Source organism: Rhinolophus ferrumequinum, chromosome 9 (genome assembly GCF_004115265.2).
Source record: "Rhinolophus ferrumequinum isolate MPI-CBG mRhiFer1 chromosome 9, mRhiFer1_v1.p, whole genome shotgun sequence".
NCBI classification, from domain to species: Eukaryota; Metazoa; Chordata; class Mammalia; order Chiroptera; family Rhinolophidae; genus Rhinolophus; species Rhinolophus ferrumequinum.
In genome coordinates this window covers 6,284,328-7,364,561 of record NC_046292.1, presented here as the reverse complement: position 1 = coordinate 7,364,561, position 1,080,234 = coordinate 6,284,328, and the positions used below count along the sequence as shown (strand labels likewise).

At 47.3% G+C, this 1,080,234-nt stretch overlaps 15 protein-coding genes, 2 long non-coding RNA genes, 3 other non-coding genes and 3 pseudogenes across 59 annotated transcripts; 13 read left to right on the top strand and 10 right to left on the bottom strand.

Moving 5' to 3' along the window:
* Positions 1–117,400: 117,400 nt before the first annotated feature.
* Positions 117,401–266,116, top strand: CASZ1 (castor zinc finger 1). 3 transcript variants are annotated; one of them, XM_033114658.1, is made up of 21 exons: positions 117,401–117,556; positions 150,198–150,352; positions 200,235–200,286; positions 212,334–212,372; positions 240,897–241,382; positions 244,718–245,558; positions 246,616–246,684; positions 248,282–248,372; positions 249,144–249,308; positions 250,313–250,485; positions 250,721–251,562; positions 253,934–254,069; positions 254,310–254,373; positions 255,684–255,835; positions 255,948–256,070; positions 256,994–257,332; positions 258,835–259,033; positions 259,804–259,975; positions 261,843–261,994; positions 262,171–262,312; positions 265,023–266,116. In XM_033114658.1, the coding sequence occupies exons 4-21, from the start codon at positions 212,357–212,359 to the stop codon at positions 266,114–266,116; spliced, it is 5,256 nt and encodes a 1,751-aa protein (XP_032970549.1). In that variant the 5' UTR covers positions 117,401–117,556; positions 150,198–150,352; positions 200,235–200,286; positions 212,334–212,356. The 3 variants fall into 3 exon arrangements, with proteins under 3 accessions (XP_032970549.1, XP_032970550.1, XP_032970548.1); XM_033114659.1 differs by lacking the exon at positions 117,401–117,556 and adding an exon at positions 131,756–131,839; XM_033114657.1 differs by lacking the exons at positions 117,401–117,556; positions 150,198–150,352; positions 200,235–200,286 and adding an exon at positions 211,729–211,881.
* Positions 266,117–274,355: 8,239 nt separating this feature from the next.
* Positions 274,356–430,435, bottom strand: PEX14 (peroxisomal biogenesis factor 14). 5 transcript variants are annotated; one of them, XM_033114724.1, is made up of 9 exons: positions 378,655–378,836; positions 378,461–378,508; positions 345,123–345,207; positions 299,435–299,563; positions 284,865–284,950; positions 281,895–281,997; positions 280,674–280,771; positions 277,330–277,421; positions 274,356–275,620 (listed from the first exon to the last, which is right to left on the bottom strand). In XM_033114724.1, the coding sequence occupies exons 1-9, from the start codon at positions 378,721–378,723 to the stop codon at positions 275,173–275,175; spliced, it is 1,158 nt and encodes a 385-aa protein (XP_032970615.1). In that variant the 5' UTR covers positions 378,724–378,836; the 3' UTR covers positions 274,356–275,172. The 5 variants fall into 5 exon arrangements, with proteins under 5 accessions (XP_032970615.1, XP_032970616.1, XP_032970617.1 ...); XM_033114725.1 differs by lacking the exon at positions 378,655–378,836 and adding an exon at positions 430,277–430,410 and having other exon boundaries at positions 274,357–275,620; XM_033114726.1 differs by lacking the exon at positions 378,655–378,836 and adding an exon at positions 398,409–398,503 and having other exon boundaries at positions 274,358–275,620.
* On the top strand, positions 382,933–388,964 carry LOC117026686 (U2 snRNP-associated SURP motif-containing protein-like; annotated as a pseudogene).
* DFFA (DNA fragmentation factor subunit alpha) lies at positions 400,216–409,972 on the top strand. Its single transcript, XM_033114730.1, has 6 exons — positions 400,216–400,451; positions 402,229–402,390; positions 403,679–403,821; positions 407,290–407,479; positions 407,711–407,862; positions 408,626–409,972. Exons 1-6 carry the CDS (start codon positions 400,316–400,318, stop codon positions 408,842–408,844), a joined length of 1,002 nt encoding a protein of 333 aa, XP_032970621.1. The 5' UTR covers positions 400,216–400,315; the 3' UTR covers positions 408,845–409,972.
* Positions 430,436–437,404: 6,969 nt separating the features above from the next.
* On the top strand, positions 437,405–438,375 carry LOC117026743 (probable G-protein coupled receptor 160; annotated as a pseudogene).
* Positions 438,376–439,863: 1,488 nt separating this feature from the next.
* PGD (phosphogluconate dehydrogenase) lies at positions 439,864–455,279 on the bottom strand. Its single transcript, XM_033114731.1, has 13 exons — positions 455,149–455,279; positions 454,379–454,454; positions 453,516–453,695; positions 450,679–450,744; positions 449,880–449,998; positions 447,701–447,770; positions 445,373–445,513; positions 444,201–444,390; positions 441,659–441,789; positions 441,279–441,412; positions 440,780–440,879; positions 440,505–440,627; positions 439,864–440,420 (listed from the first exon to the last, which is right to left on the bottom strand). The coding sequence occupies exons 1-13, from the start codon at positions 455,154–455,156 to the stop codon at positions 440,301–440,303; spliced, it is 1,458 nt and encodes a 485-aa protein (XP_032970622.1). The 5' UTR covers positions 455,157–455,279; the 3' UTR covers positions 439,864–440,300.
* Positions 455,280–464,479: 9,200 nt separating this feature from the next.
* Positions 464,480–601,171, bottom strand: KIF1B (kinesin family member 1B). Of its 10 annotated transcripts, none has more exons than XM_033114713.1 (49): positions 600,831–601,151; positions 587,386–587,566; positions 562,274–562,350; positions 561,335–561,514; positions 559,089–559,154; positions 555,588–555,766; positions 554,893–555,004; positions 550,166–550,243; positions 549,380–549,445; positions 548,007–548,024; positions 544,784–544,859; positions 544,061–544,139; positions 543,147–543,289; positions 542,212–542,253; positions 539,216–539,427; positions 532,924–533,003; positions 531,691–531,766; positions 528,597–528,676; positions 528,018–528,124; positions 527,156–527,239; positions 526,749–526,929; positions 526,547–526,619; positions 507,968–508,061; positions 506,925–507,073; positions 505,423–505,601; positions 504,042–504,179; positions 502,441–502,689; positions 497,469–497,587; positions 496,018–496,103; positions 495,546–495,675; positions 495,202–495,364; positions 492,729–492,819; positions 490,512–490,630; positions 489,824–489,879; positions 487,666–487,774; positions 486,258–486,324; positions 485,164–485,248; positions 483,135–483,240; positions 477,484–477,598; positions 476,605–476,738; positions 475,753–475,814; positions 474,361–474,506; positions 473,941–474,180; positions 472,774–472,845; positions 471,717–471,838; positions 470,162–470,311; positions 469,638–469,830; positions 469,348–469,466; positions 464,480–468,808 (listed from the first exon to the last, which is right to left on the bottom strand). In XM_033114713.1, exons 2-49 carry the CDS (start codon positions 587,489–587,491, stop codon positions 468,766–468,768), a joined length of 5,451 nt encoding a protein of 1,816 aa, XP_032970604.1. In that variant the 5' UTR covers positions 587,492–587,566; positions 600,831–601,151; the 3' UTR covers positions 464,480–468,765. The 10 variants fall into 10 exon arrangements, with proteins under 10 accessions (XP_032970604.1, XP_032970606.1, XP_032970605.1 ...); XM_033114715.1 differs by having other exon boundaries at positions 539,216–539,349; XM_033114714.1 differs by lacking the exon at positions 548,007–548,024.
* On the top strand, positions 585,425–585,531 carry LOC117027932 (U6 spliceosomal RNA). The gene has a single exon (XR_004424044.1). It is a non-coding gene; the product is annotated as a U6 spliceosomal RNA (small nuclear RNA).
* A 20,443-nt stretch (positions 601,172–621,614) lies between the features above and the next one.
* UBE4B (ubiquitination factor E4B) lies at positions 621,615–733,775 on the bottom strand. 3 transcript variants are annotated; one of them, XM_033113956.1, is made up of 29 exons: positions 733,045–733,756; positions 702,320–702,506; positions 687,359–687,494; positions 681,119–681,206; positions 679,901–680,045; positions 677,642–677,870; positions 676,804–677,190; positions 675,908–676,054; positions 669,325–669,466; positions 668,293–668,393; positions 667,143–667,257; positions 663,473–663,556; positions 660,994–661,050; positions 660,324–660,440; positions 660,127–660,225; positions 658,849–658,962; positions 657,338–657,536; positions 654,125–654,263; positions 647,889–647,988; positions 646,504–646,631; positions 645,542–645,640; positions 644,072–644,307; positions 638,119–638,245; positions 636,190–636,334; positions 632,070–632,204; positions 629,560–629,751; positions 624,009–624,183; positions 623,316–623,462; positions 621,615–622,984 (listed from the first exon to the last, which is right to left on the bottom strand). In XM_033113956.1, the coding sequence occupies exons 1-29, from the start codon at positions 733,066–733,068 to the stop codon at positions 622,923–622,925; spliced, it is 4,056 nt and encodes a 1,351-aa protein (XP_032969847.1). In that variant the 5' UTR covers positions 733,069–733,756; the 3' UTR covers positions 621,615–622,922. The 3 variants fall into 3 exon arrangements, with proteins under 3 accessions (XP_032969847.1, XP_032969845.1, XP_032969846.1); XM_033113954.1 differs by lacking the exons at positions 675,908–676,054; positions 676,804–677,190 and having other exon boundaries at positions 733,045–733,775; XM_033113955.1 differs by lacking the exons at positions 675,908–676,054; positions 676,804–677,190 and having other exon boundaries at positions 687,359–687,491; positions 733,045–733,751.
* TRNAT-CGU (transfer RNA threonine (anticodon CGU)) lies at positions 721,579–721,652 on the bottom strand. The gene has a single exon. It is a non-coding gene; the product is annotated as a tRNA-Thr (tRNA).
* A 6,286-nt stretch (positions 733,776–740,061) lies between the features above and the next one.
* LOC117027545 (uncharacterized) lies at positions 740,062–748,639 on the top strand. 2 transcript variants are annotated; one of them, XR_004423943.1, is made up of 3 exons: positions 740,062–740,218; positions 740,460–740,544; positions 748,406–748,639. It is a non-coding gene; the product is annotated as an uncharacterized LOC117027545 (long non-coding RNA). The 2 variants fall into 2 exon arrangements; XR_004423944.1 differs by having other exon boundaries at positions 740,062–740,373.
* Positions 748,640–756,276: 7,637 nt separating this feature from the next.
* RBP7 (retinol binding protein 7) lies at positions 756,277–769,068 on the bottom strand. The gene is made up of 4 exons (XM_033113336.1): positions 768,842–769,068; positions 759,856–760,034; positions 759,638–759,739; positions 756,277–756,518 (listed from the first exon to the last, which is right to left on the bottom strand). Exons 1-4 carry the CDS (start codon positions 768,912–768,914, stop codon positions 756,468–756,470), a joined length of 405 nt encoding a protein of 134 aa, XP_032969227.1. The 5' UTR covers positions 768,915–769,068; the 3' UTR covers positions 756,277–756,467.
* An 8,956-nt stretch (positions 769,069–778,024) lies between these two features.
* On the bottom strand, positions 778,025–800,989 carry NMNAT1 (nicotinamide nucleotide adenylyltransferase 1). 2 transcript variants are annotated; one of them, XM_033115063.1, is made up of 6 exons: positions 800,857–800,989; positions 800,007–800,133; positions 783,005–783,161; positions 781,695–781,878; positions 778,891–779,030; positions 778,025–778,552 (listed from the first exon to the last, which is right to left on the bottom strand). In XM_033115063.1, the coding sequence occupies exons 2-6, from the start codon at positions 800,019–800,021 to the stop codon at positions 778,152–778,154; spliced, it is 897 nt and encodes a 298-aa protein (XP_032970954.1). In that variant the 5' UTR covers positions 800,022–800,133; positions 800,857–800,989; the 3' UTR covers positions 778,025–778,151. The 2 variants fall into 2 exon arrangements, with proteins under 2 accessions (XP_032970954.1, XP_032970955.1); XM_033115064.1 differs by having other exon boundaries at positions 800,007–800,071; positions 800,857–800,968.
* Positions 800,938–809,093, top strand: LZIC (leucine zipper and CTNNBIP1 domain containing). The gene is made up of 8 exons (XM_033115072.1): positions 800,938–801,015; positions 801,634–801,796; positions 804,371–804,479; positions 805,477–805,612; positions 805,940–806,038; positions 807,512–807,607; positions 807,779–807,860; positions 808,347–809,093. The coding sequence occupies exons 3-8, from the start codon at positions 804,379–804,381 to the stop codon at positions 808,403–808,405; spliced, it is 573 nt and encodes a 190-aa protein (XP_032970963.1). The 5' UTR covers positions 800,938–801,015; positions 801,634–801,796; positions 804,371–804,378; the 3' UTR covers positions 808,406–809,093.
* A 15,097-nt stretch (positions 809,094–824,190) lies between these two features.
* On the top strand, positions 824,191–824,958 carry LOC117026742 (basic proline-rich protein-like). The gene has a single exon (XM_033113721.1). It carries the CDS (start codon positions 824,191–824,193, stop codon positions 824,956–824,958), a length of 768 nt encoding a protein of 255 aa, XP_032969612.1.
* CTNNBIP1 (catenin beta interacting protein 1) lies at positions 824,303–870,880 on the top strand. 7 transcript variants are annotated; one of them, XM_033115065.1, is made up of 6 exons: positions 824,495–824,593; positions 846,171–846,314; positions 846,462–846,545; positions 851,352–851,470; positions 852,086–852,176; positions 868,406–870,880. In XM_033115065.1, the coding sequence occupies exons 2-6, from the start codon at positions 846,235–846,237 to the stop codon at positions 868,638–868,640; spliced, it is 609 nt and encodes a 202-aa protein (XP_032970956.1). In that variant the 5' UTR covers positions 824,495–824,593; positions 846,171–846,234; the 3' UTR covers positions 868,641–870,880. The 7 variants fall into 7 exon arrangements, with proteins under 7 accessions (XP_032970962.1, XP_032970958.1, XP_032970957.1 ...); XM_033115067.1 differs by lacking the exons at positions 852,086–852,176; positions 868,406–870,880 and adding an exon at positions 851,863–852,066 and having other exon boundaries at positions 824,472–824,593; positions 851,352–851,431; XM_033115066.1 differs by lacking the exons at positions 852,086–852,176; positions 868,406–870,880 and adding an exon at positions 851,863–852,060 and having other exon boundaries at positions 824,472–824,593.
* An 18,227-nt stretch (positions 870,881–889,107) lies between these two features.
* Positions 889,108–948,827, top strand: CLSTN1 (calsyntenin 1). 5 transcript variants are annotated; one of them, XM_033115234.1, is made up of 19 exons: positions 889,108–889,408; positions 917,654–917,776; positions 925,838–925,867; positions 927,032–927,227; positions 928,944–929,152; positions 930,596–930,745; positions 930,867–931,055; positions 933,778–934,026; positions 934,398–934,519; positions 937,575–937,737; positions 940,625–940,681; positions 941,874–942,031; positions 943,126–943,274; positions 943,551–943,777; positions 944,319–944,489; positions 944,890–945,035; positions 946,130–946,265; positions 946,567–946,751; positions 947,157–948,827. In XM_033115234.1, exons 1-19 carry the CDS (start codon positions 889,318–889,320, stop codon positions 947,349–947,351), a joined length of 2,946 nt encoding a protein of 981 aa, XP_032971125.1. In that variant the 5' UTR covers positions 889,108–889,317; the 3' UTR covers positions 947,352–948,827. The 5 variants fall into 5 exon arrangements, with proteins under 5 accessions (XP_032971125.1, XP_032971121.1, XP_032971122.1 ...); XM_033115229.1 differs by lacking the exon at positions 889,108–889,408 and adding an exon at positions 907,902–907,980; XM_033115230.1 differs by lacking the exon at positions 925,838–925,867 and having other exon boundaries at positions 889,298–889,408.
* Positions 902,972–903,045, top strand: TRNAI-GAU (transfer RNA isoleucine (anticodon GAU)). Its single transcript has one exon. It is a non-coding gene; the product is annotated as a tRNA-Ile (tRNA).
* Positions 948,828–948,893: 66 nt separating the features above from the next.
* Positions 948,894–995,369, bottom strand: PIK3CD (phosphatidylinositol-4,5-bisphosphate 3-kinase catalytic subunit delta). 7 transcript variants are annotated; one of them, XM_033115221.1, is made up of 24 exons: positions 995,226–995,369; positions 973,652–973,768; positions 961,033–961,211; positions 959,562–959,790; positions 959,238–959,467; positions 958,641–958,820; positions 958,161–958,310; positions 957,593–957,682; positions 956,286–956,507; positions 955,592–955,688; positions 955,361–955,491; positions 954,851–954,901; positions 954,586–954,753; positions 954,373–954,494; positions 953,957–954,100; positions 953,692–953,791; positions 953,363–953,541; positions 953,172–953,284; positions 952,919–952,997; positions 952,226–952,393; positions 951,652–951,775; positions 951,336–951,481; positions 950,975–951,107; positions 948,894–950,571 (listed from the first exon to the last, which is right to left on the bottom strand). In XM_033115221.1, the coding sequence occupies exons 3-24, from the start codon at positions 961,171–961,173 to the stop codon at positions 950,434–950,436; spliced, it is 3,135 nt and encodes a 1,044-aa protein (XP_032971112.1). In that variant the 5' UTR covers positions 961,174–961,211; positions 973,652–973,768; positions 995,226–995,369; the 3' UTR covers positions 948,894–950,433. The 7 variants fall into 7 exon arrangements, with proteins under 7 accessions (XP_032971112.1, XP_032971115.1, XP_032971116.1 ...); XM_033115224.1 differs by having other exon boundaries at positions 954,586–954,750; XM_033115225.1 differs by having other exon boundaries at positions 956,286–956,504.
* Positions 995,370–1,006,253: 10,884 nt separating this feature from the next.
* On the top strand, positions 1,006,254–1,008,584 carry LOC117027583 (uncharacterized). Its single transcript, XR_004423945.1, has 3 exons — positions 1,006,254–1,006,415; positions 1,006,898–1,007,060; positions 1,007,746–1,008,584. It is a non-coding gene; the product is annotated as an uncharacterized LOC117027583 (long non-coding RNA).
* A 9,862-nt stretch (positions 1,008,585–1,018,446) lies between these two features.
* On the bottom strand, positions 1,018,447–1,042,814 carry TMEM201 (transmembrane protein 201). Of its 3 annotated transcripts, XM_033114906.1 has the most exons (12): positions 1,042,598–1,042,650; positions 1,037,308–1,037,406; positions 1,035,671–1,035,791; positions 1,034,856–1,035,050; positions 1,033,461–1,033,637; positions 1,031,875–1,032,227; positions 1,031,011–1,031,214; positions 1,025,333–1,025,565; positions 1,023,419–1,023,490; positions 1,022,465–1,022,773; positions 1,021,599–1,021,736; positions 1,018,447–1,020,475 (listed from the first exon to the last, which is right to left on the bottom strand). In XM_033114906.1, exons 2-12 carry the CDS (start codon positions 1,037,328–1,037,330, stop codon positions 1,020,378–1,020,380), a joined length of 1,923 nt encoding a protein of 640 aa, XP_032970797.1. In that variant the 5' UTR covers positions 1,037,331–1,037,406; positions 1,042,598–1,042,650; the 3' UTR covers positions 1,018,447–1,020,377. The 3 variants fall into 3 exon arrangements, with proteins under 3 accessions (XP_032970797.1, XP_032970796.1, XP_032970798.1); XM_033114905.1 differs by lacking the exon at positions 1,037,308–1,037,406 and having other exon boundaries at positions 1,018,448–1,020,475; positions 1,042,598–1,042,814; XM_033114907.1 differs by lacking the exons at positions 1,018,447–1,020,475; positions 1,037,308–1,037,406 and having other exon boundaries at positions 1,021,632–1,021,736; positions 1,022,469–1,022,773; positions 1,042,598–1,042,814.
* Positions 1,042,815–1,045,914: 3,100 nt separating this feature from the next.
* Positions 1,045,915–1,073,901, bottom strand: SLC25A33 (solute carrier family 25 member 33). Of its 3 annotated transcripts, none has more exons than XM_033115181.1 (7): positions 1,073,609–1,073,901; positions 1,062,645–1,062,824; positions 1,054,208–1,054,285; positions 1,053,434–1,053,534; positions 1,051,755–1,051,821; positions 1,047,618–1,047,898; positions 1,045,915–1,046,407 (listed from the first exon to the last, which is right to left on the bottom strand). In XM_033115181.1, exons 1-7 carry the CDS (start codon positions 1,073,662–1,073,664, stop codon positions 1,046,205–1,046,207), a joined length of 966 nt encoding a protein of 321 aa, XP_032971072.1. In that variant the 5' UTR covers positions 1,073,665–1,073,901; the 3' UTR covers positions 1,045,915–1,046,204. The 3 variants fall into 3 exon arrangements, with proteins under 3 accessions (XP_032971072.1, XP_032971074.1, XP_032971073.1); XM_033115183.1 differs by lacking the exon at positions 1,073,609–1,073,901 and adding an exon at positions 1,073,203–1,073,346 and having other exon boundaries at positions 1,046,159–1,046,407; XM_033115182.1 differs by lacking the exon at positions 1,073,609–1,073,901 and adding an exon at positions 1,073,010–1,073,122 and having other exon boundaries at positions 1,046,159–1,046,407.
* On the top strand, positions 1,047,914–1,051,748 carry LOC117027421 (60S ribosomal protein L6-like; annotated as a pseudogene).
* Positions 1,073,902–1,080,234: the final 6,333 nt, after the last annotated feature.

The following is a 1,080,234-nucleotide window of genomic DNA, read 5'->3' as shown; positions in this document are numbered from 1 at the left end:
CTGTTGGTCCGGCTCTACCCAAAGGTTATTTTGCCCGGTTCAGACATTCCAAAGATTCAAGGAGCAAGACTGCAAAGGCTTTCCTCTGGGAGGGTGGCTCCAACTCCATTTGGAAATGGCTCCCTTTCTATCATCTTTCTCAGTGGTGACGTCACTAGCTCTGGAGTCAAACTGACTGGGGGACACATCAGCTTGCTCACCAGTTGCAGGACCTCGGTGAGTCCCTGGACCTTTTTGAACCTCAGTTTTTCCATCTGCAACATGGGACTACTGGTACCTGTCGTAAGGACTGGAGATGATGGGGTTAGGAGCTTAGCAGGGTTTCTGGAATGAGATGAGCCGCTTCCATTTGGATCCGCTCAGCTATCTGTGTGGGCTCCAGCTCCTCAGGTCACTTACTAGATGGATTAGGCTCCTTGGCAAGGAGGACGACGCGATGCAACTTATTTCTTCACCCAAGACGAACCCTCTTCTAAACATGGTGTGTGTCCTCCATGCCAGGATCACGGGATTCGTGTCTTAAAAGGGGTTTTCAGTGAAAGCACGGCTACCAGACGACCTGGTATTCGCAAAACCACCAGGAGCAAAACCCATTGAAATACAGCATAAGGAAATACACATAATTCACAAATGATGTTGATCACTTTCATCTTAAACTTCCTAACAGTCCTCAATAGAAGACAGACGTGAAGGAGATTTAACTCAGATGTTAATAGTGCAAGAATGCCCCGTTACCAGGATATGATGTTTTGGTGCTGCATAAAAATGTAATTATATTCAGAACTATATTTAAAGATTAAAAGGGGGGACTGCCTACCACATCTAGCCCCAAATTCAGAATTAGAAACAAAGCAAAAGGCTGGTGGGGAGATGAGTTCTAACAGTCTGCTAAAAATGGCAGTGTTTCTTGAAAGTTTTTACACATTTCGGCTGTTTTTATTTGAACAGTTTCCTGCAGTGAAGACATTGATTTTGGAAAGGGAGGACTAGAACTTTATCCAGCAAAAATTCACTGAGCACTTGCCACATGGGAAGCCCCGTGTGAGGCTCAGGAGGGAACAGAGGCCGCCAGATTTGGTCCATACTCTCCTTTGGTGTCCAGTCTGGAAGCGGAGAGAAGAAATGTCGGGAGAGTTATAATGGACGGCAGGGGTGCAGGTGGGGGCGGGGGTAAGTGAGGGTAGGGGTAGGGGCGGGGGAGGACACCACGGAGCAGATAACCTTTCTCCTGGGCTTTGAACAGAGAGGGTTGGTCCTTGATAGGGACGCAGTAAATAAAATACAAAAATAGCTTGGCAATAGCAATAAGAACATTTTAGGGAGACTTTTTGGCCTGTCTGGAAAGATTTACACGGGGAAAGAATGTTCTCTTCCTCATTTAATTAATTTAATATCAGCAGCCAGAATGTATCTCTCTCCTCTCTGGTTCCCAGCACACCTTCCCTGCACATGTCCTGCAGCTTCTAGCTCTTTCTATTCCTATTACAGTTACTAGCGCACGCTCCTCTCTCTCCCTCTAGTCTGTGAACTCCCTGCATTCAGGGGCTGTGCCTTGTTCAGCATTTTATTCTTCATGAGCCTTATCCAACTGTCTTGCCCTTGGTAAGCACTTAACACATACTTGTTGGAGTGAATTTTCACTAGGAATTCTTTAAAAATGTTTTAGGCAAAGAACATTTCTCTATGTAAATAGATGACTCCTATGCCGGAATATTAATGCACCTGGATTACCTAAGCATTTGGTGGTTACAGATTTTAAAAAAAATCTTCTCCCCCCTCCCCATGCCCCCAAAGTGGTTAGAACCTACAGGAGAAATCCTAACTATTTAAGATCAGAGATGTCAAGAACAGTGGAAGCAATGGAGAGTCCAGCCTGGAGAAGAGAAACCAAGAGGGTGGTTTAGCTATTGCTAAACATTTTGTACATTTTAAAGCAGGCGTTACTGACAAAAATGCCTCTAGGGGTCACGCAGGGAGTTCGAAAACCCACCACCCAAGTATAGGAGGATAAGGGTCGCAAAGCTCAGTGTAGGAGACGATAGGGAGTGGTGGAGACTCCAGTGAACTCGCAGCAACCAGACCCCGATAAAGAGCGTTACCCTCTCTAGCTGGAGTCGATCCCCACCTTGCAGGGAGGCAGGCCAGTGTGGTCAAATCTTCTGATTTTCCAGGAGAAGCTGGTTATAAAATTTTGTCTATTAATTAAAAAAATATTAAAAACCCTCTGCAGGCCAAACCAAACGTGTGTAAGGGCTGCACTTGACTCATGAGCCAGAATTTGCAAGCTTTAACCCAGCCATTCTCAACGGGGGTGGGGCGTGGAGGGCAGTTTTGCCTACCAGGGGACATTGCACAATGTCTGGAGACACATCTGATTGTCACAACTCAGGGGAATACTACTGCTCCTGGTGGGCAGAGGCCAGGACCGCTGCTAAACATCCTTCCGTGTGCAGGAGACCTCTCCCACGCATAACAAAGAGTGATCTGGTCTCGAATGTCAACTGAGTCCAGGCTGATTCTGGTTTATGTGGTTTCTGCAGCTGGGCTGACATATTTGGCTTCAAAATAGGGCGTGGCTCAAAGATGAAACCTGCTGGAGATACCAAGCAGGGGCAGGGAGTTAGGGCCAGGTGCTGTTTGCAGACATTCCGTGATTCCGTTTCAAAAACAGATTTCGATGCCCACATATTCTCAAAAAGGACTGCAGGTCAGAGGTCTGTGAAGTTTAGCCAATGAAAACGGTTCCTAACCCAATGCTTGAACTTGACCTCCCCAAACCTCTGTTTCCCCATCTGTAAAAAAGGACATGTGTGACCCCTCCAGCAGAATGTCAGAGGATTTTGCTTTCTTCGGAAGAGGGCTGACCTCTGCTTCCTTTCTGGGAGGTTCAGGAAAAATTGCCTCAGCTCACAGTGAGGACCACCCCCTCGCCACCGTCCCCAGGACCTGAGACCCATCCAGCAGGAATGCCTTCTGCTGCCTCTTTCCAGTTCCAAACTGCAGGACCATCTGCCGTGGGGGCCTCCAGGAAGGGGTTTCTCAGAGCTTCACTCACCGACCTTTCCAGGGAGAGTCCACTGCAAGTCCATCGTCCTGTCTTCTACCCCGGCTCCTCTGAAGGGCCACATCCTCCGAAGACCTGGTGGACCCTCTCTCTCACCACTGTTCTTCCAAAGGGAGCCCCACTCATTTCTCCTGCTCCTTAAATTCAGAACATTCCTCAGAGAAAGTGGGGGCCCCCAGAGCTCCCACCCGAGGGCAGTCCCCCTCCCAGCTGTCCTGCCTGGTTCATAGCCTCCCACGGCCTTGAGACCCAGCAAAAGGAGGTGGAGGGGAGGGTCAGTGCACACAAATAGAAGGAGGGAAACTGAGGCATGGAGCCTGGAAACTAGGCCTAGAGAACCAGCTGGAGGTCACAGCTCCTACAGGCGCTTCTCTGGACTGCGATCCTCAGGGCAGCTGCAGCCCATGTCCTGTTATTTCTGATGCCTTCTCTCTCTCCACTGCTCCCTCACTGAGGAAGGAGCTTGGACCATTTCTGCAAAGAGCCAAACCTATGGGAAGAAGTTGGACATCCACTGTCTCCCTTTTTCCCAGGGCCAGGCAGGACCAGCATGGTCCCTAGGCCCACCCAGGGAGAGTAGGCTTACCTGGACGGCCCTGTCTTCAGCCACTCTCCTCAGGTCTGTAGGACCTCCTCAGCCACCTCACCAGGGGCTGAACAATCCAAAGTGTTCCCAGTCTCAAGGCCAAATGCCACCCTAGCTGACGCTCTGGGGGTGATAAGGCCTGAGCAAGACCCTGCCCAGCCACCAGGAAGTCCCCTCCTGGAGGGTTGTCAGGGGGAGACGTGGCTGCAACTGAGCCTATCCATGCATTGATGAGAACCTTGATGACCAGCCTGCTGAAGAAGTGTTGGGTTTCCGCTGTTCCCCCAGAGAGCCCCAGGAAACATCCTCCATCATGGAGGCCACAGGGCCACCCGGGAAGGGGGCCAGAGGATACCTGGACCTGTCTCCCTAGAACTAAGTCAGGACATGGAGGGCCTGGGACATGCCTTCCTGCTCGGGCAGATGTCACAGTCACTGCCCTAAGAGTGAATACTTCTAGGCGTGGTGGCTGTGGCCAGGCCCCCCGTGCCTGCCTGAGGGCCTCAGGACGGTGGGAGGCACACGGTGGGCCCAGCAGCGGCCCCCCCCCCCCCCCCGCACCGGTTTTTACTGCTGAGCAGCTGCCAGCAGAAAGGGGCTACCTGTCACTCTTCATGAGAGCCCTGGCCTCCACCTCCAGGAAGTGCAGTCTCATCTGTGGGAGGGTCCGAGAACGCGTGAGGGCCGGGAGTCAGCCCCCAGCTCACTGGTGGAACAGGCTGAGTGGGGGCTGCGCACACACGTCTGCAAAGTTAGAGTCCGCGGCCTCCCCCGGACGTTGCCTCGCCCAGCCCTGCTGGGCCTGGAGACCCTGTCGCTGCTGGCCAGGGGCACCCAGCAGGGTCCAACAGAGCCCACACTGGCAAGCAGCCTTGAACCTCACAGTCCTGAGCTTCAGAATATTGTGGAGGGGCTTCGGAGAGGCCCCTTTGCCAGATGAGTTGTGAGGGTGCCCCTAGGACCCCAAGTGCAAAGGAGTGGGGTGGGCATTGTTCAGACATGCCTTCCACCTGCTTGGATGCTGAGGTCACGGCCCATGTTGTTAAATGTGAGGAGGTGTTGGGGGGGTGGAGGGGAAAGTTTGCAGGCTGTGCAACCAGGCTGCTGTGGTTCAGGCCATAGTCCTTCTGCTCTTCAGCTGTGTGACCTTGGGCAAGGCACCGACCATTCTGTGCCTCAGTCACCTATCAGTCAAATGTGGGATGACTTCTTCCCCCATGGGGGTACTGAGGAGTAAATGAAGCAATGGACGCAAAGCCTTTAGTGCAGCCCCCACATGTGCTCAGATCCCGTGAGCCATTCTTGTGGTTCTTATTGCTTCCGTTCAGGCAAATCAGAGTGGCTGGGCTCCCAGGCCCAGGCAGAGGCGGGGGAGAGCATGGAAAGCCTTCAGCCATAGTTCAGACATCTCTGTGAGGGTGGTGGTGATAAGACCCTATGGTGTGAGACACCCCACCACCCCACGGCTTCCAGGGGCCATGACCCAGGTCTCTTAAAGGACCCCATGGGAGGAGAATGGGGAGTGTTACTGCTGTTTTCCTGACCTACTTCTCCCTTGCTCTGGTGCCCGTACCGCGCTGTCTTGGACAGTGCCAGTGACCCCACTGAGCTCGGGGGACCCCAGTGCTCCCAGACTCCCTGGCCCAGAAGCCCAGCAGTCGCCTGAGCTGGAGTGGCTCTTGGTGCTTCCCTGGAAGGGTGGCACCCCCTCCCCTTCCAGGTCGGCCCATCACTGGAAGTGGGACTTGAATCACAGCCAAGGAGAGGAGGCCTTCGGCAACACGGAACAAATAAATAAATAAATAATCAGGGTTGTCTTGGCTGATAAACGGTCTCTAGCTACAGGACGACTGCTCCCCCTGCCCGCCCCCCTCCTTCCTCCTTCTCCGGGCAGATCCATCCCAGCAAAAGCTTAATAGCCCCATTTAAGGCTTTTCCTTTTCAGCACGGAATTGAGCTGCTTCTGCCATTACGAGGTTTTCAGCTTCTCCCTGAAATCAAATTACTGACTCCATTTAATTTTTTAAAAGCTCAGATGATTTCCCTTCTTGAATCGGAGCCGTGACTCCAAAGCCAGGCCCCTCCCCCCACCAGGCGGGTCTCCTGAGGGTGGCCGCTGCCCAGGGACAGCAGCCCCCATGCCAGGGCAAGCCTGACACCTAGAGGGGAAGTCAGCAGGAAGAGGCCCAAGCCTCCGGCCGCTCCCTGGCTACCTGGCTGGGTGTTCTGGGCTGGGGAGGAAAGAAGGCCTTCACCTCCCCTAGGCCTGGGCAAGCTCACAGGGGCCCATGGCTTCGCGGCCAGCAGGTCTTCAGAGGCTGGTGGGGAAGGTGGGTGGAGCCCAGTGCTGTGTTGCTGTGGGCTCACTGTCAGCTGGTTCCCCAGACGCCCTGTTGCCTTCCTGAGTGCGTATCCTGGACCCCATTACTTGACAAACCTTTATGGAGTGCATCCTCTGTGCCAAGCGCTATTCCAGCTCTAGGAAGGGAGAGTGAATTGGACAGAGAAGGTCCCTCATGTGGGAGCAAAAGTTGTAGTGTGCACATGTGACGGGGGTGGAGACTGACAATAGACGCATGCATGGACAATTGCAGATAATGCCAAGTGCTCTGAAAAGACCCAAACACACAACTTGGATGGGGGTGGATTGTGGGCTGCTTTGGGTGGGACAGCTGGGGCTCCCCTCTGGGGAGGTACACGTGGAAAGAGCTAGGGGTGGGGCACCCAGACAGAGGGATAGCAAGTGCAAGGGCCCTGGGAGGGTTGGAGGGACAGAAAGAAGGCCATCCAAGCTGGTCGAGAAAGCAGGAGGACGTGGAGGGAACAGTGGGCCTGCAGGACCTAGAGGTCAAGGCCAGATTTTATGCAGGTTTGAAAAAGCTGGCTGGAAAGTGGACATCAGAGAGACCAGAGCAGAGCAAGGGGATGCGGGGCCCTGGGTAAGACAGGCCAGCCCACCTCGCTAGAAGGAAAGGTGATTCAAAGGGCCCCTGGTTGAGGGCTTGTGCCGCTCCCACCAGCATCCAGATGGCTCAGTGGAGATGGCTGCCAGTGACGTTTGAGACATGTCACATCTTCCATCTCACAACACTGGCCTGCAGTCTCTCCCCCTCCCTCCCTCTCTTTCCTTGTCTATCTCTCCCCATGCCTACACCACACCACCAGCCCCATCCACCTCTTCCCCTTCTCCATCTCTGCAGAGCCACCGGCTTTGGGACCTCACAGACTAGGGGCTCACACACCCGAGAAAGTCCTGTAAACCAGGGCTGACCCTTTACCAAGCCCTTCTCATGTTTAACCACCCTGCGTTCTTGGAGATGAGACAAAGGGAATGGAGTTAATGAAATCGCCAGGCTTTACCTGGCATAAGTGGCTCTTCCCCCAGGCAGGCGGCGATCTGCAAGGCTGAGAGGGTCTGGGCATTAACTGTTCTGGGCACCCTTCCCAGCTCTGCGCAGCTGGAACAAACCACTTTACTTCTCTTCCTTTCCTCGCTCTGCTCTGCACTGACTCAAAACCGGGACAGCGTGTTTAATTAGAAGGTGCTCGGGCTGCTGTTCTCCCCCAAGTTGGGATAACCCCAGATCTGTGACCAGGGCTCCAAGTCCGCTAGGACCTGGGTGGCACGTGTGTCTGATCCCACGGCCGTGTGTACACGTGTGTGTGTGCTCGAGTGTTCTCCCTGCCTGGGGACCTCCAGTTTTCCTGTTGAGACTTCCCAGGTCTTGTAGTCATTTGTTAATGGCTGGGTGTCTGCCATGAGGCAAATCCTGTCAGGGAGCGGCACTTCCCCTCTGGTCAGCTCCCTGCGAGGTGGGTCTCAGACGATCTGGGATATCGGGTGCTTAGATGTGGGTAGCTTCTCGCCTTCAGCACTTTGTATCCTCATCTTCCGCACCTCCGCCCCCGCCATGACTCTGTGAGTAAAGTCCAGGGTCTGTGATGCATTTACCGTCCTTCTCTCCTGTTACACGGAGAAGCCAGTGGTCCATTTTCCCTTTTGGGTTTTTCTCCTTGAGCACAAATCCGGTTTTCACGCCCTGCTCCACCCAGGCTCATTGTTTTTCTCTTGTTGAAGGTCTCCAATTCCCAGATTTTAGATGCTCCCACGGCAGATTTCTTCTATCACCAACATGCTCTTTCTGCCTTAGCTGCAAGTCTCCACTGGGTATTTGAATATCACTTAAAGTGGAATTGGAGTCATCAAGTTAGTAATCTTCCAAATTACTGCATAACCAGAGGGCCAGGAAGAGCTTTCTTCTGGGTGTCCTGCCCAAGCTGTGTGACCTTGAGCAAATCCGTTCACTTCTCCGAGCCTGTTTCAGCACGGGCCACCGCCGCTCTAGGATAACAGGGCCCATCCTGTGAAGATGGTGAGTCTTTCCGCTGAGTATCCATCCTCCCCAGCTCAGCCCACCTCCTGACACCTCTGCTGCTCTGGTCTCTGAGGGTGTGGGCTGTCAGAGATCTCAGGACAAGCCAGTGGGGGCACAAGATAGCATAACATGGACATGTAGCTGGCCAGAGCCCACCCCTACCTTGCTCCACAGGTGACATCCCACCAGCTCCACCACCCTCTCTCGAGGCCCAGGCTGAGCTGTCCCACATTCCAGATCTCAAAGCCCTCAGAACAGGGTCCCAGCAACATCAGCACCACCTGGGAACTCATTAGAAATGCAAATTCTTGAGCTCTATCCCAGACCTACTAATCCAGAAACTCAGGGGGTGGGGCCCAGCAATCTGTGTTTTAACAAGCCCTCCAGCTGATTCTGATACACGTGAAAGTTGAGATTCTTGGAGAATCTGTGCCAGGGACACCCCCCTAAGGCAGAGAATTCCTCTTCTTCCGTAATGACAGCAGTACTTGACAGCTTCCAGGTACTTTCCACCTCCATCTGCTCACTGCAGCTAGAGCCATCCCTCTGAGGAAGAGAGGACTAGTTCTTCCCATTTTGCAGCAGAGGAAACTGAGGCTCGGTGCCTTGCCCAAGGTCACACAGCAAAGGTGGCAGAACCAGGACTCATACCCAAGTCTCCTTGTTCCAAGGTGAGGGCTGTCTCCTGGACACGTTGGGTTTCTGGGCTCCTTAGACCAAAAGAATTATCACACGTCCATCAGCCAGAAAGGAAACCCCCCTTCCAGCTCTATCTCCCCAATTTCCAGTTGCAATCCCCAGAGACAGCATCCAGGAAACATAAATTTTGCCTGGTGGCTAAGTAAGAGCTCTGAAAGGAGTTACACGTCAGGGAGATGGGACTTTATTTCTCAATGAAATAGCCTTTTTATGGTTGAAATAAAAGTGCCAGCGGGAGCCTAATGCCAGGAAGAGCGCACATTTGATAAACTCCTTCAGCCAGGGGTGGGGTGGCCGGGGAGGGGGCCGTCGGAGAGCGATCCCCACGTTTCCATGCGCGTGTTTCTCTTCAGGTTAGATCCAGGAAGACCCTGGGGTCCTTCTCGTGGACCCCGCAGAAGGTGGAGGGCTGACCCGGGACCCTTTGAGCGCTTTCGCTCAGTCCCCTGGTCCCAGGAGCGGGGCTGCAGTGCGGAGAGCGGGCAGCAGGGGGCAGCATAACCCACCGTTCCAGCCCCGCCGAGTGGGCGCTGCGGGGGGCTGCGGCGCAGGGGCTCTGAGACTCAGCTTTCAGAGGGGGCCAGCAGTAACCCACTCCCTGGGACCTCTTCCTTCGCCCCTGAGCCCTTCCCACCCCCAGTCGCTTCGCAGCAAGGACAGTCTGCCACCTTCACTCCGACTGCAGCCTCTGTGGATCCAAATCTTAATGGGGTCGGCGGGGAGTGTATGTGTGTGTGTGGAGGGGGGGGCGGCTTCTGCATCCCCTTGCCTACCCTCTGGCCGATTTCTGGAAACTCCTCCAGGCTTGGCTTTGGACTTGATTGACCCCTTGGCTTCCTTCTGAGGGACCCCTTGAGGGGGCTCAGAGTGTTTGTGTGTGGGCAGTGGCTTTTGTGGGTGGGGGACCACAGCCTTCGTGGTCACTGGGGGCAGGAGAAAATCCTGAAGGACAAAGAGAAAGTGAGGAAAGCTCCTCGTTTGAGGATGTGTGTGATTGGCAGGTTTACCGTCTCGGGAAGGTGCGTGGTATTCCGCACAATCAAGTCATTTTTAAAAATAATCTCCCTGCTTAAGTCGTACACGCTGCTAATTGCATTTTAATAAGTCTCTTAAAATCTTGCCATATTTTTTAATATCCTAATATTAGGTAAGTGATTGCGGGGGACACTGGAGGGCACGGGGAGTTTATATAACGGAGGGAGGGCTGTGATGAAGCTGGGGGTGGCCGTGGCCACCAAGGGGCCTGTGAAGTGTGTGTTTGTGTGCGGGTCTTTTGCTGTACGATGTGTGTGAGGGTGTGGTGAGTGTGTCTGTGCAGGAGTGTACATGGCGGGCTCGTGCACACACAAGTGTCTGTCGCGCAGGCTTCCCCTCTGACCCCACCCATCCTATCCTCTTTTCCCAAGGAGGAGGGTCCTGAGCTCAGAGAGGGGCTGTGACTTGCCCAAGCCATGTAGGAAGAGGGAGACCAATGGGGGACTCCACACCCCGTCTTGTGAGAGCAGGAGAAGAACCACTTTTGCACCGTCTCGGTCACAGTATCTGTGTCCAAACATCGCTTGATCTAGCCTCACACCGCTCAGTGACATAGGAGGGAAAAGGTGGGGAGCTTCCAATGGTAGTTCCTTGGGAGTCCCACACTGAATAAGTGACAGAGCTGGGATTTGAACCCACAGTCGGCTCCTGTGCCTGGTTGGACAGGAGATTGAGCTGGCGTGACCCCACCAAGCACTTCCCACATCTCCAAGGGTCCAAGGCCAGTTAGGGTCATGTTGGGAGCTGAAGGGAGACTGGCAGAGGCTGGGAAGTAGGATGGTGGGTGGTTGTGGTCTCCTTTGCTCCCAATCCCTCTGTTACTACTATAGGGTGGGGTCCCAAGGCCAAGGGCAACATTGCACCTTTTCCTCAGAGACCCTGGAGGTCAGAGGCCTGGGAGAGCCATGGCCAAGGTTGTCAGGTCTTGGACTTTAGTGAGCTTTGGACTTCTGGAGGCCCCCTTGAGGCCCCCACTGGCCCTGGCCTTCCTCCTCCCGCCTCCTCCTCCTCAATCTGAGCCACCAGGCCGGGTGGGAGGCACATGGTGAGCGAACTTCTGAACAGGAAGTCAGCGTCCAGGTCGTCCCAAGTCCCTTTTCATGTGGTTTCTTTAATCCCCGGGGCTGGGTTTCAGAAGCATTTTACAGTTTCAGTTTTACAAAGCTACGCTCCCTTTAATGTTGGCGTTTTTCAGGAGGTGGTGGTGGGGGGAGCAGCTTCAGTCAAAACATGTGTGTTTTACATCAGCCAGCTGCGGACTGCGCAGCCTGGGAGGGGAGGTGGCAATGTGGTCTCCAGGCTCAGTGGGCTCTGGTGGATGCAGACGCCGGCCAGGGTGAGCCCTGGAACTCCACTTGTCTGTCTTCCCTCTTTCCCGTCTCACTGCCTGCTTCCCTCTCTCCTGTCCAGGCCTCCATGGGATCCGCCACAGCCACTGGGGCCAGGGCACCCTGCCTCCAACCCCCTAGCCAACCGAGGCCCCCTCTAGTTGATATTGGTCATTGCACTCGCTCACTCTTCCCTGCCATGGGCATGGTGGTGTGCCGTGTCCTCCAACCACCCGTGTTTTCCTTCCTTTGTGTTAGCCCTATGTAAGTGCACTTTTTCACATACATAGACGCTACGGAAGCAAAACTATCCATGAAACTGTGAGTTTGATGCGCTAGTGACATGTGCCTGGTCTAATACACAATAAACAAATCTAAACTGCTCGGATACAAAGAAAAGGCTACGTACCACCTAAAATCACCCTGCCAGCCATGCAGGCTTCTGGAAATCCTGCGTTCTGCCGGTCTCTGGGAGAAAAGGTCTGGAGGTGAGGTGACCCGCCTGAGGTCAAAGGGTGGGTGAGATTCTGGCCAGCGGTCTGTGCTGAAGGCCAGTGTTGGTCCTGCTGCTCTGTATGGAGCTGTAGGGCGGGGTTTTGGGCCCTGAGTTTCAGGCTTTGGAGGAGCCGCCTGGGGCCGCTCTGAGCTCACCATGGAGAGGGCTGCGTTCCTTGGCAGTGTGGTCGAGTGGGAAGAACACAAACTTGGAATCAGTCAGACCTGCGTCTGAATCCTGGCTGCCCTCCCTCTGAAGCATGTGACTGTGCGAGAGCCTCGATCTCCCTGTCTCTGAAATGGGAATGACCACATGCGGGGGCCAGACACACGTGGGATGTGCACTTGCGCCTCTGCAAATCAGTGGTCACCCATGAGCGCTGGGACCTGGTTCTTACCCACTTTGCTCCCGTCGCCAGCCCTGGTTTCTCCACTTCTCCTCCCTGACCTGAGAGAGGCAGCAAGATATCCACGAGAAGGGGACCAAGAGTGAGAGGCCCACCTTTGAGGGGCTCACAGATACTCCCTCCCCATGTACTGAGCGGTGTGAGAGCGGAACATGCAATGTGCATGCAAGGATGTCGTGACTGGGACGGTACATCAGCCCCTTGGGCCAGGAGAAGGAAGAGGACACAGGTGGCTCTCCCTCAGAAGTGAGGTGGCTGGGAGCCGCCACGGGCTGTTTGGACAAGGGTCAGGGCCTAGGACACCCAGTCTGTGCTGCCCGGGCCATCTGATGTCTGAACAGCAGACGCCCTAATCCCTGCCGGCCCCATTGCCTCCAGTTACTTGAGGAGGGGTCCGCAGGCTCTGCAGGCTTAGGCCAGGGGAGGGGTCTGCCAGGGTCCCAGGTGTGACTTTGCCTCCCTTATGGCCAGGAGGTCCCTAGAGCATGTTATCTCTGGACTAGGCTGCCATTCTTGGTCCACAGAGGTCAATAGTCAAGGTCAGGGATCCTGCCCTTCTGCCCCAGCTCCCCCCAGGCTACAGGCTGCCCCAGAGGACCTAGGAGACAGGAGGAAGCAGAGTTCAGGCCAGAGCACAAGGGAGGTGGGCAGTGTCCACAGCTGGCTCTCTTTCCTCCGTGCCTGGGGTGGTTAAGAGGTCATGCAGGACTTAGTTGTAACTCTGCTGCTGCTGGTTGACATGTACTGAGCGTTTTCTATATGCCAGACACCGTGCTAAGCACTTGACACGCATCATTTCATCCCATCTGCTCCGTGATCCATTCTGGGAGGACACCTAGAACAGTGCCTGGCACACAGTAAGCCCTCAATAAATATTTATTGAATTAAAGAGGCTTAGGGACATGAAGTGACTCATTCACCTCTCAACCACCATGCTCTTATGTGTTTATTTCTAAGAGCTGACCACTGATGATGGATGCTCAGGCATTGGCAGAAGAGAGATTCAGGGCAGCAGGTCCCCACAAGTCCCTCTTCTCAAGGGAGACTGTCACTGTCTTTTCTGGATGGGTCTGTGTGATGATAGCAGGTCCCCCAGGACGAAGGGTGCTTCCTCTGCTGCTCCCTTAAGCCACCCAGGGGAGAAACACCCTTGGCCTGGGGCCTCATTTGCTCCCCCTGGGGCAGGGAGGGCTGGGCCTGGCCTGGCTGCAGCTGCGTGGGGCCCAGGGAGGAGAGAATCAAAGGCAGCCATGTGGGCCCCGCTTTCATCTCTGGGCTTCAAAGAGGTGCAAACAAACTCTGTCCCTGTGCCAGGCGGCAGCAGCTCCCTCCTCGAGGCCCCAGCCTGCTTTTCCCCTCCTCCCTCCTGTTCCTTCCCGGAAAGCCAGCGGCGCCTCATCTCGGGGCACCCCAAAGGGGCCCCCCCACTCCAGCCACACAGGAGTTAAGGGGAGGCTCTGCTAGACCCAGGGAAGGAAGGGGCTGCGACCCTCACACCTGTGTGTGTTCCCACCGTGAGCCAGCCTGGGAGCCAGAGGCTGATACACTCATGCCATCGGATCTCTGTAGAGTTTTCCGGTCTAAAGCCTGCTGTCCAGTACGGAACCACACACGGCTACTGAGCACCAGATACGTGGCTCGTCCCCAGAGAGGTGTGTCCAAAGGGAGTTCTCAGATCCAGTATGAACAAAAAGCATGTAAAATATCTCATTCATCATTTTTGCATTGACTCCCTGCTGAAATGATAGTATTTTGGAGCTATTGGGTTAAAAAAAGGTATGTTATTAAAATTAATTTCACCTGCTGCTTTTTACTCCTTTAAATGGATTTAAAATTACATAGGTGGTTTAAAATCACATAGGTGGCTCGCTTTATTTTATTTGGATGCTCTGCTCCAGACAATATTCCCATTTTGCTGATGAGGCACCTGTGGCTCAGAGGGGTTTTGGCGCGTGAGCTCCAGCTGGTACTCAGTAAAAATTCTGTGGGATGAGTGAATGAATGAATGAATGAATGTCTCATGGTGGCTGTGGGAGATACAGATGACCCCACCCTGTACCTGCCCTTGAGGAGCTCCTCCTAATCCAGAGTCCAGTCTAGTGGGAAGGGGGGTAGTGGTGGCATCAGAGACCCCAGCTCTCTGAGGGACCCCAGGCCTCTGAACAGTGGGAATATTAAGAGGCTCCTGGGCCCAGATCCGGGCATGACTATTTACCAGTTGTGTGACCTTGGTGTCAGTTACTTGACCTCTTTATGCCTCAGCTTTCCTCATCTGTAAAATGGGGATTATGCTGATCAGAGCAGCTCCTTCCTGGGGTTGCTGTGAGGACTAAAGTTAACACACTTTAGGTGCTTGGCTAATGGTAAGTACAGCGTGTCAGTGATAAGTGATGATGTGGGACAAATGCCACAGTGTGGATCATGGGGCCCAGGCCTGCCCCGAAAAGAGCCGTACTCCAAGCTCATCTGAGTCCCCACGGCCGGAGGTGGGAGCATAGAGTCCTCTCACTTTCCCTCCAAATCTCCTCTGGGTCCACCTGGTTTTGTGCTGGGAGTGCCTGCTCTCTGGGGACAGCCTCCCTGCCTCTCCCCTTATTCCCCCGTCTCTTTACACTCTGACACCGCCCCCCACCCTCTCCCAGCTCTGTCCCGGAGGTCCAGTGGCCCCTGGAGATGGCTTTAGGACTTTTTTCTTTGGAGAGAAACACCCTCCGGGTAGATACCCCTTCTCTTGCCCACTGTTACCAAGGACCTCCCAGGGGCGGCTAGAGGGTGGAAGATGGGCCCAGCACAGTGCTTGACACAGGAAGCCCCTCCCTAGAAGGTGAGGGGACCAGGCTGAAGGGATAGTGGGGGTTCTTAGAAGTCTGGGCTAGACCTAGAAGGATGTGGGTCGTTGCTACCAGAACCCGGGGCACCCCAGGTGGGAGGCACAGCCATGGGTACATTTGGGGGGCAGTGAGATGACCCTTGACATTCTTGGTGGGGTCAAGGGGAGAGACACAGGCTGTTGGGGACTCCATTGTGCAGGACTTGCTGAAGGCTGAAGGGGAGAGGGGGCTGTTCCCACAGATGGGAGTGGGAGAGTGGGGGAGGGGTGGGGGTAGGGCTTGGGGCGCCCAGAGATGGTAGCAGGAAGTGAAATGATTGGAACCAAACAGGGCCAATGTGAACCAGATGTGATTAGGGTCTGGGGCTCTAGCAGGAGGGCTGGAGGAAGAGAAGGGAGCTGAGCAATCTGTTCCCACCTCCCCCCCACCCCCAGGCCAGTGTGGTTCTGCAACCGCTAGTCACTGAAAGGTAATGAGAGCCACACCCGGGAGGTGATTTGCATAACTGCTCCCATATTGCACTGCAGCCAGTCTGTGGGGACTGGGCTGAGCAGGGACCACGTGGGTCAGGGGGTGCTCTCACTCAGCCTCCAGTCCAGGAGATGCTTGGGCGTCCAGAGGCTGCTTCCTCCTAGTTGGCTGCTGCTACTATTCAGCCTCACACACTCCACCCTCCTGCTCCAGCCACTTCTCCCAGGAAGCCCTCCCTGGTTCTCTGGGTTCCCAGAACTCTCTGGGATTGAAACCACTCCTTCTAGTGAGCTATTAGTTATCCCCCACCCCTACCCCAGCACTCAGCACTGGGCCTAATGAGGTAAACCTTTACCCACATCTTTCAGTACCCCCGGTCTCTCCAGACCCCAACTTCTCCCTCATGCCCACCTTCTAACCCTCTCTACTCCTAGGGCAACTTGAACTTTATGTGGTTTTTTTCATTGTTGTTTTTTTTTCTTTTTTTAAAAAATCATGTGAGCCATTCAAGAATAAGTGCTCATTTCAAAGATAACAAAACACACAAGAACACAGTGAGTAAAATGTACTCCCCGCAGTCCACTCCCCTCCCCACGGTAACCAGTGTTAGGTTTGGGGGAGGGCCTTCTAAGTTGTTTTGTGTATGTGTGGCAAACTATACATAAAATAAAATTTATCATGTCAACCATTTTTAAGTGTACGGTTCAGGGCATGAAGTACATTCACGTCGTTGTACAACCATCACCACCACCCATCTCCAGAGCTTTTTCATCTTCCCAAGCAGAAACTCTGTCCCCATTAAATGCCAGCTCCCTATTCCTCCAGCCCTGGCACCCACCATTCTGCTTTCGTCTCTATGAGTTTGACTCTTCTAGGGACCTCATATAAGTGGAGTCCCACAGTATTTGTCCTGTGACAGGCTCATTTCTCTTAGCATAACATCCTCAAGCTTCATCCATGTTGTAGCATGTGTTGGAATTTCCTTCTAAATCTCTTAAAAAGGCATCCGCACATGTAATGTACATATACACAAACAGGTGTGTTTTATCCCAAACTGAAAGCAAAGCACACAGCTGGTTCTGTAATGTCCCAGAGATCTCTCCACAATAGGGACCGACCTCGCTCTTTTGAAGGGCTGCATAGTAGTCCATGTTTAGTTGCTTTCAGTTTCTCTAATGAGAAGCAGAGCTGCAGCAGACGTCCTTCTTCATGCCTCCCCGAGCTCCTCGGCAGGTATTTCTCTAGGCTGCATTCCCAGAAATGGAATCGTGATGCCAAATGTTATGTGCATTTTAAATATTGACAGATGGTGTATATCGATCATTTCCAATCGCCACTGCACACATCACCTCTGGGCCCAAGAAGCTACAGGTGTTCAAAGCCCTCTATAGCCCTGTGCCTGCTCCTTCTCTAAGTTCTATGGCCCCTGCATCTGTGATTTTCAAACTCCAGGTCATGGCGTCAATTTCATAAGTGGCGTCTGACGCTTGAAAAAACGGAAATAGGATAAATTTGTATAGAGAACATCAGAGTACATTTTATATAGCAGAGTAGGTGCTACTTTGTGTAACTTATTTATATGTGTGTGTGTTACGATATAAAATATATTTCTTACTCTGAAGTCATGGTCAAGAACGGAGGGCAACTGCCTACGTTTCTGCACCAGCCACACCCCCTATCACGACAAGCACATTCCTGCCCCAAGCCTTTGCCCAAACGGGTCCTTTGTGAGGTGCCCTCCTCTTCGGCGGCCTTGTCTACATCTTTCCCACCCTTCAAAGCTGATCTCAAATGCCCCTTCTCCAGTAAGTAGCCTTCCCTCTCCTTCCAGTCTTTCGCTGGCTCCTGCAGCATGCTGTGTCTCAACTCCTCCCGCAGCAGTTGAGCACATGCTGCCATGTAAGGCAGGTAACTAGTCCTTCCGATCAGACAGTAAGCTCCTCCAGCAAGGGGCCTTTCCAGCATCTGTCCCCACGTGGGTTCCAGCAGTGCACCTGCACATAGAAGGGCCAGGGCCAGGCTTGTGACAATAACTGGGGTGTCACTGTTGCTGGTGTCAGTGATCACGTGCTGGTCACAGTAACTGCTGGTCATTGTAGGGGACAGTTTTTGTGCTCATGGGGCCATCCTGCACCCTGTGAACCCTCTCCCTAGATTGGAGGCAACTCGCACGTTGTGAATCCTGCTCCCCAAGGTAGAAATCAGAACCTCTCCTTCCCAGCTTCCCTTGCAGCTAGACTGTGGCCATGCAACCTTGCCTTCATCAGGTGCAGACAGAGGGTTTTGACTTGGAAGCGGCACAGGCAGGCTCAGGGCTGATGAGCGCGCTGGAACATGCAGGAGAGACAGCTGGGCTGCAGAGGCAGCAGGGGTGGGATCCTGGCAGGGGCATCCCGGCCAATTTTGGTGGTTTGAACCTCCATGCCTGTGCTCAGTGATGGCCAGAAGCCTCTCCACTAAGGCAGGCCTGGGTGCTATTCCCGCCTCCAAGTCTGATTCTGTGGTGCTTCTGGGGGGGTGGGGGGCTTGTGAGTCACCAAATGCCCCTTTATTTCAGGTTTATTAAAGTATAATTTACATCAAGTAAAATTACCCTCTCTACATGTATAGTTCTATATATCTTGACAAACTTATATAGTCTTATAGCTACTGCCATGATCAAGGTATAGAACGTTTCTGTCACCCTCTAAAGTTCCCAAGTGCCACTTTGTAGCCAATCCCAGTGGTGTGCTAGAGTTGGCTAGCACCAGTTTGTGAGGGTCAATTGTTGAATTTTCACGAACTTTGTAAGCTGGTTGTTAAACGTAGCCACCATTTCTTAAATCACGTCTGCTAGCAAATAACTTATATCAAAGGTAGTAAGTATATTAGTCACTTCCTAATTATTTTGCTATACTTCACTGTTTATGCTCTTGAGATTATGTGATTATATCTGTACGGTAGAAACACTGATGAATGTGCTACGTACAGCTCTTCTCAACTCCGAGGACATGACCTCATGTTAGGTAGCTTGAAATTGGCCATGGTGGGAATATGTTCATCAGAAAACTTGGCAAATGCTACTAATCCGGGCTTGATGTATTGTTCTGTTGATTGTCTAGATGTAAGAAAGTGATGGGGAAAATGTGAATAAAGCAGATGAAACTCAAAAGTGTGTTGTGTCTGTAGCCATTACACGGTGAATTGCACAGAAAATTAAGGAAATAGTCTTTCAGTATTTAAAAACGAGTATCTGATTCAGCAAAGAAGTCATTCACATCATCGATGAGTGAAGGAAGTTCTGACACATGTTTTAGGTATTTCGTTTTTGTCTTACTCTCGTCAAACGATGGCTCCCCAAATGTCACCCCGATGCACCCTGTTGATAAGACAAAGCTGAGTATATTGATTATCATGGTAAGAGAGACCACCACATGGACAGGGTTTTGTCAGTGTCTCAAGGTAGGGAGGCAAAATTGGAATTTATTGAGAATTGGAAATTTGGTTTAAGGAGGGTCTTTGGTTAAGATTGGGTTGGGAGCACAATAAAACAGCCCAGAATTGGTAGAGACAACAAGGTAAGGATTTTTGAAGCAAGGGACCTTAGAATGCAAATTAAACTGTTTGATGATGCTTTCCATTGAAGAATTGGTGGTTTTTTGGAGTAGTTCCTATACTGAATAATCAAGTCATTTGACTGGGCATTGAGTCTCCTGGAATAGCGTGAAGACAGTGGAATAGTAAAGTCTTGTTAATATAGACTGTAACTTGTGTAGGGGAAATAGTTCCAGTCTTCAGTGTTTAAACTGTGTGAGTGTAGTTGGTTTTAGTTCTCACTCTTTAATGTTAAGGAAAATATCAACCAACATTCATGGTGGACCTACACTTGTTTGTCAATTGCAACCACAGGTCAGCTAGAGATACACAAGTTTGGCAATATCAACTAAAGCATTCTGTGAGAATCAATTGGCTAAATGACATTTATAATTTTATTATTGCTAAACTGTGTGCCGTAAGTTCAGCAAGGTTTCAGGGAACAAGATCACGTACAAAAATCAATTGTGTTTCTATAGAAGCAATGCACAATCTGAAAAGGAAATAAAGAAAACAATTCCATTTAAAATAGCATCCAGAAGATTAAAATACCTTGGGGAAAACATACCTAGGAAAAACCCAAGGAGATGAAAGACTTGCATACTAAAAACGGCAAAATATTGCTGAAAGAAATTGAAGACTTAATTAAATGGGAAGATATCCCATGTCCATAGATGGGACAACTTAATGTTGGTAAAATGGCAATATCACCCAAAGAGAGGTACAGATTCAACACAATGCCTATCAAAATTCTATGGCCTCTTTTGTACAAATGGAAAGACTGATCCTCAAATTCATATGGAATTGCAAGGGGCCCTAAGTAGCCAAAATAATATCATATAAGGAAAATAAATTTGGAGGGATATATTAGTTTTCTAGGGCTGCCATCACAAAGTACCACAGAATGGATTGCTTAAACAACAGAAATGTATTTTCTCACAATTTTGGAGGCTAGGAAGTCCGAGATTATGGTGTCGGGCTGGTTTAGTTTCTTCTGAGTCCTTGTTCTTCGGCTTGTAGTTGGCCGTCGTCATTTCCCTGTGTCTTCACACGGTCTTCTGTTCATATCTGTTTCCAAATTTTCTCTCCCTGTAAGGACACCAGTCTTACTGGATTAGAGTTCACCCCAGTGACTTTGTTTTAATTAGCTCTCTAAAGACTCTGTCTCCAAATATAGTCACATTCTGTGTTACTGGGGGTTGGGACTTTAACGTATAAATTTGGATGGGGGAACACAGTTCAACCTATAACAAGGGGTCACACTTCCCCCAGTTGTAAAGTTACTACAAAGTGACAGTAAACAAAGCAGTGTGGTACTGGCATAAGGACAGACATACAAACCAATGGAATAGAATTGAGTCCAGAAATAAACCCAAACATCTATGAGGAACTGATTTTCCACAAGGGTGCCCAGACCATTCAATGGAGAAAGAATAGTCTCTTCAACAAATGGTGCTGGGACAATTGGATGACCACATGTAAAGGAATGAAATTGGACCTTACCTCACTTCTGATACAAAAATTAAGTCAAAATGGGGCAGCAACTTAACGATAAGAGCTAAAACTATAAAACTTATGAGAAACATAGGAGTAAATCTTCATGAGCTCAGATTTGGCAATGGATTCTTAGATTTGACCCCAAAAGCACAAGCACTAAATGGAAAAAGAGATAAATTGGTCTCGATATACAAATGCCCAACAAGCATATGAAAAGATATTTGACACCATTTGTCATCAAGGAAATGCAAATTAAAACCAGTGAGATATCACTTCATACTCACGAGAATGGCTATAATATTTTTTAAAAACGGAAAATAACATGTGATGATGAGAACATGGAGGGATAGAAACCCTTGTACATCGCTGGTAGGAATGTAAAATGGTGCAACCACTGTAGAACACAGCACAGTCCCTCAGAAAGTTAAACATAGAATTACCATATGACCCAGCAAGTCCACATCTAGGTATATACCCAAGAGAAATGAAAACATATGTATACATAGAAACTTGCATACGTATATTCATACTCATAGCAGAATTATTCATATAATCAAAGACTGGAAACAACCCAAATGTCCATCAGTGGATAAATGGATAAATTGTGGTCTGCCCGTACAATGGAATATTATCCAGCCATGAAAAGAAATGAAGTACTGACCTGTGCTACAACTTGGATGAACCTTGAAAACATCATGCTAAGTAAAAGAAGCCAGACACAAAAGAGCACACGTTGTATGGCTCCATTTATATGAAAATATCCAGAATAAGGAAATCCACAGGGACAGAAAGCAAAGCAATGGTTGCCATGGGGTGGAGAAGGAGAAGGTGGAGTGATTACTTGATACGTATGGGATTTTCTTCGGGAGTGATTAAAACATTTTGAAACCAGAGAGGTGGTGTTTGCACAACATTGTGAATGCACCAAAGGCCATTGAATTGTATATTTTAGAACGGTTAATTGTATGTTATGTGAATTTCAACTAAATAAAAAATGTGCTACATGTCTTTTATATCAGTAAGATTTATAATAAACATACACACACATATACACACATATGCATATATACACACATATACATGTATATACATATGTGCATATATATTTCCCACCTCCCATGAGCTGATTTTTAAACGTCAGCAGCTCATCATTGATGCTGTTGAATCTCTTCCTTCTTCCCCCGTCTTGCAACCATTCATCTGATTTCTGTTGCTATAGTTTGCCTTTTCTGAAATGTCATATAAATTGAATTATACAATATGTAGCCTTTGAGTCTGGTTTCTTGAACTTAGCATAATGCTTTTGAGAGTAATGTTATTGCATCAATCAGTCATTGGTTCATTTTTATTGTTGAGTAGTTTTCCATTGAATGGATGTACCATACTTGTTTATTCATTCACCTGTTGATGGACATTTGGGTTGTTTCCAATTTTTGCGAATAAATAGACCTGCTATAAACATTCACATACAGGTTTTTGCAAGAACATATATCTCAGTTTCTTTTTGGTAAATACCTGAAAGTGGGATTGGTGGGTCATATGTTAAGTGTTTATTTAACTTTATAAGAAACTGCATAATAGTTTTCCAAAGTGGCTGCACCATTTTGCATTCCCCCAGCAATGTATGAGAGTTCCTGTTGCATGGTATCCTTGCCGGCATTTCATATTGTCAGTTTTTAAAATCTGAACCATTCTAATAGGTGTGTAGTGGTATGTCATTGTGTTTTTTTTTTTTTTTCTTAATTTTTGTTGGGGAATATTGGCGAACAGTGTGCTTTTCCAGGACCCATCAGCTCCAAGTCCAGTCATTGTTTTCAACCTAGTTGTGGAGGGGCAGCTCACTGGCCCATGTGGGAATTGAACCGGCGACCTTGGTGTTATGAGCACTGCGGTCTATCCAACTGAGCCAACCGGCCGCCCCTCATTGTGGTTTTGATTTTTCATTTTTCTAATGATTAATGTCATTGAGCATTTTTTCATGTGCTTATTTTCCATCCATATATCTCTTTGGTGAAGTGTCTATTCAAATCTTCAGCCCATATTTTTATTGAGTTGTTTCTTTTCTTATTTTTGAGTTTTGAGTGTTCTTTGTATATCTGGTTACTAGTCCTTTATCAGATACCAGTCTGTGGCTTGTTTTTCATTTTCTTAACAATGTCTTTAAAGAGCAGACGTTTATAATTTTGATGAAGTTAAATTTATCCATTTTTTCCTTTTACGGCCTGTGCTCTTGTTCTAAGAAATCTTTGTCTACCACACGGTCTTAAAGAATTTCTCGTATGCTATTTTTTTCTAGTTTTAGATTTTACCTTTGGATGTTTGCCTAATCACTTTTTATAATACTTTTGCATAATACCTTTCCACTTAAATCAGACTGGGTTCTGAGAACACAGGCTCATGTGGAAATGATGGTGTTGATGGAGGTTATGATGGTGGCATTGGAGTTAATTGTCTGGCTGGTGGGGACAGTGGGGCTGGTGGCCATGATTTGATGATAGTGTTGATTGATGCTGGTGGTGGTATGGAAACAAGGGCGGTGTTTTTGATCAGTTTCTAAGTGAAATGCTACTGTATGTAGTGTAAAATCCATGGCAGCCCTGTCCACCCTTTGCAGAGTTGCTGTTTGTCACCAACTTGTTCCTTCTCTTAAAGATCTGCACATATTGCAGGTTACAGTTTGTCAATCTCTCATAAAATGAGAGAGAAAAGTTGGGTGAACCTCAGTGCCACTCTCAGGAATATACTATGGACATACTTACAGAAGTATTCAGACGCTCACATAATGGTGTCCATTGCACCATTGTCTGTTGTAGAAAAGAAAGGAAGAAAGGAGAACAGCCTAAATGTCCATTGATAGGAGAATTGCTAAATAAACAGTGGTATATCCATACTGTGGAACATCATGCAACCTTCAAATAGAATGAGATAGATTTTTATAGACTTCTACGGAAGGATAGCCATGATATATTACTAAATGCAAAAAACAAATTACACCAACATATACGATCCCATTTTTTAAAAGTATGTACAGATGTATGTTTGTACATGCAAAGAAAGTATCTGGAACCACATACAAGAAACTATTAACAGTGGTACCTCCAAAAGAGGCTTTTCACTTAACATGCTTCTGATCTGTTTGAATTCATTGCCTTGAGCAATTACTACTTTAATTTAAAAAAATAAAGCATACACACACTCACACATGTAAGATGAGGTGGGGTGAGATTGTTCTCTTTATTTTAGGAATACGGGAATGGAGGCATGGGGTGGGGGGTTTGTCCTGACTTGCCCAAGTGGGTGGCCCAAGGAGCCAGAGGGGGGAACTGGCTAGACAGGAGGCCTGTCTGGTTTTCTAGCTGCTGCCCCACCCCTCTTCCCTTGGAAGCCAGGAGTCCTGGGCATGAGTGGTTTTAGACCTTAGCATGAGTGATTTTAAAGGTCCCCTGGTGATTCTAGGGTGCAGGGTTGAGAACACTGCGTGGGAGGTTGAGCTGTGGCAGGCATGCAGGATAGGGGCTCCTTGGGGCTGGCCTGGATGTCGTTCCATTGCTGTGTCCTGTCATTGGGGGCAAGTTATTTAACCCCCCTGAGCCACAACTTCCTCTGTAAAATGGGGATTTACTTCGTCTGTAAAATGGGGATTCAAAATTGCCCACCTTCCAGGGTTGTTAGGGTGAAGTGGGATAAATCAGGACATCTGGCTCTCACCAGCACCTCATGTCAGCTCTGTTTTTGTCACTATTCAGCAGAATCTTCAAGTATGTTCAGTGGAGCACAGAGGGTTAATTGCAGAGAGTCTGAAGGCAAACCCACCATGAGGTATCCTCTCTGAGCCTTGCTTTCATATTAGCAAAACGTAATAATAATAATAATAATAATAATAATAATAATAATACCCACCTCAGGATGTGACTACCTCCCACAGGTGTTCTTGCCCACCTGGAGGCCATGTATCCCAAGCAGACACAGCTCCATGACATACACCAAGAGACAGAAGGGAAGGGTACTTTATGGAAGATTCCTTAGGGAATCAAGGAAGAAGGGATTTACGCCATGCCCTCAACAGCACAAACTTCTCCAAACTGTCCACTAGGAATCTGTTTCCTTGCCCCAGGTTCCTCTGCCCTGCTGGTGTCCCCTTCTTTCCTCATCTTCACCGCCTCTGGAAACCCGTTCTAAAGAATAATTCTGCAAAGCTACACCTCATCCACCTCCCTCAGCAAAACAAGGGCTACCTGCCAGGCACTGTTCAGAGCGCCTTACGCAGAGCATCTCATTCCGAATTCACAGTGATCCTAGGTGGTGGATCTATTCTTATGCCCATTTTACAGATGAGAAACTGAGGCAGTGTTTTGTTAACTATCCGGAGGTCATAGGGCTTGTAAGTGTGGCATCACCCTCCTAATCCAGGCTCTGCGCCTGTCCCCTTAACCTCTTAGACGTCTCATGTGTTGTTCCTCTGAGCTAGTGGGAGGGGTCTCACTCGGTCCATGCAGGGATAGATTGAGGGGTAATTAGAGCTCATTTTGCACAGTGCATACATTTCACAAATATTTATTGAGCACCTACTATGTGCCAGAAGCCAGGGACATGGGGATGGGCAAATAAGATGTGACCCCTTTCGTCATAGAAACAGTCCATTAAATTATTTGAAAAGAAAAGAAAAAGCCACTACCCAAACCAAGAGGGGTACAGGCATTGTTTCCGACCCTCTGAGCCTTGCTAGGGCTGCTTGGTCTGCGGTCTGCAGCCCAACCTCGCCCTTCCCCAAGTTCACCCACGGAGTCAAGGAGAGATAAGCCCCTTCCTCCCGCTGACCCTGAACTCATCGGAGTTGCCCTCTGGCCACAGAGGAGCATAGTGGGGTCACTGGGGTGCAGTAGGATCTTTGCCCACTGGTGAGCTGTAGCCCCAGCCCAAACCTCAGCAACTTCTCAGCCAGGATCTGGGCACCGCCCCCCCCATGACTTCCTCCCTGCCTCTCTCCCCCCAAATGCTGGTAATTGGTAGACAAAGGAGTTTCAGACAGTTGGGGACCTGTGTCCTTTGAGTCCCTGAAAACATGTTATTATTAATTAAAGACTTTGGCTTCGGTGGGGCCCGGGCCTGCCTTTTTCTGGCTGGGCCTCAGACATGTCTCTCCTGTAGTCTCTTCTTGCTAAATTTTTCAGTGTTTTTAACATCAGACTGATGTTACGTGTAATTACCAACTTTGCACCCAAATTATATTTGACATGGCTTGTGTGGGAAATTAGACCATTTCAGCGCCTACAAATTCACCTGGGGAAGCCAAGGCAGGCATGAGGGCGTGCTGAGGAGAATTAATTTAAATATTACATGTGCCCTCAGAAAATGCCAAAACTCTTTAAAGTGCCAAGAAGAATTCTGTCTCCCCCTCTCTTTGCCCCTCCAACTTACTGAATGCACTGAGGGTCGGGAGGCAGGGCCCTGTGTGCAGGAGGGCTGCTAGGGAACCCTTTCCGCTGGGGCTCCCCTCTCTCCCTCCTGCTTCTGACCCATCTGATCCTGTGCCAAGGGAGAGGAGGCTCTCCACCCTCACCCCTGCCCTTGACGCAGTGGAGGGTGGGGGTAGGAAGATGGTGGCCATAGCATCCAGAACCCATGACACTGGGGCTCCAAGGGCCAGTCTAAGCAATAGCCACCACGAAGTACCCTTTGGACCAGGCAGGCCTTCAGGGGATTTGCTTTGTCATTTCGAGTCAACAAATCCTGAACACCTACTGTGTGCTAGCATTAGGGATCCCGAGAAGAATAAAACCCTTTCATCTGTCCATCCATCCATCCTTCCACCCATCCATCCATAAATCCATTTTTAGCACCTATTACTTTGTTTCCCCGAAAATAAGACCTAGCCGGACAATCAGCTCTGACGCGTCTTTTGGAGCAAAAATTGATATGAGGCCCGGTCTTATTTTACTATAAGACCAGGTATAATGTAATGTAATGTAACATAACGTAACGTAACGTAACGTAACGTAACGTAACATAACATAACATAACATAACATAACATAACATAATATAATACCGGGTCTTATATTAATTTTTGCTCCAAAAGATGTGTTACAGCTGATTGTCCGGCTAAGCCTTATTTTTGGGGAAACACAGTATGTACCAGACCCAGTGCTATGCACTGGGAATGTAAAAAATTAAAAGATTTACTCATTTATTCGTTTGTCCCTTCAATCCATACTACCTAAGCACCTGCAGTGTGCCAGGCTCGATGCTGCATCACAGAGATGAAGCAGGCTGTGCCAACCCTCAAAATCTTGGAGTGAAGTTGGGGAGACAGACTACCAGGCACATAACGAGTTTCTGGGTTTATCAGAGCGTCAGTTGCTGCCTTGCTGCCCAAGTAGAGGGAAGGAGACCCTGCTGGCTCCTGACTGTTACCTAGACCTGTGAGTCTGATGGCAAGGCAGGGGCTCTCCAGCTGACAGGCCAGCCCTGTCCCGGCCCTAAGGTCAATGCCGACAGGAGATGTGAGGCCCAGACCGCAGGGTCTGGGAGAGAAGCTTCCTGTTCTTGCCCTTCCTGCACACTGATCCCTGTCTTAGACTGCAGAGAGGACACCTGGTCCTTTTGTGAGGTTTAACACCTGCTGGGAGGCATCCCGGGCCCACTTCAGAGGCAGGGGTGTAGAAGCAAGAGTGGGAGACACCCTGGCTGCTGCTGCCCCCTCTTATCTGTGCCTGGGAAGGTATAGTACCTGAGGGGAGGCAGCCAGAGGCAGGACTCTCAACCCAAAATACAGGGGCGCCGGGGGGACATCCCCTCCCAGGCCACAGAGCCTTCCAAGGTTGTGGAGTAGCCCGAAACCCTGTGTGGGTGCAAGGGGGGGAGGGACTGGGCAGCATCTGTGGTGGACCACCCAGGAGTTCCTAATCCAGGACTGGCAGCTGGGTCCCCAAGGTTTTCTATCTTCTTTTCTTTCTATTCCCTGGTATCCTTTTCTTCCCTCACGTAGGATAAGTCAGCTCCATTAGCTCTGAGGGCTCTAGGTAGCAGAGCAGGCTAGGCCACAGGCCTAGATGTGCCTGAGGCTCAGATACCCTCTAGCCTTGGCCCACGTGACAGCCAAGCGGCAGTGCTGTCCATCCATCCATCCTTCCGTCGACAGGATTGTGCCTGTGCCAGGTGCTGGGGACACCGCACTGAAAAAGACCCACAATGTCCTCACCTTCTTGGGCTTACCTTCTACTGTGTTTCCCCGAAAATAAGACCTAGCCGGACCATCAGCTCTAATGCATCTTTTGGAGCAAAAATTAATGTAAGACCCAGTCTTATTTTACTGTGAGACCCGGTCTTTAATATAATTAATATAATATAATATAATACCCGGTATAATATAATATAAAACTCAGTCTTATATAATTCTGATGTAATATAAAACCAGGTCTTATATTAATTTTTGCTCCAAAAGACGCATTAGAGCTGATGGTCGGCTAGGTCTTATTTTTGGGGAAACATGGTAGTTTTGGGGAAAACAGGCAGTAAACAAGTAAATGAAAAGCAGAAAGGCAAAAAGTGATGGAGGGTCTAGTTTAGATTGATCCTGGAGGACTCCTCAGAGGTGGCAGTATTTAATATAAAGGGCCAGAAAGGACTTTCCAGACAGAGGGAACAACAGGAGTCCAGACTCTGCGGCAGGAACGAGGTTAGTGGCCAGAGGACTAGAGTGAAGGTAAGTGTACCTGCTTCCGAGGGCGCAAGAGGCAGCGTGTGGAGAAGAGGCACTAGAGGCGGGCAGGCCAGACCAAGGACGACAATCTGCTGGGTGGCAGATTGTCCTCAAGTAGCATGGACTGAGGTTAGAGTGTTAGCACAGGAGAGACAAGATTTGGTCTGCATTTTGGAAGACTACACTTGATACTAGAGAATGGATTAGAGGCAAGGGCAGGGCAGAGAGATTACCCCCGGGGCCCAGGGGTCCAGATGCCCAGGGGCCCCGGCTAGAGGCTATCGAGCACCTGGAAAGCTGGGTCCAGTGGGAAGGGCACTGGGACTCTGGCACTCGGCCTTGGATTCGAGTCCTGACCACATCACTCACTGCTTGTGTGACCTGGAGTCAGCAACTGTCCCTCTCTGAGCCTCAATGTCTTTAGCTGCCAAACAGAGACAAGAAGAGCTGCCCAGCCTCCTTCCCGGGGGTGTGGTGAGGGTCAGGCTTGGGGCAGGACAAAGGGCCAGAGCTTTATAAACCATAAGGTGCTAAAGGTAAGGCTGGAAGGCGGCAGGGCCCTGAGCTTGGGGCTACTTTGGGGGACAGATTTTTCCTGGGAGGAGCCAATAAGGGGGTGACATTGTGGCTGAAATCATCATTGGGGGTCAACCCCCCCACCCAGTACTCTAGGCGTAGGGTCCCAGCTCGACTCTGATCCCCAGAGGCCGCCTGCACCCCTCCCCCACCCTCTGTCCCTCCAATCTTTTTTTTTCCTTGCATCTTCTTTTTAAAATAAAAATGCCGGCCGCTCGCGGCTTGCTGATGTTTATGCCTCAGTAATACATTATGTATTATTTTGTTTTAAGCACAGCTTTTGCATCCTGACAGTAACAATAAAATGTGACTATGGGATTGCTAATACAGACAGACTAATGTTTCCCTCGCCCGCCTCTTTTTTTTGCGTCCTAAGCACTTTTGAAAAGGCTCCTTTTATATTCCTAATAAAATTATAGCAAAATACATCGATTTACTGGAAAAGAGTTTAGGGTCGGGGTTGAGTTTTTTTCTCCCCCTCCCCCTGTGTGGGCTTCTTCTTTTCCCCCCCAAAGGCTGATGAATATTCTGAATCAAAGCTTCTAAGTGCTGGTTGACCCTTGACCCCAGGTTGCATCCACCACTGTTGGCTGGCTGCTCACCTGGCCCCCCGCCAGCTTCAGGACTGGTGTGTCCATGTGCTGACTTTGGGTGTTGGGAAACTGGGGTGTATCTGTGTCAGTGTGTCTGTGTATTGGGGTTTGTGGGGCTGTGTGTAAACATGATTGTGGTCTGACTATGTGTTCGAGGATGAGTGCAAGAATGCATGCTAGGGAACACCTGCCCTTAGGTGTGAATGTGTGTGGGAGAGCTGGGGTGTTGCACGTGTTGAGGTATGTGTGTCTGTGTGTCAGGTATTGGGTGCTGGGCCACAGGCTGTTGGTGGGTTTATGAATGTGGGGGGCAGGAATCTATTTGGAGGATGCTGGGGTCACTGACAGTCAGGGTCAGTGTTGTGTGACAGTGTGGGGTGGGCTGAGAGGGGTCAGCTTACATCAGGGACAGTAACTATAGTTGGTTCTTTCCCTCTGGGCAATGGGTGTTGCCCATTTCCCAAACGACCACGTCTCCAGGAGTTACTTTCCATCTGAAAAATGGGGTCTCACCCTAGACAGCCACGGATCCCTAATCATGCTGTGTGTGTGTGTGTGTGTGTGTGTGTATGTGTATACACAGGGTTCTATGAGACCCAGGTGTACATGAATGAGGCATGGCGAGGTGGTTCCATGTGCATGCGGACCACCACAAGCTAGTGGGGCTGTGCCAGGCTGGGGGTTGCTAAGCCAATAGGCAGACATCAGGTCTTTGGAAGGGGTGAGAGGGATAGACGTCCAGCTGCAGGTGGCCTCCTGGGCAGGAGTGGCATGGGGGCAGCAGACAGGTGAGGGTTCCAGGCCACACGAAGGAGAAGCTGTGGATGGAGAGAAGGAAAGGGGCCCAGGGAAGGGGAGGACCTGTATTACACATCATCTTTGCAAACATCGGTGCCAAGGTCTAGGCCACTGGTCCTGGTGGGCAGAGCAGTAGGAGGGGCTTAAACTTTCTGCCCTGGGATTGCATCGGGTGGCAGGACCCAGAGTGTGGGGGGCAAAGGCTTTTCTTCTAGCAGCTTTTGCCTTGGTTTCCTGGGGCCAGATCCAACCAGCTTTCATCCTGCCCCCATAATCAAAAGTCTAAGAAATAAAGAGACCCCTCAGTCAGAGTACCAGATCCCCTGGGACCCCCTGGGAGACACACACGCACACACACACACACACACACACACACACACACACACACACCCCGGGAGTGGAGCCCAGGGGAGGACCCCATAAAGAGCCTTGGGTCCCCTGCACCCCAGCCGAGGCTGAGCTGAGTGCTTGCGGCCCCGCCTGCCATTCCAGCTAAGCCTCCCTTCTTCCCCCACCCTCCCCAACCACCCTCTCCTCAGTGTATGTGGATTTGCTCAATTCAGAAACAGGGAAGAAAAAAAAAAAAGGAATTGGGTTTTGTATACTAAGCACTTTTGAGGGCAACCTGGGGCCCCTAATCCAGAGGTTTATAACCTTCCCAGCTAATGCTCCCTGACACTGTGTTTTGATATCATTACTACATTATACTCACAATTTTTGAGTGAAAAAATACAGTACTTAGAAAGTCGAAATTCATAAATAAATTCATGTCAAACCGCACTTAATATTGATTTTGTTAGTGTTCAGATTCAATAATAAGGTACTGCGTGCATGAATATTTAAATATAATCATCATTTCTGCATCTCCTAATGGCCTCTGCTCCTCTACACTCAATTTAAACACAATTTAAAAACTATAATGTATTGAAAAATACTAGGATTTAGCAATAAATCATCATCGGGAGATTCCAGGCCTCTTATAGGGTGGCTCAATATGGGTTTCTCCGGGGACTGTACAATTAGATTCATGTTTTTAAACTTCTCAATTATCCATATACCATAATTTTATGTGAAAGTTTGTTTCGCTTCCCCCCCCCACTGCCGGCCGCCGCACCCCCCTCCGCTGCCACCCCCCCCCAAGCCTCTCTGTAGGAAGCGGTAGAATATCGCTTAAGTGTTCTCTTAGCCAGAGTGGAGTGGGGTCAAAGGTGGCCGTCCTCAAACTGAATTAGAGGCCAGGCCTGCCAGAGGCAGCCGGCGCTGAGTCACTTAATCACATTATTTGGGAAAAATATAGGGGGGAAAGAGATAAAATGACTTAAAATGAACTTGCCAAGGAGGAAGTGGAGTTTTTTAGATTTATTTAAAAAGCAATCCTTGGCCTGATGAAATAGACGCAGGGCTGCGGCAGGATGTGGTAAGAGCCAGGCGGGGGCTGGAGGGGTGGGGATCGTGCTGTGGGAGCAGAGGGGCTTCCAGCCTGGTCCCTGGGCCCCAGACCTTCATGAGGAGCCCCTGGGGGTGTGGAAGGCCCTTGGGTGAGGATCAAGGGGGTGCCCTTGGGATCTGGGGTTAGCTGCTGGAGCCCGCTCATCTGGGAGCCTGAAGGCAGGCTGGAGCAGTCTGCTGGGAGGACAGGGCGTAGCAGGGTCCCCGGGGCATCTGGGGCTTTGCACGGTGCCCTGATGGCGGCAGGCGGCAGCTGGTGCTGACAGATGGCCATAGAAGTGGCACAGCAGCTTTGATTGATGACAGGAGTGGATAGGACCCAGGGACCTAGAGGGATGGTGCCCACTGGCTCAGAGCACTGAACCGCACACTCAGTTTATAGAATGGATCATATCATTTATCCCACTTATCAAGCACCCACTGTGTGCCTGGCGCTTTACATACCACTCATGTGAGCTCCACTACCACTGCTCCGTATAAAGCATGGTCATGCCCATTTTATAGAGGAGAACGCTGGAGTTCCGAGTGGTAAAGCACTCAATCCAAGGTCACACAGCTGGGACAACAGCAGGATCTGAACCCAGACAGCTCCCTCAGAACCAATGTCCTGCTGGCATGACTTCACGCTTCCCTCAGAAGGTGCGGTTGGGGGGCGGGCACCACATTGGCCCTGACCTTTGGCCTCGGGCCCCGCTCCAGAGTTGTGCTACAGCTGTTCACATCCCAGGGAGACAGGAGCAACAGCTGCTCATATGGGAAAGGGACACACCTGGATTCTGGACACCTGTCTGGTTGCTGGACTCAGGGCCGGGGGAGGGTCGCACGGGTGAGTCCAGATGACCTCTGATCTTGTTGTCAAGGAGAAAACCCCAAATTGGACTGACGGTGAGGGGTGCCCTAGGATAGTGTTGTCCCTGGGGCCACCCCTGGAAAGATGGGCAGGCAGCTGATGGGAGTGGACCCCTGGCATCCTAGGTGAGGCTTTCCACCCTGGACAAAAATGCTAGGACAGGAGCTTGAACTGGGGAGAGAAGGGCCACAAGAGGGGTGGGACCCTGCTGCTTCAGGGCCCACAAAGGTCTCACTGTCTCTAGGCTCCAGGTCATCACAGGGATGTCGTCAGGTACACGGGCTCCAGTCCCAATCTACCTCTCAGTCTGTGAGTCTGATTTCATATCTGTGAAACGGGGAGAAAGATAGCACCTACCTTGGTGGATTGTCACGGAGAGGAAATAACGCATAGGAAGTGCCACTTAGTGTGCTGCCTGGCCAGAGTCGCTGCTACTGTAATGGCATATCTGGGATCAGAAAGGGCTCCAGACCCCCAGTGAATGCTTTTTTACCCCTTCTGGTCAGCATTGCCCTGTCCCTTTGGGTGGGTCTGGGGTAGTGGGGCCGGATGCTTCTGATTGGGTGACAATCAGGTTCCCACCCCCATCAGCTGGCTTTACCACCCATACGGCTATGTCAGCAGGTTGTCTATTCCCAGAGTCAGGACACAGGAGAAGGAGGGAGGTCAGGAGAGGGGGTATCAAGGGCCCGAGTTACTGGTTCCTTGGCTCAACCTCTCTAGCAGTTCGAAGCTTCCATGGTCTCCTGCAGAGGTCATTTACTCATTCATTCATTCATTCATTCATTCATTCACTCTTTCAGTAAATTCGAGAATCCAGGAACTGTTCTACGAACAAGAATACATCAGTGAATAAAGCAACACTCACAGCGAAAGACAGAGCCTCTGCCTTGGTTTCCTCATCTGTGACAAGGGATTGGCATTGCCGGTTTCACCTACTTTTGGCTAAATTGTATGAAATCACAGAGGTGAAAGGCCACAAGAGAAAAGCTGCTGCCAGGTAAGCTATTGTTTTTTTTACAATGAATGGACCTCAGAATACGGTCCTAGATAGAAATTTTTTTTTTTTTCCCTGTCTGCTGCTCTGCATCTGGGGCTCCCAGATGGTAAGGGCAGGAGCAGGGGTAAAACAGAATAAAATGCGGGCAACTTTGGGAAAGAGCCTTTGTGGGCTCTTGAGTCAGAGCAGGTCATCAAGGAAGCCTACCCAGGCTTCTCTGTTCCAAAAGGCCTGGGGAACACGGGCTTTTTGAGAAGCAGAGGGGTGGGGACATGTAGGAGGGACCCTAGATGAGACCGCCAGCTAATTTCTGCACCTCCATCCCCGATACACCTGACCTGGTTGTGAGCCTGGGTTTGGGGTGAGATGGGAAGGAAAGAACTCCCTTTGCTGCCATCAATGTTAAATCTAGCAGAAGGCACAGCCCAGAGCCCTGGACCTGTGGGATTCCCCTCTTTTGGACAGGAAGGGAGTTGCTAGGGAGAGAGAGGGCAAAGCATCAGCAGTGTGTGGGTGGACGGCAGCTCTGGACCCTGGGGTAGCCCCTGGTCCCTGCACTAGGATAAAGTAGGGAGGGCTGGGCCTCCAGGGGATTCTTCTTCCTCCCCGCTTCAACCAGCCTCCTCCAAAAGTCCCCCAGACCTTCCCCCTCAGTGAGGCCCCTGAGCCTGCAGACCCCTGGATCACTCTCCCATCCACCTCTAGCCAACACACTTTCATCAACCTACCCTCTTCCTGCAAACCTCAGTTTGCTCCTCTGGTGAGTGGAGCTGCTGAAGCAGAGTCCCTCTGGCGGGGTTGTTGGGAGAACCCCATGGGACAAGGCACATGAAAGGCTTGGTGAACAGGAAAGGCTGTGTAGGACCCCTGAGAGCCCCGAGGAGGAGTGGAGTTCCAAGGCCGCTGATAGGCCGCTGAGGGTGGACTCTGGCTATGCCTTGGTCCTCAGGCCAGCGAGAGGCTGGGTGCTTCCCTCAGTCCTGTCACTCTGCATCCAAGGCCTGTTTTTTTCTGGAAAACAAGCGACATTCATCACGAGTGACAGCCAGGCCCTAATGCAATCTCGGCTGGAGCCATGAATTGCAAATGTGCTGCAGTGAGGAGGCTGCTCCATTAGGTCCCCAGGGAGGTCACACACCCTGGGCCCCAGGGGCGCTGGTCAGCATGGGGACACCTTGCAGACCCACCGACCGACCGGCAGAGCCCCAGGCTCCCTGAAGCCACTTTGGGTCCTTAGATAGGGTGGGCGCAAGGACAAGGCTCCAGAGTGGGTGGAAGTGGGGCCAGTTCTTGGTGACTCAGGACCTGCTTTTGTCCCTCTGTTGAGATTCACAGGGAAAAAATAAAACATCCAGGCAGTTAAGTGGAGCATGTCAGGTGAGTGGGGCAGGGCGGGTGGGGCACCTGCCTGGCAATCAGGAGAACCTCCCGGAGCCAGGAGCACTCATGTGACAGGGGGAGTCCTGCCCATGCCACCCTGGGGGGCCCTGGGCTCTGCCCCTTGCCCCCGACTGTACCCAGCCCTCCCTCCCCATCTGGCCTCCTTCCAGCTGCCCACACAGGAGCCCTCATCCTCCAGGAGTGAGCTGAGTTCCACTCCCTTCCAGGGAGGTGCCACCCCCGCACGTGTGTGCCCCGCACTCTGGCTCTGCACATGCGTTTCTGTTGTAGCAGCTCTCTACTCACACCTGTGTGCCCAGGACACATGTGTGTATCCCGCTCACTGCCAGCCCAATACTGAGTCAGAGCTCACTGGCTGCCTCTGGCACACGGTGTAGACGGGTGGGTTTGTTTTTCCCCTGTGTGTTTTAGGTTCAGAAAAAAAAAAAATCCCCAAATGAGCTGCCCCGGGGCACTTTTCCCTGCATTTTTTTCTGCCCAGGTGTCTCTAAAGGGAACTTCATTGTCTGTTTCAAATTCATTTGCACTTAACTCATCTAGAAGTTTTGTAAGAGCTGTTTGATGTACAGGCAGCCTCTGAGCCCCCCACCACCCCCACCCCTGTAATAAGCCCTTTAACCCTTAGAGACCCAGAGCTGCCTTTGGGCCTGAGTCAAAGGCCTGATGCCCTCTACCCTCCTGGACAGGGGAGCAAGAGCTCAGGATGGAATGGGCTGAGCGAGTGGCATGGGGAGAGGGAGGCTCTCTTCGGGGCATCTCTCAGCACCCCTTATCCAATGGCTCCAGCCCCTGCTGGGGGCAGGGCCCAGCTGTTGGGGTTTTGAGCCTCCCCCACTAATTAATGGGTGCCTGTGAGGGCTGACCCAATCAGGCACCCAAATTAATCTCAATTACAGCGATTTGGTAACTGCAGCGCTAGCCAGCCCGACTGAGCCGGCCGACTGAGCTGGGATTTCATCACCCGAGAATGGGGAGCTGGGACAGCTCAGCCCCGATGTTATCAGCGGGGGTGGAGTGGGGGGGCTGGGTGGGGCTCAGGGGCCCCAGGCAGCCCAGCCTTTATCAGCTCCATCAAATTAGTTCACACCAGCTAATATTCACATTGGCATCTTGGCCTGCCCCTCCATCCCCCTGCCCCCAACTCTGAGGAAGGTGGAGGAGGTTCCTGGTGGATCTCTGGCTGCCCTACTCTTCCCACCTCAGTCCCCCCAGGGTCCATCAGCGTCAGCTCGAAGCCTGGAGAGGAGGCTGGTGAGCCAAGCCGGGCCCAGAGGTGTGTGGCTCTGGACTCCAAGCTGGGCAAAGGTCCAGGTGCTAGAACCCTGGGTCCAGCTGGGTCGCCTCCCTGTGAGCACAGAGGTGCTGGGAGGCAGACGTGGGCTGATGACTCCTACATGCTGGCAGCTCCCTGCAGTTTCCAAAGGCCTTTCCCATCCAGTAGCACTGGTTTGCTCCCTGCAACTTCCCACTGGGGAGGGCAGGGCAGGGATTAACTCCATTTTACAGAGGGGGAAGTAGAGGGAGGAGACACAGCTTGCTCAGCGAACCAGCACAGGAGCCAGAGTTCTACCCAGGCTACAGGACTCCTAGTTTAGTGTTCTTCTCATGAGAATACATCTCTAGGGAGATTGTCCTCCTCCCTCCCACTTCAGCACCCCCCCCACCTTCTATCACCCCTCCCCCCACACACACCCACTCTGGCCTCCTCCCTGAGCCTCCTGCTACCCCAACCCACTGCTGTTTACTCATTTGTTCTGAGCCTCAGTTTTCTCATCTGTAAAATGGGGGTGAAAATAATAATATGTGCTTGCTCCCCTGCCCACCTCCCCAGGGTATTTTTACCTGCTAAAGCTTCGTGCAAATGTAAGGCATTAACTGTTGTCTTTATCACTAGTCATGGTAGGAATGGAGGGTGCTTCAGAGCCGGCAGTTCCTCATCTGTTCCCCAACCATGGAGCATTTCCCTGTGACAACAGGGAAGCAGGGGAGGGCATCCTCCCCGGGGCAGGCGGGGAGATGGCTCTCGAATGGGGAATCCAGGCGGCAGAGGCCAACCCAGAAGCTGCCCGGAGCTCTTCCGCTGTCACCCAGCCCACCCCACACCCACAGCTGAGACTCCCGCATCATAACACTTGGGCTCCCAGAGGGCTGAGAGGCTCTCAGGTCACCTCCCGGGCTGCCAGGGTGTGGGGAGCGCTGCTGAACTCATGAATGAATGAATCAGGCCCAGCTTCCCACTCAGGAGATACTTAACACGGCTTAAGGCAGTCACACCCACCCTCCTCCTCACCCACACCTTGGGCAGTGCCCCTGGGGTCACTCCCACCCATTCCACCCCCTGGCTCAGGGCCCAGTTTGGCCAGCAGGGAAGGGGCCCAGAGCTTGGGATGGGGTCCATTGGGAATACTGCGGCAGGTGCCCCACCAGTGCCCACAGGTCCCGTTTACCACCCCCACTGGACTCCCACCCTGCAAGGGAACAGGCGCTCTGTGAGCCCTCCTGCTCGCCCCCCACTTCCCGCAAACGTAGTGGCAGGATGATTGATTTTGCGGGAAGAGCGGCCACGAGGGGAGGGGGTGAGGGGCGGTGGGGGGAAGCCAGGGCGCCAGGGGCCCTCACTCCATTTGCTTGTGGCTCTGAGTCAAAGCTAGGTCCCTCTGGGCAGTGCGTGAGGGGTTCCCCGGCTCCTCAGCCTGGTCGCTGGGGGAGAAGGAGGCCCTTTGGGGCCTCCACAGCCAGTCCAGGGCCCTGGGGGGACCCAGCAGCATTGGGGGGCCTCTGAACCCTTAGCCTCCTGGTCAGCCCCTTAGAGGATGTGGCTGGCTTGGCTAAGGGGTCACGTTCCCCCGGGAAGGTGAGTGTGCTGCGAGCCAGCGGCGGTCTCCTCAGCCCTCCCTCGCTTGGTCTGAATTTTGTGGGGCTCCCTGGTCTGAGCATGGAGAAATGAGAGGATGAGACCCCTCCCAGACTCCGGCTTGGCTGGGACTCTGAGCCTACGGGCCAGGCCCAGAGGCCCTCAGAGCTCACCAGCGGCCTTCTGGGAAAGGAAGAAGCTGAGCCACTTGAGAGCCATGGGTATGTGTGCCCGAAGACCCACAAATCCGCACACACTCACACTTACACGGCCAGACACTAGGCCTCCGCGAACGTCCACATGCTTCTTACTCACATGTACTGCCCTTTCCTTGTATGGATGGACACACACACACACACACACACACCAGGATTCGAAAGGACAGAGTCAGGTGTCCTCAAGGCATAACACCAACAAAAAGGAGCCCTTTACACTGGTGTGCACTGTCGCAGGGATGCACTCAGACAAATCCCAAGGCCCCAAGAAAACACACCGCAGGAATGACTGCCCTGCCCCAGACCAGTCCTGGGTGTGCGCACGCCAACAACAGGGTCTTCAGTGACTAGAAACTGGAGTTTTTTTGGTTTTGGGTTTTTTTTTTTCCTGTTTCTATTGGAGAGATGGGCAAACCGAAACCTCAGAAAGACGATGATTCAGATTCCAGGTGAGTCAGCAGGGAGCAAACCCGGAGAAGCTACCTGGATTCGGGATGCTCCAGAAAAACAGGCCGGTTGCCTCTCTATGTGTCACCTCTGTCTCTGCACCTCTGGGCCTGGCGTGGATGTACGTGGGAGAAGCAGCTCTCTCTAGCAATGCCGGAGAAGGGGGTGACGTCTACCTGGACTGAGACTCATGGGGGAATTTCCTGGAGGAGGGGAGCAGGAATTGGGGGGAGGGGAATCCTGTGAGAGTTTAGGTTAGCTGGGTGTCTTGACTTGGTGAGGGAATGGAAGCAGCCCATAGGAGCAGAGGGTAGCAGGGAGGGGTCTTAGGGGCAGCTTCCCTATTTGCAGTGTTTGCTGGGTGCTGTGTGAGACCTGGGGATATCCCCAAAGCCATCCTCACTTCCAGGGACTTTGCAGGTCATCTGGAAGGACAGATCACTTCCCTCGTCCAAATACAATCTTGAAATCACGGGGGGGACATTGATAACCCCGCAACCCAGTCTGGCTAATCACTCTGCCACTGGGGCTCCAGGGAGTGGGGCAGCCTCAGGTTTCCAGGAGGAGGAAGGGCATCCAGATGGACAGAGGCTTGGGAGGGGACAGAGGAACCATATCCTGTCTGGGGAAGCCTGGAAAGACCAGCGCAGCCCTCAGAGGCCCCATAGCAGGTGAGGGTGGTACCCAAGCACCCCTAGTGCCACCTCATACCCAGGAATTCACCACGAGCTACTGTGCAGCAAGAGGCTCCCCCTTATTGAGAGCCATCTGGGTGCCACAGTAAAGGCTCTGAAAAGTCCTGTAGAGGTGGAACTGCTGGTCCTCCCTTTACCTACTATTGTCAGACTGCCCTGAGCCCGTGGAACTGTGGTTTCAAAGATCACCTATTACCGTGCTGTGGAACTGGCATTTGGAAAACTGACCTAAACCTTTACCCTGATTTCTAAAGCATTTCAATTTCCATGTTCATTGTAAGAAATCTGGAAAACATAATAAGGAATAGAAAGTACTGTTTAGATCTTTCAGTATCTCATCACCCAGAAGGGACCACTGTTAACATTTTGGTCTATTTTTTTTCCTTTTTCCTTCTATGAATGTGAAGGGATGTGGAGAGTATGTAAAAAACATGTTACTCTAAAATGGGATCATATAGTTTTGTATTCTTTTTTTCCCTGCATTTTTTATATATCATTTAATGCATATAAAAGACTCATGTACAGTTTAAAGAACAATAATAAAACAAACAGCCAGATATTCACGACTCAATTTGAGAATTATATCCTACGTTTTCATGTAGCATTATGCTCTGGACATTTTCCCATGCCATTAAATATTCTTTGAGAACTTGAGTTTTAATGGTTGCCTGGTATTCCTTCAAAAGGTATACCATATTTTATTTAACAAATCTCATCTTCTTAGAAATTTAGATTGTTTCCAATATTTTGCTATTAAAAGAACACTATTATATGTAAATCTTTACCCATAATCAGAACAATCTCTATTTATTTAAGTGGATAGAAGTAGAATTAGATAGAAGAAGAAGGTTTTAAACTAGTAATAGCCAACATATGCCAAGCATTTCTTTGCCAGGCATTGTACAGACAGCTTTATATGCATAAATTAGCTCATTGAAATTTACAACTCCATGTGGTAGGTACTATTCTTATTATTGTACAGGTGAGCAAACCGAAGGTCAGGGAAGCTAAGCAAATTGCCCCAAATCACATGATAGTAAGTGACCAAGCTGGTCTTTGAACACCAGCAGCCTGGTTCCAGCACCTGAGCTCTTAGGTTCACTATGCCATGCTTCGGTTTATTCATTCAACAATATTTACTGAGCACCTACTATGCACCAGGCACTATTACAGGTGATAGGTATATGGCAGTAAACCAGACAGATAAAAATCTCTGCCCTGCATTCTAGTCGAGGAGACAGAGAGAATAAATACATTAAGTGAAATCTTTCCATTGTTGGAAGGTGGTAAGTCTCCCGGCAAAAATATGCAATAGAGCAGGAATGCAGAGGTGGGTGTGCAATTTAAAATGGGAGGTCATGTCAGGACTTACTGAGAAGGAGGCATTAAAGCAAAGTCTTGAAGGAGGTGAGCAAGGGAGCTATGCTGAGATCTGAGGGGAGAGCACTCCAGACAGACAGACCTCTGCAAGTGCAAAGGCCCTGAGGCAAGTGTCAGCTGACTGTCCAAGGAGCAGCAAGGAGGCCAGTGGGGCTGGAGTAGAGTGAGAGCTGAAGAAGAGTGGGAGGAGGTAAGGTTAGAGAGATAATGGAGGAGGGGCAGACCTCAGGGCTTTGAGGCTCACTGGAAAGATTTTGGCTTTTCTCTGAGGGAGGTGGGAGCTGTGACATGATGCAGCTAACAGGATCCCTCTGGCCACTGGGTAGAGAATCTCTACATATGGGGGCAAAAGGAGTAGAGAGGAGGCCCCTGCGACAGTTGAGGCGGGAGATGATGTAGGCTCAAACTAGGCTGGTAGTGACAGAAGCGGGTTCCCTCTGGATATATATTGAAAACGGAGTTGACGGGATTTGCAAGTCACTTGGCTGTGGGATATTAGAGAGGAATCAAGGATACCTCCAAAGTTCGGAGCTTGACCCCTGGAGAGGGGGAGACTTGTTTAGCACAGCTGAGAAAACTGGGAGGCATGTGGTTTGAATATTTGGAGTGCTGAGGCAGACATCCCTGCTAGCCTAACATCCTGCTCTCCTCTGTTGGACCTCCTGGAGAATGGTACATACTACCACTTGAAAGTTAGATGTGGCCACAGGATGAGCTCTGGCCAGAGAGCTGTGGGTGGGAGTGATGTGTGTAACTTCTGGGCTGGAGCCTTGAATCACCTACAGCTCAGCTGGTCCTCCACTGAGGCTATCTCAGGAGCATGTGCCAAGGTGGAACCTCCATCAGCCTGGGCTCCTGAGTGACTCATGCCCACCTGTCCTAGACATGTATCATCAGGAAGAAATAAACGTTTGTTGTTCTAAGACACTGAGATTTTGATGTTGTTTGTTATCACAGCATAATTTATCCTATCCTGAACAATACAGACACCTATGAGTAGGACTGCCATGCTACGTAAGGTTGCACAGGTTGTACACTGTTCAAAGGCAGCATGTCCAAGGGGGTTTCATTCTGATCATAGATTTCTCTAACTTGTAGATGCTTCACACAGGTGAAGTCAGGCTCAGGGTGTCCCCTGAGATCTGTCCTCTTGTTTACAACCTCTCTCAGAGGCCTGATTCCCATGCCCACCCTCCACCAAACTAAACCTCACAGCCACCTCACAGGGTGGGGTGGTGGGAGGAATATTCAGAGTATGACTGTGGCCTTAGCGCCTGGGTATAAGTGAGCAAGAATGTGGATTCAAGTGTGTGCCCTTGCCAGGGCTGCTGTTCCCAGGAAAGCACTTCCTGGGCAGATCGGGGCCAAGCTGAGCGGGGCGTGAGGGGCACAGCCACGTCCCAGCAGCTTCACTGTTTCCTAACGGGATGCATATGCTCTGGCTGCAGATTTAACAAGAAGTCTGATTTATGGAACTGCCATTCAGATGAATTTAAGCTGGATGCTACTGATTAAACCCCAGAGCCAGTGTTCCCTCCAGCTCTTCCCCTCCCCTTTCACTCCCCTCTCCTCCTGTTTCCTTCCTTTACACAATGGCCAGTCTAGGTTTGCCTAGAACAGTCTGGAGAAGACAGGTGAATTCTGCTTTCTCCTGGCCAGACTGCCTACAACTGGACAGAATAACATGCAGTACAAAGTTTTTTAAAAAAGTTGTGGTCCTTTAGGAGGATACCTTCTCTTAACTAGCAAGGGGCTGTTTGAGTTAGAGGCAGCCTGCCTGTTCGCCAAATGAAGACATCGAGTACACAGATGTATAGACAAGCCTGGAGCTCCAGGGAGACGTTTGAGCCAGAGATATAAATTTGGGAATTGTCAGCATATATTGGCGTTTAAAGGGCCATGACACTGGGGCAGATCACAGAGGGAGGAGAGTATATTGAGAAGAGTTGGAAGACTGAGCCTCTGATCTGCAGAAGAGACTGGAAGTAGCAGCCAGGGAGAGGGAGAGGACCAGCTGAGTAAGGAAAGGGTTTTGAGGAGGATGGAGTGACCACCTGGATCCAGTGTGCTGATGGGCCCAGTAAACCAAGTGTTGAGAACTGACCATTGGGCTTAACTATGAGGAATTGGTGCCAGGGACTAGGGCAGCTGTGTGTGGTGGGTTCAAGATGGGATGGGAAGAGGTGCCTCTTTCAAGGAAGCTTACCGGGCGAGGGCGCAGAGAATAGGGTGGTAATTGGGGGGGGGAGTGGGGTCAAGGGCGAAGATGCACTGGAGAAAAATGAGGCTGGTGAGAAGGAGCCGGAAGAGGGAAAGTTACTGCGGCCTGAAGTGGAGCTGGAATGCCGTCCAGGAGAAGGTAAGGGGCATGGGGACTGGTGCCCAGGAGGAGATGGCAGTCTTAGCTGGGAGGAGCCATGTTGCCAAATTGCCCATCAGAAAGTTCTCCATCCCAGACTCCCACCGGTAGCAGCATGTGCAAATGGCCTGTTTTCTGCATGCCTCACACCCCATGTGGGCATTTTAGGCCCTTTGCAGCCTGCCTCTTCTTATGGGGTTTCCAGTCCCCTCCACAGCGTGGGTACTGATCCATCGGGGTCTCCTAAATGGGCAGGAATTAGGATTCAGACCTCCATGAAGATGCCCAGAGAGAGGGAAAGGGAGGCTCAGCGAGGTGAAATAACTTGCGCAAGGTCACCCAGCTATTAAGTGGCAGAACTAGCATTCGACCTCTGCCCGACACCCTCCTCCAAACCCAAAGATAGGAAGAGAGGTCAAGAGGTCCTTGTCAAGTCCCTGTGGGCTCTGAAGGTTTGGCCTCCTGACTAGCTTTTGTGTTTATTCTTTCATTACAGGTGTGCGGGTGCCCCCAACTGCCCATGCCAGGATCCCCAAGATGTGATGCAGGGAGTAGTTCCTATGGACCCACAAACACAGACCACTGGGGAGATCAATCCATGAACCCAATTATTAGACGGGAGTCAGTACTCTTCAGGGGGTTCGCCCAGGAAGTGCAAAAGGGGGTACCCACCTAGGTCTGGGGGTTCAGGAAGGCTTCCCAAAGAATCTGCTTCTAAATTGAGAACCAAAGAAAGAGCGAGATTAAGCTTGGTGAGGAGTGACAGGAGGACAGGTGTCCTTGCAGAGGGCACAGCACATGCAAAGGCCTAGAGGTTGGAGAGACTTCAGGAAACAGAGAGGCAACCAGCTGTTCGGAGTGGGCCATCCGGAGCGGGTTGGGGCTTCCGAGGGGCCTGCAGCCTGGCCCGTGGGGTCGGGTCCTGCATCCGCTCTCGGCCCGCAGGCTGCCGCCCGCTCGCCTCAGGGGCCGCCTCGGCGGAGCCAAGCTCGCCCCGCCCTCGCGGTGGTCGCTCGGCCTGCCGGGGCGTCTAATGGGCCGCCCGGCCCGAGTTCCGGGGAGTGGTCCCCGGCCGCGCTAATGTGCGGTCGCCCCGCCCGCCGGCAGCTGGTGCCCCCGCGTCGACCCCGGGCTCCGATCGATACGCATCAGGCGGCGGGCGGCCGGGAGCGCCCTCTCCCCCGGGCGCCTCTGACGGTCGTTCCGGGGCCTCCCGCGCTGCGGGTGGGGGCCGGCTGGATACCGGGAGGGGCGCCCCCCGGGATACCTCCGGTCCCGCGCCCGCGTGGCTCTTCTCCGCCTCTCCACGCTCGCCCCTGACTCCCTCTAATCTGCCCCTCTTTCGGCGCGGTGTCCCCCTCCTTCCGCTATCTCTCCGTGGTTTGAGTCTCTGTCTCTGTCTCTCCCTATCCAGGCCTCGGGCAGATTGCTCAGCCGCCCCAGGCAGGAGGCTATGGAGAAAGGCAATGACCTGGCAGCAGGCCGCCCCCGGGCTCTCCTCCTGCCCCTCTAGCCTCTGGGAGCCTGGGAGTCTCGGATGGCTCCTTTGGGGACGAGGACAAGGCCAGTGGGACCATCGTGGAGCGCGAAGGAGGCACTCGGGTGCAAAACTTAAGGAGCGCCTCAAAAACCCTCAGAAATCAAGATAGATAATACCTTAAGGCAGTATTTTAAAAAGCAACTTAATGCAAAAAATTCTGTGGTGAACAAAATATCAAAAATTTAAAGGGAAGATCAGTCATTGCCAAGATGAGCCATATTGGAGCCTGCAGCAAAGGAAAAATCAGGACTGCCATCCTGTTTTATTCAAAAGGGATTGTTCACCACGATTTTAAAGGAGACGAACACAAGATTCCACACCCAGGATTAGCTAGCGAAAATCACCAAATCAAACATCTTAATTATCTTTTTTCCAACAGCTTTATTGGGATATAATTTACATATGCACCCATTTAAAGTGTCCAGTGCAATGGTTTTTAGTCGAGTTGCACAACCGTCACTACAATCAATTTTGGAACATTTTCATCACCCCTAAAGGAATCCCTGTACCCACTAACAGCTGCTCCCTCATTCCCCTCAATTTCCCCAGCCCTAGGCAACCACTAATCTTTCTGTCCCTATGGATTTGCCTATTCTGGACATTCCATATGAATGAAACCGTACAATATGCAGTCTCTTGTGTATGGCTCTTTCACTTAAGTTTACTTTTGTTGCAGCATGTATGAGAATTTTATTCTGTTATACTGCCTAATAATATTCCACTGTATGGATAGACAACATTTTACGTATCTATTCATCATTTGGTAGACATTTAGGTTGCTTCTACTTTGGTTACAATGAATAATGCTGTTACAAATATTCATGTACAACTTTTTGTGTGCAACTGTATTTTCATTTCTCTTGGGTATATTCCTAGAGTAGAATTTCTGGGTCATATGGTAACTCCATGTTTAACCTTTTGAGTAACTGCCAGAGGGTTTTCCAAAGTGGCTGCACCCTGTTAAAATACCACCAGCAATGAAGGAAGACTCCAATTTCTCCACATCTTCACCAACACTTGCTATTATCTTTTTGATTGAAGCTTTCCCAGTGTGTGTGAAGTGCTATCTCATTGTGGTTTTAATTTGCATTTCTCTAATGGCTAATGATGTTGCACATTTTTTCATGTGCTTTTTGGACATTTGTAAACCTTCTCTGAGAAGTGTCTGTTCAAGCCCCTTGCCCCTTGCCCATTTTTCAGATATCTTAACTTTATATAAATGGCATCATACCATACCACATTTATTGTTCGGACTTGCTTTTTTACACTTGACAGTATGCTTTGGGGATCTTTCCATGATCTGTATAGATCTACCTCACCATTTTTTTTTAAAAAAATTTTATTGGGGAATATTGGGAAACAGTGTGTTTCTCCAGGGCCCATCAGCTCCAAGTCATCCTTCAATCTAGTTGTGGTGGGTGCAGCTCACTGGCCCACATGGGAATCAAACCAGCAACAGCAACCCTGTTGTTCAGAGCTTGTGCTCTAACCAACTGAGCCATCTGGCTGCCCCTCTGCCTCTAGTTTTAAGTAGCTATTCAAGGTTTCATAGTGCAGCTGTGCTCTAAGTATTTAGCAGATCTCTGCTTAATGGACATTTATGTCTTTTCAAAAATGTTTACTTACAAAACAAAGTGATAAACATTCTTTGTAATAAACACATCTTTGTTTACTCAAGTGAGTCTTTTGGGGAAAGAAAACCCTAGAAGTGGAATGGCTGGGTCAGAATTTTTTATTTCAATGGGTATTAATAAATCATTCTCTAATACAATAATTTAACTTCACCAGCATTGTAAAAGATTGCCAATTTAATTGCATCTTTACCATCACTTGATATTATCAATCTCTTTCATTTTTGTCAATTTGTTAGGAAAAAAAGATATTCCATTATTGTTTTAATTTTCATTTGCCTGATTACTGAGTGTGAACTTTAAAAAATATGATTATTGGCCATTTTCATTTTGTCTTCTATGAAATGTCAGCTTATATCTTTTGTCCATTTTTCTAATGGATTGTTTTTGTATATTCTGGATGTGGATCATTTTTCTCCCAGCCTGTTGCTGGTCTTTTGTCACCTAGAAATGTTAAATTTTGATGTAAAAAGAGAGCAACCCTTTTCCTTTTTGGCTCCTGGCTTTCACATCTTATTTTTCCTGCCCCAAGGTTGTGAAAACATTTTCCTCTACTATTTTCATATTAAAAATAAATGGATGGAGAGACATTTTGGATGCAATGACAATACTGAAATAAAATAATTTCTTGTTAAATTAATAAATCTAATGCAGTCTCCATGATGATCTCAATAAAAATTTTTATCATACATAATAGTCTACCTGTAGAGTTGATATAAAAAAGGAAATGCATGGTAATATTGAAAAAAATTTATAGATGAATAGTCCTAACAGCTGGCGAAACATACTATAGAGTCATAGTGATTAAAACAGTGTAGTATTGGAATGAGATTTGATAAATTGATCAATGGAAAGGAACAGGTCCATTTTTATATGAAAGTTTAGTTTATTATAAAGGTGACATTTCAGATAAACAGAATTCAATAAATGGTCTTGGTTTAAATGGCTATCCATTTGGTGGTGAATGTTTATTCATTTATCCATCAAATATTTATGAATGCCTAACACCGTGTTTCCCCGAAAATAAGACCAGGTCTTATACCGTATTTCCCCGAAAATAAGATTGGGTCTTATATTAATTTTTGCTCCAAAAGATGCATTAGGGCTTATTTTCAGGGGATATCTTATTTTTTCATGTACAACAATCTATATTTATTCAAATACAGTCATGTCATCTTCTTCTGGAACATTGTCGTAATATACTAAATGCGTCCGTCTGGCTGATAATCTTAAGTGGGGCTTATTTTTAGGGTAGGTCTTATTTTTGGGGAAACACGGCATATGCCAATCACCATGTATGTGGACATGGGTGGAACAGTGAACAAAACAGACAGAAGGATGAATATTCTGGCCTTGTGAAGCTGACTTTCTGCTAGGAGAGAGAGAGTCAATAAAATAAATAGGTAAATAGTATAATGTATTAGAAATAAAAGAGAGGAATAAAGGAGGAGTAGGGGATGAGAAGAGAAATGGCAATTTAAAACAGAAAGCTCAGAAAAGACTTCATTAAAAGGTGGTATTTCAGCCAAAACTTGAAGGAATGAGGACGTGGGCCTTGTAGCTATCTACAAGAAGGGCCATCTGGGCCAAGGAAACAGACAGTGCAAAGGGCCTGAGGCAGGAACATGTTTGTGTGTTTTGAGCTCTGTTGTATGGACTTGAATGTTCTCCCTGAGGGAGTTGGGAGGTATTGAAGGATTGTGAACAGAGCTCTGACAAGGTCTGATTTAAGCTTTAATTGAACCACTCTGGAATCTGGATGGAAGACCAGGGAGGAGGAGGTGATTACAGTTATCCAGGTGAGAGGTGTTGGTGGCTTGGACCAGGTGGCAATGATAGAAGAAGGGAGGTGGGGTCAGATTCTGGATGTATTTTAAAGATAGAACGGACAGAATTTGCTGATAGATTGGATGGGGGTGGGGAGGGGAAAGGAGTCAAGGGCGACTTCACAGGTTTCCATCTGAGCCTTGGAAGGCTGGACCTGCCATTAGAGGCTGGAAGGCTGTGGGTAGAGTAGTTTTATGGGGAAGATCAGGGGCTCAGTTTGGATGTTTGGAGTTTCAGACGCCTATTAGATCTCTAAATGGAGATACTGAGAGTGGGAGTACATACTCATGTCCCCAGCTGAGAAGAGAGAGTTGAGTTTGAGATACCCACCGGAAACGGTCAGTGGAGAGAGTTTCAAGGTCCAATACTGTAACCTCAAGCCACATGTGGGTACTGAGCACTTAAAATGCAGTTAGTCTGATTGAGATGCGCTCTAAGTGTAAAATGCATGGATTCCAAAGGCCTAGCATGAAAACTAATTATTTTTTATATTGATAAGTTGAAATGATAATATTTTGGATATAGTCGGTTAGATTAAATACAGTATTTAAATTAATTTCACTTTTTTTTTTTTTTACTTAAAGAAGTGTGGCTACCAAAAAAATGTTTATTTCCCTACGAGGTTTGCATGATAGTTCTGCTGGACAGCGCTGGTCTAGATGGCGCTGAAAGGTGCGAGCTGGATGAAGTCACCACGGGAACGAATGTGGTGGAGAAGAGACCCAAGGACGGGCCGTGGGCTCTCCAAGGTGAAGAGGGTGAGGAAGAATTAGAAAGAGGGAGAGAAGGAGCTACTGGGGAGGTTGGAGGAAAAGCAGGAGACCAGTGGCTGTCTGGGAAACCACGGCTAGAGAGTGTTCCAGGAGGAGGGATGTGTCCTGTGGCAAACACTGCTGATGGATGGAGAGAAGGCTGAGAATTAACCACTGAAATTAGCAACATGGTCGCTGGGTGCTGAGAGCCTTTTGTTTGTGTAATATTCTGGAGTTCCTACAACGTGCTGTTGCTGAAGGTATAACAATGAACAAGGAGGGCTGGCCCCGGCACTCCTGGGGCTCACAAAGTCTTCCGGGGCAGTGAGGGTCCCTGCATGTGAGCCACCAGTCACCTGGAGGAAAGATGAAGTTGGACAGTGGAGGAACCAGGAAAGGTTTGGAGGCCGTGCCCTGAAGGCTCCGAGAAATTTCTACCGATGATTTGAAAACCCCCATCCAAAGCCCCCTACCTCGACCCCCAGCATAGACCCTGGGCTATGACAAGACGCTAGGGCTTTCCGGTGGTAGAGAATCGTCATAGCATTTCTATAAGGGGGCCAGGATTTGAGCCCAGGGCTGTCTGGCCCCAAAACCTGTGTCCTCAGTCGCTCTGCTCACTGCCCTGATGGGTGTAGGGACATGGGCAGTTACAACAGGCTCTTCTCTTTGACAGCTGGAAGCTATTGGGCTGCAGAATCCCCGATCCTGGCTTTGCAGCCAGCCCCCAGCCCTGCAACACTCACCGACTGAGTTAGTTCAGGTGAGCCCCTTCAGCCTTAGTTTGCTCATCTGTATAATGGAACCAACAAAATGGAGCAACAGCACAGTAGCCACCAACCACACTGCCTATTATGGGCTGAGTTAGCTGGGAGGTTCAAGCCAGACCATGCAACCAGCTGCAAGCAGGCGCTTTGGAAACTCACTCCCTGGGGAGGGTGTGCAGAGGGACAGGCTGCACAGGGAGGGAGGACACGGGGTGGGGGGGCAGGCACAGCCTCCGAGTCCCTCCCTGGCCTGTGTCCTCCAGAGCTCTGAGCCTTGTTCTGGTGCCCCTGAAGGTCAGGCACCCCCTCTGGCCCCCGCTGTCCCCTCCTGCCTCTGACTGTCCCCTCCGCCCTGGATAAACAGCACCTCCACCCGCCTGCCTCCTCAATCCCTCACGCTTCACCAGAATTAAATTCATCATTCATTTTTTATGGTTTATACATGGTGTAATTTATGTTTTCAAATATATTGAGGTCACACTTTAGCAGAAAAAAAGTATTTCACATTGAAATTGAAGGCATGTGTGTTCCATTAAATGGGGATGTTTGGGATAATTTTAAAAGGCTAAAAGTAGTAGAAAGTAACATTAAAATAAAATTTGAGAGATGTAATTACCCCTAATCGCACCATAAAATAATCAATACTGCATTCCATTATTTCTGACTTCCCTAGTTATAGCTTTTTTTGTTAAGCTCTTGAATATTGATGAGGTGAAAGGGTCGTGTCTTCTGACGGAGGTGGAATTAAGGTGGTGTCCTCTCCGATTATCCCGTGGAGACCATGAGCGCCACTCCTTCTCAGCTTGAATCCCTGAGGACAGCACCAGGCTCCCTGACCTGTCTGACGATCTCCTGTCCAGCTCTTCCCACACAGGGACTGGTGGAGAGGCCAGGGGAAGCCATGTTTATTCGTTTGGGCTACATATTTGGAGCACTCATTGTGTGCCGAGCTCTGTGCAAGCCCCATGGATCCATCCACTCATTTAACTCTTAAAACGATGCTCTGCATTGGGTGTCAGTAAGACTCCCCACTTTACAGATGGGCACACTGAGGCCCAGTGGGATAATGGAGTAGAGTTGGGATTTGCACTCACGTTTGTACTCTTGCCACTGCCTTTGCCACCTTCCAAGAAGTCCAGCCTCTGACTGAGAGATGGAGATGCCAACAAGGTGAAGATGACTCAGTGCCAACCTAAGGACAGTTGCCACTGACACAGTGGCATGGATTTAACCAGAGAACCTCAGGCTTCCTTTGGGGACACTTTTGTCCCTTCCCTACATTTTAGACAATGGATTGACTTCTCTGAGCCTTCATGTTCCCATCTGTAAATGGGAACAACATTAGAACACCCCTCACTCAGCGTGTGGTGTAAGGGAGCTCACGCTGAGCACAGTTCCGTTCGACATGGGAAGTACCAGTCAACGGTAGCTATGAAGGTGACGGCGACACTAATGAAGAGGTCATGTCTCTTCCCTGGCCTCAGTTTCCCCACCTCTAAAATGCCCTGGATAGGCCACTTGAACTGGACAGCAAGTCCTTGTCCCTGCCTGACATTCTGTGTGTCTGTCTATGTGCTGAGGCACGTGGGGAGAGACTTCTGCCTGTGTGATAGCCCACAGGTCCTCTCATCCAGTACCCCCCTCCCAGGGTCACGTGTCTGAGGGCCGCTCCCAGCTCCTCTTTCCCCATCTCAAGGAACCTGCACCCTTTCAAGCTACAGATAATTTCCTGGGGCTCAGGACTGGGCCCTACAGAAGCCCACTTACCGTGTTTGCCCGAAAATAAGACCTAGCATCAGCTTTTATTTTATAGTAAAATAAGACCGGGTCTTATATTAATTTTTGCTCCAAAAGACACTTTAGAACTGATGGTCCGGCTAGGTCTTATTTTCGGGGAAACACGGTAGCTCATGAGAGCCCTGAGATGCTCCTTCGCGCCCCTGTGCTGGGGTTTGAAGTCTGGATGTCCCCAGCTTGGACATTCTCATGTCCAGTGTATATGAATACCCTTATCTCTGCTATTAGGATACCTATGTACCAGAATCAAGACATCTCCTTACTCAGAATCAGGATAACTGTGTGCTCAAAATCTGGACACCTCATAGCGCACTATTCACGTTTGGGTGGCACCAACCCAAATGTCCATCAATGGATGGATGGATAAACAAAATGTGGTCTATCCATACAATGGAATACTATTCTGCCATAACATGGAACACGCCACACATGGGTAGACCTTGAAAACACGATGCTAAGAAGCCAAACACAAAAGGCCGGATGGAGCGTGATTCCATTTATACGAGGTACTTGGAAGAGACAAATTCATTGACCCAAAGTAGAATAATGGTTACCGGGGACTGGGGGAAAGAGGAAATGGGGAGTTAGTGTTTAATGGGGACAGAACAGGCAAATCCAGAATAGGCACGTGCACAGAGACAGAAAGCAGGTTAGTGGTTGCCGGAGAATGGGAAAATGGGGCGTGACCACTTAATGGGTATAAGGTTTCTTTTTGGGGGGGATGAAAAAATTCTGGAACTAGCTAGTTGCATAACGTTGTAAATGTCCTTACTGCCACTGACTTGTACACTTTGAAATGTTAACAATAGCAAATTTTATGTTCTGTGTGTTTTGCCACAATAAACATTTTTTTTTTTTTTTGTAAGTCTGGACACCCCAGGGCCCAGTCTGTGCTCAGCTCATGCTCTGTTTGGGGCTGTGGGTCCTGGCGGCCCAACCCCAGCACTTTAGAAGCCTAGGACAATAGGGAGTTGATGAGCTGCTCTCTCTGTGTCATTACCATTAATAATAAACAACAATAGAGTGTATTTTTAAAACTTTCCCTAATGGAGATTCCCAAGCAGCAACCAAAACACTCAGATTACCCACTGGTCCCCTAAAGATACTGACACACAAAGCCACGTGGACCACAGAGAGCTGAGCCGAGGTACATGCTTCCTGGCATCCCCCTCCCTGCCAACCCCACTCCCCAGTTTTTCCCAGCGGTACCAGGGACAAAGGCAAAGGGAAGGAGTCTTCTACATCTTCAGGGGCTTTGCAAAGTCTTGGTCCTTTGACTCAGTTTCCCCCACAGGTGCCCTTTTCTACCCGTCTCTCCAGAGGCTGTGCTTATGGGTAGAGGGAGGGGACATTAAACCTGCAGTTGTCGAAGTGGAATGGACAGTGCTGACCGCAGTGGGCACTCTAGTGTCTCAGACTGGCCTGCAGAGACCATCAGTCCTTTGACACATTTCAGATGGGACCCTAAGCCCTGATGGCGCAGGGGTCGGGGGGACATGGTCAAGATCTCACAGCAAAGAAGCTGCAGAACAGGAACCAGAACTCCAGGCAGCTGGTCCACTGTTTGTTTTTACATTTCATGCTGCTGCTCAGCAAAGGCAGAGCAGTTTAAAACTCAGACCCTGGGGCCAGAGACACCTCCCATAGGGAACCCCAGACCAGGCAACCCCTGACTTCCCCAACCATCAGTTTCCCCATCTGTAAAGAGGGCAAGGCCTGCACCTCCCTCACTGGCTGGGGAGAATTCCAGAGATGATGAGTGTGATGTCTTAGCACTGTGATAGTGGTGACCACTATCCCAAAGATGAGGCCGAGCACAGGTCTGTGCCGCCTCACCCTCTCCCAACCTTCCTGAGTCCACCTGGTAGCCTGGATGAGGACCCACTGGGCTCTGATGTGATGAGGCCCATCCCGATGTCAGTCATGTGTTACTGAGCACTCACTCACCTGCGTTGTGTAGTCCTCCCAGCAGCCCTGGTTGGGAGAGATTGTTGCCCCATTTTACAGATGGGAAGACTGAGGTCCAGAGAGGCAGAGAACTTGCTGGATGTGGGATTCAAAGTTGTACCTCTGATCAAGAGCTGTTGCTTTTAAACACAAGGCAATGGCTGGATTGGGGTGGGGGGTCGCCCTGGTACAGAGCAAGGGTCCCTGCAATCCTGCAATCCCTGTGCACATGTTTCTGGAATGAGGGCACGTAGCTCATCAGATGCTCAAAGTGATCAGAGGCAGACCTCTGTTTAAGTCCCAACTCCTTCACTTAATGATTCTGCAGCCTTGGGCAAGTCACTTCCTCCCCTGTGCCTCAGTTTCCCCAATTTTCAAACAAGGGGTTCTACTGGAAAAAAATATCTAATGAACCTCTAAGCACTGTCATGCACTCATTCTTGGAGCTTCCCTTGGATTCCCTCCTCCCTCCACCTCCCCACCCCCTCACTCCTCATCCTAGCCCTGGCCTACCTGACACAGCCTTACAAACAGCTACAGGCCCAGGCCAGCAACTGTATCGTGGGTGAGAGGGAAGCCCATCCTTGATGAGAGTATGTCAGGGAGAAGGCAGCTGATACCCAGGAGCTCAGGGCTGGGCCTACTCTGCCTCCTTCTCCCCAGCATTCCCTGGTCCCCGTTGTCCTCTGTGGTCGAAAAGGGCCCCAGTCAGACCCTGTCCAGAGGTCCCAGAGCCTCTCTGTGACCCCTGAGTCAACCACAGCCCACCCATCCGGTGAGATTTAATTGGTTTCAACTGACAGCCATAACAAGAAGGCTCTTTAAGGAAACTTAGGAAATGGAAGAGAGGCCATTAGGAAATTTACATTTGTGAATATGATGTTTAATTAGCAATACCAATAAATTAATAGGAGAATCTTGCGGCGGTTCTGGGTTCATAAAACACTAGCCTCAGTCGGCAGAAGGAGAATGCGGCAGCTCGAGGCTGCCCAAGGGGAGAAGATGGGGCCACGGGCACATCAGGGGTGCTCTGTGCAGCCCCACCCGCTCCCCCAGTCCATCCCTTGATGGAGTGAGGGGCGGAAAGAAGCCAGCAAAGAGCGTGGAACAGGGAGGGTCTGGGTTCATATTCTGGCTCAGCCACTTATTGCGTGGAGAAGTCCCTAGCTTCTGAGACTCCCGGTCCTTATCTGTCTAATGGGGATAATGATAATACCCACCTCACAGGGTTGTTGTGAAGATTAAAGGAATTAATGTGGGTAAAAGTGCACAGAACAGAAAGAAGCTGGCACAAAATAAGTGTTAGTTATTACTGCTGCTGCTGCTCCTGCTATTATTATTATTAATGGGATAACGAATGGGAAACACCTGGTGTGGAGAAAGGACTTGATAAATACTAGGTGTTATTGGCTTTTAATTTTTCTTTCCTGAGCCTAACTCGCTCTTCTGGGCTCCTGGGCACCTGGAATGGTCACCCTGATGGCACTTTTCCCATCCGATCTGGTCCCCTTGAAGTCACTGGGTCTGTCTGGGCAGAAGCCATGTCTTGCTTCCTGCCATATCCCGGGCCCACAGCAGGCATTCAAACACTTGTACACAAACACGGGGTACTCAGCTCTGACAGGTGCCCTCCCCTCCCCGCCAGCTTGCAGACTACCCATGGCTCCTGAATTCTTTCAGGATTTCACTCGGCTTTAGCCTCAGCACTGCCCCCATGATCCGCTGTGATCCAGCCACCTCATCACCCACTGCCCGGGATCTAAGACACTATCTTCTGTCACGAAGCCAGACTTCTCCCCTCCCCAAGCATGCCGGTTCCCTCCAGGCCCTGGACCTCTGCAAGTGCAGGGTTTATCTTGGGGTGCCCTTCTCTGCTGATAAACTTCCGCTCCTTCACCAAGACCCAGCCTACCAAGCCCCCTCCAACTCCAAGCAAGAATTAGAGTCAGCCAGGGTGGGAGGGGGTGGGGAGCAGCTGGCAACAGAGGCCTTAGCTCACCAGACCTCCTCCTCGCCCTCCCTGCCACCTCCATGCCCAGAACTTGTAACAGACTTAGCAATTGGTCCTTTCAAAGAGGCTAGTGCATGGACCCTGAGCCTGTCCTTCGGAGGCTCAGATTATTCACCTTTGATGGGTCCTGAAAGACCCGCTCCATGCCTCTTTGTCATGTAGGGTGTCATGTGGGGTCTCAGCTCCCGCTCCCCACATAAGAACGCAGGATATGGTGAGACCAAAAAGGAACACCCATGGAGCCATAGATAGGGGAGTCATACCACTCTATTCTCACTGGCGGCTGGGTTGGAGACACAGGAAGCAGGAGCCACACTATCTGCAACCTGCTGTCCAATTCTCTGCAACCCGCAACCCGCACTCCGCCACTTGCTAGCTTAGCCATGGCAGTTATGTCAGTGACTAATGGCCAACCGGTAACAGCTGATGGCCAACTAGTCACAGCTGATGGCCATCTACTATCCGAGCCAGCACCTTTCCATGTGAGGCCGAGAGCCTGGAAACTGCTCTCTGGGATTCTGTCACCACACTCCTCCCAAAGAAAACCTTCCCTGACTGTTTCTGCAGCTTCTGTGCTCCCACCTGTCTTGGTTCAAATCTCCACCACCATGTGCCCATTGCCTTAGAATAATTTGGTGGCCAGTTGTCTTTCCCTCTAGGTTTTGGTTCAAGACTGGGCTTCCATCTCTTGCCCTGTCCAAGAACAGAGGTTGCTCTGCCTGAAAACATGAAAGAACAAATGAGTAAATCAGGGAGTGGGTTTAAATGGTGCCTCCTCCAAGAAGTCCTCCCTGACCATCCTAGCTCTGTGTCTTAATTGCATGTATTTGTTGTCTGTCTCTCCCACCAGATTGTCAGCTCTTCAAAGGCAAGGACTTTCTTGTTTTGTTTACTCTGGCCTTCCTGGCACCTTTCCTGGAGCCTGTCACATGGCTATGCTAAGAATTCACTGGATAAGTGAATGAATGAATGAATGAATAAAGGAATATCTGAATGAATGAGGGACTGAGAGAATGAGTCAATGACTGACTGACTGGAGAATGAATGAACAAATGAGTGAAAGAATGAATGAATGTGATCATGAATGACAGGTGGAAAGTGCTTCCCTGACTGAGGCCAGAGCCCAGCTCCTCCCAGGCCCTGGCCCCCACCAAGGTCTTGTTTCCCCAATTGTTTATTAAGTTGTGCAAAGTGCATAGAAATAGGACAGTAATTAAAGCAGACACAACAGGTAGTTAATTGCATTTCCAAAATGTGATCCATGCATATGAATAAATGGAAGGTTACAAATTCAGTCACAGAGGAGCCCCGAAACTCCCCCATGCTCTCCAGGGAACAGAGGTTGGGGAGGTCTTTACAGGGCGGAGCACCCAGAGGTAGAGGACACCCCTGAGGAGACTGTCTCCTCACCCCCTTTATTTGGCCCTAGCTCTCCCGGTCCAAGGGGGGAGGAATGGTGCATGGCAACCCACAGAGGAAGTTCTCAGAAGTTCACAGCTGGGGGAAATCACTAGTGACCACTAGCTCAGCACAGACCAGGGGATGGGTCCCCAATCCCAGGCCACTGACTACATGAGGAGGTTCTGGGGTGCTTGCTTGAAAATGCAGAAGCTCAAATCTTTGCCTGAATATTGAGTCAAGAGGTCTGAATGGGCCCTGTGTCCTTATTTAAAACAAGCTCTCCAGGCATTCTGGAAGCTTTGGGAACTTCTTGCCAGCTAACTTCAGGTAGTCCCTCAGGTCTCAGGCTCAGGGAACTGCCCTCTCTCCTCAGGAGTGCCTGGATTGGAGAAGAGCTATTCTGGAATGCAGGATACCAGGAGGAGGCACGGCTGCCAGTCCCAGCCCAGCAATTTCATATTAGTTACCACAGCCAGAAGGAGCTTTGGAGAACAGGGGAGAGTGGGGGGCAGGGATGAGGTCCTTAGCACAAAGAACTGAGTCTCTGGCTCTTGGTTCTGCTAGGAAAATGTCCCCTCCTCCAGGAAGCCTTCTCAGCCTCCCGCTAAGTTGAATTTCCTGACCCTGGGCTCCTAAAAAGACAAGGAGACTCCATTCTCCTCTCAGCACTCATTCTGTGGAAAAGTAAGCTCCTTCCCTCCCCTCTGACAGGGCTGGAGCTGAGTCTGGCCCATCTCTAACTCCAAAGCCTGATGTGACCTGGCAGGGCTGAGGGAACTGGGATGGGCCCGGGGTCCTGTCATGTCCTTCAGCTTGCCCCAGAGGGCACCTGCATCTTCTACCGGCAGTCCCTCACGTGTACTCAAGTACCCCAAGGACATCTCTCCGGCCATAGGAGCGAGCTTGACCCCTTGTGACTCTGAGGCAATGACAGATGGGAGTTTGAGGACAAACACCCCAGCTGCACCGCCCTCCACCCCCAAACACGTACACTTTAGAATAGTCCTGAGGTGGGCTTTAGTCTGCAGGATGCATGAGCCCTGGCTGCCCGCAGCAGCAACTGCTCATTGACGCACCTTCTCCAGCCACCTCCCCACTCCTTTATGGTTCTTCTTAGGGATTCGTCTCAAATGACACATATCCATGTCTTTGGTCTGTTTTTGAGGAAACCCAAACTAAAATGGCGACCATACGAGGATCCCAACTTGCTAACAAGAATTATCTCGGAGGACCCTGGGTTGCCCTACAAAGCCCTACACATCCCTCATCTCCCCCGGCTCATACAACCCTGAAATACAGGCTTTTATTCCCAGTTTACAGATGAAGAAACTGAGGCTCAGAGAGGTCAGACTCCTTGGTTGAGGTAACAGAGCCAAGCAAACAGCCACCAGGGTCTGGAATCTGGGCCTCACTTGAAGGAGCAAGATTCCAGGGTGAGGGTTGCTAACAGATTATCAGGTATTATGACTGTGAGCTGTAGTTTTCTTAAGAGCCAAAACTATTGGGAGATCAGATATTTCCTATGTATGGTGTTGCCAATCTGTCCCCAGGGCACTTGAGTTTGCAACCCATTCTTAGTGACCCAGACCAAGTGCTTCCCCAATGGGGAGAGCTTGTGATCCAGCTCAAGGTTCAAGTTTGACCTCCTAGGGGTGAAGTCCAGGACAGAAGAGGTCCATCTGAGTGGAAGGATGGAGTTTCTATTTCCTCTTCCAGGTCTCTTGGCTCATCCCAGCCTCAGGATCTGGAGAGGGTAAGGCTGAGTTCAAATCTGAGCTATGTGATCTTGGGCCTACGACTGCACCTCTCTGAGCCTGTTTCCTTATCTGTAACGTGGGGCTCACAGTCCTAGTTTGCAGGGTGTTCCTGGGACTAGAGATCCCAATACATGCCAATCTTTCAGCAGGTGCTCAACAGATGGGCTGGAGACGCTTCCCAGAGGCCCCAGGTCCCAGCCTCTGGGATGGTCGCCCCTCCCTTCTGGCTTATTAAGACCCGGCAGTGGGTCAGGCAACAGCAGGAATGACTGGGGGTGGGGGTGTGGGGGTATCAGTAGAATCTGTTCTCAATGAGGAGAGGCCGGGGAGGCCCAGCTCCCCAGGGGCCTGCGTGACTAGGAGCTAAAGCAGCTGCTGGAGCTCAGCTCAGACCTCTGCCCCACTCCTCATTACCTGCTTGTGAGAAGGAGGCAGTGGGCCTGGAGAACAGGCGACCATGGTGGTGGACCCCCAGAGATCACAGCCATCTTGGGGGATACTCCAGGCTTGGTGGGAGCCTGTTCTCAATTATCAGCCCTGACCTGTATCCTTTGCTACCTGGCATTTCCAGGTGGATGGCAGCCAAGAAAGTCCATTCCTCCCAGAAAGGAGGCCCCAGGATGATGCTTCCAGAACCCTCACTCTAAAATGAAAATACCCACATACACATAGTGGGCTTTCACGGATCTTACTTTAACGTTTTTTAAAAAAGCATCTCAATGTTCTACAGAAATTTGGAAACACTTGTGAAATTGTTTGCCTTAATTTTTTTGGATAACATTAACTTAATCAGATAATTATATATTTAGATATTTATCATGAGCTATAGAGACAACAATGTCACCAAATACGTTGCACTAATTTTTATAAAGGAATTCAGTCCTGTTCTCTGCTCTCTCCTGCCTTCCAGCTGGTCCTTCCCTGCTCCCGTATTCTTGGCCCAGCCCGAGCGCTGGTGCGGAAGCCCTGGGGTGAGAAGGAGCAGGCTTTCCTATCCCATCCCCACCCTCACCCCAGGATCAGGACGGCAAGAGGCCACGCAGGCCTGCTCCAGTCTCTGTGCAGCTTCCGCCACCTCCCCAAACTGGGTCCTCAGTTTTGGGGTGGGTGGAGGCTGCTCCACAGACATGGAGGGAGGGAGGACGACCCGGAGAGGGCAAGGGCTGGGCGGCTGGGTCGGGCAGGGAGGAGAGGGCCGGGAAGTTCCCTCCTTCCTTAGGCGGCCCTAGGCGGGGACAGGACACCTGCCCTGTCCACCTGGTCCGGGCTAGGTCCGGGGGCGGCGGGGCCCTGTCCCCGCGGAGCCCGCGGCCGCCGGTAGGGGGCGCCTTGGTCATGCATTATTCATCGCCGAGCCGCCCGCCCGCCCGCTCGCCCGCGCCGCGGCCGCCTCCGTCGCTTTCCGCGCGCGGGTTCCGGGCTGCGCCGAGCAGCGGGAGCGAGGAGCCTTCACAATATTGTGGCAGCTCCGCGAGTGACGGCTCAGGGGAGGCGGGGGTGCGCAGCCTTGGCGGCGGGCGGCAGGCGCTGCGGTTGGGAGGGGTGCAGGGTGAGGGCGATGCTGGGTCACACGGCCCAAAGGGGGCTCATGCGGGGAAAGGGGTGTGGTTTAGCCGAAGGGCAGAGTCTTTGGCATCCATCTGTCCATTCGTCGGTCCATCCATCCATCTACCTTTCCTTCCTTCCTTATTTCCATCCATCAACCAACACCTAGGGAGCATCTGCTCTGGGCGAGGTGAAGGGGACATAATAGGAAACAAGGTAGAAACGGTCCCTAGCCTTATAAAACTTAATCTCCAAGTGGGGGAAAGACAGATAAAAAGCATGTAAACGCATAATTAAGATAATTCCAGATAGTGACAAGTGCCCTGCATAAAACAGAACACGCAGGTGTGATAGGCAGTGTGTGTGTTCCGGGCTGTTTAGGTGGTCAGGAGGGCTTTTGTGGGAAGGTGACATTTGGGCAGCGAGATCTGAAGAATGGCAAAGATGAGCCTGATATTGGCCAGTCCCTGGGTAGGTCTCTGGGGTCTCTCCTTGCCCACCCCCTGGCCTTCTAGGGGTGCCGTAAAGGTCGACTCCACCCTCACCCCCCACGCGTTTCAAGAAGAAAGGAGGAGGGTGAGGCCCTAATCCGGGCTGAGGGGATCCCCACCCAACCTTCCTCTGAACTGCAGGTACCACCGAGGTGGAGGTAGGACGCCAGGCAGCCAGGCAAGTCCTGGAGTGTGGGCATCAGTGTTGAAAGCTTCCCACTCCGCTCCCCGCCCCCTCTCCCCCCGCCCGCGCAGGTGCTGGACTGGGGAAGCTTGGGGTCCTGGAGTCTCAGCATCTCAGCCCTTGATGGGGGTCTTTCCATCCCCCCACCATCCTGGTGGCCTCCCAGGTCTTTGCTCTGGGAGGGCAGGGGCCACAGAGGGCGTGGGCTCGGGTCATCACTAGCATCGGATTTCCTTTCACTTGTGCAAAGACTCTTTGACGCCTGAGCACATCAATATCCTTAATGACAGTGAGAGGAGCTGGGACTCCAGACGGCCTGCGCCCCCCCACACCTCCCCTTGCCTCCTCCCCTTCTCACTCACTCTTCCTTCCTCCTTTTCTCCCTGATTCCTTGTCTCATCTCTCTGCATCTCTCCTTTCTTACTCATGCTTGTCTCTACTGTCTGCCTGTCTCCTCTTTTCCTCTTTCTCTGTCTTGGTATCTTTCCTCTCGTTTTTTCTTTTCCTTTCTTTCTGTCTCCTCTCCTCTCCCCTTCCATCCCCTCATCTCCTCTTCTCTTTCTCTTCCCTCTCCCAGGACCCCACAGCTCTTGTGCGTTCAACAAACTTTCACTGGAAGCTTCGGGGGTGCGGGGGTGCAGCTGGGCCAGTCACTCTGTCAGTCCCCAGCTGGGCGCCGATGCCTTCCCAGGAGGCAGCAAACGCTGGAGGCAGGGCCTATACAGTGGGGCCCAGGGAGAGGTGGCTGAGTCCTGCAACTACCACCCCAGACACACACACACACACACACACACACACACACACACACACACACACGAGGTTTTGCCTTTTGCCCAAAGGCACGCAGGCTTTTGCCTCCGTCTGCCCCACACCATGCTGGGAAATGAAAAAGCCAAGTTTGGGTGTGGGGTGCCATGGGAGAGGGGAGAGTTTTGGGGAGGATTTTCTGTTTTGTATTTTTTATGGCCATATATAATTTCGCATTTCTCCCCTCAGCCCCTGCCTCCTTGGTTCCCAGATGTGTCCCACATTGAAGAATTATCTCTCCTCCCTAGAGTGAAATAAATGCAATCAATATGAGTATTGCTCTCAGGGCCTTGAAATATTACATTAATGTTCCATGTGGTGACATTTTAGCTGGAATTTTCAAATACATTATGATGGTTCAAATTAATATTTATCAGATCAGCTTTTATATTTTGCAAAAGAGAGAGAGAGAGAGGGGGAGAGAGGGAGAGAGAAAAGGAAAGACACAGAGAGCATTATTAAAATACAAAATGCAGATCAAGTCTAAAATCGATGGTCCATTTTCCCAGCACTTTCCAGGGGCTGTCTTTAGCTTTCTGGGTTTGTTTTTAAATTTATTGGTGTTTCAGGCAAATCTATTGGGTTCCCTGGGCTCCCTGGTCGGCCTCCCCTCCTCGCTCCCTCTTGTAGGATACAGGCCCTTCCTTTTCTGTCTTTCTCTCTTTATTATCCTGAAATGTAAATTACGACATTAGCCTGGTCCTTATTTTTTTTTAAACTCTTCAATGATTAAATCTGCTACACGACATCCTTGTCCTTTCTATAAATTAAATCATCTTGGCTTTGCACCTCCAGCTCAGGGCGGCCGTCGTCAGGGTGTCAAGGCGTCGGGGCAGCTGTGGCTGAGGGCTAGGGTCCCTCAGCCAGAGCTTGTCCCCCTGTGGAGCGGACCTTTGTGGGGGTCAAGGAGGCTGCCTCCCTGGCTCCCCATTTTTCTGTAAATAAGAAATGTGGATTGGAGGGAGGAGGTGGTGGCAATCATACGTTTCACTTTATTTCAGTCACTTCCAAACTGATTACTCTGTGAAGTGGAAAATCCAGGCAGATTAATGGTTTAATTCTCTTTCTCTTTTCTTTTGCTTTGCTTCCCCCCCCCCCTTTTGCATCTTTTCCCCCTTGTCACAGTTGTATTCATAAAAAGACTTAGCTGCTTTGGCGAGGTGCATGCGGGGCTGTAGCGTGGACAGCCAGTGGCGAGACAGTCCACACCCCACCCCAACTCTGCCGGGGAGCCACAGGGTTAACCATGCCCACTCAGCCCCTAACTTTTTCTCTTTGATGATTTTCTATTTTCTTCCTCCTCAAGTACTGGGTGAGAGTTGCAACTAGAATGAGCATTTATTGTCGTGTGCACAAAGGTACACACATGCTTACACACACACACTCATATCAGCCCACCCAACTGCAGGTCGCACGCGTGTGCACACACACACACAGACACACGCACGCCAACACGGTGATCCGAGACACTCTGAGAGGATCTGCGTAAAGGGAGCTGCCCTCCTGATTTTTCTCCACTGCTGATCCGGCCAAAAGAACGACAGGAAACTTAAAAAAGAAAAGGAGGAGGGATCGATTATTCGACCTGTACTTGAACCCGACTGAAAGAGATAAAGCGGAATTTTCAATAGGTCTCCTGCCCTTTTCACCAGGAGGGAAAGAGAAGAAGAAAAACAAGAGATATTTATATGACAGCAGCTGCTGAAAATAGCATTTCAGAGCCATAAAAAAGGCAAAAAGAAATCCAATGGTAGAAAAGGCAAGGAACTCTTCGTCTGCTCCCCAAAAGGCAAGGCAGGCGGCGAGTGTCTCGGCTGGAAATGCATGCATGCCTGCTATAGATCTGTTTGAAATTATACTTGTCATTGAGGGGGAATTTATGCTTCTATTGATCTGCAAAAGGAAAATATTAAATGGTTTGGTTTTGATCTTTCAGTGACCCCAAGGTCAAGGGTAGTAGCGGATTAGTATTCATAGAATTCATCACGGAATTGCAGCCTGCATCTACTTTATGCAAACATGCTCAAAACATGCCTGGCGAAGCAGACAGTAAATGGCCAATGACAAGAAAAAAGCCAACAGCACCCCCTCTTGCGCTCTGGGGCTCGCCCCCTTCCCACCCCTTGGGGAGAAAAAGAAAGGAACAGTACAGGGGTGAGTGGATGGACAAATGAAGACACCCTGGGACTCCTATGGGCTTGCACAAAAAGCAGGGTTCCCAGATTGGGGCAAGGACACAGGAAGTTCAGATCACCCCAAACAGGGTTTGCAGTGTGAGGCTGAGGGCCCAGGGACACCGAATGTGGGGGGCCCAGGCAGGTGGGGAGGGCACCCGTAGCCGGAGCAGGGCATCGCTGGAAGGGCAATGACCAGACACACACATGCACGCGCGTGTGCACACACTCAGCCAATGGGAGCCTGGATCTCTCCTGAAGGGAGGAACACGGAATGCTGGCCCGTCGTGAGCTGAGAGGGACGCTCCTCTCCAAGGCTGACATTGTTTCTCGTTCCACCCTGATAGCGTCCTTAGTGCAAGGCACCACGTGCCCAGATGGGAGGGAAAGGCCAGGCGTGCGTGCTTCCCTGATCCACCCAGGCTCCTCTACTCCCCCTCTGTCAATGGCCACAGAACCTGTGTCCAAATATGTGTGCAAAAGGGACACGCATGGAGCCCCTGGGGACAGGCCACAAACACCCCTCCCCACTCTGTGTTCAGCACACAAGTGCCCTCTTAGCAGAGTCTGTCCCCAGTGGTGGGAACATTTGGTCAGTAACAGTCACTTGCCAATGAACTAAAAATAACCCACCAAGCGTATCCCTGCAATGGCAGGAATTCTGGCTGGGACTTGTCCTGCTGGCTGATCAAGGGGCCGGTGGGGGGCACAGATCCCAATTCCCACTGGGGGCCAATGGAGCAGACCTCCCAGGGCGACAGAACAGTGTTTGCTGTCTTTATCGGGCTGCTGGCTACTTCTGTGCTTTACCAGCATTAGTATCTCACTTAACACAACAACCCCGCAAGCTGGGGTTGGTAATGTCCCATTGTATAGATGAGAAAACTGAGGTGCAGAGAGGTGGAGTCATGTATACTTCAGGTCTTGGTTCTGTCCTGATGCCAAAGTGCTCTGCTAACAGCTGTGCTCTCATGGTCTGGCACTGTTTGGGTAAATTCCAGGGTTGGTCCACATTTCAGGTTCGGGGGGTAGAGAGTTTGGAATGAGGACAGGGGTTTAGAGGCCGTAGGGCGTCTGGGGACTGTGAGGAGGGAGAGGGAGAGTGGCCCCAGGTCCGCCTCCTGGTCCCCGAGAAGGAGGACAGCATGCTGCCTATTAATCATGTTTCATTTATATTAGTTTGACTCGATCTACTGTATATTTGAAATGGATTTAATTTTAGATCACGCACTATGGAAGGGGGCCAGTTGGGTGTAAGAAGCATTATGAATATTTTCCATAAGCTGGATATACATTATCCAGGGACAGATATACGAGCAGAGGCCCCGGGTTCCTGGCTGGGGGAGGGGGCTGCTCTCTCTTTCCTTCCCACCGCCCCCCTGCAGCCCAGGGTCTCAATGCTTCTGAGGGAGCCCTCTCTGCCCACTGCCCTGCGGTGGGTGGTGGGGGTGTCTCAGCCCCATCTTTCCCTTGCCCGTGAGCTTATCCCACTGACCTTGAAGCTGCTGCTTCTCTCAGCGGCTCCAGCAGGAGTGCGAGACTTGGAGGTGTGTGCAAGGAAGGAGGAAGCCTGGCCGGCACAGGACCCCAGAACTGTGGGGATCACAGGGCCCAGCCTGAGCTCCAGGAGAGGGCATGGGAATGGAAGGGGAAAGCCCCAGGACGCCCACTTTCTGCCCGAAGCTCTGATGGGGAGAAAGCATGGCTCTGGGCTGGTCAGCCATGCAGGGAAACAGGTCAGATCTGACCTTCTCCAGAGCTCCTCTGAGCCTGGGCTGACGTACCCCTTTCCTGGGGGTACCCTTTGCAAGGGCATCAGAGCTCAAACGCCCCCCTTAAAGGAACTAAAACTGGTGGTGGTCAAGAAACAAGCCCCTGGACACACTGCTGGGCAACAGAGCTGAGTCACAGCCTCCTGTACTGCTGCTCTGTGTGTGTGTGTGGGGGGGGGTCCTGGGGGGTGGTCCTGCCCACCCCTGCACACCCCTCAGTTCCCTCCATTAGCCCCACATGGATAAGGGAGTGAGAACACCTTGCCTCTTCATGTCTTCTGTCCTCCTCATGCCCCCTACCCCACCCCAGGACTCCCACACTTTTAGCTCAGCTCCCACCCTCGAATGTGGGAGCCAGGCATCGCATAGTGTTTTACAGATCAAGGAAACTGAGGCTCAGGAAGGTTGTATCCAAATCGGAACCTTTTCTCTCCCTCTACCCACATGTCTGCCCCCACCTCACCTCCCTGTCTAGGCTCCCTTAGTTGCACACGCCCCAAGTGCAACCACCACCCTTTTCCTTACCCCCATCACCACCACTGATCCATCCTTCCACAATATTCTCCAGAGGCTCCCATCCCTCTAATCTAAGTCACAACCATCTCTCTCCTGGAACACATCACGGGCCTCCTGGAGGGTCCCCAAAGCTCCCTGCCAGCTGCAGTCCGTTGTCTGCACTGTGGCCGGGGAGACCTCATTTGCACGCTTATGGTGCACAGTCCTCCTGCGCTCCTAGCATCCAATCCCAAATCCAGATGTTGGCCAGGAAGCCTCACAGAGGGTGGCCCCTGCCGACTTCCCTAGGGTCACCCCGTTTTTCAGCTCCATTTCCTGTCTCCCCGGCCTTTCAGGCTCTTTACCTGTCATGTGCCATGGTCCCTCCACCACAGGACCTTGACACAAGCTGGTTCCTCTGCCTGGATCACTGCCCTTTCCACTTCACCTAACGACCTCCTCCTCCACACTGAAGCGGCACTTCATCTTTCTCGGGGAGACCACTGATCATACCCTCTCCCCAGTTCAGTCTAAATCAAGGCCCGTTTCTGCCTTTTGCAAACGCTATGGCCATGAGGGGATATTCGGAGTCTGACTATCCACACCCAGCGACACTCTGGGCACGCACCAGGCCCATGCCACGGGGCAGGTACCAGCCGAACTCCTCTGCACCACCATCCTCACATCCATCACTTCCTTCATCAATGCGAAGTATAATACCGTCGTCACCCACCCCAGCCTGGGCTGGCAGCCTTTCAGCAGTGGCACGCCACGCTTCCCCTATTCATTCTTAATTTAAGGTTTTGTGAGTTGTAATAACCCCCCTTCCCCCGAAATCACTGCGATGGGAACTCCATGTCAGCCCAGGGCCAGGAGAGCTGAAAGGTAATTGCATTGCACATATGCTAATGGTTGTCTGGAGAAGACAGTGGCAACCGGGTGACTGGGATGGGGCTTGTCTACCCAGAGTGCCTGCAGGATAGGGGAGCCTGGGCTGGGGGGACGGGGGTCTGGGAGCCATCTGGGAGCATTTGGGGAACTGTGGCATCTGCAGTCCCACAGATGAGAGGGGCTGGGGTTCCAGTCTTGAGAGCTTGACTGGGGACAGATGCCTGGATAGGAGGGTGTGGCAGACCGTCTTTTCTTCCAACTCCTTCTGCCCCACCAGGGCACAGCCTGCTCCCGTCTTTCCTGGGACCAGAGATGGCTCCCAAGGAGATGGAGAATCTGGGAAAATGGACATGGGGGAGGCGGGGGTCCCACCAATCCTGCTTCTGCTTCCCACAAGCTGTGTGACACTAAGCAAGCCATGTAACCTCTCTGAGCCTCAGTTTTCTCATCTTTAAAAGCCTTATTTTACTAGTGTTGATGTCTAGATTGTTTTATACCTTAAAAGAGAAAATACATACATGTAAATTGCAGGGTGCTTGGTACATGTAGGTCTTCAACAAATTTTTCTGAAATTTTAAAAAAACTATTAATCTGCCCACAGTCTGTAGAGTGTGGGACCCCTGGCTTCCTACCTGGAGAGGAGGTGCTTCCAGGGTGGAGGGAAGGTCTTGAAGCCCACTGTCACCTCTCAGAGAGGACTTCTGCCACCTCCCCTGTAAGGAGGCTCCCAGTTAATCTCCTTCACTTAGTTTATTGTAGCTGGTAACTATTTGTTGTCTTGCTTATGTCTGTCCCTCTCTCTAGACTGGGTGTCTCAGGGTACCTGGAACAGTGCCTAGCATGGAATAGGTGGTCAGTGAATATTTACTAAGTGATTGAATGAGACCCATGAAGAAAAGTGGGATCCAAAGAACCTGTGGATGGGGGAGGTTCAGGTGGGATGGAGGCAGTCTCCTGGATCCACCTTACCTTCGTCTTGGGCCTCAGGAGCAAGGCTTGCCCTGCCCAGGGTTCCGTCCTCCTCCTGTCACTAGGATGGATCTTTCCACTTCAGTGGATTCAGGAGCTGGTGAGAGGGGCTGATAGAGAGCCAGGTGCCCTCTGGGCATCGGGGTGCAGTGGAGGGCCCTTTCTAGGCTGGGCGCCCCAGTGTTCCCTTTCAGGCTCTGCCCTCTTGGCCTGCCTCAGGCCATGCACGGTGTCTGGGTCCCCCACCTCCCAGTAGTCTTCTTCTCCTGGCCCCTAGGGCTGAAATGTCCCCAGAGCAGCTCAGCGGTCCCTCTTCCGGATCTAACAAGAGGCCTGACATCCCTTCCCTGGGACGCTGCAGGCCTTGAATGGAGACCCAGGGTCAGCTTTTTAAGTGGATTTCTGAGGGTGCTAGGCACTGCTGGGGAGCCCATTATAGTGCCAAGGATGACAATGAAGAAACGTCGGCAGTGCCCCTTCCCATAACCACAGTCCCACCGCCACGATCTACTGGGTACAGTTATCCACATGTCACACCCAGGGCCGCAGCCCACTTCTAGCCCACGCCAAGAGGTGTCGGAGCCAGGCCAGCCTGTGCCCAGGGCCGGGGAGGTGTGTGGGTCTTCCATGGGCCACGAGGAACCTCTTAACTCCAGAGAGCTGCCAGCTTCACCCCACTGGGCCCACAGTGAGGGCCAGGCTGAAACGTGGCCCCTTTCAGAAATTCTGAGTCGTGAGGACGAGGGAGAAAATAGCTCTGACGACGTGGACGTTGGAGGATGGGACTTCCACTTTACAGAGCTCGTGTCCTGGGAGGCTGAGGGTTCTGTGACAGAGAGAGAGAGTCAGAGGGAGTGGGGAGAGCCAGAGCGCCCGACACAGAGACAGACAGAGACCAAAGGAGACAGATTTATCTAGAAAAGGAGAGGGAGAAGGAGAGAGACAGAGAGCAAAGAGCGAGAACAAGGAAACAGAAAGAGACTCTGAGAGATGACCGAGAGACAAGGGAGGCCGAAGGAGAGAGTCACTCGGAGAGAGAGAGATGGGGCGAGTGCTGGACCCACCACGTCAGTGGGTGTTGGGTCTAGGACACACTGCTAGGCACAGAGTGAGTAGTTTGGCCAACACTTGCTGATTACAATGGAAAACTGTGCGGTAGCGGGGCAGTGGTTTTGCGTCCAGGAGAATGTATGTCCTCCTCATGTGATTGTTCCCGAGTGTCTGTGGTCACATGTGTGGTGTGTGCATGTGTGTAAGTGTGTGATGGTGCAAAGGAGCTCAGGGCTCAGTTTCCCCTCAGCTGTCCCCACGCCCCTTTGGTGAGGACTTTGTGTGCAGCCGGCCCCAGCTGGCGGGGGCTGGCAGGCTGCAGGGCAGGGATAGGTGGGCAGCCTGACATAAAGCCCCCACACGGGGAAAGGGGAGGGGGAGGCCAGGGAGTTGTCAGCAGCCAAGGGCCGGGCAGGCAGCGAAAGTGAGCTGTAAAAGGGCCACTTCTCCTAGTCGCTGTTCACTTGACACTCTCTAACCCAGAAGACACCTGTTCAGTCATCAGTCACCCAAGGAAAACACAGCTTTCCTGAAACTGGGAATTGGACAGATAGTCCCAGTAGGGGGTGAGCATGGAGGAAATGCCTGCCCTCTGCCACTTCCAGGGGTTTGCCAGGCCCACCCCTGGACAGGATGGGGACAGGTTAGAGGCCTGCATCTAGCCTCTGAGAGCCAACTCCCCCCCCACCAAAAAAACCCCCAAACACTCCAAATTTGGTACCAACATTGAGGGGGGCTCAAGGAAGGTGGAGGCCCAGAAGTGCCCACTTTGGGGTGGTGAATAAAACAGCTCTTGCCAGTATGGTATAGCATGTGCTGTGCCCTAGAGGCACTGCTATGTGGGCCAGAGTGGGGACGGGGCAAGGACGGGTGTGGGTTGGGGGTGGCATTGGAGCCAGGCTGGGCCTTGGGGGACGAGCAGAGCGGCTGGGGCAGGGGAGGGACCTGGCTTGGAGGCAGGCTTGGGGCTCTGCCCAGTGGTGGCACCCAAGCCAGTAGAGGCCCTACCGTGCCCCGCCATGCCCCGCCTTGGGTAGCTTGTTAATTTCATCGTTTAGCCCGTTTATGGTGTTCCCAGTTGCTGTTGCTTTTATAAACAAGCATTTTGGTGACCTTCCCCTCCGGACATCAGCTTCGCAAGAATCCCGAGCCCTGAACATTTATAAATAAGCCTTCTCTCAAGTTCCACAACAGGTGTGACCTCCCCCCCGCCCCCCTCCTCTGTCCTGTCCGAAAACTGAACAGTTTCAACAAGCAAAGAGAAGCCGCCCAGGCTGTCTTAAAGGGGTCGAGTGGAGGCCATGGTGTGCGTGGCTGCAGGGGGCTGGCCCACCTCCTCCACCGCCCCCAGGCTGAGGGTCCTAGAGGAGAGGGCCAGGCTGGTGGGAAGTTGAACCCCTGACCCAACTTCCCCAAACATCCGGGCTGGAGGCTACAGTCTGAGAGGGCTCCATGGCTGACAGAAGGTATCCGAGTCAGGGTTCCCCACTCCAGGGAAGTTTTACCAAGCTCCTGCCCCTATTCCCCTCCACGGTCTGCTCCCCATTTTCTCTCTTCCTTGTCCCCACCCTGAGAAGTATAGAATATTTCCCCACTTCTTCCCTGCCCAAAGTTCTCTGAATCATGATTTGCAAGATTTCATACGTTTATTTAACAAGCATTCATTTATTCAACAAATATGTCTTGAGCTCCTACTATGAGTCAGGTTCTGTGTCCAGGATATAAAGCTGAAGGACTCAGTCCTGCCCCCAAGGAGTTCACCATCTAGTGGGGCAGATAGAAAAGCAGTATGACATGTGAACGGGGTGCCAGGGCTCCTGATCTAGGTGAGCACATTGGGTCCTGGGAGCAGAGAAAGGCCTCTCAACCTTGACTTGAAGTTGAAATACTTTCTGGAGGGGCTGGTTCTTAAGTCATCACCATGGAGGTATCAAGGGGAAAAACATGCCAAACAAAGAAAACAGCACAGGACACAGAGGCAAATAAAAACACAGCCCCTGGGGGAGCTGTAAGTGTTTGGTCTGGCTAGAGCTCAGGGGCTTCAGCAGGGGTGGCAGGGAAGGAAGGACTCTTAGAACACAACATCCACTTACCTGTCCCCAACGGCAGTGCTGGTCTTAGATTTAGAAACCCCAGAGAATGAGAGTCGGCCTGTGACAATTGGTCCCCAGGGAGAAAAATGGACTTCGAAAGGTTCCTTTTTTTGGTAACATAAGATGACAAGATGGTGGTAGTGGTGTAGTTCAAAGATGATGAAGATGGTGATGATGACTGAGAAAGATGAGGAGGAAAACGGGGAGGGTGATGATGATGAGGAAATGAAGATAATATGGTCCATGGTGATGTGGAGGATGATAAGGATAAAAATGGTGGTGATCATGGTGGTGATGGTAAATGATCATGGTGGTAACGGTGGTGATGGTGGTGATGGTGGTGATGGTGGTGGCGGTTGTGGTGGTGATGGGGGTGGTTATGATGGTGGTGATGGTGGTGGTGGTGATGGTGATGGTGATGGTAGTGATGGTGATGGTAGTGGTAGTTGTGGTGGTGGTGGTGATGGTGGTGTTGGTGGTGGCAGTGGTGGTGGTGGTGATGGTAGTGGTTTGTGCCTTTGGTGAGACTAGTGATGGTGGTGATGGTGATGGTGGTGATCTCGGTGCTCAAGGGTATTGATCCTGATGGTGGTTGTCATGGTGATGGCTGAATCATACCAAAAGGAGTATTTCCCTCAGTGTAGCCCAAGGCAGGAAGATGGTAGATCCTAATCATGCCTGAAAGGGGCCATCAAGGTCACAATTCAGTTTTACATGTCAAGTGTGACCATCAAGGTAAGGATGAAAATGGCAAGAAATAAAGGCCTCAAACCAGGGGGATTGAACACTGGACAAAGTTGGGACTTTATGGCACAGGGCTCAGATCCAAATCTGTCAGCAGGGGGCTTGGGTAGGAGTTGTCTTTTGCCTCGTACCTGGCATGGGTCCAGGGGGCACTTGTGACCTAGAGGACGTCGGCAGGGCCTCGACTCTGTGGGTGGACACAGCATGAGCAATGGCAATGTGAGGCCTGGGAAGAGTCCAGGGACAGAAGGCCTGGGGGGTCTGATGGAAGAACCTGGGGCTCTTGGACCCCTGTTGATATTAAGGGCCTAAATAATCCGTCCTCACATGTGTCTTGTGATTCACGGTTTAAAAAGAACTCCCCCCTCCCTTCTCTTTTGTAAAACTCACAACAACCCTTTGAGATGGGCACTGTTATTCATTTTATAGACGAGGAAAGGGCTTTACCTGGGACCCCTTGCTCCTCTTCTTACCTTTCTGGCCAGCACAGTGAGTCGCCTCTTCCAACAGCTTCCCTGACCAGCCTCAGATGGGTTACACCACCTCCCCTGGGATGGCCGCACCATGCTGCGGACGCCTGGTTATCTGTCTCGCTTCACAACTAGACTGACTGTGAGCTTGCCGAGGGCAGTGACCTGCTTTTTATCTGCAGCCCCGGGTGTCTGGCACAGGGCCTGGCTTAGAGGGCACAAAGGAAATGCTGGGTTTATTAACCTTGGTCACAAGCTGACTCAAGGCCCCTCTGCAGCCCCCTGGGCTCCCCAAAGTTGGCACCCCCACCCAGTTCTCACATGGGCATAGGCTGGGCCTCCGGAGAGAGGACAGATGTGGGCGGGCTTGGCTCAGCTGCCAGCCTAGGGCCCGCGGAGGGAGGATTTGGGGCGGGGAATGTGACAGCCGTGTGGCTCCTGTGGGCTGAGCCCCTTTTAATGTTCAGACTCTCTGTCCTGAGGGGCTGGCTAATGGCTGAGCGGACTCCATGAATTTAACAGCATCAGACCCAAACCAGGCACATTTGCCATTGTCTTGTCCCTTTCCCCAGGGCCTGGGGGCTCCCTTGGGGCCTGCCTTGGAAGAGTCAGCCAAGTTCTAGGGCTGGATTTGGGCCAGCAGACCCAGGGAACAGGTCAGAGAGGACTCCCTGGGCCCTGTGGGTGACTGGAGTGGGCACTGCTGGGCCACTGGCCGTGAGCCCTTGGAGGGTTGCCCCATCTCTCCAGGTGCTGGATAAACAAATTAAGGTCCTCCCTGCTTCCTACCTCAGGGTTGTTTGTCAGCGAGGAAGGATTTATACCACCCTCTTTATACACTTTGGAAGGAAGTCCATGACAATACAAGTTCATAACATCATGGTTATTGGTAATACCCATAAAATAAGGCCCCTCGCCCTTTGCACTGCGCTGTAGATTCGCAAAGAGCTAAGCGTGTTCACACACATTGTTACATTTGAGCCTCAGAGCAATCACGAGGGTAGACAGAGCAGCAATAAGAGTAATAGTAGTGGCACCACTGGCTGCAGCTCTGCTCCGAGCCAGGCTGTGCTGAGTGCTTTGTCCTGGACATCGGGTCTTCTGAGGTTCAGATCCCCTCCCCTTGGCACGTCTCCCACTCAGTGGCTCTGAAGAGGTAGGTCCTCCCTGCCACCTCCCAACCTCAGCTCACGGGAGCTGGCTCCTGCGCCTGGATGACGATGGATGGAGGACATCCTGATGTGGAAACTGAGGTTCAGAGAGGAGCAGTGTGCAGCAGAGAAACAAGCCCACAGTTCTAGCCCCGCTCTGCCTCAAAGTCCCTATGAGACCCTCAGCAAGCCCGTCCCCTGATGTGGTCCTTAGCTCCCCCGGCTATGAAATAGAAGGAAGGTGGGGTACCGGATTGAAAGATTGCTGAAGGTTCTTGGGCTTTGTTCACTTAATAAGTATTTTCTGAGCACCTGTAACCTGTCAGACACTGTCCTAGGTGCTGGAGACACAATGATGAATGGATCAGCACGAGCGCTGCCTTCATGGAGATTACAGTCTGGTGGGAAGATAAGAGGCAATGAGAAAAGAGAAACAGATAGTGATAAGCCGCATGAGAGCAAAAAGACAAAGAACAGAGACAGGGACCGGGGCCTTCTGTGAGGGTGGGGCAGGGAAAGGAGCTTTGGGAAGTGACATTAGCTTGAATGACACGAGCAGAGGAAGGGCCCTGCCTGCGGACAGTGTCAGCCTCGGATTCTGAGCATCTGAAGTCATATGGCCTAGAAGGGACAACGATGAGACTTGAACCTGGGTCTCCTGGCTCCCATCCCCTTCCACATTGGAGCTGGCTGGGCACTGAGGGAAGCAGGTCAGCATGTTGCTTAAGACTGAGACTTGGTTTTGAATCCCAGCTCCACTGCTTACTAGTTTTTTCCTTCCCTGTGCAGCAGCCTGGAAACTTTCCAGGCCGGGAACTGGGGCAGTCCTGGGGCCCGTCTCATGGGTTTTCCTTCTCTTAGGGATCACTGTCTAGTCAAAGGGTGTGACCTGCCTGGGGTTTCCAGGGAGGCAGTGATGCAGTCAGGACTAGAACTTGGGGCTCTAGACTCCTGGCACAGTGCTCCTTCCTCTGCCCACTTCCTATAGTGAATGTCAGGGAGTCTCTGTGCTTTGGGCCCAGCTGTGGAGAGTCCAGGGCCTCTTGGGACAGAGGTAACGGACACAGGACAGGAAGCCCAGGCATCTGGCTTCACAGACCCAACGCAGGGGCTGCTCTAGGGCACAGCTTCTGTCTCTTCTGATAAAACGTCAGCCTAGTACCAAGCATCAGGGCAAGACAGATACATTCCATGTGCCATTGCATATAAATCCCACAACCACTCATTTCACCGACGAGGATACTGACGCTGAGAGACCTGAAGGAGATTGCCCCAGATTCCACAGTGGGAAGGTGGCTGAGCTGGAATTCGAACCCAGCTCTGCCTGATGTCACCTGCCTAGGAATTCATTTGGTCAGTTGGGTAACACACGCATGCACACACGCACAAACATGTATTTTTGTTTTAACTAAGCACTCGCTCTGTGCCAGGCCGGGACAAAGGAAGCTTTCGCTCTTGAGGAGCTCAATCTGGTCAGGGTAGCAGATGTTAGACCAATGGCAAATAAACTTCTCGCTTACTGTAAATACCAGGTAGCTCATTGTCACACTTTCAGTTTTGACACAAAAGTCACCTTCTCGGTGAGACTTACCCTGGACATCTTGTCTAAGGTTTCACCTACCCCCCTCCCCAGTTTTTTTGCTTTGTTGGTGTTTGTTTTTTTTTCTCTCATTGGCACTTATGACTTTCTAATCTACCATATACTTAACTTATTTATCTTGATTATTTTCCATCTCTCCCACTAGATCAGTGGTCGGCAAACCACAGCCCTTCAGACCTGGCCTGCCGCCTGCTGTGTACGGCTGGTGAGCTAAGAATGGTTCTTACATTCTTAAAGGGCTTAAGAAAAGAATCAAAAGAATAGTATTTTGTTACATGCGAAAAAGATATGAAATCCAAATTTCAATATCCATAAATAAAGTTTTATTGGAACACAGCCATGCTCATTCATTTCCGTGCTGTCTACAGCTGCTTTCACATTAGAATGGCAGAATCAAGTAGCCATAGCAGAGACTGTATGTGGCACTGTCGTTCCTGGCTGCTAGACATACTACAGATCTCAGCGATGTGCTTATAATTCGATTTTGCCTCTTGGCCCACAAGGCCTAAATATTTACTATCTGGTCTTTTCCAAAAGTTTGCTGTCCCCTGCATTAGAATCTGAGCTTCAAGGGTGGCTGGATGGCTCAGTTGGTTAGAGTGCAAGCTCTGAACAACAGGGTTGCTGGTTCGATTCCCACATGGGCCAGTGAGCTGCGCCTTCCACAACTAGATTGAAGACAACGAGCTGCCGCTGAGCTTCCAGAGGGGCGGCCCTATGGCTCAGTTGGTTAGAGCGTGAGCTCTCAACAACAAGGTTGCCGGTTCAATTCCTTCATGGGATGGTGGGCTGTGCCCCCTGCAACTAAAGATTGAAAACGGTGACCGGACTTGGAGTTGAGCTGCGCCCTCCACAACTAGATTGAAGTACAACGACTTGGAGCTGATGGGCCCTGGAGAAACACACTGTTCCCTAATATTCGCCAATAAAAAATTTTTAAAAATAATAATAATATGATGCTTAATGCATGCCAGGTACTCTTTAAAAAAAAAATGTGAACTTCACAGGGCAGGGGCTTTTGTCTATTTACTTATTACTGTGTCCCTGGTGCCCAGAATAGTAATTGGACTTACATTTCTCACCTGATGGCTTCTCAGGACTGGATTTACCCTCTTACCTTAAAGTGCTAGAAAACTGGACAAAAATCTATGAAACAGTAGTTCACAGGCATTGGGCAACAGGCAACACAGGACGGGGATTCCCTAAGGGAAAGAAAGCAAATGAGGTGAGCCCTACAATCACCCCCAGCTTGCCACCTAAAGAGAAGTACCAGGCTAGAGCACAGGGAACGTAAGAGGAAACCAAGTGGAGCCTGGAGGTCTCACTGAGTTGAGGCAGAATCTGGAGTTCAGGGAGGCCAAGTGACTAGAATTTGTGGGGCAAACACTACAGAGGAATGCTGCATAGACAGTGTGTGCAGAGAGGCGAGGAGGGGTCCCCTCTCACACTAGACAGAGTGAAAGGATCTCCTACTACCGGGGGCATCAGGTAGAGTCCTGGGAAGGGCATTGCCTTCGTAGTGCAGCCAAGTGAGGCCCAGACAAAGGCTGCTGTGAGCTGATGCTAACTAAGCTGAAAACAAGCCTTCCTTGATGGTATCAAAGCAATTCCATGTCACCTAGCTGCATCTTGGCACAAAGCCAGCAATATTTAAAGGAATACAACCAAATCCAGTCCTCAATAATGTAAAATTTAAAATGTTGGTTGAACAAATAAGTACATGGGTGGTAGATGGTAGAAGCCAGGCTTTTCATGGCTGAAGAGGGAAAGCACAGCTAAGCAAGAAAGGAAAGTTAGAATGAACTCTGTGGATTAAAGTTGGAGACATCAGTATGAACTCAGACTTAATGTAATGTAGATACAGATGGATAGATGCAGAAAAAATTACAGCTATGTGCGCCTATGTGGGTTATGTCTGCTGAAGGGGCCTAGAATACCCAGCCAGATTTTCACTTTTAATGCCATTCTCCAATAAAAGGAGAAATGGAAGATTTTACGACCAGAGGAAGGAAAATACAAGATGAGTCAGACCGTCTTGTAGTATCAGAACGTAAGACAGTGCTCCAACAACAAAAGTATGGGGCATGTCAAAGGGACTCAGGAGCCAACCTGAAAGAGCTCCCAATAGCCAAAGCTGGAACAATTTTTTTTTTAATTTGTTTTTTTTTTTTAAGGAGGGGGCAGCTTACAGTGACCCATGTGGGGATCAAACCGGCAACCTTGGTGTCATCAGCACCACGCTCTAATCAACTGAGCTAACCGGCCACCCCAAACCTAGAACAATTTGGACAATAACTAGTGTACCATCAGATTATAATCCAAACTATCAAATAAATACATGAGTCCATAGTGATATAAATATAAGATTGAATAAATACATAAAGGGGGGAGAACAGGTAAATCTTTCTTACAAAAGAATTCCCGACAATATATGTAGATACTCCTCCTACAGGAGGTAAAGCTTAATTCCCATCCCCTTGGGTGTTGGCTAGACTTAGTGAATTGCGTCCGAAGAATGAGTCAGGAAAGGAAAAATAGTAACCTGAAAGTGGGGAAACCTGACAAGCACCGTCCTAAGTGCGGTGATGAAAGCTAACATCCCTGGTGATGCCGTGTGGGTATCATCTAACCTCCAATATGATGTCACGAGAGGGCACGTCACCTTGGTAGCGTTCTTTCCAAAAACCCAGAACTCCAATCTAATCATGAGAAAAACAACAGACAGACCCAGGTTGGGGGACATTTTATAGGACAGCTGGCCAGTCCTATAGATTGGCCACTGGCCACTCCTCAAGACTGTCAAGGTCATGAAAAAGAAGAAGAGGCTAAGAAATTGTCCCAGACCAGAGGATATTGGAGGGACATGACAATTAAATGCAATGTGATATTCTGGATTAGATCCTGGAATAGAAGGAGGACACTAATGGAAAAACTGGTGAATCCCAAATACAGTCTGGAGTTTAGTGAATGTGCCAATGTCAGTTTCTTAGTTTTGACAAATGTACCATGGTAATGTGAAATGTTGACAATGGGGAAACTGAGTATGGGGCACGTGGGAACTCTCTGTACTATCTTTGCAACTTTTCTGTCAATCTAAAATTGTTCCCAAATAAAAAGTTTATTGAAAAAATGTCCGGCATCCCAAAGAAATTACCAGGTAAGCAAAGAAGAAGAAAAATATGACCTATAACCAGAAGAAAAATCAACCAATAGAGATAGACCCAGAAGTGTCACAGATGGTAGAATTAGCAGATAAGGACATTTAGAACCACTATTATTAATATATCTTTCCTGTTCAAGAAGACAGAGGAAAGCATGATGAGAGAAACAAAAAATATAAGAAGGACTCAAACTTCTAGAGAGGAAAAAAAATACAATATCTGAAATGAAAAATACACTGAATACCCTGTTTCCCCAAAAATAAGACCTAGCCGGACAATTAGCTCTAATGACCTGGTATTATATTATATTATAGTATATTATAGTATATCACATTATATTATATAAGACCCAGTCTCATATTATAGTAAAATAAGACTGGGTCTTATATTAATTTTTGCTCCAAAAGACACATTAGAGCTGATTGTCCAGCTAGGTCTTATTTTGGGTTAGGCACTGGTGAAGTAAATATCAGTGACCTCAAAGTCATAGCAACAGAAACTATCTAAAATGAAATACAGAGGGGGAAAAAAAGCCTGGGTGTAGGAGGACCTCTGTGACCAGTGAGACAACATCAGGAGGTCTAACATATGTGTAATTGAGTTCCAGAAGGAGATGGTAGGAAAAGATATTTGAAGAAATGTCGGCTAAAAATTTTCCAAATTTGATGAAAACGTCATATCCACAAATCCAAAAAGCTTCACGAACCCCACGCAGAAGAAACATGAAGAAAACCGCACCTAGGAACATCATAGTCAAATTACTGAAAACATATTTGTGGTGAAAGACCAGTGCCTGGCCCAAATAGTCAATAAACTTTTGTCAAATATTGAAATGAATGCAATTAACAAATATAGAGAATGTCAGATTACAGCTATGGAGAATAATAAAACAGGAGAAAGGGAAAAGGAAGCACCGGACCCAGAGGAACGTTTTCCATAGGGTGGTTCTAGTAACATGACATTTGAGAAGAGCCTGAAGGAGGCGAGGGAGCGAGCTGCATGGATCCCAGGCAGAAAAGCAGCATGTTCGAAGGCCCTGAAAAGAGGCCATGCCTGGTTTCTTCAAGGAAGAGAAAGACAGCCAGTGTAACTGGAGTGAATAGGGAGAAAGTAGCAGATGAGGTCGGTGAGGGTGGGTTTTGTGGACAATGTGAAGATCTTGGCTTTTACACTGATGAGGCGGGAGTTATTGGGGGGCCTTGGGAAGAGGAGTGGCATGATCAGAATAAGGTTTTAAAAGGTTCATTCTAGACCTCGAAAGGCGAGATTGGAAGTAGGGAGACTGGCCCCTTGCAATAATTCAAGGGAGACAAGATGGTGACTCGGGCTGGGCAGCACCCGTGGGGATGGTGAGAAGTGGTCGGGAGTCTGGATACCTTTGGAATAGAGACACAGGATTTGCCAAGGGGTTGGATACAGGATAGAAAGGAAGGGATGTAAAAGAAGACTGGAACGTTCTTGACTTGGGTGGTAAGTGGAACTGAGTTATCATTTGTAAGAAGGAAAGTCTTCGTGATGAGCAGGTTTGGGTTGGGGTGAGGATCAGGGATTGCAAATATCGAGCCATTGCCTCCTGTCACAATGGCAGACATCGCTAGTGGATCACCCCATTCTTTCTCATTGATCTTAGATACGGCCTCAGAATTCTTCTCAACACGGTGCATGCAATATGCCCTTAGCAGTTCATCAGGAGGGAACAGGTGTGGCAGTTGAGAACTTGGGGGCTTGCTTCCCTGGGTTCAAATCCTGGCTCCCCCACTAAGCATCTGATGACTTTGGACCAGTGACTTTACTACTCTCATTTGTCTCATTTTCCTTATTTGTCAAATGTTTCTGAATTTCTGTTTCTTAATATATTAAATGAGTAGCACTTGGCACTTAGCTCGTTGGGTTTGGGAGATGATTAGTTGAGAGAAAGCTTGAAAAGCCCTACACACAGTCCCTGGCACACAGGGAGAGCCCCATAAACGCTGGCTGCCACAGGCCACCATGATTATCTACCGGTTCACCAGTGCTTTGCCTGAGGAGGGGCCCCAGGAAGGGGTGAGCAGGGGACGGAGGAACTCGGGGACAAGTGCTCAGGTTTGATCTCTGCCCTGGAAGTCCCTAGTGGATGTTCTGGAGAACCCCACATGGGCCCAGATGAAAACTCTCCCATTTTTGGAAAGAGTGAGCGGTCGTTGAAATATAAGAAGTCCCTGTTGAAAAATGTCCCCGCTGTGAGCACTGCTGGGTGGATTAGCTGGCATTCCTTCTCCTCCATTGAGCGGAGTCGCAAGCTAATAAATATTTCAGAATTGGCTGTATTCAATCCAGCCCTTGTCCCGTTTGACGTCTGTTCTCTCAGCTTTCAGAAGGAGACAGGTGCAGAAGGATGAAAAGGGATTTAATTACTAAACATCCCCAACTCCCGATATGCAAACACATGCTGTACTCTACACACACCTACTGCACACGATCACGCACACCCCGTGCACTCGTACACATGTCCCCATGGGGCCCTCAGTACACCCATGCCAAGTGGGTCTGCCAGGGTGGTGCTGTGTGCACACAAACACGCCTGCACACAACTCACAGAGGAGCCACATATAAGCACACGGGCAAATAGAACACGTAGACATGTGCCCCAACATGGATGCAGCCCCCATGGATGTTAACATGAGCATGTTTACAGTTGACATGTATGGATGTACATGTACACATACATGTGCTCTCACACATGGGCACATACCAATAATACAGCCACTCGGATGTACCTGTTTACACACGCATATGTGTGATGTGTATCTGAGAAAAGAAAAATTCGAAACCTTTATTATTATCAAGCCGTTTTGCTCACTATAGGGGAAAATTAGGTAATTTAGGTGAAAAGACAATCAAAAGGGGGCATATAAGTCTTTTATATTGAAAACCTCTATCTTCCTTGACATGTTAGTGAGCATACACATACAACACACATATGCACACTGGTGCACACAGACCTACAGTCCACAAACTCTACACCCAAGATGCACCTCTTCTCCCTTGTACAGAGACTGTCGTGCATACCCACAGCAGTCAGTGCGCATGTACACACATGCGCGTGCGTGTGTAACACAGACACACACACACACACTCACCCCTCTGCGGGGAATCTCAGAACTTTCCTTCTCTCTGAGAACTCACTTGTCTCTTGCCACCTGTCCTCTGGGTGCTGGGACACTCAGAGGCCTGGGGAAACAGAGTGGGTTTCCAAAAATGCATGACCAGGCGTCTAGCCCTAAAGGTGGTGAGAGGAGATCATGCTTCTGGACCCTATGTTAGTAGTGAGGGCTGGGGGCAGGAGGGGAGGGTTGGGAGGCAGGAGGTAAAGTTGGAGGCAGGATTCTGACTAGCGACCTTCAGATTCCCTGACATTTACCCTCAGGGCTGGCCACACTGGCCCTGGGGACCAGACTGTATCTCAGAGGTTCTGGGGACCCATTGCTAAGACTCCACCTGAGGATTTGAGAAGCCCAGCCCCTGCTTTGTCCCCATTCATGACTTTGCTCCTTCATTGATGGAATAGCCAGTGCACACTTTCTGGGTGTCAGGTGAGACCTGAAGACTGTTATTTGCTCTGTGCTAGTGAGCAATCCCTAAGGGCCTTTTTCTCAGTGAGTACCCAGTCCCACCCCGACCAGGCCTATGGGAAAGCCTCAGCCCTCTGTCAAGCAGAACCCACCCAACCATGATTTCTTCCCCAGGCAGGGACACTGGAAGGGGAACAGGGTTGGGAGGGATTGGGGGCTTTCAAAGAACCAATCAGTGGGGCCTATGGAAATGTATGCAAATGAAGATGCAAATCAGCACTGAGTCTTTTTTGCATCTGCAACCAGCCCGACCAGCCCTAGGTGAGCACTTCCTTCCCCTTGACAGGAAGGATGGAAACTCCAGTCCCAGCCAGAAGCGGGCCTCTGGCTGGAGATCTGAGGTCCCTGCCTGCTGCTCTGGGGGCTCCCCTCCCGGATCCCTCTCACCCACTGCCAGGACCAGTTTGCTCCCCTTCTTGAGAATGGGGGTCTCCCCTTCTGCCCCAGCCTCAGGTGGCCCTGTCCACACTCTCACACTCATTTTTAGTCCAACACACATTTATCCACGCACAAATACACACTAATGTATATACATCTATACTCATCTGGACACTCATTTGTGCTCACACACTCATCTTTGCATACTCTCACTCTTACACACTGCCACATGTGCACCTATACGTTCATATCTTTGTATCTGTACGTGCATATGCCCTTACACCTTAGCACACTTGTTCACACACACACATACCTTACTTACATGCGATAACATACACCCACACATATGCCTGCACACACCTATCCTTGACCTCATGGGAGCCTGGGGACCTGGGCCCCATTCAGGCCAAGAGAGCAGGGTCTTGGGAGAGGCAGGTTGGTGGGGCCACGGGGTGTCGGTGGAGTGCCCCCAGTGGAGGGCCTACTTCCCGGAGGCTGCCCAAGGAGCCAGTGGTCAGGGCCCAGCCTGACCCGCTGCGGGCTTCCCTGAATGGATGGGGACCACTACCACAAACACCCCCAACAGCCTGGGGACCGGCAGGAGGGCGGGCCCTCCAGGGATAATGCCTCCGCAGGAAGTGGTAATTGAGGGGTAGAGAATTAGATAATCAGCACCACCAGGAAGTGGGGATGTGCCCGCGTTGCTTTTGTTCCTAAAATGAGCACGTGGGAGATGGGAGGGAAGGAACGCAGCCAAGCTGGCGGCGGACAGGAGTGCCCTCCTCCTCTGACGTCTGGCGGGTGCTGCTACTGGGAGTAAGTCGCACTGTCAGGCCCTGAGCCCACCAGTGCGGGGGTCCTTGGGGAGCCAGCTGGGCCTTGGAGGGGACTGGGGGCCGTCTTATTACACCCAAGCCCCACGCCTCACTTCCTCTGGGCCTTCCCCTCCATCGCTGTGCAGGGAGACTGTTCTGAGCCCAGGAATGAGATGGACTATGTTCAAATCCTGAGTCTTTCCCTTATTAGCTGTGTAGTCCCTAAACTCTGCAGGTCTCAGCTGCTTCCCCATCACCTTCCTGCAGGTGTGGAGCTCCTTCCTGGCTCACTGAGCACTAATGACAGTGCCCCCACCCAAGGCTGAGCCTGTGCCCAGCCTGTGCGAGGGGCCTTGCGTGCAGTCTCAGGGAGCCTTTCCAACAACCCCATGAGGCCAGTCCCTATGATACAGATAAGGAAACTGAGGCCTGGGGAGCCCATATGAATGTCACACACTAGCGAGTGGCAGAGCCTGGGTTGGAATTCAGGTCTCTGTGATGCCACGGCCCATAGTCCCACCTCCAACAGGCTGCTACCCCTAGTCTGCCTGTGCCCCCCTCCTGGTCCTGGAAGGAGCCCCACAGTCTTCTTGACACTCCTCCAGGAGACTGTGCTTGAAGAGGGTCACTCAAAGAAGCGAGGTGATCACAGCACCACCGCTGGCCTCCATGCCTGCTGCATCCTCACACACTTGGGAGTGCTTCCTCTCCCAATGGCCCTCCCATGTGTGCCAGGCACCCACCGCCGGGGGTCCCTTCGGGAGACTCTTCCCACTTGATCTCTGAGGCTGCCCTTTCCTGGCCTTGGATGGAGGGAATACCTTCTACCTTTGCAGCACTTGGTACTTCACACCCATCACAGCCCCGGCCCCAATGCACAGATGCAACCGCTCAGGTCAGGGGTGAGCAGGGGCTTTTCCAAAGGCCTTCTCGGGGCTCGGTTTCCCCTTTCGTATGTAACAGGAGGGGGTTGGACTCTCCCACCCCACCTCATCCACCCCCAGGGGTGCCTGGTGCTTCAAATCCAAGCTCATAGTGACAAGGAAGGTTTTCCAAACTACAGGGACGTTAAAGTCACCCCCAGACCCCTGCAAAGATGGGCGGAGCATGCACTGGCTGGGAAGCGTCTGTTCCTTCCCTGACTTCAGCATCCTCTTCTCTGCCTGTCTGGTGCCACGTAGAGCACTGTAGCTGGAGTCCTAGCCTGGAGGGTGGCCACTTCTCACCTCTGACCTGGGGCAGGAGAGCTCGGCACCCAGCATGACTTACCTCCCTCCTCTTTTCAAGCCTCCATGTTCTCACATGTCAAATGGGGGTGATAAGGCCACCCTCCAGGATCTCAGGGTAGTTAAATAAACAAGCATAGAGTGTGATAAGTGCCACTGTCAGCACTGGTGTCAGTGATGTCACTGGTGAACCCAGACTCTGGGCCTGGCCCTTTTCTCAGCGCTTCACCTGCATCCCCTCCTGCAGCCTCGCAATAATCCTGCCGGCAGGTACTCTTATTATCCACCTGCTGTTCCCTCTGCTTGGAATGCTTTTCCTCCAGAACTGCCTGACTCTGCAGACCTCTTTAGGGACTGACTTTTTGTCTCCTGTTAGAACCCGACTCTACTTCCCTCCTCATCCCGCGAAGTACTTCATTCCTTTATCCTGACTGTTGTCTGTCTCTTATAGGACATGAGTTCCAGGGGGCAGGGATGTGCTTCTGTTTTGTTCACTGCTACTTTTCTGGTGCCCATAGCAGTGCCCAGCATGGGGCAAGTGCTCAGTATAGATTTAGTAGCAAGTGCTCATTTTACAGATGAGGAAACTGAGGCCCAGAGCAGTTCTGTGAGCTGCTTCAATAGTAGTTGGGCCAGAGTCGAGGCTTCTCAGGATTCCCCAGGCCTATGAGAAGCCCACCGGGCACCCCCAGTCAGCTCAGTCCTGGCTTGGGGCCTGTTTCCCCTCCGCCCTGCTCTAGGTGGCAGTGGTGGTGGGCAGACAGGCCCCCCACCCACCTCCTACCCTCTCCCTCCCACCCTCCCTGGGGGCCAAAGGCTGAAAGAGACTGCTGGGGGGTGGGGAGGAGCCTGACCCCTCCCCTTCCCCCTCGTGGCCTGCCTCCCCCACCCTACCCCAGGCTGGAAATCTGACACCCGAGGCCCATCTGCTGCCCTCCTGTCCTCCCGCCCCTGGAGACCGCTGGGCCTGCGGCTGCGGAGCCGTGATTGTTTGGGGCTGAATGGGCAGGCCTGGCGCCCATGCCAGGTGCACCATTGTGAGGACCCTGACACCTGCCTGGCGGGGCGCAGGCCCTGCCTACACGGACCCTCATCGGGCTGAGAGGAGCCGCCCACTGGCCTCCCGGGATGAGGTTTGGGGTCAGGCTCCTGCAGCTTCCCCCAGGGTAGAGTGCCCCCAACAACACCTTGAGTCCCTGCCCAGACCCCCACTACATCCCTGTTCTTCTCTTTGCCTCTCAGCCTTGGTGCACGCATGTCCTGGGGGTCAGTGATGCCACCACTTACTGGCTGTAATGGGCAAAAGACACAAGCTCTCTGAGTCTCAGTTTCTTTGCTGCAGAATGGGGATAATCATGGAACCCACTTCATAGGAGCAGTAGGAAGATCATAGGTGATCGTCCATCGGCGCCACGCTTAACACATAGTGGGTGACAGAGAAGAGCAATAATTATTATTAAGACCTAGCAGTGTGCAGACAGGAACCCAGGGGAGCCGGTCTCAGCCCCCAGCAGGCCCAGCTCAGGGAGCCCCTAGCTCGCCCCCCTGCCTGCCTCCCCTTGCCCGGCCTCCCGCCTTCTCTATGAAAATTTAATGCCGGGTAATGACAGTCTGGGCTAATGAAAGAGGCTTCTCTTCTGGCAAAAAGAGAAAAACAAACAAAAATCAACAACCTGCAAGGGGGCATTAAGTTTTCATGAGATGCTCTCCCTACTGACACCCGCCCCCCTGCCCTGGCTCACCCAGGGAAGCGCCAAGCCCCTCCTTCCTTCCTTCCTTCTCCAAGCTGGGCTGGGCAGCCTGGGGTGGGGGTGGGGCAAGCTCGAGGGGGCCTGGCTCTTTGGGGAGCATCTTCCTGGGGCTCCCACCACAAGGCACCTGCCAGCCCTGGGAAAGGAGGGGAGCCTGTGAAGGGCTCTGGGATGGGGATCCAGCCCACAGAATCTTCTCTGGGGTGGGGGGAATGAAACCCAGAGTGGGTGAGAGCGAAGAGAAAGGGCTCAGGGCCCCCGTCCATCTGCCAACGGCGTCCTGTGTAGCTTGAGGCCTCCCTGGCTTGGCTGTCTGCTGCCAGCCAGGCTGGAAGTGGTTAGAGAAAAGGGCATGGAGTCTCTCTCGCTCTCTTTCCCTCTCTTTGTGGTATCCTGGAGAGCCATTGGTTGCTGCCTGTGATATCCTGAGAGATGCGACAATTAATTTTCTTTTAATCAAGGTCGGATGAAGTAAATTGGTGCGGTTCTGCAGCCCTTCATTTTCTGTTTTTGCAGTGATGCAAAACAAATATGATCAAATTATGCTCCTTCTCACCTTATTGAATTAGGAAGCATGACTGATCAGAGGGAGTGGAAATGTTCTAGACCATGTAGCACCCCCCTGGCTCCCTCCCTGGATTCATGGGCACTCAGAGCAGGTTCACCTCTCCAAGGGACCCCAGGATGTTAGAGGATAGCACTTGACATGGTGGGTGCTCAGGGAATGAGTGATTGAATGAATAAATGAATGAATGAATGAGCGAGTGAGTGACAGAGGCAGCCGGTCCTTAGATAGAGCTGGGTGGGGCTGACAGAAGGATTCACTTTGGAAAAGACCAGAGTCTTATCTGCCCAGGCTGTCTAGAACATCACCTTGTTTGTTTCATCATAGGATTTATTACCATCTGAAATTATCCTGTTCACGTGTCGGTCCACATGTGTATTGTCTGTCTTTTCCTCTGGGATATGTGCTCCGTGAGCTCAGGACCTGTCTGTCTCGTTCAAACGTTGTGGTACATAGTAGGTATTCATTAAATATCAGTTGACTAGGTGAATGGTTCTAATACATCCCGATGGAGTGCCTGGGCTTCTGGCTCAGCAAGGGTGACAGACAGTGACCATCCTAAGGCCGTGTCTTGCATGCCACACAGAGATCTGAACTCAGGGCCTCTGGAACTGATTCTGTGTGGTGGGTTTGAGGAGGTGACCAAGGAGGTTAGAGCTTGGTCTGAGAAGGTAAGTAGGAGTTGCACCTACTGACAAGTCAGGGAAGAACTTACGGGCAGGGAAACTGCATGTGCAAAGGTTGGTGGTCAGCTATGACAGGGCTGGATGGGAGAGAGGATGGCTAGCTTGGCTGGCAGGAGAGACTGCCACAAACAGAACAGTGCTGCCTGGTGGTTAGGGATGTACCCTGAGCTCCAATCCCAGTTCCTTTCCGGGACATTTCAGGTTTTGTCTGTCACCCTCTCTACAGTGAGGATAGCTATTGACACCCCCATCTTAGACTCCTCTGAGGAATGAATGAGGCGACAGCCACGTCAGGTGTCCTCACACAGTAGGCACTCTGTGAATGTCAACCACCATCCTCAGCATCGTTTTTACTTGTTATGAAAAGCAGGTAGTGGTTGGATTGGGAAAGGCCTTGAATGCCACAGCAAAGTGGTGGACAGAGCAGATAGATATGTGGGCTTCTCTGGCGGCCGGCAGACCCAGCCCACTATGCTCCGAGCAGGGCAGGCAAAGTGGATCTCTGTAAACAAACCCATTTTGCAGGTGCCAGGAGAGCTGGCTGTTTGAGGAATTGCACTGAGCGCCCTTCTGGAAAACAAAGACTTTCTGTAAAGTGAATGATCCCTGCTTGGGCATCGGGTAGTCACAGAAGAGTAACTTATTTACTGTGAGGCTGACCTGATTGATCTATGACTGTCAGCTGTATGCTGGAACTCTCGGACCCTCCGCTTTGGACAGGGCCTGCCCTAGATAGTGGGGGTGGGGGGATGGGAAGGAAGAGCCTTGATTACGGGATTTCCACCCTTGGGGAGCTTGGAGGCTAGCTGTGGGACAAGACATGCACACTCAGTGATAAATGCCATAAAGTAACAAGCAAGGGGATATACACACATAGCCACTCACCCTGGAGAGAAAGGAAAAACAGACTGGAGAAGTTCCCCAGCTCCCCAGAGGTAGGAATGCTGATTCCAGGGCATTGGGGCAGAGAGCCAGATGGCTCAGGGAGGCACAGTGGGGCACGGAGGCTGCCTGGAGAAGGCCAGAGAGCTTTAAATAGGGGTGTAAGGGGACTATGGAGGCAAGGAACAGGTGTTCCCAGGCAAAGGAGAGGTGTTTGGGGAGGCTCAGGGATGAGGCGCATCCCCAAGGCATGTGGACAAGTGGGATTGTCCATCTCTCACTCCTGTGGGTGAGACCTGCTGTGAAAATACCCAGATTCGTGAATGTGGTCCTCAGGAGCTTCGAGGAAGCTCCTCTGAGCACTCAGGCCCACAGAGCCACTCCTTCCATGCATTCCAGTTTTGGGGTTCAGGATTAAAAGCCTTGAGGTTCACACTGATGCTATCTCCAGCCAGGCTCTGGGCAGCCTGCTGTCACGGGTAAGCTTTGGGCTTCCTGGCTCTATCACGTCTAAGCTGTGTGGCCTTGGGCAAGTGACCTGACCTCTCTGGGTTTAAATGGGATGAACCTCACGGGACTTGCTGTGTGAACCCAGCAAATCCCTTGATCTCAGGGGAGTCACTTAGCTATCTCTGGGTCCTCAGCCTGGGCTGGGGTGTAAAGAGGTGGGGGGATACCCGAGCCACTGAGCAGATAGATGACTGAGCATTGCTTCATGGGCCTCCCCAGCATTTGCCTGCTGTGCCCGTGGGCCTGGGCCACAGCCTGCGGGACCAGTCTCTGGGTGGGGACTTCTCCTCACCAGCTGAGTCATGACTCCTGGGGTGCAGCTAGTGACCTAGATGGGGCAAGACCATGACATATCTTTATCTCTGTCATCTCTCCAGTGCCTCCCCTGCACCTTCCTCTTTCTGTCCTCATCCCCTCATCCAGTCATTGGGTGGGCCAGACTGACACTGTGACTACTCAGCTCCAAATCTCTCCTATGCTAGATAAGGTCTATGGTCCTCCTAGGCCGTCTGTCTCTTCTTCTCTAAGTTCAACGACAATAGTAGGAACTGCCATTTATGGAGCGCTCACCCATTATGCATTGCTTTGCATACATTAAAGCTAATCCCTCTATTTGCCAGGTGAAGTTGTTACTATTATTATCCCCGTTTTAACAAACAATGAAAAGGAGGCTCAGAGAAGTTGCCCAAGGTTACAGAGCTAGGCATGGCAGGAGTAGGATTTTAAACAGGTTACTCTGACGCTAGAGCTCGTGATCCTCCCATGATGCTTTGGGCAGTTTGTCTTCATTGCGGCTTTCCTAACTCTCTAGTGGTCCTCTCTCTTCTCAGAGTCCCCTGTCCCAGAAGCCCCCGACTGGTTCCCATTAAACTGAGTTGTCCCGGGTACCAGTCCATCCGGACTCTGTTCTCCCAGCAGCTAATCCAATCACTTCTTCTATCCAGTTCAATGGTTGCCTCTCTCCAGGAACTTGCTAACACTGTCAGAAGAGATTCTAGAGACTCTGCCTGAGTCCAAAGGAACGAGGCCAGTGTAGGGGTGTCTCCAGCAAGCCCCTCCATCTGCTCTAGGGTAGCGGATGGGGTGGCCATGCCCTCAAACAGGGCCTGGGATGCAGGTGGGGAGGTGAAGAGAAGGAAGGGGCAGCGCCAGGGGTGGGGGGGCGCCCAGCTGGTGAGCGGTGATCCTTCCTTCCTTATCCAGGCATCAGCGCCTCGCTGCTTTTCCAGGCTGGAGTTTCAGATCTCGTTTTCACTTTGGCCTTTGATCACACCCAGAGGGGGTGGCGGGTGGGCCAGGGAGGGGTGGAGGTGGGGGCCTTGAAGGGCATGGGGGAGAGTGGATTCCCAGGCGACACCCCGCCCCCGCCATGTGCCGGTGGGTATCTGCTGTCAGAAGGGATGCTCTGACGACAAATGACAAGGGTGGCCCAGGCCGCTACCCCCTACCCGGCATCGCCTCTGCCCACTCTTGGGGAGGCTTTTTTTTGTTTTCCAAATGAAAATAGCTTTGCTGTTTTTCTCCCCTCTGATTATTAAAGTCACATATGTTTGTTGTATAAGGCTCAGAAAGTAAGGAAGAGAGGTCCCCAAATGTCCCCTCACTATTGCTGACACGGGAGTGGGGGTGGGGCAGAGGCGCTGTTTCTCCACATTTCTCCACACAGAGATCTTTTTCTACCTGGGAAAACAGGATGCTATGCCTCAAACTGTTTTGAAACCGGATTTTTCACTTCCAATGTATTTTGAACATTTCTCCATGTCAGATTCCTTGCTCTCTGCTGGATTTAACCAATTCCTTCATGCTGGACATTGAAATTGTTTCCCATTTTTGGCCCTACCTGGTCAGGCAGTCAGTGGCTGGCTGTTTTTGTTTTCCTCTCCTGGGCCAAGACGTCTGAGCATCCATCCTCCCCGTTCTCCTCCAGCTCCATCCGCCAAGGAGGGTCTCGGCTCACAAGGACATGAGGTAGTCCAGGCAGTGGGCAGTGGAAGGAACATAGGAGTGAAGTGAAGAGACCTGGGTTCAGGGGTGGCCGGTTAGCTCAGTTGGTTAGAGCGTGGTGCTGATAACACCAAGGTTGCCGGTTCGATCCCCACATGGGCCACTGAGCTGTGCCTTCCTTGGGGAAAAAAAAAAAGAGAGAGAGAGACCTGGGTTTAAGTGTCACCCGACATATATGAACTAGGAGGACTAGAATAAGCCCTTTACTTCTGTGAAACTGTTTTCCAATCTGAAAAATGGGGGATAGGGCCAGATGTGTCAGGGAGGCACAGTGGGGCAGGGAGGCTTCCTGGAGGCATTTGGGATTTGTGGGGGTCAGGGAGCTCAGTCCTGGGCTTGGCCACGTGATGAGGGCTCAGTGCAGTTGAGGTGAAGCCGAGACAGAGGAGAGAGCATTTGTCCAGGCCAGGCAGGGCAGCTTGCACAAAGGTGTAGAGGCTCTCTGACGTCCTCCATTTCTCCATGTTCACACCCATTGTTCTTCACTTAAAACAAAATGACACATACACGCTCATTGTGGGGGGATCAGAAAACACATTCTAAGAAGCAAATGTAATTCCCTGGTGATTGCACCCCTGTGAATTAACTACTGTGATCATTTTCTGGTCATGGATTTGAAAGGCAGAGCATCCCCATTCCCGGAGTTCCCTCTGCTACAGAACCAGGAAGTCAGGATTTGATCTGCAGTAAGTGGGATTTAGGGTAGATTTGGGAGGGACTGTCCCAGCTGAGAGGGTCAGCCTCTCAGGGTCAGGTGATGGAGGAGAACTGAGTGCTGCAGGAGCAGATGCTTGGGGAGTCCTTGGCTGGGGTCTCCCGGGGGTGGCAGCCTCAGGGCACTGAAACTTAAGGGTGGAAGAGAAGGGCCCTGGAGTAAAAGCAAGCAGCATTTTGGAGGGGATAGCTCTTACAGAGGGGAGGCCTGGGGAGGAGAGAAGAAAGGGGGCAGAGAGGGACCAGACTGTTTGCAGCCAGAAACCTGCATCTGTGAGGGGGTGCTGGTGGAATGAAAGATGGTGGTGGGCTCTGAAAATGTGTGTGTCAGCAGTGGGCAGACCCCGCCAACACTTAGAGCTGCCAGGCAGGGAGGCATTTTCAGAGCGAGTGGAGAAATGGCGAAAGAGCTGGGTCGAGCGATAAATCTCTGGCAGGACCTACTCACACCCCAAGAACCCTATCTCCTCCAGCCACCCCCGGGGGGGGTGGATATCTGGGGCTACCTCTGTCATTCTTCATCATCTCCTTGCCATCGTCATCTCCCCAGGAACGTCCTTCATCTGGCCCGCAGGGTTCATGTCACCCCATGGAGCGCGGGCTCTGTGCCACTGTACACTTCGGAGAATCATTAGCAGAAATCATTAGCTAGAATACAGCCTCCCCCATAAATCTCTCCTGCACCTGGATCGTTTGTCCGTGCCTAATTTCCATCTCCCGAACTTTATGATTTGTCCCTCGTTTGATGAGCGTTTCTCCCATCAATTGTGCCATAAGTGCTTGCAGAGAAAGACCCCCCACACTGACCCCATCTCAGACAGACGGGTTTGGGCTCCTTGCCCTGCATGCTGTGTGGAGGCCCCCTCCCCAGGCCCCTCCTCTGCTCGTCCCTCAAAGGGCAGCTTAAAGACGCTGTGCCCACAGCCTCCATCAGAGAGGGAGGCAGAGCTGCGCCCAGAGTGTGGCAGGGATAATGAGGGGAGGAGAAGAAAGGGGCGAGGGGTCCAGGATTGGCTGGGTGGCCTGTGGGACCAGAGTCCTGGGGGAGGGTCAAGAGGCTTGGGTTTTTATCTCTGCCCTCAACTCGCTGTGTGACCTCAAGCATATTGCTTTCCCTCTCTCTGAAGCTCAACTTCTTCATCTGATGCCTGAGGATGATGCTCCCTATCTTTCATGGTCATTCATTCATTCATTCATTTGCTGATTCATTCATTCCTTAGCACATTCACACATTCAAAAACCACTCACTCAGTGCATCCACTCTGTCAGCATTCTTTGGACGCCTGCTATGTACCAGGCCATTCTGGGCTCAGACAGAATCAGCAAGGGACTTGAAAGCTGGAAGAGCTGGAAGGAACTTTGGTGGTAAAGAACCAGGACCTTCGTGCCCAGGAGATGTGGGTTTTGCATCCTGGCTCTACCACTGACTAGCTGTGTGACTGACCTTGGGCAAGTCATTTGATCTTTTGGAGTCTCAATTCCCTTATCTGTAAAATGGGGGTGAAATGAGCTTCTATGGAGAGCACCTAATATACAGCATACGCTTGACACGTGACACCCATTGCCATTGTTGTTTTGTCACTATGAGGACGCAGAGAGAGACAGTAGCTTTCTAGAGGCACATAGGGATTCGAAAATGTGAATGAGAGTATTTAGAGAAATATAACTAGGGGACAGAAGCATGGGGCCAAGGGCTTCTGCCCAAGGAGGGAGGATTTCAAGCCTTGCCTCTTTCCCAACTGAAGCATTTGGAAATGTCAGATGAAACCCAAGAAAGGGGCTGAAAGGAGGTTAGGAGCAGAACTCGGATTTCTGCATCCTACAGAAGAAGGGTGTTTCCAGGTCCTGTCCTCAGGAGGCCCTGGGGCCCCAAGGAGGCGCCCACCTAGCAGGCTGGGGTGAGGTGATGGAAAAAGCCAGCCGGCGGGCCCTGGCCCTTCCCGAGGCAGCTCTGCAGATCTAGAAGGCTCCCTGGCTGTGACTTGTGTACCTCTGGGTTTTGGGACAGAGTTCAGTCCTGTCCACCCACGCGAGCATGCTGGGAGAACCCAGGGCGGGGTTGGGGAAACATGGCTGGGGACGATGCTGAGATCCATCAGGACCTGTGGAAAGGGTGGGGCACCTGGGGAGGAAGCAGGGGTGGGGAGCACCTCGTTTAACACTCGGTTTGGTCCCCACCCAGAGGGCAGGAGAGGGGCTCGGCCAGTACTGTGATCATTGTGACTGGCATTTGCAGAGATGTCCTTGCTTCCCACTGTCGGTGGCCAAGGAGCCTGGGTGTTGGGTGTATATGTCACATGGCCTCAGGCAAGGTACTTAAGCTCTTTGAGCCTCAGTTTCCTCTTTTAAAAAAAAGGGATAATAATCTCACAGACCTCAGAAGGTTGCTGGGAGGATCAACTATAAACATCTTGGTGCCGGGCACTCAGTAAATCCTGGTTATTTTCATCATCCCAAGAACTGTGCTTGATGTGACATAGTCTTTGCTTTATTATCTTCTTACAAACGGGACAGGATTTTTACGCCCATTTTAAAGGTAGAAAAACTGAGGCCCGAAGCAGCTCAGCACTTACACGGTTTCAAGCATCCTGAGTGTGGTGAAGTCGGAACTAGAACCCAGGCTTCCTGACTCTCATCTCTCCACAGGTGTCTGCGCCCAGTGTGTGAATTCCCAGGAGCTGAAAACAAAGAGCCCGAATTCAGATTCATCAACACACTCCCACGGGGGTGACTCACCTGCCACAGCGAGAGCAGGGATCTGCCCCAGCACATTCCCGCCCCCTGGCCTGGCAGCAGCAGCCCTACTGACCCGAGTGGGGGGGCGGGTGCAAAGGAGGCGAAAGAGGAAGAGGCTTCAGCACCTGTATCCTGGGCTGTCACCCAACCCAAGGGTCTCTGATGCTCTGAGGGCCGAGCCCCTAGGACACCCAAGTGCCCTAGGCCTGGGGTGCGAGAGGGGGCTGGGCAGGAGAGTGGAGCTGAGGGTGGGAGTGGGGCGTGGGGCCCGGGCCGGCGCCACAGGCTGGGAAGCAGCTTGCAGATTTTACAGGTCACATTATCTTTTATGGGCAATCCTAAAAAGAATGTCAGGCACTAGAGGGTTTTTTTCCCCTTTTCTTTCTCTCTGTTTTTTATCTTTTCTTCTTCTTTTTTTTTTTTTTTTTGACTCTGATCACTGCAGTCACCGCTGCAGGATTTTTGTCGCAGGCCTGTCCCCTAGGAGCTGGGCAGTCCCACTAGGTCCCGCTGAGCACTACGTCCCGGGGAGAGTTGGCTATTTCCCCCTGGAGTGGGGTGGAGGGGCGTGGCTGGGGGTGGCAGCATGCTGTGTCCCCCTTCAGACTGGAGAGGGCCCACGTCGCCTCATTCAGCTAGGACGTCATTGGACTTCCAAGTACACCCTTTCCCCCCTCCCTCCACGCGTCTCTGCCCACAGAATTCCGTCCATGTTGGGGACTGATTCACTTCGAGCCTCAGCTCTCTGACAGTGCTTATCCCAGACGGCAGGGGAAGCCCTGGGGTCCACATGATAACCCTGACTGTCCTCACCCTTTCCCAGGTGGCTCCATTTCCCCTTGGTCCCATCTTCAGCTGATCTCACTCCTAGAAAGAGGCCCGGCCCCTCGGGCCCCCAGAAACCAGCTTTTGAGTCCACAGGTCCTCCCTGAGCAGCTTCACCACCCTCACTTTAAAATGGGTTGGATCCTTCAGAGTTCACTATCCCAAGGGCATTGTGTTTGGGGCTTAGGCTCCTTGTTCTTAAGGAAAACACCGTTCTGGAACTGACAGGGAGAGATCTAGAAGACAAGGGTATGTGTGTGTGTGTGTGTGTGTGTGTGTGTGTGTGTGTGTGTAAGGGCGCCCAGGAGAAGGGCACTTAAAGATGCTTTGAGTCTATATGGCACAGATTTTGGATCCCAGGTCCACCGCATACCATCTTGGAGCCTTGATTTCCTCATCTATAAAATGGGAGTGATAATAACAGTTCTTACCTCATAAGGTTGTTGGGGGAAGTCACTGAGTTCACAGGGCCTGGCACACAGTAAGTGCTCAATAAATGCTAATGATCATAATTAGTGTTATTATTAATCAAGTCTGGGTACGTCTGGGCTGCTGCTCTCTGTCCCTGGAGACTCCAGGAGAAGGGGACGTGGACTGACGTGGCAGCAAGAAGCACTGAGGTGACACAACAGGAAGAACTCCAGGCCACGATACCAGAGGTGAGGGGTACAGGGGTGTGACAGCTCTTTCCTCTGAAATGGTTAAGAAATAGGAGAGACTAGCCAAGAAAGCAAGTGCTGCCCAGGAAAATTAGGCAGAGGGCCTAATGAAAACTAGGCAGCGGGCCAAGTAAGAAATGTGACCTTCCTTCTGCCTCTCTTTTTTCTTCCCTCTGAGCCTGGGATGGGGTGGGGCAGGGTGTTTGCCTTCAGCTGGGTTTCAGGCAGAAGGTACCACTAGGACGCATATTGGGGGCCAGGGATAGGGAAGGAGAGGGAAAACCATGGGAGGGGGCTCTGGGGGATGGTATGAGACTGGACGAAGCTGGTCAATCAAATCTGGCCTTCGAGTCAGGCAGGTTTTGGGGGCCTGTCGAAATCCTAGAGAAGCTCTAATACAAGCCCATCATTTTACTTGCAGGAAAATGAAGAGCCAGAGAGGCAAGACGGCTTGCAGGCAAAATCAGAGTCCCATCTTGAACCTGGGCTCCTGGCTGGGAGACCTTCTGACCTCCCTGACTCTGGGCTTAGCCAAAGGAACTGAGCCCCAGGCCTTTGGACACCTGGCTTTCTCAGGCTGGGATAGCTCAATCGCTGGGGCATGAGGTCTCAAACTTTCTCCTCCCAAGTGCCACTGAGAGCAGCCCCTAGCCAGGATGGCCTGATGTGAAGCCCCAGGGGGGCTCGTGTTTAGTCATATCTTTCTCTTAAGTTTCCATAATGGGGTGTGCTGTCTCCTACTGGACCTGTGTTGCTCAAATAAAAGATAATGTTACCCCCCGGAATCTAAGAAAGAAATTGATGTATTGGGATGATGAGTCAGATTTGTCTTCCATCTTCACCTCCCCCAACAAGAGGCAAGATCTCAGTGGGGAGCACAGCAACTCCAGTTAGAAAAGCTCAGAGTTCAAAGGACCACTCTGGATGTCAGTTTCCGGAAGACAGAGGTTTCTGTCAGTCCTGTTCACTGCCATGTGGCCTGCACCCAGAACAGTGCTTGGCACATGGTAAGTGCTCAGTAGACATGTAGCGAATGAATGAATGAATGAATGAATAGATGAGGTTGTCTGGGAAGGCCTGGCTAAGGAAGTGACACTCCAGCTGAAATCTGAAGGCTAAGGAGGTGGAGAGAAAAGAGACAAACCCTCGAGTCAGAAGGAACAGCATGTGGGCAGGTCCTGAAGCTAGAAAGCCCAGAGTGTCAGAAGAGCTGAAATAAGGCAAATGTGTCTGGAGAGTGTTGCGTGGGACACAGGGAGGTAGAGGCCATTAAGCTCAGCTCCTTCCCTTTCTAGCTGTGTGACCTTGGACAAGTTATTGATCCTCTCTTAGCCTCAATTCCCTGGCCTGTCAAATGGGATGAAAAAAGGACCTACTACATCAGCAGTAAGGAGGATTCAGGGATCAAGGCACAGGGCCAGCCCATGGCCAGCCCTGAATACTCAGTGACAATAATAATAATAATAATAATAATAATAATAATAAATTAATAATAATAATTATTATTCCAACGATCACAAAGAAGCCGTGTTTTTCATTTTGCACCATGCCCCTGTGCCCCATCCCAAACCAGCCCAAGTGACAGCCTAGGGGTGCCCCCTTCCTGTCCTGCCCCTCCTGAAGGTCGGGCCTCCCCAAGGTTATCTGTGTTTTTCTCTGGATTCTGTGAAGTCGCACAGGTCACACTCCAGGGCTGAAAAGTGTTGCTTTTTATAGCCTTCCCTGATGGCAAGGAATGCTTGTGGGGCCCGTCCTGGGAGTCCTTTCCCCTGGGCAGAGATACCTCTGGGGGTTGGGGGCCCCGCAGCCACGCCAGTCAGATACCCCTGCAGTCTGGGGCTCTTCTAGGCCAGGTTCCCTCCCCTGCTAGGTGTCAAAGGGACAAGGAGGCTGGCCAAGCCGCTGAAGTATCTGGGACAGAGAACCGGGACTCCTGATTCCATCTCTGGTCTTGAGCAAGCCACGATCCCATTCTAGTCTTCAGTTTCCCCATCTGTAAAATGGGACTGTTGGGCCTTGCCTGCTTCCCAAGGTGGTGAAGGGTTGGGAGGCTTTGAAAAGAACGTTGCTGAGGGTCAGCAGGTCACAGGGCCAGGCCTCAGGGTCAGCAGGTCACAGGGCCAGGCCTCATGATGGCAGGAAGGAGAGGGAAAGGGGAAGGGAAAGAGCAGGCAAACGGTGTGGGGAGCGTCAGGTAATGTTTTGAAGGACTTGGCAGGAAAAGGGAGGAGTGTTTCTGTGTAGCAGGCACTCTGCCTCTTTCACCTCATTTAATTCTCACCCTGAGCCTTGGAGTAGACACGGTAATCAGTATGGCTTACACATGGGGAAACTGAGGCTGGCAGAGTTGAAGTCGTTTACCCAAGGTCACCTGGCTTGTAAGTGTCAGAGCTGGGTTTCCGGGATTTGTACCTAGATCTGTCTCTCATCTGGGTCACTTAGCAAGCAGCCTCCTTGATGGCTGGCAGTCCAGAGCACCAGATGGCGGGGCTGTGTCCCTGGGCAGGAGCCATCAGCTTGCAAAGTCCCTGCCCCTCGTTCCACCAGAGAGGTGGCTTGCCAGTCTCTACAGTTGCTGCCTCTCCCAGTGCCCCCCAGGAAGGGGTCTGTCTCTGGGGTCCTGGCAGGGCCCTGACCAGAGGGCTTGCTCAGCAAGACCAGCGCTGCACTTTGCTTCTCCCCCACCCGCTCAACCTACCTCTGCCTCCCCCTCCTTCCTTTTAATCTGGTTCTTATCAAAGATGATAACATTCAGCAATAATAAAACTCGAGTCCACTTTCTAACAGCTGATTGCCCCCACGCCCTGATTCAGCGATACAGAAGCCTGTGTCCTGTGAGCCCGAGGAGGCCTCCATGCAGCCAGCCGCACCCCTCTCCATGGGTGTCTACGGACGCTTTCTTCACCCCTGCCCCTGGCCGATTCCTGGGGGAGTCTCTGGGGTGTAGGTGTCCCTTCCCATCTACACAAGTGTCTCGAAGCTGCTTCCTTTTCTCCAGAACCTGCAGAGAGGGTCCAAGAGCAACTTCTGGAGTCCATCTCTCGACTCGTCTCTCCAAATAACAGCAAGCGACAGCTCCCATTGGTTGAGCACCTACTTTGTGCTAGGCTCTGTGGTATTTTCAGGCATTTTCTCAGTGAATCATGAATAATAGGCATTATTCTTAAGATCATTTTATTCAGAGATGAAGAAACTGGGGCTCAGAGAGGTCAAGTCACTTGTTCAAGGTCACATAGCTGTTTAGGGGCAGAGTCAGGATTTGAACTTAAGACTAGTGGATTCCAGGATCCAGACTCATGCACTCCGCCTCCTGCCTCCTGCCTGTGTCCTGCCAGGTGGAGAGCACCTGCTAAGCAGCGTCTCTTCTTGTACAACTTGAGTGGTCCTGCCCCAAGGAAGACAGACCTGGGACCCTTCTCCTTCTCTCTGTGTCCTAGGTTTGAGGTGGCAGAGCTGAGAGTGGGGGTTCCAACTGTAGCCCAAGCCTGGGCCAGCTGCCAGGGCTGAGCTGGGGTGCTTGCGCCCTATGGGGACCTTTGTCCCTTTAATAGGTCCTCCTTGGTACAGGACGTCCCAGGGCGGAGGGCACAGCCTGAGTGCCAGGCCTGGGCAAGCCCTGCCCAGGGCACTCCCCATGCTCTGGGGCTGGGGGAAGGGCACCCTTGTTTTTGACTGCAGGCATTGGTTTCCCTGCCAACAAGAACTGGGGCTCCCAGTCACCCTCAACCAGAGCAAGACTTAAGGGGTCTCAGGCCTGGTGGTGGCCAAATGGGCAGCCTAGATCTTTCCTAAATGTAATTTACCCCATCCACCCCCCGACTCTAGCTTCAACCCCACCCTTCTCGCTCCTCCCACCCACCCCCATTCCTAGAAAGTATCTGCCCTTCTCCTTGCCAACTTTTGAGCCTCCACAGTCTTCAAGGCTTTGCTCCTGGTACCTCCCTCAGGAAGCCCTCTCTGACTGCTGCAGCCTTCCACAGTCTCCTTTTCCTGCCAGAAGCTCACAAAACCCTAAGGCAGAACATCACGTCACCCTTCAGATCTCTTCAGGCCACAATGGCAGAGCCCCTCCTGTGTGCCAAGCCCTCAGCTATGCTCTATGGGGTAGGGGGAGAGAAAACATTATTGACACATGGTCCCAGCCTTGTGGGTACTCTCAGGCCCGAGGGGAGCCAAATCCCATAACACTTTTCTAAATAGCATGAGTCCCCCAACCACCTGTGCCCCCTAGGTCCCCAGGTCTCTAGTCCACAGGGTCCAAGCACCCCAGGCTCAGCCCTGACAGCCAGCTCATAGTAGGTGCTCGATAAATATTTGTTGGACATAGAATGAATTGAATGAATGAATGAATGAATGAGCCAGTACCTGTGGATTTGCTTCATTTCCTCTCCTGGACTCTAAGCTCCTTGGGGACAGGACAGGCGGTTTTATGCTCAGGAAAAGCACGGGTCTCTGGGAGCTTATAGGAGGGACACGTAGCCAAGACTAAGGTGGGTAGCCAGGGGTGTGCTGTCTCACTTGAGACCTGACAATGCAGAGGTAGGGGCAGGGAGCAGGTGGGAAGAACATTTCGGGAATGCCCTGCCATGAGCAAAGGCCAGAGTCATGACCACATGGCACTTTTGGGCAGAGCAGCAGGACAGTGTTTTAGAGCAGGGGAAGCTGAAGAGGACAGGGGTCAGGGCTACACCAGCTGGGACTTTGTGAGTCATGTGAAGAAGTCAGGACCAAATCCTACAAGGCCAGGTAGCCTCTGATGATCTTTGACAGGGGAGTGATGGCTCAGATCTGCTGCCGGGTGGACAGCAGGTGGACAGGACCAGCCTGGGGCCAGTGCCCTGTTAGGAGTTGTCAGCAGAATTCCAAGGAAGCCTGAGGGTGGCCGGATTTACTGCTCCTCCTTCCTCAGAGAGTCTGGGGCTCCCGGGTCTTCGCCTCTGGGGACACTTGGGGCTTGTTCAGTCTTGTCTTTCTCTTCCAAATGGGAGCACTGAGGCTCAGACTGGAAAACAGTCTTACCCAATGAATTGGGGTCAGGAGCCAGGCCCCAGGTCTCTAGCCAGGGAGTCTGCTCCCCACTATGGAGCAGGGGAGGGTGGTGGGCATCTGTGAGGCTAGGGGTCCATCAGGAGGCAACTGCTCAGGTCACGGGTAGAGTCTTGATGGACCTGGCAAGACACGGGCATTTAATATTGTCCAGAACGGGGAGCTGAGGATGAAAGCATCCTTCTAAGGAGCAGAGGTGGGGAGCCGCTGGAGGGCCAGGCATGCCTGCGACACGGGATTCCAAGCCCACTGCGCCCCCAGCCCTGGGGACCCCTGCTGGGCTTGCTGCTTTCAAAGAGACAGGCTGAGTCGTAAAGTAATAATGTTAGTATTCCCTACAGGTGGTGACAGCAACAGCCACTCCCTGTTGGCAACTCTATGCCCCTGGCACTATTTCGTTGAGCCCACATCATAATCCTATGAGGAGACTGTGATATTGCTCCAGCTTACAGATGAAGAAACAGAGGCACAGACCAGTGACACAATTTATGTGACAGCTGTGAGTGAGCGTCAGGATATGAATCAGAGAGGCCTGATCCCAGAGCCCTCTCTTAATGCGGTGGGGCTGACACAAGTAATGCCAAGTTGACAGCCAGGTCTGGGTTCAAGCTCTGCCCTTAAGTGACCCTGAGCCAGGGATTCCGCCTCTCTGAGCCTCGGTCACCTTTCCTCCTTTCCCAGAACATGGGGATCAGGACAAGCTGACCTTACAGGGTCGTTGTGCAGACACAGGAGGTGATGCGTTGAAAGTACCGGGAACACAGAGAGGGCTCTGGGAACATGGCCACAGCACCCAGCCTGGCCTTTTCTGGCCTCTGTCAGTCACCTACACCCTCCTCTGGAGCATTCAGTCTCTGCCCCACGCCCATTTGCATGCCAAGCTGCCAGCCTTGGCAGGTGAGCGAGGCCTGCCTTCCACCCTCCCCCTCCTGTACAAGGTGAGGGAAAGGGCTGGAGCCCTGGGGCAGTCCGCATGGGGGCTGGGGTGGGGAAGGGTCCCATCAGGCCTCCTCTGGGCTGGGGCTGGGGAAAGCAGGCACTGAGCACAGAGGGCAGCCATCCTCTCTGAGGGTCCGCGTTCTCAAATCCCTCCTCCACTCATTCCTCCACGCCACTTCCTCAGCCCTCGATAAAGGTATTTAATGAGCAAACACACATTTAAAGAGAAGGCCCATTTCTGGGAAGACTCTGGCTCTCCTGAGATGCCAAACAGCAATTCTGTCTTTCACCTCCCCTGACTGGCTTTGGTTTTGATGTGAGCTCCAGGGAGCGCTCTGAGCCTCAACTTCCTCATCTGTAAAATGGGGGTGAGACTTCCTGGATGGTTGTGAGGCTTCCATAAGCGCACATGGGGTGAAGGCGATTTTATCTCAACCAAATATTCTCCTGCCTTCCTCACCTCTCAGTCTGAAGTTTGCCCCTTTTGAACACCTGGGGAGACTGAGGACCTGCCCCCAAGCTCCTAGGGGTACAGACGGAGAACAGAACCTGGGTGAACAAACTCCTGCTTCTGTGTGTCCTTGAGGTGGCGGCGCCAAGCTACCAAGTCCCCTCCCAAGAGCACAGAGGAATTTGGACAGCAAAGAAAAAACAACAAGCCCCAGCGTCATGTTTTTCATTTTTGTCCTGAACAATGCAGTTTCTGGGCTGATTGTTAAGCAAATATTACAGGAGGCGGGGCCCCATAGCTGACACAGGCTGGGGATATTATCAGAGCGACAGCCCCAGGGCCCAAGGCTCTGCCACCCACAGATTCTGCCCAGGACTCCAGATGCCTGTGTTGGCCCTTCCCAAATCTGTGGAGGGGGCTTCAGGGCCGAGTCCCGGGAATCCTGCCTTGGAAGAACCAGTTCTGCCCAATCTGCCAGGCCTCCCTTCCCCCACTCCATTCTCTTTAGGACAACAGGGAGTTTGACGACTGTTCCAGTTTGCTCTGGGTTTTCTCCTGACAGCGGACTTTAGTGCTATACGCGGGACAGTCTTGAGTGAGCAAGGATGATTGGTCACCCTACAGACTCAAAGAATTGAGTTAAGTGGGAAAATTCCTGACATGCTGCTGCCGCTGACAACATCTGCTACAACCACAACCATTTATTGAGGGATTACTATGTGCCGGGCAGCCCCAAGGTGTTTTACATGCATCATCTCACTTATCCCCACAGTCGGCCCGTGGAAAAGCCTGAGTCCCATTTCACAGCTGAGAAAACTGAGGCTCAGAAACTGACTTGCATGAGGTCAGGCAGCTGGCAAGTGGCAGAGCAGGGAGTCAGATTCATGGCTCCCTCACGAAAACTCCAGCTTTCAATGACCATCTGCCCTTTCTGGGAGATTGACCTTGGCCAGGCACAGATGGTAAGATCAAGGTCAAGAGAGGTGGAGAGAGCTCAATCCAAAGCCAGGGCTCCCTCAGTGAAGCTGGCTTTAGGGTACCCCTGTGTATCAGTGTTGTTGATTGCCCCTTGGCCCAGCCCCTGAAAAACACATTCCAGCTTATTTGGGGGAATAAAATGTTGAAGGGGCGCCAGAAACTGTCCCAGATATGGGGGAGTCAGTGTGGCCCCTGGATTCTTGCCTTTTCTTGAGAGCCTATTGCAAGGTCAGACAAAGGTTTGCTCATCTCGGGAGAGTCACATCCAGAGCCCTGGCCACGGGTAGGTCCCAGAACAGGGTCAGAGCTGGTCTGGACCCCCTTCTCACCAGAGACTGGGCCTGGGGCTGCATGTCTGGCCCCCTCCTCACTATCCTCTGTGTTTGGCTGATGCCTCGGCCTCCGTGGCAGGGAGGGTGCTGGCGCTCGCTCTGGGGTCTGTTTGAGGTTTCTTCCAGCAGCTGGTGGCAGCGGGTACAGCTCACTAATTAATTAGCGCTTAAGTACTTAGCATCCTCCTGCATCGTGTCAAACGAGGATTTGAGTCTTAATTCCCTGTGTAGGTAACGATGGGATGTGCCGGGGAGAGCGGTCAGGATGTAGAGGAAACAGTCCCCCTAGCTTGAATACAGGCTGAGAACACTGGTGCTGCAGAAGCAGAGCAAGACCCCGGGTGGCAGAGCTCGTGGACCCCCATACACTCATCCATCCCCCTTCCATTCACTTATCCACCATGACGTAGAGGAGTAACAAAGCTGGCTGTGCAGCTAGACTGTCTGGCTTCAACTCCCGGCCGGCCTCCTTGCTACCTGTGTGCCCCTGAGGGAGTCACTTAATCTCCTTGGGTGTTGGTTTGCCCATACAGAGGGCACAGAGCTGACTATGGCTTTTGACCTGTCTAAGCCTTAGTCTGACCATCGATGACATGGGGATGATGACAGACTCTATTTATGAGGCTTAAATGAGATGCTGTAAGTCAAAGCCTTAGCCCAAGGCCTGCCACAGACTGAGCCCCACTAAATACTAGCTGTTGGTGGGAGAAGGAGGAGCAGTGGCCCCAGCAGAGCCGGGCTGGGGGCTGCAGGGTAGGCAGCATGGCCCCACCCCATTGCTCACGGCCCAGCATCACTCAGGACCCACCTGGAAAAGTGGCTCCATTTCTTCAAGGCCAGGGTCATGCCAGGTTCTGGGCAGGTCTCCTGGGACTGCTTTCGAGGGCTCCCTCATTCAGTGCCAAGATTCAGGGACACTGGGCAAGAGTCTCAGTGGGTCCTTGTGGGGGGAGCCCCAGGGCAGGTGAGGCCAAATCTGACCCTTCTTTTCCTGATGCTTTTGGTTTGTTCATTCTCCCTCAGCATGACCCAGAAATGCTGGGCCCCAGGGAGGGGCAGTTTCCACTGTTGCTGTCACAGAAGTGGCACTGGTGGGATCTCTGGCATAACCCCCTACAAATGGTGGGTCTGTGTGGGGGCATCTCAGCCCCACAGAGTGCCAGTTTACCATTCAAAGGTGCTGGAGAAGGTCCCAGTCTGCACCTGTGCAAGTAAAAGGTATTATCAAGCGGTGGAGAGTGAGGAGCAGAGTGTAAGGCAGAGTAGGAGAGGGGTACAGGAAGGTGCTAGAAACAGAGTTGAGGTTCTTAGATTGGCCACATGGCTCTGCTCTGTGACCTGAAGAAAGCCACACAACCTCTCTGAGTTTTGATTTTCCCATGTGAAATGAGGATAGCAATTCCGCAGGAGATAGCGTCTCCAGATGGGTGCTCTGTAAATTGTTAAGATGCCATAAAACTCCAGGGACTGTGTTATTTAGGAACCAAAACTGGTTGATGGTCCTACAGGAAACTTGATCCACTATAGAAACCTTTGCAGGCAGAGACTCAAATTCAACTGAACGCTCTATGTTCCTAACACTGAGTTTTGCCCTCACACACACAAAAACATGTGCCGTTTATACAGGGCCTGCTCTGTGCCTGGCGCTGTACTGAACATGAGCATTTCTTTACCGTTAACGCCTCACAACCGACCAGCAGGCTGGGCACGCTCCCCAGTGAGCGATCCCATGCTCAGCTTGGTTAAGTCACGTTGCCTAAGTTCTTCCAGTTGATAAGTAATGGGAGCCAAGAGTCAAACCCAGCTCAGCCGCACTCAAATGCTTGTCGAGTGAATGCATGAACAAATCGAAGCACAGTTGCAGGAAAATCATTGGTTTGGGCAGAATGAGTAGGATCTTCCTTTTTAGTGAAGATATGAAGGCTGGGGCAGTGAGGACAGAGTCACCCATGGCTTTTGTGAGTCGTTATTGCACAGAGCTTCAGAAGTTAAAGAGATGAAAAAAAATTCCCAGCCCAGAAGGAAGAGTGCTGCTCCATAGACAATCCGGGTATTCCCTGGTATCTGTGGAGCGGCTGCTACATGCCAGGCAGTTGGATAGGAGCGAGGGACACACCCTGGACAGACTAGATACTGCTGCCTCATGGCGCTTACGGTGACTGGCATGGAACTGGACTTGCAGCATGAGGACCGAGTAGAAGGCAGCGTATCTGGGGCAGCGGGTCCAGGGCTTGGGGCCAACTAGATCATGCCCCCTTTATATACCTGTCGTCCTCTGGGAAACGAAGAGCTTGAGAAGTAGGGTGTTGTCTAATCACATTGCCTTGCTTACGTCGTCAGACCCAGAGCCCGAAAGACAAAATGAAAGGCAGAGGGTTGGAAGAATGGAAGTCAGTACGTAAAGCCCACAATCTGCTCCTTGACCAAAATGATAGCTCTTGTCCCCAGAGCACCCACTATGGGCCCCGCACCATGCTAAGACTTTCACATGGTTTATTTCACTTGGTCCTCGCAACCACTTCACCTGAGAATTGAAAAACTGAGGCTTAGCGAGGTCACCTTGCCCAAGGTCAAACTGCTAGTAAGGAGAAGAGCTGGGATTCAGACCCCAAGGTGTCTGACCACAGGGAGCAAATGGTCAGCGTGTGCTGTGCTGCTCTGACAAGTCTATCCTTTGGGTTGAAAAAAGCTCCCTGCAGTCTGATTTCACACAGAGTGGTAGCATGGGGAAAGTGGGAGGAGGGCTCAGGAAAGTTCCCAGGCTGGTAGCTGGTATTCTGTCTGCAAGGTTGCCTTAGCACTCATGGACCCAGCCTCAAGGCAACTGGAAGGAAGGAGAACCCTGAAAATGAAAAGCTTGTGAAACTCACCGTGCTCCGAGTTAACTAGCAGCTTGGAAAACCTCTCTGAAGGTTCCTGGCAAAGTCCCTGTGGGAGCCAGCTCATGTATTTTAAGAAAAAGAAAATCATTAAAGAAGTTAGGACTATGGAGAGACCATAAATGTAAAATATTGGTGGCTCGACAGTGTATCTCTAGCAGCCGCAAGCAAAGTTCATCTTGACAAGACAGAACCCTGTCCAAGAAATAAATCATTTTGCTTTCTCCGGATGGCTCCCCCTGAATCCTCCCATGAGGTCTGCTCCAAAGTTTTCACATGCACACCTAGCACGGCACCTACAAAGACTGTGTCTGCACCCAGCTAGGAAAGGACAAAGCGTTGGCAGAATTATGGGGGGAGCTGGGCCCTGATTGGTAGCCACAGATATTTCTGGAATGGGTGCCCAAGAGATCCCATTTTCCAGACCACCCCCAAGACCTCCCTTACCGTAGGTGTAGCGACCATAACCATATGTCAAAGGCATTCTGCTTACTGGATGTTCCAGAGGAGGGAGGTCTGTAACTTGCCATCTTCGAGGCGCTCTATGGGTGCTTGCCGGTGATGGGCTACAGATGTGGCACCTGCTTGTCCTTTTGTCTGATAGGTGTCTTCTTGTTCAGGTGTCACAGAAAAGAAGGTGGCACTACCCAGCCAGTCTTTCATTCTGCTCCCTCCTCCCTTTGGTGAGCCAAGGAGAGAATCAGGAGTGAGGACACATAAAGGCGTCGGAAACCCCTTCCCTGCCCTGCCACCTCAGATCAGATTCAAGTTGGTTGCAGCCCGGACCTGGACCTCGACGGCTGAGACAGAGGGTCTGATACTGGAGGGGGGACTTCCGAGGTTCCATCCTCGTCCCCAGACTCATATTCAGGGTGACTTCCAACAAATCACCTGACCCCTTCCCACCACCACCCCCCCCTTGGCAGCTGGGAGACAGGGAGGGTGACATTGAGCGCTGGCTCTGGGGCGTCCTAAGGGTTAACTAATTAATGGTCGGAAAGTGCTTTGAAAAAATAAAGTGCTGGATAATGGGAAGGGCAATTATGTTGGGAGAAACTCCTAATTTGGCTGGAATTGATGTTAATGATAAAGTATCTGAAACATGTAGCAAGCAAGCGTGATTGTATTTTATATGACAGAGAGAGACACTCACACGCAGGGGACATGGAGAACAGTTAATTTGGTTAAATAAAGTGAAAGATAAAAGGAACGTGGACACCAGGGACTCGCTGTTTATCTGGACTTGGTCTAACACTTTGGAACTGGATCGGGCCTGTTGACTCATTTATTTATTTGAGATTGAAATAAATGGGGAAGTGCTGGGTTCTTGTCTCAAAAAGAGACCAAGGGAAAGCAAGGCTATGATTCAGAAGACTCTGGAGCAGGTGTGGGCTGCATTCCAGGGAAGAGACCAAGGTCTCGAGAGAGTCAAGGTGGGTGAGGATATCCCTCCTGCACCTCATCCTGGAGGCAGAAGCCTCACCCACCAGAGCTGGGGGGAACTTCGGTGGCGGCCAGCATAGCTCTCTCACCTTCCAGAGGGAGAAACTGAGACCTGGAAGAGGGCTAGGGAGAGAGGGTATTAATTGATATTGGAACCAAGAAGTACCGAGCACTTCTGTTTGCCAGGCTCCGTGGTAAGATGTTGTGACCCCATTTAACTCTCAAAGCCACCCCATGAGGTGGGTACCATTTTCACCTCCATCTTACAGAGGATTAAATAGAAGCTCAGAGAGGGAAAGCAAAGTGCTCAAGATCACACAGCCAGGAAGGGGTGGAGCAGGGCGTGGGGCGCAGGCAGCCAGATTCTAGGAGTAAAACTCCATGATTGTGACTTTTTGGCTAATCAACTGCTCTTGATATTCATGACTCTGCTCTCCTTGACTACTTCTGCCAAAGCAGGGAACCAGGACAAGGAAGTAGGGAGACTTCTGTCCCTGTCCAGTGAGGACTGAGTGCCGGAGCCTCCTGGTCTGGGACCCTCTTTGGGAGGGTTTGAGCCATTGTTTGGGGCCTGAGAGGACAGAATGAGATAGCCCCCGGGAAGAGCAAGAGCCTTGGTTTCTGGAAGGTCTGTGAGGTCCCCGCAGGTCCAGATTAGTATTCAGTATTTATAATATTTCCATAATGGTAAAACAAAAGAAAACAAGCAGAGAGAATGCATTTTTAATCACCAATCATTTCTCTTTGTTTGTTGTGAATGAACAGTGAGGTGAAATAGTATTTCATAATAACCCCATTCGAATTTTCCTCCCCACAAAGCACCGAGAAATCTCTAAATAAAATAAATAAACAAGCCAAGACCTTAAAATAAATTCCAGAGGGCAGAATGTTACGTGTGGGTTATCACAGCTCCGGGGAGGCAGGGGCTGGGAGGTGGGGAAGGGAGGACGAAGGGACAGGAGCCTTGTCGGTTACCTGGAATCAGAGACCCAGGTCTAGGGTACCCACAGTCAGGTAAAGAAAAACAGAGCAATGGTTTGAAGATCGAGAGAGCGGGACAGACTCCCCACTCTTCATTTCCTCTTCCTTATTCTTCCAGAATCTTCTGGTCCTCATCCTTTCACTGTAAATCAGGGAACTCCTGTCTCCTGCCTTCAGTGAGCTTCTCGACTTCCCACTCAAAAGGCTACCCGTCCAGCGAATCTTTTCTGTCCACCTACCCCCCCACCCCTACGCCCTGAGCTAGTCCAACCTCTAAATTGATAGAGGAAGAAAACATAGCAAAGAGAGAATGGAAGGGACCCCCCAACAAGCTAGTGACAGAGCTGGAACCGGAGCTCTACAGGCTTGACTCCCTCATCTACCTGCACTTATTTGTGTCTTTGTGAAGCCTCCTATGCCACTGAATTTTCTTCACTGGCTGTTCCTGATCTTTCCTTTTGGGCACCTCAGTATCCCCAGACCCTCAGGTTATAACAAGGTACCTGACACATGCAGGCACTCACCAAACATTTGTTGGATGTATGGATGGATGAGTGGAGGGATGGGTACATGGATGGAAGCTTGGATGGATGGATGAATAATTGGGTGGATGGATGGCTGAATGGCCAAATAAGAGGATAAAGCTGATTTGGTTTCCTCGCTGGCCATTAACTATCACTAGACAATGACAATCACAGTATAGTCTAGTTAACATCAGGGGTCCTGGTGCCTTGAAATTATGTCTCCAACAATCTCCTAAAAATCACCTCCTAGCAAATCAGACCCCTTTCGAGGAGAAATTTGAGGCAAAGCTCTAGGGCCAGGCAGACCCCCATTTTCATGGTAGTAAAAAAACAGCACGGGCCTGGGATCAGAGAACTGGGCTCTGCTCTCACTCTGCCACTAACTTGCTGCGTGGTCACAGGGGAGTAAATGGCTTCCTCTCTCTGGGCCTTAGCTTCCCACTCTGAAATGTTCTCTGTTCAGTGTCCTAGGCTGTGGGTCTGGTCCCTTCTATGCGGACAACTCAGCCAGAACTTGGAAGAACTCTACCTCTAGAGCCCTGGTTTTACATTCTGGCAGCCCCTCTCCCTCTGTCTTTGACCCACTCTATGTTTAGGACCGCCACTCAGCTTTCTCCAGCCTTTTCCCTGACCGGGCAGTTGCAATGGGGGTAGCTCAAAGCATCAGGATATTCTCCCAGCCAGGCTGGATGTTCTGGCCGTGGCCAAGGCCCACACTCCCTCTGAATCCTATTGAAAAAATAATAAAAAGGTAATTACTTTGTCATTACCGAACACTGGTTTGTCTTTTTTTTTTTCCTTAAGCCATGACCATAAATAACCAGCCCATTACCCTTCAGAGTGGACACACACATCTCTGCAGGACCTGTCTCCTCTTATATGCTGGTTCTCCCCCCACGCCACCATTCCCTGGTGTGTACTGCACATCCTCACACACGTGCACATCAAACACAGACACAGCTCGTGCACCTGACCTTGCCTTAGCATTCTGCTCGATGCTAGGAATAATAATAACAACAGCTAGTATTTGTGAATCCGGGCTAAGTGCTTTGCGTGAATTATCTCAATTCTTCTGACAATGCAGTGAGGCAGGTACTGATTTTGTTGCCATTTGACAGATAGGGACACTGAGGCTGAGGGAGGTCAGGGACTTGTTCAAGGTCATATGGATAGTAAGAAGCAGGGCTGGGATTTGAACCCACGCGACCCAATTTGGAAATCCATATTCCAATGTGCTGATTATTTAAACCTAGATGAAAAAATTACATACACACCAGGGGGAGGATAATTGTGATACAGCGTATTAAGTGCTATGGCAGAGGAAACAAGGGGGCTGTGGGAGGCCAGATGGAGGCATCTAACCCAGTTTTGGGCAGAGGAACATCAGGGAAGGTTCCCCAGAGGAGGTTATACCTGCTTTGATCTTAATAGGTGAGTGGGAGGAGGACAAGTAAAGAAGGGGAGGAAAGGCCTTCAGGGCAGAGGGAACAGCCTGGACAAAGGCCTGGAGGTAAGATCCAGGAGGGTACGTTTAGAGCTCTAAGCAGCATGTGGCTGGAGCAGAAGGTGTGTGAATACATGACAGAGAATGTTAGGTGAGGCGGGAGAGGAGACCGGGGCCGTCACTCACATCCGGGCCAGGTTGGCACAGCAGAGTAGCCCTCCCCCACCCACATTCAGCTACCTGGCACTCCTGTCTGAGTGACACGAGGGCACCTCATCAGCAAAACAGCTCTTTCCTGCCTCCCTGGCCAGCCCCGCCCTCTGTGAGACACCGAGCCATGGGTGGCGGCGGCACCTGCACAGGTGCCAGTAAGGAGGAAGCATGGCTACTTCCGGAGTCTCACAGCAGGTTCCTTTTGTCGTGACCTGGCCATGCCAATCCTTAGGCAGGATTGCATCCTGGGACGTAAGCAGCACAGCCATGATTAGTCCATTTGGCTTCTGCTCTCAGAGTTCTGTGCTGATTTCAGATCTGGGCGAAGTAGGGAAGGAAAAGGAACGGGAAGGGGTTGAGATATGGGCTCATGTGGCCTGTGGCAGGAGCCACAGGGCCACAGCAGTGTGACTTTTGCTCTGAGGACATGTGGTCCCTTCGACTTCCCCATGACTCAGTTTCCCTTATTCAACAGGGCCCTAGTGCCAGGCCTGCCCCTCCCTGGTAGGTGTGGGAGGGGATAGGTGTCACCCATGGATCTTTTCATAAGAGGTGATGTCAGCAGTCAGTCCTGCCCCTCACCTGGCTGTATGTCTCTGTATTTCTCCGTATTCAGATGTTTGCTGAGAGCATGGACATAATCTTCCAATGCGCAAACAGCACAGTCATACCCACAGAGACCCAAACCTTCCTTTCAAGGGACTTGTAGTTCCTCACGTGCGTACATACACACACACACACACACACACACACACACACACACGCGCGCACACACTCTCCGTGCAGATAAAATTAGACGTACACCTCACCACTCGGCATAAAAGACACTTCTATCCACACACATCTTCAAATCACCCAGGCAGACCGCTAGGATGGGCTCAAAAATGATGTACCTGGTGGGTTTCATTTAAATTCATTCTTTTAATGTTTTAAGTCCAACTTATACCCAAATAAATACATGGTTCTCGGATTATGGGTGTTTCTTTTACTTTCTGTATTATATTTATATTTATATTTCTCTATTCTGTATTTACATTTGCTTCCTGAACTGTTAGTATCACATGCAAATCATCCTTTTTCTCTTTCAGAAATTTAAAGCTTTTTTAAAAAATTATTATTATTTTATTAAAAAAAATTTTTTTTAGTTAGCTGGTTCAGAGAATATTAAAGCTGGAAGGGGACATACAGATCAAAAACCCTGGGACTAGGGAACATTTCCTAAAAGGGAAAAATTAGTCACCTGCAATTCTTCTCGTTACCAGGCAGGAGTAAACATAAATACCAAAAAATGAAATTAATCAGAACAAACTAGAAAAGGAGAAGTTTGAACCAGAAAGCAAAATAGCCTGTCCTTTGACTGGAGCTGAGTGAGAGCTGAGGCAGGGAAAATGAAAGCAGGTACAAAGTGTGGAGCTTAGAAAACAGGTAGTATTTATGGCATAGAAATCCCTAAGGCTTCTCTGTTGAGAGAGGTTTCTGGAAGGTGTGGGCAGAGAAGTAGGAGGAAGCAGGAGCTCATCATCCCTGTTGAGGCTGAAAGACTGAGATAGACCCCACCCCTCCAACCCTAAGAGCTGAGCAGATCCCCAACAAGCTCAGGTAGAGGTTCTGGAAGCCCCCAAGAACCTGGGAGCTGGGAAGTCCAGCTCCCAGCCCCTAGGAGTCTGCCCTTCTCATCTCTGCCTGAGGTTGTGGGTCTGAACAAGGCCGCTCAAACCTTGAAACAGCCCCTGCTTGTGGCCAGTACAGTTCTAATAAGGATTCATTACTAGAATCACAGATTCTTTCACCCATTAAATTAACAGGGGTTAAAAAATAAAGAGAGAGAGAGAGAGAGAGAGAGAGAGAGAGAGAGAGAGAACCAAAGGTTGGAGAGCTTATGAAGACATGGGCTGCTGATGAGAGGACAAAGTCACACAGCCTTCCTGGGGAGGGGCAATTTGGCGCTGGGAAGAAATCAAAAGCTTTGAAACCTGTGCACACTCTTTGACTCAACCATTCTACTTTGAAGAGCGTGCACAGTTATTTATGGACAAGGATATTCATTTGAGTTATTTATAATAATTAAAAGAATTGGAAACAAGTTCGATGTCCAAAATTATGATCAAACTCTACAATACAGCCATTAAAAATCATGTTGTAGAATTATATTTAATGACGTGAGAAACTGTTCATGCTACGTCTACATGGCAGGCTAAAAAAAACATAAAACCGGTATGTTCAGTGTGACTCTGGTTTTATAAAACAAAACAAAGCGAAAAGCAAAAAACAAACAAAAAATCTAGACAGGCAGGAAATACACCAAAACATCAACAGTGATTATTCATGGGTGGTGGGATTACAGATGATTTAAATTTTCTTCTTCCTGTTTGTCTGTATTTTCTGAATTTTCTACAATAAACATGTATTGTGTATATAGTCAAAAACAAATAATCACGTACTTTGCAAAAAGAATGAGGGAATTTTGAGGGGGTGGGGTGGGACTTGTCAAGTTCATCAGTTTGAATGGGCCTGGGGAGCCCAGCTTAGCATTTGGAGAAAGCCCCTCTCTCATTCTGCCTTGCCAAGGACTCCCAAGAGAGAGACATACGTAAATAAAAGAAATGCACTCAGCTTTTTTTGTTTTTTAATTACAACTTGCCCAGTAATCACCATAATCACTTATCCATAGCATTTGTTTGTCTATTGTCACTAAGCATCTATTAATATTCACTGTGATGCTAGTCACACCATGCTACTGGGGTTCAGGCCCAGTGAACCCCCAAAACACAGACCTTGCCCAAGGAGAACCTCCAAACCAGGAGCAACTGAGGAAAAAGGGAAACAAACACAGTCTATAATTTTTAAATTGAAAAATAGTGATTCTTGGTCGACATTTACTGAGTGCTTACTGTGTACAAAATCCGGTGCGTGGTCCTGTGATGTTTTTGGTTCCCTTTATCTTTTACTAGGTTGAAATAAAATTTACAGTTAAAGGACAGATTTGTTTTGCTCCCTCCCTCCTCTTCCTCAGTGCACTCACATTCAAGTTTCATCTTTTTATGAACTCAGAGTAAAAGTAAAAATGCTTGTTGTATGGGGGTAAGGCAGGGAGTGAGGCTTTTGTCATTGCTCCCCTCCAAGCAGCTGGTCCTGGGGGTGAAAAGCATTGGCTCTGGAGTCAGACAGTCCAGCTCAGCCCTGGAAAAGTTATTCTCTGTGCCTTGGTTTCCTCATCTATATAATGGTTATATTCATAATAGCAACCAGCTTGAACAGTTGTTGTGAAGGTCTAATAAGATAATACAAGTACCTAGCATGTTGCCTGGCACATGATCACCAGTTAGTAAATAACAATTATTAGTGTACAATTACGTGTTGCTTTCCATCACTACAAAGGACTAGAAATCAAAAAACTGACCAGGAAGCTGAACTGTGATTACTTTCAAGGCTTTCCCGATTACATAAACAGGTAGACTTAAATTTATTTGTTCAGCCATCAATCACCAATAGCCTCCTGGGTGCCAAGTACTGTGTTTGTCTCCTTGGCTTCTGCCTTAAAGGCATAGACCCTACCCTCAGGAAGCTCACTGTCTAGTGTGGAAGGTTGGAGTCTCCCTGGAGACAAAAATGGGAGAGGAGCTGGATCGTATGCAGCCCACCTGGAGGCAGGGCGCTAGATGGGTACCTCGATAGAGTCTTTAGTTGACCCACTTCCCCTCCTACCTGTTCAGCCTCCCCTGTTGGGATACAGTTCATTAGAGTCCTGTATTTCCCACTGTTAACTCCTGGCCAAAGGCTAGGGAGTAGAAAACTCAGCAAAGCTGCCGTGCCATCCTGGCAACTCCTGGGTTGGACCAGCTCCTCCTCGCTCCCCCAAACATTGTCCTAGGAGCTCTCTACAGCATAGGCCCCTTCAGGGTAGGGACCATGTAGGCTTATCTTGATTCAGTGCCTGACTCCCAGAGAGTGAGGACTACTATGTACCAGCTACTGTTTAAGGTGCTGAGGACATGAGGGGACACAGAACAAAGTCCTTGCTTCCAAGGAGCTCCCATTCTAGCAGGGGCAGCTGGACAGGAAGTCTGGGAACACAGGAATAAACAAAATCATTGTAGACACTCAAACAGGGTAAAGTGATAGAGAAAGGCTGGGGAGGTACTTTAGGGATACAGCGTGACATGTCACCTAAAAAAGGTGACATGTGAGCAGAGACCTGAATGATGCCAAAGAAGCAGCTGCAAAAAGGGCATTCCAGGCACAGAGAACAAGTGCAAAGGCCCTGAGGTAGGGACAAGCTTGGTGTTTTCTAGGACAGCAAGAAGCTTGTGTGATGGAGGCAATATGACTGAGGGGACGGTGAAAGGAGGTGACGTCCAGGGGCAGGCAGTGGTCAGATCTTGCTGACCGTGGGAAAGAGTTTGTATTATTTTAGGGAAAGCTCAGGAAATGCTAAAAGGAAGAAAACGAGGAAAAGAGCATCTCTGATTTTAGTCCCTGTAAAGGGTTTGGGAGGGGGGAACAAGGCACTGAGAGGCTTCAGAGACCACAGGCTACTATTTGGGTGTGGTGCTCTCTCCTGGCCCCTAGTTTTGTTTTCATTATTTTTTCTTTGAGTTACGGGTGGTAGTTTGAAAAGAAAGAGGAGCCTTTCTTTTCTCTTCACCCCAATGTCCTGCTCCCTCCTCTCAGCCCTTGACACCATTTCCAGCTTCCCCATCCCAGTGAGGTTTCTTCAGAGGAGAAAGACTCCTTGGGGGATGGGAGAATTGCGAAGTATCTGAGAACAAATGGAGAGAAGAATAAATGTTTTAATAAAAGTTTGGTGGGTATGATGTGGCTGTTGGGGTGGGGCGAGTGGAGGGGAGGCTTGGAGTGGGGAAGTGGGAGGGGAGAGACTAGCAAAGTCCTCAGCCACCTCCTCAGAGGCCCGGCCTATCTAGTTCATTTGTGTCTCCCCAGCCCTGGTAAGGAGCTGCTCCTCATCGGGGCTCAGCAAATGCCTGCTGAATGAATGGATGAGTGTGAGCTGTTGCTAGAGGGGGGGAAAAAAAGGACAGAGGGGAAGAAGGAAGGGAGAGAGGACAGGAAGCAACGCGAAGCAGAGGGAGCACTGGATGTCCCAAGGAGCTATGACAATTACTGGCATTTATCGATCACTATCTTGGCCCAGGCACTTTTCCTGCATTAACTCATTTTAGCCTCTCAAATCAAGCCCAGGCAGTAAGTACTATTATTACTCCCCATTTTACTGTTGAGGCAACTGAGGCACAGAGGGGTCAAATGCCACTGGTAAGTGGCTGGGGCGTGACCCCAAAGCCCAAGCCATTAACCACACTGCCCGGGAGTGGGAGAAGCTCCCACTCAGAAGTTAGAAGACCTTTCTTGCCTCTTCTCAGGTCACTCCCTCTCACTGTGGCTCAATTTCTCCTTCTGCAGAATGCAGGACTGGACTTGAGATCTTTGGGGCTTTGAGCTCTGTTGAGTCACCAGGCACAAGAACCTATAGGCTAGCAGCCCACTCCAGGGGACTGAATTGATGGGGGTAGGTGGTGTCTGGCAATGAAGAGTAACGGGTCAGCGGCCCACGGGGACTGTTAGGCATGGAGATGAGGAGGGGAGAAAACTCAACGAACCGGAGCTGTGCCTCGCTCCCAAATCTGGTCTTCTTATGTGGGCAAATCCCGAACTGATCCCAGACGCGGTCCAGGTCGTAGGGAGGCAAGCTCTATTTTTGAGTTGGTTTCTTCCCAGCTAGGCTAAAATGAGTAGAGAACACTCAAATTCTAAGGGGTGTGTGATGGGAGAGCCTCCTCCCCCAAATCGGGAGGTTTTTTTAGGGGACAAGGCAAATCCTGGCCACCTCAGGACCAGAGGGCCAAAGAGTCTCAGGTCTCTATCCATTCACCAATTGACTTTCAGCTTAGGCATGACATGGAATGCATCCCAGCAGATGTCTCTGTTGGACAATTACCATACAAGGCTTCTGGTCACTTCCAGTTCTGAGAGGCTTTGCTGAAACCTTGCAGATTACGCCCCAAAGTCTACCAGCCTGCAACAATGATTACCAGCCTGTGGCATTTGGCTTAGTTCAATGTGTTCTGTTGAATACTTCTCAAAGCTGTGGGTCATTCTTTGAATTTTTATTCGTTTATTCTACTAATAATTTAGCTGTTTGGTTTACTATCGTGGTCAGTTCCTCACTTATCTCACCTTCTGAGTGTTTCCTCCTTTCTCTCAGGTCTGATGTTATTTGCATCCTGTACTTGTTCAGAAGGGAAAACAGGTACAGTGACTAATTTAGTCCTGGGGTGGGTATGGCCTGGCCAAGAAAGGCAGGACAGAGGGCTACCGGGCAGAGGGCCACTGTTGTCCTCCAGGCTCAGCCTGGTGTGGCCACCTCAGATCAACTGGGAGGTGGCAGGGTGGGCCAAGAGAGAAAAGAGGGTTTTCTCTAATAGAGTATGAAAGTCCCCACTCAAAGAGGCCTTCCTTTTTCACCTGGGGAGGAGGAATTAGCTCTCCCAAGACGCTCTTTATCCTATTGCCTTGTTTTATTTTCTTCACGGATCTTTTCACTCTCTGAAATATTATTCATTTGTTTTAATGTTCATTATCTGCACAACCTCCCCTCCTTTCATTCTTCAGGGTCTGTCTTGCTCACTTAAGGATTTATTTCTTGCACAACTAACTGAATGAAAAACTCCCTTGCAAAGAATAAGTGCAAAGCGGATATGGAACAGTGAGAACATCACGTTCCTAACATTCTAACTTGCAGAAAAGAGCTAGTTCTTCAGGAAAAGTGGCAAGCCGACCGGCTCTCTGGGGTTCAGAACAGGTGAAAAGTAACCCACTCCCACCCCGTCTCTCTTCTCCCCAGCTTCAGCTCCACTCAGTTGGGGAGTGTAGAAAGCTTCTCCAGCCGCAAAAGGGAGCCGTGTGCTCAGATGCTCTTAGGCAGGCCGCGCCTCGGGGCGCGCGCAAGCCGAGCTCAGCTCGGGCGGTGGGTGGGAAGAAACCGGGAGGGGAAGGTCTGGGGGTGCGAGGGTGGAGCGGAGCCCGGCCCCGCGATCCGGCCCGGGTTTTACATGCCACCCACTCGCCCGTTCGGCCGCGGAGAATTCCATAATCACAGCGGGCGAGAGCAGAGACTGGGAGCGAAAAATCCGGGATCCGGCAACTTTGGGCAGCGCATGCGCGCCCGCGGCGCTCCATCCCAAACACACACACATTTTTCCCCCGGACTTGGAAAGTCACCCAAAGCCGCCCCAAGTGCAGGTAAGAGACTCGGCGCTCCCTCCGACGCGCCCCCCCCCACGCCCCTCAGCCCCGCGGGCCTCCCGGGTTGCTTCCACGCCTCGCCCCCTGTCCCGGTGCAGCCCCCCACCCCCAGGGCTGCTGCTTGCAGCCGGGCGCGGGCGAGCGAGCGAACGAGAGAGCCAGCCAGCCAGCCAGCCAGCCAGCCTGCGCGCGGCGGCTGCCACCCAACTCCGGCCGTGCGGGAGGCAGGGGGCACGGAGGGCTGGCACCCGGGCGCGGGGCGGCGCGTCGCCCGCTGTGGCCAGGGGAATGCCCAGCGCGCGGCTTCGGGGGAGGGGAGGGCTGCTGCTCCTGGGGGTCACTTACTCTAACTGAGGGGGCAGCAGGGTAGGGGAGAAGAGGGGGAGGTGCCAGGCACGAGTGCAGACTTTGCAGATAGGGTGGGGGCGCCCCCTGCTCTGCGGGCTCCCGGGGGGGGGCAGGTGCTCACCAATACCGGGTAATCACTCCTTCCCCCTACGCCAATCCGCCCCCCCTTACAACTGCAGGGGTTTGTGAGCTCTCCAGGGCCGAGAAGGAGGCAGGGGTGAGGGGCGCCTGGGGTGACTTTGCAAGACTTTGCTCAGGGGAAGGGGTGGATGGGGAACCCCTTCAGCCGACTCTTGTGCCCCAATACCAGAGTGTAGGTGCTACCAGCAGAGGTAGGCAGTGTTCACTTAGGCGCAGAGTGCCAAGGGGTGTCTCCGGGTGGGAAAACGAAGGCAAGAGGTTGCTTCGATGGGGGAGCGGCGTCCCCTTTTTCATTTGTGCCTGGGAAGTTTGTCTCAAGTGCGCTGCTCCGGGCGCGGCAAGTGGTTCTCCTCACTACCCCCACCCCCACCTCAGCCTCCCCGGGCTCAATGCTGGCAGTGGTGGGCACAGAGAGCCGGGGCACCGGTTCAGGACCGTGAGGCTGTCGGCCGGAATCCTCCTGGGTCCCGGGAAAAGTTCGGGGGGAGTTGCCGCGGTTGTTGTATGCGCTGGGAGAGAAGTTGCGTCCGGGGACATGGGACGCTGGGCTGGCGGGCCCGCGGGAGGGTGGAATGGTGCGCTCCCAGGGGGCTCGGTCGCGGTGGAAGAGGTCTGACGGGGTCTGTACCCCGAGGATGGCCTGAGGGTGACCTCGCGGCTCAGCATTTGGGGAAAGGGAGCCCTGAGTCTAGGGACGCGCGGCTGAAATAGGCACCAGGCGGAGGACAGAGAGAAGAGTGGCTTGTGGGGAGCATGGGGGCACCAAACGGGAGAGGGCCGGGCCACCTGGTCACTTGGGGTCCAGCTTCAAGGCAAAGGAGCGCGTGATGGCTGGCAGAAGAGTGTAGGGGAGCGGGGCTCCAGGGGGCGCGCGGGAATGGGGGATCGGCCGGACCGATAGGCAGGGAGCTCTCGAGGCTGGGGGCCGAGTCGTGCGTCCGGGGTGAGCCGGCCGGGCGGAGCGGCGGCCGGTTTATTTTTACTCGGTGGCATTTGCAGAATGTGCAGCTGATGGCCGTCGGCCGCCAGGAAGTTTTGCTTTCTGTTCTTTCTCTCTTTCTGAAGCCAGAGCGGCCGGGAGCGGGCAGGCTGGGGAATCGGGCCTGGAAGGGGAGGGGGCGGCCGCTAAGATGGCAAGGTGCTAGCAGGGGCTCTCCGGGGAGGCGGACGGGGGTTGGCCGGGAGAGGACGGGCGGACTGGCGCTGGGCCGCTGCGGAGCATTTGGGCGAACGTCCGTCCCCAGCGTTGGAAGCTCCTCGGCGAGAGGAACAGGTGTATGCGCCGTCAATCACGGCGCGAGGGACACTTTGGGGGCGTAGATTAAAATAATAATAATAGATTTTTCTCTAAGGGGTGGGTGCAGATTCTTCTTCCAAGTCATCCCCTACCCGGGTCCGGAGTTGGGGGAGGAGACGAGTGCGGAGGGAGGCAGGGGCCTCCTTCAAGTTCCTCCCTGCACAAGTTCCTCCTGAACCAGCCTCAGCTCGGGAAGCCGGCCCAGGGTGCGTGTGCGGGTGTGTATGATTTGTCCACCAGGGAAGCGGCGAAAACACCCCTCAAACAAGCCTGGAGTTCCCCCAAACCTGAATGGAACAGGGGCGACTGGGGGGTTATGCGTCGCTGCCCCAGCGTAGTCTGGGGGCAAGACCCTCCGAGTGTGTGGTTGTCCCGCCAACACCCAGGACACACAAAAAGGTGGGGACCGCGAGGGGGAAAAGTCCAGGGTAATCGATTGGCAAAGTTGGTATATTTAGGAGGTCTGTAAGTTGGTACAGGAGCGCGGTGACAGCGTGCTATGGCACTGGAAAACAGATCTCCCGGTAAATTGGTGCGACCCCCCCCCCCCGCCTACCCCACGGCGCGCGCGGACACACACACACACGCATGCACACATACACACACCACACACACACACACACACACAGACACACACCACGCACGTCGCCGTCCTAAAGGGAGCTGTCCGGGCTGAGCAGGAGCAGCTGCGCGGGGCGTGGTGAGGGGGGTAGTTGGTCCCCGGGGGCTGCGCCTGGGCTGCGCTCCACGTGCCCAGAGGGGGCGCTGGGCTGTTCGGTGCCCTGGCGCAAAGCTCTGGGTTTGCGCCCTGGTGGCCGCGAGGCGGTGCGTCCCGGGAGGGCGGCGAGTCCCGCGCCATCTCCGGCGACTCGCTCTACCTCCCTCGACGCCCAGCCACTTTCCCACTTCCCAAACTTCGCTTAATGGTTTGCCCTCCCTCGAGCTCTCAGACCCTCTGCAGGGCAGGGTGGGGGAACTTCTCCTCTCCCTTCAGCGGCCACCGTCTCTCTCCCCGGAACCCGGATAATTGGAGAGATAGCCCCCACCTCCCTATCTTGTTAGCCACCTTAGAGGCGGTTAACAGGAGTTTATGGGGAATATTGTTGAACTTCAGTAATCAGGTTTCCAGCGATCTTATGCCTTCTGTTTAATTTATTAGACTAGTTATTTATTCTGTTGATGATAATCTGTTGCTGGTTTCTATGGAGATGTTAAACTGATCTCTTTCAGAAATCAAACTCCATATGCACTAAAACGTTTAAAGGGGCAGTGCCTCCCTCTTTTTTGTTTTGTTTTGTTTTTTGTTTTAGACTTTGCACCTTGCAGAGACTTCGCGTCTTTCTCTGAGTCTCGGTGCATTTTATTTCCTTCTTACCAAGTAGAGGAGCCGGGATACTCACGCTTTGTGGCAAGTACAGCTTATTATGGCTAGAAGAAAGCGAAGGCTTTGATCCCTAGGTTGCATCATCATTTAAAACAGATCATTTCACCACCATCCCCTTCTCCCCCATCATATAAGAGCAAAATTCTTTCAAGATCAAAGAGTCCAATCTAAAAAAAAAAAAACAACTATTGTTAAAAAAAAATAGGAAGTCAGTCAAATGTGAACCTCTCCTTTATATCTGCTGCCCTTGTGTTTAAAGAATTTTTTTGAATAAGAAAAACAAAACTTGTAGCTCAGCTAATTTTTCATACTTATTAATAGTTTATCTTGCCCCCCCCCTTTTTAATTTAAAAAGAAGTTCAAAGTTAGATTTCTCTGCCTGTGGGGGTTGAGGTATATTTGCTTCTCTTTTAGATCCTGACCATCTGTTTTTGGAAAATTAGCCTCTGGGAAGAGGGGAAGAGTTTTTACTCAAACTTAATGGAGTGCTTTAATTCTTTTTAAATACCCAAATATTTTAAAGTTCCAATTTCCCTACTTTTAAGGAAAATGTCAGTAACCTCTGTCTGGTGTGTGAGAATATATCAACTTTTTCTCTTCCTCTCTTCTCCTCAGGTAGTCTTCTGTGGATTTGTGACTTTGAGGAGGGTGGGTACAGTGAATTAAGAAAATAAGGCAGAAAATATTATCTTGGTTTGTGACACTCTGAAAAATTGCAAACCTACTCTGAATGCCGATGTTTATCACACTGACAGATATGATACAAAGCGATTGCATTTCCTAATGATCCTTTGGGACTAAGTTGTAGGTAAAACCATTTAATGCATTTTTAATATTAAAGTAAGGCCCGGGTTCCATTTTCTTGGAGGTAGGGGGAGTGGATGTCCCTCTCTGGAGCTGATGCTTTCTGAGTATACTGCTTTCCTTTTCTAACTTGAGCCCCCCACCTCCACCCCTGTCCATTTCCATTCACTTTGGGGAGGGGTGAGCCACACACAGGGCATTTGGCTTTCATAAATAAATTTATATCTGGCCAGAAGGTCCAATGCTAAATAAGAGCACACTTTGAAAAAAAAAAAGAAAGAAAGAAAGAAAGAAAAAACAAACCTCAGACTCCACCCCTGCTATAGGAAATAAAACAGAGGCAATTGTTGACTTTTTTTTCCTTCTGCCATCCTGGTTCTCTTTTATATTATTTTATTTTGGAAGGGAGTGGAATGGGTGTTACTTCTCAGCTCAGCTCAGAGAGGAGCCATTCCAGTTATTTCCCCCTTTGCTATATTTTAAAAATTTGTTTGATTTGGATTGCAAACAGAACAGAGGTTTAAACGTAGAAAAGAGCACTGTAGCTTTAAACTCAGGAGTTTGCATATTCTCCTTGTATCTTTCCCCTTTGCTAATTATTGTGTTGTTTTCAGAGCAAATATGTCATATCCATGGCGACCGGGCAGGTTTATTGTCTTTCTGAAGCAATAGCTCACATAAGTAATTAATGACTTTCTTTTTTTTCCCCTGGCTTAGGTTAAACAGATCATTCAAGGAAAGTCATATCTCTCTTCTCTCTCTCTCTCTCTCTCTCTCTCTCTCTCTCTCTCTCTCTCTCTCTCTCTCTCTCTCTTTTAGCCCAGTGACATAAGAACATGAGTTAGAACAAGAAAATACTTTAACCAAGGAGTCAACAGCTTATTTTCCCCATTTCTTTTAAAAGCTGAAGTGTCAGCTTTCAGACATATGAGGCTGTCATTCTTGCAGCCGTGAGCAGCACAGTCCATGACTGGGTTGGAAATCCATTTTTGAAGGTTGTGCAGCCAGGGAAGTGTTGGCATGGGGGGGAGTAACCCGAAGGAATTTGCCTTTGGGTGGGGGGGAAGCACTCCAAAATGAGTATTTCTCCTGTGTTTAGCAGAATTTAATTAAATTGTTTACAGGAAAGAATTAATGAGTTGGTAGTAATGTGTCCCCCCACCCCTTCTTTTTCCCAGTCTAGTTAATTGGAAAGACAAAGTTTTTCTTGTTGATTCACCTTGAACTTCAGCTTTCTCCAGCCTTTTTGTCTCAAGTGCTTTTTCCTGGAAAAGTACCTTTTGGAATCCCCTCTGGTTAATATTTCCAGAATTATTGTGGGGTTTTGTTTTTGTTTTATTTTACCCTTAGACCTACAACTCCAAGCCGGTTTCTGCTTCTCAGGAATCAGGAGCTATGATGATTGACTATAACTTGGATTTTTAAACTTTTTTGGGTGGTGGGCGGTGGCTTTTGAGGATATAAAATGTTATAGACCACACCTATCCCCCTTCTGTATCTAGGGACACTAGTCGGGAAGGTAGAAGCAATGTTTTCCTTAAAAAAAAAAAAAAATCACCGTTTATGTCCCACCCTTTTCAAATGGACCTTTTGCTAACAAGAAGCTTTCCGATATCATCCCTTCACTTGAGAAATATGCTAGATGTCCAACTGATTTTCTCCAGCAGCTCTTTTGCCCCTACCAACAGACACGTGTTAATTACACACGTTTATAGTCTGCCCCCCGCTTTTGAAATTTCATGTATAGCCAAGGTTTTGTGTATGTCCTTAAGAAAGGGGAATGAGATAAAGAGAAAAGCATTTATATTATATTTATACTCCAACACAATTAAAAAGGATATTTCCCCCCATGTGAAGTAAGTTAAAAAAGGCTGTGAGTCAACTGAATGAATCTTTTGGCTTTTGGCATTCAAAATAAAAATATAAAGCAGGAGAGAGATTTATTTGGTATCTGGTTTCTGAAGAGGAGAAGAGAAGGCCAGGCAAGTCTGATGCTGAGACTCCAGCGGAGTTGTAATTGAGCCCGTAACCTCTTGATGTCTATATCAGAAAAACAGACATGAGCACAGGGAACGGAGGAGAGGCAAACAAGCCTTATAGAGGAGGGAGCTCAGGGGGAGATTCACAGAGAGAGAGAGAAAGAGATTTAATTTATAGACATTTTAAAACCCGTAATTTCATTAGGATCTGTTCTTCCCCTTCTCTGAAGGGCAGCCCGGCAGACGGATAAGGCTGGTCCCTGTGCCGAGATGCGTGGTATGGCTTGGTGGACGCGAACTTGGGCATCCTTGCCAGCTCTGAGTGTTCCTTTTTGCTCTGCCCACTTTCTGAAGGCTTCCTTATTTTGAAATTAGAATGTCCCAAATAGCCAAAAGTTAGCTGTGGCTTCTGGCTGCCTGGTGATCTCTCCTGTGGGTGCCTCGCTGATCCACTAGCGGGTCTGTCTTCTGCCTGGCCTTTGGCATCTGTGTCTTCTGTCTGTCGCCAGGCTGCCCGTGGTTCCAGCCACAGGAGGCCATGGGGGAGAGGCCCCCATTTCTGCCCCCCTCAAGTTCACCAAGTTAAGTTACTGTGGTTCTGAGGCCATGGTGTTGGAGCGGGGGTACAGAGCTAAAGCCTGTCGTAAATTCTGCAAAAATTAATCAACCGTTTAAGAGCTGCACGTTAACGAGGTTGTGCAGACAAGCCAGGCCTTCTCCCGCTCCCCCTGCTCAAAGTCCAGCAGAGTAGGGGGTGGCCTGGATGGTGGGAAGGGAAGGGGGTGTTTTATTTTTAATCTGAATAATTGAGAACAACTAAGAAGAGGAAAGAAGAGAGACGGATTTATTGAATATAAATCCTTAAGTGCCCTTGTTCCATGTTGTTGGAATTTCTTTTCCCTTTTGGTCTGGATTTGTCCTGTGTGTCTTTGGCAGAAAAGACACGTAGAGAAAGAGAGCAAAGGGGGGTGGTGTGTGGGGGGGGACAGAGAGAGAGAGAGAGAGAGAGAGAGAGAGATTGAAGGAGAGAGAGAGGAGAGAGGGAGAGAGACGTGTGGCTCCTTCGGAACTCATTATCATTCTTAATAAGTCTTAAGGAATAAAGAAGAGCATTGAGTGTAAATGCTGGGTAATCCTAACACTTCTCAAGGTGAGAAGAGTCTTGAGGACACAGAGAAAAGAGAGAGCAGAGGAGGAGGGTGGGAGGTGGGGGCTCAAGTGGCCCTGGGGGAGTGGCAGGCCCAGGGTTTGGGAGGCTCTGCAGGAGGCCTGGAGGCTGGGGTGGGGGCACCCAGAGGAGCCCAGACCGGACGGTTGTCTGAGATGACACTGTTGATCTCCAGGAGAGAGTGACTTGCTGGGGCAAGGAGCATGGGTGACAGGAATATGTGCCGTGGGTCAGCCCTGCCTTGGGCTGCTCCTCCTGGGCTCCGTCTCCCCAGGCAGCTCAGCCTCTGCCCCCCGGGCCTCAGGTTCCTTGGGGGGGGGGCCCTGCATTGTCCTCTCTGGGAAGCGGGAGGGACAGAACAGCGGCCAGAGCTCAGCTCCGGACACTAGGTGGCTTAGAGGATCTGTGAGGTTTTTCTGGAGGAGCGCTGGCGTCCTCTCTCCTCCCCGCTGGTGGGCTCTGCTGTGCCTGTCCTCTGCTGGGGCTGCGGGCAGCCCTGGAGGACGGGCCCAGGGCCGCGGCACAGCTCCTGGGCTAGTGCTTCCCGTGACCAGCTCCCAGGCAAGGCGAGGCTGAGGCTGGGGGCAGCTCCCAAGGGGGGAGGCAGCTAGTCAGGGCCACTTGCAGGAGGGATGATTGGAACCCCTCGCTGTGTTCTCTGCCACCTGGGCATGAGACACTGCTGAGCACATGGTGGGGCGGGGGGGCGGGGTTGTGTGACTCTGTTTCTTCCCCTTTTGAGTTCATGTGCCCCCTGTGAGAATCCTCTTAATAAAAAAAATCTCATAAGCATAAATACTGCTTATACTTTAAGGGGTTTCACAGATCTTATAAACCCAGCTAAGGACCCTCTAGGGTCCCTTGCTCTGGTGGGCTTCCTTCCAATTCTCCAGGACTGTGGGGGCGCGGCGGTGCGGGGCAGTGAGGAGGCAAAATCAGTTATCACTGCCACTCCCACCCCTGCCTGCCTCAGTGCTGGGAGAGCAGGCAGACGGCGACACAGGGCCCCCCCCACCGCAGGTGGATCGGGGCCACACGCAGGTTCCCCTCTGAAGAAACACACCTGCTCAGGTAGACACCCCACTCCAGGCCAACGGCAGCCTCCCCGTCATCTGGCTGGCACTTTAAGATTCCGAGAATGTTTGAGGAAGGGTCTTAGCCAAGGTCATGTTCGAACCATGGAATGTTTTCTCTGGGGACAGAGGTGGGCAGGGAGACACATTTCAGGTTTGACTTACTGTAGTCAGGTTTTGCATTTTTTTTTTTAACTCTATGTTTCTTTTGGAAATCAACTTCGGGGAGCATGCAAAAGGGGGTGCGTGGGAGTTAGAGATGAAGGCTGGTGACTGAGCTGGTGGGAAGCCCAGAGGGAGGGCAGGACGGGTTAATGGCGGGTAGATTCTGCTCTTCTGTTGTTTAAAAGCAGTAATGACCAAATTGCATGCCCTGTGTGTGCCTTGCTGATGAGATTTACCGAAAGGAAGCTGCGCTGCCTCTGCTGCTGGTCTCGGGGTGGGTGAACGTGTGTGTGTGTGTGTGTGTGTGTGTGTGTGTGTAAATGAGAAGAAGGGGTGGGGGATTAGCTCTGCCAGGCTGGCACCCTTCCCCAGCACTAATTGCTGGCAGAGTACCCACGGGGCTGTGCCAGCGTCTCCAGCTCCGCCCGCCCCCCTCTGCCCTCGGGGAGCTCAGCTGTGCAGCTTGCTATGTGAGGACCATTTCCGGGCCCACTAGTCCCGGCAGCTCCTTTGGGAATTTCAGGGAAATCTGATCCTAAGGGAGACCTGGTCTGGGATGCTGGGATGGGGTGAGACTTGGGTGGTCCACAGCTCCGCTGAGGTCTTGTTGCAGCCATCAGGAGACCCCAGTGCAGTTCTAATTCTGCAGTAAATCAGTGTGTGGCCTTGGGCAAGTCATTGGACCTCTCTGGGCCTCAGTTTCTCTCTTATCAAATGGCCTCTGACCCTACCACCCTCACAAGGTTGCCCTGATGGTCCGCTGGGCTCGTAACTTGAAAGACCTTTGAAATAATTAAGCGTAATGAAGAATTTGTCATGGTCGCGTTGTCAAGTGCAGAGGGCCCCCAATGTCAGGTAAGCCGGGTTTATATAAAATGGTATCAGTCTCAAAGGGGACCCCTGTGAATTCCACTCAAGAAAGCCAAGGGCCTGGATGTAGTGTGTGGTGTGGGGTTTCATTTTTGTATCAGGTTGCAAGTTGGCTCCCTTATGGGAGCTTGGGCTGAGTTGAGGGGTTGTTTTTAGGCAGTGGGGGGATCCCATTCAGAATGTGGGGTGTAGTTACCTGTTTTGAGCCATGGGTTCTTTGAGGAGCTGTATATGTTGTAGATGATGCATTCTGGAGCCAGTTAGCTGGGGGTCAGAGTTGTGACCTTACATCAGTTAGTTAAGTAGTCTGTGACTTGGTTTTCTCATCTGTAGAATGGGGAAAACAGTACCTACCTTGTGGGGTTGATGTAAGGATTAGATGAGCTAAGCCATGTGAAGTGTTTAGAACAGGCCTGGCTCCTGTGTGTATTCCGGACCCACGTGGGGATGCGCTTACTGCCCACCAGGGTGTACTGTGGATGGAAGAGTGGGGAGAACTCGCCCTCTGTCTATCTGGGGTCGGGGACTCTGGTAGGTATGGGGTGCTGTGTTGTGGGTTGGAAATTCTGGATTTTGTGTTCTACCTCTCTGGGCTGCCTTCTGGTCCTCCTGGTATTTTGGATAATGAGTCATAGAGGATAAGAAACAGACTGTACCCATCTTTGGAGTCAGACCTCAAATGGGGCAGGGGCCTTGGGTCTCTCTTTCCTATTGTGGCCAGAATGGTGTTCTTGAAGCTTGCGGGGGAGCTGTTTGGGGTGGGGGCAGACCCTGGGAACTGGTGCAAAGGTGCTGGTGGCTTCTGCCTATGTTTGCTCAGTCTGAGAGCTTAATGCTGAATGCTGGGGGTCCCCAGAGGCCTGCGTGTATGGGCTCCACTCTGATGGAGACCGCGTGGCTGGCAGAGGTCAGGCATGTGCTTTTGGAGTCAGGCTGAGACCCATGTGAATTGTGTTTCTCCCAGCTGGGCAGATTAATTCTTCTAATCCTTTGCTTCCACATCTGTAAAATGGGGATTGGAATTCCTACCTTTTGAGAATTTTAAGTAGAGGACAGTAATCCTAGCTAATGTTTGCTGAAGTTCGACTTTCAGCATTATTTCATGGAATACGCTTAGCCCAATGAGTAACACACAGTAGGGGCTTCGAGATGACGGTGAGATGAGTAACAGGCCAGCCTTGGGCCCGAAGGTGGGTCCCTGGGTGACGGGAGCTAACTGCGGAGTCTTATGTGGGACTGAGGTGCCCACACACTAACCCCCCCTTGAGTGATCCAGTCTCAGGGGGGCACTCCCCAGGCTGGGGTGAGCAGGAGAAGAGTCAGAGGTAGCCGGGAGGCAGTGACCTAAGAAGGCCAGGGCATAGGGGCTGTGGAGTAGGGAGCACTGGAGGGCGAGGGGCACTTATGGAAGATGAGGTGTATGAAACGCCAGCGGCCTCTCCCATTTCACTGTGCTATGCCAAAACACCCCGGTTCCTGTTTCACTATCTGAGATCTGGGAGCAGGTTAATTTCCATGACGGACTCCAGGCCACGTGCTCGGAGGATTTATCTAATTAAACTGATGCTTTTTTCTAAGAAAGAGAGAGAGAGGGAGGGAGGGAGAGTGGGAGAGGGAGAAAGAATAAAAGAAGGATGGAAGGAAAGGAAGGGAAAAGAAATGGAGGAAGAGACGAGACCGAAGGAAGGGATGAAGGGAGGGAGGAAAGGAAGAAAGAAAGAAAGATAAGCGAGAAGGGAGGAAGGGAGACAGATAAGCTGGAGGCAGGCCAGTGATTTTTGAAAGGCCATCGCAGAGTGGGGGAGCTGCTTGGTGCTGAGGTGGAGGCCTTGCTGGGCCGTGCTTCCACCTACTGATGCTTTTAGTTTATTTCCACGATAGCTCTTGTGCTGGGAGGGATTCTGATCTGTACTGTCCAATGCAGTAGCCACTAGCCCGTGTGGCAATTTAAATGAAATCAAGTGAAAAATTCACTTCTTCCCCGAACTGTCCACATTTCGAGGACTCCCTAGCCACATGTGGCTGGTCACTACTGTACTGGGCAGCCTCAATGATGAATATTTCTGTCACCACATAAAGTTCCATTGGATGGGAGCGTTGTCAGAGGACTGCTTCCCTCAGAGCTGGGGCTAAAGGGATGGACCCCACGGGTCAGTGACAGAGGTGGGGGCTGGGCAGCAGAGAAGCACCCAGATGTCAAAGGGCACCCCCTATCTGGTGCCACGGCCTCTGTGGTGCTGGGCTGCCTCATCTTTAGATTGCAACAAGGGTTTCCTCTCTCCTGGGGCAGGGCAATGTGGTGGGTCTAGCGTTCGGCAGAACGGGGTTTAAATCTTTCACCTGCGGTCTTTGTGCCCTTGGGCAGGGGTCTTAACTCTCCGACCCTGTGGAATTGGGCGAACAGTAAACAGTACCTGCCTCACTGGTCCTGTGATCAATAACTGAGTAAATGAATGTAAGCACTTAGTATAGTGCTGGGCATACAGTGAGCACTCGAAGAGTGGGGACCACCGTTATTGTAATAATTATTTTTATAATTGTTGATTTTATTTTCATAATGACTATTGAAGAGCTTCTGTGGCTGCCAAGTTCTTAGGTACACTCCCTAACCAAATGCCAATTTCTCCATAATCAACGCTTTCCAGAATTAGTTTAAATGAGCCCCCCCCCACCCCACCCCCCGCCCCTCAGTCCCTTTCTTCTGGGAAGCTATTGTAGAGCCCTTCTTTCCGTCTTTCCCCATCCCTCCTTTCTTTGGGCAAAAGCAAGAGTTGGAAGCGCCCCAAAACGAAGTCTTGCAGGCCCTTCTGCTTGTGAGTTAGAGCCCCTACCCCTCCAACACACATATCAGGGCACACACACACACACACACACACACACACACTCTTCTCCACTGGCCAAACTACATTTGGAAAAAACCTCAAAGTATTAAAATAGGGGAGAGCAGATGTGGCCCTGGCAGGGCTGGCTGGGTTGTTTGGGGGTGGGGGTGGGGTCGATGGCCTCCAGGAGGGACGTCTGTGTTTATTCCCGGACATTGCCCAGTGCCCTGTGTGCTAATGTGGAGCTGAAAAGTCCCCTGCATTGTGCAGGCTCCTTTCCCCGTGAAAAGGCAATTGAGTCAGTGAGTTCCAAATGGATAGGAGCTGACAGTAAATGAGAATTTGGCAGTGGGTAGAAAACAAGCTCCCCACTCCCTACCCCCTCACCTGATACACGCTCACCCGTTGCTCCCGAAACTCCCAATGCTTGTGTGGTTTTCCGAGGGGTTTTGAAAAGAATTATGACTTCTCTTTATATGTATCGACATTATCAGCAGGGGTGCTGCCCCAGTCTGCCCCCCTCCCCTGGGATGGCCTAACGCCCTCCCCCAGGTTGCTGTGCCCCCTCCCCGTCGCCTCATTGGCTCCACCAGCGATCCCCGAATGAGTTAAGGGCTGAATCAACTCTAGACCCAGCTGTACATTTTACTCTCGGTTCCTGAATGAAGCGATGTGCTGTGCTCAGCACGATTGGAGCCTGTCTGCCCCGGGTGGCCCACCCGGCCCCCACCCTGCTGGGCCCCACCAGCTTTCAGGGGACCTGCGGCTGGCAACTTGGGGAGCTGGTGGTCCATGCTGTGGGGACCTTGTCAGGGGCCCTCCCCACATGCAGCCTCCCATTAGAGACCTAGTTTAATTTTAAAAGAAAGGGTCTACCATTTTGACCTGGCGTCATCGCTGGTTTGCAAAGAAAGCTCACAGTTTTGAGGGTTTCCATATGCCCAGGGCCCTGTCCCTGCCCCCACCCCCGCCATATTCCTCCTCTTACCATGTCTAACCCCATAACTCGGTCGATGGATATTTCCTTGTACCTGGCCCTTGCCCGTGATCCATGTCCCTCTGCCTCCCCACCTAAGTGTTCTCAAGAGAGCCAAGGAGGGAAATACCGCCACCTTGCAGGTAAGCCTCCCATCCCTTTCCGTATTTGTAAAATGGCATCTCTTTAGCCTGACTGCCCTCTCTGGGTGGAGGTTCAGAGTTTCTCCTTTTTCTGGGGGGTAAGAGGCAAGGAGAAGCATTCATTTGGGCAGAATTACAGCCTGCTCTTTGGGGGCATACGTATCTCCCGTGGCTGGGGATGCCTGTCAGGGGCCCCCCTTCTAGAAAAGGCCTGGTGGAGTGTGGTTGCTTTAGGAGCTTAGCTGGGAGAGCGGCCTGTGCAGAGGCAGCATAGGACAGTGGTTAAGTACACAGGTTCAAATCCCCACTCCCTCATTTATTAGTACTGTGACCTTGGCCACATCCCTACCCCTGGTGAGCCTCAGTTTCCTCATTTGTAAAAGGGAATAACAATAGTGCCTTTAGCATGGCGTTTCTGTGAAGGTTAAATGAAATAATGCTGGTAAGGCACCTGAAACATGGTAACAAGAGGTAGCTATTCTTGCTACTATTGCCATTACTACTTCTTTCTATCCATTTGTCATCAGGAAGGCGGGAAGATGTGGAGTTCAGGCCTGTCCCTGTGTTCAGGCTCCAGGAAGCCCAGGGCCAGCCTGGAGCCCCCGCCCAGAGGCTGTGTCCCCCAGAATTCTGTAAGCATGCTTGCTGAACCAGCAAAGCAAACATGTCAGCCCAGTACAGAGCCCTGGAGGGAGCAGGGAGGAGGTTTGCCATGCCCAGGGCTGGGCTTGGACCCCAGAGGTGGCAGCCCCTGTCCTGGCCTGGCCTGGCCTGCCTAGCCAAGCGAGGAGTCGACTCCTGATGCTGCTTCCATCTTGGTTTTCCTTGGCTTTTCCTCAGCAGCCGAGAGCGTGGCCCTTGCCCTCCCCCAGGAGCAGGTGGCCTTTGCAGCCTGGCACCTGTTCCTGGAGGGCGGCTGCCAGGAAGGTGCAAACCTGGGGATCGCCCTGTGTGTCCTCCGAGTCCTTGCACGAGTCCTGGCTGCTCCCTGGAGAAGCTCGCCTGGGCCTGCCCAGGTGGAGGAGGTCACAGAGGGGCTTGTCTCTCGTCCCAGAGCCCCTTCCTCACCCTCCAGGCGACTCACAGGAGAACCAGGATCAGCATCCTGAGGTCTGTGTGCTGGGGGCTTGCTGGGGGGTGAGCAGCGGGGAGGAGAAGGCTGAAAGGATGTGGATAAAATTGGAGAGGGTACAGGTAAGGCGCCTTGCTTTGTTCTCACGGGACAGCAAGCAAGCTGAGTTGATTTTACATTTTCATTTTATTAAAAGAGGAAGGAAATAGACATTTACCGAGCACCAATTAGGTGTCAGATGCTGTGCTGTGACTTTCTGTCGGATTGAAAGACACCAGACAGGTAGTGGTTCGGTTTCCTGTTGTACCAGTCAGGAAATAATGCTCAGAGAGGTTAAGTAATTTACCTGAGTTTACCCAGTTTGTTAAAGGAGAGCCGGAGTTTGAATGCAGGTTGATCTGACACTGAAATACATGCTTCTTTCCATCACTGGGAAAATAGAACCATATTTTAAACAGTTTTTGAAAATAATAAAAGGAAAATAATTCACCCATAGTTTATTGTAACACTTCCTGGTTTAGTATTTAGTGCATTTCCTTCTGGTGCTTTTCCCTTTGGTGACTGTATATCTTTATATGTATGCGTTTTATGTAATTATAGTTATAAGAGAATATGGTTTTTGGTTGAGACCCACGACGAGGTAAGAGGGTCTTCTGAGCTGGGACCACTGAAGGTGATTGATTCTCGGCAAAATGGAAACCTGATTTTGGCCCCATGCCATCTTTTCAGTAATGAGGTTCCTGAAGTTACATGGAAAAAGCAAACTGGGGGGTGAATGGGGAGGCGAAAAAGACCCTTGCAGTCTCTCCTGGGTTGGTTTTGCTCCGTTAAGTGGTAGAATTTTCCTTTTAACTCACTTCCTTTTTGCTTTTGACAAATGGGAATATTTGTACCATTTTCCCGAATGACCTCCTCTCCTTGGGGTAATGAGAAAATGAAAGTCTCTGCTAAGTGCTTTGAGATATTCAGATATAAAAATGGAGTGTTGTCATGGGCCTTTTGCTGTCAGGGCGCTTTATAAAGAGGAAGTGCAGCTCGTGAGGGTGAAGGTCAGCGTGAGGATGAAGGCCATTGCTGTAACCAACGTCTCTCTGGGCACAAGGGCAGGGGCATTCGTGGCCAGCTACAGGATGGGCAGGGTTTTGGTGGAATCCCCTGCCTGTCCTCCAGGTCCACACGCCAAGTCCAAGGTGATTTGGATCAGTCGGGCAAACCCCCCACCTTGGTGAGGTCTCTCCCTGGACCCCGTCCCCCATGCTTGCTTCATAGCATTAGCTCAAGAATAACACAGCGGAAGAAACACTGTGTCACCTTTATAAGTAATAATCCCGAAGGTGATTTCGAAACATGGAAAAATGTTTATTATGTGAGTGAAAGAAAAAAACAAACAAAAAAACCCCGCCAAAGGCCAAGGGTTGTGAACACCATGATAGAAACTATATAAAAATCACAAATGTGTATGGACCAAGCTTGAAAGGTAATCCTCTGAAATGAAAATTACAGCGTTAGAGTGGTGGGACCACGGTGATTTGTTTTTTATTTCACCACATTTTCTTTAAATTCTCCCCTATGATTAAAAACCAACAAAGCCAACGTGTAGGCCCAGTAGGGAGCCCTGGGGAGGGAAGGGGGCGGGGACGTGCCAGGCGAGAGGGCGCCTGCACCCACGGCCCCCGCAGGGTGCTGAGCTCACCGACTGTGCCAGCCACAGAAACCTATGAGATCTCCAGAAGCCGAGGCGTATCGGTGACTCAGAACTTCGTGTTGTGCTGTTCAACAATAGCTTATGTCCTTTGCCCAAAACCCTAGGCCAGCCGTGTTAAAAAAAAAATTAGAAAATTAAGAGATAGTTTGTACTTTCCTTACCAGCCTGTGCCAGCTTCAGGCGCTTTATTTATTCAAGGTGGGGAGGCAAGGAAGGTGGGGTGGGGGTGGGGGGGCCGACAGAAAGGAAAAGAAAAACAAGGTAGAACTCGGACAAGGCCCAAGAAACGTTTGCGCCTCAACAACAAACTTTCTTTTGTTTCCCCAGTGGGGAGAAGAAAATGAGGGGAAAATGCAGAGGACCGGTTTGAACCAAATAAAAGGCCTCATGTTTTGGGCATGGATGGCTTCTTGCGGTGGGTTTTGCCTTTTGTTTGTGGAACATGAAAGCGATTTCGTGATGCTCTTCTCTGGGCCACCACGTGATGGGGGTGGGAGTAGAGGGGCCCAGCAGAAAGTGCTGGAGCAAGGACAGCCAGGTTGGGCTCTGGGGAACGCGGATATTTCGCTTGGCTGTCCTGGCCAGTAATGCCCAACTGCCAACCGTTTATGCCCTCATTTCCGGTTGGGTTTAAGGAAGAGTCCTACCTCCTAGGGTCCCAGAAGCGGCTCTCTTCCATTGGGACTCAGAATTCCATGTGATCAGGGGTTTAGACCAGAACATTTCTCCTAGTGTCCACTGGACCCCACACTTTTAAGATTCAGGAAGAAATGTCTTGGGAGGGGAGAGTTAGGAGTGGAGTATGTGTGAGGGTGTGTATGGTTGTGTCTGGGTGGAAGTGTATGAATGATTGTGTGTGAGTGATTATGTGTAACTGTGTGGAATTGTGGGAATGTGTGTGACTAGGTATGTGATTGTGTGTGTGAGATTGTGTGAATGTTTGTGTGTGAGATTGTGTGAATGTTTGTAAATAATTGTGTGTGTGTGAAACTGTGTGTGTGAGATTCTGTAAATGATTGTGTGTGGCTGTGTGTACGAGATTGGGTGAGTAAGACTGAGTGATTGTGTATGTGTGGTTGTGTATGTGAGATTGTGAGTGATTGTATATGTGACTGTGCGTGGTTGTGCATCTCTGTCCCCTTTAGTCATAATCGCTTTTTTCCCTGGTTAAAATAGCCAGGCTGAGTAAAACTTAGGGGGCCTTATATGTATTTTTTCCTGGATCACCTTGTCCCCCTGCCCCAAATGGCTCTCCTAGTGAACCTGTGAGCGGCCTAGACTGGACCCTGGGCTGATCACGAATTCTTTCTTCAAAATTAGTTTAAAGGATTTTGTGGAACAATCCAGGTCTTTGGCAGCAGTTTGACCAGTAAGAGAAAGGAGGCTTGTGAGTTAGAGGCGAAGTCGCAAAGATTTAAGATGAGCTGGCCTAGAACTCAGATGCCCACGTCCGAGGCCTTGATAACGGTCCCTTACCCCGGTGCTCCTGTGTACCCCCTTACCGAGGCCATCTTGGGAACGAATTCACTGTCGAGTTTCTGAGCTCCGTGGGCTTTTAATCTGCCTTCTTGATTTTCCAGTCATCATGACCATGCCCGAGAAGGCAGCACAAGGATCGTTGTGCCTCTTTGACAGATGAAGAAACTGAGGCCCAGAGCGGGGCGGTCGCTTGTCCAAGGTCACACAGCTAGTCAGTGACAGAGTCCTTTGGGCTTGCAAACAAGGTCATCTCCCCCGCTGGCTCAGATCACATGACCAGTTTCAGACAGGGAATTCTGCTTTCCTCTGCTTCCAGGAGACCAACGGACCCTCCTGGAGGATCAGATGCTTTGTGGCTGTGGTTGAGGGTGACTGGTCCTCTGGTTTTAGGTCATGCCTCTGTTGAGGAAAGAGCACTGGATGGTGAAGTTCTAGCCCCACCTTTGTGACCCGCAAGCAGCCCCTTCCTGAGACCTCAGCTTTGCTGTCTGTGGCTTGAGTAAGAGGCTAGACCCTGCTGTTCCTTGACCCTTCCCACTTCAGAATGGCTGAGCGTCCTGCCATAATCCAGAGTTCCCAGCTGTGCCATGCAGCAAACCCTCTCCCACAACCTGTCAAACCAGAGATGCCAGTTTCCCCAGGGCGCCCATAAGCTCCCTGCCTCTCTCTTATGCCAGGGAGAGCCTTTGCAGGCTGGTGGAGCCGGGCCCCTGGCCCATGCCCCCTGCACCTGCTTATTGATAACTGTGTGTCTGAATGTGGCTCGTGTCAGAGCCCTTTGGTTGGAACTTGCCGAGTACTGAGAGGCCAAGACGTGAGGGAATTACGAGCAGGGGAGAGAAGTGGTACCTATGACAAGAGGCAGCAGTGGTGAAAGGGGTAGGCGTGATGCCCGGGGTGAGCGTCGTCTGGGCAGGAGGCCTGGCTTCCCGCTGCGGGGGCTCCGGAAGGGCAGGGCCTGGCAGGAATGATTTTGAAGCCACTGCTATGGAGATTAAGGGGATGAGAATGTAAATCTCAAGTAAAAAGGTAATTGAATGTAATAGCAAACACTGCGCGCTCTATGTTAATTTTAGCTCTTCCCCTGGATACAAGGCGCTGTATTAGTGTTTTATTACCATTTTGTTTGCACTAATAAAATAGTAAAATTTATTTCAAGGAAGTTGAAGGATGGTTTTACAATGCAAATTTGAAGAAATTGGACTTTTCATTTATGCCTCTGCTATTTTAAACCCTGACGGGTGTAAATTAGCTACAGGGACTGAGCAGACCCCACTGATGGGGACTTGGGAGGCGGGAGCCCTGGCAGAGGTTCCAGACTAGCTCAGGGCAGAAAGCAGAGAAAGCTCCACGGAGAGGCTGGGGGGACCTGGGGGCCTGATTGGGTGCGATGGGCCGATGGGGGAGGGTGTGTCCGGCTCAAGTGACTCTGGTGGTAGGTAGGCACGTCACACACCGACCCTGCAGGGAGACCCTTGAGGCCACAGACTTCAGGGCTGTGTCTTTCCTCTGCCCGTTGGCCTCCACCCTGTCCTGACATCGAGCCTCGATTAACCCGGTAACCCCCAAGGGGAACTGAGCAACCTCTTTCCTCTGCTCCTAGAAAGCAGGGGTCCACCAAATGTCCAGTCCACACCCCTCCTTCCTTTGGAAGGGACTGGAGACTGAGGGACGTGATAGGATCAGGGAGGGAAGACCTGAGCCCTAAAGGGAGCAGGGGAAAGAGAGCACAGATCAGATACGAGCCCGGCAAAAGCTCCTAGGCATGTTCCTTCCCCTTCTCCGTTCTGCCTTCAGACCCCGGCATACTTGAGAAACTGGAAGCAGGACATTTTGAATAAGCCAGCATCCCTTCAAGCTGGCCCGAATGGTCCCAGGTATGATAGTGTTGGGAACAAAAAGGCTATTGGGCTGAACTGGAAAACAAAAATACAGTTTTCTGAATTTTGGGGAACTGGATGATGGCATAGCCGGGTGGAAAAGGGACGGAAAGGGGTGATCGGAGAGTTTCGTTTTGAGTTTTGGGTGAAGAATTCAGGTTGGTTCTTGTTTTATCCAAACCGGTTTGTTTATCTCTGAAAAATTATCAGCAGCAGTGGCCTGAAGCGATGCATTGGGGGACCAGCTTCCAAAGGTAGGGACCCGAACAAGTGTTCTAATGTCTGGCGAGGTCTGTAGCATGTATTGCCCAGGGTTCTCTGGCCACCTGCCTGATGTGGGGGAAATGGTGAGCCGGTGACACCGGTTTCCAACCCCAACACTAGGTCTTGTGGGTTTTTTTTCTCAGTGTATTCTCTCTCCCTCATCCGGGAGTAGTGTGTGTGTGTGTGTGTGTTTTCTTAATGTAAAGATTCAAACTGTTGATACTGGCAAGGCCAGAGTTGAGAAACTGGAGGAGAGATTGTGTGCGAGAAACTGGAACAGAAATTGTGGCAGGAGACACTTGAGGACTCCCTTGATTGCAGACAGTGTGAACTCTGGGTGTTAGCGCTCGGCCTGTGGGCAGTAGGGAACTTGGCACCGAGGCAGAGGAGAGTGGCTCCCAGCCTCTCCTGGTGCTCCTCTAGAGCCCACAGGGTCGTGTTCGGAGCAGACTTGGGTGGTGGGAATATCCATGGGTCAGACCAGCCTCCAACAGCAGGGCCAATGACCCATGTGGTTATTGCTGGAGCAAGAAAGTTCTCCACCTGGGCCTTCTGGCTTCCTTTTGGATCAAGGAGCTGTGGATGGGATTTCTTGGGATTGTGGGGTTTAGGGAGTGTGCAGAAGGCAAAGGACTCTAAGCCCAGCCCCAGACCAGGCTGGAAGCTCCTTCCCGCTGCTGGGGACACAGGAGGCCCTGGTGACTCTGGGCCCTTAGCTGAGGGGGCAGAGAGGGAAGACCTGAGCTGGTGGAGGTGGCCATGACCAGGGCAGCTTTGCGGGTGTCGCTGAAGAAGCGAGTCGAGAACATGTAAAAGTGGTGCGTCTTTCAGCTTTTGAGATGGTTTATGAGTCTCTCAGAACATGGAGATACACTGCTGTGTGTGTGCCCATGGACTCAGGGAGTGCATCAGGCAAGGGGGGTCACACTCCGGGTGCATTTCAATCCAAAACTGTAATTACATCAAGGAGCAGACGGAAATGGGAAAAGAGGATTAGTGGTGTGGCCCACTTGGGCCTGGGGGAGTGCCTTTTAAGCTCAGCCTCTGTGCTGGGATCACAGCGAAGGTGGTCTGTCCCCGAATGTCCAGGACTCTGGGCACCTCTTTTCTACTCATCTACACTTAATGCTCCCCAAAACACCTCTGGAGAGTTGAAGCCCCTCTGAGCAGCTCCAGGGCTGCTCTCCACCCTCCCTGCTGCTTCTCAGTGCTTATTGTCACGCGTCAGCTCCAGCCTGGAATAGAAGGACGCTCCATTTTGATTGATTTGACTTTCTTTTCAGCATGGGGTATAGGTGTCTGTGTGTTGGGGAGAGTGTGGCCCTAAAGGACACCAGCGGACAGCTCTCATAGGTGGCCACAGTAAGTCCTGGAAGCTAGCCCCCACCTGCTGCATTGTCCTGTTTGGTCTAGGGGGAGCCTGTGGCCCGGTCCATTGCATCTCCCCAATTTCCCCTTTCACTGAGAGAAAAGGCAGCCAGAACTGCTAGGACTTTAGCCCACAAGCCTCTGACCCTTCCTCTCATCCCACGCAGCCCCCCGGGGTGACGGAGGCATCTGCAAATATCCCAAACCCCTGCTCGGCTCACCTTTCTCTTCTCCCTGCCCCCCTTCCCTGCACCTGTCAGCTGTTTCATTGACTGTCTGGCTTGGCTGCCACCCATCCTATGCTCCCAGGCCAGCTCTTCCCCCTCCCCTCCCCCCAGGCCCATACTCCCTCCCTTCCTGTCTCTGCCCACGTCTGTCTCTACCTGCCCGTCGCCGGCACACCTGAGGATCCGAGGCTGCCTAACGGAGTGCGGGGATGGTTCAGGGTGTTTACCAGACAGCCAGGATAAGGTATTAAATCCTGTTGCTGTCTTCCCAGGGCCAGCTTCCTCAGATGGTTTTCCAAATTCCTAATCTCAGTGCCCACATCCCTGCCCAGCCCATGTTTGATGGGAGCTTTCTTCTCCGATTGAAGCTGAAACCGAGCAGGATCTGTCGTGGGGTTGGGTCTGGGTTCCCACCGGTGCATGATGACATGGAGGGCCAGCCCCTTCCTCTCTGGCTGTTCCTTCCTCTCCTCCTTCCTTTCTTTGGGCATCTTAGTGAGGGAGGCCCAGGATTCTGCCACCAGGTGTTCCAGAGCCTTCTTGCGTGCCCCACCCCACTGCCCGTGTGGTCATGAGGCCACCTGCTGTACTGTAGGGCATTGGTCTTAGTGTCAGAGGCCAGGTGGGTCCCAGCTCGAAGACGGTCTGAGGTGGCAATGAGTAGGGGCATGACGGCCTTTCCTGAGCCCACCAGGACGATGCCTCCTACTCGGAACAAAAATGGCCACTGTGGGGTTTCGCTCAGGATGCTAACTACCCTGGCTCGCCCCAGGAGAGCCATAAAGCAAACCTGTTCCTCCACTGTGTCTCTGCGTTGGTTGTGGAGATGCCAGCAGCAGGAGGAGGCGTGCTCTTGTCCAGTGCTCTGGGTAGACACCAGCTCTTGTTAAGATGGCCTAGCCTCTAGGGTGCCAGGAGGGCTCAGATGTTCCCCAGTGGACAGGGACATGGAGGGGCTCGTGGTATCCACTCTTGACAAGGGGCAGAGGCAGTTCCAGGGGTCTTCCCGACTGTAGGACGTCCGAGACTTGTCTCCACTTCAAGACTAAACAGAGAGCAGTGAACGCTGCCCCCCTCCTCACACTTCTTTCCCAGAAACGAGGCTCAAAGAGGCAAATTAGCTTACTTCTGTGGCCCCTCAAGCTGGGAACTTTCCATAAGGGAGGGGCATGGCTCTACACCAATGGTGGCAGTTTGGCCAACAGTGGTGGCCTGGACGTACTTACCCTGCTAGGGGTGCCTGGGACTGATGGATGTGTTCTTTCTCTGAGCTACCGTGTGACCTGGACAGACCCTTCTCGTTGCGGCTTCTCTTTCCCTGGCTACAGGCTCCCTCTGCTTTCTCCTTCCCATGCCCCTTCTCCTCCTTCCTCCGGGCACCCCGCGGTCCCTTGGGTTTCACAACACCAGAGCTTACCTCTCTCTCTACGTCTTCTCACCTGCTAGGGCCCAGATGTCCCACGTCTCCACTCGCTCACCGTTGCCTTGGCAGTCAGCACGGCACTGGGCTTTTCTCTCTCCCTTCCTGAGCCCAGGGCACTCGCAGGAGCAGAGGCATCTCTGGGACCCAGCAGACAAGGGTTTGGCAGCAGCGAAACAGGGCAGCTGGGGCCAGGGCAAGGGGTACAGGGGCAAACTTCACGCTACATCCTCAGCCAGGAGCCTCAATTCCGAGACTTCTTCCATCATCACGCCAGCCTGGGCTCCTGTAGGCGTCCTGGGTGCCAGGGTTTCCGATTTTATTTTGGGGCATTCTTTTTTCAAATACGTGTTGGGCAAGGATTAAGAAGTGAGACAGGAAAAAGGAGGGCAAAGAAAATCTGGAATATGACAGTTGGGCTGGTGAGGAGGAGAAGAAAGGGAGGAGGGAAGAGGTGAAATTAGTTCATTAGGAAAACTTGTTTACTGGCTTTGCTTAGGCGCCTCCATTTTAAAAGTCTACGTTTACAATAAGTCACTAATTAAAATACAAAATTAGGCAACAGCTATGTTTTTTTTTCCCTTACACTTTAATTGCATGATTTTTTGTGATGTAATTTCTGGAAACACCCAGCGTACCTCACAGGGCTGATTGTTTGATAAACTAGAAGCACCTGAAACCAACCCCAAAAATAAATATATAAATCCAAGGGGAACTTAAAGTAGATTGGAAAGGACAGAGAACTGCAGACAGCAGGGAACCAAAAATCCATAATAATAGTAATAAAAAAAAATCTCCTAAGTAAGGACATTTATCCTGCCTACCCTGAAACCAGAACAATCTGTGCACTTCAGGGGAAAAAAAAAAAGCTGAAATGGAAACCAGACCAAGTGGGGTCATCGCTCCCTGTCCCCTACACCCCTCTTAGTGCTATGGAAAATAAGCAAAACCAACGTGGAATTTTCCCTGATTCCATTTCTAGCAGGGCTCAGTTCTTGCTGGGGAGTCTTCTTTCATCATGGATCTTTCAAGGGGATCTGTCTGCCTCCCTCGTTCTGAACCTCGATACAGTCCCCAAGGGGAGGTGAACGAGGCCAATGACTGTCCCTCTTGGGAAAAACCAGCCTGTCCAGGCCCCCAGAGGGTGGACAGCGTGTCCCAGGCTTGGGCTGTTGGTCCCGGAGCTCCTGGCTCTTCTAGAAGGTAGTGGGAAAGGGTGGTCCAAGGTAAGAGTCGCGTGCGTTGTCGTTTGCAGACAACCCCACGGCCTACTGCCATTTTAAAGATCTAGACCTGAATGATGATTGCAAAACTGCTGAGAAACTTGTCAGGAACTGACTCCGAGGTGGGGCTGGGAGGAAACTGGATCCCACTGGCAGGTTGGCTGCTGGAGAATCGTAGGCACAGCATTGCCTGTGGACCCCGGGCATCTTCTGAGCGCCGGGCATCTAAAGAGAAGAAGCTTGAGGGGCAGAGAGGACCCGTGACCACAATGCCTTCTCCTTCCCCATCCAAAAGCTGGAGGCCCAAAGTACATTTTCTCCCTGATTATAACTCATGCTTGTGGCTCATTGGAAAAATACAAAACAGTGTGAAGGAAAGCATTTAAAAATATGTAGTGTTGTTTTTAAAAATATGGGTTTATGGGGAACAGAGAGACCTGGGTTTGTGCCCCAGCTTTGCCACCCAGTGGTGTGACTTTGGGTGAGTCACTTAAAATTGCTGAACCTCAGTTTCCTCATCTATAAAGTGGGGCTAATGATCTTGGAGGGTGGTCAGGATTCAGTGTGATGATCCATATAAAATACCGAGCACTGAGCCTGGCACACAATGCCCTGAAACATTAACTATTTCTGTTATTGTAGTTAATAGTGATTATACCACTGCCTTGAGATGATAGGCTTTAAAACTTTTTATTAAGTTTTTTTTTTTATATCGATGAAGTGATCTAACCCTGTGCTGTCTAGTATAGTAGCCTTTATTCACATGTGGCTATTTAAACTTAGATTAATCAAAATTAAATAAAACAAAAAATTCAGTTCCACAGTCACACCCCCCACGTTTCAAATGCCCAATAGCCACATATGGCCAGTGGCTGCCATACTGGATAGTACCAAGATTCCGACTGGATGGCATTCTAAACAATGGAGTCATCTGAGTTTTTTTACTTATTACCGTATTTTGCTGTATAGAATGCACCCCTTTTTTGGCCCAAATTAATGAGTGAAAAATAAGGATGTACATTACACATGGGTAGTACTAATTCCATATCTATGTAAATGTTTTTAATTCTTTTATTTATACTTATGAGTTAAAAGTCTAACTCTAGAAATCAATAACAATATCCGTATGCAAGATAATACCCTGGAATACGATAATCGGTTTTGTTGAACTTACCATGAACTTGCAACAAGAGTTCTTGGTCTTCTATGATGCATAAATATCATAAATTTGTTACCAGTACATAAAATTTCTTGTACTTTGTATCTATCTGTTCTTGTGTTTTGTAATTATTTGTTACATAAACTTTCTTGTATCATAATATGTTAAAAAAAATAAATTCTAAGATTCCTTTATAATATAAAAACAAATACCTAAATGTAAACAAATAAAATTTGAATTAAAAAGTTAAAACTAAAGGGGCCAAAAATGGGGCCAAAAATAGGGTGTGCATTATACACGGCAAAATATGTTCATTTCTTGCTTTCCGTGAATATCTGTTCATGGCTGCATAGTAGTCCATGATGGGGCTGAATCACACTTCTTATTGGTTTGAGTATTTGTTCCTAGGATGTTGGAGCATCCTCTGGGCTCTGAATGGGCCCACTGGGGTTGCTCTTTTCAGCTCTGGAACTGTGGCACTCTCTGATTGGTTCCAGGTAACAAGGGATTCTGGGAGGAGCAGGGCCTTGCCTGCTGATTGGCAAGTGGTGGTGCCAGGGCAAGGAGCGGGGGTTGTGCTTTCCCCCCTGAGTCGGCCCTGGCAGAACAGGAGGGGGCTGCCTCCCTCAGCCCCCACTACATCCCCTCAGCCTGGCTCATCTGCACCCTTCTCTTCATAGGACGGAGACCAGGAAGAAGAGGGACATGGCTGAGGTAGTAAAAATGAGAGTGATGACCCACTCTCCACTGACCCAAGGGTCCCAGTGTACTTCGGAACCCCCCCCCCAGGGAGCCCCTAGGGAACGAGTGGCCTTTCTCGGTGGGGAGTGAATGCCATGTGGGGGGCTGGCCTGTCTCCGGAGACCTGTGAGGGTCTTCAGGCTTCCAGAAGGACTCTGACTGAAGATAGTTGTGAGATTCCAGGGCAGTGGTGCTGAGGTCCCAGGTTGGGGGTTAGCTCCAGGAAAACTGCAATGGCAGGTGACCATCCTTGTGACTGAGGTTGGCAGAGTAAGCATCGGGGTGCCAGGGTGGTGGCCCCAGGCTCCTTTCCAGCTGGGTCGTCTTCCCTGACTGAGGGCAAAGCTCTAGGCGGGGGGCTGTGGGCAGGACTGACTGGGGAAATAATCCCCGGGGCAGTGGGCAAGACAGATAGGGAGAGCCGAAACCGGACCTGCTGATGTGGCCCTTTCTGCTCGCAGCGGATCATAAAATATGGCTCAGATTTTCATTACGGGCTCTATCGATTATCTTCTGGGATGGATGAATTATAGAGAACATTAAATTTTTTTAAAAAAAGCAAGTGAGAGAGGAAATATCTGAATGAGTTGGGGTGGTCGATGGCAGAAAGGGCTGAGCCACCAAGCCTGCGTGGGCTCCATCTCTGAGCAGGGTGAAGATCAGACCACTCAGGGCAGGTAGCCTGTGACTCCAGCTCTCAGCCTCCCAGGCCTCCCTGGGCCTCCCTGGGCCTGGCCTTGCAATAGGGGAGGCCTCTGCAATAGGGGGCCATAGCTCCCTTATGCTCCCCTCTCTTTATCCCCTCAAGGGAACTGCCTAGGTTCTGAAAAGGCAGCTAGTTGGGTCGTTCACAGGATTCTGACCCAGAAATAGGACCTTTCCCAGGCTTTGGGCCTCTGTGGCTGGGAGATGGGCCCCAAGATCTGCTGTTTTCCCTCTGGGAACTCCTGATTCTGCAGATCCTGCCTGGGCAGAGGGAAGGGTCAGAGGGCTTCATTGGTCTCCTGGGGTCAGAACTGGGACAGGAACTACTGAGGAATGTGGCCACCTGGGCCTTTTGGCCCCCTCAGCTTTTCCCTGCTCCTTGCTCCTTGGGGACAATGTGTCTGGGTGCCGCTGCTGTGCGTCTATTAGGTTGGTGCAAAAGTAATTGCGGTTGAAAAGGTTAAAAATAATTGCAAAAACTGCCATTACTTTTGCACCAACCTAATACATCCAGTCTGGGAAGAGAACCTCCTGAAAGCCCATCCCTCCCTTGCTTTCTCCCCACCCTCGCCCTCTCCCTCTGCTCACCAAGCGGTATAGTGAGCAGTACAAAGTGAATTGTCAGACAGGCCTGGGTTCAAATCACTTCCAAGTGTGTGACCTTGGGTGGGTCACATCCCTCTCTGAGTCTTAGTTCCTCAACTATCCAGTTGAGATAATAACCTATACTTTGGGTTCTTGTGGTGATGATATGCGTTAATGTATTAAAATCCTTCTATTTAATAAATATCAACGGTTATTTTCCTCTACTGTGACAGAGTCTGGAAACCTCCCTCTCCTCTTTATTTTGTCTTTTGATTTGTTATTAGCTCCATTTTAAGGATGGGGAAACCGAGGCACGGAGAGGTTAAAGTCATTTGCCCGGGATCACACAGCTTGTAAATGGCAGAGCCAGGATTCATACCTGGCAGTCCGGCTCCAAAGCTTGTACACTAAACCACTAGGTTAGGCTGTCCCAGTGATCTGGTGGGGTGGCGTGTGTGTGTGTGTGTGTGTGTGTGTGTGTGTGTGTCTGTGTGTGTGTGTGTATGTGTGTACCCATGTCTGTGCTCGTGCGCGGTCCAACATTCCTGCCCTTGTGGGGGTCTCCGGCTGACTCCACTTCCTGACCTTCCACACCCTTTGTGGCTCCCTCAGGTTCAGCGATCCCAGCATTTTCTGGGGCCCCTATTCTAGTGGAGCGTGTCTCCCCACCCCCAGCCCACCCCCTCACCCTGGCTTCACCTAGGCCGCTGTGAAAAGGTGCTGGTTTCCATGGATATCGTCTCCCTCTGGCGCCACGCCCTTTTTTGTATAACTCTGTTCCCTAGAGTTGATTGTTTTTGGCACACAGCTCTGTAAACTCATCCAACAATTAAAAAGGGGGAGGGGTGGAACAAAAAGGAGACAGATAGTAACTGTGGAGTGAGTGACACACAAAGGGCCTCTGGGATGTGTGGGTCCCCGGTGAGTGCCCGGCCAGCAGCAGGACAGCACCTTAAGTGCAGAAAGGCCACATAACCAGCTGGCCGGGTGTTCTTCTTGTGGAGTGCTGAGGATACAGAATGCGTTTCCTTCCATTTGAGCTGTGTTCTTGCCCCATTTTTTTCCCCTCAGAGTTCTAAAGGGCCCCATTCGTGGAGCCAACATAGCCATTTCCAGAGGCCACTTGAAGCCATGAGATGCCAGCATGGACCATTTGGAATATTTGCTGCCCTTGTTTTGCTTAATTGTGTATGTGTTTGCTCTGTTTGTGTACCTACCATCAAATACCTACTGCGTTGGGCGTACCCGTCGTAGGCTGTGTGAGATCACAGATGAAAAATGCAGTGAAAAACACTTTCGTGCCACAACACATCATGTAGGATTTCTGTATTAAGATGTGGATTTTTTTATTGTGTTTTTTTTTTTTTCCTTTTCCATACAGCCTGGCGTTGGGCAATGTGCGCGTCTGTGTTTCTGTTTTCACTCCGGGTGATTTATGAAATCTGCTCATTAGGGCTCTGTCCTCTCCCCACCCCCGGCCTCATCTTCCACACCTTTGTCCTCTCCATGTGGATCTTTTCCCACCATCTCCTCCCAGTGTCTTCCAAACTTTGGGGAGGTAATGGGTACTCCCCACTCACATTCACCCAGGTGAAAAGCAGGGGTTCCTGAGGCCCTGCTTCTTAATTCCGAGGCAGATGCTCGTTGCAGTAGGAGGGCCCTTTGTGGGGTAGGCAGCATCAGTCTGGCCCCCCACCCCCACCCCAGGATAAATAAAGCCCCTTAGCTTGGCCCTTGTCTGGAGAGAAGAAATGGAAGTTGTCCTATCCCCACGAGACCTCCTGACTTAGAGCGGCCCTCTCCTGGGTGGCATTCTTGTCCTCATGCGTCAGGTGACAGGTAGCACAGGGTGGCTCAGCCCCTCCCTCCTCCAAGAGGCCATGCCCACAGCCTGGACCCCATTTACCAGGTAGGTTCAGGTGTTCTCCTGCTCACCAGGTGTGTCACTGTAGGTCTCACCTTTCTGCACTTAGAGCCCACCTAGAAGGCAGCAGCTAAGCACAGCCTCTGCCTTCCCTCTGGTTTTGATCTCAGGTACTTTCTGGTGGCATTGGGATTTGATGGAGACCCGTTCGGAGGGCAGAACTGAGATTCAGAAGGGGCAGTAGCATTAGGTGTGGCTGGGTACTGAGATCCTGGGTGGGGACGAAGAGGAACTTTGAAGTGAGTTAGGCCTCGGAGCCTGTCAGCCCTGAGTCCAGCCCTGGCTGCGGCACTTGTGAGCTGTGACCTTTAGCCTTTCCTAATCTGTCATATCTCGGTGCCTGCCCTTCCTAATCTGTCCACAGGGTCCATAATCCTTCCTCCCCTGTGTTGTAGAGATTTGGTGCCATCACGTGTGGACAGCACTTAGCCTGGTATTTGGAGACTAGGAGGCATCAGTTAGTTCTCACACAGGCCTATCGGCAAAGCGTGAAAACCACTCATCCAGTGTGCCCTCTCCTCCCAGCACGCCTCCTGGCACATAGTAGGTGCTCGGTCAATTCTTACTGGAGTTAGGAGGAGGATCAGGTAACCAAGCCGTCCCCTTGAACCCGAGGGTTATTAATTCCTAGTGCTAATGGAGGAGGCGGGAGAGACCAAGATACAGGTCGGGGATTAGGGGAACTAAACAGAACGGAGCGTGAAAGTCACCGCGAAGTATTCTGTCCTTGGAGAGGGATGAAGCTGCCCCGGCCCATCTGATTCTGACGTGAAATCAGGGACCACTAGTTCAGTTCCGTAAACACTCACGCTGCCCACTGTGGGCCAGCTGTTGTGCTAAATGCTGGGGACGCACAGATAATTACGACCTGGTCTCTGCCCTTGAGGAGTTAAAAACCCAGTGGTGGTGACAGACTCGTGAACAAATGACTTTCGTCTGGTACGGATTTAAATGCCACAGTGAAGGATGCATGAGGAGCCGAGTAGAGGGTCATATGGACCTGCTTGGGGTAGATTCTGGAAGGTGACCTTGAAGAGACTTGGAAGAAGAGGGTGATCGAGAACATTTCCGGAGCATTGTTAACACCTTTCACGTCTGTCTCGTTGTTGCTCACCCACCCCAGCTGCTAGGTAGGAGGGAAGCCAGCGCTGTCTTCAGTTGACCAGTGAGTAAACTGGGCCCCAGGGAGAGGAGATGGTTTGTCCAAGGGCTCACGGCGAGTTAAGTGGCAGAACGGGGACTCAGAGCCATGTCTTCTGATTCTCAGCCCAGTGTTATTTCTGTCACTACACATGGCTCTCATGCCTTCACCCAGAGCTGCTGGCCAGAGAGCTCCATCCTCTGGGCTCAACACCTCCTGACCGGGATTCCTGCTGCTGCCATGGCCCCGGGGCCTGTGCCGTGGGAGGGCCCCTTCTACGGCAGGCCCCGGGGCCTGTGCCCTGGTTTGGTAAATGGGTCAGGCCACTTGGTTGGGGACAGTCCCTGAGCGAGGCCACACCCTGGCAGGGCTGGAGGATGGCAGGAATGGGGAAGACTGAGGAGGAGGAGGAGGTCTGGCCACACCCTTGATTCAGTGGCTCTTGCTGCCAAAGCTGAGAAGTTCCCTCTGCCCTGGACATGCCTCTCCCTCAGCTGGCGGAGGCCAGACGAGGGCCTTGCCGGGACTCGGAACACCCTCTTCCCCTGTGACGAGAACCCCCTTCTGAGCCAGGATGTAAGACCCTGGTATCCATCGTGCACGTTCACCATTCATGTGTGGTCAGACTCCAGCCGCTCTGTTGCTTGCCAGGAGTCAGGGTGGTGGGAGTGTTTCTCTTGACCTTTTCTCCGGGGAAACGTGTATGCCTGGAAAGGGGGCGTGTTGGCCGCCTGGGTGACATGCAGCTCTCAGGTGGGTCAGGGGTCATCCAGATGGGTATTGGAGTAGAGACCCCCAGCAGAAGAGTGTTCTGGGGTGGGGAGCTGTAGGGGGTCCAAGGCACCCCTTCCTCTAGCTCAGAGGTGTTTGGTTGGGGGGTGGGCTGCCCAGGGCTTTGGGGGATTCTGGACCAACAAGCAGGGGAGTGTCAGAGCCCAGAGAAGTGAGTCTCCCAGAGGCCCTGAAGTTCCCATTAAAGTGTTTTTTCCTCTTTTTTAAAGAAAAAAATATTCCCAAACTGGAAAACAAAGGAAATCCACTTCCCCCAAATCACACGAAACTCACATTAGGGGCCTGGCGGGAATCCATGGGAACCAGGAAACCTGCTGTTAACCCTGTATCTGCTGAAGGGTGGGGTGGGAGCTAGGCTGATCCAAGTCTGGGACCACTGTCATTGGCCCTGCCTGAAGGCTTCCCCTAGGGAGCTGGTCTCAGTGGCATTGCCAGAGCAGAGGTAGGGTAGAGCTGATGCTGGAAGCCCGGCCTTCAAAGCACCAACTTCCCCTTCCATGCATGGCCCAACCTTGGGAGGCAGGAGAGGAGGGCTTTGTGCACTCCAGGGAGGCCCCGGGGTATCCCAGGGCTGGGCCAACTTGGAGAACCTGCTGGGCAGCTGCCCACACCATGCCATACCATAGAGTCAGGGCTGAGCCCACTCACACGCTTTGGGAACACGGGCCCTGTGGATGCTGCAATCCCCCGGCCGAGGGGGAAGGAAAAGACCGGAATTTCAGCCACTACCCTCCCTGATGCCAGCCCTTTATGCAGGGTGGGTGGGGGAGCGGAGAGAGAGCCCCCTCTGGGTTCCTGCACCCCACTGTCACATCTATGCAGCTAGACCTCCAGGTCTGGGAGGCTGTGCACTGAGGTTAGTAGTGTGTTTGTGTTTGCACGCACATGGGCTAATTTTTCTAAAAAGGCTGAAAATATTTACAGGTTTGAAGTTGAAACGCAAACAGGAAAAGCCCTTTAAAAAGTGAGTGTAGTGGATATTCAAAACAGGAATCACCATGGAAACACCACAATATTTGCTTAAATTGACACAAAGGTTGCCGGTAGCCGGGCACCAACTTTCTTTGGCCACTTTTTTTTGGCCCACCAACACCTATAACAAATGAATCTCAACAGCCCCCTTTCAGGGTATGTGCACACACCCTGTTTTCTTTTTTATGGGGTGAAATGGCAGAGTACCAGAGGAGAGGGGGAAAGGGAAAGAGAAGAAGCCAAAGTCACCATCCTGGGTAGCTGCACAGACACCTGTGGATTCCATTTTTAGAGACTCCCATAAGGCCATCGGGCTGGGGGGGGATCATAGGAGCAGCTGGGAGCTGACCAAGGCAAAGGCTGGAGGGAGTGGGAGGTTGGGGAGCCCAAGGGTTGATTCAGTTGCGTGGGTCTGATCTGGTTTCCAGTGTTGGCTTGATCCTCTGTCAGGCTGACCTTTCACCCCTGGTGCCGAGGGAGCCTTGGGTGTGACCACTCCGTTGTTACCTGGGGTGGCACCTGATTGGGCTATCATTGTTTCTACGTTTGATTCTTTCGTTAGGTGCAACAGCTGCATAGCAATTGGCTAATAGTTGTGCAAAGGGTACATTGGTCGTAGGGTCAAGCATGGCACGCACCACAGCAATGCCCTCTGCTGACTGGCAGGCAGGTTCGAGAATCTCTTACCTTGCTGGCTGGTTACTGCACTGGCTGGCATCAGAACCGTACCCTCTGTTGCCCTTCTCTCTGTAGCAGCTCTGTGGGTCTCCATTGTAGCCTAATAATCCGTTTTCCTTTCTCCTTTTGATAGGCAAACAGGCATTGCTGGCTAAAGGCAAAGCCCTCTCCATCCCATCTGCCCTTGCAGCTGCCACAGCCGTCAGCCCCTCCTGTAGAAGGGGGTCCTGCAGCTCCAGTGGTGTGCTTTGGAATGGACTTCGGACCCCAGCCTCTTGGGCTGCAAAGGTAGCTTATTCCCAATATGTCTCTGGGAAATGGGGGTGGGGTTGTGTTGGCGGGTTCCTCCTTAGGGGAGGGCCTGCCCAGGCCTTTCTCAGTGGGTTCTGAGCTGGATGGTGGTAGCTCAGAAAGTGAGAAAAATGTAGGACTGAGAAAAGAGCCCTGGTCTAGGAGCAGGACACCTGCATACTGGCCTTGGCTTTGCTGTCGACGCACTGCTTCCTCCCTTTGGATCTGGTTCCCTGCCCATAAAATAAAGAGATTGGAATAACTGATCTTTAAGAATCCTGCCAGCATTACCACTCACTGCATGGCACTGGATGGTGCCCTCAGTGTGCAGGTATTCCCCGTGAGGCCTGTGCCCTAGCAGACACCACTCCTGGAGCAAAGCATCAGGCCATTTCGCCATCTCTGTGAACGGTAGGTCCAGCCTATCTGCACGTCCAGACGCTGCTGTCCTGCTCTGAGCTCACGTGTACTTGTTGGGGCTCTCTCAGGTGGGCCTCCAGCCCAGGTAGGACCCGCCTTAGAGGAGAAGCCACGGGTGTCTTTTGATCCAGGTTCAGAAATCACCCCTTACCTAAGGCAGATCACATATGCCAGAGATGAGTAGTCCAAGGGGATGGTACTATCAGGTATCAAACGTGGTTTTGGGGGTAGAGGGTTCACCTGCGGCAGGTGACTTATCACATATCGGCCATTGTTCAGTGTTCTCTTAGGATCCCAAGGGAACCAGCCTCGAGGGGTTGTGTGTTGGTAGGGTTGATGGACAAGGTGCTAGGGCAGGCGTTGAGGTGGAGGGCCTAGAGAGTGGCTGGAGTGCAGGGCTGGGGGCCGTTCCTCCAGTGTGTGCCAGAGAGGACTCAGCGGCCCAGCGTCACGCTCCTGTTGTCTCCCTCTCCATGGGCACCACGAGCAGACATGTCCCGCCCCTCCCTTCATGGCCAGGCTCTGCCATGGACTTTGAACTTGCAGGTAGAAAGCAGTTGCAGAGACGGATGTCTTGGTGCCCACTGGGGTTTGAGAGTTCCCCAAAGCTGTAGGCCAGCTTCATTTCAGGCCATGCCACCTCAGAGACTAGCAGAAGCCTTAGACACAGCCCAGGAATTTGCAAATCGGATGTAAATGTGGCCTTTTCTTGTTGTTGTGGGGCACCCATGTGGCTAAGACTCTTCTTCCTGGTGTCCAGAATGCGGTCACACTCCAGGATGGTCTGTCCGTGCTGACACTGTGCCGACATCTCTGACGACGGTGCGGCTGTGGAGACAGCTGGCAGCATAGCCGTCTCGCTAGGTTTCGGCACCAGCACCTACAGTCTCCATGCCTTCCTGGGTTCTTCTTGCTCGCCTCTGCCTGGGAGCGCAGGCCCACGCGTCTTCGTGCGTCTGGATGAGGGGCTCCCCAGCCCCGCTGTGCCCTGCACGTGAGCAAGTTGCCAAAGTGCCTGTGTCACCCCCGTCGAGGGGGGACGCTTACCTGTTCTGTTCTCAGTGGCAGGCTTTTTGTTTTCTTCGTTCCCTTGGCAAAATATGCCCATTAGTTTTTCCCTTTCTGAAGTTTCCACTCAGTGCTGACTCCCAGGGGCCATGCCAGCTGGGATTTGCACCTGCCATAGGGTTTGGGCTCCACGAATCCTATGGGACTCCTGCATCCTGGCGTTAGCCAGCTTCATAATGAAGCTTGGGAACTCTGAGGGCTCCAAAAGGGACTGTCATGGCTGAGCCCTTCCTCGATCACCCAGCCCTCTCCAGGCACTGGGTCTGGCCTCAGGCTGGGGCCCTCTGTGGCAAGGGCAACCCATGGTCGCAGAGGTGTCCTGCTTCATGACACCAGAGTGTGGGCGAGGGGGCAAGTCTGTGCCTGGGCCTCGTCCATAGGCCTGATCCTGTCTAGCTCAGATTCTCCCCATTTCTGGCTGTGCCGTGGAGGATTTGGTTATATTTATTCTTCAGTAACGGAGGGCCTGGGGTCTGCCAGTCCCTGGGGACAGAGTGGACAAGACAGCCCTGGCTCTCCTGGAGTTCTGGTTGGGCAAACAGACAATAAACAAACCCACAAAAGGACAAGGAAACCATTAGTGCAGAGTGGACATAGGATGAGGTGCTGGGAGGGGAGTGGGCAGTCAGTGGAGGCCTCTGAGGGGGTGACAGTTAGCGGAGATCGAAGGACAGGAAGCAGACAGCCATCCGAAGGGCAGGCGGAAGAACGTGCCACAAAGAGAGAGCAGCTAGTCTAGAGGTCCTGAGGTGGGACGAGCTCAGTACGTTTGGTGAGCAGAAAGGTCCCCGTGGCCGGGAGGTGGATGATGGCGGGGGGAGGAGGGGTACGTAGGGCTTAGGGTGACAAGAAGCCACTGGAGGGTTTTACGCCACAGGGAGGTAAAATGATCTGATTTTTGTTTTAAAAAGATGGCTGGGGCTGCCATGGGGAGACTGGATTGGAGGATGGCCAGGGGAAGAACAGAACGCCAGAGGGGAGGCCGGTACACTGGAGTGAGGGGCTGTGGCTGAGAAGAGAAGGTGCAAATGGAGAGAAGGGGGCAGAGTCCTCCTGTGTTCAGAGGGAGAGTGAACAGGACTTGCTAATGGACTGACAGGGGGGAGGAAAGGCCCCCTGGGGGACTCCAGCATTCCCGGCCCCCTGACGTGTGGCCCTTCATCTCTTCTCTCTCATGCTCCGACCCCAGCAGTGCCAAGAAGGACCCATGACTTTCAGAGGCCAACGTCTTGTGGATCGGGGGAGAAGCACCATCCTGGTTGCTAAGAAAGCTCATTTGAGTGGCGTTCTTAGTGACCAAGGCCCCTCGTGGTCAGCACCACGTGGATGGAAGGCCAGAGGTCTGCTTGTCTCTGGCACTGTTTGCAGCAGGGGTTTGTTTCTTCCACGCTCACGGTCCTTTTGGCTCTAAGACTCTGCAGCGCAGCCTGTTTTGTGCCTTTGCCCCACGGGTTCTGTGCGGGGCCTGAGGTTAAGCCTTGAAACTCACATAGTTCCTCTCTCTGTGGCTTTAGAGGTGATCTGTGTCCCCAGGGCCGAGCTTCTGTGTACCTTGAGCCCGGACATACGGAACTGAGCAATGGGTTTGTCTAAGACCTCCTCGATTCCATGGGTCCTATACAACCTCCAGCCTTAGCTCATGAGCAGGGATTCTAGCAGTCTTTCCATGTGGAAAGTCTTTGCACAATTCATGGTGTGAGTTGCTATAGGTGCCCCATCAGATTTGACTTGGGCCACGGTCCCTTTTTCTAGGGCCTCTGACATGAGGCTCCATTCTGCTGGATCCTGGTATCATCTGCTTGGGCCAAATGGGGCAGACAGTCCCAGTGATGCTAGAACAGTGTGTGATCCCCGACCCCCCTGGATGGGCACTGCACAACCCAAACAGCAAGCCAGAGGCCCGGCTGCAGCAAGTGTGAAGCTGTCACAGTCGGTTGCAAGGGCCCCAGTGAGTACTTGCCCATGCTGACAGCATATTCCCAGCCATATGGGCCAGCTCAGCCCTCCAGGAAAGCTCTAGAGGCCTGACCCCAGGGGGTGTGACAGGAGGGAACAGGCTGGTGACATCTTGTGGGGGGTGACAGGGACGTCCCAAGCGTGCAGCTGGTGCCTCCGCTTGGCTCCAAGGAGGGGGCAGCCAGTCTTTCTGGGTGTGTCTGCTGGCTGGCATCAAAACACGGGGCTGAGCCCTGGGGGCAGGTGTGTCTGGGTGGGCAGGCGTGTGTCTGTGCATGCGTGGGAGGCTCTTCTGCCTGCTGCCTGCATGGCCTGCACTAGATCGCGGCCTTCACTCATAACTGGACTGGACAGTTCTAACTCCGTTCTCCAGGGCTTTGATCTGATGTGGGGCTGGCTCCTCCGGAGCACACTGCCCGGTGGGAGTGCGGAGGGGAGGGGTCAGGAGAGGGAGGTGCTGGCCGAGGGTGTGGGGGCCCAAGTCCTCCCCACCCCTGGGTGACACCGTGCTTGGGAGGGTAAGTAGTCTCCAAGGTCACAGCCCCTTTGGGCTGGGCGGAAGTGTGATGGGGAGATGGCTTGGGAAGTTAGTACACCTCCTGGTTTCTAATCTGTGAGAATTCTGCTTGATGTTGCCGACACCCCCGCCCTGAGCCGCCTCCTTCAGTTCTCCCTGTTGCCTTCTGCCTTCTTAGCATAGTCGGGAAGCCCCTGGGTTCCACCAGGCACAGACCCAAAGGGAGAGGAGCTGGGAGGGGCTGGCAGCACCTGCCCTGCCTGGAGCTACCCAGGGGCCTCTCCTCATATGGTGACTCCGTTGCCCCAAAGGGGACAATGGCCCGTGGCTCTGGGAGGGTTAATGTCTTGTGGACGAGGGGAGAGGCACGTCTGCCCTGCTTCCATCCCCATGACCTTGGAACCTCCACAGGGAGAACTTGCTGGCGTCTGAGAAGCAATGTCAGGTTTCACACACGAGAGGAGTCCCAGCGGCTGTGAATGAGGCTTCTCTTACAGATCTTCAGGCTACTCCTCTTCTGTCTTCTCTCAACTTTCTAGAATCTACGCAGGTGTAGTCTACCTGGTCCAGGTGAAAGTCCTTCGGCTCCGAGGAAGCCACACCTGAGGCATGAGGCTACAGGGGGGGGACCCTTGCAGTCCACCTTCCCGGAGACCCTTGGATGGCCGCCCCCCTGGGCCGCCCACAACGTTCTCTGCGTGTTCCCCAGTAAATTAGCCCTGGGCATGTTCCTCACCTTTCACTCACCACCCAGGTTTTCTCTCTACTTTGGTTTCTCGGCCCCTCAGGAGCAGGAGCCTTTTCTGACACAGCCTTCTTCTGGTAGCCTGCGGGGTGGAGAACCCCTGTGGCCAGGGTGGGTGAGAGGAGGGAAGGTGTAATTAATCACTGGTTTCTTCTCCAGAAATGCTAATCGGGGAAAAGCAATTAAAAGCAACTTTTTTCCCTTAGTAATCTATGTTAAGAGCTGGTAATGAAGTTTAGGGCCGTTGTGACTCAATATTTCAGCTTCACTGACTCAAGTCAAAACAGTCCAAGCCCAGGAGTTTGCTGGTAGCTGAGCTGGGCCAGGAAAGCAGCTGGGAGTCCCGGTGTTCCCTCCGTCCCACCTCATGCTGCTTCTGGGAAGAGAAAGCAGCAGTCCCAGCTGGGAGGGGAGGTCTGGGTGGCATGGAGCTGGGCACCCCAGGACATCCCTCGGGAGACCCAGAGCCTGGAAATGCACCTTAGGGGAAATACTAGGACTGGGGTAGCATCTAGTGTGGGGGCAGAACTGGGGAAGGGTGGGATCCGATAGGGTCAGCGGGGAAGAGGTAGGTGCCCGGGGAGCCCACTGGGGCAGGCCGGGGAGCCAGAAGAGGTGGTGGTCCAAATCCTGACCTCTGGCCTCTGGTCATACATTTTTCATTTTCATACATTCGTCAAGCATTCTTGGGAGACTCTGGGAACTGGGACTGTAGTGGTGAACAAACAAGGTGAGAGTGTCTGTCCTTGTGCAGTTTGCCTTGGAGTGGAGGGAGGCTGATGAAAAATCAGATAAAGACATAACATACATGTTAGATGGCGTCGTATGTCCAGGAGAAAACTAAAGCAGGTTTGGAGACTGGCAGAGGGAGTGTGTGTGGCAGGGGGAGGTGGGTGGATTGTTTGTTAATTTTAGGTGTGGCGTCCGGGGAAGGCATCACTGAGATGGTGACATTTGAGTAAGGACAGAAGGAGGTGAGGGAGCAAACCACCCTAATTAATATCTGGGAGAAGAGCATTCTCGTCGGGGGAACAGCACGTGTGAGCTCCCAGAGGCAGGAGCGCCCCTGCTGTGTGGGAGGACAGCAAGGATGGGGGCATGGAGCCAGTGGGGGAAAGGCCGTGTGAGGTCAAGGGTGTCCAGGTGGGGGGCTCCCCAGATCCTGCTGGGCTCATAACCATTGTTAAAACTCAGGCTTTCACCCCGAGTGAAATAAGAAGCTTTTTGAAGAGTTCTGAGTGACATGATCTGATTAGGCACAAGCTCTTTATGAAAAAGCAAGACCCAACTGCCGCCGACGCCTCCTCTCACAGGTCCCATTTGTGCCCAAATCTAGGTCCGTCTGCACCCACCGCCCCTTCTCAAACAGGCAAGAGGAATGCTGAGGGGCCTGTTGGAAACCGCCCTGCCCCAGCCTCTGCCTGCTTCCCTGGTCCCACCTCGGGGAGCAGTTCAGAAACAGGGTCTTGTCACTTTAAGCAGCCCCCCGCCCGGCTTCCCTGGCCTGCTTTATCTGAAGTCCAAACGCATGTTGTTCCAGGACCGATCCGCTTTAGCTAATTAATAATCTGACAGGAGCCACCCAGGGGATTAGCCGCTGAGCTGAGCTCCACCAAGCCCCAGCAAATGAGCCCTGTACTCCTTGGGGACATGGAGGTGACTTTGGGGGGTGCAGGGAGAGGGGACCCCCACAGGTGAGCCACGGTGTTGGACAGTGCAGAAGTGACCGGGGAGGGAAGAGTACAGGCAGGGGGACAGTTATAACCAGAGCCTGTTCAAAGGAGCCTGCTGTTCCGTCCGAGGTGGGCAGGGACCTCTGCTCTCCTTCACTGCCACTCACAGTCCTGCTCACCCACCAGAAACCATCCCTACCTGCCAGGTGTTACCTGCTGAGGTGCAGGATGTGGTTGCCAGATGTAGCGAATAAAAATATAGGACACCCAATAAAATTTGAATTTCAGATAAACTGCAAAAATTCTTTAGAAGTATGTTCCATGAAGTATTTGAACATACTTACACTAAAAAAAGTATTTTCAGTTTATCTGAATTCATATTTCGCTGATTGTGTTGCATTTTCTGACAGCCCTGAGCAAGGAGGGCCAGAGGCTGCAGGTTCCCTCTCGAGAATAGCCTGGAGGTCCCTCTGGAAGAGGCAGAACCTTTAGGGACCTGCCTGGGGACTTGGCAAACAAGGTGGGACTGGGGGCATGGTGATCTCCACTGGCATGGTACAGGGAGGGGACAGTGGAGCCAAGGTCAGCCACTCGCCAGTCTCCAACCTACTATAGTGGGGCCCAAGGGACACTTGGATGAGTAGAGTCCACGTTTCCTCCCAAGGGTCTGTGGCCCCTGGGCTGGGGAGCAAGTCCCATGGCCACTTCCCCCAGGTGAGGCTGTTGTCTAGGGGAGGGCCTGAAGTTCCTGGGATAACCTATCAGGTGGTCATCCGATCAGGGCATCTGCTCTGAGCTCAGGAGAGGCCGGCAGGGATGACCCACTGTGTGGGAGGGGCAGGCCAGCTCAGGTAGCAGGTCAGGCATAACAGCCTGCTTCATGCTCTAAGTCCTCTGGGCACTGAACAGAAACCCCTGTCTACCGATCTCTCCAAGCCTATGCACAGGGCCTATGAGTAGCCCCGGGCCAGCTTCTCAGGGAGGGTGTGCCATCCAGGGGGACAGAGCTGCCTGAAATGTCATTCCAGGGGCCAGGAGGATGGTCTTTATTGGAAAATTTGATGGGGTCCTTACTGCTCCCTCTCATGAGCCCTCACCCCAGCTCCATTCCTAGTGGTCAGGAGCTCAGGGCAGCGAGAGGGGCCTGCGGCCAGTTGGTGCTAGTCCAGCCTCCTGCAGCCAAGGGGCCTGATGCCAGGCGGGCACTGCCCCCGAGGTGGGAACTCTCACTCCCGCTCTGTGCTCTAGGAGTTAACAGCATCCTGTGCCCTGGGAGGCCTCCTCTTCCCCAGCCCCAGGCTGCCCTCCTCCCCGCCTTTCCCGGCACAGCCAGCCCAGCTGGGGCGTCTGGTGGTGGAGCAGAAGGGGGCTGGGGGTGCCGAGCTGGTGGGAACCTCTTCCACTTCCCCAGCTCTCAGCCTCGTCCCCAGCGTGCCCGGCGGTTTGGCCCTGTTTCGCGAGCCGTCTGCTGCCCGTGTTGCCTCCGACCGACATCGTTAGCGTGGGTATTTATATTTCATTAACGACATTAAACCCAAATGGCATTAAAAGCAAAGCTGGTGATAAATAGCTTATTAATAAACAGGGAGTGCTCCGTGCTGCCTGGCCTCTCCCAGCCCCGGCGTTAACCCTTGCTGCCCTAGATAAATACGCTTCACCCCCAAGACCATCCCCCCAAAGTGGGCCCGGAAGAGCCAGTCGCGCGTCCTCAGTCTCCAGGCTAGTCTGAAGTCAGTGCCTTTTGGATCACATGTGGGCAGCTCGGGGTCACTGGGGCTCACAAAACCTGGCCAGATACTTCATAGCTTCTAAGCAAATCTTCATCACCCTCACCTCACTACTTTTGACTCTGGGCATAAAGAATTTAGGAAATGTGGCTTTTTTTTTTAGGCTTATAAGCACTCCAGTCATCCCTATGACTTTGTAGTTTTGTCTGAAAGGAGGCTCATAGACTATTTGGAACCGAAGAGAGTGATGCTCGTGAAAATGAGAAAAACAGCAGTCGTGCTCCCAGGTAATATTTACTGAGGACCAACGATAAGCAAGCCTTCAGCTGTTCACTCCACGAGCCGCAAGCAGCTCCCAGCGACCGTCCAGCTCAGGCTCATTTTTAAGAGGGAAAATGGATGCCCAGGAAAGTGAAACAGGTACATCACACAGGTGCTGGCACCGGGGCACCGTGCAGCCTCCCTCAAAACAGGACCCGTGTGGCTGCGGCCGTCCCTGGCTCCTGGGCCTCGGACCTCCTGGGGTTTCTCAGCTGTGGCTCCAGCCTTGCTGGACCCGAGCTCCTGGCCCTTGGGACCGGGCCACTCTATTACGTGATGCCCCTCCTTAGGTGAGTGTGCTTGTACAGGCTGGCCACCTGGAGGGCACTGCCATGCATCCCACCTAGGACCCGGAGGTGACAGCAGAGAGCCATGGGGGAGTCCATGGGGCTGCAGAGGCCCTAGAAAGCTTCTGCTTCTAGTTAGAACAGCTTCTATGTGGTGCCCTCCTGGGGTGGGGGCACCAGGCAGGCCTTGGGTGTTTGGGGTTATAAGTTGGTGTTTCTTGGATGTAGGGTCATCTCTTAAAACTTCCAAGAAATGGGGGCAGACTTGGCCTGGGTTCCCCCAATCCCAGTCCCCTAGATGAATTGTCTGAAGGCAAAAAGAGAAGGTGGAGCCCTTTCTAAACTTTGGCCCCACTTGGAACTCTCCCCGCCGTAAACCTGGTCCGGGGATCTTGTCCTGCTTGTCTGTGTGGGGCTGCCTGGGCCCAGGCCTGGCTGAGGGGGCAAAGGGCTCCTTTGGGGTTTTGCGATACAGAAGGGAAAGATGGAGGAGCGTAAGGTGAAGCTTCTGTGCAGTTCCAAGGGGAGGGTGGGGGTAGAGGGCACGTCGCTGGGACCATCGGATTGTGTCTGGTGAGCACTTAGGGAAGACGGAGAGCTAATGAATTAGCAGGACTCCTGCGGCCTCTGCCAGGGGCCTAGACTGTCTCCTAAGCCGTTCCCAAGCTGGGAAGGATGCTGGGAAACAACTGCCATCCAAAGGAATTCCACTTCTCATCCTGATGGAAGGAAGCCTGAGGCGCTCTCACAGAGCAAAGCAGGCAGGACGGGAGCCAGCAAGGAGGCCCCACCTGACCGATGTGCTCATGGTGGGCCCCCCCCTCGCAGGTCAGATTCATGCCTGCTTCCCCCCCCCAGGGAAGCTCTTCCAGCTTGCTCTGGCGCTGCAGGTCTTGGCCAGCCTGGCAAGGCATGGTGCATGGCTGGGAATAGAGTCATGCTTCTCAGCCACATTACACTTTGTGTGCACAAGGCACAGGCATTAGGTCAGCGACCAGAGAACCCAGTACGGGAGCAACCAGGGGAAGGGGCCAGCCAGGCCTGCCCCTGCCTAGAACTAGTGGTCAGACAGAACTCATTGGGAGACAGGCCCGATGGAGAGCGACAGACTTTGGAACCAGGCCAACCAGTTGCAGCCGGGCCGGCCGTTTTGTAGATGTGTGGCTGTCACTTCTCCATGCTTAACCTCAGTGTCCTCCTTTGTGCAAGGGGCACAAACCGTGCCTTCTTTGCAGGGATGTGGTCTGTAACGTGCCTGCGACAGGGCCTGGGGCCCGTCGGTGCTTAGTGAGGGGAAGCTGCTGCCCTTGTAGCTGTTAGGCCTGCATCTAGCCCGTGGCCGCTTAATGTCCTGTCTGCAAAATGGGGACATGGGTAAAGAACACTGTGTGTGCAGCGGGGCTCGGCCTGCATCTCCGCCGCGGAGTCGTTGCAGCAGCAGATACGGCGGGCCAGCCCAGTCGATTGGGTTTCTGGAGCATGTCCTCCTCTCCTAGGCTTGGAAGAAGAGGGTTGTGGAGTGCAGAGGTGAGCCTTTGAAATGGAAGCATGGTGCACCCCACTCCGCAAGTGCTCATTCGTTCTAGAAGGAAAGCCAGGTGTGGGTGTGACAACTCTGGTTCCAGGTGGCTGCGGTGACCTGTCAGGCAGGGGAAGGATAGGGGTCTTCAGCGTGGCTGTCCCGGCTGCCTTTGCGGCCAGCTGCAGTGAGGCAAGGCCTTTCTTTCCCTCCCTTGGATGTGCCCACTCGTAGTGGGCTGGCTTTAGTTGTAAGCCCACCTCACACCCACCCAGTCTGCAGAGGCGGGGCCCAGGATGGCAGCTCCTGCTCACTCGCTTGACCCAGGCTGGTTGTGTTCTGTCCCTGGGCTCTTCCCCAGACGTCTGTGTGGACGCCTCTCTTCTGCTGTTGGGACCTGGCCATTGTATGCCGTCGATGAAGCCCGTTGCTTCTGCCACGGTCCGGTACCTGCTGGGCTTGGCACTTAGCAAGATCCCCCGGCCATGAGATTTGGTTGGCCTGCAGGGTTGTGTCTGTTTATATGAGAGGTGAGAATACGAGCACCTTCCCTTGCACAGCCCCACCTTCCCAAGGACAGGGTCCCCTTTTCTTCCTAGACCCACCCTTAGTCAATGTCAAAGGTCCCCCGTATTCTCCAAGGGCCAGAGGCTGGGCAGGGGCTCCTGGAGTCAGGGGTCTGTGGGTACTTCCCTTGCCTGGGTGGAATGACACAGCCGACTGGGTGGCGTCCTCGCATGCCATTGTCACCCTGAGGATTTCTGCGTGTCCACTCCTAGTTAGGAAAGGCCATCAAGGAGGAGCCTTGGGGGCATCTCTTTTGCTCACACAACCTCAGAGCCACCCAACTCCACACGGGCCCAGGAGAAGGGCCTGGGGTCACAGTGAGAAAAGTGCTTGTGGGTAGATTGGTCAGTGGGAGCTGGGCCATTCCGCTTGATGGGCAGATCTTTCAGTGGGTCAGAGGTTACTCCAGACCGAAAGCTCTCTCCTTTCCTTGCTCCCTCACCTCCAGAGCTGGTAGAAATAGCTGACCTTCCCGAAGGCCAGCGTCCATAGGCCGGGATGTAGGAAGGCCCCCAGGAAGGCCCCAGGACTGAGGCTGGCCCTCAGATGGGCTTTGAAGTGCTATTTTGGCTCCATGCCCACAATGGGCAGTGCCAGCCCATCACTGGGCACTCCCGGTGTCTGCACGGGGAGGGGTCACCTTCATCTGAAGCCCCTGGACTTGCGGAAGGGAAGGGGACCCCATGCATCTTCCCTCCTCAGGGAGCCTTCTTCCTCTACTTTAATTTTCTTTTTGCCATCATTTTTTCTTGGGGTCTAATTAAAGACTAGGAGCTGTTTAGTGTGTGGTCGGCTTTTTATTTGGCAATTAGGGTCTTGGACAATTACCTCCTTCCCTAAAATAAGTTTCGATGGAACAGGGTAGGATTTTTCGTTTTGACCAAGTTCTCAGCCTTCATTTTGCCGTGTGTGTATGTGTGTGTGTGTGTGTGTGTGTGTGTGTGTGTGTGTGTGTGTGTGTGTGTAGTGTAACGAGGCCTTTCCTTCCTTCCCTTTTCCAAATCCTGCCTCCTACTCTTCCCTCTCACTGTTCCCATCTCAAATGTCCTGTGGCCCAGGCAGAGCCTGCATGGCAGGAACAGTATGTCCTAAGCCTCACCCCTCCCGGAGGCAGCTCTGTGACAAAAGGCAGGTCATTTGTTGATTCTGTCCTCATGTCTTCACCTATGAATGGGGCCAGCGGGCTGGGCACGCCAGAGGCTTCCCTACTGCACTACTTTTGAGCAGACCTCTGGCCACAGTGGAGCAGGTCATCCCTGGGTTGGTAGGAAGCCACCACCAACGCGAACAGGTCTTGCGCTCCTCTCTTGGTCAATACATCTGTATTTGAATAGGTACCTGTCCTCGTGATCCCAAAGCTCTTCCCTGCTTTACTCCTCCCAGTTCTCCTGACCACCCTGAGAGCAGGTGTGATCACTTCACTGTATAGATGAGGCTCCCTGCTGCCTGAGACAATGAGGGGCTTTTCTGATGTCACTGGCTTATAGGGTGCAGAGCCTTGGGATTTGAACCCAGGTCCCCTGATCTTTCAAAACCCATACCCAGGACTTGCTACATCATTTGCGGGGCCCCTTGTCCTAAAATTTTAAAGAATTTCATGACGGGCACAGCAGGACATGCTCAGAAGAAGCATGAGCTCTTCTGAGCATGGAGTCCTGTGTGACCATGGGGGTCACCCACACAGGAAGCGGCCCCGCCCACACCTCTTTGAGACCCTTCTCCTGTTTGCCTCTGTTCCCACTGCGTGGTGAGGGGCAGGGAAGTTAAATAGGGGGACACCTATGCCCTGTGTCCCCGGCTGCTGCAGCTTTCTCCTACAGATGGAAGGGACTCTGGGGTCTCCCAATTCTTGGCCTGTCGTGCCTTACCCCATCTTATAAAGAAGTGCTGTGTCTTAGCATGCCACGGGCTTTCTGGGGTTCCCTGAGCCTCTTAGGGTCCTCGAGGCCTACTTAAGGCCACCTGAGACTTTAGGTCAGTCAGAGGTGAGGAAATAAAAAGAGAGAGAGAGAGTGAGAGGGAGAGAGGGAGGGAGTGAGGGAGGGAGAGAGGGAGCGGAGAGGGGAGGGAGGGAGAGAAGGAAGGAAGGAAGGAAGGAAGGAAGGAAGGAAGGAAGGAAGGAAGGAAGGAAGGAAGAAAGAAAGAAAGAAAGAAAGAAAGAAAGAAAGAAAGAAAGAAAGAAAGAAAGAAAGGAAGAAAGGACAAAGAGGATTTGGTAAGAACTCTGTTTCCCTGGGGCAGAGGGTAAAGGTTTTTGGGGATTGATCCTCCCGGTCCCATTCAGGAGCTCTCCGAGATCTCTGCCAGGCCACAGCATATGATAACCTGCCAAAATATCCAGGTCATGCTGGGCTCTGATTGCTGTACTTGGGGTGGAAGGTCAGGTGGCCATTCCTTGGGCCAATCTGGAAACTTCTTGAAATAGCCGTGGAATCTTGTGGGGTTCGCGGATGGATTGATGGAGCACATGGTTGGGCATGTGTCCACGTGTACACTGGTGTGTGTCTGCGTCCTGGTGAGGACACAGGGACACCGCTCTCTGTGTGCTGGGCAGCTACTTAAATAAGAGCTGTCAGGATGAATGGCTCTCATTGGCCTCCCCGGATGGAGCAGCCTTTGCCTGCCCATCTGGGACCATGTTCCTTGCCAGTACCTGCCTGTCCTGGTGTCCTTTCTCTCTCCTGCTAATCACCCTCCCCAAGAAGTCTGGGTACCAAAGGCCTGGCCCCAGGACCCCACCCCCTGGGTATTACCTGCTTCCTCGAAAACCTTTCAGATGCTGACCTTGGACGAACTTCAGAATGAAATGTATCCTAAAAGCCAAGGAAGCTGTTTTTATGAGGGGAGAACAACTTTATGTAAAATCAGGGGACAGGGAGGGAGGTGGGAATACCATAGGGGTAAGGTCTGAGGCGGTTTGACTCTCGGAGGGAGAGAGTGCCCGAGTTTCCAAGGACTGATTAGATGGCATGCCAAGTGTATTAAATTTTGCAGACATTTTAACAGCAATATGCTAGATAGTTGGGTGTCCCCTGAGGCGGCTGGATTTTTTATATCCTTCACAGAAGGTCGGAACCCTCTTCTGCCTGCCTCCCCCTCCATCCCAAGCTCTGTGCTTCTCTCTCTCTCTCTCTCTCTCTCTCCCTCCCTTTCTTCAACAATTTTCCTTGCTTCTTGCTCTCTGCTCATGGAGAACCTAAATGGCACCCCTGATCCCTGCCTGACAGAGGTCATTTCGTCCCTTCCGTCCTCCTATCAGGAAATCAGGGTCTCCAGGGCATGGGATGGGTACAAATGGGGGGCTAGAGTTCTAATTTTTTCTCCCCTTTCCCCTACCTCCCCCCATTTTCGAGACTATTGTAAGAAGTACTCCCTCCCTCCTTATTTTTATAGAAAAAAAAAGGCAGGAAAAGAATCCATCTGGCATATGAATAATTGAAATGGCTCAACTCTGTTCCTGTTGCTGCTGTTTGTTCTCGGCCCCCCCACCCCCCGGCCCCCAGCCCACCCCTCTGAGCACAGGTCTCTAAGGGGAGGATGTGTGGGCATTCTCAGAAGGTTCTCAGCAGAGGCCCAGGGCTCTCCTTAATCTCGAGTTCTTGCTCCCTGTGAGTCCGTAGGCCTGAGTGCCGGCATTTCGGGCTGTGGGTGTTTCCTTCTCACTATCCATGGGACGACCAGCTTCTGGCTAGAGTCTCCCTAAATATCACTCGAACTTGAAAGGTTCCTTCAGCCCTTGTACCTCAAGGGACAACTTGCCCCTGACCCTGATTTCCCCCAGGGTCTCCTGGGGCTCTCTGGTTCATGCCCAGACTCCTCCTTTCACCCAGCCTCTGCCCCTCTAGCCTCAGCTTCAGGGGTTTGGGGTCTTCTGTTTGAGGAAAATGGGGCCTTTGCAGTACACGCTGCATACTCTCTTGGCCCTACCTACAGGGGGCTGCTGCCAGCCCCCTGCCCCCAGGTGCGACCCAGGCTCCTTGCTCAGGAGTCTTCAGTCCATCGCCACTCACCCCCCTTCCTCTCTCACCCCTCGTCTTGCCCAGTCAAGGGCTTTCACGTCCTTCAGTTCTGTATAGCTCAGCCTTTTTGTGGGGAGCCCTGAAAGCCCGGGATTTTAAACTTTCTTTCCATCGCGATAAGTTCGGAGAAAACACAGCGGCAGGAGGTTGGGGCAGGGGCAGAGATGGGGAAGATAACGGACTCAGGCCTGGCTGGAATCGGCTGCCTGTTCACTTTCTGGAGCCTGGACTAGCTGCACACTGAGCCCCGGTGTCCGGGCCGAGAATTCACTGTCTCTTTAAAACCATTTAGAGGAAAAACAAAAGAACTTTAGTGCATTAATTCTAGATGAAGATGGGTCTCCAGATGACAGGCTGATCCACATTATTCCCCACAAGACACTTCCCCTCTCTCCCTCTGCCCCTCCCGCCTTCCTGCCCCCTCTGCCCAGCTCTTTGTCGTCTTCCATGGTTTGTGGAAAGCTGACACAGGGCTAGCTATGAGCATAATTGTGTGCTTTCTGTTTGAAAAGTCAATACTTTTGTTTGTCTGTTTGGGGCATGATATTTGTGTCATGTGTGAGGTATTGACTTGCAGCTGTGGGTCCTGTGGTTGTGAAGTGCTGTGAGCTAGTGTGTGTTTCAGAACCGCCAAGTGGCAGTGGGGTAGGGCGGGGGCACGTGTGTCACTGCGCAGTGGTGCGGGGTCCCCTTCCTTGGAACTTGCTGGGTCAGGCACATTAGCTCTCAGAAAATGTCCCCACAGAATGAGGGTGTGAGTCGCCCCAAAACATTCTGGCTCTTTTCTGGGTTCATAAAACAACAACAACAACAACAACAAAACTGCCCACTAAGCAAAAAATAATTCAGATAAAATTCAAATCAGGTTTATTAATATATAACAAATATTTTTATCAGGTTTGTTAATATATGTCGTTTGTAAAGACTCCTACACATGTTATAAAAGCTGCAAAATGTCTGGCATTCCAGGGCCTGGCACGAATAATTAGATATTTATATCCAATAAAACTGGTTTGATGGGGAAATCGTTTGCCTCCATGTGGATTCTCAGTTGACGATGAGTTTCGGTGGTTGGGTTTGTTTTTTTCCCTGACAATAAAACCAGGGGTTTGGCACCAACGTATGTATTTCCCGTAAACATCTATTCTCTTTTCTCCACCATGGGCTCTGCTAGCCGGGCCGTCACGCCCGCTCAGCACTGGTCTCCGGCCCTGCCTTTTCATTTTCACTGGAGAAATGTGTGTGTGGAGCCCCTCCCTGCACCCCACACCCAAGCTCTGGGCCCCAGTCTAGAGTGGGCACTTGTGTACCCCCATTCTGCTACACGTCCCCACCCTCCACCCTCACCCAGGCTCAGGACCACTGCCAGTGGGTCTTCTCTTTGCCCTTTTTCTCTCGGACAGTTCCCTGGAATGGGACTTCTGCCCTCTTTATCCTTTAAAGCCCAGTCTAAGTATTTCTCTGACTTCATCACGCACCTCCTACGCCCGATTTTCAATTTCTCTTCCTCCACCTCCTACTTCTAGACCCTTCTCTCCTCTGCTTGATATCCTGGCCTTCAGGGCCTCTCCCAGGGTGTGAGGTGGCCCTGGGGAGCCAGGCTACCTCACTCCCCCACCTTGGGGACACCCCCCCCAGCCCCACCCTTGTTCCTCTTCCATCTGTTACACTGTTGTGAGCAGATGGAGCCAGAAGGAGCCCTAGATGACTGCGACCTCCTGCTCCCATTATACGGATGGGGACCTGAAGCCCCACGTGGGGCAGATGGGCTTCCTAACTGGATGGGGCCAAGCTGGGGTGGGAAGTGTGGCCCCTTGCCTTCTAGCTGGTTCTGGGTGTGTGGGAGACACACAGGCCTCACTTTGCCGCTTGGCAATAGTTTCTGTGAGACTTGGGCAAGTGGCCTCACCTCTCTCTGAGCCTTGCTTTTCCATATTTGTAACTTGGAATTGGTAACTCTTATACAAGAGGGTCTGTCAGAGGAGTAAAGGAACCAATGCGTGCCAAGCTCCTGGGTGGGCCCCCGGCCTGTGGGGAGGTGATGGTACTCAGTGTTCACCCTGAGTGTAAGAGGACCCTGTGACACAGAACTGAGTGAGACCTTGCCCACGAACAGCACCACCCGTGTGGCAGGGTCCCTTTTGGCCCTTTCTCCTGTTGGCTGAGTGTCACCCTTTTGGGAGGAACTTTCTGGGATCAGAGCACCTTGCAGCTTCCCAGAGGTCAGGCCCTGATCAGCTTCAGTTGGAAGGAGAAGCCGGTTCCAGAGGAGGAGTTGGATGGAGTCACCGGGGTCTAATCAGGAACTGGACCCCCAAAGAGGGGGCCCAGAGAAACAGAAACAGGGAGGCGAGCTACAGCGGCTGTTCAGAGGTTGGCAGCCCATTGTTTTGAAAAAGGCCTTTCAGGTCAAAGATTTGAAGTCTCCTAAAGGGTCTGTGGGAATTTGAGTGGAGAGCAAAGCTGGGAGAAGAGGGAATGGGCCTAGGTGGGGGGCAGGCAGGGGGGAGGACGGTGTCTGGAAAAGGTCTGTTAGCCCAAGTGGGAGTACCCGGGTTTAATTACAGAGCAGCGAATGAAGTGAAAATAGCCCTTGAAGTGCAGCTGGGGCTGCAAGAGGTGCCACCCCACATGTCACACCCCTCAGGCCCTTCCCCCGCTCTTGTGCCCACCTCCATCCTCACCAAGGGCACTGCCCTCCTGAGACATATGTGGTGTGCAAAGGCCGGTGGTTCAGGGTCCCTGGGAGGATGTCCCCATCGCCAAGTGGCACACACACAGTGGCACCCGCAGCTTTATCTGCACCCGTACCAGAAGGCAGGACTGACCCACAAGCCACATAACATGTGCGCGTCTTTGGTGGCTGTAGATTTAATAACACACTTTGTACACAGGGGATTGATTGGACCCTGGCCTGAAAATAGAAGCTACCCTGCAAGACTCTTGGGTGTCTTGTTTTTTTCTTTCTTTCTTTTTTCCCACGTCCCCAAATTGAAAGAAAGAAAGAAAGAGAGAAAGAGAGAAAAAGAAAAGAAAAACTCAACAAGAAGCAGAGCCCAAGCTTCCTGTGACTGGCTCGCAGAGAAGCCAGTCAAATCTCCTCTTGTTGAGAACATTTTGACAGCATAAAATTGCTGCTGGAATGTGACTTTAGTGAAAAGTAAAAAAAAAAAAAAAAAAAAAAAAAAAAAACACGCTTCCTTCATGCATATGGAGTTTTTTGGAAAAAAAAATGGTATTTTAATGCTTTCTATTAAATTGGGACTAAAAGTGGTGTCTTAATTTGCATGCATTAGCATATTTGCATATAGATCACTGAAATGGTGGAAGAGAGAAGAGCCTTTAAATGAAAATTCTTTTAAAGGCACAGACCTGCCTCCCTCTCCCTCTCCCTCTGGGATTTATTCCCATCTTTTCCTCCCACCGCCCACCCCACCCTTTGTATCTTCCCTGTGAATGGACGGTAGGGTCAAGGCCCTCTGTCTCTGAGCTGGCTCAGGGTATAGCCAAGGGGCTAGAGACAGCCCTGGCCCTTGGTCACCCTGTGGCCTTGCAGCCTACACATGCCTGATGGCTCCCTTCTGTTCTGGTGGTAGCTGTAGGGGAGGGGCCTATGTCCACAGCCACCAGGCAGGTGGCCTCATACCCCTGGTCGTCTGCCAGCCATTGTCCTTCCCCCTCTCCGCTCTTCCCCTCCCACCCTTCCCTAGGCCATGTTGATGCTCTACAAGCCTGCCTAGGGGCACCTGTCATGCCAGCCACTGGCCTGAGCCTTTGGACACTTGGCACCAAAGGAGGGGGTGGGTGGGGTGCTCCTTCTGTCATTTTCTGCTGTATCAGCTCCTTGGGACCCAGACTTCCTCCCCCTTCCTTAGCCAGAAGGCCCAGGTTGCCATGTTCCTTTTTATCGTTCAGGTCTCTGGTTCAAATGTCGCCTCCTCAGAGGTAGCTAAAGTAGCCCCACCTCTCTCCTTTGTCACTGTCATGTTCCTTGCTTTGTTGTCCTCTAGAACACATTCTTTGTTTGTTTACTTCATTATTGCCCCTCCCCACCCCTCACCCCTACCAAGGCCCACGAAGGCAGGGATTTGGGTCTGTCTTGTTCACGATTGTACCCCCGAGACAATGGCTGGTACCACCTGGGGTTTAGTAACTATTTATTGAATGACCAAGAGGGGGCCTGGCTCCCTGCCAGGGCTGAGACTGCCCCTAGAGGCACAGTGCCCACAGGGGCTGACCCCAGCCTGCTCGAGACATCCTCAGCCTGGCATGAAGAGCAGGGGCTGGGAGCTGGCCAGCACCTGCTCTGATCTGAGGCCCCCAGAGAGCATGGCAGCCCCCTCTTGTTCCTTTGGATGGGAAGTTGGAGCCAGGTCAGCCCTTGGAGGACCCGAGCCCAGTGGCCTGTGTGCAGCTTCCAGCTCAGGGGAGTGGTAGGGGCTCCCGGAGCCAGGAGTCCCCTTGTGGCAGCCCAAGTAACCCCGACCCTGCAGCCACAGAACTCCTCATCAGGTACCCTGTGTCCAAGTGTGGGAAGTGGAGGGCCCTCCAGAAATTTCACGGCACGCAGACGAGAGCCCCAGCTTTGTGTAACTAGATTGCACTTGGTGTGGCTGGCCCTGGTGTGGGTGGCAGAGTCCTAGGGAAACCCCACCACCCTTGCGTTGCACAGGGGCCAGCCAGGGAAGTGAGACCTGGCCGCTGAGCTCTGCACCTCCCTGCTTCACTGCCCTGGTGAGCTGGGCTCTCTGAAAGGCCCCTCCAGGCCAACGGCAGCCTCGGGCTCCATGCCCAGCCTGAGGGGGAGGGCCCAAAAGGGTGAGGGGGACGCCCAGGCTTGGAGCGGGACTGTGCCTCCACCGCTAATGAAAACCGGAAACCAATTGAGCAGGACAAGGTGCCCAGCCAGCAGGTTGTGGGAACGAGGGGCCTAATGGATGTGGCTGGGGGGGGCGGATGCCTCATTGATCGCCCAGTGGCTATATTTATCCACCTTGGGTCTGTGGCCCCAGCAGCTGGATGGTGCAGGGATAAATAAATGGCCACTGAAATATTCATGAGCTGCACATACACATCCGTGGTCAGGGGGACCGCCACGGGCCTTCTCTTCCTTCCTTTGCCCCATCTCTCTGCAGAAGCCTTTCAGGAAATTCCTCCCACCCAGGCCAGGTGAGGTGTGACACAGCCCCACTGGGCCCTCAGCCCGACCCAGGAAGCCCGAGGGATGGCCTCCTACCATAAGCCCGCTGGCTCAGCGCATGTTGGTCCCGCCTTCCCTTTGTCACCACCACTGCTTCTGGTTCCATGTTCCTGTCCCTTTGTGCGGGACTGGACACATTGGGCTGTGGCTATTTGTGTCCCCACTAGACCGTGTCCTCCTCTAGGACAAGCTTGTGGTTCATAGGTCCCTGTATTTCCCACATGGCCTGGCACGGTGCCTGACACAGCCTTGAGAGAGGGGCATTGCATGGGACGCACTTGCATTGTCAATTTGAGGTGTAATTTAACAGTTTCCAAATCTGCAAAATGGGATTATTATCAGTACTGCTGGTGATCCCTAAAAGTGGGCCTGGGACTGCCTGTGTCAGATTCCCTGATGGGGTGGGTTCAAAACACAGGTTCTGGGTCCAGAACCAGAATTTCTGGATCAGGGGCCTGAGGGCTCTTTAAGTCTAATGAGCTTTCCTGGTGATTCGCTGCTCACTAAAGTTTGGATTCATCACCTCCTGATACCTTTGTCCAGGGAGCAAATGGGGCTTTCATCTGTGAGCACGGTCCTAATATTGTGTTTTCCGGAACCCAAGAACAGGGCCCGGAGCAGGACGAGAGAGGCACGATTCTAAAGCACCTGTTACTCAGGCCTTCTGGGGAAGCTGCCTAGGCTGGGGGTTCCCAGAGACAGAGCTGACCGTGGTCCAGGAGTGCTCAGTGGCGTAGGAAAGCTGCCCGTGCTGCCCATCAGCGACAGGTGGGTGGGACCCGGCCGTGGGCACGTGGGGCCCCATCTATTTCCCAGCGCCGTCTCCTTCAGTATTGCCATGACTTGGGCGGTGGATTGCTCGGCAGAACCCCCCCGGAGAGATGGACACAGTGGTCTTTGGGGTCTCTTCTGCCTTGAACTCTCTGCAGTTCTTCCTTCTTTCAAGGAAGGCCCTGCCCCTGGGTAGGATGGAGTGACATCAATAGTATAGTTGCCTGACCAGAGCTGGCTGGAAGAGTATGTTCTTTAGCCAGATGTACCTGCCACGGCCCGTGGTCAGAAGCTGCTGCTTCTGGATGTCCCGGGCACCTGCAGCGCACGCTGCCCAGTTGGTACAGCCCTGTCCATGTGCTGTTAGCCTTTCAGGTGGCACAGGTCCTGTCCTCTGCTACGCAGATGCCTGTGACTCAGAAACCATTTGACCCCGTTTAACTGAAGAGAGTGAGGTTAAGCCCGCCATCTGTGACGGGTCGTCTGACGGCTCAGGGCACAGAAACAGGGGACGTCATTTGGGAATGGTGAAGGCAGAACTTAGGTCTGTGGCGCTCAGCTAAGAGGCACTAGCGTCCTTCCTTCTTGCCTGCTCACCCCTCCCCCCACCCCAGCCAAAGTTTGATCCAAGCCGAAGCAAACTTTGGGGACAGCCCTGGTGCTGTGTGGAGCCAGCTGAGTCTGCGAGTAGCAGCGGGAGCAGAGGGAGGCAGCCCTGGCGCCTGACTCCGCGGGTCCCCTGTCCCCTCCAAGAGCTCCCCATCCGCGCCCGTGTTTGCAGGCGCCTCTCTCGTCAGCTCAGAATGCAGCTTGGGGCCCGTGGCGGCTCAACCTTTCCCTCTCCCAGAGCCCCGGTCTAATCAACCCCTATAATTTATGCAGAAAATATGATTTATATTTAATTTCACCACACTTGCATTGTTAATTTGAGATGTAATTAACCCGTCGCCATGACAACTAATTTTGTGATGCCGTAAATTACCGCCGTCTTTTCATCAAAATTCAGTTACTTTGGCTCCTGTGTGCAATGTACTGATGCAATTAGGTTGCTAAGGGCAACTCAAAAGTGTTCAATTTCTTTTGTGCAACTGCAGTGGGGTAGAAGCTCCCTTGCCTCCTCCCAGGGTCCCGTTGGCCGTGGGGTGGGGAGTTGGGGGTATGTGGCCTGCCCTAGAGGAATGTTACTGGAAAGCTGATTGGGTGGGCGCCTGCTGCCCACACTTCTCTCTCTCCTTTCCTCTTCTCTCCAGTAGTTATTTTTATACAGTGACCCCGGGACACATACTCCTGTGCCCCTTATAGGACCCCAGGACAGGCAAAGGGACTCCCCTCCAGGGCCTGGACCCGCTCCCTTACATTTTCCTGTCCCAGACATTTAGGTGCTCCAGATAGAAACAGAGAGAAAACCACCTCATCTTTTCTCCTGGTGTTTAACTTGTTTATATAGATCTTCCTCTCTCTCTCTCTCTCTTTCTCTCTCTCTCTCTCTCTTTTTTCTTTATTTAAAACAAAAACCCTCTGTGTTGCTTTTGTCACGTTAATTCCCATTTTGCCAACACCAGGGGCCCAGGCAGACGAGTTACCAAGGAACACAAAATTTTAATTAGTGTATTTTAATCATTCAGGCTTTCCGAGCTAATCCACATGCCCTAGAGAATTCCCCGAGATGCAGCTCTGCCCTGCTTTACCATTTATTGTTGAGTCTATTATAATTACTGTTAGCAGGTGGGGACTGGGAGATGTTTATTATGAGTTTTTCATCTTTAGTATAATTACCGAAAAAAACAAAATAAAAAGATGTCGTTGTATTTTGTTTCCTAGAATTTTTTTTTTTTCCAAGGGAGGGCATGGTCGTGGGATTTTTTTTCCCTGCTTCTTCCCAGGCAGGTGACTTGGAGTGTCCATGCTGAAAGATACACTCCTTAAGATCAGCACTGAGTCACGCTCAACTCCGAAGGCCCAGGAGAGGTGGGCAGCCGCCACCTCTGTCTTTCATCTGCTGGACTGCGGTTGTCCCCTCCCACCCCGTATGTGCCTGGTGTGTGGGAAGGGTCGGGGCTGAGGCTGATAGGGCCAGGGGTCTATCAGTGCTTCTGCTTTGGCCAGCAGCTCTGCCTGGTATGGGCCAGACTGGGGTTCTTACCAGGGTCCACGTGTTGGGGGTGAGAATAGGGCCTTGCATGATTATAAATATAACAGTTGGGCCGGCCTGGTGGCTCAGGTGGTTGGAGTGCCATGCTCCCAACGCTGAGGTCGTCGGTTCGATTCCCACATGGGCCAGGGAGCTGCGCCCTCTACAGCTAAGATTGTGAACAACGGCTCTCCCTGGAGCTGGGCTGCCGTGAGCAGCCAGAGGTCGGTGTGAGCTGCAGTGGGCTGCTGAGTGCTGCCGCGGGCTACTGAGTAGCCGCGGGCTACTGTGTGCTGCTGTGAGCGGCCAGCAGCCAGCATGAGTGGCTGGCAGCCATCGTGAGCGGCCGGCAGCTGGCGAGAGCTGCCGTGAGCTGCTGTGAGCGGCCGACCGACTGGCAACCAACTGCCTCAGCCGGGGGAGCACAAGGCTCATAATAGACTGAGAAACAACCGATTGAATGGGGGGAGGGGGGAAGGCAGAAGAAGGGGGAAATATGTGTGTGTGTGTGTGTGTGTGTGTGTGTGTGTGTGTGTATATATATATATATATATATATAAAACAGTTAACATTTATTGAGTGCGTAGTATGTGGTAAGCCCCCATCATGTTCTTTACCTGAGTTATTTCACTAAATCTCTCAGCCACTCTTAATGAGGCGGGTACTAATTCATCTGCAATTTATAGAGGAGGGGGCCAAGCCTCGGGGTCAGAGAGCTAAAAAGTGGGATTCAAACCCAAGTCTGTCCCTGGATCCTAGACTCCTACTGTCTACACTATACTCTCTCTTCTGATGCCACCTCCTCCCAAAAGCCTTCCCAGATTGCCTGATGCTGAGTTAGGATTCTCTCCCTGTGTTCCCACAGCTTTGCAGTCAGAGTGCCGGTCCCATTGAATTGCAGTTGCCTAGTTACTTCCCTGAAAACAGCGGTGTAGGCAGAGGGCTTTCTGCCATTGTCCCTGATGGACCCTAGCATGTAGTGCGCAGTCTGTGGGTTAGATGGGCATGCAGGTGTGTCTGAAAGGGCACTGCACCCTGAGCCTCTGCCCAGGGTATCAGGTGGTAGGGACTCTGGACATAGATGTTTTGGACATCCAAAGACTCCTCTCAGCAGAAGCCACAGGGCCTGTGGGTCCCTGAGCTTCAAATCCCAGGAGAAGGGGATGACCTGGGGCTCCAGGTCAAGTTTGGCTGCTGTCCTGGAGACTTAGGGTGTAAGATGAAAACACAGTAACTTCGCTTTTGACATCTCCTGTGTTCTAGGCATCTGGGGAAACCTAGCCAGCCCTTTTTTTTCTTTCTCCTATTCAAGATCAGTTTTCAAATGTCTTCCCCTCTCAGTGGTGATTTTGAAGTTTTCCTGAAAAATTCCACATCTCTGCACTAGAGCCAAGCTCGGGGCTAAGGACCATTGGTTTTCCCAGTCAGAACAGAGCAAAGTGAGCTGGAGCGGCCTTTGCTCATTTCCAGCCCGGTTACCCATGGGGACCAATGGGGGAAGTTAATTAACACATCCCTGGGAAGGGGCCCAGGGCATCCTGTGAATTGCACACTGGTGGCAAGAATCCCTGTTCGGCTCTAAATTCTTGGGCACCCCTTCCACCAGCTCCTCTCTCCATTCTGATGGGGCAGTGGGGCTTAGGGCCGTATTACTGCACCTGCATGCCTGGCTGCCACCCCATCCTGAGCCAGCCCCTGCTCTGGCCACAGGCGGAAGTGGCTGCCTCTTCTAACTCTCCCTCTGCTCATTCAGGGCCCCTGGGTAGCCCTTTGAATACTTGCCAATACAGTTTCACCCTGCCTTCGCCTTTGCATTCCCAAGTCGCCATCCTGCCTGAGGTGGTATCTCTCGCCGTAGATGTGTAATTGTCCTCAAATGTCCTTGCAGTGCTGGTCAGGGAGGCCCTTACCAAGTCCAAGACCAACTGTGGGGGCAGAGAATCATCCTCCCTGCCGAGCCCCACTCCACAAATCCTCACAACATTTATTTTCTGCCCTCTTTCTCTCTGTTCCCGCACTCCTCAGCCAGTGGTTCTCAAACACGTTGGTTTCGGCATCCCTTCACACTCTTAAAAAGTTTTGAGGACCCCAAAGTGCTTTGGCTTATGTGGGTTATATCTATCTGTATTTACCATATTAGAAATTAAAACGGAGAAAAAATTTTTTAACTTACTAATTCATTTAAAGATAATGACCTATCCATTGCATGTTAACATTGAAAACATGTTTGATGAGCGAATAACTGCATTTTTCAAAACAAAATTTTAGTGAGATGAGGGGCATCGCTCTCCATTTTTGCAACTTTCTTTGATGTCTGACTTAACAGAGAACAGCTGGACTCTCCTACCTGCTTCTGCTTTCAGTCCTCGCTGTGTTGTTTTGGTTGGTCTGTGAAAAGAATCCAGCTTCCCGCACATGCGTCGTCAGAAAAGGGGAGACTGTTTTAGTAGCCTTCACATAACTGTGGCTGTTCTTCTTTGATACTACACTAAAGCTTGGCAAGTGGTGTTTCTCAAGCGTGCACGCTCTGTTGCATTAAAACCCATAGGTCTGTCTGGTACTTTGAGTGAATCATTCTCTACTGCGTGATTTTGTAACTTCACGCACGGGTCATCTGGAAAATACTGATTCACTGAGGAATGCAGATCTTCCAAATGTTGACGCGTTTCATTACATGATATTAAAAAAAATGACTTTCATTAGTATCGTCACTGGTCTCATCAGAAAAGCTGTTAAGTTTTAGGATGCTGTCAAAGTCACAGTGGCAGATATTTTTCCAAAAGTCTAATTTTCACTTGGAAGCTCAGGTTTTATCACTGGCAACAAATATTGTCAGTTTTTTTTTCCCCCTGGAAGTGACAGTCTTACTTTGTTCACTTTTGAGAAAATGTCTGCCAAGTACTCAACTCTGAAAAATCATAGCTGGTCTGTCAGTCTCTCTTGCAAGTAAAAATGGCTGGTTTTCCTGTGAAAAAAGTGGCTGGTTCAGCTTTCAGCGCGTTTCCTTGAGACAAGCCTTGGACTTGGGTATGCAGCCCCAGTGCTTTACATGTACTTCCCTTTTCGTCCCTCAGAATATTAAAAAGACATGTACTCAAGGGTCAAGATTTCATAAAAATTAACAATTTTTATAGCTTCATCAAGGACATTCTTAAGTGACTATGGCTTTTTTTTTTTAAAACTGAAAGTGCAGGGCTGTGATTTGTGGTAGGGTGCCAGCAGCTTTGCCCACTGCTGCTTTTGCACCGTGAATGCCAATGTCAGCACAGCAAAAAAGGCAAGTTGCATCTTAGTATTATTACGAAAGGGTCTCAGGAACCCCCGGATGCCCTCAAACCACACTTTGAGAACCGCTACCTTAAGCCATCCCAGTCTCTCACTCTGTCTCTGTCTCTCTGTCTCTCTGTCTCGTGTGTGTGTGTGTGTGTGTGTGTGTGTGTGTGTGTGTGTGTGTGTGAGTGAGAGAGAGAGAGAGAGAGAGAGAGAGAGAGAGAGAGAGAGAGAGAGAGAGATTGGTCAGGGTTGAAGAAAAGTGTTTTGCTCTGGCCCTTGGTCTCTGCCCTCAGAAAAGGCTAAGTTCTTAGCCTGGTTCAGCATCTCCTCCTGGCTCCCTCTGTCTGGGGGCAGGGCCCGCCTGGAGCTGCTGTGGGGTTAGACGGCAGGGGGTCCTCACAGGCAGCCTGGGCAGAGGGACAGGAGCCACCCTGCAGTCCAAGACCTTGGATGCCAGCGCTCTGGCTCCTGGTGTGAATCCCTCTTGCAGCCTCGTCCTCCCCCAGACAACCCTCCTCAGCCCTTTGGCTTCCCCTTGGGGCACAGGCCTCACTTGAGCTTGGGCTCTCACTGTCGGCCGCCCGCCCCGGGGTGGCCCAGTTTCCCATCCGCCACCTGCCTTCAAGCTGAGGGCTCTGGTGGGGGCAGGAGCCAGAGGCAAGCCTGTGCCCCCCCTCCCCTCCCTCTGCTTCCCACTCCCTTTCCCCCAGCTGCCTCCCGACCACCTCCCCCAGCATGGCAGCCTGTCCAAGACACTGGGTTTTGTCCCCGCGATCCGGGCACCCTGAGAGTGAGAGAAAATAGCTGTCCGTGAGCGGTGGGGGAAGGCCTCTTGTTTTCACCTCTCAGCGGCTGGTTTTCCCAACTTTCCCATCCCAGCTCCGGAGGAACAAAGGGCCTCCGGCCCCCGTGTGCTGGGCCTGGCCCAGCAAGGGGACTCACCAGCAACTCTTTATTGAGTCTTCAAGCGCCGGCCAGGCACTCCATTAAAAAGCCATTCCCCTTTGTGCTGCCCGGCCCCCAGCTGTCCCCCCTCTCATGTGACGGTCGGTCACAGTTGTAAAACAACAACACACAGAGTTGGCAACTAACGAGGCTTTTTTTCAAGCCAGGGTCTCCATGGCAACCCCCGTCAATCACCCCTCAGGAGCGCTTTAACCTGACCAAGAGGGGGAAATAAAAAATAAAATAATAAAAAAAAGCCAAGAAAAGAAAGACTTGGAAAGAGAGGGAGAGGCCAGTAGATAACTGGGGAGGGAAACAATTCAGAAAGTTTCTGGGGTTTGCTCCCTCAATTGGAACACAAATGAAAAAGTAATCAGTTGGACAGGATTGTCCCAGTGATCAGAGGGAAAGGACCTTCGTTTTAGTTTTTACATATAGTTTGTACATTACAAGTCATTTTACTAAGGCTTCTGGCATTTTCCCGCATCTATAAAATGATGGAATGTGGTTGTCTGTGGGCAGAATGAGAGGGAGGGCAGTCCTATGGGTCATTGCAGTGAATAGATGGGACCATGGGCCCAAACCCAGAGATGCCCAGTTTATGGCCTCAAGCCAGCGGGGAGAGCCATTCGGAGCCTGGCTGGAGTCCAGCAGAGTGTCTGAGTCCTTCCATGTACGGCCCAGTGCCAATGGGGATGGCCCACGGTATGTGGTGGGCATGGCGCCAAGGGGACATTTTGAGGGCCACCATACTCGGTGCCATGCGGAGAAGGAGCGGACCTACCCCTACGACATGTCAGGGGAAGCCCGGAGTGACAGGCGGTGGTAGGACCCCTCGTTCCTCATATGAAGCTGTGCCAGCAGATGCCCACTCTCTGGGCACGTGGCATCCCGCCAGGGGTGAGTTCAACCTTCCACGTGTTGGCATGATGCCGGGGGCATGGAATGCCTGAATTCCCCCCCACCTTGCCCCCTGACACTCATACATGCTGTCTGGCCGATAGCCAGGGGCTCCACAGGTTCCACGGTCTGCATAGTCTGGGCACGGGCGTGGTCTGGGCACGGGCGCAGGCAGCCCTGGCAGCTGCCGCCTGGCCCTTCTGAGAACTCTGATCAGGAAGGAGGTGAAGGCCAGCTTCTCGTCCCAGTCTTTATTTCTCAGGGCCACGGGTGTCCTGAAATCAAGAGCTCAGACCTCCTTTCTCCATGCAAGTGGAGAGAGGACAGAAGTGCCTTTCGTGGTCCCCAGCACCTTGCAGGGTGGGGGTTCTCATTCATGGAGTCTAGGAATCCGATGGGGGGGCTTGAGGGGAAGCAAGGAAGAGACCTTAGAGGGCGGAACCTTTCAGAGACAGGGGGCCTGGGCGTGGTGTCAGCTTGGACACTGTTGGGCCATGCTGAATCCCCAGGTCCCTGGGGATAAAGAGGCTGAGATTCCTGAGTTTGAGTTTCTGATAGGCTGGACTTTTTTGTGGACTTCCAAGTCCTTGCACAGACCTGGCAGCTGGAATAGCAACAGTAGATAGTTCTGAATAGATGGACAGACAGATGGCCAGTGCATGGGGTTCGAGGGCCGCTTCCTGTACTGAGGGCTGTGGGTGGGACTTGAAAGGCATGCGCCTCATGGCTCTGCTCTGATGACACCCTAGTCTCCAGTTTCACCCAGGCCTGGAACTGCCGAGGGCCCTTCTTCCCTCTGCCCAGCTCCCCCAGCACCCTCTTGCTTCCGGTCCATGCCCTCTTTTCCTTCTGCCTTCTCTAACAGGCTGCGGGCTTGACTCTCAGGCTCCCCTCTCTGCCTTCACTTCAGCCCTCAGTCCTTCACTCACAAGCTCCAGGGCTCTGTTCACTTACAAAGTGAACTCTTTCTGGTCGCCCTCCCAGCCCCCTCCCGTTGTCCTGGCTTTGACGGTGGGAAGCAGGCTCCGGACTCCATCCTATCTACATGACATCTCAATAGGTTTGGCAGGGGCTCACCCACCCCCCGAATCATTTTCAAAAGTAAGGAAGACACCCTGGTTTCAGGGCAGCTGCTGTCCAGCCTCTCTCTGGCCTCCCTTCAGAGTCCTGGATCCCTGCGAAAGTGCGGGCCCCCCAGGGACTGGAACAGCCTTGGCTGGGGCCCCGTCTTTGCATCGCCTTTCCTGGGTGCCCTGGGAAGCTCCTGCAGGAAAGGAATGCTAACAATCTGGTCGTGTAGTAAACTGGCACCGTACCCAGGCAGGGGCCGCTCGGTGCCAGAGCCTCGTAAAGACATTGGCGAGGGCTGTGCTCCCCATGCCCGGAGTTTCCTTTGTCCAGATTGGTGTGTGGCCTTCACTGAGCCCGAGGCAGCTCAGGGAAGACATGCATCCGTGGCAGGTCCCAGCCTGGAGGACCACACCTCCTCACCACCTCCCTTTAGCTCCAGCAGGAGGACCAAGGATGGCGATACGTATTTTGTAGCGTTTTGTGAAAGGAGAAGCGAGGTGTAGGATGAGCCACAGAAAGATGGGGAGCCAGAGCTCTGGCTGTTGCTCAGGAGCAGCCTCGACGGCAGACCTGGCTTCACCTCTCGGAGCATCACTTCGTCCTGTCCTCGGTAAAATGTGGGTATGAATAGTGTATCCCCCTTGTAGGGTTTCTGTTACCACTGAATGAGACAATGTATGTAGAGCTCTGCCCTGCCTGGGACTCAGTAAGCCCTCAATAAATGCTAACAATTAATAGTAGTAGTAGTCGTAGGGATAGTAGCTACCCCGTAGGTGGTTTCCCTGGGCGTCAGGATGATAACGTATGCAAAGCACTTAATACCCTGCCTGACATACAGTCAGTGCTCAGCAAATGTTAGCTGTCATCATTATTATTACTGTTATCATTATTTCCTGGGGCACTGAGGTGGAGCCTCTCGCATGCCATGAGCCCTGCTCTTGCTACTGAGCGGCCCTGGGCATGCTGCCTCTGCTGAGTCTGGCTGGTCCTTCTAGAATGTTCAGCAGGCCCTCTTGCCCCCACATTCACTGTCTACCACCTGCCCCGCCATCCTCTCTGGCCCCATTGCCACTCTGTCACTCTCTGGTCCAGGATTCCCCTGGGCACCACCCGTCTGGGGTTTCCTGGCAGGAAGGGCTCCCTAGAACCCTGGTTCTGCCTCCCACCCCAGTCAGGCCTACCCCAGGTCTGGAATCTGACTGGGTATTGTAACATAGTAGCTGAATGAACTCCGGTTTCAAAGGTTAATATCAAAATCTGGAGTGGATTACCTAAAAATTACTTACAACACCATTAAAATTCTGAACTCTTTTTGTTGTGGCTGTAAATTAATTTAAAATGTCAGGTTTTTTGAGAAATCCAATAAGAAATTGAGCCAACAGAGCAATCTGCAAACTGTCTGGCAAAGAGGAAAGTGTGTCTCTTCAATCGACAAGGAAAAATATGGAGCTTAACTGGAACCATATGGCTTAGTACTTGAGAGAAATCTGCTGAAGAGGGAGGGCGGAAGGGGGAAGAAGGGAGGTGGGAGCTCAGCTGACAGCCACACACATGCAGCGTGAGGCCAGAGGAGCAGGGCCAGCGTAGTGGTGTTGGCGCGGCCGAGGGGGCTGGCAGGCGCCTGGCACCCGGCCGACTTGGCTGCCCCCTGTCCACAGTCACCAGGCTGCCCCAGGCAGCGACTTGGTCAGTCCACGGTCTTAACACGTTCTCGCTGTGTCCATCCAGGGCTCCTTGGCCAGCTCGGGAATCCTACCCCCACCCTAGGGGAGCCCAGGCCCCCTCCTTCCAGGGGAGCGCAGGCATCCACCGTCCCCGTCTGGAACAGCCACCTGCGTGTCTGCGAGGGCTGCCTTCCCTCAGCCCTCTGTGGGCTTCCTCCCGGCCAACATGTGGTCCCCATTACTCCTGAATTCCCCCAGATTTACAACACATTAAGTAATTTGTAGGTTATTTCAACTTCAATCTGCTAAAGTTGAGAAAATCAAAATTAAATTCAAACCACAAGGGAACTTCAAAGAAAGAGGAAGAAGAAACTTGAGTGTGTTCTCTCCCTCAGGTCCCCGTATGTCCCCCTTATGTCATCCTCTGAGGGCCCCCACCGCCTGCCTTCCTCTGTGCATCCTCTCTCCCGACCAGGGCCCCCCCATGGAGGGCACAGTGCTCCCTGTAGCCCATCTGGGTGGGGATGCACAAGTCCAGGGGCAGTGTGGGGGCTTGTGTGAAGCCCAGTGATTTGGGCTGGGGGAAAATCGCCTCTAACTTCAACTCTCTCTGCTCCCACTGCCTGAGCCCTCACCCCACAGTTGGTTGGGTTATTCCAATGCCTGTCTGTTCACTTTTCCAACCCATTTTGGGGGAATCTCCACCAGTGCTGTTCCAGTGCCCTGTGTGCCTGGGACAGCTGACAGCTGGGAGGTACCACCTGGCCCCTCGGTTTCATAGCTCAGGTTACCTTATTTTGCTTTCTACCCTTTAAAACAGCCTTGTAAATAAGCAAACACTCAGTGCCAAGCACCTTCGGCACTTCGCCAGGCTGGTAAATATTTTAGTAGTGACTTGGTAACAGTTGTGTTCACTTTGATTTCCTCAGAAAGGTTCTCGGTGCTGGGGAGGGGGCCGTGGCTCTGGGAAATGATCTGCTGGTTATTTATAGTCCGGCTCTGACCACGTGGCCTTTGCTCTAACCCTGTGGATTGTATGCTGGGGTATTTTTAAAGCTGGAGTGGCATTAACCTCACACCCCTTTCAGCAAAGATGGCGGGACTCGTCCACCTTTCTGAAAGTGCCCAGTGGTGTAAGAGCTCCAAGGTCCATATTTGGAAAACAGATTCTAGACTCGTCCCCAAGAACCTGAATGATCGGGGAGACTCAGGCAGAAGCAAGGGGTGGGTGTGAGTTTGGGGCTGATCCTTGCTGACATGGTTTGGACTTGGGAAGAACCCTAAGGTTCAGGGGAAGGAGGGCTTTCGGGTTGGGGTGCATGAAGTTGAGGCAGTGCTGAATTGGGGCAGCCACCTGAGACGGCCAGAGTAGGCTGACTGTGAGGGATTAGGGAGGAATTAGGGAGAAATCAAGAATCGGACATCTGGGCCTGGAGGACCTGTACCGTGGGGAAGAGACAGAGGGAGACAGGACCAAAGAAAATGGAGGGAGTGAGGGAGGGAGGAAGCTTCTAGTTGGCTGCTCTGGGGTCCAGGCCTTCCCTCTGAGCTGCAACAAAGGCGCCTGCAAAGCCCAGAGCCTCTCTGCCCAGTGCCAGGAGCCGGGCTAGCCTGACCCAACCTTGCTCATCATGTCTTCCGTACCCCAGGCTGCCATGTCTCGGGGGTCATGTGCTGCTCCCAGCGTGGGCACCAGGGAAAGGGTGGGGCAGTGGGTGGGGGGCAGGCATCTAGCTTTGATAGACTGTTCAGAGCCACAGCCACTTACTCCTTTGTTTTATGGGAGGTTTTACTATACAGATGGGTTGGTTTTAAAGGGGCTCAGAATCATGGCACAGTGACACCACATCTGTGTTCCCTGAACCCCAATGACCCATAGGCTGTGCCTGGGAGTGCCCGTTGGGTGGGCACAAGCCAAGTAGGAGCAAGACCTGTCCCCTTTCACTCAGCTGATGGTGGCGGGCAGGATCAGACGAAAGCGGGTGCTCCTGGGCTGGGGATGACAGGCTCAGTATTCCATGAGGATACTCATCTCATCCCACACTAGTGGGTGGGATCTTCAAACCTTGGGTTTACAGCCGGAGCACTGTTCAGCTGACCAGCCGACCTGCTGCCACTCCCCAGCCACCCGCCCTTCCCCCTTTGGCTCCTGGCGCCATGATGCGCGCCTCCTGTCTGCACCCACGCACACCCCATTGGTGCTCAGCCACCGTGGGCGCGAGTCAGGTGAGCGGCAGACAGAGTGGCAGACCCAGCTCACCTCCTTCCCGGCGGGACTGGTGCCAGGGCTGTGCTCTTCCCGGAAGGCTTCCAAGCTCCCCCGCACGGCATCCAGTTGAGCCTGTTCCTGGGGTGCGGGGGCAGGCCTTTTGGGGGGAGAGTGTCTGCCCCATGCTGCCCTGGCGCCAGCTCTTCCCGAGGCCCACGGTGGAGTTGCCTGAGGGGAGCAGCTGGGCCAGAGCAGGAGACGGGGAGTCAACTGGGATGTGTCTACCTTCCTGCCACCACCATACCCCACTGGGGGCAGCTGCGGAGCCCTGGGCCGATCTACATCGGTGCCCACTAGATGGCTATTGCTTCGCTGACCCACGGTGTCTGGGGCTCAACCGTAATTTTTCCTGCAAGATGCAGAGCCCCTCACTGTGCCCTCAGCTGGGCTCTGTACTCACGGAGGGGCTCAGGGCCTCTCATGACTCCCCGGCATTGCTCACTCTGGCTTCCCGACCCCCAGTTTTCAATGTCATTGGATCCTCGGGGGAGTTCCAGAGAGGAGGCAGGAAGGTAGAAGAGGCCTTCTTTGAGTGCCCGAGTGTTTGCGCTCGAATTGTGAGAGATCAGCCTTCCAAGCTACAGGGACCCCAAGGCTGTGCCCGTCTCCCCTTGCCCGCTGGTGCCTGTGTGGGAAAGAAGGCTGCTTTAGCAAATCTTCTTCCATTACTTGGCCTTGAATTGGGAACTGTGTGGCACCCAGGACCCTCTTGTCTTTTACCCAGTATCTTGGGCAAAATATGTGTCTTTCAGTACCCCCTCGGCCTTTGGGAATAAGGACGCCCATCCGCACTCACTCCCCTCCCCGCTGTCCCTAAAGGAAGCCTCACGATCCTACTGAGGGGTCTGAGCTGCTCAGGGGAGACAAGGCTGTGACAGCTGACCCGTCCACTTCACTTGAGTCGTGGGGGCATGGGGCGGGGGTGTTAGCATGCAGGTGTCTGCCCAGCCTCAGTGGGTGCCCGGTAGCCTTCAAACATTTCCACAGACTCCCTGTGTCATCTTAAGGAGAGAATGCCGTGCCATGCCTCAGTTTCCCCAGGTGACTTCTCTCACCAAGTGCTGTGAGGGCCTCGAGGTGTAAGACACAGCGGGAAAAGCACGAGAAGAGCCAGTGGAGGGTGGTAAGCGAGAGGACCCAAAGAGGCTCCCTCTCCTTCCTCTGAACATGGGTCGGCCTCTGCTTCCCATCTAGCAGCAGGCCGCAAAAAAGCAATTGTGCTGGAACAAGACAGGGAGGGGTGCGGCCTGCCCCAGCCGATCAGATCCTAGGGGGCCAAGCCTCCCTCTTCTGGTCGGCAGATCAGTGCCTTATGTGGTGAAGTGTGGCGTGGGAAGGGAGATGGACTGGCAAAGTTCTGTAGACGGTTGGCCACATACCCAATGGGACCAGAACCAGTGGGAACCTCCACCATCATTGGCCACATATGGGTCTGGTGGGGAGGGGCCGGCAGGTAGCCAGTTGCCCTGTTTCTCCTTGATGATTGCGTGGATGAGTCCTGGTTTCAAGCTCCCTGAGAGCTGGGAATGGAGGAGATCCTATGAAAATGATGATATGTGACAATCAGTCACAGCAATTAGTGTTTTGGTTAACAGGCCTTTTTTGTTTTCTCTCACCCAGACAGAATGTCACAAATAAATCCTCTCCTGCATTTGCATATTAATTGGATCGGAGACGTCAAGCATCTTTCATTAAAGAAAATGATCTGCATATTTGGAGACATAAAATAGTTATTTTGATGGGTTTTTTTTTTTTTCCCTAAGATCAGGGGGTGGGGGAGGTAGGTGATGGGAGCAGTAGAAATTGAGGTAGAGTGAAGGCAAAGCCAGCCAGCCCCTCCATCTGGAGTTAACCCTGTACAGTCTGAAGTTGATGGGCAGAAGCTCATTAATACATAAGTAAGTCCAGGAGCCCAGGGGCCCCCAGGCATTGAGTGATTGCTCAGGGCCCAGAAGCCCAGTGTGGTCCCTGTGCAAAGGGGGTCCCCACTGGATTTGTGGCCGAGGACGCAGGCTTTAGGCCCCAGTGCTGCCCTGCTTTTCCCCAGGGCAGTGGGCAATGGGCAAGGGGAGTGGTTCTTGGAGCTCTGGCTCGCTTTACCCAGCTCTCTGTCCTCCCTCTCTCACCTTGCCACTGGGTCGGCCCACTCCTCCAGCCTTCTGTTCTTCCCATCCCCTTGGCTTCTCATCTGTGCCCACTTACTGCATACTTTCTGACCTGGGGCTTCCTTTCTCATTCTTTGCCAACCATCCTCCCTCTCCCCAGATGGAAAGTTTTCTGGGGGCAGCAGAAGCAAAGGCTGAAGTCATTATCACACACACTCGAAATAACCCAGAAAGCTGCTGGGCCCATATTAGGGCATGAATCCCCGTGGAAAGCGGCGTGAATGTACACTTTTTGATAGGCAAATGTGACTGTCCCAAGTCATCCTGGTTCCGCCCCCCTTCCCCACGTGCCTTAAACTCTAGGTACTTGTTAGCTGTTTTAGCCAGTTTGCTGGGCAGGCACCAGGGACTGCCTCCTCTAGACCCTTCTGAGCTCCCCCAGGCTCTTGGGGGAGCATAGCAGGATGGCTGGACAGCAACATCGCACTTGCTCTCCAGTCTCTCTGCTGTCACCAGCCCCCACGATCCCTAGTGCTGTATCCTGGTTAGAGAAGCGCTTGGGTGATGAAGATGATGACGAGGACGATGACTGCCGTCACCACCACTTGTTCCTTTGTTAGTTTCAGGTGTACAAAACAAGGTAACAGACATTTCACCCCTCACGCAGTGGTAACCCCCTCCCCCAATCTATTGCCCCTCGGACATCGTATAAATCCATTGCAATTCCATTGACTCTCTTCCCTAGGCTGTACTCCATATCCTGTGACTATATATATATATTAAATTATCGTTGACATTCAGTATTATTCAACTTCAGCTTCAGGTGTACAGTGTAATGGTCCGGCACCTACACCGTCCAGGAAGTGGTCTCTCTAACGAGCTATGTGCCCCTCTACAAAATCTTTACAACATGCTTGATTATATTCCCCAAACTGTCTTTTATATCCCCGTGCCACCGCGTTTTGCGCATAGAAAATGTGTGGACACTTTACTCAGAGCTCTGCACTCATGGTCTCCCCAAATCCTCACCACAGCCCTCTGACATACGCACTATCGTTGTACACATTTGATAGATAAGGGAACTCAACCTCACAGAGGCCAGATTACAGGCCCGGCAGTGCCCATCAGAGCTCAGAACTTGCAACCAGAGTCGAGCTCTTCACACCAGGCCGCGGAGCCTCTGGGTGGTGCAGTGGGGACCAGCGGGAGTCTGGCTCCTGGTTTGACGGCAGCCCCCTGTAATTTTTGTGTATGAAGTCAGAGGACTTGCCTTGCGCCTCTGTCTCCCTGCACCAGTGTGTCTTCTCACCCCAAGAAGCCCCACCCGTGTTTACAAGACTTGCCTTCCCCTGAGAGGTGGGGAGCTGCCTTCAGTGGGTGGTAGGCCCTTGAATCCTGGAGGTGCCCGTTTCTGGCCTACCAAAATCACCCGTGCTCTTTGTGTGCAGTTCTGCTCAGAATTTTTAATTGCCTACTTCCTCTATGCCCTGCTGGCTCTGGCCTCGCTGTGCCACAGACTCCTGGGCTCCTAGGGATTCGGCCGAACCTGAGGGCGTGGCCCAGCTCACCTGTGTACCTCCCTCACCCTGTGTCCTTCAGGTGGGCCAGTCTCTCCCTGTGCCCTGGGATGGGCCTGGGCACCTGTGGAAATATGTTGTTTTGGTGCTGTCGGCCCCACACTGCTGCCCCCCAAGGATCCCTCCTTCTGAGCACCCAGATTCTAATTGCTTGGTGGGGGCAGACTTGGGCCATCACCTTGAACTTCAGGGTCCCTTCTCTTCTCCACCTTCTTCCACTCACCGCAGTGCTGGGTGAGGAACACTGCTCGTGGCTCTGAGGGGAAGGCAGTGAGGTAGGGTCAAAGCACGAGGGCTCTTCGTTCTGTCGGAATCAGTCTCAGTTCTGGCCTGGCAACTTTTATGTGCTGTGCTCCTTGGGCAGATGACCTCCTTCTCGGAGCCTCACTTTCTTCCCTGGCGAAAAGGGGTCAGTGATTCCTCCTCTGGGAAGGGGTCTGAGAAGTCATTTGGCTCCTCTATGTTGAGTGTCCAGTCGCAGGCCTGGGATAGTGGAGGCCCCTACAAATGCCAGCTGAGGACGGGTGCTTGGGTCTACTCTCCTCCCCCAGTGGATCAGGACTCTGGACGGGTCTCCGAGGCTGGGCAACTGAGGTGATAGTTTTTGAAAGCACCTGGCAGCTTTGTCCCAACTTGTTCCATTCCCACTGTCTGGTCCTCAGTGACTTATGCTGCATGTGCTTCTGGCAAGACAGGAGAGAGGGGCTCGTGGCCCTCAAATTTGGGGTTCTTGGAGAAGGGGCCTCGGGCTCTCCTTGGAGAGCAGGTGGACAGGCTGGGTGTTTTATGGAGTCTGGGGGAATCCTGCGGCAGCTGTATCTGTTAAATGCCAAGAAACCAAGTTGGTTTAATATGATTGTAGCTGCTGCTTTGATAAATCAAAATAATTAAAAATAATAAATTTGATTCCTCAACCAAGAGGCTGTGTGTGGGCGCAGGGCCTGGGCTGCCGAGCTAGGGCTGGGGAGGTGGGAGAGGGCACTGGGACATACTCTAGGAAGGCCTGGCTCTGTGGGATCATAAAGGGGAGACAGGCGGGAGCTCGGCCTAGGGGTAAACTCTGCCATTCAATTAGGGGAACAGTGTCTTTCCCTCAGCAGAGCTATGGCCAGCCTGGGCTGGAGCCCCAGCCGGGCCTGCCACTGGCTCTGTGGCCTCTGGCCGACCTCAGTTTCCTCTTCTGTCAAATGGGGTGATAGTTCTGTCTACCTCACAGGGCTGTGTGAGGAACCACGGCTTTGCTGAGCCCGTGGGCAAGCCTGACGCGAACGCCAGTCAGCTCCATGTTAAATGTGCCCCAGCGGCCCCATCCTGGCACACACCCCCCTCCACCCATCCCCCCACCCCCCACCCCCCGCTTTGGTACCGCTGTGGCTGAGGTGACCGGGTGTGTTCACGGGCAGCCTTGCAGGCCCAGCAGCCTACTGGGGACTCTTCCTCCAGCTGCCTGCTGTTGTCCTAACACAGGATTGTTCTGTTTATGAGGACATCCCCTGCTGCAGGACGTGTCTATTGATAGCTCCCTTCTGGTTCCAGAGTTGGGCAGGAAGCACATGCTATTCCCCGTGGACCTGAGTTGCTGGTCAGGGTGCCAGCAGCATGGGTGGGTGGGAGTTGGAGAGGGCAGCCAGCCTGTCCCCTCTCCCCTCGCCCCGCCACATCCTCAGGGGCCGTATTTGGTGTCTGATCCGAAAGAGCCTGAGTAGCTGGAAATCTGAACTGAGTGGAGGGAGTAGGGGCTGGTGGGGAGGGAGGGACAGGGTGTCTGTCTCTTTAAATGCACTTTGTGTCAGTGTGATAAGGAATTTGATGGCTTTATCAGAAATACCAAAGCTTTATTTAGCAGGGTGAGGCTCACGCCACTCAGCTCCACACAATCTGCTGATAAATTGCAAAAAAGAAAAAAACCTAACATCTCACCAACACCCAACACAGCCAGGGAGGAAAGGTGAGGCAGACGGAAGGGCAGAGAAGCAAAGTTGGAAGTTTGGGGGTCTTGTGGACTTGAAAGGGGTGGGAGTCCGGGGGTGGGTATAGTGGGAACTGCAGGGGCTTTCTCCAAAGCACCAACAGGCGACATTCTTCCATTCTCCAGGAGGAGCTTGTAGAATTTCCTATTATTAGGTAAAAAATACTATAATTATTTGCATTCTTCCAGAAAAATGGCTGGTTAAAGAGAGGTGTCGTCCTCCTTGGGTGCTTGTATGTCCTGCTCTTATCCCTCCACCAGCCCAGCCCAGCCAAGTCTCTTGGCGGAGGGGTAAATCCTAGGTGACTCCTTCAGGCCGCTGTGGCTGGCTGTGCTGTGAAGGCAGGGCCAGCCTGGGCATGGGGGAGGTGGTTGGCAGAACGCAGGAGTGACAGAGGGAGGTCCCCACTCCTTACAACGTGGCCAGGATGCTGGCGGGGCGGGAGGGTTGCACCTGTGTAGGACCGTACTCCATGCCCAGGATGAGGTCTCTGCCCAGGTCACAGGGGGAGGCCAGGGGAGCAGTGGCATGGCCCTGCCTACCTGTGGTATTCCAGGACTTTCCGGTTCCCTGCCAGTTGGGCGGCTCTTGGGGAGCCCCCTATCCTGGCCACTCTAGATTTCTTGTGCCTTCTGGAGGGTCAGCAAAAGGGCAGAACGACATTTCCATTTCTGTTTCTTCCGCCTTGAGCCTTCTCTGCACCCTCTATGTGCCTTCCTGCCTCTGCTTTCTCTGAGGAGCACCATCCCTGGATTCGGCTTTCTGGTCAGTGCCCAGGCTCACGCACAGCGGCACTGGTGTCCTCTTGACTGTCCACACTCCCCACTTTGCCTTCTGCTCCCTGTGAATCTTTTGATATGAGCGAACCAGATTTAAGCCATGGTCCCCACCCACGTCTCTTTGTGTGTGCTTCCGACCAGCTTGTGCATCTGACTTCCTCTGGAAACAGAGGCAGGTATCAGCCTCTGGGTCCATACGAGAGCCGAGAGCCTTGGAGAAGGGAAGAGAGTTGGGTACTGGGGGTGGTGGAGAAGGAGGCACCTCTGCTTCTCCAGCGTCCTGGGGGGCTGTCCTCTGGCTGCACAGAGCACTTCACCTGGTCCAGCTGTCTAGCTCCCAGGTCCTCACCCCTTTCTAATGGCCACAGTGTAGCAGAGCAAGGGCTTGGGGTCCTCACAGGGGCCCTGCCCGGCCCAGGTTCAGGGCTGCTACTGCTGCCCTCCACCCCATGTTCCTCTTGGTGCCTTGAAGAGTTGGTTGAGGAGGGGAGGTCTCTGCCCACATCTGTGTCCCCAACCAAACATGGCTGAGGAGCCAAGGCTTTCCAGGGTCCACAAGCTGAGCCCTCAAATAGGATGGAGGCTGGGTGAGGCCAAAGGATGCTTCAGGGGCAGTTACAGGGGGCTGGGGCGGGGGCAGAGGTAGACTGACCAAAGAAAGGCAAGCGGAGTTTGAACAAAACTGCATTGAGAGCTGAGGAGGAGCTGAGCCTGTGACCTCCCGAGAGGCAGTGTGAACCAGCGGGAGCCCTGGCCAAGGGGAGGCCAGCAGGCCCAGTGCTACCCGCAGGTCATTCTCATCGGGACGCCTCTGCTTGTATAGTGGGGCAGCAGGATTAGCCCTGCTGCTTAGAGAGGGGAAATGCTGGGCGGAGAAACAGGGGTGCTTGGAGGAAAGGGTAGGGGCTGAGCTGGCCAGAGAAGGGCAGAGGGTGGAGGAAGCTGCAGAACGGCCGCAGCCGGGAGACAGACAGGAGAAGTAAATGGAAGTGACAGGGTCAGGCCAGACCTTTGTCCTGCAGCCTGATTAGAGAGTCTGCCCTGGGTTTCTGAAACTTTGGGATGTTGTCGGACAAACTGGAGCTTAATTCTGTCAGAGCGCCGGGGAGATTAGAATTGACATCCTGGGAGCACATTCCTGGCTGGGCAGAAATCCAGACCCCGCTGGGAAAAACCTGTGAAAGCATGGCTAGGCTGTAGTGGTGGCAGGGGGTGCCTGTCGGCCTGAGTAGCCACTTCAGCCTATGGGTCAGACCCAGGAACCTCCAGAAGGCCGGGCTGTGTCCCTGAAAAGCTCGGCCTAGCGGAAAGAATGGAGGCACAGCAGAGCCACTTCACGAGTAAATCCTGGTTCTGGGCCTCTTCCTAGCTGTGTGGCCTTGGGAAGAGAGCTTAAGTTGGTAGAAACTCAGTTTTCGCATCTGTAACGTGGGACAGGTCTGCCTTCTAGATTAACTGAACTCCCTTTCCTTTGACGTTTGAGGCATAACCTTGGGAAGCCGAGAGAAACAGGTCAGACTTTTCTTTACTTTCAGCCACAACAGAGCCAGGGGCTGCTGGAGGACCATGAGAGCTTCCTTTGAGGAGCGCCCCGGCATCAGGTGGACCAGGGAGTGCCACCCCAAAACAGTGTTGCAGCTCAGGCATGTGAAAGTTCTTGCTGCTGTACCACTGTTCTTTCCGGTAGCCAGGTCCCCTGTCAGTGGTGAGAGGCCCACAAGAATCCTGACGGATGGTCATACCCTTCTCTAAGGAGCTCCCAGGAATCCCCTGCTCAAACTAAGTGAGCCCAGAGAGGCAGTGTGGGCCTGCCCTCCAGGAGCTTCCAGTCCAGACAGCTCCCCTCGGACCAAGAGATGGAGTTGGAGGACGGCAGTGAGAGCCGAGCACCATAGCCCCGTACCAGGCTGTTTCTAGAACGGAGTACCCCCTCCCCACTTCCCTCCTGATTCTAATGACTTCTAAATATTGGTAAATATTTTGGCTAATGCAAGTTCTCATGGCAGTGAGCAAAGCTGTCTGCAGGTCAGGACCTACAAATTATTTATTAAAGATCTGAGATGCGGTGCAATTATGTGGAAAGAACCCCCAAAATTAAATAAATAAGTAACAAAATAAATAAATAACAGCCACACTGGCCTCTTGAAGGCTTGGGGAGCTGCATACATGATTGCCGTCTTGATGAAATCCCCCCGGATGTAATGAGCTGATTTTCTGCTGTTAATATTGCATCTGCTGATGAAGGATTCGTTAGGATAATGGAACGAAGCTAAAATATAAATGACTCCCTGTCAAGAAGCAGCTTTTGTTTGTTGATCTCCTGACAGTTCCCGGGCCAAGGCAGGGGTTTATGTGTGAGCAGCATTCAGGAGCAGGCGGGAGGGTGGGGTGAGGGTTTGGGGGGCACCCTGAGGGCCTGGCTCTGGTTATTCTCGGTTTTCCCTGCAAGGTGGAACTCCCTGACCTTGGGGAGCCTTAGAGCCCCTGCGAGTGGGGAAGTCATTGACTCAGACCCTCCTTCCCCATCTGGAAGGCAGCTTGTTGCACCACAAGGCTGGGCCACAGCAAAAGTTATCTGGGAGCCTGGCAGCGAGATGGATGGGCAGAGCCATGTGGGTTGGGACCCACACGTGAGAGGAGGCGTGCTATGTGTGTGCAGGAAAACGGTAGCCCTGGGGATACAGGCTCATAGGCACTTGAGTGACGTGTCCTAAGGGGAAGCCCATCGCGGGAGCTACTGCCTTCCTTTTTGTCAGTGGTCACAAAGCGAATCTTGCAGAGGCCTGGGAAGGCCTCGCTGTTTTCGAGGACGGGGAGGAAAGAGGCCCCACCTGAGATTGTGATGACTCACCTTCCGTTCCCTTGCTTTGCTTATCTAACACCTATGCTGACTACCATCTGGGCATATCTTCCTCCTCTCTCCCTGCTGCTGCTTCTCCTTCTCCATCATTTTCCTTTAGTGTGGTAAAATGCACGTAACATAAAATTTACCGTTGCAACTATTTAAAAGTGTATGATTTAGTGGCATGAAGTACATTCACAGTGTTGTACAGCCACCACTAATCTCTCATTCCAGAAATTTCTCATCACCCCAAACAGAAACTCTGTACCCATTAGAAGTCACTCCCTCCCCGTTCCGCTTCCCCTCCCTCCTTCCTCCACCCCCAGTCAACCACTCATCTGCTTTCTGTCCTGATGGATTTGCCTGCTCTGGACATTGCATATAAATGGAACCATACAATACGTGGTCTTTTGCGTCTGGCTTCTCTCACTGAGCATAATGTTTTCCAGGTCCATCCATGTGGTAGCATGCATGAGAGCTTCATTCCTTTTTATGGTCGAATAATATTCCATTGTATGGATATGCCACATGCTGTTTATCCAGCCATCTGTTGATGGACACTTGAGTTGTGTCTACCTTTTGGCTGTTGTGACTAGAACTGCTGCAAACATTCATGCACAGGTTTTTGTTTTGAGTCCCTTTTGTCTGTTCTCTTGGGTGTATACCTAGGAGTGGAATTGCGGGCTCTCTTAAGAAGCCAGGGACCCTGAAACCTAATTACAGCTAATATTTGTTGGGCCCTTTCTATGTGCCAGACCATAACGCTAAGCATCATTTCGGTGGGTCTTCACGGCAGCCATGTGGAAGAATGGAACCTTCCATGAGGGCTGCCTTTGGAAGCCTTTGGTTGGCCACTGTTCTCCAGGTCTGGGACGGTATCCAGCATATAGTAGGTGCTCAAGAAATATTTACTGAATGAACTACCTTTGAGGTGGGGACTCTTATACCCTCACTCTTCAGTTGAAGAAGCTGAGGCCGGGAGAGGTTAAGCAGCCTGCCCCACCAGGCCATGTGGCGGTAAGTGGCAGAGGCAGGCTTCAAACCTGAGTCTTCCTGACGCTGCTCTTTCTCGGATATGCCAGATGTTTTATCTTCCTCGAGCCCAGCGCAGTGTCATACACACCCGGTCAATCCGTGATGGTCACTGTGGAGCAGGGAGGGGGAGAGATCTAGGGTCAGTGTACCTGGCAGTGTTGTCTTTCTGTGCATCTGCCTGCAGAACATACCTGTCTATCCAAGGAGGCACTGACTGACTGCCTCACCTGCATTGAGCCCTGAGCTGGCAAAGGCTGGATTGGATGCTGCCGAGCAACCATTCCCAGAACCTGGAGAAACTTTGCTGACTCCTAGGCCAGAACCCTTCCTCACCTTGACCTTTGAGGCCCTTAGGTGGAGGGAGAACAAACTTGGCCGCTGCCCTGGACCCCTCTTCCTGGGGAGAGGATGGGTCATGCCAGGAAGATCTGTGGCACCTCTGGCTTCTAGGAATGGAGAAGTTTCTTCCTCCTGGGTCTCAGGAGGGGTGGGGAGGCTGTCTCTTCTCCTGGAGCCCTGAGATACTAAGGCAGGGTCTCTCACCACCATCCAAGACAAGCCGAGCCTGTCTCAGTTTCTGAGATGGGAAAAGAGAGAGGGCAAACCAGGCATGGGGACCATGCAGGGCGGCAGGCAGCAAAGGAACTGAGGGCCTGGGCCAGAAGGTCTAAGATGGGGAGGGAGGAGAACCAGAGCCCCAAGGCTGGTGTTGAACCAGCAAAGGCCTCTCCCCTGCAGGACAGGGGTCAGCGGGTATCTTCCAGCTTATTTATTAAAAACGTGTTCCCTGAGCCAGCTAGAGCTTGAGGGAACAGGTGGGAAAACCCCTTTCCTACCCCCAAACTACCAGTCTCCCTCTTGACTGCATACAGATTTTTTCGGACTCTGGCCAAATTCTAGCCAGGACTGTGTTTGGAAACACCCAGAGCCAATCCAGAGGCCTGGTGCTGGACGGACACCCCCACCCGCCGTCTGCCTGCCTTGGGGAGCCAGCTCCTTTGCCTAGGCCAGGACAGGCAACCCACACCTTGTCTAGATCGGCACCTGCTGGATTGTGTGGGGGCCCTCGGCCCTTCATTGTCCGCTAACCACTGTGTCAAAGTTTCGGGCTTCCTTTGACCTTTGTGGTTATGCTGTTGACTGTCCCACTGACACGCATCCCCTGGCGTCATTGCCGGGGTAACTGTTTGGCCCCTACCTGTGGCCTTTCTCCCCAGCCCTTCTCCCCCGGGAGCATTTCTATTCTCTCTGTCTTTTCCCCTCTATTTCTCCCTCCCTCCCTCTCTCTCTTTCTCTCTCTTTCCCTCTCTTTTTTCACTCTTTTAACATGGTTTTCCTAAAAAGTTTTTTAATCAATCAAATTTGAGGCAGAAAATAGGTTTTGTCACGCCTGGTCCAGGGGTGGTGTGGCTCTCACTCAGGCTCCTGACAGCTCTTCAATGCAGGAAGGAGGCCAAACAGAATATTTCTCGGGGAAAGTGCCCGTTTCCATGACACTGCCCCTTGTTGTCTGCGCTGCCCCCCTCCTCAAGCTGCCGGCTGACATGGCCTCAGTCCCTGTGAAAGGGCCGGGCCAGGGAGAGGGTGTGTGTGAGGATGGGGGAAGGGGGCAGGAGACAGAGTTGGGGGTAGATGGGCGGCCGACAGCTGCCCTGAGCCTTCATGGCCTGAGAGGGTTGGGAGCAGGTAGGGGTGGCAGGGACCAGGAGCCTGGCCTGGGGCTGCGTAATCAGCTGGGCCTCATAAATATGGAGCCGGGGAGCGGGGGATGAGACAGACTGAAGCCAAGTCCTGGAGAGTTGGTGGCTCCAGCCGGAGAGGACTGCAGATGGATGAGGCCTCTTCAGGTCCTGGTACGCTGGTCCCGGCAGCTTTTTCACTCTTCCCTCTCCCCTCTCCCTCTTCTCCTGGCCTCCCTCCACCCCCTGGCCCGTGTCAGGCCCCTCTCCACCATCTTTGCCTTCCTTCCTACCCTCTGTCCACTCCAGCACTCGTGCGGGGGAAGCCCGTGGTCCCTCCCAGCTCCCAGGCCCAAGACCCCCACTTAGAGCTCCCTGCGGGCCCCCTGGGTCTTCCCTCTCCATCCCACTTTCCCTCTTCCTCCTTGCCATCTCTGCCTTTCACCTTCTCCTCTCTTTTCTACTTTTCTCACTCTCTTTTATAATTAATGATTAGTTTTAATTGGTTTGCTTAGGCAGCCTGACAGCAAATTAACAGAAGCTAGCCCAGGGCTTCCAGGTTTGGGTGAGAGACCACTGCACTTCAGAACTGGCCAGGGGAAGACATGGGCAAGGCTGCCTGGGCTCTCAGAGGGAGGGTCAGGCCACACCTGGATGGGCGCAGTGGCCAATGGGAAGAAGGCAAGAGGATCTTCACACACAATCGAGCTAGTTTTGTCAGTTTCCTCTGCGTTCTTATTCTCCTCCTCACGTCCCCTAACTGTTCTCGTTCACATACAAGACGTTGTCCACATTTTCGGAGACTGAGGTCAGGTGAAAGGAGGGCAGAGGCCCTGCCTTTAGACTGGGACAGGGCTTGATTTCGAGCCCGCCCATTCTCACTCAGGCCATGTGCTGGGGGAGTAGCATCTTGACACCTGGGTGGAGATCCTGCTTTTTCAAATGGACAGGAGGGAGCAGGGTAGAAGGCTATTGTTGTTTTTAGATCAGCTGCCTGCCTACCGTTAGCCATCACGGCCTGGAAACTGCAGGGCCCGGGTCTGGTTCTAATCTAATTTGCTGTGTGCTCTACACAGAACTTAACCTCTTGGTCCTCAGTTTTCTGGTCAGAGTACTTAATTTTTTTTTTTATTATTGGGGAACAGTGTGTTTCTCCAGGGCCCATCAACTCCAAGTCATTGTCTTTCAATCTAGTTGTGGAGGGTGCAGCTCGGCTCCAAGTCCAGTCTCCGTTTTCAATCTGTAGTTGCAGGGGGTGCAGCCCAGCATCCCATGTGGGAATTGAACCGGCAACCTTGTTGTTGAGAGCTCATGCTCTTACCAACTGAGCCATCCGGCCGCCCCTCCGGAAGCTCAGCGGCAGCTTGTTGTCTTCAATCTAATTGTGGGGGGCGCAGCTCACTGGCCCAGGTGGGACTCGAACTGGCAACCCTATTGTTCAGAGCTCATGCTCTAACCAATGGAGCCATCTGGCCACCCCTGATCAGAGTACTTAGGATAAAGAACATTGGAGGGATGGATGGATGGATGGATGGATGGATGGATGGATGGATGGATGGATGATGAATGGAAGGATGATGTGTGATGGATGGGTGGATGGATGGGTAGATGGGCGAATGGATGGATGGATGGATGGATGGATGGATGGATGGATGGATGGATGATGTGTGGATGGATGACTGGGTGGGTGGATGGATGGATGATGAATGGAAGGATGATGTGTGATGGATGGGTGGATGGATGGGTAGATGGGCGAACGAATGGATGGATGGATGGATGGATGGATGGATGGATGGATGGATGGATGGATGATGTGTGGATGGATGACTGGGTGGGTGGATGGATGGATGATGAATGGAAGGATGATGTGTGATGGATGGGTGGATGGATGGGTAGATGGGCGAACGAATGGATGGATGGATGGATGGATGGATGGATGGATGGATGGATGGATGATGTGTGGATGGATAGGTGAGTGGGTGAATGGATGGATGAGTGGATGGCTGTTTGGTTGGCTGGATGATGGACGGATGATGTATGAAGAATGGGTGGAGAGAGGGAGGGAGGGATAAATGGATGGATGGATGATGGGTGGGTGGATGAGTGGATAGCTGGCTGGGTGGATCGCTGGATGATGGATGGATAATATCTGATGGATGGGTGGATGGATGGGTAGATGGGTGGATGAATGGATGGATGGATGAATGGATGGATGGATGATGGGTGGATGGAAGGATGATGAGTGGGTGGATGGGTAGATGGGTGAATGAATGGATGGAAGGATAATATGTGGATGGATGAGATGGATGAGTGGATGGATGGATTGGTGGATGGGTGGATGGATGGATGTGGATGGATGTGTGTGGATGGATGGATAGATATGTGTGGATAGATAGATGGATGGATGGATGGATGGGTAGGTATACGGGTAGGTGGACAACTGTCAGAGAATGGATACATTGGCCATGATTCTTGAGCATGTTACCTCTCTTTCTGAGTCAGGAAGGTGTGCTTAACTTCAGCCTTCGTAAGTGTAGGGGCTTCCACTCTCCTCTGTTTTCCCTCTCTGTGCCTTTCCCATGGCCTTGCAGAATTCTTCCTTAACTACAGCAGGTTTCTGTCTCTTTGCCAGGTCCTGGGTATGCCCAGTCACTCACTTATACAGGCCAGAACCAGACATCAGGGACAGTGAGAGGCAGAGAGAGACAGATAAAAATGCCTGGACAAAAATACAGAGATCAAGTTGAACTATTCAGGTCCCCACTGAGGTTCCAGAATCCACCCAGGGTCCCAGATCCCACTCAGAGACAGCCTCTCTGCTCCCATCAGCCAGGCCACCTGCAGGTGAGAGACAGAACCCCAGTTCAGTCCCTGGTCCCCATGTGGTAAACATCTCTGCCCCTCCCTTCCCCTCCTTCTCCCCGACCAACTCCTGGAAAGTTTCCTCCCCGATTGTTCTGTGTGATCAGATCTGCAAGTTGCTCTCTAAGCTTCTTGTCACATTTTGACTTAATGAAGTGCAACTGCTGAGGGATTTGGGTTCAGCGCTCCGGTCTCCCGCGCTCCCTTGTTGTCAGAAAACAGGGGTGGTTGGGGACGGCAACACTGCGCTGCAAGTCGTTATCATTCCGGTCAGTCTGTTTAACACAAAATTAAACAAAGAACTAATTAGTGCCTCATGAATTAATAAATGCACAGTTGCCGGGGAGGATGGGAGGGGAGAAAAAGGTGGTGGAAGGGAGATACTGGAGTTGTGGAGTTGGGGGGCTTTGGGGGTTCAAGGGAGGCTGGCCAGAGTGCCGTGAGAGATCTCAAGCAAGCAAGTGTGAGATGGACGGGACAGTGATGCTGCCCTGCCGGCTCCCTGGGCTGGCTGGCTGGCTGGGATGTGAGCTCTGACAGCCCAGCCTGCCCAGCGCCTCTCCGCGGAGCCCTAGGGTCGCTATTTCTTGCCCCATGGCCCAGCCCTGCCTGGCCTGCACTTCATCCAGCTCTCCTCTCTGACTTCTTTCCTTTTCCACTCTTCTGACCTCTGCCCCACTTCTGCTTTGGCATGGCTCCCCCTTCCTCTTTGCTGCCCCCTATCTCAATCTGTCCAGCGTTCTGCAGACCCTCAGCTTCTCACCATCTGGATCAGGTGGGCATGTGTCAGAAGCCCATGGGGCAATCCTGCCCAGCTTCTCAATGCCCACCAGAGCTCGGGGCTCAGCAGGGTGGGTTCTGCCCCAGAGGGCACCCTCTGCCCAGGCAGCCCAGCAAAGCTGGCAGAGGACACAGCCCTCCTTAGGAGGACGTGTCAAGTACAATTAATATTATCTGTCTAAATATGTCCTGAGAAGGGCGGGCGGGTGGCAGGACTGGGTGGCATTGCGGGAGCCCTGGACAAGGTCACCTCACCTCTCACAATCCCCCAATCTGATTTGGGGATTACACAGCCTAAGGAAATTGGTGTTACTCCTCTTGCATCATTGATAAGCCACAAATGAGGGACTGAGGAGAAAAAAACGTAATAAACAGAAAATCCTTTCTGAATGTGGTAGAGTTCTGAGGCCTAGTGGTGGGGGTGGGGCTGGGGGTAGCACATCCTGGCTCAGGCAAAGGCAGGGGCCAGAGTGCTCCCTGGGTTTTCCATCCACATAAGGAGTCTGTCCCACTTGAACCTGACTCCCCAAACTCGCCCTGGGGAGGAGGGCTTGAGCCTGGAGAGCTGGGCCAAGTAATGATTTAGCTAAAGACCTCCTAAATTGTTGCACCGTTTACCCTCTCTTTACGTGGGCCCCCATTATGGGTTGTTGTAACTCATGGGTAGTACCCCAGGGTGGAAGAGAACTGTCAGCAGCCTGTTCCTGGGACTTGAGGCTTCTAAGTACCACGGCCCCTGGTCTACCCCTAACCCTCTGTCACCCGTTTGCTATAGTAAACAGCTTGGCATCTGTCATGTTTATTTTCAGGGGCCAGGGTACTAGGGGGGAGAGGAATGGACTGGGTGCTACTGGATTCTGTCATCATTGTCCCCAGGCTCCGATGCTTGGCCTGAGAGCACCTGCACCCCAAAATTCCCAGCTGGGCCTCTGATGTGTGTTTGGTGAGGGATGAACTGACGACCATATTTCCACTGTGATCACCCCCTACTGCTTTCTGAATTTTTTCAAATTTGGTTGACAGACACTTAAATGGGCCCAAATCAGGGTCCACTGAGTGTGTCTGAAGTTTGGACTCCCTCGGCCAGCCCTGGAGCATCAGCCAGAAGGTGGCAGGGAGCACCTGGGCGCACAGCAGGACAGAGGGCATGCAGTGGGGTGTCCTGCCTTGGAAGGCTAAGGGGGCTCTTCTCTCTCTCCCTCCTCAGGATGAAGTGACGGCCCTGCTGTGAAAGAGGAGCCTCTAGGACCTGCTACGAGGTAAGGCCTGAGCCCCGTCCCTGAGCCTGCGTCCTCTCCCCCACTGGTAAGCCCTGGCCTAGCCCTTTGGGCTGGGTCCAGTCCTGCCGAGTGTCTGGGAAGGGTCGGGAAGAAGAAGGCAGGGATTTGAAGCCACGTTGCCCATTTGAACCTGGGGGAAAAGATGGCCTCAGTGGGAACGTCTCAGATCGGCTCTTATGCTGGAAATGGGCTAGGCACACCTGGATTCCAGACTTTGGGCAGCAAATGTATTCAAGGCAACCTGGGGCAGACGGGCATCTGTGGTGCCAGGGCTCACCTGCACGGTGGCACCATGCCCAGCTGTCTGCAGCTCGGTCAGCCTGCTGTGGTGGCTGCTGCCAGCTCTCCCTAGAAGCTCTGTAGTTCATGCGCGTGGGCGACCTCGTGGACTTGAAAGCCCTCTCTCCGTGGAGGCTGCTGGCCCCCAGTGGTCTCCTCCTTCCTCCATGAGAGGCTGGCAGGGAGGAGGCCTCAGGCCCTGAGCGCAGGGCAGGCTGCTGTCCTGCCCTTCCCCAGGCCCAGGGCTCTCCGGGCCTGGCTGGCTCTTCACAAGCTGTCTCATTCCCCGGGTGGCTCCAGGAACCTCGGGGCCACCGGGCCTCGGCCCCAGGCAGTGCCGTGTCAGAGGTGACCGGTGGAACGCCAGTGTTATGTAAATATCGGGGCCTGCCCGGCAGGCGAGCTGGCTGGCTGCAGCCATCCATCATCCTTGCTCGGCAGGGCGGGGGACAGACACGGCACCGTGCGCCTGGCTCCAAACCTGTTTGTTTTCCCTTTGTCTCACGCGTTTCGGGCCGGCTGCGACCGGCTCCGAGTTTTGTCCTGCTTGGCCCCCTCCCCTGGGAGGACGGGGGGAGGGAGGAGATGCGAGAGGCTCCCACCGCGGCATCCCTTTCGGACTTCAAAGGCTCTCCCAGCATTGTCTGTGCCGGCGGGCAGTGGCCCTGAAAACGTGATCAGAGGCGGCCAGTGTAGGGCAGGCCCGGCCTGCGCCCTGCGCTCTCGCTGGGGCCAGTGGATTCCTCCCTTTGCCGCCAGTACCACCCTGGTTACAGCTCTGCTCCCCGGCCTCTGTCCTGCCTGCCTCTCCCCTGGTGTCCCTCCTGGCCAGCGGGCCCCGTGGCCCCACTCCGGTCCTCTCAGCCACAGCCTCCTCACACCTCTCTCGCGGTGTGGAGACTGCTAGAATGTTGGGAGCTGCAGGTCTCCACCCCATCATGTCATCCACGAGAATCTGAAGCACAGGGAAGGGCTTCTTGGGATGCTGGCAGCTGAGACAGACAGGTTCCTGACATCTGTTTCCCGTGCCAGAGCTTGTCCTTTTTCCCATCTTTTTCTCCACCCTCTACTGGTAATGAGAACCTGGCTTCCTCCTGAGCCTTCTGCCCAGCCCTCCCCTCTACTTCTTGGCAAGGTCCAGATTGGATACTTCTGTCCCCAGACAGTGGGACAGAGCCCAGCACCCCTGGTCCTGAAAGTCAGCCCTAGGTGCTTCCATTCTCTGGAGCAAGACTTGGCAAAGGATGGATGGCCCATGGGCCAAATGGGGCCCACTGCCTGTGTTTGTAAATAAAGTTTTATTGGCACTTAGCCACACCTACCCGCTTGTGTATTGGCTATGGCTGCTTTCACTCTACAGTGGCAGAGCTCGGTAGCTACAACAGAGGATGTTTGCCCCCAGAGCCTAAAATGTTTACCATCTGGCCCTTAACAGAAAAAGTTTGCTGGCTCCTGATCTGGAGATTCTGGCTCCTGCCTTCTGCTCTTTTTTTTAAAGTGGTAAAATATCCATAATGTGAAATCACCATTGTAACCATTTTTAAGTGTGCAGTTCCCTGGCGTTAGGAACAGTCACAATGTTGTGCCACCACCATCCTGCTGTGCTCTTGTCATCCATGGGATTGCTCTGAGGGGCCTGGGCAGTTGTCTGGGAGCCTCGTCGTCCTGGAGGTTGCAGGGGTGCTTGCCGTCCTGATCTACTGGGGCCACCACCCTCTCTCTCCCTCTGCTCTGTATGGCCTCATCCTCTGCTCCGTCCCCCCTACCTAGAAGTCCCCGCTTGTCCTGTCCTCGACAGCCACTGTTTCCTCAGAGCTCCTGCTCCCAAAATTCCAGCAGCCCCAAGTCTCTATCCTGCAGCCTTTAGCTAGTTCTTAGACCCACCGTTTCCTCTTCTGTAAGGTGAGTAGGATATCTACTTTGCAGGGTTATTGGGAGTTAATGTACCTGCAGGTGTCTAGCCTGGGGCTTCACAAGCAGGAAGTGCCGCATCCCCTTACCCTGTGCCTTTTCTCCTCCCAGAGCAGCAGCCAACCCTGGGCAGGTTCCACGGAACTCCCCACCCCTGCCCCAGCATCTGAGTCTGATTTCTTAGCGAAGGGAAGGCTCCTGACTCCCCAGGGCTCGTTGGAGATCTCAGGTCAGCCCTGGGTCCTCCACAGCTGCTGTAGGGCCTGGGGAGATGATGCATCTTCTCTGAGCACCAGCTTCTCCATCTGTAAAAGGGATGCGGACCACCACCCTCTCCGCGTCACAGGCGTTCGTGGGTGCTGCTGAGGGTGAAACAGGAGGTTACGTGGTGGGCACTTGCTCTGCGCGGGGGCAGGGACTAAGGCTGCTCTAACACATTACTAGTGCTGTGAGCTAATCTGGGAGCCAGGCTCCAAGCCTTGGAGGAAAGGCTGGCAGGGAGAGAGGAAAGGGGGAGGGGGAGGAAATGAAACTGTGCAGCAGTCAGAGGTCTGAGACGAGCTGTGTCCCAGCGCAGTGCACTGGCTGCCCTCTCCGGCTGCTGTCTCTCTAACTGTCCTCTTGTCATGGGCTCCTGGCCTTTGCTATCGCTCTCTTTTCCCTTCCAAGCCCTCTCCCTGCATCCCACTAGTTTTATCTTCCTCTTTGCCTTCCCACCAGCCATACTGCCGCCCCCCAACTCCATGGCACGCGTGCGCTCCCTCTCCTTTTCATCTACTCCGAAGGCTTTACTTTACTTCCTTGTCACCCTAATTGATTGCATTAACCTTTCAGCGTATTGGATTTCCTGGGCATCGTGCAGAGAGCCCTGCACAATATGCTTATAATCTGAGCCATAATGGACAGTTTGCAGTCAACAAGCCCCTTCTCCCATCTCTGCCATCGGTCCCGTTGACATCTCTCTTGCCCAGGCCACCCCGCGGGCAGGGGTGGGGCAGTGCAGTGGGGCTCGGAGGAAGCAGACACAGCTTAAGCCCACTGTAGAGTTCCCTGCCTCTCCCCTCCTGGCTCCGCCCTGCCTCTGCTTCTCCTAGCTCCTCGGCCCAGGTCCTTCCAGGCCTCTGGGCTTCGTGAGTCCTCTGGGCTCTGTGCTCTGCTCCTGGGACTCTGCCTAATGAGTGGCTGATGGGGCCAGCTTGGATTTGGGGAATAAGAGTCCCCTGGTTCTACCAAATGGTTCTCAGAACAAACCGTCACTCCCCGCGCTTCTGGGAGTCTTTTGGGGAAAGACGATGGTGACCACTTCAGGAGATGGAGGGTGGCAAAGAGGAGTCTGAGATCTCTGGGTTCCCCTGGCCCCTGAGCCAACCGTAGGCTACTGTGGACCTTCTGGAAGCCGGACCCACTCCTAGAAAGGGTGTGGGAACACAAGGGAGACAGAAAGAAGGGGATCTGCTGAAGCCAAGGGAAGAGAGAGGCAAGGATCCCCCAGGGCTGGCCGTGGGCCTGGGACAGCAGCAGCCTCTCGCACTGAGCAAGGAAGTAGGCACTCGGACACCCAGTTCGGGCCCAGTCTACCCCACTGGTCTTGGGATTGTGATTTGGGTACTTGGTGGGAGATGTCTCAGTCTCTGTTTCCCATCCGATATTTGGCAGTAGCTTTTTCATCAAAGGGAGAGAGACGTGATACAAGCAATTGGGCAGTAGGCTGGAGGGAAGCGTCTGCAGGGCAGGATGGCCTATCAGGAGACTGGCAGGGGGACGGCAGGAGAAAACGAGAGCTGGCTTCTCAGGCTGGTAAGAATGGGCTCCCTCGGGTCGGTTCCCAACAGGCACCTGCTTGTCTAGCAGCAGGCGAAGGAGCCAGCCCATGCCAGCTGCCCGATCCTGGGAGCTCAGCGAGACCTGGCCCGTCATAGGTCCTGCCCGCCCTCAGATGCCCTCCGACATGCAGCCCGGTCTGCCGAGTCTTCATTCACAACAGGATGGATGTCTGGTTGAATACATTAGTGTCAGGCCGGAGGAGCAGGACGGAAGGTCCCCTTAGCCCTGTGGTACTTCCTCTCTCCCGAGCTGGTCTCTCCCCTGCCCTCTGCCTGTCATCTTCTCCTTCTGACCAACCCCCCCCCCTTCCTGCCATCACTCCATCACTCCATCACTCCGAAGGGCAAGCTTTGGCAAGAAGGGGCCGGACTAGGCCCTTCCCATCCTCTCCCAGGGATTTTGGGGGTGGGCAGAGAGCGCAGCAGGGAGAAGCCAAGCAGCGAATTAAAGTTTGGTGATTGTCAGTGTCAGGAGAAGCTAAATAACCCTGTAACTAGTATGAAGGTGAATTCACGGTCTGCTGCACATGGAAAATATGAGTGCTCTGTGAGACGGGCAGAGTGAACGGCAGAGTCTGCCTGCCACGGTGGGCAGCCTCCTCTCCAGGGACCCAGGCAGGGAGGCAGGAGGAGGGTCATGCACTCTCCCGTCCCTGCCAGGGAGCAGCCGCTTGGGAGCCCCGACTGAATGTAAGGGCAGCTCAGCTGTTTGACAACCTGCTGCCCTGGCCCCAGGGCCCCAAGAGCCCCAGGTAGACGTTTGTAAGCACCCAGCAGTATATACGTTCATGGACCCCAGGCCGACCCATCTGCCCAGATCCATATTAGTCACTAATTGCTCATCCTTATTGAGCGCTTACTCCGTGCCAGCCTCTGTACTATGCCCTGTGACAATTCTATGCAGTAAGTGCTATTATTATTCCCCACTTGTCCCCATTTTGTATAACCGCTTTAGTGAGATATAATACGCATGCCACGTGTACAATTCAGCGGTTTTTAGCACATACACAAGATTGTACAACTGTCACCACTGTCTAATTTTAGAATGTTTTCATCACCCAGAAAGGAACCCCATGCTATTAGCCGCCACTCTCCATTCCCCTCGACCCCCAGCCTCAGGTAATCACTAATTGTTATTCCCTTTGACGCTGAGAATACGGAGGCTCAGAGAGGATCGGTGACTTGATTAAGGCGGCACAGCCAGTGAGTGATGGAGCTGGGGTTTGAACTGAGGTAGATAGAGGGTCTCCAGAGGGTCTCCAGGGCTCCGTGAGGGACTGCCTGATGGCCTGGCTGCCCCCCCTCCCCCAACACACATGCCCTGCCACATGTTTCCACCAGCATGGGCTCAGGCGTGTATGAGCACCATCCAGGCACGTAGGCCCAGGTGGCGACACGCATCTCTCTCTGTAGGTACACTTGCGATTCCATACAGACAAATCTCATACTCCTCAGGAGGACAGCCAGCCTCCCCTCCCCTTGAACCTTCTCTTCCCCGGCCATGCTCCTGGAAGGCAGAGGGTTGGCACGGGAACCAGCAGCAACAAGGGAGCTGAAGTGGCCAGTGAGACGCAGGTGGTTTCGGAAGTTTAAAATGAGAAATCCCCATATCTCCTGTACCCGATAGTTGTAACTGAAAACACAACATTCCAGCACAGGTCCCTGCCCTGTGCCCACAGGGGGCCGTGCCCACTGGGGCAACCTGACTAGCTCAGTTCCCTGAATCACACTTTCTCTGTCTTTCCTTCCATCTTTCTCTCACTGTCTCCTTTGCCTCTGTCTTGTACCTTCTCACCCTTTTCTTCCCACCTGCCTCTTTCTGCTTCACACTTCCATTTTCCCACCCTAGAACTTTAGAGAGAGAGAGAGAGAGAGAGACAGAGAGAGACAGAGAGAGAGAGAGAGAGAGAGAGAGAGAGAGAGAAGGCTTTTGACCACACTCTTGCATTTGCAAAATTTGGGAATTAATGTGAAACTTACTGCCTCTGATAAGAGATAAATACAAGAGTGAGAGACAAAGGAAAGGTAGACACCAGAGAATGTGTCTGTTGGATTTGGTTTGGGGTTTTTTCCTCCTTCTTCTCTCTCCCTCCAAAGCGGAGGATCCGGCCGGGCCAGTTTGGATATTTATTAAGAAAAAGCCAAAGATAATTAACTTTTTTGTTTTTGTTTTGTTTGCGGGTGCCTCCCCTGCTGGCACTCCTGACTGCCTGGCAAATTAAACCTGCTCCCTGCTCCCTGGGTGCTGGGCTGCCGGCAACTAGGCTGCCGGCTGCCCTGAAGCCGCCAGGCCCATCAGCTAGCTGCCCACCCAGCCACCCACCTTGGGTTTCAGACCTTGAGTCACTTTATGCCACCACTGATGCCGTCTCCCCAGGCTCTTCTGAATCCTAGAGCAGCCTTTAGATCGGGGTAAGTGGTATGGGTTTTGGGGGTGAGAGAGGAGGGTCTCCCATTGGAGTTGTGGCCAGCACTTCCTTAAAAGGAGCGGGGGTGAACCGCGTGAGCACTCCATGGGGCAGGGGTATGGCTTCTGGCCGATTCAGGGCTGTCGACTTTCCAGAGAGGATAAGGAGAACAGAGAATGAGCTGGAAGTGCAGATTGGGGCCATGTCAGTCTCCAGGAGGGTGGTACACTGCCAAGACCCATGGCCCTTGGGAATGCTCTGGAGAAGACTCAGCCACGGAACCATCCCATGATATCTGTCTACCCTCGGCACTGGGCTTCGTCCTCCTCCTCCCTCTGACCCAGCCCAGGCCATCTGGGGGCTGGCAGGGTGGTTAGAGAGCCAGTGCTTGGGTAAGAAGCTAGCTACCTCTGGTCTGCTGCCCTAGAACCATGCAGAGCCCCGAGGCCAAGCTGTGACCTGAGCCAAGCCCTGTCCATAGACCAAGAAGGTGGCACTTATAGACCTTTTGGTCCAGGACAGAGTTGAGGGCATCTCAGGAGCCAGGATAGCCAGTGAGGAAGGCGGGTCTTCTCCAGGAGCCAGCCCAGTATGGAGCTGCTTTGAGGTTGGAGGTGTGGTTTGCCCCTCTGCTAAATTAATACGCCTCAGCCCCTCCCCTGACAGGGCCATCTCCTCTGCCCCCCCTGGCTTCATCCCCAACTGGGCAAGTAGGCAGCGATGTGAGGTCCGTCCAGGTGAGGAACCTGCTTTGAAGCTGGGCATAGAGAGGAGGGCATTTTTCAAGGATTTTGCTGGCCCTTTTTTTTTTTTCTATGAAATATAAAGATGTGCAATTTTTTTGGTTTCAATTTAGCATTGGAGAATTTTATAATTTAGTAATTAAAATCTCTGATAGGCTTTAGAAATTGCGGCTAATTGAATTTAATGGGAAGATGATTTTCAATTTTATTTGATTACCAGGACCCCTGGCATCGGTATTTATGGGAAAAAAATGGGAAATGTGCTGTGTGGGCTAAGATGGCATAATTGAATTAGGGATAATCGGATTTCTCCGTCATGAATTTCACTATAATTTTCCTATAATTTTCCATTAGATATCTAGTTTACAAATATTCACAAAGAAATGAAGCTCTTTCGGAATGGAGATTGCTGGCTAACAGGATTACGGGGCCGAGCGTGCGGCTGTGCCAGCCCTATACCGCCATAATGTAATACTTGTATCTTCCTTACACTTAGCTCCAGCCTAGCCTCAGCCCGTCACCCTGCACCTGCTTGGCTGATCTTCTCTGCCCTTTGTTTCCTTCATCCCTGTCTACCCCCTGCCCTGACACCCACCCTTCCCTGGCTCACCACCTCTCGTGCCCCGCATGGCATCCCCATGCCATGGTGTCTGGGCTCTGCCCTCCGTCTCCACAGTGTTTCCTGTCCACACTTTGCTGGTTCGCGCAGCTCTCCCTGACACCCTCCCTCTGTCAGCCCGGGGAGTGCACTCACACACAAGCACACGGACTCCCTCGCAGGTGCGAACATGCTTGTTCACATGCACATACAGTCCTTTGGCCAAGGCTTCTGTGCCCTGGCCCAGTCGCCTCAGAGGGAACCAGTTTATTAGGATCCTGGGGTGGGGTGCAGGAACAAAAGGAGCTTTGTTCAAGTTTATGTGAAAGTTACAAATTCAAAATGAGAGCAGATAAAGCATGAGATACCTGGTGTGTAAACAGGCTGGTGAGTGAGAAGGCCCCGGGCTCGGGAGGGAGAGAGAATGAGTGGGCAAACTGGGGTGCCAGGGGACTGGCAGCCAGCGACAGAAGCTTGCCTGGGGAGAGCCGACGGTTTTCCCTGGACACGTGTGAGGGGCCTGGAGGGTGGGATTGCTGTGCAGGTCTCCACTTTTTCTCTTGTGAGTGAGGTGTATACGGAGGAACTGACGGCTCTGAGCCGAGCCTCTAGACCAGGAGGAATTGTGATATTGTTCGTCCCCCCGAATCCCAGGCACAAATGTCCTCACTGGGGCCTGGCCTCAGGGTCTAAGGAGATGTCACCGCATCAGGGTCCTCAAGTCAAAAATGGGCCATAGCCTCAGAGATGCCAAGGTTCTGGGCCTCTCCCCTTCATATGAGCACACACCCCAAGAGACAGAGAGACAGAGAAAGAAAGCTGGGGTCCCCTCCATTATGTGGTCTCTGACTCATACCCACGACCTCCATGCATCAGCCTTCTTCTTAGACCTTCTCAAATCATAACACACCGAGATGGCCTCATTCTCTGTGCCTCTCTGGCCTGTTCTGCCACACGACGTCCCCTCACCTTTGGGCAGGACCTCTTAAATCTGCAGTGGCTGATTGTGGCTAGCGTCTTGGCACACCAGAGGCTCTGCGGGCAGCCCACACCTTCCTCCCCCACTAGCTGCTCTTGGGGTCCCTCTGGCTGGCCCTGCCTGCTCTGCCTTCCTTCCAGCTCTCTTTTAGTTCTGTCCCGTCAGCCGTTTCTCTCCTGTCTTTGTCCACCAGAGGCCTCAATTTACCATGCAGCCAATTCAGCTGGCCTTGCCTTGGTAGCTGGAAGGCATGCCCTTCCATGCCCTGACCATCTGCAGAAGCCCAGAAGGGCATTTGGAAGTAGCCAGCAGGCAGTGTGGGTCACATATGCAGGGAGTTCCCCATATGTGCAGATATCTTTCTGTGCACCCAGAAATCACCCTTTTGTCCCTATGTCTTCCGGCTTCCTTCTGCACCCCAGTCGCTCCAGTGGGGAAACAGACACCAGGATTGGGGTTTGGGATTGACTGCCTGTGGTTACAACCCAAAGCTGCAGACCTTGCTTTGGGGAGTCATGGGTGGGTGCACCCAGAGGCATCTGTGTACCCCACAGCAGTCCTGGACACAGAGAGGCCCTCTCTGAGATCCTGTGTGGGGAGCAGAAGCTCATGGTCTTCTCTGCCTAGCTGCCCTTTGCCAGCAATCGTACTAACCTCTGGGTAGCATGTGGCTTGGTTTGTTTAAAGAGCTCTGCTCCCTTCTTCAGGGTTTCAGGGCCAGGGGACACTCAGTAAAACTTCTGGGCCTCCATCTACTGTTCCTACAAGGAATAGAGCTGGCCTCAAGAGTGGAGTGTTGTGTCTCAACCAGGAATAGGGGTTGCCAAGAAGGCATCATGGAGGGCACTGAAGTAGGGGAGGGATGCTAACCTCCCTGTGAGGCCATTTGAAAGAGCAACCGAAAAAAAGAAGACAAAGAAGGGGGACGTGGGAGAAAGAATAGATTAACTCCCTGACTTCTTCCCTGGGCCCCTCCCATTGCAAAATAGAATTATTGCAAAAATAGGCCAGCAGCACCATTTTGCTGAATGCTGACCAAAGACCAGAGAACACTGGGTCCTGTTCTCTTGCCCTCCGTTAAACGCAGCGTGGCCTCCCCTGAAACAGGAGAGGGAAGGAAGACAGCAGGGTGAAGAAGGGACAGAGGGGAGCTGGGAGCTAGTGACAGATCTGGGTACTTCACTAACACCGCTGCCCACATTCCTGTTTGCCTGGCTGCCTCCTTCCTTGAGCCCCCCCAGGCCCAATGAGTGATTTAGGTCACTAACATTTAAGGAATCTCAACTTATCTGGCCGAAGCAGGGACGTTTGGGGGCCAAGGCAGAGAAACCCACCAAAGTGCTTTCTCTGCGGGAAAGGAAGGAGGGGCGAGGAGTGGACAGGGCGTCTGGTCCAGCGATGAGCTGGCAGACAGGAAATGCGGCCGATGTGGGAGGGGAAGGTGGCAGGACACTGGCTCCGTGGTTGAGGGGTGCCGGTGCCCTGTCTGCCGGGGCCCTTCACGGGGCACGATAGAGGCAAGACGGCGAGAAGGAAGCCCAAGTGATGGCCGGGATCTGTGATAGGGACGCTCGGACGAAAGAGGAAAAGCTGCCCTGCCCAGGCGGGGTGAGGGAGGAAGGAGGGGTTGGCTCCCGTCGAGTCCCAGCTGCGGGGCTGGTGGCTGAACTTCAGGGCAGGAGGAAGCGAAAAGAAAAGACCGAGAGCAAGGCTGTGCAGGGGCCGAGGGTCGGCCCGGGTGGGAGGGCGACAGGGCCCGTTTTAAAGGCAAATCCAAATCGAAGCGGCAGAAGCCCGGGGGTCCCCGCACTCCTGGAACCTGGAGCCCGCGAAGTGTGCGGAGGCCAACGCGCGTGTTTCCCGACACACCCAGCCCCACCGCCCTGAAGTTTTCTTTACTTCGAACTTAAAAAGCAGCACCACGAACACGAGGAGGTTCGGATATGAGGGAAAACAAAACCCCTGGTATCCTGGCACTCCCAAGTCCGCAGGGGCCAAGGGGAACACGAGGGCGCGCGGCTCGGCGCGCACGACCCCCTGGCGCTCACACCTGCGCCCGCCCGCACGGAAAAGTTTGCGCGGCCGCGCACGCCACCAGCCCGCGGCCAGCCGGCGCCGTCGAGTAGCGTTCGCGAGGCCCGAGCGCGGAGAGGAGCGTGCGAGCGCGCGCCCTTGGCGCGGGGCCGCGAGCGCCGGCCGCGGGGCCCTCGCCGGCCTCCCCGCTCACGCCCGGCCCCGCCACGGAGTCCCCGCCCCCCTCCTCCTAAAGTCTGAGGTTTGGGGAATCACTGAGCCAATAAGGCCGGCCGCCCGGGCCGGTGCGCTGAGGCCTCGCGAGCGCGCGCGCGCGCACGCGGGAGAGGGGACGCGTGTGAGGGAGGCGGCGGAGGGTGGGGGAGCGCGTGTGAGGGAGCGGGCGCGGAGCGCGCGCCTATGTGAGGGAGCGAGCGCAGGGCGCGAGCGCGCGTGCGGGAGCGGGCCCGGGGCGGGCGAGCGCGAGCCCATTCACTCCGGCACCCCGGCGGGCGGGCGCGCGCGCGGGCGGGCCGAGCTCTGCTCTTTCACCTGCCGGGGCGGCGCGGGCCTGGCCCGGAGGAGGCGGCGCCGCGGCCGCCCTGCCAATCACCTCGGCGCCTGGCAGCGCCCCCGGCCGCTCCCGCCCGCCTGCTCCCTCCTGCCAAACTGTTACCCTGAGTGTTACCGTCAGGAGCAATGACATCAGGGCTTTAAAACAACTTGTTATTCGGGGAGTAATCAGTTGCAATTAGGCATTAATTAAGTATTATGAAAGTTGATTATTTAAGTGAATTCGGCTTTCGACTCTCCGACTATGGTGAGTACCCGAGTGGGGCGGGGGAGGGCCGGGGGCGCGCCGCGGGGCTCCGACCCCGGCGCGGGGCGGGGGGCGCGGGCGGGGCGGGGGTGGCGGGAACCGCGCCCCGCTGGCGGGCGGGGGCGCCCCTCGGCCTCGCTGGCCGGCCGGGCCCCCCGACCCGGACCGCGTCTATAAATAGTTTCTCTTTTAGTTTAATAAACTCGAGAGCAGAGCGAAGCTGCTCTGAGTGTGCGATGCCGGAGCGTGAGAGCGAGAGGGGAGGGAGGGAAAGTTTCGCTCTCCCTCCCCGGGCCCCCTTAGCATTTCTCCCCCAGTCCCGGGGACTTGTCCGCTCCTGGATGGGGGGTGCGGCGAGCGGAGGGGCGGAGGGGGTGTGGAGTGGGGCACACAGCGAGAGACTAAACAGATTTTTTTTTTCTTTCCTCTTCTTTTTTTGGCGATCCTCGAAGAGTTTGGGACCAAAGAGAGGAGAATGGATCTTGGTACAGGTACCGGCCGGTGGGAACCAGGGGAGGCTCTTTCACTTTTCTTTCGGTTCTTTTACGGAAGTTATTATTTTTAGCCCAATGAGGTAGCAGCTGGGTGGGGGGCGGGGGCTGGCCAGGAGAGGGTCCGGTGCCGCCGCGCTTCTCGCCCTGGTTTCTGGATTTCGAGGCTTCGGATGATATTATTGTTATTATTTGTTCCTTGCTTAGTGACTATGACTAATTTGATGCTTGTCATTATGAAAGAACGGAGGGGAGAGGGAGCTGGGGGGCACCCAGAGAGAGGATTTAGGGGTTTTTTGTGGGGGTTTTTGTTCTCCGTGTTTTTTTAATGGCTGTGTTCTTTCTGTGTGTGTGTGTGTGTGTGTGTGTGTGTGTGTGTGTGTGTGTGTGTTTCCCTGCAAAGATCTCTGGCTGTGGGGTGTGTGTTTTTATTTTTTTAGTGGGGGGTGGTTTAGTTTTTGAAAGCAGCGTCCTGTTGGGAAAGGTGGTTAGTCTGGTTTCGGGGCGACTGTCTCAAGGTAAAGGAATTTAATTTATTTGGGACAAGGCTGTGTCGGATGATCAAGCTGCTTATTATGGCTAATGAGTATTTTTCACCTGAGAATCCGTGGGATGAGGTGGCTGTTATCAGTTCAAAGTGAGGGGCCCAGGACTCTCTCCATCCCCCTGTTTTAGCCCCCACCCTGGGAAGGGGTAGACCAAACAAACTACTACATTTGGACTTCTGGTTCTTGAAGGGGGGCCTAGGATGGTGGCTAGGCAAAGGTTCCAGCTAACATGGTGCTGGCCCGGGGCAGAAATTTTGGTGTTTTGTTGGTTTTAATCTAATTTTATTGACTATTTCTCTTCTTTCCCCACCTGGGGTTCCGACCTGAGTCCAGAGTGTGGTTTACCATGAGCTCCTCAGGCTTTATTAGCCCTCTCTATTAAAACCAAAACTTGACCAGGACCCTTAGATTGTAGGCTGACAAAAGCAGCTTCTTCCTGAATGTTTTTAAAAGAAGTCAGTAATAAACAGGTTGATAAGTCATTGAGAATGATCTCTGAACCGTCCTGTTTCATTTATAGAAGGATAAGTGGTATTGGTGGCTATTAGAATTGTTGTGCATAACGAGCCCAAGTTCATAGCATTGCCCCTTGGGACCCATGAGCTGACATTTGACCTCCTGATATCAAAGGGAGTGGACAGAGAGGACAGGAGGGCAGTACAGGGGAGTCCAGGGTGGGTGACACGGTAGCTGGCTTTGGGAAGGGGATATGGGGTGGGGAGGGGTCATTCACAGAGTTTCAAGACTATGTCCAGCCAGGTGTGGTCTTGGCTTATCTGATGTGGAGGTCCTGAGGACCTCTGTGCCCATGAAGGTTGTGACACCCCCTACTGGGCAAAGCGGTGAAGGTGTCTAAGGCCAGTGCTGCCACCCTGCCCCTCCCTGCCCCTCCCTGCCCTCCACTCCCACAGAGAAACAGCCTGCCCCCACCTCTAATCAGATGTCTCATCTCCTCCCTCTCCAGCCCCACCCCCTTTCTTCGGAAATAGGGACCCCACCCATCCCAGCTAAGAAGCAGACCTTATAGATAGGCCAGTAATGCACCACCTCCTACCTGAGGCAGGCGAGCCTCTGCTTATGGGCAGGCACATGGGACCCAACAATTACTCAGCTGGAAGGCGGGCCTTCCTGGTCTTCCTTCTAATCTGGGTGCCAGCTGGAGCTGGTGGCCATCCTCCTGCCCTGCACCAACCAGTCCTTCCCAGTCTGCTGTGGGGACACGACTCCAAAGCCCTTCTGTAGGGTGTCTCCAACTCGAGAGAGGGCCTCCTGGGCCTGTGGGTGGCAGAACCTCCTGTAGCATCTCTCTTGGGCCTTAGGGAGACTCACGTCTCCCAACACTCCAGGGACAGGCTTTGGAAACTTTTCCTAGAAGCTAGAAGGGCCCTTGAGGTCAGCTTGTCCCTCTCTAGCTAGAACAGGGCCCTCCCAGCAGGACCCAGGCCTGGACTCTGGCCACTCAGTGAGGGGAGCTCCAGGGTGTCAAAGTTCTGCCTGTTTCCTGGAGGAGTCATCTGGTGATACCATCTCAGCCTTTTCTTTGAACTTGGAAGTTTCACTTAATCTCAGAACTTCAGAAGAAAAGCACTTTTTCCCCTCTTCACAAAAAAAGGAAGCAGGTGGGAACTCTGAGATCCCCTCTGAGCCGTCTGTGGGCTAACTCCATGTTCACCTTCCCTTCACCTCTGGAATGCCCTCCTGGGCACAGCCAGGGCCAAGGGCTTCATTTCTGTCCAGGGCTCATTGCAGGTGTAGTGAGGGGCTCCCTTCTTTTGGGGGATGATGGGCTGCTTCTTCGGAGGGCCTCTCTAGCACGATAGAAGGCCCCAAAGGGCTGCTGGCACCAGGGACCCCATAAGCACTGGTGCATGGATTAACATCGCCTCCAGCCTCGGACAGGTCTAGGTCTTGAAGCACTCTGGCCAGAGTTCAGTCGTGGGAAAACCAAGCCTTCTCAGAAGGGGACAGCAGGACCTTAAGACCCGCAGGGGCCATGTGGACCCCTTTTCCCCCACCATAGTTCAGCCAAGGGCTGGATCAATCTGGACGTCTTTAGCAATAAAAAATGCCGATGTCGTCCTAATTCACCAGGCCCCGAGATGACAGCAAATTTACATTTTTTAATTAAACTAGCAGCCAGTTTTTATGAGAGGGGGTTGGGTTATGCAAATCAAATGGTTGTGTACGGAAGATTAGGAGAGTTTGGGAATAAATTCCACAAATGCTAATAAAAAAAAAAGGAAAGAGAAAGAGAGGGAGGGGGAGGAGAGAGAGGAAGAGAGGAGGACATAGTTCCATTAGGCCCTTTTAGAGTGATTTCCCTGGGGGAGGGCGCCAGGAGGGGGAGGGGAGGTGGGGGGAAGCTTTCAGACTCAGGTAGATCCGTCCTGCAGTTGGGAAGCTCCCCAGGATTAAGCCCCACTAGGCTGATTCCTAGGCCCTGGACAAAACTGGAACCTGGGCAATGAAAGTGGCAATGAAACATCAGTAGAGCTTTGAGAAGGAACTTGCCCTTGATTTTCTGCGATCTGGTTATAATTGCCCTACTCTCCCTAGGGGGAGCTTGAGAAGAAGGGGAGGGGCTGTCCGGGCCTAGAGATATCCATCAGAGGATCCAAGGTAGGCACTGCCAGGTAAAGGACCAGACAGGCAAGTTGACAGGGATGGCCAGGACTGTAGGGGAAGCCCATGAGGGGTGGCACTGACCACTTCGTACCATGGCTGCAGTCACGTTGTAGAGGTGAATCGGTAGGAGGAATCGCTGAGCCAGGCCTACTGCTTTTCCCCTGGGTTAAGTTCTGCTGGGACTGCAGGGTGAGTCCCCCATGCATTGTGTCCTGGCCCTGGCCTGGGCTGTGGAGGAGGCCAGGAAGGACGGGGTCAAGGGAGCTGAGCCAGGTTGGCTCAGTAGTTGGTTCTTGGAGTGGAATTTCCTAGTAGCCACGCGCTTTAAGGGCACACACTCTCAAGGTAGGAGAAGAAAGTCTGCAGACTTCTTCCAGGTGGTATCTGACCCCAGAGAGCAAAGACCTTAGCTTTCCCAACCCAGCTCCTGTGTGTCCCGCCCAGGCCCCTGCTGCCCGGAGTGTCAGCCACCTGCCGACTCTCAGGGCTTCTGTGAGCCTGCCCTTCAAGGCCAGCACCTTGCCAGGAGTGGAGGCTTCTGGGAACCTTGCTGCCTGTGGGTACACCTTAAACCCAGTGTGTACTGGGGATTGGGAAGGTTCACAAGCTGTTTCTGGAGGAAGAGATTCCATGCCGGGTTTGGAGCAGAGCAGGTTGCCCTCGATTTTCCTTCCTCAGGCCTTTACTTGGCCAGATCCACCCACCCGACTAGTCTAAGCTGGGGCCAGTCCCTGCAGTCAGGTTGGGCACCGGTTTTGCCAGTCTGCTGTGGTGGGTAGGTGCTTCAGTGCCATCTTGGCACGAGGGAGCAGTCAGAGGCAAGGACAGAATGGGCTGTCTTGGAAACAGCGAGTTTCCTGGTACCATTCAAACAGGCTGGCTGTGACGTTGGGAGGGAAGTGAGGATCAGATAACCTTTCCGTCCCTGGCTCTCGACTCCCAACTTGATGTTACCAGGACCATGCAGTGGGGCAGTCTTGGGGGAGGGGGTGGGTGGATGAGGTGAAAAGCCCATCATTTGGAGTTTTTCTTTGGAAGAAAGCATTTGAAACGGGCAGCTGTGAACTGTGGTGATGTGGCCCCTAGAACCAGAACGGGCACTACTTATAAGACGGCAGAGCAAACCTCAGGATGAAAGGCTTGCGGTAGCATTCCCCTCCAACAGGAGGCAGAAGCAGAGGCAGCAGGCAGGTCTAGAAGGATCCTTAGAGGGGCCCCACCCCAGGCCCTCCGCCCCCCTTCATCCCCCGAGGGACCAGCCAGGGAAACCCATTAACTCTCCTCTCCAAGAAGGGTACTGGAGCCGGTGTTAGACTCCGGACACTGCCCATGTTCCCCCATCCCCCACAGCCAGGGAAACTGGCTCAGTTGCAGCTTGGTTTTTTATGATGGAAAAATAAAATAAATGGAGGCACCTTTGGAGGGCTGAGTCACGGCAGCAGCACCTCCTCATTAAGGCTGCTGCCCCTGGCTCCAGTCCCTGGGCAGGGGATGGGGTGGGGCCGGGAAGGCTTGGGTGCTGGCTCCTCCTCTTCTTAGGCCCTGCCAGGTGGGTGATGCGCTTGCTCCTCAGTAGCCTCCTCTGGCTGACCCCCCATTCTTAGAGGGTTCGAGCTGTTTCTCCCACCCAACCCCAAGGCTGGCTCTTCTACACTGCCCTCTGCGCGCTGGGTTTTAAACCTTGACCGCCCAGGCTGCAACCACACCTCCTCTTCCTCCTCCTCTTCCTCCTCCTCCTCCTCCTCCTTTTTCTCCTCCTTCTCTTCCTCCTCATATTCAGGGGGAAGGAAGTCGCTCTCTAGTAATTACAGCCTGTGGGCCCCCAAGGCCAGCAGCAGCTGTTCCGGGGTAGCTGGGCCAGGGTATGGCAGGAGGAGGAAGGAGCTAGGGAGGAGGAGAAGGGGGGCTGGTGGCCCCCGTGTGCAGAGGAGACCAGACCGCTTCACTTGGATTGATTGTGAAAGGCGGCCACTTGGTGGTCCAGCGTTCACCCCTCTGGCTACCTGACCACAGCATAGCGCCCTCACACTCCGGATTCGTCAGGACATATTGTCTCCTGTGGGGGAGGAGACCCCATGCAGGTCGTGAGGTCTGCAGTTCAGTAAACATTCCGCACACCCGCTGTAGGAGCTACCGAAATGAAGACCACCTAGTCCTTCTCAGGTTTCCGGGGCCTACCTGGTGGCGGGAGGCAGGTGTGACCATCGGTCACAGCAGGCAGAGGAGTGCAGGGGCCGAGAGACCAGGGAGCTTTGTGAGGGAGTGGTAACTTGGAAGGTGATGAAGGAGGGAAGGGATTGGGACAGATGGCCATAGCGGGCGGTGTTCCCTGGGACCACCCACCCCTCCTAGGCTGCCCCCCAGTCTAGTCTCGCTCTTGCCTGTGCCCCTCACCTGCCCTGAGAGCACAACTCGTACTTCCCATGGGGCGGCCACAGTTTCCTGTTCTTGTTGCCCCGGCTGCCCAGCTCCCTGACGCCAGGCCTTCCTGCCTACCTTTCTTGCCCGCTCCTCCTTTGCAGCCTCACACCCAGGTGGCCCTGAAAAGAGAGAAGAGGCTGCCTGGGGGCCCGCCCCTCTGAGGATCTGTCTGGTTATGCCCATGACATTGGTGTGTCAGGACAGCGCTCAGACTTCTGTTCCCTGGCCCCACGAGGCCAAGGCCAGGACCCTGCTTTCTTCTGCTACTGCTGCTCACAATGCACCATTAGAGTTAGCTGTGCGTTGGCATCTCCTCCCAGTGCTGGTCTCGCGCCTTCCCACGGTTAGTGCTGGTGGGATTGATGGATTGACGTCCTGCTTCAACAAGTGCTTCCCCATCTTCTTAGTGGGGGCAGAAGGAGGCAGGCAGGAAACGGTGACTTGGGTTATAGCTCCTCAGGAGCTTTCTATGGCTTGATTTACAGGAACGAGGGAGGGGGCCTGGGATTAGGGATGAGATGAAAGGAGCAAAGGGCATAAAGATAAAGATAGGCATTGGAAGGGCCCCCAAATTGTCTACTAACCGTGACCATGGCTTGGGGCTGGAGGGGCTGGAGTGTGAGGTCAGACTTGACACATGAAGTCTGTTGCCCAGTGGGGGACAGGAGAGCAGTAGCCAGGGGGTGGTGCGGGCCTCTACTTCCCTGTTATCCATCTCTAGCTCCCCCCGAGGGGACTTCCCTGCAGCATGTCCATCTTCTCTAGGTCCTGCTCCCAGTGCCCGGACCCCTCCAGTTAAGTCAACCCAGTGCCAGGAAGAGGGCCCACCCACATTGCCAGGGCTTCGGACCTTTGCCCCTGGCGTGGTGTCTGGGCTGCTCCTGAGCTGGCTGTGGGGTGTATTCTTAGAGCTTCCAAAGGCTGCCTCCTGGGGCTCTTCTGGCCAGTGCCATAGGCTCTTGGCTGCTGAGACCCCTTCCTAAAGTCAGGAGGGCCCTCTCTTAGCAGAGGGCACTGCCTGGCTTTGGAGGAGAGAGACAGAGGAAGGGAATGGACGAATCCTGCGGCTCTGAAGACCAAGCATTTCCAGAGGAAACCTTCCCGAGCTTTCACCTGTGTTGGCCTTTTCTATAGGGCTTTCTCCATGACCTAAGGGGAAACTTGGGAGGGAAAGTGCTGTGTGAGAACAGGAGATGCATTAGATTGGGGGACTCCAGCACACTGAGACAGTGAGAGGCATCCAGGAAGGCAGCAGAGTGAGAATTCTGGAACTTTGTGTCACCGGGGAGTGTTTTCTCCCCGGCTATGATTTTCAGCTCTCTCTAGATCAGGCCCTCCCTCCCTGCCACTCCTTTAGCCCAGGAGCCCAAAGCCACAGCCTGCCTGGTGGGGACAGGGGAGCCCCGGGGAAGTGTTGGCCAGGTGCCCCACTGCCCAGCAGGGGGCGCCCCACTCTAACTGCCCCAGTGCTAGTATGGTAAGGATGCAGGTCCTGGGTCTGGTCCAAGCCTTTTGGCCCTGGGTGGGGGGAGGGGAAGCCTACCTTCCCCACCCCCACGGGTTCCTTGGCTGAGTTTGTTTTGCCAGGGTGACCTGTTTAATCATCTCATTTTCTGGTGGCCGTTTATTCCTCGTTTCCACGGTTACGGCCCCATTAAGGGGAGAAGCAATAAGGCAGCGAGTCAAACAGGTAATAAAAACATTAAAGCCCATGTGCACAGAGGGAGGGCGGGCGGGTGGAAAGGGGCTCAGTGAGGTGAGACGGCCTGGGGAGAAGCAGAGGTAAGAGGCCGCTAGGCCTCCCTGCCCTCCTGAGGCCACCCAAAGAGCTCCTGGCTGGAGGAAGCAGAGACTGCTCCCCTGCCCCTGTTTCTGGGCTGTGCCAAGACCTAGTTTGGGGGCCAAGACCTAGCACTAGCTTAGAACCATCCGCCCCTCGTCGTCCCCTGGCAGCAGGCTACATGTTGGGAAGTAAAACAGGAAGGAGAAAAGTGAGAATGAGAGTGACAAAAGCCTCCCCCAGGCCTCTCCCGGGCTGGTTGTGTGACCTGTTTGCAGGCCCCACCTCATTCCCACTTGGTGGGGGTGGGGGATGATTTCTGACATTGTTTTGAGCTCTAGAACTTTTTTTCTGCCAACTTTATCAGAAAGCATATTTGTGGTGAGTGTTGCTAACAGGGCCAGTCTGGTGAGTAAATATTCCTGGTGTGGACAGCCCTGTGACCTTGAGAGGGAAGAACATTGGGGGTGGGGGGGCAAAGGCATGTCGGCAGAGGAGGCCAAGAGGCCAGGTGGCCCCTCTGTGGGGTGGGGGGCCTTCCTAGGATGGGGTGAGGGAGCCGAGGGGGTGGCTTTGTCTCCAGCGGTCTCTTCTCAGCAGCGTGGTCCATTTCAAACTTGAGTGGAGCTGAGTTGTATGACTTTCCCTAGTGGGCTGGGCCAGAGGAGTTGCTGGCAGGTTCTCCTATGGGCTCCATAGAGACGCTGCCCTCCTTTCCTCTCGGAAACGGAAGCTAAAAGGAAAAGTCAACCTCTTGCCAGCACCTCTGAGCTAGGGCACGTGCCTCCTCCCTGGGGGCCTCCTGAGTGTCCCCAGCCCCCCTGCTCGGCCTTCAAAGTTGACAAGTGAGCAGACTTGTCAGTGGGATCAGTGGGGCTGACTAGAGGGGAACGGATGAGGCTGAGTCTTCCTTTAGCCAGGAAAAGTGGGGTCAGCTCGGAGTAGCAGTGCCCCTTGGTGCGTGAGCCGGCCTGTCCAGCCCTGGAGCCTTGGGTCCGTGGCTCAAAGAGAAGAGCAAAGGTTTGCTCCAGGGGCCCCTCTGGGCGAGGAGCCTGCTTTCTTTTTCTCTCCAGTGCTCAGATCCTTTGCAAACTCACCGAGGTCTGGTCTCCAGTTATTAATTTCAAAGTCAATTTCTGACTAGAGAGGGAGAAAGAGAGGAAGGTCTGGGAAATGGGGGAAACCCTTTGGCTGGGAAGCGTGTCTTGGGAATGGGCCTAGATGAGTTAATATTCTGATCAAACAATTAAAAATAGAAAATGCTCCCACGGCACCAGCTGCTGAGGCTTTTCAACAACTGTCACCCGTAAGTTCATGGGACAGGTGCTGCTAGAAAGGAGTTTTTCCACAAACAGCAAATATCAGAGATGACAGTGTGGCCCCCACTTCCCTCCCAGGACCCAGGACAGGTGTTTAGGGGCTCCCTGCTCTCCTGCACTCCCCTCGGGGCCTGCAGTCAGAGGTCTGTGCAGTTTCAGGGCTGCCCTTCTCCCCTCCAGGGCCCAGTGCCGCAGTGAAGTCATGACCAGATGCCTCGGTAATTGCTTTAAGAGTCTAACTTAAAATAAGATGAAAACTTAAATTCCTGGGTGAGGAGTAATTTTCCATCGAATAGTAAATTAATGAAAGGATTATACCGAGGCCTGGCTGGGAGACCGTGCTCATCGGATAAATCCAAGTGGCTCTGGCAAAACATTGCTAGAGTAGGGGGTTCCCCCAAACCTCAAGCCCGGCCCCACTCCCTAGCTCCTTTTGGGCTCCACCATGGGCTGCTGAGTTGGAAGGATGTGTTTCGTGTGCTCAGGGTCCCTCTCAATGAGGGGACCAGCTTTCCAAAACCCCCAGGTAAGAGAGGCTCCAGTCTGATGTGTGTTGGGCATGTGGACAGGGTGAGCTGACCTGTGTTGTCAGCTCACCCAGGAGACAGAGCACTTCTCTGAACCCAGAAGGCGGGGCTTCGGGAGCAGCTCCCAAGTGTCACACCATGTAGTCAGCAACGCGGGGACCAGCCGGCCTGGTTTGCCCAGGACTGGAAAGACCCATGTCCTGTGAACCCCTCAGTCTTTGAGGCAGGAGGGTGGGCAGCTTGACGTGCCCCTCCCTCGGGGTCCTGGGGAGCCCACGCACCTCACAAACTACCATAGTCTCTGTCCAGGAGGGGTTACTTACAGCTGGCTCCACCTAAAACCGTCCAGCACTAACCAAGGTGTGCTCTGTGGGCTGCTGCGTTCCACTGGGTACGTGTGAACTCAAGTGCGTGTGCACACGCCTCCCCAGGTATGAGAGGGCCCTGCTTGAAAACCTCTGCCAGGCAGAGAGAAGGACTTGCAGCTGCAATCCCACCTCCCCACCCTCTAACAGCGAACCCCCTCCCCCCACGTAGAGGACCTGGGACACATGCAGAATCATGACAACAGAACCCCATGAGTCTGTTCGCCTAGCGTCTTCCTTCTGAGAGATGCGGAGCACACCACGGCTAAGAGCGCATTGCTCCTCATCAGTTTCCTCGGAGGAAGACACAGGGAGTTGTCTCATTTCACAGGTCGGGAAACAGGCGGCCCAGAGACACGGAGGGGTTTGTTCCCAAATGTAGGCAGACGGATTCAGAGTAGGGCTTCCTTCTCCTGGGGCACAGGGACTTCCCCAGGACCATTCCAATGGCAGCCTCTTTCCTGCAGAGCCAGGAGGACGCTTCCGTGCTGGATATTTTCTGTGTTGCTCGGTTCAAGTCTCTGTAGCCCACCTGTAACATGTGGACACTTACTTCCCTGGGCCTTGCCTGCAGGATAAAATGCAGTTGTTTTTTTTTTTTTTTTTTTTTTTTTTTTTTTTTTTTTTTTTTTTTTTTTTTTAAAGATTTTATTGGGGAAAGGGAACAGGACTTTATTGGGGAACAGTGTGTACTTCCAGGACTTTTTTCCAAGTCAAGTTGTTGTCCTTTCAGTCTTAGTTGTGGAGGGCACAACTCAGCTCCAGGTCCAGCTGCCGTTGCTAGTTGCAGGGGGCACAGCCCACCATTCCTTGCAGGAGTCGAACCGGCAACTTGTGGTTGAGAGGACGTGTTCCAACCAACTGAGCCATCCGGGAGCCATCAGTGGCAGCTCAGCTCAAGGTGCCGGGTTCAATTTTAGTTGCAGGGGGCGCTGCCCACCATCCCTTGCGGGAGTCGAGGAATCGAACTGGCAACCTTGTGGTTGAGAGCCCACTGGCCCATGTGGGAATCAAACCGGCAGCCTTCGGAGTTAGGAGCACGGAGCTCTAACCGCCTGAGCCACCGGGCCGGCCCCATGCAGTTGTTGAGGCAAATGATTTTGGAGTGCCCCTTTCTCAGCGAGAGGCAGTAACGAATGCCTTGAGAGGAGGCTTCCTCCAAAAAGCTCAAAATCATTTGCAGTTGTTGAGGCAAATGATTTTGAGCTTTTTGGAGGAAGCCTCCTCTCAAGGCATTCGTTACTGCCTCTCGCTGAGAAAGGGGCACTCCTGTCTGTTTGCAGGGAAGGGGGAAGGGGAGTTGCAAAACATTCTGACGCGGCTCTGGTGAAATGGAAATGAATGGACTGGACGTAGGGCTGCTCGGGAAGACCGTCTGAGTGAGGAGGCATTCTCCTAGGAGACAGGTTTGCAGGTGCATGATTGCCGGATACGTTCCTGTGTAAGCATGGACTTTGCTGGGAGGGAAGTCGGGGCATTGCCCCGGGTTCACTGGGAGACCCTGGCGGTTCAGCTCACCACTGGCCTTCATTGCTGCTAGGAGGAATGGGGCCACCTTGGGAACTGCACAGGATAAACTTGCTGCTTTGCAGACAGCTGTCCCTGCACGGGGTTGAGCTGGGGGGTGTATTGAGTTTGCACAGGTGTAAAGTGAGGGAGGACCCAGCTCCTGCTGGTGTGGACCACACTGGGCTGACAGAGGTGGGGAACGGCCAGGTGTTGCTGGGAAGACTTGCGCGGCTGGGGTGGCCTGTTCCACCTTCCCGCCCCACACCTACTCCCACTCCAGAGGACAGAATTATGGGGCAGTAGGACCGAGAATTCCTAGTCTAAACAACCCAGCAAAGCATGCTCAGAGAGAGCCAGGCCAGAACCACAGATGGTGTGAACGGGATTGTACTTGAAGGATGGTGGCTTTGAATGTTAGATGTTATGTGGCAGTTGCTGTTCCTGCAGACAGATTGGTGAATTCCAGGCTATGGGGATCTGAGCGGGCCTTCCTTTATTTATCTTCTCTGATCCCCAGGGTGGGGGGCCGGGAGTGGGTTAGACAGAATGGACAGACGGCCCTCGTGGAAAGGCAGGGGGAAGGAGCCGGAGAAAGGGCAGTTAGCCTGGGAGCACCGGGCCCCTCCAAGCACACAATCCCCAGCCATAGGTCACAGCCCCTTGCTAGGACCCTGATAGGAAAAGGGTCCCTTTGGGGCTCCTGGGAGGTCTTCAGATGGTGGCAAATGGAGCTCCTCCTTCCAGACCCCAAGGTAGGGCCAAGAGCCCAGAGAAGGAGACGGGGATGTTTTCTGTTTCCGTGTCCCTTGGGGGCCCAGGGGCAGATTGAGACAGGCTCCTTGCAGGGAAGGTGTTAACAAACAGCAGGTGATTAAACATGACAAGCGGTGACATTTCTGTGCAGGGTTCTCAGTCCCGGCAATGCCAAGAATGAAGCTATAAACCCTGACATTTTGTGTTATGCACTGAGAGGTTTTTAATAGACCTCTCTCCCTCTCCCCAGTCAACTTCTCTTTCCCTCCTTCACCTCCCACCCCTCAGGCCCCCCTTGTGTCCACTGCCCCCCGTAAACCTCCTGCCTCCCCATTCAGCCTGGCCCCCAGGAGCCTCCCAAGCCCTCCGATTGCTGCTGTCTGCAGGTCACTGGCCTCTCCATCCGCCGTCCTCAGAGCCTTTTTCCTGCAGAGCCAGGTGCTCCACTGCCCTCCAAAGTCTCTTCTCTCCCTTTTCCTTCATCTTCCCTGTCCCAGCATCCCCACCCCTATCCTTCCCTCCCTCACCTCCTTTTTTTGGATCCTGATCTCACAGCCTCACCCTTTGCTGCGGCTGTCCCAGTTGTCTGCAATGGCAGGTGGCTGTCCCTCTGCCCTCTTTGTGTGAGTAACATTTTCAGACAGACTTGATAGCGGGTGTAGGAGATTGTGGGGCTTGGGACGGGATTTTCCTCATCTTTTTTTCAATTTCCTTTTCTCCTTTTTGGGGCAGAGACAGGAGGTGGAGGGAGAGAATTGCACTGCACTGCAAACAGTTGCTGGATTTATTCAGAAAGGGCCTGGCCAGCAACAGTTGTTCCTCTCCCAGAGAAATGTTGGAACAACTGGGGCCTCTTTTGTTCTTCTGGCAGAGCCCTGGGAAGGGCATTTGGAGGTGAGCGTGAGGCTGAAGAGGGTCAGAGACCCAAGAGAAGGGGCTTCAGCCTGAGTCCCACCCAAGGAGTCCCCACCCTTGCAGACTGGAAAGGTTCCTAGAGCTCCACAGGGCTTGTTACAGGAGTGAGCTCCCTGCCCCCACCCCAGCTCTTCCCCTAATGAACTTGAGAAGCACTTAGTTTTCTGTATTCATTCAGTAAATATTTATTGGGTCAGGCGCTATGCTAAAACAGTGGTCCCGTCCCACAGAGCCTGCAGTCTAGTGAGATAGAGGGGTAATTAAACAAGTTATTACAGAAGTGCTACCACGCGGAGCAGGGCGCGATGAGATGAGAGGATGGAGGAAGGGGGCCCTGCAGAGGGTGGTGATCTCCGAGAGCTTCCCAGAGGAAGCGAGGTGTCAGCTGGGACCTCTGCAGGATGCAAAGGGGAAAGGTAGCCGGGCCCTGAGTTGAAGGAGGCAGGTGATCCCTGTTTCACAGGTACTGGCTGGCAGGCCAGAGATGGATGGTGAGGTGCTATCTCATGGGGGCCGTGCCCCTTCAAGCTCTGGGTACCTGGCCCAGAACTTGCTCTTCCAGCCACCTTTCTACCAACTTAACCCATCTGTGCCAGGCATGGTGAGGCAGAGGCAAACCTGGCATGGGGCTCAGCCCTTCCCCAGGGGGAGGGAGAGTGACCAGGAAATCAGCACCATCAGGCACTGGGGGTGCTCCTGCCTCTCCTGCCACCTAGTCCCCTCTGCTGATGACGTACTGGGGAGAGGGCAGGAGTGAGGACGTAGACCTCCAGGAGGGGCAGGAGCTCAGGGCAGCGTGTCTGTGTCTGCTCGCCACCCTCCTTACTACCTTCTGCACCAGCCCAGGCCTGGACTCCAGGAAGCCTTCCTGGAACTCACAGCTGGCCTCCCCTCTGTGCCCTCAGTGGTGTGTGGACTCCTCTCTGAGCTCCCTGACACCTGAAACCATTCTCCATGGGTCACTAGGGCCAGCAGGGACAATGTTAGTAGGTGCTTGGGATATGTTTGAGACACTCAACTGGCCCAAGGAGAGGAAGACTTGCATTAACCCTTAGAGCAAGACCAGCGAGCAGCCTGCGCACTGGCCTGTGTGTCCCTGGTATTCAGAAAGATAAGCTCCAGAGGTCCAGGTTCAGCTTGCTCGCCTAACTCCAGAGCTGGCCTCACTCCCGAGTCATTCAGCCACAGCGATGGGGCAACTGTAAGGCCTGCTGCCTGGAAGGGCCTCACCGAGCCTTTAGAACCCTTCTTGCCCCACCAGGCAATGGCTTTGCCCAGAAATCGGACCCAGGATACCCTATCTCCATACGGGTTCCCTAATGCAATCCCTTGTCATTCCACTTCCCACCCTCCAGCCAAGACCCCATGAAGGGCCCAAAAGCTCGGCCTTCCTAGGCACTTGGCAGCTGGGAGGGATGGGGCTTGCCGGAGGGGGAGGGGAGGGGAGTCCCACAGCCAGGACCTGGCCTTCTGCCCCTGTAGATCCGGAGCCAGGTTTTACTGTAATCCCTATATCCTGTTGCAGATCCTTAATCAGCTAGAGCCCAGGTTGGGCTGGACCCTGTGGTGACACTCTGGGCTGTAGCATGGAAAACCTGAAATGGAGCTTCCAGAGTTGCGGTTGGGGGCTGTGAGGATGAGGCAGGTGGATTGGAGGAGAAGGGACCCAGTGCAAGCACAGGATGTGGACAGAGCCCAGACCACCACCCACCCAACCCAGGCTGGGGGTGGAGGAGCAGCTGTTGCAAGCTGGGAACCAGGGATATGGGAGGGTGAGGAGGGGCCCCCTGGAGAACACCCGAGTTTGTGGGGGCTGCTACGTTGCCTGTTAGCACCATTGAAACAGCTGGCCCTGGGGTCCCTCTGGTAGTGAGCAAGGACTCCAGCCAGGAAACAGCAGAGAGGAGACCCTGGGTGACGTTGGCTCTAGGGGTCTGTAGTGACCAGGGCCAAAGTCTGAGGCTGCAAGTGCTTTTGCCCTGCTGGGAGCTCTGCTTCGTGAGGAGGGATGAGGCAGAAGGCCCGGGAGGACTGTCTGCCCCGGGTTTGGGCAGCCAGGGCACTGGATATGTTAGGGGAGCTGCAGGGGCCCTTAGCAGGGAAGCAGGATCCCAGGAGTAGCCATTCCTTTTTCCAGGAGGAGCTGGGCTTGGTGGTCCAGCCCAGCTCTGCAGTCCCCACATGAATCAGAGGGCGAGTTGGGGTCAGAGTGTACCCCTCCTGGACCTCGACTCCTTCAGCCCAAGGAGCAACAGTGGAGGAGAATGAGGGGAAACGCACAGGCCAGGGACGGCCATGGAGCGGAAGCCAGGAGTGGGCTGGCTGGCAGCGGGCGGGCAGACGGGCGTCTGTCCTGCCAGGGGCCCAGGCTGGCTATGCAGACAGCCTCTTTTCTATATGGAAATGAAGAATTTAGGCTAATGGAGCTCAACCATCTCTAATTTTGCGATGGCAGGAGGATTTTGATTGAAAGTAATTAAGCAAGCTAGCTGTAAAATTAATTAAAGCAAAAGGGGGGGATTTTTTATTGGATTGGATAGCGATATAGCGTCTGTCAGGCGGGGGACGGATGGGGGTGACCTGAATCCTCTGCCCTCCCCCCTCCCACTCGGGACGTTTATGTCACTTTAATCTCCTTACAGCGGCTGCTGTGCATTTGTTTGAAATAATCAAGGAAATATGGTCAGAAATTGTCAGCTTTCAGATCTAATTTACCTGACGGCCCCTGTGCGAGCCGGCGCGGCCGAGGGAGTGAGCGTGTGTGAGCTGGTGGGGGAGCATGAGTGGGCACAGAGGACACTGGGCTCTCCAGGCCCCTCCCCGGGCCCCAGGCCCCCTCCAGTGGTGAGGGAAGGTGCTTCCTGGGACGGTGGGTGCCTCCCTGAAACAGGCCCCCGCACCCCACCCCCCTGCTGCCTCCCCCGCACACCATAACCAGCTTTGGGTTTAGGGACGATAGGATCAGGGAAGTGACGGTAATTCCTTACTCCAGATGGCTGACAACTGCTAAACCCCTCCACCAGTTTTAAAAATACACCTAAATTAGTCCCCTCATGTCCTCGTTATTGGCCTCAGCAAGGGGATTGTGGAGATGGGCTGTAGGGAGGGTCATCCCTAGCACCCCTCTGCCACCTGCTGCCGTCCCCACCTTCTCCCTTGGGGCTGCCTTGGGGTGGCCTCTGTCCCCCAGGCCCTCATCTCATCCCAGAATGGTGGTGTTTCCCCTTCACACCATGCCTCACAAGTCCCTGCCTCTGACATGCCCTCTCCCTCCATGTGCCCGGGCACTCTCTCACGTGATCAGCCGTCCACACGTCCTACCCATTGCTAGTGGCTAAGCCAGGCCGCAGCCAGCCAGCCTCTGCTGTGCTTCCCTTGGAGAGTTGAGGAGCCTGAATTCCAGGCCCTGCACCCTACAGGGGCTGGGTCAGCCCTTTGGGGTCCTTGCCCAGGTGGGGGGCTGAAAGTCTGTCTAACAGAGAACTCTTGTGGTGTTTGGGGCTGGTCGGCCCTGGAGCAGTCCCCAGAGGCTGCAGAAAGCTCCCCTTGGAAATAGCAATGTGTGGCATTTGGATCTGTCGTGAGGGGCCCGGACTGGGAATTGGGTCACTGGATTTGTCTGGTCCTGACGAGTGAGTGACCCGGGCTTTCAACAAGTCTGTCAACCTTGCAGGCCTCCTTCCAGTTCTAAAGTTCTGTGCACATCTGGGATGGCCTTTGCCGTGATAGCTGCTGCCCTCAGGAGCTCCTCGTCCAGCCAGAGAGCCAAGCTTGTCGTGCCCCTCGGACAGGGGAGAAGGTTGGGGGTTCTAGAAACAGCCAATTAGGAGAAGCAGCCTGCTCCCGGTTCCCGGCTTAGAGCACACCCGTTAGCAGGCCTCTGTCTCTACCTAGGCACCCTCCTTGATGCCTTGCCTTCCGCCAGTCGTCCTAACCCTGAGTGCGCTTCCGTGGCCCCTCCCCCACCTTTGGCTCTGGGTGACTCAGCCAGCCTCCTCCAGCAGCGAGGGGGTTTGAGCGCCTGTCATTCCTTCCAGCCCGGCTCCCAAGCAGAGCAGCTGGGGCTTCGGTAGCTTCACCTGCCCCCTTCCTGATCTCTCTTTGCCTCGACCCTCCATTCTCCCCTCACAAGAGTCACTCATCTTGGGGCAGGGAGTGGAGCCCCAAAGCGCTTTGCCCGGGAGAGAGGGGGAGGACAGCTGCTGGCTCCTGTTCACATCTGCAGGGCAAAGTGCTCTGTGCCTGGAGCACTGGCTGGCGGTGTCTGCAGGGGCCTTTGTGACAGGCAGTGGCATGGCCCGACATCATGGGCACCCAGCCATGGCCAGAGTCCCAGCACTTTGTGCCCACCAGCCACCCAGGAACTAGACCTCAGGAGATACAAGGTTAGAAAGAGTCTTGGGCCCCAGCCCAGCATCTCACCTCTATGTGTGGCCCACAGCTGCTCAGCCCCTGGGGCTGTGATGTGGAAGAACCAGCATGGAGCCTGTGCCAGAGACCCGGGGCTGCTCGCCCTGGGCCAGGGGCTGGTTTCTGGGCTTGATGCGGGGCTGGGCTTTCCGTGGCAGGGACCATGGGGTAGAAGGGTTATGGCGGTCCCAGGCAGGTTGGCGCACTGAGGCAGAGGGAGACGGAGAAGGCCAGGAGGAGGGCACAGTGTTCCCATGGGCCTTACGGTATCCCCAGGCCAACCCTTGGCTCTGGCCCAGTGGGCAGAACCTGAGCTGGGGACACTATACTGAAAACCGCTTTGGAGATCTAGTGCTATGTGGCAAGGGGAGAACCTTGCTTCTGTAGTGGTTCTCCTTAGAGAAAATGGACCGGCCGGGGCGGTGGCAGGCGAGGGCAGCAAAACTGGCCATGGGCTCTGGGGGGTGTATGGCCAAAGGACTCCTCCCCGCAGCATAGCCTCTGACAGCCAGGGCCCAAGGGGAGAGGGAAGAAGCTAGAGGGCAGCTTGGGGGGCTGCTAAGTCCAGGGCCAGCCCAGCAGTACCTTGGTGTCCATTACCTGGCTGGCATGAGACAGCACGCATGTACTGTGACCACCAAGGGTTCCTGCTATCCCTTCTTCCCCAACCCCAAAGTCTTTGAAGAAACAACACATAGTGGGCTGGCTCCTTGGGCCAGGTGGAGCCCCTCCTCTCTCTGGCTGGCATCGCCCACAGCCAGGTGTTTGAGCCTGGAGCTTATGCAGGGAGGACAGGAGAGGCTGAAGGATGACTGGCTTGGCCTGCCTACCCCCCAGGCCTGCCTCCCTGAGAACCTTTGCAAATGAGGATCCCACCAGTGGGGCCCACCCTGACCTAGCTAGCCAGGTGCTTCCTCCCTTTACATGGGGCCCCGCACGAGTTGGGCGGCTGGTCTCCCCCTCCTAGAGGGCAGAGAGGAAGGCCTTTCCCCGGAGTCCTTACTCGTGTTTAGTAGGGGCCGGGGGCTTCAGGAGAGTTCTCAGTTGTGCGCTGCACCGCCCCAGCCACAGCAGGAAGGAGTGCCTGCCCGACTGGGGGAGAAGCCCAGGAATCATGAACTGCAGGTCTGGTGATGCCCACAGGGCCCCGGTACCCAGCACCTCCCCGAGCCAGGTCCATGCCGGAGTTGGCTGGATGTGACTGAGGCACTGGGCTCCTGGAAGTGCCTGAGGCCGAGCTGGGCTCTGGCATCGCAAAGCCTCTGCAACCCTGCTCGGTGGATTTCCTGCGGGTGTCAGAGCTTCTGTCCTGTCGCATGGTGCCTACCCTGCTAGCCCATCCCAATGGGGCTGGCAGCCCACGCAGACCCCGAATGAACCCCCTGGACCCCTCATCCGCTCCCTCCAGTCCGTCCTTAGTTTCTCACCCTTCAGGACTGAAGTCTCCCCGACCCAACCCTGGCCCTGTCCTCCGTCCCCCCTGGCTTCAGTCGCATTTTGCTGCCAGCGCAGGGCACTGAAAAACTGCTGGCACTGCCAAAAACCCTGTGTGCGCTATGACTCCCCAAACATCCCTTTATTTTTATTGTTCTGTTAATTACTGTTTAAACTTTAATAAGTCACTTCGTCAGGAGGGGGGACCTGCCGTGAGCTTTTCTGTGCAAACACGGGCCCGGGAGTGACTCGGGTGTAATATAACCCTTTATGCGATGTGGGAATGTTTAGATTGTAACAGAAACTTGTTATTTTAATGACAGTTGGGGGGATCTGACTACAGAAGAGGAGGAAGGTGGGCACAGCCCTGCTCCCCTCGAGTCCCCGCTGAGGACTGGGGGTGGCCTGACCGTACCAGGGGTGCTCCCTTGCGGCTGACACCAAGGGTCCAAGATGCCATGGGGCCTCCTGGGCTGCCCACAGTCAGACTCGCCCCCAGGAAAGGATGCCTCCTGAGAGGGTCTCAGGCTCCAGGGGAAGAGGTTGCTTGGGCCTGGATGGCCGAGGTATGTGACGGCTCAAGGAGAAAGCTGGGCTTTGGGGGTTGGGGGAAGCAGGACACCAAGGATCTCCAGATCCCTGGGCAAAGGCAGGGGCCATGCGAGGCTGGACTGCGCCCTAACTGTCCCTGCCCCCAGGCTGGGGAAGAGGCAGCCCTTCCTGCCCCTGAGGGGGGACCCTGCTGAGTCACCACCCAGTATGGTGGCAGCTCCAGGCCCTGCACGGCTCGGTGCCAGACATGTCAGCCCACATCAACCTTTCAACAGCCCTGTTGCACGTTAGGATGCTGAGGCCCCGGGCAGAGACGTAACTTGCTCAAAGTGGCAAGCTTTAAGAGGGGGACCATGTTTCTCATGTCAGTTTGTCTTGTTTGGAAGCTGCCCAAGTCCAGGTGCCCGAGTGTGGTCTCAGAGGGCTGGACACTGTCCCACAATGGCAGGGTGGGGACAGGCTCCAGGCCCACCCAGCACACCAGGATCATTTCCCCTCAGCCCTTGGCAGGGCTCACCCCTCAGGCCCCTCCTCCTGCTCCCCACCAGGAGGAGGGGCTGCAAGGTGAGAGGGATGTGGAAGTAAGGGCGGTCCCCACAGCTGTGCACTGGTCGCTTGCCCTCTTCCGCATAGGGCCTGGGGACTCCATCTCAGGGAGTTAGGGGCTGTGGCCCAAGATAGGAATGATGATGGCCAGGCCACCCCTTCTCACTCTGATGCCCCTGATCCTCTACACCCGGAGGCATCCCTGCTCCAGACCCGCTTTCAGAGCAGGTGACACCTAGAGAGGGAGCCTTTCCCCTGCGTTGGTGAGTCTCCTTCAGGGACCTCAGGACCTCTGGGCCTGGTTTCCTACTTTGTCTTCACTCGGTCCCTCTCTGTCCATCCACCCACAGAGCCAAGCTTCTGCTCTGTGCCAGCACTGGGTGGCAGAAATAAAGAGCCCTGCGCTTGCCTTCAAGGGCCCACGCCTGGTGGGATTAATGGAGTGCCGGGGGGTTCGGCACAACCGAGGGGCCCCAGCCCCTGCCCAATGCTGGGGTGCGCCCATCTGGTTAAGGCGAAGACCCTCGCACTCGGCTGGTCTCTCGTCTCCCTCGGCAGCTGCCTCCCACGAGGTCCCCTCGTCCCTGTGTCCTGCAGGGCAGGGCCAGAGGGTCAGGGCCCCGGCTCCCTGGCATTGGAGGCGAGAGCCCCCCAGATGGCTGCGGCGTGGGCCACGAATCGCTGAGGTTTTCCTTTTCCGAGTAGTGCGTTTCCCTAAATTGTCTTTGACTGCGTGCATGGGTAATGAAAGTTTATGCCCTTGTTAGAAGGACAGGCGGCCAGTTCCAGTTAGAACTGGGGCTGTCTCCCTGCCCGCCCCCGCTGCCCCCCTCCCCGGCAGGCGAGAGCATGAGCACGTGTGTGTGCCCACACACCCCCGCCCTGGTGGGTATGAAGGCTGTTAGGGGAAGGGAGAGGGGACGGAGAAAAAGAAAAAAAATTTCCATATTTGTGTAAGTTGCTTTAAAAGCATTTTATCATGTCATAAAAAAGGGAAAGTACTCTCAGAAATTGATCCTCTCCGCCAGCCCATTGGACAGAAGGACGTTGGGACGTTAATGGCCATCCTGCTCCAGGGTGGCTTATTAAAAAATTTATACATAAATGCTTAAAATTGCATAAATTATTTAAAAAAAACCAACAAAGTAAGCAATTTGAATTCCCTCTTTTCCTCCCCTTCTGCATCCCCCCTTTTCCAGCCCCTCATCCTGGCCCTCCGTCCCCTCCTCGGAGCTTCCCCCCTTTTCTCTACTTCCCACCGCACCCCCAGGACCGACCTCCCTGCCCTCCTCGGGGTTTCCCTGCCTCACCCACAAATTAACGAAACAACCAGCCCACTATGAAACACTCACATGCACACGCACTAATAAAAACACCACTAATAATGCCCCAAATCGCGAAATTAAATATTAAGGCCGGAGGAGGCGGACGTGGAGCGGCCGCCACCGTAGCCGAACTTGGAGCTGATGAGTATGTCTCTCGCAGGCGTGGAATGTCACCCACACATCCTGGAGACTGGAGTGGGGAGTTTTATGATGGTTTTTCATTGATTTGTTTCCCCAGCGCAGCTGCCGACCTCTATTGAGGGACAAACATAATCAGCACTGACGCAAATTAGATGGTTATTCGTTTTGAAAATTGACAGAAAAACAATAAAAAAGATGAAATGCTCCCAAATCAATAGATATAATGAAATTCAAATAATCCGAGAGATGAGGTCTCCATGGCAACTGATAATGTGGAAAAGAAAACAATTTAATAAAGGACAGACACACTTTGAAAACAGATTGGGCCCAGGGAGGGGGGCGGGCTGGCGGGTGGAGGGCTGGAGCACGGGCTGGCGAGTGAAGGATCACTGTCCGTCCCAAGGACACCCGCCATAATTAAGCGAGGCTTTCGGCCCCAGAAAGTGCAGATTCAGGTTTTAATACACAAAATTATTTCAGGAGCAGTGAATCGGAAAGTCGTTTGTAATGACCTTCCTGAGAGGCCCGGGCGCGGGGCATGTTGGAGGCTGGGCGGCCAGGCCGGCTGAGTTATGGCATATTTGTGTTTTTATAGTGCGGAGGGGAGGGGGTGGGGGGAGGGGGGCGAAGGTTGAACGGTATTTACAGCTCAGTTGTTTTCAGAGAGGAAAGAGAAATAGAGTTCATGGGGAGATGCAGCGGGCAGGCGGGCGGGCTGGCGGGCGGGTGAGCCGGGGGGCCTCTGGGGCGAGGTGTGGAAGGAGGTGAGCAAGGGCGTCTTCCACCCTCGGGCTGCCTTGCCTTGCCTTGCCTGAGGGACCCAGAAGGGATGCCAGGAGAAGCCGGGGGGTGCCCTCCCAGGAGTGGCCTCCCCACTCCAGTTCCCACTGGGGTCTTCTAGGTCTGTGGCCCCTCTGGGGGTAGGGTGACCACGCTCTGCACCTCCTGAAGTGAAAAGGCAGGGCATTCCGGAGGCTGCTGTGGAAAGCTTGCTCGGGGCACTCGGCTCGCCTTGGCACCTGCGAGTTCTCTGCACAGCAGCTAAGCACGCCTCTGGACAGTGCAGCCCTTCTCGAGTCCTGTGCCGTGTCTGGGGCGTCCCGGTGGACAAGGACCTCGGACGACAACGCCCCATTGCAGTGGCCGGCAGCTGAGAGCCTCCCTGCTCCTGTCTTTGGGCTCCACCTCCCCGCTGAGTGCTTGCCTGGGGCACACAAAAGGGGAAAGCTTGGTGCCTTTGGGCTTGGCAGAGGCAGGGGCCACAGAGGGAAGGGGGCCAGAGCCCCTCCACAGCCCTTCAGAGTCACTCGCTTGGGCAGGGCAGCTTGGGCCCTGAGAGCCAGGCCCTGGGGTCCCCCTGACCCCCCTCCCGAGGCTCTCCAACCTCAGGTTCTGTCTCCCCTTCTGGCTGCAGGAGCCGTGTTTGTGCTCTGTTATGGTGACCACACGCAGCATTGCCAGTTTCCGGGCCGCTCTGCATGTGCACGTGTGAATGTAATGATTGTACAAATACAGAGACGCCTGAGTGTGTGCGCGCACGGTCTCTGTGTGCGCCGTGTGTGTTTTAAACCTCCCCTGGGTGGTAACTCTTTTTTTTCTCCCCTTCCTGTTTGGCTGTGACCTGGGGGAGATTGATGGCCAGCCTGTGCGGTGGATGCTAACAGTTCCCCTGATTTATAGAGTTACTTACGCTAAGTGAGGCCACTTAGACGCGTCTGGATAGTAAACCTTTTAACTGGACTAAAAAATCATAATAAATAAATAAACAAAGGGGGGCAAGTAGAGCCTAGCAGCCGTTATCCCCCCCCCCCAGCTTAGAACTGTTGGGGACCAAGGGACCTGGCTGAGAGCCCTCAGGGAGCAGTGGCCACTCCCCTCTGCCCCCCTCCCCCCTGCAAAAGCTGGGCGGCCCTTCTGTTCCACGCTGGGGGTGGGTTTGGGCCCAAGAGGGAAGGACAGCCCTCTCCTTTGGGGCGGGTCCTGTGTGGGGGAGGGAGGTCACAGCTGGAGAAGACGGGAGGGAGGGAAGCGTTAAGGTGGACGTGGGCTGCTGTGTGGTGGGGGCAGAAGAGAGGTGAGAGGGATGGTGGAGCCACTGAGGGAGCTTGTGGGGGTGCGGACATCTCTAGAAACCCTTCCTTGCTTCCTATACTCATAGCTCCTGTGGCACCTAAACTTTTCACCACAGCGATTTTGCTTGTAATGACTGGAACTCTGCCCCCTCATGTAAACAGGATCGTCCAGGACGCAGGGACAGGACAGTCTGTCATGCTCACGTCACCCCTCAGGGTTCAGCTCAGGGCCTGGCCCATAGCAGGTGCTCAGAGAGTGTGTTGAATGAACATAGGCCCAGCCTCTGAACACTGGGGCTGCGTGTGGCCTGTCAAGTTCAAGTTCTTAGGGGTCGTGGGGTAGAGGCTCCGACGTTGTTAACACCTGGATGGGAGGCTGTGGGAGGTATGTGTGTGTGTGGGGGGGTCTCAGCCCGTGACCTTGGACGTCTGAGTGGAGTAGTTTCCCAGCTCCAGCACTGACGCTGGGTGACCGTAGGCCATTACCAACCTCGCCGCACTCTGCTTCCTCATCTGGAAACGTGGACAGGACAGTGGGCACGTGGGGCAGTTGGAGGGTCACTGAGGTGACATTGTGAAGTGTCCAGCATCTTCCCCTGCAAAGGATGGTGTTCAGAGGGTTCCAGCCGTTGTGTCGCTCTCAGCAGTGTGGGCCAGGGCAGCCACCAGACTGGGCCAGCCGTGCCCGTGGTCCCCGAGCTGCCTGGCAGCAGGCAGGTGGGCCCTGAACCGCCCCCACCCCAGGGGATGGTGCATGGCCCCCGCCTTACCACCTCCTGATATACAGCGGGCATTAGGCCGCCCAAAGGGGACACTGCATCCTTAGGAAGAAATATGTCCTCATTTTTCTTAAACACCGTTTCCACTGAGTGAAATGTTTAGAAGGGACGTGCAGGGAGAACTTTATTTCCTACCAGGGAGTTCAGAGCCACCAGGCAGAGCCCATAAAGCACCCGGTGCCTGGTAGCTGACAGGCCGCCCGGCCTCGAAACATATTACTCACGGGTGGGGAGGGGCTGCCGGGCCTGCCCAGCCCTGGGGACTACCCCCCACAAGGCAGGAGAAGCAACTCTGAGACCTGTGCCGTGAGCGCTGGGACTTCTGGTCTCCTTGAGCCCAGGGCAGGGGGGCCTGGCCCTGACCAGGTGAGGAGATGGAGCCATTCCAGCCACCCCAACCCCTTAGTCCCCAGAGATCAGGGATGAGGGGCCCAGGTGCAGGTACAGGAGCCCCTCTGTCCCCCCAGAACTGGCAGGAGTTCTGGCCTTCCCAGCCTTTGGAGGGAGTGATGAAATTCCTGCCATAACGGGCCCCTTCTCTCAGGGCCCTCCCTTCATTCGATTTCTGAAGCTGGCTGATTTGAATATTTATAAATATCAGTAAATTATTTATTGTAGCAATCTGCTGCACCATTTTACCCATCGCAGTTAACACTTTAGGAGGCTCCATGTTATGGGAACCGGGAGCAGGGGTGAGGAGGAGGCGGGCGGGGAGGCCTGGGACCTCCTAGAGCCCGCCCAGCAGGCTTAATGGGAACGTGGCCGGCACCTGTCTGAGCCCCTGCCTTCATGAACTCAGGCTCCAGGATGTCTTCACGGCTCCAGGATCAGTTTCCTCCCCATCAAATGGGACAATGACAGCGCCTGCTGCACTGGCTCATTATGAGGCATGGTAGGATAGTGCCTGAAAAGGTGCAGGGACAGTCCAGTCTTGCCCCTCCTTTCCTCCAGCCTGAGCAGGATCTGCTCAGGTCAGAGAGAGTTGTTTGCTAGGGAGCTTGTTGTTTGGTGCCCTGGGAGGGAAGGTTCAGACCCTGGGAGCTGGGGCGGGGACATTTGTTGCTGAGAGGGCAGCCTGCCCCCAGCCCAGCCCTCCAGCCTCTCTTTCCTCCCCTACCTCTTCTGGCCAGGTAAGGTTTCCTGGCTTTGGGATCTCATGCCTAGATGTGGCACCACACTTGCCAGTCTGACTCAGGGCTCAGCTGCCTTTTCCCAGGTCCTTGCTTGCCAGGCCCTGTGCTTGGCACCAATAGGCACTCTCTCACCTTACAGTCCTGTAGTCCTTTCACAGGGAGACAGCTTGCCCAGGGCCCGGAGCTAGCAAGGGACAGAGACAGGCATGAACTCACGACTGCCTGACACCAGAGGCCAGGCCATAACCATGGTGCTGTGCCACCTCCCAGGCTCACCCCAGCCAGCCCAGAGCCACCGGGCCAGAGGCCGGAGGCTGGGAGAGCCCTGGGGCTCGCTGCCTGTGCAAAGGTACCAGCCTGCTCCTGTTCCCAGGCCTGGCCGGCCTCGTGCAGCTGCCCCGCCCCTCATCTCCTCCGGGGTGCTCATTCTTGGGTAAGCTGCACGGGAGTTCCCTCCCCTTCCACCCTCCAGCCCAAGCCTGCCTCCTGGGCAGTATTGTTCCCAGAGGAAGTGTCCAGTGTAAATAGAGCAGCGGGCAGGCTGGTGGCGGGAAGGAGATGAAAGGGGCAGTGACAGGGCCAGGGACGGATGGCTTCCTCCCATTGAGGCCCGGCCACGGCGTTTATATTTTAGGGAAGAAAGTCAGGGAATGTTTACATGGACAGGAGCCTGGGGTCAGTCCACGAGGGGGGTAGTCTGCAGGTCCCAGGGCCCTGATGGATAGGGAGGGGAGAACGGCCCCACGGGGTGAACAGGAAGGCGGGGTGGGTGGTGGGCGGGCAACTTGGCCCTCAGCTCTTACAGCCCCCTGCCCGCCGCCCCATCCTCGCACACTGTCCCCCTTAAGAGGAAGACGGCTCTCTGCCTCCTGCCCTGTACCCCAGGCACTCACGCCTTCTCTACCTCCACCCCTGGGAGTAGCAGTGGAGTCAGAGGGAGGGCAACATCTGGAAGGCAGGTGGGCTGGGGCAGAGCAGCAGCTGGAGGGCAGGTGGAGGGGACGTAGGCGGAGCAAAGGGGCCTGCAGGCTGGGAGTGGGCCCGGGCTGCACAGCTGCATCGCAGCTGGTAGGGGCCCAGGAGGGACCAAGCCAGGCACACAGCCGAGATCAGGAGAGGGTGGGCTGGGCTGGGTGGGCCCCACTGCCAGGAGGCTCCAGGATGGGTGGGGGCCCAGGGAGGAGCGTGTCTCCAGCAGCAAGTGCGGCCCTGGGAGCTTCTGCTTTCCTCTTCCTTGGGATAAATATTTATAGATTCATTCGCCGTCTGCCATACACACTTGGCTGCTTACCTCCCAGTAAAAATAGAGCGGGCTCTCCCACTCCCACCCTTCCCTTCGCCACCAGGACAGGGGACAAAGGGGACCAGAGAAGGCCTATTCCCTATAGGCCTGCTGGAGAAAACTTGGTGTCACAGAGCCTGGCGGCTGGCCCGCAGGTTGGGTGAGATGTGTGATTAGGGGTTCCATCACGGAGCTTTGAGAAGGAACCCCATGTTGGCGCTTGGAGACTTGGGTGTGGGCAGCATGGACTTGGAGACTCGGACAAACATGGGTACAGTGGGCATCCGGCTTGAGCAAGGGTGGGGCCCAGCACAGCCTGGACCACAGGGCTTGGGAAGACTGGAGTGAGCCAAAGCAGACCCTTCTCGGAGGCTGAGCTGGGCTGGGATCACTGGGCCCGTCTGGGCTTCAAGGCCAGGTCTGGGGTCACTGAGCATTACCTGTATCGGAGACAACCATCCATGTGTACAAGCGAAGCTGACTTGTGGGATGAGGTCCCCTGGCAGGCACAGGTGTGGCCATCCTGTCTGACTATGGCTTCCAGGTGTGTGGGTTTTTAGGGTGTGATCCGTTAGAGGGAAGCCCCTTCTGACCGTGGACCTGGGAGCAGAGCCGCTGCCCTCACTTAGCCTTTGGATCTATGTGGACACTTGGACATGCGCACTCCTCTGCTGAGGGACATGTGAGGGAGCCCTGCCATCGAGAAGCTTCACGGGGCTCCCTGTGCACAAAGTTATGTGAGCCGAGACTCTGCCAGGGCCACCACCCTACCCCTGGCTCCACCATAGGGACACACAGGAGGAGCTCACTAAATGGATGGATGGACAGATGGACGGGCGGGCAGACAGATACACACATCAACGCGTGTGTGTGTGTGTGTGTGTGTGTGTGTGTACCCTTGTGGGCCTTACTGCAGGTCCATGGCTGTATAGTGAGTGGGCTTGCCATATGCCCCCAGGACCGTGTGCGGCCCACTCTGCAGTTGTGGGGAGGTAGCTAGCACTCAGGCAGCCTCGTTAGAGTTTCGGGCTGTTTGCATTGGGCTGTCGTGTTCAGGGATTAGGCACTGCGACGGTGGCTTCTGGGCTTCCCGTTGTGGACCTGAGGAATCCCAGCCAGTTCCAGCTGCGGCTTCTCAGGGCTGGGAAGCGGGCTTCCCGGGACCAGCCAGGCCGTCCAGGGCTGCAGGAGCTGGGGGGGGGCGGGGAAGGCTGTGAGGGTCTCAGGCAGGGATGAGTGCCCCTCAGAGGAGCTGGAGGGAGTGTGCCCTTCGATGCCCTGATTGAGGCCTGGAGAAAGGGGAGGTGACAGGAAATGGCCAGAGGAGACGAGAGTGTCTGTGAGGGGGGACAAGGAAAAGTGGGGGCCTTCAGGAAGGCCCCGAATGGCTGGAGAAGAGAGGTCAAGGCTCTCAGGGAGCACTGGCCGCAGTCGGCTGGGGCCCAGGGACCGGGCCGGGCAGGGGAGCTGCCGGGGATGCGATGCTCAGATGGGGACAGCTGCCAGCCAAGTGTGCTGAGACAATACGGCAAGAGGCTGGCACGGGCTCTGAGGAGCTAATTGTGGTGCAAAGCTGGCAGGTGACAGCAGCCTGACTCCACATGTGAGCATCTCCCCCACAACATGGCCTGCGTGCTCCCATGTCCTTGTGTGTCAGAGGTCACGCTGCCTCCTTTATACTAACTGAGGCATGGCCGGCCGGCCTCTCAGAACAGGTGTTCTAGGGCCCAAGCAAGTGTAGAAAATGCTTCCAGGAACCAGGTGCTGGGAAGAAGACTGCCCCTTGGGTTTGAAGAGTCATTCATTCGTTCATTCATTCATTCATTTACAGATATTTCTTGAACCACCTAGTACATGCCCGGCTTGGTGCCAGGCTCTTAGATAGAGGGGTGGGCAAGCTTGGTCCCCCTGAGCTCACAGTCTAGTGAGAGTTCAAGCATGCAGCGGGCAGTGTCAGGGCAGTGTGACGGGACCGTGATTGGGAAGACCTCTGGCTTGGGGGATGCAGGGGCAGAGCCTCCATCCCAGTCGAGGTGGGGGGCCATGCCTGGCACGCACGTCTCTGAGACCTCTCTTTCTATCCTGCAGCTGAAGGCACCCGGTGCACCGACCCGCCCACAGGCAAGCCCGCGATGGCGGCCAAGCGCAAAGGCGGCCTGAAGCTCAACGCCATCTGCGCCAAGCTGAGCCGCCAGGTGGTGGTGGAGAAGGGAGCGGAGGCTGGCTCCCACACCGAGGGCAGCCCACTGAGGCCCCAGGACAAAGAGCGCGGTGGCCCTGAGTCAGGGGTGGCCCGGGCCCCTCGCAGCGAAGAAGACAAGAGGCGGGCGGTGATCGAGAAGTGGGTCAACGGGGAGTACAGTGAGGAGCCGGCACCCATGCCCGTGTTGGGGCGCAGTGCCCGGGAGGGCCTGGAGCTGCCGCCCGAGGGCGTCTACATGGTGCAGCCCCAGGGCTGCAGTGACGAGGAGGACCACGGCGAGGAGCTCCCCAAGGATGGTGGCGTGCTGGAGAAGAGCACAGACAGGGCGGCCTCCAAGGACAGCGGGGGCCCTGGTGCCAAGCAGGCTTCAGGTGGGTGTCGGAAGCCCAGATGGGACATAACCTGGTGAGGGGGCCCTAGCGGGAGGGGGTAGGGTGGGGAGGGGGCGAGAGGTGTGTCCACGGGACACTCCCCGTCCCGCACTCTTGCTCCAAATATTGGCACCTCGTTCCGACCCAGTGAAGACTCATGAGGAGGGTGGGCTGGGGCCAAGCTAATGCCTGGGATGGGGAGACGGGTGGTGGGGAGGCGCCGGGGTGAGAAGGGAAGGGCCTGACAAGGCAAACACACGGCGGGTCTTCAGGAAGCAACAGATGGAGAGATGGAGGGGTGGATGGGCAGACAGACAGCGTAGCCAGCTGTCGCCACACACCTGCATCGGGAGGGGCTCGTTGGGGGGGCGTGGTACCTGGCAGGACTTGCGCCCACCTGGGGAGCAACAGTGAGCGGCAGCAAGGAGCCCCACGAGCTCGAGGGCTGCAAAGGCTCTTTCTCAGCGGGTTTTCTTCGAGAAGCTCTAGGATAGGCCTGTTCTCCCACCCTCGCTTGGTTCTCCCCAAAGCCTCCCCGGCCTCTCACCGCCTGCCTTCTCCTTCCCAGGGGTCCCGGCTCTCCTCAGCAGGACCTCTCGGGCAAGGCACAGGGCGGCAGGATGGTCCAGCCGCAGCTCCCATTACGTCCCCCTGCCCCGGCCGCGGCCCTCTGGCGCATCTCTCTTCCACGAAGTGGCGAAGGCCCGGCTTTTCTGGTGTCCCCTTGTCCTAACGCTCAGTGTAACTCTTATCTCCTGCTGCTCCGGGGAGAGAGGACCTAGGGTTCCAGGTGGGAGGGGGGGTCACCCCTAGGACTGGAAGCCTGGGGTCTGGGATCTTTTCTCAGCTCCCCAGCCTCCTTCCCAGGCCTGTGCCTGGTGCCCAAGCCTCCCCTGCCTGCTCCCGTACCCCTTTCCCTCTGCAGTGAGGGGCACATCTCCTCCCTGCACGGGGAGCCCTGTGCAGCCACATAATTATGCATATAAGATATAAACAGAGCTGTTTAATTATCCTTCGCCACATCAGTGACAGAGTAATTAACAAACATTGCAAGATCAATGAGGAAAAGTGTGACCTTCAGTTTCCTCTGATAGGAAAAGCCCTTGCTGTTCCGAGACACAAGGTGACTGCGCTGGGCCCGAGGAGGTGGGGGACCGGGACAGGAGCAGGGCCGCGGAGCCTTCAGTGCTCCAGCCCCTCCTGTGCCCAGCTCTGCCCTGGACTCCTGACCCCTGCTTTCTCTCCTCTGGGGGACTGGCAGGCTAAGATGGCAGGAGGCAAGGCTGGCAATGCCAGTGGCCTCATGGCCTCAGGCCTTACCCCTCTGGTCTGAGGCCCAGTGGGACTGCAGTGTGACACCTGGGAAGGCCTGCTCAGCCCTGGGCCCTGGAGAGAGCCATCCGGAGCCCTAGCCACCCACCGTGGGCTCGGTACTCGGGCCACATTCTCTGGGCCCTGGGACTGAGGAATGTACGCCTGTGGGCTGCCCACAGGACCCCTGCCTGGTCCCCTCCCTGCTCTAAGCCGCCTGCCCTTCAAGGCCTTCTGTTTCTCTGCCATATATAGTGAGGGCTCAGCTGCCTCCAGCTATTTTTAGCCCCTTTCCCTAGTCCCTGAGCCGCTGAATCTAGCAGCAGAGCCCACTCCCCCCAGGCTGGGCCCCAGCCCCCAGTAGCTTGGGGTCAGGACTGCAGCCTGCTGGCCGCTGCCCCACCCCCACCCCAGGGGACTAGCTGTGTGTTGGCTCCTTGAGTCACTGCCCACCTCAGGTGCCAGGTGCTACCCATGACTGTCCTCTCCTCACACGCGGGGTCCATTCCGCCAGGAGCTCAGAGCCTCTCGTTATATCCTGCTGGGTTTTCTCTGGTGCCCAAGCCCAGCCCTGCTCTATGAGACAACCTCTGGGTGTGGTCTGAGAAGACCAGACCTGGCAGGTTAGGGTGGGGGTCAGGAGGAGACCCCCTCACATCTCCTGCCCTGCTGGAATTCTGAGCCTCTCACCCCCTCTTTGGCCGCATCTTCCCCTGGCTGTGCTGTCAGGACCCCCAGCCTGGCGTGTGCTGGCGCTGAAAACACGTAGAGAGAACATGCATGTCTCCTGGGGCCCTCATGGGTCTCACCCTCCGTGTGCACCCACCTTATTTAGGCCAGAGCACATAGTAGGTGTTCAGACAGTGTCCAGTGCAAGCAGGAGTGTGTTGTGTGTGTGTGCTGGGGAGTCACATGTCTGCTGGGGTGGGAGGTGGTGTGTGGAAGGAGGGGCGCCTCCAGAGAAAAACCCCAGGCAGAATGGCGTCATCTTGCCCCGCGCCATCCCGAGACCAGTCTTGGGGAGCTGGTCGTGGGTTTCAGGTGGTTTGTGTACGTGTGTGTCTGTAGAATTAAGAAGGTGTGGGCATGAGCTTGCTTGTGAGTGTGTGTGCGCACGCTTCCCTATGCTCCGGGCTTCTCAGTGTGCCCTGGAGTGGACGCAGGTGGGGCAGGTGGTGGCTCACACTCGGGGGTGCTGCTCTGGGCCCTGAGCTGGGCCGACCTTTCTGGCCCTGACTCTCCTCAGGGTGGCCCACCCTGTGTATGAGCACGAGTGACCAGAGAATGACGGGAGGTCTGAAGGACTCCCCCGTCGTAAATCTTGGCGGGGGTGGGAGGGCCTGAGTGAGTCTGAGCCAGCGCATCAGCGGGGTCTCTGCCCACCTCAGCCCTGTTTGGAGTCTGGGTGGGGCCAAGAGGCCAGGTCGTGGGGAGGCTGGGGGCGAGCCCTCATCCTCCCAGGGTGAGGGGCCTGTGTGTCCATTTGCGGGGATCAGGGCGGGTCCGCCAGGCAGACTCCGCCAGGCCCGCCGCCACCCCTCGCGCAGTGGCGCGCTCCGCCCTGGGCTGCCCCCTGACCGCTCAGCCACGGGCCCACACCTCCACCTGTCCCAGCCCCGTTTCCACCCCCACCCCCAGAGGCAGGTTGAAATCTGGCCTTACTTCCAGTAAAATGACTTCTCTTTCATATTAGGCCAAGGCGAGAGAGCGGAGACATTTATGAAACTTTGTTTAATGTACTGAGAAGCCATCGGCCAGAACATTTAGGAAATTGATTTTCCTGGCATTGATGAACTCGTTTTATTTTACCCCAGTATTAATTACTTTTTTTTAAAACAAATTAATTTAAGAGTCGTAAAACCTAACAAGTGAGCCAAATGTCCATAGCTCATGTCCCACTCCGCCCCTCCCCACACCGGCCCCCTCCCTCGCTGGGTGGGGGCTCACAGGGGTGGGGGGTGGGCTCCTGTCCCTTGTGTCCCCTGCTCCCTCCCAGAGGTGACCGCCTGTCCTTCCTGCTGCAGGAGAGGCCTCCTCGCTGCGGGACTATGCTGCCTCCACCATGACCGAGTTCCTCGGCATGTTTGGCTACGACGACCAGAACACGAGGGATGAACTGGCCAGGAAGATCAGCTTCGAGAAGCTGCATGCAGGCCCCACCCCCGAGGCGGCCACCTCTTCCGTGCTGCCCGCCTCCGCCTCCGAGGACGCCCTCAGCAAGCGGGTGCGTTTCTCCAAGTACGAGGAGTACATCCGCAAGCTCAAGGCCGGTGAGCAGCTCTCCTGGCCGGCCCATGGCACCAAGGCTGAGGAGAGGGCAGGCAAGGAGGCGGTGGGCCCCCTGCCTGGCCTGCGGCTGCCCAGCAGCACAGCGCACCTGGAGACCAAGGCCACCATCCTGCCCCTGCCGTCACACAGCAGCATCCCAATGCAAGGCCTGGTGGCCCGTGCCTCCAAGTATGACTTCTTCATCCAGAAACTGAAGACAGGTGAGAACCTGCGGCCTCAGAACGGGAGCACCTACAAGAAGCCATCCAAGTACGACCTGGAGAATGTCAAGTACCTGCACCTCTTCAAACCCGGGGAGGGCAGCCCCGACATGGGCGGGGCCATCGCTTTCAAGACAGGCAAGGTGGGGCGCCCCTCCAAGTACGACGTCCGGGCCATCCAGAAGCCAGGCCCCACCAAGGTTCCACCCACACCCAGCCTGGCTCCTGCTCCCCTCGCCAGCGTGCCCACTGCTCCCAGTGCCCCCGGGCCAGGGCCCGAGCCACCTGCCTCCCTGCCCTTCAACACTCCCGAGTACCTGAAGTCGACCTTCTCCAAAACAGACTCCATCACCACGGGAACCGTCTCCACTGTCAAGTAAGACGCTCCCCCCCCCATGCCAGCCCTGAGTGGGACTGGCGTACCGGGAGGCCCACTGCCCTGCCTTTGAAGCTCATGCTCGTGATCACAGCTCACACCTTCTGCACGTGTCCTATGCACCCACACCCATACACGCTCGGATTCTCATGCACGTGCTTCCACACACACGTGCACACTACGCATACACACTGATCCCTCTGCCTACGTGAACGCTCACGCGCAGTTCATGGGCCCGCACACTACACATCTTGCTGTGCACACACACTCACACACGAGGTGCTTCTGTGCACGTGCTCCTCTGCTAACACACATACCATGGGCTGCTGTCACCCCCACTTGCCTGTGATGGGCTTTCTCTGCCTGCCACCACGAGGGCCAAATGCAGGCGTGTGGTCAGCTGGAAAAGCCCTACTCTGGGTTGGGGGTTCTGGAGTCCAAGCTGGTAGCCGTGGCTCCCAGGTTCAGAGCCTGGGCCATGGAGAAGGCAGCAAGAGCAGGGAGAGGCTGGGGTGACTGTGTGCACACTCAGCACTAACTCCTAGCAGCGGTCAAACGTTCACAGGTCTTGTGGGGCTGAGTGAGACCCTCTTCCCCGGAGGCGGAGACGGGGCCTCAGTCCTGGGAGCAGATGTAGGGACCCACCCCTCCCCGGCAGTGGGGGAGGCTTTCCCCACCTCCCAGCCATACTTGCTTGGTGCTGCTTTTACCCCTTCCCCTGGGGGCTTCCCCAGAGGTACCGGGTACCCCTCCTCAGCCAGCAGCTTCCTGACTCCAGTGTACGAGAGGGCCCAGGCCCCAGCTTCCAGGCCTTCTGCCCAGGTGGACTCTAGGCCAGGCCTGTGCCCAAGGTGGAGCCCTCTAGTCCTGCCAGCTCAAGACAGTTCTGCCCTTGCTGGAGTTGAGCTAATTAAACACCCTGAGTGCCTCAGAATAGCTCAAAGTGAGGGAGAGAAGGGCCAGGGCCCCAGGGCAGGGAGCTGCCCCCCAGACGCTCCTGGGGCATGAGGCCACCCCCTGTCCGCTAATCGGCTGTGCCCTGTATGTCTCTCGCCAGGAACGGATTGCCCACAGATAAACCAGCTGTCACTGAAGATGTAAACATTTACCAGAAATATATTGCCAGGTAGGCCCCTGGGGAGGAGACTGCCATGGAGAAAAGGTTGGGGGGGCATCAGGAATGCCTGGGGACGGTGGGACCATACATCCGTCTGACCGCTAGTGCCAAGGTACCAGCTGCCTGCCCATCCCCTTGGGGACTCCTGCCCCCAAGTCCCCCCAAGGGACTGCCCTCCACCCCATCTCAGAGGCCCCGCCCCCTCGATGTGATGCTGGCCACAAGCCCTTAGTAGCTTGTACCCCAGGCAGGACAGGTTACCTGAAGGGGCCCGATGGCAGGGCCCCGCCGCAGGTGAGTACAAGTTCCGCCCCACAGCTCACAGGGAGCCTGGGGGGGGTGCGGGCTGCGGTGGAGCTGTCCGGGATGAGAAGGGGCGATGGCCTCCGTGCTCCCCCCAGGCCAGGCTTTGACCCTCACCACCCGACTCCGTACCTGCCCCTTTACATCCTGAAGGCAGCGGGATTGGCCGGTAAAAACCCTTCTCCTCAACAGATTCCCCCAAATCAGGCCCCTGGCTGCTAGTGCCCGATAGGGCAGCACATGGCAGGGGTCGTGCCCTGGCCGCTGTCTTCCTGCTCATCTTCCAGGTCCTTCCCGTCCCTCTCTGTGTGTCTGCCTCCCTGTCCCTCTCTGTCTTTTTAGCTTTGCTCCGCTCTCATTATTATTATCGTTATTATTAGTGCCTCAGCAGATGGCCCTTTTGGCAGCTTCAGCTTAAATATTTATTTGCAAGTGGTTCTCCCCCTTACAAGGGGGTTTCCTCTCACACTCCCGCAGTCTCAAGCCATCCTGGCTGGGCAGGCAGGCTGAGCCTACCAACTTCTCCACAGTCGTCATGTGTGCTCTCCCCAGGGTGGCGGTCCCCAAGGCGGTGAGAACCACACCCTGCAGCATCAGGGCCTGGAAAAGGCACAGGGTTTTCTGGGAGGTGGGCAGCGACCAGGCAGCTGGGGCTCCAGGCTGCGGAGCTGGCTGGAGAGTGAGCTCCCTGCCACGGGAAACCAAACAGATGCTGTGCTTTAAAAATTCATAACTCTGCACTGTTTCAAGTGTCAGGAAAGCCCAGGACAGAGAGAGTTCTTTAATACCTCTGGGCAACAGAGCCCTGGGCTGGCCCGGCCAGGGTCCCCAGCACCTGACCCAGCGCTGGGTGGGGGGGCAGGTGAACCGCACCTGCACTAAGGCAGGTGGGCCACCTTGCGCCTGCCCTCACCATCTCATCTCATCCCACCCCATCCCAGGTCTCTTCCCCATCTCTGCTCTGACTTTTCGCTTGCCCCAGCTCTTCCTCCCCACCTTGGTGCCAGGCTTCTGTGCCTCACCTGGCATTCACTCCAAGGGCAGATGCGACGGGTCCGCAGCTCAATGGCTCTAGGCTTCCTGACGGGCTCGATCACTTGTCCTGGCCTTTGAGGCCTCTGCCACTGCACCGCAGCAGACCACGTCTGCCCCTCCACATCCCCACACAGGCCCCAGGGCCCCCTGAAGCCCAGCACACTTCTGGGGCATGGCACAGACCCACGGCTGCTCAGGCCAAGGCCCCTGGAGGGGTCCTCCCTGGGGCTGGCAGCCAGAGGGGTCTGAGCCTCCCTCCTCTCTGCAGGTTCTCGGGCAGTCAGCACTGCGGCCACATCCACTGCGCCTACCAGTACCGGGAGCACTACCACTGCCTCGACCCCGAGTGCAACTACCAGGTAATGCCCGTGGGCGCCCGCCTGCCCGCCCTGCTCCTGCTCCTGCGGCAGCAGCAGAAGAGCCGCTCAGAAGTGGGACGGGGGGCTCAGTTCTGCTTGGGCCACCTGAACTTAACTCGGGCAGGCAGAAACCCCAGAAAAACTACCAGCCTGTCCACAAGGCACGTAGTAGGCCCTGGAGCCATCCGCATCCTGGTGATAGGAATTCCAGCTCCCGTTTGCTGAGCCCACCATGTACCAAGGGCGGTGCCAGACAGCCTCGGTTCCTTATCGAATTGCCCCCTCCCAGTGTCCTTATGAGGTTGGTGTTACTGCCCCATTTTATAGATGATAACATTGAGGTTCGGATAGATTGTCACTTACATTCAAAGCTACCCGCTGGTGAGTGCAGGACTAGCGAATGAGATGGGAGTGCAGGCAGTGTGCCCAGGGACTGCTCCCTCGGTCTTGCCGGGAGCCCAGCCTGGCATAGCCCATAGGTAGCAGTGGGCGAAATGAGTTGTCACCATCACGGCCTCTATCTCAAAGATCTGGTCCCAGTCATCCTCTCTGCTCCTGGGCGTGGCCAGTGGGAGTCTGGGGGAAGGGCAGGGGAGGGTCTGTGGTTCTGGAGCTTGGGGATTTGTTCCCTCCGAGGTCCAGTGTGCTGGCCTCGGGGCAGTCTGGGCTTGTTTGTACCGAGACCTGAGGGCCCTGGGGCCAGCGCCAGGCCCCGGCGCTCTGGGCTTGGCAGTGGGCTCGGGCTCCTGCCAACCTGGCGTGTCCCGGCAGAGGTTCACGAGCAAGCAGGACGTGATCCGGCACTACAACATGCACAAGAAACGCGACAACTCCCTGCAGCACGGCTTCATGCGCTTCAGCCCGCTGGACGACTGCAGCGTCTACTACCACGGCTGCCACCTCAACGGGAAAAGCACCCACTACCACTGCATGCAGGTGCTGCCCCCTCCCCGGGCGCGGGGCTGTCGGGCAGGGGCCCTCACTGACAAAGAGCCTCCCTGTCTCCCATCCCAGCTCAGGGACGGCAGGCAAGTGGAGAGTCCTGGGGGCTCAGGCCTGGGCAGTGGCTGGTGGGCCAGGGTGGGGCCTTCCCCATGGCCATACTTGGTGTGGGCGAAATTCAGTGAGCTGTTTATACAGACCGACATTTTTCAGGCTTTAACACCAAGAGCAGCATTGCAAATGGTTCCTGAGGAGGTTTTTGTTTAATTCTTTGTTTTAATGCCACGCAGAGTCTGGGCTTTTTCAAGGTGTCAGGTCCAAGGGGAGCAACTTTGGGTTGCAAATAGCAGTCCCTGCGCCTCCCCCGGTATTTGTCAGGGGGTTGTTATGGCCTCCGTGAAACAACCTGGGCCAGGAGGAGAGGGGGGCTCGCTCTCTGGGCTCTGAGATGGTGCAGACACTGGCACGGCCCAGCCTTCAAGAGTGTTCAGATTCCACTGGTTTTTACTCAATATGGCAACGTTGCCTGCCTTGGCCCAGCTGGGGTGGGTGGGGAGGGCCCTGTGCCAGGAAACATCCACTAAGCGAGTGCCTGGGCTAAAGGTGACCACCAGGCTCCAGGGTCGAGCCTTGCCCACCCGTGGGGGCTTTAGAGGTACAGCCACAGATTGGGACTCCAAACCCACCTCCTATAGGACTGGGTTCCCACACGAGTGCCGGGAGGTGTTTGGGGTCCCTGAAGACTATCCGACCCTGGACACAGGGCAGGGCCAGGCCCTCCGGGCCTCAGGGGTCTTAGAGGTTTTCTATTGCAGTTCCTAAGTTAACCTTCTCGGTTCCCCCAGCTGGATGTTAACAGGTGCAAAAGCTCCCCTGAGCAGGGCGGTCAGGGGCCCGAAGCCCCACAGCCCCAGAGGCAGCCGGCAGAACAGCCGCTCTGACCTTGGCGCAGGGCTGCCTGGCCTCAGTGCCCCTGACTGCCGTCCTGGCCCCCGCAGGTGGGCTGTAACAAGGTGTACACGAGCACGTCGGACGTGATGACCCACGAGAACTTCCACAAGAAGAACACGCAGCTCATTAACGACGGCTTCCAGCGCTTCCGGGCCACTGAGGACTGTGGCACAGCCGACTGCCAGTTCTACGGGCAGAAGACCACACACTTCCACTGCAGGTACCTGGGAGGCTGGCCAGGGACGCAAGGCAGGGGACCAGGTCCAAGGGATGGCTCAGGGCCCTGCCTCCTCGAGGGGGTAGGAAGGGAGTGGAGAGCTGTGCAGAGGCTCTGCCTTCGTGTCCAGCCTGGTGTCCCATGAGAGGCCCTCCCTCCTGCAGTCATGGTGGGGGCAGGGCAGGGCGTCCTCTTGGCCCCAGGAGGCCCCATGACAAGCGCCCGGTGTCCCATCCAGGCGTCCTGGCTGCACATTCACCTTCAAGAACAAGTGTGACATCGAGAAGCACAAGAGCTATCACATCAAGGACGACGCCTATGCCAAGGACGGCTTCAAGAAGTTCTACAAGTACGAGGAGTGCAAGTACGAGGGCTGCGTGTACAGCAAGGCCACCAACCACTTCCACTGCATCCGCGCCGGCTGCGGCTTCACCTTCACCTCCACCAGCCAGATGACCTCGCACAAGCGCAAGCATGAGCGCCGGCACATCCGCTCCTCGGGCGTGCTGGGGCTGCCGCCCTCGCTGCTGGGCGCCAAGGACACGGAGCACGAGGAGTCCAGCAACGACGACCTGGTGGACTTCTCTGCCCTGAGCAGCAAGAACTCCAGCCTCAGCGCCTCCCCCACCAGCCAGCAGTCCTCCGCCTCTCTGGCCACGGCCACCGCCACTGCCGAGGCCGTGCCCAGCTCCGCCAAGCCTCCCAACAGCAAGATCTCCGGGCTGCTGTCCCAGGGCCTGCCTGGCTCCATCCCCCTGGCGCTGGCCCTCTCCAACTCAGGCCTGCCTACCACTGCGCCCTACTTCCCCATCCTTCCGGGCCGCGGCAGCGCCTCCCTGCCTGTGGGTGCCCCTGGCCTCATGGGTGCCATGTCGTCTGGGGCAGCAGCCTCAGCAACCCCTGATACGCCTGCTCTGGCTGCCTCTGGAGCTGGTGACCCCGCCTCCGCGGCTGCCACCTCTGTCCCAGTGCCCCCTGCCTCCATCATGGAAAGGATCTCTGCGAGCAAGGGCCTCATCTCGCCCATGATGGCCAGGCTGGCCGCGGCCGCCCTCAAGCCCTCTGCCACCTTTGATCCAGGTGAGCAGGCTGGGCCCTGCCCAGGAAGCAAGCACCTTACAGACCCCGGGAGCTCCCTGGCCTCAGGTTGCGGAGCAGAGTGGGGGGGTGTTTGGCGGAGGCATCTCTCTACTCCCTGCACCCAAGTCCCTTGCCCCGCAGGCCCCCTTCTTTGCCTTGTCTCTGCCTCCACCCTGCTTATTTCCTGTTTGGGGCTCCTCATTCTGACCTGCCCACCCCAGGCAGCTCTTGCTTCTCTCTTCTCATCTGTGAAGTGAGAGCGATAGTCCTGGCCTCAGGGGGTGCCTGTGCGTCCCAGGGCAACTGCGAGCTGCCCCCCACCCCAGTCTTCTCATCCTGCCACATCACAAGTCCAGCCCCTGCTGGGAGCAGGCCAAGAGCCCCAGTTTCCCCTAAGGCCTCCTCCAGGTGACCTGGAAGGGACGTGAGTCCAGTGGTGGGTGGCTGCATTCAGGGACACTCAAGGAGATTCGTGCCTGGACAGCCCTTCAAGTCCAGGGATGCCCTTCCCAGGCTCTTCCTCCCAGCCATTCCTGTCCAGTAGAACTTTCTGCAACAACAGAAATATTCTGTTCTGTGCTGTCACATGTGGCTGGTGAGTGCTTGAAATTGGCTAGTGTGACCACGGAACTGGATTCAATCGGAATTTATTTAATTTTACTCACACTAGTGGCTGCCAAGTGGCAGCCGTGGAGCCAGTCACATCTCTGTCCTCCCGTTGGCCCACCGTGAGGAGCGATCCTCCTTTCTCTCAAGTTTTCGGCCCTTCTAAAATTTTTCCTATTCTTTTTCTCTGGCATTTAACTTTTCTGTTGATCTCGCTCCTCTCCCTCGGTCTCCCCACCTCTGGATAATTAGCGCTAGTCGAATCCTTGAGAAGAGTCGGCTCAGGGCTCACTTCATTCATTCATTCATTCATTCAACAACCACTGGTGCTTGCTGAGGGTCAGGCTCTGAGCCGATGCTGGGGACGTGGCAGGGAAGAAGACAGACAAAAGTCACGCCTTGTGGAGCTGATGGAACAGTGTGGGCATAGTCTGTTTCCAGGCACGTAGCTAGAAGGTGGTGAAGTTGAGACTCGGACCTCAGCAGTCTGGCTCCCGAGCCCATGCACCCTGCTTCCCTGCAAGACTGTCTCGAGACCAGCCAAGATTGGGGGTCCCTGTGACCCAGACTGCCCAGAGGGCCATCAGTGCTTGGCAGGGGGGCTGGGCCCTGTTTCCCTGGGAACCTTGGGCAAGTGACTGGGGAGCTGCCAGAACGTGGACACTCTGAGTTCTGAAAACTCCTATGGCCCCAGTGGGATGCTCCTGTCCGCTGCAGCTTGGAGTGACCCACCTTCCTCTCCTGGGAGGGCCAGCGGGACTACCCAGGGCCACGCCCCTCTGGCCAGGTGACTGCGAGCTAGGGTGGAGCCCCCGGGACGGGGACCGCACTGGGCTCAGTGGCCACACTCTCAAGTACTTTCTTTCCATTTGGAAAGTCTTCCCCCAAAAGAAAAGTCAAGCAAAGAGGAAGGGGGCTCGTTTTCCTTTATTTTTTAATAAAATGCCACTTGCTGTCTGTGAAGCAGCTCTCTGTCAGCTGCAGCGCCTGGGGGCAGATGAACATTTCAGCCACTTGGGGTCTGTGGGGCAAGGCTCAGTGGACCTGTTCCTGTTCCTGTCAACAACTTCTTTTGCCCCTACTCTGCTGTCCTCCTGAATCCTCTGCCCACCCACCTCAGCCTTTTCCCCCACGCCCACACCCCAACAGCTCCCACCCGTCCTGGTCCAGCCCTGCTGGCCAGGGTGGGCCTCATATCCGTGCCCTGGACAGCTTGACGGGAGGGGTCACATAGTTTGAACCACTCTGATTGGCTGTCAGCTTCCATAGCCCTGACCCAGCAGATGCCCCTCCTGGGCATGCTCAGTGGAAGGCAGGGCCGTCGCCCCGGCAACAGTGGGATGGGGACCTGCGGCGGGGGCACAGCTCCCAGTCTAGATCTGCCACTTTCCCTCAGCGTTAACAGAGTCTTTAATAAAAGCCTAAGCGGCAGCCCCACAAATTGACTGTGACAGTCGGTGGAGAAAATGAAGGGCCCCCACCCCTGGTCCAGCCCCCTCCCCAGACTCCCGCCCTTCTCCTCCAGGAGGCCCTGAGCCTGGACGACTTTGACATAATTTTGCAATAATTATCACTTGAAGAATTGCCACACAGGGGTAAGCGTCACAAGCAATCACGTCAGTGGGGAGAATCGCTGACCAGCAGCCACGACTCCCCAGGGGCCCCAGCCCACCCTGACCGCTGCCCTCCCTTCTGGGGGTCCCGGTTTGTGCCCATACGAAGCCCTCAGCCTCTCTAACACCATCTTCCCTCCCCTTCCCTGTAGGAAATGGGCAGCAAGCCACCCCCACTAGGTTCCCCCCGGCCCCGGTGAAGCAGGAGCCCGGTGAGAATGCTGGCGCCCCAAGTTCTCAGGAGGCCTCCCAGGACCGCAGTTTAGACCTGACTGTGAAGGAGCCCAGGTGAGGCGAGGCCGTGGCCTCCCAGCTCTGCCCCCCTGCAGGAGGCTCAGGGTACAGCACCCTCAGAGCCAGACGCCAACAAGGGCCAGAGGCCAAGCCCTCCTGGCAAGGGGTCATCCCCCTGCCCAGGCAGATGTAGCAGGCGGGCTGGAGCCCCAGGGCCGGGCGGGGAGGGCTGATGCCCTGGGCTCAGTCCTACGTACACGTCTGAGCTAAAGCCCCTTGGTTTGTATGTTCCAGTAATGAATCAAATGGCCACGCAGTCCCGGCAAATTCATCTCTTTTATCCTCGCTTATGAATAAGGTAAGAACCATCCATCACACGCCTCCCATTCCCCCACCCAGAGAAATTAAAGCTGTGCTGGGGGGTGGGGGGATGTGTTTGTTTTTTAATGTTTTGCCTCTAATAAGATGAGTTTGTACCATTTAAATTTTGAGGCCATTTTTCATCGGATATAATTTCAGAGCCACTGCTTACAAATTAATTTAATGAACTGGCTGAAGAAATATATTCCAGCCTCTGACACCCTTTTTTTCCCTTCAGATGGAGGGCTCCAAAAGCTTTTCCAGAGCCCTCTAACTTCTTGCGCTCTTAGTTATTAATTTTATTTATTTATTTCATGTATTTTTTTGTTTGTTTAAAAAGGTGTGGGGGAGGGGGCACCAAGCTGGGAGCAAAGCATCAGTGTCCACTTTTTGGGCTGAGTAACGGTCTCGGACGCCTTCCGCAGAGGTCGCGCCACAGTATTTATTTTAAATAATGCAGGGTCTTTGTAAATTATACATCATCTCAAATATATTTTCCCCCTTCGCATGATAAATTTGACTACAGCAAGATTAATTTGGTTACCGTACACAAGTGACTGTTGGGGAGGGAGCTGGGTCTGGGCCGGACCTCAGAGTGGGGGTCCTGGCAGGGCCCTCGGTGGGGAAGGAGCCTCCCACTACCCTCTCCCCCATGCGCCCCCTGCCCCTTTCTTCCCTCCCTGGCCTACTTCCTCTCATGCTCTCCTTTTCCCCTCTTGGGTCACTGCCCTCTGCACCCCATCCTTCCCTCCTGTCAGAGCCCCACACCTGGGCTGCTCAGGCCTTTACGTGGGCTTCCCCTCCCTGCTCCCCCTCCTGGCCCAGCAGCATCCAGCTGTCTGGATCTCACCCCATGAGCCCCCTTCCCGCCCTCCCTCCTTGCTCTTCCTTTGTGCGCTTTCTCTTGTTCTCAAGGAATTCATAGGGGTTCCCCCCATCCCTCCTCCTCCTGCACTTCTTTTGAAAACCTGGCAGGAAAATAACCAGGGAGCCGAGAAGTCTGGGGCAAGCTGGGCTGGAGTGTGTGCCTCCAGTCTCGGCCTCCGCTTGAGTGATGGCTCCTAGCAGCAAGGGGTATATGTGCAGGAGGCCTGGCATCTCCACGGGGCCAGGCCCGGCTGCGTCCATTCAGAGAGGGCTCTTCTACAGTCAGAGCCGCGGGAGGCCAGGCCTGCTTCCCTCCCTGCTGCCAGCACTGCCGTGCTCCGGTCGGTTGTGAGTGGCCCAGAGCTGCTGCTGCTCCCAGGGCAGCCAGGCCTGTGTCCTGAGGTCCTCCAGCCCCAAGCACGGCCCGTGTCCTCCTCGCAGATGTCTCAGGGCAACCCCAACCTCGGCAGCCTGTTGAACATCAAGACGGAAGCGGAAGGGAGCCCCACCGTGGAATCCTCGCCCTTCCTGGGCAAGGTGAAGGCACTGGCTCAAGAGAAACTGTCAGAGCCCTGGAAGCTGTACCTTCGCAGGTGAGGGGCTTGCTGGGAAATCAAAGGGGAGGGAGGGGCCATGCCCACCTGACCTGGTGGCCGGCGCCCAGCCCCCCAGCGGCTCCTCTAACCAGCCGGTTCCTCTGGTCAGGTTTGGTACCAAGGACTTCTGCGACGCTCAGTGTGACTTCCTTCACAAAGCCCACTTCCACTGCGTGGTGGAAGAGTGTGGCGCGCTTTTCAGCACCCTGGACGGGGCCATCAAGCATGCCAAGTGAGTTGGGGTCCCTAGAGGGGACCCACTGAAACCCAGCCCCATTTATCCCAGCCTGGCTCTAGGCTGAGTGGGGCTGGACGCTGCACAGGCCTCTCACAGCCTTCCATGCAAACCCCTATGCCGTTCCCGCTAGACCGCAGAAGTTGAGTTGGCTTCTTTTCAGAAGGTGCTGCCCGAAAAAAGGCAGGCTTCCCCCTTCATTCCATCTGCTTAGCCCCCAGCCGGGTCTTCTGAGCTCACCCAGGCTCAGTGCAGCCATCAGTCGCTCCCTGCTGAGCCGGCTGAAGAGACCTAACTCTGACCCAGGAAGGGACCCTCGGTGAAGGCCTTTCCCAGCCAAAATAACTGCATTTGTAGATTTTCTTTGATCTAAAAATAATGAAATTAATTTGTAAAACCCGTTGGGCTGAAGAGTGGCAAGCCCAGCCACCTATTCGAATTGAACCCAGAACTTGCAAACATTTAAATCAGATCTTCACTGCTCCCTATGTCCCAGACCAGGCTTTTCTCATTGTGAGGCAGCCCCCACTGCTAGTCTGCAAAAGAGCCGACTCTGAATACTGAGACCCACCTTTAAATTTCAGAGCAGGTTCTGAAAGGACAGGCTTCATGTCCCCGAATGCCCTCTGAGTAGGGAGGAGCTAGGGACAGACACATCAGACAGGTCACAGGTAGGAAGGTGTAGTGAGGGCTGAGCCAGGAGTCCACATTCAGGACTGGAGGACACAACTTGCTCTCATTCCTTCCCTCCTGGAGGGACCATGCCTAACACTGGGGACAAGATGGGGACACTGGGCCCCTAGGCTTCTGAGGCAGGCAGACAGGGCCCACCACCCCCAGGAGAGCCCCGTAGGGAAGGGTTGACCTGCCCAGAGCCCTTTCCATTCTCCACCTGAGACACCCTCTTCTGCCTCTTGCAGCTTCCACTTCCGGACGGAGGGAGGGGCAGTGAAAGGAAACGCAGAGGCTTCCTTCCCAGTCTCGGCTGCTGAGACCAAACCCTCCTTGGCCCCCTCGTCCCCTCCTGCGCCTGCCGTCACCACGGCCACGGTTTCCTCTCTGGAGGGGCCCACTCCCAGCCCGGCCGCTGTGCCCTCCACCCCAACCCTGCTCGCCTGGAAGCAGCTGGCTTCCACCATACCCCAGATGCCTCAGATTCCAGCGTCAGTGCCTCACCTGCCCACTTCACCCTTGGCAACGACTTCTCTAGAAAACGCCAAGCCCCAGGTCAAACCCGGATTCCTCCAGTTCCAGGAGAAGTGAGTCCCTCGATGAGCCGGGAGTCCTGTGTCCCCCGCATGTCTCGGGAGTAGGTGCTAGCGAGGGCAGCTGAGGAGGCCCTGCTCCTCAGCCTCTCTGGGACACGGTCCTCAGGCGATGTCCTTCTAGCCAAAGATGCTGCTGCTGTGACCTCACTGCCTGTTCCTGGAGCAGGCGGCCAGGGTCAGGGGAGATGGTGGTGGTAGTGGCCACTGTTCCATGGGGCCAGTGGTGATGCTGCAAGGATCGATCTAGGTGAGCTGGGAGTGCTGGTCCTCATGCGGCGAGGAAGGCTGCATCTCCCTCCAGGCTTCCTGGTTGGTCTCTTCTGTGGCTCACACCCATGGCTGAGTCTCTGCAGGGCAAGCAAAGTCATGGTTTGGGGGTGAGGGGGCTAGGCCCCCTCCAGGCCCACACCCACCTGCACAGGGCTCTGAGCTCTCAGGGGTGGAAGGGACCTTCCTCACTGGATGGTGGTGGCTACGTGCGGCGAGAACGGTGACTCTGTATCGTTATGTGTGCGGCTTCCTGTTCTCAATAAAAGTAATAAATTGGATGTGAACATACACCACCTGAGTGGCAGCTGTCCTCCCTCTCTGAGCACCCGGGGCTGCGCCCACAGCATGGAAGGGACCTGCGCTCCTCTCCATCCCTCCCCAGCTTCCCTTCCTCCATTCATCTTCCCAAAATGGCAGCCCTCTTAGTTTCCCAGACTTGGTCAGAGTTCCCACCCCGGGTTCGATGTGGGGGGGGCAGCTGTGTTGCCAGACAGGGTAGAAGGCTGGAGTGCAGCATCCCCCATACCTGTCTGCAGCCTGGCAGGCAGGGCTCTGGGGCAGAGGCCGGCCAGCCACAGTGGCTCAGCCCAGCATTCCTCCCTCCCCCACCAGCTCCACCACTCAGCTGGCTTGTGAGGTTCTCTGAGTGGGTGGGCGCCCCAAGCCACGAGCTGACCCTGGGAGCACCAGCAGTTGTGAGCCTCAGCAAGACCTGACACAAGGCACACATTCCCACTGGCCAAGGTCCCATGGTAGCAAAGCTTCCTGGTAGGGCTGCCCACTCATCTACACCCTGTCAGTCAGCCACATCCAGGGCGGTGCCCGTGCCATGCCAGCCAGGCTGTCCCTGGCATCCTGCCAGGGCTGGCAGCACCATCCCTCATTTTCATATCCCAGAAGTTATTGCAGCCATCCTTATCTATAATCCTGGGGTGTGGCCATGGAAACTACGTGTCCCAGCATGCAATGCTCTGGGCAGCCTGCATACTGTAATCCCTTCTGTACCATCAGAGTTCCAAAAAGAAGGCAGCAAAGCATGCTGGGATCTGTAGTCTCCTTAGGCTGAATCATCCTGTTGAGCAGGAGGGCAACTCAGGGGCCATTCTGCTTGATTGCATCACCAGGGACTGGGGAGTACAACCCCAACATGAGCAAATGTCAGGACATTGGCGGGGAGGGCACCAGGAATGCCAATGACTTTGTGGGCTGTGGTTTCATTCCAGCGATCCTTGCCTCGCGACGGACTGCAAGTATGCCAACAAGTTCCACTTCCACTGTCTCTTTGGGAACTGCAAGTACGTCTGCAAAACCTCTGGCAAGGCCGAGTCTCACTGCCTGGACCATATCAACCCCAACAACAACCTGGTGAACGTGCGAGACCAGTTTGCTTACTACTCCCTGCAGTGTCTCTGTCCTAACCAGGTCAGTATGGGGCAGGCGTGGGGGCAGGGAGGTGCAGAGAGCAGGGAGGTACAGGACCCAGGACCAGCTCTTCCTGGCAGAAAGTCCGTTTCTCACACCCTTTTTGAATTGGCCTCCTCCAGATTCTGGAAAGGACACTGTCTGCCCCTGGGCCCTGGAGGCCCCTGGGCAGGGATTCAGATTGGTGCTTAACGGTTGGTGAAGTCTGTCATTTCATCCTAACCCTCAGTGATGACTATATGCTGGGCAGCCACTGTGCCCTTGGCATCATTCTGCCTCCTGGAACTAGTATGCTCCCTTTCCCCAGAGGCCTAAATTTTAAAATAGGCCCATTGGACAGATTAAGTGAACTGTCCATGTCCCAGACAGGAAGCGTAGGTCAGATTCACCATAAAGGCCTAACCCCTTTACGGTGAGTGCCTTGAGAAGGAGTCTGAGCCTAGATCTAGGTACAGAGAAGAGTGTGGGATAGATTAGTGATGTCTGCCTAGGTTTTGGCTTATAGAAGAGTGCTAGGATGGATTAATGATGTCTGCTCTGGGTGTGGGACTAGAGAGAGATGGCAATAATTCCAGATAGGATGTTTCAGTCAAATGACAAAAGGGGCATACTGCCTTTTTACATGTGAATGGTCTTTACCTAATTTGTTTTCTGGTTCTGAGCATGGAAGAACATATATGCAAGGGGCCTGCCAGAGCCCAGAGGCTTGGGGTAGGTGGGAGGTCACGGAAGTCACCTGCCTCGTCCTGACCTTCTGTTCCTCCCTGCAGCACTGCGAGTTCCGGATGCGCGGGCACTACCACTGTCTCCGGACCGGCTGCTACTTTGTGACCAACATCACCACCAAGCTGCCGTGGCACATAAAGAAGCATGAGAAAGCCGAGCGGCGGGCAGCCAATGGGTTCAAGTACTTCACCAAGCGTGAGGAGTGCGGCCGGCTAGGTACTGCAGGCCAGCGTCGGGGACAGGGCCTTGTAGCAGGTGGCGGGGCTGTGGCTCTGGTCCCTGAGGCGCGGGCCTGGGTCACTTCTCCTGGCACGTATCTCCTGCCCCCGCACATCAGGCTCCATGTTTTGTTAAAAATGTCACAGATATCACAGGCCAGGCATTGTCAAACGAGGAAAACACAAAACCCAAGAGCCCACGAGTAGGAGTGTGGGTGGTTTGGAGCATGGCACCCACCTTGGTGCAAACACCTGGGGCCTCGTCGGGGTGTCTGGGCCAAGACTTGGTTCTTTTCCCTTTTCTTTTCAAGTGGACTTTCCGTTAAATGTTAGGAGCTCCCGAAGTTCCTGGTCCTGGGATCTCCTTCCATGGCTCTAACCACAGGGTTTTGTCCCCAGTGGACCGTGGTTGGTTCATTTGTTCGTCCATTCATTCAGCAGACATTTACTGAGGAACAGCCATGTGCCAGTCTCTGTGCTATTGCAGGAGGTCGTGGGGGTGGTGGCGGTGGCAACTACTGTGGCCAGCACTGTGTTCAGTGCTGGGGACCTGGTGGGACAAGCAGGTACATTGTGGACTCAGCCCAGAGCATCTGTGACTTGGGGTGACCTAGAAGGAGGTGGCCATGGGACTGGGAAGAGGAGGCCAAAAATGGCCCCAAGCTTGGCAACAGATGCCTCAAAGTTAACTCTGGGCCCCCAGCAGGGAAGTTACCCCCACCCCAGCCCCATAAAAGAGTCTCCCTGAGCTTGCCCTGGGGATGCCTCTGGGGAAGGAGGGCTCCAGGACAAGCAGGCAGAGGGCAGATCCCAGCCTCCTGCCTCAGGATGAAGCCTCATGTTCACAGGTGGGTAGATATGGGGCAGGAATCTGCCCAAGAAGGGGCCAGAGACCAGAGGGCAGGCGGGAGCCAGGCAGGCTGGGCAGAGACGCCTGCGCTGTAGGCAAGTCCTGTTGTGACTCAGGTGGTCATGGCAGCAGGGTCTTGGAGGAGCAGAGGCCACTGCCTGCTGCAGACTGGCCCTTCCATAGGAAGGGTGAGATACTCAAAGTCAACTGCCAGGAAAGAAAGGAAACAAACCCTTCCTTCAAGTATTAATTCAAAAAGAATTCATGCCCTGGGAGAGGGATGGTTATCATGGCAACAGATGTCAACACATGGTGGCCTATGCTGTTCCTGGGCTCAGTTTACAGATGTCAGGGTATTCTGTAGTTGCTGTTATTTACTCAACTTTGGGTGTTTTTGGTGGTAGCTGGGGCCAAACAAAGCTGGGGGATGATATAAGACACCTGGCCAGCTCAGGTGCCATGGCAACAGACAGGCCTTCACCTGCCCTTTGCTGATACTGTTTCAATCCCTCCTATTCTGTTTGTTCTCAGCCCAGAGCAAAGCAGAGGTGGGAGGGGGTAGGGCAGAGGGCCAGCCAGCCTGCAGCCATCTAAACAAGGTCTGGGGGCTGGCGGCACCAGGCTCCCCAGAGGAGATATGGGGACAGGTGGCTTGCTGGGAGTTGGCTGACCTAATGGACAGGTCATTAGGGTTCCTTGCCCTGCACCCCACGGACCTCTCAGTATTCAAGGCAGGGGATGGGGACCAGCCTGCCATTGTCACATGCCTCTGCTAAGCCACAGGGGAGACCCAGGCTTTGGGCAGCCAGGTGGCCTGGGTCTTCCTGGGGGTCAGGTAGAGTGGGGTAAAGCCCTCCTCATAGGGATGCCACCAAGGGAGAAGTGCCCTTTCCCTAGTTGTCATCTGCCGTGTTGGCCACACTTCCCTGTGCCCAGAACTGTGCCCGACACGCAGTAAGTGCCCTGAGCTTTGGCCGCTGGGGGAGGCTCATGGCCAGGTGGGCTGTGTCCACAGGCTGCAAGTACAACCAGGTGAATAGCCACTTCCACTGCATTCGGGAAGGCTGCCAGTTCTCCTTCCTCCTCAAGCACCAGATGACCTCCCACGCCCGGAAGCACATGCGGAGGATGCTGGGAAAGAACTTTGATCGTGTGCCCCCCTCCCAGGTGAGAGCCTGGCCCAGGCAGGCCACCCATTCCCAACACAGGGTGGCGAGACGGCATCACTCATGTCCCACTCTTGCTTCCAGGTGGTAGTCCGTGCTGCCCAAAGTGACATTTTGCCCCCTGTGGGCAGCACGGCCCCCAGCCCAGCTTCCTCAGGGCCCCCCACTTTCTTTCAGGGCCCCCCGAGCCTGATGGACACAGAGACAGACGAGTACATGGATTACACCGGCTGCAGCCCGGGAGCTGTGTCCTCAGGGTCGTCCACCATGGACCGGAGCTGCTCTAGCACCCCTGTGGGCAACGAGAGCACCGCAGCAGGTGAGCTGCGGCCAGGGGCCAGGGGCGGGGGGCTAGTGGGGGAGCGGCAGGCCAGGAAGGGGCAGCGGGGGCCTGGGACCTGCCAGCCTACCCCGGGCCCCTCCTCCCAATGCCCAGCGCTGCTGACTTCATCTTGGCACAAGAGGTTCGCAGTCAAGTAGCCTCAAAGGAAGACGGGCCTGTGTGCAGGAGAGCTAGCTGGTCTGGGACGTAGGTCATGGAGCCCACCTCCTGCCAGCCTGCCCACCTCCCCAGCACGCTGCCCTGGGTTTCAGCTTCCAGGAGGGGCCCCAGGCTTGTCCTCCCTGAGAGCCACAGAATAAAGCAGCGCAGCCCACAGCCAGAGGGGCTGCAAGTACCCAGGGAGCCAGGCAGGCGGCCCATTCCCCCCCACCAGCCCTGGCACCTCTTCTGGCTCTTCCGCCGTCGTCCTCAGCACGGTCCATGGGTCCCAGAGCAGGGTCCCAGCCAGGCTGGGCTCCACTGCAGCCCCTCACCGAGCCCCCGGGACCTCGCCCTGCACTGCCTCCCCCTCCCATTCTCTCTCCCCTCTCTTCTTTGTGGCACCTCTCTGCTGCTCATCTGTCCACATATTTTCATATCATACTTGCTTCTGCCATTGGGTTTCTCATTTTGGTTCTTTTTTGTTTGTTTCTTCTTTGTTTTGTTTTGTTTTTTTGTTTTCTGCTTTTCTCCACCCTCTCCAGGCTACCCGGCTCCTCTTCCTCCTTCTCTTCCTCCTCCTGCTGCCGCTGGTGACGAGGCTGCCCGCGTGGCTCCGCAGCCCCCACCGACCCCATCCTTCTCACCGGCAGTGCTCCGGGCGCCCCTCCCCTCCCTCCCATGCCTCTTTTCTCCGCCCTGTCTCTCATACTCTCTGCTCAGTGCCACTCTCGGAGCCACCCGGGGCCTGGCCCACCCCATCAGCAGCCCGCCCAGCTTCCCGCCCGTCACTGCCACTCCAACTCCAGTAAAAAGTGACGTCCCCCTAGTTCAGGACGCTGCAGGTAACTCACACACGCCTTCTCACAGTATCTGTCATCCCAGCTGAACCTCACGGCTGTGGTGCAGGACCTGACCCTGTTCTGTGGCCTTCTGGGTCAAGGACAGGGCCACACTGCGCCCCTCACAGCCCGGGACCAGCCTGCTCTGTCCCCAAGTCTGCCCCTCTCAGCTCATGTTCAGCACTGAGCAGGCCAGAATGTCACCAGCAGGGTTCCCTGGGGTTCACCCCATCTCAGCAATTGGCCAGAGCCCCAAGATGGCTGTGCCTGCCCCACTCTCAGAATCCTGCAGCCAGGCTGAGCCTACCCCTTCTGCTCGGAATTCACCTGGGATCCGACCCCAGGGAGGGGCAGAAAGGTGCTCTTGGGAAGGTTGCCGGTTCCTGGGACCTACCCGGGGTCTGAGGGTCCTGACACCAGCCTGAAGCCCCACCCTGGAGCCAAGCAGTACCTGGCACTCAGGCCGCAAGTGCTAATGGCAGCGAGCAGGGGAGGGGGTTCCCCCTTGTGGAATTCAGCCTGTGGAAAACTCTGTCGCTGGCATAACCAGACAGAGCCCTGTGACCTCAGACCTGAAGTAGCCACTCCTCACCCACCTAGATCTCCAGACCCCAGACCCTCTCTTGTCCCCTGCTGGGTACCCCCATTCCATTGCAGTCCTTGGTTTCTTTTCACCTGCTAAGGGTGGGTAACTGGGTCTGTTCCTCAAATGGACAGTGCAGCAGGGTGGTGCTGGGGAGGCCGGCATTCTAGGCTGGTTCTGGGAGGCTGAGCTGATCAGCCACGTGGGAAGAGCCTGGAGGATGCCCACCGCCCATTCTGGGTAGGGCTAGGCCTGGGGCTTCTCTTGTTTGTGGGGTATGGGGCAGGGAGTGCAAGGACTGCTGCCTCTTCCCCAGCTGTCTGTACAGCCCCAGGGGCTGGTCTCCCCTTACCCTGCAGCTGTTGGGGCCACTGTGCCTCCCAGGAAGGGGGTGATAGAAGCACCACCACACAGTGACCGTGCAGCCCTGAGTCCAGGGAAGCAGTGGAGGCCAGACGGGGGGGCACGGATGGACACCTGTCCACTACCTGAGCCCCGCAGCAGAGCTGCCTTCTCCTGGCTCGTGGGGGCAGAAAACCCCAACAAGACCTTAAAGAACCTTCTGGTACTAAGAAGACGGTGTATCTCAGGGCAGGGAGTTACAGCCCCAAGCAGCCCCAGGGCGGCTGGCACCCCTCCTTGCAGGAGCAGGCTAGTCCCACATGCAGACAGGCAGTGGTGGGCACTGGTTAGCGGGCGGGAGAAGGAGCCGGCCTGTCCCTCGTTAGAGGCGGGTGTGTGATGGCTCCTGGCCCCTGTCCAACTTGGGTAATTACACTCTGCCGACCTAGATTCCCCCTTCAGCGTCAATTAGCGCCAGGACGCGTCCTCACTTCCCACCCAAACTGGGCAGGAAGCAGCCGCCACATCCCCCAGAGCTGCTCCCTCTGCCACCCAGGGCAGACACGCCGGTGCGGTCACCCTGCAGACATGGATGACGCAAGGGGAAACCTGGGGTTCCCAGGCTATTCTGGGGGAGGAGGCAGTGGGAGAGGCCCCCAGAGCCAAGGGAAGATACGGAGTTGTCCCTAAATGCTGCCTCCTGGCCAGCATACCAGATTTAGTTACCCTGCGTGGGCGGGATCCTGGGAGAGGGGCACTGACCTCCCCTGCCCCTCCCCAGGGAACACCATCTCCATGCCGACAGCCTCGGGGGCCAAAAAGCGCTTCTGGATCATTGAGGACATGTCGCCCTTTGGGAAGCGGCGCAAGACGGCCTCCTCTCGCAAGATGCTGGACGAGGGCATGATGCTGGAGGGCTTCCGGCGCTTTGACCTCTACGAGGATTGCAAGGACGCGGCCTGCCAGTTCTCGCTCAAGGTCACCCACTACCACTGCACACGCGAGAACTGCGGCTATAAGTTCTGCGGGCGCACGCACATGTACAAGCACGCGCAGCACCACGACCGCGTGGACAACCTCGTGCTGGACGACTTCAAGCGCTTCAAGGCGTCGCTCAGCTGCCACTTCGCCGACTGCCCCTTCTCGGGCACCAGCACGCACTTCCACTGCCTTCGCTGCCGCTTCCGCTGCACAGACAGCACCAAGGTCACGGCGCACCGCAAGCACCACGGCAAGCAGGACGTGATCAGCGCGGCCGGCTTCTGCCAGTTCAGCTCGAGCGCCGACTGCGCCGTGCCCGACTGCAAGTACAAGCTCAAGTGCTCGCACTTCCACTGCACCTACCCGGGCTGCCGCCACACGGTCGTGGGCATGTCCCAGATGGACTCGCACAAGCGCAAGCACGAGAAGCAGGAGCGCGGCGAGCCCAGCGCTGAGGGCCCCGCGCCCGGCGCGGCCGCCGGCCTGGACGGCTCGCTGTCTCTGGGCGCCGAGCCCGGGGGCTCCCTGCTCTTCCTGCAGACGGCCGCCGCCGGCCTGGGCCTGGGGCTGGGCGACGCGGGCGACCCCGGCCCGCCCGACGGCCCCGCGCCCGGCGACGGCCCCGCCGCACCCGCACCGGGTCCCGCAGCCGGGGAGTCGTCGCAGGAGGACGAGGAGGAGGAGCTGGAGCTGAACGAGGAGGCGGACGACGACGAGGACGACGACGACGAGGACGACGACGACGAGGACGACGACGAGGACGACGACGACGACGAGGACCTGCGCACTGACTCGGAGGAGTCGCTGCCCGAGCCGGGACCGGGGTCGCGGAGCCCGGAGCTGGCGGCCCTCGGCGCCCCCGCGCCCGCCGCGCCGTCGGCCGCGTCGCCCTAGCCGCGGGGCGGTGCGGTGGGCCGGCCGGCCGCCCCCGGGGGCTCGGCCCTTTGTTTTATTATTGTTATGATTAATTTTGTAAGACATGGTATTTATACGTCAAGCTTCCCTCTGTACAGAGCTAGATGTTCGTTGTGGTTGCGGCGTCGGGAGGCGCTCCGGGCTCGGGCCCCCCGCCACCCCGCCGGTGCTTCCGGACCCCGAGTCCGTCTCAGGGCAGAGGCGGGGCCCCCTCTGGTGCTCCGGGCCGCCCCCGCGCCCGCCCGCCCGCGCAGCTTCGCGGCTGGAAGGACAGGCTGCCGAGTGCCCCTTTCTAGCTGCAGTTCGGGATCTTCAGGGAAATAGAAGGTGCTCTTGTCCGGGGTGGGAGCGGGGAGCTGGGGTCCCCGAGGGCGAGGCGGGCGCAGCCCCCGGGCAGCTGCCGCAAGTGCCCCTCCCCGCGGCCGGACCCCGGGCCCCACGCCCACGCCGGTGGGATTCTTCATTGCTCAGGACGGGGACGGGCGCTGGGGGTCACTGTGACCCCCACCCCTAACCACCAGAGGCGGGCCGGCACCCTCCCATTCGCGCAGCTAAGGCCCTCCCTCCTCGCCCTGGGGGAGGGCGGGGCAGAGGCGTCGGCACGGGTGACACTACAGGGACCGCGGAGGAAACCTCATGGAATTAGCAGAGCCGGGAGCTCCGCGGTCACTCTGCCCCCACTGCAGGGCCTGGCCCTGGCTGGTATCTGCTCCCGAGGGCTGGGGCCCAGAAGGGGCGCCCCTGGGCCTGCTTGGTGACTGCCAGGCGCCAGACTTGCCCAGTGAAAGGAGGCTGTGTTCCTTCATAAACGAAGAGCAACCAGCGCTGGGCTGCTGGGCTCCGCGAGGGTCCCAGCCACCCACGTGGTGGGAACAGGAAGGATGCGACTGTTTGGGGCTTTAATATTCAAAATGGGAAAAAATGCGAGAAAGTTGTACAGTATTTTTCCTGTCAAGGTTATTCTACACAGAACAAAAAGAAAAAAAAGCGGGCGGGCCATCAGAGCGCAGACCCGCCTCCGGACCAGCCCTGAGGTTGGAGACCCGGGTGCAATTGCTCACGTGGGGTTCTGTTTAGCGTTTATTTTAGAGGCCTTACCAGTCTGAGGCCGCTGTCTTTACACTAGCACTGATGGGAGCTGTGTGATTCCAACTTTTAACTTGAATTTTGTAGAGACAAGAGAAAAGGACTATTATTGTTGATACAAGTTTGTAGTTAATTTAACATTTGAGTTTTTCTCATTGGTTATGCGTGTGGCTTTATAGGGCTTTCCCCCCCCCCCCCCCGTTTGTTTTATTATTTTGTTGGGGATGCTTCTTTGCTGGTGCAACCCACCCAGATTTGGTTCCCTTTTCAAAACATCCCCCGTTCCTGGAGATGATGAGGTCACCAAGCCCAGAGCACAGGCACACGCCAGGCCAGTGACTCTGAGGGTGACGGACCCAGGGCAGGCAGCCAGCCAGCCCAAGGCCCCTCCTATTCACCTTCTCTCCACTTCTGGCCACCAGTGGGTCTCAGGTTGGCCCCTGAGACTCCACAGGGATAGAGCAAGGCCTAGCCTGGGGGGAGGGTCTGTCACCCAGAGCCACCTTCCCACAGGTCTCCAAGGGGAGCCCTACCCAACTGGGGAGGCAGTGGTTTCCTTTTTTCTTTTCTTTTTTTTTTTTTCTCTTTTTCTTTTTCTTTTTGTCCTCTTGGCTGCCCACAGCCAGAAAGCCAGGACCACCTGAACTGGAGAGGGAGCAGGGAGGGAGGAGTGGTCAGATGGAGTGTACCTGATTCAACAGGAAACATATCATTTTCTAAAACAGCCCCCACCAGAGCCTCCTGAACTCTTGTGGGCACCACGTGCTGCTGCTGAGCGTTCGCCCAGACTTTGTGCCCAACCACAGAACGGTGAGTCTGTGCAAGGAGTTTTGTAAAGGAAAAAAACAAAAACAAACATTTTTCAATGTAGCAAAATCAAACAAAAAAAAAAAAAGAAAGAAAAAAGAAGACGCCGACAGTGCGAAGTCTAGCCTTTTGTAACCTTCATATTGCACACTAGGACTATAAGCCATTGCTAGCTCATTTTGAATTTTAATGTGTAATTTTTGTTTTATTTTCTTTCTGTGGGGAAAACAATGCTTGATCCACCAATGCTCTTTTTAATGTTTTATAACTATGTATGTGTATATATATAAATATAAAATAATATGTATGCACATATGTGTGTATATATCTATATGTATATACATATATAGATATATAGAGATATATAGAGAGGTTTTGAGACGACAAATGCAGAACGTGAGAACCGAACTGAACAGCGTGTGTGCTCTGATTACTTGAATCTGGTCTCCTCGGCACCTGGTTATTAAGAACTGAATATTTTTCCACTTGAATTTAGTGCTATTAGAAATTTAATATATGTGTTTTATTTATTTGATTTTTTTTTTTTGCATGACTGATGCAAGGTTTGACATTTTCACTCAATAAAAACTGGAAAAAAAATCTACCAAGTTATCTTTTATTTTTAAAATCAGCTCCAAGCCACCGCCGGTGACCCGGCTGTATAGGGCGGCCCAACTATGGCCAGGCTGCATGTGCCAGGGCAGAGACAGGAGAGGAGGGAGTCGGTGACCCTTCGACCCTGGCAGGGAAGGGAGAAGACCTGTTTTGCCCCTGGGATCTGTCCAAGTTCCCACAGGTGGCTGGGGACATGGTGGGGGACTTGGGGCTGCCTGGCCAAAGGCTGGCCTCTTCCCCCAGCCCTGCCTGAAGTCCCCACGTGAGAATCAGGAGCCACCTGCGGGCAGAGGCTACTGGCATGGAAGCCTCCGACCTCCGGCCCAGGTTCCACGGCTCCCCACGCCCCCGACCCTGGCCAGCCCCCTTCTCTAGCAGCCAGGGCTACTGGGCAGGCGCGCTTGGCAGGGTCAGCCCTCTGCCTCCTCCCTCGGCTCCTTCCTCCTTCCTGCAGAGACCTGCCCGGGCTGGGAACAGCGTGTACCCGGATCCAATCCGGATGCTGGCCCGGCTCCTGCCTGGAGCACGCGGGGGCAGAGCCAGAGGGGGCTGATTCTTGGGTCTGTAGCCACCAGCCCCAGGCTTGAGCTGCTGGCCCTAGTGGCACCCCCAAAAGCGTGGGTGGTGGCAGCACTCCGGCCAAGCCTCGCCCCGAGTACAGGCCTCACGCCTCATTGACCCTGACACTTCTCAATGGTGAGCTGCTTCGCATGAAATCGTCACCTGCGCCATCTTGCCAGCCTTGCCCTGAGCTGACCTCCTTCCAGGTGGCTAAATGTCCCTGGGCCTCGGGGAGGGGACGTGTGGGGCCCACCGAGTTCCTCCACTTTGAGGAGCATCCATCCCACTGCAGGTCGCGCCCCTGCAATGAGCACAGCCCTGTCCTGCGCAGGTGAAGTCCCGCAGTGCCCAGGCGGGTGCTGCCGCTCCCCCTCTGGCTGAGCACCTCTCCCTGCTCAACGTCATTTTTACCACGAAAGCTCGTTCTAACCCAGCCCAGCACAGAGGGCCCTTCCCTTTCTTCTTTCCTCCTGGAACACAGCCCACAGGCTATTTACATAAATATGTTTGTAACAGACGCAAAAATATATACTTTCTTCTGTCTTATTAAAATGTTCAAGTTGGAACTCGCCTATTGTTTGTGGATATCTCGATTCTGTTAAATAAAACAGTGACTAATTTATGGGATAAAACACAAGTTCAACAAATTAAAGCCATTATTGGAGACTCCCAGGCCCTGGTGGGCCAAGCAGCCTTCCCGAGGGGCCTGAGAGGAGGCAGGGAGCCAAGCCCGGACCTCAGCCAGGTGGGTGTTGGTGTGACCACAGGGCTCCCTCCGGGCGCTGCAGTGGGGGGCAGCAGAGCAGAGCCCACAGAGGCTTTTTGGGGGCAGCTCCCAGGGGCTCCAGCTGCCTCTCAGACTCCCTGGCGCCCAGGGGTGGGAAGATGGACACTCAGAGCAGACCCCCCCAAACCGCCCCCTCAGCTGCCCCAAGGTCTTCTGGGCCCAGGTGGATCTCAGCAGACCCACACATGGTGGACGGGCAGGGAGTACCAGCTTCCAAGTAAGACTCAGAACAAGGTAAGGCACGGGGTTCAGGGCGAAGGATCACGAGGGCAGGCCCTGTGCCCGGCCCAGAGCAGAGTCACAGGCCCTGAGGCACCCCTCAGAGAAGCCTCGGGGGGACAAGAGCCTGTGACACAGGTGGCTGCACGAGGCCAGACCACTGTCCTGGGTCCCACGCACTGCCCCAGAGAAGTGCCCACCACACCCACTGAGACCGTGTCCCCCAACCCTAGGAGGCAGGGGCCTGCAGAGGCAGCGGCGCCCCACCCCAGGGGTGCGGAGTGGGCACAGGCCCACAACACTCCCTGTGGCTTGTTGGACTCAGTAGGAAAAGCAGTAAAACATGTTTTCATTCTGGGATTTCATTAGCTGCGGTGGTGTGCTGCTCCTACACCCAAACGGAGGCAAATTCAAGACTTTTGCAACCTCTTAGAGAGCCAGAACCAGCTGTGCAGGCTCAAGCTGAGCTCAGCGGCCTGCCCACCTCCCACAGACCTGGCCAGGCTTGGGTGCTACCAGCAGCTGAGTCATCCATGGGAACCAGGCCTCTCATTCCCAAGCAGCCTTGCCCCAGCCCACCAGGAGAGCACAGCCCCCCACCCTGAGCCGCGTAGCCAGCAGGCCCAGCCAACCCGGCAAAGGCAGCTTGTCCATCCTCCTTCATGAGGTGGCCCTGCCCCACAGGTAGCCTTGACCCACGGTCAGGGCACAGGGGCTGGTGAATGAAGTGCTGCTGCCCCACGGCCTGGCTCAGGCCTCCAGAGAGCAGGGCAGGTAGCAGGACCCTTCAGATGGGCCGGAGTCCTGGGGCCTGTGCCACCCTGGCTGGGAGGAGCTGCCCCACCCTCTGGGATGGGCCGGACCGGAAGCGGCTCCCAGGAGGCAGATGGAGCTGCTTCTCCTCCTGTGTGCCCCCCACCCCACCCCACTTGGGGGAGACCCCTGGCCTTGGGAGGCTTTTTCCCACCAAAGAACCCCCAGGCCCTCGGCCCTGCCCAGAGCCTCCCTGAGGCCTGGCGGCCACACTGGGATCTCTGAGGCATCCTGGCACTGCTGCGCCCTGACAACTATTCTCTCCCAGGGCTGGGGATGCAGAGGGCTCGCACCTGAGTTTCCAAGGCGGATTTAAAATGTGGTCCTGTCACTACAAAGAAGAGCCGCTCAGGACTTGCCAGGGAGCAGGGCAAGGCTTCAGGTCTTCTCCGCATGAAATGATACGATTTCTAATAGAAGAGCATGAACTTTAAGTGCTCAATGAAAGCAAACTATTCAGGTTTGTTCCTGACTCAGGTGAGCAGTACCCAACAGTGCTGGAGGAGATTCTAACTCGTTGTTACGGAGAGAGCCTGAGAGCCCAGGGCCCACACTTGTACCCTGGGTGCCAAACGGATGCCTGCTCGTGTGTGAAGGGGGCGGTCACATCAGCACCACACCCTGGAGGTGTCGGCCCAGTTGCTCTCCCTGGCAGGGGCTGACGATCCTGGGGTGGGAAACACCTGTGCAGGGGAAGGAGCAGGGGCCAGAGAGGTGCAAGGGCAGGAAGGTGTCAGCAACGACTCAGGTCCTCCCCCAGGTGAGCACTTCACCTGAGGCTGAAGTCACCCCCACTTGTAGGGTCCCACTGGCGCCTCTGCGCCTCTGTCTGGAGCCTCCCACCCTCTGCTCTGGGTGCCTTGGCAGAAACAATTTTAAACAAACAGACCAAGAAACACTAAGGATTAAGTAAACTCCTGAGGATCAGGTTGTCAGGCCCGTCAAAAAACGTCTCCTTCCTCCTTCTTGGGCTCTGGGGCAGGGCTGGGGGAGGGGCAGAAGGGGTGGGGCTGGGGAGGGGCAGGACAGGAGCGGGGCTGGGGGAGGAGCAGGGCGGGGCAGGGGCGGGGCGGGGCCCAGGCAGGGGCCATCGCCAAAGAGGGAGGTTCTGGTGCCAGGCGGCAGGACCAGCACCGCCATGTCGTGCTGGGCACAGGCGACCAGGAGAGGGGACTCGAGAGAACCCTCCGGTCCCACCTGCTGTGAGTCTCCAAGGACACAGGCTTCACTTTCAGTGAGACAAGAAAGTCACACAATGTGAAGAGGAGTTTCCCATTTTTATTTAAAAAGAGAGACAGAGGCGGCGAAGGCGCCTGTGAGCACACCAGTACCTGTGAAACCACATGGGGAGTGGAAGGGGGTTTTGACAGCCTCCTTCCATACCGAGTGGCTTTTAAATACCTGCTGCGGGGCCTTCCACAGCAGGACAAAATGAACGTTTATTGTCAGCATCCCCCTTCCTGCACCGAGTGCTCCTCTGCTGCCCACCCAGGGGGGCCAGGGCGCCTCCGCTGAGGGAGGCCACCCCGCCTGCCCGCCTGCCCTGGGCGCTGCAGCGGCATCGCAAGCCCGGGGAGCGCTGGGCTGGAGGGGGGCCGCGGCCATCCCAGCTCCCGGCGCTGGGCAAGTGCTTTCCTGAAAGACACTTGACAAAAATACATTGTAACTCAGTATAATAATCTTCTCCCTTCCAGAAAGGGCCTGACAGGCGCTGTCTGCTGCTCACTTCTGCCCCATTCCAAATATTTTTACCTTATTTGGATGAAATGCATTATTTTTCTAATGAAAGGCTTTTTTTTTCAAAGGGCTGTTTTCCCTCCGTCCAGCAGCTGCCTTTATTAGGCAGCACTCGCGCCGTTTTGGGGAGGGGTTTCTTCTCCCTGAAATCACGCCAGACTCTCTGTCCTCAAAAGCCGACACTGGGCGCTCCAAAGGCCTCGGGCCCAGGTTTCTCCGCATGACCCCAGGGCAGTGAGGCCCCAGGGTGGCCTCTGGCCAGTGCAGGTGCCCCCCACCAGCCCACAACTCTGGCTGCGTCTCCCCGCACCCCAGGCTACCTGCTCTCTGGTCACCCTGTCTGGTCACACTGCAAAACGGACCTCGGGAAAATCAGAGATGACGAGTGGTCACCAAGCTAAAGGGGGAGACGTCCGTGACTGCCGATTCAGAACGGGGGTTTCCACTCACCAAAGTCTGAGCGAGGGAAACCCTGCTTCAGCCTGAGGCCCATCTGTGCAGGCTGAGGGTGCTTCAGATCGAGCCCCCGCCCTCTGCCCGTCCTTCCCAGCTCTGCCCGCCTGGCTCCTGGACACTGGTGGCTCTCGTCCAGGCGAGGCTGGTAGCCCCGGAGACCAAGAAATCTGGCTTCCTTAGGGACGGCAAGGAAGCCGACTGTGTGGGCTCTCCTTCTCCCTAGGAAGCAGGTGGCAGGAACACACACACACCGCAGGGATGTCACACGAGGTTGTGAGCATCAGACAAAACCTGAGAATCAGGCTGGGGGTGCTGGACACTCAGGAGGGTCAGGGAGGGTCAAGTCGCCATAGCGTGCCCACATGATCAGGAATGGGTTTGCTGCGGGGGGAGGAGATTGGGCCCAGAGCCCCCAACGGGGCTAGGCAGGAGGTGAAATGTTTTCTGAGACGAAACAGCCCCAATGCCAAGTCACTCACCCCTGGCCCTTGGCCTCAGTCAGCAGGGCTGGCGGCCAGGTGGGAGGCTGGGTGGTTCTGTGGCGGTGGCAGTGATGGGGAGGCCGGTGAGGGGTACAGACCCGCTGCAGACCTCCACCTCCACCTCCCGGCGGCCGGCACGGTCCCTGCACTGTGTCTCCAAAGCCTTTGTGTCTACACAGGCACCCAGGCGTGAGCGTGCCCTCCGTGCCCACACCCGGCCACAGCACTGCAGGCTGCAGGCTGCAGAGCAGCGCCGGCTGTTTTCCTGGGTTTAGCTAAATGCTGTGTGAAGGTTAAAGGGAGACCGGGAGGGCGAGAGGGAGAGGAGACGGGGGAGGAAGAGAGAGCGAGACACACTCTCCTGGGAGCACTCATCCATTTAAGGAAGGAGAGCTCATCACACTCCACGTCAGGTCTATATACAGTAACATGAGGTCCCTTCCCCTCCTGGATCAGCATGTCGCCCTTCGGCAGACACTCGGGACCCAGGATGAAACCCTCCAGGCTTGGGGTGAGGGGCTGAGTCACCTGCCCAGGGCGCCCCCCAGCCCACACCCCGGTCCTCCCAGGGCTCACCTGGCGAGGCCTTAGCCGAGACCCGCCCCCCAGGCTCTGGGTGCCGTGAGCAGACAGGGAGGCGCAGGCAGGAGTTAAATAGTGGCAACTCGTCTTTATTACAATTATATACAGTCGTAGCTTGTATTCTGACACCTCTACCTGGTAGCACAGACGAGCATGTGTTTCCGGGTGGGAAGGACAGACAGGAAGGCCCTGTACCTGGCTCCTGCGTGGGTGTGAGAACCACCTCCGCCACGGGGGCCAGGAGCCGAGCCAGGCGTGGCCAGCGAGCGAGCAGTCAGAAGCGCGATGGGATTTCATTTGGGAGGACGGCAGGGCACAGTGGGGCTGGGACAGGCGCGCAGGTGGCATCAGTCGGCAGGGCCTGGCTGTGGGCCCCCAGAGGCCCTTGCCTCGGGAGAGAAAGGAGCTGCAGGGACACCACGGCCCCTTCGCCCCTGGCTTGGCCCCTGGCAAGAAGCGAGGGAAGGAGCCTGGGGCGGGGGTAAGGGCAGCAGACACCACATCCACGCAGCTCTCCCTCCCCTGAGGGTCAGGAGTCAGGTAACAAACTACCTCTTGTCATGCACGGTGTTAGGTTAGCTAAGACGCTCAGCAGACACTCCCTGGACAAGACATCTGCCCGGGAGACACGGCTGAGGGGGGCTTCCGCCCAGAGAACTCACAGCCCTCAGCTGCCACGAGAACAAGGTCAAAGGCCGCCTGTCGTCGGGCTGAGCTGCAAGGCGGGCCAGGGCCAGGCGGATGGTGAGAGGAGGCTGGGTGGACAGAAGGGCAACCCCACGCACAGGGGCCAGTGGTGCCCGGGCCCCAGAGCCCCTACCCGGCTAAGGTGCCTCCCAGAGCCAGAGGAGCCAGGGCCCGGCCGGTCACGCAGGGCACGAGCCAGGGGCCTAGTCCCGCTCATTCTCGTTGCTAGCGCCCTCGGGCCGCCGCAGCTTCTCCACCTGCTCGTTGATCTGCCCGTCCCCCCCCCGGCGGTCCTCCCTCTGCACCCCCAGACAGTCCTCCTCGTCCACGTGGCTCACGTCCTCGTCCTCCTCATCCTCCTCGTCCTCCCTCTTCTCCTCCTCACCCTGCACCTCCATCCTCACCTGGCCCTTCACGTCCACCACCCCCTCGCCCTCCTCCTGGGGGCCCAGCAGGTGGTACGTGGCTGTGGAGCCCTCGGGGCTGTGGCCATCCTTCACAGGCGAGGACGACGTGGACTCGTTGCTGACAGGTGAGATGTCACTGCTGCTGTGATGGTTCACGGCCACAGGGCTGGAAGGTGACGGCGACTTGACCGGGATCTGCCAGGAGGGGACCTTTGGGGCCGACGGGGACGGCGGGAACTGTCTCCTGGCAGAGGGAGAAGAGGGCAGGGCTGTGACAACATCCTGGGCAGAGCCACACCCTGCCCTGATCCCACGCCCTCAGACTGTGCCACCGAGCAGGGGCCAGGACTAAGCTCTGCCGCCCACCCGCAGCCACCTCCCAAACCCTCCCCTCAGGAACGACGCCTCCTGGCCAGCTGGGGGTTGGAGCAGCTGACCCAGAAGCCAGAGGGGTCCTTCACTGCCCCACTCGGGGTGCCTCTGGGGCCCACTCCCTCCTGGTCCTTACACCGTCCCCACATGCAGCCCCGGGAGAGCAAGGTGAGGGTGGGGAGCCAGAACGGGCACTGGACTGAGCCAGAGGACTGGGACCCTAAAAAGCCTGGGCCTCGCTTCTACTTGTCCATGGCACTGCAAAAAGGGGCAGGGGGCTGGCCACCAGCAGCGGGTCAATGTCGAAACCAGAAGGTCAGACTGGTACACTTTCTTAGAAACCCTGAACGCAGACTTGACAGGAAGAGCCAGTTCTCCACTCCCGCTTCCCCACCCTGGGCCCTGGGCCAGCAGCTGCCCAGACCAAAGCCAAGTCCAGGAGGGACCTTGGAGGTCAGGTCTTCTTGGCAGTGGCTTGGAAATCAAGCTCTAGGACAGGCGGGCCACCTGTGCCTGAGCCAAGAGGACAAGGCTCTGCCCCTCCTGGCTGCCCCCCACCCCCCAGCACTGGGCCTGGAACAGCGCTTCCAGCCTGGGCCCCCTGTGTGGGGTGCACACAGCCAAGGCCTCCGCGCCCCCCAGTATCATGGACACTAAGGAGAAACTCAATTTGCAGTTTTCTTGGCTCCAACGTTACGCAGCACCTGCTTTGTCCCCCTGGCTTCAAAGGCTCTTATCTCCTAAGTTTGGAAACACGGAGGACTTCTAATGACAACACTCGGGCTGCCACCGAGCTGTCACATTTTCTTCAGAGGACCTGGAAGTATGTGGTCTGGAGCGGGGTCCTCTGGTCGGGGCCCCCGTCCTTCACCCTGAGGGAAGGGCCACCTTGTACCTTCAGACCATCTCATGCAGCCCCCGCTAAACCCCGGGGCCACAGAGCCTGAGCAAGGGCAACCTGGGACACCCTGCATGTCGGGTGACCAACCGTCCCGGTGTTCAGGGACTACATGGTTCCCGGGGCCGAGGACTTTTCCAGAACTGGGCATGCCGATGACAACACCTCCACTGTGGGGCTCACGGAAGGTGCTGTCCCGGCAGAGGGACCAAGAGGGACACCAAAGGAGCCAGGGGTGGGGGAGGCAGGCACTGCTCCTGCTCCTGCCTTGAATCATTGGGCCCTTCGAACTAAGGACCCCCTGGCCCTCTGGGGGCACCTTCTCTGGGAACAAGCTGTCACTGAAAGGTCCAGCTGGGGCTCAGGATGGAGGAGGAGGTGGCCCTGTCTGGGGGGGGATGAGGATGTCCTCCTCTGCTCAAGGCCCCGCGTTCCGGCTCCAGCTGTTTCCAGCTCCTTGACCAGGTCTTGATGGGGCTGAGGAACTGTCTATGTCTCAAAACTCTTGTGGGCGCTACAGACTGGCACCCCTGGAGAGGGGAGGGAGGAAAGGGGCCTACTGGGGAGGGAAAGTAGAAGCTCAAAAGACCCCCAAGGGCGATGCCTGGATCCCAGCTAGGGGCCCCTCCCACAACAGCAAGACGGGCCCAAGAGTGCCCACCCACGTGCCTCTAGTCTCCTACCGATTTAAAAGAAGCCCTTTCAAGGAGTTAATTTCCGACTTGAGCTCATTGAGATTCTGGGACTCCAGGATCCAGTTGGTGGACGAGGTGGCCTGAAAGTCAAAGCACAGGGAACACGGACCAGAGTGGCGCCTCCCTCCCGCCCTACGGAGCTCTGGTGGCTGGGGTGGCAGGAGGGGCTGTGGCTTCAGGAGGACGCAGCCGGGGGGCATTCTGTGTCTTGTGCAGCAGCTGGTGACCCCTTGGGAAGGTCCTGCCGCTGCCTGTTCAGGGGTCTGCCTGCCTGAGCCTCTCTGTTTAAATGATGACACCCTTCCACAACTCGGGCTATCTGCCAACACTGAGGAATCGTGACATACATTTAGGTATAATAATGCTATTCTGGTTCCATAAAAGAAAACAACACAGTAACAAAAGAGCCTTATCCTTGCGAGATATACACCGAAGGGCTTGCATGTGAGATGAAATGCTGTGCGGGCAGAGATGAGGCAGGATGGGGCCCGACGCGCTGCAGGGCGGCGGCGGGCGGAGCTTGTGGGTTACTGTGCGGCCCTTCCATTTGTGTTTGAAATGTCCCATTAAAACAAAACTAGTAAAACAAACTCCATCCCTACACCAACTATGCCCTCCACCTAAGCGCCTCTCCCTGAGAGACAGTCGCAAAACACACAGCAGAGAACTCTGGGGCTAAGCAGGGCAGCTGCCTCGTCCTGCAGGTACCACACACTGTACCCAGGAGCCACCTCGGAAGGCCAGGGAGACGGGAGCATCTGACCACCTGCTGCCCGTTGCTCTCGGGTCTCTGCGTCTGTCTTGCGCAGGCCCAGCAGATGTGCGTGGCACAGGGTACACCTCCCACACTGCTCTGCTGTGTAAGGTCAGGCCCCGGACGGCGCCCCGCTGTCTGCAAAGCCCCACCTGCAGACCACGCCACCATACACAGCTGTCCTTTTGGGGATGACTCTGAAGGCTCAGAAGACAGAAGGAAGCCACCCTGGGACTTAGCTATCCTTCTCCAAGGAGCGAGAGGAGGAAGCAGCCACAGTAAACTCTGACAAATGCCACGTCCACGCACACCTCCCCCTTTGAATGTTTTCCATAGAAACTTCAGAGAACCACACCCTTCTCTGGGCTAGACGAACAGGAAAGCCAAAACGGTGGTCCCCCACATGGCCGCTGCCAGTCGCCAAGCTGCCTATGAAGTGTTTATGGGTCAACTCCAGCTGTGATGGCCTCAGGTGTGTGGACCTGCATCATCCACGCTGGAGGCCACCTGGAGGTGGCTTCAAGTGCACAGGATCATGGGGCAGGATCCCGCTTCCCTTACACAGCCACCATGGCCTGCCACAGAAAAGCCAAGCAGTAAGTTCAGGAGAATGTGGAGGACCTCGGGCTGGCAGAGGGCAGGGACCCACACAGCAGTCTCTGACGTAGGGTGGGGGTGCTTCAGGTCGCACCCCAGCCCACCTTTGCAGGGAGAAGCCCTTCAGAGAGGCTGCAGGTCTGGGGCAGGAAAGGCTGGCGGCCTCAGCCTGAGCGCATGCAAACGCCCGCCACCCTCACTCCCTCCCTCGGGGTCCCCACTCCAGACCACCAGACAGCTCACATCCAGAAGCCACTGTTCTGGCTTCTCTGAAACCTTGAAAGCTATAGCAGCCCATTAACAAGGGGGCAATTTCCACTCACCGGCCTACAGAGGACTCAAATTTCTAAACGCATATGGTGCCAGATGCCAGGATTTAGAAATAAAATCTGACATCTGGGGCTTTTTAGCCAGTCTCTTTAAAAAACAGTTGTAGAAAACTCCCAGCATTGAGTTTTATGTAGGTTTCTTAATTACTTAACGCTCTTCTTTTCAATTTTTTACGGTGCTACAGTTGGAGTTTGGAAGCCAGATATAAAAACTTACATTACAGCTGAGAAAACACAGCTCCGAGTCTTTGGTTTATGGGGTAACCAGTCTTCACACATGTGGGTTTAGATACCAAACCAGTGAACCCTATTTCAGTACAGGAGACAGTGAATGAAAGAGGGCTGGGGTCAGGGTGGGACGGGGGTGGGGGGGATGGACCATCAGGAAAACACGCGTAAGAAACTCAGGCAGCTCTCAACCACCAAACACAATCCTGGCCCCCTCCCCCCTTAAAATGCAACATGTGGTCTTAATCTTAATGGTTAAGCCTGGAAACAGTTTTCCAATTTCCGGAATGGCTTCTGGTCACTGGCAGGCCATGGCTCCAAAAGATAACAGAGGAGCGTGGGGCGGGGCGGTAACCAGCCTTCTAGGTTCTTTACGGGCCGCGGCCTCCGGGCCACCACGCCATCTGAGGAAGTGCAGGCAGCACCTCTGTGGGGGCGGTACCTGAGGAGGGGATTCTCAGGGACTCTCTTCACAGGAGGCACCCCAGATTCCATCAGCCATGGAAGGATTCCCATGTTGCTGGGTTTGTGCAAATGCAAAAGATCCGAGTGCTGTGCACTGGGGTGGGGCGAGCCTGGGTGAACCACTCAGCCTGGATCTCTCACAGAATCGGTGGTGGAAGCAGTGGAAAACAACAGGGAGAAGGGGATGGAGCAGAGAGGACATCTGCGTCTGTCTGAGACAGTGCCTCAGGAATGGCCTTGTCACACACCCACAGAACCCAGGCCAGAGGCCTGCAATCCTGGGAGCTGACTGAAGCCAGGCACAATGGCTTCAGCACGTAAGGACAAGGAAGGAGGTACCATTATAGCTCCATTTTACAGATGAGGAAACTAAGACTCAGAGAGGTTAAGTAACTTGCCTGTGGTCACACAGCCAGCATGTGGCAGAGGAGGGTTTCACCCCAGGCAGTCTGATCCCATGGTCTGATACTACTAAGACCGCTTCAGATTGGGAAGTGAGGCATGGAAACTGCCCCACTGATCAAGTAGGCGCTAGAGTCCGTTAGGGGTTACCTGATGCTGAGACCTGGGTTTAGAGAACCTGCACTATACAGCAGAGTCTACCTTGACACTCCCTCCACCTCCACCCCAATTCCCTTGGCAACTGTGACCTGTGACCTAACTTGCAGGTGAAGACCATTCCGTGTCTACAACAACCGCCTCCAGAGCTGGGGCGTGTGCTGCCCCAGGAGGGCCACAGGCAGAGAGTTTTGCCTCCCTCCTGTTGGGAGGTGACAGGGAGACAGAAAGGATGGCCTTCATCACTGGATCCTCCTTTCTCTACAAGGCAGTGTGGGCCCATCGCATGACCGGCATGAGAAAGGGCAGACCCAGCGGAAAGCAGTGAACTGGGCACAAAGGACAAGCGTGCAGAGCTGTGCAGGGCAGACCGGGAAAGCCGGAGGGTCAAAGACAAGTACCTTGGCTGTGGCCAGTTCGTGGGCGAGTTCCTGGACCTTCTGCTGCTGCTGAGTCAGCAGCTCCTGGACAGAGGCTAACGTCACCTGCAGCTGAGTCACTGAGAGAAAAGGGCAGTGGCATCTGTTAACCGGTACCCACAGATTCTTCCCTCTGTGCACACACCCTAAGCTGCAGCGTCTAATTTGTCTGCACACGTCCCCCACCCCCGCAACCCGTATAATTTATCTGCACTCTGGGTAATCCACCTGCACTGTATCTAACCTCTAGCATTTCTACTTTATCTTTCTATTGTGCAGTTGTCCATGGTCAACAGTATATCCATCCAAAACCTCTCCCCTCTAATTATATCTGCTGATGATTTGCTGGGCTCTTCCAACTTCTGTAACGTCTGTATCCCTCGTCTCACAGCCTGGCTGTGTCCTTGTGGGACTCACGGGAAGTCTCCACTCGTGTCAGAGACACATCTTGGGTCTCTATGCTGCCCGGGAGTGGTTAAAACTGCAAACCCAGGGCCCTGCGGCTCCTCCCTGCCCTGCCCACCCAACCCGGAGGCTGCGGAGCTTCCTGGTGTCACGTGACCTGTCCAGGACTTGGGGCCACCACTACCTGAGCATTTCTGAGGGCCCAGCGGCCTGGGACAGAGGCTGTCTCACTTGCCTGAGTTTTTAGATTCACAGCCACTATCTAGTAAACAAGTTTATAAAGGAGAAAAGCCACCTCTGGTGCGACAGGTACCAGCTAATCTGGGCCATCACTGGGGCCCTGGGTAATGAACGCGAGCCCTGTGGAGTCGATGACAGAGGGGGTGGCTGGGGTCCCGGGAGCCGCAGTAATTACAGCCTCTCTTGACCCCACGTTGGATTCTTACAGGGAAGGGGGAAAATCGCTGAAAACCCCCCTGAAAACCTCATAGAAGCAGAAATTAAAAATGAACTTTACAGCCCTTAGAAAGGCTGTCATTTTATTCCCCTTATTAATATTCTGAGGTTGGGAGCCTTTCCGTAAAAACATAATTAATTGAGGCCGCGCCGACAGTAAACAAGCAATTTCAAATTAAACCGAAATGACGGCGGCTTCATTTGCAAATGTGAACAGATTCTCAGAGCAGATAAATGAAGTCACCACATAAAGTGGAGACGGAGGGGAGCAGGGAGGGGGCAGAGAAGGGGCTGCCTGGAGAGGGCTTTGAGGGGTGACTAGATGGAGTCGTTAATCTTCACCTGTCTGTGCCGCGCTGCCACTCAGCTCCGCGAGACTCGCCTCCATCCTCTCCAGTTGCTTCCTGTCCTCTCGGCCGCCCATGATCAGGGGGAGCAGGCATCTCTACAAGAAGCAGGGTGGGCAGGGGCAACGGGTGCAGATTGGGGTTATTCTCCAACAGTTTCTCATCCTGCAGACCAATTTTCTGTCTGTCACCCCCAGGTTTTGGAAACTCTCTGGGCAAACACCGTAAACGAACAAGATATTTGAAAGTTATGAGGCTGCGAAAGAACCAAGGAAAAATTCTGTCTGAATAGGGAGAAGGACCAGGAACAGGATCGAGTGGAATCAATTTGACTGATTCTTACGGAAAACTTTTTGGTTCGTTTATTTAGTTTTCTTAATGGCACAGTAGCTATCATTTCTGTAACAAGAATATTTTAAATTGTACTTGAAAAGTTTTAAGATAACAATGTGACAGGTTACACAAGATACCACTGGTGGCCTCGAGGGACGAGAGCTTTTTACTGGACACTTTTGTGAACCTGTAACATTTTGAACCACGTGAGTGAAGTTTCCATTAAGGAACAAATGAGTAAAATTAAATAAACAAAGATTATTTGAGAAACTAGATGGGAACCCACAGCTGATTTCTGGGACCTTTGGTTCTTTTATGAGGGGATAATATATGGCCATTCCGAGGCCATCGGAAGAGGTCATCTCGGTCTTTTTCTAAACTAGCCTTGAATCTTCAGGACAAGCTTCCTTCAGCTAAGAGTCAGATGCAGTCAAATTCTCCCAGAACTGAGACTCGGGCAGAAGGGAGAAGAAGGGGCAGAATCTGAAGAAACTGACCATGGGGAAAACAGGCAACCAAGCAGGGAGGACCCCAAATGTGGAGAACCCAGACTAGGGGAGGATGGGGTCTCGGAATATTCAGGAAGAAGGCAGGTGGGGGGGTCACTGGTAACTGGGTGGTGGCAGGTGGGCAGCAGGGTGGCCGTGGGGAGAGGTAAGCTCTGAAGTCCAAACGCTCAGGGTTTGGCGCCCTCCCAGTTCAGCGCGTGAGACCAGCCAACTTGAACGGGTGGCACTGCAGCGCAGTGCGCGCTGGCAGGTGTGGAGACTGGCCAGTGTGACAAAGGAGAACTTGGCCTCTCACTCCACTTGGGCCCCACAGAGGAAAACAGACAGCAACTTCTCCATTAAGGTTTCTGTACTGGGGAAGGAAAAGGAAGTCTCTCACAAGGGGTTTGCGGGAGAACTCATTTCTAGAGCAGCTCCTGAGTGGAGGTCATTATTTAGCACACGTACAGAAGCGTCTTCTATTTTGCAAAGTGCTTTTCAACCACCGTTTGAGTTATTACCTACAACTGGGCTGAAACTCATCAAAGGTAGCCTTACACTCCAGGTTGAAAATTTCCTAAGTATGAAAATCAAGAAATTCTTATACGTGTGGGGAACTAAAAAGTCCATTTCTGAGATCAAAAATGCCAAGGGAAGGACACATACACACACTAACCCCAGCCGAAATCTTTAAGTATTTATAAAACAAGATGACGGCTCACCTGCCCTCCCTTTTTAACTTGAAGAAACTATTAGATGTTTCAGAGATTCTCTTCTCACCACTGACTGATCTTTCAATGTCTCTTTTCTTTTCTAACAGAGAGGAAAGACCAGAGTTTGGTGGCAACAACTGAGGATATGTCTGCTTTGCTGTCCACACCAAGGGGAGCCCTGTTTTCCGTTCTCATCAGATCACAGGCTGTCTGAGGGCGGCCATGTGACTGTTCCGTACTACTCCGGGCAGCCGAGACATGAATTTAAGCATTTTCTTCTTCTTGGCAACTGTATATAGTTGGAGATCAGAAAGAGGCTTGCACACGCGGTAAGGAGGGGCACTGGGCCAGAGGTGAGGTTCCAGGATGTAGAACATTTTGCTTCTGGATTCCTGACATGGAACTTTCCAAACCCAAGAATAGGCGTTACATTGAAAAATGTATATTCTGCTACAACTCTGTCGTTAGGTTTGTACCAAGTCAAAAATCATGAATCCCAGAGTGCAATGTTTAAACATGTTTCACGTGCTAAAAGTTACAACAGTAAGTCTGGGTATTTATTCCCGATTCTTTAAAAAGAAATCTCCAAACGAGAGATTGCTGCAGGCGGCCTCACAAGGAGCAGCCCAACGGAAGTCCTCCGACCACTGTTTCACCTTTTGTCTCTGGGCACCCACCCGGGCTCTGCATCTTCTAGAAAAGACTCATTTGCTTCAAATCAAAGTTAGTTTCTGGTATCAAGGAAATAAGTGTTCACTCGTGCCTGCTGTTCTGTTGGAACCAACGACCTCTGGGATCCTGAGAGGTCCGGGGAAAATCCTAGGTTTACATGGACGGCAACACAACACATAAGAAACAAAAACTAGATCCCATAAATAAGATTATGCTGAGAGTCCCCGAACTGGTTTTTAACACGAAGGAGAACAGTGGCGTTCAGAGTGCTCCCTCCGTGCCACGCACACAGCACTTCCCAAGAAGCACCACTGAGTTTCTCAACAGCCTCGTGACGCAGGTTCTATCGTCCCCATTTTGCAGAGGAGACCACTGGGCCTGTGGTCACATACCTAAGTGACAGAGCCGGGAGACAGCAGAGGAAGCTGGGCCCCACTGTCCACACTCTAACCCCATGTTGTTCAGTCTCCCAAGACTCAGGCTGCTTCGTATGTGCCAGGCTCTGTCCTAAGGACTCGACACGGCTCACCCCACAGAGCAGGGACTTTGAGGAGAGATGCCAACCAGTGGATGAGGCGGGGACTGAGCCTGCCAAGTGCACCCATCCGGGTGGGGGCAGGACCTGGACTTGAACCCTCCAGGAGTGTGTTCCTCTGTTCACTGCATCACTCCTGCCACCGCGCCCCAGGGCTGAGAGCCTCTACAGAGGGGAGAACGGGGCTGGATGCCGAGCGGGGATGTGGGGAAGGGCGCACTTACCTTGTAGAGCTGGTGAAAGCCGAATGCGATTCCTGCCATGATGATGGCCAATGCACTGTAATCTCTCCATCGGGAACCCACAGAGCCTACGGTTGGGAGAAGAGACGCGTCAGGAGAAGAGGCACACGCGTCCTTCCTGGGGGCCAGGGAGAGCACATGTGCTCCGTGTCCTCCTCTCACAAGTCTGGCATCTGTAACACCCAACTGCAGGAGACAGCGTGTGGCTGTCAGAAGCACCGGCCAGGCTGCAGCCCCCGCCTCGTCCGGCTCTCGCAATGACCTGCCTCAGTGTGCGCCTGCAGTGCGCAGGGGTTTGCAGGGAGCTGAGTCTCCATGTGGGGAGTCAGCTGGCAGAGGCGAGCTGAAGACCTAGGGCATGGTGCCCACTCTCAAGGAACGAGGGGTCCAGTGAGGCTGACACAAACACACTCAGGCGTGTATAAATGCACGTCCACAGGCCCTACTACAGACAGGGACCTGCTATGAGCCACTTCAGAGGCGGGGGGAGGGGAAGGGGGTGGGGAAACACTGCGTCATCTGTTTGTCCAACCCTTCACGAAGTACTGACTATGTGTCTGACAGGAAGGGGACGGTGGTGAGGGCCCCCCCCCGCCCTGTCCTGCTCTGCTCTCCCGTTGAGCTGGTGGAGAGACAATCTACAGATGACTGAACGCGGCCACTCCACAGTGATCAAGAAGGCCAAACAGGGTGATGGGAGAGGGGGGACGGCAGGGCAGGGTGCACGCTGAGATCTGCAGGGTCCCGAGGACAGAGCTCCAGGCTGGGGACGAACAGGTGAAAGGCAGGTGAGCACAGCTGACCTGTGCTCAAAGGAGAACAGGCGGCCGGTGCGGATGGGGGAGCCCCTGGGCCTGACCAAGCCAGAGGGCTACTGCTGGCCAAGAGAGCCACGGGAACAGAGAGGGGCCAAGTTAGTCTGCGGGCCAGTGGAGAGTGGGCCGGGCGGGAAAGAGGTAGGAAAGGCAGGGCCAGGTGGGCATTGTGTCCAAGGAACCCCAACGTCGTTTCACACAAGCAGTGGGGTCACCGAAGGCTTGAGGGCAGGAGTGAGTGGTCAGCTTTCTCCTCAGGGGAACAGCAGGAGCCTTGAGGTCAGGCTATGGGGGAGGAACGCGGGGAGGACGCTACTGCAAGGGGCCAGGGAGGGCGAGAGGGAGGGGGACAGGGACGGGAATGTCGGGGCAGGACGACGTGCTGCTGGGTGCGGGGGCCCCAGGCATGGGCTGCCAGTCTTCATGGAGGAGCAGACTCCTGGCCCAGCGCCCCCACACACAAGCTCCCCCCGAACTCCGGGAGGAAATGCTGCTGCCACAGGAGCAGAGGACAGTTTTCTAATTGCTCCCGTGCACTGTCTGCAGTGCTTCCATGGCTGGAATCTTATCTGATGCCGCAGTGACTCTGTGAGGCGCCCGGGAAAGCACTGTCTCCATTTCGCATGTCCACCTAGAGCAGCAATGTCCAGCCCACCCGGCGTGGCGCTCTGCCTCCTCTCAAGGGATCTGCTACCGGGGGGGAGGGGGGGCATGGACCACTGCTTCCAGAACCGCCGGCTCTGTGGGACACCGACCAGTCTGTGGGATCAGACCACAGTGCCCATGGGAAGTTACCCAGAAGGCACCCACCCAAGGCATGCTGCTGTGACGTGGAACTAGGATCTGGAAGGAAATTTGGGAGAGAAAAGGTGAAGAAGGAAGAACAGCAGCATCCATGGAACCCGACAGGAGCGCCTCTCGGCCAAGCAAAGCTGAGGAAGGGATTTTAGGACCGACACCTGTGTGCTTCGGCCTTCACCTCTCCCCTGGCCTGCGAGCTCCCGAGGTATTTGTCCTCCTGGTGTTGCATGACCGAAGGAGAGCAGGGAGGGAAAGCTCAGTGGTAGGAGGATGTGGGCGCATGGGAGGAAGGGCTGCTGGCATGCAGCCCAACTGGGGGGAGCCAAGTGGCAAGGACACCCAAGGGGGCAAAGGAGGTGCTTGCTCCTCCCCGGGCTGCTGAACGGGGCTCTCAGGGGGCAGAGCAAGAGTCTCTCCTTGGCCACCTCACCCCTCCCCTCCCCACACCCTGCCCGGATTCCCTGTGAGTTTCCCATTGTCACCCAGCCCCGCCTGAGTCTCCTGCACAACTGGAATCAACAGGTGGCCTCTCCCACAGCTCTCAACTCCCATTTTTTTGCTGTTAGTTTTCAAATCACATAGCTTACGACAGTCTACGGCAAACAGGCTCCCTCCTCCATCAATAGCCACTGTTCAGAGTTTCTTGTTTATCCTGTCGGAGAATTTTTACGCACATATAAGGCAACACAGATATGTATTATTTTCCTTCTCCTTTCTCCCTATTTCTCATTCTTCTTTTTTCTGTGGCTGCTTAATATTCCATTTAACCAATTCCCTATTGATGGACGATTAGATGGTTCCAGAGTTTTACTATTTCACACAGTGCTGCCAGCCATGAGTGGTCATGTCACCTCACATGTACGTACAAGGACATCTGTAATTGTGAATTCCTGGGAGGCTGGGTCAGAGGTATACACATTTGCAATTTGGACAGAAACTGCTCCCCGGGGTTGAACCAGTCCATCCCCACCAGCCAGGTACACTCACAGCCACCCCACCACAATGGGTAATCACACCCGCAGATTTCTGCCAATACGAGAGCGGGAAAACAGTACTTCACTCTAGCTTTAATTTGCATTTATCTTATTATAAATGAGGACTGAGCGCCTTTTCATCTGCGTTTCCTTTTCAGTTTACTGCATGTGAACCGTACTTTCCTACTCCATTTTAAAATCAATGTCCTTATCAATTCATAGAAACCTTTTATACACCAGGGAAATTGGCCCTTTGTCTACAATAGGAGTTACAAAACTCTTTCCCAGTTTAGTTTTCTTTTGACTCTGCTTATGGTGTTTGTGGCATGCAGGTGGTTTTCATATTTATGGAAATGTATCCATCGGTGCCATTATGGGCCCTGGGGTTTGGGTTACAGAGAGCCAGGACCTCCCCTCTCTCTCCCAAGCTGTGCAGTGACACGCAGGGTTCAGTGTAAGAAGCCGTCTCCAGAGGGGGGCTCTGCGGCTTCCACCTGTAGTAACATCCCATCCCACACGAATCTGAATCTGCCTAAGACAAGCAACCACCACTTTTTAAATCCAGCCAGGGAGCTCTGAGTCCCAGGCATGGCTCTTTCTGTCATTCCTGGCCTCCTCTGCTCAGAGGACCTTGATGCAAACTCCAGTGTCTAGTGTAAGTTCATTTTTAGGAGGAAAAAGTGAAGATACTGCGTAACCTTTCCACTGCTCAGAGGGGCTTTAATCCACCACCAGCACATCCGTCTGCACTGTCAAAATCCTGAGAGCATCTTCAAAATGGGCACATGTCCAGGATATTATATTCACCACTAATTCTCAAATACTCACTAAATAGCTTACAGGAAAACCGTTGCAACTCAAAACTGGACCAGAACCCAGAGTGTGTGCTGGAACCTTCTTTCCTGCGAACACGCAGGAAATGAAGCCTTGAGGATGAAGCCTGTCATTCTGGGGGCTGGGGCTGAACAGGTGCAGGCAGTTCGGGGGTCCGAGAACCAGGCCCTGTCCCACAGTGGCTCTGACCTCCTCAAGCCCCAAGAAACACCTGTGGCTCCCTGCCAGCCGCACCCTTCACCCCCGCACGGCTCCCGGATCCTGCCAGGCTCGCGTTAAGAACATTTTATTGCCCCCTGGTTTTCATTATTAATGAAAAGGGACCAGAATGATCTTTCCTAAAGTTCAGAGAGTCTATAAAGACAAGAAGCTGAAATGCCATTTTACTCGTTTTGGAGATGTGTGATACAACTCTGTCTTGTGGCAAAATGAAAAAAGCGACAAACTAAGATGGAGAAAACGCCTACCCACTGCATGCCTTTCAAAAGGTAAAGATCAGAGTTACTGAGAAAGCACTTGGCGTGACCCCAAACTAGCTCAGACCCCAGCTATGACCACCTGGAGCCCTCTCCCCACCCGCACTGGAGCCAAGCTTTTTCCAAGCCCAGTGCAGTCAGAGCTCCGAGAGGAAACGGAGAACAGAGCACCTCATCACCATGCTCCCCAAATGTCCAGAATCATACAGTCCAGGGCAAAAAGCCCTACTTTGAAAGTAAGGGAAATGAATGAGGAGCTTTTTAAAAGCTTCCGAGCCCCCGGTCTGGAAGCAGATGCCCGCACACACGGCAGACAAGGGGGCAAGAAGCCCGAGTTAGAGACCCTGGTTCCACAGCTTCAATCGGATGGTTCCCAGAGACATTCTTCTCTTCTCACGAAGCCCAGACCACTTGACTGAAGGTGGCAGAGCTTTTCTAGATTCAGAGAACCGGGGAACAATACTGTTTTTACTGTCGCTCAGATTCAAATCATCCACAGCCCTTTCCCCACTGCCACGGCGAGGTACTTGACCGACACAGCACATCACTGTGTCTCGTGAAGGACGAGGAGACCGTCGACTGTGGCAGCAAATCGCATCCCGCACAACTGAGCGTTTCTGGGGCCGCCCTTACGTCTTTGGGCTGCAGTGAGGCCAGAGGACAAACTGTTGCAGGGAGAGCGGTGCAGGCTCTTCGAAATGCAGCCCCTTCCTTAACCTTCCAAGGATTCCATCAGCTGGCTTGCGCTCTGACAGTCTCAGAGATTTCAGGTGAATCCACGGTGTACGGTGGCCACGTGAGGGGAAAGCAAGCTGCACCCCCATGGCTCCTTGACCTCACCGAACACCAACAAAACCGACATTACTCAATTCCCTTAGCTACGTCTCCAACAACCAAGAAACCCTCGCCTAGCCGGCGAGAACAAGCATCCGATGAGGAACACACGCGTGGAGCCGGGAGCTGTGCACACAACATGGCCATGTGGAACTTGAAACCACCAAGTCAGGGGCTCGCTGACACCCCAGAAACCCCACAATCCAGTAAAGATTCATCAGGACAGAGCAGAGAGCGGTCACAAAGTCACCCGTAGAGACAATCTGCATCCAGAGACGTGCTTGCTGACGGGAGGGAGAATCAACAGGGAGAATCAACCAAGTGCTCAGGGAGGCTGGCAGCCGGAGTGCGGGGCGACACTGGGCAGGCCCAGGGTGGTCCCCTCCAGACTCATCAAGGCTGGAGCCAGGACTCCACACAGTGGTGCACCCAGCTTCTCAAATCACCCCATCAGCTTTGCGCACAAACCACCCTGGAAAGGAAATGGTCAGACAGGCTCATCCACAGTGAGGTCCTGGACTAAAGCCAGTCCGCCGCCTCAGTTCCATTACAGCACGGAGCTGCTGGGCCAAAGGCACAGAGACTGCTGACCAGCTGAAGGGAACCACAGGCTGAGCTGAGGGAGGCCGGCAGTGGTCAGAAAGACAAACTGACCCAGAGCGCGGCAACCAGACACAGAACAGCTCCGCTCCGAGGAGAAGCACCTGTACAGCAAAGGCCTACAGTAGCCCAACGGCAGTCGCTTCTGAAAATCCAAGGCCTGTCTTCATGTGAACATCCTGTGAAAGACCATCTTTTCCATTCTCGCAAGCTGCAGAGCTATCCGCAGTGTCCTCTTTAGGCAGGAAGGGTACTGAGGCATATCTATATCCTCACTCAGAGATGAAAAACTATGAACCCTAATTAAACTGTAAGAATCAGAGGAGTCCAGAAATGGACCCATGCTTCCACAGTCAACTGATTTTTCACAAAGAAGCCAAGGTGCTTCTGTGGGGAAGGGTAATCTTGACAACAACTGTGTTGAGACAATGGGCCCTCCATAGGGGGAAACGGACTTCAACCTTACACCACACACAAAACGGAACTCACAACGGATCACACACACCTAAACAATAAAGCAAAAACGATAAAGCTTCTAGAAGAAAACAGAAAACATCAAAGAAAATCTTTGCAACCTTGGGGGAGGAAAAGACATCTGAAGATATAAAAAGCATAAACCATAAAAGGAAAAAAATTGATTGAAACGGACATCATCAAAATTTTAAACGTTTGGCTTTCAAAAGGCACTGTCTAGAAAACGAAAGGCAAGCCATCAGCTGGGAGAAAATATCTGCAAAACATGTATGTGATAAAGGACTTACAATCAGAATACATAAAGAGTTCTTACAATTCACTAAAACACAAAACAACATGATTTTAAAAATGGGCAAAAGACTGGAAAAGACACTTCACAAAACATATATAAACGGCCAATAAGCACCTGAAAATATGCCTGACATTATCAGCCCTTAGGGAAATACAAATTAAAAGTACAGTGAGATTCTATGACATACACATCTGAATGGCTAAACTTAAAAACTGACAATAGCAAGTGCTTCCAAGGATGTGGAGCAACTGAAACACACATACATTGCTGATGGGAACGTAAAATGGGCAACCATTTTGGTGAATCTGGCAATTTCTTACAAATTGAAACACACAGCTAAGGTGTGACTGAGGCTTCCACTCCCAGGTATTTACCTAAAGAAAAAGGAAAGCACATCTGTACACAAAGACGTATTCTCATGGCAGCGTTACGCCTAATAGCCCCATACTGGACAGTGGTCAATGGATAAACAAACTGTGGCACATCCATACAATGCATGGGAAGAGGGGTGGGGGAGGACACGTGAAAGAAACATGTGTAGCTCACAAAGTAAAATATTTAGTACCTGGTTCTGTATGTATGTATGTATGTATGTAAGTAGGCATGTATGTATGTTTGTGATGGTAAAGAAACCAGACACAAAAGACTACATGCTGTATGATTCCATCTACATGAAATTTTCTAAAAGGCAGAACTTTAGTGGCAGAGAGCAGACTGCTGGTTGACAGAAACTGGAACTTGGGGAGAGGGCTGACATAAAGGGTACAAAGAAACTTTCTGGGGAAAATTTCTATATTGTGATTGTAGCATTGGTTACATAAGTTATGACTCATTTGTACAACTCATCAAATTATACACTTAAAAATGATTAATCCTATTGTGTAAATTTTACTTCAAAAAAGCTGACTAGAAAGAAAAAAATTAAGAGGAATCTAGAAACATAAAACTGCAATTCCATCCTAGATCTCCACCCAAGAGGAATGAAAACTTACGTCCACACAAGCCTTGCACACAGATGTTCTCAGCAGCACGATTCACGTTAGCCCAAACTGGAGACAGCCTAAACGTCCATCAGGTGGCGACCGGCAGACAAGACGTGGTCCATCCACATGATGAAATACTACTCAGCAATAGAAAGCAATGAAGCCACTATGTGCGACAACATGGATGGGCTTCAGAGAAATATGGCAGATAACAAGGGATCCTAAGTTGTATGATTCCATTTACTTGAAATGTCCAGAAAAAGTAAAGTTATCATGGTTACCGGGGGCTGGAAGTGACACTAACAGTAAAATGGGCACGGAAGATGGTATTTGGGAGACAAAAGTGCTCTGAAACTGATTTAAGGTTGTACTACTCAGTGAAGTTAAATATCACTGACTTGTACACTTGAAATGGGTGAGTTTTATGATATGTAAATATACTTCAATAGATTTGTTTAAAAAATAGATTTTGAAAAAGAAGAGTCAAGACATAGACCCATGCACATATAAGCAATTGATTTTTGATAAAGGGACAAGTCATTCAATGGGGATAGGATAATCTTTTGAACATATGGTGTTGGCACAATTGGATATCCACATAGGGAAAAATAAACCTTGACCTTCTCCTTATACCACACATAAACATAAATAAGAATGAATCAGAGATCTCAACATTAAAGTCAACACTAAAAAACTCCTAGAAGAAAACATAGGAGAAAAACTTTCCAACTTGGGGTAAGCAAAGGCTTCTTAGGACACAAAGACCATGAATTATAAAAGAAAAAAGGAAGATAAATGGGTGTGATCAAATTTAAAATCTTTTGCTTTTCAAAAGGCAATGTCAAGAAAAAAAACAAAGTCACAGACCGGGAGGAAATGCGAACAATACGTATATTTGACAAGAACTTAAATCCAGAATATTTAAAGAACTCTTCCAACTTAATTAGACAATTAAAATGGGCAAAAGATTGGAACAGACACTTCACAAGAGAATATATGCAAATGACAGTTAGCACATAAAAAGATGCTCGATATTATTAGTCATCACAGAAATGTAGACCACTATGAGATACCATTACACAGGCATTAAAATTGCTAAAATTAAAAAGATTGAGAATACCAACTGTTAGTGAGGACGTGTAGCCAACTCGGACGCTCATACACTGCTGATGGGTACGTAAAATGGTACAACCACTTTGGAAAACAGTTGGGCAGCTTCTCACAAAGTTAAACTTACTCGCACATATGACCTCGCAATTCCACTCCTAGGCATTTACCAAAGAGAAATAAAAACATACAAGACTTGTACAAGAATATTCACAAGAGCTTTATTCGTAATGACTCAAAGCTGCCGACAGCCCAAAGCCCATCACCTGGTGAATGGATAAACAAACTGGGACCTGTCCACACCACACAGCACCACCCAGAAATGAAAAGGAGCTTCTGATCCACACAACAACTTGGATGAATCTCAAAAAACTCTACATTGAGAGAAAGAAACCAGATGCGGAAGAGCACATACTGTATGATTCCATTTATATTAAACTCTAGTCGGAGCCACAGAAAGCAGACCCGTGGTGGCCCCAGGGTCGCTGGGCTGGGACTGGCTGGGAACAGGGCACAGGGAAGTTTTGAGGGTATCGGAAATGTCCCACAGTGCGGTGAGGGCCACATGCATGCACACTTGTCAAAACTCAAATCATACACCTCAAATTGGTGCATTTTACTTTATGTAAATTATACCTCAATAAAGCTGATGTTTAAAATAAGACTGTTCAGAACTGAGAGAGAAAGAAAGAGAGAGGAAGCCAGCAGCGCTTGGGAACAATCTCCACAGGGTGGCTTCTAACCTCTCTCTGCTCAGTGAGCAGTTGAGACCAAGGGAAGAAGCAAGACCTATGAATTCTAATTCAGCTTTTTAAAAGGCAGCCCGTAATATTGGATACATACAAAAGAATATAACACTTATATAAGTTATGAAGCAAAGGACAATTAGCAATCCTAAACCCATCTATTTTACCAGCTAAAACTTTCCAAACACCACTGAAGCTAGCCTCTCCACCCAGAGGGAACCATTATCCTGAATCGAGTGTTTATTCTAACTCAAACTCTCTATGGGATGTGAAAAGCTGGGGACCTGCCCCATCAGAACAAGGCCTGCATTTATTTCCCAGTCTCACTTACAGACAGGTGTGGCCAGGCAACAGGGAGAAAGCGGAAGTGATGTGGGAAATGTCCAGGAATTGTCCTTACCCTTTCCCTTTCTTTCCCCCATTCCTGCTGGTTGGACAGCAGAGGTGACAGTTGGGGCTGGAGCAGTCACAATCAGAGGAGAGGGTCCCTGATGATCACAGAGCCTGGCCTGCCTGCATTTACATAACAGAGAGACGGTCGTCTATTTTGTTGAAGCCACTTTTATTTCGGGTTTCCTGGTGTTTGTTGCACAGTCTTATAAAACACAAGCTGCACTGGCAGCACAGCCACAATCCTAGCTACCACCACCACCGAAGCCTCTTTCGGGGCCAAGAACCCTACAGAAAGCATCTGTTCCCTCGGCTCCTTCCTGCAACACTTGCCCGTATGTTGTATATCCACAGGTAGCAGCACTTCCTCGGGCACCCACATGGCACCACACAGGGTGCGACACAAAGCAAACCAAACAGACAGGCTGGTGGCCCTTGAAAAGCTGCTGTTCTAAACCAGTTACCCTTGTGACAATAGGAGAAAAATACAATTTCCTCAAAAATTAGAGAAATATTTTCTTCATATACAAACCAGTCACTTGTATGTAGCAAAAAGTACAATGTGTGTGCTAACCCAGCAGAGAGAAAAATGGAGGAGACTTTCCATTTCATTTCCTGCTGTGAAGGTCCCCACGTGCCTTTCACTTAGTCACTTCCAGGGCCACTTGCCACCCCCACCCCAGGCCTTGCTGTGCCCTCTCCTTTCTGCCCCGGGTCCAGCCAAGGTCAAGCCCTGCCTCCTCGGCAGGCCTCCCCTGACACTAGCACGCTGGGAGTTCCTTTGCTGGGACATTCCGAAGCTCTCAGCAGTACCCCCATGCGGGGTGGGATGGGTTAGCGTGCGCTGCGCCTCCCCACGCACCGGGCGGCCCTCGCGTTCACGGGGGGGCCTTCTGGAGACAGGACCTGTCCTCTGCCTCGCAACCGCACAGCAGAGCCCAGCACACAGGCCTGACCAGCTCCCAGAGCCGATGGCATCCAGCACAGCCTCTCGTTTCTCAGGCACATTCAGCAAGTATTTCTACTGACACCTGCAAAGTCGCAGCCTCGGGTCAGAGCAAACGGAAAGCCCTCTGAGCTCAAGGAGCTCACAGTTGAACAGGGAAGAAGACTGAATAAACAATTCGGAGTCTGGTGGTGGGGAGTCGGGGCTGACTGCCGAGGGGAGCTTCCATCGCAGCGTAGCCGGAATGGAGGCATCTGAGAGCCCCCCTGCAGCTGAGCCCAGCCCTGAGGGGCCAGGCAGAGAAGAGCGTGTGGACAACGCCTCACCCCGCGCTCCCAGGATGTTAGCGTGTGCCTAAGAACCCCAGTCACAGGCAGCTCGGCCTCACAAATACTAGACGGTGCGTTTCAAAGTGAAAACATCAACATTGCTTCTGACTGTCCTCTCCCAGGCGACAACCTGGCTGCTGCCTCCCTCTGGGCTGTCTCTTCTGACACTTGCGCCCCAGGTGCCAGGCGCTCTGAACGTCACATGGTTTCACGTCCACGTGCCTGGGCGCTGCTGTCCACCCTGTCTGGTCACTGAACCAATCGTCCCCGCAGGCCCGTTAAACGCCTCCTGCTCTCTGAAGCACCCCTTCACCTCGTCTGGGTCACTGTCCACACCTGGGCCGAGCTCACATGCACTGCTGTGTCTGCTGATCTGCCTTTCCTACTGGACAGGAGCAGTGGAGAGAGGGACTAGGAAGTGAGGCCCTGTTAGTCCTTGCATCCCAGGGCTCTAGCACAGAGCCAGGCACACAGCGGGTATTCAGTAACTAATGCTCAGAGAATCGAGACAATAAGGGTAAGTGTATGCTACAAAACAGGGCTGTAAAAGAAACAGACTGAGAAAGAACACTCTCTCACTCACGATTTCTAATGAAATGTCAAAACCTTACCCCAACCTCAGACATTTACATCCTATTTTAAGAGGCAACTGAAGTTCCAGGTCTGTCTTAGAAAGGCTGAAATTGTTTTATCAACAACAGTGGGGGGAAAATAAGTCTAAGAAAAAATTATTATCCTACAAACTGCACACTGGCCCTGCCTACATCCCGAAACTCCCTTGCTTCTTGTCTCTCTGGGAGGAAAGAAGAAAAATCAGCTTGGAATGAATCAATCAAACAAGCATCTATCAGGACTCTCCATTCAGGAATGTGCTGCTAGGCAGGGCACGCGTGCGCACGTGTACACACACACACACACACACACACACACACACACACATACACACTGACTCCTGCTTTGAAGTCAAACAAGAAGAAACAGAACGGGAAGCACAGAATGTCCGATTTCCTCTCCAGTTCCAGCCTGGTTTGTCCTCAGCTCTACCTGCCTTTCTTTTAAGCTGTGACACACTGGTTTATTCTCACACCAGGTGACATCCAGCTTCCCCTTGGGGTCAACCTCCTACCACAAGCCTTCTACAACTTCTCTAGCTCACATTCATTTTTCTCTTTTCCGCATTCTTACGGAATTCCTTATCTGTATAATTAATTTTGGCATGAAATCACATCTTATATTATTATCCTTTTCTTAAGAGTTTATCTGATCTCCCAGAGAGCCTGTGAGATTCTTCAAGACCATGTTCTGACTCTCTCAATACTATACTAAGCATACAGTAGGAGCTTAATAAACGCTAATGAACTGAACATTCTGGTAGGTCTTCATGTTCTCTCTGCGGACACCGGCATTTACTAACATCTCAAGGTCAAACACATTCACCAAAGAGCAGGTATCAAAAGAGGCACCGAGTGGGACGCGTCACCAAGCAGGAGGGCCAGCGAGTCCAGAGGTGACAACTCAGGAGCACTGCGCTTGGAGCTGAGCCCAGAAGATCCCATCTTCCAGGCTCGGGCCCAGAGACAGAATGTCCTTAAAAAGCCAAGAAATGGGAAGAGCAGGGCTGCCTGAGCTCCAGCTGTAAAGTCGGCAGAACACACATGAGTGGAGGCCATAAATCCCTCCCAGGACGCAGACAATGCCTCGGTGATAGGCATGCAGATTGCACACCTAGTTCAGAAACTCCCCTGAGTTTGCTTGTAATTAAGGGGGTTAGAAAGGTAAAAAAATATATAAACCCAATTAATCATTTAAATATTTAAAGTCAGGTTTTTTTTCCTCACTCCAGGATTAGTATATTTCATAACGCCAGCAGCAGACAGCCCGGGTTTTTACTGGGGTTCATTTTAGAGCATGTTTAAACTAGTCAGATTGAGTGATGCTTCCAGCAACTAATCGCATGTCAAATAAAAGATATTTTATGTAATAAATTACCGCTACAAGTAATTCAAATGTCATTTATCAGTTTTATTATCAGTCAGGCAAAGTCTTCTTTCTCTATATTAATCAAAATCAAGCTTTTTTTTTTTTTGGAGCAGTTCTGACACCTCTTGGCAAAAATACAGAAGCGAAGAGGTAGGGTCACCCCTGAGCTGAAAGCAGCAGGGTAGCGGTACAAGAAGAAAGAGGCTCAGGGCAACAACTAAAAACTTCAGGTATTTAAAACGGCCATTACCATTGTTTTCATACTAGCGTCACAGCGGGAAGGAGTCTGTCTCTAAGAAGATGTATTTTATTTTTAGGGCTGGGAGACTCTTAAAAATACTCCTACCTAAATACCTAACCGGGTAATGCTTTATCTCAGAGAGAGCTGGACTGGAGAATGATTTACAGGACCCAAATGCCCCTCCTCACGCCATTCTTTGGCCGCTTTCAGAAGACTAACAGATTAACCCTTTGCGTCTCCTGAAAGTAGGCAAACACGCAGGATGTTTTGGGCTAACTCTGTGACCGACCAGAACACCTTGTTCTGAGCAAGAAGTTTCCAAGTAGCCGAAAGACCTGTCGAAAGATATTAAGCCATAGAGGAAACAGCTGGAATAGAACAGATGTGCATCTTAAAAACTTCTGCACCCCAGCTGCCACTGCCCGTCCTCAACAAATCCCATTAAACAGCAGGGCCAGGGACACAACTAAAGAAAAAGTGTGGAGACTTAGCCTTTGGGGAAGAAGCTACGCAGAGTGTGTTTAGTGACCCAAAGCAAACACAAAAATGGATGGGCAAGAACTCTGGCAGGAAGGAGGCGTGGGTCCCAGGCTGACAACGAGCTGCTACTGACTCAGCAGCCCCAAACACGAGGCACCACTAGGCCTGTTTCTCTGGTGTCAGCTGGCATGCGACGACGCCAGTGGCTTGTTAAGACAGGGTGACCACGGGTGACAGCAGCTTGAGGTGTGCGAGCTGGCCTCACCCATTCAGCCTTACCCAGAAAGCAAAAGAAAGGAGATATGTAAATGAGATCTGAGACATATGAAGCCGATTCTGACCCACTGCCTGGCCCCTGCACTGTCCATACCCTGGTCTCGCTTCCCCCGTGTGGCCGAGCCAGGGAGAAGGCCAGCGAAGTGAGGGCCCGAAGGCCGGAAGGGAGCTCCAGACCACCAGAAGAAGGTGCGGTCAAAACAAGTCTGGCATTTTAAATTATGCCTTTTAAAATCTGGTAGCTTACACTCTTTTAAATCATGTTTTGAAAAAAATTATACTTCTGAGATAGATGATTAAAATGACGATCACAGAAAAGGCATTTTGAAAGACAACAGATCCAAGGCTGAGTTACGTTAAACACACAAAACTGAGCGATTGTCCATCTCTTTGGAGTCAATTTTAACCTATTTTTAACTCTGTACAAGTGACTTAAAGAAGGGGTTCTGGCTATGTTTTGGGGGTGTACATTCATTACTAGTTTGAAGAACCTTTATTCCTAAAATAGCTTTCATTTAAAAACAAAACCTCCTGTGGGTCATGGTCTCCTGTAATAATTAACTTTTAAAAATAAAATTAGGAGGCAAGTTCTTTCAATGAGCGAACGAGGACGCACTCACAAATCATGTTAGTCTTCTTTGTGAAACAGCACAAGCACCGATACAGGAAAACGGAAACTGAACCAGGGAGTACTTTTATATATTTGTGCTTGGAACCCAAATAGTGACACAACACAATACACTCATTCATTCTGGTCCCTCGTCTCTTCTTAAACCTTTGTCACATACCCAAAAGTGTGTGTAGAAGAGGCTTTGGGTGTGTCACATTCTTTTGGAAAAACTCAAGAGCCGCCTGGCCACTCCTTCTCCCAGTTTCTCCCAGCTTGCTGAGTCTGGGAGATGGACAGCACTGCTCCTTGGCTGGACTCCTGGGTCCCAAGCAGTGGAAAGCAGGGGTTTGAGTGGGGGACTTACTGTATGGCTGAGAAACGAGGTGAGGGGGCTGGACAGGAACCACCTGGGTGGCTGGGCCCAAGGACGCAGGCTCTTCCGCAGCTGTGCCCGACTGCTGGAAAGCCAAATCGATCTCTTCATCTGTCAGCCCTGGGGGAGGAGAGCACATAATTGCAGGTAAGTACCTTTGCCACTGTCCATGGCTACTACAAAATCTTCGTTGAGAAAAGACCCTGAGAGCCACAGAACGCCTAGCATCCTGGGAAGATGCCTCCCCGATTTCGGATTCTCTGGAACCTCTCTCAGTTGCAATTTAACCTTAAGCGACAGAATATTAGCCTCAACACTGCTTCCAAATGTGGCTCATTCAATTTCCTTAATTTATCCTTGAGTTTATTGCTGCTTTTGAAGTCGCTCTGTACTGCAATTCTCCATTCTTCCCCCGAAAACAGATACCATCAACTGCAAATGTGGCTCATTTTAATCTGTAATGGTGTTAAAAAAAGAGGGGAAAAAACTAACAATAATGCATGAAAACAGACAGGGAAACAAAAAACTAATTATTGGGTGAGACGACTAATTAGTCTAGATCGTTTCCGAAGACGGGAATAATTTGCTTTATTTTATGACAAATGCAGAAATAAAAAGAAAAATCAGGACCGACTGTGATTAGTATGAATGGGATACAGAATGTAAAGGAGAAAATAAAACAAGAAAACAGATCAAAACAAGGCCAGCCCCAAACTTTCAGATGATTATTACTCTAGCCTATCATAGGCTGCCTATATCGCCTGTGGCTAGTTTTTTTCTCCCCCCCACCCCGTTTGTTTGTTTGTTTTAATCTTCCCAGCACTCTAACCCACACGGCACATAGGACATCAGGAAACAGCAGGGCGCCATCTGCAGTGGCTACAACACACAGAGAGGATTTGCCCACGGAGGAATAAAGGCAAGTGAAAAGCCCATGAAGACTCCACCTCCAGTGGGCACACTGCTGGAGTATTTTCAGTGGGTCTGACGCAGCCCGGGGACGTTGGCTCAGTGGGAAAAGGATGGGGGCCCCAACCAACCCAAAGAATGGGAACGAAGTGTGGCACACAGGTGTGAGAAAAATTTTCCCACAGAGCCAGCTGGGAAGTAACGGTGTGTGTGCCATTGTGCTCGCCACCGAGAGTGGGAAGGCAGGTGGGAGGTCACGGCTAGTCTGCAGAAGACCACTCCGGCCAGCCCGTGCCGTTCCGGGAATTCCCACATCCAGTCCAGCCGCAACACAGAGCTTTTAAACGAGAGCCAGTAGCTTTTCCACATCTGGTCGGCCGCCTCCATTAGAGACCCACAGCAGGGTTATATTTGCCCCTGGGGGTGCAGGGAGTACAGGAGGTTCTGAGGATCAGCATCTTCCAAAGCCTGGTGCCTCCCGCTCTGTGCCAAGGGGCTAATAGACGGAGCACATTAATGCTGTCAGCACAGCGTGGCCCTGCACCACACTGGCGTGGGAGCTGGCTGCAGCCAGCCGTCCCTCAAACTTTGCGGGCCCCACCGCAGGCCGTCAAGGGAGAATGCCTGAGCTGTTCTAGGGGGCCCTGGACCCCTTCTCCTCCCTCTGCGCTCGGCAGTTGAGATCGGGCCCCGGTTAACACTGCGGCGCTTCGTCTCCCCGCTCTGCATGGTGGAGCTAGCCAGTGGTAAGCCAGCCACACCTTAAGGAGGCCTGAGAGCCGCCGGGCAGGCCCTGAGCGCACCGGGCTCTCAGCAGCTTGCTGGGCAGATGACACAGCTGACATGGCGCAGAGGGTCACTGGCTGGTGCTTACACCTTCCAGATACAAAGGCTAAATCTGAGTACATGGGCTAGATGGGGGGGGGGGGCGTCCCTCCTCCCAAGTTCCCCAGCTGGCTGTGAAAGAGCTGCTTCACCACCTCCCAAGAAGAACGGGCAGGACACACAGAGGAGCCATGGAAAAATGGAGAACACGTTTCCTCTGAGCGTGTGCCAGCCACTCCTCCTAACAGGAACGGGAACCCCTTTCAAGGTTCCAGGAGGAAAGACACTGTGGCAACGGGTTCGCAATCAGCCCAGAGAGAAGGCGGCACAGCGACGTCAGCACAGGAGCACGGTCACTGCACACTACGGAATCTTATAAACCTGGCGGTCTGTGCGCCTTGTCAGCCGCTGGCTGCAAATGAGGATAATTTTCCCAAAAGGAGCATTCAGTTGCATTCTCATTTTCCCTTTTGGCTCTTTCAAATATAAACAAGTACGGTAATGTTTAACGCTGGGGAAGTATACAGTAAGTTACAGGCTGTGCTGCGGCCCCGAGAGCTGAGCTGGTTAAAGGGACAGGACCCCCGGCCTGTTGTTCTGCCCTCTGGCCCTGAGCTTTTACAAAGCGTATTTTCCTAATAAAACATGTTCCTTGCATTATTGCAGCCGAGCCCACTCGTGAGGCCCCAGTTTAAAGGGCATCAGCACATCCTTCCAAGCTCTTGTTTTCCAGAGACCTTATCATCTGATGCTCTGAATTTACACTGGCTGCAATTCTGATATCCCTAGTTCTCCAGAGAGTCAGGATTTTGATTTAGTTACACAAAGTGAATCATTTTTCTTCTCTTAAAAAAAATAAGCATTTTAATGATCTCACTGAATAAAATAATTTCAGAGCTGGACCATTATCCCCACCATTGCCTTCATTTAACAGATAAAACAACAACAACAAAACCCGAGGCCCAAGGAGCGTGAAAAGTCTGCCTCAAATCATGCTAGTTAGGGCATGGTACTGCTGGATGACAACCCAATGCTCTCGTCTCCAGCCTGGCGACTTCTCACCACAGTACAGTTAAAAAACATCAAAGAGCAGATTGCAAAATGACGCCTTAAGCCTTCAGTCTTGTGAAAGAGGTTTAGGTAGGGTTAAACTGTCTTCTCCCATCTCCACACAGGCACCCCATCCAGAGGTAAGAGCCCGTGGGTGCTGTTCTGGAGCTTTATCAAAACACAAGAACTGGGGCGGCCGGCTGGCTCAGTTGGTTAGAGCCCGAGCTCTGAGCAACAAGGTTGCCAGTTCAATTCCCGCATGGGATGGCGGGCTGCACCCCCTGCAGCTAAAGACTGAAAGCAGCCACTGGACTTGGAGCTGAGCTGTGCCCTCCACAACTAGATTGAAGGACAACGTCTTGGAGCTGATGGACCCTGAAGAAACACACTGTTCCCCAATATTCCCCAATAAAATTAAAACAACAACAACACAGGAACTTAACGCCTGGGTCCTGTCTTCCTGAGACACCTGGCAGTGACACCTGGACTTTCTGAACACCACCGGAGCGACAAGGGTACAGGGACCTCACCTCATTCTAATCTTCAACCCCTAGAAAATCCAAAGGCCTCTCACAGACTGGAGCCTACGCTTCCCCAGTGTCCTCTTCCTCTGGAGTGTCCCCAGCTTAGGAAGGACTGACCAGGCTCAGGACCCTACAGTTCAATCACTCAGGTGATTCACCTGGGAACTTGTGGAGGCCTGGGAGAAGGTGGGGGGTCATCTCTCTGAGTCCTCGGCTCCTGGGGCTGACAGGCCCGTGCCTTGAGGGAAGAGGTACTGTCACAGGATCCACACAGAAGACGTCCAGGTTCCCACCCCGTGGAGAGAAACACAGGGAGGGCTTAGATGGAGACCTTGCAGAATCCAAAAGGTTAAAAGGAATAATAAAGGAAACTGCCAATTGTAAGTGAATTATATTTGGCTCTGAAAGCTGAGGCACAGGCTATATTATAAAAGGCATCTTTCCGCGTTGTTTACAATCACCCTGACTAATGCAGACCTTTTTTTTTGTTTTAAATAATCTCATGCAAATTAGACACACACACTTCCTTCCCGTTGATTGCTATCTGCAAGGAATAATCTAAGGGCAGAGGACCGAGCTGAGCAGAGACAGACGGCAGCAAAGGATGTCACTGTCCTGGGGCAGCCAAACCTCCTGCCCTCCCCATCTGCGTCCAGGCTTCAGTAGCTGCTGCCTTGGGGAGAATTAGCCAATTTTAACAAAGCCTCAAGTGTTCTTTGCGTTGGGGTATCAACTGCATTATCTGATGGAAGCAGCACTGTGCATTCGGAGGTAACCTCACCTTCCAAGAGCCACCAGCCCCTGCCCTGTCCGGGACACTGACAATTAAAATACATTACTGATAGAGAACAAAACAAGCGAGTCCCGCTCACTTACTCCGCGCACTCACTAGCTTCAGTTAAGAGAAGGAGAAAGGGACAAGGGGACGTGTCCAAGGTGAGCAGGACGCCTGACGCTGAAAGGCAGAGTGACATTTCATCTTTAAGGCCACAGCTGCCCAACCTGTGAAACTGAGGGCTCTCAATTCAGACCCAACTATGCAAATGAAGCTCCCAGCCCTGGACTTTCTGATCTCTCAGTTCTCGGGGAATTTACTTCCAAAGCGAGCTCCCTTCACCCAGGAGCCATCCGCGGGCCCCAAGGGAAAGGCAACCAAACATTTCTCCCACACCTCCTCCAGGATGGGATTCTCCAGGGTGGGATTCTCCCAAAGAACAGACCAGCAGCCACATTCCACTGACAACTGAATGGCCTCCAGGCTGCCACACCTGCTTATTTTTTATCCCTTACAAGAAAACAAATTGTTTTCTTTTTCTTAAGGTTTGTTAAAATGCAAACGAACCCAAATCCTGGGCTTTGTGAGCTGCAGCCTAAAGGCTGTGAGCACAACGCCCCAGATCCTTCCCCAGGATCCCAACTCCAACAAAACAGACACTGGATGAGCTGACTTTTTTCTGTGGGGCTGGCTGTGCGAGGGCTTCTCAGAATAAGTAACCTCAACGCTGTCCCCAGTGACCGCTGGACACTGCCACGGGCCTGGTCCTGTGCAGATGAAGCAGAAAGACGGATGACAGCAGACAGCAGTGTTCTCTGCCTCGTTCGGGTCAAACCACAACCAGGACAGCAGGGTTAGGAAGAGTTCGGAAACAAGCGAGACAACGAGCGCCCGACAGCACCTTCCAGCCAGCCCAGCCCGAGCTGTGTAATAACAAGGCTGGGGTTGGGGAATAGGGCCAAAGGGCCAGTGGCAAAGGGCGGCCATGACGGGCTGGCCACTCGGGCCACCGTCCTCCCCGCGGCAGGCCCTCTATTCACAGGGCTCAGGTGATTCATCTGGGACTCACAGAGGCACCGAGGGGGGGAGGGGGGGTCACCTCTCACCTCTCTCAGAACACGACTGGTTATCTCCCCGTGCACACGCTGGCAGGAGACGAGGCAGACAAGACAGCTGGCTAAAAATACTCCCCAAATTAAAAGAAAAATCAACTCTCAGGAAAGGTGAGGGGAGGGGAAAGGGGGAAAAGTATTATTTTATTTTATTTTATTTTATCAACATTTTGTGGGAACAGTAGAGTACAAGAAGGACTCTCAGAGCCTCTAAAAGTCGTTGGATGACCTGTAGACCCCTATTTCCCAGTGCCTTGTATAAAATTGAATTTTTTAAACATAAATTACACGTAATGACGACACTGTAAAAACTAACAGTAATGGAAAGCTGTGCTGTATTTCATTAGCCTGTATTATTCCGCGCCACCTGATCCGGCCGGGCCTTGTTTATGAGTTAGTGTGTTAGCAGATGCCGATGGAAGCATTTGCTTCGACCTTGCTCTTCTCATTGGGGCATGAAATTACGACGGCAGCACCTTGATATTACAGCCATAAATACAGTAAACTGCAAATTTAAGCCAACGGCTCCTATTGTCTCTGAACATAAAGCTGATCGGTATTTATTTAAAAGGAGAACAAAAAAAATATTATATATCACCTTGTTTATGGGGCCGCCCCCACCCACCTGCTAATCCCCTCCCCCAGCCCCCCAACCTGTCTCATTCACTTGGTTAAAATATTAAGCAAATAAGCCAAATGCTCTCTTCTCTGTTGATCAACTATTCCCGAGCAGCAAAAACAGTTTTTGAGAAAACTAGTTACAAATATCATTCGCCTGAATTGAAAGAGTTTTTATAAAAATTGGTCGAAGGATGGGGCTGATTCCCACCACCCTGACACCGATATTTAAATTCAAGAACCAGACACGAGACTTTCCCCTCTCCTAAACGAGGAAAGTTCAAACAACAGGAGAAAAAGTTGCTGATGGTGCCCAGAAACGGAATGTCCTCTCAGTACCCTTCTAAAAATCGTTAGGTAGAACTGCTATTTCAAAAAGCAGCAAAACACTGCCTCCTGCCACCTAAGGAAAGAAAGAAAAATATCTGACCAAAAATATAATTCTCACCTCCACCTAGGGAGCCAGGGACCTCTCACTGAAACTTGTACCAATCCCCTCCTTATCCCGGTGAACCATCAAGACAATATATCCTTTAAATATATTGAATGTGCAAGAAAAATAAACACAAAGACAAAAGGACACTGGATATCACCCAGCCACGTCTCCCGGTATAAATCACCGAGTAAAGAGCCAGTGCGGAACGTACTGCACAGCTAGCTTAAAGCCTGAGGACCCTGGCAGGCAGGGGTCCCACTGGAAGTCTAGAAGAGGGAGAGGGCGGGTCTGCTCTCCTAACGCCAGTGGAAAAGGATGCAGAAGACAGATGTGAAAACTCAGCTGCGTCCAAGTTTGGAGGTTTCAAAGTAGTGAAGATGGCAGAAAACCTGCAGGCAGGCTCCACAGAGTGAAACACACCGAAGGACCACGTCAGCAGCGAGCTAAGCGCACATTTTGGGGAGCTGTCAATGACGCGGGCAGTTCAACCAAGAGCAAAACTTTCTGTATATTTACTTCTGATACGTTCTTCCACAGGGCACATGTACTCCCCTGGAGTCCTAAATCATTTCAGCCACACCAGTCACTGAGCTTAGCTCCTTCCGCATAAGGAGGAAACTTCCCTATAAAATTTATTGAGCTTCTCTGGGGAGTAGTATAACTGGTGAACAAGACAGAAGTGAGCTGCCCCTCTATGTAACGCAAATTGAGATCTCTCACATGAAAGACGGGGAGGGTTTCCAGTCAGCTTGCACGATGTCTAGGTTTAGATCTACGGTCTAAAGGGTTGTTGTTGTTGTTTCTTTCTTTTAATCCCTCTCTGCTAAGTTAAAAACAAAAATAAAGAGGGGTGATTTTGGTATTCGATCATCAGTCCCAAAGGATGAATAGCATGACGAATATTGTCACCGGCTGTCGAATCCTGCAGGTCCTTGGCACCAGGCTGAGAAGTCAGCTGTGCCCACAGCCCACAGCCCACGTCCTGGGGAAGGAACTGCGTCTGTAAAGACCAAGGGGTATCACTGCTACCTGAATGCCAAAGGCCAGGTAAGCCAAAGGTAGGTGTGCGCATCTGTGGAAAAGCCAAATTAATAAACACTTTTAACTATATGTGAATCTTGCTCCTGGTTTTGGAAGAGGCTGTGAAGTTTGTTTTGAAAAACAAAAAACAAACCAAAAAAACCTCACCTTTGACAACCAAAGAAATTCAGATCTGGAAAGACTCATTTAGTCTATCGCATGTTCTTTTACTTTTCTTTTCCTCCTGTTTTACAGATTACGGAGGGAGGCAGTGACTTGCCCACAGCCCATGGCGAGCCCCAGAGGCAGAACCAGATTCCCCAAACGGGCTCTTTTTTTTACTGTATGGAGGTCGGGGGCGTGCAGCCTGCTAGGCTCAACCTCTGCTCTCTCACACAGCACATTTTAAATAAGCAAAGTCTTAGAATGGATCACTGCAAAAAAGAAGACAAAAAGAATTTATGGAGCATGGGGGAAACTAGGTGAAGGGTACATGGGGCCTCTATGACAAAAAATACATATGTAAGCGTATACATACACACATACAAACACATCTCTGTGATTCTGTGTACATGCATAAAATAAAGAAAGATCAGAAACGGGTAATGCCAGTTATGGATGAAGTGGGGACTGGTAGCTGGGGACAGACCGGAAGGCAGACTTCTCACTGTATATTCTTATGAACTGTGTTCCACGAGAACATATTCCTGACTCAAAAGGACAAATTAAATTTATTTTTAAGAACAACAACAAAAAAATACTTGGAAGGAAAAAAACAACACCTTAATCCTAAACAAAACCACTTAGAATGGTTACCCCCATTTTCTGGAAGAGAAAAACCAAGACAGAAAAAGGTGCAGAGATGTGGCCAGGAGCTGGGATTAGAATGACAAACGCGTACACAATTTCTAATTTCTTATTTAACCCATTGTGGCTGTACCCAAGGCAGCCAAGCACAAGGTGGTTTTTTTTAAAACATGTTTTTAAAAGGCAGGCATCTGTTCTATTTTGACACATCCTGGCTGCCCAAATGTTTCTTTCAGATCTAAATATTTGCTTCACCAATGGAAATGTCTCCATCACTGCCACAAAACAAACATTTGCTTTGGGATGGTAGGGATATCCATACGCTGTTTCCTTTTCTATGCTACTTGAAACAGCCTGATTAAGGAGACAACTCCACTGTAGGATGCAAATCAAGGTGATTTTTGCTCCTTAAAGAAAACCCTGTACAAGAGTCCAGTGCACAAAAGCACACTCTGGTTACTTGGCTGAATGTTATGAATGTTCAATGTTCGTCTGGGGTTTTCTTCTACATCTTGAATTTTAAATATGTGATCAGAGGGTTTATTATTTGGCATTTAACTTACTTCTTAAGTTTTAAATTAGCATGCATCTATCAGATGTCTTTCTAAAAGTTCTTATATTAATCTGACAGTAACACATTAAAACATGCTATGTTCTAATAGGTCAATATATAAATTATTTTGTCACCACCTATTTGGAATTAGTTGCTGTTGTCAATCTTATTAGTGGAGAGAGACATATTTTAGTACTCAACAAATCAATAAATATTTGAGGGCTTACTCTGCCAGGCAATGTGAGGGAGCCAAGACCTCGTCTTCCCCCCGTTAGAAATAGCAGCTTCCCTAGCTAATACCTCTTCCCCCCAATTTCTTAGGCTGGATGAGTATTTTGTCTATCTTCTACCTATAATATAATACATGTGATATCATAGAATAGACAGGCGAACTATTATATAATATATTGATATGATACCTATTGATAATAAAAATAGCACATATCAACCACAGAAAACATGGAAAATAAAGAAAAAACAGAGAAAATTTAAAAAAATTTATATTCCCATTCTCCACCCAGAATAACAGCCAGAATTTATGAAACCCAAGTCTTGAAGAATGTTTTAGGAGCTATTTACATTTCTAACTCTTTGAATCCCAGCGCTAATGCTGCGGGGCTGCTAAGGTGCACGATCCAGGGCTCATCGCAGCACGTGTGGCACCTGCTTGTGGCACCTCGTGGGGCTGTGCAGTGCCTAACCCACCTGGCCACAGGGGGCAGCGCTGCCCCCATGAAGCAGGTACTTTATTCTCCCCACTGTACAGACGAGGAAGCTGAGGTGCACGGACTGAAGGAAGCAGCCTCTCTCAGGTCCCAGTGCCTGGAGGGGGGTGGGGGGGGCACGAGTCCAGTCAGTCAGGCGTCAGTCAGAGCCCAGGCTCTTCCCCATGATGCCACTAACACAAGGGGAAATACTCCAAATCTTGGTTCAACTTGAAAGGGACTTCCAGCATGTCGTTCAGACGTTATTCAAGTTATTAAGACTAAATTTTTTCAAACTAAAAACGACTTGTTTACTCAAAGCTGGCAAGGGTGCAGTGGGAGTGTCCACGGAGAAACTTCTGGAAGACAACTGGGCACTCTAGCTCAAGAGTACTGAAAAAATGTCCATGCCCTCCGACTCTATTTTACTTCTAAGAAATAATATTACAAGGTCGTGTAATGTACAAAGATAGTCCATCGCTGTATTTTTAATAATAGCAACAAATTTAAACAACATAAATGTCCAAAGAGGAATGATTAGGCAAGTTACGACATGTTTCAATAATGTAATAATATTCAAACATTCACATTCATATGAAACAATTTCTGATGACATGGAAAAATGCTTTTGATACATTAAGACATAAAAAGCAGATGTTATATTCATAGCATGATCTCAATTACATTTTTAAAAAGAACAAAAGGAAGCAGTAGGGTTGCGTCATATTTAACTTAATCTGACTTCAACCTACAATGTTCAGAAGGAAAGAGAGAAAGGAAATGATACCATAAACAGTGGGGAGGGCGCACCATTTCATTCAAGAAGTGTGGTGTCTTCGAGTGAGGCTTGAATTTACTGTCTGCTCATCAGCTCATTCCCACACACCCTTGCAAGCTGAGCACCCTGTCACGGGGCATTTGCCCCCGTCGTCTTGGCACCCACACGCAAAGCCAACCATGTCACCTGGTGTTAAACCAAAGACCTGCTTCGATGTGAAGGAAAACGTGGACTTCCTGAGAAGCAACACACCGGCCTCCTGCATAATACCTTTCTAAGGGATTTTTAACAATTGTTTTTCAAAATTAGTATTGACTAGAGATATTCCCATAGCACGTCTGTATCCTAAAGATACAAAAGGTATATAGTGAAAAGTCTTCTTCTCACTGCCACCTGGTCACCCAGTTATATCTTCTAGAGGCAAACACTGCTATAGTTTCCTATATACCTTCTAGAGAGAGTCTATGAAAGTGCCTTCATATATTCATATAATATGCATTTTATATATTCTATATATGGGTGTTATGTATTTTGATACAAATAATTGCATGGTAAAAGCACTATTCTACACTTCGAAACTTTTAACTAATATATCTTAGAAAGCATTCCATATTACCATGTTTCCCCCAAAATAAGACCTAGCTGGACAATCAGCGCTAATATGTCTTTTGGAGCAAAAATTAATATAAGACCGAGTCTTATAAGATAGCCGACACGATGCTATCAAGCTTTTCACCTTTGTCATTCTCACTGCAGTTCTAAGTAAACGTTTGTTGGCGTTCAATATGCAGAGAAGCATGCAAATCCTAAGTGTGCAGCTTTAATGCATTTTCACACAGTGAAGGAAGACATCCATGTCACTACCACCCAGACGAAACACAGAATAACAGCCTCCAGGAGCACTCCTGTGTCTCCTCCCGGTCACCACCTAACTTCTAATACCACAGGTAAGTTTGCTTAGTTTTGATCTTTATGTAAATGGAATAACACAGAAAGCATTTTTTATAAGAGGCTCCTTTCACTCGACATGCTCGTGGGACTCACCCAGGCTGGTGTGCGCAGCCGTGGTTCATGAGCACTAACTGCTGTTTAGTCTTCTTGTGTAGGATAAGAGTGGATCACAGCTGACCTATTTGTTTCCAGTTTTGGACAATCCACGACCAGTGCTGCCGCTGTCAACGTTCTTACAGTTGCATTTTAGAGGGGAGCTGCTGGATCCACTGCACTACGCATATTATCAGCTTTAGGAGATACTGTCAACAGTTTCCAAAGTGTTACACCAACTTAGCTCACACCAGGAGTTAAGGAGAGTTCCAGCTGTTCCACACCCAACATCAAAGCTCTCAGTGTTTTCAGTTTTTGCCGTTCTGGTGGGTATGACGTGATAGCTCACTCTGATTTTAATCTGCATTTCTCTGACGACTAATGACGTGAAAAATCTTTTTGTACATTTACTGTCTTTATTAGGTACAGTGTCATATATATGTATGTGATATATAATATTTAATTTTTTTCCCCAATTAGTTGACATACAATATTATGTTAGTTTCAGGTGTACAACATAAGTGACCACCTTATGAAATGATCACCCTCTATAATATTTATATCTGTATAAAAATATGGCAAGTTTGTTAACTGTTGTTAGAATCTTGATTGTTTTGTCTATCTGTACTACCAATTATCAAGAAAGATATTTTAAAACTTTCCATGATGATAGATTTGTCTAGTTCTCCTTTCAGTCCTGTCCAATTTTGCTCTGTGTATACTGAAGCTATGTCACTAGGTATATACTTGGAAATGTTAAACCTTCCTGGGGATTGGCCACTCTGAAATTTCTTTATCTCTCACTGCAGTTTTAAGACTATCTTGCCCGATGTTAAGTACCAGCTTTCTTTTGTTTAAAGTCTGCGTGGTTATCTTTTTCCATCACTTTATTTTTAATCCTGTGTCTTTTCATTAAAGGTGTGTTTGATGTAAGCAGCAGTGAATTGGGTTTAGTTTTTTATTTTTAATCTAACCTTGACAAATTTAGCTTTTAATGGAGCAGTCTATTTATAGTTAATGTAAATACTGAAATTTGGGGGTTTATAGCTTTCATCTTACAATATGTTTTCCTTTTGATCTCTTTAACGCTCTCTTTTCTCTTTTCTTGCCAACTAGTGAATTCAGTTTTTCCCTCTCTTAGCTTGTAGTCGAGGTGGTTTTTGATGGATTTCTCCACTGTGAAGTTACCAACTTTCCTTTTGTAGTCATGCAATAGCTTGGAGGATATACTTTGCCATTTCTCTTCAAACTTCCACCCTCTGATTTGAGCACCCCATTAGCGGATCTCGTCTGTGACAGTTAACTACTGCGGTGTTTGCCTAATGGGGGGAATCTTCCATTTTGAAGAGTGAAAAGGGTCCTGAGAATAACATGTTTGAGACCAATGCCCTGGATGTCACAAGACATACATCCTTGACATACGATAGTTTCATATAACTGAGAAATCTTACCACTTCGCCAAAAATTCTCGCACTTAGACCACATTCACTCCATCCTTCCACCGTTATTACCGTTTCAATTACACATGTATTTTAAACCGGACAAGGAAGACGTTATTACTGTATACAGCCAATATTCATTTCTATTTGCCCTTTCCTCCGCTCTTCATTCCTTCCTGCCTTTCTATGTTTTCACGCAGAATCATTTCCCTTCTGCCTGAGACTTCATTAGCGTTTCTCTCGGTGCGGGTGTGCTGGCAACAAAGTCTCCCAGTTTTGTGTTTCTGGAAATGTTTGTGTTTTCCTTGGTTTTTAAAAAAGTGCTGTATTGTGAAATAATTTCAGACTTACAGAAAAGGTGCAAAAATAGTACAAAGAATTCTCATCTATCTCTCACCCAGACTCTTCACAGGTTAAATGTATCACCTTTTCTTTATTATTCTCTGTCAATCTATTGATAGAATTATTTTCCCTCAACTGTTTAAGACTAAGCTGCAGACATAATGCCCCTTTTCTCCCTAACTATTATCAGTATTCACTGCCTGATGTGGGGAGGGCAAGTTCATGCTCATATGTAACCACAGTACAATTATCAAAATCAAGAAGTTAACATCATTAAATTTATATCTATAGCTCAGAGCCCTCCTCTGAACTCCACTCATATTGGTTCGCCTGGCCACCTTACACCTCCACCTGGACGTCTAATAGAAACCTCGGACATGGTACGACTACCACTGGGCTCCTTCCTCATCTCGCCCCATCCTTCTAGGCACGAGGCCAAATACCTCGGGGTCATCCTCAATTTCTGCTCTTCTTTCAGATTCCACATCTGACAAATCAGAATATTCTGCTGGATTTACTTTGAAATAGTATTCAGGGATCTGACTGAGGCCTTCGCACCGCTTAACTCATCTCCCAGCTCCCACCCTCGCTCTCCAACTGTCTGTTCTTAAGGCAGCAGCCAGGTGGGCCTATTCAAGCCTAAGTCAGGTTATATGGCTCCCCGGCTTCAAATCCTCTGATGGTTCCCATCGGGCTAAAAGCAAAACCAAAGTCCTCACATGGATCAATACTGCTCTATACGATCTGTTTCCTGTCAGTGCTGTGAACGCCCCCTCACTACGATCCACCTGATGGTCTAACTGGCCTTCTTTCTGTTCCTAGAATTTGCCAGACATGCTCCCTCTTCAGGCTTTTGCACGGGCGGCAGTTCCCTTTTCCAGGAACTCTTTCTCCCCAGAAACCTACACGGCTTGCTTCCTCATTTTCTTCAAGTTTTTGCTCAAATGTCACCTTGGTGGGGCCTTTCCATACCATTCCATTTAAAACGGCAACCTTCCAAGAACGCTTCACTGCTTTTACTCTACACCTACACGATGTTTACATTTTATTCCACACGTTACTGTCTCCCTTCCTCCCCACCATTAGAGGGTAAGTCCCGAGAAGGCAGGGATTTGGACTACTTTATTCACTGCTGTATTCCCAGCACCTAGAACAGTGCTTAGGTTCTACTGGCACCTGGTAGGTGCTCAACAAAGCTACGTAGAAAAAAATAAATAAACAGAAACCAGTAGGCCAAACAGATCAAAGTAATGCAGCTCAGGGTTTGGGAGAGCCAGCTGGAGCATGGAGAAAACCCAGAAGAAAACCCATGGAGAGTCCCAGCTTCTGGTCCCCCCTTTGCCCCTGAAACATCTCTTTAGAACCTCCAAGGAGCCCCGGAGGTAAGTGTGCAAACTGTTACCATGTATTCACCCTGGACTGCGACAAACTAGTTTGTTCCTCAGCTCCTGACAAGCCTGCACACCCCAGTCTCCTGTCCGATGCACCCTCCACCCACCGAGCAGCTTTCTCCCAGCCCGACTCAGACCCTGTTGGTTGTTCTGGGTCATCTCTCCTGCCACCGGAACTTTCTCTGACCAGCCAGCCAGAGCACCTTTCTATAGCAATGACTATACACAAGGTGTGATAAAAAAATACAGTGAATGTTTAAAATTTTAAAAATTTATTACAGTAAAAGTCACACTGCCATCAATGCCCCTCCAAATACCCCCCTCACTTCGAACACACTTATCCCATGTTCTTGCCACTTTCTGAAGCAGTTCTGGAAGTCCTCTTTTGTGAGTGTCTTTAGTTTTGCACTGTCATAGCTGCCTCAATGTCCTAAATCAATTCAAAATGAATACCTTTCATGGTCACTTTAACTTTGGGGAAGAGCCAGAAGTCGCACGGTGCCAGGTTTGGTGAGTAAGGTGGATGAGGACACAGCGTAATGTTTTTGACAGAAATTGCTGTACCAGAAGTGATGTGTGACACGGAGCCTTTCTGTTGTGATCACAAAATGTGAATGCTGCTGCCGAGTGCCATCCAACAGAAAGGCAGGGATCTTTAACAAGGGAAGTGGCGCGTCGAACCATACCGTGTTTCCCCAAAAATAAGAAGACCTAGCTGGACAATCAGCTCTAATGTGTCTTTTGGGGTATGATATGATATAAAAGATATGATATATGATATAATACTGGGTCTTATATCAAGACAACGCTCCGTGTCACACATCGCTTCTGGTACAGCAATTTCTGTCAAATAAAAACATTACGGTGTCCTCATCCACCTTACTCACTGGATCTGTCACCATGAGACTTCTGGCTCTTCCCCATAGTCAAAATGATTCAGGACATGGAGGCAGCAATGACAGCACACCTAAAGACAGTCACAGAAGAGGACTTCCAGAACTGCTTCAGAAAGTGGCAAGAACGATGGGATATTCAGAGCGAGGGGGAGTATTTTGAGGGGCGTTAATGACAATGTGTCTTTTACTGTAATAATTATTAATTTTTTTTAAAGATTTTATTGGGGGGAAGGGGAACAGGACTTTATTGGGGAACAGTGTGTACTTCCAGGACTTTTTTTTGTCTAAGTCAAGTTGTTGTCCTTTCAGTCTTAGTTGTGGAGGGCACAGCTCAGCTCCAGGTCCAGCTGCCGTTGCTACTTGCAGGGGGCACAGCCCAATATCCCTTGCGGGAGTCGAACCTTCAACCTTGTGGTTGAGAGGACGCGCTCCAACCAACTGAGCCATCCGGGAGGCAGCTCAGCGCAAGGTGCCGTGTTCAATCTTAGTTGCAGGGCACGGAGCCCACCATCCCTTGCAGGACTTGAGGAATTGAACTGGCAATCTTGTGGTTGAGAGCCCACTGGCCCATGTGGGAATCGAACCGGCAGCCTTCAGAGTAGGGAGCGGGAGCTCTAACCGCCTGAGCCACCAGGCCGGCACCATAATTATTTTTTTATTTAAATATTTACTGTCTTGTTTGATCACACCTCATAAATATTCCTCTGGTTGTCAACACAGATTGCTTTGTAACCTTTCCTTTGTCTTGTATGGTTTTCTAAGGATTTTAATACTGTTGAACTTTACTGTGCCTTATTCACTGCTGTATCACCAAAGCCTAAAACATTGATCAACTTGTAGTGGGCATTCACTGAATATTTGTTCAGACAGTTAACATTATTTTTGAAGTTTCATCCCATGCAATAAGGGCAGGAAATAAAATTAAAATATCTAAGAATTGGAAAGAAGATCACAAAATAATCAATTGTAAATAATATGATTGTAAATTTAGAAAAATCAATTTAATCATAAGAAAGTTTAATGGGGTAGCTAGATATATAACACACATATTTTAAAAATTCAGTAGCACTCATTATCCACCAGCAATAAGTAATTAAAAAATAAAATGAGGGCTGGCCCGGTGGCTCAGGCAGTTAGAGCTCCATGTTCCTAACTCTGAAGGCTGCCAGTTCGATTCCCACATGGGCCAGTGGGCTCTCAACCACAAGGTTGCCGGTTCAACTCCTTGAGTCCCACAAGGGATGGTGGGCTCCGTCCCCTGCAACTAAGATTGAACGCAGCACCTTGAGCTGAGCTGCCTCCCGGATGGCTCAGTTGGTTGGAGCGCGTCCTCTCAACCACAAAGTTGCCGGTTCGACTCCCGCAAGGGATGGTGGGCTGTGCCCCCCCCTGCAACTAGAAAAACGGCATCTGGACCTGGAGCTGAGCTGCGCCCTCCACAACTAAGATTGAAAGGACAACAACTTGACTTGGAAAAAAGGCCTGGAAGTACACACTGTTCCCCAATAAAGTCTTGCTCCCCTTCCCCAATAAAATCTTAAAAAAATAAAATAAAATAAATAAGTAAATAAATAAATAAAATGAAAAGAAATTCCTTTCTTAGTAGCCATGCAAAATACAAAATTATATGAATAATCTTAAAGTATATTAGATCTATATACAGAAAACCTCACAAAGAGAAATAAAAGGGTATTGAAATAAATGGAATAGGCTTTTCAAATTAATTTGAAAGGTTTGATACAATACCAGTAAAAAAGTCCCAATTATTTTCTCAAAAGTTCCTAAAGCTCATCTTGCATAAGCACATTAAGAATGCACAAGTAAGAATAATAAGGAATGTCTGGTCATTCACTCCGTCTCCTCTACTAGATATTTAGATACACTTCTTTGTATTTTTTAAAAACTGGTTCCTCTAGGGATTATAATGCATCCTTAACTTACCAGATTCAACTCTAAATTAGTATTATACCATTCTACATATTAAGAATCTTAATATATACATATTATTAATGTGCCACATTGTATGTATTAATATATTTCATTAAGAAGCAATCATAGGGCCGGCCCGGTGGCTCAGGCGGTTAGAGCTCCATGCTCCTAACTCTGAAGGCTGCCGGTTCGATTCCCACATGGGCCAGTGGGCTCTCAACCACAAGGCTGCCAGTTCAATTCCTCAAGTCCCGCAAGGGATGGTGGGCTCCGTGCCCTGCAACTAAGATTGAACACGGCACCTTGAGCTGAGCTGCCGCTGAGCTCCCGGATGGCTCAGTGGGTTGGAGCGCATCCTCTCAACCACAAGGTTGCCGGTTCAACTCCCGCAAGGGATGGTGGGCTGTGCCCCCTGCAACTAGCAACGGCAACTGGACCTGGAGCTGAGCTGCGCCCTCCACAACTAAGACTGAAAGGACAACATCTTGAAGCTGAACGGCACCCTCCACAACTAAGATTGATAAACAACAACAACTTGACTTGGAAAAAACAGGCCTGGAAGTACACACTGTTCCCCAATAAAGTCCTGTTCCCCTTCCCCAATAAAAAAAAAAAAGAAGCAATCATAATTTAATATATATCCCTTGTCCTTTGTGCTATTGTTCTAATGTTCATCACATATACATAAATATGTAAGTATGTTATAAATCCAACAATATCTTGTTATTATTGCTTTAGACAACTGACTTTTACAGAACTGAAGAATAAAAACTAAAATAGTATTTTTATATTTCCCCACATATTTACCATTCCCTGTGCTCTTTATTCCTTCTGGGGATTCAAATTTCTATCTGACATTATTTTCTCTTCAGTGTGAAGATCTTCTATCGATATTTATTACAATGCATGTCTGGTGGCAACAGCTTCTCTGAACTTTTATCTAAATATATCTTTATTTCTTCTTCATGTTTGCTGCATGTTTTCAGTGTATAAAATTCTACGCTGGCAGTTGTTTTCCCCAGTATTTTGAAGATATCATTCCACTGGATACATGGCTTCTGACTGTAAGTTAGCCATTCTGATCACTGTTTCTTTTTTCTTTATCTTCAGTATCCAGCAGTTTCACTATAATATACCTAGATGTAATTTTCTTTATATTTATCCTGCTTGGGGTTGGTCACACTTCCTGGTTTGAGTGTGTGTGTGTGTGTGTGTGTGTGTGTGTGTGTGTATTAATCAAAATTGGAAATCTTTCAACTAATCTGTCTTTGAATATTTTTTTCTGCCTCATTTTTCTCAACTTTTGGGTCTGCAATTACCCATATGTTAGGCAACTTGATTTTGTGTCACAAGTCATTGAGGCGCTGGTCCTGTTTTTCGATCTTTTTTTCCTCTATGCATTTAGTATGGATGATTTCTATCAACCTGTCTTCAAGATTACTGATCCTTTCTTCTCTTGTGCTCAATCTGCTGTTAATCCCAATCCAGTGAAATTTCAGTGGCAGGTTTTATGTTTTTCAGTTCTAAAATTTCCAATTGGTTCTTTTTTATAACTTCCATCTCTATTGCAACTCAATACCTCTTTACCTTTTCGTTTATTTTTTAAATATATTCTTTTAATATAATTTTTCATATTATTTTTTAAGTTCTCTTTTTGTCTGTGAGTCTTATTTCTAATGACTGACTTTTCACTTTAGTAAAAGTCACAGGTTCCTGTTTCTTCATCTTTATATGTCTGGTAAGTTTTGATTTTATACAGGGCATTCTGGATGATAGGCTGTAAAGGCTCTGGGACTCTTTTCTCCTTCTGACGAATTGCATTTTGTTCCAGTACGCAGTTAAATTACTGGAAGATCTTGATCTGGGGCAGGCTCTGTTTTATGCTTTATTTCTTTTTTGTGTTTCATCCTAGGCGAAGTGCCACTGTCCTAGGATACAGTGTTTGCTTCTAAAGGGTGGTCTTTCTGGGGTTTCAAAAAAAGCCCAAAGTGATTACCAAGACCCCTCTAACTTGGTAAGACTCAAACTCTAAATTCTGCCTTTCCTACTGTAGGTAACTGATGACATCTGTATTGGAACCTGTGGCACCTGCCCTGTGCAAGGGCAGTTCAGGAGTTAGCCTGGAATTTGAGGGGTGCTTACATGAAAAGTTTGGAGTCACCCCTTCAAGGTTCTCGACTTCTTGGAATATCCATCCCCAAGTTCCAGGCAGTCTGGCATCCGCAAAATCCATCCCCCAATACCTCGAACCAATGTGATGGCAGTTTTCTGCATGAGTTCAATCTGTTAAAGCGGATTTAATCTGTCTCAAGGAAAAGGCCATATATAGTCGGCTCTCACCCAGAGTGGTTCCTTCACTCCAATTTCTGCTTGCTCCAGGTTGCTCAAGGTTGTGCCTTCAAACAATGTTTCTAAAATATTTTGTCCAGAATTTGTATTTGTTATTGGTGGGAAGGTTTTTTCTGATACAAGCTACTCAGTCCTTATTAAAAGCCAGAACTCTACCTCAGAATGTTTTGAAAAAGAGAAGAATGATGAAGTAAGCCTTGTTCTTGTACATATTAAAGTGATGATAAAGATACAGCAATCAAAACACTGTGGCACTTGTGTAAGAGTGTATCAGTCATAAAAGAGTCCTTGTTATATACTAAAATTTAATATGTAAGAGAGAAAGCATAACAAACAAAGGAGGAAAAATTACTTATGTATTTGAAGGACGGTTTTGAAAAAAATGATGTTTGAAAGCAGTTTCACTTCATATTACTTCATTCCTTTCAGAATTAAAGAGTTAAACATAAAAACCTAAACTCTGAAAACTAAAATAAAATGTGGGTGAATGTTTAACTTATCACTGGTTTGATGTTTGTAGACAAATTATTGAATCACTCTCCCTCGTTTTTGCTCAAAAAGAAGGTAACAAAAAATACCTACCTCACAGGGATTTTGTGATTAAATAAAATAAGGGCACTTAGCTCATTGCCTGACACATAATCAGCCCTCAAAAAATGTTAGCTGTTGCTGCTGTTGTTAGTGTTTAATTATTATTATTTTATAATTATGGGAAAGGAATCTCTTTCATAAAAATAATAGAGGAAATACCAGAAGATTGATAGATTTGATTATGCGAAAATAATCACTTTTATATATTAAAAAACAAAAAAGGCAAGGAACAATGGGGAAAATGTTTGCAAACATGACAAAGAATTAATATTCTTAATATGTAAAGGGCACTTAAAGATCAATAAGTAAAGCACTAATGTCCCAGTAGAAAATAAAGAATTGAATAAACATTTCTGAGAATAAACATATTTTAAAAGTTCGACTGTGTTATTATATTAATCAAATAAATGCACATTAAAACAATCTGAGAAAGTGGTCCTGTTGCTGTTTGGTTGTTTTTCCAATGACCAGACACACTCAGGTACGCTCAGCCTCTGGTGAAGGAAATGGTATGACTACTTGGAAAACTACTGCTTTGTACCCAGAGTCTTAAAAAGATCGTATCTTGTGATTCAATACTTCCTCACTTCAGGAATCTATCTTGAGGGAATAGCAGACAGTACTATTTGCCCTTTTCTTCCTAATTCCTATACACACAAAAAATAAGAAAAAATAAGTAAATTAAGTACTCATTTTAAGAAGCTGGAAGAACATCAGAAAAATCCAAACAAAGTAGATGAAAGGATGAATTTTGTAAAAGAGTGTTTTAAATTTTCAAAGTGGCCAAATTTTTCTTGCAGGACTTCTTACTGTAAATTTTAGTTTTATTGCCTTATGGAGAAAGGGAGGGGGGTATATGATTTCTGCCTTTTGGACTCTGAGATTTTTGTGGCCAATTTACATAACTTTTTATAAATGCACCATGGGTACTGAAAATTGAATATTCCGTTTTATGTGTACAAAATTCTATGTATTTGTATATCAAACAGATTTACTGTGTTAGCCAATTATTTCATTTTCTTTTTATTTTCGCCTGTTGATTTATTAAATTCTGAAGTACATTAATATCTTCCATTCAGTAGTTTTACATTCTTCTTATATTTTTAATAGATTTTGCTTTATATACTTTGACAAAATATTTTTAAGTGTATAAAGTTTCATGATTATTCCCTTCTAGGTGGAGTAAACTTTGTAGTGGTATACATTGACCATTCTTTTTAATATTTTCTAATCTGCCTAAAATGAATACTGCCAATTCTGTTTCTTTTGGTCTGCATTTACGCTACATCTTGCCCACTTCTTGTTTCAATTTTCCTCTGTTGTTTTGTCTCTGATAAACAGTATAAAACTGGCCTTTGTTTTTCCCTTGGGTTTTACTGAGTCTGGGATCTATCTTTTAATAAGGATTTTTTTTTTATTTCCATGAATATTTATTGTGTTCACTGCCTCTAGTTTCATAGGTTTTCTTTCCCTTTCCTAACCACTGCTGATCTGATCATCTTTTCTTCCCTCTGAATGTGGCTTAAAAGTTCTAAATCCTATTTCCTTCTAGTCTAATAAGAATGAGCCCTAATTTTTTTTAACTGAGAGATAAGTACACAGCTAATCTTCAGTATACAGCCTGAAGAGTTTGTACATACACATATACTGGGTAACCAGCATGCTCACTAAGACCCAGAACACTGCCCAGTACTCCACAGTGCAGCCCTTCCCATCTGTACGCTCCTCCAGGTAACCACTACGACCCTGACTGTCAATACTAGTAGCTTGACCTGTACTTGAACTTCATATAAATGTATGTATTCTTTTACATCTGGCTTCTTTGACAGAATTCTTTAAGGTTCATCCATGAAGTAGCATAGACCAGTAATTTATCCTTTTTTATTTCTATATAATATTCCATTGTATGTCTATAGCACGAATTTTCTGTTGATGGACATTTCCTCCCAGGTTGTCTCTGTTTTAAATAAAACTGCTAGCTACATACATTCTTATACATATGTTTTCATTTCCTTTGAGTCTATACCTAGTAATGAAATTGCCAGGTCACAAAAACAAACGTATTTAGTGGAAAATGCCAAACAGTTTTTGCAAAGTGGTTACACTCCCACGAGCAATGTATGAGGGTTACGGCTGTTCCACATTTGTGCCAACACTTAGTATTCTCAGTCTTTTTAATTTTAGCCATTCTGGTGGGTATATAATGGTAACTTGCAGTGGTTTTAAATTATATTAATTACCCTGATGAGTAATGATGTAGGCATCTTATATGCTCATTAACCATTTGGAAATGCTCTTCAATAAAATACCTGTTCAAGGCTTTTGTACACTTTTTAAAATTAGGTTATTTGGCTTTTTCTTACTGATTTGTAGGAGTTCTTTATATATTCTATGTAGGAGTTCTTTATATATTCTAAATACAAGACCTATGTCAGATACATATATTATGAGTATTTTCTTCTAGTGTATGGCTTACCCTTTCACTTTCTTATTGTTAACTTTTCATGGACAGAAGTTTTTAGTTTTGATGTAGCTTTTATCCTTCCTTTTATGGTAGCACATTTTATAGCCTAATTAAGAAATCTCTGCCTACCTCAAGTCATGAAGATATTCTGCTGTGTTTTTCTAGAAGCGTTCTAGATTTACCTTTCTCGTTTATGTATGTTGTGAACTAAGGGTCAAAGATGATTTTTTTCACACGAGTATCTGACTACCCCAGTACATCTTTCGGAGCAGTGGCACATTTTTAATTTACTTATTCATCAACATATAATTATAGAAAGCTAGTCAGACACTGTGCTGGAGTTGGAAATAAATCAGTGAACAAGAAAAGTATCATTCTTGCCATCATGGAACCTAGTAGCAGTTTAACAAGTTGATTCTGTCAGCCTTTAATTTCAGAAAATTCTTGATCTGAGGAAACAGCTGAGTAAAATCTCTTTAACTTGTGTCCAGTATCTAGTTACCTGACAGCACTAAATTAATAGAAAACTCCATGTTCTGCTTCAGTTTTTTCCAAATATTCCACAGATTGATGGTGACTGAAGGAAGGAGCCTGAAGAAAACTCACCCTTTTTGATATTTTTCTGATTATGAAAGTAATATTGAAAAATTGAAAACAACTGTTTTAACAGAGAAAAGCTGAAGGAAGCCAGATGAGAAAAATCACTTACATGCCCACCATCTAGAAGCAATTACTGTTAATATCTTGAACATAAAATGGAATCACATCTTAGCCAGAAATTCTAAAGCTACGTATGCAGTGAAACTTTCGTAGAGTCAAAGGTGTTCTTGAAAGTCCCTTTCAAGGAGACTTCCAGCTGGACATGGCCACTTGAACACACAGCTGTGATTCTGATTTTAACTCATCCCACGTTAACATGTTAAAAACGATTTACGCCCAGAGACCTTCCAATCAGTTTTATGTTTAATGTATTCCTTTACTGAAGTATAGCTGGTACACAATCTTATATTGGTTATATTAACTTCAGGTGTACAATATGATTCAACATTCATATACCTTCCAATGAGATCACTCCACTAACTCTAGTCACCTGGGAACTTACCACAATACACATATATTGACTATTCCTCTTCCCCCTTTCACCTACCTTCGCACCCCCTCCCTCTGGGTAACCTATCAGACTCCCACCCCCACCACACCACTCAGATGCCAGCCATGAACCCATGCTTTTACTTGTGCTAACCAACCAGCTATAAATTGAAGGTGCCAATGACCCTCTTCTTGGGCTCAATTAATTTGCTAGAACAGTTCACAGAACTCAGGAAAATCTGTTGACTCACTAGGTTACTGACTTATTATAAAAGGATATTAAAGGGTATGAATCAACAGCTGGATACAAAGATACACAGAGTGAGGTCCTGAACAAAGGAGCTTCTTCCTCCTGGAGCCATGGGGCCCGGCGGGGTGACATGTGGAAGCATTCTGGTTCCCCAACATGGAAGCTCTCCGAAAAAGAAGGCCCAGTTTTTTAGGGTCTCTCTCTTAAACAATAGGCAGCCAGGGATCACCAGGCATTTGAGGGAAACCTCAAAAGTGAAAACTAGAACCCTGAAAACATAATAAGAAACCTCAGAGGAAAGAAATTATTTAGGGAACGAGAGAAATAATAATATTCTTAGAAGGCAAAAAAAAAAGAGATGTTGTATCCAAGAAACAAGAACAGAATGCTAGATAAAAAGGAACACTCAGAGGGAAAAATTATCACTATTTATGGTAAATTAAAGATCCAAGCAGAAAAAAACTTTCAAGAGAAATATTGAAAGATAAAATTATTAGAAGATAAAATATTAGAAGAAACTGTCCATAAAGTAGGGCAAGAAAGACAAACAGGTGAAAACGAGGAAAGAAAAAGTTTTTAAAAAATAGTTGAGAGTCAATCCAGGGCATCTAACAAAAAAAAAAAACGATGAAAGGTACTTTAGGTGTTCACTGCACCATTCAATTTCTCAGTAAATCGGAAACGGTTCAAAATAAAAAAGATAGAGAAAAAAATCAGGCTGGAAAGAGTATAAGCAGACAAGATTTGATCCTATAAGAAATGACGAACTCCCCAAAGTTTCTGTGCAGGTAAGAGACAGCTAAAGCAGTTTGAATCTTGACATGTGGTGGCAATGCACTGAGGGGACCAGAAGAGGTGCCCTACCTGCAGCGACCCAGCCCCGGGCTAATACAATGACCCACTGTTCTACCCGTTCCCATAATCTGTCTCCGGGTGAGGGTAACAGCAGACTGATGACACAGAAGCTGCCAGTAGTATACTTGTCCCTGACACAGGGGAGGTCTCAATTTCTGTAGAATAGTCACTTTTCATGTCCCCCAGTGCCCTTGTTTTATGTACTCTTATTGTACCGTTTGTAAGAAGGGCTAGGGGAGTGCTAGAAGTTGTAGCATTGTTAACCACCATGCCCTCTGCACCCCTCTGCTAGGCGGTGGCTTCGTCTCACACAGGGGGCAAAAACTACAGTCTAATCATCAATCGATTGGCCAAGTGACTTTGGAAGTCACGTCCACCGTCCTTTACCTTTTCCATCTGAAAAATTAGAAATAACACAGAATTTCCTTCCTAATACAAGGCTATTATGAGCATGTCAAACAATGTTGGCCAAAGAACAAATATCGGCCAAAAGTGAAAAACAGAGTCCCTTAGAGAACAAGAGTCTAGGGATCATCATGATTATTTCTTTCATATTCCTATGCCCTTCATGTCTAAATTAATGCTTTGAAGAGAAGGTGAGATCATAACCGTCCTACCTCCTTGAGCACTCGTATTTAATTAATCCTGTTCTGGAAGGCCCAGCCAAAATAATAATAAAGTCACATAACACTGGAAGGGGAAAATATTATTTTTACATGATACGCTATGAGAAAAAATTAGAGCGCCAATAAGAACAATTAGGACTATTAAAAAGAATACAATAAGATCACTTTAAACAAACAGAAATCAATAACTTTCCTAAATATTAGCAAAGATCAATTAGAAAACACAATGAAAATAAAGGCTCTATAGCAACAATAATAAGTTAAAAATACTTGGACTTAAAGGAAATGTGCACAAACTATGCAAGAACTGTGTAAAACCTCAGCATTGAGGAACACATTTTACATGACACATCACATCCATGGATGGAAAGACTGCAGATTGCAAAGATGCCAATTCCTTCCAAAGCAATTTCTATGCTGAATGTAATTATAATAAAAATTCCAAACGGATTTTATTTTTGATTGGCCATGGGTAGGGGTGGAGTGGGGTCAAGAGGAGAAGAGAAGACATGATAAAGTGATTCTAAAATGAGTTTAGAAGTATACAAGGGCCAGAAGAGCCGGAAATATTCTAAAAATGAAAAATGGAAGAGTACAACTTACACTACCAGATAAAATGTATAACAAATCTACAATAAAAAAGACACTGAATTATTAGCTTAACCACCGATAAGTATATCAAGAACGGGAACAGAACGTCCCAGAGCACTTATCAGTGTACTGAAGAATTTCGTATATAATAAAGGTGACGTGAAATGAGTGGGGAAAGAAAAAAATTGTTCGATAAATGCTGCTAGAACAGTTAGGTTGGTCACTAGGAAAACATAAAGTTATATAACCTCTGCTGTTCTATTAACAACAAAACAAATTCCACAGAAGAAAACTAAAACCATAAAAAAAAAAGTGGGGGATTTCTAACCAAAATAAGAAACTGTAAAAGACAACAGACTTGACAACCTGGAGTCTAAACTTGAACCCAAGACCCTGAGCCCCCCGCTGTGGAGGCTGGCGCTGGCAGAGCTGGTAAAAAGGCAGGTTTGCAATACACAATAAAATAAAAACAGGCTCATTTTCTTAACTCAGGGTTCCAACTAACTCTAAGGTTTTTATCCTAAATAGGTAATCTCAAAAGTAAGAAAATACCTATTTCTCAAGAATACTAAAGGAGAGTTGTTATAATGATGAGAAATGAAAATAATCTAGATGTCCGTCAAGGGGACTGGTTAAAATAAATTATGGTATATACTCTCAGCAGAACACCAGGCAGTAATTAAAACTGATGGGAGAGATCTGTACTTCTAGACATGAACTATGTCCAAGACGTAGCATCAAGAAGGGGAAAGAAAAAAAAAACACAGGAGGAAAGGCAAAACCCAGGGAGATTTGCTAAATGACTTTAATGTAGGACCAACAGTTCCAACAGAAGCCAAAAGGCAGCGAGCGCACTAACCTCAGCTTCCACATCTGTTTCCCCACCCCAGGGAGCCAAATCACCAATTCTTCTCGGTGCCTCAGTCTCTCAGACTATACAATGGGGATAAGAAACACCAGTGCCATTATCATCCCCTCCACTGTCCCCACCTGCTCTAAGGAATAATGAGCTGGTATGTGTGAAGTGTGTGCTGTACTGACCTACCACAGAAAAATTTCCATCAGGCTCATCAGCTCTTTCAAGTTCTTAAGCAAAACTAAAGAACATTTGATGACATGCCCCAAAGACAAGCAAGCCTGATAATAACGAAGCAGGAGAAACACCAGGCAACCATCTCCCCGCACCCCCACGCCAGGTGGTGAGCACAGCCTGGATTTCATCAGCGCTCCCCCAGGATGAGGTCAACGAACACCCACTGCCTCTGGCCTCCACGGGGACCACTGTCACATTGTAACCTGCGTCCCCAGGGCTCCTTATTAGTATAATAGAAAGCTTCATGCTTAGAGACCGATGAGACTGAGCCTAAAAGGAACACACGTGTAGCAGCACCTTCCCCCACCTACGTCACTAAAGAGCTCCTCCCTTACTGAGGGGTACAGGGACAGATGTGCACGGCTCCCCTCTGCCACATGTCAGCCTATCCTGTGGAATTCTGGTGGCAGCTGCCACGCTCTGGGAATATCCATGGAGAAAAGGAGCAGCTTCCAGAGGGGCAGAGCTTAATAGTATCACAAAGTGCAGCCAGAGGGACAGAAAGACAAAGGCTGTGCCACTAAAGGGGCAGACGGGACACCGTGCTAATCCCTGCCATTCCCATAAATGCCAACACCGCAGCTTGGCACAGAACCCTGCCGACAGCAGTGAGCACGGGCAGAGGATGCCGGGACAGAGGCGGCCCTAAGCTGTCCCTTCCGCCCCGTGCTCTGCGGGATGTCCACATCGGTTCGTGAGTGCCAGGCCATTAAGCTGGAATGCTTTGTCCTGGGAGTCTGTGCCACGAATTTCTTCAAAATCATTCCCCGTTCTTCTTTCTCCTAATTCCTGCGCCTCTCCTTCTCTGTCTGTCTCATGCTCTCTCGAATCTATTCCTGTGTGTCCCAAGGGCCAGAATGAAGCAAGTTCCACGGTTATGATGCAATGCCTGGCCACAGGTGAGGCCTGGAGTCCTCTGAAACCCCAGTGAGGCAGCGCCAACAGCGTGTGCTCTTCTGGAAGCACGAGGTGCTGATAAACAGGCCCCCAGGGTATTCTTGGGAAACACAGGCCCCTTGGTCCTCACCCTCACAGGTGCGCGTGCACACACACAGGCGTGCACACACACACAGGTGTGCACACACACAGGCGTGCACACACATACACAGGTGCGCACGCACACACAGGTGCTCGCATACACAGGTGTGCACGCACACACAGGTACTCACACACACACAGGTGCTCACACACAGGTGCACACACACACAAGCGTGCACACACACAGGCACACGCACACACAGGAGCGTGCACACACAGGTGCTTGCGCACACACACAGGTGCTCACACACAGGTGCACACACACAGGTGCGCACACACACCCACAGGTGCTCACACACAGGCGCTCACACACAGGCACACGCACATACACAGGTGGTCACACACACGACTCCTTGGCTTGTCCTCACACATGCAGAACATTCTGATAGGTTAAATGCTGGCATTTAATTGCTGTAATGAGAGCTGCTTTGTTGGGGTTTCCTTAAATACGGACTTTTCCCTATCTTGTTTCACACTGAAAGTCATCTTTAACATGTTTTCTCCACGATTGTCCCCATCTTTCCCTCCACTATGTAAATAGAGAAAGAGGAAAAGGCTCTTCAGGTCAATGTCTGGAAGAGTTAGTTACCAGAAGTGAATGGATAACAACACCCAATGTCCAATCCATTTACTAAACCAATTTCTTCTTAATACTTAAAACTTTAATTAAAAAAGCAGACGGAAGTACAGATAGCCATCAGAGTGGACTACAACAGTGACGGTCTGGGACAGAATGGTCAATGAGAGACGATACACTGGGGAGTACACTGGGGAGCCCCGGTGTAAGTGCGGGGGCAGGGGGTCCAGTCCTGCGGTGGCTTTGCTGAGGGGACCAGAGCGGTGAACTCTAGAGATGTCCAGCATATGCTTTCAAGCAGTCCCAGGTCAAGCAAGGAGGCTGCTTTCCATGGAAAATCTGGACAAAAGCCAACTGAGCAAGACACCTACAGAGAAGAAACTTGCTTTAAGATATACTTTTTTTAGAGTATAAACCTCTATGCTTTTTCAAAACTGCACATCATAACTCACCGCCGAAATAAGTCCACCTCTGCCCCAGGCACGGGACCGGGAGGGGGCCACGTGGGTGGTCTGAGAACGCCGCTGCCATCAGAAAGAAGACCTACTGAGTCGCAAGCCTGAGAGCCCCAAGGCAGGGCTGGGCCAGCTCAAGAGGACGAGCTGGAAGAAGTGAAACGCTCTTCTCCAGTCTTCCAGGGGACCGGAAAATCAGTATCATGGTCACTGACGGCCATTTGCTCTGGGATCTCCCAGGACGTCGTTTAATTACCAACCAGGCCTTTTTCACCCTCGCTCCTGTTGGAGTTTCTGACTGGCAGGCTTTCTGCCTTAGCTCCATGGCAGTTTTTACCCCTCTGACTCATCGATTCGTAAGAGAAGGCTGAGAAGGGCATCTGCTACCAGAAGGCAGGGCGTATGCAGGGTCAGGTCCCTGTAACCACTGTGTCACGTCGTGTGCAGGGAGGCCACATGGGCAAAGCTGACCGACCGTCATGAGAAATCAGTGGAAATACATTCAAACACGACATAAACGGACAAACTCAGGGAAGAGCAAATAAGGAGTGGATGACAGGGAGCTTTCTGGAAGGTGAGTGTTCGGTGGCAGGTGGGAGTCACTGCTTTCATCAGGCGGCAGTGAGGCTTCTCGCTGAGAAGCCACTTCCAGATAAAATAACACTTGCTTCACAAATGCCATCTTCTCTTTCTTCAGAGAGCCTCAAATTTCAGTGAAACCACTTAACAATGTCTGTGTGAAGCGAGCAGGCCTGACAGTCACCCTGTGAGGAAGCTAGAAAGCCAGGAGACTTGCACTGCACACCCCGCTGGCTGAGAGGGACACAGCCTGGCTGCAGTGCACCGACTGCATGTCACTCGCCATGTTACAGGGGTCTCCAGGACTCCCTTCTGGGCCGTCTTTCCCTCATGCTGTCTCTGGCTCCTGGTCCACACGCTTTGCACTCGCTGATTTGCTGTCCTCCATGCCCGCTCCCTAGGCCCAAACCTGGACGGTAAGCCCAGCCTCCTCCCTCTTCCCACTCCTGTGTCCATTCAGCCACCAGTTGCCACAGACTCTACTGCCTCACTCTCCCTAATCCACCCTCTCCAGTCCCACACCTGCCCTTGTGCATCCATTTCTCGCCTGAATTTCTGCACCGCACCACTCACTGCCCACCCTTTACGTTACTATTCTACGTAAAACTCTTCAACGGCCTCCCCACACAATGAAACCCAGACCCTGAGTTAACACGCGTAAGACCTGACCCACCTGCCTCTCCACTTACTGACTGTTTCCTGAGTCTCCAGACCATTCCTTGCCTTGGAGACGACGTTCCCTTCCCATCCCTGCTGGAATAAAGTCACCACTGTTTCCCAAACCCTAAATGCAACTAAGCCTCCTGGGGGCTCCTATAAAGGTAACCTCCTCTACGAAGACTCCTTTGTCCCCCTTCCCTGCTAGTGCCCATCGCCCACCACAAAACCGATCACTCCCTCCTCTGAGCCCATATACATACACCTATCATAGCACCTGTCATATTTTATCACCCCTGTGACACCTGCTTACATACCGTGAACCCCCACTAGACTACTAACACTAAATCTTATTTTTGTATTTTCAGTGCTATTAGCACAAATGTTGGGACATGAAGAAAGTGTACAATTAACATGTGATTAGTGAATAAATGGATGGGTGACTTTTCCACTGTATCATACTCCCTCTGTGTGCGAAACTGGGGACTAGCAATTTATACAAACACATACATAGATCTATAGATAACAAGCACACGAGAAGGAGCAACAAACTCGGAGCAAATGACTCTAAAAGGAAGATCATTTTAAAACTTTTGTTTCACTTCAATATACATTATAACTTCCTGATTTGTGTTTCTGTTAGACTAACATTAAAATTATGTTGCTTCCCTGATCTCACAAAGGGTGGAAAAGGAGCAGAGCTACAGAGAATTAAAGAAAAACTGGTTTAAGATTAAACTTCTGTGGCGAACACTCACAAGTGAATAGCTGAGAACTGACTGTACCTGTGTCCTGCTGGCTTACCATGAAATCCTTTTAAACAAATACCTACCATTTCCTCAAAACAAACAGAGTCATTATGGTAAGGCCGTGTTAGCATGCAGCAGCATACGTGACACACGTTAACTGCCCTGGAACCACCTCAAAACAATCTCAAAGCCAAACCTGTGCTGTGGGGCGAGGCTTCCCAGTGCCCCAGCCTCCAATCCACGAAATGACATCCGCGCTGATGGAGGTGAGCTCTGCTCCGCAGAGGAGGTTCGACTCCTGAGGGTGGAGCTTAAAGGTGAGGCACAGCAGCTCAGGAGAAAGTCGATTTAATTTGTTTAACATCATAAAAAGGGACATTTCCACATGGACAGCAAGGACATGAATATCATGTGTGTATGGCAGAATTATAAACGCATTTTTGGCGAAATTCAATAAAGCTGATTCTACTGCATAAGGTCAGCAATTTACTATAAAAAATGATATGATTGCAATTTTTAATATAACCCATGTATTTGCTGCAAGATGCTCTAGAAGACTGTGTAATGTAACCATTCGACCTCTCCACCGGAGCAGAGATCACCCTGTTTACCCTTTGCTGTCCTGCTAAAGCCCTCCGCACATGACAACAAGGTCACCAGCATTTCCTCACAGAGCCGTCACCTTCATGCCCAAGCCTCCCTCTTCCCTAACACAAGAGACTCTGGGTGAGAGCCCTCACGGGAGGCAGCAAGAAAACCTCCAGAACCAAATAAAACTGAACTTAAATTCACCTTTTATTCCTGATCACAGAACTGTACATGAAAAGGCGTGGATGAAATACAATAACCGCCACGGCCATTTCTAGATTTCATTTCTAACAATGTGACTCTTCAAGGAGAAGCCTCGTCCATGTCAGCAGACAATGCACTGAGATTCACCAGCTCAGTGATGACAGAGACCTGTTTCTCAAATTCGGTGGGGTTCCGTGAGTCTCCACGCTCACACGCACGTTTTTGGAGGACACAACTTGGGTTACCACGAAGATTAAATAAGCAAATGTATGTGAGAATTGAGAATGCTTTTAAACTATAAAGTAAAATGTATATGTTAGTGGCTATTAAACAGTCTGTATCATCTCAGCCTTGCTTGTAAATTACAACTGTACTTCCTAGTAGTTTCCACTGTCTGTCTCATCACCGAGTTCTCCGAGGACAGGGACATTTGTGTCCCCACTGCACTTAGCATAGGGCTCAGCAAACAGGAGACCAGGAATGCTTGGTGAACAGAGCTGAACCTGGTCACTGGTGATACGAAAAATTCTAAACTGGGGGATGTGAAATTCAATAGAACGTTTCTTTTCAATGGCGTCCCCATCTGGGAGCTGGTAAGACGTCACTCTTCTTTTCACCAACAATTACAGTCCCACCGTGGGTTCCTGGATTAAATCAAGCTCCTCTCCCGCCTCAGAGTCTGGGAGCTGGGTGTCCCTCTGCTGGTGCTCTTGTTCTTCCTATTCCGGTTCCAGCAACCCTTCCAACACAGCCCTCCAGGCCCTGCCACCCTCCCCCTGCCCTCCCACCCTCCCCGCCTGCCTCCTGCCCCCTTGCCCTCCCAATATTCTCTATCATGGCACTTTGCTTAATTGTGACAATGTTGTGTATTTCACATTTCGAAGGAGTCTGTGCCCACCCCAAAAATGCTGTTTTATTTATCATTGTATTCTTAGTCCCAGGGCCAGGACAGTGCCTTATAAAAAACATGCAATACACTCAAGAAATACTTGATGATTTGATGAATAGTAAAAATCTTTCAAAATCAAATATTAAGGTTTTCCAAACAACAGCTATTTTCTCTTATTTCTAATTTAGTACTTAGTCTCCTCTTTTCAGGACTGCTTACAGGAGAGCCTATGATTGAAAAAAAAAATGTAAGTGAATATCAGAAATGGACTCAAAAGAGGTCATCACCAAGTTTCATATTTATTCTCTTTCAATTACACTCTGTACAAATTAGCTCCATTTGTAAGTTAAACCGATTTTTCTAACTGCCTCTTCTTCAAACTCAACCTGTGTTCTTTGGGCCAAGACCCCAAATTTTGCAATTAGAATAATTTAATTGACAATTCTGTTTGTGACTCACAAAGCAGGAGAGGGTAGAGCTTTGTTCTTCAGCTTCACAGGTTTACCACTGTCAGTGGTAACATATTTTTCTTGTTGGTTAAGAGTACAGATCCAGCGTGAAGCCAAAACGGAGTGGAAGAGAGTCCCATTCCTATGCACTTTAGTTTTCATTGAAAAGATGACATTTATGTGGTTGTGATATTTAATTTATCAGAGGGTCGTGATTTTTTTCCCCCTGAAATGCCATAAGGTAAACTTCAACTTTATGAATGAAAGCCTTTGCAATCATTTAACAAACTGAAAATCTACACAAAATTTAAAGATCACCATGTTACTTACTAAAGACAATCTACTCAACAATCTAATTACTGTAAGATTACTTTAAAGGGCTTTAAAACTAAAAAGAATAATTAACAGTAAGAGACTAGAGCATTCCCAAGTCCTCTATCTGATAAAAGGGGTGAGATCTGAGAATATTAGCTCCCACCAGAATGTTTAAGAAACCAGACACAGGTCTGTTTCAAGTTGGAAGGCAAAAAACAGTAGAGCTGTTTAATTCTCAGTGCAAATTAAACATAAGCCTGAATTCCCCATCATTCCATTTACTGAGAACACTTTGTGAGTTACCTTTACTCACCTCAAAAATGGAAAGATATCGCTGTTGACTGACCAAACTAGCAGGCCTACGGTGAAAAGTAAATTGAAAATAAAAGCATACTAACTTATGCTTTACAAATTCAGATACACTAACACACAAACACACACACACACACAGCAGAGGTAGCAGATAAATTCAGTTTTAAACATTTTTGTTAAATTTAATGGGGTTACATTGCTTAGTAAAATTATGTAAGTTTCAAGTGTACATTTCTATAATACACCATCTATATATTACATTGTATGTGCACCACCCAATTCGTTCTCTTTCCATCATCATATACTTGACCCCCTTTTCCCTCTTCCAGATAAATTCATTTTTTAAGGCATAGGCTCAAAAATGTTAATGATTTTTGGATTGGTAAATGAATGAAGACTACTATCCAAATTACTTTCAAATCTTTCTAATTATAGTCCAATCAACATGAAATTTTTTTTCAGTAGAGACTGCCTTATGTTGTACCTTATATTAAGTTTCAGAAGTCCCTACTTCCACACTGTCCCACAAACCCACATACCATGTAGTCCCTTTGGTGAAAATTCCCTTGCCTGCCTTTAGCGGGTGAATCTCATTAGAAGAACTCCCATCCCTAAGTGAGGCCAGAAAAGAGTGACAAGTAGTCTTAAAATCATCTCAGAAAGCCAGTGGCGACACAGAATGCATCAATATTTATCTCTTGGACAAACCGGAGATAACATCATTACAGCTTTTGTTACCAATTAAAAGCCTAGCTCTTCTCAAAAACAACAAAAAATAGTTGCCTAAAAGAGTACTCTTCTCTCATATATACACACGATTTGCTCTGTGTTGAATAAAACACTTTAGATTTACAAATAAACCACTGCCACCTGCTTACACACTAAAAACATGAATTCTCTTTTGGCTGACTTTTTTTTATTAGCATGCTTTGGAGCAAAATGATTCCCTCATCTTGTGGGCTGTTTATTATCTAAATGGCTTGAAAAACCCCAAGTTAAACCTTCAGTAAGAAAGAGGCTTGTGCCATAAATGTGCTTGTACCCTGTTTTGGGGCAAATATCTGTGAATCTTCTACAATTCCTCTGACAGCTCTCACATCTTCACATCCATCCTGACGTCCCTCTCTACTGTGCCATCCTGCATTTAAGAGGCTGGAAGTGTATGTCCGGGAAGCTACACTTCCCGGACTCCTTGGCAGCTAAAGTTCTAGGTTGGAATTCAGTGCGCTCACGGGTGATCTGGAAAGTGGAAAAGAGGCAGAAGAGCTGGACCCCCCCGCTGCTGACTGTTACAAACGTCAGCAGATCAGCAAGGAAGATGGAAACACCCAGGTTTCCCACTGCAGTGTCGTCTTTAGTCTCCAGCTTCATGAGCCAAGAGGCAATTTTGACAGAGACAGAGGCCAAGTTCATATTCCTGTCACTGTTTTTACGGATGTCAGAACACACTGCAGTGGTGGCGGCACTGACTTCCTGAGCCCTGGGTCATGGCTATGAGGCTCGCTCTTGAACTCAAAGGTTCCAGCAGCAGCCTCCTGGTTCCCCAATTTCCTGAATGGAACACAGGGAGCAGCTTCCCTGGAGAGTTACTCCTTCAATTCCTCTGGCCCTTTCAATAGTGAGTAAGCTCCTAACTGCCTGTATTAAATACCTCTCTGCTCAGAGTTCCTGGAGATTTCTGTTGCATGCATTTTCATGATATCAATAAGTTTATCGTTTTAACATAACATTACAGCAAGCTGAATAGCGCGTACCTTTTAAGAGGATATATACTATTGATCACTGTCATCATCAATTAAGCTCTTATTTTAGTGCCAGGCACTCTAATTCCACATTACTTTTTAAATTCTTACAAGAACCTTTTGTAGTAAATACTAATATTAAGCCTATTGTACAGATAAAGAAACTACAGCACAGTGAGGTTAAGTATTTTATCGAGAGTCACACAGTAGAAAGTGCTGAGGCTGGGATTTGAACCCAGGCAGTTTTAGGCACTATTAGCAACCAAGCGTAAGTATTCTAAACATGACCTATTATTCAGTCACTCTTAAGAATGCTTCCAAAGCCATGTGCTTTCACTATTGGAAACAAATTATAAATACAACACCTGCATCTTTCTCTTCCCCAGGCTCAAAACCCTGGTACACTCACACACGACTTGGGGAGAAAATAAAATGGTACATCCTTTCAAAAGCAGTCTGGAAGCTTCTTAAAGAGTTAAACATACAACTACCATATGATCCAGGCATTCCACCCGTGTACCTGCCCAAAGGGAATTATATGTCCCTGCAAAGTTTTATACACGAATGTTCACAGCAACTTTATTTTTAATAGCTATAAACCGGAAACAACTCAACATGTCTATCAACAGGGGAATAGGTAAATAAATTATATTGTATACAAATAATGGACTACTATGCAGCAATAAAAAGGAATGAACCACTAATACATTTAACAATGTGGATGAATCTCAAAATAAATACGCTGAGTGAGAAAAGCAGGACCCAAAAAGAAGGCATATACTGTACGATTCCTTTTATATAAAATTCTAGAAAATGCAAATTAATCTATCATGGAAGAAAGCAGGTCCTTGCTTGCCTGGGACCCAGGTTGTGTTGGGGTCAAGGGGAGGCAGAAGGAAGGAATTACAAGGGCACGAGTATTTGGGGGTGATCGGTGTGTTCATTATCTTGACTGTAGTGATTGTTTCACAGGTATATACATATGTCAAAAAATTTTAAAACTGTACAAATTAAATATGTACGGCTTACTGTGTATTTTTCTTTAGGAAAAAAGCCTTTTTCATGCAATGAATAAAGCTGCTTAACAAAATAAAACAACCCTGAGTCATGTTCAGCCCTGCCTCCTTCACGTCATACTTCCCATCCACTACTGAGCATGGTTTCCTCTTTCTTCTACAATGTCTGTGGCTCTGTCCTTCCTTTCCAGAAAGTGTGATACAGTTCAAAGACCTCTAGTCAGAACCCTTGGTCCTAATTCTGCTTCTGCCCTTTATTTACACTACTTAACCTTTCTGAGCCTCAGTTTCCTCATCTGCAAAATGGGAGGTTCATTAAACGATATATTCATTCATTCACTCATTCAACAAATATTTATTAACCCGACTACTACAAAGATTATAGTGAAGAAAAAACTGACTAATGTATGTGTTTTAAAAACCATAAAATTCTGTACATAAATATGCTATCATTTCTATTTCCATTTCTGCCACCCTCACATTCCAGATCCTTCACATTTCTGCCACCCTCACATTCCAGATCTTTCATATCGGACAAGAGACTCAGCAGGGCCTTCTTTATAGCTGGTTTTATTATTGCCAGGCCAATTCAGCTTTCAATACAGAGCCCAGAGCAAAGTTCCCCAAGCAGAGTTGTCAGAGTTTCAACCAGTTCAAAAAGTGCTATTGACTGTCATTTATAATATTGACTCCTAACACCAACTCCTCCCTGCTGACCATCTCACCAACCGCAGTTCTCTCCCTTTCTACAGACCCTATGTATGGGCCAATCCAGCTAACTGCATATATGTTTGTGCATAATCCTCCCCTCACTAGCGCTGCCATTCCCACTCTTCTCTGACCATCTATGCCCACTGCCTCTCTCAATGTCTAGGTCAAAGCTGAGCTCTGCTGATCTAAGCAACTTTGGAAAAGAGTGTTTTCACTGGATACTATAAGACTAAAGACAAAAAGAACTGCATATCAACACTATACTCTAGTAGGCAAAGACATATGGGTTAGCAATTCTGAAACCAGTTTACATGTATACTAGGGTTGAACAAATAGATAAATTGTAGACTTAAGAAAAACCGAGCTCCTTTTGAAACTTTTCCCAGTAAGTGTCTCCTAATTTCAGTCATCCACTCATTCAGTCCCTCATTCATCAGTATCTGACTGAGGCCGGCTAAGCCGGGCTAAGCCGGGCGCTGAGGATGCTGGGAAGAATGAGCCACGCTCACTGGCCTGGAGGAACCCAGTCTAGTGGGCTTTAAACTCCAGTCTCTCCCTAGTCTGATTTTGCTGACTGCTGAGATGTTCCGGTATTTCATGGACATACATGGATAGCTGATAAGCACTCAGCATCCATTCTCACCTCCTCATGAGCCTCTTGTATTGCAAACGACAGGCACTTTGTTTTTCTTTCATGAGTGACTAATGTAATAATACTCTCCACACAACAGACACTGAACAAAGGCTGACCACCTAACCAATGGCCTAGGACCCATAAAATGTTCAACAACAAAAGACAAAGCTACAGACTTCATTTGAAAACAGATCATAACCTTCAAGTTTCTGAAGCTTTCCATTTATTTAAATGTGTATTTTGAACCAGAAATTAAATTTATGAGCCCATATCCCTTTCAAAAATAGACTTAAAAAAACAAAGGATTCTTTTAGAAAGAAAGCATTTTTCATGTAACCAATAACTGGAATGCCCCCTCAAAATCTAAATCTGTACTAAGTGTTAATAATAATCTGCTATGCTGTCTTTCTCTTATTAATTTCTTTCTACCTATTGTCATGTTTATATTAGAAAAGAGTTTTATATTTGGGGGGGACACATAATCTCATGAAATTTTAAGCAAGAAAAATATACCCTAGCCTACTTACCATATGCAAACGCTTTTCCTTTTAGCATAGTGCCAAACTAATGTGTGTCTGACAACGTCTACACAAGAAAAGTCACTGCAGTGTTGTTTGAAACAGCAAAAGACAGGAATAAACCTGCATGTTCACTGATTTGGGACTGGTTAAAAAAGATTATGACACATGCGTACAGTGGAATACTATGCAACCACTGAAAAGAACAAAACAAATCTGTATGTACTGATATGGAATGGCAGCCAAGATACAAAGTCAAGCGCAAAAGTAAACTGCAAAATATGCTATCACTGTATTTAAAACCGTTTGTGTGTCTGTGGAGGGAGTACTAAATATTCGCATGCTTTCATATGGACAGATTATCTTTGGAAGGATACGTAAGAAACTGTTAACAGCAGCATCCTGTGGGAAAGAAAATGGGGCAGAAATGAGAGATGGGAAGAAAACTTATTTTTCACTGTATATCCTTCTTTACCGTTTCAATTTTTGAAGCCATGTACTTATCTCACCTTTCCAAAAAGCTAAAAAATAAAATAAAATAAACTTGAATACAATAGTCCCCTCACCTGCAGTTTCAATTTCTGCTGTTTCAATTTCCATGGTTTCAGCTACCTACAGTCCGAAAATATTAAAATTCCAGAAATAAACAATTTGTAAGTTTTAAATTGTGCACCCTTCTGAGTAAATGATGAAATCTCGAGCCCTCCCACTCCATCTTACCCTGGACGTGAACCATCCTTTTATCCACCGTATCCAGGCTCTATACACTACCTACCACCCTCCCATTAGTCACTGAGTAGCCGTCTCAGTTATCAGATCGAATGCCGTGGCATTGCAGTGCTGTGTTTAAGTCACCCTTATTTTACTTACTAATAAAAACGCAAGGGTAGTGATGTTGGTAATTAGGATATGCCAAAGAGAAGCCCTAAAATGCTTCCTTTAAGTGAAGTGGTACGTACAGTATGTACAGGGAAAAACATATATGTACACGGTTCGGTACTATCCAGGGGTTCAGGCACCCCCTGGGGGTCCTAGTAGGTTATCCACTGCAAATATGAGAGGGCTACTGCACTATCATATGTGACAATGTCACTTTGCTTTTCTTTGTAGTCTTGTTGCAGGCACATAAGTTTAAGAAAAGAAGAATCATTCTTCATTTTCAGGGGAAAAAATCTCAAAGCAACTGGGCAAATCCAAAGAGCTTTGTTATTTTTCCCTCAAGCTCCTCTGTGCCACTGGACCGCAACCCCCAACTGGAGGGTGAAGTGTAGGACCCTACTTGACTCAGCCTTCTTTGGGGAGCAAGCGTTATCAGGTCCGTCTCTGAATGGGGAAGCCATGGGGTCCCTATTTCCACAGCGTTCAGCTGGTCTAGCTGCTATAGCTCTGAGATGCTGAGAGGAATCTGTGGAGTTCAAGACAAGTTTGGATAACTTGAAAAGGGGAAAATTGATGGGGGGACACCAGTCAGTGTGATGAATAGGCTGATCCAGAACAGCAGGTGACGGCGATGCAGATGCAAGACTGGCAGGGAAGGGAGCCGGTCCGTTCACAGCAGATGGATGGAGATGCTCAATCATGCTGAGGAACAAGCCCGCGGCCGCCACACACAGCCCCGTCTGCTCGGCGGGCTCGGCAGCGCCTCGCTCACCTGCAGGGCACGGCCTCCTGCCCCCAGAGCCTCTGCACTGGACCCACAGCAGAGGGGGGGTGGGGGTGGGGGAGTGGGGGGGTTAGTAACAGCAGGCAGTGGTGAGGAAGCTGCCACTCGACTTCAAGCTAGACTCTCGGGGACTGACTGCTAGTGGACATCCCCCCTTTCCCAAAAACATAGCCATTCGTCTCTCACTGCTGAGTAAGGCTTGTACTGCTAGGCTGATCTGTTTGCCCAGGCCTGAGGGGCCGCCCAGGACGTAGGAATTCTAGGGTTAAAACCAGGACAGTCCGGGGCAAACCAGAACCAATGGTCACCCTACTTACGAGCCACTGTCCTTTCCTTTTTCTCTCCGTCTTCATGGTCAGTGAGAGAGAACCTAGATCAATCTATGCAGTTCAAGCTCATGGCTGAGTAGAACGCCTGGGTAGGGTACATCCGTGTTTCCCTGAAAATAAGACCTAGCCAGACCATCAGCTCTAATGCGTCTTTTGTAACAAAAATTAATATACTGTATTATATTATATTATATAAGACCTGGTCTTGTATTATATTGTATTACATAAGACCCAGTATTATATTATATTATATTATATTATATAAGACCTGGTCTTGTATTATATTGTATTACATAAGACCCGGTCTTATTTTAATATAAGACCGGGTCTTATACTAATTTTTGCTCCAAAAGATGCATTAGGGCATATTATCCAGCTAGGTCTTATTTTCGGGGAAACACGGTTGCTTCCTCCAGTCATCTGAGACTAACAGAGAGGTAAGTAAGACAGGATAAGCAAACTCAGCCGACCCTCGTCTTTTCTCAGAACGGGAACATGTTTTTAAAACGTCCGTGATGTACAGGGCTCCACTACCCCAGCAATACAGGGGTGAATCTAAGTCTTCCTGCCACAATCCATGTCTCGTTAACAAAGAATCAGAAGGGCCAGACAGCCTCACAAGAGCCAACACTATTCCTTCCAACTCAGCCGCAGGAGTTGGTGAGGATGAGGAAATGGGCCACAAGCAAACACACGGTGGTAGCTGGCAAGACCTCTGTCCTTCCCCGCCCCCTCCAAGCTGTCTGCGGGACCCACGCTCCAGAAAAAAGAGCGTTATAACCAAACTTCTGGCTTGTCTAAGACACATTAAAGAATTAATTATAAAGTAAAGCTGAAAGAGAAAATTAATTTTAGAAACACACGAGGTTACAATTTTTTTTTTCCCCTGGAGTGGGGGAGGAAACGCAGTTATTTTCGTTTTCATCCTGGGGGCACAAGCTGGGAGCTGTCCAGTCGATAACCTGGCCATCAGAACAAGGTTTGTAATTAAAAGGTCAGTGACCTGGAAAGCCAGGGCCCCACTCCCAGAGCTTCTCAGTAATGACGGAGCTATTAAATTAAGACTGTTATGAAATCAATGCTAAAAAAGCTTTCATGGTAACGAGATTCCATTCAAGGACATGCAAACTACCTCATGAAATGGACGTAAATGATAAAAAAAGAAAAGTAATAAAAGAGGGTTAAATTGAAATCTGTGTAAGAATTTACTCCCCCTTAAGACACTCCGGTGAGAGAAGCCCTTCACTTCTACCCCACCACCAAGGCTGAGACCATCAGGTTTCTTCCTCAAGTTCATGCCAGCAAGGAGGCTGTTTTGCTACTGGGGGTTCCGCTTCCAGGAACAGAAGACAGACACCATCTTGTTTCTTTCACCTTTTAGAATGAGAAAGTACGGCAGTGCGTTTTATTTGTTGAGTTTTCCTCACCCCCCAGACTATTTATTAGATGAGGGAGAATACAGGCCTTGACTTACACACCTGAGAAGGGCACGATCGGCAGAAGTGTCAGCCAACACCATCCAGGCCTCACTGTTCAGGATTACACAGAAAAGCGTGTGATGCTCATCTTTTTTCTAGAAGCCTGCTTTGCAACAGATGTATCAGAGTAAGCTAACAGACAACTAACTCACTCTACCTTTCCCCCACCTCAGCTACCCCTCCCCCCAACGCCCATGGAGAGGCATTACTTTTCCCCACCATACACTCAGCCCACCAAATATGTTTGGAAGCAGACTGCCTCCTACATTTTGTGGTTGGATAGGGTGTCAAATCAACACAAGCCTACTGACAACAACGATCAAGCCTCTAACTTTCTGGACGGGTTCTCTTGCTGTCTATAAGCTGCTCTAACCGCCTGGATTGCAGCCTGCTTGCAGCCCCAGATATGAAGCCTGCCTGGCAAGAAGCACTTCTATATATAGACCAGTTCTGTGAGGGCTTCAACCCCACGCACAGCCCGGTTCTCTTTGCGTGGGGCTGACTCTGCAGTTGATATGTCATCTGCAGAATCAAGTGGTGAAAAGAAACAAACACATTTATTCTAATACTCTGAAGGTGAACAGCTGCTTTTCTCTTTCACCCAAAAAAATCCCGATAAAAGAAATGTTGTAAATTACACAAAACGGCAGTACAGCTTCAAAGAAAATGATAAATGATTCTAATAACTTCATGTTTCTCATTAATGACTCCATATTCAGACTTTAAAGCCTCCAGAAGAGATCTCAGAAAAACAAAAATAAAACTACCCAAAAGCTCAAACACAAAAGACCTTTGCAAACCAATGCTCTCCCATCCCAATCCTATTTACTCTCCACTGCACCTCCCCACCCCCACCCCCAAAATCAGAGCGCACACATCTAACCTGTCAGTAACAGAGGCAGGATGCAGCCCCTGCTCCGGGTTGTGGTTTCACAAGAAAACAGACTCAGCTGATGCGACTAAAGCCACCCTCATTTTCCACTGAACTGACATGCAGTGCAGGGACCTCAATTTCTATATTAAATATTAAATAATATTAAAACAAAAACAAAATTGGATTTGCCTTTTCAGGAAAGAGATGTTTATTAAAAAAAGGAAAGTCAAGATTGTAATTCAAGGCAGTGCACCACTGTTAATTCCCCAACGTGACACGAGAAAAGCCAAGACGACAGTGGTCGCGAGCCGCGCCCAAAGCCACTGGCCCAAACCCACCACCACACTGAGTCCTTCGGGGAGACGTCTGCGGTGGATGCCAGAACGTTGATCGCTCCCCGAACACACCCTCCCTACCCCCAAACACCAACTCTCCTTCCTTCCCAACTCCTGTCAGGGACAGGATGGAAGCGGCCCCTTTGGAAGCGCCCCTCCTCTCTCGTCCTATCAGAGATGGTGCCAGGCTGTGCTGATCATGTCTGCCTGACCCAAGGAAGAGCTGGGAATTGAAAAAGTTTAAATCCACGAAGGGGCACTTCTTCCCCGGACGCCGATCAAACTTTGGAATTCTCTGCCCAGAAAAGGTCCTGCCAGAACTTACCCTACTGGGTGGGACTCACCTTGGAAATGGGTAGTTCCCGACTGAAGGAGCGTTTTAGAGGACAATGGAGCTGGGCGATTAAATCTAACGATTCAGTGTTTAAATCTGGGAAAACTCCTGTGGTTCTCTTTAGAGGAAGAAGGGTCAATGCCTCTCACGGTTCCTGCAGCTAAAAGTCTAAAAACGCGGACCCACAGGAGGTCAAGAAGGACATTATGCCCACTCTATCAACAAATGGTCATGTCCTCAGGGCTTTGCTCACTTGTCACCCTCGCAGAGCTCTGACCGCCTGGTCTAAAAGTGCCAGCACTCATGACCGTCCACCCCCCGGCCTGGCTGTCTTTTCTGCAGGGCACTTGCCATTCCGCATACTCCCTATTTTTTCACTCGTTATTTGTCTGCCTTCCCCATCTTAAGGCAGAATTTAAGACGTGAGAGGGCAGGGGTTTTTGTCTACAACAGGGCGTGGCCCAGGGCCAGCACTTTCTCTTAGGTGAATTAATGAATCAATCGGCTGTGTTTTCTTTTAAGGCGGAACAACAAATAACAACTGCACAAAACAGTTTCCTCTCTACAGTAATTATTAGCCAACTAACTCAAAAGAAGTATTATTTGGTCCAGAGTTTCTCTCTTTTTTTCTCTCTCTCTCTCCCAGTCAGGGATTTATTAAAATTAAACAGATTAGATGGAGCTCCTGATACTAAAACTGCTCAGCAAAGCCTGCGGTGGGGAAGTGCCGAGCAAACACCAGAGACATTTGTCTCTAAATTGCTCTAAATACCTTCTGCAAATGAAATTCTAACCCAGCTGCGTTTGAGAGAAAATGAGGAATAACTGGTCATTGTCAGTGGAAGAGAAGATCAGGCAGTTATAATATTGCACAATATACTGGGGCGAAGGATCTCTCGGCAACCATAGATTTTGTCTCAGGTTACCCCGGGTAATCAACACAGCTTTTAGGCTCAGCTTTCCCCAGCTTCAATGCTTTGATGAGAGAGCTGAAATCCCCAAGCTTTTATGATTAATTACTCCCCATAGGTACACATATTTCAAGGAAAAACTCTTTTATGGCATGATGGTTGTGGAGTGGAGAGGCCAGCCAACACGCTCCAAATTTTAATAATCTCCTACTGATCGGGGGCGAGCATGATGCCGCCAGCCAACGCACAGCGCCCCTCATCAGCTCAGTCACGGGACCTCTGACGGCTGCCTGTGAATGAAATGTGTGGGCTTATCCTGCCCCGACGACGTGCACGTGCAGCCCTGGGCCATGGTCCCGCGCGGCCGCCTCAGTGGGACAGCATGTAGCAGGCCTACCAAACCACTCCATCTGCTATTCCAGCCACAAATGACTCAAAGCTCAAAAACCAGAATTTTGAGGCTGGCATTCCAGCTCTCAAAGGAAAAAGAGTTCTGTTTTGGGGGAAAGAAAACTCACTTTCCTCCCTCATGGTGTATAAGGACCTTTGAACAACTTCCTAGCTTTCTATAAAATTAAATGTTCAAAGAATGGAAGTCAGATTTCTTTTTTTATTTTGGGGTTGTTGTGGGGGTTTGTTTTCGTGTTTTGTATTTTACAAAAAAGAAAAATATCCCAAATTTCAACAGGGCCAGAACAGATTCTGCTTCAGACAATATCGAATTTGTCAAGATCCATTTAATCCAGGCTTACAGAAATACCATAAAACCAGTAATTTACCACTTCAATCCGTAAATCAGACTGACCCCAAGCTTGACCTTACCCTGACCGTGTTTAGTCATCTCATTTCCCTCGTCCTTCATTTCTTTCTTCCTCATTCTTTACTGAAGCAGCTGACCTAAAGCCAGTCATTCTGCAGCCAGGGCCATTATCAGAAGAACGCACCAGAAAGTACAAGTCCTCCCTCCACCTTCTTATCCAGTGGGCCTCTCTCTCCTGCTGCTGCTGAAAGCTGCCTGGCCAGGCGGTCCCAGGCTAAGCTGTTGGCCTTACATCTGGTGCTTGATTATCCGAACTGGATCATCTCTCTGCTCCACCGTTAGGAAAGCAGCCTGCATTCCCACTGGGGGCACCCTTCACACCCCCGCCCCGACACTAGGGGGACAGTTCTAGGAGCTCCTTTCATCAACACTGTGGCTTCCCTCTGCCCTGTCCCCAGCCCCTTTCTGCAGGCCACTCTGCACAGCCACGGGGAACCTGTACCTTTCTTCTTAAGGAACGCTTTCCTGGTCGCAAGTGGGCTCTGACGGACCCGGGAATTCTGTAGAAACTTCACTGCCGTGGCAATCTGGTGGGGGAGATAAAATAGAAAAGAAAAGTAAACCCCAACAGTCTGAATTTCAAGATTAAAAACCCTACAAGTTTATCCTAGGTCCACAGAAATACATGCATCATTGTGGTCCAATTTATAACCAGTTATTTCTCACATTTGAAATCTACCTGAATAAAAAGACTACGTCGGTTCCCTCCCTTCACTGGCTTCCTGCATCTGAGTCTATCAATCGAACGCCCTCAGCCTAGCTTTTTTTTTAAAGATTTTTATTGGGGAAGGGGAACACTGTGTATTTCCAGGACTTTATTGGGGGACAGTATGTTTTTCCAGGGCCCATCAGCTCCAAGTCATTGTCCTTTAATCTAGTTGTGGAGGGTGCAGCTCAACTCCAAGTCCAGTTGCCGTTTTCAATCTTTAGTTGCAGGGGGAGCAGCCCACCATCCCATGTGGGAATTGAACCGGCAACCTTGTCATTAAGAGCTCACGCTCTAACCAACTGAGCCATCCAGCCACCCCTCAGCAGCTCAGCTCAAGTTGTTGTTTTCAATCTAGTTGTGGAGGGCACAGCTCACTGGCCCACGTGGGAATCGAACTAGCAACCCTGTCGCTCAGAGCTCGCGCTCTAACCAACTGAGCCATCCGGACGCCCCGCAGCCTAGCTTTTTAAGACCTGCGACAGTCTTCTCCTATCTTCCCTGTCCAAGGTGATTCTTCTTACTCCACAGCAGGTGGTCCTCTCCTGGCCATACTCATCCACATCACTACACTTGTGCCCAAGCTGTGCCCTTCTTCTCGAAGGCCTCCCTTTCCCGCCTCTACCTATCTGAACATCACACGCGCACACACACACGCACACGTACAGACACACACACCCCGCACAGCCCTTTTACTTACTGCCTGTTCTAAGCCATCTCTGATCTCCCTATTCGCTTAACTCCTCAGTGCCCGTAGCGTGTACCATATAACTGAAGACATAATCACACTGCATTCTAATGTTCAGGCTGCCTCCCCAAAACACCACAAGCATCTCAAGGGAAGAGCCCAGGCTGCCTCCAAGGAGCCTGGCCAAGTGCCTCCGGCTGGGAAGGATTATATCAGAGGCAACACACACGGTCATCCACACTGGTCCTTCTCACTGGCGCTCAGTTCTGAAGAGCCGTCAGGGGACAATGTTTGGGGTTTCGTGGCTGAACGCTGACAGACTAACAGATTATCTATCTACCTCTAGTATGATAGTTGAGGAACTCTTCACATCTACGAATAAGCCAAGTAGAGGACAGAAGGAAAAGTGTTGAAGGTCTGAACCTTCACATCGCTCAGCACATACTAGCGTGTCTGCGTACCGCCCCTCTCTGCTCTCCAGCCCAGATGCTAGTCCAACGGGTACCTGCCCAGGTAGCAGAGAGGCCGTTTTAAATGACTGGCATTATTCATCTCATCAAAACCAAAGAATAATACAGTCTCATGTTACAGGTACAGTCAACAGGCCCTGTAGTTCACTCACAAGTCGTGGAAAGAAAACATTTCTAAGGGACCAAATACAAGGAAGCTTTCTATGATCCTTCAAACTAAGGGTAGCTGTCACACAGAAATTCAAACAGAACGCACTGTGACTCCAAGTGGAATACAAGTTACAAATATCCTCTTCATGTTTTATATGAATTTAACCTTGAGACCAGACAGACTTTCCTGGGAACAAAAGACAGGAGGATAAATCAGAAAAACAAAAAGCTAGAGTAAGTCCTTTATATATTTTCCCCGTAGTCCTTCTGGGGAGACTTGCCCAACACATTCTCCCTAGAGGATGAGCTCAGGTGTCCCAGATTTGTAGATCGGGACCTGTGAGCGACAGGACATCTAGGTTCCTTCAGAATGGGCATAAGCTGTCCAACACTACAAACTACCATCATGAATGGCAGTGATCACCAACCAGTTCTCGACTAGAGAAAAACTGATGCTCAAGACTCCAGAACCCCAAGTCTGTACTCATCCCCTTAGCCCCTCAATCAGATCTCTCCAGATTGCGTCAAACTCAAGAAACATCGGACAAACGCCCACAAAACAGGTGCATTTTAATGAAGAGATGAGCGAGGGGAAAGAAGAGGAAAAAAGCAAAGGAAATGGAGAGAAAAGGGACAGGAGGGGGGGTAGAAGGAGGAGGGAAGAAGAAGAAGGTGGCCGTAGGACAAGAGGAGGAAGCAGAGGAGACATAACAGAAGGAAGAGGGGGCGGGGTGAAAGAACAAGGAAAGGGGAGAAATGGGAAGAGGAGATGGTGAAGGAGGAAGGAGGAGAACAAAAGGGAGAGAGGCCCATGCCCTGGACAGAGAATGGCCGGTTACACAGCCACCGGCCCCACCGGGTCAATGCCAATGTGCCCAGCTCAGATGGCTCGGGGATAATTGCTCTTCACCTGGAGAAAAAACACAACTTCGACACACCAGACAATTAGAGCATTCACATCATGCAGCAGTCCCCACACGCTGGGGCACATGTACCAGGTGTCAGAGGCAACGTGGCGGCGCAGGTCTTAAGCAGTAGATGCTAATGGCACAGTTCCCACAGAAGCCCAGACCTTTCCTACATCCTTCCAAAATTTTCCGTGACAGAAAGAAAACAGAACCCCACCACTAAAACGCACAGGTTTCACCTTGCTTTTTTAATATAGTCCTTGGTATATGCATTTCTGGTCAGAGAGCAAAGTTCTGATGGGTTTAATGGTGCACTCAATGCAGTGCTTGGCGCATTCCATCAATTTTTTTTTTTAAAAATTGCATCTCTTATTTCTTTAAATACATTAATCAGCCTAGTGCAGGCAAAACGGATCCATCGGACAATGCAATAAACATGAATTATCATCTATCCAACACGCATAATGGCTTAAAAATACATAATAGCAGGTGTAGTTTAAATGATTAGTTATTACACCTGTGGTGGGTCTGATTCAATTGGGAAAAATCATCTTTAATAGGTTAAAAGGTTTAGATCACCATGCTTTTCTTAAAGTGGCTGCAGAGAGGGGATGATGGAGTGCTCTGTCATTAGTAATTCATTTAAGAAAAACGTGGGGGATATAGCAAAGAACAGCATAAACGAGCGAATCCAATTTAAACATCAGGTAAAGTAGAAAACACCTTTTAAAAAAGCAAGATAAATGAATTTGGAAGGGAGATGAAATTGACGTATTTATTTTAACGGGAATTTGACAAAGTCCCGGCACACTTCAAACTTGCAAAAATATGAACAATTTCTTTTAAAGTTTCCATTCACTAATTTCAAGCCATATAAAACAATACTGCCAAGCACCTACATAAAGTATATTTGGGGCTTGTTTATGTTCCTCTTGATCTTTGTCTGAAAATGCAGGCGACAGGCAAATCACATATTTAACGGCACGGATATCACTACGCCAGATGCAAAAATATAAAGCATCCAAACTAATGGCCTCAACATAATGTGCTGAATAAGAGACCCAGATAAGCAGCTACATGGACGTGTGAACGTATGAAAACCTCTCTCACTAATTATTTCTTCAACTTCTCTTTACTCTTCTCAACTCACTCCACACAAGGAAATGGCACAGAACGTGTGTGGGGGAGGGGGAGAGGGGGGCCTGTCCAACCTGGAATTTTATAAGCCCTCCCATTCGTACATAGAGCGCAAAAGATTTCCCCAAAATCTTTACCCATCACGCAGAGATTTTAACACGCTAAATACCTGACAGTGCGCTGGGTTTGCATCTTTCATTCCCCTATTGTCGGACACTTTTCATTAACTTCATGAAGCAATTCAACTGACTCTTCCCTCTGCAGACGTCCAACACACACAGCACACTTTTGTTGGATGAAATGAGGGGGTGCCCGCAGCCTGTCCTGCATTATCGTTTGATTTTCTAATTAGGAGATGAATGTGACTATTCATGGGTTATATTTGTGCCCAACTAAATTACATAAATTCAGGCCAAATCTTCCGCCTCAATGTCAAAGATGTAAAACGCAGGCAGGAACTTTATTGCACACGGTGTGGGAGTGCACAAGCCAGGGAAAATTCTGGAGCAAAGCACCTGAAGCCGCTGTGGAAGCCACTTGCCATTGAGACCATGCTACACTGGCTTTCCTTTCTCCTCCTCCTGCACCGGGCGAGTTCTTAATGAGTGCACCTCGAATTACCAGTAGCCGGTTTCATAAAAATAAAGACGACGAGCTCAGAAGAAAACAGAAGCAAAGTTTCTCGCCACTCCTTTTCCTGTGGCCCTGTCTTCTGCCCCCCACTCCCAAAAAGCCAAATAAAGCAACCCTGCCACCATCAACTCCACGATTTTAGGGAAACTGGGTAATTTTCCCTGGTTGACTTAAAGCTAGAGGTAAAACTGAGGTACCAAGAAGAGGAGTAAATTCTTGCCTTTGCAATGGTTCCGCTGGGTAACTGTCAGCAACCCGGGAAGAAAGAGGGGGACCTCAGGTTGAAAACACCTTTGCATCCAAGAAGACTGGCCAATTGAGAGAGATTTGTGCTTGAGAGACCAGGATTTGTAACTGTATAAATCAATGGACTACAGTCTACTCGGGGGCTCTCTACCGCGAACTGTGTTCTGTTAAATGCATTGTGTGAGATAGGTAATCCGGTGAGGAGAATCGAGGTTCCTGACAGTCCTCGTGGCAGAGCTGCTCCCTCTGTGTTTTCTACGCCCCCACAAAAGACCCACCTGCACACTGTCATCTGCAGAACACACACATCATTTTCAGCCCGAGGGGGACGGGGGATCAGAGCCCGCCTAATAACGAAGCTGGGGTTTGAGGGCGCCTTCGCACTGTGCACCTGACATGTAAACCTGATGCATTGTCTCCGGTGACACTTATTTGGAATGTCACCAATTCCAACACTCTTGTGTGCTACACGTACATATCTATCTCCTAAAATGTGAGCATGCACTAGCCATTTTAAAATATTCAAAAAACAATGACACAAACGACCAAAACCAAGTCCCTTTTAACCCAGAGAGATCACAACTAGAGGGCAAAAAACAGTGACCGATATGCAGCCCGAAACCCCACTGCAATGCTACACGTGTGCTGCTCAGAAGATTAAATTGCCTGTGAAAGGTTCCTCCGCTCACACTCTCAAGTAGACAGATACCCAGAATCCTGTTAACAAGCATTAAACCAAAGCCAACTCGAGTTTTAACAAGGACTGACTTTAAAAGCCAGGCATTGCCGAGAATGCGAGAAAAGCCACTTCAAACAGAAATGCTGCATTTTAGTAAGAAATCAGTACTCTGTCAGGAGTTCCTTGACAAATATGGTCATCGGTGGCACAAGGAAATAGTTGCAAAGCAGCTGTTAATCAGAGAAACGCATCGTAGAACGCTGATGCCAGCACTCGTGGAAAAATGCAACGGGCTAATTATGAAGCTATATATCTCACTAAAGAGGCTGTGTTCCTTGAGATTCCAGGCAAAGCACTCTTGGAGCCAGGGTCCTAGGACAGCATAATTCTGGTTTTCTGCATCCAGAATCCTTTGTAATCTGTGGTTCACAATTCCAGGCTCCCTTTCTAGCTAGGGAACAGGCTGAGGGGGTGGCCACCGGGGCAGCAGGGCCATCCGCAAGCCACGTTCCAAGATGCTGCACGAATACACCAAAAAGGTGTCAGATCCTAAACCAGAGTAAAAGAAAATCTATGAGTGTGCAAAAGAAATGTCAGAATTATCATTCTAAGTGTGGCAGGAGAGCAAATGGGTGTGAACTTCAATCGAGGAGAGGAGCGCTGTCCCAGCCGCCAAAAGGAAAAGAAAGAATACAAAGACGAGGCAATAAACAGCAAATAGAGACCATTGTGTGGGACATCTCACAGACAGAAAGGGAGACTGGACGGCGACTCAGCCTCAGGGAAGCCGAGGGTCTAGCAGGCAGGTGAGAGGGGAAAGTTAATATGCAGAGGAAGGCTCGGTCAGCCAAAATTCAATACGATCCTCCGCAAGGACGAGGAGGAATGAGGCTCCCCGAAACCAGACGAGTGGGCGTGGGGGGAGGGGCGCCTCCGACCGCTCGGAGCAAAACCACTGGAATGGCAAGAGGGGAATAACCTTGAGGTGGCCACGCGCCGGCAGCCCCAGCGCAGAGCCAAAGTGCCCCCTAGCCGGAGGCGGCGGCCGCGCAGGCCAGGGGCGGCCGCTCCGCGAACTCCACAGCCCAGACGAAGTGTTTTCACTCAGGGAAAATGAAATGTTTTGCAAGATGAAACAGAATGAAAATTGAGGTTTTAGGTAATTACTAGTTGGCATTTACATATCACGGGCTGGTTCAACACCTATTCATTTTCCTCTTTTATTTTCAATTTTTTAAAATTGCTCATTAAAAATGAACAGATGACAGTGACAGGATTTTTTTTTTTTTTAACTCCTTCTCTTTTTCTGAGGGTTACAAAATCAGGAGATACTTTTAGCCCGTTTATCTACAATTAACACACACACGAAAGTATGTTTCATTTACATCAAGAGGGGAAAGTCAACAAAAGCCAGGAAGTTCAAAAATAAAGACAGCGAATTGTACTTTGGGCAACCTCCTGCACCTGGGTAAGGAGTGTGCCAGCAAGCGCCCTGGCATTCAAGGAGTTAAAGGAAAGAGCCTTTCTCTCAACTTGGAATTTCCTGGTTTTTGTCATTGTGTCCTTCCCATTGTTGATTTGGGTTACAACCCTATACTAATTAAGCTATGGGCCCTAATTTCCTTTGTTTTACTTTCCTCTGTCCTTTTGTTTTTCACATTAAAGAAATAAAATATCTCTGGTAGAAGTGCACGACTCCGGTCGAGTTGACATGATAGAAGATAATATTTTTAAGGTCTATTGTGTAAATCTGTATTTAGGGAATTCCAAAGCATGCATCATTGACCCTACTCTCTCTTAAAACACATTGATATATGTAGTAAAAAGCCTTTATGAAAAGTGGCAACGTCATAGGCACAAAAAAACTACCTTTCAAAGTGAAATATCTCTGCATTTAAATTTTTCTTGTTGGCCCTAGTTAAATATATTGCACGAACTGCTTGTCAGACAAAATGTCATTGTTTGGTTATTTTATTAAACTAGTTCTTCCAGAAATGTACGTGGGCATAAAAAGCATTTAAGCCAGCATGGACTATTTAACATCAAGTGCCAGTGATTTTAGGGACGGAAGGGTGACTTTGGAGAGTATTCTGGGTGCCAGCCTCCAGCCCAAAGGGAGCTGGAGCAGCTGAGCAGCAGAGCTGGGAAAGCAGAGCCACAGATACAGAGGTCCCCAGAGGTCCCCGTGTAACCACACCTGCCTGCCGTAGAGGAAATGAAAACCCTTGCTTCTGGGTTGAGAAGATCAAAGTTCTTTTTTTAGGAAAGGTTGAGAAGGAAAAGGATTTTCTCCTTCAGGGAGAAAGAAAAGCAAATTTAAATGCCTTGTCCCCATGCATCCCTACCTGAATTTAGATAGCAGCCCCTCTAATTTTTGATGCAACCAACAAAGCAGTTACCTAAAGAGGGGAGAAAAAAAGGATGACATTTGCCTCTTCCTTGGCTTTGAAATCCAACTGGCAGCAAACTGTTTGAAGTCCTGTTTAGAGAAGAAACTGTAATAGCCTCCATACTGAAAAGAGGAGGAAAATGCCATTATACACGGATCACGGTAGCAGTGACCTCAGCGGAGAAGGCAAACGAGCTGGCTGCAAGTTGGAGGTTCGGCCGGCATGCCAGGAACAGAAATAAAAGGTCTATGTGCCAAAGACACGTGGCAAGACTTGGGTGCTCGGTCCCAGGAGATATCAAGAAAAGGCAGGGAGGTCAACTTCTTAACACAGTGTCTTTCAACAGCTCCTTGACTGCTCCTTCTCCCAGTTTCCCTTGGTGTTATATTTTCTATCTTCCTCTAATTTCCCTGCACTGTTAAAGAAGAAGCAGAGCACCCAGGCTTCGTGCTGTAAAATTAATGAAGGTGTCAAGCTGTTCAGTTGCATCACTCCACAGGAATGTAATGACTCAGTGTCCAAGTTGCTCGCTGGGAGAGCTGTGAGTGAGCTCACGCAGTGACGGCGCTGGTGACTCCAACGCTAAAAATATGGAGCACACTGGCCCCAGGACCTTCCTAAGGATGACACCACTGCCTCCGCTTCCTCGCGCCTTTCTCTGCACCCCAGGTGGAAGTTGGGGCTGCTTGTACCCTTCAGATGCTCGGCAGATGAGGAGTGCTCCAGTTCCCACTTCTTTTGAAGTCGGGGCCAGACGGGGATGGGTGAAGCTCTCTCTAGTCACATGCTATTGAGATGTGAGATGATTGAGAAGGGGACGAAGAAAGGTTATGTCATGTACAGCAAAACCTCCAAGCAGAAGTCGTCAGTGGGGGCTAGACACCGACTAGATGGCCACCAGAGGGTGCAGGGCAGGGAGCCTTCACGATGGCTTAGCACCATCTGCTCTGAGGGCAATGAGATGGGCTTCTAGATTCCAAGGAAGATTAGCTCTGGGCCAAGAAATTCTGTCTGCCATCACCCCACATTCACCACAAAACTAAAACCTTTGCGGAATCAATAAATGACACTCCTACCAGACATCCTAGCAAAAAAAAAAAAAAAAAATTAAAGGTTGAATGTTAAAAAAGAGATTTGAATACAAAAAAAGTAGTTATAGCCTAACAATAGTACGAATACAAAAGATAGCAAGACAAGAATTTAAAATGACAAATGTGTCATTATTTACAATAGCCAAGATATGGAAACAACCTAAATGTCCACCAATGGAAGAATGGATAAAGCAGAGGTGGTACCTCTATATGATGGAACATTATTCAGCCATAGCAAAGAATGAAATCTTGCCATTTGTTACAACACAGATGGACCTGAGTTAATAAAGCGGTTTTCCATGGGAGTACAGGCTAACATTCCAACACCACCACACACATGCATACTTGGATTGGGCAAATAAGCGAGCAGATGATGGACAGTGATAAAAAAGAAAGAAATTTAAAAAAAAATAGAAATAAGTACACCTCGAGCCCTCCCTTTGTGTGTTGCCAAAGACAAATGAGGAAACGTTTCACTCTTTCTATAAGGTCACTTTGCTTCCTTTTTTGCTTTTACACTCTCTGCATGTAGTATTCCCTACCTAATCTGCTGAATTAATTTCTACTTGACCTCCCCACACACCAAAAAAGAGGAATTTTCAGCTGGACTCCTTTCTAGCTAACCCACAACTGTCTAGGCTAGATACTGCTTAACTGGATAGCATGTTATTTAAAATACTTTGCATACAAAAACTTTAAAAATAAAATGGCAAATGTCGGTAGCCTTTAAATCACCTTTAGATCCAGCGGGAAGAGAAGAAAGTAAACAATTAAGATCTGCTACTAACTGAAGGCCACCAAGTCCTAGATCCTGCTGCTAGTTTAGCTTCCCCTTTGGCCTAAGAGAAAAAATAAAAGTATGAGTTCCAAAAGTATGATTCATAATAGAGTAAGCTGGCAGACTGAAAAATTTCAAATTTACAGTAAGATGACAGGCATTAGAAACTCTTTCTCTATTCAAATGGTCAAATGAAATCAGCTCCTCTCAGGGGAGTCACCCTCCTCACCAAGCACCCAAGTCCCCAAAAGTGGACTGGAACAGGTTATTGGCCAAGACTGTACAGTCCGTGGAATCTCCAGCAAGTACTAGGGTGACAGATGTCAGTTGTACCTCATATGCATATGAAATACGTTGGTGACCAGGTTCTGTTTTCTAAGGGTTGTCTAAGATAGAGATGACCTCAGAAGTAACTTATCCACACAAAGAGTCCAGCATACACCTCTGACACCGATGATGGAAGAGCCACCACTTTTTTACACATCTTTCCGAGGCCCTCAAATGAGGGCCGTGTGGCTGAGTCTCATACCCATGGTCAGACTGGTACCCGCGGTGCCCAGGTGTAAATTCGGAAGACAAACGGAATCAAGCGCTATTGCAGTCGCCTTCTCTGATAAACCCCAATGTATAAGTTTTTAGCTCAGCAAGGAAATCCATAGTACACAGGAAGAATCACATGGTAACTATCCTGGCTTTGAACCATTCCGTAACCTAAACAGTCCAAGCACTGCTATTATTAACAACCACAGCTACCAATAAACAAACACACTTACAAAAAAACCCCATTGACAAAGACCTACCAGACACCAGGGCCTGGAGGCTCTCGTTACAGGTCTCCCACCTCTAGAGGAAAGTTAAAAGGGAGGGTCTTTATGCCCTACATCTGCTGGCCTCACCAATCATGGTCCTATAACGTGAGCATGTAATTAACTGACAATTAATGCAAAATTTAAACAATTCTCACCATTAAGCAAATCAGTTCTATTGAGCACCCGCCTCTAAATCAATGGTAACTAATTTCTAATCTTCCAGCTCTGTCTGGGAAACAGAGAGAAGTTCACTTTTTGTTATCTGAAGGATTATGAATTACCACCTCACTTTGCAACCTTCCTGATTCTCCCCACACCCAGGCTGAGAGACCTGGAAATTACAAAAATCCTGACATTTCCTCAATTTGGCAAAAGCTTCCAGAGACATCGCTCATTATTTTCTGCTCATTGTCCTTTCTCTCTCCCTCCTTGCCTATTTAAACACATGGGCCCAGAGTTATTAACTTTTACAGGAAAACCAAATAAAATAATGTCGAAGCAAAAATGCGGTGATGTCAGGCTGCAGCTAGCACCATTCGTCTGTGGGAATCTGATTAGCGCTCGAGTGGCAGAGCTACCTGGAAAAGTGCTCACAATCAAATAAAAAAATGATACCAAAACATTAACCTGATGGCTAAAAACTCCACATTTAAACAGTTAAAGTAATAAAGGAGCTTTTATTGAGTATTTTTTATATTTCATTATGCCCCAAATTGACGAGGACTCCCGGATACATTTTCTAGACTTTTGGTTCCTCAAATCAAATGCTCTCTTGGATTTTTTTTTTTTTAAACTAAAAGGAAACAGCATTTCTTGTAAATTTGAATGAAAGGATTAAAGCTTCTCCTGCAATATCGACATCAGCCTTGAGTGCAAACACAGCCCCAAACCGCAACAAACGAGCCTTGTTTGGTTTATGTGCTTTAATTCCGAACCTGCTTGTAGCCAGCAGAAAATCTTTCTCCGTGATTTTACCTGTATTTCCTCATTCACACACGTTTCTCAAAGTTGCTAGGCAATGGAACCTGGCAGAGTGACAGGGCAGACAGCCGCTGGGTCTCAAAAAACCTGAACACTGAGCGCGACCCTGAGACAAAGGGGTCCTGAAACCCCGCCTCTCACGTCCCTCTGTACCTCAGGTTCCATCATTTCTGTAAAATAAGGGTTTAAAAAGATGACCTTCTGGACCGTCCCATCATGGCGTTTATATTAATAATTTCTAAGTTCACTCCACGAGGCAGCCTGTGATACCTCGGCCAGGGATATGGACCAGGGTCAAGGACAGGTCAAGGAGAAGACCCAGCTGTTCTGGAGCTCAGCTCTCCAATCTCATCCAATTCAAAAAAGGAGAAAACCAACAGAGAGGAGAAAGGAGAAGGGACGGGAGGGAAAAAAAAAATCACTGCTGCCAAAAAAGAAATTACAAATTCCATATATTATACACAGAGTAAAGCTTTACTCACACTACTTACTATTTGTTTTATATACAAGCTGAGTTATCTGGTGTCCAAATCGCAGAAGATTAAAAACTGGGAATGAGAAAGGAGAAACAAGCCAGCTCCTAAAGAGATACTTACAGAACAAAGACCACATAGAGAAAAAAGCCAAGCAACAAATGTCAAGAGAGAAACATCTAGGAAAAGCAAACAAAACCTCAAAAAGTTGATTAGTTTGGGGTCACTTAGCCTAGCGGAGTCACTTAGAGTGGGGCAAATAGACAACATAGCTGTACTTCAACAGGTTTTGAAAACTAGACCTACACTTACAACACAATATAAACATTTACGTCTAAAATGACGATACTGAGTCATCGGGATTAAACTATATCCCAGATCCTCTGCCTAATAAAGCGAGAAAGTCTATAACCCATTTTCTGTAATTCCCAGCCAACGGTTTTAAAGTGTTTTGTTTTCTTTTCATATGGATTGGATCTCGATGGCCATCTAGGAAATGTGGCTACCCAGAATGACTCGTGCCAGGAGGGTGCCAGAGAGGGTGGTTTTCCTAAACTGAACAAGAACGGTTTTTATTCAAGTTAGGTTAAGAAGCAGGAAGCCAGAGATTAAAGACTGAACAGGACACCGGGCACTTATAAAACCAAGCAGAACAAAGATATTGCTTTTGCTGTCACAATCTAGGACAAGGAAAGAAGCCGAAAGAGACCTCAGGGCCTCCGGTCCCACGCCCGATCCAGGACTCCCCAGTTCAACAACCTTGACAATGATCGGTGAGTCTCCACGTGAATGTGTGTAATGAACAGAGGACTCACTCTCTTAAAAGACTGTCAATTCATTTTCAGGAGTCCTTTAAACTGAACTGAAATCTACTTTCCTGAAGCTTCTACCCATTGGCCCTAGTTCTCCGTAGGCAAACAATACTAACTGATCCACTTTTTGAAACAATGCTGGGCGAGGAATTATAATAGGCCTCTGTCACTTGGCTATCTTTTCTATAAAAGCATTTCCCTTACTCTGCTTATTAACTAAATGTGAACACCAGTTTCACTGTCTAACGGTTTCATGAATTCTGCTCGTAAGCTTGGTAAGAGCAGCCTTGCCCTTTCTGGGAGAGCCAAGGCTACACCTGTAATGTCAGAATGCATTAGCAATAATAAAGGCCGTAGTAATGCAAGAGACGACTTCATACACACGTCATTCCAGAATGGCTAAATTCAATCAAATATGGCAGCGCTTCCTACAGTGCTGCGATCACTGGGGCCAGCGCATGTGACGTGGGCCCACTTACTGGAAGCTGCTGGAAACAGAAAGTGAGCGCTCTGCTTTGAGACTATAATGGACGGAGTTTTTACCAGCCCATAAGTGGTTTGGCATCCTTCTTTCCCAGGAATTGCCTAGAAATTCATTTAACATCCGAAGACTACAAATGAAACTTCAGAAGGCTAAAAGTACATGAAGAGAAGGGTGGAAAGGGATAGTCTTTTCTCACCCACGTCCTAAAGATACATGATTCTTATGGGGGAGAGAAGTAAACTCCCAGAAGGCGGTGATCAAGAATCAAAGCCAAAGATGACCTGTCTTAATTCTAACTCGGTCACCAACTTCTTCAGGGTCTTCCAGAGTTACTTACCTTTCCTGTTTGTTTCCTCATCTGTAAAATGGAACTACTACTGCTAAGAGACTCAGCAAACTGCTGCAAGGAGTAATTAGGTCGCATTTATATACTACTTTTGATCTTCAAAGTCGGATTATTAGACTATAAAGTAGAGTAGATGTGGTTTGAAGAAATCTTTTAAAAATCTAAAAGAAAGCATGTTAGCAAATTCAGAGGAGCAAAACAGGCTGACATCATTTCCCAACAGCCAGGTCCCTCCCCCTCCGTGGGCACCCAATTTCTGCCCTAATCTGTACTTGCATGTGGAGACACAGGTATACCAATGTTTTATTAGGAAAAATGGGAGGAGGTGCAAAAAAGAGAGAGAGAGGAGAAAGAGGTGGTTAAAAGAAAGGCATTGAAGAAAATGTAAAAGGGAGGAGAGACAAGAAGAGAAAAATAAGGGGACAGAAGGAAATAGAAAACAGTGAGATAAAGAAAGAAAAGGCAAATCTTACCCCCTTAGAAGAGCCAAAACAGGAAAAGAGGAAGAAAATAAAAACAAAGAGAAATGCAATAGAAAACTTCATGAAGGGAACAAATAAAAAGTGTGTCCTATTATTTAAAAAAAAGCAAAAATTAGAAGTGAAAAGTAAAAAATAAAAAAGAGGAGGGCAAAGAGTAGAGGATGGAGAAAGAGAACATAAAGCTTTCAAGAGCATGTGTGGAAACCAGAAAGCTGGAGGAGAAATCATTAGCAACTCCACAGTGCGTCTACAGTGATACTGCGTGGATCAATTCATTTAACGCTGCCCTGTACATTTACAGAAAAGTACCTCTGATATAATAAAGGCTCATAAACACGCAGAAATTGGGTTAGGCCCGTTTCGAATTCCTGCCAAACAATGGTTCAGAAAAATGAAGCTCTATTTTAATTAGCTGGATTCACGAGTGATTTGATAACAGCAGATGCTGTCTGGATGCTTTCAGCTTGATGGGCTCCACATACATGAACTTAGAGTGGTTTTGATGCAATTAGGTATTTCTTTTTGCTCCAACATGCCTGGCCCAAGGACCTGAGCCTATGTGGAGCCCCTACACGTTGCTATATTTATCTACACGTTAATATTTCAAATCATGAAGATGAGAAAAGTGACCACATAAGGTAAGTACAAAAGTAGTTTTTAAAACTCACTGGTTGGTAGAAGAGAATGCTCTCACAATGAATTTTCCTCTCCACTGGGGAAAGAAAAGTTGGGTAGTTCCGAAAAAGCCACACTGGGCAGCATCTGTATAGAAATACTTAATGCCAAAGCTGGAACCCAACAGACTGCACACTTGCAATTCTGCCATCCCAGTCCAGTGTTACAGCAAAGGACTGGCACACCTAATGCACAGCGCGGCCTGGAACTAAGTGGCCTTCAGAATGTTCTCTGCACTCAGGCATCCTATTATAACTCAGACCACCATTCCTTGAGACAGGAGGCAGTGTTCAGGACCACAGCCCTGCAAGTCCAAGTATTTGCACCAGGTGCTTTCAAGCTGGGCACCTTCCTGCCCCCTCTCTCCCTTTTAAGCACTCTCTCCTCCAAAGAGCATTCTGTTTGCTTTTCCCAAAGCACTCACTGCCCTCTGCTAGGACCACTTAGAGCAACACCACCCACCTGCACAGAGCTGCTAAAGGACCCGCATAACACAAGAACAGCTTCCAGCATCGGGACTCGCCTAATAGGAAGACCCGGTCTGTTAATTACCTGTCACTTTGTCACAGCTGGGCTGAGGGGGAGATCATGAAAAGCGGGGTGTTGAGAGGAAGCTCTACTAGGTGGTGTGTGCTTGTCCTGAAATTGAGTTAGGCTTCCGAAACCATTCACCCCGTTGGATGACAGGTAGTATGGAGGGTGGAAAAGAGAGATGCAAGAGTTTTGACCGATTCATTTGGACAGAAGGGGGGCACGTGAACCCCACCACGACCACCACAAGCACATGGGAAGCGACACCCTCCCGCCCACTCTCTCTAAGAGGACAAAACAGACACCATGACCTTCACACCGGCGCTAACAAGCTGAGCACTGTAAATCAAGGATGAAATCCTGTGCCTGGGAAGCAAAGCAGAGGCGTTTCTTCTGTAAGGAGCCCAGAATCAGCACTTCGGGGCAAGTGTCTGCAAGGCGGGAAGCTCCATGCTGGCAACCGAAGGAAAAATATGTATTTATTACATATAGTAAGGCTTCTTCTAAAGTTATTTATTTCACAAAACCACTCTGCTAAATAGAGGTCTCAATCTAATAGGAATTGCAATCTGCATATTGTAAAAGTACCAGATGACAGTCTTTGAGGCCTCTACTCCACAGTTTATGGGTTCACGAGATTTCCCAATATATACACATGTAAGAATGCAAACTAAGAACACAGAAAATTGTCCTAAAAATCCTATTTTTATGTAAATGTTTTTTCAGCCCCTTGCAATCCCCAAAGGAAGGGCAGAGGGTCCAGGCTGTGAAACGGGACAATGCCTGTGACACCCCCAGGACACGGAGACAAAGCCAAGAAGGAGAAAGGAGGCTCATGGTGGCAAGAGGTTAGCATTCAGCTGTGTTCAGCCCTGTGCTCAGTCCCGCTGGTCTTTTGAGCCCCCACTGGCCACTGGCCACTGGCTTCTTTCCTTCTTGGGATAGGCGAGGAGGAGACCCCAACTTAGCGTTTTAACTCTCCCCACTCCTGTCCACATCCCAAATTAGCCATGGTTAATTAACAGAGATGCAAATAGTCACAGGCTGAAGTAAAGGTTTTTGACAAGAATTAAAAAGAAATCTTATAAACAAATAGAAAATTTTAAAAAGAAGAGGGAGAGAAAGTACCCAAAGCAAAAGGTCAACCTACAAATAATTGAGGAAATGAGAAAGAAAAGGGACAGGTCAGGACTTCCCATAAAGGTCTGAAATTTTCTGTTTGTACCTCTGGGTTGACACCAAAAAGTGATTTATGACAGAAGAGGAGACGCTGTTCCGGGGAAGAGAAGTAGAGACCAAGATTCGAGAGTCCCATATATGCCCGGGACTTATCTCCCTAGATTGCATTCAAATTTACTTTCTGCTTCCTGTTCTTTCCATTCATTTCAAGAAAGAAATTATTTCATTTTTTTCCAAACTGCATCCGTGGGGCCCAAAGATATCCCTTGCTTCCTTAAAAACTAAGCATCGTCTACTTCACAGCAACTCCTTTTCTGCCCTCCATAGGCTGACAATACGCGCCTCTGTCACAGGGTGTAACCTTGAACCAAGGAAAAAAAAATTAATTCAAAGCTTCAGCTTCCCCATTAAAAAAAGAAAGACAGAAAGAAAGAAAACTAGAAAGAATAAATATGAATTTGAAGGGGAATTCTGCCAAAACCTAAAGCTCCCAAATCTGGTTCGGCCACATTCTTGCCCACAGCCTGTACTTCTCGGTGCCTCCCTCCCTACATTCTTTAAAATGCAGCTGCACAGACCTCTTAAAATTCAGATTTCTAGCACCTATAATTACAGGGCGCTGGAGCCAGGCTCCTTTAATTAATGAACCTGACTCCTGTCTCTTCAAAGGAAATCTGCATAAGGGATATGTCACAGGGGGAAGTGACCTCAAATCAGTGCTATCTGCTCACTCTGCCTGATGGCAACCAGCACCCTGCACCTCCAACAGGACAGTGAAGGTGGCCCCAACACCTCCAGTCCCCCACCTCCACTAGACATCCCAATCCGGAACAAGCCTATTACGCAGTTAAGGCTGTAAAACATTTCTTGGAACTTAAGGGAGGAGAAGGAAGCTCTCCTGGGTGTGACCAGCAAAATCCAAAGAGAATTAGATTCTTCTCCCGTTTCTGAGTGCTCCCCTGATTTCACTTTCTTCCCTCTGCCCAGATGAAGCAGGGAGTGAGGGCAGCAGACACAGCTGCTGTTTAAAGCTGGACAAGCAACAGAGGGAGCCGGCCTGGGCTCTGAAAACTCTGGAATAGAAATCAACCCAACAGACCTGGGACTGACATGCATCCCAAAGCTAAAATAAAACTGGTAAGAAAGGGTGTGCCTCTTTCAAGCAAAACAGGTGGAAAGGGGGCCGTGACATGAAGCCCCTGGTCACAAGGTCTAGAGAAGAACTTGACCATATCCCAAGGACAGTAAACTAACCTCAAGATCTGTCCCCAAGTGGTCCTAGCCCAGTCTCGATACTACACCTCTCTAAAGCAATACCCGATTGCCAGTTTTGAACGCACTGGTTTTCCTTCTGGCTTCTCTGGGCAGCACAGCTGGCATCTGCTGCACAGGCCAGGACGGCCCACAGCCACTCTCCTACAAGTGGTTCTAAGCTGGCTCATAACCACATTCGCTGAAAAGCAAGCAGGCTGCCTTTGGCTGCGATGACGAATGGAAATGGTTGCAAAGCCATCGATGCCAGAACAGACAAGGCCCGTGTCAAATCAAAACGACCCCAGGTAGGAGATTTGAGATCCAGAAAAAGACTTCAAGGGATCTGGCGATAGCGCAAACAGATTGTGTTCAGTCACCACCACCTGATAATCCTTTCTCAAGGGCTCCTCAGGCCCACAGCAAACCCAGGGGGGCAGTTTACATTACTAACCAAACAAACACAGCTCTTCTACGAGTAGAGGAAAAGTTCTCCGCCTGTGTACCCAGTAACACATTTTCCCAGTTTCTCATCTGTGATTCGGGGTATAAAGCGAGGCCAGGGAACCACCGGAGAACGGCACTGGGGCTAGTAAATGAAAACTCGGGGCACACCGTCCTGGCGTTCTAGTTCTTCCCAGGGCACTTTCCAGGGCAGATGGCAAAAACTGAAGTCAGTCATTCATGTTCTGCCAGGAAGCGGGGCTTTCACATTCCAGTGAACTTCTGCTGTTGTCAATACAATTTCAAAAGAAGGGGGGAAACAGTGGCATCAGCCTACCCAATGACCAACCAACCCACCAAAGCGAGGCGTGACCACTGGCCCCGGAGTCTAACTCCACAGCGTGTCTCATTTCCTGGCATGGCGACCTGCCCTCTTTATACCCCACACCCAGAGGCTCTCCCAGGAGACCACCTCCCAGCCCATCAGCGTACTGCAGCCTGGGTGCCCTGACCAGTTCCGGGCGTAGAGCCCGACTGATGCCAAGGCACTGCCACTGCCGTGTTCCCAAAACTCAAGCAGCCAGAGCTGGGTGAAGGATTTTTTAATTTGGTTTGATTTTCCAACCAAGACATCCTCAAAGTTCATTCTTCTTTGATGTGGAAGCATTTAATTCTCTAACAAACGAACAATTAGAAGCACAGGACTAGAGAGAACACAGAATTGAGGACAAAGGTCAGTATCTATGAAAATAAGGGGCTGGGAGGTAGCTGAGATCAGGCATGTCCAGGGATTCTTGGCACAGGAGCTCACAGCAGCCGGCCAGGCACTCTCTTTCCAGGGTGCCTCAAGGGGAAATCACCCATCGATCCTGGGGCACACGCTCGAGGACCAATCCCTTACCTCGGAACAGCCTCTGCCTCAAATTCCTGCTTGTGCTTTAATGTTTAAATTATTAAATGCATTAATGTATTTACATTATTCAAGTCTTATGTGCATTTTTCTAAGATAATTTATGTATAAGAGTTTGAATGTCCATGACTGTTAATGTCTACAACCCTTCCTGTTCGTTATTGATTCTGGAAGAAAAAAAAAAAAGTCAGAGTTTTAATGCCTTATTTTTAATGTATTAAGAGTCTGAATAAGTGCATTCTCTTTTTTCTTTTGTAATTTCATAATTTAAGTAGTGCATTTATTAAACTGACACAGTATGAATTGTGGTGAAGCCTGGCACGGCTCCACGCTGCCGCTGCCGCGGCCGCCAGCTGGAGGAGCACGCCTGCTCCTCTGCGACCCGGGCCGCTGGCTCAGCGCTCATCCCGCCTCCGCGCGGCTGGACAGGCCGGCAGCGGCGGGGGAGCTGCCAGCAGGCGCTCACCAAATTTCAGCTGTGCGAGACTTCTCGTCCTCCTTTTGAAGGTTCTCGCCCAAATCCTTGCTCCCTGTTAAATGGGATTCCGGAATGCTGTTCAGCCGCCTTTCTGTAAGGTGGAACTTTTCCCCTCATCTGGTGTGCTTCCAAACAGAGGCCCAAACAGAGCTCACCGTCTGTGCACGACTTTCAAGAATAATCAAAACGCCAGCGCTCGGCAGAGCAAAAACAAGCACACCACACAACAAAACAAGCAAAAAGGGGGATCTCTGCATGCAGACCAACATCTCAGACCACACCTTGAACTTGAGCAGAAAAACTTCTTTCTTTTGAAATCCAGTTTCCCTAGCAGAAAAGCTCTCTTTCAACTACAGCCCATAGAGCGACAGTGACACCCAATGGCCTATTAGTTCCATCCCAACTGAGTGTTCCCCGTGGCTCTCCCCAGAGGTGAGTCCAGGCCCAGAGCTCCTGTGTGAATACGGAAGCTCAAAGGAAAATCACATACCAGCTACTCATTAAGAAGCGGAGCTGCTAATGGATAAATTTCCTCCTGCTACACGGACCGATGGACACACACACACACACACACACACAGGACGTAACTACGCACGTGTGTACAAACTGCACAGGAGAGCACACATCTCTAGTCTCTTTCTGGCGGGTGACGCGAGCACGTGCGCACATGCGCGCACACACGCACAATACGTGGACTGGGCGACACCGCAGGACCAACTTGGAAGGAGAAAGGATGCCGGAAGTTGTTCACTGCTGTTTTAGAATCCGACTGCCATTTCCGATGTCATGCACACGCATTTATAAATACAACACGTATGTTATATGTGTTTTTAATATATCTTCTCCCTTTCTTTTTCCTATTTTTTTTCCTGTTTCCCTCTTTACTATTCTCTTTTCTGGCTACTCATTACCATTGTTTAACTGTTACAATTTATATCAGCATATAATGTTAAATAATTACAGGGAGCAGAGCTCACTCTAGTGAGGATATAAACGCGCTGTGGGAATCTACGGATTTAAACAAATAACACTCACAGCAGGGGGTGAGCGGATGAATTAGCATTAATATCCTGCCTGGGAGATCCCAGTGCACTGGTGCTGCTTAAATACAGATCTTTTCTGTAACAGTCAATATGACAGCTCCCAGCAATACGGCCCTTTTCCCTTTCCCAGTCAATACAGCAGCCAGTGAAAATAGAATCGTCCCTATAGCAATCAATATAGCAGCCAGCTAAAATAAACCCTTCCCTTTTAAGGGCTATATAATAGTCAGCTAAATGGAAGAATTGGCACCCCTGCTGGATAGCTCAGCAGACAAGCCAAGGAATGAACAGGCCACGAGCACTAACTGATCCTGCTCGTCCAGCGGGCCCTGCCCAGGGAGGGAGAAGACATCCCAGGCAGGGAATCCAGAGGGAACCTGCTCCCAGCCCCGCGGAGTAAATGCCCAGGTAGGTCAGCAGCAGGCCGGAGGGCAACCCTCACTGAGGCTGAATTACAGTGGCCAGAGATTCTGGAATCCTTGCTCACACTGTCAGCTGGAACAAGGGAACATCTGTCTCCGGTGGGGAGTGAGAGTATCTTGCACTGAACCCCCTCGCCCCGCCCTAGCCCCAGAAGGGAAGAGTATTAAGTTAACAGTCTGTGGTTTTCTGTTTTCCAGCAGCAGGGACAGCGGCTGTGTCAGAATCAGACATCCAGCCAAGTGGGTGAAAACATGGCATTCTGTGTTGAATGCCGCCCAGCAGACATCTACAACTCATTTTTAAAATTCACAGCCACGAATCTATTAAAGGTTGTAACGATACCGTATTTGCCCCTACTCACAACACGGAAATACTCTTTCCTCAGAGACACATAGGAAAGGAGTTTTATTATCACAGAATCCGGAGGCTGGCTCAGTCTGAAGGCCAAAATAAACCAAGGCCCTTAAAAAGGAAGAAAAAGAAAACAACGAGAAGCATTGTGAGAAGTTCCTATGCATTTAAAGTTACTGCTCTTTCTCGTTATAACTCGCTACTTCTAAAATTAGTTCAGTTGGATTATGAACTTGACAGATGTGGAATATGACCACCAACCCCAGCGCAGGTTTCCAACCAGCACTCGTGAAGGGAACGCGGGGACTGTCACCTCCAGAGGGGATGCGCATCGGGGACGCGCCCCCCCCCTCATTACAATTCCGCAATCTGTCTGCCCTCCTTTGGGGGAATCCAAACAGGGTCCCTGCTTCCCCGACCAGGTGTTTAACACCCAGTGATGCGCATGTCATCAATCAGGTGACTCAGTCAAGTCCCACTGTGACAGAGACTGCAGGAAAAAAGGATCCTGCAAGTCCTGGTTTGAGAGCTCAAGTCCTACAAAATGCAGATCCCAGCGGCCTACCTACGACGGAAGACTGAGCAGTGCTTTTTACTGCAGGAATTCCGGTTAAATAACATCTTAGGAGAGAAACAGCTAACATGACCAGGCCCTCTCTCCTGCGAACAACATTCTGATGTGGGGTACCAGCACTCACAGTCCATCCTGGGAAATCCTTGCACTCAGTCCTACGGTCATGGGGCAGCCATGCAAGGGAGGAAGGAAATGGATGTGGCGGAGAGCTGGGGTGCACCCCAGACATTACAAAATGCAGGGAGCACAGAAAGTGCGATACTACTATGATCTGACATGGCACTTAGCTTCGAGAGCTAAAGCCAATGGGCACTTTATAAACTCTGATGTGCGTGGGCGTTTCCACTTCCACCTCCCACGCCCCCCCCCACATACACACACACACTGGAGGGTGGACACTCTCAATCAGACGGCGGTAAAGCAGGAGAGAACGCACCATGCTGTTAGCAAAAACGACTTCAACGAAGAAGCCATGACAGTCATCAAAAGTGAGGGTGGGAGCAGGCAGGAAGGGAAGAGAAAGAGAGAGTAACGAAAGAGAAAATAATTACGAAAGGGAAGGAGAAAACAGAGACATGAAAGGAAAGATTAGAGATAACAGGAGAGGTAAAATAAAAAAGAGACGAAAACCTCACTGTGGCATTTACAGTTTAAAGCTTTCAGGGCATTTTATGAAATGACAGTTGCAATAAAACAAATAGAATGGTGAGTCATCTAGTTTCCAACTTCTGAGTCAAAAGGGGTTGTTTCTAGACAAACTGCAAAGCAGCTCAGCTGGCTGCCTGCACACGTACGGGTACTGAGATGCCTATCGCAGCGACAGAACAGGATGTGGAGAGAGAACGGGGAGGTGGGAGTGAGCACTCTCTTTGCGGGTCCCAGTGTCACTGCGAATAAAGACTGTCAAGATTTAAACCATAATAATGGAACGGCTATAAAGGTCTCAGCTGTAATGTTTCCTCTGATGTTGCCTTTCATAAAATGCCCTTTTTATGGTGCCTACGTGGCAATGCCACACCACACATGTGTGGATGTGCACACCAGTGGAAATGCAAGGCCCTAAGTTCCCAGTGGGCAGCCAGGCACTGTACACTGCAGCCCCGTGGCTCATCATTACCACCTACATAAGTGAAAGCACGCACATGCATGCGTGTACACACACACACACTGCACCAATATGTACTGAGTACCTACTTCCTGCCAGGAGCTGAGCAATAAGGATACATGCCCATCCCACAGAGGGTTTAACAAGGTGTGCAGGTGCCAAATACCTAGGAAACAAACAAGCAAAAACTGTATTCGACTTGGAAATATGGCCACACAACACTGGACTCCTGTGTTACTTCAGCACCCAATAGCCTAACACAAAAGCTCGGCAGCCTAGGGTGAAATGCAAGTTTCCCCTCCGAAGCCAGACCAAAGTACAGCAGCTGGAATACAAGTCAGATAAACACTCGAAAAGGGGGCGAAACTGGTACCCACAAAGACTTGCCTTTACTTGGACACGGCAGACAAAACTGTACAGAAAACCACTGGTGTCAAGAGGATCTTTTATCTGTAACCTGCCACCTAACATTCTAGACACCAGGGAACCGCAAAGAAAAACAAAAACAAAACCTCTCTGCTTTAATACTTTAGACACGACAAAAAGGCAGGAACTAGGACAAGACAACGTGTATGTGCGTGAGACCCACACTAGGGATAAAATGAGGTTGAAATCTGTAAATCAGGGAGACTGTGTAATGCAATTAGGAAAGCCAAGGTACAAAATTAGGAAAGGACCCACCTAGTCAAGCCCAACTCGGTGACAGATAGAGAACAACTTGCACATGCTAGGAGGGCAGCCAGTGCCAACCACAAACCGCCACTGGGCTGCCTTCTCTGTTGATCCGTAATTGGCCACTCTGTGATAGAGCTACCAATTATCTTCAGGCCCCCTGTATTTAGTTTATAGACAAAGGGAAGCAGGAGAGACCAGTTAGTAATGAGTAAGTAATGGCCACTAAAATACACTGCATTTTACAGAGCTGCTTCGGCAGGAAAAGCCATTTGGAAAATAAAAAGTGAAAGAAGAAAATAAGCTAGGGAAACTCAATTTTCTCCTCCCTTCCTCCCAAAGCCACACTTAGGATAAAATGAGGTTTGTGCAGGTTAATCCTTATGAGGTAAGAAAAAAATGATTAAATACATTTAAAAAAATCAATTGTACATTAAACCAAATCCAGGAACTGCAAAAACAAGCACCGCAGCAGCGTTCCTCCAGTATTAGCTCGGGCTGGGCTGGTCAGCAGGGGATCCCCCACCTGATGGAGCCCGCTGGGGTGACGGAAGAGAAGCAGAAAGGGGGGGAAATGGAGCTGGGGAGGGGGGCGGACAGGAGTACAGATCTGGATTTCTCTGAAATAAAGTTACATCTAGGAACGACAAACGAAGAACTAAAATGTCTTATAAATGGGGCTCTGGAGACCAGGCTGAATTCTTCAAAAATCCCACAGAAATAAAAATGGTGATGGTGATGACGATCGTTTGATAAACAGAAGTTATAAACCACGTCACTGTCAAAGGATGAGCCACTATTTCTAGTTATTTCTTCTGTTCATTAGCAGATCTATTAACTGCCATTTTTCAGAGAGACAACAGAGAGAGAGCTGGAGAGGGGAGGCTCAGAGGCATGTATGCCTTTGTCTCTGAGGAGAGCCACTCTTGGAGATGGAATGGAACCCGCCTACCCTTCCCCAGGGCTCCGGGATCCCCAGATGAAAGAAGCTCGCAAGAATGCAAAGCCCCAGAGGGGCCATCGGTCAGCAGCCTCCTCCCACAGTGGAGTCAGGACTGAGAATTCTCAGCTAATCCTAAGTAAACCTCCCAGGGCTGACATGGGGCGGCCAATGGGTGCTGGGTATGTGCTGCGACCATCCAGTTCTGCCTGCAACCAACCCTTCTCCTTCTCATCACTTGCTCGGGCCACAGAGCTGGAAGCAGACCTGAGAGGTGGGGCCATGGGGAAATGTGTGCTTCTGGGAGGACAGAGAAGTGGCTACTCCCTTCGACAAGGCACAAACTGGCCACATGTCAGTCTTGGGCCCCAAAGTCTAAAAGAAATGGCAAAGCCAAAGTTTCCTTCTCAGTGTGCTAATGAAATGAGTCATTGAGAATTGAAGAGAAAGCCCTGCAGCCTTGGTGGGGGGGGGTGGGGGAGGGGCGGGGGATTGAGGGAAGTGCCAGCAGGAAAAACAGGTAATCAACCACATGGCAGTGGTATTTCCAACAGAATAAAGACGCGTACCCACAGGGGAAAGTTTCAAAACATCTAAACATTATTAGAGTGGGTTATCAATGGCGGCAAGATCTGACAAAAAGATGTTACTCTCTTACAGACATCTCCATGCTCTTAATTTCAAAGCAAGTGGACTCTGCTGCCTTAACTGTGACAGTGAGGGATCTGGGGATGGGGATGGGGACGGGGACGCAGATAAAGGCTCTCCCGACCTGAGAGGGCAGAGCACGAGGAGATGTAAGATGCTGGATACTGTAGTTTCTTTACTTATGTGGATTCAGGTGACTCCCTGAAGACCTGCACAGCACCACTCTACGAGCTGGAGTCAAAAGCAAATTGCTCAATTGTGGAACCTTCCCTCCGCCAGCAGGGGATGGAACAGCAAGCAGCTGCTGCCCCCTACAGGCTACCAGGGACATAGCCCCTCGGTCTACAGACAGAAGATGAAAAGATCCTATTATCTCGCCTCCATCCCGTAACCTGTCATTAGTGAGGTACATGGGTGCAGAAGCCTCCTCCAACAACGAGGAGGCCCACATCACCTGTGATAAATTAATAGGTGCCCTTTCAACAGCTAAGATGCGTACAAAAGGCTCTAACTAGGGAGAGCGCAGGCAGCAGCTTCAGAGGAATCACAGATCACCGGCAGCGCTGGAACCTGAGCTGAAGCCCCTGTCCCCCACGCTGTGCCGCTGCCAGGCCTGCTCTCCCCCCCTGCTCATGCCTGACAGGGAGAAGAGCTCAGTGGGTCAGACTCTGGGGTTTAAAGCCTCGTCCTGCCACTTACTAGCTGTAGGAACCCAACGGCCCTGAGCTCGTTTCCTCACCAGTTTGTTAGGATAAAACAAGACAGTACAAATAAACCAGCACCGAGGCCGGCGGATCCTATAGCACAAGCCCTCCTGACCTATGCGATCAGAGCTCGTAACTGGTCAGTTAATCGAAAAATCAGTTAAAGCAGGGAATCATTAAAAATGGAGCCTACTCTGCATACCTTAAACACTTTATATTGCCTTAAAACCTATAAACGTACAGTCACTTGCTAATCTTTTGATGTAGAGCCAAGGCCTTTTCTTTGAGTGTGGGCCACAGACTGAAGTTCCCAGACGCCTTTCTTGCGTAAACCCCACCCCTAACACACCCTTCACCATTTCTAGAGCAAAGCAAGAACTGAAAGAAATCAGTAAAGCAAATCAAAGGACCAACTACTTCTAGAGTTTTATGATCTTCCCCTAGCTTCACTGTCGTTTTGCTCACACTTAAAAACACAGCAATCTTCTTAGCAATTCACATTTACCAGAGCACTCGGCTTAGTTTTCATAGAACCCTCTTTTCACATTTATGTTTACAGAACACACTATATTTGTAGATCCCTCTGTTTACATTTATTTATATTTCACCTATGTACAGCATCTGTAGTGAAACTGCCTAATTTCTTAACAAATACAGTTGGAACACACAGGTTCAGGATGAGCTGACAGCCTCCAGGTCTGCAGACTGGGCGTGGGCGTGGCCGGCCGGGGGGGGGGGGGGGGGGGGCTGCCCGTTCAGGGCACCCCAGGCCTAGGCAAAAAGGTTCAACGGTGCCAACAGCTAGTCGGATGCTTCGAGGACTGTGTCTCATGCAAGCTCTTAACACTTTTTAAAAAAATATATATGTATTTATTGATGTCACCACTTCATTTCACAAGAGATTTGGACTGACTCAAAAGTACACACAAGACAAAAGGACACAGCAAAAGGCAAGTATAAGGTGCGGAGGAGATGTTTAACAAATGTTGTTTCCTTTTCCCTTCTCCATCAAAATCCCTATTTGGTGAACTGTGGAAAAACTAAACCATGTCAACAAAAAATTAACCTGCATGCCTGCTTCTGTTAGCAGCTCCTCCCCACCAGGCTGGAAAGAACGGCGCTACCCCTAAAGACCCTCTTGCCCAATTGGACCACAAGGGACATGGGGTGGGGGCTTCTTGGCTGACACTGCTGGGTAAAGGGAGTGATCGCTGACTCAGAGTCACCCCACAGACTCAGCAAGCACAAAACGGAGAGTTGCGCCACCAGAGTCACTGCTAAGGCAAGAGGTCACAAAGGTGACAGCATGTCTTCTTCTCGACAAGGGCGATTTATCAGGACTCCCAGTCCACTGGGGGCCCCGAGTTCGCTCCTCTCGGACTCTGAGTGTCAGGGAATGCCCCCGGGTAGATTTACCTCAAGAATCACCAGTGTCGGCCCCATCTCTAGACGGTTCAGACAAACTCAGAATGGCAGAGAAAAGATTTGTGGAGCAACAAGCATAAATCTTGGTTATAACTACAAACCATAAAGGAAAGGAGAGCTGGGAGGGAAGAAGGGAGGGCAGCAAACGCGGCCTCCAAAGCGCCACTTTATCTTCCTGCGGCTTCTCACAGCGCAGAAGTGGGATTAACTACAAGATCGTATTTTTCAACCCCAAATTGGTCAGTGGGCGAAATTTGACAGTGGGTGAAAAAATTAAAGTTGAAATCATCCTGGAAAAGGTAAGGCACACAGCTGTCCAAAGTACAACATGACATTCAGTGGTTCTCAAAAGGGGGGCACGTGGGGGATTTACTGAGTTTGCCACATGGAATGCCCACTCTTTAGGTCACACTTAAAAAGGACGCTTTTACGTGACAATTCTTTCAGATGAGACAGTAATTGATTTTACACAGAAACCGGTCCCTCTGCCCAAGGAAGAGCTTTGCATATCCCATCTTCAGCAATGGCGAGGCAGGAACTCTAAGACTGCACCTCCAGGAGAACAAGGAGGAAACAGGCCCACTTCTTCCGCGAGAAGGGTGCTGCTGCTAAGTCTGAATCCTGCCCGCTGTCACTGTGTGGCTCTGAGAAAAGGCACTCGAGTGCTCAGCTCAGTTCCCACATCTGCAAAGCGAAGACACTGTTTGGTGATCCAGCAGTCAGCGCCTCTGATTACAGGAACTATAGCAAATATAAAGTGTTACCAGGAAAGCCAGGGACCTGAAGTATAAACAAAGCTGAATAACTATTTCAAATTCCATTTCTCTAATTATTACTCCTAAGAGTTTCGATTCATCTAATAATTATTTGTAAAAGGATACCTTGAAACTGAAAAAAACAACCTCTTCATTTACCTGAAAGAGGAAAGAATTTGAAGGGCACCGCCTAGTCTATTCAATAAACCCTCGCAGTCCATAATAGGAAGGACAGAGTAGGAAGAGGCAGTAATTTCAAAATCAGTAAGTGGCCTGGAGATTACAGAGAAGCCACCCAGAGACGGAATGAGGCTTTTCTCAAGTTCATCCTTTTCAGCATTTAGTTCTAAGCAGCTTTCCTCCCCCGACCTGCAGGGCAGGCGGGCGGGAATCTCAGGCACCCTCCCAAACAAGGGGTGACGACGGTGTTATAGTAAAAGAGCACCGTTCGCTTCATTAAAGGTTTCCACTGTTGACGAGAGGGGAGTGGAGAAGGAAGAAGCCAACATGGCTTCCTATCTGACCGGTGCCCAGGCCACAGGCCCAGTATCCACGGTCTGGGCACATGACCATGTCACCACCAGAATTACACCAGAACCCAACCCCCAAGCTGTTCACACTTGATTTTAGTCCCACGTTTCTCAGCAGCAGTTCCGAGGGGAGCCCCCATCATGCGTTGCTAGTAACAGTTCATGCACCCAAATCTGAAGCTGATTCACTTTTTGAAAACAAATAAATAGAGCAGATTTAGCATTATCCTTATAACGTCCTCCCCAGTCACCTGCATCCAGACAGAAGTCCCTGAGTGGGAAACAGAGGTGGGAAATGCAGCTCGTGTCAGCACACCTACTCGGCTACAGCCCGCAGAAATCAACCATCCCAGATTTTTAAAATAATAATGCTTAAGATTTTAGGTTTGCCATATTTATTTATTTTTCCTGGAAAAATAAGTTTCCTGAAATCTTTAAATGGCTAGTTTCATTGCCCCATGCATGAATTCACTATTAAAATGAACTTTATTTCCCCACCAAGTGCTTTGAATTTTATAAAACAAATATGTGTGTGTGTGTGTGTGTGTGTGTTATATGTTCCACATATGCAGATATACCCACACCCATATGTGGAGAATGTGCACAAAGAAACGCGTTGGCCATGTAAATGTCATCCCTGAGAAATGTCTCTGTGTGGGCAACACCTGAGAACCACCTGTCCACGTGAGCCCACCTGTACGGGCACCAAAGTACTCTCACCACAGAAGATACGAACACAGGGAGACGCTGCCAGGAAGACCTGTGAGAGGTCTCTGAAAGACAGGCAACTAGCCATAGCTATTCTTAAAGAGAAACTCACAGACGAGCTCCCTGAATCCATCAAGATCCTCACGGCCTTTTGATTCCCAACCTCCGGTTAACTGACTCAAAAACCAAAGAGAAAACCAGGGTGTAGGTGCCCGGTGTAAGGTGGTTGAGCTCCCCCGGGGAGGACTGAGATCAAATACATGACGTGCACCCCCCTGGGCCAGGCTCCGTCTTAGCCTCGAGGAGAAACCGGAGGGTACAGGCTATTTCCGTACTAAGAGGACAAAACTACTGAGACACAGCCCGGCCCTGCCATGTAGGGCATCCTTATTTTTAATAATTCAGCGTACTGCAAAATACTAATCCTCGGGAAGGTGATAATGTAGAAACTACTGTCATTTAGAAAAATACATTCTGTGTAGTCTGGCATTCTTTTGGTGGATGGATGCAGGGAAAGGATAGAAACAGAAAAACAAACAAACCAACAAATCCTATACCTTCAAGTTAGAGGAAGTGAGGAAAGTAGGAGACTCATCCATTAGAAAGAACATGGTGTCAAAGCAAAAACCTGAAATTCTAGCTTAGCCCAAATCCGTAAGCGCTGTGTAAAGCACGTGAGCAATAGTGGGGCTGAACACCGAGGAACTAGTTGCGTTGAAACAAGTAAACAAGACACGTAAATGAAACTGATTTATTGCCTACTTCAAATAACCTAAAATCCTATGACTAAAAGGACTCTCGGAAGATGACTTAACCCCAGTTTCTGTACGTAGGCAAGACAGGGCTGTTACACCATGCAGACAACTGCCCACCCATTCTTACGGACCCATGGACTAGGCGGACTGATCCCGCCAGAGCCCTGCGGGAACCCAGCCACAGTCTGCGAGAGCCTGGGCACGTGTCCACACCGATGACGAGAGAACTCGGGTCTACAGGAAACTGACAGGTCTGGAGTCAGTACTCTGGGGGCTGTCAAATCTCTGCCCTAGGAGGCAGAGGTCAGTGAAGGAGTACAAAGCAGTAAGCCACTTTCATTCTGGCAGAGTTTTGTCATTAACCATCAGAATTTCAACTGGGAGCTGACAGACTTTATCAAGACTGGTCTGTTCACCCGTCTCCAGCCCTGAGAACATGACATTATAGGGCAACTATCCCACTGTACATCTGGGGGTGCTGGGAGGGTTTTGAGGGAAAGGGGAGGACTGAAGGGGCAAGAGAAGGCTGGGGTAGCATCAAGACCTGGGGACAGCTGGAATCACAAATGTGTCATGTAGACACCACACGACTGTACTGCTCACCACAAAATCACAAGACAGTGTTTATGGTCCAGAGAGGACAGAAATGAAAATCAGGCCGTTCCTTCCCAGCAAATAAAGCAAAACAATAATGCAACATGCCCCGATACATCCACCTGTCAACGCCATTTGCACAGTACTGACTACTCTCAGTAGAGGCTCTTGTTATAATTTACTTTTTTTTTTTAATAATTATAACTTACTTTTTTAATAAGGCGGAAATGATTCCAAAGTCATCCTCTAGTGCTGCAGACAAAGAATCAGGGCATTTGTCTTCAGCACCCCAAGCTCAGCTCTGAGTGCGGGACACAGGCCGCTCCCACTGAGGGACTTTATACTGAGCTGAAAACAAGAACACACACCGGGGTGTTCCCTCAACACTGAAGTATCCTGTTCCTCAAGGCTTGGCTTCAAGCTCCACAAAAACCACCCCGAGGTGCCCTCCTCCCCGAGACCCCCCCCACTTTCTCTGCAAAACTCCTTCTCGGAATAATGAGGGCTCTCTTATACTCCAAGCCGGGCAATTCTGCACCACATTATATACGATTTTGGACTGTTTGCTAAAATTATACACAGCCTTGTGCTGTTTGCTAATTGTTTCATGTACGCAATTGCCTTTTCTCCAAACAAAATATATAAATTACTTGAAACAAAGGCTTAGTTTTATTCTTCAATTGTCTGCTCGTCTAGAGCATCCAGGAGAGGACCACACACACACACACACACACACACACACACACACACACACACACACGGCCTGAGAAACCTCCCACTGTACTGAGGCTCTCTGAGCTGCGGGCGACGTACTAGCCATCACCTCTCCGGCACCCTGTGACTCTTGACCACGTCCATCCTGCTGCCAGGTCATAGCAGCTGGTCCTGCACCCACAACCTGTCACGTGAGCCCTCGCTCGCCCCTTGGCGGGCTCCCCTGCCTGACACCCTCCCACTGCCACTCCCACGAGGCAGAAGTGGCTCACACAAGACCACACAACTCGGCTGGTGCCCTCATTTAATCAGGCTGCTGCAAATGGTTGGCCAAAAGCAATAAGGGCATGACTGAGAGACGGTGGGAGTTTAATATAAAAAAATTAATAAAAAAAAAGAGGGGTCTACCTTTTAATAGGGCCCTAATTACCCAACTCACAGGATCAGCCCAAATGAGATGGGAGTTTATTTCGGGGTTTTTTTTTTAATTATTGTTTTTTTTATATATATATAAATTGCTGCTATGTGTTTTCTTTCCTCTGAGCAATTATGCAGCAAGTACGTAAAGAGGGGAAAAAATATTAATTAAATATAAGGTAATTGTAGATTGGCCTGGAGAGAATGAGTCTGAACTCTGGACAATCGCAGGCTACTAGGGTTTGAAGACTGCTCAGGGCCTCCCAGAAAAGAAAGAAATAAAAACACCACCAACACGCAGATGCACAACAGCAGGAAGAGCAGGGCACAGAAGCACCAGCAGAGCAAAGGGGCCGCAGGGTTCCAAATACCCAGAAATCAGCGAGGCTGCTGAGTGCTTAGGGCTCGCTGCTAGGAAGGACCTCCAAGAGTTTGGCCAATCACGCCCCCCCACAATGGACCGGCCACTCTTCCGGCGTTCAGTAATTAAATCAGGAGACTGACATTTGAGGAAGTAAAGGGTTGAAGGACGACCATGTTCAGTTAGGACTTTAGTCCAAAACCAGCCACAACACCAGCCCGAGGGGCACCGCGCAGGCCCTGCGGGAAACGCTCGCGCTCCCTAGCTAAGCGAGTGGCAGGGCGAAGTCTCCTGGCTTCACACCACCTTCACACCCCACTGGGATGTCAAGGAAGAACCTAGGCACTACCAAGAGGGAAATGAAGCCGCTGTGGGGTGTGACACGATGACAGCAAACTCCCTGACGCAGTCCTGGCAGGACCTGCACCGCCTGGGTCCCTGTACGGCTCACTGCCTGCCTTGGAAAGCCGTAGTACAGGCTAGCATTCAGACTCGCTCACCCTGCCTGGGACCCTCACGGCACCTCCACCCGCTACTGCCAGAAGGAGAGGGAAGCAAAACAGGTAAAATACCAGGCCCCGCAGAAACAAAAGCTGAGTGGTACATCCGTAAACTTGCTGTCACTATTCCAAGAAAGAGAAAGCTCTGAAAAGTTCGACCTGAAGCTGGCCCCTCCATGAAACTTGTCTGGTTTGTACAGAACAGATCTCACTAGCCAGCCAACGGGACTGACAGCAGGCCCTGAAATGCAAACTGGGGTGAAAATGGGGCAGGCGGGCAGGGACTCTGGCTCAGACCAAAGCAAAAGCACGCTGTAAAAAATATGACCTCCGGGACTTAGCAGGCCTCTTCCCTGTCAACAGCATAAGCGGACCATGTTGGTAACGAATATCACAATCCTAAGTACTGAGCAGGCAAAAACGGAACTCCCCCCCTTGTCTGTTCGTCAAAGGCCACCGAGGTGCTCTCCCCTGCGGAGCAGAGAACGTCCATTCCAGACAATCAAGGAGCAACGTGGTTAGTTAGGCCCTGCAACCTCACCCCGACTCGGCCCCCAAAGCGTTCAGGCACCCCACTAATTACTACTAGTCAGCAACAAACCAAATGGTACATCACCAACCAGGACAAGCTTTTAGTTCCAGAAAAGACCAGGCTTTACTAAGGAGATCGCACTAATCCCGGATGCCAGAAGGTCAGAGGTCACTGACGGGGTCAGTCTCCACACAACCCCTACTTTCCGGGGGGCACTACTGATGTAGAACTACAGGATGATACGGTTTCTTTAGCTTTAATTATTAGAAAACGATACAGACACAACTTGGGTTCTTACCAGTGCCTCTCGGGGCATCCCATTTTCACTTCCTGGAGTAGAGCTTGGCTGCGAAGAAAAACAAACAAAAATAAGATCACAGTGCCACCCAATGGACATCCCCAAACCACAGACGTTCTACTCAAGCAACACACACCACCTGTCTCCGAGCTCTCGCCGCTTTTACACGCTGCCGAGGGGGCCGGGTGGGCTACCTGTGAGAAGCCGCAAGGCTCTGAAGTTGCCAGTGAACACGAAGAGGCTGTGTCTGGGTTCACTGTCATGGAGCCTCAGGAAGGCTGGCTTTGACTGAGGAGGGCCCAAGACCAGCAGCTGAGCAGCAGAGGCTCAGGCCATCGCAAAATCCACGGAAATGGCAAAGTCCAGAGGGAAGGCTTTCGGTGACAGCAAACTTCCTCCTTGCCACCTCCCCAGGAAGCTGACCAGGAAAAAGCAGAGAAGTGGAGAACCAGATCCAGCCACCAGGGGGCCCCACCTGCCCACATTCAGGATTTTTCTCTGGGCATCTACTCGGAGCCAGGAAGTGACAACCAGTTACCAAGGACACCAATCCACAGTAGAAAAGCACGCCAGGCTTACATCCTTTTTTTAAAATAAGCTGGTGACAGGCTGACAGATAAACAGACCAACCGACAGGCAGGTGGCATTGTGGCCCACTCGCCCGGCTCTGGTCCGTTTCCTTCTTTGGATCTCTCTCCCTTACCCTCACATCTGCCTTCAACCCTTAGTTGAGCTGACCAAAATTTACAGAAAGGGAGAGAGACAGACAGACAGACAGACTCGGAGGAAATTTACAAATCTCCAAAACAATAAAGCAAGCAGTTTGCGAGAGCTGTGATTAGTTTACTGTTACTGATGTTCGAGCCAATTTCCAATTATCTACAGATAATATCCAGACAAGTGCAGCTAATGTGTGGGTCTCAGGACCAGCCTCTTCTCCTTCCAGCTAGTTCAGATGGCAAGTGCCAGGCTTCCTGGGAAGGAGGGCAGAAGGCAGGAAAGGAAAACAGTCCACTCCACAGAAGGTCCCCAAAGAATTTCTTCCACCCAGTTGCTTCCTACCACACAGCTGACACACAGCACAGTGGCGAGGACCTTGCTGGAAGATGGACTCTACCTACCTCCTTATCCAAAGTCCTGTCCCAAGAGCGCCTTCTTGTCCCAGGACAAGGCCAGCCAGCATGAAACTAAGCTAGCACATGTGGAAACTGACTAGAAAGTCTCGGGGAGATTTGCGCATGCTTTCCCGCCACCCGGCCTCCCCCAGCTCCAGGTATCAAGAAGCTCATGCATTTAGATCTCTAGCCCAGACCCCTCTGAGTTCCACATCCAATTGCATTCCCGCCTCCTCTTGGACTTAACAAGTCCTTAGTAGATTCGTAATCCCCTTCCTCTGCCACACATATCCTCTTCTAGTGTTCCGTGAGTGAATGGGACAATCTTCCATCGAAATATGCAAACCAGAATCCAAGAGGCCATTCATGACAGCGCCTTCTCCCCCACTTGCCAGAGCTAACACATCAAGTCCTGCCAACAGTCCTTCCTAAATATCCATGGAATCAGTCCATCCACTTCTCTCCACATCCACTGCAATTACTATGGGCCACGCTTCCAAAATCTCCTGCCGGGACCACTGCAACAGCCTAACCAGCTCACCCCCAGCCGCGCTGGGCCTCTTCCAGTTCATTTCCACACTGCAAACAGACTATCATTTCAAAATGATGCTCCGATCATCTATCTCAGCTCCCATCCACCCTCCCACCCTGGTAAACAACAACTCTAGCACAGAAAACCCTTCTCCGCGTGGCCTGCAAGGACTTGCATCTACTCGGACCGCATCTCAGGTCTGTGGGGCACCATAATCCCCCGCTTGCCCACAGCAGACACACTGGCCGCTGCTTCCTCGGGCCTTTGCACAGGCTATTCCTGCCTTTCCTCTGGCAGTTTACTTTGTCCTTCAGCTCTCAGCTCAGTTACTTCCTCGGGGTAGCAATCCTCTGACATCCATGGCAGGGTCAACTCTCCCTGTCTGTCACACACTGACAGACTATACCTCTCCTTCAAGGACGGAGCAGAACTGCGACTTTACATGTGTGATTATCAGGTTGACATCCGTGTCCCTCACCAGATTATAAACTCCACGGGGGCAGAAACTGTGTTTGCTTTTCACTGTATCCCCAGGGCCTAGGACAGTATGGGCACAGATCAGGCCTTCCATAGATATTTGCTGACTGAATAAATGAATGAATGAGCAACAAAGAAGAGAACAATGGTTTTAATTCAAGTGAATGGACTACTGTGTTTCCCCAAAAATAAGACCTAACCGGACCATCAGCTTTAATGTGTCTTTTGGAGCAAAAATTAATATAAGACCCAGTAATTATATTATATATTATATTACATTATTATATTATAACATTAATATATATAACATTATTATATTACATTACATTATATTATATTATATACCATATAAGACCCGGTCTTATATTATATTAAAATAAGACCGGGTCTTACATTAATTTTTGCTCCAAAAGATGCATTAGAGCTGATGGTCCAGCTAGGTCGTATCTTCGGGGAAACACGGTATAAGTTAAAGTTCATTATCTTCCAGAAGGCTTCCTTCACTCCACCTGGTAAATGCTAACTGCTAAAATTTGTTTAGCTCTTCCTTCATTTGATTCTCACAATAAATTTATGCAATTATTGCTGATGAGGAAACTGAGGCAAGGGAGGTTAAATAACTCACCCATGACTCAGCAAGTAACTGGTACTAAATGGACCTGAACCTTTCTACTTAATCAAAATAATCAAGTTGGCTTAGACCACATTTTCTTAAGCAACAACCGTAATGCTACCCCATAAATAATAATGTAGGTTTTTTTGAGTACATGAAACAAAGTAATGCAAACAGCTTTAATATTTAGGATGCCTCATTCTGACTTAATCCAAAACTTAATTCCTGAGATCACTGTGAATCATTATCGCCAAGGAATTTCCCTTAAAATTAGTTTATCTCTTGAATAGCTAATATTTTCCAGAGGGAAAACTTTAAACAGTATACATTACCAAGTAAGTCTCTGCCATCATATGCCTTTTTGCACCTTTTGAAATTGTGAGCCAAGTTAAGTATATTCTGCTTTTAAAAAAATTTTATATTTATATTTTTATATTATTTTATATTTTTTAATATTTAAAAATTTTTAAAAGAAACCTTTCCTCTCATCCCAACACTCAGTCCCCTCTTCCTTAGGAGACCCACCACTGATGCTGGTTCCTTATGTATTCTTCCAAAGATATTAAAAGGCCATAGAAGCACGTATGTGTGTACATGTCCCCACCAAGGAACTTCCAACAGCAACACTCCCCAAATTCCTCAAGGTTTGGCTTCCCAGAGCCTTCTGGGGTCCCCGCACCCCAAGCCAGCCCTCCATATTCAATCTCGGGGCTACTAAGAGAGCAGCAAGCATTTCCCCCAGCCGTATTCCAAGTCACAGTGCTGTCTGAGGTCAGGCAGCCCTCATCAGTGAATGCACAAGGACTTCTCGCCAACCTGGGAATTGCCCGATACCGATCACACTCCAGATGATTCTCTAGCTCATGTTGAAATAGCTGCAGTCTAAAATGGCCCATCCCCCATTTTCGGTGTCAGTGTCCTTTAGAAAACTGTTTCTTCATGACCAAAATGGCCTTCATCTTTATTAGGCTCCCTGTTGATTTCCTTGATAATACCACCTGAAATTCTTCATTGGATGATTAGTTTATTATCTATCTCTCCGCACTAGATGTTAAGCTCCTTGAAGGCAGGTACTTTGCCATCTTACCTATTTTTAATACAACTACCATTTATTAGAATGGCCAAATGAAAAAAAATAAAATACCAAGTGGTAGCAAGAATGTATAGACAAAACGGTCCCCTCATACATGACTGGTGACAATGCAAACTGACACAGCCACTGTGGAAAACAGTTTGGCGTTTCTCATAAAGAAAAACATAAACTTACCATATGACCCAACAATCATACCCCTAGGTACGTATCCCAGTGAAATGAAAACTTACATTCACACAAAAACTCACACCTGAATGTTTACAGTAGCTCTATTCATAATCACCAAAACCTGGAAAAAACCCAAATGTGCTTCTACTCCACTATCTTGACTGGAACTCTTCCCTTCACTGTTTATGAAAGGCTGACTCTCAGCACTTAGAATATCACCGGTACTTACCAAATATGTGCTGGAATTGTGTTTAATTTAAAAAACTAAAACAAAGGATCCACTGTGCAGACTTAGGCCCAAATGAAGCAAGCAGAGGACAACGGCAGTGTCTTTCCCAGAACATTTCACCTACGACCTAACACGAACCTGACCTGCTCTCAGTGCAGTGCTGTGGCCTGATGGTTCTCAATCCCGGGGGAGAAACACCCCCAAGGGGCATCTGAAAGTGTGTGAAGGTGTTTGTGGGTGTCACCATGGGCATTGTGAAGGCAGGCGCCTGGGAGGCTATACATCCTGCACAGTATGCAATGAAGACCGCGCCGTCCAAACCACCACCAGGCCCTTGGAGCACCCTGACGACCCTGCTTCCTTATGCCGACGAGGAAGACAGATCCCATCCTGAACATGCAGCTCTAGAAGTTTCCTCAAAGAAGGCAAAGGCCCGAGCAGCCAACTACCTGTCAGAGCTGGATCCCCAAGCTCATTCGGGCCCTGAGTCTCACCGGTCCAGCTTTTATGAAAACTTAGCACTTCTCAAACACCTGCGCCTCCATCGACCCCCTTTAAATGGTCATGTCGATTTTGTGGCTGGGAACAAATCCCTACAAATTAAACTCCAACTTGATCCTGGATTTCGTGACAGGGTGGTCTATGATTTTAAAAACAATACTAATAATAGTAAGGTTTAGAAATCACAGCTGAGGTCTATTGCAAAGGTACAAGAAGTAGGCTCTAGGCAATCCAGTCAATTTCCGTAGGGGCCAGAGTGCGGAGAGCAGGAAGAGAAGAAGGGCAAAAGCATAAGCCTGCTTTAAAAAACAAACAAGCAAGCAAGCAAACAAACGACCACAGTGGCAGAGAAAGAAACGCTTTCAGTTTAACAGAGACAAAAGAGCTCTCGCTCCTGCTGCCCGGGCACTGACCTTCCCCAGCCAGAAGGTGTGACCGTGTGCTGACCTTGAAGCATTGCAGAGGTCAAGGGCACACACAGCTCAGTCTGAGCAAGTGGCAGAACATCCAGGTCTAGGCGCAGTCATCCTGCATCTGCTTAGTGCCTGTGGAACTCTGGGTACGTCCTAAGCCAGGCTGGCCTATAGTTCTTTGCTGGGAAGAATAAGATTCAACAAATATTTTTTGAGAGGCACTGGTACAGCAGCAATGTGTGAACGTTGGCATTAATAACTGAGTGACTGTGTGTATACTGTTCAACCTGAGCCTCAGTTTCCTCATCTGTGGGAATAGTGGGAGTAATGCCAGCAGCTGACATTCAAGATGAGCTAACAGAAGTTACACTGTGTCACTGCTCTGCTCAAAATCAACCAACAGACTTCGCTCTATGATGGAGTAATAGGGGCCAGATGTACCTTCCTGCTGGAAACAACTGGAAAACTAAATAAAAGAAATGGCACCACTGTTTGTAGACATTGGACAGCAGGCAGTGCGGGACTGTGATTCCTGACAGAACAGAAACAAATGATATGGTCCCTAAGATCACCCTGGCTTTCTGCCAGGAGGCACCGCTCAGACCAAAGCGGGGGGAGGGGGCGTGACGGGGGGTGGAGGGAGCAGCAGAGCATGGCAGGTTCACCCAGTTGAGGAAACAGGGACTAGCGTTCAGGGAGGCCAAGGTCGCTGAAAGTTGCAGGGCAGAGTTCCATGGCAGAGCGCTATGCAGAAACAGAACTCCCGAAATCTGCCTAGAGTTTCCCTTGAGTCTTTGCTGAAGATTAGAATGTATACACAGAGTAGAACTCCAAGAGGTTGGAAATAGGGTGATGAAGAAGTTGTGAGCTGAACAGTGCCCAGAACCCTCACAAGTCCCAAACTCCGGAGTGGAGTATCCTCACTGCCCATTCAGGGCATTCAATAGACACCTGGAAGGGCTGTATGGGGTGGGGAGGGGGGATTGGATTAACCCCAGGGTAAAGTCAACCCCAGATCCACCCTAAAAAGCTAAAACAGGACTTGAAGGACTCAAAATGAACTAAAAGTAACTTAACTACTCACCAGAACAAAGCTCAACACTCTGTAAAGTAAGACCACAAAATCCAGACCCTCAACAGTGCAAAATTCAAAGCATCCAGCATTCAATCAAAACTCTCATCATATGTCAACAAGCAAGAAAGTGTAACATATAATAAGAAAAGTCAGGAAAAATAATTAGCAGTGAAGAACATTAAGACATAACTTTATTCAAGAATTAAACTCAATTTTTTAAAAAAAGACAAATATTGAATCAATTATATTGTACACCTAAAACTAAATTGTGACATATAAAAAATTAAAAAAAAAAATTTTAAAAAAAAGAATTAAAAAAAGAATTTAAAGGAAAACGTTTATAGTAAGGAAGGAAATATAAGGTATAAAAAGAAAATAGAACTTCTAGAGATGAAAATATAATATCTGAAATAAAAATTTCAGAGTGGAATGGCAGCAAATTAGATACTAGCAAGAAGAAAAGGTAAGTACACTTTAACACATGGCAACAGAAACTGACCAAAATGAAGAATGGGGCTGGGGGAGGAGACCAAATATATTTTTTTAAAAATGGCTGAAAATTTTTCAAGCTGGATGAGAACTACAAACTCACAGATCCAAAAAGCTCCACAAACCCCAAGAAGAACAAACAAAAGCATACCAAGGCAAGGAAAAAAAAAAAGAGCATACTAAGGCACATCATAATCAAATTGCTAAAAACCCATTAAAAAGGGAAAACCTTATAAACAGCTAGAAAAAAAAGAGAAACATTACCTACAGATATTAATCAAGATTAAGAATGACTTCACACTTCTGATCAGAAACTATGCAACCCAAGAAATAGTATTATTAAAATGCCCACAGACAAACAAGTCAACCTAGAATTCTATATCCAGTGAAAATAACTGTCAAAATGAATACAAAAGACGTTTTCAGAAAAAAAACGAAAACAAAAGGCTGGGAGAATTTGTCAATGGTAGACTTGTACCACAAGAAATGTTAAAAGAAATTCTTTAAGCAGAAGGAATAAGGAAAACAATACCAGATGGAAACATGGTCTACACAAAAGAATAAAGCCAGAAATGACAAATATGTCGTAAATATAGAAGATATTTTAAATATATACATTTTCTATTTTTAAAAAGCAATTTAAAATGTACTGTGGGGTTTATGACATATGTGCAAGTCAAATCAATGCCACTGATAGTATAATGGATGAGAGGGGAAATAGAAGCATACCATTGTTAGGTTCTTACATTATATGTGAGTTGGTATAGTATCACTTGAAAGTAGGCTGTGGTAACTTAAAGTAACATATGGCAAACCTTAGAGCAATTAACATACCAAAAAAACAACCAAAAAAGTAGAAGTATAGCTAAACCAACAGTAGAGATAAAATGAAATCCTAAAAAAAAAAATTCAGTCCAAAAGAAGAAAAGAAAATAGGGAACAAAGAACAGACTTAAGGCTGAAGGAGGGGCAAAGCTCAAGGTGGCGGACAAAACACCAGGCGGATCTCAGAAGGCCAGTTCACAGATCATATCATCAGATGTTCATTCATCTGGATCTTCAGATGCACATATGGATACATCTGGACCCTCAGATACGGATGTGCATATGGCAAGTCGGACACGACCTAAGACCCCAAGGAAACAGAATTATAGGAATGAAAGTGCCCAAGAAAGCCTTTGTGATTCTCATCAGAATCTTTCAAGACCTCTTCTAGAAAACAAACTTAAAGCACTGAGTATTTGAAAAACGAGTACAGCTAAGCGAACTTTAAGTAAGAAGGAGCAAGAAGAAATGAAGAAAAAGGAGGATGAAAAGGCCGCTGCTGAGATTTATGAGGAATTTCTTGCTGCTTTTGAAGGAAGTGATGGTAATAAAGTGAAAACATTTGTGTGTGGAGTTGTCGTTAATGCAGCTAAAGAAGAACATGAAACAGATGAAAAAAGAGGCAAAAATCTATAAGCCGTCTTCAAGATTTGCGGATCAAAAAACTCCTCCAAGTCAGTCATCCAATGAAAGACCGCCATCTCTTCTGGTGATAGAAACCAAAAAACCTCCACTGAAGAAAGGGGAGAAAGAAAAGAAAAAAAGCAATTTGGAACTCTTCAAAGAATTGAAACAAATTCATGAAGAGCGTGATGAGAGACATAAAACAAAAGGCAAGTTAAGTCGATTTGAGGCGCCTCAGTCAGATTCTGAAGGTCAGTGTCGTTCCACGGATGCGCCTTCAAGAAGAAATAGATCATCTGTTCTTGATGATTACGCACCTGGATCACATGATGTAGGAGATCCAAGCACAACGAATTTATACCTTGGAAACATTAACCCACAGATGAATGAAGAAATGCTGTGCCAAGAATTCGGAAGATTTGCATCATTAGCCAGTGTGAAAATTATGTGGCCTAGAACTGATAAAGAGCAAAAGAAGAAATTGTGGCTTTGTGGCCTTTATGAATAGAAGAGAGGCTGAAAGAGCTTTAAAAAATTAAAATGGAAAGATGATTATGTCTTTTGAAATGAAGTTAGGTTGGGGTAAAGCTGTGCCTATTCCTCCACATCCAATATACATCCCACCTTCTAAGATGGAACACACGCTTCCCCCACCTCCATCAGGAATTTTAATGCGCAGCCGAGAGGGCTTAAAAAATCTCAGTACTCCCATGTCACCACCGCCTAAAAACAAGGAGGATTTTGAGAAGGAATCCGCTGGCCCCGATACACCGCATGATCGAGTTTGTCCTACGTGAAGGGCCCATGTTTGAAGCTATGATTATGAACAGAGAAATCAACAATCCCACTTTCAGGTTCGTGTTTGAAAACCAGACACCAACCCATGTTTACTGTAAGTGGAAGCTTTATTCTACAGGGAGATTCTCCAACTAAGTGGCAGACGGAAGATTTTTGTATGTTCAAAAACGGATCTTTTTGAGGGCCGCCACTATTAAATCCATACCTGCCTGGGATATCAGAAGAGCAAGAAACAGAAGCTTTTGTAGAGGAGCCTATGAAAAAGGGAGCACTTAAGGAAGAACAAAGGGACAATTTAGAAAAAATTCTGCGAGGGTTAACAACGCCAAGGAAAAGTGATATTGGAGGTGCAATGGTGTTCTGTCTCAGTAATGCTGAAGCTGCTGAAGAAATAGTGGACTGCAATACTGAGGCACCGTCCATCTTAAAGACACCCCCTCCCAAAAAGATTGCCAGATTATATTTGGTTTCTGATGTTTTGTACAACTCTTCAGCCAAAGTTGCCAATGCTTATTATAGAAAACATTTTGAAACAAAGTTATGTCAGATATTTTCAGACCTCAATACTACCTATCGTACAATTCAAGGCCATTTCTAATCTGAAAACTTTAAGCAACAGATAATGGCCTGCTTCAGAGCATGGGAAGATTGGGCAATTTATCCAGAACCATTTTTGATCAAACTACAAAATATTTTCTTAGGACTTGCAAATATTATTGAAGAAAAGGAGACAGAGACGTTCCAGATGAGCTCGATGGTGCCCCATTGAGGAGAAGCTTGATGGGGCACCTCTGGAAGATGTCCGTGGGATTCCTATAGACACGGCTCCCAGTGACGACCTCTATGGGGTGGGTCCCTACCAAAGGTTTTGACCACGATCTCGATGGAGCACCTTAAGCAACTGAAGACTCACAGAAGAATGAACCTATATTCAAAGTTGCTTTATCACAATGGGAAGCTGTAGATGAATCTGAATTGGAAGCACAGGCTGTAACGACTTCTAAATGGGAGTTATTTGACCAGCATGAAAAATCAGAAGAAGAAAATCAAAATCAAGAAGAAAGTGAAGATGAAGAAGACAAAGTTCCAAATCCAAAGAACATTATTTGTACTCTAATCCGATCAAAGAAGAAATGACTGAGTCCAAGTTCTCTAAGTACTCTGAAATGAGTGAGGAAAAACGAGCTAAATTTCGTGAAATCGAGCTCAAAATTATGAAGTTTCAGGATGAATTGGAATCTGGAAAAAGACCTAAAAAATCAGGCCAAAGCTTTCAGGAGCAAGTAGAATGCTACAGAGATAAAAAGAATTAGAAAGAGAACGAGAAAGAGATAAGAAGGATAAAGAAAAATTGGAATCTCGATCAAAGGCAAGGAAAAAGACGAATGTACTCCAACAAGAAAAGGCAGGTCACCACCGGGTTCAAGCGCTCCTCGAAGGTCTAGGTGCTCACGGTCCAGAGCTCCTGAAAAATCAGCATAGAAATCCAGCCAGATCTCAGTCTCGCTCTTCACACAGGTCGCATAAAAAGTCAAAGAAAAACAAACACTGACATAAATTTTAAGATGCTGTGACTTATCGGAAATGCGATTTTGTTTTGTGCCTGAACAGTCTGTTTAAAAAAAAAATCAAATGAAAGAGCATTCCTCGGTTTTTGTTTATTTGTTTGTGAATGTACGTGTAAACTCATGAATAACGGCATCTGTAGACCTGCCATTGTTTTATGTTGTATAAATTACTTCCATTGTGACTGTTTCTCAAGATGAAGTTTTTGTTGTGCTAATGAATTTCATCAGAAATGTGTATAATGGATCTGCTGGCAATAGTAGTATTTTGTTTTAGGATGTTGTGACTTAGCAACATGCTTTTGTAGCTTTGACAATTTGAATTAGATTTCAAATAAAATCTGAACAGAACAAAAAATTTTTTTAATTTAAAAAAAGAACAGATTTTTAAAAATTGCAAGATGGTAGACTTAAATCCAACGACAGGTAACCCCCGTATAATACAGCACTTCTATAACACGGTTTTGTTCTAACGGTCTGAGAATTAGAAAAATCCCTGAACAACACGGAACAAAATAAAACCTTAGTAGCAATGAAGAAGAAAACATTATTTAATACTTTTTAATGTTATACTTTTGGTGAAAATTGCTTCAATAAAGATATTTCTCTTAATTATAAAAATATAGTAGTGTGTTTTTTAAAATTTTTGGAACCTAACCCCCTTTTTTGTACTAGTTCTTTATTTCATATAACACGGATTTGCATAACATGGCATTTTAAGGAAACTAACAACCGTGAAATACAGGGGTTACCTATATAAATGAAACACTCCGATAAAAAGGCAAAGATTGTGAAACTGGGCGGGTGGATAAAGCAAGACCTAGCTGTATGTTGTCTATGAAAAGCTCACCTCAAGCAAAAAGACACACATAGGTAAAAAGCCAAAGAATGAAAAATGATATACCATGCAAATACCAAGCATAAGAAAGCTGTAGTGACACCCTTAGACAACTTCAAAGGAATAGATATTACCAATGATAAACAGGGACATTCCAAATATAAAGGAGTCAATCAAAAAGTCATAATAACCCTGAATAAGTATGCACACAATAACAGAGCTTCACAATATATGAAGTAAATCAAACAAAATTTTAAAAATAGACAAATTCCCAATTATAGTTGGAGATGTTAATAATCCTTGCTCCTTTATCAAAGTCAGTGAAGATATAGAAGACCTAAATAACACTGTCAATCAACATAAACTGACTGACATTTGTGGAACACTCCATCAACAACAGCAGAATATACATTATTTCCAAGTTCATGAGGAAAACTCACCAAGACAGACAACAAAACAAATCTCAAATTTAAAAGACTTGAAAGCAAACAAAGTATGTTCTCTGACCACAACGGAATTAAACTAGAAATCAGTAACAGAAAAAAATCTGGAGAAATTGCCAAATATTTGGAAATGAAACAACAGACTTCTAAATAATCTACGGGTCAAAGAAGAAATCAAAGGGGAAATTAGAAAACAGTGTGAACTACAGGAAAATGAAAACACAACATATCTAAATTTGTGGAACGCAACTAAAGCAGTGTTTAGAGGGAAATTTACAGTTTTAAGTACTGACTTTAGAAAAGAAGCTAGAAAAATAAGAGCCAATGAAACCCAAAGTAAATAGAAGGAAAGAAATAAATGATACAGGGCGGGCTAGTTGGTTCCGTTGGTTGGAGCTCACTGCTCATGACACTGGGGTCGCTGGTTCGATTCCCACATGGGCCAGTGGGCTGCGCCCTCCACAACTAGATTGAAAGTAATGACTTGACTTGGAGCTGATTGGGTCCTGGAGGAGCACACTGTTCCCCAATATTCCCCAATAAAATAAAATAAAATAAAATAAAAGAAGTGATACAAAAAATTACAAATAGAGGGAAATCAATGAAATAAAAGCTCATTTTTAAAGACACTAATTTCCAATATTAGGAATGAAAAGGGGGGAAATCATGGCCGGCCCAGTGGCTCAGGCAGTTAGAGCTCCATGCTCCTAACTCCGAAGGCTGCCAGTTCGATTCCCACATGGGCCAGTGGGCTCTCAACCACAAGGATGCCAGTTCAATTCCTCGAGTCCTGCAAGGGATGGTGGGCTGTGCCCCCTGCAACTAGCAACGGCAACTGGACCTGGAGCTGAGCTGTGCCCTCCACAACTAAGACTGAAAGGACAACAACTTGAAGCTGAACGGCACCCTCCACAACTAAGATTGAAAGGACAGCAACTTGACTTGGAAAAAAATCCTGGAAGTACACACTGTTCCCCAATAAAGTCCTGTTTCTCTTCCCCAATAAAAATCTTTATAAAAAAAGGGGGGGGGGAAATCACTGCATTTCTACATTTAAAAGATATTAAGGGGCTATTATGAAAAACTTTAAAACAACATATTTGACAACTAAAATGATATGGACAAACTCCTTGATACACAACATACCAAAACTGTCACTAGAAAAAACAGAAACGTTTAATAGCTTTATACGTATTTTAAAATACATAATTAAATAATTCACAACAAAAAAAGAAAACTATAAATAACCCTCATAAACATAAATGCACAAATCCTTAACAAAATATTGACAAATCAAATCCAGCAATATATAAAAATAGTAACATATCATGACCAAGTAGAATGTACCCAACAAGCAAGACTGGTTTAATACTTGAAAAATCAATGAACATAAATCACCATATTAACAGAATAAAGAAGGAAAATAATAGGATCAACACAACAGCAAAAAGAGCACCTGACAATACTCAGCAAATTAAAAGTAAAAGTTGAATCTCCTCCACTTGATAAAAGGCACCTACAAAAGAAAAACTATAGCTAGCATCATATTTAAATGTGAAAGACTGAATGCATTTCCCCTAAAATGAGGAACAAAGCAAGAATGTGTACTCTCACTATTCTTTTCAACATTGTACTAGAGAAGTCCTAGACAGTACAATAAAGCAAGAAAAATAAAGGATATATAAAATGAAAAGCAACATAAATAAACAAATAAATAAATAAAAAATAAAAAGATAAAGTGGAAAGCAAGAAGTAAAACTGTCTTTATTTGCAGATGACATTATCATCTATGGAGAAATAAGGGATCTACGAAAAGGCTATTAGAATTATGAGTTTAGCAAGGTTGCAGATATAAGGCCAACATACAAAACTCAACATACAAAACTATATGCCAGCATCGAACAATTAAAAATGAAATTAAAAAATAAAATCCATAAATATAATAAGTCAAACATATGAAATATTTAGTGGGAAATTTAACAGAATGTGTACATGACTTACACACTTAAAACTATAAAACACTATTGAGGAAAATCAAAGACGGCCTAAATGGAGACATATACCATGTTAGTGAATTAAACAATGAATAATGTTAAGATGTCAATTCTCCCACAAATTAATCTATGGATTTCACACAATCCCAATAAAAATCCCACCAAGCTTTTCTATAGGAATTGACAAACTGATTCTAAGATTTATATACAGAAGCAATGGACCAAAGCTGAAACAATTTTGATAGTGAATAGTCTTCACACCATCTGATTTCAAGATTATAACACTACAGCGATTGAGACAGTATTTCATTTGTATTAGGATAGACATATAGACATATGGAACAAAATAGAGTCCAGAAATTGATCTATGTATATACAACTTTTTTTTGACAAAGGTAGCAAGATAATTCAATGCAGAAAGGGTAATCTGTTCAATAAATGATGATGGAACAACTGCTATCCATACGAGGGAAAAAAGTAAACCTCAACCTTTACCAATGAGCACATGAAAAGGCGCTCAACATTACTAGTCATCACAAAAACACAAATTAAAGCCACAATGAAATACCACTACAAACTCACTAGAATGGCTAAAATTTAAAAGACAGACAATACCAAGTGTTGGTATGGATATGGGGCAACTGAAACTTTCATACACTGCTGATGTGAATAAAAAATAACACAACTTTGCAAACACACCATTTATTATAAAATTAAACATACACTTACATATGACCCAGCAATCCCATTCATAGATATTTACCAAGAAAAATGAAAACGTATGTCCTCACAAATAGCCTCGATGTCCTGAATTGATTCAAAATGTTTACCTTTCTTGGTTATTTTGACTTTGGGGAAGAGCCAGAAATTTCACCGTGCCAGATCCAGTGACTGATATCCAGTGGATGAGGACACACCGTAATGTGTTTATTTGACAGAAATTGTCGTACCAGAAGCGATGTGTGACACGGAATCTTTCCGTTGTGATCACAAAATATGGTGACTTCTGCTGCCGAGTGTCATCCAACAGAAAGGCAGGGATCTTCAATATGGGAGGCGGCACGTGGAACCTTAGTAACAGTGTGTGACAAGTTTCAACTTGTTCAGTGCAGTCAGTTGGGTGTGAGCTATGGTTGAGTGTTTTAAAGTGTTTTAAAGAGTGTTTTAAAGTGTGGTGTAAATCATCCTCTATCATGACAACGCTCCGCTCTGTGTCACTTCTAGTACAGCAATTTCTGTCAAATAAAAACATTACAGTGTGTCCTCATCTACCTTATTCAGTGGATCTGGCACCGTGTGACTTCTGGCTCTTCCTCAAAGTCAACATGATTCAGGGCATCGAGGCAGCCACAGCAGTACAACTAAAGACTCTCACAAACTGTTTCAGAAAGTGGCAAGAACATGGAATAAGTGTGCTTGAAGTGAGGGGGAGTATTATGAGGGGGATTAAGGGCAATGTGTCTTTTACTGTAATAATTTTTTTTAATTTAAACATTCACCGTATTGTTTCATCACACCTTGTACGTAAATATTCATAGTAGCCCCAAACTAGAACCAATCATGTGGGGAACAGACTCTACATTGACTGATGATACCCCGTCTCCTGGTATTCGTGCCCTGGTTTTGTCCCCTTGAGTGTAGGTGGGACCTGCGACTTGCTTCTAGCAAACAGAATATGGCAAAGGTGACAGGATACATGTAATTGCACGTGCACGGTTACAATACACAAGAATGTAATGTCCGATTTGCTAAGAGATTCTCTCCCTTCCTGGCTTTAGGAAGCAAGTGGCCATGTTGAGAAGGTCCACGTGGCAAGAAACTGGGGGTCGCCCCTGGCTGACAGCCGGTAACAAGCCGAAGCCCTTAGCCGCAGTTGTTAAGGAACTGAATGCGGCCAACAACCATATGAGCTCGAAGCAGATCCTTCCCCTGTAGACTCTGAGATCACAGCCCTGGCAGAGACCTTGACTGCTGCTGCCTATGAGATGCAACTGAACTGTGCCCTGATCGTGACCCACGGAAATTGTGAGACAAGAAACATAGCTAGGGGCCGGCCTGGTGGTTCAGGCAGTTGGAGCTCCATGCTCTTTACTCCGAAAGCTGCCGGTTCGATTCCCACATGGGCCAGTGGGCTCTCAACCACAAGGTTGCCGGTTCAACTCCTCGAGTCCCGCAAGGGATGGTAGGCAGCGCCCCCTGCAACTAAAAAAACGGCAAACTGGACCTGGAGCTGAGCTGCGCCCTCCACAACTAAGACTGAAAGGACAACAACTTGAAGCTGAGCTGCACCCTCCACAACTAAGATTGAAGGACAACAACTTGACTTGGAAAAAAGTCCTGGAAATACACACTGTTCCCCAATAAAGTCCTGTTCCCCCTCCCCAATAAAATCTTAAAAAAAAGAAACATAGCTAGGCACATAATTTGTATACTTTCTGGGTGTGTGTTACACTACAGTGAAAGTTGAAAAACAAAAACTTTAAAGTCTAGGGAATCATTCTAGATCATTCTAGAACTTTGTGACTCAATAAGACATTATAGCTAAGGTATGAGAAATGTTAGCTATGTTGCAAGAAAATGACTAGTTGAGAAAAAGTTATCTTTACAATGGAGAATTCTGATAGACTACCACCTTAACCCGGCATCAAACTTATCCTCAGTAACGACACAAACTGGTATCACATGCCTCCCGGTGTGATTCACTGAGAGGGACACAATTAACACCTATATAATATCCTCAAAAAAATGTTTAACCTGGATCTAAATGTGAGGAAACAAATCAGACAAATCCATACAGCAGACACTATAAAACAGATGGCCCGGACTCTCCTAAATGTCACTATCATGAAAAACAAAAAGGCAGATGAGCTCACCAGAAATGCCTATGTATGTTCACAGACAGACATGTATTTTCACAGCAGCATTAATTGTAACAACCCAAAAGGTGAAACAACCTAAATGTCCATTAAGAGCAGAATGGTTAATAACAAATGAAGGGCTAAATATGTTCACACGATGTAATAACCATATATAGTAGTGACAATTAACTGTTCCATGGATGAATCTCCTAAATATAATGCTGAGTGAAAGAAGCCAGACACACTTTATGATTCTGTTTATATAAAGTTCAAAACAGAGAAAATTAATCTATGGATTTTATGTCAGAATAGGGACAACCTTTAGGGACTAGTCAGTGACGCAGGGACAGCAGGGGAGTTTCTGAGGTCCTGGTAATGTTTGATCTCTTGGTCTGGGTACTGGTTACACAAATATGTAACCAAGAGCCAGACTGCTGGTGTTTATCCCAGCGCAATCTGAGAGTAGCTACAGTGGCACTCCTGACTCCCCTGACTCTCTCCATAGAAGTCTCCAGGCACTTTTAGGAACAGCTTCAGAATAAATAGCCTTGACTCTTAGAAATCCAGAAAGGTAAGGGCTGGCACAGCAATAAGGAGGGCAGTCCTCCTTTACCCTGAAACCAAAAATGCCAGAAGGAAATCCAGGCCTTCGGATACCAGACAGGAACTCCTAAGGACACTTCTCTGTTTCTAAGATGAATGAGTTTTATTATATTTCTGCACCCCCTCACACCGTCTCCCCTAAAAAAAAGGGAAAAAAAGAAAGAAAGAAAGGAAAAGAAAAAGAAAAAGCAAGTATGTCACTGAAATCTAAAAGTCACAAAGGACAGCTAGGATAAACACCAGCATTTGGGGTGTTCCTTTAAATTTAGAGGAAATTACTTCAGAATAAAGAACACCTTTAGTGGACTGGTGGTCAACATGGTAAATCGTACCCCAAAAGACATTATAATACGGCCTGAAGAAAGGATTAGCTTATTTGTGAATGAAAATGCAGAGTTTATTGAGTGGAATAATAATAATGGATAAGACACTAAGCCATGCACTGTTCTAAAATAAGTTAATTCATTTAATCCTCAGGGCAATCCCATGAGGTAAGCACTAGTTTTATTCCTATTTTGCAGATGGAGGACCTAAGGCCAGAGAAGCTAAGTAATTTGTCCAAGATCACACAGCTGGTAATAGTAGGGCTAGGATTCTAAGCCAGTGGGGATGGCTTCAGAGCCCATACTTTTAACCACTGCTCTACACTACCTGTTAAAGGAAGAAAAGGGTTGGTTATTCACCCTTAACCTTCTGAAATGAGACACGGGTATCACAGGGTCAACTAACAAACTTCCTGTGAGTGACAGAACACTGGCTCAGCCCCACAGGTGTGATGCAGTTCTCCCCACATACAAACCAAGTTGGGCGAATTCTCTGCGCAGTTCTTTCAATTCCACTCTTTGACCAGAGAAATGGAAAAGCAGGTTGATAGGACTAGAAAATGAAATGACAAGTAACTGGTAAAAAGAGTTGGTTCACTTCAAAAGTACGCATGTGCAGCTTATTGTTAGAGTAACAGAATTTGGCATGAAGAGTTCAAGTTTTTCTCCAGGCAGCCAGCGTATTCTGATGCAATCCCATCTCTACCAGCTTTGGAAAGGAGGGCAAAGGAGAAGCAGAGCTGAAAACCAAATATGCGTTGGCCAAGCCCTCTTTCCACATGTACCGAGGGCAATTTCCAGAACCAAGGAAATCCTTGAGATCCAAACGGCTCCAAACGGCGAGATTTTTAGTAATCCTCACAGCACTGGCAAATCAGATGTCACACAAGGCCCTTTCATCTCAGCCCGTGGGCATTCCCAACGAGTAACAGTTCAGAGAAACCCAATTGTGAGGAGCCTCAGCATTTCAGCAAGCTAATTAGGGTAAAGGAAGAAAGTAGGGTCCCTCGTGTCAGGACATCCCACACTCCAGGATGTCTGACAATGAGAAGGCCAGAATCAGCCCTAGTTTTTACAATCCCATGTTTTACAATCCAGACACCTTTCTGAATCAGTCACTCTGCTGGCAGAAACTGGTCTGGGGAACACACAACTCCTCTAAGTGCAATGCTTGTAATCAACTTATTGTGAAGAATAAAACAGTACGAAACACTAAGTGGTGTTTTTCTGCCTGGGAAGGAAGTGTAATGCCAGTAGGCTGCTGAAAAGTCCAAGATGTTTCAAGGAGGTGAGAGATGGGTGATGAGAGCCAGGCTGAAACCATTTTCTTCTTCCTCTGTCTAATCCTAATTAATTTTAAACATGTATGGCTGACTAGTGGAGTCACACACCAGGATTTAAATCCAGGCTTAAGCAGACACACAATGAAGGGCATTTACAGATTCTTAGGTCCACTTCTGCAAAATGGCGGTTAATTGCCTGTACTTCATAACGGTTGTCACGAGCGTTAAATGAGATGATAAACGTAATTTGTACTCAGCACGATAGCATACACTCAGTAAATGCACGGTACCGCGTCCACCCATCCTCACCCCACCCACTCAACACTGGACTACAAACCCCTTCAAAGGCCTTATCGTCCACTGCTTCCTGCGAGCAGACCGTACAGGCATGAGCACTGGTCCTCAAGGTCCCCTTACTGGAGTGAAATTGACTGAATCAGGGGCTGAAAAGCTAGATTGGAGCCCTTGGTCGAGAAAACCAAACTCTGGGAAGCAAGGACGGATCCTCAGCCGAAAGCTTGGTGGCGTCTGTTGTTGTTTACAGTGAGTCTCCTTCCTACCATCGCACTGAGGGTCCGAGTACATTTCCGACCCTCCAACTTGGCAAGAGAAGCTCAAAGGTGACTAACGACGAAGAGGCTGGCAGCGGGGCCACCTCAGGAGGCTGAGATTGTAGGGAAGTGGGAACCCTGATGGAATCAGGGCCCTCCCCGGAGGGACAGCCCAGAACGACCGAGCCTCTCACTCCTCTCCTCAAGCAGGGGCCCTCGCAGCTCAAAGCTGGGGGCTTCTCAAGGGTCCCGCCACCGTCCCGGTCAAGCTCAAGTGGGACCTCAGGGGCCCGCAGGTGGGAAGTGGGGGTCGGCAGGCGCCCTGAGCCCTGGCTCGGAAATGTGGTCAAAGAGGGGTCACCGGAGGAGGGGCCCGGCGGCGAGAACTGGGGAGGGGCGGGACCCGGGAGGGGGCAAGAGGTCAGAGCCCCCGGCATCGGAAGCTTCGGAGGTTCCCACTGGACTTCCAGCCGCGTGCCGAGCGCCCCCTCCAGCTGGGGTCCCCTTGACCACAGCAGGGCAGTCCCACTCCCCTTACCTGGCTCGGCTGCTCTGCCTGCTCCGAGGACGCCATTTTTCTGAGGCCTGACTAATCTATCGCCGCTGGGCGAGGCTTTTCCCAAGTGCCTTCGCTCTCGCTCTCCTGCCCAGACTAAAGTAGCCGGAACTGAGCCTGTCGATGGGAGCACGGGGATGGGGGTGAAGTGCGGGGGAGGGAATTCCCACGGTCGGATCATCTCGCACAATTTCCATTGGGTCTATGCTTTCCAGGAAAATCCGAGGTCTGTCTTTTTTGCATCCTTATATGTGTATTATTCTTATTGAATTAAATCACTGCCCATCCCTACGTGCCTTGGGCACGGCACATGTAAGGACTCGGTAAGTATTTAATAAATGAAAGACTGAAGACACTTGGAAATTGATTAATAGTTCAGTTCAGTACCATTTACTGAATGCCTACTATTTGTCAGCCACTTTGGTAGGCGCTAAAAATAAAAAGACCCAAGACACAACTCCTGCATCCAAGTTCAGGCCGAAAAGACACACACACACACACACTCCTTGGAGATACCTCGGAGTCTAATACGGTAACTGTGCAGATCTATTAGGAGAACACGGAAGAGGGGCTTTTTGGAGAGAACGGTGTACATGTGAAATTTACACAAAAGGGTCGCATACATTACAAGCATCAGTTCATATTTTAGTTGTGTTTTGATCGGTTATGGAGCACTGAAAAGTGTCACCTCAATTAACAGTTACTCCTATCAAACACTTTTCCCCCCACCTCGGCTCTCCCCACCACTTTTTTTTTTTAAATTTATTGGGGTGACAATTGTTAGTAAAATTACATAGATTTCAGGTGTACAATTCTGTATTACATCATCTATAAATCCCATTGTGTGTTCACCACCCGGAGTCAGTTCTCCTCCACTTTTAAATGTCTACCCTTTTCTTAAGAGATTATAACTCATTTATTTTCGTAGACAAAATAGGAAAGAGATTGACTGAATGAATACGGGCCGACAATTATTTCTGGTTTACATAACATGGCCCCTTTTTAAGCGAGTAACTGTTTTGACAATTTTTTTTATTAATCTTAAATATTAGATTTTCATGAGGAACAAAGACTTTCCCGTAAGTGACAGTATCGGAACTAGGACAAATGTATTGCCAAAGCAGCATCTGGACAATCTCAAACAGTGATGTGTTTCGCATGTCCACTTTTCCTCTCTGATTTCTTTGAGACCGTAATGTTTAACCTATTTACTTAAGCATTTTGTTAAGAGTTCCAACCCAATTTGCACAGCCGAAGCAGGGAATTCAAAGGAAATGTCAGAGTATCTTATGCTTCTCTGTTATGTTTTCAGCAAGACTGAAAACTACACTCATCAATTTTTAAAACTGACTTCCTTCAAATCAGCCTGATACGACATTTTACAAATCTTTCCAGATTGGAAAGGAAATACAAGTTAACACAGGTCAATGACAGACCTTTATTTAAGTATGAATATTATGCATTTATATATATATATAATGTATATTTATATATAATGTATACATATATATACACACACAAATAGGAGTGCTCTAGCAATTCAAGGAGTATACATTGCTCGTCCTTCATAATGCAAAATAATTCTTATTGACCTTATTTTGAACGCGCGATTGAAACTCCTAAATATAAAGTAGAAAAAAACTCCTAGGTTGCATTGCACGACGTTAACGAAGTCGGCTTTTCACGCAGACTACAGCTCCCGGAATGCCGCGGGGTGGAGACACGTGATAGACATCCATTAGAACTACATCTCCCGGCGTGCCTTGGTTCCATGCGTGACTTACTACGGAGAAAACTACATCTGCCGGCATGCCTCGGGCAGGGGTGGGGGACGCCGGCACCCAGCCACCCCGATTTTCCGGAGTCAATCAACTCCCACACTAAAGAGGATGGAGGTGGCACGGGGCAACAGAGCTCCAGAACCCGGCGAGAATCGGGCTCTAAAGCCGTGTCTGCTGCGCCGCAACCGCAGCCGCGAACAGCACGGCGTGGCGGCCTCCTGTCTGGAGGATCTGAAGAGCAAGGGTTGGCGCGGGACCGGGGCGAGGCCTTCGGGGACAGGGAGCTAAGGGGCCGGGGCTGGGTGAGGATGTCGGGCGGGGGGAAAGCGGGTGAGGAGAGGCGGGGTGGGGATTCGTGTAGCTCGGGTGGAGCCTTGGGACAGAAATGACTCACGTGGGTATAGCGATTTACAAGTTTCACAGCTTTTACAAGCGCTTTACAAACGCTTACAAAGCATTTACAAATTTATCTCGTGTAAGACTCAATGGTGGAAAGGTAGACGAGAAGCACTATTCCAATTAAGACAGACTTGACTTAGGCACTTTGCCTAAAACCTTAGAGGTCTTGGACCAAACCCAGCCCAGTGTATTCCTTGTTCTCAGGCTCTCTGAGTTGGTGCTGGGGCCCCCAGCTGAGCCCCTGGCAGGGTGGGGCGGGTTTTCCACCGACAGCTCTGGCTGGTACCTGTGCAGTAAAAGAGGGAGTTGCTACGGACCATTCTGGAGGTTGTGAGTGACAGAGTGGACAGAAGTTCTGAGCCCCTGTCCCAAAATGTGACTAGCTGCTTGACTTGGCACCTAACCATCTCTCGAGCCTCAGTTTTCTCCTAGGCAAAGTGGGTCTGATATTTCTAGCCCTGTGTTCCAGGATTGGTGGGACTCTCAAAGGAGATAATAAAAATGGTTTGCAAGTAATATTAGCCCGTGGCAATAAGTTTTTTATCCAAAGAAGTTCTACCCGATAAGTATGTGAGCAATCCCCAGGCCGTTGTATGTATTAGTGTTTAGTGCTTCCTCTGAGTCACCAAGCCCAGCAGATACCAGACAGAGGTCTTCCAGCCACCCAGGAGCAGCCAAAGCACTGTGAATGCTTTAGTGACATGGCTTTTGCCATATAAACGTTTACTGATTTTTTTCTTGACATTAGGATCAAGTTTAGTGCCCCTCGGTGCATTGCCTGGTTGTACTTGGCGCAGAGGCTTGTGTTCTGGAGCTCAGCACAGGTTTGCTGTTCAATTTGGGTGGTAGACAGTATTACTCGAGAATATTTATAGTTTCTCGGCTACTTCTCGGTTTCCTCTGGTCCCATTAGCATGTTAGGCTTTGCCATCACCAAATGAATGGTACAGACCTGCCCTGGACAAAGCCTCTTTCTTGCCCAGTGATAATAAAGATGAAAAGCTTCTGATACAAGCTTCTGCTTCTCTGTATGTTCCTGCAGGTTATAAAGGCTGCAAAGAAAGATGCTACAGAGAACAAAAAGCACTTCCTTTTTTCCCCTACTTTTTTTTACATTTGACACAGAAGAATTTAAGACAATCACTGAGTAAAATGCATGAAGGACTGCTTGTTTACAAGGAATCAGATCAGACTTTGGTTTGTTCTTCATCCCAGCAAAGGCTCAAGTGCCTGCTAATGTAGATGTAGAGTAGTGCAGGAAACACGTTTTCAGGAGCCAGACTGTGTGGGTGTAAATCCCAGCTCTGTCGCTCACTGTGTGATCTTGGACAGTTTTCTTAACTTCTCTGAGCCTTGAGTTTGATGTCTGTAAAATGAGCTAATGATCGTACCTACCTTATATGATTGTTATGAGATTAAATACTATATAAATACTGAAAAGTACTTAGAACAGTACCAGGCACATGGGAAGTGTTATATTAGTGCTAATAGTTGTGGTTGTGACTAGTTATTCCCTACCAGGAATTCTGCTAGGCTCTGGGGACATACATAGTGAGAGTACAAGGGTAGAGGTAATTTCCTCATGGATACTTGTCAATTGCCAAATATTTTATTCCTCTCAGCCTGTGACATCCTGGCCATTGATAAGTCCCTGGCACCAGTCACCCTGGTCCTGGCAGAGGATGGCACCATAGTGGATGACGACGATTACTTTCTGTGTCTGCCTTCCAATACTAAGTTTGTGGCATTGGCCAATAATGAGAAGTGGGCGTACAGCAACTCAGGTAAGAAATGTTAGCCATGTATAAAATGATCTATGCCATACGACATCCATTCTGATGGATTTTACTGTCCAGGCAACTGGTTATTCTTTGTCTGGCTCATTAAGCATTTATGCAGCAAATGTTTCTGAGTACCTTCTGTATGCCAGGTGTAGTGCTGAGTCTGGGGGTGAAGACGAATGAGACATGGGCCCAGTTCTCAAATAACTCCCAGACTGACAGCACCTGAAATGCAGCATGGCCATGATCAGTGCTGAAGTGGGGTCAGGCTGCCCCATCTGAATCCTGGCTCTGCCATTTACCAGCCATGTGACCTTGGCCAAGTTACCTGACTTCTCAGCACCTTGTTGAGACGATTATGGTACCTGTCTCCTAGGATTGTTGTAAGGACAATAGAACATAAGACCTGTCAAACCAGGGTTTCTCAACAGTACTACCTACTGGCATTGTGGGCTGGAGGGTTCTCTGATGGGACTGTCCTGTGCACTGTGGGAAGTTTAGCAGCATCCCTGGCCTGTGCCAGTAGCATCTCCTCACCCCAATTGTGATACCAAAAATGCCTCCAGACATTGTCAAATGTCTCCTGGGGGGGAAAGGAGAGGAGGCAAAATCACTCCCATTTGAAAACCACAGATAGAAAGCATTTCAATCTTACCTGGCACACAGCGAGGGCTCAGTAAATGTTATCTGTCACCATTATTATCACTGGAGATACAAAGGGAACTAACACTGATGAACAAGGATCAACAAGCTAAAGAAGTGTCTTGAGGAAAGTCCTCATGCCACTATATTGGGGAAGTCACCCTTCGGCAATGGCTCCACTAGCCACCTTTGCACTCAGGCCCTAGGGACAGCAAGGAGTAACCGCAGGTCCTCCAATCAAGGATAAGACCAATCCACAGGCACAGGAGTGCTACTGAGAATGATTGTTTTTGGATCCAAAAACAACACAGCCAAAGACACAAACACTAACCCAGAGGGAGGTGTGCTGGGATCTGGGTGTGCACGACCACAGGTTGGGTTTAAGTACCTCGTTTCCATAAAAGAATTAAGAGCAGTTTCATACAGAAATACATTGAAGATGGAAGAAGAGGGAAAATTAAGGTCCTCGATGGGGCTCAGCTTTCCTATAAATCCTGGAGAGAAGGTGCTTCCTTCTGCCTTGAAATTGTTCTAATCGGTCAGTTGGAAGGATGTACGGGCCTTCTCAAGGGCTGTGTGTTGGGGGAGGAGGTGAAAACAGCACTTCAAGTTAACGTGACTGTGACGGGAAGTTTCCCCTCTATATCAGACGGAGGCACTTCCTGGATTTCCCAAGAGTCCTTCGCTGTAGATGAAACTGACAGCGGGGCAGAGCTGAAATGGAAGAATGTGGCCCGGCAGCTGAAAGAAGATCTATCGAGCATCATCCTCCTGTCAGAGGAAGACCTGCAAGTAAGCCTCCTCCTTAACTCTCAGCCCCTCCGCTGGCCTCTGCCGCCCCCAGCAGTTTCTCAGTTCCCATGCATCTGGCTATAATACTTTATTTCTTAATTTTGGAATACTTCCTAAATGACACCCCAGATTCTTCATTTTGTGACTCGCTCACCTAGAGTAGGAATTTTTGTACCTTCACCTCCATCAGAATCAGCCTGTGGAGCTTTGTAGAAATACAGCTGCCCAGACCCCCCCAGCCCTACTGCAGCCACAGCCGGAGAGGGTGGAGTCAGAGTGGCTGGATTAAACCCCGGCTCCATCCCTGTGACTTTGAGCCAGGAACTCAGCTTCTCTGCCTGTGTTTCCTCCCCAGTAACATTGGGATAACAATGTGTTAATTTAAAATAGACGTATTGAGCCCCTGCCCTGTCTGCCATGGCTCTGTACACTGGGAGTTCAGTGATAAACAAGGCAGAGACACTCCCTGCTCTGATGGGACTCGAATTCTGATGGAGGGAGGCAAACAAAACAAGAAACGTAGGAGACCGAGCATTGTGCCGACAGTGATGAGGAGATCAAGGAAGGCCCCTTCACGGAGGTGACCTTTGGCTTATTATATAAACGTATATATTTATTTTCAGTAAATAATATGAGTACATTTACATGTTTAAAAAATCCAAGAGGTATGGAAGGATATCCAGGTAGCCAAAAACTGAAAACAGCCCAAATGTCCCACTGACTGATGAATAAATAAAAAGTGATATATCCAGGCAATGGAATATTATTCCTCCATAAAAAGGAATGAAACATGGATAAACATGCGCAATATGGATCAACCTTGAAAACATTATGCTAAGGGAAAGAAGCCAGACATGAAAGGTCACCTATTTTGTGATTGTATTTATCATGGAAAGGCCAGAATACACAGTCTGTGGAAATAGAAAGTAGATTCATGGTTGCCTGGGGCTAGAATTGGGGGGGCGCTTTGAGGAGAATTGGGGAGTGACTGCTAATAGGTACGGGGTTTCTTTTGGGGGTGCTAAAATGTTTTAAAATTGATTGTGGTGATGATTGCACAGCTCTGAATATACTAAAACCCACTGAATTGTACACTTTATATGGGTGAATTGTATGGTTTATAAATTATATCTCAATAAAATTGTTTGGGGGGGAAAAAAAGGATAGACAGGAAAGTCTGACTCCTGCCTCGAGCTACCTAGGTCACCTTCCTGGAGACAACCAATGTGTCAGTTCCCTATTCCAGAGATATTTTATATATAAATACGAAGTCGGACAATGAAGTTCGCGAACTTATCCTAAAAAAAGTGCTGCATACCTCATTGCTGAATATCACTACGGTCACCTTTGAAGTACTCCCCTTGGGAAGCTATGCACTGATGCCAGCGCCTAGTCTACCCTTCAAAGCAATTCGGGAACTCTTTTTCTGGAATGGCCATCAGAGCTGTCATCGTAGTTCTCTTAGTGTCATGAATGTCATCAAAATGTCTTCCTTTCAATTATTTCCTTTACCTTCGGGTAAAGAAAGAAGTCATTGGGGGCCAGATCAGGTGAGTAGGGAGGGTTTTCCAATACAATTATTTGTTTACTGGCTAAAAACTCCCTCACAGACAATAAGTACCATGTAAGCTGGTGTATTGTGTTGTAAGAGCCATGAATCGTTGGCGAAAAGTTCAGGTCGTCTAACTTTTTCATGCAGCCTGTTCAGCACTTCCACATAGTAAACTTGGTTGACTGTTTGTCCAGTTGGTACAAATTCATAATGAATAATCCCTCTGATAGCAAAACAAGGCTAGCAACATTGTTGCAACTAGTTCGTGGACTTCATTATCAGACCTCTGTACATACATATATTTTTTCTCCTCCTCCCCTACATTACACAAATGGAAGCATATCTACGCTGTTTTTAAAGAAAAGTTGGAGAGCATACCAGATCAGTATCTAAGACTCCCTTGTTCTTTTTGACCACTGCATAATATTCCATTTCATGTATGTGCCATGGTTTATTTAACGAGTCTCCCCACTGGTGGACATGTGGGTTATCAGTCTTCCTGTTCTAGATGAAGCTAGACCAGTGTCATTTTGCACGTTTGTCCATAGAATAAATTGACAGAAGTGCAGTTGATGAACACTGGCTGGTTCCTAAGAGGTGACGATAAAGCTGAGAGCTGGAGGCCAAGGTGGAGCCAGAGTGTTCCAGGCAGAGGGAAGGCAAAAGCAAGCTTGAGTCTTTTTCTTTTTGAAGAATCAGAAAGGGGTCACGAGATCCCGTCTCCATCCCAACAGACTAGCATGTTACCATATATCCTTAGCCTAAGGAAGGAACGCCGTAGGCCTTAGGAAAAGAGGGACATCATAGGAAGTTGGGCTTGAGCCCGGACAGCTAGGCTCCATAGGGAAGTTTAGGACACTTAAAGGGAGCCGGCGGAGGCTGGCCATGGTGGATAAAGAAAAGGCCCCACCATGGCCGGGACTGCCGGCAGAATGAACAGGTGGGAGGGAAGGGACCAATCATACAGGGTCATGAAGAATAGAACTGAGAGCCGCTGTGATTCTTAGCAAGTTCCTAAGCTTTCTTGCCTCATTTTCATCATCTGCAAAATGGGACAATACCAGTACCTACCTCATAAGGTTTGTACCTCTTGAGTTTTGAACGTTGTGAACGTAGGAATGTCACTTGTTTGAAAATCGAGGCAGTATGCAAGTTAAAAATAACTTTAAAAGCCACCCACTCAAAAATAGCCTTCCTCCAGCTAGAGTAACCCTCCCTGTCACTTTCTGTTCTGAGAGTTTTACATCTATCTCACTGGTACATAGTAAGTGCTCAAGAAAAGCAAACTTATTATTGTAGTTTTTATGATGCTTCATAGCGATTCTAAAGTGCCACTGAGTTTAGAATCACTCTCCAAGAATTTCAACAATTTGATCCTTCTCTTAATGAAGACTATTTTTAATTGAGTGTTGTATATGCCAAAACAATGAGCCTTCTTAAAAATTATCCTTACAGCAGATTTAGGATATAGCAAGTGAGGTCTCTCTTAGTTCACAGACGGAAAATGTTATTCAAAAGCTTAGTACAGTTAATATTTAAAAAATTGTTTCGAAATGCAATGAACATGTATAATAAAGGTGTTTAAGGTTAAAAGCATGAGAAAAACTTTTACTTAGAAAAACCTCGTATTGATTCATTGTATAAATGATCATACACCTACTCTGTATTCCGTACAGTTGGGTTTTTTTAATATCAGGATTTGGTTTAGTTTTTAATGAGGCAATAAGGCGTCCTTTTTTGACCAGAGGAAAACTGAAAAAAATGACATTGCTCTCTCTTGACTCTTAGGCAGCCATATTAGGTAACTTTGGGAAACAGATGAAATGAGTCCGAAAATGATGTGTTTGAGAGATGTATTATAACAGCATGTTCAGAAAGTACGCTTAGGGGTCCTGACGTCTGCATTTGTTTGCTAGGTGCTCGTCGATGTCCCATGTTCAGACCTGGCTCAGGAACTAGGCCAGAGCTGTGTCACCGTCCAGGGGCTCCAGAACACTCTCCTGCACGTGCTCGACCAGAGAGAGGAAACCCGTCAGTCCAAACAGCTCCTGGAGCTCTACCTCCGGGCTTTGGAGAAGGAGGGCTGCGTCTTGTCAAAGCAGCAAGGTAGGTCTCGTCTCGTTGGCTGGGGGAACTGCCCCCTGAGAACTCAGTGCCTGTCGAGCCTCTCCTTGAGAGGCAACCGAATGTTTGTAATGTAGTCAGACAGTGAAGCCACAGCTGCTGGCATCTTCAATGACAGGTCTCTGCCTTGCCCCGCTGCGTCCTCTGGCTGATTGTCTGTGTGGCTGTGTGTTAACGCTGCGTGCTGATCCGCATCTCACATCTGCTTTGCAGAGTCCAACGCAGGCTTCGGGGACGAGGGGGACGCAGTTGACACGGGTATGAGCAGAGAGCGCTCCTCCGAAACGGCCCTGCCCAGCCAGGTCCTTACTGCGCTGCAGGAGAAGGCTGCCCCCGAGCTGAGTCTGTCGAGTCAGGATTTGGAGGTGGGCGACAACCAGGGACCCTGCGACTTCCCTGGAGCTGTAGGATAGGCCGAGAGGCCTGTATGGGGGCTTTTTCACCTCTGCAGAGCCTGAATCTTAGCTGCTGGTTTGTCTATCATATGCCAGAGCGTGTACGAGCATCTCATTTAATCTAAATCAAAACAGCTTAAACAAAATGGATGTGTGTCCTCCCTCAGACCATCAAACATTACTGTCTGACCTAAAGTGGGGAATGAAGAGACTAGTGCTGACAGGGAGAATGGCAGGGCTCAAGCTTCTGATGTGGCTTCTGGTCCTGTCAGGGCTGAAGAGGGTTGACAGGTGGCTGAGGCACAGAAAATACCAGAGGGAAAGGCACACCCGAAGGGATCGTCTCGCGCTGGCTGTAAGGTCAGGGAACTAGAAGCTTACAAAGGGAACCCTTCACAGGGGGTGCTACTTCCTCTTCTTCGTCTCTGTGCCCATCCCAAGTACCTCCCCGCTGTAGCTAGAAGGGAAGGAAACTACTGACGACTGTGGCTAAATTTCCTATACCTGGAGTACTGTATGGTTACTCCAAGTAAACTTTGTTCCAAAGATCCTTTCCTGTTGCTCCTGTGTGATAAGAAAAGGCCTGTGCCAATTTAATTATGAAGGAGACCTGGCATTTCAGCATAAAGACATAACTGATCTTGCCTGACCTCTCTCCCTTAAAGAAAACCATGGGAGCAGTGGCCAGGAGGGCCAACGTGGTGGTTCTCAGTGCTTCTTCTTCTTGCCGCAGCTGGTCACCAGGGAGGCCCCCAGGGCACTGGCTGTTGCTCTGAACTGGGACGTGAAGAAGGTGGAAACTGTTCAACAGGCCTGTAACCAGGAGCTGAGCCTGCGGCTCCAGCAGATACAGAGTTTGCATTCTCTCAGGAACGTTTCAGCAAGGAGAAATTCACTGCCGGGAGAGCTGCCGAGTCCCAAACGAGCCAAACAAGACCCTCCAGGGCTGTAGCTGGAAATAGGCCGAAGCCTGCGGCCTTGGTGTGTGTCCTCAGTTATCATCCCTGCGGCCTTTGGAGCCACCCACTCCTCCTGTGCCCGCTGCCTAGAGCTCTTCCCCTGTACAGGTTACAACACTGGCTCGTGCCCCCTCCAGGAAGGCCACTCCAGATCTCAACATGTGCCTGCTCCCGGTTTCGAACGATACAGCTGCACCAATGACATCCCACCTCCTCTAATGACAGGGCCTTATGTTCTCTGTTTAAAAGTCATTGTGAAGGGCAGTGAAATTGTCATATTTCAGACTATCTGTGTTCTAAAGATAGAAATGCAGAATTTCAACAGTAATGGTAGAGAAGGTGTCATAATAGTTTTGATGAGAGTCACAAACTTGTTTTCTCGAGTTAATGAACTTTTTTATTTGTTTAAAGGCACAGGTTGAGTTTGCAGACCATCAGGACGTACGGGGCGCCTAATTCACCATTTCTAATATCTACTTCAGTATTGTGAAATTGTATCTGAAACTCTTTTCAGTTTTCTAATATGTTTTATCAGCAGGGGGTATAAAAGCTCATTAAGTCGATTTCTATGTGATATGACTCCAAGTCTCTCTGGGTGCAAAGCAAGACTTCTGGTTTATATTCCTCCTGTTTCTGTACAAACTCATTTCTCAGGTTTTGTAATCTACAATACAATCTCCTTGCAGGGAAAAGATAATGGATTATCACTGGCTCATTTGACTTTTTAAGCATGCTTAGAGGAAAATAGAATGCTAGTAAGAGATAGATTGGCTACTTAATAAGTGATGCAATATAACAGTAAGTTCTGGGACAAGGGAGGGTGCACAAAACAGAACAAAAAGAACTGTTTCCTTCTGTGACCTTCAGGGACAGCTCAGATGTACTTAGCACCCTTTTACTAACTAACGCCTTACACCCTTGATTCTCACTCACCAGCCCCAACATTTCCTTTTTTAATAGCATATTTTGTAATGCCTCTTTAACGATCCTTAAATGGAAGTCAGGGCTAATAACCTACCTACATGCATACTTTCAAAAGCAGTGGCATAATACCCCAAGTGTAATATTTCAGAAGAAACCAAAGGAAAATTCTTTCCAATAAAATGGCACATGTCTCAGTATGTCTCTGTCTGGACCTGACTTTCCCAGTGAGTGACACAGTGAAGCTGTCAGATGTTTGTACTTACATGTGAATGTGACAGAGGCCGCCAGGCACCGGTGTGTAGACTGTCGACTCAAATACCACGAAAACAGCATTGCCCTTTGTAATGCGATTTCCCCAATCAGTGACATTCTGGACAAAATAACATCTATCTTTGTATTACCAGGTAGCTGCATTCTTGAAAAATCCAGGGAACATTAAAACTGAGAAAAAATACTTTGTGTTTCTATATAGCACAGAACTCGGTTTTAGGCTGCGACAATTTAGAACAGGGTTTCGTCCATATAAATGCCATATAAAAGCATGATGTTCAGAAGTCAGGTGGGACGGGATGATTCTTCATTTTGTGGACTTGGCTGTGCGTTTCGGGAAGGCTCGCATCCCACCCCCTACCCCCACGCGCTCAGTGCCAGTAGTGACTTTCAGGTATTGAGACAGACAACTAAAAGCATCCCCACATTTTCAAAATGCCCCTGAAGAGGCAGGAATGCCAGCTGAGGATTTCTATAGTAGTTTGCAGCCAGCTACGTGCTAGCATCTGCCACCCTGGCGCCTCACAAAACAGCAAGGCAGGGTTTGTCGTCTCTCACATATGAGCAAAGTTGCGCTCAGCAAGGTTCAGTGACTTTCCTCATGTTACAAGGCTAGGGGGCAGGGGCGGGGGGGGGGCAGGATTCCAGGGCAGGTCTTCTGGTGCTAATTCCAGTGCTCCGTCTACTTAGATTGTCTTTTAGGTCCACACACTCTTTTCTATTCCGCGTCCAGATTACTGGGTTTGTTATACCAATGTAATAAGTTGGAGTCAACTCCCACTGGAAAAGGCCCGATACGTCTGCAACATAATTGCCAAAAGATTTCTAACTGTACTCATTGCACTGGTGGGATAAGAGGTAAATCAGCCTCGTGAGCACAACTGTAGTGGGCACAATATAATGGAAGCTACAGAATGGTATCTATTCCTCAATTATATTGGCATCTTCCTCTTTGCCCTGCTGAACTAAAGATGTTTTCTTCAATGACTTCTGTCAAACACACAGTAGGCTGTAGTTGACCGGCCTGGCTATTCGTATTCTGTACTTGAAACACCAAGCATCGCAGCTGCATAGGATAATGGGAAAAGTACTATGCGTTTGGAGGGAGACAAACCCATGTTAAGTCTAACCTTTTGGGACCTTAGTTTCCAAAAATGGAAGGTTAGTCTAAGGCCCCAAGATTGAAAGGGTTAAATGAAATGTGAGAAAGCACAGAACCTAGCATACAGCAGACTATAGCGAGTGGTTCCCTTTCCTTTCCCCAGGGGCAGAGGGGGTGGGAGCGGACACTGAAATATCCCTAGGAGGCTCCTACCGATGGGTCTCTAGGGCAAAGACCTGAGCCTGCAAACGCCAGCCCAAATGTGTAGTGAGAGCCGTTGCAATCACATTATATTGCCCCGGGTAACCATTTACCTTCCCTCCACCACGTGCCTCCAGGCCTTCTGAAATAGAAACGCAGCAGCAAAGCAATATGTCTAAAAATAGGACAGAGAGCAGGGCATGCTGGTTCTTAGCAGGAGAAAAGAATGTCAAAGAAAGCAGCTGGGAGTAATGAACTCTACGTCAGCCATATTCCATTCTTTCAACTCAAGTCAAATGTCGGTCCCCATTAGGCAATTGGCTTTGACAGGAGCTGGGCTAATTACCACTTACCAACCTTTAATTTCTGGGTAAAAGCAAAAGGAAAAAAAGAATGGATTTTTCATTTTCCAAAGGGAAAGGAATAATAGTTATCTGCCAAAAGAAAAAAAAAGTCTATTAACACAAGAATTACTAATATGTCTTTACTAACCAGATTGTTTAATCTCCTAATTATCTTTTTTTTCTTGCCTTCAGGGTTTTTCAACATGTTATTTGGAGGATTTTGCCTTAAATTACTTTGATTGTGTCTTTTATTACTTGAGGTTTTCCAGGACCTTGAAAATGGTCTAGTCTGAACACCCACCCACTGCCCGAGTCCTGTGCACAGCTGACGGTAGGGTCCTACCTCCTATTTGAAAGCCTCCAGTGAGGAGAGCAGACTCACTTCCCAAGATGTGCATGGAATTTTCAGTTTGCAGAATCTTAAAGCTGGCTATCTGAGCAAATTAAATCCGACAACACTTGCATAGTTAGGAAGTGAACCAACAGGTTAATGCATAAATACTGGATTTTCTTCAATACTTTCCAATACCATATTACAAGAACTATAACCAAAACTTTCTAGCTTTTCCTCCAGCTTACTACCATGTTTCCCCGAAAATAAGACTGTCATGCAGGGTGTCATGTGGGGTTCAGCTCCTGCTCCCCACATAAAAACGCAGGACATGATGAGGCCAAAAAGGAACACACGGAGCCATAGATCGGGGAGTCATACCACTATATTCTCGCTGGGTTGGAGACACAGGAAGCAGGAGCCACACGATCCGCAACCTGCTGTCCGCTTCTCTGCAATCCACACTCTGCTCTTGCTAGTTCAGCCGCCATCTGGCTAGCCCCCATTTGCTGCTAGCGTAGCCACTGCAGTTATATTAGTGGCCAATGGCTCACTGGTTACAGCTGACGGCCAACTAGCCACAGCTGATAGCCATCCAATCACAGTTGGTGGCCATTTACTACCCGAGTGAGCACCTTTCCACATGAGGGTGAGAGCCTGGAAACTGCACTCCTGGCTCTGTCCCCACAAAGACCTCGCCGGACAATCAGCTCTAATGTGTCTTTCGGAGCAAAAATTAATATAAGACCTGGTATTATATAAGACCCGGTCTTATAGTAAAATAAGAGTCTTATATTAATTTTTGCTCCAAAAGACGCATTAGAGCTGACTGTCCAGCTAGGTCTTATTTTCGGGAAAACAACGTACTTGAATAAGACAAACGTGTATTTTTGACCACTTAACTACTTAATTATAAATGAAAAGGACAAATTAGTGTTTTTATTAGGGCTATGAGAAACGAAATACTGGGTTGCCCAGCAGTCCTTTGCCTCTTCCTTTGTAGTCTAGCAACAAAATTTCCTTCTTTCTGACACCTAAATGACTTCTCTTCTGGAATGACTTTCTCTTATGGAAAATGGAATCCATATTCCTACCGAAGGATCTACTACTCCTAAGAAGTGGGCTTATCCCCTCAGCAGGTGCTGTTAAATCAAGTTGTTTTAAGTATCTCCTATGAGCTTACTGACCCAAGTTTCCTAAAGCCTGGGATGGTTTTGCTGTCAGCCCTGAAGTTTGAATAGTGTGGATTTCTGTCGAATGCTTGTATCATACTCAATCCTTTCTCAGCAGTTAAAGATCTATTCTGGTGACAAATGCTAGAAGTAAATGCTAGAGAATGCATTAGAAGTTGTCCAGGGGATGTCCCCGGTCTACACATTTGACGATACTGAACTATAGAAAGAAGTTAGGAAATGACCCTAATTTACCCATTTTAGCCCAATTCATTAGTCATGAGCGTATTAATCTAGTCTAAGTTACAGCGGGTGCCAGCTAACATGTGATAAATTCCTCTGAACCATGGTGGCTTTGCTGGATGGATAGACTGCCTGGCAGTCTCATTAGTTTAGCCTCACTATCCTTCAGCTACTATTCTGTTCAAAGTGAAAATCCCAGTCTTAAGGTCTGTATATGTATGACCCCACCTGAAACTGAGAAACAATGCCCATGCTTTTCTTCTAGAAAAATCTTGTAAGACAAAATTCTGAAGGTTAGCTGCCCTTCCGGGCAGACCGCTTCCACCAGGGCGCTGACCCAATTACTGGTCTCTTCAAGCTGCTGTGTTTGGAAATGTGGATGCTATTAAGGCTCTTCCATCACATTATACTTTACTCAGCCAGTAATTATGAATATGAGCTCAGCCCTGCGGAAACAGAACGGAACGGTCAGCAGTCGTACTCCTGCTCCCCTGGCGTCCACAGACAGGAATAAGAGCAGTGTCCTCCAGCCAGCCTTTGCCGCTTTTTCCACTATTAGGCCTGACCCTCAGAAACTTTCTGTAGCTCCAGGTATGAATCTCTACGCTTTAAAGGTTAGCAGCTAAAAATCTCACCCTGGAAGTTTTCTTGAGAATCTATGATTCAAGAATAGTAAATATGTATAATCAGGCAAGGAGTTCGGTGCGATAGGGGAGAATTAAAAATTGGACGAGGATTTTGACACTGAGTGACTTATTTACTACAAACACCACTGGAGCAGATCCAAACGCTGCTCCCCATGGCATTACATCACAGAGAAGGAATCCCCCTCCTTTACCCATCATGCACTGTCGCTTCTGTGGGAAATTAGTGAGGACCAGGGAAATGTAACAATTATCCACACAATACACAGGCACTTGTCTCCAAACAAAGTCCGGATTCTATGACTGGAGCTCTTTGTGTTAGAAGTTGAGGCAAGCAGGCTACCAGCAGGGCAGCTGCACGGCTCACTGTGTGGGGTTTGACATCAACCCGAAGCTCTCATCCATGAAAAGAATTTTCACAAATTATTAGCTCACTAATTAAAACTAGTGTGGGTATTTTATAACAGCAGGGTTAAATATAACTTTTATAAGCAGGTCAGTATGTTGGCTGTTTAATAGCATGACATTTGTTTTTAATTTTAGCTAAAACATGAATAATCATTTTGTTGTTCTAGCACAGTGTTAAAAGTTTGCTTTTACTATGAGGGGAATATTTTTTAAATTACACAATTTATATCAAAATAAAGTGAAATAAGATGTTCTTCTGAACTCTTAAATCTGTAGCCTTTAGCTATTTTTAAATCACAGAAAGGAAGACAGGACAGAACAACTGCCAAGCACATACTGAAGGTGCAAAGAAAGCGCCGTGGCTGCTTTGAGTTCAATACAGCAAAACCCACAAAAATCTTTATCAAAAACATTCCTTTGCGTTCCAATTACTCAAGACACTCAGTACTGGGTGTTACTGGAGTTTAAATAAAAACTACTTTTCAAATGACACGGGAAAGAGAAGACAACTGCATGAAGAAGAAAGGTCACATCTGCTTAATACATTTTATTCAGCTCCATCACTACTCTTCCCTGCTCAAGTAATCACGGGTAGAGTTTTACTTGCAGAAGGTCTTTCAGAAGAAATTCTTGCAGGGGTCATGGGGCCTGCGGCAGGGTCAGGCCTTCCTGGCCTGTGGGTACCTCCCAGGGTTTCCCGCCTAGGAAGGGGTCTGCACTGACCCGGGAGGTCGACTCCTACCACCAAGCAAGGAAAGTCAACAGGCCGTTTCTCTTTATTTCTGCCACTTCCTGCATATGCTTTATGAAAGAAGCAGAGAACAAAGGAAAGAAAAATCAACCATCTGGCTCAGCCAGCATTAAAAGATACATAATTCCTTCCTTAAAAAAAAAAAAAAAAAAGATGCTCCAGCACAATAAATCACATTTCCACTCAGAGGATGAGAAAGTTAAGAGAACACCCTTAATGGAATTGTTCTAACTAGAGAAAGGGAAAAGTTGAGTTTTCAATCAAGGAAAAGAAAAAAAGCTGCTCGTTTTGCCCATTATGTTTGCTGAGGTCCTTAATTCGAAGAGGTCCAGGAGATCTGTCATTTACCCAGATTAGTGACTGGCAACTAAGACGCCCCGAGGTGAATCAGGCTACTTTAGCGTGGCCGCCTCATCTCTGGTCTTACTCCTGCCTGTCCACAAATTGCTCTTTAAAACAGATCAGATTGAGACGTTATATTCTGGTCTTTCAAACTCCTCAGAAAGCTTCTAGGAGTAATCTGATGATAAATGACTTGTATGAAACGCATCTGGTCATTTCAGAGAAAAATCCATTTTTAATGATCAACTTTATGTACTCTTCTTGGAACTTTTTCAAAATGGGAAAAAAGAGAAAAATAAATCACCTCATGAAGTTACAAAGTCTCACAATGAAAAAATCTAATGACGTCAATTAATCTGAGCTAGTGAGAACATGTGCTGTGTACATAAATTAAGATTCTAGAAGAAGGTGTGAGTCACGCCACAGGGGCAGCCCCATGATGGCACCGAAACAGACTGGCACAACCACATCACGTTTCAAAGACCAGCAGGAGGAGATCGCTAGCGTGAAGACGCTCCCCTCAGAGCTAACGGACTTCCTGGGTTGGGACAACTGAAGGTGAATGAGTCAGTGGTCTGCCTGGACATGATGGCACAGAGCAGCCAGGGGACACTGTGGAGCTCAGCCCTGCAGCCTGTCCCCCCACACGCTCGGCTGTGGAGGTGCTGGGGAGTCCACGGCCATGGCCTCCTCGGCCAAGCAGGGAAACAGCCAGAAATGGGCTGGCATGCGGCCCAGCCAGCGACTACTCACCCTTCTGGCGCTGGCATGGCTGGCGTGGCCAGCGTGGCCGCCCTCCAGGCGTAGGGCCGCGGTGGCTCCTGCGAGCAACAGCAGCTGCCGGCTGCCCGGCACTGCCTCCGGCCCTGCGGCCGCCCACCTGTCTTGGCAGCCCTGAAACCGGTATTTTGTGGACTTGGGTCTCTTGTTGGGGGTCTGGGGGGTATTTTTAGCTTCACTTGCAGCTGCTGTTTCGTACACGTCCCTCCTAGAGCCTGCACCGCCTCTCCCCTCGCGCAGTGACGCACATGTCAGCGCCATGGGTGCCCGCACAGCGCGTTTGGATGGGCTCAGGCTCTTCACGGAAGTGCAGGCTGGCCTGTGTTCTTGTGGATCTGCTCTGCTTTGCAGAGTATGTGCCCTGCTTCTGAAGAACTCTGGCTTCGTCATCACGATTCCCAGAGCAAGCGGGAAGCCATGAGAACAAACCCGAGTGATTGAACACTGTATAAATTTAGCCTCGGATAAGGAGCTTATAATCTGCAATTTTGCCCATAGAGAGAGAAGTATGACTGAATCTGCTACGGGCAAAAGAAATGAAGCAGTGCGGGCTCGGGGGGCCGCTCAGAGCTTCCCCTGGTTTCACCACGTTGCAGGCAAGGACGACCTGAGTGATGTCCCCCAGTACTACCATGTTTCCCCGAAAATAAGACCTAGCTGGACCATCAGCTCTACTGCGTCTTTTGGAGCAAAAATTAATATAAAACCCAGGTTCAGATTAGATTAGACTGGACTAGATTAGATAAGACCCGGTTTTACAGTAAAATAAGACCAGGTCTTATATTAACTTTTGCTCCAAAAGACGCATTGGAGCTGATGGTCCGGCGACGTCTTATTTTCAAGGAAACACAGTACAGGCCAGACACGGTCCTCCCGCCCGGGCCCTCTCAAACTGTTGCGAACCCAACTCGCTTTACTAAAATTAAGATTACAATACAGATTCTCATGTGGTACAAGGAGGAGCCAAGGTCCCACAATTCTAATGGGCGCCCGGGTGACACTGACACAGGAATAGTGGGGCTCAAGGCCAGTGTTTTTCAAACTGCCACCGACCACTCACCAGTGGGTCATACGCTAGGACTTGTTTAGAATGAAACAAGGTAGAATGCATACAGGGAGTAAGGATACATATGGTTGCGTGTGTCAGGTGTGAAAATGTTCTTACTCAATGACCTGTGCTTGACCAGCGCCTCCTGACGACGGGCACTGCAGGACGTGCAGACTGCGACGGCCTCTGTGCCGCCTCCTGGCTTTTCCTCCCAGGTCCCACTTTCAGGATCACACACCCATGTGCAGACCCTCTTCCCCCAACTGAGCCATCGAGCAGGATCTGAAGCCACCAGCGCAAACCTACTAAAGATGACCAGGCTCTAAATGGAAGTAAAGCAACCAGAGAGCTGACAGCTCTTTCCAGAAGTGAACACTAGTGCTTTCAGCGTCCCACGTCCTGGTTCACACCCCTTCACAAGGGAAATCTCAGCCTTGAACTTCATCACAGGGTTGTTGTTTCAGATTCTAGGCAAAACACCAGGGCCTGAGGACCCCCAGTTCATACACTGCATGCTCTTAGCCCCTTTTTCTGTACCCAAACAATGTTTTCCCTAAGATGATTCCCACAAATGGTACTACACATTTTGAAACATACTCCAGACGAGTCATGGCAGCTCAGCCAGCCTCTTGCATCCTTTGTATACTCTGCAGACTTTTATTCGATGCCCTCGTTAAACGTTCCCAGCGCCTGGCATGTACATGGAGCCACGCCACCCACCCGACAGTATGGCTGCAGCCCAGCTAAGGGCAGGACGCGGGCTTCACACGTGGAAGCAAAGTACTTCCGGTGCGGTGAGTGTGCCAAGGTTTCTATGCTGCAGGTGGGTTTTAGGTTATTACTGCCTGTTTTCAAGGAGGTGGCGACATATCTTAGTATTTGAAGGTGAGGGCTCTAGACAGAAATCCTGGTTTTGCCATTTCATCGACCTTCTCTGTGGATAATGACAGTACCTGCTGCCTACGTCACAGATTGTTGTGAGAACCAAATAAGGTCCTATAAAGCTCCAAACACACGCGAAACGCACACCAGGCACTCATTAGGAACGGTTGTTAAGATGTCCTCAATCCTGACCTGCCCTCCCCTAGTATTAAGAGCTCCTCACTACGAATGCTGGACATCCCCGGTGAGAGCCAGGGAACCCAGGACGGGCTCCCAGCAGCACATCGGAGACTCCAGGGACAAGTACCGACCAGTGCCAGGCCCTATGCAAGGCCCCCAATGGTCACTGTTCACCACCCCAAAGTCTGCCCTCGGGGAGCTCATAGTCTAATGTGGGACAGGAATGTGTGCTTCTGAAAAGAGGTCCAATGGGAACTTCGATTAAAAGTTCCAAATCATTCACGCAGTACTGAATGATTTGGAAGAAAAGATCGCGTGTTCTAAAGGGCAGAACGAGGGCCCAACAGAAGGTAGGAGGTGGGAGACTCCCGTCTACATACAGAAGAAACCTGTAATAATCACGTCCAACAGCGGAGAGGGCCTTCTGACCCTGGAGTTCAGCAGAGCCTGGGAATCACACATCAGGGACGCAGGGGAAACGGTTCCAACTTGGTGGGGCGATGGACGAAACGACCTCTAAGGCTCCTTGTCGATTCCCTAATTCAGTCAAGAGAACGAGCATGTCCCGATTGACCTCTCTTGGATGTGGAGGTTTCCAGGGATCAGCTGTGCACGAACCAGTGTAAACCTCGCCCGGTGCATTCCGGCCGCTGCTGTGTGCAGAACGGATGCTCCAGAACTTCCCTCATGATTTCAGTAATAAAAAATTAACACAGGATCTTTTCTTTCAAGCTTTTTGAGGAATTGGTATACCAAGGAAGACAACGTATACTATGAAGGTAAATTGCCCCCAACTGGGTTCGCAGGCCACATGTATTTCAAAGACATCTGCTGCTTTACATGGTTAATCGTGTGGTTATGTGGTTAATAGGTCTAGTTCAAGTTCAGGTGAGTTCCCAGGACTCTGAGGAAGCAAGCCCATGAAAAACAGCCGTCTAGGATTCCTTTCTGCCAACTGTCACTCATAGACGGAATTGTAAAGGTTGAGTGGCATCACCTTGGACATTCCAGAGTAAACTAAACCCTAACCGGAAGAGGCAGCTCATGAGAACACAGGCAGTCGGATCAGCTGTTCCTTAAAAAGTCTGACCACCCAAGTTACAATCCTTGAAAAATGGAGGACCACTCGTCTAAAATACAAACAGGTCACACATAGATATGCCAAATAAACCAAGAGCACATGAACATCAAGTCAGTGTTCTCAGTGGGCTAGAAAACTTCATGTCAAAATGCCCACGCCAACCGGGAGGTGCCCTCTACAACCCTCATCAGAGAGAGGACACCCATGGCGCACACAGCTTCACCATTTCGAGTCATTTGTGTACTGAGTTTGTGGAGCTACAGAAATCTATAGAAATAAGATGCATTATAGTCCCCTGTCCTCTTACTGTCATATGAAACCTTGCTGTGAGGTTTTTTTAAACCCTACTTCACTGATAAGAACAGTTTCAGAAAGTCATAGTTACTGGAGTGGCAAAACCAAGATGCAATCTATTCGGTTGGTGCAATAGTAATTGTGGTTTAAAAGGTTAAAAATAAAGGCAAAAACCGCAATTACTTTCATACCAACTTTTGGGAAGTCCACAGTATCTAGTCTCCAAATTCTCCCATAGTATCTAGTGTCTAAGACCAAGAAAGCTTATCTGAAAACAAAATTGCCAACATACAGATCTTTGGAATGTACTGTACGGATGGAGCCTTTTCCTCCACCGATATGACACACAAATGTCCCCATTATTATCTGAGATGAAGGGATTCGCTCATTGCAGAGGTGGACGCTTCACCATGACCACGGCCTAGCACCTCCTTTTGAGAGTCAGACTTTGGGGTGTCTTCTGCTGATCATATTTGGGCATGGAGGGGTATACCTTCTCTCCCAATGAACGCCCTTTTCTCTCTCGCCCCCTCACAAATCGGCGCCCCAAATGTATCCAGAGTCTCTAGTGGGCAGTAGATCCTGAGCAGCTGGTTAAGCTCTTCGAGCTTCAGCTTGCTCATCAGTAAAATGGGGGATAATCAGATACACCCTGAACAGGTGGGGGAAATCCGGTGGGGCACATACGGAGCACGCAGGCTCTGTAAATGCCAGACCTGTTTCTTTACCTCTATTGCCCCAACAGGGAAGGGGCACGGCCTGGCCTCTAAGAAACCCCAAAGAGAAGACGACAGAACAGGGCTCCCAGAGGCATCATCTCTCACAAACTAAGGCAGAGGACAACACGCCCAAGTGTCTGGAGTATGAGGCCAGGTTTTCCTCTCAAGCAAAACTTCCTCCCAGTAGAACCACAGTTGAATTATAAATTGTCCTTTTAACTGGAAAAGACACGTAAACTGTTTTTGGAGAAAACCACCTTTAAAAAGTAAAAAGGACCACTTCCCAACGTCCACCTTTTTACCTTGTGATCACAAGTGACATGGGTTTAAAACACTGACAGTCGAAAGAACTAAATGAATATAGCATTATTTATCTCTCAGGAATTGTCGTCCTGAAAAATTATATAAAAGAATAGAGAAATACTATGATTTTTGCTTGGAAAAAAAAATCAACCATATTTAAATGCTAACACAGTTTTATTAATTGCAACAGATATCATTTCCAATATACACCATTCAAACACAATCCTTTTTTACGTGCTTCAGTAAGACATGGGAGTATGTGGCTTAAGAGTTTCCCGTTCTCTTTTGAACTAGCTTTTGCGGTCCATTTTGGAGAATGCAGCACAAAAAACCTCCTGGCGTTTTTTTGTGTTTTTTTTTAATCTCCACTTATCCCCTCAAAATTCTCTTTGTGGCAATATATATTTTTGGTGGTTCTACCTGCTAAAGGCTGCTTTTTCCAAACGGTGACAGAGTTTAATTCTCACTTTCCATTACTTCAGCCTCTGCCGGCTGCACTGAATGGTTTTCATCCTCTAACTTCTTTTTCTTCTTTGCTTTTCGTTCTAGGTTAAATTGGGCGATCTCTTCATTTTTTTCTGTGATGTATCTTAGCTACAAAAAAATAAAATTGTATTTTTATCTGGTTGTAAAGCCATTTTACAAGCCTAGGGGCAAAAAACAAAAAAAACAAACAAAAAAAGCTACACCCCTTTCCAATCACTCCCACCCAAAGAATTTGGGGGGAAAAGACTGGGTTACATTCCTTAGAGTTAAAGAGAACTTCAAATTTTTTCTGATAGAAGGAATCAACTATAAAAGTCAACTCAACTGCCGTTAACATGTCCCACCAAACAGGTAGGAGTTTCCTGAGTAACCAATGGATTCAAACTTGGAGCTTGCAGAAGGAGCATGTCAATCACACATACGAAGCACAAATATAGTCAACACCCCCCTAAATTTATCCAACTAAAATTGCTGCGCAACTGGTCTGTACCAGACACTAGGGATCCAAGGTAAATAAGGCCCCTGCTCTCGGAAAATTGAGTCACAGGCTCAAATGTTGCTGCAAGTCTTCAGTAATAAGTTTCTGTCAGATGAAAAACAAATTAAGGAGAGTCCAAAATAAGAACAATATTCTGAAGTAAACAAATACGGAATAAGCAGATCACTTCGCAATTAATATTCTAGAGGACTCGCGCGGAGCATCCCTTTGCAAGAGAAAGAAACCGCTCAGTGCAGCTGACCACGTAACAGTTATGACACAGAATTTATGAAGAGAGAAGTGTCTTTTCCACGGATATATAGCACCATCAGGCACCTTAGCTATTTCACTTAGGAATCGTATTATCCTTGACCTTGACTTCAACTTTGGAGGAAAGACGTTAGAAGAGCCTGGGAGAAACAGCACTAGATTCAGGGTTAGGTTAAGGTATGGCTGTCAACCAGAGAGCTTCGTATTTAACTGGAAAGTTACTAACTCCAGTTGCCTCGCCTATAAAATGGGCTATTAAAGCCTCATGGGGTGGTCGTGAGGTTTAGAAAATATATGTAAAACATCTATAAACGCCCCCTGTAAATTGCCAATTGCTATACAAATTCATTCATTCAGCAACTACTTATTAAGCACCTACTGTGTGTCAGACTCTATTCTCAGCACAGCAGATGGAGCAGAAAAGAAAGAGACAAAAATGCCTGCCCTAGTGGAGCTCACTTTGCGGGAGGAACATAATGAAGTGTTCTAAGTGCTAGGACTGGACTAAGTCAGGAAACCTCACAGGCGTCCCAGGTCTGCCACTGGCCACAGCCACCAGCCCGGGACGATCACACCGGTAAAATGAAGGCCTGGTCAAGTTGACTTCTAGACTTCTTTGAAAAGATAGATTTCCTGCCCGTGCCAGCTATACAGATACTCCTTCCATAGCTGGCCCCTCAGGAAAATTGTGGGCACCGCAGTGAAACTATCCCCATACACTCTGGCTTGTGACCTGACACCATGCTGTAAATGAAACATGGGACCAAAGTTTTGAGATATTACAAAAAAGGCAAACTATGAAATCCAGAGAGTGCTGATTAGAAAATTTCAAATTGGCTTGGCAAGATCTATCATAATGAAAGAAAGACTATAAATTACGGGCAGGTCTGAGTGGTTGAACCATCTCTCGTTTTTAATGCAAGGTGCCCTGGGGAATCACTTCATGGCTGCAAGTGATTAATTGGGAATAATGTATTCTGATGGGAAAGGGGAGTGCGGAAAGAAATTCATCTCTCACCAGTGAATTACTCCTCCTGGCTAAGAGCTTCACATCTTCCGTGTTAATTGTGCTTCTTTTCGCGTGTCTGTAGAAAGGGCAGAGACAATTCACCAAAATGTTTGGTATTATTTAAAGTTTTGATGAAACGCAAAAGTTCACGGTCAGACTTCAGGCTAGCAAGGATCTCTAAGTAGCCCATCTTTTCAGATTAAGGTCATTAAGCAAGAGTGACACAAAAATGAATGGAGTGACTAGCCAAGATACCAATTAAATAGAGAGACAGAGAAAGCAGAAGACCATCTGTCCACCTCCACCGAGGGCAACGGCTGCCTGAAGACTACAAGCACCGAGAGGAGTCTGAGGCGTTAAACCTTCCCAAGGGACTTGTTTGGCCACTGGTCACAGCGACCCCACGGAAAAAGCAAGGTCACTGTACCCCTTTAGTGAAAAGAGAAAATGGCACAGAGCCTCACAATACAAAGACCACTTCTGCTTAGAAGAGACAATAAACAGAAGAACAAAGAGAATTTCCACAAGGCATGGCCTCACTTAGGCTCTTCAGCAAGGGCTAAGTTACAGGAAAAAGCTTATGCGAGAGCCTGATACCCCACTGCCCAACAAGGAGGTGATGCATTTCCCCCCCCCCAACAATAGCCTCGTTCGAACAAACATCCTTTAAACCGGTGTCTGTTTCTTGTTCATCATTTGGACTCAAATTCCCACTCCAGTCCTCTTCTCTTTACTGAAAAAGGTAATTTGAGATAACAAGCTCTATTCGATAATTTGTCACTCTAATTACACCTTTTCTTGCCATTGCTAACTTCCTCCAAAACTAAGTAAAAATAGGTATCCTTTGTATCTTTAATTACCAGGGAAGCAGCCAGCACATAGTAGGTCCACACTGAATAGCTGTTGAGTTAAAGTCACACAGAAATTATACTCTATAATTTAGCCAAATTAATCCTTCACATCCTGCTAAATGTGCAAATATCACGTGTCATTGTATCATGTTTGACAGTATCTGCCTGTCCTGAGATAATATCCATTTCAGGAGATAACGTCTAATGAGCCACCTGCAAGGACCAGGATAGAGAGGGGGAAAAGGTTAGACAGAAGGTGATACAACAGCAGTCACATAGTATGAAGCCAGTCCACAGGTGTCCTGGGTGGAGGATGCTAAGTGCCAAGGGGACAGTGTGGCCCCGGCTCCATCCGCCGTCAGGCAGTAAAAGGAAGGAGCAGAAGGAAGCAGCAGCACTGAACTATTTTACAGAGTAAGGTTCACAAAGAAGTGTTTAGGAAACAACAAAATCAATCGTCTCCACCACTCCGCTTGTCATCTAGTGTGTCTGCCCCATATTTAATGTTAACAGTTTCCTAAAAGGAGGGGCGGGTATATTCTATGCGCATCAGAGACTCGCCTAAATCAAACCTCTCACTCCAGGAAATCACTCTAAGAAAAATAACACAGCAATTTTTCATGTGACTCTTTTAGCGACACAGGTTTTAAAGATTATTCCCAAAATGTTTCTAGAATTTACTTACTATAGAATATGTATCTTCTCCAATATATGGTGATGGAAAGAGAACCGACTCTGGGTGGCGAACACACAAGGTGAGATACAAATGATGTATCACAGAATTGTACACCTGAAACCTATGTAACTTTACTAACCATTGTCACCCCCATAAACTTTAATAAAAAAGAAAGAACATGTATCTTCTTCAGAATGTTTCATCTTTAACATATTAACAATATTAGGTGACCAGAGATTTCAAAGCTAACTAAGGGAAATTCATAACTTAAATTGAGAGATGATTTTCCAAAGTTTGATTATTTAGAACGTATTTTCTCATGAAAACAATATTACATATACTAGCTATGTTCCCAGCCAGCCTTCAAAGGCTACTTAACATATAGTTGACCTGAAACAGTACATGTTTCAGACTTCTCATAGTAATCATAGTTCTAGGAATAGAGACTGGAGGACGGAAAACTCAAAGCCACCGGATAAGTACAGGCGACCTTCTGGGAATGTCAATTTCTTTCAGTGATAAACTTTAAAACAGGACTTTTTATTTGCAAGCATACTGGAATATTATGAAAACCAACGTAAAATTAAGACAAAGGATGACTCTTCAAAGAAAATCTGCTCTTGCGTTCACTCAGGGTTCTTGGGAGAAAGCTGGAGGAGCCCTGGATGGAATCCACACTTGGACATGGCAGCAGATGAGGCATCTTACAGTTAGTGGAGACTCCGACGGGCTCGCTTAGGGAACGGCAGCTGACACAACCTTTACAGGCTCCTTTGTTTAAAAGATGATGTCCTTCCTCGTGGAGCTTACAGTCTAAGTGACACACACACATACACACACACCACTTTCTCCACTAGTACCCAGCAAAAGAAAATCAACCTCTTAATGTAATTATAAAAAAACAAAAACAGAGTACCTGAAAGCTTAATGTATTATAATGCTAAATGTTTCTAATTTCATTTTTATTTCTAGTAGTTTTGCAGAACATTTTAAAGTGTTCATTGTCTTTTCCCACAGCTAACACAGAAATGGCAAAAAGAAAAAAAAAAGTCACAACTTACTCGTGGCGGGCAGAGGCCGGAGATGCCAATGACCTTACAACGCGCAGGACAGCCCCACGACAACAAAGAATTACCTGGTCCAAAATGTCAACAGTGCTGAGATAGAGAAAACCTGCTCTATATTGATAAAACTCTATGTTCAAATCAAATCATCGTTTACTTACTTATTCACATGTTGTGTCTCCCTTTGTAATAAAAAGAGTTGGATTTTCCAAACATAAATAAATAACTGGCAAGTAAAGGTGATAAATGTATTTCACAGGAGATAAAGGTAGGGGTATTAGAAGGAGACATGTAAGGGTCTTAGAAGCAAGGAATGATTAACAAGGAATAAACCAGATGAGCTATCAGTATCACATATTATCTTACCCCTTTTGACCAAGTGGAAGATGCGACGCGGTTTTTAGGGATTCATATATACAGGAATAGGAACGATTTAGAGCCTGCCCTCTGAGAACCTACTGCTTTAATTCATTCAAAACATTCACCCGAGAAACAAAGAGCTAATAGGAGCGAGGTGAAGAGCAGGGGATGTGGGAGAGGCTGGCACCAACTCAGAAGTGGTAGCAAATTAGCAAGCTTTAGCCCGTTCAGGCCTTAGTCATTCCAAATGTTTCATAAAGGCAATTCGGTGCAATTGTTTTCAATTACCTGAGGTACTAATTGAAGAGCTGAGCATAAATCACCTGTAAAAGCTAAAGCTTTACCAGCTGAAAGCAAGTCACCCTCTTTTCAAGGAGTGCTTGTCTCACTGGGAACAAACCAGCAAATGCAAGCCTGATGTGGCCACGTGCGTGCTGTCATTATCCGGCCACCTGCCAGCGATCGGCGCCTGGAGCCCAGTGCAGGCCCAGCTCGGCGCGGGCCCAGACCTTGCATCACACCATCCTGCAGAAATGGTCCTAAAAGCACGCAGGCCTTTCAAACCTGGAACTGAATAACTTCGGCTCTTTTAATAAAAAATGCGTGGGAAACTTCAAAAAAATGCCAAATCAAGTGTGAATGCACGTGATTAAAGCAGATGTTATATTTTTGCAGAATCATGATTAGAGAATGAGCCTCCACAGAATACAAAAAAGAAAAAGGAGGGAAAAAAAAAGAATAGCTAAAGTGCTCCTGAAATACACCACCAGATGGAGAGCCTCAACCGAACGTGAACAAACACAGCAGCAGATAATCAAGCTCTTTACCCACCTTGCAAACATTTCAAGGTCTTTGGCAAAATTTTCTGAAAGAGAAAAAGAGATGTGCTTTAGCTACCCCTCATCGCAAACGTATTTCAGAAGGAGGAAAAGTGAAATCTCAATTTCTACAGTAAGTACAGTGACTAATACAACACTCCCTTGAAAAGGTGAGAGGAGAAACTTCCCCAGGCACCTTAGCCATTTGCTTCACTATGACCTTGTCCTTTCTGGCACCCTTCACCCTTTATTACAAGCTATCTGGTCATTGTGGCTACACCTTTGGTTCCTAGAAACCACCCCTTAACTTTAAATTTTGCTACAGGTCAGGGCTTGCGAGGCGAGGGCATTCGTTTCCTGTGAAGTCAAGCAAATACCACTGCCACGAGTTCAGCTGTCCAATAAACTACTGGTGACATAAAAATGTTATAAAGCGATGAAATATAAAATTTAATGTCTAAGGTTCCAGGCAGTTTAAAACACAATAAAGTAAAGGTGTTAATGCCCCAGTGTTAGTGTAATAGAAAAAAATAGTTCTTTCTATGAAGTATCCAACTCTGACAGCCGAGAACAGAACTGTCACGGGCAGTGTCCAGTGATAACGGTCCGTGGGGAGATGCAGCACAGCACCCGCCCACCCGTTTCTCCCAGGCAACGGCAACCTTTGGGGCGTCTGCACACATGCACGAGGGCCGGGGCTCCATACCGCACTGTCGGAACGTCACCTCCGAAATCGCTGCGACGGTCTGTTTGCTGAGCGGGACCTCCCTGTCCGAGGCAACCTCCTCGCAAAGACAGCCCACAGTGTAGTGGACGGCTGCCTTCAGCCTCTGAAGCAAAAACCAACATACCTCATGCGGGAGGTTGCAAAAGAGAGCTTTGCACATCTTAAAAAATGAAGATCAAGGAGAGGGTCTGCTCTGCCGCCTTCCTGCAGCACTCCCCACGATGGCTCAGTGACTTTTCAAGTGTACTGATAAATTAATGAGGCCCTCTGGAGTGTGACTTGTGGAAACATTACTTCCTAGTTAATGGTTATGATTTAGGTCAAGTAAAGATAAGGAATGACGATGGCAGGTCAGCGAGGAGAGAAGTCAGATGGCACTTGCAAAGTGACTTTGTGCTCAGTCCACAAATGCGTTATGTGCCAAGTTCCTACTGAGTAAAGGCACATGCTAGGTGTTTGGGAAACAATGAAAAACCAGATGGGGATTTTGCATCCTGACCAGGTTGATCAAATAAACACCAAAGGTCCCCACACCCCTGCTGCAAGTCCCTGCGAGCCCCAGGCCTGCAGGTGACATCAGGACAACACCGGAAAGGCTCGTGAGGACTCGTCTGACCCTCCTTTGAGGGCTGGGTTGCTAGCCCACCTCACAGGACCCCCGCGGCTCCTCAACAACCCTTTTTGATACTAGGAAATATCTCTTCCCCATGCAAAGGAGTAAAGAAGCAAAACAGACTAAGCCAAGGTCTGTCTCATGTCAACAAACTCGCTGAGTCCCTGTATATGTTCCCGTCTGCACTGGAGATGGAGCTGAACTGGACATGGAGACAGCATAAACGCTATAGAAAGTGTTCACAACACAGGCAACAAGAGGAGAAACTGCAAGAACACAAGTCCAGGACCCCAGAGTAGAGGCCAGGCAGAGAAGCGGGCACCTCCCTTCCTTAGTTTCAGATCTCACAAGACTAAGTAAGCTGAGGCCTTCAGGGGGAGGGGACATCACCCTGGGAGGGATAAAGGCCCTCCAATGTCATCTTTTGTCAGTATGTGTGGGGATGCGGCAGGGGTGGGGACAGGAATCCTTCTGAATGTGCCAGGCAGTTTTCTCTGTCCCTCCTCCCTCCATGTGCCTCCTGGACTGGGCTAGGGGACTTCTTCAATGTCGCAGCCACTTAGAGGCTAAATCACTACACTCTAAACTCATCAAGGACAGGACCCCGTCAGTTTTGTTCACCACGACCCACCTAGTGCCAAGGACAGCTGGTTGAATGATGCTCAGCCTGCTCACCGCTGCATAGACAATGAGGCTCAAATTTCTCAGCCCTTCTTTGCAGCCTCACTCATGTAATCAGTAAGCATTTACTGTGTATTGAGGGCCAGGTTCCATACTAGGGGCTGAGAATACAAAAATGAAAAGGACAGCGCCCCCAATCTCCAAGAGTTCATGTCCCATCACACCTCTGCCATGAATAGACTCTTCAAAACCACCAACGTCATGAAAGACAAAGGAGCTGGAGAATCGTTCCCGGGAAGACCAAAGAGACAGGACTACTGAACGCAACGCATGAGCCTTGACTGGGTCCCGGATGAAGGAAGAAAGACCAAAGAAACATATCTGGGACAATCGGGGAATTGTGAACATGGACTGAACACTAAACAGAAGGTTATCAGTATTAAACTTCCTGAGTGTGATACTGGAGCGTATGCTGGAGAACGCCCTTGTCGTTGGGAGATGCGTATTAAAGCATTCAAATGTAAAGGTGAAATGTCAAGATATTTGCAATTAAGGCTTAAAAAGTTCATTAAAAAGGAGCAAGGGAGCAACTACAGCAAAATGTTCACATTTGGTGAATGGAGGTGAGGGGCATATGGGGGCTGAGTACACTGGTTCTTGTAACTTTTTCTGAAGGCTTGAACTTCTCAAAATAAAGGGAGGGGAAATGCAAAACTTCGTAGGACGGCAACTCCCGTGTACTGAGCTCACGCGCGTCTCTCAGTTGTTCCTCGTTACGCCCTCAAGACTCCGCCACACTCATTCCCGGTGTTCATCAAAAGGCGGCCTGCAAGCCCGCAACTCCCCCGACAGGAGGGTAGGACCACGCTGATTTTCCACGTAAGAAAACTGAGTTGGAGCAGAGTCAACACAACCCTCTGGGTGGCGGGGCCGAGATGCGAACCACACCCGGAGGATGGGCCTTGGAACCGGAATCACAGGTTTGCATCTGGGCTCGGAGGCCGCCTCCTCCTCCGCAGGACGCAGACTGCAGCGCCAACATTTCAGAGCTCGTGCCGCGTACCGGGCACCGTGCTAAGCGCTTTGCCTGGATTCCCTTCAGGGCTCACCCCCCATCCTCACAACATCCCCGTCTCGGTCGGGAGACTGAGGCTGTCGCAAAGCCCGAGCGCGAGCCCCGGCCGCCACACACAGGGGCGCGCCACACTCCCCAGGAATCCCGTCCGCCCGCGTTACCGTGGAAACCGCCTCCCAGCACCCCCCGCGGCAGCCGAGCGGGCGCAGGCGCCAGGCGTCGGAGGCGGCCCGGGCGCGCCCTCGGCCCCTGGGAGGCTGGCACCCGGGCGAAGCCGGGCCGAGGCTGCCAGGGCTTTTTCCCTTGAGAAACTCACGCCGTCCTCCCCCTGCCCAGGCCGAACGCGGCTTTCCTCTACCTGTTGATAAGAGAACTGCTGCTGCTCGTCGGCCCCCTCTTCGTCCTCCATCGCAGCAGCCAATCCAGGCAGGCGCGCGAGCGCTGAAAGAGGGGTCGGCGCAGTCCGATTTTCCCGCCGCGGCTTCCGGCGACGGGTCGCGCGGAGGGACAAAGCGCGCAGCTCACGCTGCCTCCCGCGCGCCCCCCGGCGGCCGCTCTGGGAAGGGCCCTTCTCGCTCTGTCTGCCCAGGCCGATCCCCTGCTTTACTCGGTGCGGGGGCCGGGCCCCCCAAGCCCAGCTCCGTGTGGACCCCAGAGCCAGCTCAGTGCCAGGCACAGTTAACACCAGCGCTCGGAAAGAATGTGTGTGTATAGGGGGGACGACATTGTTCCGCCACGTTTCTTTATTGTAACTTCCATGCAGCTCCAACTTCCGTATGTCTTGCAGAATCCACTGAGTTTTCGTAATTCTGTCACCAACGGTACTGTCACAAAATCAGACCATGGATAAACGCTTGATTACTGCTCCATTCAGCGAATAAGTCGCTCACCTCATTGCCTTGGACAAACGAAACCCAACCTTGGATCTGGACTGCTTCCGAAGTTTTTCTTCAGTTCTTTCCCGAATGTTCAAGTGTTCAGTACTGGAGGAATATTTCCCCAATGTTTTGTACTAGTCACGGCGTAAAGGCTCCAAGCAGTGTTCAAGTCTAACCTGAATAATTCACGTTTCCCCCATCACTTCCGTAAGGAGACAGTCAACACCAAATCAAAGCCTGATTGGTAGTATTTGCCGACTTCAGTGGTGTCAATACTCCATCATCGCCAGTTTCAAACCACCCATGTGGACTCACTGATCTCAGAATTGGGAAGAGATGCAGCGCATCCACCGTACAGAGAAAATAAATGTAAACGATGTCGAGAACACACAACAGAAAACTGTAGTAACATGGTTAAGAAGTAATGAGTCTTGAGTTTTTATTATCTTTGTTTTTAATACAATTTATTTAAGCCTAAGTTTATGTAACTCTAACCAACTGAGCTAACCGGCCACCCCTATGTAACTTAATTTTAAATAATGACTGTCTGTCTCTGGTTTTAGTACTCCTGAAAATTCAGAAATCAGTTCTCAGCTAGGGACTGGCTCTGGCACACCACTGGACTGGCACCAAGTAAACGTTCATTAAATCAAAGTTTGCAAGAATGCACGGTTTTGTGATTAGTTGTTAGATAAAGACATGAGTGTCCATGTCGCTTAACTGAGTTCCGGTGAGAACCCCAATGTCAGGTGCAGCATGGGTGTGTGTGTTGCAGGAAAAGAAAATTCTTTCACATAGGAAAGAACTCAAACGTGAGCCGATACGGTTTAAAGTGAAACTATGTTTATTTAGCAGAGCGTAAGAACACCCAGGCCACCCCATAAACAAGTGTCGGTCTCTAATCACTAGTGGAGGAGACACCCGCTCCATCTCCTGGGTTCGGATTTCTATGTGGTTTTTTCTTCCATGGAAAGTTTATTGGTATGGGGAGGAAGGAGGATAGAAGACCAACAGTAAGTTTATCTTTAACTTCAGTAAGATGCCGGAAGAAGAGGGGCAGGTTGGTTTTTAACTCTTGTAAAGCACAACCTGTTTCATTTGCCGTGGGCATAACTGCGGGCGTGGTCCTAATGGAGAGATGGCTCCGTGTCTTTCACTAACGTCTGCCTGGGTTCTGTGAATTGGAGCACGTAGGCAGCAGGCTTGGAATCCAACGTCTTAGTTCCTTCTGTAATAATCGTCCTCGTGCCCCTTCCCTGTATTAGGTGCTCGCTAACATTGAAGATCTGAATCTCAGCAGCGTCTCCATGAGGGGACGACAAAGCAGAGGCCCCTTAATAACAAGCAGTCCAGGACCTCAGAGCATCAGCAATCCAAGAGCCCCCAACTTTTTAAAAGAAACTAGACTTAGTTATATATTTCCTAAGCCTCACTACAGTCATCAGGGGGGAAAAATTAGGTTAGTGCAAAAGTAATTGCCGTTTAAGCTTGAAAAAAAAAAAAAATTACAAAAACCGCAATTACTTTTGCACCAACCTAATAGCACTTTGGAACCTCCTCACGCTTATTTTACGGTTGGATGTTTTGTTTTGAGTTACGTGTGGGGGTGAGTACGCACAGAAAGCTTGTCACTTAGAGCCTCTGAGGTCTTAATCCACCCCAGTTTTGCCTCTATTCCCAACACCCTCTCACTCTATGTTAAAATCCCTTGCCTTTCTTGACACATGTGAAACTACAGAAGAAGGATGCTCGTTGTGTATGTTTATTTGTGCTTAATGGGAAGAAGATACAGGCAACCTCCAATCTTACTACCTCTGTGGAGAAAGTCAGGGATAGAGGAAAAGGCGAGAAACTGCAGATGAAAAATCACACAGAGATTTCCTTTTGACTCTGCTTCACCCAGCAGTTGCCTCACATCTCAGCTGAATCCTAAATGGCAGGGGCTGAGGAGGCAGACATTCAACATATAAAGTTATTTGGACGTGATTATTCCCAGAACCTAAGGATTTTATTCTTCCAAACAACCTATGTCATGCAGGGTGTCATGCAGGGTCTCAGCTCCTGCTCCCCACATAAGAATGCAGGACATGGTGAGGCCAAAAAGGAACACTCACGGAGCCATAAATGGGGGAGTCAGACCACTATATTCTCGCTGGCGGCTGGGTTGGAGATACAAGAGGCAGGAGCCACATGATCCGCAGCCTGCCGTCCGCTTCTCTGCCAACCAATCTCACTTGCTAACTGCAATCCACCCTTCCCAGCCACTATTTGCTTGCTAGCCCCATTCCGCTGTTAGTGTAGCCACGGCAGTTATATTAATGGCCAATGGCTCACTGGTTACAGCTGACGGCCAACTAGCCACAGCTGATGGCCCTCCAATCACATTTGATGGCCATTTACTACCTGAGCCAGCACCTTTCCACCTGAGGCCGAGAGCCTGGACACTGCACTCCTGGCTCTGTACCCACAACCTACAAATGGTTTTGGGAAACACTGCGGTCTAAAGCATTTGAAGCGCCGGTTTATAGAATGATGTCCTCCATGACATTAAGTAAAGGAAAACAACTTGCAAATCAGTGTGTATAGAATAATCTTATTTTTGTTTTTGTTTTTTTGTTATTGTTGTTTTTAAAGAGCATATGTATCTATATAGGGATGTGAGATATTTGAAAAGAATAACTGGCTGGAAGAATACATGTCAAACACAGTTAACTTTTGAGCAATGGGTTGAAGAAAAGGCAGATAAGGGCACTCACATTTTTCACTTTGTGCATTTCTGTAGTCTGCATTTCTAAACAAGCATATATTTCTTTTATAATTAAAGGTAAGCACATACGCCACTCCTCTTCCACAGAAATCTCCCCAACCCAACGTGTGTAGAGGACAGAGACATGGAGAACCTCTTTCTGGAGGCATGGGCCTTCTGATCCATTTACACTGCATCTGAGATGACACGTGCCTCTGGCCCCTTCTCCCCACTGCTCCCTCGGGGAAGCCCAGTCTCCAGTCTCCTGGGGCGGTCGTCAGTGCCATCTGCCTTTGCTTTAGCTGGCAGACTCTTCTCTTCTGTAGCGGTCCTGCTGCCTAAGGGCTGCAGCCATTTGGTCTCCAGCGGCATGGTATGTGGTGGGGGGCGGGGGTATGGAGGGGTAGAGTAGGGTGGTGAGGGGGTGCTGAGCTCCAGGCCTAGGGCCAGACCTTGGGTTCAGAGCCCAGCCTCTCTCAACAAGCTTTGTGACCCTGAACAAGCCACAGAACCAAGGGGGGGACCAAACCTCGGTCCCCTCATTCATAAAGTGGGAGTATAGTACCAACCTCACAGAGATGTGAAGTTTAAATGAGAGGTTTAAATTGCCTCACATAAGTGTTCAAGAAATACTAACAATTATTTCCCAGGCAGTTTCTATGTTCTGTACCTCACAGGTTATCTCATTTTAAACCAGTAGTTTCCCAGGGCAAAAGACCATTATTCTAGTGATGTGTGGAATACCCAGGCACTTTAGAGTGAAGAGAAAGGCTCAGGGCAGAGGAGTTACACGGAACATGGATGTATTTGGTTGGAAGCACTTTTCCTGGATGAAGAACTAACCACACACGCTGGCCACTAGGTGTCAGCATTGCACCAGGCCATGAAAGGAGGCGGGTCCTGCCGCTGGTGATCACTGCAGTTAACACAATGCTTCTGCTTCTGGCTTTGTTCTAGGTGCCCATGGTCTATCTCAACTACCCCCAGAGATAGGTACTATTACCCCGTTTTATGGATGAGGGAGCAGGGTCACAGAGGTGGAAGAACTTTGCTGGAAGTTAAACTGCCAGAAAGTGGTGGAGCCCGGATTTCATTACGAGCAGCTGGCTTCTAAGCCCATGCTCTTATCCTTTGCTCTCATCCCACAGCCCTCACCATAAATAAGACAAGGACATTTGTGGGTTTCCTGAATCCTCTTCAGCTGCATTACACGGAGCACCATAAAGTTCAAGAGCAGTCATTTATTTTCCCTCAAACTGCACCATAAAATGCCGATTCAAATATCAATCTCCAGGGGCGGCCGGATGGCTCAGTTGGTTGGAGCGTGAGCTCTCAACAACAAGGTTGCCGGTTCAATTCCCACATGGGATGGTGGGCTGCACCCCCTGCAACTAAGATTGAAACCAGCAACTGGACTTGGAACTGAGCTGCGTCCTCCACAGCTACATTGAAGGACGACTTGACTTGGAGCTGATGGGCCCTGGAAAACCACACAATTCCCCAATAAAAAAAAAAATTTAAAAATCAATCTCCATTAGCTGTTATACTTCTCTCACCACTGGCCAGATGGTACCCGGCACAGAGCCTGGCACATAGTAGGTATACAGTAAATAAGCTAATGAGTAAATGAGATGTACACATTGAACGGTAAGACAGTTTAATGAACAAGTAAGTGCATGGACTCTGGCACCAGGTGGCCAGGGTCCAAATTCCAGTTCAGCAGGAGCTATGTGACCTTGGACAAATCACTTAAAACCCACGTGTCTCCTCTGTGCTTCATTGGGGATAATAAGAGCACTTATTCCAGAGTATGTTGTAGTAAATGAGATCATTTAGAACAGTATCTGGTTGGTGCACATTCTGTTGCTATTATATTCTTACGTATGCAGTATGAGACTCTCAGGAAAATCCCCAAATAGGACCAGAGTTCCCGACCCTCATGTAACAACAAATAGCCACCAGATTTTCCCTGCGGCAGTTAGGCTGGACAGGACCCACTGGGTATGGGGCTGAACCGTTCTCCGTCCACCTCCATCTGTTTCCAGAATCATTCAACAACCTCACCTTCAGCAGGAAGTAGGGAATAAACAGTAAACCCTGAATAGTATTCACTGTGTGGCAGGCACTAATTTAATCCTCCAAAAAGCTCCGAGATTATGGTCATCCCTTTTTAACAGACGAGAAAGTATACAGGCAGAGGTTAAGTAGCACGTGAGGTAACAGTGAACGAAGGGTGGGCCCCAGGAGAATGGTTCCAGAACCCAGGCTCCTAACCAGTAGGCGAGGCTGCCTTGCCTAGAGCTAATTTGGAGTTTTTATTGATGTATTTTTCAAATAATTCATGGGATGTGAAATCCAAAAGGCACCAAAGCATATGTAGTAAAAAGTCTCACTGTCAAGGACCGAGGCAAATGACTGTTGTATTCTTTGAACAATAAAAACAACTTCCATTTATTATGCCCTTACTGTATGCTAGATACTGTGCAAAATACTTTATATAACTTTTTATTGTCACAGGAGCCTAAGGAAGTAATTAGTAACCCCATTTTACAGGTGAAGAAATGGGAACTCAGAGCACTTAAATTACTTGCTCAAAGTGACAATGCCAGGAGATGGTGGTTAGGATTTGAACCCGGGTGTCCTAATGCTGGAGTACCTGTCTCATGCCTCTCCACACCTCCCTGCGGGAGACTGGCCAGCAGCCCGGCATCACCTCGGAGCATGTTAGAAATGCAGGATGTGCAGCCCCAACCCAGACCCACTGAGTCAGGGAGTGGGGGTCCGGTTGTATAGTTTGATGAGCTCAGCTGGCTTCCCTGTTGTCTTGATCGACACCTGCTGTGCAGCACACAGGAGCCACCTGAGGGCTGAGTGCTGCGAAGTCACTTTTGGTTTCTGACTCCCAGAAATACCAGTGCTTCAGGGACAGGCACACCCTGAAGTGGTGACAATGATAACAGCCACTTATGTAGGTCCTTATGGGCCAGGAGCTGGTCTAGTTTTACTTGGTACATCTTTAAAATAGCTGTAAGGAGGCAGGTACCATCACCCCCACTTTACAAATGAGGAAGCTGAGACCAGAGATATTACATAATTTGCCCAAAGTCTTAGAGCTAGTAAGTAGAGGGGCTTGGATTCGAAACCAAAGTCCACCATCCACAGCAGGGGCTGAAGTTCTGATTGCACCCGATCCTTAGGTCCTTTGGACATTTAGCCTCCCATCTCTCACTGTTGTTTCTCTTTGAAGGAACTCATTCTCCGTTCTAGGACACCACACCTGTCTGCCTGAGAGCAAGTGGTCGATAGATCGCCCTTTGAGAAAAACTGCATCAGAGGTTCACAACCCTTAAAAAGAATCCTGAGCAAGTGGCCGTGCAGCGACTTCGTCGCGGGTCTCATGGGCTGCGCGGTGAGAGGGACGCGAAGAGCCAGCCGGGACCTGCCACCCCCCACCCTGCATTCCGGAGGCGACCGCAACAGTGAGGACCGGGCCTGCAGAGAAGTCCCAGGGGAGGAAACACGCTCGCGTCGCCCCACCCTGTGCAAATGACTTGGAAGGAGGTCTTCCTACCTGTGTGTCTATCCCAAGTGGGATGACAACAGATAGGTTGAGAGGCCCTCATCCCAAGAAAAATGGGAAAGGGCATATTCCTTTGTGGGAAGGAGAGTCTTGTGTACTCTGTAGTGCTTTCATGTCAGTAAAGAGCTTATTCATGTGGCATTTGGGTATGCCAGGAACCAAAGGCAGTAAAACTGAAAATAGGAATATTATCAGCAGAGAAAGACCAACTGGAGAAAGCAGAGGATAGGAAATAAAGCCAACCAGTATTTTACTGTATGTTTCTGAAATTTTTCTAAAACTATGACTGCTCTTTCTTCGGAGAACTGCTCTGTTTAGTACCTGTTACATCAAATCAGCCTCTAGATGGTAACTGTCTGCTATCCTTGATAATACTTGGAAAAATATTACAAATATCCTCCTTACACTAGCAATGAGAAGAAAAAACACCTCTCAAAACTTTATGGAATACTTTCGCATCTCACTCGCATTCACTGATTTTTCACTTTTGGTAAACATTTCCCTTCTATTTCAGGGAGTTTGTATTTTCAGGCATTAGGTTTACTAAATACCACATTTGCCTGTTCACTCAAATTCTTTTACTTACGGCTTTTTGCATTATCCTTCTTCTGATAGCTTGTCCAGATTATTACCTGAATTTCTTTAAAACCACCTAGCTTCCATGTAAGTGTCAAAAATTATTTTCTTTACCATGCTTTTAACTTGGATTTCAGTCTTTGCTTACGTTTTGGGAGCTCCATCTCCCCAAACCTGAAGGCACAGACTGTTTATTCTTATCAATGTCCTTTCTCCATCAGCAGTTACTGCCTGTCCTTTTCCCTCGTGATTTTGTTTATAGCTTTTATAACCTCTTGGTCAGAATTTACGACCTTGGTACAGGCTACCAGAATAACTTTCTATATGAATGAGACTATCCTGTATTTTCCCTTTTCATCCCAGTGCAGTTACACTGTGAGCTCTGAAAAAACACTTCTGGCCAAGCTTATTATGTTTTCTTCGTGCCTGGTTACCATTTGTACTATTTCAAGTGATTATTCTTTTACTTAAAGGATTCTAGTGTATACTGAGATTAACATTCCGTCTTTGTACTTTATCTAGTTTTCTCATTGCTAGTTTGGTTTAATTGTCACAAGCTTAATTTAAGAGACATTGTACTACCTGTGGATTCATTTGTCAACTGGAAATGCTGCTTCATTCCACTTGCAATTCATAATCCTGAGCATATTGAAAAGCCTGTATCAGTAACAATTTAGTAGGTTGCCATGTTAAAACTAATTAAAACTTACAACTACAATAAGAATCATAATTTTTATAAACGGGAAAGAATGCCGACTCAGGACATAAAAAGAATGAACTGAAATGAAACTTCTCCTCCCCCCAGTGTTCACACCTTTTCAGAATGTGTCTTTTGGGAGTAAGATATTATTTTGTTTTCAATAAAATAATTCCAAGTAAAATTTTTATACCTGTTCAGGAAAACTGCGTATCACAAATATTAATTTAACACAAAAGTGAAATGAATTAACATTTCACCGTAGTGATGTTCGCATTACCCAAAAAACTACTGGATGCAAACTGTTATGTAAATCTGAGATTTGCTGCCAACTTTAAGATACAAACGTAAACATTTTTATTAAACTAAAGAAGAATCCTGGGGGCAGCCGGAAGGCTCAGTTGGTTAGAGCATGAGCTCTCAACAAGGTTGCCGGTTCAATTCCCACATGGGATGCTGGGCTGCGCCCCCTGCAACTAAAGATTGAAAACGGCGACTGGACTTGGAGCTGAGCTGCGCCCTCCACAACTAGATTGAAGGATGACTTGGAGTTGATGGGCCCTGGAGAAACATACTGTTCCCCAGTAAAGTTTATAAAAAAAAATCCTGAATCATGAGCATGATCCACTGGCTCTTAAATTTGCACGTGCGAGAGGAGGGGGTAATGGGTAGGTCTAAGTACTCAGGCCAGGCTAAGAACTTCAAAAGTTGATCATTTAACGAAAAGGATTGTCTCCCACTTCAGCACGCCTACCCCTGCATTCTTCTGAAAGAGGTCAGAGGTCAGTGGTCAGCTCAGAGACACGAACTGTTGAAACATGGAAGGTGTTTGCTCTATTCTTAGGCCACAGTAGGGCCTCCTAAAGCACTCCACGGAAACTTCCTCAAGTTAAGCTGCTAGAGAAAAACAAGTCCATGGGTGACAGGCCCCATAACAGAATCAGTCAATAGGCTAAGTATCTTACAAATAAGATCAAGTGAAAAGGCCTCATTCCAGGAGCAGCCTTGGGTTGCTAAAACTCCCACACTAAATCCATGGGCCAGACTTAGAGACAAACAGAAAGAGAGAGGCAAGGGGAAGACAATGAACCAGACCAAGCTGAGCCCATCATTTAAATGTCATTCTCTAAACTGTTTATTATGAAATATGTGAAATACAAAAAGGCACAGCGAATGTTACAATGAACATCCATATACCCATTGCCCAACTCAAGAAAAAGAAAAGAACCATTACATTCAAGTGCCTTGTCCGTTCACTCATTCCCAACTGCCTCCCTGTCCCTCCCTCCAGAGTTAACCATCCTCGCTTTGGTGTTTCTTGTATTATTCTGGTGTCTTTTAAAAAAAAGAAAACAAAGAGGGAAAAAAAGGAAACAAACAGATTCAAATGTAATGAAACTGGATGCAAGTGGGGAAAATGGCTCGGTGTGGCTGAGGTGCAAGTATTTAAGAGTCTGGAGAAAAAGCATAAATATAATATCGTTTTTATTAAGTAAAGGAAAAAAGGAATTCAGCTGCGTGATACAAAGGTTCCAGTCTGATCAATTTCCAAAACAAGCCCTTCCCTTCTACGTGGTAAGAGCTGCTGCCTCTATCAGGGCAAACTTAGACTGCCTCCCTAATCCACGGGACATGGGACATGTGGAAAGTCACTGCGTCAGGAGCTGGTTTGCGCTGTCGCACCTCAATTCCTGGCCAGTCCCTAGAGGCAAGGACAGAGTGCACGGTGGGTCTCACAGAACTACTTCACAAGTAAGCTCGGGGTGACTTTTCGGGAGTCTCTTCCGACACTTTGTTTTAAAAGATCTAAGCAGAAAGTAGGGCAAAGGGCCGTGTAAGCGGTGTTGTGTGGCAAATGGAATGTCCCGTCTATGGAATTGTGGTGGGTTAACACGGTGAGTGCGACTAGGCGTTGTATGAAGAGGAGGACACACTGCCGCCGTGGCCGGTCCAGTTAGTGTGGATAAACTTCCCTGGTTTGGCCAAGAGTTCATAGGTGTGGGCCCCAAAGTAATCCCGCTGAGCCTAGAGAATGAGAGGTGAGGCTGGTTAGGATGACACGCAGGCACACGACCCTCAGGTCACTCACCCCCTCCTCCCACAGCTCACCTGGATCAGGTTGGCTGGCAGCATCTCGTGTCTGTACCCATCATAGAAGGAAAGAGCAGTGGTGAAGCAGGGCATGGGGATGCCTGCCTGGACACCAGTACTGACTGCCCGCCGCCAGGACTCCTGCACAAGAAAACAAAGCCCACAGAAGAGATGACTGGTTCCATTCGAAATGACCAATGTTTATCCGCACCAGTGCTAGCAGGTGAAAACCAGATGTCCCCGAGCAAAACCTGAGACAGAAGTCCCGTACCACCCAGCTCTAGGCGACATACCTGGCAGTTTTCGACCGCTGACTTAAAGAAGTCATCTAGTAGCAGGTTCTGAAGTTCTGGGTTTCGATCAAATGCATCTTTGATCTTTCCTAGGAATACGCTGAAATAATCAGGAGGGAAAAAGTCAGTGAACCTTAACTACAGCAGGCTGAACTCCTGGCAGGAAGTGGGGCAAATAAGTTGGAAGCTCATGTATACCCAAGAGAGATACAAAGTTATACTTGTCAACCCTCAAAGCCAGCTGTATGCTCAGTGAAAACACAGTGCCGAAGTCCCAGGAGGCGAAGCCGGGCAGTTCTCAGAGTTACCTTAAAAGGTGTAGTGTGGACACTAGTTAGAACTGCTGTACAGGAGAAAAGTGACGTGACCACCTAAAACCTGTCTCGTTGCCCGTGAGAGGACGAAGTGCACCAGTTCCGTGGAAACCGGTCACGCAGCGCCCACAGACCTCCGTCCTCCGACACAGGCGCGTGGCGTGTCCTTTCCAGCACTCACTCACCTTCGGATGATGCAGCCCCCTCTCCACATCAAGGCAATGCCACCATAGTTGAGGGTCCAGCCGAATTCAGTGGCTGCCTGTCTCAGCAGCATAAAGCCCTGAGCGTAAGAGATGATCTTGGAAGCATAGAGGGCCTGAAGAACGACACGAAGACTTGAATCAGAGTTGCAGTTGCCAAAGTGACCGCCTGTGCCTACCAGCCTCACCCCACCAGCTGTGCAGGTCCCAGAGAGGGCGGCGGTGTGGGAAAGGGCTGCAGGGCAGATCCAAGAAAGCTGGACTGGATTCCACCCACCCTGTGGCCTCAGGACGTTCTCCTGCAACAGCCCCCACCCCGCTGCCTTCCAAGGGACAAACAAAGGCCAGGGACAGGGCCCCACCTTTCGAATGTCCTCCAGGAATGACTTCTTATCACCTTTAAACTGGATCTTTTGAGGACCCTTCAGCTTTTTGCTAGCTTGAATCCTCTCGTCCTTGAGAGATGACAAGCAGCGGGCAAAGACCGCTTCTCCTACATGGGGGAGAGCACAGGGCAGGAGATGATGTGTGACCCAAGTCTACACATTAAACCAGCAGAAAAAGAGGACACACAAGCGGGAGAGGATGAGGAAGAACAGACAGAAATGGAGCAAGATTTTCAATGTTACCAAGAGCTGAAAGTCTCAACCTTAGGCCACAACATGTAACCCAGATCAGAAAGAAGTCTTATAAAAAGCTCTAAACAGTTGACTTGACAACTATAACTCTAAGTCTATCTTGCAACACAAATACAGCTATGCAATCACAAAGATCAATATGAAATTCAATGGGGAGTTTTGCAGAAAACCAAAGTGGTAAAATAACTATTATTCAGAATTATTCAATGTTGGTTGGTCAAGAGTAAAATTTCAATTTCAGTTGAGAGGACTTTAAGTTTTAAATGCTCACCAAGGACTCAGTTTATTTTCTTTTGAAGCACTAACTACACATCCATTTGAAATAACCAGTACAGTGAGAAGTAACACTTACAGACTCACTCCTCAAAAACCTCAATTTTCCAATCCCCATACAGGCTACCTCTTGCTTTATACCACCGCAATAAAGCGAGTGTCGCAATAAAGTGAGGCACAATCTTTTTGCTGGTGGAGGGTCTTGCCTTCAATTTGCAAAAAAACCACAGCATCTGTGCAGTGCAGTAAAACAAAGTATGCCCGCGGTTTTCATTTTCAGTGTGTCCATGGTCACCATTAAAATTTCACAATTTTACTTCATTTGAATAAAAAACATTTCAAAATAGAATTTTAGTATTAAGACATTTGGTATCTTCAAACATTATCCCTCATCAAAGAATACTTGCTCAACTGACAATTTTATAGGAATAAAGTCGGTGTCTTTGTATCCCGGGACTTTTTTTTTTTTAACTTTTATTTATTTTAATTGTGTTTCTTTTCCAGGACCCATCAGCTCCAAGTTAAGTAGTTGTTTCAATCTAGCTGTGGAGGGCGCAGCTCACACTGGCCTATGCGGGAATCGAACCGGCAACCCTGTTGTTAAGAGCACCGTGTTCTAACCACTGAGCCACCTGCACCCCCGTGGGGGCGCCCCCCCAACCCCCGGCCTGGGACTCTTGTTGCTGCTGCAGTGCATACACGATGACTTAGCATTTGTGGGCAGAAGCGTTGCAAGAACTGGCGCAAGGAGGCGAGTGTGGCGACACCCTTCAGCGTTCCCTCAGGGTCAGGAGGAACACGGACTTCCCCATTAGGTCAACTGACAAAAATGGCGCCCATCAGGGATTAGGCCCAGCCTGCCTTCAACTGGTAAAAGGGCGCAGTCTCCCTTTTACAATGAGAGCAGGATTCTTTTTGAGACTGTCATACTCTTATATTTGAGTCAGCAATGAATAAACCACTCCCAGCTACTGTTCCCTTGGTCACCTGCCTATGGTGTCACTCAGATTAGCTGAAAAGCAGCCAACTTCCTTCTAGAAAGCGGGACTAAGCAACCTCCTTCCCTCCTGACTAGCCTTACAACCACACAGAGTTCACGGCACACTAAGTGAGGCCTAATTACTCAGGAAATCAGAAGGAAGGGACCGGGCAGGGAAAGCAACCTACACCTGCAAGAACACACAGGAAATTTTCTGTTTTATTACAGCGGGAACCACCCCGTCAGGAGCCAAGACCAGCCTTTCCTCAAACATGCTCGGCACCTTTGTTCAGGCTTCTTTTGCCATCTTGCCAGAAGCGTATCTGTTTGATTCTTAAAGAACCAACTTGTAGTTTTGTTAGTTCTCTTCTTGTTTTCTGTTTACTTCTGCTCTTTATTTACTTCCTTCAATGTATACCTTTTTGAGCTTGATGCTTAGCTCATTAATGTAAGATGAAAAACATGGATGGGAAGGATATACACCCACTTCAGGATGGTAGTGGTGAAGGAACTTAAGAATATTTAAAGATTTGAAATGTACAGGTAGTACTTTACTTTTTAAATATTTGGGGGGGAAACCTCAGCAAAATATTAATAATAAATGCTGAGTACATAAGTTTGTGTTATTCTGTGAACTTTTGTATGAAAAATTCTATTACAGTTACCTTGTCCATTGAAAAGATTTAGGTCACTGACTGTAAAATCACTACATTAAATCACTAATGTGAAAAACTACCCCAAAGATGCAATTGGTAAGAAAGGCAGTCACTTCTGAATGTATCTCAAAGCTCCTATGACTGAGAAAAGGATTCTAAAGAGGAGGTTAAAAGCAGTTTCAGGCTCTCTCACACCAGGTATTTTCACATGCGGAGAGCAGAAAGCACCCTGAAAGCTGACAGATTCCCTAATAAAAGAGCGGGTTCCTAGTTGCCAGCCTATCCCGATATTCTAGAAGGACACCAGGACCAAAGCATCGAGGCCAGAGCACGCGCCGCGGGGCGGGACCTCACTCACCGATGAGGGTGACAGGCATGCCGTACTCCAGGGCTGAGATGGCCGTCCACTTCCCCGTGCCCTTCTGCCCCGCGCTGTCCCTGATCTTTGGCAGCAGGTGTGTGCCATCGCTGTCTTGGAACTTGAGAATATTGGCTGTGATTTCAATCAGGAATGAGTCTAGCTCTGTCTTATTCCATTCCTCAAACACCTACGTGCAGGACGTGAGAGAAACAAGGATTAGACAGGAGAAGCCCCCTGAACCGATTCCCTCTTTTCCGCTGTAGACACTGCCCGGTGCTCAGGATGTGCTCAGCAGCCCAGGCCAGCAGCTTCTTCTCTGCCAGTAGGGCCGGTACTTCTCTGCTCCCACCGGCTGAGTGACGCTGACCGAGAGTCACTTGTGTTTCATCTTAACCCGACTGTGCTGACTTTCTGATTGCCGGACTGTTCTTTCACAGAGCAAGGGGTCCCTCACCTCAGCTCACTCAGGTGTGTCTGTACACTGTCACCTCCTCAGGTACCTTCCTTGATCACCCAGCCTAAATCTACCTCTTACACACGCCGGTGTCCTTTTCTTTATGACAGGGAGCACTGACTAGCGTCATATTATGTATTTAACTATTACCGTCTGTCTTCCCAGCTCTACGAGGGCAGGGACCTTGTTTTTACTATTATACCTCCAACATTTAGAAGAGAGAGCGAGCCAGATATTGGATTAAAGCAAGTGTAGTAAAATGTTAACGGTAGTATCCAAGTAGTGTGTGTACGAATGCTCACTGTCCAATTCTTTCAACCTTGCTGTGTGTTTGAACATTTTCGTAACAAAATGTTAGAGGAAGTGCTAACTGTCAAAAGCCAGTCTCAGCATGATCAAAAAAGAAAGCTTCTAGGGCACTTCCCGCATGGGACAATGGGAGGGTCAAAGGAGACAGTGTACGCAGAGTGACAGCGCCTGGCACACAGTAGGGTCACGATATGATTCCCACCGAGACGCTTGCTTTGGGCACTTCTGACTTGGTGACCAGCTGTCATACCCTGGAGTCCTATTACTGGTAGCTTCCCTTAAATTAGGCTGAGCCCACCAGACCACCAGAACGACCAAAGGAGAAGGGATGAGGAAGGATGTGTTGGCACCAGCATCCCCTGCCGTGCGGGCAGTGGTTGCTCGCTGCGGGCAGGCAGGGCCCTGCACTCCCCTTTGCCATCCCGTCATGCTCCACGCCCAGAACGTCCTTCATCAGATGGTAGGCCTCGCCAATGAGTTGCATGTCACCGTACTCTATGCCATTATGCACCATCTTCACGAAGTGTCCCGCTCCCTCCTCTCCCACCTGTCAGTGACAAACACCAAGAGGCCGTCAGAGAAGCAGCTGAGACACCAGAAAAGCCCACGTCCGATTCTTCGGCAGGGCGCCCTCCTCATACAGAAAATAACAAATGCGAAGCAAATATTTACAGTATTTTAAAAACAAGAACCACCATATGACTATTCAACATAAGCGTCAATCCAGTCCGATGGTATTTTAAACTCCCAATTCACGCCTCTGTAAGAAGTGGGAAAACCCCCAATTCACTTAAGCACCTGGAGCACCTGAGCCTACATTTTCCACTTTCTCCTTCTTATTAAGAGCAACTCCCATTCCCTACTCACAAGTAAGAAAAGTCTTCTTTTTCCTGAAGTTACCACTTTCCTACCAACTGGAGGTTACAGTAAGTTGGCTAATTAAATCACTTGAACTTAAAAAAATATATATAAATGTACAGAAATATATATAAATGTATAGAATGTGGTTATTTCTAATGGCTACTGAGAGAGAAAATAATTTTCGATTCCAGGTCTGGCTCTCAATCTTGTAAGCCCAGAAATGTGTTCTTGCCAGGGTCTCATAGTTGACAAGATTCTGATTTATATTAAAGCTGGCAAGATGTATAAAACCGGAATACAGTTTATGAATTTATGATGAAAAATTTACAGATCTTAGTGGTTACAAGTCCGAGCAACGCATTCTGTCCCTCCAGACAAGCTACGTGGGAAACCCCATTATCTGAAAATTCTTTACTGTGCAAGGAATCAGAACAAAGGGAATGACAGAGCTCAAGTATTTAACGGTGCCAGTCATATGCACCCATCTCCACAACAGGGACAGACCTGCCCGGGAGACCAGATGGCTGGTTGACCTGAGCGGTCTCTCCTGGCAGTCACTCAGATCGCGCCTGCGGACGTTTACATCAGAGACTTCACTTCCTTGGTCTGTTTCCATTACTGACCTGCCCCCTCTGATTTTGACACTTTCTTTGGCCATGAAGTAACATGGTTAATAACTTCTTACTTCACCCCAGCCTTTCTGTAACTTCAATAATGAAGCAAGGAGTGCCTACTTTTCTTACGGATACCAGGTTTTCGATACCCTGTGACTAAGCCCTAAAATTAGGGAAAGTCAGCCAGACTCGATCAAGATACATGAGGGCAAGGACTGTTTTTTTCCTTCATGACCTTGTTGCAATATCTAGAAAGAAGTTACCACCACTGTACTTTTACTGAACGTACTACTCTATTGTCAGGAATGAAAGTTCCCTTCCCCATCCTTCATGCTAATGAGAAGATTACTCAATGCTCTAATTCACAGCACCGGCCTCCCTCTACCCTAAGTGGAATATGGTTAAATTCAACGACAACTGGCTAAAATGTAAGGACCAGATTAGTTGCTATAAAGTCACCAGGCGCTGTCACAGCGAGGAGGGAGGACGTCCCTCATGCCTTATATGCCTTAGTCCTTGTTTCTTCTCTACTTTTTATCTCATATAGAATAAATGTAATATAGTAAAAATAGTGCTGTTATAAAATGAATGGGGATTGGGAGCTCAGATCTTGGGAGACCATCCAGTCCAACCCCGTACTTTACAGGTAAGAAAAACTGAAGTCCACGCAGGGAAAGGGACTTGCCAACTGTCACCCAGTGAATTCATGGAGAGCCAGAATTATAACTCTGGTCTCTCCAGCCCAGTGGTTTTTCCTCCATGGCAGGGATGGAGGCTGCAATAGGGATAAACTCCATTTGAACAGCAACACGAAATACAGGAAGGGGAGGTATGTGTGAGCACGCCTAGGTCACCTGGCTCTTCAGGGCAGAAGACCACCACTGAATCCGTTCAAGTGCAGAACACCTATCAAGGCAAGCGAACCCCACTTTTGATTGTGACATCCCTTTCTTAGCCATGAAGCAACCTGGCTTAAAATAATCTTACTTCACCTCATCCTTCCTGTTTCGTTTTAAAGAACCTGTCTCTTAGATGACTTGAGGAGGGCTGCTTTTAGCATCAACGTCAAGGCTATGAGTAGTCAGTTAAGACATACGACATGCACAACAGGCATGCATTTATGCACCAGCTGTGGTAGCACTTAAAAGACAGAGAAGCTTATGTCCCAAAGCCACCCGCTGGGACCAAGGTGGCCCTGTGCACTTGGTTATGTCCACGCCCATGTTGCCAGCTGGCTCTGAAAGGCGCCCAGCACTTGCCCAGTCACAGCAGGGTTCTCCAGTTCCTACTTTGGCCGCGATGCCCTGGAAGATTGTCTTGATGTGGGGCCTGTGGGAAGGAACCGGTAGTTTAGCTGCTAAGATCTCAACAAAATACGCAAGGGCTGCCCCCACCCTGATTTTCCTTCTTTCTAATTGGGGGGCTGTGGAGAGAAGGGGGATGTGCCCACGAAAAAGTAATGAAGTGCTTGAGGCCTGAAGGTAGACCAGCCAGAGGCTACGACTACCTGATCTGAGGAGACAGACAAAGAGGGCGGGAGCATCAGCAAAGCACCAGGAGAAATTTCTATCGCACAAAAAGACATGGTTCCAACAGCAAGCAACCTGAGAGTTCCTTCGAGACCCCATTTTATCAGGCAGGATGTGTGTTATCCGGAACAACATGATCCTGGACAGAGAACTGTGAGGTTTCCAAGAGCTACATTCATTATTATTCAGAGAAAAAGCAGCTGTTCTTCGTTCCGCCACAGCCCCTCAGGAGGATGGATTTAACTCCCTACGTTTTCTCCGTATTGTTCTCCTCACTATTGACCAATAAAGCCTTCTTCACAAAACGTTTTTGGCAAAGACACAAAATCTGACAGGTTGGAAAGTTAACACTTAGAATCAGGGGTCTAAGACATTACTCCTTAAGCTTTAGGACAAGGGAGGCCAAACTGCGGCCCGCGGGCCAACTGCAGCCCATGATCCATTGTTAATTGGCCCGTAGCAAATTCCAAAAACATATTTAGTTTATTTAAATAAACCAGGTGAGGCAATACGTACTTCACCTCGAGTGAGTGGCCCGGCTGTGTGTGTATTTTACCGCATATGGCCCTGGGTGAAAAACGATGAAAAAAGTTTGGACACTCCTGCTTTAGAACTTCGCTGGACTCTTACTGAGTGTTTCAGGCAAAAGTGCCGCTTCTACTTCTGCCAGACCATGGGAGAGAAGTGAATGAAGGAGCAACTGGAACAGCTCTGCATGTCAAACGTTTTCCGGTATTGTCTGCATTGCTAATTGCCCACTAGGCAAGTACCACAAGGTAAGTATTTTTAAGCTTCTGAGGAGCAAGAAGGCCTCTACTTCTAGATTTAACATACTGAAGAGAAGCCTCAGACTTATTCATCAGAGAGGTAATTTAAAGAATAATCTTCCCAGCGTACTCTTCGCCCTTGGGGATTAGGTTTGATCACTCCCTACTTTAATGTCTAATATAATTCTAGAATGTTTGGAAATCAATCTCATTCGGAAAAGAATGTTACCTTTCCATTTCTCCCTCAAAACGATCCTTCCTTTTCTATTTCTTTCTCTTCTGCTCTCTCTCTGACTTTCTCTTTTTCTAGTCTCAGCAGTGCTGTTTCCCCTCAGTCTGAGGTATGCATAATTAATTACTTGCCCCTTTTCATTTTGATTCTCTATCCTGCTCACCGGCCCCACCCTTACATCTTATACACCCTTTTTTTTACATACCAGAGTACCTCCCCTTCTATGGCCATCCCTTCCTCTTATACCATGTTTCCCTGAAAATAAGACCTAACCGGAAAAGAAGCCCTAGCATGATTTTTCAGGATGCTTGTAATATAAAATAAGCCCTAATGCGTCTTTGGAGCAAAACTTAATATAAGACCCGGTCTTATTTTGGGGGAAATACAGTAGGGCTTTTATATTATGAGCACCCTGAAAAATCATGGTAGGGCTTATTTTCCGGTTAGGTCTTATTTTTGGGGAAACACGGTATGTACCACAGTGAACAGTGTAAAATTTGTTTTTTTCCCAAGTCAGATAAAAATTTTCAACCTCATTCCCAGGGACAAAAGAGCCCCCACCAGATTTTTCCATGACTCATTCTTATTAAACTGGACCTTACTTCTAAATCCAGACAGTGCCCAGGGCATCATCTGAACTGCTTGCTGAAAACCTCTGAACTCTTTAAGGCTATTTAGAACTTCCATTTATCTGTCTTGGTGGGAATAACAGGGGGGGGGGGGGGAAGGCAAAGGAGGAATATGTACATACATTGTGTCAAAGCAACAAAGTGTAGACCAAGCATGAGTGTCCCTACGTGCGACACTCAGTCACCACAGTGATCAGAGTGGCAGAGCTGTTCACGGCTCACTCATTCTCCAAGTTCAGGCTCCCTTGTGTTGAAATGGGGGCGGTGCTCTTGGTACTCACCAGGCTTCTTTGTTCCCTCCTGGCATAAGTGATGGGCCGTACCGGGCCCCTTCCTCTCCACCGCTAACTCCGCTCCCCACAAACAAGATTCCCTTGGCCTTGAGGTCTCGACATCGTCTCTATGTGAGAGAAAAATAATTTCATCGTGCATCCATAGAGTAAGCTTCTCCCAATGAATGAGACGAGGTGTGACAGGTATAGGGATCCCACATTTGACATGAAATGACTCCAGGATCCAAGATTAACCTGGTCATTAAAGAAATTTAATTCCCTCAGCTTGGGAGTTAAAAAAAAAAAAAAAAAAAAAAAAATCCATGGAAGTTTCAGGTAGCTACCCTGTCCCCTAAGGGAAAAGCCAAACATATATTCTTATTTTACTAAAAAAAACCCTGCACAGTAAGATTCAATTAAGAAAGAGTTGGTTTAATACAAGTATGACTTCCTGCCAGTCAGCACTTCAGACTGTCCAGGGACTTCTCCCAACATGTGAGACCATTAGAGCAGTGGTTCTCAACCATGTCAGGCGCTGACGTATCATGGATTGGTGACAGAGGAAGGGGAGGGTCGCACATAAACGCTCTGCCTGCTGTATCTAAACTGTAGTCATTCTTTTAAGTTTTATGTGTGACTGATAAAGTATCCACCAAGTATGTCTTAGCAGAAACAAAGGCTGAGTACCAATGTCCGGAGTCAGGACCACAGAAGGACAGTCCACTCTTTGGTCACACATGTGCAATGCTGATACTTTTTTCTAGAATGTTCTCAGAAAATGGAAGAATGGGGCCTGGAGAACACTTACTGTGGTGTCCCTGTATTCAGAATTTCCTCCATCGATGATGATGTCACCAGTCTCCAATAACGGTACCTGTAACCAGATACCAACATTAAGATGGGCCAAAGACATGAAAGACAAAAATATAACATACCTTAGCCAATTAAAACAAACAAGAATTTATTCCAAATATACCCAGTCTAAAAGTATGTATTATTTAATTTTCAATAACCCTCTCTATGGCTAGAGCTAGACCCTACTGAAAAGCTTAGGGCTAGTAAACCCAGTCAGAACTCTCCACAACTGAAATAATTCTTCGTAACTAGGAGAAGATTTTCCAACAAACAAAACCTACTGGGAAAATTTTGTATTTCCAACATGTGCCATCGTTGATATTCCCAAACAGGCACTGAACAAGACTATTTTCCAACGGTACCCCAATCAGGCTGGCTTTCTTATTTATTATTCAGTCTCCCCCTACAAGGCTCCAGTGAACGTTACTTAATATTCTCCTGTCCTGAAGAACAAGCTGCCTTTTTCCAGTTCATTCTGTCTACAGTTAATCATGGGCAGCTTGCTACATAAAAGAGCTTGCTATGTCCTTTATCACCACGTGATTCCTTCCTACGTCACATTTTCTTAAAAATGGTAGCACACTGGTTACAAATTCCTCTCCCTGTAGAAACAACCCCAGTGTTAGCACGACTCCTCTAGAGAAGGAAGTTCCTCCCGTGTCTTTGTTTATTGTCACTATGCTTCTCACAAGATGTGTCTTCTAAAATGGCCAATGCTTTGGCTTTTTCAGAACTGTTACCGTAGAACTGCTTTTGAGAATCTAAGCAAATTATTTCCACTGGTTCTCCTTCATCTATGTGCTTTTGGGGGTGGGGGCGGGGAAGCACCCCGAGGCTGCAGGACACAGGCAGTGAAGTTGTCTCCATTTACTGTTGGTGAGGAAAATCCTCCCCAGTGGTACAGTGACCTCTTTTCCCAAAGTTATGTAGAGAGAAGGGGCCCTAGGGGCACCCCAGAAACAGCTTATAGCAACAGTGCCTCAACCAACAGCTGCTGTTTTCCCATCAGGGCTGCTCTGCCACAGCCATCCCACTGGGCGAGTGGGAACAAGTCCCTCGGCGGGAACAAGTCGAGGAAAGAACAGACAAGTGTGAGGACAGACTGGCAATGACTACACACAGGGACGGGCCCACTATCCCCTAGCCTTGATGGCTAGGGGGGCTGGAGGAAAGCTTCAATGAGGCCTCCGACTACGTATTTAAGAACCACGAGCAGCACCTATGTGAAGCCTACCCTGCCTTGGCTGATGATTAGGGACCAGAACTGCCAACTGAGGTCTGCCTCCCAGAGGCCCTCTAGGGGACTCGGCGCTGGGGCACCCACCTGCCCCCGCCATCACAACCCACATGCATATTTGTTTTCTTCTAAAAAAGATACATTTGTTAAAGCCAACAAACTGGTACAAAAATAAGTATCCAGTATGTAGTTCCTAGGATTCCCTCAGGGGATCTTTCATCACATAAATTACCGTGTTTCCCCGAAAATAAGACCTAGCTGGACAATCAGCTCTAATGCATCTTTTGGAGCACAATTAATATAAGACCCAATATCATATCATATCGTAGCATATCCTATGCATCATACATATCATATAGTAATACACATCATATAGTAAAGTAAGACTGGGTCTTATGTTAATTTTTGCTCCAAAAGACACATTAGAGCTGATTGTCTGGCTAGGTCTTATTTTTGGGGAAACAGTATACAATGATTTGAGAATTGTTGCTTTATAGGAACACTGAGGAAAATGAAATCTATTTCTACATTTGGACACTAATGTTTGTGAATAGCATTAAACAGTCACGACACACAATCAAAACAAGTCCACTACGGTTTAGTCACGCACCACATAGTGACGGTTCGATCAATGACTGACCGCCTGCACATTCCATGGTGGTCCCATAAGATTATAATGGAGCTGAGAAATTCCTATCGCCAATGACATGGTAGCCGTCACAGCACAATTCTTAACTCACGTGTGTGTGGTGATGCTGGTGTAAACAAATCTGCGCTGCCAGTCGTATAAAAGTATAGCACATATAATTACGTACAGTACACAACACTTGATAATGATAATAAACGACCATGGTACTGGTTTGTGTATAATTATTATTTATCATTAGTGTACTCTTTCTACTTATTAAAAAAAAGTTTGCTGTAAAACAGTATGCCGTGCTACATCTCGTCTCTCTTGAGATTAAGCTATAGACAGACCACCACCCATACTCTGTAAAACAGTATGTTGTGTTACATCTCATGTCACTTAATTGCATCATTTTCTCTGGTGCTTGATTTAATCTCATGTTGTTCTGTAGTGACATTCTATACAGGCTTGTAGCCTGGGAGCAAAAGGCTAGACCATCCAGCCTAGGTGTGCAGTAGGCTGGACCTCCAGGTTTGTGTAGGTGCACTGTACGACATTCACACGACAAAATCTCCTAATGACGCATTTCCTAGGAAGTGGCGCATGACTGTCTTGTTTCTACTCTTGTTATTAATGAATTCTTATTGAAATGTCTCTTGGTGTCCTCAGAATTTTATACATAAGGAATTATTACCCCCCGAGGATATGTTGTTCCTTAATTAGTACCAATTAAGTTAACCAACAGTGAGACATTTAAGCAATTATTTGGTCAGACAGAGCAGTGCATATCCAGAAGCTGAAGGGCAGGGGGAATCTCATCAGTAAAAAGAAGTGAAAGAGCTGAAAGAAAGAATGAGAAAACACTAGTAGCACACTAGTAACTAGTAGTCACACTAGTAGCAGCTGGGAGCAGAGCTGGCCTCACCAATTTTTGGATGAAATCGTCAACAGCTTGACCAGCCTTCACAAGCAGTATGATCCGCCGAGGCTTCTTCAGCTTGGAGACCATCTCCTCCAAGGAGTGAGCACCAACCACTTTGGTTCCCTTTGCCTCGTTGGCCAAGAAATCATCAACTTTGGAGACTGTCCTATTAAAAGCGCAGACCTAAAAGGACAAAAAGCGTTAGGAGATCTAGGACACACAAGACCTTCATACCATGGACCCAATGACAATGAAATTTCTGCTCAGCCCAAGGTTTTGGGGAGGTTGGATCTGCCTTTGCCTTAATCCACCCAAGTGCTGACTAATCACTGTGATGTTCGTTTTAGTGGATGAAACAGCAGAGAACGGAATATAAGCAAAGGTCAACTACCCATGGCCTATCAGACTAGAGTCTATCACTAACTGGTTAGGACTCAAATCTAGGAACCAGCTGGCTCCAGACTGATCTCTCTCACCACTGATAATCCTTGTATCTAAGCCAATGTAGTACTTATACATATCCTCAGGTTTCATTAGGCAATAAAGTTAGAGCTCTCTCTACACATCCTGCAGGATTTCTCCTCCTTAAATACTGATCGGTTTATTCAGGCTGCAAACTTGACTGAACTGATAGATACATTTAACAGGAAGCTCCTTCCTCAAATGACTGTGGAATTGGCCCTCCCACACACATACAAAGTAGTACTTCTCCTCCTTTTGCAAAAACGTCCTAAGCAGCAACAGAGTATAAAGAGAAACATGTTCCAGGTTATATGGGATCTTTGAAACTGCAAGACAATCACCAGCACTCTGGCTAATAAACACCAAGAACCCATCAGAAAAGGAGTGTGTCCCTTGTGACTTACCACAAAGCCGTGATCATTCATGTTCAAAATTAAGTTCTGGCCCATGACAGCCAGTCCAATCAATGCAATATCAGCTCTGAAAGACCAGAAAAAGGAACAACGCAAAATGTGTCTGTTTCACTTAATCCATTCCAACTCAGGACTTAAGAGTTTCCTAGCTTTTGCTATGACTTAATAACTTGTTTTACCTTTTCCTCTGTCCTCCTACTCCCTTTACACTTTAGAACCCAGGCAAGCAGCCTTCCATTAAACTATAAACAGACAACCCCCCCAACTCTGTCATTTCAAGGGACCTCAAGTTCTCTTGAGATCAACTAAATACGCAAATAGTAGGGTATTCACGGCGTGTAATCACGGCATGTAAACGCTAATCTATCTCGTAGACTTGTTCCAGGGGTCCCGGTCTCCCACAGCCCGCTGCAGGGGCTTCTCTGCAGGCAGAGCCGCCGACAGTCCAGCCCCCTCCTCTCCACATAAGACTCTGGCTTCCCTCGGCCATGCCTGCCCCCTCCCCGCTCTAACAACCGCCCGGCGCCGCCCCGAGGGGCAGAGGGCTGTGTCCGACGGAAAGGCGAAGCTGAACGGCTGGCTCGGGATCCGGGGAGTTCCGGGGCCCGGGACCGAGGGGGCTGAGACCCCGGAGGCCTGGGATTCTGATCGCCACGAGGCCGGGCTCAGGCGAGCCCCGGGGACAGGGCGACGTCGGGGGCGGCCCGCCCTTAGCACTGGCTTTCCGAAAGTTCCCCGGGCGCCTGCGGGCCGTCACTCACTGGGCCATGGCGGCGGCGGCAGACAGGTAGGAGCGAAAAGAGGCGGAGGGCAGAGAAGGCACGTCGCGGGCGACTGAAGCTGCGTCCCGCGGTGGCTCGCCTTCCGAGGCAGCGGCCGCGGCTTTCCGGAGCTGACCAATCGGAAGAGAGGGGTGGAGCTGTGCAGACACGCTATTGGTCCTCCCCGGCGCCTGTTACACCACCTGAGGCAAACGGGACGCCCACTCCCGGGGGCCGACTCAGGAGAGCGCCGAGCACATCGATGAGATCGCCTCTACGCGGGCTGGGGGATGCCCGCACGGGCGGAGGGGCTGGGCGCCGGCCTGGGGGTGCCAGGACAGGGGGAAGCGGCTGGGTGAAGCCGCCGGCGGCAGAGGTCATGCAGGGCCGGGACTCTATTCGGCGGCTCAGTGCCGAACGATGGTGGGGTAGGTGGGGCCGCGCTTTGCAGTTACCAGGCACTTGGGGACGCCTGTCGTCTGAGTGTCCACCACTCCTTCCTCCCATCGCTGCCGTGCACTGTGGGCTATCGCTCATCTCCGGGCAGGGATCGAGGCTTACTCTTCTGGTATTTGGACAAGTGTAATGGGTGCTAGGAAGTGTTGGTCCTCACACGACCCCGTGTGGGAAACATAGCCCCTTTTTGCAAGTGGAGAAACAGGCGCAGAGAGACCAGGCAGTGAATGTACTTGTTGGGGTGTGATGGGCCGGGCTCGGAGGTCCTGTCATTGAACCCCTTTCTGTACAGCTGAGGAACTAGAGGCCACGCGATGGCGAATGGTCGGTCCAAAACATTAAATAACATGCCTTCTCCAGTCTCCTGGTGCCGAGGCATCCTGACCTGAGCACTGAACTCTGCCACCTCTGACCACACCTGCTTGGGAATGAGGCCTAGCTCCCCCATATTCTGTATGGGGTTCATGGACTGTGGTTGACCCACTCACTATACAAACATCTAGGTGGGGTCAAGGTTACAACAGAACTTCCTCCTGAGGAGAAGAGAGGTCCGTCTTTTTGGGTCCTTTCCATCATTTCTTCTTGCTTTTTTATTAGATGCAGAAATAGAGCTGTAAGCAAGTCCAGAAATTTATTTTAAAGCTATACCCGAGGTGCCTGGCTGTCCTCAGGCTTCCCTGAATGGGGACAGGAGTGACTATGAACAGGTAAGCCAGGCAAACCAGAGAGGATGAAGCAGCTTCTGCCGCTGCCAGGCAAAAAAGCCCTGCCACTGAGACCTGGGTCTTAATTCCAGCACTGTCACAACCAGTGACATAGTTTGGATAAACCAGACTGGCAGGAATCTTGGAGCTCTCCCAACTTCGTGGCCTCAAACTCGTGTGTAAGGAAGTTTGCTAAATGTGAATTCTGATACCACATGTCTGGGATAGGCCAGGAAATGTGCGTTTTTACCAGGACCGCAGGTGATTCTGACCGAGTGGTCTATGGAGCACCTTTTGAAACAATTCTCAAAGGGTAGTCTCAGACCCCTAGAGGTCCCTGAGACCTTTTCAGGGGGACGTGGGGACAAAACTATTTCCACAGTTTTCATTCATATTTGCCTTTTTCATTCTCATTTCCTCACAGTGTACAGTGGAGTTTTCCAGAGGCTACCTGACATGTAATATGGAAGAGATTAAACTTGGAAGCAGATGTGAGAAAGCAGCCTACTTAAGCTGCATTAAGCCAGACATTAGATTTGCAAAACTGTCAAAACAATACCACGTATCTCACTGAATTTCCTTTTATTTGGGGAAATTGTTATTCAAAAGTTTCTTTTTAAATGGTAAAAAGTTAAAAAGTTTTAACTTTTTAAATGGTAAATATTGATAGACATGAACACATAAACAGAAACTTTTTGGGTCCTCAATAATTTTCAAGTGTAAACAGAAGCTCTTTGGGTCCTCAATTTTTGGGTTTCAGAACCACTGATCTAGCCCAGCTCATATTTTAAGCTGAGGAAATTGGGGCTCTGAGAGCCGAAACTTGCTGAGTCACATAGTGAGACTTGCACTGCTCCTCTGGGGACGGATTAGATGCGCTCCAAAGTCCCTCTCAATAATACCTGGGATTCGGAGACAGCCTCAGTGGTAGGACAGCACGTTATTGAAATCAGATCAGATGGCTTCACAAATAATGTGGAATGCTTTTCTTGGAAGCTGCATGATGGAGAGGGAAAGGAAAGGATTTTGCTGTTGCACGGACTGGATCTCGCTGCCATTCCATTTCTTTCTAGCTGTGCAACTTGGGACAAGTTATCAAAGCTCAAAGTTTCCTCATGTGTAAAACAGCAATGACAAAATCTCAACACAGTAGCTCTAGGGCTCAATGAAACAAATGGAAACTTGTCTCATACTTAGTATCCATATACGAGTTCCTTTTTTATTTTATGGAAAGAACTCTGAAGAGACATAAACTGTAGTGGAAAGTTGGACTGAATGAAACAATTGCTCAGTAGGCTGCCTTGTGAAACCTGGTGAGGGAGATATAAGAGCCCCTCTGAAGCTTCCTGCAAAGCTTCTGATTGGTTCTTGTAGTTCCAGCTAAGCTTGTGAGCAAGTGACCCATTACTTGAATTGTTTGCTATAGAAAATCCCATTTGACAATGACATAACCATGAATTTTGCATTATTTTGCTGATCCAAACACACATCATCCCAGTATCTTATCTTTTTTTCTCCATCGTTGTTACACCCCTTCAGGGGGTGTAAGCACATCCTATTAAAAATACCTCCGTCCCCACCCCAGCATCCCGATACAATGTCTGAGAACATGCGCCCTCAGTCTGAGCTTGGGTCCATGGGGTTGACCAGTGTGACTGGTAGTATTCTCCTCCCCCTTCTCCGGCCTCCTCCCCCACTCCGGTGCAAGCTCCACTCCGGTTCAGGCCCGTTGTTTCTCAGTCTAGTTGTGTAGGACACAGCTCCCTGGCCCATGCTGGTATTATGAGTCTTGCTCCCCCTCGCCCCCCACAGCTGAGGCAGTTGGTCACTACTTGTCGGTCTGCTGTTCACAGCAGCTCTTGCCGGCTGCTGGCCACCAGCCACTCATGGTGGCACACGGTGGTTCACAGCAGCACACAACAGCCTGTGGCAGCCTGCCGCAGCTCATGGCAGCCCACAGCGGCCCAGCTCCAGTGGCCCAGCTCCAGGAAGAGCTCTTGTTCACAATCTTAGCTGTAGAGGGCACAGCTCACTGGCCCATGTGGGAATTGAACCAGTGACCTTGGTGTTAGGAGCACGGTGCTCCAACCACTGGAGCCACTGGGCCGGCCCAGTAGTATTTCTTGCAGAGCATCTGCTAGCACTATTTCAGTGTTCTTTTTAAATCTGGGAATGCCTTTATTTTGCCCTTAGTTTTTTTTTGTTTTTGTTTTTTTTTAAGGAGGTGCAGCTCACAGTGGCACATGCGGGGATCGAACCGGCAACCTTGGTGTTATCAGCACCACGCTCCAACCGACTGAGCTAGCAGGCCACCCCAATTTTGCCCTTAGTTTTGAGGGATGGTTTGCCTGGATAAAAAATTCTTGGTTGACAGTTTTTCTTTCAGCATCTTGAGTACCTGTCTCATTTTGGTGTCTATGGCTTGCCCCGTTTCTGATGAGTAGTCAACCACTAATCATAATGTCGTTCTCCTGCTGTTTTTAAACATTTTCTGGCTGTTTTTAAAACTTTCCCTGTGGTTTCCGGCAGTTAACGATGTGTCTAGGTGTGGATCTCTGTGTGGTTATCCTCTTGGGGTTAATAGAGTTAGAACTGTAAATTAATGTCCTTCACATTTAGAAGTTTTAGCCATTAATTCTTCAAATAATTTCTTTCTGGCCTTTCTTTCTCTTCTCTCCTTCTAGAACTCCCATTTCACGTATGTTGGTACTCTGGTCAGATGTTTTATGTTTTTAGTTTGGCATCCTGAGGGTTGCCCTGTGTCTCCTTAACTTCGTTGCCAGCCAATGATTTGGAAACATGTGCTCAGACACCGCGGCCACGTGTCTGTGTACTAGGGAAGTGCATTCACAGCTCACCTACTTTTCAGGTCTGCCTGGGCTTTTACTTTATGCTGGGTTTTTGGAGTCTCCCCTGTGCATGTGCAGTTTCTCAGCCAGCCAGGGATGTGTCCAGAGCCTACCTAGTCCTATGGCACTCTCATTTTCAGGGTCTCCCTGTTAAATTTCTGGCTAGTCTGCAGCTTGGCCAACTGAGACTTCAGGCTAGCAAGCTGTGGGTTTTTCCCATTTGCTTCTCACCAAGGTTGCCACTTTTAGCTGGTAGAAAAGCTTCAGGTCTCCTCCCCACATACAAACATTGATCAGCGTGGCCCCGTTTGGTACAAAGCCCTAAGCCAGTAAAACAACTTTTCTTACCCCCGGAGAGGTAGGATGGGGAGCAGTCCCAGGCAAGAAGGCTGTAGGTTCCCACTGGTCTTATCTGAAGTTCTAGTAGTTTTTTCCAAGAACAAATGCATTCTAATTTGTCTGCCTTTGATTTCAAGAGCCTTGAAATGCTTTTAGTAACTTTTTTCAGTTTTATGCCTTCTTTTTTGTAGCGAGCATTCCCCGTCCCCTTCACGCTGCCACAGCCTCCACGGCAAGGTCTGTCTGCACTAAAGTCCTTCACACTGAGTTCACCAGGGAGTGCTCAGGGTCTGGGGACTTTTACCGAAGGCATTGATCACGGGGCACCCTGCAATAGATCCTACACTGGGGGGTACCTCCTCTGGCATTCCTCTCTTCCACAGGCCAGATTTGGCACCTCAGCCTCGTAGCAAATGAGAGAGACTCACAAGTAGAAAATGCAGGGAGAAGCTTCAGGAAGGACAAAAGGGACCGGAAATTCCCAGGCCCCGGCTGTTCTCTAGGGGCTAAGTCTGCAGGCTCCTTAACTGCAGGGTTTCCACCTCGTCAGCTCTGCCTCCTTCCCCGTGTCAAAATGAGCTCACGTCTATGAGAGCTCCTTGTAAACTTCAAACTGCTATACAGTTCTAAGATGCCACTGCTATTCGCATTCCTTAATATGACAAAGCAACTCAGCTCAGGGAAGTCGCCTTTCTCAGCTGCTGAGTGACAGGACTGAACTTTAACCCTACCTACCAGGGCCGGGCCCAGCACTCTCCTAATGAGATTAGCAGGCCGTAATCATGCAAACTCAGACATTTTCCCAGTGAAATTGGGTAGAGCTGTATATTAGAGATGTTTTGTTGACTTTAAATGGAAAGTTAAGTTGAAATTAACTTGCGATGACTAGTTTCGGAGAACAAACAGCAGTTGTAGAAATTGTACAGGTAAATCTTTACACGATGGATCCCTTCCATTGTGGGAGCCCTAGGTGCCTCCCACAACTTTCAACTTTGTTGCAACTATTTCCTTTCTGTGGGATTCAGTTACAAGGAAAGCAGACCTCCAGAGTTTGCTTGTGGGAACAAATTGATTGCTCTAGTCTGAGATTTGTCAAGGAAGAAATTATGCTGAGTCAATGTGACTAAACATCTGGACACACCCAAGTGACTATAGAACAGGCATCCTTTAAGGCCAGCATATTTATCTAATCAAACAGTTAGTAATTGTTTTCCTCTATTACTAATGTTACATGCTACACAGCCTTCCCAGTTCGTTATAGGTGCTAACAAATTAGCAAAAAAAAAAAAAAAAAAAAAACCCCAAAAAACTGCTTCCCAGGATTGTTGGAAAACTATAGCAGACTGCCTGGAAGAGAGCAGGGCTGGGCCAAAGGTGTCTCCCCCAGAGACGGACACAGGAAAGCCAGGACTACACGCTGACCTTTAGTTTTCAGAAAATCCTCAGATGCTTGGCTTTCAATGCTTAAGAAAGTAAACTCACATAACTGTTTACCTTAACTTTTGGCCTGGCCTTAACTCCCTAAATCCCAACTCAAAGCACGGGCAGAAATTCTACAAAAACAGCCCTTAGCTCTGCAAACCTCCCAGGGCCAAATCCTTTGTTTGACTTACATAAGAGGGTGTAACTATACTAACTATACTAACTAGTTGGGTCAGATATGAAAATCCCAGCTCTGCCACTCACTTGTAGAATTCCTGCAAGCAAATTCAAATGACTTGTTACCATGCTAGGTAGAAAGAGCAATTTTGTAAAAACCCAGAGACCATATATTCTAAAGCCAGCTAAGCGGGTGATGTGCTCAGAAAAGCTAAACATTTGGGACTGTGCAGAGACAAGGCATTCCTAAAGGAGAGCGGAAGACTTCCCCACGCGACCAAATGTGAAATGCCAAGAAAAATCATAGAAAACAATGCATTAAAGATGCACCGTTCCCTGGGACCTCCCGATGTCCTGTACTCTCAGCTTTGCGAGAGACATGGCTACTCAGAAAGTGACCCTAGTGAGGGACCGATTAATCCTGTGTGACTAGGATCGATCCTAGTTGGGGTCTAGTTGTAGGAGATACACAGCTTTATAAAAACTAATTCTGTTTAAATGAAAAGCCCAGTGGAGTTCAGGAAGCCATGGCCCGACATACGCTATCACCTCACTGTCTGCTCACACACTTTGCGTTGCCTCCTGGTATTGTGGATAAACCGGTGACGCCCCCTAGGATCAAGGACCGACCTACCACTGGTGTGTCGGCTCCAAACCCACCGCCTCATCAAGGGTATCACTCCAGCAAACTCTCCCTTCCCTCCCCACCATCAGGCTTCCCTTCCAGTTCATTTGTTCCCATCAGCATACACACATGTTGGGCTAGCTACTGTCTTTAAAACAAAAACCTCTCCTTGACGCCATGTGCCTTCTCCTCTCCCCTTTACAGTAAAAACCTCTGAAAGAATTGCCTGTACTTGTTCTTTCAACTTCCTCTCCTCCCGTTTTCCCTGGAACCTTCTCCAGTTAGGCTTTCTTTGGCAACATTTCTGAAAATGCTCTATTCACCAAAGACCCTGCTGGGCTAGAGGCACTGCTGATAGCTCTTCCCATGTGAAGTGAGCTTCTGTCAGACCCCCCCCAGACCCCCAGAAGAGAACGGCTGATCCTGTGTGCTGGACATCCTGCCACCTCCACCGGGTCTCTGAGGACCTTGCTGCCTCCAGGGAATAGTACGTCCTGCTGTTCCTCTAGGGCGTTTGCCACTCAGAGCCCGCCCCCCAACAGCAGCAGTGACACCACTTAGAAGCTGACTAGAAATGCGGAATCTCAGGCCCCACCCCCGGCCCACTCAGCCAGAATCTGCGTTTTACTACAATCCCCAGGTGAGCCATGTGCACATTCAAGTTCGAGAAGCACTTGCTCCCAGCCCTCGAATTCTGAGGTTTGGTGTTAGGAAATCCACGCATCCACCGATATGAGCCACATGCTCCAATCACACCTTTAATAGTAATAAAGATCAAAGTAAATGATATTTTGATTTCCCAACTGCCTTACTCTTGTTTCTGGGTTGGCTCTGCAATTGGGGAAAAGCGATGGTGTTCATTGGCTCCCTCAAAATTCCTAGACCTCCCTGTTCTCAAAACCTGTGGTCACCGCTCAGTTCTTGTTTTTAACCCGTCAGCAGCAGTGGACGCAGTTATCTATCACTTCATCCATCTTTAAACACTTCCTTGACTTGGTGGCCAAGCATGGCTCTCTTCACGGCCCCTTCGTCTCTGCCGGTCGTTCTCTCTTCCTGTCCTCTCCATGCCGCAGCGCTCCAACACACAAGCCTCAGTTCCCCCAGCTACACTCACTCCCCAGGTCTCCTCACCTCTCCCCTTCCTGTGGACAACTCCCAAATGTATAACATGTCTCCAGCCTCAATGTCTGAATTCAACGAGTACATCCAGTTGCCTCCTCGACCACACCTTCAGGTGGAAATGTTGATGTCTCCAAGTGAACACCACCAAAATCAAATTCTTAATTTAGCACCACCCCTCATCTGTTCTCCCAATCTTCACCTGAGGAAACGGCCACGCCGTCCTTTTGCTCAAGCACACAGCCTTTACCTTTCTTCTTTCTCTCCGACTCTACGTGCAGTTCCTCAGCAAACTCTTCCCTCCAATATTAAAACGTATCCTGAATCGGACCGTTTCTCCCTGCCTCTACTACTGAGCCCCCTTAGTCTAAGCTGCCACCCTCTCCCCTGGACCATTGGGGTGGCAATGTGCTATTTTGTCTCCCTTCTTCTACTTGTACCCCTCTACCGCCACCCCAGCTGTTTTCCACCTTGCAGTAAGAATAGTCTTCTAAAAACACAATTAGTCACGTGCTGCATAATGACGTTTTGGTCAAGGACAGACAGCATGTACGACGGTGGCACACCACACAGCCCAGGTGTGCAGGCAGGCCATGCCACCTGGGTTTGTGTTAAGTGCTCTGTGATGTTAGCACGACAAGACGGATTTCTCAGATCGTATCTTCATTGTTAAGCAGCGTGTCACTGTAAGATCATGTGACTCATCTTCTCAAAACCCTTCATGGCTTCCTACTTCACTAATGAGAGTTACCTGAGCCCTAAACCACCTGGTCTCTGGCTCCTTTCGGACGGCTGGGCTCCAGTACTGTCCTCTTTACTCCAAAACAGCCTCCGTGCTGTACTTGGAACCTACAGAGAACACTGCTGCCTCAAGGATTTGATTTCTCAGCATGAAGACCTCTTTCCCCAGGGATTTGTATGCCTTACCCGGTCCTTCATTCAGGACTCTGTTCAAACGTCATCTCCTAAGACAGGCTCCGTCCCTGACCACATGATCTAAAATGATACTTCCTTTCCATCCCTTTTAATCTTACTCAGCTTTATTTTGCTGTGATACTTCCACTTGACATAAATTTGTGTAACGGATATCTTCCCCCATGGGAACAGGAGGGCCACAGCGCCGGGCTTGTTTTCTGTTTGTCAGCATCCTGCTGAATCAGCAGAATCCAGACGGCACCGGACAGGGCGGTATCAGGCGAGTGCCGAACGAATCACCCCTTTTTGCCTGAATGTTGTCTTTTCCTCCCTTGTTTCTCCCAAACACCCAGGACAGTGGTCCGGCTCATGCCCTGCTCACAACAGAACTTGATAAATGAAGCTGACATGGTGAAACTCTCACCCCTCGCCCCCCAAAACGGCCCCACCACTACAGAATCACTGGCAGGTATATAAAGAGAGGCTTTGGGAGGAAAAAGAATCTTCTACCTAAAATAGCCACTGCCATACTTGGGAGGAATGTACTTGCACAGCGATAGCTTTCCTGATTATCTATAACTACCGTTCTGAATGATCAGAAAGGAACATGTACGTCAGAGTTGGAGACTTTTGTCCCAGAAAAGTAGTATATCCCCAAGTCAAGAAAAATCTCCGTAAATACCTTTCAGAGGCTGCCAGAATAAATACACGTCGAGCCTACTAGGGACTGGTTGTACCTTTATTATTTTACCTCGTTCACTAATAGTTTCGTGATGCAAGGTTACCATACACAGTTAGATAATGTCTGCATTGCACATCTAAGGCTATACAGCAAAAGAACCAGAATTAGTACAAATACGAGAACTGTATTTACATTCTGTATACTCAAGCTCCAAACATCAGATATTTACATAATAAAACATGAAAATGAAAATCTGAAATTAATAATGTACATTGTTGCTAATGTGCTCAACTCCTTCACTGGGGAGAGATCAGTTTGCAAAGTCTTGGTTCAAAAAGGCCACTTATGCTTCACGGGTTTTGTTGTAGTGCACGAGGATGGTGACAGGAGACTTGAAATCTCAACGGACAAGTACTTGAGAGCCACAAAGTCTGAGACAATGCCTTCAACGTGAGAAGGCTGATGGAATCCTCAGGCGAACTGATGCCCGAATATGCAGCATGAAAAAAATGAACTCGAAGACATGAAAACACCACAAGACAGCCAGGGTTTGGCAGGAGACCAACCACCACTCAGACTTTCCATCTGAGCACAGCTATGTAGCTGTGAATTTTTAACATGAAATTTGCATCAACTCTTAATTTCTTCCTTTAAACGACCAGAGGCTTTCCCAAGATTTTATGGGGCTCAAATACGAATTTCATAAATGGCCTTTTGAACAACGAGAGCAGATAATCTCTCAGCTGACATTGCAATTTGCTAAGGAAACAAACATATCAATACCTTCCCAGCTCCGACAGTAAGGGTTTGCCCACGCCCGGGTGAGTGACTGGCTGGCCACGGTGGGCGGCTGCAGTGCACACGAGTTAGAGTCCTATTTAAAATACATTCAGCACACCTTCTGAGAGCAGCAGCAGAATTAGAATTCTTTTTAAGGAGCAGGTTAACAATCACATTTGAAAAAGGGAACCAGAAGGAAAAACGAAGGACCCGAGTCAAATGAACGAACAAACAAGCCCTGATTCTGTCCAGGAGAACCCGAGTGGAACACAGCTTGAGGGAATGCCGAGTGCCAATGGGTGCCACACGCTCGGTCATCCTTTCTTTTCCAGTCCAATGTGCAATTAATTACACCTGTATAAATATACAACTACCTTACAAAATTAAATATCCCTGTAAATTAGAGAACAAGCAGCAGGCAACAAAGTCTTTGCTTTGAAATATGTGCCAGGAGAAGTCATTTTTAGATCTCAGAACACCTTTACCAATGATTTAATTTCTTCACCTTAAAAGAGTGGGGAGAAATCCATCAAAGATATGAGTATCTATATAAGTGCTACAGAGCTGAAGGAGGAAAAAAAAAAAATATATATATATATAAAATAACTGGTTTTCCTCACCGTCACCATGTTCTAACAATGTGCTGGAATTCATGTGCCCACCCAGCTGCCAGAAGCAGCCCTTCCCCGGTCCTGGCGGTGTGCAGGGGCTGGCTGGCCCCACACAGCCCGGCCTGAGAGCTGACCGACTCCCGGCCAGGCGCAGGCGCAGGGGCAGGGGCAGGGAGCGGCTGAGCACTGGTGTGGGCTGGGAGGCCGTATTTCGCTTTGGCAGGAGGATGGAGGATGGGGAAGGAGGGGAGGAGATGATTAAACCAGCACTCACTTCTCCTTAATTCGTGCACAAGTTTTCTTTCTTCCCTTTTATTTTGTTTTGTTTGCTTAAGAGAGTGCTTTAGAAAAACATAAACAACCCCTCAAAAGGTGGTTTCCTTAAAGCTGCAGTTCATTCCCCAACCTTCCTGCCACAATGGCGTCAGCTAACGCCTCATAAATAGTTCCCATCATAAATCCTCTCTCAGAGCTTCAAAATGGGAGTGAACCTGTCCGGAGAGGGAACATCAACCTTGAAACTGTTCCAAACTCCAACCTGAAGATGGGACCCTAGAGAAAGAGGGGGTCCCAAAAGGGCCGTCTGTACCTATCAGTCACAGCAGAGGCCCCTCCGATGGGAGAAAGCACGCCTGCCCGAGTCCAGGTCAGCCTGTTCTAATGTCTGACACCTCCAAAGCAAAGACTTTCCAAGCCGGTGGTGTGTGAGTTAGAAGGAAAAACAAAAGTCATTTCAGTGTACCACATGATCTCCTCTCCCTCAGGCGTCCCCACCTCCCTGTATCACAGACGTGGACCCTTCTACCAGACTTCGTAACAGCAGCAGCAGCATCCATGATTTAATTCTAAAAGTAACCTTCAAATTTCATTTTCATTTCCCTGAAATTGGATTTAATTCCCGTCCAGGAAGCTGTCTCTAAGCCCCGACGGATCCTAGAATTGAGTATACACCAGAGGGCACGTAGTGTCCATTAGACAATGAAGACACCTCGAACCACATTAAAGACCTCACATATCGCTTAGAAAATCAGTAACGTTACAGTTAGTGACCTGTGTTTTAAGGAGAAGAAGAAAGTTAAAAAAAATGTACTAGTGTTTTTTACTGATCACTTTTCAGGTGACATCACAGCCTATGATTTCTATCCTTTCTTTTACTAAGCTCTCCATGACTTACTTTTCCTTCTCTTTGCAATTCAACAAACTGAGTGAAGCTGGGCCCCTTTCTCGGAGATGAGCCCGAACAGGGATCAGAAGTAAGGGCCTGGCTAATGATGAGCCTTCTCAGCACCCACCCTGCAGGGTGCACGGCCGTGCCCTTTGCTGCCCGAAGCAAAGTCATCCAGTCTCCCAGCCCCCAAGGGTCAGCCATCTCCAGGCCGAGCGCCCTGTCTCCACAAAGTGAGACCTTCCTGAATGCCTGACGGATGGTCAGAGAGGTTTGAGCAAGGGAAGACAACCCCAAGCCAACTGGCAAAGCCACTCAAGTAACCTTTCCTCCATGTTATTCCTGTAAAGCTTACTGGCAGCTGAAAGAAAAAGAGTATCTTCCACGACGGCCTCTGGAAGCAGCCGACCCTGTTCTGTCAGAGGAGACGAGCAGCAATGAGCTTCCTCCTTTCTCCTCTGGCAGTGTTTCCACACCCAAGGAGAGGCCACTCGGATGCCGGCAACAAAGCACTGAGGCCAGGGCTCAGGAGGACCCTCTTCTCTGCCCCCAGATGTTCTCTGTTTTGTTTTTAGTGGTGGGAGTGGGTTGGTTATAATCTTGGGATCCAGAAAGCAAAGCCTGCCATGCTTTCTTATTTATCAGAACAGGGGACAGGCATCATTGAAAGTATTTTCAATTTGACAAGGATTACTGAAAGTGACCACTGGATTCACAGGAGACTCCCAAGTCTATCCTTGAAAGCTCTATTTCTTTGATCAAAGGGAGCTACAACAATCACAAGGTCATCACTCAGCATTACGGTACTCATAAGGGCAATGACCATCAAGTTCCTCATCAGAAAGCAAAACACTGCACCCTGGTGGGACATCTGTGTACGACATGGCACTAAGTGCAAACTGAACCTCTGACAAGAGGCTCCTCCCAACTGGGAAAGAAGGTTCCCAGGAATCCTGCTGTGAGCAGCTACAAACATCCTCTGATCAGGGGCCTTCCCGTCCCACCACCAGGCCCACCACCAAATTCCGTGGTCCTTTGAAAGCCGCCAGCAGTATCCCTGGTTCTTCCCTTCTTCCAAGGTCACTGTCTCAGGCCTGCTAAAAGGTCCTGTCCTCTTCTCTTCCACTACGTGAAAACTGCTTCACAATGTTCTAAATAAGCCCCAATTTCATAGAATATACCTGTCCCATTGCTAGGCTCGCCACAACCTTTTCCCTGAATGGAAAATGCAGGGATTAATGATGGAAAAGAGTGACAGAAGGGAAAAGGGTAAGTTTTGTCCTCTCAGGGTCTAAAAAAGCCAGATGTCTTCTCCCTTTGTCTCTAAGCCACCCAAGAAAAATTAAAGTGGTATCACAAATAGAGAAAAGAAAAAAAGTACTATGTTGTCTTGACAAAAAGACAAAGATATCCAGAGACAGCAGTACAGACATCAGAGGTGGTCAAAATGGGGACCTATCATACAAAAGGAAGCCAAAATACACCAAAAAATAACTTGGAGATTCACTGGATCCCCTCTGGGTTTTTGTTTTTTTGTTTTTTTTTCCCTTTTGTTAGGCCACATGCTACTAACAAGATTCTTAGCACAGGAAAAAAGAAAAAGAGTACAGAGCAATGGAGATGGGGGACGGGCGCTAGAAAAGGTGCTGGACAAGGAGGGAAAGTAGTTAAGCCACAGGATTACATACAAGAGTAACCGCCAAGAATCACAAAGAGGAATGAGAGGTAACACTTTCTTTATCTCTGGAAGGCGAGTGCGGGCACCCAGCGCAATCAGTACTTCGGCTGGCTCGGGCATCTGCGGGAGAGCTTCGACCTGGGGGACATGGAGAGGTGGGATTAGAAAACGGGGCCAGGCTCCTCCCTCGCAGGCCACCTTCCTCAGTGCTTCCCTCCTGGGACTTCTTCCTAAGCCGACGCAGGCCCAGGTCTCTAGGCTCCCTGAACAAAAGGCTGGGCTGTGGGCTTCCCCACCAGGGGTCCTGGGACACAGCCCCTCGTAGGATTTGAGGCTGCATCACAGGGCTGAGTAACAGCAGACCATTAAGGTTCTCACAGTGTCCCCTTTACTCAGCCCCACAGACCTCAGCTGCAGACCCCTCGAGAATGAAAAGTCAAAGCAAAAGACCAATTGGTGCAAATGTGACCAGAGTCCCCTTAGCTGCTCAGGACACCAGATGAAACCATGAGAAGTGGAGGCCTCCTCACCACCCTACAACCACATTCACACTCCTGTCCTACTTCCAACCTGCTTGGAACAAGACCTCCTTCCCTGTTTATATTGATGTCCCTGGAACCCAAAGCCAAGGAACAGGAAGGAAAGCCAAAGAAGGAAACCCAGGGGCAGCCTCTTACCGTATTGTGCCCGCAAGGAGTGGGTTAAAGGCATATAACCAGTCGTTCATGTCTTTGTCGTTGAGAGCCTGCAAAAGGACCCCCCGGTGCTTTGTGCAGACAGCAAAGGTGTTAGACATCTGAAAGAGACACAGGTAGATGACAGTGGCACGATGGTGAAGAGCAACGGGGACCACCCCGCCCCACTCCTAGGGCGCACAGCAGTGCACCCTGAAGGAAGGTTCAGAGAGACCCGACGGGCAGGAGACATGGCGCACGTGGCCATGGCAAGCCGAGAGGGCAGGACTGACCTTCACCATGGCCTGCTGGTCCTCGCTGTACTCCACCTGCGCTGTGGACAGGTTAATGATGCCGCGTTCCACTGGGTCCTTGTCACTGTTATAGATGAAGACATATGGGCGACGGACCACAACGAAATGTTTAGCCCAGTTGCTGGCAAGCGGCTCCTTGAAATGCAGGTATCCTTTCTTAGAAACCACGGAGCTAAAACAGGACAGGACAAGAGGGGTTTGTTTCTCACACCAAGAAAGTGATCGTGAACTGGGGACCATCAAAACATGCCTCACCCAGGCCAAGTCCCCAGTGTGAGCAAAACAGGCAAAGGATCTCTCCAGCCTAGAGCCTCACCTGCCCAAGTAACAGAGCAGGGCACGCAGCGCCAGCACGTGTGGGCCGGGTGGGGGGCATGGACTGAGCTGGAGCAGAAACCCGCCCGCTCCTTCCCCCAGGCCCATCTGCACAGGACGGTGACACGGACTGCGCGAATAAGAGCTGACTTCTCTTTTACACGCACAGCATGAAATGCAGTACTCACCCTGGTCTAATTTCTTCAATATCTGGAACAAGATTGAGAAATTCATTTTTCCCCGCTCGGGCCAAATAGGGTGTTTCCACAGGTGGGATAATCTGAAACTGTTCAAATTCTTGGCAGGGACTAGAGGCCCGGGAATTGGCTTCTGGGGTCCTTTAAAAGAGAGAGGTTAGGGGTAACGGAGCTAATGGAAGGTCAGTGCATCACGTTACGACCGTCTCACCAGGAGGAACATGCCTCTCCCTGACCACCAGGCGCCTTGCAAACATCAGAGAGCTTGTCTGAGAAGACAAGCTGGTGCCAGAAAGTCGATTCCAATTCAACGGGTGTCATCCTTCAGAAGTTACAAAAGGAAAGTGATCACTGATGAGCCTGTCACTCAGTCCCTCCTCCTGTTCTGAAGCCCCCTGAACAGAAGTGTCTGGAATAGGAACTCCATTCCCTTATGTTTCTATTTAGTCCCAAGGTCACACCGAGGGCAGTGGCTCTTGAAGTGTGGTCCTCTCACCAGCAGCATCAGCTGTACCTGGAAACTTGCTAGAAATTCACATTCTCAGGCTCCAACCCAGACCTACAGAATCAGAAACGCTGGGTGGGTTTCAGCCATTCATGGATTAAACACCTTCCAGGTGACACACACTAAAGTCTGAGAACCACTGCCTCCAGGGACTGGCAGAGAAAGCCAACAAACGGAAAGAACCTGGGTTCCTGAATGACCGAGTGGCACAGAGCCACCGCTGCCCTGGACCAGGCCAGGACTGTTATGACAGAAATCACTCCTATGCTCTGTAGCTCTGGAGAGTTGCTTAGCCTAATTAACTGTATTCCACCAATTCTAAAAACACCATTTTTTCTGAATACCTTATTATTTCTTGAATCGCGATGCATCTTACAATTGATGGTATGTCACATTTTAGTTGGCAGTGCTTTTTTTTTCCTTAGTGGCTCATAAAATAACGTCTTACAGTTGATGGCATCCTAGATTTAATTAAATTACCTGGTCGTGTTATTTTCACCAGCCATATTCAATTGTGTCAGGGTTGGTACATTAAGATAGACAGCCGGGTGATAACTAAGGAAGTTCTGACATGAGCATAATGAATGGAGACAGGGCAAAGGAGCTGGATGGTGCACTGCAAAGAAGTGACTGGAGTGAGGAATTCATGGAATCTCGGCTAAATCTGTCTCTATTATTCTTACCTCTACATTTTGTTGTGTCACAAAATATGTTTTTCCAAAGTAGTTTCAAAATATTTTTCCCAAAATATTCTACATCTGATATGACTGGGGAGACAAGCAGGGTGGGAATGGAAGGACAAACGAACAGAAAGGGTTTAAGAAGAGGAGTCCATGATGTGATGCAGGAAGTTAGGAAACAGGATGTTAAAAGGTCGGCAGCATCTCCCCCGTCCTTGTGATGTCTAGAAAAGGCTCCCGCACGTTTCCGAATGCTGCCTGGGGGATGTGCTGCCTGCAGTTGAGAACCACTGAGGTAGAACAAGGCTGGCATGTCCCTCGTTCTTACATTAGCTTTTCTCAGTGACATCTGGGTACTTACTTCTGATCCACAGAGTTGCTCCTGGAATCTACCAGAGAGGGGCAGGTGGAGGACGGAGTAAGGGTGGCGCTGCTGAAACTGGACACGGACGGATCCCGTCCAATTGGAGAGATATCAGACAACTGGAGGCCAACAGAACAGAGCAAGTGAGGGTCAGAGGGAAAAAACTACCTCGGCAATAAGCAGCTTTGACAACCAGTGTGACTTCACTTTCATAAACCTTCTGCTTCAGGTGATTCAAGAAGCAAGCTTTACAAGTATTTTACAGCCAGAGTGTCACATTAGGAATCAAGAGATTTACAAAAGAGGCAGCCTGGCGTTTTATACTTCTGCTGCCCTATCTACATGGGCTGAGCACTCAGAACAACAGGCACTGTTCTAAGAATATGGCAGAGGCCCTGCCCTCCAGGAGCTTACATTCTAAGTGGCAAAGGCAGACACGAAACCAGTCTTCAAACACATTAAGAAGTGCCAGGTAGTATTAAGTGCTACAGCAAACAATGAAGCAGGCGTTAGAAAGTTTCAGGGAGCTGCTGGCTTTCCATAGGTGGTTAAGGAGGCAATATTTGAATAGAAAACTGAAACAGATAAGGGAGCCAATCATGGGAACATCCAGAAGAAGACTATTCCAGGAACAGCAAGGGTACAAAGACTCCGAGGCAGGAATGAGCTTCGAGAGTCTTAAGGAAGAGCGAAAAAGATCAAGATGACTAGAACAGAGTGAACGATACAGGGCTTCTTTAAAGTGTACCCCTCACTCTTTGTGGAAAGCAACAGAATCTTATGCCACCAAGAACCTCAGGACTTCCTGTGCCCCGTCACACAATAACATATCTCCCTTTACAGAATATTATTCAAGGGATTCAGGGAAAAGTCTAAATAGTTCCTATCTGATAATCACTAAGAGACAAGGAGAAATACTTTTATCTTCAGAAGTCAGTGTTCTGACTCAGAAAAATTAAACACAAGAGCAGACCTGTCATCTATCCTCAAATACCACACCATGGCCATCTCAAGGCACCTAGAAGCTTGGGGACAGGAAATCTGAGCTGCATACCTTGCAGTCACTGATGCTGCCGTGCACCTGGCTGAATTCTCGGTTGAACGTGTGGGTGAGAAGTCGCAGGCACTAGGGAAGAGAGGAGGATGCGTAAGTTCCGATGGTCAAATGAAGCCTGAGATCCCTGGATGCCAGGCAGGAAGGACCCGCAGTGGAGCTTGAATGCTGCCCAACAGCTCTAGAAATTAACTTAGCATATATATAGCAAGGAAAGCCTGGTATATGCCTAATAAAGAAGTAAAAGTAAGTGGATAAAAAAGCCATTCTCAAATCTGCAGAAGTGCATACTGCAAACACTACAGTTTAGAAGTGCTTAAGAATGCAATAGCATCCCTTTCATTCTTAATTCGCCTGGGCATGAAAAAGCATGGAGACTTCTGGATGGACCTATTTTCCTAAATCAAGAAGACCATTCGATTCTGAAACAAAACAGACACAAAATCCCTCTCATTTCTGTATTTCATTGTTAGCCAACTGACCAGACACAAATCGATGTCTGGGAGCCCTCTCCAGTGACCCCCCTGCCCTCCCCCACCACACTCGGGCAACAAGGAGTGCTGATTCTCCTCCCAAATGTGTCTTCCGTGCTTCCCTTTCCTCTTCACCCCACACACCCCTGCCTTAGTTAAAAACCTTCATCATTTCTCATCTGATGATTGCAATAGAGTTCTTTCTGCCTCTAGTCTATCTCTTCACCACAAACCCATCCTCTTTACCGCTTCCAGAGAAGTCTTCTAAAACATAAACACTTGTTTAAAGCAAGTCCACACCACTCCCAGGACACTCTAAACTCAGTACAGCACGCAGACCCTTCCTGATGGGGCCCACCCACCTCTCTAACTCCATCTCCTGCCCCTCTCCCATGATTCTGCTAACACTGATCACGCAGGACAGCGCTGGCTCCGCTGTGCAGGACCCTCTGGGGCAGGTTCCCCCTGGCCCCACAGCGCTCTAGACACACACCTCTACGATGTGCTTGTCACCCACTTGCCTGGAAGCTGATTAAGGGGAGAAATCAAGTCTTACTTATTTCTATAGTTACAGTGTTAGCGCAGGCCTTCGCACAAAGGCCCTCAAAGAAAGAGGAAGATTAGAATTCAAAAACTGACCAACTAACTCACAGGCTCGCTGGGAAAAGGCTCAGCAAAGGGAAGGGGTTCGCACCTTGGTGGCCAGCTCTTTCTCTCGGTCCACCAGGCTTTCAATGTCCGTGGAATCGTAGCCACTGCTCTCACTGGGTGTGATGGCACTTTCAAAGGTGGTGGTTGAGATCTGAGAGGAGATGCTGGTAGAGGTGCTGAGGGTCCCGCTGCTCAGGCTGGGGGACAACGAGTCGCTCACGGATTTGGGGATGCTGTCACCAAGTCGCTCACGCAGCAGCAGGAAGTGGCGCGTTTTCTCCACCTACAAAGATCAACACCATTGCCTCAGCAAACACAAAGCTCATGATGATTTTAGGAAATATCACGCCTCCTTGTGATGGACAAGTGCAAAGCCAGGGTCACACAGAGAAGGCAGAGAGGATGGCTAATACTTTGGAATCTTGCCCAAGAATTGGTTTGAGCACCGCCTGCCCTGGGGTACCTCGTGGAGGAGCTCCAGCTTCTCTAATTCCCACTGGTGCTCAAGGATGAGGCTGTCGCCGCGGGGCCGCCAGCCGGCCAAGTTCTCTTCTCCCCGCACATACGCCACTGATGTGTCCAAGATTTTCCTTCTTCTCCTCTGCATGCCTGAGACAAGAGGAAGCAATTGTTCTATTGAGAGAACAATCCGATTCCAATTTTACCTCAGAATGAATCAATAATTCAAATATAAGGCAAACTAAGCGAGCTTGGGCTCACGGTACTTGGGTTTTGTTAATAACTATTCATCCTTTTCCCCAAAGCAATTCTCTGAACTACTTTTAAAACAGAGTTTCATATTCTTAGATACTTATGAAGATTGCAATGCAACTTAAATGCCAGTTATTATATCAAGTGAAAATGCAGAGATTAAATAGGCTGTATACTATGGCTCCAAATATGTAAAAATACATCCGTATGAAAAAGTGGAAGGGACTACACACGTGCACACACTATACATATTTTAGCAGTTCAGATAGAATGGTAGGTAGATGGCAGATAGCTTTAGGCGCTATCGTTTCCCATTACATTTTTAAAACGTTATACGTTTTTACATAGAAAAGACATTTATGTTAATTTTTTAAAATCCTCAAGGAACTATCAGGACACTATAATTAGTTGTTATTTAGACTTAAATTCACACTCAGTCTTGTTCTTCAAATCTAAATCTTACCTGTAAGCCCTGACCTCTTTCCATATATGCTCTCCAAAATGATTCAAACTCACGTTAATCAAATATTTTTTTAAAACCCTGACTTTTTATATGTGGAATCTACAGAACAGGATAAACGAGCAAAAAAACCAAAACAAAACATAAAACACCTCTGACTTTTGTCCATGTTCCAGTTTACAAACATAAAAATGCAAAGTGCCGCTTAAGGCCGAGCTGGAGGAACAACAGAAGCCCAAAGAGACATCAAAAAGGACACAGAACAAGTTCAACTTTGTAACTTGTCTTTCTGGAGCACAGGAATTTCAAATTCTAGTTTGACAGCACCTGTAAAGTTAGACTGCCAGGTTATCTTTGGGGCTAAGGTGGAGAAAGAAATGGTTATGAAGTTCTCCAAGCCAAATTCATTCTAACACACTCGAATTTTTCATAATATTCCACAGTCCACTAACATTTTTTGTTTGATGAAGTTTTTACAACTGTGTTGCACGTCTTAAACCAAACAGTGTTGCAACTCAGAAGAAGATAATTCCCACCACCAAAAACCTGGCTTGTATAATATGCCTGGTTTCTAAAAAAATGTTTTATCGATCCTACATGGATAGGATAGATTTTTGACATAATAATACTCCAAATATATGCAACAAAAGATAACTCTGACTTTCCCGATCCATGGGAGCTTACCTGGACTACCTGTATCTGCCATTTTGCATAAACTGAGTTCATAAATTCCAGTGACTCGATTGCTATTTGGGTCAAAACAAACAATTGCTTAATTACCAACAGCACAAAAACAGGAAAATCACAATTCTGTCTACTTAAAACACTGTCTCCTCTGCAGAGACTGCAGCCTATCCTCAAATATTATATAACTATCTTACTTCTTTTCCTATTCTGAACTTAAGAAGTATATCTTTTTCCTACAAGGAGTCTGTTCTCATTTCAATATTTTGAACATTCTTATTTCAACAGGATGAATAAAATTGAATGAAAAACTGGACAGTTTATAGTACAAATACAAAAATTAAAAATTTGCATTTTTTTACTGCAAGAGAGAAGAGATGAGGGGGGAAAGTCTGATTAAAATGAAATGACAAATAACAAAATCTAGGGAGCGTGATTAGGAAGGGGTACTGAGCCTTCTGTCATATTAGTAATATATATGTTGGGTGGTGATGCAGAAATATTCACTATATTATTCTTGATATCTTTTTGTGTACCTTAAATATGAAGAAATCTTTAAGAGGAAAATCCCAATAGTAATCTGTTAGAAATAATAATGACATTAAAAATTTAGTCCCTGCAAAACTGTGTGGAAGTGTTCACAATGTAACACCCGTTTTCCTTCATTAACTCATCTATCCATTAATATTTTTTTCAGTGCCAACATTCAGGTCACTGCATTCCAGGTGTCAGTGCCATAGGGCTTTACAGGTTGTAAATTAACCCTGAAACAGCAAGCTGGGGACACCTAGCACCCTGCTGATTCTGTACTAGGCAAACCAACTGGAAGCTAAACTTATCTCAAAAACTTACGAGTCTGGTGATTTCGAGTAGCCGCTGCCAAAGAGGCTGCGCAGAGAGCGTGGCGGCGAGATCTTGGCATCCCGGGAATAGAAGACCATGCACACGTCCTTGGTGATGACAGCCGGCTGGATGCAATGATCCAGCTGAAAGGAGACAGGAGGGGGGTCCGTTAGATGCAGACAGAGCATCTGTGACAAGAATCTATGCATGATGACATTGGGGAAGCTGGTTCCAGAAGTGGGGGCTGGAGGATTTCAGCTCCACCAATTATTTCAACAGCAACTCAGCAGATAATGTGGGCAAGATTAGCTGATGTTCCTTGCAGATACATTTATTTTTCACAAAATGTTTTCAAGGTGTTTTTCTGTAATAATGGCTAATACATATTTTTATTATGTGCCAAGCACTGTTTTAAATCCTTTTCAATGACATCTCAACAGCTGTCTGAGATAAGTGCTATTACTACCCCTACTTGAGGCACAGAGAGATGAAGTCTCTGTGACAAGGACGCGCAGGCAATAAGTGGCAGCACAGGGATCTGAAGTCAGATAGGCTGGTTCCAGGGTCCGCGCTGCTGACTGCTACGAGGCCCTGTTCACCACCACAAAAACAGGAGGGGAAGTCTCCTTAAAATCATACATTCTTTGAAGAATGGTGATTAGGCTACTAAAGCTGGAAAAAACGTCACGTGACTTTTTAATTCAACAGAGACTAGGAACAGAATCGAATATAATCAGGACAGCCAGCAAAGTATAATAAAATAAATAACGATGTGGAGGGAGAACGGAGGACAAAATCGGTTGAATCTTTCTTCCCCATTTCCTGCTGTAACCTGCCCATTGTTCAGGGCTGACTCTTCGTAGTAACTCAAGTTCTGGGTCTCCTCACCTCTAGGTAGGCCGACAAGGTCATGTAAATCTTTTCCCCATACGGTGTCACTCGATTCAATAGGAGGGAGTTGTGGAGGGAGCTGTCCCACACGGCCTCGAAACGGTAGAAAGTCCTACAGGAAGTCAGAAAGGCAAGAGGGAGTCATCGGAGAGAAGCTGCGGTCACCTTAGTCCAGGGACTGTGACTGTCAGTAACACTACTGAATTCTGCGCCAACACTTCCAATGTATCGCAACCTAACAACAGAGCAGAACCTTTATCTCCTAGAAGGAGAAGGTAGGCCCCCTTCCTCTTGCCCCCACCCTCCAAAACCAAGGGGCACTTAGCTACGCTATTTTTTGGGGTGGGGAGCAGATAAGCCTGCTTCTCTTCTGTCCATAAACATAAGAATAGTGAGATCAACCAAAGGGATTAAGATGGAAAGGATAATTAGGAATGGGCAGAAACTGAAAGAAGAAAGGAAAACTAAGTACGCTTCTCTGGCAGTCTCTCTGGCAGTCGATGAGAACAGGAAGCAAGTACTCAGTAATTTGTAAGCTGCAGTCTTCCTATCTCAATCCAGTTCTGCTGAGCCTCAGAAACGTCACAAACATGTTTGGGAGGATTAATGGAGAAAACAGTACAGAGAGGCTTGTTTTAAATAAAAAAACTAAGAAGTCACGCTTAGCTGATGTTTCAGTAAAAGAGAATGATTTTTAACAGCAGAGCTAGCCAACTACTATTTGTCAGCTTTCCAAAAAATTCATTTGGAAATCGATCTTACATTTATACTAGAAGCCTGATTTAATAAACACCCATAAACTGTTTTTTTTAAGTTGTTCTAATAGCTTTCTTTTTCCTACTGGTAAAGCACCACAGACCATAGAACGCAACTGACAGGAAACCTTCCAGTTCCGCACGTCTTTGTCTGAGTAACAGCAGGGACACAGATGGACTCCAGGTCTACCCCACGTCTCCCTTCTCAGTCCCTGTAACAGGTGTCGGGGAAGACACCTTGTCTACTTCAGTGGAGTGATGTCCTATCACCATTACCTCTCCCATCACCGCTAGCTCTCTGCACGTGAACCACACCTCACCTGATTCCACTAGAAAGTTTACACACCTTGTTCCTTGCCCGACACATTCCTCCTTCCTCCTTCCCAAATGGTAACCTCGCTGCTCGTGTCTTTTCTAGATTTCCTATGACAAATAGCGGGCATATCTTATCTCTAAACACGTTGCCATCCTTCTTTCTTCAGAAACGATCCCGTAGAAAACAAAACACTTCTAGAAGAATTCCTTAACCACACCTCATCCTCCAAGTGCCTGTGGGTGAAGCCTGCTCATTTCACTTAGTAGCTACTTCTAGACCTAAGCCTTCTTGAAGTACCTGACACTCTCGCAAACATCTAGCTTTTGGGGCAGCATGTATGGATCATGGAAATTCTTTACAAAGACACCAAAAGAATATAGAGACAACCAGACCAACTAACAAGACTAAGATGGAGAGAACAACCAAGAGACCCAAACAGCAACCATGACGAAGAAATCCTGTGGCTCCTGAGCCCAGCAGAGAAGCCTTTATGCATCCGAAGCCCTGTTTTGATCAAACCTTCACTTTAATTTGGTCTAACGACAAATTCTAGTATTGGGTGGTGATATCCACTATTTCAGCAGGAGCCACCCTAGGGCTCTGTCACTCCGAGACAGCTCTTTTTATCGTGTCCCTATGTTTGTCGAGGTACCTGGAATGGGGCTTACCTGTCGCATCACAAGGTCTGGATACACCTGTGCTGAAGTGAAACCAACCCCTCTTCTTGGAGGGAGGGCATTTATCAATATGGATACTTGACAGAAATACCCATCACTGCTGCCTGTAATCTGAAACTTAACTTAGCGAGTCCCAGTGCCACTAGTTAGGTTTTATGGCTCTTTCAACTGAGGCAAATGTTTTGAATTTGTGTAAGAAAGGCTCTTCCCATTTCTGTTTTCAGGTTAAGTTTTCACTTAACCTAAGAAAATTTCACAGGTAGAAACTTGGCTAACACAAAAGAATTTTTGACTCCACTGAAATCTTCCTGAATGGGGAGTGGGGGGAGTTTCCTTTTTCTGTTTTGTTTGACGCGTGGGAATTCCTGCAGCACATTCTTTTAGAATACCCACCAAAGGAAGCAATTCTTGAGACTGGCTGTAAGAAATACAACCAAGACTGGTGAGAAATCTCAACTGAATCAAGCTAGTAAGATAATTTAGGGTTAGAAACAGGGCTGGATCCTGAGACTCATTATCCTGCGGGGCTCCTACATTGGTGAGGAAATTATCTCAAACGGATTTCTCAAAATGTTCTGCCCAATGGCAGCATGCATGGACGCGCGCATCTTAAAAAAAAAAAAGATGACATTTTAGGCTGTATTGTCATGTTATCACTTTCTTCCTCCCCTAAACCAGATAAAGAGACAAGATGGGAACAGTTTTTTCCACCACCGAACCAGTTTTTTTCTATTCCAAAGAAGAAAATAAATAGGTGAGACAAGCAGCCCTGACAAGAGAAAAAGTTTAAAAAATAAACCAAACATTTCTCACAGACTCAGCTACCCAAATAACTAAATTGGTCTCTATTAGCCGGTAGGACAAAACGCGAAGCTACATACAGAGCAACAAACTTTTCAAGCTTTTGACAGAAAGACAAAGAACAGAAAACAAAGCCTGAGATTCCGCATGGAATGAGGGGTTTCACATTCCATTTTGTAACATAGAAAGGAAAACCCTAAAGTGGCGTAAGGATAAAATGGACAAGTTTGGAAAATGGAATGCGAAAACGACGAAAAACTCTATAAATCATTTAAAAAGCATTAAGTGAAATTGTACACACATCAGGAAAAACCAGGGTACACTGGGTGCAGAATTAAAGTCTAGCTCTACCCCAGGTTTGCTCAGGCTTGCGTGGAGGAAACGCTAAATTAAAAGAGCAGTCAAAGCAATGTAAGACATAAAGCATTCTGATGAACTAGAATGTTTATGTGCAAAGAAAGCAAACAGAAAATACCTAGGAATATCTTTATCAAGAAAGAGCCTGCAAAAACACAGAAAAAGCTTTTGTTAGTGCAGCAAGAAAAAAAAAGAAAAGTGGAAGAGAAAAAATATAAAGACAAATTTGCTGTTAAGCAAAGTGAATTCAAGTGGACAGACAATAAACAGAGAACTCCACAGGACACAACTGGATAGAGGGCTTACAATGACATGGGTCCCTCTCCTGAGACATTCAACTAAGGAAAATACTGGGCCTAGAAGGGAATGTGGAGACCGCCTCTATTCATATCCCATTTGGCGGTGAATGAGTTCTGGAAACGGCAAGAAGTTGCTGTGGAGTTGAGGGAGAACAAGTGAATTGGGCAACATAGATATAGGTCTGGGAAGAAAAAGAGTAATGGCCCTTGTCAGTCACACTCCACTATTGATGTATCAGAAAAGCCCTCTAATATACAGATGTAATACACCCAACTTGGAGTTCTCTAAGTTTAACTGTAAACATTAAACCTTAGGCAGATAGAAGCAAAGGTCTCTTAACCAAACTCCGTTTAGCAGCTTAGAACATTAACTTAGGCTCGCTATATCCCTAGAGTAGAAAGACTGACGTCCACTTCTCACTAAACATTCTAAACTAGAGAGAGATCGCATACACGCGGACTCTTTGCTCCAAAAAGGTGAACGGCAGGCTTATTAAGTGTCAGTAGTATTTGGTTTCAAACCTGTTTATGCAGCTGTACTTGTTATTATAATTCTCTAATTTAATTAAATATCAGGCAAATCAGTGAGACGTGAGGGCAAAAAAAATTTTTTAGTGTGAAACAAAACTAAGTGTGAAAATTCAGTTGAGTGTTTTCAGAATATTTAATAATGGTGAGTTGTTAAAAAAACAGCAGTTAAGTTTGAATGAGATGGATGTAAAAGAAAGGCACAAATAAAATTTTAAACGATAAAAAGTTTAAAAGATTTTGCACTTAGATTTTCTTCTTAGGTTACTAGCTCTTGTTCCACCAAAGTGAAAATCATAGAAGATGAATTATGGATGTGGTTTTGCAAGAAAGATACCAGCCATCTATCCAATAAGTGAGACTCCAATGAAAGAAAAGGCCTTGGCCCTACATCAAGAGCTTGACAAATTAATGTACATTTGTATAGTTTAAATTAAATAGAAAATGTTTAAAGTGCGTATCTTTTTATTATTCTTGACTTCAGCCAGCTTTGTTGATTAATTAACTCTAAGTTTTACTATGAAAAATAAGCCGCTTCTAATAAAGCCAAGCTCATCTTCTGCAGCATCTGCCCTGTGGCTGGGCATGAGCCAGGGACTTCTGAAGGATACTCAAATGTAAGCGAGTTTAGCACAAGCAGCATTTCAGGCAAACACCACCTTTCCCTGTGTATTTTGCCAAGCACCTCAGGGAAATTTAAGATGTATTTCTCATAGTTGCAAAGAAAATGTGAATGCCAGCTGAATATTTGCTGTATATGTCCGTCAGAAGAGAGAACACAATGTGGGGTTACTGCTGGCTTTAGAGAATTGGTATTTATTATTCAAGATTTTGCTCAGGAATAAGCCAGGGAGAGTCCAGGCAGCTTTCTTCATCTCTGCCGCTCCCCCACCCCATACACACACACCCTCTCTACTCTTTCCCGCTCTCTCCACCGCCCCTGCCAGCTCCTCTTACAGGCAAAAAGCAGACATTTGTTTCTTTTTTCTCTTTCTTATGCAAAACTATATAACACAAGTAAACAATGGGGAAAAAACCAATTGTGGCCCAAACTTTTAATTGTTTCGGCCTACTGTCTTTGCCTCTCCTTCTTTCCAGCACAGGTAAGAGCTAGTTGTTCAGGAGCAGATGAAACACAGAGAAGTCCTACAACGCAAAGGCGGTGTCCAAAGCCCATACTGGAGCACACATGCGTCCCAGGCCTTGCTGTGTGAAGAAAGGGAACCTCTGTGCACAATCTCCTGTCCTGGGAGGTACGCAGGCCCGGCACACTGATTTCCAGGCTGACAACGGAAAGTAGAATGCTTATGGACTTTATGCATTGTCTGTCACCACTTGGTTATAAAATGGAATTGAAGGGGAATTCATTTAAAATTAAAAATAAGATAGAATTCATTATTTGTGGCAGCCAAGCTTGTTCAGAAGAGTTTATATTAGTTTACCGCCTTTACGCAGAAATAAAAATGAAAAACACATACTGAGACTCCTCAATCGTATACTAGCAGCAGCAAAGACCACTGGGAGGCCATGTTCCCAAGGACACTCAGGACTGAGATCTTTCTCCACAGCAACCATTTCACAGGAAAACATTTTCAGTCTCAGCAATAACTACTTTGTACTTTTAAAGCCTTGACAACACGCTGAGTTTTCCTTCTCTGTGCTTTGCCTCTTTCCCTGTGTTACATCTACCCCAACTCCACATGGGCTAAAACATCTGTTCTGTGAGGGGGACCGACATGTACACGTGTCTGCTATTATTTACTATTTATTTGGGAGAGCAGGCTGGGCAGAGGAGGAATGGGGTTTCTGAGGTGCAGAGAGAGTTAGTCTCTTCATCTGAGTGGGAGTCCCTAACGAACTGGGAATCTAATGGGGCCCCCAGGGCTGACTCAGCACACTCCTCGGGGAGCCCCACCTGCTGGAGTTGTGCGACGACTTCAGGTACTTGGCAGAGATGATATTTAGGGAGAGGATGGCGTCAACAGCAGCTTCGTCTACCTCGGCTTTATTCCTAATCCGGCCTAAAAGAAATAAAGAAACCAGAACATGGGTATATTTAAAAACAAAACAGAAATTCATTAAGCCAAAACAAGACTTAAATCTTCGCATCACTTCAGGTGCTGGAAGGGTCACTTGGTTAATTGTACAATGATCTCCATTCTTCTCCATATTCTGTCCCCCCTTATTTCCTATGCTGAGTCAATTGTGAAACTTTATTGATTAGTTTTTCAAAGAGTTTTTCATATTAACTTTTATTTCCAACATCACTGCCCTGCTCACAAAGGTCATGCCCCTCCAATCTGGAACACTGCACTAGCCATTTAACTGGTCTCGCGGTTGCTCACATTTCCCCCTTTCCAATCCATCCTACATTCACCTGATATAAATTTTGTAAGCCACTGCTTTCATTCTGCTACTTTCTTGTTCAGAATCCTATGACTGTTTTCACATTATCCTTAGGGGATGTAGCACGGCACAACTTAAGAGTGCAGTCTCTGGAGCTGGACTGCCTAGCTTTAAATCTCAGCTCCAACACCATTAGCCGTGAGGCCTAGGCATACTGCTCCACCTCTCTGAGGCTCAGTTTCCTCATCTGAGAAGTGGCAATTACAATTCTTCCCTTATATGACTGTTATGAGGATTACGTAAACCCGTATTTCTGGAGCATTCAGAAAACACCTGTCACATAGTAAGCACTATGTAAGTGTTAAAAAAACAAGCAAATAAATCATAGGGTTTTTCAGGAAAGCCTTAGTAACTGCTGCCCCTTCTGGTCACAAAGCATCTCTCCCGTTTTGTGTCATAGTGTTCCATACAAATATTAATTTTGAAAAAGCCTGAAAACCACTGTCCCAGATAGGAAAGAGTAAAATCTTCCTCCCAGGGGTTCTTTCTTACTCTGGTCCAGACACCCAGGGGGTCTGTGGATAGAATTCAGGATGTCTGTGAACTTGAACAGGAAAAAAAAATTACAACTTCATTTTCATGAACCTGTAACTGCAATCTGGCATTTCCTTTCATTATAAAGGGAGGGGACAAACCACAGGAGAGTCAGCAGTACTTAACACTCTGTCCCAGGAGAAACCACAGATGTTTTCATACCACGCTAATGTAAAATATCGTGACATTCATCACTACTTTGAATGATAGAAATTTAACCTGCTGCTTATTTAATGCATCAATAAAGAGCTTAGATTACAAACTTGTTTAGTACTTTAACAATTATATTTCAATATTATTAGTTCCCTTTGTAATCCTAGGTATTTTATTTTCTACATTTAAAAACCTAATTCTGAGGCTTCACCACTGCCAAAGGGTTCAAGGTGACAAAAGGCTCAGAACTCCAGCCACCCATTCTAAAGCTTATACTGTGTAGCCAATTTGTTTCTTCTCACTGCATCTTAGCTTATTTCTCTACTCTGGCCAAGACTTTCCAGCCATTTGTGTGATAGACGTATCCCTGACTCTCTTCAAAATGTTTCCATGTGTGGAAAACAAATAAAACAAAACAAACAAACAGAACCCCTCTAATTTCTCTGGAATATATTTAGATCCTCTCCCACAAGCTAATCCCATCCTCTTGGGTCCTTTTTGTTGTGAACCCTCTTACCACAGGTCTTCTCCCCTTATTCTCATTTTGGTACTTAGCTCTCAGACTGCTTTGTACATTTACACATCATATCTTCCACTGGTCTGCGAGCTCACAACGAGCAGAGGCGTTTAGCATAGGACCATTCCCACGGTCACGGAGCAAAACAACAGTTGCTTGAATAATGCACGCCTAATGCCGGAGCTGAGAAAACAGTAGTTCCCCACCCAGGGCCTCTGTATTCTCCACAGTCTGCATTCTCCAGGACCGTCTACCACCCAGTCTCTGCGCTCCGAATGGAATAACGTGGTCTCAGAAGAGCCCGGCTCCGTCCACAGCGACGGAATGTACGTACCTACCACCAGCTCACGGACATCCTTCCAGTGGAGCTCGCTGCCCTTCTCGTGGATGATGGTCACAGTGATCCTCCGCTGGATGCCCTAGGAAACGGAGCACGGAGCCGTTTAGCTGGACAACCTATTGTTTCCTCTGGTTTGTTGGTTCTGGATTGTGTGGTGTGGGAGTGGGCAGGAAAGAGAGGTGTGAAGAGAGAGGGGAAACGCTGTCCAGTTATTCTGAACAAAGGGACACAGGTCAGGGGCTGAGGGAGAGCCAGGTTCTGAGAAGGCTTTAAGAACAGAGGCCCATGGGGCGGCCGGATGGCTCAGTTGGTTATAGCGCGAGCTCTGAACAACAGGGTTGCCAGTTCAATTTTCACATGGGCCAGTGAGCTGTGCCCTCCACAACTAGATTGAAGGACAACGATGGAGCTGATGGGCCCTGGAGAAACATATGTTCCCCAATAATCCCAATTAAAAAAAAAAAAGAACAGAGGCCTAGACTGTACATCCCAGAGCATGAGACCCCAGCTCCTATGCACACATGGGTCATAAGCATTTTTCAGCACTGACTGAATCTACTTTCGAGTCACCAAAAGATTTACCAAAAGGGGACCTACATCCTACATTTCATAGCCAGATTTTCAGTCTACTGAAACCTCATCTTCTATCCTCACTAAGAACTTTTGGCTGTGAACGCAGTTTCCAGACATAATGGAATGAAAATTGTATACAATGACATGGAGGCTGCATGAATTGTAGTAACTGAATGAAACAAACTGTTTTTCAAAATAGCTCTTCTAAAACATATTAGGTTGGTGCAAAAGTAATTGCGGTTTTTGCAATTTTTTTTTTAAACCTTTTAAACCTCAATCACTTTTGCACCAACCTAATATATAAAAGCAAAGGTATATATAAACCAAGGCATGAGGAAGAAACATTAAAAACAAACATACAAAAAAAGGAAAAAAAAAAAAAGGATGGCAATGTCTTCCCCTCTCCAAATCCCCTTGAAATGGTGAGGAAAAGCAGAGACTCAGAGTTGTTTCTTATTCTAAGCTCATTGTGTGTGTCTTCTCTTCTAGGCCCTCGTTTGCCCCCTCATTAGTACCTGGTGAAGCAGAAATGTGCCCTGGCAGGGCAAGCCTGCTGTATGGTCAACCACAGAGGGGATGTACCTGTAAAAATGGAAACGCAAGAGAGAGGAGTCAGAACGCTCGTGCTGACTAAGGGCCACTCCCTGAGCAAGCTCCTCCCTGGCTGCCGTCGGCCTCAGTGGTCGGTGTTCTTCTAAACTCCGATCCACGTCTTTCTCATCATTCGGGCATTAAATCCTATAGCCATTCGCATCTAGTAAACCTCTTCACATCTGTGTCTCATCACCCTTACCAGACAGATATTCCATAAATAATGCATAACTGCAGTGGCAAGTGTGAGGAGGGAAGAGATCATTTCAGGTTCTAGGTCATTTTATCAGAATCAGAAAGAGATGAACTCAATAGAAACTATTACCATAACTACCTCTCCCTCCTCATGCAACTTATAATCACATTATACATCTGTCTATGGAAAGTTACATTCCTTAAAGCAAAGTCTCTACTAACAACGCTATCAGGACCAACAGAGCCATACCTCACACACCGCAGGACCTCAATGTTTCATAGAGATGATCGTGACGTTGGCACCCAGCATTAAACACAGAGGCCCATTAGGGTAACATGTATCCCCTACCCTCTACATTAACTGATACAGTCCCCGGCCTGTTTTAGGAGGGGCTCTCTTTTATTTGTGTTTTTCCAACAGTATTTTAGAGACAACTATAAACAGTAACTCAGTCAGAGTTCAGAGATCAGAATAACTCATTTGCCACTCACTTGAACAGCTCATACAGAGAAAGTAAGCTGATGCTGATCGTTCTGAGCTGAGACAATGGTCCTCAACTGGGGGTGATTTTGTTCCCTAGGGGACACGTGGCAATGTCTGAAGACGTTTCTGATTGTCACAAGTAGAGAGGAGGTGCTACTGGCAGCTAGTGGCTAGAGGCCAGGGTTGCTACTAAATATCCTACAATGCACAGGACGGCCCCTGACAACAGAATTATCTGGCCCAAAATAGCACCAGGGCTGAGAAATCCTGGTCTAGGGAAACGCTCTGTCCGCTAATCCCCTCGCTGAGGTTATTAACGTAAGGCTTGGCCATATAACGTGCAATATGCTTCCGATGCCCTTTGCTTTGCTGCTGATAAAACCCACTACGTAGGTTTTCTTCCCTCATAAGAGAGCACCAGTCTCCACCATCTTGCTGTTGCTAACAAGAAGGTAATTACTGAACTAGTCAGTTGTCTGACAAACATCTGATTCAAAGAATAATACCAAGACCACCAAACTTCAATTCAGAACTGGAATTTGACAGTGACAGTGGTTCAGAAAGCTGAACACAAGAAGAGAGACTCAAAATTATCACATTTTCTCTTTTTGAAAAACGCTGCCTTATTTAACAGTTTAGGAAGGTGGACTTACTCTCCTGTAGGCTCCAGTTCACTGATCTCAAACCAGACCAGCAGATCGTACTTGCTCACACTCTGGCCAAGGCTGGTTTTGCTCATGGTGTTTAACTTGGTGGCTGGAACTTCGAAAAGTTTTAGAAAATGTCAAAATCTGATCCAAGTCTACTCAGTAAAAGTATAAGCTTCTCTAATGTCAGTCTTTAAGGACACACTTAGGTTGAAAGGCAACAAGAGTCAGGGGACAGATACCAACACAGAAGACCAGAAATACTGTATCAGTCCCTCTAAATTCAGAGAACAAGGGAAATGGAGACAGAGTAGCCTTCTCCCTCGCAACAAACTGTACCCAACGATAAGGAAACAGGTTTGTGCGGAGTCCATGTGCTCATACCACCATTAAAAAAACCTCCAGGTTCTCCCATTCTGTGGCATGCCAAGTGTCGTAACCACGTGGGAAAGACCACCGAAGTGGGCAGAGCCTCGCACCTCACAGCTGGGGTGGGCGAGGGAAGACCCATCCTCCAACCCAGTGGTGCTGGATCTCCCTGCATGAGTCATCTGAGGATGTTACAGATGGCAAAGCCCAGGCCACACCCCAGGCCAATGAAATCACGATCTCGAGGGCCAGGGCTAAGTCCTCCGAGAGGTCTGAACCCCCTCAGGTGACTCCAATGTGCAGACAAGTTTGGGACCCCCCGGTTTAATCTCGAAATACAGGATTCTATAAATGATCTCTTGTCACACATTTTCTTCAGATTTAAATTCCATATTCTTAACTGCACGGATGAAATATGTTAGCCCAAAACCCAGTTATTTCCAAGAATTTCAGATTCTACATGGCAGGCACTTTGAAACACTACCCAGAAATTCTAAAATCTGGCAATACAGGGAGGGTTCTCTGTTCAGGACCCGAGAGCCCTGGAGTGAGAGCTCAGTGACTTGGGATCTAATTGTGCCCAACCACTAAACAGCTGTGTGACTGCGGCTGAGTCACTTAACCTCTGGGAGTCCATGTCCTCATCTATAAAATGGAGATCATTAATATTTAGCCTGTCATCTCAAAAAGGTATTACGAGGATCCACTGACACGTCTCGGAAGGGGTTTTATGAATCCCACAGCACTGTTCAGCCTATCGGCATTATTCACCAGCTGAATTCCACATGAGCTGGTGACGCTAGTCAAGAAGAAAACAGGGCTACTGATTCTGGTAGTCATCTAAGGCTCAGAAAGTAAAAACCAAAAACCATCTACTGGTAAAAATCTGTAAAATTGAAAATACTATGGCAAGGAATCCAAACGAACAAACACAAGGAGTCCCTCACCCTAGGGTGACGTGAAAGGGGCACCAGGAGAGGGTGCTTCCTAAAATCTCTGAAGCAAATGTGATGTGACCTTGACAATGTGCTGAACTCTACATTCAGCTCAAGTAGCAAACAGAAAGGTCAGTATTTTATACACAGGGAGCCAGGTTTTAGGACAAGCCCCCGAGGGTGGTCCCACATCTAAGGCAGAGCAAATTTAGCTACTAACCATCTCGTTTAGGTACCCTCTCGCTCTGGCAGCTGGGCACTGGCAGAAAAAGGAAAGGCAGCACGGAGTCAGCACCATCCTGGAAGGTGCCAATAGCAGAGGGCGCGAGCACACTGGCATGCTGGGGAAGTATGTCCCACACATGCACATTCACACAGCCAGAGGCGAGAAATCGGGTCAACTCAATCTTTCACTCATGGTCTGAAGGCAGAGGGGAGTACACAGGCGGAGAACGAGCAGAGGATGGGGTGGGAGTGTGGTAAACAGGCAAGGAGGAAGAAGAATGAAAATAGACAAAGAAAAGTCAAAACGAGATAAATGAACATGCAGAATAAATTTAATATGCAAAGCAGTGCCCAGTCATCTGACAGCTACAAAGCGGACAGATTTAGGAACAGGGAGCTTAGCAAAACCTACAGTAAGAAGACCAGAGAACTGGCAGGAAGAGAGACCTATTGTTTCTTACTTCTTATTTTAAACCAGGAGCCAAGAATTCTAGTTCCTGCCAGATACAAGAATACATAAAGGTACACAGAAGCGCAGCAGGAAATCTGAATGTGATTTTTCTCTGAAAAGCCATTCAGAATAGGAGATGTATTCACGCAGAGAACACCATGCAAAGAACGCAGCTGGAGCTCACCTGGCTTGGAGAGTGGCATGGGCGGAGGGAAGAATCGTCGAGACGGCTGCGGCGGGCTGCAAAGGAAGGAAGACAAAGTTCTTCAAGACCAAAGAACCCCACACTGGTATTAATGGCATATTTAGCCTCCTTAGGACACAGACTATTTGTTCTTCCAACTCTGGCAGAATATCAGATACCAGACGTTATCCCACACACGGTTAAACTGAGGCTAAGACCTTCTAATAAAAGTCCCCTTCTAAGTCCTTGCTAATAAGTGAAATAAAATCTTTCTGTTAACATGGACACTGCCATCATCCCAAGTCCCCCTCGCTGCTCTCCTCACCAACGTGACGCCTTCACTTAGAGCTTATGCTTCATACCATACAGTTCTGGGTGGTTAGGAACGATTACGCACAATTTCCATGTAACAGCCCCATCACCTCAACTTTCTGCCCTATTCACAGTCTCTTCCTACAAAAAGATGCTCTCAGGGTCACCTGGGCACCATTCCATGCGCTCTGCCTACAACCCCGATTTGGTGGTTTAGAAACAAAGTAGTGAAGTCTCTAACGAGGAAACATAGGCTGACATATAAAAGTGTTACTTACTTATCTTAAGCCCTCAAAATATTTCCTCCTTTCCACCAAGTGACAATAACAACAACAACAACATCAACAATAAAAACCTTTGCTCGTTTGGCCCAAACCTGTTCAGCTCCTGTCCTTGCAGGTGAAGTGGGTGCTGCTGATAATGCCCAAAGACTTCAAATACTATCGGCTTGGTTTTGATATATTCCACAAATGATTCAGTGACCTCCACTGCAATCTAGTAGGGCATAAAACCAAGATTAGGGAGAGATTCGTTATAAGAAAATACACATATTGGCTGCAATCAGAATGTTAGCGCTTCTGGGTCCCCAGTATGTGCTACGTAACTGACTATGCAGAAGACGGAAAAGCGGCTCCTGTGGTTTCCATCTGCACATAACTTGACTGAGCATCAGGCATTCCAGAACTTCCATCCTTTGCCCCAACATACCTCCGCCTTCCCTGCAGCCCTTCACACACATATTGTTTCAGCTCAAACTCACCTGCTTTCTCCTTTGTCACGCCTGAGGCTGGCCCAGGCTGCAGACCTTGCCATGGTTCCATACCTCTAAGTCATTCCTAGACTTCAAGGCCCAGCTCAAACAGTGACAATAAGAAAACATGACTGTTGACCACATGGCAGATACAATGCCAAGTGTGACCCACCTTTTCTTATTTATACTATACCCTCCAAGAAGTTTCCTCACCTCCTTTCTCCACCCAACCATCCACCCTCAACAAAAAAGTAACTAGGGCCAGCCTGGTGGCTCAGGTGTTTGGAGCACCACGCTCCTAACGCCGAGGTCGCCGGTTCGATTCCCACATGGGCCAGTGGGCTGCACCTTCTACAGCTAAGATTGTGAACAATGGCTCTCCCTGGAGCTGGGCTGCCGTGAGCAGCTGGAGGTCGGTGTGAGCTGCCATGGGATGCTGTGAGTGGCCGACTGGTAACTGACTGCCTCAGCAGGGGGGCTGGGGGGGTTCTGGGGTGGTTGGGTGCAAGGCTCCTAACACCAGCAAGGGCCAGGGAGCTGTGACCTACACAACCAGACCGAGAAATAATGGCTGGAACCAGAGTGGGGGGGCAGGGGAGGCGGAGGAAGGGAGGAAAAAAAGAAACTCGAAGGATCTTTCTGTTAATGGAAATAGCTTTCCCTTCTCTGTACTCCCACTGCATTTAATGAGTACCTGTGTAACGTCTCTGTATCTTGTACTACTGTTGTTTAAAGAAGCTTTGCCTTTCCCGTCAACTGTGAGCTCTTTGGGGACACGATCATGTGACTCATCTGTGCATCCCCAGGGGAGTCAGGCACAGCCCTCGTGCACAGCAGCCAATCAATGCTTATCGGATACACGCATACTCGTATTTATATAATTAAACACACAAAGAAAATATGTGCTTTGTGTTTGCATGTTCCGTTTTTGGATTGCCCTTTCCTCTCGTACTTCAGAGAGTGGACGTGGTTAGCAAGAGAATGAGAGACATGTTGTGTCGTAGTGAAGACCCGGGACCCCAGAGCCGCACGTTCCTGGGTTCAAACCCCATGGCTGCCTCTTCCTAGTTTTGTAACCTCGGTGAGTGACTAACTGCTTTGTGCTTCAGTTATCTCAGCTCTAACATGGGGATTATCATCGTCTATAGTGTAAAGGTGAGGAGTAAATGAACTGAGATACAAAAAAGCACTCTAACAGTGACTGACACAAAATAAGCTCTCAATGAATGTAGCTATTGTGATGAGGATGATGACTTTGGAACACTTTGAATGAACCTTCCTAGAAGAGATGGAAGGTCTCTTTTCTTTCTCAACATATGAAAGAGCTATAAGGGGCATTAATAGATTAAGAACAGTATCAGCTAAAGGGAAAACAGAATCTGAATCTTAGTTACAAAAGGTATTTAATGGTTTCTACCTTATTTGCAACTGAACAATGCAAGTACCTTATGGTTTACAGGACAAGAAATATATTAACTTTAATAAAACTCATATTAAAATGCTTACGTTGCTAGGAAGGAGACACTAAAAACATCTCACTACATTTCAATTGCTGGAAGATTTGATTGGCAGATTAGCCAAACACCACTCTTGAGGCCCATTGTAATTCAGACAAGAAGGCCAGGCGCTCTGCCCACCCACTGAGGATGAGCTCACTGCTCTGGCCACTCCCTCCATTGTCTGCTCTCCCCACGGGGAGGGGGGCTCTGCATGGCAGCTCAGATTATATCACCTTCCCTCGACTGAGAAGGCCAAAGGGAGCCCACTGGACTGTCTCTAACCAGCCACTTCAAGGTACCACAAACCCGAAATACGTCTGACAAAAATGTCCACATCACTTACATTCTGCACATGATAAAAGCCCAGAGGACTTCCTCTGCCGTTGTTTTTGAGGGGTTCCGTGGAGAATGCTTCATCATGGCGATGCAAAAAGCTTAATAAAAACGTAAGACACGTGAATTTTAAATTAAATGGTTGCATCAGGATCTATGTTTTAAGAGCTCTACTTGGATCCCATGGAAAGAAGCAGTCTATGTAAGCACTTTAATTGGGCCAAGTTATTTACATTTCTTTGTCAAAACATTTTCTGTATCTCTCAGATAGCATTTTAGATTTTATTTCAAAAATGACTGAAAAATTAACTGACCCCATCACTTAGCTATGTGGATGTATATGCAAGAATGTGAAGAGTGAATTTAGTGAACTGTTCTTTCGTAGATTTCCACTGAGAATAAAAATTATGAAATCATTTTGTGTAGAAAAGATCTGGCAGATTCAAGCTTCTAGAAGGCAGTTCTAGAGCCTATGGATGGCGTACCTGCTGAGAAGTCTAAGACCAGCTATGAGGGGATGCAAATGTCACCTCCTACAGAAAATCTGTCGTGACTCACCCAGTTCTGTGTTCCCACAGCACTAGGGACCCGTTTTTCTTCAATAGCAATGATTTCACTGTTTTGCAATAATGTATCGATAAGCCTGTGTTCCCAGAAGACAGTATCTCCCACAGGGCTTGAAATATATATAGCAGATACTCCTGAATTACTTGTTAAATGTTTATTTGTTCTCGCAAATGGTGAGATTTATTGTTCTCTCTCCCTCCCTACTATTAGTCTGAGTTGAAAAGAAGCAGAGAATTAAAACATCAATACAAAAATTTGCTGCCAGACAGAAATATCCATCAGAAAGGCACCCTACACCCCCGCAAGAAAAAAGGGAAAAATACTTTGAATAAGGACAGAGAGACCTGGAGTATGAACTCTGTCTTCCAAAGGAGTTCCCTGTGTCTGAGGACGCCTGTCCTGTGCACGTTGCCGGGGTTCCAAATCATGGATACCACCTATGACTGGCAGTGCAGCGTTCCCTACCTCATGTACCTTTTCCTATTTTCTTTTTTCTCATTCTTCTACTTACCCCTCTCCCCTTCCTTCTCTTCTTACTGTTTTTCTTCTTCCATTTTTTCCCCTCTCCAGACTATACACACTGTACCCACCAGAGGCCCCACGGGCAGCAGCTCATCTCTGATCTACACGCTTCCAATGCTCCGCTTGAAGCAGGTGCAAATATCCTGGGGTTCCACACTGGTGACACATGAAATCAGTCACACTGCTCTACAGCTGTGTCTTCCCTGTGCACGCCAGATGAGTTTATAAAACCCCCCAAAGAATTTGAGTCTTTTTTCAACATGAGCCAACATGCCCTTTCCTCCAGGGCTAGCGCTAGGTGGAAACACTGCTCTCTTTTCAGATTTTAGGACAAAAGTCAACATACCATTGTCACTTCAGACATCAATTAACCAAGTAGGTTTTTTCCATAAACTACATCAGTTACCTGACTAGAACAGTAAAAGTTAAAAAAAAACCTAATTCATCTAGCTAGCTCCACCCCACCCTAAATTTGAGACATTTAGAGAAAATGTGTTAAATAGGCAAAATCATTACTACGTGGCTAATATTCCAACGGTTATGAGTTACATCAAATGTATTTGTAGCCTGCTATGGAGTAATCACATTTAAATCAGGACTTGGCTAAGCTCTACATAAAAGCAATGCTTTATAAACTGCATTAGGGCCCCTAGGAAGGGCATGACACATAATAAGGCAGAGGGATGGCAGATCCCCAAAGCAGCCTTTTGGTGGCACCAGTGGCAACTGGGCTTTAGGAATGGGACTTCATTCTCTTGTACTGTGGCCCTTTCCAAGTACTGCAAAGATATATTGATGTTTAAAGGTATTAAAACTTAAGTCTCAAAAAAACAGTTTTCCTAGAAAGCTTGTGAGAAGAAAGTATCTACAGTATAGAGTTCAAGAGGGTTAAAGGACAGAAAAAGCTTGTAAGTGAATGAGAAATGAAAACTGTCACATCTTCTCTACATATTAGCTTTTTTTTCCAATTCATATACAATATTACTACTGTTCTTTATGTTAAATTTTCCTTTTCCCAAGCACGAAATGGGCAACTTGGTGACTGGATAACTCACTGCTTTGTTATTTATTAGTAAGACCCTTCAGCATGATGAGCCTTAAAACAACTAATAAATAGGCTTATTGGGATCAGAGCCTATATTCCTAGCAGAGGAGGACAGTCCACAATAGAACCTTCCAGCAGGATGTGTGGCCACACTCTTCCCCACAATAAACTCTGGTTCACTCCTTTACCGATTTTGGGTTCTTACTCCTATCTCCAGTGAAGAAAGTATTTCAGCTGGTCATTTCTCTCTCAAGAGCGTCAGTGTCTCACCAATGGAGAGCACTCTAGCAGCACAGTGAGTGCATCAGCTGGGCTGCCAGCTAGGTGGCAGGGAGAAGGGCCGGCTTACTTGAACTGACAGAAGATATCTGCATACTCTGGGAGGATCCCACTGGCCTGCAGCACTGTGACGCGGAAAGTGAAGGCGCTGCCCAGTTTCAGGTGGTGGCCAATCTCTTCGGAGAAGCCTTCCATTACCATCTTCCCATCCAGCAAAGTGCCGGACTTCAAATCTAAAGAGGGTCAAATGAACATACACAGGGTTCAAATAACATACAGACCACCTTTCAAAGCGGAAAGAGTAGGGTATTCTTTCCACTCCGAGTGGAAGAAAGTGACTATCTCCCTTGACAGTGGTCAATATTTTTCCCTCTTTGAAAATGTCCCCAATCATAGCAAACTCTGTTTACACACCCAAGTCATTCATTCGATGGATTTCTTCTGGAGGAGTGATGACCTCTGAACTCTGACCCTGACCTTCCACAATCCTCAGCTCTTCCAAAGACAAACCAGAACGAGTCATTGCAACTGATGAAAAGTCACTCTGCAAACAAGGCCGGAGGAGGTAGATGATAAAGTAGCATAACAATATCTTCCCCCCCATTTCCTTACTTTTGTTTATTTGCCTAACAAATCATAGTGACTGGAAAATTATGTGGATTAAGAGCTGCCTGAGGAAAGGCAATAAATAAAATTAAATGTTGGCCCTTCACCTTTACTATTGTAATCGTCACACAGGTCCCATATTCTATGGAACACGCCGTGAGTACCCATACTTTTTAGTTCCAGGGAGAACAACTGTTCTCCAGGCTGAATGTCTTCCTTATAAACCTGTCTACTTCCTTCTCCTTCCGTAAGGTTGTCCTCTTCCTAGAAGGTTTCTCACCTGATTGAAGTACTCGTTATCAAAAGATATTTTAGCTGTTCCTGACTGTCGAATTCCAGAGCCATAATCAGGAGCTTCTTCATCCGCTACATAGAAAAAAAATAAATAAATAAGTAAGGATCGAACGAGATTACGTATGGGGCAGAGGGGAATGACTCTTACTGGATTATAAAATAAATTATAAAGTTGTGGAGGCTTGGGGTTCTGAGAACTTTAATAAAGAGGAGACGTGAAGGACAATCCTTTTGCATTAAGAAAGAATGAGACCTAAGCAAAGTCACAGGGCTGCTTCCAACCCAATCATGTAAACTTACCAACCTCCTTAGCTCAAATGAGACTAGTTAGTAAAGAATCAGTTTTATGCTTGATGTTGTTCAAATGTCATATCCAAAAATACTGATCCCTTCACGTGGCAAGATTATATTCAATAATACTCAATAAATATTTGAAAACATTAGTCTGCACTTATGGAGACTTCCAATAAACTCAACACTTGTGACTATGTCACAGATTTCCGTGAGGAAAAGCTGAAAGGTCACTAAATACAGCATAGCGTTTGAAAATTAAAATAGAAAAATTACAGGAAATGGCCACGTTCTTTCCTTCGAATTTAGGCTGGACCATGGAGAAATGTCAGATTCTTGATCCATGCATTACAAAATAGTAGCCCAAGGATAGAAATGTCTAGAAGTGGGCTGGCCCAATGGCTCACGTGGTTGGAGCGCCGTGCTCTTAATGCCAAAGTCACCGGTTCAATTCCCACATGGGCCAGTGAGCTGCGCCCTCTACAGCTAAGATTGTGAACAACGGCTCTCCCTGGAGCTAGTCCGCCCTGAGCTGCCATGGGCTGCGGTGTGCTGCCGTGGGCTACCGTGTGCTGCCAGGAGTGGCAGGTGGTCAATGTAAGTGGCCAGCAGCCAGCGTGAGTGGCCAGCAGCCGGCGAGAGCTGCTGTGAGCTGGCGACCAACTGTCTTAGCCGGTGGGGAGCGCAAGGCTCATAATACCAGCATGGGCCAGGGAGCTGTGGCTACACAAACAATTGGACTGAGAAACTACGGCTTGAACCGGAGTGCGGGGGTGAGAGGGAAGGCGGAAGAAGGGAAAAAAAAAAAAAGAAACGTCTGAAAGTGCCCTGAGAGAAAATTAAGCAAGAAAAAGTACAGAAAATCCTCTGTTACTTCCAAAGCAGTTCAGATATATTATTTACAATGCAAATAAATTTATAAAGTTGATACAAGAATTGTTCCTCATGTTAAAGGAAATCCCTTTACCCCCATTATTCCCCAATAGCAGGAGCCCAGACTAAACAGAATCTATTCCTGATATAATACTTGGGAACAGTATTAGGGAGGAAGGCTTTCTCCAAGACACACACACACACACACACACACAGCCGTTTGCTTTGTCTCCAGGCAGAATCTACAGCTCTCATTACAGAAGAGTCACCTACCTGCAATGGCCTGTACAGCCACTCGCAGAAATCCCCGCACTTCTCCCTTCTCACTGACGATGGCCACCCTGTGAATCAGGGGCACCGGGTACAGCAGGTTGCTCAGGTAAACGAATGCCCTAGAGACAGCAACCGGAAGACAAACACCTGAGCATCCCACAGACAGAAGCTGCCCGCCAGACTGCCCGAGAGGACCTTCATGAAACTGAGCTGGCTTCTAGGCTCTGTCTTAAGGTCCCGTCTCTGTCTGTACTCTCAGACCACCTCCAGTTGTCACCTTTCAGCCCAGATGTAAATGCTTAGTAAGGCAGTTGACAGACTAGCTCACACCAAATTCCTCTCTATAAAAATTACTACTGTAGGTAGCAGAGTAACCATTGGAGGAAGACTTTCAAGACACTGCTCTACGAATATAGCTAAGGATGGGGGAAGGAAGCCCAATAAAGAGCTTAACCTTTTAATGTAAGGAATTACAAAGAGGTTTGTTTCATTTTCCAAACAGATACAACAGAAATCTGGTGACAAAAAAGGCAGGGGAATGTGACTGAAATACAGTTAACAGTTCTAAAACAGCTTTCAAGTCACAGCATTACGGGTCTTTATTTTCACTCTAAGAAACAACAGCTATCTTTAGGCAGGGTAACTGACGAACACGGGCAGAGAAGCTACGCAGCCAGAAGTTTCTGAGTAGCGAGCTTATAGGGCACTCTGGATGGGCACCAAGATAAATGCGAAGGGAGAAGATGACAGCTGAGTGCTAAGGGGAGGAGCTTTTGCTCCCAGGGTCCAAAACCTAATTCAGAAATGCATATACAAAAGGTTAAGTTACAGACCTAACATTCTCTATTTCAAAGGAACTTGCAAAGTCCTATCACATTTGTACTTTTTTCTTCTTATTTTATAGCTATTGATTTTTTTTAAAAGCAATTAAAAACTGGTGATCACAAAGCTTAACAACGTTCATTCCCATTAGTGGATGGGAAACAATCTCGGTCCAACTGTTACTGCTGTCTTCCCACTTAGTACATGCTGATCTTTGAACACAAGACAAGACAAGAGTAAACATTTGCATCAAGAAGTCAAACAGAACTAAATGTGATACATAGGCCTGTCTGCTTCTTTTCCTGCTCTGAAATCAACTTTAAAACAAAGAGAAGATGAAGATGAGTGGATTCGTGGAATTTCAACTCAAAGTAATGAAAACAATTCTAAAAATAGACAAAATACACCACAGAAAAACAAATGTTAAAACTTTAAGACATTAATGAAATATAAATGAAAAGTATAACAAAAATAACTGCAAGTGAACATTAAATCAGATCAAATGATATCTACTTCCCTTTCAGTCTGCTTCAGAGGTGGGGGAGGGCAATGCCAAGAAACAGGGGGTTAAAGCTTTGTTGTATAAAAATGAAAAAATGAAGTCTTCTCAAAAAATCACCAACACGACTCTCAAACATCAAACTCTGTGACAGTTTAAAGACTAAGGTTTTGGCATAAGGTACCAAATGGATAATTTCACTTCCAAAGTCAGCACACATACAAGACCACCGTCACCTCTTAATGGCATTCCAGCCAGACCTGCCCACTTTCAATGCCTCGGCCATTAGAGAGCCATGACACATGTCCGTCCCTGCCTGGAGTCCTCTCTGAATTCTACTACCCACCCTCCTCATGCCTTTGATTTCACATCTTCAGGTCTTATTCCAAATACTGCTCTCTCATGACAGGTCCCCCCAATGTTAGATGATCTCAGTAATACACATGCTTCCATCCTTGCTATGATTTACATTTACTTATGTGATTATCTGTGTGTCTCACCCACCAGACTATAAACCCATAAGGGCAGGAACCATGTCTGGTCTTGTTGGCCACTGGTGAGTGACTGAACATCCATGTATATAAGTAAACGGGAAAATGATTTGTCCTCTACTTTAAGTACAGGTAGAAGGTTTTTCAGAAAAATGGGTTACACCAGGGATAGAGAAGCAAAGCCTTCCCACTTTATGTTAGGTTAATTTTTCAAAGTTATATTCATGATGGATATTAACTATATAGAACATGTTTAGATTCTTAACTACACTTAAAACACACACACACATACACACACACTACAATAAAGTACTGTTTGAGCACACATGAAGACAAGAATCTCCTTTCTGCTTATGGCAATGGCTATTCCAAATATAAGAAAACAGACGTATTCTTATAGGTTTCCCTTTTTAGAAAGGACAATTCTGTAAGTATATGGCAGTGGCAGAGGCACCAATGCTGTGTAAAAACTCTCCTTTGAAGTTTTTGAACTGGAATTTTAATAATTACTGTGCATTCTTGAGAGGCCTTATACCTTGACCTAGCAGACTGAAGGAGAACAGGGATGAAAGAGGAAAAGACATAAAGGATACATTAGCAGAAAGTTCTGTGGAATTATGTCAAAAAGGGAAACAAATGTTGTCAACATAAAGAAAAAGCAGCATGATTATGGTTCTAGGTACAGAGAGAATGTGAGTTCAGTACTTACACCACAGAATAACCAGCTTTGCCCCTTTTAACCCAGAAGAGTAGCTGAAATATTTTACATTTCGCCCCAAATTATGGTGGATGCTTTGTAACATCCCAGCATGCCATAAGAGAATAGCTAAAGGGACAAGCTCTTTTAATTTGTATATAAAATTTCACCAGAGGCAACCAAGGAACAAAACTAATAAATGGAATTTCACAAGAAACTGGAAATGTTTACAGGTGAGTTGTATTTGCAGTAACATGCCCACAGAGGAAACCCAATCCTGGGAGTCACAAGAACAGGAAAGAAGTTATTCCTCTTACAAGTGCAATGACCACTACCTAAGCAGGTGATGTTAATTTTGTTTGTAGATGAGAAAAGGAGGCAAGAATGAAAATAAAGAGCTGTCCTTCACTTTACTGACAGCTATGACTTCACCTCCTCCTCCCACCGCTTTCTTGCAAGGCAAAGCTAGTTGTAGACCCTGGGAACCCAAATAAATGGAAGGGCCAATTCCTGAGACATAGCTACATAAATATTTTATTTGAAAATCAAAGTAGAGTGGCTTGCTTTATACCTACACTTAAATATCCTATGGAAAAAATGAATAAACTAGAGAGAAAATAATACATATATCTTAAGCCAGTAAATCTCCACATTAAGTGGGATTCTGCCTTAAGCGTTCCATACAGCTGACGCAAAATGCTTCTGTGTAGAACTCTTAACCAGGATGTTCATTTTGCCAGTATGCATGATAGAATCTCAAAAATAAAAAATATCTTTGAGGCTTTTTTTCCCCTACCTAACTCTTCATTTTATACTTGAGAACCCAATAGGCCTGTTTATGTTGCCTGTCCTATAAGTTAGGACCATAAGGTACCAAATGGATCCGCTGACAGTATGTCCTCCTGACATCAGGTGAGTGTCCTTCCCACTGTGCCACGTAAGATGATGCTACCTACCCCTCACTGTGTGACAGCGCGGGACTTACGTGAGCGGTGTTAGAAGCTGTGCAACTGGTACCAGGACCAAGTAGTTTATGGATAGCAGCCTGGTTCTACCTTCTGACCATCTCAGAATAGGATGGAAATGTGCTGAAGGTCACACACAGCCACAAAATAAAGCATCATGGTCCCATTATTTGTACACAGAACTGCCTTTTCTCAATGTGAATATAAATCAGCTTCTCTGAAATTCTGAGCATCTACTGCTGGCAATACACCAGTAGAAAACAATATGCGTGGTTACATAATTCCTTTATGTTTATTTGTGGAAAAACTGAATGTCTCTTCACCACTGGAAAACCCCGAGACTAATATTACAACCCAATCATAACTGAGGCTTTCGTTTCTATCAAAAAGCTTTTATTTTCTCCCTTTCCATAACAGTGATCATTTCCTATGTTATTTAGTTCTCACCAGGTAACCAAGACCACACTATGAGCTGTTTTAGAATCTCATGTTTCTACTGGGTCAGGAGACTCAGTGCACTTTAATTTTTAGATAATTGGTGTCTATCCATTAATCACTGACATAATTCTCATATTTTTAAAGGGCTCCACAATACGTGGTTCTAATGAACCATTTAGGTTAAATTTAATACCTTAAAACCTGGACCGCTTTTTGGTTAATCCAGTGAGCGCCGCACTGCTGAATCTGGAATTAAAACGACTTCAGCATGAAGTAAGGACAGGGACACCAGTGTTAGGGCCTGTGCTCTCGCGAGAGTGCTGCCACCCTAACAGATGGAGCCTGAGACAATGCCCGTTTGGGAAACCAAACTTAACACAAAGCAATTTCATGCAGTGCTGAACAAACACTCATTGTTGACGTTGTCAACAGATAATTGTAGGAGGCTCATCATTCTAAAGCCCACAGGTACAATTTCAGCAGAAGCTGAAGATCTACAGAGGCTCAGTGAAACTGGTCAAAGGGAGGCATCCATTTTAGACAAAAAGGCAACTTCGTGTTCCTAATTCTCTTTTGGATTCATAGACTAAACAAAAAATAAACCTGACCCTCCTCCTGATTCCACTTTTGTCCTCTGGATTCCTGCTGGTGCCACGAATCCTTTAGCCTAACCTTGGCCTTGCTCTCCTCTTCTCAGTTTCTCCCCAAAGCTTCCTCACTCACATTGCTACGAAAAGGAAACAACAGGCCACAGTAACATTCCTTGACCCTGAAACCTTTGACTCTTTGTTTTAATTAGTTTCTCCTCTGGGGTTTTCTCCTTCAGAAGAGTACTACTGGGCAATTTAAGACCCGGGGCGCTCCGTGCAGTCTTCACACATCGCTGCAGCTGCTCCAAGGAGACGGGGAAACTCACAAGCGCTGCCTGAGGGCTCTCTCCAGCTAGCACAGTGGGTCATGAATTGAACTGGCTAAAGCGCGATCATCCAAAATTGCACAAGGAGCCTCTTTAGAGCAAGAGCTGGTCCCTTTTTGCCTTCCTCACAATAACCTCACCAACCTTCCCACTAAAATGAACCATGGGGATCGGTCGTAAAACGGGTCATGCCCGTCACTGAAGAGGTCTGATCCCTCCTCCGTGCCCGCGTCAGAGCCGGTGTCATCCACGAACGCCTCGTCATCAAAATCCTCCATCTCATCTTGCTGCTCGTCAGCCAGCTCAGTGATGTCGGAATCGGCCGTGGAAAAAGTGGGGGAGGGTGTGCGGTCGGCAAGGCGCTCATTCACACAGCCATGGAAAATGGGGGAGCTAGACACCAGGTGAGACGCCGAGTGACACAGCCAGGGAGAGAGGAATAGTTGGTTAAACAGGAAGCTCCAGGTGCCAGCAGCACAGAACCCACTGAGGAATCAACACAATAAAAGCAAGTGGAAAAGCAAAAGGATAAAACAAGCACACATCATCTGGTACAGGCGAAAGGGAACATAAGGACTGATCCTTAGACTAAGAAAAGCAAAGGAAATACATGAGTAGTGTAGCCCAAGTAAATAACGTGCTGTAAAACGTTTCTATTCTCCAGGTTGCACAAGAGGTCAGCAGCCAGGCCTCAGAGGAGCCACTCAACATTAGGTGAAATAATAAGGTTACAAGTTTTATTCCAATGCCCACGTCACCTGGGAGCAGACAACAAAATGGATGAAATGGTCTATGGCAAAGCAAGTATGTGCCTGGCTTGGGTAAAATGTGATTGGTCAATTCATCTCTTTAAAAACATTCCACTAGAAGAGCGGAGTGGAAATGACTTTATTATCTACAAAACAGGATGACTTCAGTTCCTCCTTTTCACCCAGTTCCTTTAAAACTTTCAGAAAGCTTTTGCAATTGAAAAACAATTCAAATTATGAAATGATTAAGCTCAACACTTATATTTCTCTGCTTTTTAAATGCTAAACCTCTCAGAACTTCACTCATAGAAGCACCATTTGTTTTCATTAAATGTTGAAAAAGTAATGTATACAAAAAAAGAAGCTCAAAGGGTGCCATTAATTCACGCTTGGCAAAGATGAAAGTGAGATGAATTGCTTTAAAAGAAAGTGAGGACATTTCAGATCAGAGAGGTTGCAGTCTGTAAGTTGTAAGTCATATGGTGACACTAAACTATGCAGGATACAAACATGGGTTCTTTTTCTTTTAAATCAACCTTGTTCAACTGTAAGACATTTTGTGAATGAGTTGAGAGGCAGGGAAGACTGTTGATTACTTTGAAAGCATGAGACTTAAAACAAATATGCATGCTGAATAAAACTGAATGGAAATATACCATTAAGACACAGTGGTTATGTATGAGTGGACGAGATTTTAAATGGGGCTTTTTTATACTCATTTTCTTATAAAATCTACTGGGGTTTTAAACAATTAAAATAAAACCATTCATTTAAAAAGAAGACATTAAATATATGGGGAAGGAAGGAGAACTGACTCTGGGTGGTGAACACACAATGGGATTTATAGATGATGTAATACAGAATCGTACACCTGAAATCTATGTAATTCTACTAACAATTGTCACCCCAATAAATTTAAAAAAAAAAGAAAATAATAAAACAAGAATTTGTATACAAAAAAAAGAAAAAGAAGACATCAATAAAATCATCACTTACCTTCCTACAAGTTTGAACCAATGGAACCGATCATAAAACGGATCGCTGCCAGTCATGGTGGTTTCGCTTTCATCTTGGGCACTGGAGGCCATCTCACCTGCCCTGTCATACATCTCTCGCATCAAATCCAGCCTCTGTCTATAGAGTAAACATAAAGTGTACTGGGTTAATAGCACAAGATTGCATTCAAATTTCACTTTAGAAGTATCTTCCATGTGAGATTTAAACAACAACAAAAAAAGAGCTGCTCTCACCATTTAATGATATTAAAAAGAATGAAGGCCAAAAGTACAGAAACCAAAACAGTATCCAGAATGTCTGAGTCTAGAAATAAGCCACCTAAAGTCAAGAGTGGCCACCTAACCTCTACTGAGTCACAGGAGAAATGTAGTTCAGTGGTGTATAACATCTCAAATATACTGAGTGGCCACCTAACCTCTACTGAGTCACAGAAGAAATGTAGTTCAGTGGTGTATAACATCTCAAATATACTGAAACTGCAGTAAATATGTCATCATATTATGCAAAGGAAGCTACGTTATAACTTCCCTGTTTATTATTGGTCATCCTGAAATCCAGGACAGAAAAGATGAATAATTACTAGATCCAAGGTAGGAATAGGTTATCATGAAACTGGAACGTTTAAAATGTAAGCGGGGGCCGGCCCGGTGGCTCAGGCGGTTAGAGCTCCACGCTCCTAACTCCGAAGACTGCTGGTTCGATTCCCACATGGGCCAGTGGGCTCTCAACCACAAGGTTGCCAGTTCGATTCCTCGAGTCCCGCAAGGGATGGTGGGCTCCGCCCCCTGCAACTAAGATTGAACACGGCACCTTGCGCTGAGCTGCCGCTAAGATCCCGGATGGCTCAGTTGGTTGGAGTGCATCCTCTCAACCACAGGGTTGCCGGTTCAACTCCCGCAAGGGATGGTGGGCTGTGCCCCCTGCAACTAGCAACGGCAACTGGACCTGGAGCTGAGCTGCGCCCGACACAACTAAGACAAGCTGAACAGCACCCTCCACAACTACGATTGAAAGGACAACAACTTGACTTGGAAAACACACCTGGAAGTACACACTGTACCCCAATAAAGTCCTGTTTCCTTTCCCCAATAAACTCTTAAAAAAAAAAAAAAAGTAAGCGGGTCTGTGGAGGGCAAATTGAATCCCATCTACAAATGGCAATGGTGTTTGCGGAGTGGGATTCATCCACGCAGAGGTAAACGGATGGACAGTAGTTTCACTGGCCAACAACAGCATTTAGAGGCACAAGGCAGGAAGCACCAGTGACATCACAGACAGGCGAGTTTGAGGGAAGCCACTTGAGCGATTTCTTATTACTTCCTAAATAGAACAACTAGCTTTACGAACAACATTTTCATACTTGAGTTTCTCCAGAGACCAATAATGTGTTGCGCCATTCTTCAGATCCTGGACTTCTACCGCCACCACCGTCCGAGGGAAAGGCCTGTCTTCCTGAGTTTTTTCCATCTCAGTGGGAAGTAATTCAGGAGGTAAAGGGGAGTACAACGTGTCAGTCAGCAGAACAAACTGAAACTGCACCTAAATGGAAAGAAGAAACCATCAACAAATGGCCTTTTTGTTTTCAGCAAGTTAAGCTTCAGAAGGAGGGGATATCATCAAGCCCAATAGAAAAGAAGTCAAACATATAGTATATGCTCAACAAACAGCTTGTGATTAACTGAAAAAAATGGCGACTTGTACACTAATCACAGACAATTATCCTGATTTCAAATTAAACTATTTAAAGAGTTTGTTTTCCTAGCCTGGCACAGTGTTTTTGCACAAACTAAAATCACAATATATTTTGGTTGACTGAAAGAAGACTTTTGTACAACTTATCCAAAAGATGCAAGAATACATCTCTATATAGTCTCTCGCTAATGGGGGGGTATGTCACCGTTTTCAATTTTCAATTTAGAGGCTCACTACTGCTCTTAAAAGTGTTTACTGTGTATAGTAAATGCTTTGCGTGCATCACATCATTTATTCCTCACTACCACCTTATATTTTCACAACAAATAGTAATTAAATGCTACATACAGCAGTAAGGAAAACGACATAGTCCCTGCCTTCATTTAGTCCACTTGAAGAGAGGAGTAATTAATAAGTAATTACAAAATGAGATGGGTGGCCGAGATTATGAATGAAGAGGAAATCTTATCCCTGTTTTACAGAACTAGAATACAACCCTAGGAGAAGATAATGAATTTTCCCCAAGTCGGGAAGTCTGTGCTCTCACCGACTACACAATACTGCCCCTCCCCGCTGTGACTTAGTAGTCAGGAGACTGTTCAACAGTGGGACATACAGAATATCCACCCCTTCAGCCCTCACAAACTCCCTGGTGGCAGGCACTGCTGTCAAGTCCATATCATAGATGAGGGAATGGAGGCACAGGGCCACTCGTGTCAACACAAGTAGGAGAGGGGTTAGAAAACACATGCCCGTCCACCACACAAAGCTGCCTTTCAGACCCTAGAAGGGGAAGGGACACATAGGACTTCAAGGTGACAACTTAATGGTAGAAAACTAGAAAAAATTGACATTTTCAGGAACCCTAGGGAAGCATATGTCTACTAATGTTTCTCTAGCTCTCGTCAGGAATACAGTCTCCTTATTCCTAAAATACGCTAGCAAAAATGGTATTTTAAAAATTTCACTTAACAAATACACAATTAGTACCTATTTTCCAGGCACGTACATATATTTTTTAAAAGGCATACGTAATATAAACCCGTTTCACAGCAAAACCCAGCTGAGTTCACCCACGGGAAGGCTCATTCAAGACGAGCACCATGAAGCCCATCCAGCTCAGCTGGGCCTCCAGGTGGTCCACGTTCGCACACCCTCCGCCCTCCGTACCTTCTTCTTCAATTCCACACTGATGGCATTGGCCTCCTTCAGGTAAACGGCATTGCCCCAGAGCAAGTCCCTTAAAGAAGTAAACTGGTGCGACTTCCATTTCCGGAAGGCCCACTGGGCCAGCTCAAATTCGTGCTGTGTCCAAGGAGCTGAAAGGGCAAACGGACTGGATTCAGTGGTGACCGCCCAAGCGCAGGAATCGCATCCCTCCTCTACCCATCTCTTCTCAAGTTAAGGGATTTTTTAGTTTCTCTGCTTTTGTTTTTATTTCCAGGGAAGCTTACTAACTTCTGTCAATATTATGACAGCTGTATATACATTTCAGAAAACTTTTAAAGAGCCTGTTTATTTTAAAACAGTAGATTCCTCTTCCCTCTTTTTTAAAGATACATCTCTAATGTGTGAGTTATAATAAAGAAAAACCCCTGTTGTAAAATGTCATCTATATCTATTTGTCATTTCTAGTACAGGGATATTTAAAACTAAAGAATTTAGTACATAAATTAAGAGTTCCTTTAAAGTTAATATGGAGCCTTGAAATCACTGAGAGGTTGGGGTAGAGAAGCTAAATGTGGCAAATGTTTATACTGTATTATAAGGCAATAATTAACAATTAAAGCTCTAATTCAGCTACGAAATTCTGGAAGAATTAAGACAGGTACATTTAATGTACATTGATATATTCCAAAGTCCACTAGAAAATACCTGACATAAACCATAAACCAGCAAATAGGATTAAGCTCTGTGCTTATTTGCAACATGTATGTGAATTTCACATGGACAGTGATTTTGGGCAGTATAAGGGAACTGCCGAGAGAGTTATACAAAGATGTGCTCACAAATCTTGTGTTCTGAGGAACACACTCCCACTCCCTCCTCAGCATTGAGCATCTTTTAAAAATCATCTTTAAAATGGCACAGTAAAATGTGAATAAATGGTAGGGTCAACTACAATCGAATCCAGCTTTGGTCCCAGATAAAGGATTAATTCGATAACAGAGATCCAACAGACACACAGGAAAGTTCCAGTCTCTAGATTTCACCTTCTTCTTCCTCTTCTTCCTCTTCAGTTGTTTCTGCAGCTAGGGATCGAGTCTCGACCTGCTTCTGCAAGGCCTGCAACTTACTCTCATAGTCCTGAAGGAAAAGAAAGGAGATAACATGTAGGAGAGAGAGGAGACAAGTAAGAAGGAGAAGGAAAATAAAAGGAACACTGGGGAAAGCAGAGAAAGCAAAAGACAACGGAAAGAGAAGACAGAGGCAGGAAACAACAATAAAAAGACAGACATACAGAGAAATACTCAGGGAAAAAAGCACACAAGGTAGAGTCTGTAATGGGTAAATGCTAAAAAAATAAATAACTGCAGTTTTTCTCTCTCTCTATTCCCTCAGACTCAAGGTCTTTACTTGAGATTGTAGTAGAGAAAGGGGGATTCTGTTGGAAAAAAAAATTGCATGTGTCCCTTAAATATTGAAATACATTTAAGTAGTACCTTAACACATCAAGCAATTCCAGAGAAAAACAATACTGGGAAAGATTCCATTCACCAATATCAGCAACAGTTACAATTATCTAGCTGTTTGGATGGGAAAAAATTAGGACTGGAGACTCTGAAGCTCCCTGTGGAAGAAATACTACTATCTGTGCAGCTGTAGGATGAGTTTAGCCTGCAGGCAACCAAAGGATCACAGTGCTATTGGGAATGAAATAATCTACAGATTGCATTTAGTTATTTGAGAAAGACAGTTTATTTTAAAATATACAAAATGTATTGTTATAACACAAATCAGATTTATTCTTCATTTCCCCATCTACTCTATGCGTTCTCTCTCAATAAGGGTGATATCACCCCGAGGAGGACAAAAAAAGGTTCTTAAGGGATTAAAAACACTTACTCTTTTTATGTGTAAAGCACAAATATACATATAGCATGTAAACAAATTACTGTATATCTGAGGTTATCTGACGTATTAAAATTTCACGGTGGGAAGAGATTAGGAGGAAATTGTCTAAAAAAGTTCCTTGGAGTGTTAGTGAAAAAAGGCTTGTGTTTTTCTTGAAAATGAAACAAGTGAGGTTAAGAAAAGAGATCTTCGCATAGTAAAATACCAAATCATAGCACGAGCATAGCATTTTCAATATTGAGAGTGACCTTCTTACGGGCTGAGGTCTGACCACGTACTGTTTTCAGAGCTCTGAAGTCACCAATCAAATATCCCATGCTTACAGAGGTCCACTGAAAGCCTCGCTAGCAAACCCCATTATAGAAGGAGCTCCCAAGGGCAATGCTAAGAAGGATACAAATATTCTCAAGGCTCTAGTCATTTACCCTTTAATCTCATAAAGGAAGCTTTCTCTCTGTAGTGGAGCTGGCAGTGACCAAGAGCCAGTAACACAGCTTAACTAGATGTCTGAACACTTTTTAGGAGGCTATGTACTATGGCAAAAAAAAAAAAACACCCACAAACAACTAGCAGGTAAAAGACTTGGGTTTTGCTTCTGGCATCTGCTCTTACTAGTCTTGTCATTCTGGGAAAGTTAAATCCTCTCTCCACCTCCCTTTCATCACCTGTAGGATTTGACCTGCCTGCCACACAGGACTGCAGGAAGGACCAAATGCTGAACTATCTCAAACACATGAGAAAGTCCTCTTAAATGGTATCAAAATGACAGGCAATGCTTTAAAACGTTTATTTTCTAAGTAAACCTAGCACCCAGATCTTGATTTCTAAATATTTACCATTCCCCACTAAAAGGAACCAACATTCTTTGGGAAAAGGACTGATTCCAGGTTTGGAGCAAGGGAAGTACAAGAGGACCCCGGAATCTCGTGTGCCAGAAAGTGCGGAAGTACTCAAAGACCAACGGGGCCATTTCAAAAGGACACAGAGACTCCCACTGGCCAATAAGAATTACAAAAAAAGAATACAGCACATTCTTAGTATAAAATGGCTTCAAGAGTCCACAGCGACACTAAAAAGAGAAGAGAAAAAGGAAAAGCTCTTCTTAGCAAAAAAAAAAAAAAAAAAAAAAAAGCCAGTTAATAAATGCAGAGGAAATGACAATTAGAAAATCACTATATTGCAACCCCAGATGTAGTAACTGAATCAGACAGGAATCATTAAAAAATGCTAAAACAACTGTGTGAAAGGTGGATGGAAAACACAATATTCACACAATCCCAAATCCAACTCTGTTAATAAGAAAGAACTGGGAATCATATTAACTCTAAATTTATTAAACTTTAACTTTACCAATAATAGGTCAAATTGACATGTTATGTCTACCGATGTGACGCAATGGAAGAATATAATGTCACCTTTATCGCGTTCTTATCACAAAAGCTTAATCTAAATCTAATCTTGAGGAAACAATCCAACAAATCAGAACGGGGCCTAGATTCTTCAAAAATACCAGTGTAATGAAAGATAAAAGAAAACACCATAACCAAATGCAATATATAAACCTGGACTGGATCTTGGATTAACACACACACACTTATTTATATTTTTTAGACAATTAGGGAAATTTAAAAATGAACTGTATATTACATGACATTGATTCAGTATTCGATTTCTTGGATGGGTTAATGACATTAAGAGAACATCCTTGACACCAGGAAATACACACACAAGTATTTAGGAGTAAATAGTCATGATGTCTCCAACTTTTAAATGATTCAGGAAAAATATATAAATACGGGTATACAAAGGTTCATTGTGCTATTTTTTTTTTTTCCAGATTCTTGGTAGGTTGTGGAATGTTTCAAAACTGGAGATGAGGCAAGTTTTCCCCCCCTAAAAAAACCTATTTATCATATGGGATTCTTTCAGCAAAAAGAAAGACTGCTGCTTTACCTAAAAATCATCAGGTGAAACAAAATATTAATGTCTTGAAGATTTTTTGTTTTTTATTTTTCACTTCCTCCAAATTTTTTATTATAGTAAATAAAATACACATAAAATTTACCATCTTAACCATTTTTAGGTACCATTCAGTGGTGTGAAATACATTCATAATGTTGTATAATCACCACTACCATCCGTCTCCAGAACTCTTTTCATCTTGTAAAACTGAATCTCTATACCCATTATATACTCCCCATTCCCTGCACTCCCCGGCAACCACCATTTCACTTTCTATGATTTTGACTAAGTATCTCATGTGAGTGGAATCATACAGTTTTGCCTTTTTTGGTGACTGGCTTAATTCTGAGGATTTCTTCAAGAAGAGGTTTATAGGCTGGTCAAACGACCAATGAAAACACCATCTTTAGATTCTGACAGTTAAAGAGATGAGGCTCTGGTTTGCTTTAGTGGCAGTCAAGCTGACATAAAAAGATTTCCCAGAATGCAATGGAGCTAAAACTTGAGCTGCATTTTGCTCAGGGAAATTTCTATCCCCAGTTAGCAGTCCAAATATCAACACCACTTCTTGACTTGGCTTCCTCTTCCCCAAGCCAGGCTGCATATGAGCTTCCAACAAGGATATTTTTATGCCACCAGAAAGTCTCTAAGTGTTAGATTTTCCTACAGCAAATGGATTAAGAGATTCAGATACTAATGTCCAGATACTGTTCATTTCATGGTGAAAACTAGGATAAATATCAAAAAGTACACCAAAAATTAATATATTTATCAGTAACCTTTTGTGTTTATAAAAAATCCTAGATAGTTCAATATGCCCCATATTTATAAAGGCACTGCACTGGCTGTTCTCTCTTCTAGAATATTCTGTCTCATCGGCCCATTCTTGTTTTTAAGCTTACTTTGTGCCATAACTGTTCTTAATGTTTAACATGGATTATCTCAGTCTTCCCAATAACTCTCTGAAGATGGTACTACTGTTATCCTCATGTTAAAGAAGAAAAAGACTTCAAGAAATTAAGTAACTTTCCAAAGATCAGAGTTAGCAAGTAGTGGAAATGGGATTTGAACCCACCCAGGCAACTGGACTCCAGAGCGCGCTCTTTTAACCACTTTCCATCCATACATTCATTCACCAAATAAATACTCTTTGAACCCCTACTACGTGCCAGGTGCTACGAATGCAGTGAGTCAGTTAAGACGAAAGTCTCATTGGTGAGGGACACAATAAACAGTAAACAGATGCAGTACACACTGTGATTCAGTACAGAGAAGTACTATGAGGAAAAATAAAGAAAGGGAGGTGTCACGGCTAGTAGGGAGAAGAGAGAAACAGGAAGGACCCTGTTAGATTAGGTGGTCGGGGAAGTTCTCTGCTTAGAGATAATTTAATCAGAGATTTAAGCCTGGCGTGTTGAGATGTGTGGGGGGGAGATGTCTGTACTAGCAGCAAGTACAATGGTCTGTGGGTACAAAGCAGCCTAGTGTGTTTAAGGAAACACAAGAAAACTTGTGTGGGTGGGGCGGGGAGGAACAGGAAGGGTCAGAGACACAGCTGAGGAGTCAGCTAGGGACTGGGTTATGGACGGCCTCATAGGCTTTGTAAGGACTATGGATTTTATCCGAAAGGAAGCTTTTGTGGTTCAGAGCTAGGAATACGGTCTAGTGTATGTTTTAAAAATATGACTCTCCATGGAGAGTAGCCTGGGGGCTTGGAAGCAAGGCCAGTGGTCAGGAGGCCGTTAAACTGTCATGGAGTGACAGTTCGAAGCCGTGTCGAGGAAGATGGTGGTGGCCTGGTCCAGGGTGTCAGCAGCAAAGGTGGTGAAGAGAATGGAGCTGGGATATGGTTTACAGGCAGAGGAATGCTTGCTCTGGTTTACATGTGAGGTGCCAGTTAGCTGTATGGATGGCAGGTCCTAGGTGTGCGTCCAGAAGTCAGGGCAGAGGTTCAGGCTGGAGAGAGGCTGAGGCTACATCAGCAGAAAGGGGCGGGGCAGCGGTCTGCAGACACACTGCCTGAGACTGGACCTGGGTCCCCACTTAGCAGCTGTGCGACAATGGGGGAAATATAGAAGATGGGAAGGACGACACCTACGTCACCGAGCAGAGCAGTCTGAGGACTCAATGACCACACACAGGTGTTTACTGGCGCACGTAAATGCTCAACACGAGTCACTAGCTTCATCATCACCTGTGGGAACGTGGAAGGTAAAGCCACAGAAGGGCATGAGATCGCCTGGGAGAACGGATACGGAAATAGCCAACGTCGATGGTCAGAGACCACAAAGGAGCAGCAAGTGAGGTCAGAGGAAAAGGTGAAGCCGAGAGAACAAAGTGGCCCAAGAAGTAAAAAGCAGGCAACTGTGTCAAACGCCAAACAGATTCAGTAAGATGAAGACTGAGAAATCGCCCCAGATGTGTTACTGTGGAGATCTTTGGACCCTGCTACAAGTGGCTTCAGTGGTCAGGTGGAAACGAGAGTGAGTTCAAGCAAGAATGCTGAGAAGATACGGTAAAAGGCAATACTGGGAGGTGGACAAGTGTGACATAAGTACCAAAATCTCCCTCAAGGAGAATTTCTGTAAAACGTTACAGAGAAACGGAGTGAGTTCACAGGGAACATGGGACTTTGTGGAAACTGGTGAAATAAAGCACACATGCTGACAGGAAGAATCCAGGAGAGAAACAGATTTGTAAATGAGAAGGGGTAAGTGTACAGTAAGTCCTTGAGGAGGTGACGTAAGATGGAATGCAAGGAACAAGGAGCAAGGACAGTTCATACATGAACAGGCGGGAAGGCCAAGTACAGGCACGGCCGCATGAGGGATGCCGCAGAACTAGAAGTGGAAAACAGGGAAGTTTTCTTACGATTGCTTCTTTTCCTTAGTGAAACAAGATCTTCAGCTGAGAGCAAGGACGGCCACTTTTCCCTCCCTGAGGTGCCTGGGTGTAAACTGTCAAAGAACCCTGTATTGTTTCCTCATGGCATTTGCCACAAACACCCTGTATAACTACTGGTGTGACCGTCTGTCTAATGGCTGTCTCCTCCACAGCTCTGTGAACGTCAGAAGGCCAGAGATCTGTCATTCACCAGCATTTGGTGGCACACAACCGTCTTCTAGCTCCAACAGTCATATATTCATCTTCCAGTTACTAGTTCTCAGAGTGACTATCTTCTAGATCAGGGGCCGGCAAACTACGGCTGGCGACAAATCCAGCCCGCCGCCTGTTTTTACAAAAACGTAAATATAATTTTATAGGAACAGAACACAGCCATGTCCATTCCTTTGCATACTGCCAAAGGCTGCTTCTCTGCTACAACAGCAGAGTTGTGTAGTTGTGACAAGAGACCACAAGGCCCACAAAGCCTAAACTATTTACTATACCATCTGCCAACTCCTGTTCTGGAACAATGGTTCTCAAAAGTAGTTGCTGATCCAGCAGCATCCCCATCACCTGAAACCTACCAGAAATGCACACTCTCAGGCCCCATCCCAGACCATTCGCCTGAGAAACTCTGGGGGTGGGCCCAGCAATCTGCACTCCCATAGGCCCCCAGGGAATTCTGACGCTCTCTTCTGGGTGATGTGTGCAGATGAATGGTGAAGCGAACAAGGTGAGTTTATATTCCAGGTGAGTTTACATTCTCATGGAAGAACCAAACAAGTACACAGACAACCACAGGTTATCATTATGGAAGCAGTGAGAGCTTGCCTGGGGCAGGAAAAAGGGCATGTGAATGCAGATCCAGACAAGTTAAGCAGGATGAGAAAGGATTCCAGTCGTGAGGAAGTGCAAAAGCCCCGAGGTGAGAACAAACTCTGTGTTGTCAGGGAACCAAAGTCCAAAGTGCTTACAGTGTGAGAACGCCCAGAGATGAAGAGGGAGAGGCAGGCAAGAAGCCAAAATGGAAAGCCTCGTAGGCTACGTAAGAAGTTCAGATTTTACACAAATACAGACACCAGACTGGTGGTTACCAGAGGGGAAAGGGGGTGGGGGAAGATGAAGAGGGTAAAGGAGACCAAATATATGGTGACGGAAGGAGACTAGGCTTCGGGTGGTGAGCACACAGTAGAGTATACAGACATCATATTACAAATTGTACACCTGAAATTTCTATAATGTTATTAACCAGTTTACCCCAATGAGTTTAATAAGAAATAAAATAAAATCAAAAGAGAAGTTCAGATTTAAAGTGCAATGGGAAGCCACGGGAGACCACTGATATGATCTGACTTTGTTTGTAAAAGATGATGCTGGTTGCTATGCGGACAGTGGGTTATAGGGCTCAAGCAAAGAGACAAGTTAGGAGGCGACTACAGTGATGATGGTGCCACAATTAGACAGGGCATCTCTGAAGAAGGTGCCATTTAAGGTAAAATCAATGTCACCATTCTGGGTTTGCTGGTTAGGAAGTTTTGGACATTTGAGGCTTGGCTCCTTTTGCTAAATACTGCCCTCCTCTTTTAATGGCAGATTACCAAGCACTAGCTAGAAAGTAGGTATCCACGCCCCAGTTCTTACCAACACTTGGATTTGCTCACCCCCAGCAAAGAAGCACTGTGCGGACACAAGCTCAGATCTAGCCCTCCAGGGCTTCCACACCTATTCTTAGACCTGAGTGGCTTCTCTTTTCTCCCAATCTCGCAGTCTTGGTCTCGTCTATTTTACTTTCTAACCACGATCTGAGCAAGGACCTTCATCACCTTGTGGGTTGCATCCACAGGGTTTAACCCACCAGCAAACTGATTTGTTGATTCCACCTGCAAATAATCAGAGTCATTCTGTCTCTCCTTCCTCCCTGTCTTTTTCTGGAAAGCAGTTTCTCATTTAGTTCATACTGCGACTTGCCAATTGGAGCCCTGAGCTCTGAATTTGCCTCCTTCCAACCCAAACTGGCCATTTCTAAAACAGGAATAGTGAAATCTCCCTGTATAAAGTCATCTGGCAGCTTTCCATCACATTCAAGATAAAATCCCCACTCCTCAGCATGCCAGGACCTGGCGCTTGGCCGCCCAGCTGCCCTCACCTCTTACCACTCCCCGACACCCAGCCAATGCTCTGACCCCTCGAGTTACTCGCAGTCCCCTGGGCCTGACATGCTTCTTCCCTGTGCCCACCATTCTTCACTTGGACAAACTCCCAGTTGTACTTTGGGATTCTGCTCTTGGCTCAGGCCTTCCTCCCTCAAAAACCTTTCCCCACTCTCCCCATCCTCACACTGTGACACAACTATCACTGCCCACATCATACTGCACTGGAATCGCCTGTGTCACCCTAGCAGTGGTTGGGTCTTGGCAACTCTTCCCCCAGTTTCTCCAACAGCACAGAAATACTAAGTACCCGACGGCAAAGAACATGAGGCTGCAGCAAATCAATCCAAGCATAACAATTCTCTCAAGTTCCAAATTTTATATTAAAAACTCATGGGGGAAAAAAATCTCAGGTAGGTTCTGTATTCTACTCCACAATGTATGATTGTGCTGTTTTTCAATATAAAACATGTCATGTCCATTAAGACTGATGGTTCACTCTAGAAAAATCGTCTGCTTTGTCCTGTTTCACCTCTAGTACACCACCAACACTCTGGGTGGAGAAAAGCAATGTCAAAGGTAAAAAAGAAAAGCTGAACAATTACTCAAAACTTTTTAGAAATTTAGTTCCTATCCATATGAAGGGAAATATATACCCTTTCATTTTTTAAAACCTTCAAATCAAGATTATATAATTAAAAAATTGAAAACACAGTTTAAACTCAAACAAATCAGGAAGTGATATTTGATATCCCCTCGTTCATCTTATACTAAAAAAGTTTTTAAATAAAATGTAGCATAAAGTATGGGTTAAAGATCCCGTTTAAGATAGAATTTTGATAAATAGAAAAGGGTAATGAAAGCAAAAAGCTTAAACTAATTAGCTTGCGACCATCTTCAGATGCAAGAGCAATACATGAAAGTCAAGATCAGGTCTATTAGCATCACCTTGTACTTCTCCCTCCTCCCACAGCAGAGAGAAATCACACTCTTAAAAGATGACTTCAGCTTTTATTGAATGAGGACTTTATTTTTTGAACATTACAAACTCCCTTTCTGATAAGGTAGATCTTACAACTCAAAGAAAGACAATCTTCAACCACTTTTTTAAGAAATTGGGGGAGAAATCCATTGTTCATCAACAAGATTTTACAGGAACAAAGGGAGGAAACCAATACATTTCACAACCTAGAGTGGTTCAAACTAAGTATCTAGAGCAGATTTTAAAATCTCAGGAAGGTGACATAAACTGGACAATTATGAAACTGCTCACAATGCTCTAACATTGTGGCTCTAACAGTACAGAACAAATGCTTGCTTTGCATGTGCCTAAGGGGGCATCTTCCTTAAGGGACACCGAACACGGCAGCTCCCTCCTCCCAGTCCTGTACAAACCATTAAGGCAAGTTTACAAAGGACCAGTAAGGCCCAGGAATACAGCAGCTGACGGGAGGAAAACGATGTAACTTCCTGGAGTCTAACAGCCTTCAACCCAGACACCAGTGTGGCAAACTCTGTGTTGTGTTTTGCAGCATCAGCCTGCACCTAAAGCACTAGAGGTCACTTCAAGTCACTTCATGGAATAAACAATAAACTGTGTTGTGTTTTGTTTCGAACATCAGCCTGCACCTAAAACACAAGTGGTCACTTCAAGTCACTTCATGGAATAAACAATACTTCATTGCATTTCCAGTGAAAGGAGAAACAATTCCAAGCGCTGAAAAGAATTAGAAGCAAAAATTAAGGAAAAGCCCTTTGGCTGAAGCTTACTAGTAATGAGCAGAATGTCTTTAACTCTCCAAGGAATAGCATTTTAGTTTGTGAAACTATACCAATTAATTAGCACTCCTCTACATTTCCATTAATGGCAGATCATTACATAATTCCATAGCAAAAACACGTTTTTGTTTCATTTTGCTATGATAATAGCTAGGAGTACTTCAATAATATAATAATAATCGTTTAATGATGACCATTTATTTCTCTTTGGTCTTGTTCCACTTAAGCTTAGGGAGAGACACCGTCAAATTAAAAAACAAACAGCAACACGGGCTATACCAATAGAGCACAAAAGCATGGCACTAGTTACTTACTTAATAAAGAGTCAGTGAAGTAATTTTACCCACACAGTTATTTCCTAAGACAAGCATATGCTCTGAAATGCATGGGAGGACATATGTGGCAATCAATCAAACCTTGGTTCATTTCTTTCTGGTCATCTGAAAATAAGGGCTCCTGGAACAGCAAATGAAGCACAAACACAAACCTAATGCTTTGGAGTATCTGGGTATAGTGCTTATTACAACCCACATTGGTAAATGAAAATACTACTTTTCATTCTACAGTGCCACCTGGTCACCAGTAGACACTCCCATTGTTTAGTGGGAAAGGGAGGCAGGCGCCTGCCCACATGAGATGAAAAGGTCACCTTAAAACTGGAAATACAGAGACTTATCCTACATCATCTCAAGTTAGGGAAATCAGAGCTCATTTCTACTCCAGAGTTGAAAGCTGAGTAATCATTATTATTATTCATTTTAGAAAATGAATTTTTTTGCAAGAAAGAAATAGTTAACGTATCTATATCTAAGCATCAAGGAGGACAACTGGGGTTTACATGAGATGCAATGAAGTGACTGATTTGAAGTAGCCTACCAAGTACATCCAAAACACATGGTACAGGAGGCGGTCATCTCAATTAGTCAACCCATTCATAACAAACATCCTTCACCATGTCTAACCTGCCATAAAGCTTCAACTGAAGACTAGGACTGTTCTAGCTGTGAAAGCAAAAACATCCCCCAGAATTAACTGGAGGCAACTTTCTGTGCATTGAGAAAGCACTTTCTTAGAAGCAAACAAAAAATACTATGATTAAAAATAATATGTTCTAATAAAGCATAGTGCTCACACGCGAAGGAAAAAACAACAACTATGTAATCACAATCTTTAAGGCTTCCTTGAATGCTAATTGCTATCTTGGCTGCAATTTTCCCACCATCTGGAAGACAGCGTTTGACAGATGACTTAGTGTGAGTTAGGACTCTTCAACGTGGAAGTCAGGCAATCTCATCGACGTCTCTGGCTCTTCACATCGCCTCTTTAAAAAGTTTCTGACAAGTTCAAGAGATGAGGAAGGATGTAGAAAAATTTTTCTTCCCATTAAAATCCATCTTTCGTGGATTCTCCAGTGAGGAAAACTGAGACAACACAGTAAAATGAGGTATTGATACATTAAATGTTCATCAGGCCTTCTCTTAGCTTGCTGGAGTATCTGTGAGCATTACTGCTAGTAACCAAAGAGGAGTTCATTACACATCATCTCCTTTATTCTAAACTCAACCAAAGTTAACCTATTTCATTATTTCATCATCTACTGAAAACGAGCGGCACTCAGCCGTATGCTGTAGCCTTCTCCCCATGGCCCACCCCTTCCCTCTCTCCACCAAATAACCTCCCTATAAACATATATACTGCTCAGAGCACCATACAAGTATTTTTCTGGTACTTCTGTTGGCATGATTTTGGTGTATAATTCAGTGTGTGTTTATGTGTGTATGTGTGTGAAATGATACATAAACTTTCAAAATGCAAACCCTAGACAGAAATCCAGATATGGTGCCAATTTAAATATTTCAGTACGACAAATTTCATACATATACCGATACAGTAAGAAAAAAAACAAAAAGCCTACTGCATCAGTTCTATGTAAATGTAGAAGAACAAGAGGGTGTGGAAGTTCCGTGGAAGATGCAAAGCTGTGTACTATAAAGTGTGTCTGAAAACATTTAGTTTGGGCTTCTGAAAAGTCCAATTATATTTTTAAAAAGGACCGACACGGATGATATATGCAAAGCTGTGTGCACATAGCTGCATGTAATTATTTTTAAACTAACATTTATGGGGAAACGATAGACATTTAATTCTACATGTCAAATTCCCCTTTTGAATGTCTGCATAAACCAAAAGGCAGGTCTTTCTGGGTATCAGATCAATGTATAGGCATTATAAAAACATAGCAAACTTGCACCGAAATAAGACCAGTCTGTGCAAGTAAGTGTATTATGTAGGCACCAAGACAGGAGGGAAGTCTCAGAAAAAACGGGAGGTCTCAGTGTTCTGTCCAAAATTCCAGAAACTGCCCATTTATGGTATACAAACAAAAGGGAGGCGTTGAAACATTTACCAGTGTTTTATGTTTTGACAATATTAAAATCAGTTATTATTTGTAGGAACGCAACATTCCAATCATAATGTAAATAGTAGGAACTCAAGGCCAAGGCTAGAACCAACTCAAATCACCAGCTAACATTGCCCGTTTCCTCCACCGGGATTTCAAGTTTGTCCAGTAGTTTATACTGTGGTTTCTCGACCAGCTTTGAGATTGGGTGCTGAGAACTGTCGCCTCATCCGTGGAGGTGTCACAAACTGGCTACAATGGTTGGTTTTGTCCATCTGCCTTTGATAGGAACTGGCTGCACTGCCCTCTAGCTGACCTCCAGTGTTGTAATTACAGTAAGACTGACGGTGTTGATGAATATGGCGCTTCGCCTGGAAAGTCTGCAGATCAGCGGTGGGGTGACCACTGGGGGAGTTTAAGGATTCTGACGAGGCCGACGCCTGGCAGCGCATACTCTTCGGTTGGCCATTATTGAGAGAATTGCTTCTCCAGCGTAACTGAGGTTGCTGTTGTTGATTATTAATATGCTGCTTGCTAACTTGGATGTGGTCTTGACTTCGCGGGCCCTGAGAGCCCCATGGTAACTGGGGATCCTTAGAAGCGGCTCTACCACCCTTTTCCTGGTTCTCCTCTTTATTTCCTTTCCTTCCCTCTTCGTCTTTTGGAATTCTAAGCTCTATAACCTCATCTTCTGTTATGATGATATGTGTCCCAGGACTCCAAGAGTTCCTGTGTTTAGGATTGCTCTTAAAGGGGAACCGGGGCTTCCGATTCTCAGGAGGGATGAACCTATGAGGCACATTCTGCCGACGAAGCTGCTTTGTTATCTCCTGCTGCTGCAGGTTCTTAAAGCGGATTTGCTCCTGCCTCATCCAGCGCAGCCGTCCCCGTCTGAACGCGGGGTCCCCGTTCATCAGCTGGGAAACACGCTCTTCCTTCCCAAGTTCTCCACTGTCTCCTTGACTGACATCAGTCTCAGCCTTGCCAGCGACACCAGCACCAACAGGTTCCTTTGCTTTGTGGCTTGCTTGGGTTTTCTGTTCCTGCGATCCAATCAGGGGCAAAACTTTCTCCATTTTGAGCATTTTATTTCTCAAGACTTTTATCTCCTCATCTTTCATGTTATTTTGCTTTTTGACTTCTTGCAAAATATCTTCCAGCTTGTCTATGTGAACCTTGAGGTCATCTACATCAGTTCCGCCTTTGCCCGTGGCCATCATGTCTTCAATCTTCTCATCCCCGACACCAACAGTGTCCCACACATCCCTGGCCACTGCCCTCCAGGAGTCCCGCTCATTGGGATCTTTCTTCCCGTACATGGCACAAAGCTCTTTCATCTTCACAATGGCCAAGGCCTCAATCTCCTGCCGACTATGCCTGAAATCGTTGAGAGCTACTTCGTAGCATATCTCTTTGACAGCCTGAATCTTAAGATCTGAGATGGTGACCCACTTGGAATCTTTACTCAGGCGCCGTCTTTGGGGTATTTGATACATTTTAATTGGTTCTCGTTTCTTCCCACTGCTGGGGAGGCCACATTTTTTAACAATGGTTTGCAACTTGCTGGGAGGTAGCTTTTCTCTCAGAGAAGTAATCAGTTTCCAGCTCTCTTCACAGGACCTCTTGTCAGAATCGTCCCCGCTATCAGAATCCGCGTCCTTTGGAAAAACAAAATCAAAAAATGGCCCCAAAATAACCAAAATTAAAATGTAAAAAACGAAAACCAAATTGAAGAAAAAGCAAGCAAAAAAGCCTAAACCAAATTTAAAAACAAAAAAAATCCCTAAAAAACAAAACAAAACCCCTAAATGATGAGCAAGTCTATTAAGACATATGCATACATAGATTATTATTAATATAAAGATTCGTTTAATTACTAACACTAATCCAAATTTCTACTTTCTGGCATAAGTGATGAAATCTGCAAGCAAATTTCTTAGGAAGACTGACACAGTGAGTGAGTATCTCACTCTAAGGTCACATGAAGTTATTAACAAAATGGTGTGAACGGACATCTCCACTAGCTCCAGAAAATGAAGTAAAACCTATACCCCACACATGCTAACACCCATGCAGCCACTTCCCCACATTTGCCTTGGTTATTGCTGTTGCTTCTTCCAGAAACTCTTTCCCCATGAGTGAGCACAGATGCCATACAAGATGTGACGAGCAGGCGGATTAACAAAGGTTAGTAAGGCTGTAGGATGCCACGTTTTGTTTAGCTTTACTAAAAAGAGCAGCCCTAGAAAAAAGTTAGAAGATGAGAAAGTAGAAAAAGAAACAAATAGGGATGATGTTAAAAATGCTAAGAATCGCTACTAGCAGACCATGTGAGGTTCTCATCAACCAAACTGTTTTTCTAGAAGACAAGAGGGTTTTGAAACTAGTCTTTCTGTGAGCATACATTGGATTTGCTATTTTCTTATGTCCTGTCAAATAGATCCATTTTGTTTGTACAATTAAAGCTTGTTATCCAGAGAACAAGAAAGCATAAAAAAGGATCCTTGTAGTGGGTCTGCTATTGTTTTTCACACTTAAATCAATAAACACACCTCACCTACAAAATTTTAAGAAACAAACATCTGGAACATAAATTAAGCGAGGCAAATACTTTTATTAAACATCATTTAAAATTGCCCAAGTAATATTTTAATAAATACAACTTAGAGATATTTTCTATCTATGAAAACCCATGGCAGTTCTAGCTATTTGAGAAATATCACTTTAAGCGACAACTCTTCCTATCAACACCCAAAACACCAAGACTATATTCTGTTCGTATGAAATGGATCCACTTCAAAACGTTTTTCTCTAAATCTCTGTCTTTCTACCTATCTTTGCACCATTACTTCTTTTTCAAAAAAATTTTTACTTAGGCCTAAAAACACAGCCTGACTTTGGATAATAACCAAGTATTCTTAACACAAACAAATCTTGATAACATGGATCTAAATAAAAGAAATACTAGATTTAAATCCCCTAAAATGAATAGGATTAAGAAAGAATTTCTGTTCAGGAAATAAAAGTTCCTGGGAAAAGACACTACTCATTAGAATAGTTCAAGATAGTGCAGTAAATGAAAATATTCTTACTTAATAGTCTCTTTTACTTGGCTGTGATTACCAAAATTATCTCAAGGTTTTTTTTGTTAATCAAACCTGATAACTGATAAATCTGGCTTTCTATACCAAAGATTTTCATGTACAGTTACTTTCTAGGGAACAAAAACATAACCTTTAACAATGACAATAAACTTGGCCCCTGAATTTGGAGATGTTCCTGATCTGTATTATTTCTGTTGGTCTGTAATGGGTACTGAACCAATTTACAACCCCTACCTGCTTGAAAATTTAGCAACAAAAAGCAGATAAAGCTAAATTTACAGACTCTACACTATTTTTTTCTTTTCATTTTTAGTTTAAAAAATGGTTACTCTTAAGTGACAAAAGATGACATTAATTACATGAAAATAAAAGGTATGTCTGACTCCTAAAAAAGGTTTTCTTGTAAATATATATAAACTGAGTTTTACAAAACAAACTCTCTGATTCTTCCCACATAACTGACAACTATTATTTCCCCCCCCGGCTCTTTTTTTTAAATTGCTTAAGGATAAAGTGAATACTACCTAATTTAGGAAATAACAAATGTTCTAATCATTGTCAAGATTGAGAGATAACAGTTATATCTTTAAACTCCAAAATAAAACATAAATAAATGAGAGTCTACATAAATTCAAAAGAACTCAAATTAAATCAGGTGGCCATAATTTTCTTTCTTTTTAAATACTGTCATACCGATTCTGTTCTCCATGTCACTCAAACATATCCCCGTCACATACTGACCGTGATACTAAAAAGTATATATGCAAAGTCTATGTGCCAAGATGTAAGTCCTATTTCATGTCCAAAAAAAGGAAAAGATTTTAAGATATTTAGATTCATTTATTACGAGGGTGAAAAAACTGCTCAGGTCTGTCCAATTCACACGCCACTCAAAGATACTTCTGTTTTCATTAAATACCAAATGCAAAGTGGGCCTCCTGCAGAGACTGCAAGAAGCTTATACAAATAGAAGAGAGAAGATACCCAAAACACAGGTGTAAAAAAGCAAGCACAGAAAGGACCAGGCATATAACAGAGCACTAACTAGAAGAGAATGTAACAGTGTGACGCATACGGGGAATTATCATAATATAAAACTCATGACCCTGAATTCGTTTCTTAATGCTGTCATTATGCAAAAGTGATTACATATAATAAATGTGAAAAAATATTTACTGAATAATAATGCCTTTGTATCCTCTCAATGTTTATTCATAGGGTGCATTTGAAATATATCTGTTGGTTGACTAATATGGGATCATAAAAATACATTTTCCATTCACTGCTATTACTGCCAGGTACTCTCTAGGCGAAAGCATTAGAAATCAACTCCTCCTGAGGACGAGAAATTTAAATGGAATAGACAGCTGGATTTGTGGGGGGAAAGTCACCTCCTTGCTTTAAGGGTCTACTCTTGAAATTCTAGCTTGCTTTGAGATACGCAGAGCAAATGACAACCAGAAGCTGAATCCCTGCAGACTAAGTATCTCCCCTGGAACTGTGTGGCTTAAAGACCTTTCCTTTCCCTTTGCTGAACAGTCATCCTCTTATTTCAGAGCAGAGGATGATCACCGGCTCTGCTTATGGAGGGTAGCAGCCACCAGGAGTCTTTCTACCTAGTTACTCACAGGTTGGTCCCCAGACCAGCAGCTTGGGTACCACCTGGGGGCTGGTTACAAGTGCAGAACCTCAGGGCCCACCCCAGACCTACTCGATCAGCACCTGCCTTTTAGCACCTGGTTGAGACGCACTGCTCTACTGAACAGAACAGTGGAGTAAGTCAGAAGACCCAAGTTTAAGTTTAAGCCTCAGACCCATGACTTCATGGTATTTTAGAGTGGGCAAGAGACAGCATTTTTTAGGCTTGGTCTCCTCAGTTTGGAGAAAATATAAACCAGAGGAAATATTACTCATTTATTTACATACACAGCTACCAAAGAAGGTTGTTTCAGGAATTAAAAAAAAAAAGAAAGATGTTAAAACTCTCTAAATTATAAAGCACTACTATACAATTACAAGGCTCTACTGTTAATACAGCTTAATTATACCTGTCCTCGTTTGATCTCTCACAGACCATGTTATTAGAATATGCTACACTATTAAAAGGCTCCTTCATGTGTCATAATCCTTTGAAGTCCCTAACCACATTGTAGCTACATCTTTCCATTTTTATTAAAAACTGTATGCCAATTAGGCCTCCTGAAGAGATTCTATATATAACTGCTATTTTCTTGTCCCAAACACTTGATTCATTCTTACAATCCATCCTTTTTGGGCTTTATTATAATTTCCAAGATAATAAACTAACTAGTTAACCCACTGCCCACCTGAGAATTGAGCTGCCCAGCACAGGCTGCCTGTGCTCAAGGCCTGGCATTTCGTCTAGCCATAGCCTCTCTTCCCGGAAGTACAGCATGGCGAAAAGGCTGTAGTTTACCCACAGTATCTTACGCTAAGGGAAGAAACAAGTATTCCAGCTTTCTCCCTAATACCCCCTTATCTTAAAAGATGCTCATGAATTTTAAAAATTGGGAAATTCCTAAACTGCACCCACGGTATCCAAAGGTCTGTTATACCTTTTCATTACTCATCAAATAAATGCCAAAAAGCCAAAACTGGATGGCTTTACTAATGAAAATCTAACTCATGGATCAATTTATTCATGAGATTCCATTTCTATCAAACTTGGAAAATCAATTAAATCCTAAAATGCTAAACCATTAGCATTATAAGCTGCGACCTTAAACCGACTTTTCCGCTGCTCACCCAAACCCTTTCTCGACCCAGAGGAAGCAGGCTTCCCTCTCCTGTCTGAGTTAGCTGTATAGCCCCTGCTTCCACTGTCACCCACATGCCACACAGGCCCTTATTGAAGAATTCAGACTCCATGCAGGGGAACAGAAAAGGATTAACACATGCAACTGTGCAGCAACACTTTTAGACACAGTTTAACTAGAAAAAAAAAAAAAAAAGAGAAAGTCTGCCCAGCACAAGAACAACCCCCAGGTCAGGCACAAGAGCAGAGAATTAGTACTATCAGGTGATCAGAAACAAAACCAAGGCAAACACCCACCAGATTCAATATGCAGAAGGATTATTAATAAACGAACCACACTGACGCATACTCAAAAACCACTATCAAGAGGCAAAGTCTACCAGAAAAGCTCCCACTGTATCCTCAAAAAGCACTTGGTTTTGACAGAAGTAAAGGTTTGACTTTAAGACATAAAAAGCACAAAACAGGACCTTGTGGACAGGTTTTCAGGCGAAGGCTACGAGGACGTGGAAGTTCATTCTCCATTAAGGAAATGAGAGAATAGAGTGTGCTTTCAAGAAGAGTTGAGGAAGCCAGGTGGCGCGTGCTCATTGGTGGGACAGGGAAGGTATGAGAGCAAGCCGCCCTTTTCTAATCGAGGGTTCAGGATGGACTCCTACCAGTCTCTGCTGCTCCAAGAGAAGATCTGCTTCCTCCTTCTCCTTTTTGTATAGGATCTCCATTTCCTGCAGCCTAGAAGGAAAAGAAAAACAAGAGAGGAAAAGAATCCATGAGGAAATCACTCAGCTGTTTCATAAATGCTACTTACTCTATGTTTAAAGAGGTGACAGTCACGTGGGTCACATCGCATTTAGACATTACCTTTTCTCCATCTCCTGTTTCATATCAATTCCTTGTTTTTCCAGAAGCTCTCTCTGGGCAAACGTCCAGTCCACAGGCTCAGAGGGGGTCTCAGCAGAAGGGGTCTTCTCCCGCTCAGCCCGTGCTTGCTCCGGGTGGTTAAAACGAAACACGTGGTTTTTACCCATGATGATACGGTTTCCTGGCACAAAACAGAAACAGGGTTAAGAAACCATTTCTGAAATGTATAGTACCTAGGTTAATGATCTCACTCTCCCTAGTGCAAAAAGACAGCTTTTGGAGTTTTACAGAAATCCTAATGCTGACTATCACTTCAGCCTTTAAACAAAGAGTCAGATATGAGAGTTGCTCACAAAAGCCATGTGATCTTTGCCAAAGATGTCAAACCTCTCTCAGGTGAGTCTCACCTGAGCGCAGCTGAACAGGCTGGGCCACCCTCTTGCCATTTACGTAGGTTTCTGAACGTTCACAGGGCTCCAGCATCACGATAACTAAGAGGAATGCAAACTAATGTTAGCATCACAAACCGCTGGAATAAAATAACGGAAAGCAGGTGGCTATGAGGATTCAGGGTAACTAGAATAGATTACTGTAACCAAGTGGCTTAGCAGCTCCATAATAATTTTCGGGTACCACAGCCAGGGCTGTGGCTAAGACAGAAACATTTACATGAATTTGATAAACCTCAGAAGAAGATAAGAAATGTCAATTTCGGTGATATCTGACAGTTCAGTCTATAAACCTGAAACCATCAGAAATCTTAAGCGTGAAACGGAGGTCATAACTAGAAACTTAATATCAAAAGCTAATATTTTGAGGAAGGAAGGGATTGTATAGCACAAAAGTACTATTAAATTGTTGTTGTTTTGTTAATAACCTGGACAAAAAAAATTAAGATTGACTTTTTTTCCCCTTTTCCATAAAAAGAAATTCTACTGGGTTAAGGCTAGAGGTCCTTCAAACCTCTCACTACCCAGGGTATTTGTTCCCTCTTCCTTGCCTATCAAATAATTAACATTCAGGACCAAGCCTAATTGCCTATGTCCGTCTCAGTTCTTGGCAGTAACAGAAGGGCTCCTTTTGTCCAGGCTATTTTCATGTAAAGTAGCTGTGTGTCCCCCTACATCCATAAGCAGCCCAGGTTTCTCCATTTGCAAATATTAGACTGTATGAGAAAGTATCACTGAGAGAGGCAGGACTCCCGAGTCTTGCGGATGTCTCAGTAGGGAATGAAAAGGCTGCTGGATAAGCTAAGCCCGGCGCTCTCACCGTCCCCACTGTTGTTCCTCTCGCTCCGGAAGACACAATGCTCTTCTTTAATGTGCGCCCCACTCAGCACGATGTCCTGGCGCCGCTCGGCATCTGCCTGGCCAACCCTGAGCACAAGCGACAGTGTTTCCCAGGGCAATTCAAACACAAAAAGCTCTACAAACAATGAACCTCTTTCTCCCAAAGAATATTCTTTGGGACCTACAAAAAAGGTACCACTTTTTTTAAATCAGAGGCTTTCAACTGCAAATTTTATTTTCATAGATGGTCAACATCAGAATCAGAAACCAAGGCACAATGATATACCAATGTAACTCACAGCATTATAAAAAGATATGCGTGAACAAATCTCCCTAATGAATTCATGTAAGGTGATAGAAGGAAACAAATTTACTTAGGGTCTTTTAGGGGAAAACTGCATGTTAACTGGTTCAGCTGGCTAAAACGCGTAATTTGGGAAGAGTAGGAAAGATATTAATAGTTGGTAATTATTTCAGATGAGAAAAATAGGAAATCATAACCACAAATTTTTCAACAATCAAGTTATTCAATCAACTAAGAGAAAAGAAACAAATGTACCTTGTAATTCCATCTTTGATGTAATAAAGCAGGCATTCGGACATCAGTGGGTCCTCATTGAGGTTAACAAGATGTGGGGTCTGAAATAGGTTATATATTATCAATTCGGAGCAAGCACCACTGAGAAGGTCGTGACAACAGGGACCTACAGGATGCTGATGGCTTCTTGGATTACCCACAGTGGCTAGAAAAGCGACTTTTTTTTATTGTCACTTGTGATTCCATAATGAACAGAAAACACGCTTCAGGCCCTCCCAAACTACACTAATGCATTTGATTTAAGAACATGAGTTCTAATTCTTGATAAGATCAAAGCATACAGAATACAAAAGAAAAATTAGGATAGGCTGATTCTCTGGATGGGTTAATCATAATTTTTGTAAACACTTGGAGAAAAATCTTGAAGGGTAGCAGAATATGCTACTCCAAAATATGATACTGTGACATATTATTTTGAGTTGTAGGCACTTGAAAAGCAGACAATGCAGGGAGAGGCTTTCTCCGAACTCCCTTTAACTGCCTAAATAAACACAGACCTCTCCAAAAGCGTTCAGTGGTCATAAATCCCTTCCAGGAGTTTCCCAACTAGGGAAGATTGACTCTTATCACAGGAGAGGAGCCCAGAAGTGGACACCACAGCCACACTTTGTCACAATCAATCCTACCTCCCATCTGCTCTTCTAAGGGCCCAGTCATCTTCCTGAAAAACCATGTCCTCTCCCCTGAGCCGCCGCCCTCCCCCACCTCTTTCCCTATTAGGATAATATCTAAGCCTGAATTTGAAGTCACCTTAGGAGTTCCTCATTTTCCCTGGGTATCTCTCACGTATACATGAGGTAGTCATGTTAACAAACTTGTCTGTATTTTCTCTTGTTAACCTGTCTTTTATTACAGGGCTCTCAGCCAAGAACTCAGAAGGGTAGAAGGAATTGTTTTTCCTCCACTACAATCCCAATAAATACTTAATTTTTCATTTACTTTATAAAATGTCACCACATCCCCCCATGATCTCCCTCTGTAATTTTTATCAGTTTTTCCATGGTCCCAGTTATTGCCTTTAGTTTATTAGTCTTTACCTTAAAGAAGAAATTAAAATTACTGACATTCAATAATACACACCATCTTTTAAAAATCCTCTTCATCTAACTCTAATAATTCTAAAATCTTTTAAAAACCAACCTTCTTTGGTGAAAATACCCCATTGCAATCCAAAAATAAGTCACATGGTCTTGGGGTCAAAATCTACTCAAGACAGTGTCAGCGAATATAGAAAAATGAAAGAAGAGTCAGATGAGGGGATTAAGGAAAGAGATTGCAAAAGATGATTAAAAATCAATCAGGAAAATCTCTATGTCTTCTCAGCTAGCATGTGCCTCTGCGATCTGAGAGCTCTGCTGGTTTCAGACAGTCATAGCCCTCTTGGGGCAGCATTCTTTAGAGCCCATCATGACATTGGCCTAAGGAAAAAGGTCCTTTTTTGCTTTTCTTTTCTAAAAGTATTTTCCTCTCAATTTTATTGAGGTGTGACGGGCAAAAACTGTATCTATTTAGGTTGAACAACGTGATTTTTTAAAGGTGTGCAGTGCGTCAACTTAATATGTACTCTATGTGGTAATATGATTACTACAACCAAGTTAGTACATCAGAAACAGGTACTAAAACTGACTTTGCATGTGGTCAGTGTTGGGTATCTCTTTCTTGAGGAAGTCTAGAAAGTTAAAGCAAGATGAGTAAAAGTAAAGTAAGAAAAAGCTTTGGAAATATAGAAGTCAGTTTGGAATTCTGTGCTATTTATGTCATAAAATTTATTCAAGTTAGTTTTGATTTGTTAAACGCCATATTTTTACAGGCTGTTACAAAAAATTTCCCCAATTTTTAACACTTAAAGACATTATAAAATACCTTTAGATATATATTTAGATATACAGAGAGCACAATCTAAATTCTAACAAGACTATAAATGCTAAAATCTCTATAATCGTATGTATCTGAATAAATAATGTCTTACTGAAGGAAAAACTATTACACTGTGCAAGTCACTGACCTTTGACAATATGAATGTATAAAATACTTTTATTATTGTTCCAGTCCTACAATATGTATCTAAACTTTCTTTAAATCAATCTTCTTTGTTGAAAATGACATATTGGAATTTATTTAAAAAGTTATGTAGCCTTGATAGAAAAACCTAACCAAAAGAATCCTAGCAAAAACCACAGGAATATTTCATATCACATAAAATAAAGGTACCAAGGGAAAACTCCCCACCCATTCTATGCTAACCTACAGAAATCATTAGAGCCTCACATGAAGGTGTTTATTTAAGTCTCCAATAGCCAATTTGAAGTCATTTGAAATGAAGGACCAGCTATTACTGGTATGAAATATATGCTTTGTACATCAATATATGTCCTGTCATTATCATATACATAAGCACACAAAATAATCACTTGATAATAATTTTCCAATATCTAAATAAGAAGTAACTTAGTAGGAAGAAAAAAAAAGAACTTGACTATTCTAATTAGCTAAAAGGCATTCTACCACTTTACAACTATGATTTGTAAGTAGGAAGCTAACTACTGGAGTCTTTTTCTTCTTTTAAACTGGGAAAGGAGCAGAGGCTGGAAGGATGAGGACAGGAATTGCTTTGCTCGGTACAAGGGTTGTCTAAACACAAACTGCAGAATCAAACTGAAGCGGTCTTTTTCTACACAAACCTGAACAGCTGAAATTGCTTCCAAAGAGTTATAAATCAGGGTTGCTGGCATCTGTGGGAAAATCTACACAGAAAGAGTAGCCAAACTGAAACAAGGTATGCTAGGTTAGGCTGGGAACTTCAGAGAAAGCAACAATGAAGACGATTAGAGGTATACTGCCTTATGTTTTCCTTTGTAAACAGATAGGCCTTTTAGAAGTAGGCTGCCCTTGTACTATATGATGGAATCAGAAATATCTGAAATTAATCCAAACCTCAAGATAAAAAAAGGGGGCGGGTTAGGAGGGGCAAACCCAGAAAGACATGAAGCACATCAGTGACTATCCGAACAAAAAGTGTTTCTGTTTGGTCAAGTTTCACAACACTGTTTCCTACCTTTTTAGGTGAGAAAACCCCCAGGGTTCCTCCATCTTCCCGAATGGCTACTCCCATCTCAGCCAACAAGGCCTCTCTAGAAAAAAACAATCCCATCAGAATACCAAGATGTCAATAAAATGAGAATAATACTAAAAAATAAAGCATGCAAAGCAAAAACAATTGTTCCTGTTTAAAGTTAGTAATATATATGTGAAAGAATCCGCTTCATTAAGAGATTATTTTTAAGACAAATAGCACATTCAAAATAAATTATGTTCCTATGTTGCGTAAAGGTATATTCACCCAAATAAGAACTGTCTTGTCTGACTTTGGAGGCAGATAATAAATGTCTATTAATACAAAAAAAAAAAAAAAAGGAAGAAAGGGATATTCCTTAAGGCTATACATACAACTCAAAGAACCATTTCTTCAAAATCTAAGAAAGCAATCAGAAAGTAACTTTGATATATGGAGTATTGTCTATAAATGTGATTTTCTCAAATATGTTCCCACGCCCAGCATATTGGTTCAACAATTTTAGCTTAAAATCTCTATAATAAGGAAATTCTCAAATGCATTTTAGGAACTATTAAGGCTCCCAGCTTCTCAGTTGGCGCCCTCTCAATCAATAAACCTTTCCTTATTCCAAAAACAAAAGGAAAAAAATTCTAATTGTTTGATACATTTATTGTATCACTAGAATTCACTTCTGCCTTTTCTATGGAGTGAAAAAAACAGAAACTGACATTTTTTTAAATGTATATTTATTCCAATAGCAAAGTATTATTTTGGGTTATATTCACATTGGTAGAGAACTGAGAGGTTGAGTCAGAATAGGGATTTTAAAAGTTTGCAACCCAAGCTACTTCATTCCTTACCAAAGAGGTTCTAGAAAACTGAAAGATAATAATCAGAACAGCTTTTTTTATTTAGGCCATTATCAAAGGCAGTCTTTTTGCAAATTAAAAACTCTATCCCTCAATATCTTCCATTTTTACATGGATCCCTTGCAACATGCAGTATGACAACTATGGAAGCACCATGACTCCTTAGAGAACATTTTAAATATGCAAATTTCACTTCGAAGTGTTAATCTGACTTGGCCACATGTCACCAGCCAAGTTCACTTTTTGTCTTGTTTTGTGAGGGAAGGTTCTTTGTTTTTAACTTCTATTTTATCCTTTCTTACTATAAAAGTACTACAAATTTCCTACAAAATTTAGAAGCATTCCCAGAGTTTAACCTCCTCACCTCTCCATTCTGATAGCCTCTGTTTTACGCAGCTTCTCTTCCCAGGTTTCATTCAGCTCAGCAATGATCTTCTCTGATTCCTAAGGGAGCAAGTCCACAATTAAAATGGCGAACAGTCTTAAAATGTAACGTACCAAGTCTAGGAAGGACAGCAAGAAGCAGATGATCCCCTTTGAGGGTATGAGACGGAATCTAATATGATGATTTTTTTTTTTCTTTTCATACTATGTAAAGAATCATAAAGACTAGGCCTAACACTAAAATCAATCCTAGATATATTAATTTTCCTAAGTCTTAATAAAAATACTGTGTGTGTGTGTGTGTGTGTGTGTGTGTGTGTAAGGACAGGTAATATTAATACCCCAAAATGCAAGGTACTATTTCTGACATCCACTTCTACACTACATAAAGCCCCCAAAGGTACTCATTGCTTTGTTTCCCTATAACTTCATCCTAACACTGATGGGGTTTGGAACATGCTCCCCCAAAACATGGCACCTTGGCATAGCCAGTATTTTAAGCGGAGGAATTTGAGAAACGGTATGTGCAGGAAGGACTCCGATCCCCTTCTGAAGCAGGTCATTAGAGCCTCGTGAGAGGTGCCCTCCCCGTATGTCCCCGGAGGGAAGAAGCATCTGTATGTCTGGAGACGAGGTGGAGGAACGCCAAGAGGAACGTGAACAAACAGGTGCTGGTAAGTCCCCCCAGTTTACTGCTCTTAGCTCACACCCTTTGTCCTATCACATTTTCCCATAATGTTTCACTCTTCAGCAAACCCGGCATAAACATGCTCAGGATCAATACTTCTTTGGGTCTTCATTTCCTTAGGAAAACTCCTGTCTCACGTAAAACTTTATGAAATAAATTTGTAGCTTTTCTCTTATTAATCTGCCTTTTGTTACAGGGGCCACAGCCGAGAACGTAGAAGGGTAGAAGGAAAGATATCCTTCCTCCCCTACAACACAGTACCTCCGAACCCTCTTTTGGGTTCTAATATATTGGGATCTAATGCCCCATATAAAGGGTTAGTATTAATCTCATCTGAAAACATGTAGCCACTTAAGTGAATTTCCCAATCCCTTGCTGAGTGTTTATTATGTAAGCGTTTAAAAATATAAGAACAAAACATGTCTCCTGCTCTCAAGGCGCTTACTGTATACTTGGGAGAGAGGAGTCACGGATGACTCCTTCATTCAGTAATTCCATATAACCCCATTACATGCCAAGCCCGATTCTAAGCAACCAGGAATATGGCAGGGAACAAAATTCCTGCCTTCATAAGATTTACATTCTAGTAGAAACTGGAATAATTCCGTTGTAATCAGTGAGTGAAGTATGTCAGACAGTGTGATAAGTGCTTTAAAAAAAAAAAAGAAAGGAAAAGAATGGAGGGGGAGGGGCTTAGACCAGGACGCCCTGACAAGGTTCACGCGAGCAGCTGCCGCCTGAGTATGTGAGGGAATAGGTCCGAAATGCCTGGAATTCTCCAGGAACAGTGTGGCTAGAGCAGCGTGTGCGAGGATCTGCGTGGGTCGGGTACGAGCAAACGGTCTTCTAAGGCCAGGAGAGAAGTACTCGCAGGTTGGTGGTGGGTGAGTCAGGGCAGATGCTCACACTGAGGAAGGACAAGCAGGAACTGACCAGGCGAGAAACGGACGGAGGAGGAGTACCAGAAAGGGAGAAAAAGCTCGTCATGGAGGCGACAGCAGGAAGTCGGATGAGGAGGAGGATAATGACAAGGTGATGAAAATGATGACAGCAGTGACCGTGATTAAGGATGCAAATGTGTAGTTCACAGAACGTTTCACTGTATGGTTCATTTAACACTATTGTAAGAAGCCTCTGGGATCCCACAACACAATTATCTACACCAAAGAAACTGACTACATAATACAACAGACTCAGAGGTGCCTGCCTTGCCATGGGAGCATGTAAAATGGCCAAGAGGAAGGGCTCGAGGCAGCAGCCACACGAGCAAAGGAGTACAGGAGTCAGGAGAAATCAACCGAAGAGCACAACGACGAGAATGGTGATGGAGGAAGAGGAGGAGCAGAAAACGGAGAAGAAGGAAGAGGAGAAGAAAACAAATAAGAAGAACTAAGCTAGGAAGGGTACCAGGTACCAAGAGGTCCATAGTGTGTCTATAAAGAACCACAAAAGTGATTCAACAACAACTCTACCAGCACAGTGTTAAATGCTTCTGCAAATGACTGTAAAAGGGCAAGTTCAGACCAGCTGGCACCATAACCTATATGATATTATAGGCAGCTGGGTAGAAACCGTTCCACAATCACAGTGAGACTTTCAAACACACAGAACAGAACAGCATGGCCCTGACCCAACCAGAGCACTCAGACTCGTGCTTCTTAGATGCTGTGTGGCTCACAAGCCCCTGATGGTGGTTAGGGACACCTGCCTGACCCCTGCCTGAGATACTTAAAATCTACGTATTTTCCCGGTTGGTTTCAGAAACAGACCATGTCAGAACAGAAGTGTATGTATCTGGCTGTATTACAGCCGTTCTATTTGGGGGCAACTGTAAACTCACCCTAAGGAAGCAAAGTTACTGTCCAGGAATCCTCTTACCGTTTGCTGCCAACCCTAATGGGTCTCTAATTTTACTCACCACCTGGAGGGTAAGCAGAATACGATCTCTTCTTGGGAAGAGATTTAATGAGTAAGCTGAGTATGGCACTATTTTATGTTTCATTACAGCGTCAAGTTGCAATTTTTATATTGTCGAGAAAGCTGTTTTTTTTTTAAAATCTGAAGAAAGGTTAGAGAAAATGCTATTGAGTGTGCTGGAAAAAGCCTGGGAAACCATTTATCCCAGAGCCATTCTAGCGATAAAGAAACTGAGGACCAGAGCAACTAAGTAATTAACCTGAGGCCACACTACTTCCTGAGTCACATCTAGAACTGGGTTTCCTAACTCGCAGTGTTTTTTCTTCAAGTAAGGCAGAATTGGTAGGCTTTAAAGAAAATATTCTACAGAGAAGCTCACCATAAATTAAGAAAGAGTGAAGGGTATTCTTTCTTCAAGCCTGACTAACAAACTTAGTATAAATAAAATAGAGATGCCAACAGCAAGGCAGCTCTAAGTCTCTGCGTCAACTCGTTCTGCAGGCAGGCCTAGCCCACTGGCGCCCAGTGCTGCTCATAACCCACTCTAGAAACTTAATGTAAGATGAAATTAAAATGGGGGTTCACGCTTAGGAAATGAGTCATTGAAGAGAGAATCTTTAAAGGGTCCTTCCTTCTTGTAGGTACTACACATAAAAAATTCCGAAAAGCACAGTGACACCAGCAACTTTTTTGAAGCTACAGGGAATGTTGGGCTCAAACGTCATTCAACCTTAGTCTCACATCATATTGTCTACCTATTTGTACAGCACTAATTAATAATTATGTGTATACGGCTAAACACAATGTGATCTCTGCGTCATGATTCAGGAAATGTGGTAGAAAAATCCACAGAACAAGTCAGAAATACTTCCATGAAAAAAAATAACAGTTTAAATTGTGACATTTAAAAAGTGAAATGCTTATACGAGTACATGGAACATTCCTTGAAGCCATAAGATAGCCAAGGTTTCACTGTACCGAGCAGAGCATGCCTCGTCCGTGAGTTCCAAGCGCGGGGCCCTGAGGCTGCCTAGCACATCATCTGCCCTTGTGTGCCTCCGTCACGAATCCGAGTGGGTATTTATAGTCTAAGCCAAAGCAATGGCACTCACAGTCCTGACTCTGATGCCAGACTTTATAATAAACACCCGGGCCACCACACAGTAGCTACAGCTACATATTTAAAACCTTAGTGAACAGGAATCCAAGTCAAGGATACATACATTTCCACTCAGTTTGAGTTGTGACTAAAACTGAAAGCAATTACCTATCACTCTATTTGGACCGAGAGATTTCTGGGGGGGGCTCAAGATATTTATGATGGGGTAACATGGATCTCTTGCATGTTAGTCTGTATGAAAATAGACTATTCAATGAACAAAGCAGTAGCAACACCCTATGTAACAGCATTCTACCAACTGATCATTTTTTAAACGTCAAAAGTAAAGAGAAGCAAAGAAAAATAAAATGTTAGGAACATGAATTGACCTCCTCTATTACTTTTTCCATTACAGTATTTTCCTCCTTCAGGGTCATGTCTTAGGAATGCAGCTCTTTCACACTCAACAATGAAATAATCCAAAATGTGAAATTCCCAAGTGCTCCTATCAGACAACCACTGCCCTGCACTGTGGAGGCAAGATGTTATTGGCCTGCAGCATTAAAATGCAGGTCTGCCAGAATGGAATTCTCACCATTCACAAAATAAGAGCGGAACTAAGGCGCTTACGCTCCAGTGAACTACCACGCTGCATTAAAAACTCAAGACCGAGAGCAAAACCATAACGAAGCTACTTCCGAAAGCTAAGGAACGGAAGGGTTCATGTCTGCTGGCTTAAAGGAGAATTAGAACAGAAATTTATTCTCTCATGAAAGTAACAGTTTTGTTTGGCTTTTGGTGGGAAGCAGGGAGGCTGGGGGGAGGGTTCCCTGAATAATGGCAGTGTTATTCCCTCGAAACTATCTGGAAGACACTAGATGACCTAATTCTTACAGAGTCTGGTTAATGTCTTGACTCCCAACATTCAACATTATTTTCAGCTGGTCCCACCCACTTGGCAGTTAGGAAGAATTTTCTCTTTTACACCAAGATGTATGTTGAAGGAAAGTGTAATCGCATTTGTACAGTAAGGCTTTAATAAGCAAATAGTAAGATTTGAAATCCCCCCAAAAAAGAACACTTCGCATTAAATAGTTAAGTGGGAGAGTCCCCTTTTCCTTCCCCCAGAGTCCCTGCATTTTCCACTGGCCTGAACAGAACAGCACAGCAACTTTGTCACTGATGCCTGTTGTGATAAAATACACGAATAAAGCCTCCCTGCACAGGGCTTCGGCTTCACTAATGTCTTCAGTAAAATCTCAAAGTCAATTTTACAACAGTAGAGATTAACCTTCAATTTGCAGCGTGAAAAGATTTCTCACTCCTTCTCCCTTTGAAGGTATTTCAGAACTTCACCCACTTTTCACTAACATGTTCTGAAGGAAGGAACAATACCATTACTTTTATTTCCAAAGCACTTTATTTTAGAAGTGAGTGAAATGCTGAGGGGGAAGGCAGGCTAAGAAGCAGACGCCCATTTTTCATACAAAATCTTTTTCAGCCTCACCTGAAAACCAAAATGACAGTATCTGCCATCTTCAATTATCAAACTTAATTCCCTTTTAGTGGTGAGAAGTCTCAGCAAACCCTTTCAATCGTTAATTTGTCACAGTGTCACTGTTCTCATCAGTCCCTGAATGAGGAGCTGTCACAGCATGACTGTGATGTCGCAGCTCCTTTACAGTTTCCTCGCCCTCCTTGTTGTCCCTCCTTTGCACTCTTGAATACAAAAGCCAAAAAATAGGGTCAAACTACCTCCTGGAGGTAGCAAGCAGGGGAAAAAAGCATCTGTGGTGCTGTCATAGGGATTTGATGGATGGCACCACAGAGGACAACGGTCTGCTCTCAGTGTAGTCACTGAGTAGAATGAAGAACCTGTGAGTCAGAAGGCTACGCTGCTCTTGACTTTCATATTTACAGAGAGAGACCAGAAAGTACCTGACCAAGGTATTTTTCAGCAACAGGTTGGGAAAGCAAAGCTGGGGACCATGGCAGGTCTCAAGCCTGCAACAATGAGGCCTGTGTCCCCAGGTGCATCAGCACAGGAGGGGGCAGACCTTCCACGGCAGTGATCAGAGGTACCCGGGCCTTTTCTGGACTCCCAGAAGACATAACTTCACATGTATCTGAATAAACCTGCTACGTTCCTCAAATATTCAAACTCTCTTTTGATTGTATATTTATTGTACTTATTAAATGCATGGCTCTATACAAAATTCCATCTTCCAACGAAACCAAATGTTTTCAACTAAATTACTAACTAAACAACAGTTTCCCTGTGACTTCAGGTCACCTCAGAATTAATGGACATACCTACTTATCAGTTACTTTGCATGATAAGTGACCTGCCAGGCAGCGCTCCCACTTTGCCTGGCCATGTCAAGACTCAAGCATTCTGGTGAAAAGCAATTAATTATCGCACAAAACAGCAAATTCCATTTTTAGGATATCTCTAAAAGTTAGAAAGTTCTTCCATATGCTGAACCAAAATCTCAGTGATTTTCAGTCCTAATTCTACCTTGTGGAACTACATAGAGTATCTTTCATTCAGTCTGAATTACTACTTACCTTCAGACGTTCAATGGCTTCCTCTCCTCCAGGTGTAGACATGATCCGCTCCTGAATACTGCTCACAGATGTTAAGCCCACCTGACTATTGAGTGAGCAGGAAGATGGAGATGAAGTAAGGGACCCCATGGATGCTGTGGAAAAATTGCCAGGGCGTTGATTCTCAGAGGCTAGCAAGTACCTATGCTTATTGTTCTGAAAATCTTTCAGATCTGGGAGGTAGAAAGAAGGGAAGGCAGAAAAAGTGAAAAAGAGAGAAAGGAGCAGAGGAAGAAAAAAGACAGGAAGGAACACCAGTGTAAGAAAGGAAAGCATTAAAGCGCCAAGACAAAGACATGTTATAATACAAAGACAAGTTGTAATTGTTCTAGATGGCAGTTCTAAAACATGTCTGTCTTTAATACTTGTATCCTAGAGGTTAATTTAGAAACTGAAAAATTCCAGCACAGGTTAACGTTGTTGTATCTGGTTGGGAAACCAGGGCTCCCAAGGACAATGCATCAGCATTTTCCCTAACAGCCTTGCCACATTCCTTCTATGGCTCCACATCTATAAAGCCTTCAATTCACACGACTCTGAAAGCCCAGTGGTTTGTAACAGTAAGGAAAAAAAGATGATGACTTATTTATCAATAATAAGACGTATCAGCCTGGCCCAGCGTTTTATGGCATTTAGCAAAAATTCCCAAGAAAATGTTATAGTTAAACAAAATTCTGAGCAATTGGTAGTGTCCTTTGTATAGCAACATTTCAATATTCTAAAAGGAATTTTTTAAATACATCTTTTTTTTTTTTTTTTTAAAGGCAGGGTAACTCTAGAAATGACAAGAATTTTGTATAAGTCCTGGTTAAGAACTCAGGGCCAACTGATTGCCTCAACAGGGAAGGACAATTAGCAAATTAAAGAATCTGGTGTAGTTTACATTCATCTATTAGAGCGCACAACAATTAAGGCTGAACATTCGCTAATTTAAGTAAGGCTCTTATTTTTCCTAACAGTATGAACATGAGTCATTGGTAACCCAAGTTCCTAGTATGAAATGCAATTTTCAGGGGCATGTTTTCATTTACTAGGATCTTTAACAGAGCTGGAGATTTTGCTTTTAAATTTAGTTTTGGAAAAAAGAGCCACAAACAACAAAATGCATTGATTTACTGTTTGTACTTTCCTTCATTAGTCATCCTTTTCAAATAGACACCAGAGGAAATCCATACGTATAGGTGCATTCCTATTTTGAAATTAGCTCATTTTTTAAATTTGAGAGAATCTACATTGCTTAAAACTCATATCAAAACTAAGTGTTCCTTAAAGGACATCAGTCAATACAAAGAGTCAGAAAAAATACTGATAGCTCTCTCTGGCTCTACTCATCTCCACTTAATCAAAGCCAGTTCTTGAAGCTCCTTAAAACTAGTGGTTGCTTCAATACAGTTTGAAAACCACCATCTGCAAATACAGAACATAGGAAAATAAGCAAGTTTTAAAAGAGGGATAGGAACTGGAGCAAAAAATTAGCCATCAGGTGGTGGCAGCAAGGTGGGAAGGAATAGGAAGGATGGAGTTAGAAGGTCCGATTGACACATGCGAGACCTGACAGGGATTAAGAGGAGACCGAAATGGAAACTCAGCAGTGGTCAGAGCTGCGCTCCTGCACGGATACAGAACTGAAACTGAGGTCATGCATAGCTTTTCGGGCAATGCCACAGCTGCCCAGAAAATAGTGAGGCAACAAGCTGGCAGCAGCACCACCTGAGCACAAAAGCAAGAACAAGATGGTGTCTTTCCCATACCAGTGTCGGTCAGCCTTGGAAATCTCAGACAGAGCCATTCCAGTCCAAGAGTCACTCTGAATTACAACGTTCTAGTGTCTTCAAGCCCTAATCTCATCACAGCAGCCAGAGCTACATCTGGTTTCTCCTATGTATTTCCTCACTCTCTGTCAAGCCTCATTAAATGAACAAATCAATAAAAATATAACCCCTTCCCCAAAGATTCTTCATTTCTTCTAAGATGAATTTTCTTCAAAGGGCAAGAAATTATTTCCTCACCAACTCAGTGATATATATGGAGAGAATAATGTGTGACCTTTTTTTTTTTACAAAATGTCCTTATTTCAAGCATAAATTTTAGACAAGTTTTAAAAAATTTATTTGTGATTCATGAAAAGGGGGGGTAAAATGTTTTACCATCAAGTAAGCTGAGAGCCAAGACACAGAGGAAGCTGACTGAGCATAAGCAGCAGAGGGGAGTGCTGGTCCAATATTCAAGAGCTACTGAGTCACACACAGTTTCACCGACTGGAAGTGACTGTTTAAAATCATATATACACTAAGGCTCAGAATTACATAACTAATTGAAAAGGATTTTTCTATTAAATTATCAGACTCTGAAGGATCTCATGAAGCCAAAAAAGGTGTGATAATGATTAAAGCTAGGGCTCTGAATTACACTACCCAGTCTGACCACACAGAAGCCATGCGATCTCTGTAGCCAACTAACCACTCCAGGTAGCACTGTCCTCACTGGTAAATGGGCATGATGGAACTTTTTCAGCGTCATTGACAAGATTAAATGAAATATTGTCACCCCAATAAATTTTTTAAAAAAAAGATTAAATGAGACAATATACTCACAGGACGAGAACCGGGCCTGGCACATTATAAACACAATAAATGTGAGCTGCTGTCATTGCTATCATTATCATTTCTGACTTTGGATTCGGTTGAATCATGTAAGTCGAAAAACTAAAGAGTAGCGGAAGCATGAGATTCTTAAGCCTCTCGACTTTATGCAAGCCACAAACTGAAATCCAGCAGAGTGTTTTGCTAAATGGAGAAGGGCAAAAATAGGATCATTTCTGAATCTACATCCAATATGCTCTGTCTGGGATTTCCCTGTTAGAACTGCTGGCATGCAAAGCTCATTTGAAGGCTAATCCAGCAGAAGCAGATTAGCAAATCAGAGTACTGGAAATAACCAATACATGAAATACACACATTTGCCTCCACTTCCAGAGTAATCATCGATCAATGGATCAACTGAAGGTAAGCAAGAGGGAAAATACAAGGGTCAAAGTTCAGGTTCAGCAGTGACACAGAGAGGGAACAGAGCAGTATTTTGGCATTTGGGAAGATGAAAAAATTAACACTTAGAATATATTATCATTTTACAAACTGTATTCATCTAAAATCAAGTGCTAATCAGTAAGACAAACTAAACCAGAAAACCACATGAGGCCCTGGAAATCTTATCAGAATTCCAAACAATATAATATTAATTTTACACTTGAAAAATGAAAATATGCTGTATTAAATAAAGTCGTATACTACTCTTCCTGAATAATCTAGTTAAATCACTTAAGCAAACTTATGATTAGATATTACGCAGACAGGTAACTAAGGTTAAAGAATCAGATTCATTTTTAAGACAACACTGTAAAACAATTATTTTCTGGAAGTCTAATTCTTGCACTAAGAGGAAATGGATATTTTCTCCTCCATGTTCACAGGAACAGAGTAGGGAGCATTCACACGTCTTTCACTGCTACTACATTAATCCAGAGGAACCACAGCACAAAACAGAAATTTCAAGTAATATTTTTCTGAAGTGATTCACTTCTCAGTGAGAATAAGTTTACCATTTCAAATATACGTCCCCACTGATCTAAAATAGAAATCCAATAAAAATACAAGTGACATATTCAAGAAAAACTAATTTCATGAGTTCAGATGGGTAACCTGGTACGTACATACTATATAAAAAGATTCTGGGATCATTTTCATTGGGTTTTTTTAAGAAGTTAAGAAAAAACCCAAAAAGCTCTTTCTCTACCATCTAGCTTCATCAATTTCCTTAAATTAAATCTAAGCTGACGTCTAAGAAGCCTGCAGAAGAAAGGATGAACGTCTGTACTGATCCTTGATTCACTTACTATCTATGATATCCCCCAGTCCCTGAGCACGAAGAAGGTCCTTCAGCCGTGTCACCTCTTCCTTTAATTCCCGGACAAGCTTGGCATTGGGATCCTCATTGATAACGGCATTGCATTTAATTTGTTTTGCACGATCTGCATATCTAGATCCAAAAAGAAAATTCATTTTTGCCATTCCTCAGATGCTTTCTCTACTTCTCATAAGTCACATACCATTATTTCTAAATCAAACAGCTTGAGTATTTACACATTTTATGACGCTTAACAATAATACATTTGTATAACGCTCTATAGTACCTTATAAAAATGAAGAAAAGGCTCAGATGAATTTAAGTGATTTAACCAAGATCACAAAAGAAATAAATACCAAAGGATTGAAAACTGATTTGTCTCACTATATAATGTTCCTTTCATTATATCAAAAGTGTCTTTCATGGGAGACGAGTAGGAAGTTCTGAATTAAAATAAAACCTATTCATATATAGAAACAGTCTATTAGTAAACATTCTGTCACTAATTTTTCTTAATGTTACATGTACTCATACTTGTATCACGTTTTACAACTTGAGCATTTCTGTAATGACAAACACCACGAGGGACACTTCTTTTTATAGAAATGAGTATTACAAGAAACTTTCACTATTATATAAGTTATCCAAAAATCTCACTTGAATTGTAATATTTTTCCTATGAGAAAGTTGCTGTCTTTCCCAATGAAACTGAAACCCATAAATAGGTAAATTCTATTATAATAAGAAACCTTCCCCCAATGTTTTCCCTCTTGTGTGAGGGCTGGATCAGTACAGACATAAATGACTACCCACAAAGCGTCAGAAAATCCAGGGCCTAACAAAACGACTTATCGTGGCACTCCGTTCTATTCATATGCAGCTATTGGGATAAGGCTGGAATACCTCAGAGTGCTCAAAGTTTCATCATAGTTGATATCTGCTGGGCTCAGAGCAGCAACCATTGCAGTCCGAGAATTGCCACCTAAAAACATGAAACATGATTACCTCAAATCATACTCATTTTAGAAAGAATTTTACTGAACATGTCAAATCAGATAGCCCAACCTCAGATCCTAAAATTTAATCAAGTCAACAAATTTTTCCAATGCCCCATGCCAGGCACAGTTATTTTCAAATCTTGGTGTGTGGATGTACTGTATCCAGTTTCCTTCTTCCCACTCCAATCAAGACCTCAGCCATTTCACCAAAGCCACTCTCGGCGATGGGAAAGTCACTGGGGGCATGGACAGCCCAACGGGCCATTCTCAGCCTCTTCTTTTCAGCAGCAGTATTTGACACAGCTGATCACTCCCTCCTCCTCATTAAGAAGGAGGGAAAAGGGCTAAAGAAATAGTGAATGAAAGGCAGTAACCTGAAGGTCCAAAAACATCAGCAAAATTGAGCAAGTGTTGGTAACGTCTGATTGTGTGCACCTCAAGGGAGCATGGAGTTTTCAAAGAGGAAGAAGGAGCAATAGTTTCAAGCAGGTGAGTTGTCAGGAAGACAACAACTCCGCAGTTCACGTGCTGAAGTTAGCGACATATGGGAGAAAACCCTGATTTAAATAAAGGTGAGCAAATTCAACCAGCTTAAATCATAAAGATATTACACACCAGGTAAACATACCTAGATTTTCTCTAAGGAGCCAAGTAAGTACAGAATCCCTGTAGGGAATAAAATCAGTTTTCTTCTTCTTCTTACTCTATTAAACAGAAAGAAATGGGTCTCAGCATTGTTAAGGAGGAAAAATTCACATGGAAGGCAAACCAGTCTAAAATTCCCAAGTAAATTAAATTACCCATCACTGTTGAAATTTAACACTCACAGCTTCGATTCTTCACAACCCAAAGCTCATGCAATAAAGTAAATTTTTCTTTTTCTTTTGAAAAATTTATAACATACACAACAGTTCAGAACAATAAAATGAGCTATTAATGTATATACCCATCATGAAGCTCCAATCATTATCAATGTTTTGCCAATCATGTTTCAATTATCCCTCACTTTTCCTCACTTTTTATTCTTAAACCACTTTGGAGTAAATTGCAGATGTCATGCCCTTTTAATCCTTAAACACTTCAGCAGATGAGGACATTCTCTTACACAGTCACAGTTCAAAGACCAACTTTAGGAAATTTAACATCAACAAACTACCATTTAATATCTTGTCCATATCATGTCTTTTATAGCTGGTAGTGTTTTAAAGCAAATCCAACATTTTATGTATAAATACTCAGGTACATAGCTCTAACAGAGAAGGACTTTAAAAAACAACAACAACATAACTGCATAACCATTATCACACTTAACAAAATTCCTTAATATCATCTAATACCCAAACCTCAAACAATTCCTTTCACTTTTACAGAGAAACAAATATGAATCGGGTACATTTTCAGGCTGGATGTAGAGGAACAAGTCATTTAGTTAATTTTCTTGGCCAACCTCCAAATCATCAAATGGGTTGTTAAATATCTAGTAACTCTTGTAAAGCAATACACAGTTGGTTTCTTTGAATGGAAATTATGCCCAAAATGAATCCAACAATTAAGAGTTAGGGTGAAAGGTCTAAGAAAATGATATAATTTGCTAATCTGGAGATCTGAAAAGACTGCAAAATGCAATATCTGTCTATCTATCTATCTACCTACCTACCTACCTCAAGAATTTACTTGAACTGCTCTCTGTGACCCTTCTCATTATCACAGAATAAAGCAAAAAGCACCAATGCAAAGCCAGTGCTGAAATGAAGGAAGTTACGTACTTTGAAAATAAAATTTAATGCAGACGCTTTGCAGATAATAATTACATCAGTAGCTGCTAGCTGACTACTGTGTCATGATAGGTTAAGAAGCCACGAAGGGGAAAGCCAGGGCTCACTGATACACATACATCTCCCCAGCAATTGGCAGTTCTATAATCCATCCTTGGTATTACCTGAGGTTCAATTAAAACAAGGATGACCTACTTGTGAAAGCACAGATATTCAGAAAAGGAGTCCTAAGTAGTTGGCCTCTCATTTGGTGAGGAGGAAAGGAAGTAGGCAAGCAGCACTTTCATTCCACCTCTTATCAAAAATATCCCATCTCATCCCACTCCACCCAGAGACACACAATCCAACAATTGAGAAAGTCATTTCCAGCAGCAGGTCCTATTTCTAAATTATACAGACCTCGAGGGAGATTGAACAGCCAGTGGGACCTTTACTCCACTGTAAAATTCTTGAGGCCTGAAACCTCAGTTTATCCTTTTCTAGTTCCCCACTGCACTCCACTTAAACACTCCACTTTGCTATTTGTTAGTACTGAAAATGCTGCAAGATTTGAAGCATGCCAGTTACAATGACTGCAAACAATACTATAAAAATAAGCAGTGTCAGTTTGCCAAAAATGTGCTATTTTCATTTCTGTTCATCAGACTAAATAGGGAGTAGCTAAATGAATATGCATAAATAGAGCTTCGATCTTGTCCATTTGAAAACACTGGAATTTTAGCCATTTCTTTTCTACTTGCTCTCTTATACCAATTAATTTATCTGCCTCACGTCTATAATTTTTAAAAATGTTTTAGTAGTTACATAAAAAGTTTTACTTAGATTCGTAACCTTTCTAAAGAGAAATACTATTAAGTGTGAATGATAATAATCCTGTTTCTCTCCCCAATGGAAATAACAATGTATCTCAATTCACCAAAAATTACATTTGTTACATAAAAACTAAAATTCATTTCTGATCTGTTACAGTTATGACATAGATGCCAAGTACTAAACTGAGTTTTACAAAACTGATTATAAAGTCATTTGTGAGTCACTGTGGCATATCGCAATGTGGGAAATGTACAGATAAATACCGTGAACTGTACACAGGGTTCATATGGGTGTTAATTGATGAGCCGATGGACAGGACAGGCAGGAATGATCACTAAGTTTTAACCGTCTTCATGGTTCTGGGAACCAGATTAAATATTTGAAAAATATGCACAAATGTGTAATATCAAATAGCAGGTTTTGAATTAAGGCAGCTTTTTCAAGTAAGCAGAGAAAAACAGAAAAGGGGGATTACTTTTTATTAAGTTATTTGTGTAGAAATAGAGAATAAACAAGTCTATGTATTTGAAAATATGAGTATAAAATATTTCAGTGAAGATACTGCCTCTATCCCCAATGTTACTCGTGTGATTCAAAACACTGCTAGGTGCACTATTATTTATGCAAAATAGTACTAATAAATTTTAGAGTATTTGTATAGATATATAAAGAAGAGAAAGATCTACTGTATTTGGATTAAAAGGATGCAAATAATGTTTTCTAGAGACAGAAGTTTAACGTGATTCTGCAGCCTTCACCTTAAGAGAAGAAACAAAATTTTTATCAAAATTTAAATAATCCATTTATTTAAATGGTAGGCAACAAGTAAAGATAATACAAAGAAGTTTAAGAAAAATATACTAATAATTTCAAGAAGCCAGCTATGTTTTGGAGGTACCCTTAAGAAATTTCTTATCGCCTTTTGAGAGGTTTGTAGGAGACTCCTTCAAGAGATAGTGCTACAGATTACTAGGCAGAACGTCCCAAGGAAACAGTGTGGAAGCTGCCTCAAACTTATTTTTCCTTAATTCCAAATTCCCTCTCCAAAGCATATAGTCATGTTCCCTAAATTAGTTGTACTGTGAAGCCACATGATTCACGGTCACCCGAAACAGCAATTCTAAATTCCAAAGCCAGAGAACGTATAACAAAAACTTTTTTGGAGGTTCCATTCCTCTTTATGCCTCCATCGATTCTGCTGAGGATCTAAAACCATCACAATTGATTCTACAGATAGTTCAATTTTACCAAACCCCACCATACCTTGCTGGTGCAGTTATCCTACAGATGAAAGCATTTAAAAAAGAATGAGAACACAGGATAAGCTTCCAAACAGAAAATATGTTGTTTAAATTTTAACTCATAAATTAAATATGACTTCTCAGAGACAAGCAAGAAAGCATTTAATTCTTTATAAGGATTCAAATGAGGTACTAAACTAAATTAGAGCACACATGACTGACACTCCCTTAGCTTCTAACATAAAGAATGAAGCCCCTTATAAGTACTGTTTCAGCTTCAGTGTTCCTCTGTTAAGGAGTAGGAAAGAGTAAAATTATTTTAAAAATACACTATTGGTCCCCAAATCAACAGCACTTACCAAGGCAAACTGCTCAAAATACTCCAAAAAGTACTGCATGCATCCTACTCAGAAAAGCTTGTGTAGGAAAAAGACTCATGGTTTTCATGAAATACGAAATAAGGCTCAGAAAAAGTCAAAACTGAGGTCTTTGTAAAGACATAGTTTTGGGGGGGGGAGGGTGAGGGGATTGGAGGGCAGTCGGTGACCACAGGATGGCCACGGGTTTGAATATTAATCTGGGGAACGTAATTTGGTGGTTACCAGAGGGTAAGGGGGTTGGGGGGTGGGGGATGAGGGTGAGGGGGATCAAATATATGGTGATGGAAAGGGAGCTGACTCTGGGTGGTGAACACACAGTGTGATTTATGGATGATGTGATACAGAATTGCACACCTGAAATCTATGTAATTTTACTAACAATTGTCACCCCAATAAATTAAAAAATAAAATTAAAAAAAAAAAAAAAAGTAAAAGGCAGGAAGAGGCTGCCCTGTCGACCTGTTAGGTAGACAGTTTTCTCAGGTGCTATATCGGAACAATTCGTGCTTGACTCGGAACTCGGAGCAATGGCCAGAGGCTTGAATTCCAGTACGGACCCTACTCTCATGGCTTCATTTTCTTTTTATCCCATGGGCTGAGAGTTTGCACTTAAGTCCATAGCAACTGAGAAACTGGAATTGATCTAGAAGACTTAAGTGTTAATTTTTGCTAATATGTATAAGTCACCTATGAAAAATCTGCTTATTCATTGGATACCATTTTTTGCATAAAACTAAAAAATAATAAAAAATGGTTTTCTTCAGTCAAAAAAAAAGACATAGTTTTGACTCTGGCCTTTAGAGCTCTATGCTTACTTTCAGTCTCCTTAATCTCTTTTACTTTTAGTACAAAGTGTGTTATACCTAGTATTGTACTGAAAAGTTTTAAAACAAGAAAGGAGGCAAAATTACATAAAAGGGCCCAAAAGGACAACCTTCATAAAGAATCATAAAATACAGTCAAGTACCTTTGCTGAACAAACTCATTTTCACTTAAAGTGAAGTATAACACTTACCACCTCTGCCAAGGCTGAAATGACTTTGCCCAGAGTTGTAAGAGACTTATTAATATTTGCTCCTTCCTGAAATCAATTCCAAACATGAAAGAATTATGATGAAGAATTTCTCCTATTGCCACATCGTATATAACAGATAAAATACAATTAGCCGTATGCTAGCATTATTTGTTTCTTTATGACCACGTATTCTAAAAATCTTCATCCTCAGTCTGTCCCCTCTCCTCCATGACATGCCGGACCTCTTGCCTAACGCATAGTCCTCCAATATCTTCGAGATGCCTGTGCTCCAGAAACTTATAGATGCTGCGTTCTTCCCACAGTCACCAACATGAAACTTCTGCTCTTGGTAAGCATCTCTCTAGAGGAGCACATACTTGTTCTCACGTCTGCATCTCATGTGTCCTCCTCCCATGACCGTCCCTCACTTTCACCTAGCCAAATTCTGCCTGTTCCTCAAAACACAATTCAACTGTCACCTGGACCATGAAGTCCTCCGTAATTATTATGTTATAAAACTTATCCTTCCATCGACGTTATAGATCAGATATCGGCAGAATTTTTCAGTAAAGGTTCTGTGGGCCATGCAGCCTCTATCACAACTTCTTAACCCTATCACTGGAGCATGAAAGCAGCCACAGACAATAATAAATAGAGGTGGCTATGTCCCCAAAAATTTTATTAACAAAAACAGGCAGTGGGCCAGATTTGGCTTACCGGCCATGTTGGCTGATCTATACTACAGAACAATTAATGAGTAAGCCATTTGTTTGGTAAAATAAATACCTTTAATCGCGTCCCTTTGGCACCAGTTGAATCAGCTCGTTCACTCCCCGCTAGATCCACCAAACTGATTTTACTGACCTGGTAAAGAACCATAACATTGGAACAATTTAAAAATAAGCAACGTAGAAGCAGAAAACATTTAGAGGCAGGAAATTAAAAGATTAAGACATGGAGAAGACTAAAAATATTGATTAAGATTCTTATATATGACAGAAGACAACAAAGACAACATATACTTTTTGTCAATTTAAAGAGCACACACAAAAGTTCACAGCAATTATCTTGAGCCAAAAGTTATTTTAGGATAAATATATTTTACAATGGTATGTCATAAATATATATAAAACTGTAGCCACTATGGAAAACAGTATGGAGGTTTCTCAAAAAATTAAAAATAGAACTATCCTATGATCCAGCAATTCCAGTTCTGGATGTTTAGCCAATTAAAACGAAAATGTTAACTCAACAAGATATATGTACCGCAATATTCACTGCAGCATTATTTACAATAGTCAAGATATGAAAACAACCTAAGTGTCCACTAATTGAAGAACAGATACAGTAAATGTGGTGTATATGTACAATGGAATATTATCCAGCCATGAAACAAGAAATGAAATCTTGCCATGTACAACAACATGGACGGATCCTCAGGGCATTATGCTAAATTAAATAAGCCATTCAGAGAAAGACAAATACTGTATGACCTCACCTCTATGTGGAATCTTTAAAAAACAAACAAACAAACAAAAAAGCTCATAGATACAGAGAACAGATGGGCGATTGCCAGAAGCAGGGCGTTTTTGTTTTGGTGGCGGGGGCGTAGGTGAGACGGGTGAAGGAAGTCAAAAGGTACAAATTTCCAGTTATAAAAAAAAATCTGTAACTGTTTATATAGAAGGATGTTCACTAGACTTCACAATATATTTCACAATATATACAAGTATCGATTCATTATGTTGTACACCTGAAACTAATATAATGTATGTCAAATATACCTCAATAAAATTTGAAAAATAATATATATGTAAAACTCAACATTAAATGGTATATTAAAAATGAAGCTTCCAGGAACTAGAACTTTCAAACACTGATTGAGGAAATGTAAAATGACATAATGATTCACTTTGGAAAACAGTTAAGAAGCTCAACATACTCATATACCTACCATAAGATTCAACCACCCTATCCCTAGGTATTAACCTAGAGAAATAAAACCAAATGTCCACATAAAGACTTGCACACAAATGTTCCCAGCATCTTCATTTGTAATGATCAAAAAAGGATACAATTTAAATGCCCATCAACAGATGAATCAATGAATAAACTGTGATATATCTATACAATGGAATACCAACCAGCAATGAAAATGAATTAACTATTAATGCACACAATATAGATGAATCTCAAAATCATTATGTTAAGTGAAAGAAGCCAGGCAAAAACTAGTGTACCATATGATTGAAAAATATAAAACTCTGGAAAATGTAACTCAGCCATAGTGACAGAAAGCAGATCAGGGACTACCTGAGGAAAGAGGTGGAAGAAGGGATACACTCAGATTACAGAGGAACATGAGGCAACTTCGTGGGGTCCTGGAAATGCTTATTATCTGGATCGTGGCACTGGTTTCACGGGTATATACACATGTGATCCAGTTTTACACTTTAAATATGTGTGATTTATTATACTTCAGTACCTCAATAAAGCAGATAAAAAAATAAAGCTTCAGGAAAGTTTAGACAAAAGTATCCAAAATGGATTATCAAGGAAGCCATGGTTATGGAATTAACATTACTGTTTTTGTAGATCTGACATCATGGAAAAAGAAAAAAATGCTTTCACATAGGATGTTTCTTGGTGTCATTCAGATGAATACACACTACTATATAGTATTAATACTGTAATCTCTGGCTATGCAGTTTCAAGTTATTTGATCACCTATATGAAGAATATATTTTTTAAAATAATCTTCAGCTAAAAACAAGTCACCGAGTAAAAGGTAACTCTAGCTTTTAGTGATACTGGTATCATAAAATACTCAGCTTATAAAGCAAAGGATCTTTTATAACTGCCAGTATAGTAAATCTAACTTCAGATTTCAAATCCAGCTGTATGTGAGTTGCTGTTTGGGATGCTTGGTACTCGGTTGCTCAGTCTCCGCTCCCTGGTTACCGTGACAGCCCATCCCTTCCTGGAGCGCAGGACAGATTGGGTGAATGCCCATGTGACACGTGCCCAAAACCAAAGACAAGCATGAAGTAAGATCATACAAAGTAGCAGATAAAATGGGCAGGACACTATTCCCATGTGGGATGAAACTGGAGGTCTTACACAGCTGGGGGATATTACCTGGTTGACCAGGGGGTATGCATCCATGAAAGGATGTCTGACACTTTATACTGAAGGGGTAGAAAATTTGAACAAATTGGGGCATTTTGTATGGTTTATTCAGAAGAGCCTAATTTCAGTGAATCCAATCCAGATTATAGGGGACAACAAAACAAAGGGCCACATAGTGAACAGAAGAATAATTCCACGAATAGTAATATAGTACAGGTACTTATGGACCAGTGGGAAACTGAGTTCAAACTGGCCCAGAATCAAAGGGAGACCAATTTTCTTATGCTGGTAGAAGCAATGGCCGGGACCTATAAACCCACAGCTAGAGGAACAGCTATTCATCAGTCATGAGCACAGTAAGTGACAGAAGGGACCCTCGGAGAGCCTTTAAACGATGACCTACGCCAAACCACACATGTGGTTTTTAAACTACATGCCCTATGCGAACACTTATTGCACTTTTACTTATTGTTAAGTGTGCAAACTACTTTCTTTATCGGTTTCCTCTGATGTTTATGGCTTCTTAATAAGAATGGCTTGTTTGTATAGCAAAACTGTTAAGCTGCTCAAGTCTCCCACTGAAGAATGAGAACATGCTGAAAAGTAGGGCCATTTATTTTTAGAGCAAAAAAAGTCTTTGGATATCCCCTAAAACACCTGCACCGTTTTGTGGGTGAGTTAAGACATCAGCAGTATGGCCTCTATGAGTCTATCTTCTGCATACATTTTGTAATATTTAACATAAGGCTTCGTGGGAGATGTTCTGTCTTAAATTCAGATGTTGCAGCTAAAGCAATAACCCCCGAAGGAACAAGAACTTGGTCAATGCTAACAGGGACCTGTGAGTATTTGTGACTCCACGAATGACTGACTTCTTCACTAAGTGACTGTCATTATGATTTTCCAAGGACAGAATCATCCTAAACTATTGTTTGAGTACAAAAAAAACAACAATTCTTTACCAGAACTATGGAATAATATGTGATCTTTACATACTATTGTAACAAGTGATTTTCAGAAGAAAGCTACATTTATTTTATTTTAGGGTAGTGCTATTAATATTTGTTATATCAACTTGGAGCATTTATTTTTTTGAAACTACAATGTTAAGTATAAAGGCATAATTTGAGGGGGTTATAAAGTCATAATAAACATTGATCTGATTATTTTTTTTTAATTATGAGAGATAAACATTATAGTGAAGGCAATTCAAATTGAATTCATGGAGAAATATGCAGTCTTAAGTTATAGGGTCCTAGGTATTTGCAAAAACTCAGCCTGGAGTAAAAACCCTAGGCATTTGATTTTATTTGAAGGGGATGGTAGTGGGGGGTGTATGTGTGTGTTTTCAAAGTTTCTGAACACAATTCACAAAGCCTTATCAGCTAAAGTTAAGACACGGCTCTCTCAAAAATGCGAACACAGTTTTATTCAGAAATGTAAAGGTAGAGTTTGTTTATTGTTATAAATGGTCCCCAGTTCCACTTTTTATTCTAGGGTAGATAACTGACAAAATTTTCCTTTGTTAGAATTCAACTCTTTTCAATACTATCTTTTGAATAAAAAACATGCATTAATGTTTAAAAAAGGTAAAAAATTAAAATCCAGCTGTATACTACTTAGGAATGTAGGCAGAGTAGCAGTCAATATAAATTTATTATTAACAAAAATAACAATAATATTAACATTTATTAAGTGGTTACTCTGTGCCGAGCACAATTATATGCACTTTACCTATATTACTACTTAAATGAGGTTGGTGATACCAAGATACAAAGAGGGTAAGTAACTTGGCCAAGGTAACACTGCTGCAAGTGGCAGAGGTAGGATCTGAAGCAAGCCATTTACCTCAAAGTCCACTACACTTAACCACTAAGGAAAATGATAAATTAACAAGCAAAGGTACTCGAGGAACATCAGAACTGCTGTGCAGTTCTTTATTTTCCAGGAACAAAACACATCTTGTCTGCTTCATCATTTGCTTAAACACTTAATCCCACAGTAACACTATCAGAGCTCAAAAAAATAAAATGAACATACCAAAGAAGCTAGTAAGGTAATTAAGAGGTTCCAGTCAAGAGGAAGAAAAGGAAGGATTTTCTCCTCACAAAACTGCTTAACTCTCTTGCATAAAGTTTTCGAGACCCAAAGTCTTGGGTTGTTTTTTTCTTAACCCTATTTTCTATCTTGCAATTTCACTTAAGAACCTATGCTCAAAACTGGTTTAGGGTGGAATAAAAATGGTAAGCAGAAAGTATAAAATACCCTCTGTTACGTAAAAGGGCAACTTTCCTCCCTTCCACAAAATGCAGAGGGCAGCAAGAGGGAACTTCTGAAAACTCCCCCTCTACACAACTCAAGCCCAGAGACTGAAGTTCTCCTACCTTCTCAGTGGAAAGGTTGGTCTCAGCATCATGTTTCTTCTGGGTGAAAACAATTGTAAACACAGCGTGGGAACGACTACTTGTTTCATTCATGTTGGTAGCTGCCACAGTCCTAAATAAACATAAAGGTGACCACGTGACAACAGAATTCTTAGATGAAAGTTAAAAGGGACAGAAGGCTCCACATTACAGGCATAACAATCACAAGTAACAGCTTTAATTCACAGATTGTAAGACTGTCACACAAATTACTCTCAATACATTTTATTTGTGAGTCTATCAAGTTACCCTCCAACTTCAAAGGCACCACATCAGAATAGTTTTTCATATTCCAACTGTTCCTTTAGAAACCACCAAGGCATTTAATTTTTACTCTCTATTAGGTGCTCATTTATTCCAGAATCAATTATTACCATAGGCACGTGATAAGCAACATTTTACCATGACTTGACCAAAACCTAATAGCAAATCATAACCAAATTTCTAATGTCTCAGCAGTGCACTGTTTTGATGAGAAGAAAGATACCAAGTTTGCTGAAGCCCTCACTTCTCCAGCACAGCCAAAGCAAGGCTCAGAGGACTCCACCATGACAGCCCCTTTCATAGCTATAAATGTGGTCTCGAGCCCTTCATGGGGAGCAAAGGGCCTCAAAGTGTGCCAGAGACCTCAGGCATTAGTCTGTTTCCTACCATACCTGGCTTTGTTCCCAGCATCCATGAGGTCGGCAATGTCTGTGTAGGAAGTGACCGCCAACTTTGACAGGTCCTCCACATATGGGCCAAGAAGTGGGTGTTCACGCACACGCAAATTACCCTTGTTTTTTGGATTCAGCAAATCTCGTACTCTTTCACAGTAAATTTCCATGTAGCTCACCTAGAAACAAATCAGTAGTGAATTAGGACTTAGAAAAAGAAATTCTATCAAAAGCTGTACAATTAGAGGTCAGCGGCCTCTACTGAGTGAAATGTCACAGTTCTAGTTCCTTTGATTCTATTAAAAGCATGTCCGGGTGCCACTGAGAAGGTGAGAACCAGCATCTCACTTCCTCAGGACCACCTCGGCACATATGGCTACTACTTGCCTCACGCAGAAAAAATGTGATTTTTAAATGTAGCAACTTATCAGTTATCAATTTTTAAAAATGTATGCTGTTGTCAGTAATTGGGATGACTGTGAGCTTCCTCCAAAAGCTTGGAAACGAGATTTCCATTCATGTTAAAACCAAGGAACAATATCAATATTCCGGAGCAGGGAAGCCGGAGACTCTAATACTTTAAGACTGACCTTACGATGTGATTGGTTATGGACAAAAAAAATGTCTCTTGGTTGGTCAGCACAGAACCTAACTGCGTGGCAGGACCTAGCCAAGTCTCAGGGAGGGGAGAGGAAGCCCCGGACGATACACCTTGTCCCATCAGCAGGACCATTCCTACCATGGAGATAAATGTGTTAGCCTACCACTTCTTCACCTGCGGCAATTAAACACTTGTCTCATCAACTCCTCTCCCTCCAATTCTATGCTCACCAAAAAACCAACAGCATTCTAACAGGTCTGCCCACAGGAAGATAATATACCAGCCTTGCTAACGTGAGTGGCCGGTCTGGGTAACAGTTATTCCTCACGGCAAAGTAACAAACCAACATGCTGGTTTCATAACATCAATCAAATGAGCTTCACTCAAGAGTCTGACTTTGAAGGATGATGGTTCTGTTCCTAATGTAGCTACAAGATCAGATTTCTAAGCAAACAAGGCCCTGAACTGGGGTAATAAATTCATCACAGCAAGCCTAATTATGACGCCTCCCTGGGAATCAGACACTTTTCTATCACCAAGCTACTCAAGCAGATGATATAACTTCTGCATTTTTCACCTTTAAATTTCTACAGACATATTTTCAGAGTATCTCTAATGGAACCTTACTTCCATTTCTATTGCCTTTTTCTTTTACTCAGTTTCAGATCTATTTTTATACTGTACTTCAAAATCAGTTTTTAAAACATTGAGAATGCTGAAAGATAAAGTAACTGATCATTATGGGAGTAAAACAAGAGGACGACACATAATTTTTCTAAAAGCAGGTCATACTAGAAAGTGAGATGGTACTTTAATCATTCTCATGTACTTAAACTTGTATATATAATCCTGAACCTCAGGAAGACATTTTGTCTTCTTGGAAAACTTGTCCCTTTTCACACAGGTATGGGACTACGAGGTCCAAAAATAACCTGGTAAAGATCGATGGACTCCATCACTTATTCCCTGATGTGCAAATCTATCTAAAGCCATCACTACTTCTTTTACTTTTGAACCAACCATAACAGACCCCATTTGGCAAATTCAATTCATTAAGCAGCAGGCATTTTCAGGCACTTTCTAGGCACTTTCATATATCCGTAAATAAAGCAAAGGTCGCTGCCCTAGTGAGCTTATGCTTCTAGTAAGGGAGACTGAAAATAAACAACAAACATAAAAAATAAGCAAAATTATAAAACAGGCCAGAATGTGCTAAGTACTATGAGGAAAAAAAACAAAGAACAGAGATCAGAAGTGCAGGGGTGGAGGTCACGTTGCAGCATTATACAAGGTGGTCAAAGCAAGCCTCATTGAGAGGGTAAGATGGCAACGAGACTTGAAGGAGGTGAAAAACTTAGTCAAAAAGATATCTAGGGGAAGAAAATTTAGGCAGAAGGAAAAATAAAATGTAAGGGCCCAAAGTAGGAACATTTCTTGGTATGTTCCAGAAACACTAAAAAGACAAAAAAAAAAAAAAAAAAAAAAAAAGGCACTGTGTCTGGAGCTGGGTAAGGGCGAGAAGCAAGAAAGGAGGTAGAGATCCCATAAATTTAAGGAACCACAGTTATCAACTAGGGATCTGCACTGCACTCCAAATAAGCCTGTGAACTGACTAATAGGAAAGAAAATGGCTTCTTCTCTTATTACCTACAAGCTTAAAACATTCTGTCACATAATTCAAAACAACAGTGACTAGATGAGACAAGCTATTTAGAGAATTCATTTTAACCAAAAAGATTTTTAGAGCAGCACATTCCCGTTTTGGTGTATGACGGTCGCAAAGCAGAATTCTTTAAAATTTGTAAATTTACATAACACTTTATAGGTAAAGAAAAAAAACCCAAAGTATCTAAGTGGATCAGTGAGGAATTGTGCAAGTCCTATAGATAAATCATAACATATACATTTTTATAAATAAACAAAAAAACTAGTTCATTTAAAAAGCAGCTTAATTTCTTAGAACAACAGCCTCATGTTAGTAACAGAACCGTATATATGGTCTCAGACAGCAGGTCCAGCTTCATTCTTTTGAATGTGGCTTTCCAGTTTTCCCAACAACATTTATTGAAGAGACTTTCCTTTCTCCATTGTATGTTTTTGGCTCCTTTATCGAAAATTAGTTGCCCATATATGTGTGGGTCAGAACACTTTAATCATATTCATTACTATGAAATTAAATACCAAAAATGGGAAGGTATAAAATAATAGCTTCATAAAGCACATGGGAAAAAGTGGAAATGTTTATAAAGTAATTCTATAAACCTCTTCTTGAAAGAGCTAGGGTATACAATGGCTTGAGAATAAATTTCTAGGATTACAGGCAATTATAAAGGGCGGGGGGGAAGAGATTTGATTATATGTATTTGCAAAACTTATGCCTGTCAAACATCATTACTAATAAATAACATTAAGGAGAAAGAGTTCACACAAATGAGTAAGAAAAACATTGGAATCCCAACATGTAAACAGACATATGCATTATTTACAATATTGTTCAACCACACTAATAATCAAAGAAATGTGAATTTAAGTAAGAGTGAGAAATTTTCCCTTATCAAATTGGCAAAGATCAAAGAAAAATACTAAATGTTGGCAAGGGCAAAATGGGTGCTTACACCCTCCTGATAGGGTTGAAAACCGGCACAGCCTTTCTTTCTAGAAGACCATCTGGCAATTCAAATGTATTGCTTCAACCAAATACATACAAAGGAAATAAGTGAAAATAAAGCCAGACTTATGATTAAGGACTTAACTGTAACACTATTCACTGAAACCAAAACTTAGAAATAGCGTATAAGTACAAAACTGGGGGATGGTTCAATAATTTGGAGCCATTTAAAAGTAACATTTGAGGCAATGGAGTACGGAGGCCTCTGGTTTCAAACCACAATTGTACTCACCTCTACAGAATAAGACATTTCTTCATTACAGTTGTCATTGATTTTCTCAAATAGTTCTTCACATAACTACAGAAGCAGAACGAGAGGTAAATCAGAGAAGCACTAACTTACCCAGGGTTGCTACACAAATTAACAAGATCCCCTTTCTCTTTATTTCTCAAAATATTAATGGCATCAACAACAAAGCTGAATGCTTTGAATGAAATAAAAGGATAGTTTTAAGTACATTCTCGTTATCTATACTCTCCCTCAATAATAGCATCTCAACCATGTTCGCTTAGAAAGCAAGCCTCATCCAGGGGAGGAATTATGTCTTACAGTGTTACGTCACTGACACATTCACGGGAATTCACCTCTTCACAATATACTAGAGTGACTGACTCCACCGTCTGTATTCGTAATGTAGCAGTCAGACTACTACTGAACTACATTTTGCACATGTATTACTAATCATGACATAAATTTTATTACATATTGTCAGTTACTAAATACATGATAAATTCATACACACATAAATAAAAAGAATACCCACTATTTGGAGGGGGCAAACAAAGGTATTTTCAAGAATCACTCTGACTCTGTAAAACTTGCCCCTTTACCTCTCTGTCTTAAGACTCCAACCCCTTTAAGAGAGGCTACTCCACTACACGGTGACATTTCTCACAGAAAATGTTAATTTTTCTAGATCAGGAAAATTATACAATTTCACTCTCCCTATTCCTTGCATTTATTTAACATATGTGATATTTTAATAAGAATTAATAAAAATCTACTGAATTTTCATTTGCTATACATTTAGTAGTATTAAGGCAATCAATGTACATTTGGAAAATGAAAAAGCTGTTTGTGATTCTCTAGAAGTCTACAGTTTTCAAATTTATTATAAATGGCAGTTTCTAAATAATAATCGCCTATTAAAAAATCCATGCTTTTATATTAAAATAAAATATTCCAAAATCCAACCAGAAAAGAGATACATATGTAATTATACAAGAACTCCAGTAACAAACAAATTAAAGGAAAAGGAAGGAGAAACTAAACATGGTGATGGGATAAATAAATATGACTATTTAGTATAACTTACTATAAGCTACAATTACTTTATTGCCAAAGAAGTATTACATAGTTATAGTAAAAGCAGAGACCCCAGAACCAACTGGCCTGCATTTGGATTCTGGCTTTGCCACTTACTTGGGCAAGTGACATAACCTACCTGTGCCTCAGTTTCCTCACATGTAAAATGAGGGTAATAATAGCACCTACCTCTTAGGGTCATACGAGGAAGACCAGATGAGCTAATATTTGTAAAGCACTGAGAACTGTGCTTGGCACATGGGGAGTGCTACCAAATGTTTTCTCTAATTCGTACTGTAACTATTGCTATTACTATAGACAGAAAAGGACAATTCCCAAATATATGTCTTAACACAGACATATATTTTTTAACAGAAAAAAAATACACTACTATGTTCATTTTTTTTCTGAAAATTTCCTAATCTTTATTAATAACTAAGCATTTCAATTATATAGCTGAATTTAAATTTACAGTCAATAATCCATTGAAAAAGTAGCTATTGTTCCCTTATGTATTTTATTCTCAAAATATAGAGACGGTCGCACCAGGTCTGTAGTAAAAGAACTTTTAAAATTAATTCCAAATATCATTAATAAAAGCAGACCACATTCCTGTTATTAACAAAGGAAATTCCTTCTAAACACCTAAGTCATAACTGCTCTTTATTCCCAAACCATACGAGACGAAAACCTTAAAAAAAAAAACGGACTGTTCAAGCTTAAAGTGATAGTATTAAGACAATAAAAGTACTCTCAGGCAACCAAAAAACAATACTAATCCCACTAAGAGATGCTCTCTATATATGCAACTTAGAAAAAAATCAGACCAACATTCACTAGGTGTCCCCAGGATGCAGAACAAAGCCTGTTACATACTATCACTTTTTAAAGGAGCTGGTGACACTGCTCAAAAGATGAAATAACATGACACTGGATATACAGCGAAACCTTCACAAAACATCAACTTTCCCCACCTTTGAAGACAGACATGTATATATGTCAGTCTCTTCCACTAGACTGTCAACTCCACTAAGACAGAGATGATCTATCTTTGTGCTTGGTATATATGATAGTCCCTGAATGAGTGTTTATTAAATAAAAATAATTGTTAAAGCCACTGAAGATGAAAAGTAATGGTGAGCAGAGGTTTTTCATTGTTTTTTGTTTCTTACCTGTGGAATGATGCCAGCTTGGCTTTCTTCCTGTTTACCCATCATTGTGTAAGATTTCCCAGCACCAGTCTGCCCATAGGCAAAAATACAGACATTATAGCCCTCAAAGGCATGTAAGAGCATTTCTTTCCCAATGTCATTGTATACACGGTTTTGAGATGCAAAACAGGGATCTTCGGGCTGTAAAGATTAAAAGGAGGAATAAATGACATTTTATTCCTATTCTTTCCTATCCTTATTTGATTACTTCTATATTAAAATGAAAGTGTTTGGAATCAGAATACTCACCTAAAATATACTATGTATTTTTTAAGTCCCCCTACACAGTTTATTTTTCTCACTTTACACACACACACACACACACACACACACACACACACACAGAGGCACTATGAGAGTTATCCAAGTCAGCCATACATAAAAATATCTACATGAAATTATCTAGCATGATAACATTTCATTTTCCCTAACCTCGCAAGTATCAATCACTCTTTCACTCATAGGGAGCTCCAAGAAAATTTTCCTGGAAAATGGGACTATAAGACCAAAGGTCAAATCCACATATAAAATACTTCTTTGAATTCGTTCCAGGCAGTGTGGCTATTTCTCAGTAAACAGCTTTCAGTGAAGAACGTTTCCAATCCTTTGCCCAGGCCCTTCCCTTGCCAATTAGACTTTGTCAGTACTCCAACACAAAATAGGGGGGGGAAAAAAAAGAACCAAAATGCCTAACAGAGATGCAGAAGCAAACTCTAATTTAGGAAGGATCCCAGCAGCCAGGAGACTGGGGGTCCTATACTTAGTAACAATATTGCGAAGGGCACTATTCTCCATTCTCCTAGATGGTGGCAGTCTATTTTTCCTTGTAGAACCTGCAGGCTCCTTTAAAACATCCAAAACCCACATGGTTCTCCCGTGCTGCACCAGGAGTACACTCACCGAGGTGTGAGACCAGTAGGAGTAGTCGAAGCTGAAGGACTTTGGAGCTTCCTTTGGGTTCTTTGGGTTAACAATACCTAGAGGATGAAAATATTTTGATTTTGTAAGTCACTCAGTTATTATATGATCTTTAGTTCAACATCATGTTATGTGGTAAATTCAAAACATCCAAATCAGTAAATTCACACCACTGAATCTGAATAGGGCAATCAAAAAAACAAAAAACATCCCATTTTTAATAGGTGATCTTCATAGAGAGTAAAATTCACTAGGTGTTACCAGGTTCAGAACAGAGCCTGGTGCACAGAGATGTTCATTAAATATTTTGTGACTAAACTCTAGGTAAGTCGGCAGCCAACATCTGGAAATAGGTTATGTTACTATTTCAAAGTGTTTCATAAGGCTTCAGATATTTCAACCCATCAGAAATAAAAGTTAGAAAATTATTGAAATAATCTAACCACTATTTAAAACAAACTCTTTTTAAAGCTCTTTCCTACTTCAAAAAAAGCATTTGGTAATGAAGCATTCATTGGAAAGATAGTCTTATTTCTGAAATCCACATTTGATAACTTATCGTTGTAATGTATGTATGTGTGTACATATGTGTATATGTGTATATCACAGATCACTAAATCTTCTGTAGAACATTATAAATAGCAAAACTACTTTTTGCCTGAAAAGCATGAAGTCTCACTGCCTGTATGAAGTGATGTCTCACGTCATTAATCCAGTCACACTCCACTCCAGGGACTGACTGCGAATGCTGAGGCTTCGCCTCTCTCCCTTTCTCATACACACAAAGCTCTGCCTCCTCATATTTCACAAGGAATAGAATCCGTATAACATGTGTCATGAAATCTCCTCAAAGACCAGCTATCTCGACCAATCCACTTCTCTAAGGCAGAGCCACATCCCAGGGTATCAGTGAGATCAGGATTAAAATATAAATCTGTCCGGGACAGCTGCTGCTCAGGACACAAATAGCAACAGTTGCTACGGCTTCGTTCTCTCTCCTGCTGGATTCCCTGCGTCTGGCCACACATGCATGTCCCAAGCTCAAATGCTGACAGCATATTATTAATAAGGCTCACACTGCACATCATCATGTGACAAGGAGACATAGTTCTAGAAAGAACATCTCCCCACATACAAATGGTAACCTAAGAATGCTTCTAACCAAAAGGCACTGCATGTAAGAATGAAATAATAGCCAACATTCATGGCGCACTCAGTCCAAACTGTAAGTACCTTCTGTGTACTAACCTATTTAAACCCCCCAGCCACTCAATAAGGCAGATGTTTTATTATCCCCACTTTATAAACCATCACAGAGGTTAAATAACTTACCCAAGGCTACAGAACTAGCTAGTGGCAACTCAGAAGTGAATTTGGAGAGTCTGGCTCTGGAGCCCACACTTTTAACCAAGGCACCCATCATTTAAATGTTTATTCTCTATAGGCAGCTATTGCCACAGCAAACACTGGAAGGCATTTTTATGCATACATATGGATGTATATGCACATGACTACCCCCCTAAAATATTACCACGGGCATTGTTTAACTCTCCTTACCCATTTACAACTAGGAACTTGAGGATTATAGTTCCTAAAACATGAAAGACCACACACAAACTCAACCAAGAAAACGGAAGTTAGGGTCATACTGCCCGTACCGGTTTCCAGATTTCAGTGACTCAGCAATAAGGACAACGAGATGTAGGATGTGACCTCTGAAGTAGTCTTCACCACTCAAAGACATGGTTACAATACACACCTCTAACCTCTAAAAATTTGCTGTCATAAAACTTTTAAGCCATGTTTCATTCAGTCCTTTAGCTACTTGCTGGTGGTACCACTTATGCCAAGAACAACTTAAGAAAGAGCTAGTTTTCAGATTCTACCCCTTTGTTCCCCTTTCCCTAGTAAAGAAAAAGAAAAACCGCAACAATGAGTAATTTCCTTGATTCACATAAAATCCTTTTCTTCTTCTTCAATTTCCTTCTCCCAGATCTTTGAAACCTCTGAAACTAATGAACTGTCCTAACTTACAGCTTCGAAACCAAGCTGCCTTTTAAATAACTGCCTGCAGACAACAACAAAACCCTTTTTAACATAAAGAAGTAAATAAAAATATAATTGTAAAGTTATTTACATAATAGTCATATCAAACAAGATTAAATTTAACTTCAATATTTAAAATGTTTTAATTCCTAAAGGAAAGCTATTTCTTTAAGAGACCTTACTTAGAACAATGCAAAATTCAATACTGTTGTTACCTGTTTAAGCAGAAAGTGTTACCATGTTTCCCCGAAAATAAGACCTAGCTGGTCCATCAGCTCTAATGTATCTTTTGGAGCAAAAATAAATGTAAGATCTGGTCTTATTTTAATATAAGACTGGGTCTTATATATAATATAATATAACATAATACTGAATCATATTAATTTTTGCTCCAAAAGACACATTAGAGCTGATGGTCCAGCTCGGTCTTATTTTTGAGGCAACACGGTACCTGTTTTAAGGAAGCTCAGAGGGCATGCGTGATTTCTGATAGGTTGGGTAGTAGTTATAGGGTTGTTTGTTTTATAGTAGTCTTTATATATACATTGTATTATCTTTAATACATAAAATATTTCCTAATAAAAGATTTTAAAACTCCAGAATCCTGTAAATGAGAAAAAAACAACAAAACAAAACTTGTTACAAGGATAAAATATTAATACAGCACTTGAACTCATCAGAAGCCCATGAACTCCACTATTACTTCCAGGGACATTGAATTAATATTTTCAAATATTAGATTTGAAAAGATTTTTCTTTCTGAATTAACAATAGTTGAGATTTAACTCACCTCCTTGAACTCAATTAAGAAATATGATGTTTCTAACCATTAATAGTGGGGGGAACAGTACATATTACAGGAAGGGTATAGGATTTAAACTTAAGGACCAGCATTAGTACTTTTTTTTCTTTTTTCAAATGAGTTTAAATGCATTTTATTTTTAGAAAACCTACATGACATGCTTTTCTTAAAAACAATGCCTCCGCTCCAAATAAATCAAGGTCAAAATAAATGAAGAGCTCGAGATAACATCGGTCCCATTTATGCCAGTCCTGGTGTGCAAGTGAAAAGCAGCAGCCAGTTATGACGATAAGTGACAGATCCAAACCGCCAACTTTGTTAACATTTTTCCATTTCTAACCATCCTTAAAGAAAATCATATATTGGGTCACACCATCCTCACAGCAGTCCAGCAGAGCGACCATGCCACTTGAAGTGACTTGATTACTTTTAGAGGCTACAGTGTAGAGACTGGATTGGAGGAAGAAATGAATGGAAGTGTGGAGACCAATTACACAAACACAAAACTGCTGCAGAACGTTGGGGGACTTTTTCTTGCCATTTGTGTAACGACATGAGAACTGCAACTGGCATTAGAAATCCATGAATTCCAGTATGTGGCATTTGTGGGGATGGGGAGAGAGAAAGGTCCATTCCTGTATCAAAAGCACTGGTATCTAATCTCTTCATCCAAATTTTGTCTTACAATTTGACCCAATAATCAATGATCAAAATTTGAGTTGACCTGGAAAATATTTCTAGAAGACATTTTCATGAATTTTAGCAATTAAGGGAATAAAATACTGTAGAAGCTTTAATCTAAACAGCCTAAGTATCCAGGATTACTGTAGGGTGCATCTATAACTTGGGCACATAACAAACTCTGTAAGCCTCAATTTTCTAATCTGTAAAATGTGTACAATAATAACAGTACCTAACTTTATAAATTGTTGTGAGAATTAATGATTAATCCATGTCAACAGTTTTAGCTCAGGGCATAGCACAAAATAAATGTTCAAAATAGTCTTTCATTTAACAAATATCTGAGGGCCTACCATGCCCCAGACCTGAAGGTATCTAGTGAACACCAGTCTCTCTGCCTTCAAAGCCCTTACATTCTAATCAGGAAGTCAGATAATTAACTAATAGAGCTAGTATAACCTGGGGAAGAAAAAGAGTTAGGAGATAAAGGTGACAGTGGTGGTGGCAAGCTGGTTATTTTAGATAAGAGTGGGCAGGCTGCCACCTGTGAGAAGGTGATATTTAAGCAGGGATCTGAAAGACATTTCGGAACAGGCAAGACTACGAGTGCAGCCAGAGGGTAAACAACGCTGAGAAGTGAAATCAGATAGCTAGTCAGAGGCCAAATCCTATAGGTCCCTGTGGCCAAGGTGAGGATTTTTATTTTATTCTAAAAGTGACAGGAAGCCAAAGAAGGATTTTAAGCAGAGGGGTGACAATCTAATTTACACTGCCAAAATATGACTCTGGCTCCTGCAAAGGAACAAGAGTGGGAGCAGAAAGACAGGCGGCTACTGTAGTATTGACTTGGACTAGAGCAGAAAGGGTAAAAAGTAACTAGATTCGAGATAGATTGTGAAGGCAGAGATGACCGGACTTACTGATGAATTACACACGGGTGGGATGGCCTGTAAGAAAGAGAGGTGGCAAGAGTGGCTCCAATATTTTTGATCTGAGAAACTAAAAGAATGGGTAAGAATAAAGAAGAACCACTTTAGGTGGACAGGGAGGGAAACAACAGTTCTGTTGAGGACTTGTAAGGCTCAGATACTTCTAAGGCTTTCCAGGAGAGTTAAGTTAGCAGCTAGGCAGACAAGACTAGAGCTCTACAGAGAGGTCCAGGCTGGGGAAATGAATTTGGGAATCGTCACCTCAATGACATTTAAAGCCTTGAGCCTGGATGAAATCACTTAGGGAGTCTGTCTTCTCTAGAGTCAGAGAAGAGATCCAAGAGAAGAGACAAGTAAGTACTGGTTCACTTTTAACATACGGAGGTGAGGAAGAACGGAGAATGGCCTTTGAGTAAGGGAGGCAACCAGGAGAGCACGGGTCCGAGAGCTGGAAACGTTTCAAGGAGGAAGTCAGCTATGTTAGCTACTGCTGTCACAAAGCATATTATCACCCCCAGCTTCTGGATTCTCCAGCGGAGGGAGTCTTTGTTCAGACTCTTTCCTGACTTCCCTAGTAACTCGCTTTGCTCAACCTCACCTGGGCCTTGGCTCCCCATCACCTTTCAAATCTTGTCTGGCTTCAAGCTGTTTTCTTAAGTTCCCCTTCATCAATCAGAAAGGCCGCCTTAAAATTGAAGATCTGACTGTATCTTTTCCCAAGTCCAAAAGGAAGATGATCCCACACTGACCCTCTCCCTAAACCTTTCACACCTTTCCCCTTCAAACTTTTTATTTCTCATGCTGTAGCTGACTTTCAGACCTTAGGAGAGCTGGAGAAGGATGAGGAACAGGACAGCATCTTCCATGTAAAGGCTTACTTGAGTGCCCTTACCAAGATAAATGGAAACGCCTTTAAAATGACTATCATAAAGTGTTCCATACATTTTAGTTTATTGATGAACCACAAGACCATCTTCTCTCTGAGCCTCTTCAAATCAAAATTAGCCTTACAAAGTCTGTTAAGTTCCCTAGTTTTACCCCCTTTTCCCATGCCTTCTTTCCAACTTTGCTACTTCAGCATAAAGATGCAGAAATAATGTTTTAATTACTAAGTCCTAGAAAACAAGGCAATCAAAACAAGAGCTGTACTTAAAAGCCTTTTACTCTCCAGAATAAATTTGTTTATCTAATATCTCCAAGTCTCCATGTAGCAATTATACTGTTGTTGGCAAACTACTAAAGATTTTGCCTGCACCTATAATTAACACATTGTGGCAACACTGTAACTTTATATTAACATTTTAAACATAGCATGTTTTGGGTTTGTTAAAAATCCCAGTGACATCTTCAGCACAAACTTCCTCTTCCAAAAGCTTCCTATACCCAAAATTAAGACAAATGGCACACAATAAAAGTATTCTGTATACCATTTATATTCCAAATCCATAAGCAGCCCCCTCCCTTCTGGAAATAATGTATTTCCAGAAATGTATTCAAATGGTACAAAGCATATTGCCCTAGGTAGATGTGAGCAAAACACCTAAAATCATAAAGTTCCTTAATCATTTAAAATAACAGACTTAGATTCCAAACCTTATAAACAGGGTAAGTGTACTATATATATGTTCAGTATATACTCAATCCCTTTGTATTAAATATAAATATACAGTAGGAAAATCCCTACCAACTCTGTAGTGTCCACTGTCATCAACTGGGTATAAAATAAATGCTAGCTATAATAAACATTAAACAAATTCTCAGTTAATAATAATTCTGCTCTTCCTAAGCAAATTTTGAATGATTTGCAAGGGAGATGATGGGGAAGGCCTAGCTCCCGTTCAATCTAAGTGGCACAAAGATGTCTAAACTAACAGTAATACGCTTTTTATTCACAATTTCCCTGCATCAAGAAGGGACATCAAAACAAATTTTAATCTCACAGTTAAATTCGAATTAGACGTAGACATTTAGCATTACTATACAGAACAGGGAAACAATAACTATTTTGAGAGGCAACAGGTATAGCACAGAGGTTAAGAGTGAGGTTTCTGGAGCCAGACAGCAGCTCATTTTCTCGATGTGTGACCCCAGGCACGTGAGCCAATATCTATCCCCTCCAAGAACGGGGAAAATAAGAGAATCTGCCACAGGACTATTGTGAGGATTAAATGAGTCAAAATCTGTAAGTGCCTAGTTGTGCTTGGCACAGCTGAAGTGTTTCTTCTTATTGTGGTTTCTAATTACTAATCGAGTTTTTCCCCCACTACAAGGCAATTTAAAAAGTAAAAGCTGCTTTTGTTTTTCCCTTCATCCGTTTTGTCTCAAGTTTATTCATTTCCACGTAACTCTCTTGTAACTCTCTGGTATCAGACCAGAACAGCGTCACAGGGAAACAGTAAATGTAGTTGAATCATTTCCTCATTTAGGTAGCTTCTGCTAATTCTGGCCATACAGGTTTTCTGTTATGCCAAAACAGAAAGGGCTTCACGGACATTCCCCACCTTTCCTGGCCCTACCCCTCAATGATTTAGAAGTCTCTCCTTAATGCTTTCATTACTGGCAATCACACTGCTTTGATTATTTACCTTTAAGACAAGACTAAAAACTCTCTGAGAGCTTGGTGGCCCCCGAGCTTATGCTTGCTGAATAACAAAAACCTAATTTCCTATAGATGCTCTCAAAAAACCTAATTTGTATTTCTTATTCCTACCAATTCTGTATATAGCATTCATCCCTAAACAATACAACTAAGAACCAGTTTTCGCCCACTAGAAGTGTTTTACATAAAATAAGTGCAATTCCTGATATATTACTGAAATGAAATCTAGGAATACCTACACTTTGCCTGTCATACGACCAGAAGTACTGGTCCAGTTCACGGTCCCATTACAGCACCCACACTTCACCGGGCAACAACCAAAGGCGGTCAGCACCACGTTACTGGCATGGACTTCTAAAAATGGACTCCAGGGTGGGGGGGAGGGTGAGGGGATTGGAGGGCAGTCGGTGACCACAGGATGGCCACGGGTTTGAAAATTAATCTGGGGAACGTAATTTGGTGGTTACCAGAGGGTAGGTAAGGGGGTTGGGGGGTGGGGGATGAGGGTGAGGGGGATCAAATGTATGGTGATGGAAGGGGAGCTGACTCTGGGTGGCGAACACACAGTGTGATTTATGGATGATGTGATACAGAATTGCACACCTGAAATCTATGTAATTTTACTAACAATTGTCACCCCAATAAATTTAAAAAAATAAAAATAAGAGAAAAAAATAAATAAATAAAAATAAAAATGAACTCCAAAGCATCTCAAAAATTGCTAAGAAGGCATTAAAAAGAAGAGAAAAAAACTGGGCATGGCTACTTTTTCCTTTGCAATAACCAATAAATGCACATACAAAGACGCATGTTTGGATTTTAATCAAGGCAACCTTAAAAGACTAGAACAATAAGATGCAAAACAGCAAAGAAAGAAGACTAGGTTTCCTACAAGATTTTATCCAGTCTTCTCTCTTTGCTGTTTTGGAATCTAGATGTGAAAACAACTTATTGAAGTAACTGAAGGAGTTTCAATTACCCACTGTAATAAAAAGCAGTTCCAAACACACAGTACCAAAGGCCTCCTCCAGCTTAGTGATGGGTTCAATTGTTTCTGCCTTTCAATTTACATTTCTATTGAATGCAACAATTTAGGTACCAAAACTAACCACAAAAAAACAATTTAACAAATCATTTTTCAATTACCATCCTATGGTATACCTGATTCCCTTTGAGCCTCACAACAACCCGGGGATAGCAGGCTGGGTAGGTCTCAGCTACATGTCCATTTATAAATGAAGAAGCTACCGCTCAAGTGTCTGGCAACAGAGGATGAGCTGAATAAGGTACCATTCATAAACGTAATAGAATACTATGCAGCCACTAAAATCATGCCCTTGCAGAATACTAAGAAACGGGAAAATGTACCCAATACATTATGTGAAAGACCAAGGAAGCTGCAGAGGTTTGACAAAGGAAGAGGTGAGATCACGCACAGACTAGTTTTTAGTCTAAGTGAAATGGAAACCATCTCAGAGTTCTGACCAAAAAAATAGTCTGACTTCCATTCTACAAAGATCGCTCTAGCTGCTCTGATGAGAGCAAACTGCCAGAGGACAAGGGTTGAAGCAAGGCGGCTTGTTAGGAGGTCAGTGCAGGCGGTGGCTGTCAAAGGAGAGAAAAGTGGTCAGATCCTGGATATACTCTAAGACAGAGCCCACAGACTTTCCGATGGATTGGCTAGAGGATAAGAGAGAGAGAGAAGTCAAGGATATTATATGATTTTTGCCCTGGGCAACTAGACAGATAGTTGCTATCAACTGAGTGGATGGCGAATGCAGGGGAGCAGGACTGGAAGAGGATCCATCCGGAATTCAGTTTCGGACATGCCAAGTTTCAAAAGGTTATTAGACAGGCAGGTAGAGACGCTAGGTCGGACAGCTGCGTAAACTGCCTTTAAAAACAATTCCTTCCCCACCTGTGTGGGGCTTACATTCTTTACAGCAGTCCAAGAAATTGTTTTAAGTCTCAAGTGTCTGATAGTGGGGGATTAGCTAAGTAAAGTACAGCACATAAAATAATATATAGCCATTAAAACTGAGTTCTTGAAGAATACTTAAAAGAATGTGCTTAATAAATTAATGAATTTATAATACTCATATATAATAGTGGGTATTTTACTATTTAATTTATAAGCTTTGTGCTCAGGTAAAGGAGAAAGTGTTTTTTCTGTCTACACGTTTAGATCTTACTCTACATTCACGGATTCATCCATTCATTCACTGAATGCTTAGTAAACAGGCACTAGGCTAGGTTGTGAGAACACAACTGTAGAAAGACACAGTAAACATGCTATTACAATTAAGTGAGATACCGCTGTAAAAATGTTATATATATTAAGGTAATGAATACAAACTACAATAAGATAGGAAATATTTATTATTGAAATAGAGCACTCATTTGATAAGGTCACTTGTATTGCTAAAGGACATTAATGAAAAACATATTATTCTAAAACAAAAAAGTTAAACTCAATTTGTCCTTTAGGTAAAAACAAGCAGGTAGATTTAACCAGGGTCAGCCCTTGGATTAACTGTGATGAAATCAATTTAAGAATGAACTACACAAATTCTTAAATCAAAGTCCATTCAATCCATCTTTATATTGACTTGTCACATGTTATTAAAAGCAGTGGATATATCACAAGAGGGAAACAATATTTAAGGTAATTTCCATAACATCTTCTAGCCAATCGCCTTGCTGCACTTTAGGTGCTATTCGGGATGATGCATCCAGAACACTACGGAATTTCAAATGTTCAGTATTTAGAACACTATAGGTTTCTGACGTCTGTTCTGAGTATTAAAATCTGTAATTACACCCCCCGAAAAGAAATCCTTTCCATAACATAAAACATACCTATTTGGTGTATTATTCCTTTAAACACCTATAAAAAATTATTTTAAAATGTGAATATCTTTGACTGAGTAATAACAGCATGGGCCAGGGAGCTGTGTCCTACACAACTAGACTGAGAAACAAGGGCTTGAACTGGGGTGGGGGGGGGAGGCGGAAGAAGGAGGGGAAAAAAGGATTAAAAAAAAACAAGTTACAAGACAGTATATATATGTATATAATATATATTTATATCTATATACTATATATAAATGATCCAATTACATAACAAATTGAATATGTGATGGTGCAAAGAAAAGATGAGAAGACTACCCAATGAGATGTTAAAGGTAGCTTTCTCTGAGTGGTAAGATTAGGAGTGATTCTGCTTTCTGCTTTGTGTTTTCTGAGTTTTCAATTTTTCAACTGCTTTTGCTTTGAGAATAAAAGCATTATTCTTTAAATTTTTAAAATTGATTAGCTTATATCTTTTATAGATATACTAAATAAATATGTTCAATACATTGTTCTAAAACGGAGGAGTAAGGATAGGTAGAATCTGTACTGTGACAGCTAACAAATTATCTTTCTTTTGTGTTTTTTCTCTCTAAGTAAAGGTATTAAACTATGATGAAGATCAATGGAGTAAAACTGCTACCAGGGAAAACACTAGAAGATAATGCCTCAAAAAAGAATTAGAGAAATTGTCAGTATGTGGAAAGAACAGTAACATGCTACTACTATTTGCTACAAAAAAGTGGGACTTAAACAAGCCAGGCCCTCCCTAGACTCCAAGCCTCATTTTGGTCTATTTCAAAAGCATTTAAACAAATGACTATTTTGTAGATATTTCAAGGATACTTGAAAGAAGATATATTCAGAAAAATTATATATAGCAAATGACAAGAGAAAGGAAAAGCAAATTCAATTTATTGAACACCTATTACGTGCCAAAAACTGTTTTAGGTAAGTATAAGACAAGAGATATAAAACAGTCTCAAACTATTGTTTTCCCCATCAGGTTGTCTTCCTCATGAGACACATTTTACAAAGTGAACAATTGCTCATCCCTGCTTTGTCCAACAGTCCGTGTCTGAAGTAAGGCAGTAAACCGGGACCCTTAGAGCCAGATGCCAAGAAAATAAATACCCTAAGATAATTAAAGAATTATTTTTCCCCTGAACACCAACTTCAGCATCTTCCTAATATAAGGAAAACGATGACAACAGAGGGAGCAACTACTGCTGTAAAACGACAGCTAAGTCAAAAGAACCCTCTTTTGTTCATGGAATTAACCAGAAGATACATCATCCTTAGTTGCTGTCCAATCCAGGGCTATAAAGACAAGCCCTAGCAGGTACTTGTGAAAAACTGCAAAATCTGCAAAAGATCATGTTTTCAATACCAACACGCCATCAAATTTTGTTCAGACAACCAACCAACCCATTAATGACAAATGCTGGAAGTCATCTTCACTTCGGAAGTCAAGGTGATGGGACAAAGCTGAAGAGTTTCGATGATATGCTTGTAACTCACCAAAAACAATCTTCTTTACATCACGTACGAAAATGTCTTGCTATGACACACCAAAGCAATCAAATGCAGTAAAAGTTTAAAAACACTGGAAAACAGCAAGAAATACACCTAATATCTAGAAGAGGGTACAATCTAATGCCCTTCTTTATGACCGTAAACCGTATCCCTGTAGAAGAAAAACGTAAGAAATATAAGGATACATTCCGGAATGTCAGCTTAGGTGCCACATGAGAAGTCATGAAATACTAAGCAATATTGTGTCAGATACAGAAGAAAAGACCAAGTATGTTTTTGATCTGAAGAAAAGGCAAAGACTGCTTTAAAGACTGAGGGGGTCATAAGAAAGATCAGGATGTAAAAAGGTCCGCAGCACAGTAAGCAGCCAGCAGACAGGCCTGAGCTAAGGGGTGGGGGGGGGGGCCGCTGGAGGATCACAGGCTCCCCACCCCAACACTGCTGAGGGACAACCTCCCTAACGGGAGAGGCCACGGCCACTGCCCATGCGAGACCTGGACCTCCCCTTTATATATTCATTCCAAAAGTCCTTCAAAAGACCCAAACTGGTTTCAACCCACTCCAGTTGAGTAAATGTAGTATCATTTCAGTGGCACCTTTATTCCCCACCTCCAACACACACACACACTCACACACACACCCCATTGCCATAGCTCCAAGCCCTGACTACAGTAAAAGTGCCACTGGTACTCACGCCGATGTCCATGTATTTTACTGCCCTCGTCTTGCTTACCTTCCTACATTCCAGTGACTAAATGAGTGTCATTTAATCAATGTGGACATTCCTGTCTTTGGAAAAAGGAGTGAAAAAGTGGCTAGAAGGCTTCAGGAGGAGACAGCAGGAGGCCATGTCATGGGCTTGTGCCTGTTATATGATCTGCCCGGTTATGGGCACACGGCATCTCTACTTGCAAGACTAACTTTGTTTTCTCCTTTGCTTTTGTACATTTTATATTAAATATTTAGCAGATAGACATATAGTAGATAGATTTATAACATACATGTATGTATAGTATCAACAGTAACAATAAAAGCCCAGGTGCCCACCAGCCAGTACAGAACACGAGTGTCATCTCTGCAGTTCCATGGCACTGTGTTTCCCCAAAATAAGACCTAGTCGGACAATCAGCTCTAACGTGTCTTTTGGAGCAAAAGTTAATATAAGGCTCGGTTTTATATTATTATAAGACTGGGTCTTATATAATAAATACAATGCAATGTAATGTAATGTAATATAAGACTGGGTCTTCTATTAATTTTTGCTCCAAAAGACGCATTAGAGCTGATTGTCCAGCTAGGTCTTATTTTCAGGGAAACACGGTATGTCCTGGCTTATCCTGGAAAGGACTTAAGGAGACATCCTTCTGATCTTAGGCTAGTGCCTCTTACCCCTTTTTGGGTACACATATCTCTCTAAAAATGTACTGAAAGTAGATTATTCCCTCCCTAGGAAAATGCATAAAACACATTTTTCATATAATTTCAAGGGGTAATTTCAAGGACCTTGACAGTCACTGAAATCTATCCATTGACCCCAGGGAAAAAAAACCCAGAGCAAAATGCAAATGAGAATTAGGTAATACTAATGAGAGGGAAAAAAACTTAAGACTAACAAAAAAAGACTAGAATACAAAATTACGTAACAACTCTAACCATTTAACCAAATTGGAATAACAACAACAAAAATCCATCAAAATGCAGGAGGCTGTGGTAAGGAGGTAACTAGACAATTAAAAAAAGCTTCCAAAGTGGGAGAAACTTGGAACATATGGGATATTAAACAAAGCCATTTGTGTATTCATTCGGGTCTCAAAAATGTCAAGGCAGTAACATTTATCTGTGCCATGGAAAATATTCCCTCTGAGACCAGAAATTGCTTCAATAAAACTGCTACTACTCAGTTTATAGATCTCGCACATTCCCTAAAGTACCCTTCACCCTCTTCTACTTTTTCGTAAGAGATCTTATGGCAGGAACATTCCATTGCATTCCATCTGCAATCAGCTATAATCCTTGTGAGCAGCAGGCCAGGCCAGCTTGCCAGCATAGCAGTCTTTCAATATAGCTAACACATGTGACTACAGCAAATTCATTTCATTTTTTCCAACAATTCTAGGTTCAAAATGCATGCTATCTCCCAATTTAAATCCAGTGGTTTGTTTTTTTAAATCAAGCCATTAATACTTTCTAAACATAGCAAGTGGCTCACTTAAAATCTCTCATATAAAAATTATTTGTTAGGGGGCAGCTGGTTAGCTCAGTTGGTTAGAGCTTAGTGCTGTTAACAAGGTTGCCAGTTCGATTCCCACATGGGCCAATGTGAGCTGCACCCTCCACAACTAGATTGAAACAACTACTTGACTTGGAGCTGATGGGTCCTGGAAAAACTCACTTACATAAATGAAAGTTTAAAAAAATTTTCTGTTAGTCAAATTACAAATAAAATACCATATAAAATAGAAAACATTAGTAGAAAATGCCAAAAATCCTACGGGAAAAAGTCTCTGATACAATTAGATAACCAAAGCTTTCCAAGAACAAACACCTTTCAAAGGAATCAAAATTAACACAAACCCTCTGAACCATGACTAAGTATTTCACTAAAAACTAACCCTACTTTTCCCAAGGCTGATTCATCAAATGAGGATTTTTGTTTCAGTAGACTAATGCTAATTAGAAGTCCAATTTCTTCTGCTGAACCTTTATGTGCGAGAGACAATCTGTTACAGCCAGATGTGGGTCAGGAGTACCAATTATGTAGTCCTAACACTAATAAGCTACAATTCTGAAAATTTCCTCAAACATAGTCTTCTTACTCCTCAAGGTCTAGTGGAAATGCCCTATCACCTATGAACCTCACACGTGCCCTTTGCCAAACTCACACCTGTACTTTTCTAAAACCCTTTTTTTAACGGCAATTATCATATTTACTTTGTATTGAGGTTATTTAGTATGTTTTGTCTGTCCTACCACAAACTAAAAACTCCTTAAGGGCAGGGTCCTGGGGTACATATAACTCTGTAATCCCTCCAGATACATATTAGAGCAGATTCTCAAAAGAGGAAGGGAAAGAAAGGGCAAGGCAGAACACAGCCACTTGGCCTGTGGTCTAGAAAGATTTTGGACAAAATGATGGAAAAACCACTGGTAGTTCAGCACTGTGCTTCAGATGGGCCACGGATTGGTTTTCATAGGACTAGTACAATATAACCAGGCCTATTCTAACCAAATTATTAATTACTTTTAATAAAAACCAGGCATTTCTTCAAACTTTTATGAAAAGACTATCAATATTTTCAGTAATTCTGGAAAGACTCTTGTAGGGGATGAGCAAGAATAGGTGAAGAAAACTTACATCCTCACCAACCCCAAATTTTATGGCCCTATCCTCAAAAGGTGTTCAACCAGGAATCTCATTCTCTTCTTCAGTTTGCCATCTACTACAAGTGAAAACACCTGAGATCCTTCATCCAGAGTGAATGTCATATTTGGGTAATTTTACCTTTTTTCCCCTAAACTGACGTTATTTTCTATGCACTCAAAATAATAAGGTCAGGGCCAGCCCGGTGGCTCAGGCAGTTGGAGCTCCGTGCTCCTAACGCTGAAGGCTGCCGGTTCGATTCCCACATGGGCCAGTGGGCTCTCAACCACAAGGGTGCCGATTCAATTCCTCGAGTCCCGCAAGGGATGGTGGGCTGCGCCCCCTGCAACTAGCAACGGCAACTGGACCTGGAGCTGAGCTGCGCCTTTCACAAGTAAGACTGAAAGGACAACTTGACTTGGAAAAAAAAGGCCTGGAAGTATACACTGTTCCCCAATAAAGTCCTGTTTAAAAAAAAAAAATCTTAAAAAAAATAATAAGGTCAAAGAGAGCTATATAGAAACGAGATCTGACACTTTTTTTTAATGAGCTATCAATAATCTCTTAGTGAGCTTTTAATTCATATGAGCAAAAAATAAGCAGAGTCAAGCAGACCCAGATCTATTTCTCATAACTACCCAGAACTATAGAAAATGTTTTAATTTTACCACATATTTTAGTATTTTTATTTTCCTGGATAGTCAAATGGATGATTTTTTAAAAATATTCTATTTGGTATGTAGCATACCATTATACTTACATATAGCAGATACTTGCTAATAAATAAAACCCTACTAACTTATATGGATATTCTTTCATGCTAAAATCTCAAAGGAAACACCTTCTACAAGTTATAAACGTGAATTGTGTTGCTCAGGTATTTAAAGCATTCAATGCAGTCAAGGCTGAAAAATAAGCTACTATTACACATTATCACTAACTAAAAGGGGAATAAAACGATCTTAGACAACTATGTTGCTGCTTAAACTATCTCTGAAAGGAAATCTCACACAAGTTGCTTCTAGGGAGAGGAAATGGTTGACTATGTGATGGGGTAAGAGAAAGTGTCTGTACCGCATACTCTTTGTATGTTTAACATTTTTTTTTCGACGTCATCAAAATGGCGGCGTGAGGTGAGCCTCTGTGGGGCTCCCGTGGAATTTGCAACTGGTCAAACAACAATAGCTCCACGGGGGACTCCCTGCACAGCGGACAGGCAAGACGAAGAGGCCCACTACTGAATTCACCTAAAGGTGGGCGAATCGCGCGAGCAGGGGAGGAGGGAAGGGAGAAGTGCGGAGACAGAGCCGTGCGGGCGGGCGCAGGACGCAGACCTAGCTCAGTGCTCCGAGCTCGCTGCATCCCGGGAGCTGTGGGAGAGGGAAGAACTTGGACTGCTAGGGCTCCGCTGATGGCCCACAGGGCTGAGGGGGGAGCATGTAACACGGCTGAACCCAACGCTCACGGCAGAGACCTCGGAAGCAAAGACTGAGGGAAGAAGGCTGAAAACGGTGGTTTAAGCCCTCACTGCCGAGCAGAGAACGGAAGCCTTAGGCCCTGAGACTAGCCGCCCCCTCTCCACCCTCCCAGAGCTCGCCCCGCCCCCACCTGCCCGGTGCTAGAAGCGGAACAGTAGCAGTGTCAGATCAAAAGAACAGAACATTTGCTGTTCTGAGAACTGTGGACTGCCGACACAAATTCACAGCCCAACTAATTCCAGCAAAGGGGAGGGAGCTGTGGAAGCAGGACCGGCTGTGGTGGTGGTCGCCGCCATTGCTCTGGGCCACCTCTCACAACTCACCCCGCCCCTGGCCCCACCTATCTGGGTGGATCCCTGCAGAGTAAACAGAACTGCTGAAACATATAGGCTCTGAATCTGGTGCAGGAAGAGCTTTGGAACTTCAAAAGCTCTCCGCATACCCACACGGACACTGCGCCCTGTGACCCAAGTGAACTATTAACAGAGGAGAAGCCCATCTCCCAGGGAATCCCCCCATGGTGTGAGAAGCTGGAATAGTGCAGAGAAAACATAGCACTACCGTGTGAGAGAGGGAAAAAAGGCTGCAGTCAGAGAGAAAATAAAACATTCTACCAACAAGTACTGGAAAACAAAAGAAAGACCTCTTCCTATCAACCTGTTGCAGAAGCCACTCCTGTAGATGTCCAGGAAGAGAAATAATAAATCAGTAATTGCCATGAATAACCAAGGTAACAAGACAGCTCAGAAAGAAAGTGAAAAGTCTCCAGAAAAGGAACTTAAAAGATATGGAAATATGTGACTTAAATGACAGAGAATTCAAGATTGCAGTTCTGAAAAAACTCAACAGGATTCAAGAAAACACAGAAAGGCAGTTTAATGAACTCAAACACAATCAAAGAACAACATGAACATTTTACGAAAGAGATTGAAATTTTAAAAAGAACCAAATAGAATTTCTGGAGATTAAGAACTCAATAGAAGAAATCAAGAATGAAATAACGAGCTTAGGTAGTAGAGTTGACCAGATGGAGGAAAGAATCAGTGACATCAAAGATAGAAACCTGGAAATTACACAGATGGAAGAAAAAAAGAGACTTGAAACTTAAAACAAATGAAAGAACTCTACAAGAACGTTCTGACTCCATCAGAAAGAGCAATATAAGAATGGGCATATCAGAAGGAGAAGAAAGAGAGAAGGGAACAGAGGATATATTCAAACAAATTGTTGATGAGAACTTCCCAAACTTGGAGACAGAACTGGATCCTCGAATTCAAGAAGCAAATAGAACACCTAATTACCTCAATCCCAACATGCCTTCTCCAAGGCACATTGTATTGGAGCTGTCTAAAATCAACGACAAAGAAAGAATCCTCAAGGCAGCCAGGGAAAAGAAGACGGTAACCTACAAAGGAAAGCCCATTAGATTATCATCAGATTTTTCAGCAGAAACTCTATAAGCCAGGAGGGAGTGGAACCAAATATTCAAACTATTGAAAGAGAGAAATTATGAGCCAAGAATAATATACCCAGCAAAGATATCCTTTAGATATGAAGGAGGAATAAAGACCTTTCCAGACATACAGAAGCTGAGGGAATTTTCTAATACACGACCTGCACTACAAGAAATAATAAAGGAGGCTATTCGACCGCCATCAACAGGGACAATTTGTGGCAACCAAAACATAAAAAGGGGGAGAGTAAAGGCCTGAACCGGAATATGGGAATGAAGAAAGTAAGCGTGCTGAAGAAAATGGAATACTCTAAACATCAAACTTTCTTTTACATAAACTTAAGGGTAACCACTCAAAAAAAATCCAGAACTGAAATATATACTGTAATAAAAGAAGAAACAGAGGGAAACATCATAGAATACCACCACAAAGAAATAACAGACAATGACAAAAAGGCAAAGAAACAATGGAGACACAGCCTTACCAGGAAACTAAGATAGAATGACAAGAAATCCTCACATATCAATAATCACCCTAAATGTAAATGGACTGAATTCACCAATAAAAAGGTACAGAGTAGCAGATTGGATCAAAAAACTAAACCCAACCATATGCTATCTCCAAGAAACACATCTCAGCTACAAGGACAAGCATAGACTCAAAGTGAAAGGGTGGAAACTGACACTCCAAACAAATGGTACCCAGAGAAAATCAGGTGTAGCCATAATGATATCAGATGAAACAGACTTCAGGGTGAAAAAGATAACAAGAGACAAAGATGGACATTTCATAATGGTAAAGGGGATTATACAACAAGAAGACATAACAGTCATCAATATTTATGCCCCCAATCAGGGAGCACCGAAATATACCAAGCAACTACTAAAAGAACTAAAGGGAGAAATTGACCAAAACACAATTAAACTAGGGGACTTAAATACATCATTGACAGCTATGGATAGATCATCCAAACAGAAAATAAATAACGAAATAGCAGCCCTAAATGACACATTAGATGAAATGGACATAATTGACATGTATAGAGCACTTCATCCTAAAACATCAGACTACACATTCTTTTCTAGTGTACATGGAACATTCTCAAGGATAGACCATATATTGGGACATAAAACCAGCTTCAGCAAATTTAAGAAGATTGAAATCATACCAAGCATATTCTCTGATCACAAGGCTTTGAAATTTGATATCAACTGCAAAAAGAAAGCAGGAAAAACACAAACACATGGAGATTAAACAACATACTTTTAAAGAACAACTGGGTCAAAGAGGAAATTAGAGGAGAGATCAAAAGATACATAGAAACAAATGACAATGAAAATGCATCCTACCAAAATTTTTGGGATACAGCGAAAGCAGTTCTAAGAGGGAAATTTATATCATTACAGGCCTATCTCAAGAAACAAGAAAAATCCCAAATAAATAACCTCATGTAATACCTTAAAGAACTAGAAAAAGAAGAACAAGTGAAACCCAAGGTCAGCAGAAGAAAGGAAATAACAAAAATCAAAGCAGAACTAAATGAAATAGAGAACAAAAAGACAACAGAAAAAATTAATGTGACAAAGAGCTGGTTCTTTGAAAAGATTAACAAAATTGACAAACCCTTGGCTAGACTCACTAAGATAAAAAGAGAGAAGACACTAATTAACAAAATCAGAAATGAAAAAGGGGAAGTTATCACGGACACCACAGAAATACAAAGGATCATCCAAGAATACTATGAAGGACTATATGCCACCAAATTCAACAACCTAGAAGAAATGGACAAGTTCTTAGAAACATATACCCTTCCAAGGCTGAACCATGAAGAACTGGAAAATCTAACGAAATTGAGACCGATCACCAGTAACGAAATTGAATCAGTCATTCAAAACCTTCCCAAAAGCAAAAGTCCGGGACCAGATGGCTTCACTAGTGAATTCTACCAAACCTTCAAAGAGGATCTAATACCAATCCTGCTCAAACTCTTCCAAAAAACTGAAGAAGAGACAGTACTCCCTAACTCATTTTATGAGGCCAACATTACCCTGATACCAAAACCTGATAAGGACAACACAAAAAAAGAAAACTACAGACCAATATCTCTGATGAATACAGATGCAAAAACCCTAAACAAAATTCTAGCAAATCGAATACAACAATGCATTAAAAAGATTATTCATCACGACCAAGTGGGGTTCATCCCCGGTGCACAAGAATGGTTCAACATCTGCAATTCCATCAATGTGATACATCACATAAACAAAATAAAGGATAAAAATCATATGATTATATCAATTGATTCAGAAAAAGCATTTCACAAGATACAACATCCATTTATGATTAAAATACTTAATAAAATAGATATAGAAGGAAAATACCTTAACGTAATAAAGGCCATATATGACAAGCCATCAGCTAATCTCATAATTAATGGTGAAAAACTGAAGCCCTTTGCTCTACGTTCAGGAACACGACAGGGCTGTCCCCTATCACCTCTGCTTTTCAACATAGTGTTGGAAGTCCTTGCCAGAGCAATCAGGCAAGAGAAAGAAATAAAAGGCATCCAAATTGGGAATGAAGAAGTTAAATTATCACTCTTTGCAGATGACATGATGCTATATATAGAAAACCCTAAAGACTCCACCAAAAAGCTATTAGAAACATTCAATGAATACAGTCAAGTTGCTGGCTACAAAATCAACGTACAAAAGTCCATTGCATTCCTATATACTAACAATGAAATCTCAGAAAAAGAAATACAAAAAAAAAAATTCCTTTTTTTTTTTGCAGCAAAAAGAATAAAATATCTAGGAATAAACTTAACCAAGGATGTGAAGGACCTATATGCTGAAAACTATAAGACATTTTTGAAAGAAATTGAAAAAGACACAAAGAAATGGAAAGACATTCCGTGCTCACGGACTGGAAGAATCAACATAGTTAAAATGGCCATATTACCCAAAGCAATATACAGATTTAATGCAATCCCCATCAAAATCCCAATGACATTTTTTAAAGAAATAGAACAAAAAATCATCAGATTTGTTTGGAACCACAAAAGACCCGAATAGCCAAAGCAATCTTAAGAAAAAAGAACAATACTGGAGGTATCACACTCCCTCACTTTAGCTTGTACTACAGGGCTACAATAATCAAAACAGCATGGTATTGGCAGAAAAACAGACACATAGACCAATGGAATAGAATTGAGAACCCAGAAATAAAACCACATAAATATGGACAGATAATTTTTGACAAAGAAGCTAAAAACATACAATGGAGGAAAGACAGCTTCTTCAATAAATGGTGCTGGGAGAATTGGATAGCCACGTGCAAAAGAATGAAACTGGACTGCTATCTGTCACCATGTACCAAAATTAATTCAAAATGGATCAAAGACTTAAGCATAAGACCTGACACAATAAACTGCATAGAAGAAAACATAGGTACTAAACTTATGGACCTTGGGTTCAAAGAGCATTTTATGAATTTGACTCCAAAGGCAATGGAAGTAAAAGCTAAAATAAACGAATGGGACTATATGAAACTTAAAAACTTCTGCACAGCAAAAGAAACCATCGACAAAATAAAGAGGCAACCAACTGAATGGGAGAAGATTTTTGCAAACAGTGCCTCCGATAAGGGGCTAATATCCAAAATATACAAGGAACTCATGAAACTTAACAACAAAAAAACAAACAACCCAATTGAAAAATGGGCAGAGGGCCTGAAGAGACATTTCTCCAAAGAGGACATACAAATGGCAAATAGACATATGAAAAAATGCTCAACATTACTAATCATCAGAGAAATGCAAATAGAAACCACAATGAAATATCACCTCACCCCAGTCAGAATGGCTATCATCAACAAGACAAATAGTAACGAGTGTTGGAGAGGCTGTGGAGAAAAAGGAACCCTCATACACTGTTGGTGGGAATGCAGACTGGTGCAGCCGTTATGGAAGGCAGTGTGGAGGTTCCTCAAAAAATTACGAATAGAATTACCATATGACCCAGCAATCCCTCTCCTGGGTATCTACCCAAAAAATCTGAAAACATTTATACATAAAGACACGTGTGCTCCAATGTTCATTGCAGCTTTGTTTACGGTGGCCAAGACATGGAAACAACCAAAATGTCCTTCGATAGATGAATGGATAAAGAAGTTGTAGTATATATACACAATGGAATACTATTCGGCGGTAAGAAAAGATGAAATAGGACCATTTGTGACAACATGGATGGATCTTGAGAGTATAATGCTAAGCGAAATAAGTCAGACAGAAAAAGCAGCGAACCATGATTTCACTGATATGTGATATATAAACCAAAAACAACAAAAGAACAAGACAAACAAATGAGAAACAAAAGCTCATAGACACAGACAATAGTTTAGTGGTTACCAGAGGGTAAAGGGGGTGGGGGGTGGGAGATGAGGGTAAGGGGGATCAAATATATGGTGATGGAAGGAGAACTGACTCTGGGTGGTGAACACACAATGGGATTTATAGATGATGTAATACAGAATTGCACACCTGAAATCTATGTAATTTCACTAACAATTGTCACCCCAATAAATTTAATTAAAAAATACAATTAAAAATAAAATTTAAAAAAATAATTTAAAAAAAGTTTTTTTTTAAAAGTGTGTTTTTCCAGGACCCATCAGCTCCAAGTCAAGTACACGTTTGGATCCAGTTGTGGAGGGCGCAGCTCACAGTGGCCCACGTGGGGATCAAACCCACAACCTTGAACCTTGTTGTTAAGAGCACCGCGCTCTAACCAACTGAGCTAACCACAGCTGTACCTTTTAAATTTTATACCATGTGAATGAATGTTTTACCTGTTCACAGAAATAAAACGGGGGGGAAAATTAAAATAATGCTATTTGACCCTGACAATGAACGTAAACTTACAGCCAATTTAAGATGTGGGAGCTCTAAAATGATTTGTCATCAAGAAAAAGTATCATTACTTGGACTAATAAAAATTTTCCATTTATTTTTATTGTATGACAATTGATTTTTACATTTCATGGATATGGCCTTTTAAAAATCATTTTCTATTTAAAAGTTTTTAGTGAGATTTCCAACCCTATAAGAAAAGTAGCAACAGACACCTCAACCATTAATGAAAAACCATCTCCATGACACTGGGGATTTCTCCTGGAAGTTCAATATGAGAAACATATCAGAGAGAAAAGTGGTTCTTTTTGAAATCAATTCTGGCTCCTAATCCAGGATTTCTTCAAATCTGCCTTTTAAAAGAACTTGTGATATATACTAGCATATTTAGTTAGAGGCAATGGCAATAGCCAAAAATGCCTCCAAACTAAGTTATAATTAATTTATTTTTCACAGAGAAATGTAAGGCTCAATAACCAGGACTTAGCGTGCTCACTTGAGCAGCACACATACCAAAATTAGAGCGATACAGATAAGATTAGTATGGCCCCTGTGCAAGTATTTAGTTATATATTGTGTAAAACTTAATTCTTAAAATGAAGTACAAGTAATAATATAGTTTAAATGAGGGAACACAAACTGAAGAACGTAAACATTTGTTCTCTAGTTCAATTGTTAAGTCTAGCTCAAACTTTAAGGAGCAAATAATCAACACTGACTTTCTTTTTAAACTTCACTGAGATATAATTTACATACCATAAAGTTTACCCATTTAAAGTATACAATTCAATACTGAATTTGCATTTTTTTCTTTTACAATTACTCACTCAAAGGATATAGTTCATAGAACCACTGGCACAACTGACAAAGAAGTGTTAAACCAATAAAAGTACAGCAGTTTAGACTCCTATTTTTGAATCCTTTTATAAAAAATAGATCAGGGTGGCCGGTTGGCTCAGTTGGTTAGAATACAGTGCTCATACAGTGCTCATAACACCCAGGTCATCAGTTTGAGTCCCAAATGGGCCAGCCAGCTGCGCCCTCCACAACTAGACTGGAAAAAAAAAACAAAAACGATTTGACTTGGAGCTGATGTGCATAAATACACTGTTCCCCAATAGTCCCCAATAAAAGAAATTAAAAAAAAAAAAGGATTGTTGTGTTATAACAGCCATATACCATGTCAGGGGTAGTAGATGGGGGAGGTAATCACTTTGTGAGGGGTGTAAATATGTAACTATTATGTTGCTTTGTACAGCTTGAAACTAACAAAAAAAAACCAACTTTAAAAAAAAAAAAAGATTGTTGCAAGTCCTATCTACCAAGTTCAGAGAAGTATATAAGCAATAGCAAGTTCAAAATTATTGGTAAAGAATATAAAAACAAATAAAAAAACAATGTGAGCTCATAGTAACAGAATAGAATGGTGGTTACCAGAAGCTGGGAGGTGGGGAAAGGGGGAAATATTGATAAAAGGGTCCAAACTTTCAGTTATAAGATGAATAAATTCTGGAGACCTAATGTGCAACATGGTGACTACAATAAATACTAATGTATTGTATACTTAAAATTTGCTCAGAGTGGATCTCAAGTATTCTCACCACACACACAAGAAGGTAACCAGAGGTTATGGATATGTTAATTAGTTTGACTGTGGTAATCATTTCATAATGTATATATATATATATCAAAACATCACATTGTACACCCTAAATATATGTAATTTTATTTCCCACTGGTAGAATCCCCTATACAGAACACTGGCAAATGGCCCACAAACAGATGGGATCAGAATGGTTTCTCAACTATGGAGCATTAACTTGTGTCTGAAAGACCTATGATGCTGCTTTATCACAAAGTTATAGGTTTCAAGATGGTAAAACTAACACTATTTTAAGTAATTATTTGCCTACATATCCATATCAAGTAATTAATAATGCAAGTACAAAAGAAATCAGCTTAACTCATTTTTCACTTAAGCAATTATATTGTGAAACAAGCTGGGAAGCAATGATTAATAATTTTAGTGATAATTTATAAGTTTACTATCTATTATAGTTGTATCTGTTGTTCAACTCAAAGAACCACTGTAAGTGCTATTTAAAATCAAGAAAGAAAAATCTTGGAGCCTCCACAAGTATATTTCACATCATTGTTTAGTAAAAATCACTGCTTACACCTTTATTATCATTAAGATTGCAACTTAAAAACACTAGCTAAATTAGTTCAGTTCTCCAGGGATTTCTCAATTGTAAAAAACAAAATAAACAGTCCATTATTTGAATATGCTACAGAAATATTACAGGAGGAAAACATTCAATGGATCACTGAAAATAGCAAAGTTCAAAGTGGTAATACCCAAACATTCAGTTATTCTGATCACAGCAAGAAGGAAAAGGAGAAAGGATAGGAAAGTGAGAATTAACTGACAGAAACAACAGGAACTCACTGGTGGAGTTGCCTTGCATCTGGATGATGCACTTGGACTCTTTGCTGGTCTCTCGAGAATTGAAGGGCCTCACGCGGACAGCCACCTTCACTGAGGCTCCCGACATTCTGATGGTCTTGCTATGTATATGCAGTCCAGAAATAAAGAATCAAATCTTCTTTTGAAGTTATGTTCAAGTTCCCTTTAAAAAGAACAAAATTCCATTGAATGCAGTCAATTAAAAAAAGCATGAGCTAACTTGAGCATAAGAGTTACTATCTTATATCTTAGTACTATTTCTGTTTCCATTTCAAAAAACCTCTTCCCTTCTCTTCCCTCATATTCTCAACAGTAAATTATCAAATAGAAAACCAAAGGCTGAAATTTGTTTTCCTACTCCATTATCTCTTTATCATACCTTAAAAATCCCTACAGTTAATAATAAAAAATATACCTGCAAAGTAACAGGCATCTATCTTGCTGTTTTTTTTAATCAATCTTCAGTAACATATAAAACACACAAAACGTTTATTTGTTAAAGTTCCTTACACAAGTAAATCCCCATCTGCAAAACGACTTATTACTTTAAAGCAATGCATTGAACTTTCTATACTTTAATTACAGCTTGAAACATTGTTATATGATGTATAATTAAATAGTAAAGGACAAAGATAAGCTCTAGCTAGCTCCTTTCACTTTCTCCTTTAATCTACACGAACACGTTCATATGCAGTTTATTTGACCTTCACGATCATCCTGTACAATAAGCAGAGAAGGTTCTAAGAGACTAAGGTTCTGTCCTCAGCTGTGCCACTGACTCATGGCAGAATCAAATCACTACATTTCATACTGAATGAAGCCACAGGCAAAAATGTGAACATTTTTCAGATGAATAGTTTCCCTCCCAATGGAACAAAACAAACGCTATTCTGCGAGAGGAACCCATATAAGTGATTTCCACAAGAAACAACAGATCTCAATCTGCATCCTATCCATTATATAAACATCTTCAAGAATCAAACAAAAGAAAAAACTAAAAGAGAAAAATACTTTTGAGTGCAATATGAGGGAACCCCAAAAGAGATAAATAAATAAACAAACAAACAAATAAATACCTAAATACCAAAAGCCATTCTACCTCATTACCTTATTTTCTTAACAGCATTATCACTATTTGAAATTCTTGGTTTTTGGAACGCGCTATTGCCCACCTCTCCCACTCCACCAGCACCAGAACGCTCAGGTCTTGTCTGCTAGCACTTAGAACAGTACCTGATGAAAGAACTCAGAAGGAATGAATGATGAATGGTATTTCCCAGTTGTGAGAATTATCTGTTCAAGTCTTTGCCTGGTTTACTGACTTTTTGTTTTTGTTTCAAATGATTACAGTATCTACTGATATTAATCTTTTCATATTTTCTGCAATGTTTTTTCCAGTCTTTTCTCCCATTTTATTTTACATTAAACAGATGGTCTTTTTTAAAAAATATCAAAAATGTTTTGTGATCACATTTATCAAATAGAAGCTTGGAGCTATTAACCCTCCCAATAGCACGACCTATAGTCAGTCACTAGTTGAGTAGAGTACTTTGCCAAGAGAGAATGAAGCATTCAGAAAGAGCAAGACAGAACACATTTCAACCTCCCAGAGAGTTCACCTTGATACACAGCCATCATCTCTACACTCAACATGTCCCATTATCTTCTCCCCCAAACTAGCAATCTCTGCCCATCTTCCTATTTATACCTGGCCCCATATCATAAACCTTGGAGTTCTCTTTGCTTCCCTTCTCCTTGAATCCTTTTATTAGTGGATTATTAACATTAGTAATGAAATACCACAGGAAAACTTTTAAACCAAATTTGCACTTTCTATCCCTTCATTTCTCATTCCCACTGCCACTGTCCCAATCTGCCCTAACTATCTCATGCCTAGTATACTTGCAATAGCGGAACTGATCTTTGAGCTTTAAGTTTTAATTAAACAGGGTTGCACAAAACAGAATCATATGGGGGTCTTTTGAAAAGCATATGGTGATGGAAGGAGACCAGACTATGGATGCTGAGCAGACAATGGAGTATACAGATGTTGTATTATGAAACTGTACATCTGAAATATACATAATGTTACTAACCAATGTTATCCCAACAAATTCAGTTTTTTAAAAAGGAAAAGAAATAGAAGAAAAGCAAATGAGCCTAAACTCCTCCAGCCTGGATTCAACAGTTCTGAGACAGGCCCCAGGTACCGGGTTTTTGTTTGTTTCCCAAAGATTATGTTGCAAACCTCCAGCTGAGCACACTGCTTTGTACAACTGCTCCTCCCTGCAGCAATGCCAGTCTTTCCAAAGCATGACTTTCAATTTCACTTCCAAACTCAAACTTCTCTTATTCCCCAGTGCTTACAAGATCAAGACCAAAGTCAAAGGTACTCAGGTGTTCCAGTCAAGCTCCTTTCCTATCCTACCCATGCGTTCTTTCACACCTCCTAACAATTTCTCCCCTCCAACCGGCATTTCAATTTCCACTTTCTCCTCTATTTGAGAGCCCGGCTCGTCTTACCTCTTCCCAAATGACCACCCAAACATTCCAGGAATCACTGGCATTTCCTATAGCACTTATAGTCCCAAACACACTGTGCGAACACTGCTATCATTTTACACGACTGCATTCTATTTTGTACTGTTCGTTAACAGCGTCCCAACGTAAAAATCCTATTCTCTCAAAAATCTCTTTGAACTGGACTTCTTGAAAAAAAAGGCTAGACAAGAAATTGCAAGATGATCCTGGAACATGTTAGTGTGACCACAAGCATGAAATCTATCAAAGATGAATGTGGTCGTGACAAAAAGACACAGGTGCCAATTTAAAGGGTCTCCCACTGGCCAAAGATGGGATAATTATAATACATACATACATACACACATACATACATACTGCAAATAGATTGAAAAACATCAAATACATCAATTCATGAGTTCATAACGACACTTTTGAAAACCTCATTATTCTGAAGACTGGCAAATAAAACGAAAGAATTGAGCACAGACCCAGCCTGTATATTCTGTATGAACTATATTCCGGGATAGCCAAATACTCAATGTAGGCAACTTCTTTTTACAGAAAAACTGTAGCTAATCAATGCAGAAGAAATGACAGAATTAGAATGTCACCATTTTCCAACCCTACTGATATAAAAGCTCTCTGCAACAATCATCACTAGCAGCTAAAAAAGCCTTAGATGAAAGAAAGGTTGGTTTGTAATGTGGGAACATTACAGTGTATGGATAAGGCTGAAAACATCGGAACCAAATTGAACATTTCTAAAATGGGCACCGAGGTGATCTATGCCTCCTGATGTGCTACAATAGGAAATGCACAGCACCACCTAGTAGTAAGTATTCTATCTCACGCCCTTAAAAAAATCCTGAATAGAATCAAGCTTCAGACCTATCAGTGTCCAGAACATATTGTCATTTAAACAATTTAAATGACACCTGAAAGATGTAATCAGCCAAACCCAGCATATGGAAAAATCTATAGGTCAAGTCACCTAGTTTCTTCAAATAGCACAACTGGGGGTGGGGGATAATAAAAGAGATGTGCATTAGTTATCAACCAAACGCAATGATTTTTTAATCAAGAAAATATGTGAAAAGACATTTTTTAGATAATCAGGGAAGTCTGAACATAGACTGGCTGCCAGATGATATTAAGGAATTTTGTAGGGGAAGATTGAAGAAACAAGTTTGCCAGAATGTCAATGATTGTTGAATGTTATAGATACGTAAATTTAAAAAACAAAATTTTCTTTCTTTAAACTTTTTTATTGGGGAATATTGGGGAACAGTATGTTTCTCCAGGGCCCATCAGATCCAAGCTGTTGTCCTTCAATCTAGTTGTGGAGGGTGCAGCTCACTGGCCCCTGTGGGGATCGAACCAACAACCCTGTTGTTCAGAGCTTGCGCTCTAACCAACTGAGCCATCTGGCTGCCCCCAAAATTTTCTTTAGTGTTCTATCCACTAACTAAAATGGATAGTGTTCTATCCATTTAGTAGTGGCCTACTAAAATGCTGAATGCTACTGACTGACTGACAAAGGCTGAAACCTCTCTGGTAGGGTTTACTAGAAAGTACCATGCATCTGCAACTAGGAACCAACACACTAACATCTAACGTCCCCCATACACACACTTTCAATAGACTGTTTGACTCCTCTACCTACCTATCCTGCCAGCATTTCATTCAACCTAACACAACCAAAACCAAATCTCTCTCCACCTCCCCCAAACAACACAGGTCTTCCACCTCTTTTCTATTTCTTTTAACGTCCTCAGCATTCTCCTGTTCCCACACAGACCAAAAGCTTGCTTCCTCTAGCCATCTAACCAACTGTCAAATTACATGGCTTCTCCCTATAAAATCTCTCTATTTCTACCACCATTATCTCTTTTAGGACTTCAATACATACTTCTCACTTAAGACTGGTAACCTTCTCGACCACTTTTTCTTCCTCCTACCCAACAGTACTATACGATACTGCCATTCTCATTGACTCCATCCACACTACTCAAAATTGCCAGACTCACTTTCCTGAAGTACAGGTCTGTTCACTTAAAAATCCTCAAAGTTTCTCTACTGTTTACGAAGTAATGACTGAACTCCCCACACTGGCATTCGACGTGTTCTGCAACATAAGCCAACTATTTTCACTAGCCCACAAAACACTGCCTTCCATCGAGGTTCCTTAAGCACCACCCACCAGAGGGTTTCCTGAAAGCATCTCATGTTTTTCTGTCCCTATGCCGGGATCTTCTCGTATGCGACATATCTCTAAAGCCTCTATAGATTCTCTCTACTTCCCAAACCAAATGCAAATGCTTCTTCATTTAATATTCCTCAACTCACGGACCTTATCTAGGACAGAATAAGTTACTTTACTTATCTCTACTGTAAATTTTTAAGTTTAAGAACAGAATCTTAGTCATGTTTCTAATTCCCTCTATCACAGGGTCTTGAAGATAGTAGTTAAAATATTTTAGTTGCATTCCTAGTTATTGTGTCAATAGTGATGTTTGAATAGTACTAATAAAAAATAAGTTGTTCCAAAACGAACAAACGAAACAGAAATCAACTCCTAGATACCAGAGAACAAACTGATGGTTGCTAGATGGGAGGGAGCTGGGGGGATGGGTGAGAAAAGTGAAAGGATTACGAAGTACAAATTCATGGTCACAAAATAGTCACAGGGATGTGAAATACAGTATGGGGAATATAATCAATAATGTCGTAAAAACTACGTACAGTGTCAGATGGGTACTAGACTTATTGGGGGATCACTCCATAAATTATATAAATGCCTAATCACTATGCTGCCCACCTGAAACTAACATAAAATAATATTGGAATGCCAATTATAATTAAAAAAATACATAGTCACAGGATATAAAGTACAGCATAGGGAATATAGTCAATGGCATTATAATAGCTCATATGTATGGTGTCAGACGGGTAGTAGATTTGTTGGGGTTGTCACTTTGTGAGGTGGGTAAATGTCTAATCAATATGTTGGTTTGTACACCTGAAACTAATAACACCACCACCACCACGAAAAACCCAAGTTGTTCCAAAATGGAGACAGAAAAAAGGATAAAATTAACTTCAAATACCTTCCTAATCAAAAAAGCCAACATTCTTTTTCAGAAGTGATACACACATTTTAAAATTACTTCCCCAAAATAACCTGAACCTAAATATATGTATATATTTTTTATTTAGCTGTCCCGTGGTAAAACTACAACCATCTCCACAAGTGAGCTAAAATTTTATGCAGTAATAGGAAACTACAGCTAAGTGGACTATAAAAAGTGTTCCTTTGTTACTTCCCTTATATTATAAATATAATCTTTTATAATAGAGATGTCCATCAAAGCATTACAGCTTCAAAACTCTGGTTCTTTTTTAAAATTTACCAACTATATAAATCTGAAATCAAGTTTAAATTCCAGTGAGAAACAATAATTACAGAATATTTTTAAGAAGTTATAGAAAAACAACACTTCTTATAATTAGCATAAAAATATATTTTCCAAGTTTTGAAGAGCCAAAGGAAGAAAGGTAGGAAAGGCAACCATACATACTCTATCTAAATCACTTACACAGCCTCATTTCTAAACTGCTCTTCTGACCAGTTTTCCCTCCTTAGGACAATTAGAAGCATTAGGAAAGCGGAATGGAACAAAAATTCCAGAAGCATTCACTAGCAATAAAGGGATTAACATTTAATACAAAAAATTTTTTTAGAAGATCTAAATCATTTTAATTTTTCTAAATGTTTGCCCAATTGCTTAACTTTGATCTTGTGCAATTCTGTGTCTTGAGAGGTACCCTGGATTATTAGGAGCCTAAGAAGACTAATTCTCAAATTGACCTTTCAGCAAAGTGAGTAACAAGAACAAAATAATACTAGCTTTTTGGCTGGTTTGTTTTTGTAATACCCCTTTTCTATAGAAAACAGCCAGGATTATATTCCTAAAACAGAGGTCAGTTCATGTCCTTAAAAACTTTTAACTGGTTCCACAGCCTCAGAACATAATCTAAAAATTCCAGGGCCTCCACAATCTAACCTCCTCTCCCAGTCTGTTTTCATTGCCCGACTTGAAGCCTTCTTCTCCACCAAGCACCCTCTTACCACACGGAACTGGAAGCCCAATCTCCTTTCTCAACCTATTCTAAGTTCGTATCTTTTGAGGACAAGGTCAAATATCACCCTGAAGCAGGAAACATTAATTCATACATTCCTTAAAAGTCCCTCTTCCTGAGCCAAAAATCATACCTTCTTTCTCTTTGTTCCCTAAAAAAGTTGTGTTGATTCCTCATTTCTCTACTTCATTCTGCCCTATGATGCTCTCAGTAGTTCACTTAACTCTCATACATTGTCACAATGTTTGTCACAATTGAAAATAAAATTTAACCATGAAACAGTCTTTTAAATTAAAGTCACACAATTTGCCATACAGCAGCAAATTTACAGTATCAACAAGCAGTCTATTTAAAAGATAATCTTTTCCACTGAATTACATTTTTAAAAAAATGAATTATAACTTAAAGAATGAATGGGTACCCAAAAGTAAGTCTGTAACTAGTGAGCCCATTTTGAGATGTTATAAAAATTTCCTTATTATTACAAGTTTTGCATCTCTCAGTCTAATACTTTCCATGAATACCAAGCAGTTTTCGGACCCAACACTGTGTCACTGACGAAGGCTATACGTATTGATAAAATGGCCCCCAAAATGTAAGAATTTATTTTCGTGTGTATGAATTACCTGTCTATTCTTGGTTTTTGACTCTATGCATGAAAACCAACCATGAGCCAAGCTGCAATCACATGTTAGAAAAGCTTCTTTCTGCATTCTAACTCAATGCCAAGAATCAGACTGTGCAGGAAGAGTCTCCTGACAGACCAGATTTTCAATCTCAAATGGGGCTAAACTAGCTCATCAGACACCCCAGCTGTTTTCTTTAATCACTGTCTAAAATAACCTGATACGCTTTTTGGATTTATTAGACACATGTCCTTCTGCCACTATAATTAAGAAACCAAGGATCCTCCTTTTCACTGGTGACATGATTTTATTCTCATAAAGCAAGAGGTGCATCAAGAAACAACGGCTCCAATGGCCTATGGCTTAAACTATTCAAAAATCAGACTGATTTTTTCTTCATTTTTTATTTTCTCTGAAAGTTTGGAGAGTTAATACTAAACTCTAGTAAATCAATTCGTTCTAATATCTGAATCTATACCCTATAATTTTATTTTGGCAGATCCACTGGAACTCGGCCACTCAAATTCCAACATTCCACTGAAGTTCTTCCACTGTCAAAGTGGATGGCAACACCTACTCCAGGCCAAAATGAACTCAGCTCAAGCTGTGGCGTAGAAATGGCAAGTATCAATCAAAGATTAGTTCAAATTAGGTATAAGTCCAGGTTCTTTCTGAAATCTGCCCCTAACTACACCTTTGCAGATACCTGTCTGGGAGGTAGCTAGCTGACTTATCTGGGCAAGAATGCAGGTCAGACTTTTCCATGTGTCAACAATGTGTCAATCTTGCCACGAGATAAACCAGTACTCAAAGTATAATAGGTATGTTTTCAATTAGGTGACAACATAGAATAAAAGTATTCCACTCTCTGTAAATTACAAGTTTTCCACTGGAATACTCAAGATTTATCTTAATGTAAAGCTACATACCTGAACCACATTAGTCATATTCTTCACAAAAAGGACTTTAGTTATTATACTGGAATGTTGTACTCACAGTTTGGAAACCAGGTGGATTACCTTGTTTTAAAATGTCTTTGAAGAACATTTCTTCCTTTTACTTAAAAACCTGTTGGAAACACTTAGTATGTACATGCTTGCATCAAGGTAACTATAACCCTTTTCTCTTAGAATTTCTTTAGAATTTATTACCAGAAAAAAATTTCTCTTGACAAACCATTAGAGTTTCTTTTACTAGAGTGAAAATTGTGTAATTTATCTTTCCCTTTTTACCTTGACTTCCAAAAGTTTCAAAACTAAATTACAATAACCAATTATACAAATTGCTGCAATTTGTATATTTACTTTTTGCTCCTGTTACATAGATTTTTGTTTCTTATCTATCTTTAACAGCATCACTGTATCTATATGCTGTATGTGGTGTAAGTTTCTCAAATCCTTTTTACAAGCAGTAAGTGGTATAAATTTAAAATAAATAAAACTTTCCTGTTAATAACCTATTTTGCTATCTAATGTTGGAAATATGGAATGTACTCAAAGTTCTAGTTCCTTAAAGAGAAAAAAACAGAGTAAGCCTTTCAAAATAAATGAAGTTATACAAAAATTTGCGTTGATTTGAATTTGATAGCAGTGTGAGTGGCCAGAAAAGCAGGAGGCCCATGGGACTGAAGCTAGCTCCACCAAACAGAAGCCAACAAAAGTTCAACGAAGAAGGGAAGTGAGCAATACTTTCAGTACAGCAAAGGTGTGAAGGGTGCCCCTGGTTTCAGCAAGAAAGGGCCGGAAACCCAAGCAAGAGCACTATAGTGAAGTGGGGGTCACTGTAGCTCGTCTGTGGTGGGTTGGGGAGTAGTAATCAGAAGGCAAGGAAGTGGAAATGGAAGTATCCTGGCTGCTTCCAGAACCCGACTGGGAGAGGCAGGAGAGAGACAGCTAGAAGCCACCAGGAATGAAGAAGGGATTTTTCTCCCCCACGTCCCTCTTTATGATAGGAAAGACTTGCATGTTTCTATATTTTATTCAACAGCTATTTACTAGGTGCCTACAACAGGACAGGCAGTTCTGAGTCTGGGTTAAATCAATGAACAACACATAAACGTCCTTGCCATGGAGAACTTACATTCTAGTAGGGGGAGAGGGGACATTCAGACAGTAAGAATGTTAGGCGACGCTAAGCATGATGAGGGAGGGAAGGCACAGCCAAGTCGGGGGATCCAGACTGTGGCAGGGAGGGGTGCGGCGCAGGTGTGACAATGAGGTCGGGCAGGTCTCCTGAGGTGGTGACATTACACAAGGACTTGGCGGAAGTGAAGGAGCAGGCTGCAGGGCAAGGGTGTTCCAAGCAGAAGAAAGAGTCAGAACAAAGGCCCTACGGTGGGAATGTGCCTGCTGTGTTCAAGGAACTGTGGGGAACACTCAGCAAAGGGGAAGAGAAGTAACCAACAGAGCAAGTCCCTAAGGATCAGAGAAGGCAGTGACATGCAGGACACAGGCCAAGGCATTAGCTGAAGTCAGGGAGGGTAACCTTTTCTCTAAGACTGGAGGAAAGGGCAGGAAAGAAGGCAGGGCAGTCTGTAAGTAGCAGAAGGGGAAGCTGAGGGAGTTCATGGCCTTTTTTCCTGTAAGACAGCAGGTGGGTTTTACGCCAAGCATGGGGCAGTGGGGAGCTTGCTTAAGTGGTCAAGGTTTTAGAAAAGCCACTGTGGAGAACGGGGGAGGGAACTGAGCAGAACTGCTTCGACAGACACCAAAGACAGGCTCTGGGGAGACCTAAGACTACACATTACTGGGCACTACGTCTGCTGAGTTTTCTCCACCAGAGGAACAACTGGAGGGTATGGAGGGTAGGAATAATACGAGGCTGGCATCTGCATAGAGCGCCTTGAATAATAAAGAACTACTAAAACCTGCAAGTGCTAGGAAGAAAAGAGCAGCGTAGAAAAGGAAGACAAAGAAGTAAAAAGCGGAAGAGGCTGATGGTCCAGGAGACTTGAAGTGGGAGAACACACAGAAAGAGACTACAAAAGTGAGAGCTGTAAATTATCAGAGTTGAAGATCTGAAGGCGAATTTGAGATCTTTGGGTAAATCTGAGGGTGATGACATGTTAGATGTGGCCACAACACTGAGTCACTGGAACAGAATGAAGCCAATGTTTGCTTGAGCTGAAGTCAAGGAATTTTAAAGTTAAGCGTAGTTTCAAAGTAAGTTCAGCCAGCACAGATAATAAGTATTATATGACAATACAAAGGGGGAAAAGGCTCTGACTGAAAATCATGGAAACTAAACTACCACCGCAAGGGCGGCAGTACACTAACTATATTAAAACGGAAGAGTTGGAGTGAACCTTATTTTACCAGATCTTCACAAACTGTAAAATGTAGGTTCCTTGAAGGTAAAGAACTAAACCTCTACATGCACTCTCAATTAACTGGTAATGAATGCCGTAAAAGGGAGCATAAATGAATCACTGGGCCATTAACCAAAAAGTTCAACTCAGTCAGAAGTCCAAGGCACCTTTTGCAGGTTTTTCCTATCACAAGCACATCTGTTTTCATTTATCTTCTACAATAAGCTGCACACAAAAAACTGTAAGAGTATGTATATTTATTCACACACTTTTATAGACTCCAGAAATTCACCAGTATCTGTTCCAACAAGGCCATCTTTCAAAGAGAACTACATGAAGTAGATATGCTTATACCTTGCACTTCAGAGCCTTGTGAAATTATATATCAGTTTACAAGACCAAAGGGATATGCTTACTCCTGGAAAAGACCTGCTGTGATTAGCAGCCTGGGAAGGGGCTTACAAAAAGAAGGCAGAGGCCCATTGTTGTCCTTTATACTTTTGTATCCAGGACAAGACCATAGCAGGGAAGTGGGCTAGAAAGCTTTGGCCGTGGAGACTCTGTTGGCACCCTTCTTGTGAGTTTATTCTCTGCACAAATTGAAAGCGGGAAAGAGGAAAGAAAGAAAAAAGGAAAACTGCATTCTTATCTGCTCTTGAAAAAGAAACAGTCTGTTCTAAGCCTTAGAAGCTGTACTTAATTGGATAAATTTTGGAAAAACATCCATCAGAGCAGACCTGCACAGACTCATAAAATCTTGCCTCTAAATCATATTCACAATCAGGCCTGATTTTACCAAATGCTGAAATTCTATTTAACCTCAATTCTTAAGACCTTTTTTATTAACCAAGTCATTTAAAAATTTTTAAACTTAGAAATGTATCTTCTTAATTGGGGTATGGAATTTAAAAAACAGACATTTTGTATTTCTCTCATATTAATGTAATACAAAAAAACCCCACTAGTTTCTGTTGTAGCCATTTTTGATTCAACGAAGTTTGAAAGAAAAGCTTAGTGATAAAAAATAAAAAATAAAGTGTTAGGGCTTTTCTTAGAAAACCCTATCTGAAAATTTTTTCAATTTTTCAATTTAAGAAGTTGTAGGAATTCCTTCATTAAGAAATGGAGTTTGAAGGAAGGCAAAGAACACAAAGGCAGGCATGGCACTCTGCAGGTCCTGTTCACATGTAGGATGTAGGAAAAGACAGATGTGCAGGCTCACGCGGAATTCAGTTATCGATCGTATCCAGATCGGCTTCACAATGCCAACATGTATGCAATTTTCATATTCCACCCTTCAACAATACATTGAGAACTCATCTCATAATCCAACAGCCACACCGAGTTCATTAGAAAGCATCACGTCACTTAGAGAACACAAGCTAAGTTTTATTATGACTAAGCTAAGCTGACAAAATGCCAGCCTCTAAGTGAAATATCCACCATTATATCTCTTCTGAAGAGCTATTCACATGCAGTCACCGTACTTCCACCAGGCTCGCACAGGCCCATCTAGGACACAAAGCAACATGTTCCGTGTAGCAGAACAGCTGCCCCAAACAGTAAGAGACATGTGAGCAAGGGATCTGTTGACAATCTAATTTCAGCCACCTCAGATTCCACAAAGATGACAATCGGCATCCTCAGCGACACGGCTGCAAGCCTCTCGCACTGTCAGAATATTCCAGTTTACTTAATCACTGCATGCTGAGCTACTTGGAACACCGATCCATCCAGGGCAATGCACTGAGGCCTCCATACTGGTCCGTGGGCCTTGGCTCTCAGACCTGCCTAAGTACCTGGAAGGCATCCTCAGGCCTCTGCGTCCACGCACTGGCCATGTGAGAGGAATATGCAAACACGGTATTTCACCCCAACAGGGATGGAATCTTGAAGACATGTTACCTTGGAAGCTCAGTTAGCAGCAATTCACCAAGGAGAAAAAGTGATTCTGGAGTGCCATTCTGGTTTGAGGGCCAGGAACACTGTGTTGCCTGAACAATGACTAGCTTGCCCGAGCAGCCTCCCCACCCCCCACAAGCTGGTTTCTGGTGTGGCCAGTCACCCTGAAAGCTGCCAGGGCTGACACTTGGTGCCTTCCAGCAATCGGACTTGGCTCCTAAAGGATTTGTCAGATCATCCTCCCAATATGGCTGCCAGAGTCATCCTGGGCTGCCGAGCTCCGAGCCCACACCAGCCTGCTCCACAGCTGGCCGGCCTCCAACAAGCCCCCTCCCTTTCCGTCGCTCTCCTCGCTCCAGTCCTTGCGCTACTAGATTCCGCCCCCTCCCCCTCCCGCCGCCACCTGACGCCCTTTCCTGCCTTTACCTGGCAAAAGGGCAGAGCCACATTCCTAGCCAAAGCCCCGATGCCACCCGTAATTGGGGAGAGACGATGGGGTAAATAAGAAAGGGTGGCTTTCAAACGGAGCAGCGCCGTCTCCACAGACCTGTAATGTGCGCCGAGAGCCCCGGGAACCGACAGACAGCGGCGGGCCTGCTGACCGCTGGGCCCACCCGGAGCCTGGCAGCTCCAGGGAAACGGAGGGCTAGCGAGGGGCACTGCGGAGGACCCAGCAGGCGGCTGGACCCAAGCCCAGGGCTCGCTGCTGGCCCAGGGAGGGCCCCCCACTCCCGAGGACGAGCTCCCCACCCCACCCGGTGCCCCGGTGGGGCAGCGCTCTCAGGGCTCCTCGCTCCTGCCCCGCCCAGCGCTTCCTCGGCTCGGACCCCGCCCGGACCCCGGCCCGGCCGCCCATCCCCCCGAGACGGGCCACTCCCCAGCCCGGAGGCCGCGGCCGCAGCCGCAGCCGCAACCGCCGCTCGCCTTACCTCAGCCGCGCTGCGGACCCACAGGCGGGTGCACCCGGTCAGCAGGCGCCGCGGTGCGCGGGGGCACGGGGGGGCGGGCACCGACGCTCCTCAGTGCGAGCAGCGGCCGCCACGAGCCGCAGGGTGGCGCTTCGCAGCCCCATCACGCAGCGGCCCGGTACCGCATCGAGGGCCGCAGAAGGCCGGAGCGAGACGACAGGGCGGTGGTGGTGGCTGCGGCCGGCGGGGAGCGGCTCAGACTCGCGCTGACGCCTCCGAGGACCGCCGCCGTCTGACTACCCCGCGTCGGTCCTCGCCAACCTCTGCCCGCAGCTGCAGGCGCGGGACACCGCCCCGAGCCCAGCCGCCGTGCGTCACTTCGGCCCGCCCCGGCACCCGTGACTGACGTGGACAGCGACCAATCGGAGCTCAGAGGTCGAGGCCGCAGGCCAATCGCATCGCGAGCTGGAGGGGGTGGGGATGCAGTCAGGAGCTGCGGAGACACCAGGGCGCCCCCTGGTGGCCTAGAAGCCGGCGCGTGTGCGGGGGAACGGGGTGGGTAAAACCCACTCCCAGTGTCTCCTCCCGAGCGACTCCCGAAGGGTGTTAGGCGGCAGCGGCCGCGCCTGGCCAACCGGATGATCCGCTTTGTAAGGGGACAAAGCCTGGGTAAGTGGGGCGGGGCAGGACTCCCCCAGTCAACGGCGGAGGAGCAGAGATGAATGTGGAGGGCGGTCGAGTGTGCAATCATTGTCAGTTTGGGAAACATCTCTCACATTGAAGCCGCCGAACGCGGCGGAGTCGGAACTGAAACACGCAAAGGGATGAGTGTATTCTCCCGCAGAAAGCTTCCTGGCCTATTCTTATCGAGGCAGATCACAACACCTCCCACACGCCACCTTGGGAAAAAAGGCAGAATGAGTAATGGAAAAGCATGACTTAGTGGGCATTCAGCTTGTCTCCTTGGGAGACCGAGTAAGGGCCCTGAGTAAAGGAACAAAATGCTTTGTATTGCCCCTGAGTTAATGAACCGAGCTCCCCTCTGGGAGATACCCTTGAAGGAGGGTTATTGGAATTCAGAAACCCGGAGAACATAAGAACTCCAATAGCAATTTTTAAAAGTCAGATTTAGATTCAGCTCCAAAGAAAAAGCCCAGAACGACTTATGAGCGATCCAGTTCAGTACTTCATAAAATATAATATTCAACGGTTATGTGCCGTTATGCCAAGCACCGTTATTTTATAAGGTTGTGAAATGCTTTTTTATTTACCAGCAGAAATTGAAAATAAAATCGGATTTCCCCCCTGACTTCAATACAGTGTTGGGTGAAAAAGTCTTACTTGTAAGCATAGACACTAAAACATCAAAATTAATTTTCTACACTAACGATTTTGGAAAATCTCCACCCCACTAAAATCCTCATACTCTCCATCCAGTCAACATTAATTGAACATTTCTCATTTTATTTAGAATTTAAACTCCACCTATCCAGATTTGACATAGGTTACACTGCAGCATGCAAACAATAGCATTAAAATTGGAGTAAAAATTAATAATAATGTAATAAAAGGCTGTATGGAGGGAAGCCTGTATGAATAAGGGGAGTGCATAAAAAGAATAATAAAACAAAGTCAAGGGAATGTGCTACCACTGAACACAAAACTCATTTCTTCGCTTCCTGAAGGCCAAGACAAAAATGAAACGACAGGGGGTTAGTAAACAGAGGTTCATCAATTCATCGGGAGACTTTTTCCCAGCTTGTAACTCTTTGCATAAGTACTATGATAAGCACCATGGAGAGTTACAGAAAAACCTAGATGGTAGCTGATATTGTTTCAGCTCTCAATGGAGATCAAACTAAAAAGAATCTAAAATAATGAAGGGAATGCAGTGACAATCAGCACAAAAGCACATAGAAGGGTCACTATAGGCAGATAAGGCTTTTCTAGGTTTCAAGGCCCAAATAGCTTGCTTTACCTAGGCCTTTTGCCCCTCTGACAGATGAAGTCACTCTGTAGAGCCATTGAGTTTCTCAGATTACAGATTGTGTACAAAGGCATCTCTTAAAAGTAGTAAAGTATTAGAAAATTGAATTTAGCCCTGGCCCTGTAGAGTTATCCCTGGAATACAAGGAAAGAACAACATGAAAATATCTATTAATGTGATACACACAGCCACACACTACTGCATCTAGTCAAGTTTCTGGATACAAGACCAATATACAAAACATCCAAAGTGTTCCTTTTCCTTAAGAATAGCCAATTAGAAAACATGATTTTTTAAAATCCCATTAAAAATAGCAATAAAATGATTAAATATTTAAGGATAAGTTGGCAAAAGATGAGCAAGACCCATATAAAAAAAATTATACAACTGTATTGATGAAACACATTAAAGAAGATTTAAATAGATGGAGAGGTGTTCTTTATTTTGGGACAGGAAGAAAGTATTACAAAGATGTCAATTCTTTTCAAGTTAACTTATAAACAATGTAATTTCAATTAATATTTCAACAGGAATTTTCATTGAAATTGACAAAGTGATGGTCAAATTCAAATGATAAATCCATCCCATGTCCACTAAAAAAATGCACTTGCTAGAACAAAGCCAAGAATATCCATGGCGATTTTGAAGAATGAGGTGGGGGAACTTGCCAATAAGTTAGCAAGATTATTTGTAACATCATACTAACTAGGACTCTATTGCATTGGCACAAGAATATACAAATACAGAAATGGAACAGAATGGAGTCCAGAAACAGACCAGATGCGTACGGGAATATAACATATGACAGCACTGGCATTACAAATCAGTGGGGAAATGATAAACTATGAATGATAATAAATGATGCTGGAACAATTGCTTAACTGGTAAAAAAAAATGGGATCCTTACATCACATCATACAAAAAATAAATTTCAGGTGAACTGAAAACCTAAATAGAAAAGCAAAGCTTTAAGTATTTTTTTTTAATTTATTGGGGTGACAATTGTTAGTGAAATTACATAGATTTCAGGTGTACAATTCTGTATTACATCATCTATAAATCCCATTGTGTGTTCACCACCCAGAGACAGTTCTCCTTCCATCACCATATATTTGATCCCCCTTACCCTCATCTCCCACCCCCCAAGCTTTAAGTATTTTAACAGGAAATATAAAATATTTTTTATGACCTTGAGATAAAGAACAATACCTTAAACAGAGGGAAAAAAACACTAACCACAAAAGATTGATAAATTTGACTACAATTAAAAAAAATTTTTTTTAAACCCACTTCTACACAACAAAAGATACTATAAAACAAAACAAAAAACCATAGATTGGACACATATATTTGCAACACATGTAACCAGCAAATTATTCAGACTATATAAAGAAATCGGATCAACTTACCATAATACAAATCAATATGAAAAATACAAACAACCTAACAGAAAAAAAAATGTGCAAAAGGATATGAGTAGGCAGTTCAGAGGAAAGGATGAAAAGATACTTAACTCACTGGAAATGAGATACCATGCCACATCTATCAAATTGCCAGAAATGAAAAGTATAACAATACCAAGTGACATAAAGGAGTGAAATGGTACAACCACTTTGTGTAAGGAAGCAGGCAAACAGGAGATGAGCGCAGCCCTCTAACCCAGCAATTCCTCTTCCAGGATATCTCCTAGAGAAACTCTTGTACAGGTAAATAAGGAAACAGGTACAAAAATGGTCTTGGCACCATTGTAATAGGGAAAAATTGAAGTGCCCATCAACGAGGGAATGGATGAATAAATGGTGACATAGTCATATAATGGAACACCATGCAGCTGTTAAAATTGAGTGATCCAGAGCTGCATTTAACGACACATCTACAGCAGTCAGGGTCCAGTTAGAAAATAGAAAACACGGTATTACAAACACAGGAGATTTAATAGAGGAACAGTTATCCAGATGTGGAAGCTCAAAGAGGAAAAAAAGAGGGGATGATAACTCAGAGACTAGAAACTGGGGGAAGGTTCTACACCCCTAGCATTGGGATAAAAATGAGGAGGGGTTGTTACGGAAGCTAGGAGACGGGAGGAGGGGCCAGGACTGGAGCTGGGGTGTAGAGGACAGGTTGAAAAGGACAGGCTGCACGGGGGGAAAAAGCGCCAGATGAAGGGAAAGAGCAAAATGAAAGACAAACTGAGACTTCTCTCCTCACTGCAATACCTTCAACTGGCAGGGAAACCAACTGGCAAAGAAGCTTGAAAAATAGACTAAAGAAGGATGGGTACAGGGCTGAGAAACAATAGTTCAATAGGTAGCACGACGACTAAATCTCAAAAACATAAAGCTGAGCAAAAACAAAAAATTCGTTGCAGAATAATGTGTGCAGGATAATCATGCCACTTACTCATGAAGAGTGAAAACACGCAGACAAACACTACATTGTGTAGGATGACATTCACATATAATCAAGTGAATGGGACTGACAATCACCAATTTCAGAATAGAGGTTACCCCAGGAAAGACAAAAGAAAGGAATCAGGAAGTAGGACCTCTATTTTTTTTTTTTTATTTTATTTCTTGGGGAAAAATGACATGAGGATGGAAATGTTGATAGAGTTGGGTGGTGGGTAGGTGAGTGAGTACCATTCTGTTAGTCTCTATAGTTTACTGCCTGTTAAAAAATATTTCATCATTTAAAAACGATATTTGTCGGGCCGGCCCGGTGGCTCAGGTGGTTGGAGCTCCTAACTCTGAAGGCTGCCGGTTCGATTCCCACATGGGCCAGTGGGCTCTCAACCACAAGGTTGCCAGTTCAATTCCTCCGAATCCTGCAAGGGATGGTGGGCTGCGCCCCCTGCAACTGGCAGCGGCGGCTGGACCTGGAGCTGGGCTGCGCCCTCCGCAACTAGGACTGAAAGGACAACAACTTGAGGCTGAACGGCACCCTCCACAACTGAGACTGAAGGGACAACAACTTGACGTGGAAAGAAGTCCTGGAGGTACACACTGTTCCCCAGTGGAGTCCTGTTCCCGTTCCCCAATAAAAAAAATAAATAAATAAAAATAAATAAATAAATAAAAACGATATTTGTCCAAACGCATCCTGGCTGTGATCCCACCAGTAACCCTGTGCAGGCTGGGTCAGGGTCAACAGCTGGATCAGAGGGGTGGGGACAGACCCCAGCAGATGGGCGAGCATGACAGGCTGAGAGGGCAGGGGATCATACCCACAATCCTCCCTCTGACCTGATTTGAAATCCACTGTTTTCACAGCCTGTACTGTAAAAGGCCACTGAGTCTTAGCCAAACAGTTGGCCTTCCTGACTCAGAGTCCATATTCATTCAAAACTGCCACAAGCTGCCATTGGCACTGACAAAAAAATGTAGGAAGAGTCCATATTTATTTCTGGGAGAATTAAGACTGCAGTCCTCTGCAGGACTATCCACGCCTAAAGAGAATTTTATTTTCTGGTTATTTTAACCAAGGTCAGGTGGCACATGTGTTTAAGTCTTGGATCATGTTGCACATTTAAAAATAGGAACTGCTTATATTTGGGGACATAGGTGGCTACTATGTTGAAGCTAGAAAATATCTGGTTTTTTAAATACAAAGTCCTTGTAAAAATTAATCTCTATTTGATATAAGTGTGTGTGCATTAAACACTGTATTAAGTAACAACAATATGGAGCTTGCGACAAATCAATAAATGCTCTGGTTTTTCAGGGAATACTTAAACAGGATGCAATTTGGTTTGTCATTAATATTAATATACAGTGACATCACTTACACTGAGGTTATTTGGAATCAAAGAATCCGAACTGGAAGATACTTTAGAACTGGTTAGTGCACCCCATCGGGAAACTGATGGGTTTGCTGAGAAAAGGTTTTTATTTAGTGGCTTCAACTACCCAGAACCCAGAAGGAAGGAAAAGAAAATCAGCCAAAATAAATGTTACAAAACTCATGCATCTTACTCACTAGAAAGTTCCTCGAGCCTGCATTCATGTCTCTTATATTTTACCACTAATTCTAACAAGCTCAATTGCCTGAGTTCTTAACTAACAAAATTGGTGGGAACAAATTGGAAATGGCAGAATTGCAACGATAGAAGAAGCAAGGCTCATTCCAACAAAGATTAACGTTTTAAAAAGCACATGCAAAATCTCAAAAAAACAATTGATTGATGACATTTGGATCCAAATGACTTTTGGCTATTTAAAACAACCAAGTTAATACAAAAAGTGAATTCTGATACTGGCTGGAATAATCAAAAATCATGCTGCAGAATGTAAACACAATTCTAGGAGAGTAATTCCCAAAACATGTTGAATAAAGGGCAAAGGTGACACCTTTGAAAACAAGGTGCTCATCTTCCAGACAGCCTTGAAAAGAAAAAGTCTCTGCCTGGACCACTTTCTCTAAAGCCCCTAGAAGCGTAGCAAAATTAATTGGTGTCATTTTCTCTTCCTTTTCCTCCAATGTGCAATTATATTTAAATGAATATCAGTTTAACCTAAGTAATAAATACATCACACTGCGAGTTAGCACAATTGCTGAGATCACCCTGGCTCAGAGGACCACAGAGTAAATACCACACAATCCATGCAGAAGTGATGAATCAAGAACAGAACACTGCTGTTTTTGTAAAGAATAAAAGAATGGGACATTTTAATTTGGTGTGTTCTCTTAGATCCCAATGATTGGTGCAAGATTTTGTTTTAATCAGCTGCTGGCTCTTCGCAGAACCGGTCAGCTGTAATCAGTGTGTCTCACTGTTTCCCTGGTCACGATAGGGATCTGTCATTTCAGCCAGATAAGAATACACTTCGTAGATTCCCCTCTTCTGAATGGCAGTTTATGCAGCATTTTTCTGTAACAGGTATTTTTCCTAATTAGGAACCTTGTATCCATTAACTTTGGTCTTAAAGCTGTGATTAAAGAAATCAGATCGTTGTTTCTGGGAATTGCTGTGCCAGTGACAGATGGCTCCGGAACATATGGGCAGAAGACGATGCTTGAAATGGGCTTCCTACAGCTCCAGAGAGAGTCCAGCTGCCAGGAGGGATCCCTGGCACACAAGAGTGGGGACATTTCCAGCCGAAACAGAAAGCTGGGAGCCTAACGCCACAGCCGAACAGAGCTCAGTAGAGTCAAGATATCTCAGATGACTCCACCATTTCCACCCTTCCCAACCCCCCAGCCTGAGGAGTCGATCCTGAAGACACAGCTCGCCCCAGAGCTCCAGCTCTGACAATGTCTCATGGCAACTGCACTTTGTTACTCTTGCTCGGAGCACGACTTGAGATAAATATATAATTCGTGCTGGGAGAAAGAATCTATAGGAAAGAGGGGGTTGGGAGGAGTTGAGAGCATCTGGCCTTTATAATCAAACTGTTTGGAGTCTGATTCTGTCCCTTGCTCTGTACCCTTGAGCACATGACTCTCGGTTTCCTCATCTCTAAAATGGGAATGAAGATAATACCTAATAAATTTGCTCTTCACATTGTGAGAATCAAATGTGAGTGTAAAGTACAATGTCTGGTGTACCGTCATATTAATAATAACAAACTCACGGTCTTGTTCATTCAATTTTATTCTCTCCCTCCCGCTCTCTAAGCGATCCCTTATTACTCCTTTCCTTTGATTTCCCAATCTACAGATTAAAGAATCACAGTATCTAAAATGCTGTGATTTGGATGAAATAAATCGGCTTATTCCTAGGTAGCTGTGGGATCACGGGCGAGTCAGTCTCTAGACTTAATCTATAAAATAAGGCAATTAAAGTAGATGAATTCTAAAGTATATTCAGATTCTAATCTCTTAGCGTTTCTGTACTTACTAGGTTTTTCCTTCCTCTCCCGAGAGAGGAAGAATTTAAATAGATGGTGGTGATAGTGATGATGGCAGCCGGTATTTACTATAAACCGAGAGCTGTATTAAGCACTCCATCTTAATGATCTTGTTTGATCCTCGCGGCAGTCCTATAAAATAGTCACTCTTATTGTTGCAAATTCACATATAAGGAAAATCAGAGATGTTGTAGAGGATGAAAAATGGCCCCCCAATAATACCAGGTCTTAATCTCTGGAACCTGTAAATATGACCTTATATGGGAACCGGGTCTTTGTAGGTGTAAATTAAGGATTTGGAGATGGGGAGTTTATCCTGGATGATCAAAATGGGCCCCAACTGCAATCAGTGTGTCCTTATCAGAGGGAGGCCGAGGGAGATTTGACTTCACCGGCAGAGGTGGAGAAGGTGTGAGCTCAGCGGCACAGCTTATGGGGAGTAAGGCAGCCTCCAGAGCTGAAGGAGACCAGGACTAGATCCTCCCCGAGAGCCTCCAGAAGAAGCACAGCCTGGCCAACACTAGGATTTTTCCACCCAATGACACCGATTTGGGCCTCACAGAAATAGGAGATAATAAAATTCTGTTGTTCTAAAGCAGCTAGTTTGTGGCAATTTGTGATGGCGGCCACAGGAAACTCGTACAGAGAGTAAGTTTTGAATTAATTTTAAATTAATTCGATTACATTTATTCATGGTCACAGCCACTGAGTGATGGTGGGGCCAGGGTTCAACCCCATGGCCTTCTGGCTCCAAACCCCGTGCTCTTTAGCACAACGTGGTAAGCCCCGTATGATACATCCAACCAACAGAAATGGACTCGGTACTAACCAACAAATAAGAAAAAAAAGGAAAAAAGCATTTAGAATTTCATCCATAGCAAGGTAGCATTCTGAGGGGTTACTCGACAAAAGCCATTCTCTCCACTGCAACCATTTCAGCTCGAGGAGCGTTACTTTAAAACTTCATTCTCCCACACACTTTCCATCAAAATCAGGTCATGCCTGCATCAGGGCCAAGAGTGTCAGCACTTCAACCGACAAAATGCAATTTGTAAAAAGAAAAATGGTATCTATTTAGTTCGTAGCTAAAGAGGTTACTTGGCAGTCATTTCGGGCTCTTAGCCGGGCTCGGCAATCAGAGAAACAGAAACTGCTTATCTCTTTAAAAGGTTTGTTTCCTTTTTTTCCCCCCTCCAACTGGGACTCTTGTCTTCAATTTTCTCAAAAGGAAAATGAGTAAGGACTAAGAACTTGATTTTCATTCCCCTCACTTGCTGCCTTCCTCACTGTTTGAGTTCCCAGGCAAGTCAACGAATAGGGAAACTGGGATTTGGGGTTTGAATTTAATCCTAATATATATATACAATACAAATGAGCCCCCATTTGTCTCTGTAGGAACGGGACCTTCAGTTCAAACTCTTAACATTCGTTAAAACTTCTGGTTTATACTCCGAGCCTCTCATAATCATCAGTGTGGGTCCCCCAATCCACCAGCTTTATTCATCTTATCTCCCCTCTCCCTTTTGAGGCCACGTACCTGGATATGCACAAAGTTTTGAGATAAGTGGTCGTAATAGCAGGATGGCCTGCAGTGCTCTAAATTAAATGTTCTCTTCCCTGGTTTATGGACACAAACCAGAAAGCATGGAGAGAACTGAGGAAGAGGTCCCCTTGGCTGCCATAGTTTTTCTTAATCTTCCTCAAGTCCCCTGGAAAAGAAACACGTTTTTGCATCATTGACAGCCTTAGGAGGTTGTGATTTGAAAGGACAATAAAACAGCCTTCCAAGGCAAGGCGTCTTCCAGGAAGAAGCTCAGTATGTGGATCTATAATAGTTATATAAATAGCTGACTGTGTTTGTAGCTATAAGTTAACCCTATGTATTTATAACGTGCTTTTTCTGTGTAAGAGTTCAAAGTCCTTTTTTTTTTAATGAATTATCAGCAATTTCCTTCCACCCATGTAATGTTGACAGGTAACATGCTCATTTTACAAATGACCGAAAGGTACAGAAATAATCTCAAAGCCTATAAGCCCACCAGTGGAGTGAGGAGAGACCTGGTGACAACCAACCATCCTTCTCTCTCTCTTTCTCTCTCTCTCTCAGTCTCTCTTTCTTTGTCAATCTCTTTCTCTCCCTGTCAATCTCTGTCAGTCTCTCTCTGTCAATCAACCTGTCAATCAATCTCTGTCAATCTCTCTCTCTCTCTCTCTCTCTCTCTCTCTCTCTCTCTCTCTCTCTCTCTCTCTCTCCCCCTTTATGAAAAGCGTTTCAAGGTATCACAGGGGTGGAGATGTCAGAGATACCATGTCTTCTTTTTAACATAATCCAGTCTGCCTCTCCACTTTCTACCTTTCAATTGGTAGTGATTTATCCAACATGCTTAGCTTTCAACAAAACAGTATAAATAATTTAAACCACCATAAGACATAGTGATACATGATACAAAAGCACAGAGCCTGTCTCCTGGAAATCAGCAACACCCATTCCTTTATCTACCCCTGGACCCCAGGGGACTTGGAAACGCCTGAAGCAAAGCTCCGGTCCATGTTTCTTTACTCTCTGAGACAAAATTCTCCAAAGAGTACCTTACAGACTTTAGGCAAGGGAGAAATGGATGGGCCTCAGTGTCTTTAATTAGCTGCTGTGTAGTTGCAGGCAAGTGAAGTAACGCCCCTGCAGTTCAGTTTCTCCCTCTGTAGAGTGAGACGGATAATAGTGTCTAGCACACGAACCCACGGGAGAAGACGAGACTGTAGTCCACAGCACTGAACCCAGCCACGGAGAGGCCAGAACAGAGAGGGAGGCAGGTGGGACTGGGAAACTCTGAATGCTGAGGGCTCCACGCAGGGACAGGAGGTGCTTGGGTTCAGCGGAGGGGGTCATGGCGGCTTGGAGCCCACGGGGTGTGGCTGTGGGTGGAGGAAGGCTGGGGAAGAGCTCCTGCGTTAGTGGTCTTCCTCTCCCTCCCCACGTTGACCACTACCTGGCCCTGCGACATGGGGTGCAGGAGCAATTTTAGGGAGGCACTGAGGCCTGGCTGTGGGGAGCAGTAGTCAGCCTGATCCCAAGTGTTCCCTTCTCCTCCATCATTCCCTGAGGGCCAGGTGATTATAACCAAGGTAAAAGGCTCTTGGAAAAGAGGCATGCTGGGGAAGAAGATGGAAAAGTTTCTTGAGAGGCCGGGTGACTGTGGGAATGGCAAATGGGACTGATGAGACCTGAAATTTAATACCAGAAACTCTGCCCTCTGAGCAAACTGCCCCGCAGAACACATGCGTGTGTGCGCGCGCACACACACACACACACACACACACACACTCACTCACTCACTCACTGGGAGGGGCCTGAGCTTTAGTGTTCACCACACCTGGTAGTTTATAATGCCCAGGGGAACATGAGCTCTTCAGAAAATAACTACACATCTAAAGGGCAAAACAGCTATAAATCAGACACAATCAAGTGAACACTTTAGGGGAAGCTGAAGTAATGGACTAGACACAACAAACATTTCAAATAAGCATAATAAATATCTTCAAAGAGATAGACTGTTGGGAACAAGTAATAGAAGAAGCAGCTATGTAGAAAAGCAAATTGGAGACACAGGGTTGAATAGGAGAATGCATTAAAAGAAGGAATTCATGAAATAGAGGATCAGATTGGGAAGCTCCACCGGAAGACACCGAGAAGGGACAGTGAGGGAAAACACTAAAAAAAAAGAAAGAAAGAAATATATGGTCCCTCAAAAATGTATACACATTTTAAGAAAGGGAAACTGTATTAAAATTGTAATACTCAATATATACCGATAACAAAAGATGAATATGTCACGTTTGATTTCTGCAATTACAAGAGGTGCTCAAAGTGGTTCCCATCAGCGTCCAGACACTTCTGATGACAGCGAACGACTGCTTGAGCACCGATAACATTTCTTAAAAGGTGTATACAACCCTTGTCTATATATATATACACACACACACACACACACTCATACATCTATACAGACACACATATATATGTATATAGAAACAGCATCATAGATTATAATGCTGAATCTCTGAACTACACGATGTAGTGACTTTGAAAACTGGCATCTGAAATGTAGAGAAAAAGTAGAGGAGAAGTTACTAAAAACCACAAAAAGATATTATAAGAAAAGAAAACTACAAACCCTTATGATACAAATATTAGACACAAATAGATGCAAATATTCTTAGCAAAATTTTAGCAAATTGACTCAAACAATATATAAAAAGAATAAGACATGATGTTCTGGTGGGATTTCTCCCAGGATTGCAAGGTTTGTTTAACATTCAAAAATCAATTAGTATAATCCACCCTATTAGCCTAAAATAAAAAAACCATATTAAGATCTCAATAGATGTAGAAAATGCATTTGACAAAAATCCAAAATCCAACATCAAATGGACCCTGAAATATATTCTGTATATACAAGAATGTTCGTAGCTACACTACAACATCTGTAATAGTCCCAAACTGCTAACAACCCAAGTAGCGATCAATAGTAAAATGGATAAGAAGTATTTTGGTATATTTATACAATGAAATAAATATAGCAATGAAAATGAATGAATCATAAGTAATGCAGCAATACTGACTATACTTGCTCTTATGATGTAATACCAAGCAAGAAAAGACAGATGTAAATATATTAGATTTAAATATATTAATATAACATTTCAAAATAGGTAAAATCAAACTATAGTGCTTAGGGATATGTACGTACCTAAATGATAAAATCGTAAAGAAAAGTAAGGAAGTGGTAACCATAGGAATCAGGACGACCCTTACCTGTGGGTGGGGTTGGGACGGCTGCGATGGGCCTCTGGGATACTGACAATGTTCTGTTTCTTTGCCTGAATGACAGTTACACAAGTGAAGCTTTATAATAATCAATTAAGTTGTACATCTATGTTGTATGCATTTTTCTGAATAGATAGGATATTTCATAATCAAAAGGGAGGGGAGAAATAAAGGAAAAGACACACTAGCCAAAACAATACCAGAGTAGCAATTTAATAATAAAGAAGATAGAAATTAATATGAAAAAAACTTCAGAAGAGACAAAAAGCAAAAGGAAAGATAATCAAGAAAATATAATAATTATGAGTATATCTTCCTTACAACATAATCTCAAAAGATATAAAGCAATTACTGATAAAACCACAGAAAGAAATAGGTAAGTCTACAACTGGAATAGAGATTTTATTTTATAGTCTTGGAAATAAATAGATCAACCAGAAACCAGACAGAAAAGTAAGCAAAAATAGAGAGGATTTCAATAACACAATCAACAAGTTCGATTTAATGACTACGCGTAGAATTTTACACGTGATACACCAACACCACACAGTGAGATACATGAAACGGCTACGAAACTTATTCCTGTACAAGGTCACTGGGAAACCTTGATTGATGCCCCAATCAACACCATTTAGACGGTCGTTCTCAGAGCACAATGCAATAAAATGAAAAATAAATTTTAAACTGATTTACCTATAACTCTAGATGTGTGTATAGAAATTTTTAAAATACTACTCAATAGCCCTTGAAAATAGAATCATGAAGGAGATCATGAAAGACATAGCAATAAAGAGCAACATAAACTTCACACATCAAAATTGGTAGAATATAGTGAAAATAGTACAGTAGGAAAATTTATAATGAGAGGAAAAATAAATGATATAAAAATTGGAAAGGAAGAAGCAAAACTGTATTCACAGATGATACATTTATCTACATAGAAAACCCATCAGAATCCCCAAAATTAATAGAAATAATAAGATTTTTGAAAGCTTGCTGGATACAATGCAAACTTCAAAAAATCATACTGTATCTCTACAGCAATAATATCTAACCAAAGCATGTAAAACATAGCAATAAACATTGTAAAGTAATCAGGAAATAACCTAACAGATGCACAACATCGTTACAAAGAAAAATTTAAACCTTTATAGTGGAATATTCAAAACAACACAAAAGATATTTACAATGCTCATAGATAAGTTAGCATTTGTAAAGTATAGAGACGATTCCCAAATTAATCTCTCAAATCTGGACCTCTGCCATGAACTTCAGGCTCAAATATCCAATTACCTAACTGACATGGCCACTTGGATAACTAAAGTCATTTTCAATTTAAAATGAACAAAGTGAAACAAGCGAATCCCCCTACTCCCCAGTTACTCTTCCCTCAGCCTCCTCCACGTCAGAAGGCAGCTCTATCTCTCAATGTGTTCAACTCAAAAATTTTAGGGCCAAATCTAATCCCTTTCTTTCTCTCATTCTCCAAATCCAGTCAATCAGCGAATCCTTTTGACTCTACCTTCAAAATATTTCCAGAATTTCCACTTTACCAGCTCTGCTCCCATTGAAAGCCGTGGTCCTAGCTTCCATTCCTCTTTCTCAAATTGCTGCAAGAAGCTTCCAGTTGGTCTCCTCATTTCTGTGTTCTACTCCTGCCCACCCCCTTTCAAGCTGTTCTCTACAGGGGTCTCTACAGGGGTCAGAGTTGGTGACATTAAATGAAGGTCAGGTAATGTCATCCATCTGCTCACACCTTCCAATAGCAATTGCCCTCACTCAAAGTAAAAGCAAAGCCTTTACGATGGCCTACCATGTATAGCCACCATCTCTCCACATGTCTTAGTTTCTCCAACCTCATCTCCTACTACTCCCGGCCTGGCTCACTTCCCTCCGGCACCCTGGTCCTCTTTGCTAGTCCTTAAACATACCAGTAGAACTCCCGTGGGAACTTCTGCGTTTGCCATTTCCAATGTCTCTACCATTCTTCCCACAGATCACTGTGGTCCTTCCTCCATTACTTTCTTCAAGTTTAAATAATTTTTTTTCAGAGAGACCTTCCCTGACACCTCCCAAAAGTTTCTCATACATTGCTAGTGAGAAAGTAAATGGTATAACCCAGGGGTGTCCCAACTTCTTTCATCGTTTTTCACCAAGGGCCATATGAGGTAAAATACACAAATAGCCGGGCCACTCACTCGAGGTGAAGTACGTATTGCCTCACCTGGGTTACTTAAGTAAACTAAATATATTTTTGGAATTTGCTGTGGGCCAATTAACAATGGATTGCGGGCCGCAGTTTGGACACCCCTGGTATACCCCAGGCATGCCAATGGCATGCAATTTGGCAATATATAGCAAGATTAAAATTGTATATACTCTTTGATCCTCTAAAGCCACTGCTAGGAATTTATCTTAACACGTTTGCACACACACAAAATGACGTATTTTACAAGGTTGTCCATTGTAGCACTGTTTGAGGTAACTCAGATGGCCACCAGCCAAAATGCTATCAACAGAATATGTGCCCAGCTGGAAGAAGAGAATGGATTCCCAGGTATATATTAAATGTGAATAAAAACAAGGTGCAGAATCATACAGAGCTACTGTTTCTGTTTAAAAAGAAAATATAATGGTGGAGGGGTCTTGGGAGTCTGAAGTACAGGGATGGAAAGAAGGAGGCAGTCCTTTCTCTCAATAGCCTTTGGTGTTTCCTGTGTTTTGAACTATGCATATGTACTACCTATTCAAAAGATTAAACAAAAAAAAAAATTTAAAGCCCTAAAACCACATCTTTAGGTTTGAACCTGGAGAGAACTGGTCATTGCACAACACTGTGAATACACTAAATGCAATTGAATTGTACACATTAAAAAGTTTCTTTGTATGTTATGTGAATGTTACCTAAAAAAAAATCCATGAATAAAAATATTATGTCTATAACAATACTAAAATAATGCCACTGAACTGTACACATTAAAATGGTTAATTGTATGTTATGTGAATTTTACCTAGAAAAAAATCTATAAGTAAAAATATAGATATAACCATTGTAAAACTCAGAATTCCTATTCAAAAAGAGATCACAACAAAGCTATCAGAGCGATAACAGATTGAGAGAAGATATTCCTAACATCTAAAACTCAGTAGGGAGTAAGTTCTAGAAAATACAAAAGAACGTCTACAAAACAGCAAGGAAAAGGGTGGGAAAACAGATAGGTAAGGACTGACGATTTCCTTAGGCAGAAACCAGTGTGTGGCTGATTCTATTTTCTAAGGTGGCTGCAACCCGATCTCCCATCCACATGCTATTCTTAAAATGTGACATTGACATTCCTCCCATTGAGAGGGGGGTCTATACTCCTTCCCTTTGAACCTGGGGAGGCCTGTGATTGCAACACTACATGACTTCGGAGGCTGCTAGGTCATGGGAGACCAGCTGCTGCCTGATCCTACAGGGGTGCTAGCTCTGAGAACCTGGTCACCATGCTGTAAGTGGAAGCCAGAAGGCTCTGGAGAGGACACGTGTAAAGTGTTCCATCCAGCCAACAGCCAGATGTGCATGAGGAAGGCTCTAAGGTGATCCCAGCCTCCGCCAGCATGCGATGGCAACTGCAGAAGGCGCATTGAATGAGAACTGACTAGCTGAGCTCAGTTCACCCCAGAACTACGATAGATGATAATAAAATAATAGCGGCTGTTTTAAGCCATTACATTTGGGTGATCTTTGTAGCAGTAAGATTTAGGTCGTGGAAGTAGGTGTGGTTAGAACAGAAGCCTAAAACATGTGACATTGGCTTTGGGACTGGAGCGTGGGCAGAAGACGGAAGTGCATGGAGGAGACTATCTGAGGTTAAAGGGCAGCAAACAGGCTTTAGAGGAAAGTGAGTGAAAATTTTTGGGAGCTGGAGGAAAGGGGACCCTTGTTATGTAGTGAAGGGAACTCTGGCAGCACTGCGGTAAAGAGGAAATGTACCTAATAAACACAAGGATCTAGGTCATGAGACTGCAAAGCAGGTTAATGAATGTGTCACTTGGCTTCTTCTCATTGCCCATGGAAAACCAACTGGGCAGAAACCAGATACAGGGCACGGTCAGAAAAACATCTCAAGATGAGGCCAAGAACATGACTGTAAAAACCCTTTGTTTAAGATCTCAGAAAGTTTTAAGGGCTTCAGAGGAAACCCAAAATAGAAAAGAGTTTGTCTTGAAGAGATTCGTGGCTGTCTTTTGTCTAATAGGCTCCAAGAGACTCATAGGAAACCCACACAATTTTAAGGGAATTGTTCTGAGGAAAGCACTTCCACCTTAAATGAAAGGGGACAAAGTCAACATGAAGAGATGTTTGAACCTAACCTCTTTTTATGTGGGAAACAAACTGGGAATGGTACTTAGTTGCAATTCAGTGTTCTCCCGGAAAAGGAAGAAAAGATTCAGAGGCAAAACCCAAGAGCCCAGAGGGTGGAGCTGAGAGCTCTGGTGACCAGTTCACAGGCTATAGGATTGATCCCTACACAAGGAACGAGCAGCACAGACGTGGCTGGATTTCTGAATTACTCTGGACCAGTGTGATTTCTGTGTGTTCCCATTTGAACAGGGCATCTGTTCGTATAATGGTTTTTCTATGCCTGTCCCACCATCATATGGTGAGTGCATGGTGTGTGTATGTAGATCACTTGTGTCTTTAGTCCACCTCTGTAGGTCCAGAGGAATGGCACTCAAGGGACTGTCCCCCAAGAATCATATCTGAAGTACCTTGGGTGTGATCACATCTTTCTGCACCCGGACTTGATTTGGGTGTGATGAGATGCTGTACTTCAAGCTGATCCCATAATGGGATGATATCTGGGCGTCTTTGTGGGGAGGGATGGATGCATTTTGCTTAGAGGAAGATTGTAAACTGTCGCCAGGAGGGGACTGTGGTAGGTCTCATCTTGCAAAATGGCCAGATACCTCCCACCACAAATGCTCTCCTTACAGTGTGATCCTAACATCTTCCCCTAGTGAGGTGGGTCCTGCATTCCTTCCTCCGAAACCCAGGTGGGTTTGTGGCTAAGGCAGAAGTGACACAGTGTGACTTCCAAGCCTAGGTGATACAGCTTCTGTCTGGTCTTCTTGGATGCTTGCTCTTGGAACCTCCAGAACTGTGGGAGACAGAATCATTGTTATTGTATCACGCCACTGAATTTGGGGGTGATCTGGTTATGCAGCAATAGACAACCGACACAACTGGAATTACAAACATATTTGGATAATTCATTCAACCAGTACATTGAGCATTTACTTTGTGCCAGGCACCCTCCCAGGGGCAGTGGGTACAGAACACACCACAATCCCTGCCTTCATAAGGCATCCATTCTAGTGGGGAAAATAGACTATGAGCAATAACAGATATAGCATATTAGATCATGATAAATGCCATGGAGAAAAGGAAGAGCAAGGGACAGCAAAAGGACAGTTAACACAATGTGGCTTTTGCTTACCTTGATGTATAGGATACTGGATGGATCCCTAATTCACTCTAGGTATGGCTCTCTCATGCCCCAATATAGTGATAACAGAGTAATAAATTAGCTCCTGTTCAAAGGTGGGTAAATGAGGTGCAGTTTTAAATTGGGTGAACAAGGAAGGATGCAGGGAGGTGATATTTAAGTAAAGAACTTATTAGGGGGTGAGTGATCCATGTGGGTATCTGCGGGAAGAGGGAGTAGGAAGTCCGAGGGCTCTAGCCGGGGCGGAGAGCACGCCTGTTTCAGGAAGGCAGAGACCAGGACGGCTCTGTGGTTGGCCTAAGGGGGAGCGGTAAGAGTTAACCGGGTGGGAGTGTATTGCCTTCTAGGCGAGTGTAACAGCTTCTTTTATTCTGAGAAGATTAGGCAGCCATTGGAGGGTTTTGAGGACAGAAGGGACATGATCTTAAGCTTTAACAAGACCCTTCCAGATGGTGTTTTGAGAAAGGTGGACAGGGGAGAAACAGGGGTAAGCCATGATGCTATGGCGATAATCCAGGACGGCTCACACCGACGAGGCCCCGTACCAGCAGTGGCCATGGTGAGAAGTGGCTGCATTGGGGGGTACATTTTGTAGGTAGAGCTGATAAGTTTGTGGAGAGATTGGATGGAGGAGAGCACAAATGAGGAGTCAAGGATAACTCTGGTGTCTGGCCTGAGTGACTTGGAAGGAGGGTTTGCCATTCACTGTGGTGGGCAGACGAAGAGAGGCACGCTTGGGGTGAAGATTAAGGAACTGAGGCTTGAACGTCTTCCTTCGAAGGGCCTTTTAGACATCTGAGCTGTGCAGTGTCTACAGTGCAGGAGAGGCCTGGACTGGAGAGAGAAATTTACGGGTCAACAATGAGAGGCTGCCAACGAAAACCGTGAGGTTAAGTGCACCGAACCATTCAAAAGGAGGGTTGGGTCTAGGGCTTGATCCCAAGGTCAAAGCTCCTTTCAGAAGGCTGTGCTGCTGCTCTGTATCTCCTTGGGCATTCTGAACTCGGACCATTCTGCAACGCACTGAAGAGCAGGATCAGAGCGGCCAGGCTTTGAAGCCCCGAGGGCCTAGATTCACAGGCCAGTTTCACGATATTACATACAGTTGCTGAGGATTAAACGAATTAGCACACGAAAGGGTGGTTCCCACACAGAGCGTGCTCAGGGAATGCATATTGTCTACCAACCAAAAGTGGCTTCCTTCAGCCCAACACTAGCTGATACCAAGGTCAAGCTCATAGGTGACTACGGCTGTTTCCTTCCATCACCAACTTACCTCGGCAGACGGGGCCTATTTATGTCACCTGAGCACCCCCAAATACACCATGAAATTCACTACTGTATGTACCAAACCCAAAAGTTATGAAATGAGAACAAAATCATGTCCTCGGCTCTTTTTTTCAAAAGGTATTTTATGAACTCCTTTTTAAATCCACATAACAGTGAGTCATAAAACGACTAAGAAGTTAATCACTTCTCTCAAGGATAAATTCCCATCTGATCCTCAGATCTTTTCCTATGTGACTGTCTTCCTTGTAGCCAAGACCTACTTTTAAAGTATTTTGGAGTTTAATATCCATAATTAACAGATTGAAGGCAATCACAAGTTGCTATAAAACAGCAACCCTGAGACTCTAAAAATAAAAATCCCAAACATCTTTTCCCCCTAAGACAGCACCCGGCTGAAGGTCTGTGAAACCTCTGAATTCTAAATATTCAAAATGATGCGTGTATAAAGACGAAACAGCATCCTATTACATTCACGGGGGACGAGTGGGGCACGCAAATGTGACCGAATCTGTGCCTCCAAAGAGTTTATAATCTGGTTGGAGAGGAGACAGACAATACACATTCAGGAGATGGATTAAAGAAACAAAATTAGTCATAGAATCCAGTAAACACCCTAATTTTAGAGGCATATACACGTTTAATGAAAAGTAAACTGAATTACCAGAATTATCTGCATGGTGGAATTCTGGGTAATTTTCATTTTCTTTTTGTTTATATTGTTGTCTACGACTTTTGCTACAATAAATACATTATATTTTTTTTTTTGGGAAAAAGCCACTTAGTCCAAATGTGCTCAAGAGAAGTAAACATGGTGGCTAGGGGCACAGGCTCTGAGCCTGGCCACCTGCTCTTCCACTAACTGGCCAGGGGACCTTGGGCAAACTACCTAACCTCTCCACTTCCCTGACCTGTTCATAAAAAGATAATTGCGACATCTTCTTGAAGACGAAGGCGTAAACGCAAAGGCCTTTGCATAGCACCTGGTATACATATACACTCTGCAAATACTATTATCACCACAGGAGCTGGTAGACAGTTTTGTAAATTACAGTGCCTAAGGAAATGTTTATGAAATGGCTGAACCTGAGGAAGAATTTTAAAGGTCAGGGCAAAGACAGTTTGGAGCGGAGAACAGCCCGAGTAGGCAGAGACTGAAGATGACAGACAGAACTCAACCCCCTCAGACAAGCAGACAGGGGGCGGGGGACCCAATGGCCATCGACAGACACAAATCTCAGTTTTATTTTACCAGCAGCAATTCCTAAGTGCTCCAGAAAAGATACCTCAGCACATGCCAACTCCATTGGCTCTGGCTCTTTACCCACCCCTTTGCTTTCCACACAAAGAAGAGACTCGGAGAAGATGCCTTCTGAATGTGTATCACCGTTTATTGTAGTTTGCGTTAGGAATTGAACAGAGGACATTGTCTGTGGAGGGGGCAAAAAAGGAAAAGAAAAACAAAGTATGTTTTTGTAGACTTCATTTTTTCAAAACACTTTATGGTTTCCAATCCTTTTTTACCCCAAAGGAAATTCAAGAATTCAAGTATGTGAAGTAGGAAGCAGTAATACAAAAAGTCTTCTGTTTCTGTGCGTGTGTGTGGGTGTCTTTGTCTGTGTGTGTCTTTACAAGCAGACACACTTCCACATTTCTTGCACTCCTTTTTGCTTTGGTAAGGCCAACCCCCAAAGGACACATCATACAAAGGACCCCTGCCTTGAACTCATAGACTCAAAAGTTGAGGAATTTCTGTACCCTCATAGGCTAACTGTAAGGGTTTCGGACTGTCACGTAGCATGAAAAACACGATCCCTCCCTTCCCCCCCAGACCGTAAGTCATGGAAATCCTGATATGCTTAGACACTTCCTTTGCTGCAGCTGCTCCTTAGATTCCTAACAGATGGGTTATGACAAGGACCAGAGCAACAAGCTTCTCTTCATTTTGCTTAGAATTAAAAAATTGTAAAGGGACATTTCAAAAGGAAAAAAAAATAAAAACTGAAATTCGAATTCTGAAAATATCTTGCCTTTTTTATTAATCATGTCATCTAACACCAATTAAAAAAACAAATATGTGAATATGATATAAAAATACGATCCCAGGATTAACACTTTGTTGCAGGCACAGTTATCTCACAGAATATATGTTTGGAGGGCCAGGGAAAGGAGTTTATTTTTGTTTTTCGCTTCTCTTAAAAAAATCCACAGCAGTGCAAGTAGGGTCAGGAAGAGTGGGGGGGAAATAAGATTCTTTAGCAGCAAAATGTCCAAGGTTCTCTAATCACAATCAAATCAACGGATATTGGATTTAGGGGGGAAAAAAATGGAGGGGATGCTGCCCAGACCCAGTCATTATCAATCACTAAAAGATTCCCTTTGCAAAAGCCCCAAATTGTGACATAGGAAGGACGTGCTTTACTCCACAAGCAATCATGAAATGTGTCCCTCAAGCTTTTGACCACATTTGTCACTTAAATATATGTACAGGAATTGGGCTCCTCTTCTCATTCAAGTCCCGTCAGGGCTCCACCGGCTGGTCGCTCCAGGTGGGCTCTCGGTGTGTTTGCCACATGTGGCCTCCAACGTCTGAACAGCGTTTTCACCGCCGATGGTGCCTCTGCCTGCCTGGCAGGCCGTGGCTGTTTGTCACAGACGGTGGGCAAGGGGGACGGTTTAGTGATCACTGTTCTGTTTCTCTCTCATCCAGGCGTGAATCTGTTCTCTCAGTTCTGGCACTGAGAAAAGAAAGGGAAGGATTAATGCCTCAGGTGGGAGGAGTCTTCCTGAGAGATGATGCGTGTTGTTCTGCATAAATGGGATGGAAAGGCCATTCCTTCCCTCAGTGAAATGAAGACTGAAGAGGAGAGAAAACAGGGCAGGAGGTCTAGACTTCCATAGTGAAAGAGAGCAAAGAATGTGTGGTGTCTTTTCCATTGAGGGTCATCAACTCGGGGGTTTCTGGACTCGGTCAGTTTCCCCCCGTGATTAATCTCCGCTACCACAGGACTTGGGCTCCACCGCCCGGCCCTGACGGAGGCACGGCGGCGCCAGCTGCGCCCTCTGTACCTGGTTCCAGCATGCTCTCGGTCAGCGTCTGTCGGTTGAAGGGGTCCGTGGGGGAGTTCAGCAAGTGTCGCAGGATGATGGAGCGGTCCATGATGGTGCCAGAGGGCAGCCGCACGGGGTCCGTCATCAGGGTGTCCATCAGGGGGTCTGCAGAGACAAAGCAGAGCAAACACGAATCTAATAATAGGGCCTACAACTGAAAAAGAAAACAAAACCATAGGAACAGTGATCAAACGGCCCCTCCTGGGCCCCCAAGTTGAGAAGGAAATCAACATTAGATAAAGGCACGTACACTGCCTTTTCTAGAGGGCAAAGTACCCTCCTGTCAGCTACGGCTAGGAGGAAAGAAAAGAGAAAGAAGACACAGCGGCGGGTCCTCCCGGGCTCTGCAGCCGACGTGACGGTCCTTCCTCTTAGGGCCTCTCAGAATTCTCATTGGAACGCACCTATCCCCACTTGCAAAGGCAACGCTGACCTTAGAATCTTCAGGTTTGAAATCCACTAACGCCTTTTTTCCCCCTTTCATTTACAATATGAACTGAAAGTAGGAAATGTAATTTCAGACAAAGTGTCTCCAAAAAGCAATTGCAGCACGCCATTGAAAAGTTGAAGGCGCAGGACGTCCTCTTCTCATGTTACCTGTTCCCAGCGAACCCAAAGCAAAGCAGTCAGCCTGAGAAGGGGTCCACTTGCCTCGGAACTCGTCGGGCGCGTCGCTGTAGTCGATCTCGGCGCGTGCGTTCTTGGCCACGATCTCCTCCACTTTCTCGGCGAGAAGTTTAAACTTCTCAATTGCTATTGTGGATTTGATCCCTGCCTTCCGCATCTTCGAAATAACTTCTTCAAACAACTCTTTGCTGTAGGATCGCTGCAGATGAGGAAAGACAATGTGAGAAGTAAATACGGTTTAAGTGGAAAGAAGCAAGCTTCAGGAAATAACCAAAGTCGGATCTATTTGTGTGTGTGTGTTTTTAAAAAGCCCTAGAAGTATAATGTGGATAAACATAAACACTTTTACATGAAGACCGGGATAACACACACAAAACTCTACTAGGTTACTGCCTCTGGGGAGGGCTTCAAGATTGAGGCAAATGAGGGCAATTTTAAAATTTTAGAATTACTTTTACAGGAAACATGTGTTTCTTTTAACATTTAAATACTAAAAAGAGGAGGGACTCTAGTATGTTTCAGTCCTTGCAAGGCTCGTGCATGAGGACGTGGACACTTTACCTACTTTCCCTACTGGTAAATATGGTTCAGAATCAATGTAGTTCATAATCAAAAGGAGCTTTCTCCCAATCGCCATCAGTCTTTACCATCTCTTGGTTCAACACTATGACGTGTCAGTGCTCCGCTGACATAAGCAGACACGATTTACACCTATGACAGCGGTGGGGATGGTCAAAAGGACAAGGGCTCACCACGGACCCAGCCAAACCTGCACTTGAATTCTAGCTCTACCACCTACCCCCTCTGCGGTCTTTGGCAAACCCCAGCTCTGCTGAGCCCTGGATTCTTCGGGTGTAAAATGGGGATAGTGACACCAATCTCACAGGTGCCTAATTCACATCCATCACTGCTATTTCAAAATATGAAGTGTGCCCTAACTTGCATTTATGGCAAAAACACTGGCCCCTTGTCCATGGAGTGACAATGAGGCTAATAGAGGAGAATGATTAAATCTGAGACTGAACGACAGGATCGTAAGCTGTGAGCTGTCATTGCTACCTGAGGACTCACAGTAACATCTGTGCTTATGAAGAGGAGCGACTATGAATTTGTCTCAATACTTGTATCCCCTCAGAGCGCTGAACTGACAGTCCTCCATCTTTCTTCTTTCCTGTCTTAACTTCAGTTTCTAGGTAAGTGCACACGCTCACCTCCTCTCTCCACACACACCCACGCCCCTTATTAAGTCTGTGCACCTGGGGGAAGAAGGAGGGAGGGCAAAGTGCCAGCAGGGTGCCCGGGCCCAGCAACAATCTCAAAAGCTACCTTCTACAATCCTGAAAGGTTCGGAGAGCCTCAGTTATTGTTTCCTAAAACTAAATTGCTACATCAATCCAACAAATACTTTATTTGGCGTCCACTTATAACGAGCCAGGTAAGCCACAGTTCCCAACCCCTTTGAGAAGGGGCCTGGGGGGAAATGGCCAAAAGATTATAGTGAGATGTCGGAAGGGCAAAACGAAAATATTTTGCACAGGGAATTGCTGAAGCCTGGCCGTTGCTGTAGACACAACTGAGACAATTTCACCTCAAACTTCTCTTTTCGTAAGTAGTCTTTCTTAGCCCATTTGTTATCCTCTTAAAATCGCACCCATTCAGTTTCTCTAAAGATGGTGAGTTTTTAACCAGCGACGTGTGCTTGCTTGTAAGTCAAGGTCTCAGATAAAGCAGTGTAGTGAACACTATCCGAACTCAAAGGGCACCTCTGAGGGGACATGGTCTTCAGCATCAAAGAGCAGTGGCATCGACGAATCAAACCAACACTTAGGACTGAACTGCTGTGAAGCAGGTTGGCTCAGGGAAGAAGCAAAGGCATTCTTGACTTCAAGGCTCTCACAGAGTGGTTATAAAATTAAACATGAAAGTATCCGCAAACCATGGATCTGATAAAGGTCTAGTATCCAGAATACATAAAGAACTCTTCTTACAACTCAAGATCAAAAACACAAACAATCTGATTTGAAAAAATGGTGGCAGACTTGAACAGACGTGTCTCCAAAGAAGATACACGAATGGCCAACGCGCACATGAAAAGATGCTCAACTGTATTTGCCATTAGGGAAATACACATTAAACCCACAGTGAAATACTACCTGACTCCCACGAGGGTACCTATTTAAAAACACAAATAGCACAACACAAAACAAGTATTGGTGAGGATGTGGATAAATTGAAATTGGCACCCTCATACATTGCTGGTGGGGATGGAAAATGGTGTAGCCAACATGGATGGCAGTGCCTCAAAAAGTTAAACACAGAATTACCGGGACTCAGCAATTCTCCTCCTAAGTACATATCCCAAAGAACTGAAAACAGGTATTCAAATAAATGCTTTTCACGAATGTTCATAGCAGCCCCATTTGTAATAGCCAAAAGATGGAAACAACCCAACGACGCATGGATAAATAAATCACGGTCTATCCTTATAATGAAATGTTATTCAGGTACAAGAAGGAATGAAGTGTTGGTACAGATACTACAGTAAAATGAACCTTGAAAACATTGTGCCAAATGAAAAAAGCCAGAAACAAAAGGTAATGTATGATGTGATTCCATTTATATGAAATATCCAGAATAGGCAAATAGGTCAATCCAAAAATAGGTAAAATAAAGACAGAAAGCAGATTAGCAGCTGCGGGGCCTGGAGTGAGGGAGAATGGAAGTGACTACTTAATGGGTACAATAAAATGTTTTGGGGGTGATAAAATGTTTTGGAACTAGGCAGAAGTGATGGTTTCACAACATGTGAAGGTACTAAATGCCACCAAATTGTACACTCTGAAACGGTTCATGTTATTTTACGTGAATTTCACCTCCATAGAAAGAGGGAAAGACTGCATAGGAGAAGAGTGACTTCCGACGGACTCATTGTTTGTTTTTAAACAGCAAGGGTGCTAACAGACAGCGCTCCGTGACCATCAGAGCTGCGGCCCACCCACAGAGCTGGGGTCTGCCCATAAAAGCAGTCACACGTGGCCACCAAGGAGGCTCACTAGGGGCCCTAAGACCTCCCTACCCTGGCCTCTTTCAGCCCAGGGACAACTGTCCTGTCCACTCTGCCTCTGACAAGGGGCTCTCGCCTCCCGTTTGTGAGTGTAAAGCTCAGTGGCTTTTTGTGCTGGCACCTGTCGTCACCTCTTCTGGACACTTGTCTTCAGCCCACTGCTGTACACAGGAAGAGAAGTCTCAGTGTCTTTCCTTGCACAGCTGCCATCTTCTTCTTCCTTTGTCTTCCCAGGAAAACAAGACATACGAGACCAAACCAAAGCAAACTAGACCAGTGCTCCCCAAGGAGAAAATGAACCTCTGCCACCTGTCTTCTGGAGCTTTCTAGTCTTCCATCCTTCCTCCGCCAGCCTCCCAAAACTCTCTTCCAAAATAATCCGGTCGGCAGGGCCGTAAGAACCAATATAAACCGAAAATGCCCAACAATCAGCATTAGCATCACACTGTAAAAGGAGCAAAACGTCCACTTAGAATGTGTTTCCTCTCCATGCGTCACTGGCACTGTGTGTGTTTGCCTCGTGGGCTTGGAAGACCAAGGCCATTTAGACATTTGAAAAGACCCATGGGCCACTGTGCGGAGACCGCTGTCTGTGACTCAGGCGGGGGGCCACCACAGGCCACCACCACCATCCACAGGGATTCCCAGCAGCGCGGATGTTTTGTTGGTCACCAAGGAAAGGCAGCTGGAAACACTCCTTTGTCACCCACTTGGCTGTCACTGTCTCACTGGGTGTGCTGTGTTCGTTCACACTGCAAAGTATGTGTTATGTTAACTGCCTGTGATGTGGCAGCCACAGCAAGACCTAGCAGAAGAGGTAGCATGCTAAGCGATTCTTCTAAGTCTCTCACAGGAAAAACAGAAGAGTCCCTGGGGCCTTTTCACACCCTGACTTCTGGCCTGGCTGGACCCGGAGAAGCCCAAGCCAGAGGACCCTCCCTGGACTGGGGAGTGTTTCCACTTCCTTCCGCTCACTGCAGACTGCCACTTCTCTTCCATTCCTAAATATGTGCAATATTACTTAGCTGTGGGCTAGAAAAACACGTTAGCGTCCCCTCAAAATAACTGCAAACTCCTAACCCCGTCCTTGACCACTACTTTTTATGGAAAAACTGCTTTGGACAAATGAGATTTTTTTGCCATTGTAGGCACCTATTTCTTGCTTACATCTAAAAGGACCTGCATACGTGAATAATATCTCAGTAAAGCTGTTACTTTTTAAACAAGCACCTACAATTCCTTTATTTTAACCTTTGGATGAGGGCAGGGGTAAAGAACCTTCTAGCATGCCTACTGATGGTTAATCTGAGATATGAGTAATATTCAGATAGAAAGTGTGAATAAAGATGGAGAGACAGAAAGGAGCATGGAACTCTTTGGGCATTTTAAGTAGAGAGCAGAGAGGCTGAGAATATTGGTTCAGGGCCAGATGCCAGGGTATGAATTCTGCCTGCACCCCACATGAACGCCACACAAGTTGTTTAACTTCTTGGTGCCTCGTTTCAAAATGAGGAATCTTAACTGAACCTGTATCACAGGGTTTCGTGAGGATCGAATGGGTAAAAACAGGGGAAGCGGTTAAAACTTGGTGTTCGGTTAATAAGCATTAGCCATTTCATGTTGAAATGACGCAGGACAAAAGAACATGGAGGGAGGGGAGGCCATTTATGAGATTACTGGAGAGCACACAAGTAAGGCTGGGCGGGGCTTGCACTAAGAAGGCAGCTGTGACAGCGAAAAACACGCACGGATGTGATCACGGGGCCCAGGAATACGGGAGAGGGAAGAATGTGAAGACACCCAACATGAGGTCTGAAAGCCAGGAAGACCACAAAAATCAGAGCAGCATGAAAGCTGGCGGGGCCTTGGGAAGAAGACCTGCTCTGCTCTCTGGGAAAACGGGGCTCTTTCTGGGAAGGTGAGGGATTTGTCGAGGAAGGCCCTCAAAGATCTTGGGTTAAGAACTCAACTGTAACTCATAGACACAGACAATAGTTTAGTGGTTACCAGAGGGTAAGGGGGGTGGGAGGTGGGAGATGAGGGTCAGGGGGATCAAATATATGGTGATGGAAGGAGAACTGACTCTGGCTGGTGAACACACAATGGGATTTACAGATGATGTAATACAGAATTGTACACCTGAAACCTATGTAATTTTACTAACAATTGTCACCCCAATAAATTAAAAAAAAAAAAAAGAACTCAACTGGAGAAGGAGCTCAGAGCCAAGTCTGCTCTTTATGCTCAGAGGAAAACAACCATTTCATTTCTGTTTACATGCGACAAGGTCCCCTGGCCACTGCGGTCACAACTTCCATTTTCATACTAAAAACTTCTCAAACCGTATTTTGAAAAGTATCACCTTCCTTGACTTCAACTGGGGAAAATCCAGGACAGATGGACATGGAATTGTCCAGGGTTTGCCAGGAAATCCAGAGAGGCAAACTCAAGTCGCCTAGGTGAGCCGCCTGAACCCCGACTCCTGGAGTGGCCTGCTCCCCTGGCACTGACCTGGTCGTCAGCAATGGCCTTAGCGAACCGCGCACAGTCCAGCTGTAAGTAAATATCCGTCAGTTGGTCCAACAGCTTCTTTGGTTCAAAGCCGTATTTCTCAGGGTTTTCAACTTTCAGGTCACGGCACTTGGGACCACAGAGTTGCTGAAGATTAAAGTTCAGCATTGCAGCCAATCGGGGTCCAAGTTCCTAAGAAATCACAGGATAATAGGACAATTCATGCTGTTGAGACAAGCGAGAAGGACCAAAAACTCCCATCTCAGTGGAGGAACAGGAATTGGCCGGATTAATCTTCACAGAATCCCTTATAAGTGCTGTGTATCATAAGCTGAAGAAAAACATTAATTCAAAAATTTTTTCACTCTCCATTTCTAATCCAATTAATTCTAATACTTAATAGAATCTTGCAGGCTGACTGAATATTTATAAATATCAACAAAAGGCAACCTTTTCTATAAATTCATACTTTTCATTATTAAAACAAAAATCACTCCAAATTTGTGGAGAAACAGGTAAAAGAGGGAAAATTATTCATAATTCCACCATCATAACACAAGTCACAAAAGTTTTTGAGTATGCTCTTTCAGCCATCATTTTATGCATTATTTTTGTATAAATTTCAAAAGACCCTGGCCATTCAGTGTGCACCCTTCTTATTTATCAGATGCAAAGAGGTAAAAGAAGTAGAAGATAAAAATTTCAGCCTTGAATAGTTTTCAATGCAGCCAGTGAGACAAAGCAAACTTAAATGTTAACAACTGGAAAATAATTATAGTGCAATAACCCCACAAGATGACGCAGTACCTACTATTGTTGGGTGTACACCACTTTAAGCAAATCTGAAATAGGAAAATCTGGCTCAGACAGTAGTGTTAAACACTGGCCATAAGAAAGGAGCAGTGAAAGCTTCCCTTTATGTGACAAGGTTTTCATTCAATGTAATGACTGGATTTATACAAATTCAACCTAAACTTGGCTTGTCAGGAACCTACCTGTACACAAAGTAAAATAGTCCTGTATTTTATTAAGAAGGGGTGGAGTAAAGGAGTGACAAGAACACAGCAGAGCAGGCCAGTCAGTGAAGGACAAAATGGTGTAGCAAAGGCAAAGGAAACCTCTCAGCAGGCCCGGGTATAGGGTAGGGCAGGGCAGGGCCCAGGGCCATGCGCAGGCCCTGAACACGATTCATTTTAATGGACATGGAAATATTAGACTTTGCTTTCAATAGTTTCTTTTTAAAAATGAAGAGCTGAGAGCTAAATACGGGCTTCATGATCACTGAGTCCCAAATAGTTTTTATAGTTTCCTACCTTCTAACAATTAGGTGACACCGTCACTGAAGTCACTGGACATAAAATCAAGCTTGGGTTAGAGCAGGGGTTGGCAACCTGCTAGCTGCAGGCCAAACCCGGCCAGATGCCCGTTTTTATAAAGTTTTATTGGAACACAGCCACACTCATTTATGTACTGTGACTGCTTCTGCATTGCAACAGCAGAGCTGAGTAGCTGGGACAAAGTCCCCAAATGGCCAAATTATTGACTGTCTGGACTTCACAGGTGAAGTTTAAAGAAATTCCATTTGTAGCCCTTTGAGAGCAGCAAGTGTCTGAAGTATGTTTAAATTAGTTGCAGCGTCCTTACACTTTTAATGGTGAGCTCTGGTTAGTTCCATGTTCCACTGTTCTTGCACCAAAATCTATTTGTGAAGAAATGTGAAACGAAAAGGGGAGAGAGGGGGAGACTCATTTCTCACGCTGCACACAGGCCAGGGTGTTGGAGGTGAGAGTGAATACGGAAATCGGAGGAAATACGTAGTAAAATTACACTCCATTGTCAATTTGCCTCCACATAGCCAGTCAGCTGCCAAATCCCAGGCTTCCGCCCTACCCTGGTCCTGGCCACATCATAAAGCTTCTAAACTGTGCGTGGGGGAGTAAAGGAAGAGGTGGGGTTGAAGCAAAGCAGAGATCTTCAATTATGTGGCTACGTTTCCATTTCAGAAACAGGACCCGGTCTTGCTAATGAAGGCCAAACCTTCTGTCTACCTTTGCTCTGTCATAAACCCTCATTATGGCTCTCATTAACCTTTGGCTTCTTAGTGCAACAAAGCCACAGCTAAGAGAACCAAAGATGTGACACATTATCGATTATTTCTACTTAGTATTCTCTAATTTCCAATTGCTTTACTTACACTTTTCCTATAAATAAAACACAGAAATCAATAATGACAAAAATATGTCACAGCTCCAACATGAACAAGCCGCAGTGCTGTCTAAGTGGAAAGTGGAGCCAGTTCTTTTGGACGTGGCAGTTTGCAGACTTCAGTCTGTCAACAGAGTGTTGTAGCAATGAGCCTAACTGGGAAGAAAATCAGTAACAGAATTTCACTTCTCAGTGACAGTGATGCTGAAACATGCAGGATTTCAACAACTATATTTAGTTACGAGGGACAGAATCTGAACGTGGAACCCCAGAGACAAAACAAACACCCCAAAGTTTCTACTCACCGGTCTGAGGAACGGCTTCTGGACCTGCTTCGTGAGGATATGGAACATGTCCACGGTTTCTGTTGCCAGGGCAAGATAGGAGCGCGAGACACGCTCGTCCTGAGCAAGCTGAGACTGACGGGCCTGCTGCTGGTCCTGCGGAAATTGAGCAGACGCCAAACAAATCTCAGTCCTACTCAGCAGCTCACCAACACGCCAAGTGTGACGGAAAAGTACAGTCAGCTCACAATCGGCAAAGTGCGTAATGAAGCCAAGGGACGTAGGGAATGCTAGAACGACCCCTACCAGCAAATTCTCCAGATAACTGAAGTTCATTCCTCTCCGCATCAGAGCTCTTTGGGACTTTGAGTAAGGTGACCTTGGCACATTGGTCAACTTCCGTGAGACCCAGTTTCCTCAATGATAAAAGATGTCAACGTGAACCTCTACGCAGGATGAAATAAGTGAACCATATGTGGTGCCTGACACACATGGGGGCTAATAAAGGGCAGTTCATGTCCCTCAATAACCACTCTTACTTAGTCAGCATTATTTTAAAAACATGCGATGTGTTACGTTATGATGCCGAGGCCTCTGCATTTGGCCCTATACCAAGTACCTGAGAACAGCTAAGCTTTTGAATTTTGTCTTTCCACACTGTTAGGCTGTCACCCCTTAAACTGTCAGCACGCTTGCTCGCCTCTGGCAACATCCTCCTCCTTCCATTGTGCCGCAGGCCAGGAAACAGGATAATAAGGTGTATTTCACTCATGGCTAAAAGAGGTGGAACACTAAAGACTAGATGAATAAAACGGGAACATCAGGAAAGACTTAAATTCATCCATCTGCTCAGAGGCCAGTTTACTTTATGTTGGGGGAGGAGGACGAGTGAGAACAGGTGGAGTTCCCGATGCATGTCCCCGGGATAAGTGCCCTCCAAGGAAGTGCTGGGTGGGGATTCTGCAGCAATGCTGTGTGACCTGTCCACTGCCCCGTGGTCAAGAACGAGCCGCCTGCACAAAAGGCTGACCAGCAAGCTGAGAGCCACTTCAGCGTGTGCTTGGGTGTCCCATTCACTCATCTGTAAGTAGAAGCTGGCCTCTTCTGCAGGCCAGCCCCTCCTCTGGGCAGTGCAGATCGAGGACAGAATATGAACAAGCCCCCACGGAGCTTAGATTCCACTTAGGGAGACAAGCAATACACACACCCCCCCAACCGGACACACATAAGTCTGACAGCGATGAAAAATAAACCAGGAGAAGGGGAAGAAAACTATGTGTTAGGGTCAGGGGGTGCTACTTTGGAAAGGGTGGTCAGGGAAGGCCTCTCTGAGGAGGTGACATGTGCGTGGCTACCTGAAGGAAGGGAGTCAGCACAAACCTGGGAAGCCTGCGCCAGGTAGAGGGAAAAGCAAGGAGGCAAGTGTGGTTGGGGCAGTGAGTGAGGGGGTGGGGTGGGGCCGGATGCTGCAGTGCCTTCTACCTGGGGATTTGACGGAGTGAGAGGGGAAGCCAGGAAGGGTTCTGAGCGGAGTGGCCTCAGTGAGCAGGCTGAGATTTTAACAGCATCCCCCTGCTCTGGAGATGTCAAGGTGGAGGCTGACAGACCAAACAGGGGCCGATTACAATAATCCAGACAACAGGTGGTAGTGGCTGGAGAGGTCAGATCTGGGTGTATTTTAAGATAGAGCCCAGAGGTTGTGCTGAAAGGGAAAAGAATCAAGGAAGACAGCGAAGTACAGATCCAGAGCAATCAGGAGAATGCAGCTGTCACTCGCTGAGACCGGGCAGACTTGGAGAGATCTGTAGGACCCCAGGGTTCAGTGGTGGACAACCTGAGATACCTATCAGACCGCCAGGCAGAGAACCAGGTCAACAGCCGCTTACAGAGTCAGGCGAGACCGGAGCTGGGGAGACACACTTTGGAGTCTTTAGAATCCAGACATTTAAAGCCTGGGGATAGATGAGATCCCCTTGCTGTGATTTTCAACTGGGGGCATCAGGCCATGCGTAGGAGTGTTTCTGGTTGCCTGACACCTCGGGGGAGGAGGGTATACCACTGGCATGAAATAGGCGTGAGCCAGAGAGATGCTAAATGTCCTGCAATGTACGGGACAGTCTTTTGTAATAAAGAATTATTATTATATCAGGATTCTACTACATTCAAAACACGAACTAGCACCCTCACTGAGAAACACCGACCTTGGGAGCCAGTGTGGACAGAGAAGGGGGGCCTGTGGCCGAGCACCGGAGCTCAGATGGGGAGCTAAGGAGGCAGCGGGAGGTGGAGGCAGAAGGTGACTTCAAAGTCAAACAGAAATGACTTCTGCAATAGCACTTGTTAGAGATTATTTATGCCCCTTTCTCATCCATTATTAACACAGACACAATCGATATCTGTTCAGTCATCTCAAACAAATGCTATTAAGTACTGTGAACAAGGTAATGTGCTCTAGGCCCGAGGTTTTCTAACACTGACCTCTGAAGCTGGTCCAAGATGAGCATGGTAAGCGGGCACTAAAGAGGGGCAGAGAAAGGAGAGGCTCTGCCGCTGCACTGGTCGGGGAGTGCCGACCAGGAGGGAGGCCTGGGACCAGACCTTCCTCAGAGACAGAGGGTAGGGCTTTACTACGGGAGAATGGAAAGCAGAGCATTTTGGGCAGGAGTGTCTCATGGCAGATAGAACAGTGACAGGAGCTGTCCGTCCTGACACCTTCTTGGGGCCAGTCCTGAGCCATAGGTTTGCATCCGCAGTCTCTTCCCATAGTTTTCCCACAGGGAGGAATTATCTTGGATTTTTGGATGAGGAAATAGAAACTAAGGAACTTTCAATGTGTGGCAGTGGCGGTTCTCAAACCTGGGAGCCCTGGACTTCAGTGCCGGGGGTCATTCCCCGAGGCCCCCTCGGTTCCTCAGCAGGTTCTGCGAGGGCCCAGGACTGGTCCACGATGGAGACGACTGGGTGCAATAGGAGGTAAGCATGGAAGGATGCCAAGAGCTAGCTGGGGAGGCGTAGAGCACCAGGCCCAGGCAGACTCCCTCACAGGAGATGGGGAGCTGCGGGACGGGGCCTCCAGTTACGGGTGTTTAGAAATGCATGAAAGCAGTGGTGGGATGGACTCCAGCGGGTGCCAGTGCAGTGCCAAGGAGAAAGAAGACCACAGCATTTCCTCAACAACGCAACCAGAAGGGCTCAAGGAGCATGGTGGCATGGACGGGAGAAAGCCAGCATTCATGGACCCCAGAAAAAGTCCCCTGAAAGGTTTGTAATTTAAGCATGTTGTCTAGAGCAAGATGTAAACTTCTCCTCAGAGCTCCAGGAATACGTGGGATGAAACCTTCCTGAAACGTGCTTCCATGTCTTATGTTTAAGGTATTTTTGACTCCAGAGCATTAGAACCTTAACAGTGTTTTCATTTTAAGAATGCTACTTCAAATAAAGAAAAATCAGTCCTCCGTCTTTTACATGAGAATTCCTTCTGGAAAGCAGTTCTAATTCAGAACTAACCAATATATGACATCAGCAGTACCTGTCAAGGGCCTAGTAACTGGCCAGGGAGCCATCTAAATGGCGCAGTAAATGTCAGGAGAGGGCAGGACGCTGTCACTGGCACAGCATGTGTTTCTCATGGAACCTGGCACAACAGGCCTCTTTTCCATTAATAACTAAATAGAAAAACCAAAATCGATGGAAACGAAAACAACTCAACAGAATCCGGAGTGACTCATATCGTTGCCTAGAGATCACAGGAAGAGATCAGATTCTTATCTAGCAGTCAGAATTCTAGAGATTTATTTCCTACTTTCATAAATCTTAATCAACATATTTGGACAATAAAAGTGCTTCTCCAAAAAGCCCTTTAAAAGGGAGAACAAAAATAAAAAATAAAATAATAATAATAATAAATAAATAAAAAAGGAAGAACATGTTTCCCGGACACATTTGGACAGACTTCTCATCTCTTAGCTTCAGAGCCAGTGTTTACGTTCTGTCCTGCCCCAGACCTGGGATGCCGCTTCGTGGAAGCTTCGCGGTGGAAGCCCACGGGTCCTGACCAGTCAGTCAGGCCTCGTCAGGCCCCCCACGCGGCCCCGCAGGCGCGCTTCCCGGGAGGCCGGCCCCGCCCCTGCGCTGTGCTCACCCGGGGCAGCTGCTCCCACTGCTCCTTGTTCTTCATCTCTTCCTGCACTTCATGGATCCGCTTCAGAGACTCCAGACTTTCATCCAGCAAAAACGTCGTGTCATTGATCAGCATGTTTATATAGCGAACAAATTGCTTCCCAGAACTGAAAAGGCAATTACACAGATGTGATCAGACCTCTCCGTGAAGCAAAATCCGCAGCAGATCCCAGAAAACATGGGCCTCCCCCCAAAGGGCCAAGCACGTCGCCCTACAAGACTGCTAACCTCAGTATAGCCAAAGGCCCATGGAGGTCCAGGACTACAAGGCTCTCCTTAGATCTCGTTATTGTTGTTAATTCATCATGATAAACTCACTCCAGTGATGTGCCGGGGCCCCCCTGTGTGACTCACGAGAGCCAACTGCTAATTATTCTGGGAAGTTGTGGGCAGGTTCCCTTGGCAGCTTCAATTTGGCCAAAGTGGAAGTATCCAGAAAACCATAAAATGCTTTTTTTCTCTCCTTTAGAGAGGAGATTTACCAGTACATCCCTGGCTCATTCCCTCAATGATTTTAAATAGAGAAAACACTCTTCCAGACTAGATAATATGCTTAAACTCACCACGATACAAAGAAAGCCCAAGTAATTACCCACATGTGACTAGAAAACTAGTGAGAATTATTCCTTATTATAAAGAAAGTAGCGCTGAAGAAAAATCAGAAACTATAATGTTGATAAAGCAGGACATTCACTTACTTTATAGAGCTCGAAGCTTCCAACCTACGAAACAGTCCTGCATATCATATTCTAATGGAGGAACCTGCCAGGGAACTGAGATGGCCTGACCTCACTGTGTGCAGCTCTGTGAGTGCCAGATTAGTAGGTAAAAGAGGAGCTACATTTCAGGATCCACCATTGTGTAATCAGGGCGGTGAGCCCAGGCCTGGGGAAGAGCCGTTCCCGTGGACAAGGGTGAGGAACATGGAAAATTCCAGAGCACCACGCAGCTCAAGCTGTGGGCCCGCCGGGTTTCCTACGCTTGTGCCAGGGTTCTGCTGGAACACAATTCCGACTAGAAGAGCAGTTCATAGTAACAGAGGATTACCTTAGAGAGTTGACTTTGCAGAAAGCCATTTAGCAAATGGTTACTCCACTGGTAATATGTGCATCACTGACTAGTAACTCAGTCAACAAGTGACAGCTGAACTTGATCAAACATCTAACAGGGGTTGCAAAAGATCCAAGTAGATGGTAAAATATTTCTCCTGAAGAATAATTCAAGATTTCAACATTTTCATCTACCTGTCTTTTTAAAGCACCTTTATTTTTTAAGGTAATTTACATGGAATTACTAATGTCCAGGTTTAAGTAGTTGCTGAAATTCCAGGTAGGTAATGAAAAGCCCTTAATCAGAGCTTTAGGGCCTTACTACGAAGAACGACGCTTCAAATGACAACCCTAATCCAACTGCTTCTAAATCTAAACTCCTCACATTTCTATCAGGTTAGTGCAAAAGTAATTGCAGTTTTTGCAATTAACCTTTTAAACCGCAATTACTTTCGCACCAACTTAATAACTCTAACGCTTGCATCCCATTCAAGAATGCTACAATCTCCTTTCAGTCATTCTGAGAACTTCATTTGACACTGTAACCATAGAAACACCAAAAAACACTTAAGACATCATCTCAGGATATTTATAGATTCTTTCTTTAGGGATAATACCATCCTTAAAGCACCTTGACAAAGCTAAATAACGTTCAGCAGTATCTCGCAAGCACAGACACTTAGCCCTCCCTGCTCACGTTTCACAGTCACATCTGGAAAAGTGAAAGGAAGCTGAGACCAAGCAAACTGTCAACAAGAAGCCAGCTGGGAAAGCTTTTAAGCAGCCACTCTACCTGCCATTTGCAAGAGAACAAGCTGTGACATTAGGGGCCCAATACTCACTTGAACTCCTCCATGAAGGTACCATGGTGAGCTATGTTTTGCCAAAGGCTTTTAAAAATCGTGCTAATGTGATAGCGGATGGTGAACTTGTCATAGAACTCGCTGGTAGCGCCGGTATGCTCAACATCTAAAAAGGAAAGACAATGGGACTGAAGGATATGTACTTTCTTACCTTTTGTTAAATGCGGTTATTGCTGCTACAAGGTTACTGAGTACATACAAATCTGCAAATTCAGACTTGAAAATCGCGTGGCGTCATTAGGATAGCAGCAACTCACCAATGAGCAGAAGCTGACCTATCATACCTCCCCCAATTTTAGTTATTAATTTACAGCAATTCCACAGCACTGCAAGTGAGCATCCCTGAGCAGAAAAAAAATTGGGTTAAATTTTATTAAGGGCCATGTACCTATCAAATGTGACTATTATTTTAAATACTTTTGTGTTAGGAACATTTTCAAACATGTACCAAAGTAGAGAAAAGCAGAGTGAGTTCCCATGTACTCATCACTCATTACCAATTACCAACATCTGTGCACCTATTAAAATGGAACAAAGATCAAACGTAGCATCTCAGTAACAAACAGCTTAAGCATGAGAAATTCCTGAACTCATGACAAATTTTAAAAAGAGGGAACCTGTCAGGAAAGACAATAGGCTTAAGAAAAAGATTTTAGAAAAGTAAATTAAAATAAGATGCTGTTTTTCACCTATCAAATTGGCAGACATTATAAAGGTGACAATATTGAGTATAGCTGAGGACTTGGAGAAACAGACACTACAAATGCAGGTTGGGATGAACGGTGATGCAACCTCCTTGACACAACGGGACAACATGCATTACAGGCCATCAATATGCCCATATCTTTGACCCGCCAATTCTAGTTAAGAAAATACATACAGATGAATGGATCAAGAAAATGTGAGAGATATAGATATACATATATAAAATGGAATACTATTCAGCCAATCTCACTTATATGTGGAATCCAGAAATAAAAAAAACCCAACCAACCAACCAACAAACCAACCAAATTAAAAAAAAAAATACTGAGCCCCTAGATACAGAGAATAGATCGGCGGTTGCCGAAGGTGGGGGGTGGGGGAGTGGGCAAAATGGTGAAGAGGGTCAAAAGGTACCAGCTTCCAGTTATAAAATAAATCATGGGGATGCAATGTACAGAATGGTGACTATAGTTAATAACACTGAATTGCGCATTTGAAAGTTGCTGAGAGAGTAGATCTTATAAGTTCTTATCACAAGAAAAAAATTAAGTTCTTATCACAAGAAAAAGATTAACTATTATTGTGGTGATCATTTTGCAAAATATACAAATACCTAATCATGTTGTACACCTGACACTAACATAATGTAATATGTCAATCATACCTCAAAAGAAAAAGAAAAAGCCAGAATCTTTTCCTGAGTGACAAACGACAACAAACACAAAAAAAACACATACAGGCATGTAAAAGGCTGATCTCCGAGGAAACTCACTAAAGTACTACTTATATTAGAGAAAAAATATAAATAATCCAAATACCCAACAGAGAACATGAGAAAATATTTATCATCCATTAAATGAAAACCATAGATTACCAAACAAAATATACAGTTTGGGCCCAATCATATTTAAAAACTACACACACCTCATAATATATATATATAATAAATTGACTGGAAAGATAGAGCAAAATGTTAACAGATTCTGTCTTGAGTGCAGGGACTACCAATGATTTTAATTTTCTTCTTGGTATTTTCTGTATTTTCCAATGAATACATTTTTTTTGTGACAAAAAATAGTTATTTAAAATAAAAGGAATAAGATAATTGATACCTACCATACAAAGATCTGAAAGCACTTATGTATAGTCATTAGGTCAACCTTTCATCAAGATGAACTAAGTGTCATTTTATTAACTGTAGGAAAGTGTGAACTGAAGTGTGCAGAACTGATTTAGCAGAGTCTACAAGATAAAGATACAGTAATGGGGTAGGGAGTGGACACAGCCTCTTACACCCTCTAAATTGCTCTTAATACCTGTACTATATCCCAAACATAGCAGAGGTTAAGTAACTACTGTTAACTCACCAATGTACATCTCTCCCAACACTTAACAAAATTCACTCCTAATGCTCCCTCAAAACTGCTTCAGCCCAAGTTCTAATCCCCAAGTCCCACTTCTAAGAGGCTGGAAATGAACTAGACCTTCAGCCTCAGGGCCTTTACACTTGCTGGCCCCTTCGCCTGCCACGCTGTGGCTGAGATCTTACGGTTCCCTCTTTTGACTAATTTCCATGTTACTCCCACGTCATCTCCTCGGAGACCTACCCTGACCCTGCTTCTTACAGTAGCACTGTGCCCTCCTCCCACACTCACTATCTGGAAGGTGTCTTATGTGTTGGTTCAGTGTCTGTTATCTAACTAGAATGTCTGACCCACGGCAGCAGGGCTTTTGACATTTCACCACGGGGCCCTGCCATTAAAACCAGTGCTGACACACAGCAGGAACTTCACAAACACTTGCTGCACTAGTGACTGAATCCACCTGGGCTAACGCTGGCTTTGCTGATTCGGCTCAGTGAGGGGAAGGGAACAGTCTTGAAGTTAGTCTTGGTTATCAGTGTTCCTCCAAATTCTGAGAGCTGGACCTTAAAGAACTGACTGCTGTGATACAAACAAAATAGTCTTATTTGAAAGTCTAATTTTACTTTTGAAACAGCCGTTTGATCTTCAGCATTTTTTCTAAGCTAGATTACTCTGGGGTGTAACAGAGGTGCTTGTTCCATGTCTCAACGTCTAACTCACGTCTGAGAGCCAGACACGTTCAGGAGTCCAGCCCTCACTCAGCAGGCCTTAGCGTGGATTCAATGGCCACGTGGGGAAGTCTTGGGGCTGCCCCATGGCAGGCTCTCTGGCGCCTGGCACGTGGTGACTATAGGAGGCACAGCACAGCAGCCAGGAGCACCTGTGCTAAAGGGCAACTGCTGAGGTGGCCGCCACTCGCTAGCTCTTGACCTTCAGTGAGCTTCTTGACCTTTCTCAGCTTCAGTTTCCTCTCATTTGTAAAATGGAGCTATTTATAGCCCCCAACTTGAGGCCTGCAGTTCGGATTAAATGAAAGGATTAGTAAGTATTCAGTAAGTGGTGGCTATTATTAGACGAGGTATCACATATCCATGACTACAGAGGTGGTCCAGGGCCAGAGGGCACACTGCTTGGTGGCAGAGGGGAGAGTGAGAACACCCCTCACCCCAACCAGCTCCGGGGACCTGACCAGTGGGGCTCCACCAGGCCCAGCACTGGTCTCACAGGCAAGAGGCCTGGCCCCGTTCCACACGCCAACACACCCCCTGTCCTTTATCCCAAAGCCACGGTGACAGGTTCAGGGCACTAGTACAAAATACATGTAACTAAACTTTTGTTTTTAAGCTAACGACACATCGTGTTTGCTATAGAATAATTAAGAAAGTCAGATAATTAAAAAAATAAGGAATAAACTACTCATAATTCTACCATTCAAAACTAACCAACTCACTGTTACTATTTTGGTATATATTCTTGCATACATTTTCTATCAGATATACGTGTACCAAAATGTGGTCATACTCTACATACTATTTCATTACTTGACATTTTCTTCACTTTTGATCACATAACCACTTAATGTAAATAATACATTACTTTTCGCGGCTCATAGATCCACTGTACGGATAAACTATAATTTACTTAATTTATCCACAATTGGCAGAAGTTTAGGTTGTTTTAATATTGTCACTACACCGAATTATAAATAATGTTGCAGCGAATATCATTATAAACATTTACATACATTCATAATTATTCCCACAGAACAGATTACTGGAAATTAAGTTTACATGTACGAAGGTGTGCGGGCTGGTTATCCAGCCTTATACTTGTCTTTGTCATGCTGGGGCAAACAAACGCTTGCCTTTGCAGCTGGCCCTCTGTGAGGTTTCGCCAACAGGGGGCGCTGCAGGAGAACTGGCCCACAGAAGGAGCAGCGACTTGGACTTGGACCTGTGGTCTGCTTGCTGACCCGGTCCGGTCCCCAATGATTCTCCATCCCAGCAGCAATGGCCGGTTCTGTTTTCCTGCTGTGTTCCACGCTTGCAGGACTCCCAGCCCTGTACACCCTCAGGGACACGGGCCCCAGGCAGCCAGCGTCCTTTCCCAGAGGCCTGGGCCCCAGTTCTGCTCCAGCCTCATCGGAGCTACTCCATTCCAATAACCCTAGCCTCTTCCCTAGGACAGGCGATCGCTGCTTCCTGCACCTAGAATCTGTGTTAGCCCAGCATCCCTGACGTGCCTTTCCTGTCTTCCAATACCTATTTGACCAGTTCCTCATGTGAAACTCTCTCTACCAAAATAACAGGTACGCTTCTGTTTCCCTGACTGGACCTTGGCCGAGATACAGGATATAAACACTTCTAAGGCTTTTGGTGTGGACACCCAAACCGCCGTCCAGAAAGAATTGATCAATCGACACTCGCACAGAGTTGCAGAGCACTAATAATTCAGCACACCAGCTACGGCAGAGAGGAAACACGCTTTTGCAGCTTAGGTTCCTTCTCTACCACCATGTCAGCACTAGGTCTTCTTATCTTAAAAATAAATTTGATAGGTGAAAAGAGGTGCCCATCATTATTTGAAGACGTGTAGATTATCTTCAGTTGAACCGAGACTGATATGTACGGCAAGGAACCAGGCAGGGTCCGGTCCTGCACATGTGTCATGCACCACCGGCACCCGAATGGCCTGTGGGCCTCCCCGACCAGGGCTAAGAGATGAGGGAGGAGAACTGGGGAGCCCAGGAGGGGCCTTTCACCCCAGAGAGTTCTCTGCTGTCGCCAATGTGACGATGTCAACAAAACTGCAAAGGCTTGTTCCTTTAGGGTTAGAAGATACAAGGAGGCTAAAGGAAGGAGAGAAACTCTTAGTAGACGTCACAAAGTAAGTGACCGAGGGGAAAGGCAGTATACAGGTTCTCAGAATCTGACCTGGAGCAGGTCTTAGGCAGCAGGCAACGGATGGCTGTCACTGAAGAGAGGAAGCCTGCGACGGCCACTGCTGCGGTGAACAGCAGGGGACTGTGGCCGGGAGGCTCAAGAGCATGGCGCACATTCGACCACATGCCAGAGACACGTGAGTGAGTGCCCAGAATGAGCTAGGTTCAACAGGAGACAAGAAGACAGACAAGACATGCTTCCTTTCCTGGGAAACAGAAACTGGAGGGAAAATGCTCCATTAGCACAATCCTGTGCCCTTGGCAGAGGACAGGTGAATCGGTCCCACAGGTAATTGGCTTTATGAAAACACATTTGCAAATGAAAAGCCAAACGACAAATGAAAATTCGGAATATAATTCAATCCGAAGAGGAGGACCTCCTTGCAGAGTGTCTGATGAGCTCTCGTCTTGTTCACCAGTGTCACCTAGCACCTGGAACAGTGGCTGGCAAACAGTAAGCACTCAATACATGTGTAGAATTTGTGAATGAGTGAAGACTCCTAGAGGTCCTGATTCCATTGGTTGAGTGGGGTCCCCAAGAATAAGCATTTTTAACAAGCTCCCTGTTTTACCCATCTCTTTGAAACTCTGGGTTATAGGACAGTGTTGCAAAACTAATGCTGTAAGTTCAAAGCTGAAACAAACCAGGTATTTCAGGTAAAAACACCAACTTGTGCTGTTGATACTGACTGGCTCTCACTGTTGCCCACGTGACTTTCAATGGCGCCTGTGCAACCATCAGGGACTAGTATGAGAACGGTCAGTGGAGTATTTCTACAGCATGGGAAACAGCCGACAGCACACGCTCTGGGGCACTGGGTTAGTAGGTTAGACTTATAAGCGGATGGCAAGATAGCAGGTAACAAGTCTAGAGTAGCTTCAGCCACTGGCTTTTTCAGCGGCCTCACCCCCACGGACCTACCTGTATAAAACTTCATCAGGGAAGGGACCAACAATTTGGTAGAGAGAGGATGGTTCTCAATCATTTCGAAAAACTTCTGGGTTCGTGGCTGAACGGCGGGGTTGGTCATGAACATGACCTCTACTAATTTGGCCACCAGGTACGGGTTCCGGATGTAGTTCTGGTTGCACAACATCACAACGAGGAACATCACGATATCCTGAGTACAGGGCTCATAAAGCACCTGAGGAGAGTACCTGAAGAGAGTGGAGAAGAGCAGGAAATGAAGCTCCAAGAATCCCACCTTGGGTGGGTGCTGGGGTCCTTAAGTGCGGAAGGGGACAAACACGTCTGGGAGCCAGGAGATTGAATTCTTCTTAACTGGCTGAGTTTAGGTGACTATTCAACTGTAACTAGACAAACTTAAAACCCATTGGGTCTAGGCCGTAACGTGCTATATTGACTTCTTATGTTTTAGAAAATAAACCAAAGCTATGATTTTGATAAAGTGAATTTCACAAAAGGGCTTGACTACCAAAAAGTCTTTTAAAAATGTTCTGATGGGGCTGGCCCGGTGGCTCAGGCGGTTGGAGCTCCGTGCTAATAAAGCCGAAGGCTGCTGGTTTGATTCCCACATGGGCCAGTGGGCTCTCAACCACAAGGTTGCTGGTTTGACTTGACTCCCACAAGGGATGGTGGGCTTTGCCCCCTGCAACTAAGATTGAACGCGGCACCTTGAGCTGAGCTGCCGCTGAGCTCCTGGACGAGTCAGTTCGTTGCAGCATATCCTCTCAACCATAAGGTTGCTGGTTCGACTCCTGCAAGGGATGGTGGGCTGCACCTCTGCAACTAACAATGGCAACTGGATATGGAGCTGAGCTGCGCCCTCCACAACTAAGACTGAAAGGACAACAACTTGGAAAAAAAATCCTGGAAGTACACACTGTTCCCCAATAAAGTCCTGTTCCCCTTCCCCAATAAAATCTTTAAAAAAAACAAAACAAAACAACCCATAAAAAACAAAACAAAAAGTAAAAATTAAAAATGTTCTAATGGAGTTAACTGTTTTAATTTTTAAAAATCTTGAACATCAGTTATACACTCAACCCACTTACTTTGTAACCTTTCTCCAATGTTACCATTGAGAAAAATATTGGTACAAAATATAGATGTGGGTATTTCTGGCTTTTGAATGTTCACTCAGATGTTTATAAACTGTTCCTTCTGTTTCTCAGAAACACATACCCAGTCATTAGAAATTCAACTCCATTTTCCCAGAATACACCATTATCAGCATTGCTAATCCTTTTCAGTCTCTGAGATATCGGAAGTAGCTGGGTGTCACAGTTGGGCTTTATTTTTCCAATCTCTGGGCAGCAGTTACACAAAATTTCAGGCATACAACGGAGGCTTGCAATGTAATTCGTAATATAATGTACTCATTACATATAAAAACATACTAGAACTACGTAATATGTTAAAGGAACTTACTGTACAATAAAAAATAAAAATTCAGCAACATCTTCTACATAAAACTCAGGCAATGCTGCAAACACCTTGGGGACGTCTGAGTTTAAAGGCAGTGTTACACTGTCAAGGAGAAAAAAAGCATAAGTTACAAAAAAGAAAGCATGGCGCATCAAACTACAAGGCACGTTATACTTCCGTTACAAATAGGTATTTTATTTGGGGGGAAACCTCCTTCTGTAAGACAACTATGTGAAAAGTGCACAGGCAAACAAACTAAATGAACAGAGAATAATGAAGATAGTGGATGTGCTAGGGTGTGCATTACAGGTTTTTCCTTTTCTTGATTTCCTCTTAAGGTTAATGCAATAAGTGAAATGGGAAGGAAATAAAAGGATCACATTTGGTCATTGTATGCAATTCAAACTGTAAGACAACAGAGCTACACATGTACTTTAAATATTTTCCACTCCTGCAGAGGGCTTGGGCCGACCTCACCAACATCAGTGAGCCACAGACTTCCTAATAATCAAATAATAACAAATAAAATAAAAATGGCTGCCTGGAGGAGCTGTCCAGGTGATGATGAAAAGATCTACCATGTTCTTAGCTCGTTCTCTGAATTGGCTAGCTATTCTGGGCCCAGTGCTCCGGAGGGCCTAATGTCCTGTCATCTCCAGCTTTTCGCTGCCCATTTATAAATTTCCTTTTCTATCAATCAAAGATTATATAACCAATTGTTAAAAAAGCATCATGCTAAAATTAAAATAACAGGTGCTGACATCCCCTTACCGCTGTCACTAATGACAGGGACAATATTTGTTAACAGGACTAATTTCATAGTCTCTATTAGTACAATCTGGATTTCCAAAAATGAGTTCTTGATAAAGTGAGGGTGTTGGTTTTAGCGGTGGCCTCTGAAGAACAATAAAGACAACACAGGCCAGACGAGCAGAAACGAGGAAAGGAGGACGGCACACACTCACTCGGGGTAGGCAGGGTCCAGGATGCGGAGCAGCAGCTGAATGACAAGGCCATAAAAATTCAGACATCTTCTCAGGAAGCTCTCGTCAAGCAAACCAGCATCAGCACAGGCCTTGCATCGTACCAGTTTCTGTGGAAGCAGGCATGTCCCCATCCGTGATTAGCTGGTAGCTAAGTACCTGCAGCGTGACGGGCCGGGAATGGGCTAGGAGATGGGAAGTCTGGGATCTAGGGTTTCAAGAGCTTCATCCTTAGCTAGCTAGAGGATGCTGGTTGTTCTAAGAAAAACAAAGGGCACGCCCACGCAAACCGCTGGGCACAAAACCCAGCAGCACGCGGTTAGAGCTCAAAAAGTTAGTAGGTAGTCACTGCCAAATTTAAAGACTTTGATTGGGGAGGGGGGTCAACAGTGGGGAGACGGGTGCTTTCTGGGTGTCAGGGATGGTGAGTGGGAAGAAGCCAGACAATCTGCATCTGACAATTCCAGGTCACCACTTTTGAGTTGTCCTTGGGCAAAACGCTTGTCCACCAAGGGCATCTCACACCTACCTCAGAGGATCGCTGTGAGAATTCAACGCAGGTGCACATACTGACACATCAATTTAAACAGTTTACAGACTCCTTGAAACATTGTCTGTGTAGTGCTTAGGGGTTCCACAGACCCCAGGTAAGAGCCCCTGGCTTATTCTACATGGTGAAAAGGTCTAGTCTATTAGTAAATAAAGCTGAAATCTTAAACTTGTGTCAGAAATCTGTCAGATAAAATTTCCACGTATCATCTTACTAATCAATAGAAAGCACCACCAGCTAACAGTCAGCTTTCTAACCTGAACATAAACAAAAGCAAAAACCGCATGTGCTATCTATGCTTCCCTGTCCAACTATAGCTAGCATTCTTTTTTTCAGCTGTGTCTCATAAGCAGAAATCTTCTGTGTAAGTTAAGTTCTGTGTAATAGATCATTTTCAATTAAAAATGAAGAATGAGGTGCAAAGGAGAGATCTTTCCACCACCACAAAGCCACTTTGTCAAACATTCATGAAAATGCATGGCTAGATATGTGTTTTGGGGTGCAGGACTGGGGGACAGCAGATGGGGAGGATCTTGTACAAGGTAGGGAAAGGGGGGTGATGTCAAACTGAGGATGATAAAATCCATTAAGAATTCATGATGTCATTGGCATAGCATATGCATATTATGTCCTGAGATTTAAATAGTATATATAGATACATGCGAAGTGCCAACAAGTTTTTAAATGTACCATTTTCTCTTGGGAGAAAAGAATAATGAAGCAAACCAAGAACAGGAAACGGCTCACTCGAGGCACAGGTTCTGGTGGGGAAATGACCGTTATGAGGCAGGTCTCTATTCCAATGAACCACACAAACCTTAAGCTGTGTTTTGCAGCGCTTCAGCATTTCGCGGTGTCTAGTTGCCAGTGGGGAATCTTTCCATTGGCTTTCATTATTTTTCAAATCTTCCACAGTTCTGAAATCAAAAACTAAGAGTCAAATGAAAGAAAACAAACAGATCCATCATGCATCTTCTCTATTCATTTTGACCATTTCATTGCCTCCCTGACACATACTGCCTCTTCATTTTAGCATTTCTAAAATCAGAGTGACAATCAATGGCCAGTTGTGGTTTCATTGGCAGCAGTTTTCTGTTTTCTTTCTTATTGGTTCCTAAAATGATGCCTTAAAAAAAAATTTTTTTTTTGATGCCTTAAAATTGATGGCACTTTAGATTTGATGAAATACAGAGTAAGCCCTTTCGGAAGGAAAATAAATGGTCCCCTGATTTTTCTGGGAGGGAGAAAAAGAAGTCTCATGAAAATTCATTACTATGAATTATGCCAGAGTAATTATTCATTACTGTGCCGACTCAATTACCCAAAACAAAAGGCTACTTCACTAATGGCGTTTCCTTCTTTTCTTTTACAATCTTTCCCTCCAATCACGTGGAAGGGCCGTCTCTGAGGTCATCTTTGCCACTTGTCCCTTCACTTTACTCAGGTGTCTGCTCAAATACCAGCTGTCAGCGTGGTAGTCTTCCCTGATCATGTAAGATGCTGCATATTTTAAACACTGGCTCACTCAACACTATTTCAACCCCTACCTATCGCGACACTGTGTAGAAAACTAGAGGTTGGTAATTGTTTTAAGACTACATTTCCCAGACTCCCTGGATGCCAGAACTTCTGCACATGATCTAGTCCAAGAGGTGGACCCTCACTGAAGGCAGAAGTGAATACTGTAAAGTGGCAGCCACAAGCTTCTTCGGGAAGCACAGTGGCAGAGGGAGTTTGCCTGCAGTAGTGGCAAAGGCTCTACTGTCAGGCTAAACCCTGAAGCAGCTTCTTGCCAAGCCAAGTTCAAAGGGGAACTTTTTTCCTGGCCCTTCCAGTGGCTCAATAAACCAAATTGTAACCTTTAATAATCCTGTTTATCCCAGGTAAACTGGATTCGTTTGTCTATAACCGGATCATGAGTGTGGTAGACAGAATAATGCCTCCCCTCCAAGATGTGTCATTCTAATCCCCAGCACCTGTGAATATGTGACCTTACATGGCTTTGCAGGTGTAATTAAGGGTATGGACCTCAAGATGGGGAGAGTCTCCTGGATTGTCTGGGTGGGCCCAATGTCATCACAGTGTCCTTACAAGAGGGAGTCAAAGTATGAGAAGATGACAACTGAACAGAGGTCAGAGTGGGAGCTGGAGATGTAACGCTGTTGATTTTGAAAATGGAGGAAGGGGGCCATGAGCCAAGGAATGTAGGCGGTCTCTAGAAGCCGGAAATGGCGGCGAGGAAAGAGATTCTTCCTTAGAGCCTCCAGATGGAATTTAGCCTTGAGTTTAGGACTTCTGACCCCCAGAACTGTGAGATAATAATTCATGTTGTTTCAAGTCAGTTGTACTACTCTGTTGCAACAGCAATAGGAAACTAACAGAATGACCTATACGCTTATTGGCCCCAGACGCGGTTTTAAGTAACGGGCCTCTGGGATTAGTTCTTTGACAGGGCTGGTGTGAAAGTGGTGAGGATTCAGCTGGGATTTGAGGACAGAACACCGGTAGCCCAAGGTTCTCAGTGGAAAAACAGCGGCATAAATGATCACCCGCGAACTCCGGGAATGAAGAGATGGAGTGGCTACTTCTGAACTCATAACCTTCCTAGGTCCCTTATCGGAAAGCCAGAGCAAAGACTGGGACTCCAAGAATTCGAGCAGGAGTTTGGGGGAATTTGAGGACTCCAAATAGCCACATCCCTAAATGCCCTGTGCTTCGCTTGCTGGCAGAGGAAGCTCCTGCTATGACCGCACCTGAGCCAGGCACGTTGGAGGAGAATGCCAATTTCCCTGAGGTCCCAACCCATCATATGGCACTGTCTTCAGAACCTTAACTGAGATCAGTAACTGTCCTTACAGGCCAACTACAAAGTCCTATGCAGAAGAGGCACACGTTGAAAGAAGAAAAAAGTTAAGATTTGTTAATATGTTATATTAGTTTCCTACTGGAGCTGTAACACATTCTCACAAACTCAATGACTTGAAACAAAACAAGTATAGTCAGAGTTCTGGAGGTCAGAATAGAAGATGGGTTGGCAGGGCTGGTTCCTTCTGGAGGCTCCAGGGGACAGGAGGGGCAGGTGTTTCCTTGCCCCTCCCAGCTTCTAGAGGTCACCCATACTCCTAGTCTCGTGGACCCATGTTACTGCCATCTGCTTCTGTCATTGTATTTCCTTCTCTCACTCCGACTTTCCTGCCTCCCTCTTCTAAGGACTCTTGTGATGTTGGGTCCATCCAGAAACCCAGGCAAATCTCCCCCTCTCAAGATCCTAAACTTAATCACATCTGCAAAGTCTCTTCTGCCATGTAAGGTCACATACTCACAGGTTCTGGGGACATGGACACGAACATCTTTGAGACACCGTTATTCTACAGACTATACATGCAGTGACACCAAGGTGGCAGTATGTGTGGGAATGGATCCTAAGATGCTTGATCAGAGAGACAGGAACATGCTAACACACTGCCATGTAGGGCTAAATTCACTGACATGATCACATCTACCAGACATTCTGCATTCAATATTATCCTGAGTAGCTGGGAGGGGTTCTAACTGTGTGCCCAGTCATTTGAAACTTGGAACTGTGAGGGTGACCTATGCTGAATGAAGTTGAGCTATCAGGACTTCCTTGATAAAATTCAGAGGAAGGAATCCAAAACTTCAGAAGCGGGGAATATTAAGATAGATGGATGTACCATGTACAGCTAGCTCAGATTAACTGCCCTCCTATACACACACCCCAGCCATGTCCTAGAGGACAAGTCTTGTGTTATAGCATTGAAAAATACACAGGTGAGGGGAACACCAACATCTCTGAAAAGCACAACAGTCACTGCCCATTGTAGGCTGGGAGTGAAGGTGGCAGATGGTGCCATTGAAAGGTATCTTCCAAAGTCAGTGGGAGAGATGGCATCCCAGATGGCCTCCATTCCAGGATGAAGAAACAGACACATCCACATTCATAGTCTGAAATTTTTACAAGCCTCTTTCAATAGCTGATATTATATGCTGATAAAATCAGCAGATACAAGGAAAATTTCAACAAAAGATGAACAAACTTGACTTAATTGACAAATATGAAATACTGTAATAAATAACACAGAAAGCACATTCTTTTGGCTTATGTGGAACATTTACTAATGGAAATGCTAGGCAATGTAGCAAATCTCAATAAAGTTCAAAGGACACAAATCAGAATGCTTTCTGACCACAATGGAATTTAGCTCGAAATCAACAAAAGATAAATGGAAAAATTCCCCAAGAATCTGGAATTTAAACAATGTCTTTATATAACCCACAGGTCAAACAAGAAATAATAAAAATTAGAAAATATTTTGAACTGAACAATAAAATATGACATACCAAAAGGTGCTCAACATCACTAACCATTAGGGAATTGCAAATCAAAACCACAATGAGGTATCACCTCACACCTGTTAGAATGGCTATTATCAAAAAACTAAGAAATAGCAAGCGTTGGTGAGGATGTAGAGAAAAGGGAACGCTTGTGCACTGTTGGTGGCAATGTAAATCAGTGTAACCACTACAGAAAACAGTATAGAGGTTCCTCAAAAATTAAAATTAGAACTACCATGTGATCTGACAATTCTACTTCTGGACATTCATCTGAAGAAAATGAAAACTCTAATTTGGAAAGATATAGGCACCCCTATGTTCACTGCAGCATTATTGACAATAGCCAAATATGTAAACAATCTAAGTGTCCATCCATGGGTGAATGGATGGACACACACACACACACACACACACACACACACACACCCCGAATATTATTCAGCCATAAAAAAGGAAATCTTGCCATTTGCAACAACATGGATGGACCCTAATGGCATTATTCTAAGTGAAATAATTCAGACAGAGAAAGACAAATATCATATGATCACACTTATATGTGGAATCTTAAAAACCAGGAACAAAAACTGAGCTCATATATATAGAGAGAACAGACTGGTGGTTCCCAGATGTGGAGGGTGGGGTTTCGGGAGTGAGTGAAGTGGATCAAAAGGTACAAATTTCCAGTTGTAAAATAAGGAAGTCATCGGGATGTAATGTACAGCCTGGTGACTATAGCTAATAACACTGTATTGAATATTTGAAACTTACTAAGAGTGGATCTGAAAAGTTCTCATCACAAGAGAAAACAAATTGTATTTATGTATGGTGATGGATTTTAACTGGACTTGTTATGGTGATCACTCTGCAAGATATACAAATACCTAATCATTACATTGTATACCTGAAACTAATATGATACTATATATATGTCAATTACACCTCAATTTTTTAAAAATGACATACCAAAAGTAAGGGATGCAACTAAAGGCATACTTAGAGGGGAAACTAAACAGCCTTAAGTTCATATAAAAGAAAGGGCTGAAAATGAATGAGTTAAGTATCGATCTTAAGAGGCAATAGAAACATCAACAAAAAGTAAATTAAGCTAAAAAGCAGGAGGAAATAATAAAGACCCTATAGACATTAAAATGATAAAAAGAGGATATTACGAACAACTTTATGCCTAAAAATTTTAAAACTTTAGATACCATGGGAAAACTGACACAAGATGAAATGAAAATCTAATTATATCTATTAGTTGAATAAAAACCATAATTAAAAATCTTCCCACATGGAAAGCTCTAAGCCCAGAGCTTCATCAATGAATGTTTCCAAACATTTAAGGAACAAATAACCTAATTCTTATACAAAGAACTCTTCCAAAGAATATTAAAAAAAAAAAAGGAAACTCTCCCCAACTCATTCTGTATAGCAAGCATAATGTTGATACCAAAATCTGAGAAGGACTTAACAAGAAATGAAAATTTAGGTCAAATCCTTCTTTTGAACACAGATTCAAAAATCCTAAACAGAATATTAGCCAATTGAATATCCAATGAAATATAAAAGCAATAATATAAAAATTGAGTTTATTCCAAGAATGAAAGATTCGTTTGATATCAAAACTAATTGATGTATTTCAAACATATTAACAGAATAAAGGAAAAAAAAAACCCATCTGCCCTCCTCAATAGAAATGGAAAAAGCATTTAATAAAATTCAACTCCTGTTAAGAAAAAAAAACTTAGAAAACTAGAAATAAAAGGGAATTTCCTTAATCTGGTAACAGGGTGTACAAAAAAAGCTTTCCCCCATAAATTGGAATAAAAGAGAAATTTCAAGATTATTTCTATTCAAGATTGTAGTAAAAATGGTAGCTAGGGCACTAAGACAAGAAATAAAAAGCATAAGAGACAAAAAGGTAGAAGAGAGGAAGAAAACTGTCATCATATACAGACATGATTATGTGTAGAAAGAAAATCTTAAGGAACCTACACAGTGACTATTAGAATTTATAAGTGATTTGAGCAAGGTAGATATAGAGTTACAGATGTAGATACAGTTTCTGTCATAGCCAGACTACACCAGTGTTGGACCAAACGGTGGAAGTGGTCGCTCTATGATTATTCCAGATTATCTGTTCAAAAAAGTGTTTGCTTCCTGTTCCTGTGACTTTCGTTTGTTTGGAGGTGCAGGGGAACATGGGGAGAAATGCTTAGATGAAGAAAAACAACGGTGCTAGTGAATTGGAAATTCAGGCTACTATCTGGCCCTTTTGGACTCCTTATGCTACAGGACAACATGCAGAAAACAGAATTACATGTTGGTGAGAGTAATTGATCTTGTTTATCAAGGGAAACCAGAGTTACTGTCTCACAGTCCAGGGAAGGAGGGGTATGCCTGGAACCCAAGAGACCCTTTACAGTGCCTGCTGGTAATATCGTGCCCAGTGGAAAAAGTTCATGGAAATCTGTAGTAACCACAGACCAACGGTTGAGAACTCAAAGAAACCAAAACTTGGGTCACTTCACCGTGGAAACAAGTCTGGCCAAGTGAGGAATATGGATGTGGTCGTGGAGGCAGAAGTGCTCTGTATCATACATAATACCCCCCCACATTTGTATCTGTTGGTCACAGTGAAACTCGCGAGAACAACAGTGACTCAGGCAATCTCAGGCCACGCCACCGTGCACATACCTATTGAGCTCCCGGATGGCCCGGAGTCTGCGGATATAGCGACGGCAACTCGGCAGAATAGAGAGGTGGTGGGCGTGCAGGGTGAGAAAGAAGCATTCTGTAGGGAATTTCGGCTCAGAAAATGGAGGCTGATCTCCATCTAGGAAAAACAACACAATCCCCTAAATCAAGTCGATTACAGGACGACATCAGAGAAAAAGCACAACTCAGAAGACAAAATTACACCTGAATTTTCAAGATGTTTAGGATACTTTTTAATATTATAGACTTAAGTAATGTTATAAGGAAAACAGAATTCCTGTGAGCTCCATGTAACGACCAAGTATTGTCCCCATCTGATTAAATGTTTACATAGATGTACACCAACAATCTGTCATGATGGGTTTTCTTGATGTATTTTATATAACCATTTCCATGATTCAATACAGGTCACAAACATCATTTAAAATCTCAAAATGGTATTAGATTATATTAATAAGCTTTAGACTCCATAGCCATCCCCTATTGTTGGGCATATTTGTCATTTCTAATTTTTCTGTATTAGAAATAGTGCTAGGAGATCTATGTACAAAAAATTACTCCTTTACCCGCCAGCTTTGGTTATATTCTGGATATAGTATTCTAATTTCTGTTATGAAACCACAGAATTCACTTTAGGTAAACTAAATAAATTGATTAAATGCCATCTATTTCTTCACAAACTTACGAGTACATTCTATTTTATCACTTTGTTTTCAGATAAGTTATAGTTGTACTAGGATAACCTAAATTTCTTTCAGTTTGTATATGTATTCTTTCCTACATTTAATTTCTTAAGACACATATTGCTTACATTTTGTCTCACACAAAAGAAAACTGTCTCTCGGTAGAACAGTTTTGGCCTTACATATTTATAACAGTTCTGTATTTTGAATGAGTATTTTATCAATTATGTGACACATTTCCCCCCATTTATTTTACATATTCGTTTTGTCTTGCTCTACAAAAGATGTATTTATACATTAAGACATATACAATGTCTCTGATAAGCTTCATCTCTTTAATTATTATAAATTTCTCTCTCACAGGTGGGTCAAATTCTCTAGTTTTTAGAAAAATGTTTAGCCCTGGATTCTTCTGAATTTATTAATCTGTGAGGTATTGTTGCAAGATTATACCAACAGCTACTCATTCAAACGACATCAGTCAAATACTGACTTGACTGTTCATCAGATACTTTGTTCTTATGACAGTTTAACTATTTTTCTGGCATGTAAATTTCTATCGTGATGCAGCCACTGCCAGGTACGCATGAAATCTCTATCCTATTCCATGAATAATTTTATAATATTCAAAAAATAAATGCCATAGGGTTTTGTTGTCTGTCATTAAATAACACGTTTTATAACATGGAGAAAAAAATGAATAATCATAACACCTTCAAAATGTTCTTATTTTTATACCATCAGTTCATCAAGATCTATTTCATGGGAATTTTAAATGCCCATGAAATTTTTGTAATAACTAAGTTGCTGTTACCATTATATATATATATAGCCTCAGAATAGTATATTCCCTTCTATTTCCTCTACGTGTCTCTTTGATTTTGACTAATCCAAATATGAACTTCTTCTTTATTGTATTAATTTTTATTGCATATCATATCTTTAGCTCATAAATTCATTTTCTGGAAAGGTATAATAACAATAATTTGTGAGGAATCACTAGCATTCATACAAAGTAATCTTCTTTCTATAAACTCTAACTTCTTAACTGGGCCAGCTGTGAACCACCCATCCACATCAACTGGATGTGGCCCACTTAAGTGAATGAACTACGTGCCCAATATCGAGATTCTTTGGGATTGGTCCTACTCAAAAAAAATGGAAAAGCAGAAAGCATGTTTCCCCTATTTAGTATTCACTTTCAAACCCAGTACGATTACTGACTTTTTGCAACATAAAATCTGGTGCCCATTTCCCTTGCATTTCTATTCTTCTGTTTTCCTGATCACCTGTCTCTCAGGTACACTTTATCTGTCCCAAGCTTCCATAAGTTCCCTTTGCCTATTGCCTTTCCTTCTCTTCTGCTCCTGGGTTGTTACTCCTTTGCATTCTCTCCCTCTGCCTCTCTGGGTCATGACTGCGTTTTATAATTTTAGCCAGGACAGCGGCCGAGGTCACCCAGCATAGGCTCTCTTCTTCCTCCTCCTTTGACAGGCGCTCCTTCTATGAGGGGCCTTCCTCAGAGAGGGTCTTCCTTCGCTCCAGCCTTTCTCTGGGCAGCTTGTTCTCTAGAGAAGTCCCACTGACCTTCTCTACAACCGTGGAACTCCCCCAACCCTGGCCCTGACCCCAAGAGCCCAGATCTAATTCTGGAGTTTGCCTGACTTACCTGAAATCAGGTCTCCCGTGTGAAACAGAAATTTCATAAGAATTAGATTGCTTCCTTCACTGTTGACAAATATGAGAAACTGCAACCAAACTAACGAAACATCCAGGAGGATGAGCACCGATAAGGCCGTGTGCAGGAGTAGAAGCAGCCCTGGACTTGGCTCAGAACAGCTGAGCAGCACACAACTTGCTGAATAACAGGCCGGGTGACCTTGGCTCATTTGGGAACCTCAGCCCCTCAGCTTTAACTGGAAGACAGTCCACCTGCTATTAATTTAAATGCTTTTCCTGATAAGCCCATAAGCCTATAGACAGAAACTTTCCTATAGAATGTAAGGGAAGATCTAAAGAGAAGGTACACTAAAATCCTTAGGTTATGACGTCGCCTATGCTTTGGTTGAAATGTACCATGACTCAGAAATAGCTTTGTACTGGCCAGTAAAATCTGGCCACAAAAAAAAGCCATGACTCGTAAATATCAGTATTGTTGACTCCCTGTGCAAGACGAGCAATCAAGTCCCTAGACATACCCCACCCCGCCACCCCTCAGAGTGGAACTTGGGATGTAAAGGAGCTCCTGAGTCGGCCGTAGCGGCTGGAGGGGGAGAGGAGTCAGTGAAAACAGGCCCTGATACTGGAGGACGGGAGCCAAGGCCAGAGTGAGCAGGGAGGTGACAGACAGGGGCACTGCGGCTGGTGTCAAACCCAAACTGCGGATGATGCTGAGTCCAACTGTATCCTCCCGATATAGGACGGGTATCTACTCTTTTTTTTTTTTTTTTTAATTAAAACAATTAGAAGGGCGGCATTTTAATGTCTACTAATGCCACACATCACTCACAGAGTTCAGTCAGCCACTCGCTCACGTCCTCCATCGTTGCGTTCACTCTGGTCTCATCGTTGGGAAGACTAATCCGACACCTTGGGTGGAATATATACGTGGGATCAACCGTCTCTAACTTGATCTTTGTACTTAGCTGCTGCAGCACCCAAAGAAAATTCAGCATAAATCCATCTGTAGATACCAATCTATCATCTGTCTGTGAAACAGGAAAAGAACTCTTTAAAATAATGATCTGAATAGAAATTGGCACAACGTTACAAGAAAGGAGCCCAAACTTTCATCCTAGTCAGTGAGGGGACATATATATATTGTCACCTTCGCCACTCTCTCAGCAGGTGCTGTTTGTGGTGTGGTAATCGTCTGAGAAGCATTTTCCACATTCTCTCACTGAATTGTCACAACAGCCCTCAGTGAGGCTGTTATTGACATTTTCCAGAGGAGGACACTAAAGCCCAGAGAAGTGAAGTGATTTGCCTAAGATCCTCAAAATGAGTAAGTAGAAATACAGCCCACGTCGCTTCCTTTCTCTTCATTTCCCCTCAGAGCATCAGAACAACTAGTTTCACTGCTACCACTTGACTGACGGTGTTTCTGGCCGACACCATCAGCACAGCCCTGCGTTAATAACATGACAATTATAACAATGAGCGTTAATATCAGGTAAGTATTCACTATGTAATATGCACTATGCTAACAGTTTTACAAACAGTAAATCCACAGGTTAGGTACCATTATCATCCCCATTTAGCAATGGGGAAATGGAGGCACAGAGAAGTAACTGTCTAAGGTCCCAGTGTTAGTAGAGACACAATGGGAAAGCCGGCAGTCTCATGCCAGGTCCATGCTCTTCTCTACACTTTATTTCTTCTTGGGAGTAGAACTGTCACATCATTCCCTCCTTACTTGTTAGTGGCACAGGAAGGGGTGCCCTTGTAACTCTGCGACACTGGCGAGGGAGTCCAAGCCACCCGCCTCCCTCAGCAGGACCAGTGCACTCAGAACCTTGTAACCGGTTGCCTTGGGTCTGCTTCTGCCCCTCCAGCACATGGCCCCCATTCTCCTTCCTGTTTACTGTCCTTCAGCCACAAAAGCCTGCAGGGGGGTGCTTGTTCCAAAGCTGGTTCATGCGCACTTTAGTGCCTTACATATGTCTAGCAAGCTCTTTTCCCAGCCTTGCAATGGCTGGCTCTTTCTTATCAGTCAGGTCTCTGATCAAATGTCACCTCTTGCCACACGATCAAAAATCACCCCTTAGCTTCCTTCTGGTACCTCCAGTTATTCTCAGTCCTGTACCCGGCCTTGTCTGCATCCTAAATTCTATCACTGTCTGAAATAATACGTTTATATGTTTACTCATTTACCCTATAGAACAGACGCTGCACAAAATTACATAGGAAGCTCATCTGTCTTGTTCAATACTGTATCTCCATTTCCAGAGCAATGTCTGAATAAATGAGTTAGACAAATGAATGTAATGAATAAATAAAAGTAGCCGTGAGGAACCCTACCTGCATCTGTGCTTTTTTCATATTGGCATTGACGACAGCTGCCATGTAACCAAGAGCTGCCTCACGGGTTTCGCCATTCAATAAAATACTATGCAGAATCTTGAAAAGCTCTTGCTGAAATTTATTGTAAAAAGGAAGAAAAAAATTAGAAGTTTATTTAAAAAATTATTCCTTTTTGACTTCAAGGACAGCTAGCTTCCTTCCCACTTTCTCTCCTCTTCCACGTCCACTTGTTTTAGGAGAAACTGACTACCAGAGGAACAGAAGAAAAGCCCATATTCAACGGTGTCAAGATAATTCACATGAAAACTGAATATGGACTGGAAAAGGTAAGCAGTTAGTTTCAATAAAACAGCCTTCACTCTTTCCCTTCCAGGATGGGATCAAAATTACCTTAATTACGCTATAACTAGCCTATAATTTTGCTGCTTTAAGTTTCAGAACTGAAGACATATTGGGGAGTCGGGGTTGCCAAAAAAATGTATACGCATTTTAAGAGATGTTATCTATGTATCAGTTTTTGAAGTTGAATTGAATTACGGTAGCAACGTGTAGTATGACGTTCGCTCAAAAGATGGTGTTAATCAAATGAATGCGAGCGTCACCATGTGCCAGGCAGGCCAGTCAAAGAAAATGGCGGAAGCCCGGTTGTCGTTCGTGGAGCGCAAGACCCTTTCGAAGCGGTTTTTGAAATTCGAGAACGTTGTGGAAGTACAACAACAATGGAGGCGTGAGTATGCAACGCCTAACAACCGCACACATTCGTGGTAAGTTTGAGACGCACGGCGCTGTGTGTGATGTGCACACGGGAAGATCCGGGAGGCCTCACACAGCAACAAGTCGAGCAGTAGTTTGCCGTCATCAGAAGTGTCTGGACGCTGATGGTGACCACTCTGAGCACCTCTTGTCATTGCAGAAGTCAAATGTGACTTGTATTCATCTTTTGTTATCGGTATATACTGAGTATTACAATTTTAATACAGTTTTTTTCCTTTCTTAAAATATGTATACATTTTTTTGGCAGCCTCTGTATAATCTACATTTGGCACAAGCGAGTCACGGAGGGGTGTGTGCAAACTAACAGACTCACTCACCCCATTTTATAAATGCCTAAGAGCCAGCGGGGGAGAGAGCGTGACTGCTAAACTCGGGACCAGTCCCAGCGAGCTCCTACCAAGGGCGCAAAGAGTTCTGTTGGAGTTTCTGTTCCAGACACAGGTTACTTCTATAATAACGTCTCTTTTATTCATCCTTTGGGCTCATTTTCTGAACACCTACCCTTCCCAGCTCCAAATAATGCTGCAATGACTGGCTAACCACGCGAGTGTTTTCCAGGGTAATGGCAGGTCCTGAGAAATATTTTTCAACCACTTTCGCCTGGAAAGAGAAGGAACAGATTCCATCAACAAATAGTGTATGTTTGGGAAGGAATCTGAACATAAGAGCAGCAAAGTGCAAATGGCCAGTGTACTTACGTCATCTTCTGCAAAGACTGAGAAGCTGAAGAAAGCCCCCAGATAAGAGAGTCTCTGCAGCTCCCGCCCAGAGCCAGGGCTTAGAGACTTAGGCAACCACAACGGCAAAGAAGCAACCTGTGGCAAAACAGAGGCAAATCAAGCTGCTAACGCGGCAACTGAGGTAAAAGTGTGATGAACAGGGCTCTACAGCCAACTTGCTGGCTGGTCCTGATCCGCCGGCACAATGGCGGACACTTAACATTAGAAAACACGGGCTCCCAAATCTGTTAGCATCCCTGTCGGTATCTCCTCTCGGATGGAGGAAGGCCCCCAACTCCTCAACATTTTCACAAGATATACTTTTAACTTTTATGTTTCAAGATCATCTCTGATGGAGTTCAAATGGACTATTCTTATGCTACCAAAGGTCTCGAGTAAATTTTTCCCGTAGGACCTGTGATTCTAACTGTACAATACTTATCAAAAAAAAAAAAATCACAAAAGAAGTAACTTCATCTCAGGAAACAATGTGTAAGACAACAATTTAACAGTTGAGAGCCACCCACACGTTACCTGCATCTACACCTAAATGTCCTCCAAGAAACGTTTTTCAGATAATGTTTCTTAAGGAACATCTTCCCAATCATGTGCTCATTGGAAATGTGTGGGCTCATCAGCAGGCACTTACCAAATTGCACACGGGGTGTGTCTTCCCAAACTTGGTTTCACAGAGTTCACCTAAAGCCTAGAAATCAGATCAGAGTCATTTAGAGATATTTCACTTGACTGCCATGTGCAACATCAGGGAACAGTTTTAACTGCTGTTATAAATACACGTGCGTTCCCTTCAGACACTAACAGCTTCACTGCTTTTCTGATTAATACGCAATACATCGCACTGCAAAACATTTCAGATAAAACAGAAATATAAAATGAAACTAAAAGTCACTCATAAATTTTACCCGAAAAGATCATCTCCATTGATATTCTTTTAGTTAACAGATTTCTAGACATTTTTGTGTATATCCACATGAGATAAATGTGGATATTTTTACAAAAAATGACTTTTTTCAGTTAACATCTTTCCATGTCAAAAAGATATGCTTCATAAACTTTAGATGGGTAGTCTTGCCAGTGCTAAATAGGACTATAAATAATTACAATTTAATAAGCCATCAAATTTAGAACATATTTAAAAGTATTCCTTGGTTTCAAGATCTCTGGCAGTTTTGAGAATGCCAACATTTTCCTTTGGAACGCTAATCATTCTCATATCAGAGATCAGGAAAAGTCATTTTTAGGGACACAACAGTTTAACATGGCTAATATGACCCAATCAAACATGATTTTAACAGTGAATTTAATTTTCTCTGTGGTTTGGACATAGCACACTACACATCTTAGAGAAGCCACTGAGAAGGAAGCATTCTCACTGCCTAGTGCAGGGGTTCCCAAACTTTCCTGCACAGCAGGGTGGCCTGGGAAGCCTTGAAAATCCCCAAGTCAGACCACACCCTTGCCACACCCGACAATTACATTACAATGTACAGCCAGGTGATTCCAAGGTATGGCCAAATTGGGATCTACTGACCTAGAGAACAATCCTAATTGTTTCTGATTTTGGCTCCAGTGGTCTTCCTCTTCCTGCCTCTCCCTATTGTCCTTTCTCAAAATGTACTCTCACTGCTGTACAAGCATCGATAATGGTACAAAATAAAACTATTGTCTATTATAAGGAAGGCCTTTGTCTTTTGACCACAGAGAACATTTTGTTGATATCTGACACTAAAAGCTCCTTACTGAAACATCAAGCTAATTTAAACCACACAGGAAAGTCAACAATTCCATGAAGGAATATTTACATAATACAGTGATAATTCATGTGCATTAAAATATTTCATCACTGAACTCAAATAACCAGATTATTCCACTTCATTTTATCAGCCACAGACAGAACAGTGCATAAGGACTAATGAATTTTACCAGGAACCTGAATAACATGTGCCATGCAAAGAGCCCTGACATAAATCCATTTAAAAGTATTTTTAAAATTAAGAATCCTCGTTTCCCAGCAGTGGCTTTAACATTTGGCCTTTTAGTTCAGTTTTGATTTTTGAAGAGGGAACCACACTTAGTGTGTACACCTTTGTGTTTGCGTTTATCACAGTGTAATCTTCTTACTGTATTGTTGTGCTCTTGATTTTTACAGTAGATTACGAGTGCCCTGCAGAGGGGTACCTTGTCTGATTAGCTTCCGTGTCCCCAGGGCCTGGCACAGAATAGGCCCTCAGTGAGCAGTAAATTAATGGTGAGATGGAATTAAGTCAGTAGAATAAGTAAACGGAACAATCACAGGAAAACAACATCAGTGTAACCAAGGCCTCAATTTGCACAAGGCTGTATTTATACACAGAGTTAACTAATTTATTATTTTGATATTTCCCTTCATGTTTCTTGAATGAAAAATATTCAGTAATACTTCAAGTATTTTCTCCCCAAATTTCAAAGAAGGAAATTCAGAGAAGAGCCTCTATTTTCCTTTGTGGTTCCAATGTTCCCGTAACAGTCAAAGCCCTGGATGAGAATCTAGCTGAAAGTTCGGTGCACTGTTTATGCTTACTCTAAGTGCCTTAGGGAGCTCAGTGGATCTGTTTTCTGTGTTCCAGTATAGTGGGAAGAGAAGTAAGTGTACAGCCTTACACAGAAGACGAACAAGAGAATTACTCCGAGATTTTTCTGTACAGTTGCTACATAAAGATTCAATTGTATTGCTTTTCTTAGTATAACTCTGCCTTTTTATTTGCATTTGGGAATAGTTTTTTCTTTTTTTAATGACAAAATTCCTTCCCAAATATGGTATGCTCATTGCTGGGAGAATCAGGAGACCACCAGTAATTATGGTCTTCATTAGCTATACAGTGAGGCAAAATGCCTTGTACCAACTGCACTGCTGGCTCCTGTCTAGGCCTCGGCAGGGGGGGTAGGTACCGGGCTGCTAACTGTCTTCACTGATTATCTCACTGCACACCGAACACTGCACGGCCAACACAGTGATCTCATGGTTCACATTTGAAAACAAGGTAGATCATGGACCTGAAAGAAAAGTGCATGTTAAAATAATCCGGGTGACAACATCTACTGAATGGGTTAAAGAAAAAAAGTTTTACCATGAGGGGGTATTTAAAGTAGTCGCTATCGAGGGAGCACTCTTTGGCAGCAAGAGCCAGGCCTTGTAAAATGGGGATAAAGATCTGTAAGAAAAACAAAACCAAACCAGAAATGTAAATTTGAGAAGATTTAAGAACGAGAGGCATGCCACAAAGTGCTGAATCTGAACGTGCAGGCATGTCCACTTGTTCCCAAGGAAAAGCTGCTTTGCATACAATGCCATCCAGAATTCAGCCACCAGAGTGTTGCTCTGTGCTTGGACAAAGCTAACCGTAAAGCAGTGTGGCTGAATTCCCCAGAGTAACAGGATGTGATGAACCCTAACTGCGGCAGGACTCCCAGTAAGTAATTCAATAGAAACTCAGAAATCTGGAGCCTGCCATAGGAGTCTCCAGGCGTCCTTGCTGTCATCAACTAAATTCTGCACGTTTCAGCAATGCTTATGTTTCTGATTACCAAGCACCTATAATTGGTCAAGAAACTGGACTAAATGTTCCATCTTCTCAACGCTATCAATATTTTTAAAAAATTCTTTGTTGCCACCCTCCTACCTCCATCTAATTCCTTCCATCTTTCCGTTTATGACGAAGAGAACAAGAAAAACAGACCAATAATGGATATTATTATTATGATGAGAATCACTTTAATTATGTAGAGCAAAGATCTGGTAAAGGTTGAAATTTTAAAAAAAACCTTGATTAGAATGTCTTACCTCCATATGTGATGTAATTAATACAATAGCCTGATACCAGAGTTCAAGGGCACTCCAATTTACTTTTACAAGTTTACCATTAATAGCAGGGCACGTGAACACTATGCAAGATTTGCTCAGCACAACTCATCCTCAAATTTCACAATGCGCTCGTTGACCAACACATTTAGGGATTTCGGTGAGATTTAAGGCTAAGTTGTAAATAACAGCCAACAGCCTGAATGCCAACAAGCTGAAAAAGGGAGTGTTCTATGAAGCCACTAGAACACTGAAACATTCCCTTTCCTACTAATTTCATTTCACTGTACTGAGCACCTCAATCATTGAAGAAGCCAGTACAACAAAAAGCCATCCGGGATTACAAAGTGCTTTGGAGGGTCTTGAGATAACAACACAGCTCTGCAAGGGATCGTTCTAATATTTGCAACTCGAACAATCAGGGTAGAAGTAATGTGCTTTCCTAAGCCAGCTAAAAATGGAGAGGCAATGCTTAGGTGTGCAGGTGGGGAAGGCCAAAATTGCAATCAAGAGAAAACCAAACAGAAGTTCCAGAATCATCAACAATAAATTTCATAATTGGTCACTGAGAAAAATTTCTAAGCATTTTTTGAGGAATGCTATAAAGTAAAACATCTTTATGCATTCTAATAGAGTTATCCTCTTTTGCTGATCCTCTAATAGGGTTTAATTTATAAAAAACAGACAAAATATTACTGAGCACAATATTTTCAGTCAAATATTAGATTACTTCTGTGACTTACGTATTTTAAATAATTCTTATTTTCAAATAAATACCTCCCAGCAGTGATAAAAAAAATGCTACAAGCACATCTCCAACCCTAAATTCTAGCTATTATTTATTTCTGTTTGTTTATTTGTGATTATCTCAAACATTAAAAGGAGACTAAAATTTAAGTCAAAAGATTTAATAATTCAAATTTGCCACACTCTTAAGACCAAATGGCAAAACGCTGTTTTTTTAGTTCGGCCACTCCATTTTCCTCAGCCTTGTTCTATGGGCAAAACACACAACAATACACAAGAAAAGACAAGCTGTGTTCCAGACTAAGTGGCAAAAAAGGCATCCAAATTCTGTGATTAAAAAGAAACTGGTCGGGGCTGGCCCAGTGGCTCAGGCGGAGCTCCATGCTCCTAACTCCGAAGGCTGCCGGTTCGATTCCCACATGGGCCAGTGGGCTCTCAACCACAAGGTTGCCAATTCAACTCCTTGAGTCCCGCAAGGGATGGTGGGCTCCACCCCCTGCAACTAAGATTGAACACGGCACCTTGAGCTGAGCTGCCGCTGAGCTCCCGGATGGCTCAGTTGGTTGGAGCGCGTCCTCTCAACCACAAGTTTGCTGGTTCGACTCCCGCAAGGGATGGTGGGCTGTGCCCCCTGCAACTAGAAAATGGCAACTGGACCTGGAGCTGAGCTGCACCCTCCACAACTAAGATTGAAAGGACAACTTGACTTGGAAAAAAGTCCTGGAAGTACACACTGTTCCCCAATAAAGTCCTGTCCCCCTTCCCCAATAAAATCTTTAAAAAAAAAAGAAAAGAAAAGAAACAGGTCTGCAGTGGTTTCACAACATATGAATGTACTAAATGCCACTGAATGGGTACATTTAAAAATGGTTAATTTTGTCATGTAAATTTCACCTCAATTTTATAAAAACAAAGAGGTCATTTCATAACCTCTGTGTAAGTTCCTTGATGAATAAAATAGGTACAACATACCCCTTTCAGTGGATCCCTGGACTGACCCTTCTACAGTGGAAGCTACTCTGGTTCATCCAACGATGTCTTTGGGAACAGAAATGTTCTAATGAATGCACATTACACATACAAGGTAGGGCATCACAAACCTTCCAAGACAGTTGTTCCTTTTCATCAGAGTTCACTCCTCTTTCTACAGAAGAAAAGCTCTCTATGCTGCCTTAAAAACTTCCCTAAGTCAACAAGACCATCATTAAAGAGAAGCAGCTGAAGAATTCCAGACACAGAGTACACACCACCACCAACCGGGATTTTTACTCTTGGATTCTTCTTTTACTACTATTTTGAAAACACAATTCCTGAGAATTCAAAGGCTTTAAAAGTAGTACTTATGACTAATATTAGGTATAAAAACAGATTAAAAGGAATCACATCAATTATACCTATTGCCTCTGTTATTCCTTCTTGTCACAAAAAAAAGAAATGATCACACAACAAACTGTAAGAAAATATAAAACAAACTGTAAAAACCCTTTGACCAAGGGAAACAGCTTGTGTGAAAGGGGCTGTGGACAGAGCCCTTACTTTGCAAGACATGCCACAAAACAGCAATCAAAATGTAATGCTAAGTTTTACCATGGAAGAAACCTGCAAGACTGAATTTATTAGCTGTTATCATTATTTAGCTTTAGTAATAAATATTGCATATCTGCATTTTCACTTGACTTTACATAATGAGATATCAAAGATGAATGACTACTTACCAAACAAAGTAATCAGTAAGATAGAAGACATCATTCCCAGTGTAGTGCTAAGAAGACAAAGATTCTATGTGGTTTGTTGACTGCCGCTGAGCTAATCTGATCATCAGTTTCTTAACCTCCTTTTTGTAAACTCAGAGAACTAATTTTCAATACTACTCATCTGGCCAATAAATACTTCTCTTGGTATTTCTGTTAAAACTCCTTAAAATCAGGGATAAGGCCTTAGACTTCTTTACATCTCCCAAGCACTTAAACGTTCTGTTTAACATACTTGATGCTCTCTGGTGCATGATTTGAACAACACAGCTGTCAATCTGATTTCCCTAAGAAAGGAATCTCAGGTAGGTCTTCCTTCAGAGCAATAACACATGCATATTCAAATTCGGGAACAGTCGGTTTGAGTATAGGGTGTATTTAGAAGTCAGCCTTGGCATAGCAGCTCCTAAAGGTTTTAGTAGCAAACTCACAAAACCGTACCTGTTTGAACACTTCTTCATCCTGGTGAGTGGTTCGCACCAGTTCCTGAATGAAGCCATACGGGAGATTCCTACACAGCATATACGGCACCAGGAAGGACGGCTGCTGCATGGACCTGCGGGGCCACGACAGCCAACAACGGCAATGAGTCCACCCATTACCACATAACAACAGAACATAGGGAACGTCATGGCAGCAGCAACTGTCCAGTCAAAGGCCAAACTTTAAATCTCCTGAATATTCTACACAATAGTCATAAGCGAAAGATCACCCTTCTTATCATTAATCCCGTTCTGTCTAAAAAATGAGACTGTAAGACATTTCAAAGAATCAATCTTTCCTTACATACAGCCCTTTCAAATAAAGCATTAAAAAATTGAAGCATTACGTCTCTTTTACTTATTTGTTTATGTTTCATCCAATTAAAGGAAAAGAGATTAGTAGAGGCTGAGGATTTTAGAAAACTCTTAGTAATTTTAACCACGAAACATTTTTAAAATTTTTTAGTACATGTATATCATTTTCCTTCTTTTGATGAGTTTCAAAAATATATGGCCATGGTACAGAAAATAATATAAGAACACCCAGAATGAATAAATGTTGTAACTTTGTCATTTTTCCTTGACCTATGTTTGCATTTTCCCTTCAAATATTTTTCATAAAAATAATGAAATATACAAGTACTTTTTCATTAAACTTGAAACTTTTGTGGGACTCTCAGAAACAAACAATAATGCAGTACTTTGGGTGATTCCCAAATTACCTATTCCATCACCATTCTTTATTACTGAAAAAACAGAAATTGACCGTATGATTCATGGAAAGTGATGATGTGCACATTTTATCTGAAACTCCACTGATTTCAAGCAGCTGTTTTTAAACTAAATTACTAATTTCCTGCCTTGATGTTGACATATTTCAACAATGGTTTATCTCCATAAAGCACACAGAGAGTGTTTTATTTTCATGGAACTGTACTTTAGAGCAGGAAAAGGACCGCAGAGATCGTCTAGTCAACCACTTCCATTTCACAGGTGAGGAAGTGAGGCATCCAAGGTCATGCGGGGTGGGGGGGGCAGGAGGGCCCCTGACATGCACTGATGGACGGCATCCCCCCCACCAACATGAAGCACATCCTGGTTTTTCCTACCTTGGTTGTGTGAGGGAACCTTGTAGTACTAATGCAGTATGGGATATGCACTGGGAGCGGATGTTGCTCAGAAGCTGGCTGACGGCTGGCTGGCTGCACATCTGGAAAGAAAGGCAGAGGTCAGGACTACAAAGACAAACAAAATAATCCCATACTGTTGAAAATTGACGAGAGTCAGGAGAGATCAATCTCCAGAACACGGCATGCTTTTCTCTTCCTTTACTCATAATGAACAGACTAGAGTGAGTCATCCACGTCGACTGCCTCTGCTGAAATCTACATCAGAGAAGAAGAAAGTTTGAGGTGACCCCTCAGGAAGCTCCGAGACATGTCCACTCTCTATGCTTTGCTAAGGTTAAGTGTACCAAACCCCAAAGAGGCCCTTCACAAACATGAAACTAACAGCTACACAACCAGATTTGTTTCTAATGGAAAATCAGAACTAGAAAATGAAATAGGAATAAAATGAGAAAAAAATAAAGTACGTCAGCACGTAACAGTAGAAAAAGTATAGCTTCCTCAGTTTAAACCCAGCTTTGCAACTTATTATTTATGCGATTCTGGACAATTACTTAATATCTCTGAGGTACATTTGCTTATTCATAACATGGAAAAAATACCTTTCACACGGATTGCACTGGACTAAAAAACTGAGAATCTGAGCTAATGCAGACCTAGCACAGTGTTTGGCAGTCTCCAGGCACTCCTTCAACGTTGGTTATGATGATGACAGACTATTCAGAAATTACCAGAGCCATGTAAGCTGCTGGTGGCAATGGCACTTGGTCCTGTCACTTCTTCCCTCCACCAGGATGTGAGTTCCATGAGGACAGGGGATCTTCGTCTGTTTTGTTCACACCCCAAGTTCCTAGTATAGTGCCTGGCACATAATAAATGCTTAATAACCACTTTATTGATTGAATACATGAATGAATGCTGAGTAGGGGGTGGAAACAATTATTTATCAAACAAATAACCAGGTTTTGTTTGTTTGCCTCTTTGTTTGTTTTTAATGAAGCTATTTCCTATTACCTTTGGTGCTTTTTTTTCCTCTATTCCAACTCGGTCAAAACACTCGATGAGGTAGTTCAGCATATCTGTCTCCTTGCAGGTCTCAATGGCGAAATGGTCACTGTAGGAATCCCAAGTACTCGCCCCACCAGAGGCTCCCAAACTTTGAAGAAGAGAAAAGAAAAGTGATGATTCTTGTCTCTTCCCAATGAATGACTTTAGACAAGGTTTTGCATTTCTACAGCAGAAAGCCTGTTAGATCCCTGCACCCACAACAAAGCACAAACACCCATGCAGCCAAAGTCAGAGCTGACTGCTTGTTTCACTGGCGCTGGGTCCGACAAGAGTCATTTTTCGTCAACGTTTGATGTTTACTAAGAAGAGAGTCTGACCGGAAACCCAACATCGTCCCTTGCTGGGAATGGCAACTTATAGAATCAGAGGACTAAGAGCTCCTGTAAGGCGCTGGAAGGGGTATCACTCATACTTAAACCAAGCTGCAGTTTTGCTCAGGCAGCCATGTAGGTTAGAGCCAGACGGTGCTCTCGCTGTGCTCAAACTCTTTAGCAGGGAAGTGCTAAGGGACTAACAACACGACCCTCTCCCTCCCAACTGCTAGCATATTCAGCAACAGGAGCAGAGCTTAGGAACACAGTCCAAGGGGAGGGAGGAGACATAAAAATACTTGCTATCAACACAAACTTCCCAAAATTTCAGTGAAAAAGGCAGAGTAGTGCAGTAAACAGCAAACCAATCCTTGCACGAGGAGTATCCGAACAACCCACTTAGTCTTGAACACAGCTTGTCTTTTCTTGTGTATTGTTGTGTGTTTTTCCCATAGAACAAGGCTGAGGAAAATGTGGGTTCTCTCCTAGCCCTCCTGCCCGCCTGTTACCTGAACCCAGAAGCTCATCCCCTCTGCAACGAGGGTTAAATGACATCACTGGGAGGGCTTGTAAAATACAAGCAGGAGACAGCGGGAGGCATTGTTATTATCTGAGGCATTGTTATTATCAGTGAAAACTATTCTCGAAGACCAAAGCCAGACCAAAGCCAAGTGTTATCAAAAGGGTTAGGCCTGAGGGAATTCAAGTTTCTATCAACCATCAACAGGTCATATTCCAAATCTGTTGTCTAACTCACCAGTTGATTTGATATCCACAAAGACACAAAGAGATTAATCATGGCATGGGAAGAGGCCAGGAATTTTGAAATGAAGAGGAAACCAGAACACATAAACTCAGCAAAAAAATTATATGTGAAAGATGATCAAGGATGGGAAGAATATCAGGAACTTGAGAGACCCATTCCTACTTCGACCCAGGGCAGACAAGTAGAGGCTAGAAACTAAGAGGACCGAGAGGAATTGAGACAGTAATGGATATGTTATGCAGATAGATGAGTAAATGTACAAAGCTAATTTTGGTATAAACATAACTGACCTCAGAATTTCAGAATTATATACATAATTGACCGTGGAATAAAAGTGTGGTATTAAAGTACTTCAATAAAAAAGATGAAAACGATACCAGTTTTAAATCCAAGTCTTTTAGGCCAGAGTCCAATAAATTTAAATTCCTACCATGTAGGTCTTCTATGTTATAGAAACTACTCTCTAGAGAAGGAAAAGGAGGAGTCATGGCTGAGGGGCAGCCAACACCTTCCTTCCTGACTGGGCAATAACTGACCCACCCACAAAGCATCCCCGCAGAGCCATGACAAAGTTGGGCAGGTTACCAAAGTCACCCTCAAAAAACAAAAACAATTCTTGTGTCTTCATTATCAGTTAACTTTTGGGCACACTTCATAAATTAATGGCAGGATCTGGTATCTCTACCAATGGGCCTGACAAGAAAAAGATGAGTATTGTAATAAAGAACAGGAAAGAAAAAAATGTAAGAAAAAAACGGAAAAACCCTGCACCTGAAATTAATTAAAACATATATATGAAAAACAAAAACAAAACAGAAAAACCCACTCACAAATGTAAGTGTGGTGAATCCCCAAAAGCAGAAAGGGAAAAAAGTAAAAGTTTTTATCTGCAGCAATCTTAGTTTCATGCTCTCCTATCTGCTATTCCTCTCTCTTCTCTCTGACTTAGTGACTCAGTGACTATATTCACTGCACTTTCCAAAGATGAACTTTGCTCATACGGGCTTATGCCTCTACACAATTAAGGTGAATTTTCCTTTGAGCAACAAATGACAATGAAAATCGATCTTCCTTGTGTTTAAAATGAAAAAATTTCAAACTATACATTCTCTTGATAATATGCCCCACATTTCTCACCTTTTCTGTAAGAAAAGCATCTTATATTTGATGTTAACAGGTCCTTGTCAGTTGCAAGGAGTCAGTTTGATGCAGTACCACAGCCGGCATCTGGACATCTGTATAACGTCAGCAGGCTGAGATGGTGGTTGCCCATGCACTGACACTGGTTCCATTCTTAGCCAACATGTCCCATTTAATTTGAACTTAAACTTGAACACCTCAAAAGCCAATTGAAATATCTTCACAAGTATTTCACTAAGACATGAAAAGTGACAATGTATGTAGAAGAGTACTTGTCTCATGCCAGGCAATGCAATGAAAGGCACTCAGAATATACTAGAGAATTTTCAAGTCACCCAACAACACTTCCAGTTGATTTTCAAGAAAGAAAGGAGAGAAAAAAAAAAGGTTTAACTAAATAGGAAATGTAGAGTAAACCCCAGTATCTGTCAGTATATTTTTAAAGTATAAGATCCTAAAGGTGCTAAAAAAGAGCTCATCGTCACATGTGTGAACAGCAACCAGTCTCACCAATGTTATGCACACGTGTCAATGGTCAAAATTCACTTACAAGGATCTCTAGATTCAAAGGGAAAGATGTGGACTCAAATTTTGAATGTGATACTGAAGGAGAAAATGGTATATAGTTTATGCGCATAATTTGTGCTACCAATAAACATTTTAAATAATAATTTGTTTTTTTCCTAAAAAAGTTGTTACAAATTTCACAATGCTTTTTTTTTTTTTTTTTTTACAACTGTGACATATGGAATATGACCTTGGAAATATGTCATACTTAAGTCCTAAGAGTATCTAAAAAGTTATGCCTCCCTCTGGGAGAATGTGTGAACCATTTTCTGATAACTAAAGCAACCATCCAATTTAACAGTGTAATTACTTCACATAATGGAATCACATAATAGCTGACTCCTGAAAACACAATGAAAATATGCTGGGAATTTGCACATGTATCAGATCTGTGCAAACTGAATTCCATGGTAAATGCACCAAGAAAACTTGTTTTTTTTTAAAAGATTCCATTGCAGTTTCTTTTCCTCTGTAAGGGAAACAATCATCATCCTATTTTCTAATTTTTTGGCATACAGATTCTAGAATGTCGTATCTGCCCAATGCAAGGCAAAGCCAGAGCTGTGCAGGTTTAAGTGATGCACATTCACTGAACAAATGTTCCTGGTGTACCCTTTGTGTCCCGGGCACTGTTGTAGGTCCTGAGGGTACTGCACTGAATCCAAGATCCAGGCCTTGTTTGGATGGCAATTACGTTCTAGAAGGGGCACACTCAAAACCAAATGAATACAGAAGTGCTGTGAGGAAAAATAAAAGCAGAGCCTGGTGACAGGAGCAGGAAGTGTGTGTGTGTATGTATTTTACATGTAATGTTTCATACGCGGGGCCAGGGACCACCCTCTGATAAGGTGGCATTTGCACACAGACCTGAGGGAGTCAGGGAGTGGTGAGCAGCCATCTGGAGGTCAAGTGTCCTGAGGGAGGAGGCAAGTGCAAAGGCCTAAGGCACGAGAGAATGTGCTGGGCAAGCTGAAGAACCTAGCATTTGAGCTGGAGGATGGAGGCAAGTAGAGGCAGATGAAGTCAAAAAGGAGAAGCATGAGTGTGTAGGTGTGTGTGTGTGTGTGTGCGTGCGTGTGTGTATGTGTGTGCGTGTGTGTGTGTGTGTATACGTGAGGTGCAGGGTCTTACAGGCCAGGGTGAGAGGCCTTGGGTTTTCTTCCGGGTGAGAAGGGAAATCACAGGAGGGTTTTGAGACTGACATGGCGGAAGGATTGCTTTTTGACTATTTCCGTGTTTCCTCTCCACGTAGTGATGATCAACAGAGAAATTAAGAGGGTAAATTTGTTAATTTCCCCTTCCTCTATTCATAGTCTTGCGACTTTCAAGGTTTCACCTGCTTCACTGAAATATCTAAGCAGTAAAAAACAAAAAAAAAATTTTCTAGTCATCAACTTTCCAGGAAACAATTAGAAAGATTTTCCTCAGAATAATTCCTATGTCATCTTTATCACAAGATAACACTTCACTCATTTCCACTCCTGCAAGAAGCAGTTCCTTATAATTCATATGGCTCCTCTCAGAGGACTACCAAACAGTATAGGAGGAATGTGTTTATCCTTCTTAAATGACTCCTTCTCACCACCACTACAAATAGTTAACCTATGAATACTGCCCCAACTACTTCCAAAACGACGACGTGGGATGCATCAGAGGGGGGAGGCAGATCCCACCCAGGTCAGAGTCCTTCCTCTATGACAGGCAAGAAGTGGGTGTTAAAATCGTTTCCTTCAAAGTAAATAAAATTCCGAGGTCAATTAGAAAGGGGAAGAGAAGAAAACGATTTGCTGGGTGCTCAAATTAACAGAAGGTTTGTGGTGCCTCTTCCTGGTTCAGACCCTCCGTGCAGCCTCCAGTTCCTCTGTACTTGTTTAATCAGTTATGTATTTTCCCCATCCTTTTCCATTCTTTGACATCTATTCAGAATCCATAAATTACCCCACATCTGAAGAGATCAGAGTTCATTTTCACAGCCAGCAAAGGACCTGCCAACTGACTGGAATGGAATTTTGTAATTAAGGAGGAAAATGTTGGCACTTTCTAGCCAAGGAACAGTAGCTTGCCCTAATCCTCCAAAGCAAAGAGCAGCCACAGCGTACGTGCTCCTGGCAGCAAAACAACTGGTAAGGGACAATAAAAACACAAGTCCTACTGGGCGCAGGCGGAAAAGCCAGAGGCAGCGCGGTGTGGTGGTGAAGAAGCATGTGAGTTCTGGGCCCGGCCCCTGCCACGGACTCGGGATGTGACTTAGCCTCCCGGTGCCCCAGTTTCCTCACAGAAGCTAGGAGTGCCGCTGTCAGGATTGAAGCGATAATGGGTGCAGGGCCGACACGGGATCGGGGCACGTGACGTTCAGTTAGTATTTACAGCTATTATTACACAGTTGGTGAGTTTTACTTCTCCTTATAGAATCCTCCTCAGAGGTATAGAATCTCGGTCTGAGACAAGGTTGGGAATGTATTCTAAGTGTAGAAAGAGAGGACTTAGTAACAGCGACACAGAATCTGGTATCTTTGTTAGAGGAAGCTGGAATTAAACAGGCCAGGGAGACAGAGTATTTCGCCCCCAAAGAATTTACAGTAAATCAGATAACGAAGCACTTTTAACACATATGCACACTGATTCCTAATAAGGATGCCTGCTGCATGACCATAAACATGCAGCAGGATTTCATCTGCGTGAAAAAGACACTTCTACCTTGGGGAAACTTACCTGAGAGAGAGTGATACACTGGTTAAATACAAACACCAACCCCTCCTGAATCAATCTTCAGCTTTGCGCTGGCATTCCTCTGTCTCTTTAGACTCTAATGATTCTTCTGAACAGTCAAATGTAAGGAAGTGTACCTAACTCCTGCACCTAACTCCTGCTGCCGTCTCTATTTATAGCCTGGAGTTATTTTTGAACAGTGCTGAGCATAAATACCAACTCAGTCCAGAGGAAACTTCAATTTAAGAGCAAAATTGTAAGACAATGAGTCAGAGTATTGGATCAAAGGTGCTATTATATTTTCTTGCTCAAAGTCACTGAAAAACTTCAGTAGTCTTTTTCACTCAGTTTTCAAGGGTGAACACTCAGCAGTGTCACAAACTGTTTTAGCCTCTGCTGCAAAGGCTGTCTCAACAAAAAGGGTCTAGCTTCACGGAGGTCAAGGAAGCGGTTCGCCAAAGTCAAGGTGAGAAGTGAGGGCAGCATCACAATCACACCAGGTAATACCGTATGGCCCCGCAGGCTCTTCCACAGACTGCCCAGGCTGGGTTGGGGCAGGACGCGCGCGCACACACTTGCCAGCCCCTCTGCCATTCCTAAGCAGCAGCGAGCGATCCATGCAACTAACTGGACGTGAGAAAACGTGCCTCCCAGAGTACATGAGCTCACATCTGTAGCTCCAAGAATATTCTCGCAGTGGACAAGTGAGTGGTCCCGCATTTTCGATCTTAGGGTGGATGAATTCACTGAAGACTGGTTTTTAATCTATTGTTCATGTTTTCCCCAAATGATTATATGTACGTTTTCTTCCATACGTACCAGGCAACAACTATGAAAATTTTCCAGTGTGCACTTTACCCCATGAGAAGGTCCTAACATTTCAGTACATGCATGTTTCTCACACCTTGACTCTCCAGGGAGGTCTCATCTGACTCCCATCATGTGTGGATTCAAAGCACACCTCTATTTAGGGCTCGTAAGAGTTAGTTCCTAAGTGCTAGGCACATGCAGGGGTAAGACTCCATTCCTCTGATACCTGGACCCAAACTGGACACAAGAAAACTCATCACCACCACCACCACCTTCATCATCATCACCACCATCATCATCTTCTTCTTCATCTTCATCACTACTGTCCCCAGAAAGCGCGAGGAAGAGGAAGGAGAAAGGACTGTCGTACAGACTACCACAACAAAAGCAAAAAAGGCCATCAGGGAACAAAGGAAAAACAAGAGGAAGAAAGCTTTTGCAACTCTTGTCCTTTTAACTCAATCTTACGCTAAAAGTTTTGTCTACTGACATGCAGCAAAGTAATTCGCCTAAATTACAGGAATGCACAAGTACATTTGAGAGAGGGGGACGTGGATTAATGGGATTGAGACTCTGCTTTCTAAGAGGCTGAAATCAAAGTGCCACGGCAGGGACACTGGCCAGCTCCCGTGATCAGAAGTAAGGGACACCAGGCCCAGACTTGCTCCCACAACCCCGTGGTCTGACTACTTCGTATATTTCAACTTGTTTGGTAACAGTAAAAAAGTCAAAAAGTGGTCCTGCGAGCCCCGACTCTCAAATACAAACAAACTGCCAACAGTCTCTGAAATTCATTCGTACTGAGGAAGGACATGTGAATTAGATTTCAAAACCTAAGTCACTTCTTTCTGGTTTTTGTACAGATACAGGAAAAGTGTGGGGAAGGTAGGGCAGAAAGGAACCCACGGCAGAGTGACCCGTACTCTCTGATGTTATGAGAGCCTGGCAGCAGCACGGACTTGGGGCGCCAGCGCACCACACTGGACAGACACATGGGTTAATAACCCCAAACAGAAAACATATGGCACTGAGGTCAGTGTCACACAACAGCTCTTCCAAACCGTGTTAAGCTCCTTTCCCTGCACTGCAAACACGCACCCAACGCTCCTGCTGCATAAATACCTAGGAGAAATCCTTAGGGAGGAGGGACGTCTGCTCATGGCACTGGGTGAGGCGGATAGTGATGGTGGCCCCCTGCTGGTGGGTCTCTGTCTGGAAGAGCTGGCCGGCACTGCTTGAGGGCTACTAGCGAGGGCAGGGAGGCTTGGTGAGGAGCGCGGGGCAGGAGAAGGCGCAGTGCCCCCGGGGTGCGTGACAGTGTAGGGGCGATACCGCGGGGATGAGGGCTGGCTTCCTGCCACGGTCCCGGAAGCCGCAGTAGGAGGACTGAGGGAAATGGAGGGTACAGCCACCTGGCTGGCTGCGCGAGAAGGTGAGGCAAAAGGTGGACTCATCACTGGCACAGAGCTCCAGAAACTCGTGTTGGGGGCTGGACTAGTTTCATAGAGGCTACATTAGTTGAGAAAAGGGAGGAAAGAAGAGAAAATTGAAGAAAAACTTGAGATAAATAACTAACATGGAGAATATCAAGCGTTTAAAGAATAGCGTATTTACATTTCATATCTCTAAGCATTCAAGTACACAAGTCTCTCAGATACTCACCTAAATCGTTATAATCTAACTGCTGTACAGGTCTAGAGCCTATGTTTATACGATGATAAAGCCCTCTTTCCAAAGAACAATGTACAATACGCAGCCATTTGTTGCTAAGTTTTAATTTACCAATAGGCAAACCCTGGAAAGCCAAAGGGACCGATGCGGAAAAGGTACCACCTCCTCCAATGTCTGACCCCATCCCCCACATACGACACGGGCCACAGGCCATGAATGAATAGCCCTTCTCTTACAAAGCCATGGCTATTCGATTACCAATTAGATGCGCAAAAATAAGCACACTGACCTAGACAAAGAGCTGGCACCGAAGGAGCCCACACCGCAGAACCGCGGGCTTGTGCCTGCGGTGGAACCAGGATTCAGCATGAGTGTTCTGTCCGGTGACCGGGCTGCCGCTGCAATTGGCTGTGATGTGGCTGTCAGACTGGCAAATGGGTTTTCATCTCTGGTCTGAGTGGACATCATTAGCACTTCCATTAAGATCTGGCCAATCAAGTCCTTAAAATCGGAGAACACTGTTGGAAAGGCAGAATAAGGAAGAGGTTACGCATGGTCCTTCGTAGACACAGTCCTTGCATAAGCCAAATGGAATCAGAGAGGTTCAGTGGGGTGTCCCAGGCTGGACGGGACACCAGGACAGAAAAAGGCCATTAGTGCACGACCTGGTGAGATCCAAGTAAGGTCTGAAGCGTAGTTAACAGTAATATCTTAGTTTTGACAAGTGTACTATGGTTTTGTAAGATACGGGAACCCCCTGTACTGTTTCTCAAACTTTTCCGTAGATCTAGAATTATTCCAAAATACAAAGCTTATTTTATTTAAAAAAGTGGAGCGCAGTTAGAGTTACTGCTGACATACATTAACTGCTAAAAGAAGCTACTCCCATCATACTAGAAATGCAACTGGGTTAGTATTTCTTCACCTGTACTCGTATGTATTTTATATACAGTAAAACTGTCAAGTACAAAGTTCCAAGTATTTTATGAAGGGTCTAAATTCTAGTCACCCTCTGGCTTTCTGGAGCCTATTCTACTTTCTAGCTTCCTTCTTACTCTCTGCAGCTCCCAACTGCTTTACTGGAGGTCTTTAAGTACATTTCAAATATCACTCACTATACAAACAAAAGTTCTAACCCATGTAAATCTTACCTGATTTGGTTATTAAAAACAACCACCTATATACATACAAGACAGACTTGAGAATCTTAAGATTTACCATAAGAATAATAAGTGGCAGGGTTTTGAAACATACAGTTGCTAAGCTCATCTCTATAACCAGAATTAATACGATCCTGGTAAAACCGGAAGTGAAGTATCTGTCCGCCAGGAACACAGAGTTTTTGTTCACTGTGGAAGACAGGCAGCATAGGGAAGGGGAGGGCAATCTTCTTGGTATTCACTCACTCGCTTAAAATATTGAGGGATTATTAAGTGAAAGGGATGCTTCTAGGCACTAGGAAGACATCAGTGAGCAAAACAGCCAAAAACACCTGCCACTGGAGCGGTTCTATTGCAGTGAGATGCAAAAGAACACGCCGGTGCACCTCCCCCCCCACGGATCTATATTCCAAACAAGGGCTGTAAAGAAAAGTCATCGTGCCCTGTAATGCTGGTGTGCGGAGAGTTTTATTGCTTTGTTATAAGCGTGGTCTAGTGTAGCCTCTTAAAATAGAATTCTGGAAACACAGCAAAATATCATTTAGTCCTATCTTGCTAAGCAATTTAATCAAGCAGATTGACTCCACTGTCCCCATGTGACCTGGCGGACACTTCAGGCAGGTATGCGTCCTACAGAGCGCTTCTCAGGATCCTGGGACGGCCCAGTGTGCGTCTGCTAATGCTCCTGTAAGCCCCTTCCGACTGCAAAGGAAAGAACTTCAACCTAGAGACGATGGACACTGTTAACTCATTTATATAGTTTTGTTTTAGAGAATCATAAAAGTAAAAAAAATGGGGCCGGCCCAGTGGCTCAGGCGGTTGGAGCTCCGTGCTCCTAACTCCGAAGGCTGCCAGTTCGATTCCCATGTGGACCAGTGGGCTCTCAACCACAAGGCTGCCAGTTCAACTCCTCGAGTCCCGCAAGGGATGGTGGGCAGCGCCCCCTGCAACTAAGATTGAACAGGGCACCTTGAGCTGAGCTGCCGCTGAGCTCCCGGGTGGCTCAGTTGGTTGGAGCACGTCCTCTCAACAACAATATTGCCGGTTGGACTCCCGCAAGAGATGGTGGGCTGTGCCCCTGCAACTAGCAACAGCAACTTGGAAAAAAGCCCTGGAAGTACATACCGTTCCCCAATAAAGTCCTGTTCCCCTTCCCCAATAAAATCTTAAAAAAAAAAAAAAAAGTAAAAAAAATGGTTTATCAATAAGGTCAGTGGAAAGTGGCCATACATCAGTGTCCTCATCAAAACGCATCCCCGTAATAAAAAATACAACCCCGGAACAAGACAGAGTGACTGTGGGTAACAGGGGAAGGACGAAAGATCTTACTTTCCTGTTTTCTCTTAAGTACAGTGCTCTGAAAGAAGGCAGATGAGCTAGATTCCTACCTTCTTTTGGGTTCTGCTTAAATTGTGCAGAAAGAGAAGAAAGAAAGATGACATCTCTGTCCCGGTCCTTCCATGAGACACGAAAGATCTTACAGACCAGCTGTAAGGCCTGTTCTTCAGACACTTCAGAACCCGATGAAGGCTCCTTGTGAGGAAGAAGATTTGAGGGTTAATTTCAAGTGGTAGGAGGTATGCATTAGACTTCAATAGAAATACTTCTGATTTAATTCATTTATTATTGAGGATATTTTATAAAAGCACAGAACTGTTCACCCATTGACTTAGGCAAAAATAAACTTGTCCCTGTGACTTCAAAGTGACAGCACATAACTCTGGTTACTTACATGAGCTCGCAACACAGTCTTCGGGGGCAGTGGGGGGTAAAAGAGCAAGTGCATGACCAGGAATCTCCAAGGAACAAATGGGATAAAGGATGTACATAAATCCTATTTATTTACTGTTCTGAACGCTAAAGGACCAGGTGAACATTCTAGGGACGTGACCAATTTTCCTCCGAGAATTCTTCCAGAATTTAATGTTTCTCACTACTTTCCATCACAGATAAAATACTATATATGGAAAACTTTGTAAATAGTAAAGAACAATACAAAATAAAGCATCACATTATTAGGAGGCTGCAGTCCAACTTCTAATAATCATCAGTATGTGCTGCTCAACGCTAAGAATGACACAATTTACCTGTACCGGTTTTACACCACGACACCACAAACAAACAAACAAAAAATGCTTTTTCTAAATATAGGGAACTACACTCAGATGATAACAAAATCTGAAGGCCTCATATTTTCAAAAAGCTGCTACTTGCTACCGGATCCCACACGTTCTTGTTTCAATTCCCAGTCATTTTCCTCAATACCACCAACGATGTCATGATCTACTTGCTGAAGCAAAAAACCAACACAAGAAATTCAAATTAGCTCTAAATGAATTCCTATGACAAACTACATTTACTGATTAAAAACATGGTACTGAAACAAAGCTACTGGAAAAATCTTAGGTAAAAGGCCTGAGTTATACTTCCATTAATAAGGGGCAATCTAGGATACCCATTTTTCCTCCAAAAAAATAAAAGAAAGTCACTGAAACAGGATTTGCTGACTTGGGGTGGCCCACTCTAACCACTCTGCAGATACAAAACATGGGTAGTGTTTATTTATAGCCCCTGAAAACAGAAGCAAGGCTTCATCTCTTACCAACCTTATCGCTGAGGCTCCTTTTTTCTCTTCGATCATTTTCATCAACTTCCATATTTTCAATTCCTGAATCCACGTCCACCTGGGACATACTTTAAGTATAAAAGACAAGTAAGTCCTTTACCTTTTATAAATCCACCCAATGCCCTAGCTGCCAGTTGAGGAAAAGTTTTAAAATATCAGCCAAAATCAGTGCGGAAAGCAAAATAATAAAGGTTCATTTAATTGTTAAGAGCTCTTCACATATTAAGATATAAATATTCTACTAATTGTTAAAAAGATTTTCCCCAAGTTGTCATTTTCTTAGGCTCACTTTAAAAAAAAAATAATTAGAGGAGATTTTCTATACATATTATTTTTAAACAATATACAATCAATCAGAGCCTGATGACAAAATCTGGCTAAGTACATAGATTATCTTCCCCACATTAAATAAATAATTGTCCCAGCACCATTTATTGAAAAGACCATCCTTTTTACACGAACGTGAAATCACCTGTGTCGTATGTGCACTTATCATAAACGTGTGGCCTACTTCTGGATACTCATTTTCCTGTTCCATTAGACAACCCAGCCATCCCTGAGCCAATATAACCCTTCCTAAAACTTCACAATAAGACTTGTTATCTGTTAGGTCAAGGCCTTCACCTCGTTCTTCTATTTCAAGAGAGTCTTGGCCATTCTTAGCCATTTGCTCTTCCACCCATACTTAAGAATCAGCTTGATAGGTTCCTTAAAAATGCTATTGGGATTCTGACTTCATTTCATTGACTCTAAAGATTAAATCGGGGATAAGTGTGCTGTTGAGTTTATCCATGGACAAGTTATTTCTCTGCAAGTATTCAGGCCTTCTTTAATATCTTTCAATATACTTTTATAATTTTCTACGTTAAGTCTTTCACTTCTTTTGCTAAATTTATACCTATGTACCATATATTTTTAAATGAAATTGTGAATGGTGCCTTTTTAAAAATTAAGTTTTCTAATTTTTGTTGCTGGTACATAGTAATGTAACTGATTTTAGATATAGACCACTTATAAGCAACCTGTTTACTTATCCATAGGGCTCACTAGATAGATAATCATTTCATCTCCAAATAAAACTGTTTCTTCCACTCCAATCCTTACTTGTTTTACTGCACTAGGTAGGATCCCCAGGTTGAACAGAAGCAGAAAGAGCTGTCATCTTCATTCTTATTCCTGATTTTAAAGAGAGTGTTTCTAATTTCTCACCACTGGATATGAGAGTTGCTGTATTTTTTTCGTGGGTGTACTTTATATTCATCAGAATAAGACAGGCTATGCTGTGGTAACACTCTGAAATCTTAGAGGCTTAACACTATAAGGGTTTATTTCTTGCTTACGCAAAGTCTGATGAGAGTGAAGCATCCTTACTCCATCTTTAATCTATGCCATCTGCAAAACACAGCCTCCCAGGTCACTGGAGCAAGAGAAGAGAGGGACGGAGGAGGAACATCGGCTCAACTGCCTTTGCCTAAAAGTGACACGTGTCACTTCCAGTCACAGTTTACAGGACAGAACTAGTCACTGGACCCCAATCTAACTGCAAAGGTGACTGGAAATAATGCAGGGGAGCATACGGAATATTTGGTTTACTCTGTCTCTGCCACACCGTCAGTTTAAAGATGCAACTTTCTGTTTTCAGTTTGCTAAGATTTTTATCATGAATTGATGCTGAATTTTAGCAAATTTTTGCAACCATTAAGATCATATGGCTTTTCTCTTTAATATATAATACGGTGAATAATATTTATGGAGTTTCTAATGCTAAAGCATCCTTGCATTCCCAAGAGAAACACAAGTTGATTATTATATTACATTATATATTATATTATTATATTATATTATTTTAACTAAACTTTTAACTGAAATAGCTGTACAGAAATATGCATAGATGACCATATGTGTTTGGCTAATAAAGTTTCACAAAGGAAACATACTAATGTAATCAGTGCCCAGATCAAGAAATAGAACATTCTAGGGCCCCCCTTGTGGCCCTTCCAATCACTAGTATGCTGATCCACAGTGAACACTACGCTGGTATCTAGTCCCTCAGATGTTCTGTCTGTTTTTTTATGTGTTGTAGTATTCCATTCTATTTTTCAATATTTTAAGATTTTTGCAAATATGTTCATAAATATGATTACCATGTAATTGATTTTCTTCATTTATATTATTCTTGTCTGGTTTTGATATGAAGGTCATCTTAGCCTTGTAAATTGATTTGGTAAGTGTTCTTTTTTTTTTTAAATTATCTGGAAAATTTTGTGTAAAACTGGAGTGGTGAAATTACCTATAAAAAAATCATACGAGCATGGTACTTTCTTTAGAAAATTTTAAAATACTGATTCAATTTATTTCATGGTTTTTGATTATTCAGGTTCTCTCTCCTTGAGTCAATTTTGGGAGAATTATATTTTTCTAGATTTTCATCCAAATTTTCAAATCTGCCTATTTTTTCATGGAATTCTCCTTTTCAATAATAAAGATTACTCAGTGCCCACTCTATGCAGGCCTTGTTCTAGGAGAGATATCAATGAACAACAAAAAAAGACAAACGAAAAATCACTGCGTCATGGAGCTTACACTCTAGTTAGAAATAAAAGGATAATAAACAATAAACAAAATAAATTGGCAAAGCATATAGTATAACGATAAATGCTAGGGAAAAATTAAAGAAGAAAGAGCAGAGAAAGGCAATTGAGAAGGCAGGGCCTTCCATTTTAAATGGGGGGAGCCTCACCAAGGAATGCCGTATGAGCAAACAGACACAAAGGCAGTTAGCCCGGCACATATCCGGGGCAAGAACAAAAGGGTTTTCATTCCCACTATTTATTTGTAGTCTTTTTTTTCCTTTTTAACATGTTATTGGACCACTTTAGCTGCAACACGCAGATCATGATTTATAGTTGTTAATGTTCAGTTCTATATAGTTTCAGATTTCCATTATGATTTTTTCTTTGACCAGAAGCATGCTGTTTTTAAAATTTCCAAATGTCTGAGGGTTTTTCAGGGTTTTTTTCCCCCCCTATATTAATTATCAAACCTAATGAACTAGTCAGAAAACATGACCTGAATTGTTCTGACTCTTGAAACTTTTCGGTTGACAGGTGTTAGAAGGGAAAGTGTATTCTCTGACTGTAGAGTGCAAAGTTCTCTCAATTAGATCAAACTTGTTAGCTGTGTTGTTTAATTTGTGCACATACTTATTGATATTTATGCTCTTTGATCTAACGATGGCTGAAAGAGATGTGCTAAAAATCTCCCATTATGATAATGTATGTGTCAGTATTTGCTTTATTACATGTTGCTGTTACATTACTAAGTGCATATAATTTGGAAACTTATATCCTACTGGTAAATTAAACATTTATCATTATATAGGGCTTATTTCTAGTAATACTTTGTGCTGTAAAGTCTAATTTGTTTAGAACTTTACAAACTAGGGTATGTTTACCCTAGTTTCCTTTTGTTTAGCATTTGCCTGGTATATCTTTTCCCTTTCTTTTACTTTGAACCTTTCTCTAACCTAGTATTTCAGGTATACCTTCAGTAAACAAGGATAAAGCTGGGTTGTTTTGTTTTTAATCCAACCTATGCCTTTTCACTTTGATTTACTATAGTTATTGACATATTTTCATTTCTTTTTACCATCTTATTCTGTGCTGTTCGTCTTTTTTAAAATTCCTGTTTCTTCCTTCTCTTTCATTGAATTAACTTAAACCCACCCCACCCCCCACTTCCCCACACCTGTTCCACATTTTCCCCTTATTGGTTTGGAAAATATACTCTATTTCTATTCTTTTAGTGTACCCTTGAAATTTCATCAAGTATTTTTAACTCAAAATCTAAAAGTTGGCCAGTATCTTTACCCTTCTCCCCAAGTATGCAAGGACCCTAGCCCATGCTCTAATTACCCCACTTCTGGCTCACCTGCTACTGCTGCCCAGCATGTGAAATCTGTCTGATTTTTGTACTTTCCTCCCCCAATATTATTTAATACACTGTTATTGCTTTATACCATCGGTGTTTGTTTAGATTTACCACATGTTCATTATTTTCTTTTTTTTTTGTTGTTCATTATTTTCTTCACTCATCCTTCCTTCTTGCATCTCAGACATCAGTCCTGAAATCATTTTCCTTCTTAACTACATCTGTGAAAAGTTGGGGTCTCCTAGTGGTTGGCTATCAGGTTGTTTTGTTTGTTTGTTTGTTTGTTTGTTTTTTCAAGGACGGCACAGCTCACAGTGGCCCAGGGATCGAACCAGCAACCTTGGTGTTATTAGCACCACACTCTAACCAACTGAGCTAACCCGCCACCCTGGTTGGTTGGTTTTAAATCTATAAATGTCTTTATGTCACCCTTGCTCTTAAAAGATAGTTCCACAAGGGTACACAATTCCCAGCTGACAGTTACTTTCTTTCAGCATTTAACACTATCAGTCCACAATCCTCTGGCTTCCATCGTTTAGCTATCTAACAGTTGTTCTTTTCTAGATAATCTCTCTTTTCTCCCTGGCTGCTTTAAAGGTCTTTGTCTTTGGTGTTCCTGCAATTTTATTATAAAATGTCTAGATACGAATTTCTTTTTTGTTTAACCTGCTTGAGAGTTGCTTGGCTTCCTGAATCTGAAAATTCATATCATTTATCAACTCTAGAAAAATTCTCAGCCATGCATCTCTTCAATAATGGCTTCCAAACCAGTAGAGGAAAACACATGGAGTAAAGGGGGGATAATGGGGGGACTCTCGCCAAGTCTATTTTCTCCTTTGGATATTTCTATTAGATATAATATATTGGATCTGTGTCCTCTATATCTCTAAATATTTTCCGTATTTTTCATCTCTTTTTCTCTTTGTGGTACACTCTGGGTAATTTCTTCAAACTCTACAATCCCATTTGTTAATTCTCTCTTTAGCTATGATTTCAATTTGAATTATTATCTTTTCATTTCTAGAAATTATATTTGGTTCTTTTTCAAATGTGCTTGGTTGTTTCTATAGTCACTTGCCCCTTACGTTTTCCATTCACTTTCTAATTTATTTAAATATATATATATTTTGTATTCTGTATTGGGTAATTCCAAAACCCAAAAAAATCTCTAGGTGACTAGAGGTGACTTACTCATGGTGGCTCTTTACTAATGTGTTTTGTGTTTTTTTTTGTTGTTGTTGTTGTTTTTTACCATGAGCTCATATTTCTTGGAAATTTTTCTAAGAAATTCTCAGACGTCTGGAAATTCTCAGACGACTTGATGTTTTCTTTTTTCTTCTGCTAGACGCCTAAAGGCAGTATGGGCCTGGATCCACTGTATATGACAGTTCTTAGCTTGAGCTTTTTCAGACTACACCAATAGTATAAACCTAGATGCCAAACCCATAAGAAAGTCATCTACCTGCCACGAAATCAAAGTTCATTTTTTAAAAAATACGTGCACTCAGAGCAAAGGTAAGAAGAACATAATTGTTTTTACTCTATGGGGTTACTTTTTTTCTCCTTGATCTTTTCCCTAAGAATGTAGTCCTTCCTGAATTCTCATCTAATGTGGGGTGATCACTGATCTGGTTCCTCACCTCGACCCCACCAAGTACTGAAGCTCTATACCTGTGCTTTTCAACTGTTTTAAAATCGTAACACATATAGACAATAATATTTGTCTGGCCCCCTGATATGAACAGAGGGGGCTGCTTGAGGGCAGAGGAGATGGGTCCGGGAAGGGGAGGGGATCTGGCTTGCCCAAGGAATAAAGAAATCAACCCCTTGGCCACTGGATCACCCATGGCACCCTGGCACCACGAGAAGCTCTGCTCTAAGACACCCTGATCCTTACAGAGTTCTTAGGGTATTTGACTCACCTGTCTGTATCCTTCCAAATTTTTAAATTTCACCGATCAGAAAAACTTGGAAGAAATTTTTAGGGACTGACATATTCTGCCAACTTTGTATTTACCAACTAAGGACACTAAAAAACTAAAAACACTTTTTACTATCTACACCATTATTTCATAAAAGACATTTCAACATCAAAAACATAAAAAAGGCATAAAGAACACTTCAGGATAATAGAAATGACCTTTAAACTTCATAAATTTAGCTCTAATTTGCTATGGAGTGGCATGGATCTCTGGGCTGGCATTTGAGACTAATGGCCTACAGACTACAGTGAATGGATCTTTCCCTTTCCGTAAATAAAACGGTTAATTGGAAAACCGGCTTACTTTACCTTTTCTCACAAGAGACACCATCGATATCCATGCTCTGGGAACGTGAGAGAGACTGAGATTGTGTTTCAAGGCTATTGGACGGCGAGCTGCTGAGAGAACTGACGCCTTCACTGCTCTGGCTTCGATGTGCTACTGCTGACCAGAAAAAGACAAGGCAAGATTAGGCCTCAGGTGAGATTACCTTACAGCCACTTATAATGGCAACAGTACACATACACAACTGGCATTCAGACCAACTGAGGAATGTCTATCAGAAGACTACACTAAATGCAGAAGTGACATTAAAATCATAGGAACATTGGCAATAAATCATAATTTATCAATATGCGTCATAGGAGGTCAGGAACAGAGCCAAATCTAACACCTAAAACTGACTCATCACCTTGTCTCGCACCAGATTAAACTATGATCCTGGAATACAAATTAGTCTCCATGATAGTCCAGAAATATCCGTGAAATATACCAAAAATAAGATACATTAATGAATGGATATAGACACAGAAGTGGACAGGGGTGTGATAAAGCAAATATACTAAAATCTTAATGGCAGAATCTAGATGGTGGGTATATAAGTGTTCATTGCAAAATTCTTGCAACTTTGTTGTATTAAAAACTTCATAATAAAATGTTGAAAATATGCAAACAGACCCAACTAACCTATGTCCTTAAATATCGATCAACTCACTTACTGAGTGAACATCTTATTGTCACAGTTTGGGGAAAATAAGACACCTGACACTGTCCTCAGCCTCACGGAGTTTACAGTACAGTGGACCGTAGCCATGAGTACTGGGCAGATTTCTCATCAATGTCTCTAAAACCATGTTTTTCATAAAACTTACAAAATTACTTTAACTCTGTGAATATCTTTCTACCAAAACAAAGTGTACCCAAATATTTGCAAGTACTTTTAAAAATATGTGTCCGTGTTGCTAAAAAGGAAAATGAGACTTACATGTTTAAAAAAACCAAAAACAAAACAACTTGAGCTGCCAGTTGGAGCTGAAACAACTACCAAGTGGATAATATTTTAAGATCCCAGCATTCCAAGAAAGTAAACTTGCCACCTTTTCATGTCTCTTCACTAAAGAATATTACAAAACATTTATCCATTCCTGGTAGCAGGTTTTAACACATCCCTATTTATTAAAACTTCTGCAGGACTCATGAAGGAAAAAAAGTAAAGTAAATTTTCACTATTCCTAAGTAGACTTAAGTGAAACACAGAAAATATCTAATGCAGTGAGAATTCGGAAATAAGCTTGTGGATGACAGTAAAACTTTAAATTCATTAATTCAAGAAGTGTAACCCAAAGTAAATACTCAATAAATATTTATTGAAGGACGAGATAACAGAGCACTAACCATGTTCTTTAGGAAAATATTGGTTTACCTATCACACTGAAAGGTCTGACAATTGTTTTAATTAAAATTAATCACTAATAAAGTTCAACAATTTTTATGGGATGCAGCTTTAAATTTTCTACCTGATAAAACCAGTTCTAAAATTAAACTGATTCTCACAATATGCTGTTTGAAAAACTGTATTTGTAACATACTCTACTACAGCTTTACTTGTGTCCAGTAATCCTATAGTAATATACTGCCAGAGCATACCCCATAGCATAATATACTATATTTGTAATATTTTCATAAGGCATCAAGGATGTCATCTAAATTCTGTTTTTCCTGAACCCTCCATGTGATCTTCACATTCTCGGTCAAGTGGGGCAACTCTCCCCAGAATTAATGATGTAGACTAGTGTTCCTCAATCTCTATAAACCATGTAACCCTACTTTCTTAAACTTGAAAAACAAATGTTTCCTCTGACTTTATTTAGAATCAATATGAAATAAATATCATCACTGAAAACAAAGCAAAGCAATCGTACAAAATATCACTGTTTCTGAACCACACGCGCGCTTTTGTTCTTCTACCTGCTCCCCCTACCCCTAACTTGGGAAATCACCGTCAGGAGGCCAAGTTTTCAGGAATACAGATTACCCCCTCCTCATTTATCTTCATAAAGCCAGACCTTAAAGAATGAAAACACAAAACCTCCTCTGCTCCTCTTTTAGAAGATGAGTAAAATCTATACATATCAGGTTAAAAGCAGTTTTAAAAAGTGAAGGTGTGTGTAACAAAGAATGGAGAAAGCCATGTCTGCTGAATGAAATATAAATTATAAACGTCCAAGATGGCAGCTTCCCAAACTTTTATGACTAATAAGAGCTTGTTAAAGGTAAATTATGCATTTCGTTTGGGAAGGACAAAATTTTTTTTTAAAAATAAGGATTTTATTTCTGTAAGATTTTCCTTCTAGTATTGAAGTATTTCCTGAATGATATTCCCTTTCAGGTGTGAACCAGACCAAATGCCTATTATTAAGCTGAAACTCCAGCTCTGTTCCAGTATTTTTACACAAACACACACACGCTTGCTAAATTCTAGTACAAAAAGAAGTACAGAATTGCCAAAAGGGGCCTTACAACCTCAATAAAGCTGTTTTTAAAAGGAGGCGAGGGGGTGGTTTTAAAGATCTTGTCCAACTCTCTTCTTTTACAGATAAAAATGTTGAGATTTACAAAATCTAAGAACTTCCCTTAGAATCTTCAGCAAGTTAGAAACAAAGATTGAAACACAGGTCTCCTGACTCCGAAGAAAACGCAGGTATTTCCTCTACCCCTGAGCAGTTCTTCGAGCACAGCTATTTTAAATCAAAGCGATGTTTTATAAATTCTAAAACTACGAAAACAAAACTGAAAAAGCTATTATTGTTATAAAAGGTATCATTCATTCTGCTAATCAAATTTCTAAAGCTCTGGACAATGGACTAATAAGCTAAAGGGTTATTACCATTCATGGAAAATACAAAATACGCTTGTATTTTATTTGGCCAATAGCAAACCTCACACATCAATGCTACTTATAATGAACGTCTTCTATTCCACACAGCAGACGACGTACTTCGTTAGCAGCTAATTTCCTGGGGAAAACATTTTGTTCTCGTGAATAAACACAAATACAATGAAATTTCAAAGAAAAACAGATACTACTGTAAAGAAAAACAGTAGTATCTAAAACATTGGGACAAGAAAGCCAACAACTGAAAGGAGAAAACTGCTTGGGTCTTCGTATTTATGTAGAGTGTTTAGAGTGTTTCCTTAGTGTCGAGAGGGGGAATCATACAAAGACTCATACATCTGGAATCAAAAGACCATGACTGCTCTTTGGAGAAATGGCTGATTCTAGGTCTGGGGCAGGGGAAAAACATGATGAGCCTGGAGCTTATTAAACAGCGGAAGACAGTGGTGACAAAAATAAAAGCATGGGCATGTCAATCAGACAGAGGAGTCAATCTGAAAAGGCCTCCAAGAGACAAAGCTGGAACAATTTGTGTAAATAATGTAAAAATAAATAATACAGTACTTTGGATTATAACATGAGTTCAGACTGACATAAATAAGACTTAAATAAATAACTGGGAAGAAGAGATAAATGTTCCTTACAGAAGAATTCCAAATAATATATGTAGATACTCCCCACTTCAGGAGGAAAAGCTTAATGCTCACTGCTTGAGTGGCTGGATTTAGGAACACGATCCCAAAGAACCGAGTGTGGAAAAGGGAAATCCCTGCTTTACAGTGGAGAGACCTGGCGAACACCAGCTTAGCCACGTGGTGAGTCTGACATCACCAAGGGATGTCATGTGGATGGCATGCAATGATGCAATGGGAAGTTAACTTCACCTGCGTGAGTCTTCCCGGAAAACCCCAAATCCCAGGCTAATCACAAGAAAAACACCAGACAAAGCCAAAGAACTCTTCAAACTGTCAAGATAATAAAAAACACAGTAAGACTGAAAACCTGCCACAGACCAAAGGAGACTAGGAGAATCACGTTTGGTTTAGTTAACAGTAACTAATACACCAAGGTTAATTCTTAGTTTTGACAAATGTACCAGATATTTTTTCCCTCTTTTTCCACCTCCCCGCCACTCGGGTTCAAGCCGTTGGTTCTCAGTCTAGTTGTGTAGAACACAGCTCCCTGGCCCAAGCTGGTGTTATGCGCCTTGCGCACCACCCCCATCCCGTCCCCGGGGCTGAGGCAGTCGGTTGCGGGTTGTCTGTCCTCAGCACACAGCAGCACACAACGACCTCCGGCTGCTCATGGCAGCCCAGCTCCAGGAAGAGCTGTTGTTTACAATCTTAGCTGTAGAGGGCGCAGCTCCCTGGCCCATGTGGGAATCGAACAGGCGACCTCGGCGTAGGAGCACAGCGCTCCAACCACCTGAGCCACCGGGCCAGCCCAAATGTACCAGATATTAATATTAGGGGAAACTGGATGAAGGCTATAGGGGCATTCTCTATATTACCTCTGTCACTTTTTTATAAGTCTCAAAAATAATTGTATAATAATTTTTGGAATAACCAAAATAAACGTTTATTTTACAAAAAGTCTAGGACTGGATGGAACCCTGATGTCACGATTTCTAGTTATGTGACCTTGAGCAAGTCACTTTCCTTAATATTTTCGCTTATAAACTGATAATATTAGTATCTGTGCAGCCTACTTCATAGTCCTGTTGTGAAGTTCCAACGAAATAACAAACGTGAATGTGTTTATAAGCTAAACAGACAAACTATACATATCGGCTAAGCACAGAAGGAGAACCAAGGGCAAGGCCCGTATTGGAAGAACAGATGAGTCTTTGTCAGCTCAGTACTGCTCTGTACTATTCCATTTCCAGCACGTCTGAGTACCAGATAAAAGACGGGCAAAGTTATTCCACCAGGCTTCCATGACTTTTATCCCCAACCCATCAGTCCAGTCACACAAACTGTCATTCCTGCTGATCCACAGATGCTTCTAGGTTTATGATAATACTTGTTTAAAAAACTCAGAGTGAATAGACAACTATAAATTACGGTCTACCTTACTCCTCAGGCTACAAAGACTATACGCATATAACTGGACTCTGAGTTCCCTAAAAACAATCAACCACATCTCAATACTTTTGATAGTAGGCATTTAATAAACATTCACTGATTACAAACAGGGTTTGGGGGACGCTTTCCGGATTTATGGTTACAGCATCACATGGGAAGGATGCTGTTAGGAACTGCAACTGAAGTCATTTAAGTTCTGAGTGCCTCAATTTCTCTATCTGTAGGATGACGGGCCAAATGAGGAAAATCTCCAGCTCCTTTTAGTTCTACTGAAGTTAGAAATTGTGTCTTCAGTTTAAAAGTGCTGCATAGTTTATAATAACAACTCAAAATACTGCATTATACATCTCCCTCCCAAAACATATAGATTTTAGAACTGAAAGAAGAAACCAAATCACAACATCACACGTGTGAAACTTCCTGGAGGGTTCACAGATTTCTCTCGGGTCACTGCTGAGCGCATTTCTTTGCTCTTCCATGTTCATCTATCTGATTTAAGAGAATTGCCCATAATCAAGAGGTCTGGGGGAATGGATGCAAAACCGTTTCTCTTTCTTTAGGATTACAAAATCTCATGTCCACTTCCAGGGCGGAATCCTGCCAAACCTCAAGGACATTCCTTTGCTGGAGGCCAGGTGGGGCTCCATCTTAAAGGCTCCTTAAGTGTGAATATTCAACTTTAGGCATTAAAAGGTGACAGACCCTTGTGCATCCGAAGATTTCAAAACCTTAATTTTTCTTAAACTCACTCGTTTAGACTCCAATTGGGAGACTGGAGAGAAATGACAAGAAAAACTCCCAGCAAATTCCCAAATCATCGTAGAGGATGACTTCTTGGATACCTACTATGAGTTCAGCAGATAAAAGAGAAATACAAGACAGCTTTATTCTCAGTTCCAATCTCGTTGGGGAAACATGATGAATGCACACAAAACTAAGAATGGTTTGTATGGCATATTCTCTCAGGGTTATACGTGTTCTGGGTCAAGTACAAAGACTGAAATAGGAACAGAAAATGTGCTCTGAAAATCAGGACATGGGTTACATGAGAAGGGGGGAGCCTGATTCCAGAGGACCTTGAAACCTTTTGGACTAGATTACAATTGGAAAAAAGGAGACAAAGGAGCAGGTGACATGTCTTAGCTTTCCTAAGAAGCCATAAATTCCCTAGGGGGCAGGGACCACAGTGTGTGGAAACCACCCCACACAAGAAGGTGCTCCTGGACCTTCAGGAGACCCAAAGGTTATGACCTCAGGCATGACGGCAGCGCCGCCCGATCTCGCGTGTCCCGCTGTACAGGCGGGGTGCTAGTGGGCAGTCTGGGGTCAGACACAGCAGAGGGTGAAGGAGCAGGTTGGCTGAAACGGGGAGACAGGAAGAGGGGGGGGTCAACCCCATGTCACAACAGGAAGCTCATTCCCAGCATTTCCCACTAACCAGACATCAGTACTTTTTCCAAATTCACCAAGTGAACAGCATGACCCTAGGGATAATGCTATATAATGGAGCCCTTTATAATAAAAACATACAGAGGGTGTCAAAAAAAACCACCACCACCGAATACACAGTTTAAGAAAGGAAAACTATTAAAATTGTAATACTCAATATGTACCGATAACAAAAGAAGAATACAAGTCACATTTGACTTCTGCAATGACAAGAGGTGCTCAAAGTGGTTACCATCAGCGTCCAGACACTTTTGGTTACACCGAACTCCTGCTTGAGCAACGCTAACCAAAATGTCCAGCTGTATACATTTTTTTGGCACCCCTGGTATATAAAACACCACCCATGTTGGTGGCAAAAATATGTATAAAACAACCCCGTTTGGGTGGCCTAAAGGCCACTCCAGTGAGATGAAATAAGAAAGCCAGCATAGGACACTCCTACCGTGTTTCCCCGAAAATAAGACCGGGTCTTATTTTAAGGTTTGCTCCAAAAGACGCTTTAGGGCTTACGTTCAGAGGATGTCCTCCTGAAAAATCATGCCAGGGCTTATTTTCAGTTTAGGTCTTATTTTTGGGGAAACACGGTATTACAAAACAGAGAACTATACTATATAAGCTGAAAGCACAGGGTTTCCACCGCGACTAGCCTCCCAAGCCCAGCGGCCTTGTAGGGGTCCCGATGCAGCCCTCTGGCCGTGGGGTTTCTGCCTAAACCCCTGCCTCCAGCCAGCTTCTTAATCTCTCTCCAAACCTCTCCCTCTCCCAAGCTGTAGACCAAATGGAAACAACAGGGCTTCTTTCTGAAGAAGAAAAGGCTTTTAACACAGCAGTAGCAATCGAGGATTAGCAATCAGCGATATGACAAAGGTTGCCATTTTATTGTCGTTCCTGCATTCTTAGCCAAAGACAATTCACGGTAAAAGAATGATTCCGAGTTTGCTAAAATTCCTTCAGCTGTGCTGCTTACTATGAGATAATGACGTTCATTATCAAAACGGGAGAAGGAAACGGAGGGGAAACTGAAGATGACTGGCCTTGCGTCAATCACCTCCAAGCCCAGTTTTGCCCCAGGACCTTTGCACCAGTTGTTCCTTCTGTCTGAAAGATCACCCCACAGATACCCCTGGCTTCCCTCAGGCCTCTGCTAAAATGTCACCCCTTAATGAGACCTGCAGTCACCCATCTCATTAAAATAGTAAGGCCTTCCTCCTCTCAGCAGCACTTACTCCATCGGGATTTTCTCTTATTCTCCACAATTATCACCACCTGGCAGATTTTATGGGGTTTTTTTTTTAGAAATCGTTTGTTTTTTCTCACTAGACTATAAGCAACATGGCCTAGGGCAGGACCTAGCAAACACAAGGGAGAATTTAAATAAGTATGTACTAAAGGAAGGCCGCATGAATTGACAGAGTTCAGTAGACCCCTGGTAACAGGCTATATAAACTCTATGGTAAAACATAATAAAACATATCGCGCAAATGTGGAGGGACCAGAATGACAACTGTAAATGGGGTATGGAAGGATGTTCCCTATGTTCAAAAGTAACAATCCTGTTTTGTTTTGTTTTTAAGGCAGAATTTGCAATCAGATAAATACCTGTGTGAAAAGTCTCCCCTAAAACCCAACCCCCATGGCATGAGCCTGAGGCAGTGGCTCCTTGTGGCCGTGGTGTGTCAGGCACAGCGCCCCAGCATGGAGGACCCTTCCCAAGGACCCCTCCCCCGCTGGACTGAGAGCTGCTCATCTGTGCATCCCCAGCTCCTGAGACAGCGCCTGGCAAACAGAGGCCCTAAACAAGGGTTCAAACGTATGCGTGGAAGCAGGATAAAGACCATCTGCTGACATGTTAAAGGAGAATTTAGGCTAAATTATTACCGAGTATATTAAAGACTAGCAGTGAGATGAGGAAATGGATTCTGTGTTTCTAACCCAGACCCCAACACTATTCCAGAGGCCAAACATGTCATTTGGCTTCTGACTCATTCCAAACAGACCCTGTTGTTCTTTTCTCCTTCTGCTTCCAGAGCAGAGGTTATCGACCACAGATGGAGACAGAACTCAGGGGTCAAAATTATAGTAGCTATCTGACTCGATGCTAGATCTGTTATTTAAAGTGTTTAATGAAGAAGCACTTAAATTATATCACAGTCTTTAAAAATATTTTGATAACCATTATTTCCATCGAATTGGTTTCCTTTGTAATCCTGTATGTTTTATTACAGGCACTTAAAAACCTATTTTGAGAAGCCGATCAAAGGCTTCACCAGTTTGCCGAAGGGACTAATGGAAAGAAAACAGTTAAGAACTCCAGTTCTCGAGGGCAGAAAAGGCAACCCGAGAACTTGTTCCACTAGACCTGACAATCCTGTCAAGATGAAACAGGCCGATAAAGGATTTGCTGGGGACACTTGAGCAAGAATGAGCACGTCTTCGGAGAGGTCACGACAGCCGGGAAGGGTTAAGGATAAGGCCCTGAGTTGGACATATTCAAGATGTCCGATGGGAGAACACCAAAGGGAACGGAGGGAAGATAAGCATAATTCCAAAACACGACTGTAAAATAAAACTCGCCCAAGAGGATTAAGACTCTGGGCAAACACAAAATGATCTAAAGATAGGGGAAGGAACTAGGAAAACCAGTTTGTCCTCCCAGGAGTTTAATAGCACAGATTTTTAAAAGGAAACGGAAGGACACTTTCTCTTCTACTGAACTGTAAACTCTTCTAGGAAACAAACCGAGTCTCCAAGCGACATCATCAATGATCACTATAAAAAAGTAGCAATCAACTATAAGAAAAACATTAGCCATATTTATAAAGTTTGAAGACACGAAAAAGGAATGTCGTATTAACAATGCAGTTTTAAAAAATTAAATGACTGATAAATGCAAACTTCAGAACAGCTGTGACCTGCTGGGGTGGGGGATTGGAGAGCCAGAGATTCCATCGAGGGTTCACATGCGTTACTCTCTCATGTATATTATCGTGTGTGTCCAGAATATTTTGTAACAACGTTTTTGTCTAATCTTAGAAGAAAATGAATAGGCTTAGAAATTTTTTAAATTCTGCTCAGAGCATCAGGAATAGCAAAGGGACAGACCCGCTGGACGTGGAGTCCTCTAAATAGAACTCAAGCCTTATTTTGCCTCTAACATTGCCAACAAAAAAATTTTTTTTTCGTTTAGTCATTTCACTGGTGGCATTTACAGAGTACCTACCATGTGCTAGTGTGCTTCTGGGGATAAGGGAATGAACAACAGTGAAGAGGTCCCCGCCCTAACCTGATGTTCGAAAGGGAGTGGGGGATGGAGATTTTAAAAATAAATAAATAATAAATGATATTCCTATTGGCGGGGGGGGGGGGTCTTTGCAGATGTAATCAAGTTAAGATAAGGTCACGCTGGATTACAGAGGTCCCTAAGCCAATAACTGCTGTCCTTCTGAAAAAAGAGAGAAGGCTGGACACAGATGGATGGCCGTGAGAAGATGGAGGCAGAAGTCAGGGTGGTGCCACTGCCATCAGCCAAGAAACGCCAAGGATGGCAGCAACAGAAGCTGCAAGAGGCAAGGATTCTTCCGTAGAGCCATCAGTGGGAGCGTGGCCCTGCAGACACTGGACTTCGGATTTCTGGCTTCCAAAAGCGGGAGAAAATAAGTGTCTGTTGTTTCAGGCCATCAAGCTTGTGATACTTTGCCACGGGTGCCCCAGGAAATGACCACTGAAGCAGATGGCACTGCAAGGAGCTGGGACTACAGATGGGAGAAGCAACCGGCAGGACTCGCTACAGCTTCCCAACCCTCGCTTTCGTTCCGTGCATCTGAAAGCATCTCAACTGAGAAGGCGCCCAGTGACAGCCACGTCACTCCTGGATGACGGATTCCTTCCCGTGGGACGCAGCCCACCCAGTCTTAGTCTCTGCTAAAAAGCACTTCTTGATTCTGGAACCCAAGTTTCCCCTTCACATACTCTAGATTACAAATCTACCTACTGGCCCTACGTCTACCATCTTAGGACCACAGAAAACAAGCAGAAGCTATCGTCTTCCTCCCGGCAACGGTTCCCATTTTTTTAATGGCGAGCTATCACATCCTCTTGTGATTTCTTTTCTTTAAGCTACGCTACACAGGCTTACTCAGTGTTGGTCATTTTCTCTTGTGATTCATTTTATTCAGTGCCTGTCATATGCCAGGCACTGGGCATAGAGCAGTAACTAAAATGTTCATAAGTCCCTGTCCCATACAGCTTATGCTCTCGGAGGGGAGACAGAGAAAACAGGATATACAGGTAATACGTGTGCTACACTGGCTGGTGATAAGAGCTCAAGACAAGTATCTGTGTCAGACAGAGGCTGTGCTTTTTGGGAGAGTGGCCAAGGCAGTCTTATTGAGAAAGCAACACTTAAATAAACATCTGAAAGCCAAGCAAAACAACGTTGTGGATTTTAGGGCACGAGCATTCGAGGCACAGAAACAGCAAATATAAAGGTCCCAAATGCGGATCATGCCTGGAATGTTCCAGAACAGCAGGGAAGCCAGTACGGCTGGAGCAGGGGGAGTAAGAAGAGCAGAGAGAGTGGCGGTCAGAGCCAGGGCAGGGCCACATCACACACAGCCCTGGGCATGGTACAGACTTTGACTTTCATTCTGAGTGAGGCAGGGAGCCAATGGAGTGTTCAGGACAGAGAACTTATGTGACCTGTCTTACGGGGGGAGGGAGGGTCTGTTTTCTGTTTTGTTTCAAACTTGTTTATTTAATCAATTTCACTCATATTTGTTCACCCAACCTGCCAAGGGCATGCCTAATAATATCTACCTGTTTGAGATCATGAATAATGGTGATTATGTGAGAAACGTAACTAGGTGTGCTGAACCAACCATTTAGAGTTGTCCAAGGCTTTCTGTTAGTTTGTGACAGCAACATAACGAGCTCACGGTAAAACCTAACGCTGCCGTTACATAAGGTGGTACTTAGGCTTTGGTGGGACCCACTCGCTGTACACTGAAAACAGACTGAAGTGCAGAACCGGTGGACCTGGAGAGACCAGTTAGGAGGCCACTCCAGTGATGCAGGCACGGTATGCTGGTGCCTGGGACCGGGGTGGAAGCGGTGCGGGTGGTGAGATGAGAAGAGGGGGAGAATCTGGTCTAGTTCTAGTTTGCCGATGGACCTAGAGAAGGGGCCAGCAAGCTACAGCCCACGGGCCATATCTGACCCCACGACCTGTTTTTGTAAATAAAGTTTGATTAGAACGCAGCCACACTCCTTCCTTTACGTATTGCCATGGCGGCTTTTGTGCCACAGGGGCGGACGAGAACAGCTGTGGCAGAAACTGTACAACCTTCAAAGTTAAAAATATTTACTATCGGGTCCTTTACAGGAAGAGTTTTACAACCCTGATCTATAGAGATAAGGTTTTAGGCTTAAGTAACTAGAAACAAAAAAGGGTTGTCATTTATTGAGACCGGGTCCTAGGCGATGAGATGTTTAGAAACAGCAGGAGCTTGATTTTGGACACGTTAACTGAGATGCTTATGAGACGATGTATAAGCCTGAGGTTCAAGGAACAGGTCTGAGCTGGATATACAAACGTAGGAGTCATCAGATTAGAGGCAGTAATGAAAGCCAAGAAACCAGATGAAATCAGCAAGAGAATAAACAGAGAGCAAGAGGGTGAGAGGCTCAATACTGAGCCCTGGCAGCTTACCATTTAGAAGTCAGGGAAAGGAAAAAGAACCATCCAGAGAACGAAGAAGGAACAGATAGAGAGACAGGATGAACACCGGAGAGAGTGGAGTTCTGGAGGACAAAAGAACAAAGTGTGTCAAGGAGAAGAGGGCCAAAGCCACGTCAAAGGAGGCTGCTAGGTCAGAGCAGACGGTGACTCAGAGTGGACCACGAGAGGCCTCACCTGACCGGAGTCGACTCAGCAGAGCGGGTACAAGGACAGAAGGAGAGCAAGGACAGGCAACTCGTTCCAGAAGTTCTGTTGTGAAGGGCTGTAGAGATGTGGGTGGAAGCTGGCAGGGGAAATGAGATCAAGAGTCCCTTTTTATTTATTCCCAAGATGGGAGAAGGAACAGCGTGGATAATGGCTGTTAAAAAATAAATAAAAATAAAAGTTTCCCACTTGAGATGGGAAACGTGACAAAGCAGCAGAGATGGGAGCTGCTGGAGCCGTGGCTCTGAGCAGGTGAGAGGTGAGATGTGGGGTATGGCCTTCCACAAGGGCAGGGACGCTGCAAGCTTAAGGAGAACCGCCACAGGCAGACAGGTAGGAGGACGCGATGAGGGGAGCTTAAGGCGCTTCCCTTCCGTCTGCGCCTGTTTTCTCCGTGAACTGGGAAGGCAGGCCTAAGGGCACGCCTCAGCTAAGGGCACGTGTGGAGTCAGGTGCTGCAGACTGGAGGAGAAGGACGGAACACGGCAGAGTGGGGAGCGGAGCAGGAAGTAGAGTACAACTGCCTAACAGTGTCCAGGGTCCACTTGAGTTTGTGATCGTGCACCTGAAGTGAGACGGCAAGGTGCTGGGTTTTTCTCTAGCCTTATTCACTGCATGAGACAGAGAGTAGGTGGGGAACGGGATTTAAGACCAAGATCATGGTTTAATCAAGCAAATTAAGACAAAGCGAGAGAAGGGATCGACAATAGTGATTGACTATAGAATTTAAGCAGCTAAGTGGGGAAGTGAGGACACGAGGGGAGGGGAGAAGGACCACTGGATCTGGGCACTGCAGGGAGGGAGCAGGGAAGCGGAAGGTGGGAGTTGAAAGTCACTGAGCTGGAAAGGTCTAGAGCACGACCATGGCAGTGAGTGGCTGAAGTCGGGTGGAGGACAGGGTCACTGACAGGTCAGAGTCCCAGAAGGCTCATCTATGGCTACCACCGGCATCATGAATTAAGAAAGAAAAGGGGTTGACGAGGCAGACCATGGACGGAAGGGGGCGGGATCCCCGGGTGCAGAGGACAGCGGGAGACAAGGAAGCGGGGTGGGGCGCGGAGTCTGAGGACACAAGGTTCAGTGTTTTTAGGGAGGGGGAAGAATGGTCTAGAAGACAAAAGGAGAGATGACAGAAGAAGAGCACACACTCCAGGACAGCACCAAGGGGAAGGGTCGTTCAGAGTAGGATTTTGCTGCTGCTGACCATAAGGATTTCAGAATTTGGGGAGGGGTGGAGGAGGGTTCAGAAAGGTGTACGTAATAGGCCATGTAGAGATTAGAGACTGGGGGATAAGGGTGGGACCTGGGAGACTTGGTGGCCGGCATATGCAGGGATAAGGGACGTGCTGAGATTATTCCCGGTGGCGTTGAGGGGCCTTGCCAGGAGCATGCAGGTCTGGGTCTCCCGCCTGACCTTTGGTGATGCGGTGAGATTTCGAAGCCCCTCCCCAGCCCATTAGCTCCCCCCTGGACAATTTCGAGCATTCCACGGGGCCTGATCAAGGTGAGACAGACAAGCAGCACTGTTTCCAAGGAAAAGGTAAAAACACCACTGGAATCCTAAACCCTGCGCCTATCAGAGGACCAGCACAGCTTCTCAAAGGGGGTGTGTGGGGAGACATTTCAGGCAAAGGCACTGTTTATTACGAATTAATGTTTTGGCCTGAACCGCTCTCACTTTTATAATTAGCAGAATTATGTATAAGCGTTTCTATTTACAAGGGGAAGAGTCTACAGTGATGTCTAACAAGAGTTACAGGAACAGAAACTCTGTAAACACTTAACTGACAAGTTACCCAAGGTCAAGACCACATTATTTGGAAGGCGACTGAGGGAGAGCATGTTAAATGACAGCAGAATGAACAATTATATGTTAAATTGTTAGGTGATATGATGAGCAATGCAGGGCTCTTAGCACCTGCTATTTCATAATTAGAATCTTAAGTAATTATAACAATTACTATAATGGTAATAATTATTATGTTTGATAGAAAAGTTCCTTTAGAGAAAGGACAGATATTTTCAAATACACAGTATGAGTCAATATCATCACTTCCCAACAAAGATCGTCCTAGATGTCAACCATGAGTTCATTAATTATAAAGAAATAAACCATTACAATGGTTAAATAATTGTCAATGAGATAGTTACGAAACATCTGTATCAGGTCAACTTTTATACCCTGAAAACTGGGAGGAAGAATTCTAAGCCAATAGAGAACAAAGACAAGGAAATGCGTAATAGGAGGCTTGTTACTTTAACCATTCTTTCCATCTTGCATTTTCAGATTATTTTATCTTAAAAGAAAAGCATCAACCAAACTCCAAATCAGCAGAATGAAATTTAGTCTTAATCGCTTTTTCAAACAGATAAGACCCTGTTTGAAAAACAAGGATAAAAATGATGGAAAGGAAAACAAGCCGTTTTCACAGACTACTATCAGAATGAATAGCCATTTAACAAAACACACAGTAATGATAAAATTTCAACTGTCGCTGGCAGGATTTTAAAAAGTTCTGTCCGATTTATTTTACCCTGTTGTGGAAATGTCACACCTGGAAGCGGAGTAGGAAGCTGTGGTTAGAATGATAACACGTCCAGGTGTGAAGGACAGGCTTACCTGATGCACCTATTGGGGAGGTAGCTGGGGTCATGTTGTGGACGTTAAGACCAAGACTCTGGGAGGGGCCGGGGGCCGACGCTGCTATGGGAGGCCCCGGGGGGTTCTCCCTCTGGGGCGAGGTGAGCGGGGTGGTCGGCTGGGAGGTCTGTCCACCAGCAAGTCGTGCAAGTCGCCTCCGTCGGATCTGCAATGTGAGGGAAACAAGGGCCATCTGTAACCAGGCTCAGAAACACAGCTCCGCCCGAGAAGGACGACATTTTCAATACCCACCAATTACCACACGGGCGCCGAAGGACGAAACATGCCTTGAGAAAACAGTGCTCATGGGAGACAAGCAATGCCTTGGGGGGCCAGGACTCTTGGAAGCTGCCCCCTCATATTGACTCGCCTTACCATCTGTTTGATACCGTGAATTTACAATCAGCATGCTACACACTGAAACACACTAAAGCTTGTTGCTATTTTAATCAAACTATGTAACTTGGTCATTTTCAATAGGCAAGATTGAAAATAAATATCCAATTTGATTGAAAATAAATATCCAATTTCGTTCACTAAAACAATGAGAGAAAGTAACAAAAGTTATACTAAGTCACAAACTTTACTATCACTTTCAAGAGCAAAATGATTAGGTTTTTCTTAATTTCAATAAAAATTCCACCTAAACTTCTTCCTTGTACTACAAGTATAGCACAACGTCTTAGTGGGTCACAGAAATGTTTCCCCCACATTTTGACAGACGTTAATTCATAACCAGTCAATAAACCCTCCCTGACCACCTGCTGTCCCAGGCAGTGAGGCCATGCAACAATTATGATACAAGGTCTGGCTCTAAGGCATCAAAGAAACCACCCAACCAGGCGGCTGCTCACATTTTTTCCATGACGAATAAGGAGGGTGAAAAATTGTGACAAATGCTAACTGGGACAGACCTGAACTAACAACCTACCTGTTACTCTAACACTGTAGCAAATCTGCTCCTTTTAGTGTTGAGACAACCACTGATTCTTGACTCCAAAGTCCAAAAGCCCCTCCTGTGCCCCGACTGCAAATATACCTATCAGTGAATTTATAGAAAACCCTGAAGTTCTTCGGTTGTTCACCTGCCTACTGAACTAGATTAAATCCCTGGAAGGAAGGGATTAGGTCATATTTGTTTAATAAACACTGATGTAGCACTTACCTATTTTCTAGCAATGTTCTAAGCACTTTACAAATGCATACTTATTTAATCCTCATAACCCACTGAGTTATGTCCATTTTATATACAAGCAAACTGAGACATGGAGAGGTTGTATCTTGCCTGATGAGTAAGTGGCAGAGCTGGGTTTTGAACTCATGCAGTCTGGTTCTGGTGTCTGTGATCTCAGCACAAGACCAGCAGTCTCCAGGACCTTTTCAGAGGGTCTGAGAGGCCAAAACAATTTTTATAACAACACTAAGACATTTGCCTTTTCATGCTCATTCTCCAACAAGTGTCCACTGGAGTTTTCCCTCTAGAGACTCCTTGGCATGTGATGTTACAACTTCTTTAAATAAATTTAATATGGGAATCCAGCTGTCTTCTATAAAGTCAGACATTAAAATGATTTGCAAAAGTGAAATTAATGTCACTCCTCTCATTCAATTTGAGAAATGCAGTGGTTTTCAATAAAAACATGTTTATATTAACATACAGTGGCTTTTATTATTTTTGAAAGAATTAATGATTTTGTGTAAATTTTTCAGTTTTCATTTCTAATCTGGTAAATGTCACTAGCTAAAACCCGCCGAGACCAAAGCTCTCTGGGATCCTCAATATTTTGTCATGGTGAAAAGGGACACTGAGACCCAAACCTGGGGGCTGCAGCGCTCCCCCAGGCTGCCTCTCTCATCTTTATCTCCCAAAAGCTGAGCACAGCACCTGTAACAGGTGCTCGGTGCTCACTGACCTGAACTCAACAGAAAAGGAAAAATGGGAAAGTCGTCACAACTCACCCAAGGAGAACTGGTTGAGATGAAAAACTCACTGAAAGAAATGAATGAAGTATTTCACTCCAGAACACTTGAGAGTGGGGGGAGGAGGGGTGGACCAGCAATTCCCACCCCCACCCTCTTCTCGACCCAATTACTCAAGCCAGAGAGCCAGCATCTGCGGTGTCTTTGCTTCCCTCCTCTCCTCAGACACAGACAATTTATCACCAAGTCCTCGTCCTCCAACCCTCTCCTCTCAGCTCCTCAGCCACCACCCTAGCCAGGCCACCGTCCTCTCTCACCAGGACCTGTGCAAAAGCTTCCTAAAGGATCCACCTGGGTCCACTCTGGCCTCATATTCCTTTCTTTATACACTTGCAAAGTTTTAGATTTCTGAAATGCAAATCAAAACCATAATGAGATAACATCTCACACCCTTAGGATGGCGACTGTCAAAAAAACACAATATCAGAAGCGTTAGCAAGGATGTGGTGAAATCGGAACCCTGTGCCCTGTTGGGACTGTAAACGGGCAGCCATTGTGGAAACCAGTATGGAGATTCCACAAAAAATTAAAACTAGAACTACCATATGATCCAGCAATTCCACTTCTGGGCATATGCACGAAAGAATAGAAAGCAGGGACTCGAACAGGTTATTTGTTCACCAGTGTCCACAGCAGCATTATTTGCAAGAGCCAAAAGGTGGAAGCAACCCGAGATTCCACCGATGGATGAACAGATAAACGAGATGTGGTCCATACATACAATGGAATGTCACTGAGCCTTCGAAAGGAAGGAAATTCTGACACGTGCTACACGGATGAACCTGGAGGACATGATGCTAAGTGAAGCAAGCCAGTCACAAACAGACAAACACCATGACTCCACTTATATAAGGTACGGAGACTAGGTAAATTCACAGAAAGTAGAATGGTGGTTGCGAAGGGCTGTGGAGATTTTCAAAATCTGCCTAAGCATAGAATACGATCCCAATGATAAGAAAGCATGTGATCACAGTTGCCCCTACAATCCATCCTCCACACAACAATCACAGTAACTCCTTAAAAGCACACTCGCTCTCCCCTGCATGAACCCTTCAACGGCTTCCCACTGCACGTGGAGTCCCCACCATGTCCTACAGAGCCACTGGCTGCCTCTCCGGGCTATGGTGGGCCACACCAGGTGGCAGCCACCCTGGCCCTGACAGGTCCCAGAACTTCGTAAGCCCTATCGTACCTCTGGCTCCTTGCAATGCCTTTAACCTGGGAGCGTTTTCTCATTAATTCTTGGCATGGCTGGTTCTTTCTTGCGTCCATTCTCAGCTTGAATGTCGCCTCCTGGAGCTCTCCTCTCTCCTCGCCACACTCATTGGGTGTTATGGCCCTCTCTATGCACATCCTTCAAGCACTCTTCATGCTCTGTAAATATCTACTTCTCACTCACCGTCTTACTGTCTGTTTCCCTAGTGGAACGGAAGCTCCGTGAACAAACCACGGCCACCTTGGTCCCTGCTGAAGCCCCCGCACTGAGCAGGGGGCCAGGCACAGAACAGCTCTGTACTCACTCAGCAATGGGAGAAACGAATACATGGCGTTGAGGGAGAAGCACTGGAACCACACACGAGAACGTCTAACTGAATATTCCAGCCCAGACAGTGTTTCAGACTTGTGACACTGACGCCTCCTCGGATATTCATGCATTCAGCACACACTCATCCAGCACAGTAAACCCAACAGTTCCACTCCCACGGAGCTCAGCTTCTAGCGGAGGCCGAAGGGCAACAGCCAAAGGCACAAAATGGTCACGAGCACCATTAGAGAAAAATGCAGTGAGGGAGGGGCAGCAGGGCCTGTGGGGGGAGGGCACCACAAGTTTTACGTCAGGAAGACTGGAAAAACCTCCATGGTAAAGGGGCATCTGAAAGCACCTGAAGGAAGAGAGAAAGCAAGGCACGTGGGAATCTGGGGAGTGCCGTGGGGCTGTGCCTGGCGTGTTCAAGGGAGACCGGTGTGGCGAGAGCAAAGCGAGCAGGGAGAAACAGCACAAGGGGACTTCAGAGTTGAGAAGGGGCTTTGAGGGCCTTCGGGAAGCCACCAGGGGGTTCTGATCAGAAAAGTGACATGATTTGACTTACATGTTAACATGTTTCTTTTAGCTGCTATGGAGTAAACTGTGGAGGAGCACAGGAGAAGGCAGGGAGACTGCCTAGGGCGCTAGTGCAATAATCGAGCGGAGGGTGGGGGATGGCGTCGACCGCAGTGGGCAGCTGTGAAGATCGTGGTGAGTGGTCACCTGGGACACACGTTGAAAGTAGAGCTCAGGCTCATGGGATTTGCTGATGGATTGGATACAGAGGAGGAAAAACCAGGAGAGGTAAAGATGACACCAAAGTCCTGGGCCTAAGCAATTTACAAGCTCAGTGTACTGAGATAACGACAGCAAGAAGAATGGAAGGGGGTAGAGATACGTTCTTTCAGGTGCATGATTAGTAAACATGCAGATGGAACTGTCAAGCAGATGTAGGATCTGATGCGCAGGACACAGGGCAGGTTAGGATGACAATTTGAAAGCTGTCAGCTTCTAGATGGCATTTAAAGCCATGAGAGAGTGCGATCACCTAGGCAGTGAGTGTGGACAGAGACTAAGAAGTCTGAGGAGGACGCCCTACATACAACATACCAACAGTCAAAGTTGGGGAGATGAGGTGAAACCAACAACGGAGAGTGAGCAAGTCCTGTCGAGAGACCTCCAGGACTGGTTCTCCAGGAGAACTGACACTGGCTTTCGAGAAACTAATCAGAGTACTTCGAGAGAGTGACTGACATCACTCTATTGACACGGTGAGTAACACGAAGGCTGAGAGTTGACCGTTGCATATGGCAATGACGTGGTGGTTGAGGGCCTTGTCGACAGCTATTTTGATGGAATGTTGGGGATGAAAGCTTGACTGGAGTGGGTCCAAGACAGAATGTGAAGGAAAAAAGTGGACACAAGAAATACAGAGGATTTTTCCTGTAAAAAATAATAAATGGAGTGAACAGGGGAAGGAAAGCAGATTCAAGAGAGGTTTGACTGGTTTGTTTTAAAGGTGGAAGAAAGCGCAGTATGACTGCACGCTGGGAAGAAAGGTTGGTGATGCAGGAGAATGGACAGCGCTAGATGTGATGCTGGTGGCTTGTTGAAGCTTTCCTCTGACGGCCTTTATTTTCTCAGTGAAATGGAAAACAAGCTCATCAGGTGAAAGGAGAGTGCAGAAAGATGAGTTAGGGGTGTAAAGAGAGAAGGTAAGGTATAAAGCAGTCACCTCAAAGAGGGAGAGAATGAAGGTACTAGGGAAATAAAGGAGGACTGCTGGGCAGCCCTAGGTAAGCTCACGACTGCTTGAGGTCATGAATGCAAAACAAAACCATTCAAGGGCAGCCGGATGGCTCAGTTGGTTAGAGCACGAGCTCTGAACCACAGGGTTGCTGGTTTGATTCCCACATAGGCCAGAGAGCTGCGCCCTCCACAACTAGATTGAAGACAACGAGCTGCCGCTGAGCTGCCAGAGGGGTGTTCGGATGGCTCGGCTGGTTAGAGCCCAAGCCCTTAACAACAAGGTTGCCGGTTCAATTCCCACATGGGATGGTGGGCTGCGCCCCCTGCAACTAAGATTGAAAGACTGTGACTGGACTTGGAGCTGAGCTGCACTCTCCACAGCTAGACTGAAGGATGACAACTTGGAGCTGATGGGCCCTGGAGAAACACACTGTTCCCCCATATTCCCCAGTAAAATTTTTAAAAAAAAAAGAAAGAAAAAAAGAAACCATTCAAGATGGTGGTGTATTTGTCTCCAGCCACAAGCAGCGTCATAGGTGCAAGTACAGGGAAAGCTGGATTTAACCCCAGCTGGGGGTTTTGCCAGGCTAGTAGGTAGGGGAGAGAGGGACAAGGAGTTGAGAGGGTATGGAAAGGAGGGATTATGATGAAGGTCCGGAGTCCACCAGATGACGAGAATTAAGTGTGGGCATGCATGGAGTGAAACCAGGTGGCTGCAGACCCCAGTGGTGTTACACTTAAGACGTGATAATAAATGTGGTTTAGCCGAGTGAAATGGACCTGGCATCCGTCAGGAAACCTGCACGCTGGTGCCCATGGATTGGTGGTGCTTGTTGTGATGTCGGGTAAATCTTTTAACTCTTTAGAGTCTCTGTTTCCTCAGCTAGAAAGTAGGGGTAGGATGGCCGGTTGGCCCCATGGTTAGAGTTCAGTGTTCATAACACCAAGGTTGCCGGTTCGATTCCCACATGGGCCAGGGAGCTGCAGCCTCCACAACTAGATTGAAAACAACGACTTGACTTGGAGCTGATGGGTCCTCGAAAAACACACTGTTCTTCCCCAATAAAAAATTTTTAAAGAAAGGGATAATAAACTCAGGCTTAAAAGCTTTCACAGGTCATTGTTACAACGAAATGGGAAGGCATATGAAAAGGTGCTTCAAGAACTACAGTACAAGTGAAGACAGATTAACGGTGGTATATTTTTACACGGGAATCTACAATCAATCAAATGAATGCACTTGTGTCCTAAGCAACCACCTGGATGAACCTTACACCACTACCAAGCAAAAGAAGCCAGACATAAAAAACATAGATTGCATGATTCCATTTATCTGATGTTCAAATACAAGAAAACAAAACTGAAACATTAGTCCAGTGGTTACCTTAGGCAGGAAGGGTGGGGGAACAGGCGAGACGCTTGCGGGAGGCATGAGCGAGCTCTTAGGGTGCTCGTGATGGTCTTTGTTTAACTGGATACGAGTTTCCCAGGTGTGTCCACTTTGTGAAAATTCTGTGGGTTGTATGCTCATAACTGAGCAGTGAGTTCATGGGTATTCATCTTATTATGCTTCATAACTTATGTGTTAAGTATAGTCCTTTATATGCTTCAAATAGGATATAATTTTTAAAAGTAAATCCTAATTAACCCTCAAGGCCCACTAGAAAGCTACATTCACTATGAAGATTCTACATTTTAAAAAATTTAGTGCAAATTAAAATACCTTATCCAAACACTGTATTTACTACCTGATACTGTTTTAATTTTAATTTTTAAAAATGTGTTTGTGTATACATACCAATACGACAGAACACCTAGTGAAGAGAGACTACATTTTCACAGAACCCAGCATTTGGGAATTAGCTAGAAGTTACATTTCATTACCTTAGAGGCAGCTTAACTTAGGGGCCCATGCTTGATTTCAAATTCAAATTCAACCTGCGCTACTTACGAGCGAGGTGTGTTCAAGATGAGCCGCTTAGCCTCTCTGTGCGTCAGTTTCCCGGTCTCTCCCATGGGGATGAAAATACAGATGTAAGACAACTTGCCCTTTCTCCACTTCATTTTTCTTCACGGCTCCTACAACATACATGATGTTTATTATGCTAACTCACTACCCCCTACTCTTAAGTTTCTTAAGGCAAAGACTTCTCAGCGTTTTTCTCTGATGTCTCATCAGTGCCTACATGTATGCCTGGCACATACTAGGTGCTCTTTGAATATTTGTTGAATGAATGAAAGAATAAATAAAAAATACCAGAAAATGCATTGCACATAAAGTTTACTGATTATGGAATAATATTGTCATTATCCTTGAAAAAACACACACACTGTTTTGGGGAAGATAGGAAGCCACTTTAAATCTTGGTGCCAAGCTCAGCCTCAGATGTTAGATTCTGATGTTCTCCTCGGTGATATCAACATAGAATTGATGTCCTGACTCACTGCAATATGGGCTTGAAGGAAGAAAGGAAGTTTTCCAAAAAGCAAGATCTCCATGGTGCTGGTATTCCCCGATCCCCAACCACCACGACCCACAAACACAGGTTTTAAAAAAAGAATGAAAAAAATCAAGACTTTGTGAAATATATTGAGATGGAAGAGCGGAGTAAGGGACAAAGGCAGGTCCGCGCATGACGTGAACTGGTAGGAGGTGACTGGTAGGACCTGACCTGGCCCCCATCTTCAAGACCTCCTGTTAAGAGAAGAAAACGGCCGTGAATGAGGCAGTGCTCTGGGCTGCCCACAGCTGCGCTGTCGCTGTCGGTAGAAGACAGGGCCCTTCAGCCTTGGGTAGACTGACCACTTCCCACACTGCTGGTGGCTTTGAACCGGTTTAGCAACCTGAGGACCCTGGGAATACGGACAGGAGACTCCCAAGAGAACGGCTCTGAGCAGTTGCAGGAGTAAAGGCCTAGCTCATTCACTGGACTAGTAAGAGAGGCGATCTCACTTTTATCACCAACACAACATATGAGACACAAACTAGAAATAGTCCCAAATATTATTAAACCTTTTTCTCTTTGCTTACTATACTTTTTTACACGAAGCACACAGGATTGGCGTAAGTTAAACAAAAGCCCTTTTTAAAAGAATTTTGTTTTCCCAGATGTCACAGACAGAAAACACCAAAAGCATAAAAAAGGCACTTCCAATTCCTCAACTTACGTCCTTATTTTAAACCACAACTCAACCCAGATATACCGATAAGGAAATCTCATTCCTGGAGTTTTTCTTGGGTTGACTGTTTCAGTTCTTGCTTCCCAAACGACATTGAAAGAGGGCTTTCCCCGGCACTGTTCTGTCCTGATGTTGCATTTCCTACGCGCACACGAGCGTTCCTGATCAACTAAAAATAGATTCCAAACAGCTACTGTTCAAAACAGCACGGGCCACTGCGTGGCAGAGGCAGACCCTCAGGCAGGAGAGGCCACACTGTTCCTCCTGTTCTTAGCACTTTGTGGGGGCAAAGGAACCACCAAAGCATCATTTTCAATTTAGTAAATAGTCTTTCTACAAAAGCCACCTTACTCTTCTACTCAAAAAAATTAAATCTCCACATTAAAAAAAAAAAAACCGCACACACACAAAAAACACTTCCAAATATTTACTCTCCAGGATGGTGCCCTTCTAGAAATACCTCCTGTTTTGATTCTTACTGTGGTTTTATTCTTTTTTAATAGCTGGCCATATGCAAAATTTGTAAAATTTCACAAGATGCTTGTATCTACGCCCCACAATACATCTCCAAGTAAACGCACTTAAAAATCTGAACACCACAGCTCCGTGATCTGAACTCCACCAAGTTTCCTTTTAAAAATTCACAAGTTTGAATTAATTTTTACTCAAAAGCTCCAAAAGTCTGGTCGCCTAACCCTCACCATCCCCCTTTTTAGAGAATCTATTAAACTCAGTCTGCTACTGTAGACTGTATCCATGAGGCCAAAACTAGGGGAAAATAATTTTTCCTTCAACCTTAACATTATAGCAAGAAGTGACTTAAGTTCTCCTTCAAAGATTGGAACTGAACACAAGTAAATGTCTCCTTACTGCTCAGTACAATGCCGTTACCTTCTCGCCTGCAAAGAGGAGCTGAGTCGGCACTCAGGTAACACAGTCGTTTAGTTCAGCCACTGACAAACTGCTTGGACATGCTAAGACCAAAGAGTATTTTATAATAACGTGAGTAACACTCCCCCAGCCCTTATCGTGTGCCAGATGCTGTTCTAAGGGGTTCACGTATATAAACTTAGTTAATAATCCGAAGAGAGCAGTACATTTATTTTCCCAGTTGATAGATGAGGAAACTGAACTCAGAGGTTAGGTGACCTGCTCTCACAAGCCAGAAAGTAAAAGAGTAGATTCACGTGAATCTAGACAATCTGACTCTGGAGTGCATACTCTTAACTAGGGTTTCCAGGCGGGAATTCTCACCTGTTCTCAGGAATTTTTTTTCGCTTTCCCATTCCCAAATCCCGAGAAAAGTTGGTAGGGAAATCGGGGAGGAAATCGGCTCCTTGAACCCAGTAATACCCACAATGGGAAATAAACGTACTACTCACAATGTATCTCTTAGACATTTTTCCTGTTTATCACTAGGGTTTCCGAGGGGGAATTCCTGCCCCGTCTCAGGAATTTTTTTCACTTTCCCATTCCCGAATCCCGAGAAAAGTTGGTCGGGAAATGAGGAAAATCGGCTCCTTGAACCCAGGTGGTTGGTAGAATCTGCCATCACTTTGTGGAAACGATTCATTGTGGAGAACAGAAAACAGTTTATATCTCGGGATTCGGGAATGGAAGAGCGAAAAAAATTCCTGAGAACGGGCAGGAATTCCCACCTGGAAACCCTACTCTTAACCATAGATCTTTACAGCAGGAAATCCTGCCTGAAGTTGCAGTGACCTGCAGACAGAGGCGGCCTTACACCCGACGACACAGTGCTGGTCCATCATTAGTTATGAATACATGAATTTGTGTATTAAAATGTCAGTATTGCAGATATTACGGTCATACGCTAACATTAGAATAACGTTGTTAGATCATTAACGCCCTCTTTGATGAGAGTGTATACTGAAATAAAGAATATTTCCATTTTCTGGTTCAAAATATGCAGGGTACCAGTAAATAAAACAAAAAAAAAAGACACTTGATGAACATAATCTTGCCCCCCAAACTCAGTCCTTTGTTGGTTTATTAAGTCCCTACTTTGCACCAGACACTGTAGCAGGCACTAAAGATAAAATAACACTTGCGTCATAATTCCCACCCTCACGGATTTCCAGGTCCAATGGGGAAAGACAGAAGAAAATCAACAATGATGATACAGCACGATAAGGTCTGCACAAGAGACAACGAGAGTAGAAAAGACACAAAGGAGAGGACTGCAACTCACTCTGGGGCATCTGGTATCACGTCACAGGGAGGTTATACACACATCCAATATCCGTCCATCCATCCATCCATCCATCCATCAACACAGATGGAGCTCAGTAATGCCATATGTTTAAAAGAAAACAATATATTTTCTATTCACTTTACTATTTCCTGCTCTTAAAAAAAGAAGTATACTTTTATGTTACATGTATTTTGGCACAATTTTTTTTAAAAAATTGAGTTGAAAGAGCAGGTCGCAGGGCCGGCCCGGTGGCTCAGGTGGTTGGAGCTCCGTGCTCCTAACTCCAAAGGCTGCCGGTTCGATTCCCACATGGGCCAGTGGGCTCTCAACCACAAGGTTGCAGGTTCGACTCTTCAACCCCTGCAAGGGATGGTGGGTTCCGCCCCCTGCAACTAAGATTGAACACAGCACCTAGCGCTGAGCTGCCGCTAAGCTCCCGGATGGCTCAGTTGGTTGGAGCGCATCCTCTCAACCACAAGGTTGCCAGTTCAACTCCTGCAAGGGATGGTGGGCTGCGCCTCCTGCAAATAACAACGGCAACTGGACCTGGAGCTGAGCTGCGCCCTCCATAACTAAGACTGAAAGGACAACAACCTGACTTGGAAAAAGTCCTGGAAGTACACACTATTCCCCAATAAAGTCCTGTTCCCCTTCCCCAATTTAAAAAAAAAAAGAAAAAAGAAAAAGCAGGTCGCAAAAGGGCACTCGCAGTGATTCCCTTTGGGTATATTTAAATTACAATGGATATTCTCCATTATTGCAAATTATACATAAATGAAAATGGTAGTGATGCATAACAAATTTCTATTTCTCCCCATCTTCTCCTTTCATACAACAATTTCTAATGAAGAAACTGAAACCATTATTATTTTCTACTATGTCTATAAAACATGAAAACATTCGGGTGAAAGGGCAGCTCGGCTCCGTGTCATTGTCACTCCCACGATGAGACAGTAGCTGCTACCTGGAACACTCCTAAGGAAAGAGGAACAAGTGGTGGCACATTGCAATCTGGCCCAGAAGCGAGCCCTTCATTTCATTGGCTGGAACAAGTCACATGGCCATACCTGCAGCCAGCGGGGCGGAGAAATCCAACCTTTCCAGGAAGGGCCAGTGAGCATTTGAACAGCGGCAGTCCAGGACGTAGAGTGCCTTTTGCTCCAGCATGGCTGGATGGCAGGCTCACTTACTGCACACTGCCCATCCCCTGGCACGCTCCTTCCCTCAGGTCTTTGCTCAAATATCCCTTTCTCAGTGAGGCCTTCCCTGACCACCACCTAGTTTCCATCTCTGCTTTATGGTTCTCTGTACTTTCGAACAGTTCAGCCAAATCCAACAAGTATGTGTATGTATGCAGGTATACATGTAGACACACACACACACAGTGAATGTGGCAAAACGGCAACACCAACGACTGATGACTCTAGGTGACTCGTTCAACCTCCTGCAGATCAGAAAATTTTCAGAACAAAAAGTTGAGGGAAAAATCAAACCCACCAGCATGGCTTGCATTTGCTCTGCGTTCCGCAGCATGTAGTAGGCATGGGGCTGGAGTAGCCAGCGTTGCCAAACGTGTACAAGGAAGAGAGAAAGAGGCAAGGTAACGGGGAGTGTGTACGGGGTGATTCTACCAAAGCGGAAACCCAAGACCAAGGAGGCGCTGGCAGCATTTGGATTCTGGGTTCCATTCTCCTGCTTTTCTGTCCCTGGGTTCAGGGAAAGGACCCCTGTACCCTCCAAATAAATGCCATGTTTGCGGAAGCTCTGTACATTGTTCTGCTACTTACAGTGCGCGCGTGCACAAGTACTCGATTCCCCAGAGACACCATCAGCGTACCTGAGGGCGCGCAGAGTATCACCTGACTTTTTTCACCACTCTGTTTTCAGGATTCAAATTCACTCACACTAACTAGAGTTATGTCATAATCAAACCAGCCCAGAGAGTAATTTTGAAAACTGAGCAACATGTGAACTCTAACACTGTGCATGTCACCTGACTGTGCAGTTTCTTCTCCAGGACAGGTAGGGGTCAGCCAGGTGAGAGGTCCGAGGAGCGTCGGCCGAGGTGCGGAGGTTTTGTGAGAACACACCGTGTTCAGGGGATTCGGGGATCATCTGATTAGGAGAGTGTACGGCCACAGCAAGACGCAAGGCAAGACAGACAGGCTGGGACAAGTTCATGATGTGATCTGAATACCATCCTAAGTAGCAGAACTTTTTGATGAAGGCAAGGAAGAGACTCTGAAGGATTTCAGCAGGGGAGTGACTGGGTCAGACTTACCTTTTAAGACAATTCATCCAGCTCCTACTCATATGTGGAGAATGGGCTGAGGCGGGACAAGGCAAGCCTGGGCAGTGGGGGCGGGGGAGGGGAAGTTCCAGGGCTACTTAGTGGGTATAATCAACGCAAATCAGTCATTATTTGGAAGTGAGCTGTGAGGAAGAGTGGAGAGGCCAGACTTCAGGGCAAAACACCTAAGTGGATAGTAAAATACCCGTAACTGAGAATACGGAAGAAGGAGGTTTTAAGAAGAGACTCAGATGAGTTATAATTGGACTACTGACTATGAGATGCCTGTACCCAAAAAGAAATGCCTTGTAGGCGGGTGACACTTCTTTTATTTATGGTTAGCATTTTGTTGTTTAAAGCGATTAACAAAAAACATATAAAATGAATTTTAATTATTTATTAAAATAATGTATTAACTTATTAAGTTAAAATCAAATAGGTAAGGAAATTAGGACAGAAGTACAGCGATGACAGAAAAAATAAGGTAATGCCAGAAGTGAGATGAGTACACAATACCCAAGTATCAGCACAGTATGTGACAACAGCACACGCCATATACTCAGTATGAGCACGTGCCTGACGCCAAAACACAATTCAGAGGAAGCAACTGTCAAGGGGCCCAAGTGAGGAGATGCACACATCGCCTGTGCTGGTGTGGCCTGATTCCAGGAGAGATTTTAGGGCGCCTAAGGCTACGACTGCAAACCTGAGGGTCACGCAAGCCTCCAGTTTTCGTAAGATTTTCGGAGGTCCCTGACTCAACAATGATTCAAAACCCCTCTCTCAGGGAATGCATGGGCGCTCTATCCTTCACTCGCCCCCCCCCCATAAAAACGGGCTCTCAGCAGAATTCCTGATACACTCTGAGCCACAGAGAGTTCTGGGGGTGCTCCAAGGACACCCCAAAGCAGAGCTGGGTGTGAGCACGGCGGTGTGTCCTCCCTGTCCGCCGTGCTGGGGCAGCTGCAGATGTGGGTGCAGATCTCAGACCGGAGATAAGCACCGGCTAGGGCACTAGCGCCATCGGTATTTACATGGTAGACAGCTCTAGGTGCCGGGAACGCAGAACGTGGCTGTCTAGCTCACAACCATCTCCTGAGCACGGACCTGTACAGGGGCACTAAAAACTCTCTGGAGAATAAGTAAGTGAATGGTAGGGAAAATGAAAGGGCATTCATTCATGCAGGCATGCATTCATTCATTCAAAAAATGCGCCTTGAGGTAGGAAATTAGAAGGGAGTCAAGAATAGAGCCCTAGGAACATCACACTTAAGGTGTGCTCAGGAAAGAGCAGTCTGTGGGAGACAGAAAAGCAAAGCAGTATACCGTGTTTCCCCGAAAATAAGACCTAACTGGAAAATAAGCCCTAGCGTGACTGTTCAGGATGACATCCCCTGAACATAAGTGTCTTTTGGAGCAAAACTTAATATTAAGACCCAGTCTTATTATCGGGGAAACATAGTACCCATGGTATCCAAAGGAAGCGACTTTCAAACAAAGAAGTGGTGACCAGGGTCAAAGCCAAAGAGAAGTGAAATAACACACTCTGAGAAGTGCCCCACGGTTTGGCAATCAAGAAGGTGCTGGTGGTCTTCACAAGACCAGTCTGGGTGGAGTGATGAAAGGAAAAGACTCCCCAAAAAGCGCAGGGAAGGAAGGGGACTGAAAAGTGAGTGGGATAAGAGACCCATCTCTGTAAGAGTCTAGTCTGTGAAAGGGGAGGAACGGGATAAAGTGACAGCTACAGGGAAATGCAGGACCAGAGGTGACATCTTGTTGTACAAAGGGAGCGAACTGGAGATTTTTCCGAATCAAAGGAGAGAAGGAAAGATGGAAGACTGAAATGATTACTAAGAAAGCCAGGCATAGGGCAAGACAGGACAGAGCACAGATGAAGACAGCCTTAGCCGGTGGGAGTTAAAAGTCAAGCACTTAGAACTGTGCTTGGCACTCGATAAATACGAGCATTTCTCCTCTACCATTACCATCATTCCTTTTATTAGGAAGAGGAAGGCTTTATCCCCCAAAAGTGGAAAGCCATCAGTGAGGATAAAGTAGACAAATTGGAAGGTGAGAGGAACAGACAAGAAGTGCCTGATAACCACTTTCTTTCAAGACAACTCACCTACAGGAAATGGGGAGTGGGAAGCACTTCTAATAGCCCAGGAGGTGGGTGGAAGGGCAAGGACACACACCACGTGTCTTTCTAGGGAGCTCTGGGTTGTCTCTAGTACACAATGACTCCTGTTCTCTGGACACCAGAGAACATGCCTGCTGAGTGTCACCTTTAGGAGGGCGGGACAATGGCATCAGGCAGCCTGGGCTCAACCTACCACCACACAATGGCTGTGTGACCCTGACAAGGATAAAATGAGAACAGTAACCATATCCTGACTTCATAGAGTTAAATAGTTATCATCCATGTAAAGTGTTTAGCAGATCATAAGTGCTGACTACACGAGCTATTATTGTTGTTATTACGATTTCTGGCATGTCCAAAAAAACAATGTATTTCAAGAGAAGGCTAAAGCTGTAATTTCTCAGGGTAAGAATTAGATTAGAAAAAGATTAGAAAATGGTTTTTTAAAAAAAATTTGGCAAGTGAAAGATCAAAGAGAGTCACTCTGTGGTGTAATTAACAAAGAAAAACAGCACACTGACATCTGTGTCCATTTACGTGACATTCTCCTTCCAGCCTTCTTCTTCATTTCTCCTCACGGCCCTAATCCTAACCGAAGCTCAGACGGAGCCCCACCAAACATGCCGCACTGCGCCTGCCTCTCTACATCTTCAGAAAGTGACGCTGGATCAGAGGGGACTGTAGCCCTCCAGACCACCACCCGGCCCTGTGGACACTAACTGAGGCTGTCACCCACCCTGGAAAGCAATCGGGCTAAATTCTAGAAAAAGCCTTAAAGATGACCATGCCATCTTACTGGGTTTACCCAGTACTACCACTTCCAGAAATCGTAGGGAAATCACCCTAAAATCAGACAAAGCTTCCCCCCCAAATCATGTATAATTTAGGGAAAAACGAAATCAGTCATAGTACACCTAATGATGGAAAAACCTGTAGCCATTAAAAATGATATTTTAATTTGTAAGTGTACAAGGAAATGCTTCTAATGCAATGTTAAGTGAAATGGCCACATATAAAAACGCATAGGATACGATGCGAAAGATTTACTCATTGATTCAACAAACTTTAACCACACCCCTCGGTTTCAGGCACTGAGAGAAATGCGCTTTGGAGATTAAAAAAAATGCACGTGACTTGGTCTCTGTCGTCAGTCTAGCAGGGGAAACAGACCAAAGCAGATGCTCTAAGGCACTGCGTATGGGCAAAAGTGAAGCCAAACCGGGGTGGGGCCCGCAGGAATGTGGGGTGTCAAAGGGAAAGGTTGCAGGAGAAGGTGACACTTCAGCTGAGTCTTAAAAAAATGAAAAGCTGTTTAATGTTTGGGGAGGGAAGGCTCCAGGTAGAGCAGAGGGTACAGGAGTAAGAAACAGTAAACATCAAATACGTACACACAGAGAAAATAAGGGAAGGCAACAGACTCATTCCAGACTCCTCAGCAACGTTTGATATCAGAGCAATTTTTTATCAGAGCCTTCCACTTGGAAGCGATACAAGGGACAAGCGCAGGGCTGCGTGAATTGCCGCTCCGTGTCCACCTCCTCCCCACCGCACCTTCACGCAGCTCTCCTGGGGCCAGTGAGCTCTGGGTCCCAATTCCAGCGGCACCCGTTTCTAGCCATGTTACCCCTCTGAGCCTTGCTTTCCCCATTTAGAAGGTGATAATATGAATACCACGCATCTTGCAAGAGAAAGGTGATGGAATCTTTGTACCCCTCTTCTACAGTCTATGTCCCTGGGGCACAACATAAGCAAGGGACTTGGTCTATTGTGTTTACTGCCACATCCCCAGTGACTGTGACAATGCCTCACGCAGACGGCGCTCAGCAAATACTTGTGGCACAAATGAGAAGTGTCCACCTAACACACAGTGGACAGTCACCGTTTGTTTGTTTTGTCCTAACTTCCATAACTTTTGCTCTTTCCATCTTCCTTTTAGGCCCAGACATTGCTTTCCTTTGGCATAGGGCTGTTTCACCCAAACAGTATGAACACGTAGGACGACTTCTAAAAAGCATCAGATCTGTGAGCTGACTGTGGAATTGGCAGGAGAAACCACTAGGATCAACAGCCCAAGTTCCCCAACATTACACGGCAGAGAAAGATCCCCGGAGTGTTTCCATCGGATCTGCTCTTTAAAAAATGATTCTTGCAGTTGCAATTTTATGTCCTCACCAAAAATACCCCAAGTGGTAGGAACGGATGATGTGGTCTCCGCTCTCATCCTCGATCTCACGTGGTTTAAACAGACAAGATGAACGAACCTACACGAGACCAAGCAGTAGCCCTTCAGACGTCATTCCATAAAACGGATTCTGGTCACTTAAAAGGGACCAAGTGAAACAGACAGTATTAAACATTTTAAAAGAATTTTTTAAGACACAGCTACGTGTAAAGTGTTTTTTTAATCGACTCGCAAAATAATTATTGCTGAAACCAAAGTGTAAATTCTTCTGGGGCAGAGTTCTCACATTTCCTGTAATCTCTACTGAAGTTCTCCATTCACACTCACTCTAAATACTCCAAAACCAAGATTCTATACAACAGTGTTAGAGAAAGTGGGCTTTTTCAGAGAGGAAAAACTGACTTTCGGCCATTCTTTGTCCATCAAATTCTTGGTATGAAGAAAGCTTTTCTTCCTAACCAGGTCATTCATGTTTAAGTTCCTCTTATAGGTGAAGCGTCATCCTTCAGCCAATGCCACTAGACCCTTTCTAAAATCAGAAATGGAGACATTGTCACATCACCATCTCGTCCCAGTATGGCTATACGTGCTTTGTTACTCGTATACATCAAAGACGAAGAGGTGCCCAATGGGACACTTTCACGTGCCTTTTTTTCCACTTGGCATTTGCAAAAATTCTCCCACTCGCAAGCCATTCTAATAATAATATCTCAAGTCAAAAAACTGCTTTATTCACATTTCCTTAGAAGAGAAATCACCAGACTTTTTGAGCATGAGGACATTTTACGAAGTAAAAATGCAGACAACAAAAGCCCTTACAGGGCCGGCCCGGTGGCTCAGGCGGTTGGAGCTCCATGCTCCTAACTCTGAAGGCTGCCGGTTCGATTCCTACATGGGCCAGTGGGCTCTCAACCACAAGGTTGCCAGTTTGATTCCTCGAGTCCCCCAAGGGATGGTGGGCAGCGCCCCCTGCAACTAAAGACTGAACACGGCACCTTGAGCTGAGCTGCCACTGAGCTCCCGGATGGCTCAGTTGGTTGGAGTGCATCCTCTCAACCACAAGGTTGCAGGTTCGACTCCCGCAAGGGATGGTGGGCTGCGCCCCCTGCAACTAGCAACAGCAACTGGACCTGGAGCTGAGCTGCACCCTCCACAACTACGACTGAAAGTTCAACAACTTGAAGCTGAACAGCACCCTCCACAACTAAGATTGAAAGGACAACAACTTGACTTGGGGAAAAAAAGGCCTGGAAGTACATACACACTGTTCTCCAATAAAGTCCTGTTCCCCTTCCCCAATAAAATCTTCAAAAAAAAAAAAAAAAAAAAAGAGTGAAGTGGTTATATGATACTCCTAGATAGAGTTTAAAAAAAAAAAAAAGCCCTTACAGATGCCCCACCCCACCTGCCCCAAGGTGTCCTTGAAGGAAAAAAAAAATGTGGCATTTCTTTTGATGGAACTCCACAGAAATGATGCGTGGTCTGTACTTCTCATAAGTAAAACGTTAATTACAGTCACCAAACATAAACATGTATCTGCTTTCACATGTTAGCATCCTAAAAAAAAATGCCACAAACGACACTATAAACATCTATGTAACTGATCTTCAAAGCTCAAAAAGGGCTATAAATTTTTTCTCTGTGTAGGGCAGAGTGTTAACATTTTTTACTAGCCCACGAAACAATTATTGCTGAAGCCAAAGTATGAATTCCTCTGGTGGACCTGTATACAATAAAGAGAAGTGGTCTTTTTTTTTTTTTAGCGTTTAAAATTTTTTCCTTCATCTTGCCTCAAAAAAGTTTTTATTGCCTGCTTTTTTCTGAATGTTCCCATCCATCGATACCCTGAATATGACAATTTTACGAGTAAATCAAATTACACATAAAAAGTTATACTGTGTAGATCATACAGGTTCCTTGGGGTTTTTTTGTTTGTTCAGTTGTTTTTTTAATTTTTAAGGAGGGTGTAGCTCACAGTGGCCCATGCGGGGATAGAACCAGCAACCTTGGTGTTACGAGCATCACGCTCTAACCAACTGAGCTAATCAGCCACCCCCAGTTGCTGGGTATTTTTAAATTTTGCACTAATTTTCATTTCCCTCTCAGAAATAAGTTTTCCCCACTAGGACATCCATAGATGCAGATTATTTCCTTCTCTAACATGAAATGTACTTTATTATTTTTGAAAATTGGTAACCTGTACATCATAATTTTTGGTCAATCATAATACCTGATTGGTCAGTCTAGGTAAGTATTTACAGATAAACATTAACATTATAGAAAACGAATCTTGGATAACATTTTTAAATTTAAAAAAAAAACTTAATTTTAAAACCACATGAGTTATACTTTTAAATACAATTCATACTTCATGAAAACAAGTATTTATGCTGTGAAATATGACCAAATTTTATACTGTACTTGATAAAACAGAAAAGACGTTTTATTGGGATTGGAGAAATAAGATGGGAGATAAAGATAATATGGAAGTAAATGCCTATCTGTCAAAAATCCTGATTTTATAAAAAGCAAATCTATTTGAAATTAAGTGAGTTATCCAAAGAGTCAATATGACGTATAGGTAGAAACTTGTTAAAATTTTTCAGGAAATTCTATTCATGATATGGCATTATGGTCAGACACATACTAACATTTTCTCCATAAAAATATGGACATCTCTCTTTGGCGAGCTTTCATGTGGTTTTCTATACTTTTAGGATCTAGTCACTCTACCCAGACATATCCACACCGAGAAAGTGAGTGACAAGCAGGGCCAGCTACAGAATTTGCGGGTCTGGCGCCAAATGAAAATATAGTGCCTCTTGCTCAGGATGTATTAAGACTTTCCAGACAGCAAGTCAGAGTATTAACCAAGCGTGGGGCACTTCCGCCTGCAGGGCACATCCCCTCGTGACAAGTACAGACACAGGGTCTGGCAGAAGACCCCGACCTGATATGATTCTAGATGAGTACCTGGCAGACAGGTGATCAATATGATTTGCTTGGAAATCCTAGCAGTTCAGCTCCAAAAAAGGTCCATAAGCAAAGCGCTACCTCATCTAGTCAGAAAATTTAACTAGATCACCATGACACTAGGACACATCTAGAATCTACACCAAACACTGACAGGGACCAAAGAAACAACGTGCACTGAATACATGTCATAATGTTTCATTAGAAAGCTAATTAAGTCAAGGCCAAGTACTTCTCAATACCAGGACACAAAAGCTACCTCTTTTCCTGCCTGACTACTGTCTGCAGAGAAGTGGACAAGATGCTAAAGACATGGCAGCTAGGGCGCAGTTAACACAATGACATCCCATTCAGAGATTCCCTGCAGAAGGGGACAGTCCCTTCAGAAGACAAAGCAAGTTATCTGATCTGAGTAGACCGAGGCATCTGAGTTTTCTTTTTGGTTCTGATATGCAGCATGTTTTTCTGGGACTCCTCAGACCCCCCGTCTGCCCAGTTCCTATCCTTTCAAACCTGCTCGCTCCACATTCCAGCCCCCTGATCCCTCCAGGTTTTAGACAAAGGGAGGAGGAGGCCTGACAAGGGACAGCAGTGTGTGGCTTCATACAGAAGATGGGCCCTGGGTGAGCAGAGACTTCAGGAAGCACGGAAGTAGAGCGAGCAGGAGGATTCCAACACAACCTTTCCCATCAGCCGGGGCCTCCTAGTCCTCTAACCAGTAAGATACCGCCTTTTACGACTGCAGCATTATTACCTGCGAAGGGTTAGATGTTACATGGGCACCAACTAAAAACCCTACTGGTGTATAATTCAATCTTCCTCTGGAAAAGAGAGCCCATGGGTCCCAGGGACCCACTCTGCCAGGGGACTGCCACCAGGCACTTTATGGTTCACAGCCATTAGATAATTAATCTGAAGAACAATGTCATGAGCTCGAAACCTCACTTTACAAGTAAGGAAATTGAGGCTCAGAAAGGAGAAGTAATTTGGCCAGGGTCAGCCAAATGGTTGATCCAAAGAAAATCCAGGTACACCTGACTCTGAATTAGAACGCTGACCAGGTTTCTTTCAAGTGCCCACCTGAACCTAACTAATGCAACTTCATGTAGCCACAGCAAAAAAAAAAAAAAAAGCCAAAACTATTTCAACACAAGAATGAAGAGTCACAAAAAGACACATTGTATTCAATCCATGCATTCAACAAATGTTTATTGTGGGCCAATCTGCGCCAGGTCCTGTGCTAAGAGTTGGATAAAAAAGAGTGAAGGAGGATGTCAGGAGCTGGTGTTTCTGGAGACAATTCCAATGTGATTGGATCAGCAGTGTGATTAGCATCAGAAGTAATTTTAATGCAATACCTTTTCTGCTTTTCCTCCTTCTCCCCACCTCCTCCTGCTCCTTCAGCTTCTGCAGACTCTTACCGCTTGAGGAGAGTCTGGCGACACACCTTTGGCTGTGCCTGATTATCCCATCATACAACCTTTCAGATCAACAAGCAGCCACCAATAGTTTTCACCATCTTCAGTGTTTTTCTCAGTGGTTCTAATACTTTTACAATCAATTTCAAAGGAATAGATGTAATACAGTTTACCCAGAGTGAGACATAATTGAAACATTTCTCCTCACCAGACTTTTCTAAATGTCAACATCCTGATGGTCTTTAAGGACCAACCCTAATCCTCCCAGAGCCTTTCCTAGATTTCCCCCATCAGAATTAGCTGCACTGTGGACTGGACTCCTCCCTTCACTGACATATCTGTGTTAACACTTGAACTCTAAGTGGGTTGACCCACTAAGTGGGCTGTGCCCACGGGAGTGTGAGCTTGCTGACAGGAAAGACCAGGTCTTATATTTGAGGTATCTCCACATGTTTGAGCCTCAAATACCTAAAAGAAAATAAGCAGCCCACATATATTTGGTGAAATTAAACAAAGAGAATTAATGCTATTCAGATCTTTACCATGCACATATTTGCCACTCAGATTATTTTTTTAAAGCTTTAATATGATCCAGGGTTCCCCACACTAGGGTTCAAAATTTTACATTTGGAACTCTTCAAGCCCAGAACATCCTGCTAGGAAAACATACAAATCTATCTCTTTGCTTTTACTTCCTACCTGGGGGAAAGAGAGGAACAACGAATGAAGAAAGGAATCAAGAGATTATAATAGGGAATGGTAAGAGATAACATTTTAAAGGATATGCTCACCAAATATTTTATTCTCACTTCTTAAACCCATGGCTTCCACTGTCCTCAGACGGCTCCCCTGGAGCCCACACCTCACTCCTGCGCTGTCTACTCTCTCCTGTTATTTTCTCTTGAAACTACTCCAGTCAGCGATGAAACTGGACTTGTCAAGGGTCACCACTGACCTCCACGTTGCCAAATCTCATCGTCAAGTCTTGATCCTCCTCTATTTTACTACTGACAGTGAACGGAGTTGAACATTCCTCCCCATCACGAAACACTTTCTTCTGGATGCCAGGACTCCATGCTCTCTTGACTTTCCTCCTCCTTCATGGCTGTCCCTCATCGGTGTCCTTTTCTGGGCCTTTCCAGAACTCCTTTTCTTGATCTCCTTACCTCTACGTGCTGGAGTGGCTGGAGGTTCAGTCCTCCTTCCTGAACTGCAAACCCCAGGTACATCCAACAGCCTACTTGACATCTTCGTGTGGATAAATAATAAGCAATATAATCACCATAGGATCAAAACAGATAACTTAATTTCTCCATCCAAGTCTTCTTTTTCAACTCCCCCCATCTCAGTACATGACAACTCCATTTTCCAAGCTGCGTCAGCTAAAGCTCGTGATATCACTGGGGTAGAAATAGTAGTGGCCTCACTAGACATTCGGCCACTCCTGCATTTGGTTGTGGCCACATGACTACGTTCTAACCAAGGAGATGTAAGCGGTGATATGTGACACTTCCTGGTCATGTCCTGAAGGCACAGGCCCTCTCCTTCCCCTTTAGTCTCCTCCTGAGGACTGGAATGCAGGTGTGCTTGCAGGAGCTAGAGCAGCCTTCTTGGGCTACAAGCTGGATGCCTCATCCTGAGGATGACACAGCACAAAGCAGAATGAGTCTGGCTCCCTAGTAGTCACAGCATTCCTAAACCAGCTCTCAACCACCCCTCCAGATTGTCACTTAAAAGAAAAGTAAGCTTCTATCTTGTTTAAGCCGTTATGATGTTGGATCTCTCTGCTGAAGCCAAACCAATGCCCTAACGAATGTATAGACTTTGGAAGCTGGAAGTAACCATCCTTAACAGACTGTAAATATGTGGCAATGGCTTGGGGCTCAGCAGAGGCACAGACGCTGCAGGATAGAAGGCTAGTCACTCTTGTTAGGCCACAGCCATACATTTGGTAAAACCAGTGACACCTCAGAGAATAGGCTACATGCCAATGTGGCCTGTAATTCTAGGGGAACTGGTTGAACAGTTCAGAATTTGGGTGCTTACTGGCTTCTTGCCACTTTGGACAAGAAATCCCACAAGAATGAGACAGACTCAGGCTACAGCTTGCCGATTCACATACGGAGATAAAGGGAATACTGATGTACCTACGGCACGTCCACGGTCTACAGCCTAAGTTTACTAGGGGTCTAGAAATTGGGGGGCTGAGTCGGGTTAAAAAGCTAACTCCTTCAGTACCTAGCAGGAAACAAGCTAACAAGCCGGAGAAACTGTTCAGCCCAGGAAGGGAATATTCTCGAATGACATGGCCCCAGAGGAAAACAGACATTGAAAAACTATGACAGAGGGCAAGGGACAATGGAGTTCCACCAAGAGAGCAGACCTGGGGCTGCTAACCGGGCTAAGGGGGTAACTCCCACTACTGCCAAGGCAGGGAGCCCCCACAACACAGCCTGGCAGGAGCTGACAATGGCTATGGACCAGTGAGGGTCTGTCCGTCCATTCTTCCCTTTTCTAAACAGGCGTTTTGGTTTCCATCAACCTATCCTATTCCACCACAGAACCTAGGGGGTGGAAGATGGGGGACAAAGGGTAATTTGTATTGTAATCTGAAGGTTCCTGGACTGTCTATTGCCCAGAGAGTCTGGACTCTGAAGATGACTGAGGGTTGTCTCCTCTGGGAAGGTGCAGAGTGTTGTTTTAGATTTGGGAAAAGGCTTTGGAAAGAATGGCCTAGACTGTTCTCTCCTTCCAACACACGGGAACTTTTCATTGAACTACTTCTCAGCTTCATAGCGAGTAGCTGTGTCCATGTGACGTAGGCTGCGGTCAGTGGGAGGGTGAGAAGAAGTGACCCACGCAGCTTCCAACCTGTGCCATTGAAGAGAAGGAGCCCGTCTTCCCCTTCCCCTCTCGTCTTCCCTCTGGCGAGAAAGCAGACACACATGGACCGAAAGGCGGTACAGTAAGACAGAAGGCGCCCGGGCCCCTAACGAGCACAGAGCTGCCACAGCAGCCCCAGCAGCCTACCCAGACTTCCATTTAGAGAGAAATAAACATCTATTTGGCGTAAGCAGCTGCTGTTTCATGTCTCTGTGTTACAACAGTCTGCACAATATCTCAACTCACATGGCTGTTCTCGACTCGTCTTTCATACCCCACGTCCACCCCATCAGCCAATCCTATTGGGGCTGCCCACAAAATACCTAACCATCCACTATCCGACCCTTTCTCACCTTCTCTACCACTGACCCCGATCCTGGGACTCTTGAAATGGCCTCCTAACCTTATCCCTGTTTTCACTCTTTCTTCCTTTATTTCTTCTCTTCACAGCAGCCAGAATGACTCTTTTAAAACATAAATCCGAATGTAAGCCCCATGAAGGCAGGATATGCCTGTACTGTCAGTGGCATATCCCCATGCTCTAGAGCAATGCCGGGCATATATGTATTTCAGCGAACGAGACGTCACTCATTGTAAGCTGCACCATTAGTTTCTGTACCATCAACAGAAAAAAATACTGCCCATTAAACCACAACAAAATGCCTTAACAATAGACAGGGGCAGAGTCGTAATCAGTTACACCAGCTTCTCACTGCTTTAAAATTTCTGTCAAAGGGATGTTGAGTGTCTTTGACCTTCAGCTGAATTGCCTGGGTGTGAAAGGCAATCCTTCTAATTGTATGTTCAATTTCAAAATGTGACACAGCTTCCCAGACGTATGGATTTCTGCCTGTCTAGAGCTTCCTAATGTACTCAGTTGTTGCTTTGCAATCAAATATGAAATTGTAGTCATTCCTCCAACAACATTTTCTTTACTAATATCAAATTGACACCCCAGGCTGCTTCCATTCCTCTCTGCATACAAAGTAACATTTGCTTTCATCCCTGATCAAAGTGTAATTTGTTTGGAGACATTTAAAATGGCAACTAAATTTACCAGACATAGCACTCAACTGAAGGGGCAATACTATGAACAGGTAGAACCTGGTTCACACATAAACAGGAAATGACACCTGTGTCGTAACTGCCACCTGGCCAATGGTGATTACACCATTATCAGAAGCATCCCAATTTCAAAGATGTTAAAATGTGAACAAAAAGGGGGGCGTGTACAGAATTGACTGAAACCCAGTTTTAAGAACTAGTACATTTTTGCTGAAAGAATGAATAACTTCATCTCCTGCCACTGTGCCACCGCTTGGCAGGCTCCAACCACACTGGGCCAGCCTCCTTGCTGTTCCTGGAGCAGATCAAGGACGCAGCCCTGGTGCCGGCTGTGCCCTGGACCTGGGAACACTCTTTCCCCGGCATCCTTTCAATTTCTATTCAAAAGCTAACTCCTCAAACTGCATGCATTCCACACACCCTCCTTGGGCCTCCTTCACGATTCTTCATAGGACTTATCACCAAAAGACATCTTATGTGCAGAGTATATGTTTGTTTATCATGTTCCTCCCTCTAGCATGGAACTTCATGCATGCAGGGCCCACGTGGCGTCTGACACGCAAGTAAACAGTAAATGTCGCTGTGTGAGCTGCGTACAGGAAGACATCACCTAGACACACTGTAAGTACCTCATGAGAAAACGCACGCTGCTTGGGGCAAAGGCCTGAAGCCCCAAGGGCCCCTCGTCAAGAGTCTGTCTCCTTTCCCTATAAGAGTAGAGGGTTATTTGATGAACTCCACTCTGGCAGGAACTAGGGCTTCCACTGCCCATCTCAAGAGGAACAATAAAAATGTTGTAAACGTTACAACTTGCTCAAGTTATTTCTGTTTTGGAGGTAGTTTAGTAAAGGGATTCCAAACTCTGGAACCAGTCCCTGGATTAGCATCCAGGTTCTAGGTTTACTACTAGTTGTGTGCCTTCCAGCAACTTACTTAATTTGTATTAGCCTCAATTTTCTTATCTGTAAAATGGGGATAATACCAACCTGGCTGAGCAAGTTAAGTGCTTAGCACATATTAAGAGCTCAATAAATGTCACCTGATATCATCACCATTCTCTGTCTCCTGGCTAAAATGAACAAAAGGAGTGGGGAAGGGGCCTGGATACTACACCCTATCATGCTTGAGGAAGAAAAATCCTGGTTATAAAGCAAGTGCTAGCAACTATCTACCAGGGAAAAAAGTGAGCTTAGGTTCTGAGGCTTGTTACAAAGAAAGAAAAGGTCAAATAAATGGAGATGTTAAGAGGTAGAAAGGCCAGCGGTGGGGGTCTCCACGTTGGCTCATCTTTCCATGATCCAAAAGAAATCATCTGCTTTGTCCAAATTCTACTCCTTATCTAGAATTCCTCATCCCTCCTCCAATCCATCCTTCTCCCAAGCTAGAAATCAAGGACTCGGTATTTCTTTACTCCTCCCCTGCCCACCTCCTTCACACCAACCTGATCATAGAAATGGATTAATTTAGGCCCTAGATAGTGCTGGTGTCGGCCCACCTCCATTTCCACTGGCAGTGTCTTACTCCGGACTCCACTGCCTCACTCCTAGAGAGCAACAACACAGCCTCCTAATTTGTGGCCCGGCCTGCAGCCACTTTTTTCCAATCCACCTTCTACACCCTTGCCAACCATTTTTCTAACCCCTTAAGGTCCCTCGAAGGCTTCTTTCAGTCTTCCTGAGCAAGTGCAAACTCCTAGCATTTCTGAGAATCCTCCAAGATCTGGTACCCTGAGGCAAAATCCTGTCTCCAGTCGCACTACTCCTGGCCCTTTCCTGAGCCCCCATCTCACAGCCACTTCCAAGAGTCCTTCCCCTGGCTACTACTGCTCAGCATAAACCTCATTTTTTCTTGAAAGTCTCCACTAAGACACTGCCCCACTTGGGGTCCCTCCTTGTTTTTCTCAACGTCTTGTGCATACCTCCACAATAGCATTAAAAACCCTACATGTATCCATGGACACCTATCCTTCTCCACCTCTACCCCTTCCTCCAGTTAAAGCATAATTTAAGAAAAAGGACCTTCTCCTAACCTACCTCATTGCTGAGGAGACACAGTACCATGAACAATTCTGAAGGAGTGTGATGACAGCAAGTACCAAAAAAGACTACAAACTTGATTACATCACGAATGCATTCATGAAAAACAATGCAGATCAAACACAGAAAAACTATGCAGATCAAGCATGTAAGTAAGATATTTATAAAGAAGCTGCGGTGAATTTATTGCCAGTCGTTAAGTACTAAAATGTAGTAAAAAGAGCTTTTAGATCAGGAACCCTGGGTTTGAATTCCAACTGTCACTTCTAAGCCAGGTCACTATGGACAAATTACTTAACCTGAATCTCAGTTGCCTCACTTATAAAATAAGGAAAATTGAAGGACCTTCTTGACTGCATTGTTTTATCAAATGAGAAATGGTTGTAAAGTGCCTGGCACAGAGCAGGCTTCTAAAGCTGTTAATAAATGTCTATCCCTTTCCACTTAAAGAACATGGCTACTAAAAAAGTCCAAGGTCACATATCCCACATTTCAGAAGGAAGACTTAACACTTCTAAAACCTTGACCACACCCTGAATCCCAGCCAGCCATCTTGAGGATGAACTAGGTCATAAAGAAGATTTAGCTAAAAAAAACAAAACAAAACAAAAGGCAAGCAAATCATTTCAATGACATTTCATCACCACAATTGATAAACAGTTTTAAATACCTGCGCTACTCACAGCATCATTTTGGTACATGAAAAACAACCCATGAGCAGGGTACAGAATGAATGTAATGAACATAATGATGCTTTGGAATGTAGGTTCCTGAAGAGAAGGAACTTAGTCACAGATCTGCTGATCTGTAGAGCAGTAAACTCACTCGAATACGCTGTACAAATAATGAACAGCAATGAAGTTAATGAAGTGCTCAGCTGAGAAAGTACAAGAGAAGAAAAGTACAAGAATTCAAGGTGATCGATCTATGAGAGATACCAAAAAGGGCCCAGAACGTAAAATCTTCTAGAGCTACTAGTCTGGTTATACCAGGCTCTATTTTTCATGGACTGTATTCTCATACATTTTCATTTTGTTAAAACAGGAAACTCTGCCTTACCTAATTTCCTATTTTAGATTAAAAGATCACTGTCTTGCCTGTTTTCACTCTGAGATGTATGTTTGAATTTTCAGTAACATAAATGTATTATTTTCTAACCAAATGAATGTCACCTACTGTATCTGTGACACAAGTTTCCACCAATAGAGTAACAAAACAAAGGCAAAGCTTAGAAATGTCTGATGAGAATTGCTTATCTAATCCCAGAATTAAAGGAAATTGACTAAAAAAAAAAAAAAACAAAAAAAAAAACCCAACACCTTATTTGTCCCCCTAAAAATTTGTTATAGGTTCTGCTGAGAGTAAAATTACCTATTATTGAACTGTCCCTTTGTGTTCGAGCCAACTAATTTGTTGAATCTAATTTTACATTGATCTTATATTAGTGAATTTAATTTTTCCCATTTAGTTTAATATTCTATTGACCTTGAGAAATGTTTTTCTATCTCCTCCACAACAATTACATTTGTTCCTTATATGATCACAAGAAAGTTGCACCTTCCTCAAGGACTGGATAAAGTGAAGAGGCACAGTTCAAATACACAGTATCTGTAACTGGTCTGTATGCTTCATTGGCTTGAAAACAATTTCTTGCTATAAACGCAAGTAAAAACTTCTAAACCAGGGACAATTTAGAAAATGTTAAGAAAATAAAGGACTACTAAAAAATACAAACTCTTTGCCTTCAGAGAAACTACCTACTAGAATAGTAGAGAAAAAAAGGGGTTGGGGACACTTTTAAAAACTACATAAAGCAAAGTGCCTCTACAGGTAACTCGGATAGTTCCTACATGAATGAAAAAAACTACTCACTAGTCTCGTAATTTAAACTTACAATCTTCATTTGTTTAAGAAAACAAAGTCAGTAACACAGAATGGGCAATCCTGACTTTCCAAAAGGCCAAGTATCACAACCAACAAAATTATTTGCTTCCTTTCCTACCTGACCCTTAACCCACCACTTGCATGCCCCAATCCCTAGAGAATTTTAGTCCCTAAGTAAACATATTCACTACTCTGTAGCTAAAACTAAACCATGGAACATTATGGTACAACCAACTTGATGGGTGACTACTTTCATAATCCTGTAGGGAAGTTTTATATGAGCCAGTGGAAGAAATGAGGAGGTAGGTGGAAGGGAGTGAGGCCAGCAGGGGTCCTGAGAGGGAAGCTCCCAATTTGTAAAAAGGTAGGGAAAAGTCAGTAGAATCACAGGAAATTCCTTGTACCCTACTTGCCACTGTTTTTATGACAATCTTATTAAATAATCTTTAAAACTTCAAGAAGGGAATCTGTAACTCCTTCGGAAATGATAACGGGGTAGTTTACAAAGTCATCTGCTTCCATTTGCTTGTTGTTCCGTGTCTGCTCCAGCAAAACAAGTTTGGAAGGGACAAAAGGCAGAATTAAAGAGAAGTGTGCCAGAAGTCATTAGAGGTCTGTTAAATTACTAGACTTTAACTGCAATTCACGAAGCTATTGAGAAGATACGTATTTTGTTAAATATCAAAGAATCTGTGTGTAGGCCACCCCCAAACACAAATATATGTTTAATCAACTTACACAATGAAATAGCCACACATACTTGGGTTATCAAATACTCTCTTAAAAAACACACCCATACATTCTGATTCCATCCAAAATTATTCTTTAAATCTCTGCAGTAAGGAGGGAGCGCGCGCGCACACACATTTAACTTGATGTACATCTAAGCCCTTCTTGCGTAAATTCCCTGAAAAAAGGAATGAACGCCTCAATATGCTCTCCTCTTCAGACCCTCAACGACTCCAAAAGAAGCAAATGGAGTTCGGAATGAAGAAAGAAGGCAAGGAAATATAGGAGAATACAAGCGACACCCACTCGGGGACTCATTTTATTCTTGGAAAATGTCATCTCCGGTCCTTCTCCAAGCCCAAAGACCAGGCTCCATTGGCGCAATATCATCCCTGTCCAAAGCGCCAAAGAGTTGCCAACTAATCTCCCAAGGTGTCCGTCCCCAACCTCCTCACCTCGTCAGCGCTCAGCTCCTCCATCGCTTTCCTCTTAATGGTGAAAGGCGTTAGGGAGAGATCCTTCTGTTCTTGAGACCAGGGCGGGAGGAGAGTGGAAGGTGTCTATCGGGCTGTCTGGTCCCCCGAATGGGGGAGGTTTCAGAATTGCATAGTCAGAGGTTAAAAAATAAGAACACGAGAGGCACTGAACTGCCTTGGCGTCGGTCACTCCAATAGCCCCAGAGACTCCTACGGCTGTTTGTACCCTGAGCAGCCTCCTTTGGCCGCCACTGCTGCTGCCACAGGGCTATCTTAAGGCGCCACTTACTACCCTCTGCTTCCCAGGTTACCCAGGCTAAGGAGCTCGGTCTCCAGCTCGTCTCGTGCCCCGAGCCTGCTGTGTCTTCGTGGTGGTGGCGCGGCAGCTGCGCTTCCTCCAGCAGATCCGGCTCTCCTTCCTACCCTTTGGCCCCGGCGGGAACAGTTCGACTGCAGAGTGGATGCCCCGAGGTAAGGCGACCCCAGAGGCGCCCAGGCAGAGCCCAGCACTGAAAGGGGAAGCCCCTCCCCTCCCAAAGCAGGCGGGCCACGCCCCGCCTCCACGCCGGAACCCTGGCAGGGGGGAGGGGGAGGACCGGACTCGCGATGCTCTGGCTGGAAGAGTAAATCCTCCTACCCCTCCACCCCTACTCTTACCCCCTCGCCCCACCAAGTATTATTCATCAAAACAACAGGGCGGCCATCTTTGAAAGGGATCACGTGACCCCGCCAAAGAGGCGGGGCTTCTGGCCCAGGACGAGGCAGCCAATGGGTCGCGGGCGTCGCGCCGCCGACTTCCTCTCGCCTGCGTCTTCTCCCGCCCCCGCCCCACCCCCTCCCCCGCAGCCGCGCGGGGAGGGGGGAGGGGCGAGCGAGTGGTGGGCGTGCAGGTCGCGGGGCCGCGTGGTGCCGTGGCGACTGCGCGGCGGTGACGGGCCTGGCGGGCTGGGTCCTGGTAGGCTCCGGGGAGAGCCGCACCAGCGGGCGAGGGCGGAGGCCCTGAGGCGCGGCTTCGGCGCCGAGATGATAGGCCAGAAGGGGACGCCCGCCTGTGACCCGGTCCCGCAGCGCCTCTGTTGTTCCCAGGCGCTTGCTTTTTAGCGACTCCCAAATGCCTCGACTTTCCATGATGCCGCGGAACGAAGTGAAAGAAACGGAAAACGTACCCTTTCTGGGGCGAGCGTTCTCCGACACGCTGACTGCTCGTGTTCTGCAGAACCTCTACACGTCATGCCTCCCTCTTCCCCGCAAAGAAAGCCCATTTGGAAGGAAACTAACACAAGTAGAACTTCATTTTATTCTCCTTTGGCCTTTTAGAGTTTCATACATATATATGTATACATATATATACGTATATATATACACATATATACATACATATATATGTGTTCCAAAGTGATGGTAAAATACGAAAGTATAAATAGGTGAGACCCAGGAGTTGGGTATACACATACGGAACAGTTTTGGAGTCAATGAAAAGAAACCATCCTCGCCTAGACAATAATACAATTCTTTTTTTAACTAAGACACAATTGACATAGAACATAGTTTTAGATGTACAATGTAATGATTTGATATATGCATAGTATATTGCGAGATGATTACCACAGTAAGTTTAGTTAACTTCCATCAGCACAGGTAGTTACAATTTTTTTCTTACGATGAGAACTGAGTATTCTACTTCCAAATATACAATACAGTATTGTTCACTATAGTCCCCATACTGTATATTACATCCCCAGGATTTACCTTACAACTGGAAGTTTGTACCTTTTGCCTACCTTCTTCACCTGTGTCACCCACCCGTCCACCCACCTCTGGCAATCACCAATCTGTTCTCTGAAAAATACAAATATTTTACAAAGTATAAATCTAAATGTTAACATAACTATCATGTAATTCCTGATTTTGCCACATACAAAGAATATACTGTACTTGATGCTTTACTGAACCATAATCTTAAAGATTACATTCTAGAATCGAAAGGTAATTTTTTGGTGTGCTTGCTTAAAATAGTAACCTGACAGCTCCCATATGTAAGGAATTTGTGAGTAAAATTAGACCACTGCTGGCTTTGCATATGATCTGCTCTCCAGGAAAGGAATTCTGTAAGCCAAAATTTGGACTCCTGGTGACACTGATCTTAACGTGTTCACTTCCTTTTTTAAACATCATTACTGTCATATAATTCACCTACCATACAATTCACCCATTTAAAGTTGTACAATGGTCAGTGTATTCAGAGTTGTTCAACCGTTACCACTGATTCCAGAACATTTTCGTCACCCAAAAATGAAACTGGATACCTATTAACAGTCACTCGCCATCATCCCCTCTCCTCCCTCTGGACAAACACTAATCTTTCTGTCGCTGGATTTTCTTATTCTGGACATTTAACATCAATAGAATCCTACACTATATGGCCTTTCTCGTCTAGTAGCTTTCACTTAGCATATGCTTTCAAAGTTGATCCATGTTGTAGCATACATCAGTACTTTATTTCCATACAATGCCCACTAATATTCCATTGTATGGATGGACCACGTTTTGTTTATCCATTCATCAGTTAATGAACGTTTGGGTTGTTTCCACCTTTTGGCCATTATGAATAACACTGCTATAAACTTTTGTGTACAAGTTTCTGTGTGGACATAGGGTTTCATTTCTCTTGGATATATAACTTGAAGGAGAATTGCTGTGTTATATGGTTAACTTTTGAGCAACTTGACAATCTGTTTTCCAAAGCAGCTGCATCATTTTACATTCCCACCAGCCATGTATAAATTTTCCAATTTCTTCACATCCTCACCAGCACTTGTTGTTGTCTGTCTTTTTAAATTATAGCCATACTAATAGATGTAAAATGGTATCTCATTGTGATTTTGTTTTTCACTTCTCTAAAAGCTACTGATGTTGAACACATTTTCGTGTGTTTATTAGCCATTCGTATATCATCTTTAGACAAATATCTATTCAGGTCCTTTGTTCATTTTTAATTGAGTTATTTATCCTTTTATTGTTGAGTTATATAAAGCATTCTTTATATATTCTGGATACCAGTCTCTTATCAGATATATAATTGGCAAATATTATTTTCCCATTCTATGGGTTGTCTTTTCACTTTCTTGAAGGTATTATTTGCAGCATAAAATTTTTTATTTTGATGTAGTTCAGTTCATGTTTTCTTTTGTCATTTGTGCTTTTGATGTAATATATTCACTTTTACAAGGCATATTTAATCATTTAATATTTGTCTTAGTTTGGGCTGCTGTAACAGAACACCATAGATTGGCTGGCTCATAAGCAACAGAAATTTGTTTCTCACAGTTCTGGAGGCTGGAAGTCCAAGAGCAAGGTGCCAGCATGGTCTGGTCTGGTGAGGGCCGTCTTCAACTTCTCTTTGTGACTGAGAGCAGAGTGTGTGACTTCTCATTCTTACGTTACTCTGAGCAAAGATTGGAAGTGAGCTCTCTAGTTACTCTTATAAGGGCACTAATCTCTTTCATGAGTGCTCCACCCCTGTGACCTTGTCTAACCCTAATTACCTCCCAAAAGTAATACCATCATCACCTTGCAGGAGGTGGGGTAGGGTTTCAACATGTGAATTTGGAGGGGACACAAACATTCAGTTTTTAACAATATTCAAATATTATAAGAAGTAGCCTTCCCATTTTGTGGTTGGAGAAAGTGAAACTATTAAAGTTCAATGGCCTGCCCCAAGTCAAATAGGAAAATGATTAGGAATCTTGCTTCCTCTGAACTCTTTCCCTATCATACAAATATCTCTTTCTATGTATTTATAGGATATACTATCTAGCATAGTGGCAATTCAAAAAGTATAAGATAAAGTACTGATCGTATATTTATTTGCTGAGTAGTGGTATTGTGCAGATTATGCCACAGTATTTTATTCACTATAAATTCCATGTCCTATCAAGCATAAACATTTTATGATTTATGACATTTGGATTTTCTGACATAGAGTTGATTGTTAAAGCTTTCTCAAGAAAGCTTTCTATTTTTTTTATTTCTCTTTCTTTCTTTCTTTATTATTTATTATATTATTTATTTATTATATTTATTTATTATTTATTTATTATATTATTTATTTATTATTTATTTATTTCTTTTATTTTCTTTATTTCTATCTATTTATTTTTTTATTTCTATTTTTTTTATTTCTCTTTCTATTTTTTTAAGACTAATAAATATATGGATGTTTTTACCATTTACATGGGAACTCCACTCCCTTTCTTTTTCTTCAACTCTAAAGTACTCCTTTTGTAAATAGAATGTGATTTTGTAGAATCACAAAATTTTGTAGAGGTGAGGTCTCTTTGTTCATAATACTGTACGTCCCAGGGTCTTTTACAGTGAGTCCCTCTAATACTTTTCTAGTGCCTTTTACAGATGTGTTCTAACATGTCTAAGTGCTGGAGTTTCTGTCACTTCCCTTAAGGGAAGTTTTGCCACAAAATCATGAATAACTGTCAGATGTGTTCGTGATACTTATCTCATATTGTCATTGTTTTGCTCGGTTTCTTCCATTTGAGCATTGCATTACCTAACCCTTTGGACTATGCCAAATGATCTACCTCCCTTGGGAAGTACCAAGCATCAGGACCTAAGACAAATTAGTTCTTTGAATGAACTGCAAGTGAGAAAAATACTTTTTAATACTAGTAACGGATAAAGGCGGAAGAACAAACTGAAACCTGAGACTGAAAATAAAGATATACTTTGCGCAGATTGTGTTGTACAAAGGGGAAGAAGTGTGTGGGGGTATTTTGTTACTTGAAAATAATTTTTTGTAAAAGCCTCCTAGTCAATTAAAAGACATTAATAAAGGTGAATTCTAGAACTTAAAATCTTTTAGGATAGCTTTTATTCAAGTGCCAGAACATAGAGAGTTCACTGGATCAAAATTTATCTTCCTAAGATCCACAAAGCTAGATCTACCAAGCTTCCTTCTTATCTTTCTTTGGATCTACAAAACTACCTACATCTATAAGTATGTTATGTTTTCTCTACTGCCATCAAAGGTGAACTCTTCACCTGGACTCTGTATTCTTTCCCCTCCCACCTTCTTAAGGACTTTGGTCCAGGCTTTATCCCCTTTCATTTGTACCCTAATTTTCTCCCTCCCCAGTGGACTCATATCTGCTCTCGAAACATTAACTTTCAAAATCGCTGCCTTGACTCTACATCTCCTTCGGGCTATACCTCCTTTGTTCGCTTCTCTTGACAGCAAAACACTCAAAACAGTTGGCTTTGTATATTATTCCTACTCCCTCCCTTAGTCATCAATCCAGCCTACCTTCTGTCTGTACCATTCTGAGAAAAACCTCTTGTCAAGGTCACCAACAACCTCCATTTGGCCAAGACCAGTTTCATTTCTGAGTCCAATATTTATTGGCCTTCTCAGCAGCATTCAGTACAGTTGAGCACTTTTGAAACATTTTCCCCGGTATTGGCTCCCAGGAGGCCACGCTCTCCTGGTTTTCCTCTTGCCTTACTGGAAGCTCTTTTTCAGGTTCATTTGCTGCCTCCTCCTCTGACCTTTAAATTGTGTGGAGCTACAGGGCTCACTGCTGAGTCGTCTCCTCTGTCAACACTCCTTCGCTAGGTGCTCTTCTCCAGTCCCATGGCTCTAAAGAGTACACACACACACACACACACACACACGCACACACACGCGCGCGCACACACTGGCTGCCAAGTACATATCTGCAGCCAAAATCTCTTCCCTGAGCTCCACTTATGTGTCCACCCACCTAATGGATATCTGTACTGGGCTGCCTAATGGACATTCTGCTTCCACAAAGCTTCCACCTCCTCGCCCAACCCCCACAGCAAATGTCATCACTAGCCACCCAGTCCCAAGCCAAAAACCTTGGCATCATCCGTGACTCCTCCTTCCCCTCATACAGTCTATCAGCAAATTATAGGTGGTCCTACTTTAAATTAAATCATAAACGTATTCTCTTCTTTTCAACCCTCGTGCAGTCCTTGAATCCAAGCTACCATGATCTCTTGTCTGGTTCTGTTTTACTCATGTCTCTTTTCAATCCACTTTTCAGAAAGTGGTCATCATGACCTTCTTAAAACATACATCAGATCATGTCATTCACCTGTTCAAAATCCCTCAGTAATGTCTCATTGTTCATGGACTAAAACCCAAGCTCCTTATCATGACCTGTAAGATCCTGTGGCATTTGGTCCCTCCACCTCTCTTCTTGCCTCATCTTATGTTACACTCCCCTTCTCCTGTGCTTCAACCCCACTGGCCTTTACTCTTTAATAAGACAAGCTCTTTCCCTTCTCTAGGACTTGGCACTTGATGTTCTTTTATCCGATAAATTCTTCCCCTGGTTTTTGTATGGCTGGTTCCTTCTTATTCTTTAGGTTTCAGCTCAAATGTCATCTCCTCATTCATGCATTAATTCATTTGACAAATATTGATGGAGCACTAGGCATCTTTTGCCCTTTTCTAACTGTTGAGGATACAACATACATGTTTGTTTGGGTCCTTCAAGAAGCAGACACCCAGGTGGAATTAGACATGTAAGAGATTTATTTGGGGAAATGCATGTGAAGGATAAAGGATTAAAAGGGAAGGTGGGGAGAGACTTCATGTTTGACATAAGTCTGCTACCAGTGTAAGCAGAGAGGGGAGCAGGGAGTGTTGGGTGGAAAGAGTCTCACTCTGCAGAGCAGTTCTAAGGAAAGCTTAGAACCAAGCTGATGGGTGTCCTCAAGTCAAGTGCGTTGGAGAAGTCCTACCTCCTGGAGGAATGGGCCTGAATTAATATGGTGCCCTGCTTATGGGATCAGCCTGTGGGAGGCATGGCCTCCTAGACACTACGGTGGCTTCAGCTAGGTCACCATCAGTCCACTACTCTCCCCTCAGCAGGAAAGCTGAGTTTTCATGCTGTCACAGCAGGTCAGGAAGAAACACTTACATCTTGTTCCTTACATTACCAAGGAGGAGAGCGAATCTGAACGCCATCAGGAAGAAACACATCTTGTTCCTTACGTTTCCAAGGAGGAGAGCGAATCTGAACGCCACTTCCAGCTTCACACTACCGTTTCAACTCACTTTTCCCAGGAGAGGAGGAACGAGTTAGCTGCCTGGTGAATTTGGAAGTAGGAAGTGAGTGTGATGACTCAGTCCATCTGGCTTTTCTCTCTGATACCCTCCCTGTTTCCCTGAATTTCTGGTCTGCTCTTATTGCTGAAATAAGTTAACAGGGACAGGCTCTGTCTCTGTGGGGCAGCCTGTGGTTGTCCAACTGTGCCCCTGACCAGGTAAGTATTTATTTAGGGATGAAGTATCAGCTCATGTATTAGTAACAAGATGAGTTTTTTTAAATCTCCACTCTTCCGTCTCCTAGGTCCTATTTCTCAACAGGTTCCAAATTGAGAACCTCTATCCCCGCCCGGGAAAGTCCCATCACAGCCGTGAATAAGATGGAACAGGTCCATATGCTCATGGGGTTGCCCTGCTAATGATGAGTTCGCCCTCCTTGACCACTCTCTCTAAAGTCGCCCACCTTTCTCCATCACTCTTCTATCACACCTATTTCGTTCTTTCATGGCACTTGTCAAATCTGGCATTTCATTTCCTTGCTTATTGCCTCCCCCACCGCTGCCAAGAGAATGTAAACTCTTTGAGGTCAGAGACCTAGTCTGTCTTGTTTACTGCCAAAGCCCCAGTACCTAGAAAAGTACATGACTATTCAACGAATGTTTATTGAGCACTGATTAGGTACAGAGGTGGAGGAGTGGAGAAAAACAAAAACAAAATCTCGGCCCTCATGGAGCTTACACCCACCGGGGGAGGCAGATAATCAGTAAAATAATTAAATAAATTATATAGTACGTTAGAAGGCCATAAGTGCTGTAGATTAAAATAAATCCAAGAAGGGGAATAATGCTGAAGATGGGTGTTTCCATTTTAAATACGGTGTACAGAAAAGACCTAACTGAGCAAGTAACATTGGAAGAAAGACTTGAAGGGACTAAAGAAGTAAGCCACAGAGATATCAGTATTACAACATTGGGAGGAGAGGAAACAGAAGGCCTTGAATCAGGTATAGGCCTGGGAGGTGGCCAGAATGGCCAGTGCAGAATGAGTATCAGGAATTAAGGTGGTGTCTGTGGCTTTTTACTCTAAGATGGGAGCTGTTGGAGAGTTTTGAACAGGTGAGTGACCTGATTGGCCTTATGTTTTAAAAGGATCACTCTGGCTGCTATGTTGAAAATAGACTGTAGGGGAGGAAGGGGAGAAACACAGAGATCAGTTAGGTGAGAGGTACAGTGATCCAGGTGAGAGGTGCTGGGGGCTCAAACGAAGGTGGCAGCAATGCAGGTGGGGAGAAGGGGTTGGATTCCAGATATATATATATTTTGAAGAAAGAGCCAACAGAATTTGGGAGTGGTGTGTGAGAATGAAAAAAAAAAGAAGTCAAGGATGACTCCAACGATTAGTAGAAGGATGAAGTTGCCATTCATTGAGATGAGTAGACTTTGAGGAAAAAATAAGGAGTTTAGCTCAGGACATATTAAGTCTAAGATTTCTACCAGACCTTGAAGTAAAGATGTCAACTAGACAGATGGATATATAGATCTGGAGTTTAGGAGAAGGGCTCGGACTAGAGAGATTAATTGAGCATCTTTAGTGTGTAAATAAAATTTAAAATCATGAGATGGGATGAGATCACCAAAGGAGTGGTCACAGCAAGAGACGAGGTCTCCAGACTGAGCCCTGGGGCCTCCGACATTAAGAAGCAAGGGGTGGTAGAGGAACCAGCAAAGGACACTGACAGCGATGGGCCTTGGACTTGGAGGGAAATGAGTAGAGTGTTGTAGCTGTTAAGTCAATTGAATAGTGTTTAAAAAAAGATGGAATGACCAACAGTTTCAAATGCTGTCGATAGATCATGTCAGATGAAGATTGAGATTGTCTATTAAATTTAGAAACAAGCAGTTTCTTCGTGGCTTTAAGAGCAGTTCTGCAGCATGATGGGGCAGGGACCTGATCAGAGTGTGTTTAAGAAAGAACGAAAGTGTAGACAACTCACTCAAGAAGTTTTGTGGCAAAAGAAAGCAAAGAAGTGGGACAGTAGGTGGAGGGATAAATGGGTAAAAGTGTTTTGTTTTTTAAGATTGGGAGCAAGAGAGGGACGGCCCGGTGGCTCAGGCAGTTGGAGCTCTGTGCTGCTAACTCCGAAGGCTGCCGGTTCGATTCCCACATGGGCCAGTGGGCTCTCAACCACAAGGTTGCTGGTTCAACTCCTTGAGTCCCGCAAGGGATGGTGGGCTGTGCCCCCTGCAACTAACAACTTGGCAACTGGACCTGGAGCTGAACTGCACCCTCCACAACTAAGACTGAAAGGACAACAACTTGACTTGGAAAAAGTCCTTGGAAGTACATACTGTTCCCCAAAAAAGTCCTGTTCCCCTTCCCCAATAAAATCTTAAAAAAAGAAAAAAAAACGACTGGGAGCAATAATATCATATCTTGCATGTCAATGGGAATTATTAGTAGAGAGGGAAAAATTTGAAGATTTAGAAAAAAGTAGAGATAACAGCACTGTTAGACTGTGTATGCTATCGGTGTCTTCTTTGAATTCTTTACCTTCTAAGAAATATATCCTTATCATATAAAATGGAAAAGGATTATTTCCTCTTGACATGAAAATAGTAGCAATTTTTTTCTTACATAAAGCATTTAAGGACTGGATCTTGTTTGCTCTTGCTGTTGACTTGATGTTAGCAATTTTCTGCATTTTTAACCTCCTTCTCACACAAAATGATGCAGACTGCCTGCAGAGGAATACTGCTTTACCAGGCCTTATTGATAACTATGTACGTGTCATTTCTGGCTATAATCAGAGGTAATGCCTGTGATTGACTTAACATCACTACAAGTTAACTATTTGAAATTTGTCTGTTCTGACTCTTACTTGAGTTTAGAATCCAGAATCCCTCTCGCTTGGCACAGGATTTGCTTTCCATGGGGCAATATCGTTATACCTAATGTCTGGGGTTGTTTGATGGACTCAGCAGAGGTGGTTGCCAAAGCCAGGAAAGAAATCAGAGCTGCTGACTCAGCCTGTCATCTCTTCTTGCATTCGGTGACCACTGACTGAAAGCCTATAATGGGCAAAGCATCATGCAAGATACAAAAACAAACTGGTGAAATAGGACATACTAGGTGGTACCCTACCTGCAAGATACTTGCAGTCAAGGAGCCAGATAAAATACATAGAGAACTGTAATATGTGGTGGAAAGTGCTAAGTGCCATAAAAAAAAAATTCAAGGAAAGTACTAGAGGAGTCCAAAGGAAAAAGAACTTATTAGTTCTGGTTTGGAGGACATCGCCCTGACTCACTGTAGCAGAAGATATTCTGAAGGAAACCTACTAACAGCCTTACATCGCTCTCCACTTATATCATTGTTTCGCTGCATTTTAAAACATGATAATTCATTGTTATAATCCCCTGAAAAGCAGGAACATTCTGACCCCACTTTCATTTTATGGCCAAATGGATGGACGTTATCTCTTGTTGATAATTTTTTCCATTAATATTATACTTAAAATTTAATATTAGAAGTTTTGTTTGATTTTTAAAAGCTAATGAATTGTTGTGTTTTAATTAAAAAAAAGATGTAATACGTTTTTAATCAGGTGAACCACTCGCCAACTCACTATCTGTACTTCCTCATTAAGTGAAAAGAAGTATTAGCTGGAGGAAACACTACCTGTTGGCTCTATTTTCATCGTAAGTCACCTACCTTCCTTTCTCTTTACTCTTAGACAAGAATTGGTAAGTGTGTCAGCTAGAAAGGGACATGGTGGAAGGTAACCACTTCACATGGGAGTAAATAAGTCACATCAGACTCGAGAGGTTTGGGGAGAAAGGCGAGATACGTAATATCCCAAACTGAAAAATACTAATGGTTCCCTTTCACCTCCCTCTTCTCGCTTAATATTTCCAGCAGCCTCAGATGTGATTTGGCTGACATCACAGCAGACCCAAGAGACACAGGAAGAAGTAGTACACTGAATTTAGAAAAAACATTTTAAAATATGTAATTTGTTTTGTTTTATAAGGTTATAAGTTTGACGTGAGGGAAGGATAAAGAGAGCATATTCCCGCCGCCTCCAACTTTCCAGCAGTGTGTGTGTGTGTGTGTGTGTAAGAACTATTGGCTAGGTAATAGAACTGTTACAGGAAGGTAAATCAACCATGTAAATTGGAAAACACAAGGCACGTTTCTATTTTTTATGCCACCACATAAACATCACAAGTTGTCTGTGTATTAAGAGATATAAAAATACTTATAAATAAACCTATTTGACTTGAACATTTATTTCCATTGGTATATATATAGTTCCTGTTTTATATCTCTAGCTAACATACATTTCAAATGAGGTTCCAGAAAGCAGTTCTGGTTTGCACAATTCTGAGAAACAAGTTTCTAAATGATGTCCTAGTACATTTCTCTGCAACTGGACGTAATCACAGAGACTGTGCCTTTGTTTCTGAAAAACTGCACCCACAGTAAAATAGTAGAGCAAACAATCAAAGGAATATTTTCAACTCATTTCCGTTTCTCTAGGGATAGCCTTTTCTCTCTTTCAAAAAAAGTTTCATTGGGAAATAAATATAACACACAGAAATGGGCATAAAAGTGATTATAAAGTAAAACCTGTGTATTCACCACCTTGGTCAAGGAATCTGGCATTGCCAGACCTTAGTCATGTCCCCTCTTCCCCCAGACCTTCCTGATCACCACCTTGTCACTTATGTCTGGAGGGGTCAGTGTTTCCTGATTTTCACATTGATCATTTCCTTGCTTTTCCTGATACTTGCCATTTATATGGGCATCCCAAAACAATATAGTTTATGTTTTGCCTACTTTTTCATTGTACCTAAATGAGATTACACTATAGTATTTTTTTGTATCTGACTTTTTTGTTCAACATTATGTGATTCATCTTTTTTTGGGGGGGGGGCGGAATCAATCCATTTTATTGAGACCCTTTGGGGGAGGGTCGAAGGGCTGGGAGGACGATGAGATCCTAAGTCTTCGGTCAGCTGGGATCTCTCAAGCTTCATGGCCGCCAAAAGCTATGTGATTCATCCTTGTTATTGTATTTAGCTTACATAGTTCATTCACGTTCATTGCTGTAAAATATTCCATTGTATGAATACACCACAGTTTGTTCATCCATTTTTTTTTTTCAGTTTATTAATCTTCCCAAGGGAAAAAAAAACCACGCAGTCACCTCATACAGGCTATGTCTTGCAAGTCAAGATCAGGTTCATTTTCCTTTGAATAATCCAAGAAATCCAAGTAAATCATGCTGAAGCCAGTCGTCTTGCCACCCACCAAAATGGGTTCAAACTCTACATATAGTGTGGTCTTGTACATTTCGGCTAGTTTCCCCCAGATTTCGATCTTAGGTACTGTTGCCTTCCCAGCATGAAAGACATCGATGACCATTTGTTTCCAGTGAAGTAGTTGTTTGGCCTTGAACTGCCTGGTCTGGGTAGTGACTGTTTCATTCATGATGGCAGTCTATCCTTATGCAGCCAGGCAGGAAAAGAGCTATTTCATTCTCGATGAGCATATCTTTCCAGATTTGGGCAGTTATAAACAATGCTGTTATGAATATTTTTGTTTTTGTATCCTGGCACACCTGAGCACATGCATCCCTTTTTTCTTTGACTTGAAAATAATATAGTCTCTTCATTGTAATGGAATTACTGCTTTCTTTTCCTGGAAATTTTCAATATTTTTCTTGATTTACTTACAATCATGTATCTGAAGAAAAAGCTCAAGTTGTATATTTAATATTTGTAATAAATATTTTGTTTGTTCAATCTAGTGATGCTCTCCAAGGTCATTCAATGTGCAAGAAAACAGGAACACTTGCACAGGGTGGGAGAACTAGTATAGCACAATGGTACATGATGTGGGCTCTAGGATCACATAGATTTTAAGCCAATTGTTTAGTTTCTCCAATCTTCAGTTTTTTTATCGTATAATATTTGGATAACAATACTTACCTTACAGTGTTATTGTAAAGCACGTCCATAAGGACTCCTTACAACTCAAGTAACAAATCCAACTCCAATTGTTTTAGACACTAAAGGACTTTATTGACCCACCTGGCTTGAAAAAGTGGGAGGTGGGGAACAGGGAATAGAGGGAGAATGAAATTTCTTACTACCATCAATAAATAAAAATCCTTCACTCTAATTGGGCCAACTGTGCTCTCATTAACTGGCCCTGAGCCAATCACGATGGACGTGGGAAATGGCAACCTTGATTAAACCAATTTGGGCTCACTCACAGAACTAGGGGTATGGCCATTCTAAGCATATGGCTTGGACAAAATAGGGAAAGGGTAACGTGGATGGTAGAGAGGCAACCACAATATCCCCTCCACCAGATTTCTGAATAACGAGCACAGGGCTGAGTCTATTGAATGACTGTCAGTTCTAATTGTTCTAGCGTCTGCCAGCACCATAATCTGACCTGTGTGTCATTCTTCATACTAAAATAAACACTTTTCAAAGTGATGACATAAATCTATACCTCCTCATGAAAAAAAAAACAGTTATCCTGTAATTTTTGTGACTGGTGATTTTTATATCTGCAGAAAACATTTTCACTGAGAGAATACGATTAGGAATATACCTGTTATTTTCAACTTAAACCAAAAGCTTGTTTATTATTACTGATTTGAAGACTGTTTTGCAAAGGGTCCAAAATATTGTACCCAGAAGACATAATTAAATGTTAATGAGCACATTGAGTAAATATCAAAAGCAAATCTGTCATCTGTGGAGAATTGAAGACCTTTCAAATGAAGGGAGGGCAAGAAAATTAGGGAAAATAGTATCCTACAAAAGATCTCAGGAAATAGAGATTCTTGCCCTGGGCAAAAACAAAAGCAAGTGTAAAAAATATTCATTCTAAGTATTCTGAGTTCATTGTCTGAGACTCCAAACAAAGAGGTTATAAAATAATAGTCAGCAAATGGGCTTGAGAGACCTTTCTGGAGTAATGGATGTACTCTGAAACTGAATTGTAGGGATGGTTGCACAACTATAAATTTACTAAAAATTATAGAATTGGGCAGCCGGACGGGAGACCAGCTGGTCAGTGTGCTCGCACTCCTTGATGGTTCTGTTTCTTTTTTTGCTTTCCCGAATAAACCATTTTCTTTGGGTGGAAAAAAAAATTATGGAACTGTACGCTTATAATGGGTGAATTTTATGGCACATAAATTATAACTTAATAAAGCTGTTAAAATTAAGAAAAAAGGGGTTGGGTGGTAAAAATAATTAAGAAAAAAACACTAGCAAGAGTCATATTCCAAGAAATTATGTTTTGTTTGTTTGTTTGTTAGTTAAAGATTTTATTGGGGAAGGGGAACAGGACTTTATTGGGGAACAGTGTGTACTTCCAGGCCTGTTTTTCCAAGTCAAGTTGTTGTCCTTTCAGTCTTAGTTGTGGAGGGCGCAGCTCAGCTCCAGGTCCAGTTGCCGTTGCTAGTTGCAGGGGGCGCAGCACATCATCCCTTGCAGGAGTCGAACCAGCAACCTTGTGGTTGAGAGGATGCACTCCAACCAACTGAGCCATTCGGGAGGTCAGCAGCAGCTCAGCTCAAGGTGCCGTGTTCAATCTTAGTTGCAGGGGGCGCTGCCCACCATCCCTTGCGGAACTCGAGGAATTGAACTGGCAACCTTGTGGTTAAGAGCCCACTAGCCCATGTGGGAATCGAACCCGCAGCCTTCAGAGTTAGAAGCACAGAGTTCTAACCGCCTGAGCCACCGGGCCCGCCCCGAAATTATGTTTTTATTTCAAGCAAAATTGAAATGTTGTTTCTCCTCCTCCGACCCATCCTCTTCCTCTTCCTTCCTTTTTTTTTCCCCTCTTTAAGTGCACACAGAATGTGTAGATAATGAAGATGCTTTTTAGAAGGTATTCCTTTGTTAAGGATGAGCCTTTCCAGCACTGGGCTTGTACCTTTCTGAACTGGGGTGATTTTTTTTTCAATTTCAGCTTTATTGAGGTACAACTGAGATATATTAGGAGCTTTAATCGTATTATTGATTCGACCTACCTGGTTGTCAGGTCAAAACCAGAAACTGGTACATCTTGACCTGGAATCATGTCCTTAGCTTAGGAGATGGTGGGCAAAACTGCCATGTGAAGTCTTGAGAATGAGCGTGTAACTCACAGTATCAAAAGATGGAGATGTGTTTTCATCTTACTTGTTGTCAAGTTCTTTCCTCACTTTTCTTCTGCAATCAGAAGTGAAAACATCTGAATTTGGGATCAGTGACCCGAACCAGAGGGTGAAACTGCCGTGTGTATGGAGGCTTGGGATATGCAAAGTGTAACTTAACCAAAACTAAGTATCTCTGGGTTCCAAGTAACCAGCACATACAAGCACACAGTAAGCACACAGCATATACTGAAGGAATGAATAAACGAAGAATGGAAAGTTTTCTTCATGGAAACAGTCTCCTGGTGTTCTCGTGGCCAAAATAGTAGACATAAGGGGAGAAACATACAGGAGGAACAAGGGTTCCCCCAGTTTACTAACTCTGTGACCTTGGGCAAGTTACTTAATGTAAGAAAATTTTGTTTAAACTGCCTTATCTATTAAATGGGAATAAGAAGACTATTTCATATATTGTAAAAATGAAATGAATTAATCTATGTAAAGTCCTTAGAACAGCAATTGACCCATAATAAACATTATGTAAGTGGTTTATTATCACCTATTTTTTCAACTTCCCTTTTAGTGAACTAGCATTTTCCATCTTTCTGAGTACACCATACCCTTCCCCACTTTTGGGTATAGACCCAAAAGAATGAAAGCAGGGATGCAAACAGATTATTTGTATGCCATGTTCACGAGAGCATGGATCCCCAATCGCCAAAAGGTGAAAACCACGCAAATGTCCATCAAGGGAGGGATGTAAACACAGAAAGTGGTATATCCATGCAATACAGTGGAACATTATTCAATCTTTAAAAGGAAAGAAATTCTGACACATGCTACAGCGTGGATGAACCTTGAAGATTTAACCTATGTAAAATAAGCCAGACACAAATAAGCCAGGCTGACAAATACTAGATGATTCCACTCAGATGAGTAGTCGGATTCATAGAGACATAAAGCAGAATGGTGGTTGCCAGGGGCTGGGGGAAGGAGGTAATGGGGAGTTGGAGAGTTTCAGTTTGAGAAGGTGAAAAGTTCTGCAGATGGTTGTAGGGCAATGTGAATGCATTTCATGCAAATGAACTGTATTCTTAAAAATCATTAAAATGACAAATTTCTTGTTATGCATATTTTACCACAATTAAGAAAAATACCCCAAGTTTAAAAACGAAAAGCAAGGAAGGGCCCGCTTTCCCTCTCCGGAGGGCCCAGGGAGAGAGAATGTGCGGCTGGTCCACAAGGGGGCGCGTCGGGTCCTCCCTGCTCCACCCGAGCGAGGGCAGCTGCACGACGACGGGTCACCCTTCGCTGCAAAACTTCTGGGAGGCCCCTTCCCATGTTTGGGGTCACACAGACGGTGCCAGCTCTGCAGCGCACGCCAGTCCCTGGAAAGCTTCTGTCCTTCCAGAAGCGGGCAGAGCCCCCCCCCCCCGCCCCCATCGGAGAAGACCTCGATTTTATTCTATTCAGGAGATTTCACTGCTGCTTTCCCAGGCGGCCAGCTCCTCGCCAAGCAGGGCACAGGACTGCCCGAATAACTTTGGGAAATAACCCCAGCGCAGTCACCCTCCCACACGTTAGGCGCTCAGGTTAGGCGCTCTGCGTAGACCCTTCCTCCTTGGGCCGTGTAACAGCTGCTCCCAGAGCTGTCCAGAAAAATGGGTGCAGCTCCCCACCAGAGGACCTCTCCTGATCGAAACAAAAACCTTCCTCTTGGAGGCACATTTCCTGGCCCCTTCCCCAACGGGAGCCAAAATAAGCCCGCTTGGAAACAGTATGCCAATCTGCCGCGGAGCGCGAAGAGTTAAGAGTCGCCTTAGGAAGCCCCGTTTTTCTGTTTCATTTCTCATTTAATTTTCTGTTAATTTCTACACTTAAAACTTTTCTTAAAATGCCTGAAGAAATAGCTATCTGCAGGTGTGAAAGAATGAGGGTAAAACTATTTCCCACCTTGATTTTTGCGGACTGCTTAAACTGGGGATTTTTTTAAAAAGAGACTTTTCTAGTCATAAGGTTAAAGGAAGAACGAGGAAGAAGGAAGGTGGAGGAGGAAGAAAAAGAAAACAAGGAAGAAAGGGAGGGAGGGAGGGAGGAAAGTAACCCAGACTGTGAACGCTATGAAACCATTTTTATGTCAACCCATTTTCCTTCTTTGGCTCCTGAAAGTACCTGGCTATTTCCACAGGTAAATTGTGCAGTTTAGTCCTAAGGCACTTGGGCCCGATGACCGCTTCTACCCATTTTGCCCTCTAGTCCCCTGTCCTATGGCTGACGAATTCCTCCACATTTTCAGGTGTTATGAACTGAACTGTGTTCTTCTCCAATTCATATGTTGAAGCCGTAACCCTCAGTGGGACTGTATTTGGGGATGGGCCCTTTAACTAAGGTTACGTGAGGTCGTAAGGGTCGACCCTAATCCAAGAGGGCTGGTGTCCTTGTAAGAAGAGGAAGATATATCAAGGGTGCATGTGCACAGTCGGGAAAGGCCTTGGGCGGACGCTGCGAGAAGGTGGCTGTCTGCAAACCAACCAGAAGCCAACCCTGCTGGCACCTTGATCTTGGACTTCCAGCCTCCGGAATGGGAGAGAGTAAGTTTCTGTTGTTTAGCCATCCAGTATGTGGTGTCTTGGTATGGCGGCCACAGCGCACGAATACATCAGAGAACATGCTCATCTTCATTCAACCTAGAGCTGCTGATGGCTGATGGCTGCCTTTTTCTCCCCCAATGTGGGTCACCTTTCTCTTCAATCACCACTGCCACCCCATTATCATTGGTACCCCATTATTCTATAACCCTCATTCCCTTTAATGTTCATGTTATTTATTTCTACACTCTGTTCAATCCCTTCATTTACCGAGGACGTTGGCACCTGGAACCACCATCTCTCTTTAATCAAGACAAATTATTCTATTGGATGTTCTATCCCACACTCTGGCCCAGGGGTTTCCATAGTGTGGTCCTTGACAGCCTGTCAAAATCTCCTGGGCTGCTTATTAAAATGACAGATTCAAGGACCCTGCGTCTAAACTATTGAGTCAGCCTCTTGGAAAGTCTGAGACCCACTGCTCCGATATGAGTGGGTCCTCCACCTTGTTGTTAGTTTTTGGGTTTTTTTTAGATTTAATTCATACAAGAAAATTAACCATCTTAAAATATAAAATTCAGTGGCCTTTCATCCATTCACAATATTGCACAACCATTTCAAAACACTTTCATTACCCCAAACAGAAACTCTGCACCCATTACGCAATGACTACTCTCCAGCCCCTGGTAAACTCTAACCTATTTTCTCTCTGTGTGGATTTGCCAATTCTGGACATTTTATATAAACAGATTCATGTAATATGAGGTCTGACAATTAAGTTCACGAACTCGTTGGAACAATGTTGCTAACCTTTTTTGATATCAGAGGGATTATTCATTATGAATTTGTACCAAATGGACAGTTAACCAAGTTTACTATTTGGAAGTGTTAAAAAGGCTGCGTAAAAAAGTTAGATGACCTGAACTTTTCACCAACAATTCATGGTTCTTGCATCACAACAAAGCACCAGCTCACACGGCACTGTCTGTGAGGCAGTTTTTAGCCAGTAAACAAATAACTGTATTGGAGCACCCTCCCTACTCACCTGATCTGGCCCCCAATGGCTTCTTTCTTTACCTAAAGAAAAAGGGAATATTGAAAGGAAGACAATTTGATGACATTCAGGACATCAAGAGTAATACGACAGCTCCAATGGCCATTCCAGAAAAAGAGTTCCAAAATTGCTTTGAAGGGTTGACTAGGTGCTGGCATCGTGCATAGCTTCCCAAGTGGAGTATTTCGAAGGTGACCGTAGTGATATTCTGCGATGAGGGATGTAGCACTTTTTCTAGGATGAGTTCGCGAACTTAATTGTCAGACCTTCATATGTGGTCTTTTGTGACTGGCTTCCTTCATATAGCATAATGTTTTCAAGGTTTAGCCACATGGTAGCATGTGTCAGAATTTCATTCCCTTTTATAGCTGAATAATATTCCGTTGCACGAATATACCATTTGGGGTTTATCCAGTCATCTGTCAGTGGACACTTGGGTTAGTTCCATTTTCTGGTATTGTGAATAGTGCTGCCATGAACATTTGTATACAAGGATTTGTTTGAATCCCTGTCTTCAACTCTTTGGGGCATAGAATCTGTGTCTTCTCTTCCCCACCTGCAACATTGTTCACCTTTTCCTGATTGGTTTTTTTGTCCCTTTACTATTCCCTGAAGAGTTGGGGACCAGCCCATGGACAGGCCTTTCTACTTCCTGAAGAGTCCACACGTGCTGGACTGCACATTGTTAAGCTGGAAAAAGAGTCATAGCATCCAGGGCTGCCTGACAGGGAGGGTCTGGGGCTGCTTTGGTCTGCAGCGCCCAGCCTCTAGCTTCCTCATCCTTTCCCAGAATCCCCCTCTTCCTCATTCCCACTGCACGTGATCTCGCTGTGAGGCTTTCTTGCCTCACAGCGAGAAGGGAAAACAGGGGAAACGTTTCAGTTTGACTGTTAGGAGAGATATCAATTTCAACATCTCTTCCACTTAAAAAGAAATTAAAGCTCCCCCAGCCTATGCCCGTTCCCCCTTCTCAAAAGTAAGAGAAGTTTCCTGAATCCTTCCTTTATCCTCAAGCAGCATCCCCAGAGCTGGACGGCCTCTCTCAACTTGTTATATGAGATTTTAAAAGACAAACAACAACAACAACAAAACAATTGAAACTATTGTCTGTCACATTGTCTATGAGTTGATGCTACACAGATTTCCGATACAGCTTTCTCCAGTTTCTAACATCGGTTCTCGGTTCTGCCTGAGACTTCATCAGAATGGCCTTGAACGTCCACGTTTCTACCAACAATCACAGCAATCCAGGATTTTCTAGCATGCACCTCAAAGCTCTTCCAGCCTCTACCCATTCCCCAGTTCGAGAGCCACTTCCACATTTTTGTTATTTGTTACAGTAGCACCCCACTACTTGGTGCCAGAATCTTTCCTAGCTTGAGTTGACACAACAGAACACCACAGACTGGGCGGCTTAAACCACAGAAATTTGTTTCTCACAGTTCTGGAGGCCGGAAGTCCAGATCAAGATGACGGAGGACTTGGCTCCTGGTGACGCTCTCTTCCTGGCTTGTACACACTGCCTGGTACTCACAGGTCCTTTCCCCTGAGCATAAGGGGAGAGAGAGAGAGAGAGAGGGAGAGCGCACTCTGGAGTCACTTCTCATGAGGACACTAATTCTGTTGGATCAGGGCCCCACCCTTATGACCTCATTTAACCTTAATTTTCTCCCTGTAGATCCTATTTCCAAATACAGTCACATTTTTGGTTAGGGCTTCAACGTATGAATTTGGGGTGGGGAGACACCATTCTCTCTATAGCACCCACATATACCCAGCTCCACTAAATTATAAAAAAATTTGCATCCCTCTTTCATCAATACACCCAACGTTTTGTTTTTGCTTTTTTGTTTTTTGCTGGAATGGTTCAAGGCAAATTTTAAACGTATAATTTTACTTGTGACTATGTCAGGATGTCTTTAAAGACAAGTTAAAATACACACACAATACCATTAACTCATGGAGAAAATTGATCATTTTTTTATCCACTCCAAGTCCAGATTTCCCTAATGATCTAAAAGACATCTTTTTATGGTTGGCTTATTTGAATCAGGATATAAAATAAACAAGGTCCACATTTTGCATTTGATTGATATGACTCCTACCTCTTTACCTCTTTTAATTTAGGACTCTTTTCCTTATCCCCATTTTTATCATGCTATGTTATTGAGTGAAGTAAACACTTATTTACCTTCCAGAATTGAATTTCCCTCATTCCAGATCTGACTGATGGTGTACAGTGATGTGTCCCTCTATCTCCTTGTATTCCTTATAAACCAATAGTCATACAGGTTGATTTAGATACTGTATCTTTTCTTTTTTGAAAAGGAGTCACAGGTGTGACTGTTGTACCTCTCATTGCACCACACACAGTGCCTGTTCCCGCTTTGAGTGATAAGATTGATCGCTTGGTTCATTTGGGTGGCCACCCCGACTCGTGCATTTTAAAGAACCTACTAACCCTTCATCTAATGCTTTTAGCAGCCACTGAGGGTCATTGCCCAGGTCCAGGCCTTCATTAAGGGTTGAAAAGTGCTGATCTTCTGAATCTATTGCTCTTTTCGTGTCTATTAGTTGGCACTCTTCTATAGATAAGAACTCGCCGTCCTTAACTATTTGAACTCGGTTTACACAAGAAAGGCAGAGATAACTGATGCTGGTACTTGTTGCTACTTTCAGTCAAGTCCTAGATGAGAAGGGTGGATGAGAGGCGGCCAGACTAGAGCTGTTTAGCCTGCAAATGGAGGTGGAAGGAACGCAACTTTGCTAAAAGAGACACTTACCGACTGTGACCTGAGTTTTCAAAGTCCCTTGACACCTTGAAGGACTGAAAAAACAATCAACTGCTTCTGTACCCTAAAATGCAGCTGGTACTTCCGGGAGCTGCAAAGCTACAGGCGAGCAGAAAAGATCAAAGTCCCCTGGCTCTGCCAAAAGCCAACTTCATTTCCTCTTACTCTTGGCCTTGCTCACTCTGCCGCCTGACTTCACCACCAGTCACCACGAGCACATCACACATCTGCCCACCCCAGGGCCTTTGCACTTGTTCCCTCACCTTAAGACTGTGCCTTAATGTCACATCCTCCTGAGCCTTTCTTAACCATTTTACTTAAAAGGGCACCACCAACATCCTGCTCCCGTCACCTTTTTTTTTTTTTTTGTAGCTCTTACCACCAAGAAATTCCACTATGCCTTATTGGTACTCGGGCATCTCAGCAAGTGCTGAACACTCCCTCGACCCAGAAACATTTTCTTCTTGGCTCCCCTGATGCCAATCTGTTTCCCCAGCCCTTCTGGTCATCCTTTCTTTGCAGAATTTGTAAAGAACGGTTTCTCTCTTCTCACTTTAAACACAATGTCCTGGACAGACTTACCCATATGCAGTTTTTATGTTTGAAAACTTGTACCTGTCTCCACACCCATCTGTACTTTGCCTCCTGATAGCCGGGCCCCCACGAGGCACAGGCCCCTCAAAATCTAAGGCTCCAACTCCACTTGCCTCTTCTGCCTGTTACCCTTCTTTCTGATTGGCTCCAACCTTCCTACAGCGGCCGGAACCCACAACAGGCCATCTTCCTTGATTCTTCTCCCTTCCATCATCCTTACCTCTCATCGGTCACCTCGGACTATGAATTCTGCCTCCAAAATCACTGGCCATTTCTCTCCAGTCTCAAGGGTCCGTTCCCTGTATTGGAGACCTGGGCTCCCGGAGTTCAACCTCACCTGACAGTGTGATCTCTAGAGGCCTTTCTCAATTGCCTCCCGAATCGCATCCCCCACCTGCCATCCTTTCTTCCTTCTGCAGTTGGAGTTCCTTTCTATGAGTCAGAGCTTCTGCTTAATACCGGTCACCATCTTCCTATTACTTTGGAGACAACAATCTTACCTCTTAAACCTGGCATTCAAGATTCTTCATGACAGCGCCCCTGCCTGTCATTCCAGTCTCGTCTGTCATCTCTCTCCACTCCACCCATCTATACTTATGCTCCAGCTAAAGCAATCTTTTCGGTTCCTCACACATCCCTCCAACACATCCCCAGCCGTTCACCTAGAATGCTTCCTGGTGCTTCCTGCTTACCTGTGTTTCAGGTCTCAGAACACAGATCACCTCCACTACCCCACACCTCGGCCACCACTTGCCCCTCCCGAGCTCTCACAGCTCCCTGTACTTATCGCCGCTGTTCAGACTGCTTGTTTCATCCGTTTTCCCCACCAGACCTTGAAGACAGGAATTACATCTTATTCATTGGTATGGCCAGCATATACCAAACATTTCTTAAAATAATGGGATATGCTAAATTTTAGAAAGAAAAAGTCAGAGTTGTTGGACAGGTTTATTGAGGCTGAGCCATTTTCCCACAATGCAATGCTTTTGCATACAGGCTGTGTGACATCTCTCTGACCACAAGGCCTATCACCAACTCAGGACAGATTTACATCTTTTCATTCTGGAATAGAATCCAGCATTGAGATGCAGCCACACGTGGCTCTGTTGTTGGATATGGATCAGGCTCTCCGGAACGTCTGCTTGCACACTTGGCCTTCACAGAACATTTCCTAGGGATCACGAGGAAGGGAGGAAAAAAGAAGATGACTTGGCATGGGTTTATTATTAGACACTTCTGACACCAAATGTGTGGGGTTTGAACTCCTGACACCAAATATATACCATCTTTTCGAACCTCACTTCTCTAACTCTGATACCAACTGGGTGTCCAGCAAGTCAACTGAACTCTGACACGAACAACACAGAGTTAGCGCAGACCCCAAGGCTAAGGGCTCACTGCCCCCACTGCCGATGTCAATTTTAAGTCCCGGGCCACCTCACTTCTGACCAACCAACTATAAATCGGGGGTTTCCGTGACCCCCTGCTCAGGTTCAATAATTTGCTAGAATGGCTCACAGAACTCAGGAACACTCTTCACGTACATGTACAGGTGTCACGCAGGGTCTCAGCTCCCGCTCCCCACATAAGAATGCAGGATATGGTGAGGCCAAAAAGGAACACCCACGGAGCCATAATAGGGGAGTCAGACCACTATATTCTCGCTGGCGGCTGGGTTGGAGATACAAAAGCAAACATTCACCGGTACCCCAACAAGGGGGTCTTCCTGCACTCCAGTCTTGCTGGCGACCCGGGCAAGACACATGAAGTAGGATCCACACGATCCGCAATCTGCCATCCGGTTCTCTGCCTGCCAACCAACCAACCAACGTAGCCACGGCAGTTATATCAGTGGCTAATGGCTAACTGGTTACAGCTGATCGCTATGTACTACCCGAGCCAGCACCCTTCCACGTGAGGCCAAGAGCCTGGAAACTGCTCTCTGGGACTCTGTCCCCACAACAGGTTTTTTATAAAGGCTACAATCCAGGAACAGATGCATAGGAGAGGTCCTGGGGCAGGGCTGTGGGGAGCTTCCATGTCCTCCCCAGAAATGCCACCCTCCCAGCACTTCAACATTTTCACCAACCCAGACGCTCTCTGAACTGTCACTTAGCAGTGTTTATGGAGGTCTCATTACGTGGGCATGATTGATTAAACCACTGGCTGTTGGTGATTAACTCAATCTCCAGTCTCTCTCCTCTCCGGAGAGGTTGGGGGCCAAGCTAAAAGTTCCAACCCTCTGATTTTTCTGGGGATCGGTCCCCATCCTGAAGCTATCTGGGGGTCCCAGTCATCAGTCACCTCATTAGCGTACAGAAGACCCTCTTATCACGCTGGAGATGCTAAGGGTTTTAGGAACCAGATACAAAGACCAAATATTTATTTTTTTATTATGTCACAGCCTGTAAGGATTATCCTGTGAGTATCGTTAGAGCGAGGGTCCTTCCATGCTCTGCTTGGGGAGAGTTCCCGGATATGTCAAAGGAGGATAAATGCAATTTGAACATGACTTCTCACAGCCAACTAATCTAAATCCTCAAACATATTTGTATTTTCTTTGCAGTTCCCCATTACATTTTTGTGATGACCAGTTTCTTAACTTTGTTTTTATTGTCAGAAGAGGGTGAGATTTGTCAATCTAGAATCAAAACATTTTCAATGCCTGTCACGCGGGGTGTCATGCGGGGTCTCTGGTCCCACTCCCCACATAAGAACACTCACCAGGATACGGTGAGGCCAAAAAGGCACACCCACGGAGCCATAGATAGGGGAGTCATATTCTCGCTGGTGGCTGGGTTGGAGCTACACGATTCGCAGCCTGCCGTCCCCTGCTCTGCCAACCAACCCCATTTGCTAACTGCAATCCGCTGTGCTAACTGGAATTCGTGCTCGCTAGCTCAGCCACAGCAGTTATACCAGGTGCCAATAGCTAACTGGTTACAGCTGATGACCATCTACTACCCGAGCCAGCACCTTTCTATGTGAGGCCGAGAGCCTGGAAACTGCTCTCTGGGACTCTGTACCACACAATACCTCTAGTCAAAGACTCCTCAGACCCTCATGTTCCATCATTCCCAACTTTAAGATAAATGCTTTAATTTTGTTTTCATAGATCTCACCTAGATTTTACCATCTACGTTGAGGCCAAAAAAAGGCATCAAGTTGAAAGCACACATTCTTGTCAACCTAGATTTGAATCTCCTCTCTGCAGCCTTGGGGAATTTCAAAATCTCAATTCCTTCACTTGTAAATGGGAAAAATAGTGTCCCTTGTATAGGATTGTTTTGAAGACTGAGTGAGACAATGCACTCAAAGGATTTCTTTAGCACAGTAATTGGACATAAAATCATCACTTGAAAGATGTAAGCCATCAGAACATATATGGCAGGAAGGAATTCTCATTTTAAAAAGCCATGATGAAGCTTTGAGGTACAATTTTATACCTTCAAGATTATATTTAGAAATTATTGATTAGGTTGAGCCATAATTTGTATGTTCATGAAGTGCTGGTGGCATGGGAAATTGATAGGACCTTTTGAAAGTGAATAAGGCAACAAAGTAGCAAGAGGGAATGGTGTGTGTCCTTCTACCGCATTGATCCCCTCTGCGAATTCTTCCCAAGGGAATAAATCCATGGATGCAAAAAGCTCCATGCATGTGAATTTAAGCAATAGCAGAAAACACCCTGAAACAATACTCCTAGGTGCTTTTAACTCCTTCGCTGTATTAATTAATTTCTAGTTTTTTTTGAAATGTGTCAGAAATCCACAAAAACCAAAAAGTTGATATTTGACTATTTTATGCATTTAATAACAATTTGAGCTGCTTTGTATATAAATGGCATTATTTTTATGTATAAAAATTTCCTATTGTTATTCATTCTTGAAAAACACAAAAATATAGAAAAATGTACATCTGCTTTCCTAAACTTCCTTTCTGGAAGTTTCTATCCGCAGATGGAAACATTCATTTGGATATAGCCAACCATCGTGACCAAAGGGTTAAGAAAATGTTTTACTAAAAGGAGAGTTCATTAACCTGACGGAATATTATGCAGCCAGTTTGCTACTTGTTATACTATTCAATTAATACATGATGACTTCGACAGGAAAATTATTTAGGGACCTGGGATATGTTTTTATGTTAAGTGAAAAGACAAGACTATTTTGCCAGACGGAAGGTAACATGGGCTGGAATGGCAGGGTTGCTGGTGAGGGTTCCCTGTTTAACATGTTCTTCAGTACCACATCATCTCATCAAAAATTAAGAACAAATTGTGGCAAGTACCAGGTGGAGTTCATCCCCTTCAATCCAGTGGGTCCAGCCTCTGTTCTTCTTTTCCCCATTCTGGACACAGGTGAGTCTGTCATTGTCCCAGGTGACCACGCTCTGCATAAACGAGGGGAGAGAAAATGTTGGTTTGTTCTGGCAAGATCCTCAGTTACTACGAAGTGGAATGCCAATTCACTTTGCATAATTGGAGCCTATGTTATTTTAATTTTTACCTTGCATTTTCTGTTATCCAGGCCTTTGTTATCTTCATCAAATTCTTCTCCAACTTTAAATTTAACAAGGTAGTTCCTTAGGCTGCTGTACGTGTGGATGGTAAAAGAATCCCCATCTTGCTCAATCACTTTCTGTGGCTTCAGCAAGTTCGCTATTTTACGAGTGGCAAAGTCAATCCCTTAAAAATAATTTGTAAAAAAGAAAAGAAATTTCAACATTCACTTGAGATGCAAAAGCTAAGAATTTGGCAGCTGTCCTCAGAAGCATTGCATTTGATTGCAGGTGTTTCTTTTACAAATTGCATCGATAGGGAAAGCTTTCCTGGCAAACCTCCACGCAGAGGCTGATTAAAAAGCTTGAGCAGCTTTCAGAGAAGACTCAGGCTGTGTGTGCCTTAGGTAATGGACTGGAAGCCGGGCATGGCAGAAGCAGTTCTGGGGATGCCCCCAGAGGCCGACAAGAGGACCAGGAAGCCAAGGGGACAGGGCTCAGGCCCCCAACCCAACCTCAGTCACAGCAACTCTGTCTTTTTCTGCTTTATGTATTTACACTTCGAATTAAGACAGCATTTGAACAGTTTCTGAACAAAAACTATGGGCAAAAACGCCCAAAAAAAATTACTGATGTGCGTATAATACTATCCATTTAGAAATCTTGAATAAGCTTTAGAAAAGAGTCATACACAGAAACAAGGGACGCTGAGGAGATCAGGTTTTGGTAGGGACAGTGGACTTGAATCCCAGTTCCCATTTAGTAGCTTAGAGCTAGAGGTAAGGGTTGCTATTTTAGAGTCAGCAGGTGACATTTCAGCCAGGAGCTGAAGGAGGTAAAGGAGTAGACCATGAAGACTTCTGGGAAAAATCTGTAAGGCAGAGGCCACAGGGAGCCCAAAGTCTCCAAGGAAGGGTGTGCCAGAAGCCTGGGGCGGCTGGAGCAGAATGAGGGAGAAAGAGGAGGAAGGAAAGGAGCTAGAGGTGAGATGTGGAGATACTACAAGGACCAGCGGGCTTTAACTCAGAGAAAGACGCAGTCAGGTGGGGGCCACCGGAATGTTTACAGCAAAGGATGTGATCTAATTGTCAGGCAGCCCTAATTGTCAGGCAGCCGTGGACAAATCTATGAGCCACAGGGCATGGTTCTCCCATTTAGGGCTGTCCTCTCATGTTAAATAAAGTTCCAGGAATCCTCATTTCAGAGACTTACACGCCTCGTTGTTGCCGTTAGTTGTGAAGGACAGACTATCTTCTCATGTTCGCAATGGGATTAACGGGACCAACCAGACAAGATGGTTCACACCTTGTAGGATCAGTAAGGGGGTGCTTCCTGCCTAGAGCTTTGCTGTGGGGTCCACCAGGGACCCCCAAATCCCAGGCTAGCTCCGCCAAACTTTAAACCCCAAGCAAACTTTCTTTATCCCAAGGACAAGTTGCCTTTCTTCTCCCTGCAGTTTGGCAGAAGCCAGGAGAGAGCGATGTCAGAGCCATGTTTGGGGAGATGTAGGATCAGTTCTAATCAAAAAGGAGTAATTCCCCTTAAAAGAGAGGCTGGCTGGGGCGCATCACGAGGTGCGTTCTCTGATTACTGATTTGAATCTTATCACTGCTAACACGCATCACCTCACTTCTACTTTTAAAAAAAGAGGCCATCGTTTATTTTTCCTAGCCCATACAGCTTAAAGCTCTAAGTCGTGGATGTAGTCCCTGATTTTTTAATTGATTGTATTTTCCTTCTATGTAGACAAAAAGCACAAAAATTTTAAATAAATTGTATATTCAAGTAAATTAGTGATATCCAAGATCGTTCGCTTAATTCTTTTTTTTTTTAATTTATTGGGGTGACAATTGTTAGTAAAATTACATAGATTTCAGGTGTACAATTCTGTATTACATCATCTATAAATCCCATTGTGTGTTCACCACCCAGAGTCAGCTCTCCTTCCATCACCATATATTTGCGCTTAATTCTTAAGATAAAATTTAATATTTATAGTACTAGGTAAATAGTCATTCTAATGCTAACAGTAAGACTTAAGTACTTAGCACTTAAACAAACTAGATCTAAGGTTTCAACAGAGTTACTGGGTTTTCCGAAAATTATTTTGAATTAAACTGATCTCCCAGGTTCTAGTCTGTGCAAAAGAAAAGGAAGCAAAGTTAACCCTAAATTCTGAATAATTCTAAAACTCCATGGCTCCCTTATTATTTAGATCAATGTTATAACAGTACCTCCAAAAAGGCAAAGAATTTGCTGACTTCCTGATTTTTCAGATAATTTGACCCTACAAATCCTGTAATTGCCTTTTTAACTTAGAAGCCCTGCTTTTTGTGCTCAAGAAATATATTTCCAGGCATACCTCGGAGGTACTGTGGGTTCGGTTCACCCCAATAAAGCGAGTCGTAATCCTTTTGCTACTGGAGGATCTTGTCTTCAATTTGTAAAAAACACATCTGTGTAACACAATAAAGCTTCAAAGGGCACAGTAAAGCTTCAAATGAGGTGTGCCCGTAGGTCGTCATACTGTCCTAACTCCTTATTACACACTGGTAGTTTTAGTTGGTGACCACTTAATACCTAGAATTAAAGTATCCCACTATCTATCTTTATGCAAATAGCCTTTTCTCCCTGAACTTATTCAATCACATCCTACTCTTGTATGATGTCTTCCCTCATTTACTTTTTCCTACCTGAAGTTAAATTTATTAAACGTGTAGTGTGTGCAAAGCCCTAGGGCAGGGAAGGCTACCCACCTCTGACTGGAAGGGGAAATCCCAGACCGCAGGCACTTTCTGTGCTTTTTTCCTTCCCCAAAGCCCCTAACACACCGGAAGTGCCTAAAGGGTATTTGTAAATGGATTTAAGCTGGAGAAGATTCGTGGAGCCTGTTGAACAGTAAATTTAAGGAAAGACACACTTTCTAATAGCTGTGGCACTACCTTCCCTCTCTCCAGGCAAATGAAATTAATTTGAATACCTTTCACTGGAGAGGGGTAGAGAAATCAATGTTCTAAGTATGCTGTCGCTGTCCTTCAGGAACTTATAACCAAGAAGGAAGGTGAAAACAGAGTGATCTAAATCTCCCCTTAGGAAGAGAATCTGCTCCAATCAAAGGAAAATTGAAAACAATTTTCTTGAACCTAAAAGCCCTTTGATTATTCAAATTCTGTGCCCTAAATCTCTCCGATGTGCCATGTGCTGATTTAAAAAAAGAATCTAAATGTAAGACACTGAATAAGCACTTGGTTAACTTAAATCCTCAACTGGGACAAAGATCTCAGGCTCTGTTTTCGGCTAACAAGGAAAGATTTGCTGGTTGTAGTTCCCTTCCAGCCAATAAAAAAGATAGGAACTTTCTACTTTTTATTACAGGAGCCACCTTTATCCACCTGAAATATAACCCTATGTTTAAAAAACATGTGTTAATTCACTGTGTAAGTCATAAGCCATGGCTAAGATAGGAAAGAATGCTAACTCACAAAATGTACTTAATTCAAACAACTGAATTTACGCGGAGCGTTAATTTTTTAATGAAATATACGATTGATTGTAGGTTTTCTACTATCGTCTCCTTATAGTTCAATTTTTTTGGTAATTTTTTTATTGTGGTAAAATATACCTAACAAATTTTACCATTTTACCCATTTTTAAGCATGCAATTCAGTGACATTAAGTACCTTCACAGTGTTGTGCAGCCATCACCATTATCCATTTCTAGAATATTTTTAATCATCCCAAACAGAAACTCTGTACCTGATGGGGTTCAGGACACACCACCCCAAAATATGGCACCTTGGCATATTGACTATTTTAAGCTGACGAAGTTTGAGAAATGGCGGGTGCAGGAAGGACTCTCTGACCTTCCCCTGAAGGTCATGGGACCCGTATGAGAGATGCCCTCCCTGTAACAAGAAAGGATCATCCTTGCCCCTGAAAATGAGGGACACAGAGAGGAATCCAAGCAGATCTTGTTAAATTTTAAGTTTCCTTGTTATTTTTCAGTTCTAGAATTTCCATGTGTTTCTTTTTCAACTCTGCCAATGTTACTTTTTATAGATTCTTGTTCCCTGCCAAAATTAAGCTCAGTATAACTGCTTTATAATCTATCTCTGATAATCCCAGTATCTGGAGACCCTGTTTCTGTTCTTTATTTCTATTGATTCTTACTATTGGTGTCTTTTTTATTTCTTAACAACTTTACTGAGGTATACTTAATAAACAAAAACTGCACATACTGTATACCATGTTTCCCCGAAAATAAGACCTAATCGGAAAATAGGTCGTAGCATGATTTTTCAGGATGCTCGTAATATAAAATAAGCTCTAATGCGTATTTTGGAACAAAAATTAATATAAGACCTGGTCTTATTTTCAGGGAAATACAGTAGGGCTTACTTTATATTGCGAGCATCCTGAAAAATCATGCTACGACCTATTTTCCGGTTAGGTCTTATATTGGGGGAAACACAGTATTTAATGTGTGCAATTTAATGAGGTTGGACACATGCAAACACCTGTAACTTCATCTCCATAATCAAGGTAGTAGACATATCTGATGACAACTCCCCAAGTTTCCTTGTCACTGGGTCTTATCTCTTAATATACTTGATTAACCTTGATTGTTCATTGGACATTGCATTTGAAAAGTTATTTGTAGAAACAATTTAAGGACTTACATAATGTTCTCTGCCTCCAAAGAATTTTTTTTTAAAACTTTTATTTATTTTAAGTGTGTTTTCCCAGGACCCATCAGTTCCAAATCAAGTAGTTGTTTCAATATAGTTGTGGAGGGCACAGCTCACAGTGGCCCATGAGGGGATTGAACTGGCAACCTTGCTAAGAGCACTGCACTCTAACCAACTGAGCTAACCGGCTGCCCCCAAAGAATTTTTTAAAATTACTTTTAAGGTCATTAGCTATCTGGAGGCACCTTAATTCAAGTTCAAGTCTTGAGCTTTTTCTGGACCACTAAAGATGATTCAAAGTCAAAGGACAGTCTATTCAAAAGCTGCTTATTTCCAGGTCTCCCTTACTCCTGGGGGCAGCTTTTCAGAGTCCAAACCCAAAGTAGGTGTTTACACGGTCTCTACCCTTGACTGACTCAGGATTCCAACCTTCGGCCCCCTAATTCCACGAAGCTCCCAAAATTGCAGCTTAGCCTCACAAACACCCTGAAGGTAAGAGCCACCCGAAGTGCTGGGTTCATCTCCCTGGAGTCATTTTCTCTACCAGGCTTCAGCCCGATGGTTCTTTATTAGTTGGGTAGCTAGCTCTCTCTCTTCCCTAAGAAGTTTTTAAAAATATATATATTTGGCCTAGTTTAATTTAGCTGTCTTCAAGGGAAGAGTTAGTACAAATAGTTTGCCATTACCAGAAGCGGAAGTCCTCATGAAGGGTCTGAATATTTCTGTGTAAATTGGCATTCGAACATACATGAGTAAGGACGATACGTTTTATAGTATTTATATCCTGCAAGGTGTCTCATTGATGACTTGATATACCAAAGAGCAGCACTTCTTAAATTTTAATTTGCATCCAAATCACCTGAGAAATCTGGTTATGCAGATTTTGATCCCACAGATCTGGAATCTGGGGTGAGGCACAAGTGTCCCGTTCTAAGAAGCTCCTGCTGGTCCTTGAGTAACACGATCCTAGAGTCACCTGGTCCCAAGCCCCTTATTTGCCCAGGGGAAAATGGGTGACTCTGCAGTGTGTTCTTTATACATGAAGACAGAAGAGAGTGGTTGCCACACAAACAGCAGTGTGTGCCAAGTGATTTTCTTCCCAGCTTGTTGGCAACTGGCAACAGGTTTTAAGGCTGATTTCAGCTACTGTATAAAATGCTAAGAGACCCCTGGGCTTGTAATTTAGATGCTCTTAGAATTTCAGATCTGATCCCACCACTGCCCTTAACAAATGGGGAAACTAAAGGAACTCAGAGGTTACGCGGCTTTGATTCTATTGCCACCGATCTTGCACTAGCTATCTGGGTTTCCAGTTTGGTGCTCTGTTATACTAAGTAGCTTCTATTCCAGAAATCCTCAGTATATTTGTATTTCTTTTGGAAAACAGATCCCAAGTAAGTGTTGTCTGGATCCAATATCTTTCTGGAACCTGGACCAAAAGTAAGAAAAGGAATTGTGAGGCAGGATATTGGCTCAACACTATATGGCGTAATCCTTTGTGAAATGAGTTGGATAATAAAGTAATGTAAATAAATAAATAGCCTCCAAGACGTAATACAGTGGCAGGTAACTGATAAGTCTCTATTGAAATCATGGGGGGGGGGACGTGTCAAACAAGACATCATGGTGGAGTGTACAGAAAAGCAAGACAGTATTGGGGACAGGTGAAGGATTCAATACACATTTGAAAAACACTAAAACACTCAGAAGGCTGCTTTGCAATACGAAAGAAGTAGCAAAAGATGTTTCCTCACACTTGAACTATTGACTGACTTCACTCCCTGTTTTCTTCTCTACAGAGGTCTGCTCTCAAAGCCATGGAAATTGCTAAGAAAGGAATTCAAAGCCACGACCTGATATTTAACCCTTTCTCCTCCACACAAGTAGGCAGACGCTAGCCAGAGAAACCAGGGAAGAAACGGTCCCATGTTACCACTAATTTGGGGTGGGGAGATAAGTAAAATATCAGGACTTACTGCCTTTGGGAAAATTAAGCATTAATTTCGTCTTATGAATCAGAAACAGAGGAAATGAAATTGAAGGGTAGTAGAATATGCGACCCCAAAATAAGCGAGTTGGGCATATAGGTTATTTTGAACTGAAGACAACTGGGAAGAATAGAAGAAAAGCTCTCTGCCAGTCCCATTTGCCTAAAAACAAGACATAAATTTGTCAAGGTGTCCCCGTTCGTACACTCAGACCCAGGGAAAAGCCCAGAGACTCGAAGTCTATCTTTGTAAAGGGAGGAGAAGAGAGACGAAAGAAAGGGGCTGATAACCTGATAACTAATAGAATTTATTAAGGGAAAGTTACAAACGAGGCATGTCTTGGACAGCTGCAAGATAAAAAGCATCCCCAAAACCCATGGCAGACACCTAAGAATTATTCAAAGTAAAGGGAGGATAGTCACGGGTAGTAATCCATGAATATTACCAGGTATGGAAACCATATACCTAATCAGGTCAGGACAACAGCCTGCTCCAGGAACCAGCCCGCAGTGGCAGGCAGGGCAGGGGTGCTGATTTATGTCACAATGAACACCAATTATGATCAGACCGTCTGGGGCCAGCTTGTGGGACTGACAGCCATCACACCCATGGAATAGTCTCTCCACACTCCATGCCACCCTCGCCTCTGTACCCGCACAGACAGAAGTTAGGGAGATGACACTAGACTCTTATAAGCCTGGAGATGGCACCCGAAGATTCTACATAATAAACTTTACTAACTAGCCCTTATTTTCCCTTAGTTCCCCCATATATTTTAGTTACTTTCCCAGGATTTGCCACCCTTTAAAACTCAAAGTCCTCTTGTCACTTCTCTACAAAATGATTACTCTTTGCTAAGATGCTATATAAGCTCATTATCTCCTTTGAGATACTGGTCACTGAGTGCTCCTCTGTGTATTGACAACGCTTACGTTAAATTTGTTTGTCTCTTGTCAATCTGTCTTTTGTTAGTCTAAGTTACAGGGCCCCAGCCAATGAACCGAAGATGGGTAGAAGAAAAAAAATTTTCCTTCCCTACAAGATTTTGTGTCAGTCTGAATCAGATTTGGCTTGACACGTCCCAGACTTCCCTCCTTTGGGTGAGAAAGGGAGGGGTGAATACTACCACAGGCTCAGAGATCTTAAATGCACACTGGGGCCACAGAACTGTACATTTCAAAATAGTTAAAAATGGCCAATTTTATGTTACATTTATATTTGCCACAACAAATTGGAACCCCCCCTCAATTTACAGGTGGGGAAACTGAGGTCCACTGTCAAATAAAAGGATGCAGAGCCAGAGCAGCTCCCACACCCCCATACTGCTAACAGCTCTGGCCCATCTGTCAAAAGTGTCATTTAGGCAAAAGTGCTTGGCACATAGTAGGTGCTCAGATCCATCAAATCTGAAGAAGACACTAAGGGCAGGACAAATTGGGGATCGGTAAGGAAAGGAGGCCTTCTACCCTCAGGGCAGGAAACAAATTCTCGAGCCCCTCTGGGAAGCAAGGGCATTGGTCAGACGCCCCCCCCTCCCCCCCGCCCCCAACACGTCCCTGGCAGCCACCGCGTCCCCTGCTCCACGCCTCGGACGCGACCCCCTCCAGGCACCACTGACCTTCCTCCGGGCTGCAATTAAGTCCCGGAGGCGGGGAGTGAGGGAAGCGGTCTCTAAGGGGCCTGGGCTTCTTGTCCCCCCTCAAGTCCTCGAGGGAAGAATGGGAAGTCAGAAAACTAAAGATTTTAAATGTGGTTCCCGAATCTGGCGGGCACCAGAAACATCGAGGGGTGGGGAGACGTGTACCTGGCCGCCTCCAGGACAAGCCCCCGGAGACGCTGATGCTGCGGGTCGGGGGCCCTGGGAGCGCCCCCGGGCTCCGGGAATCGCGGGGCTGGCTGCCGGACCAGGGTCGCCCCTCCGGGCTGTGGTCCCCGAGCGCCCCTGCGAGGTGGCTGGAGCCTTCTTGGCAGTCCGCGGTGGGAGCCCTGGCCGACGGGCGGATGGAGACGGACCGGGACAGGGGCAGGCGGACCGAGGGACAGCGGACAGGGAGGAAGGACGAACGGCAGGCGGGGGAGACAGAAGGACCGGAGACACGGGGCCCGGACCGCCGGCCTGACAGACTGACGGGAGACGGAAGGACGGGGTGATGGAGGGTGGACTAGGACATGCGCTGGGGGTCGGAGGACACCGGAAGCGCAGACGGGGCAGTCTGCAACGGAAAACCGACGGACAGGCCGGGTCGCCCTGGCCCCGACCCCGAGACGCGCGCGACCGCCCCCCACGGCCCCTCCGCGGCGTGGGCCCCTCTGCCTACCTAGGGCCAGCATGTAGCCCTCGAAGTTGTCGCTGCTGTGCAGGTTCCAGGTACCACTGAAGTCGACGGGCATGGCGGGGCTTCAGGCGACACCGGCGGCGAGCGGGCGGGCTGCGCGCGTTCGGCCCTAAGTGCGGGGCCGGGGAGGCGGGACCTGGGCGGGACCGCGAGGCGGGGCGCGGGGAGCGTCCCACACACTTGCTCCTAGAAGCCCACCTGGCTTCCTTCGCCGCGAGCTCCAGCTTTTGTGCTACCGCCCTTGGAAACTCCTCAGTTTTCCTGGGGGCTTCCTCCTCCCCTCCTTTTAACGCCAAAGGAGTGTGTTCCAGGCCACACGTTTTTCTCTACGTTAATGATCAAGGGATTGCCTCCAAACTCACGATGAATTACTCTGTCAGCTGCAAATAATGTTTCAATAAACCCAACTCTGGTGGTCTCCATAGAGGTTTGTTTTTCTTACTTATCAAGCAGTCCTGGGATAAGTGGCTGCTGGCGATCATTTGGCAACTCCATAACGCGGAAGTGGAATCTCTCTGAGTTTCCTGGCCTCCTATTCAAGAGTTGGCTGATGGGGCCTTGGGTCAGCTCAGTTAGCTCAGGTGGTTAGAGCGGGTGCTCTTAGCAAGGCTGCCGGTTGGATCCCCCACAAGAGCCACTGTGAGCTGCGCCCTCCACCACTAGACTGAAACAACTACTTAACTTGGAGCTAATGGGTCCCGGAAAAACACACTTAATAAAAATAAGTTGGCTGCTGGGTTTGCAGCCAGGGCATTCAAGGTGGGAAAGAAGGGAAAGCACCACCTGCCATCATCACTTCATCAGATTTCTCTTTACACTCATTGTCCAAAACTGTGTCACATGCCACTTCTAACTGCAAGGGAGCCTGGAGAATCTAGGGTCCACATTCAGCCTTAACAGTAGAGAAAGGAAAAGGAGGAGCAGGGTGGGAATGGAGGCCGCCCTGCAACATACACACCTTCCCCACAGGCGGCCTCTGAGATTTACATGTCCATTTCCGACCCCTCCCATGAGCTCTAGACTCAAATATATTAATAGCCAACATTTATTGAGTGACCATTGCATATATTATCATCTGTCACAAAATCCTACTTCTTCATTAGTTACTTTATTATCTCCAAGTGATGAGACAAAAACTGAGACAAAGAGAAGGTAAATAACTTGGCCAAGTTCACACGAGTACAGTTGGTGGAAGAGTGTGGATTCAAACCCAGGCAGAGACTCCTGAGTTCATGTTCTCCCCTCTTACTGCCTACTTGGATGTCATAAAGGCATCTCAAACTTCACTCATCCAAGACAGAAAACATAAAATAAAAGTATTCTCCAGCTTTCCTCATCTCTGTAAATCACACCGCTAGTCAGCCGCTTCCTCAAGCCAAAAACCCAGTATATAATGTGGATTGCTCCAGTCTCTGCTCACCTGTTTCCAACCCATTAGCAATTCCTGCTGGTTCTACCATCCAAACCCAAGCTGCTGTCATGTCTTGCCTCCTCTCTGGACTTGCTGCTTCTACTCTGATCCCATCAAACCATTCTCCACACTACAGCCAGGGCAAGCTTTTGAGAAATGTTATTCAGATCTTATCACTCCCCTGCTTAAAACCCTTCAGTGTTGTCCTATTTTTCTTACATGGAAATTTGCAGTCTCTCTGCCATGGTTCATAAAGCCTTCCTGATTTGGCTTCGGGATACTTCTTCAAAAGCACATTTTGACTCAAGAACTCCAGTCACAGCAGTTTTGCTGTGGTGGTGGTTCTGTGCAGAGGTCAAACCCTTTCCTTCTTCAGGATCTTTGTATATGATGTTCCCGCTTCCTGGGATGTTTTTCTCCTGATTTTTGCATGGTAAGCTCCTTTGGCTTCTGGTTCAAAAGTTGCTATTAGGGGTACAGTCTTTTCGAATCATTCTTTCCACGGAGAGGAATTTTCTGCAAACACTCTGGCCTCTTTCCAAACTCACTTCCTCCTCATGGAAGGGGGATGAGTTACCTGGTTGAAGGCAACCAGGGTGACCACTGATCCTGTTTTCCCTAAGACTGAAGGAGTACCCAGGACGTGCAGCATTCACTGCGAAAACTGGAGAAGTTCCAGGAAAACTTGAGTGAGTTGCTTGCCATCGAACCATTTTTATCAAGTAGGCAGGGTGGATCTGACAAAAATTCTAAACACAGGGTATTTCAATTTTTTTCTTCTCCCCTTTTAATATGGACTTGAGAGTATGTCTGTTTTACAGACCAAGCTTTCCCTCCGGTAGGCTGTTCCAAAGTTTAGACTGGGGGAATTAATGGATAAGTTATTATTGCCCCCTCCCAATGTAATGGTTAAAAATAAAAAAATAAATTTGCTCACAAATCTGCAATTTAGGCAGGGCTCACAGGGGATGGCTCATTTGGACTCCGTGTGGCTACAGCTGGGTAACTTGATTCCAGTTTGGAGGGCTGGAAGGAACTCATTTCCCAAATGACTCAATCTCATGCCTGGCAAATTGGTACTGGCTGTGTGTTAGCTAGGAGCCCAGCCAGGCCCGTGGGCTGGGGGCCGGTTCCTTTCCACGTGGGCTTCTCTACCTGCTGCTTGCATACCCTCACGGCACGGGTGGCTGGGTTCTAAGAGGGAGTATCCCAAGAGAAGCAGGAAGATGCTGTACTATCTTGTATGATCTAGTCTCAGAAGACATAGAACATCACTTCCACCAGTCACAGGCCTGCCCAGATTCAAAGGGAGAGAACATGGACCTCATCACTCAATGTCACATTGTAAAGGGAGCATGTGAGATGGGAGATCTTATAATGGCCAAATGTCTCAAAGAGCTGCCTTTTCAGAATAGCCTTTCACATACTTCCAACATACATTTACTCTGCATCCCATCTCTGTTTCCTACCTTCATAATGATTGTGATCCGTACACAATTATCTTCTTTTTGGTTTGTGTTGACTACCTTTTTCATAAACATTTCAAGGGCAGAGACCACGCTCATCTCACTCACCTCTACAGCATCCCGAGAGCCTAGCACCGTGCTTGGCAGGTGCTCAGTAAGTGTTTGTTGAATGAATGGCTACAACCTTGTCTAAAGGAGGAATGCCATTTTTATTGAGCAACCAGAGTGTCATTGCCTTGTCCGGACGAGGCTGCTGGTTCTCGTTGCAACTAGAAGACAGATTCCGTTGGTGGAGTTATGACAGGCTCCTTTCAAATCCTGGAATGAGCTCTACCTTGCCACTTAATGGTCACAGAACTATGAACTCTCACCAGATTTCTGGAGCATGAAGCCTGTATAAATTCCGGATGACTAAGGGAAGAGGATATGGAGAAACCATACTTACTTCTTCTCCTTAAAATCTTATTGTTCTAAATGTTGGCCTGAAAATGAAGTCACAAAAATAACTAATGTGAGCATTTGTGCCGGTTGATATGGCTTTTGGCCAGCTTGGGCAAGGGCCATCTAGGAGGGACAGGGTTGAATTTCAGTTGAAGTGAACATAGATTGGACTTGCCCTTGAGATAAGGAGTAATTTCCTCCTCCACAATTCTACGATCTTTCTTCTAGACCAGGACCAAAAGTTATCTCTGGAAAGGAAAGAGGGGAGACATTTGCCAAATTTGGGCCCTTTCCTTCCTTCCATTTGATATTAGCAAAGTAAACCATAAAATTATAGCCAAGAGGAGGTCGGAAACTTGTGTACAAACACTGCCCCTCCTAGACAGTAACAGACGGGCCTCGATGAGGGGCACTTGTAGGAGAACCTCTCTCCTGTCACTTCATGGAGTCGGGTCCTGTCCAGCGAGAATAGTGAACTTCACACCACCCATACCTCTCCTCCCTAATGCAAGGAAGCAGTGCCACCAAGGCGCTTGACCTGGATAAGTCTAAGGCTAAGCCAATCACAGAAATCCTACCTCCTTTGCCAGTGATTGGTTTTAGGGACAGGCAGGTGTAAATGAACTTGAACCAGCCCGTGAGATAAGAGAAGTCTGATAGAGCTGTGGGGAAGATGCTTGATTTTAACAAAGAGCCTTGGGGAGCCGGCCTTTCTCCACTTCTGAACATGAATGAACAAGGGAGCCTTGCTCCTGGTGGCCGTCCTACAACTCACAGGGCACCAGATTTAGGACACTGTGACCGGGAGAGCAGAGAAATGGAAGGGACCTGGGTCCTGGATGACACTGTTGATTCACTGCACTCATGAACCCCGAATCCCGCCTGCCCTCTGTCTGTACTTCTGAGTATAAAAGTCCTTATTGTTTAAACCACTTGGAGTTGAGCTTCCTGCCAGTTGCGGTGGAAAACATCCTCACGTAGACAATAAAATCCAAGTACTCTTGTACCCTTAAACAACTTATTTGCCTTTTTTAACCTAATGGAGGGCACAAGACAAGCTAATTGTGGTTCGGTTCTGAGCATGCTTAATTTGCTGAGGATACTTAAACGGTAAATAAAATACTTCGTACATCATGAGTACTATTCTTTCAACAAGAATAGTGTGGCTGGAAACTCAGGTTTTCTGCTTTAGTGACACTGATGCTTTGAGCTGCACACTATTTTAAAGAGAAATAGTTATTTTAAAGAGAAACTTTGGACCCCAAGAATCTACCTTGAGGAAGGTAAGTTAAGATGGTGCTTCCATGAGCTGGGGCAAATGAAGACTCTGGGCCCCTCAGCCTGGCTCTTATGTACTGCGCTGCAAAGAGAAAAATGCTAGCGAGGCCACCAAAATCTGAGGATCTTTCTTACTCATTCTCACTGATTTCCCACAAAGTTCTTTTTCTTGAGATCCTGAGGCAGATTGAATAGGATTGAATGATTTTTTTAAAAAACACATCCTTTTTCTCCTCTCTTTCTCTCTCTCTCACACACACACATTTCATAACTATGTATGGTGATGGATGTTTAGACTTATTGTGGTGACCATTATGCAATATACAAATAACAAATCATTATGTTGTACACCTGAAACGAATATGATGTTGTATGTCAACTATACCTCAAAAAATCAAAATAAACCCTGAAAAAAACAAAATTTTAAAAACCTCCTTTCTTCCCTGACTATCCTGTGTCTCGCACCCTCCTGCTAGTCTCCAGTACAATTGTTTTGGCATACAAATTAGTTCAAGCTTTCCTCACACGGACATATTTATGGATGAAATTACACATCTGGGATTTGCTTTAAAAGACTCCCACAAAACAAAAACAATGGAGGGTGTAGATGAAATAAGATTGGCAGAATGTTATGACTGAAGCTGGGTGATGGTTACATATGGGTTCCTTTTAGTATTATTACTAATTTTGTCTGTGTTCGATATTTTCCTTAATGTTTTAAAATGTAAATTTTTGTCGTTACCCCTTGGTTTGGAAAAACTCATCTGGCAGTTCAACTTGATTTAGGAAACACTGCACGCTGTAGTCATGCAGACGTGGTAAGACACTTGAGGCAGAAATGGATCTGAATTCCAGAGCTGAAATTGAGGTGACAATTTCATCAGCAAGAGGAGGGAGCTCTTCCACGACGAGTCATCCAGAGAATGGGAATCTCCACCATTTTCCAGGCACCAGTGTAACAGGTCAAAATCCTTACCTGGGGGTGGGTGGTTGGCTTAGTTGGTTGGAGCACCATGCTCCTGACACCAAGGTCGCCGGTTCGATTCCCACATGGGCCAGTGAGCTGCGCCCTCCACAACTAGATTGAAGACAACAACTTGACTTGGAGCTGATGGGTCCTAGAAAAACACAGTTCCCCAATACTCCCCACACCCCAAAAAAATCCTTACCTGGGCCCTTCCGAGCTTCCTGCCTCGTGTGCCCCCACATCTCATCCCACACAGCCCGTCGGGTCGGTGTCCTTGGGGGAGCCCATGGTGGCATGTCTGCTCTTCTCCTTGCCTCCTCTTAGGTTGTTCTTCCCTCTAAAGTTGCTGAAGTTTGCACAAAATCAAAACAGAAACAGGACTACTCAAATTTTAGGATAACTACCAATGATGTGTAGTGTGAGGGGCTCCCCCTGGAACCTCTCTGTCCTGGCTTCCTATCCTGCAGAGCCCGAGGGCGCTCACTTTCAGGAAGCCTTCAGGAGGGATTCTGGAGAGTCCCCTGCTCAAAATGCAGCTTTTTCTCCCACCTAACTGTAGGCAACCTGGTGATAGTGTTTGGCACATAATGTTAGTGTTTCAAGAAATACCTCCTGGTCACGTGGAAGAGAAGGGACAGGTGGCAGATCAGAGTGGTGAGAGGCCAGTGTGAGTGCCAACTGTCAGGTCGGTAACATTTCAGAGCTGGAAGGGGCTTCAGAGATGATTGCATTGTCACATGATTCCCCCAATCAGCTGACACGCCTGGCACTAGAAAACCGCCTCCCAGGCAGAAGCTTCTGCCGTCTCACAGGCAGTAATGTGGCAGGCTGGCCTTACTGGCACACGCGGGACACATTTTACATCGAGGCCTTTGGGAACCACTGTGAGAACCGCAGAGGGACGGATGGCCCGTGGCATTCCAGAAACACATGTTAAAGGAGCCCATTTCCTAAGATAGTGACTTCTGGTCTCTGAGAGAGGTGGCCCGAGGTTGGGGTAGGAAGAGAGTAGCCCTTAAACTCCGGTGTAGGGTGACCTTGGGGGACGCTTCCTTCCATCTATGGTGAGATCCTCAAATGGCAGAAAAAGAACCCGCAGCCTTTGATGTAAGATGAGCCTAAATCATCCCTTTGGTTCAATTGCTGTATCTTGATCACCAAGGAGAACCCACTCCTCTCATCTAAAAGGTGTGCTCTTCCCAGTTGTCCACGAAACAGGTAAATGAAGGCAAAAAGTCTCTCCACGTGCCGTGTGTTCAACTGAATGATGCTGCCAGTAAAGGACTTTTACGGCAAGTTTGCGTGCTGCATTCAAATTATGCGATTAAACTATGCAAGGGGTAAAGGATTTTCACCCAACATTACAAACAACCAGCACCAAACAAAACACCAGGTTTACCATCCCAAACTCTAAGTTCACATTTAGAAAGCAAATTATGAGAAAGGCATGGTACGGAATGAACAATGGCATATTTTCTTCTTCCTCAACGGAAGTCACAAGTTATTAACATGTATTCCCCGCAAACTTCATTGTTCTGACTTCCATGACCCAGAGGAAGTTCTGTCCTTGAGGATACCAAGAACTATACTATTATACTGTAGTATTAGCAGCACCCTTGGTACTGGGACAAAAAGCCATGCAGCTGGTTCAAGGTACAAAGTAGTTGATCCATAAATAGTACAACAAAGGACCTTTGTACCAGTACTGGGTCTCCCGGGAGGCTCCCCGCATGCTTTACCCAGTGGGTCCTGAGGTCACTATACTCACAGCTGAGCAGGGTACGGGTACTTCTAGGTAGGAAGGCACCACAATAGAAGTTTCTAGCACTGGAACGTTTCTACAGTTCATAGAACACTTCAGATGAACGAAGTGTAGTTTTCCAGAAGAAGAAATCAAAGTTAAATTCTGATAGCTTCATCCGCTTCCAGATCATTCCTTTTCAGTACTGCTCCAATGCTTAAACTCCACAAAGATAAGGAGGGAAAAGAATGATCCTTCCTCTATCGTCTGAGATTCTATTCTAAGTTTTCATTCATTCAGCAGATAAGAGAAAAAACTACTGGGTGCCACGCTTCGCAGCCATTCCTGTCTTCAAGAAGTTGGCCTGTTTGCTTCAGTAATAATGTCAGGAGCTGTAGAACTCACATCTGCCAACTTTATTGAACATTTTCCCTTCATTTAACTTTTCTTTGCAAACTGTGGATTCAGATCTGACTCTACAATTGCAGTTATAAATATTTTTTTCTTCTGCAGTTATAAATCCTTCATCTAGAAGTGGTATAGGGATGAAATGTAAATTGCAAAAAGGTACATTCTATTTTTATTGAAAATTTAAGTTTAGTCCTGTTTCTATCACAGAACGATTTCATGAACCATAAAATTCTTTAAAAAACTATTACTAGTCTTTCCCCCTTACCAATTGATACAACTTCCACACAATTTTAATCGGTATCAAATCATATTAACAAGCTTGTATTTTTAACATAAAGCTATGACTTCATTATTTGGCAGTTCTACTCTGGTTAAAGTCCATACAAAAGGACGAGAAGAGAAAAAGTGTAAGAAAACAGACCTTTTTTCTGCTTAAATTCACAAATTCACAGATTCACTGTGGGCTGGAACAAAACAGCGTCTCTTCAGAAACTCCAGACCATTAGACTGAGGTCATGGCTTCCACAAGCCACTCATCAGTGCCCCGAATTCTGAACTGGAACTGCTGGGCTGACCCAGTGGGGCATTTCTCATGTTCTTGGGGTCTCCATTCATCTTTTGATTGCTGAGCTATCAATAAAGACTCAGAGCACTGACAGTCAAATTCTTGAATAAGACCCCTCTCATTCTCTGTGGTTCTCTCTGTTCCAGGGAGCGTGATGTCATCTCTGAAGTTGTCCCTGAAGGTAGAAAGATGGTGGATGGCCAGGTCTAGAGCATGAGCCACAGTGGGCTGTGCTAAGAGAGCGTGTAAGCCGTGTACAGCAGAGGCTCTCGACCTCTGGTGGGCATCGCAAACCCCTGTGCACCATTCTGAACATTCGCGGGCTTGGACCCCCCTCTCCAGCTCCAAAGGTGGAGCTCTAGGCAGGTGTGTCTTAGCAGAGCTTAATCGGCCATTCTGATGTGTGCCAGGGAGAACGAACTACCGGCCTACAGCTTCTGCCAGGCAGTCACACCTATATTTGGCATAGCTGGAGACAACTGATCAGAGGCGCACTCTGCTAGGTCACCATTGTAAGAATGACTTCTTTGGCCACCCTGGGTGGAGACTGCCCAGAAATAGGCATGTGTCAAATGTTAGTTCCCCTCATAACTAAAGTTAGGATTTTAAATGGACTCTGGCTTTTCACACTTTTATGTGGTAAAGCTAGGGTGTCCTTTTGATTTCTTGTTTGTAGTCAGTTTGATTGAATATTCTTCTGGTTTTAGTGCTACTAATCTCTTATTTAAAAAATAAAGGGATTTGTACACTCTAGAAAAAACCCAGCTAAAACCACAATACTGAAAACATTCATATTAGCAACTTCTGGTAAAAAGAAAAAAAAATAGCTCTAAGGATACAGCTGTAAAAGAAAAGAGAAAAATAAACCTGATTTTCACTCACTACTGATTTTTACGCAACTTTGAAGCTTTAGTTTATGAAACAGGATCACAATGCCTTTCCCCAGTTACCAACACCCAGACTGTTGCGAATTCCCCAAAGGGAAGTCCAAAATTTCATGCCGGAGAACTCCTCATGGCTTAGCGTCCGCGATGTTTCTCTGCAAAGGAGCCAGGCTAACCCCAGCATTCCTCTCCTCGCTCTCTGAGTTATACAAATTATGCTTTTCAATGTATTCCCGGACAAGCTCTGGGACCAAGTAGCGGATGCTCTGGCCCCTTCTGAGGGCTCGCCGGATCTTGGTGGACGAGATGTCATTGGTGATCCACTCGTTCACCAGGTGGATGTTGTTCTGGTGTTTCCACAGCACGTCGGATTCATAGATGAACTTCTGAGCATCATTTCCGGCCCGTGTAACACATACGAGCCCGTAGTCCCCCACGATTTTGGTGATGTCCTCACTCTTCCACAGATTGGGGACGCCGAAGGACTCCAATATATCTGCCCCACACAGCAACTTTACCCGTGGCACATCTGGGAAGAAAAAGGAAACACTGCTTCAAGGTCTGCCTTTCTAATAACTCCCTGCATCAAAATGAATGTGTGGATGTGTTTTTCCAGAAAGAAGATTTATCGTTCTTATCAGATTCAGATTCTTAAAAGAGACCTAGGACACCTCAAAAGTTAGGTACTACTGCAGGAAAAACAAGCTCAGGATGCCGTTTACTTTCCCTCCCTCCATCATAAAACTTGCGAGGGGCATTTCCCAGGCACCCACACGTACGGAACAGAAAAGGAAAACACAAAGGGGGCTTGCTCAGCTCCAGAATCTTAGCAACTCTGGTCAGTGAGTCCTGGTAAAACATACAGACCTTTTATGTTTGGCTCTAGGGATTTTTTCTGATTAAATTGTTGACTTTGTTCAGCCCACTTCCTCTTCCGTCCAGGCTTTTCCAGCACAGTTGAGTCCTGCTGGTGACAACTACCAGCCTCCAGGTTTTTTTGATGGTATCTATCAAACAACAAAGCAATAGAATATTCTTCTTTCTCACAATGCTCAACTACAAAATAGTCCCTCTATAGATGCCTAAAAGCCTTTGATCCAATGTTAAAGGTGGGGTGATAGTAAAAACATTTAACCACAAGTACATGTGATACCCAACCAGGCGGGATGGATGCTGGCCAGTACCCTGCAGTCCAGGGTCCTGGATAATGGGAATGGAAAGCAAGGAAAATCCCGGGAGCACAACAGATGGTAGCTATTACTATTCTAAGCTTCATAGGTCTGTTGTAACAACAAGAGTTAACATTAATTATTTATTATGTACCAGGCACTATACTAAACCCTTTGCATTTGTATGATTAAATGATCTCAATATCCCATGTCATAAATATTATTATCATTATTACTATTATTATTATCCCCATAATGGAAAGGAAGGCTTAGACTGCCAACTCCAGCTCCTAGCAGAGTCCCTGGGACCTGGGAGGCGTTCACTAACAATCTGATTTTGTGAATATTTTGGGTATTATAAAGCAACTACATTATCGCCACCATTCCCTCAGAACTGTTTATTATCCCCATTGAAAGAGGACACTGGCTAATTTTCCCAAGGTCATTTAGCTTATAAGAAATAGCAAGGGGGGGTGGCTGGATAGCTCAGTCAGTTAGAGCGCGATCTCTGAACAACAGGGTTGCCAGTTCGATCCCCACATGGGCCACTGAGCTGCACCCTCCGCAACTAGAGTAAAGACAATGAGCTGCTGCTGAGCTCCAGGGCAGCCGGATGGCTCAGTTGATTGAAGCACAAACTCTCAACAAGGTTGCTGGTTAGACTCCTGCATGGCATGGTGGACTGCGCCCCCCGTAACTAAATTGAAAACGGCAACTAGACTTGGAGCTGAGCTGCACCCTCTGCAATTAAGATTAAAAGGACAACAACTTGACTTGGGGCTGATGGGTCCTGGGAAAAAACACACTGTTCCCCAATAAAGTCCTGTTCCTCTTCCCCAATAAAATCTTTAAAAAAAAAAAGAAAGAAAAAAAAAGAAACCACCAGGATTTGAACCTTGGCAGTCTGGTTCTAGAGCCCACACTCTTGACCACTGAAGAGCGTGGCTTGAGCTAGTCCTGCAGATCCACAATGCCAGGGATAAGATCCTAGAGGGGGCGAGCCTGAGGCCTAAAGGGAGGCACCACACGTAGGAGCTGGTATAGCTTTATTCTGGGCTGGTAGCAGGATGCCCACTGCTTTTTAACTGCAAAGTCAATCAGGTAACATGCGCTACCCTCGTGGGAGCCAACTCTGGGTCCTTCGTGTCTCTAAATCCCTTCCCTCTTACATAGCTGAGTTGAAAATGAAATGGACAGTAGATGACTATGAAGCCAGAGAGGGTTGGGTTCGGTGGGGACGTAGGAGACTGGTGTCTGATAGGAGACTCTTCTTCCTGCCAAGCCTGAAAAGTTAAGTCCTCTTGATAAGTCTCTGTGCTAGACATCGTCTGCTGGCGCAGTGTCCAATTCAACCCTAAACACACTTCCCAGAGGTCCTAGGAACAGGTCCAGGATGCGAGTGAGATTCAGCTGATGAGATTCACTAGTGAGAGATTTGGAAGGAAGAAGGGAGGCAGAGGCCATCTTTCTGCAGCTGTGAGGCCTGACAGGTTACTGGACAGCATGAGCGTGGTGGCCACACTATATTCCATTGCCCAGTCACCAACTTCAGGAGATTGGAACAGCTCAATGGCAGCAGCGGTGGTAGCGGAGGCAGGAACAATCCTGGACTCCGACTGCCGCTGAGGCATGACCTTGAACAAGCCCGGGCTCCCATTCCTCCAGCCCTTTTAACACGTTTGCATAAGACCTAAGTCCCTTTCCGCCTAAAACACTCACAGTGGTTTCTGTTTCCTATTTGAACCCTAAGTGATAGGGTCAGAATTGGAAGGTTCAGAACTCTTAAGAATGGATATCAGAAAGCCCATTTATTTATTTACTTATTTTTTAAGGAGGGCGCAGCTCACAGTGGCCCATGCGGGGATCGAACCGGCAACCTTGGTGTTATCAGCATCGTGCTCTAACCAACGGAGCTAACCGGCCACCCAAAGCCCTTTTATTTTATACTCAAGATATTAAGTCAAAACTCGATGTTACTCACTCCGGTTTCTGAACGCTTGGACCTGTCTCAAAGGCATGAACACAAGAGATTTGTGACAACGCCCAAATGTTACCATGGAAGCAGCACACAAAAATAGGTCTGTCCCTCATCAAGCTTCAGAGCCTCTCTCCCTTAGACTGCCTGCCCCTCTTTTATGTCGAAGACGGATGACAATGACATCAACATACAAGTTTGCCTTTCTCACCTGGGCCACAGACAGCCCAGGCAGACTTCTCTGTGTATATTCTCTATCAGACATACCCATGGTGACAAGCATGCGAACATCTCACAACACAAGGAACGACGTAAAGGCTAAGGAGCCCCCGGCCCCCGCTGTTGGGCTCCATGACCGTGTCATAACCTTACACAGGGATGGCACAACCTAAGCCTTTCCAGCCCGAGGGACAGTTTTGTGAATCTGTACGTTCACAGATACAGGCAGCACTGAAACACGGCAAAGAGCCAGGGAAGCCCCCAACCCCTTTCCAGAGAGCTGACAACGCTGATTTCGCCGTAAATACCTCAGCACCTTCGCCGTCTCTACCCAGTCCTTCTGAAGACTTTCCCAGGTGTCCACTTCCACCCACTCGGAGTTCTTGGTGGCAAGTTCTGCCATGATAACTCGGTGATGGGCAGAGATGAGTCCTTTCTTCTTATATGCATCACCGACAGGAGAGATTATGCCTTTGATGACTCTGTATTTTCCTAGATAAAGAGTTAGAGTTGATATGAGGTGTAACAAATTAGATTTTATTCACAGGAAATATCATCATCAGTATGATTTTATAATCAAAGATTCCCCCTTTTTTGAAAACGGGATTCAGCTTCATTCATTCATCGTTGTGGTAAATAAGACATAAAATTGATCATTTGAAGAGTACAGTTTAGTGGCATTAAGTACACACACTTTGTTGTGCAGCCATCACCACCATCCATCTCCAGGACTTTTTCATCTTCCCCAACTGAAACTCTGCCCCCATTAAACACTGAACCCCCCACCCTCCTACATAGTATAAATTGATTAATGTTGCCGAACTGCCTTGTACAAAGCCTTTATCAATTTGTATTGTCCACCTATAGTGTAAATAAGAGCTCATTTCTGCCCAACCTCTGGTACTGAACACTATTAAGTTTAAAAATTTTTGTCCATGTGATAGGCAAAATATATCTCATTTCCAGTTTTAGTTCCCTGATTATTAAGATTATTAGTGAGTTTGAGCACCCATCTGTCTGTCTATCAGCGTATTGATCATTTATGTACATGATCATTTATGTAACAAGACAAAATAAATCTTGTGAATGTAGGGAAGGAAGTTTTCTTCGACCTTCTTGGAGTCCCTGACTGGGTGTGAAAATTAAACTAAGACAGATTAATAGGAGAAAAGCATACACATTTATTTTAATGTAAGGTTTATAGAACACAGGAGCCTTTTATAAGGACATAAAGACCCCAGGAGACAGTTAAACCTGAGTGTTGTAGCGCTAGGTTTGACGAAGAGTGGACAGTCGTGGAGAAACACGATGGGGCAAAGACCCTACGGTAAGTGTAGTAAATTAGGGGGAACTTAGCAAGACCCATTGGTTCAGGTTCTTCTTGGCGCTCTTTGTCTTCAGATATTAGGGTGCTTCTTTCCTCCGGATATAGGGGGGCACCTCTCACGAGTTTTATGACCTGCTTCAGGGGAGAAGTGGGGGGAGGAGGGTGGAGTGACCTCCTGATTCTGCCATTTCCTGCAACTCCTTCAGCTTAAAATATCCAATATGCCAAGGTGCCCTTATTTGGGGATAGTGTGTTCTGAACTCCATCCTTGCTTTTGGTTACTGTTCCTACCGGTTCCATTCAGGTAATCCTTGGCCAGCTCAAACAATCTGAGGTGCATGTTGGTAACAGGATTAAAGGAACCACAGGCAAGGAGGACCACGTCTGTCTTCTCTGAATTTTCCATGTCAACATTTTGAAGTTGTTGATCTGACACCTCCCTTGTTGTCTACAAAAAGAAAAAGAAAATGAGTTCAGTTATAGATCTTTCGATATCCTTCTGTGTTATTTCAAATACAGACAAAAAACAAACTATTTGGCTTCCACGGTTATGCTCGATGAATTGCAAAACTGGCCCCATTTCTCTACTGTCCTTTTCAATGTGCATCAGCAGCGCCGACCTCCAGGAAGGCAATCTTCTTCCCACTCTTTGTGACTTGCTTTGGCCCAAAGAATGTGGCAGATGTGACTGCCAGTCGTGAGCCGAGGCCTCTGAGGCTTTGTATATTTCCTCTTTCCTTTGGATAAAAACAGGCCCAGGCGAGCCAGCTGGAGGGTGACAGAACAGGTGGAGGAGAGCTGGTGCTCCCGATAGCCAGCCAACCACGAGCTATGTGGCTGAGGTTACCCTCGACCAGCCAAAGCACTACTTGCTCAGACACAAGGCAAGGGCAAGCCCAGGAAAGATGAGCTGAGCCTGCTCAGATCAGCAAACCCACGGCTGACCCAAGACTCGTGAGCAAAGATGACCGCGGAAGCTACGTAACTGCACTCTTGTGACAACGGTTAACTGATACAACGACAGCAACATCTACCAAATATAACTCCCCAGCAACCTACCCTTCAAAACAGTACTCTGCCTCTACATCAACAGGATCATATTATCACTTTCCACTGAATAATAGTTCACAATTTATAAATCTTTTTCATATAAATTATTCCATCTGATTTTCCATAAACCTAATGAAGTAATGTAAGGCATCAGACCTAAAACTTTTATTAAACGTATTCATGTATATAGATTTAGAAATCACAGAGCGACAGAAGGCCCATAATGAAAAGCAGCAACGTCAACCATATCCTGTTCACCAACCCCTTCATCCAGCTCCCTAAAAGCAACCACTTTGAACTTTTTCAGCTATTTCTCTTGGTGGATTCTACCATATTATGTGCTTTTAATGCTATTTCTTAATTAACCCAATGTAAACAGTGCCTATTTACTTTCTCTTATGACCTATGAGGATTAGCTCATATACCCTCAGTATCCTCTCCCAAACCTCCATATATATATATGGAAGTTTATATTTAGTCTGTGTTGAATATCATCTTCTCCCAGGATTTTGAAGGCACTGCTTCTAGACTGCAGTGCTAATAGTGATAAATATTTTGAATGTAACTTATTTTTTTTCTCCCTTGAAGCTTCTAAGATCTTTTCTCCGGGCCCAGTATTCTAAAATTTTACAATGATGTCCTTTAGTGTGGCTCTATGTTCATCGATTGTGCCAGGCACTGAGCAGGCCTTTTCAGTCTCAAAAGTCATAACCTTCAGTTCTGAAAAATGCCCATGAATTATTTCACTCACGACCTTCTGCCTTCCATCTTCTCTTTGGAAATGCCTACTATTTAGAGCTGAGGCACCTGGACTGCTCTTCCCATTTTCTTATCATTTCTCTTTTATTTTCTCCCTCATGCTTTAACTTCTAGATATCCTCAACTTCATCCTCAGATCCATCTACTGAGCTTTTCATTTCTGCTATTGTACTCTTCTATACGAAGACCTTTCTCCTGAGTGTTCCTTTTTTGTGGAATTCTGTTTTTGTTCCATCCAAACATCCTCTTGTATCTCTCCACCAATATTAATGCTGCATTTTAAATTTCCTTCAAAAAAAGCTGATAGGGAAAAAAGCTCTGCAGTGTGGGGAAGAACGGGGGTGGGGTGGGGGGAGAACAGAGAAGAGGAGAACAGAAACCAATGCAGGAGCAGTAAGAAACTCTGAGATTATCACGGGTCAAGATGGTGCAGTAGGTAAACGCTGTGCTTCCCTCCTCTCATGACCACATCAAAATTACAACTAGACCACAGAACAACCATCATTGAGAATCACCTGAAATCTTGCTGAACTGAACCCCAAAACTAAGGACATACAGAGGAAGCCATGTGGAGACTGATAGAAGGGATAGAGAAGCAGAACAGCCTGGTCCCATCCCCCCCATGTGACCATTAAAAATCAGGAGGGATATCTCAGCCGCAGAGGTCCCCCCAGAGGAGCAAAGAGTCCTAGCCCCACACAAGGCTCCCCAGCCCAGGGTTCCAGTGCCAGGGAGACAAGTTCCCATAAATTCTGGCTGTGAAAACCCTCAGAGACTGTGGCTGAGTGAGACGAGGGCAGCTGCAGTCCCAGGTGCTCCTCTTAAAGGACCCGCATACAGACTTACTGCTGATGGACTCACTCGCTCTGGGCTCAGTGCTGGGGCAGCAGTTCAAAAGGTGCCAGGGACATATGAGGAAATAGTGAGTTGTCTTGTTTCAGGACGAGGGCTGGAGGGGCAGCTTTCTGCCGCATGGAGAGCTGTAGGAAGCCACTGTTCCTTTGTTGAGCACTCCCCACTCCATGCATGCAGACGCAGGCAGACACCATATTCGAGTCTCCATCAACCTGGCTAACACCCTTTGTTCACCATACCCTGGTGATTCTGAGACCCCACCCCACCCAACTTGAGGGCCCACACAAGCCACTTCCAATGGCTTCTCCATACAATTCTGTCTTGGCTCATGCTGTGGACTTTCCTAAAATCTCTGAAAGGTTCACAAAACCTAAACAATCAGCATCGGCTTCAGCGTGTCCTATACATCTGGCTGAGCAGCCCTAAGCCCGGCACTCGTGGCAGCCGGATTCGGTTTGCAGCTTGGCCTCTCAAGGCACTTCCAAGCCCAGAGCATTGGCTACCATCTGCAATTGCTTTGTGGGTCATGACAGGTGGCCTCAGGCAGGAGCTACAGGCTGCAGCTGAACTTGGCCTACAGCAGGTCCCCTCCCAGGAGGTCCCGGTGCTGGCATACACAGTGGTCAGCTTCAGACCAAGCCGGAGCATCACCCAGCTGCCTCCAAGGATGACACACCCAAAGGTCAGATTGGGAAGGCACAAGAGCCCTGCTAAAGCAAATCCTGCTCTGTAGGGTCAGCCCTTGCACAACAGCTCCTTCACTGTAGTTATGGCCAGTCCTCACAATCAATCAGCGCGAGGGTCAATCCCTCCTACTGATGTGCAAATAGTAACCAAGTCTCAACTACAACAGGAGGGCATACACACCCACACAAGGGAAACATCTGGAGCTCCTGGCTCTGGTGACCAGGGAGACTGTGCCACTGGGTCCCACGGGACATCTCCTACATAAGGCCACTCTACTAAGACCGGGAAACATAGCAGCCCTACCTAATATATAGAAACAAACACAGGGAGGCAGCCAAAATCGGGAGACAAAGAAACATGTTCCAAGTAAAAGAACAGAACAAAGCTTCCAAAAAAGAAATAAACAAGATGGAGACAAGCAATCTACCAGACACAGAGTTCAAAACACTGGTTACATGGATGCTCAATGATCTCAGGGAGAACTTCAACAAAGAGATAGGAAACACAAAAATGGAGATAGAAAACATAAAAAGGAACCAGTCAGAAATAAAGAATACAATAACTGAAATGAAGAATACATTAGAATAAACAGATTAGATGAAGCAGAGGATCAAATCAGCGATTTAGAAGATAAGGTAGCAGAAAACACCCAATCAAAACAGCAAAAAGAAAAAAGAATCCCCCCCCAAATTAAGATAGTTTAATTAAGATAGTTACTCTGAGACAACATCAAGCATACCAACATTAGCATCATAGGAATACCAGAAGGAGAAGAGAGACAGCAAGGAATTGAAAACCTAGTTGAAGAAATAATGACAGAAAAGTTCCCTAACCAAGTGAAGGAACTAGGTATACAAGCCCAGGAAGCACAGTCTCCCAAACAGGCCCACACCAAGACACATCGTAATTAAACTGCCAAAGGTTAAAGACAAAGAGAGCCTCTTAAAAGCAGCACGAGAAAAGCAGTTAGTTACCTACAAGAGAGCTCCCATAAGACTGTCAGCTGATTTCTGAACAGAAACTTTGCAGGCAAGAAGGGGTTGGCACAAAATATTCAAAGTGATGAAAAGCAAGGACCTACAACCAAGATTACTCTACCCAGCAAAGCTATCACTTAGAATCAAAGGGCAGAAAAAGAGCTTCCCAGAAAAAGCTAAAGGACTTCATTACCACCAAACGAGCATTACAAGGAATCTTAGAGGGACTTCTTTAAGATGAGAAAAATAATAATACTAAAATGGCAATAACTACATATCTATCAAAAATCCATTAAAATGTAAAATGGATTAAATGCTCCAATCAAAAGATAGGGTGGATGGGGCAGCTGGTTAGCGTAGTTGGTTAGAGCGTGGTGCTCTTAACAAGGTTGCAAGTTCGATCCTCCCATGGGCCCTTGTGAACTGTGCCCTCCACAACTGGATCGAAACGGCTACTTGACTTGGAGCTGATGGGTCCCGGAAAAACACACTTCAATAAATAAAAGTTAAAAAAAAAAAAGATACGGTGGCTGAATGGATAAGAAAACAAGACCCTTACATATGCTTCCTACAAGAGACTCACTTCACATCTAAAGACACATACAGACAAAGGGATAAGAAAAAGATATTTCATGAAAACGGAACAAACAAACAAATAAAATCTGGAATAGCAATACTTATACCAGATAAAATATACTTTAAAACAAAGGCTATAACAGAGACAAAGAAGAACCCAGTAATCCCACTTCTGGGTATTTACCAAAAGAAACTCAAAATGCTACTTTGAGGGGGCTTATTTACCCATGTTTGTTGCAACATTGTTTACAATGGCCAAGATGTGGAGGCAGCATGGGTGTCCATCAGTGAATGAATGGATAAAGAGGAGGTGGTACATATATACAATGGAACATTGCTCAGCCCGGGAAGGAAATGGGTTCTTGCCATCTGCACCGGTATGGATGGGTATGGAGGGTGTTGTGTTGAGTAGAGTATATCAGACCGAGAAAGAGAGATACAATGAGACTTTGCTTATATGTGGAATCTAAAGAACAAAGTAAACAAACAAACTCATACAGAAAAATTTTGATGGCTGCCAGATGGGAGGGGACTGGAGGGGTGGGTGAAAAACGGGAAGGGATTAAGAAGTACAAATTGGTTGTTACACAGTAGTCTTGGGGATGCAGGGTACAACGTAAGGAATATTGTCAATAATATTGTAATAACTATGTATGGTGTCAGATGAGTACTAGATTTATCAGCGGATACATAAAAAAGGTGAAGGGATTAAGAAGTACAAATTGGTAGTTATAAAATAGTCATAGGGATGTAAAATAAAGCATAGGGAATATAGTCAATAATATGGTAATAGCTATGTATAGTGCCAGGTAATAGACGGATCACTTTGTAAATTATATAAATGTCTAACCACTATGCTGTACCCCTGAAATTAATATAAACTAATACTGAATGTCAACTGTAATTGACAAATTTAAAAGGGGAGGAGGAAAGGGAATAAGAGGTACAAATATCCAGGTGTAAAACAAGTAAGTCATGGGGGTACAATGTACAGCATGGGGAATACAGTCAATAATATTGTGACAGCATGGTATGGTGTCAGATGGTTGCTGGACTTATCATAATGATCTCTTCTTTAGGTGTATAAATGTTGAATAACTATGGTATACCCCTGAAATTAATATAATATTGTATGTTAGCTATATTTTAATAAAAACCTTTTTAAAAAGAGCTGATGGGAAGTTCTGAGTGGGGAGGCAGGCTTTGTACAGTGGGCTTCATTGTACAGTACCCTGGCTGCCAGTATGGTAGGTGTTTCCCTGGACTCGTGAGGTTCCACAGAAACGTATCATCCAATCTCCTGTGTGAATGGCATAATAGTTAAGAAGCTGTGCTCTAAAATCAGACTGCCTGGGTTCTAAGTGCCTCTGTTTAAGTGGCAATGGAAATAAGAAACATTTATTCGGTAAATATTTGAGGCCTCCAAACAAAGCACAGTGGTAGGGATTACAGGGATACTGCTAACTGTTGATAGGAAATAAAGGAGAAGGGTCAGAAATGCTCCACGTGGCATTAAAAAAATGAGTTCATTGGAAAGAATGATTTAGATGTCCTACCTTTCAATTATGATCCCAAGGATCTTCCCAGGGTTCACTTAGGGCTTGTTTCACCCATCCCATCCCTACCCCCTAAATTCCCAAAGTACCTGTAGAACTATGGGATGGGGGTGAATGCAACAGCCCCACAGTACTCTGGGCACACCGGGAAATTGGGGTATCCCGCCAGCTACTGCACATGGTCTCAAGGCCTACAGTGTCCACCGGAGCCAAGTGTCAGTTCTATCCCCACCCTACTCAAGTTGCAGGTACCATTCCCCAAGGGAGACTGAGCTGTGAGCTGGAAGAACAGTGAGGCTGAGATAACAGGAGGTAGTGATTCCCAAGGGACCTGCTTGCTGTACAGAGAAGGATGGAACAAAGAGCTTGGAGCCCCTCCCTGACCTTTGGGATGAGCTCAGGTTTCCAGGTCCTCCCCTGGGGAAGGGCTGGGGAAGGGGCTGGGGGAAGCTGATCTCTCAGCTTAAAGAAAGCTTTCTCCCTTGTCACATTCATGACCTGTCTCAAATATCTAGCTCAGTTCTATTAATTCACTGTGAACACAACCAACCTGAGCTCAGACTAGACTTTCGACCCTCAAAACCACAGTAGAATTAAGTTACAGTGCACGCCTACCATAGCTGAGGGTGGCTTTAAAAAAAACAAGGATCTGTCTCTGTCCACAGGCGAGTACTTGCTCCGCATCCCTGCAGGATATGCGTGCAGGGAAGGGGACAGGCCGATGACGAATGGCTGGAGAGGGGTGGAAGCTCTCATAGGACTCCCCTTGCTGCGGGCGCTCAGGCACCAGGGCCGCCATGATCCACTTCTGTCTGGCCCACACAGCCTACCACCTGCACTGCTGGCTGCCGCGATCCCATCAGCTCAGGCTGTAAGTGTCCCTCCCCAGCCCACCGTGACAAAAGTTCATTTCTTCCTGAGGCGATCTTGAAGTTTAATTGATATTTACTTTCAATTTTAAAATCACTGACCCTCTTAGGTTTTGAAAACATTGATGTGTAAACATGAATGAAACATTAAGCGAGTCTTTAAAACATTCGCTTTTTCAAAAAGAATAGTAATTGTTTGGCTGCTGTCATCACATTTCAGGATGCTATCTTGGCTGACTTAAGTAATGTGATTGACTTGACAATCTCTGGAATTTATACCTCTAAAAAGACGATATTCCTTTCCAAACAATAACTTTAAGCAGGTAACTATACTCTAGTTCTTACAATCTGCCATTGCTTTAAATAGTCTAGGGGTATATTTCGAAATTGCCTATTTTTTTGAGTACCTTCACTGCAGATAAATCTTTGTTTTTGGAGGGTCAATTTGATTTCTATAAACACCCAAAAGTCACTCAGTGCTAAACCCAATGAATAAAATAATCAAGGTGACTAACAGAGTTTATGGCGAAGATATAGAACTGTTAGCTAATGAGGAAGATTTTCTTATATGCGTGAAAACTATATACATGTAATCTCAAAAGAATTTCAAAGGCGTTTTGAGCAGTGACAGCGGACTTCACTTGGGTTGGGTAGTTTACCCCTCACTTTATTAGTTACACTCAGTGAGAACTGTCTAGATCTCCATCCAGATGCTAGCCCGGGGCTAGCACAGCCTAACGGGTGTGGTTCAGACTCTCAGACCTGGTTCAAATTCTACTTCGACATTTACTCCTAGGTGTTTGTCCTTGGACAAGACACTCAATTGGAGTCTGTTTCCTCATTTATAAAATAGGGAACCACAGTCCCTACCTCATAGGATTTGTGCCTATTAAATGAGAAAAAGGCGTATAAAATGTTTGACACATTTGTCTACTAATTACAGATTCATAACTCATACTATTGCTTATGGATGGCCTTACAGCATTAATTTACAGTCATGATAAAAGAACTTAGAGACCAGTATCAAACAGTGCCTGCGACATAGTAGGAGCTCAATAAACGGAAGCTCTTACTAATATTCTTACTGAAGTATTGTTAAACATAATTTTGCCCTAATAGGACCTCAATTCATCTTTGCTATGTTTCAAAGTTCTCTGTGGTTTGATGTAACATTATCCGGAAAGAGAACCTAAATTTGGTTTCGTGAAGCCATTTTATCACTAAGCAGTCATATAAAATGTAACTCACTGTGTCCCATGCAGCCAAGTGACAGTATTCTTGTTTGGGATCACCACCCTGGCTCTCCAGTTTTATGTTCTGCTAAGGTAAGTGCTCTCACCAGCCCAGCCCTCACCTGGCAGCTCGGCACGCCTGCGTCTTCCCTGCGGAGATGGTTCCGATGCTCTCTGCGCTCCCTGCTTCCTGTTCCGTGTCTAACTGCAGCCTGCCCCATTGTGTTTGCCCCTATTATCAACGGCAGGCACCTGCTTCACCTCTTTGAAAAGTCAAAAATCTCGATACCGTGAGAACAGCTGGATTGGGGCAGATCGAGTTTAACTTTTAATCAATACTTATTTCTTTTAGTGTAAGAAGCCATTAAAAGCGGTATGAGGGCATCAATGCTTCAATTTCAGTGTCCCCTAGAGACCAGTCCCAACAATGTAGCATTAGCTGATGTCTGAGGGCAAAGGCTCACCCAACCAGATTATGACTTGACAGGTTATTTCAGATGCTATGTTGGAAATTAGTCTTAGCAGAAAAAGCCAGTCAGTTAATAACTCCCTCCTTGGGCAAATGAAGCAAATGCAATTTGATACAGTCAAAATAAGAAATTGCAGTTCTCAGAACACTAATGTTCTAAAAAGAACCTGAGAACTGAGAATCCACTTACATGACAGAGAAGGAATGGAAACTGCGACGCTCGTTGTAATTAGTCTAATTCAAACTTGCCAACTTCTCTCTATAGACAGTATTAATTTATAGTCATGGTAAAGGAACCAAGGTTCTTAAGGGAAGTGAGTTGCCTGGAGCCAAATAAACGGAGTGCCAGAATTAGGATTAGAACGCAAGGGTTGCAGTGCCTTCTGGTATTATGCTGAGAGTGTGGATTTCTTCTAACAAGTAATTAATTAATGCATGAGCCAGTGTATTGATTTTTAGGCCCAGATCTTCTCGATACTGCAGTCAACCTCTCCTTACCAACTTGGTTGGTAATATCATCTTTACTTTCTTCACAATTGGTAAGTGTGCAGTCTTTCTGTCAAGCACTTTTTAAGTGTCTATCTACTACGTGCCAGACACTGCTAGAACAAAAACAGATAAGGACAGGACTTCCTGTTTTCAAGAGCTCAGACTGAAACTGACGTCACATTTAAAAGTCAGGTGAAGGAAATTTTTAAAACTTCCTTAGTTACCCTTTAGTTCTACAATTTGAATATGAAACCAAATTAAGTTAAATACAAATATTTTGTGTTGGCGTTATAAAATTCTTTATAGTTATAATCTAAAAATAGCAGATATAATCACTCATTCAATAGTTACTGAGCAGGACATAGCATGGGTAGAAAAACAGGGACACCTGAAAATGGAAGTCAAAAAAGGGATACAGAGGAAGTAGACTCTGAAATGTGGAGGTGCTTGAAAAATGAAAATCTAATTACTGCATGCCTTGGGCACTGTTCTAGAAAGAGTCTCGCACAAAATCATGACTCCACCAGAGGCGGCCTATTACTGGTGAAGAGTACTGGCTGCAGGGCCGGGGTAGGCCAGTTCAAACATCCGCTCCACACAACAGGAGTTACTCAGCCTGTCTGAGCTTCTCTCCCCTCATTTATAAAATGGAGACAAAAATACCTGCCTCACAGTGTTGCTGGAAGGTTTAAATGAGAAAATGGAGACGTTATTCCAAGAAATCGTCAGTTATTATCACCAGCATCACCAATCAGAAGAACACGACCCATCAAAGGAAAACGTTAGCTGGCTAGGTTTGGGGCATTTTTGTGTCACCATTGGAAAGTGAGGAGACACGTTCTATTTAGGTTTGCAGTCGAGAATGTGTTTTTGAGATGATGAAACACAGGGAGTAACCTGCTGCTGTCCTGCCGTCCTTTTAGGTTTTACTGTGCTGCTTCCTCAGATGGACCCGGTCCCACAAGCTCTCAAGAGGATGTTTTCTGTATTTGGCGTGGGATCCTTCGGCGAAGGAGTCTGTACCGTAGTGTTGACAGTTTTGGCAACTGACTGTGTAGGTTTTCTAACACTGAATTTCTAAAGGCTCACCTTCCTCAGAAAGCTTGGCTGTATACAATACACCATTAGTCTTTGATATTTATTTTCTACTTACACTAACACTAGAGATGTGTAGACAGAATTCCTAATTAGACACGTCACAGTTAAAACATTTCACCAGGAAAAGTTAAAAAAAATTCCATGAGCATTTTCTTTTTGTGGGTGACTTCCGTTGTCCGAGAATTAAAAAGAAGAAGTGAGGATATTAATCAACAGTGGAACTGCTGCACTGGGTCGGGCAGAATAAGCAACAAGCCTCCCAACTCTTGCTAAGTCGGTGCCTTTGTATAAACCCTTGCGGTAAAAGCATTTTAAATACGTGTCCCGATTCAAAGACATGTACACCTCACAGGGCTTTTCCCTCCCAAATGTAGGAAGACGCGACTCCTGAGCTTTACTACTTGTCTGCGTTGCTGGCAGTGGGCAGCTTGGTTTCTACAGGTAAATCCCAAACTTCCCAAGTAACTCGTCTTAGTCAAAGGCTTACCAGTTGGTAAGTGACCGCTCAGCTAGGGCTCTTACATTGCAAGGGGAAGCCTGGGCCCCTCTTAAAACAAGCAAGGAGTGAGTAGAAAAAGCAAGAGAACAAGCAGAGAGGGTTAGAATGGAATATAAAAAGCCTTCCTTCCCGCGTTATTTCCACTCCATTTAATTAGACCCCATTCTTCATCCTACAGCGCTTTTCTCAGGCCTGGGGCTGATTTGGCTGGCCAGTGTGACCTGTCCAAGGCCAGACGCTAAACCAACAGTCTGAAGCTGGCACGTGAGCCCTGCTGGTCTCCTGTCTCACAGCCTGTCCCAGCAGCACTGCCACCTGGCACAGCCAGCAAGCACATGACCACCTGCTATCTTGCTATTCCTAGATGAAGTGGTCACCTGAACATAGCTGTAACAGGATGTGCACACATCAAAACCAGTCATTTGGAAGAAAGCTGTCTCTAAGTTAACGAGCACTGACAATGGATAAAAAGAAATAGTGCCATCAAAATCAAAGGACTGACATCACAACTCAATTCAAGCCAAATAAAGATCTCCTATTAAAGTGACTACTTTCAAAATCATTACTTTGACGTTCTGAAACGCCTTTTTTCTTTCAATGAAGTTAGTAGCATCCGCTGCATGGGTGCTACAGAAATAAGTATTGAAAAGGAAGAAGGAAAATATAAATCTTAGTAATGAACAAAGGTTTCGTTTCAAAAGAACAGTGATTCAGACTGTATATCCGAATACGGTTAATTTATTGCTTCTTTAAAAGGGCAGTGGGAAATTTTAGACCAGAAATTGTCACAATCTCCTCTATGTGCGTTCTGACAATCTTTTGCATCGTGACAGTTGTTATCTAGCAAATAACCAACTGACCCACATGATATTTTGTCTTCTTACTTTGTCTGTGTTTTCACAGATTCTAAGGTATTTTAAGTAGGACCTTACTCATAGATGCTCTCAACGCCTCTATGAAGGAGACAACTCCATTTTTGGAGGAAAAGAACTCTCCATTGGCGGGATGAACAAATTCAATATAAACGTCTCCCAGCACATCTATGACAGGCACAGACATTCACAGTGGAAATGACTGTTTGCACCTGTTTCGTTGTGCAGGTGGTGCCTGCTGGAGGGGAAGTGACCTAACAAACATATACCCATCTACCACAGCGGCACTTGCCAGTACCTTCCACATCCCAGACATAGTGCTACAACTCAGAAATTAGAAACCCTAGTAACTCGTCCATTAACAATGAAATCCCCTGAAATAGTTCTATTACTATGATTAACAGGAATGATTTAAAAATACAGCCTTTTACCATCTCTAGACCTCACTAACCAAATATTAACATGTTAGATAAATGTCAACTTATCTCAAGATAGCATTTTTATCCAAAGTTATTTATTTCCTGAATGCTCTATCTTGCCCCCCACCCACCCAAACCTAATCTACTTGGACATCTCAGCTGATGGCAACCGCATCCTTCCAGGGGCTGAGGCCAAGCACCTCAAATCATCCTTACTGCCTTTCTTTTTGTTCCACACCCATCAGGAATTCCCAATGGCTCTACCTTCAAAAATATATCCAGAATCGAACCATTTCTCACTATTTGGAAATCTTACATTGTTTCTAAATGCAAGAGGCTGCTTCTTAAGACCAAGGCTGTATCTTGAAATTATGCAACATTCTTAACACATCTTCAGCAAATGAAAATGTTTCTTAACTGATAAGCTTAACTTGAAAGCATAATTTGAACCAGCACTTTTATCCCTAACCTATAAAACTGAATTTTCATTTTCTTTTATGGTTTTATCATTTCCCCCAAAACCAAATCTGGTTTCACCAGAATTAATTTCACTAAGAAACCTTTATTTTTATGTTACTGATACCTTACAATATATAAATTATGCTCTTTCAGGTAGAGTGCTTTTTTCGTGTGAAAATTATAAATTTCTAAAATTATAAAATCCTAAAACTGTGCTCTTTTTTAGGTCCCTCATAATTTAGATAATCACAATCAGCAATGCTTCCTCATAGACTAACAAAAATCTCTGTTATGACCCTTGTTTACTCAAAGAGGAAGGAAGTTCTGATGAGCAATTATTGGTAGAGAATGCTTTGTTTTAGGGGTTTTTAATCTGGGGCCTGGGCTTCAGGGTTATAACATCTCTTAAGTTATAGGCAAAATGTTGGGTATACGTACACATGAGCAGCTTTCTGGGAGAACGTCAAGGAAAGTTTGAGAAACTAAAAACGTCAAACATTAAACTCATTAAATTTATAGTAAGAAAATAATACTTGATGGTTGACATCCGCTGCTTTGTATCTAACATTTTAAAAAGCTGAAATTTAAAATTAGTCTTCATATTACTTTTTCCACAGTTGCTAAACCCTAGAAGTGAAAAACTTCTAATTATTAACTTAATTGAATATTGAATTTCTAAATGCTCACCTTAATCTGAAAGCTTGGCTGTATACAATAGGCCATTAGTCTTCACTATATATTTTCTACTTACATTAAAAATATAGATACGTAATGATAGAATTCCTAATTAGACACATGTGATAGTGAAAACATCTCATATTGGGGGAAAGGTCAAAAAATTCCACAAAGACTTTTTCTACTTTATTAGAATTTTTTTTTAAAAGTCAACATGGAATGACTGGAAGATAGTTTTTAGGGTCTCCCCGCCCTCAGATGAGATACAGAAAGTTTGGATTTTATTCTATGCGAGTGGGGCTGTATGAGGAGCGATGAACCAGTACACTTTAGAGTGAATTCTGATTCATTCATCATGGTTCGGCAAATATTTCCTGAGCATTTACCATGCTGTACGTGCTGGGAATAAAGCAGTGAACACAACTGTCAAAATTCCCTACGCCCGTGGGAATTCCCTGCGCCCGTGGAGCTTACAGTCTAGTGATGGGAAACACACAATAATCAAAATAAATGCATCCATATGAGGCATATTAAATAATGGGGCTGTGAGGAAAACAAAGTAGGGCAAGAGAATAAAGAGCGTGGCATTCTAGAGAGGGTGGTCAGGAAAGGCCTGAGTAAAATGTGAGCAAAGAATTAAAGGGAGCAAGGGAATGAGTCACACAGGTATGCGAAGAGTGTTCTAAGCAAGGGTGACGATGCAAACACCCTGAGACAGAGCGTGCCTGTCACGTTCCTGGAGCAGAGACCAGGATGGCTGAGGCAGAGGTGACAGAAGGAAGGAGTAGTAACATATGGAGTCAGACAAGTAATAGGGAGCCACTGCAGGGCTTTGAGCAGAGGAGTGACATGATCTGACGCGTTTTAAAGGATTTATCTGGCTGATGAAATTGAAGACAGAATGTAGGAGGAAATAGGGTTGGAAACAGAGACAGATAGGAAGCTACTCCAATAATCCAGGTGAGAGTTGATGCTGACTTGGGCCAGGAGGGTAGTAGAGGTAGTGAGAAATCATCAGATCCGAGATATAGGATAAAGGTAGAGCCAATCTGACTTACTGACGGATAGGACATCGGCTGTGAGGGAAAGAGGAGTTAAGGATGACTCCAGATTTTTTGGCCTGAGTAACTAATAGCTACCTTTAATTGAGAAGAGAAAGATGGCCACGAAGTAGGTTTAGGGAAGAAGATCAGTAGTTGTTCATAAAGAAGGTAAATCTGGGATGTCGATTAGATATCCAAATGGTGACATCAATTAGACAAATGGAGAACAGAGCCGACGTCAAAGAAGAGGTCCAGACTAGAGATTTACTAGATTTGGGGTCATCTGATACATATAGTATGTAAAGTCATGAGACTGGATGACATTACCGAGAGAGAGTGAAGACAAAATAGAAAAGACATTCCAGAGAGTGAAGACAGAATGGACCAGACATTACTGAGAGAGACAGTGAAGACAGAATGGACCAGTAGTATGCGCATCACGTGGGAGCTGGTTAGAAATGCAGAATCACAGGCCTTACCCTACACCTACCAAATCAAAATCTGCATCTTAACAAGATCCCCAGGTGATCTGCATGCACCCTAAAGTTTGCAGAGCACTACTTTGGAGCACTCTATCAGTCCAGGCGAGAGATAATAAAGGGTAATAACAGGAGGAATGATGCCAAGGGATCAAGTGACTGAATGGAGGAGGTGGGGAGGAGGAGCGGGGAGGACATTTCTGACTTCAGTGACTGGGTAAATGGTGCGCCAACAAAGACAGCACCGGGAAGCACAGGTTGGGAGGTGGGGAGGCAAGGCATAAAAAGACAGACTACTGTTTTACACGTGTTGAATTTAAGGCACACACAGGATATTTAAGTAGAGAGATCTAGTAGGCAAACAGAAATAGACTAGAACCTGACAGTAAAACCCAGAGATACTGAACCCTGGCTTCAATGGGATATCACAGTTAAGTGAAGGTTATTTATTTGATTTGATTTTTTTGAAGACTAGAATTAGAATGTTGGGAGATTGAGAGGACAGCACCATTAGGAAGCCGCAGAAGCTGCAAGAATGTGAATAATTGATGGAGGAAAGTCCTTAAGGAAGCCATAAAGAAAGGATTCTAGGTACAAATTAAGAGGATAACTTAAAAATAATGGGGATATGAAAACACATGTCCACTGAAAGAATTGCATGGTTTGACTTTATACACAGTAGCCAAAAACTGGAAACAACTCAAATGTTAATCAAGAGATGAATGAATGAATAAGCAAAGTTCAAATAGCCTTGTAATGGAATATCATTGAGCAATAAAAAGGAACAAACTACGGATACAAATAACATGAACGAATCTCAGACATTATTTTGAGTGAAAGCAAAATACAGAAAAGTACACACTGTATCGTTCCAGTTGTATGAAATTCTAGAACAGATAATGCAATCTGTAATGACAGAAAGCTGATCAGTGGTTGCCTAGGGTTGGGAAATTGACAGCAGAGGGGCGGAAAGCTTCAGCGTTCCCACTTATGGAATCCTCGTTTTATTCACTCATTCTCTTTGGATGGGCCTATTCCCTATAAATATGTACACATATATCCATTTATGCCTTTTTATCTATAATGATAATAATAAGTGATATTCACTGAATTCTGCCAAGCAATGTGCTAAACACTCATGTAATCCTTACAACACTCCAATGAGGTAGGTACTATTATTATCCCTTTTTTTAATAGATGAGGAAACTGAAGCTCAAAGAGGATGATTAACTTGTTCAAGCTCTCACAGCTCGTGGAACAACCTTGACTCTAAAAGTTCATGCTTAGCCATCACTCAAGACTTACAATGCTATCTTCCAGTAGACATTTACAAGGGATCCACCTGTTCAGAGACCCTTTGGCTCATGGTACTTCTTGTTCGCCACTCAAGGTTCATCTCTGTGGTATTTCCAAAGTATTCCCGTATCTGGTTTCTCAGTGATGACTCCCAGTTCTGAGGTTATTTTCCCCAGTGCTCTCTCCCAGGACTACCTACCTTACACATCATTCCTTTTTCCAAATTCTTCTCTTTTCTCCCTTCCCCACACCCCAAGGTTTGGAGTCTATATTTGCTTGAGAACTGGAACTCAAACCAATTTCTCTTACTTATGCACTAAGGACACTTGTTCATTCTCCATTAACTCTAAACGAGAACCCACAGGCATATAAAAATACCCTCAGCGGGGCAGCCAGTTAGCTCAGTTGGTTAGAGCGCGGTGCTCTTAACAACAAGGTGGCCGGTTTGATCCCCACACGGGCCACTGTGAGCTGCGCCCTCAACCCGATTGAAACAACTACTTGACTTGGAGCTGATGGGTCCCGGAAAAACACACTTAAATAAATAAAAGTTTAAAAAAACAACAACACAGTCAGCACAGGACCGTCGGTTCAGATTAAGTCACTGAGGAAGAAGAGCAAGGACATAAAATGCATGTATGGTGAGGCCCTTCCTCCACAGCTTCAAGGCTGCCCACACTAAAACCAACAAATGCCTGAATAGAACACTGTATTATCATCCTCTAAATTAAGGGAAGTGCACAGTGAGCAAATGTTTATTCATCAAGTTCTTCAAATGGTGAAAGAAGAAAGTATATTTCCCAGTTTTGTTTTGCTTGGCACTGACCCCAACTATCTGTCATTGAGAGTTCCATGTTACTAAAAATGCTGACACTTCCACACACATTCACATATCAAAATTAGAGGTAATCACATTAACATAACCGTCACTTACTTTTACAAAGGGCATCCTGTGACTCTGGAGTGTTTCGCAGGGTAGGCTCCTGGAACTATTCCAACCTGTAAGTCAACAGTCTTTTCTAAATGGGGCTAGAAACAGTGGCTTCACATCCAAATTGTAACTGTGAAAAACAATTTATGGCCATAAGTAAGGAATTTTACAATTATACAGAACTGACAGAAATAATTCATTCTGGCAGAGTTCTACAGTAATGGTAGTTGGAAGTTTGTTCTGGGCCCTTGAAAAAGAATTAGTTTTAAAGGAAACACTTCAAACAATTTTGTTTTAAACCCTAATGTTGTCTTGTGGACTACTGACTCTTCAAGAAAATGGGCTGGGAACACCAGAAAACGGTTTCCACCCAATTTCAAAGTAACTTTTTAAAAAGCGCTGCCCAACGGCTAGTAGTCTCCTTCTCAAAGGGTGTGCGTGTCAAACCGCTTCCAAGCAGGTGGGTTTAATATTTTATAGATTTGGAAAGAGTAATTTCGGAGGAAAAAGTTCAGAATGGAGGACTTCCTCTTCCGCCTCCCACCAGCTCTGCCAAGCTCAAGAAGCCTGTTCTAGAGACGAAAAAAAATTTTTTTTTTATTTATTTTTTTTTACTAAAGTCACCTCTTCCGAAGCCCAGAGGCAAAATTACCGAGGTTTTGGGTTCCACGAAGAGATCGAAAGAATAAAGGGGCAAGCCTTCTCGCCCCAAACTCGAATATGACCTTGACTCGGGGGCCGCTGTATTTGACTTTCAAAGACCCATCATCTCGGCCTCCCTTCTGCTTGCGACCAAAAGGGGTGGTAGACTGACTACCCTACAGACTCGGGGAGTCGGGGTAGGGAGACTTACCCCTTTCTCAGGGTCAACTGGATCGAAGACTACACGCAGCCCGAAAGCCAGCGAGGGGAACACCCGCAGCCTCACCCTCATTGGCTCCAGGAGACCGGAAGTGCCTACTTTCGGCGGAAATGCACCACATTATTGCGTCCGCCAGCTCTGGACCCTCAGGTAGGCGGGGCCCCTGGCTCCGAACTCTGGGGACTGGTGGACAGAGGGTGAGAGAGAACCCCGAGATTCTGAGGAAGTTGTCTAGGTCCTGGTCCGGGAGGACCCGGAAAGTTTGGGGGGCGGCGGGTTTACGGCGACGTCTGGTGGCACCCGGGGCCTAGTCGAGCCCGGCCGCTTCAAGACCCAAATGCGGGAGCTTCAAATTTCTCCCGTGAAGATGGGGTTTGGGGCCGTGGTCAGAGCTGCTCCGTGAGGGCTTCCTGATGGTTGAGGTCCAAACGCTGCTCTCTTCCAGACGGGAAAAGGTGTGCTCTCCGCCCTTATCTTTTCTGTGCTTCTGGATGGTGATAACTTCCCTCGAGGCGTTACAGGTGCGGGGTTTCCCTCAGTTACACTTTCGCCTTTGTAAGAAAAATGTCAGAAAGGCTGCCAGAGGCGCAATCGACAAAGAAAACGGGTTTCTCTCCCTCCTTCCCCACCTGCCCCCTTGATGTCTTCCTGGAAAGAGAGGGGTGTGTTTCAATTGTACGCTGCTCGAGTGGAAGTTATCCGGACCGCTTTAAGCCAAGATTATATATAGTAAATACAACTGCTCGTTAATGGTTTTTCTTTTTCCAGCCAACGCCACGCCCAGGTGGTTTGAACTTTGAGGTTCCTGTAGTTCGGATGAACAGTTTCGCTTTCCTCAAGTTTATGACACTTGGGATTTCAAGAATTGGGGGTTTATGCAATTTGAGACTGGTCAACACTGTGCAGAGTTCAGAGGACGACTAAGAGACAGGTGAGCCTGAATGAGCACCTTGCACTCCAGATGACAGTTTTTAAGAACCATGTCTGCTGTTTCGGTAAAAGATGCACCACCTTTATTGAATACTAGGTGGTGCCAGCGAGTTAATCTTTCAGGGATGAATCTCAATGTAGCATCAGGTGAAGGCTTTTAAAGTGCCTCCATCTGAAATTTATTTAGGAAAGCTTTACCTCCATAAAATATGTTGTGCCTTTATATACTTCATCCAATGGTGGAACATCTATTCAGTGTTAAGTGCTGAGGGAGCTGAGGGTAATCAGATTCGTTTCCTGCTTTCAGAGTGTTTACAGTCTAGAGAGGAAGACAAACAACGAGTTATAATGAACTCACATATAATTCAAGGCAGAAATAAATGCTAAACAAAGATTAAGATATGAAATGCGTGGAAGAAGCAATTTTCATTATTCATTTACCAATTATTTATCCAATACTTTCTGTGCCCAGCTTTGTGCTAGATGCTGCTACTGTACATAGAAAGAAAGAGAAAGCCCTACTCTCAATTTACAATCTAGTGATGATGGTGAACCAAGGAAATCATGGAGAAGGTGAAACTCGAGATAGACTCTGCAGAATGAATGACTTGGGCTTGATAGGTAGAGAAAAATGAGAAGTGTGTGGCATGTTTTGGAACAGCAAGTAGTTCAGCAGTTAGACTTTAGGAATTAATCCTGAAAAGACACTTACAGTTTTATCTTGGGTTTGCTTTAACTTTTACTGGAAAATTCAACAGATTTAAAATAAAATTTAAATATGTATTTCCAGGAGAAATTATACAAGAAACATAACTATCATAAATTACACTTCTGACTAACCTATTATACATGAACCTATTATACCTGAAACATAGCTGTAGTAAGTTACACTTTTGGCAATAATGTAACTCATTTATGTTTACATATCATTAATGATTATAGATGATTAAAGCCAATTTTAAAAGATACGGTAGGAAGAATAGATTTTCATTGATTGTATTCTATTTTGAACAGAATGTAAGAAATCCTATGCATTGACGTTTTCATATCAAATCATCTGATAATGATAATGTGTAGGAAAATTTTAAATGCTTTAATAAGTTACCCTAGGATTTAGATTTTGATGAATGGTTATAGTTAATATTAGACTTACATTTCCTTTCAGGAAACACATTTTGATTAATTTTTATAAGTGGAAAAACATTTGTTTTAAATGCTATAAACGTTAAGGTAAATACATACAATACCAATAACCAAAGTCAGCTTTTCTCTACACCAGCAATAATCAGAAATTGTAATAACAAAAACACTATCCCCAATATAAAAAAAAAAAATAGCTAAGAATAGCCAATGTTCAAAGCCTTTGTGAAAAACAGAATACTTTTCCTTTTAAAGACTATAAAAGAAAATTCAGATAAATGGAGAGGTTTTATTGCTTGATAGAAAGATTCAATTTCAAGGATACAGATTTTTTTCCATATTAGTCTCTAATTTTAATGTAATCCCTGTCAAAATTTCAATTGAATTTTAAAGGAAGCTTGACAGACTGATGCTTAAATTCATCTAGAGAAGAAAAATGCATAAGAATAACCAAGAATTATTGGGGGGGGAACCCACAGTAATAAAAACAACTTCTTATCAGTTATCAGTATATACCAGCTCTAAAGCTATAATAATTAAAATAGTGAGGTAAAGCCTTAGGACCAGAATATTATCAATGAAACAGACTTCAGTCTGTTTGTATTGAATGCATTAAAGGTGGCATAAATAATTACTGACTAGTAAATAGTGTTGGGGCAATTGACTATCAATTTGAAAGAAAAGTCCCCTACTTCACAGCATCAACAAAAAATAGTTGCAGTGGCTTAAAGTTTTCAAATACAAAATAGTATGTTTTTTTAAGTCTTGAGATGGTTCGGACCTGCCTTAATGGGGCACAAAACTAAAAATACTTAAAGAAGATGACAGACAGAATTGGCTAATAAAAATAATAATTTATCATCACAAAAAACACCATAAATAGAATTTAAAGTCAGGAGACAAGATAGTATTTACAGCATAATTACAAAGTCGTCATTTCCATGTTATAGAAATCAGTAAGTGGGAGATAATGCAGTAGAAAAACGAGCACATTTCCAAAGAAGAAATTCATATCAAAAGTTGTTCATGCCTACGAGGCATTAGTTAAATGCACATAAGACTAGCAAGAGTCCTGGAGCATACTTACTAAGAATGAAAAAGAATGTTATAACAAATCTGTGTAAAGCAAAGTCACACCTGATCTGTTTCTTTATGAATCTGTATTTTCGTGTATCAAATTTGTTTAAAGTAAGGTAGACCAATAGTGAAGACTTCTAATCTTTCAAGTCAATTAAGAAGACTGCCAGGCATTTTTGTGGAGTGTTATTACTATGAGTTTAAACTTCTACCTGTAAATTGAGATTTTCTTTGCGCAACTATCTTTCCCACACCTGTAGCTCAGAAAGAGTATAGCCTATTTTAAATTTTACTGGTATGTTGAATCATTTCAAATAACCAAATATATACTGTTATGTGAGTTTGTTGTTCTACTTAGAGATTAAAATGGCTTCCAGAGGAAAGACAGAGACAAGCAAATTAAAGCAGAATTTAGAAGAACAGTTGGATAGACTAATGCAGCAATTACAAGATCTGGAGGAATGCAGGTAATACTACAATTGTATGCTGCTATGCTGTAAAATGGCTTTTTTTCTGCAGCTAGATTATAAACTCCATGGGTGCAGGCCCCTATGTGATTCTGGTTTCCACTGCAGTATTCTTCACAGTGCTTTGTCGGAGAAATAAACTCAAGTGCAGGCTTTGGAGTCAGAAAGGCTGGGATTTAACTACTAAGTGAGTGTGAACTTGGGCAAAATAATTAACCCCCTCACATGTGAAGTGGAAATTATAACCCCTACCTTGTCTTCAGTATTTAAAATAACCCTGCCTTATATCAAGCTGAGAAGGTACTGCTAGAACTTCTGATGTGTTTTCAGCCTTTCCTGCTCAAAGGACCAACACTGTTCATTGCCTTTTTTTAAAAAACAACCTTGGTACATATTACAAATGAAGGGGTCAACGCAATCCTTGGCCCAGAGTAAGTGCTCGATAAATGGTAGCTGTAGTCATTTGTAGTAAATTTTTAATAAATGGCCTGTTTGATGGGTGAATAAAAATAGCCTCTAACTCAGATGACAGGTACTGCATTGCTGTTGTATTTCAAGGTGTACAAAATTTTACCTACCTTTAATGATAAAATAATAACAGCTATTCATCAAGTAGCTATTATATGCCAAGCACTTTCCATATTTCATGTAATGCTCATAGCAACCCTGTAGGATAGGTACTATCATCTGCAGTTTATACATGAAACTGAGGCTTGGCTATGTTAAGTATCTTGCCCAAGGTTATACCATTGATTCACAGACTGCTTAAAAGGAAGTTATTATGTAGTTTGTTAAGTGTGCCTCATTTGGGTGAAATAAAAATGTTGAAGTATCAGAGTAACCACAATGCAGCAAAATGCCCGTACCACTACCATCTGAACACATCCAAGATATTTTTTGTACCTAAGTGTATCAGAAGTCTTAGCGTACAAATACTAAGCTTGCTTTTTTCACTTGGAACCCTATATTTTTTTACATTATGTTCATTGTACTTTAGAGAGGAACTTGATACAGATGAATATGAAGAAACCAAAAAGGAAACTCTGGAGCAACTAAGCGAATTTAATGATTCACTGAAGAAAATAATGTCTGGAAATATGACTTTGGTAGATGAACTAAGTGGAATGCAGCTGGTAAGCCTAATTTACTTACATTGGTGACAGGTTATTTTTATTTATTTGTTTATTTATTTTTGGTAAGCTTAAGCTAGAAAATGTACACTTTTTTTGCATTTATCTACTAGATGAGTGTCTACTTGTGGATAAAACAGCATATGCTTCCAGATCTTTATTTAGTTATATGTTTGAGTCCAGTGACATGCACAGAAATAGCAAATGGAAACTGGAATTGTAACCGTGATGAACAGAGACCTATTAGTAATTGAAGACCCATCAATCAGTTATTGCAATATCTGATTCATTGGAATATTTCGGTTAGTTTTCACCTTCTTCTATTTCTAGGCTATCCAGGCAGCTATCAGCCAGGCCTTTAAAACCCCCGAGGTCATCAGATTGTTCGCAAAGAAACAGCCAGGTCAGCTTCGGACAAGGTTAGCAGAGGTAAAGTTTCTTTAAATTGATCCAGTTGCTGTGTGTATTTTTTTTTTCTCAGCCCAAGAATTTGCTCATTATGTTACTCTGAAGTTTAAAAATTGGTCAGTTGAGAATGTCCAACACCAAGAGTAAACCCTGATGTAAACTATAGACTTTGGGTGATAATGACGTGTCAGTTTCAGTTCATCGGCTGTAACAAATGTACCATCTGGTGGGGCATGTTTATAATGGAGAGGCCATGCATGAGAGGGGGCAAGGCGTATGTGGGAAATCTCTCACACCTTTTGCTGAATTTACTGTGAATCTAAAACTGCTCTAAAAAAAATAATCTGTTCATTAAAAATTGGTCAAAATTAGCCCTTTAAGCAATTCTTGTTGATAACAAATGTAGAGGTTTAAACAGTTTAAATTGCTACTGACTGCTTCTACTGGGGCTCCAGCTTGAAGGTTTTTACCATTTATTTTCGAATCCCTGAGTTGAAATCCCATCTAGAATTCATTTATGGTTACCAGAGGGTAAGAGGGGTGGGGGGTGGGAGATGAGGGTCAGGGGGATCAAATATATGGTGATGGAAGGAGAACTGACTCCGGGTGGTGAACACACAATGGGATTTATAGATGATGTAATACAGAATTGTACACCTGAAATCTGTGTAATTTCACTAACAATTGTCACCCCAATAAATTAAAAAAAAAAAGAATTCATTTAGCAGCATTGCTTTATGCATGTGTGGCTTTTCTCATCTAAGAATTTCAAACATTTTTATAAACCTGATACTTCAGGAAGTCTGTATATAGACTTGAATGTAATTAAGGCCTTCGTAGTTATTTGCAACCCCTGGTAATTCAATAGCATAGTGGTTAAGAGCATGGACTTGGGTCAGACTGGTTGAATTTGTATCCCTGCTCCATATGGAGGTAGATATGTGATCTTGGGGAAGTTATGCTATTCAACGTCTTTGTGCCTCAGTTTCCCTACCTGCAAAAAGGTGACAATGATAGTTCTACCTCTTATTGTTGTGACGAGGAGTAAATGAAGTAAGAAGTAGAGCACATATTATGTGTAATATGTAACATATGTAAAACACATAGAATAGTACCAATGCCTAGTGTATACAATCAGTGCTTCTGGTGTTAAAGGTGGTACGTATTAACCAAAGTTCCAGGAGATCTGATACCAGTTATCTCATTCAAGCCTATAGACCACACTTCAATTTAATGAAATGAGTTCTTAGGGATAGCTCCCCTCTATCTACTAATTCCTCGGTAGAGTTTATAACTCAGTGGTTATGATAGCTTTAAGATTTATTAGAACTGTGTAACAGCTTTTCTGTCATGTTTGCATTGAATTGTTTCTGCAGTTCTTTATAATATTCATCAGCTAGAGGATCTTTTTTAAAGAAGTAAATCTAAGAAGCTGGATTTTATACGCAGTGTTTTTAACTTAAATACCATACGCTTTGTGTTCATCCGTTGTAGATGGATAGAGATCTCATGGTAGGAAAGCTGGAAAGAGACCTGTACACTCAACAGAAAGTGGAGATACTAACAGCTCTCAGAAAACTTGGAGAGAAGGTACCCATATTTAATATAATATGATATAATATAATATAATATAGTATTAAAAAAGTGTGAAGTATTTGGTACAGAACTTCTTGGTTTGTGGTCCTGAGACATTCTTAACAGTGGTTCCTGGAGCTACTTGTCATGATTTGAACCTACTCCCCTGGACTTTGTTTTGTTTAGCTGACTGCAGATGATGAGGCCTTCCTGTCAGCAAACGCAGGTGCTATCCTTAGCCAGTTTGAGAAAGTCTCCACAGACCTTGGTGAGTATCCTCATATTTCTGAAAGTTGGCTATGAATTACTGCTCCCGATTGACGGGTAGCGTGGTGGGATAACAGGATGGCCTTTTCTTGAGTTTAGAGGTAAAATCGGAACTGTATTCTTTGTAAGTCCTGTTATTAGGTTTGTTTTCTGGTACTTTTTAATTTTAAAAAGTCATATAGCCTAGTGTTTTAAAAATATTTGTCAGCTAAATGTGAATATGAACATAAACTAAATTTTTATGTATTTTATTTCATACAGCTAGAGTAAACATTTGTAACCAATAAATGAGCCTATGTAGCTGAGTTGTTTGTGCAGAAGGAAGGAAATGGGGATAGCATTGGGAAAGTTTGGGGTAATGCACTGATAATAGAAGCTGATTTTATTTTCTATTTCAGTATCTATATGATAGGTTTTCCCCTCTTTACCTGGAACTGTAAATGCGTTTGAAATGACCTTTTCTTTTATTATGTGTCTTTCTCCTTAGGCTCTGGAGACAAAGTTCTTGCTTTGGCAAGTTTTGAGGTTGAAAAAACAAAGAAATGACATGGTGTGGAAGCTTGGGACAGTGATCATATTCTTGGAAATGGCGTCTTTCTGCTGGGAATTTTGAGTCATTGCAAAGAAATTGAGAGATTCTTGAAGTGCACTAATCACCTAAGAAAAGGTTATTAATGAAAAACATACTTGTGGCTTCTCTTTATGCCATTCGTCATTGTGCTTTGTGTGATGGTCTATCTGCTTGAGTGATCCTAGACTTGTTGGGATGGAGGGACTCACTGAACCTGATTCATTAACGGTTTGTCTGTGTAAGAGAGAGATCAGAAAACAGTTTCTCTGACTTTTTATTAAGGCTCCTTGTTTTCAAGTGCTGATAGTAAATGAAAAGATGTGAAGTCATGGTTCTTTTCTGCTCATAATTTATGCCCACTTAATGGAGTGAATAGTGCAGCAACATTAATAGACCTCATATGTGTTCATAAAATTTTAGAGTTCTAAGTGATCTTAGAAATCATTTTCATTTTACAGACAAGGAAACTGAGGCTCAGAAAGAGCAAGTGACTTGCTTAAAGGCACATTAGAGACAGTGTTGGGGATAAGGCTTGGGTGTCCGGACTCTTGGTTTAGTGTCCATTGAATTTTATTTTTTTTACGCTGTGCTGTTCTTTAAAAATAATTAACACATATTTGTGCAAGCCCATGTTTATAAAAATTCCATGTACCAACAAAAAGTTGTCACTAAGGGACCATTCCCCAGCCTGTAAGCTCTCGGAATGAATGGGGCCCATTGTGTCTCTGAGTTTTGAGCTGGGAACAATGGGAGCCCTGTTGAGAGTCTCCTGAAGTAACTTAACCTCCTGTGTTGTTTCACCAGGGAAGCAATTGGAAGTGGCAGCTAGAGGCCCTCCCTGTGTGTGACCTCTTTGCTGCAATCTGGAGGGTGGTGACTGTAAATTACTATTTACTCTTCAGTTTTTGGAGAAACACAAAATAAGTTATGAGGAAAAGCAAGTTTCTCTCCTGAGTGTTTACATCTCTCTGGATGCTCAAATATATAGATTTCCCCATATACATGTATGTTAGCTTCTTTCTAGGCTCTAGCTACTTTATATTCTTTCATGTATTTCTCAGTATTCTTTTTCTTTGCACTTTATACAAATTAAAGACATTTTTAAAGCTTCACGTATACTGTAAACGCAAATAGGTGCTCTGCCAACTGGGCAAATTAGGGGACCTCAGCTATATTAATGCCTTATTTGGAATTTTTAATGGGTAATTTTTTACATATTGGTTTATGACTGTCAAAAACTCACTGAAATTGTAAAAAAAAAGAACAAGTAAAAGCAACTTACCTGCTATTCTTCTAGGGCTTTATGGTCAATCATCATTATTTCATTATTCTGGGGATTTTTTGTTGTTGTTTTTTTAATCAAGGTGAGATTCCCATAATACAAAATACACCATTTTAAAGTGGACAATTCAGTGGCATTTAGTACAGTCACAGTGTTGTGCAACCACCACCTCTATCTAGTTCCAAAACATTTTCATCACCCCCAAAGGAGACCCCGTGTCTATTAAGCAGTCACTCCTGGTACCCTCTTCCTCCCAGCCCTAATTTACTTTCTGTCTCTATAGAGTTACCTATTCTGGTTATTTCATATAACTGGAATCATACAGTATGTGACCTTTTATGTCTGGCCCTTTCGCTCGGTGTAACATTTTAGAGGCTAATCCACACTGTGGTGTGTTTCAGTACTTCATCCTTTTCATGGATGAAAATAGTCCCTTGCTTGGATGCCGTATTGTGTTTTTCCATTTATCTCTTGAACATTTGGGTTTTTTTAATTTCCTTTTTGGCTATTGTGAATAATGCTGCTGTGGACATTTGTGTATAAGTGTTTGTTTAAATAACTTTTTAATTCTTTTGGATGTATACCTAGGAATGGAACTGCTGTGTTTTGTTTTGTTTTTTTAAACCATAGCAAGCTTCCTTCTCCCTCTCCAGTAGTAGGATGAGGAAAATTAGGTATATTTTGTATATGAAAGGGGCCTAGGTGAATCCGGAGTCCTTAATTTTGGTTTCCCTTGAACTTTCTATAAGCTCAACGTCAGTGAAATATTTTGTCATTAACCACATTAATGTACTCATTTTGTAAGTAATGACTAGTACTTGGTTTAAAATTAATCTTCCTTTCTTTATAAGTGGTCACATTTGCAGTGCCTCGTGAGAAACTGCCAATCGTGGCCATGTGACCTTTGGTAGGTTACTCAATCTTTTTGAGCTTCCTCTTCCTCTTCTGTTCAGTGGGGATAATAGGACCCACCTACCACCTAGGATTATTATACATTCCCCTCTCTTCCTTTTACAGAAGGAAGTTTTGCATTGGAGCTAATCCACCATTTAACAGTTCTTTCAAGAGCCATAGGATATATTTTGTTTCACAAATTTGGTATTTAATTCAGAAAACTAAAAGGTTGATAATCTGAAAATTCTATACAGCTATAGTTATTAAATGACTTGCAAACTATGTTCCCTGTTCATATTTTGCTATATTTAATCTTCTGGGTTTTTTTAGACTTCTTGGGAGGTCTCAGACTGCAATAACTAATGCTGAAGCAGCTAACTTTTTTACATCCTGGGGTCAAGCTAATATTTTAATGAAAAGGATTCCTGCTTTTTTCAAAGAACTGGTTGAAGCAGAAGTAAATTCCAACAAGCAAATGTCCAACTGGGCTGTATAATGAAGTCTAATAATTTAAAACAATTCCTATGTTTCAATGTTCTGTTTTATCCTGTGAGTGGTAAGATAAGTATTCTAGGTGGGTGGTGGAGGAAGACACCGAGAAATAGAATGAGTTGTACCCAGGAAAGAGTTGGAGTTGTGACAAATGGACTGTTAACTTGGAGTGTGAAGCCTTTATTGAAGACAGTCAGCCAAGAATGGTCATCTTAGGCAAAATAAAAGACTGCAAATCTACCACTGGAATGGTATCTTATTACAGTGGATAGTTTGAAATTATTACAGAAAAAATAAACCAGACCATTTTGCCTAGAGCTTTTCAACCACTTTCCAGTCCATTTTTTTCTTATCCTATTCATTATTAAGGCCAAAGAATGCTCTTCTTTGCCTCTCAAATTGTTTTCCAGCATTAATATGTAAATTAAAACTGTCAGCATTCCCACAGACCCCGGAACAAGCCGTAATTGCTTCCAGTCTGTCTGGCCCTGGAATTAAAAAGATTTAGAAACTGGATTAACTAGCATTTAATATTTTCATTAAGTTGGAAATAAAAAGGCTTTTCTGTATATTCCACTAGAATTCGGCCTTTTGACATCCTAACTCATTTCTTTTTGAAATCCCTCTCCCTGCTCACGCTAACAGCCAAGTGGAAAGACTCTAGTGCTGAAACGGCCTCCAACACAAGGGGTGGGTCAGCAGCATTCTCGAGAGTTCACGATGGACAGTCCTTGCTGTTGCAAGCGGAGGACCAGGAAGGGGAAGAGGTTTGAGGCTGTCAGCTGGAAGCTTCCTGATGCTTGTCTTACTCGGGGATGATCACATTCCTTACAGCCTCAGACGATAGACTATAATTAAAAATAACTAAGTAAGAAATTTCCTATAATGGAAGTCAAGGAGAGCTACCACTTTTGTTTTGAGTTAGAAAAGAGGAAGATAATGCTGGTAAGGGTTCTTTCTAAGATGATGCATCAGCCACACATCCTCTGCCCCCAGCTTCTGGCAGCTGTGACCATGAATTCTTGAGGCCTTCCCAAAAGAACCTCTGATTTTGTGTTATAGTCATAATTTCAATACATGGTTTAAGAGATTATCTTAATCATGTCTGTTTATACTAAAATGTCTTAGTAGATCAAGTACTTTTTTTGTTGCTACTCAGTTGTCATATTACATGGGGCAGTTTTTTGAGGAGATTAATGGTTTTGGGGGTTGGGATTTTTTTGGCTTGTGTGTAAACCTGGTTCCTTTGCGCCTGGTATTATTCCTCCAGCACTCATAAAGCAGGTCAAGTTGAAAACCTAAGCACTTACCCCAGTAATAATCAGAGATAGGTAATTTAGGCAAAAGCATATATTTGGCCTGGATTAGATTATAACTGATTGCCTTAACCCTGATTTGACCATTATCTTAAAAAATGTGGTGCTTTTACTACTTCATCTTTTTTAATAAAAAAAAAAAAAACTTTGTTAGCATCTCAAATTTTACATCAATTTTATTCCAGGTCTTGGTAAATTATACCTTAGATTTGGTTTATAAAGCTCTGAGCTTATTCTCATTTATTTAAATATTTTGTTACATCCTTACTCAGGAAAGGAGCATTTGTACTTTTGGAGCAAACGGAAATCTCAGTCCCTTGCCCTTAGCCTTGTAGTATTTCTTTTCATCCTGTCTTCCAGAAGTATGAGTGGTGTTTTTCCTCTGCAAGAACATATCATAAGCAAGACTCCCTGTAAAGGAGTATATGTAGACGTACCTAAATCCACCTTGCATTCTTAGAAAGGAAAATGTGGGCTGTCTTTTTAAGTTGTGAGCTTGTACTCATTCATGCATGCCTGTTCTGACTGGACCAGTAGCACTTACGTGGCTCCCACAAGGCACTTATGACCTCCCACAGTGCTGCTCCTGCCAGGATGGGAGATTGCTTGTGCCAGGTTAATTTTGTTATAATCAAAGCACTGAACAGATTGTATACACTAGGCCCTTTTGGTTTGAAAAACTTAAAATGCGCTTTTCCTTGGTGGGGATTATGTCTTGAAATTGAAGAGAAGAAAACATGTTTTGGAAAAATCTTAATCACTGTGTGGGAGCAAGGGAAGTGTCTATCTGCTACCACTTCTGATTATGGCACTTATTCTTTCATGAGTGCCGATACATGCCAGACATATTACTTGGCTCTTTTTGTTACATATTCTAAAATGGATATTGGATGGAGTCCTTTTTAAAATAAGACTCTTAAATGTTTATGTAATTAATAGAGGTTTTGATAGACTGCATCATCAAGAGGTTTATTTTACAGTGATAAAATTGTGTTTTAAATAGACCTAACAATAAAAAAACCTGTTATTCTAGCATAGCTAGATGAGTCCCTAGGACCCTTATTTCAAATGTGTACCTGTATATTACAAAGAATATCACCTTTGGAAATAATCCTGACCTATACAATTTGATCTAAGTGATCTCTTTCATCTATAATTTTTAATCTCATCTTTTAACCAATCTTGTAAATACACATCTCATTAAAATACTTGTATTATTAAGTTGTTTTGGAGAATATTAAATGGAGAAGAAGTTGCAAAACTCCTTTAGGGGAGGAAAAATATTTTTCCTCTACCCTTTTATGTTCTTAACTGGGACTCCTGTAATAAGAGACAGATTAACGAGAAAAGCATACAAATTTATTTAATATAAGTTTTATGTGACATGGAAGCCTTCGTAAGGAAATGAAAACCCAGAGAAATAATTAAACCTGAGTGTTTTTATGCTAGGTTTGATGAAGAGTGGAAAGTCATGGAAAGATACGATAGGACAAAGGCAAGCTAAGGATAGTAAACTGAGGCAAACTTAGCAAGATCTGTTTGTTCAAATTCTTCTCCATGTCCCTCATCTTTGGGAGGGAGATAAGGATACTCCTTTTCTCGAGGTATAGGGAGAGCACCTCTCATGAGAGTTTTATGACCTGCTTCAGGGGAAGGTCAGAGAGTCCTTCCTGCACCTGACATTTCTCAAATTCCTTCAGCTTAATATAGTCAATATGCCAAGGTGCCCTATTTTGGGGTAGAATGTCCTGAACCCTGTCGTTTCATTTGTAGTTCTACTTCTGCCAGTCTTACACTTAATTTTTATCCCTTTTGTCAAGTCGCCTTCCAAATATTCATGTAGATATTTTATTAAGAATGATTATTAACTGTATAAATTGCTTTGAAACTACCATATAAGGAACTGTATAAAAGCTAAATAATACTACTTTCATTAAAATTATTTAAAATCTTAAAATCTACATTTCAAGAATACTAAAGTAAAGTGGAGGCATTGTGTCTGGTTTGACTAAAGGAAGCTTATACGTATTCATTTTCTAGGTACTTGCAGTAATAGGAAATTAAGATCATAAAATAAAATTAATGTGGGAAAAAGACCACAATCCTGTTACTCCTGTCTTTTCCTTTCTTCGAGATGAGACAAATTAATTTTTGTTATATTTTTCTTTTAATGATGTAAGTTGTGCTAAAGCGATCTTATAATAACCCAAAACATCCCAATGAAAAAAAAGTCACTAGGTTTGTGGAGATTTGTGCATTAATATTATAGTCTTATCTCAGCAGGGTGTCATTAGCAGCGGAAAGGGAAGGCAAATTAAAACTAGTTCCTTTATCCTTTCCAGACACTGTAGCCCCTTTAGCATGCTGTTTCTATGTGTCTCCTACTCTGAAAAGAAATTAAGTGGAAATTGCCTGCTCAACGTTGTTTTAAAAAGTTAAAAAGTCACCTGTGTGCTTTCTTGAGGACTCCCTCTTCTCTGTGAGCCTGTCTTCTGCTCTTTCCTAAAAGAGCTGTTCTACTTATTGGTGAAATAAATGTCCCTTTCTTTCCTGTCTGTACTTAGCCACCAATTAGTAAGATGCGCAGAAATGCTCCCATGCTGAGCCCTGTGCTAGGGGCACGGAAGAAGCTGACACGACTTCATGATCCAAGCTACAGAAGCGCCTTTTTATCTTGCAGGAGAGGTTCTCAATAGTTGGTCTACCCCCTGGAGCCTGGAGCTATTTCAGTCTACTCATTAAAGTTAGCCTGAAATATGTATTGGTAAAGCCTTAGGATTCTTTAAGTGAATTGCTTCCACTTGAATTCAGCTAAAAATAGTTCACTTTCACTCTCCAGGGCTGCTCCCAAGTTACCTGAGCTCTCCCCTCAGCCTCACCCCCAACCAAAAATACCAATGTGGGGGCGGCCAGTTGGCTCTGTTGGTTAGATCACAGTGCTCAAAATACCTAGGTCGTGGGTTCGATTCCCATATGGGCCAGTGAGCTGCCCCGTCCACAATTAGATTGAAAACGACTTGACTTGGAGCTGAGCTGCGCCCTCCACAACTAATTGGAAAAAAAAAACACGACTTAACTTGGAGCTGATGGATCCTGTAAAAACACACTGCTCCCCAATATTCCCCAATAAAAAATTTAATTAAAAGAATACATATATATACATATACGTATATATATATATATATATATATATATATATATATATACATATATATATATAAAATACCAGTGTCCACAGCAAGACCAGCTTCTTTTTAAAGACCCAGGACTATTGCTGTGACTGTATGCCTGACTGCAAGAATGTGAGAAAAGGATGAACCCCAGTTGAAGCTGAGCCCAAGAATGTGAGATAAGAAATCAGGACTTTGGGAAAAAACAGATTTCTTCTTCCCCTCAAATAAATTGTTTTTAAAAAAGAAAAAAATGCAAAAAATAATAACAAATTATGTCTAAAAACTGATGAGAGTACATAGCAATGTGCCACGCCCATCCACATAAATCGAGGACCTACTGTGCCTTTCCCTCCTTCCCATTTGGAATCCAGTGTAGAATTGGTAGCCTTGGAGCAACTGGCAGAAGAGTAAGCATTTCTGGGCAAGCTGGCGCCAGCCCTGGCAGGAAAAAACTCACTTCATGTTTACATAGAAATAAGTGCAAAAAGGGATCAATTTTTTTCTGAAAACTTGTAAAACCATTCATCATTACAGCATATGCTTCTGACCACCTATAAATCACACATATACTGCATCCATAGACTCAGTGAAAAACTTGAGGTCAAGGACCTGAAACTGTTCCATAAATGATCAAAGTAGTTCTAAGCTTTATACCCTATTCGTTAAAGGCTTTGGGAAAATTAAAGCAGTTTGGGAGCTGAAGCAAGGTGGCTTAGGATGAGGCTAGACTCTACCATTTATTTAGTTTCCATCAGAATGGAAAATACCTGGGTCATAGCTGCTTTGATACACTCGAGTGTTAAGAAAAACTGATTCATACCTCCCTCCAGATGGAATATACTTCCTAATGCCACTGTTTAGGGCCTGGCCATGAGACTGGATTTGGTCAATGGAGTGTTTATGGGTGACTCCTGGAGAGGTTTTCAGTGTGCTTCTGCAGTTGGCTTGCGGCTCTTGCTCTTCTGCCATTCATCATAAGGGGAATATTCCTTGTGTGGCCTCTGGTCCAAGGAGAATGAGGAGACATGTGGAACAGGCAAATGTCCAATCCCAATCTTTAGCTACTCTCTGCTGATCCCAGCCCAACCGGCATAATCAGAGTCAACTCACAGCCCGAAGGCGATTTGCAGACCCCTGAGCAAAAAACGAATGCTGTGTAAGCCACCGAGTTTTGAGGTGGTTTGTCATGCAGCAAGAGCTGACTAATATACCATTCTTGTTCCATTGTAGTTGGTTCTCTATGCTAAAGCCATAATCATACTCGTATGTTTAAATACAGAGCCAACCATGTCACATCCTTGATTGAATCTTTCAATAGTTCTCATCACTTGTGGAATAAAGACCACATGTTTAGCATGATCTGTGAAGCCTGTATGATCTGGGCCTGGCCTCTGCTAGCCTCACTGGGGCTCCTTCCCCAGCTCTCTGGCCTTCTTGCTCAATTGTGTGATCTCTTGCTCTCATTCCTCCTCGTGGCCTTTTTTTCCCCAATATTTTCTTTTGTAATTTTTTTTCTTTTTCTTTTTTTTTTAAGATTTTATTGGGGAAGGGGAACAGTGTGTATGTACTTCCAAGACTTTTTCCAAGTCAAGTTGTTGTCCTTTCAATCTTAGTTGTGGAGGGCACAGCTCAGCTCCAGGTCCAGTTGCTGTTGTTAGTTCCAGGGGGCACAGCCCACCATCCCTTGTGGGAGTCAAACCGGCAGCCTTGTGGTTCAGAGCCCACTGGCCCATGTGGGAAGCGAACCGGCAGCCTTTGGCATTAGGAGCAAGGAACTCCAACCGCCTGAACTACCCGGTCGGCCCCCTCGTGGCCTTTTTATGGAGCCACTGTGTACTGGCCTCTTCTCCCACTCTTTGCTGGTTAACCCCTACTGTGTTTCCCCGAAAATAAGACCTAGCTGGACAATCAGTTGTAATGCATAAGACTGGGTCTTACATTAATTTTTGCACCAAAAGACATATAGAACTGATTGTCCAGCTAGGTCTTATTTTCAGGAAAACACAGTACTTACACCTCAAGTGTAAGCCTAAATGTTACTTTCCCAAGGAAGCATTCCTTAACTCTAATGCAAGGTTAGATTCCCAATTATATGGTCTTACTGCCTGTTGTATTTCAGCTTTTAGCATGCAACTACAGTGCCCTGAATTATTCAGTTCTGTAACTCACTGGTGTCTGTCCTACCTACCATGAGGGCAAGGACGGTATGTGACTGATTTGCTGCTTTTACCCCTTGCCTAGCACAGGGACATGAACCTGGGAAGTACTCAATAAATACTTTTTGAATGAGTGATTGACTAAAGAGACTGCTGGAACGGAAGTCAGAGGATACATAATAAGTGACATACGATGTTGATGAAGCTCTGAATTGGTTCCATTGAAAGGTCCTGTAAGAACCTGGTGGAAGGTAGTGTGAATATTGGAATACTCAGAAAAAGACGCCGGCCAAGGAAGCACGGTCTCTGGTGAGTCACAGAGCCAGGTTAGTTATAATAATAATGAGTTAGATTTCTAAATGGTACTGAATTAGAAATGAAAACTATGATTATAAGAGGAGGGGGCCTGGCGATGTGGAAAGGTTGGGCAGGCGGACGACTACCAGTAAGTTTCAAACAAGTGAAGATAGTCCAAGAATTTGAAAATAAGGTCAAAAATATGCCTTTGAGGGTTCTTAACTTTTTAAAGAGTGTTATAGCTTATCTAGTAGGGAGAAACCAATCTAGGTATCATGATACATACAGAGAAAAAGTAAAACCTATCATGAATGACAATGTTTGAAATTTGAAGTGAAAAATCTCATGAAGGTTTCAGTCCAAAGTACAAAGAAAATCAGGATGGATGGAGTTGCAACTCTAGTTTCAATGTCCTTACTGTGTGAAAATGATTAAGACGCATCTCAAGGGGAAACTTGGGACTCACAGCCTCAGGGTTCACTGGAACCTGTGAAGACCTGACTGAGCCTTCTCTTGTCACCCCCTGGCCCCCTCACACGCCATCACAGAAGGGAACCTGTGGAAACCATTTCAATTTCATATTCCAGGTTGTCTTTTCTTTTTTAAGGTAAAAAAGTGGTAGAGAATTTTTCAAAAATGTTTAGCTGTTAAGTATCTTGCTCTGTTTTCCCTGGCTCTATAGCTTCTGCTAATTAAAATGATTTCAACAGAGGATCTTCATGTGCAGCTTCCCCTTTTTTTTTTTTCCCGCCTGTGTTGGCTCTCATATTCTTTGCTTAAATAATTTATAATCATTACTATCTGTTATTCAGTGTGTGCGAGAAGAGTGAGTAATCTTGGATCCCAGGACGTTTGCACCATGCCTCTCCCCTTTGCATAAGCTTTCCATAAGCTTTCATGTGACACTCTTCATTAGCTAGCACCAGGGTGTAGATTTTCCAGCCTCAGCCTTTAGAGTTTATTAACTATTAAAAAAAAAAAAATCCTCGATCTGATTCACCAGCTGGGGGCAATACAGCTGATGGGAAGTAATTTCCCGGAAGAACAGTAATGAAGAAAATGAGGGGAGCGGGTGGGGAGAAGACCAAACCACAAAGTTCATTTAGATTGAGCAACCTCTGCTGGACCAAAATGCAAAATCTAAGTGTCACATTACTGTAAGGCCAGACCTCAGTCTTACAAATAGCAAAGGATATAAGAAAACCCCTAGCTAAACATTTGAATGTGAAACAAGGATTTATCATCTCAGGTAGGATTGAATTTTCTACTCTTAACAATGGTGAAGGATACCGTGTTTCCCCAAAAACTAGACGTAGCTGGATCATCAGCTCTAATGCGTCTTTTGGAGCAAAAATTAATATAAGACCCGGTCTTATGTTAGATAAGAGTTAGATTTCTAAGGTACCGGGTCTTATATTAATTTTTGCTCCAAAAGACGCATTAGAGCTGATTGTCCGGCTAGGTCTTATTTTCGGGGAAACAGGGTAGTAGCAAAGCCATAAACATTTAATAGTAACAGGCCCCACTAATTTACAACCATAAACTACTTGGCAGTCTGTACTCGGTAGGGGAGGAGGGAATTGTTTATCAGGAAAGGCCTTTTCAGTCTCACCTGAATGCACTGATAACATTGCAACATCTGATATGCAATACACTGATAAGTGCTGGGGGTAAAGACAGCTGTTTTATCATTTATTCTCAGAGAGTACAGGCAATTTGCTTTTAGAGATGGTAATTTTTTATATTTAATGGATGATAGTTGGCAGGGAAAAAAGTGATAAACAGACTACTATGCTTAAAGGCTAATAGTCTGAGTATTGGGATTCAAATTGAGGTCCTATGTTGCTTTGTCTTTACTAAGTGACTAGAATGTTGGAGGCTGCACAAAGTATAAGACATGTTGGTCAATCAAAACACTCAGCCAAAGAAATGAATAATTATTTCTTAATACTGTCCCCAAGCATAATACAAGCAGCTTCTGTGATGTAGGGACGATCTACACATCAGATGCTGCAGAAATCAACACTCTGGGGACAGGTTGGCAGAGAGCCAGATGTTCACAGCTGCACATACCCCACTCATGACACAAAATACGTATATTCACTGATCTACAAAATGCTTTCATCGTTGTGTTTAATAATTCCTTATTATCTCCAAAGTAAAATTAGATGACAAGTTATTTGCAAAAGCAAAACACAGGAGAATGACGCATGACTGTGGCATTCTTTGTCTCCGGTGCGCTTAGCTTCCTTATCACTGTCCTCAGAGAAGTGAGAACTGTACCAAATGTCAACCGGATGACAAACAGCAATGAAAGCAAAAGACAATTTTTTCTTTTTACTTTCTACATTACTGGGAATTATTAATTCATGTTTAAAATTTGGTTCTCAAAACAAAAAGAATTGGTTCTCACTTTTTCTTTACTAAAAAAATCTCATTTTATTTGGTACACAGTCTCTACCTTTCTCTCCCATTCTCACCTTGCACCCATTCAACTCAAAGGCAGGAAGGCCCTCTTACGGGGTAAAATTTGAGGACCACTGTTGCCATAACTGCATCAAAATAGTTCCCCTGCAGTGGGCTGTGGCTCCACAGCTGTCTGTTTCATACTTGACCTGAAGATTTTGCTCTTATAACTAATCCCTTTGGTATAGAGGATAGAGAATTTTTTTTTCCTCCAGAAAGTAACTATTTAAAGCTATATATAGGAGTATGTCTGGGAGTACAGAGACCCCTCCCCAGAGCTGAAAGGATGAAACAGAGAATCACAAATTTGAAGAGTGAAGAGTGAGGAGAGGGTTGATAGCATTGGAGTTGGGGAAGTAGAAGTGGCTGGCTAATGGGAGGGAACGTGCCAGGTGGGGTATTTAAACATTTATGTATTCATGCAATAATACCTGTTGGGCATCTGCGCGTGCCAGGTACTGTGCTAGGTGGGAGTGGCTCCCAAGGAGGGCCTCCTTGCCCTCCTGGAGTTTATGGCCATGCTGGGACTGGATCTAGCACAGGTTAAGAAAAGTCTCCTTGAAGAAGACCAAATATTCAGTCAGGTGAAGGGGGGAGAAGTGGGGAAGAGCCACTGAGGCCAAGGGAACAGCACACTCCAAAGTCCCAAAGCACAAAGAAGTACCTGTGATCAAGGAGCAGGGAGAAGGCCTATGTGTAGCCTAGTTGGAAAAAGTACTTCAAGATCAGGCTAGAGCCAGATCATGCAGGACCTTGTAGCCATGCTAAGGATTTTGAACTTCATCGTGAAAACGAAGAGAAATCATTAAATAGTAGAGGTGTGATGACGTCAGTACACTTTAAGAAGATTCCTCTCATTGCTGTGAGGTTAAGGAGTTGGGGGTGGTAGAGAAAACCTGCCTGAGAGAGCACTCGGAAGCTACTGCTGGTGTCAAGGTGAGAGCTGATGATGGGTTAAACTGGGTCAGAGACGTGGAGGTGGTGGGAAGTGGAGAAATTCAAGATACGGTTTTGGAGTGGAAGCAACACAGACTGGGTATGGGGTAAAGGAGAGTGGTGTCAAGGATACTCGTTTCTGGTGTAAGCAATTGGGTGGAGTGGTGCCAGTTACTGAAGGGGGGAGCACCAGAGGAGAGGCAGACTTGAGGACCTACTAAGTGTGAGATAGTGTGAGCAAAGCTGGTGCAAGATCTGAAACTGGAACACGCTGTTAGGGATCTCTCTCCTTTTCTCTCCCTTTCCTTTTCCCTCCCTCCAAATCTTGTTTCTGTCCAGGAATATTGCCGCATTCTTTCAGAATTTTCCATGTGGCGGGTGAGGATGATGCTAACATTTTTGAGGTCCCATCCTTATAGTTCTTGATTCAATAGGAAAGAGAGACCTTCCCTTAATTTCCAATTCAGAAATTTAACGGGGCGGCCGGATGGGTCAGTTGGTTAGAGCATGAGCTCCGAACAACAGGGCTGACAGTTCAATTCCCACATGGGCCGGTGAGCTGCGCCCTCCACAACTAGATTGAAGACAATGAGCAGTCACTGAGCTTCCCGAGGGGCAGCCAGATGGCTCAGTTGGTTAGAGCGCGATCTCTCAACAACAAGGTTGTCGGTTCAATTTCTGCATGGGATGGTGGGCTGCGCCCCCTGCAACTAAAGACTGAAAATGGCGACTGGACTTGGAGCTGAGCTGCGCCCTCCACAACTAGATTGAAGGACAACGGCTTGGAGCTGATGGGCCCTGGAGAAACACACTGTTCCCCAATATTCCCCAATAAAATTTATTTAAAAAAAAAATTTCAGGGAAGAACTCTGATTGGCCCAGCTCTGGTCACATCCTCCTTCTTAGGCCAATAGTCAAGAGAATGCAGCACTTGCATTGGTCCAGCTAGGGTCCCATGTCTTCCTTGTTTTTGGTTTGTTTGTTTGTTGGTGCAGGGAAGAGGGTAGATACTGTAATTGATAGCCTCATTGGCACCTCAGTGGGGTAGAGGGTAGGGAGAAGCTGATCCCGAAGGAGAAGAGATGGTGCTGAGCTGTCAGTACTAACATGTTCCCTATCTCCTAAGCCTTCACTGTTTTCATCTAAGACCCTACAGATGGATGGAGCCTGAGTTATTCCTGAAGTAATACTGCAATGTAGAAATGCAGAATTTCCCACCTCTGTGCTGATGGGGTAGTTGAGATACTGGCTGTGTTGATGAACTTAGATACTGTGTTGATGAACTTAGTGTAATTTTGAACTATAAAAATATATTTATGAAAATTTAGAAAAAAGGACAATCATCCATTTCACATTGACACATTTTCATTTTTATGCATTCTTTCCCACCTTCAACCTTAATTAAGCATATGTCTTTTTAAAAATATGTAATTTATACATTGTGTCTTGAATAGCAAGCATCTTGTTAAATTTTAATTCATTTGTTTAAACATCAATATTTACATAAAAATAATTTGAATGTATAAGTTTTTGCACTGGTGTGCTTTGGGAGACTTTTAGGATCAACTGGTACACTGTATTGGCAAATATCGGTTGAGCTCTTGGTATGGGCGTGGTGGTCTAGACACTGTTGGGGCTACAGACATAATTAAGGTCTATTTCTGGCCTCTCAAAACTTGATAAAATTTAAATATTCCTCAATTGTAACTACAACACAGTGTTAAGTCAAAAGAGTAATATGGACATTACAGAAAATAAACAGTAAAGTAAAAAAAGTATCTCGTATCTTTCTTGCATAGGGAAGGGGAAGAAATATCGGGGGAGTGGAAGAGGATGAGACAGAAAAGGGGTGAAAAGAAAGGTTGAGAAAAGCCGGGCAGGAGTGCTTCTAAAATGCGGTTAGTGTCACACTATGTAACTGTTAAAATGTTGAAAATAAGACCACACTTACAAGTCCCTTTAAAAGGGATGGTGGGTGTTCAGAGCAATTCGCATTTTTCCTATAAAGGGCTGTTTCTCCCTGTACTCTCTCCAGAGACCAGGTAGCAGATAGAATCAGACTTTTTATAGAAACATTTTAATCATGGGCCGCTTTTCCCCAACAAAATGCACTCACTACGAATGCACACGATATTCTAAGTTTTACGGTCCCACGGAGGCCCATCCATGGGCTCTCTGGGCTCCGTGGACACAGGTTAGACAGGCCCCCAATTCAAGAGCGGGCCTAACTGCTTCAAAAGGTAGCAACATTCCCAACTCCAAGACTCAGGAAGACCACGCCTCCAAATGTCCAGCAACCTCATCCATTTCACATTTTTCAGGGGCCATGGGTAAGCCGGACTCACCAAGGATTCCGCCGGGTCTAGCAGCTCCCATTTTTAAACACAGACCCGTGTGTGGGAGAGGCCATTCTTTCCACGGGATCACTGTGCTCCTGCAGCAGCGAGGGACAGGCAAAGTCGCTTTACCTTAGCGCCAGCTCCATCCTTAACTGGGGCTCCGCCCTCAGGCACCTCCTCCCCCGAGACCCCGCCCCTCCTCCCCAGCCCACCTCCGGCCCCCGCTCCTCCCCTTTGCTCCAAGTGCGGTTCCGCCGCTACCCGCGACCCTGGTCCACTAGCCCTTCTCGTGGCTCCGCCCCGAGTCAATGGCCCCGCCCCTTGATCGAGTTGCCCAATAAGCGTCCTCTAGCGCCCCGCAGCTCCCGTCCCGCACCAAGAAGCCCCGCCCCACTGATCGATGTAACCAATGAACGCCCCACTGCCCCGAGCCCCGCCCCACCGCAGACCCCGCCCCCGGCGCCCGGCCCTCGGCGGCCCCTACACCCCCGGGGCGTTGCCTTGGCCGCGCCTTCGCCACCCGCGCGGAGCCAGATGCCGCCCCCTTCGCCGGTCCCTCCTCCGGCGGCCTGGCGCCTCCCTCCTTCCCCGCCGCGGTGACTCACGGAGCGGGAGGCGGAGGCTGAAGCGGCCGCTCCCGCTGCTGCTGCTGGTTCTGCTGCTGCTGCTGCTGCTACCACCGCCGCCGCCGTTGCTGCTGCCGCCGCCGACGCCGACGCCGTCGCTCAAGCTGAGCGCGCCCCGGAACAGGCCGCCGCGCGCTGCGCACGGACCCGCAGCCCCCGCCGGCCAGGCCGGGTCGGGCGGCCCAGGTAAGCGCCGACGCCAGCTCGCGCTTGTAGCGCCCAGGCCCGCGCCGCGCTCGGGCTCCGGGGAGCCGCCGGCCCTTTGTCTCCTGGGGAGGGGCCGCGGAGGGCGCCCCCGACCCGGCTCGGACCCACCGGCTGGGCCCCCGGCGCGGCGCCCTGGTTGGGACCAGGCCTCCTCGCCCGGCTGGGCCGCCCCTGTCTCCTGCCGCTCCGCAAATCACCCTCCAGGCGTCCTCACCTTCTCCCGGGGGTCGCTTCCACAGGTGTCTGAGCCACCCACTCTGTCGCTCATCTCACCGCGTCGGGTTGGTTGTCACCGTGTGTCAGCACTCCAGGTCCCGCGACCTCTTGTCTCTTTCCTCACCTGAGCCCCACTGTCAGCATCCTGACCCTGTGTATGGAGCTCCTCCGTATTTCCCCAAACTAAATGCTGCCAAGGTGTGGCCACCGGGCTGCTCTTCCTCTCTATACTTGGACTGAACTGCCCGCTCCCCATTCCACCTCTCCTGGTGAGCGGTCCTGCAAGGTACGCTTTGTAGGCATGTGTCTCTCCGGTATGGCCAGCTGTATGTGTGAGCCTGCAAAATTAACCACTGGGAGCCCCAAACTGCACATCTCACCTTCTTTTCATCACCCCCACCCCAACCAGGTTCCTTTTTCTTGAACCGGGTAACCAAGCCACATGGGTCTGGACACCCAACCTGTTAGGCCCCACATGCCCCCCTCTCTTGTGTGCTGAACTTGTCTGAGCAGTACCTGCTGTCAGGTTAGCCCCTGGGAAGGCCGAGGAGGCCTGTGCTGGCAGCAAATCAAGAGTTTTATGAATAATGAGATGTGTGGCTTGCAGCACCTCTTATCTGAGGATCTAAGTATGCTATAGCTATTAATTATTTTGTCTCCTGCCATTCACAGAACTTAGGGAAGTATGCCTGGCCGACTGCTGGGTAAATTGAGGCACAGGGGGTGTCGGTAAGGGATCGGGAGGCAAGTCAGAGTTTGTTCTGAAGTTCTGTTTCCAAACGCCTTGGCTCTGAGCTCCCTGTTACAACTGTTGGGCTCTCGTTCCTGGCTTTAGATCCTAAGTGATACTGATCTCTTAGGCCATTAAACTGTCCAAAGATACCAAGTTTCCTCTGATTTAAAGCAGGACTTTGAATCGTAAATAAAGGTGCCAGCTGGTAAATGCCAGTGTGTCATTCATGGTTTCCTGGTGGAATTTGTGGTCCTTGTAAATACAAGTTGCCTCAGTGGAATGGAGATTCATCCATTCAATAGTGAGTGCTTACTATGTGGCAGGCACCATTCCAAGCAATGGCGAAGATAGAGGCAGGCCCTGCCCTCCTGTAGCAGGACATTCTAAAGAGGAGGGAGTCAACAAATAAGCAGACAAAATACTTTCTATAGCCGTAAGTGCTATGAAGGTGGGAAGAACCAGTTTGGATTTGATTCCAAGTGCAGTTAGAAGCCGTTGGAGGATTTTAAGCAGAGAAGTGATACGATCTGGTTTAAGTTTTCAAAGATAGTTCTGGCCTCTATACTGGGTCTGGATTGTAAGATGCAAACAGAAGCAGGGGTACCAGTTGAGAGACAAGACTATTGCAGATGCCAGGCAAGAAATGAGGGTGGCTTGGAGGACCAGGGTGGTAACAGTAGAAGTGAAGAAGTGTCTTAAATAGCAAGCAACTTAAATAGTCTGCTCCCCCTGGGAGAAGCTGAGAGGTGTACAGCAAAACTTCAGGCAATTCTGACTGAGATTGACATGTCTAGCAGAGAGTCTCTAGACTTCACCATGCTCGGGTTTAGCTCAGCAAACCTTACTTGCTGCCCATTGTGAGCCAGGCGCTGTGCTAGACTCTAGGGACATAGACATGAAAAAGGTACGTAAGGAGTAGTCTCCATGTTATAATATAACATGCTCACAGAAAGGGCACCTCCTCCTTGATGGAAGAGGGTTTGTGGATTTAAAAGCCGGTGAGAGGTGGAGGAGGGCAGAGCACTGTTGGGCTGCGTTCCCACACCTGGCTGCCCTTCTGCTGCTTTAAGATGTTGCCCAAAGAAATTGGGACTGTTCTCATGATAGGTGGGAGAACAACAACTCAGTGGCCATGAACTTGAACCACGAACCAGAATAAAACTTGATCTCCGTGCTGCTCCAAGTCTGTGCTATCAGAACATGTCAGAACTAGAGGATTGTGGGGATTATGTAGGCCAACCCCTCTTTTATGGTTGAGTACCTGTGGCCCCTAGAGGCTGAATAACTCTTGAAATCCCATAGCAGTTTGTACATTTTCTTATGGTATCTGCCATTCTCTTCCTCTGTTTCAGCAGGATCTCTATTAGATTCATCTTTCCATCCCTCATAGCATTTACAAAAAGTAAACTCATCACGTGTTGGTTGATGTGCCTGGGTGTTTCACAGCACCGAAAACTAGAACCCAGGAATCCTGACTCAGTCCCTGTTTTTTTGTCAGACCATGCTTCCTTTCGGATGCCTCCTCATGCTTCATTTCAGATGTGTAACACAGTGGTAGACCCGGCAGTGTCCATCTCACTGAGCTTGGAGAACAGGGCAGCCCTGCCCTGATGGGTCTGCTCTCTCTCCAGCCCTGTCTACAGGGGGCAGCTGCTGAGAATGCTGACCAAGGAGTTATTCGACACGCAGCAAATATGAAGCGTAGCTCATAATCAGAGCATGGACTTTGTACCAAGACTATCTGGGTTTGGGTCTTGGTTCTGCCTGTCATGAGCTCTGTGACTTCCAGCAAGTAATTTAACCTCCCTGTGGCTCACTGTCCCCACTTATAAATTAATAATACTTCCTTCATGGGGTTGTGGGAAGGATTAAATTAAGTAATACCTTGCTAGCAGATACTTAGAACAGCGTGGAGCACTGAGTACCTGCTTGGTTGAGGTAGCAGCTATTATTTCACCATTATTTATTTATCTTATCTCCCGAAGAATTGAAGCTCTTTGAAGGCAGAGATTTTGTGGGGTTTTTTTTTTTTTGTGTGTGTGTGTGTGTGTGTTTGTCTACTGTTATAGTTCAGTGCCTAAAGTTTGTAGGCACTTACTAAATATTTGTTGAACTGAATGACTTAATGAGCACCTACTATGTGCCAGGCACTGTTGTGGGTGCTGGGGATATAGCCAAGATACATAGTCTAACGAAGTTTATATTCTAGTGGGCAAGACAGACAGTAAACAAGTGAACAAGTGAACAAAATAAGCTAGAATGGTGAAAAGAGGTACAGGGAGAAGAAAGCAGGGCAGTGAGATGGAGCGTGACTGGACGAGGTGAGAATCATCACTCTAGCCAGCCCAGAGGAGGTGACTTTGAGTGGAGACCCGAATGTTTAATTCTGAACAGTGGGCAAGCACTGCACGGGAACTTGTTCTGGTGGTCCATCCTCGGAGAAAGAGCAGGATACTAGGAGGAGCAGTGAGTGGGCTTTCCGTGTCCTGGGAAGGCTTTTGGAGGCCAGGAAGCAGTGTCGAGTTTATTTCCATCAGCTTCCTCATTTTTCTGGCCTCGGTACCCAGGAGATGTGGGCTGGGTTAGCGGAGGGCCAGGCGTGTGTCTCTGTGCCCTGGCTATTCCACTGAGCCTTCTTTTCTCCAGAGTATGTAGGTCATCAGTGAACATTTCTTGAGTTGAATGAATGAGCACTGCCAGCTCCTAGCATCTTGTCCTATAACAGTGGCATGTCCTATGTATTCTGCTCACCTCTGCATGACTGATAGCTTCACATCTTGGCAGTGACTCTGAAGTAGCTTTGGCGTTTTGCTGCTGTTCTTCATATGTGCACGAAGGACACCCACACACAAATACGTGACAGTGTCTTAGTTGGGGGTATACCAGGATCGACTGGTCAGCTTTCCTCCACCACCCCTGCTTCTCTTCCAGTCTCCTGCTGAGTATCACCGGGTCCCCTGTAGAAGGTTGAGCTACACTGTCACCTCTGACAACTCCTGTTGGGTCACTTGATCAGGAACACGGTGGTACCCAGAAAGCATTGGCTGTCTTTGGTCTGGTCTGAACAGAGTTGGGTAGCTCAGTAGAACACTCAGAGAAATGGCATTTCAAACCCAGGGCTTCAGCTTGCCAAGAATTCAGAGTTGGCCTCTGGAAACTGGGTGCATTGACCAGCTTTGCAAGTCCTCACTCAGGCATCCCCTCGTCAGTGTCCACAGTACAACTTGCTCTTCATCTGAGAGGCCAGCAGGAATAAGTGGGAATCAAATAGGACTTCTGTGTTGCACGTCACTTTCAGGGTCCTGGGGCATTTCATTGGCAGCATCCGAAACGCCTGTTAGTCATATGTCATCTGTAGCCTTGTAAAAACTAAACCCAGAGTGGGTGCAACCTTTTTCTCATCTAACTGGTTTGTTTTATTATGAGTGGTGTGTGCTCATTTAGAAAAGGAGAAAATGAATGATACTGGGATTTTACGTACATTGTCTCATTGAATCCTCACTAGTTTCTGAGATACACGCTATAATTACCAGTGGCCCAGATCATATATATTCAGAAACTGAGGCCTGGAAGGATTAAGTAATTTGTTTGAGGTCAAGCTAGTTGAGAACAGAATCGGATTCAAATCAGAAGAAAGTCTCATGAGCGTGAGTTCTAAGCGCAATATTAGATACTTCTAAGCACAGTATTAGCTTCTCAGCAGAAATAATAGAGAAGAAAAAAGATCGCCGTTGAGCCCAGCGTGGGTGGATTTGTTAGGGTGGCCAGAGCCAGCTCACTGGCTGCGGCGAAGAGTTTGAATCCTCCGCCCTTTCCCTGTCTCTTTTGACCTTGGGCAAGCTAATTAACCTCCTTTGCCTTACTTTCCCCAACTGTAAATGGGGATAATGATACCTGTACCTTCATAGCTCGCAGGGGCATTATGTGTTTGAGCCAAAGTGCTTTTGAACTCCTTATATGAAAGGGCGCCGAGCACCAACTGCTGTTATACTCGGTTATTAAAGACCTATTATGCCCTGATCCTCCCCGAAGCCTTGTTAAAAGGGAAACCAAGAGTCCACAGTGGGAAAGGTGTGCCTCCGTGGTGGGCACAGCTGGACCAAAGCACTGCTTTCTCCTTCTGAAGTGTCTTCCGGATTGAGGGTCAGGAATGTTTCTCTATTCTTCGTGGCCATGTACTGTATAAGCTCCTGTCAACAGGTGTGGATGCTATGCATCGTATCACGATTGAGGACCACGGATGATAGCGGGGCAGAGAAAGGGTTAAAGGGCGTGGGTGCTAATCCTGGCTCTGATGTCTTTATAATAGAAGCCAAGGGCACGGAGATGCCAAGAAGTGATGGCTGTCTTCCATTCATCCTTCCTTCCTTCCCTCCCTTCTAATGATTCATTAATTCAATTAATAAATATTTACTGGGCTGTTATTACGATCTGGGCCACTGGGAATTCTGTGGTGAGCCGAATAAAAATAATTCTTCCCTTACAGTCTAGGGCCAAGAGGCTTATTATCTAGTTGGAGGCGTGTGAACAAAGGATGGACGTGTTGGTGAGGGTTTTGAACTCTCGGGGGGGAGAGTCAGGATGTAATTTCCAGATGGGCACATCGGCCCCTATGGGTACCTGCCCTGGGAGGGCATTAAGGCGATGGTCTCTTTCCACAGATTTTTGAAATTATACCACCAGTGAATCGGTGCCTGTCTTATGAAATGACTGCCAGACCTTGTCTCTCCAGAATTCTGTCCATGCCTGACAGGTCTGCCTCTGCCAAATTTGGAAAGCAGTCATATGGCTGCAGGCAGACTGGGGGCTAGCTGCCCTGTGCTCTCTGATCTGCCCACAGGGTTCCTAAAAGAACTAATGCCTGTGGACACCCATGTCCTTGAGCCCCTGTTTGGGGTCAATCTATGCAGAATGGGGTGGAGAAAGTTTCTTTCTTCCCCGAGTCTGCCCAGCACCAAGCCTTGGGATCCCTTCAAAGAGCTAGGTCAGGGAGGCTGAGCAGTTCGTGAGAAAGCAGTGTTCTTGCTCTCTCCCTGCAGCCAGGACGGGTGGAGAGGGCAAAGGGCTGGCAGAGGCAGCTGCCCACAGTCGGAGTGAGAGGAAAAGTGCCAGGACAGCATGGTACACTCCTGAGTGATGGTCCTTTCACCCAGCTCCTGGCATGCCACTGCCTTCCTGGTGCTGGCCAGCTGCCCCCTCAGTCTGGGGGGCCCCAGAATCAGTCCACATCTGCTCAGGAGGAAATGGCTGGCCTGGCGAGGAGAGCAGGTCACTCAGTGTCCCTGGACTTCTTCAAGTGTGGTTGGAGCCCACAGGGACACAAGTTAAGCAGGGAGAATGTGACCCACTTTCATACCCTCTCCCACGTGGAGAACTAGGGGGCAGGCTTTTGGAGACCAGCTCCAATGAAGGTTTTTTCAGGCCTGAGCATCTCCTGAGTATTCAATCCCCCTGTTTCCTGCCGTGGAATCCTGCTGTCCACGTCCCTGAACTGAATAAAGACCTGAGACAACGAACTTACCGCCTTGTCATTCCGCAGTCCTGTGGGGATCAGGGTCCCTTGTGATTCAAGCACCTCTCACAAAGCGAGCTCTACCCTTGCTTCTCCTGCTAAATCACTAGGCAAAAACCGGGGACCCAGTTTCCAGGGAGATGGGTTAGCCTTGACCCCCCTGCCTAGGCTAGGACCTCACAGACCCCTGCCCCTGGCAGCCTGGGCTTCCGAACGACCCATCCTGACACTTGTCTTCGCAGAATATTCTTCTGCTGCAGGAATATGAACTGAAACGTGTTTCGGACCCTCGAGGTCTCTTCTGTTCTCTGCAGGTAGAGGACATTTGAATGATTTTCCACTTGTCATTTTATGTTCTGTGTGGTGGAGGGAGCCTGATTAAAATACATGAACCTGTGAGTACTGCCAAGTTGATTTGGGGATTTTAAGCTGGGTAGTAGTTCTGAGCCCTGAATAATGATCCAAATTTATTTACAAAAGGGGAGACAAAAGGTGGGGTGGGGATACTGCCAAGGTGAGCTCCGGCGAGGCTGTGATCTTAGCCCTGTGAACTCCGTGTGCTGCACACTCAGCTTCCCCACCGCGGCAGAGGGTGACCCGTTCCCCGCAACCCTCTGTCTGTCCCCGCTGGTGGCACTGCCCCGTGGCCTTTCAGGGCACATAGCGTTCTTCCGGCCGCTTGCTGGAGTTGCAGGAAGATGGGGTGCCAGAGATTTGTTAGGAGGACATGGTGGGGCTCCTAGGCCAGCTAGCTGACTGTGGGGGTGCTGGCTGTGCTTTGCAGCTCCACAGGACACGGTGGAGCGGAGTCAGCTGGAGCCAGTGTCTTCTCCCACCTGGGATGAAAGTGCTGCTACCACCTGACAGGCAGCACGTGCCCATCACCCTCCGTTTGCTCCAGGTGTTGGCTGCCCACCCTCACTTCCTGTCTCCTGGAGGAGAGGGTTTCCTAGGCCGTCCAGCGAGCGTCCCTGAATGCTCAGCAGCAGCACTGCCCTGGACTGGCCGGACCTCCCAGAGGGAGAGCTGCCTTTTCCTCTCATCTTCTGACCCCATTCCACTTCCTTTCAAAAAAAAAAAAAATCATTCCTAGTTTTTGGAGTGGGGAATATGTACATAGTCCAGAATTCAAAAGGCCGTATGGTAAAAACGGTTTTCCTCCCTGGATTCCCAGCCCTGAAAGAGACTGCTGGTAGCCAGCGTCTTGTGACTCTTAACCAGACGTTCTGCACATGTACAAGTGTACCGTGCACGTGGGTGACCTCACGCAGGCCTGACACGCACTATTCCTTTGACACTGTAATGCGCAGTTCTCTGCACCTGACTTCTTCACTTCACAGTAAATGCTACTATAGAGCTGTGCAAACCAGCACCACCAGCACCACCCCCACCGTGGTGGTCGTCATTCGGCTAATACCTCGTGAGCGTTTCCTGTGTGCTGGGTATTGTTAAAAGTGCATTCCTTATATGATCTCTTCCACTTCTCCCAGCAACCCTCTGACCTAAGGACTGGTATTGTCGACCGTTTGCAGATGAGTAAACTGAGGCACAGAGAAGTTAAGTCACTTGTCTAGGTCATTTAGAGCTACAGCACTCATTTTAATGGTTCCAGGGCATTCTTTGGATTGGTTATATTTTAAAACCAGTCCCCTGTTGGTGAGTATTTAGGTTTTCTGTCTTTTGTTAGTTACTATTAACAAGGAATATTCTTCTACATATATCTTTGTGCATTTGTGTAAGTGGATCTATAGGGTAAATTCCTACAGGCTGAATTGTTAGAACAAAAGGTATATCTGTTTAAATTTTTAGTGTTGCCAAATTGCCCTCCGTGGAGATACTAACATTTTATATTTCCCCCATACCTTGGCAGAAGTTGTTAAACTCTTTGATTGTTGCTAATACATGAGAAGTGGTATATCATTATATTTCTAATTTGCATTTTCCTTATGAGGAAATAAAGCATCATTTCTTATTTTAAGAGCCATTTATGAACAATCTGTTCCATTATTTACCCATTTCTTTCTTGGGTTGGCAGTCTTTTTCCTGTTGATCTACAGGTATTCTTTATACATTGAGGAAGTTTGTCCTATAGCTGTGATATATGTTACATGTATTTCCATAATTAGTCATTGTTCTTTGATTATGTTTCTGATGATATGATTATGTTTTCCATGCAGAGAGTTTGATTTTTCTATAATCAGACTTTAATATCTTTTATGACTTCTAGGTTTCATTTCCTATTATTTTCTCCTCCCACTGTTTTCTTTCCTATGTTTGCTTCTAATATGCTTACTCTCTATTCTATCCATTTAAAACTTTGCTCTATTACTAAGGGATCAAACCTGGCCTCATCAGAAATGGGGCGAATGGGCATTGTGTGTCTCCAGTGGGACACTGACACCGTCAGCTAAGACAGTTTCTTGCCATAATGTTTAACCTTACTCTAATTGTAAGGAACAATCGGACAAATCCAGGTTGTGGTACATCCTAAGGACAGTGGTCCTGGTCTCTAAAAAATGCTAATGTCCTGATAAAGAAAAGCTGCTGAACCATTTTAGGCTAAAGGAGGTGCAAGTATGGGAACCAAATGCAATGAGATCCTTGATTGGGTCCTGGTTTGAAATACAGTAAAGGCCAACGTGAGGGGAGTGGGGCCGGGGAAATGTGGATATGGGCTGTGCATCAGAGAATATTAGTGGGCCAGTAGTAAATTCCTTGGGGGTAAAAATGCTATTCTGGTCATATAGGAGAAGGGCCCTGGGAAATACATGACAATACACTTAGCAGAGTATCATGATATCTGCGACCTACTTGCAAATGGCTCAAGAAAATAAGCAGACATACCCCATCTACCCACAACAGGGAGAGGCATGAGACAAATGTGGCAAAATGTTAACAACTGCTGACTCTGGGCAGGTATTAGGATGTTCCTTGTACTATTCTTTCAGCTTCTTGGTGGCTTTGAAATTTTTCAAAATAAAAAGGTGAGGAGAAAAACAACTTTGTTCCATCTGGAATTTATTTTGGTTGCAGTCCCCTTGGCTTTGCCTGGCTCTCCTGGATTATTGTCCTGGATTTCTGGTTTCTTTCCCCCCCCCCCTTTTTTTTTGGTTTTGTTTTGTTTTGTTTATTTTGTAATGAGTTGTTAAAAAGATGCAGCCTATTCTAACAGGATAAATATTTTTAACCATTTTACTTCGAGTTAAGGAAGGTTCACAAATGAGCAACACTCCTCATTGAGGAAAACAAAAAGCTGTTGTCGACAAGCGACAGCACACACACACAAAAACAAAAGAACTTGTAAAAATAACTAACTGTTCCCATATTTTTTGAAGTCTCCTTACAATGGGATGATATGTCCATGATCTCGCTGCAAACTTGCCATACAGACTCGTAATACATGGAGTCTTCACAGCTATTCAGTCCAAGAGGTGCTAACTTCAGACAATGCAGCACTACAATCCTTTTAGCAATGCAATTTGTTTTACTCATTATCTTTTCTTCTAGACTGAAATACAGGCTAGAAAGAAAATGCTCCCTAATAAAAAATTGGTATTGTTTACAGGAAAAATTGTATAATTTTGTATTAGAATTTACAAGTATGTGTTCAAATCAAATTTGCTTCTCCTGCCCCCTTCCCAGCCACAAAATGGGCATGAAGTAGAATTTTTTAAAATGCCTTAATTTTCAACTTCATGCAAACTAAATAAAGATGACCAAAACAAAACTTAAACAATGGATCCCCTCTTTTTACAGCATGCACAGTTGTCTGTTTCCCTTTCTCTTAGGAATTTCTATTTTGGGTGAGCTGTTCTTTTTCGGACTTGGAAATTTTTGGGATTGAGTATCTTTCTGTCAGACTTACGTGCCTTTTCTAGCAGCAGGTAAGAACTAGTGTGCATTGGTGCCGGTATTTGTTTTGTTTTATTTTAACATTACGTTACGTACTCCAAGTACATTGGAAGGAAGAAGTTTAGTTCTCTGAGAGATTTAAAGTCTTCATGCTCAGGATACCACCAAACGAATGTGCAGTGTCATTAACCCGCTCTCAGTGAACCTTGATAAGAGTTTCCTCTCAGCTAAGAGTTTTTGCAAGAGGTCAGGTTCTGCTCGCATTCTGTGGATATGGGCTTGTAAAAGGCTCCTGGGTTTCATTTTATGAAATGTCACAGTCTTGGGTGAGTAGCCGGCCTGTAAAACCAGGAGTCTTTTAGCCAGGGGAGCACCAACAGGCCAGTTTGCCAGGAGCTTCTCCCTTTCTGTGGCTTGATGACTAAGGGTTTCGTGGCTTTGGGAACGGGGATGTCATTACAAATGGATGTTGGGGATTTGGCTCCTGAACTGGGTTATCTGGGTGTGCCTGGCCTCGGTGATTATGCCTACACCCATTGGGAATGGGGACAGTTTCTTAGAGCCCTCACACGGGGCCCTGCGGCCTCCACTCCATTTCTGTCCAGCTTGAGCTTTTGCATGGTGGCCACTGAGCAAACCCCCCAGGTGCTGAGGGTGGGTCCCTGCTGTATTCGGTGCTGTGTTTTCCTGGGTCTTCAGAGCAGCGTGTGTTTGTTCTGGTCACCCGTGCCCTCCCCTCCTGCCATCACCATCCTCGCTTTCGGACTGGACGAGTTTTGTGATCCTCATGCTACTTCCCCCAGCAAGCTAATGGAATAAACGCATGTAGATTCTGCAGTTTCTTTGTTTAAACTATTTTTGATTTTGATTATCAGCTTGTTCAACATTTAGGGAGGAAGGAAACCGAGTCTTCAGCAGCCTCTGAGGGGGAGGTTTCCTCCTTCCTTGGATTATTTTTTGTTTGGAGGGAACTGGGGAGGGGAAGGAGAGGGAAGGCCACTGCCTGTGTAATAGGGCAGAGCAATTATCCAAACCAACCATGGGGCTTGTGTGCCGTCCAGGGGTAATGAATCCTTGTAATTTATAGCAATGATGTGGGTATGTTTTCGAGGTAAACAAACATACCTGCATTTTAATGCAAATTAGCCATACCTGTATGCTGAAAGCCTATAGAATAGTGGAGGCAGGAACCCTAAAACCTATTTTCTTAAGAGTTTATAGAAGGTTCACCCAGGAGATCACTCCTAGAGCCTCTCAGCTGGGTCCTGAGGACAGCCACCCCCAGAGCTGGGCAGTGAGCAGAGGACTGGCTCTGGAGGCCACGAGGCTGCCAGCCTGCCCACTTTGGGGGCACAACTCGGGCCTGAGCGACCCAGTTGATTTAATGACCTAATTCTTGCAACAGGAAGCTGGAGGCTTTCCTGACCCTTGGATTCTGAGGGGCTGCCGTGAACCAGGTTCAGAAGGCTTCTTTATTTGACCCAATTCTAGGAGACTTTACTGGCGGGAGAGTAGGGGCCAGGAAGAAGGGCTGGGTGGTGATTTTTGGGCAGGCCAGCCTGCTGTTGGGCACCGAGAGGGCCGGGCAGGCCATGCCTGGGCCTGCCTCTGAGAACAAGGCTTGTCCCGGTGTGAATGAGGGTGGCATGAAGATGTCCGGATGGCTCTGAGTGAAGGGACCTCATGCAGCTCCTGAGAAATACACAGCACTGTGTCAGTTTTCCCCTTTCCTCTCTAAAAATAAAACAAAATGCCCAAACTTTAAAATTTCCCAATTGAGTTAACAATTTAAATGGTGACCCTGTAAGAGTTGGCATAACTGTGGGCAGCAGGGTTGATGGTGCTTCTATGGGTTGAAATTAACATTCTGGCATCCTTCTCTGGAGGGTCTCACCCAAGATCTGGGACGCCTCCTGGCCAGGCTCCTTCCCTGGGATGATTAGGCTTGGATCTGGACCTTCCAGCCTAAAGTTGACTTCAGCTTCCTCCCTAAGAAGACTGACCAGCAGTGCAAAGGGGGTTTTCCCTTGGTGAGGGGGAGCAGTATTGTCAGCATGCTGGGGGCATGGTGCTGACCCAGATCACAGGAGAGAAAAAGGGTCAGGCTGCCACCAGCTTGCGTGGCTGGGCTTTTTGACACTGCAGGTGTTCAGCCATAGTGAAGGTAGTCTGGCCTGGGAGACCGCCTGCCCAGAAGTGGGGGTGGGGGACACTTGCACCCTAGAGCTAAGGGTTCCAGCCCTTACCTTCACTTAGGAATAGACAAGGGCTCTGCGATCTGCTTTACCCACCCCCCTGGAACCTGCCAGAGGCTGAAGGTCATGAATCAGGCTGAATCAGAGGAAGATCTGGAGCCGGATTTTGTAGGCGCCCTGGCTCCTGCCTGCAGGTTTCAGGCTCCTGCTCAACCGGGTTTCAGAGCTCCAGCTGTTCTCTGGGAAGAAAAAAAATCTGATTTTAAATTAGGTCAAAAGATGCCTTTCTTTCCTTCTGTCCTTGTTTCCCCTACTGTGCGGAGAGAAAAGCCCCACCAGTCAGAGCTGCAGAGCCAAACTACGTGGCCCAGGATCCGGAGTGTCCTGCTGCAGCCGCGGAAACTTCCTCCCACTCCACGTTCCCTTCCTGTCTGCATTGTTCTCCGGCTGGCAAGCAGGCCTGCCAGGTACTTTTTCTTAGCTGTAAAAAGGTGGGTTTCACCCAGTTCAGGACTTGAGAGACAGTGAGAGCTGGGTAACGTTTTTTTTTTTTAACCAATCAGGCCAAAATCATAGGATAAAATTTTTTTTTAAATTTTTATTGGGGAATTTGGCAGAACAATGTGTTTCTCCAGGATCCTCAGCTCCAAGTCAAGTCGTCGTCCTTCAATCTAGTTGTGGAGGGCGCAGCTCACTGGCCCATGTGGGAATCGAACTGGCAACCTTGTTGTTAAGAGCTTGCGCTCTAACCAATTGAGCCACCCGGCCACCCCAGGATAAATTTTTTAAAACTAGAAGTTCTAAAGAGGTGCCTTATACCAATCCAGTTACGTCAGCATTATATATACTGGATACAGACAGGCTCCTTCAGTTCCTCCATGTCTTAGATTCTCTGAGGTAGGGACATTCCGAGACCAGGGGGCTTCCTTCGCGGTCCCCAAGTGAATGGAACAGGCTCCTCAAATCTATTCATCCACGTAAGCACGTTCGGAGCGCCCCATGTGACTGGCAGCACTAGTTCATCCATCCAGATTCTTCAGCACAAAGACCTACAGGCTTTTCAAGGGTCCGCAAAAATACTGGAGACGTGGGAGAAAAAGGATCAGCTCCCTCTGCGCTTATGAGTTACGTGAGAATTGTAACCTTCTCTGCTAGAACAATGAACACTCCGTAGGGAAGGGTGTTCTAAGGCCCGGAGGGGTTAAAGGAGCCTGGGGCGATGGGTCACTCTGAGGGGACCACCACACAGAGTTTCTCCCCCTCGGTGCTATGGACATGGGGGCCAGACCACTGCTTGTTGTGGGCACTGTTCTGTCATCGTAGGCTGTTTAGTGACATCCCTGCCCCCTATCCAGTAGCATCCTCCAAATTGTAACAGCCAGAATGTGTCCAGACTTTGCCAGATGCCCGTGACTGAGTCCCACTGCCGTGCAGGGAACCCGTGAACACCTGGAATCTGACCACCTGCCCCTGCATGAGGGCACAGTGGAGGGAGCCCTTTTTTCTCACTTCCTGTCCAGGATGCAGGTCCTGGGGGAATTGGCGCCTGGGCAGGTTTGTGCCTGTCCTGGAGCTCTTTGTGTGTGTGACGTGCCTGCGGGCCTGTGGGACTTGCTCTGAGGGGGAGTCACGCCACAGAAAGGAAGAAGCACCCCCAATCCCTAACAGTGCTTCCAGGTACCGCCTTCCAGCTTAACTGTGGTTTTCTGTGTTGATACTTTTCCTGTGGTCATCAGGACATCTGGGCAGGGCGGCTGCGCTCTGGTTGTTACTGGGCCGTTTGGAATCAAGTCAGGTGGATCTGATTTTAGTGCTGCGAGAACCTCCCCCAAAGGGCCTTCAGCAGGGTGGTTCACCCCTGGAACAGAGTGCAGTGCGTGAAGGGGCAGGTCGCAGCTTGGAAGCAGGAGGTGTTCGAGGGTAGTAGTCGTGAGTTCAGAAATCGCTCCAGGGCCAGCAGCCCAGCAGCCAGAGAGGAGAATGGCCCATCTACACTTGGGCTGCATAGCTGCTCCCCACTAGAGGAGGGCCGCCTCTGGCTGACGGGAGCGTCTGATGGGTTACGAAACTCCACGCATATCCAGGGCTCTTCAGAGAGCAACGGCATTCCTCTCCCACGGCCACACCCCACTCCCCATTTCCTAGCGGCTTTTTAAGATTTTCCCGATTTTCAATTTTGATTTCAAATCTACAGAAAAGTTAAACTAGTGCAGTGAAACCACTGTCTATGCTTCTCACCTAGTTCATCATTGTTAACATTTTGCCATATTTGCGCGCGCGCGCGCACACACACACACACACACACACACACTTTTTTTCTTGAACCATTTGAAACTAAATTGCAAGCGTTGAGGCATTTCACCCTTATGTGCTTCAGCCTGTATCTCTTAAGAGATACTTTCCAATATAACCTCAGCATAACCATCACACACAACACGTATAACATCATACAATACTATTTAATCTAATAAATACTCCCTGTTAAATGTTCTCCAATTGCCCAATAATGGCCTTCATGACTCCTTCCCCTGCCCCTTCCTTGGATCCCATCAAGGACCATTTATTCTATTTAGTTGTTTTGCTGCCTCATTTTCTGATTGGCAGTTATTTGGGGCTCTAGCTTTCTTTTTTTCTGTAGTAGATTTTCGTTGTAATGTCAATTAAAATGACTAATGCTTCAATCAATTTCTGAGCCAGAAGGGGCTGATAGGCTGGAGAAAAAAACGTGAATTCAAATCCAGGCTCTTCACTTAGCTCTATGGCCTTGAGCGCTTACTTACCTTCTGAGCCTCAGTTGTCTTGTCTTTAAAATGGGAATATTCTTACCTTGCACACTTGTTGTGAACTCACATTAAATGAGACAGTGTGCTGAATGTGACCGACATTGCCTGGCCTTTAGAAAACAGCAGTAATTGTCATTGTTCTGCAACTTTGCCCGGCTTCAGAGAGCTGGAAGGAGCTTTGGATCAGCTTTGAATTTGGGTTGGCGACTTTGGGACACATTCCTCATCGCCTAAGAATGGTGCTGCCTCCTGCTAACTCCCCGACTCTCAGGGCCGTCATTAGACCTGTTTTGCTCATGCTGGTGGAGCATGGTTCGAGAATGCTGAGCCTAGCTCTGGATGGAGGAGGCTGAAATGTGGAATTTATTAATTAAGGAAGTTGCTCATGAGGCCCTAGAGTCTGGGAGGTTGCAGTTTAATTACTGAGAGTAGAACTCGTGGAAATTACCTCTGGTGCCCCAGTTTTGATGTCACTAGAGGACCTGAGGTGCCGCCCAGCATGGGACGCGCAGCCACAGCGGCAGATCAGGCCTCAGCCTTGCCTCCCTCTCCCTGGGTCTGAGCTTGTTTTTATCCATTTGCTTGTATACTGGGGAGCAGGAGAGCAAAGGGGTAAGAGCTCCGGCCATCTGGGGAATGGGTGAGTACAGGCAAACGATTCGGCATCTCTGTCCTCATTTGTGAAACCTTGTCGGGACGTTGGTTGTGAAGACTGAACAATTCACATAAGTGAAGGGTTAAGAGCAAGGCCTGGCCAATTGTAAGCTAGACAATGTGTCAGCTATTTCTTTAAAGCAGTGTTCTCCACCGGGGCTGACTTTGCTCCTCCAGGGGACACATGACAACATCCAGAGGCATTCTTGGTTGTGTCCACGTAAGAACATCCAAACCTGGAGAGAATTTTTATAAAAGTGTATTTGAGCCAAACAGAGGACACACCCAGAAGCCAGCGCTCTACAGAAGGAGAAAAATGCTTCCGAGAATATCAGTGTGCAGCTTCTTTTATGCATTTGGAACTAGGGAAGGAACAAGGGAGATTACCTGAAGATGGGAGAAAGCAAGGTGGGGATGGGCCTGCAGGAGAGTTCACAAGATTATGTGCTCTCTTGAGGGTGGTTTTACCTAGATGCCCAGAAACAATGGACAGGGCTTGCTTAAAGCAAAGACAAACCTTTTACTAAAGAAGTTATATGTCTGGGGCGTGTCTTCCTACCATGACCTGCCCAGTTAGGAATTTATGATCAGATCATCCTGTGAGGTTATTTTCCATAGAACCCTTTGTCAGCCACAGTTGTCACAACCACGGGGGTGGTCCTACCGGCATCTACAGTCATGTACTGCTTAACAGTGGGGACACATTCTGAGAAATGTGTCGTTAGGTGATTTTGTGGTTGTGCGAACATCGCAGAGCGCACTAACAGAAACCAAGAAGGTCCAGCCTCCTGCACACCTAGGCTGTAAGGTATCACCTATTGCACTGTAGGGGAGGAAAAATCATTTTCCCTCGACCCTTCTGGGTTCTTGGCTGAGACATCTCTGCAATACAAGACAGAGTAACAGAAGAAAAACACGTGTAATAACATGTGTACTTCCTGTACACATGGGAGATACCCGGGGAAGCTGAGTAACTCACCAAGATGGTAGCAGTCACCACCTTCAATACCAGCTTCAGCTGAAGACAAAAGGTGTTGGGGGTCGGAGATGTTGGGGGAGTCAGTTATGGGACGAACCAGCAGAAACACAGGAAACAAGAGTAAGGTTGCTGTGCAGATTTAAGTCTTCTGCACTGATAAGAGTTTCTAGAGAAAAGGTCATCCCTTCTTCCTGGTACAAATGGAGATCCCTTACTCACGTAAATGTATTTTACAAAGGGTAACTTTGGTTTGCATAGCTTCTCTCATGTCTTCTGTTTCTTAAAATGAATCAGCCTAAAATAATCCTTATGCCAAATAGATGTATTTGGGGGTAACAAACTCTCCCCCTGCAGCTCCTAGGCTACAAACTTGTACAGTATGTTACTGCATTGAATACTGCAGGCATCTGTAACGCAGTGGCATTTGTGTAAGTACAAGGGCGACAGCGTCACCACGTGATAGGAATTTTTCAATTCCATTGTTGTCTTACGGAATCACTGTTGTATATGGATCCATCGTTGACTGAAACGTGACGGTGGTAGGTAGGGTCCCGGGATGCTGCTAAATATTTTACACGACAGAATTATCCAGCCCAAAAGGTCAGTAATGCCGAAGGCTGAGAAACCAGAGATTTGGGGCAGCATGTAGAAAACATGGAAGTGAGGTCCTGTTCCCCCCGCCCCGTCGCTCTTTACCCCTTATCATTCCTTTGAGCAGGTTGGGGGCTGTTGGGTGAACTGGGAGGGAAGAAGGGAGAAAAGGAAGCTGGGGGGTATTTTAAACCCTTGAATTCTTACTGTTTGTTTCATTTTACCCCCATCCTATAACGAAAATATCACTTAGTGACATTATCTGTGTAGCCTTCTGATCTTATCACTAATAATAGCAACTAAATTTATCGAGTGCTTGCTACGTACCAGGCACTATGCCTAGTGCTTTCTTTACATATTATCTCATTTAATTTTCACAGCCAGCACTTGGGGCAGGTACCACTGTCACCCCCATCTACAGATCAGGAGACTGAGGCTCAGAGATGGGAAGGATCTAAGCTGTCTAATATTCAACTCCTGGTCTTTCCGCAAAAGTTCTCCATGTGTGTCTCCCCCCCCATCTCAGTTGCTAGGAGCTCCCGCCTTCAGTTGCTCAGCCCAGACAGAGCCTGGCAGTCACTCTCATGTGCCCCTCTTCTCAGCCTTCACACCACGCCTGCCAGCCCCCTGATGTCCTGCCCACTCCAGACCCCACTGCCACTGCGGCCCTTTTGCCTGGATTCCTGCCACTTCCTCCTCGCTGGTCTGCCCGCTTCTCCGTCTCCGAGTCAGGTGGCCCTGCTAAAACCCAAGTCAGACCAGGCCACGTGGCTGCCCTTTCTCACAGGTCAAGGCAAGGTTGTCACAGAGGCCTCCGTGGCCTCCCGTCGCCCTCCCCTGGCTCACTCACGGGCTTTCTTGCTGTTCCTCCAGCACCCCCCACGTGCCCTCACCCCAGGGCCTCCCACAGCTCGCCCCCTCACCTCCCTCATGTCCCTGCTCAGGAAGGCCCACCCGACCACCCCACTCCGGTTCCGGCTGGGTTTTTTGTCATAGCACCTGTCACTTCCTCCCGTACTATATTATTTACCCGCTGATTTGTTTATTTAGTTTTGTTCTCGCTCTTCACTACAATGTATATAGGGATTTTTGACTGTTTTTTCACTGATGTATCCCAATACGTACTAGTAGCAGGTGCTCAGTTAATTTGCTGACTGAGTGCATTCTCCACAGCCACGTGGCTGGCTGGTAAGTGGCATGGCCAGGATGCCATTTCTTCACCTTCTCTCCTTCTTCCCAAAGTGTCTCCCCCCTAAACTGTCCCCCACCACCCCATGCAGAGCACGGTGTCTCCCAGAAGTGCCCTATGTGTTTCCCAGGTCTGGTCGGTCACCATGTTTTGACTCAGTCTCCAGAACGCTTAGCAGATATTCATGGTGGTACTGACTATCTGAAGAACGAATCCATGCTTTCCAAGCCCCGCGGGCTTCTCTGTGGCCACGGAGTCCAGTCCTAACTGTTCAGCCTGCTCTCAGAGCCTTGGCTGCAGACCCGGCAGGGCAGGGCTCAGGTCAGGCCTCCGGCCCCCACTTCCTGCAGCCACGGTGGCATTCCAGGCTCTTACACTATTCCCATCCGTCAGTTCCACTTGCGACTGTCCCAAACCCTCCCACCCTCACTGTCCCTTCTGCGTCACCCCCTAGCCCAAGCCCCAGCTCTCCCCTGGGCCAGCGGGGCTTCCCCTCCAGCTCTCCACATCGCAGCCTCACTGGTCTCGTAAAGCTCAGCGTCTCCCTGACTCCCCACTGTCGAATGCCTCTTCTCACCTCTCTCAGGGACCCACCTGGTCTGGCGCTGGCTCCCGAGGCCTCAGCCACACCTTCTTCCTCCAGTTTCTCCAAAGGTCCAGTCTCTTCCTGCTTCAGGGCTTTTCCATGTGTGTGCCCCTGAGCACAGGAATGGCCCCCCAACCCAGCTCCTCATCCTTCAGGGAACGGCTCAGAAGTTTGTGTCATTTATCAGAGTGTGTGTGGAGGCGTTTACCTGGGTATGACTGGGTCTGTCTCCCCCACTCACGGGGGCCACTCATCACAGTGGACCGTGCTCTTTTGCTCACCTGTGTATGCTCAATGCCCAGCACAGGGCCTGACATAATAGACGTTCAGTAATTGTTCAGGAATGTCTGTTCCCTGAGCCTGTAATGCCCTTCCCTTCTCTACCAGCAAACTCCTGTTCATCCTTCAAAATCCAGTTCCAGTGTCTTCTGCCCGGAACCCTCGGCAGTTACTCCCTCCTTCTCCTCCATGTTCTTGCAGAGCTTTGCACATCCTCTTACTCTGCCGCTTCCTACCCTGGGTCAAGGGTCTTTTCCTCCTGGCTCTGAGCTGCTTGGGGGGAGGTGCTGGCATTCTGGGAGAGTTTGTATCCTAACATGACATACCTTTTGGTCGCGTTATTGCATATTGTTTTTGCTGTGTTTTGTTTGCCTTGTGTAGTGTGCTTTCCTCAGCCATTTGGTCACCTCCTGGAAGGCGGGCTCAGTGGCACAGCCCCATTTTTGTATCTTCCACTCCCTGAGCTGACACCTAGAAAGATTTTGGTGAATCCTTCTTGCATCCACGTCATGTCTACTTAAGGTTATAGGGCCTGTGGCAGTTTGACAGCACCCTGGTATCCTTTTTGGGTCCCTTGTTCAAAAATTACTAAGAATTTTAGGACAGTGACAGCAGAGGTTTAGACCTGAATGAGGCCCTTCTAAGCGCCCAGGCGTCTCACGCTCGCCAAGCCATCCTGACCTCACATATCCACCGGGAAGACATGGTGTCTGGAGGTCATGGTTTCCTTTTCACAAATGGCAATCTGCAGGCCCCAGCAGGGCAGTGGCCGACCTCAGGCTGCACAGCTCATCGGTGACAGAACAGAACTGGAAACAGTGTCTGGCCTTTGGGTCATGGGCCCTGTCCTACGCTGGCTCTGAGGCCCATGACGTTGAGCCTCGGTTTCTTCCTCTATGAATTGGGGACATTGATCTGGTCAGAAAATGACAAAAAAAACCAGCTGGCCGTGACTCCCTGGACAGTCCTGGCAGGAACGTCACAGCATCCCTGTGCGGCCTTCAAGTCGTGAGGACAAAGCTCCTCTCTGCTCCTTGGAAGGGCCGAGCCCTGTGGACAGCAGGACGCTCATTGGCGGTGGTGGTGGGTGGAGAAACTGAAGCCCCCTCAGGAGTGGGCGGAGGTCGTCTCTTTTCATCTCCTTTTGAAGGAATGTGGGGACTTGGGTGGAAAGTTCCCTGGGGGTCCGTGGTATTTGGGTGTTTTGATATCAGGGGAAAGAAAAGCAATTAGCCACTGTCAGTCTCTGTCCTCGGACGGGGGAGGGGTGGCCGTGCGGGCGATGGCTCTTCCATCCCAGGGCCATCCCTAGTCAAAACCATACGCTGAACAGAGACCCAGCACTTAGAACGGCGCCTAGGGAGGGCTTTTGAAATCTCACTTTCTATGGGAAACACATTTTCCTTGGTCCCTTGGGTGAGCGAGCAGTTTTCTTTGCAAAAATCGCGGAAGACAGAGAGTTTCAAAGCTCCTTCGTCTGCTCCGCCCTCAGCATGTTTCTCAGCGGATTTTCCTCAGACCTGCGTCCCACTGGGAGTGGCAAGGCTGCCTTTAACCCAGCTGCTTCGAGGGCTGTGTCCCACTGCGGAGGAGGTGACCCGGTGGCAGCAGGCAGGCCAGACCTGGGTGCCTCCCTCCCTCGCCTCCCCGGTGTCCCCACCTACTCATTTGAGCCATGCTTTTGTCAGATTAACCTGCAAAGGCCCTGAATGGTGAGGTTGTGTGTGGGATGCGAAGACAAGACGAGTGTTCTCTGATGCCTGAAAGAGGTGTTGGGGAGAAGTGGACAGACATGTGGCCAGGCTAGGAGGTTGTAAGTTATCTGCAACTGTGCTGTGTGTGCGTCAGTTTCTTTCCATATGCCAAGTGCCCAGGCACCCGTGCCTGGTGCCTCCTGTGAGGTGTGTGGGAGCGCCTGCTCCTGCAGGTGTGGGACTTGCCCGTCAGCTGTCCTGAGTGATTCACTCTGCTCCACGACATCTCCCAGCACAGATCTCAATTGGACTTGGTGACTAACCGCAGGGGAGGAGGGTGACCTGCTTCTGCCGGAAATGACAGGCGAGCACAGCCGCAGTCAGCACCTTCTCCCAGAGGTGTTGGTGCAGATTCCCCGGGCTGGCCAGACACACAGGTATTTCTGGACTGTGGCAGAGCCTGTTGCCATGAGCTTCCCTGTGGTCCCGTGTCTGTCAGCAGGGGGCGGGTGCTCCAGGTGCAACCCTGGCAGCCATAGGACCCTGCTGGCTCCTCCCACGACTTGTGTTCTGTGTTTCCACAGGGCCGCACCTTCCTATTTCTCCCCGGCCACAGCCCGCCCATCCCAGTTGAGCACCTGTTTGCCTGAAGTTAATTTCCAGAGCAGGTAAGGACTCCAGGGGAAGGACGACCCATGATGTGGCCGCAGATCAGTGTGGGAGAGGGGACTTTGGGTACAGGCTCAAAGGCTGGCCATGAAGTTAGCACAGGTCATTTCTAAATAATGCTCATTTCTTCTTCAGGCGTGTGGGTTCTTACGGTGAATATTGTGGTACTGCTGGTTTCTTTTAGGCTGTTAAGACGTTTGCAGTCTCTGAATTCATATTTTACAGAAGTTCTGTGAATAGCAATTAGATGGCGTTGTGTTTTTGTGCAATGTAAACATTGTACAAATGGAAATGTACATTTTTAAATGTGAGCATTTAAAATAGGTCACTTTTTTTTTTTTAATGGACAAAACAAAAGACAAGTGTTGGGACTCTTGTTGGGACTGTCTCTGACTCTGCCATGGGGCAGAGGGGCCTTACGTATTTAAAGCACACCTGCTGTCTGGCCCAGCCTGAGTTTCCTCAGTATTTTCCAATCAAGGACCAGGTCACCGGTATAAATGTGTATTCCTTTCTATATAAATGTGGGTGTTCAAACAGCATTGGCTTCATGTTTATAAATAAAAACGAGTGCAGGGGCTATGTTTGTATTCAGGGCTTCTCATGCCTGTCAGAGGGAGGCCAGCTTTCAGAGCTCTTTGTCAGAATGGGTTTGCTCTCCGGGTCCCTCTTCTGCTACCTCCTGATTCTTCTAAAGTGAGATCAGCGGCTTCAGAGCTAGACTCATGTGCTAGAAGAGACTAGGTCCCTGCAGAGCCTGGGCAGAATGTCTCCCAGAGGACGCAGTGTGGCCTCTCAGGCCATGGGTTCCCTTTGTCACTTGGGGTCCTTACGGTGGCTGGAAGCCCCTTCCTCACTGTCCATTACCAGCCAACCTTCCCTTCACAGAGATGTGGGCTTAGAGCCAACAGGAGTGTGTGTGTGTCAGGGCGGGGGATGTTTCTGTGTGTCTGCAGCGAACGTATGTACCTCCTCATTGCATCTGTCCCAATCACATGTAGTTTTCTGGAATCACTCCCACTTTTTGCATAACACATGGATATCTATGGCATGATACGTAGTCACAGGCTTCTCCTGGCCTCTTCATTTGGATAGTTGATAGCTGTCTGTTTCTTTCTATTTTCCATTCTTTAGCTCATCCATGCCTTTCCCTAGTTAGCTTCCAGAATGTTGTATCTTAAGAGAGGGAGCAGGTCTGTCTCTGACTTGGGCAGTTAACGTGGAGATTTTCTTAGGATTAAGAATGGAAGTGCCACCGTGGTAGGCAAGGGGACCTTTATGGGGTTGCCTGGAGGCCGTAATCGAGAAGCGTCATTACTTTTGGCTCTCGTGGCTGAGGACTGAATAATTGGTGTGTCTAAATTAGTTTCACTTTGGACTTATGCAATTTAAGCACATTTTAATGGAGACCAGTTCTTGATCCCTACAGGGGAGATTAAGAATTCTCAAATGAAGTTCATCTGATGCGTGTCAGAATTGTGATAAGAATGTAATAGCATGTTTGCTTAGATAGGCACCCAACCCGAACCCACTTTAATATCCTTATAACGTTACCAGCGACTGAAATGTCTGTGTCGTTTGGGTTATTATGATTTCTTCTCATCCATTATTAATTTTCTTCACACCAATACCCTGGACGCAGATTTTGTTTAGGATGGAGTGGTGTACACCGGTCACAAAGGTCTGATCCATTTGGATGGGAGCGCGAAGGTGGGACTGTGTGCTCATTGGCACGTTCGGGCCCGATCCAGCCCTGGCTGCTCCTTCTGTCAGGAGGCAGGGCGGGATCAGCTCAGACGAGAGCTGGAAGAATCCTAGAAGACCCCCATTTTTAGAAATGACAAGAATCTTCCCCGAAGCAAGAAGAAACAGTTTCAGTATCAGTCTCTGCCAGGGAACTGTGCTGACGGGGGCGTCACCTGGCCCCAAGCGCACATTCAGGCACCTGTGACCCTAGAAGCCCCCCACCTGGTAATCACAACATGAGAGTGGGAGGTGTCCGGGGACAGGGAGGCTGTGACGGTGGAAGATGATGGAGCGACACCAAACTGTACAGGGTGCCAGGGGTGGAATTGTTGTTCAGAGCAAAATTCTGTAAAATAGACCTCATGTAAACGATTCACAGTGTGTGTACACACACACACAGTCACACACTCACACACATATGCACTCCTGTTGGTTCTGAGCTTGTGTCTCTGTTGGAGGAAGCTTGGCTGGTCAGGAAAGGACAGTGAGGAAGAGGTTCCCATTCACCATGCAGCCAGGACCCATCCTCCTGGGATGTGCAGCAAACCCAGATACATACCCTCGTCTGGGTAGAGCTGGCCCCCAGAATGAATGAGTTAATGAATGAGTGACTGACTGAATGAATGGATCCTGCTCTGGGACCTGGGACTGGGGTGTGGTTTGTGACAGGAGGATCAGAGTAAGAGCCTGAGCCAGACGGGCCTATTGGGTTGGGGGACGTCTGGCAGTGGAACTCTGGTTCTTTTGTGTGTGGCGACACCTAGTGGCCAGTCCCTCGTCTTCCATGCTGTCTTGACAGGACAGAGTTGGAAGATTTTACTCCTGGAAGCCCTCTCTCTGTGTGAAGGCTTCACGGAGCGTTTCAAATGTCCTTTGGACACGATGGCCCATGGCACACAAACTACTTAGGAATGAGAGTCCTTTGGAAAAGCTCAGCCTGGCTCTGGAGGCTGGATTAGGTGCTTTGGTCTCTTTCTACACGATGACATTTGGCCCTAAATTGATGTGGATGATGTGGATGGCAGGGGGCAGCTTAGCCACCACCTGGGCTGTTTATTAAGCACGTGCCAGGCACGGGGCTGGGCTGCAGGAGGACGGGGTGACCGAAGCAGACATGGCCCTGGCCTTCTGGTCAGGTTGGGGAGAGACAAAAGCAAGTATTCCAACAAGGTGCTTTCAGAAAACTGGGACAAGACAGGGCTACGTGACTGGAAGGGCTGGGACAGGGAGGGGTCGGGAGGGAGGGGGAGGATACACAGAACCGGCTCTGGCTTTGCTGTCAGGAAAGGCTCCCTGGAAAGGCGTCTTTGAGTGAGACGAAGGATGAAAAGAATTCAGTTCCAGGCCCAGGGGACACTCAGTGCAAAGGCTGCCGGGGCGGGGGTGGGGGGAGAAGAGCTTCTTGGCACGTTCTAGAAACAGACTGGGGCCAGGAAGGCAGATCGGCAAGGGGAGGAGGAAGGAGCGGGAAGCAGCCCCACCCCCATCCTGTGCAAGGGGGGGGGGCTTGGGGGGGGCCTTGGGGGGGCGCCGCATGGGGTCCTGACAAGGCTTGTGAGTGCATGCTGAGGTAGGGTGAAGCAGGGAGTGGTGTCATCTGTTCTGGCTTTTTCTAAAAAAGATCACTCTGGTGGGGTGGTGGAGTGGAAGGCAGTGAGGGGGTCAGCGTGAGAAGTGAAACCCCAGAACGGAGCTTTCCCGCTCAGCTGTTAGGACGTTGGGGCTGTCCGCAGCCTCTGTGCATGAGGCCACGGACGGCGGGGCCTGCGCTCGTTAGAGATCGTCCTTGAGGCAGGTTACCAGTCTTTCCCCGATACCAGTTAGGCCCTGTTCTGAACCCGGAGGAGGTGGAAGGGGGCAGACAGTAGACGAGGGAGCCTGCGGCTTTCGTGGTGGAAAGGGAGGCCCTGAAGGGGACCCTGTCACATCAGGCATACAGCTGCTACTTAGGCCCCAACTTGCCGGCTCTTTGGCCTATTGTGTGGGCGTTTAGCACCCGGGCCCCTCTTTGCTTATGGGGACTGAGCAGCTGACAGGGGCTCTGCAGGGAAGCTGCTGTTCAGGGCTCTGGCACATTTCTGAGTCCACCCTTTCCATGGAGACCCCCTCCCTAGGAGAGCCCCCCTGCCTGGGAGAGCCTGCTGCTCCAGAGCTCGCTGGCCCCTGATGGATGGATGGTGTGGCGAGTGTCCTAGGCCCGCCAGCCCCGTTCCTTGCCTTGGTCCTCCGAGCATAGCTCCTTGGCACCAGGGCTGCTGAGGCTCCACCCCCACCAGCTGCTGCGTTATTTCTGACTCATCCAGGAGTTACAAATATGTAATCTAAACTCCTCCACACCCGGCTTCCTCTCCACCAGCTCCCGGAGGGGAAACCCTGGGACTTCTCTCCTGGGACGTTTCTGCAGGTCGGGCCCCTGCTACCTGCAGGAGCTGCCCTCCGACAGGTGGGGTGGGCCTGTGAGGGCGGTGGCAGTGAGCCTGGGGGGGTGCCTGTGCCCCACAGCCCCAGGCCCAACTGTCCCCATCAAGGGACTCCTTGGAGCCCAACCCAGTAGCTGGCCTCTTGAACTCGTCAGGGGCTTTCGCTGAGGGAGCTGTCTTGGTGTTTGGGGGCTGTGTACTGACGTCACAGTTTCTCCCGCAAAGGCCCAAGCCAGCTGCCTCTGATCATGTCACTTTTGCTCCTTGTGGCAGTTGGTTGTTTTGAAAACCTGGGATACTTTGGGGCCATGTAGCACATCTCTTGTGGCTCGTAGCCAGAGCCTTGCTGGCAGGGTGGCTAGAAGGTCGGGCTGACTGGTAGTCTGGGTCAGCTCAGCCCCCTGGGCCCGACAGCTCCGTGCACAGAGGAGCCGCCATGCCTGCTCTAGGTTATAGCTGCTCAGTCTGGCGGGGCTCGTGGTGGTGAGGGAGGAACAGGCAGCTCACCACCTGCTCTGGGCTCAGAAACGAGAGCCCGCAGCATAGTGGGCTACATGACAACTCCTGCCAAGCACCGTGTCTCTCTGGGAATATCTCGTCCTGACAGCCCCCATCGCTGTGCTTCTCCTCACTCTGCAGGAGTCTCCAGAGCTGGCCAGGGGATGAACCGCGAGGGGGCCCCCGGGAAGAGTCCGGAGGAGATGTACATTCAGCAGAAGGTCCGCGTGCTGCTCATGCTGAGAAAGATGGGGTCAAACGTGAGTGCCGGTGGTGTGTCACACCACAGCTCCCAGGGAGGGTGCCTGACGGGCAGAGCAGCGGCTGTGGCCACCTCCTGTAGCCACCGTGGTCCAGGAGGGGGGTTGCCGAGCCTGTGGTTTGGCTCTGTGGCTAATTCATGTGGCACAGAGCCCAGCACGTCCAGTTCTGGGGACACTGCTGGGGCAGTCTTCCCACCCTTATGCCAACTTTGGACCAGGTGGGTGAGAATTCTAATGGTCCCGACCTTCCTTTCCTCCCCTCTCCCACCTGCTGAGAGTCTTCTCTCCCGGAGAGGCATCCAAGGGGCACTGGGCAGGACGGGCACCCAGAGGGCAGCACGTGTATGTGCAGGGGCGTTTCTCCAAGTAGGGCCTACGTCTTCCTACAGGCACTTAGCTGCACTAGGTCGTCTGAGGACCGCTGTGCGTAGCAAGGCCTGTGGAACCCGGGGACCAAGTGTCAGGGATGGGAGAGGGATGCTCTCTCTGGAACTGAAGGGTCAAATCTCAGGAACAGAGGCCCAGGGAGCAAAGAAGAATCACGCAGGCCTGGGCAGGTGCCTTCGAGAGCCGTGCGTCCACCCTTCACCTGCAGCTCTCTCGCCCTTGCAGCTGACGGCCAGCGAGGAAGAGTTCCTGCGCACCTACGCGGGGGTGGTCAGCAGCCAGCTCAGCCAGCTGCCACAGCACTCCATCGACCAGGGTGAGTTGAGGGCCAGGGCTCCGGCCACACCCTCCCGGGGCCACCCGGTGGTGGTTCCTTTAGAAGCATAGCCCAGCCGTCCTCCATGAGCTGTCCAGGAGATGGAGACAGGCAGACAGGAAGGGGCCACAGCTCCAGCCTAGTCTCATCCTGCAGGAGGTGAGAAATGGTGGTGCCTGGGGACCCATCACTTCAGAGGTTCTGCTTGTTGCCTTCCTCAGCCTTTGGCCTGACCCATGCCCACCCAGTGCCCTGTCCAGGGACAGCAAAACTGCCCTTGTGTGCTAGGAACTGGCCTGGGCGCAGGCTACGTGGTGGCTGGCGTGTTCCTGTTCCTTACTGTGCTCAAAGGGGAGGCCCCACAGGCCCTGGAAGGCTGTGTGCCCTAGGGAGTTACTTCTTTTTGGAGGTGCCCTCAACCAATCATAATAAGAGTGGCAGGTGACATTTGAGTATATTGTCTAGCAGGCGTGTGCCAAGTGCTTGATACGCGTCGTTTCATTTAATTGGAGTTAGCTACTGTTTACGTTATTTTCACTTAACTGGCAAGGAGACGGGCTCAGAAGCAACAAGTTATTGGCTACCCTTGGTCATGCAGCCAATTACCAGGGGCCCAGGGTGCAGACGTGCAGCCCAGCTCGGGAGCTGGGTTCTGGTTCCGTCACTGTCTGTCCTGGGGCAGCAGGAGGCTGCAGGGCACGTACAGGGCTCCCCTTCTGGAAGCCTTAGCCTGGCCCTGGAGCCCAGATCCTAACCAGCATCTCCATCTAGTCCTTTCCTTTTGTTCTTAGTACACTGACTTAGATTATTGGTCCTAAAATATTGGCGCCTGTGGCGTGTCCCATGTGAGGGACTCCCCTAAGCAGCGTGCTGAGCGGCTTGTTTGTCCATCCATGAGGCCAAAGAGGAAAGCAGGTCTGGCACACAGGGCTGCTTGTCTTGAAGCTGCCCTTTTCCTCCTGGATGTCACAGGGCTCTGCCCTGGCACAGGCCCCAGTTCCTGAGCTCTGACGCTGGGTGTGACCCGGCCTGTGCACCCAACTCAGCAGAAACGTACAGGATGTGCCGGTGCCTCGGGAGGCTCTTGGGGACAGTGGCCTGCCCGGGCCACACTCCTGTGGCCGTCTGTTCTGCACTGACTGCACTACGGGCAGAGCTGCGACGGAGTTGAGGCGGGTGGAGTCTGCTGCTGCTCCCCACCCCACCACGTGGCATATTTCTGGGAGAGCGCTTTTCTCTTCCAGGTTGATCTGGGTTTCTAACATGGGCTCCTCTCCCCTGTTTGCTGAACCATATCTTCTTGAAAACCTCAGGTTTCTGAGTCCCTGGGATGTTTCCTTTCTTCCCACACTAGTCTTGGGTCACTGAGTTAACCTGAATTTGAGCTGAGGTGATAAGTAGGCCTCTAGTAGAATGCTCTTCATGGAAAAAGTAAAAATAAGCTGTAGAATTGCATGTCAGTATAGAAAACAACAAAACAACACTTATACACCCCCCACACACACACACACTCAGGCGTGGACGTGTATAGAAAAAGAAAGCTGAAAGAATATATTCTGTCAAATATATACCAGGCTGTCAAATAGAAAATTTTGATAGAAGGTAGAACTACATAAGGGACTTTCACTTTCCAAGTCACACATTTTTGTAAAACTAGATTTTTTAAACATTGTACACACATTTGTAATAAGAGGTAGTTTAAAAAGTATCATTACAAGAACTTTTTATCTCGAGTAGCTAAACCAACAATTGAGAATAAAAATGAGCTGTCAGTTGTTTAAGGAGGTTACGGTGACCTCACCTGGCCTGAAACCGCTGAGCAGTCAGGAGTGAGTCATAGGCCTGTGGGTGTGACCGTGTGGGCCCCAGAATCCAGGCCGTCCTGAGGGCGGGGCTTTCACAGGACACCCAGACCAGCCACAGACATGTCTCTCTGGAGCTAAACCAGGAGCTGGGGTGGGGGTGGAGGTCATCTGGGGGCTGGTGGCAGGGGTGGCTCTCTGCTGCTGGGGTGCCCTTCAGACTGCCCCTCACTTCCACAGTCGCCTCTGACCTGAACCTTACGGGAAGACATGCACTACAGAAAGCCTCAACCTTTCGGCAGACTGTGTGTTGGAGGTGGGAGGGGGCTGTGCCCGGAAGAGCTTCACAAATACACTGTTATTTTCCTTGTGGGCCTAAAGACACCCCAAAGAGACGCACGATAACAACAACAAAACAGCAACCAGTCCAGTCTCTCCCATTTTGCAAATACATGCCTGAGAGCGGGACCTTACATTTCTGCCCTCGCAGTGGGGCCAAATGGGTCTCAGCTAAAATTCTAGTCTGTCTCCCTTCTCTGCTGGTAGAGCCGACCTCAGCTGATGCCACAAGCATGCTGCTATCAGAGGCTCTGGTGCTGCCCAGGTGGCAAAAGCTCTGGATCATTGCTTCAGTGCACGGAACCCCAGCATGAAAGGACCCCAAAGGCCTAGGAGCACTCCAGGTGATGGGCTTGTCTGTTCTGCCGAAGCCTGGTGTGAGGCCTCCTGCCACTAGGTGGCGCTGTCTCTCAGCAAATGCCCTGAGCTCCCCTCGGGTGCTGGCCGCTGTGATTTATTGCTCTTCCAGCTCCCCTCAGGAGGGGGCCTAAGGCTGCCCAACCAATGGGACAGCAAATGGCATTGGTCCTGGGGTCCTGCCTACCACCTATAGACCTGCACACGCTTCCCTTCTGGGGCTGGAGGGGTCTGGTACCAGGGGCGCTGCTTCCCCTCCCCAGACCCCCCAAGGAGAGTGGACTGGGCATCCCTCCCACACTGCAGTCTGGCCCCTAGCCCTGCACCCAGGCCTCCCAGCCTCCCCTCATCCCATTCTTCCCTTGGTGAACTTGTGTCCAATATCTGCTGGGTCCAGGCAAGTGCTGGAGCATGGCCTGCCCCTTAGGGCTCACTAAATGGTCCCAGCAGAGAGCCCCAGTGGCCCCCGGTACTGAACTGAACAGTGGACCTGCCCGGCGTCTGCTGGTCCAAGACCACCCATGGCAACCTCCTCGTAGGAGCCCTCCTTTTCCTCCCACGTCTTCCATGACACTGCTCTCTCTCCCTCTCTCTGTCTCTTTACCCTGCACCCCACCCCATTTTCTACCTCTCTGCTTATTCCCCCTGTGAGCACCTCCTTTCCCTTCATCGTGTCCTCTCGCCTCTCAGTGTCATACGGTCCCTTGGGAGCTCTCATCCACTCCTGTGACTTCAGAGAGCTCTGGCTGGCGCCCTCAGCCCAGACCCCTCTCCTGACCCCAGAACTCTATGTGCTGATCTCTACGGACCAGCTGGCCACAGACGTCCCACACTCAGCAGATCCAGGTTCATAACCTCCCCCGCCCCAGACTATCCTTCCACCCGTATTCTCTGTCGTGACGAATGTTCGCCCACATACCCACTGTCCTGGGGACCCACCAATCGCTCCCATCTTCCCCAAGTATCTAGTGAGTTACTAAGTCCTTTGATTCTCCTGCCTTAATGCCCCTCAGATCTGCTTCGTCTGAACCCCCATTTTGGTCTGAACCCGTATTCGTTCTTGTCTCGATTGCTGTAAATGGCTCCTAACTGCATGTTGACTTCTCATCTTGCCCCCTGCAGTGCACTATCTATTAATATCTCATAGCCAGAGGGACTTCTAAAGGCTACATCAGCAGGTCTCTTCCTTACTTAAGATCTTTCTGTGGCTCCCTACTACCTTGAGGATAAAATCATACTGTGTATTGGTGCCTTTCTACCTCTGCATTTGCCCCTTGGCTGCCAGGAGCCCAGCCCTGACCCCTGACCCCTGGCTTCCTCAGGCCAGGCCCTTCTGTGATTTTCTTCACACACGTGCGCCTCTGCTGTGCTACTCCCCACACTGTCTCCTGGTTATCTCTTGACAAACTCTGAGCTCCTTGAGCTTGGGACTGTGGCTTACCTCTTTGCATTTGTGGAGTTAGGAGCCCACGGTGCCCCAGAAAGGCAGGAAAGTGGAGCCAGTTCTCTGAGCACTGTTTCCTGCTCCCTGAGAGTGGCCGAACAGACCTGACAGCCAGGCAGGACTGACTTTGAACCAAAGGAAATCAATACTCTGTGGGAAGGTCGTCTTGCTGAGAAGGCCCAGCTGTAGCTTCCAGAGCAGGTTCGGCAAATGCTGAGTTCATTCCTTTATTACCAGCTTCTCTCTCCATAACATATATCGATTGTTTTTCCTGGCTATAAAATAATGCATGGTCATTGTAGAAAACCAGGGAAAGGTAGAAACAGCTGCAAAGCTTTAAGGATTGAATCCTACTACAGAGCTATAATTGCTATTACCTTTTGTTAAATCTTCCGTCAGCCTTTTAAAAATATGTATGTATTTATTTCCATCATAAAGTTGGAACCATATCATATAAACATTTTAATATCCATTTTAACACCCATTCCTTACTTAAGGATAATTTTACAATGTTCTTAAACAATTTTTAGGAAAACATTTTGGCAATTGTATAATATGCAGCCATATGACTGTATCGTAATTTTTGGCCAATCTTTCACTGTTGGTCATATTATTAATGACAATAACAGCAAACAATTGTTGAGCTCCTCCTATGAGCCAGGTTCCTTGTCAAGCAGCATACAAGGGATATCCCAGTGAATCCTCACAATAGCCTGTGAAGCAGGTGATATCACGGGCCCCACTTTCAAGAAGAGACTACAGGCCTGGAGACATTAAGTAATAAGCTCAAGGTCATAGAGCCGTCAGTCAAACACTGCACATCCTTGAGCATAAATCTTCATTAATTTTAAGATAAATTCTAGAAGTGACTTACAGGCCATATGCATCTTTGAGCAGGACAGTGTTTTGCCTGAGGAACAGGTGTGATTCAGGCAGTGAACGTGGTATTTCAGGAGGGCACAAGGAAAATTTGGAAGTTTTCTATTGCCTTGTTATTCTGGATCCTGCAGTGCCTTTGAAAATGCCAGTTCTCTGAGAGCTCCAGTGTCTTCCTGCCCCAGCACTGCTCAGGGCACAGGACGCCCAGCGAGTGCCCATCCAGGCCCCAATGCACTTTACAGTCACCTGCAGAACTGTCACCCTTGTGTGGTGCATCCTATAGGCCTTTGTCAGGGTGTCCGGGGGCTGTGAGGGCCCCGTCTAGACATGGTCCATTTCGTTAAGGAAGCCCTTGTCCATTCTCTTGCCTTTTCTTGGCCCTGGGAGCTGTGTTGCTGGCACGGTGGCTCCTCAGGCCTGTTCCAGCCTCCGTCCTATCACATTCTTTCTCTAAGAGACTTTCCAGGGAAGGTCCCCAGCCTGGAGCCAGCTGGGCTCTCAGAGTTCTGCTGGCTCTCCCCCTCGGAAGCCAAGACTGCTGGCTCAGGGTATGCTGCCAGCAAGCCTAAAATAGGTCATTTGGCCTCAGGGTTACACTGGAACCTTGGTAAAGTAGCTGTGCTCACGGACAAAGCAGCAGGGAGCCAGCATCTCCAAGGGAGTAGCCCACCCACTGCATGGCGCTTCACAGTCGATCACACCACTTGACCCTCTCAGCGGCCCGTGTAGGGGGTGCTGGCACCATCTTCTCCGTTTTACAGCCAACGTTCTTCCTGGAACCCTGTCCCACACCCTTCTATCCTCTGCTCTTTTCACTTCCTCTGTGCAGCCCTCTCTGGCCCCTCCCCGGGCTGGTCACTGCTCGCCATCTCCTGAGCTGCCTGTGGATCTCTCCTTCTGTGTATCCATGATCATATTATGTCAGGAGCCCCGTGGGGCCAGGTCTGTGTTGTGTTCAGCCTGTAGCCCAGCTTCTGGCACAGAACAGGGTTTGCTGGATCCTTGTGGACCGAGCCTCAGAGGAGAATCCTGTGAGAGACTCCTCTGTGTGGACCACCTGCTGGGGGTCCTGGGACCCCTCTCCCCATGGGTGGCTCTGAGGCTTCTCCCAGATGCTCCAGGTGATAAACTCTGGACTGAAATTACAGTCAGGCCCTGGGAGAATTCCAGTCTATGGATGGGAGTTAATCTTTTTTTAACTTTAATCAACTCTTACATGAGAATTACCTGTAATCTAACAGTAATCAAGTTGGACCAAAAAAAAAAAATCACACGTACATTGAATCCAACAGAAAAATCAACCAGAAGGATGTGGTATGTGATAACTTGTGTCAAAGAAAAAGGAAAAACAAAACAAAACCCACAAAGGGGTAAGGAATGTGCTGAAAGGCAGGGCCATTTGCTCAGTTCAGCATCTGGTTCTGGCCAGGGAAGGGCTGGCTGCTTTGACCCTTCCTTCACCAGCTAATGGGTTCTATTGTTTGGAACTGAGAACAAAGGTCTCCAAGCCCTTATGCTACTCTCATTAACCTCCAGACACCCTGTAAGAGGCTGACCTCTGCCGTGAAGAGCCTCAAGGGGCCGCTCTTCCAGCTGTGGGATCCTCGCTCACATGAGCCCATGGGTCTGTGTGCCAGGCGGGCGTGCTGCCAGGTGACCAGGTGATGGTTCCCGCCCTCGAGCTGCCGGCCCAGCACGGCAGGCAGAGGAACAAATGTGTTAAGACCTTGGGGCACACAGATCACAGTATGACTAACCCTGAGGGAGGGGAAACCCACCCAGAAAGCCACAGAGAAGAGGTGCTGTTTGCATGGGTCTTGAAGGATGCGTGGGAATGTGTGGGGGCCGACGGGGTGGAGGGGGTCACAGACTGAGGGAGCCCCTGGAGCCTGACCAGCCTGTGCGCGTGGTGGGGGTCTTCGTGTCCCCCTGAGAGACTGGTGTGGTGGTTGCCAGTTGGGTGGTAAGTGGCTGGAAAGGCCAGTGGGCTCAGGACGGAATTTATTCTGAAGATTTCAGGAGTCACCACGGGCGTGAAGGGGAGGGATAGCCAGGTTGATTGTCCTCTGAGGGTGAGCGCAGAGGAGAGCTCACGGGGCAGAGGGTAAGGCAGGCAGACAGCCAGAAGGTCACCGTGATGCCAGGTACAACATGATGCACGTGCATTTCAGGAGCTGGACGTTTGGGACTGAGAACCTGCAGGCTGGGGGAATAGGTGGGGATGGGGTCTGAGACCAAGGGCCAAGTGGATGGGCAGCTGCAGTGGAGAGGCAGGGAGGGGAGCTCCAAGTGCGAGGTGCCTGTGGGGTCCAGGAGGGGATAGGAGCGCAGTCAGAGCTCAGGTCAAGGTGGGAGTAGATGTAGGACTGGGTGTGAGTGAGGGCAGGGGGTGACCTGGTGAGGACAGCGGGTGGGGACGGACAGGGCAGCTCTAGGAGAAGGGGAGCATCGGCAGGGTCCCTCTCAGGGTCCCCTGGGCTTGTAAGTAAGAAGTCAGTGGTGACTTTTCCCGAAACAGTTTCTGGGGAGCCCCCCCGCCCCAGAGGCCAGATTGCTGCGTGCCAGGGAGGAAATGGGACGTGAGGCAATGGAAGCAAGAGGACAGGTCTCTTTCAGAATGTTGGCCGAGGAGGGACCACAGCTCCTGGGTGGGGAGTGGAGGTCAGGGGACTGTGGAGCATTGAGTTCTCCGAGTGTGGCCCTGGGCCCCCACCCTGAATTGCCAAGGGTAGTCATTGAAATGCTGACTCCTGGGCCCTGCCCCAGTCCTAGGAATTAGAATCTGCATTTGAAACAACTCCCAAGGTGACTAGGCCCCAACTAGAACTTGAGACCATGACAGGACGTGAAGAGGGTTGTTCCTGACCCCTGAAGGGAGCCACCACTCCTTCCAGATGCTGTCCCTTCCCTGCAGCCAAGCTGTCTGGTCTAGGAGCTTTCAGTTTCTGGTAGACCAGAGAGTTAGAGCGGAGAATGGGTGCCTCACCTGGGGAGGCAAAGACCAGAGGTGGGCGGGTGCGTTAGCCTCAGCAGGGGTGGGGAGGGGGTGATATGGGTTTTGGGGAGCCGGGCTGGGACTAGAGCAGGGATTATGGGGGGCGGGGCTGGGACTAGAGCAGAGGTTATGGGGGGCGGGGCTGGGACTAGAGCAGGGGGATTGGGGGCCGGGGCTGGGACTAGAGCAGAGCAGGTAGAACCCGAGTTATGACCCCACAAGATGCTGTTTGTGATACTTGATCATGGTTGGTCAGATGGCTGAGACAGGTGTGATTCATATATTTCACAGCTGAGGAAACCGCAGTGGATGTGCAGGGACTCCCCCTGCACTGCACAAGGAGGCAGGGTCAGACCCAGGCCGGGACCCAGGGTATCAGAGTCCCCCAAGGTAGCCCAAGCTCAGGAGGGCCCTCGATGGCTGGTCAGGCGGCCCAGCGCCCCTCCCAGGAGCCAGGTTCACGTCTTGGCCCACATGCCCTCTTCCAGCAGCCTGGGTGTCTGGTGATAAGGTAGTCAGCCAGGAGCTCAGTAGGTGCCACTAAGCCTGGAGCCTGCTTGGCTGCTGAGACCTTGGTGTATCAGGGCTGCTGTCCCCATGGCAACCAGTGTCTTGCTGTCTCTGGGTAAAAGCCATCTCCTGGGAACTTTGGGCATCAGAGCTGATACGTATAGAAGCCCAGGGCTGCTAGGCTGCAGCTGCTAAAAACAGCATGTGCCACCCAGCCGTCTGGGTCTGTGGGAGGAACCTAGTCGGGGATGGTGCCTGAGCCTCATCCCCGTGGAAACTTCCCCCCTTAGAGGAGTGTCTGGGACCTGTTTTCCCAGGAGCCTTGCCACCTTGCTCATCTCCCCAGAGCCGGTAGCTGAGTGTTGAGGTGCCAGGTAGCAGATGCTAGTTGGTACTGACGGCAAGATAACGAGCTCACAGGGTGAAGATACCACAGCCAAAAACTGTATGGCCAGAGAAGGGGACAGACATCATGTTTCCTCTCCCGCCCCTGGCTGTGAGCATGGGGGATGGCCTGGGCGGCAGGTCGGGTTCCCTGGATGGCTTTGAAGCACTTAGCCAGAGTTCCTTCTCCTCGCTGTCTCCTGCTTCCGGCAGCCATGGGAATTTGGAGATGGGGTTTCAGGGTTGTATTTCTGAGTTTTTCAGGCCGCAGAGGTTTGCCCTCATTAAGAAGCTGTTAGGCCCCTGAAGAGACCATGAGTCATGAGGTCCCTGCGCCACGAACATCTGACCCTGGAGTAGTCCTGAAAAGCCCTGGCCCGCGAGAGGTGTGAGGGTTTCAGAGAGGCTCCTGTCCCCAGAGCACGTGCCAAGGGGGGCTGGACTTGGAAGAGCCCATGGCTCCAAGTCAGGTAATGGAGGTGCCTCCATCCATGGCTGATGCCACTCTGGGAATCCCCCTTTTTTCTGGTGACATCTGCCCAGGGCTGTGTCCTGGACTCGGGCCCGAGGCCAGCAGCCTTTGGGAGCTGGACCAGGCCTTGTGTACCTTGTGTCCATTTCTAGGCTAGGGTTTGCCCTCAGGGCTGTCTTCTGTCTCCCCGGCCACCTTTGAGCACCAGCTCTGAGCTGGACTTTGCAGGATCTGGAGCTGGAAGAGCTCTCGAGTCGGTGTGTCCCCTGCAGCCTGTACACTCGGCATATCGTAGCCGCTGGCAGGCCTTGTCCTTCCTCACACGGTCTCTCTCTGCTGGGTCCCTCCAGTGTTGGGAGCTGTCATCCGCCCTGCGGCCTGAGCCCAGCTCTGTGTGAGCTCCAGCGCCATGCTTTTCCAGGACTGAGCTCTGAGGTCCTGGAAAAGGATGGGGGGCTCCCCGAGGACTTCCCTCCCAGGTCTAAGGAATGGAAGCTGTGAGTACCCCTACCTACCCCTCAGCCCCAGGGCTGCAGCCATGGCCGTGTTCATCCACTAGCACTGAACCAGCTGTGAACATACAGCCGCAAGGAGTACGTTCTGGCAATTTAGGAAACAGATTGCTGTGCCTAGTGTATTGATGAAAAGACCTTTGCAAGACTTTAACTTAGTGCCTCAAATACCAAGAGCGATTCTCCAGACATTGGGGGCTGTGTCTGAGGACCCTGAGGGCTTTCTCCAAAGCATACTGCCCCTGCCCCCTGCACCCCAACACCCTGTCGTGAGCAGAGCTTCCTGATGGCAGCATGCAGCTTCCCTTCGGTCAGCCGGGCATGGGCCGAGGGTGGTGCTGGCGTGTGGAGCCTGTTCTGGGCCTTGGATTCTGCTGTTGTGAATTCATCCTGAGCTTGCAAACAGACCAGTGACCCCATTGTCTGTCTCCCGCCCCCGGCCAGGGGCCAGCTTCCCTTTTATAAGCTCTCACATATTTGTCATTTTTCTCTCCCCAGTCACTTGACTGGACTCTGTTACAGGGGCACAGCTGGCATTGGGCGTGGGATGGGATGGCCTGCTGGGTGCCCTGCCCTGGTTCAGGGAGCTGTGCCCTCACCGGCACCTTGGCCCTGCTTTCCATAGCAGGTGAGCCATGGGACTAGGGGTGCGTCTGGCAGAGCAGCAGTCCAGGGCAGGGCGTGGGGTTTGGGACAGGGGCCCGGATTCAGGACTACTCCCAGGTTGGCATTCTGGGTTCATGCTGAATTTTCTCCAAGGCACCTCAGGGCTGCCGTGGTGTTGTGTTTTAAATCCTGTGTCTTGGTTCCATTCCGATCGGGATGGATGGGTTGCTCCAGTCCCTGCTGGAATGTGAACAGCCACAGTGCTCTGGGTGAGTGGGGAGGGCAGGCATTTCCTTCTCCTGAGAGCAAACAGCAAGTGTGTAGTGGCCGTGAAGGCGTGGAGTGCGGAGTCCGAGTCCGGTCCTCCCTCTGCCTCTGATTCACTGAGTTGCTTCTCTCTCTGAGCTTTCGGGTTCCTCATCTATAAAATAACGATTCGTCCTGTAGCTCAGGAAGTTTCCCAGGTGCTGTGAATATGTGAGTGAACAAGACAAAGTCCCTGATCATATGGAACGTGCTTTCCAGTGGGGACACAAAAGTCACACCAGTATGTAACTCCACGGATTGTGCTGAGGGACTGACGCAAACTACAGCCGCCTGATGACACAGACACATTTAGAAGCTGTGGTCAGGGAGGGCCTGGGGAGATGAATTTGCACAGAGACCGGCATGAAGTACGAAAGCTGAGATGGACTCGGGGAGAAGCACTGAGGCCAAGGAAACGGCAAGTGCAAAGGTCCTGAGGTGCAAGTTACTCATGCCTGGAAGACAGCCTGGCGGCTGGAGCCCAGTGAGGGGAGGGTGTGTGTAAAAGGAGGAGATGAAGAGGCAGGCAGAGGCCAGGTCGTGCTGGGTCTCACAGGCCATCGTATGGAGTTTAGAATTTACTCTGAGTGTGATGAGAAATCCTGCAATAAAAAGGCTTTGGAGAGTTTGAGCAAAGGAGTGGCTGTGTTTTTAAGAACTTCCTTCTGACTGCTGTGTGGAAAATGGACCATCGGGAGCCAGAGTAGGGAGATCCAGGAAAAGGGGTACAAGAGGCTAGTGAGGGGTAGAGGTGGTCTGGACCAGGGTGGTGGTAGGGAGAATGGTAATGTATTCAGGATATATTTTAAAAGTAGAGTCAATAGGATTTGTTGATGTGTTGTGTGCGAGGTAGCAGGGGGTGAGGGGAGGAGGAATAAGGAAGCCCCCAGGGTTTTGACCAGCAACTAAAGGATGGAGGAGCCATCCGCTGAGGTGAGGAAGGCTGCGGGTGGGGCAGGCTTGGCAGCCGCACCATTTCACCTCCCCCCAGCAGTGTGTGCGGGTTCCATTTCTGCACATCCTTGCTCACGCTTGTTGTTGTCTCTTTTTGGTTCCAGCCATCCTAGTGGGTGTGAAGTGGTATCTCACTGTGGTTTTGATTTGCATTTCCATAATGACTGATGATATTCAGCATCTTTTCATGTGCTTGTTGACCGTTGGTGTATCTTCTTTGGAGACATGTCTATTCAAGTTCTTGGTCCATTTTCAAAATTGGGTTGTTTGACTTTTTATTGAGTTATTTATAACTATGTCCCAGATACCAGTCCCTTACCAGATATATGCGTTGCAAATATCTTCTCATTTTTATTAATACTTTGTTTTTAAACTTTTTAAAAATTTATTTTAAGTATGTTTTTCCAGGATCCATCAGCTCCAAGTCAAGTGGTGGTTTCAATCTAGTGGTGGAGGGCGCAGCTCACAGCGGCCCATGTGGGGATCGAACCGGCAACCTTGTTAAGAGCACCGAGCTCTAACCGACTGAGCTAACCAGCCGCCCCTATTAATACTGTTTTTATAGTATTCTTTGAAGCATAACTGTTTTTAACTTTGATAGAGCCCAGATTATCTATTTTTTTCTTTTGTTACTTGTGCTTTGGGTGCCATAGCTAAGAAACCATTTCCTAACCCAAAGTCATGAAGATTTACTCTTATGTTTTTTTCTAAGGGTTTTATAATGTTAGCTCCTATATTTAGGTCGTTGGTCCATTTTGAGTTATTTTTTGTATATGGTGTGTGGTAAGGGTCCAGCTTCATCCTGCACATGTGAATATCCAGTTGTCTCAGTACCATTTGTTCAGTCCTTTCCCATTGAGTTGCCTTGGCACCCTTGTCAAAACTCGATTGACCATAAATGTCACGGTGTATTTCTGAACTCTCAATTCTATCCCATTGATCTACATGCTTATCCTTATGCCAGTTGCACCCAGTCTTGTTCACTGTAGCTTTGGAGTAACTTTTGAAATCCGAAAGTGTGAGTCCAACTTTGTTCTTCTTTCTCAAGATTATTTTGGCAATTTTGGACCCTTCACGTTTTCATATGAATTTTAGGAGCAGCTGGTCAATTTCTGCCCAAAAAGGCAGCTGGGATTTTAATAGGGATTGTGTTGAATTTCTTTCAATGATGTTTTGTACTTTTTAGAGTACAAATTTTACACTTCAGTTGTTAAATGTATTCTTAATTATTTTATTATTTTAGATGCTATTGTAGATGAAATCGTTTTCTTAATTTCCTTTTCAGATTGTTCAGTGCTAGGGTATAGAAATACAAATGATTTTGGTATTTTGACCTTGTCTCCTATAACTTTAACTTGTTTATCAGTTCTAATCGTTTTTTAGGGGATGCTTTAAGATTTTCTGTATACGAGATCCATGTCACCTACAAATAGTTTTACTTCTTCCTTTCCAATTTGGAGATTTTTATTTCTTTTTCTTGCCTAATTGCCCTGGATAGAACCTTCAACACAATATTTAATAGAAAGGGTAAGAATAGACATCCTTTTCTTGAACCTGATCTTGAACGGAGAGTGCTTTCAGTCTTTCATCGTTAAATATGATAATAGCTGCGGGTGTTTGGTAAATGCCCTTTATCAGATTGAGAAAATTCCCTTCTATTCCTAGTGTGCTATGTGTTTTTAACATGAAGTGGTGTTTCATTTTGTCAGATGTGTTTTCTATGTCTAATCAGGTGATTATGTGGTGTTTGTCCTTTTCTCTATTGATCTGACATATTACATTGATTTTCAGATGTTAAACCAACATTGCATTCCTGGGCTAAATCTCACTTAGAATAGGTAATAATTTTTATGTGTTACTGTATTCAGTTTGCTAGTATTTTGTTGGGTATTTTTGCATGTCATAGGTATTATGAATATGTATAGTTATAGGAAATACTGGTCTGTAATGTCTTCGTCTGGTTTGGGCTATTTTTATCTTTTAATGGATTAGAGAGTATGGAACAGGAGAGACTGATCAGCTTCTCCCCTCCTGTACTCACCCACATCTGGTGGGAAGGGACAGGCAGAAGCTCTGAGGCGGAGTCCAGGCAGTGTCAGCAGAGGTACCAGCGGGGTAGACACAGCCCCATCTGTAAAATGAGATAGGAATCCTCGCCAACTGCCTGGAGGTGGTGGGCTGGGCCTGCTGGCTTCTTTGCAGCATCTTCCTGTTCTGAGCCCTGTGATTCCAGGAGAGTGAGAGCACCCAAGGGAGACATCACATACTGGCCTTTAGAGAAGAAGGGAGGATCGTGGTGATCAACCTCTGAGGGCCCTCCTGGCTCTAAAGCTCTAACAGCTTGAATCATGATAAATGATTGAGCAGCTCACTCTCCCTGGTAGGTAACTGGCCCAACTGTCATGGACAAAAGGAGAGGGAAAAGGTGCATCCTTGCCTAGAGGCCTGCCGGGTTCATGATCAGGCCCTTGTTGAACGATGAGTGCCTGGCCAGCTGGTGGTAAGGATGGGTCAGAAAATGTTCTGCAAGAGCCTGCTCCCTCTTGGGGCCCGAGGGAAAGTAGAGCCCTGTGGTGAGGCCTGGAAAATAGCACCGTCCTTTAGGAACAGAACAGGGCCTGGGATGGGCAGCAGCTCTGCAGGCCCTTTCCACGCCTGGCTCCAGCAGCAGAGCAGGTGGCCCTATAGATGAGAGCCATGGCTTCCCAGCCTTTCACACCGCAGCCAGGGCTGGGGTGACCAGCTGGCAGTGTGGCACGGGTGGGACTCTGGTAAATCCTCTGCCTCAGGTGTCTCATCAGAGTCCCTGTGTGACCTTGAGGAGGTTACTTTCTTTCCCAAGTCTCAGAGGGTAGCCCGGGTACACACACCGGGCAGCTGCGGTGTTGGGAGCCCGGCCCCTGGGTCTGGTGTCCTCCAAGGAGTCAGTGGCCATTCCCTCTGCTGACCCTCCATTCCCACCTGGGACAGCCAGTGCTATTTCTGTGCCTGCAGCTCAGTACAGAGGTCTAAGGTCCCTGGGAGAAAGCCCCAACACAGGCAAGGAAAGAAGCGAGTGGGCTGCCACTGCCCATTGCTGCCGAGGCATCCTGTGCTGACAACTCCACTTTCACAGTCAGCCTCTAGCCCCCCACTGATTATCGAGCTGGGGAGGCGGCACTCGGGAAAAGCCGGCATCTGTTAGGTAACTAGCTCAGCTGCCATGCAGGGTATGATGTAATCCTGGATTCTGTGGTTGCTAGGAAAATTCTGCCTGCTGATACTGCGTGGTCCCAGGACTGAGGTGAGAACAGAGTGTTCCCGAGAAGAGAGGGGAAGGATTTGTAGGGCTTTCCAAGGAAAGGAGCCCCATCCCAAAGAGTCAGACACTCTGAGCTCCTTTCCAGAAGCTTATTCACCTTCTCAGGAATAGAGGGTGTGCTGGTGTCAGCAGAACCCCGTCAGGCAGGGTGAGGTGTGCGGGGCAGGGTTACAGCACCTTGTGCTCTGGTGCCACACAGAAGGCACGTCTGTGGTGTTCCATCTGGTGGACGGGTCCTCCTTCTGCAGCGCCCGTGGTGGGGTGCAGCCTCCGCACCTCCATGAGGCGGGACAGTCAGGAAGGAGGTCAGTAGAAAGCTGCTAGTGTGAGAGAGCGACGGCCCTGTGTGTGGACAAAGATAGCCAACACCATGCCTGGGGGGTGGGGTGCGGAATCCTGCCCTCTCCCCGGCTCCATTTCATAGGCCAGAAGCCTCACTGCCACCACCCACACCGGTTCACCCTTCAGTGGCCTTTCTGTGTCTGCTCCTCCCATCCTCCCCTCCCAGGAGAATTCCCAGTTAGGACAGAAGAGAAGTATGTCAGAAAGGCCACGGGCAGCACGCTGTTACTGTTCTGGGCACAACCCAGCAAAGGGGGAGAAAGTAGCAGGACTCAGGGAGGTCCAGGCCCAGGGCCCAGGAGGCTTTGTGGGACCTGCCCTGCAGAGTCTGGCTCAGGCAGCTCCTTCCTTCCCCAGCAGCTTGGCGGGGCGGGACGGGGGCGGACAGGTCAGTATTTCAAGCAATTTCCCTCCTCCCTCCTGCCTTTTCTGGCCGCATGTCAGAGCCTGTCTTACGGAAAACAAGACAAAGGAAGTGATTTCATGAGTGCCTGGACCAGCATCTCAAATCCACGATTAAAAACAACAATAATAAAGATTATGGCCATTATCTGTCTCTGTAGGAGCCAGGCTGGCTGCAAGCTGGAAATGGGCCTGGCCATGCTCCTTGGAGCAGGTGTTGGGTTTGGACAAAGAGGAATGGCTATTAGAAATCATAATGAAGAAGGTCCTCCAAAGGGATCAAAATAAGAGTCTCAAGAAGAAAGAGGGAGGTTCCCAAGGGCCCTGGGTTTTGGTGATCTTGAAGCAAGGGATGTGAGCCGGTCCCTGCTCCAGGAGCAGCAGCCGTGGGTTTTCCTCACGCTCACCTCTTAGCCTTGAGCAGGCCTCTGAGCCTCAACCCTGCAGCCCTGCAGCCCTGCAGCCAGGCTGCTGGGAGGACCCAGAGGAAAGGTAGGCTTCCTTGGAAGGCCCCTCTCTGGGTGGACTGATGCTGCACCTAAGGGCTGTGGCCTCCTTGCCTGGTCCCAGGTTGCAGCCCATTGCCAGAGGTCCACCCAGCAATTCTCTTCTCCTGGTCTGCAGGTGCAGAGGATGTGGTGATGGCGTTTTCCAGATCGGAGACGGAGGACCGGAGGCAGTAGCTGTGAACCCCTTGGAACACGCTGGAAGCTGGCACAGGCCAAGAGATCTGTGTGGACCTCGGCCGGCTGAGTGGCAGCAGGTCCCCTTCCCCACCCCTGCCCCACTCCACCCCACCCTACCCCATGGCCACTCAGCGGGGCTGGCATCGAGGGAGACACCAGTGATGCAGTTATGATTGGCTTGAAGGGACGGACTCACGATTGGCTGCAGGAAGAAACCTTTTTATTTTTAAATCTTGACCAATGGAAACCTTTTATTTTTATTTCTGACTCTTTATTTTTTTTAAAATTTGCGCCTCGGTATATGGCTTCCCAGGAAGCTCTCCGAGCTCTGGTGCTTTATTTAGGTCATGTTTTAGGAATGTGAAGAGGTCGGATTGGCTGCTCAAACTGGAAATGGATTTTGATTGGCTGGCTAATGGGAAACTTTTTTTTTCTTTGATTGGCTGCAGGTGTTCTGCTGGGAGCAACAGCTTCTCTCTTTTGAATGCTGAAAACAGGGTTTGGGACATTGGTTGTTATATTTGACTTGAAAAAAAAAAGAAACCAAGTGCGCTTTGCAATATTTATTACACAAAGAGCTTGCTGCTGCTTTCACATGCTCTGTTTATGTTTGCATTTGATTGGCTTTCCATACGTGTGTTTGGTTTCCCATTGGCTCACCCCTGACACCCGTTGCCATGGCCTCACCGCCACTCTGCTGTGCACGGTCCCTCTGCAGCCCAGGGTCCACCTGGAAAGTGCATTTCCTTTAATGACCACACCTGGCTCCACCAGCAAGGGGACCTTGAGAACCCCAAGCAGGGTCCACAGCTGGAAAACACGGTTCCCAAGGAGGTTGGTGTTGTCGTGAAGGAGCAGCCCAGGACTTAGAGGTGACTATTAGCCAGGATGTATGTGCATCACTTCCAGGAATTGGCAGCCAGCCAGCTTCCTTAGGCGAGAATAGAATTGCTTGACTGTCCGGGCCTCTCCGGCCTGCTCGTGCTGAGCAGAGGCGCTACACTGGGTGGATGGCTCTGCCTTTCGCCATTTCCTCCATATCCCTCTTCCTGAGGCCTCACCTGGGGGTTCCTCCTGTAAGGACAGGAGCTGCTCCCTCACCTGGGGGTTCCTCCTGTAAGGACAGGAGCTGCTCCCTCACATGGGGGTTCCTCCTGTAAGGACAGTGTAGCACAGGCTTTGGCCCCGGAGTCCAGAACCCACACAACAGCCCCAGCTTGGCTCGCAAAGCCCGGGAGCCTTTGGCTCCAAACACCCACCCCTGACCTCCCCCAGCCATGCTCCCAAGGTGTCTGCTGCAGGGACAGTAGGTCCTGGCCGGCTGGAGTTCCCTTATCCGAGGCCGGTGCCCCTCACTGCTGGGCCTTCTGAAGGGTGTCTCTCTATGTCAGCCTGGAAGGAACAGCGTCATTGTTTAGTTGTGAAGTGCATCACTGGGCAAGGCCCACCAGGCTGGTCCTCAATCCTGACCCCAGAAACCCAGAGCAGCGGTCTTTGAATGGCTGCAGGTACCCCACGTCTTCCCACTTGCCTTCCGCCTTCCCCTGCAGGCGGCCTGCCCTCTCCCTGCATCTCTCACAGGAGTGGAATCTAGGTGGGGAGGTAGAGGAAGAAGCAGGCCTGGGGAGGGGACGCCACCACCCTCCCCCTGAGGTAGTTGGCTCAGGCCCTCTTCTTGCCTGCTTACCCAGAGCCAGGAGAAGACTCTCAGAGCCAAATACCCGCTTCTCAGGGCTTGGGGCTGTCGTGGAGCAACGGAGCTAAATGCCAGTGTGTCCCAGGCCTGAGACACACTGGAGAGCCCGACGGCTGGTGGATGCTTCCTGGTGCTGGGTCTTGCCCCAGAAGGAGGACTTGCGTGTCATGGCCTAGACACCGCATCCTCCACACACGGCCCCTGGCCCTAGTCAGTTGACCGTTAACTGCAAAGGCCATCGGTCCCCAGGAGACGAGGACTGTGGGGACCCCAGCAGGGGCCCGAGAACATCTTCCTCCAGGGAGGGAGTGCATGTGTGCACGTGCATGAGTGAGCACACACACACACCCACACACTCACATGCACACTCAGCTCAGTGGCCTGCAGCTCCAGCTGAGCCCCTGGGGAAAGGTGAGTTTTTTCAGTCCCTCTCCCCCCCCAGGTTGTAATATCTGTTATCAGGTGTAGATGCCAGTGTTGCTGGCTGCCCCCTCTCTTTGTACCTGTAGCTCCCGCAAAGGGTCTGTGTCCTGGCCCTTGGTGTGTTTTCTGCCCCAGCCTGTCTTTGTCAAGGTCATGGGCCTTCCTCTTGTAACAGTGACAGTCCTGATCTGTCTCATCTTCTGAAGAAAAGTGAAAGTGTTGCCGTGGCTTCTTATTTCAACTAAAAATATATATGTTGGAGAGAAAAATTAACAATAAAGATTTTTAATAGCTTGGTACGTGAGCTCACTTATCTCCCTCAGAGTTGGGTGTATTCACTGAATTCCCGCATCACATGGGCCGTGCTGCTGGGGCCCTCCTTCCCCAAGGAGGCGCCAAGCAGGGACAAAACAGCTTGCTCATTGAGTTGTCTGTGATCTGGAGTAGAGCTCAGGGTTTGGAAGAATTTCCAGGTCTACCCAGCCCGACTGACAGGTCTGTAGGAAGGTCGAGCCCCCTTTTTGACCTGGAGATCCCAAATACCGTCCTAGATTGGTCTGAGGTCAGTAATCTCCAGAGGCCACCTCACCCTCCAGGCTCTGGAGCAGACACTGAGCACCTCTTAAGGCTATGGGGACCCTTCCATCCTAGACACCCTAACATCCTGTGTGATGGCAGTGGTTCTGAGAATGCTTGTAACAAAAGTCCAGACAGAGGGCCGGCCTGGTGGCTCAGGCGGTTGGAGCTCTATGCTCCTAACTCCGAAGGCTGCCGGTTCGATTCCCACATGGGCCAGTGGGCTCTCAACCACAAGGTTGCCAGTTCAATTCCTCGAGTCCCGCAAGGGATGGTGGGCAGCGCCCCCTGCAACTAAGATTGAACACGGCACCTTGAGCTGAGCTGCCGCTGAGCTTCCGGATGGCTCAGTTGGTTGGAGCGTGTCCTCTCAACCACACGGTTGCCAGTTCGACTCCCGCAAGGGATGGTGGGCTGCGCCCCCTGCAACTAGCAACAGCAACTGGACCTGGAGCTGAGCTGCGCCCTCCACAACTAAGACTGAAAGGACAACAACTTGAAGCTGAACGGCACCCTCCAAACTAAGATTAAAAGGACAACAACTTAACTTGGAAAAAACTCATGGAAGTACACACTGTTCCCCTTCCCCAATAAAATCTTTAAAAAAAAAAAAAAAAAGTCCAGACAGAATATCCGTCTCTTGCATCACCCCAGAAATGGAAGAATTATTGGTATTCAGGTGTAATTCAAGTTTGAACTCATGTATGCTTTAGGAATTTTTGCTTTCGAAGCATTTTCTAGAACTCTTCAGTTCCACCCTTCATCATTCCATTTTAGGCCTTTTTTTTTTTTTTTTTTTTTTTTGCAATTTACATGAACTCATGCTTCTTTTTCCTTTACAAAGAGTTTCTTTGAGTGCTAAATGCTATGGGGTTTTTAGAACGTGTTGAAGTAAGGCACAATCAACATTTCAACCTTAGTGTTGGGAGAGATGATGGAGGTTGTCCAGCAGCCCACGCAGTGGCCAGATGTGTAAGCCCCCTCTGAAACATCTCGGAAAAGAGCTTGTCCCACCTTTGCTTGAAAACCCTAGAGGACCAGGGGACTCACTACCTCATAAGCTGGTGCATCCTATCTTCAAGTACCTTCCATTCATCCTTATATTGAGTTGGACTGTCTCTGTAACTTCCTTTTCCAAGAGTTTACAGTATTGAGAGAAAGATAAAACAAGGCAGCTATGTTAACCAAAAACTACATAGAGACACATATCCAGGGCTCACATTAGGTGTAGAACCCCCCACACCCACCCAGTTTCTAGTTAACTGTTAGTAGTTAACCTTGCAGTGAATCAACTCGTGTAAGGTGGACCATTGAGCAGAAGGAGGGGCTGGCTGGCCCTGTTCCCACCTGCCCAGCCCCCAGCCTGGAACTGGAGCTGGGAGGGAGGGGTGCTCCCAGAGACTCCCCTGGGAGGTCTCCACTGGGAATCAGACCACACAGGAAAGATGAGTGGGGCTACTTCACCCAGCAAAGGGAAAATGCTGGGGTCAGTGCTGGGTCTTTCCGAGTCCCTCAGCAGGCAACCTTCTGGGTCCACCTTTCTAGGTACAGGTGCCTGCAGCCAGTAGTGACGCCAACAGGTAAGATTGGGACTGCAGAGGCCAGAGACAGCTGAGAGCCAGGCTGAGCGTGGGGGAGGCTGGGGTGGACTGAGAAGGGAGGCAGGGCACCCTCCTGCCTTTTGTTGGTGTTTCCCCGCCCTGGGGGGAGGGTGGTGGAGAATGAAGAAGTGCTTCATTCATCTCCCTGTCCAGGCAGGTGAATAGCAGCTGCGAGAATCCAGGCTGCTTTAGCCTTTGAACTGGAAGGACCCTTTGTAGCAGCGAAAAAACGATCCCTCCCTGGCACCTGGTTCAATGGTGGGGGTGGGAGCGATCTTCCGGGGGCGGGCGCTCTGTGGGCCCTAGGGGACTTGCCACCAGCCACCTGTCCTGCCTTCCTGGGAGGGTCCTCTCTCTCCTCTCCCCCACCCCCAACCTCTCTCTGTGTTGCTTTTGGCAGCTGCCCCTCTCCCTTTCCAAAGGATGAAATAGGCCCAGACTAACCTGAGGCCATGTTTAGAAAACACTTCTCTGTCCAACGAAGGAACTTTCTCTTCTGGGGCAACAGCTGGGTGTTAAGGAGATTTGGAGGGCTTGGGGGACCACGGCTGTTGTCCTAATTGAAAGAAAGACCTCCTCAAAGGACAAAGGCAGTGAAATGCTTTTTGAATATCAGCCGGTGCCTTGCCTTCACTTTTCTCCTTGACGTTGGAACCTCCCGCTCACCTCTCAGTTGGTTTCCTCAGTTGGAGGTCAGGAGAGCTGTTGACCTGAGCCCCACCCTTCCTGGGCCTCTTCCCCAGGGAAGGAGCAGAGTGTGCAACAGGTGGCTGCCCTGTTTGCACACCTGTGGGAGCCCCACCTCACCTGCACAGACCCAGAGCCTCTGAGAGTTTCTGCCTCCTGGCCCTTATCCTTGGCCATGGAAAGAGGTGGTTTTCACAAACATCTTTTATGTGGGTATCTCTGTGTCCCAGTGTTAACACTGGGTGCTACCTATGTGCAGGTGCATAGCATTTTATATACACCGTCTTCAGTCGTGTGTGAGGTAAGTATGTGATTTTATAGGTGAGGAAATAGGGGTTACATAGTTTGCTAAACGTCAGTGTGGTACAGCCAGAACTTGAACCCAGGTCGTCTGACCCCAAATTCTGTGTTTGTAACCACTTCTGGCTTTGACAGGAGGGGGCGAAGTGGGGTGGGGAGTAAATCCTGCATCACTGGGTTGCCCAGGAGCCTCTCTCCAGGTCAGCGCTGTGACCCCAGGACCAGTCTAGTATTTGCCCGTGTTCTTCAAGCCCCGTCATGTCTGGTTGTAATAGGTTGTTAGAGAACATTTGTCATGTCGGTTAGCCCCCTGCTGGGTCCTCATGCCAGCCCTCAACCCCATGAAGCTGCTGCCTTCTCAGATTGGGTGTGAAGCTGTTTCCCACCAGCTCACTCACAGCCCCAGAAGCCCCCGCCCCTCACCTTTCACCCCCCTCGTGTTTCCCCATGGGGACCTGGCAGTTAGTTCTTCTCCAGGCTAAGCTGGTTTTTCTAGAATAAGTTGCTCTTCCACTTTGTACGGACTCTTCCTGTTCACAGCCAGCATCTGGCAGTCTAGCCTGGAAGCACACTTGTCCCCAAGTGAGGTCAGCAAAAGAGCTCTGAATTGTGGGACCACAGCCAGGTTTGGAGGCCCGCCTCTCTACTGTGACCTCTGTACCCTTAGGCAGGTCTCAGCCTTAATTTTCTCATCTGTCAAATGGGAATAATAATAAACCCAATTTACTTTTGACAAACTCTACACAAAGATGCTTTAAACCCCGCCCCCAAAAAAAATGCTTTAAACCCAGTAAAGCGCTGGTGAAATATTATTCTCTCCTGACCTCGGTTTATACTGTTCACTCCGACAGCATAAATCTTTGTGTCTTTCCGTAGTTGGAGCTGGGGAGACAATCCGGTTCAGAGCAAGAACTCCAGGGGCCAGCTGGTGGGATTGAAGTCTGGACCTGCCACTTGGCAGCTCTGTGACTTGGGGCAAATGACCTAATTATTGGAAAAAAGGCAAAACCAAGAGCATCTATCTGTCCATCGGGCTGTTGCTGAGAATTAATGAGATCATGGATATGACAAGCTTAGCTGAGCGACCTCCCCACAGTGGGTGGTCAGCACATGGTCATCATTAAGTCACCATGAGGGTGTCCCCCACCCCCACCCCCTCTGCTTGGAAGTCATTCAGAGCAAGTCCCTGTCTGCAGCTCCTGACAAGCAGAAGCAGTCTCAGGTCCAATCAGATGCTTGTTAAACACTTTTTTGATGAGGATGAAAGAGCTGAGAGGATCCCTTGATAGAAGCTGAGGCTCCCTGCCCCGCCCCACCTATCCCTCTGCTAAGCAGCTTTTTGTGGGGGAAGGGCAGGAGTTCCTCAGCTCCCCAAAACTGCAGAGCTGAAGTGCATCCCCCAGACGACCTTGTCATGGCTGGACAGTCAGGGAGGGGCCTCACAGAGCCTGGGGGAGGGAGTCCTGTGTTCCAGGGATCTGCTTGTGCTTCAGCTCCAAATAGAATCAAGGAAGGGGCTAAAATTAAAACCTTGATCATAATCAAATGGTTAAAAAAAAACCATCAGTCGGAGGCTCCTTCCCACTGCAGCCAGCTCTGCTTCAGAGAAAACAGGAGGAGGAGGAGCTGGCCCTGAGCCACGATCACAGATCCCAACCTCCCCAGGGCCCGAGGGTCGTTCCCCCACTTCCTGCCCACCCACCTCCATCTCTCCCAGAGTCCAGCAGAGCTGGGACAAAGCCCCTAAATGCCTCTCAGGGTGGTGCCTGCCTGCAGTGGAGGGAGGCCCTCCTACACTCTGGGTTCAGAGCTACACAGACCTGGGTTCAAATCCAAACTGCCAGTTAAGAGCTACGTGACAGGACGAGTCACTCTACGTTTCCAAGCCTCCGTTTCCCAATCTGGAGCAGGGGAGTAATAATGGCACCTGCCTCGGGGCGTGTTGTCTGGGATTCAATGTGTAAGCACCAGCAATGGCTTGCCGGCCTGGGGCCAGGCAATAGGGGATGTATTTGGCTGGTGAGAATTGCAAAACAAAGATCTGGTCCCCTCTGTTTTTGTCTCCTTGCACCAGCCACTCTAACCCTGGGGCTACCCCCAACCTTTGACCTCCCCTCTGGCCAAAGCCTGGCCGCTACCTCTGCTCCAGGGGCCTCTTCTGAACAGATCTCAGATCTAGGTGGGCTGTGGGTGTGGGAGAGGGCTGAGATGCCCACCTCAGCAGTGGGTCTCCCAGGCCTGGCTCTGATGCCCCCCTTCCCAGCTTCACAGCCTGCGCATGCTGCAACCCTGGTCTGTTCCAAGGACACCCCTGAGGGACAGCAGGTGGCCGAGCTGCTGGCACCTGGCAGGGCAGAGTCTGTGGCGCGGGCAGGCGAGGAGGGAGGACTGAGGTGTGCCTTGGCTGGGGACCTAGGACGCTGAGAAAGGAAACAATGAGGCCATAAAAATAGCCCTTTGTTTTCCACAGACCGCACATCCTCATGTGTCCTGTGTGAAAGAAAAAAAACAGCCACCTTCGGGAGCCCAAAACAGTGAGACCAGCCCCAGGCGTGGTAGAGGGAGCTGAGGTGTGAGTTGAGGAGGGGCCTGGCTGAGGGGGAGACATCCGGGAGGTGGGGCAGTCTCACCCTGCAGTTTCCACAAATCCTCCTGTCCCCCTGAGTGCCCCAGGCAGCCTGTCTGAGCCTCACGGGCCTGAGTTGGCCACTCCTGGCCAGACCTATTGTGCAACTGCCCCTGGACTCGGTCAGAATCACTCTGTCCCCAGCCCCCAGCCCCGAAGAGGCCTGTGGCAGGCCCAGCGGGGGCTGGCTGCCCCTTCTCAGCCAGGCTGTTCCTGCCAGCTTGCCCCTTTGGGGATTTGTCTTGGGGATGGTCCAGCATCCCAGGGGAGGGGACTCTGGAGTTTTCTCTGGCTGACTCACCCCACATACACACCTCATCCAGAGTTGCCGAGGCCACAGAGGCCTTTCCCTGAAAGGGACAGCCTGGACTCTGGCCCCTCAAGGTTTCTCTCCGGAACCTTCCTTCATAGCTCTCACAGTTCCTCCCAGCTCACGTGGCCTGCTTCAGAGGTGAGCCCTGAGCCATCTGGCTGGCCCTCAGGACTTCTCCAGACTTCCAGACAGTTAACTCAGCCCTGGCAAACCACTGGGCCCCGGCCAAGCATTCAGCCCGTCCAGAAATACTGACTGCGGACCTACTGTGCGTGAGCTTGAAAGGTAGCAATGGCAGGGACACAGACATGCCCTGTGGTCGCCTAGGCTGCTGAGGCAGACTGACATGGAAATAGGCAACAACAGTTTAGTGTCCGGCGGGAAAGGAAAAGCCTTGTCATGGATGAGGCAGAGTGGGCGCTGGCAGACCCAGCTTGCCTGTGGGGCACTGACGGGGCCAGGAGGGTCCTCAGAGCACCTGCACCTGCCTGTGGGGCTGCCCTGGTCCCTGCCATGTTGCATGGTTCATGTGAGGGCCAGGGCAGGGCAGTGGCAGAGGCCTGTGGGTTAACCGGGCCGTGGTCGCTGGCTCCTCCCCAGCACTCAGACCGAGAAACAGCAGCCGGAAACTGCTTCCAGCTTTTCCCAGGAAACTGCTCCCAAAGGAGAAAAAACGGTTGGGGCTGATGTGTCAGTACAAGCCCAGGAGTTCAGGCTACAGCCTGGCGGTTGCGGGAGAGCTAGCAGCACACCATTACCCACCCGGCCTGGTGGGTTTCTGCTGGTGCTTGATGGGCAGCGGCCAGCACTAGCTCCGGCCTGCGCTTGCCACCCCCTCGCTGGACCGTGTGATCTATTCAGGGACCCAAACATTTGTGTGTGGGGGAGGGTGAGACGGGGTGTCCTAGTACTTTGTCCCTTCTCCAAGATGCTGGGAGGACAAGCTCATGCTTGTGTGTAGAGGGCACAAGAAGCTTATGAGATTAAGCTCTTAAAGGTCATTAGGCAGAAGAGGAGCCTGGGGCAGGGTGGGGAGGGGGTGGAGCATTGCAGAGAGAGCGCTGGACTGGATCAGGGTCTGGGGGCTGTAACCACTCACTCTGCCACTAACCTTGGGCGACTCCACTCCATGTGGCTGAGCCTCAGGTTCTCATCTGTAAAACAGGACATGTGGAAGTCATTAGTGCCGCCCCAAATAGTCCCATCGCTCTACCTTCCAGGCAGATGGAAGGATTGTGTCTGCCTCTTCCCCTCTTTCTGGTTAAGTGTGGCCCTGACTTGCTTTGGCCAATGAAATGTGGGCAGAAGTGATGGGCCATTTCAGATGGAAGCTTTAAGATCCACTTGGTAATGTTCTAGAGGTGGCTGCCCCCTCCGCCTGGGTCCTGGCAGAGCCCCTGCCAGTCCAGGAGTAAAGAAGGAAGTGTGTTGTTGTCTTGTGCCCTGAGGGTCTTGGGGCTGTGTGTTTCTGCAGCATACCTTGGCCTCTCCTGATCTTTAGATGGCATCAGTGACCTTGAACCTTTGGGCCCATGTGGCATTCTTACTCTTGCTATATCAGAGAATAAATACTCTGTTGGCTCCCAGCCCACACCTTCCCTGAAAGATTGTGTCTGGGAGCTTACTTTCCTGGGACCAAGTAAGGCCGCCAAGTTTCCTACCTGGGATCCTGCACGGCAGTGGCAACCTTTTGCACTCAGGATAAGAATCTCTCCTCCCTCTCCTGGGCAGCCCCAGGCCTTGGTGACCTGGGGCTAATCTCTGACCTCATCTCCTACTACCCCTCACTCCCCCTACCCTGCGCCCACCTCAGGGCTAATGCCCTTGCTATTTCCTCTGCCTGCAGTGCTCTTCCACATGGCTGAATCCTCAATTCTCCAATGTCAGCTCAAATGTCGCCCCGTCTTACTCTGCTCAGGCTGTTCTACCAAAATATCACAGCCTGGGTGGCTTATAAACAACAGAAATTTGTTTTTCACAGTTCTGGAGGCTGGAAGTCCAAGATGAGGGTGTCAGCAAGGTCAGCTTCTGGTGACAGCCCTTTTCCAGGTTGCACACAGCTGATTTCCTGCCATGTCCTCAAGTGGCAGAAGGGGTTAGGGAGCTCTGTGGGGGCTCATTCATAGGAACACTAACCCATTCACGGGGGCTCCACCTTCATAACTTAATAGCCTCCCAAAGGCCCCTAAGACCATCGCATTGGGCGTTGGGATTTCAACATATGAATTTGGGGGGGGACATTCAGACCGTAGTACCCCTTCAGAGGGTCTTCACTGACCACCCTATTTTGCTTTCCACTTTCTGACAAGCTCCTTCCCATTTCCCTGTTTATTTTCTTTATATGAAATAGCCTTATTTATGAATTTCTTCCCTTGCCTGTTTATCTCTCGCTTCTCCCGAAGGTAAGCTCGGGAGATCAGGGACTTCACCAATTTTTTCATTGCTGTATCCCTAGTACCTGACATATTGTGGGCCCTCAGGAAAGGTTTGTTACATGAATGAATAACCTTGACCTTGAATTGGTTTTTCTGCTGAGCCCTCTGTGACCTATAGATACAGTGACCCTGTTTTCTGAACTGAAATTGTGTTGACAACAAGGAATCTGGGCCCTACAGAGAGGAGGCCATCATCTCTGTCTCACTGGCTGAGGCCTCAGGGCATGTTTGAGGGGGCTGGGCCCTGGCACCTGTGTGGTACCCCACACCCACGATTCTGTTGGGCCTGTCTTGGCTGGTAAATCAACTCTGGGCTACTGAAAGGGCTCAGGGACTTGTATTGGTCAGAATTTTTTGGTTTGCATGTGACAGAAACCCAGTTCCAACTGACTTGTGTTGCTGGGGAGGCTCGGGGTGGGGGGTAGCTCATAGGATTAAATCAATTGCAGCAGGAACCAGGTCCTCAGGGTCTAGAACTGGGGACTTGATGATTCTGGAACATTCTCTCCTTCTAGGTCCTCTTCTTGTTTCTGCTTGACTTTGCCTTTTGGTCTCATCATCTCCTTTCAGACTGATCTCCTCCTCCAGCAGAATATGGCTCCTGGCAGCTTCAGTAAAAGGAAAGTTCTTTCTCTCGGTTCCCCAACAGTCCCAGGGCAGTCTCTGATTGGCTCTGCTTGGCTACTGTGCCATGTGTTGGACCATTCACAGTTGCTAAGGATTTAGTCATATCTCCTTCCTGTGGCGAGGGTGTGGCAGGCTGAGAGTGTGATCACCACGAGAGCCATAGGCAGTGGAAACAGTTGTGCCTACAATGTGATCAGGGACAAGCTGTCACCACGAAGCTCTGATGCTGGTTGAACCCCAGAGGGTGAGAAATCCCACAGTGACACCAACCATGGGTGCTCAGCCAGCCTGCTACAGGCACAGGGGAAGAACTGGGGGTGAGGCAGAGTAGGAAGGGGACCCGCCCATTGAGATTAAGATCAGTTTTCTTCTTCCCCATGTAGACCTGGTTTGGCCATCCTAGAATGGCACTGTGGTGTCATGCAGCCCTGTCTGGGATGGCAGGTGTCCCACAAAGGTAGAAGAAGGCTGAAAAATGAATGCTGCACACTGCATGCATTTTTTAAGAGAGCCACAATATGTTAAAGGTTCTGAGAAGTCCTGTAATAAAGACGTCCATTTTCATTTAGCTTTTCTTCATCTATTTGACCACAGAACTCTTAAGTTTTTTAATTATTCTGTGGAACATCCCATGAGAATTGCTGCTGTGGAGAAAGAGCACAAGATGCAAAATCAGAGCTCAAGTCTGAGCCCTGCTACTTAGGAGTTGTCCGTGACTTATCCAAGCCTCAGTTTCCCCATCTGTGAAATGGGTGATAATGCTAACTACACCTAAGTTTGTTGTAAGTGTGGAATGAGAACAGGTCTTTGATAAGTATTTTGTAAGCTGTAAAGCACCTTGCAGATACCTGACCATTATAACTGGTTAACCTGGAAATAACATGTACTCTGCTTACTCAGGTAGGTCACCCTCTGTCATCAAGATTAAGGGATGACAAAGGGAAAGGAAGTGATGCATTCAGGAAGGGCCGAGCCAGGTGACTAGAAATGGGTGCAATGCTGTGGACAGAAGCCAGGAGAACAGGGGTGACATTGATGGCAAGCCCTGGGGAAGAGGTGCCTGGTGGGAGGGAGGTGCTATCACTGTGGGTCCCTTCTCGAGACTTTTGAACAGACAGCTACACTGGTGCCCCCTCCCCCCAGCCTTCCTCGTCCCACCCAGGGGACTCTGCCTGGGACAAAGTTGGGTCTTTCAGTGCACTTGGGCCACCTTAACAAAACACCACAGGCGACTTAAACAACAGAAAAGTATTGCCTCAGTTCTGGAGGCTGGAAGTCCAAAGTCAAGGTGTGGGCAGGATTGTTCCCTCTGAGGACTGTGAGGGAGGAATCTGCTCCAGGCCTCTCTCCTCAGCGGCGTGTAGACAGCCGTCTTCTCCCCTGTCTCTTCATGCCATCTTCCTTCTACATGGCCAAATTTCCCCTTTTTATAAGGACAGCAGTCTATATTGGATCAGGGCCCACCCCAACGACCTCATCTTAACTTCGGGGAGACAGGCATTCTTCCCAGGGGGCATTTCTCTCCGTCTCGCCAGCCTACCTCCTTGGCTGAAAGCATGGAGACGGTGGCCTGCCGGAAGACTGAGAGGGCCCATAATTGTGTTAATTGCTACAATACCAGATCTGCAATTAATATGCCATGGAAACAAAGAGCAAAGGCACTAATCGCACATAATTCGGCTTAAACTACACCCTCAGCAGAGCTGTGCCACTGAGCTCCACTGTTTATGCTCCTTTTCGAATTAGCAAAGATGCAAATAAACATCCATTTCCCCTTCACCCTGTAGAGGGAACCTTAGGAAGAGGGATGCTTGGACGGGCAGCCTGGTTGTATCCTGCCCAGAGCCAGGCACCCAGGCCTGACCTTTGGAGCAATGCGCTGGCCTGGCGGAAACCTGACTGGAGGATGGGCAGACACCCCACCCAGCGTGTCTTGGACAGGGGACTTTGTTCTCTGTGGAGTGCCTCATTGCGGATGGAGACTGTCTGGGACCCTGGGCAGGTTTGGAGACTTGAGGCTCAGTGCTGCAACCTCTTCTTCATTCCCAGAGCGGCGGTCAAGTCAAGTGGTAGATGGTAGACCCCCCCTCAGAGAGAAAGCAGTGCCCCCAGAGGGGCAGATAACAAGTGCTCTTGTTCCCTCTTCCTTCAGCCCTCTTTGCACAAGTGGCCTATGTCTCTGTGGTCCTGCAGACAGGCTGTCTGGAGTCTGCCCTGCCCGTGTTTGCCTCCGTCAGCTAGAAGGCACCCTTCCAGGCCTGGAGGTGGCTGGCACAATCTTTATTCCTAAGAGGCAGCATCCCCTGCCCAGCTAGTGCCAGGCAGAGGCTCTCCTGCCCCTCAGCACATGTCTGGGGCTCCTCGCCCTGGGTTGACCCATCTGCCTCTTCCCTGTCTCTCCAGCTCCCTGACCTTGCAGCTCACACGGGGTTTTCACGTGCCATCTATCACGGCTCCTAGCTGGGCCTGTGCAGCCAGGGGCTCAGGGTGGGAGTGGGGTTAACAGACTGCTCTGCTGGGCCCCTCTGGACCCCTGCAGGCCACGAGGTTGCCCCCCACCCCCGCCCTCCCCAGCCTCCCAGGGCCCGCGTGGAGGACAAGAGAGTTCCTTCTCACTCCAGCGCTTTCCTACAATTTGCCTCCCTGCCTTTCCCAGACTCTGCTGGACTCTGCTGGGCTTCCCGCCCGGATCCTGCGAAGCCAGCCACACGTGGCTCATCATGGATTCCCGGGACCCCATGTGAGGTGGGTTGGGGGAGAAATCTGTCTTCCTCCAACAGGCAGCCTCCTCATTTGCTTCCCTTAAATCAATGCGCTCAGATGATGTAAGCCCAGCGCGGCAACTTCAAAGACCCGGAGTGAGCAGAGGAGGAGGAGGCGAGAGGAGGCAGGGGTCACCCCCCTTCCTGCCGCCCCTGGGATGCCCAGGGGGAGCTGGAAGCAGGAGACCTTTGGGGGTGCAGCAAGGGCCAGGCGCAGAAGTCCCTCCCGAGGTAAGGGTTCCCTTCCCCTGGCTCTGCCTGCAGGCTGGACAGAGAAGAGGACAGCGCCAGGCCGCTGGCAGCAAGGCTTGCTGTGATGTTTCAGCTTTGAAAGTCACTGAGAGGCTCTGGGAGGAAGGCACCTGGCTCAGCCCCCTAGTCCGGCATGCAAGGACGGGCCTCGGGGCTCTGAAAGAACCAGCGGGATCTGGGCAGGCAGGGAGAGGAGGGATGGTCATTCCCTTCCCTGTCCATTCCCTGGATCATGGGCTGACTGTGAGGGACCCAGATGGAAGGATCACTACCATATATTAAGCACTTCCCGTGTATTTTCATGTTTAACCCACACAACATCCCTGTGAAGCGTGTGTCATTATGATCCAATTTTACAGGTGATAAAACGGAGAAGAGAGAGGCCACAGAGCTAGGAAGTGGCAGATTTGGGTTAAATGAGAGAAGGCTCAAGAAGGGCTCGGTAACCTGAAAGGGCCGTATGCAGGTGACAAGGACATGTCTGCGTGTGTGTGAGGGCGGGAGCTGGCCTGGGATGATCAGGACAGGCCTGTCCTTACACAGAGGGGACTTCCTGGCTATCCTTTGGGATGGGTGGGGAGCCTGGTTCTTGGTTGGGACACCTGCTGCACCCCAGCGATTTGGCTCACTCACCTGACCACCAGCCGGACCATGAGCTCTGGGAGCTGGAAGAGGGTACTGGAAAGGTCAGAGATCAGCCAAGCAGTTCTCCCATCTTGACGTTCTTCTAACTTTTCATGGCTTTGCAGACACTTTCATCATCAGAGCAGTTTCTGGGAGGTAGTAATGTCCTGAGTAAGAGCTTCGGCTTTGGGGCCAGGAAGATCTGGCTTTGAATCCTGGCTCTGCCACTTTGCTGTGTGACATTGGACAGATTCCTTAACCTCTCTCAGCCCCACTGTCCTCCTTTGTAAAAGCAAGCTAATCATTGTATTCTTTGCATGTGATTGCCACTAGCATGAAATCAGATAATGCGAGCTGAACGCTTTGCGCAGGGCCAGCCCACAGCAAATGTGTGCTATGTCAGTCATGCTCATTATTTCTTGATCTCTGGGGGGTGATTAATCCTGCTATAAAGATGAGGAAGGAGAAAAAAGAGGTGCCCGAGCAACTAAATGAGCTGGAGGCTTGAAAGGGCCAGAGATTCTGGCTCTGGATTTATATCGTAGTTTGCTGGCCCAGGGAGCGTCAGGGCCGAGGGAAAACACAAAAGGCCAGAGGAGCCTCATCTGAGGGCTGGACAGTCTTGGCAAGTACCTCAACCTCTCTGAACTCCTGCTTCCCATCGGTTAAACAGGGATGAATAAACCCCTACCTGGGAGATTGTTGTGCGTCCCAAATGCATACAGATGCCCTTGAGAAAGGGAGCATGCTCAACACATACAAACTTGAAAGTGCTGTGTGAAAGTAGTTGGGATAACCATTATCACGTCCTTTGACTTCTCAAAGTACATTCTAATATATCATCATCATCGTGAGAGCAGCTACCATTAATTGAGCATCTTCTATGTGTCACAGACTGAGCTAAACCCCTTATATGCATCCTTTCCTTTAATCCTCACAATAATCTAAAGGACGTATTATTATTATACCCATTTTACAGATGAGGAAACTGAAGCTCAGAATAATTAGGCTGTCTGGTCTTTCCTGCTAATAACTGGAACCCAGGTCTGTCTGAAGCAAGACCAGGTGAGTAAGACATTCCTCCTGTTTTGTTAAACACTTTATCCTACTACCTCTCCCCAGTTCCAGGAAATAGGATGGAGCTCCGGAGAGAACCCAAGTTTGATGCTGTCTTCACCATGCCCCAGACAGTGGCTGTGTCCCCTCTTGTGCTGGGGAAGCTGTGCCTTTTCTGCCTTCACCTTTCCCTTCCCCCCGGAACCCAGTCCAGTTCTTTACATCACGGTGTTGTGTGCAGACAGAGCACATCGAATTTGGCTTATGTGCCCTCAGAGGGACCACGTTTGCCCATATGTCGTGTGTGTACGCGTGCATGTGTATACACACATTCATATACTGAGATGAAGCCATCTCCAGGGTATTTTTTTTCCCCAGGGTATTTTTAAGTGAAAAAAGCACGATGCAGAACAGCAGGTGTGATATGCTGCTTTTAATTTGAGAAAGGGGAGAGAAATATATTCACATATTCGCTTGTATTTTTTTAAAAAACCACAATGAGAGGATAAGCTCAAAACAGACAAAATGGTAATCTCCAAGGAAAAGGATGGTCAGGGAGGAAACAGGATTGGAACCAGACTTCTCTGAGTACCTTGCTTGGAATCATGCAAATATTTAATATAAGACAAAATTAAAATGAAATTTTCCAAGAGGTTAGGAAGTGGATAGATAGGGTTTGAACCCAGGTCTGTCCAACTAGAATCCCTGCCCGGAACACACATCTTTTTGCCTGTCATTATTATTCCTTCTAACAGCAGTGGAGTGACCTGGCCGGGCCGCTGGAAGGTAGGGATAGGGCCAGACTATTCACCTTGTGCGAGCTCAGGGAAGCCCTGCTGGTGGTGCTGGCGGCTGTGGTTTTAGTACTTTCGGGAGTTTGTGCTCAGCGGCTCTCATCCAGATTCTCACAAGCTTCTCCCCAGCAGCCCTGGACTCGGTTTTGCTCCCAAGCAGGCACGTTGGTTGGAAGAATAGCTGCCATGACTGCTTACCTGCCTCCAGCTCCAGCTGGGTTCCACAAACACTCGCCGTGCTAACAGTAGCACCACACCTGCCTGAGAACGGCTCTGCTTCCTGGCAAAGCGCTTTCCTGCACGTGACCTCATTTCATCTTCACGGCAACTCTGGACCTGGGAATGGTCTTCCCGTGAGGAAGCTGAGGCTGGATGAGGACTGCTTCTCCTGGCCCCACTGGGAGGTGAAGCCCCACCTCCAACTGCCATGGAGCAGGCGGGCTCCAAGTTGGGGGGTTCTGTGCAGGGCTTTTTTTTTTTGTATCTGAAGTGGAATTTCACGTAGGGGCTAAGGCACTGTTTGGGGCTCAGACATGAAATTGAATCCCAGGAATCCTTCTTTCTAGCAATGGGCTCTTGAGCAAATGTTACGTTTTTCTCATCTGGAAAAATGAAACTACCTTCTGGAAAGGTTTGCTGGAGGCACAAATGATATGTCATTTACAGGAAGAGCTTAGTACAGAGGCTGTTGTTATTAGCAGGAGTCACTTCAACAATGGATGCAGCACCCTGGGAATTGTGTGCCCTATCTACCTACCTTTGCAGACAGGTTGACTATACATTCAAAACTTCAAGTCTTCCTTGACTGGAGGACAAAGCCACCTCCTTATCTTCCTGTCTAAGAACCTGCAAAGGACAGGCCTGGGTGGTGCCTCACTTCCTGCTGCTCTAGGGCCCCTGGCAAGGCCCCTGTCTGCTAACCATAGCGCAAGTCTGCATCTATCCCCATTGTAGGGCCATTTTGAGGATTAACTAATCCATCACGTGGAGACCTCTGAAAAGTGCCAGTATGGCTGAGGCTGTCAGGGCGACTAGAAATGGAGTTCACTGGCTTCCATGGCATCTAAGACCTTCAAGCTGAGCCTCGCAGCTGGACTAACTCTCCTGTGGGCAGAATCTCAGCGTTGCACTGAGCTTACTGGCTGACTGTCTGCCCACCTGCCACTGGGCCTTTTTGATCTCTCTCTGTTTCTTTAAGGGACAGCAAGGGTGAGGAGATAAAGGGATCAGGATTCCGGACACCAAAGAGCTTTTGTTTGCGTTTCTAATAAAACGGAATACATCACATTCTCCCTCTTGGCATCAGCCTATTGACTCAAAATACAATTCTGAGATTATACTTTTCTGATTCTGTTTTGTAAATCTCAAAGATCCCTGGAAACCTACGGGCGGGACATCTTTCACCCTCTGAGGTGTGATCTCCATAATAATAATAATAAAACCAACAAACACAGTGATTCATTTAGTTCATCACTGGAGTTTTATTGAGTATCTACTGTGATCAGCAGTACAGTTGGGACTCGGAAGGCTCCTGAGGGAAAAAGAAACTACCATATGTCTAGACCGACTATGTATATTAGGCTCTGTGAGGCATTTTAATTGCATCATCTCATTTAATTCTCACAACTCTAGGCAATGGGTATCATGATCCCATTTCACAGGTGAGGAAAGAGACTCAGAATGTTCTGTAAGTTGTCCAAGGTCATTCATAGCAGTAGGAGTAAGAATTCCCATTCAGGGCTGTCTGACTATACCATCTGGATCCTTCCCACTAGAATAGTGGGGAGGAGAAAAGGACACAAAATAGCAGATTATCAAGCCTCAGCTGGTTAAGTGGAGGTGGGGGGAGGGGAGGGAGGGCCTGATAGTCAGGAGGACTTCCTGGAGGAGGCAGCCCAGAGGTACACTGTAAGGACCTGAGGCTCAGGGCAGACGTGGAGGAGGGTGAGCAATGTGATGCTGGCCCTGGGAAGGAATGGACTGAAGTCATTTGGTGGTGAGATAGCTGATCCTGAGGAGAGCTGGGTGGGGCCTGGAGCTGAGGGGTGGGAAGCCCAGCAGAGCTATCTGGACCTGATGAGGTGGCAGCAGGGCCCCAGTCACTGGGAGCCAGGGAGGGACAGAAACAACAGCAATGCCTGGAGAGGATGACTGCAGTGCTGGCTGGAAAGAGTAGAGGGGCGTGGCCCGGAGGCGGCACAGGCCAAGCAGGTGCCTTGGGAGGGGTCCACTCAAGGGGAATCTAGTCCCCCCGGATCCACGGGAGGGGGTGGCAGCGATGGAATCTTTAGGCTTTGGTGGAGGACGCCTTCGAGGGACAAAGGATGAGGAAGAGCATATTCTATTCCAGATTGCTTCGAAACTCTCCTCAGGTGACATCACACCTCTGCTCAGTGATGTTCAAGGTCTTTCTGTGGCCTGTAGGATTAAGTCCAAATCCCTCATTCTGTCATTTAAGGCACCTCACAATCTGGCTTCAAGCTACCCTTTTGGGCTCCTCGCCTACTATCCACTATCTCCTACGTAAGTCCTCTGCTCACCACAAACCAAGTGACTCATTCTCCTCCCAGCCTCCAGGGCTGCCCACCCTCCTCCACCCCACCCCAAGCTGGTCTCCACAAGCCCACCAGCCAGAAAGACCCTCTTTGCAAACATGACCGTGGCAGTCCTTGGGCAATAAATCACCTTTGATAGCTCTTCCTGCAGTCTGGAATAATTAACATTTTGTTGTCATTTAATTTTTGCTGTTAGTGTCTCCCTAATGCCACGGCCCTATTTTGTTGGGCAAACTGATTTTTCTTTTTACAGTAGTTATATCAACTGGAAAAGTCACTTTGCCTGTCTTAGTTTTCTCATCTGCAAAATGGAGCCAATAATGTCGTCTCACAGGGCACAATGCCTGACACACAAGAGCCCTCCATGACTGTCCTTTCCTCTAGCGTGGGATGGTCCCAGGAGTGGAGGGAAGGTGGGTATCCCAGGACAGGAGGAAAAGGGGAAGACCCGGGACCCCTGTAGGAATCCACCGGAGGGACTCTTTTTAATCTATTTGGACCTCGGCATTTCTAAGGGACCGTTAGCATCACAGTAAGATCTTCTAGAAAGGGCGCGTCCTCAAGCCATCTTTAAAAAGCCACAAAACGGATTTCTTCAGCAAATGAAGGAATCTTGAGTTGTAAATTCAGGACGAACTTCCCGGGACAGGTAAACCCCCCTCCGCCTCACTGCCCCCCGATCCCTCACCGGAGGGCTAGAACCCCTGCAGCACGCTCTGCGCATCCCTTCCCTGTTTACGGAGCGTGGTTCGCTGACCTCGCCTTGAACACCTTTCACGACATCGCGAGCTCCCTCTCATCACCTCCACTTGTCAGAGGAGGACACCGAGGTTCTGGGAGGCGACGTGATCTGCCCGAAGGGGCACAGGGTGTTGGCGCTCAGCGGCCCTAGGCTGCACCTTCCAGCAGGATCTGCACTCCTTCGGGGTGGGAGGTGGGAAGGGCAGAAAGGGAGGCACGGGCCCGGGGGTGCCCCTCGCTCGGCTCCGGTGGCCGGGGGCGCGCGTGGGGGTGAGGAGCCGGTGCTCTCGGCTGTCCCTGGGGCAGGGGGTGCAGTTCGCCGGCCCCTCCCAGTCTCTCGGGAACCAAACTCGGGCGCGTCCCTGTGGGCGCGCGCTCCGGCTCCACGGGAGGGTTCCGAGGCGCGCGCGCCCCTCCCCCGCGCCCCGCGCGCTCCCCCGGCCCGCCGCGCGCGCGCCCTGCCGTCCCTCCCCTCCCCTCCCCTCCCCTCCGCTCTCGCCGCCACCCCGCCCCCGGCCGGGTACCCTGACCGGACCCGAGAGAGAGCGCCGCCGCCATCTTAGTTGCTGCGGCCGCCTCCAGCGAAGCGCTGCCTCCGCGGAGGGGAGGGCGCCCGCGGCCCCGCGCGCGGCTCAGCGTCACGGCGGCGGCTCCTCCGCGGACCCTGGTCCTCGCCGCGGCGAGAAGCAGCCGGCCCCGGGCCGCTAGAGCCCTGCTCGGCGCCCCGCGCGCCTCCCTGCCGCTCCCGCCTCGGGCCGGCCGCGGCGCCGGGAGCCCGAGCGATGCTGCGCCGCCCTGCGCCCGCGCTGGCCCCGGCCGCCTGGCTGCTGCTGGCCGGGCTGCTGTGCGGCGGCGGGGTCTGGGCCGCGCGAGGTAAGCGTCGGGCCCGGGTCGGGGCGCGGGGAAGCCTGGTCGGGACGCGGGGCCGAACGCCGGGAGCCGGGGCGGGACGCGGGGTTCGGGGCCGGGCGCGCGGCGCGGGGTCGGGGCGCAGGAGGCCGTGGGCGCGCGCTGCAGGCGGCCAGGGAAGCCGGGCTCGGTCCCGGGGGGTCACCAGGGCCCTGGACGTCCCCATTGCAGCCCCGGGTGGTGGCAGCGCGCTTTTGGGGGGGACTTGCAGACGGGCCGAAGGGTCGGTCCACCTTGGTCGGCAGCGCTTGCAGGCTGGGGCTGCACTCCCGAGGGAGAAGCCTGCGTGTGCGTGTGCTCGGATGTGCATCGGCTGAGGGTGCACGCACAGTTTTTGGTGTGTACTTACATAAGAACCCACTCCTCCGCATCCTTTTCCAAGATCCCGAGTCTCTGCGCTGCACCGCGGACACCGTATCTTCGCCCCTTTCCGCGTCCTCCCAGGGTCCTTTAAGCAAACGCTGAAACTTCTTGCTCCCCTCCCACCTTTTCACCCAAAGGTGAGGTTGTGATGATGTTGAAGACCGCGGTCTCACCCTGTATTAGAAAATCTTGTCTCCTCTACCCCCGACGCCTTGGTGCGGTTTTCCTGACGGTACTTTAGATCGTGGAAGGGTTTCAGTGGCTTCACCAGAAACAAGAAAGCCTTCTTTGATTTCTTAAGGCCGAAATTATTTTATGGTCACTTGGCAAAAAAACATTTCTTAGTGAATTGACTATTTTGTTTCAACCTTCATCCACTTAACCTTTTCAACGTTACATGCTTTCTGATATTGACTGATCTTGCCAACGAAAAGCTTACGCATTGCAGATATATGCTTCCGAATGGATCTTGGAATCGTAACCATTTTCCTTGGCCTTGGAGCAAAGTAATCCAGGTGTAGTCTATAGAGTACTTGGATCTATTCTTCTGGGTTTTTTTAAATTAAAAATTATTTTTTGGAGGAGAGGGTTGATGCAAGTATAGATGAAATATTTTGATTTAGCAAGCTTTTAAAAAAATTCTCATTTTCTCTTCCTTGGCATGACATATGGAGAGAAGTAGGGTGTTAGCAAATTAAAGGGCAGAAGAGGCAAATGCATCTTTTGTTCCGTGTTCCCTTGCTCACATGAAGGATGATAAACTTGGAAGAATTCTTTCATTTCTAACATTCTGTTGACTGTCAAATTCAGATCTTAGTCACCAAATATTTGATTGCTCTCAATTTGATTTTTAAAAGTTACATCAAGCTGAAAAAGCATTTGAGATCTTGCTTCCCAGTAATTATCAGTTTGGTTCAAATAAACTTAGAAAAATTCTAAAAGAAAAAGTTACATCAAGCTAAGTTTGAGATGTTTGTTACAGATGTGGGATGGAGGTCTGCGAGTCTAATGTATCAAAAAAAAAAAAGTCAACATTTTGCTTCTCTTGGGAAAAACACATTTTAAAAACAAGTGCTTGGGTTGGGGAATTTGAGAAGAGTTCAAGTATATTTAGTTTAGTCAGTAATAACATTGCTTGTTAAAATCTGTATTTTCTTCTTTTTTTGTCCACTCATTTACATTTGCTAGTCATTATTGAGTTAGCAAATAGGCTAATTAGCCTATTAGCATTACTGGGATACTTAAACAGTGTAAATTTCAATATCAAGTATCTACCTTATAGTACACTAACCGAAATCTTATGTGAAAGAAGTCTTGAGGGCCTTGTAATTTGCTAACTTTCTCTTAAGTTTTTCTTGGTGGGATTATAGTCTTTAAAAATTCTTAGTCTTCAAAATAAAAACACATTTAAACATCAGTTATTCTGTTGCATTTTTTTTTTAGCTTGCAAGTTAGGGGATGTCTGTGAATATTACATGAAATGCTAATAAAACAATTTCATTTTGAAATCTTACAAATGAATGTTATATGTAATGAATGTAGAGGTAAATGAATGTTATATGTAAATATGTAATTTGTGGAGAGACATTCTGTGGGCTTATTTTAAAAGATGATCATTTCAACTAATATGAATTTTTTACTGCTGACATTGCAGTCTGACATGACGTTATGAACTGCTGTTCATACTCTAGCTACCTTTAATAAATATTAACAGGATAAAGATCATATATAAGTTGGTGGAGAGAATGTTAGGTTTTGTCATGTAAATTGCATTTTGACTATTAATTAGCTGTTTTATGGAAACCCTAAATTTCACTTTAATTGTAGCTGTAGTTCTCAAAAAATATCAAGTAAACCAAAATATTAGGTTCACTTGGCTGCCTTCCTTCTCTCCAGTCAGATAGTGATCAGGAAACACAAAATTGAAATAGAGAAAATTGAAAGCTGTATGAATATACTTGAACAATGCAATCATGTAATACATGTCAAAGCCAAATAAATAGTATTCACTGTTAGTTCTTGTTTGTTTGCAAACTTCTCATTGAGGCCTCTCCCCATCCTATTTGAAATTTCATCTCTTTCTGAACCCCGAATCCTCCCTTCCCATGTCACTTTTTCTTTTTTTCCAAAGCATATATTCTAACACCCTTTGTTATTTACTTATTTTGTTTATTGTCTGTCTACTAGAACATACGCCCCAAGATGGAAGGGTGTTTTGGTCTGTTTTGTTGACATATGTATCCTGTTTTCACCTGACAAATGTTATATACTGAAAAAACTTGACAGATACAGCGTGTAAAACAACTTAAATTCTGCAACATGGATGTAAGAATTCATTAGTAGGTAATTTTTCAAGGATCCTTCTGTTGATTGCAGTGTTGGGGATATTCGATCAGAAATCTGGAGCAGCTTTTGAAGGCTGTAGCTTTGTGGCTACTACTTTTGAGTCCATTTTTAAGTGCTGTAGTTCTCAGCTTTTTTAGAAAATGGCTTCTTAATTCGATACCTTGTTTTTCAGAAAGAACTTTAAGGAAAAGGTCATTTGAGTATAGACTTCAATATTGTACTTATCTTACCTTTTTATTGTTACAGTAAATATCATTTGTTTCACATAGGAGACCTATAACTGCCAAAGAAATAATAAAATATTAATAATTCTGAATGTATTCCGATTTAAGAGTTGTAACTGGTTAACTGGACTCTTCAGTAGAATAGAGTCCGCATTTTGGCTACATACTACAAGGAGCAAAAGCATAAAACCAAGCAGCTTCATAGGAATTCTTTGACAAATTCTTTTGACAAAGGAAGTTTTAGGAGTTCATACCATACATTATCTGTGTCAGTACTATTTGATTTTTGAGCAAAAAACTAATATTTTAGTTTAAGATATGAAGAATATGACCAACATATGAAATTTTAATGAAATATAATAACATTATTTTTGCATTCAAATTAGAAAATGCTGTAATTCCATGATACGGCTTCTGGGACTTGGTTAAGTTTATTAAACCACTTTTCATGTTCAAAATGAGGAACCGAGGGATGTTAAAATTTTAAGACGTGAAAAAGAATGGATTGAATTATTTTTTATTAGTGCTTTCTAAGACAGGAAAACGTAATTTTTTGGATATGGTTTTCATTTCTGAGAATGGAAACAAACTAGGAGATCTGATTATCCTGAAATTCACCAGAGTCTGTTGCTCACCTATTCTGGTTAAGGTTTTTAGATCATTATGCTCTTCAGAATAGACATTGCTTTGTCTATGGTCTTGATTTGGTAAGAGCAGAGGTACTTAAAGAGCTGTGTCTTTTATAAATGAGATTTAAGATACTGATTAGTTATAAAATACAGAGCTTCGGTGATAGGGTTTAGGAATTGTGGGAATGGTTTGTGCAGGGTCGTGGTCTTGCATTGTTCCAAAAACAACCCTCAAAAGGGACATTTTGACACAAGAAGAGACTGTGCAAAGGCCAGAGATGGGAACCTTCAAACTGTGACAGTTCCCTGTCCTGATGTCCGGCTGACACAGGATACCCATCTTTTCCAAAGAGACACCACTACCTAGGAATTGGGGTCCGACATTCACTGGTCCCTGATTTGATAGGCCCTTTTTCCCCTGTTTAGGCATATTTTTGTTCATTTTTCTCATTTAGCAGTAGGTTGGTATTATTAAATTAAAAATTTTCACTAGATCTGGTGCTAAGGCTTTTTTATTTTTAAAGTCGTAGGTGAAGATTCAGTTATTTCAAAGTAAATGAATTTAGAACATCTTAAAAATCTAGAAAACACATCTGAGTGTTAATTTCCTTCCCTTACAAAACCCCAATAAGAACTAAGTAGTAGTTAACATAGTAAAGGAAGAATCATGTTTTGTTATTTTAACCTTTAGTTAGACATGAATATGATATCTTTCAGTCATCTGTTTTGGACCAGGCTGATTCTCTTGTGAAAAGAACAAGTCTACCTTGATCTGTAAAATCTTAAACTCGTTGTTTAGGACAAAAGAAGATTTTCTTTTCCTACATGTATTTTTTTTAAAATTATAAACAGCTTTATTGAAATATAATTCACACACCATAAAATTTATCCTTTTAAAAGTACACAGTTCAGTGATTTTGGTATATTCACAAAGTTGTACAACCATCACCAGTCTCAAACTTCAGAACATTTTCATCGCCCCGAAAAGAAATCCCATACCCATTAGATTCAGTCCCTATTCCCACCTCCTCCGACCCCTGGCAACCACTAATCCACTTTCTGTCTTTATAGATTTGCCTGTTATGGACATTTCACTGCAATGGGATCATACAATATCTGGGCCTTGGTGACTAGTTTCTTTCACTTACAGTAATGTTTTCAGAGTTCACCCACGTTGTAGCCTCTGTCAGAATTTTATTCTTTTTTATGGCTGAGAAATATTTGCTATGGGTTTGTGTCCCTCCAAAATTCATACGTTGAAACCTAATCCTCAATTTCACAGTATTTGGAAGTAGGGCTTTTGGGAGGTGAGTGGGTCACAGGGGTGGAGCCCTCCTGAATGGGATTAGTGCCCTTTATAGAAGAGACCTCTGAGAACTCGCTTGTCCCCTCCACCAAGTGAGGACTCAGTGAGAGGATGGCTGTCCAAGAGCCAGGAAGCGGGTTCTCACCAGTCACTGAATATGCTGGCACCTTGATCCTGGACTTCCCAGCATCCAGAATGTGAGAAAGAAACTTCTGTTGTATGTAAGCCACCCAGTCTGCTGTTCTACTAGAGCAGCCCAAACAGACTAAGACTATCCCATTGTATGGCTAGACCACATTTGTTTTTCCATTCATCAGTTGAGGGACATTTGGGCTGTTTTCCACTTGGTAGCTACTGTGACTAATGCTGCTGTGAACATTCGTGGACAAGTTCTTGTGTAGATATGTATTTTCAGTGCTCTCGGGTACATACCTAGGAGTGAAATTGCTAGGTCTTATGATAACTCGATGTTTAACTTTTTGAGGAACCGCTAAACTCTTTCCCCAAGTGGCTGCACCATCTGAGGTTCACTCTTGATCACCATAATCACTCCAGCGACATCTTTCTAATCAGACAGGTATTTCACAGTTGTCAAAGCGTTTTCTTGTTAGAGTTCTAAGTTGCTGATTTTTTTCCCACCCTGGGAATAAACTGACATTTCATTCAGCCAAGCCGTTCCTTCGCCATTGTCTCCCATCATATTTATACCCAGGACCTTAACTTAAGAGTTGAAAGGAACTTTGAAAGGTCTGTCCTCTACGCTTAAGCAGCTTCCCTGTAAAACAGACGTATCTATATCTTAACACGTCCCCCTGCAGTTGATCTGTCAGCCTAGGCACTTGCTAGTAGCACACTAAGCAACCCTTTTCTTCAAAACATTGAGCCTTTAGTGGGCTTTTCCTTAGGACTAAATCTTATCAATCCTTCAAATCTTTCCCAGCAGCCAGTCATGCAGCTCCTTGTTTTTACCACCTGTCACTTTAGGGAAGGCTGAGAGGGTTTGCGGTCCAGCACCCATCCATCCCCAGGCCCTGATTTCTGGCTGTGATCTGAGGAATGAGCTGGTCCAGTGCCGCCGGCCCAGTGACGGGGGGATTCCAGCCTAGTCACAAGCAGTGTAAACATCCAGATTCAGGTGCAGGGTTTACCTTTATGAAAAGGGCTGGAAGAATCATTAGAATTCTTAAGCTATAACTAGTTTAGAAAATGACATTTCTTCATTAAATTCTTATTATGCTAATTGGCTGAAAAATGTGCTTTGTGTAAATATATTATTTTGTCCGGTCCTTTGATTTTTATTCTTTAATTTACTTTGTGCTATTTACCCAATCTTTCATCGTGGAATAAGACACTTAGAAACATGTCTTTAGATTCAATTGAAATTCAAGTGAATTTTAAAACTCATTAAAAATGAATGTCATCTTTGTTGAATACCTACTTACAGTCTAACAAAGACATATTTATTCTGAGCTCTTCCTAATACTTAATTTTTTTTGGTCTTATATAATACAGCACTTTCATTTTAAGGACCACTGAGAAAAATAAAATTGAGTGCCATAACTTAAATTATGTGAAACTAGAGAATGATTGGTGTGAGATTGTCTTTTAAGTGGCTTTTCAAGAACATAATTTATTCCATCTGAAATGCAGAATCCTGTCACCTTTAATTTTGCATATTTCACATGCAGTTGATGAATTTTGCCAGGCCCACCTGTATACCGTGTTTCCCCGAAAGTAAGACCTAGCCAGACAATCAGCTCTAATGCGTCTTTTGGAGCAAAAATTAATATAAGACCCGGTCTTAGTTAACTATAAGACCGGATGTAATATAATTAATATAATATAATGTTATGTAATGTAATATAATACCGGGTCTTATATTAACTTTTGCTCCAAAAGACGCATTAGAGCTGATTGTCCGGCTAGGTCTTATTTTCGGGAAAACACGGTAGCTCATGGGGTCAAGTGCAGAATCACAGTGCAGGGTCCCTTTGTTCAAAACTTAAGCATTTCAAGATGACAACAGCATTAACAAGCGTGGGGCCCGAGTATTGATAGACTGTGCAGCAGACTAGTTTATACATAGTCAGAATGTGGGCCTGGCCCTGAGACTTTAGCTGGAGCCCTTGGCCCTCTGGGCACCCTTTTAGATGAGCCAGCTGATGCACAGCCGCCCTCCTGGCGGCATCCCCACCCCTCCCCACCCCCCCAGGCCTCCTTCCCCTCATCGGAAAGAAGACTTATTCTCTGGTGGCCTCAGCGTGGAGGCTGCACTCTTTGTCCCCCAGCACCTAGCAAAGGACAGACTACACTAAGTTCCAATACTACAGTAGCCAATTATACTACAGTAGCCAATTGTGGAACAGGTTTGCTTTTGACTGGGGGGATTAAAGCCTTCACATCAAGCGGATTCTGTTTACCTTTAAAATGCCTTGACTAATGCATGCCAGTTTCCCATTACTTATGGAATTTGTAACAAGGATAACAGAAATAATTAAAATTCTTGGCTAATCCCTAATTTTTTTTCCCCCATACATTTCAAGTGTTTATCAGAGGAGCTAGTCAGTAGTAAAATGCACTGGCTTGAATTTCATTTTTTCCCAAGGCCCCACTCTGGGCTGCAATTGTTGAAGGAATGGTTGGGGCTGCTGAAAGGTCGTCAGCAGCCATGCTCAGTATTTGAGCACCTCGGTTACTGGTGCTGTGTTGACGGTGGGGTCCCCTGATCACCCTCAGCCTGGATTATAAAGCCCTGAGTTGGCACTGTTTCTGGTCTTGCCTCTGACTTGTTTGTAAATACCCATTAGTACTGGCCCGTGATTCCTGCAGAAAGCATTTTCATTTGGCAACAGTTTAAAAAGTCCATTCCCAGGTGTATAGAGCCTTTTGTTGCCTAATTAAAAGAAGCAACTAATAAGCATCTTCTAAACATTCAAAGCCTAGAATAGAAAAATAACTGAAATCGTTTTCTCTGTGAAATCTGACGTTTTTAAACCTGTACTAACTGGGGGAACAAACACTAATGGGATAATTTCATAACAAAACCTCCGCTTTTCCCCCTAATGGTCACTTGTATTAATAACTGCAACATTCATATTTGATGAAATGTTTTAGGTCATAAATGGCAGTGAGGAATACGTTTTGCTTATTCAGTCGATAAAGTTTAACCCCATTTTTTTCCCCTAGCGTTACTCTTTGACTATTCTTGAAAGGTTTAAGATTTTCACCACTAATTTAAGAAAGTAATGCATAATGAAAGTTGGTCTTCTCTGAATTTTTTTCTTACTAAGTTTTCAGTGCTGATGGACAGAGTGAAGCCAGGGTTGGTGAGAAAGCAAATATGTGCCACTCAGGCCAGGCTTTGGTTGGTTAGGCCTGAAGGGAGAAGGCTAAGAGGGCTTCCTGAGTTTCTGTTTTATCTAGAAACTCAGCTGAATGTTGTAGGAGAGCAGATAGGGATTTGGGGCAAAAGCCTTGTCTTCGAAAAGAGCAGCCCTGACTGTAGCTTCTCATCTTTTGGAAACCCAGGTAGAGACAGGTAAACTGAGGCAAGCTATACAGTGGGCAGTGATGGAACCCCGACACTGAGAAATCCCCAGGCGTGGCTAACAAAAGTTAGTCCGTGTCTAGTTCTGGTCCGATTGAGATCTTTTCTCCTGAAATGCTCAGGCACATTTTATTTCTCCCTTCCCGGATTCGATTGGCTGGGTGAAGCGAACTCACCCCTGGCTAGGGACTCCTTGACTGCCTCAGCTCCTGTTGTCTTCTCATGACTGTCAGCTGCCGTATCCTAGCTCTGTCTTGATGTTTTGTTTCCTGGGACTCATTTCTGATTCCCAGGTGACCTGAAAAAGTAATTCATATCGATCTATTTGGAATTCAACTTGGAACTCAAATTGTATTTCCCCCTGGCAACATTGTTATAAATAGTTTAAGCTCCCAAAGTGATTGTCAGAAACCTGTTTAATGCGTAACAAATGAAAATCGGGCAAATTTGCTGTAAAGCAGCACACACACCATCACGGTATTAATGATATAAACGGACAGTGAAGTGCCTGTTAAAATTTTGTGGTAAGTGGGCTTTTCAGAAGATGCTTTCAGAGAGTTGGGGACATCAGCCATGATCAGGCACTCCTTGGCCCGCACCTGGAATGAAGAGGCAGTAAGAGAGGTTGAAAAGGAGGGAGGCGCCCAGTGACTTGATTTCTGAGTGACCCAGCCTGCGAGAGGAGGGAATGTGACCTTGAAAAGAAAGGAAGCAGAAGGATCTCGACTTAGGCCAGCAAGCCCCCTGGTGCCCAGGTGGAGGGGAGGCAGGGTGGCTGCAGGGGGCCTGCTGCAAACTTGGCCCTCTGCGGGGGTCATCCTTTCAGAGAATACTTGCATAATAGGAATGAAACATGGTCATATGTGCTGAATGTTTTTCATCAAAGAAAATTTTACTTAAGAATTGCTGTTTAAAACTTTCTTGCATTTTTCAAGTTCCTAAATTTATTAGGTTGGTGTAAAAGTAATGGCGGTTTAAAAGGTTAATAATTGCAAAAACCGCAATTACTTTTGCACCAACCTAATATATCAAACATACTCCTTTGTATAGCGGTATTTAATGAAAGCAAACATAAGAAACGTGTTTTACACAACCCCCAAATAGATTGGATTGGTATGTATCGTTTACTAGAAGTCATCCATTCTAAGTAATGGTGATGGAGTGACTTCTAAAGGTCGTGACTTTGCGGGCCTCCGCTTCACATTGTTACAGTGTAGGATATCTGTTGGTCTGTAAGGCAGTGTTTCCCTAAGTATGTTACATGGGAGGAATTATTTGGGTAAAGCGGTCTCTCGGTCACTTTCACCTAAGTTTGCGAAATGCTTCTAAACAGGTTTCATTACTGTAGGACTTCGCAGAACCTTTAGTTTATCAGGTGTGTTGAAGAATTGCTGCGTGAGGGCTATAATCAGCATTTACCCAACGAACTTGACCGTGGACTCTTCCCAGAGCGTCTTGTGGCACCAGTGTTCCATAGAACACACTTTGGGAAATGCTGCTCCAGCTGTCGCCCCCGCCTCCTTACTGTATGTAGATGAAGAAAAATACAACTTAGTGCAAAAAAGAATAAGTTAAGATGACCTAAAATACTGCCTCTTTGAGATCATTCGTCTTAAACACGTGTGTGTATGTATCTAGATCTTTTCCCTTGTAAAAAATGTATCTACATCGTCACAGTTTTAAACAAAATGAGTTCGTTTTATACAGGGTGTTTTTTAACTTTCGTAACGTCATTCATGAACACACATTTGTCCCGGATGTGGTGCGTGTAATCATAGCGGGAAGTGACAGGATCTGTTTATCTAGTCCTGTAGGGTTCCCAGACTGTGGAATCAGGACCCCTGTGCTCTCAAAAATTATTGAGGACCTTAAAGAGCTTGTGTTTATGTGGGTTTTATCTATCACTACTCCGTCAGTAACAGGCGAAAGATGTATGCGCTCCAAAGGGAAAGCAGAGGATTCTATTAGAAATTAAACTGAGACCCGACTAAAATATTTCATTATTAATTTATTTACAATAGCAATAACAAGCCCAGTAGATGGTAACAGTGTATTTTTAATTAAAAATAACTATATTTTCCACAGCAATTTCGTAAGAAGACTGGCATTGTTTCCCATTTCTGCTAATCTCTTTAATATGGGTTTCAGAGAAGATGGGGATTGTGCATTCCACCCATTGCTGTCTGTGGCTTGGTTGAGGGAGGTAAAGAAAATTTGTCCTCGCACAGATACATAGCTGGAAAGAGAGAGCTTTGTGGAGCCCCTGAAAGGGTCTTGGGGACCCCCAGGAGTCCGCAGACCACGTTCTGATAACTGTTTCTGTCAGGCAGGGTTTGATATCAAAATACTATAATTGGGGCATATAGCACCGATAATTTGCTTCTAAATAATAGTTGAAGTAGCAAAACAAAGCTTGCAGATGACTTATTTAAAAAAATAAATTAGAGGTAATTCAGCTTCTTCCTATAATCACATCTCTTATTTACATTGACACTTGCTTTCTTGAGTATAGAAGACAGGAGTGGGGTTACAGCTCTCATTCCAGACTTGGGTTTGCCTCTAAGCTGAGTGAGGGACCCTTGCGGTGGGCGGGCAGTACCCACCATGTGTGTTTGTGGCTGATTACTTTTGGTGTTCTTTTTTTAAAAAATTTTATTGGGGAATATTGGGGAACAGTGTGTTTCTCCAGGGCCCATCAGCTCCAAGTCATTGTCCTTCAATCTAGTTGTGGAGGGCGCAGCTCAGCTCCAAGTCCAGTCGCCGTTTTCAATCTTTTAATTGCAGGGGGCGCAGTCCACCATTCCATGTGGGAATTGAACCGGCAACCTTGTTGTGGAGAGCTTGTGCGCTAACCAACTGAGCCATCCGGCCGCCCCAGGTGTTCTTTTTTTGTTTTATTAAAGGATATATTCTTAACGAGGAAGAAGGCAAGAATAGGTGGCATAGTATCAGTAGACGTTAAAATCAGGTTTATTTGGGTTTATTTTTTGGTAGTGTACACTTCCTTTATTAGTATTTTCTGTAGAATGAGAGCTAGAAAAAAAAATCAAACTTTTTGTTTTGTTTTTAAAGTTCGGTACCTTAAAAAAAAGGTTACCATCTTTGTTTTCTCTCACATGATGACTCTTTGGAGACTTTGTTTTCAATCCTTTTTAAAAATTTTTTATTGGGGAATATTGGGGTTCAGTGTGTTTTTCCAGGTCCCATCAGCTCCAAGTTGTTGTCCTTCAATCGAGTTGTGGAGGGCGCAGCTCAGCTCCAAGTCCAGTTGCCATTTTCAATCTTTAGTTGCAGGGGACACAGCCCATCAATCCATGTGGGAATTGAACCAGCAACCTTGTTGTTGAGAGCTGGCGCTCTAGCTCTAACCGACTGAGCCATCCAGCTGCCCCACCGGGGGCTCAGCAGCAGCTCGTTGTCTTCAATCTAGTTGTGGAGAGTGCAGCTCACTGGCCCATGTGGGAATCGAGCCAGCAACTCTGTGGTTCAGAGCCTGTTCTCTAACCAACTGAGCCATCCGGACGCCCCTGGAGACTTTTAAATGACCGCTTTTTAATAACTACTATGATGAAAGAGCCCTGTACTACTATTTGCTTTATTTTCCTGAAAAGTTATTGGGTGTATGCTCAAAATCTGGAATAAGTTCTTGCTGGGCTTGTGGCAGTCCTGTTTGTGCGGGTGGGGAATGATCCTTTGCTTGTTTGTTTTGTTGTTACTCTTGATTACTTGTGATCTAGTTCTTGGCAAGATTACATTCCACAAGCCCAGCTTCCCCATGGGAGGTCATCTAATCCTTTCTCCCCTTTTATGATAAAGTTCTTCCTTTGCTTTTAAAATCTGGCAATTTGTCTTCCCACTTAAATAATCTCTTGGTGTCTTGTGTATCGCTGCATTAGAACGTTAAGTACTTTTAAGCTCCTAAACTGTAAAAGTCTGCTAATCTATCTTAAAAAAACTCAGCTTCTGAATGATAGGGCTAGAATTCTAGAAATGAAAGGGAGTTTATATACCATTTAGCTCAATAAGCCCATTTACCAAAGAGGAAACAATTGAAGTTGTTATTGTCAGTTTGACATTTTTATAGCTCAGCGTATGAAAACTACAAATATAGTAGAGACTAGAATGTTTTTAACCCTGATTCTTTCTGTAATAATATTCAGAAAGCATAAATTTATGGGACTCATTGCGAACCTTTCATGTGCTGTTGAGTCAGGAAAGATTATAAAATTGGAGAGTTTTAAAAGTTCTGGAGAAAGGGTACGTTGTATTAACAAAGTTTAATTCTTTTTAATCTTGTAGCACTTTTTTACCTAATGGTTCAGAAATTCGCACAGTGTGCTCATCCGTTTTGGAGTGGATGAGAGCTGTAGACATGGTCCAGGGCAGCTCTAGATGTGTCATTTCTCTCCCTCCACTGGACCGCATCTAACCCTGCGAATTCTTAACTGAGGGCAGCCTCTGCTGTCACGATGTCCTTGGTCCTCGGTCTACCTCTGGGTCTCCAGGCAGTGAAAGCTGGCAGTCTGGGTGTGTGGTGGAATGGTTAAGAACATGGACTTGAGCTAAACGATTGGGGTTCAAATCCCAGGTCTGCTGTTCACTTGCTGTGTGCCTTTGAACAGGTATTGAATCTCTGTGTGCCTCAGTTTCTTCCTCTTTAGAGGGGGACCGTAGTACTCTCTCATAGGCTTGTTAGGATTAAACAGATTTTGTAAGTGTTCAGAGCACTGTAGTAAACAGTACATGTTTGCTATGTTATGAACTCGATTCCATATAACGGCCCCCTCTTTAAAGTGAGGTGAAATTCACATTACGTAAAATGAACAGAGCTTTTTACAAAATCAGTAAACTTCATTTTGTAGAGCAGTTTTAGGTTCAGAGTGAAAGTGAGTGGAAAGGAGAGTCTCCATATACCCTGGCCCCTCACTATTGACATCTCACTACAGGAGTGTGTTTATTACAGTGGGGGAACCTCCATGGACGTGTCATTAGCACCCAAAGGCCATAGTGTACATTAGGGATCACTCTTGGTGTTGGACATTCTATGGGTCTGGACAAATGTGTAATGACATGTATCTGCCATTATAGTAGCATATAAAATAGTTTCGGGGTGGCCCATTAGCTCAGTTGGTTAGAGCGTGGTGCTGATAACACCAAGGTTGCCGGTTCGATCCCCGCATGGGCCACTGTGAGCTGTGCCCTCCTTAAAAAAAAAAAAAAGTTTCACTGCCCCCCAAAATCCTCTGTGCTCCGTCTATTCATCCCTTTCTCCCCTTGAACTCCTGGCATCCCTGATCCTTTTACTGTCTCCATAGTTTTGCTTTTTCAAGAATGTCATATAGTTGGAATCACAGTATGTACCTTTTCAGATTGGCTTCTTTCACTTAGTAATATGCATCTAAGATTCCTTCATGTCATTTCATGACTTGATAGCTCATTGCATTTTAGCCCTAAATAGTATTCCATTGTCTGGAGGTACCATAGTTTATTTATCCATCACCTACTTGAGGACATCTTGGTTTCTCCCACGTTTTGACAGTTATGAATAAAGCTGCTATAAACGTCCATGTGCAGGTTTTTGTGTGGACATAAGTTTTCCCCTTATGGGTAAAATGCCAAGGGGCATGATTGCTGGATCGTATGGTAATAGTTTTGGAAGAAACTGCCAGATTGTCTTCCAAAATGGCTGTCCCATTTTGCATTTCCACCGCAATGAATGGGAATTCCTGTTATTCACGTTCTTACCAGCATTTGGTGGTGTCAGTGTTTTGGATCTTGACCATTTTAATAGGTGTGTAGTGGCATTATTGTTTTAATTTGCAGTTCCCTAATGACATAGGATGTTGAACATCTTTTCATATGCTTACTTTCCTTCCATTTGCATATCTTCTTTGATGAGGTGGATGATTGTTTTTAGATTGTGTTGGTTTTCTTACTGTTGGGTTCTTCGGATGCCAGTCTTTTATCAGATCCATCTTTTGAAAATATTTCCTCCCAGTTTGTGGCGTGTCTTCTCATTTTCTTCACATTCGCTTTCATAGAGCAGAAGTTTTTAATTTTAATATGGTCCACCTTATCAATTATTTTGTTCATGGATTGTGTCTTTGGTGTTGTGTCTAAAAATTCATGACTGTTCCCAAGGTCATCTAGATTTTCTCCTATGTTATCTTCTCAGAGTTTATAGTTTCGCATTTTACATTTAGGTGTATGATTTATTTTGAGTTGATTTTGGTGAAGGATGTAAGGTCTGTATCTAGATTCATTGTTTTGCCTGTGGGTGTCCAGTTGTTCCAGCCCCATTTGTTGAAGAGACTCCATTGTGTTGCCTTTGCAGCTTCATTGAAGATCAGTTGACTGTATTTGTGGGTCTGTTTCTGAGCTCTGTTCTGTTCCACTGATCTAGTCGTCTATTCGTTCACCAATACCACACTGTCTTGATTCCTGTAGCTTTACGTAAAGCTCTGTTCTTGTTCTTCAGTACTGAGTTGGCTAGTCTGGGTCTTTTGGCTCTGTTTATTTCCAGAATTTGCCAGCCTGACAGGTTTCTTTCTCCTTGGGTGCTTCACGGTGTAGATACCGCCTTTCAGATGGGCAGAGGGTTTAATAGAGGTCCACGCACAGGAGCAGAGTTGGAGTGGCGTGGGGCTAGCCTCCCCTTGTTTGAGCTTCCCAGCCGCCCCCTCACACTGACGTTATTCAACCCGAACCCCCAAGCCCTCCTGCGCGATGGTGTTGAACCATGCATCTCGTCTTCCGTCTAACGTGATGCCTTGTTCTAGTGCATTCATCTGCGGTACACTCCGTCGTGCTGTGCGTGCCTTGCCACTCCGTTCTATCAAGTAATTTTCAATCCAGACCCCACATTCCATCCTTTCATTCTAGCTTCACGTCATCCTCAAATTTGATGGAAAGGTTGAAGAGAGCCAGCCAAGAATGAGCCTTTGAAAGGTACTAAGAGACTGTGCCAGGTCTCCTGGGTTCATTATTCCTGGGTTCATTATTCAGTGACCTTTGGGGGTGGTCATTAAACCTATTTAAGTCCACCCATCTTGATTTTCATCCAGTTTGCATTTCACCATCTTGTTCTCAGTCACAGGGAAATGAGGCTTGGCCGTGTCAAATGCCTCACCGCAGGTTAGCGCACTATTTCTAGGGTTGCACATGAGCTGTGCTAAGTCAAGCTTTAATCGAGGTGCTGGGCACTTTATAAATTGTTGCTGACGTGATTCTTCCAGCTTTCCCATGACTTTGCTAATAACCCTCTTACTAGAAAATGTGTAGATACCTGGTTCTTGTGAATCATGGTACCAGATCTTTGTGATTTCTTGGCCTTCTCTAAGGCACAGAAACCAGTCTTGAATTTTATCCATGATCAGTGTCAAACTCATGGAAATGTAGTTTAAACCATCCATCTTCTTCCAATTTAGAACCACGTATTATAGGGTCTGCAGATTCCTTAAAGATCAACCATAGTGTGGGTGATCAGTAAGTTTTCCCAGTGTCCTGGGATTCAAAACACGCAGAATAACTTAAGGGAAATATTTTCTTTTCTTCTTCCTTTTTGTCTTTCCAGTCTTGGACCTTAGCTCCCTCATCGTCATATGGATTCTGCTCTTTCTAATAAAAATGTGCTTCTTGAGAGAGTCAGTGGCAAAGTAAGATTGAGCTGTTTCATTTTCTGTGTTTATTATAAAAATGTTAATATGTTTTATCAATAATTTAAGAGCTCCATGGAAAAGCATTTATCTTGCTATCATTAATATTGTAAGGATGTAATAAAGGAACAAAAAAATAAGGGAGCAAGGATAGAGTCTTGATTTTTCTGACTCGCTATCATGGATTTATTAGGCAGTTCTGGTCAACTCATGACAGTACTTCGAGGAACAGCTGTTAACAACCTTGCATTGATAGTGAATGTCAGCAGGTCTTGAAAACTGTGTGGCCTTTCCTGAACTATATGTGATAAAGTTTTCCATTGTATATGAAGGTCAGGAGATAAAAAAACACAGAACTTGGAAATTACCACTGGACTATTATGTTACAATTCAGAACAGCGCCCTGTCCTATTTTAATTCAAGATAAATGTGGTAATGATAAAGAAAAAAGAAAAGGGCAGACTCAGCCTGTATTGTCTGATAACATTGCAAAATAGGAAATTTAAGGAAAGCATGACATGTACTTTTTTGCATAACTAGATTTCTGATTGACCTGCATTGTAAGAGTTACTTGATAAATGGATGTGTATAGATCAACAGCTTGAAATGTCCTAATAGTGGTTTGCCACTGGGTTTGTTCCTGTCATGCTATTATTGAATTCTGTAGAAAACTGCATAAAAATACATGTGCTGTGAATAATTTCCATGCATATAAGATATGAACTGGGAGGCGTTAAAGGGCTCTGTTCCAAAAATACTTTCCTCCAACAGCTTGCACGGCGCTTGCATTTCTTGTCTTGGTTTCTACTTTTATATTAAATCCTTGAAGTTCTTTGCAAAATGCAAGCGTGGGTACCTAAGTCATAATTCACGGGCACCCAACTCAAGTTAGTTTCTCAGACTAGCTGGCCAGTCTTAGCGGGATTGTGAGGAAACGGCAGGTGGGGACAGGTAGGTTTTGATTTGGTGCAGGTGAAGAGGTTGGGAAAATCTGGAGGCATATACTGAAGGGGGGGAGGGGGCATTTGTACACATTGGAAACTCACCTGCCAGGGGAGCTCCAGGAACCCGGTAGCAGCGCGTACAGGAAGGCGATGGCATGCCGTTGAAGATAAAGTTTGCAATTTTGCATTGCTTTGCCTGTGAGAAATTCTCGATGTTACATTTCAGAGAATTAATAGTCATACAGGAGATAATTTTGCTTGGGGTGGTGGGGGCTCTTGTGATAAGACAAAAGCAAGGAGCCAGCGGCCATAGCTGTACCAGTTGTGCGTGAGTCAGGATGCTGGAAGAGTGAAACCAAAGACAGGCCCCTCTGAAATAGCGCTGCAAGGTGGGGGTGGGGAGCTGGAGGGGGTTGGGGGAGTGCACAGAAGGCAAGAAAGCATTTAAGAGGGCAAGAGTGAAAAATCGCCCAGTTTCTCTTACAGAACAACTCTCCAAAGGCCTCTATTCAGGAGCCTTCCACGACATGTTTGTTCACTGTTGGCAAGTGCATCAGAATCTCCTAGAGAACGTTCCGTTCCAACCTGCCCCGCCCCAGGTCAGCCTGACCGACTCAGACTCCGTTGAGGGAAGATGTCTAGACTATTCTGCCTTGCACCCTGTGAAAGCCTACAGCGTGGTTGACGAATTGAGCCGTGTACTTTGCCCTCTGTGGTTTGGTCTCTCTTGTCTGGATGCGAATTTTAATAAGGTAACGTTCTCCCGTTTCCCACCTCTCCTTACTGCAGCAATAAATATTTGAATGAGGAAGACACATTCTCCAACTCATCCCTTCCTCTCCCCTCTCCGCCCTTCCCCCCTTCTTGCTCCTCACAAAACTGAGTTCTGAAATACGACTCCTCAGTAGTCATTTGTGAACAGCCACCTGCAGAGGGAACAGAACTTGCGAGTAACTCAGGGCCTACCCCCAGTGCCCACCCACCTCAGTCCAACAAGGTCCCCAAGTTTCCTGGGGACACTGACCTGCAAACACCATCCTTATGTGTCACCTCTGGGGCACTGTGGGATTCAGGCCAAATGCCTCCTCTGTTCCCGGGGATACTGTAGCTAAGGGCGGGGCTCCAGGCTCCGGAGCTAGATTGTGTGTCCCTGGCCTGGGAGCAAGGCTGCCTGCAGGGGATTCATTACTGGGACCTGAGAGAAATCCTGTGACCCCTGTAGCACCTCCACCTGGACCCCTCCCCAGGGAGGCCCCTTCCTTCCTTCCCGAGTTTAAGGACTATCTTCACTGTGCAGCTTGCCTGTCACCTTTTGGAACTTCTGGAAGAGTCAGTCTTGCAAGAGCTTTTGCCATCAGGAATCTTGTAGCTGGACATGAGGCTCCCACGTGAGAGTGACTGCCACGTGACATCTGTGACATTAAAGCGAGGCCCTCAGTGGATACACGAGAGTTGTTCATGGAGCTCAGGAGACAAATAAGGAACACAGATGTTCCCGTTAGACTCGCTGGTGATGTTTTGGGTTGGTGCCTGGCCGGTTAATTTTATGATATAAATCTTAATATTGAGTAAAACAGAATTTGATTAGAAAAGTAATTGACTTCTGCACGTCACGCTAGTGGAATGGTTTCATTTGCTTACTAGGAAAGTTTGTGATTATGATGTTAAGTTGCTTTATGACATTTTATGAAAATCTGAGTGGTAGAAAAATGAGGTAATGGGTCACTGAAGGTAGCCTCTTTAAACATAAACATTTAAGAAAACATTGGTTGGAGACTGCTTTAAAATTTTCGCATTTTCCCTGATAATAATGAATAAAATCCGCTAACCATCCCTGATGGCTTAGGATCAGTTATGACACTGTGCTATCGACAGACTCTGTCCAGGAGTAGGTGTTCACAGACCCCTCTGTAGACTCTACCTGGAACTTGTTTAAAGAAGGGAATCTTGAAACTGTCCATCCATCCATCTACCCAGCCATCTACGAGGTGTGATCAAAAAATACAGTGAGTGTTTAAATTTAAAAAAAATTTATTACAGTGAAAGACACATTGCCATTAATCCTCCTCACTTCAAACACACTTACCCCATTGTTCTTGCAACTTTCTGAAGCAGTTCTGGAAGTCCTCTTCCGTGAGTGTCTTTAGTTGCGCTGTCATGGCTGTCTCCATGTTCTGAATCATTTTGACTTTGGGGAAGAGCCAGAAGTCACACGGTGCCAGATCCGGTGAATAAGGTGGGTGAGAACACACAGTAATGTTTTTATTTGACAGAACTTGCTGTACCAGAAGCAATGTGTGACATGGAGCATTGTCATGGTGGAGGATGATATACAACACACTTTAAAATATACCTTCTCTCATCCGTAGCTCATACTTGACTGACTGCACTGAACAAGTTCAAACTTGTCACACACTGTTACTAAGGTTCGACACGCCACTTCCCTTATTGATCCCTGCCTTTCCATTGGATGGCACTCGGCAGCAGCACTCACCATATTTTGTGATCACAACAGAAAGTCTCCGTGTCACACATTGCTTCTGGTACTGTAGTTTCTGTCAAATAAAAACGTGATGGTGTATCCTCATCCACCTTATGCACCGGATCTAGCACTGTGAGACTTCTGGCTCTTCAAAATGACCATGAAAGGTAAACATTTTGAATTGATTCAGGACATTGAGGCAGCCACAATAGCGCAACTAAAGACACGAAAGTGGACTTCCAGAACTGCTTCAGAAAGTGGCAGGCATGATGGGATAAGTGTGTTCGAAGTGAGGGGGAACATTTTAAGAGGGATTAATGGCAATACATCTTTTACTGTAATAATCTTTTTTAATTTAAATATTCATCTTATTGTTTGATCACACCTAGTATGTAGTTTCCTTTTCATCACCTTTCATAACAGTGAAGTAAGAATGTTTAATTATGTAAGCTCCTGAACAGTGTAACAGAGATGCCCATCTATAAAATTAATTAGGGGAACAAGATGGGAAGCAAACTTATTGGGAGTTGCTAGGTTATTATTATCTTCTGTAAAAGCCTCGTGTTTCTGTCTTTATCACTTGCACATCTCCCCATTATTCAAAGCATGCACTTATCATCTCAGCTTCAAATTAACTTCTTTGTTACTTTGAACCTTTCTGGGTCACTAACCTTTACAACCTCTAAAGATGCAGTAACAATGTTGCACCCTTATTTGTGTTTCCTCCCTGGTCTATTTCCCCAAGTGGGGTGGGGGGCTGTTAGCAGGGAGGGGGCTGTTAGCGTGGGAAAATCTCAGTGAACTGTTAAGATATTGTTGCCAAATACCATGAAATACAAGTAAAATTTGAGCACCACAAGCGTAAAAGAAACCTAGTTTTACATTGAGGTTGCTAGATGAAGACACCAGATTTCTGAGGATCAGCTGACAGAGATTGCACCATTTGAAATAGTGATTCTTATACCTGGACTGGTTTCAGCAGGTGCCTGAAGCCTCTTAAACCTCCGGCCAAGTATTTTGTATATTTTTGCATTTTTTTTCCTTGGAAGCAAATTCACGGCTCTCTTTAGGTTCTCAGAAGAGTCCATGTAAAGGTTGTGTATGAACTTTGCTTTACAAGGTCTTGCTCAATTTCAGTAACAGACCTCTGGTTATTAGTCTTTCGGTTTTGGGGATATTATATACTCAAGCCAAATTTAAGATCAGAAACATTCATTTCACTTGTGTGTTTTTTTTAATCCTAATTTTTTCCCCCCTTCTTTCGGCCCTCCGCCCACCACTCCGGTTGAAGCTGTTGTTTCTCAGTCTAGTCGTAGGACACAGCTCCCTGGCCCACGCTGGTGTTATGAGTCTTGCCCGCACCCCCCTCCCGCCCAAGGCAGTCAGTTGCCGGTCACGGCAGCTCATGGCAGCTGCCGGCCGCTCACAATGGCTGCCAGCCACCCACCCGGGCCACCGGCCGCTCATGGCCGCACACAGTGGGCCGTAGCCCATGTCAGCACACAGCACACAGCACACAGCGGCACTGAGCAGCCCACACCGACCTCCAGCTGCTCACGGCAGCCCAGCTCCAGGGAGAGCCGTTGTTCACAGTCTTAGCTGTAGAGGGCGCAGCGCACTGGCCCGTGTGAGATTCCAATCATTGACCTCGGTGTTAGGAGCACAGCGCTCCAAGCACCTGCGTCACTGGGCCGGCCCTAATCCTAAGTTTTAAAAGCACATTTGAGATCATTACACCCTGATTTCTCAAAAACAGCATTGTGATTATCTCTTGCCTAATCGTGTAGCTAAATCTTTTAGAAAATCAGTCTTACTAGTAAACAAAACCGAGTATACGCAATGCCTGGATAGTAGTCAGTGCTCCGCAAATACATGTTGTATTTGATGTCGAATATACAAACTGGATATATTCAAGGCAGTTGCATTTTTAGTTCAGAACAGTTGAAATACGTTGACCAGAAAACCTTAAATGATAATCTCACTAAAGCCATTAAATAAAGAATCCTCAGTAAAATATTAGCAAGTCAAGTCCTACAGTGTATAAAAGGAATTATACACCATGACCAAATGGGATTTATTCCACGTGCACAAGGCTTTTACAACATTCAAAAATCAGTAATCCACCATAAACCATATCAACAGTTTAAAGAAAAATCACATAATCATATCAATTAGTGCAGGCATAGCATTTGACAGAATCCAACACCCATTCATGATAAAAACTCTCAGCAAGTTAGGAATAGGTGGGAACTCTTTCAACTTGATAAAGAACATCTACAAGAAAACCTGTGTGATAGACATTCGTCATGTGATAAAAGGGAAAGTTGTGGAAACCACCAAGCATTCTTCTTTACGGGTGATGAATTGTTTAAAGTTTTTCTTTCATAGCAGTGGCATTCAGGATGGAGAAGCACACACAGAGATGTGTTGAGTTACAGTTTTTGATACACCAAAACAATCAGAGAAGTATGAATCCTGATTGGATGTTTGATGAGATTCGATAAGTGAATTTTTCAGATGATATGGCCGTTATGGTTAGTTTTAGAGAGTCATTATCTTAGAGTTGTATGTTGAAGAATTGAGGGTGAAGTTGTATGATGTACAGGATTTGTTTCAAAATAATTGAACCTGGTAGTAGGAGTGAGCATATGTCAGTCAAACGAGATTGATCCTGTGTTGGTAACTGTAGCGGTTGAGTCCTGGGTACAGGGGGTTCATTATTCTATTCTGTCTACTTTTGTATCTTATGTGATATAAAAAGATAAAATTGCTTCGTATAAAATTTGTTGGGTCACACCCGCTGGATGGCTACTGTCAAAAACCAGAGAATAACAAGTGTTGGTGAAGATGTGGAGAAATGGGAACCCTTGTGCACTGTTGGTGACAAGGTAAAATGGTGCAGCCACTGTGGAAAACAACATTGGCAGTTCCTCAGAGAATTAAAAATAGAACTATTATAGGACACAGCAATCCAACTTCTACAGTAGGTATAGACCCAAAAGAATTGCAAGCAGACTCAAACATATTTCTACACCGTGTGTTCATAGCAGCATTATTCACAATAACCAAAAGGCAGCCAATCCAAGTGCCACCGATGGATGAAAAGCATAAATAAAATGCGGTATATACACACAGTGGACTGTTACTCAGCCTTAGAAAGGAAAGGAATTACGACACGGCTATAGCGTGAATGAACCTTGAGGTCATGATGCAAAATGACATAAGCCAGTCAAAAGGACAGATACCCACTTACCAACTTTGGTTGGTTAAAAGTTTTTTGTTAAAAAAAAGTGCCAGGTGTTTTTCTTTGTTTGCTTTTTGTTTTATACTTAACAGTCTCGCTGTATAATACTACTCTCCTGCTGAATACTGGGATGAACTTAGGCCTCTACAGGCTCTGAGACTGTAGGGATTTCCTGTAGCTGTCGGTTGTATTTGGGAAGATGCTGTAGGGAGGTTGTCATAGGGGTGCCTCCTGAGTCTCCTTAGCTCTAGTCTCTGCCCTCGTTTTTTCTAACACATGGCGCTTGCGTAAGATTAATTTATCAACAAATAGTTGTTGAGTGCCCGTGTGGCAGACATCAAATGGGCTCCTCACTCACGTTGTTTATAATCCTCAAGCAAGGTTGGGAAGACGGTCCCATTCCCGACTTACGAAGCAGAAATAGGCACAAGGTGGTTAAATAATGCCCCCCTAGTTACCGAGTGAGTCAGAAACAGAATTCATTTACAAATGAAGTTCCGGCCGATCCCAGAGCTCCTGCTTTTTCTACCAGATGGCACTGTCTAAAACTTGTGACAGCTTCTTGCTGTCTGAAGAACTGAGGGAGCTCATGGGTACAGTAGAGAAGAGGGATGGATGCTCCCCGTTACCCTAAGTGACAGCTCAAGCCCCTCTCCAGCTGCACCTCGTTTACTCTCAGAGCGACACATTTACCACAGTCTTGCTAGTCGCAGAATGAGCCGTAGACGTTTCTACCTTTGCACCTTCTGTGTGTTCTTATTCTATTTAAAATACTCCGTCAAAGGGGTGACCCTTCTAAGGATGTGCTTGAGAACTCTCCAATGGTGCTCTGGTGGCCCCTGGAGTTGATCTCTGATATTTCCAGCTCTCTCTTCCAGACACGCAATAGAATTGCGCTTCCCCACCCTGGTGAATTTGAGTGGGGCCATGTGACTAGTTCTGGCCCATGATTTGGGAGCAAAAGTGGCTTGTGTCCTCTCTGGGTGGAAGGTTCAGCTCCCTCTGGGAGGCCCTCCAGAGATCTCACGCTTTCCCTCTGGCAAGGGACATGGCCACATTTGAGATGGCTTCGTGGTCATACTGGTCTCTGCTGACTGATAATATTCCCACTCGTGAGTGAGTTGCTGGCTCCCTTCCCTAGTTTTTTACCATACGTCATAACCCTGTGGCTATAGCCACATCGCTTTAGAAGGTAGGTAGTCATGGATATGCATTTGTGTTCTCCAACAGATCGCGACTCGCCTCCCCAAGAGCCCAGCACCCTGCTTATGCATAGATGATATTCAGGAAAGGCTTCTTGGAACAGACTCAAAGTCAGTGGTGATGTGAAGCCAAAAGGACCTTTGACATTAAGCTGATCAGGGATGGTCTGGTCTAAATATGAGCTTACGACTAGGAACGGTACTTAGAGAGGCCGCAAGAATGTATGCCTTTTTTTATTTTGGAACTAGATGAATGTTTTACTTTTCCTAGATGTTTTTCGAGAAAAAAATCAGCTGGAGGTTTTATGTGTATATCCCTTGAGAAACATTTCTATGCATATTACCTTTAACAAGGGGTCTGCTAACACAGGTTGCAGTGTGTTAGCTCCTTCGTACGTCACGAGCTGGATTTTTAAATCAAACCCTGGTCATTTGCAGCATGCAAGCAAGGGCACTGTAGCCCTCTAGTGGTAGTGTTTCTTAATTGCAGATTCTTTTGATGGACCAAGGTTAACTGTTGAAGCTGCAAACAAAACACGCAGTGTCACCTAGGATTTACCAGTGAAATGCCTATGGTCTCTCAAAACCTTTCGCTGTTGTTACTTCTTATTAGATATCATTATTGGACCAACCTAAGTGTTGTGGAATGAGAAGGGACACATCAAAATTTTTTTGGAAACACTGGATTTCTCTTTGTAAACAAAATCCATCAGAAGGGAATTCTTTATGGTGGTGGGGTTGATATCGGGGCCGTCGCACGCAGGCTTTGGAGCCACCTCGTCGGGGTCTGTGACTTGTGTGACCTGGACAGGGGCCAGCCTCTCTTTCGCCCACAGCGTTGGGATGTACTAGGAAGGTACACGTTTTTATATTTAAAGTTAACCCAGAAGTTAACCGTTGTATTCTTTTCACTTCGGTTTTTAAATCAGCAGGAATTTCTAATGATTAAAATCTACCACAACCACGGAAACTAGCCTCGTCCTAAAATAATAAGCGTGCACCCCAGAGATAGCCTACACTTACAGAAGGGCTGATCGCCAGCCTTTCATCCCCTGATTTTGATCCTATGCCATTCAAAATTTAGTTGGCTTTTTTATTATCTAGAATGTGATCAAATAAATCAGGAAAAGACTTTCAGCATGGGTGACCTGTTCCTAGACTGATCGCCGGTCGTCTCTTGTCTTTATTTGTGATTTTTTTTCTTTTTGGATGATTACAGCAACGTCAGTCACTTGTTTCTATAAATATTTTATAATGCCAATTGAACGTGATGAAATATTAAAAATATCACTTACTAAATATTTAAAAGTTCAGTCTTTGGAATTGGCTAGCTTCCTTCATCCTACTGCCAGCTTAAAGGGGCAATTGAGAAATTTTGAATTATGAAATTGGAATACTGGGGGAACAAATAAGGGAACTGGGACTATCACTATAAAGTTATTTTTCGCCTTGGGCCATTAGTCATTTTCAGCTGCAGAGGACTTTATGAGTAAGCAAAGGGGACGAGAGCATCAGCAGGCAACAGAATTACATCTTTTATGCGACTGCCTTTATATTTCCTGCAGTTTTAGGTTTTCTGCACTTTGCCTCGTATTATTATCTCGCTACTGGGTTAGATCAGTTCATTTAATTAAAGTCTAAGGAGGTTTATGGATTCATATTGGAATAATCTTCAGTTTTACTTGCTATGCTTATAACTTTATTAATAAAACCTTAAATATGAAAACAAATTGGAAGCAACTCTGGCTATTCCTGGTACATGATTAATAGTAAATTGAATTCATAGCTTCTGTGTTGTTTTAAAACGAGAGCTTGGTGACAAACAGTGGAGGGTATGGAGAGGTTTCTTTAAAATGGCCTGTTTATCTGTATGTGTAGCCGCAGGCAGTGTAGCAGCCTGCGTCACAGCGTGCTTTACCGAGAGATCCGGAGAAGGTGGGGCGTTTCAGCCATTAGGTACCACGTTCAGCCTGACTGCAGGGTACGCGTATGACCGAAAGCTGCCGCACAGCCCTCCACCGGCCTGGGGAGTGTTTCTGAAGGAGAAGGGCAGGTGTACCATAAGTTGCTGAATTCTCTTTCCCAAACCTCTTGCCCCAGGAGCAACTGTTGTGAGGGGAGATGTTTTCCAAAGGCGCTTTACGTTTTTGGCCTTTATGATCTGGGCTTGGTTTCGTAGTAGGTCCTTCTGTAATCTAACCCTAGCTTACCTTTCCGGACAGATCTCCCAGCATTTTGCTGCATGCGGTACCTCTGTCAGATTCTTTGTCTCCTTTGCTTGGAACATCCCCCTACCAGAAACAAAAAAGAAAAAAACACCTTCCCAGTGTCTAAGATACCAAATCATACCTGTTCAATTCTCAGCACCAAAGCTCATTTCTCTGTGAAAGAATTTACCAGGACGCTGATTTTATTTGTATTACAAGTGAGGTTCCTTACACACTCATTCATTGGCCAGATAGTTCCTGAGCGATGAAACGCCAGTTAGCAGAGGACAAAAGGTCACACCCTCCCTGAATCTATGTTTTTGTACCTGTCTGTGTGGAGGAGAAATAAAGTAAAGATAGACAGATGATAGATAGATAGATAGATAGATAGATAGATAGATAGATAGATAATAGATAGATCAATACTGATAGATTGATTGATCAATCAATGCCACATGAACAAAAGCTGTTTGGGTCCTCAGTAACTTTGGTTTAAAACATTCTGAGAGCACAACGTTTGAGAACCGTTGTTTCAGAGTAGATTCTGTCTGGCTGTGTGAAGACAAATGCAGGAGGGCGAGACGGAGGTTGGTCCCTCGGCTCTTGTAATAAATAGACTAGGTGAGCAGCAGAGATGATGAGAAATGGCTGCGTCTGGATTTACCTGGCGTGTGTGCAGATTTTTTAAAAAGTGTGATAAACTGTATATAAAAAATTTCCTGTCATAACCATTTTTAAGTGTACAGTTCAGTAATGCCAATCCCTAAGAACTCTTTCCATCTTGCACAACTGAAACTCTATACCCATTAAATAAGTCCCGAGGGTCTGGATTTAATTTGGAAGTGAAGGCGAAGGATTTGCTGTTGGTTCAGATGTGGCGTCCATAAATGGCTGGCGGGTGCGTCGTTAGAGAGCTGGTAGCTTTGTGCCCTTCTGAGCACAGCAGGGCACCAGGTTGGAGTGAATGCAGGTGAGGCCCAAGAACTTCTCATTATCATGGTCTCCTGTCATTTCATAATGGTCATCACCTAACAGCAAAAAGTAGTGTCACATCATGGTGATGTTGTATTAGAGACAGTTAAACATTTACACGTAGGTAGCTTCAGATACTTCTGGATTGACTTGCATTTACAGGAAAGAATCTTTGTGGTTCATTCAACAAAGAGGCTTCACCTACCATTCCTTTTACTCAGATCAGCTTCAGTGAGACGTTCTCTGGTTAATATCTATCCTGAGGTGTATAACACGAGCTGGTCACACCCTTAAGATCAAAGTAAAAAGAAAATGAAAACGTTGCAGCTGTGAGATGGAGCCTAAAATGTGCTGGTGGAGATAGGAGCTCAGGGAGGGAGCTGTGGCCGTGAGCTGTACAAAGTCGGGGCATAGATCCCTGGGAGCCAGGCCCAGGCAATGCAGAAGGGATAGCAACTAAAAATTGATTGTACCAGGTAAGCACCTGCCAGCCAGTGCAGTTCTTACCTTTAAAACAAAAGTCGCCGTTATAGTCCAGTCTAGAAGGAAGAACACTTCTCCACTTATCCTTCCCAGTCCTGTGGGGAGGGTCGGGGTGCCCTTGGCTTACAAGCAAGGAAATTGAGATTAAGAGGTCAGTTATGTGCTCAAGGTCACACAGTTAATAACAGGGGAGCTGGACTCTGACCCCAAGTTGGCCTGACTCCAAAGTGGATTCTTTTCTTTTTTAACGTTTATTTATTTAAGTGTGTTTTTCCAGGACCCATCAACTCCAGGTGAAGTAATTGTCTCAATGTAGTTGTGAAGGGCGCAGCTCACAGCGGCCCATGTGGGGATCGGCCCATGTGGGGATCGAACCGGCAACCTTGTTAAGAGCACCAGCTCTAACCAACTGAGTCAACTGGCCTCCCTCCCACCCTCCCATTGGGGTCTTGATACCAAACTTTGCAACAAAAAAATACAAGTGTTGCCTTCCAGACTAATGAGAGTTTTGTTATTTTAATGATAGATGTTAAGTCTTCAAAAGCGGTTGAGTTTAACATAATCACGGTAACCTGTCCTTTTCCCTTTCTCTTTTGGAAACACAGCTAACAAGCACAAGCCGTGGCTTGAGCCTACCTATCACGGCATCGTGACCGAGAATGACAACACAGTGCTGCTGGACCCCCCGCTGATTGCCCTGGACAAAGACGCCCCTCTGCGCTTCGCAGGTAGAACATGGTTTTTGTTTACCCTCCACTCTGGTGCGCACAGGAACTCTCTCACACATCCATCCAGGTTGTTTCTCACCTTTTCTGCTAGTGTCTCCTTAGCGAAGGGTTGTTTTTGGCTCTGTGCACCACGTGTTTTTTCCTTTTAATTATAATAGTTGGGGCACCTAACAACAAGTCTGTACTTGTGGTCGAAAAGCAACATATTGAAATGCATCGTTATATTCCTTGTCTTGATGTAACCAGATAGGTACCATCCAGGTGAGTGTGTCTCAAACTGCAGTGCGCAGTGTGTGTTTGGACACAGAGAGTCTGGGGGGGACCTGAGACCTTGCCCCTCTGACGTACTCCCAGGTGGTGCAGGTCCCGGTTCCCTAGAGGCGAGGACCTGGCTCATTCCAGCTCAAGATTCTCCTTGTACTAATTCGGTTGCCGTTACCTGAAAAGACTTACTTGAAAATGTCAAGCAGTCTTCATAGAGAAATCCTTTGGTTTAGATTTTACTTGGAATACATTTTTAAAGTTGAGGTATTTCCTAAGATCGGAGCCTATGTACGGAGACAAGTCTGGGATCGCTTTGGAGATCTGCTCCTTGGCTGACATTCTCCTTGCTTTTCGTCATGTCCATCGTAACTTCCTCAGCTGGTGGAGCGATGCGCTCCTTCACCCTTTCGTCACAAAACCAACACTGTGAAGTTAGTTAATTTTTAAAGGGTAGTTGTTGCCTGATATTTTTCCAGGACAAAATTCCTCATATTTATGTATGCTCTTTGCCTCGGGACAGAGAAGAACAATTCAGTTAACTCGTATAGATCATGTCATGCCTTAATTTTACTACGTGTAAATGGAGGGAAGTGAACACGTTTCTGAAGAGCTCTTTAAAAAATGAATTTGTTTTTCATTCTCTTCAACGCCACCTCCTGTTTTCAGGAAAGTAACCTGAGAACCAGCGCGTGCCGTTTGAGTCCGTGGTGGAAACAGAGCTTTCAGTGGTTTTACTTGTTTATTGGTTTTTAGAGAGGAATCCAATTAGATGCACAGAGGAAAGCATTCTATGCTATGAATACACACATAGTATTTGTCTGGTAGCAGAGATGGTTTTTGTGTCTTTGTTTTCCCCCTATCCTCCTCCCCAATTTAAAATCATTCCTAGCATTACATATTGGTTTCCTCTGTAACTAACCAGATTTTTGAGTGTTTGTGTACTTATACACCACACATCCCATGCCTTCCATATTTAGTTATATACAGTGATGGTCCATGCTGCATAAATAACTTTCATAGGATTACCTAGCTCGTGTTTTTGAGTGGACGTGAACATTTCTGACATTTCATGCATTTTAAGAAGTGATTGCAGTCAGGAGTTCTGTATTTACTCCCTCAAGCTTCTCTTTACTCTGGGAAGTGTCAGCTGTATACGGTCCTGTGGTTTGTGCCTAGACCAGCGCCCGGGACTGGTTGACGCTCCGTCACTCTTGTAGAAGGAACGAATGAGTTTGCCCAAGGTCACACAGCCCGTGAGTGATAGAGCTGCGTTCGTGCCAGGCGGCCTGACCCTGGCTGACTCATAGGTTCGCCGTGTCAGCTCTTGTGACGTTATCTTTAAGACATTGTAAACATTCTGGTTCGCAGTCTTACCCCGTCACAGGAATGTGTGTGGGTAACACTGGAGATTGACTTGTCAAAGTTCCAAAATAAGTACTCATGTGATGTTGGGAGCTCAGTCACCCAAGTACGTTGTAAATTGTCACTAATCAGACGTTGGTGTTGAACGCACAGGGTCCAGCCCAGGTTTCTTTCTTGGGGTGAAACTAAGAGAATGAAGTCTTGGTATTTGTTAGGTACTTTAGGAAATTAAAATGACGCAGCTCCCAGCATGGCCAGTGGGGTTAACTGCTGTACATTACCCCCCAATTTGCCTTTTTAGCATATGCAGTGGGTATTTGTCAAGTACTTCGGGAAATCAAAACCTTGAGTTTTTGGCAGTGAGTTGGATGTGTTAGGTTAAGCCACACGAAATTGCCATTTTTACATGTTAAGACTATGAAAATATTTGGGAAAAAATGGAATGTTGGAAATTTCACGTGGTTCACCTAATTAATGGAAGGCAGTGATCAGCTGAGCAACAGTGTTAAGTAAGGATCTGGACCTTGGTACGAAACTACATATTAACAGTGACCGACTCGCGTGAACTCATTTTGAATGCAGTCGCCTCCAGGATAGGTTTGGGATCCATAATCATGAGACATTAGGTGACAATGCTAGGTCTTCCGGAGGATCCGAAGAAGCATAAAAGCTGGCCCCTGTTCTCCAGGCACCGATCAGCTGGGCGGGAGGGCAAAGCCAGTATTAACAGGTGGCCCCGGATACCGGGAGGCTTATGGTTCGGTGCCAAGTGAGAGAGGCAGCACTGGAGGCCGTAAACGGCAAGATGAGGCGGGCTTCCAGAAGGCACGGTGGAAGTGACGTTGGCAGTGAAGGGGGTGCCGGGGAGAGGAGCAGAGGTGGGGAGTCCGCTCGGGCCACAGGGTGTCCGCTGGGGTGTGGCTGCACATATGTAACGGTAGCCAGGTCTCCGCGGCCGAACGTGGAAAGCAAATTCCTGCTCCATTCTCAGCGGCCTGAGCCTATACCTCAGGGTGGAGCCTAAGGAATCTGTGCCCAGCCAGCGAAGTTTGGAAACCACTCATGAGCCAGTTTCTCCAGGCACACATTGCAGCCTGGATGCACCGAGCCACCTGGCGGCACTGGTTAACGCAGGTTACTGGGCTCCCGAGAGCGCCGCGTAGGAATGGCTGGGCCCGATGGGGCTTGCTACACCATGTTTCTAACAAGCTCCCCAGGCAGTTCTGGGCACACTGAAAGTGGAGGGTGTAGCCCTGGGGTGGTGGTTGCTGGGGCTGTGAGGGCATGACCCTTGGGTGGTTGGTTTTTGTTACTGTGTGTTTAAGGGAGCTTGAGAAACTGTACTGATGAGAGACACCCATGAGCTTGTCTCAGACACCAGCCTGGACCAGTCACCAAAGATAAGCACCAGCCTGCACGTCCTGCTGGTGAGCGTGGATGCCGGGCCGAGTAGAGAGAAGTGGGTCAGGAACGAGAGTTGGATTAGTGGGGACTTTGTAGTGGATGCTTGCTGCTCAGCAGGTATCCATTTTCCCTTCTTCCCAGTCTCTTTCCCACTGGGTCCAGTTTGGTGGGTCTACAACCGTGACCCCGCCTTCCCAGACGAATGCACCAACAACCCACGTTGGGCTGGCCAGAAGCTCTCTCCTGAAGATGTGGGTTCTTGGTAGAGGGGCAGAGGAACTGACACCGGTGGGGTCGCCTCTATCTGTCCAGGCCTGTTGGCTCGGGGACTCTTGTGGCTCCTAGCTCCTGGTCTCTCGAGTGACCTTGGTTTCCAAGTCCCTTTCTCGGGCCTGCAGTGAACTCCGTGGCTTTTCAATGAAGTCCTTTCTGCCTGAGTTAGCTAGAATGCATTTCTGTTGCTTGCAACTGGAGAACCAAACTGTTGGCGCCAGCACGAATGAACTTCATCAGGAGTGCCCTGTAACGGCAGGACGGCCTGAGCATGGGGGAGACTACCGGGTAGGCCTTTGAGACGCCCCTCTGTTTTGGGGAGAGCAGTGCCGTTTGAGGCCATACTCAGATTTGGAAGAAGACTTAGAAAGAATGCAAGGCCTGCTGGCAGCTGAGGTTTCTCAGAGGGACAGGGAGGACAGTGAGAGCTAACTGCTGTCTGCCGAGAAATGACTTTGATAGAAGTCACATCTATTCCATGTTGGGCTCACCCATTGTTATATTTTTATGTTTCGCTTTAAAAAAAAATTCCTTAATAAAGTTCCTTTTGGCTATTTTAGGTGATCTAAGGGAAATGAAGGGGGAGAGAGATGGGGAAAGGTTTGGTCCATTCCGAGGCTCGCATAGCTAGAGAGGTCACCTGGGAAACACGATGAGAGCAGGGTTTTAGGTTTTTACCTAGCAGAGCAGTGGCACTCGGTTGAATTCAGTTGGAAGGGGCTGGGCAGAAAGAAAAGAGAATATGAGAGGTCCTTCCTTGCAAAGATGAAGAGAAGTTGTGCGTAGGACAGCAGACTGAGAATGCAAAGAGGTAGAGATGCGCCTTTACCTATTGTCACCATGATGTGACTCCATATAATGCCTAGAACTACTTTGTCACTACATGTATGTAATTGTCCTGTGTGTGTACCTAATAGAACTGCACATACATGGATGGAGGACAGAGGGAAGAAGAATGAGTCAATGACAACTTTAAAATTTAAAAAACCAGCTCCTGGGAGAATTGGATGCTACTGACAGCGATTGGTCCCTGGTTTGGGGGAGGGAGATCGTAAATTGAGTGTAGTTTGAGAGGTAGGATGTTCACTGTGAAAAGACCTAAGGAATTATTGTTAATTTTGTTGGCTGTGTGATGTTATAGTAGTTCTGTTAAAGAAAAAGTCTTTATCTGCCAGAGATATCTAGTGAATTTTTTGTGGATGGAACAGTTTAACGTCTGGCTTTAAAATACTCCAGAAGCAAGAAGTTGGCAGGGATGAATGAAACAGGAACAAATCACCTTTCTCCCAAGCCTTTCTCTTTCTCTGTGCCTCCGTGCCCTTTATGGCACCAGCAGCCAAAAACCAGGGAGTTACTCCAGACTCTTTCAGTCTCCCTGTCTAGTGGTCATGAAGTCTTATCCTCAAAATCCGTCAGTCTTTCCTACGGAACTGCCTTAGTTTGGCCTTCATCAGATCTCGTCTTGTGCACCTGCCCCTCACCTTGCTGCACTTGGATCCATCTTCCTCATTCGAATGTGGTCCTAGCTGGAAAGAGTCGACGGACCCTTGAAGTGGGTGCACCCCTGGTCTGCAGCCTCCGCAGTGACACGTAGGGTCGCCCAGCTGGTCCGGTAAACCCAGGTCTATCAGAGTGTGAAGCCCACGCTGCTCCCGGCGAGATGGCTGTTACCTCATTGTAGGCAGAAGCGCCCAGGCTGACCAGCAATTTAATAAGGACCGTGGACTGGAGGTACCAGTCTGTTGGTGCAGCCGATTCAAGTAGCCAACTTAAGTATAATCAGTGGGGGCCTGGAAAAGATACACTGTACCTTTCTGCTGTTCTCACTATGTCCAGTCTTTTAGAGAACAGCCTGGAAATACATAATGCGTTTCAAAGTAATTTGTATCCTCATATTTGATAATCACATCTTTGAGATGCTGTTCCTTCAAAAATTGTAATACAGATGCGTGTCCAAAGCTCCAGTGCAAGTGCCCGTCCCTCCCTCCAAACCTCCCTTCCTCGGCTCCTCATAATCCCACAGCTTCGGCCTCACTTCCAGAACTCACCGCGAATCTGACCACTTCGCACCACTGCATCGGCCCCTGGTTCTGGCCTTCAGCATCTCCTGCTTGGATTACCCCCCGTAACCATCTTTGTACTCTTCTAGGCTTATTTTCAGCACAGCAGCCAGATGGCATCTTTCAGAATGTAAGAAATACCTTTATTTCTTTGCTCAAGACTCTCCAGTCATTTCCTTCTCATTTAGAGGACAATAGCCAGTGTAGCTTCAGGTTGCCTGTCTTTGTCGGACCTCATCTACTATCCTCCCCTTTGCTCAACTCCTGCAGCAGTGTAGGCCTCCTTGTTCTGAGCTAGGCCGGCCCTGGTCTACCTCAGGGCCTTTGCACTTGCTGTTCCCTCCCTCTGAAGTTCTTCCCTTCTTTCCTCTGGTTTCTACTCAGATGGTATCTTATTAATGAAGCCTTCCCCCACATCTGACATTTAAAATGGAAACACTCCAGTGCCTTCCCACACTCTCCATTTTCCCTCCCCCTCCTCCCAACATGAAATCCCAAAGGAGAGATTTAAGGTGTTGAATCTATTGGCAAACAGTTCCGCTCCTCCCGGAAACCATCTCAAGGGTATTGCTGGAATGATGAGTGTCGTTAACCCCTTAACAAGGTGCCATGTAGACGCCTTGCCCCACTCACATACTTAACCCAGAGTCTTCAGCGTGCACTTCCCACGCAGAGGCCTTTTCCGGAAAGCACACGCAGCCGCCATCAGCTCTGTCCACACAAATAATGGGAACGGCCTCACCGTTTTCTCTTTAGAACAGTAAACGCCGAGTCGAAAACTGAGAAATTTTCTCTGAATTAAAGTTGGGCAGCTTGACTTATTTTAAAATGTATTAATGCAATTTAAAAGGCACCCCCAAAATATAAACATAATATAGTGAATTAGCATGTTCTGGAAAACAGTTTGAGGTACCCGTGCCCAACAGTTGTGCTCACAGGTGTGTCTCTAGAGCAGTGATGAGCAAACTTTTTCTGTAAAGGACCAGATGGTAAATGCTCCGGGCTTTGTGGCCCAGACGGTCTCTCTTGCAATGACCCTCCTTTGCCATTGTAGTGGGAAAGCAGCCATTGACAATACATAAACGAAGGAGCATGTCTGTGCTCCAGTGAAACATCACTATGGACACTGACACGAATTTCATATAATTTTCTTGTACCACCAAACAATATTTCAGAAGACAAAAACCGTTTTTAGCACGCAGGTTGTTCAGAGTGGATTAGGTCCGTAGGCCAGAGGTGGCCGGCCCGGGCTCTAGGCCAGTGCTGTCCGGTAGACCCTGCTGTGATAAAGTGAATGTTTATCACATCAGGGCGCCTGCGTCTTCCGTTCTGTAGTTCCCGGGCACGTGAGGCTACTGAGCCCTTGAAATGCGGCCAGCACCACTGGGAACTGAGGTTTCACTGTTATTTAATGTTATTTAACGTGAATTCTAATTGAAACAGCCCCTGGTGGCTAGCGGCTACCTCACTGGCCAGCACAGACCTAGAGACGCTGTGTATGTACGTACAGCCGGAAGCATGGACAGAAATACGCATTACAGCGTTGTTCATGAACAGCAAAAAACGGCCATGGTGGTAGAGTCAGTCACACGATGAAAAATGATTGTCGTACTAACAGTTTGTTGAGTGCTCTCTTTATGCCAGGCAGTGTTGTAAGCACTTGACCTGTTTTCACTCATTGCATGCTCACTGTATGTAGTAGTGGAAATGATTGCGCTGTAGCTACGTGTGTTGTCAAGGACGAATGGATCTTAGACGCACAAAGTTGAGTAAAAAGGCAAGACACAAAAATTCTATAGCGTACGATACTATTTTCAAACCTCCAAACAAGCGAAACGCAACAACGCTATTCGGGGTATACAAGTATATGGTAAAACCACTTAAAAAAAAGAAAGAAAGAAAGAGGCAAGGGAATTCAGGCTGTATTACCTTTGGGGGAGAAAAGGTGCCCCCAGCGAGGCCACACTGAGTGGGGGAGGCAGTGGGGCTCCTGACCTCTGTGTGTGCTTACCTGGGGCCAGGTAGGCGGGCTCACACCTTGGCTTCGTTGACTGGTGCTTTCATGTAATAAGAAGGATGACCATTGTAGCATCCATCACTACAGTTAGTACTGAATCTCATTTTACTTTACTTTTAAGCAGATGTTCCCATTGAAGAGGTTTTTATATTTGTTACCTTGGTGAATTAGAACCAAGAGTAGATTAGAAATCATTGTTATTTATTCAGCTCAAGAGCAAAGGGTTAAAATAAAACCCATTTGTTCCAACTGTTTGTTCCATTAAATCTAATGATGAGTTGAGTGTTCCAGACTCTAACTGAAAGGACTTGGTTTGAAAATGACAATCTGAAAACTGTAAAAGAACAAATAGGTTTATATCTAAATTATTATCATCAAAGTGTTCATTAAAAGATAAGTCCTAATGTACCTGAGAGTTATGAAACTTTATAGCAGCACTTCCTCCATAGTTAGTGTAATTTTAAAATTACACAGTGGTTCGTGGTAAGTAGGATTCAAAGAGACATTTTGTTACTGAAGGTCCAGTTTTGCTATAGCAATTCTAACAAGTGGCTACTGAGCTTTTTGTTAAATTATGTCAAGCTTTTCTATGTAATATGTGCATCTTTGACTTTTTTCCTTATTGTTCCATCTTCATTCTTTCCTGTATTACTGACATGGGTTTATCTTTTCTCCCTTTAGAGAGTTTTGAGGTGACAGTCACCAAAGAAGGTGATAAAGGGTTCTTTCTATCCCTCTTATGAATATTAACCCACTAACTTTGTTTATAAAATTGGGAATCAGCCCTTAAACAGAAGAAGCTGTCATGCTCTTTTACCCCTATTTATTCTCCTACTTTGTTTCTATTTTTAAATACATTGATGGAAATTGTATGTAACCAAACCCTTGGTTAGAAATATCTGGAAATCAGACATCCATTTGAACTATTTGGATAATACTGTATGTTGTTTTTCTTCATTGAACTTAAGAGATTCACTTTGTAATCCTTTCTATTTGTTGTAATTTTGGAAGAGTTCAATCTTATTTTTATGTGAAACACATTTTGTGAAGTTTTATATATGCTTCAAAACATTTATATTTGTTCTCCTGTGGGCAAGACTGGAAACCTAGATTTTGACCCCTAATTAAGCTTGTAAGCCGACTTAGATGTACTTAAGTTCTCAGGCAGGATTCCTTTTTAGGTCTGATAGGATAAAGACCAAAACAAAGGAAAAGTCTAGCAAATCTCCCCCAGAGTGGACACTGCCTCTTAATAGTGACACTAGCTGTTGAAATGGATGCCTGAAAAGTTGGTATTTCTACCTTTCTCGTTCAGTAGTTTGTTTTGATTCCCTAATTTTAGCCAGGCTCATTGCACAGGAAGACTTGTTTCTTCTGATTTTTTTTTTTTTTTGACAGACTTTCTGTAATTACGGTGCTGAACCTATACCTCACGCTTCTTCCTCTCTCAACACTTAACTGTGTGGTTAAGCCTTCCCTCTGGTCCAAATCAAAATAGCTGCCTGGCTCTCCCCAGTGGCGGGGGCAGTTTCTCGGTGTTATCAGGCCTTGGCTGATGGCTAATGAGACCACTTTACCCTGGAGCTATCCTAAGTACTCCTGTGAAATGCCTGTCTATATTTTCTCTTTCTCTCTTTTGTATTCCTGCATGAATGGATGCAAAGTTAAACAAGTTGCTTGGAAAGCCAGAATATGCTTCTTTTTACTAAAGTCCCAGAACTTACCCTGTCAAAGCACAGCGCCCCTGCTTTGTCCACAGACCCTCTAAAACCCCTGGCTGCGGAATTGTTGCCGTTCGTTTTCTTTGGGGAGGAGGGGACTGTGCTGGCGGTGTGTGTGGCAGAAATTCTCACCTGTGCTGCTTTGACTCCCCAGGTGAGATCTGTGGATTTAAAATTCATGGGCAGAATGTGCCCTTTGAGGCAGTGGTGGTGGATAAATCCACTGGCGAGGGAATCATTCGCTCCAAAGAGAAACTGGACTGTGAACTGCAGAAAGACTACACATTCACCATCCAGGCCTACGACTGTGGGAAGGGGCCCGACGGGGCCACCGTGAAGAAGTCTCATAAGTAAGTGCTCAGACATTGTGTGTGTATGTGCGTGTGCGTGCGTGCACGCGCAAGGAAAATAGTAGTGGCCATCATGCCCCACTCCCAAGACTTCGCATGGTTTTAAAATATAAGGCAGAAGGCAGTTCTCAATTGTCCACAGTGAAGTTGTAAGCAATTTGCTCAGAGACCCTTGTATGCGGCTCCCAGCAAGAGCCTGGCACATAGTAGGTGTCAAATAAACAAATGATGAGTAATTTTGTCCCACCAAATACTCTAGTAAGGAAACCAAGGACCTATATTGAAAATACGGAAAGCCTGCTTTTTCCCTTAGAGGGTATTTTGTAGTTATGATTATCTTTTGTCTGTAAATTTTAAGGGCATGAAATTCATTTGAGCTGGTGGAAGAAAGCCGACTTCTGTGCCCCATCTCCTGGGTGTGTTCACGTCCTTCCTGCCAGTTGGGAACCACTGGTGTAATGGAGAAGACAGACTCAGGATTCTAGTCTTTCCTCCACAGCTACTGCCTAGCCTTTCGTCATTAGGCACATTTAATTTTGTTTAGTCTCAGTTTCTACTTCCTAGTACATGGACTAAGAGGAGTATGTGGGTGAGATGATGTCACATAACCATTGTGAGGGTCAAGGTGGGGGGCTGGATGGATGGATGATGGGTGGACAGATGAATGAAATATGGTGGATGGATGGATGATGATCCAACAGATGATGGAGGATGGATAAATGGATGATGGATGGACAGATGAATGATAGATAGTGAATGGACAGTAGAGGATGGATGGATAGATGGACGGGTGGATGGATGGATGGTTGGTGGATCAATGATGGGTGGATGGATGGTGGGTAGCATGCATGAATGGGTGGATGGAGAGTGGGAAGGAAGGGAGGAAGGAAGGAAGGAAGGAAGGAAGATTGGTGCTGGGGTGTGGAATGTCTTGGTGAACAGTGGGGGTGCCGAGTGCCAATGAATCACTCCTCATCCTTTTACACAGTGAGATATTACTGTTTTCCTTGAAAGAGATCTTATTTCAATCAGAGACCATGTCCGATTCAGAAACATGCCCTAGTCCATAGCGCTGGAGACCAACATTTTCTCTCTTTGTAGCCTGGTCTGACGATGTCTTCATTTTCTCATCTCCGAGCTGGGGAGATGGAATGTGGCAGCCTGGGGCTTCCCAGGAAGGGCAACACTGAGGTCACAGAGGTCCCTCATTTGTTGGGTCAGCAATGGGTCGCGCCCCAGCCATGGGTTACAGCGGTCTCTATGCCTTAGAAGCAGAGCAGAACTTGTTTCAATGCTCGTAATTTCCCATCTTCCCTGTTTCTTCTTCCTTCTTCCTTTGGCTGTATTTTTTTCTGATTTTTGCAGCAAAATATTTTTGATTTTGTGTTAGAGAGCTGAGAGATATCTGATATAGTTTATCTCCCTTCTGCAGGCCCATCCCACATTGTCAAGAAAATCCCAAGTCTTTATTTTATGTCACTGCCTTCTCACCAGCTGCCTTATTCCTAGGACCTGGAAGAACCCACCCAAATTTCCTTTTTTAACTTGCTGTTGTCTTCGTACTAAATTAAAAACAATGAATAGTTTAATTTTTATCTTCAGCAGAAAATTTAATAAAACAAGGTGTCAGAAAAAGGAAATTGAAAAGTCGGGCAGAATTTGGGTGGGGGGTAAAAAGCCAAACAAAACACACAGCTTTTTTTCCCCTTCTTCCAGAGCAACTGTCCATATTCAGGTGAACGATGTGAACGAGTACGCACCTGTGTTCAAGGAGAAGTCATACAAAGCGACGGTCGTCGAGGGGAAACGGTACGACAGCATCGTGAGGGTGGAGGCTGTGGATGCAGACTGCTCCCCTCAGTTCAGCCAGATTTGCAGCTATGAAATCGTCACTCCAGATGTGCCGTTCACAGTCGACAAAGATGGTGAGAACAGAGGAGCGGGCTTTCCTTACCAGTGGGACAGTTTTAGCAGGCTAGTCATGCTGAGCCAGTCAGTTTCAAACCCAAACTTGGCACTTCAGTGAAACTCACAGATCAGAGACTGTCTTAGTCCATTCGGGCTGCTGTGACAAAATGCCAGAGGCCGGGCGGCTTAAACAACGGACGTTTATGTCTCAGTTCTGGAGGCTGGGAAGTCCAAGAGCAAGGAGCCGGCCCACTCAGGGTCCCATGAGGGCCTCCTTCCGGGCTGACAGATGCTCTCCTTCTCGCTGTGTCCTCCGTGGTGGGACAGACAGAGCACTTTGGTCTCTTCCTCCTCTTATAGGGGCACCAGTGCCAATATGGGGCTCCATCCTCATGACCTCACCTAAACCTGGGCTCTTCCCAAAGGCCCCGCCTCCTAATGTCACACTGAGAGTTAGGACCTCCGCTCGTGAACGCTGGGGGACAGGGACGCTCAGTCCACAGCAGAGACCTACCGTGGCGTGTCTGTTTCATGTGTTCTCACTCTGTGCCCTGAAAGCCTCTTTTCTGTCCCCTGAAAGTCTTGTGTTCTCCTGGGGGACGTGCTTCTTTTTCCTTTCTCACCAAAGTCTAATAAAACCCCCTTGCTGAACGTGTTTTTATTTTTTATCTTCTCACCTTTCAGTCAGCATGCGTCTCTGAGTAGGACTGACCTGTTGTTAGTCCTGTCTTCTGTTCTCCAGTAGATTTGAGTCTTCTGCCTCATCTTAAATACGACGGTTTATGCCTTACTGCCAGACCCCCTCTATCCTTGGTAATTAAACAGAATTAGCTCATTCTAGAGCTCATCTTCTTCATTAGATTATGGCTTCTTGATGATGATATAGTGTCTCTGTTGTTACTGCACAGTCCAGAATCTTTGGTGCAATTATGGACATTGCAAACAGTTTGCAGACATCTGTACTCAACTTCAAATCAGGCTTTTGCTCTAGTGGGTGGGGGTAGGACACCTCTCTCTCTCTCTCTCTCTCTCTCTCTCTCTCTCTCTTTCCCCCCTAAAGTAAATCTTTTAGCAAGAAGTATTTAATGCAGCTTGATCTTGTATTTAATATTTGAAGTATTTGAATTATTTTGTCTTTTTTACTCTCTTATATGCCAACTATTAAATCTTAAAATAAATGAAAAAAAAGAAAAGAAAGAAAGAAAGAAATCCAGGAGGAATAAATGGAGTTGAATTGTGTGCACTCTTTCCTCCTGCTTCAACAACCCTTAGAGATGGAATTAGTGTTTAAGCTCAGGAAAGCCAGGGTGAATGTTAAGTATCTTAAGCATAAATTACCTCCCTGTCAGTATTTACAGGGCCGAAAGCGTGTGCGTGCGTTTTGTGTTTCAGCAGAGGACACTGGAAGTCAAAAACCAGCATGGGTTCAGGTCCTCACTGTCGTTTTCTTCCTCTGGAAGGTTATATCAAAAACACGGAGAAGCTAAACTACGGGAAGGAGCACCAGTATAAACTGACCGTCACGGCCTACGACTGCGGCAAGAAAAGAGCCACGGAAGATGTTTTGGTTAAGGTCAGCATTAAGCCCACCTGCACTCCTGGCTGGCAAGGTGAGCTCCGTTCTCGTGTCTGCTCCCACACCTGTTCTTAAAATCCGTGTGCCGCAGAAACCTAACGTGTGGGTTTTCCTCCCCTCCCTGTCCCCCACCCCCTACCTGTGGGCCGGCACAGGATGGAACAAGAATAGGGTGGAGTATGAGCCTGGCACGGGCGCCTTGGCCCTCTTCCCAAACGTCCACTTGGAGACGTGTGATGAGTCAGTGACCTCGGTGCGGGCAACGGTGGAGCTAGAGACCAGCCACATAGGGAAAGGCTGTGACCGCGACACCTACTCCGAGAAGTCCCTTCACCGGCTCTGTGGTAAGGAGGCCTGGTGGTCTTCAGTGAAGGGACAGAGTTCCTTATGCATGGAGATGCGTGTGTGTGTGTGTGTGTGTGTGTGTGTGTGTGTGTTCATGGTCATGGACTGACACAGAGTCTAACTTCTGACGTGGCTCTTGGCTGCCTTTACCGGCCAGTTTTCACACTGGCAGGGCTTCGGGGAATATATAACCCCCTAAAAGTCTCTTCAAAATGTTACGGGTATGTGCATTTTAAGAACCACTGATGTGAAGAAAGTATTTCTCTGACATACATTGAGAATCACCAAAATAGGGATTATATACGTGGAGTAAGTTTTAGACACATTTTAGGACTGAAGATAAAACTGTAAGTAACACAATAGTTTTTGGCAAACGAGAAATAGAAAATGAAAACTAAAGATGCTCATATCTAATGGATGGCAGGATGGCAAATCTGACCAGAAGGCTAGTTCTCTGTCTTCACTGTCAGTGGAAATTTTTCTGGTTTATCTAAATGACGTAAAAGGTGAGGTTTGGATGCCTCTCGTGGCAACTATTGAGGAAGAATGTTTCCCTTGGTTAGTGATAAGGTACCAGCAACTTCAATGGCCTCTTTATAATCAGAAAGGTCTTTTGTGTTTCAAGGGCTACTCAGTGTCAGCTTTGCAGGAGCTTTTCTGATACCCATCTGTCTTTTCACTGGCCTGATAATGACGGTTAGTTAGATTTAGGCAACCGGTTTTCTGACATAACCGGTAATTGTTACATGGCGCATAAGCAAAAGAGGAAAAGTAGGTTCTCTGCTGGCTCATCCCGGTGGTGAATATGCTCAGGTGTTTTATGATTCTCAGTCCAAATATTCATAATCCTGCACCTAAGTCTGTGTAACGTAAGAGATCTGGAATGCTCTCTATTTTAAGTGATACACGTAAGTGTATATATATAGTGTGATGCATGAAACTTACTGTCTCATAATGCCATCTTTTATGGTATTAAATGAACATTTTCTCAGCCGAACAGTTTAAAGGTAGGAGGAATAGAAAGAAGGTCATATACGAGGGCTTACTCTATGCTAGGTACTTCCCCATGTGTTATTTCATTTAATCTCCCCATCGGATTAGATGTGGGAAAGGAGAGGAAGTGGTATTGGCCTCGTTTTTACAGAGGAATTAATTGAGACTGAGAGAGGATACGTCTGGTGCCCAAAGTCACACTTTCAGGAAATGGCAGAGCTGGGATTTGGACTGAGGTCGTATGTCACGTGAGAGGCCAGGTTGTTCCTGCCAAGTCATGCTGTTCCTAGGACGAGAGGATTCAAGGACCAAGCGACAGGCAGAGCTTACAAAGTCTTCTTCTGGGGACAAATGTTTTTAAAAAATTGAACTTAGCAATACTTAACAACAGTTGTAAAATTTTTCATGTTTTTTGGCTCAGTAATTCTATTTCTAGAAATTTATTCTAAGGGAATAACCGTGGAGACATGCAAAGGTGTCGCGTCCAGCGCAACACGGGCAGTGAGGGTGCGAGAAGGGGCGGCGTTGGGGTAGGTTCTAAGAAAGAAAGAAACAGAGACTTAATGCAGTTAGATCTCAGAAGGCCAGGGGGTCTTGCAGTCACCAGAGCCTGGAGCCCCGAATCGGGCCTACTGGTGGCTTTTATTGATAATCATACAAGGAAGTGGCATTGTTTTTTCCATGGCCTGTGAGACTCATCCATCATGTCACAAAAGTGAATCAAACCAATTATCTTTGTCCCGAAGCAGCCAGAGCGGAAAGTCTTATGATGACTTAGGTGAGGTATGCACCTCCCTGGGGGGGCAAGTCTCTCATGTTGTAACAGTTCCGTTGAGATAAGTGGAGAGAGCTGATCTTTATTGTCCTCATGACTTCTCACAATCAGGTGAGCGAGGAAAGCCAGAGTCAGCAATGGCTTTTCCCAGGCAGGGGGAAGGGGAGGCAAGGCTCCTTCCCGAATCTTCTAAGGCAGCCCATTGGGGGTCCCCACTCGGTTCCGCCTGTCTCAGGTTGTATCTCACGTGAGATATCTTACCCGTCTTTGGCTGAAAACCATCTTTTGGGGACCAGACAGAGAGACATAAGGTGTAAAAACATTGAGATAAGCAAAGCCCCAAAAGGCACAGTCTCGCAGACTTTTCTTTCCTCAAGGAAAGACATGGGGGGGACTGTCGGCTAGGCTGCTGTGTGACAACACAAAGGTCCTCATCAAGGCGCGATTTATCATAGAAAAAGTTTGAGGACAATCTCAGTCCACCAAGGAGAACAGTTAAAGAGATTATGATATATCAGTGGGATGAAATGCTCTTCGGATATTTTAAATTACGCTATAGAAGAGTATGAAAGGCAATATATATATATTATGTACACAGGACTCCATTTTTATAATGCATGTATATTCACCCATATTACACTGTTTTTATAATATGTGTATGTTCATAAAGGAAGGACTGGAAGTGCCCACATACAAATGTTAATTGTGGATATATTTGCGTGAGATTATAGATAGCACTTCTTCTTTTCTTCCTATCTTTTTTTGAAAAAAATCCATGGTTATTATTTATGGATTTTTCCTCGTAACGAAAAGCCTTATTTTTGAGAAGAAGCCATCTGGAAGTAGCACCTGGTATAACCATAAGAGAAGGACAGTACGTCCGCGTCATTCTGGGACACTGTGCCTTTTAAGTCCTTCCCATAATGTTCACTAAGTGTCATCGTATGCCCCAGGTGCTGTGTCTGGCACTGCCGAGCTGCTCCCTTCCCCAAGCAGCTCCTTGAACTGGACCGTCGGCCTCCCCACCGACAACGGCCATGACAGCGACCAGGTCTTCGAGTTCAATGGCACTCAAGCAGTCAGGATCCCAGATGGCGTCGTTTCTGTCAATCCAAAAGAGCCTTTTACGATCTCTGTATGGATGAGGCATGGGCCCTTCGGCAGGAAGAAGGAGACGATTCTTTGCAGTTCAGACAAAACAGGTAGGTTGGCGTTGCGGGGAAGGTGTTGTGCTGCAGTGTCCACTGCAGTGGCCACTGGAGGCGGCACCTTATTCGTCCCCCAAAAGCTCTCCATAGGTTGGTTGGTTTACGTACGTTGTTCTGTGTTTAGCACCGGGGTGCTGCGTCCTCAACATACTGCCCTGGTATTTGGACGTCTGTTAGTATTCAGTGGATTGGACCACACTTCGCAGTAAAAACCCACATGTATTTGTTTCCGAACCTTGTCTTGGCCCAACTGAAGAGTTCATTGATGCTGATAAAACCGTCTTCAAAAATCCATTAAAGACATAGCTTTTATTTCTCCTTTGGGTCTTAAGTTGGCAATTTACCAGTAGTCATTCTCTCTGCAGATATGAACCGGCACCATTATTCACTGTTTGTCCACGGCTGTCGGCTTATTTTCCTCCTCCGTCAGGATCCTTCAGGAGAGAAGAAATACAAACCTGCCGAATTCCACTGGAAGTTGAATCAGGTGAGTGACAGGAACACTCACCTACTGTGATCTTTTCAGAGATTAACTAGGTATGGCAACCTCGCACAGGACAGGCTGTTTCTGGGGAGTGTGTATGGACGATTTTATGATTTCCGTATCTGTGGATAACAGGATATAGCAAATTAAGTCCATTGAACTTTCCAAATTCAGGCCACCACAGGATATTTAAAATTTTCAAGGAACCCGCAATCATGACATCTTGCAGATATCGCATGAACTACTTAGCTTGAGGGAATTTGCAGTTTTGAGGTTAGATCACGTTACATTCCTTTTGACAATGTCATGTCTTTGCAAAGCAGCTTTCCTAACAGTTGCCTTGATAAAAAGCAAGTATCATGTGAAAAAGAATTGATTTGTTACAGGACATGAGGGGTGCTGTAAACTGAGAAAGCCTTTTTATTTAAATCACAGCAGATCATTTCTTCTCTCGATTTGAGGTTGGGACAAGAAGGAAACCTTTGGCCTTAGCTTAATTTTATTTGCCTCGTGGAGTTAGTGGGCAAATTCAAAATTATCGTGTGAGTGGTTTTCTGTTTATTGTTTGTTTGAATCAGGATTCAAATAAAGGGCCGTGCACAGTGATTGGTTGATAAACCTTTGAGTTTATTTTAATTTATAGATGGTTTTTCTTTTCTCTCTTGGAATTTATTTGGTGACAAAATCAGGCTTTTTGTCCCATAGTTTCCAATAGTTTCAATTTGGCTGATTGCATCCCTGGGGTGTCATTTAATTTGCTTCTCTATCTTGATATCCTGTAAGGTGATGGATCTAACGGCTTGATCAGATTTGGGTTTGTATGTTCCTGATCCGTTTAAGCTCTGTGTCTGGTTGTTTCTTTTTTGGTAATTTAAGTGCCGTTGATGCTCGGTGCCACCAGCTTTGTGGCACTCTCTCTGGTCATTTGGGTTGTAGGACGTCTGTTCCCAGGAAATGCTCATGGGAGCAATAATTCCTGAGTTTTTCCATGTTGTTTGGCTGAATATGAAACCTCTGACTCGTATTTTAGATTTCCAAGAATAGAAAATATATCTCTCCATTGTCTTCTGACATGAAATGTTGCTATTAAAATCTGATGGCAGTCTGCTTTTCTTTCCCTCATAAAACACTCGGTCTTTTTGTTTTGATGACCAAAGGCTGTTTTCCTTTTCTTTTCAAGTCAGTTAATTGTATGACTATATCTTAGTTGTTTTGGGTCTGTTTTCCCAGATATGTGGTATGCTCTTTTATAATTTGAAACGTATTAGTATTTCGGGGGAATTTTTGTTATTGTTGTCGTCATCGTTTTTAGTATTGTCTTCCGTCGCTTTGGTTTTTTTTCTTACCTCTTGTTGATATTCTTTACCTGTTTTCTGTACCTGTCACTTTCTCTTTAATTTATTCTTGTGTTCTGTCACCTCATTTCTGAGTTTCTCTAATTATGAACTACATTCCTTTATATTTTGTGTCATTTTCCTAATGTCTTTCCGCATACTTTGAATAGATTGTTTCATCTCCTTGGTAGGCCTACCTTCCAGGTATGCTTTCGTTGTCTGAAGAGATGTTATTCCCCTTAATTCTCTTTTTTTCTTTTAAAAACTTTGTATGGAATTGAGTTGTGATCCTTTCCCCATCTCATTTTTACATGAAATTAGTTTTCCAATACTTTCAAAAGGCAGCGTTTGTCAGCATGACTATTTTTCTGGCATTAGGGGTCTACCTCCCCTTCTGTTGTCATCATAGCATTAAAAATGTCCCTCTGACATCTCTGGATCAGAAGCCCTGTGGCCTTTCTCCACCTACTCTCTTGTCCGTTCTTGCGGTCACCTTGTCACCGAGAATTGTTGTGGACAATATCTGCAGCTTTGGATTTTCCTGTCGTACTCACCCTGTTTTCAGGGAAATTAGAAAACTATACTAATGCTACTATCTTCTCAGAATACGTTCATGGATTTTGACCAAATACTACCGATATTTAAATGCAATATTATTCTAATCCCCTAGGAACCTGCAATACTTTAAAAACTGGGGGTGTAATACAAGTTGCTTTCTGAAGGAGCTTATTAATTACCAAACTTGTTTAGATAGAGACTTAAACTAAAATTAAGATTGTATCTGTCTCAGAGATGAATTACTGTGCAATTCCTTTATTTAGAAATATTTCATGTAATATATATACGTATGTACTTATATATTGTGTATATGTAATAAACATATATGCAATTTAGAGGTTTGAATTTTTTCTCTAATTTATCAGGAGCAGCTGCTTTTCTTGGTATTCTTTGATAACTTCACTTATTTTGACGTTTCTGGTCTGCTTTAGCCCTCGATTTCTCATTGGTTCAGTTTCTTAGAATTTCAGTGTACCTCGGGCAAGGTTTTTAGAAATACATTTTTTTAAATTGCATCTCAGCATCTCTTCAGGGAATGCCGGGCCTGAAAGGTCGGGGCCGTGGAGCCTGCAGACCAAGCACCCTTACGTGACAGCTGGCGAGATGGATGCCCAGGAGATGTGCATTCATGGTGGGAGAGGAACTCAGTTTAGTTTGGCCTGCCATCTGAGCTGTACATTCAGATTTATGTAGATCCTCAACTTTGAGTTGGAAAAGAAAGCTCATACACTGCAGTGTGCCTTGTTCTGAGATTGGGGGGCCTTTTAGTCTTGATCCGGAAAAGGAATGGCCAGTTGGCAGGCTCTGCCAGCTCAGTGGGTGCGTCCTGCTGATACAAGACTCTCTTGGTGTCACGCTCTTGGCAGAAGAGAGTTGGGCAGCTCCCTATTTGGGGGCCCGGTTATGTGATAAGTGAGCCGTGCCCCCTGGTCTGAAATGTCCTGGAGACGACAGCATTGCCCTGGCCCTTTTGGGTGACATGTATTTGGGTGAAATGTATGTTGTTGTTACGTACTTTAAAACCAAATCTTTTCCTTCTGGGAAAATAGGTGCTCCTTATGGGTGGCTTGCTGTCCATATCAGGTGGTACTGCTGCCATTGCTATGTCTTTAGATGACAGGGCACATGGCGAGTCACGCTCTGGCCCTTCCCCTGGCCTCTCGTAGGTCTGCGATGAGGAATGGCACCACTATGTCCTCAACGTGGAAATCCCAAGGGCGACTCTCTACGTGGATGGTATTTCTCACGAGCCCTTCTCCGTGACTGAAGATTATCCGCTTCATCCATCCAGGATCGAGACTCAGCTCGTGGTCGGGGCTTGCTGGCAAGGTAACGGTCGTTGGCACTGAGATATCTTCTCAGCACTTTACCCTCCTTCCCTTCTCCTTTTCATTCCTTTGCCCAAGCAGAGCCTCTCTGGGGACACGGCTGAGGCCGCCCTCTAGGGTAGCTGTGTTGATGGGCACTCACTAAAGTTGTGTTAACGGACTGAAATGTGCCGACACCTTTCCTGGGAACCTGGGAGAGAGCGTTGCATGGAGGGAGAGTGTAACTGAGGAACTATTTTACCAATTAATCTGTTTGTTGAGAAGTTTATGAAAACAAGGAAGTAACAATCAGGCACAGAAATGTAAGTGTGCTTCAGCCCCGAGGACTCTTCCAGAGCGTTTAGCTTTTGATAACCTGGTGGGAACAGCTTTCAGAAGTACTATGTCTGAGCGGATTCGCGGACGTCTCTGCTGCAACACCAGGGACGGCCTGTGATGACGGCCACTGGGCAATAGTGCTGCTTCGTTGTGCTTTCTCAGTGGCAGGCTGTGTGCCAGGTCCTTTACATCATTCTCTTGTAATAAGTCTGTGGGGTAGATGCTGTTTGTAGCTCTATTTTGTAGCTGGGGAAACTCAGGCTCAGAGAAATAGCGAGACTGTGTTACCAGCTGGCTGATCCTGGCACTAGGATTGCAACCCGGACGCTCCAGGGCCCGGGGGACCAGGGGTTTTAACCTTTTCTGTGCCGTGGAGTCCTTTGGTGGTCTGGTGATGCCTATGGATCCCTCCTCAGGATAATTTCTTGTTATTGGGCTGGTGCAAAATTAATTGTGGTTTAAAAGGTTAAAAACAATGGCAAAAACCACAATTACTTTTGCACTAATTTAATAATCTATAAAATAAAACACGTAGATTTCAAAGGTAATCAGATAAATTGAAACACATGTATCCAAGTACTAACAGACTAAGTTTGTCCATTAGTAATACCTGGGTTACATTATTACCAAACGAAGAGCAGGCGTTAGCAGTAGGTCCAATAACTGCCACAGTTTCAGCGTAGCAAGGGGCTTTGTGACGACTCTGTGACAGCTGCAGTGATGTGACATAACCGGGAAATACCAGCGATTTCTATTGGTGAGAGTCGCAGTTTCTGCTATTATACTGTGGCTTGTGGCTGACTTTATAACCAAAGGAAAAACTGGATATCAGAAGTTAGTGAGAATAAGCATGTAATTTTTCCCACCTAAGTTCAGGGACCCCCCTCAGTGTGCCCTCGGGCTTCGTAGGCCCCACTTTAGCCCTTGCACCGGTGTTGTGTCACTTAAAGGTGTCACCATCACTACATGTACCTGCTAAATAGACCTTTTATCCTCCTGGAAAAACACTGTACCGTGAATTAGGTTAGAAATTTGTGAGAAATTTCTCCTAATTCCCAGGAGAGCTTTGCTTCTTGTGGGAAAATTTGAATTTCATAATTTTCTTGCAGATCCTTTCAAATGAAAAGGAGTAAGACAGTATTTTAGAGTGAACCTCTTCAGCAAATTCTTGGATTTAATTTTAGTGACACTTCACCCATGAGGAAGTGGAACATGAGACCAAAGAATGAAGAATAAATTATTAGGGATATAGGAATTTTTTAGCTGCTGCTCTTAAAATTTCAATTCAAAGTTGCTTCCCAAATTCAACAACAATTTCTGAGTAATTATTTTAAAAATAAGAATACAAATACCCGTATTCAGCCCTAAATGTTATTGTATATTCTGGGAGCTTTGTCGTTTGGGTCACAGTAAAGCTCCAAGTCCTGCCCCGCCTTCCTTGGTTTCTGTTCTCTGCCATTGAATGGCAGTTACTCCTCACCTTATTTCACCTCTTTCTCCCTCAGTCCTTTCAGGATCCTCAGCCAGAAAAATCTGCCAAAATTCCCAAACCAAACACCAATTTTTAAAAATGTAGTTAACAGGGAGGAAGAGCTCCGTTCTTCCTTTCCGTGGATCTGAAACCACTTTCCTTAGAAATTCACTGTGGAGAGCCCGGGCTGATTGGTCCGTGTGTGCTCCAGGGCTCACCTGCCCCCACCTGGCCTTGCCCCCGGTGTGTCCCCATGCTGCAACACAAAAGGTGTAGAGCCTGTGCTGGGGGCTGTGAGAACAGAAGCAGTGCTCCTACAGCATGACCTGGAAAATGGAAATTCTCCGCTCAGGGCCTGGGTGTGCCTCTCCAGCCCGCCACTGTACTCAGAACACTGGATGGGGACCTCCAGGCACCGTGGATGGTCAGAGCCCCACCCCTGGTGATTGTCTCTTTCTGTGGGTGAGTTCCTTAACCTCTGACTCTCCCTTCCTGTTCAGAAAAAGTGGTTGGAAATTCCTTCTTTTCTCCGTCACTTGGAGGTTCAAGTCTGGACCAACGTGAACTTGTTTGGAGCTTTCCAAAAAGACATACTTCTACGAGTTCACCACACACTAGCCTTTGGACGCTTCCATGTGCTGTCCCATTTTGTCGGCACAAATGCCTGCCCTGTTAGGAAGGAAAGTGCTGTGGGTCTGGCGCTTGGTGTTACCTGTGTGTGGTACTTCTCTGCAGTCGGTGTAACGCCTCGTGCTGTCCCTCCACCAAACAGCACGGGTTGAGATGAGTGAATTCAGTTACGTGCTTTTCATTCATCTTATTTCGAATCTGACCTACGCTCTGGCAAGGACGATGTGGGAAGGTGGAATGAAAGAAGAGTACGAAGGAGAGTATGGGTGGTAAATACTGCTTCTGGGAAAAGGTGATCAAGGACAGGCTTGCTTCCAGGAGGGGTGTGCCCCCAAGGGGAACACGAGGAGGAGGGTTTTTTCCTCTGTGTTTTGTATTCGGTAGCTTTTCAGAACTGATTTTCAAGGTCCAATTTGAAGAGCCTAACCTCGCGGTCCTTTTCTGTTGTCTTTGTCTTGCTTTTCTACAGAGTATTCAGGAGTTGAAAATGACAATGAAACTGAGCCTGTGCCTGTGGCCTCTGCAGGTTGCTGGATTTTTCTCCCTACGGTTCATGATTGTGTTTCATTTAAACGTGAAACATCCATTCATTCCACATGTTGCATGAAGTGCCCGAATCGCATTTTGGTCCCAGATACCATTTGAGCTGCTGGTTTGCGTTGTGCACCCCCCCACCCCACCCCATTGCTTCATGGGATTTCCCTTTGGTGCCCATTCCAATCCCAGTTGAAGTGAAGGCCAATGACTCATGAATGCAGTGCCCTGATGGGATTTTATTTTCCCCATCAGCTTTTACCCTGATCCCACTGTACAAGACTCCCTGCTGAAATCTCAGGCCAGGTTTGGGGGGCACCTCCTGGTTCTCATGTGGCTTAACCACGAGACAGGCAAAGATCTGTTTCTAGATATCCTGTCCCGATACTAAATTTTAACTATGAGCTTCTTAGAAATCTTGGTCCCAGCAATGATGTCCACTGTCTAGTGCCCTTATCAGGAAGGAGAGAGAACTGACAATTGGTCTCATCTCCTTTGTTCAGTGTAAGAACGAGGGTTAGTTTCAGCTGCATTGGGCTCTTTGTTACGTCTGTCAAGGACCCTTTCCTGGGGTTTTGTTTTCCCTGTGACATCTGCACTTTCGTTATCCTCAGTAGTCAGAGAGAAGCACGATGGGCCGCAACCAAAGTAGCCATCTGGAAAGCCTGGATATGAGGTTCCTAGATGCAGGGTGGGACTGAAACCTCCCCCTTATCTTACTCTGTGTAGGTTCACCCCCAAGTGTGTGTGTGTCCCCGAGTTAGAAAAAGCTCAGTTAGAAAAAGCATCCCAGAGCATGAACCAGCTGGTTGACAAGACAGTGGTTGAAGAGACTGGTGCTAGTAGGAAATGTCACTTGTGCACCATGGCAATGCATGAAGTGCCCGAATTTTTACCAGTGAGTGACCAGAGGTGTAGGGACTCAAGGGACCTCTTGGCTTCCAGGCTTCGGGTGAGAGACCCCCAACTCCTCTTTTCCCCAGGCCATATGCATGATCATAAACGACTTAATTTCTTCATTGCGCTTTCATGTAGATTGCAAGGCTAACAGGATTTGGTCTGAACTAACCCGCATGTCCATCCATCAAGCTGCCACCACCGGTAACACCACCTTGAGAAACGAAGCAGGAGGCTCTGGGCTGCACACGTAACTGCCTGCCTTTCCCCCCCCCCGTGTTCCAAAGGTGGTGACCTGCACATGACCCAGTTTTTCCGAGGTGATCTGGCTGGCCTGACGATCCGCTCTGGGAAACTGGCAGACAAGAAGGTGATTGACTGCCTGTATACCTGCAAAGAGGGCCTGGACCTGCAAGTCCCTGAAGATAATGGCAGAGGCGTGAAGGTAGTAACACTGGCACCCCCCGTGCGTCATTCCCAGACTTCCAGACCACAGGAGTGGAGACTGTGGCATAAGGATTGATGTGTGACTGACCCTGAGCTGTTCTACTCATAGCACCTCTGACACAAAATGTGCGGGTTTTCTTCTTCACACCAACTAATTCCCAACTCTCTGGACACCACCTCTCCGGGTGTTCTACAATTTAATTCAGTTCTGACACTACCCGGATTTAGCATCAGACCCCACAGGTCGAGGGCTCAGTTCCATAAAACTGCCCCCCCACCCCTTTCAGGTTCCAGTTGCAAGAATCGGGCCCTGGGGCTACCTTCACTTCTGTTCCACTTGGCTACAGAGTGGGGCGTTTTCACAGTCTCCACGCCCTTCCCCCTTGTTAGGTTCAGCCATTTGCTGGAACTATTCAGAAAATACTGTACTTACTATTACCAGCTTACGATCAAGGATGTAACTCAAACAATGAAACAGAAGAGATGGACAGGGCAAGTAATGAGGGCAGTGCCTGGAGCTTCCACGCCCTCTCCAGGAGCGGCACCCTTCCAGCACGGCCTGTGTTCACCAAGCCCCCAGACCCTGTTGTGCAGGGTGTTTGTGGAGGTCCCAGCACATGGCACGAGCGATTAAGTCATTGGCCAGTGGTGACTGACTCAGTCTCCAGCCCCTCTCCTGTCCCTATAGTTCGGGGTGGGGGGTGTGTGAAATTCCCAACCCGCTCATCACATGGTTGGTTTCTCTGGCAACCAATCCCCATCCTGAAATTGCCAAGGGTCACTTCATTAACATAAACTCCGGGGTGGTTGGAAGGGGCTTACAGATTTTATAAAAGACTCCTGTCACTAAGGACATTCCTGGGATTTTAGGAGCTCTGTGCTAGAAACCAGGGAAAAAGAGCAAATGTACGTTTGCACCTTAGATAGTTACCATCGTAGAAGAGGGTCTCAGTCAGGGTTACATGAGCTTTTCTTCTCCAGGTCACCAGTGCAAATCGATCCTCGGCTAATCCTCTTGGCCAAAGCGGTCCCGACTAGCTTCTTGCAGTCAGAACCTTATGCTTCTCCTCTCTCTGTTTGGCACAATTTCAGATCGAAGCCAACCCCAGCCAGTCGATGTTGACCTTGGAGGGAGCAGATGTGGGGGTGCTGGAGAAGGCCCTGCAGCACGTCGCCTACCTGAACTCCCGGCAGTTCCCCACGCCTGGGATCCGGAGGCTCAAACTCAGCAGCACGGTGAAGTACGCGCTGACCTAACCGTAAACCTGTCTTTGTTCACTGACCCTTGAGAAGAAAATGTGTTGTCCTTGGGTTTTTAAGACAACCCAGCCTCCCTTCTGTAAGGAAAGGTGAGCCGTCACTCGTTACCAGAAAGTTCGAGTGATGTTTATTGATAATGTTTGGAAGTACATTCCGGGAGTGGCCGCTGTCGTCTGTATTTGTGGCAGCCTGTGGGTACCGCCTCCGCGTGCCTCCCAGAGCCCTGACCTTTCCTTCCCTCCCTTCCCTGTTGGCAGGTGTTTGAACGAGGCCGCCTGCATCTCAGTGCCCCCGGTAGACGGCTACGTGATGGTTTTGCAGCCGGAGGAGCCCAAGATCAGCCTGAGTGGCGTCCACCATTTTGCTCGAGCGGCTTCGGAATTTGAAAGCTCGGAGGGGGTTTTCCTTTTCCCCGAGCTTCGGATCATCAGCACCATCACGAGAGAAGTGGAGCCCGACGGGGAAAGGGACGAGGACCCCACAGGTAACAAACAGCCCCTCTGCCGGGGACGGTCGCCCTCAACTTGAAACTGGGTGGCTGAGCCCCCACTGCTGACTTGCTGGGCCCTTTTCTCTGGGACTTTGGGAGGTTTGGGCATTTTGATGCTGTTCTTGGGTCTGCTTCTGGAGTCTGACCCGGCGACAGAGCTCGTTCTGCTCTTCGGGGACCCACCTGGAGGGTCCTTTCATTTTTCTGGCTTGACGTCAGAATCCAAACGACGCTGAGGAGCTTGCAAGAACTGACACTGTTGCAGGGGACGCTGTCACTCTCCTGAGCCTAGAGCTGTGCCCCTGCTGGCTGGTCAGCTCCCAGGAGGGTAGGGTCCCCATGCTTGCGCCTTCCCAGGGGCCCGTCCTCCTAGGTACCTAAAGTACCCCCCTATCTTGAAAGGGACTCTCTTGTACCTCTGCCACGGGTCCTTAAAAGGACTCTGACTTTGAGCATGAGCCGGCAGGCCATCAGGTGTGAGCAGCCTCCCGGGGCCCCACAGCCTCTGCTATTTCTGGTTGGGCCATTTTTGCAGTTCAAGAGTCCCTGGTGTCTGAGGAGATCGTGCACGACCTGGATACCTGCGAGGTCACGGTGGAGGGAGACGAGCTGAACCCAGAGCAGGAGGCCTTGGAGGTGGACCTGGCCCGCCTGCAGCACAGGGGCATTGAAGTCAGCAGCTCCGACCTGGGCGTGATCTTCACAGGTGAGCGGCTGGAGCGCGCCATCACGGAGCGGAAGCTCCGCTCGCTCAGCCCCGCCCCCTGCCATCTCGGGACTTAGCGTCCTGGAGGAGATGGGAAGGGGGCGAGCTCACCGGGGTCGGCGGTGGCTACGCACGTTCCCCCAGGCAGGACGCAGGACGCGGATGTGCAGGCAGTGCCTGATGGCCTGTCCTTCCAAGGGGGTGGAAGTCAGGCGCACAGTGACACATCCCTTCAGGAGGGAAAATGTCCTCGCACACTTTGCATTTGCTCCTGCAGTTGGAAAGCCACATGCGTGACCGGCTGGCTCAGCCGACTCAGGTGCCTGTCTGCCTGTGGCCCTGGCCCTGCCCATGTGCTCAACTTCAGCCACCTGCAATCTTGTCACCTTCACCCCCACAGGTGTGGACACCATGGCCAGCTACGAGGAGGTTTTGCACCTCCTGCGCTATCGAAACTGGCACTCCAGGTCCTTGCTTGGCCGGAAGTTCAAGCTCATCTGCTCTGAGCTGAATGGACGCTACGTCAGTAACGAATTTCAGGTGGAGGTGAGTGCAGGGCTTCCGTGGAGGAGAGCCCCCTGCGTGGCCCTCAGATTTGCAAACGCTGATTTTTAGAGCATTTGTAGTGGCACCTAGTTGGCTTTGTCCCAGGGTGGAGCCCTTTCCAGCCTGGTGGCTGCTGCAGGTTAGACCTGCGCAGGTTTGGGGAGGCAGGTGACACGTGGGGCGAGCTGGGGTTCAGTGTGGGGCTCCCCTTTCACAGGCTGCCTCCACCCGAGAACCTGAGGGGCCTTTGGAGGGAGGTGGTCAAAAGCAAGTGGCAGTTACTGCCTTGGGGTGGGGACGAGGACGTGTGCTGAGGTTGGACACTGCTTCGGAAGGAGCGGCGCCCAGGGCCTCGGTGGTTCTTGGTAGATGTGGATGGCCAGCCCTGCTGTGAACAAGTCCTTGGCCCAGGGGAGGGACGCTGGCACAGGCCCCACTCCGGGCAGGCCTGCCGTCTGCCCCACCTGCCAGTGGTGGCCCAGGCCATGGTGGCCAGAGGGCACCCAACCTTCTCTGAGATCGACAAGGGGCTCACAAAGCTCCTTTATCACTCAGGGCATCTGTGGCCTGGACAAATGGACCCAGTTGCTCTCAGCAATCAACCTCGTCCCCACTGTGACCTTCTGGCAACAGGAGGTTAAACTCAGAGCGCGAAAAAACCGATGAGTGTTTTGTTTGAGCCGAAGGGTAACAATTTGAAAGGAAATAAATGGTTAGAATTGTGCTCTCTTTCATGTGGCAGTGGTTTTGGGGAAAAGAGGGGAAATAAATGGTCCATATCGGTGCGTCTCAGACGAACTGTGGTGAAGGACCAGTGGTGTTATTTGGGTTTCCCCAGTCTCTGGTGGGTGGGTTCTTTTATGAAATACAACAAAACTGAATTATTAGAGCAGCAATGTTTCTTGGACCTGTGACCATGTCAGATCGTAACAGCAGTCTCCAAGTGCTTATTACCGTTGGTTTTTCCCTGTCCTTGTCTCGTCGGCTCAGCAGCTCCGGTCCAGGGAGCACCTTGGGTGGCGCTGGTCACGTACGGCCCTGCACCGCGCGTCCGTCTCACGCACACTCAGGGTGCCTTTCTGTCTCTGCTGTAGGTGAATGTGATCCACACAGCCAACCCCATGGAACACGCCAGCCACATGGCCGCCCAGCCCCAGTTCGTTCACCCCGAGCATCGCGCCTTCGTTGATCTCTCGGGTCACAACCTGGCCAACCCTCACCCGTTCGCAGGTAGGACTGTGGGGCGAAGCCCCGGCCTCAAGGAGGGATGGGTGGACACCCCTCACCCCTTCCTGCCGAGAGAGCGGCCAGTCAGTATCACACAAGGAAACTAAAGCGCTGGCGGCAGAGGCACCCGTAGCCGCAGGGCAGTGAGTGGCCGGACCCGAATTTGAAGCCTGAGCTGAGCTTTTCTGATGTTTCTTCCTGTGCTCCAGGGCTCAGACGCAGCTTTCAATGTGTGTCGGGGGCACGATGGCCCTCTGGCGTAGAGTTTGTTGTCACAACCCCGTGTGTCTCCATCTCATTGCAGTTGTCCCCAGCACGGCCACCGTGGTGATTGTGGTGTGTGTCAGCTTCTTGGTCTTCATGATTATCCTGGGAGTGTTCCGGATCCGGGCTGCCCATCAGCGGGCCGTGCGGGACCAGGACACCGGCAAGGACAATGAGATGGATTGGGACGATTCGGCCCTGACCATCACTGTGAACCCCATGGAGGTAGGCGCAGGCGCCCCCACCGGAGAACCGCGGCAGGCCGGCTCAGAACCAGGCTCGCCTCACCGGCGGCGCGGCCGCGGCACCTTCCCCCTGACCCTTTGCATGCTCTGTCGTGTGATCGTGTGACGCCGCCGGGAGGTGCAGGTGTCCCCGTGTTTCAGGGGAGTAAACAGACACCCAGCGAGACCTATATGAGGTCGTGCCACTGACCCAGTGGGTGGTGACAGAGCTTTGTTTTCCCTTTAGTCTTTGCTGAGGCCACTTCCAACGCCGTCCAACCCCCCTTGCTGTGGAGTGTGCACGGGGCGCCCCTTCCTGGGGGGCCCTCGGGAAGCGAGCCAGCGTTAGGTGATGGGGTGGAGGGCTGGGGCAGGGGCTGGGCTCACGTGGCCATGCCTTTGTCAGACGTACGAGGACCAACACAGCAGCGAGGAGGAGGAAGAGGAGGAGGAGGAAGAGAGTGAGGACGGCGAGGAGGAGGACGACATCACCAGTGCCGAGTCGGAGAGCAGCGAGGAGGAGGGTGGGGAGCACGGGGACCCGCAGACCGCGAACAGGCAGCAGCAGCTGGAGTGGGACGACTCCACCCTGAGCTACTGAGCCGCGTGGCTCCCTCCTCCCGTTCTGCTTCACAAGACTCTGCTGTCGCCCGCTCGTCACCCCAGCCCCCAGGGTCCACGATGTACAAAGTCATTCTGGCCAGTAGGTCTGCAGACCCGCCCCCTGCCCCTGTCTGCTTGGTGTAGGACCCTAGGCTCCCGCCCTCCCGCCCTCTCCGCCTGGATCTCTTAAGTTATGTGAGGAGCGGACTCGTGCTCTCTCGTCACCTTGCTCTGCGTGGCCCCCTCGCGCCTCCAGAAAAGCCGCAGTGACTGGACTCGTTGACAAAAGGTTAAAGTTGCTCGTTCCTACCTGGTAATCCCTTTCTTTCTTTCTTTTTTTTTTAAGTTTTTATTTTTTCCGAACTAGTGCATGTATAAAATGCAGAATGGGGGTTAATATGTAGATGAACTGACTTTTTAATATTTTGTAAATAAATTGGGATTCCTTGTGTCCTTTGTACTAGCGTAATGCAGGACTGGAATGCAAAGTGAAATGCGAAACATTGAGCGCAGGGGGGCCCCCCCCGCGGGCTCCTGCTGCCCTGTCCCTCCCCTCCCCTCCCTGACAAGGAGAAAGGGGCCTGCCCCACTCGCACACCGTGACACTCAGCCTGGACACTCGGCCTCAGGCGTCCTCTGGCGTGTGGCCCCAGCAGTCGAAGGGCAGGGTTTATGCGCTGCTTCGTGGGAGGGGCTGCATCCGGGACCCTCTCAGGAGGCTGGCCACAGCCAGGTCTTGTCTTTGGGACTCTGCTCGGTTCTCCTGTGGTAGAGGGGTAGGGGGCTGGGGTCCCTGGCCTCTTGGGCACACAGCTCCTTGTGCAGGCACCCGGACTCCTTGTCCGCAGCCTTGGGGGGCTACACTTAGATGTACATTTCCTTGCGGGTGAAAGGACATATAGATGATACGGATGGTGGTGCAAACCATTTGGAGGCAGCAGAACACCTGAGTGATCCCATACTCAGGTCTGGGAACAGAGTCCCTGAAGGGACACCCAGGGGCCCAAGGCAAAGAGCTGGATTTCCCCCAAACACCCAAGCTCTCCTGTCCACCCCCCATCCCCGGGGTAAAAGCCACTCCCTGGGGGTGAGGTAGGTACCTGTGGCTGGTTGTGCTTGGTGGCTGTGCTTGGTGGCGAGGGAAGGGAGAGGAGTCATGAGCTAAAACCCCTAAAGCACTTTGTTTTTAATTTACATGTAAAATTTTAGATTTCTAAAACGGGGGGAAAATAATTTTGAATACTGTTCTGTGATCATAACTGCTAGTTTCGAGGACACTGCCCGCTGTCTCTTTGTCGTGTGTGGTCATCCCCCCGTGTACTGTCGCCGTAGCTGCGGGTAGATGTGTTAGCTAACGCGCAGACCAGACGTCCTCGCACCGTCTGTAGCCGCCGTGGTCCCACCTTTCCATTGTGTATATTGATGACAGGTCAGAAAGTGTCTCCACTACAATAAAGTTCTGGTTCTAACTCCACTGGGAGAGTGGGTGGTTTTTTTTTGTCTTGTTTTTAATCCCAGTTGCTTTTAGGAGCCGAGAACGTAACATAAAAAGGCTTTTATTTCTTTTTAATCTACTTTCACCCCTCATTTCAAGGTTTCACAGGGTGCTGATCTTCAGCCTACATCATTTATGTTGAACTCACCTGCCCCGTACAGAAAAGTTACATGATTTAAAGAAGAAATAATAATCATCTTCTCACCATACAGGCTGTGCACTCAAATCAGAAATTGCTATGTATGTGTGGAGAGCGTACCACACGCCAGGGAGCACAGACTAGTTTAAATAAATAACAGGTGGGCACACACTCGGCCTTTCCTGTTTCCAAACGGGAAAGGTGGGTCTAAGGACTTCAGCGCTTAGTTGGGAGCGAGTGTGCTCGGGGTGCCGGTTGAGTGACGCTGATTGCTTATGGCTGCTCCTCACCAGCACAGGGCTTGGAGAGGGCACTACCACTGGCTCTGCTGAGCCCTGCAGGCCTTTGGCACATAGCAGTGTAGCCTGGGGGTCCCAAGTTGGCTGCTAACACACCAGGATGCCTGTGGGCTTCTAAAGGCCCAGGTTCCTGGCCCCATCTCCAGAGCTGGTGTCAGAAGGCTAGGAGAGGCCCAGGAACCTGCATTTCTAGAGCTCCCCAGATCTGCCTAAGGCTAAGCCTGAATCTTGTCAAACTAAGTACTGTCAGAAGAGAGTTCCCACCACACCCCCGACTCGCACCTCTGGTACCTGACTGCTCATAGCAGGTTCTCAAAGGCGAGCATTCTGGGTCCTTCTTTAAAACCTGCTTGAACAGGCAGCTTACAGATAATTGCACAAAGTACTCTGACCTGCTTTCACCTTGATCCAAGACCACGATGAGCTAAATGAAGCTCAAATCTTTTTAATATGTCTTGAGGACCAGCATATATTATACTTTATGGGAACTGAGGCCATTCCCCTGAGCCATAGAGGTTCAGTAAATAGTTTGGCTCCTTTTTTCTTACCCGCAAACAAAATCGCTTTACAGCAGAGAGATGAGAGAATTCCCGTACCCAAGAGTCACTTTAAAAGTGGACAGCAAGCATCCCTGAATATAGAGGGTACCAGGCTTCCTCTGGGAGCTGCCCAGAACTCAGTCAACAGAGACCACGAAGGTGGAGGGCTGAACAGAGGTGTGGGCGCCTGTCTGGACAGCAGGCACGAGGTAACTGCCTGCCAGGCGCCAGGTCCTGTGCAGTCCGGTGGGAGCCTGGGATGAAGGCAGGCTCCCCGGTGGGAAGAAGTTTCTGCTGCCCAGATCCACAGGCTGGAAGACTTGGGGTTACAATTCCCCACACGAGGCTGCCTTCAGGTGCCCAACTCAGTGTCTCCTGATCAAAGCCCAGGGCTCCGACGGGAGGCTGAGGACAGCGCCCCGCCCCTGCACAAAGGACGCATTTCCGTTTATGGCTGTTGAGTTCCTTAAACATTTCAAGTCATAAATAAATAACCAGTGTAAACAAAAGGCAGCTGAGTAGGTTCTTCCCCATTGGGCACCATTCAGGCGTTTAGGCCCCGAGGATGGCTTGTCTTGGGGGGGGTCAGTGTCTGCTGGGATGAGCTGCTACTGCCTGTTATCTTTGGACACGTTGTGGGCCAGCCAGTTCACTTTGGTTTTCCAGCTCTCCCGGAGGGCTTCGTTAAACTTCACTCGGAAGTGCTTGAGCGCCTCCTCCTCCGTTTTCCCCAACGCCAGAGAGTCCTGAGGCAGAATCACAGGAGCAGTGAGGGGGGCCTGGTCCCTGCCCTGTACGGCAACCCCACCTGCCTCCCTGTACTTCTCTCTGGGAATGTTAAGTTCCCTCCTACAAGAATTGTGTGCAAGTGAGGAGACAGCCACCAACATCTCCCTTGGGAAGAGCTCATTACTCTGATCCCAAACCAAGACAGACCCCCTGACCCACCCTCAAAATACAATGCCCACTCGCAACAGAACTGGGGCTACCTCTGGCCGCTTCCACCAGACCCTAGGCTGGCGTAAGGAACGCGCGAGTCAGGAGTGCCCCTCCCCCCACACCAGCCCAGGTCATACTACTGGGAGACAGGCCTTGGGAAGTCGGGGGCTCCATGGTCCCCTGGCTGCTGGGACCCGCCCTGGCTTTTACCTTGAGATACTGGATGTCCTTGGAGCAGCTGAGCTCAGGCAGGCCTGCTGCCCGCATCAGGGCAAAGAGGTGGAGGAACAGCAGCCCGTGGCGACGCAGGATGGTGTAGGCTCTTTCACAGTAGCCGCGGAACCTGCAGGGGAGGCAGGCGCTGGGTCCTCCCAACCACTCCCACCCCGAGCCAGGAAACTGTCTTGTAAGCAAAGCCCCACTTCCTCTTGCTGACTCCCCACCCCCAGCCTGCCTCCTCCTGCAGGACCCAGGACCCTCCAGGGGTGGGCTAAGAGCTGAGTCCCCTCCCTGCACCCTGTCTGGGGCTCCCAGGCACGAGGGGTACTTAGGGGGTCTGAGGCACCCTCACCTTTCAAATTTCTCACTGTTATTAGTCTTCCCCTGCTGAATCACATGGACAAAGTCATAGGTGAGGATGAATGGGACTCGCTCCCGGTTGATTCCAAACTTGGTCTTGAAATTCCCCAGAAAGTGGCCAAAATCAATGTGGAACAGCTAAGGGAAGAGAAAGGCAAAGACTGAAAAGGAACCAGAAAGGAGGGTGAGGGGCCCAAAAGGGCTTGGAGAGGGCTCTGCCTTGAGCCGAGTGCAGAGCACAAAGGCCGAGGGCAGGGGCCGGAAGGCAGGCATTGCCCACGCAGCAGCCCCACACTGCCCCTACCTACCTGTCCGTTCTCTCGGATCATGATGTTGTCACTGTGCCGATCACCAATGCCCAGCACGTATGTGGCCACACAGTAGCCAGCGCAGGAAAGGGTGAACTCCTCGATGGCTCGATCCAAGGCCTCCCTGGGTGGGGGTAGGGGGCCATTGGGAACCATGCCTTAGACACTTTGCAGCTCCAGAGCTGAGGCTTCAAAGAGAGGCCCCACGGAGCGAGGCACGGCTGATAGCCGGCGCCAAGGCCCCGGACATACCACCCTCCAGGCCCAGCCATGCTACCAAGCAACTGCATGAGTGATGGACCACCAGCTGAGCCAGCTCAAGCTGAACATTTCTGAGCCAATAATAAATAGTGGTTGTTTTACGTCCCTAAGTTAAGGGTGGTTGTTACACAGCAATAGGTGGCTGCTATATGGGGGAACGGAGACCCACCTGCACCCCAACACAGACATGGCTGGTCCCCGGCTGAGCCAAGAAGCCATGGAACCTGTCACACACCCTTCCCCTCACCTTTGACTCCCAAACCGCGTTTCTTGGAAAGGAGACGGGCATCTGTCCCCAAGGCCTGAAACCTACCCAGGGTTCTTAGACTTGAGCCAGTTGAGCAGGGCATCCTTGTTGAAAGCGGCTGTAGCTGCCATGTTGCTCTTGTTCAGCTGGATGTTGGCAATGGTGTCGGAGTGAAGCACCACCTCAATGAGGCCTGTGCGGTCCCCAGTGGAGAGGCAGCCATAGGGGGTCATCCTAGCCAGGTGGGAGGCAGTGGTCAAGGGCTGTCCCTGGAGCTGCTTGACCCCTGAGGAGCTCAAGACACCCAAAATAGCCACAGGAGATGCTACTCAAGTTTGTGAAAAGAGGAGAACCAGCAGCAGCTGGGAAGGAGTGCTTGCCTCCTGGGGCCCCTGGGGAAGGCTCCTTGGAGAGGTCGGCACCAGCACCCCAGGTACAGAGAAAAAGGGTCAGCACCTCAGCTGAGCTTATGTTTGCAAATCCACACGGCTTAGAAGAAGATGGGGCAGGAAACCAGAGATGCTTGGGGCAAAGGAAGCAATGGTGAGACAGACGATAAGCGCCCGGGCTGGCCTTCTCCACCCTCATCGTGTGGCCCTATCACCTGCCTTGCCCCTACGTTTGTAAACTGGTCCCTGCTCTTCCTAGAACAGCCATTTTTCCTGAGGTGGTACTATCAGCTTTGGCAGGGGACCCCTCCAAAGGGACAGGGTCCGAGGCCTGGCGCAGGCACAAATGGATGACAGGAGGGCCCCTCACCTCAGGTCCAAGCCCTCCTGCTTCCATAGAACGTCCATGAGCTGGATCATCTGCAGAGTTAGCATGTCCTGACGGAGGTCTGTGCCGCCAGCCCCCGGAAGGAAAAGCACGAGTTTCCAGTGGGTTCTCCGCTCCCAGCCATCGCTAGGCTCGCCCTCCAGATGTCACTCCCCAGGGTCCCCTGAGGGCACTGTGGCTGGGTGTGGCGAGGCCAAGACCTCAGCAGGTCCCTCCCGGGGCCCAGCCCGCTCACCATCCCCGTTCTTAAAGATGATGCCCACGCTGCCATCGCTGCCCGCCTCCTCGTTGTTGTACATGACCCATAGCGGCTTCATTTTGGAGTCCATGAAGGTGCACTGCTCCACACTGCCGGGCACAGGGCGGTCAGCAGGGGCCCCTCCGAAGGCTTTTAGGGGGTGCGAGGAGGCCAGAGCTGGGGCTCACCAGACTTCAGCCAGCAGGGTGCTGGGGTCGAGCGGGGACTGCAGGTGGGAGAGAGCCTCCAGGTAGGTCTCCTGGCGCATGCACAGGTGCATCAGCTCCTTGGTGTGGGGCTTGGGGCTCTTCTGGGAGCTCACTTTGACAAAGTCGTTCAGGGCCTTCAGCTTGCTCAGAGCTTCCCCCTGGCCAGGAGAATGGGAGGGCAGTGTGGGAAGGCAGGATGGGCTGGCTCCCAGCCTCAGGCCAGCCCTGGTGATTTCAAAGGGGCCTGGCTGGCCCTGCCCAGGAGCGGAGCCCAGCCCAGGGTGGAGGCACAGAGCCCCGAGCCTCACCTGTTTCATCAGCACCTTCATGTGGTGGATACTGCCCCTGCAGTAGGCCTCCATGATAAGGCCGAAGCGCAGGGCCACTGACGGCACGTGCATCTCAGAGCTGGAGGGAGGAAGAAGGGACTGAGCCTGGCCCCGCAGGACCACACAGCCTCTCCCAGCCCCGTCAGGACACCCAGGCCGGCGGGAAACATGAGACCAGCATGCAAGACGCCTCTCCTCCCCTTGGCCTTCCAGGATGATGCAGGGGCCAGGGGAGTCCAGCTACCGGAGGTGCCAGAAGAGGAAATGGCCAATCTTGCGGTTGGCCAAGGCCCGGTCCAGCAGGAATTTGGTCAGCTCGCAGTCGAGGTAGGATTCGTACTTGAGCACCTGCACCAGCTGCAGAAGATACTGGAAAACCTCATCGTCTCTGTGGAAAACAAAGGCAGCTGGGACCTGGAGCTCTGTGGCTAGGAACAGGGGTTTGCAGCTGGCGACGTGCGAAGTAGGGGTGGGGCAAGAGACGAGGGGCGGAGCGAGGGGCGGAGCGAGGGCGGGGCGGCAGGAGCGAGCGGGCAGGGGCCCAGAGGACCGCTTCCCGCGAGCAGGCCCCCCAGCGAAGGTTCAGCCCCACCTGGCGCCTGCTGCCAGGCAGTTGGGGCAAAGCCAACCTCCCAAGGAGCAGGAGCCAGGGTGACTCACGTCAGTTTCCTCAGGGACTTGATGGCGAAGGAGCCCACGTGGCGGTCGGGGAAGCTGGAGTCCAGCAGCTCCAGGGCGCTCAGGACTGGCAGCTCCGGCCAAGAGCACAGCAGGTAGAGCATCTGGGGGAGCTGGTGGTCAGGGTGTGGGGCACGCGGAGGCCGGGCCTGACCCCAGGCTGCCCCCTGCCCCGGGCCCTCCCCCGAAGCCCACCTGGGCCACATCCTCGTGCTTGTTCCACTTGGTGACCAGCAGCAACCGGGCCAGTGCCTCGGGGAAGTGCTCTTGAACCTCATGCCGCATCTTCCACACCAGGTCTTTTTCGTGCTCGTAGAGCTCCCCGGACCCTCGCCGCTCCAGGATTTCCCGCAGCTGCAGCTGCTGAGGGGCACCGTGTGTGAGGGCCTGTGAGGGCTGCAGCCAGCTCCACGCCCTCCGGCTCCCTCTTCGCCTGCCTGCCACCCACGCCCCCGCTCACCTCCTCCTCCGTGAAGCGGCAGTGCTCCCCGTGCCGCCCCAGCTCCAGGATCTGAAATGAGTAGGCCTACTCTCAGCGGCGCCCCCAGGGCCTGCGCCAGCCAGCAGGGTCCGGGGCAGATGGCAACACTGCTGACCTTGTAGGCCAGTGACTCAGCCCCCCCACACTGTAGGTGTTTGGCAGCATCCCTGGCCTCCACCCATTAGAAGCCAGGAGCATCTCTCCCACTAGTTGTGACAACTAAAAATGTCATTGGACGTTGCCTGAGGTCCCCTGGGGGCAAAGTGGCCCCTGGTTGAGAACCACTGCTCTAGGACACGTGAGGATTCCAGAAGGTCGAGGAAGCCCCCCAATGTGGTGGTGACCCAGCCCTGACTCTGGGCAACTCACAGGGTGCAGTGACCATGCTCTGGGGAACCCCCGAGTCGGGGTCAGGAAAATTCTCCTTTAGCTCCATAGCCTGTGAGCAGGGTGGGCCCTGGACCAGGGTGGTGAGGGGCTCTCACTGACCTTGTCCAGGGCAGGGTAGTACACAGGGTAGGGGGCCACCTCAGGGAGGCAGATGATCAGGGCGGCAGCACTCTCGGTGTTGGGGTTGCTACGCACGGTTCCTGTGGGGTTCAGCAGCTCCCCTTTCTCATCTGGACACAGGGACAAATGGAGTTGCATGACAGATGCCCCCATGTCTGACCCCCCGCCCCTCCACTCGCCCGCATGTCTCCCCGCTTGGCCTGGGCCAACCTGGGACAGAGGGCCACATGTAGAGGCAGCATTCACCAGTCTTGAGCTGGTCCTTGTAGTCAAACAGGGTGAGGTTAGCCCAGGCGATGGGGCAGTCCTGGGAGAGAACATGGTGGTCAGGGCCAGTGCTGGAGCCCCCCATTGTGCATCTGCGGGATAGGCCCAGCCTCTCGGCCAGTTTCCTTGCCCATTTCAAGACTCCCTATGAGAAAGCCAGCAAGGTTGCCACCTCTCGGCTCCCTTCTGCTCCCAGATGTATCCCCACTCCCAGCTTCTGGAAGAACCCCCAAACGAATTACAGGGGCCCCAGAAAGCTGGACCAGCTCAGCCATGGGCGAGTCAGCATGGCTCAGTGGCCAGTCACATCCTGGGCCTCGTGACTCAGTGCCCAACCACCACTCCTTTCCCAGCTAGCTGCTGACTCAGGCCACCCTGCTCCCTGTGAGGACAGTGTGTCTGCCCTTCCACCCCAGTCAGCTACCTCCAGGTTCCTGCAAGGATCAAAGGCTGGGGCCCAGATATTCTGAGTCACCCTGCTCACAACCTGGGAACCCAGATTTGTCACACCATAGGGGCAGTGGCCAGGGAGGGTGGGGTGGGGGCTGGGGTCCAAAGGCCCTCCCAGGGCTAAGTGGTCGCAGGTCTGCAGGACTGAACTGGGCTTGGCCCTAGCCTCCCAGCCGGCCCCACCCACCGCCTTCTTGGACTTCTTCTTGGTAGAGCGAGCCTTCTTGGCCTTTTCGATCACGGCGTACAGCGCAAAGCAGAGCCGGGCCATGCGCGGCAGGTCACACACATTGATGTCAAACTCCAGGCGCTGCTTCCACACGGGCTCTGAGCACACGCTCACCTCGGAGCTGGACACCGTCTTGCACAGCGTCTCGTTGCCATGGAAAAGCCCAGCCTGTACCACCAGCTGGTGAAGGTGTGGGCACAGGTGACAGGTGGCCGAGGTCCGGCCCCTTCTCCCCTCCCAAGTTCTCCCACCCACTTAAGGCCAGAAATGTTCTCCTCCTGAAATGTTCTCATTCCGAATGGGTCTGAATCTCGTTTCCCATGTGGAAGACAGAGATACAGAGGGGGAGGGCTGGCTGCCTGAGTGGGCTGCGTGGCCATGGGAGTGGGGAGCAGGGGTACAGGGAAGGGTGTGGTGGGCTGTGCATGGGCGACAGGACTCAGCTCCCCACCAACTCCGTGTGACCCCAGGGCATGTCGCTTCCTGCCCTGGCCTCAGTTTCCCCATCGGGGCTCAGGAACTCCAGGGGCCATTCGAGCTCTGACACAATAGGGCTCCCACCACTGTCAGAATCCTATGAGCCCCCTGTGGTTGGGGAAGGATTTAATGCCTCCTCCAACTCTGCCGTGACAGCCCTCATGGCCCAGCCAGAAAGCTGCCTCCATCCAATCCTCCGCGATTCTACCAGGGCAACTCAGACCTGCCTGTTTGTGGAATTACCCCAATAAAAGTGCTCCCCAAAGAGTCCCAACCTCCGTGGGCTTCACGTCCTGCAAATGGGACAGTGAAACCTGCACCTCACAGGCTGTCACAGGACTGAGGAGATGGGGTGTGTGACTGGCCCAGAAATGGGCTTGACCCCTGGGGGTCCAGCAGGTGCTGCCCCCACCTCCCCTAGCCCCCACCCACCCTGGGAGCCTCAAGGCCCCTGGCCCAGCTGGAGTGGCTCTTCTTCCAACACCTGTCACCTCCCTGACTGCGGTTTCCACATCCCTGAGCTGGGCCTGGCCCCACAACTTCCACCAAAGTCTAGTACCCAGAACTCACTGAGCCCAGTTTCTACGAATCGTCCTCTCTGGCCGCCGGCCTGCTCCCCTCCCCCCTTCCTGTTTTGAAGCAGCTCACAACCACCCCAGGCAGGGATGCTGGGTAATGTGGTCAGGTGGCTTTCATGTGACCCTCCCTTCTTCCTCTGCTGCCCCTCTAGGCCACAGCCACCTTGTTTGTGCAAAAAACACCCGCTCCCCAGGCCCAGGAGCTCCTACCTTCATCCGCTCGTCAGCATTTACTTTGCTGCCCTGGATCAGCTCGATGCAGAAGGGCTGTTCCAGGGACCATAGAGACATAGAGGAGGGCTGGGCGGCAGGGGGAGAAACAGGGCTGTTAGAGCAGATACAGAGGCTCGGTGGCTCTTGAGGGCAGGGTGAGAGTGTTGCAGGTTTGTGGCAAGGCTCAGGTACCTGCTCCCAACTCCATCCTTTACCAGAAAACCTGCCATGCAGGTAGCCAGGGGCTCCAGCACCTGAGCTCTGCAGGGCACGGAGTTCTGCCTCCAGTTCATAGAGAAGGAGGAGCGTGAGGAGGCCAGCTGAGAGCCAGGCCTGGAGGCTGCCCTGGGAAGTTCAGACAGGCCCCCACCCCAGCATACCAGTGGTCAGTGGTGTTGGCTGCCCAAACTCAAAGCCCCAACTCTCAATATCAACAAACCAAGGGGCACGCGACGAGGGGCCTTGGACCCACTGCTGGCCTGGGGCCTTGCCCAATAGGCTCTAGGGTTGGACAACAGGTGGGAGGAAGGGTGGAGGAGAGGGTAAATGGAAGGTGCCAGCTCACCTTCTTCATGGGAATGGGGGGCGGTTTGGTGCGCGGTTTTTGGACTTGGGGGGCAGGGTTGCTCTGTTCGTCCCGCATGGCAAGGATGGAGGAGGAATGTACCATGGTCAGGTGTGGGGTCAGCCCGCTGTGCAGGCAGCTGCAGATATACTGAGATGGGGGCCAGAGTGAGTGGCCAACGGCCGGTCCCAACCATTCCCTGGACAACTGGCCACCCGGGGACTCCCCCATGCTGACCACTGTCTATCCCAGGCCTTCCGGGTCTCTCCTGCTGGCTCTTCCTGACCCTGCCCACCTAAAGATGGGGCCTCCTTGTGTTCACAGGGAGGTACAGCCCAGCGAGGGGACACTCTCACTGTGATCCCCAAAGGCCTGGCTCATCGGGCTCAAGAAGGGACAAAGAACCAGCTCCCCAACCCCCACCCAGGCCCGGGCCCAGGTTGTGGGGAACGCGGGAGCCCAGGACCCCCCAGCCCTCACCTGGAACTGGCAGAGGGGGTAGCTGCCATACAGGTACTCGTGCTTCCCGTTCACCTGCAGAGTGTAGTCCTCGGGCTGCTCCACCAGGGGCTGCCGGAACACCGTGGCCTTCTTCCGGAGGGCGCAGGCCATCAGTGCCAGAGGCACATCCTTAGTGGACACCTGGAAGGTGAAGCTCTCCTGGGGGGAAAGGGACTGTCAGCCCTCCGCCCTGTGGAGGGCCCAGGGCTTCTGGGGTGCAGGGGGTGGGGTTGTCTATTTGCCTGCATTAGCCCCTCCTACCCCCTGAATGTGAGCTCCTTCAGACTCTTCAGCAGGGTCTGATGAAGGAACATGGCTGACACCCAGGAAATATTTGTGGAATGAATGAACAGGCCAATGATCAATGCCATCTGGTCATTCCGCCTGGTCAAACTTGCCTGCTGGGATGTCTGGCCAAGCCCCCCGCATGCATGGACACCCCACAAATACCATCTGATGCTACTGGGAGGGAGAGTGAATTTAGGGGGCTGATGGGTGATTGGGGAGTCTCACAGGGGCAGCGTTCCCCATGGACACAGTGGCCGGGATGCAGCCCCAGTAGCAGCCATGGCTCACCTCACTACCCTCGAACTTGACATTGACCAGGAGGGCCCGGTTGGGGACCCGCAGGGTGCCAGGCCCCCAGCTCCGTGCAGAGGGCTCCAGCTGCAGAGGGAAGCTGTACTGTAGCCAGGCTTCCCAGCTCAGCTGCTGCCGGCGGGCAGCCGCCTCCTCGCAGAACTGGCGCATCTTAGTGCGAAAGTCATTCACTTCCGGGTCACGCAACGAGTCAAACTCATGGAGGCCTAAGAGGCAGGGAGGGGCCTGGTCAGCGTGGGGGGGTCAGGTGGCCGGCCAGCGGCGGGCAGGTGACCATGAGGCCCACCCTGACTGGGGTACCTTTGCCAATGAGGAGGCTGATCTGAGAGTTGATGAGCTTCTTCACCCTGTCACCCTCACGGGCCACCAGGCGCAGGACTGGCAGGAAGGGCTGGATGTCACACAGCCTTCGCTGCTCGTCCTCCAGCTCTTGCTGCTCCGCAGTCTGGTTGACGCAGGTAAACACATAGGCTTCGGGGTCACTGAGCATGTGGAAGAACGGCTCATACTGGGCTCGGTGCCACAATACCTGAAAGGGACAGTCGCCGGTCAGCCCCTCCCATGAAGGCAAGCGTGGTTCCAGGGAGCAGGGAGGTGGGGAGAAGCTAGCCTCAGTCTGGGGGTCCCACCCTGCGTGACCCTGACAAGAAGGCAATGGCAAGATCCCAAAACTGCCACCCTCTCCGGATCCCTGGAGCACTGACCACGTGAGTCACCGGGAGTCCGTGTCATCACCGTTCCGTGAAGGGTACCAGGTATGCCCTCAAATCTGGAACTGAGCAGTGGGTCCTACAGTCTCCCCTATAGGTTCCCCTGAGAGATGGCCAGCCCGACATGACCTCCCGCAACCCCAGCTAATCATTCTAGGGTTCATCACCCTGATTTGTAAATGTTGTCAACCAATTCAGAAAAGTTGAACACACTGACGGGGCCATAAAACCCTCTGTGGGCTGTGTGCCCCCCACCCCAGGGTGAGGTGTCCCAGGGATCGCTGGAGAGCCACCTAACAGTCAAGCTTTAGTGCAAAAGTGTTCACAGCTGAGTCACAGTGAAAACGGCAAAGGAAAGAACAGCCCTATTTTTCTTCCATGGGGGATGGGTCATGAAGACCCATCAACAACGCAAAGAGGTAGCACAAGGGCAGGACCCAGAGACCAGGAATACCTGTGGACAAAGCGCTCCAAGATAACTCATTAAGAGGGGGAAACCCTAAGCTGTACAACAGCTCGTGTAATTCAAGCCCATTTCATAAAAACAACAATAAACATACTAATTATATAGACCAGGATTGCGCAAACTGCAGAGTTGCCTGAAGACAGCCACGCCCACTCATTTACATATTGTCTAAGGCTGCCTTTGCCCTCCAAGGCAGAGTTGGTAGTCTGGACAAATACCCTGAAAATTATTCAACAAAACCAAAAACTATTTTCAAAGATGGTGATTACTAAGACGACAACAGCTCTATAAAGACAAAATACCAGTAAAATTCCAAAACATGAGGGCATGGCAGGTCACATGGGAACCACACCCCCAAGCTCTTACTGGAATCCAGTGTGAGTAGATTTACACTGATATCGGGGAAAGCTGAATTCGGAATGGTAGGTGGACTCTAAATGCAAGTTTTTAAACAATTCTTGCATATTATTGCTATCTTTTAAAGATCATATACGAGATCTCAAATCTAAGAAACTATGCATGTGAAGTGTGAAGCTATCTGTCTTTCTCTCTGAATTCCAAGCTCTGAGGACTAGTTTTAAGGTCAGGATCGTACCTTCTTGATGGTGCTGAGGTTGGCATTTCGGGACACAGAGAAGTTCAGATAGACCCCAGTGGGCAGCAGGAAGTCAACCGCCACGGTCTGATTCTCCTCCTTGGTCCAGAATTCCATGGGGCAGTCCACCCCTGGGGGCATCCTGTTTTTTTTTTTTTACTTCTCAGACACCAGTTGTTCTGAAAAGGAAGCAAAGGCAAAATGAGCCCCTACAGGTATGCTAGGTGAGTCCTTTGAAAGGACACTTTGGAAAACAGGATGTTAGAAGCTTTGACAGCAGGAGGTTCAGGATGGAGTCCCAGCCCATGGGCACCCAAAGCTTGCCTTCCTCTGTGCCTCATCCTGCCTAGGGTGGCTTGTGGCTCTTACTGGGTGGTGAACACACAATGTAATATATATAGATGATGTATTACAGAACTGTACACCTGAAATCTATGTAACTTTACCAATAATTGAAACCCCAATAAACTTTAATTAAAAAAAAGAAAAAGAAAAAGAAATATCTCAGTAATACCAAACCCCCCAGTCATACCCTACTCCCGGGTAAGCAAAAAAATGTTACAGTCACAATTAATGGTCTTCCAGTATCTGCCCCATTTCAGGTTACCACACCACCTAGCTTCTGGTTGTTTATAATTTCCATGCATGTTTTTATACTTTTTTTCTTAATAATCTGTATCTTTATCAATTGTTTTTTAAAGATTCTATTGGGGAAGGGGAACAGGACTTTATTGAGGAACAGTGTGTAGTATTTCCAGGACTTTTTGTTGGGGAACAGTAGTGTGTTTTTCCCAGGATTCATCAGCTCCATCCAAGTCAAGTTGTTGTCCTTTCAGTCTTAGTTGTGGAGGGCGCAGCTCAGCTCCAGGTCCAGTCGCTGTTGTTAGTTGCAGGGGGCGCAGCCCACCATCCCTTGCGGGAGTCGAACCAGCAACCATGTGGTTGAGAGCCCGCGATCCAACCAAGTGAGCCATCCCGGAGCTCATGTTTTTATACTTTTATTATACTAATATGTATCCACAAACAATTCTTAAACTTTCTGCATGCTTTAAAACTTTGTGTGAACAGTGAGCCTTCTGCAAGTGCCTGTGTTCTTTAGATTTATCCATGCTGATACGTGTAACTGTAGCTCATTCATTTGAACTCTTGTGTGGTATTTCACTGTGTAAATGAAACACTATTTATTTATCCCTTCTCTTGTTGATGAACCTCAAGGTTTGTTTCAGCACTTCTATACCTTTTGGTTATTACAAACAACACCACAATATATATTCTTGTTCATATCTGCTTGTGTACATGTCAGAGTCTAGATGAGTGTTGTCTGAGAGAAACCACAGATATGCCAAAGTTACCAACAGCCACATTTAAAAAAAAAAAAGTAAAAAGACACAGATAAAATTAAGTTTAGTAATATATTTCATTTAACCCAATAGATCCAAAATGTGGTCATTTCAATATGTTATCAATATGGAAAAATTACTAAGGAGATATTTTACATTCTTTTTTGGTATTAAGTCTTTGAAATCTGGTGTGTATTTTACATTTAGAGTACACACCAATTCGGACACTAGATTGTCATCAGAAATCTTCATCTGTGTGTAGATTTCATACAAGTGACAGATGAAAAAGTAGGTTCACAGACTCACGTTGTTCCAAATATACTTTTAAGTTTTCGAGTAAATGAATCAAGTGTCAATTTGTATATTTAAATGAATTAAAATTAAATAAACTGTTTTAAAATTCCGTTCCTCGATCACACTCTCCACAGCTCAGGTGGCTGGCGGCGACCAGACTGGATAGTGCAGGTCTGGGGTATAGACTGAGAGCGGAATTGTCAGATCATAGGTATAACCCGTGACAGGTCTAACCACATCATTAACTTTACCAAAGTAAGTGGTGGCATCCATTACCAATGGCACCGCTGGTGTCTTCTCAGTATCTTCGCCAGCACTCGGTGTTGTCAGACTTCCTCACTTCTGCCCATCTGATGGGCATGAGATGGTCTTGTTCTTTTAACTTGCATTTCTCTGATTTTTCCTATGCAACTTTATCTTCTCCAAATAGCCTGCTTACAGACGGTGCCCGTTATTCTGTGGGGTTGTCTTTTTCTTAGTTTGTAGGGTTTCGTTTCATACTCTAGATTGAATTTCTTTGCTGATTAAAGGAGTTGGAAACATCTTCTAGTCCGACTCATCTTTTCATCTTGTTTGTGGTGATAGTTTTGATGATGAGTAGAAGTTTTTAATGTTGATGCAGTCAAACTTATCACCCTTTCCCTTTATGTTTTGTGATTCTTATTCTTTAGAAAAATACTTCCCTACCCTAAAGTCACATCCTCCTAGATTTAAATGACTTTTTTAAATAGTTGAAAAGAAGCATTTAGTTGGAAGAGACGAGACGCCCTAGTGGCTGTGCCGGACGAGCCCAGGCCTGACCACTGACTGGAAGCAGAGGCTGCTCTGAACAGGACGTGTGCATCACCCGGCACCACCGTGTTACCACTGCTGAGATCCATTTCCTCTGAAAGCCACATCCTACTCTGGGTTCCTCTTTCTGAGACTGGCCAGGCCAAAGGCTTTCTTTTGGATTCCAAATATTGGGACTAGTCAGGAATCCTGGAGAATCCACTTACAATGCAGTATGTGCTTTGGCTGAGCTGGGGAAGTCAGGGGCACCTTGGGCCATTGAATCCTGAGGCTGAGATGAGCACATGAGGCCTGAGCTTCCCCAGGACTCTAGCCAAAGGGACAGACAGGGCTCCAAGACAAATGCACCCGACACTCCCTTGGCCCTCAGCACCATGGAAACAAAGCCTTCAACTACACACATACATCTGGGATGTGGGGAAATACTTGGATGTAAAAAACTCACTCCTAAAAGAGGAAGACTCCAGATGGCGTAGGCAGGACGTATTCAAATGCCAGAGACGGCACAGGAGAAAGCGGAAATCCTTTCCCTCTTCGTGGGCCCAGGACCTAGGGTGCAGCTGCTAACAAGCCCCAACTCGCTATGAAGCCTGGACTCATTGCTCTGCAGTGTGAGTGGCACACAGATGCTAGCTAATGCAGGGACTTCAGAACTGCTCGAAAAGTGCAAATTGGTACAACCACTTTGGAAAACTGTTTGGCAGTATCTACTAAAGCTGAACGCACATATGCCCTATGACCCAGTGATTCCACTCCCAGGTATACACCCAATAGAAATGCGAGTCCATGTGCAAAAGATGAGTCCAAGAGTGTCTGTAGCATCGCTATTCATAAGATACTCAGACTGGAAACTTCCCAAATGCACATCATCAGTAGGATGGAAAAATAAATCGTGGTATCCTCTCCCAATGGAATGATACCTGGCAATGAGAAGGAATGACCTACAAATACACACAGCAATATAAACGAATCTCACAAACGTAAAGCTGAGTGAAAGCAATCAGGCATAGAGACTACATGCTCATGCTTTCAACTGCATGGAGAACAAGGTCAGGAGGGACCAAGTCCTGTAGGGCCTTGGGAATAGGGGAGGCACCTGGGTTTCACTCTAAGAGTGACGGGCAACCATGGAGGTAAATTTCAGGCAAGGGAGCCACGGGGTCTGATTTGCGTCTGAACCATGCTGTGGAAAAGCTGGACAGAAGAAAGCATCAAGTGGGAGAGTGTGGGGAGGCTCGTGCCACCGATGAAGTGGCTCGATCCAGGAGGAGGAGATGGAGCTGGAGAGAGAGAAGAAATCAGATAGATTTAGGAGCTCAGGTGGATCAGATGGGGGACAGTGAGGGAAGAGGTAAGTGAGACAGCTAGGGTTGGGCTTGGGTGACTGGACGGGTGGTGGAAATTTACTGAGATGAGGAAGTAGAAGGGACAATAAAACACACCTCAGGGGCAATAAAACAGCAAGAGCTGTGTTTCAGACATCCTGAATCTGAGCTGCTTACTGTTCCCACTGAAGACAGCCAAAGGGTGAAGTCCCCACTTTGGAGCTCAGGGGAGAGGTCTTCGAGGTCACAGAGATATAATTTGGGGTCAGTAGGCGACACACAGATGTGGAGCCATGGGGACAGGTGTGATGGCCTTCGGGATAAGAAAGGGCCAGGACCAGCCTTAAGGCACTAGAGTGAGATCAAGCAAAGATGAGTAGCCCTTCTTCACTCTGAGTCATCCAGATTCTTGAGGCAGTCTCCTGTCTGTCCACATCTGAATCACACATAAAATATCAAAGAAAACTGGGCAGGAAAGAGCTGGATTCCTTTCACCTTCCCACTTCAGGCCAGCATAATCCACAGAAACAGCCATGTGACAGACAGCAGAGCCATCCCAGCTGTGGGTCATGTGACCGCACTATCCCCTCGCAAGTTGTTCTTAGGCGTTCTCAGTTAGACAGTTTCTCCAGCTGAGAACGTCTGACGGGTCTGACCTCTGAGTCCTGGCCAGCCAACAGAGGAGGTTCTCCAAAGATTTCAGTGCAAGTACTTATGCCACCATCCTCCTGCCCAGCCAGCTTTGGGACCCTTAATTTACTTCTAAGAAGGAAGGCAAGCCAAGGATGTAGCATCCTAGAGCCAAAAACGCTCCCCCAGACTAGGAATGAGGTTGCAGCCCATTTCACAGCCCCCTCGGCTGGCGGACCTGCTGCCTGGTGACCTGTCCCATGCTCAGGACTGCTGAAGAATCCCCTTTTGTTCCTTTTGAAACTCCACTGTCCTGGGGCTCTGAGCTGGCATCTCCTGAGCCTGTCAGACTTCCACATCTTTCCGGTGGCCATCGCACTTGTGGCTCATGCTCCAGCCTCTGTCAACGTAAAGACAGGCTTTTTGGTGCTCCAGTCACATGTCCTGGGGATTAGCTTCCCAAGGGAACACATGAGTCATCCTCAGCAGACTCTGTGCAGAGGACAGGCAGCAGGGAAAAGAGAAGTGTGTCCTGCTTATCTAAGCGATAAACCTCCTCCTCCCTGCGGGTGCCCTGGGCAAAACATGCCATGTACCTCCAGAAGTTACTCTAGGGCAAGAGTATAAAGGTCCCCGCTCCCCCAGTCCGGATAATTCCTACGAATCTGTCTGTGGAGAGACATGCTTATTAACCCTGGGACAAAACATTTGTCTAATGCCTAGATTTCGGAGCTGAAAGTTACAACCCAAAAAGCCCAAGAGAAGGAGCGTCAGAAACTTCTAGAAGGTGGTTATACACATAGTCCAAGTATCTGCCATCAAGCCAGGCTGGGAGGATGTAAGACCAGCAACCATCACGACAAGGGACAGGGGGCCACACGGACTGGCCATCTGTCCATGCTGAACAGAGCAGAGTCTGCGTTGGGCCTTTTGACCTAGGTTTATTTTTAGGTACTTCTCAGCCTCAAAAAGTCCTTCCAATCAAGTGTTTTGTTTTCCAGCCACTCTCCCAGAGAGAATGAAATGGACACTTTTCCTGTTGCCCAACTGATGTGGAAAGCAAGTACAAGTGGGCACTTCAGAAGCGGAGTCAAAGGTGCTTTACCCAGAGCACCCACGTCCCAATGGAGCTTCTGCATGTTCGCCTTAAAAGAGCTTTCTAGAAACCGCCCCCTGCTCTGGCTGCCAGGAAAAGCCCAGAGATCCTTCAATCACCATATCCTCCTGGTGACCCCCAGAGAAAAGAACCTGAAGGGCCCCTCTTTGTCCCAGAAGTCTGTAGGCCCCAGGGCCTGGTCATTCATTCATTCAGCAAATAATTGATTTGAGCATCAGGGAATGTGCTGGACTCTATATCCCACAAAATGCCCAAATCCTCTGTTTTTACTGGAGAGCAGGCATTCCAGCACCCCAGCCTTGGAGCTTTCTTTCCTTAAGAACCTTCTTGACAAAGAAGTGAAGACCAGAAGGAAAAGTGAGTGGTCCAGGGTCCCCAGTTATGTATAGTTTTAGGATAGATTTGCCATTCTTCCAAAATACAGAACTTTCCACGGGAACCACCTCAGTTGTGTGTTGCTGGGTGGCCCCTGTCTGACAGCTTCCTCCTTACCTGGTAACCACCACAGTCTTTAGGGCAGAAAGAGTGTCCCCACCATAGCTGTGAGCCACAGCAAGAGGCCTTGCAAATTCAATGCAGGCAGCATATCTGCTGTCATCCAACGTAAAGCTACTGTCTAACGGTGATGAGTTGTGGGTGAGGAACATGTGTCCAAAAAGGAATGGGAAGGAAATCTCCAGAAGCCAGGCAAGTAGGACATCCCAAAGACCACACCCAGGACTAGGAAGGAAGGGCTTGTCTGGAGGGTTGTCTGATACCCTGAGCTCCTGCCACAGGAGAAGGGGTCGGAGGAGTGAAGGATGAGAATGGATGAAATAAAGTACTGTGAAACCATGCAGAAGGCACCCCAGTGTCTGCCTGGAAGGTAAACTGAGGACATGAACTGCTTCACTCTCTGGTTTCCTTGTCTACCCACTTCCGCATCCCTCAGTTTTTAAAAATTTCTTCTTTTTTCAATTTTCACTCTCTCCCATTTTAAATGTGTCTCCCTTGAGGCCATAATTTTCAATAGGACAGTAACTTTTAATTTGAATATTTAAAAAGTTAAAAAAAAAATCCCCAATGGGGAAAACCAAGACAGACATCAAAGGCAAGAGGTGTGGGTCTCTGGAAATTCTGTTCTATATGGGAGGGGAAAAAAAGAACGAAAGAAAGAAAGACTTCTGACTCTTGCTGCCATCCGAAAAAGTAAGCCAACTACCCTACACAAAATTCCATCTCTTATAATGTTCAGTTCATGGCCCACCCGGGGGGGTACGGGTCGGGGGATCTGCACCCAAGTGGAGCCCCAGACACTACACATCAAATTCAATAGAAAAACCCATGGTCTCAAATTTGGTAATTTTGGGAATTTGGGACTTGGCCTGAAAAAGCAGTTCAAAAGTTTTTTAGAAAGCTATATGCACAAAGATTTTCATTGTGGTATTGTTTGTGGAAATGTTAAATCAAAAATAATACGGAAATGGCTAAGTAAGTTATCATATATTAACTTAATACAAGTGAATACAGTCATTAGGACATCTGTGCACACTCACAGCATTGCAAACATTCCCCACATTAAATGACACCAAATTGAACACACATTTATCATGGCAGCATATGTTTGTGGACAAAACATTTCAGAAATCAGAGAGAAAATGAAAACAGCTATATTATGGGTTAATATGGGTGTAATAATAATGACTTTTAAATGTTAATATATATGAAAGTTATGTAAGCAGGTGATTTTTAAAATTACTTACAACTAATATGCTTGCAGCAAAAAACAAACAAAAACAGGAAATAATAGTCCGCTGACTTCCACATCCAAATACACCAACCCAGTTTCAGTGTTTCTTTGAGTATTTATCTCTACATTTCTAAATAATAGGTTTATGCTGATATTTTTTAATTTTCAACTTTGAACTTCTTAGTTTCAACTTTCAACTACCTTGCTTTCCTACACATATGAACACACACATACCCACTCCTCCATTTTCTAAATATAGCTATGGGGTAATTTTTTGTTAATCAAACTTCAGTGCTTATATTATTATGACTATGTAAACATTGTTCAAAGCGAAGTGACATAATATATACTATGATTGTTTCCTGTCTTCTTCAAATTTTTTGGTATTCTTATCATTGATAGTTGCCTCATTTTTAATTTTCTATGTTTTCTATGTACAAATGTGTAATTCCTTCCCAAACTCTCCTCATAATACAACAAATATGTCAAAGGATCCACCAGCTCCGTTTTTTTTGTATTTCCTGGAGATATTCCCCCCTGGGGCCCTCAGCCATCCTGTTCCAAACTGGGCTGGCTGCTCGCTAGACCAGTTACACAGCTGTTGTACTGGGACTTCTCTTCACAATCAGATAGAATTCCCTTCACCACTATCCCCACCAGGCAAGGGTACCTGGTTGCAAGTACAGAAGCCGACTCCCACTGATTTAAGCAGAGAAGGACCTGACAGATTAGGACACATTTGCTGCACTGTGAGGAGTTTCATAGTTCTGTTGGAGAGTTTAAGGACTAGTGGTCAGTACATTGAAAACAAAGCAAATAAAAAGATGAGGCAACTATCAACTCCAGGAAAAAGTTGGACAAGAAATATAATTGTAGTAGTATACTAGCTGGACTCTGCCATGCACGTTAGTGATAAAACTGTTGTTATTGTCGAGAGTACTGGGTGGCAGCTTGTACCCCTGCCACTTCTGTGCCAAAAACTTAACTTTGCGGCCCAGCACTGCCTCCACCACCACAGACATGGGTACAGTCCATGCGTCATCCCTCTCTTCTGTGTCAATGGTGCATCTCGTTGATGGAGACCAGGTCACAGGTCCTGGTTACAGGGGGGGCTTAAAAGTGAATACTTTTGAGTTCCCATGGTGGGGTAGGTTTTTGTTTCCTTTTTCTCCCGACTCCCAAGACTCAAAGTGAGATAATAGCTGAAATATAAAAGCCATCTGGCAGCTGAGCCAAATGAGAACAAGAAACAATTGCACAGGCTGGCCTGGTGGCTCAGGCGGTTGGAGAGCCGAGCTCCTAAAGCCGAAGGCCGCTGGTTCAATTCCCACATAGTGAGCTGTGCTCTCTACAACCATAATTGTGAACAACAGCTCTCTCTGGAGCTGGGCTGCGGCTGTGAGCGGCCGACTGGCGACTGGCAGTCAGGGGGCACAAGGCTCATAATACCTCCATGGGCCAGGGAGCTGTGTCCTACACAACCAGACTGAGAAACAACGGCTTGAACTGGAGTGGGGGGAAGCGGAAGAAGGCGAAAAAACAATTGCACATTGTACCACTTGTTCCCCTTTCGTGGTTTACTTTCTCATTTTAGTGGAGCACATCCTCCAGTATCTTCCTTAAAAAACGATACAAAGGAGAAGGGGGTAAAGTTTTTTTCAATTCATGTCAAAAAAAAATTTTGTTTTGCCTCTTCCCACCCCCCTTTTTTTGTTTTGTTTTTTCAAAAGCCATTGTTTCTCAGTCTCGTTGTAGGGCGCAGCTCCCTGGCCCATGCTGGTGTTACGAGCCTTGCGCTCCCCCCAGCTGAGGCAGTTGGTGGCCCGACGTCAGTCAGCTGCTCACAGCAGCTCTCCTCGGCTGCCCACCGCTCACGATGACTGCCGGCCACTCACGCCGACTGCCGGCTGCCGGCCAGCGCGGCCCCCGTCCGCTCACAGCAGCCCACCTTAGCACACAGCAGCCCAGGGCAGCTCACGCCGACCTCCGGCTGCTCATGGCAGCCCAGCTCCAGGAAGAGCTGTTGTTCACAATCTTAGCTGTAGAGGGCGCAGCGCACTGGCCCATGTGGGAATCCAACCGTTGGCGTTAGGAGTTAGGAGCGCCGCGCTCCAACCACCTGGGCCACCAGGTCGCTCAGAAGAAAGCGGGGGGGAGGGGAGGGAATCTTTATCCCATTATTTTGCTTGAATGACAACTACAGAAGTCTGGGTCAGGAATTAATTTCTCGTGGAAACTTGAAAGAGTGGCTCCTTTGTCCTGCAGCTCCTGGTACTGGACCTTTTGTAAAGTGCCATGCCATTCTGTTCTCTGATCTTTTATATGTGGCCTCTTTTCTCTTTGTTGGCTTTTTGTAACTTTTCTCTACCTCTGGAGTTTTGAAAGTTCATGATGATGTCCCATAGTACATCTCTCGCTTTTACGTAGCGTTTTACGTAGCGTTTTACGTGTTATTCATTATGCTGAGTACTACTTAGAGACTAAATGAAGAACTAGATTCTTTAATAACTTCCCCGTCTCCATTTCTCTCCCCTCTTTTTCTTGAGCTCCTATGAGGTGGATATTGAGCCTCCCAAACTGATTCTCTGACTTTCTTATCTTTTCTTTCCTATTTTCCTTCTCTCAAGTCGTTTTGTTCTACTTTCTAGAAATTTATTTTTCAATCTCCCAGCTGTATTCGATTGAAATTTTTATTATTACTATCTAGTGTTAATATCCAAGAGCTTATTGTTTTATGTTTATTCCCTTGTTTTAAACAACCATGTTTATGATTTCTGAACCCTTTTTCTCTGTTAGTTTGGGTCTCATCTATCATGCTAGAGGCCTCTTTCTAGAAGAGATGATCCATGGCTACGCGTTCTATATTTAAGAGAGAAGCACTAAAAGCTGTTTGTGCACAGCTAGCCCTGTAGGGCTAATTGCCTGGTAGGTATCACTGTGAAATGACAAAGTAGCAACGTAGCTTTTCAATAGGGTCCCCCACAATGTCAGTATCTGAGGGTCATTTTTATCGTGAGGTCAGTTTCCTCAGAAAGAAGTTCTTCAAGGCCCTGCCTTGAGAGTGGATATCAGCCAGGCTGCCATATTCTGGGAGCCAACCAAGAGAGAGCCTTGCTATTCATATTCAGTATGCAAACTTTCATTGAAACCTCCGGTTCCCAATACAGTGCCTCCTCCCAGCCCCCTCCTGCCCTCAGCTGCTGTCCTCACAGCTTCCTTCCACCCCAGGCTGGCCCTGAGCTGCTCTGGTTTAACACTGGCCTTCAGAAAACTGGGCACCCTGTGCTGGGGTGGCACTGAGCAAGGCGTCTGTTGGTCTACCACACACTTTCAACCAATCTTCCTGCTTTCCAGCCACCTCCTACCCCGCCATCGGGAACACTTTTGTAGCCCCATTCTTGAGCCTTGGGTGGGTCCTGGGGACACCTCAGCTTGCTTCCTCTATAGCATGGGACATTTAACTCTTTGCTTGGCTTCTCTTTCACTGACCTGTTTTCTATCTTTCAAAAGTTTTGCTCACATCCCTCCTCCTCTATCATCTACTTTTTTGTTTGTTTGTTTGTTTTAAGGATTTATACCTTTACTGTCATTTTAGTGGGCTTTTTTGAAACAGAGCAGAAATAAACATATACATTCAATCAGTTACGTTTATGTGGAAGTCCATAATACCGTGTTTCCCCGAAAATAAGACCTAGTGGGACCATCAGCTCTAATCTGTCTTCTGGAACAAAAATTAACATAAGACCCGGTCTTATTTTAATGTAAGACCGGGTATAATATAATATAATACAATATAATATAATATAATGTAATATAATATAATACTGGGTCTTATATAATAAGTATAATATAATATAATATGATACCAGGTCTTATATAATATAAGACCGGGTCTTATATTAATTTTTGTTCCAAAAGACGCATTAGAGCTGATGAGCTGGCCAGGTCTTATTTTCAGGGAAACACAGTAATACTTAACAATAAATAAAAATCATGTTTCCAAAGATACACACACAGAAGACAGTCCAGGGGACGGGGGGAGGATAGTCCCACAAAGAAACAATGGTTCTCTGGGGCAGCAGGGATGATTACAGGAGGGCGGGAGGGTTATGCTTGCAAAATTTTCTTTTGTATGTTGTAAATTTTTGGTAGTATTAAGTTGGTGCACAGGTAATTGCGGCTTAAAAGGTTCAAAACAATTGCAAAAACCGCAATTATTTTTGCACCAACCTAATAACTAGGCATTTTTAGAAATCAAAAAGCATGAGGGTTAAAAATTATTAAAAGTCATCTTCTGAAACAAGATAGGGTAAACAGGTATGCAGAAGAAACTCTAATCACCACAGCACAGGTCTACACGATCCATGGTTTTCGCTTATGTTCCAGGGAGGCCTGGGATCCCACAGAAACACCTGAGGCCTCCAGAGGGTGGTGGGGGTCAGACAGGTACTAAGTGGCAGGTGTTCTGGGCCAGTCACATCCCACAGCAGTGGCTCTGTTTTTACCTGCGTTATGGGTAAAAATTCTGCTTAATATTTTGATCTTTTAAAAGCGATCTACACGACCAAAGAAGGTTGGAAAGTACCAGTGAAGATCTAGATAAATGAGGTTAGGGTGTGTGTGGGGGGACCTCCAACGATGACACCAAGCTATAACCCGTCATCCCTTTCCATCCTGAAATGACAGTAGCTGTTCTAGTGTCTGGATAAGGAGAAACGTGCTGTGTGCTCACAGTGTATCTACTCACAGAGCTTCCAAAGGGGGCTGCTGCCTACCAACCCAGGAGCTCGTTAACCATACCCAGCTACCCCCGGACACCATGTCAGTCTCTGGACTCAGTTTCTTCATTTGCACAATGAAAGGATTGCATTCATATTCCAAGCTAGTGTTCTAGAAACTCCAAGGAGCATCCTATTACTGATACAGTTACTGCCAACTCTCTGGAGAAACAGAATGTCCCTAGTAAGGTCTCCTTCAGTAGCAATACCGAGTTATAAAAATTCAATCCACTTCCTCTAGAAGAACGTTTTACTTTTTCTCTCCTCAAAGAGGCCAGCCCAACTCTACCATGACCGGAGCCAAGTCAAATACCAAATGTTGCAGCTTAATAACCGGCTCCAGGGCTCCTCAAAGCAAAATTGTTTCTTCCTTTCCCAGGCAGCAGCCTCCCTCTTGGGCAGCTGGCTAGGGTCTCCCACACTTCCCCGCACTCCCTTTTCCGGCTCCCAGCACAAATATGGGTCATTCTCTTCCTTTCGGCTCCAGGCCTACAGATAGGTTCTCCTGTGGCTGTACGGTCAGGAAGAGCAGAAGATTACATTCAAAATCTAACCTATCTACAAAATAACATCTCTTCTCGCAGCACCCCACTTGTCTCCTTTGCCCAACCTACCTCTCTGGAATGGTCCGAGAAAGACCAGCAGCAAAGGCCCCTCTGCCCAGCAGATTAAAGATGCTTTGGAATCTGAGTGTCATTCCGCCCTTGCTTGACACTGAGCTCCTTCTCTGTCTGAAAAAAAGAAAAGAAAAGAAAAAATTAAAAGGGTCTCAGAAATCTTCTGTGCATTCTCTTACAGAACTTTAGCTCAAAAGCGACTGTTGTATCCAGGCTCCCTTTTTGCAAACCAATCACATTCTGCTTGCTGAGCCTTTTTCACCATCTGTGGCAATGCCACCCCCAGCTCCTTTTGGTGGTACTGAAGCAAACCACAGCAGCATTTCCAGTGCCTGAAGCAGGAATATACGAGGATACACATACAGATGACTCAGATCATGTTTAGAGTTGTTTGTTGGTTTTGTTTGGTTTTTGAAAGCAAAGTAAGTGATCTGAGCCAAGCCTGGCTTTGAGTTCCATTCAATGGCTACAAAAAGCAGGTTCATGAACTTGAGGTTCCCATTCAAGGTCCAAATTGCATCATAAAGGAAGATCCATCCCAGCTCCTGGAGACGAAAAGAAAGGGAGTATGGGGAGGGGGCCGCCCACTCACTGCTTCAGTGGGCCTGGAAATAATGTAGCTGGGGAGAGACAGTAGGACGCACTCCTTCACCTAACCCCAGACCCTGGGCACAGCGACCTCCTGCCTGGAATCCACTAGGTGCAGCTGGGGAGGCCTCCTGAGGAGCAGGAAACCTAAACCACTGGCTTCTCCATAAGACAGAAAGTCCAGTACTAGTAAGCCGTTGGAAAAGGTATCCATTCCAAGAAAACATTTCCCAAGGATCAAGCTGGAATTCTCCCTGCTGTCAGCCTAATCGCTGGAGGGATATACACCCCCACGGACCCTGCTGCTTGAACTTGGGCTTGGATGGTCCTTTCATTCAGCATCCAAGGAAGGATGGCAAGGACTTCCCAAGGCACTGCCACCACAGAAACGGGAGGTCAGCATCAAGAGCTAAGGAAGAAATCACTTCCATTGATGACCAATGGAATTAACGCGAGCATGAGAAAACAGCAGCCCAGCCTCAGGGAAATGAGACATGATTGTAGAGAAAGCACTTTCAAAACGCGGAAAGACAAAGCAGAAAGCATGATGGAGTCGAAAGAAGGAAGAATTAGAAAAGGCAAGGAAGTAATTCGTCCTCGGGAATTAGGGTCAGGAAATATGGAGCTGGGACAGAATTCACAAGAGGGCGGCCAGGGAGGAGGCTCTTCCCCGGAGGAAAGGTGGGTCTTCTGCTCGGGCCCTCACGCTGGCTAGGATCTCACAGGACCTGGGTTTGCCGCCCTCTAGCCCTCTGGGTTCAAGGGCAAATCTTGGGAGGTAATGCTAGGAATGGACCGAGCGCAGGATGCTCCGTCCCGAATCGGGGGCAGGGGGAGGGGAGGACGCGCGCAGCAACTGCTGGGTCCCTGACAAGTAAACAGCTTGTCCTGTACGGCTGAGGGCCCCGCTCATCTCATCAAGGGCGACAGCAGGGCACCCGGATCCGCGGCCCCCCGGAGGCACAAAAGGGATGCAAGGAGGTCAGGAGAGGGAGAGCACCAAGCAGCCCACACCGGAGCGCGACCCCCTGCCTCGGCCTTCCCAGCGGAGTCTGGTCCGCCCAGGAACGCTCCCGCCTCCCCCAGCCCCCATGCCCCTGGATCCCGGATCGCCCCAGGAGGACAAAGCCCGGCGCCGGGAGGGGCGTGCGGCGGGGGGCACTGGGACCCCGCAGGCTAGCGCACAGGTGGGCTCCGTACCGGGTGTCGGTGCCGGGGGCGGGGCCCGGTCTCCCTGGAGATAGTTGCCCAGGGGACGCGGCAGGCTGGTCCCCGAGCGGCGGGAGGGTGCGAGCCTCCGAGCGGCGGCGCGGAGCCCGCGGGGGCCTGAAGGCAGGCCCGCGGCGCGGAGCCGGCGAGTGGGGCATCGGCGGAGGGGCGCGGCCCGGGGCGGGGCGCCTGTCAGGGGCGGGGCGTCCCCGGGGCCGGGGCGGGGCCAGGGCCAGACGCCGCGCGGGCACCGTCACCAAATTCTCGTAGCTCCCGCCAGGCGAAGCACTGGAGCGCCAGAGGTAGCCGAGCTCCGAGTGGCCGCGGCGGCAAATCCTTCCCGACCCCAGCTTGCACCCGCCTGGCCTGCGGGGTTAGATCCCCAAGCCCGTGGGCCGCTGCCGAATCCCGGGCGGCGTGCGCACGCTGGCCCTGGCTTCCCTCTTGCCTTGTAACCAGAGGATAGAAAGTGCCATTTGCAAAGTAAGCGAGGGCTGGTCGTCTGCCAAACCGCTTTCCGTTCCCGGGTTCCCAGGGAATCACCAGAAAGGGCGGGGCACTGGACCCTGTCGCAGATCCGGAGCCGGGGTCACCCGAGTAACAGGCCATCCCGGGCTCTGGGCTCAAATCCAGTGTGCGAGCTGTTCCTCAGCCTCCGGGCATTCCTTCCCATCGGGGTTCCCCTTACAAGTCGGATTTAGAAAATAAATGGGTTTACCCGGGACTTTCACTAATGCATCTCTTCGTTACAATGAACTGTGTGTGCTGGCCGAGCGCCGGTGCAAACGCAGTCATCCTCTGTACTTTACAGGCGCTGCAGTTTTCATCACACTGTAAGGTGGGTATTATTCTCCCTTGGGTTGTAAATGAGAAAACCAAGGTTCAGAGGGCAAGAAAGTTAGCCTGCACCCCTGCCTCCCCCACCCCCCCACACACACACGCATACACGCCCGCCGCACACATTCCTACCGCATCTTAGCGGCAGAGCATTGGAACTGCTTTGGTGTGGTACCGGACCCATTCGCTTCTTGCCCTGCAGTGTCCCATGTCCCCCAGAATGTCCTTCCGGATCCACAGCCCTGGACTGAAACCTTTGCTACAGTAGAATGTAAGAAGAGGAGGGGGCGTGAGGTTTAGAATCACACCAGCCGTGTCCCACAGGGCGGAGCAGACATTAGAGGAGGAAAGTGGTTGGAGGAACAGTCCTTGGTGGTCCAATTGCTCCGCGCGTCTCCGTCTCCGCCACCTTCAGGTGTTCCAAATGAGGCACCCAAGGCAGGGCCCGCCCCTCCGAGCCCCTAAGAGTCTCCCTGCACCCCAGCGTCGCTGAGAGCATGCGAGGAGGGCAAGGCGCAAAACTCAGCCAGAAGCGTGGGAGGAGAGAACCAGGCAGCAGAGTAGTAGGGGGTCTCCGCGACCCTCAGTTATCTATGTCGCCGCCCCCAGCACAGCCACGCTGTCATGGCCGGCGCCCCAGGGCATCTCACAAGAGAAAAGGTTGATCTGGGCGAGAGGAAGCAACACCCCCTCGGTATCCCATCAGATGTCGTACACAGACACACTCAGTCACAATCGCATTCACTCATTCACATACAGGCACGATTATGAAAACTGACACACACAATGTCACACACACATACTCATGCACATTCACACGCTGAACCTCACTCGCCAACCCACAAAGTGGGGCAGGGCTGTGAACATGGCAGATAACCTCCGGAGAAGGCGGAGCCTGGGCCACTGCGTGGATATAGCCCAGACCGAGGCAAGGTCCAACTCCAGGCTCTGGCTAGGCCTACCCTGACCCACGTGGAGTGTGTGTGGGGGGTTACCCAGGATAAGAAATAAGTGCTAGAAGTCACAGCTGGAACTTCGATGGGCAGGCAGAAGCTGAGAGTTCTCTAACAGCCATCCTGCTATCCCTAACAACCCCCAACCAGAAGAGGATCATGACTGACAGGGCCAGGCCACCAAAAAGATTTTCCAAGGGGCAGACAGGCTTCGATGGTTCCACTCCCCCCATCTCAGCCCTGGGTACCCTCCTCCCCAGGGCCCCAGTCCTGCAGACTTCTTCTGCAGTGTGGGTCTGAATGAAAGCCAAGCTCAAACACAAGGTCCTCATCAGCAATGGAATCCAATGATCTAGCTTGGGGTTCAAATTGAGGGTCTCAAGTACTGGTTCCTCTGGAGCCTGGAGAAAAATCCAAGACTCTTTGAAATGGCAAAAGCCATAAAAAGTCATCCTGCTGGTATTACAAAAATGTACTAATAGAACTGCACTGACCAATTCCAGAAAGACACATCACATAAAGTGTATGGGAGAGAATTAAGTGAGTTAATACAGGTCCATGGAAAGTCTTTAGTGCCTGGTGCACAGAGCAGATGCCCCGTAAGTCTTTGCTCTCCCAGATGGGCAACAGACTCAAAGAGATCACATGTCTTAACGTCACACAGCTAGTTAGTGGCAGAGATAGAAGAAAAACCAGTCAACTGATTCCTCATTCCGGGCTCAGGAATATATTAAGTCCTCTGTTAAAAACAGGCGAAAGTATGAATAAATTACAGTAGTCCCCCCATTTACCCTCCGGGCATACGTTCCAAGACCCCCCCCCCAGTGGATGCCTGAAACTGCAGATAGTACCAAACCCTATATATACTATTTTTTCCTATACATACGTGCCTATGGTAATGTTTGATTTGTAAATTAGCCACAGTAAGAGATTAACAACGATAACAAATAATAAAATAGAACAATTATAACAATATGCTGTAATAAAACTAATGTGAATATGGTCTCTCTCTCTCTCAAAATATCTTACTGTATTGGACTCTCCCTTCCCGTGATGATGTGAGATAATAAATAGCCTACGTGATGAGATAAAGTGACATGAATGAGACATTATTACGCAAAATAAAGGTGACTTGAACACCAAGCGCTGTGATACCGCTGCGATAAAGCAACAGTAGATCTAATAACCTAGGTGGCTACTAAGTGGCTACTAAGACTTTATTTCAAATGTGTGTCGATTCGTGGCAGTACTGTGCAAGTAACTGATTTTATCTTGTGGATTGCACTTAAGCACTTGTCCTTATTCTATGGAAAATGTGGGTTCAACTAACTACACCTTCAAAGAAGGCCCTCCGACTCTATTTCTCCTCACAAAATCGAATGTTTCAAAATAAGAAACCAACTCTTGGGGCAAATCATCATCATCTGGAAGAAATGCTATTTTAAGACCACCACCACTTCTACTTGTCCCTGTAGAGATCATAATGAGGGTTAGCTAAGATTTACATATAATACAGACAGGGGAAGAACTGCAAGAACTTCATCAATGGAGAAATGAAACCAAACAAACAAACAAAAAACCCAAACTGTCAACCAGTTTATTTTAGCTTTTTTACGGCGGTTGATTGATTTGTCAATGAAGAAATGAAACTAAATACAAAAAAAAAAGAAAGAAAGAAACTGTCAACCAGTTTACTTTTTCTTTTTTATGGCAAGACTGCCTTATGGCCAAAGTTATGTGGCAAAAATGCAACAAAAATGCTTGTGGCAGAGCTGCCAAGGGGAGAGTACCCAGAACCAGTGTGGATACCGTGGGCAATGGATGATTCACATCCCATGCAGCACGAGATTTCATCATGCTACTCAGAAGGCATACAATTTAACATTTATGAGTTGTTTACTTCTGGAAGTTTTCCATTTAATATTTTCAGACCAAGGTTGACCGTGGGTAATCATAACCGCAGAAAGTGAAACTGTGGATAAGGGCAGTGGGGATGGGAGGGGGAAAAACTACTGTAGTTTACTGGATAAATAAATGTGTTTCACCACTTTTAGAAAATCAGAGTGAACAGAAAAATTAGATTCCCACCCCTCCACTTGCTACTGTCAAAAGGAGCGGATCGTCTTTGTAAGTTCCCAAGCATGAGGCAGGAAACCAGAGGAGCCGCTGCTCCCAGCCATGAGAGGCCTGGCTACATTCAACAAGCCTGTAAGAGGGATGTTTATTTTCTTTACTAGTCACTCCTCCTTCTTTCTGCCTCTCCTGGCACTTGCAGGTAACCTCACTGTGATGAAATGTCAGCCTTTCCCAGCTGCCCACTGATACCCCAACCACCAACCTTCCTGGAATTCTGGTTGGTTCTTCCTATTCAAATTTGGCACTCAGCATGGTAAGGAGTCAGAATATGTCATTCCAGAATATGTCACTTCGGCATATTATTTTGAATTAAAGGTAGTTGAGAAAACTAGTGCAAGGGCAGCTGTGAGCCTCCTTTGTCCCACTGAAATCTCCCATGTGAAGGTACCTCCCTGTACCAGGAGGGAAGAAGGTACCCTTATCACCACAGACAGGGAATCTAGGGCCAAGAAACTGCATAAACAAACGTTGTTACTTTTTCACCATTTTACCACTGCCAGCCCACACCCCTTTATCTTGCCAATCCTCACACATTTACTATTTCTTTGTCCAAAAGGTAGAAAAGCTTCCTGCTCTGGTCACTTCTTTGAGTCTCACATGTTGGTGGAGATTTTGTACATGATTAAATTTGTTTTTCTCCTGTTATTCTGATTTTGTATAGGAGGGTCTCTGCCAAGAACCCAGGAGGGTAGAGGGAAAATTATTGTTTCTCCCTTACAGCATTTTTAGATGAGGTCAGATAAGACGACTGAGTGGGGACAAGACTAGGACAGCTACAGTTTTAAAAAAAAGATGAAACTAACAAGAGCAGTAAATGTTTTTAATTTTAGGGAAAAAAAGGATTCTGGAAAATAATGCTCCTCAAAGGGGAGAGACAGTTTCCATAGTTATTCACATAATCCCCCCGCCCCCATCCTTTTGTTCCCTTGATCTTTTTATTCTCAAGGCACAAGAATAAGGGAGCCTAATTACAGGAGTGTCTGGCCCCTGTTCTCCTACCATCTTCACATATTTTCATTAATCTTTGAGACTCTCACCCCGACTTAACTCAAAAATTGGCTCATCTGTAGTTAAAAAACAGTTAATTAGAATCCGGAGCGTCTCTTTTTCGCCAATTCCCCTAGCTTAGACCCAAAGTCTGCCTTAATTGAGGCTTCTAGAGTTTGTGACCTGGAAGGGAGCAGAGAAAAAAAATGATGACCATGTTTGCAATGCTCATTCTTTCAAGCGTCAACCCCAAAGCATTCAACGGTTGCAGGGGCTCGCCCAGCAAAAGGATGGAGCCCTGGCGTTAGAGCTACACTCGGAAGAGTTCCTAATCACCCCAGAACTGTTTCCTGCGTAAGCGATACCAGCTCACGGCGCCTACCTACCGCGGGCAGTGGATGGGAGGGGCAATCGGACAGCACCGGCAGGGGGCGTCTCACCCGGACCTCCAAGCAGAGCACCTAGTTACACGCGGCATCTCACCACTGCTTCCTGTGCGTCAGGTTTCCAATTCTCTTACTAGAATTGGAATCTCACGGGAGGACACCATGTCTTAGGCGTCTTTTTAACTTTTATAGAAGAGATATTCCTCTGTTTGTGGAAAAAATCAATTGTGAATACTTATTGGGGGGAAATTAGCATAAGGGGAGAAATAGAAAGCCTGGAACAATAGGCATTGTATGAATCACACATCCAGGCTCGTGAACAAGTCCCCTGGGGACTCACAACACTGATCTAGAATCTCCTTGTGAAACCCCTTAATGTACATGAGAAGCCACTCAAGGCAAGAAAATTAAACTAAGGGCTGGGAAATTTTTTTAAGTTGGGTCTAAATTTAAAGAAAGTAAGAAGAATGAATCTGGCAATATTAGATTGAACATCCTCCCAGAGCTGCTCCTCAAAGGTCATTTAGTTAAGACAGGGGGCAGGGGGCTTGCCCGGGTCACATAGTTAGACACATAGCAGTCAGTTTCCAGGTGCTAAGTCTCGGGACTGGAGAGATACTAAAACTAATAGCAGTATGGACATCAGCAGCTGATATTTTCTGGCCTATATGACATGGCAGTCATCGTGCTAAATGCTTTCCATTTATTGTGGAAGTTTTAAAACATTGTGGCAAATTCTTTAGGGCTCCTCCCATTGAGAGGTGCCACCTATGTCCCTCCCCTTCAATCTGGGTAGGCTGTGACTTCCTTGACCAAGAGAGTATAGCAGGAGCGATGCTAAGTGACTTGAGAGGTTAGGTCAAAAAAGGCCATGCAGCTTCCGCCTTGGTTTGGAACCAAGCTCTTGGGGAGTGCATGCAGAAGGAAGTGTGACTCCCCGAAGCTGCCACACTGTGAAGGAGCCCCAGCCAGACAGAGAAGCCAGACAGTCCCATCTGAGCCTCCCAGGCAACTAGACATGAATGAGGAAACCTCCAGATGTTTCCAGCCCCTAGATGTTCAAGTTATTGGCAGCCCTTTGAGAGTCTTCCCAGTTGACCCCGGGTCCTAGAGCTATCCATATGGCTAGCAATCATCTGTAAAAATTATTCTGTCAGAAGTGGGTAAATCTGGTGGAACCAAGTGCAAGGCTATCTGTAATTACATGCTAAATTCTCTAATTACAAATACAGAGTGGAGAAAGACAGAAGAGGCCTAAATAGAGCATGGAACCCAGAGAAGTCACAGCTGACCCAGACGCTGCACTGTGGTCCCTTCATGAACGAGCCGGCTGGGTGCCATCACAAGGGCTATTCTCTACATAAAACGATATACAGGCACTTGCCGGGTATTCACACCTTTGTGCAGTCCCCACCCACATTACAGCAGGATTGGTTTGCGTGACCAAAATATGGTGGGCGCCATGGCAGGTTGCCTTCAAGATTAGGTTATAAAAGGCTGTGGGACTTCAGGCTTGGGCACTCTTTGCCTCTTTTTTTCTCTCTCATCTCTCACTTGGAGGTAAGCCAGCCGCCATGTTGTAAGGACACTCAAGCTGCCCCATGAAGCCCACATGGCAAGTTTCTGAGATATCTGGCCATCAGCAGGCGAGTCACTGAGGCCTGCCAACAAAACCCTGCTTCCTCAGCTACTCCCAAATGCCTGACCCACGGAAACTGTAAGATGATAAGTGTTTGTTGTTGAAGCTGTTAAGTCTGGGGGGTAATTTGTTACACAGCAATCGATAGCTAATACACCACCATGGCTGCTGTGTGGCCCAGTACCTGTTCCAGGCCTAGTATAGCAGAAGCTCCATTAATCATTGTGATTGAACAAATGGTAGTACAAACCACCCCTCCACTGTAGTTGTATGAGTCAGACAGATATGTTCCTAAGAGACCACAAGCTAAGTGTAAGAAGCCAGCCCCAAAGACCACATCCTGTATGATTCCACTTATGTGAAATGGCCAGAATGGGCAAGTCCGTGGAGACAGAAAGTAGATTAGTGGTCACCAGGGGCTGGGGGGTTGGGGAGAAATGGAGAGTGGCTGCTAAGGGGTATGAGGTTTCTTTCGGAGGTGATGAAATGTTCTAAAATCGATTATGGTGATGGTTACACAACTCTGTGAACAGACCAAAATCCACTGAATTGTGCACATTCAATGAATTTTATGGTATGTGACTTCTAGCTCAATAAAGCTTATTATATTAAGTAAAGAGGAGCAGGAGCTCAGGCAAGGTCACCGGTCCTGAGTGGGAGTGGCACCCTGGGAGGCTGGCACCCGCAGGGCTGGGAAAGGCTTTGTGGTACTTGAAGTGGAGGGGATGCCTGGGGCAGAAAACACCGTGGTGTGGGGTGCTCGGCACTAACCCCATTCTCTCAGCAAAAGGGGGTTCGCATGCTAATCCCTCAGGAGACCCTGCCTGCTCTAAAGCCACCTGGAGCCCAACACGTACGTACAGCCTGGATGTGGGACTGACTTCCCATAGACAACCCCACCCACCCATGACTTACAACAGCTCTCACAGGTGGGCTTCCTACCAGCCCAAGCCCAGGCTCTTCACACAGAAGGGGGAGCCACAAAACCACAGGCTGCAACTGCCCCCAAGGACAGCTGGCCTTGTCAATGAGCCATCATCCTATAGTGGAGAGGCATCAAATGATGCAAAGAAGTCAGTCCTTGCTGAATGCCCCTCAGTGAATTTAGGAGAAAGAAAGGGATTTAAATGGCACAGAGTAAACTTGCACACGGGTGCTTAAGAGGTGGTCAAGACTGAACACAGAAGCAGCTTCAAAGCAGACTTTGAACAGACTTTTATCGTTGGGTGAGGTATCTTCCAGAGGCCTCAGGGGGTCTGAATCTAGGGTGTCTCTCTGGCCTTCAAGGTTTGTTTTGGAGTTAGAATTTCAGTGCAGAGAAGTCAGCGATCGGACTCCTACAACCATTCAGTATACCCTAATAGAGTCTGGGATGAACGTGGGGGACACCCAGGAACTCCATGGGATTTCATGTTAGAATGTTCTTGTATATAGGAGTCTTTTCCTGGGGAGAGGGGCCATGATTTTCAGCAGCTTTTCAAAAGGACTTAAAATGTGAAAAAGCTTAGGAACCACTGGGCGGTAGGTTCTAGGGTAAGTGGATAAATGGGGTTCCCAGGCCCAATTTCAACATGGGGGGAAGGTCCCCTCACACCAACAAGCAATTCTCAGACACCAGCAGGGTGTCCAAGAATTCAATTCAATTTTGACACTGTCTACCCAGAGACAGCATCATATTCCACAGGTTAAGGTTTCAGTTCTACAAGACTCACACTCGCATGCACGCACGCGCGCACACACACACACACACACACACTCAGAGTGGTAATGGAGATGGGTCCCCCTCACGGGGTCTTAGCTACTTGGCAGTTTACTCCGTTTTCCTGGGGTCCGCTCTGCAGCTGGCCGCACACCCAGGCACTCAGCCCCTAACCCTCTTCCCCACTGGGTCAGGGGCTTACAAGTCCTCTTCCTCTCCTGTTCTCATCTGTAGACAAACTGGAAGCACTGGGGGACTCATTCTGTCCCCCATCACTGGTCAGTCTGTCCTTGGCAGGTGCCCCTATGCCACCTCCTGCCACTCCCAAAACAGGTCTCCAGGCCGCATCGACCCCTGTGAGCCTTTGGGAGAAGTTGAGGCTCTGTTCTAGCAGAGCCTCTGTAGCATTCATCAGGCCTGTCTTTGGGGTTACGGCGGATATCACTGAGCACCTGCCACAAGCCAGCACTGTTTAGGTGACGCTATCCATTTTCTCACGTAATCATCACGAGCCCCTAAGGCAGGCCTTCTGTTTATAGGGGGGAAAGTGGGGCTCAAGGAGGTTCCAGGCGCACAGCCAGTGACTGGGAGAGGCAGGCTCGAACCGGATGATTCCTGGGCCCTGCTCTGACCACAGCACCACACTGCCTCTCCTGGGTCAGTGCAAAGAGACCAGATTTGGGCCACTGGCCAAGAAGACACCAAGAAGACACGTCCTATGGCCCTGATTATGTCACCCACGCTCAAGGACCCTTACGTCGACTTCCCGTAAAAGTTTCAAGAGTTGGGCAAGGAAGCAATTGAGATTTCAGACGCCAGGCCCTACTTCCTCCGGACAGAGTGGGAGAGTGGGCACCACCCTGGACAGACTGGGACCAGGCTGGGCACAGAAGATTCAAACAGAGACCAAGGACCGGCAAGAACAGGGAAGATGGAAACAGAGGGCACAGGTGAGAACAAGACCGGGAAGCCCCTGTGCACAGCGGACTGGCTCACTCCTCCTACCTGGGATCCAGATTCCCCGCCCCAATGACACACGTCCTCCTAGGAAAGGAGTGGCCACATTTGGAGATAGCACAGGACAGGGGTTGGGAGCAGGCTCTGCCGCTTCCTAGCTGGGTCATACCTAGGTAAGTTATTAAATCTTTCTGTGCCTCGGCTTCCCCTTCTGTAAAACGGGGATCGCAATAGCACTTATCACAAATGTTGAGTAAATCTGTATTTCTGAAGTACCTGAACATTGCCTCCTACAGAGTGGATGCTACAAAAGTGTTTGCTGTTTTCATCCTTAGACAAAGAAACAGCAAGCTAGGTTAACGGGGGCGGCAATTCCGAGGTGGCTGGATAGCAAAGCACGGAAGTACCAATGTGCTGACCAGAGCTGCAGCAAAAGGAGACGATATGAAGAGCCTCCCTTCTTGAGCTTGCTGTGCTTACTCTCAGAGTGAGGGGCTGCTGTAGTTTAGGTGGGAGCTCTACGTCGAAGCCACCTTGGGCCCAGGCTCTGTGATCCCCGCGTCATATCCGACCTCTAACCAGCCGAATGAGAGGTGAATTGTGCTCTCATCCCCTCTTCAACCCACCCTGACCGATGGCCTCAGCACGCTGACCACGCTCCTCGGGGTGCCAGCATGCCAGGCCCCAGGCTCTGCAGGCTAACAAGCGCTGGCTGTGCTTATTCCCAAATAGGCCCACACTCGGGGTTCACCTTTGCAATCACACAACATGGTAAGTGGCTAAGTGGATGAAATATGGGTGTGAAAAGAAAGAGCTGTTTTCACGAAAACGAAGCAGAATGCTTTCGAAACTCAACAAGGGCATGGCACCAAAACAAACTTTCTGTTGAATCAGATGGGGCATGACAACTATAAAAAACTAGGGAGAATTATAAAAATTTAGGAGGACTCTGCATTGCAATGCACCTTACGTAGGAATGAAGAGTGTTCTCTAACAAAAGCCCTTGGCCTTTCATCAATAGACCAGAGGACCAATATACATTTATTTATACGTTTTAAGTTAAAATAAAATGTTGAGATTCGAGATGTGGCATTTTAATATTCTCTACCTAAGCCAAAATTTCACTGAATTTCGTTGAATCATTCTTCATACTGTTTTGCCCTCATCCATGTTTTTCAAACTATGGTTGGAGACACTGTGCTAAGAGGAGCGGAAGCCACCGAAACATAAACATCGTCCCAGAGCATCCATTTAACTCAAAAGTGAGCGGGAACTATTCCTCATAGTAAAATAAACATGGATTTATCAGAGAATAGAATGTAAAATTATTGTTAGTGTTAAAAATAAAACTTGAAACTTCAAAGCAAGGTCACGGCTGGGGTGGGCTGCTGCAGGCTTAGAGTTGCACATCCCATCCTCTGGCTGGAGAAGCGGGTGGGAAAGTTGGAGAAGCACAGTGCATGAAGGTCAAGGTCACTGCCAGCCACCCGGCCATGTCCCAACCACTTTCCCATAAACCCATGGCACAAGGGCTCCTGAGGTGGTTGCCTCTGGAGCAGCCCACCCACTCGGGACCCCATCGCACTGCTGCAGCTCAGAGGGGACAGGACCAAGCCAGAATCCACTGCCATGGTCAAGATCACTTGATCAACAACTTTACTAGCGAGCTGCCCTTATCTGTTATTCCAGGCCAGGTGAGCTAGTCCAGGGGCGGCTCCTGCCTCCCAGCAGGGGAAGGAAGGAAATAGCCTGGAAAAGATCTCACCTCTACAGTCCTCAGCTCTTATCTCCCAAGCTTCCGCAGACCTTGAAGGATTACAAAAAGCCGAAAAACTATAAACCTCTGGCTTTGACATATCAGATAGGAACAGGCAGTTAACAAAGGACAAAGCAATTCCAATCTTTACCTGTAAAATGGGGGTATTTATTGACACATGCTTCATGCATTCCATACAGATCATTCATGGAGGGTCAAATAAGATAACGAATGACTAACTCTTACCTTACCAGGCCCATTACTTACTACAGGCTTTTCCTTATTGCTAATCTTCATGGCAATCCAGTAAAGAGGTACTATTATCCCAATTTTCAGATGAAAACCTGGAGGCTCGGGGAGGTAAGGCAACTCGTCACGATCACCTATGCGTTAAGTGTCAAAGCCAAGATCTGAGCTCCCATCTAATTCTAAAGCTCTTGCTTTTGACATGGACGTTAGGCTTTCTGTCTATTCCTTCTCGAAACACTGCCTTGCACTGTGCTTCCGGCTGGGAAATATGAAGCCACGCACATCTTAAGAAAGTACCACATATTAGATGTGCCGCTGCACCTAATTTAAAAATAGGCCACACTTCATCACTGGTTTCCAAATGACAGCAGATGGGCCGTATTATTCAAATATTCCTCACACCACACAATAGGGAGAAAAGATTCATGATAGGTGTGGTCTCGCTCATTTTTTCATTGGCTCTGAACACAAGAAACATTTTTAATAGAGTTTTTTGAGAGGGACGGGTGAAGGGAAAAGGTTTTGGTGTTTCCCCTGCAACACCAAAGAAATTTCTTGTGAAGCAGTTTATTTGAGACCAAGATCCTGCTCTTATTAACTGCTCCCTTGAACACAGCAGAGAGGAAAATACATACACTGAGCACAGATAAACACACTGCGTGCTTGACTTAGGTTCTCCTTAAGAGGGAAGTAGAGGCCACTTTACTCTAAGGGGCTGCAAAAGCAGGCTCCATGGGCAGGAACTCAAGCTGGTGCCAAAGCCCCCGGGGTCCTGACCACCCCACCCCAGCACCTGCCTCAGTTTCCCAAACTGCATGAAGGAGCATTTGCATGTCAACAGTGGAATAGTTACTAAGATGAATTCCAGACTCGACCATTAGTAAGTCCCATTTCCATGCTACAGAGGCTGCAGGACCACAGGGGGACAGGGTCCTGGAGAAACAGCCTTCTCAGGACCTTGAGAGTCCCTGCAGCCCACCTCAGCCTCTGTTCATCCGTCAGTGAGGAAGCATCACCCAACACAAGGCTCATCTGCTTGTCCCAGGGAGACTCACACCCAGTTCCAGCCAGATAGCCAAGGACGGGGTCCATTTCATCAGAGAGGTGCTGCCAGCTCTTTCTAAAATCATCTACCTAATTTACAGCAGAAACTCAATCCCCGTGCTTAACCTAAATCCCTTTGGCTTAAGTGTAAACCATCTCTCCTTGCTGAAACAAGATGAATCCTGGGGATGAATGGAGATTTTGTTCAACTGAATTATGATATTAGCAGTAACAGCTAATGTCTACTGAGTATTAACTATGTGCTAGGTGATGATCATTATCTAGTTTCCCTCATTTAATTGTTAAGATTACCCTAGGAATAGGTCCCATTAGCTTCATTCTACAGAACAGGAAACCAAGGATCAGAGTAGGTAAGGATTCTACTCAAGGTCACACAGCTGGGAAGTGAGGAAGCTACAGTTCGAATCTGAATCCATCCAATTCCAGAGTTCAAGGGTTTAACTGCTGCATACACTGCAGCAAACCTCACGCTATCCATAACAGCAACCAAAAAAAAAAAAAAAAAAAAGCAATTTAACTTCATTAGCAATAAAAGAAACATACTTAAGATGATTACCTTTTAGACCTATTAGCAAATCTTTTTTTTTTTCAATATTAGTCAGTGTTGGCAAGGGTGTTGTGAAATATTATATACCACTGGGATGATTTGGTCCAATCTCTCAGAAAACCATTTCGCTCTAAGAGCTATAAATATGTTTAATGCCTTTGATGCAATCCTTCTTGCGTATGAAAAAAGTCATATGCCTGGAAATGTCAATTACAGTGTTTTGAGAGTGGAGTGTGTGTGTGTGTGTGTGTGTGTGTGTGTGTGTGTGTAAATTAATCGTCCCACCATTGAGGACGCTTAAGAAGATGATGGTGTCCTGTTTCAGGACACTTATACTGCCACTAAAAAGGATGGCTAGGTTACGAAACAATGTGGAAAAATGTTAACGAGCCAATGTTAAATGAAAAAAAGCAAATTACGTGAAGGGGACTAAGAAGTACAAACTGCTAGTTATAAAAACAGTCCCGGGGATGTAAAGGACAGCAATAGACTAATCCCATCAATAATACCCTAATGACTATGTCTGGTGTCAGATGGGTTCTAGACTTACCATGTTCATTTCGTAAGTTATAGAACTGTCTAATCACGGCTGGACACCTGAAACTAATTTAATATTGTATGTCAACTGTACTTTAAAAATAAATGAAAAAAAAGCAAATTACAAAAGCATATGACTTGCTCTTCAAAAAATTAAACATAGAACTACCAGGTAATTCAGCAATCCCACTTCTGGGCATGTATGCAAAAGAACTCAATGCAAAGACATAAATAGATATTTCTACAGCCATGTTCATAGCAGCAGTATTCACAATAGACAAAAAGAGGAAACCACCCAAGTGGCCATTGGTGCAGGAATGGACAAAATGTGGGCCATCCATACAATGGAGTATTACTCAGCCTTAAAAAGGAAGGAAATTCTGACACCTGCTATAACATGGATGAACCTTGAAGATATTAGCTAAATGAAATAAACCTGTCACAAAAGGACAACTGCTGTACGATTCCACTTACATAAAGTACAGAGAGTAAAATTCATAGGCTCAGAAAGTAGAATGGTGGTTGCCAGGGGCTGCAGGGAGAGGGGAGTGGAGAGTTAGTATTTAATGGGTTAAGAGTTTCAATATTGCACAATGAAAAAGTTGTAGAGATGGATGGTGCTGATGGTGGCACACAGTGTGAATAAATGAATGCCACAGAACTATATACTTAAAAATCATTGATTTTGTTATGTATATTTCACCACACTTGAAACATAAAATTTAAGACAAAAAAGTGCATGCCTACTAATTACAAGTAAATTCAAAATGAATAAAAACATTACAAAATGGAAAAGATACCTGAATTGGCAGTGGCGACGATGGGATAGTGGGATAATAATAAATTACTTACGGACCACCCACTACATCCCAGCTCTTACAGACATTGTGTGTAAAGCTGTGTGCCTGGCACTTGACAGCTATTCCCATTCCAGCGTTACAGCTGAGGATTCTCAGGCTCAAAAGGGTGAAGCGATTTATTTGCCAAAGGGCACCCAGCAGATAAAAAAGTAGATGAGATACAAGCCCAGTCTGGCTGACTCCAAAGATAATACTTTTTCTTCCATGTGGCGATCCACCCATCTCCAATTCTGTACCCCCCCCCCCCCCGCCCAGCCCGACCTATACATAAATGACTTTTCAAAGTTTCAATAGTAGGGCTATGATCTTGTTTTCCTATTGAAAAGAAAGCACTTCTCCCCGAGTTCATAGGAAAGCCAAAAAAACAAGCAATGCCCCCTCCCCGGGAGACAGAGTGGGCAGGGGAGTGGCCCTGCCCCTCCATGTAGCCCTGGAGCACCCCCAATTGCATACTGCCACTCTCATCCTCCACTTCCTATAAGCTCCAATAACTGGGGGAACACCCCAAATCCCATCGGGCACCACCAGCCCCTTCCCACAACTATGGTCCCTGGAGAAGGACGTGGGGACTCGGCAGCAAAACGGAGCCCTGCTCCCACCTCTCCCAGGAACTGCTCAACAAAGGAAACTCCAAAATGTGAGGGGCTGTGTGGCCCCAGACAGAGCAGGGGAGCCTGGGTGGGAGGGGCTCTCAGCAGAGAAGAAGCGGGTCCTTGACGTGAAAGAGGGAGGGGTCAGGAAAGGAGAGAGACAAAGAAGAGGGGCTGAACAGTTCTCCGCAGGTGAAGAATTTAGTCCCTGGGCAGTTACTTGGGTTACTTCCGAGGCCCAGAAATTGTCCTTTCTGCTACTGGGACACTGGGAAGGAAGATGGTATGAGGGGAGCTGACTACTAAGGTGGTAGCCAGTTTACTAAGTTGGGGGACAGGAAGCAGAAGGGGGAGACGGAGGCGAAAGGCCTGCGGGGAATCTGAAATTCTGGCCTAAGTTCACCTAGGGGAAGCAGCACACAGGGCACAAAGGCAGGGAACATTTGGTTCCCTGAAAAAAGGACTGTGCCAAACACCTTGCCCAGAAAATACCAAAAGAAACACACTCCTATCCATCTGCAGTAGGCTGAACGGCGGCTCCCAAAAAGATATGTCTGTGTCTTCACCCCCAGAACCTGTGACTTGTTTGGAAAAATAACAAGTGGGAAAAGGCCTTTGCAGATGTAATTAAGGATCCTGAGATGAGTCCATCCTGGATTGTCCAGGTGGACCCTAAATCCAATGACAAGTGTCCTCACAAGAGACAGAAGATGACAGACAGGGGAAGGGTGTGTGACTGGGGTGGTACTGCCACAGGTCAAGGGACACCTGGAGCTACCAGTGGCTGGAAGAGGCCAGGTGGGATCCTTCCCTAAGCTGCTGGAAGGCACAGGGCCCTACTCACACCTTGATTTTGAACTTCTGGCCTCCAGAACTATGAGATTCCATTTCTGTTGTTTTAAGACACAAAATTTGTAGCAATTGGTTACAGCAGCCACAAGAAAGGAAGATAGCATCCCTCCAGGACAGAGAGCCCCAACTCAGGCAGCTTGCTTGCTTTCTGCAGCTTCCCCCCTCCCTGCCACCCCTTCCTGCCACTGTCACTCTCCTGGCATTTCATCTGAGTGGAAAGCAATTTCTCCCAATGTGAGTGAAACAGAAGCTGACTGAAATACTACTTGAAAAACACCACACCCATTACTCCAATCACTCTCCCTCTGGGCTCAGAGAGTAGGCAGACTTGGAAAGCACCCATTTCTAGGAGAAGTGCTGACCTTACCTGAGGGGTGAAGTTATCACTTCTGGGGACACAATGGGGGGTTCTCATACTCATCCAGCCAGTGCAGCTGGAGGGGGAACTTTCACGCCCAACCTCAGGGAGGGGAGAGGGGCCGGAGTTTAGGACGACCCACAGAAAGTCAGTGTTTGTCTGCAAGGAAAGAGTGAGGAGGGAGGTGCCTGGGTTTTAAATGACTTTTTCCATCTTGAAACTGGCAGCATTTCTGATATGATTGCGGGGGATTTCCACCAACCAAATTAAAGAAAATTACGTTTTAACATTAACTGCAAGGAGAGAGGAGTTTCGCAACCTTTGTCATTTATGAAACCCTGGCCCTGGCACAAAGAGGAGAATGTTTCTCTCCCCCCCAAACAAGTCCGAGTCCTGCCATCCTCCAGCTGGAGGTCAATGACCACACAAGTCCCTCCGTCACGGGACAGGAACAGAACGGCACTCCCCATCCTCCAGGAGCACTTCCCTCTGGACCTGCCCTTCCAGCAGCTTTGCTGGGAAACCTTTGTCCCCTGGGGAGTGGCCAAGAGAGCTTTTCTAACGAACCACGGTAAGGAAGCATTTGGGGGGGCCCCAAGCCCCACCATCAGACCCACAGAAGCAGCTGGCCTCTGGGAGGGAGGCAACTGCTCTCTAAACAAAGATGGTTTTGAAAAATAAGCCAGCCAAAGGGGAATTGCTTCATAAGTTGCACATTCACTTCTCCCTTTAACTGTGCAATTGAAGAAAAACAAGGTAAAGCAGGAACTGACCCCTCACCCCCCATTCACACCCCCACAAACTCCTTTCACACAACAGTGTGGGCACAGATGCTAACCGGGTCTGAGGCTGGTCTCTAATTATGTGTGGATTGTGTGTGTCCTGTAAGACCCCCAGGGACTGGTACTCTCCCAGTCTGCCAGCCTTGTTCTCAGCACAACCCCTGGCTCCCAGCGGGGTCTCAGTCAACATTTGCTAAACATAGTAAAGCAAGAGAAAAGATGGAGCCCGCAGCTTCGTGCAAAGACACGCTTTATGCGCCGGTCCTGGGCAGGGACGAGACTGCAGAAATGCAGCTGTCCTGCAGTAAAGGGACATCAGCATGCCCAGCAGCACCTCTGAGGCACTTGCTCTACTTCCAGAAACATCTATATTCTCAGTGGCCAGTGCTGTTTCTAAATGTGGGCGTAGGAGGCAGGGGGAGCGGGACTCAGAAGGAAGTAACCGCCAACCAGGTTTTCAGAGCACCCTGCCCCCCAGAGCACCTTTTATTACTTGGAGAAGTTGATGAAAGCACCAAAAGGGAATCGACCTCCGGTTGCTCTAGGCAGGGCTCTCCGGAGCCAGGGGATGGAACCCTGAACTCGAGAAATAAAACCACAGCAGGACTCGGAAATGCTACGGGGTTGGCAATTTCTGCTCTAGACAGGGCCGAAGAGAAAGGTCTGTTTCTGTCTCCCTGTGTTTGGTACCAGCTTCCCGAATCAGAAGAATTTTTATCCTCACTTAGCACATCCATCAAACCTGGGGGCTAATGATAGTGGTGGATTTACACAGGAGCATCAAGGAGGGTGCATTAGAGGCTGCATCTCTGAAAGGACACCCCAAGTCTCCCCATGCCCACACACAGAGAACTGTTAGGAAATACTCTCCTTAATCTGCGGGCAACAAGACCTGCCAGGTGATCAACGCCTTGGCCTCTGAACCAGCTGGGATTCTGGAGAGCTGCTTGTAAACTGTGTGGGTGGACAAATTAGTTCACTTTTCTGTGCCCTAGTGTTCTCCAATGGAAACTGGAGACTACATCATTTATCTCCTACGGTTGTTTGAGAACACATGTAAAAACTATCAACTCTTTGGGAGCGAGGAGTCCCTATGGCACCATTCACTTGACAAGAACCCCACGGTGCTGTCAGGCATTCCAGCGGGGTCCAGCTCTTCTGAAAGTGAGCAGTGAACCTTCCCCTTAGAGACTCCAGAGAGAGGACTACCCTCCTCCCCGAGCGCGCCCAGAAAGACACACCCGCCCCACATAGAGGCGCGATTGTGCGGGACATCTGAGGCTGGGGCCCAGTGGGGCTTCTGCAGAAGCCCAGGTGAAGAAGACCCACTTGAGAGAATGGTAGGGCTGGAGACCCACAGGTCCCTCCTTCCAGGGGACACATAAACGAAGTAAATGCTGCTTACTCATCCGAGGCTCCCGAGGTCTCCATCCGAAAACTGGGCATATCCCTAGGGCGCTGCGCCAGGACCCACCCTCGACCCCGGAAATCCCATCCCCACGCTCTTCCCCTGCGGGAGCGCGCCTTTCCAAAGCCTCCCAGCAGTCCTTTCTCAGCAACCCGGCCCTCGGTCGCCCCACTAGGGCAGAGCGCAGCCGGGACTCACGGACCCCCATCCTGGTCCCCACGAAAGGGTTCCCTGGTCCCCTCTCCTCGATTTCAAAGAAGGAGATACAGAGGCGAAAGCCTAAATAAAAACAGGAAACTCGATTTTTTTTTTTTAAGGCCTCATTCAGGCTGAATTCCGGGTAAGAGTATTAAAAAGAAGAGTCCGGAAATGCAAAGCTGGAGGCGGTTTTGCCGCGGTAACCAGGGATCCGCCGCAGATCCGGGGGCTGATCTCCGCGCCGCTGCAGTAAACACGCGGCGAGCAGCGCCGGCGCCCCGAGTCCCTGCGGGGCGCGTAGGAAAGGGACTCGGTCGCTCGTCCACGCGCTGGGCGCGAGAGCCCCGCACACCTCGACCCCGGCCCCTTTCCAGCCCATGTTCCGGTTCGCCAGGGTCAGGGAGGGCGTGCAGGGACAGGGCGCCGGGATAGCGTGCGCACCTCTCCTCCCGCGCCCAGAGGAAGCGCGCAGGGCGGCACCGCTAGTAGTAGAGATGCAGCCTGCACCCCGCCGCGCGGCCGGGGTACCCCACGCCCGGCGCGCCTGCTCTTGCGGCACGGCGCGCTCGGCTGGCTGAGCGCTTCCCACCTCCAGCGCCTCGGAGGGTACACGCGAGGCCGCCCCTCTGTTGAGAGCGCAGCCCGGGCTCCGCCACCGGGTCGAGGAGCTCCCTCATCGGGTTCCGCAGGTTACTCAGTACAGGCTCCGGGGAGCTGTTTGCACCCTTCTCGGAGGGCGCACCGGGGGCGTCCCCGGCCCCCGAGCTCAGCCTAGGCTCAAGTCCCGACGGCCCGCCCGGGGGACGCCCCTTGCCGGGCTCTCTAGACGCGGGAAGGCGCGCAGTGACAGGGCTCACCCGTCGTGCGCGCTGGGAGACCCCTGAGAGCTGGCCCCACGGCTCCGCGAGGCCCCTCCGAAACCCTTGGCCTTGGTCCTCTGCCCCACTTCCCCAGACGCAGCCAGAGGCGAGCGCTTACCGGTCTCGGCGCGGCGGGCAGGGGCTGGGCTGGCTTGGCCCCGCGGGCGCCTGGAGCGAAGGCGCTGGGTGCGAGTGAGCCTCGAGGCTGGGAGGCGGGGCGCCCCTACCGCGCCCCGCCTGCTGACAGCCCGCACACTCCACTTCCCACTTTGTTTCCTTTTTACTTGCAACAGGAAAAACAACAGGTCCTCCAGCCCTCTCGTCTGCTCCGCCTTCCTCCTCCCCAAACCCCCACCCCGCCTGCGGCTGGAGGAGCATCACCCCAGGTGCCTCTGGATGCTGCACCCTGCCTTTCTTCAAAACAAGTTTTCTTTTTATGCAAAGGAAAACAACCAAATAAAGATCCTAGGAGCCCATAACGCCCCCAGGCCTTCCACATTCACACACCCAAAAAACCGTCAACAGTGGCGAGAGAAAAGCCCGGGGTGAATGGGTGTAAGGGAGGGTGAGAGAGGCCGGGAGCGGGGAGCGGGCTAAGTGCTCCAATTCCCAACTGGCTCAACCCTGGAGGTCAGCGGTGGCCTCCCAGCTTTGGTGATTCAAGAGCATGGGGGTGGGGGGCTAGCCACCCCCCAAGATTACCATAGTGACTTCAAATTTCTCTAGGATATGGTGGAGGGTGAGCCAGTCAATTGCTTACTCAGAATGTAAGAAACGCCTAAACCTGTACATACTATTTTATAAGAGTTTGAGCCAAACCGAAGACATATGCTGGGGAGCAAGATCTCAAATGCTCTGACAACAAGTTTTGCAGTTTCTTTTATGCATTTGAGATTAAGGAGGGACCATAAGGAAGATGACAGGAAGGTGAGAGAGAGAGCAAGACTGGGATGGGATTGCAGGAGGGGTAAGAGTCTGTGCTCTCTGGAGGGCAGTCAGGTATTAGAAGGAAGGGTCTGACGGAATATTTCAAGGTGTGTTAACCTAGAGACACAGAAACAGTGGACAGGGCTTGCTTAAGGCAAAGAGAAACCTTTTAGTAAATAATTTATATGCCTGGGGTGTGACTACCCACCAAGACCCGCCCAGTTTGGAATTTATTATCATAAGGTCCTGGGAGGTTACTTTCCATAGAAACTCCCCCCCCCCTTTATTTATTTATTTATTTTGTCCACAAGTCAAACAATGGCTTAACGGACCCTCCCCAGCCAGGTTTGGGAGGTAAAGCTTCGGTTTTGTTCCCTTGGAGGGATGAGGAGACTGAAGCTTGGAGAGAGGCTCTTTCTACCCAAAACTGGCCTCCCAGGACCTACTTGGGCCTGTGCTGGCTGCAGCAAGGGGAGGAGCAGAGACTCCTCTGCCAGGAAAGGGGAGACAACTTGGGCAAGGTGAGTAGGTCTCTAACTGGTCCCAGTTTCTAAAATCTAGGCTGTTGGCTCCAGACTCTCAACTGGACACCTGCGGAGGAGTCAACAGGTCCCTTGGGGAAGAATGTTGGGTCTGTCACTGGGAATGGACTCTAACATTCTTCCCAAAGAACATCTGAGACTAGCAACCTTACCCTGACCCCAGACCTGGATCACTGGTCCTCCGAAGAGGTCTCCAGCCCTCTCCAGGGAGATTCCATAAAAGCCAGAAGAGAGATGGACATGTCAGAGAGAAAATCTCACAGGACGGTAAATCCCATCCTCCTCTGGGGTTTTCTAACACCTGTCCTAATCCTGTTTTGCTAGGTTGCAATTTAAACACTAGCCTCTGGTTTTCAGAGTTCATTGTAAGAAACAGTTAGATGAAGAAAATGCTTTTGTATCATCCAAAAGAACTCTTCATGGAGTATGTATTTGCTGACTGCCATTCAAATCACACTTTGTCACAGGCAGCAACTCAACAAGGTAAATCTTCTCATTCCCACTTTACGGATAAGAAAACTGAAGCTCAGAAGCTTTTGGGGAGGGGGATACACAGTCAGTAAGTGTCTCTCTGCTTCCAGATCCTTGCTCCTTTGAAAGTTTCACTTTCCTGAGCACTTGATGCACTTCCTTTTTGAAATCACACTGGAGGACAGCCCCCTCATTGGCCTGGGGGAACCAGGAGATTCAGGCTAACTGTAATGTCAAGTACAGACATCATTCTCCCCCAAGTTCCTGATAGATTTGCCTCTGCCTTCCTCTATGGTTTCTGATCTCTCTCACTTTATTTTTAACTGTTGTCATGTGTGTTATGGAGGAAGCTACTTCAAGTTCCCTTTGAACTGTAAATGAAATGGACCAGTAATGGTGGAAAGAAGTTCCAGTAATCCTTGAAAAAAAGTGGCACTTCAGCTGTAAGGGTCACTGCGTATTACTCACGTGAGCTCCTGACTGGGGAATCCTTTGGCCCCATTTTATGGAAGGAAAGGAGGTCTCGGTTATTAAAGGGGAAGTTGGTTGGTGGAGAACAGGCTCCCATGGACAGAAGGCAGGCTGCAGGCCTCTCAGAAGAGCACACACAGCCCTCCAGGCACTTCCTTCTGTCTCTGCCTCTCTCTCCTGCAGAACTTCCCCCTCCAAAAGCCTCCAGAGTTTCTCACAAATGCAGTAAAGCCTCTCTGCTTTGTTCGACCTTGAGCGACTTCACCACCGACACCCACGCATGCCCACAAACAGGGTTATCTCAGGGCAGCCAGAGCCAAGCTGAGAACCCTGGCACAGGGGTGCAAGTGTGAGGAGCCCACTTCCTCAGCCCCTCCACAAAGGGCTCCAGACACCTGCCTTCATGCCCTGCCCACTCTGCTGCGGGTCATTTCCTTCCAGGCAGGACAAAAATTATCCAGCTCAAACCCTTGTCCTTTTGCCTTGCCCAGAAAATGTGTAGTGAAGCTTAGCAGTTAAGAGTACATTTCCTGGAGCCAAACTGCAGGGCATTGCCACTGTGTGACCTCGGGCGTGTGACTTAACCTCTCTGCGCCTCCATTTCTTCATCTGAAAAACAGGGACACTAATAATGGCACTCAACTTGTAGAATTGTTTCTAGGATTAAACGAATGAACACATGTAAAATGCTTATAGCAGTAGCTGACACCAAGTGAACCCCCAGAAAATGTTAGTTACTGAGTTATTATTCTAGAACAGAGTCTTTTGTGCTTTGCAAGACTGGATGCTTTTGCTCTAGAACAGTGTTTTTCAATAGCAGCAACAGCAGGTTGTGACATATTAACACATCAGTGTACTGGAAATCCATTCAGGAGGTCAAGTTTATAAAAATGGAACACAATAGAAAATATCCAATTATATTCTGTGTGGCAAGAGTGGGTATAACTCCCTGAGGCTTCTGTCCTATTTCTAGGTATGTGTGAGGGTGCATTAATTCCAGACGTAAAATGCGTTTCTTATGGTAGGCTCCAGTCCACACAAGTAGAAAGCTGCTGCCCTGGATAAGATAATGGAGGTGACAGTAAAAGGGTGGCATGGATGTTAGAAATTACTGGAAAAGTCTGACTTGTGAGGACACAAAGTCCCTGTCCAAGAAACAGCAGCTGACTTTTAAACAAATCCTCTGATGATTTTCCTGGTCCAGGGTGTGGGAGAATAGTGGAGGAGAGATGGTGGGGAGCGGTGGGGCTTGGGGTGGGGGAGCAGCGGGGGTTTGGTGTCATGAGGTTGGTTCCGACCTCAAGCCTGTATACACCAGGGATGACCCAGGCTTCGCAACACTGACTCATTTGGCAAGCTGTGCCTGCTACAGTTCTGGACTCGGGGATACAGCACCCTACTGGCCAAAGACCTGCCCTCCTGGAGCTTCCACTCCCTTGGGAAGAGAAACTATGAAGAATGAAAACAAGATACAGTGTCATGAAATAGTAAGTACAGCAAAGAAACAGAAGGCAGGTTAGAAGGGGAGAGAGAGAGATGGGGGAGGGGAAGGCCTCTCTGAGGTCAAGACATTTGAGCAGAGTGATGATCTGAATGAAGTCAGGGAGGAATCCTGCCCGTGTCTGAGGGAAGAGCACCCAGGCAGAGGGAACAGCCAGTGCAAAGGCGCTGAGTAGTAGCATGTCAGAGGCCCAGCAAGGAGACCACGGAGGGAGGCTGAGGGTGGGGTGGGGTGGGGTGGAAAGAGCAAGGAGGAAGATCTGGGGAGGGGGCAGCTGGGATTTGGGATTTGGCTGCAAGTGTGATGAGAAGAAAGAGGGTTCTCACCTGAGAGAGGGAGTGTTGGGCTGTGACTTACATATTAAAAAGTGGACAACCGACACACATACCTACATCTCCTCGCTCTGTCAACTCTACAACCCTACAAACAGTAACACCCAAGTACCACTGAGCGCACACCCAGCACCTAGACCTCGGTTTTCTGTTTTTCGTTTGTTTTCATTTTTATTGGGGAACAGTGTGTTTTTCCAGGACCCGTCAGCTCCAGGTCAAGTCATTGTTTTCAATCTAGTTGTGGAGGGTGCAACTCACTGGCCCATGTGGGAATTGAACCGGCCACCCGGGTGTTATGAGCACCACGCTCTAACCAACTGAGCCAACCAGCCACCCCCTAGCTCTAGGTTTCTAATCCCATTCTCCTCAAAGGAACCAGGGCTCCTTGGAGAAATGGCTGATTCTAGGATGGGGGCAGGAAATAGAGAAGATGAGCCCAGAGCATCTTAGAGTACCAGAATGTCAAGAAGGGCCCCACGACAACAATAAAAATAAAGATGGATATAGTGGTGACATGAACAAGTTTCCAATGGCCAAATCTGGGACAACTTGAGCAACAAAATAAAGTAGTATTGGATTAGAATCCAAGGTATAAGATAAATATCCCTGAGTCCAGACTGATATAAATGATTGAATAAATAAATAAATGAGGGACTAGGTAAGTCTCCTGTACAGAACAATTCCAGATAAGTATGTAGGTACCTTGCCTGCCCCCTAGGAGGAGGAGCTCAACTACCCACTGCTTAAGTGTGGGAGGCACCTGGTGACTCCCTCCTAAAGAGAACAGTATGAAATGGGACAAAAAGGAACTTTCTAGTGGAGACACCGGGCAAACACCACCTCAGCCAGGTAAACATCGTCAGTGATAACTCATGATGGGATGAGAATGACATTCTGCCTCTGTGGTCCTCCTCTCAAGAACCCGTAAATATAAATACATAAGTGCAGTCATGAGAGAACACACACACACACACACACACACACACACACACACACACACACACCACAAACCCAAAATGAGGGATGGTCTTCAAAAATCCCTAACCAGAACGCCTCAAAACTGTCAAGGTCACCAAAGACAAGGAAAGTCGTAGGAACTGTCACAGCCCAGAGGAGCCTAAGGGGACATGATAGCTAAGTGTTATATGCTGTCCTGGGTGGGCTCCTGGGACAGAAAAAGGATGTTAGGTAAAAGCTAAGGGAATCTGAATGAGGCATGGACTTCACTTAATAATCACGTGTCAATATTGGCTCATTAGTTGTGACAAATGTGCCCCAGGTATTAGGAGGTTAGCAGGGTGAGAAACCAGGTGGGGGGTGGGGGTACGAGAACGCTCTATACTATCTTGGCAACTTCTCTGTAAATTAAAACCTATTCTAAAATTGGAAGTTTGTTTAAAGAAAAAAATATTAGAATGGTTGGGGTGGGAAGGGAGGGAGGACCAGGCCAATTTCAGAGCCAGGAAGGATGTACAGAAAGCAGGGCCATACTGTTAAAAGCCGGGAATACAGTGTGGTTTTTTTGTGGGGGGGGGAACAGAGTCACAGAGCGGGGAGGTGCAGAAAGTGAGAAGGCCAGGCCTATTCTCCCGCCCTGGAGAGTCTGCTCTTGGACTCTGATGGCGTGACAGTATTTTTGAGCCTTCTTCTCTGGGGACCCTGAGACCCATCTCTATCTCCAGTCTGTCCCCTCCTTTATAAAATGGGATTAGTTACTCCAACTTCAGGGAGGTTGTGAGATTAAAAAGAGCCAGTGACAGGAGGGGGTTCCCAAGCCCCATCCCCTCAGCCCTGAGTTGCCTGCTTCACCACTAGTTGGTGGCCTTCCTGTGAGCCTATAGTCAGGTGACAAGAGGGCTGTGAGGTCTAGTGGACAAACAATAGCAGTAAATTGGCTCATGCACCAAACATGAGAGGAAGAAAATGTGTCACCTCAACATTGCAGAGGGTCTGCCTTCTCCCCTGGGCCGGAGCTGTCCAGAGAAAGGCACGGTACATCCACATAATGGAAAAGGATGCAGTCAGGGAAAATGGCGAATCTGGAGACGTGTAGCATCATGGGAAATAGTCATGTCATCAGTGAACAGGCTCTGAGCCGAATTGCCTCTGCATATGTGTGTTACATATGCACATGGACGTAGTCAGTGAAGAGTTAAAACAGTGAAAGCTGTGTGGGAGGAAGGTTACAGATGTTTTTCTTTCCATTTTTTTCCTTTCTGTTCACATTTTGCCAAACGTGTAATAAAAATGCAAAAATGTAAACCTTTATTTCCTCTCCCCAAGTTCGAGAATGCTAACCTCTCGTACTGCAGTTCACAGCACTCCCTGGGATGACCAGTGGTCCCACTTTGCCTGGGCTCCTGTCACACGGGGTGTCATGTGGGGTCTCTCCTCCCGCTCCCCACACAAGAATGCAGGATATGGAGAGGCCAAAAAGGGACACCAACAGAGCCATAGATGGAGAGTTATACTGCTATATTCTCGCTGACGGCTGGGTTGGAGACACAGGAAGCAGGAGCCACATGATCCGCTTCTGCTGTCCACTTCTCTGCCAACCAACCCCACTTGCTAACTGCAATCCGCACCTCTCTGCAATCCACCCTTGCCAGCCACCATCCGCTGCTAGCATAGCCACAGCAGTTATATAAGTGGCCAGTGGCTCACTGGTTACAGCTGATGGCCAACTAGCCACAGCTGATGACCATCCGATCACAGTTGATGGCCATTTACTCCCCGAGCCAGCACCTTTCCACGTGAGGCCGAGAGCCTGGACACTGCACTCCTGGCTCTGTCCCACAGCTCCAGTCATTGCACTGCAGCCAGATGCGAGATGCCTGCCTCGTCCATTCGTAACAGGGGTGACTCTGCAGGGATGAGAACCCAGGAGAAGAACCCCTTTGGGAATACAGGTGGCATTGGAAAGCCCGTCAGTAGATAGCAGGGCCTCAGCCAGGGAAGTGCCGGGTGATGAGAGCACAGCACTCTTGGGGACTCTTGGGGTATGGTCCCAGTTTGTTCTCTAGCAATGCTCCCAGTGCATCCCTGCGCCTATCCCAGCAAGCTGTCCGCTCAGGCATGCTTGCCTTTGAGTCTGCCCACATTGATTGGACCAGCAGTCATCAACTGGCCCCAGGAGAGACAATCAGTGATTTCCCCAGGAATATGGGATCAGAACCAAGAGAATAGTGACTCTCAGGCACCTGGAGCTGGGCGCCATAACGTGCATGCAGGGCAGCTGTGGGGCTTCTGTGTCTATCAGAAGGACCAAAGAAAGCAGAGAAGCTGCTGTGTAGAGAAAAGTGGAGGGAAAACCATGAAGCAGATGCAGAGAGGAAGACAGGGTCATAGATGCGAGATAAGGTTTCGGGCAACTTTTCATTTTCAGCTCCTTCGCGGTCCTTGTCATCGTTGGAGGACCCACTGCATCCTTGTCCTAGGGTTCTGAAAATCACCCACACCCTATAACTTACCCCTGTATTCTGCTTAAAATATGTGTCAGTTTCCTAGGGCTACTGTGACAAGTTGGCTTAAAACAACAGAAATTTAAAAAAAAAAAAAAAAAAAAAACCCAGAAATTTATTTTCACAGTTCCAGAGGCAAGAATTCCGAATTCAAGGAGTTGGCAGGGATGGTTCCTGCCAGAGGCTCTGAGGGCAAATCAGTTGCATGCCTCTTTCTTTTATCTTTTGGTGGCTGCCTGCAAACCTTGGTGTTCCTCTCTCGTATCTTCTGATGGCTGCCTGCAATCCTTGGCGTTTAATGACTGATACACGCATCATTACTCTGATCTCCACCTCCATCTTCAAACGGGATTCTCTCTGTGTGCAATTTTGTCCAAATTTCCCTCTTCTTATAAGGACCCCCTAATCCAGTGGGACCTCCTCTTAACTAATGAGAGCTACAAAGGCCGTATTTCTAATTAAGATCACATGCTAAGGGTCTGGCTGGGCATGAGTTTTGGGGAGACAATATTCCACCCAGAACAACCTCTCCTGAGACGGTTTATGTTTTTTGAAACAAACACCAAAATCCCAATCAATCTATACATTGGTATCAGAACTGGGATGTTGGAAGAAATTGTTTTTCAAAGAAAGTATTGAAGTTAGAAGTCTTGAGGCAGAGGGAAGGGCAACGAGGGCTCCTCATTCTTCGATGGAACACCCGCAGTTCTCGCTATGTGGCAAGAAATCAGTCCAACTATTTCCAGTGGTCTCATGGGACTCAAAACATGTGCCGACCAAGCCTGAAGTTTTAGGAAACTTGGTAGCAAAATGTCCAGGATATCGCTAAGTGAGTTACTTCTAGGAGCCTTTAGAAAGTGCTGGAAAACAAACTTCAGTTTAATTCGGCCCAAGATCAGGAAGAAGCAGGGCAAAAACTCTGTTACGGGGAAATTCTTTTTTCCGATAGCCTGCGACTGCCACACGTCAGGTAATCAGGCACTTGCTACACAGCAGCAGGTACATTCTCTGACTCACCTGTTTGTAACACTAAGGTTGGCACACTGCATAGAAAAGTCTGTGAGCTTCGCAATTGGAATGGGATGTCTGGGACGAGACACAGGGGTGCAAACCCTGAACCTCTGGTCTTTCTAAAGCCTCCTGTTGAGTGGCATGAAGTCAGGTGGGGGTAGCATTCCAAAAGAAACTGGAGAAAAAGCCTTCCTTCCACCCAAGTCAGGTGATGATTTCTTCTTGTCACTCTTAGGCTGAAAGAAGAAATCCCCAATCCAGGGCCATAGTGTAAGGCTAAATATTGAACTGGACAGGATTTCATGGAATTGGTTATTGGTGAATGACATGACCCAAAATAAAATCGACAGGCATCCAACTTGGGTTTTATGGGGATGGAAACTCCAGGAAACCCTAAAATCTGGAAATTGGGATGTGTGATGTCTCACCCTCCGGGCAACTCCTAGACCACGTACTGGCACCACCGAGAAGCAGGCTGCAGGGCCACCTGCATCCTCTTCCAGAAAAATCCTTCCCGAGAACCTCTCGAGGGTGGGCCTGAAAGACTTCAGACAGGGATTCCTTCCCAGTGGGCAGAGCCGGGGGTACCCCATCTGCCAACAAAGGAGCCCAGGGAGGAAACCAGCAGTGCAAAGTCCATGCGATAGCGTGTCCTAATGTTTAATTTATTCTAGAAGACCCTGGCGTGTGCTCTGTATGGTGCTTCCCTTTCCCATAGAGCAAGTAAGGCAAGAGGTTAACTTGATCACGTCATCTATCGGTTGAGGGGGACCCTAAGGAGACACCTTAGAGGAGAGTCCGCAGAAGTAGGTGGGTGGCATCTGGATGTGGCAGCTCTGGGACAGTGCCCTGGCAGGGACGAACGGAACGGACTGCAGTGGATACTTACCTTGTAGGCTGTTAAGCGGTCTGGTAACCCTCCCTCATGTGGTCATGAGCCAGGCTGTCAGCATACAGACCTGCCCACCAGCCATAGCTGACTGGGCTGACGGGAGGCCCTGATCCAACTTTCCAGGAAGATGGGCCTGGACATAGTTCTCTTTGGGTGAAGGGATCCAGAATACGTCAGCCTGGCTGGTGTGATGCAGGGGGTCAAATGGGGGTAGGTAAGTGATGCTGAGAAAGTGTCCAGGGCTGTTTGGTTCCAGCGTCCCAAAGCTGGGCTGCATCTGTGGGTTCCATAGGTGTGCCCTGTACCCTTGCGATGAAATCGCCCTTCCTGCTTTAGCTAACAAGGCTGATTTCCAATCCCCAGAACCACTTGTACGCTGACCCAGAGACCTGGACTGGGGTATCAGGTGAGGCTGCAGCTTGAGAACAAGGTATACATCCGATTATCGAGGGAGCCGGCCCAGCTAGTTCCCAGGGTTACCTCCTACCACTTCCCCACTCTGCCCTCCCCACTGCACCAGGAGCTGCGACACCTTATGCTGTAGCCCCAGGGCCCCCCAGGCTCTCTCTCTGATTCTGGGCCTTGGCTCATGCTGTTCTCTTTGCCGGGAATACCCTTCCCAACGCTCCCTTTGGCCCCACACCACTTAATTTGCCTGACTACTCAGCACAGATGTTATCCACCTGGCTCCCTGCTGAGAGGGGTCTTTTCTCCGAGCTGTGCCATTACCACTGCAGCACTCGGTCCGCCCAGCTGTGACTGCCTCGTGCTGGGCTGTCCAGGAGCAGGGACTTTGCACGGATCTGGGCTGCCTCACTGGCGGGAGCTGCGTGTTGGCACCCAGAGCGTTAATGAGCTTATAGAAATGCTAACTGAATGAAGTGAGTAATGCAGTCGTGGCTAGACAAGTCAGGTTTAGCCCAGGGAGAGGAAGGACAGGGGTCCTGGGCCCAGCCAGTGTGGAGACAGCTCCTCCATTTCCTCCCAGGAGGATGCTGATACGCAGAGACTCTGGAGCTGGATGCTCAGAGGCCTGCCAGCCTCAGGGAGGCAGAGAGCCCGGGCTCACCTTTCAGAGCGGCCCCTCCACCCCTCACGTCACCAGACATGTGGGTTCAGCCCGGCTCAGTCCAACCCTAGGTCCCACCCCAAGCCTAGGACAAAAATGGTGTTTCCAGACTGAGATGGGAACAGGGCCCTCCTCTACGTCTCCCGTCAGGCCTCCTGCCAGCCTCTGCCCGCAGCATCGCCTGCTCTGAGCTGGAGGACACAGAGTCCAGAGCCTAGCAGAACGTCCAGCACAGGCCTCTCTCCAACTTCGTGATGACCACCCCTACCCCAGGTCCCCCTGGTCCCCGGTTCCCTCCCCAGGCAGGCCTTGCCTTCACCTCACCACCCCCCAGCTCACTGTGATGAAAGACCGTGGTGCAAAATTCGTTGGGGAGAAAAACAGGAAGTGGCGCCTGAGAGCATGCCTGCAGAAGTGCTGCCCAGGCAGAGACTGTGGCAGCCCCTACACCCGCAGCCTTACAGGAAAGTGGTGAGGGGGCAGCCCCAGCCCGAGCTGCGGGGGCGTGAGGGACAGTCATGGGAGAGTCCAGCATGGGACCCTTTGGCCACGAAGGGCTTTATTTTTAGACCAAACACCACACCTGCATCCTGCATTTTCTATCTTAACCTTTTCACAACAATGCCTCAAGGTATGTACGGTGACCCCATTGTACAGATGAGCAAATAGACTCAGAGACGTTAAGTGACTAGGCTGAGGCCACACGGTCTTTCCCACGCTGGGTCATGGCTCCTCGATTCTTGCTCAGACTTTGATTTCTATTTGTGGTGTGTTTTTGTTCTGGGCCTGTGAGCTCACAGTGGGTGGGGGAGGGTGGGATGGGGTGTGCTGTTTCTGGCTCCTTCATCTCAGCACATCTAAGCTGGTGGTGAGAAAGGGGATCAGGGCCCACAGCTGAGGGCCCATCCCTGGAGGTTCTGGTTCCTGGAATGTGAGCTGGAAGGACCAAGGGCCCTGGTCTATGTGTTAGAGAAGAGGCAAGGAGACCCCGGGCGGGGAATTCACCCAGCTGGCACTGATCCCCCCGTACCAATCAGGCGTTTATGACCTCAACTGGCTGACAGGCCAAGGGACTCAGAACTTCAGGTAAGTCCAGAACCTTTTCTCTCCCAGGCCTGGAACTCTGGGGAGCCCTAATCCTATAGCTTCATGCCTGGGACGCATCATCAGAATGAGACCCCTGGAGGCCACTCCCACCCAGGACCATGTACTCCCTGGACCCCAGCTCTCCCTCACCCCTGGCTTACCCTGCTTGCCCCAGACCCCATAACGGCAGGTAAACAGAGGCTTTTGGTGACCCTCTCCACAGAGTTCCACTCCAAGCCTTTCCCTGCCCAGGACTCCGGGAGATCTGAGGCCTTTTGGCGGGGTGGTTGGGGGTGTCACCCTTACTGCCCAGTGTCATGCAGGGTGTCAAGCTGGGTCTCTGGTCCTGCTCCCCACATAAGAACGCAGGATATGGTGAGGTCAGAAACACCCACGGAGCCATAGATAGGGGAGTCATACCACGACAGTCTCGCTGGTGGCTGGGTTGGAGACACAGGAAGCAGGAGCCACACGATCCGCAACCTGCCGTCCACTTCTCTGCCAACCAACCACACTTGCTAACTGTAATCCACAATCCACGCCTCTGCAATCCACGCTTGCTAGCTCAGCCACCATCTTCTTGCTAGCCCCCATTTGCTGCTGGCGTAGCCATGGCAGTTATATTAGTGACCAAAGTCTCACTGGTTATAGCTGACGGCCAACCAGCCACAGCTGATGGCCATCCAATCAGTTGATGGCCATTTACTACCCGAGTGAGCACCTTTCCAAGTGAGGGCGAGAGCCTGGAAACTGCACTCCTGGCTCTGTCCCCACCTCCAGGTTTCTCTCAGGCCTTGACCCACAGGGTCTCCCCCTGTGCTTCAGCTCCCCTTTGCTACCCATATCTACTACCTGACCACCACCTCTACCTCCAGGTACCTCTGGGCATCCCTCCAACGTTCCTCAGAGATCTCAGCCGAGCTCCCAGGACCTGCACTAGCCCTGGCAAAGGCGTTGTTGCTCACATGGTCCCTGAGGTTGAAACCACGGTGCCGTGCTGTGGCCTTGACTCACCCAGCTCCCACCACCATACCATCCTCCCTCCACCACCGGGCAGCTGTCCTAGAAGCCTCTGGGGACTGTCACACCACAGCAGAAGCCAGGTGGGGACAGGACAGGAGGCCCCGTCAGCCTCAGGGTTTCCTCTGCTGCTCTGAGTGGTAGTGGGCTCTGCTCTGCTCGCTCCTGGTGGGCTGCTGGGCTGCAGGACTAGAAACAAAAGAAGCTCTTGGCCTTCAGCATCAAAGTCGTGCCCTCCTGCCTCTGCCCTCAGTACTGAGCACCCAGGGACCAGCAGGAAGGTGGATGCTATTCAGGAGGCCTGGCCTCCTTTCCTTTATGGAAAAGACTCAGCCTCTGATCCAGGCCATTCTCTTGTGAAAGGGAACCATAAAAATGAGTCAATATAGGTAAAGTGCTTAGAACAAGGCCTGACCTATAGTGGGGGCTCTATACATTTTCATCATCATCATCTAACTAAATGCTTACAACTCTGTGAGGTCAGTAAAATGACTCCATTTTACAGGTGAGAAAACTGAGGCGGAAAGAGGTGAAGCCACATGCCTTCCTTTATACAAAATTAGTGGCTGAACAGGGATTTGAACCTATCAGTTGGAAGCTTATGGTGTCTGCCACGGGGCATGATTTCCTCTGGTTTTGGGGCCAGCTTTGGATGTGTGTGTACACACACACACACACACACACACACACACACACACACCACCCCCTCCCACCCCCGCCCCCCCAGCCGCTCCCACATCCTACAGGACTGCATGGGATGTGAGGCTGCACCGGGACAAAGAGGCAGAGTCCGGGGGCGGAGTCTTCCCGCCGTTCAGTCACCGCCTCCCTCCCGGTTCCCTCTACCCCAAACGCAGGGGCCTCCTCGTTGGGCTCCAGGGAAGCAGGGGCGCCACCTGGTGGCAATGGAGGGTAAACGCCGCCACTCTCCCAGCCGCGCACCACGGTGCTATGCGTACGCTCCCTGCTGCCTGTTTGGCTAAGGTGTGCGGTGATTCCGCCAAACTAGCGATGTACAGAACTCGGAATTCACTTTCCGTCCTGCCCCGCTTCCTCCAGGGATGCGGAAATGAGCGTAAACCCTTGTGTTGCTGGGCTTGGGCTGCCGGTGGTTTGGGGACGGTATTGAGAAAGCAAGTTAATTTTGCTCAGAGAATATATTGTATGTTCCCCCAAACTTCTCATTCCTTTCTTAAATCCCGCACGCAAAAGGCGGATTTTTGCGGAGCCGCTTTCCCCGCTTAGCTTGGTGCTGGGCAGCTCCGTCCAGCTCTTACCTTCTTCCTTGCCCCTCCTCGCGGGCTCAGCTCCCGCCCGGGCGCTCGGCTGCACCTCCCTCCTGGCTCTCCTGCCCAGCTCCCCCGCGCGCCCTGCGGCAGCCCCGTGGCCCCTCCGCCTGGGCATTTGGCGGTCCCCACCAGCGGAATGTGCCCCCAGCGTCAGTCCCTCCTATCCTGCCCTTTCCCGCACTTTCGACTTCAGTGAAAGTGGTCCCTCTTGCCCCCAGTGGCCCAAGCTGAAACACCCGCTCACGGTTCACTTCTCTCTTCTCAACCACCACAAGCAGGTGTCGCCAAGCCTTGCTGTCTGTGTGACAGACAAGGGTGTGTGTGTGTGTGTGTGTGTGTACAGATTTCATTCATTCATTCAATACATGCTGTCAAATGCCACCAGACACGGTCCTAAGCCCTGAGGATACAGCAGCGACCAACGTCTCTACCCCCAGTATATTCTAGTTGGGGGGGCAGAGCAGGGGAGCAGATGACACAGAAACAAACAAGAAACAAACAACTCCATTCATAATACCTTGCGTGGCAGTATGTGCTAAGGAGAAGAAGAAAACAGAGTGGGGGGGCCACACCCCATATCAGGTGGCTGCTGCCCTCACCCTTCCCTGGCCTTCCTCTGGGCTACTGACCCCATGCAAGGACTGCTCCCCTTCCTCCTCACTCCCCACCCCTGCTCTGATACCTCCCACCAGGCACCCTCCTGTGTGGATTCCCTCATCACCTCCTGGGGATCCAACACCCGTACCTAGCCACCCAGGGCAGCTGCTACATGGCCTGCCCCCCCCCACACACACACAATGCCTTTTGGACTGAACTGTTAATGAAGGAGAGAGTAAGGATGGAAGGGGGAGAGGGAGAGAAAGTAGCCCCTCAACTTGATATTTTGAAAAGTTTCAAAAAGCTGAAATAGTTGTGCGGGGGCTCTAAAGACAGCTTAAGATGGGAGGAAAACCGCCTGATGAAGCTGATGCAGGGCAGGGAGGTCCCCCCCCACCCCGGGAGGTCCTCGAGGAGGAGAGGGGATGGGATCAGGTGCTCGGTGGTGGGGCCAGCCTCAGGTGTCGACACCAAGTTACAACAACCACCACCTGTACTCATACGTTCATCCCGTGGACCCAGCACTACATGAGTACCTGACCGGTGACACGTCTAAACCTCGCCACAGCCCTGGAGGGACCACAGATTCCCCATCCCTCAGTCCAACCCTTTCAGCCTGATGGGTTTTGGAATTTGGAGCGTTCAGGGTTTATAAAGCTGACGGAGCCATTCCCCACATCACAGCCAGACTCAAACCATGAGCAGTTGTGGAGCAAACGGTGTGACTTTCTGCAAAGTGGGATTGTAGCCTCACGTCAGGGCACATCAGAGATCTTGCCAAGTGACTCTGTGCCAAACCTAAACTCTTTCTATTTTCAGACCTCTGGGCGTCGGCCTTGACAGTCCCTTACTGTGAATCCATCCTGTCCCATTAATAGATGACAAAACCGAGGCACAGGAGGACTAAATAAACGGTCCAACTTTACATGGGAAGCGGCTGAGCTGGGATTTCAATCAGTTTGTGCTGTCAACGTCTGTGCTCTCTGCCCCCTCCACTCCCATAGTTACTATAGAGCAAGCAGGTTACAGGTGTGTCACACCAAGCACCTATACACCATGCACTCCTTTCACCTGACAGCAGCCCTAAGAGGTAGAAAACAGGTTCCAGTTTTTTCCAGTCTCAGCAGAGTAATTAATTTATCCAAGGTGAGAGGGTCAGTTAACTAACTGGTAGAATTCCGTATACAGGATACAAGAAATCCTTGCTGCTTTCACTCCATCCCAGTCCTGTTTCCCCGGGGTAATTATTTCTAACAGTCCAGTATGAGTGTTTTCGTGGCAGGATGGGCTACATAACTGAGGGTCCTGGTGTAAGATGAAAATGTGGGCCTCCTTGTTCAAAAAGTATTAAGAATTTCAAGATGGTGACAGCAGCCCAGCATCAGATCAACTAGAGCATGGGGCCTTCCTGACCCCCGGGGTGAGGGGAGTGAGGAGGTGGGGGTGGGGGAGGGGTTCTGCTGGCCAGGAGCCCTGCTTCCTGCTTTGCTTCTTAAAAAGAGTCATGAGGGCCGGCCGGTGGCTCAGCCTAACTCTGAAGGTTGATGGTTCGATTCCCACATGGGCCAGTGGGCTCTCAACCACAAGGATGCCAGCTCGATTCCTCGAGTCCCGCAAGGGATGGTGGGCTGCGCCCCCTGCAACTAGCAATGGCAACTGGACCTGGAGCTGAACTGCGCCCTCCACAACTAAGATCGAAAGGACAACAACTTGACTTGGAAAAAAGTCCTGGAATTACACACTGTTCCCCAATAAAGTCCTGTTCCCCTTCCCCCATAAAATCTTTTTTAAAAAGCCAGTCATGTATATATATGTACAGGCCTTTAAATATTTACAAAAAGGCAACCCGACCGTACAAGTTATTCTGCAACTCGCTTTTTTCATTTATGAAGAATGACAGCACTGTGTACCAGGCTTATCCCATCTTTGAGGCTTATCTCATCTTCAGTGCTATCAGGTAGTGTTACAGGACAGAGGATAAACTAGCATCATCCTTGTTATACAGATGAGGGAACTGAGGCACAGAGAGGCACAGTGGCTCGCCCAAGGCCACAGTGTGAGTGTCAGATGGAGGATTAGAAGACGGTGGTTTGGTTTGGAGACTGCCCACCTAACCTCTACCTGGTTCTACCTGATACATAGACTGGAGATTATGTGTGGTTTCCAGGTCTCTCTCCTTCCTGTCAGTAGCTGCTCAACACGACACTGAATGGAGATGTGCCATATTTATTTAATCAGTCCCCTGACAATGGACATACAGGTTGCTTCCAGTTTCTTGATATCATAAACAACCCTGCAGTGACCCTCCTTAGCCCATTTCTGAAGAAGACATGTTCCCTGCATCTGACTGTAAATAAAGGCAGGGTCTCAATTTGATAGTGGCTGGGCTAAGGTAGTGATTCTCAGTCTTGGGTCTACATTAGAATAACGGGGGGGATTTAAAAACATTTAACTTTGTGTTGAAATCTATCATCTGCATTAGTTTGCTGTTGCTGCCATAACAGAACAGCACACCAACTGGGCGGCTTAAACAGAAATTTATTTTCTCACAGTTCTGGAGACTGAAAGTCCTGGCAGGTTCAATTTCTCCTGAGGTCTCTCTCCTTGGGTTGCAGACCCTTGGGTTGCAGACCCTTCTCGCTGAGTCCTCCCTCACATGGCCTTTTCTCTTTGTGTGCATATCCCTGCTATCTCTCTTCTAATAAGGACATCCGTCCTATTGAATTACGATTCTATGACTTCGTGTCACCTTAATTACCTCCTTAAAGGGCCCATCTCCAAATACAATCACATGGCGGGGTTCAGGCTTCAGCATACGGATTTTGTGGGAACACAAATTGGTCCATAACATCATCCATACAGGAAAGCACACAAATCCTAAGTGTGCAGCTTGGTCAGTTTTCACAAACTGTATCAACAGCACTCAAATCAAGACATAAAACATAACCAGCACCCAGAACCTCCCCCCCGCCAAAGATCCCCTTCCAAGCACTTCCCGTCCCCCAAAGAGTAACCACTATTGTGATTCTAACCCTATAGATTATTTTTGTCTGATTTTGAACTTTTTATATAAATATTTATGTATTCATTTGTGTCTGGCTTCTTTCATTCCATATTATGTTGTGAGTTCATCCGTGTTGCTGGATATAGCGAAAGTCTGTTTATTTCATTGCCGAGTAGATGTCTACACTACATGTGTAAATGTCTACATTTATCGTAATTTATTTACCCATACGACTGTGGATGGACATTTAAGTCGTGTCTAGGTTTTGATCCCGCGGCAATGGCAGGAGACAAGTGTGCACTGTGCTAAAGATCTCTAAGCCTATGAGAACCTTGATAGTTTAAGGAATCAAACTTTTATTGAGCGCCTACTATATGCTGGGCATCTTCATGTAGATTATTGCACTTAGCTATTTCTCCTTCCTCTGGAGTCCCAAAAGTGCTCTGCTTGGATCTCTAGCCCAGCGCTACTGTTTTGTATCTATCATTTCCATACGTTCCTCCTCCCCCAGCTGAATCGACCCATCAGGACCTCTGGGGATGGGTGCCAGCGCCAGTATATTTTTTTCAAGTTCCTGAGGGATTTCGATATCCTGCCAAGGCCGAGAACCAGTGATGCAGACGCAGAATTTTAGAGCCATGTGTTAATGAGGCAGGCCAGTTCCACGGGCAATGCTTGGGTGATCTTAGCTAGCCCTGCTACAGGCAGAGGGTTCCAAATACCAGCCTGGGATCAGAAGGAAGATTGGGGTGGGGCAAGGGGGTGGGAGCAGGTGCTGCCTCCTGGAAAGGCTCTCAGAGTCCCCTTCCCGGTGACAGGCTGCGAGCACTGGCTTCAAGAGCAGACCGGAGGCCCACACCCCCCAGGGGCATGCTGCAAATACAATCCATGGGTCCCTCCCCAGACCTAAGGTTCAGACTTCTAAGGAGTCCTGTGCACATAAAAGTCTGAAAACCACGGATTTAAAAAGCAGCCAAGTTTATGATATGGAATCCAGAGTGGCATGCTGAGGTCCCCACTGCTGTTCTGTGTTACCATGGGGACAGGCGGTGCCTCAGTGTCGTCATCTGTAAAATGGGTCTTCTGATCTCTAAGGCTGTTTCCAACCAGAGCCTCTGGTCCAGCTTGAGCTGAGTCTGAACTGGTTACACGTTGAAAGCTTTGAAGTTGCCATCAAGTGCTATGTTGATACTTTAAAAAAGATACTACTTTCAAAAAAGTTGTATGTAGCTGGCGGGGTATTTCTAATGATGACTTGGGAAACAAGTGAAAGAGCGGGGAAATCTATTAGAGTAAAAATGCATATGAAAAATAGTTAAAATGTAATTGAAAAATAAATTTGTAAAAATTATAATAAATAAATTAAAAAAGAAAAAGTTAAAGTAATTGTCCCATTAAGCAGTGCTATTGTAATGGCTAGGATCCCCCATGTTCCGTGAGATTTTTAAAAATAAACTTTATTTTGGCATAGTTTTAGATTTACAGAAGAGTACAAAGAATTCCTGCATAGCCCACGTCTGATTCCCCCTATTGCTACTGTCTCATATTATTATGGCATTTGTCACAACGAATGAACTGACATTACTATTAGCAAGACTCCATCACAAGGTTCTGTTTTTACGTAGGATCATAGTGAAGAAATTCATACTATTTGCATGGATTCCAGTGATTTTACGGGGGGAAAAGATCAAGTGTGCTTAAAAGCAACTTTAGGCTGCTTACTGTTTACTCAGCACAGAAGCAAAACAAGGATCTGCTAACTTGGTCTCATCCTACACTGATCGCTTGTGCTACAGGTCACTTAGGGACATTTATACAAGCCCTTTTGTGAAGTCATCAGCAAATGCAGTGGATAATTTGGCAGGTTTGAGTGAAGGCGTCAAATAACAACAAAGTATTGAAGCCAACTCTCCCTTTACTATTTATAAGGTCAACATAGAAAGCCCTTGTCCCACCAGCCCAATTACAGTGAATTTGGAAGCTGCAAGTTCATGACAAGTTGTCAGTGTCTCTGAAAAAAAGAAAACCAAATCTCCAGATAAAACTCCAACGCAGCCAACCTCTCAGCAGCTGCGGGGGGAGACTCAAGGTCAGAGTGCCCTGATCCTAGACTGCTGCTCCGTACTAGACTTTGCCATAAAATCAACTTCAGAAAATCATGCACTTTACCTTAATCCCGTGGTTCTTCCTGCATTATGTCTGCAGCAAGTGGCGGAGGGGAAATCCTGCATCTCCTCGCTGGGAAGGCAACACTTTGGGGAATGTTTGGGAAATGAGGCTTGCAAGCTAGGGCTGTGCAACCTGGAGTTCGGCTGATGCGTATAATTTAGATGGATTAATTTGGAAATATCCACTCGGATGAGAAAGAAGAGTTAAATTCATTTAGAGACATTACGTCTGTCAAAGGCACCGAGCGGCCCCCTATCCTCCTACCCCGGTCATGCCTGATTCTGCCTGATTCTGACTAAGATGCTGCGGGCAGTGAGGGACCCCCTACTTACTTATATATTGATTAATTTCCACACAGGATTCAAGCGAAGGAGCAAATATTAGTTCAGTTACGTAGAGGAAAATGCCCACCTCAGAAAAGGCTGCTACACACAGAGATCTTGCACTCAGACCTTTCTTGGTTCTCCAAAAATTGAACAATGAATCGTTAAAACAAAAATCCACCAGAAAACTTTCCACCTTCAGAATCGAGGGGCACAATGAAAGGACCCCATCAAAATTTCACCCGCACCCTCAGCCCTGAGTCGTTTGGGCCACTGAATGCCCTGAGCGGGGTGGAGGATGGATGTCACACCCAAAACTGCTTTCTGAACACACCGAGCATATGGTGGAGGCAGAACCGTTTCTGCCCACCAGCTCTTTCTTTGACATCGCATGTGCTTTTGGGGGAGGGGGCAGCAAGGGCAGTGCCCACACTCGGCAGCCAAGTCAGACCCCAGGGCTTGCCCCAGGAAACCAGCCGTCCAGGAGCAGCAACTTGGCATTGGTACGGGTCCTTCTTTGGTCTGGGGGGCAGGACACATATCCGAAGGGTCAGCTGCAGCTTCATCCCGGTTCTGTCCAGGTCCAAAGCAAGCCGCTCCGGCCACAGTCTGAGCGCGCCCCCAGAGGTCAGAGGCTGCACCCTGCAGCGGACCGGTTGTCCTCGCTCACCCCTCCCCGTGGCCCCACAGATTCAATCTTATCTCCTTGCCTTTGTTAGGGTCACGGCAGGCACAGGTGTGGGCGTGGTGCCGGGCCAGGCAGGACATTTGCAAATGACCTTCCCCTTCCCTCCCCCGACTAGATTCCCCTTCCCCTGACCTCCCAGCCCAGTCTTAAACTGGCTCAGACGTCACACCTTTTCACCTCCGAGTGAGTATGGGTGACAGGCACCTTGCCCCAAATGGATCCAAAAAGACAAAAATGCATGTATCAGACCCTTTCTCCAGTGACTCTCAGTACCGTGGTTCCCCGAAAATAAGACCGAGTCTTACATTAATTTTTGCTCCGAAAGATGCATTAGGGCTTATGTTCAGGGAATGTCATCCTGAAAAATCACGCTAGGGCTTATTTTCCAGTTACGTCTTATTTTTGGGGAAACATGGTATGAGACTGGAGGTGGCTTCCACCAGGGGCACCCCCACTGGCCATCATAGGAAGCCCTCCAGCCCTCCAGGGTCAGCTCACAGGAGGGTCAAAGTTTTGTCACTCAGACATTTGCAAGCCAAAGTGCCACAAACCTGCAGCACCCCTTCTCTGGGCATCAGGCTTCTGCAGCCTCCGCCCCCACCCCATCCCGAGGGGCCTCCCCACCCACTCCAGGGCTGTGGTTCAGGGTGGGAGGGACTCTGGATGCCCCCCCCCCCGCCCCTGCCCCTGCACTCTTACATGATGTTTTTTTTTTTAAATGTTATTGGGGAATATTGGGGAACAATGTGTTCTCCAGGGCCCATCAAGCTCCAAGTCGTTGTCCTTCAATCTGGTTGTGAAGGGCGCAGCTCACTGGCCCATGTGGGAATCGAACCAGCGACCCTGTTGTTCAGAGCTCATGCTCTAACCAACTGAGCCATCTGGCCGCCTCCAGGATGTTGTCTTATGACAGTAGTAATTCATTAGTTGTGACGGTTTCTTCAATCCTCTAATGGACATTTCATTCAACAATACTTAATGAGCCTCAACTAGGAGCCGAGCTCTCCGCTTTGGGGTAAGTTACATTCTAAGGGGAAGGCAGCTGAGCAAGTAACCCGAGGGGACAGCCACAGGTTGTACTTGAATGGAGATAACTAGGATATTGAGAGAACAACAGGACCCACTCAGGAGGCCTCTCAAAGGTACAGTTAGGGGAGGAGGGCCCCTCAGCGGAGCAGGAGGTGGACGTGTCGGTCCCAGCAGCTACTTCCAAAGCACCCAGTGCACATGCCCAAATCTGAACTTCAAAACCTGTGTTCTGCCCCTATCCTCCTGGTTTCTCTAGATCAGGGAGGGACCCCTCCATCCAGCCAACTGTGCACATGAAAAACCCAGAGGGCAACCTGGACACGGCTCTGCACCCACCTCCACCACCACGTCCGGACACTCCCTTGTTTAAACTGGACGTTGGCATTCCGTTCTTAGGGTGAAATCTAAAATCGCAAATGCACCCTTCAAGGGCGGGCCCTGCTCTTCTGGGCTCATCATGAACCACTCCCACCCTCCCACCCTGGGTTCTCACCACACTAACCTTTCAATTCCCTCAAATCTGGCCCCTGGGCCTTTACACTCAGCACTTACCCCCACTTACAGCGATCTCCCTCATCTTGCCTTCAAGTTTCATCCACTCTCCTGACTATTCACATTGGAGGCAGTGTCCCATTGCTTCACAGTCCTTTTAGGGGTGTGACTGTGTAATGACGTGTGCTCGCCCAAGCCTGCCCCCTACCCTGTGGAGCGGTGGCATCTCCCTCTTGAAGCCCCAGTACCTAGCATAGCCTGGCACACGGTACGGGCACAAATCTGTCTGGCGATGGATGAAGGGAGGAAAGAACGTGCTGCCGAAATCCTGGCTCTCTCCCTTCCTTCACTGACCCAGCTCTCTCTTACCTGGTGAATAGGGGCTGACACATACACTCAAAGCCAGTGAAAGTGCTCAGACAACCCCACTTTGGCCCCGAACCTGAGTTGGCTGTACCCTAGCCCTTCAGGGACTAAGAACAGCTTTTCCCACTTCTACCCCTGGCAGCAAATGTCCTCAGAGTTGCTATCACATAAAAGCATTTGCAACGGTGCAGCCACTCCGGACCCCACAGACGTCCCCTAAAGGGAGGCTTCTGCCTCTGATCACCCCTCAGAAGGCCGGGAGATCACCTGGGTCCTTCCTCCCTTGTTGCAGGGAGGGGCCAGGAGTCACCTGGCGAGTTGGTGACGTGGGTGGTCTTGCAGTGGTCTTCGAACCCTTCTCTTTTTAAATCAGTAGACCTTTTTCTGACAGAAAACTCACAGGGAGACCAGCGTATGAAAATCAAGCCTGTCTGCTAGAAGTGGGGTGTTGCTGGGCACTCCGCCACCTCTTCACCCTCCCTTGAGCTCCTCCCTGGAGCCCAGGAGAGAACCATCCCTCCCAGCGGCCTGAGCTGCCAAGCAGACAGAATGAAGACACGACAGACTGAGGTATAGTTAAAAGGTTGGTATCTTTTTTGGTTTCTTTTTTTTTTTGCTTTTGTAAAGAAAAATAAGGTTGTGTTTTTTGTTTGAAAGAAAACATAAGCAAATCCCTCCCCACCCGGCCTCTCCCGCTGGTCCCGGGCAAGAGGGGCCAGGCTGGCCCAAGCCTTGAGGGGGGAGAGGAGTGGGCTGTCGGGGCTTCCTCAGAGAGAACTGTATTTGGGAATGGAGTTTGGCTTTGTTAGGCAAAAACTAAAATTAAAAATCGACAGACATGCCCACCATACAAATGGGGGCCAAGAGACACCGCCTCCGAGTTGGAACCACGTCTGGCAGTTGGACTCAGGGTCCTGGTGCAGTCCCTGGCCTCTAATTCTCCATGTTCTGGGTGGGGGGGCGCGTGACAGGATAGGAAACAGTAGCTCTCAGGACAGGAGTGGGGGGAAAAGGAGAGAGGGGGAAGTCAGAGCAATCTCTTTCCCCACATGGCAAAAAAAAATTACTAAAAAAGCACCCAAAGCTTAAAAAAACTAAACCTCCCTGGCAGGGAGAATTGGGGGCATCCTGCTTATCAGCAAAATGCCTTACCTGGCGAAAATGTGTAGAAAAATAAAATTAAACTTTATCCCTGAATGATAGTGAAGACCCTTCCTCCTGCCCTCATGACCTTCCCCCCCAGCATGTCTCAGAATTCACCGAGGCAGCCAATTCCTCCCCAAGTGGCACAGACACGTGCACTCACACACACACACACACACTCGTATACACACTGCCCCGTACCTGTGTCCAAGGCCCAGGGCAGTGGGGGCTGGGGGGTTCTGACATCTACAGGCACACGCAGTCTCTCATTCCTCACGGCACTGTGGGGACCCCTGTGCCAGACTGAGGCTCCCCCTACCTCCTCTCGGGGCAGCACCAGGGCAGGGGTGGGGAGGGCAAACCTGCAGTAGCGGTTGGACAGCGGTCAGAAGGGCAGTGGCACAGGAAAGAAAGCCAGTCAAAGTGACCCGAAGACAAGAGGTCACACTCAGCCCACAGCAACAGCAGAATGAAAGGGAGGTGAGTGGGGTCTCAGTGCTGAGAGGAGCGGGGGTTCAGTCTCACGTGACTTGCGGGCTGAGGGGCCAGCAAGGTCTTGGGGGCAGCATGGGGCCTGGAGAAGCAGGCCCAGAAACCCTGGGTCGTGTTTGCAGGGTTAACAAGGTTGCTGCCTAAAAAGGTCACCAGAGGTAATAAAAGGGGTGCACTTGGGCAGAGGGGAGCATGGATGGGAGGAGGTGCTTATGCTAGTCCTGAAGGCCCCGCTGGGCCCCTGAGACCCAGGAATTCTGAGATCTGGACTGAGAACTCCGGGCATCTACCAGTCCACCTGAAGAGCCAGAGGGCAGGCCTGGCCTGGAGCCAACAGGAAGGGGTAAGAACGGGGCAGAGGATACCCATTCTCAAGGGGGTGTGCCCAGGGGAGGATTCCTTTTCCCGGTGGAGTCGAGAACAGGTGATACAGGGACCATCCCTCCTGCCTCCCCCAGGGACCCTGAGGTGGCCCGGTGGGACAGGGGAGTACAGTACGAAGATGTGATCACAGCCCCCGGCTTGGGGTCAGGAGGCAGGTGGCTCCTGCTGCAGTTACAGTAGTAGGGGTTTCCTGCCAGGCAGGGCTGGACCACGGGGAGGGGGCCCCAGCGCTGTGCAGCCCCTTGGAGATCCCGGGCATCGGGACAGCACCAAACACAAGTGATGTCAGCCAAGGAGAAGGGCGGTCTGAGACCACACTCGGCCCAGCAGTCTGCCGGGTGAGGAGAAGGTGTCCTGATGACAGGACTCGACCTGGCGGGTCACGGACCCTGGAGAAGAGGGTGGAGGCGGCAGCCCCTCGGCGAGGGCTCTGAGGCCGGCAGTGGTGGCAGAAGCATGCACCTGGGCGCACCCTATGGGACTCTGGGTGCAGGAGGCTGAGGACCGCCGGTCAGCGCAGATTCTGGTACAGGTAGGCCGACGTGAAGAAGGCGTTGGCAGTCAAGCTCACAGCCAGGAGGCCCCGGACCAGGGAGGGGCCAAAACGACCTTCAAGAGAGAATGAGAGACCCAGTCAAAGGCACAAAGGTCTGAAGATGAACCTGTGGGTGGGGTCTCTGCAGCTGAACGCCCCCTGGCCCAGCAGACACAGCTATGGGACCCCAGGGGGCTTTCTGGGCTGAGGACCTGGCCCTAAGGTCTTTCCTGGCCTCCCCACCTAAAAAGACCCTCCAACCTCGGGTCGCCTGGTTAAGTCCTGCCTTCCTGAAGGAGCCTTTCTCGAGCCCATGCCACCAGGCAGGCACTGGGCTAAAGTGTCGTGGGCTTGTACCTTGGTGACGGGGTTGGGGGTGCAGACATGGCTTTAGACAGGAAGCGGGGTTTGAAAGGGATAAGAAACCCGCCCAGTATCAGAGGTAAGTGGCCGACTGCGGTCCCCACCCCAAGTCAGTACTCTGGCCATGGCCTTAACACTGCTGGGTCACACCCCCAGACCCCATCTGATTTGGGGGCAGCAACCATTGCCAGTCAGCTCAAAACGATCTTTCCAGGAAAACTCCCTGTGTGCCATTCATGTGCCCACACTCCCCAGGGGAGAGCCACCTGCTGACAGCTGAGAGCTCACTAGGCGCCTGGTGCTTTACACATACCAGGATTTGATCTCACACCCCGCCCCGCAGCCCCCAAGTGGAGCCAGGATTGAACCCAGGCAACTCAGCGCCGTGTGCAGGCCTGCAGCCCCTGCCCTGGCCGCCCAGCACCCTTCCGGGGAACTTTCTGCAAAGGTGGAAGTGTCCTGTATCTGTGATGTCTAACAAAGCAGCCATAGGCCACATGTGGCAATGGATCACCCGAAATGTGGCTAGTACAGCTGAGGAACTGAATTTTTATTGGTACTAAATTTTAATTCTGTTAAAATGTAGATGGCCGCCTGTGACCAGAGGGTACTGTAATAGCGCAGCTCCAGGTCCCAATTAGAGACGGGGAATGCTGGCTGCCGAGTCACAGACTGGAGCCAGAAGGCACTGGCTGGGCTATGTAACCACCCTCCCTCACTTGAGGGCCCCTGGAGGGTTCTTTCTCTGCCAGGGGCCCCGACAGACCAGGTGACGGGGGCTGCACACCCGAGGCCCCCACGCTGCCCTGCCCTCCTACACGTCAGCGTGCAGACCTCTCCAGGCGGCGGGCTCGTCTGAGCACCCTCTGGTCGTGGTGTCCACCCCACAGGTAGACGACTGGGACGAGTCGTCCTCTTTCTTGATGGAGCGGCGGCTGCAGGCGCTGCTTCTTTCCGGCATTGACCTCATGTCTGAAGAGAGAAGGGGTGTCTGAGTGGGTGCTCACAGTTCACCCCGAGGGACAGACGTGGGGCGGCTCCAGCTCCAATCCCAGGACGGTCCGTGGACATGGCCAGCCATCCCTGCCTGTCCCAATCTGCTCGCCCCACCCTGGACAACAAATGCAAAAGCCAACGGTGCTGGCAGATGACAGTCATAGCGAAAGTTCTGGAAGGGGCAGGTCCCTGGGGCGGGCACGGAGGACCTCAACCTGCCCTTTTACCTGTCTGGCCAGTATTTAGGCCCACTGTGGCCAGATCGTTTGACAGAATTAAGAGACACAAGAAACCCACACATTCATGGGAATGTTCTAGATTTCAAAGCCTGAGGCCAAATTTAAAAAATGGGAAAATGTGTTGCAGAGCAACATTTGAGCAGAACAAACATGTCTGTTACCAGACAAGCCTGGCAGGGCATGATGTGTTTTTGATCCATCCCAAGGAACAGAGGCTCCTCCAGGTCAATCGCAAAACAGGAAAGTAAAATCAGCTGACCAAGGAGAATGTCCTGGGGGGGTTCGAGGTCACCAGAAGCCAGGCCAGGGGCGACTGGCGCTCGGGAGAGTGGCCGCACACATGAGGGGACACCCAGGGCGGCCCGGTGCAGCCGCTTGACTGTCCCCACCGTTGCACACTGGTTACAGGCGCTCCTACCCCGCCGGGCTCTCCTGCCCCCACGGAGGGGGGTCAGAGGGGCGTACCCACAGTGTGCCTCGTGTCCTGCGCCGGCTGCCTCTGCGGGACCTGGGGGGGCTCGGTGGTGAAGAGGCTGCTGTGCTGGGGCAAGAGTTCGTCCGAGCTGCTGGGGGTGCTGGGGGCCTCCCTGGGGGGCGACGGGAACAGCAGCAGCTTCCGCCCCTTCAGGTTGAGCCGGGCGGGGCTGATGAGGGGCCTGCGGTGGTGCAGGGCGCCGGAGCTGGAGGCCACGGAGCCGGCCAGGGAGCCGGCCACGGACGGCGCGGGGGAGGGGCGCGGCGAGGGGCAGTGCCTCGACAGCAGGGAGAAGTAATCTGTAGGGCACGATGACAAAAGCGATGATGATAATGATGCACGAACATTTGCTCTTGTTACAGGAAGGCTGCCAGGCCTGTTTTGTTCCTCTATTAACCCAGGAAGAAAGGCAGGGCTGTGCAGAGACTGGGGGGACAGAGCGAGGAGGGCTCTGTGCCAGCACCCCACCAGGCACCTGAGGGAGTGGAGAGGACCATGGAGCCTCAGCCACCTGCCCTCCGCCTCCTGATTTTTCTTTTTCTTTTTTCTGTCTCCTGATTTCTATCCAAAGCTCCAGGTACTTCCCTCGGCTGAGAGCAAGGCCCGGATAAAAACCAACTCTTGAGACTTAAGGTCCGCTTATCCAAGCCCTCTGCTGATGGTGGGGTCCCGAGTGTGCCATTTCCACCAGTGGTCTCTGGTAAGGATGACAGCATTATATCAGACCCATTTCACAGAAAAGGAAACTGAGGCACAAGGGTGTTAGTTCCTTGCCAAGGACTGCACAGCTGGGAGGCACAGGGCTGTGATTTGAACACAGGTCCCTGTCTGACTCCAAAGCTCATGTTTAATGTCTCTGCCCTTCTACCCTACACAACGCTTTGGGAACCCCAGCCCACACACTGCCACCCCTGTCACTCCTCTTGGCTCTCCATTCTCCTTACCTGAAACAGGAACCTCCCTAGATCGAGACACCTGAGATGGTGGGCGGCTCCCACTGAACAGATAGCCTGAGTCTGGAGAGGAAAGAAAGGTGACACAGGTCAGGCCTGTGGAGATGACAGCCGCACATCCTCTCAATCCCCAATGGCCTGCTCCGCTGAAATCCAACCTTTGTCATTTGCATCCCTGCCTTTCACCCTGAGGGACGATTAACCTGAGTCATCTCATTCTTTACAGAACCCAGAAGCAGAGTGCCCACCCCCTGGCAGTCTGCAACCCTCTTTCCCCACAAGATGGTCATCAAAAGGCTCCAGCGGGGTCCGCCCCACCTTGGGCTCAAACCCTCACCCTAAAGGCCTGGAGCCCTGGGTCCTGGTGGACAGCTCCAGAGAACAGGCTTTTGGGGAAGAGCCCAGCGGCTGGGTCTCCCAGGTTCCTGTGTCCAGAGCATTCCGTGGCCCCCTGGCTTCAGCTGCGGCCAGCGGCCTGTCACACCAGGGCCTGAACTGGGCCAGGTCTCAGCTGTGACTCAGCTGCCACAGGCTCCGATAATTCACGGTTTCCTGGCAGGAGGGCAGGCAGCAGCCCCTCCTCTCTCCTAGCAGCTCGGCCACATTTGGCTACACAGAAAATATCCAGCCGTGGTCCCTATGCTTGGGGCAATCACACCTTCAATGCCCCAGAAGGCCTTGAACCTTACCCACCACTCAGCTCGAAGCTGGGTCCTCTTGTGAGCTGTCCCTCCTGCAGTGGGACTGGGACCTACCCTATATCTAGGACACCCAGCTGCACACAACAGGGCTAGGAAAAGCTGAACTGGGCTCACACAGCACCTCCTAGCAGTGGGAAGTCACAGAAGGAAACTGAGGCTCAGAGGGAGTCTGAGCTGGAGCCCCCACCTGGCAGAGCTGTCGAGAGGCTTAACGGAGACAGCGACTACATTAGCAAGTCCGGTGTAACCACGCTGCAGCCACATGCTCAGAGAACCAGATCCCGTGGTATAGCCCCAGGCCACCCCCGAGGGTGAGGCAAACCCAGCCCAAGCAGTGGCTCCCCGTGATGAGTAGGAAAAATGGGGTTGACTTTACAGTGGAATTTCCAGGGAGATCCTGCAGAAAAAGGTGAGGGATGAGAGAAAGTCTTGTGACTGATAAGGGATGGTCATTCCAGAGTCACGTGCAGCAAGCGCTCAGTACATGTGACTGAATGAATCCTTGCCCGCTGGACCACACAGAAAAGCTGGTGGTCTTAAGAACAGTGGCAGCAATACTGAGGGCAAGAATGGTGGAAAAAGAAAACCCAGAGCGCGCGGACATTTACTGAGCGCCCCATGGACGCCGCTGCCTGTCTGAGCACTTCCTTTTTTTTTTAAGAATTTTTTTTTTAATTGGGGAAGGGGAACAGGACTTTATTGGGGAACAGTGTGTACTTTCAGGATTTTTTCCAAGTCAAGTTGTTGTCCTTTCAGTCTTAGTTGTGGAGGGCGGAGCTCAGCTCCAGGTCCAGTTGTCATTGTTAGTTGCAGGGGGCACAGCCCACCACCCCCTGTGGGAGTCGAACCGGCAACCTTGTGGTTGAGAGGATGCGCTCCAAGCAACTGAGCCATCCGGGAGCTCAGTGGCAGTGTCTGAACACTCTCACTACATCATCTCATTTAACCCTCACAATCGCCTACAAGGTGGGTTCTACGACCGGCCTCACTGGTTTTGAGGGAAACTGAGGTTCAGAGTGGTCGGGTCCCTTGGCTAAGGGCAGCTACTGAGCGGACACTCCAGGATTTGAACTCAGTCCTGCCTGTTTCTACAGCAGGAGTTCCAACCACCCTCCTGCATTGCCTCCCACCCTGTACTAAGATGCAGTCCCTGCGCCCAGCTGCCCCCAACCCCACAGCCCGCTGACGCCCAAGCGCCTCTTACCTGCTCGGGTCAGAGACGGTATGGTTCCCAGCGAGAGGGCCCGGCTGAGGCGGCCTGGCAGCGAGGAGGGCGAGGCCCGTCGGGGAGACCGGAACAGCTGCTGGTTGGCGAGTGGCAGGAAGCCGGGCGGGGTGGGGATGAACAGAGATGGTGAAGAGCCTGTGACACTCGGGCAGGACATGGCCAGGCTGGGGCAAGAGGGAAAAAGGCCAGCAGAGTCTCCTGGGAAGTACCTGCAAGAGCCCACCGGGCAGGGGAGGAGGAGGAGGGTCAGCCCAAGGGCTCTGGAGGCGGCCTTCGCCCAGCTGTCTGTCCCCTCTCCCCCAGTGCAAGGTGGGGCCTGAGTTGGGGTCCCAGAGGAGGCGTGCGTTAGTTGAAGCGGAAAAGCAGTCCGACCACATTCACACCGTTAGGATCGGGTGGCTGGGAGGTGCCAGCGTGACCCTCCCCCACATGCCCCCTCCGACCCCCCTCAGCCTCACAGCAAACTAGTTCCACTACGGGTCTCGGTATTAAAGTGACACTGTCGCCCTTGCCAACCTCACACCAACCCTTCGCCTTGAAGCAAAAACGCCCAGTCCCACGCCAGGCTCTCAGTAACGGCCGGCGGCCTTGGGTTCCTTCTTACCCTTCCTGCTCGGGCCCAGAGCCTCCTGAGAGCGGCCAAGCTCAGGGAGCCCCTGCTCCCCAGAGCCCGATTCCAAGGTGCTGCTCTCTGGCCTCAGACTCTGGACATTACCCTAAAGCCACTTGTGGAGCAGCGGCGGAGGTGGCCAGGCGTGGGATTCCCGGGAAGAGGCAAGCGGGACACAAGCGAAACGTGAACTTAGAAAAGACCCAGAAGCGATCGCGAGGCTGCTCCAAAGACGGAAGGTGACAGTGTCTCTTTAACTCGAGAATGGTACAAATCACACAACAGGACCTTGTGGCCCCAAGCCAGAATGTCAACCATGCTTCTGATTAAGGCAACTGATTACAGAAAGGGAGGAACAGAGACAGTTAATACATTAGTCCGCCCACTGTTTGGACGGAGCTGCGGGAGGTCCAGCCTTACCTCGGTCCCAAGGGACAAAAGAGCCCATGGACAATGTGCCGACGGATGGGCAGGCTGGCTCCGGCCTGCAGCAGAGGCCAGCTAAGGGACCCACCCTGTACCCATCACGACCCAACGCTCGGGGGGCATCACTAGCTGAGTTCCTTGCTATTTTTCACCTCCGCCCCTTCCTTTAAAAAAGCTTAATGAGCAAAGTGTGGGGTCACTTTTGCCCTCCTGGAGATCATGAGACGATCATGAGACCTTTTTAATGCCTTCCGAAGGGCCAGGAGGCCATCTGGATTTCAGAACCAAAAGGCGGGCCCAGTGTTTAGAGAACATGGGGAAATCAAGACAGGAGCTCATCAAGCCAATCTGCAGGAGGGTCTGGCCAACTCAGCTGGCCCCAGCTGGACACGCCTGTTCTCCAGCTGCTGGCCCGTCCTGAAGCCCGTTTGACACCCACCGCCTTGCACCCAAGACAACCGGGGAAGGTTCCACCTCTAAACAGAAGATATTACTTTGTGTTGTCATTTTAGAATTATTATACCATTCGGCAGGATGGCGTGGGGGGAAACTGGGCACTGCAGGGGCAGTTAAGGCACACGGGGACCTTTTGCCAGCTTGCTCCAATCCCGCGTGAGACGGCCCCTGCTGGGGTCCGCACGTCCTATAGGACCCAGGTCCGTTCTGTGGAGGAGCGGCCTGACAACAGCAGGACACCAGGCCCTTCCAGCAGATGGCAGCAGTACTCTGCGGGGCTTCCTGTGCCCACCCCCACCGGGCAGCCCTCCCGAGGGCCACCCCTGGTAAGTAGCAAGAGAGGAGAGGGTGTGAGCTGGGCTGCGGGTTTTCAGAGGTGGTCAGTGGCCTAGGCAAGCTGGGTCTCGCCAGCTCTTCCGCACTTTCCCCAGGTCCTACTAACACCCGCGACCGCCCCAGTGCTGTAAACCCAAGTCTCCCATCCACCTGTCACAGCGTGGGTCCCAATCAGATGGATGCCACTAAAAATGTTGGTACCGAGGGCGAGACCATTCTTCAGTCTGATCCCTCTTGCTGTGACACCCAGTGACATCACTCAACTAGACGATCCTTGTAAAACGCCAAGTGTGCGCTCGTCATGACTCTGTAGAAGACGGTCCCCCAGGAGCCTCCTGTTAAGGGAACCCAATCTCCGCTGGCTCTGGAGAGCTTCAAATGTACCGATGCTTCCTTTGGAGAGGCCCCCAGACTTGCCCTGCTCCCTCGAACCCCATCTTGAATAGGCCCTCAGCCCAGAGTTCAAGTCCACTGGATAAAGGGGTCAGAGGTGGAGTCGGGTAGTTGTACAACGTCCCATCTGACACACTGAGAGGGACAATCGGTCTTTTTCAACCCAACCCCAATCCAGGCTGGGAGCGGAAGGAGCGAGGACGTTTTAAGCAGCAGTTTATTGGGATGGGGAAAAATACCACCAACAGGGCATGCGAGGACAGCTGGGCCCTGAGCTGTTTAATGCCCATGTCGCCTGCTCCCAAACCCGACTCCTGCGGGCACGCCTGTACCCCAGAGTCCCCGCCCCTGGCACAGAAGCCTCTGAAGGAACGTGAAAGAAAAAACAAAAAAGACGTGGTACCTGACGCCCACCGGTAAAAGTAGGGCCCCGGAGGCATTTATTTAAAATACAGCATCAAACACACAAGTCTATGGCCAGGAGTTGCGGTTACAGTGCATACAGGGTCACTAGACAGTCATCCAGTTCTACTACACGACCAGAGAGACGGCGCGACACTCAGCAACAGTCACAGACAGAAGGGACACAGGCTCCTCCCGGGGCGGGTGCGTCGAGGTGGTTTGCTCCTGGGCAAGTGTTACTGGAGGAGCCAGCTCGGCACGGGGCGGGACCCCAGCCCGGAGGGAGAACACAGCCACGTGACCTCCCTCACGTCTCAGGGACAGTCACCCTGACCCTGGATGGTCTGAGGGGTTGTCCCTGGTGGAGGGGAGAGGGGTACTTGGCGGGTGACACATTCCCAGTTAATAAGCCACGATCCCAGTGGCACCTACACTTCCTTGGCTATTGCCAGTAACATCAGAAGGTGCTGGAATATGCCTGAAGCAATGGAACTTTAAGGGACAAATGGGTAGTTTTAAAAAGTTGCACAAAACTCTACAAAGGCCAGGAAGCCTTCCTCTGAGGTTCACCTCGAGGGTGTCTTCCCATCCCCACTAGAGGGCAGGCAAGACGTCTGCTCAGCAGGGGCGCCTGGCCAGCAAGACAGCTGCTTCTGGTTATTATAAATAATTTAACTTAAAACACACACATACACACAGACGTCCTGCTTCTACTCAACGCCAAGAAAAGCAGTAATTAGCATCACGCCCTCAGTCTCCTTGAGAACAGGAGACTCCAGATAAAGGGGCACGCACAGCGACACATCAACGGCTCCCCACCTGGGGGTGCAGCCTCCTCCCCTCGGGCAGGTTGACTAGGGTGAAGGGCTGGACAGGCCAGCGGGACTAGGTCCTGGCTGCCATCCCCACTCCGCCCACCTTGTCCGTGGGTTTCCACCTCACCCTCACACAGAACAAGCTGAGTCCCGCCAGGTAGGGCCTTGTCTGGGGCCACGCAGCTCATCGGGGCAGCTCCTGACCCACCTGGGCTCTTCACACATGGACGCTGAGCGGGGCCCGGGCTCACTCAGGCAATGGGGACCCCGTGAACACGAGGGTTAGTGATGGTGGGGCTCGGGCGCTACTCTCTTGCTCTCCGGGGGCTTCCTTGGGGCCTGGCCAGTGCACTCTCCCACCCGCCTCTCAGGCCCAGTTAGTCAGTGGCCCCTGCTGAGTGTGGCCCTCACACGTGTCATGTTTTTGCCTTCCCTGGGCTCCGATGTACAGCATGGAGAACTAGCACTCTGGGCCACACCTGAGGGAGGCTTATTCTCAGTGACGAGAGCAGGACACGGGCCCTGGTGGGACTGCACAGCCGGCTCTGGGGTCATCAGAATGCAAAACGCCAGGTAGGGGACAACACTGGTCCTCCCTCCGGCCGTGACCCTTGGAGGGAGCCCCTAGGCCAAGAAGTTCCTCTGTATGTGGACGCCACCTCAGTTTCTAGAGCAAGTCCACACTGAGGTCAGTACTTAAAGGTCCTGGAAAGGGTTTCTCTCTCACTTCATGGATGGTAAACTGAGGCTGGGAATAGCGGAGACCTGCAGGACCACACAGCTAGTACCAGGTCTGCGCCACACACCACCCCTTCCCCTGGAGCGGTGACTCTGGGAGGAGGGAGCCCCTCGCGGGGCACTGGCCCGCCCCACAGAAGAGTGGAAAGCAGGAATCTCAGCACCAGCCGGGAGGGGCGTTAGGGGCAAGAATAGGAGTGACACTGACAGGCCGGAGAGTGACAAGGTGAAAGTGACCTGCTATCACCACAGGCCTACACGTCCCTTCGGCCACTCACCGCGTGCCAATCAGGTCTTTTCTCAGGCATCGTAGGGGGGTTGGGAGGGGTGGAGGAAACTGGGGACATCCCAGGCATTGGGGGATTGCGGGGCCAGTGAAAGCCAGTGAGGGCAGTTATGGCCCAGGAAGCCTGAACCCCAGTCCCTAGAGGGGCAAGTGGAGGGCCCAGCTGTGAGGGAGGGGGTCCTGTCTTTCTAGGGCAGAGCCAGGGGCTTCCAGGAGAGTGGGCAGGGTGTGCGTGCCCTAGTTCTGTCTGTCTGACCCACAGTAGTACCAAAAAATTAGATGAATAAAGGAAGACTCCCACCACCACAGCCTGGCTGTTGAGGAGAAACGTACTGACCACAGGAGAAGCAGGATTTTCTACTGTCCACCCTGAGAAGGGCCTCGCCCCACAAACTCATGGTCAAGGCCAGTCGGGGCCCCAGAACTGCACCCTCCATTCCCAGGGAAGGAGGCTGAGGGATAATGCAGTCTCAGAAAGGTCTCGGAGTGGGAATTGAGCAGTGGCCCCAGAAGGGCAGCCCAGCCTCCTTCTGGTCCCACCGGCTTCCAGCAGGGCTGGCCAGGCCATGGGCAGGACCAAAGGGACAGACCAGAGAAGTGATATGGGGAGGGGGGGCTCTCCTCTGGCCTCCGCTCAACAGCACCCACCCATATCAAGCTAGCCGAGTGGTCAGGCCATGCAACAAGGGCCCAGCCTGCAGCCACCGTCACCAGCTCCTGTGTCAGGGGCTCAGAGATGGCACAAGGTGAAAGAAGCAGAGAGGAGGCCCACAACCCTCATCCCATGGTGTCAGACAGGAAAGGGCCACGGCCAGGATGGGGAAGCTTGGAGCTACCAGCAGAAAGCCACAGGTCACAGGCAGGTGCGTGTGTATCACCTGTGTTGTGGCCTTGGGACAGTGAGGGAGTCTTTGGCCAGAAAGGTGGTGGCAGTGATGAGCAGCTAGAGGGCACTCAGGTAGTGCCTCAGGTTAGAGGGTGGCTTATTGGTGCTGGAAAGGAAAAGAGAGGGCGCGCCCGACTCCCCAGGGAAGTGGAGGGGCTGGGCCAGGACGGGGGCTGGGTAGGGGCGAGAGAGTAAGGCAGGTTAAGAAAGATGCGAGACAGAGGTGCCCTGCTCCGGGCTGGGGGCAAAGCTCTGGGTTTGTCCGTCCATCTGTCCTCCCCCCGCAATCACTGCTGCTTCTCTGACCTTCGGGGCCGGAACCTCCGTGGGCCCGTCGTCTTCCTCGTGGCCACGGCTGCCGTGAAGCCCACCAGGCAGCACAGGGACATGGTGCTGAATTTGAGCGTGTCCAGCCAGCTGGGCGAGGCAGCCTGCAGGTACTGCTCGGCCAGGTGCAGCCCCAGCAGCAGGGCCCACAGGCAGGTGGAGAAGGCGTCAATCCTCCGCAGCCTACGGGAAAATTGGAGGTGGAGTGAGGGCCCGTCTCAGCAGGACAAGGCCCCTCACGCCCTGCCACTTCCTGCCTCCTTCATCCACCCAGGCTCTGCTCAGAGGACAGAACCCAGGGCCAAGAGGAGCGTGTGGGCCTCTCAATCCCGCCTCCAACACTGAACACGCTGTATGACTGTGCCTCACTGTTCTAGCCTGTAAAATGGGGCTAAGGAACCTTCCCCAGTCACTGAGGTGAGGTGGACAGCATTTGGTACAGGTAGGGTCTATAGCTGCACCAGGAAGAAAAGCAAGGGCACAAGGGCAACCTGCTTAACTCTCCCACAGCCCGCAACTTGGGAGGTTATCACCCCGACTTTGCAGACAGAGTATGAGGTGAAGAAGCGAGGAGATGTGGCCCTGGTGGCCCCAGCACGCAGCAGTAAGTGGTGGGCCTGCTCCTTCTAAGGCCAAGTCATTTGCTTCGTCTCGCCCACTGGACTCCCGGTGGCTGAGGAAGAGGACGCATCTTGTGCCCACAGTGGGGCTCGGCCCAGGGCTGCATGCCCAGCAGGCCCTCTTGGCTCCAGCCCCAGCACTTTCTTCCCACTGAGCCCTGCCCCAAGGCAGGAGTCACAGCAATCCCGGGGCAGACCCCCACCCACCTGGCCCCACACGCACCTGATACGGCCGGCCAGCAGCATGGCCAACAGGCAGGTGAGCAGGCCCAGAGCTACGACGCCCGTCTGGTGGCTCTGCCCAAAGGCCCAGGCCGCGCGCAGCTTCTCTGTCGTGTGCTCTGGCAGCAGGCCCAGCAGCTGCCGCCAGCCCTCAGCCCCAGGGGCAGTGCCGTTGTCAGGAGCGGTGGAGCCATTGCCACCAGGTGGCAAAGCTGGGGGCAGGGTGACCCCCGGGGCGAAGGGATCACTCGTGCCGTACAGCGCGGTGGCCAGCAGGAAGGCACACAGCAGGAAGGTGAGGGCGCGAAGCACGATGACCTGGACCGGGGCCTTCACCGCGGACGAGCAGATGCTCTGAGAGAGGGAGAGACTGGTGAGCGACACGGCCAGAGCCACCGACAGCCATTCCCGGCGCCCACCCTGTGTGTAGGGGTCTGGCCAGGGCCCACAGCACTCGCTGAAGAACCCAGCCGGCTCTTGATGGTCAGAGATGCCATCTTTTCTGTGCCCTAAAGTCTCAGCTGTTCTCGGCTGTCCCCAGCTTACCGGGGAGTTCCATCGACCCATCCATTTCTGGGCCTTCATCCCACTGTGAAAGACATTGTGTGGCGAGGCGTCTACCGTATTCTTTAAAGAAATCTTTTTGATACTATGGTGACCTTATTCTTTCAAATGACTTTTGCAATCCTTTCGTCAAATTCGCACCAAAAATTCCTCCTGTGATTTTAACTGGAATTATAATAAATATATACAGATGGTGCTAAAAAATGTATATACATTTTAAGAAAGGAAAAAACTGTATTAAAATTGTAATAATACATACCGATAACGAAAAATGACTACAAGTGATGCATATACATTTTTTTGGCACCCTCTGTAGGTAACTCTAGCCAAAGTTAAATAAATACAGCAACAAGTGGTTCAGTCTGGGAGCACAATTGTGAGGAGGAAAACCAAAGGCCCGAGTGTCCTGCTGTGCAAACACGAGCGTGTGGTCAGATGCCTGGCCGTACCTCACGCCACTGGACATGGCACATTTGGTGACCTGAGGGGGTGGGAGAAGGAATTTCTTTGGGGGGCATATATATATTTTTTTACTTTTAAACCTAGTTGTACTGTATCAGATTTTAAAATCAGAACATTCCATTAACTGAACACTGTGATAAAAATGAATGAGTTTTAGCCAGATGGTCCTGGGTTCAAATCCTGTGGCCTCCGCACACCAGGCGACTGGCCCTCTGTCAATGGGCGTCACAGAGCCCACGAGTGTGCCCGCCACAAAGGGTTCTGTGAGGAACGAATGCCACGTGTTGGCAACTCAAAACCCCTGTCAAGGATGCAAACACAAGTGCATCCTGACACTGAGACCCTTTTCTCAGGACACCCGCTCTGGCTGGTGACACAAAGGGGTCTGGGGACGGGAAGGGGGGAACGTGGACCCACGGGAAAGTTGTCTCCCTGGTAGAAGGGGGTCTCAGCTCTGGAGAGCTGCCCTCCAGTCCCCAGGGCCCAGCCTCTGTGAAAGGGCTTCCCGCACAAGCTGGAGGGCTGCGATGCGCCAGTGCCCCATGGGCGCCCAGCTCAGACCTGTGTGTGGCTCTGCTCCGCCTCCCGGCGCTTGAACTGGTGGCTGAGCAGCAGGGCGCGCAGCTGGCGGTTCTGGTGCTTGATATAGTGCTCGACGGCCGCCTGGCACGGCCGGCACAGCTTGTACATCTGCTCCAGGTGATGCCGGTACACCTCGATCTCCTCATCGTACCTGGCCTGTGGCGGGAGGGGACAGAGCCTCAGGTCCTTGGGTCGACCGAGGCGGCCCGTCTAGTGGATGGAAACTGGGGTCACTGACATGTGGGGTGACCACAGCAGGTTGTCCCCACTCTGGTCCTGCTCCCTCTGCTGCTCAATAGGACAACTGAGCACAGTGACGTGACGTACCGGGGGGAAGGGCTGGCCCCGAGCCTGGGACACACCAAGGGCCCAAGGTGATGGGAGGCACTAGCCAAGTTCTGTTGCTTCAGGGGATGCCCTTGGAGGCCAGGAGCTCCAAATGCGGTCCCCACTGTAGGCCCTGAGCCAATGGAGGGGGGCTCTGGGCTGACACCACCTGGACAACCCAGAGGCAGGGCCACCCCTCCCTTAAACCCAAGGGTCTAGAAAGCACTAGAGAGCCGCTGGCTAAGCCAGGGCCTTAGTGGGAGCTGCAGGGTCCTTGGGGCTTCGAAAATAGCCTGGAAGTTGCGAGTCCCACCCCACCTCTCCTTCCAAGGAAGCAGGAACGCTTCTCTGCCTGTTTCTGGGGCAGCCAAACACCTTAGTCTGCAGTGGCTGGGAGGGTTATCAGTCTGATCTCCTGCTGAAACCAAAGGTGCCAGAAAAGCCCCCTGGTTGCCAAGTCACACCTGCCCTCCTTTCTTTCTGCAGCTTCCCACCTCTTCCTGCCCAGCCCTCGGTCCCGTCCCCATCCCTCTCAGGTGGGGCCTTGGGAAAGCCAGTATCCCTGGGCCTCAGCTCCTGAGGTCAGGATGAGCGAGACCACAGGCTCCTGGGCTCCACGGTGGGCCCTGGGGCGGTGAACTCCTAACCCCCAGCCTCTCAGCAGCACCCACCTTCCCTCCTCTCCCAGGAGCTAGGAGCTTCCTCTACCAACCCCAGAGCAAACTGCCCAGCCAGCCTGACTCAGAGGGACTCAGACAGCATGAATCCGTGGCCCCAGCTGGAACTACTTCCCCTGCCCAGGGACAAATCCCTCTGGACAGCGGGCACTGGCGTTTCCCCGATGCTCCCAGGCTGCAGCCGAGAGAGCAGGGACCATGAGACAGAGGGAGAACGAGCAGCGTGCTCCAACGGAGACAGGAGGTTAACGCCAGGAACGTGGGGCCAGCTCGGGGGCAGGCTGGGGAGGGGGCCCTGCGGGCCCTCAGGGCAGAAAAGCCACTGTCTGGAGAGACCCCCACCCCTTGCCCCCTCCCGTCCCGGCCTCACCTCGTCGCGCGGCGCGAAGGCGGCCAGCTGCCTGATCTTGGTGGTCTGGTGGTGGCTGCACCTGCGACATAGCAGCACCTGACTGCTCACCCACTGCTGGGGCTGTGTGGGGGCACAGGGGCTGGGCGCGCTGCTCACCACGTGGTTCAGGTGCTCCAGGTACTGGGCGGGGATCGGCTTGTTGTAGTCGCCATTCTGGAGGAGGAGGGGGCACAAGTCAACCGGGGAGCCCCGGCCCAACGGGCACGAGCTTCCCCAAGGCTGAGGCTTGGTGTCAGGACGGAAGCCCTGAAGGGTGACGTTCCAGGAAGTGGTGGCAGAGCTCAAGCATCCCCTTTCTTTCTTCCTTTACATGCAACAAACAGCAGAAGCTTTTCTTCCAAAGAAACTTCACAAGGAACCCTGACAGGCAAGACGCTGAGCCAGGCCCCAGCCAGGAGCTCAGGCTGGAACCAAGGTCTGGTGCAGGGGACTGCACACCCAGCCCTGGGGGCTGGCCCACTGTGTTTGTGAATGAAGTTTTCCTGGGCCACAGCCAGCACACTCGTTTATACACTGTGTACGTGGCTCCGCAGAGACGGTATGGTCTATACAGCCTAAAACACTCCCGGGCCCTCTGCACAAAGCATGCCGACCCCGTCTAGTGTAAAGCAGAAAGCGGGTGTGAGCCAGAGAGATCAGGGTTTGAACCCCAATCCGCCAGTTTTAGCGGTGTGACTCTGCACAAGTCACCTTGGCTCCCTGAACCCGTTTCCTCGTCCTCAGAGGAGGGACGCAGGCTGTGGTGAGGGACGGGGCCCCGAGCCCGGGCGCACCTCCTGGAAGCCGTTGTACTGCTCGCAGTGGGGACAGTCCCAGCAGTTGCGGTTCCCGTATGGCACCACTGTGTCCTGGTTGCAGAACCAGCAGTTGACCATTGTGTGCGTTGGTTTCGTCCTGCGGACAAGGAGAGTCAGCCTGAAGACTGTGGCCTGCTCAATGGGAGACCAAGCAGGACGGGGCTGGTGGGGCCTCGACCGGACGTTTAGCATCCACCAGGAGGACCAGCAAGGAGGCCACACTGGCTCAGGCTTCCCAGCCCCCCAGGCTAAGCCTCCAAACCCCAGCATGGGGGGCAGCTCAGCTGGAGACTCACCAGATGCCTTAGCTCCAGCATGCCCATGAGGGGACCCAGGGCCACATGCCCCTGGTGTCCCAGGGCTCAGGAATGGAGGCACCGGGGATCCAGGCTGGTCAGGCCATAGGACCAACAGTGACCAGGCTCCGGGACCACCCTCCCTCCCCACGAGGCTGCAGAAATGGTGCTCCCTGGAAGCTTCCAGATGGAAGGAGCCTTCTGTGCTTCACAGAAGAAAAGTCCCCAGAAGTGAGGGCCCAGGCGGCGGAGGGGCAGGGACTAGAGACAGCTGCTTAGCCTGGGGCCAGCCCTCCCTGGTGCAGGGACCAGAGGGCCAGCCACATGTGTGGTGACAGGTGAGGGCTACAGGATAATCCCAGCCCAGACACTAGGGGATCTGTGCTCTGGGCCCGTGTCCCCCTCACTGACTATGGGGTGTGACAACTGCCCAGCAGCCCCCTCCAGTCCTCGGAATCTAGACAACGTGGGTGAAGGCGGCAGCTGCGTGAGCCCCGGGGGCCTGGCATTGACGCTCCTGCTCCCTTGCCCTGCCCCCGAGGCTGCCCCCAGCTCTGGAGGTGTGCCTGGCTCCTGCTGCAGTGGGCAGCCACACCACACAGATGACCCTGCTGCCCACAGGGCGGTACAGCCCCCACCTTGCAGGAGCCAGAGCCCCGGCTCTGCCAACTTCTAGATGTGAGCCCCAGGGAGCTCCTCCTCTCCCAGCCTCAGCCCGCGTCTGCACAGTGAGATCACGGCGGCCATGGCACGCGTTACAAGGATCCAACATAAGACACGTACAAATGCTCTGCAGTGTGAAGGGCCAGCTCTGGCACTATCCTGTCCCTTGAAAGAAGGGCTCCCACTCCAGACACTGCAGCTGCCTCCTGGCCTTGCCCCTCCACTGACCATAAGCAGAACTTACGAGAGTTCTCCAAGCCTCGGTCTTATCACCTGTCAACTGGGGACAAGAACCCGTCCCTCATAGGGGAGCGTATGGGAAGTGTTTAACGGCCTGGCCCTGCTAGTTACATGGGCAGGGTGGAGGCGGCTGCTCAGGGAAATGCCCCCCCCCAAAAAGCCCTTCAACCCACTTTTCCCCAAGCCAGAGGTGACGGACACACGGGAGGGAAGCAGGCCGTGCAGGGAAGGGCCCAGGGTGCGCAGAGGGCACCCTGGCTTGTGTCCCACAGCTGCGGCCCCCCCCTGCATGCCCTAGCTCAGGCCAAAGTCCTCACAATGGACAAGGGACCGTCATGTCATGTCAACAGCAGGGAGCCAGAAGGCAGGGCTGGGAAGAGCAGCACCAGGCAGTGTGGCACCTGGGTCACTCACGGGGTGGCCTTTGGGGAAGTCATTCTGCCTCTCGGAACCTCCACTTCACTTGCTCATCTGGCCCGTGGGGATAACGATAATCCCTGTGCCAAAGAGAAGCTGCTGGGAGGATCAATGGGAGAATCAGGAAAGCGCTGAGCCCAGCAGGTGGTCATCGCTCAGCAGCAACAGCTTCACTGGGCTGCATGCAAAGAGCGTGGAAGGAGGCGGCACCGCGGCGGCTGGAGGTGTGGACACCGCTCGCTGAGGTACCGGCACTTGGCATCCCCGGGCCACAAAGCACTGCACTGGGTTCTCTTTGTTAATTTGTACCCGCTTTACAAGCTTCTTTATAAACGTGCACGGGCGTGTCTCCGTGGGTGAGGATGCAGGCCGGTGACCTCTCTCCTCTGCCCCCGGGGCCCCTCAGCCCTTTCACCCCAGAACCCCACCACACCACACCCAGCCTCTGGACAGAAGCCAAGCAGAAGAACTGGCAGCCCATGAATGAAGAGAGAGACAGGGAAGGGGACAAAGACACTGGCCCCAGGGACCAACAGCAGGCCTGCAGGGACCGCGGCTTCGTCCAGAGTCAGCCGCGCAGCCCCTCCTGTCCAGGAAGTCATCATTTCCACTCTGAAGCTCCAGCTCTGTTGCTAGGGAAATCAGCTTGGCCTGGAAGCCAGTGGCAGGAAGGGGGGGATTAGCCCTGGTCCCTGGGGCCTGTGGCTCCAGCTCCTGTCACTCTCAGCCCTTGGTAAGCCCTGCTCAGGGTTGGGAGTGGGGGCGTTCTCTTGTGGCCAGAGCAGCTGGCGCCCACCATGGCCAGATGGGGGCCCACAGGTCAGGTCGCCATCTACCACAGCTCCTTTGGGACAAGCCCTGCAAGGGTCCGCAGCGGCCTGTGAGCCACAGATGGACTAGCAAAGTGATGGGAACTGGGGATGAATCTCAGCCCCCACACACCAGCGTCGGGCATCTCATGCATTAGACATGTGGGTGAATGAAACGTGACCGGGGGCTGCATTCAACGGCCGATTTCACAGCTGGTACAGTTTCCATGGCCTGGGCCTGCACCCACCTCCACCTGGCCTGACACAGGAGCGTCTGGGTCAATCCATTCCGAGCCAGCTTAGCCAAGGCCCTGCTTTTGCTCAGGGAAATGCGCCTTTCCCAGCTCCCCTCATAAGCCCCTCAAGCCACTTCTCCCCCAAGCCAAAACCTCTGCCCCAGCAAGGCTCCGAGACAAAAACCACTCTTAGTGGTAGACAGGTCTGAGGTGACAAGACAGAAAGTCCCTGTAACACAGGCAACAGAGTTTGACAGGAGAGGGTGCCCCAGGAGGCAGCTCGGGCCCCAGCAGCTGCTCACCCAGCCCCCACGCCCCTCACTGAGCTCTTGGGCTCTGCTGGGGCCAGAGGAGGCCCCTTGAGAGGAGCCTCGGGCTCAGCGTGCTCTGGACCCCGTGCTGCACGAGCCCCACACACACACTGAGGGAAAAAGGGTGAACACGTGCCCGTAATGACGGATCACTTCATCAGCCCCGAACATGGATGTTTAGTTGCAACAAAGCTCGTGCCCACAGCCCGCCATTCCCTCCAGACGGGGGAGTGTGTGTGTCTTCTAGGAACGAGTCCACCTCTCTGAGGGCTGCACTCCAGGTCCTTGGCCCAGGACCCTGCCGGAGGTTGGGCACCTGCTGTAAGCCCAGTGCTGTGCTACCGGGAGGGGGCACGGGATGGGGCTCAGTCCCTGTCTGGGGGGGCTGAGCGTCTGGGGGGGCTGAGTCTGGGGGAGGCTGGTGTGTCAACTAGTTTCCAGCAGGCCCTGAGAAGTGCCCAGTCTCCTCCACAAGGGGCCTGACACATAGCTTGTGACCCTGGGCAGCGTGTTCTGGCCCGGTGGCTCTGGAATACGGCCTCTGAGTCAGACGTGGTTCCCTTAGGGGCCAAGGAGTCAGCGTCCGGCAGGGCCAGGAAGACACCCAGCCCAGCCTCATGTGAGGGGGTCGTGGCTGGATCCCCAGATGGCTCCTCACCGGTTCCTTGGTGCCTTTGGTGGGCAACACATGTCGTCCTACCCAACTGGGAGAATCCGAGAAGGTGCCTCCTGGGCTGCAGCCACAGCAACGCCAAAATGCCAGCCAGGATCCACTGGGCCTCCAGGCGGAACACACTTAAGTTCGCAGCAGTCCTGCCACACCAAGAAGGCCCCCAAACCCACCTCTCCAGGGGCAGACCTGGTCTGAAGCGGGTGGACCACCTGTTCACCTCAGTGCACCCCGTGTTTACTGAGCCAGGCTTGCAGAGGCAGAAATGAGCAAACTCTCCACTTCTGACCTGGACACAAGAACAAGAATGACGACCTCACAGGGCAGGTGGTGATAGATGACAAAGGAGAGAGGCCAACAAGCAGAGCATTTGCTGTCACCCCAAAGAATGGGTTTGCTGGCCAGCAGGGCAAAAGAAGCAGATGGCAAACAGGCAGGGCTGCTGGGCAAAGGGAGGACCACCCAGCGTGCGTCCAGGGAGCAGCGTCCCTCAGCCAGAGGGCAGCAGCAGGAGAGTGTGCAAGGGGTAAGCAGGAAACAGGCACTCTGGATGCCAGGACGAGGTCCCGCTACTTAACCTGGAGGCTGCATCCTCTCCATCTCCCAACATGACAAAGGAGACAATCCAATACACACCTATGGGTGCCTTGGGAGGTCCCTGAGGTCCTGAGCAGGGATGTGGAGGTAGAAGATGGATTCTGGACACGACGCAGAGCAGCAGAGTCCGGGGGTGGGACAGGCACAGGGGGCCACCATGAGCACCTGGATCCAGGGCGAGCAAGCCCAGGGAGGTGTAACCTGGGCTTCCATCCACCCTGTGACAGTGCTGACAGCGTGGGCTGCCATGTGTGTGGAGGACAGCGAAGGCACTCCGGGGGGACCCAGAACACCAGGCTGGCTTAGGGGAGCAAGCTCGACCTTCCAAGCCTTCGTTTCCTCAGCTGTAGCGTGGGGAGAACAGTAGCACCTGCCCCCAGGTTTTACCAGACGGCAGCACGCGGATCCTTCCCCGTGTCGTCAGCACTAAATCATCAACAACAATCTGGTCAGGAGGACCCCACAGGTGTGGAAGCCAGGTTGGCCCTGCCTGAGGCTCTGGGAACACTGCAGGCCTTCAGGGAGGGGACATCTTCCTGTGGCTCCTCGGCCACTCTTCCCTCCATCTCTGTGCTGAGCCCACGACAGGCCAAGTCGCTTTCCCAAAACAACTCTCTTCACATGCCCCCCCCCGCCCCCCGGGGTCATTCAAAACCCGTGCTGAGACCAAAGTTACCAGTGCTCAGTCACAGCGTTCCCCTCCTACAGGGAGAAGGGCTCAGGCTCTGCGGGGCTTGTCTTGCTTTCGAATCATGACACTGGCCAATTTATGACCCCCAGACAAAAGCCAACGCTCTGGGAGTACCTCAGAGCATCCCGGGAAGGGCTGGTCCTTCTCAGCCCAACCAACATGTCCCATTGTCAGCCCCACGACTCCGGTGTTGTGCCGCTGGACTGAAAAGCCTTGCAGGTACTCTCCTGGCTCCCCTTGTACCAGTTCGCCCAACTCTGCACCAAGACCCTAGATTTCTGTCTCCGGGAGAGGGAAAGCTGTGGCTGGCAGCCCAGGAGGGGAATCAGGACCCCTGAGAACAGCCACAGCACAAGACAGGGGAGCAGGAGAGCCAGTGAGCAAACCCAGTCTGAATCCAGCCACATTACACACACGAGGTGTTGCAAAGTTGGGGAACAGTGCCCAGGCTCTGCTCCTTGGGGCACATTCCCTCATCGTGGGTTCACTGGGCGGCTGCAGCAGCACATCCACCTCTGCTGTCAACATGCTGAGAATCGGAGCAAATCACCTTGCACCTCAGCACCTTAATCACCTCAGGTATAAAATGACTGGTTTGAACCAGCGGGTCCTACAAGCCCCCCCGGCTTCCAGAAATTGGGCAGGAACTGGGACACGCAGACATGTGGGTTCTCAGGGACCCCTTGAGTTGGGGGATCCCTCAATCCCGGGCTGCCCTCCCCTGGAGGCCACCCCCTCATCAGCCTGCCCGTCTGGCTCATCCTGCAGACACAGCTGATGTCCCTCCTACCCCTTCCTCCTCCAGGAAGCCTGTGACTGAGTCACAGCCATTCCTTTCCCCCTTCAGTGAGAAGCGGTACAAGGTAGTGATTAGGGAAGACCGGCGAGACTACCCAGGTTCAAATCCCAGCTCCGCCACTTGCTGCCAAGTGACTGTGGGCAAATGCCTTCGCCTCTCTGCCCCAAATCTGAGCTTCACGTTCCTTGCTGAATAGCTACAATCCTACTCACTGTGTCCCCAAAATGTTTCCACAACCCCACCTTTTTCCCCTGTCCCCTGGGAAGGTGGTTCAGTGGGGGAAAAGGTTGGGCTGCCCGAGTGCCTGCTGAAGCAAGACAGCAGTCAGCGTTTTATCCCTGACCATGGAGGTCCATGAGACAGGCTAGCTCAGAACGGGCGTGGGCATGATTTCTAAGCCTGGGCCAGGGCTGCTGGCAGCCCGGAACCAGCTCAGCAGCAGCCCCAGCCCATTTTAAACATCTCTGAAGTACGTTTCTCACTCTCGGAGGCAACATAGCCCCGGGGTTAGAAACGCAGGCTCTAAGGCCAGGCAGCTGCAGATCACAACCGGACTCTTATAATTAATACGTTTACTTAGCTCTTCTGTCCCTCAGCTTCTCTAGGGGGACCAGGGGGTTGCGACTCTGAAATGGGCTAATGTGAGATTAGAACTCCTGAGGCAGCGAATACAGATCAGAAAGTGCCACCTAATTTCATGCCACCCCAAAGTGCTCCAGGGAGAGGGGTTAAGGGCGGGAAGCAGGTAGAGCGCAGTGTGATCCCCGCTCGATTCTCACGCAGAGTTTGGTGGGCCCGGGTGGGTGTGAAGGGGCCCTGCAGACCCTGTGGCTCGGCCAGCACAGGTCTCTGTGGGGGAGGAAGTTTGTAACCCACGTGCTGGCTGCCCTCGCCCACCAGGCATTCCTGGAGTCCTCAATCCACTCCTCATCCTCTTCCCGATAAGGATTCCAAACCTTATCTTCTTCTTTGCGGGGAGAGCGCACGCAGAGCGGGTCTTAGCACGTGGGTACACAGGCCTGGCTCCCACGGCGACGCCGCGGCCTCGCCAGGCACGGGCGGGGGGGCGCCGTGCGGCTCCGGAACCCGCCAAGGCGGGAGGGCCGCGGGGTGGCGGGCGGCCGGCAGGCAGCGGGGGCGAAGGGCCGAGGCCGCGTGGGCCGCGCGCACTCACCTCCGCGCGATCCGGTAGAGCAGCACGCCAGCCGCGGCGCAAGCGGTGACTCCCAGGCCGCCGGCCAGGCCCGCCGTGGGGCAGCGGGCCAGCAGCGCGCTCACTCCTTCCATGGCTCCACGCGCAGGCTCCGGGCGGCGGCGGAACCAAACGCCGAATGCCGGACGCGGGGCGGCGGCGCGCGCCTGCTCGCGCCGTGACCTTCGTCGCTTTGTAGCCGGCGCGGGCCCGCCCCCTGACTCGGCGCGCTCCCGCCGCGCAGCCAATCGGGGAGCGGGGCGAGCCCGGTGGGCGGGGCGCCGGGGGAAGCCGCGGCGACGGCCCGAGCGCGCCCTCTTAGGTCCGGAGGTGGAAGGTGGCGCGGAGCTGGGCCTCGCGCATTCCTTCGCTCCCGCCGCGCTCGCCCGCCCCCTCCCGCAAAGTCCGCCAACCTTAGCATCTCCGGCTCCTCATACGGCTGGTTACTAGTCTTTGCTCCTGCTGGTTCGGTCTTCCCAAGGCCTAGCCAAACACGGCCTATGCGCGCGGGGCTGGTTTGCTGCAAGTTACAGCTTCCTTAAGCCACGTCCGCTGAAGCCACTCCAATGGCCCAAAATAATTTATAGAAACGTGATTATATTTATAGAAACATGAATGTCTACCGATAGGGCCGAGTTTGAATATATAAATCATAGGCTAGCCATACATCTGAAGGTAATGCAACTACATTCGAGTGCCAGAGCTGTAGGTAGTGGCCTGGAGGCATGATACATTGTTCAAAATAAGCGACGTGCACATTAATTTCTATAACATCCGAAGTTTAAACAAGTAAACCCCTATGTGTATACTTGCAGGAAGTAGAGGATGGTTAACTGAACTGCCAACCAAGTTACCTGTGGGGGCGGTATTAGCAGGCAAGATGCATTTTACCCGTTTTAATTAGTGTTATTGATTTGAACTCAATTACTTTTATAACTAAAAAGGGACGAGTAGGAAATATTTGTATTTAATTACACCATATATGTTTGTGTTCCCACAACTTTTCCAGTGTTTTTTGAGGTGACCATGAAGAGTTCTTCCTGTTGTGGACTGTGATGGGTTATTTGGGATTTCCAGTGGCCAGTGAATTGGTCCCACACCCTAGTCATGTGCATTAACTAAGAGTTGCTTGCAGAGAGGGAAGGGAGCTGGGCATGAAACCTGGGGGGTGGTTAGAGTCTGCACTGGAAGCTCCTTGTTCTGGAAGTGGCTGTCAGGGCAAAGGCCTTTCATTTGCAGCCTTGCTGCTTTCAGCAGCCTGGAGCACCCAACAGAATGAACAGCAGTGAAGCTGCCCTCTAAACGTGGGGCATTGCGCTTAAGTACCCTTCTCTGTTCCCTTTCCAAGGGAGACTCAGAGTCTGCATAGTGTCCCACTCAAAGCGAGGGTTCTGTCCCTCTCACCTGGTTCGGGTGTCACATCAGTGAACACATAATCCTGAAGTGACATGAGTGGAATGGTTTGCTGGACCTTGGCTTCAGGCTCAGATGTCCCCTCTACATTGCATTTATCTACTCAATGAGCAGTACAAACCGCCTGTCAGTTTACTGCTGACCATCTCCAAGACGTCAAGCAAGTCGTGTAAACCTCCAAGCGTCTCTTATTTGGAAAATGTGGATGATAATATCTGCCTCACAAGGTTGTCAGAATTACATGAGAAAATACATAACCCCTTGCACAGTGCTTGGCACACACTGGGTAAGCAATGAGGGTTTTTAAAATCTTTTATATATAAAAGACTTTAAAAAATATACACTATTTTAAAAATAGCAAAATCCCAATGACTAAGCTTGTGGAGAAGAGGGAAATAAATCATGGGATTTCTCCATTAATAGCGCAAACAGCGATATTTCTCATTTAAAAATCGAACATGCCCCTTTGTAGAGGAAGCATCACTTTTGTCCTGCTTGTTCTCATCCTACTTTTGGAGCTCACGTTTCTTTTCAGGGCAGGAGAAGCAAGCAGAGAAGTAACTTATGCTAGGTCAACATCAAATTTATTAATTCAAGAATGTATAAGTAAATATTATTTCCAGATAATTCTCTTACCCAATTAGTGACTATTAAGCAACCTAATTTTCAACCTTCACATTAGATGAAATCTTGAGGAAAAATTCAGGTTTTAAAATGAATATTAAAATAGGAAGATTCTGCCAAGTGCCACGATCAAGCAGTTACAGTGAGGTCCTGGAACAAAAATCTCTTCATTGTCATGCAGTTTAGAAACACCGAAGATTGACTAAAGTCACTAATTTGACTTGTGCATAGTGGTTGACAGTTGAAGCAAATTATGCTAGAGAGCTCAACATCATTAACCAACCTCCTTTCTGACTAAAAGGGAACAAAATTAAACGTGACTTAATCCAATTGGAAAATCTCCTCTCAGCCTTACCACAGTACAGGCAACTGAACCCGAAACTCCAGTGCATCAGTTATTAAAGTCAAACATCTTTCTAGATATTCAGATTGAAAAATCACCTAATGTACAATATATGCAAATTCCAGTGAAAGAGCTGATGGAAGACTCCATCTTACCTGCTATCTCTTACTTTTTTGTCCTTTATTAAATTTCCTTTTTAAATGGGGGGGGGAGGGTACTTGCAATTCTGATAATTTCTCATTTCTAGAAAAAATTTTTTTAACTTTATACTAGGGTATGTAAACAACACCAACACTTCGTCAGAATAAAAGTAAACTCCCCAAGGGGCCTGCAATCGACCTGTGTCATGTTCCTCTTCTCCGAAGTCGAGACTAGAGAACAGGGTCAAGGATCCACGAGGGAGTGTCTGTTACTCACCACCTGCTACGCTCAAGCCACTTGGGAGGCTGCTCTGTAACACACCAAGCACCTGGGCTGGACCAGGCTTCACTTCTGGACATACGTCCAAGAGCAAGGCTACTGGTAGGCAGTTCTTTAAAACTTTTGCCTTTGGTAAAATTGGGGATAGAGGATAACATCAGGAAAATATTTAAAGTTTAAAATATTTAGAGTCAGAAAGTTGCACTGATGTATTTTTTTTTCTTTTTTTACCTCAGCAGCCTGAAAGCTTAGATTATCAACCTGTATAAGACTTGGAAATGTACAAAGGAGGAAAATAGCTGGGAGTCTATTCTGGTCTGCCCAGTGTCACCAAAACATGACAGTTCTTGCCCGTCCAGTACAAGATCTTATATTCAGATTAGAAAACAAGCATACTTTGATGTTAAGAGTTTTTCTCAGCTTTTCTAGGGTTACGTTTCCCTGAAGTCCCTATCTATAGTTTACAGTACAGTGAACATAAAAGAGGACACAAACCAAATTTATACTTAAATTAAATAGCATGATTTAATTTAGTTGCTGCTTAATCCTGAATCCTCTTAAGTTAAAAAAAAAACAACAACACAAAAGTTATAATTAACTATTAATGTTCATGAATTTAAACCTTCCAGAAAACATGAATCCAAAAGGAAATGTCCAACAGGTGACATGAGCCAAGTATTTTATGGCCTTTCCTGTTTCAGTCTCAAACATTCTAAACATCAATGGAAAAAAAAAATTCTCTATCGCGTTTTTCAGTTTTATTCTTCTAGAGCACAATTTTTTGGCCTGTTACTGAGGATGGTCTTCTAACAGGTACACAATTAGCTCATAGGTGGACAACACAATGGCAGTATTTGGTATCTGCCGGATGAGTTGGGCAAAGAGTCCTCTATAAAAGGCAAGGTAGCCTTCTTCCCGGAAGACCAGGCGAGCGGTCTGCACAAAAGACTTGTACTTGGTGCCTTCCTCCCGGAGCCGCGTCCTTATGACTTCTGCAGAGAAAAACACATGCTTTATGTGACAAACTGTATTTCCAGGCAATATAAGGAGAGAATTCAAAGCACATAGCTTTAGAACTGTCAACATACATACACCTGTATTTGCCACCTCAGCTGGATTTGGAGGACAGACACATAGAAAATGGAAAGATCGGGTTAGAACATTTTCCAACTCTGGAAAATGGTCAGTTAGGGACATTTATACAGCCATACAAAAGCACAAAATAACTTTTAAGGGATTAAAAATAGCTTAGTTGAAATCGGACTTAATTTTAAGACAGTTGGTGGTTTTCTACTCTCAATGAAGCAAAAACGTCATTTCACTGAAGGTGGACTTGGTATTATCTTTATGGTATTGTAAGTATGGCAATATTTTCCACAAGACTTTCTTTCCATATACTCCCCAACTTTCTCCTCCTTCTAGATTCCTTCTCCACTCTGTCCAGCTTAAACGCTGCCTCCTCCTGGGTCGAACCTTCGCCCAACCTGCCCCTCCCTGACCAGGCGCCACAGCACGACACCGCCTGTCACTGCTTGTCAAGCAGCTCTCTGTACACACTTCAGTCTCCTTACCACAGGAGGCGGCCCGACCTCTTCTCCACGAGCCCCGAGGCCACTCCGTGCCCCAGCACACAACAGGGATTCAGTCACCTGTTACTGACTTGACCACTGGCATTTGCTATAGGTGACAGTGCAGCAGGCTTTTGAAAAACAAAATCTGTCTTTCATGGCACAATAAACTAAGCTATTTTTTAAAATAGTGGGTCAGAAGGACATTAGGCCTGTAATTCCCTAAAAAACAAATTAAAAAAATAAAACCCAAAGTAGCCTGACTCAGCACACCATTCAAAACGGAAGCTGAGAGATTTTCTTTTTAAGTTTGGCTCCCACATCACTTTTGGATACGGAGGAATTTTAAATAAAATCCGGATTTTTAGATTCTTTGAAAACACCAGAAGTTCCACATCACAGGCCCACATTTTGCACAGCCCCCTTTAGCCACCATCAGCAGGAGGAGTGACGCCAAGGCCCCGCCACTCACACAGCCCCCACACCCCGTGGAAGCCAGTTCCACTTGTCCTTGCTTCCATTGTCACCTGCAGGCGTTTGCACTTCAGTTGGAGCTACAGGGCTCTAGATATACTGACAAATGACACAAACCTGGCAGCTGTCTTAAGGCGCTGGGAGAAAAGGCGACACATACCGTGTGGATAAGCGATACAGGATGCACATCCCTTAGAAACAGCAGCAGCTGCCATGAGTCCAAAAAAATTTGTGGAATTCTTCTCAGTCCCATTTGTGGAACGGGCTAATGGAGCGTCTTTCAGATACTTCTTCAAGCTTTCGTAAATAGCAAAACAGATGACAGTTTCTGAAATTCCAGCATACGAGGCAGTTAATCCCCGGTAGAAGCCACGAATGCCTTCCGTCTGGTAAACGTGGCGAGCACACTGGAGCGTGTTCATCTGCTTGGAGCCGCGCACTCTGTGTAAAGGGGAGGGACCAACGACAGGCTGTCAGAACACACACATATGAGCCGCTACTGCACCAAGGCACCTGGATGACAGCTGAATATGGAGGAAAGTACACTGCGGGCGCCATGTGTCCCCCTGCAGTGTGCGCAGCTGAGCCCTGGCCCACCTGCCAGGCCAGGTCTGTTGGCTGGGCTGCCTGACTGGCCCACAGAAGTGTGTGTGCACCGGTACAAGAGTCCTACAAACACGTTCACAGCCTCTGACCTAATTTTGGAAAGAGCTACATTGGAGGAAGACATTCATCACAGAGAAAACGTAACTGCAACATAATCAAAACCATCCAAATACTTAAAAATAGGGACCAGTGAGCTATGGTACATATACCAGATTAAAACTGTTCTGAGGTCAGTAAGATATGGGGGAGTGCTTGAAGTGGAAAGCAGGACAAAAATATATGGAAAGCATAATTAGAGTCAGGATACCAGTATATTTTAAATGCTGCTCTTTCCCAACTTGCAAGATGGAAGGTGAAAAAGCTGAGAAGCCAGACACGAAGGAGAAGAAACCTGAAGCCAAGCAGGCTGATGCTGCTGGTGGCAAGGTTAAGAAGGCTAACCTCAAGGACAAAGCGCCTAGAAGAGGAAGCCGCACTGCAGCCGAAACCCTGTCCTGGTCAGAGGAATCAGCAGGTATTCCCGCTCAGCCATGTATTCCCGAAAGGCCACGGACAAGAGGAAGTACTCAGCAGCTAAATTCAGGACTGAAAAGAAAAAAGGAGAAGGTTCTTGCTACTGTCACAAAACCAGTTGGTGGCGACAAGAACGGTGGCCCCCGAGTGGTTAAACTTCGCAAAATGCCTAGATACATCCTACTGAAGATGTGCCTCGAAAGCTGTTGAGCCACGGCAAGAAACCCTGCAGTCAGCACGTGAGAAAAGTGCGGGCCAGCATCACTCCCGGGACCATTCTCATCATCCTCACTGGGCGCCACAGAGGCCAGAGGGTGGTTTTCCTGAAACAGCTGAGCAGTGGCTTGCTACTTGTGACTGGACCTCGGTCCCTCAATCGAGTTCCTCTGCGTAGGACACACCAGATATTTGTCATCGCCACCTCCACCAAAATTGGTATCAGTGGTGTGAAAATCCCCAAACATCTCACTGATGCTTACTTCAAGAAGAGGAAGCTGCCTAAGCCCAGACACCAGGAGCTTCAACACCGAGAAAGAGAAATAAATACGAGAAATAAATATGAGAACAGCGCAAAATTGATCAGAAAACCGTGGACTCGCAAATTCTGCCCAAAATCAAAGCTGTTCCTCAGCTCCAGGGCTACCTGCGCTCTGCGTTTGCTCTCACAAATGGGGTTTATCCTCACAAACTGGTGTTCTAAACTAATTACGAAGAACCTAATTAAATGCCTGAACTGTTAAAAAAAAAAAAAAAAAAGAAAATACTGAAGGGAAACTCCCCAACCTCAGACAGGGTGGTGAGTGTAAGGGTGGTGCTTCTTACCGCTCTGGTCTCCAAATGGGGTGTTCTGACTCCATTATTTCTAAACTTATAAAATCATAAACATCGACTAGACTACACAATAACTAGGCAAAAGCCTTAAGCTGGATGCTCCCACACCACGACAGAAAGGATTCATCAATTGCCTGGATACAAACTGAACCCCAGGACTTGACAGTGTTGACGCTGGTCAGACATCAGAGGCCCCTCCGGCTCCAATCAGTCTCCGTGGGTTTCTCTGCGGCTGTTCTCTACACCCTCATCGGGGCGACCTTTCTAACACAAATCCAACCATGCCACTCCCCTGCTTAAAATCTTCTAATGCAGAGCCTCTCAGCCTTCGCACTGCTGACATTTTGGGCCCGATAATTCTGCTGTGGGTGCCGTCCTGTGCACTGCAGGATGTTTCGTAGCCTGCCCAGCCTCTACCCACTAGATGCCAGTAGCACCCCACCTAAGTTATGACAACTAAAAATGTCTCCAGACATTGCCAAATGTCCCCTAGGGAGCAGTGTCCCCAGCGGCCAATGACTGCTCTAATGGCTCTCCACTGCCCTCAAAATAAGCCCAAGTCCAACTCCAAGTTCCTTCCTAGGCCTTTTAAGGATGTGGCCCCCACTCATTTCTCCTATAATTCCCTCCCTTTCCAGCACATATGCATGTGGTATACTCTGACCGTGCTTCCCTTCTTTCAGTGCCCCACAAATAACGATGCTTTCTTGCCTCCAGATTTGCTGTGCACATGGTTCCCTGCCTGCAGCACTCTTCACTGCCGGCTGTTTTGTCAGATGGTAGGGTGGGCAGTGCTGCCGCAGGAGGCCCCCCAGCTGCCTCTGTCCCTCCTGCCTAGACCACATAAGGGACCCTCCAGGGTAATGCGTACTTCAGGCCCCTTATCCCACCAGACTGTAGTTCTCTTTATTTTCTGTAAAGCTGAGTTTCTTATTTCCTGCTGTTTCCCCAGTGACTCGTGCACAAGAAGCATGCAAGAAATACTCATTGTTGAGGGATATATTAACAGACCCACCCAAAGAAGGCTTTAAATGTCTTGAGTATGGATCACTGCCAGGTAGATTTAAAAGAATGCATATAATGGCTCTCGGCTGCCTTGTGCGTTTACCCACCGCTAAACAGAGGGGCTATTAGGACACTGTGTACACCTGGAATTGGGAGGGGTTACCAAAGGTCTCCAGATGATGCTAGAAGGGCAGGTGGGTGTTAGCACAGCCAAGAAGGGGAGAAGGGATTCCTGGTCAGGGACAGCAGACTCAGGGAGATGGAAGCGTAACAACACGCGACGTTTTTACGAAATTGCAAAGTACCCTGAATGGAGTTAGGATTTAACCCTGACAGTAACCGAGATTTACTGAAGGATTCTGAGCAAGTGAGCTCTTCAAAATGATTAGAACTGATGCATTTTTAGAAAGTTCTTTCAGGCAGAATGGGCTGGGGAGAATATGGAATCAAAGAACAAGTTAGAGACTACTGTGGTCATTAAAAACAAAGGCAGCCCCCTACCTGCATGTCCTGGGGTGTTCTTGCTCTCTCTCCTTTTTCCTTTATAGGTAGCTTTAAGTTAGACTGGACTAGCTGGAACTTTCCAGTGCCCCAAAAGAGTTCTGGGCAACACAGTTACACAAGGAATCTTAGATAGAATCCTATCACAAAACATTGCTTATCATCATCATTTATTTGAAACTATAGTAGTTACTGGGCTGCTGCTTGATTTAATATATTAAGTATATTACTATGTCATACTTTTAAAAAACATTAATAACTGTATTTCATTAATTGGTTTCTGTTGCTTCTAAAAATATTGTTCTAAAAAGGGCCTGCAGGCCTCACTCGATTGCCAAAGTAATCCACAGCACGGGAAAGGGTTTTGGGGCAGAAATCTAGGATATCTGAGGACCTAGAGAGTAAAACAACCCTTCTGAAGCCTGAAGGCATTTGCTGTTCTGCCCGTATGGGCATCTTTCCACTTGAAAGAGAAACCATCTTTAGGAGAGCCCGCAGTGCTCCAACTGGGGCTGGGGTTTTTTTTTTTTGGGGGGGTGGTGTCAGCCTACACCAGAGACCCATCGACTGAGAGAAGGCAGGAATGCAGATCAGGGGCTACAACTGAGTGTGCTTCCCATTTCCCTTTGTGGGTTAATTCTGTTGGTTTTTGTCTCTCCACAATGCTTCAAAGCACAAATTTCAAAACACAAGAGATTTCTGCATACACGTGTGCTCACATTCAGAAAAGCAAAGATGGGATGGCTAAGAACTTGGTACACCTCACTCCATAGGTGGAACTGGGGGAAGGAAAAAATCCCCCAGAATTCTTATATTAGGGAAGGAACAATTAATAACTTACTTTCGCTCTAGTTGCATCCGGGTTTTAACCATCCATATAGGATTCATTAAGGAATTTGTGATAAAAGCTGGAAGAAAAAGAATAGAAAATGTCATCACTGAGCACAGTCAATGCTGATTAAAGTTGTCTATTCTGTGTGATAAACTCTGAAATCAGGTTTTCAATGGTTTAGTAACAAAGATGGAGAGTAGGAAGCAGTTAGTTACATGTCTGTACTGCAGACAGAAGCTATAGTTCCTGAAAATGTAACTTCTGTTGGTGTGTTGGACCTAAAATCAATCTCTTAATTTTCTAGAGCCCTAACTAGTGTTTTCAACCGCTAGGTGGTGCTGTTGACACTTCTGTTAATGTGAGTCCTACGGTAAATATGAAACTTGAAAAACTCACGTTGTAAGCTTCAGGCACAGAAATAATGTTTTAAAAGGGTACCTTATATCAAACTTAAGACAGAAGGAACTAAATCTCCATTTACCTAAATCCAAACTTAGACATTTTAATACCTGACTAATCATTTCAGGAAATTGAAGTTTTAAGACTGATCAACTGATAGGAACCATTATTTTAGTCAGTCTTCCCACTCTTAATATTGCTAATCATTCCAGACCAACCCCAACAAGCAGTATCAAGGCATTAGCCTGACACACACGGGCCCTTCTCTAATACCTTGTTCCCTCCACAGTCCAACAGATTAGTTAGATATCAGGAACCTCGAGAGCGGTTTAAAAGACTCCCTCCAGGGCCGTTTTATTTACCAAGGGTTCTTCTAAGCTAATTTTGCAAAAGTTACAAACTGATGAACAGCTTTTAGCTTATGGTTAACTCCCCATCAATCTGCCCTATTTTAACACCACACTTCTCCCCAGAGCTCCACACTCAGTAGTTTTGCAGTTAACAGTATTTTCTATTTGGGGTCCAGAAGTTAGTATCTGTAACTATTCAGATGGATTACTAGTACTTTTATTTGGAGTAAGAGAGGCAGACAAAACTGGTGGCTACGCCTTACAGGCTGGCAGAAGGTGGAACTTTTTCATAAAATGCCAATTAAAGTTTTCAAACACCTTTCTATTTAAACAGACACACAAAACTTATACGTAAAAAGACATAGCCTTCCCTCAGCAATCTACAAGTCCATGTTTTTTGCCGACTATTTCCTGGGTGAAGAAAATCCTGTTCTGACTTTTCTACAGTAAGTGGAAGACTCCCTCAGGAGAACAGGAAAGGCCTGATCTGTCCCCGGCCCCTAAGAGCCCAAAACCCTCATCCTGGCATCCACGGGTTAAGGACAGAAGTGCCAACTGGACACGGGCTGTGCTGGACACCATAGGGAGTCACAAGGAAAGCAGCTCGAGTTTTAGAAAATAACTTAAATGAAATAGAAAGACACACACACACAAATCACATTGAAATGCCTTTAAAAGAAGCATGACACTAAATGAGTAGCATACACGGAACAGGTACATTTTGAGGGAGAATAAAAAGCTTTAGTGGTCAAAGAAACATGAACCACGTTACAAACAACTCAAACACTCATATTTTATCAGTTCCAACATATACTTTAGAAAAGTGATTTTAGATGCAAGGGTAGCAGAGAGCTATTTTCTAACTCCTGGAAGAAGCCGTTTGGCACAGCGTGCTTTAGGAAGGTGAGAAACTCACCTCCACTCACTGGGGTAACGTACCTGCAGAGCCAGCCGAGAAAATATGCACGACATTGCCGTCAGGCACGAAAATGCCATTGAACTGCTCTTTGGCCTTGGAGTAACACGCGAAGTACACAGCCCTGTTAGGACAAAGACAGGGCATGATAAAGTCATCGGGACGGCACCAGAAGCACCGAGCTCCCCACGCAACCTCTGAAAACATTCAGGAAAATCATCCAGGAAAGAAGTTAATATGGTATCAAAAGCTTGACCTTCTGCGCTAAAACCAAAACCTGCTGCAGGCACTTCTAGAAGTTCCTGCTTGTCCCTCCAGGAAGTATTCAGTGACGATGGAAGGGTCCAAAATCATGGAGGAAAATGAGATTTTGGTAATATACATACAAAGTCCATTTATATTCTTCATCCTGGGTAAATGCCAATCCTTTGACCACCAACATATACTGTAACTTTAAAATTTTTTAATATTTCTAAAATATCCCACACTTGTCTTGCCAAAATGAGTATGTGTAACCTGGGGGGGGATCCAATGCTGACCACATACTACACTTACTTAGAGAGGTGCCAGGGATGGGAGCAGATTCATTTTCAACTTGATAAAATAACTAGAATCTCTTTCTCTCATACACACTAAAGACACTCCAACAGTTAACACTATTTCTACTTGTCAGCTGTATTAAGGCAAACCCTACACAGAAAAAGATACTGTCCATCCAGCCATACTGCCCTTCGGTGGGAAAGGACTCAGTGTATCACATACATATTTACGGAGCCAGCTGAAAGTTCAATGCTTACCTTGATGGTGCAACTCCAACCAAATTTGGACCCAAGCCTCTAAAAAGTGACTTTGGTCCCTCCTTCTCCAAGATCGACCTGAATAAGAAAAGATGCATCTTTAAAATCCTTAAGCAAGGCCTATGCAAAATAAGGTGTCAGCCTTCACATTAGTTCCTTGAATAAAGAACAGATTGTTTCCAAGACCCCAGACCTTCTCTGATTATATTACAACACAGAATCAGGAGGCTGAAGAATATGCTTTCATTAATACAGTGACAAAACATGCTTTAGAAGCATCAGTGTGATATGTTTGCATTAAGTTTTTCCCCCCGTCTTGTTCACATGGGAGCAAGGTGTTTAGGATTTGTCCCTGGAAATCCTGTAAGGGAGGACGAACACCAGCAAAGGGTCTGACACAGGGAACAATGTCCTCCGTATAACAAGATTCATTGAGAAACAGGTTCACAGACTCCGTTGGATTTACTCCTTATTTATGATAATCCCATCTTCTAGATCTTTCTCTATGGTAGGAGAGCCCTAAACAGGGATATAAGGAATAGAAAAACCTAGTAATTTTCATGGGCTGGATGAGTGTAAGCCAAAGCCTAGTATCAAGTTCAAAGAGAATACTGTGCTTGATTTTTCTTTTTAATTTTTTTTATTGTGGTAACACATACATAAAATTTTACTATTTTAACCATTTTTAAGTTATAGTCCAGTGGTACTTAGTACATTCACAATGTTGTGCAACCATCACCACCAACCATTTCCAGAACTTTTTCATCTCTACCTGGAATTCCATACCCATTAAGCATTGACTTTCCATTCCCCCTCCCTCTACCCCTGCCTTCCACCATCCTACTTTGTCTTTGAATCTAACTATTCTTGGTACCTTGTATGAGTGGAATCGTACAGTATTTGTACTCTTCTGACTGGCTTATTTCACTGAGCATAATGTCCTCAAGGTTCATCCATGCTGTAGTTTGTGTCAGAATGCCCTTCCTTTATAAGGTTGAGTCATATTCTGTTGTATGGATGGACCACATTTGTTTATCCCTTTATCTATCGATACACAATTGGGTTGCTTCCACCTTTTGGCTACTGTGAATAACGCTACTATGAACATGAGTGTCAAAATATCTGTTCAAGTCCCTATTTTAAATTCTTTTGGGTATATACCCAGAAATGGAATTGCTGGATCATATGGTAGTTCTGTTTAATTGTTTGAGAATTCACCGTACTATCCGCCACAGCAGCTGCACCATTTCATGTTCCTACTAGCAACACACGGGGTTCCAGCTTTTCCATACCCTTGTTAACATGTTTAAAAAAAAAATTGTTACATATAGTTTCTGATTAAAAATGACTAAGAAAATCCTAAAATGATTGCATAGAACATTTTTTAGAGGCATTTTCCCACTCCAATATAACGATTCTTCAAGTTGGTTAAATTTATTCTTTATAATGGCTCAATTTTCATGGTATCCAAGAGAATTTGTATTGTTAAATTAGGGTCCTCTCTGATTTAATCGCCTTTTCTTACTGAGGGTTTTTCTTCACTTGGTAATTAGTACCTCCAATCTGACAGCATTCTAAGTAGGTCAAGCTCACAAATAATATCATTTTCAAAAGAGTTATATAACGTTTTACCTTCATTATAACATTGAAAGTAAAGATATCTTTCACTTTATAGAAAAGATAGTCCTAAAAAGTGAATAGTAAAGTGAATCCTGCCAATTCTATTTCTATCAACTTTCACTTTTTTCAAAAAGTTTCCAAAACCAAGTTGAAATTTTTTGGTGCCTAAGAAGTAAGTTGATGTTTTGGACCCTGGCATGTTGGAAAATGCTAAAGTTTTATCCATTTGTAGTTTTATTTCCTGTCCTTTCCTTCCTCAGATCAGTAATTTTCATGGCCTAGATTCTCTGAATGTACAAACTAAATAAAATTCTGAATCTTACCTTCTCCTCTCCAAATTTTTGGGTGCTTATAAACTATTTAAATTGCTTGAATATAAAGAATATTTATACTTTTAAGAGCTTTCCTAAAAAGTGGTAGGCTAGCAATTAGACAAAAGGAAAAAAAGGTATCTAGATTGAAAAGGAAAAAGTAAAACTATCTTTGTTCACAGACAATATGATATATATATATAAATACTAAGGAATCCACTAAAACATTACTCTGGTAAACAAGTTCAGCAAGGTTGCACGATACAAGATCAATATACAAAAAAAACTCCTGTATGTCTACATGGTAGCAATAAACAATCTGAAAATGGAAATAAAAAAGAAATTCTATTTACAATAGCATCCAAAAGAATAAAATACTATCTATAGATTAGTGGTTGCCAGGGGTTGGGGGGGGGGAAATGGGGACTGATTGCTAATGGGTACGTATTTCTTTCTGGCATGATGAAAATGTTCTAGAATTAAGATATGGTGATGGTCACGTAACTTTGTGAATATATTAAAAACCACTGAACTATACACTTTAAAAAGATAAATTTCATGGTCTGTGAATAGTATATCAATAAAGCCATTACAGATAGTAAACTAGACCTCAGTTCCATTTATATAATTACTTCAAAATATTAGGAAGACATTAGTTTTATGTTCTAATCATAAAATCTTTTCCTTACAAGCAGGTATAAACCCAGGCTCTTTAAAGCGATCCCAAGCTACGCTCGTTTGTGTGGTCCAGACTAAGCCCTCTGGCCACCCCTAAGTGTCACCGTAAAGGTACTTTGTTCGACACATGAGACTACTATACTAGGGAGGGCGCCTCACTACAAGGACAGTGTAGGTTTTTTCTTTATTTATTCTTTCTGATGCTATTGTGAAGCTGTTTAAAAAAAAAAAACAGCAAGGAGGAAAGAAGGGCTCACTGAAAAAGGTGGAAAGAAGAGATTGGCAGGAACAGAGTTTAAAACAAAATTTAGTTCTTGAGCTAAATCAATCACAATAGATAACTGGCAAAACTGGAATGTGGACTGTTGATTAGTTAAAAAGTAGTATATCAGTATTAAATTTCTTACATTTGAAAGCTGTACTGTGGTTTTAAGAGAATATCCTTGTTCTTAGGAAATAAATGTTGAAGAATCAAGTGGTAAAAAAGGCATAATGTGGTAACCCATTTTCAAATGGTTCAGAAAAAAATGTGTGTATATAGAGTAAAAATGAAAAAGCAAATGTAATTCGACGTAAAGAGTAGAAGCAAGTTATTTGTACCATTCCTGTAACTTTTCTGTAAGTTTGAAATTATTTCAGAATAAAAAGTTCTTTAAATAAAAAAGCTATATAGGCCATAGGTTATAAAAACACAACTCACGATTATAGCTCACAGTCAGAGAAACAACGGTTGGAGATAGACAATTCTTGGGTTTTTGCAAACCTAACACACCAAATAAAGTTCAGAGTTTTAGTGAATTTTCAGTGGCCAAAACCAAGTCATTTGGCCCTTAACAGCGGCATGAGAATTTAGTGTTTTCAACATTAATTACTTTACTTCTACTCTTTCTTAAAACAGGATCGAGCTTTTAAAAAGCCAAGCTCTCTGAACAAAAACTGTTCTCAAATAACACCTTGAAGTGACCTGCACCTTACAGTATGTGAAAGATTTTCAAATGGTCAGTATACTCAAAACACTTAAAGTTTAGATTCTACCTGTGGTTCCTATTAATGTACACTGTGCAGCCAGCCCAGGAGTCATTTAAACACAATTAAGGGACTCTCTGGCTCCAGGAAGCCTGAAGCCACTCATCTATAATGCAGTAGGGAACGCGTGTCCTCAAGTGACTCAGGCTTCTTAAGAACTGCAGAAAGGCTGTCTCCACAGTGACGCATATTAACAGTGGGCAAAAAGTCAAATCTGTTACATAATTCAAACTTCTAACCTTTCTGGATGTTTACAAAACTTTTCTGGAACAATCAAGTTTCTGCTATAAATGGTACACTTCAGCCTCAAAATAAAGCATGTTAGGATCCAGACTGATTTTCCCACAGTCTTACAAATTTCATTTAGGATAGCAATGCAGAAAGAAACTAGGGTCTTATTTGGAGTATTTCATCCTCTTCATGAGTTTTAGATCATAATCAAAACAAAGATCTCATCTAAACACATCAGTTTTGTTTTTCTAAGACAGACACTAGATCCACTAATATATTACTTTTCAGATTAAAAAGGTACCTGAGTAAAAATTATCTGAGTAATGTAAAGAATAGGAAGAGATCTGATTAAAAAAAAAAGATTGAGTCATAAGACTTTTTAAAGCAGATACCTGAAATAAATTCATATATTATTACCCTTTGGCAAATTTAACAGTGAGTGAGAGTCTTAATGTGTTGCCATCTTGCCTTTTTTTTCTTTTTAAGTAACTATATTCAAAATACAAAGGTTATTGTGCTGCAACGGAGAAAATTTTCTAACAGGTTAATCTGAGACACAAGCAAATGCTGATTTGCATTGTGAAAAATAAACTTCCGGTAAACAAATCCTGTTGCCTGTTAAGTCTTTTAAAGTAGTTCTTCCTGAAAGACTCATAATAAGCAGCTTAACCATCATCACTGCCCTTGCTTAGGGATGGTTAATGGGAGAATCAGAAAGCAGTCCAATAATGCAAGTGAGGAAAAAAAGGGTGGCTTCAACCAGGGTGGTGGGAGAGTGAAAAGGAGTCATTTCCTATTAAGCCACCCTAAAAGCCACTGCTTCTTATGCTGGCACTGTCTTTATGTAAATACTGAGTGACAGACTACTTACAGAACTTATTAACAGGAAAAAACATACATTTCCCCTGAAGAGTGAGTGTGCTTTCTTCAGACGAGAATTATGTAATATGACATTCCCCTTTTCACCTTGGCTACCAAGAAACACAGTTATAAATCTTATGTTTAAAAAGTACAGGAAGTACACGTTATGACAGCAGCCATTATTTACATGGCAGGGTATGCATGTGTGTTGAGCTCTTTACATGCAATATGTTACTGATGTGCCAAAATTCATTCATTCATTCAATTTGTACTGAATGTCTGCTACCGTATTTTCCCGAAAACAAGACCTAACCGGAAAATAAGCCCTAGCACGATTTTTCAGGATGACATCCCCTGAACATAAGCCCTAATGAGTCTTTTGGAGCGAACCTTAATATAAGACCCGGTCTTATCTTTAGGGGAATACGGTATGTGACAGGCAGCATTCTAGGTGGTTGGGGACACCTCAGTGACCAAAACCAATCAGAGTCCCTGCCTCTGAGGAACTTCCATTCTGGTGGGGGCAGGGAGAGAAAATAAGCAATACAAACAAGTAAGCGACACTGTGTGTTAAATGGAGGTAAAAGCGGTGAATCAAAATAAGGCAAGATGGAGGGATGGGGCGTGGGGGGAGGGCTGTTTTAAATACCTGGTCACTGCAAGGCCTCCCTGCAAAGGTGACAACTGGGAGCCACCCAGGCAAACAACATCCAGTACCACGGCCCTGAAGCGAAATGAGCCAATGTTCCCAGCCCTTTAAAGGGACAGCAAGGAGGCCAGTGTAGCTGAAGGGATGGGGAGGGGAACCATCAGAGAGGTAATGGAGGGATGACAGCAGTGCAGAGGACACTGGCTGGCCGCAGGGACAGCTTTGGCTTTTACTCGGAGGGAGACGGACCTGGGCGAGGAAACTCTGTTGAGAACAGGCTGAGGATGGAGTGGGGAGCCAGGTCTCATGTGGACCAGTCAGGAAGCTAATGCAATAACACAGGTGAGATGTGGTGGCTTCCATCAGGATAGCACTGGAGGAAGTAGTGAAAAGGGGTCAAATTCTGTGTGTCTTTTGAAGGTAGGGCTGATAGAATCTGCTGTGGGGTTGTGAGGAGTAAGATACAACAGTGAGGGGACTTTAGATGTGCATAGCAGGATGGAGTTGGTTTTAACCACACAGAGAAGACTCTGCAAGCAGTAGGTTTGGGGAGTAGAATTTCACAGGAGTTCTTGTTTGGGTGCCCATTACGCCTCCAAGATAAGATGTCAAACAGGCAGCTGGACGTACAGCGTGAGGCTCAGAGGAAAGAGCCGAGGTCTGAGCCCTGAGCCTCCCACAAGAGGCTGTCAGGTCGGAGACTCAGCAGAGGAGGCGAGCAGTCAGCGGTGAGCGGAAGTCTCTGGCCTCCTAGGGCCTTGGGCTTGTTTACTTTTAGCTGCTTTCAAATCTTTCTTTGCAAGAGGTGAATGAATATACACTAAAAGTGGCATTGAGTAAGTCATTTGACCTCTAATTTGCATTTCCTCATCTATAAAATAGGGGTATTCCGCCTGAATGCTAATCTCACAGGGTTATTGTGAGAACTCAATGAAATACTACTACATAAAAGGAGCCATTTTTAAATTGAAAGCTATGAAATATCAGCTGAGACTCTTAATAACGTATAGATATCTAGCCGAGGAAAATAAAGCTTCATAAAACAGCTCTTGGGTGAAAGATGCCACGTTACAAATATTTTTCTAACATTATAACAAGAATTATATTTAAAATTCCATGATTTATATTTTGATGTGAACAGAAAAAGTGATTTTTTAAAAAAAGTACTCATGGGTAAGTGAGGCCTCATTATTCTGAAGCTATGGCTGCACGAACCAATGACTACTGTGGGTCCACAGGAGAACCAGGCTGTCTTGTGGGCAGCATGGTGTGGACATTGTTCCAGAGACAGAGACACTGGAGATAGACAACATGCAGCCTGAAAAATGTGAACTGGAGAAACATCCCTACTTATTGTATTTACCATAACGGGTTTGGCCCCACTGCCACCCACAGCTTTTGGGTAATAGTGTCCTGGTTACAGTAAATCTATAAACCCCCCCAGTCATAAGTTATTGGGCAAGCACGTAAGAGGAAGTTCATTTTGGATGTTAGTAAACTGGCAAATTACCTGTATATTTCACTATGTCCAAAGCACTTTATGTTCCTCAGAAGAAAGGTGGCATCTGAGTGTCCGAACGCGTTAAGGCAAACCAAGACGGGGCTGTTTCACAGCCAAGTCTTCGGGAGGACGTGGGGCTCTCTCTCCTTCCCCAGACCAGCGTGTACCTCCTGTCTCTGTCTCTCCCTCCTGGGCCCATCCCTGACCTGCTGCCTTCTGTGTCTCTGCTCCCCGTCTCAGTGTTTAATTTAAAAAGCTGATTCTCCTGGGGTCTTGGGTACCAGTCTCCTTTCTCTGGCTGGGCTTTTGGTTCTCTCGCTTGGGACCTTGCCTTCAGCAGCTGGTCTTACATCCAGTTTTGCTCCACAGGCTTGGATGCACCCTCATCCACGTTTGGCCTGGGTCATTAGTAAGCAGGCTTTACAAACAAAACGTAACTAAAAATAAATTAAGCGCTTTCCAACTCATTCTACCTTATCTAAAATGTCACTGAACTCTGTCCAAAGTGCTACGTGTTGTGGTTATTCAAACAGAGCATTTCCAATTTATTGCATCTTTTTCTAATGTTTCCCAATTAAACAACTACGTTGATATGTCTTTCTTTTTTTTTTTTTTTAAACTTTTATTTAAGTGTGTTTTTCCAGGACCCATCAGCTGCAAGTCAAGTCGTTGTTTCAATCTACTTGTGGAGGGCGCAGCTCACATGGCCCATGCGGGGATCGAACCAGCGACCCTGGTGTTATGAGCATCGCACTCTAACCAACTGAGCTAACCGGCTGCTCCTGATATGTCTTTCTTGAGCACGCCGTCTTCCAATAATAAGTTTCAGAGATCTGAATATCATGTGTAGTTAAACTCAACCACCATTTAATTACTGAACATCTCTTCTAAAGTACAGGGCCCCAAGCTAAAGTTCAGATATTAAGAAGTGCTTTTCTTTTGCCTTAAGCATAGAGGCTGATAAGTCAAAACCAACTTATGAATATTTAGCTACTTTGTAAGCAAATAAGACATTTTTAATGCAGTAAAAATAAATTAGGCAGGTGGCTTAGGTATGAAACAAAAATAATAAAAAATCATTTTATTAAATATATATTGCAACTTTTCTATAAATGTAAAATTATTTCCAAATAAAAAGTAAAAAATTCAAACATTTTGTTTCGATATTACTTCCTCTTAAAATATTAGGATTTATTGCTTCCTCTTAAAACATCCCTTCTCTTGTGCAATTAAAACATTTTTAAATTTCATTTTACCATCGTGTAGCTTCTTGCCAGCCCTCAAAAGATTTTGGGAAAGAGCAAGACTTTGATACAATTTAAACAGGGGCTTTTGGTTTGCTCTGTTAGGTTTACTTTAACTGTCCCTGGATGGTGACCACATGCACACTGGGTGCCCAGCTGCCAAGGGAACAAGGTCAGAGTTCAATGGTATTGGTACAGAAACCTAATTCTTAAGTTTGGACAAAGGCTGTGCAAACAGCACATCCTGTCTGATGGGCTTAATAAACATTCTATATTGATAGTGGGGGCAGGAGTCCAGAATGGGGACTGAACTTACTTCAGAACTTGTAAGAGTCCAGGTGTCACTGACGTTGGTCTCACCATTCCAGCTCCACTAATGGTCCCCAGATGGACCTGAGGATAATAGAGTGTCCGAAGAGCTAATCTTGAAGACTGCAACCTAGTCTTAATGACTTCTAGTGGACAAGTGACGATAGCACCAACTGTTCCCCCACACCTGCAAGAAATCACAACAGGGTCAGAAAAGCTATACCATTCTCTACACAAACAAAATGTGAAATTTAATTTCACATTCACATGTGAATGTTCATTTCATGATTAGAACATTCAGGGAGGTAAAAAAAAAACATATATATATATATATATATATATTCGAAATCCCAGCTGCTGAAGAGGTGAGTACTGTGAACGGGTCAGCACATCCTGTAGGGCTTTTCAATGTCACTTTTTTTTCGTCACTTACCTAGATATTGTGAATGTCAACATATATACACCTACATCATCATTTATAATGGCTGCATACTATTCCTCTGTATCGATGTGTAATATTTTAACCAATTTCCTACTGTTACACATTCATGTCCTTTCCAATTTCACTAACCTGTTACGGTGAATACTCCAGAAAACATCTTTTCACAGTCAAACAAAAATAGTTATTCAGGTAAAGCCACTATTTGAAAATCAATGTCCACTACAACACAGACTTTTATTAAAATCTAAGTAACTTGGACGTCATTGAAAGTTAAACTAGAGCTTACTTTTCATGACAAAGTCCCTGTGTTTCCCTCAGTGGGAACCAACCAACGCTTCCTCTGCATTTCCGTTCATCACACATCTCTCTGGTCAGGATCCCCCTAACTACCCTTTACAATTTGTTCATAGCGAACTCTGTATGACCCAAGTTCTAATTATAAGTGTATTTCTTCAAGATAACTCACTTATCCTACAGTACCTACTTCCATCTTTCGTCAACCACTAATATCCATGAAACCGCGCGCTTGGTCATTGACAACACCACTGACCAGGTGAAGCCATCCCCACACCACCAGCGACACAAGCTCTATCAACTCTTTGGGAAACACGGACGATCGGGACCCGTCTTACTCATCTCTATATCCCTGGCATCGGGACACACAAGCTCGCAAACAGTATTTGCTAAGTGAAGAAATGATTAAATCGAGATTTCAGGGAGAATGTCTCTTAAGGGATCTAGAGGTTTGACAACAGCATTCCTGGCGGCCTGCCATCACAGGGGACGCCCCCGGGAGGGGGCGTGCTCGTGTATCTTGCACTCGGGGAGAGTACAGCACTGGCACACAACAGTGGGTTCAATAAAGATGATTCAGCACCAGCATCTTTGATGGGGAACTAAGTAACACAGGAAGGCAGGAAGGACGGGCCGGTGCACAGAATATTAAGTGGGCTCCCGTCCTCCTCAGATGGAGGTGTTAGAAATCTGGGTCTCAACAAGGCTATGCACTTTCTCAGTCACAAAGTGTTTAAGTGTGTAAACTGAAAGCCAAATCCAGAACCACTGCCTCCAAAACCTGTGCTTGGCCCACTGGACTGAGGTTGCCTCTGGGAGGATTATGGAAAGAAACGTATTACAGATAGTTTAATTTGCTAATTTACACTATTTTCATTCAAACTCAAAATGGAAAATTGCTGATTAGACAACTAAACTAGGTCTTTAAAACTCTAATGTGTCCTTTTGTATCAAGAAAAAACTGTGAGCCCAACAGAATGCTGCTCTAAGTGGCTCTGCGCACTAGAACGTATCTACAGAAAATGGGGCATAAAGGCGAGTGCTTCAAAAAAGAGGTTAAAAAACTAACTTCCTAACACGTATCTAGTCACACAAAATAATCACTCTTCTCTATTATAATAACCACATGCTTAAAAGTATAATATTTTAAAACACTGGGAAACTTACGTGCTACAGAGTAAGATAAAGAAATATCTGAAATCTATCTACATTTATGTTCAATAACAAGACTCCAAATCACGGAAAAAACAGAGCTTCTGGGTAAATTCTTTCATTAGAAAGCTAACAAGTTCAAATATGACACAGGTCAGCCACCTTTGCTTTGTCCCCAAGTCAGCTGCACTCTTTACTTTGGCCAACTGTCACCCAAATCTATGCCACTGATCAAAGGATGAACTGTGGTGACGGTGTGCTTGCCTGACAAACAGGGCAAGTGTCCTCCTATCAGCGAGTCGGCGCCCTCTTTGAGGATGGCAAGTCACCCTCACCACCACAGTCACTGTTTTATCTGGTACACACACTGCGCCGTAGCAGGAGGGGGTGGCCGTGGTGAACAGGCCCTGCCTGGCCTTCTCGACCACTTACCAGGGGACAAAGGAAGGCACGCTAAGGTTCTGGTGCCTCTTCTACAAGGCAGCGTCACAGGAAACAGCTAAAACAAGGGAAAACACTGCAAACTGGAAACAACGGGACAAAGTTACCACTCAGTAGGTAAGTCCCTCCTTACCGACTAGGAAAAACTTGATGAAAAATGTCCAAAGGACATTTTAAATCATTAAGCTGTGTTGGATACATATTTACTAAAATACTCTTAATCTGAAGAAAACAAGTTCTGATATTAAACCAAAATGTCCCAAAAAGAGTCTTCCTGAAATTTAAAATATTTCATAGCAGGATTTAAAAAGTATCTTTCAGCTCAACTTCTTTTTCTTTCTTCATGAACCAACACGAACAAGACATTCATCACTCTGAGAAAATAAGTAAATCAAAACGTTGACTTCTCCAGATTGGCTTTCCAAATTTTTCAAAAAATATTTCATCATGTTGGGTCCAGAGCACTTAGGAGTACAACAAATTATTCTCTTTGTAGAAAAGAGTTCCTGTCAATTCACAATGATTCGACACAAAGACCTTCAGGGCTGGGCTGCGTCAACGAGCTCGGACGAAGGCCTGTCCGCCGCAAACCTGTGGAATTTCTTCACCAAGCTTTTCTAGTCTCAATTCAGCGAGGGTAGAGGCATCGGCTCTGGCTGCCAGCCCTTCTCAGCTGTGCTCTATTGAATCCCCCCCTTCCTATGATATCACAGAAAGATTCCAGGACTTTCCGCTAAGTGTGAAGTTTTGAAATTCAGTCCCATCTAAAACTTCAATCTCAAATCTGATTCAAAACCACTGCCAGCTAGACATGTGGCTTGAGGGGATGTGGTCTGCTTTTTGACGTTTTCTTTCCTGCTTTTTAGGGTTCTCTGGGCATGAGGACACGGAGAAGCAGTCTTATGTAAGTGGTCTCGGTATTGCTGTGGGTCCACCTGGCTGTGTAATGGCTCAGTGGCCACAGCAAATGCAATGATTTAAGTGTAGGTGGTGTACCACCTCACCAAGAGCCCCCAAACTGGGAACCCTCGTATTGGTCCCACCAGTAGCCCATCCCCCAATCTCCTTTCAGTCTTACTTGGCCTGGGAACCTTGCGTGCAGCAGTAGGTGCCTTTCCTTTCTCTGATCCCCATGCTCATTAACACAAGCCACGGGGACCCACCAGTTTCCTTCCATGCCCACCATGAGGCACCAAGACTGGCACTCAGTAGGAAGTCACCCCCATGTCCATCCCAAGCACACCATGCCAGTGCCTTCTCATCCTGCTGGCATGGGCTAATGCAGCAGGAAGTCTACAGAGCAAGCTACGTGTCTCTCAGCCTCCCCAGCTCCCTCACTCTACAGCCTCAACCACCAGGGGCTGGGGAAAGGGAAGGAGACAGTGGCAGGAAAAGCCTCTCTCAACACTCCACATGCCACAATGTTGCCTTCCTGCTCTGCGTACAGTCTGGGGCAGAATGGTCAGTGGCAGTCGGGCAGACACCCTCCTCTTTCTGTGTCTCAGAGAAGGCTCCTCTGGGTTCAGCTCAGGGCCCCAGTAGCCAACGCTCACACAACAGGAAAAGTCTCATTCAACATCCAGTTCCATGGTGACACAGTGTTGACATCACAGAACCAGGAGACTGACGAATTCTGATTAGATACCAATATTTTAGACCACTGTTCTCCAAAGTGGGGGGCAAACTCTAAGAGGTTGTACACAATGATCCCTGGGCATATGGGAAGAAAACAGTATAGAAAGAAACACAATTTTATTTATACTCTCTACCATTTAGTTTCTATTTTGTGTATCTGTTTTCTAACATGTATAAAATTAGTAGGGTAATATAAATATACATGGGGATATGCACAAACACTTTAATTATAGGGCTGTGTGATCAAAGTTTGAAGATCACAATTCTAGACCAGTGGTTCTCAACTGGGCAATTTTGCCCCCACCCGGTGACATCTGGCAGTATCTGGAGACATTTTTGATTACTGAAATTGGGTGAGCGGGGTCATTAGCACCTAGTGGGTAGAGGCCAGGATGCTGCTAACACCCTACCATTCACAGGATGGCCCCAAGCAAATAACCATCTGGCCGAAGTGGAGAAACTGTTCTACGTCAATACAATGGACAACACATTTGAAGGCAGTAACCAATGTGGAGGGCACTGCTGGTTGGTTGTCTCCCCAGTAACCATCCCTTCTTCCTGTCCTAAGATCCCAGAGTTCTAAAGCCTTATAGTTTGGATGGGATGGAATCCATTTCTAGGTTTAGCCCCAACTCACTTAATCAACAGAGTACCATCCACATTGCCACAGGGTTCAGCGACGGGCCTGTGATTTGGCCCAAGGAGCACTGGCCGGTTTAGAGATGGGCATGCCCAAGTTGGTCCCATCAGGGTAAAGCTCAAGACTTGTTCAACGGTGGAGAAACACTGGCAGCTGCTGGAGGCTTTTGTGTGCATGCAGGGCCAACCCTGGAATCCAGCAGGTCTTTCTAGAGGCCACAGTGACACACATGGGTGAGCTATTTCGATAAGCCATCACCAAAGCCTCAGCTCTCTCTAGAATCAGGTGTATGTGCCAAAAATCAAGCCACTTGGAACTGAATTTTTTTACTTACAACTCATAGCCTCCTAAAGAAGCCTAGTCAAAAAAATTTTTTTTACCTAAACTTTTCAAGAAAGCACTTAAAGGGTTTTACTATTATCAGTAATCTTCCAAAAAGCAGTTAGGACTGCATTTCTAGTAGGCCAGGTTCCTAACAGCCAGCCATGAAGAAATTCCCTGGATGTTAATTTAATTCGCCCCTAAGGTAATGCATTCTAGTCACTGATGCCAAAGTCCAGAGAAAATTCTCTGGGATGTTCCATTCAGCAAAACCATCCAAAAGGTTTGAACAGAGTAGCAGAAAGGCCACGAGTAGCAATTAAATTATGTGTCTCAGAGCAGTCACCAGAGATGCCCTCTGAAATCGATTTGCCTCATTTTCTAAAAAATCTGTCACCTGGATTCTTCTGTGCCTTTTCCTTGTTACTACTTGTTCCTTTTTCTATAAAAATGTACCCTCCCCCCATTCTCTACTTTCTCTCAGTCTTCCGGCCCAGAACTGAAGCCTTATGTTTATTACATGAAGACATATTTAACCGTTTATCTTTTCACCCACATAGGCCTGGCTTGGTACTTTTCCCCTTTGGATTAGGCTCCTCTCCCCGAGTTTACAGCAAAGCCACACTATTACTACTAAACTACACACTGGATCTTTACGTGATCAGAGACATAAAAACTTTAAATTGTGGACACAATGTTTCCCTTTTAACTCTGAGTTTCAAGTAACAAGCAGTTTTTAAAACTAGATGTTTTCGGGGTGGCCAGATGGCTCAGTTGATTAGAGCTGCGAACTCTGAACAGGACTGCAGGTTCGATCCCCACCTGGGCCAGTGAGCTGCGCCCTCCACAACTAGATTGAAGACAACGAGCTGCCACTGAGCTTCTGGAGAGGCAGCCGGATGGCTCAGCTGGTTAGAGTGTGAGCTCTTAACAACAAAGTTGCCAGTTCAATTCCCGCATGGGATGGTGGGCTGTGCCCCCTGCAACTAAAGACTGAAAAGGAGGACTGGACTTGTAGCTGAGCTGCGCCCTCCACAACTAGATTGAAGGACAACAACTTGGAGCTGATGGGTCCTGAAGAAACACACTGTTCCCCAATATTCCCCAATAAAGGTTAAAAAACAAACAAACAAAACCTGATGCTTTTGGGGCTGGCCCAGTGGCTCAGGTGGTTGGAGCGGTGTGCTCCTAACGCCTAGGTTGATGGTTCGATTCCCACCTGGGTCAGTGAGCTGCACCCTCTACAGCTAAGACCATGAACAACGGCTCTCTCTGGAGCTGGGCTGCCGTGAACTGCCAGAGGTCAGCGTGAACTGCTGTGTGCTGCCAAGGGCTACCATGAGTGGCCAGCAGCCATCGTGAGGGGTCGGCAGCTGGCGACAGCCGCCCATGAGTTGCTGTGAGCGGACGACCAACGACCAGCGACCGACTGCGTCAGCCGGGGGAAGCACAAGGCTCATAATACCATGGGCCAGGGAGCTGTGGCTATGAAACTAGACTGAGAAACAACGGCTTGAACCAGAGTGGGGGGAGGGCAGAAGAAGGGGAAAAAAATAAAACTAGATGTTTTCAACAAGAATCTGTTTTTCTATGTGCACACTGACATATTTCAGGCATTAAAGCTAAGACCAATATGCTTTTTTTGTAGTTGCTACCCAACTGATAGTAAACTGGCTTCCAGACTCACAGCTTTTACATAACTATACGGATTCTACCAATAAATGATACTTCCAGACACCCTGTGACCCCAATTTTTGGAGCTCTTGGTAATTTCCCCTTTTCATCTTCAACCTCTACAGTCATTCCTTGAAAAACACTAGTGCCTCTTTATATAAAATTTTCTGGAATGTTTTATTTGAATACATGGCATAAGGTTTAGAAGACTTTGATTATGCAAATTCTGTATTCACTCAGTTAAAGCAAACGCATAGTTTTTGATGCAGCTAATTATCCTTTAGATGCTGTTTCTTGTATTCTATCTCATTAAGAAAGAAAATTTAAAATAGCACCTGGAATGCATGAAAAACTCTACAGTACTTTCTGAATCCGAAGAGAATCAGTATCTTTCACAAATACACAAATCCAAAATAATGTTACCTTATGCCAATACAGTTTCAGCAAATCTTAATATAGAATCATGTTCCTACTTCACAAATAATCAAAGTACTGCTTCTGTACTTTGGGGCAATGTAACAAGCTACATCAATTCATACTCCCAGGTAAGACACACAATGCCTTTTATTCACTTAATCATTATACAAGTATCCATTAAGCACCTGCAACATGGGGGGTGCCATACTTGGGATGTACCAGTGAAGAAAACAGACATGGTTGCTATCCTCAGGAAGCTGAAATTCTAGCAGGAATCTTTCATCCAAACACCGACAGTTTTTTTAAAGTATCACATATATGAAATACACTGGATGAAATCAAAGTCAATTTATAGTCCTAGTACACTTATATAAGCCTTATATAAAGTATTACGTGCACATATTTGTCTTATCGAAATTTCTTTAAGCATTTCAAATAAGTCTTACATCTTCTCTACATTGACCCCCTAGCAAATATATTAATTAACATGTGCCTAACACTTCAAAAGTAACCATTATCTGATACAGATTAAACTTGTAGGGTCAAAGCACAGTACACAAGGTGACAGCTGTCCATAATTGGGGGGGTAATCAATTTTTAAAGTATCTTGAATTCTATTTTTTAAAACCTTAACGACATACCATATTCCCATTAAAAGATATTTTAAAGGCTATGTAAGTATATTTGATGACCAAAGAAAAAATCATGCCATAAAAATAAGACCTAAAGCATATAGTCTAAGCCATTAACCTCTAAATATAATGACAGCTTGGTCTATTTCAGGTGCCGAGTACATCTCCTGAATCGCCAGCCTGCTGTGCTACTGCTTGGTCAGCAAGGGAAGGCCACCACTGACATTACATGGACAACCAGAGTCCCCACGTCATTTGACAGGCAACATTTAAGGGATTTTTCTCAACATATATAAGGCCTAGACACAGAAGGGCCACTTAGAAGATGAGTGTTTCTTTTAACGAGATGGTTTAAACAGTAGAAAAGGAATGACAGGTTCTGTTATGCAGTAACAATTAAATTTTTTTTGAGCACATTTTTTGTTTTGACAGTACAACCCAGAATTTGAGATAGGAGGGAAGAATGCAGATGACAGCGAAATCCCTAGAGATACTAAAAATCAACATCAAATGAATGTGGTCTGCTCACGCAGAGGTCACCCACCCTAAGAGATGGTTTGTTTATGAATGTGCTGGTAGGTATCAAAAGCCTTAAAAATGTGTTTTGACTCAGCAATTGTACATCTAATGGTTTATCACAAGGAAATAATCAGAGACCTACACATGTACACATAAGGACATCCAGTTATTTATGTTGGCAAAAAAATAGCAATGATAGATTAGAAAGAAATTATGCAATCAGAGCGGTAGCCCTGTCATAAATTACTGTAACATCCTCACTGAACTCCAGTCATTGACTTGGAAACTGTTTGCCTTCTACATTGCAAACACTGAACAGTAAGGATTGATTGATTAAGAGTACACGCAGAGAACTCACTCCCACGCTGCCATTAAACCTTAATATATTACTAAGCAATTTCTAAAATATGAGCCTATTTTAAAATTAACTATGAAATTACATTTGATACACATATGTACATGCATAGAACCTTTTTCTAAAGTGCTTATTTCTAGGTGTTGGCTTGTCCTCCAGCTCTTTTCTTTCTGAAAGGGCAACACTGTATTAAAAGGATGATTTACAGGTTAACGTAGGAGTATTTTCACCTTTGCAAAGCACCCAAGAAACTTTTTTTTTTTTAATTAAGTTTTAAAGACTATGAGTTGTTTTGGATGCAGTTTTTACTTTCTGGGTTCTAAAATTAATTTTTAACCATTCATAAGCCTGTTATACCTGATAAAAATATTTATTCTGTATCATTAATTAGTGATAGCTTTAACCTTGTTTGATATTAGTTTCCAAAGGCTACTCAATAAACAGAGAACAGGAGAAATGTGACATTTAAAAAGTGGGGGCTGACTTCTTTTCAAAGGAAGTGAACTTCCTCCTTTGGAAAGAGGCCAGCTTCACAACATGGAAACTAGCTACTCAGAGCAAAGCAGTATGTCATCCGCTGGACCAGGCGGGACCACTGCATCGGCTGATTTTAACTATGTGATGTACCCATTCAACACTTAGCTCCTTTAATGTTCCTCCCTAAAAGACACAGAATATATTTTAGGCTAGTAGGAAGGAATCGAAATCCAGTTAGTTACTGAAAGCATCTTTTTGTAAGATTTATTTTCTTTCTGGAATATCTGCAAGTAATCCCGTAATGCTGCTAATGAAGGAACTGAACCCTGCTAAACACAAGGGCTTCAGGCACTGCCCTAATAAACTCTCTACATTTTAATAAGTTCAGGGGAGCTGGGCGGGCTACTGCCTTTTTCTCCATCACAAGGTAAGAGACTGGTGCTTCAGTGGAGAATCAGCAGCCAGAGGGCACAGTGAAGGGCGTGTGGGGAGATTCATCACGACAGGGCAATCCATTATGCAGCAAGCCTCACAGAGGCTGCTGCAGAACTGGGAACTCTCCCAGTTTGGAATACAAACAATTTTTTAAAAGACCACCTCACTAAAAACAAATTAAAATCACCAAGAATAAAATCATTAGAAAAAATGATCCTTCTTGGCTCGAGAAATGACTTTAATTAATATGGCTAACTTGTTTAAAAATTCCCCAGAATGACAAATTAATATTTGGTCATAATTTAGGAATTGCTCCCCCATCCACTCTCAAAGTTGAAATTTCAATGGGGAGATGACGTGTAAGGATGAGAGGAATGGTAAGAAAGAGATGAATGACTTATTCTTATCTACAAAAAACCAAGATTTTTTGGTTGGAAAAACAAAGTAACTAGGTGAGCACCTACAAATAAGAAGTACAAAGAGCTCAGGAACATTTTCACGATGCTTAGTTCCACAGATGAGTTCTCAACCATTATTGGTTTGTAATAAGGAACATACATATCTAGGCAACAGTCCAAGCTGCAACTAAAATACTCGTCAAGACGACAATCCAGAACAAATTCTATCTTATGCATAATGTCCTGCACTTAAAAACTGCTGTGCCAGGCCTGTGAGGTCCTCAAATAAGGCTCCAAACATCTCTACAAGACTCCAAAAGGACCCAAAGTCACCGGCTGTATTAAAAGGGAAAAAAAAAAATTACTAATACTCAAAAACATTTAACGTCTATTTTCTGAAGACAGAAACAAACAAGTCAGCTCCCTTCCTAACCCCCCTACCACCCAACTTCCCTGAAAATGCGTTGCCTCTGCTGAAAAATATCAGGAGCCTGATGGATGATCAAACGAATGCAGCTCTCAGAATAGAAAACATTTTACCTTGGACGCGTCCGCCAGGAGGAAAGAAGCATTTCAACACGCCCTCCTGACCTCACTTTCTCTCGAGGTCCCCCACCAGCTCTCCCACAGGTTGCTGGCCAGCATCGCTGTTCGCCAGCACTTTCCAGGCCTCTGCTGCGGTCCAACACCTGCAGCCCTCTCGACTGTCTGAACTCGCCCCGGCGCTACCTACCCAGAGGAACTCCCGGGCCAAGCCGAGCATCCACCAGACTTCCCAGGCCCGGGGGGAGCAAGGGCAGTGTGGCCAGGGCGGCGGGGCCACCGTGGCCAGGCAGGGCCGCCCCCGACTGACACTCGTCACACCAGCCTCTCTAATTGTTTAAAAGGATTAGAAGCCGGAGACGCTGCGGGGAGGGGGATGGGCGTAGGGGCGAAGCAGGCGCCGGGTAAAACCCTTCGGGGATGCGGACCCGGGAGCGGGAAAGGCCGGCGCCTCCCGGGCGTCCTCACCCCGCGACGCCAGGACTTCCTCCTCTGGGAGCCGGCCCTTCGGCCTGCGGAGGGCCGATAACCCGCCGGGGCGCACCGAGGGCGCAGGGCGGGCCGAGAGGGCCGCGGGGTCGGGCCGGGACGCTCACCCGCCGGCGAAGAGGTGAAGCAGTGTGTTCTCCTTCTGCTGAGTGCCCGTCGCCATGGCCGCGCCGGTTCCGCGGCCCGCCGCCAGGTGCCGGGTGCCGGGTGCCGGGTGCCGCTGGCGCGAGGCGGCTCGAAAGATGCGTGAGGTGACCTGCTCGGTTCGCCCCGCTGCTCTCAGGCGTCCGCCCGCGCGGCCTCCATGAGCGCGCGCCCCCAGGACCCGACCCCTCGACCCGCGCCCTCCGCGGCGTGGCCGCCGGAGCCTCCCCGGCCTCTGCGGCGCGAGCCCTGTGCCAGTGGGACAGCACCGCGCGGCCGTCACGTGGCGGGGGCCGGGCCGTGACGTTACGCGGCGGCGCGGGCCCGGGGAGGTGCACGGCGGGGGTGTGGGCCCGGATCCGCGCGCCGATTGGCCGGCGGGCGGACGTGGGCGGGGTTCCGTCCGGAGGGCTTGAATAGGCGAGGTCGGCTTGGGCCCACGCGAGGGGAATGAGAACCGGCCGAAGCTGCCCGGTCTCTGCTCACAGATGGAGAAACTGGGCTTGGCAACGTCTGGTGAGACCCGGGGTCCGGCCTTTCCCCCTTTTTTTAGTCTATTTTTAGTTTATTTTGTGATGCTTAGGATGTACAAAAAGGTATATAAATTACATGACATCTCACAACTGTGTATTCACCACCCAACTTAGGGAAAAAAGATCAAAAGAGCCTAAACCTCCAGAGTACGCCTACTGTCATTTTGTATAGTCTTGATTTTTCTCGAAATAGCATTATACATTGCAATACGTTTTTTGTCTATCTTTTCTGATCATCTCCAGCCCAGACTTCTGAGCTCCAAGCTTCTCTATTCAAGCTGCTTTTCTACTTGTGTGTCCTTGGGTCACTGTCAAACTCAGCCTGGCATCTTCTTATCTCCAGGTCTCAACGTGCAGTCCTTCCCTGGCCTCCGTCGCAGCATTTCTAACACATGATTCCATTTAATTTCCTCATAGAGGCTTCTGCAGTGACTTTGTTGACTGATTTAAGTTGTCCTTCCATCCCTGGAATGTAAGTTTCAGGAGCCCAGGGACCTTGTTTCTTTTGTTCACCATTGTTCCTGACAAGGTATATGCCTATGACGCTAGTAATGCCCAAGGAATTAATGAATAAATGTCCCTAACTGAACTCTTCATTCCATTCTTCCCCTCCCCCAAACCTGTCTGCTTTTCTATTTCCTGTCCTGGTATATGATGACACCACCATCTGCACAGCTACCAACGCTAAGCAACTTTCCTGTTACCTTGGACTTCCTCTCTCTCTCTCTCTCTCTCTCTCTCTCTCTCTCTCTCTCTGTCTCTCTCTCTCTCTCTCTCTGTCTCTGTCTCTCTCAGCAGCCTATACTCACCTGGCACTTGGATCTCCTGAAATTCTCCCAAAGTCATCCCCTTCTCTGTGTTCCTTCTACTGCTACTGTGGTTTCAAATTTTCATTTCTTTCATTTACTTTGTAGCAAAAATCTTCTACCTGCTCTCAAAGGCCATCCCTTCACCCCTTTAGTCTGTCACCCCCACTTGCATATCCTTCCAGAGGCAACAGGTGCAGAATATACCAACCCTTTGTTTTCAATCACCCACAGCTACTAAAAGCCGTACCTTGACCAGACCAAGCTGCTAGATATCCTGTATGTAAACACAGAGAGAGCTTAAGTAGAAGGGGATTTGTGTGCAAACACAGGAGTGAGATATTTGATTGCTGGGACTCTTTAAAAACAACTCCCAGGAGCAGTCATCCAAAATACAAACACAGTGAGTACTCTATAGTAAAGCCATTAGTTCCAGGCCTAGAAAATGGGGAAAGCCATGCTAGTGATCCATATATGGGGAAAAAGAAGGAAGGAAGGAAAGAAGGCAGGCAGGAAGACAAAGAAAGTGTTTCTTATGCTTCCTAAATGTCCCAAATCCCTTACTTTAGTTGCTTAGGAAGTCAGTGGCCTTAGCTGAAGATTTATGAGGCAAGGATAGTACAGAGGAGAGAGTAATGCAACCCTGTTAGCCAGGAGGGAGCTGCTTCCATCTGGGCAAAATTCTAAACCCTAGGAGCTGATGCCCTCCATCATGGCTGCTCTCTCACAGAGGTGTCTGAGGCTGGAACCCAGGCTTCTCATGCCAAGGCAGCACCCAACCTCCTGCCTTCTTTCCCCAAGGACTGCCAGTCTAGGGTTGTGCTGGACACAAAAACTGGCTTCCCCACCCCCTCGTTAATAGTAACACTGCCTTCTGATTGGAGTTTTTCCAAGGTCTCTCATGTATATTATCTTGCTGGATGCTCACAATGTTTGGCAGCCCTGTTGTGTTCGTTCCCTTTTTATGGACAAGTATGATAGATTTACCCAAGGCCACACAGCTAGTTAGTGGCTGATACAATGATAGTTCATGCTCCGTGCCTTGGAACATGCTGTTGCTTAGGAAGCTCCCTTTCTCTGCCGGCCAGACAGAGGAAGCTATCCCTCTCATTCATTCATTCATTCATTCATTCATTCAACATGTTTATTGAGCTTTTACTCCATTCAAATCAGTGTTCTAGGCTCTGGTGGGTATAGCAGGGATTAAAATGGATAAAAATCCTTAGCGAAACAGTAGCAATCAAATCCAGCAGTATATAAAAAGGAAAATACATCATGATCAAATGAGATATCCCAAGAAAAAGGGGTTGGTTTAACATTTGAAAATCAATCAATATAATTCAGCATATGTTGTGAGTTGGTTTAATATGATTTCAAATCCACTTGTTTACGACTTCAGTGAAGTTGTTTTAATCCACTGGTTTATGACAAAGGAAAAAAGTTACTTTGATACAAGAATAAAGTAAGTCGTGCCAAGATGTCGTTCTACATCAGTTGTGTGATAAGCAGTCAGCAGCCCAGTAGCTGAGGGACCCTCCTGGGGGCTTATCCATAAGAACATGTGGAAAAGCAACTAGGGCAAGTGGACATTTAGACAGTAAATACTGACAGTTTGTGAGGATTACTTGAGCGTTTCAGTTTGGGCGAGGGACTCTGAGGAACTCTTCACCAATATAAAAACTCTTCGAAGACCCTTGGGGTATTTGCACATGTCTTGGTGAGGTACTCCTCAAAGACAGTGGTAATAAACTTCTCAGCACCCTTTGAAAGAGATCAGCCTGCCCACCAACACTGCCATTTTCATTCCCTAGCGACGTGCCCTAGCAACCAAGGACTTGTATTTTTGCCTTGGCAGCTGGAAATCAGCTCTTTGGTTGGTTGCCGAGGCTCCCCAGTGCTTCCTCGTAGAAAAAGATACACCTCTGTTAAAATTAGGACTTTTTTTATTCACCTCCCCTTGCTTAGAGTCATAGTGTGATTAATTTGTCATGTGGAGTATGCTATTACTTTATTTGGCTTATTAAAAGATAATTGTCCTGTGCCAGCTCGGTGGCTCAGGCGGTTAGAGCTCCATGCTCCTAACTCCGAAGGCTGCTGGTTCGATTCCCACATGGGCCAGTGGGCTCTCAACCACAAGGTTGCCAATTCAATTCCTCGAGTCCCGCAAGGGATGGTGGGCTCTGCCCCCTGCAACTAAGATTGAACACGGCACCTTGAGCTGAGCTGCCGCTGAGCTCCCGGATGGCTCAGTTGGTTGGAGTGCATCCTCTCAACCACAAGGTTGCCGGTTCGACTCCCGCAAGGGATGGTGGGCTGTGCCCCCTGCAACTAGAAATGGCAACTGGACCTGGAGCTGACACAACTAAGACTGAAAGGACAACAACTTGAAGCTGAACGGCACCCTCCACAACTAAGATTGAAAGGACAACAACTTGACTTGGAAAACAGGCCTGGAAGTACATACACACTGTTCCCCAATAAAGTCCTGTTAAAAAAAAAAAAAAGATAATTGTCCTGTATGCTATTGACTTGTGGGATTATTATAATTCTCACAGCAAACCTGTGCTAAGTAAATTGCTGGCAAAGACAAAACTCAGTTTCTGAAGCATACTTTTGCTGTATGCTGTCTCCCAAAACAAAAACAAAACCACAGCAGCATAATCACAGAATAAAGGAGAAAAACCAGATGATCATTTCAATAGATACAGAAAAAACATTTGACAAAACTGAATACCCCTCCCTGCAAAAAGTTCTCAGGTAGAAGGAATTCTTCTACCTGATGAAAGGTATTTTCAGTAAACTTACTTCATTATAAAAGATTGCCTACCTGCTCCCCTAAGACAGGCAACAGGAAAAGACATCTGCACTTACCACTTATTCCATGTGATGGTAGAGATCTTAGTGCAATAAGGCAAGAAAAAGAAATAAAAGCCATAAAGCTCAGAAAGGAAGAAGTAAAATTGTCTTCAGTCACAGATGACATCATTGTTAACTAGGAAATTCTAAGGAAGCGATATAACAACTGCTGGAACCAGTTAGTGAATTTAACAACATTATAGGAGACAAGAGCAATATACAAAAAAGAAATAACTTTTTGCTATCTACAAACAATTTGAATATGAAATTTTAAAGAATTCTATTTAAATAGCATAAAAAAAAAACACCCGCAGCAACAACAACAAAGAAGCCAGACATAAAGGAGTGCATGATTCCTTTGATATGAAATTCTAGAAAAGACCAAATTAATCTATAGTGACAGAGAACAGATTAGTAGAGGCCTCGGGCTAAAACTGGGATTGGGAATGGATTGACTACAAAGAGGTTCAAGGAATTTCTTAGGGTGATGGAAATGTTCTGTATCCTGATCAGGAGATATATATATTTGTCAAAACTCATTAAATGTCACATTTGAAATGGGTGCATTTTATTGTATGTGAATTATGTCTCAATAAAGTTGATTAGAAAGAAAAAAAGCAAGGCAGACCACATATATAAATATACGTACAATATATCTAGTTTAGAAATGAGAAAGGGTGCAGACAATTATACACAGAGCTCCCCTTTAGGGGTTGCTGAGTTACAGACCAGGCTGGGCGGGGTGGGGGAAGAGAGGCTTCTTTGGTTTTTTTGGTAACGGTTCAAATTTTAAAGGGCCCCAATTTTCTGCGGACCTGTTGCAGGTCTCTTCCAGTTTTCTTCCTCTATTAGCTGTCAAACCTCAAATTCCTTTCCTTTTTTCTTATTCATATTTTAAACTTCTTTTTTTTTTTTTTTTACTTTATTTATTTTGACATCTAATTGCTTCCTGAAGGCTGTTTTTCTGCAAAAGCTGCTGGCTGTTGGAAAAGCATCCCACTCTCACCCCCAGGGGCTGCCATCTCATATCTTTGCGGGGGATTGTAAGGGGCAGTTCAGTTTTTCAGAGATCCTAAGGCTGGAGCAGGGCAGATTTCTTTCCTGAGAGGCCTCTAGAATGAGAAGACACACAAGGTCTACATCTGCCCAGGGGCTGGATGCAAAGGACAAATGCCCGCAGGCTACTGCTCTCTTTCCTTTGCTTTCTCCTGTACAGACCCATTCTGAGCCAAGTTTCCAGCTACAGCCCTAACAACGCTCTGCAGGCTGAGCCTTCTTATAAATGAAAGGCCTGTGTTGTCCTGTTCCACAAGGATAAGCCACTGCCAGCCACGTCTGCCAGGCTGGAACCTGTTTTTCCAAAGCCTTTATGAGCCCATTGTCCCTGACCCCACGTTTCCCTGACTATTTCTTAGAAGGAAAGTACCTTCAGTAAAATGTCCATTCTAAGAGGCCCAGATTTGTGTTTCCAATGTGTTTTGAATAATGCTTGGAACTCGAGGGACATTTAATGTTAACTGATGACACTTGTAACTGGACTATCAGACTGGCTGGGCAGGCACTACCCGGGTAGACAATGCCCTTTTTCTTCCCTCCTCCCTCTCTCTCATTCTTCCCTTTGTCCCAACTTCTGAGAGGCAGTAGAGCATATAGGATTGTGTTGCCATACTGCCAAGCAATTTAATCTCTCCGTGCCTCAGTTTCCCCACCTGCACAACCAGTCTAGTTATGGTACATACTTCAGAGCGAAGATTAATAATAATAAATCTGTTAACACTTAATATGTGCCGGGCACTGTTCTAAGTCCTTTTAGGACTCCAAGTTGGAACTGTGATTGTATCCCCATTTAATATGCCACCGAGAGGTCAAACAGCAAGGCTTTGCTCGTAAGAGGTAGACCGGGGATTTGAACAGAGGGAAGGCCTTGGCAGAGGGCATGTGCTTAATCACCCAGCTGCAGTCTGAGGTCGGACGCACAATGGGCTCAGAGCCCTGCCCACGGCCAGTGCTGAACACACAGCCGTTACCAGGATCCTCACTAGCACCTATTTGAATCCATCAAAATGCACAAGAACTCTCATTTCCAACGGAGAAAAGCAGAGTGGGCTGGAGCGCAAGAGGTTAAGGATTGTGCGTAATCCTAAAAGAAGGGAGAAGTGTCATTTATTGAGCACCTACTGTATGCCAGTTTTATGCGGCAGATGCTACAGACACAGTCCCTTATCCAACTCCCCTCCCCCTCCGTGTGTTTCACAAGTCAGAGCTGTTATCGTGATGTTAGAGAAGTCACGTGGTGCATGTGCCACCGCCTACGAGGTGACACTCCTGGCTCAGGGCGGCACTCCATCATCGAGCACATAGCAGTTCTGAATAGTCACACTGCGCGGGATTTAA

Excerpts from the sequence above, each read along its gene's own strand:
- CASZ1 (XM_033114657.1), top strand. The coding sequence starts at position 211,833 with ATGAAAGTTGATTATTTAAGTGAATTCGGCTTTCGACTCTCCGACTAT. Across the intron at positions 245,559-246,615 it reads GGAACCGTCTCCACTGTCAA|GAACGGATTGCCCACAGATA; the intron begins GTAAGACGCTCC and ends GTCTCTCGCCAG. Across the intron at positions 246,685-248,281 it reads TACCAGAAATATATTGCCAG|GTTCTCGGGCAGTCAGCACT; the intron begins GTAGGCCCCTGG and ends TCCTCTCTGCAG.
- PEX14 (XM_033114724.1), bottom strand. The coding sequence starts at position 378,723 with ATGACAGTGAACCCAGACACAGCCTCTTCGTGTTCACTGGCAACTTCA. Across the intron at positions 345,208-378,460 it reads GGATGCCCCGAGAGGCACTG|ATTGCCACGGCAGTGAAGTT; the intron begins GTAAGAACCCAA and ends CTCCCCCACCAG. Across the intron at positions 275,621-277,329 it reads AAAGGGCTTCTTTTAAATCG|GAGACAGTTCCCGCCGTCCC; the intron begins GTAGGAGACTAG and ends TCCCTCTGCCAG.
- DFFA (XM_033114730.1), top strand. The coding sequence starts at position 400,316 with ATGGAGGTGGCACGGGGCAACAGAGCTCCAGAACCCGGCGAGAATCGG. Across the intron at positions 407,480-407,710 it reads CGTCTTGTCAAAGCAGCAAG|AGTCCAACGCAGGCTTCGGG; the intron begins GTAGGTCTCGTC and ends TCTGCTTTGCAG. Across the intron at positions 407,863-408,625 it reads TGTCGAGTCAGGATTTGGAG|CTGGTCACCAGGGAGGCCCC; the intron begins GTGGGCGACAAC and ends TTCTTGCCGCAG.
- PGD (XM_033114731.1), bottom strand. Across the intron at positions 445,514-447,700 it reads GAGAACCCTGCTGTGACTGG|GTGGGAGAGGAGGGAGCGGG; the intron begins GCAAGTGCTGGG and ends TGTCACTGACAG. Across the intron at positions 440,421-440,504 it reads TGCCAGCCAACCTGATCCAG|GCTCAGCGGGATTACTTTGG; the intron begins GTGAGCTGTGGG and ends CTCATTCTCTAG.
- KIF1B (XM_033114713.1), bottom strand. The coding sequence starts at position 587,491 with ATGTCGGGAGCCTCAGTGAAGGTGGCTGTCCGCGTGAGGCCCTTCAAT. Across the intron at positions 504,180-505,422 it reads TGGTCTCTGGAGAAACTCAA|ACAGAGGCTGGATTTGATGC; the intron begins GTATGAAAATGT and ends TTTACTCTATAG. Across the intron at positions 496,104-497,468 it reads GGCTGTACAGGCCATTGCAG|CGGATGAAGAAGCTCCTGAT; the intron begins GTAGGTGACTCT and ends TTTTCTATGTAG.
- UBE4B (XM_033113956.1), bottom strand. The coding sequence starts at position 733,068 with ATGGAGGAGCTGAGCGCTGACGAG. Across the intron at positions 632,205-636,189 it reads AGTGGGAGCAGCTGCCCCGG|GACCAGCAGCAGGCCCGTCA; the intron begins GTGAGCACAGCG and ends CAATTTCCGCAG. Across the intron at positions 622,985-623,315 it reads CGAGAGCATGCTGGAACCAG|TGCCAGAACTGAGAGAACAG; the intron begins GTACAGAGGGCG and ends TTCTTTTCTCAG.
- RBP7 (XM_033113336.1), bottom strand. The coding sequence starts at position 768,914 with ATGCCCGTCGACTTCAGTGGTACCTGGAACCTGCACAGCAGCGACAAC. Across the intron at positions 760,035-768,841 it reads GGGCTACATGCTGGCCCTAG|GGATTGACTTTGCCACTCGT; the intron begins GTAGGCAGAGGG and ends ATTATTTTTAAG. Across the intron at positions 756,519-759,637 it reads AAGGGGATGAACTCCACCTG|GAAATGTTCTGTGAAGGCCA; the intron begins GTACTTGCCACA and ends CGTGATCCCTAG.
- NMNAT1 (XM_033115063.1), bottom strand. Across the intron at positions 781,879-783,004 it reads GGATTACCTGAATGGAACCG|GAAAATACAGAGTCATCAAA; the intron begins GTAGGAACAGTA and ends CTCTTTATCTAG. Across the intron at positions 778,553-778,890 it reads CCTAGAGCCAAACATAAAAG|ATGTGCCACGGGTAAAGTTG; the intron begins GTCTGTATGTTT and ends TTTTCTTCCCAG.
- LZIC (XM_033115072.1), top strand. The coding sequence starts at position 804,379 with ATGGCTTCCAGAGGAAAGACAGAGACAAGCAAATTAAAGCAGAATTTA. Across the intron at positions 805,613-805,939 it reads AACTAAGTGGAATGCAGCTG|GCTATCCAGGCAGCTATCAG; the intron begins GTAAGCCTAATT and ends TTCTATTTCTAG. Across the intron at positions 807,608-807,778 it reads TCAGAAAACTTGGAGAGAAG|CTGACTGCAGATGATGAGGC; the intron begins GTACCCATATTT and ends TGTTTTGTTTAG.
- LOC117026742 (XM_033113721.1), top strand. The coding sequence starts at position 824,191 with ATGAACGCCCCACTGCCCCGAGCCCCGCCCCACCGCAGACCCCGCCCC.
- CTNNBIP1 (XM_033115065.1), top strand. The coding sequence starts at position 846,235 with ATGACAGGCGAGCACAGCCGCAGTCAGCACCTTCTCCCAGAGGTGTTG. Across the intron at positions 846,315-846,461 it reads CGGGCTGGCCAGACACACAG|GGCCGCACCTTCCTATTTCT; the intron begins GTATTTCTGGAC and ends GTGTTTCCACAG. Across the intron at positions 846,546-851,351 it reads GAAGTTAATTTCCAGAGCAG|GAGTCTCCAGAGCTGGCCAG; the intron begins GTAAGGACTCCA and ends CTCACTCTGCAG.
- CLSTN1 (XM_033115234.1), top strand. The coding sequence starts at position 889,318 with ATGCTGCGCCGCCCTGCGCCCGCGCTGGCCCCGGCCGCCTGGCTGCTG. Across the intron at positions 931,056-933,777 it reads GTCCCTTCACCGGCTCTGTG|GTGCTGTGTCTGGCACTGCC; the intron begins GTAAGGAGGCCT and ends CGTATGCCCCAG. Across the intron at positions 942,032-943,125 it reads ATAATGGCAGAGGCGTGAAG|ATCGAAGCCAACCCCAGCCA; the intron begins GTAGTAACACTG and ends GCACAATTTCAG.
- PIK3CD (XM_033115221.1), bottom strand. The coding sequence starts at position 961,173 with ATGCCCCCAGGGGTGGACTGCCCCATGGAATTCTGGACCAAGGAGGAG. Across the intron at positions 955,689-956,285 it reads AGAAGAAGTCCAAGAAGGCG|GACTGCCCCATCGCCTGGGC; the intron begins GTGGGTGGGGCC and ends GTTCTCTCCCAG. Across the intron at positions 951,108-951,335 it reads AACAGTGAGAAATTTGAAAG|GTTCCGCGGCTACTGTGAAA; the intron begins GTGAGGGTGCCT and ends CCTCCCCTGCAG.
- TMEM201 (XM_033114905.1), bottom strand. The coding sequence starts at position 1,042,710 with ATGGAAGGAGTGAGCGCGCTGCTGGCCCGCTGCCCCACGGCGGGCCTG. Across the intron at positions 1,031,215-1,031,874 it reads CTGCTGGCCGGCCGTATCAG|GCTGCGGAGGATTGACGCCT; the intron begins GTGCGTGTGGGG and ends ATTTTCCCGTAG. Across the intron at positions 1,023,491-1,025,332 it reads ACCGTCTCTGACCCGAGCAG|ACTCAGGCTATCTGTTCAGT; the intron begins GTAAGAGGCGCT and ends TTTCCTCTCCAG.
- SLC25A33 (XM_033115181.1), bottom strand. The coding sequence starts at position 1,073,664 with ATGGCGACGGGCACTCAGCAGAAGGAGAACACACTGCTTCACCTCTTC. Across the intron at positions 1,053,535-1,054,207 it reads GTTGGAGTTGCACCATCAAG|GGCTGTGTACTTCGCGTGTT; the intron begins GTAAGCATTGAA and ends TTGTCCTAACAG. Across the intron at positions 1,046,408-1,047,617 it reads CTGTATCGCTTATCCACACG|AAGTCATAAGGACGCGGCTC; the intron begins GTATGTGTCGCC and ends TTTTCTCTGCAG.